The sequence below is a fragment of the Lepisma saccharinum genome, chromosome 16, assembly GCF_977018435.1.
Source record: "Lepisma saccharinum chromosome 16, izLepSacc3.1, whole genome shotgun sequence".
NCBI classification, from domain to species: Eukaryota; Metazoa; Arthropoda; class Insecta; order Zygentoma; family Lepismatidae; genus Lepisma; species Lepisma saccharinum.
In genome coordinates, this window is record NC_139244.1 from 36,800,281 (window position 1) to 37,953,713 (window position 1,153,433).

Here is a 1,153,433-nt window from a genome sequence, read left to right on the forward strand (position 1 = left end):
TAATTAAATGCATTGACAAAAGGACCTTCCTGATGGGGAAATGGTAATGCTGTCACCTGCTAATGAAGTGCTTCTAGGTTTGATCTTCACTTAAGGCACATTGCACAGTAGTTCAGATCCCACTTTACATTGTAGTCCAGTCCTAATTAACTTATCTGAGCATAATACTTTAACAAGACGAAGTCACCTCTTTATCTCAAATTATGCATGTTACACAATATTTGAACAAACTTTTGGTAACAGTTCGTTATATCGGAGACACATTTCTTCATTTTTACAGAAGAAACTACTTACGGAAATGAGTTTCTCTAAGGTTAGGTTGGGTTGCATGCAAAGGTAGCCCCACAAACCATTGACGGATAGCCCCAAAAACCATTCACATATAGCCCCATGAACCATTTCCAGTACAGTAAGGTTAGGTTAGGCAAGCATAGTTAAAAAAAGGGGGGTTGGAAACACTGACAGCGGTGGTTTACTATGGGGGTGACTGATTTTTTCAAATTTACAGGAGAAAGTACTTGCGGAAATCATTTTGTGTAGCATTGTGGAAGTTCGTGAATGTAGTTTTGATCCATTTTAATGCGAATGCATGTTGTTTTCTGCGAACATCTCTGTCCGACACGCTGTTTCTGCTGCCGCCATTTGCTTTCTGCACGAGAGCACAACGTTCCATGTGTTAGATGACGTAAACTCCGTAGTCAGTGTTTCACTAGAACACGACGTGTCGAGTATTTTTTTTTTCTAACTATTCTTGCCTAACCTAACCTTAAGAAAATGGTTTGTGGGGCTAACGTCAATGGTTTGCGAGGTATTAGCATAATTTCAAATCTGGGCACGAAAGTAGGTATTTTCTAGTGTACAAGATTGCAACACTGCATAAATTGACAAAACACTTGCACAGCGTGCGATGAACCAGTACACTATCGCCATAATGTGTGTTACAGAATCGAAATAACAAGTAACCGTAAATATCTGATATTGCCCGAAAGGATTTCTTCAAATTTACAGGAGAAACTACTTACTGAAATCAGTTTCTGTAGCATTGTCGAAACTCTTCGAGGTATTTTCTTTCACGGAAACTGAAAACTTCACCATAGAATGCTGCAGAACAAGAAATAATCACTTTTTATGTAAGGAACTTGCATTTTCTGTAAAGCGACAACATTATGCCGTTGTTTCCATTATGTACCTGCTGATGGTGTGAGCGTCGAAAGTCACGCGGTCTCGCCAGTGTTTCCAAACGTGCCTTTTTTTCATGATTTTTTTTTAACTATGCTTACCTAACCTAACCTTGCCAGAAATGGTCCGTGGGGTTATCATGAATATTTTTGGGGGCTATCCGTCAATGGTTCGTTGGGCTATCGTGAATGTTTTTTGGGGCTATCCATCAATGGTTCGTAGGGCTATCGTGAATAATTTTTGGGGCTATCCGTCAATGGTTTCTGATAACATAATGAACACGAAAGTAGGTATTTTTCGGTTATGAAGGTTGAAACCCTGCATACTCACTCCAAATCGACAAAACACAAGCACGATGCGCGATGATCCGTGACTAGTGCACGCCATATTGTGCGAAATAAATGATTTATAGGTGTCACTCCCATAATAAACTAATAAACCGCAACTTCCGGTTCACGTAGGGGAAAGAAATAAAAGCAATAGCAATTGTGCGTCGGTGAGATATTTCTCTTGAAAAATACATGAGTTCCCGGTCAAATACAGTCAACGATGAAAGAAAATACCTCCACGAACTCACTTATGTAAGTGTTTCTTCTGTAAAAATGAAGAAATACGTTGTGCCGATATGAAACTGTTACCCTTTTCTAGCATGTCTTCACTAGAAAATTGCAGTCGCTTTTTACTTATTCTAAGGCATTATATTCTATTCTTTTAGATACAAATAAAAATATCTTCCAAATTATGGTAACAGTTTCATACATCGGAGACACATTTCTTCACTTTTACAGAAGAAACTACTTACGGAAATGAGTTTCTCTAAGATTTCCAACGTTAGTCGAGGTATTTTCTTTCATCGTAGTATCTATTTGACCCGGAAATCATGTCAGTGTTTCCAATACCTTTTTTTTTTAACTATGCTTACCAAACATAACCTTATCGGAAATGGTTCGTGGGGGTTATCAGTCAGCTACCCGTGCATAATGTACAATTTGCACACGTGACGAACACGATAGTAGGTATTTTTCGGTGAAGAAGGTTGGAAACAATGATATTCGAAAACAAAAGAAGCGATATCATTCGCAAAGTAAGCGATATTGCACCGTTACGTGCATTCGGTAGCACTTAGAAAAATGCGTTATTATAGTCGAAAAAGTGTTTGTTTTCGTGTAAAAAGCATAATGGCACCTTGAACTATGTTCCGCAATACACAATTGGTAAGTACGAACCCTGCGATACACAAAATATCCGATTTTAATGTGTCTCCAATCTATGAAACTAAGTATCCTTCACATGGCATACAGACTATAAGTTTTTAATGTTAGCTTTACACACCGTACAATAAATAACAACTAATGATGTTATTACAACCTTTAATTTACATTTTATGTAACATTCGCATACGCAGTTCCCCAGAGTACACTTAAGCTCCACTACAAAATAAATGCTAACAAACACAGATCACATTCGCCCTCTGAACAAATGTCAACATCAGCGTTTCCACAATCTGATTTCTTAGGCCACAATTTCCCTTTACAAATGTCCAATTTTCACTCCATTTAAAGAAATATATAAAAAAAGTGCTCGCCTGTGCTCAAAGAGAATGGGATTCCACGCCATGAAGGCGTATAGGGGGTGTGGGGGTAACGCCCCTACTCTCTTGATCCGGTCGTGACCGCCTTTACCCCCCAGGGTTTCCCCCAGGTAAATATAATAAATTCAATAAATATTATAATAATGATGATAAGCAGCAACATACAGTACTCTATGGTAGCAGTAGTAGTTGATGTTGAAGATGGTTGTAGTCATCGTATTTGTGTTGGCCTCCCCTGGACAGGCACGAATGTACAATTTGTTCCGTCACCCATTTGCCATTTCACAAACTCATCAACATCCTCATCGTCGCTGTTGACCTAATGTACAGAAAAGCGACGTAAAATAAAATAAACAAAATCGTCTTGTAGAGGAAAATTTCCCCTTTTCGCTGAGAATTCGGTCAGGATTTTACTGGGAAAAGGGAATTTCCTTTCATGTAGCAACACTGGTCCCATACGACACCCGGTTTATATTTATTTTTTGTACAGCATAAAAGTTCAAGATTAAATACATGAGATTCAATTGAATAATAATTACGGTAATTTATATTTTTATTGTTTTATAATATAGAAAACTTAATACTCCAATTTTTACTTGTTAGACGTTATTAGTTCAGAAAAAATAAACTTCAAGGTCATCCATATCAACAATAGTAGTCTGTGAACTATATTCTGTGTAAATATGGAAAACATGATAAAATTTGCGAAGGAACGAGTTTTTAGATTTTGGAAAAGTTCGAAGAATGAGGAAGAACACAGTGCAACACAGGAACAACTAGCTGCGAATGTTTTACGACCTTACGAATCATATGTTGTCAAACTACAAAACATTTTAATTTGGGAAAATACCACTTTAAGTGTATTTTGTGTTTTGTGCTTAAATTTTGCATTTTGGTAAGTCGCAGTTTATGTACATGGATCAAAATAATGTTTGTGTACAGTATTATGTTTATAAAATATTTTCTAGCATAGTCTTTTTAAAGTGTGCTTTATAATAAAAAAAATAATGAGCTACTAAATACTGAACAACCGCAGTGATTGTGTGGAATATATATACAGCTGAAAAAATGGTAACTGACAGCTACGCTCTGCCAATTACATATAAAGGGAAGACACGGCCACTATAGGGAGGAATGACTAAATTACTTGTTTATATGCAAAAATAAATCTAAAGACTCGCAAGAAGATGACAGGGCATACTACATCTCCGACCTGCAACAGCATGGAACTTTTCGTTTACCTTCAGATGCAACCATTTACACCGCAGAATGTTATGCAAAATACTGCACAAGGAAATAAGCCAACAACAATAGAGAGACATACTTATGTTCTAATTTTGACTGGTACAATGAAAATGTTACTTCATGTTTTGCATGGCTATATCAACAAACCATTTTCGTTATCTTCTTAGTGTTTATTGCAACAAGCACAACCACAATAAATCTAAGTTTCTCTAACTTTCATAACGGCACACAGCATCAACAGATGTAAAAATCTGGTTATATTTATGCCATCTTCATGGGCCCTTCCCTTCTCAGTTTTCTGTAACGTATCTACTCACTTTTGAAGAGCTCTTGTACTTAGAGTCAGATTGACATATCTTGAAAAAAAGAAGTAAAATCAAATAATGGTAAAACTTCGGTATGGTCCCAACGGATTTCTTTATTTTTACACAAGAAACTACTTACGGAAATGTGTTTCTGTAGCATTTAGAAGTTCAAATTGGTAACATTATCGTATGACGGAAACAGATTCCTTCAAATTTACAGGAGAAAGTACTTACGGAAATCATTTTCTTTAGCATTGTGGAAGTTCCTGAATGTAGATTTGATCCATTTTAATGTGAATGCGTGTTGTTTTCTGCGAAAATCTCTGTCCGACATGCTGTTTCTGCACCCGCCATTTGCTTTCTGCACGAGAGTGCAATGTTCCGTATGTTAAGATGATGCAACCCCATAGCCAGTGTTTCAGCCTCGCCGTGTTTTCACTAGAACATGACGTGTCGAGTATTTTTAATTTTTTTTAACTATGCTTGCCAAACCTAACCTAACCTTACGGAAAATGGTTTTTGGGGCTAACGTCAGTGGTTTGCGACATATTAGCATAATTTCAAATCCGGGCATGAAAGTAGATATTTTCCAGTGAACGAGGTTGCAACACTGCATAAATCGACAAAACACACTCAGAACGCCCCCTAAACCAGTATGCTATCATGGCCATAATGTGTTACAGATTTGAAGCTACAAGTAACAGTAAGTACTCGTAAATAGAAGAAATAGACATTATCTTAGTTAGAAATGCATTATTTCATCTTAAGAAATGTTCCGCATTCGAAAATAATACGTTAGCAATGTAAACAAGTCCGAAATATATGATTTGTAGGTGTTTCCCTCATACAATAATAGTACCGAAACTACTTACGGAAATGTGTTTCTGTACCATTTAGAAGTTCCTTGAGGTATTTTCTTTCATTGTGGAATCTATTTCACAAGGAAATCATGTATTTTTCAACAGAAATATCTCTGACGCACAATTGCTGTTGCTTTCATTTGCTTGCACTACGTGAACCAAATGTTGCTAACGGTTGATGACGTAACTCCCAATCAGTGTTTCCAACCACGCTGTTTTTTGCAAGAAGATGACATTTTTTTTGTAACTGTTTACCTAACTTAACCGAAGCCAACCTAACCTTGCTGTGTATGGTTTGTGGGGTTATCTGTGCATGGTTCGTGGGGATTTTTCAGTTTGTGTGGTTATCCGTGCATGGTTCGTGGGTCTATTCATGAATTGGGGCTATCTTTGCATGGTTCGTGGGGCTATCCGTGAAGGGTTCGTGGGGATTTTTCAGTTGACAAGGTTGGAAAAACTGAATACCCACTGATGATCTACCACGCTAGTCAAGCTGTCTCGCCATATTGTGTCTTACGGAAGAGCAATAATTACTCCTCATGTCACAAATTGAAATTATTTTAGTGAAAAAAAGCAAAATAACACCTTGCAGAATCTTTCGCAATGCAGAATAGGTAAGTACGAATGTTAAAAATGACGAAATTAACGAGTGAGAGGTGTTGGGACCATACCGAAGTTTTACCCAAATAATATTGTAATAATAATCACTAATTTCTGCTAAGGAGACAAGATGGAGATATGTCAATTTGACTCTAAATAGAGCTCTTCAAAGTAAGTGGATATGTTTGAAGACTAGACTGCACAATCAACACTTGTGTTTTACCATTTGAAAGTAAAAAAAAATATATTGTACGCTAATAGTATGTATTTAACACTTCGAATTGCCACTGTGCATTTCTAAATTTGAAGTTACATTTCTATGAAATAATAAAAAAATATGGTAAGAATTTACAATACCGGACCCCTCCGTAATTTCTATCCTACTTCTTATACTCACGAAGTATGTAGTCCCGATGAAATATCTAAGGTTAACATGTGAGGGAGATGTGTTGAAATTGTTATTTGATGTGTAGAAGTTGTAAAATAAGCTTTTCAATTACCGCGATCGTTCTCCGTATACAAGCATGGAAACCATGTTTGTTCAATGTAGCGTTCACTTGTTCAGTAATCTACGTGGTGTGAGTTAATAATACAGAGCATTCGTTCATATTTCGCATAGTCAACATTTTAAGACACTTTATCACGAATCTGTAGTTAAAATTTGTCACTCAAGTGCTACGAAACTGACATTTTTTTACAGTGCAAACCATTTACGCATAGCCCCAAAAACCATTCACGGTAAGGTTAGGTAAACATAGTTAAAATTTGGGGTCGTAGTAATATCATGAATGTATATTTCATTTTTTAAGTATTGGAAACACAAAATCTTCCAGTTAATAATGAGCAATCGTGCATGTCTGTTCCGATCATGAACCACTCAATTTAGCTTATTATGCAATTTCTACACGTGACCCACAAATTTTAACTTCAAAAATTCGTGATTAGGAGGCCTCAATTAGTGAGTATGCGAATATTACAAAAATCGGGAAGGGGTCCGGTATTGTAAATTCGCTCCAAAAATACTACTACATTACTTGTCATAGCTGGTTTCCTTGAACCTAATCCATGTTGTAAACACACATTATTGCCAGGTCGAACTTTGGTTTTCAACGTGAATATATATGCGAATTTTCACTAGGATTCAACTTTTTTAAAATCATGTTTTCATTCGTATTTTTTCATGTTTTTATTCAAAGGGACTCTATAGAAAAAGGCGGGTAGCCAGAGTGTAGCGGCACGGAGGCGGGGCCATGGTAGGGGGAGGTAGGTCAATTATCCCAGGGGCGGAGCCCAGAATCGGGAGGCAATTAATACTACTTTTTTTCCAGTTCCAATTGTTTCCTCACCTTAAATTTTGCATTTCTGGAATTCTTGATTCATTCCCTTCCCAACGATGTATCATACATATTTCTATTAAGAAGGGTCAATTCGACATCCTTACCTGTTTGAAAAATCTGAACTCTGCATTTTTTAAGTTATGTTCCTCTAGTTCTCACATGAGAATTTGTCAAAGTTTGGTTCCGAAAACTGTGGCAACTATGGTTTCTTAGCAAGCACACTGCAGTAAGGGCATTGTGAAGAGCACAGATTCTAGTGTGTGATAATTTCTGCATGGATATTAAATTTCTGTAAGCCCATGAATTAGTGTGGGAAAAAGAATCAAAATTACTGTTCGTATTGTTAGTGGACAACATAGTATTACTTCAGTCCCAATTTTGTTCATTATTTTAGACAGTGCATACTAATTTTGAATATTGGAATACAATAATAACATTTCTTTAAACTGCATTGTTTTAAATTAATTTGCAATAAGTTCTTTAAAAAATGAATTTTCTTCCACAAATATGTTAGAATAGTACTGTTAAATGAAGCTGCTGCATATATCCATTGATGGACAAATATGTACCTTTCCAGGTTGATAGCCACTTTCGAAAATAGATTTTACTCTGTTTCAAGTTTTGGAATTCTACTCTTCATAGTGTATGACTTATGGGTAAAGACTATCTGGCCTGAAATAAGAGTTCCTGGGCCTGTTGCTACAAGTGACGATGATTGGGTTCCAGTAAATCCAAAGTAAGTAAAAAATTGGGCATTTTTTTGCTATTGGTGCAGGTAAAATTGTGTTACTACACAAGATGTGGTCGAAATGTTACATGATACTGAAGTTAAACCTTCAGAAATCTTTCTGACTGCTGCACTTTTTATTCATCATTCTTTCCTGTACTCTTCCTGAAGAAAGGTTAAAGGCAAGCCTTGTGAATTACAGATTCTGGTTTATTATGAATGGTTTCGACTAACCAATGTATCTGGTTTTCTATATACACATTAACATTTCAGAGATTTGTTCTGTCTGAGGTGTTACTCAAACACATCCCATGTTTGGGAATCACCTAAGTATGACCACATAACTGAGGCAAGCGTGCATATTTCATTTTTGACGAAAACAAAATGTGAAATAACACACTGTAATGTTTAATTTTTCATGTTTTTGGAAGGTGTGAGGTGCATTTTCCTCCATGTTCTGTGGCACAACAGACCTTGAAGTGCCAGGGCCTGCCACAGCGGTGTTTCATCGAGTGACGTGTGGTCATCGCATTGGATCCCGTCGCCACTGTTTTTCTGACTTCCGTGACCGGAGCCTGCTACTTCTTAAAGTAGCTTCCCAATTGTCCTTACAACGCTGGGTCAACGCCGAAATTTTGGGGTCACCCACCCGGAATCAAACCCAGGACTGCTTGCACCAAGAGCTTTATATGAAATGAACTGCAAAATGTGAAATAAACTCTTAAACACCAAATTTAGAGTTTATTTACCGACATGACATTTTCTGAAGTCTGAATTTTTCTGTGAATTATGCAAAAATTACACAGAAAATTAATTAATTCTGCTGTAATCCAAAATTGACTCCTTTATACAGAAATAAACTTATTACTCAGATAACTATACAAATATACTATTAGAATAGTAAAAAGTATAGTTTTTAAAATCAAATTTAGGTTTTTTATTCACAATTTTTAACAGCAAAAAGCCATTTTTTATACCGCTTTTGATCCCAAAATGTTCCCACTTATTGTACCAAAAAATCTTGATGTTTTAATCACCAGAAGTATGTGACTCTACACATAACAGTACCCTAGCCTGAAGATGGTAACAGAAGAAGTCTGAAACTTTGATAAACCAAGTACAGTGGCTAAAAGTTGAAACCTTTCTTCATGACCACCACTGGCCAATTACATAGAAAATTCAGGTTTGAATTCACTTTATGTGCATATAGGCTAAAAGTTTAAATATGTTATAATAAAGGTGTGGTGCAGTAAATGTGAAAATATCTTTTGGTATGTTCCTGTTTCTGTGTTGGTCTTCTTTTATTCTTGTATTGGATTAATTTTCATTAACATAGGTTATGGCTCTTATATGCTACAACCAGAACCAAGAATTGTAGATAAAGTGAAAACACCCAAAAGGCATTAAAAATAAAGGCAAGGATTAACAGATGCAGTATTATAAATGTATACATTATTTATTGGTTTTCAAAGCAATAGAATCTTTTAAATTCTCTGTTCTAACGTTATCAAATAATATGAGTTATATTGTAATTGCTCCATACTTCTCTTGGTTTCTTTCTAACTTTAATTAATGCAAACGTGGTGTTCATACAGATTTTCACAGTAGTACAGAGAGAAAAATATGGATAACTATTTTTCACTTCTCATGCAACACCAACACAAGTATGGAAATTTGGTGCTGCATTTGCTCCAACTTTGGAATTTAATTTAATTAAATTTAAAACCTGCAAATATAATTTATATGAAATTTGACTTTGATAGTACTTAGATTTATGGGATTGTTGTATATTTACATAGAAGGTTAGCAATCCCTGTATCTTAGAGCAGTTGAAGAGTGCCATTTGAATAAACATACTTTGTTTTGAGTGTGAGTGCCTCAGTTGTTGCAAATACATAATGTGGTCTTTTTTTTCAGTGTACTTAGTGTTCCAGAGATTAGTCGCTACTTGAATGAATCCTGCAAAACTTGCAAATACTATTATGGCAAGTTAAAAACCCACAGGCAGAATAAACATGGATCGGTATGTATTATTTTTTCATGTTGATAGTAAAAGAACATTTCAAACTCACATCTGATTCCAGATTTGTCCACTACACCGCCACTCATGTTCCTGGTCAAAATATCAATTTATGGAACAAAGAAAGATGCTGTATTGAACATATATAATCCCAGTGTTATAAATATCAACCTTTGGAAAAATCCCAAAGGATTTAAACCAAAAGAGAATATATGAGAAAGTGGTTAACTCACTATTTCAGGATTATCAGAAAACTCTGAAGGGTCATGGAAAAAGGAAAGAAAATACTATACATACCTGAAAAGTTAATTGGAAACTCAACTCTCTCAATATAAAGCTTATTAGAGAGATCCTTTATTAAATGCAGGTATTTGCAGTTGCAATAGAAATATCTTGGCCAAAGTAAAAGTCCAATTAATCCTGTCATCTGGCAGACTACTCATGTGGGGCCGTTTTTCTTGTTTCACCCCCTTCCACTAAAATATTCCTTTCCCCGTTCTGTCTACCTATATTTGGATCTGAGAGACTGATGAGGTAGTATCGGTGTCCTTTTTTCAAACCTTCCTTGAGTGTGTTTTTATCAGTTAATTTGCGGCGTCTGGCAGACGAAACGTTAGTGTCCACGTACATCAAAACTTCCACAACAACTTCGTAAGATTTTGCTATCATCCTGAATGTGGAAATGCAAATAACTAACGCAGATGCTCAACAATAACAAGGAAGGAAAAACTGTGCATCCCTCAAGCAAGAGGAGAATGACCAGATTCTTCTGCTGTCATTGCCCCAAAGCCATGTGTGTTGAACACCAGTCAAAGGGTTGTTTTGAGTGCACACAAGACATAACAATATAATTTTGTATTCCTGCCATGCCATTCTTGTATTTTGGGGAGTAATTACTAACCTTTGTATTAAAGAAGATAGTTTTTGCAAAATTTAGGCTGTATTTTAATACTGGAGAAATCCGTAGTCCAGCAGACAAATGGTTAGCTTTAATGTTTGGCACATGACACGTTCACTTTCTAGGGTCAAGGAGAGAATTTCTGAATATTTGAGATCCATTATAAAAAGTGAACATATATCCAGTTTTTCAAAACATATTATTGAAACAAACTATAAGGAAGGGGTAGGAATAGTTTTAAGCAAAAATAATCTAAATGATGTTTGTTGTTCATCCTCATCACTGCAAGTCAGAAAAGCAATGCTAAATAACAAAACTACAAATACAAATGCCTCCAAATTTCACATGTCTAGCTACGTTTAACAAAACAATGTTTCATTAAGTTGTCGACATTTTATGTATCAGTGTGATAGTTTGTTCATCTTTCCACTTTACATTTTTTTTTACTCTATGTAAATATTAAAACCTGTTATTAATGGATTCCTAGCAAAATTTTCATCACAACATGCTGAATTTAAGATTCTACTTCTTTATCAGTTTTTGGCATACGTATAATTCAGTACTTAGTAAGATCTGTGCAAGAATTTATAGTTCAACATTTATTGTGTTGATTTGTGGTTATAATTATTTACAGTTTTGCCTTGTAATGTCCGGTTTCTTCACGTGCCTTGCTGCTATTGGTTGCTTGGTTCCAGGAATATTTCTGACTTACATCCTACTCATGGTAATCATGATAGGACCTGGCATATACCTGTATGTCTTGCCAAGCTCCAAGTTCACAAAATTTAGAAGCTTTTGGAACCTATTTTTGCCAGCTGTTAGTGGTGAGTAGTTTATTCAGGTGTTATGCTCAACGTTATACCTTATTCAAAATTTCCAGCATGTATAATTTTTACCCACAATTATAATGTTTATTCGCTGAATTCAGAGCTCATAATACAAGGTTTGGATAAAGTATGCACTTTGAGTAAGTTGCAAGTACGGATTATTTATATCATGGATATGGTGATTAAAAATTGCAATTCAAACAGTGTGTTAGTTATTACAATTGTAGAGATGTAAAAATATTCCTACCCATATTCTCAATGAAGTCAGTGGCGGCTTGTAATCACACATTCGCGATTATCTCGAATGGCTCGTTTCCAGACCCATGTTTACAGAGACTTTTTGCTTCTATTATTGTGTACTTTCACCTGTGTCAGTTTGCACTATTACTTATGAGACACCCTGTATATGGTGGAGATTTTTTTTACACTTTCCATGTGGAAATAGACCATTTGCACTATTAAATGTCTATTCTGCAGCATTCAGTTTTATCATACTATTAGGACTTGAATTGGGTGATGTAGTTTCATTGTAGAGCTTTGCAATATCCATGTAACTACAATCATTTATATTAAACACCAATATTAAAGGGCACTTTTTGTGGTTGATACCTTTCATTTCTTTGATATTTCAGAACACATACACATGTGTGTTGGTCAAGAGCAAACCATCACATGATCTAAACATCCCAGAAACCATTAATGCTGTTTAGATAAAATTTATTTGCTGGTCAGTCTTTCTTTCCAAGGGAGTCAATTGAGAAGCACCAAAAGGTTATCACCCTTTTATCTCAGAATGTAACAAGCTACAAATGAGAAATGTTGTCGATTGAAAGTTCAGTCATTTGGCCCTCACTGTGGCATTGTGGTTTTGTGCATACATTACTGAGTACTAAAATGTTTTACAACCATTTAGACCTTCCTTCATTTATTCCTTGATAATGTTGGTGCAAAGTCCCATACAGTGGCCATGTGGTCTAAGGTGCAAGTTTTTAGCTCTGGCTGAGGGACATGCACAGGTTCAAGTCTCCTGGGGGAAGAGTGACAACTTTTCTCCAAAGATTTCGGCCTATGTATAGGACCGGTGGCCACCCACCGTAATGAAGAAGTGTGGGAGCTACGAATGAGTAGCGTAACCCTGTCATGGAAACCTACAACAACGACTGATGATTTGTTGTGCTGACCACACATCACCCCGTAACTGGTCAGTAGGTAGGCACTAGCCCTCATGGGCTGTTACTCCAGTCTGTGCTAAATTTTAAAAAAGGTAGTCTTCAATTGATACGAAAATATTCTGTCCAACATGTGCTGTTAGAATGTATTTTCGTGATTGAAATTAATTGTTTATGATGTCTGATAGTGCATGATGAATGTGTGCTAAATTTCCAAAGTTCAATATGGAACGCAATAAGGTGTTTGTTATTGTATTGTAGGGACAGACAGTGGAGATGAGGAATATCTTCCGGAAGAGAACAGAGAAAACATGGCTTTGCTAAAATCAGCTGGAGAATCATTTGATGCAGAGGTTGAAGAAGATGATTCAAAACTGCTTGCAGAAGAATTTGGCATTGATGTGTCTTATGGTGGAGGTGAGTGACATCTTTACTACTTCTACAAATTTTAAGATTGCCTTGTAACCAGGGAAATTTTATCAAGTTAATTACTTTTGTGATTTGTGAGATACTTTGGAATTTTGTAAACTTGTCCTTTTTCAGAAATTATTGTTTTCATATCCACCAATAGATGCATGCGAGAATCTTTCATTCTGAATTTCTTCTAGGTAAGAACATTTTAGTGAACTAGTGTAATAGAAAATTAATAAACATTTAGTTAGGCTAATATTCATTTTGTGCTAGCCTCCATGGCACAGTGGTTAGCACAGTGAACTATGATGCCAGAGGTTCCCAGTTTGAATTCCGGCCTGGGCATCACTAATCTTTATGAGTGTTTCTTCATCATATCATCATTCGTCCTCATCTTTGTGATTAACCAAAAGTGACAGAAATGCTAAGTAAAATGAACCAAATCAAATCATATTCATTTTGCCTATGTAGTCCTCCTGAAGAGGGAAAAGTTGTAGTTGTCAGTTGATGTAGGGTGGCAACTACAAGGTAACCAAAAAAGTTCTTGCCGTTTTTGACGTCCCATTAATTATGCACTCACAGAGAGGAAACGAAATGACGCACGTGCCTGCCAAGCGATTGGGAGTTAGTCTGACCATCGACTGTCTGTAATACAGGCACGTTACGCACATACAGCAGTCATAGCTCGTCCAGTGTCGAAGAGAAATGGAGGTATCGAAACAACTTGTCCGCGTGTGTTTGTTGCATGACTTTAAAGTGGGCCTGTCAGCTGCTACATCAAGTTGCCACATTTGCCAGGCATTTGGGGAGAATGTCGTGAACGAACGCACTGCGAGGCATTGGCTCAAGAAATTCCGTTCAGGAGATGAGCCTTTCGGATGAACCTCGCAGTGGACGACCACATGTGATGGATGACGAGGCTCTGAAAGCAGCCATCGAGGAGGACAGTGGTGTAACGTGTGATGAACTTGCAGAAAGGTTCCATGTTTCCACTGAAACAGTCAGACTGCACCTGCATGGGATAGGGAAGTCATACAATTTAAGCAAGTGGGTACCCCACACATTGTAGGCAGCCAACAAGGAACAACGAGTGACAGCCTGTTTGTCCTTGCTCACTCGGCACCTGAACACACCCATATTTGATCGCTTGCTCACTGGTGACGAAAAGTGGGTCCTCTATGACACTCTCAAGCGTACCAGACATTGGTTGTCGCCACTTGACCCTGTTCCTCACACCTCACAACCACCTCTGCACCCACGAAAGGTTATGCTCTCTGGATGGTGGAATTGTCGGCAAGTGGTGCATTACGAGCTCCTTCCACCTAGTCAGACCATCACTGCTGACCTCTACTCTCAGCAGTTGCAAAGGATGTACCGTGCATTGCGGCAGAAGGAGCCAGCCTGGGTGAATCGCAAGGGTGTGCTGTTCCTGCACGACAATGCCAAGCCACATGTGGCAAAGAGGACCCGGGAGACCCTTCATCAACTTGGCTGGGAGACACTGTGCCATCCACCATATTCACCGGAACTTGCACCAACAGATTACCACGTGTTTCATTCCCTCGACAACCACCTCCGTGGGAGATCCTTCGCGAATGAAGGAGACCTGCGGAATGCACTCACGGACTTCTTTGCATCCAAGCCCGCCAGTTTTATCACCAGGTTATTGTGCAGCTGCAGGAACGTTGGCAAAAGGTGTTGAATGATGATGGAGATTACTTCGAAACCTAAAGGTACGTACCGTCCACTGTATTGCTCTTTGTTTATCACTGCTCTCGAACGGCAAGAACTTTTTTGGTTACCTTGTACGTGGAAAACCATTCTTTTTTCCCCCATGGACTTAGTAAGTTCTTTTTCCCCTAAATGAAAATTGAAAATTTAAAATGCATGTTGAATTAAAATTAATTGTGTTACAGCTGATTAATATTAACTACATGCACACACTTCCTTATTCCCCACATGAGGAAAGCAATCAAGTAAATGAAAGAAGAAGCTAAACGACATTCACAAGAGAATAAGGATCAGATGATACAGTTCCAATACCACTCAGTTTCTCCATTATTATCCTTTAGCAACAAATAACATATTTAAAAAATACAATTTGTAGATCCAATTTTATTTGAAGCTTTCATTCACATTTTGCCAAAATCCACCTCAGTATCCTAGTGTGTCTACAGTTGGACTTGTGATTTTGTTGTTGAGGGTTTCAGGTTTGATGCCTGGCCAGGGTACAACTGCCCCTTTATTAGTTTCATGTAATCAGGATTTTCATCCTCATCTTTGCAATTAGTCAAAAGTGACTGAAAAGCGTTGCAAATTAACAAAATATAAATACATTGTGCCACAACTTGGAGTGTCAGTTGGACCCCAAGATAATAAAGATGACAGCTAAAATTGAAATGTTTCTCCTAGCCTCAGGCTTATTCACTGGAGCTTATAAACACTGCAAGAACTGTGTTATCCAAAGCTGTGATCTCTATAAGCTGCTGATGATCTTGTAGCCACGATCTTATAGTGTATTGTAGGGATGGACCGATATGAAATTATGACCAATACCGATAAAGTACCGATATAAAATTTACTGATATCCGATATTCTGCCGATCAGATAAAAAATTCTAAATGGTCCTTGAAGAACCTCAATGGTTCATTGAGATTAACCTTTAGCCACCCGAGCCTCTTTCACATGTAACCCCCTTGCTGCCCGAGTTGATTTACAGCAAACTGAAGAGTTTTATAAACATGACTGTAGATCGGACGCTAATTGCCGTAGACAGACAAATGATATATCGTTTTACTTGGAATGAACCATAGATTCGGACTATATAAAATTTATGCACATTCGGTGTATATATGGAGGGAGGAGGGGAGGAAACTTAAAATTCAAAAAAAAAATTAAGAAAAAATGCCCCCCCCCCGACAAAAAGTACAAGACATTGTAACAATACACATGGATATAATCGCTGGAGTGTTAGGAACGAGAAAATAATTGCACTATTATCATATGATTAATAGAACACAACTTGTACTGCCAAAACGACATGTCCGCATGCCACTGACTCAAGTCTTGAATTTCAACAAAATGCATAGTTACCTTCAAACAACTGTAGATCAGACGCTAATTGCCGTAGACAGACAAATGATATATCGTTATACTCAGAATGAACTATAGATTCTGACTATATAAAATTTATGCACATGTATGGAGGGAGGGAAGGGGGGATGAACCTGAAAATTCAAGAATTTGTGTGAAAAAAATTGGGGTTTCACCCCCACCCCGACAAAAAGTACAAGACATTGTAACAATAAACATGGAAATAATCGGTAGAGTTTTAGGAACATGAAAATAATTGCGCTATTATCATATAAACAAAAGAACACGACTTGTACCCCCAAAACGACATGCCTGCGTGCCACTGACTCTTTCAGATTATACGTAAGTTCACATTTGGTCAAAAAGTCATTGGAAAAGAAGAGAAGCCGTGGTCGACTATAAGCCTTTTGGAAACACTCCAGGCACTATTATCACTAATGGCACTTGAACAGCTCGTTCCCACAAACACACACACTCACAATCTAATTGATGAGGTCATATAACAAACTTCACACAAAAAAAGCCAAGTGATGCACGCTCGAAACCACCACCGCTGAGCTACGGGATGTTGCTAGAACGATAACCAGGAAAGGGGTGACGAAAACGTGCCAAATCTTCCCCTTTCTTGCATCTGTGACACCTTTCTATTTTTAGACAATGCAGGTCACATTGCAACAACTTGAAAAACATGTGCTTGGCAACAAAGACCTGTTTTCGTCTTGCTTTCGGACTTTTCTTTGTAATAGTGCAGTTTTCCTCAACCCCTCTTCCCCCCTCCCTGCCCTTGTGGTGACATGGGGAAAACTCCTTCTGACCTTGGGTACCGAGAAGCAAACTTTTCACCCGTCTAGTTTCCAGTGGTGGAAGAAAAGAATTGCTAACAAATCTGTCCTTTGTTTGTCGGAATTATTTTTCCTTTGTGAGGAAGCTGCACAAAAAAGCTGCCATTTTCCCGCCTTTTTTGTTCGACACCAAGACATGCAAGAGTCATAATTGTTGAATATGTGTGTTAACAATAATGTAACAGAAGTAAATCGCAAATCCAGCCAAAAATAGCGACATTATAATATAAAAACTACGAGCATGCTAGAGTATCTCGATCGGGATGCAATGGGTTACATGTAGGATCTCAATCAAGGCGCTCAGGATGCAAAAGGTTAAATGGTGTATGCTACCAGATCAACCAAGTGTTTGCAATGCTCTACATATTTAGAAATTCACTTTTTCAAAAGTACAGAAAAGAAATTTTATGTTCATATGCATAAAAATTATAATAAAATTGAAGAATATTGCACTAAATTGTAAGATATATATACATATATCAGATCGGTAAAATTATCAGTTATTTTACTGATAAGAGCCAAGGTAGCTCAGTTGGTAGACCATCTGACTACCATGCGGAAGACTCAGGTTCGAATCCCTGGGCAGGTGATCTGGACCAGGATTTTTTCCAGCCATTTCCCTGTTTCTGAGTGGCTCTGAGTCCCACCCAGCCTCGTATAAATGGGTACCTTGGGGCAACCCTGGGGGCTAAGGCAGCCTGATGTGATGTTGATCAAATCATGCCAACTATGTCGAGATCAAGAATATGTGGAGCTCTCTACCTCCACATCACCTGTACCTTCATGGCATATATGCACATGCATGTATATGTGTGTGCCTTTGCCTTTTTTGCCTATTTTATTAATACACCGATATGTATATATCAGCCAATACCAATAGAGCACCCGGTAATCTGCCCCACCCCCTGTGTATTACTAGTGTCACGTAGGTGACTTTTGTATTGTTTCCTGAAGACAGTCACTGGCAGTTTTGTGTACAGGAGGAGTTGAGGGAACTATGTAATTATCTGAGAGAGGTTTTCTGAAGAATTTTTCCTCATTTGAGATTTTGAAACGATCCATAGACTTACATATAATTTGGAAGGAATTTGAAAATCTTTCTCCTTTGTGATTTTATAGTTCTTAGTATAATAGAGGATTCCAACATGTTATCAGCTGTAACATTGGATGTTCCCATTTTTTGCCCCTTAACACAAATTATTTCATTGTCAGAGAGTCAAAACAGCAATTCTTTCAACCTCTCCTGTGTGGAGAGCATGCAACTCTTTCAACATGATTACAAGTGAAAATAACACCATTGATATTGTTGGTATGAGTTTATACAAACTTAAAAAAAAAAACATAACTATTGTAGTAAATGTATTGTAACTGCATTATGTAACTGGGTTGAGCCTGTTGGGTGCTATAAATAAATGTAAATAAATAAAAATTAGATTTCATGACTTTCAACATTTCAAAATTTTCTGTTGATATCTAAATAAGATGACATTGAGGTTAGGTAGAAAAATTACCACTTTTATTTTTCAGTATTGCAAGTAGGATAAGATGATTTTGTGATTCTTGTACCATATTAATTTACTCACAAATATTTATTTTATCTTTTTTGTGTCTGGAATCTCTACAAAATTTGTACAGGGAGGTTATTTCAGTCGCTTACTTTCATGTAACAGGTCCCGGCAAATTGCTTTACAGGAAGTCCGTAACAGAAACAGCTTGTTTTGTAATGTTTCTACTTTTCACAATTACAGTTACAATTACAATTGAAATAAGCACGTACCTTGTCGAAAGGATGCTGGAAGTGGTGTCCTCCCAAATACAAATATTTCTGGCACCTTATTTCTGACATCTAATCTTAGATTAGACATCGCTACTTTATCCTCAGTTGACAGAAAGGAAAGACAGCATCCCGGCGTATAAAGCAAACCAAAAGCGTAAAATGATTTTTAGAAGTAACAATAATGATGATCACTAACCTCCTGTGTTATAAGAGATATTGAAAATGACCTCCTTCAACAGCAATACAACATGTTTCTTAGGTTCAAGAGATCCTGTCTCTCGTAATTGCCTGACCACTTTTCTGCAAGAATTCGTTTACACGTAATTATCGTACATAAAAACTCTTTGTTCAAGACTATATTTGTTTAGCGGAATAACTAATGAATGAATAACAATTAACACACAATATAGCACTGGCACTGAATAGCAGACAAACTCAATAACACAGTGTAAACAACACACATACTGATAAACACAAACAGAAGTGAACATAGCGTAGACTCACTACGTCTGGTAGCCAACAGTGTTGCTAACTATTTTCCGGCAATGTCCCTACAGACGTAGTCAAAATCTCCCTACAACTGACCAAATGTCCGTACGCCAAGTAAAGCGACTAAAAAAAACAAAAAAACACCTCATGAGCGTGCAAAACAGAAGATAAAATATACACATTTACTTACCAAATCTTTCTGCTCGGTGCTTCCACAATTAATGAAGGAGCGAATTTACAATACAGGACCCCTCCCCGATTTTTGTAATATTTCGCATACTCACTAATTGAGGCCTCCTAATCACGAATTTGAAGTTAAAATTTGGGGGTCACGTGTAGAAATTGCAAAATAAGTTAAATTGTGTGGTCCGCGATCGGCACGGTTGCTCATTACTTACCGGAAGATTTTGTGTTTCCAATACTTAAAAAACGAAATATACATTCCTGATATTACTACGGTTCCAAATTTTAACTATGTTTGCCTATCCTAACCTAACCATACCGTGAATGGTTCGTGGGGCTATCCGTCAATGGTTTGTGGCGCTACCCGTGCATGGTTTTTCGACCCCAAATTTTAACTATGTTTGCCTTGCCTTGCCTAACCTAACTTAACCTAACCTTACCGAGAATGGTCAGTGGGGCTATCCGTGAATGGTTTTGCGCTAATTGTGATTACGAACCGATAAAAAAAATCGTATTTTCGTAGCACTTTAACGGCAAACGTTCATCATCGAAGACGCCATTTTCATATCCTGCAATTTTACGATCGATGCACTGTTGCCAAACTTACCTGTAATCAAATCAGTCCACATTCCACTTGTTCTTCTACATCGTGATTGTCACTGTCACATGTAAGCACCTTCTTTGGACAATATACCGAAATCCATAAGTTTATTAATTAGCCCACGGCAATCCTCCTGCACACTCCACCTAAAAATCTATACAACATTAACAACTTTTTTACTGTTCTCTTCCGCTATTCTTACATGATCCATGGTCTCCAAGTATGAAATCAACAGTGTGGCAACGCTGTAGACAGCGTAACTAATTTTGAATGTCAATTGTTCATATCAACTAATATGGCTACCATACTTGTATGCGGATAATCATTGCGAGAATTGAAAAGCTTATTTTACAACTTCTACATGTTAATGAACAATTTTTTCACCTCACCCCAACATGTTAACTTGAGATAAATCATCACGACTAATTATTTCGTGAGTATAAGACATAGCATAGAAATTACAGAAGGGTCCGGTATTGTAAATTCTTGCCTTAATGAATAATAGGGGTGTGCGGGACAGTATTTTTTTGGTCCGGGTGGGATCGGGATGGGAAAAATCTGCAATTTCCCGACCAAGTCGGGGAAATTTTCGGGACGGGAAATTTCTGAAGCCATGGAAATCTCGAATTCTACACGTCATTTTCACTTTAAGTGTTTGTTTTTGCATTTGTAGAATAAAAACTTAAAATTTCCAATAAGTTCCAGAGACTTACAATGCAGAAAACGTCGAGAATTAACGACTTTTTAAAGTGACCATTCGGTATTTCCCGACTGCTTGGGATCCCGAAAAGTCGGGAAGTTATTTCCCAAAATCGGGATTGGGACGGGAAATTTTTATTCCCGATCCCGACTTTTCGGGATCCGCACACCCCTAATGAATAACGTTGAGTCATTTACTGTTGATTGTGTTATTTGAAGTTATACATGCTGCTGCTGCTGTGAAGAGATAGATGTTGGTTGGTGATGCTGTATTTCCTGCAGTCTTTAACAATTCTGGTCCCATTCTATTTCTCTTTTTTGTTTTTGTGTCACTTAACATTGAAAATATTCTTTACGTTTCCACGTTAGAATATGGCAATGTTAGCACTATTTTCGCGAGAGTGGAAATGTTTTCAAAAAAGAACTTGCCTTGAAAGTTCTTGGTAACCGATAACATGTTCCAAAATTCTGATGGAGATTTGTTAGTTAGTTCTTTTTTCTCCTCCTCGCTAAAGTATCCAGATAAACTAATCTATTCATTCCAAACCGAGAACGAAGAAAGTGCAACTGACTGGCGAGTAAGCTTTGCACCTTTGCACAATAAAATGTTATTTTCCAAGATTGAAAAAAGTGCCTACGTTTTCCCTCATTTGGCAAATGTGTCCCTACGCGGGCGAAATATAGTGAAAAGTCCCTATGCGTAGGGACATGTCCCTACCGTTGGCATCACAGCCGACAGGTGCAGTATGAAGTGCCCTCTCGCGGCTGACAACTCCCCGATAAGTTGCAGGCACTCTCGCGACAACTGAGGATAAAGTAGCGATGTCTAATCTAAGATTAGATGTCGGAAATAAGGTGCCAGAAATATTTGTACTTGGGAGGACACCTTTTCCAGCATCATTGCGACAAGGTGCGTGCTTATTTCAATTGTAATTGTGAAAAGTGGAAACATTACAAAACAAGCGGTTTCTGTTACAGACTTCCTGCAATGCAATTTGCCGGGACCTGTTGCATGAAGGGGCCGCTAAGCAGCCGGCGCTGTCGCGGTAAACGACTGAAATAACCTCCCTGTATAAAATCGTCTTACTTACCTGAGTGAGTATAGAATTTTGAAACTAAGTTTCGAGGTTCAACTGGCCCCTTCCTCAGGTCCTCTTTCCTCTAGGCACAAATCATTTTATGCTGCATCAAGAGTGTTAAAAGGATTAGGTTAAAAGGTTTGGTTAAAAAAACTTGTTAAAAACAGGTCACAATTCCTTTGAAATCCCCACTTAAATATCCTGCTTTAAGGTGTTGCCCATTCTCCGTAAGACCTCTTTTTCCAGGATCCTATTAAACTGACTAACCACATTCCGTGGTTCTGCTTGCTCTGACAGTCTACTCCCGTCCGAGAAGTCGTAAAGGTTATTTCCCCTCCTACGGTGTTCCGCCTTCCCCTACTTGCATCACCAATTCAACTCAAACTCTCGTTCCACCTCAACCTCATGGACCACTTCTGGAGTAACATGGAATCCTATCTTACGATCTTCTTTCTTTGTTCTATCCCATTTTTTAAAAAAATTCACCCATCCCTCTTCTAAATTTCCATCATCTCTGTTCAAGTTTTTTACTTCTCCCCGTGGAATCTCTGTTGAGCACCAATGCTTCTGAATGTTGAATGCATGTTATGTGTAAACGTACAATTTCTTGAATGTTGAAGTGTACATAACAGTAATGTAAGCCTGCTTTTTTTAATTTTATTTTTCAAAAGAAAACACAGTGAAACTCCGATTTTACAATCCCCAGTTTTACATTTTCTTACATTAAACATTCAATGGTCCCAATAGAGAAAATTGTTGTAAAACTTTCACAAATGTAGATTTTGCTATATTTTAAGTTTTCTCACTGTAGTTCCCTGAAGAAGAAAAAAAAGTAATATCAGGGTTCCACTGTACATTGTGTAGACCCTCATGGCAGTATCTGAATCCAGGACCACGTTTTATGTATCAAGCTTGATGTCTGTAATATAGGCATATGTGTTCCAAACAGTGGTTCATGCTGTATAATAATAAGATGATATTAATATATACTTATAAATAATTATAAATACAACTTCAGTATCTACGAGGGCTGGGGCATAAGCCATGGGAACTATTTTTTTTTTCAAAGTTAAATGGTGCCACCAATATGATCATATGTCCCGGAGAGCGTAGCACCTGTAGTATATGAACATGTCACTAGAGGGCAGTGTGATGAACGGTTATCGTACAGAGGGCAGTGGTAATTCATTGTTGAGTCAACTGGCGTGAACAGCATTCAAGTGTCAAAATAGTCATTTTTCAGGGGAGAAATGGCAGAGGGAGTTGGTGGAAACTGTGGGGAATAGTGTCCTACAATAGTATGGGCTTCTTTTGTTCCTGTAATGCAAGTGTATGCTTTCTGACTTGTAAACGCATGTGGCACTATACCATATTTAAGGATGTTTGCTTCCTTCCCTATCCTAAACCTGGTACACATCATCTGTATTGTTCATACATTTCACAGTACCATACACAGTCCCCTTCCATTTGTATATTTCAGATTTTTGTGCCGGTCCCACGTTCTTGCAAAAAAAAAAAATAGTTGCCATGGTTTATGCCCCAGATTGATTTGTAAACTTCTGTTTTACAAAAATGTCAAAATACTTGTTCTGTATATGATGTGTGTTGTAGAATTTTCTTTTGTGTGCTGTAAAACAGTTTCAAAAGCTGTTTAACCCTTAAACGCCAGGGCCAATTTCCCAGTGCAGTCCCTAACACCAGGAATATTTTCAAGCGGGATATTTGAAATGCACCTACATTTGAATAATATTTTTTGTCTTTGAAACTACAAATGCTAGAGGTACAAATGATACCTCATTTTGTTCAGGAAAGATTTGGCTATAACCCTACAGTTCAAAATCCCTAATTTCCCTGTACCAAATAAAAGAAGAAGAAGAAAGTAAAAGAATGTAATTTTCTTACGGAGTTTTAATTTTGACGGCCCCCCACATAGGCAATGCCAGGACTCGAGGGTTCAAAATCATACCTGCGTATTGCCCGATATGTGTTCCATTCATGGCAAAATCTGAACACTTGCTGCTCATACTTTCGGATAAGAAATATTTTCTAATGTAAAAGCCATGTTTTTTTTGGTTTTTTTTCGGCAGAATATTTAAAATTCTCAAGGTTTTCAATAAAAATATATAGTAGGTAACTACGAATGCTAGTTATAAATTATAGCTTAGTATTTTCAGTACAGTCTAGGGTACAAGCCTATGTCGAGAAAAAAAAATATTTTCATTTAGGATATAGAAGAAGAAAAAGACATTTCAAAAATATTTTTTTTAAAGAAATTTAAGTTCCGTTGAGCCCTCAGGTAGGGAACGCCGGGACATGAGGGTTCAAAATATTACCTGATATGTGTTCCATTCTCTTGGCAAAAATTGTGCACTTGCTGCTGATACTTTCAGAGAAAAGAAATATCCTATTGTAAAAGCACACTATTTTTTTTTGTTTGTTTGATGGGAAATTGAAAATTCCAATTTTTGTCAATACCTTGGTTACTATGAATGCTAGAGTTTAAAATTATATATAGTTTTCTTCAATACAAACTATGTTATAAGCCTATGATCGAATAAACTTGTTTCATTTACCAAGTAGAAGAAGAAAACCATTTTTTTAAATGTTTTTTGCGCAATTGTAACTAGGGATGGCCAAACGGATCCAAAAGTTACAGATCTGGATCCAGATCCGAAAGTTCCGGATCCCGATCCGAGAGTTTCGTATCTCAATCCCATTATAATATTACCACACCTTAAAAGGTATTATGATCTTCGATTACAAATAAATTTTTCATTAGTTAGTCCTTCAAGATTTTTTTTCAAGTCTTGTTCCTAAAATACTTTGCTACGCATCGGCTAACACACTCGTGCACAAAAATAATCTTACTTGTTTAACATAAAATGTCAGAGGTGATTTTGTAAATGCCATTGAAACGAATATGTATTCATTCGAATGTATTGGAAATGAAAACACACATAAATGTGAGACATTCCATTCCAGGATGAAACCTTTAACACATATAACAAGATAGAAATGTTATACAAAAATTATACAATTGTTCTACAGTTACAGTTTTACAAATAAAACATTATATAGAAAAGGAAAGTTAAAAATTGTACTTACGTATGTGAGTATAGTGCTCTTATTGTAGAACGACGTTTCAGAGATTGACTATCTCTTTCCTCAGGTTCGTATCAAAACTAAGTACTTGGCATAGTACTGCGTCAAAAATGTAATATGAGGATTGTGGTTAAGGGTTGGTTAGGGTACATTTAAAATATTAAGATTTTGCTATTAGAAGTACGTAAAAACCAAGCCGTTCCCTAATAAAACTTGTACAGTAGGCCTATTCACAGGTAAAAAAGTTAAAAAAGTTAAAATTCTAAAAAACCTGCATAAATCACAATGCAACCTGCAGGTTTGGCCTTTCCTACCCAACTGTGCTTATCTATCCACATGAAGGTCAATTCTCAACGAATATTTCCCCTCCCCTTAATTTTCTCGTTTCCCCTTATTACGTCACAAATCCAACGTGAATTCACGTTCCTCTCTTGCAGCTTGCATAACTTCCGGAGTGACGTGGAAACCGATATTGGGTTCAATCTTCCAGGCTTTATCCCATTTTTTGAGGAAATTGATCCACCCTTCTTCCAAATTCCCTTCGTCCCTATTAAGATTACTCTTCCCCCCCCTACAAATACTCGCTGTTTCATACACGTTTCTTCCTAATTTCCTCCCCTCTTTTCTGATTACCTCTTTTTTTGCGATTCTATGCCCACTTTCCAAAATATGTTCTGAGAGACCCGTTTTGGGAACTTTTTCCCTTATGTCCTTTTCATGCTCGCTCCATCTTTTACCCATATTTCGGCCCGTCTGTCCTATGTACTCCTTCCCGCATTGGCATTCTATTCGATAAACCCCCTTCTGTTTTTCCGGTATTTCCCTAGTTGTCTTTCCTTTCTTATAATCGGTGAAGTATTTTTCTACATTCTTTGGTGCTTTCATCCCGCAAACGATTCCAAAATCTCTCGTTATTTTTCCGATTTTTTCCGATACGGATTGATGGTAAGGGATGCCAACGTACTTTACCCTCCTATTTTCGATTTTTTCCCCTTCTTTTTGATCCCCTTCTTTCCTAATAATTTTCCGTGCTCTCTCCGCTATCTTATCCATTTCTCTATTTGTGTATCCATTTTTTAATCCTGTTTTTCTTATCCACCGAATTTCGTTGTCTTTTTCTTTTTCATTATTGCATAGTCTACCGGCCCTAATAAAAAAGTTAAGGAATACGTTTTTCTTTGTTATTTCGGGGTGCGCCGATTCCTTGTTAATATATAAGTTCCCCGATAGGGGTTTATGATGTACTCCTGTTCTAATCCTATTCCCTTCTTTCAAGATACTAAGATCCAGGAAATTGATTTTTCCATCGCTTAAGTTTTCCCTAGTGAAGTTTATTCTTTCGTCTTGTTTTTCTAATTCTTCAAAAACCTTGTTCAGTGCTACCCCCTTTCCTATAATCAAGATATCATCAACGTATCTCCCATAATATTTAATACCCATTCCTGTTTTTTCCAAAGCTGCCTTCTCAATGAAGTGCATAAAAATGCTCGCTACTATACCCGAAATGGGGTTTCCCATCGCCAAGCCTTCTTTTTGTCTATAAATATTGTCATTGACATAGAAAAAGTTATATTCCGTTACAAGGTTATACCATCGTACATATTCCCAAGCAGTTAGGATGTCTATTCCTTTTTCTAACAGCCACCTTAGTAAACAATCTCCCGCCCGCCCCCTCGGTACACTTGGGTATAAGTTAACAACATCAAAACTACTTATTGTATCCTCGTCATCAATTTCCAGATTTTCTATACATTCTTTAACTTCTACGGCATTCCTAACGCTATATTGGGTGTTCTCATTTACCTTCCTTATTCTTTTTACCAGCAATTTTGCTAGCCCATATCCAGGATGTTCGTATGTTGGTATAATAGGTCTAAGTGGTATGCCTTGTTTGTGTGTCTTAGGTATTCCAAAAGCAATTGGTATGTTGCCAACTTTAATTTCCTTAATAAGGATTTTCTTTTCGCTTGTGCCCAATGTAATGCTTGTCTCTACCCCTTTTTTGATCTCTCTTCTAATCTTATTAATAGGGTCTTTCTCTATTTTCTCAAAATCGTTACCTTTAAAGCTATCTTCTAATTTTTGGTGATATTCCTCTCTGTCCATGATAACCATCTTGTTTTCTTTATCAGACCTAATTAGAAATACGTTATTCGCCTTCACCCATTTTCTTACATTTTTTAAATCGCGTCTTAGGTTTTCGTTTACTTTCTCTTTCCGTGTTCTATCTCCCCCTTTCATGTTCGTTTCCTTTTTAAAACATGAAAGGGGGAGATAGAACACGGAAAGAGAAAGTAAACGAAAACCTAAGACGCGATTTAAAAAATGTAAGAAAATGGGTGAAGGCGAATAACGTATTTCTAATTAGGTCTGATAAAGAAAACAAGATGGTTATCATGGACAGAGAGGAATATCACCAAAAATTAGAAGATAGCTTTAAAGGTAACGATTTTGAGAAAATAGAGAAAGACCCTATTAATAAGATTAGAAGAGAGATCAAAAAAGGGGTAGAGACAAGCATTACATTGGGCACAAGCGAAAAGAAAATCCTTATTAAGGAAATTAAAGTTGGCAACATACCAATTGCTTTTGGAATACCTAAGACACACAAACAAGGCATACCACTTAGACCTATTATACCAACATACGAACATCCTGGATATGGGCTAGCAAAATTGCTGGTAAAAAGAATAAGGAAGGTAAATGAGAACACCCAATATAGCGTTAGGAATGCCGTAGAAGTTAAAGAATGTATAGAAAATCTGGAAATTGATGACGAGGATACAATAAGTAGTTTTGATGTTGTTAACTTATACCCAAGTGTACCGAGGGGGCGGGCGGGAGATTGTTTACTAAGGTGGCTGTTAGAAAAAGGAATAGACATCCTAACTGCTTGGGAATATGTACGATGGTATAACCTTGTAACGGAATATAACTTTTTCTATGTCAATGACAATATTTATAGACAAAAAGAAGGCTTGGCGATGGGAAACCCCATTTCGGGTATAGTAGCGAGCATTTTTATGCACTTCATTGAGAAGGCAGCTTTGGAAAAAACAGGAATGGGTATTAAATATTATGGGAGATACGTTGATGATATCTTGATTATAGGAAAGGGGGTAGCACTGAACAAGGTTTTTGAAGAATTAGAAAAACAAGACGAAAGAATAAACTTCACTAGGGAAAACTTAAGCGATGGAAAAATCAATTTCCTGGATCTTAGTATCTTGAAAGAAGGGAATAGGATTAGAACAGGAGTACATCATAAACCCCTATCGGGGAACTTATATATTAACAAGGAATCGGCGCACACCGAAATAACAAAGAAAAACGTATTCCTTAACTTTTTTATTAGGGCCGGTAGACTATGCAATAATGAAAAAGAAAAAGACAACGAAATTCGGTGGATAAGAAAAACAGGATTAAAAAATGGATACACAAATAGAGAAATGGATAAGATAGCGGAGAGAGCACGGAAAATTATTAGGAAAGAAGGGGATCAAAAAGAAGGGGAAAAAATCGAAAATAGGAGGGTAAAGTACGTTGGCATCCCTTACCATCAATCCGTATCGGAAAAAATCGGAAAAATAACGAGAGATTTTGGAATCGTTTGCGGGATGAAAGCATCAAAGAATGTAGAAAAATACTTCACCGATTATAAGAAAGGAAAGACAACTAGGGAAATACCGGAAAAACAGAAGGGGGTTTATCGAATAGAATGCCAATGCGGGAAGGAGTACATAGGACAGACGGGCCGAAATATGGGTAAAAGATGGAGCGAGCATGAAAAGGACATAAGGGAAAAAGTTCCCAAAACGGGTCTCTCAGAACATATTTTGGAAAGTGGGCATAGAATCGCAAAAAAAGAGGTAATCAGAAAAGAGGGGAGGAAATTAGGAAGAAACGTGTATGAAACAGCGAGTATTTGTAGGGGGGGGAAGAGTAATCTTAATAGGGACGAAGGGAATTTGGAAGAAGGGTGGATCAATTTCCTCAAAAAATGGGATAAAGCCTGGAAGATTGAACCCAATATCGGTTTCCACGTCACTCCGGAAGTTATGCAAGCTGCAAGAGAGGAACGTGAATTCACGTTGGATTTGTGACGTAATAAGGGGAAACGAGAAAATTAAGGGGAGGGGAAATATTCGTTGAGAATTGACCTTCATGTGGATAGATAAGCACAGTTGGGTAGGAAAGGCCAAACCTGCAGGTTGCATTGTGATTTATGCAGGTTTTTTAGAATTTTAACTTTTTTAACTTTTTTACCTGTGAATAGGCCTACTGTACAAGTTTTATTAGGGAACGGCTTGGTTTTTACGTACTTCTAATAGCAAAATCTTAATATTTTAAATGTACCCTAACCAACCCTTAACCACAATCCTCATATTACATTTTTGACGCAGTACTATGCCAAGTACTTAGTTTTGATACGAACCTGAGGAAAGAGATAGTCAATCTCTGAAACGTCGTTCTACAATAAGAGCACTATACTCACATACGTAAGTACAATTTTTAACTTTCCTTTTCTATATTCTGGATTTGTGAGTAACACGCGACAAACCTATAAAATGCTAAATAAAACATTATAATATATGCAGTGTTATATAATTACAAAGTGTAAGACTAACAAGGGAGGTTATCTAAGTGTCCCCATCCAATTTCCATGAAACTTGGCAGGTGTATAGTGGGGCCCAAAGGAAGAAATACGTGTTTTTTTTTGTTTCAGCTAAAAAACTGTTTTACGGGGCAAAACCCACTCAAATGTCAAGATGAGGACAAATTGAAGTGGGGATATGACCCCTCTGTCCTCCTCCAATTTCCATGAAACTTGGCAGGTGTGTGTATAAACGGCCCAAATGAAGAAATACGTGTTTTTTTGTTTCGGCTAAAAAACTGTTTTTGGGGGAACCCCCCTCAAATGTCAAGATGAGGACAAATTTAAGTGGGCATTTCACCCCTGTGTCCCCCTCCGATTTCCATGAAACTTAGCAGATTTATAGAGGGGCCCAAAGGAAGAAATACGTGCTTTTTTTGTTTCGGCTAAAAATCTGTTTTAGGGGGCAAAATCCCCTCAAATGTCAAGATGAGGACAAATTGAAGTAAGGGTCTGACCCCTGTGTCCCCCTCTGATTTTCATGAAACTTCGCAGGTGTATAGAGGGGCCCAAAGGAAGAAATACGTGTTTTGTTTTTTTGTTTCGGCTAAAAAACTGTTTTAGGGGGCAAAACCTGCCTCAAAAGTCAAGATGAGGACAAATTGACGTGGGGATCATCTGACCCCTGTGTCCCCCTCCGATTTCCATGAAATTTGACAGGTGTATAGAGAGGCCCTATGCCCCCTGTTTCTTCCTATGCCTTATTTACGTGGTTTCGGGGTCAGATCCCCACTTCAATTTCTCCTCATCTTGACATTTGAGGGGGGGGCCCTCTATACACCTGCCAAGTTTCATGGAAATCAGAGGGGGAGACTTAGACCTCCCTTGTAAGTGTATTAATTAATTACAAATCACCCACACACACTATATATATATGTGTGTATGTATGTATATTACATATATATATGTATATTAGCAGGTAACAATATGTTATAAACACATTCTTACTTTCCAAAGAAGCGCATGTGTTATGGCAAAACGGATCCGGATCCAAAAGTACCGGATCAGGATCCAAAAGTATCGGATCAGGATCCAAAAGTTTTGGATCCAGATCAGAAAGTTTTGGATCCAGATCGGAAAGTTCTGGATCCGGATCCGAAAGTACCGGATCCGGATCTGAAAATTCCAGATCCGAAAAATTTTAGGGTCTGGAACCAACCGGATCATTAGGATTCAGAACCAACTGGATCCTTAGGATCTGGAACCAACCGGATCACATCTGGCCATCCCTAATTGTAACCATGTCTGTCCCCAGTGCAATGCCGGGACGTAATTTGCTGATATGTGTTTCATTTCAAGGCAAGAATTGCACACTTGCAGCTGATTCTTTTAGAGAAAAAATAGGGATGGGACCGATTAATCGGTACTCTATCGGTATCGGCCGATATAGGCATATCGGTTTATCGGTAAAATTACCGATTATTTTACCGATCCGATATATCGATTATTATCTGATAATTTAGTGCAAAATTCTGCCATTTTTTTGAATTTTGAATTTGAATTTAAAATTTTGGTTGCGTCAGCACTAAGGCTATTTTGCACCCGTCACATTATATGGGGTCCAGCCCCTTACCATTACACATAACAACTCTAACGTTGTATAACTAAAATCATAAAATATTCTGACTTTCGTTAAAAGCTGAGGCTGTAAAGGGGCACTCAGCACACACAAGGACAAAGAACAGGACAACACAAACAAAATTATACTGGCCATGGGGCCAGTCGTCAGAGCCTCGTTAGTCTGCAGTCCAGGGTGTACTGACGTGGAAGTGAGGTTGACATTTGGGTGTACTATGTGGAAGGTCACCCCTTACACCCTATTCTGCCATTTTGTTGTAATTTTTCTGGATAATATCCATGCCCTACTTTCTAAAAAAGTAAATGTCTAAATATGCAATTTATCTTGCACTGCAGTCACTTTGAAACCCACATTTCTTAAAGAGGTCAGTGAACCTTTCAGGTTCTTCAAGGGCCATTTCTAATTTTATATCGGATCGGTAGAATATCTGTTATCGGTATGGGTAAATTTTTTATCGGTATCAGCCAAAATTTCATATCGACCCATTCCTAGAAAAAATATTAGTCTAAAATCTGTTCTTGTTTTTACTGGGAAATTTTAAATTCCCTCAAGGTTTTCAAAAACAATTATATGTTGGAAACTTATGTGTGCTGTAGTTACAAATTATACCCCGTTTTCTTCAATACATAGTAGGATTTAAACCTGTGGTCTATAAACCCAATTCTTATTTGAAGGGCGCGGGTGTAAAACATGGTAAGTGACATTTTGATCATTTCTGAGTTCATTAAGAAAAGAGGTTATTAGAGGCTATACTGTAGATACATTGTTTTCATATTGTGTTTACCAATTCCAGAAGACTACACTTAGTCCAATGCAAATTGTATGACATGTCAATTTTACTCGAAAATTGAAGGATGACACATTTTACTTGTAACTCAAAATGTCACTTACCATGTTTTACACCCGAGTCCTTCATTTATCAAGTAGAAGAAGAAGAAGATGATAGTAAAAAATCTGATCTTTTTATGAAAGTTGAATTTTGTCAAGCCCCCACCTTGGCATCGCCATGACATGAGGGTTCAAAACGGTACCTGCATGTTGCCTGATATGTGTTCCATTCTCGTAGCAAGAATTGCACACTTGATGCTGATACTTTCGGAGAATGTGAGGTAATGATTGTTTTTCAGCAGGAAATTGCCCCCTCCCCTCACCCCAAATATATTCAGAATGAAATTAAACTTTACTAATTGCTAGTGCCATACATCAAGTCTCAATCAACACTTGAAACATGGATCTCCGAACATTATCTGATACACCGGGTCTTCCGAAAGTCGCAAAATACTCCCTGGGATGCTGGTGTTCCAGCTGGAGTTTGCGACCATACCTGTGAGGGACAAGGGTGTTCCATCTGGTGTTCAAGGATTAACTTCCACATAAAGCTTGAATTATATTTGTTATTGATAGAAAGTAATATCAATAAACTACTGATATAAAATTTGCTGAAACCAATAACCAATATTCTATTGGTCTAATATGAAATTGCAAATGTTCCTTGAATGGTTCCTTCACCTCCGTAGCCCTTAGATGCCGGCTATGACACCCATGTGATGGTAGGTGTGCACTCGATTTCTTGCCAGAAGCTGGTGACTTTGCATGTTGATGCAAAACTTTCCTCTAGAAGGTGAAAAATCATGGGAAACATCTATTTACACGTGGTTTCATGTAGGTGTAGGAATTATTCCATGTATAACATGCACCATAGTTTTTTGGGGGAAGGGAATCATGGAAAATGGGCACGTTATACATGCGTAAATATGGTACTTTTTATTTTTAACCCTATTTGTTTTTAAGCACAAAATATGTTGAAATTCAAAGGATACAATTCACATTTTATGCCAAATTCGTATTTAGCCATTTTGAATGCATTAGATATGTGTTGAGAACATTTCACTGCACATACTTTTTTGCATCAGTTAATATTTTTCGGTGTTATCGTGTTTCCTAAAATTCAAGGTTCCCCTACCTATGGGAAACAGCACCCCACATAAAGAATGCCATCCTGGAATGGATTGCATTTGTTACACACTCCAATCTCTACTTCATTGTTGGTAGTAGTGCTATCAAGAGAAGTGCTGTTCCAATGTTCTTTATTGTTTTCTGTTTCTCCCTCACAGACACATCTACAGCCCCTGCATCTCTTGCTGCAGGAGTCAGTATCCCAGCCTTTGATCAAGAAAGTGTGGATGATTTGGATGCTCCTGATTTTGACATTTCAAACAACAAAGCACACTACCTTGACCCAGACCAAAGTGACGAGGAGGAGGAAGAGGAAGTAAAGATTCACTTCCAGAGCACCCACTTCAATGGAGACGAAAGCTCCGACGAGGAGAAGGTGTTTTCGGAAGGCCTCTCTTTTGCCGCTTTGCAAGAACAGAAAGCCAAAGAGGAAGCTTCGGGCGAGATACCAATCTTGGGAGAGTTGCTGAAGCAGTCCGCTGTTGCGCTAGTAACCCAAAAAATAGCTAACGTTGGATCTGCAACGCAAGATCTTATTTCATCTGTGATTTTTGCTTCCGCTGCAGCAAAAGAAACTCAGCAGGCGGAAGAATCATCTGGGGACAGTGATGATTTTGAAATGATTACGGAGAAAGATGTTTCATAGTGAATTTAGGAATGTTTTAAATATATTTATAATGTGTTGTTTTCAATTAAATAATCAGCATGTTTTTTTATTTCATATGTTTATTTTGATTAAAATTACTATGAGTTATTTTATATGTTTTTCGGCTTTAGAGTATGTATTACTGTTGTTAGGGAGAGGTTAGGTGAAGAATTATAGGTGACTTGAAAGGCAGGTACGTTGTCTTCCACAGCAAGTTTCACCTTATGATAATATAATTAACATGGCAGTACCAAAAAGGTTCTCTGTAAAAGTAATCCTAATACTACTAGTAATAACAGTAACAGCTATGTTGCCTTTTAAATAACTGCAATTTCTTCTCATACAGTATATTTGCCAAAGACACTTTGTGCTCAGTTTAATTGCTTTGATACAGTGTGACATTTTTAATTTGTTGTGAAAGTTACATTATGTGCAGCTCTTTTGAGAAATATTAAATGTGTTGAGTAATAAGTTCGTGTTTATTGGTGCTCCCTTTCGTATATAATTGACTCAGAAAATGTAAAAATGGGTACTTACACTCTGGAGATTCTAGATATGTAGATAAGATCTATGCCCAATGATTTTGCTTCTATGAACACAGCTATTGAAGAAGGAAAACATTGGCAAGTACATACGAGGTCTGACAGTTAAGTTTGCGAACTTGTCACCGTTGAGCACTGAAGGCAGTACTATACAAACAGGTCTGTAAGATTTTGTAATCTTGTTATTTCAGTGTCTCACAGCATAGTGCACCTTGACGCATGGCAGATTTGTGCTGAGTGGCGTGCATTGTTGTTTGTGCTTGTGTGTGTGTGCTTTGTCATGAAAATGGCTGAGCTGGAATTAGAGCAACAAACAAACATCAAATTTCTGGTGAAAGTGGGCAAGAGTGGCAGTGAAATACGGGAAATGTTAGTGTAGGTGTACAGCGAGAATGCCATGAAGAAAATAGCAGTGTACAAATGGATAGACGGTTTTCTGAGGGGAAGGAAGAAGTGACTGGTGAAGCAAGGGTAGGGTCAGTGACGATCCAAAAGGACAAATACATTGCCAAAATTCGTCAAATTGTGCATGCAAATCGGCGACTGACTGTGAGATCCATAGCAGACCAACTGAACATTTATAGGGAAACTGTGCAGAAAATTTTTACTGAATACCTTGACATGCGCCGGGTATGTGCCAAAATGGTCCCAAAGGAGCTCACCAATGAACAAAAGCTAAGGAGGGTTGAGCTGTGGAGAAGCAAGATGATGATTTGGGCTGAATAATTGCAGGTGATAAACCTGGGTCTTCACGTATGACCCTGAAGCCACCTGATTCTCCATGACCAATATCCAAGGGATTGTTCACTAATAATTTGTACCACCGGGGCAAACAGTTAATTAAGTGTACTATTTGGGAGTGCTGCAAAGGTTGCATGAAAAAGTGAAACTCAAAACGACTGGAACTCATGGCTCGTGCATCACGACAATTCACCTATGCACATGACACTGTCTGTACAGTAGTTTTTAGACCAGGAAACCAATAACTTTGGTAGACCACCTGCCATACTCATCTGACCTTGCTCCCAATGACTTCTTTCTTTACTCAAAGATCAAACAAGTTTTGAAAGGAAGATGTTTTTTGATGACATTGTCAATATGATGGCAGCTCTGAAGGCCATTCCAGAATTGCTTCGAAGGGTGGCGTAGGCGCTGGCATCGGTCGGTGTATAGCTTGCCAAGGGGAGTACTTTGAAGCGGAAGCTGACTAAGCGCTATTCAGCAATAAGGTATGTAGCATATTTTCTACGATAAGTTCGCAAACTTAATTGTCAAACCTTGTATATACAAAAGTGGTGCAAAAAGAACGCATGTTTTTGGAATAAATGTAACGTCGTTGATTTTCAAGATATAAATGTTTTATTAACACCAAAACCATCGGCAAGAAATGCAGTTTGGATAGGTATGCAGTGATGATTTAAGTATGAAAGATTATGTTGGAAAGATGACTTCATTGTTGTTATACACACATCTGGAGTCTCTCCTCACAGTTCCGCATTGCCCTTGCCAACATTTTGTCTGGCAAAGCAGCCGTTTTTGTACATGCCTGGAAAAAAAAGAGGTCAATAACCTGCCCATACTGTCTGTGAGTATTGCAGAGTGTAGCAGTCATGGCACAATGGAACATGGAGTATCGCGATTTGGTGATTAGCATTCAACGTCTTTTCCATCAACAGTTCAATGTTGCGCATAATGGGGCAATCCCTGATCGTAACACTATAATCCGATGGGTGTACAGCACATCCTACATGGTGAGTTACACTTCCATCCATACACAATCATGATTGTTCAAATTGTTCAAAAGCTGCTTCCAGGTGTCCAACGCAGACTATTTTGTGCAACCGTGCTTCAAATTATTGCTTCTGGTGATGATGTGTTGATGATGAGCAGTGAGGTTGGATGGTTATGTCAATAAGCAAGATTGTCGATATGGGGCAGCGGAGAACCCACGAGAATTACACCAGAAACCTATCCATAGTTTTAAGGTGACAGTGTGGTGTTTTGAAAGTGAGGATCGTTGGACCTTACTTTTTTAAGAAGAGGGGGCTATGGTAACAGTGACGTTGGCATGCTTCACAATTTTTTGGGTCCACAACTTCGACATCAAGGTGTCAACATGGCATGTGGTTCCAACAAGATGGAGCCACCGTTCACACAGCAAGGCTTACGATGGCAGTTCTGCATCAAATGTTTCCCCACCTCATAATCTCACTTTTCAGTGATGTCTCTTGGACCCCACGATCCACAAATTTCTTTCTGTGTGGTTACCTCAAGTCGAAAGTCTAAGTTCGCAAACTTTGTACAGTCGACGAGCTGAAAGTTGCCATTCGGGAAGAAATTACAGCTGTGCCAGACGAAATATTGGCAAGGGTAATGCGGAACCTTGAGGAGAGGCTCCTGAAATGTGTGCAGGAGCAAGAAAGTCAACTTTCCGACATCATCTTCCATACTTAAATCATCACTGTATACCTATCCAAACTGCATTTCTTACTGCTGATTTTGGTTTTAATAAAACGTTTGTATCTTGAAACTCAACGATGTTGCACTTATTATAAAAACGCATTCTTTTTGCATCACCTTGTACATAATGTAAGTACCAATTTTTATATTTGGTTATCATAGTGGAGGAATGCATGTGTTCAGTAAATTGTACTGTAATAAGCTGAGAACACTAGTCATTTTCATGCACCCATTGTTTTTTACAGTGGAGCATAATGAAGATTATTCATCAGTGAACCTCAAAATTAGCATGCAAAATTGTACTTTTAAAATTGTTCATTTTTATTAGGGATGGGACAGATTAATAGGTACTCAACTGGTATAGGCATATCGGTTTATCAGTTTATTGCTAAAATTAGCAATGATTTTTACTATGATTTTGGTACAATATTCTGCCATTTCATTATACATTTTATGGATATAAATATACAATCTTTTCTTAAAAGTAAATCTCTAAATATGCAAGTTCTTTTGCATTGCAGTGATCTGCTAACACACATTTATTAAGGAGGTAAATGAATCATTTAGATTCTTGAAGGACCATTTGCAATTTTATATTGGATCGGTTATTGGTATTGGTAAATTTTATATCAGTACTTTATCGATATCAGCCAAAATTGCATATCAATCCATCCCTATTTTTTATTATTACTAGAACAAGATATCTTGCCCCCCCCCTGCCTTCACATACACACACACACACACACACACACACACACACACAATATACATAATCAAAACTGTGATAATTGAAGTAAAGATATGCACAGGCATGTATGATTCACTGGAAGAAAGAAAACCCACTCAACTTGCCTGCTGCCTATTGGAACCCAACTCTCAGTGTGTAGCACATGGTGGACAAAATGGTTCTGACGTCATCCCTTCATGTATCTTTGCTGGACTAGAGCCACATGCTTTCAACTGGAGTCTTATATTAACGAGTCTCGTCTGTGTAGGAGCAGTTATTCACAGCTCATGCTGGACTGGAACATGAATTCCTTCAGGCAGATGGTACAGTGCTGTGGGGTACTTTCAAAATTCTCAATAAAACCTATTCAATCCAGTGGTCTAGTCGGTAGAGTGACTGACTGCCATGTGGGAGACCTGGATTCGATTCCCAGGTTGGGTGATCTAAGGTTGGAATTTTTCCAGCCTTGTTCCCACATAAAGCAGCTCCGTGGCTCACCCAGCCTCAAATCAATGGGTGCCTGGGAGCAACCCTTGAGCGTAAAGTTGGGCGTAGCATGGTGCAGATCACATCACCTCCAGAATGGCTGAGATTGAGAATATTACCCTACCCCACTTCCCGTAAATGTGCCTTCATAGTAGGGTGCTATATGCACAGGTAACTTTACCTTTTTACGTGTTAAAGACCACATATTTGACATGAACATTTCAAGCTCCTTTCCAGTACAAAATAAATTATATGCATAAGTAATATTGTCAAATCCACATAGATATAAGGGAACAATAGAATCGCATTTGTCAAAATGCCACTGATTTACAATTTTTATCAATTTGATTGACAATTTTTAAAAGTAATCGTACTGCCAAGCAATTAAACTATTACAAGACTTCCCAGCTGAATTGTGAGCAACGTTACAGTAGCATTGTAGGAGGGAGTAGTGTTGCCAGAGACTTACGGAAGAAATACATGGACTGTTATGATGTTGCACACACACTCCAAATTGAAAAAGCTCCCATGTTCTGCATGTATTACTGACTATGGTTAATTGATGGCTGTCGATGGGACGTAACTTTTCTGAGCAAGTAAAGGAATTTCTCGTACTGAAATTAGAAGAAAAGCAAGCCATTAAATAGTTCAAATTTTCAAGAGAATGTTCCTTGTTTTTTTCAGGGAAGGGAGTTCAAGCCCAGCCCACTAATTCAAAGTTGAGCATTGTTTTGTAAATGAGTTTTCGCTCGGCTCTCTACCGGAATGTTTATCGCACCACAAATGCCAAGCTCTCATCCTTAATCTGTATTCCTTATATTTGTACATTTCGTATTTTATGTCACTTTTCTGCCACATTTAGCTAAATGCTAAATGCTTAGTGTATGGATTTCGTGGACACTACTGCCCAGGTTAAGACTCGAACCTGAAGTCTTCAGTGGCCGTCAAGGTGGCTCAATGGATGTATCATTGTGTATACACCATCATTTATTTCACCATGCATCATTACTGCAAATTACCCTAGAGGTAGAAAAGCAAGTTAAGATGATAATAGAAATAAGAAGAAGAAGAAAGAGACATCTTGAGTGGATGAGATGAAATTTTTTTTAAGATAAATGGTTCATTTTGAAGTGTTGGATGCTAAAATATGCTGAAGTATTATTGAATCGTTTGACATTTTACAAAATTATTAATTTCATCTTGTTCTATTTTTAACGCTCTGTCCTATTCAAGTTGACTGTGTTCCTTCCACCAACATCTGAAGCCCATAATTTAGAAGTGACAAAGAGATTGACTCTGAGGGGAAAATAAGAACCAAAGATTGAGATTATGATAAAATCATTTTAATTCGTATAACAAATAATAATAATGCAAATAAAAATTTTATAAATTATAGATGTGTTTCACCTACATCACAAATTGTTACATTGTGGCTTCGAGCAGCCTTGATTAAGATCAGTTCTTGTAAACATAACGGAATTCAAGCATGCGTGCAGGAGATACTAACACACATTCGTGATTTAAACAAACGTGCAGTTGTTGCAGATACAATGCCGTGGACAAATATAATTGGCCGCAAACATGGCAGCTGTGGGCATCCTGATGTAACACGAAACCCACCTATACTACAGGGGTTGGACAAAAAATATGGAAACACCACATCGTGGTAATGTGTAAGGATCAACATGTGCTGGTTTTCCCTGTGTGATATGAATCCTGCAAAACTGGTAGGAGGGTACAGTTGCTCTGTAGACATCGTGCTGTACAGTTGATAGTGAATCATATCCAAGCTTACAAAGTTTCAAATGTTTACATGCAACTTTGCCTGTCATTTCACCAGTATTTCTGTCTGCAGTTATATGGAGGCTCGCTCGCACTTTTCAAAGTGAGCTACATCTGACGCTGTTAGCAGCAAGCGAGTAGAGAAATAACACTAATGAAAATCGGATACAGCAGAAGGGAAAAAGATATCCGGAAGTATGAAGCAGGACTGTGTGGATTGAGTAAGTGCTGTTATTTATTTATTTCATTCTCTTGATTACGCCTTATTTTGTTGGTTTGGTCGGTTAGTCACGAGCAGTGTGCGAATTAATGGGATAACGGGAGGGATGCCCCACAAAACATTTTATCCCTGTCAAAAGAAAATTATTTTTATTCCCATCAGGGATGTTTTTATCCCCCTCAAAGAAAATCAGATTGAAAGCATACAGTGTAGCAGTTCTTAACTGTAACACAACTGAGAAATCATTCGTGTCCATTAACTGTCTCAGTCATCAAAGATTTCCATGCCGAAAAGTATGCAGCCTTGTGGATTAAAGGAGGACCATTCTGCAACTGACCAACCTCACCGAATATGTATTCACGTGTTTGCAAGAAACTTGTCTGTGGTTAAATTGACATCAAGTTTGAACCTGTCAATGGAAATTTGGAGTTTTCGTTGTTACTTGTTTGATAGCTCTTTTTCTGTAGGAGTTTGGGTTTTATTAGAATGTAAATGTACTTTTTCTAAATTACGTCATAAATGTATTATGTAAGATTTAATGACCTAGATTAGAACCAATGTTTTAAGGTACTTAGAACCGCAAGGCGATAGGTTTAGTTTACAAAGGCTCTGTCGCAGCTCGAAGTACAGGTGGTTGCTGACTAGCTCACGTGATTTTTGCACTCGTCGTTCATTTGTTTAAAATCAGAGGTAGAAAGCCATCAAGTTGTTGGTTAAAGTTTTTCTAATGTGTGGAAATGTATGTGTAGGAACATTTGAAAATGCTATGTGATTTCTATGGTGAAAAACAAGTGTTTAAAACGCGAGGAGAGCAACGAGTACTCAGCTTTATCTACTGATTTTATTTGACGCTGCATTCGAAGTGCAATTCGAAAGATTTTGACTTCCAGTCCACGACTTGAAGACCGCTTTCCAAGACCATACTCTGAGGATGCTCGCTTCAAGTACGGTCTTTCACCTTTCGGACACGACCAAATTTGCACACCAAAAAAAACCTACTTCCCAAAATTAAATCCCAAATACAGCACTGAGTGGGCCAACGACGCCAGCAGGAGGTAGCGGGGGAACTTGCCCCATCCCCTCCGAGATATGTGGAAAAAGTTCATGTAATTCGAATGGCGAAATTATAGCGATATTTTATTACAAAGAATGTTATTTTCTGCGATTTACAGGCTGTGTCCAACAAAATAACGAGAGAGCGTTTTCGCAAGATACATTAGAATCGAGACTGTCGTAACTAGAGGTGTGCAGAACGGAAAACTTGGTCGGGACAAGATTGGGAAGGAAATATTAATAATTCCCACTTTCGGGACTGAAAAAAAAAATCTCCATTTCCCGATCAGATCGGAAAATTTTTGAAATTTCCCGATTCGGTTTAAATCTCGAATTCTACAAACTATTATTTCAAGTGACTGGTTTTGCACTTCTGGAATAAAAACTGTTAATTTCAAGAAATTTCAGACACTTATAGTGCAGAAAATATCAAGACTTTTCCTCTTTTAAATAATTTCCTTTGGAATTTCTCGGCTGTTCGGGATTATGAAAAGTCGGGATCTGAACACGATAATTCACATCCCGTCATTTTCAATTATTGCTTTTTTTTTACAGTACCCTTCGGAATGTAAAAACATGGATCAGAGGCAGCATGACGGACAGTAGATTAAGCTGTTTCTGTTTGATATCTGTACTTTGTGAAAATATACAAAAAGACAAAGAACTGTTCATCAACAAAGTGATAAATTTTTATGGAAAGGAAGAAAAAATTCTGCGGGTGCTCTCCCCCCCCCCCCCCAGGCAAAAAGTTTAATTCACACAGTTGTCATGAGAAAGAAACAGATTGATTTACAACTTATTTTCTACACATAGTAGTCTGGTCGGTTTCTTTGTTTGGTGGTGTGTGCAAACGTTGTGTTGTTGTTCTCCTTGTTCACTATTATGAGCGGAGCGACATTTTGTAAATCGACAATAATATTGATATAGTAGATAGATATTTCTTTTTCGAGTGATTTTGTCGGGGTATCGAATGCTGAATTATCTCAGTACACGAAACATTGATTGATTGATTTTGTTTATTTTATTTCGCTTTTCTGCCGTTTTGGCTAAACGCGAAGATGAAGATTGGTGATGAAAGTGATAAAGGGACTCTCACAAAGAACACCCATGTCCAGGTCGGGATTCGAACCCGTGATCCCTGGTGTCTTAGAGTCAGGTCACGAAAGTCGCAATAATAGATATCGTTCATCTCGTGATTGACGAAAAACATCATCGAGGTATTTCAAATCTAAAAATGCACAACTCTGCCATAGTCTCATTATCAGTGAAAGGAGGTCATAACTTTAGTTGCCAATACATTTAAACTCCGTACCAGCTAACTGTAGACCAGGCGAACGCGAACAAGTCTCTGCGCAAGTAGTGACCCGAGACGGCTCCACCAATGAACAGTGAGAGAAACGGGATTGTGTAATGGGTGACGGGAGTTACCCGATTTTCTTGTTCTCTCTGTAAGCGTTGCCAACTTTTGAAAAGGATAATACCGAACGCATATGGCAAACGGACCGTATTTTTGTCTCCAGGTCCGTACGATTGGTTCAAGAATTTCTTAGGGAAATATTAGGGATAAAACTGCAAGAGCAAATTTTGACAAGCCGTGCATTTAGTGTACGGATTAAGGTCTGGACCGTACGCCCATACATGCACGGTTGGCAACGCTGCGCTTTCACCACTCGATTTTTCTCCTCCTCCTCTGCCGATATGTGCAGCCCTGCTCTACAGTTAGCTGGGACAGGGTATAGCTTCATTACATAGGCAAGGACGGGTTGAGTAATGTCTAAACACTGCAGGTAAAAGTGACAGCAGTGCTTCTCAGAAGAAAGGTGGTGGCTCGAAACCAGATATGAGTCTGTCGGCGTCCTCTCGAGCTGTCAAAGATACCGAACTAACGTTCGAATCAGAACTTCCAACTATAGCTACTTCTTCGTTAAGTTGTAGCTCTGTATTTTGTGCAAGTGGTGTTGGATTTTGTTCATTGAACATCGAGACTCTTAGATCGAAACTTGCTTCTGCTTATCAGTCAACTAGCAGCGCTGAAAAGCAGGCATCAGATTGATTCACGACTCTACGTGTCTTTACGTAAAGACGTCTATGTTTCTTGCCACTGCTTTCATCTTCAAGCTGCTTTTGCCTGCGTAAATATAACATACTTACAGCCTGTTACACGAAGTCCACTGTCTGTAGATCTGGATTTCCCATCCCCCCGAACCCGAAGAAGGTACCAGAAGACAGGGACGTCGTTAGGGGGGGCACGCGGCGGCACTGGCCCCGGCAAACGTCCACGTGGCCCCGGAAAACTGTTCTGTATTTGCTGGAAATTTTACTTTGATGACAAATATTGCAAAATAATTCTTCATTAATTTTGCTTGCAGTTTGAAACACTTCTTCAATTTTCAATAGCAAGAACCCAAGCAAGGCATTTCTTTCTTATTTCCTTGCTTCTTGCTTGTTGAACACAAACAGGTGTATTGGGAGGGGATGCAGTTAATGGTTTTGTGGTCCGCCCCAGTCAGGGAAGTCTGAGACCTATTGAAAATGCACTTTTCCTCCCTGCTGCCCATACAGCACACCAAGTTTCAGACATATTTCAGAAATATTACAATCTTTCATTTATGTTTCTAAAATTCTGGTTTCGCGTTGACGTTACAGAAAGCATCACATGAAGTCCCAGTTTTGTTTCTGAAACATTGCAATGTTATAGTTTCATTGTCTAGTTTCTGCAACGTCTCATTTTTCTTACATCTCTGAGAAATGTTTCAGAGACATTTCCGCAACGTTGGATTCAGTCATCATGCATGCGTGGCGGCTATCCGGGACATTTTCTGCGGCGGCCATTTTGTTACCTTCAACGCTGACCGGGAGACGTGCACATCTTATGAAGAATAATGTTGTTTATTGAGCGGTAAGTTGAATATTATTAATGCAAAAGTGTGTTTAATTGTGTTATACTTATGCACGCTATATATTTAAGCTGTGTTGTGTAACGTGTGTGAAAAAGTGAGTGGAAACAAGGCAGTTCAAGCCAGTGTTTAAAGAAGTATTTTGTTTTGTTTGCTTAATTAAAATATGTAGACGTAAATGAGCACTGATATTCTCCACCTCATGAAACGATAATCGCGAGAAATAAGTTGCCTGCGTTGTGTGTAGTGAAAAAGTGAATGGTCGAGACGCAAAGTATTTCCCTGCATGTTTTTACTGTTAAAAATAGCTATATAGTAAAAGCTAGCTTTTCCAATATTTCCAGCCATCAATCACCACATGGGTAATTTTTTGTGTTACAAAACTTAATTCCTAATTATATTTCTCTCTTAATCACTTGTTAGGTTACTCACTTATGTTAATCATCTCTCTCTTTCTCTCTCATGTAGTCTTGTATAGATTTGTTTCTCATGAGGCTTGTGAAGGCCTCTATATACTATATTCATAATTTTTTCGTAATTAGGTAGGTAGAATTATAGATTATTGACAAAAATAAAATAAGAGGTTAAAATGTAATTATGATATTGCACAAGTTGCAGATGTTGTATTTAACGTGACATGCTAAAAGAAAGATGAAACATGAAATTTTTTTCTGCGGAATGCCGAGGAATTTTCTAAAAAAAGTAGATAGAAACACTGATTTTTACTAACGATTTGGATGTTACATAACATATTGAGCATTCAATAAAAATCTTTATGCTAGTTCTGAGCAACTAATATGAAGCAAAAGCAATTTTTCTTGCCAAAATTGCATCTGTTTTACGGAATTCTCCGAGCTTACCTTTATAAAAAAACTGAATGGTGCTGACATGAAGAATGTAAATTCTTGATGTTGCTTTGCAATTCTCTTCAAGGCTAAGATGTTTAGGACTCCAACAGTTAGTTTTTATGCAGATTTAGCAGTAATTAAGTATTTTATGGCTGATTTAAGATTAGTTTCTTTCGCAAGATTGATCATTTTTGGACAAAATTTGGATTTCAAGTTACAATAATTCAAAACTATGAAACAATACAAGTTTAATATAGTAGATTTAGGTCATTTGTGGTTCAATTGTTATTATTAAGTTTCAAGAGGTAAAAAATTGGTAATATTTAGTTGTTTTTATGCTAAAAATCCATACAATCATCATTTCTTCGTAATTAGGTAGATAGTATTATGGATTATTGACAAAAATAAAATAAAAGGTTAAAATCTAATTATGATACTGCACGATTGCACAAGTTGCAGATGTTATATTTAACTTGGCATGTTAAAAGAAAGATGAAACATGTAATTTTTTCTGCGGAATACCGAGGAATTTTCTAAAAAAGTAGATGGAAACACTGATTTTCACTAATATTAACGACTTAGATGTTACATAACATATTGAGCATTCAATAAAAATCTTTATGCTAGTTCTGATCAAATAATATGAAGTAAAAGCAATTTTTCTTGCCAAAATTGCATCTGTTTTACGGAATTCTCCGAGCTTACCTTTATAAAAAAACTGAATGGTGCTGACATGAAGAATGTAAATTCTTGATGTTGCTTTGCAATTCTCTTCAAGGCTAAGATGTTTATGACTCCAACAGTTAGTTTTTATGCAGATTTAGCAGTAATTAAGTATTTTATGGCTGATTTAAGATTAGTTTCTTTCGCAAGATTGATCATTTTTGGACAAAATTTGGATTTCAAGTTACAATAATTCAAAACTATGAAACAATACAAGTTTAATATAGTAGATTTAGGTCATTTGTGCTTCAATTGTTATTATTAAGTTTCAAGAGGTAAAAAAATTGGTAATATTTAGTTGTTTTTATGCTAAAAATCCATACAATCATCATTTCTTCATAATTAGGTAGATAGTATTATGGATTATTGACAAAAATAAAATAAAAGGTTAAAATCTAATTATGATACTGCACGATTGCACAAGTTGCAGATGTTATATTTAACTTGGCATGTTAAAAGAAAGATGAAACATGTAATTTTTTCTGCGGAATACCGAGGAATTTTCTAAAAAAGTAGATGGAAACACTGATTTTCACAAATATTAACGACTTAGATTTTACATAACATATTGAGCATTCAATAAAAATCTTTATGCTAGTTCTGATCAAATAATATGAAGTAAAAGCAATTTTTCTTGCCAAAATTGCATTTGTTTTACGGAATTCTCCGAGTTTACCTTTATAAAAAAACTGAATGGTGCTGACATGAAGAATGTAAATTCTTGATGTTGCTTTGCAATTTTCTTCAAGGCTAAGAAGTTTATGACTCCAACAGTTAGTTTTTATGCAGATTTAGCAGTAATTAAGTATTTTATGGCTGATTTAAGATTAGTTTCTTTCGCAAGATTGATCATTTTTGGACAAAATTTGGATTTCAAGTTACAATAATTCAAAACTATGAAACAATACAAGTTTAATATAGTAGATTTAGGTCATTTGTGGTTCAATTGTTATTATTAAGTTTCAAGAGGTAAAAAATTGGTAATATTTAGTTGTTTTTATGCTAAAAATCCATACAATCATCATTTCTTCGTAATTAGGTAGATAGTATTATGGATTATTGACAAAAATAAAATAAAAGTTTAAAATCTAATTATGATACTGCACGATTGCACAAGTTGCAGATGTTATATTTAACTTGGCATGTTAAAAGAAAGATGAAACATGTAATTTTTTCTGCGGAATACCGAGGAATTTTCTAAAAAAGTAGATGGAAACACTGATTTTCACTAATATTAACGACTTAGATGTTACATAACATATTGAGCATTCAATAAAAATCTTTATGCTAGTTCTGATCAAATAATATGAAGTAAAAGCAATTTTTCTTGCCAAAATTGCATCTGTTTTACGGAATTCTCCGAGCTTACCTTTATAAAAAAACTGAATGGTGCTGACATGAAGAATGTAAATTCTTGATGTTGCTTTGCAATTCTCTTCAAGGCTAAGATGTTTATGACTCCAACAGTTAGTTTTTATGCAGATTTAGCAGTAATTAAGTATTTTATGGCTGATTTAAGATTAGTTTCTTTCGCAAGATTGATCATTTTTGGACAAAATTTGGATTTCAAGTTACAATAATTCAAAACTATGAAACAATACAAGTTTAATATAGTAGATTTAGGTCATTTGTGGTTCAATTGTTATTATTAAGTTTCAAGAGGTAAAAAATTGGTAATATTTAGTTGTTTTTATGCTAAAAATCCATACAATCATCATTTCTTCGTAATTAGGTAGATAGTATTATGGATTATTGACAAAAATAAAATAAAAGGTTAAAATCTAATTATGATACTGCACGATTGCACAAGTTGCAGATGTTATATTTAACTTGGCATGTTAAAAGAAAGATGAAACATGTAATTTTTTTCTGCGGAATGCCGAGGAATTTTCTAAAAAAGTAGATGGAAACACTGATTTTCACTAATATTAACGACTTAGATGTTACATAACATATTGAGCATTCACAAAATCTTTATGCTAGTTCTGAGCAAATAATATGAAGAAAAAGCAATTTTTCTTGCCAAAATTGCATCTGTTTTACGGAATTCTCCGAAGTTACCTTTATAAAAAAACTGAATGGTGCTGACATGAAGAATGTAAATTCTTGATGTTGCTTTGCAATTTTCTTCAAGGCTAAGATGTTTATTTTACTTGTGCAAAATATTGTTTTTTTAAATGAAAACTCTGACCAGAATTTATATTGTGACATTATTTCCTTTCAGGAAAAAATGAATGTTACTGCACTCCAACAAGAGGTTATAGCGGAGAACCTGCAATGAAATACTTCTTAACAGAACAGAAGCAATTGTATTTTGACAAATTTAGACAAATAAAGAATGTATTTTATGAAAAAAATATTATTTTTATAATAATTTTTATTTGAAGTGATGCATGTCCAATTTTTTAGAGTTCAATGGTGACATGGATAGTGTCTGATCACTCGCTGGTGTAAAAAAAGAATTATCAAAGTATGCTTATTTATATTTATTTGGTTCTTTGAATTGATGTTGTAAGTCCACTTAATGCACAAAGAGGCTAATCGGGACTGGACCTACAATTCAAAATGGGACCCGTATCACTGCAATGTGCCTCTACCAGAGTTTCGAACCAGAAATCCCTTCATTACAAGGAGCTTAATTCAATTTCTCAGTGTATTTTGAAACTGACCGACCCATCCTAATCACCATAACAACGTTGAAAGTCAAACATGGGTGAAATATAAATGATTAAAAAATAATAGAAATGAGAACATATAATTATAATATATCTTTGAAGTAAAAATTCAATGGAAATTGGTCACAAGTAACATTAAGAGAATTAATTTTTCTAACTAGTAACCACAACCTCTGATACACACTGCACATTTAATATTATAGAGAATGTCAAAACTTTTCATTGATTTATAAATTTTTAGTTATTATTCAATTATATTATTCGTATTGTTACTGCCTAAAAATTGCTAAAGTTTAGCTTGTCTCCACTTTGCACTTGTGACTTGATATTTATTACCCAGTTCTGGTTACTGGTTCATTTACTGAATTTATTTTGTGGTCAAAGTGTATCTACCGTAACGCAACTCCCGTACGATACGCTACATTTCTCCAATTATGTAAGTATATAGGATATTATTACATTCATTTTGAATTTTTTTTAAGATACGTAAAAGGTGAGAATGTCACATAGTAGATTTTTAGTATCCGAAAGTTATATTTGAAGACATGTGCTAAATTTGTGATGTTTGAAATTAATTTGGAATATTACTGTGTAATTCTGAAAGTTCGAACACCATATAGGTTGAAAACCATACATGTGGAACATGTATTCTGTCCAGGAAAAATGTTTTCATTCATACAGAGACATTCGAGTAGAATTTTCAGATGACCGTGCCTCATAGAATCATGAATGAATTTCATACAACATTAAATGCTTCCAGCCTCTCATCTATTAGTAGAGGAGACGGGAGCATTATGCTGATCACATCACTCAAATCTCACCTTCTTTGTGACAGGGTGCAACAAACCACGGAGAGCTTATTATTGCATGTAAAACTTTACACACATTTGAAGGTAGTTTAGGATTTGGTGGCGAATATGAGTGTTTTTCTTTTTTTAGCTGTAACTGTTGTTTGGTGTGAATTAATGTGTATTTCGTACTTTATGCACTCCCCCCCTCGAGAATAATTGTAGCAATTGAGATACGTGGTCATTTGAGGAGAGGTAAAATAAATATAATTCAATATCATTCCTAATTAGGTATCAAACATTGCGAATTTTATTTTCAGGAAATGATTTACAAATAAATATTGAAATAAAGGGGCTTAACCCAATAGGCCCCCTTAAATGTTTCATTCGTGAATACAGTACTGATTCCTTTCAATATAACCGTAATGTAAAATTATATCACTGCAATGTAACTGAAATATCACAAAACCTTACGGAAATGTATCTGTAATGTTACACTGACATGTTTCTGCAATGTTGCATTGACACGTTTCTGTAATGTTGCACTGACATGTTTCTGTAACATTACGAATGTTATGTTAGATTCGCGGACATTTTTACATTGCTGAAACATACCTGAAACATCACAGTAATGTTTTGCAATGTTGCTGCAATGTTACAATGTTTCACGAGTTACGTATCCGTAACATATCTGAAACCATGTTGTGCTGTATGGGTGCACACCAGATCAAGGATCCCCCCAAAACCCGCACTTTCTCTTCATCCGGCCCTGCACTGGCTACATGCGCGCCGAAAGGACTACACAAACAGGAAGATTTAGCTACGGAAGGCTAGAACATTCTGCGTTAATTATTTTATGGTTCAGAAAAGGTATCCCCATGCGTTTCAAATTCCAAGAACAGCATTCAATTGTTTGTCCCTTTTTCGGCGCGGGAATGAATGACATTGCGGTTCTTCTCACATGCACTCAACCCTCCTGCTAATGACCTGCCCTGCAAAGGAGAGGAAAGGCCACTTTCTGAAAATTCGGAGAAATATCGAAGCAGTCGGTTCATCTGTTGATTTGGTGGACAGTTGATATCTGTCAGTTTGAAGTAGGATTTGTGGTCTGAGCGGTGGTAAACTTCTGTAAACGCGAAGTGTTTGTGATCTCGTTTTCCTACATCGCGAATAAAATGTCGAATGACAAGCTGCCAGATTGTCTTCCTCTGGAGACAATGGATCAGGATCGACCAAATATCCAACATATTGGCATTCTTAAAGAGAGTCTGACTACCATACAAGATCCTGGGTTCGACTCCCAGGATGGTTGATCCCATGTATAATGAAGAATAAACCACGTTTCAATTAAGGAAGGAAACTAGGTATGTAGCAATTGTTTTTACAGCCGTCTGCATGCTCTATAAGTATTATGTTACAAAATTTGTATATCTTTCTGACTTTCTGTGATTTTTCTTCATTTAGCCTCCACCTGCAAATGCGAAAGCTGCTGCTGCTTAGGTGGCTAGACATACAAATATAATTAATCCCTAGTCATACAGCGAATATTACTTATAATATGATCATGAGTTATGGAGAAGAAAAGAACTTATCAAGCATTTTTTGTTTCTATTTGTTGTGCAGTGGTTAACAAGGTGCATTACGATACCAGAGGTCCTGGGCGTGTGTGTTCTATATGATAGTCCTCTCATCAAGTTCACATCACTCATTTTCATCTTCATCTTCACGATTAGCCAAAAAGTGTCAGAAAAGCGAAGTAAAATAAACCAAATCAATCATTTATATATTTATATATTATGCCGCTTTTCTACCTCTTGGGTTAAATGCGACGATGAGGATGAATGATGAGCCGAAGGAATGGCGATGGGACAGACATGATACAACCACACCTGTCCAAGGTCCGAACTTTGGACCTCTGGTTTCGTAGCGTGTTATACTCACTGTCAGTGGAATTCTTAGGAATAAAAGTGTAAAAGTAGGGTGAAGAGAAGCAAAGTTGTACGATGCATAAAAAGCCATGTTTAGTTCTTCTAAAACCTTCGAACTATCGAGTTTGTGTTTTAAGTCCACTGTACAGTGAGGTTACCGGGGATCCGAACCACTATGTGCCTCCACCGGGTATCGAACCTGGGACCCCTTGATTACAAGGTGGCGACGATACCACTGCGTCATCGAGGAGGCCGAGAAAAACTTACAATAATCAGTAAAATTAATATTGAAGGACAAGGCCTGTGAAGAGTTCTTTCATGCGGTTGCGCGTGGTCATCACATCGAGTCCCATAGTTTCGAGAGCAGAATTTGCTTCCATATCGCTTTCAAGTACTTCCCAAATTGTCCTCACGATGTTGGAACAGCACAGAAATTTTGGAACTAATACAAGCAGGCACATACCACGGGAAGGGGCTCGGAGGCTGCAGTCCTTTCCCGAAATCCTACAAATTTCTGATTTTAATAATGTGTAGTAGTAATTAAATTTACTTCATTAATAGGTTTGATTGATTGAATTGGTGTTTTAAGTCTACTTTATGCACAGTAAGGCTAATCGAGACTGGACCTACAGTTTAAAGTGAGATATGATCATCTATGTGCCTCCATCGGGAATAGAACCCAGGCAGGTTGTTGAACCTACCCAACCAAAGATGAGAGCGTAATCATTTGAGCGTGTGGGAACTTTGTTGTATCCAGTGCCTTCATATATTCAGTTTTCCACACACAAATAAGATTAATTTTAAGAAATTATACGTGTGCATATAATTTCTTACCGTCATCATTTCCCAAGTGAACAATCAGATGCCATAGAGAAGACTCGGGCCCGCACTTGAACTAAGAGATACCGGATTCCATTCCGGTATGAACTGTATACATGAGATGCCTAGCTTGAACTCATTGCGCACACATTTCATATTTGCACTGTTCCCAATACTTGTAAACCTGGTTCCAGGACTTTATATCTAAAACCACGGAAAAGGGTTTTATCTACTTCTCAATTTTTTCCAGCAAGTTTACAAATCTAAAGACTAATAACATTGTTATTGGTGTATAAGCCATTAAGCTAAGGAGTTCATTCTGCATTTAGTTTCCCGAATAATGGCTGTGGATTTCGCGAGAGTGTATCCGTAGACTGTTGGGGGCTACAGAAGAAAATGATGTTCCTTTCCAATTTTTTCATTGATGAAGTTGGTGTTTTAAGTCCACTTTATACACAGTAATACTAATCGGGACTGGTTCTACAGTGTAAAATGAGATCCGAACCACTATGAGCATCCCCCGGGTATCGAACCAGGAACCCCTTCATTACAAGGCGACGATGCTACCATGCGCCACCGAGGAGGCCCTTGCTCCCTTTCTTTCCAAGACTATATATATACAGACACACAAACACATACATATATAATGTATGTATACAGTATAGGCCTATATGGTGTATAAATAGTTTGTTAAATTATAATAGTTTAATAGAAAAAATCTTACGTTTGGGCCCCCCCAAACTGATCAACCTAGCTACGTCCCTGCCAGAAGATGATTGCTGCAAGAAAGAAATCATTCGACCTTGGTCCGGCGAGCGGAGTGCTCGACTCTGACGAGTTCCTTCCTTGAGCGTCGAACAGCTACAGCAGTCAAATTGATTGATCTAACGGTAAAAATTTACTATCCGTCGGACACCTATGCCTTCTTCGTTTCGTCAATTTTTCACATTCGTACTTACCTATCTGCTTCGCGGAACATTCCTTAAGGTGTATTGACGTTTTTTTGATCAAAGTAATTCCAATTTTTCACATTACGATTACTTCTTTCTCGTATCTGTTCGCTTGCCTGAGACACAATATGGCGCGAACACCTTCCTACATAATCGCGCATTGTGCTTGTCTTTTGTCGATTTTCATTCATTATGCAGTGTTTCAACCTTCGGAACCCAAGAAATACCCATGAACAAAGCTCATCTGATATTTTTTTAAAAAACTTTTTCGCATTGTTTTACGAAGAAAATTGTAATGTTTCGTGGCGCTATCCGAGAATGGTTTTTGGGGCTATCCGTTCCAGAATCTGCGAAATTTAAACTAAAAAAATATTTTCGTTTGAAATTTTTGAATCCAAATTTCCCACCGATTCCGGGCTCCGTCCCTGGAATAATTGACCTATCGCTACTGCGGCCCCGCCTCCGTTCATACGTCATATTAGGCATATACCCACAGCCTATTCCTTCTAACGAGTAGCTTACATTCACTGCCACAGTTTCGACATTCTTTTCCTTTCTTCACGATCTCATGTTCAATTAAATTTGATCCCGTGTTCAATTAAATTAAAAAATCCACTGGATCTTCCACAACCAGTACGAATTTCACCACGCATCCACGACACGTCATGTTTCTAACTTTCGTTGCAAACACAGACAGTTCGAAACACTGGATACCCAATAAACATGAACAAAACACAATCACAACGCGTGATGATGTTACAAGGTGTACGCGCCAAAGGCTATTGTCCGTCGGAGAATTAATTTTCAACAAAGAACATGAATTTCCGCTATGAAACATTCCTACATCACACAAAACACCTTCCAGATGTTAGACAGTGCTACAGGAAGTTATTACCGTAAGTAGTTCCTTGTGTAAAAATGAAGAAATCTGTCCGATGTATAGTAAATTAGTACCGATCAGGGTTGTGCAACGTAATCCTACGCTTTAATTACTAATATAACTTGGAGTGTGGTCCTCACGATGGCGTAGTGGTGACGTCGTCTCTTCATAATTAAGGGGTCCCGGGTTCGATACCGGGAGGCACAAGTGGTTCGCATCCCACTTTAAACTATACGTTCAGTCTTGGTTAACCTTCCTGTGCATAAAGTGGACTTAGAAAACAAAACTCAAGCTCAAGAACTTGTAGTGTGAGCTCAGTGTGGAGTGTACTTGGTGTATTTGCATGCTCTAGAAATATTACGTTTCAAAATTTTGCATATCTTTCTGACTTCTTGTGATTTTTCTTCATTTAGTCTCCACCCCCAAATACTGAAGCTGCGGCAAGTTGACTAGACATAAAAAAAATGTAAAGTGTGTTAGCTTAGCACCACACCATGAAGGTGTATAGGGGTGACTAGACTAGACTAGACATACAAATATAATTAATCCCAACTTTCATAGTGAATAATGGTTACTTATATAATATAATCAGTCATGAGATGTGGAGAAGCAAATTACTTATTACGTACTTACCAAATATTTTCTGTTATTTGCCTTCTCGCGGGACTGAAAATCTCCTACCCGTGAGTAGTGAACTAGGCTTCTACAAATTCAAGACCGCATTTTCTAATTTTCATTTCCATGCTCACAATGCCCGGCGCGGTAGCCTCCGCTCAACGGACGACTCGACCGTTAAAATATTTGGGCCGTGGTGAAGTGCTTAGCATGATGCGCCATGACGTCCCGGGTTCGAATCCCGGCCTGGGCACAGCGGTATTCTTTGTGATGGTCCATTCATCAATTTCATTCACGATTATCCAAAAAAAAGTGCCAGAAATGCGAAGTAAATAAACCAGATCAATAATTTATTTTTGGTTATTTTACACCGCTTTTCTAACTCTTGGGTTAAATGCGACGATGAGGATAAGTGACGACTCGAAGGAGTGGCGATAAGATAGACATGATACAACCATACCTCTCCAAGGTCCGAACCTGGGACCTCTTGTTTCGTAGCGCGTTATTCTTACGCATCAGAAGTGGAATCCTTTGGAAGAAAAACTGTGAAGTTAGGGTGAAATGAAGAAACAATGTACGGTGCATAAAAAGCCATGCTAAGGTTCTCTAAAAACTTACAATTAGTCAGTAAATTTATTTTTGAGGGACAAGGCCTGCGAAGTTGTGTTCCATTCGGTGTTGCGTGGTCATCACATCGAGTCCCATCAAGTTTCGAGAACTGAATTCGCTTCCATATTCCTTTCAAGTACACTGAAAAAAATAAAGGTGTGGAAACTCACCTTTTGGGGTGAGTTTGGCTTGTCACAAATAGACGTCCCCAAAAGGTGAGTTACCACACCCCATATTGGGGTGAGTTTTTCTCACCCTAGTATAGAGTGTGTTTTTCCTCCCATAGGGTGAGTTTTCTCACCCTAGTATAGAGTGTGTTTTTCCTCCCATAGGGTGAGTTTTCTCACCCTAGTATAGAGTGTGTTTTTCCTCCCATAAGGGTGAGTTTTCTCACCCTAGTATAGAGTGTGTTTTTCCTCCCATAAGGGTGAGTTTTCTCACCCTATTATAGAGTGTGTTTTTCCTCCCATAAGGGTGAGTTTTCTCACCCTAGTATAGTGTGTGTTTTTCCTCCCATAAGGGTGAGTTTTCTCACCCTAGTATAGAGTGTGTTTTTCCTCCCATAAGGGTGAGTTTTCTCACCCTAGTATAAAGTGTGTTTTTCCTCCCATAAGGGTGAGTTTTCTCACCCTAGTATAGAGTGTGTTTTTCCTCCCATAAGGGTGAGTTTTCTCACCCTAGTATAGAGTGTGTTTTTCCTCCCATACGGTGAGTTTTTCTCACCCTAGTATAGAGTGTGTTTTTCCTCCCATAGGGTGAGTTTGAGGTAAATGATCTTCGTTTAGTATAATAATGCTTACCTTTAACCTTGAAGAATCAGTCAGATCTTTTCTATCTTATCCAACATGAATTCAGAATAAGATAGAGCAATCATAACTTCATTGTAATTTCTTCTCAGATGGCAAATGTATCAAAGTAGAGAAATGCAATGTTAACTCTTGCATTGTATAATATACGACATCACAGGGAAAACAGTGTTTCTTCATTTAATGCGTTCAGATTTTAATGTGATTAATTGTCTCTTTATAAAAAGAATACCATTCAATTCAGCATTAAATTTTGACAAAGCTTAAAAATCTTAGAGGAAACTAGATGCGGCACGCTCACCAAGGTATTCATGTAGAAGAACAAGCCATCCATAAATTACATGAAGCTTGCAAGGAATATTATGTATCGATTTCTAAATCATACAAAAAAAGCCACAACTTTTAATGTACATTCATAGTTTCCAATAAGTCTTTTTCGAGACTTCCACTTGATGCTTAGAAGCCAATTGAGACTGGATATATGTACAGTCACATACACTGCTGGGTTGTAATGATTTAATTGAAAGTCAATGGTGCTGTTACAACCCAGAAGTGTCCTTGAGTGTACAATATAACATGAAGGGGATTGATCTTCAGAAGTCACACCCGTTAATTAAAAAATAACAACTTTTTTGTGTACTGTTTGGAAAGCAACACTCATGCTCACATACATTGCTAGGATAAATAAATGACATACTTAACACAACAAAATACTGTATACTTGTATATCCGTAGATAAATTTTATGTATACGTTGGATGGTAAGGGAATAATCTCTGAAAAATACTACCTTGCCACTAAATGCATACACATTAAGCAATAATTCAACCTTACCTTTCCTTTGCTGTTGGTTCTGCACACTCAGTTCAATACCACAATCATTACAATGTGAGTGATTTTTGGTGCTTTTAGAACCTATTTCAGTACTTTAATAAATTAATTAGAAACGAAAATGTATATTCTTAAGAAGGCAGAGCAAATTTAGTAGAAGTTATAAATGTTCATATACATAATTTTTAACCACTCTATTTCAAATACACAGCTTAATTTTTTCGCCCCAAAGATTAGGTTGAAGAAATAAAGTTACCAGTTAGCAAAAAATTCAACTTTATTTACAATATTCGTACATTTCATCTTGCAATAATTCAACATAGTTCTCACAATTTTATCCAAAAAAAAGAGGAATGATTTTTCAGTTTCAATTTTACTTCATTGCTAAAAATATGCATGCTGTATTCCTTTAAAATGTCTGTATGGAAAGGCGTCCATGATCTGAAAGGAGAAAAAAATGTAAGAGTAAATAAGAATATAACCAAGAATGCATTTAGGTCAGAATGTGATAATTTAGAATGTACTTATAACATTTATGAGTCTTAATACTTCCCTGAAAAGTATACTAGTGATGTGTGCATACAAAGTGATTCAAGCTTGAGTAGCCAGCCTTCGTGGATGAGTGGTTACGAAAGCATGCTAAAACGCCTGGGGTGTCGAGTTCGAATCCCAGTCTGAGCACAGGTGTTCTTTGTGAGTGTCCATTCATCCATTCCATCATATCATCACTCATCCTCATCTTCGCAATTAGCCCAAAAGTGGCAGAAATGCGAAGAAAAATAAACAAAATCAATCAGTCAAGCTGCTCAATTGATAGATTGAGTTGGTGTTTTAAGTCCACTTTATGCACAATATGGCTAATCGAGACTGGACCTGCGGTTCAAAGTGGGATCCGAACCACTATGTGCCTCCACAGGGTATCGAACCCGGGACCCCTTGATTACAAGGCAACGACCTACCACTCCACCATCGGGGAGGCCCTCAAGCTGATCAGTTTCTACATTGAATGCAGTAGCGCTAAATTGGCAATTTATTTTACACAGCATTTCCCATAATATTTAAAGCTCAGGAGGGCGGTTAAACCCAGTACCCCGCTTGCGTACGCCACTGATTGAATGAACAGGTGGAGGGACTAAGATTATGTCACCCTATTATGCAAAGGTAATATAAACATGCATGCTTTTATTTCATAAGCAAGGGCCTATACAAGGAGGGTGATGATGGGGCTATAAGCAGGCAGGAAAAAATAGTGAAATGAGGGCTGACTACTGGGCACGTCACAGCATATAACTGGAAATGGCACACTATCTTCAAAAGTAAGAAATTACTTTAGGATAATATTTTGTGCTGAAACATCGGTGTCGGGAAATAGAATTGCCATCGGCCCTTTCAAGTCACAAAAAGCAGAAGTTGTTATAACATAAATAATGTTTAGAAAGCTTTTAATGAAAAGTTAAAACTTAAAGATAAAACAGAATAACTGTGCATTTCAATACACTGTGTAAAATGTAAAAAAATAAAAATATATAATAATAAGGAAAAGTTTTACTTGATATTCATTCATCTAGTAGTCCTCCCAAAGGATTTAATAATAGTAATAATAATAATATAATTTTATTTTTTTGTTATAATAGTTATTACTGTAAAATTATTATCATAACCATGATTCTTATTGTTAATATTTGTTCTACTATTAAGTCAATGGGTTGCCCCCCAATACACACACACAAACACCTTTCTGGTGTCGCCTAAGAGCTCAAACACTACCATTCAATGTTGGTGTGAAAAACAATTTTTTACTAATTTTTGAGTGTTTAGCTTTATCTTTCTTGTGTTTCTGTTAGTTCTGCAGGGTGCAAAATCCTGGGGGGACAGGGGGATTTCCCACCACCAACAATCTTGGCCTCAAAAATCCCCCCACCAAAAATTTCCGGGAGGAAGATTTTTTGTTATAACAAACGAAAGATAAGCAATTACTTTTAATTTCAAATATACTGTACTAAGAATAATATCGAAAACACACACAAATTAGTGTAGTTGTGAGTATTGAATGCTTTCTCTCTCAAGAGATCATTAACAAATCTACACCAATAAGCAAAGTAAAACAAGAATACAAGAAAATTATAACTATGAAATCTAATTGATTTATATTAACATAAAGCACAAACAAAACAAAAACTTACACATAATGAAAGCACTTCAACTATTTCATAATTTATAACATCTTTAACCAAGTTACTAAAGGAATTATTTGGCTGCTTTACAATATCTGATATGTATAAAAGTAGCAAATTAATTTACTTTTAATAATACATATATGTGGCGGAGGGGGGAATGTAGATTAAGAACTTTCTTCCCCCACCAGTTTTCAATGATTTCGCACACTGTAGTTCTGTCCTGTCAAAGTGTATGTGTAAACATCATGTAGCGAAAAGGCAAAAAGATTTTATTTATTCTGTACATTATACCAGCATTTAACAGGCACAGTGCCAGAAGGAGAAGTGAGTGGATGCCTCATTCCATCCCTTCACCCAGCAGACAAGAGACACATACCCTTGACAATTTTAAATATTTTCTATAGAAACAAGACATAGCTATATGAAAGTTCAACTCTCCAAAAATAAAAGCATGGATGGATATAATTCTGTTTTCAAGTAGCAGAAATAAAGTTCTATTGAAAGTTTAGTAGGCTACGAAAGAAATACATAAAGATTATAATTTGTATATTTATGCTAAGGTGCATTTTGGAAATGCATATGCAAAGATTATTAATTACAAAATGAAAGGTGTGTATGTATGGTTCGCACACGCAGCATTACATTGTACGTTCCTAGTTCTATTTATGTGATTCTGACATTTTCAGATTACATACAGGTTAATTGATTTATTTACTTACATTTCCATTTACAAAATCAGGATCATCTTCAAGCATCAGAGGTGGTTATTTTAGTTAAACAGCATTCAATGTCTGAAACAAGGAATAAATTTAAATTAGATTAATCTTGAAAGTAGCAAAAATTTAACTTCTTCAATACAACAGTTTATTGTACAACTATATTTGTTAATAGATGGATTTAACATATAAAAGTTAATTATCATGCAAAATTAGTATCATTTGGATCCCCCCAACAATTAAAATTCTCCTAAGGAATGTCTATACATACAGTGGAAGATTGAATGAAAGAAACCCAGAATGATGAAAGTTTAGATACTTTTCAAATAAGAATTAATTTCTTTATCTGTGTGTTTTCTTCTACATAACATCTCAAAATGAATTTAATTTCCAAAGACAAAATTTGTATGTAGGCTTTTACAGGGTAACTGATAGCCAATAAATGTAGCATCACAGACCCTCACTTTACAAGTTGAAAAGAGAAAACAAATAAAATGTAGGAATCACTTACTTCATCCCACATCCACAAGAACACTAAATTGTACACAAGCAGCAATCGATTCTCAGAACTTAAAGATGCTGACACAGAAGTATATTTGCTGTTTGGTCTAGTCAACCATATTTTTTTTTTCACTAATCCTCCATGAAATTAATTGTGTAACAAAGATATTAGGAAAGGTATGTAAAGAGTGAGATGCATAAATATTTCCAGGAAAACTTCAATGATGTTCAATTCCTTAAATACACATGGGACGTCAAAAAATATTGAAAATTATGAACAACTTTCCTGGTAATATTTTAACATCTCACTGTACACATTGTGTAATTAGTATGCCATATCAATTTCAAAATACTTCTTAAGACAGCCACAACAAAGTTTTACACTCCAGCCTACACTGTGCATAACTATTAGTACTGTCCTTCCTATTGGCGAACACTCCCTTTGAAACAGAAATAACCGAAGCTATGAGACACCCACCCACCCTTTCCTATTTCCAGATTTGTTGTTTGAATTTGTTTTTAAGACCAATTTAATCACAGACTAATCGGGACTGGACCTAAAGTTCAAAGTGAGATCTGAATCATTATGAACCACTACCGAGTATCGAACCTCGGACTCCTTGATACATGTATTTAAGTATGCATGTACTTTTGACAATTTAATTTTCTTTTCACACTCACTATGTTGACTAAATGTTCAATACTAGCTGACCACCTCTAGCGTGTGCTACACCTGGGTACATATAGTGGTCGCCACTGGTCCTCCCATCTCAGCATATAAGCTTACAGTTTTATCCCAGCGCATTTTTTCGATTGTAACGTAACGGTTTGAGAGTAAATTAAATCAAAATTTGAAGTTCCCTCGCCCCCAACTTTAAAATGAAGGACAAAATCATTACGTTTGTGCCATTGAAATAACTAAACTAAACAACTAAAAGCTCCCCATCATGGAGGAAGAAAAAATCAAGCAACTTCTTGGATAGAATTTCGTTTGTGCACCTGAAATTTTATTTTTTATCCTTATAGTTTTCCAGTTATTTCTCTCCAAAAATGGGAGTGGGAAGAACGGAAACGAACTTAAACCATGATTTCTCAGTCTCCGTAACCATAAGCGTAAATTGGCGGGGACAAGGACCCCCAAAATTTTCACGTTTGTTAAAATCTTCAAGTTAGGCGACCTGAGGAGCAAAGTAAGAAAGAGTAATATTTGTAATTTCGCTAGTTTTTTAGGAAATAAACCCTGGACGCTATTTTTATGAGATGGAAAATTTTTCGTGACTCTTCCCCTAATCTCCCAAAGTTAAGCCTCAGGTTTCATTCTTCCCCCTCAAAGTAGGCTCCAGGTTACGGGGCTCAAAGATAGGGACACCATGACGAATCTTAGCACGTCGAGCTGCAACACCAGGGGTCCCGGGTTCGAATCCCGCTTGGGCATGGTTGTTTGCAAATGTCCATTCATCAATTTCATCACTCATCCCCATCTTCTCAAAATTAGCCAAGAGGCACAAACCGCGAAGTAAAATAAAACAAATCGATCAAATCAAATCAAACCATGACGAATGTCAATCCTCAGACGAGGAATATTGAAAGGGCTCACACTGCATGCTAAACAATGTCCTCTCACCGTGTACTGTCATTATTTCGAAATGTGAAACAAATTTTGGTCTAATCATTGCGGATACGACAATCTGAGCATATATGTATAAAGAAAACTTACAGTGTAAAAATATTGAAAACGTTATTGAACTTACTTACCTTTGAATGTTGCTTTCTTATCTCCACTTTCAAATACCCACTCAGCAGACAAACTATTCTGGCCAGTGGCCACCGCACAGACGACCTCACACAATGGCAAAGGCAAGCCTATTCTGGGATGACTTCCTGCTGGTCCCAGACGTCCTTCGATTGGTCCTCACGAAAAGCGCGCGGTATATGACGTGTGACTCGTAACAAAAGACACTGAAAGTAAATGTCCTTCAAACAAAGCAACGATCTTTGGGGGTGGGGGTGGTTTAGATAACTTTTACACTCTGTTGTTTGTGGGAGGCGCATCCACCGGGAGGGCCATGGGAGCGATCTCCTTTCCCAACTGCCAGTTCTTGGATATGATATTATACCTGATATTTTTAAGACTCAGATTTTGATTATTTTTTTTATTTGATTTAGTTTATTTTACTTCGCGTTTTGTGCCTCTTGGCTAATTTGCGAAGATGGGGATGAGTGATGAAATGATGAAATTGATGAAGGGACATTCACAAACAACCAAGCCCGACCGGGATTCGAACCCGGGACCCTTGGCGTCGCAGTGCGATGTGCTAACCACTCGGCCACAGGGTCGGGCTTGAGACTCAGATGTTCCGCCTTTTATCCCCAAATTTAAAAGGCTCGAGAATATTTATAAAATAAGTCAACTTTATGATCAAGATAAGCTAATCGGAAAAGACACTACAGTTTAAATTTGTATTGAATCACTGTGCAATATGCTTCAAAATGAAATCGAACTGAGACCCCTTGAGGGAATAGACTTTTGTGTTCTCTGCGTATTCACTATATTTCTCATATATCCTCATTCAGTTTACATTGTGGCAATAGGAGGTCAATAGGAATTATGATACAATAATAACCACCTATTCCACTCCTCGACCTCTATTCTTGCAAAGGAATTCTCTATCTTCTAGAACACAAAAAACAGCTTCGTTCCTGTTTACAGTATGATATGTTGTTTATATATAGCAGTGCAAGTGTGTGTTAGAATTGAGGTTCGGTGAGGTGAGGCATTCGAATTAAATTTGCCCCTCCCAACTGTAACTTCTGGATCCGCCACTGGTTTGTGACAATTAAACGCTCTGTGGATACCAAAGTCCTAAGAAAATAAAGGACAGAATTTCTTTCCTCCACAAATTGATTGAGTTGGTTTATTTTATTTCGCTTTTGTGTCACTTCTTGCTAATCGCGAAGATGAGGATCAATTGATGATATGATTAAATTCATGAAGGGACACTCACAAAGAAAACACATCCCCAGGCCTGGATTCGCTCCGCTACCCACACCGCCATGGAAATTGGCTTTCCTTCATAAGGTTAAGTACTTCATAATAATATTAAAGTAGAATATAATATTGTTGTAATTCTCATCCAGAAACAGCCCTATAGAAGGAGGGGGGAGGATAAGGACAGTTGATTCAACTTCAAACTTCCCCAGAACTTATTAGTTAATAGTTGACATTGATACTTTCGAATACACATGATTAGTTGACCAAAAATCTAGATTTTTACCACCTAAAAAACTAATGTGAACATGAGAATGTTATTTTTGTCGCTTTTATATAAAGAAAGGTTCAAACTGCGTTTATTGTGTAATGCTGGTTATTATCAGTTCGTTACAATAATCTGTAATGAAAATTTGTATAATAATAAATGAGTATTTAATGTCTTATTGTTGAAAATATTGTCTTTGCATTTACTGTAGTGTCCTAATATACTGATTGGAACAAAGAACTCCAGAAAATATAACTTATATAGTGGTCGTTACCAAAGAAAATGTACTCTTCCTGCGGGATTTGGAAGCAATAAAAAAAATAATGAAAGTTCTTCTCAATAAGGGGACCCCCATGGACAGGGTGCAGAGCTGTGGTGAAACGCTCTCGCCACTTGGGGTCCAGGTTCGAGCCTGGGTGAGTGACTGTTGAAATTGCCATTTCCTTAAGATAAATTATTTTCCTGTATTTGTACATACTGCCAATGGACATGAGAACTTACGAAAAATAACATTCTTTTAAAAAAATCCAGGTAGTTAATAACAAGCGTTAATGTGAAGATATGAAGGACGTATCACCCAAAATAAAGGTAAAGGTAAAGTGCTCCCCTGTGCATAGCACCACGCCATGAAGGCGTATAGGGATGTGGGGGTAACGCCCCACACTTTCTTGATCCGGTCATGAGTGGGGGTGATGTGATCAGCACCACGCCCCTGACCGCCTTTACCCCCCAGGGTTTCCCCCGGGTACCCATGTTATTCGACGCCGGGGCCGCTTCCAACGTTAGAAAAGTTTCCGGTTTGAACCGGCCGGAGATCGAACCCGGGACCTTTAGCATGGTAGTCAGACGCGTTACCGACTGAGCCACCGCGGCCTAAATATCATCCAAAATAGAATAAGTAACTTCAATTTTTTTTAACTAGTCGTTGAATGCAGGGACTTGCACTACTAATAAAACTGTATTTCAGATAGTGGTAAGCAGGTATAATGCTGTTTTTTTCTTTCTCACTGGCAGGCAGACACGTCATTCGAGGTATTACATATATCGATTGTCTTCGACTGTTGACTAGAACAATAGAATTAAAGCATGGGCGTCGCCAGAAATTTTTAAAGGAAGATCAGCCGTTGGTATAACATTTATTATTATTATGATTATTTTGATTGATTGATTTGATTTATTCTACTTCATTTTTGTGCCACTTTGGCTGAAACCGAGCACAATTTAAAATGAAGACAAGACCGAGAGTGACAGCCGTCTGTATAATCGAGACTTATACTGTCCGAAAGCCTTGTATTGTTCAAGGGTTTGGTAAATCGTAGTGTAAATTATTTTTAGAATTCGTATTAATCAAAATTTCTTTAATATGCAAATTGATTTACTTTTTATTTAAAGATGTTTAATTTTCTAAAACTTTTGTTTTTAAGTCCTATTACTAAATGTCTTTAAACATTTCTTATATATTTATCATTGAGATAATCTAAACGAGACCGAGGCTTTTCCTTTGGGAAAGAAAGAGCAACGAGAACGAGTCTGCTTACCGCGACGTCTTGCGAAGAACGAAAGAGGCCAGACAGGTTCCTTCATTCACGACTCTCCCGACTCTCCTCTCAGCTTGTAACATAAATTAATGTTCCACTTTTATTAATTTTTGTAAAAGTAATCCTATGTTCAATTCCATTGATTCACTTCAGTTCACCATATTTTGAGAAATCTTACGTGCCAGTCTATAATAAGTAAGCCGTGACAGAACACGTTTAATAGTAGACTCAAGGATTATTCTACAGAATGCTTGACGATCAATTAGTTGGCTTATGAACAGGTCCACACATATATACAAACCAATAATAATAATAATAATAATCTCTTGATTTAGTAGGCGACGTGCGCGTGGATTACAAGGAAGAGGAATTCTTTATAGGGGTTGTCAGGCCAACAATAAAATTTAAACAGTAATATTAATAACAATAATAATTATCATGCTTATGATTATTATTGTTATAAACTAATTGAAATAAACCAACTTTACTCCAAAAGTATTATCATTACTATTATTATTATTATTATATCCTGCTTGGGGAGAATTTTCTTCTCGATCCACTTGATAAATGAATTTCCAGCGCAACAGTAACTTGACTGAAATGCATATAGTAATTAAATGTTGTTATTAACTTATATAATAATAATAACCCGTGACTCTACAGCCCTAGAAGGGCCTTGACCTATCTCCCGGCTGCCAGTCTCCATCCCACAATCCTACCTAGTGGTGTGGAGATCTTCAACCAGTAATGGGGTGACGTGGGGTCAGCACGTCGAACCCCCAGCCGTTATAGGAGATATCCGTGACCGGGTTACACTACTCACTCATAGCTCGCCAATTCCCTCACGATGGTGGGTTGCCACCGGTCCTATGCACAGGCCGTGAACCCAGAGACTGGACCCAGGCGGACTCGAACCCATGCCGTCAGAGCCCAAAGCACAGCGCCTTAGACCGCACTGCCATGGACGAGGACAATTAACTTTTGTACAATTTTGTTCAAGAAAAATCTTTCAAAGCTAGTTAGAAATTTTAATAACAGCGTTTATCAGCGGAATATAATCATGTACCCGAAATAAAACACTGCTTCGACTTGTAATGTCATTTCCAGGGAAGACTTCAGGTTTGGTGCTTTGACGCGTGACGCGCACAGCAAGGGGTTGCTCGTTACAAAGGAGAGAAAGTCCAGAAACGGAACTTTGGAGGATATTCACATGTGGTATTCAACACGTCGTTGCAAAATTTATTTGTTGCCACATCTATTTGAAGACAGTGGCTCAGAAAGGGAACCAACTTGCCTCATTCAATGTAGCGTATATTTGGAAATGAAACAAGAATAACAAATTGGAACTACGTTTATGGTATTATGTGCTCATTGAAATTAATTAGCCTAACTAAAATTTCTTTTGAATACTTAGAAAAGCGGACTAATTTAGAAGCTTTTATGATTTTTGTTTGTGCTGCTCTAAAGATTTCAAAGATATGGATAAGCATTTTAGGTTGTACATTGACTGTGATGTAGGGGGTGGGGGAAAATAATGAAAGTTGAATGTCTTCTGGAGTTGTGGTCCCTTGCAAGGATAAAACGCAAAGTGGGATGAAACATTTCCTACTAGACTATTTTTTGTTGGCGTTACCGCACTTAGGCATACCTTTTGAATAAATGCAAAATATAGTCGTTGGTGTAGTAAACTACGAAGCAGAGGGTTCTAGGTTCAAATTTTGGGTAAAGGTTAAATATGTCCTTTTCTTTGTCTCATCAGTGTTATCCTCATTGTTACAATTAAACCATTCGTCAAATTGCAAATTGAAGTATTCGTCACATGTCATATTGGTGGCGTACATAAGTTGTTTGGCAGAGAACTTTAAAAAAAAGAATTTCAAATGCAGGAGGCATGGGAATTCTAGGAACATGACTATAACACAGGCCCGTAGCCAGGATTTTATTTCGGGGGGGCTCATCTCTTATCAGCACAGGCGTCGCCAGGAATATTTGCAGAAAGGGGACAGGTCATTGATAAAACTTGATTGGTAGAAAGAATAATGACAACAATAATTATTACCAGTTTACTACGTTTATAATTATCATTTTACAATAACAAGTATTATAAGTTATTGAAAATAAATTAATTTTAATCCAAATTATTTGTTATTATTATCATTATTGTGTAAATGGAAAGAGACTGCTACTCGATCCACTGTGTATATCCAACACATTGTCCATTTTTTCTTACATTTTGTACAGTTAGTGTACTGAAATTCATAGTTATTGTATTTTGTTATTAACCGTTACACATTCCGTTAGAAAAAGGCTTTAAAAGTTTTGCCCAAATTTTACTCGTAAAGTTTATATTGTATGACTTGTCACAAAGAAAACTACAATTTTTGAGAACTGGTGGATCAATTTATTCTTTGGATAAAATGATAGAATATAAAAATATAAACTGGTTCCTCTATTATACACTAAACCTTTTTTCGATCTAATGTTTAATCCTGCTAAGTAAAATTAATTACCTCTATGTACTATTTAAATTAGATATTTGTAGGATTTCGGGTGGCTTCAGCCTCCTTAGCCCTCCCTCCCCCTGGCTACGTGCCTCATAACAAGAAGGCATAACCCTTCTCTTATTGTCATAATCCTTTACGATAATCCCAGTGACTTCGGAAATATTAAATTGTTAATTGTGGTGGGGTCACATTTGAAACATTAAGTTTATTTTACATCTCGGCACAGAGAATTATATTAATATAAACATATATTTCCTTTGTAAGTGCAGTAAGAAATGTAGCAGCAAATCTAAACCTCAATATGAAATGTGAGAGGAAAAATCATATTTTTCTTTCGGCTCAAATTTTGTTAATTACTGACGTAAAGCAGTGAAATGGTACTTGAAAATATGAAATGACTATTCAAATAGATTATTCCTGAAATTTACATGTAACATACAGGTATTTATTTCGTACATTTTCTAATTATAAAAACATCACAGGGATCTCAAAACTGATAGGTTTATTCCAAGGTCCGTCGACCGCTAGTATCTCCCGCAGGAACAACGTCGACGGACCTTGGGTTTTCGACCTATTTTGAAAGTATTTCATGAGTTGGTCACTCGAACCAGCGCCACTTGCAGTACAGCGCCTCTGTTGAATATTTAGAGAACTGCTACAGGGTGGTAATTTGTTGGGAAAAGGGTTCAGCAGGTAGACAAATTGCTCGGAGAGCCTGGCAGGGGGTCCAGGACCACAAACGTTGTCATGTCGGCAAAATTCTTTCGCTATGACAAGGCCTGTGAGAGGATTTTCAGTGGGAAAGTTTGTACATGTGGCATCACGGTGCAGCCGAAACTCACCCAAAGAGGTGTATAGGGAAGGTTTTCACAACAGATCTGCACTCACCCTAGGGTAGGGAGGAGAAACTCACTCAAAAGGGTGAGGATTCCGAGTATTCTGACCTTCGAAGCCTCCAAAGAGCGAAACTCACCCCAAACACACCCTTTTTTTTGCAGTGTAGCTCCCCAGTTCCCCTCACGATATTGGGACAGCACACAGACATTTTGAAGCTCCTGCCAGGGATCGAACCTTGAACCTGTCGTACCAAAGACAAGAGTCATCATTGTGGCCCGGACTTTTAGGATTTTGTAGACATCATTTTAGGCTTTATAAAGAGATGATTTAGCCCTTTTTAGGATTTTTCCCTACCCGTATTTTTATTGAAATCAATCCCAAATCTTTGCATTTACATGAGCATGAATACTGCAACAGTGACGGCGCCAGGGAAAAGTGGCGGGGGGGGGGCGATAAATATTGTTGGGGGCAGTCACATTGAAACGCCCGAAAATACTATGAATATAATAATAATAAATGTAATATAATTATTATTATTATTATCTATATTCATTATGGTGTTTTGTGATTCTCCTTTATTCAGAGTGGACGTTTACTGCCTAAATTTACTGCTTGACTAGGAGTATATATCCATATGATTCGCTTTAATAAAGGCGTTAATTCTGTTTTTTATTCGTGGGAACTGCCGCAAGTTGCGTTGTTTCTACTGGCCTATTTCAGTATTGAAAGACAATTATAATTTTATAATTCGAAGTCTTTCCTGAGATGAAACTACTGATAAATATTCAAATTCTAAGATAATATAAATGACGAAAAAAAAATTCGAAGAGTTTAATAATTTTCTTGCAAAATAAGCATGACGTTGGAAGAAATTAATATTCTTAAGTATTAGAAACAACTAAAGTCACTTAGTGAAGTGCAATTCTCCTGTGGAATTCTGCCATATGTGCTTTGGAGAACACATTACCCACCTTCGGTACGTCCAGGACTTGACATTTCTTCTCAATAGCAAGGACAGCCAAATGAGACAGCTGGCATCTGTCATCCTGTTTCGAGCAAAGCAGTTCAAAGCTTTCAAACACGAAAAGGTTCTTTCACATGCTGCATTGGAGAGAATACAACTAGAGTGTGAGTCTTGTGAAATGTCAATTTATACTTTCCTAGGATTTTGAAGAAATCTAAATCCATTAAGTGGAGTACTTTCGTTCCATCTTCGTAACGCTGAAGAGTTTTGGGCAAAATCTGCGTTTCATCTTTCAGGGAAATGTTATCACAGGAAAAAAAAAATCTGAAAAAGGTTACAGTTATCTCATAATTTGAGAAATATTCTAACCCTGGTGCACCTCTCACTCTACCACCCCAACGTATATTTGTGCTACACAATTACATATACCTATAGAGTTCTTGGGAAGAAGTTCTTCGATTTTGATATGTACAGTGGGATCCATGAGTATTACCGTGCAAATTGTCCACCACCATGTTCGTGCACTTTATTTGACCCAATAAGAGCTTCAAGAATTAAAAGAAAACTCATAACAAGCTGTTGACAACTTCTGCACCAGCATACATAAATATCCATCGCATTAAAACACATAGGATGTAAGAGAAATATTGATGAAATGGACAATTTGCACGGTAATACTCATGGATCCCACTGTACGAGAAAAGCGAACCTGCTTCTAATGATTGAAGAGTGGCAAATCCTAAAAAGCATTCTTACCTGCCCGCGATACAAATATATTTCTTGTTCCTATCTCGCAATGTATTTTGTTTCATCTGACATCGGTGCGAATACTTTCGCTTCTTCCACTTCCTGACTTATTTTGCTGAGAATAAGTGTGGACATTAAGCAGAATAATTTGTTTTGAATATAATTTTTGAGTGTAATTTGCATTTTAAGGTTCAAGTTCAATACAGTTCCGAATAATATCCCCACATTTTGAAATTAACTTCAAGAGTATCGAAGAAATTCCCTTTGGTAAGGTTTGCTTCAGACTCATCATCTCGAAAATCAAGTCACTGAATAGTAAGAAACCGCGATGCATCCACAACAACTGACATGTAGTGTCGGCTTTCTTGGATAACTTTTGTTCCCGGGTTCGATACCCGGTGGAGGCACTTTAAACTGTAGGTCCAGTCCCGATTAGCCTTAATGTGCATAAAGTGAACTAAAATCAACCAAACCAACCAAACCTTGAATCACCTTTGAATGTATTTCACTAATTAGCGTTGTCACTAACGACCCACGATTAGAATGATTTGCATGTATTACAGATGATGTTTTGTGGTCCTCAGAATGTTCGTGATGTTTTAAAACCATCCACATTCAACGCTTTTTTCCAGTTCTTAAAACTGGTTAAAACTTATGTTAATCGCGACGATTAAACGCCAATCGATCTAAATACTTAGCCCCCCCCCGACAAAAAAATGGTTGCGCCTGTGACTCCTTGTACCCCCCACTACATATATGTACTCAAATATACCGCCTATTTTAAAAGTCCTGCAGGATTGTAAAATGCTAAACATACATTAATGTTGTTAATTTTCTTAATGTTTGATAGAGAAAATGCTGACATTTGGACCCCCCAAACTGATCAACCTAGCTACGTCCCTGATTGGTAAGATCGAAAAAAACAAAATTTTTCATAGGGATGATGACCGTGTTTAAGTTTTTTTATTTCACTGCGTGTTTCTCTTCGAGATCCATATTTGAGAACCCACTACCACAGACAAATTACCGTTATACCTGTGAAAATAACGACAGAAATGTCAATTGGCGCGAGCTGGAATAGTCGATTTTCATCCGCCATATTCAAACACTTTGACCGAATTCGTTCAAACATAATACCGGGGCAGACTTTGATTTGGTAAAAATTTACATAGCTTTTCTGTCACTTTGGCTAACCGCAAAGACGAAGATGAGTGATGATATGATGAAACTGATGAAGGAACACTCCCAAAGAACAGCCATGCCCAGTTTCGAACCCGGGACCCCTGGCGTCGTAGCGGGCTGTGATAACCACGGAGGTTGGCAGACGTTTCATGTATATACTTGGCATATGAATTCCAGTTAATAACCTCAAGATTTAAACAGATTTTATGGTCACAATGGTGATGACTCGCATCAAAAGGAAATTGAATTTTCGTCCACCATCTTGAAACATGTCCTATTTTCTTCAAATGCAATTCCATTCCAGCCATTCAAGATATCTAGTTGCAGTGTAATTTAAGCTGAGTGAATGACTAATCATCGTGTCCCCTGTCTCTTCTAAACTACGCGGTAGTTAATAATTGTATGAGTTTCTTACCATAAGCTCAAAGAAAATATTTTGCAATGAGTTTCGCAAATGCAAAATGTGGAAATCCATTCAGATCCCTGCCCCTAACTTAGTCCATTTATATCTAGACAACTATAATTCACTCAGAAAGCCGGCTGAGAAACGAGCGTTTTCCTGCAGTAGGTTTTTTTTTATCATAATGTGGACACACTTGTGATAAAATCTGTTGGAAGCACGAAAAGGTAATCATAACATGAATCAGTATCCAATATACATGCACATACGTTCGATATATTTCATGTGATATTCGTGCTGGTGCACGGGTCATTTATCACAAACGATTCCAAAGGATATTCGTCACTATCGCGTCATCTTTAGAGGAAGGTGAAGGAACGAAGAACCTTTGAAAGTCGATCGAATGAAAAGACCCATCAGGAGAGCGTGATTCATATCTCACTCGCAGTTACAGTACCGTCACAAGGTAAGACGTTAAAACTATATTTATTGTGCGTACTTTTAAATTTTTTAAAATTATTATTTCAATTAGAATTTTTCTATTACATGTTTAACCTTGACACTCACTTTTGGTTTGATTCACGGACAGGGAGAGAATCAGGGAAGATGTGTCACCCCACTAAAACTACAGGTAGGGTTCTGAGAACCAGGAGGGAACATTGTCGGCAAATATAATATACAATAGAAAAATTGTCCATTAACGTCTTCTCTTAATCATTGGATAACTGTTGATTTGGTCGATTCCAGATTCTAGATTCCAGCGATTCGTGCTATGTTGACTTCAACGTTTACATGAGGTTGTTTGCTGAATATCAACGAACAATTTGCATCCAATTAAGCTTTTCAATTTATTTATTTATTTATGCAAGTATTACCGTGCTGAAAAACAGCTGGCTAGCCTTAGTACAGCAGTACGTATGCATGTAAATACAAAAAAGTCATAAATTTATAATACAAGATTGAATGATAAAGATGTGACTGTACAAAAGAAAACTCTTGTACAGATGGGCGCTGGACACCGACAGCGGAACACCTAGCCTCTGGGGTGGAGCATTCTTTGACAACAATAATTGCAAAATGTAAAAATAAATTGTCTTAAACCAAGAGCTCACCCGCTCTCGGTTGCCGGCTCCTGATGCAAGATGCATCAATAAACAATATTATGTAACGAATAGGGCGTGCGAGCTCCAAAAACTTCTCACTCATAGATCCTGGAGCCCGGGATCCGGTACATGCTAGATCACCACACATTACAGCATATCACCTAAAATTGTAATACAAACAATATGTAACGGAAGATACTTATTCACGTGGAAAAATGTATAGCATTGTACTGTCTACAAATGTAATGTAATGTAACTCAATTTATTAACTATGTTATTTAATCTTGTATTGTTTTCTTTTTCTTTTCAGTCTTATGTATCTGCAATTATCAATAAAATAGTAGTGCACAACGATAACGGGGGAACCGTAATTCGAGCAAAAGACGTCCCAGTTTATTGCAGAGGCATTGGGACAAAGCGTATGCCCTCGAATGCATACGGGTGGAGGTTTGGTTGTATTCGGGGGTTCCCCCCTTATTGTACAAAAGAAATACTAAATACAATAATGACCACCTATAGACGTTAACTATACTGACAATATAGGAAAGGTTCGACTATTTCTTTAAGATATTTGGCCATTTGCAGTTGCAAGTGTGAAGTCACATTTATTTGTGGAAAAATCTCGTTCAGTTAGTCAGCATAGAAAGTTGTTGGATAATTTAAAACCAACACTGAAATACCTGCATCGCAATACATTTTCACAGGGTAGGTCAGGCTGATTATATAAAATTGAACAGTATAAATAATAAAATAACAATTGATTATTTTATAGACAATTTACTATCATTATTTTTATAATTATGTACTTGCACTCGTTACTGATACACCAAGTGAGTGGATATCCGGCACAATTGCTTTTCTTATTATTGACATTTCATGCCGTTAATCTACTGAAATGTATGCTTATTCTATTTTTATAACCTTGAAGGGCAAATTTTAGCCGATAAGTTAATAACGATTTGTATCTTCTCATTAAAAATCTATTTTTTTTAAATTATGGATACTCAAGGAACCATTTATTTTCTCAGTTGACATCTTTGAGCTAGCTTCTTATAGCTTTGGTTATTTTGCTGCGTTACTGATCGTTAGTTTTATTATCCACTATCAAAATAATATTAAGCTTTTTCCTTTATTCCTAATTTGGAATGAACAATGTCAATGTTTAGAGATTTTAGAACAGTGTAAAGCATAAGAGTCATTCCGTGCCAAATCAACACAGATATGTGCAATTTTTAACCTGACCATCTCCGATTTTCATGAAATTTGGGGAGTTGAAACTATGCATAGAACTTAGTAACTATGAAAATTTTTAGTCTCGTGCGTCTTGTAATTGTTAAATTATTCAAGGTCAAAGTTTGCAGAAATTGCCTTTTTTGAGCCCGCTTAGCTATACTAAATCTGCTGTAACTCCGCCACTATTTTGCCTAGGAAGCTCAAATAAAGCTTATTGTACAGGGAATTGAATAAGCTTTCCAGTGATATATAACAAGCCTACCTTTGGATAAAAATATAATTTTGTCACGTGACCTTGACTTTTGACCTTGAATATCTCAAAACATGTCATCACCAAAAATCGTGAAAAAAATATATTTGGTCCCTCATACCATACTCTAAAACATACCAAAAAATCATTCTGGGACTGCAATGGGATCAGAAGATACAAAATAATATGTGTAACTATGTGACTGATAAAAGCCCCATTACATGAACTATGAAGAGTCAAATGTCCCTTAACACCCCTACAAAATGTGAAGGAGTTATCCTGGGTATAATTGGTCATAAAAGAAATAGGTTAGGCACAAGGAGATCCCTAGCCGTGTGTGTCAAGCGCAGATCCGGCATATTGTTGACCGCCATATTGAATTCAACGCAAAAATTTCAAAGGAAAGGGGGTGATGTGATATATCAAATGAGGCTAGAATTTCACGAGAAATGAAGTGACGAACATTTGGGAAATTTCAAATTTTCAAAAAATTAGAATATGAGGAGTACTTAAATCTTAATTTTACTGAACCAAAGGGGGGGGGGGTTGGACCCGTTGAAACCCCCCCTTAAATACGCCCATGAGTAGCTGTAACTATTTTTTTTTAAATGACAACAAGTAGGTAAATAAGTTAATAAATTATAAATACCGAACCAAAAACACGAGTTCTCAATTTTGGCTAGCATCAATGGCTTGGAGTCTAAATCTTTGGTGCGGAATTAACGGTGACAACTTACTTGGACTATATTTTACCAACGGCACGTTCAATGGAACAAACGACGCCTTGCTTTTGGATACCATTTTGCCACAATTATTAGAAGTATTACCATTTATACAAAGATTAACCATGTAGTTTCAGCATTACGGATGTCCAGCTCATAATGCACTTCCAAGTTAACAAAATATTAAATACAGATTTTCCAAACCGATGAATTGGGCGTAGAGGACATGTTTAGGTCTGCTCGTTCGCCAGATCTTACTCCCCAGATTTTTGTCTTTGGGGCTCACTTAAATAATTAATAATAAAACATAATCGTTCTGGAAACATGAAACTTGATTCATGACATTCACATTACTGAAGATGAATTCTACCAATTTACAACATTGCATAAATATTCGATTAAGAAATAGGCTGCGCGGTCAAGTGCAGCTTGGCTGAACTTTGGCAGAAAGTTCCAAATTAATTTTTTGAGGTTTATTGTGAAGGTGAGATTATTTTGGTCAATCTGTATTAGAGATTGAACAAATAAGCACCATCTCCCTTTCGTTCATACGATGCATATTTGCAGTGGCGGCGATTAGGAGGGGGTAGGGGGAGGTTGCCCCCCACTTTTTGCCACTTTTGCCCCCACACTATGCTAAACCTTATCTACGAGGGGAAGTAAGCTGTCTTTGCCCCCCCCCCTCAGTTTTTGGACCCAAGCGCCGCCACTGCATATTTGTGATATTTCACATTGGGTTGGCAAGTGGAGTAGTGGCTGCTACCTTCGATCACTGTAACTCCCAATCCGTATTCCATCCGGTTTTACTATCCGGGTTCCGAATTTTAGAAAATCCGGATTTGGCCATCCCTAGTTTAAATATCTTACCACTTTCCCAAGAAATCATGCTCTGTGTGGCAGGCTGGCAATTTTCCCAAGAACTATTATTTGCTCGTCTTCGACTCAGCAACAAATTTAATTATATTGTCAAAGTCAATTGTTTTAATTAGATTACTTTCAATATACGATGGAAGAAGAGCACCGAACTTGCTTTGGTATAAACTGGATCGCAAGCAGATTCTCACTTATTTGTTCGTTTTCGTTTGCCAATGATTGTTTATTCATTGAAGCGTTTAAATTGTCCTTTCTTTAAAAGTATTTCAAACTTCAAAGCTCGGCGGGTTGAACCCCCTCTCCCCGAAATCCTACAAATATCTAATTTAAATAGTTAATTAGCAGGATTAAACATCATGCATAATAAGTTGCAATACAGTGAGAAATTAATCTTCAGGGCATCTACCCTCCCCCACCCGACGTTAACGCCTTTAGATGGTTAGGTGGCGGCTGCCGACAAGGAGTGAGCCCCCCCGCCCCGAAATAAAATTCTTGCTACTGGCCTGCACTCTTCTGAATCAATGTATACGATGGAATTGAGTTTCGCTAGAATGGTATGCAAACGTGTCTTGAGTTTCACGAGTTTGGGTACAGTCACGGACACTTCTGGGTTGTTGTTCTTGTCGCCTTGTAATCAAGGGATCCCGAGTTCGACACCCGGTGGAGGCACATAGTGGTTCGGATCCCACTTTAAACTGTAGGTCCAGTCCCGATTAGCCTTACTGTGCATAAAGTGGACTTAAAACACCAACTCAACCAACCAACCAACTTCTGGGTTGAAGTGCTTCCATTAAAAGTCAATGGGGATGCCGCAACCCAGAAGTGTCCGTGACTGTACAAGGCAATTGGCTTCGTTTCTAACACCTTTCTTCGTTGTTTTTTGAGTTTCATTTTATTTTGCTCCTCCAGAAATCATGCTCCTAGATTACTGGTTAATATTATGTATAATTGTTTTTATATAAAGTTCGAGTTCTTCATGTTGATTAAATTTGCACTATTTTTGGCTTCAGCAATTTTAGACCAACACTGATATGTTATCTAACCGACCTCCGTGACGTACTGGTTATCACAGCGCGCTACGACGCCAGGGGTCGCAGATTCGAATTCCGGGTTAGGCATGGCTGTTCTTTGTTGAGAGTCCCTTCATCAATTTCATCATATCACTCATCCTGATTGTCGCGATTAACCAAAAGTTGCAGAAAAGCGACGTAAAACTACCAAATCAATCAATCATCTGTGTTATATATTACTTAGTGTAGGGCATAGCTTTGATTCTTGACTAAGATTTCGCATTTTTGTTTTCTCCACGCGAAGCCACTGACCTGGTGATAACAAAAGGAAATATTTGTTTTGTCATGCTGATGGATATATGTGCGTTCAAAACTTTGTGAGAACTTTTCACTTTTCTTTTTATTGTGGAGAAAATATTTTCCTTCTAAACTGTTTCAATGTTCTTTGGCTGTTAGTGCAGTACATTATTTTGAACAACTCCTCAACAGTGCATATTCCAATTGAATACATTGTAACTGATTATTACTTAACGTGGTTACCTTAATTAATGTTGCAACAGAAATTATATAGCAGATTTTGATTTTTAAATTTATTTATTTTAAGAAAATAACATTTTTACAAGAGAGAAAACACTTCTGCAAAATGTAGGTCCTTAAGAAAACAAGGACGACTTTAATCCAATTGAAGGTGGAGAAGCATCTGGGCATGGGACAGCGATGGAACCTTTGCAGCAGAGTCTGTCTGTCGAAGTCACTCCAGTGTACATCCACCCTGTATTGCAAGCATCATGGTACAGAGCCACCTACAATGCGGGAAAAAAGATTATGAGACTCATGCAAATACTTCATTTCCAACAAGTTAAATGTAAATATGGTAACTAGAATCTTCGGGGAGGGAGTAGTCGAAGATACTTTGAAGGGATGTTGAAGTCTGGAAGTACACTCTCAAATATGTTTCTGGTGTAGATTTTCAACAGCGATAGCTAAGACTTTACTGGAAGTTAATTTTCCTAAGAGAAATTGTTGTTGCTCTTTCAGAACTGATAACTATAAGATCTGAGTTGTTAGTAATAGTTTCAAACAGAAGCAGTTTATCTTCTAAGCATTCATTTTCATGAATGGCATAAAACGTACTGTGCCAGGGTATTTTGCTTACCAAAAAAACAATTTTTGATATTTTATTTTTGTTGATGTTCTCATACAGAATTGCTGTTACATGAAAAAGCAAATTCAGAAACTGACATCCCATATTATTTTAACCATACACTGCAACCAGACAATTGGAAATTCTTGAGACAAATTTAATTTGCTTTTATGCCACATTTTCCATGCTTCATTAACTAATCGTATTAAAATTAGAAGGAAATGAAGGCTGAGTGGTTGTATTGATAATATTCTAATTGATTCAAAGCTTTATATTTTGTAAATTATTATAGTTCACATTGAATACTCCTTGTAGTACAATTTGGAGTAATTACTAGAAAAGATATTTTCAAATAATAGAGCTAACTTTCAAACTAAAATAAACTGATGCACCAATGCTAGAAAAATCCAATTTTCCAACCAAATTCTATGAAAATTTACCAGCGATTTACATAATGCACATACGAATGAGAAATAAAAATATGTAATTTATTTTATGTCTTACCTTGAAACCAGTGTCACTCTCCTTTACTATGGCACAAAGGATGGCTCCAGAAATGTCCTTGAATGACTCCGCCTGCAGATTTCAGAATAAATTGCAAACATTAGAAATATTATAGAATTATAACAAAGTCATATGTATGAATTGCACGTCTAAAAAATTCTGCAAAAGTCTGCTCATGTGCAAAGCCGTTCACAGTACGTTTCGTAAGAAGGGATAAGGAAGGTATTATTTTACTTCTGAAACTCTGTGCCCCACCCAAAATTTCTTGATTTGAAATTTCCTTACTCTTGCGAGACAAACTTGTACTTTGTTACGTATAGGCTAATATATCTCCCCTTCCTCTGCCCTTTTTGAAATTGTGATTGAACGTGTTGGTGTCAATGTTACCTGTCGCTTACACCATCATCATTAGTACGATTATGCAAATAGAACTATTGTATATTGAGAATCATTTACAGCAAATGTGATTCGAACCTATGCCGTCCCGCAGCGAACGATCTCAAGATGAGTGAACGCCTTAACCCGCTCGGAAACGGTGGAGGAAAAATATTACTTTTTGGAATATCTTCAGTTTTTAATTGTGGAATAAAACTTGAAACCTACCACACTGAAGCACATCTTGCCACACATGTCCTGTCCCACTTCGTCGCATGAGACAATCGTATCAACAGGACTCTGGAAGAGTGGCTTTCCTGTCAACGTCTTCTTCTGAGCTCCACAAGAGGCGTTGAATGCACCACAGACGCAGTTTGGTTCAACATCAGTCGGCCCTGAAGCATCTAGGTAGGCCCTGCAATGTAATGAATCTTTCAATCACATGAACTACAATTCTTGAGGACATTGATACCCTCTCCCCACAATATCTACCACATTAGGATGACAGTATACTATCGTCCTCAGTATACATTACCATATACAAAGATATGTACACAAATATCCCATTACTGCATTAATTCAGTTATTTTATGACGTACAAAGACATCAACAAATCAGAAATTCTCACTCTCAAAATTCCACACTGCTCCTATCACTTATGATTTTTTTAATGGTTCTTTGACATATAATGTGTATGAATAAACAATAGTTTAACTCATATTTCACTTACGGAATGCAAGCGGTGATACTCAGAAGGGCAACGAAGATGAGAAGCTTCATGTTGCTACCTGAAATAAAAAAAATAAAAAAAAGCTTTCAGAGATGTTTGAGATGTAATGAGGTCTATGCAGTCTTTGTAGATTACAAACTATAATAACTACTGTCTTGCGTCATCAAAAGATGGTATAAGAAGTATAAATAAAGATTTCACAATTACTTCAAACGAATCTTAATTAAATATAGACTTGAGCATTATCATGTAACTGTAAAACAACACCTAGATTAAACTACAATCAATAATAGTGAGGTATTTGATGAAACATTTTAAAATATCAACTAGTCGTTCAACAGAGAGAGGCTAACGTGGTCGTTTTAAAAGAATCCAACTCTGAACAGTATTTACGAAGAGTATTCCATAAGTCCTGAATAATTATCTGAAGGAAACTTCGTAAGACCAAATGTTTAGCCTATTTTTTGGCATAGTCTTCTCGCCGATCTATACACTGTTGTCAGTACTTCTGGAGTACTTGGATTCCGGTCTCGTATAAGCTTTTCCGGAGGCTGTCAAAATATATAAGAGTACTGGTGACGTCATCATCACAGTCAAAAAGCTGCAATGCCAATGCTTTTCCAGGTTGGGCAAGAGATGGTAGTCCGGTAGATCTGGTAAATTCGCGGATGTTCCACCACTTCGCACCTGCATTCATGGAAAATGACCATGCCAATAAGAACATGAGAACAGAAGCATAGGTGTGGTGGAAAATCTCATCTCTATAGCCCATCCTCAGAGTTTGACCTTCAAAGATTGTCGTAAACGTTCGCAATAGTGCCTCATAATACTATCCGGTGACGGTTTAGTTCTTTGACAGATGGTCCATCAGCACTACACCCTCTGTATCCCAGAACACTGTCGTCACCACACCCTCTGTATCCCAGAACACTGTCGTCACTACACCCTCTGTATCCCAGATCACTGTCGTCACTACACCTTCTGTATCCCAGATCACTGTCGTCACTACACCCTCTGTATCCCAGATCACTGTCGTCACTACACCCTCTGTATCCCAGATCAGTGTCGTCACTACACGCTCTGTATCCCAGATCACTGTCGTCACTACACCCTCTGTATCCCAGATCACTGTCGTCACTATATCCTCTGTATCCCAGAACACTGTCGTCACTACACCCTCGGTATCCCAGATCACTGTCGTCACTACACCCTCGGTATCCCAGATCACTGTCGTCACTACACCCTCTGTATCCCAGAACACTGTCTCTCTCTGTATCCAGATCACTGTCGTCACTAAACCCTCTGTATCCCAGATCACTGTCGTCACTACACCCTCTGTATCCCAGATCACTGTCGTCACTACACCCTCTGTATCCCAGATCACTGTCGTCACTACACCCTCTGTATCCCAGAACACTGTCGTCACTCACCCTCTGTATCCCAGAACACTGTCGTCACTACACCCTCTGTATCCCAGAACACTGCCGTCACTACACCCTCTGTATCCCAGAACACTGCCGTCACTACACCCACGTATCCCAGAACACTGTCTTCATGGTTTTCCGAGCTGATTAAATTGACTTGGAGTTCTTGCGGGGCGGGAGAGCCGCCATTCTTCGACTGCTGTCTCATCTCAGGAATGTAATTGGTCCAGGATTCGTCCAAGTCAACAAATCCGTCTGGATCGGCCTCAAACAGCACTAGATTTCCTTCCTACATCATGCGCCTTGTCAACTTATGTTCGTTGGTCATCAACTTTGAAACTCAATGAGCAGAAATCTTGTTGTGGACCATGCGCTTCAACATCCATTTCGACATCTGCCGATGTGTTAACCACGCGTCTAACTGCTATGCACTTTGTCCGAATATTCCTGTATCACCACCTCCACCGACCTGCCTGGTCAAGGGTCATCTTGCAAGCTTAGTCTTCCACGTTTAAATCCGCTATCCATCTCTTCACTGGTAGAGAAGGTTGCGAGCTCTCCCAATGCTGTCACCTTGTCCACATGAGTGTTGGGTTTTTGTCCTGGTCGCTCAACGGAGTCCTTGCTTCTCCATTTTCCTGTACAGCCTGCACTTAACACTACCCGAGACCCTCAATAACAGACCAACTTGTAGTTACGAGAACTGGCACTCGAATGCACAAAGAAATGCACTGTGAATTCCTCAAAGTACATTATGATCGGATCACTGAGTCTAGGTCATGCTTGTTGCTTTTGGAACCAGCCTGGTATCTTGTTTATTTATTTATTTATTTATTTATTTCGTCTTCTTTTACATGGCGAAGTTAAGGCTGTGGAGCCTTTTCTTCCACTTGACCATGTTGAGTTGAGTCGCAAGTTGAGTTTCAAACATAATCACAAGACGTGCACTAAAAGTTGTCGAAGCTGAAGAGATCTTACCTGCCATTTTCTGAAGACTTCTCGAAGCACACCAGAACTCGAATGTATGATCGCCGTGCATCCTGCCCTTTTATTTAGTTTCCAGCACGACGAGTAGCCAATCAGAAGCCCGCACGTCCACATCCGGGAATTGTTGTAGAAGGTTCGATGAGGCAAATCAGACTCATTGTCTAGTTTGATAAATATCCGAGAGGATGTTTAGTTAGCAATATCCTACGATGAGGTATGCGCTATTCATTATTGTTGGTTTTGGGAATGCAGGATGTTTATTACATGTCACATTGCTGATAACACTGTTCCAGGGAATGAAACAGATCCTTCCTGTAATCGAAGAATGCACTTGACGCTCACACCCATTGTTTTCGCCTCGATGACGTTTTTGAGGGCAGTTATTTTCAAGCTTATCACAGGATGTGCACATTCCAAGGTAGTTAAACTGACACCGGGTGGTCGATTCCAAACCACTAGGTAACATTTCACGCAGCTGTCTGGAGTCCATTGTCTTTGCTTCCTGCCGTTGTTGATAGAACAAATAGGTGGTGTGTTCACATAGCGATCTAACACGTCCTCAATTCTTTGCTTGACTTGAACAGCGGGCGTACCATAAAGTGTATATTAGTTTTTATTATGTTTATAACACACACACACCAGTTAATATTAAGTAGGAGTTTAATACCTCCTTACTCAATGGTGCAGCAATCAAAGCTGCGAGAATACATTTGAAAAATAAAAGAAACAGTGTTCGGAAGGTTATTTTTTAAAAGTAACTAAGTTCATTTTACAGTTACTTTGAGCTGGAAATTTTCTTGCAAGCAAATTCCACACAAGCAATGATCACCAGTACTAATAAAATAAATATATGAAGACTTACATCGATTCTACTTTCACCTGTTCTTTTATCATCCATTCGAAGCTCGACAAGTTCCACTCCCTCGACAATATCCTTCCAGTTCGAATTGATGATTGGTTAATTTGATTTATTCTGCTTCCCTTTTCTGCCACTTTTGGCTAATCGCGAAGATGAGGATTACTCATGATATGATTAAATTGTTGAAGGGGTACTTATAAAGAAGACACGTGATTTGAACCCTGTACCTCTGACGCCATAACGCGCTGTGCTAACCAACGCAGGTCGGCAATCTTTCCAACGTGATCACCATGTTTCCAGATGGTTACAGAAATCCACATCACGCGCAATTAAAAAATGAATTGCAATACATGGTAGATGTTCTAAATTTAGCATGCAATGAAGACTAGCTTCCTTAGAAGAGTCCACGAAAATCCTTTCACCTTAGCATCCAGAGAAGAACATAGTTGGAAACAGCCAAATTAAGCTCTTGCCCCATGATACAGATTTTCGATTTAAAATTTTATTGCTGTCAAGTAACTGTTGATGACGTTACTTCTATTGCAAAAAGTAACTTCGTTACAGTTACAACTACTCTTAAAACTAGCTAGGTACAGTTTAAATTCACTCGGTACAAGTAACCAGTCACTTTCCAATACTGTTCAAAATGATTATCGAGTGGACAAGGCATCGATGCGTGTCGATTTGGAGTGGAGGCGAAATTGAATATTCGTTTAAGATATCTTTCACGGGACTGGAGTTTGTTGAAAGTGACTGCGAAAGTGGTTAAATGTAGCATGGGCTCTTTTGCTTTTCTTTTTTTAAATGGGGTTTTAGGATAAACATTTGTAGAAAAAAGTGAAGAAGGAGTGGACTTGCTTTATGAATCTTTTAGTGCATAGCACATTTGAAAAATTTGCACAAATTGCGATATTTTATTTGAATTTCCCATAAGGAAATACGTAAATAAACAAATAATAGGAAAACTATTTTTAGGTTGGATAAGCAAAACTGGCCATTATAATCCGTGTTAACGCAATGCTCAATGAATTTTTGACATTGGTAGAAAGGGTGGATATCAACGACGAAAAATACGATCAAAACAGCCGAATTTCGTCCGGCATACGAGGTTCTCCTACTTCTCCACAGAAAAGGTAGGGGGGGGGGCAGTTCGCTCTCTGGTGTTTGAATCTTCTGCCGGTACTTGAATTACTACCTCTTCTCAGCGAGTAAACAGGAATATATATGACATCCAGTTTTCACATTTTGAATTTAGACTTTTATACCTGTTTGAACATTTTGAGAATTTGTGTTTATTTGAGTGTAAAGAATTTCTACACTTCTAGCAAACAGAGCATATTTACAGTTTTATACTGTGAATTGAAACCAGTGACGGATTGACGACCTCTGTCAACCCCTTCCAGCGTTCGAATTGAAGGAACTGTAGAGAAGAATGGAGGGGGTGTAAAAGCTTCTCTTCGCGTAGTAGTCTGGAACCAAAGGCGTAGGCAGGAAATTTGCCGGTCGTGTCAATAATTCCTTATACAAAAAGTTTCTGTCGATTTATTCAATTTCTCGGCGTTCACAATAAAATATCACCATGATATATTAATTTTAATTTAATTTATAAGTATATTCTTAAACACTTAACTTTAAAATTAGATATGTTCCAGGACTTTACAAAAAGGTATCGTTCTATATAAAGGTATCGTACTATATAAAATCGTTAACCACTATTATAACTGGGAAATTCCGAAAATCAAGTATGTACAGAAGAAACCCAAATTTGAAGAACATGTGTAAGACTGATAATATAATAAATTTTATAAAATTCAGCTAAAATCGCAGGCTCGACCAGGACTCGAACCCGACAGCGACAGATAGTAAATTGTTGATCATGATTGAGGAAGTTATTGTGTGAGTAATTTCGTTCTATTTGGAGTTTTGTATCAGCCATCTGACACTTGAAAAGGAGTAATTGGTGTAAGCTTCGCGTGATATTCAGAAGATACCCATCAGCAACTCCCACCGACCTGCAATTTCCGTTTGCTTTGGGCACAGCAAAAGTTGTACATTTGGAGGTAAATAAAATTGATTTATTGATTGGGTTCACGGCCAGATGAGGGATAATGATTCCAGGAAACAAACTGTTTACTTGAAACATCCGCGTTAGAAGAGCATGGAAAATTCCAAAGGCAAGAAATTCTACAACAGCCATTACGTAAGAAATATACACACCGGTAACCATGAAGCTCCAGAGGAACACTTGGCAAATAGGATTCAAACGATCCAACTTCAGGTATCAGTAAGAAACATTTATACTCAATGAAGAGTACTCAAAGATTCAAGAAGATCGAATCACAACAAGTTTAATGGTGACTGAGGGACTTGAAAATGTCCGTTATTGAGAAGTGTCCGAAAAAAGCTTACAGTGCCATAAAATCTATATTTGTGCAACAAAATGTTTATGTATTTAAATGCTTTGAATTTCTTCTAACAAGGGAGGTTATCTAAGTGTCCCCCTCCGATTTCCATGAAACTTGGCAGGTGTATAGAGGGGCCCAAAGGAAGAAATACGTGTTTTTTTGTTTCAGCTAACAAACTGTTTAGGGAGCAAAACCCCCCTCAAATGTCAAAATGAGTACAAATTGAAGTGGGCATTTGACCCCTGTGTCCCCCTCCGATTTTCTTGAAACTTGGCAGGTGTATAGAGGGGCCCAAAGGAAGACGTACGTGTTTTTTTGCTTCGGCTAAAAAGCTGTTTTAGGGGGCAAAACCCGCCTCAAATGTCAAGATGAGGACAAACCCTGTGTCCCCCTCCGATTTCCATGAAATTTGGCAGGTGTATAGAGAGAGCCTATGCCTCCTGTTTCTTCCTATGCCATATTTACGTGGTTTCGGGGTCAGATCCCCACTTCAATTTCTCCTCATCTTGACATTTGAGCAGGGGTTTGCCCCCTAAAACCGTTTTTTAGCTGAAACACAAAAACACGTACTTCTTCCTTTGGGCCCCTTTATACACCTGCCAAATTTCATGGAAATCGGAGTGGGACACAGGGGTCAGATCCCCGCGTCAATTTGTCTTCATCTTGACATTTGATGGGGGTTGTCCCCTAAAACAGTTTTTTAGCCGAAACAAAAAAAAACACGTATTTCTTCCTTTGGGCCCCTCTATACACCTGCCAAGTTTCATGGAAATCGGAGGGGGACACTTAGATAACCTCCCTTGTAAGTTTATCGAACAAAATTTATCATGCATGCAAATTTTCTATATTCATTTCTAATGTAGGAAACATTTTGAAAAACATGGATGAAGTTTCTCTTTCTCGTAGTAGACATTGACGATTTCGCCTTTTTTTTGTAATTTAAAGTTTATTGCCAGCAGTCTGCTTAATAGCGTGCTACATACGTACTTCAGAGGGTAAAAACTGTACACACTCTTAAAGCTAAAAAAATATACATCAATAGGCCACCAAACATCGCAATTACCGTGTGACAAAGAATTCTGACCCTACTGAAACACTATCACCTTCAAATTTCAGAAATTGTTTTTTAAATTGTTTTTTCTCACTGTTGTCCGTTGTTCGGAATTCTTAAACAGGCGCTGTGAATAGTTTTCAGTGTCCTCGTCGGTTACCGAGAAGGTCCCTGATTAAGAATACCGCCATGTATTTATGACAGAGAATTATGAAATTTCATTGTTTATACAGGTGTCCGCTATTCAGAGGTGGAAATATGGACTGAAAAAATATAAGTAGCAAATTAATATCTTTATATATATTTGACCACGTATATTTAATAATTTATTAATTTCTTATACATTGAATATCATAATTATTCTTATATACACCTACACACACAGCCATGAAATTAGGCGGGTGGCAGAAGTTGGCGCTGTTGCCCCGTGTGTTCGGAGAATGAAAAATCTCGTTGTAGAGTTGGTCTCTGAAATCCATGTGATACAAACTGATAGTATTTGCTCGAAAGGTCAGGGACTACACAAAAGTGCCCCGGGGAGAGGTCGGTCTGACGCTCGAAGTAGGCAATGTAGCCCGGTTGACGATACCACACAGTGCGTGGGAACCAGCAACTTTTGTCCCGCTCTCGCTTTGATTTTCCTTATGTGGCACCAGCGCAACTCTGCCCAGCCGTACGTTTAGGCATATATTTGTGTGTGTGTGTGTGTGTGTGTGTGTGTGTGTGTGTGTGTGTGTGTGTGTGTGTGTGTGTGTGTGTGTGTGTGTGTGTAACTTGTCTTCCTCCGTCCACTAATTTTCAATGATTATACAATTCTGTTATGTCAAGCATAACAATCCATTAATGGAGTCATTAGTTATAAAAAACAAATCTTGATAATTTTCCTAAATATATTTATGTAAACTAAGCTCTTTCTTTATTATTGGGATGCTCTGTTGTTATTTGCATTTAATGGTGATCTTCAGTAGCTTTCCTAGGGGGGGAGGGTGGTTGCTGAGGTTTAAAATACCCCTTTGACCCAGTTTGTCTCTATATAAATTGCTAGGAAAAACATGCTAAACTCCTAATTCCCTCCCAACTTCTTCAGAATGATTCTGGGCACATCACGGTCATCTTTTCTTGCCTAAGACACGGTTAATTTGTGTTACGATACAAGTTACAAGAGACAAATGAAGCCATGATGGTTGAATATGTTCTTGGAGTGCCTACTGCAACCCATGAACTTCTAGCGAGGGGTAGGCAGGGGGGGCTGAAGCCTAGGGTGCCATTCAAAGCTTTTTTCGAGGCAAATATGCGACCGAGAAATTTACACTGACTAGGCAGAGGTAAGGGGAGGAAAACATATAAGGTGTTACTCGACACTTGTTCCCATTGGAGAAGACCCCTAGATACTTCCCTTGGGGCTCCTCAACTCAGTACATTGTTACATTACCTGTTCGACCACGTCATGAAAAGGTCTCTATCATAAATCCTTTTCGATTTACGAGGTTGATACGAATATACAGACTTACCATGTACATAGATATACATTTTACATTATGCTTACTTACTGACATTCTCAACTTTCTTTGAGATGTTTTCCTCTCTGATCCCTTTCCGAAAAATAAACTTCCTGTCTACGCCTCGCGGTTGTTAGAAGTTGTAATAGCATGTTTTTAAAGATGTTCTTCAGACACTAAGACATCGCTGAAATATTCTAAAATATGCTAAACTTTAATAAAAAAATTAAAAAATGCAAATTACTACAAATCTTTAATATAACCTTATAACTAGGGAAGGAATTTTAAGGTGCGGCACCTTTCCAAAAATATAGCCGTTTTCACACCGATCGTTTGAGATATGTATTTTAGGACATGAAATCAAGTAAAATGAACACACTTTGTTGCACCTTTTCGTGAGATTAGCAGTTTTTACTCCTTTTTAACCCCTCTTCGATCCTTCAGCACCTTTATCCTTCCTTTACTTTCATGTTTTGTTATAAAATTGAACAGAAAAATAAATGATTTTCACTCTTCTTAAGCAGCTACATAAAATCTTATGGTCTCATTTTGTAGAGCAGAACGAGAGCTATAAAATGGTATAGTGTAAATTATGTATGGCTAATTACTAATTGTTTTACTTGCTACAGTGTTGAATAAAGAATGTTAATGTAACTGGTTTAGATCTGAATAAAGGCATTTTATCAGCACTTTTTTTAAAATATTGTCAGAACTTTTTTTTTCTTTCCCGACTATAATTTTGCACCTTAAAATCCCTTCCCTAATTATAACCTTACATTATTTTAATGAGTTTTTCTTTGTTTAATTTGAAAATTTGGCTACAGCCGGATTGCGCACACTTTTCTGATTTCATCAGTGGTATCTGATAAGCCGTTGACAAGCTGTCACAATGTACAGGATTGCGCACAAAAAAATGAGGCGATGTTGTCAGATGTAAAATGTTCTCAAGCCGTTCTCACTTCTGTTGTTTTTGTTTGTGTGTGGACTCACACGTGTTTTTGCAGTCATTAACCTAACCTAACCTAACCTAACTTTTGAGTTTGAGTAAATTGTTATGATTTACTATTTTATTTCTAATTTCTCTCTCTCTTCTTGTCTAAAGAGAAAAAGAAAACAGTTTTGCGCACAGACTTTAAAGCTATGAAAGTGGCTACGTTCGATCAAAATATGTGCGAAAAACAGGTCGGTGAGAGTTTTGCGCAATCCTGGATCTAAAGTGTGCGCAATTCAGTTGCGGCGGAAAATTTGTAGGATGTAAATATCGACGCACATGAAATGTTTGTGCTTTGTATTGCTGGAGTTGGGGGGCGCGCCAAAATAATAATCCTGCCTAGGGAGCCAAAATACCTTGCAACGGGGCTGCCTAATTGTAGCGTAGCTTGAAGAGATCATGGACCGCTAAATGTACGTCATTCTGGTATGAAACTAACCTTTTGAGCTCCCACAGTGAGATCTGCTAGGACCTTATGACCACCACTGTCCTGTTCATTGAGTGTTCTTGTGTCTCTTGATGTTGAAATTATTTTTATTTACCATCCTTCTAATCTTTAATGCTCCTTTTCCCACGCCTTTGTCACTGTATGAAAATCAGAAGATGGAAGTAGACGACAGGAACATGTTCCTACTAACACGCTTTTTGTTCTTTTCTTAGGAAAGGTTTCCACGCACAAGAACAGAGGAACTTCTTTCAACACGAATGGTATATTTCATCCAAAACAAAGATGTAGAGCCAACTTCGATACTGAAGTATGTAGGTTAGTACACTGTCCATACTAATATGTGGCCTCAAGACTTGAAATCTAGGGGTCCGTGTGGGTGCAGAACTTCCAATGAGTAGTGCGAGCTTTATACCGTTGAAAAAAACTATAGTACAGTGGGATCCATGAGTATTACCGTGCAAATTGTCCATGACTATTTTCATAAATTTTTCTCTTACATCCTATGTGTTTTTAAGCAATGGGTTTTTATGTATGCTGATGCAGAACTTGTCAACAGCTTGTTTTGAGTTTTCGTTTAATTCTTGAAGCTCTTATTGGGTCAAATAAAGTGCACGAACATGGTGATGGACAATTTGCACGGTAATACTCATGCATCCCACTGTACGTATTTCTTATTTAAACATTTACTCTTATGCTTGCAAGATTGTTTTTGCGCCATGTATTAAGTTCGTGTGATAACCTTTTGCTCTACACACATGAAAAGTTTAATTTTAATACATGATACACTAGTAGTGTACGTACAACTAAAACACAGGGTGTTATTTGTGAGTGTCCCTTCATCAAATTATCTCTCACCATCATCTTCGCGATTAGTCAAAGATGGAAGACAAGCGAAGTAAAATAAACCAAGTCAATCAATCAATGAAAGAATATACAAGGAGGTTATTTCAGTCGTTTACCGCCAGAGCGTCGGCCACTCGGCGGCACCTTCATGCAACAGGTCCCGGCAATTTGCGTTATAGGAAGTCCGTAACAGAAACAGCTTGTCTAATGTTTCCACTTTTCACAATTACAGTTACAATTACAATTGAAATGAGCACGTACCTTGTCGCAAGGATGCTGGAAAAGGTGTCCTCCCAAATACAAATATTTCTGGCACCTTAGTTCTGACATCTAATCTTAGATTAGACATCGCTACTTTATCCTCAGTTGACAGAAAGGGAAGACAGCATCCCGGCGCATAAAGCAAAGCGAAAGCGTAAAATGATATTTAAAAGTAATAATGAGCACTATTTTCGCGAGAGTGGAAATGTTTTCAAAAAAGAACTTGTGTTGAAAGTTCTTGGTAACCGATAACATGTTCCAAAATTCTGATGGAGATTTCTTAGTTAGTTCTTTTTCTCCTCCCCGCTAAAGTATCCAGATAAACTAACCCATTCATTCCAAACCGAGCACGAAGAAAGTGCAACTGACTGGCGACTAAGCTTTGCACCTTTGCACAATAAAATGTTATTTTCCAAGATTGAAAAAAGTCCCTACGTTTTCCCTAATTTGGCAAAATCTGTCCCTACGTCCCTACGCGGGCGAAATATAGTGAAAAGTCCCTATGCGTAGGGACATATCCTACGGTTGGCATCACTGGCGACAGGTGTCGCATTCGTGCAGTATGAAGCGCCCTCTCGCGGCTGACAACTCCCCCGATAAGCTGCCGGCGCTCTCGCGACAACTGAGGATAAAGTAGCGATGTCTAATCTAAGATTAGATGTCAGAACTAAGGTGCCAGAAATATTTGTATTTGGGAGGACACCTTTACCATTATTCTTGTGACAAGGTACGTGCTTATTTCAATTGTAATTGTAACTGTAATTGTGAAAAGTGGAAACATTACAAAACAAGCGGTTTCTGTTACGGACTTCCTATAACGCAAGTTGCCGGAATCTGTTGCATGAAGGTGCCGCCGAGCGGCGACGCTCTGGCGGTAAACGACTGAAATAACTTCCCTGTATATGGGCCCATGTGTTAAGACAATGAAAATAAGAAACTTACGATAATAGATTATGCGTTTTCGAATGAGAGTAACAAATTTGGAATATTTGTTGTTTCAGAAGATGAATTTGGAATAAGGCGAAGAAGAAGAACCTACAACACCTGTAACGAAAGTCGCCAACAGTCAAGAATGGAGCTCGTGCGAGAATACTTAGAGAGGACATCACTGCATGGTTTCTGCTACATTGCAAAAAAGGAGGTTAAACCATGGAACAGGTAATGTTCCTTTGCAAATATCCATTTCAAGATGAGAGCCATTATTGTGGGCGCGAACAGATTTTTTCCCAGGGGAAAGGGGAATCAAGGTTGCTTACTGAAGTCCTGTAAGGTATGTGGCTATATGAACATTCGTCATAGTATTTTTCTTTATAACAGAAGTGGGTAAACTGGGTAATGATCTATATTGGTTCGAGTTGTATCCAGTGTACCTACATATTATAAGATGGTTAATGTTGTCTTATAATGAAGAGACAGCTACGATGGCGTAGTGGTAAGGGCCGCGGTGGAGTTTTTATATTATTATTATTCTCAGTGGTTCGGATCCGAATTTAAACTCTAGGTCCAATCCCTATCTGTATGTTAAGTGGACTTGAAACAACAATTGAATTCTACTTATAATGAAGACGTTCCGGGTTCGATTCCCTGAGGAGCTAAATTCCATAGTAGTTCGTGTTCCAATTTAAGCTGCAGTTTCGATTTGACCTCCAGTTTATTTAAAACAAATGAAAAAATGTGGCAGCATGGTCGTAAGCAAGGGACGTGCGGTAAGGGTACGAGACACAGACGGCCCTCGAAATAGGCTATTTATTTAAAATAAATAGAGAAGGAGGAAAGATATCGCTGTTACCTTGTAATCAGATTTCCAATGGCAACAAATTGTACAATGATTGGGCTCCCAATGTGAATTACAGATCCGGTTCAGATTAGTCTTAATGCATAAAGAGGAAAGAGAACAGAAAACAAACGAAGAAGGCGATGGCTGGATTAGTGATATGAAGGGATCGGGTGTAAAACATAGTAAGTGACATTTTGATCATTTTTGAATTGCAAAGTAAAATGTACCATCCTTCAATTTTCGAGTGAAATTGCCATGTCATACAATTTGCATTGGTCTCAGCGAAACCTTCTGAAATTGATAAACACAACACGAAAACAATTTACCTACAGTATAGCTTCTAATAACCTTTTCTCTTAATGAACTCAGAAATGACCACAATGTCACTTACCATGTTTTACACCTGAGCCCTTCATATATGTTTCAACTGACGGAAAGCATTCCTGGGTTTTTCTATATTCCTTCAGATTGAATTTAACACCATTATACGTATACTCGACGTGTTTTTTTACTATAATGACGATTTAGAAGTATTTAGGGAAATTAATGTGGATCAGATTTTTTAATACTGCAACTATGATATTGGAGAGTAACACAGTATAATAATGTGAAAGTAATTGCATGAGGAATTATTTTAAACAAATGTAACGTATTGATATTTATGATAAAAAGTACTATGTTGCTTCCAATTATTTTATTAAACTCCATGAAGTGCTTGTATGTTGAGTCAGTGTTCTAAGTGGGAAGGGGGCGCAGGACAATGCTATCCCCTAGTTAACAAAAAAATTACGTAAAGCATCCCCCAGCTAGTATATCTTGCGCATGTTGTATCATTACAAGCATCCTCCCGACAAACTCGATAAAACATCCTCCCAGTTAGAAATTTCCAGCACGGTTTCAGTTACAAGAACCTTAGAATAAGTGTTCATTAATCATCTTTATTTGAAGTACACACAAAACATGTAAATAAATTGAAAACATATTTTTATATTTTCAATTGTATTTCTTGAAATATATTAGAGACTTTCAAGTTGTTTTTTTATGTTTAGTCGTATGTCGACCCTTGGGTTTGGTGACAATGAATGAGTCCAGCTGGGGGATACCATCACCCACATCTCCCTCTCTTCGAGCACTGACTGTGTAACATGTAATTGATTGAATTGTTGTTTTAAGTCCACTTTATTCGCAGAAAGGCTAATCGGGACTGGACCTGCAGTTTAAAGTGAGATCCGAACCACTGTGCCATGTGCCTTCACAGGGTATCGAACCCGGGATCCCTTATTTACAAGGCGAGGACGTTACCACTACGCCATCGGGGAACCTTATATGTAACATGTAAACATGAGGAGTAGTGGGGATCTGTTAATTCACAAAATCTGCATTCAGTAAGAGTCAACCCGGTAGAGGCACACAGTGGTTCGGATTCCACTTTAAACTGTAGGTCCAGTCCCGATTAACCTTACAGTGCATAAAGTGGACTTAAAACACCAACTCAACAACAACAACAACAACAGTAAGAGTCAATAGTTAGCAATTTGTAGAGAAAATACTCTCACTATAGGTCAAGCTTACTTAAAAATTTACTTTGCAAAGCACTTGTTTAATAAGAAGATTCTTGTAAAATATGCGTTGTTGACTTCCTCTCCCAGGTTCTTCTGGTTGCTAGTGTGCATCGTCGGCATAGGGGGCGCCGCGTACTGCACCTACTGTGTCTGGGACGAGTACACGTCCAGCGGAACGACGACGGTTGTCGACGACTCCTACTTCCTGCTCTACCAGATCCCCTTCCCTGCCATAACCATCTGCCCCAGCAACAAGGTGCAGAGGAGCAAAGCGGAGGAATTCTTCAGAAGGCAAGTTTCATTATGCGGGGCCTGGAGCTTACAATATTCGCCGAGCCTATAATGAAAATTTATCAGATTTTCTTCCCTAGTCTGAACATGTTTTAAAACTTAGCATTATGTGAGGATATTAAAAGTTTTAAAATTATTGCTAATTTCAATTATGATGTAATCTTGGTGCGACGTTCATTATAATTAATTACAACCCTTTTCAATATAAAACTGTTACTTTAACTGTAAAAGTAGCAATATTTAATCATGTCCAATTACATAATTATGTTCATTTTTTACTTTTCATTGGATTTTGACGCTGTAGTGAATTTACATGGTTTCATATAAAATAATATTTTCACGTCATGACTTTATTCTATAAGTAAACGAACAATGCATATTAACTATTTTTTTACACAAATATGAGTACGATTTTCATGTAGTAGCCTACTTTGTTCAAAATATGATTTCCGCAATTTTGGATATGTTTAAGTATGTCAAAATAATTCACGAATGCAGGTTATATATAATAAGTTACTTAATTGGAGACATCAGAGTCGTAATAAGCCATACAAACAATTATTTTTATCTAGCGCGGGGGCCCGGATGAGTGCCAGAGTTGCCACCTCCTAGGGCCATTTCTGCCATTAAGCATGCCACTAGGGACACGATTTTGTGTAGTAGCACATCTGAAGGGACTCTTTTAAAAAATCCAAAGAGAATTAGCAACAAAAAGCTGAAGAATTGGCGAAAATATAGTATTCTCAAGTGTGAAAAGTTTTCAATTTATGAGGCAAATCCATATACCACTATTTTTCACTAGTTCAGTATAGCACTAACATGGTTCGAATTGAAGGGAAGAAGTCAGATCATTTCCCATTCTTGTTAATCACAGGCTTTCAATAGAACTTATTTTAAGGGGGGAATACGGGATAAATCTACTGCAGGAACATGAAATCATTGTGCAGAAAATGGAAGTTCTCGAAATACAACTTGCACAAAATTGTGTTTAATAAATGGACGGTTTTTTAACTCTCCTTATAGGACATTTTATTAAATTCTAGTGCCGATTATTTATCGTGGTGTTTATACTTAACAAGTAACTCATACAATACCAGTGTGTTTCCTTTGATTATTGCCTTCCATAGAGGGGCTGTTTAAGGCCGAATCACACGGAACTTGATTTGCAGTAGGATTGCCCCAGTTGGTGCTCACCGGCTACCAGGCTGAAAATTATGGCTGTCAGGCTCGCCGCGGGACTGGATTTGACGACTGGACCGTGTTCTAATTGCTACTGTCTTTCTCTGCTAGATTCTGTGTAATGGCTAATTTGAGCGAAAGTTTGGTATGTGAAGATAATCTGTGAGTTTGAATGTTCATAGTACATTGTTTCTGTACTTTTTCTCTCATCGAGCAGCGAACAAAAAGAACCAACACTGGGAAATCACAGACAAAAAATTTTCCTCTTTGTGGTGTTCATTAAATATTTAGGAATTTATCCAAGGCCATGAGATTTGTACCAGACAACGTGATTAGCCGATAATGAAAATCCTTATTGTTACCAGTGTATTAAATGTTTGACATTGAACAAAATACAGTGCTCAAAAAAAGTTTTGCATATTCAGGGTTTGTGATCATTTTATTGTACTAGGTACATGGGATCATATTAAAGAGTACAGGAGAGACATACAAACAGACAGAAAACAGTGCAGCCATGCAGAAGAAACAAAATCACACCAGAAGCACAAGATTGAAAATGTGGGATGCAAAACACAAAAGAAAGGCAGTGCATACCGTGTACCTACGGCTCGCAGGCATGCTTGGGATCAACAGATGGGAGTTCAGTACCGTGTATAGCCAGCCACCTCGAGCCCGAAGGCATGCTTGAACACGACGGAGCATGCTAAGGATAAGAGCATTCAACTTCTCCTGAGTAAGACTGTCCCACTCTTGAATGGCAGCCTCCAGCAATTGCACCTTGTTCACAGGAGGATTTTCGCGGCTGAAAATTTATCGCTTCAGGTGTCCCAATGCATGTTCCACACAGTTCATGTCTGGAGAATACGCCGGCCACACCATGCGTCGAATGCCTTGCATATCAAGGAACTCTTGAACCACTCTGGCTTGATGTGGTCGAGCGTTATCATCCACCAGTGTGAAGCCATCCCCCACAGTTGTAGAGAAACCTGCTACCACGGGTTCGAGAATATCGTTTCTGTACATCAGACCAGTCATGTGACCCTGGATGGGAATTAGGGGCGTACGTCGACCAAACATGATTCCACCCCAAAACATGATTGAGCCCCCCTGCTGCTGGTGACGTTCCTGGATGAAGGGTTCGTTCAATCTCTCCTCTGATCGTCTCCAAACCCTTATGCTTTTGCTTAACGGGTGCAAACTGATGGTGACCTCGTCTGTAAAGAGCTTGTCCTCCCACTGTTCCTGACTTCATTTGGTGTGCATTGTTGCCCACCTTACACGGTCTCTCTTATGGTGTGTTTTCAGAGGAACCTTGGGTATGGGTCTTCCTGATGTGAATCCTTCCTCATGAAGTCGATTCCGTACGGTCTGATTGGAACCATTCGCTCCTGAGGCCCTCCGCAGATCCTGGCACAAACTGGTAGCAGTTGCAGTGGGTCTACGACGTGCCGAAATCACCACGTACCGATCTTCCCTGCGTGTTGTTTTGCGTGGCCGCCCTGTCCTTGGTCGATCAGCAACTGATTGTGTCTCCCTGAACTTTTTCCACACTCGAGAGACATCACTTTGGCTCACTCAAACACGGGCAGCGACTTCCACTTGGCGATATCCCTCCTGCAGCAGCGTTACAATTCGAATGCGGTCCGTAGCAGAAATGGTTGCTCGAGGCATGTTGCCCTTCGTTTTCCACCCGCTCTCTGTGCAGTTTCCAACTCACAAGTGCGGGTAAGACACGGACAATGCCTCCCATCGGACTGCTTTCAAATCTGCTCAGGGATCATGTGGCAACAACTGCCCTCTATCTGCTGAATATCGAACTCACTTGGGGCATTATGTCGGTTTCTGTCTCGGGCATTGCTCACATAATGAACATTGTATACCTTTAAGGATATCGCGACTCAAACCGCATGCAATCATAATATGCAAAACTTTTTTTGAGCACTGTATATATTTTTTATATGAATGAATCCTACGAATTTCATGCATGTATATACACACCCAGGTTTATTGGTGAGTGCATATTGATTACCATATTTTCTTTCGAGACAATTCTTAGCCCAAACTTTTATTTTAATTTTAATCTTTAATAACAGCAGTAGCTATTGTCCTACAACGTTCTTTAATTCGCCCGTCCATCTTCTTAGCTTGTCTGCTTTGCACAATGCCTTGTGGGAACAAAAGTATACCGACAAGTACGTTAACAAGTATCGTGTGAGGCGAAAACTAGCAGCTGAGCCAGTACCACACAACTAGTCAAAGTCCAACTGGAAAATCCAGCAGGAGATCTAGCCCCGTGTGATTCAACATTAGTCACATTGCTTCAGATTCACACTATTGGTCTTTCTCAATACAGGCTGCATTGGGTAGTTCTCTTCACTGACCTCCCAGAGTTCACTTCTGTTTCATTCAAATTTGCCATAACCGTTTACCATTTCTGTTCAGTAATATCTTTAGGGCATTGTATGAAACATATTCACTCTGATACTTTTGTTAGACGTAAATAATTTTACAACTTTTTTCATTTACAATATTTGTTGATGTTCAAAACTATTTCCCTTCCTCCAATAGATACGCTGCTCGCAGAAATTCTGAGGACATAAAACCATTCATGGAGGCAATGCAAGCGTTGAACTACATGGCCTATACAAAATATTACAGGTCGGGACTTTACCTTACGAACAGGACAGAGCTGAAGTTTCTTCTGCAAGATGTTAATATAACAGAACTCATGTTGGAAGTAAGACCATTTACTTATTATTTATTTATTTATGTTAGTTATTATCTTATAGTATTATTAGTACTATTATTAGTAATAGTAGTAGTATTTGTGTCTATTCATTTGTGATTGGCGTTCCGACTACCAACTGAAGCCACTTTAAGCACTGCCATCAACCATTTCAAAATTTCACCATTCATCTTCGTGATTAGCCTAAATATGACAGAGAAGTGAAGTAAAAGAAAACAAACAAATCAATCACTGAATACCAGTCATTTCGCCCGATAATGCTTCTCTCTTACTTCTCTTTTCATCGCTGCTATGAACAGTCTACCTGTGAAAGAGCATTAAGGCGAGGAGGGACAATTTCCCCTAGGTCTTTCTCGCTGGGACAGCTGTCGATCAGTGTTGCCAACTTCGTACTTTTGGAGCCAAATCTGGCTCTTTTGTGCACTCGTTACTGTGAACTGTGGCACCCGCCCTCTACCCCACCATGATGCCACCACTGGCTCCGGCCCATACAGACCAACCTTTGCCATGAGTGTGCATTTTGCACGTGACGTGATATTCATATATAGGCTGCGTCGCCCACACCCCTCTTTCCTCCCCAGGTATTTTTATATATAGAGCTGTGGCTTAAGGTGAAGATGTTAATATTATTATCCGGGAATCCTTTATTTTCGATTTCATATGAACATCATAAAGTTATTGAGAGGGGTAATGCCGCCAAATCTAGGCGGTGAAAACTAAGAATACATTTCCATCACTTTAAAGATAACGATAATAGCAGCGCCCCACCCCTCTGACACCTAAATTACACTAGGAGACACTTTATGCAGCCTTCGTTAATCTAGATCCTTGAAAGTCATCTTTAGCTCTTGGTGAAATGTAGCTCTTTTATGCACATCAGGTTTGGCAACACTGCCAGGATGGCTGTAGGAGGCGAGGGGAAATACATTACGCTTATAGGAGAATTATTTTACTCGTTTTCTTGGAGATATCAAACTTCCGATGGCGGAAAGTAATATATGATCGGTAAAGGATCCATTGAAGATGATATTTGCGCTAGAAATAGTCGAAATTCCCATTTGTTTAGCCGTAACTTCAATTTGAAGTTGTCTCTCCATAAGGAATACATGGGATTCTGTAAATACGTATTCATCACATTTTTCAAACATGGTATCTGGCTTAATAATAATCAACTTGGGGAGAAATTCATACTCTCAAATTATGCGTGGATTTTCTTTAGCAGCAGTGCCAATTCCGACGATATTTAAATAAATGCATGCCTGGTGCGAAATTGTCCCTCCTCACCTTAAAATACACGTAAGCCCTCGACGTCCGACCGCCAAACGCCTTGTATATAGACAACCCGCAGAATTGCAGTGTTGGTTGGGTTGCCCATGCACAAGGCGTTTGGCGGAGAGGCATCGGTGCACTTTCAATCAGGGTTGGCAAAATTTGTTTTTTTTTTAAAAAGAACAAAACAAACTGTTTTTTTTGTTTAAAACATGTTTTTTTTGTTTTAAACATAGTTTTAAACATGAGTTAAAAAACATGTTTTAAACATGTTTTAAACAAAACAAATTCAACCTTTTCCCAGTAAATTATAGTTAAAGTCGTTAAAGAGAAAAAATACTCATTTTTATGAGTACAATGGCGACAAGGACAGTTTATTTATCTTTGGAGATAAGGTTTACCATACTGCAGGGTAGGGGTGTGGGGTACAGAATTTTTTGGGTGGGGACGGGGAAAATTCTCAATTTCCCGAAAAAGTAGGAAAATTTTCGGGACGGGATGTGTTCGAAATTTCCCAAAGCTCTTGAAATCTCGAATTCTACATGTAATTTCCATCTTAAGTGCTTGTTTTTGCACTTCTGGTACAAAACCACAATGCAGAGAATGTCTAGAATTGACGACGTTTTAAAATGACCATTCGGAATTTCCAGACTGCTTGGGATCCCAAAACGTTGGAAAGTCAGGATCGGGACGGAAATTTTCTTTCCCGATCCCGGTCCCGACTTTTCGGGATCTCGCACACCTCTACTGCAGGTATAGGCGCCGACTCCATGGGGCTTAAGGGGGGGTCGAGCCCCCCAATATTAACAATGTGGGGGCAGAGCCACACAAATAATTTTGCTTAAGAGGATCTAATGTATTATTTTGCTTCTCTTGTAACGTTTACTCTGAACTGTGCCACATGAACTTAACTTTTAATACACATTTAAAATTTTCTACACCATCAACTTTGGTGGACTAAAACCGCTAAACCATCAACTTTGGGGAGGCTATGACCAGAGACAGCAAAACGCATGATTTATTACTAGTATATTCTAAGTATGTAATTATGAGTATTGTTAAAATTTTTACTAAACATGAGTTTCAAAAGACGATGTGCATGAACTAGGGTAGTGGATGGGACGTTCGGGCTACAAATGGCTCTCGCATGATCGCGAGATCATTGATATATTAGGGAGATCTGTTTTGCGCTCCGTGGTAGCAGATAATAAAAGTCGGGAATATTTTGCTATTATGGTTGACGAAACTTGTGACATATCCAACCGTGGACAATTAATATTCTGCATTCGAACTGTGAATAAAAAATGACATTTTTGAGGAATTCATGGGCTTTTATTAGGGGTGTGCGGGACGGGAAAAATTTTCAATTTCCCTACTGAGTCGCGAAATGTTCAAAATTTCCCGAAGCTCTGAAAATCTCGAATTATACACGTCATTTTCACTTTAAGTGATTTCTGGATTAAAAACTAACAATTTACGGTAAGTTCCAGAAATTGAGAATGCAGAAAACGTCGAGAAATAACGACATTTTCAAATGAGCATTCGGTATTTCCCGACTGCACGGGATCCCGAAAATTCGGGAAATCATTTCCCGAAGTCCGGATCGGACTTTTATGAGATTCCGAACACTGTGGACAAAACTTAAAAAAGGGAGAGAGTGAGTCATTCAATAATTTATTTCAGTGATCAGAGCCCCCCCAATAATTTTGACAAGTCGGCGGCCGTGACTGCAGGGACAAAAGTTGTGGGTAATAGCCCCCCTTTTTCCGCCACTACTGAAGTAGGTTAGGATTTATATTCATCTAAATTTCAAGAAACTAAATATTATAGAATTCCTATCCTCATCCTGAAAAAATCACGGTGAAATATTTCCTGTTGCCTGAACAGTTTATATAGCAGAAAACAACCTGCAGTGTCATAATAGATTCTCCAGATGAATTTATCTTTCAAAGTACAAAATTATGTTACCAAAAGTAAGCATCTGCGCTTCATTCAGTTATACAAACCAATGAATCGTATCGCAAAAGAAAAAAAATCACGTCACGATCAAAATCACGCATTGTGTATTTAGATATTAGTTTCCATTTCAAGCTTCCACCAGTCTCAAACTTACAGGACGATACGAAACAAGGAACTGAGAGGTTTCGATTTCTACAGTAAAGCACGGGTCTTTCTTGTCGCACAACAATCTTGCTACCTTGTGCATACATTGCTAGCCTGCCTAACCTAACAACATAGGCATTTAGCCTAAAATTATAAAGCTTTCTCCCGTGACGTCAGAACATAGGGTTGCTCAAGTGTTGTGCGATAAGTGAGACCTGTAAAGAACAGATTAATTGACACAGATTCAATGAAAAACAGGGTTGCCAAACAAAAAAATTATCACAGACTATAAAATATCTACCACCAAAATGTGTTTTAAACACTTGTAAAAAAACATGTTTAAAACAGATTGTTTTAAACGTTTAAAACATTTGTAAAAAAACAAAGCCGTGTGTTTTAAACGTTTAAAACAAAGTGTTTTAAACACTTTTGTTTTAAACATGCCAACCCTGCTTTCAATAGAGTCGTTACAACCTAAGAGCGTCCGAAACTGTACAATTAGAACTAACTTGTTTATATTTTTTCGCTAGGTGCCTCCTCAATACATTTGCAGACTTTGACGAGTATAATCTTCCTATTAAGGGAGAAATTAATTTTAGAAAATATGCACAAATAGTGAGTGCATTACGGTGGGTGATATATAATGTTGAATTATGTGATAATACTTTCACCATATCAAATTTGAGATCTCTGCATTCATTATTTCACGGGCTACAATGGCCCCAAAACATAAAGGAATTCGATATTTCAACTTCTTTTACTTGCAACGAAAAATGATTTTGTTTGATATTTTCATGTATACTCTTCTGAAAAAAAATATAAGTTGTTGGTTTAATACATGTCGTCCATTACACGTGGAGGATGAGGAGGAACAAAACTCCCTGTTTTGAAAATCGAAATTCCTAACTGAGAAGACCAGAATATAGTAGGTTTAACTAATCCCGGGTCATCTGTCATCATCCCCTCCGATTTTCACCAAATCTGAAAAATTTGTTCCACAAATTTCCTGAGGGTGTTGTTTATGAGGAAAAGATTATCCTTTTCATAATATCTACCACCACACAAATAACCTTGTGCTGCCAATAAAAAAAAGCAATGTTGACAAAATAGTTTGAAATATTTTCATATGATAGCCTTCAACAGTTTTTAAAAACATTTACAGTCACCGTCAAAAAAAGGGACACCTAGATCCTGAAATACTCACTTCCCTGCAAGACAGCGATGAGTGAATTTTAATGGCAATTTTTTAGTGGCAAGTTCTATCACCGCCGTAGAATTAGGCAGCACACATAACGTCATACAGGGCAGTGAGCATTTCAGGTTCTAGGGGTACCATTTTTATTGCCGGTGAGTGTACAGTTCAGGAAGAGATAAGCTCTAGGCTCCATTCCATTGTTTTGCAATAATTTTAAACAGTGCTTTCTTATAAAGTTTACCGAGAGCACAGGAAACTAGTGCCACTATGTGTGTATATAATAGGTTCACGGTTGGTTTCATTATTTTGGATAGAGGGATATTGAAAACCAAAGAAAGTTTTTGCATTTGCTACTAAAAGTTATATTCTTTCAGCAGCATCTTGCCTCTGTCAAATTATTCGAAGGGGTGAAAGCGGCACAGTTCGGATCAAAGGATTTAGGGGGTACTCCCAAAAATGTATTGATATAATGTGTCACTGTGCCCCCTCCTCTTTCGCTGCGTTACTGAATGTCAATTTGAAATTATATACGAGGGTCATTCGGAAAGTGAAGAACGTTTCGCCAAAGATTTATTGATAATATTGCAGAAGTTTTAAACACACTCTTTTACCTACTTCTCCACATCATCGCCTTGACATTGAAGCATTGTCGACACCAGTAACTATCCCTCCTCGTACCATGTTGTCGTCTGGCAATTCTAAGAGTCCATGACAGCATCCTGTAGTTCATCACGTGCAAAGCGCTTACCAGGTGCACCTTCATCTTCGGAAGAAGGTAAAATTCCGAAGCTGCGTGATTCTCTTGAATTACGTGGTCCACCTTTTATTTCATTGCATCCGTTATGACAGTGTTCCCTCGGCTCTCCGCATCATGAACATTTGTTCGCCCATTCGTAAACAGTATGCACCAATTTCAGATACAGTTCAAACACTACAGTTCCCCTTCACTTTTTGTCAGTTCTTGTCCCTGCACTGCTAAGCCTACTACCAAGAGAAAGTACACTATTTTGGCACCCAATTGCCGATACTGATCAATGAATATAAATTACCGCCTGTTTTTATAACTGCTAACTAGTAATAATACAAATGAAATTCCATTTCATTGAAACTCAACAATGAACGGTAGGATTGGGGTAATGTAAGCTTCTATTGTTGTGACAAATTTCAACTTCTTACAGCCAGAGGCGTCTCGTGAACGCATGCGGTGCATGCTGCGCATGCGTCAATTGTGGAAAAAGAATTATTACTTACTTTCTTTCACTTCAGATCCAAGAAATGTAATATAAGCTTAGTTCAGCGCTCTCGCGTAAAATAAATGCTTCTCCTATATGAAGAAATTAGAATGTAGAAATGCTCATTAATGTCGTCGCAGAGCAAGCTGTCCTCTTTCCCACAATTGACGCATGCGCAGCATGCACGGCATGCGTTCAGGAGACGCCTCTGCTTACAGCTAATTTAACTGTTGTCGTAGTTAGTCAACAGTTTGCTGAGGAATGGTACTGTTATGTATATGCGGTCTTATCGAAATTTACATTTAGAAATATTAGTATTGTTTTATTAGTATTATAATTTGTTGCTATGACAACCTTCCCCCCTGAAGTTTGATATCCCCGCCGGAGGAAAGTAGCAGGATTCAACACTGCAACTACCTACACCACACTGAGCACAGTGAACAAGTTGGGCAGGCTCTTTACTTTCCGAAAAATAAGTGACCTAATGACCTATGTATGCGATTACTCTCACTGCGATTTTGAGTTTCTCTGTATAATTAGCCCACGTCTTCTTTCTGGTTACTCTGTGTTTTTATTTGTTAAAAGTGGTAATAATAAGCAACAAGAAGAATTAGTTAAATGTGACTTTCCACTCTAAAGTAGATGATTGACAAATGATTCCAATTGAAACCCCTTGTGACGATGACTAATTTCCAGGTGATGCCGTTGTGCGAGGAAATCTTCCACGACTGCTTCTGGAAAGGGGTTCCCCAAACGTGCTGCGAGATTCTGAAACTCCAAAGGACGGAGGAAGGCTTCTGCTACTCATTCAACTCTGGAACACGCGACAACGAGTAAGTGGCTCTCCCTATAGGGGACTTCATTGGCGGGTTTAGCTAGGGGCCACTTGTTCCCAAAACAGAGATGACTAATGTATTGTACGACAACGAACAAAGTGCCACTGAGTGTTGTGCTTCCATAATGAACACTGCACTATTTCTTTAGTCTTGGAAACAAAACAAAATCATATTCACTCTCATTTGAAGATAAGAGCATTGTTGGTTTCGGATATAGTCTCTCATTATATGACAATGTACCAGATAGTAGTTCGAGAAGAAGTTGTAGAGTCCCAACAGGCATGTATCTAGAAATATATTTCGGTAGGGATCCGAACCAAGTGTCTCAGAAATAATTACTAATAATGTTAAAATAATTAAATTATAATGAATTGTGTTGCCTAACTCTACGGCTGTAGCAGAACCTGCCATTGAAAATTTGCTAAAATCCATTCATCGCAGTAGAATTAGGCAACATACTTAATGCCAAGGGCACAGGAACGTTTTTGATTTCGGAGGGGTACAAAATTCAGCCTACCTTATGTGTGTGTGTATTACACAGGTATAATGTGAAGGCATGAGAAATATTCCATTTTAGAACAGCACACACGAATTTCCTGTTTGTTTTTTAATGCAAAATTTGCATATTTTTTTTTATTTCTTTGTTTTTTTTAGAATTTATGGTTACTTGTAAGAGGTACTCACGACCGGATCAAGAAAGTGTGGGGCGTTACCCCCACACCCCCTATACGCCTTCATGGCGTGGTGCTATGCACAGGGGAACACTTTACCTTTTTTTTTTACCTTTTGTAAGAGGTATAACTTTGCCGAGAATTAACGACTTTTTAAAATGACCATTCGGTATTTCCCGACTGCTCGGGATCCCGCACACCCTTACTGTTTTAAAAAATCTCTTAATATATAGGTTTAAGTATAGTTTTCTGAACACATTCTTACAAAGTTATGAAAATTATGGGTGAGACCCCCCAAGTTGGTCTGTCGCGTCTCTTTTTTCCATTTGAAAATTCGTATACTCTTCTGATGAAGATTTGTATCTTATCTTCGAATCGACGCGACCACTTCTTTAGAAGAGTGTACCCCCCTTACGCAAAAGAGAATTTGTCTGGAGCTTGATTCTATGAGAGTAAACTTTATCTGATTCCATCGTTCCACACACATTTTAAACAATTTTCATCTCCTTAAAGGGGTTTCCAAGAACGCAGGTCAATGAACTAACTAGTAGCAAGCACAATGTAGTAGAATAAGATTACAATGGTTTGAATTTCTGTGGTAAGAAAGATAATGCTTTAAGTTATAAACAATATAAATATTTAATTGAGCGAATTGAAAAATAGGTTCTTTTAACAGTAGCACCTTGCGTCGGTCAAACTATCTAAGGGGGGTACAATTGGATTTATGGATTTAGGGGGTACAGTACCCCCTTCAAAAATTTGGGGGGTACAATGTATCCCTGTACCCCCCTTCCTGCGACACTGCTTAATGCCTTGGAAAAAAGAGAATATTTCAGGATCTAGGTGTCCCATTTTTATTGCCGGTGAGTGTACACTCCCTTCCCAAATTATTTATTTGTGTCATCCACTTCCCATCCCCATGAATGTGTTCTTACTTTGGACTGTATCAAATAAAATTTGCTCCATTTCAATTTCAGGAGTGAAGCTGATTACGAGAGCAACTACGCAGAGGGAACAACAACTGGCCTCGAGATGTTCTTCAATGACCTGGGGAGCGAGTACTTGGAGACTGACCAAAGGACGAAGGGATTTAACGTAAGTAGCAACTGTTCAATGAATGCAGACACTGTTCATAATTATGTGTATGATACAATAATAACAATTATGTGAAGCCTGTTTATAATAATTAAAGCGATTTCATCAAGTAAGAACACTGATGAATTCAGGCTCGACACTTACTATCCACCAGGGCTTAAAGTGAGCTGGAATGCACTGGAACTCTGTTCCAGTAAATCAGTTTGGTGCTGGAGCTCTGTACCTGCTGCAACATTAGACAAGTGTTTTATTTATTTAATACACTAGACAAAAGTCTGTCCTTTGTTGCATTAATTTTTGTGAACAATACTAGACAAAGAGGAAAAGATAGGTTTTTTCTAAATTTTCTGACCTCCCACCGACAGGAAATTTAGAAAAAAATAATATATTTTGGTAAGTGCTACTCATTTAGGATGTAAATGAGAACCTAATTTTCTGAAAGGAAAGACATGATAGATCTTGTGTTTATATATTGTTTTTGGATGCAATAATAGTAATAATAATAATAATGATGATGATGATAAAAAATGTCATTGTTGTTTTAATATGCATTTACAGTGTGGTATTTAAGAAATTTCCAGTGGTGGGGGAAATTCTACTGACTTTCTAGGGACAGCATGAGATAATGACTTTATGCCATATAACATTTCCTCCCATGGATAAAATTTATCAAGCAGAGGGGAGAAAATCCCCCATCCCCCCTTACAAATTCTACCCTGTGCATTTATTATTATCATTAGTAGTAGTAGTAGTTGCTGTACTTGTGTCTATTCACTTGTGGTTGGCATTCAGACTATTGACTGGAACCATTTTAAGCACTGTTGTCCGTCCACCTTACATGATAATGTTTATTTTATAATTGTTTTTGATAATTGAGAGCTACTTACTGACCAGACCATTGACAATCAAAATATTTTGTGGCACTATAGCCTTCATTGAAACTATGTACTAGTTCACCATCCACCCTGACTTCTGTGGACAATTAATGGGACCCACCACCTTCCCTTTGACCATGGGCATTGAGCCAATCCCGTACCCTATGGAAATTTGTATAATTCGTTTCAAATTATTATTATTATTATTATTATTAAAAAACCTTATTATTGTTACTCAATAACAAAGAATCAAAACATTCAAAATTTGTTTTAAGTTCACTTTGTGCTTAGGTAGGCTAATCGGGACTGAGCCTACAGTTTAAAGTGAAATCCAAACCACTGAGCAATTATCAAATGGGGATAAAACCTGGGACCCTTTGATTACAAGACTACAGCATTGAAATAAAGTTCAGTTCTTTGATATTCCAACAGAATAACCAAAGTAAAAAATGCATTCTATAAAATTATTTAGTGCAAAATGTAGGAACCAGGTTGTAACTTCATGTGTATGTATACATATATTTTCATATTCTACCATTTAATCCTACTATAGTAAATGTTACCACAAGTTTTCAAACTTTCAATAATGAACATTTTATGAGAGATCACACAACTAAAATTTTCCTCTAATATTGAAAGATTTTTTCGAACAAGGTGTGTAAAACTTAATAACAAAAAATATAATCAATTTGCTTTTCAGTATATTAACTACATTAACTTTTTTTTAAAAAAATATGTAAAAACAGTTCTGCTTGGTGTATTGAGTAGAAGTGTCCCTTTAAGTATGTTATTTGATTATAAAAAAATGTAATTTATTATTAAATAATCATTGTTTCATTATAGTATTATATCTACTAATGATTTTTATCAACAGCCTACAAACATTTATTATGATGTCAAAAACAAACAATAAGCCTTCCATTATCATAAGAGTTAGATCTTAGAGTGACATCTCAAATTACATGCACCAGCTACACTGCTTCTTAATGTAAGTGTTAGAAATAACTTTCAACATCTTCATCGTGCAATTGAAAGTTTTTCTGAGTAGCTTCTACCAACAATATGTAGAAAATATAGTTAGGAAATCAGCTGAAAGAATCTGAGGTATACTCTAACGATAATTGTGCACTGCTTCAAAGACATTGACAAATATTTCTGAAATAACTATTTATATTCAGGACATACTAATTTTACCCATTTTTTCACTCGAGTTCAATGCAAAAATACCTGCACAAATATCGACTGAAAAGTTTTCATCGTGTGCAATTCTCCATTCAATGTTTTCGCCGATTCGTACTACGCGTGCCTTCATTTGCTTTGTTACAAACAAGTATTCTTTGCACATTACATGTAGGAGGAGAGTTGCATCTACGTTTCACATTAGGCAGCTCCTTCTACCTGCTTCCAGGAGCGAAAGCTTGTAGGGTAGGGGTTAATGTTAAGGATTCTCAACCTGATGGTCGTAGGTTCAAACCCCTCTGGTGGCAGAATATTTTCGTAAATTTTAGACATATTCCCTCTGTGTTCATTCTCCCCGCCGTGTGAAACGGAATGATTCAGTTTGGAATTAACGATGGGGGAGGGAAAATATTAAATTACAAAATCTCCATTTCAATGAACCGAGAAGTGGAGAAAAATTGGCTAATTCTTATAAATATTTAAATTACATTCATGTTTATAGTGATATAATCGCAGGTAAAATCAAAGATCTTACGTGGAATATTTTTTCTTGCTCTGAACTTAGCCAAAAGGCATTTCGCACCGATCTAATACATTTCAAAATGTTATTGAATATTTCATGTCGATAATTTGATCAATGCATCTATTCTTGACGCCGAGACGATATCTGCAACTACCTCTTCACTCCTCTTGTCTCCAGTCCCTTCTCCTTCTCCTTCTTCTCTCCCCTCCTTCTCCTCTGCCTTTATCTTATATCGCCTTCCCTACTTTTCTCGCATCTTGTCTCCACTCCATCCCACTCTTCGCCAGTTCTCTTACCTCGTCTCCTCTCTTCGATTTCCAACTCCACTGCACTATTCTCCTCTTCTTTTCGTTCTTCTCTTTTTTCTCTCTTTTACTCTACTCTCCACTTCCCTCTTCTCGTCTCCTCCTCTCCTCTCCAAACTCCTCTTCTCTCATCTCGTTTTCCTCCTCGTATCTCCTCTTGCTCCATTATCCTCATCTCTCCTCGAATCTTTTTCCTTTCTCCTCATTACTTCTCCTATCCACTTCTGTCTTCTATTTTCTTCCCTCCTTTACTTTTCCTCTTCCCCTTTCTCTGCTCTCCTCTCTTTTGTCCCCTTCCGTTTCCTCTGTCCTCTTTTCATTGTGTAGACTCACCAGCAATGAAGTACTAGAAAATCGATTATCTTTCTTTCAGAAAGGATTTTTCATCTGCAACAAATGTAATACTGATATTTTTTTCTAGTTTTATACAATAATACTTAGATTTATTTCTTTCGCGTATTTCATAAATATCCATTGTGCTTGTGGCAACCCTGAAATTGAGCCTAACTCTACACGCAACCCACCAACGTCTTCCGTAAACTGGGTTGCCTAGTTTAAAATGTCGTTGTCCTAAGACTTTTGAGAGACACTCTACAATGGGGATCTAACTTTGAGGATTGGTCTCCCACAGATCTACGTTCACAGCCCAGACAGCTTCCCAGACGTGTCTCAGGGTGTCTTCCTTCCTGCCGAGAATCGAATGGTGCTCAGCATCCAGATATCACCGGTAGACTACACAAGTGTCCCCAACATCCGCCACGTGCAGAGGGACAAGAGGGGTTGCGTATTCCAGGGAGAGACCCCTCTCAAACTCAGCAGGAACTACAGCCAAGTGACATGCATGGCAGAGTGTAGGATGGACTACATAATGAAGGAATGCAACTGCACACCTTACTTCTATCCCAACCAAGGTATGTCACTGTCCAAGCTTAGCTTTTCCAATTATCATAATGTAATGGGGTTCTGTGGATTTTAAATTTCTTCTCATTTAGGTGTAGAAAACAATTGGTGGAAGGCTATTAGCATCCTTTTCACAGCAACTAACATATGGGGAAAAACTCAAATAGGTTCTTAATAACATATTGACAGGTGTGTGAAAGTTTAGGTTCTTGATATTGCAAAATAATTTTGTTAGAGCAATAAGGTAATGCACAATTATTTGTTTCTATACAAAAGGTAGAACATGTATCGTAATTGTTCAATGGAAATATGATTAAGTGTAATTATTCTTAGATACAAACATTTCCAATCTTCCACTTGTAACATTGCTTTCCCCATCTCTGTGTATATCTAACCCGAGAGGGTGGGGGGCTACCACCTCTTGTTATTATGCACCAGAAACACAAATAAAACACTTGTAAGTCTTCATATATTTATTTTACCGTATTACCATTAATGATCAATGATTGTGTGTAATTTATTTACAAGAAAATTTCCAGCAGAAAGTAACTGTAAAAATAACTTAGTTACTTTTCAAGTACCAGTATCTGTAACTGTAAATTAGTTACTTCAAAAAAAATAACTTTCCGAGTGCTGATTTGAAGATGTGGCCCCCACAAATCTTTAAAAGCCACCCACCCACACCAGAAAGCCTGGTACCACCACCAGTTAGTACTTTTCTTTGGCGTAATGAGTATTCATGGTCATCTTTGGTATTAAATCAGGATCAGCGGTGAACGTTCCATATATCCAGGGATAGCAACCCCTGTCTAGGGGGTTAGTGGTGACCTGCTATTGACATGTTTCAATGAGTGTGAAAAGGAAGATAAAGTGTCATACATACATACTTGAAATATGAAGAGGTGGGTGGCTATTTTGTAGCTCCCGCTACCACTCTCTCGAAAAGAATGTTTACACTGATCAGGAAAATAGGTTAACCATGCAAAAAACAAAAACAGAACAATCATTCAATTCTTCATGCTATAGCCATATTCATTATATTATCAAATATTCCAAGGTACATATCTTTTCTTTTCAGGTCTACCAGAGTGTGGAATGGATAACGTCGACTGCTTGCACAAACATGACAGTAAGAACACAATTTTCCATTGGCTGTAGGTACTGATTTTACTGATTAAGTACATGAAACTTGCAAAGATCCTGTCTTGTATTTCAATCTCAATCTGAACATTTTACAATGTTTGGAAGCAGGGAGGTAGTTTGATTGAACAAGTGTCATCCACTTTAACATTTTAACAATCTACCTGCTACCATGTTTTTTCCTAAATCTTGTCCACCTCTTGTAGAAGGCACATGATGTGGTGATAGTATGTACAAGTGAAAGCGCATGCCAAAACAGTAGACATAAACTGTTTTATGATTGATTGATTTTTGTTTTTAGATGTGCTTTTCTGCCACTTTTGGCAATATCGGTATAAGGGTATATAAGGATGGGTGATGTTGATATGATGAAATTGATGAAGGGACACTCACAGAGAACACTCATGTCCAGGCCAGCATTCAAACTCAGGACTGGAATTGTAACACACTGTGCCTAACAGCTCTGGAAACTGATTTAGAAGGTTTGGTTTTAGTTGGTGTTTTAAGTCCACTTTATGCACAGTAAGACAGATGGTTTAAAGTGGGATCCGAACCACTGTGCCATATGACTCTACCGGGTAGTATCGAACCCGGGACCCCTTGATTACAAGGGGACAACGCTACCACTGTGCCATCGGGGAGGCCCTGATTTAGAAGGCTCTCAAGTACTAAGATTTTATCAACAGATACAAGTTCTCTGGAAGCAGTTAATCTATGTAGGTGTTAATGAATGAATGAAAATCTATTTTAAAATGACACACATTATTTCATTTCCATAGTACTGTCCAGCATTTACTTTTCATTAGGGGCTAGTCCACATATTACGTGAATAGTTAAATGAGCACACAAATGTGGAAATAGTTTTATAAAGATTCAATGAATTAACAATGCACAAAGTTAAGCATTGAGTGTATTAAGTACATAAAAGTTACTGTGATGGATTGATACAGTCATAAACAATTCTCATGGAAGACTCTTTTTATTTCTTATTCCTATCTTTCCATCAATATCCTTTAGTCTACACAGTAGTGATTGATGTAACAGTATAAATAAATTAAGAATGATTTAAAAGAACTTTAGTTGATTTATCTATCACTGCTTGTTTCTACCATTGGGTTAACCTTGATGTGATAATTAAATGTGATAAATGGGTTTAATTCACATCACCATCACAGCACTTACCTTGGTTTCATATTGGTTAAATTCATGTATGATCTCAGCCAGCGTGTGCAGATTTTTTATTGGCAAATTTCATTTTAGTACATTTTATGCTCAGGAAGACTAATTAGAACTGAAATCTAAAAATAATAATCTTAATAAGTCCCCACTGCAAAGCAAACAGTCAACAAGTGCATATTCATACACAAGTTACATAGTTGAATTCTTGAACACCCACTCTCTCACAACCATGGAAAAGTTCCGTTCCAGTAATTTCAAGGTTTTCCAGGAAAAATATTATTTGGAAAGAAGTTCCCTGACGCTACAAGTCATGAATAAGTTTAGTGCACAGTGGAAATCATCTAAATCCCTTTCCACCCCAGAATAAAACTTCAGTCTTCTTGGTATTTGAACTGTAAGGATTTGCTCGCTTTCCTTTCCCAGAGACTTCTAAAACTAACAATAAACCTTCTTTAAACATATGAGCACGAGTGAATATAGGAATGACAATCAGAAAACGTCATCCGAACCCATGAGAAAGTTTGTTAAAAGGTCACTGCACAAACAGTTCCAAATAGTATTTACATCCAAAGAGCATTCCCTGACATTCGGTACGAGACTCGGCGGCAAGCGGCCCGGCGTCAACGATTGACTTTCCCGGTGAATGGGTCCGCGACAGTCGCATGCTACAGTCTGTTTTTTCACTCTCCCTGCCTTCGCTCTGTTTCCCTTTCTGTTGATGTTGCAGACTGACGCCAGTATAATCCTCCCTCGGAAGTTGTGTTGTGTCGAGTCCGTGTGTTGAAGATTGAAGATTGTGGCTTAATATGGCACCACAAAAGTTTACATTTCAACAAAGGATTTATCTTGTCGAGGATTACTTCGGAAAGAGGAATTGTGGAGAAGTGCGACGAAGTTTTGCAACGAAATTTCCTGGTGTTCCCGTTCCACATAGGACCACTATATTAAACCTCGTAAAAAAGTTTAGAGTAACAGGGTCAGTTCTGAATAAAAGTGGAAAGAAAAACCCACGTGTACTTATTGAGGAAAAACTCGATGAGATAGGACTAAGGTTAGGCCAGTCTCCTCGGAAATCTATCCGCCACCTCTCACAAGAAACGGGTGTTTCAAAAACCACAGCATTTAAAATTCTTAAATTTAAGCCCTACAGAGTGGCAATAGTGCATGAATTACGGCCTAGAGATAATGCGAGTCATGTGATTTTTTGTAACTGGGTGAGTTGTTCACCATCCGTGAGTTAAAAGAGAGTATTGTACGAGAAATCGGGAGAATTACAGTAGACGAACTTGCACATGTAAATGCCAATTTCCTTCGGAGATGCCAGGAATGTGTTTCAGCAGAGGGACATCATTTTCAACACCTTCTGTAGTCAAGGTTAGTACACAATATGAAAACTGTAATTTTAACAGCAGACTGTCGTGCACCCCGTTCACCGGGAAAGACAAGCGCTGACGCCGGGTCGCTTGCCGCCGAGTCTTGTAGCGAATGTCAGGATTTCTGGAGTCATCTCTTTTTACACATAAAATCTAACTTGAATCAATTTGCAAATATTATTCATTACATACAGAATCTTCTCTTGCAGCAGCCATGCGGTTCACCCCTCCTCCCTATGAAGAGACACATGCTGTGAAGTTGAGAGGCACCAAGTCTACTATGAAATGCGACTGCTTGAGATCCTGCTCCAAAATTGACTACAAGGTGGAAAGTGTCCATGTTGCTACGTAAGTCCATATTAGTCCCTTCATCATTTTTGTTTTCTCATTTCACGAAAGAAAATTTTTAATATGGCACACCAATGAACTCGTCTTTTAGTTTAACATTGTGAAATGTTTCACAAAATGAGTTGTCAATTCCACAGTTCCAGAATTAGTATATCCTACACCCCCTCCTGCTCTGTTTACTTATCTCGCTTGTACCAACTAAGGAAACCACAGGATACCATAAACCAAAGCAAAGTAAACCATGGTTTGATAATTGAATATGCTGACCTCCATGGTGGAATGAGTAGAAGTGTGTGCTATGATGCTAAGGGTCTCTGCTTCAAATCCCAGTTTAAGCAAGGGAATTCTCTGTGTCCCTTGATCAATTTCATCATATCTTCACTCATCCTCATTTTCGCAATTAGCCCAAAGTGGCAGAAAAGTGAAGAATTTGTGCATATATTGGATCAGTAAATTATTGGCAATTTTACAGTTAAGGAAATATTATATGCCTATATCAACTGATATCCTTGCAGTAGTGATTAATCTATGCTACCCTTAAAATAAAGTGGATCCTATGCATGGGCATTGACAGAAATTTTTGTGTAGGGGGTTAAGCCATTGATAAAACTTGATTAGCAGAAATGACAATAATGATTATTACCATGATAATAATTGTTATTTTAAAATAATTATTATGTTTTTATTATTATTATCAGTGGTCAGAAGTAGCATGCTACTTGTAACGTCCCTACTGTCCCAGGGATATATTTTTAAAAAATGTAACTGTAGTGATGCTACGCCGTTCCTGTAGCTTGTAGTGAACAAAATCTACAGCTACATTTCTTCTCAGCGTTTTGAGGTAAATTTTGTGTGTGGAACAGTGCCAAAAAATGTCAGATGCTTACTTGAAAATGATACAGAAATGAGACATGCAATATTTGTTTAATTATGACAATTTGTTTTGGTACTTGTGAAACATGTCTTCAAACATTGCTGAAATTCACATCCTTCCTGACGTTATGTTATTGGCCATGAAGGTGTGCAGTGATTTCTGCTTACCCCGTAAACTTAGCATGAGCAGTGTAAGACATGGGCATCGTATGAAAGGGCAAACCTCCTGGAAAATGGGAGTTGAAACATCCTTTCTGGTCCTCAGCCTAACTGAGGCAGGCAGGCATAGACTTCAGATCTCTCTCACACTACCGTCGCTTCAAGATTACCCATAATGCTAACCTTTTTCTCCAGCAGTGTCATGTGACTCTTTTACACTCAGGGTTCGGGTGTATGTGGCCAGATGAAAGGATAGCACCCAAAAGCTTGATCAGAGCGATGCGCAGGATAGACTTTAACATATAAAATTTTATTTACCAACAAAGTTCAGAAACAAACACAGAAAGGTTATACAAAGGATAAACTTAGTCTATTCCTAATTTACCTAGATACATAGGAACTCCAACGTTTACATTTTTGAAACTAGTTGCTAAGGTATCTCCTAAACCAGTATTTCATAAATTTTTACAACGCTGTTGGACGATGGTGGGGGGAGGGGAAGAAAGGAGTAAAGGAAAACTGATTTAGTCACTTCTCTCACCCGAGGGTGGAGTGTATCCGAAGATGGAGGGAGGCTATCTCTCATCCGAAGATGGAGCCCTTACTACTCTTGGTCTCTCGCTTGATATGGCAGAGTGAGTCTCCTTTGAGGTGCTTGGTCTCTCGCCGGAGCGGAGCGCACCTCCTCTCACTCGAAAGCGGAGTCCTTCATCTGTGGTGCTTGGACTCTCGTATCAGCGGAGCGCAAATTCTCTCGCCCGAAGGCGGAGTGGAACTCCCTTCTTGGTGTTTGGTCTCTCGCCGTAGCGGAACACACCTTCTCTCGCCCGCAGGCGGAGTCTAACTGACTTGCCAGCTAAGCTTTGGCTTTTACATAGGGTCTGCGACGCTAGCGAAGACGGGTGGAGAAGTAATAAACTAATAAAAGTATATTTCTAACATAAGTTTCCCAAAATAGAGGTGGAATTCATCTTTGAGATTTAGATAAATCTCAAATTCTTATATTCTTAGAATGGTCATGAAAGTAGAGGTGCGACTCGTTTAATTTGTGATGAGATGGGTTCGTTACAATAACCCCTCCCTTCGGGGAAAATCTTTTGATTTAAAATTTATCACCTCTATATTTTTATTTTAATGAAAAAGATTTTGATTAGAAAGTTAACCTTACAACAATTTACATATGTTCTCATACAGAACTCGAGAAAGATTATACTATAAATGTTACATAAGATAAATTATCATAACTTCTTTCACATTAAACAAGTTAACAATGAAAAATACTTAGTTCAGAACTAGTAATAAGAGTTGAACATAACTCAATTTTACATCAATTCAAATGTTCATAACAAAAGTCCTTCTTGCTTTAAAAATTTAATAAATGGAAACCTCCTAGGCACTCGAATATTCTGCTTCCTGAGGATGGAAATAGTTTGTACATAAGGCCTTGGCTTGCCTTTTAAAATGGCCTTCAACTGAGTTGCCAACAATGCTTCGTCTCCCTTCCAGTTCAGCTTATAGGAAGGTTTAATTTTGGTTTGTTTCAGTTCGGACATCTTGACGAACCTGGTGTACAACGTCTCTCTTCTTAGTGACCTTCATGGGTGGGATGACTGACAGCTCTCCCGCCTTGGCAATTGGTTTTGGGGTATCCCAAGCTTGTTCTGCATGAGTCAGGTCTCGCATGGTAGACTGCACTTTCCTGTTTTCTGCTTCCAACTGTCGAACTTAATCAATCCACACTAGAAGTTCTGCACTCGAAGCGGCTCCTGGTTCTTCAGTTCCTTTCTCCTGGCTTCTTGTTTCAACTGGGGAAGTATCTTCAAGTACTACACTCAATTTCAATTTCAATTTCAATTTCAATTTGAACTGGCGTACTGGTGTCAACTAGTTTTGTACAGGTTTGCACTGGTTTACGTGATTTAGGCACAACTTTGGTTAAGTCCATTACTCCTGGATGGGAAGGAGAGTACGGCAAAGAACTATATCCTCGTTTGACATCTTCTGTGGCTATGTTACTGATCAGAGTACTTTTTAGTCGCGACACAAGCTTTCTTCCTTTCTTGGGGGCCTCTGGATCTTCAGTGGGGGGGGGGGAGATATTATCTTGACTCGCCTAGGTTCTTGCTCTTTTCGGCTGAGATGACACTTTAGTTTTGGTATCGACTCACACCAAATCTTCATCCGGGGATTGCCTCGTTTTAACTGTTCTCTCAGGCGTTTAACATCGGGAAACATCTTCAATGCCTTATCCATCCTGAAATCTGGATCACAAGCAGCACTAGGTTTACTCGGAGTAGACTCAACCTCAACTGATTCATAACTAGACTAAACACTTACTAAATACAAGAGAAGCAACAGCTGTTTGACTTTAACGCCACCTACTGACAACCTGGCACTACTTAATTTACAGGATTGATTAATTCAATACAAACTTCACAGTGTTGCCCTTGCACTCTAAACGTTAGACACAAAACCACTTCTTAAATTATTGTTTATAACTTTTCCTTCTTTGTTTACAAAGGAAATGCATACTTGGTGGGTTGAGCATAAGCTACTCATCACTTCTTAATGGCTTCTCGTAACTGGCCTTACTGCACTCGAAGGTAAGGTACTTAGACCACTGCACTAACTCATGTCTTACTTAAAGACATTCTTCTTGTAATCTCGCTGCCCACAAGCCTTTCATCGGTATCTTTGTTCAATAACTTTTCCAGAAGTTTTGTTAACAAATTCGACTTTCTCCAGGTGCAACACTATACTTTAAATATAGCAATAGTAATTTTGCTGGGTCAGGTTTATTTAATATTTATTTCCTGCACTAGTATTACTCTTCTTTAACTTCATCCTCCATGCTTCTTCTTTTCCATTCTTCATAGATCCCTAGAATGAGTATATTCATTTTTTTTTTTCCACTTGTAGTCTTAACTATGCTGTATAAGAGTGCACTAAAATTCACTGCCATAAACTATTCACTTTACCTGGACAGTCCTTAGATTTTAATTTTCACTGGTCAGTCCCTCTAAACAGTCACAATGCACAGTTCTTTCTGCTTCCACGTCGTTGCACTTTCGGTCGATCGGGCCATTGAACTTTATGAAACAGTGTCTGTGCTAGTTTTGCACTATCGGGCCAAATAACTTGAAACAGTCCATGTCTCTCGGATTTTGCACTTCCTGGTCTAAGCAACTGTGTGGGCCTTTACGTTGGCACTATCCCCACGTTTTAAAAACAGTCCATATTAAGGTGCCACTTATCTTGAAATGCTCGAACTATATTTATTTCCGCATCGAGCCTTACGATTTGAAACTTTCGGGCTTTTACGTTTGCACTATCGGGCTTTTGAACTTTCGAGCCCCACATTGGGTGCCAAATATCTTGAAACGTCCTTTCTGGTCCTCAGCCTAACTGAGGCAGGCAGGCATAGACTTCAGATCTCTCTCACACTACCGTCGTTTCAAGATTACCCATAATGCTAACCTTTTTCTCCAGCAGTGTCATGTGACTCTTTTACACTCAGGGTTCAGGTGTATGTGGCCAGATGAAAGGATAGCACCCAAAAGCTTGATCAGAGCGATGCGCAGGATAGACTTTAACATATAAAATGTTATTTACCAACAAAGTTCAGAAACAAACACAGAAAGGTTATACAAAGGATAAACTTAGTCTATTCCTAATTTACCTAGATACATAGGAACTCCAACGTTTACATTTTTTAAACTAGTTACTAAGGTATCTCCTAAAACAGTATTTCATAAATTTTTACAACGCTGTTGGACGATGGTGGGGGGGGGGAGAAATGAGTAAAGGGAAACTGATTTAGTCACTTCTCTCACCCGAGGGAGGAGTGTGTCCTTGGCGTGCCAAGTTCACTTCTCTTGTCTGGAGACGGAGTGTGACATCTCTCATCCGAAGATGGAGCGAGGCTATCTCTCATCCGAAGATGGAGCGGATTCTCTGACTCGTGGACAGAGTCCAACCTCATCTCTCGTCCGGAGACGGAGCTCAGCTTCTCTCATCCGAAGATGGAGCCCTTACTACCCTTGGTCTCTCGCTTGATATGGCAGAGTGAGTCTCCTTTGAGGTGCTTGGTCTCTCGCCGGAGCGGAGCGCACCTCCTCTCACCCGAAAGCGGAGTCCTTCATCTGTGGTGCTTGGACTCTCGTATCAGCGGAGCGCAACTTCTCTCGCCCGAAGGCGGAGTGGAACTCCCTTCTTGGTGTTTGGTCTCCCGCCGTAGCGGAGCACACCTTCTCTCGCCCGCAGGCGGAGTCTAACTGACTTGCCAGCTAAGCTTTGGCCTTTATATAGGGTCTGCGACGCTAGCGAAGACGGGTGGAGAAGTAATAAACTAATAAAAGTATATTTCTAGAATAAGTTTCCCAAAATAGAGGTGGAACTCACCTTTGAGATTTAGATAAATCTCAAATTCTTATATTCTTAGAATGGTCATGAAAATAGAGGTGCGACTCATTTAATTTGTGATGAGACGGGTTCGTTACAGAGTGAAACTAAAGTATTTCCTTCACACATATAATCTCATTTTAATCACATTAATTTATTTTAATTATAATGTAGATGTTTGTGAAACACAGAGGTTCCACATTATTTGTAACAACAAAGATCACAGAAAGAAAGAGACAAAGCTTGAAAATTAATTTCTCAGAAACAATTGTCATAAACATTAAACATCGGAAATAGTTGACTTAGGATGCTCTCGTCTTGGTTCATCATCAGTTATCCAGTTATCACTACAGCCTTGTAATCAACAAGTCCCAGTTTAGATTTCCAATGTCGACTCATTGCAGTGTTTAGTAAATATAGTTCCAATTAATGTTCTTGTGCTACTTTGTTTGATTCTTTTATTGTTCTGAAAACTATTACATGAACAACTTTGTTCATTGGAATATCTATATTTTTATAATACTTAGTCACCCTTTTGGGAGGGGCACTTGCCCCCATGCTAAATCCGCCAATGAATATCGATGCATATGATATGTTTTTAATCTTCTTTTTTTAATAGTCAGTAACCACCAGTTATAAAATAAATGTTTCATCAGTGGCGGCGAGTGGGTTCTAAAACTAGGGAGGGGGGGCAAGGTGCAGTTTACTTTCCCTTGGTACATAAGGTTTAGCATAGTGCGAGGGCAAAAGTGGCAAAAAGTGGGGGGGAAACTGCCCCCTAATCTGTTTTTCACGTGGGTGTTCTTTGTGAGTGTCCTTTCATCAATTTCATCATATCATCGCTCCTCTCCATCTTCGCAATTAACCAAAACTAGCAGAACAGCAAACACAGAAATATGGTATCTATTAGAAGAAATATCATTACAAAGCATAGTTTTTCATCTCACATTGCTCAGTCTTACATTATTTAAATCTATACAGATGGTAAAATTGCCACACATGCTGTTCCCCCATATGCTCTATATTAAAATGGATCCTCAAAGAGCAGACGAAACAACCACCACGAACATGACCAATTGTGTTTTGAGTGTCCCACTGCCTCGCAACTTTGGAAGACTCATTTTTGCCTTAAACTGAATGTGCAGAAATGAATAATTTTTATATGGTGTAGTTTTTAAAATTGTTGTATGTATGTTTGAATGGAAACGTCTATTATCAAAGAATTATTTTATCTTAATGACGGATATCTAAACAATATCTATAATTATTAGGATATTCAGAAATTCTGATATCCATCATGTTCACAACAATTATCATCCTAGAAAGAGTCAGTGAGAGACTAGCTTCAAAATACTGCCTTCATATTTGTCTATTAAAAATGAAATGATATCTCAATAAAAATATGTTGATATATAAACAATCCTACCATATTATATTTGTGTATAAACATTTAACTTGGTAGCATCCTAGTTGCAACACTCAGGTGTCAAAATTAAATTGATACGTCACTTATATAGGCACGTTGTCATTCTCATACACTATCGTAAAAATAAGTTTCGGAGGATCATTATTTAGTATTCAAACAGAATAACCAAGGTAAAATAGATTAAAAGAATTTAGTGTAACATACAGAAACCAGGTTACATTTCCATATTATACCATTTAATCCAGATAATAAATGGTTCACAGTTTTCAAAATTCAAAAAATTGTAGTTTTATGTGAGAGATTGCATAAACTTTATGAATAAAATTTCCCATAAATTTTGAAGGCTTTTCTTGAATGAGTTGTGTAAAAGTTAATAACAAAATACCATAACTATGAACTTCAGTACACAAATTGTATGAAATGTAAAAAATAATGGAAAACAGTTCTGCTGGATATTTACTCATCTGGAGGATCAAGTAGCAAAGTCTCATAGTCACCATTTATATAATAATAATAATCAGTAATCAGAATGTTACATTTTAAAAGTAGCTTCGCTACAGCTACATTTACCAAAAAGTAGTTCACTGCACTACTCCTGTACGTGCTACTTTTGTGCTACTCTCCCATAAACAAAATAATGAACAACCACGTGGATATTTCAAAGAGACCCCTTAAAAGTTGTGACGTGCCTATATAAGTGAAATATCAATTTAATTTTGACTATAGTAAAAATGAATTTCATTTCTGTTACTAATAGAGTTGGAAGTGGTCGGAAAAAAAACAGTGTTTTTTTTCCACGGCTTTTTTGGTTGGGCTTTCTTCAGCTTTTTTCACAAAAGTGTCTCAAATCAATGAAAATGCAGGAGTAAGCAGTATTTTTTTCTGTTCCATGGTTTTCGTTTATCTCCCTATTGCAAAATAGACACTCATTTCTAAATATAAAATACAATTTACAATATGAAATTCGTAGCTAGATATAAACAGTGATTTTAAAAAAGTTGGCTTCTTTGAATGGGCTGTTCTTTCAGTGTTATCTTCATATTTCGGTAGACTTATTAAATATATCTATAGTATAAACATTTTCACATAACTATAGTAGTTTTGTATGTTGTTTTTTTTAAATAGATCCTAATAGTATGATTGGATTTTCAATGTTTCAATTTGTTATACGAACACATACGAGGGGCGATCAGGTTGCTCTGACCCTAACATAGAAAGAGCGGCAATAGGATTTCATTTTTTTTTTATTTTTCAACATACTCCCCTGCAACTTCAATGCACTTCTCCTATCGGTGCTCCAACGCCTGGATACCTTGCAAAAAAAAAATCTTCCAATTGGTCCTCCAACCATGAGTTTACAGCCCTTATCACCTCAGAATCATCAGAAAATGTTTGCCCACGAATGTCATTCTTCAAATGTTTGAACAAATTGAAATCACTGGGAGCCAAATCTGGGGAATAGGCTGGGTGGGGCAGCAATTCGAACGATGCATCTGCGATAGCGGCCCTCGCAATGCGTGAGGAGTGGACAGGTGCATGGCCTGGTGAAGGAGCACACCACGGGTCAATATCACACGCCTCTTTTTCTTGACGGAATCACGTAATTTCTTGATTAGATCACTGTAGTATGTGCCATTGATGGTTTGGCCTCTTTGTAGATAGTCCACAAGAAGGACACCCTTGCAGTCCCAGAAAATTGAGGCCATCACCTTCTTGGCTGAAGTTTGCACCTCGAACTTCTTCGTTGGTAAGGAATGTGGGTATTTCCACTCCATGCTTTATGATTTTGTTTCTGGGTCGAAGTGATGGACCCATGTTTCATCCATAGTTACAAATCGGTCAAGGAAATTGTCTATATCAGCACGAAACTTGTCAAGAAGTTCTTGACTGATGAGCACTCGGGTGTGCTTCTGATCTGGGGTGAGGTTTCGAGGGACCCATCTTGCAGCATTTTTTTTTTCATTTCCAATTCCTTGGTAATTGTTTTGCACAGTGCCATATGACAGGCCACACATATCAACAACATAACGGATAGTGACTCGACGATCCTTCAACACGATATCGTGAACTTTGTTAATGTTTTCGGTCGTCATGACAGTTTTTGGTGCTCCACCTGCATGTTCATCCTCACACGACTCTCTCCCACAATTAAACTCACGACACCATCTCTTCACCATACTGTATGAAGGAGCACTGTCCCCTAATGTATCCACGAAGTCCTCATGAATTTTGGATACCGTCCACTTCTTCTTCACAAAGTATTTGATCACCGCTCTCACCTCAGTTTTCTCTATTCTGGCACATTGACACAACTTCACTCAGTTAAACCCCTGTAAAAAGAAAACTGTACGCTACTCAGACTTGCAATTCAGAATGAAAGCATATAAAGGATCACTAAACAATAACAAAATAAAAAATCAATCATAACCTCATTCCTTCTATGTTAGGGTCGGAGCAACCTGATCGCCCCTCGTACATGAAGCATAAAAGAAAATTCTGTTCTACCATTTGAAAATCTAGTATCAAATCTCTTTACATTAAATTTTGTGTTCACTAAAATATATTTGTATTCTGGCTTTTCAATATACCATGCATAATTTGGTAAATGGTGGCTACACCTCGTCACGGAGCAACTAGTGATTTATTTTGGCCGCTTGTTGCAGTGGTTCTCAGCCTTCGTGAGACCACAGCCCAGTAAATTTATTTCTTACAAGTCGATGCTCTGAACCCAAAAATTTCACTCATAAATACATTTCTGATCTTCATAGTTCAATTATGTATAGATTTGTTGTCAAATATAAAATTTCGATTTACAAGGTAACCAAAACAGTTATTGCCGTTCTAGAGCAGTGATAAACAAAGAGCAATACAGTGGACGGTACGTACCTTTAGGTTTCGAAGTAATCTCCATCAGCATCCAACACCTTTTGTCAACGTTCCTGCAGCTGCACAATACCCTGGTGATAAAACTCGGCGAGCTTGGATGAAAAGAAGTCCGCGAGTGTGTTCTGCAGGTCTCCCTCATTTGCCAAGGATCTCCCACGGAGGTGGTTGTCGAGGGAATAAAACAGGTAGTAATCTGTTGGTGCAAGGTCCGGTGAATATGGTGGATGGCACAGTGTCTCCCAGCCAAGTTGCTGAAGGGTCTCCTGGGTCATCTTTGCCACATGTGGCTTGGCATTGTCGTGCAGGAACAGCACACCTTTGAGATTCACCAATGCCGGCTCCTTCTGCCGCAATGCACGGTGCACCCTTTACAACTGCTGAGAGTAGAGGTCAGCAGCGATGGTCTGACCAGGTGGAAGGAGCTCGTAATGCACCACTTGCAGACAATTCCACCATACAGAGAGCATAACCTTTCGTGGGTGCAGAGATGGTCTTGAGGTGTGAGGAACAGGGTCACGTGGCGACAACCAATGTCTGATACGCTTGGGAGTGTCACAGAGGACCCACTTTTCGTCACCAGTGAGCAAGCGATCAAATATGGGTGTGTTCAGGTGCCGAGTGAGCATGGACAAACAGGCTGTCACTCGTTCATCTTTGTTGGCTGCCGACAATGTGTGGGGTACCCACTTGCTTAACTTATATGACACACGCGAACAAGCTGCTTCGATACCTCCATTTCTCTTCGACACTGGACGAGCTATGACTGCTGTGTGTGTGCAACGTGCCTGTATTACTGACAGTCGATGGTCAGACTAACTCCCGATCGCTTGGCAGGCACGTGCGTCATTTTGTTTCCTCTCTGTGAGCGCATGATTAATGGGACGTCAAAAACGGCAAGAACCGTTTTGGTTACCTTGTAAATTAGTTGCCATCCCCTGAATGCAACGGACCTTTTGCAGCCCGGCCGTTGAAAAACACTGGCACAAAAACTGATGCTGAAGCAAATGGCAAAAAAAAAAAAAATCTGTAAGAAATCTGGACTGGACCTACAGTTTGAAATGAGATCCGAAGCACTCTGCCTCCACTGAGGATTGAACCTCAGACCCCAAGGCAACAGCATTACATTATTACACTCCAGAGGCCCATTCATGATTATGAAAGGTACCTTCTATCAAAGAGCTTGCCTTTTTCCAACAACAATACTTGCAGTTTGTTCTCTATGATTTACAGGCTAAATTAAATCTTAACATCTGATGATTGGTTGGTTGATTTGCTATTTTACTTCGCTTTTGTGCCACTTCTGACTAATTTGCGAAGATGGGGATGAGTGATGAGGATTTTTAGGTTCCTAAAATAGGCTCTAAAAATCCGAAAATGGGTTCTAAAAACCTTAAATTAGGCTCGAAAAATCCTGAAATAGGTTGCAAAAAGACTTAATTTGGAAAAATATTCCCGAAAAATACTAATTAGATACAATAGTTAAAAATTTCATAATAACCAAATATTAATTTTCTAAACAAATTTTCATTTCTTTATATCATTTTCAAAATTATCTACAAATTATTATAATACTGCACTTGTGCTGCTAGAAAAAGTTAATTGTTGATATGAAAAATGAATTACGTATGTATAATTTGCTGCACAATATCAGGGTGGCTTGGAATTCCGGGAATTACATGTCAATTATTGGCACCAGAAATTATGCATGAATTATTGGCTCTGGAAATATTCATGAATTTTGGCAAGACATGAAATAGGGTACAAGCGGATGTTTTCTCTATTCTATTTTTTCTCCGTGAACGTGAAAAATTGCAACTATTTAGTTCGTTCAATATTGATTGACACTTCCCCTGTAACTCCGGCAAACTAGCAGTGTGAAATGTGTGTCGATGTCTGCATGAAGATAGACGATAGTACTGTCTACCACCACCAGATGGTGTTGCTGCTTTCCATAGGTAGCGCATAGCAGCAGCATTTGTTCCGGCATGCCAGTTCGCTGGTGGACAGCAATCCGACAACATGGAAGCAGATACGCATGGGCAACAGTGGACAGTGTGGTTTCTCTGGAGGGAAGGAGTGACTGTTTCAGACATCCACAAGAGGTTAGTAGCCATATGTTGGGAGACAGCACCAAGTCGCAGATCCGTGTTTCGGTGGGTAGCAGAATTCAAAGACGGCAGGGACTGTACGGAAAAACGCAAAAGCACTGGGCGTCCAGCAACTGCACGCAAAGCAAACAATGCCCAGCGTGTCAATGACTTGATAATGACGAACAGATGCATGATGTTTGATGAACTACTGACGGCAACAGGTTTATCACGGGGAACCCTCCACACCATCATCCATGAGGATTTGAAGATGAAGAAGGTGTGTGCCCAATGAGTGCCCCATTCCTTCACCAGAGCGCAGAAACAGCAGCATGTGGAGAAATGCAAACCGTTGGTGCAATAGTACAGTGCAGATCCAGCGGAGTTCTTTGAGCGTCTGGTCACCTTTGACGAGTCATGGTTCTTCCATGAGACTCCAGAAATAAAAACGCCAATCTATGGAGTGGAGGCATACTGGGAACCCTCGTCCCAAGAAGTCACAGCCGGGACTATTCGTGCACAAACAAATGGCGATTGTGTTCTGGGATCAGGAAGGGATACGTCTGGTGGACTGGCTCCTTCCCAATACGACCATCAACAGTGATCGGTACTGCAGTTCACTGCTCCAACTCCGCCGACGCATTCAACAATGCCACCATGGAAAATGGGGACGTGGCATTCTTCTCCAACAAGACAATGCACGCCCACATGTCAGTCGGCAGACCATGGCCACCGTGCGTGAACTAGGGTTTACTGTGCTGCCACATCCTCCATATTTGCCGGATCTCGCTCCTAGCGACTATGCCCTATTCGACGCAATGAAAGAGGTCATGCGGGGTAAGTTCACCACAAATGACAAACTTCATGCAGTTATCGGCCAGTGGTGCCGGGATACCTCCCCAGAATGGTTTGCTACGCAAATACGGAAGCTGCCAGAATGATGGCAACAGTGCATATACATTGGCGGGGAATACCTTTAATATAATCTGTATTCAATTGTTCAATAAATGGTACCTGTGAACACAAAAAAATTGTAGTGCCAATCATTTTTGAACGCCCCAAGTATTATTAATATATATCCCATTAAATTTATACATGTTTATAAATGCCCTGAGGTATGTTTCTCTCAGTTTAGCTTTTATTTCATTCATTTTTTTTGAGGATGAAAAAGAAAGCTACACAGAAAATAAAACAAAATTTTCTCAATCAGTTTACTTTGTTAGTGTCTTTTACAGAAGAATCTAACTGACAAACGGAAGATTATTACAAGATAATATATCTTGAAGTTGATTAAGTAATTTTTTGTTACATTGGAATCATACAAACCCTTTATATTGTCCATATTTTTGTGTATGGAAGGGAGTGTGAAAGTCGGTAATACGTAAGGTTGGAATAGAGAAAACATCTGCTCGTATCTTTGAATTTTTGGAAAGTTCACCTTGAAAACCAGGAATTATACTTGAATTTTTATCATGGTCCTAGTGACCACCATGAATCTTTTTGCGTTATCCACACTCAAACTCCACCTTTTGTCAATGAGGATCATTTCATGTGCTGAAAATTATCTTTCAACAGAAACATAGTCAGTAGTGCTAATTTCAATGCTGAAATATTACTTCGCAAGGCGTGAATGCCAAAAAGGACCAAACTGACGCGAAAGTGAGCAAGGCCACACGGATCAGAAGTATGCACTTGGAACTGTGCAGGCAGTAGAGACGATTGGGTGCCAAAACTGAGAATGGGGAAGGGGGGGGGGGGGGGGGCAAGGACAGTTTACTTTATCTTAGTAGGCAAGGCTTAGCATTAAGAGTCTATAGTGCAGTGGTAAAAAGTAGGGGGGGGAGGGGGAACTGTCCCATTTCGCCGCCACTGTCTGCAGGTAACAGTGACGTCAGACATTTTTGTTTTGTTTAAATCTCTGATAAACATCATATACTTGGAGGGAAGGAAATCGACAAAAAACATGTTTCAAACACGCCAGTCGTTGAATTATTTTGCCACCAAACCTAGTAAATACCTCTGTGATATAAAAATCCAGTAAAACCTAAAAAAAAAATATAAAAACCTAAAAAAAGGTTTTATTTAGGCACATAAACCTAAAATAGGCCCTAACAAGCAAAATAGGTTATTTTAGACACTCTAAAACTTAGTCAGTTGAAACGCCGATATAACTTGTTATTTCTTATTTACCTGCAAAGGAAAAACTAGGTTAAAAATCTAAAATCGGAGGTCTAGTGATGATATTAACATCTGATAAAGTAGCTAACAATCTTGTTAAGTATAGAGAACATTCAGACCGAAGCAACACATGACAGTAAGGGGTGTCACATTAAAGTGACAACTGACATGGACCCTTTCAGTATAAGCAAGCATCCACCATGCATGCACAAACAAGACCGAAGCAACATGATGCATGCTATTGAAGGAGATTTCAGACTGAAGTCACAGGTGACGAGCGACATAGTCTCCTTCAGTATAAAGCAAAACATTCATCCTGCATGCAAAAACAACAGACCAAAGTGGCACGATGCACACCATTGAGAAAACAGTGTAGTCCGAGCAACATGCAAGTGACATGTTTAGCTCGTTGTCGAACTTCGGGTCAAAATGTTGAATGGATTACTGAGGGTCTGCTTACAAGCGACACATGCCACTTGTTGCTTTGGTCTAAAAGTTCCCTGAGAAAATGGTACAGGCCAAGTGACATTTACTTCTAAAGTTTGGATTCCAAGAGCCATGTGTCGCTTCCATCTCAAAGCTCAGTTACATTCATGTAACACTTATACTTCTGCATATGTGTTGTGAACAGTAAAGATTTGTAATTATCCCGATACATCAAATATTTTGATATTAACATTTGTTTCATATTTTATGACTTCACCATTTAAATTGAGACACAAATATGTAAAAGCTTGTTTTAAGTCCATTTCATGGTCAGAAGTGCTCATCAGGACCATGTTTAGTTTTAACCCTAGCTTACCCTTGCTGTACAAGAAACTTACATGTCTCTCAGGCCTACACTTTTCTTTATCACTAAAATTCAAGAAACCATTGAATCACTGCTTCCTTTGCTGATTATATATGTGCAGTTATTTATTAATTATAATAATTATAAAATTACTATCATTAATAAAAAATAATAACCAATTATTGTATGAGTGTCTCACATATATTTTATCATTCACTAAAACCCACAAAATCCATAATGACTTTTTTATTAATTCTTTTTTGTTTGTAGAAGTGCAGTTGTTTGTTAAGTATAATAATTACCAACTAATTGTACACTGTCACTGGCATGAGTGACTCGAATGAGACGTATTCAAAGATGGCGCCTAATATGCTCACCAACTGTATTTTGCCTCCTATTTACATTACATTTATGTTTCTATGAACAAAAGTAATACAGAAATATTGTGAACATCCTATGGAAACATGTTATTTATTTTCAAACGGTTGAAAAATCTAAAAAATAGAGACGGTGGGACTGGAAGCCCCCTTCCCCAGTAAGCTAGAGTTAAAATTGTAGCTGAACCACTATGCAATATGTGTCCACTGGGATTGGCCAATATCTGTCTCCTGGTTGCTACATCATGTAAATTTTTGTAGCTAGTTGTAAAATATGTCATTACAAACCTGTAAACTCATAACAGTAACTTCAAGTGTAATAGGTTAGCTGTAATTGGTAAAAAGCCAAGATTTCTGGGTTTTTTTCCAAAAAAGCCAGCTTTTTATCGGAAAAAAAAACGTCCATTCAAAAAAGCTGGCTTTTTTGCATCTCTAGTTATTAACAATAGAAGTAGCAAGCTTTCTGCTTTTTTGAAATTTGGGATGCCCATCATGTCTCACATAAACCATAAAAGAAAAGTATATGTAACACTATCCTACACTATGCTTCCTGAGACTAAAATTCATTCTATTGTTTTTCTGTGTACAGGATATTGATAACTCATTTGATTGCTCTTTACATGGTTAATCTACGTTGCAGTAAACTACAGTGTGTCCAAAAAGTTACACAACCAAGATTTTGAACATGTGCAACTTTTGTACAAAAAGCTACAGAGAAATGAAACTTACACTGGGTATTAACTTTGTATTGAAATTTATTGTAGAAAAACTAACCTATCTATCTTTTTACACAATAAATTTTAAATATTTTCTTTCATCTGGGCATTGATTAAATAACATAGCCAGATATCGGGCACCCCTGGTACTGTTCTGTGACATGACTAATATTGCCAGAACACCTCCGTAAATTCAAAAAAACATACTTTTTATGAATATGCCATAATTAACCCCATAATGCATAAAATGCATAAAAACTTATTGTTCTTTTATCAATTCGATAAAAGAGATACATCGAGTCCCTTAGAATATTTTTGCAAGTGACTCCACAGCTGTTTTTTTACCCATGTTGTTTTTACTTCATGAAAAAACTTTTTTACACCTTAGCAACGTTTTCTGCATACCGAATGTGATTTTCTTGTTTAATGTTTAAAACAAATATCCACATACACAAAGTTAATACCCAGTGTGTGTTTCACATCTCTATCACTTTTTGTGAAAAAGTTACATACATTCAAAATCTTGGTTGCATCACTTTTTGGACACCCTGCAGTACACGCAAAGTTCTTCTGTTTCAATTATTCCATCAATATTAATGGTGAATATGGATGGACAGGCACATATCAATGATGACAGGCACATATCAATGAGTTCAGCTTTTTGTAGTGGTACTTTGTAATGAGCGAGACCTGTAAGATTAGATTATGTGTTCTCAAATATAATAGAAATTCCAATTGCTGAAGATAATCATGTAGATTACTTTCTGCCACCGCTCAAAGTGGAAAATGTTAGTCGGGGGGAAGTTTGGACAAGCCTCGTGGTTAGCGAGGGGAATGTTCCTATGGTTTAACATGGTGATAATGAGACAGCTGGGGAATGATTATCAAAAATGCCCACATTCCTTATCACTTCGACTGCTACTTTCCACAATCTAGAGAAAAGATCCACTTTCAAAGATAGCAAGTAAGTTGTAGTGGTAATTTTTTAAGTAACTGAATCATAGTTATACTTAAGAGGCTACTATTCATTTCAATGCATAAGTTTGTGTTCAAAGTTGTGTATTCACATTACATTTCTCCAAATGCTTATCAGGTCCCAAATGCTTGCTGCAAAAACTCATGGATATGTGGATATTTTCTACAAGTCCCTGGGAGGAGTACGATTCAAAACAAGCATTAGATTTGGCTGGATGGATCTGATGGGTAAGTTTGTTCTGTGAATTACACTTTCATGAAATTTCTACAAAATATTTGGCATAGGTCAAACAATAAACAAAACAATCCTCTGATATAATAAATAGAACATCTTACAAACTATCATCTGTGCTCTCATTCCCTATTTTTTTTTACTTTCAAGAAAAAGTAAATCCCCTAAACATTCTTGGTGCCAAATTGAAATAATTGTACTGGTAAAAAATATACTGATTGGGGGGGGGGGGGGCACAGGTTAGAATTCAGATCGATTGCTTTTTAATTATTATTATTATTTCAGAGCATTTGTCATTTTTTGCATGTAGTAAACATTCAACAACTTGGGCAATCTGCACCATGTTTAACCTCTAGCAGATGGTGTCTCGTACTGTGGATAGACTCTCTAAATGGGAACACGTCAAGCGTTCATTTTTCAAATTTGCCACAACGTACAAAACAAAATCGCAGCTCAAGAACAAATTGTCAAAAGAGATGAAATGGCCTTTATCGGAGGTGACCTCCGATTGTAGCTCCCAATAATAAAAGTTAATGGAAGAAGAAAATATGAATTTAAAAGAAAAGTGGTGGTAGCATGTTGCTATGCCCACCAAAATAGACCAAAGTGAATGAAAAAATGTACAGGGTTCCCACTTGAACCCTAAACTTATTTTCCCTGAATTTTCCAGAATCCTCAGCTCATTTTTTCCCACAGAGTACTTGTTGCACAGTGCATTATTTTAAATTTATTTTACAATAGTATCCCCACAGTCATATTATTCGCACCTTCTTTATTATTATTAATACACTGCTGTTTGTGAAAATTGCAACACCTAGAAGGAAAGTATGATTGAAATGAACTTTATACCAGAGATTAGGTACATGCCAATACACAAATGATTAGGGTTACAGGCCTCTATATAATCTCTGACCTTGAGAATTCAGTATGGTGTGAAGCCCCCATGTGCTGCAAAGAGAGCCTCTACACGTCGTGGCATGAAATCACGGAGGGCCTGGATATGTTCCTGGGGAATCTCCCTCCACGCGGTTTGTATGCGAGTCCACGAAGCGTCAAAAGTGGTTGCTGGAGGACCATGACGAACAAGTTGCTGACCAACAATATCCCGGACATGTTCGATGGGCGACATGTCAGGCGAACGTGCAGGCCAGTGAAGCAGTGGTAACTGTCGTTCTCTGAAGACGGCTTGCACATTCCTCGCCACATGTGGCCGGGCATTGACCTGCTGAAATATGGCATGTGGAGTTGCCTGAAAGAGGGGCAGTGCCTCTGGCTCTAAAACCTCCCTGACCCAGCGGTTGCTGTTCAGATTGCCTTCAATACGTAGGAGGGGAGATGGTATGTTGTGTCCAATGGCGCCCCAAACCATCACACTTTGCGTTTGTCCGCTATGCCACTCAACAATGCATGTTGCCAGATTGCGTTCACCACGGTAGCGTCTAACACCTATGCGGCCATCACTGTAGGACAAGTTTAAGCGGGACTCGTCCGAAAACACTACATGTTGCTACTTAGCATGCCAGCGACAGCATTCACGTGCCCATTGCAGTCTGAGCCATTTGTGGTTTCTGGACAATGGAAGCCGATGCAATGGCATGCATGCCACCAGCCCAACCCACAGCAGACATCGTCGTACCGTCGACGCAGACAGGTCCACAACCGTTGTAGTGCTCCAGCGTCGAGCCAACACTGTGGATAAAGCTGTACGGTCCGTTACAGCCATGTGAACAAGATGGCGGTCATCCCGTGCTGTGGTCACATTGCGTGGTCCAGTACCTGCTCGTCGCTGTGTACGACCCTCTTCTAACCACTGGCTCCACATACGCATCACTGTCTTAGCAGCATCCCTGTACGAGCTGAAATGTCACGGTATGACAAACCCGCTTCCCGGAGACCGCTCGTTCTGCCCCGTTCGAACACACTCACATGCTGATATTGCACCCTTTGACATCGACGAGGCATACCAGCACTTGCTTTCACATTTCCACTTCGTTTGACGGATCTTCACTGACTGAGCTTGGCATAACACTGACCTTTCCGGTCACAAAAGAGATGGCGCTAGTGGCCTACATGCACGCAATCTCTCTGCAATCCTAATCACTTATTGCTGGTACACTGTTCTACACATCCTCCGAGTTTGGATTCATTCTGGCCATTCTTTCTGGGTGTTGCAATTTTCACAAACAGCAGTGTAGTTAGTTTAAAAACAGATGGGACAGGTTAATCTGTAGTTGTATTACCAATAATTTTACCAATCAAATATATTTATAAAAAGCCTGGACTTTTGTAAAATATTCCACCACATTGTTATTATTATGAATAAACCATATAATTCATATGCCATAGTAGAATGACAGCACTTCGTTCCTACGCGTCAGCAAAAATTCGATGCGACTGGTGTTATGTTACATCCGGTGTAGCGGGGTACGAGCTGTTTTATTGTTGAGTCAGCAGAAGGTGTCTGATCACGTTGAAGACATCCGAAGCGGTGGGGGAGGGGGTCAATGGATTTGTCACGTTGTTTCTTGACGTATGCTAACCTAACACGTGCGTATGTTTGTGTGTGTGTGTGTGTGTGTGTGGAGGAAATGCACGCGCAACCATTGCGTATGATGCAAAGACATGAAGAAATGATTTAAAGATGGCGCCGAAGGTGCTGTACCCCGAAAGCTTAGCGGGTAAGGTTATTGCTCTGTAAAACAAGAGGCGTCGAGGGTTCGATTCCTGGTAGAGTCAATATTGATTGATTGATAGATTAAGTTAGTTCTTTTAAGTCCGTTTTATGCACGACAAAACTAATCAGGATTGGAGCTACAGTTGAAAAGTGGTGATTCGGACCACTATGTGCCACCACCGAGCATCGAACCTGGGACCCCTTGATTACAAGGCGACGATGTGAATATTGAATGGTCTCGATTAGCCTGTGTGTAAATAAAGGCAACAAAATGGTTGAGTTCGAAAATCGAGTTGGGTTAGTGGTTAATGTTGTCACCTGGCAATGAAGAGGTCGCGGGTTTGATTCTTTAGGTAGTTAAATTAGGCCAATTGTTTAGTCCCGCCATTATAGGTCCCCGATTAGTCCATCTGTGCATAAATAGTGTTTGAATAAAATCAATATGGCAGCCTTGGGTTAGTGGTTAATGTTGTCGCCTGGTAATGAAGAGGTCGCGGGTTCGATTTTCTAGGTAGTTAAATGAGGCCAATTGTTTTGTCCCGCCATTATAGGTCCCGATTAGTCCATCTGTGCATAAATAGTATTTGAATAAAATCAATATGGCGGCCGCGTTTTGTGTTTAGCGGTGGCGGCGGAGCGGGGCGGCGCGGGGGGGGGGTGTTTTTTATTCTGCGAGATGTTTTAACCAAGTGGTTGAGGGTTCGATTCCCAATGTTGGTGAAAATTGGATATTCAATTGTATTTGTTTAAAAGTTCCGATTAGCTTTTTGTGCACAAAGAGAAAGTGAACTAATTGGAAATAGGATGTTTATGCTGTAATGAAAAGGTCCCCGGGTTCGATTCACAATGTCAAATTGGCTGATAATGATGTTGTTTTTAAAATAAAAAAAAAAGAAGTGTGTTGAGTCCCCGTTAGTTTATGCAGGAACAGATATTAAAAATCAAAACAAAATGCCTTTTGATTACAACGCAAAGACTTTACCGCTAATGTTTAAACATAAATTAGAATCTGTTGTTTTGCCGTGTGGGGCCCCCAGTACCGATTAGCTTAAATGCATAAAGAGTAGGTAAAATAAGCAAGATGGCCGTCACTATTGTTTTGTGATCAAAGAGGAGTCACAGGTTCGATTCATTCAAAGGAGGCAACATTCTATGTTTCAATTCCATGTAAAAGTCCAAAGTTATGTTTCGATTAACCTCAATGCATAAAAAAGAATTAAACAAAAACAAGCAAAATGGCGACAGATGTGATAAAAAAAATTGAATTAGTTTTTTTATAGTGACAAGAAAAAATAGCGAATCACTGTTAGAAATAGAATAAAAATAAAGATACTTGCCTTTGCGTGTCCAGCGCTGTGCAGAAAAGCTCTCATGCTTTATCTCCGACAAGTCCACAATACACAATTTTTTTTTATTGTATAGTTAATTATTAATGTTGTTATTAACACAGATTCTTACCAGTGTGAAGAAAAGCTCTCATGCTTTATCTCCGACAAGTACACAATACACACTTTTTCATTATATAGTTAATTATTAATGTTGTTATTAACACCGATTTTTACCAGTGTGAAGAAAAGCTCTCATGCTTTATCTTCGACAAGTCCACAATACACACTTTTTCATTATATAGTTAATTATTAATGTTGTTATTAACGATTGTTACCAGTAAAAATATAAACCATGAGGATTTTTAAAGGGGTGATAAGTGAAAAAAAAGCCAAGACATATATTTTATCCCTGTTTATTACCAATATTTACAAAATTCAAAAGAGCCGCACACACACACATACATATGTAAAATGTTTATATTGTGTCACCAGTTTATCAGCATGTTATTTAACAAGTTTTTATTCTTCAAGTTTGTTCACTCACCCACATAAGGAATTGTGTCACTATCATATCCATTTTCTGCTGCAACCACTGAATTAAAATGTTTCACTATTTTTTCCACAAGCATGTTCTCGCAAAAAACAAACACTTCTCTGGAAAGTCTTTTTCCGTCGATGTTTTGTATAGACAAAGGCTCAGGTTTTTGTAGATCCATGTAGATGGGAAAGCACAAACTTCTCCTTATTACATGCATGGACAGGGGAAATATCTGTGCAACCGAAACATTGTTCGCGAAGGTCGAGAATGCAAGATTCCACACAGTTTCCAAAATATGATTTCAGATACGGCGACACTGTTTCACACATAATTTTCGCATGCTCGATGCACACAAATATCTTCATAAAGTTCCGCCACGAACTTTCTGCGATGAACACTATCTCCAGGGAACCGTAAGCTGGTTTCTTCCTTATAATGATCTGACGGCGATTGTACAGTGTGGTTATCAGCAATTCATGTTGCTCACTTAGTGGGTAGGAAACACGAGGCTGCTCACCTGGAATAGCGATGTAATTGTCGATTACTGGAAACAATTCCTGAAGAGCGTGCCACTCCTGCAACTGTAGTTCAACACCGGCTGCCCCGCTTCTGTGTAGCCTGACCACAGGTTGGAAATCCAGATGAGAGGAAAGTCCGATTGAGATAACCTTTGTTTTCGAAGCATTCAAATAGTAGACGTGATCAAATAATATCGACTGGCGTATAAGACTAGTTACTTGTTTTTGTTCTTCAGGTAAATGCTGATCGCTATCTTTCTGAAGAACCCCCTTCAAATTAGTGTACGGTTGAAATCTTTTTTTCAGCGGCATCGAAATAGAGGATTCCATGACTAAGAACTGCGAGATACTGCATGTCGCAGCGTGCAGGTATACATTTGAAGAAATGCGTGGGTGTGTTTTTGAGACGCATGCGCGCGTAGCAAACCAAGCATGTACTGGACAAAAAAGGTGGGGGGGGCATGGCTTTACACAGATCAATGGTGAGAGAAAAATCAGCAGAATATCATAAACGTCATATTGAGGAAATATTGGATAACAAATATTAATTAATTTAATTAAAGCATCAACCGCATTGTCGATCTGAAATTAGGGTTATAGACAGGGGGCAAAATGGAAAATATCGACGATGTTCTAGTATTGGATTGTTTCTGTATTTCCATCGGTATAATCCTCCACCACATTTGAAGCATACTGTTTTATCCTCTTTTTGAATGTAAAATAATCCTGCTTCGGACAGAGCTTCTACAAACGGGAATTCTTTTGATTGCCAGTTTCTGAAAGAGGACAATCTAGCATTGAAAGATCCCATCTCTGGATATTGCGTCATTGTTCTGTAAAGACACAAAACAAGATAAATATTATAAGTAAGCTGTTGTAAACTGTAACGCTACAAAATTATTAATATACTATTAGGACTATATGTAACTTGTATAAAATTTCAAACAGTATTTACTGTCAATATTTTCTAGTATACGTACCGAGTATTATAAATTTAATTTACGAGTCAGCAAATAAGCTGTTATAATATTGTCGTTTATTATTGGTACTGGGAATAAAATATGAAATTTATGCATGGGTTTACCAGAGGCTCTATGGAATAAATACAGAAAACAGTAATGCCCACAGTACACAGACCCGTAACTTTGTATCTGATGAGTGTTGTATGTATAGAATTTAGAGTTACTTTCCAAAAATCGCAAATGGTTATGCACATGTGGAGGTTTTCCGTAACTATCAAAAAATTCCCCCCGGGAGTTACTGTCTATGTAAATTGCTACCCAGTGCTTCCCGGGGCTATCTTTGGGATCTGTATTTACAATCAACGCTGCTGGTAGTTCCACATGTACAGGTAATTCATTAGCTGCGAAAACCCCAACATGATGATTGTCAAAGGCTCTATTTGATATTAACCCGTGAAGCAAATTTAAAGTCGACAGCATTGCTGGACACTAAATAGTAATATTGTGCAACTCACCTTTTTATACTTCAAAGTAGATGGTACACGTCACAGTAGATTCCAGAACCAATTTGATCTGGACCACCAAGCTGTTTATCGTTGTTGAAACAATGGAGAGCTATCTAACACAACGCTGATGCTCGGAATATGTAGGCGGGTTTTACAAACGTGCATGCGTACAGTGTTAATGCTACCTGGCATTTGTTGTGCTGTTGTAAAGTGAATTTTGTACTATAAGAAAATTGTCTCTGTGTGTGTGTGTGTGTGTGTGTGTGTGTGTGTGTGTGTGTGTGTGTGTGTGTGTGTGTGTGTGTGTGTGTGTGTGTGTGTGTGTGTGTGTGTATATACAGACACACACACATATTTATTTATTGATGAAGTATAAAAATATATATATAATACAATACAATATAATATATATATATATGTAATTTGAAGATACAACATATCAGTAAAATCTAACAACTAGAAAAATATTCATAACATTCGACTTTTATATTATATGTAATTTAAAACATTCTTCACAGTTTGAGAAATGGAGTGCTTGTGGAAACACCCGTTCTCTGCAATATTGGCTGGTCCATCAGGATGCGGAAAGACATATTTTGTGAAGCATTTTCTCCAGTTTTTACCCCAAATGGTAAATGTAAAATTCAACAATATTTTGGTGTGCTACGGGGAATGGCAATCTGCATACAATGATTTCCCTGGTTTTGTACAATTTCGGGAAGGAATGCCTAATATTGACCAATTTGTGCCAAATTCTGGAACTCATCTTATTATTATCGATGATCAGATGAGGGAATGCGATCAAAGAGTCACAGATTTATTCACAGAAGGGTGTCATCATCGTGATATTAGTATTTTCTTTATCACTCAAAATCTATTCCATCAGGGAAAAGGGAATAGGGATATATCTTTAAATAGTCATTATATTGTATGCTTCAAAAATCCAAGAGACAAGAGCCCAAATTAATTATTTATCTAGACAAGTATACCCGGAGAATCCAAATTTTCTAAAAGATGCATACATGTATTACAATGCCACCGCTGAACCCCATGGATATTTGCTGTTTGATCTGAAGCAGAACACTCCGTAAGAAGTATGTTTTCGGTCGCTGATATTTCCCGACGATGATATCAATTATGTATATATTCCTACAAAAAAAACAAGCATAATCACTAGGGAACGGAACTTTATGTGCTAAAAAACTCAGAAATATTTATTTTTTATGTGTCATAAATGTTGAAAATATGTGATAAAAACAGGAAAATATGTGACAAAAATAAAAACATTTGGTAACAAAAACAAACTATAACATGCATTTTAAACACCTGAAATTAGTTTCTAAATGATTACCTCTTAGCGAGCTATTTTTTTGAAGAGTTGCAGTGGATCACCATAGTTTTTTCCAAATTCTCATTGTAAATCTGTGACGATTATCTCTAAAAAGCATCTTATATTGTGAGAAAGATCGCTCCACGTCACAAGAAACAATTCTTGCATATTTGAAGCATGAAATGTCACTAACGCCGAAGTTTTCCAAAGCTTCCTCTTCCTCTACTTTACCTCACATGCAATTTGGCACATTGTTTGAAAACCTTGGTTTTTCCCCAAAAATTCTGTACATTTAGACATTTAGATCCAGTGAGTTCTTTCAGTTTCGTTTCTACTATACGGACTTCACCAATGGAAGCTGCCAAAGTGTTCGCGGACGATTCAAGCTTTCATATGGAATTAGAGAGAATGGACAGGTTTGTTGAAATGTATGCCAATTCGACTTTTAAGGAGGGCTCCATCAACAGTTCTTGCAGAATTCTTCTTTGTTGAGATCATTTACAACAGATACAATTTTTTTCAAAGTTCTGGGCATAACATCTGCATCGCGTAACTACAGGTGTAGGGGGAAGGAGAACCTCAGGACATTTTTGTTTAAAAATGTCTATTCTTCTAGGCGACTTGATAAAAACTTTCTTCCCATTTGAAACCAGTTTATCGACATCGGGATAAAGAGCTCTTATCTTTTCACATATTCTATGCAATGCATGCGCCACACATGTAATGTGCACCATTTTGGGGTAGCTAACGGCAAGACCACTGCATGTAAGCTGCAGCATCTGTCAAGAGAAGAACATTGTCAAATTTTATGCCTTCTGGCCACAATAGCTGCATTGCTTCATTAAAAAGCCTTGCTATCGTTACGTGTAGCCAGCCCCAGCTACTTACAGCTATTTTCTCCCAATAGGATCGTAGGCGAGGTGCCAGAAGTCTGCCAGCGAGGGTGTTCAAAGACAAAACAAACCTAGCACTCTCGATATGAAAGAGGTGCGGAGAATAAACATTTTTCCTTCGAGGATTTCGAGGTAGATGAAGCCAATGAGCGATTTTATGTATTTAAAATGAAAATTCGCAAAATATGTATTTACATACAGAAAACTGGAAAATATGTGTTTTTATGTAAAATAAAATTTGCTGTGTTGACATATAAGGCTATGATCAGAATTTTGGCAAAAATGAGGGTCTCTATCTTATCGCAGAAAAAACATTTATTTACTTAAAGTTCCTTTCCCTAATAATCACTAGTCGTTTATTCTGTCATCATGGCTCCAAGAGTGAAACACGCTAAAGTGCTCCAAGTTTTGTCGGATGCTAAACCAGCTCTTCGCACAGCGATATTACAAGCTGCTGATTCTTCCTTAGTTAATTCAATCTGTGAGTGTTGTTACAATGTTCTAAAAGGGAATGTTCCTCTTTCAACACCTCAGAAAACAAGATTGAGCCGGTACAAGAAGGTGATACGTAATCTCTCTGCCAAAGGAAACTCTACAAAGCAGAAGAAACAGATACTAGTGCAACACGGAGGATTTCTACCTGCGTTATTAGCCCCTTTAATAGGAGGTGTGTTATCAAGTTTATTTAAGTGAAAAAAAAATCTGAACATGGAGCATGCCAAAAAAATGGTTATAATACCTCAAGAATTTATGGATAACATGAGACATCCTGTTATGTCTGCACCGTCTACATCCTTATCGCAATTGGATCAGGATATGCAAGTAATTTTGAATCTCAAAGGTCTTTTGGATGATGAAAAATGGAATCGTTACAGCATTGTGCTCCAAAAATTTCTGTCTATTACTCGAAAACAAAGAGAACCTGTGTCGCTACCGATTACAGAATCTACTGAAAAGTTGACTGATATAAAAGAAGAAATTCTAGCTGCTACACCTAGCATGTATCGTAGAAAAGCTGAACTGTTGTATGAACGTCTTTTACATAATAGTAATATTGATTGGGATAAATATGGGGCAGTTTTTATTAACAATAATAAAATTGAAGGCTCAAATATTGTCGATCTAGTATCGGATATAATTCGACCACAAAAAACAAGCAATCCTGTTGGGTGGCAACTGTTCAATAGAGCTCTGGCGTTATCTAATATTCCTCAAGAATATATTGGAAACCCCCGGAGACAGGAGTTTATTCAACAGATTGTTTTTGGCAACCCCGGATGCCATGTTCCGCTGTCCGGAGCTAACCAAGAAGAGGCACAAGAATTAACAGAAGAAGAAGAAGAAGAAAAGGAACCAATGTCTTTTGTATTTTAATTTCCAGGGCACAAATGTAAACGTACTGTTCCAGTTTGGTCAAGATACAAACCATGAGCGAAAAAATATTAGAGAATATCTGGTACAATCCATCTCATCCAGCATCCTATTCTACAGCTTCAACACTATGGAAAGCTGTAAAAAAATCCATACCATTGTCAACAATCAAACATTGGTTGGCAAAGCAAACTGCATACACTTTGCATAGACCTGTAAAGCATCGATTTCCGAGAAACTTTTATTTTGTGCATAATATCGATGACCAATGGCAGGCTGACTTGAATGACATGCAGAGTTTGCGGAATCACAACAAAGGGTACAGATATATACTCACAGTTATCGATATTTTTAGCAGGCATGCTTGGGCTGTTCCTGTAAAAAAATAAAACTGGTGTATGTATAAAAAAGGCTTTCCAGCAAATTTTCAAATAAAGCAAAAGAAAACCTTTGAAATTACAAACTGACAAAGGGCGCAAGTTTACCAACAGTATTGTGCAGGAATATCTCAAAAAACAAAATGTAATTTATTTTACAACAAAGAATCCTGATATTAAAGCTAGTATTGTTGAAAGATTCAACAGAACTTTAAAGGAATGCATGTGGAAGTATTTTACTAAGCAAAGAACCAGCTGTTATGTTAATGTACTCCCAAAGCTTTTGAAAGCTTATAATCATAAAATTCACTCGAGTATTAAAATGGCACCAGCAGATGTTACTCCTGAGAAGGTTTTGAAAGTATGGCACAATATGTATGACAAAAAACTCAAATCTGATTCATCTCCACTATTGTCATTGAAGATGCCATTCAAAATAGGAGATACAGTGAGAATAACAAAAACCAAAAAATGCTTTGACAAAGGTTAGATGGAAAATTGGACAAGAGAAATATTTGTGGTGGAACGTATTTTGAAAAGAAATCCTCAAGTGTATGAATTAAAAGATCTACAAGGACATAAAATCGATGGAACATTTTATACGGAAGAGTTGCAACTGGTCCGCTTACTGGATATGCATGAAATTGATAAAATCCTTGCGACCAAAGATAAAGGAGCCAGTAAAAAGTTGTTAGTTCATTGGAAAGGTTACTCCAGATTATTTGACAGTCGGATTAGAGCATCGTTTTTGGAGTCAAAAAAAGAGAGAGAGAGAGGCATACATTTTTGTAGGTATTCTCATCAGTGGTACAAATAACCTTCATAACACATCATGAGAAAAGCAAAAGCTTTCTACCTTACTTTGCCTAGTAACAGTTCCATGAAATATTTCCCAAGTAATACTCTAACTAATTACACCACAAAGCTTCAGAACCGTGTGGAGTTGGACACCAACAAATGGGAGATGGCATTGGTAGAAGTGCATTATCCTTATTCAATACTAAACATTACAAAATTTAACAACTATATTCAATATAAATCTATGGATGATGTCAAATGGAACGAACTTCGAATATCCGAAGGCTATTATGCATCTATAAACAGCATTGTTGCAGAAATCAATAAATATTCTGAAACATTAAATTTTAGTCTCCGAAATCATCCTGCGTACAAACATGTGACTGTTGATATATCTACCAAGCAGAGAAACATAAATGTACGATTGTCACCTCAACTGGCACGGATATTAGGTTTTAAACCGACCGATGATCTATCAGAAGTAAAAATTGGACGCTCGCCTCCAAATGTTGAGAGAGAGATTCCTTCCCAGATGTATATTTACACAGATATTGTGGAATCACATATGGTGGGAGATGCTATCGCCCCTCTATTACGTATTATAAACATTAATCCTATGGAACATACTTTTGGAATGATGGTGTGCAAATTTTCGATTCACCACATTACATCCCAGTGCAGAAACATAATTTCGAACAAATAGAAATTGACTTAAGGGACAGCACTGGTGCACACATCCCATTCTCCTTCGGACTAGTGTCATTTTAGATGTTTTAGATGTTGTGGTGAAAAGCTCTGATTATGAATGACCCATATTTTCAATACTACAATCAACAAGCTGGATCTGGTGTGGGTAACATATATTACGGTGCTGCCTATCAAAAAGGACATGGCATTGGAAGTTTTCTTGGAGGACTTTTTCGGTCAGCTTTGCCTCTTATCAAGAAAGGAGCGAAAGCTGTAGGGAAAGAAATGTTAAAAACAGGGGTAAATGTGTTAGGTGATGTTGTAGACAAAACACCCCTAAAACAGTCACTACAAGCCAGAATTTCGGATGCCAGATCAAATCTTAAAAGAAAAGCTTAACAAAGCTAAAAGAAATGATTGGTTCAGGTTATCAGGGGCATAAACATTTCAAAAGGAATCACTCTGCTTCGGGACAGCGAACTGGAAGGACCGCTCAGAGAAAGAAGAGATCCAGTGCCAATACAAACACCAAGAAAACAACCAAACGCAACCGTAAGAAAATTCAAATAACATCAGATATTTTTGATTAGATATGGCGCTAATTAGGGAGAAATCATGTGAGTGTTTTAAAAGTGAATTGGATATTTTCTCGGTAAAACCTACTCAGACAAGCATCTTAGAACACCACACCATCAGATACAAACCTGTTAGTTCTCTGGCAGATAATGCTCCCACCGAGTTTGTAATACCTGGACATGGTGATGATTATATGGATTTAGCACACACAATGTTGAATATAGATGCCAGAATTGTAAAAGCGAATGGTCAGTTATTGCTACCCACAGATAAAACAATTGGGCCTGTCAATGATTTTCTCAATGCAATGTTCAGCGAAGTACAAATCTACTTAAATAACAAACTCATCTCGTTTCCATCTCACATGCACCCATACAGGTCTTATTTTGAAAAAGCACTGAACTATGACATATCTGCAAAATCATCTCATCTCCAACGTGCATTGTGGTACAAGGATACAGCAGGCGCTTTTGATAACGTTTCGGAAGACAACAAAGGCTTTACAAAACGTAACCAACTAACAAAACAGAGTAAAACATTTGATATGTTTGGTTACTTGCATTCTGATATTTTCAATCAAGAGAAATTTTTGATCAATGGAGTGGAAATGCGAATAAAACTGATTCCTTCGAAAAACACTTTCTGCTTGATGGGATTAGATGACAGTGAAGGCAAAGTGGAAATTCTGGATGCTACACTATATGTGAGAAAAGTATCGGTCAGTTCATCCATCAAACTTAGTCACAATCGCATACTGCAAAAACATACAGCAAAATACCCTCTAACAAGAGTACAACTTAAAGCTGTAACTATTCCAAAAGATATTGTTTCAAAAACAATTGACAATGTGATACTTGGACGTCTTCCGAAACGATTAGTTGTGGGGTTTGTTACCAACGATGCATTCAACGGCACTCTGTCTACAAACCCATTCAATTTTCAACATTTCAATTACAACTTCTTTACTTTATATGTTGATGGAGTCCAAATTCCCGGCAAACCACTTCAACCAGACTTTGAAAACAACAAGTACATAACAGCATATCACACATTATTCTCTGGAACAGGGATACACAATATGGATGAAGGAAACAATATATCGCGTGAGGAATACCCCCAGGGATACGCATTACTTGTTTTCGATATAACACCAGACGCAGCTGCAAGTGCCATATCCTACTGCAGTCTTCAACGGCAAGGGGCTGTTAGCTTGGAAGTCCACTTCAAATCGGCTTTGGAATCTACTGTGACTTGTGTTATCTACTCTGAATTTGACACTCTCATGGAAATTAATAATCAAAGAGATATTCATCTGGATTAATTGTATAACAAGGTGAGTTGCACAATATTACTATTTAGTGTCCAGCAATGCTGTCGACTTTAAATTTGCTTCACGGGTTAATATCAAATAGAGCCTTTGACAATCATCATGTTGGGGTTTTCGCAGCTAATGAATTACCTGTACATGTGGAACTACCAGCAGCGTTGATTGTAAATACAGATCCCAAAGATAGCCCCGGGAAGCACTGGGTAGCAATTTACATAGACAGTAACTCCCGGGGGGAATTTTTTGATAGTTACGGAAAACCTCCACATGTGCATAACCATTTGCGATTTTTGGAAAGTAACTCTAAATTCTATACGTACAACACTCATCAGATACAAAGTTACGGGTCTGTGTACTGTGGGCATTACTGTTTTCTGTATTTATTCCATAGAGCCTCTGGTAAACCCATGCATAAATTTCATATTTTATTCCCAGTACCAATAATAAACGACAATATAATAACAACTTATTTGCTGACTCGTAAATTAAATTTATAATACTCGGTACGTATACTAGAAAATATTGACAGTAAATACTGTTTGAAATTTTATACAAGTTACATATAGTCCTAATAGTATATTAATAATTTTGTAGCATTACAGTTTACAACAGCTTACTTATAATATTTATCTTGTTTTGTGTCTTTACAGAACAATGACACAATATCCAGAGATGGGATCTTTCAATGCTAGATTGTCCTCTTTCAGAAACTGGCAATCAAAAGAATTCCCGTTTGTAGAAGCTCTGTCCGAAGCAGGATTATTTTACATTCAAAAAGAGGATAAAACAGTATGCTTCAAATGTGGTGGAGGATTATACCGATGGAAATACAGAAACAATCCAATACTAGAACATCGTCGATATTTTCCATTTTGCCCCCTGTCTATAACCCTAATTTCAGATCGACAATGCGGTTGATGCTTTAATTAAATTAATTAATATTTGTTATCCAATATTTCCTCAATATGACGTTTATGATATTCTGCTGATTTTTCTCTCACCATTGATCTGTGTAAAGCCATGCCCCCCCACCTTTTTTGTCCAGTACATGCTTGGTTTGCTACGCGCGCATGCGTCTCAAAAACACACCCACGCATTTCTTCAAATGTATACCTGCACGCTGCGACATGCAGTATCTCGCAGTTCTTAGTCATGGAATCCTCTATTTCGATGCCGCTGAAAAAAAGATTTCAACCGTACACTAATTTGAAGGGGGTTCTTCAGAAAGATAGCGATCAGCATTTACCTGAAGAACAAAAACAAGTAACTAGTCTTATACGCCAGTCGATATTATTTGATCACGTCTACTATTTGAATGCTTCGAAAACAAAGGTTATCTCAATCGGACTTTCCTCTCATCTGGATTTCCAACCTGTGGTCAGGCTACACAGAAGCGGGGCAGCCGGTGTTGAACTACAGTTGCAGGAGTGGCACGCTCTTCAGGAATTGTTTCCAGTAATCGACAATTACATCGCTATTCCAGGTGAGCAGCCTCGTGTTTCCTACCCACTAAGTGAGCAACATGAATTGCTGATAACCACACTGTACAATCGCCGTCAGATCATTATAAGGAAGAAACCAGCTTACGGTTCCCTGGAGATAGTGTTCATCGCAGAAAGTTCGTGGCGGAACTTTATGAAGATATTTGTGTGCATCGAGCATGCGAAAATTATGTGTGAAACAGTGTCGCCGTATCTGAAATCATATTTTGGAAACTGTGTGGAATCTTGCATTCTCGACCTTCGCGAACAATGTTTCGGTTGCACAGATATTTCCCCTGTCCATGCATGTAATAAGGAGAAGTTTGTGCTTTCCCATCTACATGGATCTACAAAAACCTGAGCCTTTGTCTATACAAAACATCGACGGAAAAAGACTTTCCAGAGAAGTGTTTGTTTTTTGCGAGAACATGCTTGTGGAAAAAATAGTGAAACATTTTAATTCAGTGGTTGCAGCAGAAAATGGATATGATAGTGACACAATTCCTTATGTGGGTGAGTGAACAAACTTGAAGAATAAAAACTTGTTAAATAACATGCTGATAAACTGGTGACACAATATAAACATTTTACATATGTATGTGTGTGTGTGCGGCTCTTTTGAATTTTGTAAATATTGGTAATAAACAGGGATAAAATATATGTCTTGGCTTTTTTTTCACTTATCACCCCTTTAAAAATCCTCATGGTTTATATTTTTACTGGTAACAATCGTTAATAACAACATTAATAATTAACTATATAATGAAAAAGTGTGTATTGTGGACTTGTCGAAGATAAAGCATGAGAGCTTTTCTTCACACTGGTAAAAATCGGTGTTAATAACAACATTAATAATTAACTATATAATGAAAAAGTGTGTATTGTGGACTTGTCGGAGATAAAGCATGAGAGCTTTTCTTCACACTGGTAAGAATCTGTGTTAATAACAACATTAATAATTAACTACAATAAAAAAAAATTGTGTATTGTGGACTTGTCGGAGATAAAGCATGAGAGCTTTTCTGCACAGCGCTGGACACGCAAAGGCAAGTATCTTTATTTTTATTCTATTTCTAACAGTGATTCGCTATTTTTTCTTGTCACTATAAAAACACTAATTCAATTTTTTTTATCACATCTGTCGGCATTTTGCTTGTTTTTTGTTTAATTCTTTTTTATGCATTGAGGTTAATCGAAACATAACTTTAGACTTTTACATGGAATTGAAACATAGAATGTTGCCTCCTTTGATTGAATCGAACCTGTGACTCCTCTTTGATCACAAAACAATAGTGACGGCCATCTTGCTTATTTTACCTACTCTTTATGCATTTAAGCTAATCGGTACTGGGGGCCCCACACGGCAAAACAACAGATTCTAATTTATGTTTAAACATTAGCGGTAAAGTCTTTGCGTTGTAATCAAAAGGCATTTTGTTTTGATTTTTAATATCTGTTCCTGCATAAACTAATGGGGACTCAACACACTTCTTTTTTTTTATTTTAAAAACAACATCATTATCAGCCAATTTGACCTTTTCATTACAGCATAAACATCCTATTTCCAATTAGTTCACTTTCTCTTTGTGCACAAAAAGCTAATCGGAACTTTTAAACAAATACAATTGAATATCCAATTTTCACCAACATTGGGAATCGAACCCTCAACCACTTGGTTAAAACATCTCACGGAATAAAAAACACCCCGCGCCGCCCCACTCTGCCGCCGCCGCTAAACACAAAACGCGGCCGCCATATTGATTTTATTCAAATACTATTTATGCACAGATGGACTAATCGGGACCTATAATGGCGGGACAAAACAATTGGCCTCATTTAACTACCTAGAAAATCGAACCCGCGACCTCTTCATTACCAGGCGACAACATTAACCACTAACCCAAGGCCGCCATATTGATTTTATTCAAACACTATTTATGCACAGATGGACTAATCGGGGACCTATAATGGCGGGACTAAACAATTGGCCTAATTTAACTACCTAGAGAATCAAACCCGTGACCTCTTCATTGCCAGGTGACAACATTAACCACTAACCCAACTCGATTTTCGAACTCAACCATTTTGTTGCCTTTATTTACACACAGGCTAATTGAGACCATTCAATATTCACATCGTCGCCTTGTAATCAAGGGGTCCCAGGTTCGATACTCGGTGGAGGCACATAGTGGTCCGAATCACCACTTTTCAACTGTAGCTCCAATCCTGATTAGTTTTGCCGTGCATAAAACGGACTTAAAAAAACTAACTCAATCTATCAATCAATCAATATTGACTCTACCAGGAATCGAACCCTCGACACCTCTTGTTTTACAGAGCAATAACCTTATCCGCTAAGCTTTCAGGGTACAGCACCTTCGGCGCCATCTTTAAATCATTTCTTCATGTCTTTGCATCATACGCAATGGTTGCGCGCGCATTTCCTCCACACACACACACACACACACAAACGTACGCACGTGTTAGGTTAGCATACATCAAGAAACAACGTGACAAATCCATTGACCCCCTCCCCCACCGCTTCGGATGTCTTCAACGTGATCAGACACCTTCTGCTGACTCAACAATAATACAGCTCGTACCCCGCTACACCGGATGTAACATAACACCAGTCGCATCGAATTTTTGCTGACGCGTAGGAACGAAGTGCTGTCATTCTACTGCCATGGTTTTGTAAAGTAAATGTTTAAATATGCAAACCCATTGCAAACACCTACTTACAGCTCACCGCTCACGAGAAGATACCCAAACGAGGGGTGACAGGGAGCGGGTGTGAAGGAAAGGACCGGTCCATTTGCAGATTTTAGGGGTAGCAGAAAGCCTTCCGCTCCAGCTTTTCGAAGTGCGTGGGAGTTGATTTGCGTCAAGCACGCAGAGCGTGTGTCCGCAGCAACAGTTTGCTGCTTTTCTTTCAGTGGCCAGAATACTTTTGTATTGCTTATCCTGTGCATTATTTAGACTGTATTTCAAAGAATTTTAAAAGAATATACGGCAACGACTTTAGGGTTACCAAATGACAAACTTTAAAAAAGAATACATTTTTAGATTGCAAAATGTTGTTAACTTTAGACGAAGACACACGTTTTGTGCTTACTGGTGTTTTGGTGGGCTTGTAGATCACACACCCCTGTAAAATAATTTTACACCTTTTCCGTATAACTAATAATAGGCCTCATTGTAGGCAAATGTCTTAATATTCTAATATTTATTCACTATGCTCCTAATATTATACGGTTGTGAAGCTTGGTCTCTTACTTTAAAAAAATGGCATAAATTGACATTCTGCCTCGGAGCTTTTTTTTCTTCCAGGCCTAAAGTCACGAAACCGTTTTTGTAAGACGTCACTAAAAACACATTTGCATTTTGGCATGGTTCAGATTGCTGATCGACAGAATTTCACTACTCCACTGCCATGGAACAACAAAAGTACGGCAGTTAAAAAAAAATGTTTATTTCTGAATTCTGCCATGAAAGTCAAATCAAAGTAAGCCGCGGCGAATTGCATATTCTTACCTATTGTCAGAAACTTGCTGCTCACCAAGAGCCACGGTAGATGTCACAAATGGTTTGAAATCAAAATCTCACTCGGCGCGGCGGTGACAACAGAAGAGACGCAAAGGTCCAACAATTTTTATAATTGTTTACAAATAACATTTTGTTACTAATCTTAAGCAGCTGTCTATACCCCAAAAAATAGAATATTTCCAAATTTTCCTAAAAACCTGCCCGGAGCATTTTTAGTACCCGAAAAACAGGATTTGTCCGGGTAAAAGAGAACTTCTGGTAACCCTAAACGACTTGCGTCTCTGCACCGGTTACAGCGAGCCCACATGTGTTTTTCACTCAGGGTGCACACCCCCGACCCTAATAGTGGAGTCGCCTGCTGCTACGTCACTTCACTTCCATCAGGGATCTTCTCCTGAGCGGTCAGCTGTACATTTGTTTGAGTTGCTGTTTTAAGTCCACTTTATGCACAGTAAGGCTAATCGGGACTGGACCTACAGTTTAAAGTGGGATCCGAACCACTTGTGCCTCCACCGGGTATCGAACCTGGGACCCCTTGATTACAAGGCAATGATGCTACCACTGTGCCATGGGGGAGGCCCTACTTACATTTGTAGTAGGTGAATAAACCATTGATGTTCTTTAGGAAACATTTGCAATTTTAATTATATTACTGCAATTTCGGTTATAGGTGTCAGAAAATTTTATACACAGTACTGGTAACAGTTCAATTTCAGATAACAATTACACAACTATTTCAAGAATAAAATAACACATCTGTGCATAGAATTAAGGACTAAGTTTACAGGTTTTGTGGTAGTTAAATGCTTTTCAAACTTTATTACAATGGACAATACATCAGTTAACCGTAATGTAAAATAAACACACAATGTGGTATCTTCAAGGTAGCTTCTGTAAAGCAAGCTACTGAAGTTATAATTATTAGTTATTGCTATTATTAACAGAACATGTTCTGTCTTTGACATGAACTTCATTGGGACTTGATCAATTTCATGATTTTCCATGAGATTTTAGCTATTTTTCAAATTCCCTGAGATTTCCAGGTTCTCCAGGTGTGTGGGAACCCTGATGTATTTACTTTTATTTGGGATTACCACTTTTTCCCATATCTATGTACTGTACTTCACATATGTCTTTTTCTACTTTGTATATGTTATTATTATTATAAAAACACTTTGATAGAAATTACTCTTACTAAATTGTTATGCCACATTTCCTAAAAAATGATAATATATATCTAACTGTAAGGTTAGGTTCACAAATCAAAGATACCAAACACTGTGGAAGAGAAACTGCACAGTTTATAAGTGTTTTGAAGAATGTCTCTCTTTCTTGTATGTACAATCAAATATAATATGCCACACATACAGTTTGGGTTTTTTCACAATCCAAATCTTTTGCACATGACTTCTAGTAGTTGTATGTCCTAACCTAATACAATTTAGCAATACTATCACATTCCTTGTACCTTTTCACTTTTGTAAGCCAAGGTCTGATTCTATTGAAATTAGCTATCCTCTGATAAAAACTGCCCCTGATGTAGCATGTACGAGGGTCACTATTTATATTTTGAGCCTAACAATGAAAAAACAGAAATTTGGCATTGAAAACTGCTTTATTGTTTTTCGAAGTATTCTCCTTTATGGTGCCAAATCAGGACTGTACGGCAGATGACCCATCAATTCGATTTTTTGACTGTTCACAAAGTCGGTTGTTAGACGAGATGTGTGACAGCTGGCATTGTCTTGATGAAGAATGATCCGACGGCGTTTGTTTGTTTTCCGTATTTGACCGAAGACCTCTGGCAAACAAATTGTTGTGTACCATTCAGAGTTGACCGTTCTACGTTTTCCTAAAGGCACAGTTGCCACATGACCAGTTTTCCCGAAAAAACAGGCGACCATTTGTTTCGATGTGCTTCGAGCACGAACAACTTTTGTTGGATTGGGTTCATCTTGAAACACCCATACAGTCAACTGCTGTTTACGTTCCTGCTCATATGCATATATCCATGTTTCGTCACCTGTTACAATCTTATATACGTCTTTTGAAGCACCACAATTGTATTTATTGAGCATTTGTTTGCACCAATTGACGCGAGCGTCTTTTTGAGTTTTTGTCAAATTGCGTGGGATCCAACGAGAACATACCTTTCTCACAGCTAAATGATCATGTAATATTTTATATATGCTGGTGGAACTAATGCCTATGGTTGCCTCAATCTCACACTATGTCACATGACGATCTTGCAGTATTAGGTTTTGCACAGCATCAATGTTTTCTTGAACAACAACTGATTTTGGACGACCTTCGCGAATCTCGTCGGTGAGCGAATGGCGGCCACGATTAAATTCGTTATACCAGCGTTTCACAGTGGCAAAGGATGGGGCTTCATCGCCAAATGTGGAAGTAAGTTGATCGATGCACTCTTGTCTTGATAATCCACGTCGAAAATCATAAAAAATCATCGCACGAAAATGTTCACGAGTTAATTCCATTTTATTGTTGTCGCGCAATCTCCAAGGCAACATAAACAACACAAATGAAGCTATTGACAAAACATTTGAAGTACGTTATGGTCAATAATGCCAGACGATTCCGTGCAAACGTCAAATCGCGCCTAACTTCAATCAGTGTTGCCAAGGCTCAAAATATAAATAGTGGCCCTCGTAGCAGTTGTGCATTCCTACAGCCATGGAAAGCTTCTCTGAAAATAGGGTGATACTTCTTCGGTTAAAAAATAACAAAAATGCATAAGAGTGGCAGCGTTGCCAGCTTACAGAAACAATTTCCGGAATTTTGCTTCTAGCTTTGTATGGATGGATACTGGATGAACCAAATTTGGAGGGAAGCATGACAAAAGACCACTACAGTTGTACTTACTAGATAATAGATTTCTTTATTTACCATCATGATACTTTGTCATTCAATATCATTTGATAGCAAAGCTTCATGTAGGCAAAGATTGTATTGCTGATGGGAAGTGGGAACGAGGTTGCTTTCTTGATATGCAATAAGTGAAAGCTGGAGTAGCATAAGTACAGCATTTTACCTACATATTGGTTGCCAACACCCAACTTCTTTAATTACCACCGACTAATGCTACTTCCATTGCCTTTCAGTGTACATTGGTGGAATATTCGGCCTGTTCCTTGGATCCAGTTTAATCAGCGTGTGGGAACTGGTCTACTGGTTCTTCTTCCGGCCGCTCATGACCCCTGCTTGTGGGAAAGTCATCCGTGAATGTTTCATGTGCCGCGCAGAGAACGGGAAGTCTGCTTCTAACCTCATCAATCAGCGTTTGAATTACTTCTCGCACAGAGGTCAATCGCGTACCATCAATACAATGTACTAGAATGCTTCTGAGTAAAACGGGAGTACCAGCATATTTACCATTTCATTTTGAAGGATAAGTCAATTTCTTATCAATGTTGATTAACAAATGATTGCAGTACATGTCCATTGCAGTTGCATTTTAGGAATAAGTATTAGTGTATTCAAATATAAAAATTCTAAGCTTAACAAAAAAAGGTGAGATTTCGGAGAGGAGTGTAAACCTCCTCATAAATGTGCCACATAAAATGAGTATTATAATTATTAGATTCAGATATTCCGTAACTATAATGTGCATTTCAGTGAAACACCTTTGAGGTGTATGTGGTGTGTTCTTAAGTGTGGGGACTTCATTTCAAAAATAAAACGGAAATTATTGGGTGGGGTTCGGCCTCACAAGCCCATATAAGTTGGCACCACTGTTAGGAACAGAGTAGAAATATTGATTAGGTGTAATATGTCACACATAAGGTGCACACGTTGAAGTAGAATGGACACAACACACTTTTTTCGAGATGGTATAGCCCATGAACTACAATATGTCAATTGTATTGTAAATTTCTAATCAACCTGTATGTACATCCCGTATAAGATGGTTTTAACGTCAAGATTGTCTTCAATTTTGAAAATGGAAGCATTTATAGCATATCTTTTGAATCACTATTGGCATTCATTTTATGTGCACAGGCTAAAAGGAAGACATCCAAACACCCCTCTTCCTTATCGATTGATTTATGCACAGTAAGGCTAATCGGGACTGGACCTACAGTTTATTGTGGGATCCTAACCACTATGTGCCTCCATCGGGTATAGAACCTGGGACCCCTTGATTACAAGTTAATGACTCAACCACTGAGTCATTGGGGAGGCATCCCCTCTTCCTTATTGAATGACCAGAGCTGACAACTCTGTTACTACAGTTCTTATCAGGTGTAAGAAACTTAATGTAATTTAAAATCTGTTAATTCTGAGAATTCCGTAAGAGTGGATATAAAGTAAGTACATTTCCACTAGCTTAACTACTTGCTTCATATTATTCATATACTCAACATCATTTGCGCTTTTCAAACCTGCCGCGAAATATAAAAAAAAAACTGTAATGAGAACTAATTGTAGTAGACAGATGAAATTGGTTTTGATTTCTTTCTTAAAGACTGGGCTTTTAGTGGAGTTCAAATCTATACATTGTGCCTCCCAATAATTAGTGTTAAAGGAAGAAGAAACTTGATTTTTTTTATTGACATACCTGTGCCAAGTGAATGAAAAATGTACTATGTAGCAGTGGTACATTTCTACAACTGTGCAAAGTTTCGTTGAAATCGGACTGATACTTCTTGAGAAAAAAATAATAATATATAAAGTGGCAGTGTTGCCAGCTTCAGAACAATTTCTGGAATTCGCTTCAGCATCCGCCTTATGGACGCTGGATAGACCAAATTTGGAGGGAAGCACAACAAAAGAGGATATGTAATGCACGTGCTACAACTTTCAGAATAAAAGAAATTACAGGGTTCGGAAATTTTGCGTAAGCTTCCCCCCCTGAACCCTTGTCAGGTGTTACTTAAAATGTTGCTTTTTACTTATTCCTACATTTAGAATTTAAATTGTTCAAAAGGATGCAGTGGTTGGGAAGCTATAGGTTTTTATCTTCAATTTATAGTACCAAAAGGGAAACAATGGGCTTTTTCAAATGGTGCTTGGTAATAACAGTAACAAATGATGCTTTTTTTATTTCAACTATATAATACCTTTAGACATAAACTAATGAACAAAAAAGACAGAAGTGAAATGTAGTGTATAGTTTCAAGAAATGGCACATGAATAGCTGCCATGTGCTAACATTTGGCTGGGACAAATTTCGACAATCTGGCTTTGCCCCCTCCCACCCTGAATCCTTAATTGTTGGACATCGCTTAAAATGTTGCTTAAATTTTTGAAAAAAAAGATGCAGTAGTTTAGCAGTTAGAGACACTTTTATAAATCTATCTCCTAATAATACTAAAGATAAATAAAAAAGACACCTGAAATATCATGTGTAGTTTTCAAGAAAAGAACACATTAATTTCTGCCACATGCTGCTGGTCGAATTATCAACCATCCGTCCTCAATGGGATTGCATGTAGTGTTTGAAATTTCAACCAGTCTGGCATTTAAACGTTAAGTCTCATCAAACCTTCAATAGACATGTTGGTGCTTATGCCACTGGCAATGCCACACTTCAGCAGCAACTGCAAAATGTCACAATAAACTACAAAGATAAGTTGCCACGCCACTACTGTTGCTGAAAATTCTAGTATTTTCCCTTAACTTAAAAACATATAGGTACTGTTTTAAAAATATAATAGTTATGCAAATTAGATTAAATAATCAACATTACTGGGAAGACTGCACCACATTTTGTATCTTTCATGCATAAATGATATTTTCACAATTCATATCACACATCCTATATTTTAAGTTAAATATTTTACATCGTGCAAAATCACACCATGCTCCTGATATACATTCAATTCACTTAAATGTTGAGAATATTTCGCATTCTCATTTTTGCGAGAATCTACAAATACAGTTCAAAAATACTGAAAAACTATGTACATCTCAAGCTTGGGCTGAAGCTGCTTTCAACTGGGGCTCTTCTTTCTTGCTGATTCCAGAGAGAAGCTTCCTCATTTCAGCAATTGCCGCACCTGGACTCAATCCCTGAAACAAAAAATCACGTATGTGCTTGGGCCATGCATATCAATATACATTAAAAAATATATACATATATATTCCTGAATTTATAGTTTAATTACCTTTTAAATGTCCATGTAGGAGATAAATCAGAAGTAAATGAAGTCCACACAGCAGAACCTTTAGTTCCAGAACCTAACTTGACGGAAGTTAAAGATGCTATTAAAAGGCTAAAGAATAACAAAGCACCTGGCATTGATTTAATACCAGCTGAGTTAATTAAATATGGTGGAAATTCATTAATATGTCAAATTCATAAATTAATTTGTTTAATATGGAATAAAGAAGAAATCCCTCAACAGTGGAAAGAATCCATAATTGTTCCTGTGTTTAAAAAAGGTGATAAAATGAACTGCAATAATTACCGTGGAATTTCTCTACTCTCAACAACATACAAAATATTGTCTAACATTATTTTAACAAGACTAACCCCATATGCTAATGAAATTATAGGTGATTATCAATGTGGATTTAAACGTAACAGATCAACTACAGATCAAATTTTTCACATCAGACAGACACTTGAAAAAAAGTGGGAATATAATCAAAATGTCCATCAGCTATTCATTGATTTCACAAAAGCATATGATTCGGTCAAAAGAGATAAATTATATAATATATTAGTAGAGTTTGGAATACCTAAGAAGCTTGTTAGTATGATAAAAATATGCACCAGTGAAACAGAAAGTAAAATTCGTGTGGGTAATAATATGTCTGACAAATTTACAATTCATGATGGGTTAAAACAAGGAGATGCATTATCTCCATTGCTCTTTAATTTTGCCCTAGAATATGCTGTAAGGAAGGTAAAAGAAACTAAAGAAGGACTAAAATTAAATGGTGTGACTCAGTTGTTAGCATATGCAGATGATGTAGACTTACTGGGGGATGATGTGAATACAATTAAGAATAATGCTAAAATATTTTTCAAAACTGCTAAAGAGATAGGTTTGGAAGTTAACAAAGAGAAAACTAAATATATGCTTACAGGCCGAAACCAAGTGTTAGGTAATAATCAAAATCTAATTATTGATAACAACTCGTTTGAACCAGTTTCCAAATTCAAATACTTAGGAGTAATATTAACAAATGAAAATTATGTTAAAGAGGAAATAAAAAGTAGGCTTAATTCAGGAAATGCATGTTACTTCTCTCTTCATAAACTTTTGTCTTCTCGTTTAATATCTAAGAAACTAAAAGTTAAAATATACAAAACAGTAATTTTGCCTGTAGTATTATATGGGTGTGAAACTTGGTCCCTTACATTGAAAGAGGAACATAAATTGAGAGTATTTGAAAATAAGATCCTTAGGAAAATCTTTGGACCTAAAAGGGATGAGGAGACAGGTGAGTGGAGAAGGTTACATAATTTAGAACTACATAATTTGTATTCATGTCCAGATATTATTAGAATAATTAAATCAAGAAGACTTAGGTGGGTCGGCCATGTGGCACGAATGGGAGAGGAAAGAGGAGTTTGCAGGATTCTTGTTGGGAAACCTGATGGTAAGAGACCTGTAGGAAGGCCAAGACGAAGATGGAGGGACAACGTTGAGATGGACCTAAAGGAAATCGGTAGGGATGGAAAAGAGTATATAGATCTTGCTCAAGATAGGGACAGATGGAAGGCCTGTGTTGCTGCAGCCATGAACCTTCGGGTTTAAGAAGGCTAGAGAGTTAGTTAGTTAGTTAATTTATAGTTTAGACGAGTCATTATTTTCCATTTGCGGATCTTGCATTTTCCCTGGGTCACACATTTAATCTCGCTGCTTTCAATGCAAAAAAAAAAACATTGGAACTCCTTTCACGTTTTAACATGTTTCTGCATTTAAATTTCTTTGCCCAGCATTGTAAAGGTATAATCGAGCTTCCGCAGTATTTAACATTAACCAATTCCTGAGGGGTTTTCTCTATTTTCTAGATTAAAGCCCCTCCCCCAAATGTTTTTAGCTTTCTGAGTCACCATTATAAAGTCTGAGTTCCCACATGAGATAAAAAGACTATTCACGGAAAAGGAATGCAATCTTAGCTTTACAATCTGTTAATGAAAATATCTCCCTGTTGTTTTATGAGAAATTACCAATTCAATACTGACGTAGCATTTCATAAGTCACTTCTTGTACCATAATTTTGAGTTTTTATTCAGCAGTACAAGTATGTGAGCATAGGTACAATGGTACACTTGTATAGTAACATTTTATACACTATTTTCAATGCTGAAAAGTTAGGTGAAAATTGTGGGTCAACCAGGAATCAAACCTGGGTCATAGATATTCCATGCCGACACTCCCCTCCACTAAGCTATCATCCCTCAGCATCATATACACAACTTAGATCTCCGTGGAAGTTTATAATATCCATTCCAGGCATATTGTAACCAATGGCATGCGCTGAGGAGTAGCTAGTCTAGCTAGCAATGATAGATTAATTGATCTCGTATATCTAATTATTTTTAAATTGCAATATTTATTGTCATGTCGAAGCCACAGTTCATAAGAGACACTACTTTTCCCATGCTTCTCACCCCTCAGTACGATCAGCAGACAAGGTGAAACAGAATCGAACCTGGGATCTCTTGATTACAAGGCAAAGGTGTTACCACTATACCATACTCCCCGGACTTAAGTCCCTGTGACTTTGATTTGATCCCTAAGATGAAGAGCATTCACCTCCAAACTGTTCCAGAGATTCTTCAGTCAATAAGACTGCCATTCTCACAATAATAAAAATTTCTAAAAATTTTCATTATCATTTATTTTTAAAAAATATTCAACCTATGATACATATTCATCTAAATAAGGATTTTTTTTATATTTTTATGTGGTATAATTTTATAATTTCGTCAGTGTTGCAAACCAAAAACAAATACAATATGAGTAAGAAATGTAAAAATCATCTCCTCATAAAAACAAATATGTTGCTTGAAAAAATTAGAAGTTCAGTTTACTATGGCATCCAAACATATGCTTCACTATAGTTTTTGGATTCTTGATAATGTGAAATCAACAGAAGTTCACTTTCGTGTGATAGTCTTCAAAGCATAGCTATGAGGCGCAAAGGATCTAGTACCTAGGTAAATTATTTGTGAAATTTCAGGAGGAGAAATGTAAATACTGTAAATTGTCAAAATATTATGTTTGTAAATAGTGGTACACTTTGCAACATCTTATTTGACCGCCCTGAAAAATTTCAAAGTCCGGAATTCGTAAATTTGGCAGCATAGCGCTTCAGAGCCAACTAAGAGTAGCCAACTTTGCAACATTTCTTCTTCCTGAATGAAAACGCTGGTGATTTTTTTTCATTCTTTCACATTCCATAAAGTAAAGATACCCTAAAGCAGTAATAAATTATATGAGTAGACAAAAAAATGTTAAGTAGGAATACGAATGTTGAAAATATTTCAAGATTCTTCGTTCTGAATTTGAAAATAGGAAAATGTATGTGCATTGTGAAACACTGAACAGGTTCTCATCCACCTGGAAAGAATTGCGGTCACATTTGAATGCAAGAAGGCAAATTTATGATGATTTTATGCGAAATGTTTAGTACAGATACCTTGCACAACACCAAACGATTCTGCAAAGTGTGTCTTTTCCTTGGTTCTTGGCGAAAAATGGTTCGAAACTCCGGCACAATGTTGCTTCAACTGAGATTAACGTGCTTTACTGAGTTTTCTGTTAGCAATATCCTGGAGTAGTTGGTTAGATGACAGCACTTTCTTTTTTTTTTTACGGTTTTCGTCAAGATGGAAACATCGTAGGTTCAAATCCCACCCTTTCCTTATTATTTTTTTCCTTTTTATTTACCGAGTACGAAGTGTTCTAATAACGTAATATAATATTATATGATATTACTGTAAATATTTATGCGATGCATGCTTAGTGGCGGCGATTGGGTTTCAAAACTGATGGGACAAGGTGGAGGGAGGGCAAGGACAGTTTCTTTCCCTTGGTAGATAATGTTTAGCATAGTGCTGGGTCATCTGCCCCTCCACACTCCATAATCGTCGCCTCTGTGCATGCCTCAAGTAATGCTTCTACTAATGTTTTTAATATTTCAGTGATTGGCAGGATTTTAGGAAATACTTTTCCTTTCATTCAGCTGTTATAAGTTAACACATATTAAGAACTTACATGTCAACTTTCTGCATCCGGAAATGCTGGACATAAATCGCATAAATATCAACGGAAATATCCAAGAAACGTAGATAAGCATTCTCGTCCAAAGCCTTTTACTTTCCGAAAAAGATTTTGCAAAGAAGTAGGTTTAAACCCATGACCTTCCATTCCATAAGCAAACGATCCCCCTACACCACATGGTTCACGTTATTTTATGCACTCGGTTCGGATCCCACTTTAAACTGTAGTTCCAGTTCCGATTAGACTTACTATACATAAAGTTGACTTAAAACAACAAATCAACCAATTCATCTCCTTTCAGAGTGGACCTTCTATGATAATCCGAAAATACAGTTCTCCTTCGCGTATACCAAAGTGTAATTGCATTTAATATTGTGACTAATTTTACTTTAAAACTACAGATTAAAGCGATAATAGTCTCCAGAAAAAGAACCTCGAAGTAGATCTTCACACAAAGTATTTTAATCCTTTGCCAAACATTTCAGTTAAGAATAATATTATGCTTTTCCATTGACCGTATTTTCGATTCATGGTGAATTTGCTAAAAGAACCATGTCAAAAAATCTAAATATGTAAGTTTTACTAGTAAATGCATTTAAAATGCACGAAACAACAGGGGAGGAGAAAAATAAACCTCAAATAAGAGGGTCACTATTTATATTTTGAGCCTTGGCAACACTGATTGAAGTTAGGCATTTGCACGGAATCGTCTGGCATTATTGACCATAACGTACTTCAAATGTTTTGTCAATAGCTTCATTTGTGTTGTTTATGTTGCCTTGGAGATTGCGCGACTACAATAAAATGGAATTAATTCGTGAACAATTTCGTGCAATGATTTTTTACGATTTTCGACGTGGATTATCAAGACAAGAGTGCATCAATCAACTTACTTCCACATTTGGCGATGAAGCCCCATCCTTTGCCACTGTGAAACGCTGGTATAACGAATTTAATCGTGGCCATCATTCGCTCACCGATGAGATTCGCGAAGGTCGTCCAAAATCAGTTGTTGTTCAAGAAAACATTGATGCTGTACAAAACCTAATACTGCAAGATCGTCATGTGACATACTGTGAGATTGAGGCAACCACAGGCATTAGTTCCACCAGCATATATAAAATATTACATGATCATTTAGCTGTGAGAAACATATGTTCTCGTTGGATCCCACACAATTTGACAAAAACTCAAAAAGACGCTCGCGCTGAGGGATCGTATCGTCCCATATCTCCACTTCATAATAAAGAAAAACATCAAGTTCATATTTCGAAAATGACTTGGAGTTTTCCACCACGAAAATATGTTTTTCATAGTTTGAAGTTCGTTAGTATTATCTTTCAAGGTTTCCATTGTTTTAATTTCACACATATTTTATATTTCATAAGTTCCTCTCTCTTTTCATACAGTCTTTGGAAAAAAGCTGAAGTTTCTTGTTAAACGGGGTCTGGTTCAAATGACTCCTTTTCGCTCTCCTGTTCCTACTTTAAACAAACAACAAAACACTTCGTAACTAAACGATTGCTTGTTCAAAACACGGAATTTTTACACAATTTACAAAATATGACAAAATGCCAATAGACATGTTCATCATTTTTCCCTTTCAGCGATTCTCGATTTTATCTGAATTCGTTTCCTCATGAAAATTGCCATGAGGAAATTATAGATATGACATTATGTGTGAATTGGTTTCTTCAAACTGGTAGCAAATTTTAACATGAGCTACCTGGAGAAGAGGTAGCGTGTTTGATTCTTACGAGGGAGGTCGTAGGTTCGATTCTCCACCTAGGCAGGATTTTTTTCATGAGTATATCCTTGGGTCTAAAGCATAGGCGTAGCTAGAACTTCATATTTGGGTGTGCACAAAGAAAATAATGAGGTCTTGTACCTTTTTAATAGCATATTTTGCAACACAATCGCTTGGCTCTTTAACTGCACTGATGTTTGTAAAGGAATATAAATTCACTAAATGACAGTGTTGGAAATTTCTGAATATATGTAGTAGAAAAAAATCAAATTGCATAGAAATTACACACACACAAAATGTTCATAAATGTTACAAACAAATACATCAAAATACACGTCATCTATAACAAGAGACGTCTGTCAAAAGGTACAATGTTCTTAAACTCATCAATAACTTCATTTACATCAATAGACTAAGCTTTTTCCTGTTCAACAAATAGCAAGAGCAGGGCTTCCAATCTATCCTGCTTCTGAGTTGCTCTTAATTTAGTTTTAACTTGGGAAAGCTTGGAGAAAGCTGTCTCTCACACGTGCAGCTTGTGACAGGTATAGAAGAAAAGCGCTGTAGTACAGAATACAATGCAGTAAATATCTTCCTTCTCCAATGACATAAAAAAATCGAAAAACTACAGACACTCGTTTCATCAGCGATAATGCACACGTTTGTACCAAGTAATGACATTTTCAACTTCTTACAAAACTGCCACTTATTTTCTCTCTTATTGAAATATCTGTCTTTAATTCTCTTTGATAAAGCGGCCCATTAGGGTGTGCCTAGGCACACCCGGCACACCCCGTAGCTACGCCTATGGTCTAAAGTTTATCCACTGTGCTAAAAAGTTAACATTGGTCTCTGTATTTCACGAGGTGAAAGGAAATAGTAAGTGGAAGATATTTCGATGATAGGAGAATGTCACATGCCACGTGGAATGCACAGAATCAAGTTACGTAGAGCTAAGTCTGTAATGGTGGTTTCGAATATTGCAAAGTTAGTGCGGAAAGTTTGTTATATCTGATACTCGTACTTTCTGTTGAAACAAACATTTTAGATACAAAGCAGTGAGGAATTAACGATCATTATGAGGTTTTGAATTTTTTGTTTGTCACTCACTATATAAATACTTATTAGTAGTTTCTTATCGAATCGGCCTTCGTCGGAATAACAATTTATTTATGTTAATTAGCAATTTACTATTAGTTTTAGACGCATGGTAATATGGTGGTGAGGGGTTTGACAATAGTCATTACGAAGGAACGGACATAAAATTACCAATCTTTGTCACGTGCCAGTTTCGACGACACAATGAAAGGTGCAAGGAACAAATGTTTCCCGAGAGCGACGATAGATGGCAGCATGCCATATAAAGAGGAGCAGAGCCAATTGCAGAAACTAGGAGCGGAGAAGAGCCATTATATATATTATAGTAAATGAAAAATATATAAAGGAAAAGTATAAAAATTATAGAAGGAGTGAAAAAAATGTTGTATATAGCAAATTAAGATAATTAAGAACATGCTCATATATGAAATAATTAGGAAAGTTATTAAGTGAGCAAATGAATTCAGAAATTTATCTCTTTTTGATTCTCTGGCGAGGAGAACGTCGCCATGTTTGGTTGTTTGTCCCCGGTGGCGCTGTTGTCAAATTAGACGCCCCGAAGCACTTTACGGTTGCGCTCCTTTTTAGTCGCACTGGGCCATCGGCAGCGCTTGTTATTAGCGATCCTGGTTATTTCCCTTGGTTGTTGTTTTAGGAGGAGGCGCTATTGTCAGATTAGACGCTCCTAAAAATCCTCTATAGCTTTGGTTCACTTCTCTACAAGGAATGCAGCATAATGATTTGTCTATATTATTGAGAAGAGATATGGTAAAGAGAAATATTTGCGATAAATGAGAGGAATAAGACTTTTTCCAGTGGCAAAGAAGAATAGAAGAAATAAGAATTTGCTGTGGAAAGAATAAATAGAAGAATTTATAGAGAATATAAGAATATCTCGTCGGAATATAGAAGATAATAAGAATTGCTGCTGAAAGAAGAAATAAGAATTGATATGAATAGAGGAAATAAGAAACAGCGATGAATAAAAGGGGATGACTATTTTTTGTAAATAGAAGAAAGAGATTGTCATAAAAGGTAGAAAAAAGAAAAAGAAGATTATCCTTTTACCAAAGAAAAGAAGTGTAAATTGAAGAAAGAAGAAGCCATTCACATATTTTATCATAGAAGAAATTGATGAAAGAAGAAGCCTTCCTATTATGATAGAAGAGATTGATAAAAGAAGAAGAAGTCTTTTACCAAAAATAGGAAGAAAAGAAGAAGAAGCCTTTTCCCAAATTAGAAGGAAGGATAGAAGAAGAAGCCTTTTCCCCAAATTGTGAGAAGAAAAGAAGAAGATTTCCTATCGATTATACATAACAGTTGGGCTGAAAAGTTTGTAGGCTAACATAGTAAAAAATATTTTTTTGATAAAATTCGATTTTATTATTCAATATAGTTGCCTTCGAGGGCGATACAACGATTATAGCGGTCATACAATTTTTCGATGCCATTTTTATAGTACGATTTCTCTTTAGCCTCAAAATAGGCCTCAGTTTCGGCGATTACCTCTTCATCAGTGCTAAATTTTTTTCCAGCGAGCATTCTTTTAAGGTCTGCAAACAGGAAAAAGTCACTGGGGGCCAGATCTGGAGAATATGGTGGATGGGGAAGCAATTCGTAGTCTAATTCATATAATTTTGCCATCGTTTTCATTGATTTGTTGCGTCTTTCCACGCTTTGGATTCGGTTCATCACGTGCAGTCCACTCGGCTGACTGTCGATTGGACTCTGGAGTGTAGTTATGGAGCCATGTTTCATCCATTGTAATATATCGACGGAAAAATTCGTGTTTATTACGGTTGAATATCGCTAAACATTGCTCCGAATCATCAAAACGTTGTTGCTTTTGATCGATTGTGAGCACGCGCGGCACCCATTTTGCACACAGCTTTCGCATGTTCAAATATTCATGCACAATATGTCCAACACGTTCCTTTGATATTTTTAAAGTCTCAGCTATCTCGATCAACTTCACTTTACGATCATTTAAAATTATTTTGTGGACTTTTTTGATGTTTTCGTCGGTAACAGCCTCTTTGGGGTGTCCACTGCGTGCATCGTCTTCGATGCTCATTTCGCCTCGTTTAAATTTAGCAAACCACTTCTCAACGGTTGATTTTCCTGGTGCAGAGTCCGAATAATGTTTATCAAGCCAAGCCTTGGCTTCAACAGTATTTTTTTTCGCCAAAAAGCAATGCTTTATTACCACACGAAATTCTATTTTATCCTTTTTTTCTCGATAACAAAAGCTGCTTCACTCACAACGCTATATCTCACGAACTAATTATCCGGCAGCTGTGAAATTTATACACGTATCTTTTGAAGGTTAGTACTAAGTAAAAATCACATGGATTTAATTCTAGTAACGCCATCTATGAGTCAGCCTATGAACTTTTCAGCCCAACTGTTACATTTATTATATATTTCAATGTATATACAAGCTTCGCTATATATTTTCTCTGTATTGTGTATAGTTTCCAGAATATAGATCCGCATTTAACTATATCCTCTTCGCTATAAATAATAATAATAATAATAATATAATCCTTTGCGCAACAGCCCATGAAGGGCCTAGGCATACCTACCGACTGCCGGTCTCCCTCCCACGCTTTCCTTCGTCACCTCTAAGCCTGGAGATCTGCAACCAGTATTGGAATAGTCGGGGGAGTCAGCCCGACGTATCCCCAGCCGTTATAGTAGGTCGTCTCGACCGGATTACGCTCACTCACTCGGAGCTTCCCAATTTCCTCACGATGGTGGGTTGCCACCGGCCCTATACGTAGGCCGAATAAATTCCGACCAGAGCCGGATTCGAACCTACGCCGTCCCGCAGCGAACGATCTCAAGACGAGTGAACGCCTTAACCCGCTCGACTACGGAGGAGGACCTTGGTTATAAAACGCTTTCTTATTTGGTATTCTCGAATAAAGAACCTACCCCCTGAGATTAAGATATTTCTGTAGCCGTGGTAAATAACATTTAAGTACGTACCCCCAAGGGCGTAGCATTAGTGGCGCCCATAACGTGGAGCCTTACCTTAACTTACCCACGAATGAGAGGGATGTAGCATCTTGGCAATTTGAACTCATTAAACGGTCTCCTTCGTTACAGTACTGCACTACATCACTACTTAACATAACTGTATATCTTTTTTTTTTTAGTATATCGAAATCAAATAATCAACATTTTAGGTGTCAGTGAAGAACAAACAATACATAACTTAAATAACATTACATTTTGCATCCTGAATACATATATGTGATTTGTGAATTAATCATGATGTGTGTGTTAACACAACATATGAACAATAACTAAAAAGAAAAGTTTTAACTTTAAATCCTGGAAATCTCCAACTTCTAAGGGAAAATATGCGCAGAAGGGACGTCCCTCAAGTGTGCATCGAATTCATTTTTTAAATATTCTAATATCAACGGTATCTGTTCAGCAAACAAAAAAAAGAAAAAGAAAAAGGAGAGGGTCGGATTTGAACCCGAGACCTTTCACGCTTGATGAAAAATAAGGATAGCAGCGCCTAACCAACTGCTCTACGTTAATTTATTGACGTTATACCCTTAAAAACATGTTGACTTTTATGAAGACTCCCACCTTCCTGTGTTTCAAGCACATTTTTTCGACAAGTTGTGGAAAATATATGTTTTTGAGAACTGTTCGATATTATGCAAGGTATTGTAAATAAAATGTCACATAAACACCTCACAAATTTTCTTCTTTCTGCACAAACTTGATGGCAATTTCCTCCAGTTGGAGTAAAACTCTATTCAGTGTTTCAACCCCCCCAAATTTCAAGTCGAGCAAGCAGAATCGTAAATATCCTTCAAGGTTCTTTTTCCGATTTAATATTTCAGTTTGATTGCGTATTATAATAGCGGTTTATAGTTTCTAAGTTCATGGAAAGTGTTAAATTGAAAACCTATCACCGCAGCGTTTTTCGTCTCGTGGAAGGACCTACTCAAAGTTGGCTACTCTCACCTGGAGCTGAAGTGCAATGTTGCTAAGTTTACGATTTCGGGACTTAGAATTCTTTCGGGGCGGTCAAATAAGATGTTGCGAAGTGTACCATAGTGTATGAAGTTTGCGATGTCTAATGTAAATGTCTAGATGTTTGATGTATATTGTGAAAGGTGGTGTATATGTGAACGGGTTCAGCTCTTGTTGGGCGCCATACAGTTCTAGCTGCTTTTTTAAATGAAAATCACGCTAGATGTCTCTTTTGCAGAATACATTTGGATATTCACGTTTGTCCTTGGTGAAGGATAAATTGGATGAGGAAAAACACCTTTGCATTGTCTTGATCACATTTTTTACACATAGATTCACCGGGAACAACCTGGGACAGCATTGTCAGCCATTGTGCGAACTCAACAAAAAGAACAGAACAGGGTCACTCGTAAACATGTATGATAAACAAAGAAACCACACTTGTGCTGCACCTACCGGTCAAGTTATGTACTAAAATATCCAGCCTTTGCAGCGAAACAATCGCCGAACCACATAGAAACAAGCAAGAATTTTCATCAGCACTCAAAAAACGAAGAGCGTATATATGCATTATCTGCGATTTGAGCGCAAAAGGGGAAAACGTATATATACGTTCTTCATGCCAAAAGGGTTAAGAATGTGTACCCCAGTGTTCCATAGGAGTACGCCCCAGGAAATAGGAAAGGTGGTTGAAAGCAATGGGAGTTTAGAATTTGGCACCTCATAAGATATGCTGATGCATATCCTGTGCACAACATGTACATATTGATTCAATGGTGTTATCATTTCTAACATATACATTTATAATAAATAGCAAAAAAGGCAATTTGAATTGACATTTAGACTAATAACCATTGTTATTCAATGGTAATAAAAAATATATTTTGGAAGCTAAAATTGAAGGACTAGAGAAGGTACGAAAATGCCAAAAAAGGGTAAATGAATAAAAAAACAATGCCCTTTGGAAGATGCAGAACACCATTTTCGAGTCTCTTTTGTTCCCCCTACCCTGTTCTCTTGACAGATGGAGTATTCTTTACATGGCATGCATTTTGCAGGAAGAAACATCAACAGAAAAGGGTATGATGCAGAATGGATGGTACAGTGGACAACTACATGGTACTTTTCACACTTACCTTAGGACAGGTTTTGGTGCAGTTCATTATTGAGTGACAGCGAAACAATGAGAAAGGATCACGGAGTTGATCCAAGCGCTTCTCTGTTGCCTCATCTCTTGAATCAATAATCCATCTGTATGCCTGAGGAGAAAAGAAAAAAATATTCAAATCTGTATTCTTGTAATTTTATGTCACTTTTCTGCCACTTTTGTCTAATCACCAGAACAAGAATGAACAAATTACATTGGTCTACATTTTTTTTTATCATCAGACATAAAACCATACCTATGTAGATCTGTTTTTAATTCTGATCATGAATTTACATCTGGATTTGTGCTGGCACCCACGTTTGTTTCATAACAACCCTCTTTATTAATGAAAACTGTCCTTAGTCTGACAAATACAGCAATGTTGGATTTCAGCATCATAAATAAATATTATTAAAAATGTGATTAATTTCCATGTCTGTTGTAACTGCATCAGGATCATAACCATACAACATCCAGCAGTAGTCTGCCATCATAGAGTCATTCGAAAAACCTTGGTAGTGCTATTGTCTTTATGTCCTGGTGGAAACACGCACCTTTTTCGTCACTCAAATCACGAAGGTTTCTAGGGAAGGAATGCAAATCGGAGTGCAGGAAGTGTAGTTTAAGTAACATCCCATTTCCTTGTATGCATGCAGAAGTTCAATTATAGCATTGATGAAATCTGGAGTCTTGATTTTATCTATTTCACAAACCCACTAAAAACTTGTCCAAGCTTCTCATTCTTCAGCAATCAGGCTTTCTATAAACGCTCCATCTTTTCGAATGTCTCGGATTTGATGTCCCACAAAGATCCCTTCTTTCAATTATGTTGAAAATTTAGCAGTAAGGTATTGGAATGCTTTAGAGTACATTTTTGCCATTGCCTTCATCAAGCACTTCACTAACCCAAAGTTTATGTGTAGAGGAGGAAGAAATATCTTCTTGGAATCAACAAGAGGATCATGTTGGACACTGTGCCTTCCAGGCTCATAAGTTAGTCTTGGCCCCCAGTCATATTTGATGTAATGTTTAGATGTACAGCAACTGTCCCACTGACTCAAGAAACAGCAGAACTTAGTAAATCCTCCATGGATACCAATCACGTATAGGCCTTTCCAAATGTTCCATTGGTGCTTGTTGTGTAGAACTGCTTCCAAGAGTATCTTCATGTTTCCATAATTCTCTTTCAAGTGCAAAGAATGAGCAATTGGAATTTAAGATTTAGAATTTCCAAGAGAACTGCTTTCAATCTTCTCTGGAAAGAGTCTATGAACATTTGCCAGTTCAATGGGTTGTATTCTTGATGCAGTTACTGGAAGAGGCTTTTCACGCCATTGCAGAAAACCATCAAACCATCTACTGCAAAACATTTCTTCAACTCGTGATTCCATATTTGATAGTGGCAGACTCTGGTGTCACCTGCTAAGAGATTTCATTATTTTAGTCTTCAAGCAAGGAGTTCTGCTTTCTCTTTCGACAAGAAAAGGTCTCAAATGAGGTCGTTTAACTCTTGCTGATTAAATAGTTTTGGTTCTGAAGATTACATTGGCTTATACGTAGTTTACATAGTCGACTGTAGACAATGTAAACAACAGGGAAGAAAAAATTACAGGACCCTTTGAAATAGAAAGTATTTTTTCTTCAAATATGTCAATTATCTTCTCATCGGGTATATACTCAACTTGACATCATTCTTCGGCAGAAGAAGATTCTACACATTCCATTTCTTCTAAATGTACTTGTCCTCTCGCCAGAGGCTCTGGGATGTGTAAAGATTCGTCGTGTGGGACTGGTCTTCTTCCAGATGGTAAATCTGGATACACTATATTGTGTTTATTCTTTGAAGAGAAACCTGCAATGTTCGTACAACAAAAGCAACAATCATCATGAACCAAATGATTCATTGGCTCGCGCCACATACCAGTGGTATTAGCAATTGCATTGCACATTTTCTTTTGTTCATCCAGTCATGTAATCCATTTGAACATGATGTGCACATGTTGCCATCTTATGGGAAAAAAATTCTAGAAAATTGTTTCTAGCATCACCCACCTGGATACTGAATGGACCAAATTTGCAGGGAAGCATGACAAAAGGCCATATAACTCCAATTTCACTAGTTTGAAAAAAAAAAATTGAAAATATGCAAATAATTTTAGAAAAATCGTAATTTTCAGGTGTCTAAAAATTCAATGTTTCCCACTGGACCCCTAATGGATGCATGTGAACTTTTTTATTCATTACATGTAAAATTAAATCAGCAGCAAGAAATGGTGGTTGAAGAGTAATTCATATCTTTGGGGGATGTTTATTAAAAATATTAACAATAAATATATTGTTTTATAATTCCAGTATCTCATAACAGAAATTTGAAAAATGAAATGTCATCTGTAGTTTTTAAGAAGTGACATGCCATCCGCTAGCTAACAGATGAGGTACGCACAGATCTAGATAACCTTCCTATTATCTAACATGGGGTTTTGTCAGAACTTGGCATGGCTGAACATATACAGGCAAATATAATTTATGAGAATGCACAATTGGAGTCCCACTGTAATTGTTCACGTCCAGAGCATCAATTACTGTTCAGGTACAAAAGAGTCTTTCAGATCAAACCTCTATTCCAACAGAAACAAGCAATGCTTTTCTTTTCAATTCTGTGTCATCGCATGTTACCATAATTTTGATAGCTATCAAATTAAAGCAGATAACAGAAATTTAGTTCAAGACAGCAGATTGTGAATCAATTTACATAAATGCAACAAATGAGTGAAAAAAATAGCTTTCATGCAAATGTGAGAAAAATACAGTCTTCTGCAAGAAACTGCTGGTTCAATCATTAAAAAGTGAACTGTAACTCTGACCACTACAATCTATTTTATTGGAAGGTGAAACACACATACCTGCATTAGAACTGCTGGGCCCAGATACTTGTCACTATTCCACCAATAGGAAGGGCATGATGTGCTGCAACAAGCACACAAGATACATTCATATAATCCATCCTGCAAAGATAAACAGGTTGCCTCATGTAAAACAAATATTCACTTGTGCTGCTTAAAAGTGTTATTCACAAATGAAAGAGCTTCACGTACTTTAATGTTGTTCTCATATAGTATATTGGCATTGTATATGTCAAATAAGACTGGAGAATTGAAATTGTATATGTCAAATATAATACTTGAAACAGTATGATACAATCTACTCTAAGGTAAATAATCTCCATAAAAAAATAACCTCAGACACAAATACAGTATACATTACACTTGCACAAATAATTTGATCTAATTATTTAAGTACTATCATGTAACAAAGGATGAACAAGACTAGAACCAATAAAAAGTTATAGAAAATGAAAACTACTGGATTCTGCAGCCATTATCTTGTAAAATTCTTAACTGAAGTCAAAAACTTTTGCCACACACTTTCTAGAACTATTTCTACAGAAAGGACAAGTGTGAGTAGGCACATGAAGTTTTCTTTTTGACAACACCATCAAAAACTTGAGAAAATCAAATTAAAGTGTGTAAATATGTTTGACATGATTATGGAGGCAGATTTTTGGTGTTTCCAAATTGCAGAATAATGTGAATTTCGCACATTTCCTAGAATAATGCAGGATTTTACACTTAATGTGAAATATGCCACAAAAATCACACCCCAATGTTAGTCCAACACCCTATAGACAGGACCAGCAGAGCCCCTTCAATACCAGGAGACATGGAAAAGAACTACTGCAGAATAACAATGTCTACAATGTGCCATACTTTGCAAATTGAGAATTTGAGATGTAGTTTTTCATATTTTCATAAATACGGAGATGTAGTTTTACACGTTTTCATAAATATTGAGAGCTTGGGAACATAACAAGAAGGCCAAACTGTCAAAGGATGCTGGATATCAAGATGTATTTGAAAAACATTGGTGATGCTTCCTTAGTGTCATACTTGTTCACCAATGAGAGAATGCATTACATAAATCAGACGTTGACACAAGTCGACTACGGACTTTATAACTCAATTTGATTCATCTGTATAATAAATTGTGATCATTTGCATTCTCTAAAATATTTAATTCTTTTATTGTGACTGTCAGCTTCAAGATTTTTATGATTGATATCTTGATAAAAATTAACAGAAACTGTTTTTATCTTTTAAAGATTACTGTAAAAGTCATGTAACTATGTAAATGTACAAAACTTCTCTTAGAGAGAAGTAAACAACACTAACATTGTCTAGTTTATGTGTCGACAAATTTGATGTTTTCCTTCTCTGCAAGCTCTAGGGAAACTTTCCTGGTTGTTGCAACACTTGTAACTCAGGAGACCAATTGGGAAGTGTTTAGCCATTACCCTTATGAGGAGATTTGTTGCAAACCAAGGAAGGCACTTCTGATGGCCAAAAAGTTTAATCCTCGTTATTGCCAAAAGACAGGTATCAAATGCCTGGGTATAGTTAATAGGTCTTGGCCTGCAAACTCTATCTGGGTGGAAGTCTGTTAAGTATTTGTATATCATAGGAGCTTGAACAAAAGCTTTAAAAAAAAACTCATGACGAGGCTGCGGAGCCCAATAACTTTTCTATGACCATCAGAGCAAAATTATTTCTACAGCCACTGAGAATTAGGGACTTACGTTTCTGAGGACTAGTTTTGGCTAACATCATAGTACACTTTTAGTGTTTAATGTTCTAGGCATCCAGTAAAAGAAAGAATTATACTATGGTATCAAAGAAAATGCTCTTACAACTGCATGGCAAGTATTTGTAAGAAAAAAGCATTCTAATTACTGACCTCAATGTGACAAGTGCAGTTGTTTCTTCTTTCATCATACTTAAGTTTCTTAATGACACAGTTTGGAGAGTTGCTTCCCGCAGCACTTTGTTCCTCTTTCCCCATGCACGTATCACTTGTGCATTCTTTTATTGTGGAGTCTTGCATTTCTTGTCATTTGGTTTTTAAATTCCAAAAATCAAACATCAGAGAACAGCAACAGGGAATGCCACTGTTTATCAAAAGCTGTATCATTGAACTTCAAGACTGTCACGGTGACCAAACACTCTTGGCTGCGGTTTCTTTTGCCTCCTAAGTTGCTGCTGAGACTCAGGATGCTTGAAACTAGTTGCTGGGGCGACTTTACAAGTATGGAGGTGCGACAAGAGTATTTTCATGGAAAGCATCGCACAGCTACAGGGCCCTGCGGAGCACACTTTGAGAATCGCTGGATTAAAGAAATCGTACACAAGAGACCACATAGAGGCTTGGCTCTACATTCCCATAGAAGCCTTTCTAAGAAGTCCGATTGCTGGTGACTCACGGACTAATCAGAGGCCCGGAAGACAGTGGTTGCATATCACTCTAAAGACATGATTACTTCACAATACTGTCTAAAATGACTCAGTCTCATGTGATATAACTGCGAGCAAAAGCAATCTCAAGTCAAACTTACTTACCAACTTCTGACGCTCTTCTATGCTTTGCAAGTTCTGCTGAGCACCCGGTTTCCCTTCTACCTTCTTCTGCAGCCATGGCTGAATAGATCTGTACTGTTCAAAGAAGTTCTGCATATCAGGAATCAAATCCTTCACTACGTACATGTGTGGCAATGGGTAGATCTTCGTTGGTTTGCTTGTGTTGGTATCAATTTTGCTGAAACAAACAGGATTTGATGAGAAAACAGACAACTATTTAATGCACCAAAGGAAGTCTACCAAAGATGAAAGCAGCTTTCATACAAATAAAAAATAGAGGTTGATTTAAATGCTATTCATTTTCTTTTAAACAATTTTTACGAAGTAACTATGGAAACCTTTTATCACTGAGAGGATATGTTAAGATTTAATAAAACACCAAGGAAAACTAGTTTTTTACAGAGAAAATGAACATCGTATAACACAAAAATATGATTGTGTTGTTTAATCAATAACAAAATAAGACTATTTTTATATAAAAAAAAAATTAAACTTACTTAATTGTTCTTCTACCATATACATGTAAGGGCTGTTTGAAACAAATAAAATACTCTGTGATAAAAATAAATATGGCCCAGAAAAGCCACTAAAGTAAATTACACAGCTGCTGGTCCATACGATGGCCCATCGCCACATGGCAGCATTTCTCAAAATCCACAGACCATATTTCTGTTCTCTTTCCTTTTCATGTACCAGGTGAGTTTTTTAGCTTGACACAACTAAATATCTCGAAAAGTAAGCTCTGATCAAAAAAAAGTTCTGAATGAAATTTGTTCATCCCCTGGGGGTGGGGCGAGGGGCAACTTTAAAATCTCAAATGGGAACTCCCATTTTGTATTACAGATTTGGATTCTCCAGACAAATATACGTAGGTTTTGTCTTAAACGTGTTTGTGGATTTGTGATAGATGACGCTGTAATCGCAAAAATTAAATATTGCGGAATTGGTAAAAAATGCCCTTTTAATCGCAAAATGACGTGAGGCATGTTGAATTTTTATAAGAACTGCATTTAGCATAACCCAGGAATGACGACGTGGACGTAGCAGTATTTTGTTCCCATCGGGGTGCTTTTTTAAGGTGAGTCCCCTCGCCTCTCACCATCAAGGTGCTTGTTTTTAATAATCATTTTACAATAAGTGCTCAAAAATGTCACCACCCACTTCGATACACTGATTTATCCGCACTTGGAATGATTGGACACAACTGAGAAGCGTGCCCAGTGTAATCTTTCGACATGCATTGGTGATTCGGTCAATCATGTTCTCACGCGTTGTTGGCAGTTCATTATAAACTTCACTCTTCACGTAGCCCCACAAACAAAAGTCAGGCGAAGTAAGATCTGGCGATCTTGCAGGCCAAGACACTGAACCACCTCTTCTGATCCACCGATGGTTGAACACGGGATCTAATACTTCCCATGCTGCAATGGAATAATGTGCTGGACAACCGTCATGTTGAAACCACATTGTTTGTCGCACGTCTAAGGGAAGGTCTGAAAGCAATACTGGAAATTGGTTCTGCAAGAAGTTTCAATATTTCTCACCATTTAAGTTCCCATCGATAAAATATGGACGAATAAGTTTATCGCCAATTATTCCACACCAAACATTTACATTCCAAGGGTGCTGCTATTCAACTTGGCGTAATCAATGTGGGTTTTTGACACTCCAATAATGCATGTTGTGTCGATTAATCGTACTGTGGTTTGTAAAAGTCTTGTCAGAGAACAAAACTCGAGTAAAGAAATTGGGGTCTCCTTGTATTTGCTGAAGCGCCCATTGACAGAATGTCACTCGGTTCTGAAAATCATCCCCATGAAGTTCTTGATGCAACGAAACATGAAACGGAAGGTATTTTCTACGCTTCAGTATTTGGCACACAGTAGTTTGCGAAATTCCCGATTCACAACTTATTTGTCGAGTACTAACGTGGGGGTTATGAGCCACTGCAGCTAATACCGCAATTTCATTATTTTCTCCAGCAATAGTTCTTCGGCGATTCCTTTTTTTTTTTGGTTGTACAGTTCCCTCGGTGGAGAACTGTTGAACAACTCTGCGAAAACAAGCGTGTGATCGCACCCGGTCTGGAAAACATTGAGCATAAAGAATCACAGCATCATTGATATTCCTGCCACTTTCTCCATAAATGTACACCATTTCAATTTTCTCTTGCACCGTTATAGCCTGCGTTATCACCACTAATGGAGTCAAGGAAGAAAAACACTACTTCCGTCCTCTTCTTCAGGCTTTGTGGCAGATTATGCCGTGTCTGTTTGACTAGGAAACAAGGTCAAATGGTCTTTAGGAGAAAACATGCGGTCTTGAAACATGCTCGGCAATCTGTTCAAAACGTTGTTAACCACTTATAAAACTGTAAAACATTGAAGATTTCAAAGCTCCATAAAAACCTTTGACCATGTGAAAATAAACAATCTCACTTCGTCGAGTTAGTCGTCTTCACAGCTAATGTTGTGCTGCTCTTGTGCTGCCGATAGCTGGTACTGGCCCCGCCCACTTGCTTCCTCCCTCTCCCCTCCTTTTCCCCGCTACTCCTGCATTATTACATCATCCCTCCGCCTTGGAACTCCTCTATCATAATGAACGCTCGTGTTAACTTTCGTTACATTAAAGCCTATTTGATTTTATCTTCTTCCATTTTTTTTAACATCTTTACCCATCTTTCCTCTACATTCCCTTTCTTCAACGATTTAGTTTTATAATTGGTTAACCTCGTTTTTAACAGATTGCCAAGCATGTTTCAGGACCACATGTTTTATCTTGCAAACTATTACACCTTGTTTCGTGGTCAAACAGACACGGCATAATCTGCCACGAAGCCTGACGAAGAGGACAGTGTTCTCGAGAATTGCACCAAATCTTACTTTTTGCGATTACAGTGCCAGCTATCACAAATCCAAAAAAACAGTTTCAGACAAAACCTACGTATTTTTGTCTGGAGAATCCGAATCTGCAATAAAAAATGGGGGTTACCATTTGAGATTTTACAGTTGCCCTTCGTCCCACCCCTAGGAGGTGGGGTGGGGGGTGGAGTTTGGCATCATTGGATGAGCCCCTTCAAGACGAACACATTTCATTCAGAACTTTTTTTGATCACATGCGTACCTTTCGAGATATTTAGTTGTGTCAAGCTAAAAAAAACACCCGGTATATGTTTTATTTTATGCAATACTGAAACATAATTTTTAAAATATTATATTTTCGGGCAACGGAATCGAAATAAATAGCTAGTGCCAATCACACCTGGAGAAATAATGCAAATAATATATAACTGTCTGGGCCTCCTCGATCGCAAAGCACTATTTATTGCCTTGTAATCATGTGGTAGAGGGTTCTATTCTTGCTTGTGAAACATTTCATAGAGCTTTGGACCCCACATTAGACAGTAGGTCTAATCCCACTTAGCCTCTGAGCTCAAATTGACTTAAAACATAACTTTGTTTACAGAGGTGGCTTTTAAAGGAAAATATTACCTGATACAGGCCAAAGTATTTACACCCCCAATGTTCATTGCACATGAACCACAGATTCCTTCTCGGCAAGATCGTCGAAAGCTGAGGGTTGAATCAAGTTCGCTCTTTATCTTGATCAAGGCATCCAGCACCATGGGACCACAGCTGGAAAAAAGGCAGAAATAGTTTCAAATACCATTCCTGGCAATGCCTTTGTTTTTTCATAAATTTACAAATGACCAGCTTGGGAATAAAACTAGATAACCAACAGGAAATCAAGAAGAACGCCAAGTGAAAGTTCATCCATAGCATTGTGGCTTATGGGTTACCCAGATGTTCTCACGTGTTTCTATCTATCAAAAACTGAAGGCACTTCATTCACTATTGTACAGCAACTGGAGACTGTGCGGTAACTGAATACAATGTTGACTCCATTTCGTGGGTTATCAAGTTTTACTCTGAGTCACTACAAAATGTGTACAACTTTACTCTTCAGGTTACGTCAGCTTTTATTTCCAACATTCTGAGCGCATACATTGCTCTCATCATCAGGTAATGCTGATGAAAGAATGAAACATTGGAAGCAAATGTCAACTTAACCTGACAGGTAACCAAATAACACTTCTTTGAATCATGACACCAAGAAAGCTAAAATTCCCATTTTATTAATATCTATGTTGCTGGCCTTGTCAATAGGGATGTGGGCTCAGATTCAGCCCACAAGATCCAGTTCCATAAATTAGCAATAGTTTTTTGGTGTTGTAGATTAAGACTCGGCTGTACCTTTCACATTGGAATGGGCGAATTCTTTCATATTTTCCTCTCCATTCGAAAAACCTCTTGGATATTTCAAAATATGAAAAATTACATACCCTTAGTATAGTATAATAGACTTATGTAATCACGAAACTATTGATAATATCTGACAACAGTGAATGAAAACTTTACGAAAATCCACGTCAATGCTCTAGCAGGAATTCTAAGCATCGCCCATTCGCATCCCAAAGGTCCAGCCAAGCCTTAAGAGAGATCATCTCAGGAAGTCACCACCAGCTGCTGCTCAAAATTGTACCTCTTAGCTTAAATCACAAAAGTAAATCATTAAATGTAATTAGTCTTGCATGTATAACCAAAAACATTTCCATTACACCACATGGCACAAGTGTTTCATATCAATATGTATGAATGTACAATTTTTAGCTGTGAACTGCAAGTAACTAGTGCACTGCTCAACTGGAAGTAACTGCTTTCAGCAATCATCTTTCTTTATTTATTTTTTTTTAAATCAAACTACTTAAGACTGAGTGAGGTTACAAATTATGGTTCAGCAATATGGAAGGTGCTAATTCTGCCCTAATACAATTCTAAACAACTATGGCTTTTTAAGAATTTAGATCAGTGTCCCTCTAGCAAACAAGAAACATTTTTGTTAGAACTCAATGACGAAAAAGAAGCTAAGCAGACAAAAAGCATTCTCCCGATATGCTGTGCATTGCTATGGAATAGCAGGATGAAATCAAGGGACATCATGCTCTCTATGCAGCAGATGACAAATAATTTTCAGGGGAAGTTTCTTACCTCTCTCTCACACACACACAAGTACGTACATACATGTAGACCAGAGGCATGTAACCAGTGGTACCGCAGGTAACAGCAAAATGTAAAGAATTACAAAGTTTTTTCAATAAAATGACAACATTGTTAAATACGTTAACCAACAACATTGCCGTCGAGTAGATATTGCAGAGGATATTTTTTCTCCAGCTGACAGAAGCAGAGGGAGATCATTTCCGCTACCCTGAAGAGGTAACAAGAGGAGAGGGTGCCAATGCAAGGGAACAAGGGAGAAAGACTTTGGGGCAAAGTGAGCGACGGGGTCATTCATATGTCTGTTTAGAGGCTCAGTTACCAGTCAGGCCTGCTGGACACAGGTCAGTGTTGTCACATTGGAATGGCTGAAAATAGCTAAATCCCACCTAAAATGGTGTAGCTAAATCCCACCTAAAATGGTGACACAATTTCTGTGAAGTAACTAGAGGTTGACTGCAAAGTCAAGGCTGGCTTGAACTACAACTGAGACCAGTGAGGTAATAGATGAAAATATAGTTCCTTGGTGCAATTCGTGGTTTGGACAAACCTTGCTCCAAAATACAAAATTGGCAACAGTAGTACGTACAGCTGGGCTTCCCTTTTACATTGCCTGTTGCTGGAGAAGCAGAGTTCTGTCGTCTGCTCACCACACAAAAGTCAAACTGAGCCGAGAAATGTGTGGTTCTTCTTCCCCTTTGCATGTCATTGCAAAGCAACAGAGACAGATGAAGAATTGACACGAGTCCACCACTATACATAACTGGCTCATGAGTGTAGTTGTTTCTAGGAATGTGTGTAGCTAAATCACTGAGCAGATTGCAAAAAAAGAATGAAATAAACAGAAATCTAGATTGAAGACATTTTTTTTTTTTTTCAAGGGGTTGGGGGGTGATAACGTTCAGCAGGTATAATTGTCGTACTGATGGTCGATAACACTTTTGAAAAAGTCACGCCACGCCACTGAATAATTTTCCTGGGAAGTTTCTTACATCTCCCCCCCCTTCCCTCTCTCTCTCACACACACACACACACGTGTACAGTCATGGAAAAAGTACTTCCCCCATAGAGCTTTAATATCAGTAGTCTTATGGGGGACGTATTTCTTTCCACGACTGTACATACATGTATATAAATATATGTCTGGTAAGACTGTTTGGGCATGTATTCTTCCACCAAAAACTTGTTTTTACTTCCTGGTGGGAATGATACATGCAGTGAAGAAAGGACCCAGAAGCTGATGGGAAAATAAGGTACATTAACTGAAAATGGTAACTGTCTCGTTTTTTTTTTTTTTCGTTTCTTTTTTCAAATTCTCCTAGCAGAAAGACTAATTATTGTTGAGTCTTGGAAATCATTGTCACACAAAATTTGAACCTTCCTGAAAGTAATGAGCACTGTTTGGATTCGAAGAAAAAGTTATTTATGTTGAAAAAAACAACTTATAACTTACCTTACGCAAGCATGCTTGCTTCCCATGGACAATATGTTTCTTCGTTCACAAGTGACAGTAACTATCATAGAGTTTTGGGAATAAATGTAGAAGTAAATCGGAACCTTAGAAGAATGCATTTTAGGGACTTTATTTTAATGCTAAGAGAACCAAACCTGACCTGCTTAACCACGAAAGCATATATTGAACAAAATCTTAAGTAATCGCTAAAACTCTACAGTATGTGTTAACAGAAGTAAATCAAAATCAAACCATGTTAAAATTGCATTCATAGCATAATGAAATCGCAATAAAACAAAAGGAACTTGGGCCCTCAAAATACTTTTACGAGTCTTCTTTTCGATCCCAATTATTATTAACATAACTAAATAAAAAATATTTCAATAGGTGAGCCATGTGGTGCACACAGGAAAGGAAGGGGAGTTTGAGAATGTTTACAAGACAATGCTGACAACATTCAACATTCTCAAGAAAATTAATTCCGATTACTTACGCATTGAGATCAACTGAGTATTCTTTCAATTCAGGTTTCTGGTCAGGTTTGTCAGGATTCCACCTGTATATAAGGAATTTCTTGATCCTTGGACCTTCTTGAGCTCCCACAGCAGGAGTAACATGGAAATGCCTTGCCTGAAACAAAAATAAATGTAATATTTCAACTCCAAACAGTGCAAAAAGCAGTGTTCAAAAATTTTTCTTCAAAGCTAGGTGCCAACTCTGAAAATCAGGCACCGGGAAAATACCTACTAGCAATTGTGCATACTACAGAGTGTTTCAAAAGTCGCACAACCCAAACTTTGAAAATGTATATCATGAAAACCGTAACAGGTATTAACACCAGGTTTTCTGCAAAAAACTAATCATGTACGCTATCACTGGGTTAATAAATTTATGTTAGCATGTATCCAAATTAAAGCAATTACATTATTTTAAAATATATTGCTTATTTGCTGAAAACATCTGAGAATTGATTTTCAACAATATATACCAATGTAGAAATTTTCAGTGAAAAATGCAGGTTCAACCAGGACTCGAACACGGGTCTCTGATATACCGTGACATTACTCTAACCACTGAGCTACTGAGTCGGCCTGGCCTCGCATGATTTTTTGCTGTCGCTGTTTTACCTGCGTGGAATCTTCTCTGCCAGTGCTACCTCAACGGGATCTGTTGCCTTTGAAATACAGTAGACTTCGACATTGCCTGGTTCCTCCCAGCGTAGAGAAGATCAGGCACACACAGGAAATGTACTACGTAGAAATTTTCAGCGAAAAATGCATTAACATCTCTACGCTGGGAGGAACCAGGCAATGTCAAAGTCTACTGTGTTTTAAAGGCAACAGATCCTGTTGCGGTAGCACTGGCAGAGACGATTCCACACAGGTAAAACAACGACAACGAGAAATCAGGAGAGGTCAGGCCAGCTTAGTAGCTCAGTGGTTAGAGAAATCGTCCTGGTCGAGCCTGTATTTTTCGCTGAAAATTTCTACGTAGTAAATTTTCTGTGTGTACCTAATCTTCAATAATAATACCAACTCTTTACAATTTGTGTGATCATTTGTTGGTGTTTGACTAGTCGTAAGACAGTTGCTTTGTGAGGTATAGCAGAAGCAGGGGATTTTCCTTGGAAAACCTCTTTCACATGAGTGTAAAAATGAGTAGTAAAACACTCTTCAGCAATGCACACGTGCTGCTCCAAAGAATACGCCATGCTGAATGAATTAAAAGAACGGGCATAGTAGCGTCGAAAGTGAGCGAAGAGAATTCAGTGTAACCAGAGGCAGACTAGGATTCTCTCAAGAGTACAATTTCGGCACAAAATCTTGGTTTATGATTTTTCATGTAAATGTATAGCCAATACTTAGGCACATGTGGCGTGCGTCTGTTGACAATATTTTGACCTGCGAGCATTGCCATATATGTCCCAAAAATGGCACTTTTTCACTCAACCCATAAAATCGCCAATAAAAAATCCATCAAATGGATGTTGCACATGACCAATATTGGTCACAAATGACAGATTGACATGGCATCAGACATCTAATTATGACCCTTCGATAATTTTGTAGATATTTTTCTCATTCAAAAGTGCATTTCTGGACAAATTTTAATGCTGCCTTCCGCCAGTTATTAATTTATCTAAATTTTCTGTATGGAGAAAACTGATAATTTTAAGCATTGAAAAATATCTCAATGGATGAGACTTTATAATGCAGAAAACCCAGTGTAAATATCTCTTACGGTTTTCATGATAAACATTTTCAAAGCTTGGGTTGTGCAACTTTTGAAACACACTGTATAAGAAGCTGAGCATCACGGTATTCAAAACACCACTAAATCATTCGAGATTACAGGAAATGGGATGTTGAGGGACATAGAGTAAGAAATTATTACTGACTCTCTGGAATGTTCACAACGTTGATTTAAAAAAAAAATAATTTGCTAACTTACGCTGTACTGCAATTTGAACTTAGAATCATCAAAATTTCGTACATATTACAGCATAAGATCACAGTCGCCAGGTTGAAATTTTCAGTCGCCATGGCGACCGGGATTTTTTGAGCCCTGGCAATAAGGTTCATCAAGCAACTAAATTCTATTGTGAAATGAAATAATAGCTCTACTCTTGTATAGTCACCCAGCCATTTAGCACAGCACTTATTTAAGTTATAAAGAGAGGTTCTTATTATTACATAATATGTACTATATTAAATTAAACTATAATTAGAAACTATTTCACGAAAATTTCCTCACTGTGGACAAATCAGTTACAAAATCCTGTTTGTATATGATGATAAATTAAAGTTCGTCTGATGCCAGGCATCAAACTGAGTTAGCTACAACATTGTCCCTCACAATACTTCTAGAAGGCTCCCCCCCCCCCATCTCTCTCACACACACACAAAATAGAAACTTCTAAATAATAATAATAACAATAACAGCAAGCTGAATGATGAAGTAGAATGAAATTGACCAAGCAGCGCTTGAAGTGAAAATTGTTACCTGGGAGGAATGCTTTGCAAAAGTTTTGTTAGCTTAGGGGATACTATTCCCCACATCCCCTCGCACTTCGCAAACTGCGGTAACGTAACGTTCTGATTGTTTTATGATTTCTACTAGCACAAAGACTAATTATTGTAGAATTTTGGAAACCATTGTCACACGAAATTTGAACCTTCTTTAAAGTAATGAGCACTGTTTGGACTCGAAAGAAAGTTATTTATGTTGAAAAAAAAACTTGAAAATTACCTTACGCACTTCTCATGGACAAGATATTCTCCATCGACAAGCGACAGTAAATATCGTAGAAGCATGGGAATGAATGTAGAAGTAAATCGGAACCTTAGTATAATGCATTTAGAGACTTTATGTTAATGCTAAGGGAACCAAACCTAACCTAACCACGAAAGCATATATTGAACAAAATCTTAAGTAATCGCTAAAACTCCGCAGTATGTGTTAAAAAACATACATCGAAATCGAACCATGTAAAAATTGCATTCATAGCATGATGAAATCGCAATAAAACAAAAGGAACTTGGGCCTTTTCGTGTATTATCTCATCTTCAATCTTTCCCAAATATTTCAATTTAAACTTATTGTTGTTTTAAATAAAAATTTATAGAACACCAAAATCTAGTTGCCAAATCTAGGAAAGGGTATTAAAATATTGATCCGAACAATTACGGTTGTAGCTGCCGAAATAGTAAGGCAGCAACAGTTCAATCTGTAACTATCAGTAGAATCACTAAGAGGCAGAATAGCACCATGCCGTGACAGCTAACCGTGGTCTGGCACCGTGACTACCCACAGAATTTGAAAAACATTAAAAAATTGGAAAATCTATTGTTCTAAAAATAAAATAACATTGCCAAGTTTAGTGAATGTACAATGGTTATGTAACTACTTACTACTTTTATGATACCACTAAGCTCCTTTTGTAGCTTGCTTATTCTCTGCAAGTTCAACATTTTATCACTCGAATTAACAAGCAAACAAAAATAACAGACAAATCCCCTAAATGTCGGAGATTTCAGCCACAACAAAACGTCTGGTACCCCTTCTAAACACTACTCCCCAGGAGGACACTTTGCTCCGCTTTGCTCCATACAAAGCTACAAGATCCTTTCATTAATGAGCAATACTACATGAGACGGAAATCGCTCACCAGTTTTGGATAATTTGAATTTGAATATTATTTTTCTTCCGTTGACCCTTGTTTAAAAGGGCATGGAAAACGTCAAGATACATAATGAAATAATAATTAGTTAAGTACATCATAACAAAAAAGAAGAAACATTGTGTAGTACATTACATCACTACACCAAAGTAAAGCCCGCATCACACGGAACTGGATAACCAGTTGGTATGCCCTAGTTAGCGCTGGACTTGTTATCAATTTGCTAGTTTTCGCCTCACACGATACTTATCAGCGTACTTGTCGATAGACTTTTGTTCCCATACGAGGGAAGTTGTAATGGGCCGCGTTACAAGTAAACAATGCATCACTTCACATTTTTAAAAGCCGATAACTATTCAACCGAGACGAATAACGTTTCGTATAAAACGTTATTAGGTACAAAACAATGGCGCTGCTTAAATACATACTTTACAACGTTTACTGTACACGTATAGAAGAATATTTTAGTTGTTTCAAATGTAAACAACGTGCACTCGGCATAGATGTGTAACTCAACGCGCCTTTCATGCTGTATACGTTATACATTGCCGGAAACCACAGACAAAAAGGCTGCTTTGCACACTCACAGATTATCTTCACATAGCGAAACTTTGCTCTGATTGGCTGTTCCACAGAATCCAGTCGAAGAAAGCAAGTAGCAATTAGAACATGTCCTATTCCTCCAAACCAGTCAAGCAGTCAGCCAGGCGGCCATGATTGCTCTAGAAAGTTAGTTCAGCGCCAACTAGGGCATTCCAACTAGATATCCAGTTCCGTGTGATAGGGGCTTAAAAATGAAAAAATACACTTCATTACACTACAATAAAAATAAAAAAACACATTATCATTGTTGCATGATTGAAATAAGAATACAATTAAAATACATATTTTTTAGTACATTGGCCTTGTGTTGTCTTGTTCCATGAATTCTCCGATACTGTAGAGAGCTCGATCTGCCAAATATTTTTTTATTGTTTGTATTTGTTTATCTTTTGGAGATATCAGTTTTATGTCATGAGGCAGCTGGTTGTAGAATATTTTTCCGGCATTCATTGGTGATTGTCTTGAGACATTGAGTCTGTGTTGGTTCTGGTAATAATTATCTTTCCCCCTTTGTATTGTGGTTGTGTAATTGGTTATTTTAAAGCCCCTATCACACGGAACTGGATTTCAAGTAGGAACGCTCTAGTTGACGCTGGACTGGCTACCCATTTGCTAGTTTTCGCCTCACACGGGCCGCGTCCGAATCGGCAGCAGATGTCACCTAGAGCACCGTTCCATCTGGGGACTCAGCCAAACTCCGTTGTCCGAATTCGCGACAGACGTGGAGTCGGAGGGAAGAGCAGAGAGGCGCGACAGATGCACGCTTGAACTCGCTGTGACGCTGCGCTTGGCAGCCATATTCTAACTTTCACTTTGTACAGGCAACATATACTGATTAGAGGATGTAAAACTCAGTTATACTTTAACATTTTATCAATAATACTAAATGTAGAAAAATTGTAAATGATGAAATAGCGTGTTACATTTTTAATATGAGTAGTAAATAGGTGGAAATCATTGTCATGTTTGTTTGGCGTCTGCCTTCTGCTTCCGTGCGATGCGCCTGCGCGCCAGATCGCGGTGGGTGAAGTTCGGACTGACACCTAGCGGGAAAAGTGACAACCGTACTACAAGGGGACATGTAGATTCGGACGACTTGGACGTCACTTCGACGGCACGCGAGAGCAACGGGAGAGAACGGGAGGGAGCGCTTGCCAATCCGGACACGGCCGGTACTTGTTATACCGTACTTGTCGATAGTCTTTCGTTCCCATAATGGCGGCCGCGCGAGAAGTAAACAACGTATCACATTTTTAAAATACGATAACTATTCAACCGATAGGAATATCGCTTCGTATTAAATGGTTTTAGGTAAAGAAGAACGGCGCTGATAAAATACATACTTTACGACGTTTACTCTACACGTATGGAAGAATATTTTACCTTTTTAATTGTAAACATGCCTTTCGTGCTGTATGCACTCGGAAACCACAGACAAAAAAAAGGCTACTTTGCAAACTCACAGATTATCTTCACATGGCCAAACTTTGCTCTGATTGGCTGTTCCACAGAATCTAGTCGAAGAAGTTAGTAGCAATTAGAACATGTCCTATTCCTCAAAACCAGTCAAGCAGTCAGCCAGGCGGCCATAATTTCTACCTAGAAAGTCAGTTCATCGCCAACTAGGGCATTCCAACTAGAAATCCAGTTCCGTGTGATAGGGGCTTTAGTCATGCTTCCAGTATTTAGAACAAACGTTATAGCCTTATAGACGCACCCTTGTTGCGTCCCCACGCTTCTAATCGGCAATTGACTATAATCAGTGCTGTAACAGTAAGACCACAGATTGTAAGACTTTTGAAAAGATGAATGGCAACAACAGAAAAGATATAAGGAGGCTTAAAATTTACATAGCACTTCTTTACGTCACTTGCAATTTTCACAATTTAAGTGATCTATTGTTGAGAATCCGGTCAAGAATAATGCATAATAATTCCGCGCGACTGTACTTTTATTTTTATAGTTGTTTTTAATAACTGACTTTTTTTCACGTGATATAATACTTTTCCACGTAGCTAGTAAATATGGTCCTTTGTTTTATATACACACATTTATCGTCAAGAATAGTTATTACATAAAATATATTTTCTTCTGTTTCATGTCTCGCAACCTCTAGGGCTGTCTTATTTACAGGTATTATAATTTTTTTTAAATTGTTGTTAGCAAGAAAAAGGACGAAAATACGAAGGGAGAATATCTGTTTAATACAATGAAAACATACGTTAATATTAAATTATCGGATAGGGCATAATGTCAGTCATAGTGTATAATAATATACAGGGTGAACAGAAACTATAGGGACAAACTTCAGGAGGTGATTCCTGACAGGTAAAGGAACAAAAAAGTTCATATCAACATATGTCCGGAAACGCATATTTGCCAAGGTAGATGGCACTGAAGAAAGACATCATCCTCTCATACCAACACTCACAGTGTGCTTTTTTTGTGTTGCAGATTGTGTGATTGGAGCTACGTCGAAGCATTGGTCCGTTATTCAGACCAGGAACAAGCCGAGATGGTCTTCGTATACGGTTCGATACCCGGTGGAGGCACATAGTGGTTCGGATTCCACTTTAAACTGTAGGTCCAGTCCCGATTAGCCTTACTGTGCATAAAGTGGACTTAAACAGCAAATCAATCAATCTTCGTATACGGTCAAGCAGATAGAAACGGTCGAGAGGCCGCACGGATTTATCGAGCCGCGTACCCGGACAGACAGCACCACTGGGGCCTATCACACAGGCGAAGATGGAGGGCGGCCGCGGTATGTGCGTACACCAGATCTGGAGGAACATGTGCTACACGATATTGAGAACAACCCCAGTAAAAGCTCCAGGCAAATGGCCCGCCAGGATGGTGTAAGCCAAGCGACGGTGTTGTGTATCCTACATGAAAACCGCTACTATCCCTATCACCTGCAGGGATTATCACCAGCGGATTTTTCTCCAAGGGAACGGTTTTGTCCTTGGTTTTTGCAACAGGCCAGCACCATATTGGGATTTCTGTCGTCAGTCCTCTTCACCGACGAAGCGACCTTTGGTAGTGATGGCATCGTCAACCTACACAATCGTCATCTGTGGGCTACAGTCAATCCTCGGGGAATGGTTGAATCGTCTCATCAGCAACGGTTCAGCATCAATGTTTGGCATGGATTATTGGCGACCACCTACTTGACCATTTGTTCTTCCACAACGCCTTAACGGACAGACGTATCTGGATTTCCTGCAGAACACTCTGCCTCATTTCCATCAGAATGTGCCTTTGGCAATACGACAGGTAATGTGACTGATGCATGATGGGGCGCCAGCTCACTTTCGCAACACTTCAACAACATCTTCCCCAGAAGATGGATCTGACGAGGAGGCCCTGTGGCATGGCCTGCTCGATCAGCGGATTTAAACCCCCTTGGTCTTTACTTGTGGGGGCATCTGAAAAGTGTTGTGTATGCTGAGCCAGTTCCTGACGTGCAGACCCTTCAACAGCGTGTCCGTGTAGCCTGTGACGTTATTCGGGTACAGGCTGGAACATTCCAACGAATGAGGCAATCCATGATGCGACGGGTGGACGCTTGCATTGCATCCCATGGAGGTCACTTTGAACACCTGTTGTAACATGGATGAAAGTCATGCCATGTATTGTGTACCGGTAATAATTGCTTTATTGCAGACTCACCGTCCATTTCCGGACATGTGTTGATATGAACTTTTTTGTTTCTTTACCTGTCAGGAATCACCTCCTGAAGTTTGTTCCTATAGTTTCTGTTCACACTGTATATATCATGCATTTACGCACTTACTACATTTACCCTTTATAGAGTTGGGAGTTTCTTCGATTCCTACCCGCCGTTGAATTACACCATGGAATAGATTACACATGCTCGCAATCAGAAAAAAGCAAAGCATTGTGTAAAAATCTCAATTTTTGTATTATCGACCCATGGCAGCTAGAGACGACCCAAATGACGTCAGGTTTAGTGTTCTTTGTAGTATATTTAGCTCGTTTTCGCAACCATTCCGTTGCGTTTTAATATATTAATTCTTACCTTCATTGAAAATAACGTTTGAATAGCCATCCCATCGTGCTCCAATGTAAAGCTTAGGGCAACCAAATGCCGAACGAAATTATTTAGGGACGCAACGGGGGTGGCTCCGCCACCGGAAATGTTTGACAATGAACAACCCCATCGCGGAGCCACAGGCAAAAGAACCTGCGCAGACTCGCGACTCTTGTGCATCGTACTCCCAGGTGGAGGGGAAGCTCAGAATGGAGCATGCATCCTTATGGCCTGAGTTGAACCAATGGAGGGGAAGGTGTGCCAGGAATTTTGGCCGAAGGTTCTTTTCTTGTGGTCGCTCCATAGCACACGTCTTCCATGCTTGATTCTTTCTTAAAATGTATATCGCATTAGGAGGTTAATATCATTCGATACCTTTACTTTTAAAAATTTACATTGAAACCACATTGTTCTTGTTCAATCAGTTGTGATTTTTAGAAAAAAAAATAATTAAAATGGGTCGAATATATATATATATATATATTTTATTTCAAAAACAGATAGGGCTAAAATTAGGGCGCTATTGGCCGGATGTTTAAATTTCTGTGCTTCCTTGGCGCGGTTTGGAAAAGAATAACATTAGATTCAAAGGTGTAAAGGCAATGTTTTTGGAAAAGGCGACAATATTTCTGTGGCTTTTGGTTTTAACATGATATAGGGAACAAGCAAATGAAAATACAAAGGCTGTCGCAGAGAAGGTGAGACAGATTTTTTCCTGGCTTGGCAACACTGCCTATGGTTTCGGCACTAGTCGTGTCGTGTAGGAGGACTCATTCTGTTTCCGTAGCAAGTTGTCACATGTTGCGAAACCACGTTAGTGAGCAGCTGTGTTGATTTACGTGGAACGTGTTTCGTTTACCCCTCCAGGTTCTTGTGTATAACATTGCTTTTCGCGATGAGTATTCAAGATGAACAGCGACATGCCATAAATTTTTTTTGGCGTTTAGGGAAAAGTGCTGCGCAAACATATGCAATGTTTCAACAGGCATATGCCGATCAAGACAGACTGAGTATTACACAGTATTACAAAGGAGTCATTGAGGCTCTGCGCCAGCACGTAGCAAAAAAGAGGCCGCATTTGAAGAACTCCTTCAGATTGCACCACAACGCACACCCATACCGCGCGGGCTTTTCAGGATTACGGGACAAAGAGAAAAATAGAAATTTCCCCGCATCCAGCATACATCCCGGATTTTGCACCCTGAGACTTTTGGCTATTTCCACTTTTAAAGGCCGCTTTACGTGGTCGTCATTTCATGACGAACAAAGAAGTGATCACCGCAGCGCAAGTTTTCTTCAGTTCGCTACCTGACGACGAATTTTCAAAGACATTCACAAAGTGGCAGGAGCGTTTGGACGCTTGCTTAGCTGTCAATGGTGTTTATTTTGAAAAAGATGTACGTCTACTCGATATGGCTGATTCTGAATAAAAATTTTGTGGTTTGTAATTTTTTTGTTTCATTTTAATGATTCTTGGAGGGGTCCATGTACATGCTTGTCTTTTAACTGCTACGCAGTCACGACGTTATGACCTATTACGCTCATTTTGGTCTCAATCGGCAGCTAATGAACCAAATTTTCACCCTAGTACATTTGCTAGCCAATGGAGGTCGCTGTTTTCCTATACAACAATTAGTCTCACCTTCTCTGCGACAGCCTTTGTATTTTACGTATTTCGAAAATTATAATTGTCTAACGCACATGACTAAATTTAAAATTTGGCAATATTTATAATCATATTATAACGCATTCGCCTTTTGGCTGTTGATTAGCGCTCTATCCATGGGCGTCGGTAAGTCAGTCGACATCTCCCCCCCCCCCTTTCTGGAAATTGGCATCCTTCATTTAAAGTTGCAAAAGAGCAGGAAGTTTGTTATTTTTATTGTTAATACCAGAAATAAAGTTCACTTGGTTAGTATTCGAACAGAGTAACCAATGTAAAATATGCATTAGATCGTATAAATGAGTGAAAAATAAAGGAACCAGGATATTTTTTAATATTCTGCCATTTAATTCAAAGAATAAATGGTTCCACAGTTCTCAGAATTCGAAAAATTATAATTTTAGAAGAGGTCACACAATATAAACTTTGTATTTTTTCTAACTTCTAAAGTCCTCTCTTGAACGACACTCGCAAAAGTTAATAACAAAGTACAATAACTGTGTATTTCAGTATGGGCGCTATTCACCGGAAGTTTACATTTCTGTGCTCCCTTGACACTGGCGGGGACTGAACTTCCGGTTTTGAAAAGAATAACATTGAATTTCAAGGTGATATGCCGTAGAAGGCGACAATATTAGTGTGGCTTTTGGTTTCAACATGAGATAGGGAACAAACAATTGTTCTCAGGTATCTATGCATCGTTCTCAGACAGACTCGATACGGAAAGATCGGTGGATTTAGGCAGTAAAGCGAAAAGATTGCACACAAACACGAGGGAGTAGGCTCTGCAGTCGGCACTTCATCCAAAAAAAAAAAAAAAAAAATTAAAATATTTTACGTGTTTCGAAAATCATAATTGTCTGATGCACATGTGTTGATTAAATTTAAAAGTTGGATCTATTTATAATTATAACGCATTTGCCTTTTGGTTGTTGATAAGCGCTCTCTCCATGAGCATCGGTAGGTCAGTCGACCCCTCATCCCGTCTCTGGAAATTGGCATCCTTCATTTCAAGTTGCAAAAAAAGCAGGAAGTTTGCTATTTTTATTGTTAACAGAAATAAAGTTCACTTGGTTAGTATTCGAACAGAGTAATTAATGTAAAATATGCATTAGATCGAAAAAATGAGTGAAAAATACAGGTACCAGGATATGTTTTCATATTTTACAATTTAATTAAAAAAATAAATGGTTCCGCAGTTTTCAGAATTCGAAAAATTATCATCACTTTAGATGAGGTCACACAATATAAACTTTGCCAGTATTTTTTCTAACTTCTAAAGTCCTTTCTTGAACGACACTTGCAAACGTTAGTAACAAAATACAATAACTGTGCATTTCAGTACAGTAACAATTAAATATAAAAGTAAGTATTAATGGAAAATAGTTGTGCTGGCTGGATATTCACTCGGCTTGTGGATCGAATAGCATGATAATAATAAACAAGAACAATAATAATAAAATTTATTTAATTTAGTGTATAACAATAATTTTAACCGTAATAATTATTATTATTTATTTTACTGTTGTGATCGAAGTACGTCAATGTTTACAATTAATGTAAGCTTCATTTTAACCTGGAGAAGTCTTTTCAAAAATCGAACTGTTGGTTGAAGATCAACATTGCCTTGGAAAATATTAGTATTGTTCCTTATATCTGCATCCAAAAGATCCGGGAAATTGCCAATCTTTTCTAGGTACCTTTGTTTCTCTATATTACTCAAAAATTTCAAGTGATCCATTTTGTTTCCGATCTTTTATAAGAAAATAAGCTCGGTGACTATCTGTATTCGACTTGTTTACATTGGAAAATTCTCCAAACCGGAAATTCTTTCCCCGCCACCAAAATTGTCTGATCAATCATGTTTTGTTTACTCAGGAATAACCTCCATACTAACTTATGAAATGTAGTAGTATCAATGGAAAAAAGTTGTGGTGTATATTCACTCTGCTTGTGGATCGAATGGCAAACAACAACAATGATAATAAATTCCGAATAACATGTATTTAATTAGTTAATGTTATTAGTGTGTAACAATAATTTTAACCATAGTAATTATTATTATTTCTTGGTAGTGTCTGCTGCCACGTTCTTTTTCTGCTAACCTCAAAAGAGACATGCGCGTGGCAGCAGATTCGGTCTTTGTTTTATCGTGATTTCATCATGCTATGTATGCAATTACGTCTGGAACACATACTGTGTAGTTTTAGCGATTACTTACCCAAAAATGTTTTAAGATTAGGTCCCTTAGCATTCTTCTAATAATAAACCTAAATGCTCTCGTAGTTAGTTTAGGTTCTGTTAGCATTAAAATAATATCGCTAAATGCTTTCTAAAAAAAAAGCTTCTAAATTACCTGTACATTCATTCCCACTAGTCATAAACTTGCATTTTTCTCGTCTTCATAACATCCTCTTAGCAGACGAATTACATGGCAGGAGCAAATTTGACGCTCATTGTTACTGCCGACATGCGCGTGGCAGCAGACTCGTGCCCGGTTCGCTCAACCATCTTTAAAACGTTCTTAACGAGTTGATAGTTAACGCATCACTAAAATCTTAGCAGCCTGTTAAACTTTTAATGTTCGCTCAAGCGATTTTATAGGCCCGTTAACTAACGACATGTTAGAGACGTTTTGCTTTGATGCCTTGCTATTCTCATACTTTGATACGAGAAATGCAACGTTTTCATTGGTTGCACCCATAGACATACTACTACAAGATGTTACAGCTGCGGGTTAAAAATGGTTGACAGTATGGCGGCACTGGAAGGTCGTTTCCTCGCGACCACCGACGGCAGCACCGTCGGGAAAAAAACAGAAGACGAACGCTATGCGCAAGGACTCGAGGATTGCTCGAAACGACAAAACACTATCATGTTCCGTACCATTCGCGTTCCGATACTTTCTAACCGCGCTCAGCCGTTTTGCGCGTATAATAAATTATACGCGCAAATTGACTAAACGTAGTTAGAAGTGGCGGAAATTAATTATATGCAATGCTTTCGTTTAAGTACAAACTTTTCGCATTAAAATTGATTTCTATCACAAAAATAAAAGTATACGAAAATTATATGGAAAACGTACTATTACCAAAACTTCCTGAAATTGCACTCTTCCTTTAAGCGGAAATATATAATTTCCTCTAAAGGCATTTTTAAAAACATTCTTCATCATACGAAAATGACAGTCTTAAAATAGGTGACTTTTTTTTCTTGGGTGGAGAAATGGAATGAAATAAGTATACAATAATTCAGAACGATTTATGTCATGCTAATCCATATTTGAAAACAAAAAAAAAATCCTGACTGATCCTTCCGCTATACAGGATTGTATTGCAAGATAATACACCGATCAATAAAACATTTTGTTTACCACATATTAAAACGAAAAAAATGACTGCCTAAGCAACTACGCTCCATTCGATAATAAAAATTTCAATACTGTCAGGGATCAGTTCACATACCTTATGGCCATGGACGTCCGAAAGGGGGGAGGGGCACGCCCTTCTCCCTGGATAATGAATGTCTGACAAAGGGTATATATTTCACACATAATTTCATTTCAGTCAGTAATTTATGTTAATTATTATAAGGGCGTTGAAGAACATGATAATTTCAGACTGAAGCAGTGTTTTTTGAAGGGACATCACTATTATGGGGGAAAATATGACTCCTTTGCCCCCTGGAAAAAAAAATTGCCTTACTTGCCCCTCCCTGGAAAAAATCCTGTGGACGCCCATGCTTATGGCACTGATTAGAAATAGGTTAGTCTGCACAGAAACAATATAATAATTACCAAGAGAATGCTCGGAATTTTTCTCAAAAATCAAATAAATAAAAAGTACTAGGTTGAATGCTACGAAAAGGTTCAGCCTTTTAACACAAATTTACTGTCATGACACTGACCATTAAGTTGAAGTGAAATTTCATACCTTATCGTAGCAAGTGCAGCAGCACCTACTATACATATATGATTTTTACACTGAAAGAAAAGTATGAAAATATACTTTGGAAAATTAATAGTTGTTCCTTGAAGACTTCTTTCAGCATTTAAAACAATTGAAAATATGAAAACCCCTAATATTGAAAATTAATATTTCTACTTTAAAAAAAAACAGAAAGTATTAACAAAAATAATATCTACACACACACACACATATATATATATATATAAAATGATATCTACAATATCTCTTACATAAAACAGCTTATTTAAAAACCAAATACTCATCATTTACTAAATAGCTGAACATGAATGAAGAAATGTTGATTTATTTCCCTCCACGATGAACTTTGTGCCAGCTGATACGAGACTTAAACAGAGAAGTGCCATATTTATTACACTTCCCACGTCCAAGTCCCATACCGGACTTTGCATTTGTATCTCTTCTATCTTGATGTGTGCATAAAACATGCACACAGGTGGATAATTCCTAGAAATTAAATAAATGCTCTACAGTGCCGTACAGTAGGATTCATTTTCTTGCATTTTCATCTTCAAATACTATGTACTGGGAATTGCCCAATGGGTAACATTGTTTTCCTGGTGACACTAACATTTCAGTAGCCAACATGCTAGAATGCTCGCCACATAAATGAGAGTACACTTTGAAAAAATAAAGTTGACCGACGCTATGGCAAACAAACAAAAATAATGTACTTAATGTACTCACTTTAAGAAATGCATGACTTCATTATCAACTTTGGCTGCTTTTTCCTAAGGACATACGAGCACCATTACAAAAATGAAAAATTCATATTGGACCTTGCTACTCCATACCTCCTTTCTGTAGTTATTACGCATAGTTTTATAACATGAGCAACTAGTATTTAATGAAATACAGCATAAACAGTGTGCAGCAGAGACTACTTACTTTCATACATCTCACTGGACTTGATTAATCTGTTATATCAGTAACTACTGTACTGCGTGTATCATGATACATGCATGTTACTGAACACAAAAATGTTCATCAAAATAGATAAATTGTGGAAATGATCACACTCTGAAGTGTTGTTTTTTTCCCACAGAAAGGTTTCTCCGAACTGCAAAGTTATTCCCACAGTTGTTTGCAGTACTGAAAGCACCTTTTCATTCTCTTGTATAGCTTCTAAAAAATAAAATAAAATCACACAATGGGAACCATGATTTTCAGTAATTATTCTCAAAATAAAAAAAAAATGTGCAACTACATTCATGAGGTGTTGAGACTAGCAGATCAAGTTATTTTCACCATTTTTTTTTTATTATGGTAACAGTTTCATACATCGGAGACACATTTCTTCATTTTTACAGAAGAAACTACTTATGGAAATGAGTTTCTCTAAGGTTTCTAACGTTAGTAGAGGTATTTTCTTTCATCGTGGTATCTATTTGACCGGGAAATCATGTCAGTGTTTCCAACCCACCCTTTTTTAAACTATTCTTGCCTAACCAAACCAAACCTAACCTTATCGGAATGGTTCGTGGGTCTGTCCGTCAGCTACCAGTGCATAATGTACAATTTGCACACGTGACGAACACAATAGTAGGTATCTTTCGGTGAAGGTTGGAAAACACTGATATTCGAAAACAAAAGAAGCGATATCATTCACAAAGTAAGCGATATAGCACCGTTACGTGCGTTCAGTAGCACTTAGATAAATTAGTAGAAAAAGTGTTTGTTTTCGTGTAAAAAGCATATTGGCACCTTGAACTATGTTCCACAATACACAATTGGTAAGTACGAACCATGCAAAACACAAAATATCTGATTTTAATGTGTCTCGGATCTATGAAACTGGTACCTTTATTATTAAGTACAGATGCTATTATATTTCACACATTGTCAATTTTTGCAAGTTAAATCACTCAACTAACCACAGAGCTTAACACAAATTAAAAATGATGATTATTGATTATTATTACCACTTTTTAGAGAGAGCAGTGATATCACATGGTATAGATGATTATTTTTTGAGACATAGAACCTAACAAGCAATGCAAAACAAAATCTTACAAGAGAACGTGACTGTTTTATAAAATAATTCCCACATTGTGAGGAATCATGAGTTTAGGTGAAAATTGCACAAAAACGAGGTTGACCACTTGGTGAAAATAGTAACTGAAAATATGTTGCTTTCAATACAAAGCTGCATTTACCTCAAATGATCCTTAAGCATTAGCTACATACAAATAGAAAAGGCTGCGACTATTTTCAAATAATTACCAGAATCATAACATAAGTAGGATAGGATCATTAGGTTTAATTATCTGATTATTTCCGCGCGTGTGTATAATTATAAAAGTAAGAGAACCAAACCTGGTCCACCTAAACCATTCAAGCAAGAAAATGCGAGAGGAATTAAAAAATAAGTTATTGTAGAAGCATAACATCACAGAATAAGTTATACACGTGGAACTTGGCCCTTACAGAACAGTATATAATATTATTACCATTTCATTAAAATTCCCGAGTTTTTATTTTAAACAACAAATGATACACAATTACAATCAGAAAGTTCGATTTCGATAATGAATGCAAGCCTGTACCACAGAGATGAAATGAACGGAATTTGGTTCGCGTTTGGCGATACTTCTTTATCACTTTTTGAAAAAAGCTTTGATACGTATTACGCAGTGATTTCATACAATGTTAAATTACGATTTCATTAACTACATTAGGCAACACTTATCGCATCCCCAAAATAATATTCTAATGACAAGAATCAGACGACACAATTTCAAAATGTAAACAGACTGGTCGGCCGGATGAAGCTACTTATCCAAATTAGAAACTAAATATTGTGTAAATGAAAGAGTTGTAGAATACGTACATTCCTGGTACTATTTGTAAATATTACACGTATTCTACTCTCATTCTCGCAATAAAATTTAGTAGAAGAAAAGGTTCGTGAATATGGACACGAATTTGACTTCAGCCGGTTCGCGAGGAACAGTAGAAACACAGAATACTAACTACGGTCAACCAATCTCCCATAAGACTGAAACAGCCCTGGTTGCACCGTGGAGAGTAGACTGTGCGTAAGCGGATTTTTTTTGTATGAAATCCCAGGAACAAAATAACAAAATAAATAAAGTAATGTGTAACACATAAATATATGTTTAAGAAATGACCGCACACCGAAAATGTTATGTATTATGATTAACAGTTACACTGTAATTTCGTAAGTTAGATTTAAATGAGTGCCTACCGACTGCCAATAAAATATATAAATAAAAACTACTGTTCTAGGTTAGGGTAAACTGTTTGAAGTTTGATAAATTTAATTATATTAAAATGGCATTGCAAAAGAGGCCTAAAGGTGGAAATGAACGCGTGTTTGCTATAATAATTTTCCCCAACAAAAGAGAACATTTCACGAAATGTACACCATGCATAACTTAACTTACTGTGCCATGGCTATTAAATATGTAAATATTGCATAACTTAACTTACTGTACCATGGCAATTAAATATGTAAATATTGCAAGTCACTTCTATTGGCATTGATGTGAATGTGGCATTGCAAACAAGAAATCTACTGTTTCCAAATAATCACTGACAAAAAAAGAAGGCACGTAAAATGTTTACCAATATGTTACCGTTCATGCATATGTACAAGGGACGTTTCTGAATGGTTGTGTTTTTGTTTCGTACAAATATTTTTCAAAGAAAAATATATATATAATACAATACGATATTTTATATTTGATTTATCATAAATGGTAAAAAGGACAAGTACGCTGTTAGACAGTATCCTCACCACTAGTACGACCGTACCGTGCAAAGAATAATTTCCGAATGGGTGGAAGTGTATTTTACAAACAAATATACATACTTTTACAATGTCCATGCACGAAACTACATTACCAGAAGCAGCTTAGGATTAAGCTTTTTTCTTAATGAAACATACATGTGTGGTACGGTTCTTTACAATATGTTTGGTTATTCATTATGTGATGAAATTGTAGTCATTCAGAAAATGTACCTTGTACATGGAACGGTTGATTAACGTGATATTTTACATTAAATTTATCGTAACTGGTAAAAAAACAAAAAAACAAGTGCACTCAGACAATATCATTACCACTTGTACGTATGTACAAGGAATAATTTCCGAATGCATGGTAGTGTGTTTTATGTCACTGCACAATGTCAAAATGTTACAATGTCCATGCACGAAACTATATACCTGAAACTGCTTAGGACCTCAAGCTTTTTTCCTTAATGAAACAACATATGTAATCTAAATTACGTGATGAGATGGTAGTCGTTTGTAAATGTACCTTGTACATGTAACGGATGATTATTTCTTTCAATTTTTAAGTGCTCTTTCAGTTTGTTATGAATACGATTTTAATTTCCATTTGCACCATTATATGTCAGCCCATTTTCAATATACTGCATAATAATTGTTTTGATTTTGTGATTATATTAAGACTCACGTTATATTAAACAACATGTTTTATTCTACAGTACTTACGTACAGCTACGAGCTAAATAAGTAAATAGGTTAGGCAGGTTTTCTTTATTTCTGTACTTGATTAGGTTAGGCAGGTCAGGTTTGGTGCTTTTAGCATTTCCAGTTTGCTACAGCTGTCCCTACCCGCTTGTGATTCAGAATATAGAACGATGAACATTTGTGTCGAGCATTCTCGTCACTGCAAAATCATTTTTTCCCATTATGTTAATTGGAGTAGGTGGATAATAATTTGAAAAGTTCGAAAGAACAATTCCCTACTACTTTGAAATATTGCAGGCTACATTGTGTAATGTCACAAATTTATTTTACATTAAATGAGAGTATATGAAGTGTATTGCCTATTTCTAGGACAGTTGCTTCATTTTAATTTTATCTCTTACGTTTTCTGACATTTTTCAGTATAAAAAGCAACATAAAATTGGAATGGTAGTTATAAGCAGACATAAGCATAAACACAAGAAACCACGACTTTCTCCAGTTTCTATGTGATCCACTGGAAAACGGCGTGGACGACGACACCGAATATTTTGATGAATAACTTCACCTTATACAAATTGAAATATGTAAAAGGTGGATACATTATTTTAAAAAGTCATGCGATATTTTGTGTTTATGGTTACAGTGCATTGAGGGTGGAAGCCCAATATGCATGGAATTTAAAAACATCAAGTTCGTATAACTAACTATAAGCATATATTTTTAGCTCGACAGGCAAAATTAATAAAATTTGAATGTGTGATGATCACGATGCCATTATTGACAAAACTTTGAAAAGTACATTGATACAATATTTCTCATTTAACTTACATGTGATTTCTGATTTGCAGTACGAATTTATAATATGAAAAACGAAATGGGGAAAATTATTTTTGCTGTAGAAAGAAATCGAACTAGTGTATGTTTTGCGATGGTATGCAAAGAATGTGTTCAAGTCGGTTTGGGATAACCTTTCAACACAACAGCTGGCATACGCAATTTCGCCATTTCATTTCCGACACAACACAACGCGCTGTTAAGCACTTTAATGAAGCAAAAGAGTGCCTTTAGATTAACGACGACATTAGAGGTCTGTTAGCCTTAACGAAGGTTGGAGAAATGCCTCAATGTGCTAATGTAGCGTTAACTTGATTTAACGCTTCTTTAAAATTTAACGCGCGTTGAGCGAACCGGGCATGCCCGGTTCGCTCAACCATCTTTAAAACGTTCTTAACGAGTTGATAGTTAACGCATCACTAAAATCTTAGCAGCCTGTTAAACTTTTAATGTTCGCTCAAGCGATTTTATAGGCCCGTTAACTAACGACATGTTAGAGACGTTTTGCTTTGATGCCTTGCTATTCTCATACTTTGATACGAGAAATGCAACGTTTTCATTGGTTGCACCCATAGACATACTACTACAAGATGTTACAGCTGCGGGTTAAAAATGGTTGACAGTATGGCGGCACTGGAAGGTCGTTTCCTCGCGACCACCGACGGCAGCACCGTCGGGAAAAAAACAGAAGACGAACGCTATGCGCAAGGACTCGAGGATTGCTCGAAACGACAAAACACTATCATGTTCCGTACCATTCGCGTTCCGATACTTTCTAACCGCGCTCAGCCGTTTTGCGCGTATAATAAATTATACGCGCAAATTGACTAAACGTAGTTAGAAGTGGCGGAAATTAATTATATGCAATGCTTTCGTTTAAGTACAAACTTTTCGCATTAAAATTGATTTCTATCACAAAAATAAAAGTATACGAAAATTATATGGAAAACGTACTATTACCAAAACTTCCTGAAATTGCACTCTTCCTTTAAGCGGAAATATATAATTTCCTCTAAAGGCATTTTTAAAAACATTCTTCATCATACGAAAATGACAGTCTTAAAATAGGTGACTTTTTTTTCTTGGGTGGAGAAATGGAATGAAATAAGTATACAATAATTCAGAACGATTTATGTCATGCTAATCCATATTTGAAAACAAAAAAAAAATCCTGACTGATCCTTCCGCTATACAGGATTGTATTGCAAGATAATACACCGATCAATAAAACATTTTGTTTACCACATATTAAAACGAAAAAAATGACTGCCTAAGCAACTACGCTCCATTCGATAATAAAAATTTCAATACTGTCAGGGATCAGTTCACATACCTTATGGCCATGGACGTCCGAAAGGGGGGAGGGGCACGCCCTTCTCCCTGGATAATGAATGTCTGACAAAGGGTATATATTTCACACATAATTTCATTTCAGTCAGTAATTTATGTTAATTATTATAAGGGCGTTGAAGAACATGATAATTTCAGACTGAAGCAGTGTTTTTTGAAGGGACATCACTATTATGGGGGAAAATATGACTCCTTTGCCCCCTGGAAAAAAAAATTGCCTTACTTGCCCCTCCCTGGAAAAATCCTGTGGACGCCCATGCTTATGGCACTGATTAGAAATAGGTTAGTCTGCACAGAAACAATATAATAATTACCAAGAGAATGCTCGGAATTTTTCTCAAAAATCAAATAAATAAAAAGTACTAGGTTGAATGCTACGAAAAGGTTCAGCCTTTTAACACAAATTTACTGTCATGACACTGACCATTAAGTTGAAGTGAAATTTCATACCTTATCGTAGCAAGTGCAGCAGCACCTACTATACATATATGATTTTTACACTGAAAGAAAAGTATGAAAATATACTTTGGAAAATTAATAGTTGTTCCTTGAAGACTTCTTTCAGCATTTAAAACAATTGAAAATATGAAAACCCCTAATATTGAAAATTAATATTTCTACTTTAAAAAAAAACAGAAAGTATTAACAAAAATAATATCTACACACACACACACATATATATATATATATAAAATGATATCTACAATATCTCTTACATAAAACAGCTTATTTAAAAACCAAATACTCATCATTTACTAAATAGCTGAACATGAATGAAGAAATGTTGATTTATTTCCCTCCACGATGAACTTTGTGCCAGCTGATACGAGACTTAAACAGAGAAGTGCCATATTTATTACACTTCCCACGTCCAAGTCCCATACCGGACTTTGCATTTGTATCTCTTCTATCTTGATGTGTGCATAAAACATGCACACAGGTGGATAATTCCTAGAAATTAAATAAATGCTCTACAGTGCCGTACAGTAGGATTCATTTTCTTGCATTTTCATCTTCAAATACTATGTACTGGGAATTGCCCAATGGGTAACATTGTTTTCCTGGTGACACTAACATTTCAGTAGCCAACATGCTAGAATGCTCGCCACATAAATGAGAGTACACTTTGAAAAAATAAAGTTGACCGACGCTATGGCAAACAAACAAAAATAATGTACTTAATGTACTCACTTTAAGAAATGCATGACTTCATTATCAACTTTGGCTGCTTTTTCCTAAGGACATACGAGCACCATTACAAAAATGAAAAATTCATATTGGACCTTGCTACTCCATACCTCCTTTCTGTAGTTATTACGCATAGTTTTATAACATGAGCAACTAGTATTTAATGAAATACAGCATAAACAGTGTGCAGCAGAGACTACTTACTTTCATACATCTCACTGGACTTGATTAATCTGTTATATCAGTAACTACTGTACTGCGTGTATCATGATACATGCATGTTACTGAACACAAAAATGTTCATCAAAATAGATAAATTGTGGAAATGATCACACTCTGAAGTGTTGTTTTTTTCCCACAGAAAGGTTTCTCCGAACTGCAAAGTTATTCCCACAGTTGTTTGCAGTACTGAAAGCACCTTTTCATTCTCTTGTATAGCTTCTAAAAAATAAAATAAAATCACACAATGGGAACCATGATTTTCAGTAATTATTCTCAAAATAAAAAAAAAATGTGCAACTACATTCATGAGGTGTTGAGACTAGCAGATCAAGTTATTTTCACCATTTTTTTTTTATTATGGTAACAGTTTCATACATCGGAGACACATTTCTTCATTTTTACAGAAGAAACTACTTATGGAAATGAGTTTCTCTAAGGTTTCTAACGTTAGTAGAGGTATTTTCTTTCATCGTGGTATCTATTTGACCGGGAAATCATGTCAGTGTTTCCAACCCACCCTTTTTTAAACTATTCTTGCCTAACCTAACCAAACCTAACCTTATCGGAATGGTTCGTGGGTCTGTCCGTCAGCTACCAGTGCATAATGTACAATTTGCACACGTGACGAACACAATAGTAGGTATCTTTCGGTGAAGGTTGGAAAACACTGATATTCGAAAACAAAAGAAGCGATATCATTCACAAAGTAAGCGATATAGCACCGTTACGTGCGTTCAGTAGCACTTAGATAAATTAGTAGAAAAAGTGTTTGTTTTCGTGTAAAAAGCATATTGGCACCTTGAACTATGTTCCACAATACACAATTGGTAAGTACGAACCATGCAAAACACAAAATATCTGATTTTAATGTGTCTCGGATCTATGAAACTGGTACCTTTATTATTAAGTACAGATGCTATTATATTTCACACATTGTCAATTTTTGCAAGTTAAATCACTCAACTAACCACAGAGCTTAACACAAATTAAAAATGATGATTATTGATTATTATTACCACTTTTTAGAGAGAGCAGTGATATCACATGGTATAGATGATTATTTTTTGAGACATAGAACCTAACAAGCAATGCAAAACAAAATCTTACAAGAGAACGTGACTGTTTTATAAAATAATTCCCACATTGTGAGGAATCATGAGTTTAGGTGAAAATTGCACAAAAACGAGGTTGACCACTTGGTGAAAATAGTAACTGAAAATATGTTGCTTTCAATACAAAGCTGCATTTACCTCAAATGATCCTTAAGCATTAGCTACATACAAATAGAAAAGGCTGCGACTATTTTCAAATAATTACCAGAATCATAACATAAGTAGGATAGGATCATTAGGTTTAATTATCTGATTATTTCCGCGCGTGTGTATAATTATAAAAGTAAGAGAACCAAACCTGGTCCACCTAAACCATTCAAGCAAGAAAATGCGAGAGGAATTAAAAAATAAGTTATTGTAGAAGCATAACATCACAGAATAAGTTATACACGTGGAACTTGGCCCTTACAGAACAGTATATAATATTATTACCATTTCATTAAAATTCCCGAGTTTTTATTTTAAACAACAAATGATACACAATTACAATCAGAAAGTTCGATTTCGATAATGAATGCAAGCCTGTACCACAGAGATGAAATGAACGGAATTTGGTTCGCGTTTGGCGATACTTCTTTATCACTTTTTGAAAAAAGCTTTGATACGTATTACGCAGTGATTTCATACAATGTTAAATTACGATTTCATTAACTACATTAGGCAACACTTATCGCATCCCCAAAATAATATTCTAATGACAAGAATCAGACGACACAATTTCAAAATGTAAACAGACTGGTCGGCCGGATGAAGCTACTTATCCAAATTAGAAACTAAATATTGTGTAAATGAAAGAGTTGTAGAATACGTACATTCCTGGTACTATTTGTAAATATTACACGTATTCTACTCTCATTCTCGCAATAAAATTTAGTAGAAGAAAAGGTTCGTGAATATGGACACGAATTTGACTTCAGCCGGTTCGCGAGGAACAGTAGAAACACAGAATACTAACTACGGTCAACCAATCTCCCATAAGACTGAAACAGCCCTGGTTGCACCGTGGAGAGTAGACTGTGCGTAAGCGGATTTTTTTTGTATGAAATCCCAGGAACAAAATAACAAAATAAATAAAGTAATGTGTAACACATAAATATATGTTTAAGAAATGACCGCACACCGAAAATGTTATGTATTATGATTAACAGTTACACTGTAATTTCGTAAGTTAGATTTAAATGAGTGCCTACCGACTGCCAATAAAATATATAAATAAAAACTACTGTTCTAGGTTAGGGTAAACTGTTTGAAGTTTGATAAATTTAATTATATTAAAATGGCATTGCAAAAGAGGCCTAAAGGTGGAAATGAACGCGTGTTTGCTATAATAATTTTCCCCAACAAAAGAGAACATTTCACGAAATGTACACCATGCATAACTTAACTTACTGTGCCATGGCTATTAAATATGTAAATATTGCATAACTTAACTTACTGTACCATGGCAATTAAATATGTAAATATTGCAAGTCACTTCTATTGGCATTGATGTGAATGTGGCATTGCAAACAAGAAATCTACTGTTTCCAAATAATCACTGACAAAAAAAGAAGGCACGTAAAATGTTTACCAATATGTTACCGTTCATGCATATGTACAAGGGACGTTTCTGAATGGTTGTGTTTTTGTTTCGTACAAATATTTTTCAAAGAAAAATATATATATAATACAATACGATATTTTATATTTGATTTATCATAAATGGTAAAAAGGACAAGTACGCTGTTAGACAGTATCCTCACCACTAGTACGACCGTACCGTGCAAAGAATAATTTCCGAATGGGTGGAAGTGTATTTTACAAACAAATATACATACTTTTACAATGTCCATGCACGAAACTACATTACCAGAAGCAGCTTAGGATTAAGCTTTTTTCTTAATGAAACATACATGTGTGGTACGGTTCTTTACAATATGTTTGGTTATTCATTATGTGATGAAATTGTAGTCATTCAGAAAATGTACCTTGTACATGGAACGGTTGATTAACGTGATATTTTACATTAAATTTATCGTAACTGGTAAAAAAACAAAAAAACAAGTGCACTCAGACAATATCATTACCACTTGTACGTATGTACAAGGAATAATTTCCGAATGCATGGTAGTGTGTTTTATGTCACTGCACAATGTCAAAATGTTACAATGTCCATGCACGAAACTATATACCTGAAACTGCTTAGGACCTCAAGCTTTTTTCCTTAATGAAACAACATATGTAATCTAAATTACGTGATGAGATGGTAGTCGTTTGTAAATGTACCTTGTACATGTAACGGATGATTATTTCTTTCAATTTTTAAGTGCTCTTTCAGTTTGTTATGAATACGATTTTAATTTCCATTTGCACCATTATATGTCAGCCCATTTTCAATATACTGCATAATAATTGTTTTGATTTTGTGATTATATTAAGACTCACGTTATATTAAACAACATGTTTTATTCTACAGTACTTACGTACAGCTACGAGCTAAATAAGTAAATAGGTTAGGCAGGTTTTCTTTATTTCTGTACTTGATTAGGTTAGGCAGGTCAGGTTTGGTGCTTTTAGCATTTCCAGTTTGCTACAGCTGTCCCTACCCGCTTGTGATTCAGAATATAGAACGATGAACATTTGTGTCGAGCATTCTCGTCACTGCAAAATCATTTTTTTCCATTATGTTAATTGGAGTAGGTGGATAATAATTTGAAAAGTTCGAAAGAACAATTCCCTACTACTTTGAAATATTGCAGGCTACATTGTGTAATGTCACAAATTTATTTTACATTAAATGAGAGTATATGAAGTGTATTGCCTATTTCTAGGACAGTTGCTTCATTTTAATTTTATCTCTTACGTTTTCTGACATTTTTCAGTATAAAAAGCAACATAAAATTGGAATGGTAGTTATAAGCAGACATAAGCATAAACACAAGAAACCACGACTTTCTCCAGTTTCTATGTGATCCACTGGAAAACGGCGTGGACGACGACACCGAATATTTTGATGAATAACTTCACCTTATACAAATTGAAATATGTAAAAGGTGGATACATTATTTTAAAAAGTCATGCGATATTTTGTGTTTATGGTTACAGTGCATTGAGGGTGGAAGCCCAATATGCATGGAATTTAAAAACATCAAGTTCGTATAACTAACTATAAGCATATATTTTTAGCTCGACAGGCAAAATTAATAAAATTTGAATGTGTGATGATCACGATGCCATTATTGACAAAACTTTGAAAAGTACATTGATACAATATTTCTCATTTAACTTACATGTGATTTCTGATTTGCAGTACGAATTTATAATATGAAAAACGAAATGGGGAAAATTATTTTTGCTGTAGAAAGAAATCGAACTAGTGTATGTTTTGCGATGGTATGCAAAGAATGTGTTCAAGTCGGTTTGGGATAACCTTTCAACACAACAGCTGGCATACGCAATTTCGCCATTTCATTTCCGACACAACACAACGCGCTGTTAAGCACTTTAATGAAGCAAAAGAGTGCCTTTAGATTAACGACGACATTAGAGGTCTGTTAGCCTTAACGAAGGTTGGAGAAATGCCTCAATGTGCTAATGTAGCGTTAACTTGATTTAACGCTTCTTTAAAATTTAACGCGCGTTGAGCGAACCGGGCATCGGCCTTATTTCTTTACTGTTGTAATCGAAGTATTTCAATGTTTATAATTAATGTAAGCTTAATTTCAACCTGGAGAAGTCTTTTATAAAACGAAACTGATGGTAGAAGATCAACATTGCCTTTGAAAATATTAGTATTGTCCCTTATATCTGATCTAAAGGATCCGGGAAATTGCCATTTTGTTTCCGATCTTTTATAAGAAAATAAGTTCGGGGACAATCTGTATTCCACTTGTTTACATTGGAAAATTCGCCAAACCGGAAGTTCTTACCCCGCCATCAATAATATAATTGTCTGATAGATCATTTCTAGTTTACTCAGGAATATGCCCCATTCCACTTGTTTACATTGGAAAATTCGCCAAACCGGAAGTTCTTTTCCCGCAATCAATAATCGAATTGTCTGATCGATCATTTTTTGTTTACTCAGGAATAACCCCCATAGAGTAGCCGAATCCCTACTACTGGAGGGAGATCTCCAGTTTAAAGAGCACTGCATCCCATTGGGCTAATATAGGCAGCCGTAGGATGGTGGGCCTGCCTCTCCATTCGCGACCTCGAAGTTGCTAAGCGCTTAAAATAGTATTCGTTCTTCTTATGGAACGTGAAATTCCAGGAGGGGACAGGGGATATCCCCCTACAAGCGATCTTTTTATAAAATTTCCCCAACCAAAATTTTGCAGAGGGGGTTATAACAACAAAGATAAGCACTTCCTTCCATGGACATCCGCAGGATTTTTTCCAGGGAGGGGCAAGCAAGGTATTTTTTTCAGGGGGGGCAAAGGACATTTTCCTCCAAAATAGTGATGCCCTCTCAAAAAACACTATTTCAGTCTGAAATTATCATGTTTCTTCAACGAATTTATAATAATTAGCATAAATTACTGTGATTGAAATGAAATTATGTGTGAAATATATAATTTTTAGGTACACATTCATTTTCCAGGGGGGGCGTGCCCCCCACGCCTTGCAGACGCCCATGCTTCCTTCCGACCTTAAACACACTTTACAAAGAATATCAAAACCAAAACTACAATTCTCATCTTTTAGATGTTACCTTCATACAGATAAATAGAATAAGTGAAAACTAATAAAGTATTAGAATTCTCTTTGCTAATATCTTCATGTCTTTTTTTTTTATCCCTCTCCCTAGTCATGCAAAATATTATTCATAACATTAATATATTAGAACCATCAATTTACGTTCGAATATGCAGATGTGAATGATACCCAGGTGCGGCTCGTGCATTTTAAAGAAGCGTTAAATCAAGTTAACGCTACATTAGCACATCGAAGCATTTCTCCAACCTTCGTTAAGGCTAACAGACCTCTAATGTCGTCGTTAAATCTAAAGGCACTCTTTTGCTTCATTAACGTGCTTAACAGCGCGATGTGTTGGGTCGGAAATAAGATGGCGAAATTGCGTATGACAGCTGTTGTGTTGAAAGGTTATCCCAAACCGATTTGAACACATTATTTCATACCATCGCAAAACGTACACTAGTTCGATTTCTTTCTACAGCAAAAATAATTTTCCCATTTCGTATTTCATATTATAAATTCGTACTGCAAATCAGAAATCACATGTAAGTTAAATGAGAAATATTGTATCAATGTACTTTTTAAAGTTTTGTCAATAATGGCATCGTGATCATCACACATAATTCAAATTTTATTAATTTTGCCTGTCGAGCCAAAAATATATGCTTATAGTTAATTATACGAACTTGATGTTTTTAAAATGAATATTGGGCTTCGACCTTGAATGCACTGTAACCATAAACACAAAATATCGCATGACTTTTTAAAATAATGTAACCTCCTTTTACATATTTCAATTTGTATAAGATAAAGTTATTCACCAAAATATTCGGTGTCGTCGTCCACGCCGTTTTCCAGTGGATCATATAGAAACTGGAGAAAGTCGTGGTTTCTTGTGTTTATGCTTATGTCTGCTTATAACTACCATTCCAATTTTTTGTTGTTTTTTCAACAGAAAATTGACAGAAAACGTAAGAGATAAAATTAAAATGAAGCAACTGTCCTACAAATAGGCAATACCCGTCCTGTACTCTCATTTAATGTAAAATAAATCTGTGACATTACACAATGTAGCCTGCAATCTTTCAAAGTAGTAGGGAATTGTTCTTTCGAACTTTTCAAATTATTATCCACCTACTCCAATTAACATCATGGGAAAAAATAATTTTGCAGTGACGAGAATGCTCGACACAAATGTTCATCATTCTATATTCTGAATCACAAGCGGCTAGGGACAGCTGTAGCAAACTGGAGATGCTAAAAGCACCAAACCTGACCTGCCTAACCTAACCAAGTACAGAAATAAAGAAAACCTGCCTAACCTATTTACTTATTTAGCTCGTAGCTGTACGTAAGTACTGTAGAATAAAACATGTTGTTTAATATAACGTGAGTCTTAATATAATCACAAAATCAAAACAATTATTATGCAGTATATTGAAAATGGGCTGACATATAACGGTGCAAATGGAAGTTAAATCGTATTCATACCAAACTGAAAGAGCACTTAAAAATTTAAAAAAATAATCAACCGTTACATGTACAAGGTACATTTACGAACGACTACCATCCCATCACGTAATATAGCTTACATATGTTGTTTCATTAAAAAAAAAAAAAAAAAAACTTGAGGTCCTAAGCAGTTTCAGGTATATAGTTTCGTGCATGGACATTGTGCAGTGACATAAAAGACACTACCATCCATTCGGAAATTATATTCCTTGTACATACGTACAAGTGGTAATGATATTGTCTGAGTGCACTTGTTATATTTTTTACCAGTTATGATAAATTAAATGTAAAATATCATATTAATCAACCGTTCCTTGTACAAGGTACATTTTCTGAATGACTACAATTTCATCACATAATGAAAAGCCAAACATATTGTAAAGAACCGTACTACACATGTATGTTAAGCTTCAGGTCCTAAGCAGTTTAAAGGTGTTGTCGTTTCGTGCATGGAAATTGTAAGAGTATACATATTTGTTTGAAGAACACACACACATCCATTCGGAAATTTTTCCTTGTACTTATGTACAAGTGGTAATGGTACTGTCTAACAGTGCACTTGTTTTTTTTTGTTTTTTTAACCAGTTATGATAAATCAAATTTAAAATATATTAATCAACCGTTCCATGTACAAGGTACATTTTCTGAATGACTACAATCTCATCACATAATGAATAACCAAATATAATGTAAAGTACCGTACTACATATGTATGTTTCATTAAGAAAAAAGCTTAATCCTAAGCTGTTTCTGATAATGTAGTTTCGTGCACCGACATTGTAAAAGTATGCATATTTGTTTGTAAAACACACTACCACGCATTCGGAAAGTATTTTTGCACGGTACGTTCGTACAAGTGGTGAGGATACTGTCTAACAGTGTACTTTTCCTTTTTACCATTTATGATAAATCAAATATAAAATATCGTATTGTATTATATATATATTTTCTTTGAAAAATATTTGTACGAAACAAAAACACACCATTCAGAAACGTCCCTTGTACATATGCATGAACGGTAATCATACTGGTAAACATTTTACGTGCCTTCTTTTTTTGTCAGTGATTATTTGGAGACAGTAGATTTCTTGTTTGCAATGCCACATTCACATCAATTCCAATAGAAGTGACTTGCAATATTTACATATTATTTAATTGCCATAGACAGTAAGTTAAGTTATGCATGGTGTACATTTCGTGAAATGTTCTCTTTTGTTGAGGAAAATTATTATAGCAAACACACGTTCATTTCCACCTTTAGGCCTCTTTTGCAATGCCATTTTAATATAATTAAATTTCAAACAGATTACACTAACCTAGAACAGTAGTTTTATTTATATATTTATGATCTTGTATTTGCAGTCTGTAGGCACTCATTTAAATCTAACTTACGAAATTACAATGCAACTGTTAATCCTAATACATAACATTTTCGGTGGGCGGACGTAAATACCTAAGTAACATTCATTTCTTAAACATATATTTATGTGTTACACATTACTTTATTTATTTTTGTTCCTGGGATTTCATACAAAAAAAACAAAAACAAATCGCTTACGCACAGTCTACTGTCCACGGTGCAACCAATGAAAACGTTGCATTTCTCGTGTCAAAGTATGAGAATAGCAAGGAATCAAAGCAAAACGTCTCTAACATGTCGTAAGTTAACGGGCCTATAAAATCGCTTGAGCGAACATTAAAAGTTTAACAGGCTGCTAAGATTTTAGTGATGCGTTAACTATCAACTCGTTAAGAACGTTTTAAAGATGGTTGAGCGAACCGGGCAACAGTCAGTTTCCGCAAATAGACTTTCTTCGGGAAACAAAGGGATGGGGGGGTTAAAAGATTGGTACATGTTTTTTTCATAGAATGAGGTTTCATAGTAGAGGTGTGCGTATAAATTTAGGGCTAAAACTAAGTACAATAAATTGTGCATCTATGAAAGAAATTTCGGGTTTTATGGACGTCCTCCGGATTTGTTCCAGGGATGGGAAGAAAGATCATTTTCTTCCAGGGGGGACAAACGAGGCACATTTTTCTTTGTAATAGTGCTGTTTTCTAAAAAAAAAAACACTCAATCAGTCCCTGCAGCATCTTTATAATCATCATTATAAATTACTGTGACTGAAATGAAATTATATGTGTGTAATAAATAGTTTCAGGTTGACATTAATTTTTGAGGTGGGTGTGGCCCCTTTTCCCCTTCGGACGTCCATGCCTGCAATTATAAAATGACTAATCACAATGGTCCTACAATTATTAAAGGGAAATGGCAACCAATGGCATGTACGTACTAGAAACCTGAGACCCTTTCATTGGAACGCTACAGCTTTTTCTTTTCTTTCTTCAAATTTGGAGTTGGTCGACCAGCACACGCATTATCTCTTAATTTTCTTTCAACATACGAGAAGGTATGTTTCTGTTAATTGTATGCATTTTAGCAGTCATTTCGTACCTGCATAGACAGCAACACCTACACTGCATCAAATGACGTAACATAGTCCATCCTTTGGGGCATCAATACTTTGCAACAACTATGAAAGCATTTCGAAAACTTACAACCTTGAAACATTGACACCGACATGGTTTGTCACGTCTTTCTTTCTTGTCTGAGATCGCGCCATTCTTTTACTTTCACATATCCGAAGTGTTTCCATCTTTATGGAAAAAGTCTAAATGCATGCACGAGTTATTTTAGTAATGTATTTCTGTTATTTTAATTCATCGTGTCTAAATCCAGCTTTCATTCATTTCCACTCATCCTTCTCTGCCACAATTTTGCATTTATGCCAAGAAGTTCGGCACAAAAGTTATTCAACAGAGAAGATTGAATATGTAACGAATGCACTTCAAACTTGAACCTCACAGGGCAACACTGGAAGGGAGGAACCAGCTGGGCTAATCTGTGCAGCTGGGTCTCTCTCGGAGCGAGGCGAGGACAGTACCTTCTGGCTTCTGCTGCTACTTCTGAGAGAGCACGAACTGCGCATGACCGTTGGTTGGAGATTGAGGTTCCTCACTATCCTTTGCCATATGTTTTGCCCATATAGCTACCCCGAGCTTCTGCCTGCCGCCCAAACCTTCACTATGGCAGGAGCTCTCCTGTGGGGGTTCAGCTGAGGGTCTACACAAGGGCGGCCGATTCGCGGTTTCTCTTTCTCAGCAAAATAATTTGCTGTGTTACGGACACAAATACATGACTTCTTGTGTAGAAAATTTAGCGAAAAATTGTCAAAAGGTAAAGACATTGTTTATTGTCCATTCTCGAGGTAAATTCTTTATATTACTGGGGGTTCATTGATCCTGTGTGCTATAAGGCCAACCGCGCCTGATGATACCACATGCTGTTTGAATAAAAATGAGATGGGGTGTACAACAAACTCTCCATTTATTAGCTCTGTTTTTGAACGCAAAGTTTTCATTTCGTTTAAATCAATGAAGTAACAAATTCTCCCTAAATTAATTTAAAGTCACAATGTACATTTACTCAAAGTAGCAGTAGTATTGTAGTGAACTGAATATTTAACACCTTCGCTACAAGCCACCACTAATCTACACAGGCCCGACATGTAGATATTTATTTAGGGGCAGTCCAAACAAAGTATCTCTATAATAATAGTAATATATTTAAATTTATGTTAATTTATAGGTCTTCATAATATGTACATTTATATCGTATTATTACATGAATAGAAAGAAAGGAAAATATAACAACAGCACATATTCCTCACCTAGTAATATATTTTGAACCCCTTACTGAAAAAAGAAAGATTCGAGAATACTATAACATATATACCATTGATGATGTCAGAGAAGTGGACAGATGTACAATAGTTAGCTGGTCTTGCTTCTACAGTTGTACAAGAAACTAACTTTTATCTCAAAATACACTGCCTTCACATTTTCTGTTATCGACTTATATATTAGTGTACTAGCTTTTGGAAACAAAATCAGGATTATATGAATTTCTCTGATAAATGGCTGGAAGAAAAAAATATTCTTTTACTTCATGGTGCAGCCAGGATCACACATTACTTCATAATGCTTGTAAAAAAAAAAAATAGGTTACACATATACATACACAGACATTCAACAATACTGTATTGGAGAATTGGTTAAAGAATAGTAAATGCTCCTCTTTTGGTCTTTAAGGTGGGTGCGGCTTGAGCCCAAAAAGCCATGCAAGTTTGTCTCTCCTGGGGGAAGGTTAACAACTTTTCTTCTGAAATTTCGGCCTGTGTATGGGACCAATGGCCACCCACCATCGTGAGGAAATTAGGAAGCTACAAATGAGTAGTGTAACCCGGTAGTGTATGAGAAATTTCAATGCCAAAAACAACTTTCACTTTTCTTGACCTTGCACACCCAATTTAATGTTATCAATAAAGCACCTCCAACTGCCATGGAGCAAGGTGTGAGGCATTTAGATGTTCAACTCGAGGAGGGCATATTAATATTAGCAGTTCTTCGTTCTTTCCTACAGCTTCAGATGCAGCGATTGCTTGCTCTCTGTAGAGTACGAAGATGATTTATCCTCCAAATTTCCTGATTAGGTTTTTACGTTTCACGAATGTGCTTAAATCAGAAATCACCTCAACAACTTCCACAAGTGCTTTGGCAAAGTTTCTTCTCCTTGAAAACTCTGCACTAGCTTCCAGTGTTATCTGTACCCTGTAACACCTTCTGTTTGTTTCTTACTCTTCCAAAAACAGTCACGACAGAAGAACTATCTTTCTGAAAATGACACTTTTGTATAATAATTAATGTAAGTGTAGCTGCAACCAGACATTCAAAGTAATTATTTAAATTTCTTGGAAGATTGATTGATTTGCTTCATTTTACTTTGCCTTCTGTGCCACTAATTTGGCTAATTTGCAAAGATGGGGACGAAACAGATGAATGGACACTGACAAACATCCATGGCCAGGTCAGGATTCGAACCCGGGACCTCTGGCATCACAGTGTAGAAAGTTTTCATTTCATTGAAAATTTTATTTACAGTAATGAAGTACAGTAACCAATTTTCCTAAATTTATTTAAAGTCACCATGCACATTTACTCAAAGTAGCAGCCCAGTATTGTGGTGAACTGAATTTTTAGCCCCTTTCATAAAAGCCACCACTTATCTACATAGGCCCGACACGTACGTAGATATATATTTAGGGAGAGTTCAAACCAAGTATCTCAGAAACAATAATAATATATTTAAATTTCTTACAATAGTATATTTAAATTTATATTAACATAATTTATAGGTCTTCATAATATGTAAATTAATATCGCATTATTATTATTATAGTACAGGAGATATAGGTTTTTGGGTGGAACTAATTCCCACAAGGACGGGGTTTGAATTTTGTAGTTCGTTGTTGGTATCTTTTTGATATACTAAAAGTCTAGAAAAATCTGAGTGTGCAAAATACGTTTTTTTGGCCGCCATCTTGAAAAAACATCAAAAATTAAAGGAAGTTATGTGTGGTAACAAATTACACGGTATTTCACGCAAGAAAATAATATAATAATGGTTTTTAGAAGTAAAATGTTTACAAAGATGAAGTAGGTTGTAAAAATATTTAAATTCCATTTTTTTTTCAGGTGATTTCTTCAAGTATTGAAGTCTTCTAAGAAATTGAAAATGGCAAAAAGGAACTGTATCTTGTGTTCTGAAAGTGAAAGCAAAACTTCAAAGTGTGTTAAGTTGTCTACTAAAGGTATACAAGGTATCATCAGAGCAAGTAAAATTCGAAAAGACAATATCCATGAGTTATTTGAACCATTTCCTGATAACCATGTGAGTGTCCATGTCAAATGCCGCTGTCTGTACACAAATCCCAATAATATCAAGAGTGATATGAAATTGAAGTTGCATACTCAGGATGAAGCACTAGCCAGCTGCAGTAGAGTATTACGGTCGGATATACCAACATTTACATTTAAAGAACACTGTTTGCTTTGTGGTCGCTTTATTACTGACAGTGAGAAACGGGTTAAATCTGGCGTTATACAGGTCCATACAGTAATATTTCCAGAAACTCAGTTATTTAGAAAAAGTGACAAATCATCATTGGCAAGAACTTTGGATGACATAGCAAATAGTTTAAATTACATGTTACCTGCGGAAACATCGTATTTTCTTGACGGGGGTGCACTACTACACAAATTGCCATGGCCAAAAACTGGAAAATTTTCAGATGTGTTACAACTATATAGCAGTCATATTGGTAAGCAATATAAAGTTGGGACAATTGTATTTGATGGCTATGCCATCTCCACTACAAAGGATGTAGAGCATCAGATACGGACAAAACAATAATCAGTAACACTGAAATTTACTGAGAGCTCTCCACTTCTTATTGGCAAAGGACCCTTTCTTTCTAATAATGAAAATAAACAGTGCTTTATAACCATGCTTGGGAAACACTTAGAAGCGAATGGCCAACTGTGATTCATGATACAGATGATGCTGACACAGTTATTGTAAAAACAGCACTGACCTTCGCAGAAGAAAAGCATGTAACAGTTGTTGCTGATGACACCGATATGCTTGTACTTTTGATTTACCATAATACACAAAATATTTGTTTGCAGTCATCTACGTTCAATGATAAAAAAAAGTGATATTAAATCGATGCAACATGTGCTTGGCAAAAAGGGATGCAAAATTGTTCTCTTTTCACATGCATTAACTGGATGCGATACCACAAGCTCCTTATTTGGTAAAAGTTAATCAGCAGCATATCGACATTTTTGGAAATGTGAGGAATTTAGCATTTGCGCTACTCTGTTTGGATCAGAAAATGCAAACAGAAAGGAACTCGCAGATATTGGCACCAAAGCATTGGTATCATTGTACGGTGGAAATCCAAAGACTCTGAACCTACTACGATATAATCTCTACTTGAAAAAAATCAGAACTGCCAAAAGTGAATTTAATATTGCAAGATTGCCACCTACAGAAGATGCTGTTGTTCATCATCTTCTCCGCGTGCATTTAATATGTCTTGGTTAGAAAACTATGAACACCAATATTGCCAATCCCGAAGAGAGGGGATGGAAAAAAGTAGGAGACAAACTACAGCCCATAACATGTGAAATGAGCCCTGCACCAGAGTTATTACTACACATGATCCGCTGCACCTGCAAAATGGATACAAATGAGCCGTGTGGTTGTGGTAGATGTACATGTCGACATTATGGTCTGGAATGTACTGAGATATGTTGTAACTGTTCTGGTAGAGATTGCACAAATAGTGCACTGAAAGAAAGTGATTTAGAAGAAACTGAAGAAGACTATTAGATTTAGATTTTCTCTTATGTAAAATGTAAGACTGATGAAATACATATGTATTTGTATTATAAATGCATTTTGATTACTAAAAATATGATTTTCAACACTGCATAAGCTTTCAGTTTTTCGGCCACTATTTTGTTATTTCTTTTTATTTTTTAAAACCAATCTCATAATTTATTTCAGCATGAAATTTTCCGTAATTTGGTACCACACACGATTTCTTATGATTTTTTTATTTTTTTTTTAAGATGGCGACCAAAAAAATGCATTTCGCACACTCACATTTTTCTAGACTTTTAATATGTCAAAAAAATACCAACAAAGAACTAAAAAATTCAATCCCCATCTTTGTGGGAATTAGTTCCACATATCACCTATTTTTTGCATATATCTACTATACTATTACATGAATAGCAAGAAAAGAAGAAATAACAGCAGATATTCCTCACCTACTTTATGTGCAGTTAAGATCAGCAAAATTTGTATAAAATCAACTGTCCTGGCAATGAAATTAATGCAAAAAAAAAAAGAAGAAGAATTGAATAACAAAGGATATTAGGAAGATTTAAGACTGAAGCAACACACACACACTTGTCGCTTGGTAGCGATTCCATCAACAGCAACGTTTCGCACTGTAGCAACATGACAGGTAGTACAAGCCTTAGTTAACTTGATAAAAATCCTCAAGCAACATGTCCCTCAGTTTGAAATATCCCTTAGATTCAGTCAGTAGTGAAGCACAGCTTTTCTGTGGCCTGGCGCAAGTAATATATTTAGAGCCCCTTAATGAAAAAAATAAGAGACTCCAGAATACTATAGACAGTGTTAAAAATGTAAACTTAAACACTGGTGAGGTCTTGCCTGGTCCTCCCGGAACTTCCAGTTTAGGCCAGTCCCCGTTGTTGCCAGTGCAGATTCACCGGGATATAAAGTAAGAAATGAATGCTTGTTTTCATCAGTTGTGCGACGACAGTCAAGAAAGGTATTTGTTAAAATTCTACTATGAAGGAGTGGAAGTCTAGAATCCGTCGGATGATCAATTGCAGAGCAAATTATTAAAATATGATGCGTCTTTGTGGCCACCAGTTGTATAGCCACTACGTACATACGAGGGTCACTATTTATATTTTGAGCCTAACAATGAAAAAACAGGAATTTGGCATTGAAAAGTGCTTTATTGTTTTTCGAAGTATTGTCCTTTATGGTCAATACACTTTTGCATTCGTTCGAACCATTTGTCAAAGCAGTTTTTCCAATCTTCTTGAGACACCTCCATAATATGGTTTTTGAACGCATCAACGGCATCTTCCGCAGACGAAAATCGTTGTCCACGCAATTTATTCTTGACATTCGGGAACAAGAAGAAGTCATTGGGTGCCAAATCAGGACTGTATGGCGGATGAAGCATCAATTCGATTTTTTGACTGTTCATAAAGTCGGTTGTTAGACGAGATGTGTGACAGTTGGCATTGTCTTGATGAAGAACGATCCGACGGTGTTTGTTTGTTTTCCGTATTTGACCGAAGACCTCTGGCAAACAAATTGTTGTGTACCATTCAGAGTTGACCGTTCTACGTTCCTCTAAAGGCACAGTTGCCACATGACCAGTTTTCCCGAAAAAAACAGGCGACCATTTGTTTCAATGTGCTTCGAGCGCGAACAACTTTTGTTGGATTGGGTTCATCTTGAAACACCCATACAGTCGACTGCTGTTTACGTTCCGGCTCATATGCATATATCCATGATTCGTCACCTGTTACAATCTTATATACGTCATTTGAAGCACCACGATTGTATTTATTGAGCATTTGTTTGCACCAATTGACGCGAGCGTCTTTTTGAGTTTTTGTCAAATTGTGTGGGATCCAACGAGAACATACCTTTCTCACAACTAAATGATCATGTAATATTTTATATATGCTGGTGGAACTAATGCCTATGGTTCCCTTAATCTCACACTATGTCACATGACGATCTTGCAGTATTAGGTTTTGCACAGCATCAATGTTTTCTTGAACAAAAACTGATTTTGGACGACCTTCGCGAATCTCGTCGGTGAGCGAATGGCGGCCACGATTAAATTCGTTATACCAGCGTTTCACAGTGGCAAAGGATGGGGCTTCATCGCCAAATGTGGAAGTAAGTTGATCGATGCACTCTTGTCTTGATAATCCACGTCGAAAATCGTAAAAAATCATCACACGAAAATGTTCACGAGTTAATTCCATGTTATTGTTGTCGCGCAATCTCCAAGGCAACATAAACAACACAAATGAAGCAATTGACAAAACATTTGAAGTACGTTATGGTCAATAATGCCAGACGATTCCGTGCAAACGTCAAATTGCACCTAACTTCAATCAGTGTTGCCAAGGCTCAAAATATAAATAGTGACCCTCGTACAAGTATCTCATGTACAGGCACGACGAACGTTTAGATATATTCAATTATTTTGTACATGGAAAAGTGAGGGAAAGATAATTCTATAAAACTAGTAATATTATTATATTATAATGTATGCTCAAGTGAATCTTTGCTAACAAATCTGCAGAAGTAATGACACATAACAAATGCTAGTAAATATATGTGCTTTTAACATCGCCTTTCCGCGTGAGGGATTTAGGGAAAACCTATGATATGGCATTCCACTTTCACCTGCATGAATTTACTTCAAGCAAAAAGGGAGTTTTCAGACTGAAGGACAAACGATATCGGGATTTCGCACAGAAGCATTCGATCTAAAGCAAACCATTCACCAGTCACGCTTGCACAAATAACAGACCAGGGTAACACAATGCACAGTATTGATAAAACAGCCCAGTTCAAGCGACAAGCGACACCTGCAATTTGTCGTTCAGAAGATGTTGTTTATTTTTTAATGTTGGTTTCCAAGAGAGACGTATCACTGCAGTCTGAAAGCTTCCTTTCGAACCAATTCACCACGAGAAAATGCACATGTCGCATGGACTGAACTATTGTTTTCTCAGTACCATACGTCGTGTCGCCTTATTCTGTTGTACTCGTATGCAAGGTGAATTGTTTCCTTGAGAGTAAAGGGGCTGTTGCTTGTCGCTTCGGTGTGTAATCTCCGTGCCACTTAAAATACAGTGATTCCTCAGTGATCAATGAAATTTTTCGACTGAAGGGACACGACAAGCTGCACGTGTCACTCAGATTCCAAATGGCGTGTATTGTGTTGCCTGAGACTTGATTTCCCATGTGCGGTAAATGCTTATTTATAGACTAAATGGTGCCTGTGTTGCTTGTCACTTCGGTACGAACCACTGCTGTCGCGTGTTGCTTCGGTTTGAAACCTCACTAAGAGGCGTACTTTCACCACAACACAATATGCAGATAAACGATCAACATGCTTGTAATAAAATGCAAGTCGTAAAAAATCTTTCCGAGAACCAATCCTTTCTCGTTCTGCTTGTATCAACAGGTTTAGTCTCTCTGCATCCTTCGGAAACCTACAAAGTGATACTTGACTCAATAAATTTGCTCCCGATCGAACTATGCAACCATATTTCCTTGTAAAAGAATCTCCACTTTGCCCTTTCATATTAACGTCCATAGCATCGTAAGCATAATCAGTTGTTCGAGGGGGGCCAGATGAGTGCGCATGCTCCGCAATAGCTCCACCTTTAACACAGTCTATGACATATATACTATTGATGATGTCAGAGAAGTGGACAGATGTACAATAGTTAGCTAGTCTTGCCTCTACAGTTGTACAAGAAACTAACTTTTACCTCAAAATACACTAAATTCACATTTTGTTATTGACTTATAAAGGGGGATTCAAAAAGCGTGACGGTTTGAAATTGCTCGGCATGTTATTGACTGATTGATTAATTTGGTGTTGAAGTTCACTTTATGCACAGTAAAGCTAATCGAGACTGGACCTACAGTTTAAAGTGGAATCCAAAGCACTATGTGCCTCCACCGGGTATCGAACCTGGGACTCCTTGATTACAAGGCAAATACGCTACCACTGCGCCATCGGGGAGGCCCTCTCGGCATGTTGTTGTTACGTGGTTGGCAACAATGGTGTGTAGTGCATTGTATTCTGTGAACCTTCAGTTTTAAAAAAACGTTGGTTGAGAATCATTTGCCATATTGTTGTCAACTGTGCACCATCAGAATTCAGTCTGTGTGTGAACATGGAACGCTTCACAACAGAATTCAGTCTGTGTGTGAAGATGGAATGCCTCACAACGGAGCAACGTGTGCTAATTGTGAAAACGTTTTATCAAAACTGAGAAAGTTGTGCTGCAACTGTCCGACGACTTCATGCGAATTTCGGGCATGATGAAGCACCGAATGAATCAACAGTGCGCAGACATGACAAAGTTCAATGAAACAGGTTCAACAGTCAACTGGAAAACATCTGGGCGTCCGCGTTCCGGTTGGTCTGTTGAAAACATTGCATTGATTTCGTGAAAGTGTGATCGTTAGTCCAAAGAAATCGGTTCATCTTCACTGCGGCAAATTCTTGTCCATGATCTCCATTACCACTCCTATACAATTCAGTTAACCCAAAAACTGAAAATGCCCAATCACCAGAAGAGGCTAGCGAGATTTTGTTGGCTGGTTTCTGAGATGATAACAGAAGGACGATGGCTTTGCGAGGAAAATCTTCTTCAGCAAAAGAGCACACTTCCACTTAAAGGGTTTTGTCAACAAGCAAAATTGCCATATCTGGGGATCAGAAAATCCATACACGCTTCATGAAAGGGAAATGCATCCACAGGGAGCGATGGTTTGGTGTGGCTTTTGGGCATGTGGTGTCATCGGCCCTTATTTTTTTGAAGATGAAGCAGGACAAGCAGTGACAGTTAATGCAGATCGATACCGTAGAATGATCAGAGATTCTTTGTGGTCTCATTTCGATGCAATGGACATTGAACAGTTACGGTTTCAGCAAGACGGCACGCGACTTGCCACACATCCAGCAAAACAATTACATTGCTTCAGGAGAAGCAATCGGCTCATCTCGCTTTGTGACGACCAGCAATGGCCCCCAAGGTCACGTGATTTAACCCCCTTGCAATTTTTTCCTTTGGGGTTATGTTAAATTTTTGGTGTATGTCAATAAACCCTGAAACATCGGCGAGTTGAAGGATAAAATTCGACAAGTTATCGGCGAGATCGACGTGCAAGTTTGTGAGGCTGTGTGTATATATTTCACAAAGACAGCTTTGTCGTGCCAGGAAAGTAGTGGGGGTCATATGCCCACTATCATTTTCCGTACTTGAAATGGGAAGTTTTGATTAACATGTTTCTGTCCTTGGTACATGTATGAAAAAGTAAAGTTCGTATTTTGATATATTAAAACTGGCGTGCTTTTTGAATCACCCTTTATATTACTGTACTAGCTTTTGGAAACAAAATCAGGATGCTATGAATTTCTCTTATAAATAGCTGGAAGAGAAGTGTTTTACTTCATGGCACAGCCAGGATTCTTTCTTGAAGGGGGTAGGCTTCATGTGGCCAAAACACTAGTTCATGATACTTGTAGTATTTTTTGCTCGATACAATTTTCTAAAAAACAATTAGGTTACACATATACACACACACACATATTCAACACATACTGTTTTGGAGAATTGTTTAAAGGATAGTAAATGCTCCTCTTTTGGACTTTTAAGATGGTTACGGCTTGAGCCCTAAAAAACATCCCATGGCTGCTCCAGGCCAAAATTCAATCGAAAAGTCGCTCACAGTCGCCTTCGCGACTAATATATTTAAGCAAATTTACCATTTCAATTTTGGCAGGCAACTTGGATCTCTAAATTGTCATTGTTGACCCAACATAACAAGGTGAATTGGAATCTACTAGAAAGGAATACCAAAGACCCCACTCTGAAAGAGAGTTAATGGAGGGGAGATGGGACACTGTACAGCTGGCAGCCGACGAGAAGAGCGCTGGCAGAAGAGGTTTGACGTACTGCCAGGCGACTCCACTCTTTTGCATGGGGGAGGTGCTCTTCCGCCAGAACTCTTGTCGTCAGATTGACAATGACCCGCTAAGAAGAAAACAAGACTTCCTTCTTCCCGACCACCCCCAACCACCCCTAAATTCTGCAAATGAACCTGACCCTCCCTTTCCCTTTGTGCCCCGTCTCCCTTCATTCAGCGATCTTCTCGTCGGCTGCCGGCTGTACTCACTGAAAATGTTCCATGCAATGAAAAACCAATTGGAAGGGCTTAGCCCAAAACATAGTTGCCACATGGACACGGAGTTCAGTTTTAATGTTAGTGGACTTCGAAATTATTAATAATAATTTTAACAATACCATTTACTTTTGATATGCCACTGAACATAACTTTCTTAGAACTTTTCATGGAACAAAAACTCTTTTTAAAATAGATCATCAGTGCTTGAAGTGGGGGTGACATGTGGTCAGCGTGACGAACCCCCACAGTTTGCATGGGTATGTTATCCCGTTAAGAAAACTTTTATGAAGTACCCTCCCACATCTATGATAATTTGCATAAACATCCCTCCTCCACCCAATACAATGTCTCCAAGTTAACCCCTTCCCTGTGGCAATCTTGAAGGGAAGTGCATCCAAAAAGAACTCATCTATATATAGATGCAACTGCAAATTTGCTTCATCATAAATAATGCAAAAAAATAACTATAAAAAGACTTTCCACAAAATGAAGCTAAGATAAACAATGTATATATAGACTCTGCTGCAAATAAATATTCCATATTAGATAAGGTAAAAGGTAAAGTTCCCCCTGCATACAGCACCATGCCATGAAGGCACATTAACCTTTTGATTACCGAACCCATTTTGTCATTTAAGCCCCCCCCCCCCAGAATGGACCAATTTTTAGCAAAATTCAGAGTTTCATTTAGATGACTGTAAATCGGAGGCTAATTGCCCTAGACAGACAAATGATACGTATATCGTTATATGCAGAATGAACCATAGATTTGGACTATATACAATTTATGCACATTGAGTATATATATATATATGGAGGGGGGAAGGAACCTGAAAATTCCAATATTTATGAAGAAAAATGCCCCCCTTCCCTGGACAACAAAGTACAGGACATTGTCAAAATACACATGGAAATGATTGCAGGCATGTTTAGAACAAGAAAATAATTGGACTATTATCATATGAGAAGTAGAACACGACTTGAACCCCACTCCTAAACGACATGTCTGTGCCCCACTGAAACTTATCAATGCACAGCCACGCATTACAAGAACTTTTTGCTGCACAACCACGATTGTGAGTGACTCAGAACCATGGAACTTCTTAGAAGTGTGTTATCAGTCTATTTTTGGACGTTGCCAGTCACATGACGAACACCTGTACTCTAGAATAGGATTTTTTTTTCCGCTTTGATTGTTCCCTTTGTTACACCCCTCCTTCCTCCGCTCCTTACTTCCCCCTCTTTTTGCCGAAACTGAAAGTACTTGGTAACATCCTGCTACCGACAAGCAAACTATTCCCAAATCGAGGTTCAACTGCATTATTCTAGTGGAACAAAAATTCCGGCCTTTGATGGGAACAATGCTTTTTTTCTTCAGAAAAAGCCGACATAAGAAGCTCCCATTTTCCTACCTTTTTTGGAACACCAAGACATGCAAGATTCCTTGCGGTGCAATATATGTGTTAACAACAATATAAAAGAAGAAAATCGCAATTCGAGCGAATAATAGCGACATTATGACATAAAAACTAGGAACATGTCAAAGTATCTCGATCGAGATACCTGGTCCCCGAGGGGTTACAGGAAGTATCTCGATCGAGATACCTGGTAAACAAGAGGTTAAGGGGATTTTGGGGTAGACCCCCACAACATATTCTCGATCTACAGTATATTCACGGTGTCATCTGCACCATGCTCTGGCTGCCTTTATCCTCCAAATACCCACTTATCAGAGGCTGGGTGAGCCCCAGGAATCGAAGCTAGGTCTCCCGCATGGCAGTCAGACACCCTACCAACTAGACCACCACGGCTCTAAGTCCATATCACAAAAACATATTTTTCAGGAACTGACAAAGTATCAACAATGGATTGTTTGAATGCCATAGCCCACATAGACTACTGAAAGCACAAATAATTGGTGTCTATAAAAATGACTTGCCGCAATACATAACCGTTAATTTTTAAATACCATCTATATATAGATGCTCTGCAAAAAAGGCCCAATTTTAGAGTCTCTACATATAGCTCCACCCCAGTTAATAGGTTAATCCACACAAGCAATCTACTTCACATATCATATACTCCACCAAACATACTCGAACTAGGAACTAGGAAATAGGATCATAATAAAATCACAACACACTTGAAAACAATTGGTTCGACAAAAAGGTCCACAAAATATCAATAATAGAAAAAAATAATTTCACAAAATCACCCAATATAATGCACCCTGTGCGCAGGCCGGTAGCTAGAATTGATCTCCAGAGGGGCTTTGTAAACACAGCCTTTTTTTTTAAAAAAAAATAACAGTATTAAATGAAGATATGTGTGTGTGTGTGTGGGTGGGTGGGGGGGTCATTAACTTCTATAAAATTTATAAATACGAGGGTCACTATTTATATTTTGAGCCTTGGCAACACTGATTGAAGTTAGGTGCAATTTGACGTTTGCACGGAATCGTCTGGCATTATTGACCATAACGTACTTCAAATGTTTTGTCAATAGCTTCATTTGTGTTGTTTATGTTGCCTTGGAGATTGCGCGACAACAATAAAATGGAATTAACTCGTGAACATTTTCGTGCGATGATTTTCGACGTGGATTATCAAGACAAGAGTGCATCGATCAACTTACTTCCACATTTGGCGATGAAGCCCCATCCTTTGCCACTGTGAAACGCTGGTATAACGAATTTAATTGTGGCCGCCATTCGCTCACCGACGAGATTCGCGAAGGTCATCCAAAATCAGTTGTTGTTCAAGAAAACATTGATGCTGTGCAAAACCTAATACTGCAATATCGTCATGTGACATAGTGTGAGATTGAGGCAACCATAGGCATTAGTTCCACCAGCATATATAAAATATTACATGATCATTTAGCTGTGAGAAAGGTATGTTCTCGTTGGATCCCACACAATTTGACAAAAACTCAAAAAGACGCTCGCGTCAATTGGTGCAAACAAATGCTCAATAAATACAATCGTGGTGCTTCAAATGACGTATATAAGATTGTAACAGGTGACGAATCATGGATATATGCATATGAGCCGGAACGTAAACAGCAGTCGACTGTATGGGTGTTTCAAGATGAACCCAATCCAATAAAAGTTGTTTGCGCTCGAAGCACATCGAAACAAATGGTCGCCTGTTTTTTCGGGAAAACTGGTCATGTGGCAACTGTGCCTTTAGAGGAACGTAGAACGGTCAACTCTGAATGGTACACAACAATTTGTTTGCCAGAGGTCTTCCGTCAAATACGGAAAACAAACAAACGCCGTCGGATCATTCTTCATCAAGACAATGCCAACTGTCACACATCTCGTCTAACAACCCGACTTTAAGAACAGTCAAAAAATCGAACTGATGGGTCATCTGGCATACAGTCCTGATTTGGCACCCAATGACTTCTTCTTGTTCCCGAATGTCAAGAATAAATTGCGCGGACAACGATTTTTGTCGGCGGAAGATGCCATTGATGCATTCAAAAACCATATTATGGAGGTGTCTCAAGAAGATTGGAAAAACTGCTTTGACAAATGGTTCGAACAAATGCAAAAGTGTATTGACCATAAAGGAGAAAACTTCGAAAAACAATAAAGCAGTTTTCAATGCCAAATTCCTGTTTTTTCATTGTTAGGCTCAAAATATAAATAGTGACCCTCGTATCATACAGATACTACATTTTTCTCCATCTTTGAAACCATCTCTTGAGGTGTTATACTGAACGCAACTCCAACTGGCGGCTGGGAAACAGCGAATCAGCGATCAGTTGAATTTTCTTCAACTGAGATTGGGGATTATCGAGTCACAAGGTACCAAATGTTGTTCGCGGGACGAAACAAATGAGTGTTGGGTACACCACATGTTGCCAAACGTACCGTAAAGCAACTGTATTGTCAGCACCAGAAATCCGCGGGGTTAGTGCTACAACTGTACATGCGGTCCTGAACGATGAAGTTTCTGGAAGGACCACCCACAGGTCGGAATGCAGGCGGACACACAGTCATATAAAGACAACTGGCACAAACAGGAGTACGCTTGGCAACGTTGCTTCGAGATAGTGATGTGATCCCTTCAGCTTTTATTTCGCAACTGAGTTTGTTGACACCCATCGGACCACATGCCCCCGAAAATGATTGGGGGCCAGAAAGGGCCAGAAATAGCCTTCAAGGTCAGCCGCCAGTTGGAGTTGCATTCAGTATAATTGATTGATCATGATTTATCATCCCTTACAGTAGATGTTCCAAAACTTTTTTGTTTCACGGCACCCCTACTGTTTCAAGATTTTTCCGTGGCACCCTAGTCAGAATGTGGGCCTATCTTGCACTTGCAATGCCCAATTAGTGTGGTTAGGTTGCTTGCCTTAGTTAAAAAATATACACATATTTGGTCTAGGAATTAATTCGTGCGGTTGTTACGCACACATTCAAGCTGTAGTTCAAACACAAAATACATAAATACCTTAAGAAAAATATTGTCCATCGCGAGCCACCACTTTCGCCCATCTGTCAGGCAAGTTACGGATTCCGTGGCGAAAGAAGTCCTCATCCTTTGAAGCGATCCAGTCAGAGACCCATTTTTCGATATCTTCTGAAGAAGTGAACCGCTGTCCAATCAAATCGTTATTCATGCAATCGAACAAGTAGTAGTCCGAAGGAGCAACGTCTGGTGAATACGGCGGGTGGGGTAAAACTTCCCATCCGACATTTTCTAAATAGGTTATGACCGGTTTTGCAACATGTGGGCGAGCGTTATCATATTGAAAAATAAGTTTATCATGTCTGTTCTCCCATTCTGGTCGTTTCCTGGCCAGAGCTTGCTTCAAACGCATTAATTGTCATCGATAGCGTTCTCCATAAATAGTTTCACCAGGTTGCAGCAACTCATAGTACACCACACCTTTCATATCCCACCATATGCACAGCATAACCTTTGCACAGTGAATATCTCATTTCGGTTGTGATGGACCTGGCTTTTTTCGTTTCGGGTTCTCGTAATGGATCCACTTCTAATCGCCAGTAACAATGCGATGCAAAAACCCCTTCTTTTCTGTCTTTGAAGCAGCAATTTGCAAATGGTTTTTCGTCTTTCAACGTCTCTGTCTTTCAATTCATGTGGAACCCAATGTGACATCTTTTGAATCATTCCCATGGCTTTGAGGCGTTTGGAAACTGTTGTTTGATCAACACCTAATGCTTCTGCACATTCTTCCTGCGTTTGAGACGAATCCCGATCGAGCAATGCTCTCAATTCTTAGTCTTCAATTTTTTTTGGCTGTCCAGGTCGCTCTTGGTCTTCCAGCCCGAAATCACCACTTCTGACACGTTCGCTCAGCTAGCGCATGGTCACCATACACTTCCACCAAAATACGATGACTTTCGGTAGCACTTTTCTGCATGTTAAAATAATGAAGCAGAACACCCCGCAAAAACACTTTATCTGGCACAAACTGCGCCATGTTCAGTTGACTACAAAATGCTGTTGTTGACGCGTCAATCAACTGCCCTATACTACGAACGATGCGTGCTGACAGGAGTTTTCAACGCATGTGTGGATACACGGAACTGTGGGACGATACGCTCATTACGCCATCTCTTGTCCAGGCGCACGAATTAATTCCTAGACCAAATATTTCAAATTCAGAAACATTTTACATGTAAAAAGTACTAAGCAAATATTTGGAACAATATAATCATTTCAGTGAAAATAATGTAACATTTTGTGGCTCCCCTAAAACCCAGCCAAAGCACACCATGGCACCGTGGCACACACTTTGGGGACCACTGCACATTCAAATCTACTTTAGATGATAGAGATATGTATATCACACACAAAAAAATGCACAATATTCAATCACATTGCCTACAGTACATTTCACCCACGGTGGATGCAATAACACTCCCTTCGTTCCCAAAACTTGGGAGCTGTTGACTTTTGATGCAGATGCGAAGGGAATTTGCATGATAATATCAAAGTCACAGATTTCTGTCTAAACAGGAGGTCACAAAAAGGGGTAGCGAAAATACAGTTAAAGAAGCCCCCTATGAAGGAACTTTCTAAAGTCTAGTTAATCTTTTAAATATTTGCAGCTACTTAGAATTCTGCTCATAAACAAGTTGAGCGAATGAAATAGCTGCTGTTCATGTTCTGTGGATTTATCCCATTTTCACTCTTCACTGGAACAAATTACACAAAATAGTTTTACTTAATGTCAAGGGGGGCTGATGGCAGTGCCAGGGGGGGGCTAACGGCAGGTCCAGGGAAGGAGCTGAACCCCCTGGCCCCTGCCTGGCTATGGGCCTGCCTGTGCGACAGAAGAGGGGCACTGGCCATTAGAGCAAGGGGAAAATTGCCCCCTGGGCCCCATCTCCTGCTGAAGTGATTAACTATTACAAGAGTCCAGCACAGTGACTATGTGGTCTAAGACATCATCAGGCTCTGGCTACAGGACGTGTGCAGGTTCGAGTCTCCAGGGGGAAGCTTCTCCTGAGATTTCAACCTGTACACATGGACTGGTGGCCACCCACCATCGTGAGGAAATTGGGGAGATACGAATGAGTAGCGTAACCGGGTCATGAATGAGAAATTTCAATGTCAAGAACAACTTTCTCATGCTCTTCAACTTCCTTCCCTCTTCTTCATTTCAAGTTAGAATTTTGCTTGTATTCTCCAATAGGAATGTTTCATGGATGTCTACAATCTGGGGGTTCATCACGCTGACCACACATTACTCCGTAACTGGTTGGATGATGTCTCATCTCTTCCTGGGGGATAGCATCACCCTCACTCCCACTAGTTTATGGAAAACTCAGGTCCATGTTTCAAAAAGCAACTTGAAGGCTTATGTCTTCTTACCCACAAAAATACAATTTTCCATGTTTTGCAGTTGCATGCTCATAGCCTACTATGTACAGGAGATGGACAAAAATATGGAAACACCTGGTATAAAACAGGTAGCCATTTCAAACACGATTTGCATCTGAATGGTAGGTGGCGCTGTGGTCACTGGCACTTCCTGCGAGGTATACACCCTAGCCAACCTGACAGATGGGCCAGTTACAGTTCAGCGACCGGTCCGTTCAGGTTATCGTGAATCTTGTCTGAGCTGACAGAGTTTCAAAGAGGGCAAATTGTGGGTGCGCATATGGTGGAAGCTTCCGTGACGAAAGTAGCGGAAATGTTTGGTGTATCAAGAGGCACAGTCTCGAAGATCATGACTGCCTACGAGACTTCCGGATAAACCGCATCAGCGAAGCACCAGCGTGGATGCAAGTGTGTGTTGCGTGACAGAGACAGATGCACATTGGGTAGAATTGTGACCAAGCAGATGATCACCACTGCTCCAAAAGTCACTGCTGAGCTAAATACAGTGCTTACAAACCCTGTTAGCGTCAAAACAGTCAGAAGAGAACTCCACAAGCAGGGTATTCATGGCAGATCTGCAATTCCCAAATCACTCGTGACTGTTGACCATGCTGCTAGAATGAGACAGTGGTGCAACGCCCATAAAAACTGGACAATGGAGCAGTGGAAGACTGTAATCTGGTCAGATGAGTCATCCTTTACATTGTTTCCAACTGCTGGCCGAGTGTACGTGTGGAGAACACCAGCACAAGCGTACGATACAGACTGTCTGTTACCGAGAGTGAAGCATGGCGGTGGTTCAGTGATAATTTGGGCAGCCATCTCCTGGTATTCTGCCGGACCCATCATCACGCTGCATGGACATGTCACTGCCAGGGACTACGTAACCATCTTGAGTGACCAGCTGCATCCCATGGTGCAAACTTTGTTCCCAGATGGTGATGTCGTGTTTCAAGAAGACAGAGCCCCTGTTCATACAGCTGACATCGTCCAGGACTGGTTTGATGAGCACGAAGATGCAATGTCACATCTGCCATGCCTCCACAATCGCCAGACCTTAATATTATTGAGCCCCTGTGGTCGGTTATGGAGACCAACGTGCGAGCCCGCTACCCACCACCATCGTCTCTACAACAACTTGCAGCTGCTTTGGAGGAAGAATGGTACAACATCCTTTTGACAACCATACGAGACCTCTATATATTTCAATTTAATTTCATGTATATCTTATTTCTTTTAAGTTCAATCTTTCTCTCTCTATCTCTCTTGGTTGGTGGCTCTTTCTATCTCCTGTCTGCTTGCAGGAAAATCTTCAAAGTTTCTATTAACGAACTTACTACATGTAAAAAAGTTCTCGTTCAAACACACCATAAGATAACTAGTATGTGGCAATATGAGGGGTTTAGAGCACAAGTAACATAACTCCATTAACTTAGAACTGTGAAGTATCAACAGCTGTATGCCTGCTCCAACAGCTAAGCATAGTACGTGGATGGATCAGAAAAAAAGGTTACAACAAGTATTCTGTGAATGCACGAATTAGGAGGTACGTAATTGGTTTACCCGGAGGTGTAACAGATGGCATCATATACACATGGTGAATTTTGACAACTTTACGCTTACCGTCAGTGGCATAGTAGCCAATGCAATGGCAAGATGCTTGCAAAATTGGTCTGCTTTGGAAGTGCTTCTTGTGGAAAAGGAATATTCCGGCAGCAAATATTCAACGTCAACTCGTAGAAGTGTACGGTGAGAGTGTTATCAGTAGACAACATGTTGCCATCAGATGCAAACAGCCAGACATGTTGAGTGAGGGTGTTATCTTCATTCATGACCATGCAAGAGTCCACACAGCCTGCCAGACTCAACAGTTGCTAATTCCACAGAAATGTACACCGAACTGAGGTTTAAAAATATTTTTAACCACTCATTGAAATACAAAACGTTGTTGGTAAATGTTTAAAAAGCAAGAATCAGCAACTGGCATCAATGTATGAGCAGCAATCTGGCAACAATGCCACATGGAGTGAGTTTATTAACCCTTTTTTTTTTGTTATTGAAAAAGGAAAAGTAGTGTGAGTCACGTGATTAATTTGTGATTAATACTTAATTGTTTACTTTATCAACATTTTAGCACTGTTAGAGTTTCTGCTCTATTATATGTAAAGTCAGATGGTAGTATCAAATTGTATTGTTTTGTGTGAAATTGGAAGAAAATTCAAAATACTGTTTCATTCATGTAGTGTGAGTCATTACTAATTGAAACATAAATTATCAATATGCATGCAGTATCATAATGTATATACCAAAGTATAGTCTAATACTTCTACTTGAAAATGCAATAAGAAAAACATATTTTACCTGTGCAACGTAAGATATACAATGCCTAACAATAACAGGAATGTATCAAATGTAGTGAGAGTCACGCATGAAATTAGCCTGCAACGTTTCAGGTGAGAAGTGTGAAACCACCCCCATACACCTCCATTGACTTTCTTTCTTTTTCCCCCAGCTGAAAGCACAGGTGCACTTGTCTTGAACACGGTTCTCGTCCGACAATGACGTTCACGCAGCTGCCACAAAGTGATTTAATGAGCAGGGACATGATTTCAACCAAGACGGCATCAACAAGTTGGTCCAGAGGTCTGATAAATGCCTCAATCGCCTTGGAGATTATGTGGAAAAGTGACGCCTTCTTAGAATACATCAACTCATAACAGGTCATACTGTATTCTTTCTTTCTGATCCATCCATGTACTAAGTTATCTAAATGTGCCTTTGTGCCAAAACTGTCTTGGAGTTATATCGCTTGTGCTCTGAACCCCTCACATGTAAATTGTTCAAAATCATTATGCTGGGTTGGCATACTAACAAGGTAACTGGAAAGGAAACCAAATGTCTAGTTTACCCTGCCTGTGTCCAACAAAGAAAATCTTCATAATGAAAAAAATACTTGTCCAAGTCATGAAACTTACACACCGTATAAAAAATAGATACACCAAAAAATATCTGAATAATTTAGAAATTACTGATATCGTAAGTAGTATCCAATATCAATGGAGTGCTCCAGGTACATAACAATTGTCATTTGGTTCAAAGTAATTAAAATAATTTTTTTCTGCTTTGCTTTACCTAGTTGCAGATTAATTATTTTATTTTATTTTTATACATGTCATGAAATAGTTTTGATTTGTATTGCAAGTTGTAAAATGTTACATTTATTTCATTTTTTCACAAAAATAGTTGCTTCTATCTATGGCTAGTTTTATTTACTACAATTTTTTCCATTTGGCCTATAACACATTTAATTATACAGACTCTTCTGCCTACATGTCAGACGACGGATGTGTATTTAACGTTTGAACCATCTGCAACTACATGACAAGTATATTATACAAAAAAAAATTAAATTAAAATTATTGAATTGATGTATATTTTACTTTACAAACTTGCATGCTAGAAAAGGCTGTTATGTAATAATTGTTAAAGGTTACCAGTTTAATTTTCCAAATGCTCATTCATCAGAGATGCATTGCCCACTTGAACCTCAGCCTTAAAAAATATATATTTTGCAAACACTAAGTTTTATAACTGGTTACAAATTTCATTTTGGTCAAGAAACAAAGGTTCAAAGGTTGTATGAATAATAAATCTGGTCAGCAATGATCTTATATCAAGTTTAATACTCAAAGTCGAAGTATGCTATTTTGGTGGCCCACTTACTTCACCATCCTTGTTGGAAATTGTTGCAATTTTGCTTAGCATGCTTCTGCTGTTTTTAGTTAGTCAACTGCTTGTAGGTGTGCTTGTCAAGTGCCGGTTTAATTCGTGTGGGGAAGTGTATGATGGCGTATGTTTATTTGATTTCTACTGTCTATTAGGATGTGTACTGTGTGTTTAACATGCACTTTTTGGATTTTATGGTTATTGCATTTCATGATCTGTGAGTCTAGTGGTTGATTTTTTTCTTTCTTCCTTCTTGCATCTTTTAGGATTTGCTGAATTGTTTCAAAAACAGTTTTGTGAAAAAAGTATGTACATAAGTTTCTCTACATTTGTTGTTTTATAAGTTGAGAAAGTTATGAAATTTAACTTCTGTTCACTTCACATGCATAGTTTACCAAACTATGTTGCAGTTTTATAGAGGTTCCTGCATCCCACTTTAAACTGTAGGTTCAGTCCTGATTAGTCTATATGTGCATAAAAGTGGACTTAAAATTAAACTCAATCAATTTAAAGCTCTTTAACCTCTAGGTTACTTCATCGGTGTCTATCCTGTATCAAGGACTTCGAGGCATAAAAAATTAAATAAATAAATGGTAATTATAACTGGTAATCAATATTTGATTTTTAGTTTATTTTACTTCGCATTTCTGCCACTTCTGGCTAATTGTGAAGATGAAGGATGAGTGATGATATGATGAAATTGATGACTCACAAAGAACATCCACGTCCAGGCTAGGATTCAAACCCCGGACCCTTCGATTCATAGCACCTGTGCTAAGCACTCTGCCATGGAGGTCAGCAACTGGTAATCAAGAATGATTAAGCAACATGAAATTAAATATTGCTTAGCTATGAAGTGTCCTCAAGATGAGTTTTCCTGTGAAGTCTAAGTTGAACACTGAATCGAAAGTTCCTCCCACACATTTCGCACACATAAGGCTTCTCTCCTGTGTGGATCCTGATGTGCTGCAGGAGAACGCCTCTTTCCGTGAAGAGCTTCCCACAGTACTTGCAGGACCATGAGCGCTTCCCACTGTGGTTCCTGCGATGTCTCCCCAACCCACTCTTGTTAGAGAAGGCCTTTCCGCACAGTTCGCAGGCAAACGGTCGCTCTCGAGTGTGCGTCCTGGCATGGTCCAAAAGCGACGACTTTTCGAAGAATGACTTCCCACACACGGAACACGAATGGGATTTTATTCCATGCCGTCGTTTATGCTTAATCAAGTAGTTGTTTTTGCTGAAAGATTTCCCGCAAATCTGGCACACGTGAGCATTTTCACCTGCATGCTCTCTGCTATGGTGTTCTAGTTCCCTTTTTGTTGCAAAAGACTGTTCACATTCTTGGCACGAATATGGGAGCTCTAAAGAATGAGTTTTTATGTGTTCTCCCAACTCTTCACTCGCTGCAAATATTTCGGTGCAAATTTCACATCGATATGGTTTCTCTTTGTCGTGCGTTGACATATGCATATCAAATTCATCTTGAAGAGGAAACAAATCACCACAATATGTACACGTATAAGGTGGTCCTGCATTGTGACTCCTCCTATGCTTAAGCAAATTTTTCTTTGCAATGTAAGACCTCCCGCACTCTGTGCAAGTGTAAGGTTTCGATTTATCGTGGGTCTGTATGTGCTGATCAAGACGGTCCTTGTCCATGAATGTTTCATCACAGTATACACACGGATAAGGAGGACCTCCTGCGTGAATTTTAAGATGATTCAGTAAAAACTTTTCCCATCGATAAGACATGCCACATTCATCACACTTGTATGGACGTTCTTTGATCGCCAATTTCTCTGAAGTCTCTGAAATTTCCGAGTGCATCTTACTGTGATCCACCAATTCACCTCGCGTTGAGAAGGACTTTCCACACTTTTTGCACAAAAACTGCCTCTCGGGTGCATGGATTTTCATATGCGTCCGTAACACTCTCATCGAGGTGAACTTTTTATTGCATACCTCACAGGCATATATATGATCCGTATCATGAACCAATCTATGCTTCTCCAATGATTCCTTCACTGGAAAAACCTCACCACAAATAATACAGACATACGGAGGGCCTCTCTCATGGCACTTTTGATGTCTGAGCAGATTTTTTTTCCAAATGTAGGAAAATCCACAAACTACACACTTGTAGGGTCGGTGATGTCCACTAAGAGGAACGTTCAACATGGAATCTGTGTGGGAGATTTCTGCAGTAGTAGAACCATCATCGCATGCAGACGCAGATGATTTTTCTAAATTATCTTCCTTCTCAACAGGTTCTGGTGAATCACTGGATGATCTGTTCCTTGAAATATACAAAAACCGAAATTAGGATATTTATATGTATGAACATGCCAAAATGTACATGTTTTTGTTGGTTTTATTTAGGTTGGTTCATGGAAGTTTGAAAGTGTATACATATTTTACAGAGTTCAATTCATAATATGAATTCTGTGGGCTTGATAAAATACAAAATAGAGGACTACAGGTTAATTGCAAGAAATGTTTACCTTTAAATTCAGTTATTATTCATAAATTACATCTGAATCCATTTGCCGCTTTTGATGTCTCACATGCACATGATTCAATTTTGACCTCACTTTATTTCATGTGTTTAAGTCACAAATATGTAGAGGTTGCTCTTCTTGCCTCTGTTCTTAATATTCACATATTGTAACCTGGCTTGTAAAAATGCTGGGCTAGCGTTAGTTCTCCTTTTTTCCTTTCCTTCCACGGACGTGTTTTGACACAAATGCTATATGTTTGTTTCTTCCTATCCCTGGATATGTTTTAAATTGTCTATAGGTATCTGCTTAGCTGTGCAACACTATCTGCCCACAAAATACCCCTAAGGCTTCACGCAAAGAAGTGAACACATATTTCAATGCAGCTTCTCGGAAGAAAAATGCAAAATAATATACATTTATTTTTCATGTGTGTACAGAATGTTACAATGTTACAGTGACTAGTCATGTAAAGTTGTGTGTGGATATCTTGGCTTGAGAAAGGTTTGGGAAACCAGAGCGAAACGTCACATGAAAAAATAAAATAAAAATCACTTAAAATAACTGTATATTATTTTGCATCTATAAAAAGTGGGTATGTGAACCTTTAAGAAGAACTTAAAGATACATCACAAGTAAAACCCAGGAAAGGAAGAAAAGGATGAGGTGGTATGGTAGAGCAAGGAAAGTTCAATTATTCTACCAGGTGTATAAGCTTAAATCTGCTGTTTTGTAGTCAGAAAAACACATGGTTTGTTCATAGAAAGCAACAAGAAATTTATTCAAAGTACTTGCCCTCGCGAGCTACACATTTTGCCCATCTCTCGGGCAATTTGTGGATACCACGCCAAAAAAAGTCCTTCTCTTTCGAGGCAAACCACTCATCAAGCCATTTTCGGACGTCTGCATACGAATCGAAGTGCTGCTCAGCGAGGGCGTGGCCCATCGACGAAAACAGATGGTAGTCGGAAGGGGCCAGGTCTGGTGAATAGGCGGGATGGGGTAGCACCTCCCAGTTGCATGTCTCCAAGTAGTTTTGGACCAGTCTTGACGTGTGTGATGGGGCGTTGTCGTGGAGGAAAATCAGCTTGTCATGTCTTTCTTGATAATCCGGTCTTTTGTCACACAGAGCACGGTGCAATTGATCAGTTGTTGGTGGTAGCGGTGGGCAGTGACAGTTTCACCAGGTTTCAACAGCTCAAAGTAGACGATGCCCTGTTGATCCCACCAAACACACAGCATCGTCTTCCGGCCGAAGCGATTTGGTCTCGAGGAAGATGTTGATGGTTGGCCGGGATCAACCCACGATTTCTTGCGTTTAGGATTCTCGAAATATATCCACTTTTCATCACCAGTCACAATCCGATGCAGGAAAGACTTTCTTTTTTGTCTGGCAAGCAAGATTTCGCATGTGTTTTGGCGTCTCTCCAGCTGCCGATCGGTCAATTCATGCGGCACCCATTTTCCGATCTTTTGAACCTTTCCCATGGCACGTAGACGCATGGAAATGGCTGCTTGAGTAACACCCAATTGCTCGGCAAGCATCTTTTGCGTTTGGGTATCGTCCTCGTCCAAAAGAGCCTGCAATTGATGGTCCTCAACCTTCCTGAGCCGATTTTCACGCTTCTTGTCGCTCAGGTCAAAATTGCCGTCTTTGAACCGACGAAACCAATCCCTGCACGTTGTTTCCGATACAGCACTGTCACCATAGGCTTCCACAAGCATTCGATGCGATTCGGCAGCCGATTTCTTCAAATGGAAGCAGAAAAGCAGAGCTTCCCGCATATGCTCTTTTTCTGGCACAAAACTAGACATGCTTACCACAGGAACACTGTCTGTTGTTGTCTGCACCTGCTAACGATGTGCACTGATTTGTGTTGGCAGATGTCCAACTCATAAAAACACCAGGTATGGCGTGCTCATGGTAGCTTCATACGCTCACTAACGCCATCTATGAGCAAACAGCAGATTTAAGCTTATACACCTGGTATAATCTTATTTCTAGAAGTATTATTGATTGATTTGGTTTATTTTACTTTTCTCTTCTACTACTTTTTGCCTAATCTTGAAGATGAGCATGAGTGATGATACAATGAAATTGATGAAGAGACCCTCAGAAAGAACACCCCAAAGAGTTTGGCTAGAAGTATTATGTAGACATTTATATCACGAGAGGAGGTGAAAATTTGTAGGCAAATTATTGTTTATGCTGGACTACTTTGTATTTTACCAGCAGCAGTGCCAGAAAACTTTGCCACTCTCATCTTCAGGGTAGAAGTGCAGTGTTGAGTGTCAACCCAGTGAATATGTGATTAGAGATCGACCTCCTGGTGAATATCGCAAACCAATTGGAAACCATGTCTGATGCATCTGCGCTGCTCGTTGACTATCGCTAGTTAAGCCAGGTCTAATTCGAGCCCTGTGTCACAATTCAGATTCCCCTTTCCCCCCATGAATGGCTATTGCTTCTTTACTGGGACTTCTGAACCTGACGGACGCAGCAGACACGGCTCGCAACTGGTCCACCATCTTCACCAAGAACTTACATCTTCAAACACATATTTACTGGGTTGCTGCTCAGCACTGCACTTCTACCCTGAAGATGAGAGTGGCATTAGCTCTTGAAAGCTTCAATTCTTTTTCGCAACTCACCTGTTGATAGCCCGAGAGAATGTTTTCATCGTTTGTCGCCAGGAGAGCTTCAAGACTAACTTCACAATGAAAACATTCTAAGACAAGTTGGTAGATGAACCACTGTCAGACAGTTCATGGAGCAGCATTCAAATAAAGTACACTGCAATCAAAATGACCCAAAATGTTCCACTGTTCTACATATATTACATGAAATGAACTATAAAAATATAAACCTCTTGTAAATTGCCAGACTCATTCTACAAAAAAAGAACAGTGGAAATTTACTTGTGGAATTCTGAGGCAAAGGGTCATTTTGACTCTTTCTGCTGTTCTAGTGTTAAGCTGTGTAAAGGCAAGCAGTGAAGATCGCGTGTCATGTTTTGTATTGCCTTGTGGAATTTCTGAAAAGCAGCTCTGTTGCAATAAAATCTTCTATAATAGCTTTGATGGAAAAGTAACTTGCATGATTGTCACATCCTGTAATGGTTTCATTTTTTTCTGTTAAGACTGTTTTTATGAAGTGAAGTGTGCCAGAGACTTGAAAGTATAAATGAGTCCATTGTCACTACCAGGAAATCAAGGTAAAAACTCAGGACATGACACAAACTGATTGAGTGAAAGAAATGGACAAGATATTGTCAATTTGCCAATGGAGTAATGAAAATAGTAATCACTCAGAGTAGTGGCAGCATTTGGGGGGGGGGGAGTTGCTCCCCCACTTTTCGCCACTTTTGCCTCTGCACTATGCTAAACCTTAACTACAATAAGAAATATACTCCCCCCCCTTGGTTTTGGAACCCAATCTGATCAGATTACTACTATTTTTGCGAAAGCAACATGCATTACTCGAGAGCTGCATTTGTCCAACCGGTAGGGCATCTGACTGCCATGTGGGAGACTCCGGTTCCATTCCCAGGGTGGATGATTTCGGGTGAAATTTTTTCCACCAATGTTCCTGCATGGAACGACTCTGAGGTTCACCCAGCCTCTCATAAATGAGTACCTGGGGATAAACCTGTTGAGGTAAAGGCAGCGGGAGCACAATGCTGATCACACCACCTCCAAATCCCCCATATACCTTCATGATGCAATGTGCAGGGGTAACTTTACTTTTTTAGCTGTCTTTTATGGGGAACTCAAAGAACAGGCAGAAATAGTCAGTTACAAAAACAAAACAATTAAAACTTTTCTTAATACAAATTATTACCTCTCATCTTCCTCTTCCAGATCATTTCCATCTACAGAGGAATCAGCTTCATCTTTAATTGTCTGACAGGATACAAAACCTGGCTGTTCATCACATTTTTCTACTTGCAGAGTTTGACATGGAAAATTTTTTGACTGGTCCTCAATTTCTATTTCAAATTTTCCGATTTTTTCCCAATTGTTACTTTCACTGATGTCGTCACCTTCTGCTTCCTTTTCATCTTCATATTCAAAGTCTTCTGGCTCAACTTTAACTACAACGTTTTCAGGGTCTTCCATATTAAATGTGTTACCTAAAAATATACACAATAGTTAATTACTGATTCTAAAAAATTTTTCAGAAACATTTGTATTAACTTCTTAGAGTTGTACATATTAGGGAAATTTTGTCATGACAACGAACGAAGGTGCAAGACCATACTTGAAGTGAAGACCCTTCGGGAATGGTCTCACAGTTCAGTCTTGAACTGAAAGCGGAAATCTTTCGAATTGCACTTTCACTGCAGTGCCAGATACGGCAACATCTGGTTGACTTTTGACTTCCATGATTTCAGACAAAAGAACAATGAGTACATAAGTCTAGAAGGAAGACGAAAATCTCGCATGCTGCGCTCTATGGGCTCGATTGCTCGTGTACTTGGTGCTTTCAAGCTGCACAAGGTGACGTCACTTCAAGACAGCTTTTTGGTCCTTTAGAACAGAGACAAAATTGTGTTTGGAACCAGATGATTGCAATAGCAATAGACTTGCCTCGGAAAAAGAAATTGCACATTCAGACACTTACATTACAAAACTACAGCATGCAAGGGTACAAGGGGTTATTGTAGGGTTTTAATTATCTACATGAAGAAATTGAGGGAAGAACAAAACAAAACCTTGATGGGACTTTCCCTCCCCTGCATAGCTCCTCTACAGATCCATACATGTCTGTTACAGCATCTGGATGTTCTGCAACACAAATTTGTAAGTCTGCATACTGGGCTTGAAAGCTCTTTAATTGCCAGTGTGAAAACAACTAACCTGCAAAGGCTTATTCATCTGGGATAATAGGAACAAATCATTGTGTGCTAAATTGGGTGAAAGAGGGAGATACAGCAAAATGTCCAAAACCAGTTTTTAGTGCTAGGGAGCTTTCAGACAAGCTTTACATATCTCTCAAAAATGAACTCTCGGTAATACATGCAACATTTCGAACCAAAGAAACATGACAAGCGGCACATGTTCCTTGGACTGTTTAATTTTCTTAATACTGTCAATCATGCAACCTTGGTCTGTTGTTTGTGCATGCTTATTATGGACTGAAGGAGCTCATGTTGCTTGTTGCTTTGGTGTCAAACATCCACACTGCTTCTCGCTTCAATCTGAAAGCTCTCTTATGTTTAATGCAGTTGTAATTTCATGTTAATGTAAGCTTAGGTTATTATTGATGTTTTTGTTAGGTTAGGAGCATTTGCCCATGTTTTTTACTTGATGTTTGTGTAATTAAATTTTCCTGAAAAAAAAAACTGTCAAAGCAGTACAGTATAGTTTTCTTTTTTTATATTAATTGATTTGCTTTATTTTACTTTACTTTTGTGCCACGATTGGCTAATTTCCGAAGATGGAGATGAGTGATGATATGATGAATAGACACTCGCAAACATCCATGGCCACGTGGGATTCGAACCCGGGACCCCTGGCATCGTAGCACGATGTGTTAATCACTCCACCATGGGAGCCGGCTCTTTTTATTATTATTTTATTGTACAGAATGAGGCAAAAATCCAGCATCACCTTTTAATTTGATAACTGCTTGACGGAGAACGATGCAACTTCAGATATGGGTAATGAGGGTGAGGCACACCAGATGAGGCTAGTATGTATCATGGTGCCCATCTTGGAATTACCTCCAGATTTTCAAATGGGAATGGAGTCATTTGAAACATCATTTAAGATGGGCGTTTTTCTTAGAAATAAGAATATGCAGTTATTCTTTCCCTAACTTTATTAGAGGATATTTTGACAGTTGCGGTTGCAAACACTGCTTTTGAAGGGTAGAGAACTCATTATAAGGGTTGTAACTGCCTCGGTGGTCAACTGGAATACTTTCTCCCCCCGAGCTCAAGTTGTGGCGCAAGACCTATGGCCTGAACCACTTTTCAGCTTGAAAGTGAGTTTATTTATTTTTTTCCTTTGTTCATGGCTCCGTACACAGAAAATGTGATTTTTCCACCTGCTTTTTGCGGTGATGAGGATGTGTGATGATATGATGAAATTGATGAAAAGACACTCACGAAAAACATATATACCAAGTCCAGGTTTTGAACACAAGTCCCCTAACGTCGTATCATGCTGTGCTAACCACTAGGCCATGGAAGTCTACTAGTTTCAAGTGAAAGGGAGCTTCTCCCCTACTGGTGAGCATAAAAGTGTGTGAAAAATAAACATTTAATTTTCAGTTTTTCAAAATACATAAGGGTGAGACTACAGTCAAGCAGGTGGCAAGATTAGCAGATTTGAGCTCATTCACCAACACTTATTTATTAAGTACATTTCACACGTCAACGTTTTGTAACTGCCTGTAACAGCTTGAGAATTATGTCAAATTCTTTTTCAATTTATAGATTTAGATGTCTTACGTCTTTTAGGGCATGGGAAGCACAAATAACCATGATATTTGATCCCAAGTATGGCCCATGCAAGTAAAAAACCTCCCGAGAGTGTTATCACCACCTTTTATTAGTAAAAAACAGTTGGTTGCATAGATACTCAAACAGCGAAAAAAAAACACATACAAATGATAACGTGAACAAACTTAACACTCTTAACCTAACAAAAACATCAAAAATTGCTATCAGCGTTAAACCTAACACTACTAACATAATAATGTTCAATTATAAATACCAGTAAATCTACTACTCTTAATGATAGTTTCACATCTTCTTCATTTTCAGTTCTTTGTGCTCGATTTACTTTATTTTATAATAAATTTTAATGAAAATAATTAATATTCATTGATTTTATTGACTCTTGTCATTAATATTGTGTATTTATGAAGCTGGTAGGTAATGTCCCATCTAGTGTTGATTTGGATTGCAGTCTTGGGTACTATATTCACTTGTGTGAACCTTTCCGGCTGTGCTGCTTCAGGCCAAATAAACAGAGGAACTTTATTTCACCATAACAAATCTGCGCGAGCTAAATACAAAAGAAAATGTGCATAAATAACAATCTTAATAAACCTAGAGTGATCAGACATCCTGATTATAGCATCCTTTTTTTTTCAACAGCGTCCTGCAAAACATTCAGATGAATTGTTCACCTCTGTGAGTTTGCAAAGAATACTTGTAGGTCTAAAAATGTTCATATTTATTGCTTAGAAGCTGATATTGCATGCAGTCTGTTCATGATATTATATACAAGGTACAGACTGATGACTAAAAGTATATGCAGGGGCGCTTTGAAAATTAAAAATAGCCCAATTCTGAGGATTTGCATGTTTGATACATTGATGAGATGATTACTACAGCTGCGGTAAGAGACATATATATTCTCAGTATTGATTAATATTTTAATATTATTTCACAATGTATGGATGTTTTATGGTAAGAAAGTAAGGAAACACAAAAATTTAAAACATAAGCAAAAGGATGAATGAAAAAGAGAGAAATGAAAAGGGGAATGTATATGAACGTAAGACCACCATGGCAGAGTGCTTGAATGCTAGAACACCAGGGGTCCTGGGATCGAATCCCAGCCTGGGCATATATTTTCTTTATGAGTGTCCATTCATGAACTTAATTATATCATCACTCATATTCATTGTTGCAAATAGCTAAAAGTGACAGAAAGGCAACAAAAAACAAAAATCAAATCAAATCAAGAAGAAACAGATTAAAGAGACTTGTGTAATATCTCAGGATACATGTAAGCATTATGACTTTTCCTTTGCCAAAGAGGGGGAGCACCTGACTCTACATAAACCATGCAAATGTTTTCACTCTTTACCACAGTTACAGAGGGTCAGGGGTACCAGTTGAATCCATGCACAAATTCAAAAACAAAACATAAAGCATAAGATGGAAAAATAATGAGCATTGTTATTATTATTTAGAGCGGTTAATTCAACTACCTCACCTGCATGCTACGGAAATTTCTGATTACTGGCATACTCACTAATTTTGGCCTCGTAATCACGAATCTGCAGTTAAAAATTTGTGGTCACGTCAACAAATTGCAAAATAACGTTGTCAATTACTGCTATGATTCTCCATATAATAACATGGAAACCATGTTTCTGATATGAACATGTCTTCCTTTCCGCACAACGGTCTTACTACCGTAGTCATAACACAACGTTGCTCAAGTGTTGTGCAATAAGTGAGACCAATTGCATGGAGAGTTCATTTGCATGTGAGAAAATGGCATCTTGCGTAAAGTTGAAAAATATGTTTGTCCCAAGAACCATTCACGGTAAGGTAAGCTTAGGTTAGGCAAGCATGGTAAAAATTAAGGGAACTACTTTACTATACCGGAGAATCTATCAATGATTTATTTCGCAATATTTTACATTGCTAACGTACTATTCTGCATTGCGGAACATTTCTTTAGGTGAAATAATGAATTTCTAACAAAAATAATGTCTATTTCTTACATTAACGAGTACTTACTGTTGTTCCTTATTTCCACACACAATATGACAATAGCTTACCCATTCATCGTGTGATGTGCCAGTGTTTTGTCGATTTGGAGTGTGCATGCAGTGTTGCAACCTTGTTGGTACTACTTTACTATACCTGAGACACCTGGGAATCATTTCTTTCGCACTTTTTTACATTGCTAACGTACTATTCTGCATTCCGGAACACTTATTTAGGTGAAATAATTGATTTGTTAGGAAAGTAATGTATATTTCTTACATTTACGAGTACTTACTGTTCTTGTTTATTTCCACACACAACATGGCGATAGCTTACCGTTGATCGTTCCTTGAGCCAGAAAAACCATTGACGTTAGCCCAAAAATTCACGATAGCCCCACAAACCATCACGGGGACGAGGTATGCCTACTAGGTTAGGTTAGGCCTGTTAGGTTTGGTTCCATTAGCACTCCTTTCGTTCAATTTAGCATATACAGACAATACGAGAGCGTATTGTGCTCTCATGCAGGAAGCAAATGGCGGCAGCAGCAATAGTGCGTCGGAAATAGATTTTCGTACAAAACCACATACATTCGCATTAAAATGAATCAAAATTACATTCCCGAACATCAACAACACTACAGAAAATGATTTGCGTAAGTACTTTCTCCTGTAAATTGGAAGAGATCTGTCTCAGGTATAGTAAAGTGTTACCCCTTGTTCACCGAAAAATACCTAATTTTTTTTTAAAAAATTAAAAACATTTCACGAAATTTTTTCACCAAAAAAAGTTGAGGTACTATTATCGTATGAGGGAAACACCTACGAATCTTCAGACTTCTTTACATTCCTAACGTGTTATTTTCGAATGTGGAACATTTCCTAAAGTGAAATAATGCATATCAATGTCTATTTCTTAGATTTACGAGTACTTACTGTTACTTGTTGTTTTGAATCTGTAACACATTATGGCCATGATAGCGTACTGGTTTAGGGGGCGTTCTGAGTGTGTTTTGTCGATTTATGCAGTGTTGCAACCTCGTTCACCGGAAAATATCTACTTTCGTGCCCAGATTTGAAATTTTGCTAATACGTCGCAAACCATTGACGTTAGCCCCACAAACCATTGACGTTAGCCCCAAAAACCATTTTCCGTAAGGTTAGGTTAGGCTAAGTTAGGTTAGGCAAGCATAGTTAAAAAAAAATTAAAAATACTCGACACGTCATGTTCTAGTGAAAACATGGCGAGGCTGAAACACTGGCTACGGGGTTGCATCATCTTAACACACGGAACATTGCACTCTCGTGCAGAAAGCAAATGGCGGGAGCAGAAACAGCATGTCAGACAGAGATTTTCGCACAAAACAACACGCATTCACATTAAAATGGATCAAATCTACATTCAGGAACTTCCACAACGCTAAAGAAAATGATTTCCGTAAGTACTTTCTCCTGTAAATTTGAAGGAATCCGTTTCCCTCATACGATAATGTTACCAAAGTTGAATTTTTGACATAAAGAGTAATTATTAAACCATTGACATTAGCCCCACAAACCATCCATGGGTAGCCCCAAAAACCATTGACGTTAGCCCAAAAATTCACGATAGCCCCAAGAACCATCACCGGGATGAGGTATGCCTACTAGGTTAGGTTAGGCCTGTTAGGTTAGGTTCCATTAGCATTCCTTTCGTTCAATTTAGCATATACGGACAACATCGGTTTTTCTTGATGAAAGAAAATACACGGAATTCTTTTAATTTTAACCTTCCATGTCCTGCATTCCACTTCTTTCTTCAAGATTCCGTGTTGAATTACAAATTCAACGGCATCTTCCACATCCGGCAACAACTTCACGATGCATCCTCGACACGTCATCTTGTAGCGATAACACGACGTGATTTGAAACACTGACTACAGGGTTTACGCATTGTGCAGAAAGCAAATGGCGGCAGCAGCAATAGCGCGTATTGTGCTCTCGTGCAGAAAGCAAATGGCGGCAGCAGCAATCGCGCGTCGGAAATAGATTTTCGTAGAAAACCACATGCATTCGCATTAAAATGGATCAAAACTACATTCCCGAACATCAACAACGCTACAGAAAATGATTTGCATATGTGCTTTCTCCTGTAAATTTGAAGAAATCCGTCTCCAGTATAGTAAAGTGTTACCAATTAAGGGTGATCGTAAACATAGTTTTGAAACGCTAATCATTGCAAAAAAAATAGTTGTTTTCTTCATAAATCAATGGTGTTTACTTCGTTCACGGACCCACTTTTTCGACTTATTTCGCAATTTCTAGACGTGACCGCCAAATTTTAACTGCAGATTCGTGATTACGAGGTCAAAATTAGTACGTATGCCGATTTTTAAAGCAATTGAAAATACTTCCGGTATTCTGTATTTGCTCCAAAAGAATAAACGAGTTAAAATTCTGAGGTGCGTCGGAAGATATGCAGAGCGAGTAGATAAACATTTATCAGCCACTAAGGTTGTGCGTACATTTTATAGTACACGGCCGGTCTTACAATTGACCCTTGCACTATCGTAAACGTAGTGACAGTTTGTGTTGTGTTTTATTTTCATAACATTGGATTAAGGTTTGGAAGATAAAGAATTCGATTTAATAAAAAATACTCGCTTCACCTAACACAAAAAATTATTCATTCACAGCAGCATACATACCCCAAATATATGTTTCAGAAAACAGCAGAAGCCGAGCCGAGATAGACAGTGTTGCCGAATTACAAAACCATAAAGATCCGAATTTCTCTACAACGGCGCTAAATGAAGGTAAAGAAACAAGTGTATTTCATTCATCCCGGTTTACATGAGTCTCCCTTATCGCACAACACTTCTTGCGTTCTAACGTCACTATATATATAATTTATTTGGCCGAGTCTGCTGCCACGCACGTGTCAGCAGTAAGAATAAGCGTCAAATTTGCTGCTGCCACGTAATTCGTCTGCTAAGATGATGTTACAAATCTTAAGAACAGATTAAGACGAGAGAAATGCAAGTTTATGATTAGTGGGAATGAATGTACAGGTAATTTAGAACCTTTATCTTTAGAAAGCATTTAGCGATATTATTTTGATGCTAACAGAACTTAACCTAACTACGAGAGCATTTAGGTTTATTATTAGAAGAATGCTGAGGGACCTAATCTTAAAACATTTTTGTGAAATTAATCGCTACAACTTCACAATATGAGTTACAGACGTATTGCATACATAGCATGATGAAATCACGATAAAACAAAGACCGAGTCTACTGCCACGCGCATCTTTTTTGAGGTTCCAGCAGAAAAAGAACGTGGCAGCAGACACTGCCAATTTATTTTTAGGCTAAATACCCAAGTTGTTAGGTTAGGTTCGCTAGGTTTAGTTCTCTTACCATAAATAATAAACTTTCAGAGTATTTATGCTAATAGAACCAAACCTAAAAACGTAGGCATTCCTCGTCTGATGTCAGAATATAAGGTTGCAGAAGTGTTATACGATAAGGGAATAGAGAAAAACCTATCCATCTGCGAGAGCTACGGTACTTCGAAGTCAAATCCTGAATAATCGCAACACTGCTGCAAAGCATTACTTCCCGACGCAACTACCGATAGCACAGACACTATGATGTAGGGACAGTAGTCTGTGGTAGGGGTGTGCGGGATCCCGAAAATAGGTGCTGGGATCGGGGGGGGGGAATCCCGACGTTTCGGGATCATGAGCAGTTGGATAATTCCAATCTCAATATTCTCTGTATAGCAAGTATCTGACACTTCTCGGTGTTAAAGGCGGAGCTACTGCGGAGCATGTGCACTCGTCTGGCTCCCCTGGAACATCCGGTTACACTTACGGTGCTATGGACGATAATATGAAACGGCAAAGTGGAGATTCTTTTACAATGAAATAGCGTGTCAGCTGCATAGCATATGGTTGCACACTTCGATCGGGAACAAATTTATTGAGTCAAGTATCACTTCGTAGGTTTCCGAAGGAAAGAGGTGTTATAATTCCGGAGGACGTAGAGAGACGAAACCTGTGAATACAAGAACGGAAAAAGGATTGGTATCCGTGCAAATTTGTACGACTTGCATTTTATTACAAGCATGTTGATTCCTTATCTGCGTATTGTGTTGTAGTGAAAAGAACGGCCCTTAGTAAGGTTTCAAAGCGAAGCGACACGCGACAGCAGTGGTTCACACCGAAGTGACAAGCGACACAGGCCCATTTAGTCTATAAGTAAGCATTTACCGCGCATGGGAAATCAAGTCTCAGGTGGCACAATCACGCCATTGGGAATCTGAGCAACACGTGCAGCTTGTCGCGTCCCTTCCGTTCGATACATTTCGTTGATCATGAGGATTCACTTACAAGTGGCACGGAGATTACACACCGAAGCGACAAGCTATGGCCCCTTATTCTGAAGGAAACAATCCACCTTCCATACGAATACAACAGAGCGAGGCGACACGATACATAGTACTGAGAAAACAGACCAGTCCAAGCGACACGTGCATTTTCTCGTGGTGAATTGGTTCGAAAGGAAGCTTTCAGACTGAAGCGATACGTGTCTCTTGGAAACCAACATTAAAAAATAAACACCACCTTCCGAATGAAAGCGACACGACAAATTGCAGGTGTCGCTTCTCGCTTTCATGTCGCTCGGACTGGGCCGTTTTATCAATATTGTTTATTGTGTTGCCCCGGCCTGTTATTTACGCAAGCGTGGTGAATGGTTTGCTTTAGATCGAATGCTTCTGTGCGAAATCTCGATATCGCTTGTCGCTTCAGTCTGAAAACTCCCTTGTTGTTTGAAGTAAATTCGTGCAAGTGAAAGTGGCATGCCATATCATAGGTTTTCCCTAAATCCCTCAGGCGGAAAAGCGAAGTTGAAATCACACATATTTAGCAGCATTTGCATGTATCATGTCTGCAGATTTGTTGGCAAAGATTCGCTTAATAATATCACTAGTTTCATAGAATTGTCTTTTCCTCACTTTTCCATTTACAAAATAGTTGAATATATCTAAACTTTCGTACGTTTTGATTTCGTCGTGCGTGTACATGAGATACGTAGTGGTAGTATGCCATACAACTGGCGGCCACAAAGACACGTCATGTTTTAATAATCTGCTCTGCAGTTGATCATCCGAAGGATTCTTGACGTCCACTCCTTCTTAGTAGAACTTTAAGAAATACCTTTCTTGACTATTGGACAATTGATGAAAACAAGCGCTCATTCTGTACTGGAAACAACGAACTGGCCTAAACCGGAAGTTCCAGGGGGACCGGGCAAGACCAATGTTTATGTTTACATTTTTAACACGGACCATTCCAGAAATGCAAAAAAACAACCACGTAAGGGAGAATGACGTGTAGAATGATCTGTATTCCGATAGCAGAGATTTGAAATTGCCAATTTTTGTCGTCCCGAAAGTCGGGATGCAAAAAAAAAATCCGTCCCGTATACCCACAGATTACTACTGCTCATGGGCCCTAACTTTGGATGGGCAGTGTCGAACTTGGGGTCTACGTTAGACGACCCCGTCCCGGGAGGTTAACAAAAGTACCATTAACATCTAAATTTTAATACAGCTGAAAATTCGGGGGCAGGTGCCCCTTGTCCCCGCCAAGTTACGCCTATGAAGTTATCGAATTCTGCAGACTATTTTTTTCCCTGAAGTGATTATTTTCGAAGGTATTTCCAAACTGTTCAGAATCCCTAATGTCGGTAGGCAAATTTCTAAAATCCCTTGTACAGTGGGATCCATGAGTATTATCGTACAAAATGCCCATGACTATTTTCATTAATTTTTCTCTTGCATCCTATGTGCTTTTAAGCGATGGATTTTTATGTATGCTGGTGCAGAAGTTGTCAACAGCTTGTTTTAAATCTTCTTTTAATTCTTGAAGCTCTTATTGGGTGAAATAAAGTGCACGAACATGGTGATGGACAATTTGCACGGTAATACTCATAGATCCCACTGTACAAGACGGGAAAAAATCACAATTTCTCGTCATCACTCCCTGGAGGTAGAAGGCCATTCCACTGCCGCGTGATGTCACGCCTACCGTCCCTTCCGATAGCACCCATTGACGGCACCTCACAATCGACAAAGCAAGGGTTTCCCTTATCGGAAACAATCCTGAGTATGAGCCTGAGTTTGTTAGATGGAAGGATAACACTCCGCCCTCATATCGAGTATTACGTTTGTCGTTTTCCCCCAAATTCTATTCCAAGTTGTAAATAACAAAAATCAAATCAAATATTCTCGGTAACCTCCATGGTGCAGTGGTTAGTACAGTACAGCTGTAGTCAGGGCCGGCGGAAGGGGGGGGGGTTGAACCGTGCCACCGCCCAGAGGGGCAAATTTTCAGGGCAGCATCATTTGAAGAGAAGAGAAAAATAAGCCGATTGAAAAATTGAAAGTTATAATATTATATTATATAACTTGGAAGTTAATATATGCCAAGCCACCGTTTTGAAGGAACATATTAGTGGTCTCACTTTAAAACCAAGTGCTCGTTCAAATTATTGGCGGCAATAAAACTGTCCAAATGGTCGCACATGAGGTTCAGTGTATTGCAAACCAGTTGTGTGGCTTTACATTTCTTTGCTCTGGTATGACTTTTTACTCCACGTAATGTAATGAGCAAATGTCTTCAAAACATTAATCTACGATGTGTTAGATGATTTCTTGCAAACATATCAGCGCTTTGAAAAAGCAGGAGCGATGAAAAATTTTAAAGTTTCTTAGACGCCACTTGACAGTCTGGCAGGGCCTCCCTCCCACCACTCGTGGAGGCGTAGAAGGCGGCGACCTGCGAGTCCCGGTTGATGAGAAAGAATTGGCATCGAATTTATATAGATGATCCAAAGATAGGCAACACTGAATAGGGCCGAAATCGAAAGGAGTTTCAGTATCATGAAACTTTTGAAGATTCACAAAAACAGGTACAGTTTATTTTTATTACCAGGTCCTAGACAATTACGAGGTTTATCTTTTAATTAGGGGACGTTTTGCGCTCACGTTGGCAACACTGTGTGCTTGGCATTTTGCGCATGTGCGTTAGTTACCGACATGCATTGCATATAAACAGACGCAATTTGCACATTGTGAAACGTTTGGTGTTGTTGTGGTGGACAATGGTTTGGTTTGAGTTGGTGTCTTAAGTCCACTTTATGCACAGTAAGGCTAATCGGGACTGGACCTACAGTTTAAAGTGGGATCCGAACCACTTGAGCCTCCACCGGGTATCGAACCCGGGACCCCTTGATTACAAGGCAATGACGCTACCACTGCGCCATGGGGGGAGGCCCTATGGTGAACAATGGAAGTGGTGCAGGTGATTGAAAATCCAGCCGAGTGTGAGATACGATCAGTGATCAGGGTTTTGACCCCGAAAAATCTTAAAGCGTCAGACATTTATCGCCAGTTACGTGAGGTGTATGGTGAGAATGTCATTGTTGAAGGCAAGGTGCGTAAGTGGGTACGTCTGTTTAAGGCCGGTCGCACGTTCATGACGAATCACGATCAGCACGCCCCTCGATCACAACTGACTCATTGGTGCATGATGTTGAGAGCGTGATACGAGCCAACCGCCGTTTGACAGTGTCAACGCTGTCTGATTTGTTTCCACAAGGTTCACGTTCTTTACTGTACACTATTTTAGTGGATAATTTGAAGTTCAGAAAGCTGGGTGCCCAAACTGCTTACAGAGGAACACAAGAGTAAGCGTACGCATGTTGCTGCACGACAACGCAGTCGCTCAATGACTCATTTGGCTGGGAGCGGATGGACCACCCTCCATACAGTCCGGATCTCGCCCCTAGCGATTATCACCTATTCCTCCACTTGAAGATTTTTCTCGCTGGGAAGCGATTCAACAGCCAATTAAGCCAAACAGACCGTGACGGATTGGCTGTCTGATCTGGCGGCAGATTTCTTTGATGAGGGTCTACAAAGGCTCATCTACCGCTATGACTATGGGAACTACGTTGAGAAGTAGCTGAATGTACATATGAACAGCCACAGAGGTAATTAAATTTCTTCCTTTGCATGTTTTCGTTTTATTTCAAAACGGCCCCTAATTAACAAATAAACCTCGAATTTTAGCTCTAAGAGAAAGATTTGAGCAGCTTAAACATCATAGTGAATTTTCAATTTATTTTATGATATTAGTAAGCATAAAGACATGCCATCTAATCTTTTGTTTGAAAAGTGTAGAAAACTCACGGAATGTTAACATATGAAGCTACTGAATTATTAACTAAAAGTGTTTTCGGCTATAATAAAACAATTACACCAAACGAGACCTTAAAGTGATATAGGGGCATGATTTTGCACCTAATGTGAGTGCATAACTTCGAATTTATTAACTTTGTCGGTAACCGCAGCAAGTGGCGAACAAAGTTTTTTTTTTTTAAATTAAGGATAATAAAAATACTATCTTCGGTCAATTATGTCTGAAACACGCTTGTTTCCATTTTATGCAAGATAGCATTATACGAAAAATAATAATACATGCAAAGGTAAAGTTCCCTGTGCATATATGTCATTAAGGCACATTTAGAAGATGTGGGGGGCCACACACATTGTCGATCTAGGCCATTTTGGATATGATGTGGTTGGCACCACTCTCCGGCCGCCTTACCTCTGAGGGTTGCAGATAGCCATTAATTTGAGGCTGGGTGAACCCCAGAGCCGCCTTATGCGGGAACAAGCTGGAAAGAATTCAGACCTCAGATCACCCACAGTTTTCATCCAGGTTGAAATCCTGGCATGGGTACTCAAGTACACAAAACCGTTGGGAAAACCACAGTTCTTTACATGGGAAATGTTGGGTTTAAGTTGTTTGTCAAATTGAAGTTGGTCTTACGTTGGGCCAACTGGGTTGTTGCCATTTGCCCAACCATGGAAAACTATACTTTCTCGTGTTAACACAACTTTCAAGAGTATGCCGTAAATTCTAAAGTGTAAAATAAGAGACATGTAGCAATATTCCTTTTCGAATATTTCAGTCACAGCACATACTGGAATTTTTTTTTTTTTAAATGAAAGTAGAAGCTAACTTGTAGTTAGTCCTCACCAGTCCCTTGTCAGCTGCCATGGATGAAAGATGTGTTGGGAATTGCTTATTGTTTGTCTCTTTAGCTGTAGTAGAACAAGAACATTCTTACAGGCATTATTGTGAAGGTGGTTAAGCAATGTTATGTGCAAACTAAATTCCATAAAAGGTGGAAACGTTAGAAAGTTTTTGTGCGGTGTATGTAATTTGTACTACAGTTTAATATTTGGCCTCACAATAAATTATATATATATACAGGGTGTTTCAAAGCGACCCAGACACTACCTTTTTCTCGAGAACGGGAGATCGTATCAAGTTGAAACAAAAAAATGCACCACTACAGCCTGAAAGCCACCCTTTGTGGTTTTAGTGTGGGACACATGTCCCGTTCATGTGATTTTCAAACGGTAACGGTACGTTTGGAATGCAGATTCGGAAAGGCGGGGAAAAATGCGATTGTCATGTGAAACATTTGTCTGTACCACCTACCGTTTTCCGTGTAGAAAATGGTTTTGCAAAAAAAAAAAAAAGTGAGCCAAATCGAGTATACAGAGTTTAGCAATTAAGATAAGTGCAGCACCATAACAGTTTCGGAAAGTGTAGGACACAAGCTTTCCAACGATATGCCACATAATGATGGCGGGACTAAAAAAGGATGAAACCGCGTGACCCAAAAAAGGGGGGCTAAAGTTAGGGAAGAATTCGAAAATTTCAAATGGCAAGGGGGGGTCGAGTAATACCTAGTTTTAAAGGTCACGGAAAACGTGAAAAGGATGCGAACATGATTTTGTAATCCACTGACCGGTTTCAAAATGGCGACCAAAACAATTCTGACCCCTCGTGTGTATGCTGCAAGGTATCCCGATCGGGAACATCGTTCAAGACATGTTTTTCGCACCCTTGCCGATCGTGTACGCAGAAGGGGCAATGTTCAGCCTTCTAGCAGTCACAAACATGAACGCATTGCTCGGCCTGTTCAAGATGAGAGGTCTGCTGGTGTACTTGAAGCCTTCCATCTCAATCCTCACGCGAGTATCAGGCAAGTTGCTCATGATTCTGGTGCCAGCGCAAGTACAGTGAGAAGGATTTCATCCGTACGACGTGTCCTTGCATCAAGAACTACATGAAACTGATTTTCAAAGCAGGCTAGACTTTTGCATGTGGTCTCAAGCTCAAGTGGATGCAAATGTTCGATTCTTTGACGAAATGTTGTGGTCTGACGAGGCTACATTTAAAAGTGATGGTCAGGTAAATCGGCACAACATGCATTACTGGGCCGCCGAAAACCCACGGTGGATGCAAGAGGTTGATCATCAACGTAGATGGTCTGTGAATGTGTGGTGCGGAATCATCGGCGGACGAATAATTGGACCTAATTTTTTCAAGCGAGGCTTACGGGTGTTTGTGGACCGCATATTTCTTCAAGAACAATTGCCCAGTCTTCTCGAAGACATCCCCTTACACATCAGAACACACATGTGGCTACAAGATGGCTGTCCAGCACATTTTGAGCTGACAGCAAGGAATCAGGTGAATGCAATGTTTCGTGGTCGCTGGGCAGGTAGAGCTGGGCCTGTGCCCTGGCCTCCTAGGTCACCAGACTTAATATGTTTAGATTATTACCTCTGGGGATGACTGAAAGAAATCGTTTACCAAAATCGCCCTACAACAAGGGACGACATAATCGAGCTCATAGTTGCTGCATGCAGGCAGATTAGTGAGGCAGAAGTTATTGCAGCACAGAATGATTTCAGTGTCCGTGTGCAGAAATGCATTGAGACCGAGGGAAGACATTTCGAATATCTACTGTAAGTTGGTAAATGTGCATCACCCTGGGTGCTTTACCTATTCTTCTCGTTTTCGTTGTTCATTGGTTTGTGATTACTCTTTTGTTTTTCTTATCATCATTTCAGTCAGGCCTATTTCTCTTGTCAAACAATGGTTTGGCAATCAATTGTGAGAAAAGGAGGTCTTTCGTTGGCGAAGCAGCCGTTAAACACGCCAACTAATTCCTTATTGTGTGTGACAGTAAACCAGTCCTAAGCCTGGAGAAAGTGTGAAGGGCGGTGAAAGTTGCAGCTCAAACAAAGCTTACAGTAGTAGGGTGTTTCAAGAGCGGACCCATTACCATATGTTTGTACAGGATCTTATGTACTCTGTCCAGTTTGTGTTTTGCTACCTATATTTACGTAAGTAATTCCTCACTTTGGAACACTAACTTCAGGGGTCGGAATTGTTTTGGTCGCCATTTTGAAACCGGTCAGTGGATTACAAAATCATGTTTACATCCTTTTTTGTTTTCTGTGACCTTTAAAATGAGGTATTACTCGACCCCCCCTTGCCATTTGAAATTTTCGAATTCTTCCCTAACTTTAGACCCCCTTTCTTGAGTCACGCGGTCTCATCCTTATTTAGTCCCGCAGTCATCATGTGGCATATCATGGAAAGCTTGTGTCCTGCACCCTGGGAGGACATTCGCCGAGCTCTTCATTTCTACCCCTGGTGTCTGGTGCAGGATGATGACGTCAACAAATCAGTGGAGATGTTTGTGGATGTACTGCATGCCATGATTGATGACTTCGTGCCGACCAGGAAACCAAAATCGACAAAATATCCGGTGTGGTTTGACAATGAAGTTCTCCTGGTGTTAAAAAACAAAAAAGAAGCCTGGAACCTGTGGAAACAAAGCCCCAATGTGCATACACACCAAACCTTCTGTAGTATTAGACGTCACTCCAAATATTATTTAAGAAAAAATATAAGGACTACGTAGACAACGTAACAGCACAGTACCTTACCAATCCAAAGAAATTCTTTACTTTGTTAAATTCAAGAAAGCAAAAACCACGCGTCCCCATGGAAATCAAGTACAAATCGGAATCAGCCTGTAGAGATAAAAGAGTGCACATATTCAACAGTTTCTTTCACGAAAACTTCACCTCGCATGTTTCAACCAACCCACTCCCCGACGTGCAGTCTGTCTGTTCACACTCTCTCTCCACTATCAATACCTCTTCTCATGAAGTTAAATCTCTCCTTGCCTCATTACCCATACACCGCTCTTTAGGACCAGATGAAATTCCCACGATTTTCCTCCGTAACACTGCTGACTTCTTGGCTCATCCTCTCTCTCTCTTGCTAAATAGGTGCTTCTCTGAAGGCATGTTTCCTCAGATGTTCAAGAAAGCCAACGTTGTACTCATTCACAAATCTGGAGACAAAAATAGTGCTACATCATACAGACCAATATCACTCCTGTCACCTCTGTCTATAATCTGTGAAAAAATCATTAAGGACAGATTATTCAGATTTACATCTCCGCATATCAGTACTGCCCAACACAGGTTTCTTCCAGGTAGCTCTTGCTTGACTAATCTTTCAGTTCTCCTTTCACATGCCACCAGGGCTATTTCCAAAAATTCCCAGCTAGATGTGATATACTTGGATATTTCAGAAGCCTTTGACAAAATAAACCATGCTCTTCTTATTCACAAATTACGAACTAGATTTAACATACATGGCAAATTTCTCTCCTTAATCCAGGATTATCTACACTCACGGACACAGCGTGTCACCCTTTCAGGTGCCTCTTCTGATTTTCTTCGTCTTGTCTGGGGTGCCACAAGAGAGCGTCTTAGGCCCTCTCTTGTTCATCCTATACATGGACGATCTCCCTCAAAGACTTTCCTCACTTCCTGTCAAGATACTCATGTTTGCTGACGACTGTAAACTTTTCACAGAAATCTCAACCACGCAAGATGCTGTGATTCTCCAGAATGCTCTTTCCGAACTTGTCACATGGTGTAAGCAGTGGAATCTACAACTTAACCCACAGAAATGTTCCTCCCTCACAGTCTCTTTAAAAAAGAACAAAATACATTCTCATTATGTTCTTGAAAACAATTATATAACTACAGTTGCGACCCAAAAAGATCTAGGTGTTATCATAGATGAAAAACTGAACTTTAAGGAACACATCGCAGCTACAACTAAAAGTGCAATGCGCCTCTTAGGCATCTTCTACAGATTCACTGAAATTGATACTCCAACTTCGCTTAGCCTGTTTTTCAAGTCATTCATTTCTCCGATTCTCGAATACTGTTCTCCAGTCTGGGCCATGGCTTACAATACAAATCTTTCTAGCATGGATTCCGTCCTCAGCTTCTTTACCGCCATTGTTTGTCATAGAATTCCTTCTTTGCGGCATCTTCAGAAACCTGACATCCTGACTACTTTGAACATTCAGTTACTGCAGATCCGACGCAATATGGCCGATATGAAATTTTTCTATAACATCATCAATGGGAAATTAAGATCTGAATTTCTTCTTACAGAATTCAACTTCAGAGTTCCCTCTCAATCCACTCGAAACACTGAATTGTTCCACAACTCTACCGCTAGGCTTTCCCTTATACAGCGCGGTCTATTCCACAGGCTGCCCCAGTTCTACAATAAACTACCCACAAACATAGACATTTTTGCCCCTGAAAGCATTTTCAGATCTTCCCTAAAAATGAATATGTAAATCTTTTGTTTGTTTCCTTGTTTATGCCTTATGTTTATATTTAACTTTTCTTGTTTTTACCTTAAACCATCTTGACTTGTTCTTGTTATTTCTTCGAGTTTTCAGTATAAAATGGCCTTAAAAGTGCTGTATCTGACACTTTGAATAAATAAATAAATAAATAAATAAATAAACTCTTATGGTGTTGCACTTATCCTAATTGTTAAGCTCGGTATACTCAATTTGGCTCACCTTACTTTTTTTGCAAAACCATTTTCTACACGGAAAACGGTAGGTGGTACAGACAAATGTTTCATATGACAATCGTATTTTGTTTCCCCGCCTTTCCGAATCTGAATTCCAAACATACCGTTCCCATTTGAAATTCGCACGAACGGGGCATGTGCCCCCCAACTAAAACCACAAAGGGTGGCTTTCGGGCTGTTGCAAATACTTTCTACGGATTCTTTGGGCCCAACATAGTGGTGCATTTTTTTTGTTTCAACTTGATACGATCTTCCATTCTCGAGAAAAAGGTAGTGTCTGGGTCGCTCTGAAACACCCTGTATATATATATATATACTGGGTGGTCCAAAAGTCCCGGAACGGTCACATATCGTGAGAAATACACATTGAATCGGAAAACGAAAAAATACGTGTTTAATAAGTGAAAGAAAGCTATTCAATGATATCACACTTCATTTTACACTGTGGCATTTTAAATGGAAACCCCCATTTTTGTATTGTAGAATCAGAAAGAGGACTTCATTCCGAGTCCAACTAGCTATCAACCACCCTCCTAGCTCAATTAGGAACAGAGATATGGCGATTTTAATTTTTTTTAAAAAAGTGAAAATTTCATAAAACCCAAAAAATTTGAAAGGGACGCTCTGCTCCTAATTGAGCTAGAGTGAAGGCAATTGCAGATTCGTAATCTGCACGTCAAGACCTTTCAATAGAATCTACCATATACTATTGAAAGGTATTGACGTGCAGATTACAAATCTGCAATCGCCTTCACTCTAGCTCAATTATGGAAGTTTTCATTAAGGCTTAGACTACATTCAACAATCACTTTTTAGTACACATGCACCTTTTAAGCAATCCTTGTTTTTTTATAATAAGTGACACAGCATGATACCAATGCCAAGAAAAGACTGAAGAAGGCGAAAGTAGTTAACCTGAAACCTTGCTGTAATCAACATTGGACTACTCGCTAATCGTAAGTAAACGATTTTAGTGTTTTTAGAAAAAGGTTTTTTTTTTTTTTTTTTTTTTAATAAAGACATTATTTCGTCCTTTGTGAGTGGAGTTTCTTAAATTTCATCATATCATTACTCATCCTCATCTTCGTGATTAGCCAAAAGTAGCAGAAAAGCTGAGTAAAGCAAACAAAATCAATGAAATATTCCTGTGTTTGGTTGAGGAAAAAAAATCATACTTCTGTCTTTGGATTGCCATGTGTTTGTTGCCTTCATTTTATCTTTCCCCAATAGTTGATGACAAAGAAAGCGTGAGGATATTTTGTTGTAGAAATGATTGTTTTCAGGAGATACAAACTTTTCCTTCAGAAGTTTTGTAAATTACTTTTTGGAGTAGTTTACATTGTTTACACCAGTGCTTGCAGTGAAAGGGGATGCTATCCTTCAAGCTAACAAAATTTTCCCTGGGGCCGTCACTGCACCAACGCATTCATGTGAAATGCCCAGATTTCTGCTACAACATGTTTTGCTGATATGTGGCAGTCTGCCAGAATCGGGTCATGAATTTGATCAATAATTTGCAGAACAGTCACTGTTTTTGGTCGTCCTGCATAGCTGTGTATGAAGGAGAGTCCTGCACGGTGTTAGGTAAAAAGGGTAGGAAATCAGAGGTGAAAACCATTCTATCAAGCTGTGTGAGTGTTCAGTGTTCAACACTCAAAACTGAAAAACTAGATCTCTGGCTAATTTTGACAAATGTATATTATTCTATACAATTATTGAGAAATGTCCCTGACATCAGAAAGTCGTCGTGTTTTGCCCATTCTCAGCACCTATGAGGAAGAGAGAAAATCTAATGTGATTTCTCTTTTTAATTCAAAGATGGTAAAGAGATCATGGATTTTGTATTCACACACAAACAAACATAAGAAAAACAAGGAAATAAGTAACTGTTAAATAACAAAAAAAAATGTTAATTCAAAATTTTCTGTTTTAGCCTTTTCTTTAAATTCTCACAAAAAAATTTGTAACTGCAGGATTTTTACTATGTATGAAATTTATATACATCATAACTTTTCATATTCCATCTATATATGCTAAATTCAATATACAATGTGTTTCACTTACAGGAATCGAGAAGTAATTGATAATTTGAAGTGTAAATAATGGTTTATTAACACACCTTTTTATATACCTTGATGTAGAAACTCTCCAAGTTTAGAGAAATGGTCAATGCAACTCAATGTGTGCACCTTGAGTTGCCCTGCAGACATGTAAACAGTATTCAAGATCCCGCCAAGTGTTCTGTAGCATCTGCTCTACTGAATAGTGTCAGGCTTGTTCCCCCAATAAAACATTGGCATGCGTGCGCAAGCATGTGTATGTGTGCAAGCACGTGTATGAGTGCAAGCATGCGTATGTGCACAAGCCTGTGTATTTACTATTGGTGTATAAACTTGGTGAGTTTCTGTATCTTGTGTAATGAAAATCATAACAATATTGTCCTCTGTTTTTAAACAGTGAACATTTATTTCTCGATCCCTCTAAGCGGAAAATGCTGTACTTCCCTCATATTGTGCATAATTAAATGTACTGAAAATATCATACAATTTTATCAGTTCAATTTTTGCATATATTTCTATGATTGTACACAGCTCACTCTATTTTTAACTTGGAATAATGAAAACAGCAATTGTGAGAGCCAATATGAATGATATGTGTCATTAAATGCCTCTCTAAATTTTCACCGATAGTTTCCATAACTTTTGTGTTTTGAAAACTATACTTATATCTATGTAGGCCCATGGAGATTTTGTTGAAATTTGAGATGGTGACAAGATGAGAGAAATCTCTGTTTCCTCTCAGTCTCATCTCAAATTTTGGGACAAGTCTGAGGTAGTCGTTTAAAACTGTTGCCTTGTAATCATGGTGTCCCAAGGTCGATCCTTGTTAGAAGCACAATGTACATTGATTCAGGTTCCTCTTAAACTGTAGGTCCAGTACCGATTAGCTTATCTGAGCATAAAGTGGACTGAAAATAAACTTTGACAAACTATGATTACACTGAGGAAAAAACGAGATGAACATTTACAGATCAACACGAGAGCAAGACAGACATTTACAACTTGAGTTGCGAATGAGACAGACCTAATCACACACAAGATAAAACGACGCTCATAACTTCCATGTTTCCAAATTTCTGGGTTTCCATTCAATTAAATTTCAAATGAACCCAGAATGAGACCTAGAGCTCCATCTGTTCCGAAATTATCTGTTTTTTTAGCCTGTTAAAAAATCTTCAAAATAACCATAAAATACTAAACAAGAACGAACATTTTTGCAAATTTTCTATTAATAAACATAAAGCCTTATGTGCTCATCTCAAATGAAATGGCCCACATATATATGAGGAGTTCAGAGCACAACTGGCATAACTCCACTTTTCATAGAAATGGAGTTACATGTTAAAGCATGTGGTCGAAGAAGGTGGAGCAAGCCCCGCTGGCGTTGTTTGTTTTTTTCAAAATTATTGTTCATATCTCAAGTTCATGGTTTTCAATGCACGTATACACCTTACAATGGGGTGTATTTACTATAACATATTTACATGTGCAGACTTTTCAATGTCCCTATTTCCTGTCGTATTGGCTGCAAACGTAAACCGGCTACACCCTTGATGACGCTCGGACATGCGGCATGGCTGATCACATTGGAAGAAAGAAGCCTGCTCACATTTCTCCCCGTTTTTCGAGTGACTTATGCAGTTCTTGCATGGCCATTGTCCATCCCCCTTCCACGTTAAAAAAGGTCCAAAGCAAGTGATCCCATGCCCACATTTGTTTTTGGCAAGGGTGTTGGAAAGAATTTGTCGACACTGGTCTCAAATGTTGACAATTTCCAGAATTTTCTATGCATCCATACCACCACCTAACTTGGTACGATTATTCATGTGTGAAACAAATTAGTTTATGAAGTTAGTCAATGATCACAGACAGTGTGGTATTTATGAGAAATAAAATCACCAGCCAATACTTGGACATATCCGTTATGTGATCAGTATCTCCGAAATATAGAGGGTATGTAACACTGCAAATTGAGTCAGGAAAAGGGTGCATTTAGAAGTGTGGGTGCTGTGGATACATGTTTTCTCTACTGCCACATCGTCCTATGTTTTTCTGGTCTTTTGTATGGTCCTCTTGCTGTCTTTTGTAAGAGTATGGTCTATACTGAAAATGACAGTCATGCTTGACAAACAAGACTAGCCATCAATTTGGAGTGGTGCAGGTAAGGACTTGATTAGGGATAATCTTTCAAAACCATTCAGTTCAAGAACTTATAACGAAATGTTGGAGGTGGTGAACCATGAGAGACTGTCCTGAAATATGCATAACCAAACCAAGTAAGAAAAATGGAATTTTCGTTTTCATTAAGCAATTAAAATTGTCTCAATAGAAATCAATATTATGTGGTGGTTGTTGTTGAATTTAAGTCCACTTTATGCACATAAAGGTTAATTGGGACTAAACCTACAGTTTCAAGAGGGATCCGAACCACTATACGCCTTGACTGAGTATCAAACCCGGGACTCCTTCATTACAAGGCAACGACATTATGTATTATGTGGTTATGTGGTATTAATATTATTAATAAATAATTTTTAGGAACATGTAACTACCAGGTGTGCCGGTTAATAATTCTTAATATCGTCGCTGGATGGTGCTGGAAGCAAGGGTTGGTGCACAGTCTCAACTGTTACGTCAGTGTATTGCCAGGACAGTACCTGTCAAAACACCGTGGATGTGCAACCGAGTGCGAGTGATCGTGATATTGGGTTTGTGTGGGAAACCAAATAAGGAGCATGTGAGGCACGGCACGTCCTGCTTTTCTTGTTCAATCAAAAGAAAAATACAAGTGAAAGCCATCGTATCCTTGTGGAAACGTATGGTGACAATGTCCTAACGCAAGACGCGTGTGTGCGTTGGTTTCGACGATTCCAAAGTGGTGATTTCGACTTGAAAGACAAAGATCGCCCGGGCCAGCTGAAAAAATTCCAAGATGCAGAATTGCAAAAACTGTTGGACAAAGACGATACGCAACAACAACTGGCAGAGAAGTTAAATGATGGTCGCCAAACCATATCTGATCGTCTTCATGCCATGGGAAAGATCCAGAAGGCAGGAAAATGGGTTCCACATCATCTGAACGACAGACAAATGGAAAAGCGAAAAACGGTGTGTGAAATGTTGCTTTCTCGGCATGAAAGAAAGTCTTTCTTGCATCGGATAGTGACTGGGGACGAAAATGGGATATACTTCGAGAACTCAAAATGCAAAAAGTCATGGGTTGACCCAGGACAACCTTCAACGTCGACCTCAAAACCAAATCGCTTCGGAAGGAAGACAATGCTGTGCATTTGGTGGGATCAGAAGGGTGTGGTGTACCATGAGCTTCTAAATCCAGGTTAAACAGTGAATGCCGTTCGCTACCATCAACAACTCATCAATTTGAACCATGCATTGATCTAAAAGCACCCAGATTGGGCGACAAGACACGGAAAAGTGATTTTGCAGCACGACAACGCATCATCACACACAGCAAAAGGCGTCAGACACACAATTTCTGCACTTTGCTGGGAATTCTTGCCCCACCCACCATATTCACCAGACTTAGCCCCTTCGGACTACGACTTGTTTTCATCGATGTCTCACTCACTTTTCCAGCAACACTTCAACAATTACGAAGATGTCGAACAATGGCTTGCTGACTGGATCACCTCAAAATGTGAACGATTTTTCTGGAAGGGCATCCACAATTTGACGGACAGATGGGCACAATGTATAGCTAGCGATGGCGCATACTTTGAATAAAGCATTTGTTACCTTTTCCCCAGATACATGTGTTTTCTTTCGGGTCAATTAAGAATTATTAACCGGCACACCTGGTATACAGGCCAAAGTGACTTGAGTAATTTCCATAATGCAGTACAAAGTCATGAACATTCCCAAAATCCCACATGTGCATGCAATAACATCCAAAAGGGGGGGATTGGTGCAGGTCATAAACCCTCTTTCCACACAGTATTTCTATAAAAAAAGAAAGAAAAAAGCTAAAGGCAGGTAAATATTACAAAATATGTTGTAAATGGGTGTGTGTATACCAGTCATTTATCCACAATCACCCAACACCCTTCCCCCATATGGAAAATTCTGAATAAACCCTTGGCATATATTTAATTTGAAAATGTTATAATTAGCCAAAATGAAAAATTGACCCATCACTTGCCTATCACGAAACGTCACGGCACACCCCTGTTTACATGTATATTTTAGAACTGTAAAACATTTAAGTGCTAGGAGTATTTTCTAAGTTTCATAGGCACCAACCACTATGTTTGTGCTCCAATAGCTAAACATAACACTCAGTTATCATAATGTGCATTTTATCTCAAAACTGTCTTGATTGATTAATTTGATTTTCTTTATTTTACTTTGCTTTTGTGCCACTTTCTGGCTAATTGCGAAGACGGGGATGAGTGATGATATGATGAAATTGATGAATGGACACTCGCAAACAATCATGCCCAGGCAGGGATTCGAACCCGGGACCCCTGGTGTCATAGCATGATGTGCTAACCACTCCGCCGTGAGGGCTGGCTCAAAATTGTCTTGAATGTTTCGCCATTTGTGCTCTGAACCTCTCATATACAGGTTGAATTTTGTACCCCCAAATGAAAACTGTTCCTGTACCACTGACAAGATAGTGGTTTTTGAAATAAATAGTAAATGCAATAACATTATCTGATATTGCTACATCAAATAGCTACAGTACATACTGTAGTATAAATTAGTAACTTTATGGAACTACTTACAAATCTCATAGAAAAGCAAATAAAATAATTCAATCACCTTCTGGTTCAAGTTTCACTACATTCATGGGTAAGACAGAGAAAGTATTTTTCTGAGAATGTACTTTCTGATGCCGCTGCAGTTGCCAGCCAATTCTAAATTTTTTCCCACAAGTTTGGCACCCATGAGGTTTTTCTCCAGTGTGTATTTTTATGTGGTACAGAAGGCTACTCCTCATCGTGAAAGATTTTCCACAGTACCTGCAAACGTGAGGACGCTCCACAACATGGCTTCTTACATGCCTTGCAAAGCCACTCGTGTCACAAAATGTTTTACCGCACTGTTGACATGCAAAGGGTCGCTCTTTCGTGTGGCTTCTGGCATGATTCAAAAGATCTCGTTTTTCGAAAAATGATTTTCCACACTCGTCACATATATGAGTCTTCTCTCCATGCCGCTTTCTATGTTTAATTAAATGATTACTTTTCGTGAAGCACTTTCCACAAAACTTGCACATATACTTATTATCTTCACTATGGGATCGGCTGTGATGTGTGAGATCATTCTTTGTCAGAAAAGATTCACCACAAATTTCACAACCATAAGCTCGTTCAAGTGAATGCGATTTAATATGCACTTGTAAGACATCCTCAGTCATAAATATTTCTGGACAAAGTTCACAGTGAAAGGGTCCTTTTAAATTGTGTGACAATTTGTGTCTCTCAAGATTCTCCTTTGTGTAAAATACGTCCCCACAATGAGAGCAAATGTTGTGCGTTTTCCTATGTTTAATTAAATTTTTCTTCCAAAGATATGATCTCCCACACTCGTCACAGGTGTTAGGTGTTTCTTCTATGTGAGTCTGGATATGAACTTTTAGTTCCTCGACGGAGAAAAATCTTTTAGCGCAACCTTCACCTTCACAACGATGCTGTCCCTCTTCAGCATGTGTTGACATGTGTTCTTGTAAGTCCGTCTTGAGAGGAAATGATTCTCCACAACGGGAGCAAATGTTATGAATTTTTCTGTGCTGCATTAAATTCTTCTTTTGAAAGTAAGCCTTATCACACTTATCACATGGGAACTGTCTCTCTCTATCTACTCGTACACGTGCTGAACTAGGTTCTTCCTGTAATTTATGTTCCTGTCCCTCTTCGGACCCAACATCCCCAAGAATGCACTCCTCCTTTTTACTTTCATCGCTTTCCAGCTTTTCATGATCACCAATCAAGGGTTCACAGTTTAATGAAGCAGCGGAACTGAAACACACAAATGCAAAAATACTTGAAATATAGGCAAACTGCATCGAACAAAGTATTGATATCACATCCCACTTAAATACAGTGGCACCTCGCACAGTGAACGTCCCATGACAGAATATGTACACGGGCTGAAAAATGTCCCATGTAACAAACCTGGTTCTGCATTATGAACTGGACGCAAATATCGTCACACATGATTGACCCCTCAACAAGCACGTTTCGTTATCTTACACAAACAGGGATGCAGGGTACAGTACTTTATACACAAGAAGCGACCTGGCTACAATTCATGTAAAAAAGATTGTTATTAAGTGTATTAAAAGAAAGACCAACTAGGGAATAGAAAGCCAAAATAACAAGAAATGAATAACTGCCCCATGAAACCATTTGATGTATATCATTGTTACCAGTCAGAAAATCTAACATATGGAATACACCGTTAGCAACTTAGCAGCCAGTAAAGGCAGGCAAAAAAAATTGTTGTGGTTATCTGTGTTATATATTTGAAATTTGTGGAAAGTTCAGTCCTATTTTTATTCATTTTTTTGTTGCTGTTGTTGTTAAAATGGCACCTTAGAAGATTATTAGTGAGAAGAATAGAAAAGCACTTACTATTGAAACAAGGCAAGAAATCATAGGCAAAAAAGACTCGCGAGCTAAAGGTTGTGGACTTTACAGACAAATATGGAGTGAACAAATCAATCATAGGAACCATGATGTTTTTGACATTCCTTGTAATTTTTTACAGTGTCTTTGCAGGTTTTGACCACACTCAGGAAGAGTAAATTTATTCCTATAGTAACCTATAGGAAACAGCATCCCACATAATGACGATTTGCATAACAAAATGCTGTTCTGGAGCAGTTCGTTATGCAAGGCACCACTGTATTTTGAAATGAATAATACTTATAAATTAACAAACCAATATATTTTTATAATGCATCTACTCTTTGAGGACTGTTGATATTTCCAGGTTTACCAGAAAATATTTAAAACATTCATATTTACTCTTTTATCTCCTATTTGCATTATTGATTCACATGTAAACAAATAGTTCGTGCCCATGGCTTTGGTGCAAGCAGTCACTGGACCAATACCCTGTGAGAATTCCTAAATTTCAATGTCGACCCAGGATCCCTAGAATAATTAGGGAACTATCTGAAAATATGTAAGACTCCAATCTAGGAAAGTCATATTGCTGCAGCGATGGGATTCTCTGCACTGATTGCAAGTCTTGGCCCTCAGAGCACAATATTCAAATCAATTTGTTATAGAGTAAGAATAGCAATGAAGGAAATTGTACACGATGATAAAGAGAGAGGTTTTTCTCTCTGAATTTCTCTTTGGTGTATTTCAACAACACAATTAGCAAATAAGATTTCAGACTTCAATGGTACTAAACATTTTATATTTAGTGAATTGCTATTATGCTAACCTTTCTTTCTACATGTAAATTGGATTCAATGTACTCAAGCCACTTTTATTTAACATATGCATGTAAAGATAGTAAAGAGGTCAACCAACTCTTCTCTGCTTCTTTGCGGTGGAACAAGGCTCAGTCATTAGAGAGGGTTATGCAAATCACATCTTGAAAACAAGAATGAATACGGTATGGATCTGACACCTACACAGATACATCTCAACCATCACAAAGAAGGTATCCGAGGCACAATTAACAACAAAAAACAAGAACATTTGGATGGAAATTAACAACTATTTGGAAGCCAGAGTTTACACTAGAGCACAAAAAAATCAAATGAGGGGTAACTGGCACCTGCACCACTTTAGAGAAGTATCTAATGGAATTGTGGTAGTTCACACCAATCAAGATCAGAAAAATTTCATAATTAATTAATTTTAATACAATGCTTGTCAATTTCTCATCACAACTTCTTGTACTTATAAAGAGTTTGGTTAGTACTTTACAATATTCTTCACATAAGTCCATGAATTCACAGCCTTCATATTTATGCTAAAAATAGAGCCTATTAATTGTGATGCCTTTTCATCCTCATAGATTGTTGGTGTTGTAGGTTAAGGGAGATTATCTCAAAAAGTCACCCTCAGCAGCTCCTCAAAATTGTACCTCTTCATGTAAATCACAAACATGTAAAACATTTGCATTACACCACATGGCATATGAGCTATTCAACACTAAAAGTATCGTTACACATCACTATATATGAATAGCAATTCTTGAGTGTGAAATGCAAGTACCTAGTGCACTAAAACATATAGTGTAACAGTCTGTGAGGGTCAGTGCCTACCTAGAAACTGCCAGCCTCACTCCAACACCACATTATGGTGGTGTGGTCAGGATGACGAAACCCCCAGTGGCTGTTGAAGGTTTTCTATGACCGGGTTACGCTACTCATTCATAGCTCCCCAATCTGCTCACGTTGCTGGGTGGCCACTGGTCCCATTAAAAGATTGAAATCTCAGGAGAAGTTGTTATCCTTCCCCCAGGAGATTCAAACGTGTGTGTCCCATAGCCAGAGCCCAAAGCCTGACACCTTAAGACTGCACGGCCACAATGCAGGACAATCTAGTGCACTAACTAACTAACTCTCTAGCCTTCTAAAACCTGAAGGTTCATGGCTGCAGCAACACAGGCCTTCCATCTTTCCCTATCTTGAGCAAGATCTATATACTCTTTTCCATCCCTACCGATTTCCCTTAGGTCCATCTCAACGTTGTCCCTCCATCTCCATCTAGTTCACTCCTCAAAATAAAAGTAATTGAAGGGTTAGCTGGAAGAAGGGAGTATCTCAGAAAACATAGTTTGGAGGTAATCAGCAAAAACTATCTTCAGCCTGCATGTCTTGCTGAAATATGACAATATTCATGTCGTATTCCAGATGAAGCATCTGGCAACATGTGTGCTAAATTGAAAATTCAAGCAGTTTAGATTGAATACTACACATTTTCAACAAATTCCTCCTCCTTCCATTTCTCACCATGTGCACTAATAATAGAGTTGTCCTATGGGACTGGACTCTTGAATCACCCTGTATATTTTGGATTTCATGTTTGGACTAACAGCTCACCTAAATTCTGCACAGTATGTGCAGCATCATAAAAGATCTATTCGTAATGATCAATTTCAGATCCCACAGTGTTAATGTTCTATTTGTTTAATTAAACAGAAAATCTTACCTTGTTTCAGAAGGAATGTCAGGCTCTTGCTTTACCACGTCACAAGGAACAAAACAGGGCTTGGCGTCATCCGCCCCACAGTCTGTTAATGTGGATTCATCTGACAATCTTAACTCGCTTCCTCTATTTTCAGAAGAATCATCATCCTCATCATCATCAGTTTCAATTTCAACTTTGACAGAAACCTTAAAAATATTTTCGTACTTATTTTGTTCTGTATCTTCTTTTTCAAGGTCACTGCTATCTTCATAGTCTGGTGGTTCCACTTTCAGAACTATCCTTTCGGTATCATCCATTTCCATTCATAAAAAGTTACCTGTAAATAAATTAAGAAAAATGCAGACCAAAATTCATGATAGTGCATGTATTTGGAAAAAAGGATGAAATTTGAAAACAAAAGGTCACAGGTCAAAGTTTTATTGTACTGTGCACAAAAGCTAATCAAGATTGTCCTATATAAAAAAAAAAAGTGATATCTGAACCACAAAGCTGTCCTCTAGCATTATGAATCAGAATACTGACAACAATATGTTTTTTGAATCATATTTTCTTTGAAATTATGTTAAGTTTTATATTCAAAAGCTCCTAACACAGATAAAGTGCAATCTTACAAAGAATTTTAGAATATGCAAGAGGGCAGTGGTGTGGTGTGGCATACCCTCCCACTGGCAGAGGTAAACTTTTATTCTGCCAATATTTTTGCTCATTTGCTGAATTTTTTAAAAATTTTTTTTTTTAAAAAAAAACTCTGCCTTCACCAAAAAATGATTACCAGAAAAAGTAAAGGAAATAATAATAATATTACTGCTTAATTACATCACATTGGGAATGCACAGACATACACTCATTACTATTTTTGATCTCTTATTTTCTAATCATATACAGTCATACTTTGATTTTAAAATATTTAATATTTGCAGTTACTATGTACCCGTTCTTATATAATAATCTAAATTAACATCTCCAAGAAAGGTTCGATGCTATTGGTCAGGGAGTCGATCTAAAATTTTACCATCTGAGAAGGAGGGGGGGGGGGTGAGAAGTTAAATTTAGTGCTGAAGTGACCATACATTGGGCCTTTGTGAAAAATGCACAGAGTGCAAAAGTTGCCTCTTGGTCCTGAACGTCCACAGAATTAAAATCAGGAATATTATTCAATATCTCACCATGCCATATTGGACTTGAAGTTTAACTTTCTTGTAAGTATATGACTGCAATTGCACTTCACTGATTTAAATTCAACATATGGAATTAAATTCAAAGGGAAAATATGAATAAATTAGCTTTATGGCGATCTAAAACAATGCTGCATTTTTTGCATTTACTTCCAAAATAACTGCAACTAAACTTGTTATTGTTGTTATTATTATTATTTTCCTCTTCTACTGTGTTCTCTAAGCATGACTATTGCCATTGATAGGGCATGCCTCTATAGTCTTTGCTTTAGGTCTTGTAATTAAATAAGTAATTTTCCAATACACATTTGTCCAATTTTCTTCACTTCTTCTTCTTTTTTTATTTTAACTGTGAACAAGAATGAAGAAATTCAATTACAGGATTCTAACTCAACCCTCTGTTATTTCTTCAGCTCAATCTATAACACTCCCCCCCCCCCCTCTGTCTCTCTCTGACAAAGATACAATCTCTTATTTAATTTACAAATACATTTGAGTTAACAATGAATAAAATACATCACCATTGTTTTGTAGTTGGAGAATTTATGCATAATCAAAAATATTTTGTCATGTTCTCTTCAACAGCTGTTTTCAGATGTCCATTTCCCATAGATTACATTTTTAGGTATTTTACAAATACAAAAATGTTGACAAACACTCATAAAGATGAAAGAATGAAATCAGCATGTGATTTTTGGCCCACTGGGAGAAGGAGGGATGACTTGTTTTCTCACATAGTGACTGGAGTTGAAACTTGGATATCATACGTCACTGGTGAGTCAAAGCAGCAATCCATGCAATCACTCCGGTTCACCGAAACCAAAGAAATTCAAGCAAGCACCATCACATCGCAAAATCATGGCAACTGTGTTTTGGGAACAAAAAGGTGTAATCCTCGTGGAATTCCTGGAACCAGGACAAACTATCACAGCAGATGTGTATTGCCAAACACTGTCTAATCTGCGATGTGCCATCCAAAACCGGTGAAGAGGAACTTTACGGTCTGGAATTCTGCTTATTCATGACAATGCCCGCCCACACACAGCTGACCTTACTGTTGCGACAATTCAAAAATTCCAAAGGGAACATTTTAATCACCCACCATACAGTCCCGATCATGCCCCAAGTAATTACTTTCTGATCCTTCATCTCAAAAAGTGGCTTGCTTCGCAACGTTTCGATGATAGTGAAGTTCTCAAGACATCAGTTCTCGACTGGTTGAAATCCCAGTTGGCAGATTTCTACGCAGAGGGTCTACGTAAACTTATTCCACGGTACCAAAAATGCTTGGAGCACCATGGTGACTATGTAGAATAATAGCCAGGGTATGAACTTGTATAGCATCAAAATGAAAATTTTCTCGCTCTGTAATAACCAATTGGTCCTTTTTTTTTACATGCCCCTCGTATATTTAATAACCTCAGACTAATTTTATTATTGGTTTGTGAGCTTTATTTTCCTTGCACTAATTAACAAGTATGATATTTAATAAACTATTACTCAAAATTTTATTCCAGAAAACTGAATAATCGAAAAAAAAAATGTTCTAAAACATTAGACCATTTCCATTACACAAGGCATTACAAAGCAACAAGAATTTTTATTAAGTTTAAAGTTGCCCAAACTGTGGCCCACAGGAAAGCCTGCCATAGTACCCATAATATCTATAATTTTATTTTGAAGCATAGACTTTAATGACAGTAAAATGCAATATGGACCATGATAATTTGCTGTCATGCTACATACAAAATGTTTGGACAGCCCTCATTTATCAGAAAAGGCATAGACAAATGATAACAGCCGGACCCTGTGGCCGAGCTGCGATGCCAAGTGTCCCAGGTTCGATTCCCGCTCAGGCTTGGTTGTTTGTGAATGTCCATTCATGAATTTCATAATTTCATCACTCATCCCCATCTTCGCAAATTAGCCAAGAGGCACAAAACGCAAAGTAAAATAAACTAAATCAATCAACAAATGATAACAGAGATTCCTACTAATAATTCCAATTGAATTTTACTGACAACAGAACTTTGATACAAGAACGAATTCTGCTACAGGAGAGTATAAGATTTCCCATGAAGCCTCTCGGACAGATTACGCCAAGAACACTGCAGATCAACACAATTAGAATTGATGGTTCTGCGATGACGTGGACAAGGATGTGTAAAGCAAAGGTAAGGTAGGTGAATGTAAGTTCAAGTATTCGAAAAGTTTTTCTGAAGATTGACTTAGATTATTATAAAATGCTTCAAGACATTATGCTAATGAACATGAAATCCAGTACCTACACGAACCAACTGAGAGATTTCCATTTTTCTTTCTAAAAGCTTTATGTATGAGCAAAAATAAGCTGCATATAAACAGCTTTCATGGTAATGCTGTAATGGAGACTTGCGCAGAATTAAACCACACACATTACAAGCTTTCCAATTATAGAATCCCATTACTGTTCTGTAAAACAGCAAGCTGTATGAACTGTGTATGGATATTTTGAATTGGAATTGAGGAAAGATTTTACTTCAATTCACCCAATCAGTCCCTACAAGATGAATGGCGATTCAGGAATACTTTAAACTACATTTCTCTCACTTCAGATGTGAGATAAAACATGAATAGAATATTCACCAATGAAATTCACATTACACAAACTTTACAATGCTTAAAATTATGATTTGCTAATGAATAAAACATGTACACTTGGATTTTCCGATATGTTACAGATTTTCACGCAAGGCTCAAAGCAGGGGTTTCATGTCTGATACCAGATATTGTGTGTTCAGGCCTTGGAAGAAAATCCCTTCATACCTCACATCATGGGACATATTAGCAGCGGCAGTCCATATCCAAGACAACAGTAAAAAAATGGCTGCTAGCAAACATTTCACAAATTTAATGGGAATATTTGGAAGAGCTTTAGAATACTGGGAATACTGAAGAGAATTGTGGAAGGAAGTTTGAAGCTTGGAGAAACTAACTAGCACAGTTAAAAACTTCACTAAGTATTATTTACTGAAGAAATTAGGATTTGAAAAGTAAATCACGGAAGTATCTGTGCTTTTCAGCTGTCTCAGATGCACAATTCCACCTGATTTTTGTGCTACAGACCAGATATTATGTGATCTAGCTTTTATGGGCATCATTTTAATGCAAAGAGCACTACACCTGACCTAACAACAAAATGATTTGAGGATGTTTTATTAATGCCAAGAACCCTAAATCTGACCTGACTAACGGTGCAGCGATTAGGGAGGAGGGAAGTTGACCCACTTTTGTCCCGGCACTATGGTCTCTTAATGTTAAGCCCCGTCTACCGAGAGTAAGTAAACTGTCCTTCCCCCCCCCCATTTTGGCATCCACTCCCTGCTGCTGCTGCCTAACCTAACAATGAAAGCATTTACGTATGCAATACACCTTCGCACCCTACGCACATGACGTAGATGGCAGCAGAGGTATATATCCAAGACAACAGTAAATAAACCGCAGCTCGCAAACAAAGAATCACATATGGAAAGGAGAAACTGTTCTCCAGAAAACACTAATTAAGTAACCTAGGATGACCAGACGTACTAATTTTCGCAGGACAGTCCTTTTTTTCAGGGTCATGTCCTGCAGTCTGCGATGCTACTCCAAAAAAAAAACAATTATGTCCTACTTTTCAACAGCATCCTGCGAAATATCCAGACGAATTGTTAACCTCTGTGAAACTTTTAGTGCCTTTTAAATTAATAGTATTGTTAGTTTGCATAGAAATACTTGTAGATCTAAAAATGTTCACGCTCGCTTTGCTCGCGACTTTAGTCTTATATTTATGGCTTAGAAGCATATATCGCATGCAGTTTATTCGTGATATGTAAGGTGTCAAGTAGTGACTAAAAGTAGGCCTATATGCAGGGGAGTTTTGAAAATGGACATTTCCACTTTGACATGAAAAACGTTTTAAATCCATTCATTTTACAGACAATGACACAAACATGAGGTGTGCAAAATATCTCGGCGATATTTGTTTTGGTTCTCGAGAAACATGCCTTCAACACCACTGAAATTCACCTACTACGTCACGGATTTGAAAACGTCCTCTCCACATACAGGAGGTCCTCTGACGTCATCACTTTGAAATGCGTGCAGGCAGGGCTTCTGCTCGTCCCGTCAACTTAGCATGAGCCGCGGAAGCAACAGCAAAGTCACTTGTTACTGTGTAAAATGTGAATTATGCCCTAGCAGTATAGCAGTATTTACTATAATTCAGCCACTTGTTAGAGGGTTTTCCCATTAGGGTGACAAAGCATACCTTGTAACAGTCAATGGCTGAAAACATGAACAGCCTTATTCATTGCGAATACATAGGTTGATTCTGACTGGCAAGAACTTAATGTTATAGGAATGCCTTTTCTGGAATTACAATTATTTTCGTCATAATATTTTCTTCGCAAATTTTAAGATAATACGTTTAGAACACTCTGGTTTACATGCTAATTTCTGCAATATAAGAGGTGATACGGTATAAAAAGGTATGGTGAGTTTTAAAATTTCCTGCAGTAAATGAGTTTTCTTCAGTTAATATAGCCTATATATTGCAAATTTTTGTATTTAGCCTACTTTTATGTCGCTTTTCAGTTCACTTTGTTTAACCACAACGATGAGAACGCATGGTTAATTTATTATGTATCATCTCTAACATCACGTTTATTCCCACTTTTGGCTAATCGCTACAATGAAGATGAATGACTACAAGCAGTATTCGAAGTCGGGGTGCAGGAGGACATCCTCCCCTGCACACACACTACCATCAAACATCAAAAGTATCACCCAACCTGGCACGATACGAGACGAACTTTTTCTTCTGTCCCATCTCATTTCAAAAACATTCACTTGTCCAATCTCCTTTTATGAGACGAGACGGAAAATGTCTCGTCTCGTGAGCAACACTAACATTAACAATAGAAGCATCCCCTTAGCTGTCCCCAAAGTCTCGAGCAAACATCCTCCCATGTAACAATTTCCAGTTCAATGAAATGTCACTCACAAGGAAACGGTCAGGCCCAGGTCGAGAGTTAAACCTGGAACATGCGACTGCCTCAGATAAATCATGAATTTTGTGTATAATAATTACAACGCCAATTCATTCCTGGTAATTCTGAATCTACAGTTTGGGATGCATATATAAGCAGGATAATATTCAGTTTTCGTACCGTCGAAACGAGGAGTCAAATATATATATATATTAAGAAAGGTTTTTTTTGTATTTATATTGATAAGCCTTTGCATACGTTGTTCATTCTTTATTTTTCGAGACTTGAGACGAGAACGAGAATTGTCCTCCCAAACCGAGACTGATGTTTATAAATTGAGACGAGACTGTTAATGTGACATTTACAAATAAACACAAGACAGACATTTACAACTCTCAACGAGAACGAGACCAAGGCTGCCATGTCTCGCCTCGATAGGATCCTTAGTGGTGAAGTTGTGAACCAACCAATTAATGCGTTCGGGGTAACGAGATGAGGCAGCTTTTTTCGCAGAACAAAATTCAAAATATATCATACCATTTCAGTATGGGATACTGTTATACACATGGGCGTGTATATATAGTTCATGTGGGGGGGGGGGGGTGGATCAACTTTTGGTATGATTAGGGTTGTTTATTTCGTACGTGAAAATCCAGGACACTGTTGGCCGGAAGCTTGTTGAGGAGCAGGTGGGGGAGGAATTCCTGGACCCGACGAAGTTGTGTGTATGTAGTCACGAAGTCATGCTACTTAGTACCGATACTTTTCTGTTCATCTTGTGTCACTACGTTTTTAAGAATCAAATTTCTTTAATATGACTCGAGGGGGAAAAAATTACTGATCTGACAGTCTCAATGCAGTTTCTTATCGCAGAAATTCAGAAACTATCAGTAAATTGCAGACATTAGTCTGCAGTCCCATCTGGTGTGTGGCATTACGAAATTTCCTTCCCATTCGTATCCCGTCCTATACATCTCTAATTTAAGAGAATAAAATAAGGACGAAGAAATTTTTATGAACAAGCGGATAGAACAAGTAAAATGGTAATTTTACTGAACCAAAAAAAAAGGGGGGGGGGTAAAATTTTCGTTTCCCCAAAACGTCTTTTTTCAATTTTATAGGAGAAATTACTTACCAAAATGCGTTTATTTATACTTTAGGAAGGTCTTGGAATTTTGTTTTTCCCTCGTTGAATTTTTTTTGGCGGTAAATCATGTAATTTTCGACATTAATTTCATTCCGATGCACGAAAGCTGTTCCCTTGCTGTCCGTCTACTACGTGAACCAAATATTTGCGAGCGTTTCATGACGTAACAACCTGTCAGTGTTTCCAAATACGCGGTTTTGTAACTGTGTAACAGTTATAGAACGTAAATAAACCTGCGTTACTGTTCATCATTTGTCATAACGAACTTGCGACACCATGACGTGCAAAGGATGCATGGTGAAATTCGATGGGGTTCAAAATCCAGTACAATTTGTAACTCAACATGGAATTTTAAGGAGGGATTTGACAATTCTGGGAATTTCTTCGTTTTGTTTGAAATTCGGTATACTCACCAATTTCGGCCCCGTAATCACGTATCTGCAGTTAAAATTTGGCGCTCACACGTGGAAATAGCAAAATAATCTCAATTAAGTTCGTATTTCCACATCCTCGATTTCCGAATTTCCCACCGGTTCCGGGCTCCGCCCCTGGGGTAATCGACTTACCGCCCCCAACCGCTATCGCGGCCCCGCCTGTTTCTATAGACTCCCTGTTAAGGGCATGTTAGAAATTGGCCGGATTCACTTGCACCCAAATAAGCGCCAGCAGTTAAAATTTGGTGCTCACACGTGCAAATAGCAAAATAATCTCAATTAAGTTCGTATTTCCACATCCTCGATTTCCGAATTTCCCGCCGGTTCCGGGCTCCGCCCCTGGGGTAATCGACTTACCGCCCCCAACCGCTATTGAGGCCCCGCCTGTTTCTATAGACTCCCTGTTAAGGGCATGTTAGAAATTGGCGGGATTCACCTGCCTCCAAATCAACGCCAAATTTATACGTGAGCGCCAAATTTTAAGTGCAGATTCATGATTACGAGGCCCAAATTAGTAATTATCCCAAATTTCAAACAAATCAGATAAATACCCTGCATTTTAACAAGAGATTCATGATTAGGAGGCCAAAATTAGTTAGTATACCGAAAATTAACAAAATTGGAGCCTTTCTCTATATTGTCAATTCGCTCCGAGTAGGTGGGAAAAAAATCCAAAGTTCGTCAGACTTTTTCTTTGACATCAAATGAGAGTACGAGACGTGTATTACCTATTTCACAATCAGTTGCTTTGATTTATTTCAATCACTTATCGCACAACACTCTTGCTACCTTCCGTTCTGACGTCAGCAGACTCAAGTTTATTTTTAGGCTAAAGGTCTATGTTGTTATCCATATCATTCAAATTTCAGTAACCACCAAACGTCCCTAATTCCCTTATTTTTGTATTTTTCACATTCATACTTAAGTATTCTGCATACTAGAAACTAGATATTTTGCTATGAAGAAGGTCGCAACACTGCATAACCACTGATCATGGACTACGCTAGTCAAGATTTCTCCGCCATATCGCGTGTAACGCAAGCAAAAGCGAACAAAATAAAAATACTCGATATTTCGAAAATTGAGACTATTTGCCTGCAAAAAACGAAACGCGAAATAGAAGAATCCTTACGAATGCAGAATATGTGAGTATCAATGTGAAAAATACGAAAATAAGGGAATTAGAGACGTTTGGTGGTTACCGAAATTTTAATAATGGTAACAGTCTGTTATAGCCAAAACACATTTCTTCAATTTTATAGGAAAAAGTACTTACGGAACTGAGTTTCTGTAGACTTTTGAAAGGTCGTCGAAGTGTTTTCTCCCTTCGTTCAATTTATTCGGCCGGTAAAACATGTATTTTTCGACATTAATGTCTCTGTGATGCACAAAAGCTCTTGCCTCCATTACCTTCGACTACGTGAACCAAATGTTCCGTGCATTCGATGACGTAACCCCCGGTCAGTGTTTCCAATGACGCCATTGTTTTTCCAGAACATGACAATTTTAACTATGTTTGCCTAACCTAACCTTGCTGTGCATGGTTCGTGGGGCTATTTATGAATGGTTTGTGGGGCTATCCGTAAATGGTGTGTGGGGCTATGCGTGCATGGTTCGTGGGATTTTGGAACCCGGAAGAAAATACAAAATCGGTAACACGAAAATAGGAATTTTTCGGTTAAGAAGGTTGAAACACTGCATGCCCACAGATGATAGGCAACGCTAGTCAAGATTTGCCCGCCATATTGCGTATAAAGAAAGCGAAAAACAAACAAACAATAAATACTCGTAATGTACAAAATTGATGTTATTTCACTGAAAATAGCAAAATCCCACCTTAAACAATGTTTCGCAATGCATAATAAGTAAGTACGAATGTAAAAAAATGACGAAATGGACGAGTGAAATGTGTTTTGGCTATAACAGACTGATACCGAAGGGAAGACTTCTGTGGTGGAGTGGTTGAACGCAAGGATGTCAGGGATCCTGGAATCGAATCCCAACCCAGGCATGGATGTTCTTTGTGAGTATCCATTCATGAATTTAATCATATCACTCACATTCATTGTTGCAATTTGCCAAAAGTGACAGAAAAGTGAGGTTAAATAACAAAAATCAAATCAAGAAGAAAACAGATGAAAGAGAATTGTGTAATATTTCAGGATATGTAAGCAGCATGACCTTTCCTTTGACAAAGAAAGGGGAGCGGTGTTTACTTGACCCTGTGCTCTTTTACTTATAGCTGCAACCCCCCCCCCCCCAAGCATCCATGTGTGTCCTGCTTTTCTGTTCAAAAAATTAAACTGAATTAAACATTCGGAACCTGGGCCTAATAATTCGATCCCACAAAAACAGAGTTCTTATAACAAAAGAGCAAAATCTCAATCTGTAAAAATCTGTTTTCTTGAATCCGTTTGTCCGATACGAAAAATTTACCCATTTTATGATTTAGAGAGGTTGGGAAATATTCCGCTTTCATTGACACGGCTACTGCAATAATAAGCGGCGATAACCAAAAGAAATTAAATGCAATATAAAAAAACATCTTATTACTGGATTGCGTTCATATACATAAGTCTTAATTCTGCAAATAAATGCGCCTTGTACGTTCAGGTTTCCGTGATTGTCGTTTGGAAAAATACAAGAAAATGCAGTAATATTAACAATATACGAACCTGTTATATTATCCTGAAGATATGAACACAGTTGAAAAGGAAACGAAGCTAATTAATTAAATATTACATGTTAAGTGTAATATTCGGTCTATTTTGTTTTAGAGTTACAGACGATATCTATGTGCACAGACTAAAACCCGAACTCGTTGAATGTAAATCTGACTGAGCGTCTCTTATCGCACAACACGAAGATAACCTGGCTCTCTGACGTCAGAGGTGAATTATCTAAGTTCTTAAGTTAGGTCTCTTAGGTTTGATTGTGTTAGTATAAATACAGTGTAAATGTATTATTTATGCTAAGAGAACTAAACCTAACATGCCTAACTTCACAACTTAGCCTAACACAGAAAGTACTTTGCAGTGACGTCAGAACGCAGGTTTGTCCTCGCGTTGTGCGATAAAGAAGACCCATGTAATCCTATCATCACATTTTGGTTACAACAGTTGATTTCAATTTCCCTTATTATGCTCGTTCCAAACGAACGTGTTTGTTGATGCAAAGTGCACACATACTCTTGCCCAGTTCAAGTCCATTTTGGAGGTGATGTAATCAGCACCACGCTCCGGCCGCCTTCCCCCTTCCCGAGTTGACCCCAGGTACATATTAATTTGAGGCTGGGCGCGCCCCAGAGCCGCTTAATGTGGGGGCGAGGACGGGAAAATTCCGATCTTAGAACATCTGCCCCAGGTGCTCCTAATTCCGATGCTCGACTATAATGCCATTTCCAGATCTACTTAGGATCAATTTAACTGGCACAATTCAAGGAAATCTTGAGACACCTTTCCATTATTATTTAAAATTTCTTTTGTGGTGGCAGGTGACCTTTATGGAGATTTTACACTGAAATGTCAAGTGACATGCAACACTCGTTTATCTTCTTTCTCTGACAATTTTCTCCCATTAGTCTCCTTATTAACCAAGATTTTTTTGAATATACCACAAATATTTTACCTTTAGCTTTGTCCGATCATGAAGCAGTTTTCATAAGTGTCCATATACCAGAGAATATAAAAGTAAAAACTGCAAAACATATCACTACTGTAGCAAAAAGAAAATTCACCAAGGAAAATATAGGAAACTTTGAATATTCCTTAAAGAAAGAAAACTGGACTGATGTGCTCATGGAGGAAAATTTAAATACAAAAGTAAGCTTATTCACAAAGACAGTAAAATATCATTTTGAAGTAGCATTTCCATACAAAACATACAGACAACCCCTAAATCAAACAAAATCAATTTTCTGGATAACTAAAGGAATAAAAAAATCCTGTGAAAGGCGGAGCTACTGCGGAGCATGCGCACTCGTCTGGTTCCCCTCGAACATCCGGTTACGGTTAAGGTGCTATGGACATTAATATGAAAGAGCAAGGTGGAGATTCTTTTACAAGGAAATAGGGTGTCAACTGTGTAGGATATGGTTTCACAGTTCGATCGGGAACAAATTTATTGACTCAAGTATCACTTCGTAGGTTTCCGAAGGACGTAGAGAGACGAAACCTGTTGATACAAGCAGAACGAAGAAAGGATTGGTACCCGGAAAGTATTTGTACGACTTGCATTTTGTTAAGCATGTTGATCGTTTATCTGCGTATTGTGTTGTGGTGAAAAGCACGCCTCTTAGTGAGGTTTCAAACCGAAGCAACACGCGACAGCAGTGGTTCGTACCGAAGTGACAAGCGACACAGGCCCATTTAGTCTATAAATAAGCATTTACCGCTCATGGGAAATCAAGTCTCAGGCGGCACAATACACGCTATTGGGAATCTGAGCGACACGTGCAGCTTCTTGTGTCGCTTTGGTTCGAGAAATTTCATTGATCACTGAGGATTCACTTTTAAGTAGTACGGAGATTACACCTCGAAGCACCTAAAGGAAACAATTCACCTTGCATACGAGTACAACAGACCGAGGCGACACGATGCATGGTGCTGACAAAACAACAGTCCAGTCGAAGCGACACGTGCATTTTCTCGTGTTGAATTGGTTCGAAAGGAAGCTTTCAGACTCCAGCGATACGTGTTTCTTGGAAACCAACATTAAAAAAAAAAAAAAAAAAAAAAAAAAATTATAGCGACACGACAAATTGGAGGTGTCGCTTGTTGCTCGGACTGGGCCTTTTTATCAATACCGTGCATTGTGTTGGCCCGGCCTGTTATTTGCGCAAGCGTGGCTGGTGAATGGTTTGCTTTAGATCCAATGCTTCTGTGCGAAATCCCGATATCGCTTGCCGCTTCAGTCTGAAAACTCCCTTGTTGTTTGTAGTATATTCGTGCAAGTGAAAGTGGCATGCCATATCATAGGTTTTACCATAATCCCTCAGGCGGAAAGGCGACGTTGAAAGCACATATATTTACTTTAGCATTTGTTGTGTCATTACTTCTGCAGATTTGTTGGCAAAGATTCACTTAAGCTTTACTTTACTTTACTGTACTTTACTATATAATATAATAATATCACTAGTTTTATACAATTATCTTTCCCTCACTTTTCCATTTACAAAATAATTGAATATATCTAAACTTTTGTACGTTTTGAGTTCGTCGTGCGTGTACATGAGCCACGTAGTATGCTATACAACTGGCGGCCACAAAGACACGTCATATTTTAATAATCTGCTCTGCAGTTGATTTTCCGACGGATTCTAGACGTCCACTCCTTCATAGTAGAACTTCGACAAATACCTTTCTTGACCATCGTCGCACAACTGATGAAAACAAGCGCTCATTTCTTACTTCGTATGCCAGTGAATCTGCACTGGCAACAACGGGGACAGGCCTAAACCGGAAGTTTCGGGGGGACCGGGCAAGACCTCACCAATGTTTATGTTTACATTTTTAACACGGTCTATATAAAGAAATTCAGAAAAACAAGAATCCCATACTTAAAGACCACTACAAAAAATATGTAATTATTCTCAGGAAGGTAATAAAGAATGCTAAGAAATTAATTATTGCAGATAAAATATGCAAATCTGCAAATAAATCAAAGAAACTATGGGAAATTGTTAATGATGAAACTGGTAAGAAAAGAAAGAACATGAATGAAAAAATAGAAATAATGGCTGATGGAGAGAAAATAAGCAATCCCCTTGATGTAGCACAAATTTTTAATACATACTTTGTGAACATTCCCAATACCATAAATAAAAATGCAGTAATCTCTACACCTAGATTAAGAACATATTTCAACAGTCCCCGAAACACAAACACTATGTTTCTCACACCAGTAACTGAGGGAGAAGTCGAGAAGGTAATTATAAATTTAAAAAATAAGTATTCACCAGGGCCAGATGAATTTTCAAGTTCTCTACTAAAAAAATGTGGGAATAGTATTTTACAACCACTAGTAAGTATTTGCAACACATCTTTAGAAACAGGTATTTTTCCTAGTGAGTACAAAATAGCAAAAGTGAGACCATTATTCAAGAAAGGCAGCAAAGAAGAATGCTCAAACTATAGGCCAATTTCTCTTTTATCAGTCTTCTCTAAAGTAATAGAGAAAATTATGCTAAATAGATTAGTAACTTTCTTAGAAAAATATGACATTTTATCCAAACATCAATTTGGATGCCAAAAAAGTAAGTCAATATCAGAAGCTATTTTTGAATTTACAAATAACATTCTAAAATCGAGAGACAAAAAAATGCATGTGCATGGATTATTTTTAGATTTTACCAAAGCTTTTGATTTGGTTCAGCATGGCATTTTACTAGATAAAATGGACCATTATGGAATCAGAGGTTTAGCAAAAAAAATGGTTCAAGTCTTATTTAAAAGACAGATGTCAGTATGTAGATATTAACAAAATCAAATCAGACCAATTGTTCCTCAATACAGGTGTACCGCAAGGCTCAATTCTAGGACCAGTTTTATTTTTACTCTACATAAATGATCTTCCAGAAACCTTATCAGAGTCTCAAACAATACTTTTTGCAGATGATACTAATATCATAGTACAAAGCCTGGAATATGAGCAACTTCAAAAGAATTCAATTTCAACAACAACACAACTAAACACCTGGCTAAACAACAACAAGCTTTCCCTGAATGTTAATAAAACAGTTCTAATAAATTTCAATCCAGCAAAACAAATAAAACACTTAAATGTAATTATTAACAATGAAGTCGTCAAAGAATGCAATGCAATAAAATTCTTAGGAGTATGGATAGACTCAAACCTGTCTTGGGACATGCAAATTACTAATTTAACTCAAAAGTTAAGCAGGCTCTGCTACATGATGAGAATTTTGAGAAATGTTTTAACTTTGAATGATTTAAGGACAGTATATTTTGGACAGATTCAACCTGTACTTACATATGGTATCTCTTTCTGGGGCAGCTCACCCAAAATGCAGAAAATTTTTATTTGGCAAAAACGCATATTAAAAATTATGAAGAATGTATCCCTCTCAAACCCAACAAAACAAATTTTCAATGAATTTCAAATATTACCTCTTCCATGTTTGTACATATTAGAAACATTGTACTTTATTCATACAAATTCTAAAATCTTCTCAAAAAATCTGGACATACACAAGTACAGCACTCGTATGCATAACTCCCTCCATCTTTCTACTGTCCGCACATCCAAAACACGTAGTGGTCTAGGATTTCAAGGTGTAAAACTCTATAACAAGCTGCCAGAGGAATTCAAGAATCATAATCCAACCAAATTTAAAATAACAGTAAAAAGCTTGCTTATGAAGTATTTGTTTTATAGCACAGAGGAGTACTTAAATCATATTTTTCATTAATAGACATAACCTTTGATTTTCTTCCATTTTTATGTTCACTAATAGCCATAACCTTTGATTTTTCTTCTATTTTTTTAAATTATTCTATACTCTTTTATACTTTTTTATATGCATAAGTATGTGTTAATTCCTTTGTACTCAAAATCATACATGTAATTAACCTATCCCATATCATAGTGCTATTTGTACTTATAAGATCAAGTTGACGGAAATAAATCATATCATATCATATCAGACTGTCTCGTGACTGTTAAACTAATGTAGTAGCAGTGTCATATTGTTTAATTGATTGAAATGAAAATTTTGTACATTTTGGGGGAGGGGACCAACATACATTCGAGGGTATGTGTTAATTCCTTTGTACTCAAAATTATACATGTAATTTTATGTAATTTTATTTTATACTATACTCTTTATACTTTTAATATGCTTAAGTATGTGTTAATTCCTTTGTACTCAAAATTACACATGTAATTGACCTATCTCATATCATAGTGCTATTTGTACTCATATGATCAAGTGGATGGAAATAAATCTTATCTTATCTTTTCTTATCTTAATTTCTCCCAGACTTTATTATCCTTCTCTCAGTTTTCTTGCATGAAACTTTTCCCCTTCTTTACCTGGTGTTCCTTGCATTATGCATAATAAATTCTTGTCCCAGTGGTGGTTGTTCCTTGGTAGCTAAGTTGCACAACCACCACATATTTCTGGACTTCATTAGATAATTATTAAACTTATTTTGCAATGAATAATAGTTACATAATGTAATCATAAAACAAATTACTTCCCTAGCATTTTCTGTTGCTATTATCCTACGCACAAAATGAAAATCCCCATCTTTTCACTTGCTGGTATCCCCTGCTCCTGCCACTTCAAGAGATTAGAGGCATTCCTACACTTTTACATGCAATTTGGGCACTATACCTGCTTTACTCCTATCCCATTGTATGGGCAGCATTTGGTTACAGATGGAGAGCTACCACCTCCAACCTCTCAGCATATCAAAACCTTAGATGCACATCAAAGGAACCATATCTTGTCTTCAATGCACTTGCAATTAATGATAATGTATGTAGCCTATATGTAACATATTAATGATAATGTATGTAGCCTATATGTAACATAAGATGCGTGTACAGAGTCTTGATCTCTGCCAGTGCCACTCTTCAGTTGTCTTTATCCTCCAGGGATGGGAGACTGGGTAAGACCCACAGCTGTTTATGTATCAACATTCCCACCTGCCCAGAATGGGAATCAAAAACAGGAGTGAGGGGGGAGGGATTGAGCTCATCCCCGCTCTGCACCCTTGCCACTGGAATGATTTCAGTGTTTGAGAAATATCATTCCATGATGTTCCTTCATTTATCAGAAGATATAATTGATACGTAAAACAAGATGGAACAATAAAATGCTGGTAACACTGATGTGATATTTTAATCAAGGGTGCATAAGGGTATTGGTGGGTTGTCTCCTTTCTCCGAGACATTTTTCTTGATATATTTTAATAATTTTCATGAAGAATCTTGTAAAATTAATATCGTAAGTCTATTTTACAGATCCATAGAATTTTATTTTACTAAATAAAGCATACTAGGGGTTTTCATAAATTTCCGGCCTCAGAAAGAAATAATGGCATTAGTTTGCATTAATGCCATTTCATTCAACATAGTTCCATTTCAGGGTGACACACCTGCCACAACTTTCCGGCAGCAATTCTAACCCATGGTAATAGAAGGTTATACCTTGGTTTGAAAACCATGCCTCTTCTGATGAAATGACGTCACTGGTGTCCCTAAATTCAGTATCATTGAAGTGTATTTTGAGTTTGGGGAAAAGATAATAGTCTGAAGGGGCTATATCGGGGAGATAAGGAGGATGGTCAATGAGTTCATACGTTAAATCACGACGTTTCTACATTGTGATGCCTGCCTTGTGGCAAGGAGCATTGTCTTGGAGGAAGAGGATACCTTTTGACAGTTTCCATCGCTTCTTTTCCTTCAAAGCTGAATACAATTTATCCAACAGGACCACATAATGTTCAGCATTCAAGGTTGTGCCGTTTTCCAGATATTTGTTGAGTATTATTCCCTCACAATTGCAAAATATCACACACATTACTTTTCCTGCATTTTTCTGTCGACGACAATTTTTGGGTAGTGGTGATCCACTATGGCACCACTGCATGAATTGATATTTTGTCTCAGGATCACACACATGCAATGGAGTTTCATCCACTGTCACTATTCGTTCATTGCACTATGTGAAAAATGGTTCAACAGTGCCTTACCACTGTCCCTTCTTTTCAGCTTGTGATCTGCTGTCAAAAGTTTGGGTACCCACTGGGCAGAAAGATTTTTCATCTCAATTCTTTTCTTCATGCAAAGTTTAATGTACCCACTCTAAACTGATGCCTAGGGTGTCTGCTGTACATTGCAGATCAATCTGCAAGGATCAGGTCGTGGATACCAGTAGCGTACGCAGGATTTCATCAAGGGGGGTGTTATATCTAAAACTTTTTTCCAAATTCACATTACCATTGTTTTATTATACTTTAATTAAATAATAATAATCACAATTAATTAATAATACTTATAATTAATTAATTAGCTGAATTAATACTAATAATAGTACAAATACCACTACTACTACTACTATTGAGTAGTAGAGATCTACATAAATATATTATTTATGAAAACAATAGAACGAAATTACTTTCTAGTCATCCGATTTTTATCAAATCCTGGGATGGTTTGTTTCTTTGTTACGAAATAATTGTCTCGTCAACGAGGTGAGACATTTCAGGGGTGAAGAAGATCCATAAATACAAGAAAATATATTAAAATAAATTGAAATAATCAAAGTATGGAACTCATCCAAGGAGCTGCGGTGATCTGGTCGGCAGAGCGTCTGACAATCACGCGGAAGATCCGAGTTCGATTCCCGAAATTGGTTGGAATTTTTCCGGCTTTTTTCCCGCATAAATGTCCCCGATAATTCACATCTGGATTATCTTGATGTTCTTACCAACAAAACATTTTACAATAGTTAAGCTTATTGTCATTTGAATAATTGTCTAGTCAACAAGGTGAGACATTTTAAAGAGAGACATTCAAACGTGCTGCGGTAAATAATACAATGGAAAGGCAGACTGGTGACTGTATTCTTGTCCGCCTAGCCTTTGTCTATACATTAGCCTCTTACAACGAACCAACAACTTTATTTAGTTAATTCTCATTGTTCACGCACAAAAAAATACATGTTCGTTGAACACTGGCGTACGTAGAGGGATGGCCGATGGTGTTCCAGCCACTACCGAAATTTTGATAAAATCAGAATTTTCAAATAAAAATCCGTTAAGAACTTTAAAAAATCAAAATGTGTAAATGCGAAACCTCTTTTAAAGTGAATCCCGATTACCATTTTTGTCTTTGAATACAATTTTAATAGATTGAAAAGCTCCAAAAATACGAAATATTTTATTATGCATCCTGCCCTCCAAATCGAAGCCATTTGCTATCCACATTTACTATTCCAGCCCCTGCAGAAAAAAAATCCTGCGTACGCAAGTGTGTTGAACATTGTGGCAACTGAGATACAAAACAACTTTTTTCTCTTTTAAATCATAGTTACCCTAACCTAACCTCATAAACTCGTGGTTATTTTCAAGGCATCACTCTGAAAGACGCGTGTGTTTGCAATGCTGTCCTTTTCTCCATGCTGCATGGAAATAATAATTCAAATTATTATTATATTATTATTATTATTAGTAGTAGTAGTAGTAGTAGTAGTAGTAGAAGTAGTAATAGTAATATTATTGTCCCAGATCTTTGACTGTGAAAAATTGTCCATTTAATTTTTTTCATAGCATTTTTCATAATATTTCACAAGCTCAAGGGGGGGGGGGGTTTAAACCCCGTAACCCCCCCTTGCGTACGCCACTGGTGGATACTATGAACAATTTCCCCAGCCAATGCTGTTCTGGGTATTCCTGGCCTTTCCTCATGTTCAGCACTTGTTCTCCCCCTCCTAAAATCTGCTACCCACGATTTCACTGTGCTCTATGAAGGACAGTTGTTGGGTATTGTTTGTGTCAACTCGTCGTTTATTTCCTTGGCTCCCATGTTCTTCAAGAAGAGATTTTTGATGACAGCTCACTTCTCCAATTTGGAAAACTGCACACTGTGCGTTGCCATGGTCACTTCAAACTTTTAACACAAAAGTATTACTACCATTATCTATCTGAAATTTTGACCACGTTCTGAACATTGACTCACAACATGCTAAAAGTATATTCATCCATGGACATTACAAATTTTCATATTTTTTGTAGTCCAAAAAATATATAATAGACTAATAGGAAGACTTCCAACCTCAACCACTCAACTTAAGTTATGGTTATAACATGGAAGTCAACAAATTTAGCAAATTTCGCACACATTACAACACAAAAAATAAATTTCAATAGTAACCCATTGCTGACCCATTATTAAATTTTGCACACAGATTGTCAATTGAGGTTTTCAAAACACATTTTTTTTCTCAGAAAAATTAAAAATGGAGTTTTTGAGATTTTCAAAAAAACGTTTTTTTAAAGTTTTTCTAAAAATTACAAAATTCAAATACCACAGTCATGTTGCATTTGAAATTAAAGCTCTTTAAAAGCAGAAGAGAACGACACCAATTTGAGCTCTCTAGGTCAAATATTTTTTGATCTAAAGCTGTTTAAAGATTTCAAGATGTAGTCAAATTTTGGGATTTTTGCTTTTCTGAAACTCAATAACTCAAAAACTAAGAGCCGAAAATATCTGAAATTTGGCAATTTTCGTCAACTTTACCGGTACTACCACTGCACCAAAAATTATCAATTTCTGAGATGTCAAGGTTCAGACAGTGTTTGATTTGGTATGGAATGGACACAATAGTAAAAAGAATATCTAAATAATTTTTAATTTTGCATTAAATTTTAATTTGTTAATGTTAATTATTATCAATACATATTACTCACTTGTGGTAAACTAAATAATGTCTTTAAAAAAAAAACAAAAAAACATAGAACTACTCGCTAAACATAAGTAAGCATTTTTAGTGTTTTTTAAGTTTTTTTTTAAAAAGGACATTATTTAGTTAATTATTATCTTATTATTTTAATATAATAATCATAGCATCTCTAGCAAATAACTGCAGCTTGAGATGGCACCTAGATGGCCTTTGTGAAATCGAGACGAGAGCAAGCAAGACTAGTCCCTTTGAGACCAGGTCAAGAATGAAATGAACCTCTGTAAAATCTAGATATGACAGATATTTAGTGTTCAAGGCTCCTGATATCTCTCTTCATTCTTTCTATTTTGGTTATTTTACATCACATTTCTACATCTTGGGTTGATTGGTTGATGAACTGGTGTAAAGCAGGATACCTTAACCAGGATTCAAACCACAAGTTTTGTAGCACATTATGCTAACTACACTGCCACAGAGGCTGGCAAGACACTGTATTTCATTAGGCTTTGGGAATCTATAATGTAAACCAAAATTACATCAATCGCAGGAGAGTTGAGGATCATTTGTGTACATTAAAGCATGGCCGTAGTCAGGGAAAAATTTCGGGAGGGGTTCATTCATAATTGTTATCATGGGTGTTGCCAGAAATTTGAATATTAGAAATAATAACAGTTATACAATAATAATTAAAATTTAATAATAAAACAATTATTTTCCATAATAATAATACCAATACTAATAATGATTATTATTGTTATATCCTCGAGGGGGCTTACTCAATGCAGCAGATGAGTGAATATCCAGCACAAGGCTTTTTTTTTCTTTTTTCGTAGTGTGTGTACTGAAATGCACAATTATTATACTTTGTTATTAAATTTTAGATACCTTTTAGAAAAAGCTTTAAAAGTTAGATAGAAATTTTAGTCAAAGTTTTTGTTGTTTGACCTTTAATTTTTGGAATTTTGAAGTGTGGAACCAATTATTCTTTTTAAAAACTTAGCCTGGTGCATGGATTGTATAACCTCAATCTCGAATGTAATGCGCTACGAAACTGGAGATCCTACGTTTGAACTCCTATCAAGGGGGATTTTCGACTTTATCGGACAGGGAATTTAAAAGTTGGAAAGGGAATTTTGGGACAATCGTGAGCAAATTTTCAGTCTATATTTCTTGTGACGCAGGAACACTGGAAAGAGGACAGTACAAGTGAAAATGGAGGAGTCGCCGGTGGGCTGCGATTTCGAGAATAAATCCTGTTTCACTCAAATTTCAGAATTCCAAATGTATGAAAATTCTAGATGGATCGTTTCAACATTGCCTCCTTGTATTTTTGTGATGCTTCGAAAAAAAATTGAAAATGAGTTACAGATTTTGGTTTATGAACTTCCATTAATCCAACATGTCAGAAGTTTCGGGGGGGGGGGGGTTTGAACCCTAGAAACCCCCTCTAAATACGGCCATGCATTAAAGCTGCATAATCATCATTAAAAAGGAAAAGGGCTCACTAAAGATACATTGTATGAAAGGCAGACTCTTCAACATTCATTTTTTCCCCCCAAAAGTAAAGAACCATGCCATTGAGGCACATAAGAGATGTTGAGGTTAGGAGCCTGCACATTCTCGATCATGGCCAGAATGGAAATGATATGACTAGCATCACACTCTAGTGGCCTTTACCCCTAAAGCTGCGTGTACCCTAGAGCAGCCTATGGAGGGACATTGACAGAAAAATAGCCACACAAAATCGACCACTCTGGGAATTGAACCTCCCCTTTTGTGTGGTGGTCAGATTCCTTTTTAGAATAAAAAACTTTGTACATAATAGAAATTTCATAAAAATTTAATTATATAAATAGTACTTAAATAAGAAAATTACTGATAAATAGTGTTGAAAAAGATTATTATCTTATAAAACACTCAAACACACATCCATATCATTTTAACATCTTGCCTTACCAATAGAGGAGATGCAACCATCCACGGTGTATCTACCAAGTCGCCCATGCTTCAACTCTACCAAATCTGCATAGTAGGGTTAAAAGTGAGAGAAGTTTCAAATAAAATGAGTGAGAAGTTCAGTACAGTACAAAGGCCTAATACTTTACCTGTCAGAAAATGTAAACAAAACCGAGACAGCAGAGGGGCATAGAGATAGCAAAGTCGAAGCCATAAAACACCAATGATGTGTACAACCTAAAAGAAATGTTAGGCACCATCTTCCTCATTCATCCCAGCACAGAAAAAGGAACAGTAGAATTCCATGTTTGATCCATTTGCTCTGGTGGCTGTCACAATGGCAGCCACATAATATGAGGAGGTATCAAAAAGTTTTGCCTGTTGAGGTATAATTTGTTTAATAATGGAAAGATTGAAACAATGAACCTACATATAGTTTACCTGTAGTGTCCTCTACTCAGAGTTACTCTTCCACACAATTGCCATCACGTTCAATGCATTTGTGCCAGCATTTTATCCAGCCCTCAAAACCAGTTTGGAAAAAATCCACAGAGCACTCCCTGCCCCACCGTTTAGAGCTGTTTTAACCTCCTGTAGGTCATCGAATCTCATGCCACGAGGCACAGACTTGGCTCAGACTTTATGGTTAAAACAGCTCTAAATGGTGAGGCAGGGAGTGTTCTGTGGAATTTTTCCAAACTGGTTTTGAGGGCTGGATAAAACGATGGCATAAATGCATTGAACATGATGGCAACTGTGTGGAAGGGTAACTGAGTCGAGGACACTCCAGGCAAACTATATGTATGTTCATTGTTTCAATATTTTCATTATTAAACAGATTATACCTCAACAGGCAAAACTTTTTGATACCCCCTCGTAATTATTATAATTAACCCAGCAAGTTCTAGATATCCACTGTACGTTTTTGGTTGATATTACTGCAAAATTAATTTATTTCCCTGATTGTATATTTAGGAAATATACAAAAAGATAGCTTTAATCTACTGTATTTTTATTTATTTACATAAAACTAATGTTTTGCCAGAATTTGGAGATGAAACACGCAGTTATCAATATTTTGAAAGAGGGATTGGTAAGGTTTCCATGCATTTCCTTTCTTGTTATCTTGAATATTATTGTCATTGAAAATGTAGGAAAAATATGTGTAGCACTAAAGATTGAACATTTCTCATCCGTGGTCTTGAAAAGTGTGGCACCCTCACTTTCGATTCAGATGTAATCAGGAAATCAGAACAGTGGCGGATCCACACGTTATAGTTGGGAGGGCGAATTTCAGTTGTGTACCTCACCTAAATTCAAATCTACACTTGCACTGCTTTTTGTAAATAATAGGAACTACGCTGACTTCCATATTCTACAGATTGGAGTATAGTTTGCAAAAATAGGGGTCCAGTGGTGAAATATAATTGTTAGGGGTTCAGTGGTGAAAAATAATTGTATGTCCTCATCATAATTCCTCCCATTGGGCACGATTAATGGAATGATTAGATAAGGAACAAAGTGAATAAAAAAAAACTATTCCATCAACACAGGGGAGTTTTGGGTTCGATCCCATTTTGATGCATATTGCACAGTGGTTTGGATCCAAATTTAAATGTAGGTCCAATTCTGATCAATAAGCTTAAAGTGGACTTTAATCAAACTTTAACAATTATTCTTGAGCCTGTTGAACTTTGTGATAGAAGACGGACATTTGAGTCTTCAAAAATATTAGGAATATATACAAAAACCTGGCAGTTGGGAGGGACAATTGCCCCTATCGCCCTCCCCATGGATCCGTGCCTGAATCGGAAAGACTTCTGTTCTGGAACCAGCACTGAAATGTGTGGTCAGACCTTAACAAAAGTATCTAAGGCTAACCAAGCACAATCACTGGCAAAAGGGAATTGAATGACCAAGAAGGAAAACAATCTATTCCAACACTACTCTATGGAATCAGGGACGACCAATTCTTCGGGACTAGAAACTCAATTATTTGTATTTGGTGTGTGTATCAAAGAATGCAGTATATATCATTTTCAATCATCAATGTGTACAATATGGCAGCTAGCCCCACGTGATAAAACTTTTTAGATCCCTTGTAACTTGCAGGAAAATGAGAACGGATTTGAGGCATCTTTTGAAATAGTAAACACTTCTTGTGAAGAAAAAGTATACTAAGTGATCTTTCTTGTTTCATAAACATCTACAGCCAAATCAAAATCTGCTGGACTGCGTTTACAGGAAAATCATGTTTGTGAGAGATGTAATATTTATGCTAACTTTTTTTACATATCCGATGAAAGCACACCCTACTTACTCTTAAAACATTCAAAGGATATTAGTTTTTCGTAATTTTGTCTCGTACGTGGAAATTATTATTTCCGCATTTTACATTAAACCATAAACTTTCAGCTTCCGAGTTGTTACCAAATTTCTTACAAAAATACAGGACTGTAGATGCTTATTGATATTTCTCTACAATCTCACATATTTCGCAAGCTAAATTGACCACTCACGTGCTCTCCACCTAGTCTTATTAAAACTCCTTTACAAAATAGACGTGACTGTTTTTACATTATTTTGACATTTCCGACATGCAAGCCTTTACAATAGTATATTTTATGAATAAACATGATGTAATGTGAAACAAAGATGATTTTACTACACTTGAAAAGGCTCGTGGTATTTGAGAAATATACGAAAACAACTCATTTTTTTATAATAAACGTGCTTCAACGAAACTTGTCTTGAATTTAGCCAGTTTTCACTACTACATCCACCATGAAATCTTCCTTATAATCGATTCTCCACACCACAAACACACAACTGCAATCGCAGACCTCTAGATCAGTGTTCTGCAACCGGTGTGCCGCGGCACACTAGTGTTCCATCACAAGGTGAAAGGTGTGACGCGAACTTTTACCTACTATTGTAATATTGTAAGAAATTAATTGTTGATTTTAAGTAAGAAGGTGCTTGTTTATTCTTGCTGATAACTGTTATATTTTCATAGTAATTAAATGTAATTTATTTACTCAATATTGTTATAGTTTGTTCATCTTATATGTATTCTCGCCTGTAATATTGGGCCGGTTTGATGGGTTACAGGCATCAAGCTTTGTGTTCACCGCAAAGAAGCCTTTTAGCGGCCCGCTATTCAAGCGAGTTTTGTAACACTGCATCTTTTGTGTACGACTGGCTGTTTTGTGCCTGTTTGTCGGCACTTCTTAAACTTTATTGCTCTTTTCCTTCGCCGAAGGACCCACACATTGTCAGACAACAATTACAGTATTTCAGTTCAGTTCTATCACAGCTGTGCTCTGCAGTAGTGCGAATATTGGATTGCTACACCAGTTTTACTATTTTCTTTTTTCGATATGGATAACTTCCTTGTACGGAGTGGTCCGTCCTCGAGTGCAAGTAGTGAAACCATCGAGCCCGAAAAAAAGAAACAAAAAGTAGTTCACCGGCAATATAGTGATAACTATTTATCTTACGGATTTTTTTGGTGTGGTGACAAAACATGCCCAATCCCCGAGTGTGTTGTGTGTGGTGAAAACTCAGTAATGCTGCTATGGTTTCCAGTAAATTGAAGCGTTTAGTATTCTTGCAGCAGACTTTCAAAAAATATTTTGGAGAGCGCGTTGAAGATTTTGATTGGGTTCGTGATCCATTCAGTATGGATTCGAAATATCTTCCGAAAAATTTACGCTTAAAGAGGAACTGGCAGATTTGAAAGCAGACAGAACAACATTGAAATTAAAATTTTTCGAAGTGGTTTTGGATACATTTTGGTTGTCAATAAGCAGTGAATCTCCGAGATGGCAGTTAATGTGTTATTACCATTTTCAACTACTTATTTGTGTGAACTGGGCTTTTCGACATTGACTGCAATTAAAACATCAAAGAGAGAGAGACTCAAATCCATCGATGAAGAAATGAGGCTTGCTTCGTCAACGATTCCGCCACGAATCAGCCGTCTGTGTGCAGCTAAACAGACTCAAGTATCACATTGAAGGTATGAGTAGAGTTATTTACTTTAAAATTCGTATTAGAAATGTGTATTTTCTGCAGTGAATTAAAGTTAATAAATTTTTAATAAATGTATAAGTCTATTCATGTTTTATAATAATAATAACAACAACAACAACAATGATGATGATAATAATAATTGCTTACATAACGACGTAATATTTCGTAATTATATTAAGATTCATATGATTTTGAGGGGACAGACATTTTGGTGTGCCGTGTTGAGTCTAGGCCCATCTGGGGTGTGCCATGAGTAAAAAAAGGTTGCGGAACACTGCTCTAGATAACAAGACTGGAAACGTGGGGCAACTTGAAGCCAAAAATTTCAAAGCCGGGGGATACTATCATGGCTGTGAGCATACATTTATATTTCCAACAACTATTTTGAAGATTGTGAGTCACTGCACCACACAAGATTGCAATTTTTAAGTTTACTAAGATGGATATAACTCTACATATTCCACTCCACAAGTGGGAATAAATAATTAGAACAATAAGCTATAATGCGCAGCTCCACCATATTTCTATCCCTCTGGCTATGTGCGAGCGAAGATGCATGGCTTCAAACGAAAGTGTATTGTTTCCAGTCTGTATCTAGAGGTATGTGGCTGCAATGCATTCAGAAAGAAGTTACGAGTCCGGTAACAATTGGTCGTCCCTGGTGGAATAAAAAGCTTAACATTGTTACCGAAACAAGACAATAAATTACAGACTGTTGAGACTAGGTTCTTACAAGTTGTGGGAAAGACAAGAAGAGTGAGGATCAGAAACACCACTATGAGATATCAGCCACAGCACAAACCAATATCATTGGGTGGAAGGAATTACAATGATTTGGACATGTTATTTGATTGGAAAAACATCGTAAGATTAACCCATCCGCATACCTAGTCGTCGAATTGACGGCCTGTCTGGACGTTCGCTTGCCATTCTTAGTCGTCGAATCCACGGGTTCCCGATTTTCATCACATAGTTTCTTTTTCTGTCAATAGATGGCAGAGGTTGTATGATCTTTCGAATCTGACGTGTATGTTTGTGCTGTTAAGTTTTTCATACCATTTCAAGTGTGTTTTGTTCAGTAATTTATCATGTAAACAAACCTTCATTTGTTACATCTTGCAAACATGCCACGTAAGAATGTTGTAGAAGATTCTGCGATTGAAAAGTTGCTTTTCGATAGCGATGAAGAGGAAAATGTGGATTTTGGAAGTGGAGATGAACACAGAGATTCACTTTGTGTTAGAGAAAGTGAAGAATGTAGTGAAAGTAGTGAAAGTGAGGAAGAGGTGGTTGTGGCAGGAAAAAAACGAAAGGTTGAGGAATGCAAATAGACAGTTGTGTGTGATCATAACTATTAGGTGAGTTTCTATTTATGTTTCAAGTAAACTGCATATGTTCGTACTTATTACTGTACTTTCACTTCAATATATAAAATTTTCACATAAATTGCTTGGATAGTTTTTAAATATTTGACATCTTGTCTTGCTGTGCAACCATCACGGGAGATGGCCAAACTTAAATGGTATTTCATAGCAAAAGATTTGGCATTTAAATGGTATGCGGATGGGTTAAACAGGTCTAGAGAACAGCTTGAAGGTAAGAGAAGGACAGGTCGACCATGAATTGAGTAGGAAGACTATGTGGAGAGGATTGGTATAAAAAGGGGAAAATATTACTAAATGTTTGAAAACTTGCTTTGGAGAGAATGCTGTACAAGAACTGTAGAAAGGAACCTGACACCTAATTGCAGAAAGGAATGGAGAAGAGGAAGCAATTGAAATGAATTCCATGCAACCGGAATGACAAGAAAAAAAGAGGGGGGGAAGGATCAGCGTCCCCGGCACCCTGACCTTAAAAAAATACACTAGGCACAATTTGAAGATACCCTCCCACCTAATCCATTTCAAGCAATACTACCCAACCCCAATGCAAGGAGTGGCATCTACATGATTACCTGCACTTGCGGAAGCAAATATGTGGGAATGATGAAACAGACTGGAAGATAGGCTCAAGGAGCATGATGCATACCACTGGCTCAGAAGAAGATTGAACCTAGCCTGCCACCTCAACAACGAGAACCACTACAAAAACTGTGCCAAAATAATTATGCAAGCAAGATCCACATAAGAAAGACTCTCAAATGAAACACACACAATAGTGAAGTGAGCACTCCCACAGACCTCAACACCAACCCCGGGGCTCTCAATAAAACCTAGTTTCTTGTCATTAGGAATATACGTACCCACCCAATCCTCCATCAAACCATCAGTGCCTGTGAAAAAGCCTGCGTGTGAATGCTAGTAAAAGCGAATGCCTTCCCACGTATGCTGACAACAACACCAGGAACCCACAGTGCCAAAATCGTGGTGCATGGCCAAAAATAGAAGTTCCACGCTAGAGGACCAGAAGAAAAAAGGCTCGCATCAACTAGTGTCTCCATGCATGTGGGCACGAGAAAAAGGAACCACATCACCCGCAGCAAGACAGTATATGCCTGACAAAGCTACCAGACAGGTGTCGAAATCGACCACAAAAACAAAAATTGCATGGAAAAATGAACCGTACGTTTATTAGAATGAATTAATTACCGCTCTCTCCATGTAACCGCCAAATGGATATCTTTAGATACAATGAATTAATTTAGATGGCCAGGGAACAATTCTGCATGTGGTGATGGCGAAGGCCTCACATATTCTCCAAATCACCTAAAATTTTAGGTGTTGACAGATTAACAGAAGAGAATCGAAATTAACAGAAATGCAACATATAAATACATACAATTTTTCATACTTTATTACACAGTAACAAAAGTCTTAAAATTCACACAGTTTTGTTTTCTGTAACTGCTACTCTGTACACTGATGACAAACTGGATGCCCAAGACAGTCTCTAAAAAGTTATGTTAGTCAAGTGCACCATAATATTGTACAACACACAGTCATTACATTTGTACCATATTTATATTATGCACAAACACTGCAACATGCACACGAACCATTCACGCATCAACCACCAAGTGGTTTCATTCAATAATATAAAAAATGTTTCCTTGAAACTTTGGTATACATTTTTTCTCTCATTCTTAACTTTTTTTTAAAAATCTCACTCACTGAAATGCATCTGCTAATATCACCACAGACAGATTTATACAAAAGTGTTTCTTTTACATGTGTCTTTTTATGTATGTATATATATTATTTTTACAAAGTGGTATTATATGTTGGAAATTTTCGTCTCCATTTTCCCAAATGGTGATCCTGGTGGTGGTAATCTGACCACAAGTTGCGCTGGATTAGAAGGGTTGGACCGGCTGTTCATGACAACTTGGTGTTGTGGTGGCATCATCTTATTAAATGTGTTCACCCCAGCCAAGGGTCCTCCGTTGAAGTGCGCCATGTGAGGATTTGGGAAAGTCACTGGGTACGACCCGACTGACGAAGGTGTTTGAATGGTGCTGGTGGCAACGGTGTTGGTTCCCTGCTGCTGCTGCTGCTGGAATGGTGTGTTGCCACTGAGCTGCGTGGAACCTGTGTTGTTGCTTGGCCCCGTGCTGGAACGCTGACTTCCGCTGTGGTGTGTGCTGCCACTGTGACTTGTGCTGTTCAGCCCGGCTGGATTGCAGTAGCCGACAATGCTCTCCCAAGACCGAAGTCGTGTGTGGACTTCGGGGAAAGCCGGTCTCCTGCCTGGGACTTCATGCCAGCATTCGATCATCAGAGAATAGATACGTGAAGGGCAATCCTCAGGGCAAGGCAACAGCTGACGTGACCTAATCATGTCTATAACCTCTTGGTTGCTGTACCCATAGTATGGCTGAAAAAATGAAAATGAAATGTGTTGAATATTTCCTAAGGAACTATATCAAAGTTCAACTTTAGAAAAATAATAATAATAATAAAAAAAACAGATCTAAATAGTTTCCACTGTGAAATGAAGGGTTCGGGTGTAAAACATGGTTAAGTGACATTTTGGTCATTTTGGAGTTACAGTGTGCATCGTGTAGTCCATCGTAAATGGAGTCGAATCGTACTCGAAGTGTTTCGTTTCGTCAACAGATGACAGAGAGAGACATGTTGAAAGTTATGGTATCTACCAGTTGTTTCATGTAAAGTATGTTAAGTAGCAAAGATGGCGGCCAAACGACTGTTACAGAATTGCAACGTGTCTCGGAAAGTTCGCGAGTTTTGAGGCAACAGCAAAGGTGAGAACGAGTTAGGAAGTGTATATGATTCCCATAATGACCCAGAATATGTACCACCAACTACGAATGAGGAGAATGAATGCCAATAAAAAAATGCCACTATAACTGTGCATGGCCACGTACATTCTATTTCATGTAAAACGTGGTATCTACTGTAGATACCATTGTTTACATGCAGCAGTGCTCATAACGGGAGTTTCGAATTAAATTTTACTCTCGTACCTGGATGTAAACTGCGATCTAGTAGAGAAGCACATACTTTTCTTCTACTAGATATAAATAACTGTAGTCACATAGAAATTTGTTCGATTTTTAATTGGGTATGCACATTTAAGCCTGCTTTAAGATACCATGCCTTACGAGCAACGTAAAAAATGTATTACACTTAAGGAATATGTAATTTAATCTGATTCATACCAATTATTTGGTACAGTTTAGTTTTTTATATAATATTTTTATGGTGGACCTAAAAACGTATTTGTAATATAATTAGCTTTCGTATTTATGATATGTGTGACTTTGATGAAAGCAAATTATTTTATTGTTGATATTGAAAATATGTCTTCTTCTTGGTTCAAAATTATAACTATTTTAATCCATAAGAGCTAAATATCAGTGAAAACTATTAAAAACTTAAGCCCTGTGTACAATTGAAATCATTATTTACAAACATGTCAAGTTAAAGAAAAATACAACAGAAAGTTACAAGGTCATATTTGTGTCTTCATTGATTTGCTTTATTTTACTTTGCATCTTCTGTCACTTTTGGCTTATTTGTGAAGATGGAGAGGAGTGATGATATGATGAAATTAATGAATAAGCACTCAAAAACATCCATGCCCAAGCCGAGATTCGAACCCGGGACCCCTGGCGTCGTAGCGCGATTTCCTAACCACTCCGCCACAGGGGCCGGTAATTGTTATCTTGAAGATAGAGATTTAAACTAGGGATGGCCTTTTCGAAAAAATTGTTTCTCGATTTTCGAAAATGAAATTGTTTTTCGAAAAAATTTTCGTACTTACACTTTTCATTTTCGAAGAAATGATTTTTAGATTTTCAATTTTTTGAAAAAAAGAAGCCGTCCCTATTTTATGTATAAATTGCTTATTGAATCACTAAAATCTAATATTGCCATTGTATGCAATTTGGATAGCCTACGTAACACAGCTCTGTATCAAGAGAGGCTAGTGGATCGCATTCTACTTGGCATGCTGAGGTAATAAATAGAGCCTGTGTATGTGAAGCTGAAAAACCACTCATATATACAGGGTGACTGGTAATTAGATGTATTCCCTGAAAGGGGTTAAAGTAGAGACAATTTGCAATAAATTTGACCATATGATACCCCGTCCGAAAATTAGTAGTTTTCGAGATAATCGAATTTCTTTTGTTTCTTTAAAAAATGACAACTTTTCACATAAAAAGATGAATTGAGAAAAAACTGCTCATTGTATGGAACTTATTTTAGCATTTTCTGATAGCTAACAAATAAGTGGTTCGTTGAAAAATAAGTTTTTCCCAAATAAAAATCACATGTAAGTACCGGGTGGGTCTAAACTTTCAAGTGATGATAAAAAAAAATGCACTCTTAGTTACTTGGCAACGTATTAATAACAAAAATAGTATGACATGAAGCGTACAAATTACTTTAATTACTTCCTTGTGTCATCTGCTATCCAACAAGGTACAAATGTTGCTAACATTCACATTTCTGTAAAAGAAATAACACTTCATTCATCTTCATGTGAATGGAATCAATGAACAAAACAATTAAAGAACATTACACGTCTTGCTCAAAGTGGGCCCCTCTGTTACGAATGCAGGCACGCAGGTTTTTACGGACATTTGGTCTTGTACCTCGTTATGTGATGGTGTCTTTGATGTGTTGACCAGCTGTTAAGATCCTCTCCCTGAGTTCTTCTTGCGAGTTTACAGGTGTCTTGTAAACTAAGTCTTTCATGTGGCTCCAAATGTAGAGGTCCCAAGGCGTCAAATCGATCGGGGGATCGAGCTGGGCAGTCATCATGCTGATAAATCATGTCCCGTCTTGTAGCTAGAGGCGCATCCTTCAACAACATTGCCATCCCATTCCTCAAAAAAATGTTCATAAGTAATGCCATTTAAGATTTTGGGCAGGAAAAATGGCTCGATCAAATGATTGTTGATGATGCCCATCCATACTTCTGCCTCGGCGTGCGACAGTGTCCGGATGAAAATTACCCCAAGAAATGGATTGGTCGATGCGGCCCGATTCCCTGGCCGGCTCGATCCCCCGATTTGACGCCTTGTGACTTTTACATTTGGAGCCACATGAAAGACTTAGTTTACAAGACACCGGTAAACTCGCAAGAAAAACTCAGGGAGAGGATCTTAACAGCTGGTCAACACATCAAGGACACCATCACATAACGAGTTACAAGACCGAATGTCCGTAAAAACCTGCGTGCCTGCATTCGTAACGGAGGGGCCCACTTTGAGCAAGACGTGTAATGTTCTTTAATTGTATTGTTCATTGATTCAATTCACATGAAGATGAATGAAGTATTATTTCTTTTACACAAATGTGAATGTTAGCAACTTTTGTATCTTGTTGGATAGCAGATGACACAAGGAAGTAATTTAAGTAATTTTTACGCTTCATGACATACCATTTTTGTTATTAATACGTTGCCAAGTAACTAAGAGTGCACTTTTTTTATCATCACTTGAAAGTTTAGACCCACCCGGTACTTACATGTGATTTTTATTTGGGAAAAACTTATTTTTCAACGAACCACTTATTTGTTAGCTATCAGAAAATGCTAAAATAAGTTCCATACAATGAGCAGTTTTTTCTCAATTCATCTTTTTATGTGAAAAGTTGTCATTTTTTAAAGAAACAAAAGAAATTCGATTATCTCGAAAACTACTAATTTTTGGACGGGGTATCATATGGTCAAATTTATTGCAAATTGTCTCTACTTTAACCCCTTTCAGGGAATACATCTAATTACCAGTCACCCTGTATATATATAAAAAATATACGAATATTGATCTCCATATTGATATAAGGAAGTTATTTTGAATCACAAGCAATCACAACTTATTTTTTTAAATACTAACGTAATAAAACGATGAAATCTACTTTTGTAATGGTGTTCATTTCAGTCATAGACATAGGAAAGCACAAACTTGTTACAACAAGTAGCTCAGGTTATTGTTTATTGAATAAAATTTATTATTATTACTAAAGGTTTTCATTTTTGTGTTGCAAATTGTTATGGTTGCTATAAAAAGTATAATGTCAAAATATTATTATTGAACTGACATCACAAGTTAGCTTGAATAAAGCGGTATCTGATCACTCATTTTGATATTATCGTTGCATGTAAAGCATAACTACAACAATTCCTTGAACAACCCTCAAACAAATCGCATGTAGCACCACCGACAAAAATAATTCAGATGAAATATCATTTTTGTACAAGTACAAGTGAATCATATTTGCTGTAAATACTTTAGAAATTTATTTTAATTTTTAAATCAGATTTTTTTGAAACATCAACTTTCAATATCTCGAAACCTGTATTTTGTCACTTACCATGTTTTACACCCGAGCCCTTCAAATATGAAAGGTAAAAAAATGTGACAAGGTGCTCAATAGGAATAAATTACTCTTTCTGCATCATTCTCAGGTATAATGCTACTTATACAATGTCAGTTTTTATAATTAAATCAAGAAGACTTCAGTGGGTCATGTGCTCTGTGTTTTTTCAGACCTACGAGGTATGTCCGGAAAGTAAAGATGCAAAGACCAATATGCATTCTCATCAATTCTTATTTTACAAAACTTCCACTACAAATGAATTACCTGTACACACTTTACTTTTCAACGTAGTTCCTACCATCATCCAAACACTTAGTAAGTCTGGAAACAAGCTTCTGGATCCCTGTCAAAAAAGTCTGCTGAACCACAGCAGCTTTCACCTTATCATCGTTGTCAGATAGTTTCCCACAAGTGAAAGTTAATGGCTGCAAGATCCGAACTATACAGTGGATGGTCCAAAACATCCACTTAAATCTTCCCAGAAATGCAATGGTGACATTCGCGGTGTGGTCCTAAGCATCATCATGAAGCAGGCAGATGCAGCATGTCAACACTCCCTTCCTTTTGTTTTGAATGGCCTGTCAAATTGATTCACAAGTCTTGACAATATGCAGAAGCATTAATTGTTGTGCCAAAAGTCATGAATCAACCAGGAAAGTGCTGTGTCTGACCCAGAAAACCCAGCTATGATTTTTTTTGCCTGAAATTTTAGTTTTGAATTTTTGGTTTGGTGAAAATGTGTGTGATGCCTTTGGAGTGACTGACTGTTGCTTGGATTTAGGCATGTGATAGTAAATTCACACTACCTCTCTAATCCAGAAACTCCTTCCTCTGCATAAAACATGAACAAGTATAGCACAGAACCTATTAGTTTCATTTTGTACTCGTTCATTAACATTTTGGGAACCCAGAGCATGCACATCTTCCTGTACCTTAATTTCACAGTCATGAATTGCTTCAATTTTGTGCAGAAGGTCATCAGAGATCAAAGATGGCTGACCACCCCCTATCTTCACCATGAACGTAAGTTCTGCCTCCTGAGGATTTACAGCAAAACTTCATCACGATTCATAATGTTCCCATAAACAGCAATAACTTGCCTGTGAATTTTTACTTCATGCTCAGAGCAACTGTACAATGGAACACACCTTGCATTTGAAGGGAATTTGGGATCAGTACTGCCATTTTCAACCATGTGTTTCTTGAACAAAGCTTGGTATAGCACTCCTAAATGAATGCAAGGAGAAAGCGTGAGGATCAAGGTGAAACCCAGTGTAGCCACTTAAGCAAAATACAATTTCTCTTCAGCATACATGCGATGTATCTTTACTTTCTGGATAAGCCTCATATTTCCAAGATTACGGCAAGTTCTTCCCTTAGATCTTACAGGGAATCAGCTGACATTTCAATGAATTTCATAATTTCTTCTCATGCACAAGGTTTGATAGAAATCTCATTCCATGCTTACTATCGTTATTTGAACATATGTCTATGTCTAAGACATCTTTTGACAGACAGTGCCCTCAATTTTTCAATGCTTGAAATTAACTTTAATTGAAAAGTCTATAGTTTCAACATTCTGAAAATTACCGAGTCTTGTTCTGAGGTATTATCAAATAGTATCCATTTCGGGCATGTACTTATGTTTATGGAAAAGCAAAGCTTGAGGAAGGATAGTTTCAATTGAGGTCAATATAAAACAATATACAGTGCAACCTTTGGTTTTATGAGGGGGGAAATATAAAATCTTAAAAGAGTTTCTCTTTTAAAAATTACAATCTCAGTTGGTTGGTAGTCATTCTTGTTCGAAATATGATATAGCCTATTTCAAAACTGTATTTGACCTTGCATTTTTGTATGCTCATATTACACAACAAGTAATAAACTAGTACCAACTTGTTTTTATATTATCAATTTGGATGTAGGGTTATGTCAAGAAAACCAATTAAAAAGTGGACACTACCTGCAATCCATAGCTGTATATCTCCCACAAGACAACTCCAAAACTCCAAACATCAGATTCTGTTGTGAACTTTCCATAAAGGATAGATTCCGGAGGCATCCATCGAACGGGAAGAAGAGACTTTGACTGAACACGGTAATAGTCTGACGAGTAGATGTCTCGTGACAGTCCAAAATCTGAGATTTTGACTGTGAGATTATCTCCGACTAGACAGTTGCGTGCAGCCAGATCTCTATGCACGTAATGATGACTTGACAAGTATTCCATCCCTGCAATAGAAATAAAACATACTCAATGAGGAGCATTGTGTATTTAATGCCTGCAAGTTGCATTCAGATTGGAGGTACAGACAACGGGAAAGAAAATAATAGCTAATTTGTCCATCACTATTATCATCCTCTTGTATTCTACATGCTTTGTTGTTTTAAGGCATGGAATTCTGCTGATGCGAAGCAGATATTGTTCCCAGCCTATTGATGTTTTTATTTTAATTCATAATCATCACATTGTGAAAAACAGACTGAATGAAAATGGTGCTGGATAATTCGCTTACTATTTCTTTTGCTGTTGGGTGTACCTCCATTCTGCACAGGACTTGACTGATAATAAAAGCATGAATTTGCAACTTCCAATAGCAAATGTAAAACCAGGATCATGTAAATTGTTCTAAAAAATCACCCTAATCAAACGTAGACAAAATTTTGTCTACTTTCTGGGATCCATCCCACAACTGTAAAAATATCATCCAATCACCAAGAAAAATCCAGGATTTTCATATCTTCATGCCTCTGCATAAAGCCTGCTAAGTCTTTAACCCATTAACTGCGGCAGATCTATACATAGACTCTCTAAAATTGTCTTTATTTGTGGAGCATCTATATACAGACGGTATTTCAAAATTAACTGTTGTTGTATTGCGATTAGTCATTTTTATAGACATCAATTTATTGTTTATATATTTACTATTCATTCAGTCTGATAATTTATATATATATATATATATATATATATATGGATAAAATCAAGGAGGGCCAAAAGGGCTAAGTAAAAATCAAAGAAGGTAAAAGGAAACACTCACCGGACAGTAGAAAAATTCAAAATTTTCGCACTTTGTAGCATCATTGGTGTGAGGAGAAAGAGATGGAACCGGAATTGTGAACTTCCGGTTCCGTCTCTTTCTCCTCACACCGATGATGCTACAAAGTTAGCGAAAATTTTGAATTTTTCTACTGTCCGGTGAGTGTTTCCTTTTACCTGCTTTGATTTTTATTTATATATATATTTGTAATGAGTGTTTTCCTGCATTTTACAATTTGCAGCAGTCTATATATGTATATAGATTGCTTTTCTTAGCTTCAATATGCGGTAAGTCTTTTTATAGTTATTTTTTACGTTATTTGTAATGAAACGATTTTGCGGTTGGATCTATATAGACATATTCCCAACAATGTCGCCTCAGGGAAGGTGTTAATGGATAAGTGGACAACACTACAGGGGGTGGGGGTTCAAGTTAGCTAAAGCATAGTGTATGTTATATTGTATGCAGTATAGCAATGATCAAAAATGTGTTCTATGTGCATTCCTAGCATTAGGCAGTGCACAAGGATGGCTTTATTGTTACATTTTTGCAACTAGTTTGTGGAAATTGTGCACTTCCTCTCGCAGACCTTCATTTTAAGACATATTATGTACTATAGCAATTTCAAGACTAGAATTTTATGGCACATGTACATAGTTTATTCCTCATATTTAAAAAAAATGGGAGAAAAAAAGAGAAATATGAAATTAGTTTTGTAATTTGCACCGGCATTGAATATCAGGGTTCTAAGTTCAATCACTGACTGTACCACAATTTTCACAACTTGATTATTGCAACTAGTCTGTGTGCCATTTGTACACTTCTGTTCACATAAAGTGACACACACTGTAAGGTTGAACAGATGCAGAATGAGCCACTTAATTTGAACAGGTGTGTACATGTAAGTTGGGAGAATGAGCAAACTGTGTGTAAATTATAACATATATTAAATGTTAAATATTCCTGAAAAATATGCTCTTCATAACTTGTGTGCTTTAGATTATCAGGTTCAAGTTTGATACAATCAAAAACACTTGTTTCATACACAGAAATAAAATTGTAGAGAAAACGACAAATAATTGTAAACTCATACTAATTTTCCAATAGCCATTTTATCTGCATTGATTTCACATCCTTTCTACAGGGTGCATGTGCTACCATGAAATCTTATGGCTTCCATCACCCTTTTTGGTATTAATTGATTTTCATTGCTATAGTTACAATATTTTTTTAAAAAAAATCTCTTTCATACAGTGTGATAAGGATAAGGAGCATGCATAGGTCAAAACAACATTAAGAATATATATATAACGTTAACATCACAGTTTGAGGATTTTGGGACAGTACCATGATACAGATAAAGTAGTTTCATTTGTCCTGCCAGTACTAAAACTAGTCCAAAGGTTTTAAAAAAAAAATACTTTCACAGATGTAAATCTTTACTCATTATGCTTATTTGTTTCACTTGCAAACATTAGCTGGTAGGAACGGGTGTAAGTGTACCTTCTGATAAAATAATGGAACAATTAAAACTATGCTATAATGAGTAGCTAAGATTACCTGCTGCTATTTGGACGGCAATGTGAAGGAATTCTGGCTGCTCTAGTACATGCGCTGTTCCATCATCACTGCTGGCTGAGACATCGGAGCGAGGAGAGTGAGTTATGAGGAACTCGTGTAAATCTCCCTGCAAGTAAACAAGGAATGAAGGAATTAAAATTCATGAGAGTGTCAGCACATGTCCCTATGTTTTACCCTTCGCACTATACAGGGAGGAAACCCTTTATCTAGAAATCTTATACGAAATTTAAAAAGTGGATGTAAAAGCATCTTGAGAAAGTTAACAGTGCAAGATAGTAATGAGAACAGGACACAAGACAACTCAATAAAAGGTTAAGATGACACTAAAATACTATCACTGAGACAGAATAAAAGGACCATGCCTCTAAAGTCAAAATATATTACTTAAAATACTGCAGGAGATTGAGCATGTCCAAAATGCTGACATATGAGGCATGTCTGGACATTTAGGCTGTAGTACCCAGGCCACACTTTACTCTGCAGAGTTGGGAGGTCAAAGCAGCTGGTGCAAGTTCACGCAACTTGTTTAGTGTTCATATGCTGCACTGGTGTTCGAAAACTCTTGCAGAATTTCATCATCAGTGGTATTCAACAGATTCCACTGGTATAAATTCAGTAAAAAAAAAAGGACCCGGAATTTGGCTGGTAAAAGTCCCACATTGGAGGTATTGAGAATTCATTTTGTCCGTAGGATGCCAACACTGTACTGAATGACCATGCAGAGGGGTAGAGTAATTTATCCATCAGTTTGTGCACAGCAGCTGTTTACGTTAGTTGTGTTGACGAGTGTCCTGCGATTTGCAGAATGGAGACAAATATCGAGCAAAGAATTTGTTTGAAATTTTGTGTCGCCAACAGACTGTCGTGTGCTGTATGCTACAAAAGGCCTTTGGTGATTCGTGTCTGTCGAAAATACAAGCGTATGCATGGTACAAGGCTTTCAAAGAAGGCAGGGAAGTTGTTGGTGATTTGCCCCGTTCTGCTGATGCCCGACTGACGAAAACGTGTGAAAAATCAGGACATTGGTGCTTGAAAATCGGCATGTGAATGTGAGAGAGGTGGCTCGTGAGCTTGGCATATCACACATGTCTGTTCACAACATTTTGACTGATGTGTTAGGCGTGAAACGTAGCACGAGTTGTTCCGAAGGAGCTGAATTTCCTGCAAAAAGCACATCGCAGGGATGTTGCTGAAGACATGATTTTCGAGAGCCTCTAGTGACTCAACCTTCATGAAACGCATCATAACTGGTGATGAGAAATGGGTGTATGGGTATGACATGCAAACAGTTCAACAATCTTCGAATGGCACTTCGAAAATGAACCAAAACGCAAAAAACCATGCCGAAGTCGCTCAAAAATTAAGGTCATGTTCATTGTTTTCGTTGCTTATTCTGATGTGACAAACTGTGAATAAAGAGTTTTATGTGACCGTTATGAGGTGCCTGCATGACAATGTTCAACGGAAAAGACCAGAGTTATGGAAAAACAATTCTTGGATTTTGCACCACGATAATGCATCGTCGCACACGTCGACTCTTGTTCGCGAGTTTTTGGCCAAAAACTCAAACACATGTCCTTGCCCAAGCCCCATATTCTCCAGATATGGCTTCGTGTGATTTTTTTCTCTTACCACTTCGGGGAAGGCATTTTGAATAAATTGAATCCATTAAAGGAAATTCGCAGAAGGAACTCAGGGCGATACAGTCTTCTGAGTTTGAAAAGTGTTTTGAAGACTGGGTTAAGCGTTGGCATATGTGTGTTGCATCTGATGAGGCCTATTTTGAAGGCGACAAAATAAATGTTTATGATTAACCACGTATTTTGTGTTTTTGTACGTAGTAGTAATACACCTGAACAGGAACATAGACAAAAGTCGTAAGTTTCAAGATTCAGTCTCTTGTATTTGGACTCACAAGAAGGTTTCAGATTTGAAGCTTCTGTTGGTAGGTAGATCACCACCAGCACATAATTCAACTGTTTCTTTTCAAGGAATAGTAATAGGTTGCAGTTCCACGTTTATCACTGGAATCAAAATCATCTAGATTTGCAGCTGATGCTCTATGCTGAGGAAGGCCTACCTGCACAATGAAGGTTACACAAGGTCCAAGCCAAAGCCATGTGGCTACATTTGTGAGTGTAACTACCCTAGCAGCTAACACTGACTCATCAGCACATGTAATTTGAGATAGGGGTGCCAAGGTTGTCCCCTCTAGTAGGACCCTTAGTTATAGGGAGGGCAACTGAAATGGACATAGAAGAAAATATGAATGGATGACTAATGCCCCTCACCCATCAAGACATCCACACTAGAGGGAGTAACAAAAAAATTTAAGCCAAACAAAAACAGGACCTCCTTACTCAGCAGAAAATAGGAATTTTAAGGCAGGGTCTGAATGGAATCAAATATGAAATTCATTATGATGACGCATACTCCATGCACATGAAGTAGGCTGTTGCTGTTGTTTTTATAGTTACTTTATTTGTAAAATTTCTAGTGCACATGACACGAAACTAGCAATTACAGAAAGATTTATATTTTATTCTCCTCTTAGTATTTAGTTTGTCCATAAGAATAATGTACACTTGAATGCTCGCTGAATTGCAACCACCCCTCCAAACAACAAGGAACAGTACAGCAGCTGCTCTCCTCACATGACCACCCCGGCTGGAAGTATCGTGGTGAATGTATAGACACAACGCTACATGTTTGTCGAACAGCACGAGTTAAAATGGGAGGTAGTCAGGATTTAACGTCGTTTTAAAATGGCATGATTGTGGGTGCCCGAGAATCAGGTGCATCAATAACTCAGACAGCGACACTGGTTGGATGCACCCGTTCCAGTGTAGTGAAGGTGTACAGAGAATGGCAAGAAAACAGTGCAACGACTACCAAGAGGCAGAATTGCAAGGTTGTACGGAAGGTAACACCGTGGGGAGAGCAAACGGCTCATGACAGCTGAACACACGATCACAGTCAGGGAATTACGGGACCAATACAATAGTGAATGTACAACACCCATATCCCACGCAACTGTGCTGCGCACACTGCCACGCATGAAGTTTTAGAGCAGTCCACCCACTCCTCAAGAAGCATCACTGCCGACTTAATCGACTTGATCTTGCTTGGGTCCAGCAGGATGCTGATTGGACCGTGGACAATTGGAAACAGGTGTGTTGGTCCGATGAATGTGTGGCACCAACAGCATGAAGCTATGGACCCTTCTTGCATGGTGAGTGCTGTACAGGCAGGTGGAGGGGGCTGTATGGTGTGAGGTTGCTTCTGTTGGCATGGACTGGGACCATTGGTGTGTATAGACTGCCGTGTGACATCCATTATATATCAGGAGGTGTTAGGGGACCACTTCCACCCTACAATGCAACACTTCTACCCATACGGTGATGGCATTTTCCAGGATGACAATGCACGGTGCCACCGAGGCGGGACTGTACTTTCTTGGCTGGAGGAATATTCCACAGAGATGCAGCATATGAATGCCCCAAGTCCCACAATCTTAATCACACACAGCATCTGTGGGATGTTGTGAACAAGCTCTTCGAACCATACATCCTGCACCAATGTCAGTTGGCTCATTATGGGATGCCATCAGGAATATATGGTGTCAGTACCTCGTGGAATTCATGCCATGTTGTGTCCAGGCCGTCCGCCGAGCCAAAGATGGACCAACAAAGTATTAAGTAGGTGGTCGCAATTCAGTGAGCACTCAGTGTATATGACACAGCTCTCACAGCAATGACACATAAAACAGGCAGCAAGCAGTTAGAAAACAATCTCCGACAGTTCCTGTACACAGTAAATCCTTGCTTTGCATTTTCACTATACTAAATATGGTCCCAATCCTTCTTCAGAGCTTTTTTATATTCCCTATCAGTAAATATCCCACGAGACGGTATCATGTGGTGACGCTAAGAGATGAATTTCCAAGTAATTCTTGACTAGCAAATAGCCAAGAAATACATGATATTTGTTCAAACAAGAATGCCCGCTAGTAATGTTAATTTCCTGACGAGGAGTCAGTAGTGGACCGTAACAATAATATGAACCGACATTACATTTCATTCTGTTTTTAGCTCTTGAGAAAGATTTGTGTCGAAGTGTTGAGTAATTATAAATTTCAGGCACTGCAAGTATTGTGTTATTGGTATTATTAGTTCCAATGAGTATTATTAACAGACAATGGACCGAGATTTACGTTCTCATATTTTTCTTATTTTATGTCACTTTCCTTGCTTTTTGGACTAATCACAATGATGAGAATGAGTGATGATACAACGAAATTGATGAAGGGACACTCACAAAGATCATCCATGTGCAGGCTGGGATTCGAACCCAGGACCCCTGACATTGTAGCATGATGTGCTAACCACTCTGCAAAGGAGGTCGATGCGAGTCCCAGTAGTCAACATGTTTAGCCACCGAGGCAAAATTATGCGTGGTATTTCTTCTTCCAGTATTCAGTGTGAATTTATTTAGATTACAAACAGCAATAGCAAAAGTGTACCAACCTGTGTCATGTATTCAAAAAGCATGCATAGTGGCTCCTCCTTCATGACAACGCCCAGGAGACAGACAATGTTGGGGTGTCTCAGATCGGTCATCAGCTCCACCTCACGGCGGAAATCCTGCTGCGTCTTTGGAGTTGCGTTCTCCTTCAGCGTCTTTATAGCTACCAAAGAACTGGGCTCTCCTGGTAGACCCACCAGCTCTCCTTTGAACACTTTACCTGCAGACACAGAGTAACTTGTGACTCTTTGTATATTAGACAATGAAATATACAAAGTTACTTTAATTTTTCTTTTCTTAAAAAAAGAAAATGCTAAATGAAAAGATAAGCTTAAATGTGGAATTTTCTAAACAAGTAGCTACTGGAAAATGTTTCTTAGCAGAGATTTCCGTTGAACAAAATTAACTGAAATACAACACCAGAATTTGCCTGCCGTGTCCTTTTTATGCAGTATTTTTTATAGAATTGCTTTCATATTCCACAACAAATACAATACATAGCATTCATAATTGGGAAAAGAGAGACGCGGTAGTATATAAATATGGAGAAACTAGTACTCAGTTTTATCCGTGAAGCTGTTTTTCCTTTTTCGATTAATTTCAGTGGCCACTGCCACCATCCTTGTTGGAACTTGCTGTACTGTTGCTTGGTGTGCGTCTTTTGTTTGTAGTTCTCTGGCTGCCGCTAGGTGTGCTGTTGTTAACTGTGCGTCTGGGTCTGTGTCGTCTGCTATTTCCAGGCGATAACTGTTGTAGTAGGAGAATCCAAGTGTGGTGGGCTTGCCCGCTATCGATGTTTAGCTCGTGCGGGAAGAACATTATGGCGTGCGTTTCCTTGATTTTGGTGTCTACGAGCATGTGGGCAGTGTGTTTGACTTGAACATTTTGAATTTTATGGCTATTGTATTTGATATGTTTAGCAAGACCAGTAGTGGGTTGGGCTTTTTTCGCATCTGCTAGGTGCTGTTTGATTCTTTCATTGACAGATCTGATTGACCTGCCGATGTAATGTGTCTTGCATTCACACTCTGCATCGTATACACCTGGGTTATCAAGAGGGGAGAGGAAGTACCGTTTGTGTTCATTCAGTAAAGTGGTGCAGTAAAGCGGAAATATAGGTCAGACACCCTAACCAACCACAATTAACCCATCCGCAAGCAACCCAGCCACAATATGGCATCAAAGTAGCGCACAAACCCAATTCCAAAATAGCTGATAAACTGAACAAACACAAATGGTACTTCCTCTTCCCCCTTGATAACCCAGGTGTATACGATGCAGTGTGTGAATGCAAGGCACATTACATCGGCAGGTCAATCAGATCTGTCAATGAAAGAATACAACAGCACCTAGCAGATGCGAGAAAAGCCCAACCCACTACTTGTCTTGCTAAACATATCAAATACAATAGCCATAAAATTCAAAAGGTACAAGTCAAACACACTGCCCACACACTCGTAGACACCAAAATCAAGGAAACACACACTATATTGCACTTCCCGCACGACCTAAACATCGATAGCAGGCAAGCGCACCACACTTGGATTCCCCTACTACAACAGTTATCGCCCGGAAATAGCAGATGACACAGACCCAGACGCACAGTTAACAACAGCGCACCTAGTGGCAGCCAGAGAACTACAAACAAAAGACGCACACCAAGCAACAGTACAGCAAGTTCCTAGGGTGGTGGCAGTTGCCACTCAAATTTGAAATTAATCGAAAAAGAAAAAACAGCTTCGCGGATAAAAGTGAGTACTAGTTTCTCCGTATTTAAATACATAGCATGTCGGCATACACTTCACGGTCATGCAGAATAAATCTCTCTAGTGTGGAAGTGTTTGAAACGAGTGTAACTCACAACAAACTTCACTTTTCAGCCATATTTTGGTTTTCTAACACCACATGAGAGCACACAACTTTTCTTTTGTATAACTTATGTTCTTTCTTTCTTATTCTTTTTCATCTTCCTCCTCTTCTGCTACTGTTTTTGTTTTTACTATAGCTAGCATAATCTCACCTAACATGATTCTGTTCTCAACATCTGGGCAAATAAACAGAGGAACCTTGATACTACGTTTTTCAGGAAACCAGGCTGGAATTGTTGAAAATACGGGAAAAAGTAAATTCGAGGAAAATTTTATGACATTCAACATAGAATGTATTATGTGGGAAAATGTAAATATAGGGAAAGTATAATTGAGGTTCCACTGTATACACTACCTGGAGTCGAATTTAGTCTAAGTAAACAGAAAGCCTTCCACACTGCATATGGTGTATGTATATGCCATCCACACTTAAGGGGCTAATTTCATTGGGAGCTGTGATGCTGTTCATAGTAAATGATACAGAAAGATCGTATGTCAAGAAATTTAGAAACCATAACTATAAGTTTTAGAACTAGTGAGCTGAGATGAGGTGTGAGAAATGACCCAGTGAGTGAATTATTCAATTGTTAATACTGATTCCCATACATGGGAGAAAACACAGAATATAAGAAATTCATGCCACAACTCACCAAATGCTCCTTCTCCAAGTTCTTGAAGAAAATGAACATTGTGAATCGCATATTCTCGAGCTCTGACAGGCGGTTTCGGCAACAATGCATTCATCTCCAATTGGTGGTTCCCCACCACTTTCCCCATCAATGGTTTGTTTGTGCGACTGTGGTTCCGACGCTGGACACACCAGTAGCCAAGCCACAGAATGATCAGCCCAACAGCAGCAAGGCATGGCACGAGGATGTACAGCCACAGGTTGTCAACTAGAAAGGATGAAAATGACCACGTAAATAGCTATGCTAATACAAATGCATTATTTCACCTTCCGAGGTACAAATGCCAGCCATCAACACTAATTCTCCAAAGTTTTCAAAGTTTCAAAACAACTTGACTCTTTCGCTGCGGCAAGCAACTTCAGTTGATTTACTTCAATACGCGTAACTTGCGGAAAGTGACTGCAGTCGATTTTGAATATTCTCGTCAGTGCTGGTGTCGAGAGTAGTTGCCCCATAACAAAAACCATTACCAGAACATGCTGCCATCTAGTGTCTTGTCATTTGAATTATTTTCGAAGGAAATAACTCACTTTGGTTCTGAACAAATGAAAACCGTGTGTATGTAAACAATGGCAACAAGGATAATTTACCTACTCGGTGGCATGCCCAAGATTTTTGAAAGGGGGTGAGGGTACATATACTTTTTTTAGTAGTCAGCCCTAAATTTGCTATCTTTCCTGCTTTTAACATTCTCCTTCTATCTTTAGGAATACTGGACCAAAAGGAGGGTTATGATCCCCCAACCTATTCTACCCTTGGGCATGCCACTGTATCCACTTCAATAACAATGAAAAGCTAGCACCAAGGGTATTCCCGGCTATGGCACTTTTTTCAAGGAATAGGGAAAGAATTCATATCAGTACATTAGAATTTTTTTTTTTTTTTTTTTTTACAAATTTATGCAATTCATATTATTTCCCTAAAAAACTACGGAGTGAAAGCTATATCAGCATGCCAAAATCCCGCAGCAAAAGAGTTAGGTTAATGAAATGGTTTACGTATTACCCCCCGGGCCCCACACACACTGAACCTAAGTGACAGAATGTATAATTTGGAAAATATTATTTTGTAAGAAACCCTGACGTGATTGTTTGGAACTAAGAGAAAAATATATAAAAGTGGATATTATGTTGAATACTTTTCATAATGGTGTGCTCTACTGTAATTAAAAATTAACAACAGCAATACAATTAAAATAAAGAAAATTACAATTTTATGCCAACTGTTCATTAAGCTTTTGTCAGAACCTTCAATATCTTTGTTCATGAGTCAACCACTCAATGTGCTTTGTCACCAAGGCAACAGCTCAGCATTAGGTAAAAGGTAAAGTGCTCCCCTGTGCATAACACCATGCCATGAAGGCATATAAGGTGTGTGGGGGTAACGCCCCACACTTTCTTGATCCGGTCGTGAGTGGGGGTGATGTGATCAGCATCATGCCCCTGACCACCTTTACCCCCCAGGGTTTCCCCCAGGTACCCATGTTATTCGAAGCTGGGTCATCGTTAGAAAAGTTCCCGGATTTGAACCGGCTGGGGATCGAACCTGGGACCCTTAGCATGGTAGTCAGACACGTTACCGACTGAGCCACCACAGCCAGTGGTGGCTTGCTCAACATTAGGCAAGAAGTAATTTGCTGACGTATGCCATTCATCTAAAGCCTGTTCAGCGAAAGAGCAAACTTCAAAATTTTATTTTTGTCTTTTCCATCGAAAGCCAGGGAGGGTCACATGAACCAATCGGCTTTCTCCAGTTGTCATGGTGGTCATGGTGAGGGGAAATTCTTGTGGTATTCTGCATTGCCAATTTTTTAGCTTTGAGTTGTTTTCGAAACAGGTGGCACCCTCAACAAGGCCAAAGTCTAATGGTTGCAGAACTGTAGCAAGCCTCTCTCTGAAATTTGAGTGAAGAGTGCATGTTGACAGCAAAACGTGTCTATTATGACTGGACAAAATGCTTGCATGTAGCAACACAGCTTTTCCCCCCTTTAAAGTCCCACAACTGGAGGTGAAAATTCTGAGTTTGCTGAAGTTAATTCTTTGGCCCGTCGGGCTCTAGATCTTTCTTTTCAGAGATATATTCAAGTCATTTTCACAACCATTAAGACATCACTGTGATCTTTCGTTAAGTAATATCACATTTCAATGCCCAACTAACATCCCATTTTACATACATAAAATTTTAGACCTTGGTGTTAAGTACACCTGAATTTATTGAACAAAGAAAATTTACAGAATTCATGCCTTAAATAAAATTTGGTATAAAGTGTTGAGAATTAATTCATGTACTTGCTAACGAGCAAATAAAAATTGCTTACCACACTGCACAATGTCACATGGCTCCTTCTTCACCTGCTGGCTGTCACTTACGAAGCACCAGGGATGGGACTCAACGCCTCCTGGGTTGCGGCAGTAGCTGTGGCCTCCAATCAGCTCTGGGTACTCTAACACTTGCATCCGGAACTGGTGGTTCCATGGCTCACACTTATGTCCACTTATTGTCTGACTGGCTATACCCCGGTACTCCTCTCCTCGGCCCCAAAAGCACAAGTGCTCTGATTGAACAATGAAGTAAATTATGTAAGTTACATGCATTAAAGTTCCTTACATTTAATATTCCTCAATTATAACAGGGTTTTGAATACTGTAAGGAAAACATCCTACCATTTCCATGATTTCAATTTCGTTTTTTTCCAAGATTTTTCCAAATTAATGAGAACTGACCAGCATCAGTCACAAGTTGGAAGTATTTTGTCGCAAATCTCAATCACAATTTGACAATCGAAGAATGGTTATTTTAACATTCTAATTAACACAAAAAATATTATCAATAGGACAAGACATTTGATGATCTAATAACTGCTACAAATTAATTTTTGGTTTAAAAACAGTAAAAATAATGAACCAAAATTAAAAAAAAAATAATCAATATTTTTTTATAAAGATTTCCCTATTATTAGTAACAGGTAAGCAGATTACTACACAGAGCAATTTAATACGTGACAGTGCAAAATGTTGGAAATAGGGTAAAGTCACCTGCACACTCCTTCTAAAAAAACACAAAAGTTTGCAGAAGTGGCAAGCATATACAATTTAAATTCAATTTACAAAAATTAATTTTATCTTGCATTGCTATTAAAAACACAAACTGAACAATAAATCTGAATTAAAGAGTACAACAAACATTTGGTGGAGACTCCCAAATAAAAGAGATTGTCCACAGTCTGCTAGTAAAGACTTTTACATGGGAAAGCACCTCTACTTCCACTGAAACAACTGGAACATACTGAAAGCAAGCAATGTCTCCTGGAATTAATTCACAGCCAGCACAATAAAAATTGTCACCTGACAAAAGGGTAAGAGCCATTGCCATAGGTCTACTGTGTCTCTTGGAAATATTGAATTCTTATGTGTGGGCGAGCATTAAGGCGAGGAGATACAGTTACGCACCATGTGTACATTTATTTGAATATCATCGGACTGGGCAACGCTACTGAAGAAAAACATGGGGGTACAAGAGAGTACGAATTTCTCCACATGTGGCAGGCCGAAGAGTTTTTCAAAGTTGATTATTAAGCTAGATACGACCTGTAAAAAATATGACTAATAAGAATTTTCGGAATCCCATGTATTCCTTATGGGGAATCAACTTCAACATCAAGTTACAGCTAATCAAATGGGAGGTTCGACTTTTCTGCTGGGCAATCACTTCTTCAAACTGCCCTCTTCCCGTTGATATCATTTTCTGTTCCATCGAAAGTTTGATATTCCCAAGATGACAAATCAAAAAATACTCCCATATGCCCAATGCATTTCTCCTTGCCTCCTGGCACTGTTGCCAAACATGTTGCGCATAAGAGAGATAAATTTCACCTTACATGGAGTTAAAACTAACTTTCAAGGAGCTAGATTTATGAAGTGCTTCCTAGAGTAATCTTAGTTGTTAAAGGAGTTGGGCGCTACTATTACCGTTAACTCTAAATTGATGACAATTTATTCTTAGTTTTCACCATCTCAATCGGGCGGCATGGTCGTACGAAATCGAAAATAAAGATTCCCTGATAACAATATTATGCCAATTTCACATCAACATGGCACTATAAAAAAAGTAGCTGGGGATATAAGAGGGGATGGGGCAACACAGCCAATATAACGTCACGTGCAAAATGTATAATCATGGCAAAAGTTGGTCTATGTGGGATGGAACCAGTGATGGTATCATAGTGAGGCACGGGGGCGGGTGCCGCAATTCACAGGCAAACAAGTGCAGGAAAGAGCCAGAACTGGCTGCAAGAGAGCTAAGTTGGCAACACTGACTAGGAGAGAAAAGCCGGGCGGAGACTGTCTCGCATGCCCTTAATAATAAGATATATTCAATAATACATAAAATCATAAAACATATTAAAAAATGCCAGTGCTTTGCAGAAAACCATAAAAAATGTTCAAAATAACCTAAAAAATACCTGTTCTCAAAACTGGAAAAAAAAAGCTGAAGAAATATCTACCAAATTGCCTTTATGTAAACAATTATTTCATGATACCCATTTTTATATATTCGCACAATGTTTCAACCATTTTTTAAAAAGAAAGATGCAAAATCATCAACAACATATTAAAGAAAAAACTCATAAATTGATATGTTGCAGTTGCAGTGGAACACAATTAACTATTGTGAAAAACTTTAAAAATTGTTTCAATTTTTTAATATGATAAATGTTATCAGCTCAACTCTACTTGCAAAATTGAAATTGGGTTACCAGACATCCTCCTTTTCCTAGTCATGTCCGGCATTTTAGTCTTAAGTCTGGCATTTGGGACGAATTTGGAAAACATCGTAAATGTCATACATTTTGAGAATCACATAATTTGCATTAAGGACATATATCTTCCAGTTGGAGAAACACGATTGATTGATTGATTTGATTTATTTTTCTTCACTTTTTGTGCCATTTTTGGATAATTTGCAAAGATCGGGATGAGTGACGATATGATGAAATTGATGAATGGACACTCGCAAACATCCATGCCCAGGCCAGGATTCAAATCCGGAAGCCTTGGCATCATAGCACGATGTGCTAACCACTCTGCCATGGGGGCCAGCACGAGAAACACGAAATCGAATTAGCAAAGATTCTGTAATTGTTTTGGTACTTGGTCAGTGAATATTCAAAGATATTACGTTCAATATTATGATCAAAAATTGAAATTTGAGAAAAAATAGCTTCTCTGAGAAGCAGGATTGAAAACACATAGTGTTACCAACTATGAATTTGGGAATTTTGTACTAAAAAAAAACATTTTTTTACATAAAAATATGTGAATTTCATATTATCGAAACTTTAAAATGATTCCTTCATAGTGACCAGTGGCATATTCTCCATTTTTCAAACATATACAAACTGCCGGAAAATTTGAAGTTGTCGGACTTCTGCAATGGTGTTTATTTCTATTATATCTAATTAATATATAATAAATATGTACAATAAATAAGAATTGTTATGTAAACCAGGTCAAATTTTTAGAATATGCCACTGACAATGTCCTTTGGTTTCTACCTTCTTCCCGCAGTTAAACAGAAACATTAAAAAGAAAAACTTAACCAACTGGAAGCATTTTGCTGTGTGTTGTGAAAGAGATTTTCTGTATAAATTAGTATAACAAAGAGTTTAAATGTTTTGTCAAAATAATCAGTTTGTAGCAAAGTTCAAAATTAAGAAGCATTGGTAATATTACCTATTCCTATCAGATTGCTAAGGGCTTAAAATTTAAACTCTGACTCACCATCAACAACTTGAGTCAGCTTAGGCACTCCCAGCCGCAAACAATTCTCGCTTTCCTTTGATCCAATTGGTGGCAAGTCGTTGCAATCTGGGAGCATCAGCTTCTGCCCTATCAGGGGATGTCTCTTGGCAATGGCAAACTCCACTCGGCAGATATCGTTCTCCAGTATCTCGCATTCTTCGCGGCAAATTCTCCGAGGGGAAGCCTTCTCCCTTGTCTGGTCACAGAAGGGAAATGCCGTGTAACAGAGTGACGGGATTGCAAATTCTGCACATTGTTGGTTGAGATCACTGGAAGCAATTATATATATATATTTTACTATAATTAAGCCTTGTTTCCATATTGAAACCAATAAGTTGCTGACCAAGGCAGTTTATTAAGGTAAAAACACTTAACACGTAACGTTTCGACCCTGTATCAGGGTCTTCCTCAGACGAAGAACTAAACTAAAATGATGAAATAAACTACACACAGAAAGATTACATACACATAGCAGGGTCACAAGCCACACAACAACAAATCAAGTTGACAGTCCTTATCTAGGAAGATTTCTACAAAGGAATTAAACATATCACCTCCTGACAGTTGTTGACTAATGGGTCTACTACACTGACAGGTGATTGGCAGGTCAAGATCAGCAAGAGTCTAAGAACCACCTGCTCACCACTCCCCCACCCCTCCTGCCTTTCTGGTTATGGGTGAATACCTCCTCCTCTGGTCTTCTTCTTTTCTCTTCTTTCTTCCTTCTTCATACTTCTTTTTTCTTCATTCCTTTTCTTCATCCTTTCAACTTTCTCTAACACACTCTTCCATTCCTTGTTTATCTTGAGCCCTCCATTCCAGTTCATGATGTCTTCTCCTTTCTTTTCTATTTCTTTGGCCTCCTTCCATTTTCTCACTAGTTCTCTCTTCTCTTTTCCTATTTGCCTAGCCGAATCCCATTCAACTTCATGTCCTGTTTCTCTAGTGTGTTTGAATATGGCATTCCTGTCTCTCTTCAATCTCACATCATCCATGTGTTGCTTTAACCTGTCTTTAAGTCTCTTCTTCGTTTCCCCTATATATACACTTTCACATCCTCTGCACTTCACCTCGTAGATAACCCCTTCCTCTTCCTCCTCTCTCTTTTCTTCATTCTTCTTGCTGGCTATACTTAAAATAGTGCGTCCTCCCTTCCTGTAAGTTCTTATACCCACTTTCCTCAGCACTTTGCATATCTTCTCTGTGGCATCGCCCATACTTCTTATACCAAACCATCTCTCTTTTTCTTTTTCTTCCTTCTCTTCCAGTCCTCTCTCTTTTATCTCTTTCCTTCTTCTGTTGATGTTGTGTCTGTCTTTCTTTTCATAGCCATTCTCTTCTAGTTGTTCCCACAGGCTATTAATCTTGGTTTCTTCTTCCCCTTTCTCTGTGCATATCTTCTTTATTCGGTCTTCCATATTCCTTATAAAATTACGTTTAGTTCCATCACCCACATCACTTCTTTTGTGGCAGAACACTCCTGCCGAACACTTCTTTTGATACCATGTAGCCACTATCCCCATTCCTCTCTTCTTTTTCATCCCAATATCCAAGATTAGTGAAGGTCTCAATATAGGCTCTTGCTTGAGCCCTGTGCTGGCGGAATTAGTTATGAATGAATGGGAGAAGGAAGTGATAGTGAAAGGAGGAGATAAGTTAAGTCTATTTTGTAGATATGTGGATGATTGTTTTGGGATATGGAAAGGAACAAAAAGGCAGCTGAGTAAGCTTGTTAAAGATGTAGAAGATGAGAAAGCAGGGATATTCCTTGAGCTCGAAACGGAACAGGAAGGAACATTAAATTTCTTGGATATTGGGATGAAAAAGAAGAGAGGAATGGGGATAGTGGCTACATGGTATCAAAAGAAGTGTTCGGCAGGAGTGTTCTGCCACAAAAGAAGTGATGTGGGTGATGGAACTAAACGTAATTTTATAAGGAATATGGAAGACCGAATAAAGAAGATATGCACAGAGAAAGGGGAAGAAGAAACCAAGATTAATAGCCTGTGGGAACAACTAGAAGAGAATGGCTATGAAAAGAAAGACAGACACAACATCAACAGAAGAAGGAAAGAGATAAAAGAGAGAGGACTGGAAGAGAAGGAAGAAAAAGAAAAAGAGAGATGGTTTGGTATAAGAAGTATGGGCGATGCCACAGAGAAGATATGCAAAGTGCTGAGGAAAGTGGGTATAAGAACTTACAGGAAGGGAGGACGCACTATTTTAAGTATAGCCAGCAAGAAGAATGAAGAAAAGAGAGAGGAGGAAGAGGAAGGGGTTATCTACGAGGTGAAGTGCAGAGGATGTGAAAGTGTATATATAGGGGAAACGAAGAAGAGACTTAAAGACAGGTTAAAGCAACACATGGATGATGTGAGATTGAAGAGAGACAGGAATGCCATATTCAAACACACTAGAGAAACAGGACATGAAGTTGAATGGGATTCGGCTAGGCAAATAGGAAAAGAGAAGAGAGAACTAGTGAGAAAATGGAAGGAGGCCAAAGAAATAGAAAAGAAAGGAGAAGACATCATGAACTGGAATGGAGGGCTCAAGATAAACAAGGAATGGAAGAGTGTGTTAGAGAAAGTTGAAAGGATGAAGAAAAGGAATGAAGAAAAAAGAAGTATGAAGAAGGAAGAAAGAAGAGAAAAGAAGAAGACCAGAGGAGGAGGTATTCACCCATAACCAGAAAGGCAGGAGGGGTGGGGGAGTGGTGAGCAGGTGGTTCTTAGACTCTTGCTGATCTTGACCTGCCAATCACCTGTCAGTGTAGTAGACCCATTAGTCAACAACTGTCAGGAGGTGATATGTTTAATTCCTTTGTAGAAATCTTCCTAGATAAGGACTGTCAACTTGATTTGTTGTTGTGTGGCTTGTGACCCTGCTATGTGTATGTAATCTTTCTGTGTGTAGTTTATTTCATCATTTTAGTTTAGTTCTTCCTCTGAGGAAGACCCTGATACAGGGTCGAAACGTTAGGTGTTAAGTGTTTTTACCTTAATAAACTGCCTTGGTCAGCAACTTATTGGTTTCATATATTTTACATGTAAATACCACACCAAAGCAAAATTTAATACACAAAACTGACAATATGTATACACAAACATAAAAAAAAAGGGTAAGTAAACAATGTAAAATGACACTGCATACAAATACGAAGGCCGGAGTCATGGCAACGACATCTTTTTTCTCAAAGTTAACAGATGTACCAATGTTAAAAGTTGTCTCAGAGAATGTGGCGCCAGTACATAGTGCACGCATGGCCATTTTAAACCCTTCAGCGTATGCGGGGAAGATCCCCTTATCTAAAACTCTTAACTCAAAATAAAAAAAGAGGTGTAAAAATCCCCTTGAGAAAGGTTAAAAATGCAAGTTGTAAATGGAGCTGCATAGGACAAACGTGACACATTACAAAAGGTAAGGAAAGTTTAAAACTACCTCAGAAACAGCAGAAAAGACCTGCTCTTCTAAAAAAAGCTAAAAACATTGGCTAAAACAATGTCATCATCACCCAACATAGATAACAAATTGTTTTTAATTAGAATCCAGTATGATATGTGATGTAGGAGAGCAAGAATAAGTCCAATTTGTTATAAGATTAGGCCATCTGTCTGCCTAAGGGGTATGAAGAGGAGCCAAATTTTAACATGGTGGCTTCTAAATATTGTAACTACAAATTATGAATTTAAATCTGTTTTCAACCTAGTCACCTCATGTCCCATGATTTAGAAACAGTATCCTGACTTCCTCCTAACACCTTGGAAAAAAAAAATTAAAAAAATTTGAAAAATCAATGTCATGCATGTCACTATGCACATGCATGAATATGAACATGTATGTATGGATTGTTAGCATACTATGTATTCCTCCAGCCTTCCCACTTCGAAAAGTCTACATATAAATTAAAAATTATCAATTATTTCATTCCAACTTTACAGCATATATTTTTTTTATATTATGCAAACATTATTTAATTCCAATAAACACTACATACAATTATTATCAACTTTTCCGAATACATACTGTGAATGAGTGATGACACTGAATGCTGCAGTCACAATTTCTTCAATAATCCCTTGGGTCTGGGAGGAAGGCACAAAGATGGTTTTGTTCCCAACAAACTTGGAACACGTTGCTCCTCTGTACACCTGGCACGTTCCTTCTCCATTGGTGGGACTCGCATGGTGGGTGTTCAGCCCAGGGCCCAGTCCTTCAACATTCGGAAGACTAAAAATGCAAAATGGACCAATTAGAGTTTACATTAAACTTAAACAAAACAAAATCCATCCATTTTTCTTCCCACAGATAACTGCTAAAATTAAATTTCTCACGCAAAAAAACTTTTTCTTATATATGTATGCCATACAATAAGATATGTACAATGACATTAGTTCTAATATACATTAGGAATACCCCATTTTAATTTTTGATTAGTGCAAATTAATTAAGAAAGGGCAGATTCATTCTTTTCTCACTGATCTAGTGAAATGAAATGTAATTTTTATCAATAGTAAGTGTAACATGACAGTCTTGAAGGCCAAAAACAGCTGCGATGGGAATTGATGCAATGACAACCATCCTTCATGCATACATATTTTTAAGATTAGCAAAAGCAACAGATAGTGTTTTCTGCTTGTGTGCAATGATCAGAGGTCATGACTACACATTTCTTTGAAGTTGACATGCATATTTTGCACTTAATTTGTCTTGTGATTAGGTAACGTTGTACCGAAATGTGGAAAACTGATACCAACATAAGTATAAGCAAATAAAAACGGAGTTGGACTACTGGCGGTATGAATCGTATCTGCTGTACTGCACATATTGTTTCAGTGCCAGTCATAAAATCATTGTGATTTACGTTAAAAACGTGCAAGAAAATTATCAAATTAATTAGTTTTGCGAAACTGAGCCTACGGTAAGCTGTCGTTAAAAAACTTAACTGTTCCTTATCCAATTTCCGTCGCCTTGTAATCAAGGGTTCCGGATTTGATACCCGGTGGAGGTACATAGTGGTTCGGATCAACTATAAACTGTTGCTCCAGTCCAAATTAGCCTTTCAGTGCATAAAGTGACTTTAAATACAAACTCAAACATATTATTTTCGTTATTGGTACACATAAAAACTCATTTAATATTAAAGTCGTCATCAGGTTTGACATTATTTGACGTTATTTGTACATTAAAAAATACATTTAATATTGAAAAGTTATCATCGTGTTTGACATTATGCCCTACGGAAAAATATTTTCATAAGTAATTTGTGACAATTGGCTATTTAACGCTGTAAAAAGGAATGATTCTTAAAATAATTGTGGGCAGGAAGCTAAACGATATTTTAAGCTTCCGAGCACTACGTAATCAGCAACCAGGTCGATGAACTGGATGCCTCTCTTCCAGAAATCTAGACCAGTTTAACACTGTCTTGTTTAAAAAATCTGTATTTCCTAAATAATACACTGGAACACGCTCTAGTGCACAAATCTGAAAAGACATTCAACAGGCAGGGTAACATCCTTACATTTCGTTCGATGCATCCAAATTGGTTGACACATTTGAGCACCACACGGAACAGCACGTAAAAAAACAAATGTTTACAATAAAAAGCTGATGGTGAGTCATGCTACAGTTACTGTCGCATTGTCAAATCCAAATCTTCCCTACTTTGGTCCACACCCATCATAAACACAGCACAGAAGCAAAGCGTAAGCGTCCCTTGCCACAAATGCATAAACGCTACAATGTTAAGCAAGGGTTGGCAGTTGTCTCGGTAAAAGAATCTAAATTCCAAAAGCAACTGCAGCATCAACCGTTCCACAGACCCTGAGCCTGGGCTCTACAGCTAGAAGATGATGTTATCAAATAAAACATCCGTTACAAAAGTTTACAAAGATTCAAAATATTTTTTATAAACAGCTTTCAACATGAATAATAGTCAGTGTCCGGTTAGTATCGTTTCTTGCAATTCCTCCCATTGCCGCGATAAACTGAATGGTAAATATGCAGCGTAATAATAATAAAAAAATTAATACAGGTTAAAGTCGAAATTTTATTTTTCTCCCCCGAAAAGTAATTTCTACCGTATGCATTGCCGGTGGCAGTAGCGTAACTATAAATTGCGTCCTCCGCAACCGTAATTGATTGACCGATTTGGTTTATTTTACTTCGCTGTCCTGCCACTTTTGGCTAATCGGGAAGATAAGACGATGAAATTGATGCACGGACACTTACAAAAGAACGCATGACCAGGCCGGGATCAGTGATGTGCGTCTACAACGATAGTCTACATTCTACACTTACTCTTTTATACGCGTAGATGACGTCTATGTAAACAACATGGTGAAAGGTGATAACTTAGCAAAGGGTGCCGTGGAATTAAGAGAAAATCTGTAGGGATAGAAAAGAGTATATAGATCTTGCTCAAGATAGGGACAGATGGAAGGCCCATGTTGCTGCAGCCATGAACCTTCGGGTTTAAGAAGGCTAGAGAGTTAGTTAGTTATAAAATATAAATTAAACGTAATGTTTCAACCTTCTAGCAAGGTCTTCTTCAGACTATGTACCAAGTACAAATGTACTTGTACTTGGTCAGCATATTATTTTTTTTTTCATATGGCCCCTTAATGCTACACCTTGTCTACAAGAGGAGGTAAACTCTCCTTGATCCCCTAGTTTTGGCACCCAATCGCCACTACTGCCCGGAACATTTATTTTTTAACGAGTAGGGCGCACAACTTAAAGAAACTCTTTTCTAAAACACTACTTCACCACGTCAACATTTAGATTAGGTATCCATAAATATGAACAATTCATACAGGTAATTAGAACCTATGTAAAAACTGGTGCAAAAGGTTAAAAGACCAAAACGAAAACTAAAAATTATAATTACATGGAAATATATTACAGCTGACTGCCACGCGGGAGACCCTGGTTTGATTCCCGAGGTGGGTGATTTAAGGTTGGATTTTTTCCGCTCTTGTCCCCGCCTAAATCGGCTCCGGGGTTGACCCAGTCTCAAATCAATGAGTACATGGGGGACAACCCTGGGAGCGTAATCAGTAAGTGTGCGAACTTTTCAGCTAATGGTACTAATCTTGTGATTCACTTCCTGCTTTTCTAGTGGTAACATTTTCTGTTTCCTATAGTTTCTCTTTGTAAAATCTTTTACGAGAAATTATTGACTCTGGTACTAGGAAAAAAATATTTTAAAGAGTATCAATAAAAGCACTTTGCATATCTTCTCTGTGGCATCGCCCATACTTCTTATACCAAACCATCTCTCTTTTTCTTTTTCTTCCTTCTCTTCCAGTCCTCTCTCTTTTATCTCTTTCCTTCTTCTGTTGATGTTGTGTCTGTCTTTCTTTTCATAGCCATTCTCTTCTAGTTGTTCCCACAGGCTATTAATCTTGGTTTCTTCTTCCCCTTTCTCTGTGCATATCTTCTTTATTCGGTCTTCCATATTCCTTATAAAATTACGTTTAGTTCCATCACCCACATCACTTCTTTTGTGGCAGAACACTCCTGCCGAACACTTCTTTTGATACCATGTAGCCACTATCCCCATTCCTCTCTTCTTTTCATCTCAATATCCAAGAAATTTAATGTTCCTTCCTGTTCCGTTTCGAGCTCAAGGAATATCCCTGCTTTCTCATCTTCTACATCTTTAACAAGCTTACTCAGCTGCCTTTTTGTTCCTTTCCATATCCCAAAACAATCATCCACATATCTACAAAATAGACTTAACTTATCTCCTCCTTTCACTATCACTTCCTTCACCCATTCATTCATAACTAATTCCGCCAGCACAGGGCTCAAGCAAGAGCCTATATTTAGACCTTCACTAATTATACTGCTTATCAGTTGCTGATGTGTGAAGCGACCTTTTCATACTCTTTCTTCCAAATTTGAACAATTTCTCACCTAGGAAGAAACCTAATATAGGAAATATTCTAGTGTTCTATGGGGGAAAGACCACTTTTGCCTCACGACTGCCATCTGTTGTTGTTTTTCCATACTGTTTATCTTTTTCCATAGTTGATAATAGAAGAGAAGAGAAATTTCTTGTAAATAGGATTCTTTTTATTTCGTTAGGAACCAACATAGTTGAAAATGTAACTTTCCTTTCATGAAACCCTTGAAAATTTTATAACTAACTAACTCTCTAGCCTTCTTAAACCCGAAGGTTCATGGCTGCAGCAACATGGGCCTTCCATCTGTCCCTATCTGAGCAAGATCTATATACTCTTTTCTATCCCTACGCGTAGATTACATTGGGTTGTAGTTTACATAGACTACGTAGACAAAGTACATTAAAATTAATTAAAGCGAGTCATGGCCTGCTTGGGGAACCCTAAGGGTGCATAAAAATTATTATCTTTTAAATCACTCATCTCGGGAACGGAATCTATATCTCCAGTGTAGCAGCCAAACGAACTACCACTCAACAATACTGTTGCTTTTTCCTGATTATGGGTATGTGTGTGCATAGGCGCCGACTCCATGGGGCTTGGGGGGGGGGGCTCGAGCCCCCCAATATTAACGATGTAGGGGCAGAACCCGCCAAATAATTTTGCTTAAGAGGATCTAATGTATTATTTTGCTTCTCTTGTAAAGTTTACTCTGAATTGTGCCACATGAACTTAACTTTAAATACACATTTAAAATTTTCTAGACCATCAACTTTGGGGGGGGGGGGGAGGGCTGAGACCGCTAAACCATCAACTTTGGGGAGGCTATGCCCAAAGACAGCAAAACACTTGACTTATTACTAGGCTATATACTAAGTATGTAATTATGAGTATTGTTAAAATTTTACTAAAATGAGTTTCAAAAGACGATGTGCATGAACTAGGGTAGTGGATGGGACGTTCTGGCTACAAATGGCTCTCGCATGACATTCAGAACGAGATCATTGATATATTAGGGAGATACGTTTTGCGCTCCGTGGTAGCAGATATTAAAAGTCGGGAATATTTTGCTATTATTGTTGACGAAACTTGTGACATATCCATCCGTGGACAATTAGCTAATATTCTGCATTCGAACTGTGAATAAAAGAATTGATATTTTTGAGGAATTCGTGGCCTTTTATTATGGGTGTGCGGGACGGGAAAAATTTTCAATTTCCGGGAAATGTTCGAAATTTCCCGAAGCTCTGAAAATCTCGAATTCTACGTCATTTTCACTTTAAGTGATTTCTGGATTAAAAACTAACAATTTACGATAAGTTCCACATATTGACAAATGACAATGCAGAAAACGTCGAGAAATGACATTTTAAAATGACCATTCGGTATTTCCCGACTGCTCGGGATCCCGAAAAGTAGGAAATCCCGAAAAGTAGGAAATCATTTCCCAAATTCGGGATCGGGACGGGAATTTTTTTCCCCCGATCCCGGTCTCGACTTTTCGGGATCCCGCACACCCCTAGCTTTTATGAGATTCCGAACACTGAGGCCAAACCTTACAGAAGGGAGAGAGTGAATCATTCATTCATTAATTTATTTCAGCGATCAGAGGCCCCCAATAATTTTGACAAGTCGGCGCCCCTGTGTGTGTGAGAGAGAGACTAGGAATATATTTCCAAGCATAGTTTCTTTTTCATTGTTGCTATGAAACCGCCACCATTGGCAACTAGCAGTAATAGATAACTAAGCAAATTTACCAACGTGGCGTATTATGCTTTGGAGATACTGCGAATAAAAATAGTTTCTCCTTTACAATTGTCACTTTTCATTTATTAATTACTTTTAGGCAATTTAATTTAGTTGCATTTTTTCAACATGTTATAATCCTGATTCCAATCCAGACGTCAAATCTTACTTTGAACTGTAGGTAGAGTCTGGATTAGTCTACAAGTGCATATAGTGAATTTAAACACTTTTTAGCATTTGTTGAATGAAACTGAAGTTACGTCTTGCATTTCTGGCTTTTGATTGAGATAATTAACACACCCTTCCCACCCACCCACACGCAGTGGTTACTTCCAGCATCACTTCGCAAAAAGTAAACGTACTTCGCAATTAAAAATACCGTTGCTAATTTTGTAGGTACTGGCAACGATGATAAACAGCTGCAGCTTCCGCTGCGTTGCCTTTCATTTCTGTCCGCTCCTGCCATCTGACGGACGTTTCTTCAACTACTTACTGATCATGGAAAGTTATTTTGGTCCGAGTTCGTATCGTAACAGGGATGAAACACAGGTACGAGACGAGTCGAAAAGTTAGTTCAAAGAAAGATTGAGTATTATGGTGGCTAATAGGAAGGCAAATATTCTTCCTGTATCGTTCCCAATGAAGAGAAACAGTTGGAATTTAAAGCAACGGTACCGAACTTCTCGGATTTTTTTCCTTATTAGACCCCCTTGTTCTTACATAAAGTGGAGTTCTAATCTAACGCACGCGCGTGCCAAACGGAAGTACAGAATCCAGGGAATTAATATTTTCTTTCACACTTTCCGATTCAGCCGGATCTGGTGAAGACGAGAAATAGAGAGCAATAAAGTTCTTCTGAGGACTTCTTCGATATTGTCCTGTCAAGTCTGAAAGATGTCTGCGCCCCCTTTTGATTTCGAATATGGATGTGGGCGCTGTTGTTATGTGATATTACTAAGTGATTGCTAGGCGAAATCCAATTTTGTGAATGAATACATGCTCGTTTACCTCCCACTCCTTTCTATGTGCCACATGACCTTTCTGCAATATGATAAATAGGGCTAGGATTTTTATGACCTAAAAATCACCAAAAAATATGCAAAATACCTAAAATTTTACAAAATATGCACTATAATTGGAAAAATATGCCCTTACAACTAGACTGTTTCAAACATCAATATCTAACTTATGCTTAAATAGTATCTTATACATAGTATTTTTAGTTCACTTTATGGGCCCTGATGAGTTGAAATGCACAATGAATACTTTCTGTAAATTTTCAATTAAAAATGAAAAAAAATTGCTGCAGTAAAAAAAACCCTCATGGGACTAAGAACGAATCCACTTGAATAATGACTGTATATTTCTTGAAAAAGCGAAAATATGCTGACGTATGACCGAAAATCCATCAAAATATGCGTTATCACTTAGAAATGGGCCAAATATGCCAAAATATGTCTTTAAAAAGCATCTTAATTCAATTAGTTTCTTCACAATATGAATTTCTAATTATGTATTTAGGGAACACATCACCCTTACCAAAAAAATATGCTAAATAGTAAAAACCCTAACCCTAATAATAAATCGGTGGAGGCACATGGCACAGTGGTTCGGATCCCACTTTAAACCGTAGGTCCAGTCCCGATTAGCCTTACTGTGCATAAAGTGGACTTAAAACACCAACTCAAACCAATCCTAATAATAAATCATGTTAGTGCAAAGTGCGACCGTATGTCTCAATACATTTTGCATAAAAAATTAAAGGTACGTAAGCGTAAAAAAAAAAAAAAGTAAAAGTGTTCCCCTGTGCATAGCACCACGCCATGAAGGCGTATAGGGGGTGTGGGGGTAACGTAAGCGTTCGGCATGTATTTTGATATAGCTGTTAAATAACGTTGTGGGCGACATTAGCGATTGTACGAATGCCTGAGCTTATTTTTTTGCATGCTACCCTCTAGGTTCGTTGAAGGTTTATTGTCAGTTTTAGACTTAGTTTTCGGAATGATGGCTTCATTTTAGGCAAAGAAGTGGGCGTGGATTGTCGACTTAGGGTTGGTTTCTTGACGTGTCCGGTACAGGCCCGTAAGCAGGCAGGGGCTGAGCCCCCCTGAAACTACCGAGAGTCCCCCCTGGCATTGCCGTCAGCCCCCTTGACATTAGGTAAAACTATTATGTGTAATTTGTTTGCAGTGAAGAGTGAAAATGTAGACAGCAGATATTATTTGCTCACAACTTTGGTGAAGGATAAATTCACACAGCATGAACAGCAGCGGCAATTATTTAGAAAATTCTCTTCTGTAGACTTTATATAGTTCCTTCATAGGGAAACTTAAATAAGTATCTGTACCTTCGCTGCCTCTGTTGCAACCTCCTGTGTATACAGAAATCTGTGACATTGACGTCATCATGAAAATTCCCTCGGAATCTACGTCAAAGGTTAACAGCTCCCAGGTTTTGGGAATGAAGGGGTGTTTCATTGCTTCAGCCGGAGGTGGAATGTACTGTAGGTACTATGATTGAATATTGTCCATTTTTTCTTGCATGATATAAATACGTATCTGTATTATCAAAAGTAGTATGGGACGATTTCAGTAGCATTCAATTAACACTTCAAGTGATATTTTAAGATATAGAAAAAATGTAGTACATGTATATTTCTAAAATTTATGTAACTTAATGACCACCACCCAACACACACACAATTTGCATTCATTTAATAATGTTAAACTTTGGAAAAATGGACTTGGTTTACAAAGCCCCCCCTGATAACCCTTGAGCCCCCCCTTGGAGATCTGGACCGGTAGGGGCTGTATGGGCGTCGAACCGAACCGTTCATACCGCCCTTGGAAATTAACATCGTTCATTTCAAGTTACAAAGAAAGTAGAAAGTTTGTTACTTTTATTGTTAATAACAGAAATATATACTGCTGGACAATGAAAACCGGACACTTTAATATTTGACATCTGAATTGCAATAACAGCTCGCAGGTATATTCCAGAATGTTCGGCAGATCATGTAGTACCATATGCACCATTCATAGGCTCGGACTTTGTTTATGCATTCGTACTTAATTCAGTTTCTGCAACATTTAGTTAGCCCTTGTACCAGAGCTTTTATCGACCCATTGCGTTATCACAAAAAATGCAAGTGTCCGGTTTTTTTTTGTCCAGCAGTATAGTTCAGTTAAGTTAGTATTCGAGCAGATTAACCAAAGAAGAACTGCGATATATAGAAAAGAATAATGTAAAATACAGGGACCAGGTTACGTTTTCATATTTTACTATTTAAACCAAAGTATAAGTAGTTCTGCACAGCGCGCTACGACGGCAGGGGTCCCGGGTGTGAATCCCGCCCTGGGCGTGGGTGTTCTTTGTGAATGTCCCTTCATCAATATCATCCTCATTTTCGCTATTAGTCAAAAGTGGTAGAAAATCGAAGTAAAATAAACTAAATCAATCAAACCCAATAAATGGTTCTACAATTTCCAAATTTCAAAAAATGTGAGAGATCACTGTTAATGCTATTTTCTTGAATAAAGTGGTAAAAGTTAATAATACAGTAGAACAACTATGCATTTCAGAACACTAACTGTATGAAATGTTGGAAAAAAAAAGTGGAAAACAGATATGCTGCATATTCACTTATCTAGTGCAGTGGTTCTCAACCTTCAAGAGCCCACGGGCTGGTAAATTATTTTTTAAAAGTCCATGCCCTGATCGCAACTATTATACTCGTACGTACCTTTCTAATTTTTTAACCTTTATATTTACATTAATTAATATGTACCCTTGAAATTAAATATTAACAAAGAAATTATGGCATAATCATAAAGAGCATTAGTTCGATTCTATCTATGTTTGTTGACCAATATAAAATTTGGTTTTACAACGACTGAATCTAATGGATTTTTTTTAAGCGGCGGTTTTCATTGTCATGTTGCATAATTCCACTTCAAAATATTTGTTGAAGTTGTTGCTTAAACTAAAATGAACAAATATCACGTGAGAAACACTGATCTATTGGACCGAGTAGAAAAGTTTCTCCTGGATATAATAATAAGTAAATAAATAAACTTTCTGGTATGTTTTAATTATTTTTTAAAATACAGTAAAAACTCGTTAATCCGGATTAATTAATGGAGATAAGTTGACCGGTTTAACGAAAGCCCGGATTAACTGAAATAACCTAAAAGAACAGTAGAAAGTGCATTAAAACTTCGTTTATAGCAACAAAACACGTTTATTATGTTGTATTTAAAGGGCATAGGCCTAAATACATTATACAGTGCAGTACAAAGTCTGCGGGAAACAGAATTTCATCAGTGGTTGATTGCCATTTCTTTTGGAAGTTTTCTTGTTGACTTCTAGCCACATTTAAAACCTTGCATTTTTTTGTCTGTACGGATTAAGCAAAGTCCGGCTTAATGAGGTTTTACTGTAATAATCTTAATCATGATATTCATTATTATTGTTGCCCTTTCTACTGTTCCAAGTTTTATCAATGGCCTGACCTCCACCCAACAAAAATTTCTGGCAACGCCTATAAGGGGGTTTGATCGTCTCCTTTCCTCTTAACTCGCTTCCGGTAAAACTGGTGACTGGTTATGTGCCGACCTACGTGGAAGAGTGGTTAGCACAGCGTGCTACGGCGTCAGGGCTCCCTGGTTCGAATTCCGGGCTGGGTATGGTGTTCTTTGTTTCAATGATGTAACTGGTGACCAACGACCACCCCCCCCCCTCCCCCGGCCAAAGCCATACTAAGTGCTCAAATGAAAACATGCTTCTTTAGCATTTGCTGCATAATCGACTGCTATTAATTTCCTCTTAACTCATTTCAAGAAAAGGATTACATTGGAATCATACGGCTTTGAAGGACAGTATCAAAGATTTATGCTTGCACACTACAACTCCATTAAGCCTTGTTTCCATGATAATAAAAAACTCAATATGCGAACCAAGGCAGAATATATTTTATTATACAACTAAACGATAAGGAAAAAGAGCGTGAGATAAGGAGTCCAACCACGTTCCAGATGAAAGGAAAAGTTTATCTAAATCGCCTGTCAGGTGAAACAACAGTTGACAGGAGGCCACCTGCTGGAACACCTGGAAAGGAATGTTCCAGATAAACAACTTTCTAATTATCTTGTGTCTGGAGGCGAGTTATTTTTGTGTATATATATCTTCCTGTTTTTTACCTTATTTGATTTGTGGTACAGAGTCTGAAGAAGACCTTGCTAGAAGATTGCAACGTAACGTTTAGTTTTATAATAAAATAAATTCTGCCTTGGTCAGCATATTGAGTTTTTGCACACTACTATTTATGACGATATGCATAAAATTTTAATCATAAAATTTTCAACAACTGGATCTAAAATAGTTTTTTTGTTATTGTATACATATTCAATTCTTCATCTATTTGACATGAATTTCTTTGCCAGGGCTCTTGTTTTATGCAAATTATGCCGATTTTTAACTACACGTAAGCTAGATATTGAATACGTGCTGTTATATCTCTATTCTTCTACCGTCTTTTTTACTTATTCGTGTAGTAATAACATAATATTCATTTATATATTTTTATTAGTATTTAATTTAATAGTTAGATAATATAATTATTTAATTTAAACACTATTACTGTTATTATTATTATTATGATCATGATCATTAGTACTGTTATTATTATTCCTGAGACACTTGATTCGGACCACCCCGAAATATATTTCAGATACGTGCCTGCTGGTGACTGGTTAAAACTCCTTGGCAAGACGGACGGATGAACGGAAGACACTAACACAGCCAGGCAGCAGTAAATTCCAAACGCGACACTGCCGCGGCATGTTTGTCCACCGACGTTAATCACGGGGCAACCAGAACTCGTAACAAGACACCCCTTCCTCATCCTCCCCAAATGTTTGTTGAACATGAAGATAAACCTTAACGAAACAGACAAACTGAAACTTTGGAAGAAGTTTTCTTCATATTTCTCCCTCCTTATCAACCCCTTCATCCCTCCCTCCCTAACTTTCTCTGACGTCTCTTCTTTCCTCGCAGAAAAAAAAAAGAAACTCGGCAGCAATAAATCCCAGGAGCGAGGCTGGAAAAGAATTGTGTATTAAGAGAATATCCATATATCTTAGAGACATCCGGAGATTTGTGGGAATTTCATCTGCTCTGAGTTATGGAGACTCCGAGGGAAAGAGAAAGCTTACATCTCACCCTTTCCTTTGCATATATTTGTACAACCCTCTTTCGGAACATCCTCAAGACTTATGCCCTGCCAGAGAGGGTGATTACTGCTCAGCTTCGTCCCCGCTTTGAAACCGTTCGGAAAAACCAAATGGAATAGGCAATGAGCATTTATATCTGGAACCCCTTTTCGAAAGCCGATACAGTGCCAATCTGCGATGCATGTACCTAATGATGAAAGGGTATGGCTGTATTGCATCTTATGTTTTGAAAGCGAAATACGCGCTAGCAATCATCATGATTTGAAATCAACGTGGCAGCACTTTTGGAAAATCCTTGTGCATCAAAGAATAAGTTTTACAAAAACAGCACGAAGACAGAAGTTTTAAAAAAACAGGAGGAAGACAGGCATATCGGCCTTGTTCCTGCATCGGCTCTAGGGCTCACCAAGCCTCAAATAAGTGGGTACCTGGGGGAAACCCTGATGGGTTGCTGATCACATCATCTCCAAAAATGGCAGAGGGCCCGATATCGATAAAGTGTGGGGGCCACATGTGCCTCTATGTCATGGTGCAAGAGCACAGGGAACTTTACCTTCACCTAGTGGAGATTGGATATAATCAGTTTTGTAAAACACTCGAAATGATGACCAAGGAAGAATTTATTGTAGAATAACACAGTACAAACGTGATACACAAACAACGTATCCACACTCTAACAGGGTCTTCTTCAAACAATGATTCACACTGAAATCTTAGTGTGAACCTTTTAGTGAAATTTTTAGCATTTTGAGTGTTTTATTAAACATGGAAACAATTCTAAATAGTGTTACAATCAATTTTGTATGTTGCTTGGAGCATTCAGAACCTCGGCTTTTCTTGATTGTTTTCCGCTTGAACTATAGTAACAGTTCGTGAATCATATAGATCAATTGCTCAGTTCAAGCAATTTGAAACATGGTTTCATGGTGTCGGTGGTACAAGAAATATAATTGTGTTAATAAGCAGACTGAGATCGACACATTTATGTAATAAACAACATTTATTCAGAATTGGAGTAACGGATAATAAGAGATGCGAATGTGGCTTAGAAAGTGCAGATGTGTATCATATAATGCTGGAATGTATAATAGGGAAATAAATACAAGGGTCGTTCAAGGTTGACTGGGATTTTCATACGTAAAAAATCGATGAATAGCCGGATCATGATGAAACGTGCGGGTGACGTAATGTATTCCTTCGCGAGTAACTAGTGCCCGGCATGTCGTATTTCGCGCATGCGCAGCAGTTGCAGCGAACATGGTGGCAAGCAGTGTGTCTGTGGCTGTGGAGCAGCGGTGTGTAATCAAATTTCTCGTGAAGGAGAAAGTGAAACAAGCTGAGATTTTAAGACGATTGCAAGCACAGTATGGTGAACAAACGATGTCGCGGACAAGAGTGTACGAATGGTGTGAGCAGTATCGCGAAGGACGGGAGCTGGTGACAAATGAAACGCATGGACACATTCGCCCGACTGGGACATGAAGGGCGTTATCCATGTGGATTTTCTGGACAAAGGGAGCACGATTAATGCCCAGTATTACTCCACATCGTTGAGTGGTGCTGTACAAAAGTCCATTCGCAAGAAAAGACCTGGGATGTTGTCTGGAAATGTCATTCTTCTCCATGACAATGCCCGCCCTCACACGTCCAATGTGACAACAACAACTCTGGCCGACATGCGCTGGGAAGTTCTGCCCCATCCCCCCCTACAGTCTGGATTTAGCCCTCAGTGATTATCATTTGTTTGCACCCCTTAAAGACCATCTGGGAGGGAAGAAATTCACGACAGACGAAGCACTGCGGAGCGATGTCCTCCAGTGGCTACGACAACAACCAAGTTCTTTCTACGCCAAAGGAATTCGGGAGCTGCCAGAACGATGGCAACGGTGCCTCGGCAAGCACGGAGAATACTTTGAAAAACTGACATAGTTTGGTGTTTCTTCTGCTACCTATTTCCTCTGCAGAAATAAAAGTCCCGGTCAACCTTGAACGACCCTTGTACATTATACAAGACTTCATGTAGGTAATTTAAAAGTTCAATTTCCTATAAACTTTATGAGTTTGATGGCTAATCCAGATGTTCAAGTGTAGTATAGTGTATTAACATTCTTCAGAAAATGTAACATGAAATTATAAAGGGAAATTATTTTACTTTTGTTATAAATAGTTTTAATACAACTTCTGTGAAATAATGGGTGGAAAGATATAATGATAATTTAAATGTAAAGTAATTATGTAAGTTTCAAAAATAAACCATGGACAAAAAAATCTTAAAATCTGTAAGGTCCAAAATAAAAGATTGATTGGTTTCAGACACGTCAACAGTGGACAAACGTGGAGCTTTTTCCTATGCACAAGATAAAAGGACTCATCTAGTGTTCAAGAAATCCGGCCAAATTTTATCCTTGTCTTGCATTTCTTGATGGTGCCGCGACGAAAACACGAACACAAACTATGTACTACAACTTTTATGTGATAGCTAGAAGAAAGAAGCGGTGAAAAATGACAACGAACCAATCAAGAGAAGCGGGGAGCGGAGAAATTTCAGCTTTCGCAGAAGTAGCCTTTCGGAAGCCTAATGGGATGAAGACAGAAGGATGCCCTCGCATTGTTAGCAATGGAACATTAAGGAAACCGTCCATCCGTTGGCTCTTTGACCTTTCTCCAATCCGATAGCAGCTTTGAATGGTAGGCGGCTTGATAAGAGCGATAGAATTTTATTAAGGGGCAAAGTGGATAACTCAAGATTTTGCTCTATCCTCTCTCTCCTTCTACATATACGTATTGCACACCAATCTGGTTTCTGCTGCTTCTACAGAGATAGTTCATGGTTATTGTTTTCCATCTTGATCAAGAAGGTCTCTCGAGATTGGCTTGTTACGCATTTATGACAAGGGGTGGAGGAACAATTTCGAAAATTGGTTTCTTTAAAAAAAAAAAATTAGAAGTCTGATCCTGACACTGTATGACCGAAAGTATGGACGGTGTTACTCCCGGCGACCAATAGGATAGGAGCGCGGGCAGATTTCAAGAACGTGCTCGTGTGATTGGTTGTTTCGAGCGCCTGATGTGACGCGTATGAAAGGCAACGTCGTCTGCTTCTCTCAGTGACCTAACAACTTAGGTTAGATGAAAGGGGAAGGATTCAAGCCAGAAACTACAATGGCTCTGGCATAAATATAAACAAAGATCGAGTGTCCACCCAATTCCGATGTCGGCTATAGTAAAGTTGATGTTAGCACCACGCTCCAGCCGACCCTAGCCGCCTTCCCCTCCCTCAGTTGCTCGTAGGGACATCGTTAATTGAATAAACAAATTTTGATAAAACTCCTCTCTCTGGCCTCGGTGATCGAACTTCAGCACTTCACAGCGTCTGTTTCCATCCTCCATTCCTGTTCTCACGGTTGATTTCCCACCATTCCCTTCGCCTCCAGAACTTCACTTGTTCGCCATCAGCTAATCTGCGAAGACGTCCCTGCATATCTTAGCATAACTAACGAACTTTTGTGTAATCGTCGCATACTTCACTGGGAGCGATATAATCTAAAAGTAATTAAGCGCTTCCTGGTGGGCCAACGCCTCCTCTCTCTCTCCGCAGTTCTTCCAGGTTTTCCCTTCATTCCAGTTTCTTATCGAGTTGATGAAACGGACACCGCGATCCGTGCATAATCAGTAATGGCCGCTCGCGAGGTGCGACAGTCTGCGATTCTCATTTGTCCGCGTCAAGAGCCCTCTGTGGGAAATTTTCATAATTAAATCTCCATTTGCTGGCTATTAAATTCGCGTTTGCATTATTTCGGCTTCAGATCACGTGGATGGCTTCGAGGCGTGTGTATATTGAGATATCAGAGAGAGAAAGAAATGCCTCGTGAACTTTGTGATGATCTTGTACGCACGGTGCACTGTTCGCGTGGTCCTTCACGCAGTTAAGAGTGAAGAGTCTGGCTCGTAAGGAGGGACATGTTGCGCCCTACTTATATTGCCAGTCTCTGTGACGGAGTGCTTAACGTAGCGAAGGCAGAGCTAGGGTTGGAATCCTGGGTAAGGCCATGGAAGTTCGTAAGGGGGAAAGGGCCCCCTGGGAAAAAAGGAAATACACCAAAAATAATATATTTCACACATATTATGGGGGAAAATGTCCCTCGTTTCCCTCCCCCCCTGGTAAAAGATAACTTGATTGGGCATTTCCTGGGGGGAAAATCTATGGGCAAGGCATTCACTTGTGCCTCTATAACTGCTTAGACCACCCACCTCGCCTCTGATGGTAAAGTAGTGCCAGTACTTATGAAACCTCAGAAAAACTACAGCCTTCCCCGGAAGTTAGCCTAGCGACACTAGCGCCACTGCTCCCATGCCAGGGTTGCAAATGCTGTGGTGGATCTATATAAGGGGTCAGGGCTACCCAGGAACAGGGTTGTTAAAGGTCCAGGAAATAATTCTAATGGGTTCTATTGGGCTCAGCTGCTGGACCGGAACCTTGTTTTGCGCACAATTTAAATTCGGTCCAAGTTGCGTATTGTTTCATTGAAAAACGTTCCTGGACCGAATTTAAACTGATTCGGAAAAAAGGTTCCTGTGCCGTATTTAAATTGATCTGGAAAAAAGATTCCTGGACCGAATTGAAATGCTTTATAGATAAAAAGGTTCTTTACGGTCCAGCAACTCTGCCCAGGAGCTGCCACGTTAAGTGGTCGACTTTCAATCTTGCCACAAAAGTTCTCAGGTTTGAGTACGGACCTGGGCATTGACGTTTTTTGTGAGTATCCCTTCATCAGCTTCACCTAATCATCGCTCATCGTCCCGATTGGCCAAAGAGTGGCAGAAGAACGACGTTAAAGGGCAAAAATACAAATGCATTTTTCTCTACGGTTGCTTATCCTAAAAACAAGGAAATATAATGTAAGGGGATCTGAAAAATAAACAATTATTCAACGCCAAGGGGGAGGGAGGGTGAATGTCCATCGACCGTTCCAGCGTTATGAAAAGTTTTCTTTTTCCGCTAAAATATCATTCCACCGGCAGTCCACTGCATCAGTACAGGTTTTTCATTGATTGATTGCTTTATTTTGCTTAGCTTTGCTGCCATTTTTGGCTAATCACGAAGATGAAGATGAGTGATGACACAATGAAACAGATGAAGGGACATTCGAAACCGGGACCCCTGGCGTCGTAGCACGCTAAGATAACCACCCTGAAAAGGAGGCCACATATCAGTACAGGTATTCGTAAGATTTCCACCATAGATAAAACTAGAAAATGAAGCTGACGATGAGAGAAGATTATCTCTCACTTTCTCTCTCTCTCTCTCTCTCTCTCTCTCTCTCTCTCTCTCTCTCTCTCTCTCTCTCTCTCTCTCTCTCTCTCTCTCTCTCTACTTCGTTAACGTCGAAGAACTGAAGAATTCCGCCGCCACGAACGTGGGTGGGGATAAACAGCGGGCGACTTGTTTTCGTCCAATCACACTCAACCTTTAGCCAATGGACGCAGCTGTCATTCTGCTCGTCTACTCCACGTGGAGTCTGTCACATGACTGCGGATACGCTGTTGCCGTACTTTGTAACTTCAATGTGGAGACCGTGGGAAGGTGGTTGTGCGCGGAGGGACAAGGTGGCGTAGAGTAGATGTGTGGCAACACTGTGCAGTGAATGTAATTGTTGCAGGCGGTGGGCGCGCTCCGTTGACATCAAAGCCAGCCGGTCGTTAACGTAGCTAGCGTGTCGACTATAACGTCGTCGTCTTGTATAGTCCGCGCGTTCATTATATCCCCAGCGGTTAACAAAGGGAGCGGTACTCTTTGTTAAAAGAAACACCCAAGCTGGCGGTTTTCTCTTGAAATAGAAGCAAACAAACTGGAGTAGGAAAGCGATGTTGCCAAATTGAAGAGATAAAGAGGGAAAACAGAAGGAAATGGTAAGGAAAAAATAAAAAGAAAGAGAAACAAAATTAAAGAATATGGAAAGAGAAAAGAAATACAGATAAAGATTAAAAAGTAAGTGTTTAAGGGTATTATCGAAAAGGGGGGGGGAGAAATATCCAACTCTTACACATTAGGCCTTAATTGACACCGGGGTTTGGGGGGGGGGAATTCTGAATTAAACGTGTGGGGGGCAGTATCCAACTCTACGTCTTACATTATGGCTGGTATTTTAGTTAGAGGGGGATTGAACATTAAATTGAGGGGGTATCCAATTCTTGTACATTACTATTGTCTTAGACTGTTGCAAAAATTCTGGTGTGGAGACTGAGAATTCATTTTTTTTGGAGGAGGCAATGCTGTCTAAAACTAGCATGGAAATTTTGGTGTATTGTATTAAATTTAAAGGAGGAAATAGGAAGCTCTTGATAAAGTGTTAAATGTTAGATTGTCGAGAGATTTCTGTAGTGGAGAGAGAGTTCGAACATTAAATTTGGGAGACTGCATTTAGCGATATGATATCCACACGTTTTCGACCCCGAACGTGCCAAAGGGGAAGCTGGGAAAGACTAAATATCTCGGGATCTTAAGTAAGTATTGACACCCCATTAAATTAATATTCTTGAAAGCCTGCAAAGAAATGGGTGTAAATTTTTTCTTGCTCGCTTCACTCGCAATCTTGTGTTGCGAGAATGCGTGTTCGGCGCTTTATTGAGGTGAATGTGAAGTTTTATACTATAGCTACATTACAAGACAAAAGCGATATTCTCGATATTCATTAATAACATCACTTCTTAAAATATAATGCTTAGTGTTCGTATATGGCTTATTTTAAAGCAGGTGCATCATTTGGGGCAAAAATATATCGAATCCGCATTTCTAACTTGTCACAGGAAAATTTTAAATTTGCACTCAAGATAAAATCCAAGTAACAATATGTGTTAAATACTCAAATTGAGTTTTATAAACCCACTCAAAAATACTATTTATATGCATATTTACATATTTTAATTTACTACATTTAACCAATCAATGTGCTAGCTTTAAGTATTTTCGAAAATCGAACAATCAAAAAATATGGACAATGTAACATGGTATTTCATTCAAATAGACATAAGCTATTTCACATTCATCCAAACTATTTTCGGGGGATTATGAACGATTTTATGGGTGGTCTTGAGTGATGGGCACCCCTGTTTAGGTAATAAGGGCAGATCAAGTATAGTGTTCTGTAAAGCTAAGAAAAAAGTTACTTTCGGTAGACACACTGTCGTAATTAAATACTATGTGGGGATTACGATATGGTTTGAGGGCGCAAATGATGTTTTTGGGGGGGGGGCACATGATATAATCTGGAGGGCGCATGACATGATTTTGGGGGGAATGCGCCATTGGCTTTTAGGGGTGGGGGTGGGCACCTCTGCTCTCCATGAAGGAAATAATATCCTGCAGTTTTGTCTTCATACTTGGAATTTTCACTAGCAGCCGTGAGTGAGAACTTGCATTATGCAAAGTCTAAGGAAAAAACTAAAAGCACAACACTATAACAAAGTAACAAAACAGCATCATAACACAACACAACTAGTTAAAAAACTATCAACCCCGCACGTGGTTATGGAGCAAAAATAACGAGAGGCGCCTTGCAACTACAAGAAATGTAAAGACAATGTGGCAACAACGTCTGAGTGCGGTTTGGCTATTGTTTGCTATTGTTGTCAGTGTTAAGTTTTATAAAAGGGTTGCCGATGGGGACATAATAAACGCGCGGACTTTTTAATAAAGGGCTCTCGGGTTTGATACCCGGTGTAGGCACATAGTGGTTCGGATTCCACTTTAAACTATAGGTCCAGTCCCGATTAGCCTATTTGTGCATAAACTGGACTTAGCAACAACTATATCTGAGCTGTCGGAAAAGGTAAGGGCAAAACAGACAATAGCAAAGATCGGATCAACAATACATAACAGGATTTACTACCTTGTCTTCTGTGATACACGGGCACTGCCCACTCTGTGCGGTCTTGCTTGAAGAGACTCAACAAAGCGATCTCTGCTTAACATCAAGTGGAAATAGTTCTTGCAGCCGCCTTAAGATGGCTCCCCCTGTCCCTCAAGAACGGGAGATGAAAAATTGAGAAGTCGCTCACCCGAAAGCCTGCTCCCTCTCCATGCAACATTTTAGGCCCAACTTCCAGAAGCCCCAGAAATCCCTTCCAGTGCCACCAAGAAAAATAAGAGGTCGATGGAACGGAGAGAAGTGGAGGAAGAAACACTAATAGCGGAATAAGTCCGTGAAATGGACGGGAAACGATGGTATAAATGAAAGACGGAATCGAGGGCATTTTCCGCACAATTTCGTTCCCGCCCTTTCGGCGAACACCACCCGCCTGTGCAAGGAGTCGCGAGATTGAATTCTGAAGCTGAGGTTAAAAGGAAAATCATTTTTGGCAGCGGAGAGCTCAAAAGTTTCCCCGATTTAAATGCAAGAGGCTCGGAGCGGCCCCGCCGGCAGCGTAAAAGGATTGTCACTGATTACACCAAACTGCCATACTGTTCAATTGATGAATTCAAGCCACACAAACCATGGTTTCATCATGTCAGTGGGACAAAAAATGTAATTGTATTAATTAACAGACTTGAGATCGGGTCATTTATGTACTAGGCAAACATTTATTCACAATTGGAATAACGAACAAGAAATGTGGCTATAGGAAACTGGAATGCCCAAAATATAATAAGAGAGAAATATCTTACATAAAACTTTATATAATTTAAAGGTTCAATTTGCAATAAATCTGTCAAGTTCTGTTGTCTGGTATAGTTTGTTAATATTTTTAAGAAAGTGTAACATACAATTGTAAAGGGGGACGTTTTTCTTTTTGATTCTAATATCTGTGATATAGGGGAGGAATGTACTTACTGGGGGATGATGTACACAGAATTAAAAATAATGCTAAAATATTTTTCAAAGCAGCTAAAGAGATAGGTTTGGAAGTTAGCAAAGAGAAAACTAAGTATATGCTTACAGGCCGAAACCAAGTGTTAGGTAATAATCAAACTCTAATTAATGATATCAACTCGTTTGAACCAGTTTCCAAATTCAAATACTTAGGAGTAATATTAACAAATGAAAATGATATTAAAGAGGAAATAAAAATCAGGTTTCATTCAGGAAATGCATGTTACTTTTCTCTTCATAAACCTTTGTCTTCTCGTTTAATATCTAAGAAACTAAAAGTTAAAATATACAAAACAGTAATTTTGCCTGTATTTATTATATGGATGCGAAACTTGGTCCCTTACATTGAGAGAGGAACATAAATTGAGAGTATTTGAAAATAAGATCCTTAGGAAAATATTTGGGCCTAAAAGGGATGAGGAGACAAGTGAGTGGAGAAGGTTACATAATTTAGAACTACATAATTTGTATTCGTGTCCAGATATTATGAGAATGATTAAATCAAGAAGACTTAGGTCGGCAGGCCAAGTGGTACGAATGGGAGCTGAAAGAAGAGTTTACAGGATCCTTGTTGGGAAACCTGATGGTAAGAGACCTATAGGAAGGCCAAGACGAAGATGGAGGGACAACGTTGAGATGGACCTAAAGGAAATCGGTATGGATGGAAAAAAATATATAGATCTTGCTCAAGATAGGGACAGATGGAAGGCCTGTGTTGCTGCAGCCATGAACATTCGGGTTTAAGAAGGCTAGAGAGTTTGTTAGTTAGTATAGGGGAGGAATGACGGATATTTTTAATGTAAAGCAATTATGCATATTTTAAATGTACCGGGTGTCCCAGAAGTCTTTCCCTGATTACAAACTTTATTCATATCCGCTATATGCAAGGTAGAGATGTGAAAGTGGTGCCAAAATGTTGGAAAACTAACCCAAGTTTATTTGTTGTAGGTTTGAGTAACGTGGCTGTAGCGCAGCAGTGTCAGTGCCCAGAAAACCGGAAATGTTCACAAATCAGGAAAAAGCTCAGCATGTCCTCTGGTATCACGAGACCCGGTCACCAATAACAGTGCAGAGGAACTTTCAAATGTACAGAATTCTTTCGTCTAGAATATCTGCTTCAATAAGTTGGTATTTAAAAAATGGAATTTATCTTCATTCCCAAATCCTGTCAAGTCCAAGAAACATTGTATGGAAAGATGCCACCCGATGTCAAGAGTATTAATTCCGGATTCCTTGGCACTGACACTGCTACACTACAGCCACATTACTGCAACAAATAAACTTGGTTAGTTTTACAACATCTTGGCACCAGTTTCACATCGCTACCTTGCATATAGCGGATATGAATAAAGTTTGTAATCCAGGGAAAGACTTCTGGGACACCCGGTATATTATAATGAAAAAAACAGCTTAAAAGTTGTTAGATCTAAAATAAAGGAATGAATGAATGCTTGTTGCTGGAGAAAACGATAATGAAGGACATCCAACCTTGTCACGTGAAACAATAGTAATTCTAGTTTAGTAAAGTACCTTATAATTAATCTTTATTCAATTTCTACATACGGTTATTAGTATGTCCTATAATAAAAATTAATATTTCATATATTTAATAAATCCCAACACTGTACTAATAATCTATCACAAAACAATTATTCTTACTAAAATATATAACCAAAAAATATAAAATTCCTTTTGATAATTATAATTTAAAACAAAATAAAATGTGTAATTGAACCCCTATCAAAATATGCCGGATTTTGTAATTTTAAAATTTCTTAGATCCTTTTCCATTTTGTCTCTCTGTATGTTATATCTGCCATTGTTATCAAGATTGTCTGTAAATAACTACAGCCATAACTAGCTTATGGAAACAAATGCTATAGAAGATAAAACAGTCTTCGACTTCATGCGTCGAACCAAACTAAAGTTCTGGGAACTTCAGCCACATCATCCGAATCCGACCATTAGTGAAATTGGATTGCAAAGTACGCTGCGGCACACATACTGTATATACGCTACCAAGGATGGACGATTAATAAAAGAACATCTAAAACTATCTAGAACTACTACATCTTATCCTGCCATGAGAGGAAAAACAAGGAAATACAAACCGCGACAGTTGCGGAGTGGACGAAAATAACAAAGAAAATCCTGCCATTTCATCAGTACAATCAAAATAATGAGTCTGAGCCCAACAAGGGCTGAGAATCAAATACAAACACATTGACTTGACTTGGCAACCGAAGCTAGTTTACTCAGGAATACAGAACATATTAATATATTAACATATTAATTGTAGAAAAAATTACATTAAACATATTTGTAACCATATGTAACTATGTGTCCTCCTCCGTAGTCGAGCGGGTTAAGGCGTTCACTCGTCTTGAGATCGTTCGCTGCGGGACGGCGTAGGTTCGAATCCGGCTCTGGTCGGAATTTATTCGGCCTACGTATAGGGCCGGTGGCAACCCACCATCGTGAGGAAATTGGGAAGCTCCGAGTGAGTGAGCGTAACCTGGTCAAGAAGACCTACAATAACGGCTGGGGGTTCGTCGGGCTGATCACCCGTCACCCCAACACTGGTCTGAGACCTCCACGCTATAACAGGTGACGGCGGAACAGTGTGGGAGGGAGACCAGCAGTCGGTAGGTAAGCCAAGGCCCGCCATGGTGCTGTAGAGCTGTAGGGTTATGTTATGTTATATGTAACTATGTAACTCAGGTTTCTGTTAACGGTACAGCCGTAACAGCGGGCGTATATTCGAGGCTATCTGCGAAGCCTAGACTTAGTGACCAAAATACAGAAAAAAATATCTATCAGAAAATGTGCATAAAATTGTTCATTTCAATAAGATGAACCTGATTTCTTAGGAGTTGGAACATTGCCCGCTTTGAATTCGCGAGGCGGCTGGCCCAGCGCCGGCGGGCAACTTCAAGGGATGGGACGGGCAAGCGTGACAGGGCATCCGCACATATTATTAGCATTTTACCAACGAGGACGACGTTTACAAACAATGAAGTCAGTGGCGGCTTGTAATCACACATTCGCGATTATCTTGAAAACGGCTCGTTTGCAGACCCATGTTTACTGAGACTTCTTTGCTTCTATTATCGTGTACTTTCACCTGTGTCAGTTTGCACTATTACTTATGAGACACCCTGTATGCTTATCCACGAAATGAGTGTCTATCGATACCCGGTGGAGGGGAGGCTTATGGTGGGTCGGATTCCACTTTAAAGTGTAGGTCCAGTCCCAATTAGCCTTACCGTGCATAAAATGGACTTAAAACACCAAATCAATTAAGAATGTATATGAAAATCAGTACCGATAGAACATGGAACGTGTAAAAATCGTACTCAAATCAAACTATTATCACAAGTACTGGCAGACGTGTCGCTTCATATGCCTCACAGGTGAACACAAACTTCCACTTTAACACGAAGTGTTCCCAAGAAGAAAGATGTTATGGAATTATAAAGTATTAATATGCAGACCTGGGCTCAATCGGCCATAATTTCAATCTTTTTGTCGTTGTTGATTTTATGAAAGGTAACTTTATGGTATTTTAGAACTGTACCTTGGCAATTAGAATGTTAAAAATTTTTCAACGACCGCCTCTCCGATGACGTAATGTTGTCGCCTTGTAATCAAGATGACCATAGTTCGGTACCTGGTGGAAGTGCGTACTGGTTTTGATGCCACTTTAAACTGTAAGCCCAGTCCCAATTAGCCTTTCTGTGCATAAAATGTACTTAGAAACTCAAATAAAATCCTTCCATTAGACAGATGTCTGATTATTATCTGATAACTTATCACTACTGCGCCAGCGAGCTCGTTAAGTGGTCGACTTACAACTTCGCCACGGATGGTTCTAGGTTCGAGCCCTGCCCCAAGCACGGGTGTTCCTTTTGTGGGTGTGTCTATATCAGCATCATCTAATTATAATTTATACCCACCTTCTTCATTAACTTCAAGAGGCAGAAAGCCGCATACAGTAAGATAAAGCAAATAAGCTGGTACAACCACGGACACTACTGGCTTGTAAGAAATTCATGGTCTTTCAATTGAATCATTACAACCTACAAGTGTTCGTGGCTGTACAGTTAAAAAAAAATACGGATAACATGCACGCCTTCGAATAGTGAGGGGAAAATCTAACTGGGATACGGCAATTGATATTTGTAAGGGCTCTTTCACCATTTCTCTACACTTGGTTGAGGCTTGTGCGACAAGCGAGACCCTTGGTTGGTTGCAGTTAACTGAATGACAGATGTGCCCGATGTAAAGTAACGAACCAAGAGGGTAAGAGGGGGGGGGGGGGGAAATTGCAATGAAGTTCCCAGTTCTGCCATCTTGCGGTGTCTTGAAGCTAGGAGAAGATTCGGTTTGACAGACGACGTAACTCTCCACCGCAAGTGAATGTTCTTCCCCTTTCCACCAGGGGAAGTCACTTTCTATTAATGTTTACATGTAGCGTGGGGGACACCCTCGCCTCAGATTCTTTCCGGGAGGGGCGTTTTTCTTCTTTTTCATCCTTATTTTGGTCGTCATGAAGACAAGACACTTTCAAAGCTACGGTAATCAGACGATGAAACAGGAGAACTACAAGAGAGTGAGCCTGGAACACGAGTGTTACTTCTTAAGAAGTTGGAAACAAAGAGGATGGGGGAACGATTTGCACTCGTAATGGAGTTATTAGCGATACGAATCCAGAGGTCCTAGGTTCGAATCATATTTCATCAATTTACATTTCCACCGCCCCTGAATCTACATAGAGAGAAAGCAGCGAGATAAAACAACCCAAAAAAGGTAAAGTTTCCCGTCCATATAACACTTTGCCATGGAGGCATACTTAGGGGATGTGGGGTAGGGTCCCCACACACTCTCGATCTCGGCCATTTAGGAGGTGATGTGATTAGCACCACGCTCGGAAAAACAACCTAACACATACATATAAATTATATTAGGAGAAGACTTGATATTCTGCGTTATGAAACGCATTCCTCAATAATTATACGTAACAACGTCTGTTTCCAACTACATTTTGTTCCTTCTGTAGCAGTAAATGATATATTTTTGGCCATTTCAATACAAGCTCTTGGGTTGTGCGTATCATACAATATTATGATCTACCCCGCCTTACACAGTACTGTCTCTGCGACAAAGATGCTAAGTCACATTGATTATACGCAATAACAACAGAAATATTTAGAAAATATATATACATGTATATATATGTCCACATTACCCTTTCTAATACAGTGATAATTTGTTTCGCAATTTAAATCCTCACTGAGGAATCGGATTTTTAATGTCAATCGAAAATGATTATCTTAGAGCTGCATTAGCGATATTGCTATGTTATTAACTAATATTTAGAAAAATTATAACATTTTTTTATGCGATAGGAAATGACCAGGAGATAGAAATAATTGTCATTGCTTGCACTTACCTTCCACCAAGGCCAGGAAAGTTTGGAAAAGCTGGAGCGAAGTTTGGAATAGTTGCTGGAGGATTAACTCGATCTGGAATTGAAAAATGCTGAGGTTAGAACTAGATTACGTCACTAAGAAAAGAAATATTGTCAAGATAAATAGTATATTTGAGCATTGACACTGAATGAATCCTAGTGAAAATCATAGAAATCCCTTTAATAAACGCCCTCTCTTTGTAGCATCGCGAAGTCTGCTATGAAAGCATAATATTTACAATTGACATTGTAAGACTCAGAGAATGGATGAATTCCAAAGTATTGTTGTAAAGCATATGGACATCTTAATATTTACAATTTGGATAACATGTGGCGCATTCATATTAATTATATTTGACAAATGTTATCGTATTTCAATATGGAGCTCGTATTGGGGTTCTTTCGTGTTCTTGTTTAGTTCGTAATAAGCAGTTGATTTCTGTACTAGTTTTAATGAACATACGAATGAGTTTTGAAGGGCTATATATTTAAGATGACCAGACTTTTAAAACAACAAAACGGTTCATTTTTCATACTTTCAGGAAGGAAAGTCGGTACGGCAAAATGTACACATTAAAAAAAAAAGAACTGTTTCGTCATAAATACTTATGTTTTGAAAACTAAATACATAAAATAAATACTGTGTAGTAACTTGCATAATATGCATTCCAACCAAAGAGTCCTTTAGAATAAGAAGTCATTCAATAACATTTTGCCGATTAATGGAACTTCCTCAGAACATCCTTCTTATCACATAACATTTTTTAAAAGTTTACAGAAGTGCATAGTAACAGTAGAGAAGGTGTATTATTAATAATTCTATGCCGATAAGTCGTTGTCACAAAAAAAAATACATTTTGGCGTCCTGTTTACGTTTAAAAAAATTAGAACAGAGACTAAAAAAAAAGGGAATGTACCGGCTAATACGGAACGTGTAGTCACCTTATAAATATATTTAATTTTGTTCTTAGATCCTTGTTGCTCTTACCAGGCTCTCACCTGTTTTATGTTGCGGATGCAAATATTCAAGGTGGTGACGTTTCCGTAATTTTAAAGCTCATTACATCAATGAATAACACGCTAGAAGTGAGTTGTGCCATTTGCAATGTTGAGAGCTGACATTGCTAGATTTAATTTTAGAGAAAATTATCGAATGTGTTCGTGGTACAGTTGGATGCAGAAGTATTACCAAGAAAATTGTCCACCACCATGTTCATGCACTTTGTTTTAACCCAATGAGAGCTTGAAGAGTTGAAACAAAGCAACAATCTGCTGACACCTTCTGTACCAACATTTTAAAATTCCTTAGGATGCAAGAGAAAAATTGACGAATTTAGTCATGGACAATTTGAAGAGCAATACTTGTACTGTACTGGCTGGATTGTATTTCGAAAGAAATAGCTAAAAGATGAATGCGGTGAAATTGGAATCACTGGATCGTAATTTTATTCAGACAATAATACACCCACTAGCAGTAAGTATACAGTGTGTACCAGAAGTAATAGCGCAAACTGAAACTGTGAAAAGCACACGATAATAAAAGCAAAAAAAAAAAAAAAGGAAAGTGTCAGTAAGCATGGTGTCGCAATTGCACCGTTTGGGGGGTAAATGCGAATGTATGGTTACGATCCTCCACTGACTTGATTGTTTGTACACATCGTATGCTTTTCACCTGTGCAGTACCATGGTTCTATTTAGTAACAAGTAACAGAATTAAAAGGTTCACCTCGCTCGACCACATGTTTACTGATACATTTTTGCTTCTGCATGTACTATCGTGTATTTTTCACCGTTTCAGTTTGCGCTTTCACTTCTGGTACACCCTGTATATTCGGAAATGAAATTCCACAAAAGGTGTTCTCTGACGCAGCTAACCTTGACAATGGCAGGTTTTTCAAAACTTGATCAAATGACGAAATGCGAGCGGCCCGCTGAAGAGAAATCACGAGGCCTGTAATTAGATTTGAGGATGGACGAAAACATCGGGGAAGACCTTTCATTAACACGGCAATTAGGAATGCAAAACGGCCGGTAATTGGAAACGGAGGCGAGGGAAGTGGATACAGGAATTAAACTGGGAAACCGGAGCCCTTTTCATTCGGACGGAAACCCTTCCAGGGCAGATACTCCTGACAGTGACAGAGGGAGAAATTACCCTGACCCCCTCATCCGCCGTACTCCGTGATTTCCCACCCACCAAGTGATGCTACACATAACAATGCAAACAATAAGCCACTACAACGTCACTTCCTGCCTCTTTCGCAGGAACGTATGAGCACTCGTTGCTCTTTCTGTCATTGAAGATAAATGTTACGTTTGTGTAAATACGCTAGGAACGTGGAATTCTCACCGGGATGTAAATATTGGTATATTACTTCTAAAAAATTACGCAATTTTGTGGGAAGGCAGTGTCACAGGTCATAACTTACATTTAGACATTATTTAAGCCACCAGTGAGAAAATGGGTGGCACTAATAAAAATGGGCTTCAGCGGTAGCAGGCAGGGGTGCTCAATTTTTGTATGAATGAACCAGTCGCGGCGCTAGGTTTAAATATCTAGGAGTGCTGAGAAAGGTGCGGAATGAAATTTAGGGGTGAAATGTTGAAAACAAGCATAGCATAAAACATCAAATGTATTTGATGGTATACCAATCAACTGTTGGTAGGCATCTATGAAAGTATGCCAAGGAAACTGTAAAACACTAGTGAGTTGCTTCATATCTGCTTGTTTTTCCCCACAAGAACATGCCTGAAAGCTTGTCCAAGGCATACCAATGGTAGGTATGTATAGGTACAATGTACCTATTGTATCTTACACTCCAAGAAAGTCCCGGGTTCGATACCCGGTGGAGGTACATAGTGGTTCGGATCCCACTTTAAACTGTAGGTGCAGTGCCGATTAGCCTTACTGTGCATAAAGTGGACTTAAAACAACTAATCAATCAATCAATGGACTCCAAGAAAGTGGCCATAGAGTGTAAACATACAAACACAGTTACAGTCGTATTGAACTACATGGTGAAATAAAAAACTAGTAAGAATCATCCTTACTTTTAATTGATTTGTGATTCTCATTCTCACGAATTAATTCCAATAAAATTCTTTATTTTCATCTCCCCTTCTCCCTCACTCCTTCTCTCTCTCACACACACACACATACACACACATCAGCTTCGCTCAGTGCAAATTTGAGCTCAATTGATCTTCAATATTAACTTTTTACAAACGTCGCCTAAATCTATTTGGTATTTCATAATTTGCTGGATATTTCCCCCTCACCTTCTTTGGAAATACCAACCCATCTAATTCATGCAGTCTTCATGTGTTCTCAGGATTCATAAAATATCACCAGGAACTTTACTTTTCATGAACTGGATCTAACACGCCTTTTTTAAATATTTAATAAATATTCAATTTCCTTACAGGGCAGGATTTTTTTTACAAATGTTGCCGATCTTAACTGCATGTAAGCTAGATAATGAATAAGAGCTGTTATATCACTATTCTTATATCGTCCTTTTACCTATTCATGTAACAAAAATATAATATTAATTACTTTGTATTTTAATTAATACTATTTCAATTAATTTAATATAATAATTATTGTTTAAACATTATTATTATTAATAATAATAATAATAATAATATCTTGAGACACTTGGTTCGCCCCCCCCCCCAACATATTTCTAGATACGTGCCTGTCTTCTGGGTATACTAGAGTTTGGGCTTGATGCTGGAACGGTAGGTACCTGTTCTCACGTCTGTTTTAGCAACCTCGACACAAAAATTCTGGTGGAAAAAAAAAATAGTCTACGTGTTTTTAGAATATCTCCTAGAGTATTCGCGAGGAACTCTGCTCAGCTGAATCTAGAGTTTGCTAAACTTGTGAAATATAAGCTTAGATTGGCAGGAAACTATTATAAACGTGCAATTATCAAGTTGATTTTATATGGGCGAATTCTGGGGAGACCTAACTTTCCTGCACTAACAGCGACATTCACACTTTGCACAATCTTGTCTCGTTTCGCGAATGACGAAGGATGTCTTGGTTTCGGCCTCATCTCGAAATAACACATTAAAAAAAACAAGTATTTGTACATTAAATAACACATGCAATCAGAGAGTGACCCCTCCCTCACCTTGATATATTTGACTAAGCCGTACAGCAAAGCAGTTTTCATTAATGCGAAATTGTACAGGCAATAAAACTGGGACACACCTAGATTCTGAAGTACGCTTTTCCCTGCATTGCGTTGTTTGTGTTGCCTAACAATACGGCGATGAGTCCGAGAATCTTACTCAAACAAGCCAAGGTCCGGTGAAACACTTATGCAGATCTCAGCTTCTGTAAAAACTTGCCCTACGTGTCAGCCAACGCGCTAGATCAGTAACCGAAGAACACAACAATAATTTGCCCTTGGTAGAGATTTAACGTACCAATTCATTCACCTTTATCGCCCGTAAATCACCACCAGCAACAACCTTGAGAGACCGCAGCGCCACTTCCGCGTGCGGAATAATTGATAACTTCTACCTAGGAGTAATCCGACAGCTACAACGAGAACAAACGTGCCTGAAATATTTATTCGTAAAATGACATTAAATCAACTCCAGTTTCCATAGCTTCTCTTTGTTTGGGGAGATTAACTTTGACGTGGTTGTAAAATGTACCCTTGCACCTGCAGCAACGTTATTTTAAGGAAGTTTAGCTTTATTTATTGCGTGAACTGTCTTCATAATTCAGTGTTGCCAAACAAACCGCGAAAGAACAGCGTTTTATCGCCCGAAAAAACTGGTATCACAACATCTGTTGCTGCCTTTGTAGGAAGAGACTTTCCTAATCCTTCGAGCTAGAATTGAGTACAAAAGATTTGACAGCAAATTAACCTTTCTCAAGAAAGAAATCCGAAGCACGTTAAATAAATTGCCAGTGTTAATTGCTGTTAATAAATATTTTTATTCTTGCAGAGCTTTTTTTCTTGTGTAAAGGTTCCGGTTAAGTGAGGTAATCTGCCACGCAAGGAAATATTATTAAATACTGTAAGTTAGCAATAATACTCGTACTATGTAAATTTACATATTCAACCAGACATCAGTATTCAAGACAATAATCTGACACAAAACTGTCCAAATGAATAATTTAGGTATATTGTTTGTAATGAAGTAAGTATCCACACCGTTTCGACTAGGGACAGAAAAGTTTTGGTCGGGATGGGAAATTTTTAAAATTCCAACATTCGGAACGGGAAAAATTCGCAATTTCCCGTTATTTTCCCTTAAGTGATTGTTTTTTGCATTTCTGGAATAAAACTAACGATTTCCGAGAAGTGTTAGACACACTAACAATGCAGAAAAATCGAAAATTAACCACTTTTAAAAATAACCAATTTGAATTTCCCGACTGTTCTGGATCCCGAAAAGTAGGGAAATCATTTCCCGAAGTCGGGGAATGTTTTTTCCCGATCCCGGTACAGACTTTTCGGGATCCTGCACACCCTTAGTTTGGACCCACAACAAGTATAATCTTCCGTGAGGCTTGTGTTGTGTGCTGCCCATGTGTGTGTCTGTGATTACCGTTTCATCAATTTAATCATACCACCATTCATCTTCGACCTTGCGATTAGCCAAAAGTGGAAGAAAAGTGATCAGTCAACCAATCAAGTATCCATACTTACATTGTGTAGGTATTTTGTGCATATGTTGTTCCCCCTGGCAGCAGTGTTTCATTATCGCGTGGGTGGATGTTTGCATACAAGAAAAAACATGCTGTTTTTATGGTTCGCACTGGACGTCTTTGGCGCGAAGTTTGAAATTAATTACTACTCTAAGTTACAAAAATATAATTTTCGGAAATTTCTAACATCAGTATGTTACTCTTTGTACATATGGGAGCCAATATTTTACACTACCGCTTTGAACTAAAGTTCTCGTGTTGCCTCGGAGAATGTGGCCAAAGTTTCGTATATTAGAACATCTAATTACTAAAACACATGGACAAGGGGGACATTTATACCCCTGGAAAATACGTAAGCTAAAAAGTATGCATATCACATGCGTAATTCCATGTCAGTCACGGTAATTTACGTTAATTATTATACAGGATTGATAATTACACTAGACTCGAACAGGGTGTTGGAGGAACGCGAGAACTTCAGAGAATAATAACTGGTTTGTCTCCCTTCCCCCTTTACTGTAAGCTGTACAGTACATGTAATTTTCTCAGACGAGTTTCCGCACTAGTGGGCGCCCAGCGTAGTGTGCGAATTGACGGGGAGTGGCGGGGATCCATCCCCACACACAAAAAAAAAATCATCCCCGGAAAAAGACAATTATTTTTATCCCTGCCAGAAATGTTTTTATCCCCTTCAAAGAAAATGAAATTGAAAGCATAATTTACTAAATTATGTAACAAAAAAAAAATGAAAAATCGTTCATGCCCATTATGGGTTAGGGTTTTCTTATTGGACCAGTCTCTGCTCCCAAAAAAAATCCACAGCCTTGTGCATCAAAAGAGGACACGACACCATTCTGCAACTGACACCTCACCGAACATGTATTAAAGTGTTCGCAAGAAACTTTTAGCTGTGTTTGAACTTAGCAATAGAAATTTGGTGAAGTTTTTCGTTGCTATTAGTTCCAAAGTTCTTTTTGTTTATGAGTTTGTTCTTTTAGAATGTAAATATACAGTATTTGTCAAATTATTGGACTCATTGTAAAAACAAAGAACATTTCCTTGGTTTGAAAGTGTTGTAACTAAATATATTTGACGATTGTAATAACTTTCTATAGGATTAAACTGTATGTCTGCTTCGATATAATCTTGTTACCCACAATCCTTTCTTTTACTGTGTCCCAAGAATGGGTGGCAACACGATTCCTTGCACATTAGGAAAAGTGTCTGGACCAATCCGTATATTGTTTTTTTACCGTGTTATTTATGCTATTTGTTTGGTTATAACAAAGGAAATAATATTAATTCTGAATATTGTCAGGTGTTCTTTATGTATGTATCTCCGGAGAAGCATGTAATTTCATAAACCACGTGGTTTGAAGTTTACATATAAGAGTGATAAAAGAACTGTACAATTAAAATAGGCTCCAAAAGAGCCAAGTACAATGTATAACAATGCAATGCGTATCACAAAACATTAAATCTGTCAAATTTCTCAACATAAAGTGAGTTTATCCGTTTCATTTTTTCAACTAATGAGTCCAATAATTTGGCCAATCTGTACTATTTCTAAATTACGTGTAAATAGAACCAATGTTCTAACGTATTTAGAATGCAAGGCAATGGTTTAGTTTACTGACTGGTAACAGATAAGTTCCCTCATACAAATTTGCAAAAATAATAATAATAATAATAAAAAACATTAAAAATCTACCTCTCAAAATGAAATCAGAAATAGGCAACTGAGTGGGCATCTCCCCCTCCCCCAACTTTAATTCGCACAGTGACCTACCATAAGGGCTAAAATATTGGACGAAGCTACTCACCCCAGCGGCCCATCTTGACGACGAGTATCCCCGTGGACTCGATGCGGTGGAACTTGTTGACGGCCTCGCACTTGTAGTAGGCCGTGTCGTGGGTCTCCAGCTCGGAGATCCTGAGCCTCGTGCCGTAGTTGTTTCCGCCGGCCACGTTGAAGCGGCGCATGGTGAGGCGGGGCTTCTCCTCCATGACGGGGGCCTCGTTCTTGTACCAGCGGAACTTTGTCGGCGGGGGGTCGCTCGCCACCTCGCACTTCAGCCGCACCGACTCCCCCGCCTCCTTCGTCACGTTCGACAGCCTCTTCAGGAAGCGCAGGTAACCTGCAAGAAACAATGGACGTTCATTACTACTGGTGTCACAATAATTGGGGATCGTTTGATTCACTTTTCACGTTTGTACAGGATTGTTGAAGGTCCAGGAACCTATGGGTTGTATTGGGTTCCGCGACAGGAGCGGAATCTTTTCTCTCGTACGGAAATTGGACCGTATTTTAATTGATCCGGAAAAAAGATTCCTTGACTGTATATAAATTGATCCGGAAAAAAAAGTTCCTGGACCGAATTGAAATACGTTACAGTTAAAAAGGTTCTTTACGATCCAGAACCCATTTGCATTTGCTGATTTTTTCTCCTGGACCGGAATTGAATTTACGTATTTACAATTCCCGGACCTTAACAGCCCTGCTTTTCGCTAATCGCGACGATGAGGATGAATAGTAAAGCCCGGATACTTATGTAAGCAAAACATGCGAAATATGTACATACATATGTGGATAAAAGATGAAATCTGTAAAAAATATGTAAATATACTGAAATATGTAAAAATATTATGTGTTACAATATCTAATATGCGTATTCTTTGTTACTTCTACGCTGTTATTTACGCTCCTGCCAGCATAAAATGAAATTATTAATTTCTCAATATTATGATATTTTAAAAAGTTATCTTGAAATAATTAAATTGTATTGTGCTAAATAATAGTTGAAAATTCGTAATCTCATAAACTGATGAAGTGAATGACAACAGTTTTGAGTACAGTGTGGTGAGATACCTTACACCGTGACTCCGTGAGAGATGCCTTCAAATTCCTACAATGCTGAAGAATATCCTCACTTAATGAGCAAAAAATAAAATGTATTACATTTAATGCAACGTTCTTACAGAAATAAAAAAGTACTTCTGTTTTCAGTACATACCATGTGAATGTGATGTACAGTGAACCACTAATGTAAAGATATGATAATTATGTATAAAAATAAAGGAAGGATAATCATTGAAAATCAGGAAGAGGAAAAGTTATTAATATAAAAGATGTCATTGGTCCCAGACGGTTAGAGTTGACGAGCTGTACCTTTGCGGGTGGCCTTGGCTACTCCATGCAGAGTGTGAGAGAGATACGTTTATGTAGTTGCCACCTACTCGCCCTTTGGGTGGTCGACATCAAGGATAGAACGCAAGGATAATGACGCGCAGCTGGTAGCTCCTCCCCCTTGCTACTGCGCAGCCGGACTTGGGTAGGGTTCACCCGCAAAGATACAGCTCGTCAACTCTAGCAAGCAGAGCAGCCAGGAAATATTCATGGAATGCTTATGTCAGATTGCCGAATTAGATTTACTGAGGAACAGAGGCAGGAAATGGGGGGGGGGAGCAAGCAGGACACCTGAAGAACTGGGGAATGTTATGTGGAAAAGAGGGGGGATTGGAGAAAGGAGAGTCATTGGTGAAGGAGGTATTGGGGATGGTCTTGAAAGTGTTCTGAGGAGATTCATGTCTATCGCTGAGACGGTTAAGAAGAATCCTTACTTTCATATCCAAATGTGTGCCTGGTTCAATCTTATACAATGCATTTGAGTGTGTTAGTTCTTTAAAGTCCTTTGAAAGTTGTGTTTTCACCTCTCGCAGCTGAGGCTATGGATGCCTAACATTATTTATTATAAGTGTATAAATAGGATCGAGCTTGCACCCCCCAGGAAATCGATCCCGTACCGAGAGTATGTTACCCAAGGAAGCGAGCCGGTCTTTACAGTTTCCAGGTAACTGTAGGTACGATACGCTAAATACATTTTGAGAGATTTTTATTTCACTTTTGGTTTTTGGAGAAATCAAAGTTTGAATGTTTGTCCCACAATTATATCTCCTTACGTAACGGAAAACAGAAAGATGGCCCGAACACCGCATTTTATGTAAAAATATGCAATGTAAACGGGAAATATGTAATAACCCTGGAATATGAAATTCACATGGTTCTTAACATCGTAATTCGCAGACATTCGCAGTTTTTGCTTGGCTATATACAAAGGAAAAATATGTAATTACATAAAATAAGATGAAATGGATCAAAGGTCAGTCACAAACACACACGAGCCCCACGGAGGATTATACTGACCGCGAGTTCAGACGCCAGAGCTCCGCTAGTCTGCAAATTGCAGTCCAGGCCCAGGGTGTACAGTGGGATCCATGAGTATTACCGTGCAAATTGTCCATGACTATTTTCATTAATTTTTAACTTACATCCTGTGTGTTTTTAAGCGATGGATCTTTATGTATGCTGGTGCAGAAGTTATCAACAGCTTGTTTTGAGTTTTTTTTTAATTCTTGAAGCTCTTATTGGGTCAAATAAAGTGCACGAACATGGTGATGGACAATTTGCACGGTAATACTCATGGATCCCACTGTACTACGTAGAAGTGAGGTTGTGTGTCTCCGGAGACGGTCACTTCTTACACCCTGATTGGTATTCGTGTTGGTTTACTTCACGAGTTTAAACTTGGTTCATAAAAACTTTAAGATGTAATGAAACTATTAGTTTTTAATAGACGGACGAGACAATCGAAATTCGCGTAATTAATGTTCCTTTAAACTAGTAAATACAGGACCTTTAACTTTAAAAAATATACCCTAACGTTTATTACGTCCTATAACTTTCTCTTCTATAGATAACGACTTGCACCTAATGCACGCACCGCTTTTGCAGTTTTGCCTCTCAATAAAATCTTCCAATTCATTGCCATCTATTCGGTTGAGTTTATTTATTTTGCACTGAGCTACTGTGAGGTAGGTTCATCATTCCAACAAGATTTATCTTTATAACTCTTGTAGTTCCTGCGATCTAACTCGCAATCCACAGTTTGGTGATCCCTGACCGGTATCATTAAAGTAACCGCAAATTAAAGTGTCACATAGCCTATTAATCTCTTTGAACAAAATAAGTTTGCAATGAATTAATATTTTTAATATCTGTTTAGTTTGTTGCAATATGTTCATTTACCAAGTCATCTGGAGAAAGCTACGAGACCGACACGAGTTCTTTACTTATTTATACAATTACATAAGCTATATGGCTTTGTACATGTTTTTACAACGGCTCTATGTCCGAGCGCGTTAAGTAGCCGACTTTCAGACTAGCCGAAGTTCCCGGGTTCGAATCCTGGTCGAAGCACGGTGTTATTTGTAAGTGTTATCAATTTCGTCTAATAATCCTCTGTGTCTCGATTAGTCAAATGTGACAGAAAAGTGACGGTAAGATCAAAGTTTCTTTTCCAATTATTATAAAATTCATTTTAGAATCTTAATTAGAATTTTTATAATGTATCAATTTCTGTAATAACTCCTTATTCGTTACCATATTTAGATACAGAATATATGACTTGATCGAAGCGACACCCTCTATATCGCCTCAGCTTTTATTACAGAGAATGGAAATTTTAGACCTCTGACATTTATTATGGTTTTAGATACAAACTGTATTGATTTTAATCTTGACAAGGGTGTTGTCTACTTCTCATTATTTTTATTCAAGACAGGGTTTCGTTCAACCAAGAGATCTGTTCTGGTTGTATATGGTGTGGCGGATGCAAATAGCCTACAAGCAGTTGCAACTTTCTTATCATAATTGTTTAAGCACAAAACATCCTAGGGTTGGAAATATCTGCAACAACCAGATCGTCATTCTGGCACCTCAAGTTCATGGCGGAAAACCACAGCTCCTTGTCTTTCAGAGCCCTCCACTTTTTTTTTTCTGAAAAGCCTTCATGAAAGCTTTCCATTAATCACCGTCGAATACCCCTCCTGTCACAATCAAACTGTTGTGCGTCTCAATTAAGGCTAAACCGAGTAATCCTCGTTCATCAATTTCCATTCCTGCTCAATAGGTGGCAGCACTCACCCGTGGTTGTCACCGGAATCAACCAATTGTCTCGGATGTCAGCGGATAATTAAATCGAAATCAATTATACGATCTGGCAACCGTGATGGAATGGCGTCCATTTTGTTATAAACTGCAGCGGACCGTTGAAAAAAAATTGAATTGCCATCTGTTCTTAGAGGATCCGCTCGAACAATATGATGTTAATTAATTTCAGCGGTTTGCTGGCGCTTCAGGTCTACTTTTGTGTGACATCGTAAAACTCCCTCAGTGTTGTTCGGACAATTTTCAACAAGTTGGGCCAACAAATATCGGTCGACGTGGGCGTGCCAGAACAGCTCGTTGCAAATATTGCTTCTATACATCGTGATTTATGTGTACTTCAGTTTTATGTACTGTCATTTGTACACGAGATTGAAAATCAGGCTGATTCATTGATCATTGATTTTAAGACGGAAGAATGAACATAATGAAATAAATGTCCACTCGCCGGGCAGGACTTCCTCCTAGATCGTGAATCGAACACTCAACGCACTTGTTCGCCAGCATGTACGGAGACATACCCCTTCCATTTTCTGTAATAAACTAGCCGGTCTTCGTGGCGTAGTGGTTAGCACATTGCGCTACGACGCCAGGGGGATCCCGGGTTCGAATCCTGGCCTGGGCATGGGCGTTCTTTGTGAGTGTCCCTTCATCAATTTCATCATATCATCACTCGTCCCCATCTTCGCGATTAGCGGAAAGTGGACCGAAGTGAAATGAAACAAATCAACCAACCAATCTAGTAAAGTAGTTTCGTACTTTTCCCCTTGTTTTGCGTTGCTTTTCTGCTGATTCTGGGTAATCGAGAAAGTAAAGAAGAATGGGTTCACATGATTGATGAAAGGTATAACGGTCAAATATTGAGTGACAAGTAATTAATCTAATTGCCCGTTAGTAGGAATTAATTGCAATTGGCAATATTAAAATCCGTCGCGAATACAGGTGTCTAGCGAACTGTCTTAGCCAGCACTAGCTTGCTCAACCACCGTTTTTCGCCCGAATTCGGATGTACATGCATTCTTATGGGAATGACAAGAAAAATGCAACTTCTAAACCAATGGACCGAATTGGATGAGATTTCAACCAGCGGAAGAACACATCATCAAAGTACTGATTCCAAGATTTGAGCCTAATCAGAACAGAAATACGGGAGTTATGAATTATTAAAGATTCATCGTTGAATTGAAAGGGAGACGCTACCCTACTGAGTTGCCCTTGCTTTCCCTGACTGAATACAAAAGAGGAAGAGTTAGCCTAATCTCTGCGCGAGGGGCTGCTACCAGGGGTTAAGGACCGGAGTGAGCATTGATCAATATAGGAGGACAACGGTCAAACCACCAGAAACAAGCACCTGATCATAGAGGGTAGCGCGTCACCACGTTCAAATCTGGAATAAAAGGGATGATTTGAAATAGCGAGAGACAGTTTTGCACAGTTTTGCCTACAATCGCCACCGGAGTGTGAGCTACGCGCGACCGAGCTGCGAGTTGCAAGCGGACCCGAGGTCTGGATTTGTTTTTCCTCGAGTGAGTGTTTCAGAGCCATGGAGTAGAGCAGAATAGAACCAGGGAGTCGTTCTCCCCTCGCCGTCAACGCATCCGTACACATACGTGTGGTTATGTGAGAATAACGCCAGACACGTCCACCGGTGTCAATCGTCCGAAACAACGTCCAAAGTAGTGAAAGTTAATAACATTTGATATCCATGTGAAACCGCGAATGGCTCATCGCGTACGTTCGTCTCATCGCCCAAGTCACGTATCTGTACTTACGAGTGACCGCGAAGAATTGACCTATTATTGCGCAAGTTGTCGTATGGAGTCGACAGTGAACGAGTGAAGCCAGAATCCGATGATGCCAGATGGAGCCGCCGACCGACCCACTTTCGCCAACCAGGATAACCGTGAAGTGCAACACGGGAGTGTGGAGGCCTTCCAGAACTGTAGGACCACTTTCACCCAACCCAGGTCAGAGGGAATGCAGCGAAGGTAAGATCCAACCATGTGCGTGTGTGAGAAAGATGACGACTATCTACCGCGAATCTGCGTGAATCAAATCATTGCTTAACTTAAATCAGTGCTATGGCATCCCTAGGCATCGGTATTCCGGCGGAATAATCAATTTAAAGATGAGAGTTTATGTTAACAGCAAACAATAGTTCATTGAATATATTTATACCTTCAGAAAAGATAGAAGGGGTTCGCACAAGGAACAATTATTCACTTTATACTTAAAATCCTAAACGATAAATTGTAAAAGGCAATGTAGCCAAGACATAGCAAGAGTATGGTCAAAGTAGTAAATAATCTAACCTTTGTATTTGTCATATTGTCGCAATATGCCATAGAATGAGAGAATGAATGTGAGATCGAGTGAAAGAGGGCAAGATGTAATGTGTATTTATCTGTGCTTTAATATATATGTATATTCAGAAACACCGTAGTATTATGTAACGTCATTTCAGGTATTTAAAATCAAATCCTCCTAGGTTTATTCTTGGTAACTCCGACTGTTAGGCACTTATCCTGACCGTATTATAATTCATGTAATGTTTAATTCGCCCAGCAGGTGAGGCGAGCGATTCTTCGTTGTTGCGTTGCTAAGCTCAGTTCAGTTGAGTCAGTTGAGTTAATTAGTTATTAAATTAGCAGCCCGTGACAAAGGACCCTACACAAAACACCCAGACTGGAAACGTCGGTAGCGAGATCATGAATTGTCATCCATAGCATTCATTAAATGTGTCAGCCAATAATCCACCAAAAGTGTCTGGGGAGGAAAAAAACATTAGTAAAGATGGGATTTGAACCTGCAACCTCCCAATTTTTCAACTCTGTCGCCTTTAAAAGGTAAAACATATGAAAGTGGTTTCCCTTGTTTTAGAATACTGGAAATCTTACGAATGAGAACTGGACAGGAGTTTCCCATCACAGTTGCGACGATGGCAGGGAACAATGGTGAGCAGATAACGCGGGGGTAGAGGGAAACTACTCCTAAACTGGCATTCCCTTATCGAGTGGGACATTTCGGGAAAACAAAAGCACGTGGATTCGCGAAACGTGCGGAGCGCAATTTCCACAAAATACCACGAGAGAATTCACCTGGTCAACGGCACTAGTTTCCTCTGATTCGGTTCTCGTGGCATTCCTTTCATTCACTAGCTACGAAATGTTTAATATAGTTTTTATGTAATCCTAATATAGTAATATAACCTACTGCAGTGGCGCTTTTAAGGAGGGGCTGCCAGGTTAAATATCCCCACCTGTAATATTAGCATCTGATACCAAAGACTGTACAGTCCGACCACGAAAGACAAAGACTAGCTCAAGTGGATGAATCGTATCGCAAAAGGGGAGTAGGCTTCAGACCAATATATCGTTTCTATGCTTTCGGCTGTTTGTTGTCGCACGCCTTTTCTCTAAAGCGACACTAAATTTGAAAATTAAATTTCCAGTCAGAAGCGGACGATTTTCACAGAATCTGATCTATATGTTTGTTTCACTTACAGACATCTCCCTTATCTTGACAGTGGACTAGTCCAGTTTACGCATGCGCATTGATCCCGACTAACGCAAGCGAACAGTGTCTGAACAACCAAAAATATAGTTCGTGACAACAGAATATTTGTTTAAATAGGCCAAAAACAAATTATGTTCACCAATATCAAATTATTTTAGAATCGTACACATTTGTTTAAAACTACCAAAGAATTTGTTCAAAATTACCGAATTTAGTAAAGAATGCCACTTTTTTTTATTACCGAGAAATTTACCCAAACGTGTTTTGTTAGTCAGATTTTTCTGTGCTTACGACCCAGTGAAAGATCATTTGTTCGTAGTAGTCATTGCAGCCTATTTCTTAAGCATTTCTTTCTAGCCAAAATCGTTTTCCTGCCACTGAAAGTGACAAATGGACACTTACAAAGGAAGACAGGTGTTCACCATACGGAGGGCGACCCTCATGAGGGCAGACTTCACCCTCTCCATCCGAAACAGCGGTGAGGGTGAGGGAAGGCAAGGGCTTGGGCGAGTCGCGAGGGCAAGTTGTGGGGGCATGGGTGCTCTTTGTGGGTGTCCTTACAACATTTTCATCCTCATCGTCGCGATTAGTCAAAAGTGGCAGAAAAGCGACACTATAAGAAAAATCAATCAAAGGTAGGTTGTTGCATTTGGAAGGACCATACTGTTGTCACGAGCCATAGGCATCAAGGCAGATGGACACGTTGGGTACGATATTTTACGTTTATTTCTCTGGGAATACTAGGACACATCACAGAGAAGTATACCATCGGGAGGTTAAGGTGTATGCGGTTGATATATAAAAAAACACACACCTCTGCAAAGGAATATGCTTGTCCACACCGGGACGCGAACCCAGGTAGTTCCATGCCGAGATTATAAACACCCAACGCGCTACGCCACTGGGGCGATGGTAACGTACGCATAAGAAAGCACAAAAGCACCGGATGCTAACGAACTCAAATAGCCAGCGTAATAAAAGGAAAAACTACTTGGAGAATAATCAGCATCTAGGGAGATGCCCAGCTTCCGAAGCGAGGCGAAATCTTCCCGCATCCCAAAATCTCAAAATGAGAAACACAACAGGCAAGAAGTTCTTCCGCACCAGAGATCGATATCGCAGAAGTTGGGGTGTTTGCCCCTCGCCCCCTTCCTACGTGCGTCCCCTCTCCTGCCAGGGATTAATCTTTCATCTGTTCGGCAGTTCTTTCGAACGACTCCCTCCCAGACGCTAATCCGCACATCAGTAAACAGCGGGCGCGCCGCGGGCGAAATATCGTCCCGCAATTACAAGGGGAGTCGCCGATGTTCTGTTTTCCAGAAGGCGACCTCGATGATAATCATCTGATTCCTTAGACGGAAGGGCTACTTTTACCAAACAATCTTCATTCCTTCCAGTCTGCGTAGTAGGTATTGCATTCGGTTTAGAAATGTCTATTGTTGTTGCCACACCAGAGGTTAGGCTTATGCGTCGGGAGGGAGTCCCCTGGAAATTGGCATTTATTCTTTAAAGTTACGAAGTTAGGAAAGTTAGGTCGAAAAAATAGGCGTACAATGCAAAAACCTGATCCGTCCGTAGTTCGAGCTCCGTCGTAGCTATTACGTGGTCGGAATCCGCCACTGCTTTCAAGGAGCACTCCAATTCTTCTCATGATTCTGGGTTAACGCCAAAGCTTTGGAGCTCCCAGTGGGAAACGGACTCGAAGACCCGCGTGCCCATGAGAGAGAGCGAACCATTCTTCATAACTAAGAAAGACCTCAAATTCGTTAACACGAATTACTGTTTGAACATAATTAAGAAATTTTATTTCTTACACGGTAGTGTATTTTTCATATTCTAATTATAAGCATGGCACATAATTACATAAAAATTAAGTATCTGTACCTGAAATTGCGTTCAATAAATCCAGCAGTCACCTCGAACCTTGTCCTGCAGGGACATCCTGGCTCGTACCTCTTAAATATATGGAACCTAGCCATACCGGAAAGCTTGGCGGGTTTGTCGTTCCAACAGGATACATCTACTGTTTCTGAGGATTCTAAACCAAAGGATCAATGTGGAAGTCCTCGGGCTGATTGCAACAACTTGAGATGAATGGATTCATCATTACTCCAACGGTAAAAATAAGTTCGCGAGACTTCCTGCATCTGACCCACGATTAATTTGTAACATGCTTTCTGATTGGATGGTTGATACCCTATGAACCAGTCGATAGCCGCACGTATTTATAAGCAAGGAAAGGTGTGAAGTCATTGTGGTGGCATTGTTTACTATGCATTTATTTCGTTATGAGCGAAACTAGCACCATTTCAGAACAACACAAAAAAAAATAATTTCAAAATAAAAAAAAACATGCTAAATAAACACGTTCGTCTTTTCAGCAGTAGTCATTAGAATAATTACGATTAATTTCTATATAAGTGCAATTTAATAACCAAGAGTGGGACCAAAACGAATGACGTATACGAGTATGAGTAATTGATTAAGAACTGAAAATGAGATGCGAGGCGACAAATGACACGGGCCCCTTCAGTGTAAAGGAAAACATTCACCGCGCATGCACGAGCGAACAGACCAAGGCGACAGTATTGAGAAACGGCTTAGTCCGAGCGACACGTGCAGCTTGTGTGTCGCTTTGGTTCAAAGAGTTACCTATATTTCTGAAGATTGGTTTCCAAGAGACATGTGCCGCTTGTCGCTTCGGTCTGAAAGCTCCCTAAAACATTCAACTGCCAAACTTCACGCTTTCCAACGAGTAATACTCCTTAGCTGATCTCCTCTCGAAACATAGCATTCTTCTGCCGTCTGTCCTTTGGGAACAGTCGCACACAATGTAGAAGTGTTGCATTCCTTATAAGAAACGTAATGGGAGAGTTCCTGAAGTTTACCGCACCAGAGTTAATTGGTCACACAGTTACGATCGTCAGACAGCCGGTGCAGAAAGCTCAGCAATGCGACAGTGTAACAATCCCCCATAGCGGCTGCTCTGTCTGCCCTTGCTCAAAGGACGTGTACTTTATTCTTTTGTCACGAATCTGTAATTGAAAATCCAACAGGCTGGTGATAAAGTCAGGTTCTTCAGGTAAACACTTCGCCTTCGAACTCAATCAGACTGAAACTGTGTGGGGGCGTGGACTTACGCAAGTGGCCACCAAACCCAATCAACAAGGGCAGTGAAGGTACAATTCCTTTGAGGCAACACACAACCGACCAGCGTGGAAGCACGCGACACTACGTAGGATAACTTCTACTTTTTCAGAGGATGCCAAAGCATACGGAGCGGTGCAGCGACATGCCACGCTGTTGCCTCCGCGTAACTGCTTCCGCCTGCTGCATTCGAAACTATGCTGTCACAAGAAAGGCACTTTTCTTCCTCTTCAGGCTAATCGCGACGGTGAGGATGAAAAAATGATTAGCAAACTGATGATGGCAGATACTAAATCGCGTGCGCGCACACACACACACACACACACTCATACTCCGGCTGTGACTCGAATCCAGAAGCATTGGTGGCGACTATTAGCTGTTCCATCTAAGGTTGAGTGAGTGCGTTTATTATTATTATTATTATTATTTATTTGAAGTAGGGTTACACTTAAGCTTACAGTATTTTACACAGATTATTTTACTTCAAAAACAGCTTTTGCCCTACAAGAATTAATTTGTTAATCTATACAATTAAGCTAATTTTTTTAATGTATATACAAAATATAGAAAATTACAAGTGTACCTATAGCTATAACTGAGAAACACAAGAAATAAAAATTAAGTAAAAAGGAGGCAATGAGGCACGGTGTCAGTATTCATAGATTAATGTCCTAATTTGTTGCATATCTCTGGATATGCTCTCTTAAAAATTTACAATATCCTATCCTTAAAATTTAACAGTCTGCCTGTTAATTTATAAAAACGAACGTCCTGAAAATTACACTAATTACGATGGCTATGTAATGGCTATAAAAATGGTCATCATAATTTTTACGATAGTTGGATGACAGTGGAAAGTGACGATCTTGGAACATCATTTCTTCAGTCAACTTCTCATAGTGAACTTTTAACTACAAAAGTACATTCCTAGACATCGTAGTATCGCTTATTCGATTCTCTATTACATCTGTGGATATCAGGTGAAAAATGATATGCCACCAGCATAAGATAATAATAAGTGGAGCTTGTCTTCTCTTTACAAGTGCGAAAATAATGTAGGTACAAAATCAATTTATTACACGTAATTTCGTATTTGAGGTTATCGACCTCAAGAGAATATTTTGATTTATTAATTTGTTTTACGTCGCTTTTCTTCCAATTCGATTGGGGTGAATGATGATAAGATGGAAGAATCAGGGTTGGCACCATTTGTGTTCATTTAAAAGAAACAAAACAAACAGATTCTTTTAAACATGTGATAAATGTTTTAAACCGTAAAAAAATATGTTTTAAACACACAAAACGTTTAAAACATAATGCCAAGAAGATTTGTTTCTAAGAATAATGATTAATAAGGAATCTATTAATCATCCAAGGAAGAACTGTGTTCCTATTATAAAGTGAAAACTTGATTAACTTCTTAAAATACACATTTAAGATTCAACTAATCCACAGTTGCCAGGCCCCAGTGACTCCACGTGGTAGCTACTGTTCTTTTTAATACATTTTATCGCGAATGCAACTAAATATTGACATTAAGGCTCGGCTGGACCTTTGGCATGCAAATGGGCGACTTTTTTTCAAATTTTGCTCTCCATTCAAAAAACTTCTTGGATATTTCAAAATATGAAACATTACATCAGCTTAGAATTCCTTCTAGAGCATTGAAGTGAAATTTCGTGTAGTTTTCTTTCACTGTTGTCTAGATATTATCAATAGTTTTGTAATTACATAAGTCTATTAAACTATTGATAATATCTAGATAACAATGAAAGAAAACTACATGAAAATTCACGTCAATGCTCTAGAAGGAATTCTAAGCTGATGTAATGTTTCATATTTTGAAATATCCAAGAAGTTTTTCAAAGGGAGAGGAAAATTTGCAAAAAATCGCCCATTTGCATGCCAAAGGTCCAGCCGAGCCTTAACAACAATGTCTACATTTTTCAAGTGAGGAACAAACGTTTTTCTTTTCCACGTAGTATTAAATTTTAAAAAATATTTTAAACACCTGTAAAAAAACACAGCCAGGTGTTTGAAACGTAACCCACGGGTATTCAATTCATCATCATGATATGTTTCTTTGTTAATTCAACATACATTTTCAGTCACTGAACAGATTTCTATGCACAGTAAATACTACATAGAATGACACGCATTGAATGAAAAGGCAAAGTTACAAAACACGCAAATACAGGGTTTGTCCGGAAAGTAATAGGACTGATTTTTTTTCGCCGCGACTGTACTTCGGAGCGCGCGCGCACTGACTGTATTCGGTAGAGGGGGTTCCTACCTAACCTACAAGCGGCTAGTCAGTTGTCTCCGAGCACCCGGAGAGTCAGGACAGGCTTTTTCGCGCGACGTGTTTCTGTGAGTGGTGCAAGCCGAAAATGCAGCGTTCGTTAGAGCAGAGGTATGCGATTAAATTCTGTGTGAAACTCGGTAAATCTGCGACAGAGACGTTTGATATGATCAAGCAGGCTTACCCAGATGATACAAAGAGGCAATCTTTCGAGTGGCACACGACGGCGTCTCCTCGCCCAAAAAAGGCAAGAATGAGCAAATCCAAAGTGAAAACGATGCTCATTGTCCTTTTTGACATCAAAGGCATCGTCCACCATGAATTTGTTCCTCCTGGACAAACCGTCAATGCCAAGTTTTATGTGGAAGGGCTGAAGAGACTCAAACGAAGGGTCAATCGGGTCCGACAAGACATCGCAGCCGACTGGAAGTTGCACCACGACAACGCCTCGGCTCACACCGCCTTTCTTGTGACCAGCTACCTGACCAAGGCAGGCATCCCAACGCTTCCGCAGCCGGCCTACAGCCCAGATGTGGCCCTCCCGGACTTCTTTTTGTTTCCTCACCTGAAAAGGCCGATGAAAGGCAAGCATTTTGAGACGACAGAGGGGATCCAAGCATCTTGCACCGCGGCTCTAAAGGCTATTCCGGAGAATGCCTTCCGTGACGCCTTCAATGATTGGAAATCGGGTTGGCAAGGCTGTATCGACGAAGAAGGAGACTACTTTGAAAGTTTTTAAAGAATTGTAACGATTGGCTCAATATTTTTTTTTAAATCGACTCAGTCCTATTACTTTCCGGACAAACCCTGTAAACACAAACTATCAAACATCAAGTACCAAAATGTGTTTTAAACAAGTCTGAACAAAAACATGTTTAAAACACTTTGTTTAAAACATTTTGGTTTTAAACATGTCAACAATGGGATGAATGGACTACACAACATGTCTCCCACAGAGCTGTGTCCGGACGCCAGAGCCTCGTTGGCCTGCAAGTTTGAAGTTACCAGGATGTAGTACGTGGAAGGGAGTTTGACTTTTGAGTCACATCTTACACCCCTGTATTTTGACATGAAGCATATATGAATGACAATGTCCGCCACGTTGGGAAATGGTGTGAGAAGGAAGAACATTCCAAAATTAGCGACTACTCAAGAATATTTCAAGTACTGATGCTTCGCAAGGTTATAAATGGGGAAAAAACAAAGAAACAAAAAAGGAAAATACTTTCTTCAGATATACCAGGTGAATTAAAGTTCTCCTAATCAGAGCCATCTGGAGCTCTTTCGAAGCATTGAGTAACGGTGAAACTTAGTATAGAGACTATTGAGACCATGGGGGTAGCGAAAGTGGACGAAAAAATAGTTCAAATTTGCACAATCAGGTGGAAATGTAGCGCTGAAATCTGATGTACAGTAAACAACATCTTGCTATTGAATCAATGATCACGCTATCTTAAGCTTTCAAAAGGGTAATTAACGTTGATGGCGTGCATATTGAATACTTCTGTGCTGACATCTGATTTCTGGTTATTGTTATTTCAGCGCTGCATTTCCACCTGGTGGTGAAAATTTGAACTTTTTCATCATAATCCCCTTAGTCCATAGTTTCACCGCAATCCGTTGCTTGGAACGGGCTCCAGAGGGGTCTGAGTAAGGAAATTTTAAGCGCCACATTTCCACCTGGTGGTGAAAATTTGAACAATTTTTTTTCAGTCAGCATTCGATTCCACACGATCTCAATAGCCTCTGTTCTAAGTTTCACCGCAAGCCGATGCTTCGAACGGACTGCAGATGGCTCTGAGTAGGGTAACTTTAATTCTGACCAGCCGGTACATTTGTACGGACGTATGTGGCGGATCTAGGACTACTGTGAAACAACCAGGCGAGGTGCCATGAGAAACTGGTCCTCAGATCGCAGGTGATGATCAAGAGGGAACAGAAGCGGTCGCTTGTGGCCTTCGGGACCGAACGCTCTGGGACAGGGCCACACTCCGGGCGTGCTATATTCGCTGAATAATTCAGCTGATTAACGGAAGCAACTTCGCTGCTGAATTTTTCAGCTCCAATTGCACGAACAGGGCCTATTGGGAAGGCTGCGATTTTTCACTGCAGGAGAGAGCGCTGCCTCCGAGGCGTTGCCTGCTTCATTATTGATACCTGACGAATTATGTAAATGCCGTACCAATACATTTCTTTGGCGTTTGGAACAATGTTACTCCTCATGGGGCCTTTTCAGATCTCTTATGTGTTCTTTTCTTCTTTATCATCCCAAAGGAAAGCACAATTACACCCAAGCTTCCGACGTAGTCAACGACATAAACCTGTAGCTAGAATTTTCCTGATATATTTACCACACGTCCCCATGAAAAAGTTACTAAATACTTTCTGTTTTCATTTTGTGAAAAGGTTGACTAATCGAGATTCGGCTCGTCAAAACTATTGCCCTATAATGAAGAGGTCTTGGATTTGATTCTCAGTAATGAGACAGTTCAGTGGCTCCTTCCATCTCCTCCTCTCTCACCCTGTTTCTTACTTGCTCACTACGTATTTCTTCTCTCTCTCATCCTTCTTCTGCTTTTCATGTCCTTTCATTTCTTCAATTTCTCTTTATTTTCGTTCTGCTTGTTTCCCTATCCCTCTTCTACTTTATCTGTGTCCTCTTTTATTCCTTCTATTTCTACCTACATATCTCTCATTCGTTCTGTTACACTGTTCATTTACTTTATAATTACATATTTCCGCTTCTCTCTCTCTCTCTCTCTCTCTCTCTCTCTTTACTTTATCCCTCTTTCCAGTTCTCTTCCTTTAATATTTTCTAAATTTCTTCCTTTTTCTTCTACCGTTTGGCTTTATTTCGTTCTCAATCTGTTTCGCTCTTCCTTACTTTCTCGTAACGTATTTCGTCTTCTGTTTCCCTATACCTCTTCTTCCTCTGCTCTTCCCTTTCTCTCATTCCACTCTCTTTCTTCCTGATTCTCTATTAAGTTCTTTCTCTGCTTTCTCTCTCTCTCTTTTCTGGATTCTCTATTAAGTTCTTCCTCTGCGTTCTCTCACTCTCTTTTCTAGATTCTCTATTCAGTTCTTCCTCTGCTTCTCTCTCTCTCTCTCTCTTTTTCCTGATTCTCTATTTAGTTCTTCCTCTGTTTCTCTCTCTTTCGATTCTCTATTTATGATTCTCTATTCAGTTCTTCCCCTGCTTCTCTCTCTCTCTCTTTCTAATTCTCTATTCAGTTGTTGCTCCGCTTTTCTCTCTCTCTATTCCTTCCTCTTTCGGTGGGCAGGAGGGTGGGCTAAGCTAGAATGCACCATCGCCCACCTGGTGGATTCAAATCTAACCGTGCTACATTAAAGTTACAGTAAGAGATTCTGAAGGATCTAAATTAGGAGCGAAAGCGCCATCTCTTTCCACTTAAGATGCCCGGAACCACTTGACTGATTATAATGGCTCCGATATTCCTCACGGAAGGAGAGAAGAACTCCTGCAAGAGGGAACGGCGAGTAATTGTTAAATTTGAATGTTAATAAGTGACTGCGAAGTCATCGGTGTCTGAAATGGATTCGCTTTGCGGCTTTCGCAAACTCCCTCCCAAGGCCGATGAAAAGAAAGAAGGGGAGCGAGTCTACTGCAAGTTTCATCGGGCTGTGGAGCGAACTTGCTGATGGAGTTTCCAACTTTTATGAACAAGAACTTTTGGAAACTTACTTTGCTGCGGAAACCTGGTTAAGGTGAGCCAAGAAACGCACAAAGGTTGCGGTCACGTCTAGGCTTTTCGTTACTTCGGTGTCATATTTCGATGGGAGAAAGGCAAATCCCTCAGTCACGCCTTGCTTTGGAACAAACATTTGATCATAGACATTATCAACATAGTGACGCAAGCAAAACTTTTTCCATCATTAAGAATATGAAAGCAAGAAATTTTCGCACCTGGTTATATTTGCAATATAAATCCTTGTCTACAGTGCAAAGAAAGCTTGTTTTGAGTTTGTTATGTATGTTTGAAACAACTCTGTGTTGCCCTTTTTAACTCTATTTGCACTCACGTGCCTAGTTGGTCTAGATGGGGCTATTGTCGTCACGTCCATCCATGGCCAAGTGTCTGCGTGATGATTAAAACAAATCACTGTCTACTCCAGTTCGCGAATTGCCCACGGACTTTCTCTTCTCGGTACGACTGTACAGGGTAAGTCAAAATGATGGCCCCGATTTCAGACATTTATTCTGTGAAATATAATAAACAAATGTTATTGTGAGACATACTGTCAAAGTTTTTTTCAAACAAATCACAAGTGTTCTATGTGAGCACCTCGCGTAACACGGCACACATCAAGCCGATAGTCTATCTCCTGCCAAACCTTGTGTAGCATGTTGCGGTCAATATCAGCAATGTATGCTGTGATGCGGGCACGCAGGTCATCCAATGTTGTTGGAAGTAGTGGTACATAAACATGATCCTTGACAAAACCCCACATGAAGAAATCACATGGGGTCAAGTTGGGGGAACAAGGTGGAAAATGAAGGAGAGTCGATCTTTCGGAGATGCACGCCCTATCCAACATTGTTCCAATGCCCCATTGAGATGGTCCCGAACGCTGCCATTGTAATGCGCAGGGGCACCATCCAATTGGAGAATGAAATCTGCGCTATCCTCTGCAAGCTGTGGAAGGAGCCATAGTTGCAGCATATCAAGGAAAACAAGTCCTGTCACAGCACGTTCATGGAAGAAAAAGGGCCCATAAATCTTTTCATGGGAAATGGCACAAAAGGCATTCACTTTGGAAGAATCGCGTTCGTGTTCCACAAATTCATGGGGGTAGCAGTTCGCCAATTCCTTACGTTGTGTCTATTCACTTTCCCTGAAAGGTAAAAAGTTGCTTCATCACTGTAATTAACCTCTCAGAGAACCCATCCGTTTCCATTAATGCGAGGAAATCAGCACAGAAGGACGCGCGCAAAGCATAATCAGTGTCTTTTAAGGCTTAAACTAGTTGCAAGCGGTAGGGTTTCATTTATAAACATTTCCGCAGAACCTGCCAGACAGTTTTCTGTGGAAGTTGAAGTTAACTCGCTGCCCGGTAGGTGGACTTCTGTGGACTCCGCATGAAACATGTGTGCACTCGTTCCACTCTCTCTTCCCCAGTCGACGGACTTCCAGTCCATTTTCGTTTACAGGTGCAGCCCGAATCTCTGAAATGTTCATACCACTAATGAATGGCCTTCCCCGTAGGTGGTTCTCTCTGATATTTGGTACGTAAATGCCGTTGCACACTAATCACAGACTTGTTCACATGATAATCAACCATACAGAAAGATCTCTGTTCTCCAGTCAACGATATTTTCCTGCTCGCTGCTGACTCCTAGCGGTAGAAAGTGGAAACACTGCATGGAAACTAAACTTTGAAAGTTAACCTTTCGAAGCGCATGTCTCACAATAACATATGTTTATTAGATTTCACAGAATAAGTTTCTGTAATCGGGTCCATCATTTTGACTTACCCCGTATTCCATTTTTTTAAAAAAAAAATCCAATTCTGTTGGCTTATATCGAAGAATACTTTATCTAAGCTAAAACTAACTCCATGGCTCAACAGCCTACCAGAGCGGCTTTTATATATTTTGTGACGCATCGAATCCCATAGCCACTGTTTTCTGGTTTTCGTGACCGGATCCCACAACTTTTTCTTTTCGAATAGGTCCCCACTTGTCTCCACGACGATTGGCCAACAACAATTTTGGTGGGAATCGAACCCATGGCCGTTACCATCAAAGGTGAAAGCGCTAACCATTTTGCTACGCAGGAGCACTTTATCAGAGTTCCTTAAAAAATATCAATTTCAAACCATGACTCAGGAACAAAAACCAACAAAGTTGTGTCAAACTCACCCCTGAGTGTCAGTCACACTAATTGCTGGAAGCCATAACCCTCCTTTACGAAATTTCTGGCTATTGTACTGCCTACAACCTACACACCAAGTTGGATCCATTGCACAATGACACAGCGAGTCGAAAACTGGATGGGATAAAAAAAATGCACAGTTCGCCTACAAGACAAATTTCTCTTGTTTTCGGATGCGGCTGTCGCTTGACTGATGTTGACAGATTTCGCCCATTGTTTTCCTGCCAGGGCGGCCCCATTTTTATCCTTAGACAGGACAGCTTAAAATTAGAAGCAGCGGCAGAGGGCCCAATTGGGGGCGTTTGAATTTCAAGCCCCGACTGTCACGTTTGTAGCCTCCGGGCCGGCGTCATTGCGAGGCCTTTAATTGAGCGCTTAATTAGAAGGAGGTTAATTGCCGCGTCACAGGGGGAGGCTCCATTCATCACGTAGCGGTTGGGTGAAGCGACAATGGCCACTCACGGACCCACTCTTTTTCGGGGTTCTCCATTGCAACTTCCGCAAGCATGTCCTCCGACCCTAATCGTTTTACTTTTCGCACTCAATTGTAGCCACGCCTGCAATGCATGACAACGTAAGAAACCTAGCCTGCTCTAAAAGTTTAAATAGCATAATAACAAAACAAATCTTGTCTAACATCAGTACTTAAACGTTTTGACTATGTTAGGACGTAGGTTTTTCAACTTTCCTCTTTCCTTGTTTTTGTGACATAAATCGAAGGTGGAGGTTTGTGCTACAGTTGCGTGTGGAAAGTAAACCACTTATTAAAATAAAATAAAATAAAAAACTTGCATATTTGTAATATTCTTACTTCACTGCATTTTTGGGCTAACTGCCACTATAAGTATGAATGACAAGATGAAACTGAAATTGATGAACATCCATGTTCAGGACAGGAGTCGAACCCGGATCCTTTGGTACCGATGTCGAGAGTCGATCGTGTATTTTTTTAGAGACTACACTGCTAGAAGTAAAATTTACAATATTCTATTGCATAGTTAAAATTTAACGGTACATAACAGTTTTTAAAATTTAAAATTGATTATTTTATCATGCTGAGATAGCTTATTGTTATAACTTACAGTTGAAATTACCACAAATATATTTTTAAAAACCGACTCATGAAAGTTACGTTAATTACTCGTACTTAACTCTGTAATGGCAGTTAATACTTGAAAAACAGCCACACGCATGTTTACGGTAGTTTGATAGCAGCGAAACTTGACGGTATTAAACCGTAAATTCTCCAATCGTATTTTTACATTGTAGTGTCTATTCGAGATGATGGCGAGTAACTTCCCTCTGTTTCTTCACATACATATAGTCAAGAATACAGTTACTGTATAAAATTTATTACTGATGAAAATCTTACCTTGCTGGTCAGAAGATGGCGTCGTCATCTCCGATGTGGTTTCTGCGTCAGTTCTGGAATAGGAAAAAATGGAAATGTTACTTAAATCATCCGCTACATATATCCACACAAAAATTGTGTTTGCTAAGAAAAAATACTTCTTACTAACTTTCCATTACTTTAAAAACTCCTGAGAAAATGTATTCCAAAGTCAACAAAACATACATTTCAGGTCTCATGCCACCCTTCTAGAACACCGCTATGGCCCTCACTGCGACAGCTGCAGGAAACTTTGTCATGGCTTTTCATCGATAACATCTATAACTTGACTACTGCACTTTTGGAGGCAAGGCTTTCATAACTACAAGTGGACAAAGCAGTTGAGTTGCGCCAAAGACATCTTGTCAATGTTAAAAAGATAATTTTGATTGTCAAAAAGATTCCAAGTTCAATTTGTCAATACCAAAACCATTTTCCACGTTGCTTTTTTTTTCATCGCCGTCCTTCCAAGTTCCCTGATACTACAGTGAAATCGGAATAATAATAATTTCTTCCACAATTAAAATACAAACCTGAAACCTTGTATAACTTTTACCCAGTGATACCTCATTAACCTGAAAAAAATTAGTTCTCAGAGCATAAATGTGTTCATGGCACGGTGCTATATCACGGGGAATTTTACCTTACCTTCTATGAGCATAATTTTATGTCAAGCACCGTCGAGATGTTATTTTTAAAAAAATACTATTTACATGATATTGAGAATGAATCAATCTCTGACTGTACCCATTTACTCATAACTACAGAATGAATTAGGAAAAATTGCTTGAGAACAAAATGTTATTCTAAAAGAAATATTTAAGAAGCATTGAGCAACTTATGTGCTTTTCACCGTGCCATGAAATGTGGAGGAATCGCGACCATAGTCGAAATGGTGTATCAGCACCACGCTCCTACCGCCTTTCCCTCCAGGTTTGCCCATAAAGTTATTGATCAGAGGCTAGGAGAGCCCCAGAGCCGCTTTGCACGTCAGTTCCACACCTGGGAATCAAACTTAGGTCTCCGACGAGACAGTCAGAACCACCAATACTCCTTTTCGAGAAACTCGTAGTATTACAATGCCGATATGCATGCGAGGGGTAAGGGGGCCGTAGGATTTAAAATTCAATTACTTTTACTTGGGCATGTCGATAAACTCAAAAGCCTGCACCGTCTACTATGAGCTCACACGATCCGCGTACGGACACCTCATCACATTCAACAACCCCCCGTTGGTCCGCGATGCTGTGACGTGAAGAATCGTTCCCGGGAGAAAGAGGTTGAATGGGAACTAAGCAAGTGCCCACTTAGACGGGGCTCCTGGAGTGTTCGGAGGCGTGGAAAACGTATTGTGAAGAGTTGTGAGGATTGGCGCCCCTCGGGAGACCAAGGGTGTTCTAATGTCTTGAAGCACCACTCCAGGGTGAACAGAAATAATCCCGACTCTCGATCGACGTGAGAAGCCGGCAGAATGCGAGAAACATTGTTGCCTGGGAACCGGAGCAGACCACGCGTTATCTGCGGCCTGGACAGATGTTTCCCCAATAGCAACTTCGATGAAAATGTATCTCGGTACCTTCATATTACTCGTAAACGCAAGTCTTGAACGCATGTAACATGATTCCCGGAGCGTCGCCAGCAATGTTGTCAACGTGGCTCTTCTGGAGCCAAATTTGGCCTTTTCAAGGTTCTCATTAACTCTAAATCAGGACTAAGCCAATATCGATACTATAGGGAAATATCCACTGGGATTTATTTACCGATATCGTTCGATACTTTTTCGTCATTTGGGTCTTTCACGACCTCCGCAAACATGTCACTTTGGCGGAGTCAAATTTTCCTAGAAGTTATGAAAAAAACTGAATATAATTAAACCTGTAGTTCAATATTCTGATGTAATTCTTGAATATTTTCAAGCAAAAATCTTGATAAATTGATGCATATCATTGTAGTGGAATAATTTCAAACAAGTATTAATCGATATTTTGAACAACTTTTAATTATTATAATTTTCAAGTATCGGTATCTGTGACTATCGGTATTGGTTCAAAGTGGTATCGGCTCAGCCCTACTAAATGCATATCCCTCAGTGGCGTATGCAGCATCTAAGACCTGGGCTGTCTCACTATGACACCTGGTCCTAGGCTATGGAGAAAGGGAGAAGACTAGACTAATTCTTGACGTTTTTAAGGAAGTCACGTTGCCATCCCAACGGTAGTCAGGTTGCCAACTTCTAAGAATTCAGGTTGCCAACTTCTAAGAATTCAGGTTGCCATCTTCTAAGAATTCAGGTTGCCAACTTCTAAGAATTCAGGTTGCCAACTTCTAAGAATTCAGGTTGCCAACTTCTAAGAATTCAGGTTGCCAACTTCCAAGAATTCAGGTTGCCAACTTCCAAGAATTCAGGTTGCCAACTTCCAAGAATTCAGGTTGCCAACTTCCAAGAATTCAGGTTGCCAACTTCCAAGAATTCAGGTTGCCAACTTCCAAGAATTCACGTTGCCAACTTCTAAGAATTCACGTTGCCAACTTCTAAGAATTCACGTTGCCAACTTCAGAATCACCATTATCTTCTCTTTCAAATCAGCTTAATTCACTCAGTTTCTAAGAGATTTATCTTCAGTATTTTACTTTCTAGGCTTCGCAGATAGCCTAGCTAGCCTGATAGCCTACGCTCCTGATCTCCCTGTATAGTACATCACATCCCTAGTTCAATTTCATTTTACAACGATTTCCTCCATTTACCCTCATAGCCATACTTATTTATCGTTATTATTTTCTGATACGAATGACGAAACCAAATCAATAGAACATTTCCGCATATGTAATGAACGACAAAAGTTGCAAAGTTTTCTAAAAGTTGAACATCTTTTTTTAAAACTGCATTATAGTGTATAAAGTAAAATTTCATGCACATCAGATCTACTACAAGTGAACACACGAAAAGGTCACTTTCTGCTGTCTGTTTCTTTTTTCGTCACTATTAATAAACTCACTCACTTTCTCACTAAAGTAGCACTCACATATTCTCGATCTCGGCCATTTTGGAGGATATGTGATCAGCAGCACGCTGCGGCCGCTTTTACTCCCAGGATTGCACCCAGGTGGCCATTGATTTGAGGCTGGGTGAGCCCCGGAGCTTTATGCGGGGACAAGGCCGGAAAAATTCCGACCTTAGATCAAACACCCCGGGAATTAAACACGGGTATCACGAGTGGCAGTCAGACGCCCTGATGACTATACCTTCTTACGTGTGTGTTTACATAAAAAACCGTTTTTCTTGTATTCAAGAGCTTAACGCCTGCTTATTGAAACACTGTTGATTCATTGCTCGGTGATAACTTCACACATACTTACGTCATGCGCACGACGAAGAAAAACTGTCACTTGCTGATCATTGGATGCTTGACAGCAATCTGACAGAAACCTGAGTCAATGCGAATCCGATACCCGTAACGTTAGTCACGGACGCTGCTGTTGGAACAGAAGTGGCGTTGCAAAGACCAGGGGGAAGAGAACGAAACAACTTTTGGCGCCGCAGAGCGTAAAATTGCGCCACGGCAAGGGATAATTGCGGGCGACGTCTCTCGATGCGGGCTGCAAATTCCTCATCCCCCGTGGAAATTGCGCAATTACTAAGGAGCCGCTAATCCCTCCCTTTGTTGTTCCCAATTAACCCAGAATCAAGCCGAGTCCCTCGGGACGTAAAGACCACACTCTCTCATGTCCTTAGAACTTTGCTTCCCCCTGGAGCCGGTTTGACTTCGCCGCTTCTCGCGCAAGAAGTTCCTCCTTCTGCCGCTAAAGCGCTGCGGGCGGTCGGAACAATAAGAAGCGTTCAAGATCCTGCACAGGATGACGAAGTCTCTGAAGGCTGTTACTGCTATGGTGTGGTTTATTTAACACTTTCAAGAGCTGAGAATACCACCGCCCTTTCTTGAAGGAGCTGAAGTACTGAAAACAGATGTTTTACAAGTACAACACATGGATAGTAGGTTTTAAATTTAAGATCTACTGGCAATAATTTTGTGGAAATAAAGGAAAGGAATGTAATAAGCTCTGCAATCTCAAAAACAACAGACTAAAAACTAAACTCAATGTATCTTCACGGTTAGCCAACAGTGGCAAAAACCCGAAGTAAAATAAAACAAATCAATCAACTAAACGCAATGCATTCAATATAATAAGTAAAAAAATACATTAATAATAATAATAATAATAATACAGTGTAATACTATAATGAATAGGTTAAGCATCGCCAAGGGTCACGTGTTCGAATCACGGCCTGGATTTGGGTGTTCTTTAAGCGTGTCCCTTCATCAATTTCATCAAATCATCACTCATCCTCATCTTCGTGATTAGCCAAAAGTTGCAGAAAAGCGAAGGAAAATAATCAATCAATCAATGTTATGTATGTAACTGAATATGTCTGTGCAGAAAGCGACTCACAGGTTTACCCAGCCTCTAAGGAAATGGGTATATGGAGGCAACGTTGGGTAGTAAAGGCGGCCGGAGCGTGGAACTGATCACATCACATCCACCTGGCCGATATTGTGAACATGCGGGACCCCTTCCCTTCACCCCCCTTTACGTATCTCAAAGGCATGTTTCCATATGCAGAGAAAGGCTTTACTTGTAGAGGAAGATTATTTCCGCAACATCTTTGGCTATTATGCATTTGAAACTTCGAAACGAGTCGCAACTCTCGAAGCAGCCAATCAACCAAGCGAGCCGCTGACGTTATCTCAACCCAGAACCTATCGCTAAGCCACTTACTCAAGCTCTGCACACAAAACTAGGCTCGCTAGACAGACTCGCTCAGTCTGCTGGAGATGTTCCGAAAGTAATTGGACTCTATCTAGGATCTATTGTATATCATTACAATAATGAAGTAGACTACGTTTTGCTAGTGTGTCGCCTTTGGAGTGATCAATCATTATTTCTGAGTCCATAGAACATGGGCATCATCATAGCACGAAAGAAACACTTATACATAATATCATTCGTAAACTTGATTCCATTGTGTGTCCGGAAAGTTTAATTTTCTTGTCCGAAAATTTTCTCTATCGTATGTTTTAATATTAATTAGATGTAATGAATAAATACAAGAAAAGGAAATGGTATAAGAAAACTCAAGAACACGAAAGAAAGGAAAGAACAGATTAGAGAAGCTCGTAGAGCAGAGGTTCCAAACTTTTTCGTTTCACGGCGCCCCTGGTTTTTCAAGATCTTTCAGCCGCGCCTTAGTCAGAATATGGGCCTATCTAACACCTGCAATGCTCAGTTAGTGCGGTTAAGCTGCTTGTCTTAGTATAAAAAAAACGACATATTCCAAATTCAGAAAAATGTAAAAAAGTACTAAATAACCAAATATTTGGAACAATCGTATCATTTCAGTGAAAATATTGGAACATTTCTCGGTGCCCCTGTAACCCAGCCACGGCGCGCCGCGGGGCACACTTTGGGAACCACTGTCTTAGAGCATCACTGTAATTAGATAAAGGAGAACCGAAAAAGAAAGGAGCGATAATTACAGTGAATGATAAAGAAGAAAAGTAAAAAGAAAAAGATAACAGAAGAGAGATAACAAAAGAAAGAAAGACAAAAGAGCTAACGAGACTAAGAAGAAATGGCAAACGTGCCTACGATGCACCGTTCGTCCAATATGGGGACAGAAGGTCCTTACAACAGAATCTAAATTAAGTACCAAAGTTAATCTAACAAATGTCTTGATTATGATGAATCGTGTAGAAAGGAATTCATCAAGAACAATGCAAAACACATCTAAACATTGAAATCAGTACACCTTTGACACAATAGTTCCACAAAGGGGCATTCGACACACGCAGACAAGATACAGGACAACGTAGTGGTTAGCACAGTGCGCTACAACGGCAGAGATGCTTCGTTCGAATCCTAGCCAAAGCATAGGTGTTCCTTGTGAATGTTCATCATGTCATCACTCAATCTCATCGTCACGATTAGCCAAAATCTGCAGAAAGGCTACGTCTAATAACAAAAATCAAATCAAAGATACCGGACAACTCACACTATGTATTATGCTGGCTGACAGTCCAAAGATTAATTAGCTTTCATAATAGTAATAACAACAATGACATTTCCAGGGTGTGTCACGTGAAATTCTGGTCCACATTCTGGATTCGAATTCCAGCGTCGGCATTGCTTTTCCTTTGGTTTATTATCTTTTCATCATTAATTCTAATCGCGATTAAGGTAAAGAGATAGAAAAGAGAAGTAAAATAAAACAATCGATGTACACTTTGTCTCGGGAATCTGTGGAGCAAGGCCGCACATAACGGCACAGAAGGGGAGAAAACGAGTGGACGGAGCAAAACTGTGCGCTGCTGCTGCAAACGGCTGGTATCGGAGCCGCATTTCCCCCTCCATGTACTCACTTCCCCTCTCACGCGTTCATTGGACGAGCCCTCTCGAGTCACTAGTTGCGCAGATGGCTTGTTTTCGTTCGCTTGCTTCGGAGTTTCCCGGGACAGAGTGTCGAGAAGCGAAAAGAAGACGCCGACTCGAAAATTACTCTAAAATGGTGTTCCCATTGGTCCGTAAAAGTAGCCCAGTTCGCAATTTTCTTCTCTTTTCATATAAAAATGGAGGTTCGATCCTGCGAAATGGAACAATTTCCACGGAATGAGACTTCTGCGAGCTCAGGTGATCCACGACCGAGATCAAGCTATCCAGAGGGCGCCGCGATAAGCGAACTGGGCATCTTTTTCCTCCGTTTGCCTTTGGCATCTGGGAGGATACCAATTCCCTTATGTTGGAGGGCTCCTGCTTCCATCAAGGAGTTCTGACAGCCAACGCAAAAACAAGCAGCCAATCCACAACTTCCGAGGAACTTCGTACTTTTCCGCAGTCAGATGTTTTTTATCAGTCTCGCGTTGAATCTTCCGTCGCAACGTGGCGCCACGATTTCATCATAAACCGTGGCCTCTGTTCATCCCTTTCTTCCTATTTCTCTTGGATTCTCTTACCAAAGATTAACAGCAGTGTTGCAAACCATTCAAGCTTTTCGTGCAATAATAAGAAACTGACTTTATGGTAACTAAAAAAAAAAATTAAAAAAGTTCGGTACAAGAATTGACTGAATTACGTGGTCAAATTTGGTACTTATGCAAAATTACATTTTGGTTTTTAGTTTGGTGAATAAAATTTGAAAATTGATATCGAAACGTTACACGTTGAGTTGAGTTTGTGTTTTAAGTCCACTTTATGCATGGTAAGGATAATCGGGACTGGACCTACAGTTTAAAACGGGATCCGAACCACTATGTGCCTCCACCGGGAATCGAACCCGGGACCCCTTGATTATAAGTCGACGACGTTACCACTACGCCATCGGGGAGGTCCGAAACTTTACGAGTGTTACAGAAAATAAAAATACCAATCCTAATAGGTAGGGCAAGATATTTGATGATTTCGTTCTTTTTTAAGGATTGGAAGATTGCTGGAATAAATAAAAATGTCTATGATGAAACAAATGGTTAAATAAATTAAATTTCAAACAAGTGTTATCGGGTTATCAGCCAGGATAAATCGGCGTTATCGTCGCAAAGAAGCATCTTTTCCCAGGAGATGGTGAGCCACGATAAAAAAACAAAAAACAATAAGCAGCAGTGGCGGTCCACCCCCCGCCCCTCTATGGCCTCTTAATGTTAAGCTCTTATCTACAAGGACCCCCACCCCCCGACCAGTTTTGGGAAGCGAGGGTTCCGTTAAGCAACGGCTGCCAGTATACATTTTATGAACATCATTGCTTTAAAAAAAAACAACAACGTGAATTCCCGGTCAATTTAGGCGCCATAACTTTCGCCGTTATTTGTTAGGCCTTTTACAAGATACGAGCTGGCAACATGCGGCCGAGACGACAGCTGACGACGGAGACGCGGGAGCCAATCGCGAAGCTTCTCGACCGAACGGAAACAAATGAAGATTGGATTCAAGAAATGCAGCACGCCAGGGGACACTAAAGAACTGGGTTCAACGGGACGAAAATAATGGAGTAAGGTCAATAAATAAGGCAAGTTTACAACGCCGCAGGAACTTTCTACAAATCCTCCCTGAGCACACGCACAATTTCACTTTTCTCTTGGTGGCACACACTTACGAATCAAAACGATCACCTTACTGACTCTAGCAATTTCAGTTTCTCATTCACTATGTTCTTGCCGTAGTGAAATAATGAAATGTGGTGTACTTATTCATGTTTTACGAAAATTTAAAAATTAGGTTTGTTCTATTGTTGTTGGGTTCTTACAAATAATAAAAAAATAATGGAGAAATTCTGTCTCTCTACAACCATAATTTAGTTCAAAATATTACTAAGCTATGGTGTATTATACTGATGCGTATCTTTGAAGATTGAACCAGTGGCGTGGGGACACACACATATTATATATTTGTGACCTTTTAAGTTATCAGTGCCATTTGCTATGCACCTACTTGACATTAATTATTTTTAACGAACTCTTGATGCTCAATGGGATTATAACCGCCATCAACCCTTGCTACCTGTCCTGGCCAAGCTGTACTTGGCACTAACAATGCAAGAAATTAAGCGGGTGGCAGTAGCTCGCGCTGTTGCCACGTCGGAGCACAATCCTGTGTGTTCGGAGGTTTAAGACAGGGTTCGAAATCCTGGGGGGAACCTCAAAAATCCCCCCTAGCAAAAATTTTCGTTAACAAATCTACATCAATATACACAATAAAAGTAAAACAAGAATGCAAAACAATAATTACTATGAAATGTAATTGATTTATATTGGCATAAAGCAAAAACTAAATAAAAAGTTACACATAATAAAACCACGTCAACTATTTCATAATTTATTAACATCTTTAACCAGTTAGTCAATGACGTAGTTTGCTATATTATAATATCTGATACACATAAAAGTAACATTTTTTTTTCTTTGTGTGTAATTAATAATAATACTATTTTTAATTACTAATTTCGTAATTTAATTTAGTAATTTATTTTTACTTTTAATAACATTATAAATATGTATATCGTATAATTTATACCGGGTGGTCCAAAAGTCCCGGAACTGTCACATATCATGAGAAATACACATGGAATGGGAAAATGAAAAATACGTGTTAAATAAGTGAAAGAAAGCTATTCAATGATATCACACTTGATTCACCACCCCGGCCTCTGGGGGCGGGGCGGGGCGGGGGGCAACTGTGAAATTTTAAATAAAAAACCCAATTTTCTATTATAGAATCGGAAAGAGGGCTTCATTCCGAGTCCAACGAGCTTTCAACCATCCTCCTAGCTCAATTAGAAAAGGAGATATGGCGATTTTAAATTTTTGGATGGGGTCTACCATAGCCTATATTCTATTGAAAGGTCTTGACGTGCAGATTCCGAATCTGCAATTGCTTTCACTCTAGCTCAACTAGGGGCAGAGCCTCCCTTTGAATTGTTTGGGGGTTTTATGAAATTTCCAATTTTTTTTTTTTTTTAATCGCCATATCTCCGTTCCTAATTGAGCTAGGAGGATGGTTGATAACTCGTTTGACCCGGAATGAAGTCCTCTTTCCGATTCTACAATACAAAATGGGGGTTTCCATTTAAAATTTCACAGTTGCCCCCTCCACCCCACCCCCAGTGGGCGGGGGTGGGGAATCAAGTGTGATATCATTGAATAGCTTTCTTTCGCTTATTAAACACGTATTTTTTTCGTTTTCCGATTCGATGTGTATTTCTCACGATATGTGACCGTTCCGGGAATTTTGGACCACCCGGTATGTATGTTTGTGGGGGAGGGGGGTTTGTAGATTAAGATCTTTCTCCCCCCTCTACCAGTTTTAAATGATTTCGCACCCTGGTTTAAGACAATGAAAGATCTTGTTCTAGAGTTCGTCTTTGTAATGCATGTGATACAAACTGACGGTATTTGCTCGAAAGGACAAGGATGGCACAAAAGTGCCACGGAGAGGTAGTTTTGATGCTCGAACTAGGCAACGCAGCCTGGTTGACGTTGCCACACTGTGCGCGACTTCTGTCCCGCTCTCGCTTTGCTTTTCCCACGTGTGGCACAAGCGTAATTCTGCCCAGCCGCCTATTTTAATAGCCGTGCAGGGGCGGCGCGAGGGACTGTTTTCGCACCCCTTAATTTTCTTCCGCACCCCATTCAGCACCCCTACGTACACCTGAAAACACTTGAAAGATGCCGACATAAACACTGGCGACAGCCTCTATAAAGATCAGCAGCCATTCTTGTTTTTCGTCAACATTGTTGCTATGAATTTTTCTTCTGTTTCTTCAAGTTGTCTGTTTGTGGTTTTCGATCATTTCCTATGTGAGTTAGGTTTTTCTTTTTCTTTATTGCATTGTTGATAAACGATTTATTTTCCACCTACTTGTTCTTCCTCGCACTGGAGACAACATTTCAGCTGCTTTCAAGGTATCATCAAGTCGTGCCCAGGAAATTATTTAATGTGATATGAGTTGTAAGGTGAAAGGTACTTTTCTTGTTAATACGTTCAATGTATTTGTTCCAAGTAACATGCCTTGTAAACGTACCGTTTCGGGCTTTTTCAAAAACTGTTAGGAAGAGGCCCAACGTTCACGAAGAAATTTACAGTTCGTTGTCGGAGATGGTGCGGCAGAAGGGATTTTAACGAAGACGATGTTGCTGTGCACTTCGTGTTTTGTCCTGAAGTGGCAGACGGAAGGTACATGTTATGTATTTATTATGTACTATGTAATGTACTACTACTAGGTATTTTGTCCATTGGTTGGAAAGGTTAAAAAAAAATGTGTTTTTGAAGGCAAGGATAATTTCATTTTGAATTTCAGTACATAGTTCAATAAGACTGTAACGTGCGTATGAATGTTTGCAGTCTATGACCATTTTCTTGGAATGTAAGACATAATACATATCATCACGGACATCCAGGGGGAGGGCAAGTGGGGGCATAGCCTACCTGGAAAATTGAAAAGTTATATATTTCGCACATACGAGTATAATTTCAATTCAGTCAGTAATTTATGTTACTACGTGGCGGCCATTGGGGGTGTAATTGCTCCCCGCATTTTGCTATTTTTGTCCCCGCACTAGGCTAAACCTCATCTACCCAAGGGAAAGTAAACTGTTCTTGGCCCAGTTTTGGCACCTTCCTCCCCCAGTTTTGAAAGGTTGCATGCGTGTTTCATGTTTTCCTTATTTTCAGAATCGCACCAACTAAATTTCTTTCCGCACCCCCTCAGAACCCCTATTCTGGCACCGCCGCTGTAGCCGTGTGTGTTACTTTGAGTGAAGTACATAAATACTAGCAATTCACCTTGATTTACAAAACACAGTTAAGTTCAAGAATTTAAGCAAAATGCAATTTGTGCTTAAAAACATGTAGGATGCCGTAAAAACGCCGAAAGAGGCAGCACCATCGCAGAGTGTCTCGTCCGCCTGAATTGATAACCTTTGGATCGACCCATCCATCAAGATTTGAATCGGTGACAAGGTCACAGGAGATAGAGTCGAATCTCCAGGTACAAGGGTTCAATATTGCAGTGTCCTGTTCCGGGCCCCACCCGGGGCTTTGAAAGGTGGTAACGGGCAGAACTGACAACCGAGCATCGCACAGCAGCGACGCTAATCCATCAACGGGTGTCCCTGGAACTAGATAAAGTTACAAGCGAGTGGAAAAATCAGCTAATTAGAAGCGTCGATGGGGATCAATCATTTTTGTCACGGGATCAGCTTTCCTGCCAGCCACTCCATCAAGCAGACACAGAGTTCCAACTACGCCCTTCATTCAATCGCTTGTTCCTAACTGCCTCTACATGGGACACGGCCAAGCTCGTGAAGGTGTGGGTGCAAGGGCAATCGAAGACCCGTGTTTTAGTATATGCCCTAACTACATATGAGAGGTTCAGAGCACAAGTTACCTAACTCCATTAAGACAGTTTTGAGAAAAATATACATTTAGATAGCTTAGTACTACCTGTTGAAGCACAATCATAGTGGTGTCTCTACAAGCAATTTGAAACTTAGAAGATACTTACTTCTAGCACTGAAATGTTGATATTCCACACAGGCACGTATCTAGATTTCGCGGGGGATGAGGGGGGGGGGGGGGGTCCGAACCAAGTGTCCAAGAAATAATAAAATTAAAACAAGTAATTATAATTTAAGTAAATATTAATTAAAATATGTAAATTATTAATATTGCATTTTTATTACATGAATACTTAAAAAGATGATATGAGAATATAAATATAAAGGCGTATATTTATTATCTAGTTTCCGTGTACTTAAAATTACCAAATTTGTATAAAAATAAGGAAATTCATGTCAAATAGATAAAGAATTGAATATTTATTGAATTACAAAAAAAATGATGTTCTTGATTAATATTTTAAGCATATTTTCATAAGTAATAGCGTGCATAAATCTTTGGTACTGTCCTTCAAAGCAGTATGATCCCAATAGGCTATAATAATCCTTGCCTTCGAAGTTCATAGGGAGTAAATGACCATCGATTATAGTATAAAAAATGCTAGAAAGTATATTTTCATTATTTTATTTATTTTACTTGGTAAATCTTTCGGGGAGGAGGTCCGGACCCCTTGGACCCCCCACCCTAAATACGTCATTGACTTCACACTTCTAAGTCATGCATGTAACTCCATTTCCACGAAAAGTGGAGTTACGTCACTTGTGCTCTGAACCCCTCATGTAGGTTTGCATTAAAAAAAAAAACACATCACGATTTCTTCTATAATATTTTTCTTGAAGTGTGTATTTTTTTGCGGCAAATCACTCATAAATCTAATCTCTTCTTACCACTGGAAAATAATGTGAACTCAAAATGCTTGAGAGTAAAATGCACAGACAGATAAAACCGGCAAATTCAGAAAGTAAATGCTAATATCAGAACTTCTACAAAGAATAAATGTCATTTCACTTGATAAACATTCAACCAAAGAAGGTTCACCGTATTCACATACCTAGAGTTGACGAGCTGTATCTTTTTCGGGTGGCCTTGGCTACTCTGCCCAGAGTGTGAGAGAGATACGTTTATGTAGTTGCCACCTAATTGCCCTTTGGGAGGTCGACAGCAAGGACAGAACGCAAGGATAATGACGCGCAGCCGGTAGCTCCTCCCCCTTGCTACTGCGCAGCCAGGCTTGGGCAGGGTTCACCCGCAAGATACAGCTCGTCAACTCTAAGGCAGAATACCTGCCTATACACTGTCCCGGGAATTTCTGGACCAAGCGAACGAAAACAAGTCGTGACCTGAGAGGGCTCAACCAATGAACGCGTGAAGGGGGAAGTGAATAACAGCCGTTTGCAGCAGGGCGCACTGCTTTACTCCACCCACTTGCATTTTCCCCTTCTTTACCGTTATGCACGACCGTGCTCCACAGATTCCCGAGACAGAGTGTAGCCTATACTGTCTGAACGAGAGTTTGCCAGGGTGGACCCAGACCAGTTTTCATGATCCCATATAGAACTCGTCATCCCGCATCTGCAGCACGTCTAAAATCTAAAGTAGATTTTAGAGGGATCGTTACTTAAGGCTAAGTGAGAGCCTGGGGCTAGAGGTATTGGCAGCGAGAGGTACACATATAGCTTGGGGTACACCCCGGAGAAACAACGTTGCGAGAATGATAGAAAAAGGATAAAGGAATGTTCGTTTACCTGTAGATCTAGAAGTGACGACAAGCTCCCGGAAATGAAACTTCAATAGCGCACCACTCCCCGTGGTATCTCTTTACGCATCAATCGATAATCAGCCCATAATGAGGAGATAAGAACTGTTCACGCGATAGATTTATAAGTACAACTGGGGTGAGAAACGATCTCTCGAGCTATTTATGTGGAATTCGAATTTCTGATCGTTAAAACCGTTGACGAGACAGCGTCTGTCGCCAACGGTGATTTTGTGGATAACGCTGATTTACTGTATTTCATATTCTTCCGCCCTTACAACTCGACTGAAGGTCGCTGACGTGAATTGCTTTTGAGAAGCTCTTTTCCAGCGCTTCAGCGGGACCCTTTAATGACGTGATTAGACTATCGAGTTATGACGCCCGGGGGCCCGAGTTCGAGTCACGCCACGATAATGCTAGATAGTTATTACGGCAGTGCTCAAACTTCGCTAACAGCAGGAAGATCTGCGATGGAACAAGTGATAACATCCCAAATCGACCAGTCCATTCCCCTTACTATCCCAGCCCCCACAAGCTAGAAAATGCTCTCTCTGCCCCCAATAAGCATTCTTGAATGTTGTTTAGTGGTACAGTCACCAGCAATAAAAATGGAACACCTACATCCTAAAATACTCGCTTCCCTGAAAGGTGTCATGTGTGTTGCCTAACTCTACGGCGATTAAGTGGATTTCAATAGCAAATTTCCAATGGCAAGTTAGACAACACACACAAAGCCTTGAATGGAAGCGAATATTTCAGGATACATGTCCCATTTTATTGACGGTGACTGTACAGTACATTAAATGTGATTGCTGCCCCTCAGAATATATTCCCCTTCCACATTTATTTTTTCTTTTGAATTCTTCTTCGGACAACGAAATTATCTGAGTATTTTGACCCTTAATAAAATTACAGCATGAAATGGGGAATAGTGATAATGCGATGTCAAAGAACTCCTTGTGCCCCACAAGAGTCGTACTACTAATATCCAGTCCTGCCATTTCGGGATTTATGAACCAAGGAACATAATCGTCATCTTCTGTGGAATAGTTTTTCTTGTATACGCATTGCTTGCATTTTAGAATTATTTCTCTTGTAGTTTGTGGTTATTACAAGCATAAGAACACAGTTTTTCGTTGTGATGTTTCAGGAGAACACACGCTCCCTTGTGTCATAGTCATTGTATAGTGGTTCCTTTTTCTTATTGTTAACCATTGTTATAACTGTATCTTTAGTCAAACTAAAAAAATGTCTGATGAGCGTGTGCTATCCTGAAACGTCACTACAAAAAACTGTGTTCTTATTCTTGTAATAACCGTAAACTACAAGATAAATAATTATCCTGTGGAATGGCAATTTTCAGCAATCGTTACGTCACCACATACAATTTTCCAATACGAAAAACAAAGTAATATACCAACACTGTTACACCTAAAAGGTTTCATACGCACCCACTTATTGTATCATTTTAAGTGTTTGATATGTTTAAAATGTTAATTGTCAATTATGACGTAATTTGTTTTGTTCAATTGGGTAGTCTTTTATGGTTATGGACTAACCTTAAAACATTTGATTGTAAGTTGTTAGGAGAGAGAGATTATTATGGAGGTTGCTGGAATAATGGACGTGATTTTGGAAATGTGAATGTGATAATTTGTGTAGTGAAGAACAATTATGAATTTAATACAATTTTGTTTCTAATAAGGAGTTTAATTGCGAGTGCAAGTTGGTAATGTTTACGTAAGCATATCCTTATCTGATTTCCCACAACCTGAGGGCTTCATAGTAGGCTTATAAGTCTCAGGCTCGCCGTCGAGGAATAACAGTAAGTAGATCCATTGTGACTAAACCGGGGAACGTAGCAGGTTGTTCTGGTAATCTTGAGGCAACCTGAATATTAGTGTTATTCTGTGGTGAAGACAGAAGGGGTACTCACTCGTTAGCGGCGTCCTCATAGTCATAGTCGTCGTAGGCGCTGTAGTCGTCTATGTTGGCGGCGGTCTCGGATGGTTGCGGGATCAGTCCCTGCGACCACACTGCAAAGGAGGAGACAAATGATGGATTAGCCACTCGAAAAATCAACACATTTCACATCGAATCACTTACCTTTGAAAAATAAACTAAACGTTATTCTGTAATATAGTAACCAGTTACTGCAAACACATACATTGAATTGAATGTGTCATTATTATGTGCGGTATGAATTCAATTCGTTACGCGTTTGTACAATGAATACAGTAGGGGTAAGTGTGGGGCTTCTCTTTTGTGCGAGATGTCTCAAGGTCTCATCCCCGGAGGTGAAAACAAAATGTAGGTGTAGAAGTCTCACGCCTTTGGAGCGAGTGGTGCAGGGTTCGAATCCCGGTGCATTTCGACGTTACATCAGCATCGTGAGGGTAAACAGGGTGTAACGACCCGCCATTTAATTATTATTAGACATTGCGTGGTCGCTATATTCTTTTTAATCAGATGAAAGAGTTAAGCGGAATGTCCCTGCGAGGCGTACGCTTTTAGTTTAAATGTATTCTGAAAACGTTAACGGTTCCACCTCTGCGTTTACTAGCTTCACTCATTATTAGACCCTGCGTGGTCGCTATATTCTTTTTAATGTTATCAATTATTGGCATTTACACTGTTCAACGTGTTGTTTAGAATAGCAGAGTCCTGCGAGACTCATTATTAATTGTATTGTTTGAATGCACACAGTTTTAGTTTATATTGTCACGTGCATCTAGTGTAGTATTTTCCCACTAGTGATTTCTCAATGTCAAAACCTTGATATTTCTCAGTACGAAGTTTGCAATATGTAAAAAAAATGAGTTAGCAACGCGTACTTGTAGTTAAAATTTTCACCACCCATGCGCCACCGCGACTATAAAACCCAGCGCAGCGAGGCCGGAGCTCAGTTGGCTCCCGGATGTCAACTGACAAATATCCTGGGAAAAACTGGCCATCCGGCCAGAAGCCTAGCAGCCATCCCAGAAGGAAGAAAGAAGAAGAAGAGCCTAGCAGCAACCCAACTACCCGGTCTAGGTGCCAGGTTCTACCTGCCTGGCTTGTCTAGGAGCACCTAGACCTCCTTCCTAACCTGCCGCCCTTGTACAGGAGACACCGGTCGGCTTGCCGATTCCTAGCTAGCGCTGGGGGTGTCGCGGCATCCTTAAATCCTTTACCCAGCGCCCGCTTGTCTTGGTTACGGCCAGTTCCCAGCTGTGGTTGGGGGTACCGCGCACATACTACTTTCTCTTACAGGGGAGCCGTGACGTCAGCAGCGAACAGCGCCCTAAATAAAATTAGGTCCCTATACTCCCCCTGGCGCCTCACTGCGAGGAATAAATTGAATGGTCCCTTCCCCCTTTTTGAATCCAGAAGTGGTGAATGCACGTGTATGGTAAATGTAATTGCACTTAAGTGATAAAGGTTAAAGACTAGTGTGCTAACAGACGTTCTTACGATAAGTTTATAATAAACACACACATATTATATAAAGCTGTTGTTCACGTTTTACAGCAAGCCCAGAGATATCTAGAATCTGTATTCAACGACTGGTAAGAAGTTAGCATTTATGGGTAGACTTTTGCCGTCCTCCTAATTGAAGTGTTTAGAGTGTGGTAATTTTGTGTAGGTGGGACGGACGTTGCAAGGGAGATACTTGAAAAGAAGAAGTAGCGGACTCCAGTCTCAAAAGCAAGAAAACATCGGTGATAGGACTCGATGCGCTGACCACGCGTCATCCATAAAGCTGCTCTTAGAGGGCTGATGCGCCGGTTTGTTTTTTAAATAGCTTTTTCACTGTAAAATTTGGCAACTTATAGCATTATAAAAATAGGAAAACCTCCAATATCATTATATGCCACATGCAGGTGCTTCAAAGAATTTTTGGGGCCTCCCTGATGGTTCACTGGTAACGTCGTCGCCTTGTAACCAAATAGACCTGGGTTCGATACTCGGTGGAGGCACATAGTGGTTCAGATCAGTGTTGCCACATGAAGGGAAATTTCCCTTTTGCAGGGAAATTCGGACCGAAATTTTAGCCAAAAGGGAAAAGGGAATTTCGATGAAAAATACCACAAATGCAGGGAAATTTTAAGGTCATCTGACTAAATTAATTCAGTTCATGTTAATTTCGAATTTCATATACACATTTTTATGTTATTTATTTATTTTGCTATTCCTACTTGTTTCTGCTCCTTTAAGTTTATTGTACGTTGCTTTATTATGCATCTTTGGATAAATAGTAACGATGAGGATTTAGCTTTACGATTAAATGGATTCGATTAAATGGATTCCTGACAAGGATTCAAGCCTGGGACATCTGGTCAGGAAGTGATGAAACTGACATTTGAAATTTTTTTAAAATATTTTTTATTCAAACGAATAACGAATTCAACGGAATTCTTAAATACGTACTACTACTGCTTCCAACACCACCACTAATAATGCTGCTGCTGCTGCTACTACTAATTATTATTATTATATAATTTGCTTAGGTGAAGGGAAAAATTGGTCCGGAAAGGGAAATTTTGCCCCTTGGAAAGGGAAATTGTGCCCTCATATTGTGGCAACACTGGTTCAGATTCAACTTTGAACTGCTATTGTAAGTCCAGTTCTGTGCATAAAGTGGACTTAAAACCAAAACCTCAAACTCGATACCCGGTGGACCACTTAAGTGACTCGGACCCCAGTTTACAGCAGACAGTCCCGATTACGATTCTTGTGCATAACGTCGACAAACAAATTCAATTCAAAGAATTTGCACAGGAATCTATTCCAGCGAAGGAACACACGAAAACTAAATATAACTTCTGATTTTGGTGGTTTTCTGCATAATTGGCAACATTTCTAAAATAATATTTCACTTCCACTATTTAACAGTATATAATCCTTCTAAAAATGGTTCTAGAAAACTCCCTTATTTGTCAGAAATTGAAGGAAAGTTGTCGTTGAATGCTGGGAACCATAAAAATTCACCGCATTATTCTACCGTAACAACGAGTATATGTCGTTGCTTGCAAGCATCTTACACACTGCTGCGAAAGCGGACACGTATTATTTGTACTCGTTTTCTTTTTCCGTCAAAACCGGGCAGTCGTTATCACCGCAATGGCGAACTCAGCCCAGAAAATACGCGGCCAAAAATAAGCAAATAAACAAACTGTTCTTCATAAAATAGGGAAAGCGCGAACTGGAACTGTGCCTGCCTTTACAACGAGGCAAATCAAAGGATTCAAGGGGTGGGGGAATAATTCGGGGCTGCATTCACGTCACGACCCGATTGGGAAACGCATTCGACAACCCCTCGCCACGGGGCTTGCATAACAAAGTCCAATACGAATCAGTTTGTGGGAGAGGGAAATTTTTTTCCCGTCTCCTTTCAAAGTGGATTTCTCTCGCGAAAATGCACCACGCTTAACACTACATAATTTACAAAGCCATTGCAAAATTGTAACAAATATTGACAAGAAGTGCGGAGACGACGAGTGGTTGGCTGGCTATCCGTACTGAAATCGATACTTAAAACTGTTGTAATTGCACAGCTGCGTTCATTTTGAAATTAAACTGATTTTTCTGTTGGACAATGTTCAGTTATTACTGACCCCACCCCTCCCCGCAGAAAAATACAAAAAATACAAAAATATAAATTACAAAACAGTAAATAGAAAAACTGTGAATTTAAATTGATTGAAGTGAACAATTTCTAGCAACTACCAGAGATTACTGATTTGATTATGGGTGGGTGGATTCACTTCACATGAGTGAATTGCTGCCCATTTCAGAGCCTCTACCATAGTTTCACGTTGTCGCTTTGTAATCGATGGGATCCGGGTTCAATGCAAGATGAGCAAAAAGTCGACTCGAAAGACAAGTTGGTCAAACTATTCGCTTGTAGGTCAGTGCCATAGTCAGGATTGTATAGAGGGGGATGGGCGCTTATTTCCTTCAGAATGGGCAATTATGTCTATATACACTGGTATGCATGATTTGTAAACTTCAGGCTGGGCAAACTGCTGACTTCATTTCAATTCCACGACAATTCGTGAGACACCTCAGACACAAACTGACCATCGTAGTGTTGGCAAACCCTTATTGACTGAAACTTGTTTGACAAAACCATTCCATTCTCGAAACTTGGATTGATGGAACAAATTGCAAAATTAGATTGCTGTAACGGCATATTGTGAAAAAAATAGTGATTATGTGGTCGTTTATCACTGGAGTTTCGCGAATTATGTTTCACTGTATGCCCCTGCTACCTCAAAACTGAAAACGAGATAGCTTTTAACTTGCACTCTCTCCACATTTTCATTTATATAGTTTCAATTATTAAAAGTTATCTGGTTTGCTTCAGATTATTTCCTATGTGCGGCACCTGAAAAGCACGTCAGCCATAGGTCACTGGAGAACTGTAAAGCAACATCCACATGAAAATCAATAACATTCTGGAATGTTTCATGGTTGATCTTATTTTCAGAGTAAATAAATTAAGTAAACAAGTAAATTAAACTGACAAAAGTAAGAATTCAACAATACATCCCATCAGAATCTTCAGTACTGCATCAGAAATAATGTAAAAGATCCACGCTTAATTGTAGCACGTAGAATAAATTTGTTGTAGAATTTTAGTCCGCCACTAAGAAACGTTTAATGAATCGCAGATTTATATTTCCAAGTCTTATTTTATTCACTAGTTTTGTGGTCCGAGCTTATAATTATATGAATTGTATAATTCTTAAAACATGGTTGTTATGAGACAAATTCATTCACTCATTCTTTTCTGATATACTACTCAAGTCACATTTAATGTACACTGACAACTAAAGTAGTTGCTGTTATTGTAAACATGCTCTTGCTTTCTGACAAATTTGTGCAGGAACGGAGTGATAACTGAGCTAAATCATATCTCCTGCCATCTATGGAGGGGAAGAACTATTATTTGGTTCCTCGCTTTGGAGAGGATTCCCTGCATAAATAAACAGTGCAGGAAGACATGGCTGGCCTCTTCATACTTCCCACAAACATGTACTCCCCAAGGCAAACAATTCGGCTTTGGAAAATAAAGAATCCAGCGACTCTGTCGAAAACCTGTCAGCGTGGCAAGTACAAGGAACACCCAAAAATTCCTAATCTCGCACAAATATCCTGATTCCAGATGGCAGCACCTTGCCGGAATGGGAAATAACCTACGAGTTCTTTCACGCGTTCGGGATTTGCGGTCGTGGCAATGCGTTGCATCTGGCACCTCTTGCAGCTCTCAGACTGTAAAGGCCGGTAGGTGCTGCCATCTACCGCCCAGATTTTACGCTTCATTTCTGCTCGGCCAGGCGCTCTTTGCTGCGCCTTGGTTCTCCAATTTCTTCTCTCTCTCTCTCTCTCCCCTCTCCCACTCGCGATATGCGTGATTCCCTTCCAGAACGTTTTTCCTCGCAAGGGAAGTGAAGAGGATTCAATAAAAGTAGAGATTTGACGGCGTTTCACAGCAGAATATGTTTTCTTGCCTAACCACGCCATAATCCCTGCCAGAAAACGGAAAAGCGTCAGAATGATCTGGAGCCTGGAGCACAATTTGTTTCGTCTTTCAGATTTATTTTCACTATATAGCAGAGTTTATCTATTCTCCCCGACATTGTTTGACGACCTTTGCCTTTAGAAAAAATTGCTTAAACCGAATTTCCTTTGCTTTACAACTACTACTTTATACATAACCACGCGGATATCCATCCGATTATTTATTGGTAAGTGATGCATTATTACAAAGTGCACCCATTATGTAGTAGCAATTGTGAGCTTGTTCTGCGTGTTTGCATACATTTCAGGATTCATTTTCGAACGTTCGTAGCGCCTAAGCGAGACGTGGAACAAAAAAATTGGAAGTGACACGGTATAGCCTACATGTTGTTTATACTGTATACTTCGACTCGAGCCGACGCCGAGATTGGCAAGTCTCGTCTCGATACCATCCCAATGCATTGTAGGTAATGTCTGGTATTTTAAAACAGTAAAATGGACGAATTAATCCATCTTTTCCCATCCCCAAATACTCAAACTAAAGCCACGACGCATTCTGGAGACACATTCGAATCCTCTCTTGTTTTGCTTTCATTGGAAAAACAAAGGAAGGCAGAGAGACTGCAAGCAGCGCCTCTCGCGTCATTTTCTCAAAACAGAGCTGCTGCTTCACGAACACAGCAAGCGGAATACCTTCCTTCCTTCGTTTATCAGCCACCTACAGCCATGACACTTTTACGATTTCCTGCAAAGAGGGAAAGCAGACTTTTCGTCACCAACAAACCCTCAAATTGCCCACGACTGCGACTCAACCGCACTAACAATCCCTTGTGCGGCACGCACCGATTGTCAATCGCCATTCTTCCTCCTCAAATCCCTTCGTGGAAGGGAAGTGGCAAAGAGTCAGAGAGAAAGAAACGAAAGAAGACAACGCAATTCGTTGGCTGCATGTACACGTCAAGTAAAGCGCATACCTTACATGTTAGCACGCTGCAAAACATCCACTGGTGACTTTCCAAACTTGTTACAAACAGCCTGCAATAGTCATGGTAACGACAGAGGAAAAGGGGGCAGTGGGCACCGACCCCCACGAGAACCCTTGATGTAACAATTTAATCGACAATTAACACAAGTGTAGGGTTACTATAATTTTAAAAAATGGTATTTACATTGCCCTTGCAAGTTTCATCTTTCCCTGTTTGCAAACAGAAAGAAAAGTCATATCTATAGATCGACCACAAGGAAAAAAAACCTTGGGACGAAAAGTCCTCGCGCAACTTTCCCTTCTTCCCTCCACCTCGGGCCATAAGGAAGCATTGTCCACTCTCCCCCTCCCCTACTCGTGGGGGTACGGTGCACAAGAGCCGCGGGTCTGCGCAAGTTGTTTTGCTCGTGGTTCCACTATAGCACAACACTGCCTGCACCAGGTGCGGGAAATTCCTGGCGCGAACAATGCACCTGCTTCGTCCACAGATAAGAGGCTTCTTCACAGACAAAAAACTTACAATGATTCCAACATCGAAAGTACTTGAAACAGATTCTAAAAAGCGTCCCCCCTAGAACGACTACCCTTCCCCCCCTTTTTCATTCAGCCGCGATGTAAAGCAAAAAAAAATCTCGTTATCGTGATCCGATTTGCTGGAACCCGTGAAGCGTGTTTTGTGAATGCAAACTTCCCCCTCCCCATCCATGAGTTGTTCCACAGAATACGCAATAAACACGGCGCGTGGCATAAGCAGATTGCGTAACGGCTTCTGCAATTTCTCATTCAACCAAGCTACAAACGGATCCCTTGCCAGTTGATATCATCAGCGTAGTGTTATCATCTGCTTGTCCGTGACTCCTGTGAGAAATTCGTGTGGAGTGTACTGGCATACTACTCAAGATTTTTTTTTTGGAGGGGCTGGAATAAAAAGGTACATATTACATAGCTGCGTTCTGGGGAGGGGGTACACTAAAAATATTTCATAATTTCCATGTCTTCGTCTTAAATAATAATAATAATAATCTGTCGCGCAACAGCCCATGAAGGGCCTTGGCGTACCTACCGACTGCCGGTCTCCCTCCCACGCTTTCCTTCGTCACCTCTAAGCGTGGAGATCTTCAACCAGTATTGGAATAGTCGGAGGGTCAGCCCGACGTATCCCCAGCCGTTATAGTAGGTCTCCGTGACCGGATTACGCTCACTCACTCGGAGCTCCCCAATTTCCTCACGATGGTGGGTTGCCACCGACCCTATACGTAGGCTGAATAAATGCCGACCAGAGCCGGATTCGAACCTACGCGGTCCCGCAGCGAACGGTCTCAAGACGAGTGAACGCCTTAACCCGCTCGGCTACGGAGGAGGACCTTCGTCTTAAAAGGTCGTTCAATTTTTCACGAGTTCCTTATGCTTTCATTTGAAAATGTTGATTTCTCAAAATTTCGGGAGGTGCTTATTGTCTCTGCGTACGCCAGTGGTGGTAAGGATGGACGAAATCTGAAATTTGATATCGCGATATATCAAGAAAATATCGTCACAGACGATACGATATTTTTCCCGTATCGTGATATCGGCGATATATCGTCTGCACGATATATATCGCCAAACAGGGTGACGATATATCGCCGACACGATATATAGCCCCAAATAGCGTGACGATATATCGCCGACACGACATATATCGTCAAAATATCGTGACGATATATCGTCTAGTTGATATCGCCTCACGATATTTTTTCATTATCGCGATATATCGTCTGGACGATATATAGCCCAACACTAATTGTAGTGAAGGTTAGAAGAGTTTGGAATATGACCGTGAAGAAGAAATGATAAAAATAGTTAAAAGGGCAGTGTCGGAAGTGTGCTAAAGGTTACTCAAAAGGGGAGAATTGTAGTAGTACAAAGGGCAAAAGAATTGGACGTGCACACACTGAAGGGGATAGGAAGGAAAGATTACCGTGAGAAAAGATAGAAATAATGAAGAAGTAAAACATTGAAAATGATAGAAGATAATAGCTACAAAGCAGATTGATTCACAAAGGGGGCGCCGTGGATGGCTTACAGGGGCGCCGCGAAATGTTCTAATATTTTCAAAGAAATGACACTTATTCCAATGTATGCGCTTATTTCGTACTTTTCATGTCTAAAATGTTTCCGAATTTGAAATATGTGTTTATTTTTTAACTCAAGGCAAGCAACTTAACAACTTAACTAAAAGTTGCAAGTGTTAAGGCCTAAATTCAGGCGCCGCGGCCTACATTCAGACTTGGGCGCCGCGGAAAATTCTTGAAACACTAAGGGCGCCGTGAAACAAAGAAGTTTGGGAACCCCTGAAATAGATAGATTATAGAGCATAAATAATAGTGGAGACATTACACAGAAAATATCAGACGAGACGAGGTGGAGATGACAAAATAGGGGCAGGTACGATAGAGAGATTATAGTAAAGAAAACTGTGAAATAAAGGTATGTTGGAATTACTAGAGCCCAGAACTCATCAAAAGGCATGGAACTTGAAGAAGGTTAACAACCGCAAAGGTGAGAAGAGATGAGTGACGATTTTTAGGTGCATGAAAGTTATTCGGGACTGTAGATCAAACTTTGACGAGTACATGGCAAATTTAAATATGTATGTACTGCGCGACAAACTGTTCTGCCAATGTGTCATTATTTCGTCCCTAAATGTAAAGGTAAGCAAGTAGCCTGTACCAAAAAAGAGATCTAACCAACAAACCACGATAGTATGTAAAGATTACAAGTTACAATCATGAAAATGAATTTTAGATAGAACAGAATCCAATCACAATTCGTCATAAAGATCCGCCCAAGGAAAGTACACGAGCGGCTAGCGACATCTATAGCAACTTGAAAATATATGCTAACACAAACAGCACCAAACCCCTAACCAACTCATGTATGCATCTAATAGTGGAAGTACACATGTGAATAGGTTAGGCAGGTTATTTTAATGCTTTTCGTGTATTTTGAACAGCAGAAAGTAAATATGTGACGTCAAAACTCCAAGTTGCTAAAGCTGTCGCTCGTCAAAAGTACGCATATACTAGTTCATTCTCCCCTCACGAGATGGCAGCGCTGCAGCGCCAGGAGGTTTGGGGGAAAGCAAGCAAGCGGCTCTTCCTAGAGAACTGAGGCGGGGACCCGTTCTTTGTGAGTTTATGAAAGTCGGTATTAGAACGTGAGGTAATCGGATTTCAAAACCTCTGGAATTCCTGAAAGGAAAGCAGATATTAAAAAGCGATTGTCGCCTTTGAATGACAGAACGCTCCTTCGGAATTCCAGGAAAACAAAAGAGGATCGACAGAAAAGTTGAAAGAACTTCAGAAACTGCCAACTTCCATCTTACCCGTCGATTTCTCCCTTTCTTCCACCCCATTTCTTAGCAGTGGTAGGAAGAAAAGGGGGGAAAACACTTAGGTGTCGGGTGAAGTCAGGGACTTAGATAGCACTATTTCATTTATACAGCGAGGTATTCATTTATTTTCAAGATTAGCAAAGTTGATCGGAGATTTTTCACTTTCACGAAGGTGGGCTTCATAACCTAGCCGGTTCAATCAATATGTGGAAGTGTGATGTAAAAAAAGACGAACTAACTAACTAACTAACTAACTCCCTAGCCTTCTTAAACCCGAAGGTTCATGGCTGCAGCAACACAGGCCTTCCATCTTTCCCTATCTTGAGTAAGTTCTATATACTCTTTTCCATCCCTACCGATTTCCCTTAGGTCCATCTCAACGTTGTCCCTCCATCTTCGTCTTGGCCTTCCTACAGGTCTCTTACCATCAGGTTTCCCAACAAGAATCCTGTAAACTCCTCTTTCCTCTCCCATTCGTGCCACATGGCCTGCCCACCTAAGTCTTCTTGATTTAATTATTCTAATAATATCTGGACATGAATACAAATTATGTAGTTCTAAATTATGTAACCTTCTCCACTCACCAGTCTCCTCATCCCTTTTAGGTCCAAAGATTTTCCTAAGGATCTTATTTTCAAATACTCTCAATTTATGTTCCTCTTTCAATGTAAGGGACCAAGTTTCACATCCATATAATACTACAGGCAAAATTACTGTTTTGTATATTTTAACTTTTAGTTTCTTAGATATTAAACGAGAAGACAAAAGTTTATGAAGAGAGAAGTAACATGCATTTCCTGAATTAAGCCTACTTTTTATCTCATCTTTAATATAATTTTCATTTGTTAATATTACTCCTAAGTATTTGAATTTGGAAACTGGTTCAAACGAGTTATCAATAATTAGATTTTGATTATTACCTAACACTTGCTTTCGGCCTGTAAGCATATATTTAGTTTTCTCTTTGTTAACTTCCAAACCTATCTCTTTAGCAGTTTTGAAAAATATTTTAGCATTATTCTTAATTGTATTCATATCATCCCCCAGTAAGTCTACATCATCTGCATATGCTAACAACTGAGTCACACCATTTAATTTTAGTCCTTCTTTAGTTTCTTTTACCTTCCTAACAGCATATTCTAAGGCAAAATTAAAGAGCAATGGAGATAATGCATCTCCTTGTTTTAACCCATCATGAATTGTAAATTTGTCAGACATATTAATACCCACACGAATTTTACTTTCTGTTTCACTGGTGCATATTTTTATCATACTAACAAGCTTCTTAGGTATTCCAAACTCTACTAATATATTATATAATTTATCTCTTTTGACCGAATCATATGCTTTTTTGAAATCAATGAATAGCTGATGGACATTTTGATTATATTCCCACTTTTTTTCAAGTGTCTGTCTGATGTGAAAAATTTGATCTGTAGTTGATCTGTTACGTTTAAATCCACATTGATAATCACCTATAATTTCATTAGCATATGGGGTTAGTCTTGTTAAAAGAATGTTAGATAATATTTTATATGTTCTTGAGAGTAGAGAAATTCCACGGTAATTATTGCAGTTCATTTTATCACCTTTTTTAAACACAGGAACAATTATCGATTCTTTCCACTGTTGAGGGATTTCTTCTTTATTCCATATTAAACAAATTAATTTATGAATTTTACATATTAATGAATTTCCACCATATTTAATTAACTCAGCTGGTATTAAATCAATGCCAGGTGCTTTATTATTCTTTAGCCTTTTAATAGCATCCTTAACTTCAGTCAAGTTAGGTTCTGGAACTAAAGGTTCTGCTGTGTGGACTTCATTTACTTCTGATTTATCTCCTACATGGACATTTAAAAGGTCATTAAAGTAATTCTTCCATCTATTTAGAATATCACTTGGGTCAGCTAGAAAATCACCGTCTTTATCTTTTATCAAGTTTACTTTAGGTTGCCACCCCTTTCTAAACTCATTTACACCTTTATATAAATCTCTGATATTTTTATTTTTGCTGTTTGTTTCAATTTCGTTAATTTTGCTTTTCAAGTAATCTCTTTTTTTACTTCTAAACGTGCGGTTAACTTCGCGCTTTATTCTATTATAATTGTTTAGATTTGTGTCATCAGAGTTATTTAACCACCTAAGTCTAGCCTGATTTCTTATTTCTATTAGATTATGACATTCATTATCAAACCATGGCTTACTTTTTCTCGGTTTATGGTATCCTATACTTTCTTTAGCTGCTGATTCTATTGCATTACGTATGTGCTCCCAATTCTTATTTACGTCTGTTTCATTTATATTTTCATCATCATTTAAATCCTGCAAAACATCAAATCTATTTGACAGTTTAATTTGGTAATCTTTCTTAATTCCTTCATCAGTAAACTTTCCTGTATCAAATTTTAGAACTTTTAGATTTTGTTGCTTATGATTTATGACTGAGAGTCTTTCTCTTAATTTAGTAGTTACTAAATAATGGTCACTGGCACAGTCAGCACCTCTATGTGTACGAACGTCAATTATACTAGTATGCCTTCTCTTATCAATGAGAATATGATCTATCTGATTATGAGTTTTACCATCTGGAGAAGACCAAGTATATTTATGGATATCTTTATGTTTAAAAGTGGTACTTTTCACAATTAAATTCTATGAGGTTGCAAAAGTAATCAATCTTATACCATTATCATTACTTAATTCATGAAGACTTTCTTTACCAATCGTGGGTTTAAATGTCTCTTCTTTGCCAATCTGTGCATTACAGTCACCTAACAGAATTTTCATATCATACTGAGAAAATTTATCAAAGATCTGTTCTAACTCTGTATAAAAATCATCTTTAGTATGATCATCTTTATCTTCCGTTGGTGCATGTATGTTTATTAAAATAATTTTACACCACCTACCCTGTAAAACTGCATATGATATCCTATCATTAATAAATTCTACTGTTTTAAGAGCCGAGATAATTCTATTATTTATGAAAAAGCCTGTTCCAAAATTATGATTTTCAGTACCACCATAGAAAAAAGTATAATTTTTAGTTTTACAATTCCCTTCTCCTGGCCACCTAACTTCCTGGACAGCTACTACATCTAATTTATACTTAACTATCTCATTAACTGTACACTGAAATGCCCCAGGCCGGTAAAGGCTCAGAACGGAACTATCATATTTCTAGCTGCACACAAAACGTGTGTTTACGGTTTCTTTCGCCGTAAAAAGAAACATGAAAGTTGTAACACCCACCACACCCTACTTCACGGGTGCTGAGGGGGTGCGGAATGAAATGCGATGTTGAAAATAAAGGAAAACGGAAACATGCATGTATGCTTTAGCCACTTCATCAAATGCCAATAAACTTTTAGTAGACTTCTATGAAAATTTCAATGACTTGATTCAGTTTTGTTTGTTTGCTCTGACCACAACATGTGTGTACAATCACGGACACTTCTGGATTGTAACGATACCATTGAAAGTCAATGGAATCGTTACAACCCAGAAGTGTCCGTGACTGTACAAAGAAGTATATGTGTGTATATGGTTTCCCATTCAGATAAGTATCAATGGCTTGCCTGTATTATACAATAATAATGGTATCCTTTATTTTCGATTTCATTATTGAGGTGGGTGATGCCTACGGAAAACAAAATAAATTGGCATTACTTTAAAGTTAACGATAAAAGCAGCGCCCCCACCCCTTTCACACCTAAAATTTAAATTACCCGAGGCGGCAAGCACTTATCCAGCCTTCCTAAATCTACCTCCTTTTTTACCTCACTTTATTTTTATTTTAGTTTAGTTCTTCGTCTGAGGAAGACCCTGATACAGGTTTGAAACGTTACATGTTAAGTGTTTTTATATCTTAATAAACTGCCTTGGTCAGCAACTTAGTGGTTTTTTTTTAAAATATGGAAACAAGGCTTAATTATATTTAAATTTAATGTGTAACTTAGCAATTTTATGCGCATCAGGTTTGGCAACACTGCTAGGATGGCCGTATGAAGTAAGGAGAAATGTATTGCGCTTATGGGAGTATTATTTGATTTGTTCTCTTGGGAATATCAAACTTCCGATGGCATAGAAAACTATATCAACGGAAAGAGGGCAGTTTGATGAAACTTTTGCCCGGTAGAAAAGTCGAAACTTCCATTTGATTAGCTGCAACTTGAAGTTGAAGTTGTTGAGTTTCTTTCTCCATAAATAATACATAGGATTCTTAAAATTCTCACTCATCACATTTTTCAAGTATCGTGTCTAACCTGAGAATCATAGAACTTAAGACCTTCTGTAAACAAAGCACGTGCACCCTAACAGTGTTGCAAACTTATGAAAGGAAAAATAATCCACATAGCCTACAAGGTGTAAAAACATTCCATTTGTCAACAGATGCGGAATAAGCAGTGTATCACTGAGTGATGACCTGTTGAAAGTTATTGAATGTATGTTAAAAAAATAAATTTAAAAATGTACATCTTGCCTGGTGGCCGACTTTGACTCATCACCGAAGTTCCCTGGCTCGAATCCCGGCATGGGTGTTATTTGTGAGTGTCCCTTCATCCATTTCATCTGACGATCACTCATTCTCATCGTCGGGATTAGCCAAAAGTGGAAGAAAAGCAACGCTAAATTAAAAAAATCAAATACAAAATGTACATTTTATCCCCCAGAAGTAAGACAGTTCCGTACCAAAGGATTAATTTTCTCTCATATTTTACTAAAAAAACCTTGCTAGAAGAATGTGACACATGAGATAAATTACGTTTTGAAACCGGGGTTTCGTCATTAAATTTATTTGATGTTGGAAAGTGTTATGATTTATTATTATAGATAATGAAAGTAAGCCAATACATATGATTTGATTGACTAAATTAATAATTATGCAGCAAAGACACCAAGGGAAACTAAAACGGCAACTTAGAGAAGCATAAAAGTGGGGAAAGAAGGCTGTAGAATACAGAAATATTTTGAGGCAGTCACATTTTATTGTACGCTACATATAAAATAAAATGCATATTTGGGGGTGAATTTTTAAATATTGTCACATTTTTCTTCTCTCTTGTTGTGAGGTGTTCATTTTAAATCAACCTCCCTCACCCTACGGCCTGCCCTCCTTCACCCGCAAAAGTATTCCGGAGTGTGAGGATGTCACCATCCGGATGGTGAACACCTCTGTATTATAGATCGACTCCTGCGTCCCACCCGTTTCCCCATCCCCATTACCGGAGGATCGTCACTGACAATGTGAAATATACTATCATATGCCGACAATCGACATACCACTTCCGTTTCTGTACTTGACTTAGTGAGAAGTATTGTGGTTGGCAACAGCCTAATAACGGATTTCTGCCGCATCATGTAGTCCGTTCTATGAAAGTACGCTAATGGAAGAAAAACGTGAAAATTACATTGGATTATACATTTTAAAATATATTTTCATTAAAGGTTTCTGTTTATAATAATAATACGCGATTATTGTATAAATTACAATCGATCACGTGAACAGCAAGAAAATAGCGCCAGTTTCGAACATGGCGACTTCCATGCGTGCAGGAAGGTCTCCCGTGTTTTCAGAGTAGTCTTTCGGAAATACAGCCGTTTGAAAAGTGGCAAGAAGCAGGTTGTTCCGTTCGAAAATTGGCAAGAAGCAGGTTGTTCTTAACGTTTATGTGACGTTGTGTCCGTGCTATCCTGAGCAAGCAGTGAAGTTGGGTGTCCAAGTGTAATTGTGTGTCTGCGTCTGTGTGTTTTCGGTGTGGTGAAAGAAAGGAAAACGACCTGTCAAGTTCTGAGTCCCGCGAAAAAAAACACGTTGTTGCTCGTATAAACAAGTACACCGATTTTGAGATAAATGCAATACAACGCGAGGTGCTTTCGTATTCTTTCAATCAAAGAGCCGTCCTGTCCACTGTAGAGAAGATGTTGATAGTGATAATTGATGACGATCTCCACAATTTTAGCAGTCGACGTTAAATCGCCTCTTGTGCCACGTTGAGTTCCTTTTTGGCAAGCAAATTTGACAGACCGTACTCTGACAGGATGATGTCTAGCGCCGAAAATGATTCAAGTTCAAAAAGGAAGTACTGAATCAAGGTAAGAAAATACATTACTTGCATGAGACGTGCGTAAATAATGTGTTTATTATCGTCTTCTTGTTTTCTAGTGCAGGAGAAACCAAGAGAAAGATAAACAATCTCTTTTTTTTCCCCGGCTTATCTTTGTTTAGCTTCTGCTAAAACTGGCGGTATATTTGTTGCACAAAGGAGAAAACAATACTCCACATGTCAACAATGTTGGCAATAATTTAGTGGAAATAAAACCAAAAGGCTTGAATTACTGAAACGAATCTATCTCTCTCTCTTGTATAACTTTGGCGCTGTCATACTGAGAGAGGAGGGGGGAAGGGGATCTGTTGTTAACCCAGTGTCAGATAAATTGAACTTTTGGCGTAGAAAAATATGTTCATTCTTGAAAAAGAACACGTATTTATTCACTTGTAGAAAATTTATTATACTTCAATGTGTAGATTATCAGTTAAAATAAGAATACGTTTTTCCATGTTACGTAAAATTAAAGGTTGCGATTGAGCAGCATATGATGGCCGCACCATTCACGAACAGCTGGCGCGGAGTGATACGTTACTCGAAGTGAGACTCTTGTTTACAGAAGGTCGGAAGGTTCGTGATTCTTACTTTAGTATAAAAATCGACATAAAAAAACGCTTCCACTTAACATACGCCCAGATTTTTTTAGTAGCATTTTCCAATCCGACGATATTGAACATGGTCCGTAACTGTAACACCTCACCTTAAACCCCGAAGGTTTATGGCTGTAGCAACACAAGCCATCTATCTGTCCCTATCTTGGGCAAGATAAATTCAATCTTTGAATATTTGTAGCAGTTACAATTCCCAAAAGCAATCAATGCGCACTTGAACCCTTACATTTTGACTTGAACATATATTTTTTTCTGATCAGAGGGAAGGTCACCTCGACACTGAAATAAATCGTTAATTAGCCTTTGTTCTGATACAGATATGCCACAAATAGACGGACGGAAAGATTGAACAGTTTGGCTCTCTCCAGGGACATGTTTTCCCCTGCGATATACAATGCTTTCATAACCAGCTGCTGATGTAGTGTTGTGTTTTGTTTGCTCGAGTGCCGTGATGTTTGAAGGACCGGCGTTTTTGCTTCCAAACAACAAAACATTTCCAGTTTTAATTAAAGGAATTGTCCGGCCCCTCTCGTCCGACCCAGGAGAGGCCGCCACGAAATTGAATGATCAACATTGATCCAGGCCCTGACAGAACAATGACGTCATCAGTGGCAGCACCTGTATTGAAGAGCCATTTTTGTTATTCTAAACTCCCCTTTTTTCCAGTTTCCTGACATTCGAGGTAGGGAGAGAGGTTTAATTGTTTCCACACAGGAGGTTGGTCCGAACTTTTGCAAAATCAACTAGTGTTTTTGTTTTTTACAAGTTTTTGTTTTGCAGGACAGGATGATCAACAAGATGGCGACAGCGGGGCATAATAAAACAATCGCCTATCGCGCGTACTGGCGGGAAGACAATGGGACACGAGTTTTGCAGAGTGGATGTTGGCGCGAGGTTGGCGAATAGCAAGTGTTTGGCAACATTGTGTGCGTCCTGTCAGAGATGAGTGATTAAGCGCGCTCTAGCGGCGCTCGAAAGAAACAACTTCATCCTGAATTAGTAGCAGGTATTGTGAATGGCGAGCTTTTTTTTTTTTTTTTTTTTTAGTCTCGTGGTGATTAATTATCTCCGAAACCGGTTGCTGGGCTGACGTAATGTCCCAACTACCTGTTGCTGCAGTGTGAAATCGAATAGCGGGAAACCCTTCTTCAACCTGCTCCATTGTTTTCTCGCTTGACACACGTCCTGGCGGCTATTCAAGTTGTAATACTTGCTCTCTGCGATGTGTTTACGATGCTTTTACACAACGTTCAACTGTTCAAGTTCTGCATATCAAGGTATACGTCGCGACCTTCACACGCTCAACAACTTCATATTCATTACCTGTCTCAATATTATTGACAATGGTTCTATATATTAGGATGTAATTGTGATTTTCAACGTCCTCCCAGCTTTAAACTTCACGCGCTACACAGTACTGCAGGATGCATAGCAATACTTTATTGGTTAAATTAAGTCTGGGGCGTATTTACGAAAAATAGCTCCCATGGCCTAGGGTTGCCAGATTTTTAAAATTAAAAAACGGGACACACAGATATATAGGCATGGAAATAGTTAAATTTATTTTTTATAACATTTTTAAACATTACAAAATCAATCGCTGTTTAAAGCATTGTTAATCCCTAATTTTTAACATTTTGACAAAATATATCAATAGTTATACATATAATAATATAATAATAATAATAATAATAATATAATATTTGAGTGAACTCTTGGCGTTAAGAGTTTTTTCCAATTCATTACTATAAAATTCAGAACATGACTTATTCTCATTCACTTATTATTTCTTTAGCTAAATACGGGACAAATGGGCGTCCCGAGTACATTTTCCGGGATACCGGGACATTTCCTTAAAAAAGGGGGACAATACCGTATATACGGGACGTCTGGCAACCCAACCATGGCCAAGAATTAAGAGTATGCAGGATTTTTCCGAAGGGAGCTGGAATTGTAAAGGGGCGCAGTCATATTTTGTTATTACCATCTTTAACCTTCGTTTCAAAAGTTTTTGAAAGACAGAAGTGGTAATCGGGGATCATTTTAAAGATGGGGGGTGAGAATATACCGCTTTCTTTTTTTCACCGAGTTCTGGCCACTTTCATTTGAAAATTTTGATTTCTCTCGAAATTTTGGGAGGGGATGTATCCCACCAGCTCCTCCCTGCATACGCCACTGATAGCAAGTACTGAAATTGCTTCTCTGTACAAATATCTTGGAGATAGTCTAAGTTTAGATAGAGAGCGTGGCTGTCATGCGGGTGCCTTGGGTTCGATTCGCTGGGTTTGTGAACTTAGGTGGCAATTCTTCTAACAATGACCCCGCACAAAGCAGCTTTGGGGCTTTCCCAGCCTCTAATTAATGGGCACCATCGAAGGTGGCCTGAGTGTGGTGCTGATCCCATCACCTCCATCATGTTCGAGGTAGGGAATATGTTAGATCAAAAAAATATTTTAGAACGGGTTAGTTTAGAGATAAAGAAGTTAGGAAGTGATAAATTAGAAATAGAGAAGATGTTAGACCGGATTAGGTTAGAGATGGAGAAGAGCTAGAGAAGATGTTAGAAAGGTTAGGTGAGAGAGAGAGAGAGAGAGAGAAGATGTTAGAACAGGTTAGGCGAAATGTTAGAAAGGGTTAGATGAGATTTAATCTTAGTGGCATATCTCGCTGTGAAGTGATGCTGGTTCAAATATCGGATAAAGTGGGAAATGTCTCTTCTTACGGTTACCCCTCCCCTCTTGCACAGCCATCTTTATTTTTAGGAACTTTTTCTACATCGCTGCCCAAGTTTCACTTCAGAAAGCAGTCCACACGATCCTTACCAAAAAAAAAAGTTAACGTCTTCACTTCCCTGCTATCATTTGCAGCTCACTCCCATAATTCCTCACTGGCGGAACGAATGACCTCGTTATGTCAGCCTGCTTTAATGGAGGCAGAAAACAAGACGCGCAGATGGGTTGCAAACCCGTCACCTTTGTATGTTAATCCTAATGTCTTCATTTTCCTCCCCGCGCGTGGTCACACGCCCACGCGTTCGTCCTCCGGGACAAAAGAGCGTTCGCCTGGCCTGCGAACATTTGTTTGAGCTCGCATCCTGGCCTGACACGTCATTTAAATATATAATTCCTCGGAAGAAGAATTAAGAAGAAATTAAGCTTTTAGGCGCGGTTGTGACACCTCATGCTTTGTGCTGGAAGGGTATTCACCACAATATGCTGATCTATGCAAATGCCTAAGGCTGATTCCAAGACCATGTTCTACCGACGTTTTACTTACAATAAGCTCAATTTTTAACAGTGTTATTATGTTGTTATAATTTTTGCTTGTCTTGTGGTTAGAACTCTCGCCTTTGGTGCGAACGGTCCCAAGTTCGATCCCATGTGGGAGCTCCAAACTTTCAGTGTTCACTACGCACTGAAAGCTGACCGCAACAGCACCAGTTCATTATTATATTACGTACATATTGACATTGTTGCTAATAACTTTTGCCATAGCTTTCAAATATTTATCTTTAACAAGATGCGTAAATATTAATAACATAATAAGATAACTACGCATTCCAGTATGTAAACGAGCCGAGCTCCGTGGCGAACTGGTTCGCGCTACGATGCCAAGGGTCCTGTGTTCGAATCTCAGCCCTTGGACAGGTGTGTATCATTAATTTTATCATACCATCATTCTCGTCGTCGCTATTAGCCAGAAGTAACAGAAAAGCGACACAATGACCTCATTCAATCCACTAGTATATAAACGGTACGAAATGTAAAAAAAATAACGAAAAGAAGAATACATAAAAGTTTCTGCAGGAATAAAATAAACAAAATAATCGTTTATTGGGAGAAGTATATAACAATTATTATTTCTACTATTCAGTTTTGTGCTGACGACATAACCGCCTACTTAGAGAAATTTATGGCGACGCCCAGAGTGAAGGTTGCATAGAACCAAAAAGAATGTTTCCCTTCCCTAGGACTCTTTCTGGATACCTGCCTTCGAATTATCCAAATGAAAGGTTCGAAAATTCGAATTACAAATGAATTTTTAACATCGGTTTCAATAGGAATTTCAAGAATTATTTATTACCGAATGATTCGAATTATCCAAGTTCGAATTAAAAAGAGTCCACTAAAATAAGTCTATTAGGCTTTAATATATAGGGTTATTACAAATGATCTTCCAGATTCCAGACACATGTAAATCACGTTTAATGAAACTGATACAAAAAGGATTTATCAATGTAAAGAGTACCTCAGTCATAAAGTATTGTTTCATATCATTTCTGACACGGTTGGTAACACTGCTGCTACTGCATAATAACTACGAGAGAAAAGGGCTCCGTGAAGGGTGATTGTGTTCCCTAAATATATAGAAATTCGTATTGTGAAGAAACTAATTGAATTAAGGTGCTTTTTAAGGGCATATTTGGCCATTTCTAAGTGATAAAGCATATTTTGATGTATTTCTTTCATATTCAACATATTTCTTGCATTTTCAAGAAATATACAGTCATTTTTCAAGTCGATTCGTTCTTACTGCCATGTTCACTCGAGGGTTTTTTTTTTTTTGGACTGCAGCAAAATCTTTTTCATTTTTAATTGAAAATTTGCAGAAAGTAGGTCATTGTGCATTTCAACTCATCAGGCCCAATAAAGTGAACTAAAATAGTACGTATGTGAAAATATTTCAGCGTATATTAGATATTGATGTTTGAAACTGTCCAGTTATAAGGGCATGTTTTTCAAATTATAGTGCATATTTTGTAAAATTTTAGGTCATGAGTATATTTTATTTTGCATAGGTCATAAAAATCCTAGCCCGTGTTTAGTAATAAAGCCACCTTTCTCTTGTTGGGTACTGTTAATAAACATAAATTGAGAATCTGGGGTACGGAAAATCAACATGCTCACGGGGAACACAGCTACAGCGTGTTTGGCAAGAACTCGACTACAGGCTAGATGTGTGTCGAGTTACCAAAGGGGCTCGCTCACATTGAACACTTGTGAAGTAATGAAATAAAACTTTATGAGTTACTCTTTACACTGATATAACCCTTTTGTATCGGAGTTTCGAACGTGATGTATACTGTACACTGTGTGTCTGAACTTGGGAAGATCATTTATGATAACCCTGTATAACAATTGTTATTTTTACTATTCCATTTTGTTCTGAGGGCATGACCGCCCCTGCGTACACAAAATTTCTGCCGACGCCCATCCATAAATGCAACCTCTCACTCTCCAGATGCATCTTCTTCCCAGGGTGACATCTGCTCATCAATAACCAGAAGGAAACCCCTTGCATCGTGCACCAAACAATACGCAGCATCCAGAGAAGAAGTATAACTCTGCTGGTCTCCCACGAGGCGTCGAGCTGTGTGATTTGTGATAATTGATGCGCTCGATAAAAAAAAAAGGGAGAGGGTTTGTTGTCAGCTCATGTGAAAAGCATCTCTCACACACTTATTCTCGGATTCTGCCAAGCATATCGCATTAACAAGCATGTCCGTGCATAGGAATCAAGGTCGCGAGGAAGCATACATCATGCGGGATACGTCGTTAGCTCCCAGGGAACAATGCATGATGGCAGAGTGTGGGTTTAAAGATCTGATTTCGCGCTACGATTTGAAATTGGCACCACTGCACGGGTGACGTCAACATCATAGACAAATGCATTTTCACTGCTGCATCACATCTTCATTTGGAAAAAAAACTAAGTTCTTTTTATAAGTATTTTTATATAGGGAGGTTACTCGAAGGAACATTAATATGATTGAGGATGTACATTACATATGTAAGTGTGTGTGTGTGTGTAGCGACAATTTTAGAATTGTAAAACAGTTTGCGAATATATTCATAGTGCCAAAGGCGTTACAGGCGGGAGTTGTGAATTCAACAAATCCCCTTGATTTGACTCTTCTTATTTAGTACTGCCTTTGGCTAATCGCGACGACCTGGATGGTAATCCAGGAAAAGTTCTTTGAATCTTCTGATTGTTTTACTGCGGCGGACAGGACACTTCTTGCTTCACTGGATTAAAACAAATGTCGCACACAACCTACATCACACTGCTCGGTTAGGAGGTGCCCTTTTTTTTCCAAATTTTGAATAATGTCGAGTTATCATTTTGAAATTCATTTCTAGAGATGCTGATCGGGACTGGACCTACAGTTGAAAGTGGGATACGAACAATCATGTGTCTTCACCAGGTATCGAATTCGAGACCTCTTAATTACAAGGCGACGACGTTTGGAACTACGCCATCAGGGAAGTCCTGAAGAGTGAAGCTTACTATGAGTTGTCTTGTGTGGGAAACTCATATTGTTGTCCATAATTATCTTATATTTTGTCAATTAGGAGACACAATATGTCTACTGCGTATCCTCATAATTAGCGCATGTCTTTGTACGGGCACTCCGGATTCGATCCCCGGATGGGACTCCAGCGGACTCCAGCAACATGAGGACAATTGGGAAGTCATTTCAAAAGACGTAACCGAGGGGTTGGATGCTCTGACCATGTGCCATCCAATGAAATAACACTTTGTTCGCCTTGGCCCTCAGAGCACCAGCCACACAATTTAGTCTCTTTTAGGAAATATATGGAATTCTACTCTATTTGGGACTTCATTTATGGGTAAATAACCCAGGAAACTTTTTTAAAAAGGTACCTGTTTGAGAGGTTGCCACTGTGCAACAAAACTTCCATTGTTGCTCACGGCAGATGGAGTCACAATAGCATCGCACCAAGAGGACCACACACACATGCGATGTCAAAACGGAACGCAACTAATGGCTTCTATCAGAGACACGCATCGCACGATGCGTGAGAAAACCGCAAAGAGCTTTTGGATATATGGGAGGAGGGTCTCGCTTGAATGAGGAGAAGCTATGAGTTGTCAAGTTTCGAGAACCCAGTAGTCAGGAGACAAATGCCGAGGTGCGACTGAGGACTCGCTTTATGAGGATCAATATTTATTATCCGTCGAGCGCCCCAGGTGACAGGCCACGGGGAGGCATTGTCTTCCTGCAAAAGGGTCCGGGACTACCTGAAATGTTGCAGCAGAAACGTCCTTTCTATCGAAAGTATTTCTTTCCTATTGTTAAGGGTGTCTATGACGCATTGTTGCCAACCAGCGGAAGAAGTAACAACTTTTGGATTCGTCTTGCATTGAAAGGTTTCGGCACAACTGTTGTTTTTTTTTTACTGATGATACTTTGTGCAGCAACACATTAGTTAGTTCAAATTAAGATAAATACATATCAGAATAAATGACAGTTCTCTTAAGACAAATGCTTAACTTTCGATTTGATATCCGAACTTTAAAACTAAAGCTGTACTTTAACAAGAGATTTAGACTTGCTTTAATTATTAATGCATGTAAAAATTAATGCTTCAGACTAAATCCTGGATGGGGAATGGCCACATTACTTTATTTCATATTTTCACAAAAATTCACGCATACAAAAATGTAATTCTTAAGAAACGAAGCGAACAAATCTTAACCATAACTCAATACAATTTTAGATTTCCAAATATTTAATTTCATTACATCCTAGTAGAGGTATATAACAATGTAAATTCACTATACTGTGAAAAATATCAAAAAATTCTTGACCGCAAGCATAATTTCTTGACTTTTTATTGACCAACCTGTTGATTTCTGACTTTCTTGACATCCTTGTCTGGTAGACACACACACACCCTGCTACAATAATCACGCGTCTATTTCTAATTACGGAAAGCCTAGTCTCGTACAGGAAACTTCTAAGTGAGGTTTTGAGAGTCGCAAGTAGCTTAACTCTTAAATGTGATCACTTCATCAGTCCTTCACGTTTAATCAAGCCAAGTTGATTGATTGAAATTAAATGTTGGGTGTCTCGCAACTAAGGCTATTTGCACGGGTCAAAACATGTGGGAACAATTGTATGAAAGACTGGTCTTGCATAAAACAAATGTTCTTACTTAAAAACTCGTTTTGTGGAGATACACTCCTTACCTAGAATAAAAGCAATAAAATATCTGCCTCACCAGATTCACGTCGAGTGAAGGACGAAGTGCCTAACTTGTACTCGAACCAATGGGCTCTGGTTTCGTCAGCTACCAACCTATGAAAACCAACGTAACTGACTGATTCAAGTAAGCAATTGTGGGCACGTCAGCCCTGACAGCGGAAGCAATCCAAATAATAAAAATTAATACATGGTAGGCTCGTGAATTAAAAAAACTACATTCCCATACATATGCTAAAGGCTGATGCTGTAAAGAGGTACTCGACACACATACAGACAACACACAAGTTTCCTCGTCCCGACCCTCCCGTCGAAGAAGTCATCTAACGCGGTTCCGAATCGGACACAGCCGTCTTACACATCGTCAATTACCTCAGAAAGGGTTTTAACCTTCCCCACGATTTGTCTTCTATGTTGGGAGACAATGACAGACAGTGTTTTAGCTAATGTTTTGCTTTGATAAGAGCAGGCCTTTCCCACTGTTTCTGGGGTAATTTTTACACTAACCATACATTTTATGCAAGTTCATTCACAAATTGTATTTTTAACCTTTCTCAAGGGACATTTCACACACCCTTTTTAATTTTGAGGTAAGGGTTTCAGATAAGGGGATCTTTCCCGCATGCACTAAAGAGTGCAAAATGGCGACGCACCCAAAATTTTAAAATCAATCAACATACAATATCTACAGAATTTATATTTTCTGCGAGTTCTGGCGTCAGAATGTAATTAGGCAGCTCGAATGCAATTTTCCAAGCTGTACTGCTTGGAAGAGAAATTAAAATTCCAGTGTCTTCCCAAAACAGCCACTCTTACTTAGTTAACCAATAAAATTGCTCCCAATTTCTCAAAAAATGTTGCTGTAGCCTGTGCACTATCGCTTTCGTAATTCACGTTTTTGATCAGGGATTTTTAATAAACTAAGATGGCAACCTGTATTCACATTTTTTACGTAAAATGAAACGATCTGTGTACAATCTAACACCTGAAGTCGCCGGCAACTTTTCATCCTCTCCCCCCACTTCTCCATAACTTTTGACTGGAAGTTTGTGGAGGGGACAACCTCGTGCTCCATGGTGAATCTCTGAGAGGTAGCCTCGGCCCCAGCGACCATTACGCTACCCGCCACACAACAGATGGGTCGGAAAAAAGCTTTTCCCAAACAGAACCCTCACCCACAGATTCCGTATTCACTCCCCCCATTTCCAAGATAAAAAAATAATAATCAAATTGACAGTGAATAGAGTAGAGCGAAGCGGAGAAGAATTGCGAAGTTGCTCTGCAGATGGCAGCACTGAACAATGGCATCGGCTCTCCATATTTTCCCGCCCTCCTTGTACTCCATTAAGAGAGCAGGGTGGGGTTTATTGGAAGTCGCTTTGAAGTGACTGAGAATTCCTATCGAAAGAAGGCGTTTTGCGTGTCCAATACTATTATTACCACAGTTGCTGGGTAAGAATACTGACTACGTCATTTTTCACTCGGCTGTCGAGAGTTAGCTTCCGTACATCCCAGCTGATTTATAATTATGTGAATTAACTCAGAGACTAGGGAAAACAAGTCCTTTCTTGAATTTTTATGTGCATATAACTTCGATGGAGACTCGAGTTGCTGGTATCGGTTTTTGGCATGACTTTAAAATTGATATTTGGGGCTCTGGTATATAAGAGTCACCCCATCACCCCCTCTCTCTCTCGATATTTTGGAGGAAATTCTAATTTACTCGTTAACATTTTATGTTTTTTAAAAAAACAATATCAAAAGTGTTTACAGCGTGAAACATGTCCTTACGGAACTACAAGCTTTAGACTGTATTATTACTAACATAAAGTCTTTTTCATTACTGAATGTAAAATTTCTATTTTCTACACGATTTTTCGCATTATTTCGTTCCTCGTAAATGATTCGGAAGTTATATTATTCTCACGGAACTGTGTGACACCGAAAGCGTATGCATCCTGCTTATCATCAACAAATTTTTGAGTCTTTATTATTGATTGATTGACATGTTGCTTTAAGTCTACTTTATGCACCGTAAGGCTAATTGGGACTGGACCTACAGTTTAAAATAGAATCCGAACCACTAAGTGCCTCCATCATGTATCAAACCCGGGACCTCTTGATTACAAGGCGACAACGTTACCACTACGCCATCCTATTGTTAATTTTAAAAAGTAAAATATTAACACATTGAACACAAAAAGTTCATACGATGGAAGCATTGCAAAGCTTCATTAAGCCGAAATGCCTTAACAAACGTAAATTTATATTAAACATTGGCTCCATTAAAAATTTAGTAGAACTCTAACACTTGCTACAAAATAGTAAAAACGAAAATTCAATACGGGTAGCAGTAGTAGAGTGATTGCTCGGGAAAGACATTGTGTGTAGCTAATGTTCATTTCAATGTTTTTCATCTAGCTACTTCATCATGTACATTTATTTCCCCTCTTGAAAAGGACAGCAAAATGCACCTGCTCACAACTGAATCCTTCATTGCATGACACCCTCTACACAAAACAAATGCGCATACTGCCTCCATACGTCACAGGTGAACACGCCTCGGAAAATTTCCGAACCCACAGACGGACCCCACTATATGCATCCTACCTTTCCTACGGCTTGCAAATATTAGGTGGCATTGTGCAGCTTAGTTCTCTGAAACCTAACAAAAGCAACTTCACAAATTACAGGCCAATTGAGCCAAGAAGTGAAAAGTGGATTTCAGAGAATGGTACAAAAAAGGCGCAACGCTGGGAAGAATATTTGCTGATTTTCCCGAGTTTTAAACCGGGCGGCGTTTCCCTGTTTTTCCAATTGCCTCAATGGACCAAAGGATTTCCTCCGACCCTCGGACGGGACGAAAGGAGGCTGTTAAGGTAATGAAATTAAGCGGAGAAAGCGCCCGAAAGGGGAGGGGGGAGAAAAGTCCGGAACATTTCTCAAAATCATTAAACGGATTGATCAAGGTGGCCGCTCAAAGCTTCGATTTAACCTCACGTCCTTCGGAAATCGTGGAATAAATTTCTCCCGCTTAATCCAGCTTATTTCCCATGCTCGTTTCGTTGTATTTACTTTTCATTTAGCTTCAACGGCTCCACCCCCCCCCCACTCCCCCTCTGTCGTTCCTCTAGCTGTTGGTTTAATTTTTCGTTCCTGATTCAGATACATCATCCCGGAAGCACTGCGTAAAATAATGCTTCTGTCAACGTGTTGCGTTTCATTACTTCGTCCATTTAAAGTTCTGCAGCCTTGGTGACCAAGTGAGGTCAGTGGTCGAAACACCGTCTAGTCACCGAAGGCTGTGGATTCGAGTTCTGGTCTTGGAATGAACTGACATTTGCCTAATCATCATCCATTCTCATCGCAACGATTAGCTTTCATCCAATACCAAAGTATTAGTAGTAGTGCATGTGTACTATTGGGTTTAATGATCGGACTTATATTTTACAATATTGCTGGCATGAAGGGATCTTTTAAAAATGCTTCAAATTTAATTACAATTGGAACGTAAAATAAGTTCTGAGTGTATTTCAAAACCACTTATGCACAGAGAGGCTAATCGCGACTGGATATTCAGTTTAAAGTGGGTTTGGCTTATTGATTGGTTTATGTTACATCGCTGTCCTGCTGTGGCTAATCGCTAAGATGAGGAGGAGTGATGATATGATTAAATTGATGAAGGGACGGACACACATAGAACAACCATGACCAACCTGGGATTCTAACCCGGGACCCCTGGCGTCGTAGCGCGCTGTGCTAAAGAGTAAAGTAGGATGCGACCCATTATCTATCTCCACCGGGTATCAAACCCGTGATGTCATCACACCATGAATAAAGAACATGTCTGAAAACCACCACCCCTATCCTTATTGGTCATCAACGACGTATTTGGGGGGGAGGGGTCCAGGGAGTCCGGACCTCCCCAGAATGACTTAGCAAGTACTCTAATAAAATAATGAAAATTTACTTTTTAGCATTTGTTATACAATAATCGATTGTTATTTATTTCCTTAAAACTTGAAAGACAAGGATTATTAAATTGGGATCATACTGCTTTGAAGGACAGTACCAAAGAAGATTTATGCACACTACTACTTATGATAATATGTACAAAATATTAATCAGGAACATCGTTTTTTATTATTCAATAAATATTCAATTATTTTATCTATTTGACATTAATTTCCTTGTTTTTATACAAATTTGGCGATCTAAACTACACGCAAACTAGATAATAAATACATACTGTTATATTTATATTCTTATACCATCGTTTAAAGTATTCGTGCAATAATAAAATGCAATATTAATAAATTTACATTCAATTTGTTTTAATTTAAATATTATTTCTGGGACACCGCCCCCCCCCCCCCGAAATGTTATATTCAAGTTTACTACCCTCTCTTCATCGACTCGAAATCATGAGGATAGAATTTGAATTTTGAACGGATTGGGATTAAATCAAATAGGGAGCGGGGGGGGGGGGTGCTTCGCCTAACTGTTACGCAACCAACCGTTGCAAGATGATGTGATGGAGGTATAAGCACCAGGATAGCACAACACTTCTGGAGATTGGAAGCAGCTGGTATTGAATGTTGTTACAAATGTGAATCGTAACAAAAATGCATGGCTTGTGATGAAAGATGAAACTTTTTTACGAATCGCAGAACTAAATGTGGCTACAAGCAAGAATTTTTCATTGGAGCTTATTGAAGTTTGTTTTCTTTTAAGTACACGAAAAGCATTTACTAAATATAGCTGCACAAAACACATGAACAGAATGAATAATGCCAAAACAATGTTCCGACTAGTTAAAGAGGGAGTGTTTTCATTCTCCATAAGAAATGAATTGGGGGTCTAAACATATTTGTTGATGATATTTTCAATATCCTTTATCTAGCTTCATAGTCCGCACACAGAATTGCTTGCATCTGCGTATTAGACGAAATGCCAGAGGTTTCTTCAACATTAGATCGAACTTGGATAGAATTGAAATGAATGTTCATATCATGCAAAACTGTAGCCCATTTTCTTTAAAGCACAGTCTTCGTGATTCAGAAGTGACCGTGCAGGGGTTTGAAACCAGCAATCCTGTCCCTAAAACATTTGTCATGTCTGGGTGTTATACAAGAATCCGGGGATCGACACCACACGTTCAAGGGAAGGCTAAGTCCTGGTTGTAAGCTTACCAGTTTCAAGGCTACTTCCACATAAGTTTGGCATGCCAGTAGTAAGAGTATCATTGTCTTATCTTGCAATTAGTTACAATACAAAATATTTATTAACGAATAATAAAGCAACAATGTTAGACACGTATTCGCAGAAGGGGGGCTCTGCATGATTTCTCCATTCGATTCCAACCTTCGAAGAGTTTAATATATTCAGAATTAGAAACAAGGACATTACGGAAGAATTTGTTACCGATGAAGCCAAACCGAGATTAACAATATTTATGATCCAAACATTGAGAATTTCCTTAACCTTCTACTTAAACCTCCGTTTGCACGCGATTTCCGAGTCCGTGTCCAATATGCAATGACCGACTGATTGACTTAGACTCCCGGAACACACAGTTCAGCCTGCTAGGGGAGTGGGGGAGGGGAGGCTAGCGAAGACATTAAGAGACGTCCTCACGAATTTATCCTCCGCATCGGCAATTCAGTCCAGCTATCACGAGATAAGAGGAATTGCCCCTCCCCCGAACCCCCTCCCCTTCACTGAAGAGAAGCACCCCGCAAATGTTCTACAAGGGAGATCCGAACTGTTTAGAATGTAGCTGACATCGTGTCTTGCTCCCTCTGTACATATCTCGCAGTGTTTCTCACTCGGGGCAGTTTCCCCCTTATAAATGCCATTCCCTTGTGTCAGCGCTCTGTGTCGAAACTGTTTCTGCCAGTGAACGTATTGAGTTTTCACCTCCAAGCTGATTGTTATTACTGCTAAAGTGGGCTGAATATTTCCTTTTGATTATATTCTGATATTTTGCTCAATCGTGGCAGTGGTAGCGAATGTGACAAAAGACTTACGGTTATCGAATCGCTGTCCAAAATTAACGGCTTTAAATCAAAACGTAGGACATGCAAATCATTCACAGTAACACACAGAGTGGTTCATGAAAAATAAGTACAGTTTGACTCAGAAGTATGTGGAACAACGCTTCAATTAACGGCAGAAAAAGAGAGGAAGCGAGTGGGCGGGGCAAGGCAGTGCGCGCTGCTTCAAACGGCTTGTAGCTGCAGCCGCGTTCTCCCTCCATGCACTCACTTCCCCTCACACGCGTTCACTAGTAGAGCCGTCTCGAGTCACTACTTGCGCAGTGAACTTGCTTTCGTTCGCTTGCCCCATATACTCCTGGGGGCAGAGTATAGTCAGTATTTCGGCTATCTTTTTGGGGTCACCCTGTACTTTACTGGGAAGGGTTACCAAATAATATGAATTTGGCGCAATTTTAGTTAAAAATAGTAATTACTTCTTAAATGAAATCTTCAGAAAAAAACTTCCATCAGATACTTCAAATTCTTCTCGGAATTTCAATTCGCCTGGCATTTGCAGTTTCTCCAACCGTATTCTTAATTCATATATGTGATGCTGAAGATGTAGGATTTATTTCAGAGTTATATCCAGAACCCTGACGTAAAGCGATAATGTAAGTCACATCATGCAAAAACAGGATGTCTGGTGACCATGAGAATACTACCTACCATTCCCGACCAGGACTCGAACTTAGAGCCCTTGAGAGCGAGACCATTCGGTCACCGATGTGGCAATCATCGTTACTGCCACCTAGCGGTAGAAGAGAGTAGCGAAACGACCAACCGACGACGACGCGCGAGTTCCGAGAGTTCCCCAGCAGACAAAAGTGTAAAACGAGTTGGTACCATTGCAGCGCGCACCCACAGCACACATCCCTCCCATTAGCGAAGGAAATTTTTCTACATGCGACTCTTAACAAGCCGTGATTGCGACGCCCTTCGTGGACGCTGTCTGACTCATCCCTGTCAATCTGCTCGATTCGTGACAAGCATCTCACGCGAGCCCCCCAACCCGTCTCAATCCACGGAGCTTCTCGTATTCCGATCACAGGGGAATCGCCACTCGATGCAGCCGCGTCAATGGTCCAATCAGCGTCCGTAAACTTCCTCTTAGTCTGGTGACTTCGCCCCTTTGGAAGTAACACGGTGGAGAGGGGAACCATATTGTGTGGCTGTCCTCGCGTTTGTATTTTAACGAAATCTTTTTCTTTTCTCCAGAGGCCCCAGCTCTTTTAGATGAGAATGAATGGCAGAATTTCGTGACGTGGAAAAATCAAAATGTTTGATGAAACTTCTCTCAGGGTTTTGGCACAGGACGAAGGAAAAAGGTTCGTCTTTGGACCTGACAACACTGCGAACAGAAGAAATCCGCATTATACAAAATCCTGTAAATTTCCAACAATTTCAAGCTATGGTTACCTTCTTGCACAGATTTATGACTAATGATTTGTAGTAACGATAAGAGGTTGGGCCAATTGCTTATTTCCTTTGATGACGTAATCCTCGAGAAATTGAACTTACCCAGAATCTATCATGGTATTCTGTACGGCAGTGTTGGTATATTTGTATAAAATATGATCGCATAAAATCTGCGAACACAGAAGTTGATATTGTAAATTATTATTGGCAATAAATGAAAGAATAAGAGAAGAGGTAAAACAAAAGAAGACAATGACTGAAGTAGTAGAGGAACGCCAGCTGAAGTGGTATGGACATGTAAATAGAATGAATGAAGATAGGAAAGCCAAGCAAGTGATGGAGATGAGGGTTGAGGGTAGAGTAGGAAGAGGTAGGCCAAGAAATACATGGGAAGATAGAATAGAAAAGATAGGATTAAAATATGGAAAAACTAAGAACGAAATGAGAAGAATGAGTCGAGACCGGACGGAGTGGATGAGATGGACAGAACGAGGTACCCGACGCTTAACGGCATAAGGGAATGGAAGAGAAGAAGAAGAAGAAGAAATGGTTTTTGAGGTGTGATACTTCTCCCAAGTTTAGACTGAATGCATCCGATCGTGACTTGGGATGAACAAGAAATACCACAACGAGAGGAAACTGTGATTTCTGCTGAAGATAGCTTGTAACGACTTGCATGTTATGGTGTAATTTCAGAAAACTATGGTTAGCTATTAACCTGTATGTTTCACTCTTGTCGATGAACTTAATCGTTTCGTCTTTTTATGGTGTTTGTGCTTACCTGAAGTAGTTATTGTGTTCCTTCGTGTACATCGACTATTTGCTAAATTGTTACTATGGAAGAATGTGTTATGTGAAGATTATAGGTGGACATGTGCCTCCTGCGTGCACTATGAGCTACACACACTATATATATATTATGGTCTTTTTTTACCCCTTTGTGCGCCTGACGGCGGCACGCTTGGCGACCGCCCGGACGCCAACTCCCGTCAAATCGCGTGCGATATCTCCGCTATGGAAACCGCCAGATTCGAAATGACTTCAAGTTCTCAGAATTATAGTTACAATTACATTCAAAATAGGCACGTTAATTCTCACGGGTGTCATTTTCATGGCGCCCACGGACCACAGAAACGTATAGAGGACATCAAAACAAACAACTTTTGTCAGTAACATTTTTCTCGTTGGTACGTCGTCTCGGCGCTACAGTCGGTCAAAAAAGCCCGTTTTGGCGCCTGAATGATGGCAATCCAAAATAACATTTGATCGGATCCGTGACGTCATTTCCTCTCGTGAAGCGGGGAGTGCCAGGGTTGCCAGGCGATAGCGTAGTGGTAAGGTCGTCGCCTTGTAATGAAGGGATCACGGGTTCGATACCCGTTGGAGGGACACAATGGTTCGGATTCCACTTTAAACTGTAGCCTGTCTGTGTAGCTACAAGAAAACTCAAATCCTTCATTTTTCAAGCTAAATTCTACGGAAAAAAAACTGTTGAAATTAACCTAATGATTCTCGGGGACATGAATTTCAAAATTATAACTCGAGCTTATTCATTTCCAAACCGGACGAATCAAAGGATGATGAAAATGAATATCCTGACACAGGAAGTGCTGCAACAAACCAAGCGAGTTTGAGTTTTTAAGTCCAAAAGCTAATACAGGGTGACCACTCTAGGACTATGATAAGTATACCGGTTTTCAAGGCGAAATTTCCAAAAATTCATGGCTACAAGCAGATGTTTTCTCTATTTCAACCTTACGTAATATCGCCTCTCACCACCCTCACACATACAAAGGCAAATCTATTAACAATATAAAGGGTCTGCGTGATTCCAATTAATCCAAAAATTCTAATTCAATTTAATTAAACGGTATGTATATTTAAAATATTAAATTTAAAGTGCTGAAATTACATTTGCCATTTCACATACTCACACTCGAAATACATCTACAAAAACAAGTCACAAATGTTACGGGATATACCTACTAATCTACGAAAAATTGTTAATTGTATAAGAATTTCTAACTCTAATTTTAACTAATCATCTTCAATATATGTTATCTTGTAATAATCTTCCGTCCGTCAGATCGACTGTTCTGCAAAGGGCACTAACAAAGTAAAACGGATTGAGAGAATTCTGTTCTATTTTCCACGCAACTTTATTTTCCTTCCTAGATAAAAATAGAAGCTAAAATGTGAGAAACCTACCTCAAGGCATTTATAAATATGTATTAATTCAATGGTTTTTGACTAATAAAATTAGCAATTTTTCACGTCTACGGAGAAAAATTAACGCAGAATTCAAGCACAATTCCCGGATCCAATAATTCACGCATAATTCCCGGAATTCAAGGAATTCCCGGTGAGTAGCCACCCTGTAATCGGAACTGGACCAGTATGAGCATCTATCGCGTAACGAACCGGGAACCCCCAGATTACAAGGCGACGACGTTACAACAACGCAATCGGGGAGGCCCACAGAGATCGGTGTGCAAGATGCCATTGCGGTTACCGAGGGACTAGACCAGACGCGTCCCAAACAAGAGGCGACAGCCCGATTAGGATCCGGAGAAGCGCTCCGTCTTGAAGTGGTTCGGAAATAATTTCCACACTTCCTACACTTCCGCCCGGGACGGAGCCCGTTGACGACAACGCTCGCTCTGCCATCTGGGGCAATCATTCACCTGTCCCGGCTCTAATAAACGCGCCTCCCTCAGCTTTGAAGATGCTCGAGTCCGTGTATAAACTGCTTGAAACAATATTTATTCTGAAGGGATGAATATTTCTTCCGCCGCTGTGAAGGGGGTGGTTTTAAATATAATCTCTACCCCTCGGTGGTTTACAAATGATAGGAGAGGGGTGATGTATGTCTCTGCGAGGGGTAGCCGACTCTCGAATGGAACGTGGAACGATTTGCTACCCCGCTGTGAGGGGGTTGAGGGGGAGAAACCCCAACCGAATTTCTAAGCTCAATGTTTTCGTCAGACGAAAAATTCTTGCTCCACACTCGACACTGAAGTGCAAGGATTGAGACCGCCTCACAAACACTCGACGTCCACGCATGACCTCGACTTGGAAGGTTATAGGTTCGAGTCCCGAGCATGTGTTTCCACAGAAAGAAGTGTTAGATTGGAAGAAACCCAAAATTCGGTAAATCACCCCACATTTGTTGCTCACCCAAACTTTAATCCAATTTGTTTTCTTGTCATATAACTCGGTTCAACTTTATCACAATTTAATAAAGGTTATGCATTTTCATTTTACCACCAAACGTTGCTTGATTCAATAAATTTATTTTACTTCGCTTGTGTGCCACTTTTGGCTAATCGTGAAGTAGTTTGAGTTTCAGTTGTTGTTTTAAGTCAACTTTATGCACAGTAAGGCTAATCGGGACTGGACATATAGTTTTAAGTGGTGTCCGAACCACTATGTGACTTCACCGAGTATCGAACCAGGCACCCTTGCTTACATGGCAACGACGTTATCGCTACGCCATCGGGGAGGCCGGCTAATCGTGAAGATGAGTGATGATATGATGAAATTGATGGACACTCGCAAAGAACACCCATGCTCAGGCCGGGATTCGAACCCGAGACCCCCTGGCATCGTAGCGGGCTGTGCTAACCACTCCACCACGGAGGGTGGCAGAGTGTATTTTGCTGCATGAATGATGATTACATGTAGTGGGAACATCTACACAATGGCACATACATGACTAACCCAGGATTTGAACTAAAGCCTCCGGCTTAATTTTTTTCCCCACATACATATGCAATTTATCTCTATATATAAAAATGGATGCATGTGTGTATATGTGTGTGTTTGTTTGTTCCGGCATAACTCTCGAGCGCCTGGAGCGATTTCAACCAAACTTGGTACACGTATGACTTGCAATCTGGAAAAAAAAACTGTGGGGGTAAGACACTCCTAGCACCCCTAGGGGTGGGAGTAGGAGGGGTGAAATGTAAAAATAATCGAAAACAACCGATATTAGTGTGGAATAAATAGTTTTCGGTGTCGCTAAGATGAATAGTGACACTCCGTTCAACTTCGAGTTCATCACCTATGGACATGGGGGTGAGAGGGGGTGAAAAATAAAATTTCAAAAATAACCTAGATTAGTGTCGAATCCATAGTTTTCGGAGTCTCTAAGCTAATTGGTGACATTCACGATGACCAAAACTTGGTACACATAAAACTTACAATCTGGAAATAAATACTGTGCACCCCTAGCACCCCTAGGGGTGGGGGTTGGAAGGGGGTAACATGTAAAACGACCGATATTAGTGTGGAATCCATAGTTTTCGGAGCCGCTGTGATGAATAGTGACACTCCCAATGCCGTTCAAGTCCAAGTTCATTTTACATTACCGTTAGGTTTCATTATTAGGGAACGGAACTTTATGTGCTAAAAAACTCAGAAATATTTATTTTTTATGTGTCATAAATGTTGAAAATATGTGATAAAAACAGGAAAATATGTGATAAAAATGAAAAACATTTGGTAACAAAAACAAAATATTACATGCATTTTAAACACCTAAAATCAGTTTCTAAATGCTTACCTCTTAGCGAGCTATTTTTTGGAAGAGTTGCAGTGAATCACCATAGTTTTTTCCAAATTCTCCGCTGTAAATCTGTGACGATTGTCTCTAAAAAGCATCTTATATTGTGAGAAAGATCGCTCCACGTCACAAGAAACAATTCTTGCATATTTGAAGCACGAATGCCACTAACGCTGAAGTTTTCAAAAGCTTCCTCTACTTCAGCTTCCAAAACACGTGCAATTTGGCACAAAGTTTGAAAACCTTGGTTTCCCCCCCCAAAAATCTGTACATTTAGATATTAGAACTTGTGCGTTAGATCCAGTGGGGTAATATTTTCCCCCAATAGGATCGTAGGCGAGGCGCCAGAAGCCTGTCAGCGAGCGTGTTCAAAGACAAAGCAAACCTAACACTCTCGATATTGAAAGAGGTGCGAGAATAAACATTTTTCCTTCGAGGATATCGAGGTAGCTGAAGTCAATGAGCGATTTTATGTATTTAAAATAAAAATTCGCAAAATATGTATTTACATACGGAAAACTGGAAAATATGTGTTTTTATGTAAAATAAAATTTGCTATGATCAGAATTTTGGCAAAAACGAGGGTCTCTATCTTATCGCAGAAAAAACATTTATTTACCTAAAGTTCCGTTCCCTAGATAAATATTGAAAATATGTGATAAAAACGAAAATATGTGACAAAAATAAAAACCATTTGGTAACAAAAACAAAATATTACATGCATTTTAAACACCTGAAATCAGTTTCTAAATGCTTACCACTTAGCGAGCTATTTTTTGGAAGAGTTGCAGTGGATCACCATAGTTTTCTCCAAATTCTCCATTGTAAATCTGTGGCGATTATCTCTAAACAGCATCTTATATTGTGAGAAAGATCGCTCCACGTCACAAGAAACAATTCTTGCATATTTGAAGCACGAAATGTCACTAACGCTGAAGTTTTCCAAAACTTCTTCTTTCTCTACTTCACCTTCCAAAACACGTGCAATTTGGCACAAAGTTTGAAAACCTTGGTTTTTCCCAAAAATTTCCGTACATTTAGACATTAGCACTTGTGAGTTAGATCCAGTGAGTTCTTCCAGTTTCGTTTCTACTATACGGACTTCACCCACGGAAGCTGCCAAAGTGTTCGCGGACGATCCAAGCTTTCGTATGGAATTAGAGAGAAAGGATAGGTTTGTTGAGATGTATGTCAATTCGACTTTTAAGGAGGGATCCTTTAACAGTTCTTGCAGAATTTCTATAGACGATGCGTCTTCTTTGTCGAGATCGTTTACAACAGATACAAAATTTTCAAAGTTCTGGGCATAATATACAGCTGCATCCAACCAAGTGCCCCACCGCGTAACTACAGGTGTAGGGGGAAGGGGAACCTCAGGACATTTTTGTTTAAAAATGTCTATTCTTCTAGGCGACTTGATAAAAACTTTCTTCCCATTTGAAACCAGTTTATCGACGTTGGGATAAAGAGCTCTTATCTTTTCACATATTCTATGCAACGCATGAGCCACACATGTAACGTGCACCATTTTGGGGTAGCTAACGGCAAGGCCTACTGCAGCTTTTTTCATGTAAGCTGCAGCATCTGTCACTAGGAGAAGAACATTGTCAAATTTTATGCCTTCCGGCCACAATAGCTGCATTGCTTCGTTAAAAAGCCTTGCTATCGTTACATGTGTAGCCCCAGCTAGCTCTCTACACACTAGCAAATAATTTATCGTTGAGACATTTACGTCATTATGTAGCACTCCCACAATCACATTTCCCACTTTTCTACCGGTGGAGTCTGTAGTTTCGTCAATACATACCCAAATATTTTGATTCGCACATTGTGAGCGAATATGTTGTAAGGTTTGCTCGTAACACCTGTGCAGATACGTTTTTCGCAACGTTGATTCGTCAGGCGGTTCGAAGTTCGTATATTTCGAGAGAAAGTTTCGTAAATCAGGGTTCTTTAATTTGAACAGTGGAATATCTGCGGACACAAAAGCTCTGCACAAGTCCATCGAAAACGCGGACAATTTCGACGGTTCCCCAGAAGTAGATGGTGTTTGTTGCCCGAGAAGTGCCTGTCTGCCGCTCAAACGTGAAGAAGCAACAACATGCTTGTTGCTACCTAAATGCTGCGTAATTTGCGAACGTTGGTCAGCTGCGATAGATTTACCACACGGTTGGCAAAATAACACTTTGCCATCAGTTGAAAACACATCCTTATATTCTTTACAGAACTGTTGCAAACGAGATGAAACACTTGCCTTAACTTTTGGCATATCGTACGAGAAAACACCTACTGCTGCACAAGCACCGAATCAGAACATGACAAAAGCAGAAACACTCTCGAAGCTCTGCATTACGTTGTGCGTTTGCCTCATCTGGGTAATATTTTCCCCCAGTAGGATCGTAGACGAGGCGCCAAAAGTCTGCCAGCGAGCTTGTTCAAAGACAAAACAAACCTAGCACTCTCGATATGAAAGAGGTGCGGATAATAAACATTTTTCCTTGGAAGATTTCGAGGTAGCTGAAGTCAATGAGCGATTTTATGTATGTAAAATAAAAATTCGCAAAATATGTATTTACATACGGAAAACTGGAAAATATGTGTTTTTATGTAAAATAAAATTTGCTGAGTTGACATATAAGGCTATGATCAGAATTTTGGCAAAAACGAGGGTCTCTATCTTATCGCAGAAAAAACATTTATTTACCTAAACTTCCGTTCCCTAGTTATTAATTATATAAAAATATCTGCTTTTGGCTAATAAAAGGGCCTTTCCTGACTCTCGTGCACTGTACGAAAACTCAGAATAAAGAAAAAATATAATAATGAAGAATATTATTAAGTCTTCTCTCTCTCCAAAAAAAAAAAAAAGGAAATCTGGCATCGAAAACCATGTTGTGGACCAATGTCTGGTCCTAGAAGCTACTGAGAAGTCCGGTAGAGGGCTTTCTTTCGTAAAAACCAAACCAACAGAGAGGTTGCTCACATTTCAGTGATTTGGGTTCAACTTTAGCAGCAGATCCAGTCTCGATTAGCTTATCTGTGCATAAAGTGACTCAGAACAAGCTTATCCTGAAGGCCTTTTCACATTCAAAGAACGCCCTAGTTATTTCTTGTAGGATTTCGAAAAATAAGCGCTTCTGACCAAGCACCCTGGAACAGTTTTCCACCTATTTGTTTACACAACTACAGTATACTTATTCTCGATTATGAACCTTCTGTATGAGGTTCCTGACCAAAACTGTAGATTCCGTCAATTATCCTTGTTCATTCATCTATTCCATGTACTCATACTTCATAAAACATACTTCATGTCATAATTACACTTCATAACAACGTGGGATCCATTTTTTATTTAATACGAGGGGAAGTCAGTAAATAGGTCACAAACTTATGTGGGAGCTGAAAATAATAGTGAGTAGTTTCTAAAGGTGGCATTAGGTGGCAGCACAATCCAGCTTGATGAAATTTCGTTAGCAGTCGCTAGATAACAGACGCACGCATGGGAAACTCAGTTTAAAAATGGCGACCGTGCTCGAGGAGTGTACGCGCAGATGGTACGGAAGGAGATGATTCGAGGCGAGTGACGAAAGACAGTATAGCAACTGCAATAGGATGTTCTCATCTACGGTACAATACATGATCGTTTGAATTTCTGAAATGTGTGCAAACGTTTTGCGAATTACTTATCTGGTGAGACTATGTTGATATGGCAAGGAACCTTCGGGTTTTCTCAATTTTTAATGGACGATGAGCATAATAAAAGGCCAAAGTTGGCAACACTGTTCCCTCCCACAACTCTGTTCGACAGAGAAAGAACACAGCAGCCATTAAAAAGGAAACAAAACTCCGGAAATTTCTCCTCGCCGCATCCATAAGACGCTAACGCACACAGGAAAACACGAGAGATCCACCCTAATTTCTCATGTCCCTGAAAGATGTCTCCGTAATCGCAAAACAACAGGTTGTGATGGAACAGAACAGCAATGAATGATGGGAGCGTGTCATATGTTGTTTATGGGCCCAACAAACTAACACACTTCGCTTTTATAAGCGGCGTGCATTAACGCTGGCGCTATTTATTACAGGCATTAAGCAACCCTTGGCAGGGAAACTAAAAAAGAAAAAAGAGAGGGGGGGAAATATACGTTCGTCTGCGCATCAGGCTTTCTTCATTTTTATCTCTTCGTCGAGCACAATTTCGTTACCAGTGGCTTTTTTTCCCGTCCGCAGACGTCGCTGTTCGTGACAAAAGAATTTATGCCATTCTGTATCACAAAGAGCGTTACAAATTGACGCCCATATGTGGCAGGCGACTGGGTCGTTTGTAACGGGCGACGCCAACGACATCTATGAGCAAAGATACGAATCTCAGTCGGAGCAAGAAATAACAAGGTGTGTGAACTGTTGTTCTGTGGTTCGTATTATTATTCTGTGTAACGAGTCGAGAGTTCCTTCTCAACGTAACTGTAGTTATCCTGAGCTGACTGTTAAGTTTCACGTAATTGTTAAATCGAAAACCAGACAATTTATTTTATCTGATGGGAATTGTGGTTCCGCAGTCATTCGCATGACGTATAAATATCGCCAGGTACCATGCTCTTCTTCATTCGATTTATTTTACCTAATGCGGTGTTCAAGAATTGAAGCAAAACAAAACTTGACAATCTCTACACCAGCAATTATATTCCGTACACACGTAGGGTGTTGGGAGAAAAATGAATGTAAAGACGGGATGGATAATTTGCCTGGCAATATGTATAAATCTCACGCTACATGTTGTTGTGGTGGTCTAATATTCTAACTTCTTGAAGTGGTTAATTTTACTTTTTGACGTTGGCGGCACCACTCAACGCAACCTTTATTGTTAGTTATATCCTATTAGATTTGACCATTCACATAAACTCGAAATGCATCATAAACGGGTCTGATCTCGGTTGATGCATTTTAGTGCATCAAGTGGAACAATAGCTGATATAGGTACCCTTTGATATGCATATGAATGCATGAATGTGTCACTGGAGTCGACATATTTATTCAATTGACACATTTTGGATTTTGCACAAGTATCGGGAACGTGGGACCCGGAAAGGGGGGGGGGGGCTTCAATTCATAAACTTTTTTAAGGGGTGTAAGGTTACATTAACACTGCGACGGCATTTTTGGAAAGTGATAAAAATGTTTTAATTTCATAGCGTTAATCTTCAAAATTAATGCTGCCACAAACGTTGTCGTCCAATACCACCGTGTAAAAATGAGATTCTCCGAGATAAAGGTAGTCGGAGAGTGGTGACAATTGCGCCATTTTAGAAATGCTCTCACCAAACGCAAGAGCCACCGCTTATCTCATAGCATTCGCGTAGCTTTCTCGCCTTTGATGCGAGCGCTCGTTGGTCCGATCCCCGTTTGGAGCTCAAGAGTAAGGACAATTGAAAGCTACTTGAAAGCATTAGTAATGGATTTAGGTTTCGCAAGTTAAACAGCTGCAATGGGGCTCAACGTGCTGACCAAGTGTCAAATGAAAAGCAGCTTAGCAGGCGAGGCTCTCAAAGGACTGTCGTGCCAGGACCAAGCGAGCCGTTACTGATTTACATGCCTTACAATAACAGTGGGTTTTCTTTTTCTGCATTTCATCCCCATCTTGCCACTTCCTCCAACTAATTTACTACCATCTTCTCCTTTCTTCTGTTTGGGCATCCAAAAGTCAACCTCACTTCCACGTAGTCAACGTTGCAGGCCAACGAGGTTCTGACGACTGGACTTTCAGCCAGTACAATCATCTGTGGCTACGTGCTGTCCTGTGTTTTGTCATATGTACTGAGCGTTCCTTTAAAGCTTCAGCTTTTAACATGAGTAAGGAAATCTTAGTTCACAAAGACAAGTGTTGATTTTAGATTTGGTATGGGGGTGGACCGCGTATAGTGTGACAGGTGCAAATTGCGCAAGCGCTGAAACCCACAACATTCAATTCAATTATCCTTTCTAGGCACGTAGCCAGGGGTTGGGCTCTGGGGGCTGAAGCCCCTCCCGAAACCCTATAAATGTTTCGTTGGAGATATAGTGTACAGTGGTAATTAATTGTACTTGCTTAGCAAGGTTAAACATCTTGTATAATAAGTTGTACTATACTGAGATATTCATCTTCAGGGTTTTTACTCCACACTTTTTAGCATTTAGATGGCTGATGCTGATAAGGGATGGGCTCCCACCCACGAAATAAAAATCTGGCTACGGGCCTGTCTCTTTCTTTACACTCGCTGGAAATGAGATTCCTTCATGCTTTACGACTAACGGTGGGTGGGGGGGGGGGGGGGTAAGGCATCCAATTTGGTGACAGAGGCTAATCTGGACTGGACCTACATTTTAAATTGGAACTCGAACCACTATGTACCTTCACCGGGTATCGAACCCGGGGAACTTTGATTGCAAGGCGATTACGTTATCACTATGGTATCGGGGAGACCTATGGTCGGTTTTGGATTAGCATGGGAAAGTAAAGAGACTTTATTATTATTATTATTAATGCTACTACAAATGTCCCCTATACATTAATTCCAATTAGATGCAAGCTGGTAGGAAGGGAAGGGTTGTTTATGCACAACAACGTTGTAATCTTCGTGTAGCTACCGCGTCGAACAGATCATTAGCGAGGCAATTAAAGTAATTGATCTACCGCGGAAGTTACCCAGCGAACCAGCTCTGGAAGCAGTAAACTTGGATTTTTCTCAACAGGGGGCAGCACGGGAGCATTAATCGCCTCCGCGGGCGACCGATCATAAAACCGGCTTGATTTGATACAATTCACGCAACGCTAGTGTGGCTACGCGGATGCGGCGGGAAGTATTGACCTCGCAGCTACGGAAGAAAATAATTATGGGGCGCTGCATTGTCTTGCCGGAGCAGAAAAACGCAGGAGGAAAAAAAAAAAGGGCTCCGGAGACCAGCTGGTCGCAGCCCGGGTGATTTACTGCCACGTTATTTCGCTCCGGCTATTAACGTCCAATTGAATCACGACCAGTGCCTCGCGTACTAAGAACGACGGGGAATTTCAGCGCTATTAAACCGCCCTCTCCATTTCTGCGAAGGATTGGGAGCTTTCTCCGCTAATCCCGCTCTCCAGAGGCCCCCACAAACGCCAGGCTTCAACTTAAGTAACGTTACATTCCCGCCCCCTCCAAACACACACTCGCGGAAACAAATAACATCGGCGGAATCCTCCTTGCGACCAATTCCCCCTCCCAACGCGCCGTTTTCTTTTGCTCGCGAGGAATTACAGCAAAGATCGTCCACAAACACAAGCACGTACGCACTATCAGTGCTCAGCTTATGCTACGACGCTATATACTTACACAGAGAGCCCCTCTCCCCATCATCTCCTCCCAGTCATGGAAGATGTGACTGTAGTTTTGCGGTGTACTGATACGGAGAGAACTAAAGCAAAAAAGTTTCACAAGGTTTAAGTCCACTCTATGCTCAGAGGGGACCTACAGTCACTGTGCTGTACGAGACGTCAAAGGGAAAACATTCAACGATTTCAGTCTCCACAGTCTGGTCCATTTCATGGACACAGAACTCGAAATGCATGAAATGAAGATGGATGCACTTTTTATGCATGAATTGACACAGTTAAAAGTGTCACTTTGGTTTCTTTGAAAGTACCGTGTCTGATGTTTCTCAATTGATGCATTTTTAGTGCATAACACGGAACATAAGCTGATAAAAGTACCCTCTTATAGTTGTGGCCATTTTGATGCATCAAAAGTGCATCATTAGCAGTTTATACATTTTGTGTCACAGCATACAAAAAAGTAAATGCATCAGTGGAAACAAAAAGTGCATAACAACTGTTGCTCAAACCAAATGTTGTAATGCATTTTAGATACAGGTTGACATAGAAAGTAATACTCACTTACATCATGTAGCCTCCCCGATGACGCAGTGGTAGCGTCGTTGCCTTGTAATCAAGGGGTCCCGGGTTCGTTACCCGGTGGAGGCACATAGTGGTTCGGATCCCACTTTAAACTGTAGATCCAGTCCCGCATAGTCTTACTGTGCATAAAGTGGACTTGAAACACCAAATCAATCAATCAAAAAACATCATGTGGTGCACTCTGGCGTTACCTTTACAAACGATGCGCAAGGAAAAGTTCGAGCTTACCGACTCTGTCTCGTGTCACGACTCAACCAATCACATAGCGTTTTCGAGCAGGTATAGTTTGGTATTTGAGTCTTGACTGGAAAAGACTAGTTAAACCGAACGGACTATGGACAAGTTTCTCTATTCGCGGAATAGGACGACACAGGGTGCGAAACGCCGAACAGGGGGGAATTCCCCCACCACCAAACGTTTCCGGGGGGGGGGTTGTTCTACCAACAAACAAACAAACAATTAGTTTCGGAGTCGAATATACTTTACTGGAATAATATCGGAAACATTTACAAAGAACGGACAACAAGGAGCCTCATCTCTAAGGACACTGAACTCATCAATCCCCAGAACACACAAATTAGTCCGACTTGTTATTTCTTGTCCATTTCCATCGCCTTTCGTCAGCTACCGCAAAGTATATAAATATATTAAGAGAACACATAATAGCATTTATATGTGAATTTTATATAGGAAAATCTTCTTAATGTTTTATTTTTTTTCCTTTCCCCTTAGTCACGCAAACTATTGTTCATGTTCATAGCATTAGTAGTATATAATAATAACCCATAGCGCGACAGCCCGTGAGAGCCTTGGCTTACCTACCGACTGCTGGTCTCCCTCCCACACTGTTCCTCCGTCACCTGTTATAGCGTGGAGATCTTAGACCAGTATGGTGGTCAGCCCGTCGAGCCCCCAGCCGTTGTAGGTCTTCTCGACCGGGTTACCGCTCACTCATTCGGAGCTCCCCAATTTCCTCACGATGGTGGGTTGCCACCGGCCCTATACGTAGGCCGAATAAATTCCGACCAGAGCCGGATTCGAACCTACGCCGTCCCGCAGCGAACGATCTCAAGACGAGTGAACGCCTTAACCCGCTCGGCTACGGAGGAGGACATTAGTAGTATATTAAAATCTTTAATTTGCAATGAAGGACAGTCGATATAATATAATTTGTCTATTTAATAATTAACTCATATTAATAACATTATGTGTGTGTTGTATCCACACACACACACACACACACACACACACACACACACCATCACACACACACACACACACACACACACACACACACACACACACCATCACACACCACTATGTGTGTGTGTGTATATATATATATACACACACACACACATAGTGGTGTGTGTGTGTGTGTCTGTGTGTCTGCTTCTTCCCCCCACCAATCTGCAGTGATTTCACACCCTGGGAGGACACTCCTTTCACCACCATATCTAGCATTGATGTGAAGCCAGGACTGTGATAGGGACGTTCGTGCAGCGTTGTGCCTGGCTAAATACTACAACATATACTTCAAACTTTATTTATACAAGACTGGTGGTAAATACGTACTTATCAGCCATATTTTCACTGGTATTAGGGTAGCCGATTATCTAAACAGCCCAGAAAAACACAATCGAAGTCACAGAGTGCAACCATCGTAAAGAAAAGCAGTTCTGAACTTCGAAGGCAATCAGAGCCCCGGCACTTTTGATTTGCGATTTCAATAACAAGGAATGTCGCCTGTTGGAAAACATGATCACGGACTTTGGAAACAAGCAGCTCCTTGAATTCCTCCACCTCAACAACGGAATGCAGAATCATCCGCAACAAAGGCCTCTGTAGCCATATATCATACGAAGTGATGACCTCGGAAGCCGAAGAACTTGACTCGTGGCTACTTGAAGGGCCATTATGTCTACAACTCTTGGAGCTGAAGAGTCCATTAATGGCTGGGCATCTGTGACAGGCCGCTTTGTCTCCGACAAGTTTTTCCTGCTAAGCACTAATGCAGTGACGTGTACTCGCAAGTGCAGGAAGAATTCCCGGGTAAATTGCCAATTAGTCTTGTGCCAAGGTAGCTGATAATTAGCGATTGCAAAGGTTCCGGGTTCGTTTTCCGGGAGTAACCCAGATTGTTGCGCATGATCCGGTGAGAAGAAGTAGCAGTAGTCTCTGGTCCAGAAGTCGAAAAGAGGCGGCCATGGCAGTGCACAGAATGATCACCAACGCTCGTGGAAAAGTTTTCCGACAGGCCTTGCTTTTCTACTGGCTCTACCCTATGTGCTACATCGACTTCACCTATCAAAACTTGTTTGTTTGAGTTATTTTTTAAAAGTCCGCTCTATGCACAAATAGGCTAATCGGGACTAGGCCTACAGTTTAATGTGGCATCCGAAACACTATGTGCGTCCAGCGGGCATCGAAGCCGGGACCTCTTGATTACAAGGCGACAACGCCACCACCGCCAGTGAGGCCCTGCATATCACAACTCTCACGCCTAGTTTTCAAACTTGTGGAAACCACTCTAGGTGAAGAAGTCAAATTTACGAGGGCCGTACCGAAAGTAATGCAATAGTGGCCATAACCTCCTTATTAACTGATGTAGATCGTTCAAATTGCACATGTACTTGGAGTGACTCTTCCTCTATACAGGTGTTCACAATCTTTGTCTTCCGTGCAGGTGAATGATGGATTCCAAGCAGAACTAACGTGCTGTCATCGAGTTCTTGACGATGAAGGTTTGCAGGCTGTCCGACATCCACAGAAGGCTACAGAATGTTTACGGAGAATACACCATTGACAAGAGCAATGAGCACAGGTGGATGAAGAAGTTTACAGAAGGGGAAAGCAGCATTGAAGACAAACCGCACAGTGGGAGACCATCAACTGCGACCACTGACACGAATCGTCAGCGAGTGGATGAGTTGATTCGCGCGGACAGACGTGTCACAATCCGTGAGCTTGCTGAACAACTGAACTGTGGTCACAATGCTTTACAGAAGATGGTGGAAAGCTTGGGGTATCGGATAGTGTGCGCGAAGTGGGTACCTCGGCAGTTGACACCCGAGTTGAATTTGAGAAGAGTGGAAGTCTCCTCTTTGGCAACAAATCAGGTGACCGGCAAATTGGGCTGGTCCTTGGTCGCCAATCCACCGTACATCCCAGATCTGGTGCCCTTCGACTTCTACTTGTTTGGTCCAATGAAGGACAGTCTTCGAGGAGAACGATTTGATGACACAGACGAGGTGAACGTGAAGAAGTGGATCCGACAGTGCACACCGGGCTTTTTTGAAAGAGGATTCGAGAGTTGGGTTCAAGGATGGCGCAAATGCATTAATTTAAATGGAGACTATGTTGAGTAGCTGGTTTGTATAGAGGAAGAGTCACTCAAACTACATGTGCAATTTGAACGATCTACATCAGTTAATAAAGACGTTACGATCACTTTTGCATTAATTTCGGTACGACCCTCGTATAATACGGTCGGTGTTATTTCTGCATTCCAATAGCATAAGACACGGACAAATGTACTCGTCTAATTGATCTCCTGTGACGTGTAAGAAACAAGTCAACCATGGGGGCCTACCTCCTCCATAAATTAATGGTGCGATACTGGACGGGTATGGCCAAATCTGTAACTAGAGTGACGCTGGTATACAGGACTTTTCCCTTCGCACAGCCACGCTGCCATAACAAACAACCAAATATGAGAGCACACTAATTTTTCATTCACCAGTCACCACCACATTCACTTCCTTCAAACGACTAAAATAAACTAACTCAACTCAATGGCGCAACGACCCTCTAAGGGCCAGCTGATGGCTTCTTCATTGAGTAAGGTGCAGTCAGCACATACGAGTCCCATCGGTGTGGCTTTCTATTAGGCGGAGTGGTTAGCATCGCGCTACGACGCCAGGGGTTCCGGGTTTGTGTCCCGGCTTGGGTACGGGTCTTCTTTGTGAGTGTCCCTTCATCAAACCATCATTCATTCCCACCTTCGCCATTAAAAGTGGCACAAAAGCGAAGTTGAAAAACCAAATCAAAGGTCGGATCCCACTACTTCTTCCTTTCAAGTAGCTCTCCAACTGTCCTCACGACGCTGGGTGAACGCTGAAATTTGAGGGGCTCCAGCGGGGAATCGAATCCGGGACAGATAGCGACAATCAATTGGCTACACAGGAGCCTAGCCCTTCAAACTACATACACATTTTAAAAAAAAGTTCTTCCGCAAATTGAGCTCATAATTTGAGGGTACTGCGTCGACAAATGCAAAACGTTTTCGAAATTCAAAGAGCAAAACTGTCGTGTTTTGCTATCCACCAAATTTGACTACGTAACCCAGTGTGAATGAAATATTTAACGAACTCTCAACCATCTGAATGATGATGTGCAAGTTTTCTTTACAGAACTCGTACGGATTCTCTTCAATTAAGGATACTGACAGTGCTTGAAACGCGGGGATCCTATTCCCCAGATAAGAAAGTTTCATAAAGCATCCCACCCCCACCTACTGCATTGCCGGAAGAGGGATGCTTGAGTGGGTCAACATACCCACTCAAGCATCCCTCTTCCCATCTCCCAAGCATCGCCCAGTTAAGAATTTTCACTTCGAGCACTGGATACTGAGAGCAAAAGATGTTGACCGTTGATACATAACTAGTATTGTTGAGGTCTGAAAACACGCTCCAATGCCGAGATGCGTTTGCAGTACAACACAGACATCGGACATCATTTCCACCAGCCGTAGCAAGGAGTTCACTCAATCTGTAAACAGAAAGTTCGGCCGCCGACTAAGTACTGAAGTTCATAATGTCATTGCCTTTTAGACCAAGAAATAACTCCTCTGGTTTTCCTTACTGCTGCGCTAGACACGTTTTCATAACGTAACGGCAAATAACGCACACAATTCTCCGCTATCCATATCCACAGAATATGAAACTGGTAGTCAATTTAGAAACATGAGTTATAGCATGACTAAGAACGGTCAGACGCAAAGGTTCGACCAAATGGCCATTCTTTCTGCAGGACCCACTCCCTGCCATCCCGGATGCGATGGCTGTTTCGACTGCGGGAGGAGGGCCTTGCTCCTTAAGGACGAGGTAATTACATCAAAGGGAGCAGAACTTCAAACGGAATTCCTCAATTTCGTCTCCAAGGCGATGCGAAAGGAGGGCCCGGGACATCACAAGGGGGGAAACTCCCGCTCTGGGACAAATAGTTGTGATGGGAAATCGAAATTCTGCAACATGACACGATCGATGCAGGAAATAAAACCTCCCAAAGCTGGAGGGGGATTCTCCCTGCGGTTGATCTGTAATGTGCATGACGCTATCTTGTAAGATACTCCGCTAATGGCTTTATGGCGATGGATTCAGCAGCGCTCCTGGCGGAGTAACGAACCATCGCAGGACCACATTCCAAAAGCCTGCCCGAAGCGAGGATCTTGTAAGTGAGCACCAGGTCAAGAGACTGTGCTGATGGTTGGTTCCTACAGTAATTTATCCAAACACACACCCAACACTGCCGAAAATGTGCTCAACACCACCTACAAATTTTTGCAAAGGTCCAATTTATTTAGCATTTTGGCTAACTGGACAAATCAACCAACCAAGTTGCCATAGTGACTAGTAACAAGAGGGGATTGGAATATTTGTTTTCTAACAGCATTTACCTTACAATTAACAATCAGTGACATCGTGATATCAAATATTCCCATGTTAAAAAATTATCACATTTTAAAAATGTAGAATATAGTGTTTGATGCTCAGCAGGATATTATTGTGACTCGCAAAGAAAGTAAGGAACTTCTCAACTTGTGTCGGTAAAATTGTGCAGTTCGTTAGCGACACCAATACATTTCATAGGGGGAAAACACCTTGGGTTGTGTTCCTGTGCCGTTTATTAGTTTGATGTTCTCGAAATGCCACAAGTGTGGGGGAAATTTCAACTGGTTAACCTAAGCCTTGTTAGATAGAGTTAAATACAGGCTACTTGATGAATAAAATGAAGGGCTATGGTGTAAAACATGGTAAGTGACATTGTGGTAATTTTTTAGTTACAAAGTAAAATGAGCCATCCTTCTATTTTCGAGTGAAATTGCCATGTCATACAATGTGCATTGGACTCAGTGAAGCCTTCTGAAATTGATAAACACAACACGAAAACAATTTATCTACAGTATAGTTTCTAATAACCTTTTTTCATAATGAACTCAGAAACGACCAAAATGTTCACTTACCATGTTTTACACCAGAGCCCTTCAATTTATGAAACATAAATACAGGCAAGAAAAATAAAAGCAAAGCTAAAGGAGATGAAAAAAATAAAAAGTAAAACCAAAGGAGATGAAAAATCGATAATCAGTAGAGTATTGCCAACATAACAAAGCAAGGGACCGTGCCACGAAGGAGGAATATGTAGGTTGGGTCCCCACACATTCTCGATCTAGATGATCATTATTTGGAGCTGATGTGATAAGCACCACACTCCGGCTGCCTTGGCCTCCAGGTCAGTGGCGTATACTGAGTCCAAGATCTGGGCTATCTCACCATGTCACGTGGTCATGGGCTATGAATAGAAATAAGTTTACAAATTCCTAAGAAATCAGGTTGCCAACTCATGGGAAATCAGGTTGCCAACTCATAGGAAATCAGGTTGCCAACTCATAAGAAAATCAGGTTGCCAACTCATTGGAAATCAGGCTACCAACTCAAAATAAATCACGTTGCCAACTCCAGAATCACCATCATCATTTCACTTATATGAATAATATTATTTACAATTTGTGATCAATTTTTCTCCTGTATTTTATTCTCTAGACTTCAGGCTTCGCAGATATCCTAGAGCTAGCCTAGAATATACGCTCCTGCTCCAGGTATATAGGAGGGTGGATGAAAACCCCAGAGCCACTTAATGAATGGACAAGCTCGGAAAAGTCTTACGCAAAAAAAAAAAAGTGTTGACAAAGTAACAGAAGCAAGTAAACACACAAAATACCATTCAATAAACGCTATAACGACGATTCACTGTTGATTTCATTGTTATTCGTGTGTGCTCCATTGGTCTAGAAGCTCCTAGATTACGGGGCGAAGAAAAAACAGTTTTCATGCTACGAACAGATAGAGGGGCGGGCTAATTTGCTCTGACCGCCTCTAATCTGCGACCTCGTAAGCATGCCGTCCCATAATGGCCCATTGGTTACCGCTGTAGCTCTACCCTCTAGGATTATGGCTGTAGCAGCAGAATCGCACGAAAACCTAGAAGGGCTTCCGGAAGACGTTTTGTGGAGGCCGGAGAGAGAGAGAATTCTGCTAACGAGGGAGTGGTGGCCTCGGGCCTCGATCTCTGCACCGCCGGAGTGACTCACCGGATGCAAATCAGCCCTCTCCCATTTCCTGGACTCCTGCCCCCCGCATATCCACCGCCCACCCTCTCAACCCGGGGGTGATTGGTCGTGAAATTGGATGAGGATATCTTCACCCGTACGCCCCTCTTTCTGGGCCACGTTTGATGGATAGGAAACCTTCCCCCCTCCACCCTCAGCCACCCCCCCGGACGAAACAGGGGCCTAATCTGTGCAAGATCCCTTCAGGATATGGCGCCTATTTCCCAGTCGAACGGGGCGGATATAAAGAGCGTAGGCATTCAGTCTGTAATTAGCTTTCGCTTTTGCCCGTCAGGTTTCGCAATTCCGCGTTTGATTTAAGGGTTTTCCTTCAGGGTTGGCAAGTTCCCTCACTTGCGCTCATTTGCAGCCCTTGGCGCTACAAAGGTGATTAGACAGGAATGGCATTTTTTATTTGTTTAATTGCAGACTTGATACAATGCGATAGGAACGTTCGCAAGAATCTTAGGAGATTTTATGAGACTATAGTAAGGGAAATACAACCTTTGCATGAACACCTAACATCACTCTTGCTGTGAGGGAAGAGAACAGTGGCGGCCGATGAAGGGGAGCTGCACCAAAACAAATTATATTTTGTTGTCATGAGTGCAAAAATTAAATATTTATACTTCCGCTATCTTACTGCGTCCCGTTGCGCTGTGTGGAGCTTTCAAATTCACTTGGCGCGCGACAAGCGGCAAACTGGTATATGAAGCCGTTTCCCCCTCGGGGACTGCCAGTACATCTCCATGTTAACTCTAACGTAAGTACTGCTTCCACTTCCCTCCCTGCTAGGCCCTTGTCAATGTTAAAAATCGGACTGCATTCAACGCAGCCCAATGTACGTTGGCGCTGCCAAGTGGTAGAAATCGGAAGCTCTCATACTAGGACTGCGGACACAGGGCATAAACATGCGATTACCGAGAGAAACAATGGCTGGCCATGTAACGCGTCCGTTTCGCTTGTCGATGCAAAGAGTTATTTGTTTTCCGGCAGTAAGTTATATAATCTGGTGTTCTGAATAGTAAATCGTACAACAATGAATGCAGCCCTCCTAACAATAAGTAGCATGAGCCACCATATCAGTATCACACATCTACATTCACGTTTCCCATTTTACCCTTATTCTTCCTGCTATACTATAAACATCTCACGGTTTTCTCTTCCGAATGTATTACTTCTTCGGAACAAACCACAAGCGAACAGACCTTACCCTTCTCCTCACATCTCAATCATTTTATTACCGCCAGCTCACACGGTGTTGCCAAATTGAATCCAACTGCCGCTTAGCTGATTGGTCGTCAAAACTGAAAACTTGTGCTTTCATTGAAGATCACCGTTAATTCTTGTTTTAGTTAATAAAGTCACCAGTCGGCCGGGGAGAGACGGAATTACTAAGCGCGTACATCTTTCATTAGATGTGGCAACCGTGCACGAATAGTTGCGCGCTCGTGGTGTGCAAGAATAATGCCAGCTCATATTTACACTCGCTTCTGCATTTCTGGTTTACACCGTCTTTTGCGTTTTCACTTTGTTGCTTCTCCACCGCTCGGTTTCCAGTTCATTCCTGTCGCACTTATTCTATTCTTTGTGTATTTCTTTCTTCCTGGATTTGCATCTTCATTTCTAGTTTATTGTTACCATTTCCGTTCCCGATCTTTCTTGATCTATTTATTCCTATTCCTTCTTCATTACTTTCACGCTTTATCGTTTTTCGGTTCCTTGATCCCTTTATTCCTATTCCTTGTTTATTCCTTTCAAGCTCGATCTGTTTCTCGCTTCAATGATCCCTTTATTCCTATTCCTTGTTTATTCCTTTCACTCTTGATCTGCCTTTCGCTTCTTTGATCCCTTTATTCCTATTTCTTGTTTATTCCTTTCAAGCTCGATCTGTTTCTCGCTTCAATGATCCCTCTATTCCTATTCCTTGTTTTCTCCTTTGACTCTTGATTTGCTTTTCGCTTCCTTGATCGCTATATTCCTATTCCTTGTTTATTCCTTTCCCGCTTGATCTGCTTTTCGATTGCTTGTTCCATTTATTTCTATCCCTTGTTTATTCCTTTCACGCTTGATTTCCTTTGCTTCCTTGATCCCTTATTCCTATTTCATGTTTATTCTGCCTAGGTATTCACGCTTGATCTGTTTTATGCATAGTTGTTTCAGGTTTATTAAGTTCTCCGTTTATCCATGTACTAACTCCAATTCTAGTCTACTTCGTGCATACTCCATTCTCCCTACAGTTTTATTTTTATTACCGTCATCAGCAATCCCGTTTCTCGTTTCCTGCTGTCAGTTTACTGTCGGATTAAGTTGCTATTTATTACATTTCAATTTCATTTAATTTTTATAACTCTTACTCAGTCACGAGTTTAATCTTTTCACGCTTTTTCGTAATTCCTTTTGTGCCTAATTCAGTCTTGGCAGAGATTTCAACCGCGGACGTTTGGTTCCTAATACACCACTAAGTTTACACGACTTGGCAGGCTTGAACGAGATCTATTAAATTCTCGCCGGTCATGAAGTACCGGAAGAAGTCCCGTATAAAACTGAATTAACAGCCACGAAATATAAATACAACACGTACCGCTCTGCTAACAGAATCGGGAAGATTTGAAATATTCACCTTTCTGCAAAGTTTTTCTTCCCACCTGACTCACGAAGCATAATTTCCATTTAAGAACAAACTTTTGCTTCCTTGTTGCTCGGAGGCGGTCAATTTTCTTCGCGTCGGATTACTGGAAGAGGGAGAAATGAGGCAATTTCACATGATGGACGACCGGCTTTCAAAACTCTCGCACGAAGTTTCTAACAGAAAATTAATTTTAAATTTCTGTTTCACACGACAACACCTCGCAAGAAAACATTCAACGTTCTCTTTTTTCTAATAATTTACTTTCGACCTCCCCTCCGTTCCAAGTTTGTGGGTGGTTATTCGCGTTAGACAAACTTTGTATTCAACTTCCTTCTAGTAATCGCTGCAAAGGGGGGAAAAAAAGAGTGGGAGGTGACGATGAAAAGGGAGAGTTCATAGTCCAACCTGTTGGAGGACAGTCTTTGTAGCTTCTGAAGAAGTGAAAGAAAAGGAGTTTACGATTTACAACTTGTGCCTACGGAAGCAGATTTACCTCAAACCAGTTCAGTACCTTTATTGGTCGTATTTCCAGCTGGCGGCTGGGAAACAACGAATCAGGGATCAGGTGAATTCTCTTCGGCTAAAATCGGGCATTTTCGTGTCACAAGGCACCGAAAGTTGCTGGCGGATACACTGTTGCCAAACGTACTGTAAAACGGGGGAGAGATCAGCGACGTTACTGGATAGAAGTTGTACAATAGCACACAAAGCATGGGAAGTTAGTACACAAAACACCCACACACTGTACAAACAAGCTAATAAAAACAAGCAACAAAAATAGACGTACGCTTGGTAACGTTGCAATGAGTGAGCAATGTTACCCCTACAGCTTTTACTTCCCAACTGAGGTTGTCAACACTCATCGATGCACACACCCCGAAGACGATTGTTGAAGCTATGTAGCTTAGCCGCGAGTTGGGACCGCAATAAGTATAACTGCCATTCCATTCGCGACATTCTAGGGCAAAGGTATCTCTCTACCGGCTTCGCGCCACTCTGTGCTGAGTTCAAATGGACCCTGTTAGAGTCCGAGTGCATTCGGAACATCTCCATCTGACTGCGCGAGTCTAGCCAGCGAGCCTACGAGCAGTGTACAGCGTGAGCAATAGAGTTGGCTATAGGCGAAGAGTAGAGATGACGTCAGCGGTTCACTTCTTGATTGGAGGCGTCGGGAGTTATGACTCGCTCCAAAGGTGCAAGCGCAGAACGGCTAGAGCTGTTACGGAAATAATCTCACTCTACCGACATGCTTGTGTCGTCTGCTTCACCGAAGAAGCGCTTTTGCACGAATTTCGCATGGTGCTTTCTTTATTTCCTTTTGAACGTTCACCACCACCCCCCTCGCATCCCAATATAAAGCTCTTCCATGCCTCCTCAAATGGCAACCTCCCTTCCACGTAGTATAGCTGAAGTCTTGAACGTATTGCCAGTTCGGCATCTTTGACACAACCCCAGAGGAAGCCGATCGGACCCGTATCTGGTTTCGAGCCACCACCTGTTTTTCGGAAAAGCAATGTTGTCACTTTTGCCTGCAGTGTTTAGACATTCATTCATTCACTGTGACGTTATACTCCCAAGGTCTATATATTGTCTCTAAAGAAACACAACTGCAACATCTCATTTACTCCACGTGGAGTTGACAAGAGCTGTCATTTCTTGGAAGAACGCTATTGGTGGGAAACGTTTCAGGGGACGATTTATTGGACTCCACGTGGACCTGACATGTGGTTGTTAGGGGAAAAACTGATCTTTCGGAACTTTCTTTGATGTAAAGTGGTCATCCAAATAGGATAACTTTACACCCTGCAGTACGCAGTATTCGCGAGAAGGCAACAGAATCACGCCTCCTATTTGTATGTGACGAGCGTCTTTCACATTAAGTTTACCTTTTTCTCTATTTTGACACTTTCAAATTTTTGTGTTCGTACATTCTGAAAACTCCACGTGTTCTGGCATCACTTTGGCTGCAATTTGGCAATAAAACTTTCAAATATGGAGCGTCGATCGTAAGAGAAAAGTTTCTCACCTCAATTTTTTATAGTAGCTATAGATGATTTGACGGATTGGTCTGGTATAATGGTTTCGGGGAAAATAAGTCAACGCGTTTGAATATGTTCGGGAAATTCTATTTTTCCTGTGATGGAGAGAAATTAAACCGAAATTTTATAACAGCTACGTCGATACTTTGAAATACTCATTCGGGAGTACAATATACAAGTTCTAAATACGACGCACTTCACAACCTACCATAAGCAAACCGAAAAATACACATAGCGCAAGACAGTTTCGATTAAATTTAGATTACATTGTCTCAGCTTAGTCCGTTTTTCCATTGAAAACATTCCTACTCAACTTTACAGTTTCAACACAATCTGAATAAACCTTTCAACATGCTCTTCGATTTTATTTCTAAATCTGGACAATACCAAGGAAAGGCTTTCACCCGCGTGACTTAGCAAAAGTACGTTTATCCGAAACGTTCATAAAAACTTACTGTTAATAGCGAAATTAACAACCAAATTACTTCATGGCCAGAATATACTTCCCATACTTTCTATCATCGTTGGAAATTTGTTTTTACCTGTAGGGATTGAATTGCAAAAGGTTCCATCGGCTTAATTTCCATAATTCACCAATATTATAGATTACATTCAAATGAACCACACAACATACTCCACGCGTGCGCGCATACAAAGTACCGCACCATCTCCGCCGATGCATCACCACATCCAAAGCACCAATAAAAACGAAGTAAGCCCCGTACAGCAACGGATGATTGAAGCCTATCAGTGGGTTACAAGCCTCAACATGAAAATTAAACCGCTGGAAAAAAAAAGGTTTCGAAATTCTAATTAACTTCTCAACAGTGCTCATTCAGTGGGTTCAATGCTGCAAAAGATCATTTTCATTTTCCCCTGCCTGTGCAAGGCCTATCCTTCACTCTGACCATAATCTCCACCACGTACGGTAAAAATTCGTTAAGGGAAATATAGATCCGCTTTGCTCATTTGTGATCCAAGGGTATTATGAATACCCGTTCAATATACAACAGTTATTCTGATGCAAATATCCACGGGTTTTTCTTGATGTCAGCACTACTGACTGACCTGTTTGTATTTATATATGTTAATACATTTTAAAAACTTCTTTAAGTTTAGATGTGGTAGGAAGTTGGGTCATTTTAAAGCGTAAGAGAACTGAAATTCGGTTTAAGACACAACTCCAGTTATCTTGCTTGACAACAAGAAGTATATTCTACCACATTATCAACAAATAATTTCTGCAAACAAATCGAAGATGATAAATCATCTTCTGAGAACTAAACTTCTCCTTCTTGTCCATGAAGGTCATGTTTCACGTTAACTCGTGAAAGGAGAAGCTGTCTTAAGAAATTTTCCAAGTGGGACATCTTATTAGAATAAATGACGACAGAGTAGTGAAGAAAGTATTCACCGTAAAACCTGAAGGCAGACGAAGAAGAGGTGATCCAGGATGAGGCAGAATGTTGAAAGAGACATCAGAACATTGGGGATAAGATGGAGGCAAAAATGCGCAAGACAGACAGCAATGGACCGGTACTGTTGAGAAGGCTAAGGCTATACTACAAGGGCCGTAACGCCAAAGAAAGAAGGACAACAACACTTCAGATATTGCAAGATAAAAGCAAAGTTTCCTGAAGACAGACATTTTTTTTCCAGGAGCTACACGATTTATGGACGCAGAATTAAGTGATGCCAGATTGAGATAAAGCGATTTTGTCTAATACTCCATTTGATTTGTATGTTGGGTACTTGAAACCGAGATTTATAACAGGAATTGAATTATTAAAGTTATCTATAACGGGCGTTGAACCGACCAACCCTGGAATATGATCCGACAGCAATCACATTAAATGAATAGGAACGCGTTGTGGAATCAAAATAGATACATCTGCGAAACATTGTTTTATTGTTCACGTTTTGAGATGGTAATCTTTTCATGTCCAGAATACATAATGGCAGATCCATTGAATAACTGAAAGGTGGACATATGTACATACGAAAGACACCTCATGAATAACTGCAGTTTCCTGTCCTGTGTACGTCTGATACATGAGAGCATGTCTCTCCGTTGCGGTCAATGTAACTTCACGAGAAGAAGGCCAGGATCAGGCTGCGTGTGCACAGAGGTCCCTTTGTGAGTGGGTGTTGAACACAAACCTGGACAATGGCAGCACAGCACTAGAAACAAGAACTGACCATAATAGGAATCCAAGTTCAATTCTTCAGCAATTTTCTTCTTCCTCTGCTGGGTTTTAATCCGAGACAGAATCTCGCGTGTCCGTTCGGCGAGGCATCCAACAAGACAACCCTTTGGACACCGTTATCCGATTCCCAGCGCGGTGCAACTTTTTTTTTCCCGGGCGCTTTAATGGGAGTGACCGCCTCGGATGGAACCTGCGGAGATGGTTTATGGAGGAACAGGACATCTAGAAGGTCAAGGAACGTTCCTCACCCGCGGAAGAAGACCACCAGCAGAGTGGTGGAGAAAGACCTTCTTGCAGGAAGCGTCAGATCTAAATCAAAACGACGTCTCCTGCCCCCCGCTGGGCGCCAAAAAAAGCATCTTCTCGATTACCGTTCCTCTTTGTTGTCAACGAAGCATTCGGGTTGCTGGAGGAGCAGAGTGGGAGTGGAATGGAAAAACCAGCACAGGAGGTACCAGATGGAAGGTGAACTCTGATCCATACAAATAAACCGATTGCGCCTTTCGTTTCTCAATGTCAACTAATGTGTCCATCGGGAACTTATGAGTGACTCCTGTTTGAAGCTCGAACTGATTGATCGACCTGCGGTAAGATTTCTTTAAAGTGAAAGGACCTCGACTGTATACAAATGAAAGTGCTAAATAAAACAATAAAACATACAGGAAATTGCACTAGAAAATTTACAATTAGTGCAAACACAATTTGGATTTTTGTTTTGTCTTACTTTGTGTAGTACCGATCGAGCATCACCAACTTCGTGCATAATCAGCTTCGTCCAGCTTACCTGAAAATACGGAAAGAGAATCATTAGCTTTTCACACGTGACGCAAGACAAACGAAGACAAATACACGACAAATTACAAGAACAGGTACAGTGGGATCCATGACCATTTTCATTAATTTTTCTCTTATATCCTATGTGTTTTTGAGCGATGGATTTTTATGTATGCTGGTGTAGAAGTTGTCAACAGCTTGTTTTGAGTTTTCTTCTAATTCTTGAGGCTCTTATTGGGTCAAATAAAGTGCACGAACATGGTGATGGGACAGTTTGCACGGTAATACTCATAGATCCCACTGTACAATAGTACACACATTTATGAATATTCAACTAGATAACAAAGAAACACAGCAAATAAGTATTTAGTGATAACGAACGATGTCTCAATTCAATTCTAAATACTATTCAATTGTCTTAGTTTAGTATATTGTTCGAGCAGTGACTCGGAATTTAGAAGGAATAATACTAAGTGATCTTAATATTTTCATAGAAACATTCCTGGAGGTGCCAGTAATGTGTGGAGCTGCAACTTGACAATGACAAAGGAATGTTTACTTTGTAACAGACATAAAAAGCGCTTTCTCCTTATCGTCGGACAACATATCGCGCATCTGCCACTTGACAGTCACACGTCCAAGTCACTGGGTGGCACAGCACAGGAAACCAAACTTATCCACTAGCACGTTTATAGTAGTCCTATGTTCAATGGGATGCCGCCGTAAAAATCACAAATCCCCGCCTTTGAACAGCACTCTACTAAAACAAAACACAAAAAGAGAAGACGATACTGAACATCAACATATGCCCTAGCACGTTCTGCAACCTAACAATCCTACGTGTGCAGTGGGTTGCCTGGGTGCTAGGAGCGAGTTCAAGGATGTGTATTCTTTTACGTAAGAACTTCAATATATTTTTTTCTGTAATCGTACAATAATTAGGGACTTCCGAAACGTCAATGATAGGCACTGTACAACTTGCAACAAATGCAGAAATGGTCATTTTGGTATTTATTCGTACGTGTCTTCTGCAATTCTCCAAGCGTCACCACTTGGGCAACTGCCCCCTCCTCCTCTGTGCACCGCGGAGGAATCTCTGTATTTAATCAACCTGTCCGGCGGACCTCATTAATCTCGGAAACCGGAAACTAATGAAACGGGAAGGCCGATTGGCTGCTCTCGCACACGTCAGATGTCACTTGCAAAAACAGACAAATTGCCCCCTCATCAATGTTTCACAAGGAAAACGCAATTTCGGGGGAAACGAGGAGAAATTTCATTCAGGGGCAGCCAAACAGGGTACCCCAAAAGTCGTCTCCATATAGAGGCTCAGACCTTACATTCAATCTTGTGGGACCAAAGGAAGGAAAGTGTAGAGCATGCGCGAAAATATTCTCCTATATTACAGTTTTGAATTTATTTTTACTTAAGTGGAATGAAAATTAATCTTTCATATCAGTTGTTAGAATTAAATTAAAGATGTGTGTTAAAAATCCCGTTTTTTTTCAGAAAATTTAATTTTGATTGTCATAAATCAGCAACTGGCTTATCATCCCCCTCCCCCCGCACCATGGAACCAGGACCGTCATCCTCACAGCGATGGACCATGTAGGGCCATCAAACTGGCTTGTGTTAGGTTATTTATCGTCTACTATCTCTTTAAGTTAATACCCGTGAAGAATAATGATGAAATAAAATAGATGACAGAACGAATACAACGAAAATAGCCGTGTGGAGGTACATAGTGGTTCGCATCCCACTTTAAACTATAGGTCTTCCCGATTAGCCTTACTGTGTGTGCATAAAGTGAACGTAAAACACCAACCCAATCAATCAAAGAACGAAAATACTTGTATCCTCTGTGAGACTCCAACTCAGAATATTTTGGGGCGAAAAGTGTCAACCACTCACACACAGCATTCAGCCACAGATGCAAAACACTGTAATCGAAATATCAGTGGAAATCCTTCATTACTGTCTAAATACAACTATTAATTACTTTGAAGGGAGATCAAATCAAGCCATGAATAAATGTAAATGTAATAGCTTTAGAGTAAATCCATGAAAATTGGAATGGTGGAAGATTTTTTTTTTCTTAATCAACCAGATTGTTTTAGTTTAACGCCTTTAAACGATATCAAATTGTATGGATCCCATGAGTTTATTGTTTCACTTTTCTTTTTAGAATGTCTAAACTTGAATTTGTAGATGAATCGCAACACCCGCGGGAAAAAATGTAACACCCATGACACTGGATTTCTTTGTTTTTAATGTTGAATTTCAGAATATTTTCAAAAGTAAAAACATTGAGGATTTACTTTGTTCTATGTACATAACACAATATATACTGTATTTCAAAGCATAAGGTTCATTCAGGGAGGAGTGGATTTTTTTTTATTTCAAGCTTTCCACCTGCACAGACAGTTCACAAAATTGGGAACACCTGTGACAGCATATTTCCTTTAATTTGTCTAATAAGATTTTATTTTAGGACATGTGAGTTTGGTTGCAGTAAGTTATTGATGTACTAACGGGTGGACCAAACAAAACTATCCAAAACAAAGATGATAACGTTTAGGGAGTGGCGGTGATTGGGGGGAGGGGGCAGCTGACCCCCCCCCCTTCACTTTTTTGCCACTTTTGCTCCTGTACTATGCTAAACCTTATATGTCAAGGCAAGGGAAAGTGAACTGTTCTTCCCAGTTTCGGCAACTTGCCTCCCCAGTTTTGGAACCCAATCGCCGCCACTGCGTGTAAGTAATTTCTTGTTTGGGCTATTACTTCCATTCTACTACAAATGTCACACCAGTGGCCACACTAACTTTCAGAGCAAAATGTAGCATCCGTGACAAATGGATTGCCTCTTTCAATTTTACAGGAAGGTCCTATCAATGTACCGTGACTAATCCCTGCATGTAGATAATCTCACTAGTTGACAATATAGTGTCGGAAATCCCAAGGTTACCTGTGGTTGGCAACTCTGTCCTTACCATGCAAGTGTTGCAATCTACGATTCAACTGACTTTAATGCTCACATTCGCCATCTATAGGCACGGTAGGGCCTTGGACACGACGTTCAACGAAGGAAGAAGGAAAATAGGAATTTTGGAAAGGTAGCAGAGGTTGACAGAAGACATATCTGATCACAGGAGCTCGAAAGACCATGACGTACGGCAACGTTAAATCAATGGCAGGTAAACATCCAGGATCTCGAGGGGGGAAAGCTCCACTAAACCTGCATCAGACTCAATTCCTCCTTTCCTCCGCCATTTTTTACCCGTGTTATTTCCGTCTTCCCCCGTTTCTTGGTGTTTTTCTTCCCCTTCTTTCCCTAAATCCACCCAGGCAGCCCGCTCTAACCCTTTCCTCTGCCAATCTATTCGAGCTCTCGAATATTTCTCTCCGGCTCCCCCTGGTGGCCGGGCTGTCACCGGCAGAGCGCGCTGTCTGCGGGGAATCCCACGCAGCTGGGGCTTCCCTTAACTCTCCGGGCCATGGAAACTGCTCGGCAGAGGGAAAAACGTCCAAGGATCGCACGATTTCCTCTTTCCACAGGGTGATTCCAAAATAACGCAAACCCAAATAACAGGCCGTGTCGGAAAGGTGCAAGACCGTACTTGAAGCGAGCATACTTCGAGAAAGGTCTCGCAGTGCGGTCTTCAAGTCGTGGACTGGAAGTGAAAGTCTTTCGAATTGCACTTCGAGTGCAGCGCCAAATACGACCAGTAGATAGAACTGACGACACGTTGTTCTTCCGGCGTTTTAAACACTTATTTTTCACCATAGAAATCACATAGCATTTTCAAATGTACATACATTTCCACACATTAGAAGAACTTGAACCAACAACTTGCTGACTTTCAAACAAATGAACAACGAGTCCACGAGTCAAGTGCTCAAGCCTGCAACGATGAGTGCTCCGCGCTGCACTAGGTGACGTCACTTCCGACAAGACCATAGTTCAAGTCTGCTCTTTGCACCTTTCGGACACAGCCATAATTTAGGTCGCGCTGGACCTTTGGCCTGAGCCAGCAAAGAACTTTTCGAAAACTTGCATCCATTCCATCTTAATTTGACTTGCTCTTTTTGTTGTCTAGATATCTGTATCTAGACATCTATGATAGAAAATAGGCTTATGATGCTACGAAACGAACACATGACATATAGACATCAGCGAAAGCAAATCACAGGAACATTCACTTGAATACTCTATAGAAGGAATTATGAACAGACGTAATGTTTCAGAATTTGGAATACGTAGCAATTTTTCGAAAGGACGGGGATTTTCGAAAATGACTTTCGCAGACCAGAAATCCAGCATGGTCAGTAGATACTTTCTACGAGGTAGATTCAATAAGTTCCAGGAATCACATATTGTTTGAGCATGTAAGATATTTCAAACGAGATTCAGTGAAAGATGCTTGGCATCCTTGCAATCGCGAAGAGACCTCAGCTCATATTGTTGAAATAGAAATCCTTGACTATATGCAAGTCCTACCTGTAGTCTCTAACAGTCTTTTCATAATAGGTTTTATTCTTGGAATTTTTAGTTTCTCATTGTTGATCATCTATATTCTCTCAACTATTAAAATTATATTCTACTCTCTCTCCATGCTGTGTTGGCATTTTCAAAAACATATCCTTTGGAGGAAGTACTCAAGTTTCATGTATGCAATGATATGTCCAAGTTCTACCTGTCTCATCTCTTCTACGAATATAATACTGGAACGAAAAGGAGATGAAGAAAGAAGAGGAAGATAAGAAGAAGATGATGATGAAGAAGAATGCTAGGACAAGAATAAGGAAGAAGTATCTAAGGAAAATATTTTAAAAAAAGAGGAATGGATCGAAAAGAAGAAAGAAGTAATAAGAGGAAGAAGTAGAAGAAGAATGTAAGTTGAGAATTAAGAGAACAAGAAGAAGAAACCAAAACTCATATCATGGAATACTTAGAAGATAATTAGAAGAATTTTATACACATGTTGTAAACTATATTTACACTTACAAGATCTAGATGTCACATCAATCCCTATATAATAAATTAAACATATTCCTAATTTATTAATACGCGTGTTATTGTGTCTCTTAATGTATATTATTTTAAATCAGTTGTAAAATTGATATTTATTATATGAATTATTAATATATATTTAGTTTAAGTGCAATACATCCAAAAGAATACAAAAGGAAACAATAAGAGATATCTCGTATAATGTGCACTTTACCGCATCCAGCACTTAGTATATAAATGAAAGTCAATATGTAGAAAGAACTAAGAAACTTAAAAAGGACATAACATTAGCCTTGGAATAATTCTCAAGATCTGAGAATACTTGGCCTGGACTGTTACATAGATGCCAGGCTTAGAAAGGACTGACTACTAGTTGGGTGAGAGGGTGAGCTATTGTGAGTGGCGAGTGGTGGTTCGAGGATTGTCCATCCCTACCTAAATGTACGCATGTTGTTTGTAAGGGCCATCCGAGAGAACACACAAAAAATCCACATCCTCTCGAGGTTCCAGTATTCTGTGCCACACTCATTCAGTCCATACGGCGGAGGGATACATTAATTCCAGTTCCACCAGAGGCAAATTGCCTTTTGTTCTTCCGCTTCCCCTTCACGTCCACCAATCTCCTCCTCAGTTTCCGTTCCGCACGTAAATAGCTTCCTTAAAAGACGCGGAGAAAAACGCAGCTGTTAAAGGAGGCTACCGATTGGCCCACGCCATCAAACACCAGCGCCGTAAAACGAACGGCGGCCGGCACGGAAATACTAATTCGAGCTTACGGACAGATGGCGTAGTGGTACTACTCTTAAACAACGGGAATGGTTTATCTTTGTTGCTCTGTGAATTGCTACGACGTACGGAGCAGTGGTGCCAAATCAGATTATCGAAAGTCTCGCATACGGTAGCAACACTCTGATACTGTTACAGCCCCAAACATTAAAAGCACTTTTTCATTCTTATATGCACATTTTGAATTAAACACTATTAAAGATATGTGCTTAGATGGATTGAAAAAAAATGTGTTCCGACCATTGGATCAATGAAGGAAAGTGAGAGTTTTGTTTATACTACCTAGTCTTACCATAAATACTGTCACAAAGTTTTAAGTAAATTGACACAAAATGCTGAGAGATATTTTAATATCCTAATAACATTACTGAAATGGATGCACGACAAATCAAAATCACAAATCAATATTCAAAATGGCCACCCTTAGCACGCACACATTCCGTAAGTCTTTGTGGCCACGCATCAATTGAATTACGCAACACATCGACTGGAAAATCAGCAACTGTCTTCAGAAGAGACCGACCGCTTAAAACTTTCAATATTGGGATGTCCCTTCTTGCAAGTCATCTCCTGAAGCTTGGGCCACAATTTGTAGTCCAAAGGGTATAAGGTCCGGACTTGCAGAAGGCCAATCTGAAGTGGAAATGAAGTCTGGAACATTTGCTATGAGGGCACGCTCCATTTCTGTGAAAAAGGGGTCAAAACATCAGTCAAAGTGTACCAGCAGACAGTGCTAGAGACTAGTTAAGAATCTCAACAACAGTCTCTTCCATGGTCAGAACTGGAGCTTCCAGCAGGATTCAGCCCCAGCATATGAGGCCCGAACAACACAGCAGTGGCTGGAGGCAAATGTTCGACTTCATTTCCACTTCGGATTGGCCTTCTGCAAGTCCGGACCTATACCCTTTGGACTACAAATTGTGGTCCAAGCTTCAGGAGATGGCTTGCAAGAAGAGACATCCCAATATTGAAAGTTGAAAGCGGTCTCTTTTGAAGGCAGTTGCTCATTTTCCAGTCGATGTGTTGCGTAATTCAATTTATGCGTGGCCACAAAGACTTACGGAATGTGTGCGTGCTAAGGGTGGCTATTTTGAATAATGATTTGTGATTTTGATTTGTCATGCATCCATTTCAGTAATGTTATTAGGATATTACAATATCTCTCAGCATTTTGTATCAATTTACTTAAAACTTTGTGACAGTATTTATGGTAAGACTAGGTACATTGCCAAAATTAACGACCACAGCAGAATAGCAATGGAAGCTGGTTGGTTTAGCAGGTCACAAAGGCAGTGGTGCACGAATGAGGGGGTACAAGGGTACATTGTATACCCCTACATTTATTGAGGGGGTACAATAAATACACACTTAAATCCGTAGACCCATGCTGTACCCCCTCAAAATTTGACAGATGTAAGGTGTTGCTCCAACAAGAACCTATTCTAATAGCTCAAGACAAAAAGTTTTCTATTGCTTACATTGTGGTACTAGTTAGTTCACTTGGTATGTGCTCTTGAAAACATTTTTAAGTAAATGAATATTGTTTGAAATGAGTGTGAAATGATGGAATAAGATAATATTTAATTTCAGAAAATCACGGATCAAGCTAATGCCCCTTTTTGCATATCCCCTGTAAAGGGGGGGTACACGTTTGTAAAGAAGTATGCTTCTCGATACTGTTCCTAGTTGAAATGGAGCAGCAGTGGCGTGCCCAGGATTTTCGAAAAGGGCGGGGGTGTATTATGTACTTTTCTTTAAACCAGCCCTTATTTTCCCATCTTTTCCTGCATTTGACGCTCTTCTTTTTTTAATTTATACTGGGCCAAAGAGATGTTATGACCCCAACAATCCCCACAAAATATTGATTCGAGAGACTGCGGTAAACTAGCGCCTCCCTGATGCCGTAATGATAACGTTACCTTGTAATCAGGGGCTCCCGAGTTCGATACCCGGTAGTTCGTCTCCCATTTTAAGCTGTAGGTCCAGTCTGAGCGTTAAGTGTACTTAAATTCCGACAGACGTTCTCGAATGGAATAAATGTCCCACTGAGGAATACCCAAAAGCGGGGATACAATCGCGACCTCCTTTTGAGAGACCGAGAGAGCTAACGCTTTCACAACTAAACCACCAGCAGAAAACTTAAGACAACAGTTTTATCAGGAAATTTCGGAAGCATAATCCCTCTCCCGGAGTTAATTTATATCCTCAATTTTGGCATTGTCTTGCCCTCTTTACACTTGTCTGATTTCCGGAAGTCTTCATTTCAAAGGGCGATACTCCCTCCTCCCCCTTCCTTTCCGCCGGGCGTCTTATGAATACAAATAAGGGATCGGGGAGCGGGCCAGGAGGTCTTCTTCCTCCAGGGGGAGGGGGGGAGAAGGAGCGATAGGCGAACGGAGAATTCAATGACTTCGCGATTTATTATCTGATCTTCGGTTCCCCCTCCCCAACGAGGGAGGTTCCTCTGCCAGCACATCGCTGGTAGTAATGGGAGACACGAGAAATATTCCTCGACAACGAGCACGTTCAGAGAATACTTTTCGATTCACGAGAATATGCACGAAAATTTGTACCTAGTTTCGAATCCTCTTTCCTTACAAGAAAATTAATACGGTGTCGTTGTTGTAGTCAGGGGAACATTGCCGTTGTTAGGGCTCAAATGAACACTAAAATTCTTGAAAAATTACCTGGCTTGTTACGAAAGAGGAATAAAAATTATACTATATCCCGGGAATCTGTGGAGCAAGGCCGCGAATAACGGTAGAGAGGGGAGGAAGCGATTGGGCGGAGCGAAGCTGTGCACGTTTCTGCAATCGGCTGGTAGATGCAGTCGCTTTTCCACCTCCACGCAATCCCTTTCCCTCGCACGTTTTCATTGGCCGAACACTCTCGAGTCACTACTTGCACAGAGACTTGCGTTGCTCTTCCATGAAATCAGGTTGCCAACTTCCACGAAATCAGGTTGCCAACTCTTTGGTGAAGGGAAATCCAGGTCTAGATTTCGATGAAAAGTGAAATTTTATTCAAGGGAAGTTGTCGGACTCATATTTTTGTTTTATGGTGTTTTATTTCTAATTATATTTCATTCAGGTAGAAAGGGTGTGTGTGTGTGTGTGTGTGTGTATGTGTGCGTAATAAATACAGTTGAACCTGAGTTATACGTATGTCAAGGTGAAGAGAAAATAATACGTATAACTGAGAATTACTTACAAATCAGATTTAGATACCATGTCATATCATTATTAAAATACTGTTATTGTATCTATTTTGAGAAACAAGATATACGTAATACAGGTTATTTCTGTCATAAAGTGATAAATTAACAAATCTAAAAATTCGATTCTTTATATAATACATTTGCCACTTTATTAGCGAACATTTTGGTACTGAAATACTACAGTAGACACTATAGTTTTATAGTTCTACTATTACATTTTTTAAAAAAAAATCGTCTAATGACTGTGCAAAATGTGTTATAAGCGATGCCTAAATCTGCAGCTATTTCAGTTTTATTTTTGTGTGGATTAGCGTCCATTTCGCGCATAATTTTTACTTTCTGATCACGCTTATAGCTTTTGATCTTTATGTTCTCAATGGCTGACCAGTACCAACTGAAAACTATCACTTCTGTGACATTGTTGTAGCTTGGTTACGTGCAAATCAACTGTATTTTATAAAAATTAGTACGTATAAAACGGAATTTCGTATCAATGCATTACGTACAAATAAGGTTTAATTAACACATTTTTAAATTATATTTTGCAGGGTCCTACAGTAAATTATGTAAGTAGTGTAATTGATGCTACAACCAGGACGAGAAAGTATGAACCCCCCTGAGGCAGATTTGCCTACACTTAAAACTTGCTCAACATGCCCATATGAGCTTTTTGCTCAAGTGTGGAACCCCGTCTAATCCAAGATTTTTGTAAAAATGCCCTCGGGAATTTCCTGAGAAAGTACGACCCCCCTCAGATTGATTTGCCTACACTTATAAAAGGCACTTCTGTGAGATTGTTGTCCATAATTCTGTCAAAAATATGTTGTTTTTTTTTATATTGTATGATATCTTAAGTATAGTAACTGCTATAGTGCCCTAGCATGTATAGATTTCAAAATATTAACAATTTTGTTAATATTGCACTTTTCAGAAAATTAGGCATTTACAGCTTAAATATTGCATATATCAGGAAAATTATAGAGACAAAAAATGTAGAGAATCATGCCTAGAATATGCCTACAAAATTTCAAGTCTCCAGTACTGATAGTTTTTGTAAAATCTCAAATTCAAAAAATTATCGATTTTACAGTAGATGGAAAATAGCGGAGCTGGATCGCCCGGGCGAGTTGTAGCCTTTTATGCTGTATATTTTAAGGTACCTTCACGATAAAGAGATTTTGCATTACATATCAGCTAGTATTGTGAGAGTGGCTGAAAAGTGTGGGTATGTTGTTGCAGTGCTCCTCATATTTTTTTAAAAAAAAACACAAAAATATAGCAGATTTGCATAAATTGAATTATAGGTTTGTTTGATTTAATATACAGAATTTTTTAATATTCATATCAAACATATTTACATACACACACACACACCCACACACACACCCACACACACACACACACACACACACACACACACACAAACATACACACAAAGCACACTGCTGAACCCAACTAATATTTTTTATTAAGCATAGAATTTTGATTTGAATCCCAAGAAATTTTATATAAATACCAAAGCCAAAAATATTAACACACATACATACATACATACATACACTAAATATAGAAAACACACTGCTGAACCCAACTGATATTTTTTATTAAGCATAGAATTTTGATTTGGACCCCAGGAAATCTTATATAATAAACAACAACAAAAATGCCTAATCAAAAATATTGTAATCAATGCAATAAGAATATATCCAGCCCCAATTGGGTTAAGCATCAAAAGAATTGTAATCCAGATAAAAGCAGAATTCTCACAAAAATATGCTCTAAATGCCATAGAAAATATAACATGAAATATTTCTCTTATACTTGTTCTGCACAGTCATCAACATTTCCAAACAAAATTGATTGGAAATATTTGTGTGATTGCTCTCTATAATTTAGATTGCAAGGCCATATTTTGTAATTTTCTAGACCAGGAGCTAGACCCTATGCACCAGAAACAGGCCATAAAATGCCTCTCCACAAATTATGTGAGCATCATGGAGCACACAATACACTTTACAATTTTGAGAATCTCAATTTAAATTCAGGAACAAGAGATTTGGATTTGATGTATCTGGAAATATCCCTTTTTTCAAAAAATGTTTGCATCTTGAATCAACCTGCAAACAATATTACATGTTAGGCTGGGCTATCTCAACAGCAGAGGCATGCAGCTTAGTGGTTTCCTGCACTCACACTCTGTAAATATATTCCATGATTTTATTATCCTATTAAAGCACCCAATGCTGCAATTTTTAAATTTTTGCTGAAGAAGATACATGATTATCTCAGTCATGTTCAACATCTGACAATTGTATGCATCAAAATATTGCAGGTGATGATTAAAATCTGCACCACTATACAACATTCCACTATCTGTTGTGACAAATTCTGACATATGGAACCTGTCCAGATGCATCAGCAAAAATCTGAAATGTTTCCAGTTTGAGCTCTGATTGGGAAGGATCTCAAAATCATAGAATCTGCCCACACTTGCATGATTTGAAAACCATCCTCCACAATAGGAAAAATCAACATAATAATAAAAAAACAACAAACTGTCCCACAATTCTCCTTCAAGAATTATACTTGTGGCACTCAAAATCAGTGATGTATTTCAAGTTTAGATAATTGAATTTTTGTGTGCTGTTCAGGGCCCAGCGGAACTCTGTTTCATTATTGATTGAAAATAAATCATACTCTGAGAGTGTTGAGAATCTAATTTTGAAATCAGGAAGAAGAGATTCAGATCTAATATATTTTGCAACATCTCTTCTGTCAAAAAATGACATGAGCATTGATCCTATTGTGCACCTACACAATTGTGGAGAGCAATCATGTAGATATAAACAGAAATTGTACATGGCTCTGTGTACCTCCCGATCAGAATTTGAGGTTGAGATTTGAAGATTGCAAAAAATTGCAGTTTAAAGGTTCAAAATATCTCAAATTATGAAATTTTATCTTCAAACTCAGCAAATACAGAATAATCTCATTTGCATTTATGACCCCTGAGATATATTTTTCCCTTCTAACAAAATCCGCACCAGAAAACACCAAGCCTGTATCTGTGGTTACAAATTCAAAATCATTATAGGATTTCAAATAAGTATCATAATTTAAATATTTCCAGTTCTCAGATATGTCAAATGGGATATGAAAACAATACATTGATTCAAAATATTTTGTTGTGAACCATTAATTTTTTCTGTAACAATCATAAAAACCTACAAACAGCCCAACAATTCTCCTGTGCAACAGATATATGTATTTTTCATTCTTGCCCAACAATCCCAGATGTATGCATCCAAATTCATGGTCACTGTCAAGCACCCACCTAAATTCTGTCTCCTTTCTAACTGCAAACACATCATATTCACATAAATCGGAAAATGCAAGCTTGAACCTTTCCAACAGTGATTCCGATTGTATATATTGTGACAAATTCCTTCTCTCAAAAAACATTGCAACAAGTGCTGTGTGTTATCCTTCTAAAACAATGCACATTCAAAAATGCAATGCTGTAATTTTTTAAGAGCATGCCCAACACTATGCTTAATAATATTGTTCCTTTGTTGCTGATAATCCAGATTTATTTCCAAATCACACTGCCCGGGATACATGTTTGCTGAACAATATTGCAAAATTGGAACTGTAGCAACTATGTATGTATTATTGGGAGCTTAGATAATTGTTCCCCACACCTGCATGTTTCATTCCAAGAGGTTTTGTCTAGGCACAGTGCAAGGCACTTACTGCTGCAATTTCTGAATTTTTGCCTCAGAAAATACAGAACAAGCTCATTCAGGCATTTGTGCTTTAAATACCCAACAAGATCCGGGTGGAAATCATCTGCACTGAACAAGTGCCCATCATCTGTGGTCACAAATTCAATATTCATATTAAACAGATTGGGATTGGAAATTATTCTGTTCAAAAATTTAAAATGCACCCAATTTAAGCTCTGATCAGCCATGAGCTCTAAATTCATAATCTTCATACCCATCACAACAATTGCTGTACCAACATTCATCAAACAATTTCAACCTGCAGAAATAATAATAGCTCCCAGTGTGGTGATGCACAAACAATCCACAAATTCTCTTAAACTTGTTGCACATAAATTTTTCAAACTTGCTTACATCCTTCAGTGACAAGTATTGAAAATTCTTGTCACTGTTAAGAACCCAGTGCATTTCAGTCTCATTCTGAACTGCAAACAAATTATACTCGGACAGGTTCAGGAACCTAAGCCTAAAATCTTGAACAAGTGATTCGGATTTTATGTATTTTGAAATTCCCCTTCTGTCAAAAAATTCTACATTATGACAAGCTTAGTGGCAATGTGAACAATTCCCTGTCACATTGACATGTATTTTGTATGTTGTGCGCTTCAAGTGACAGGCATATGCATTCATGCTCACAATTTTAAATTTTTGCCTAAACATATACATTAGAATCTCACTGAAATTTATATATTTTGAAAATTTGTTCATGCCTGGCTTAAAATCTTCAAGTCGATACAAATTGCCCTCATCTGTGGTGACATATTCAATATGATTCAGGGGTAGAGGTACAGAAATTCTGTTGGTGATATTATAGTGGATCCAGTTTAGACTCTGTGGCATAATTATGTCCATTCTGTACACAAAACAATTCTCATTGCAATTGTTGTACCAGTAATCATCATACATTGCAAATCCACAATGCCAATAATAATACTCTACAGAATAATGCACAAAAAATCCAACAATTCTTTTGCATGTATTGAACATGGATATTTCAAATCTTATTAGGGATTTCAGGGACAGGTAGTGAAAGGCAAAATCACTTGAAAGCACCTATTGCATTTCAGTTTCATTCCCAATAGAGAACAGGTTATGCTCGGACAGATTCAAGAACCTAAGCCTGAAATCCCCAATAAGTGATTGTGATTTGATGTATTTTGAAATTGCTCTTCTGTCAAAAAAATTCTGCATATTTAATAATTACACACTGGCATGAATATGCAAGGAACAGAATCATGAAAACCCATTACTCAATGCATTCCGATACAGCCTCATTGTTTATGATTGTTGCAAATTTTGAGATGAAACTGTTTTTATGTGATTCAAGGCCCATCAAAGATATTACACAGTGAACAATTACAGTGTCACTTGTTTCATCCAAAACAATATTGTATATGAGATGGGGTAATTTTTTCAATTTAATATATTCCAATCTGTCTAGTTGCATGAAGCACTCAACTGCAAGAACCCTCTCGGTGTTATTTTTTGCTGTTCTGAAAAGGAGGTAGCATGAAACAATGGCATTTACAGATTCTGAATTGTATATAATTTTTGTAGAGAAACAATCAACATAGTTGATAGAGCTCATATAATTAGATTTTTCTGCTGAGGTCTTGGAATTTTTGATGAATGCATATCCTATATTCTCTATGTATTCATATGTGATGATATTATCAGGTGCTTTGTCCTGAAATTCTACAAAATATATTTTTGTTGTTCCTACAAGGGCCATAACATAAAAATCATCATAGTACCCAACCTCAGAGTTTACATACCTGAGCAACTGATTGTATTTGTGGGTATTGAGCTTGAACAGATTGATCTTATTTTCAGGGGGGCTCACAATGTTGTCACAGAACCTGAGGATCCCATCACTGCTCAGGGATGTGCTTAGCTCAGGTCTGAAAATCTTGTTGACATAACATTTTGTGCCTTTATTTGAAATTTTAACAACAATTTTGAAATCTACAAGGCTTATCTCTGTGACATAATTCCCCAGAATGCTGACAAGTTCTTGATTTGTATTCAATGCATCTATGATGCTCACTTGCATAATTTGTGTGGGGACATATGGGTTCTCTTCAAAACAAACAGTTCTGTGATTAAAATTATCTGAAAAATCTCTTGCATTTGTTTCATATATACTGTAGACAAGATACTGATTGTTTATATATTTTACAATATAATCTTCAGACATCTTGCAAGTGGGGGCAACAGAATATCTATGGGTTATATTTATATCTAGGCTTTCACTATTCTGTACAGTCAATATGTTGGGAACAAAAAATTTATTCTATACCTTCAATCCTGTTTCTGCTCTATTTCTGCACTCCCTGCTGTCCCTGCTGTGTCTGTTGTTTCTGCTGTGTCTGAAAATATTTTTAATTTAAATAATTGTTTCCCACAATTGTTTCCCACAATTGCATCTTCTGCTAAGATTATTCCCACCTAGAATTTTTGCAATACAATCAGAATCACAATCTTTGAATTTTTGTCTTATAAAATACATTATAATCTTATTCAGGTATATATGTTTAGAGTACCACACACAATCAGGATCAAAATCATCCCCACTATACAAATGGCCAGCATCTGTTGTGACAAATTCAATATCATTCTAAATTGTAGATATTCTAAATTTGTAATGCATCCAATTCAAGCTTGGATATGAATCAATCCTCATCCTATGCTCTGAATTTTTACACAGATAATTACGGGTATTATTTCATGCTCAAAGTGTTTAGGAATCACTGGTGGGGAAATTGCTACAATTTGTTTTCAGAGCATAGGATGAGGATTGATTCATATCCAAGCTTGAATTGGATGCATTACAAATTTAGAATATCTACAATTTAGAATGATATTGAATTTGTCACAACAGATGCTGGCCATTTGTATAGTGGGGATGATTTTGATCCTGATTGTGTGTGGTACTCTAAACATATATACCTGAATAAGATTATAATGTATTTTATAAGACAAAAATTCAAAGATTGTGATTCTGATTGTATTGCAAAAATTCTAGGTGGGAATAATCTTAGCAGAAGATGCAATTGTGGGAAACAATTGTGGGAAACAATTATTTAAATTAAAAATATTTTCAGACACAGCAGAAACAACAGACACAGCAGGGACAGCAGGGAGTGCAGAAATAGAGCAGAAACAGGATTGAAGGTATAGAATAAATTTTTTGTTCCCAACATATTGACTGTACAGAATAGTGAAAGCCTAGATATAAATATAACCCATAGATATTCTGTTGCCCCCACTTGCAAGATGTCTGAAGATTATATTGTAAAATATATAAACAATCAGTATCTTGTCTACAGTATATATGAAACAAATGCAAGAGATTTTTCAGATAATTTTAATCACAGAACTGTTTGTTTTGAAGAGAACCCATATGTCCCCACACAAATTATGCAAGTGAGCATCATAGATGCATTGAATACAAATCAAGAACTTGTCAGCATTCTGGGGAATTATGTCACAGAGATAAGCCTTGTAGATTTCAAAATTGTTGTTAAAATTTCAAATAAAGGCACAAAATGTTATGTCAACAAGATTTTCAGACCTGAGCTAAGCACATCCCTGAGCAGTGATGGGATCCTCAGGTTCTGTGACAACATTGTGAGCCCCCCTGAAAATAAGATCAATCTGTTCAAGCTCAATACCCACAAATACAATCAGTTGCTCAGGTATGTAAACTCTGAGGTTGGGTACTATGATGATTTTTATGTTATGGCCCTTGTAGGAACAACAAAAATATATTTTGTAGAATTTCAGGACAAAGCACCTGATAATATCATCACATATGAATACATAGAGAATATAGGATATGCATTCATCAAAAATTCCAAGACCTCAGCAGAAAAATCTAATTATATGAGCTCTATCAACTATGTTGATTGTTTCTCTACAAAAATTATATACAATTCAGAATCTGTAAATGCCATTGTTTCATGCTACCTCCTTTTCAGAACAGCAAAAAATAACACCGAGAGGGTTCTTGCAGTTGAGTGCTTCATGCAACTAGACAGATTGGAATATATTAAATTGAAAAAATTACCCCATCTCATATACAATATTGTTTTGGATGAAACAAGTGACACTGTAATTGTTCACTGTGTAATATCTTTGATGGGCCTTGAATCACATAAAAACAGTTTCATCTCAAAATTTGCAACAATCATAAACAATGAGGCTGTATCGGAATGCATTGAGTAATGGGTTTTCATGATTCTGTTCCTTGCATATTCATGCCAGTGTGTAATTATTAAATATGCAGAATTTTTTTGACAGAAGAGCAATTTCAAAATACATCAAATCACAATCACTTATTGGGGATTTCAGGCTTAGGTTCTTGAATCTGTCCGAGCATAACCTGTTCTCTATTGGGAATGAAACTGAAATGCAATAGGTGCTTTCAAGTGATTTTGCCTTTCACTACCTGTCCCTGAAATCCCTAATAAGATTTGAAATATCCATGTTCAATACATGCAAAAGAATTGTTGGATTTTTTGTGCATTATTCTGTAGAGTATTATTATTGGCATTGTGGATTTGCAATGTATGATGATTACTGGTACAACAATTGCAATGAGAATTGTTTTGTGTACAGAATGGACATAATTATGCCACAGAGTCTAAACTGGATCCACTATAATATCACCAACAGAATTTCTGTACCTCTACCCCTGAATCATATTGAATATGTCACCACAGATGAGGGCAATTTGTATCGACTTGAAGATTTTAAGCCAGGCATGAACAAATTTTCAAAATATATAAATTTCAGTGAGATTCTAATGTATATGTTTAGGCAAAAATTTAAAATTGTGAGCATGAATGCATATGCCTGTCACTTGAAGCGCACAACATACAAAATACATGTCAATGTGACAGGGAATTGTTCACATTGCCACTAAGCTTGTCATAATGTAGAATTTTTTGACAGAAGGGGAATTTCAAAATACATAAAATCCGAATCACTTGTTCAAGATTTTAGGCTTAGGTTCCTGAACCTGTCCGAGTATAATTTGTTTGCAGTTCAGAATGAGACTGAAATGCACTGGGTTCTTAACAGTGACAAGAATTTTCAATACTTGTCACTGAAGGATGTAAGCAAGTTTGAAAAATTTATGTACAACAAGTTTAAGAGAATTTGTGGATTGTTTGTGCATCACCACACTGGGAGCTATTATTATTTCTGCAGGTTGAAATTGTTTGATGAATGTTGGTACAGCAATTGTTGTGATGGGTATGAAGATTATGAATTTAGAGCTCATGGCTGATCAGAGCTTAAATTGGGTGCATTTTAAATTTTTGAACAGAATAATTTCCAATCCCAATCTGTTTAATATGAATATTGAATTTGTGACCACAGATGATGGGCACTTGTTCAGTGCAGATGATTTCCACCCGGATCTTGTTGGGTATTTAAAGCACAAATGCCTGAATGAGCTTGTTCTGTATTTTCTGAGGCAAAAATTCAGAAATTGCAGCAGTAAGTGCCTTGCACTGTGCCTAGACAAAACCTCTTGGAATGAAACATGCAGGTGTGGGGAACAATTATCTAAGCTCCCAATAATACATACATAGTTGCTACAGTTCCAATTTTGCAATATTGTTCAGCAAACATGTATCCCGGGCAGTGTGATTTGGAAATAAATCTGGATTATCAGCAACAAAGGAACAATATTATTAAGCATAGTGTTGGGCATGCTCTTAAAAAATTACAGCATTGCATTTTTGAATGTGCATTGTTTTAGAAGGATAACACACAGCACTTGTTGCAATGTTTTTTGAGAGAAGGAATTTGTCACAATATATACAATCGGAATCACTGTTGGAAAGGTTCAAGCTTGCATTTTCCGATTTATGTGAATATGATATGTTTGCAGTTAGAAATGAGACAGAATTTAGGTGGGTGCTTGACAGTGACCATGAATTTGGATGCATACATCTGGGATTGTTGGGCAAGAATGAAAAATACATACAGGGTGTTTCTAAAGGTCGTTTACAACGCTTGCGAGGTGATTCCTCACACGAAAACAAGCAAAAAGTCTAAGTTCCATTTTTACGACTGAGGCTTCGTTTCCGAGATAGGAGCCTCGCAAAAGGTGACAAAGTGAACGTCACACCTGACTGGGACGAATACTATAACAGATAGAGAGGCGGTTCCAAGGGAATCATAAAGGAATCGTATGTGCTCAGTCCGGAAGTCACTATGAAAAGTTCACTGCACGCATGCGCAATGGAGTCCTCAAAGGAATTGGGGATTTCCAGCAAGAACAATACATGGAAAGGGTATGTAACGCAGCAAGAAGGACCGTGACAATGAGAAATGCGTTAAAGACAACACATCCCGACCTCAAACATCAAAACATGAGCACCGAACACAAAATCCGAAAAGTTGAGCACGGTTGCATACCCCAGTTACACGCGAGGAATGAACGAATCATGTCATGTGGCATACGAGAGACACATTAATCCATCAAGAGGAGGGAAAGAAAAACACATTATCAGGTGATTGCGACAACTTGTATTTTTACACGCGACAACTACGTAATATCCCCCCCCACACACACAACAAACAACAAATGCTACAATATCTTACGCACAGACAGTCCGTGTCACTGTACACCAACTGAAGATGTCACTTTCACCACACAAAGGGGGTGGGGAGCAATACCAAGAGTGTTCTCACTGAGATTAGCCGAGGGCAATAATCACAGACGGTTTTCAAAATGTCTGCCATTCACTTCTACGCAGAGATGACAGCGACATTTCAAGGATTGTCGAGTACGAGCAAACAAGCCAGATGTATCTGCTACCGTCGCGGCGGCGACGTTGATGCGACAACGAGGTCCTCAGCTGATGTGACAGGTGTGTCGTATACGAGGGTTTTCATTTCTCCCCAGAAGAAAAAATCGAGAGGGTTGAGATCTGGCGACCTCGGTGGCCAAGGCACAGGCTCATCCCTACCAATGAACCTATTGCGAAACACGTCATGCAGGAAATGTCGTACATTACAATCGATATGAGCTGGTGCACCATCGTGTTGGTACCACATTTCTTGCCGCAGTGCCAAAGGTACGGTCTCCAACAGTTCAGGCAGAACGTCACTAAGAAATGCATGATACGTGCGACCATTCAGGCGAACAGGGAGAATGTATGGTCCAATTAAATGATCATGTACTATCCCGCACAACACATTCACTGAAAACCTGTGCTGGTGATGGGTCACAAAAAATGCATGTGGGTTGTCAAAGTCCCATACATGACTGTTTCTACTATTGAAGACATCAATCCTGGTGAAAATGGCTTCATCTGTCCACAATACGTTTGCCCCGAAGTGAGGGTTTGTGTCCAGATGATGCAACAACCATTGGCAAAACTCCATACGAGGGCGAAAGTCACGAGGTAACAGTTCTTGTACTTTCTGCAGTTGAAAAGGGTGCATTCCTTCCTCTGACAACACTCGCCAAACATTCACATGAGACGTGTTTCGTGCCCGAGCGAGCACGCGCGTACTAGTTCCAGGATGTTCTGCGACCGCTGTTAACACATCTTCTGCAAACTGATGTGTGCGTACACTTCGGGGTCTTCCAACTTCTTGCCGCGGTGGTAACACTGACCCTGTTTCGCGCAGTCGATTGTCCACTACCTGAAAGAAGGTGTGAGACGGTAAAGGTCTATGTGGAAAGCGTTCTCCATAAAGACGCCTTGCCTCGCGGCTATTACCACGTGCCTCCCCATACATGAGATGCATGTCTGCTAGCTGCTGGGTCGTATACGCAGCCATCTGTGTAATAGGGAGCTGGAACTGCAAAGTATTGTTTTTGTTTAACACTGGCACACTGCACAAATTGGCCGTATCACCGTACGAACACCACAGACCAATTGTTGCGATACTTGACTTGTCCACTCCACCACGTCAACTTCTTTCAATACAACATACTAGTACTCTTCAATGCGTATGACAACCTAGAGCGAACTGCTGATCATATCCCAGCACCTGCAACACGACTGGAACGACTGCCGGAGAGAACCAACCCTTCGAGCTCCTCTCGCGGGAACAGCAGTCATGAAGGTCAAACGTAGACTACGAGAGCCAGACTTGCCTGTGCAGCGCTTCCAAAACTGGTCTCTTTACGTCACAATGATCGCGTGCGAACACTTTTGGTATTGCTCCCCACCCCCTTTGTGTGGTGAAAATGACATCTTCAGTTGGTGTACAGTGACACGCACTGTCTGTGCATAAGACATTGTAGCATTTGTTGTTTGTTGTGTGTGTGTGTCGGGGGGGGGGATATTACGTAGTTGTCGCGTATAAAAATACACGTTGTCGCAATCACCTGATAATGTGTTTTTCTTTCCCTCCTCCTGGTGGAGTAATGTGTCTCTCGTATGCCACATGACATGATTCGTTCATTCCTCGCGTGTAACTGGGGTATGCAACCGTGCTCAACTTTTCGGATTTTGTGTTCGGTGCTCATGTTTTGATGTTTGAGGTCGGGATGTGTTGTCTTTAACGCATTTCTCATTGTCACGGTCCTTCTTGCTGCGTTACATACCCTTTCCATGTATTGTTCTTGCTGGAAATCCCCAATTCCTTTGAGGACTCCATTGCGCATGCGTGCAGTGAACTTTTCATAGTGACTTCCGGACTGAGCACATACGATTCCTTTATGATTCCCTTGGAACCGCCTCTCTATCTGTTATAGTATTCGTCCCAGTTAGGTGTGACGATCACTTTGTCACCTTTTGCGAGGCTCCTATCTCGGAAACGAAGCCTCAGTCGTAAAAATGGAACTTAGACTTTTTGCTTGTTTTCGTGTGAGGAATCACCTCCCAAGCGTTGTAAACGACCTTTAGAAACACCCTGTATATCTGTTGCACAGGAGAATTGTTGGGCTGTTTGTAGGTTTTTATGATTGTTACAGAAAAAATTAATGGTTCACAACAAAATATTTTGAATCAATGTATTGTTTTCATATCCCATTTGACATATCTGAGAACTGGAAACATTTAAATTATGATACTTATTTGAAATCCTATAATGATTTTGAATTTGTAACCACAGATACAGGCTTGGTGTTTTCTGGTGCGGATTTTGTTAGAAGGGAAAAATATATCTCAGGGGTCATAAATGCAAATGAGATTATTCTGTATTTGCTGAGTTTGAAGATAAAATTTCATAATTTGAGATATTTTGAACCTTTAAACTGCAATTTTTTGCAATCTTCAAATCTCAACCTCAAATTCTGATCGGGAGGTACACAGAGCCATGTACAATTTCTGTTTATATCTACATGATTGCTCTCCACAATTGTGTAGGTGCACAATAGGATCAATGCTCATGTCATTTTTTGACAGAAGAGATGTTGCAAAATATATTAGATCTGAATCTCTTCTTCCTGATTTCAAAATTAGATTCTCAACACTCTCAGAGTATGATTTATTTTCAATCAATAATGAAACAGAGTTCCGCTGGGCCCTGAACAGCACACAAAAATTCAATTATCTAAACTTGAAATACATCACTGATTTTGAGTGCCACAAGTATAATTCTTGAAGGAGAATTGTGGGACAGTTTGTTGTTTTTTTATTATTATGTTGATTTTTCCTATTGTGGAGGATGGTTTTCAAATCATGCAAGTGTGGGCAGATTCTATGATTTTGAGATCCTTCCCAATCAGAGCTCAAACTGGAAACATTTCAGATTTTTGCTGATGCATCTGGACAGGTTCCATATGTCAGAATTTGTCACAACAGATAGTGGAATGTTGTATAGTGGTGCAGATTTTAATCATCACCTGCAATATTTTGATGCATACAATTCTCAGATGTTGAACATGACTGAGATAATCATGTATCTTCTTCAGCAAAAATTTAAAAATTGCAGCATTGGGTGCTTTAATAGGATAATAAAATCATGGAATATATTTACAGAGTGTGAGTGCAGGAAACCACTAAGCTGCATGCCTCTGCTGTTGAGATAGCCCAGCCTAACATGTAATATTGTTTGCAGGTTGATTCAAGATGCAAACATTTTTTGAAAAAAGGGATATTTCCAGATACATCAAATCCAAATCTCTTGTTCCTGAATTTAAATTGAGATTCTCAAAATTGTAAAGTGTATTGTGTGCTCCATGATGCTCACATAATTTGTGGAGAGGCATTTTATGGCCTGTTTCTGGTGCATAGGGTCTAACTCCTGGTCTAGAAAATTACAAAATATGGCCTTGCAATCTAAATTATAGAGAGCAATCACACAAATATTTCCAATCAATTTTGTTTGGAAATGTTGATGACTGTGCAGAACAAGTATAAGAGAAATATTTCATGTTATATTTTCTATGGCATTTAGGGCATATTTTTGTGAGAATTCTGCTTTTATCTGGATTACAATTCTTTTGATGCTTAACCCAATTGGGGCTGGATATATTCTTATTGCATTGATTACAATATTTTTGATTAGGCATTTTTGTTGTTGTTTATTATATAAGATTTCCTGGGGTCCAAATCAAAATTCTATGCTTAATAAAAAATATCAGTTGGGTTCAGCAGTGTGTTTTCTATATTTAGTGTATGTATGTATGTATGTATGTATGTATGAGTGTTAATATTTTTGGCTTTGGTATTTATATAAAATTTCTTGGGATTCAAATCAAAATTCTATGCTTAATAAAAAATATTAGTTGGGTTCAGCAGTGTGCTTTGTGTGTATGTTTGTGTGTGTGTGTGTGTGTGTGTGTGTGTGTGGGTGTGTGTGTGTGTGTATGTAAATATGTTTGATATGAATATTAAAAAATTCTGTATATTAAATCAAACAAACCTATAATTCAATTTATGCAAATCTGCTATATTTTTGTGTTTTTTTTTAAAAAAATATGAGGAGCACTGCAACAACATACCCACACTTTTCAGCCACTCTCACAATACTAGCTGATATGTAATGCAAAATCTCTTTATCGTGAAGGTACCTTAAAATATACAGCATAAAAGGCTACAACTCGCCCGGGCGATCTCCGCTATTTTCCATCTACTGTAAAATCGATAATTTTTTTAATTTGAGATTTTACAAAAACTATCAGTACTGGAGACTTGAAATTTTGTAGGCATATTCTAGGCATGATTCTCTACATTTTTTGTCTCTATAATTTTCCTGATATATGCAATATTTAAGCTGTAAATGCCTAATTTTCTGAAAAGTGCAATATTAACAAAATTGTTAATATTTTGAAATCTATACATGCTAGGGCACTATAGCAGTTACTATACTTAAGATATCATACAATATAAAAAAAACATATTTTTGACAGAATTATGGACAACAATCTCACAGAAGTGCCTTTTATAAGTGTAGGCAAATCAATCTGAGGGGGGTCATACTTTCTCAGGAAATTCCCGAGGGCATTTTTACAAAAATCTTGGATTAGACGGGGTTCCACACTTGAGCAAAAAGCTCATATGGGCATGTTGAGCAAGTTTTAAGTGTAGGCAAATCTGCCTCAGGGGGGTTCATACTTTCTCGTCCTGGTTGTAGCATCAATTACACTACTTATGTATAAAACAGAATTACGCAGAACTGAGTTACGTATAAAGCAGTCTCAAATGTGTATACTATATAATAAGAACTGCTGCGTTAAACAAGGTCAAATTTTCATGATACGCCTCTGTGAGACCAAGCTTCGCAGTAAGGTGACGAGAGGAATGCATGCGAAAATTCCTTCCCTTATCTTCCCTTTTAAGGTTCACAGATTGACACAGCGCATTCCGTACCTTAAAGAAACGCCCAGCAGAGGATTCTGCAACCCGACACTCCATTTCCCAGGTATCGCGATACCTCATAATGTGTTATCGTACGGGAGCTTCCCGAAAGGGGAGATGCGAGACGTTGTCTAGAGGATCAGGCCTCTGTTTTTTTTTAAAAAAATATGAGGAGCACTGCAACAACATACCCACACTTTTCAGCCACTCTCACAATACTAGCTGATATGTAATGCAAAATCTCTTTATCGTGAAGGTACCTTAAAATATACAGCATAAAAGGCTACAACTCGCCCGGGCGATCTCCGCTATTTTCCATCTACTGTAAAATCGATAATTTTTTGAATTTGAGATTTTACAAAAACTATCAGTACTGGAGACTTGAAATTTTGTAGGCATATTCTAGGCATGATTCTCTACATTTTTTGTCTCTATAATTTTCCTAATATATGCAATATTTAAGCTGTAAATGCCTAATTTTCTGAAAAGTGCAATATTAACAAAATTGTTAATATTTTGAAATCTATACATGCTAGGGCACTATAGCAGTTACTATACTTAAGATATCATACAATATAAAAAAAAACATATTTTTGACAGAATTATGGACAACAATCTCACAGAAGTGCCTTTTATAAGTGTAGGCAAATCAATCTGAGGGGGGTCATACTTTCTCAGGAAATTCCCGAGGGCATTTTTACAAAAATCTTGGATTAGACGGGGTTCCACACTTGAGCAAAAAGCTCATATGGGCATGTTGAGCAAGTTTTAAGTGTAGGCAAATCTGCCTCAGGGGGGTTCATACTTTCTCGTCCTGGTTGTAGCATCAATTACACTACTTATGTATAAAACAGAATTACGCAGAACTGAGTTACGTATAAAGCAGTCTCAAATGTGTATACTATATAATAAGAACTGCTGCGTTAAACAAGGTCAAATTTTCATGATACGCCTCTGTGAGACCAAGCTTCGCAGTAAGGTGACGAGAGGAATGCATGCGAAAATTCCTTCCCTTATCTTCCCTTTTAAGGTTCACAGATTGACACAGCGCATTCCGTACCTTAAAGAAACGCCCAGCAGAGGATTCTGCAACCCGACACTCCATTTCCCAGGTATCGCGATACCTCATAATGTGTTATCGTACGGGAGCTTCCCGAAAGGGGAGATGCGAGACGTTGTCTGGAGGATCAGGCCTCTCTCCCTTCTTCCTGCATCTCGGGTGGCTTTCTGGGAAAACAAGGACCGGAACTTCCTATCTTTTCAGCTGGAGAGACCATCTCCCTTCGCAACTTCCGTAAAACAAGGGTTCAGGGATCCTGAGGCTGTGTCCAAAAGCTGCAAGACCATACTTGAAGCGAGCATACTTCGAGAGCATACTCGCAGTGCGGTCTTGAAGCCTGGAAGCGGAAAGCTTTCGAACTGCACTTTGACTGCAGCGCCAACACAAGTGAGGAATGCAACAAAAGTTGCTTCGAAACTAAAATTATCAAACATCGACTGTATGTGCCACTCTTGTTTTCCGTGAACAACACACACATGACTCGGCGTGCAGTTTATATAACATAGCACGTTATTAATTATAGAAATATGAAAGAAATTTGCTCTTTCAAATTAATTTTCACACATTCCGCAACATGGTTTACGATCGCGGGAAAAGAAATTGTTTTCTCATAAACACCTTCTCACTATAGAAGAAAGAAACCACGCATATATGAATAAAACCAATAAATAAAATTACATAGTATTTTAAAACTTGTTTACTTACATTTCCACACAATGGAAGAACTACAACTACCAGCTGATTGACTTCCGACGTCCATTTTTTTAACAAATGAAAAGCAAGCACAGATCGCAAGTGTGCACCGCTCGTGTGCTGCGTCTAGAGGGCTGCATATTCTGCCTTTTACCTACCCACTGCCCGCTTGCCGGCGAGGACAGGTATACCTGCTCGCCTGCCCACGGCAACGAGTCGACTTGAGTCTTTACCCGGGTTCTTGGTCTTCAAGGCGCTCTGCGCTTACAAGGTAACTGGGCATTCAACAAGACCCGGGCGCCTGCAAAACCTGCTGGAAGGAAACAGCCCTCCGGCAGCGTGTCGCTCCAGGTGTTTCATCACCACGTGGACGGCTGCAGCCAGTGTTGCCTACTTACGTAGCTACTAAATCCTACGAAGTCCTAGGAGGAGCTTCTTCTCCAAGGAGAATTTATATACTTAGCGATTTCAGTTCAGCGTAAGCAGTTTTTATCTTATTGCCAGGAAATGCACGCAGTATTACAGCTTCATTTATCTAAATAAATGATCGAGCAAACAAAAATCTCCTCACTGAAAACTAATTGTTTTTCATTGCATGGTGCCTTAACCAGGCACGCAGTGGCGCAACCAGAGGGGGCAGGGTGCATCGCTCACAACCTTGGACGGAAAGTAAGTATAGCGGAGGGGTCAGGGTGGGGGTCAAACATTAAAGTACAAGAAAAAACAGGCTAGCAGAATTTAAGAGTAGCAGGGCTAAAGGGTACTCAAGATGGAATTAATTTTCATATTTTTCTTGCATTTTCATTCCAGACGGCCAACGGCACCTGCAAGGGGGGGGGGGAATGGAGGGGTAATTGCAACCCCTTGATTTCAAATTTTACGAAAGTAGAAATATGTTATAAAATATTATACAGTCTCATCAAGTTCAATGCCGTAGCAAAGGGGTAGCGGGAGTCGGCCCTGAGCGCCGAACGATTTAATGAGAAAAGTTTTAAAACAGAGAATGCTATGGCGGCCCGTGATATTATTTGCTATTAATGTTGGTTTGTTACGAGTTGGATGAATTGATTATGTAATACGTCGCTCCATGTGAAAAGAAAATATTGTAGATGGAAATTTTACATGCCATATGTATGTACATTCGGAATGCATTTATCATGCACTTTCTTTCTTTCAAAAACAGTTTGTGTGCTTGTTTTCCATTATTAGCTAATGTAAAATTGACGTGTTGGAAAAAAATATTTCTAATCCTCTGTTTCAACACAAATACGTGAGAACGGACTTCTACCCCCTCTTTGCGTGCCCTTTTTGCGTGATTTATGAGGATAATAATGCCTTTCATGCTACTTTATTACTATTATTGTGATTGTTGTTCTTGGCACGTTGATCCAAGTACTTGAAACCCCCTTCCCCAAACGAGGGTAACGGCAATGCCCCTGGCTGGCTACGGCCCTGGTGTTCGCAGTAGAACAGTGTGTTGTTCGACTCGCGACCTCGGCGTCGAACGTGACATGTTTCAGTCCTGCCCTATATCACTATATATACGTATATTGGTTGTTTACGACATATACTTATGGATCCTGTGCCACGGAAAACCTATTTCAATGTGTGTGTGTGTGTGTGTGTTGGGGGGGGGGGTAGCAACATTCGTAAATCTCATTTCATTGGTGATGTGGCTTACGAAGCTTTGAGTTCCCTTTTTTAAGTAGTGAAAATCTATTGCAGTTGGCAACACCGCAAAACGGTGTGGGCCCGTTGCAGTTTCTACTCGAAGCAACTACGTCATGCAGAGGGAGGGGTCTGCAGTTGATGGAAAGAACAAACTGAGACCTACTAGGTATCGTAAGACTGCGGGTACCCGGCGGGTCTACAATGCCTGCCAGGAACGATCTGGGCAGGTGGTCAGACAAGCTGCTCAAGCGAGGGTGTTGCGCAGGTTGCATGACATTTCAGGAGCGATGTCTCGCGAACGGGTCTGCTCCAGGTCTTGTGCAGGCCTCTGGCTGCGTCCTCTGGTCTTGTACACTCGTTTGCTTGGCGCTTTCGAACTGCACTAGCTGACGTCACTTCCGTCAAGACTGTACTTCAAGTATGTACTTTGTACCTTTTGGACACAGCCTGAGTTCGAACAAAGCCATATTAGAACCGAGGATGCCGTAAGCATCAGTAGGCGACAGACGAAAAAATGGCCGTTTCATAGTATTGGGATTGGGTACGATCTTAAAATGATTTCGTCGAAACTGCATAAAAATGTATTACTTTTGATTAAATCGATCAAATGGGCTCACAGCATAATCCTATTTCGTCACTCTCTTGAGGAAGTATCAAGATTAGCCTCTTCTCAGCCTTCTAACACAATTTGTCTAGAATTGCACATCGAGAGCGGTTTTTAAACACTTCCATTGGTTAGTTCTATCATTTCCTTTATTTTTTATAGCCGTATAATTTATATATTGTGCACGCGCCCGAGTGTGAAGATAAAGCTTTCATAATGGTAATGTAACATTGAGCTACAATAAGAGGAAATCCTCGCATTTCCTCACAATGTTTCTTGAAAACACAACAACATGCATCTAGTCATCGAGTTCTTCTACGAGCATGGATGTATTCTGCTATCAACACCAGTGGCGGTTCATGCTACTTATTGTTAGGAGGGCTGCATTCATAAAAATAAATATACCTTATCTTAACTATTTGAAGATGAACGTCATGCATACTTGTACGATTTACCATTAAGAACACCAGATTATATAACTTACAGCCAGAAAACGAATAACTCATTGAATCGATTCGAAAACTTAAACTATCACGCACTTACTAACAAGCGAAACGGACGCGTTATATGCCCGCTCACTGTTTCTCTCAGTAATCGCATATTTATGCGCGGTGTCCGCCGTCTGGTCATAGTGTGAGAGCTTCCAATTTCTACCACTTGGTAGCGCCACCGTACATTGGGCTGCGTTGAATGCAGTCCGCTTTTTATTAGCATTGACAAGGGCCTAGCAGGGAGGAAAGTGGAAACAGTGCTTACGTTAGAGTTAACATGGAGATGAATTGGCAGTCCCCGAGGGGGAAGCGGCTTCATATACCAGTTTGCCGCTTGTCGCGCGCCAATTGAATTTCAAAGCTTCACACAGCGCAACGGGACACAGCGAGATAGCGGAAGTATAACTATTTAATTTTTGCACTAACGGCAACAAAATATAGTTTGTTTGGCCCCCTTCATCGGCCGCCACTGATCAACACTACCGTACTGTGGCTCAGTTAAGAAAAGATTCAACGTTGGTTGGTTAAAAAGCACGTAATTTTAGGTTAGGCTTAGAACAGTTTACATGCACGTTCCACAAATATATGTGCCATATTATAATTAGAAGTAAAGGATTTTATCCTATTTATTGTGAGGAACGCTGGAAAATGTTAGCTGAAGGATGATCATATGGCTTAACATGGCAACAATGACAACTGGAGAGATGTTTGTGAAATTTTACTACCTGGGGGGGAATACCATCCCCTCGCAGACACCCCCCCCCTCATTTCGAGCACTGGTTGTAAGAATGCAAAACAGTTGATATTATAAAGCAAATCTTCGAGCCTAAGTAAGTAACACATGAATATTGATTTACCTTACTTTTGACTGTCATCTTTAACGGTAAGATACTATTAGACCTTGACGGCAGCTACTTTCCTTAACTGTCATTTCAGGAAAAAAAAAAGAAAATATGATTGATTGATTAATTTGGTTTATATTACTTCGGTTTTCTGCCACTTTTGGGTAATCGCGAAGATGAGGAAGAATGATGATAGAATGAAATTGATGAAGGACACTCACAAACACACAATTGCGGGGATTCGAATCTGGAATCCCTGGCGTCGTAGCGGGCTGTGCTAACCACTCCTCCACGGAGGCCGGCTGTCACGAAAATAATCTAGTAGTTTATTACATTTGTACAGCCAAACTATTTATTTGTTATTTTTTGTGGATAGGCTACGGTGAGAATTGTGGGAAATTTAGCGTGCTTTATCAATAAGTCCCTATATCTCATGAATATACAAGGTTGGTATGTTTCGGGCTGTAAGTTATTGAATTACAGCTTAACCAAAATAAGAATAACCACAGCAAACTCGCCAACTAAAGTGCAAATTAATTTGTTTTATCTTCTCGCTTCTCCGTCTCTCGTGCCTGCACAAGGAAGGAACACGGAAACAATGTAAGCAGATGATTGCATTGCCCACGCTCGCTTCGCCAACACAGGGACATTCTTACCTTGGTCAAACTGTATTCTATATATTTCCTTATCACGTGGCAGACAAGTAGATTTACACGTGTGTATGTGCTTGAGTAACTACAATGCTGTTCATACTGACTGCAGTGGACAACTACTTTTAACGAAACGGTAATTTTAACTTACTTTTCAGAACTACTTGTGTAACATTTTTTTCCCGAAAAGTAACTGACGTTCTGAACGCGCTGATGTCTAGTTGCGGTGGGCAGGGGGACAGGGGACGAGGGGGATTCCCCGACGACAGGTCGCATCTTGGGAGGATCCCCGTGAAGTAATTGACTTTGATCCGAGGAGGGTGCATTATTCCGCGGCTGAGAATGTAAATTGGGTTCATAGGATCGGCTGCGTAAATCAAGCTGGGAGAACCCTGAGGGAGGGGGGGGGGAATTCCTCCAAAATGGCGGGATGGAACGAGGGGCAGTTGGTTTTTGACGACAACCGACACCGACATTCCTCTCCCTGATGAGAATACCCCGCCGCCTCCCCTCGCGACTCCACAAACATGTAATTTGGGAGACAGAGGCTTTTATTCCCCGGAAGCACTCCAGGAACGGAGGCTCTTTGTTCCGAGGCCCATTCGTAAATTATTGTCTAAATCCGCAGCGGACAAACATTCTAATTCTCGTCACATCACCCGTCGCAATACATTGTCAAAAAAATTGCTCCGATGCACACAAAAAAACGCAATAGACTTCTTTATACGCTCGGCCAGGGATTCTCTCAACACGCACGGTATAGGACGACCAAGGGTGCTGATAAACGAAATGAAAATATTCGGGACATGCAATGGGCTCTCAGCAGCAGAGCGGTGAGAACGCAGTGCGAGCAAACTCGACTTGAGGCCATGTTTGAGGCCCAATATTTCGGTGTTTGCAGAACACGTTTAATAGTGTCATGTGGTTCTCTCATAACTGCTCATATTTTTCATCGCATTCCACCAATTCACTTTTTTTTCCTTACGGTGGTCCGTTTTAAGCCCATTTCTTCTCTGAGTTGCGCAGACTTCCGTGCTTAGCACAGGGCGGGCTACGACGCCGGGGGTCACGGGTTCCCATTACGGCCTGGGCGTGGGTCTTCTTCGTGAGTGTCCCTTCATCAATTTCATTACTCATCCTGTCAGGGTCTCCCCGCTGGCGCGGTTGAAACGTCGTCACCTTATAACCAAAGGGTCTCGGATTCGATACCCTGTGGAGACACACAGCGGTTCTGATCTCACTTTAAACTGTCCTGTCCCGATTAGCCTATCTGTTCATAAAGTGCACTTAAAAACAAAAACTCGAAAACTCACTCATCGTCACGATTAGTCAAAAGTGGCAGAAAAGCTACGAAAAAATAAGTTACTTTAATCAATCAATTCTCTCAGTTGAGACCTCTTTGCACGTAAAATTTGGGGCTTAAGTATCAACATCGTGATGTTCCCCTATGTATAATGTAAATTATAATTATCAAGGCTAGTTGTGTCATGTGGCTACATTTTTTAATATAATTTTATCACATTTCAAAATTTTATTTTTTAATTTTGTTGCAATCTTTGCAGATGGAAGCCTAGGACTGTAACCCCTCCCCAAATCCAAGCGTGTTAGGTCAATTGTTAGACAGCGAGCTACGAAATCAAGGGTGCTGGGTTCAAATCCGTGTTATGTTTTCTCACTAATCTATGTGACCAGTTCAGCACATATTCTTCCTACATTAAATGTCAGATGCAAGTAGCCCAAGTGCTGATGCGTCCGTGAATTAAAGCGCAGAAAATTACAATAGGCTCGTCGGTGGCCGAGCATGAAGTGTTCGACTCAAGGCCCTTCTCGGCCTGTCAAGGCTGCTCGCTTTTTTTCTTCATTCATAACTTCTTCTCACTGTCATTGTTTCTATCGTCACGAACATAGTCTACAGCCAAGCCATATTTAATAAAACAGTTTCTGAATCGTACATCCCATTTTCACCATTAAGGGAGAAATTCCACGTAACTCATAGCCTCCGCAATTTCAGCCCAGATTACGCGCCACCGCATTCGGCCTAAAGCCTCCAATCGCATCTAATGATTCCATCACTCGTGACGAAAGAAAATAGCATTTTCCGAAACAAATTAACAACTGCCATTTTTGCTTCGGTTTAAGCGTGTTACTTAACACCCGATCCAATTAGAGGGGTCAAACAGCCAATCGGATCAGTCCCCCTTCCCCTCCCCCTGAAATGTCCCGACAGACGCATACCTGACGCGTTGGGGTCGATTTCACCAACGTGGGAAAGGGTTCGGTTGTCAAGAGCTGACGAGAGAGGTCAGCTCGATCGCAGCGTGTTTTCCCAGGGCAGGAACTGACGGCTGGGATTCCGATCTTTTTCTCACTTTCAGTGCTGATTGCAGGAAAATCTCGTTTTCGAAACACAAGACAAAAGTTTTCAATCCATACTTATATTGCCAACTTAATACATAAAACTACTTGGAACTTAAAAGAGCCTTGCGAACGACAAACTTAAAAAGTAAAAGAAAAAATGTTCTACTTAAAACCTCATTTACGTTATACATATGCAGATACATAGCGAGAAACATGTGGCATTTCGGCTCTTCATTGCAAGAGTAGGGCTTAATAGTTACGAAATATAGCAGACTGAAAATTGTGAAGTTGGATTCACATGTAGCTTTCTATTGTAAACCATCAATTGAAACTCTTTATAACAATGGAAATGATGAGAATTGAATTTGAGTGAGTGAATGAAGATGTTTTAAAATAATATGATCCTTTTGTACACTGCATTGACTGATTGATTTGGTTTATTTTACTTCGCTTTTCTGCCACTTTTGGATATCGCGAAGACGAGGTGAATGATGATATGATGAAGGGACACTCATAAATTACATCCACGTCCAGGCTGGGATTCGAACGTGAGTCGTAGTGCGCGATGATAACTACTCTGCCACCAACATTAAAAATGTGGCAAACATAACCTGCACCAAAAATAGGACAAGACTTCAATATTGTCTAACTGAAAATTCCGTATTTTTGAGCTATTCCTCAACACATACGTATATTAAAAACGGTGAATTCGTGAAACACTGTAAAGATCACGTAAAAATCCTAATTCGCATTATTTCGCTTCTTCCTATGCACAGAAAATGCGCTTGGCACATAATTTCGGCCATTTAAACCAAGTTCTTACAGCAATCAACAACATATACGTCATGTTAAATCGAATGTTTTCTCCGTCTTTCGTATTCCCTATGCTAAAGGTCTGCAGCTTTCTTTTTGTTATATTTTCATTCCGATGAGGCCAGGTTACAGATCACGGGTCACAAGAAACTGCTGTTTTCTTGCCAGTGTCGAAGTATGTTACGATACTTACGGGGCGCCCTGTAGCTCTGGTTATTCCGAAGGGGTTGAATTCCTGTACTCTTCAGCTTTCCGTGACTCGCCCTCTAGCTAACGTATCGCTAGGGGGGCGGGTCAGCCAGCTATTAAAGGTGGTGTCGAGACACACGCCAACAACACATTCATCACACTCGATGAAATTACTTTCGTGTTGCACCCTCAACACCTCCGCAATTACACGGTCAATCGTTGCAACAATTACATTAGCCGTAACGTAGTTTCCCGTTGCGCTTTTCTTACGGCAGAGAGCTCTGCAGTCGTATCCAGTAACGGGTGTTTTGTGCTACCCGCTAGGAGGCGTCGTTTCTCTGTACGGTGGCTCTTCAAGAAATGTCTTCAATTTGTTCTCAAGAAGGGCAAAAGACGCTTCAAATCTCCCACAGCATGCTCAAGTCGTCAAGAAGGGGTTAATTATACGATAACGTTGTCGGAACTTAAACTAATGAAAATAATTCGGAATTAATTTAACAATTAGCTAGGGAGTTTTCTGTTTTTGAGCGGGGTCCCGCTTGTGCGGAATTCTGGGGTTTCCTAGAATTTCGGCTTCCTTTACGGTGCAGTTCCCCACAGGTAGAAATCTATTGGTGCTAAATCGGAAGATCTGGGTGCATTTTCGACACTTCTTGCGTATCTTGAAAGAAAAATTGATCGCCTTGCTATTTTTTGCATCCTACTAATGCCTGTCGCCTGGCGGGCTGTGACGGAACTAAAAACAACGAAATGACTACACGGGCTCACATACAAAAAGAGTTCAGTCAAGCCATCTTTAACATTTTCTCTGTTATTAACGTTCAAAGAGTGTAAACATTATTTCGGGACAATCTGTAGATAAGGGAGTGGATGTCGAGCCTAAGGACAGGTACCGACAGAATTTGGCGATCAGAATAATAGAATTAATATGGAAGAAAAATTGAATAAATGAAATAATAATATTTTCAAATATACCCCGCTAGTGTTTTCGACATTGTCGAGCAAAACAGAGAAGCAGTTTCTGCATGCTAGTAAATTTTTGCAAAATATTTTATGTATTGGTCATAGTGTTGCCCACGGGACGAGACGGGACAGGCTTTTAAAAATTCGAGACGAGACGAGATTGATCATGTGTCCCGAGATAAACGAATATTTTCGAGACGAGACAGCATTTCACAGCATTACCACGAGACGAGACAGGCCAAAGTCTCGTCTCGTGGGCAACACTAATTGGTCATGACGTAAGCTTCTTTGACACTGGAAAAATCATATGGGAACTCCATAATTAATTAAAGATTTCTGTAATTACAGTGTCAAAGATTTTCCACATTTAATTTCAATCGCCCTACTTACAGAAACAAATTTCAGGCAGGAAATTTAGTATTCTGAATGTGAAAACGTTGATCTTTACTGGATCGAAACTTTCGTCACTGCAACCATTTGTAAATTCATATCCTTGGGGGACACCTCCCTCATCGCCGGCCCTGTTCTCGGTAGAGGATCTGGAGGTGACTTGTCTCGTCCCGGTTCTATCTCTACTCCAGTTCAAGACAATTACTTTGCATAGGTTTTCAAAAAGAGGAAAATGCATGTGCATATTTTCTTGCGGTGATCAGGACGTCGGCCCTTTTTCCCGTGGAGAATATTACGCTTACAGTCTTCGGGGTGGGGGAGGCCCTGGAAACATTGGAGCGGCGCATGAATCCTTGGGTGACGAAAATCGGAAATCAGTAGGTGGGTCACGTTTCGCATTGAACTGTTAATTTCCCGATATGCACCGCGAGAGCGTGGGGGGCGCTGTCACACGCCATTCACCTCGATTATGCAAAATCAGTCGGCGACGTTCCGTCCAAAGGTTGCGCGAGGGAGGTAAAAAAAAAGAAAGAAACGCAAGTTATTAGGAGGAGCCGGCCCCTCGCATTTGCATGGAAAGTAACGACAGATTAATTACTCGCGGCCGGAGATGAGATACGAGTGCTGCCATCTGTTGCTTAATATTAAAAATAACTTCTCGTAGATGTACCCACGCTTTTTCCCCGGAGGGTTGTTGTTGGGGGGTTTTAGATAACAAAATGCGTGTTGCATCCTGTGACCGCGCGAGGGTTCCTTAAATGAATAGCGGGAGCCGACGGCGCAGCTTAATATACGAAGGGATGCATGTTTATATAAACTTTCGCGAAAAAAAATTGCACCAACATCTACAATAAAGACAACAACGCTTTCAAATTTGGTCTTCATTCAAAAACAAAATAAGACTGGTGTCAGGACATGGTATATAAGAAAAGATGACTGTATTCGTGTGGTTTCTTAGTCTGTATTTCTGTTACTTTTGGCTAATCGCGACAATGAGGACGGGTGATGTTTAGATGAGGGAAACTTTCAAAGAAGAACCATGTCCAGGCCTGGATTCGATCCTGGGACCTTCGGTGGCGAATCCGAAAGTCTATCACAGAGCAGACCAATTGCAACGATAAGAATGGTTGATAATAATGAGCTAGGAATCCAGATGTCCGGTATTCGAATCCTTGCTAAGGCACAGATGTTGTTCCATGGGTAAGATTTGTTCTTTAAAGCTTAGGAGTAGAAAAGAGTTGTAAAATAACGAGAATGCATGCAAGCTATACAGCACATACATATTCAGGAGACATCCAATTGATGCTTTTTGGATATACGTGTCGAAATACTGAATATCAAACATCTATCCAGGAATATCTAGTAGATATACAGGGAGGTTATTTCAGTCGTTCACCGTCAGCGTGTCGGCCGTTCGTCGGAGTCTTCATGCAACAGGTCCCGGCAAATTGCGTTCAGGAAGTCCGTAACAGAAACCGCTTGTTTTCTAATGTTTCCACTTTTCACAATTACAGTTACAATTACAATTGAAATAAGCACATACCTTGTCGCAAGGATGCTGGAAAAGGTGTCCTCGCAAATACAAATATTTCTGGCACCTTATTCCTGACATCTAATCTTAGATTAGACATCGCTACTTTATCCTCAGTTGACATTAAGGGAAGACAGCATCCCGGCGCATAAAGCAAACCGAAAGCGTAAAATGATATTTAAAAGTAATAATAATGATGATCACTAACCTCCTGTGTTATAAGAGATGTTGAAAATGACCTCCTTGAACCTTCTTAGGTTCAAGAGATCCTGTCTCTCGTAATTCCCTGACCACTTTTCTGCAAGAATTCGTTTTCACGTAATTATCGTACATAAAAACTCTCTGTTCAAGAGTATATTTGTTTAACGGCATAAGTAATGAATGAATAACAATTAACACACAATAAACACTGGCCATGAGTAGCACATTACAATAACACAGTATAAACAACACGCGTACTGATAAACGCAAACAGAAGTGAACATGAACGTACAGTGACTACGTCTGGTAGCTGACAGTGTTGCTAACCATTTTTCGGCAATGTCCCTACAGACGTAGTCAAAATGTCCCTACAACTGACCAAATGTTCCTGCTCCACGTAAAGCGACTAAAAAAAAAAAACTCCTCATGAGCATGCAAGACAGAAGATAAAATATACACATTTACTTACCAAATCTTTCTGCTCGGTGCTTCCACAATTAATGAAGGAGCGAATTTACTGTACAGGACCCCTCCCCGATTTTTGTAATATTTGGCATACTCACTAATTGAGGCCTCCTAATCACGAATTTGAAGTTAAAATTTGTGGGTCACGTGTAGAAATTGCAAAATAAGTTAAATTGAGTGGTCCGCGATCGGCACGATTGCTCATTATTTACCGGAAGATTTTGTGTTTCCAATACTTAAAAAACGAAATATACATTCATGATATTACTACGACCCCAAATTTTAACTATGTTTGCTTATCCTAACCGTACCTGAATGGTTCGTGGGGCTATCCGTCAATGGTTTGTTGGGCTACCCGTGCATGTTTTTTTCGAGCCCAAATTTTAACTATGGTTGCCTTGCCTAACCTAACTTAACCTAACCTTACCGAGAATGGTCAGTGGGGCTATCCGTGAATGGTTTTGCGCTAATGGTGATTACGAACCGATAAAAAATCTTATTTTCGTAGCACTTTAACGGCAAACGTTCATCATCGAAGACGTCATTTTCGTATCCTGCAATTTTATGATTGATGTACTGTTGCCAAATTTACCTGTAATCAAATTAGTTCTTCTACATCGTGATTGTCGCTGTCACATGTAAGGACGTTCTTTGGGCAATATACTGAAATCCATAAGTTTATTAATTAGCCCACAGCCATCCTCCTGCACACTCAACCTAACAATCTGTACAACATTAACAACTTTTTACTGTTCTCTTCCGCCATTATTACACAATTCATGCTCTCCAAGTATGAAATCAACAGTGTGGCAACGCTGTAGAAAGCGTAACTAATTGCAAACGTCAATTGTTCATATCAACAAATATGGCTACCATACTTGTATACGGAGAATCATTGCGAGAATTGAAAAGCTTATTTTACAATTTCTACACGTTAATGAACAATTTTTTCACCTCACCCCAACATGTTAACTTGAGATAAATCATCACGACTAATTATTTCGTGAGTATGAGACGTAGCATAGAAATTACAGAAGGGTCCGGTATTGTAAATTCTTGCCTTAATGAATAATAGGGGTGTGCGGGACAGAATTTTTTGGGTCGGGACGGGATCGGGACGGTAATTTTTTTAAATCCCGACATTCGGAACTGAAAAATTTGCAATTTCCCGACCAAGTCGGAAAATTTTCGGGACGGGAAATGTTCGAAATTTTCCGAAGCACTGGAAATTTAAGTCATTTTCACTTTAAGTGATTGTTTTTGCATTTCTAGAATAAAAATTTACAATTTTCGATAAGTTCCAAAAACTTACAATGCAGAAAACGTCGAGAATTAACGACTTTTTAAAGTGACCATTCGGTATTTCCCGACTGCTCGGGATCCCGAAAAGTCGGGAAGTCATTTCCCGAAGTCGGGATTGGGACGGTAATTTTTTTTCCCGATCCCGGTCCTGACTTTTCGGGATCCCGCACACCCCTAATGAATAACGTTGAGTCGTTTACTATTGATTATGTTATTTGAAGTCATACATGGTGTTGCTGTGAAGAGATAGATGTTGGTTGGTGATATATGCTGTATTTCCTGCAGTCTTTAACAATTTTGGTCCCATTTTATTTCCCTTTGTTGTTTTTCTATCACTTAACATTGAAAATATTCTTTCCGTTTCCACGTTAGAATGGGGCAATGTTAGCACTATTTTCGCGAGAGTGGAAATGTTTTCAAAAAAGAACGTGCCTTGAAAGTTTTTGGTAACCGATAACATGTTCCAAAATTCTGATGAAGACTTGTCAGTTAGTTCTTTTTTTTCCTCCTCGCTAAAGTATCCAGATAAACTAATACATAAAATGTAATTTTCCAAGATTGAAAAAAGTACCTACGATTTCCCTCATTTGGCAAAATCTGTCCCTACGTCCCTACGCGGGCGAAATTTAGTGAAAAGTCCCTATGCGTAGGGACATGTCCCTACGGTTGGCATCACTGCCGATACGTGCAGTTTGAAGCGCCCTCTCGCGGCTGACAACTCCCCCAACCTCCGATAAGTTGCCGGCGCTGTCGCGACAACTGAGGATAAAGTAGCGATGTCTAATCTAAGATTAGATGTCAGAAATAAGGTGCCAGAAATATTTGTATTTGGGAGGGCACCTTTTCCAGCATCCTTGCGACAAGGTACGTGCTTATTTCAATTGTAATTGTAACTGTAATTGTGAAAAGTGGAAACATTAGAAAACAAGCGGTTTCTGTTACGGACTTCCTGAAATGCAATTTGCCGGGACCTGTTGCATGAAGACTCCGACGAACGGCCGTCACGCTGGCGGTGAACGACTGAAATAACCTCCCTGTACATTGAATACCCATTAGAATATTCATGGAATAGTATGTGGATTAATTTCGGATACAATTTGAATATTCTGCGGACCATTTTTGGTAATGTTTTGGACATGAATGATATTTGCTTCATGTGAACGGGAATGGATACACCATTGAATATCCAATGGATATCCATGGACACCAATAATTGTAGATCCTATGAATATCCAAGATTGGATATCCCATTAGTGCCCAATGGATATCCTTCTGGATATATGACATGGAGGTGTAATGAATATCTACAATATCAAGCGATATCGTCTGGACTTTGTGGATCCTGTGGATATTCCTTGGAGATGGATGAGAAGCTACAACATTTTTCTCCTACGTGTAAAACACTTAAATGCAAATTAATCTGTTAATTTACTTCGATGATCATCATTCAACATATGATCGCGGCACCAGGGCCCACCCTTGTGTCCTCCAAAAGCAAATTATCTGGTGACTTATGTGATGAAACGCAGGGGTTTATGCGCAATTTTTCATCTGGGCCGATTTTAGGGGGTGTAAGTTTGGAACCCAATTGCCATTAAATCGGGTCTTAGCGAAAGTTTTCTTGGGGTGTTGGCAAAAATTTGGGGGGTGTGTGTGTGGATAAATCACTGACGAAACGGCCGAGAGAAAGGGTAAACGGTGAGGGAGAATCTGCCTGTCTCTCTCGAAAGCAAAAACTGATTTAATGGCCTGGAGAGCTGAGAGTTAACTCGTCCCTATATCGTAGGTGAAATAAGTAACGGGAAACGATTCCCGTTCAAATGATCGCACGTAAAAACAAAACTACCAAAGCAGCCATCTCTTTGGCTGAGATTACGGCAGCAGTTTTACGCGAAGAACCATCGGCCGATGGCTCCCGCCTGAAAGAGAAACACCGTGGAAGTTGGAAACGTATCGTGTCTGGCAAAATGGCTGCGACTGGGATCTGGTGCGAGAGAAGAGACTCTTATGGCGACCATTAACGTTTCCAATCTTTCGCTAGGGCGATAACACGTCTTAATAGCGAGTCTTCGGTGCAAGGATCGAAACAGCGGCTCCTAAATCAAAGCCCTTATTTCGAGAGGAGCGTCTCCCCGTCATGCGTCGTCAATTCTCAAACCAGACGAAACTGCAGCTGGAGTTGGTGACTAGCAGCGCAGACACTGTCGCATCAAGAAAGTTCAGCTATAGAGCGACCACAAACAAAACCTTCGACCAGAAGCCTTCCCGCATCTTCCCCTCCATTCGTTCAGCTCAGCACGTAAAAGTCTGCTTCACTCTACCCCTCCCCTACATGCGGAGTACGATGCACTCGGTTCTGCGCAGGTTCTTTTGGGCTTCCGCGCATGCGCTTCTAGAACTGAACATTGTGACGTGGCAGGAATTTCATCTATTATGTCAGATGCTAGACTGGCACTGATATGTAAAAATATATATAATCGTTTTTGGTAATAAGTTGTACGAGGTGTGACAATCTAATTCTCGGAATGGCCGCAGCGTGTCACTGGAGTGTTGAATCAGGTAACTCTTTTACCCAAGCACGTTTTGACATGTTCGACCTTGCGTTTACATAAGCCACATACCAAGTGAGTCGTTCCTTCCAGAGCAGGAGAGGAAGTATCAGTCCATTTTATGCATAGAAAGGATATCCGAGACCGGACTTACAGTTTGTAAGTGGGATCCAAACCCCTATGCGCCTCCACCGGGTATCGAACCCCGGACCCCTCGATTACAAAGTGACGACGCTACCATCGGAGTGGCTAGAGTTTACCTGATACGTGTCCGTGGTATACGCTGGAGTGGGAGAAGGGCGCGAATCCGCCCTTGACAGATGTTGCGATTAGTCAAAAGTGGTACAAAAGCGACGTAAAATAAAGATACAGATGCAAATTCGCGATTCGCTTCTTGTTATTCTGATGTCATTGTAAAAAAAATTGAAGCAGTTTCTTTGAAAATCCAAATTTTAATGCCTTTTGAGAGCATGCTTTTTCAATTTTCAACGCATACGAATCTTTGCGCTACTTACTGGGCAGGTGAAGCTCCCAGTTTAAATATGCCACTGAGAATAGTCGACGAAACGCTAAAATATCATAACATAATAAGTGCTTTTAATGTGGTACTTTGTTTAACAGAAGTGAGAGGTGTGTTTGTATTCTTGGGGCAAATGTAAATCATGCTTAAAGCTGCACCCTACTCAGAATACCGTTAATTTGAAACTGGCCATAAATATTGTAAACTAGAATACATTCCAAATTACAGTCCCAGCGTAGGAAAGCTTGCAATGCAAAATCTGATTCCTTTACTCCGCTGCATGGCTATCTTGTGTCCACAGTCTGCAGTTGTGGCTGCAGAAAATTCCCCTTCCAGCACATTTTTCCCCCGGCGAATTTATTCTCATTGCGGCCACGCGTACATCGCAAATACAAATGTCACGTACTTTAAAACTACTTAACCTAGCCACACACACAGACACACCAGAGCGGAGTATCAGCAAGTGCTTGTACACAGAATAAATATCGTTGCAACTAACGACCTCTTCGTGGGACGGAGAATGGCCGCAACTTTTCTCCCGCCCAATCAGACATTCACAAAAGCCACACGTCCGAGAGAGCCAGACCGCGGTAAGTAATTGCACTGTCAAGAGCAGGGACGTCTGGTGCTGCCATCTATAACGTGCCTCGCCAAACAAGCCCGGCACAAAAGCTCCGCGGCCGACTTGAAAGTTATGAAATATTCAATGTTGTGCGAAGGTAGATAAAAATTCGCGGGAGAGCTAAGGATGGAGTGAAAAATGTAGTGAATGTTTAACATGTGTTTGCAGTGGGGGGGGGGGAGATTGTGTATGTTTTCCTGACGCTTACAGAGACCTCTAGTTCTTTGTTCGGAAATAGAACTTTCCACGTCAAGCTCTTTGACAGCAAAAAAGAACTCTTCAATATTTTGTTGGTCTCGGCAACGAAGGGAAAAGTTATTCCGCTACTGACCCAAGGTGGAACTTGTAGAGGTGAGTCCGCCAGACAGACACTTTGCGTTGGGAATATTTAGTATTGTACTTTTAGAGATTCTTGTTCGCTGAATATCTCGGAAGGTCACACCTATACGAAATCCACCTTTCCATTATATGTAGTTGGAGATCTTCTGCCAAATTTGGGCATATTTCTGTAATGAAAGTAATGTCACTTTCCTGAGATAATAAATGAAAAAAAGTCACACCCAAGGGGTATCCAGGGGGTTCTAACGTCTAACCCCTCCAAATGCCTTTCTTATTTTTGAAAATACTATGGTAGATTCAGCATCCTTTCCGATGAGACACTTTTTGTGGCAGGAATGGAAATTTCTCTCTGTGTGCACGGTTTGTGAATTCTAAAAATAACACCCACTAAAGTATTTTAAAGTTTCACATTGGTAGTGATATGTGAGCTGAAAATGTGACCAGTGAGGTGTTTGGTATAGTGAAGTTTGTGTTCTTTCAGAAATAAAACATGCAGAGGTAAAATACTAAAAACAATAATGTACCAGACAGTAATATATATATATATATTAATGTGTAAAATTCGATTTCTAGAAAAACATGATTCACTTCATTTTTTTGTTAAATTTCTTCAACCTTGTCAGTTAAGTGGAACTGTCCGAGAGAACGATCCCAAGCAAGTGATCTAGCCATAGTTGAAAAAAGTGACTATCTTAATTGTACTCCTTATCTGTGAAAACGTTTTCAGTTTTACTGTACAGTTGCCAAAGTATTTATAGCCTTCATCACAATTTAGTCTCTGCTCTTTCTTACCCAAGAGATGTCACAGAACTGCTTCAGAGACTTCGGAAGATTTCAAATGAAAAGTTTACAGTCAAATGTTTCAAACTGCTTCTGAAAAGTGCCACAGACATTCAATTCTAAAATTGGGATTCCACGAATAACGAAACGCCCCCCCCCCAAAAAAAAACGGGATAACTATCCAAGTACTATTATAGAGGGGAGTGCCATTCGCCCTGGCTGGTTGCCTCTTAATTTTCATTATGGTCTCACTGTATATTCGAAGCACGTCTTCCACTTACCAATGCATAGTAATTGAAGATATCTTCTGGATATTTGTGTCGATGATCCATAGAATGTCCAAAACATGTCCAAAAACGTTCCACACAATGTCCAAAACATATCCAAAAAATATCCAGAGAATGTCTAAATCATATCCTTCCTGGATATCCTGTGGATATCCATTGGATATCTATTGGACATTCCTGGCCCAGAACTTCGACATAAATATTAAGAAGATATCCATGAGATGAATTCTGGATGTGTGTGCTGTATGGGAGGATATCAATGTTGGGGCATTTCAGGATGGGATATCCCATGGACGTCCTATGGATATCCAGAACTGAATATCATATGGACGTCTAATGAATGTCCATAATATCCATGGATCTGATCTATCTGGACATTTGTGGATATCCCTTGGAGATTTATGGGATAATGCCATGGAACAGTGGAGATGAGTTGACCGCGTGTCACTCAGAGCTGGGTGGGCCTCCGAGTTCAATTCTAAAAAATGGAGGCATTGACATGCGCCGGTGGTTTATTTCGTCTAAACTGTACGTGGCGAAAACTAAAAGAAACGTATGTTTAGGGATCTCCTTGTTTTTTGAGGCATAGTACGGGGCAAAAATAGACCAGACGTCTCTTTGGGATGTGATGTGTGTCCTCCTGACCCGCCAGCGGCAGCCGTACGTCATTAATTCCCTCTCCCGACGTCGACGGATTGAATTGCACCAGAGCGTTAGTAGATGTCGCTACTTTACGCGGGCGAGGGTAGCAGCAATCGCTTTCGTGGCTCCGGGTCACTTGCCACTCCAAGCGAGCGTAAACCAAGACGACGTAGATGGACGAAGGCACGATCCGCTTCCAAACGCGGACCACATTAACTCCGGGGAACGTTCCCTGCGTCAAAAATGACGAGCAGTAAAGAAGTGGGGACGTGACTGAAGAGTTTAAGCTCGTCACGTAACGGAGAAAAAGAGAAGATGATTGTTTTCTGGCCAGATTGCAGTCAGGTGCAGTTGACTCTGGCCGATCGCAACCCCATCTGTTGAGGAAACAAAAAAATAAGGCTCCGTCTGTGTAGGGCACATCAGATAATTGAGCCTTCCACAAAGACAGGTTTTTATTCTTAGTTTCGCGTCTGGAAAATGCGGCGTGTGCCTGCCAACGAGCTGTGAAGCTATACCGCTTTCGGTGGGTAGCAGTACCGTTTCCGGTCGAACAAGCACCTCGTTCAAACATGCTCTTATGGCGATGGCGGCAAATGACTGCCTCGGAATTAAATTTCAAGTGCTTCACGGTCATATTCACTTGCAGCAGACCGAGAAATACGATTGGCTATAATTCCAAGAGTTCATTTCAAGCTTACAGTAATTCAGTCATACTACAATAACATTTTGATGAATACGTGAGTAGGGTCTTATTTGACCAACGATTTGTTTCATCACAATTCCACAACCCTGCGATTTGGATTGGCCAGTGTGCGTCGGTTTTTTTTTTTTGCGTCACATCATTCTTAGCGACAAATGCTTACATGATGCGAATTAATCTATGCCTTAGGAGTACCTCAGAAATTGTGTACATCAGGTGACTGGTGAGTGGTGTTAACTTCACCTCCGAACTGATCAAGATATGCATGCAGCCCCACAAACACCTCTCATCGATGCAACTCAGGGGGGACTTTTACTTTTTCAGTAACTTATTGGGAGGGAGGGGAACGCACCATAAGTAGTGTGTATCTCTGGTGGTGCCTTACAGCCTAGGTCTCTCCCTGCAACGGTCTCCCTTATCGCACAACATTAGGACAACCGTGAGTTCTGATGTCACCGGGGAATGATTTTATTGTTAGGTTAAATACCTAAGTTGTTAGGTTTAGTTCTCTGCATATATAATACATTTGCAGTGTATTTACGCCACGAGGACCAAACCTAATAACGTAAGCATTCCTCGCCTGACGTCAGAACGCAAGGTTGTCCTAGCGTTGTGCGATAAGGGAGACTCCTCATGCAAATGGAATGGAAATTGGGGCTTTGGCTTTGAAAAGAGCTACAAAATGGTGACAAAATACATCTGACTTTATTTGGTCTAAAAGTTATAGGCAGGAGGAACTCATGATAGTGTTGACCACACGACTCCACTCAGCTATATAAATTGTGGGCCTGGTCACGTGTAAAATCAACGAAAATCGATTGAAAATTAAAAGAGGTAACTTGAATTCGGGACTGGACCTACAATTAAAAGTAGGATCCGATCCCCCGAAATCGAACCTTGGACCCCTTGATTACAAGGCAACAACATTTGGCACTACACTATCGAGGAGACCTAACCTAAAGTTCCAAACATTAAGATATCTAAGGGCCGGTTTTTCAATGTTCAGTTAAGGTTCATGTTAGAACGGAACTGGAAGTTTGTAAAAAATTCTGTTTTTCAATGTACAGTTAGCTCGTAACTGGAACTCTGGTGGCGATTATCTTTACTGCTACTCCTTCTTGCAGTTACCAGCCTAACTGGAAGTTGCGAAGAAACATGACTGCCTCGTCATCGACAGATTAAACAAGATATAATTCATAAAGCTGTTAAATTGGTACAGAAGAAGACTTGTTTTGTTTGGCAGAGCTTACCAATGTCCATGCAAATATGGAAATTAAGCATCGTAGTTACTAGAATTCACTTGGCAAGGTTGTGTTGGAGAATTTGTGACCGATATCCGGTCTACCAGGCGGGACAATCTACAAACAGTAATTTGGTGCAGTGCTTAGCGGTGCCACGTTTCGGAGCGTTTTGTGTTTTGTAATACGAGTTCGAGTCCTGGTCACGGTTCTTTTTTTTTTCTTGTCAATTATTTATTACATATGTTGCCTTCAATTCATGCTTTATTGTTGAATGATCATCTCGGAGAAATATTACAGTAAATTTTAAAATTATTTTTACTCGTACCTTCATATTTTTACAAGTTTAGAAAGCATGCTTACTATTAACATTTTTTTTTTCGCTCAACAACATGCATAGAGAGGTACAAAGCATGCAGTCAAATATACAATATTTACATATTAATAGTATCAACAGACAGGTATTATTAATGTTTCGACTTTCGAGTTCTTCACGCTTCTTCTACAATAAAGTATCTGCGCTTGCGCCTCATAACAGCATTTCCTCAATGTGGAATTGTCCTTTATTAGAAGAAATCCAAATCTGTAGTGCTGGCTTTCGTTAATTTATTTCGTAAAGAATGTTCCAATAGTTTCCAATGCATTGACGTGCTTTCGAGCGCGCCGCGCTTGTAGTTCTATATTTAAACACCAGGCTTTGTGCCAGTTTGAAACTATACTAACAGATGGCGCGCAGATCGATTTCCAGTCATTTCCTTGCTACAGAATTGCCAACACACTGTTTTGGAGAACGAACTATGGTTTAGTTAACTGGCAGTTACTTTCGCATTGAAAAATCCGGTGCTGGTTAAGACTGGCTGTTATCTCCAACTGAGAGTTAGTTAACAGAAAAATTAACAGGACATTAAAAAACTGGCCCTTAAGAAATCAAATGGCGGTTTAGCGATTCAGGCAGTGGGGCTAAAAGGCTATTATCATTTGCTTCCAGCCTCGAAATCCCTTGTTTCCATCTTGAAGGCCCCTTATGAATATCAACGTTTCTAATGATGCACTGCATTTTAAATATAATATCTATTTCGGAGATGTTAAACGCTGCATCTTCCAGATTAATGCACACACGTAGCTACGCTATATCTAACTGGCGCACAGAGGGGAAGGCCACTGTCTAGACATAAGAAATGAAATAACGGTGTGTGGAGTTTGAAAATTGAACAGACTTACTGCTGCTCGCAATGAAACACACTGAGCACTGAGAAATATATGTATAGTTCAGTGTTGCAGTTGAGTAGTTTCAAGATTATTCATAGGCGTACAGTCCTCAGCAATAAAAAAATAAGACAGCAGATCCTGAAATACTCGCTTTATTGCAATGCGTTATGTGTGTTGCATAACGTTATGGCGATCACTTCAATAGCAACTTCGGTCGTTCCAGTGTGGTTAGGCAACACACTGCATTAAAGCGAGTATATCAGGATCTGCTGTCCCATTTTTTATTGCTGGCGACTGTACGCCTATGAATAATCTTCAAACTACAGAACTGCACCACTGAGTTACATGTAAATTTCTCAATGTGTGCAGTCAAGGCAATATTAGGCTTCCATTTTTATTGCTCGTGACTGTATATACAGTATATTATTGAATACCCTTGCTTGTCTCGCACACCGTAAATGACGAATATGCAAAATATATGAATTTTCGGTTTGGCAATGCCAGCGTTTCATTAACTCGCTAATATTGCCTCTAAATAGATGACAGAACGTATTAAGTATTCAATAACAGACCCAGTAACTTCAGGAGGTTTGCCCGTTGAAGATTGTTATTCTGGTCGTAACTCTCCCAAACTGGAGAGCTGCTCTAGCGTTTTCGAGAGGCATACATGTCGTTCGACGTACACACACAGAGAACCGATCCCTCCGCATGGCAAAGAGGACACGGATCCACCCTCCCGTATTTTTGCCTTTTCACAGGGGAAGCCTCCGTCTGTCCCCCTGACAAATGACGGGGGGATGATGATTGATGAGCCGAGGGAAGATTTGTCTAAGGTGAGCGAGTCTCTTCGATGGATGCTTTTTCGTGGCTCCTATCTGCATTCGGTTGTCTACGGAGCTATCCCACGTGTTGTTCAGCCACTTTGAGAACATTGCTATCCAGGGAGTGTGTCTTGAATTAGAACTTCTCAGGCAAAGGTTCCTCTAATGGAATATCAGACGGAAACATCACAATTAATTTGCAATTAACCTGGATCAGCAATGTCTTTTCGAAAATCATTATTAAAATTCAGAAAACTACATCCGATTTAGAATGGACCATATCAGTGGTGACGTCACAGCAACGACAGAGTACGATTTGAGTCCCAACAAATCTGACACGTGTTTTTCACCTATTTAAGAGCATTGAATTCTACATCGGAAGGGGTAGCTGTAATGATTGTGACAGCAGTTATGAAACCAAATTATGATGTGTATAGTACATCCATGTAGAGATGAGAATTCGGTGAAAACGTCTATATATCACACATACCTTACAGAGAATAAGGTAAAGAATAACTGGAATAAGAAATTCATGCATTTTTCAAGAAAATCTAGACATTAGAGTTCCAAGCACAGCCGAAGCCGATCAAGTGCAGTCACGCTGCCGCTATGGACGATTGGAAGCCAGCAACATCACGTGACTGCAGCTGCGCCGCCCATTGGTTGCGATTCCGGATCAGACTCCGTTAGGAGCATTCGCTTTACTCAATTTTCTACTCCATTTAATCTTACTTTCTCATCTGTAAGATATGTGTAGTACAATGTAGACGTATTCTCCGAAATCTCATCTTTACATTGATGTACGATATGCATCACAATTTTGTTTCATAACTGCTGTTACAATTCTTAAGGGGAAGAGTGACAATTACGCAACTGTTGTGCATTTATTTCAATATCGTCGGAATGGGTACTACTGCTTAAAAAAACCTTCACCATACAAGAGTGTATGAATTTCTCTCCATGCTGCATGTGGAAGCGGTTTTTTAAAGTGATTATTAAGCTAGACACGATGTTTGAAAAATATGATGAATAAGTATTTACAGATTCCTATGTATTCCTTATGGGAAATCAACTTCAAGTTACGACTAATCAAATGGGAGTTTCGACTTCTCCTACGACTATTAAGACATTGTTCAACGTGTCCTTTTCCGTCCATGTACTAATCTACGTCAGTGGTTTCCAACTTCAAAAGGTCCGAGGGCCAAAATTATATCCAGCAGTTGATTGGCGGGCCGCATTTTTTTTGGGGGGGGGACTAAAAATTACAAAACTTGTAAGTACTCTACTGAAAATTTAGTACTTTTGCATGACCTAAATTTCTAAAATGAAGCAATAAAAACAATGGAATCACAAATCAAAATTGTATAATTACAATTTATTTCACAAAAACCCAATACTTATGGATGAATTGAAAGAAATTAAGTACACACCATACAAATAAGAATCCTTCATAGTAAGTATTCAATGTGAAAATTGTGGTCGATGTGCTTTTTTATTAAAGTTGGAATGTCCACTTCAATTTCTGAACTTGAAAGTCTCGGAAGGTGAAGCAGTGAAGAATCTGCCAGTCTGCTTCTGTAGCGATTCTTGATTAACTTCATTGAAGAAAAAACTCTTTCACAAGTGTATGTGCTGCCGAACATCGATGTCATTTTTTGTCCAAAACTACGAAGGTTTTCAAAGCGTTCCTTTGAAAGGTATTTAAAAATCTCTGGCCCCTTTTCTTGCCTAGTTTGAAGGAACACATCGCCTTGCAAATTACACAATTCAAATTGGAGAGAAGCTATTTTCATTTTCAATCTTACGTTTTTTGAAGATATTGCTTATTTCGATATTTGCACAAACTTGAACAATCAGTCGCAGTACAATCCGAGTTGGAACACTGGAAATCTCTTCGTACTTCGTGCGTAGTGAAACAGATCTCTATAGCGCCGCTCTGCAGTTTGTTTCTAAACACAAAGAGTGAATGAAGCATTCGCGGAAGCTGTGGAGTTCATTCCGCATAGCGAAGGGGTGGAATGCATGGTGTGAAGAGAAAGTTGCGTCACTTTAGATTCTTCTGATGATCATTATTGACTGCCAAATCAATTCTACCTGTGATATTGTCTTTCTTCACAGAGCTTTCGTTCCTTCAGTAAAAATAGAACGTATTTTTTTTTTAAATAAATAATGTTTTTTTGCAATCTGGCTTTGCGGGCCGCAAAAAAGGCAACGGGGGCCGCATGCGGCCCGCGGGCCGCCAGTTGGAAACCCCTGATCTACGTCATTGGATGTTTCATATTCCCGAGAGAACGAATAAAATAATGGTCCCATAAGCGTAATGCATTTCTCCTTGCCTCCTACGGCCATCCTGGCAGTATTGCCAAACCCGATGTGCATAAAAGAGCTAAATTTCACCTTAAATAGAGCTAAAGTTGATTTTCAAGGAGTTAGATTAACGAAGGCTGCATAAAGTGCCTCCTAGGGTAATTTTAGGTGTCAATTATTCTTAGTTCTCGCAGTCTAGATCGGGCGGCATCACCAATCTCAATAATCCATTAATGGCTGCATGAAATTGGAAATAAAGGAATCTCGGATAGCAATATCATGTCATCTTCACGTCAGCTACAACGCTATAAAAAGCAGCTGAGGAGGTGAGAGGGGGTGGGGCGACGCAGCCAATATAATAATATCACATCACGTGTAAAAAATATACGCATGGCACAAGCTGGTCTTTGTGGGTCGGAGCCAGTGATAACATCATACTGGGACAGCGGTCGGGTGGCAAGGTTCACAGCCAAACGAGTGCACGAAAGAGCCAGATCTGGCTCCAGAAGACCGAAGCTGGCAACAGTGCTCGGCAGCTGCCGCAGAGAGGACGACCTAGGGAAAATTGTCCCTCTACCCCTTAAAGCTACCCCTTCCGATGGAAAATTCAATGTTCTTGAATAGGCTAAAATAAAACCACGTGACTGCTTTGTTTGGACTCAATCTTCCAGCGTGACGTCACACTAATATGGTCCATTGCTTTGTAGATCAACCAATAGTTTCCGAGTAGAGTGCACTCGATCTTCTTGTCTGCATATACGTAATAGTCTCTTTCCGCAATGAACCCATTGTTACTGCAAAACAACCGCTGTACAAGAGAACCTCCAATATTACCTTACAATTTGGCACACAGAAGAGATATATGTACCACTATGGGGTCTTCTAGACACTGTCGACGTCATCAGTATTTCAAAGGAAACAGATCCCGTTGCAGTATCGACGAGAGACATAATTCTAAACAGGTAAAACAGAGGAAGGGGAAAGAAAATCAGGCGAAACAAGGACTGGTTCAAGAGCACAGCTGCATGGCGTCGTGGTTAAAGCATGGACCTGCGGTGGCAGGGGTTCCAGATTCGAAACGTACCTAAGACATGAATGTTTGCGTTTGCCTGTACTGAATGCAAAATTAAGAGAATTAAGTCAAACTGATGCGAGAACGAGAATGACACGGGAAACAAAACGAAAAAGAGTGGAGGTTGGTACTGGTAGAGTAATAATAGCACGGTATGCCAGATACCCGGGCTCGAGTCCTGGTCGAGCCTGCATTTTTCGTTTAAATTTCTACGTAGAACCTCCAATATTGTTGTTGTGTACTCCCCCCCCCTCCAGCGATCTTAATTTTTAAAAAATCCAGTGGGAGCAGTGATTATAGTCGATTCTTTGGAAAAACAGTTTCCTTGCATTTGAATCATTTTACATTTATTTTCTCCTGATCTTGGCAATCGCGACGATGAGATGAGACAAGCACACAATTAACGAGAGACAGAAGAACATGCTTCTCCTTCCAACACACACACACTAATCCGAGAGGATGAAGCAGGCATGGCACTTTCAACAGTGCAATACATGAAAGCAGGCGCGTCGCCTGATAATGTTCGCACATATTAAATGCACACACACATACGTATATTTATTTAAAAAAATACTATATTTGATGTACGAGTATATACACACAATTTACTCTGACACGACTTCTTTCACGTCTGATAACTTTTCTAGATAGTTGGTAACACTGACTCCCACGTTGTTCCACGGAGGGCGTTGAACACAATTGCTGTGCGTGTTGCATAGAGCTGACAGCTAAGGGGCTGTTGGCCACTATACCCAGAAGATGTTCACTTCGCTGTGCGAACACTGATGCCAGCGGCACTATTTCTTACATTCGCCACCAGAGTGCAGCATATACAAGGCATGTCTAGGGGGACTCGAAAAGGTCTGGGCTACATAGTTGCAAACTTCAGCGAGAATTCGGTAAATTAAGGTGGGAGGGAGGGACAATTTTCCCTAGGTCTTTCTTGTATTACTTCAAATATAGCGTGATTTTGGTGGAAAATCGTTGAAAATAAATTGAACTGTTCTTCTCACTATTTCAATTGAAGATGAAGTTACAAGGGAGAGGAGTAAATCTGCATTCAGTACAAGAACATTATTGTGAACACTCATATACTAACCGCACGCGACGCCACTGCATGAGAGAGAGTTTGACATTTGGAAAATCGGAAACGGTCAAAATCTGAAAGGGGGGGGGAGAAAAAATGAAGGTAGACACTGTATAGGGACTTTGTGAAAAAATAATATCAAGAATAATTTATATTAGTTGTGAAAATAATACTTCACCTTCGGGTTATATTTAAGGTACATAAACTGTTGTCTTAATAATATTCCTTTGTATTGATTGTAGTCAAGGCTTTACTCAACACGACGACGTGGAGAGATATGTCAAGAGGACTTACCATTAATTTATCCGTAAATTTATTACAAAGGGAGGATGTGTTACTTTGGGGTGGGTGCGTCATACGCTTTGGTGAGGAGGGGCGGAAACCATTGATTGGGAGTCAAGTACCAAATCTTCTGACCACCCAAGGAATTCTCACGGATTGCTGTGGGCAGAGAACCAGAGAACAGTTATTACGAAGCACAAGACTTCCTTTCAATTTCACTTGCTCCCCAGGCCTAACCCACATACGTCCCCTCCCCTCGCACAAAGCCTGCATTGTCGCTACCTGACGTGTGGCCGACCCGCACCGCCAAACAAAAACACATCGGATCCAGTCACGGAAGAAATTCGTCTCGACTTGACACTGAAACACAAACGAACGACAGAGCTTGCAGAACACGACACCAGATGGCTCTGCATTTCCGAGAAAGTGACAGACTCCGGATTGTCTAGTTGTAAAGAAAAGTCTCTAAAGTTTTAGAACCAGACCCCCACAAAGGAAGCCAGTGGGCCCTTTTGTTCGGAAGCAGAGGGGTTCATCCAAAGGACAATAAATAAAGAATTCCTGCCCCGCGTCTGGCAGACTACTGTGGGGTGCTTTTCCTTGCGGTCACGGTGGAGAAATTGGGCTAATTTGACTGAGGGCTGGCAGATTTCCAACCAGCAGGGTTAATGAAGTGGCAGGTCATGACGACTGCAGCGCCATGCACGTAGCTCTTCGGAACTACTTAATCGTAGGGAATTCTACATATCTAGAAAAAAAAAAAAAAAAAAAAAACTCGTCACCACGTAACAGACTGTGATCCGACTGTGTGAGAACGAGAGCTCGAACGGCAAAGAACATGTATTTCGGATGTTCGCTGCCTGTTTGCAAACGTGACTAGTTGCTAAAGTGTTTAATTAGCAACTGGAGGACGGTAAGTGCCAAACTGGTTCGCTCAAACAGTTCGAATGAATCAGTCAAAACGTTCTTTCGGGGTGAATCTGAAGTTCCTGAAACTTTCACACAGTTTATTTCCACCTTTCACTTTTTATTCTCATTCTGCCAGTTTCGATTTACTATCACCCACTTCACATTCTTTTTATTCTAGCACTTTTGGTAAATGAGTGTTAGACTCTTCCACATCTTTACACATCGAGTTGATGAAAACTAGGTACGGGCAAACATAGGCGTAACTTTGCGGGGCGAGAGGGGCACTCCCCCTCAATTTCAGGATAATAAATTTAGAAGTGCAGGGTAGTCAAGGTCAACAGCGACTGAGTTAACCTCCTGGGACCTGATGTGTACTGTATTGAATGAGTATTTCATGCGATTGCACAAATGCAAGTTATTTAGCAAAGTAGTCCTGGATGCTATTTTTATGGGATGGAAAACTTGTCGACTCTGCCTCCCCGAAGTTAAGTCCTATGTCTGATTCTATCCCCGAAGTAAAGTTCCAAGTTTGATTCTGACTTCGTAAGGTAAGTCCTGAGTTTGATTCTGCCCATAAAGTTAAGTCTGAAGTTTGATTCTGCCCCCCAAAGTTAAATTTCAAGTTTGATTCTGCCCCCAAAAGTTAAATCTCAAGTTTGATTCTGCCCCCAAAAGTTAAATCTCAAGTTTGATTCTGCCCCCAAAAGTTAAATCTCAAGTTTGATTCTGCCCCAAAAATTAATCTCAAGTTTGATTCTGCCCCCAAAAGTTAAATCTCAAGTTTGATTCTGCCCCCAAAAGTTAAATCTCAAGTTTAATTCTGCCCCCAAAAATTAAATCTCAAGTTTGATTCTGCCCCAAAAGTTAAATCTCAAGTTTGATTCTGCCCCCAAAAGTTAAATCTCAAGTTTGATTCTGCCCCCAAAAATTAAATCTCAAGTTTGATTCTGCCACCAAAGTTAAATCTCAAGTTTGATTCTCCCCCCAAAGTTAAATCTCAAGTTTGATTCTGCCACCAAAGTTAAATCTCAAGTTCGATTTTGACTCCCCTCCCTTCCACCCCAAGTTACGCCCATGCGGGCCAACATTTAGAATGACGTAATCCTTTATCCTGGATCATGGTGGGTTTGTAGTAACTATGAGTTTCGGCCCTTTCAAGGGATATGCTTCCGTATATGTCAGGAGCGTATATTCTAGGCTAGCTAGGCTATCTGCGAAGCCTCAACCCCAGAGACTAAAGTACTGAAGAAAAATCAACTATAAATTGTACCCGATTTCTTAGGAGTTGGCAACCTTAAATCTTAGAAGTTGGCAACCTGATTTCTTAGAAGTTGGCAACCTAGCTGGCGTTGGCATAGCAACGTGTCTTCCTTGAACATGCAGAGAACGTTCGATATGGAAGTGTCGAACTCTAACCACTTACACATGGCGTTTACGAGAGCCTTCCTCCATTGCCTAGGACCACGTGTCATAGCGAGATAGTCCAGATGTTGAACTCAGGATAGCCTACGCCACTGGTATATGCGTTTCTTTTTGCCAAGGCTTAATCATGGCTGGTTTGACTACAATAGCATGGGAAGAGTGGGTTCGGCTATGGCATAATTAACCACGTGCCAGATGTTGAAAGAGAAAGGCTATCACAATGATTAGTGAAAGATGACAATAAAGTGACGATTCTGCCAGGACAGCAAAATATCTTCGAATAATTTGTATTTATACGATTGTAGTTTATTGTGTGCATTCTCTTGGATAAATTCAAATTTACACAACCAAAAAAGTGACGCAAGAAGACTACCTACCTCATTTCTGAAACCCTGCACCTAGGATAAGTTAGCGAACCACAACGGTATAGAAAATTCTTTCCCCATTTGACCCCACCGATCACAGGAAGGAGAAAGAGAGAGAGAGAGAGAGAGAGAGAGAGGGAATCACTAAAAAGCAAATGTAGAAAAGAACTGACCAACAAGGGCACACAAAGGAACTCCCCCGGGTCCTGCTCCGACTGCCATCTATTGACGATTTTGGAAAGGAAAAAATGGAACGTAGGCGGGGAAAGAAATGGGGAAAAATAACCGAGAAAAGAAAGAGCTGTGAGTCAGTGGTGGTAGGTCGATGAAAATGTCACCGGCGTAGGGAATTTTCGAATAAAAGGGATATTTCTACAGATTTCGGCAAATTTACACCTTCAGCCAATCTCGTTGAAATTACCTTTCTAAAATCTGAACTCTGAAGTGGCAGAGGAAATTTTTCGTAGGTAAAGGAATATGTCAGCCTGTGGTGAGGGTTTTTTGGTTACAAAGACAGATTTTTTTTGTTACAAAGGCAGAATTTCTACGATTTGTTGAATGAGAATCAACTAGAGAGTGAAAACTATCGTTAGTAACTTATAAATTACCTATAACAGAGATGTTTGCTAAAACCCTAACATGCGTTCACTAACAATTGGACTAATGCATTTGCAATTAAAATATGAAAATCGCCTTGTCCTGGGTTCGATCCCCGGTGGAGATCCAGTCCCGATTAGCCTTTCTGTGCATAAAGTGGACTTGAAAACTAAAAAATAGAAAGAAGTAAACAAAAAAAAATATAGGAAAATAACATTGTTGACATTACAAATACAAGGTCCGCCCATAAAAAAAAAACGAACTTCTTTTTAGGAAAGAAAACAAGTATATACCTTCAAATGACTTTATCACCTTCAAAATAATCACGCGAGGAGGCAATACTTTGTCCAGCGATTGTACAGGTCTTGAAAACACTGTTGATAGTCATTGACAGTAAGTGTTCGCAAATCTTCGCCCTTTCATAGCCATCTTAACAGCGGGCGATAAGTCCGAGAACACAGAGGGTGATTGATGACTGTCACTGACTGCTTAGCGAGGTTTTGTTGTACATACAATGCGGTGAGGTCGAGCATTATCGTGTAACAGAAACCATGGGCCAGAATCACAGAGGTCCTTCCTAACCCGCTTCATCCTGTGTCTGAGTCGACCAAGCAGTTCCTTGTAATAACACTGATTGACTGTTTGGTTTTCAGGCACAAATTCATGGTGGATCACTCCTTGGGAATCAAAAAATGCGATCAGCAGCACCTTTGTCTTCGATTTCGACATCTGTGCTTTCGTGTATCGACACTTTCACGTCCACCTTTGAAACGATTGTACCAGTCATACACCTGGGTTCTTGATAATGCTGCATCACCATACACTGCCCGTATCATCTGTAACGTTTTGGTAAACGATTTACCCAATTTGTAACAAAACTTTACGTTGTAACATTGTTCTATCTTCGTGCGCGTATTTTGTACGCTGCCTGCACACGACCTGCATCTGAGGCACGCTTGCCCCGATACCGACTGCCTGTAACAGGTTGAAACATGCACTGCCAGAATACGGTACCTTTTTTTTTTTTTTTTTTTTTTTTTTTTGACAGTTCGGTTTCTTTTTGGGCGGACTTTGTATACTATTGTAGCGTAATCAGATTTTCTGAAATGAAAAGCAGGACATCCATAGATGCATACGTCGGGGATGGCAGCTTTGACTGAAAGAGCACAGGGTCAAGGGCACCCCTCCTCCCGCGTCCCGCCTATTGGGCAAAGGAAAAGTCATGTTGCTTAATGTCTCCTGAAATACACAATTCTCTTAAATCTGTATCTTCTTGATTTTATTTTTGTAATTTAACGTCGCCTTCCTCTCACTTTTGGCTAATTGCATCAATGAATATTGAGTGATGATATGATTAAATTCATGACTTTGAATGGACATTCACAAAGAACATCCATGCCTGACTGGGATTCGATCCCAGCACCCCTGGCACCGTGGCGTTCAACCACTCCACCACGGAGATCTTCCCTTATATATTCCCCTTTTAATTTCTCTCTTTTACGTTCCTTCTCTTGCTTATCTTTTTAATTTTACAGATTAACCTTCCTCTATCTCTCGTTGTCTTTTGTCCTTACTTTCTTACCACAAAACATTTAAACATTATGAAATAATGTTAAAATATTAATCAATACTGAGAATATATTTGTCTCTTACCGCAGCTGCAGTAATCATCTCATCAATGCATCAAACATGCAAATCCCCAGAATTGGGCTATTTTCAAAGCGCTCCTGTCAGTACCTTGCATATCATATAATGAACAGACTGCATACAATATCTGCTTCTAAGTAATAAATATAAGCTTTACAGTAAGAATAAGGACGCGAGAGAAGCGAGTATGAAAATTTTCACAGAGGTAAACAATTAGTCTGGATGTCTTGCAGGACATTTCGCAGGACGCTGTTGAAAAATAGGACATATTTGGTTTCTTGGAGTAGCATCGCAGACAGCAGGACATGGCCTTCGAAGAAAGGACTGTCCTGCGAAAATAAGTATGTCTGGTCACCCTATACTAATGAGTTGCATGAAATGTACAAATTCAATCATATATTCGAGACACTTGGTACACTTCAAGAATACCCATCACAAATAGATAAATAAAGATAAATAAAGGAATAAATAGATATATGTATATGTATTAGCAAAGACGATTCCAGCGATAGCGAAAAATCAGGCGGGGCCACGCCGGCTTCGTAGCTCAGTGGTTATAGTAATGGTATGCCAGAGACCCGGGTTCGAGTCCTGGTCGAGCCTGCATTTTTCGCTGAAAATTTCTATGTATTTGTACGTTAGTTATTTTGCGTCACTTTTCTGCTACTTGTGGCTAATAGCGAAGATGAGAATAAGTGATGATACGACGAAATTCATTATGGGACACTCAATGCCGGGATTTGATCTCGGGAACTTCGATGACGATATCGAAAGCCGACCACAATAGATAAATACAGAAAAATCTGATGGGTGTGTCTAGGCGTTTTGCTTTCTGCACAATATTCAAAATACAGACTATTTAAATGGCATTGGGAAATCCAAGTCTTCGCCAATTCTTTGGCGAACTTACTCTGAACCATTCTGTTCGAAACAGAAATTTTGTTGGAAGAGGAAATTTTCAGTGGGGGGGAGGGATTTTTAGGAAAGGGAAAAATTTTCTTTTTCTGGAAGAAAATTCCAGCGAGATGAGATTAGCAACACTGCTGTTGGAGAGATCTTGCTCTGCTGTGGGGGTTGGGGGAGTCATGTAACGTCTGGCCGCTGAGCGAAAGACAAATGAAGATCGCGACTCGCAAATGTGCCGAGGGTGAGGGCGAGAAGGCAAAATGCGGGGAATGAAGATACTGGATGAGCGTTTCTCCTTCCCAACTCCAAAAGCTGCAATATGTAATGGCTGCTGTGACTCGAAGTGAACAAGCTATTTTTGAAATTTATTTCAATCGCCTCTGAAAGCCACGGTTGCCAACTTTGGCAACTAAACCACTGGAAATTGTTCCTTGGCAAATCAAATAGTTCGATCGATAGCAGAACTTCATCATGGTGACCAGCATTCGATTGGTCAACAAAATTCGTGTGTAACTGAATATATTGTTTACTTTCTTGAAATTGCATTGCAGATTGCTTTCCAAGGTGAAATCTTTAGAGTGTCAGCAATCAGCATTTGTCTGCTTTATTTCTAGCAACTAGTCTATTCATACTTTGTTGATATTTGGGCGCAGCCAAGGAAGGGGGCGGCTTCTGAGGGTATAGCCTATTTAGAAGACTAAAATATAATTAATTGCTATCATTTAAATAGCATTTTCACCAACGTCCTTTACATGCCGCTATGTATTCTTGATTTTAATTGAAATTAGTTTCTACTATAATTATTACACTTTTCAAAAATCTTCAAATATTCGCTCATGTAAAGACTCCTTCCCGCCATAAAAATCGCTGGCTGTGCCACAGAAATATCGTCACTTACTATCTGAAGCGAACTGTATATGTGTGTGAGGATGAGAAGGTGGGGGATTGAGAGAGAGGGAGGGAGAGAGAGAGGGGGGGAGGGAGATGGAGAGAGAGATGGAGAGAGGGACAGAGAGAGAGAGAGAGAGAGAGAGACACAGACAGACAGACAGACAGAGAAGCCAAAATTGAATATCGACAGCCCAAGAATACGAGAATGAAGGATGCAATTAGACAACGAAAAGACACGTATCTAGAACTATATTTCGGAGGGGGGCGGGGTCCGAACCAAGCGCATCTCTTTTTATAATAATAACTCTTATAGTTAATAATTGTTAATATTAAAATTATAATTATATTTAAATAGGTAAATTAATAGTTATTGTTTTTTTTTTATTGCATGAACATGTAAAAAGAAGCAGCATGTATTCTATATCTGGCTTATTTGTAGTTAACATCAGTAGCATTTGTATAAAAAGAAATGGATTTTCTAATTTAATTTTGGACTTTGTTAGTCTTTTGGGAGGGGTCCAGATCTCCTGGTCCCCCTAAACCCGTCCTTGACAATGAACACACACACACAATTAATCCAGAATTGAAACTCAGGATCGCAAGATCAGCGAAGGAAGATGATTTGTTAAGAGATGTCCTAATTCTGGTATTATCATCATCATAGTAAAAAAAACAACAGAAAAGACGGGAGTATCGAGAGAAAGCACTCAAAGACAACACAATTACGCTACTTACCAGAGCAAGAAGTTACTCAAAGCCTGGCTCTACCAAACTCACCTGTGGGGATAAGAAAAGAACAGTTAAAACCTGGAAACACAGAGGTCGGCATAAGTTGTGTCAAATTAACATCAATTTTGCAATATTATTAAACAGGAGAATGTGGTGTACTGAATTGAAAGACAACTGTGTGCCAACAATCTCATATTGCGTCCATGACGAAATAGATAGATGCAGTCCCGCTACTCTGGTAGATTTCTGGACCTTTGATAAGTTTCTCACGGTCTCGTGAAACAGCATCCTAAACTGAGGATGAAAGTTGCAGTGTAGCGTTCGATCCTGAAATGAGGACAGAGGAAAGGTTCGTGAGAGACAGGATGCTGAACTGAGGATGAATGTTTCAGGCTGGTGTTCGTTCCTAAATGAAGACATAGGAAAGACTCGTTGATTGATTGATTTAGTTTATTTTACTTCGCGTTTTGTGCCTCTTGGCTAATTTGCGAAGATGGGGATGCGTGATGAAATGATTAAATTGATGAATGGACATTCACAAACAACCAAGCCCGAGCGGGATTCGAACCCGGGACCTTTGGCGTCACCGCGCGATGTGCTGACCACTCGATCACAGGGTCCGGCTATATATATATATATATATATATATATATATATATAACTGGATGAAAGTTTCAAGTTGGCGTTCCATCCTGAAATGAGGAATAAGGAAAGACTGCCGATGACCCTGAACTGAAGATAGAAAATGCATTGCAGTTTTCATCCTTAATTCAGCATTGAAATAAAGTCTGTTTGAGACTGGCTTGAAATTACTTCAGCTCAGGCGAGATATGGACGAAGGAAGTGCTGATAAACGGACAACGCAAAACTCGCACAAGATAACCAAGGCTGAAACACGAATCTTCTGGTGGAAGGAGGGAGAAAACATGTAACCACTAACGCTGCGAAAAGTGTAGCCATCTGGCGATCAGAAATTGAATTATTAAGTCAACGGCATAAATAATTCCGCGACCATGCCGCCAGACAGAGTTAACGATGCCGCAAACGGAATTTCTACCGACCCACGCTGGGGATACAACACCGGATCACACGAACCGAACTCGATCTCTTTTTACGACCTGCCACCTCGCCCGGGGGATGAAAATTCGTCTCTTATCTCGCATCTCGTTCCGTAAAAACAGCAAAAAGTTTCGGCGCGCGGTCACAAAATGTAATGCGAACGTAATGAACTTGTCCCCGTATCCAATCGAACAGGGAATAGCTAATTATTTTCCCTTAAAAGGATTGTAACCTTCCCCTTTCGTGGAGGTGGGGTGAGCACGACAACGTAACCCTACAAATCCCCCCTCCCCATTTTCCCCGCGCCAAACCTAATGGAATTATGGGAGAACACGGGAAATGGAATTGGCAATGACTATTTACCCCACTAAACCTTTTACTTGTGCCCCAAATTATGTCAAATGGAATTCGGAGACTCACACACGCTCTCTTGTCGTTAGAGGGCAGAAGAGTCGGCGTTTATTACTGCCAAAAAAGGAGAGAGTGCATTTGAAATAATTCGCTTTCATTTGCTTTCCCAGACGGCAGAACGGGAACGAAAAACACGACGGCAGCGCCACGTCACAGCGGTGGAGCGACATCGAAGTTCCTAACTAATCAAGAACACAGTCCAAATTCGGCTATTAAAATAGAATGGGCAGCTTTATATAACGTGCTGGCATAGTACGTCATCTGTTTATGTCCGTACTCTTAGGAGCATTACATATACAGTTACTCACAACATGGCCGTATTTAGAGGTTTTTTTTTGGGGTTCAACCCCCCCCCCCCGAAACTTCTGGCATATTGGATTAATGGAAGTTTAGAAACCAAAATTTGACACATTTCAAAAAATTATTTGCAGTTTCACAAAAATACAACAGCGAGACAATTCTGAAATGATCGAGCTAGAATTTTCAAACATTTTGAATTCTTCAATTTGAGCGAAACGGGTTTAATTCTCAGAATCGCAGCCCACCCGCGACCCTTTCATTTTCACTTCTCTTGTCCTCTTTCCAGTGCTGTTCCTGTATCAGACTGAAAGTTCCCTTGTGATTGTCCCAAAATTCCCGTTCCAACTTTTAAATTCCCTGTTCGATAAGGGTTTAAAAACCCCTTTATAAGAGTTCAAACCTAGGATATCCAGCTTCGTAGCGCATTACATTCACTACTCTTCACCCAGCGGTCGATATAGTACATACATTTAACCTATATGCGGTCCTATAAAGGACATACTTGTATAGTGTGTAGTGGTTGTATATAATGTTGTTTGGTAAATATAGGAACAATATGAGCGTCGGAAAGTGGGATCGAACTGGTCCATAGAACCCCCTCGCCCCGAATTGACATCGTTTATTGCAAGTTACAAAATAGCAGAACGTTTGTTAGTTTTATTGTTAATAACGAAAATAATGTCCAGTTAGTATTCGAACAGAATAACCAAAGAAAAATGACGTTAGATCGAAAAATTGAGGTTACAATACAGGCACCATGTTATGTTTTACCATTTAATCCAAAGAATAACTGGTTCCACAGTTTTCAAAAATCCAAAAATTAAGTTTTATGTGAATGGTCAAACAACAAACTTTTATGACTAAAATTTCTCTTACTTTTAAAGCTTTTTCTTGAGGTACCTAAAACTTAATAACAAAATATAATAACTGTGCATCTCAGTACACACTGCATAAAACGTAAAAATAATAATAAAAACATTTGTGCTGCATATTCACGCTTCTGATGGATATAGTAGAAAAGTCTCCTCAAGGATATGACAGCAATAGTAATACTAATACGTTTGTATCAATTAGTTATTTATAATGAAATTTTAATTATTATTAATAAATTATTATTATTGTTATTATTTCTATTATTCAAATTTCTTGCGATGTGCATGGGAACAATTATGAGTGAACCCCTCCCCCCCGAAATATTTTCCTGCCTACGGCCATGACTCACAATGTTATTCGTACAGATGAATTGTGAGAAGGAACAGAAATCAAAAATTATAATAAGTCTTAGTACATTAGGTATTCTCCCTACATGTAGTTATAACACATGCGGTGATTTATTTACAACAGTTTGTTCCCCCATAAACTTTATTAATAACGAAAAAAACGTACATTTTAGTGTAAGCATTTCTGTTCGTACACTTGCAATGAAGACAGAAAACAAACATAAAAATGTTACAAAATGAGACAGTTTAATAGCCAAATGCATAACCTTGGCTTTAATAACTGCTTGGCATCTCGTGTGCATAGAAGCGACCGAGGTTTTGCAGATGTCTAATTTAGGCTGATTCCAAGCCCGTATCCAGGGGGGAAGGAGTGTCACGGTATCTAGTGACATGTGAAACGCAGTTCGATATAAATTATTTTTTGTTTATTGATTCATTTTATGCACAAACATGAAAGTGTGAGGTTTGACCTTATTTTGTGAATAAACTTGTATCCGAGCCAGACGTCGGAAGCTGGGGACGGGTTTTTCTTGAGTGACAGCCGCCGCTTAGAACAGGACATATTTGCACCAACGCGGAGATAAGGAAAGATTATTTTCGCCGCTACCGGGCTTGAGTCGCAGCAGGCGTTCGAACCCATGTTCACGGATGACAAGGAAAACCAGCTGGAGCTCAAGCCTGCAAGGATCGACGACGCGCACTTGACCGCGTTTCAAGACAATGGAGAGAGGTCATTTCCATCCCTCTGAAACAGAAGCCAAGCCACTAGAGCGTCCCGTTCAACGGAAGAATTCGAATCTCTTATATATAGGCAGTACTATGATTCCAGACACAGTTTTTACCCGGACTTCACAGAGAGAGCATCTCCGCGCTACACTCTCGCGTGATCATTGTTTTGTGTCCGTGGACTTTGTTTCCTTACGTACCGTGAGCGAATCGCAGATAGAGAGGTACCAGTGTGCGCCTTATTTTTGGTGAAGATTACGCGGTGATTTGTTTTTGCCAAGCGTTAACTACATAATCATGGGCGGCTAAAGGAGATTGAGAAGGGAGTCTGTCGACTTCCCTGACCCCGCAACGATGCATCGCCATCTTCCGATGAAGCCAGTCAGCCAACGCCAAAGACGACATCAAAGCCAAACACTGCCCAAAGCCCGAAGGACGTCTTCAGAACGACGCCGATCGAAGCCCGCCACCAGAGAGAGAGATTGAAGGACGACTCCAGAACGACGCCGATCGAAGCCAGAGGGAGAGATTGAAGGACGACTCCAGAACGACGCTTCCAGACGACGCCGAATCGAAGCCCGTCGCCAGAGAGATTCCGAACCGACGCGTGACCACGTACACCCGACGCTAGTGACAAGAGGAACGCCCGAAGTACTAAGGAGGTGCAAGTACACCAGATCGTCGCAATTATTCTTCGTCGCGATCGACCTCGGAGGACAATTTCGCCACAAAGGAACCGTGTGCAAGTCCCGCGTCCAGGAGAGATGAATGACCGCGCCATGTAGCAGAGTCTGGTACAGTATACTTCAGAGGGTCTCATGTACATGTAAACGTGCGTCGTTAGTATCAACACGGTACAGTTAACGCCGAAGTCTCACTTATTCGCAAAGTTACTCAGGAAAACCCAAGCCTAACTTCCGCGTCTAAAAATTGTTTTGGTATTGTTATAAAAAAGGGTTATTTCATGTTCAGATGTTCTAATTTAATTGTCTGCGTTCAGGGTTAGAAGCTCCATTTCATTTCTTTAATATTTAGTATAAATTGTCAAAGTGTGCTCCATTTCTTGTGTAACCGACCGCCCCGTCGCGCCATTTAATTTGTCAATAGTTGACTGATGAGTCCTTTTTAATTGTGGAAAGCGTAGTTGTTTTTATTGCAAGGTCGTGTGCGTGAAATAGTATTATTTGTTGCATAGTGGTTTTTAAGGTGATTTTTGCTCGCGCCGACGATTGATTAGTGTATTCCGGCAGCTGGAGCCAATTAAGTTTTTGCATCACTATGTAATTGAGTAGTTGTTCTCATTGGACGAGAGAGGCTTGTGTGTAATACCCCCGTCCGAGAAACTTGTATAATGTCGTGCTTACGACTGGGTGCAAACGTTCATTCGAACGAAAGATTTTAACCACGCCGACCCAATTGTCTTAGTTAACCGCTTTCCGAGGGCTGGCACTCAAGTTAATTTAAAAGAGCACAGGAGCTGGCAGACAAATGCCCTAAATTCACATAAAGGTTTAAAAATTAAAAGGAATGATATGTTAATGAGATCCATGATTTGTATCCATACTTCACATGTAAAAATACCTCATGCGTGTGAAAGAGAGATAGAGTGAATGTTGTGAGAGTGAGGAGGCTTTGTAAACAGTTGTTGATTGCAATATTTTTTTGTTGTTACAATATATATTCACTTTTTTTACCGTTCGTCAGTGTTGTTATTTGACGTTTTACAGGTACCAGATATTATGCTATTAGTGTTTTATGATTGTTCGCATCTACATATCAAAGGTAAACAAAGCAGTGTGACTTTTCAAGGTATTAATCTCCGCCTCGCAATAGTATGACAATAAACGACCGTCTCAGTACCGAACTTGATAACTGGACCGTGAGTCACGACCGGTTTCCCGTACACATAACGACGTTTGGCCCCGTGCCGGGGTATGATTGACACGTCATTTCGGGGACCGTGAGTGCACTCGTTACAGGAGGCCATGCCCCCCCCCCCCCTCGAGCCATGAAATATTTTGATGCAAACCTACAAAAATAACATGGATAATTTTTAAGATTTTATAAGAATTTAGATTTTCTTCTTGTATAAATGAATGGGTTGTCTCTGGAGAGAGGCAGACTCCAGAAGTATGCAGTCTACTATACAGGGTGTTTCAGAGCGACCCAGACAGTACCTTTTTCTGGAGAACGGGAGAACGTATCAAGTTGAAACAAAAAAAAAATGCACCACTAAGTTGGGCCCAAAGAATCCGTAGAACGTATTTGCAACAGCCCGAAAGTTTTTTTGAGTTGTTTTTCATCCCGCCTTTAATCTTAAAGTTGCACCATCGGATTACGGTTTCTTTCGCTCTCTCTCACTTTTCCTGCGTGGTCGGCACTTCAATTCATATGATGAGGTAAATTCTGCCTGTCGTGAGTTTTTCCATGCTAAACCTGCCACCTGGTATCGCCATCAGATTGAACTGTTGTCGCAGAGATGGATGAAGGTAATTGCACATGGAGGCCTGTACTTTGCTGAGTAAAGTCTGTCTTTGTTCCTGATATTCTGTGTTATTTTCGCCCTTGTATGGTGCAGGACTTCTGGGACAGCCTGGTATGTGATAAGGGGTCTTTACACTTTACGTTACAGTATAAAGATGGCTCGGTTTGAGCATGATCACTAATTTCGCTGTCTTCTCTAATAGCTTTTCCCCGCAGTTCTCTTACTTCCCACAGGTATTTCCCCACTTGTTGTCTCGCTTCTTTTGTCTTTATTTTATCGTTTACCACTTCTATCACCTCCCTCGTTGTTAAGTTTTTCAGAAACTTGTCCATTGTAACTGTAAATGACAGTCTCAGCGGTCTATCGTGGTAGACTCGTAATCTCGACACTGTAGGTTCCGTCAGACATTTTCTCGAAGCTTGCTCGGATTAAAATACAACACAGTCCAGGACTGTTATATATTTAAAGGGAGGAATCCAATATTTCCTCTCTGTGGGGTGCCAAGGAAAGTTAGGAACCTGTAACTCTTTTCAGGGAAACTCTGGACCAAAGCTGCAATAACGGTAGAGAAGCTGAACACGTCCCTGCAACCGGCTGTTTTCCCTCTCCACGCAATCCCGTTCCCTCGCACGTGTTCACTGGTCGAGCCATTTCGAGTCACTTACTTGCGCAGAGAATTGCTTTCGTTCGCTCGTTCCACAGATTTCCAGAACAGAGTATATTTTAATTTTTGCAACAGCCAGGTGTACCTAACATTAAAGGTGCAAATGTACTGAGTGTTCAAAGGCCATTGAGGGTGGGCACGGGCAGACCATATTTTATTATTTTGATGTGAGGTTTGGACCATATGAAATGAGCGAGATTTATCACAAAAGACTGGGGCTGGAAGAGATGAGGAAGAGAAAAAGAAATCGGGCCTGTTCCTTTTTCGCCAACTCTTTCATTTCTTAATTAGTCAGTCCATTCTTCGCCATATTCACATTTATAAAGTTCCCGCACAACAAAATCGCTTCACTATAATAATATTTCCTTTAGGACTTTGTTCAAAGGTCCACGAAAACACTTATTGCCTTACGATGCATCCAAGACAAGATTTCTACTATACTTACTATACTTATTAATATTGACCAATTTAGAATTAGCTTTTAGTACAGTGCCTTTTGGAGTGTGGTTTCCGTAATGTGCAATGTTTCTGGGAATGTTACATGCATGACTTAAAGAAACTAATCATACAAGCTGGGGAATAAATATATTATCTAATATTTTCAAATATTCGTCTAGAGTGGAGCCTGTTTCTTTTGCTTTCAACTTCCGGCAGACTATATGTAATGAAGAAAGAAGTTAATTAACGATTATTCACAAAAATATTCAGAACGCGAATGTAAGTATCTCTTAACGTATCCCATGTTGAGAATAACGAGGTTATAGAGTATCTCCAACACGGACGCAGTGTGTTCCTATGGCGACCAGCACTCCTACAGCGTTGACACTCCCGCACCACCCAGAGACGGGGTCAGCAGAGGAAGTCGTCGACTTCCCTTTCTGGCGCAGAATCCGAAGAACAGCTGCCGAGGTGACCTGACGGAAGCCTGAGCGATTCTGCAGCCCTCAGGAGTCAAAAGCACCAAAGCCATTTACACAAATCATTTATAATTGGAGCGAGAACGACTCTCAAAAATTGCAGCGAATCGACTCGAGCCGACGCTGAAAGCAGCCAGACCCGCTTCTTGGATCAGAAGGCTGCACTGTCGCTATTCTTTTCCCTCTGCAAGCTGGATTTCGGAAAAAAAAAATTCTGACAATAGACATGTACTTTTATTGCAGACATTGATACAAGAAAAACTAGGGGTTAAAAGGGGGAAACTATATTGCTGCTACATGGATTTCGAAAAGGCGTTTGTGGGCGAAATTGTGGGACGTTGGGGTATCCGCCAGAATGATAAGATCTCTCCAAGCGGCTTGTGAAAAAGAACGGCACTCGCATCTAAAGTCAACGTCAAAGTTGGTTTAAAGTCTATTTGATGCTAAGGTGGGTTAAATGGTATTGCAGTCTACAGCTTAAGGCAGCGCTGGACCTTTGGCCGACGCCAGTCAAGCCGTTTCCGAAAATTCCTCTTTTACGAAAAACCAAACTGGGTTGTAAGGGATGAATGAATCTCTGTGAATGCACCAACATGTGAAACTCCCTTCCACGTATTCACCCTGGACTGTATTTTCCAGGCTAACGAGGTTCTGGCGCTATTCCTCGCTCGCAAAGGAATATGAGTCAGATTGTGTGCAATTCGTTTTTCGTTTGTTTCCTTTTTGGGGAAGTAAGGTCATGTGACTAGGGAAACGGAAGGCTCTCGCGTGGCTTGTGGAGCTAGCTCTCTCTCTCTCTCTCTTACTCTGGCAGCGGTTGGGTTCACATATCGCAGTTCTACCTTGAACTGGTGGAATCGGTCTGTGGAAGTCATCGTCTGTGTACTTGTAGTAAGATCCATATTACTTGATTTAGTTAATTAGTTTCATTTGAGCACAATTTTTTTATGTTATGTTTAATTCTACCATTACGCAGATGGTCCTTTCCGAGTTGACCGATATCCACTAATCATGTTCATTTGTATTCAATCAGATTCATAACTTTCCAATTCAAAATTTCTGATTAACAATCTATTTTCCACCCTGAATAATACAGAACATTGAACCAACCTTAATACGTAATGGGAATCACAATCTGATTCCGGCACATTTCTTTTGGCCTATATGAAGTGTGTTAATATTTTTAAGTTAAATTATTAATGTCAATCGGACAAATATATATGTTATACTAAATTTGTTGTTGAAAAATTTCTATTGTTAAAGTTACTAATGTTATATACGACAAATTTCAAGTCGTTGTTTCCTCAAAAAACTATTAAATATACTATTTACTTTTCGTACTTCCCACATAGGCCTCAGATTCTGCTAAATATTTTAATAAGTAAGGGTAGTGAAATTGTCAGCCCATAGTATATATAATTGTAGAGGACCAGTGGTATAATCCAAATCTAAATTATATGGGAAAATACTTGGGTGGTGACAACTCACGGCCAATATATTCCTCTGTGGGGCTCATGTTGTGTTGTCATATAAGTTTATGATTGTCACTTGTCATCCATTTCATCTTCACCATCTTCGAGATTCGACAAAAATGGCAGAAAAGTTAAGTAAAGTAAATCAAAACAATGAATTAATATTCCAAACTGAAAAATTACATCTGCTTCGAATTCCTTCTAGAACAAACATGTGTGGTTTCCCTTGCTGTTGTCTAGATATATGCATTTTGTATTGATATTCTGTATCATGATCATGGTACTGCGCAGGCATAGTGTGCATTCAAGTCATGCAGCGTCAGCAACAGTCATGTCGAGTTATTTATTCGGAGGCATTGCAAGCGCCATCAGTGCCGAATTTCCTACCCATTTACACTTCCAGAACTTGCGAAATCTGCCACTTCGAACAGGCTACTCTTGCTGAGCGGTAATAATGTAATCGATGTCATTATCTCATCACTTCAATCAGTGATGGATCCATCAGCTTCACCGCTTCAATGACGCAAAAAGACTGATTAACGTGAAGGGTTCAGTGAAGCATGGAGAGAAAAAATATGGCGCCGCGAGTACAGACAACTTGGAATGTGTTTAAAAAAAAATCACTTTCAGGAATAATAACAGTACAAAACTCTCTCTCTCTGCATGAACATTTGGAAAAATTCTATAGTAATTCATCTGAGATTTTAAATCAGCTATGTGTGCAAATTAACAAAAAGAACGAAAATATTAGGACTGCCTTGGAAGAGCTAGGCATATTGAAAACTTAGCGTCATCTTGCAGACGGAAAAAGCTGAAATTCTGAACGATTAAACTGCGAATTTCATCATGTTCCTCAAAGGAAACTATGTTCATTCCTTGTAAGTTGTGTATTTTTCTGATATTTGCACAAAAATCTCTCATTTGTTTCATTTAACAAAACAGGCTTGATTAAGCTTTTTGGTACACTATAAATAAAATATTTTGTACCTTACACTAGATTTGACTAAATTATTTGATAAATCTGAACAAATGTCCAAAATTACTCAAAGAATTTGGTCATGGTGTGCAATTACTAAAGAATTTGGTATTGTATTTTGGTGAACAATTCCCAAAAATTATTTGGTCCTGGTGAACAATTACCAAAAATACTTTGGTCCTGGTGAACAATTACCAAAAATAATTTGGCCCCGGTGAACAATTACCAAAAAGAATTTGGCCCCGGTGAACAATTACTAAAAAGAATTTGGTCCCGGTGAACAATTACTAAAAAGAATTTGGTCCCGGTGAACAATTACTAAAAAGAATTTGGTCTCGGTGAACAGTTACAAAAAATAACTTTGTCCCAATTACCAAAAATCAGTTGGTACCGGTAAAGAATTCCCAAAATTATTTGGTCCCTCTGATCAATTACTAAAAAGAATTTGTTTCTAATGAACAATTACTGAAGGAATTTTGTCCTGGTGAACAATTACTAAAGAATTTGGTATTGTATTTTGCAAATTGTTTTCCAGTTATTCCAAACAGTTTCTTTTTCTGTGTGTTATACAAGTGGAAATTACCAATGAATCACTGTTGAATACGTAATCGGGCAATCGTTTGAATGAGTTTTTGAAAAATTCCAATGAGGTTCAAAAGCGATGAAAAGAAGTTAACATATGTCACTGTCACGGCAATGTGCTGCGTATGTGCCCAAAGTGTCTTCGCTCAGAAATCAGTCGCACTTGGGAACACAGTATCGAGAGTGAATTTTGACACGGTTCTACCATCTGCTCGCTTGTCGCTGACAGGCCTTGTCCGCGGCTGGGCCGTCTGCCAAAAACGTGGTATCAAGATTTCAACACCGTTGTATTTGGATCAATCGCTGACATTTACACGCGATATGTAACGGGAGCAGTTAATTAGTATGCGCTTGCTGAGCAGGTGTTAATTAACACGTTTTCACAATTACGGTTTAGTCACTCTCGCTGTTTCGCACTCTTGGCAACGCCTCAGAACAGCACGCGCTGCTTTCACACCACGCTTGCATATAATAGTTGTATCTCTGATTCTTACATATTTATTTCTTTATTTGAGTATTTGATTTAACTGCTGAAAAACAGCGTACATGCCTAATACAGCAGTTTGTGATGATATATAACATATACACAATATTACAAACAAGAAAAACAAATGTGTACTACATGATAAAATATAGTGAGAAGACCATTTCGTTAAAATAAAGAAAAATACAAATTTAAAAAGTACAATGTAATCACATATGCTAAAAAAACACGTTAAAAGTAAAATTACACGTTATTATCATAATAAAAGTTTACTAGCCTCCAGTGACTGTATTGGGATATAAGATTAAAATACGAATTATGTCTAAAATAACAACTAACAGAAATTGCAGATATGGATAACATTTGCACAAATTCCCAGAAAATATATAGGTTTGATTGATTTGGTTAATTTTAATTCGCACTTCTTCCACTTTTAGATAATCGCGAAGATGAAGATGAGTGATGTGATGAAACTGATGAAGTATCACTCACAAAGAACACCCATGCGTTGTCGCAGTGCTATGTGCTAACCACTTCTCCACGGAGGCTGGCAAAGATTTATAGGTAAATGGTTGTATGATGTTATAATTTTTATTGAATTTCATTGAATTATATTAAGCAGTTGTTTCCCCAAGTTATTATTACTACATACATATTTTTAATTATGTGTTAGGTTAGCTCTGCTTGCACAAGTGCGCACATGGACGTCCAGAAAAGGGGGTGCCAAGCTTCCCCCTGGAAAATGCATGCCACCCTAAAATATTTCACACATATAATTTCACTGTAGTCACAATAATTTAGATCAATTACTACTTCAAACCAAATGAATGTCTTTTGATGGAATAACACTACTAGGGAGAAAAATGACGCCTCACCCCAGAGAAATACTACGGATGTTCATATGTGCGCACATATTTCTTACATACAGTTAATAATGCACCAAGCTTTTAAGATCATCAAAATATTTTTGCATGTCTGTCCATTTGTCTTATTGATTTTTTTAAAAAAAATTGCTTCGCTTTTCTTCGACTTTTGGCTAATCGTGAAGATGAGGATGAAAGGTGATAAGATGAAATCACAAACATTACGTGGTTTTTGATTGATTGATTTGGAGTTTTAAGTCTACTTTATGCACAGTAAGGGTAATCGGGACTGGACCTACAGTATAAAGTGAGATCCGAACCACGATGTGCCTCCATCGACAAACATTATATGGACATGACACAACACACAGTTCACAGATGATTTGATTATATTGGCTGCGATTCCAGATGCCAGAGGTTCGTCAGTCTGCAAATTCAGTCCAAAGTGTAATATGTGGAAGAAAGGTTGAAGTTTGGGTGTCTTCAGAAAGGCTCTTACACCCCCCCCCCTCCTCATGCTTCAATGTTATAATTGTATTTATATTCCATTCCCAGCATATATGTTCTAATCTGTATGTCCTGATGAGCGTGAGAATAGAGAACAGTGTGTATGATTAACTTCACCAGCTTAAAAATATTATTATTATTACCACTATTAGAAGGGTGTATAAAATTGGAGTGGATCCAAACATGAATTCTGATCCAACATCTCAAAGTCCAGGCATACTTCTTAAATAAACTGCATGAGGCAACTGAAAGTAGATCCATGCCTACATTAATTACTCCGCCCAACTGCTGAGACCCTAATCCACAGACTTGCCAGGCAACTTGAGGATTTATCCTACAAGGAGAAAGTGTAGAGTTCAAACAGCATGCAGATTGATGTTACGTTGAAACTTAGCATAACACCGTCCTTCCCGTGGAATTGTGGCCCATTTTGATAAGCCACATGACCGACCACCTTTCAATTCTAAACAAAAAATGAAATTGAATCCGTAAATGATCGCCTTGTTGGTTAACATATCCTAACAAGCTCCGTCCTCTTCTGTGATATATAGGGATGTTTGGTTTCCTTACCCGTGTATGTTTCGGACAGGTGTTTCGATACTTGTGGATCATCCTGTACTTAACTCAATATTATTTGAAACCAAGTTTGACGGGTCCTTTTAATAATTGCATTAGTGCGAGCCAAGCGAGAGGCGTTCCTCCAGAACTTCTCAAGGTTTGAAACTTTATCTTGGAGAAGAAATTGCGTTGGTCCATGCGTAAGACGTCATTTCGTCGAAAGCAGCATCGCGTCTCGCCCGTCTATCTGGGGAATCTCCCGAGTGGCTTCGACACCAGGAGATAAATATCTCGTCGTCGAGCAACGAGACTCCGGAGCGAGGCAGCTGCTGCTTCCCAAGGCTGGAAAATAAAACTGGAGCTGGAGTTTCAGATAAGAAGTCTGGAGATCTCTCCAAAGATGGCTCACGCGATATGCCTCTCCGCCCTCAGCCACAACAGAGGACGGCGACTTTTGAATCGAAAACCAACTCCTTTTGACTCCCAAAGCCCACTGTTATTTCTCCAAACATTGTTTCTGCCGTGCAAAGAAAAGGGGAACGAAGAAACATATGTGGAGGCAGGGAAAGGTATTTCTGAGCATTTCCTTCAAAGTTTCTTTTCCATCACTTATCTAGCCACAGCAAAGAATGAAAAATTTATAACAATGTCCCGTTTGTCAAGTGGGCGGTGCTCTTGCCGCGAGTTCGAGTTGTAAATGTCTGCCTCGTCTCGAGATGTGTACGTATAATACACGGTATTACAAAAGTCTCCATACACGGGGGAAAACGACTTTACTCAGTTGTGTTACAGAATGTTCTCAATGCGGTGGCCATGAAGTCTCAGATACACATCAACGCGTTTTGCAGAACATGCAGACGTCGATGAGAGCTTTCAGATTAAGCATATCCCTGATTTTCTCTTGGCAGACGATGGCCTTCAAACGTCCCCACAGGCAAAAATAATTACACATTTAACTGTGTCAATTATTGATGAACTAAAAGTGAAATTTTGTTATCTTTGAAATGATATTGTCTGATCTTCACAATTTTTTAGTGCATCACACTGAACACCAGCTGATAAAAGTGCCCTTTTATGCATTTCTGCGTGTATTTTGAAACACTAAAATGTGCATCATTTGCAGTTTATGCACGTTAATGTGTTTTTAGAGTCAACATATATGTCAATTGACACGTTTTGGGTTATGTGTGTACCATCACACTTTCTGATATCCTTTCGAAATGTTTCATGTAATATCAATACAGGTGCCGCGAATTTGCACATACGATGCTAACCTTTCTTTCATCGTGGTACTCCGATGAGGATAACCCCGTGTTGAAAGGGGAAATTTCCCTCGTGCACCCGAGCTGCTGTGTGGGAGGCGCAGGTGAGGCTTTGCTGCTTTGGTTCCTCTTCATGGCGGCCGCTTTGCCTAATGGGACGCGAAAGCAATAAGCGGAGAGAAAGGGCTTCTCGCATTTGCTGCTCGTCCGTGGACAGGCGGCGCCGCTGACCGCTTTGCAAGGAGAGGTAGCACCAGGGAACGATTCAAGCAACCCTGCCACATAGGCTGCCTGTGTTTAGATGTTCGGTGGGTTATTTTACATAGTTTTTCTACCTCCTTGGGTCAGTCGCGACGATCAAGATGAACTAATGAAACATATGATGGGACAGGTATCCATGCCTGAAGGGGGTTTTAACTAGGGATGTCCAAATCCGGATAAAATTTTATCCGGATGTCGTATAATTTCCTGTCCGGATTTCCGCATACCCATTCTTGATTTCGTCATTTTCGTATTTCACTGTACGGATTTTCTACAAACCCTTCACCAAATCTGTTCTATCCGGACATCCGAATTATTCTGTTATTAGTACATCCAGATTATCCGTTGAATTCAAAACGGATATCGGATAATTTGAAATGTGGATATATATGTCATCCGGATTTTGTGGGAACGATGGCTTCGCGCCGCGTTACGTTAACCACTACGCCACGGAGGCCGGAAAGGGGTTTTTCTCAAGGGAATAGCAGGCCTAGCCTCGAACTGCCGGACACCAGTCTCGTTCTGGTCTCCATCTCGAAGAAAGTACTCCGCCCTGTTCTCGAATTAATACATACACAAATGCAAAAATATACGTATCTACATTTGCCTAGGGATGGCACCGAGAAGAGTTTCTCGTCTCGTGTGCGAGGCGGTGATAGCATCAAAAAATACGTCAATGCGGACGAAGTGGTGGATATTTTTGAAGGGACAGCCAGGGCGCTTGACTGCCACGCGGGAGACCTGGGTTCGATTCCCGAGGTGGGTGATCTAAGCCCACCCAATCTCAAATCAATGGGTACCTGGAGGCAACCCTCGAGGGTAAAGGTTGCCGGAGCGTGGTGCTTATCACATCACCGCCAAAATCCCCGATATCGAGAATTTGTGCCTCCCTCCCCCATATCCCCATATAGATGTGCCATCATGGCACGGTGCTATATGCACGGGGAACTTTACCTTACCGTATAGAGAATTTGTGTATTTGAGCTGAAGAGCATATTTGTCGAGTTTGCTTTTTTGCTGGAGGAACATAAAGAGGCTGCCAACCGTTTAAAAACGGAATTTTGTGTTTATTGTGTACAACCACGCTGCACCTATTCACTGTCGCCGCTACTAATGGAAAAAATATGTAATTACGATGAACAAAATGAAGGACCTATCTACAAAAAATTCGATCGATATCCGTGTGTAATGTGTGAATAAGTGACGGAGATTTTCAAGTATCATAAATTTGAGTTAACCAGTCTCTGACACTAGGCTTTGTCTCGATTTTACAGAAATCTGTTTAGATCCTCATCTTGTCAATACACCGCTCGCAATTCCAACTGGTGGCTGGGAAACAACGATTCAGCGATCGGTTGAATTCTCTTCGACTGACATCGGGCATTTTCGAGTCACAAGGCACCGAAGTTCCCGCCGCAACCGAATTGCGCACACTTTAGATCCAGAATTGCGCACAAATCTAACTGACCTGTTTTGCGCACAGATTTTGATCGAACGTTGCCACTTTGATAGCTTTAAAGTCTGTGCGCAAAACTGTATTTTTCTTTAGACAAGAAGAGAGAAATTAGAAATAAAATAGTAAATCTCTTAAGGGTTAAATAACAAATATAATTTGACCAGTAAATGTAGCAAGTCAAGATACAATTTTCATACCAATTTACATAATACAGTCAGTCACTATTGATGTTTTCAAGATACAATTTTCATACCAATTTACTCAAAAGTTAGATTAGGTTAGGTTAATGACGGCACAACAAACACATCTGTCAATCGAAGCATCTGACAACATCGCCTCATATTTTTGTGCGTAATCCTGTACATTGTGACAGCTTGTCAACGGCTTATCAGATACCACTGATAAAACCGGAAAAGTGTGCGCAATCCGGCTGTAGCCAAAGTTCCTGGCGGGACGAAACAAATAAACGTCGGATACACAGCATGTTGCCAAACGTACTGTAAAACGGGGGGGGGAGAGTTGATCAGCGCCATTACTGGATAAAAGTTGTACTACACAAAGCACGGAAAATTAGTACACAAAACACCCAAACACTGTACAACCAAGCTACATAAACAACTGACAAAAACAGACGTACGCTTGGCAAAATTGTAACGGGAGAGCGATGTTACCCCTACAGTTTTTACTTGGCAACTGAGGTTCTTGACACTCATCGACGTACACCCCCCCCAAAGACGATTGGTGGACAGATAAAGCTATGAAGTTGGGCTTGCGATCACAGTATGGTGTCGGTTTCGTCTCGATTCTTTGAAAAATTGGTCTCTACTAGGAATGGACGATATCGGAAATTTGATATCCCGATATATCGTCAAGATAATATCGTCGCAGACGATACGATACTATATTTCTTCCGCATCGTGATATCGGTGATGTATACGATACATATCGACAAAATATCGTGACCAGTAGCGTATATAAGTCCAAGATCTATGTCATGTGGTCCTAGGCTATGAATAGGAATAAATTTACCAACTCATAGGAAATCAGGTTGCCAACTAATAAGAAATCAGGTTGCCAACTCATAGGAAATCAGGTTGCCAACTCATAGGAAATCAGGTTGCCAACTCATAGGAAATCAGGTTGCCAACTCATACGAAATCAGGTTACCAACTCAAAAAGAAATCAGGTTACCAACTCAAAAAGAAATCAGGTTGCCAACTCATAGGAAATCAGGTTACCAACTCATAGGAAATCAGGTTGCCAACTCATAGGAAATCAGGTTGCCAACTCATAGGAAATCAGGTTGCCAACTCATAGGAAATCAGGTTACCAACTCAAAAGAAATCAGGTTGCCAACTCCAGGATCAGCATCATCATCTCACTGATATGAATACCTAGTATTATTTATAATTTCTGATATATTTTTCTCCTGTATTTTATATTTAGACTTCAGGCTTCGCAGATAGCCTGGCTAGCCCAGAATATACGCTCCTGATCGTGACGATATGTCGTCTACTTGATATCGCCTGGTCGATATTTTTTTTGAATATCGCGATATAAATATCGTCTTGACGATAGATATATTGCCCAACACTAGTCGAATTCCAATTCTGAGTGCGTGGTTGAAGTAAAATGAACAATGATTGATTGAATGATTTGCTTTATTTTACTTCGCTTTTTGGCTAATTTGCGAAGGCGGAGATGAGTGATGACATGATGAAACTGGTGGATGGACATTCCCAGGCCGGGATTCCAACCCGGGACCTTTGACGTCGTAGCGCGATGTGCTAACCACTCCGCCACGGGGTTTCTGGCCTAGTCTCCAGTTCTGAACGTAAAGATGCACCCCGCCTACCCGCCAAGCCACAAACTTACCGACACCACTTGACTCGTGCATGTGTACAGATGCTTACATCAACAACGCAGGATAGCGGTCGTGGCTCGGATACATTCTTTCGTTTGACGGCCTCCTGTATGCTGCGGTGAACGTCAATTACACTGTGCAAACAGCAATCAATGTTTGCGGTCAACCGAGGCAGGAAACCCTGGTTGGTCGCTTCTCTCCCGTCCACGCGCGCTGAAAATGCAATGTCCATTCGATTCTTCTCGGTACAAGGTTCTTCTAGTCTACACTGTAGCTCGAGCTTGGTGCGGAATTTTCTCCACTCCTGCAGCACTGAATATATCACTACAGTGACGACCGGATAACATGGTCATTAAACCGTTTTCTTGATTGAAACTGTTCACCTCAAAACGTATATCCTATGAGAACAGTGATCTCGATATCATATGAAACATTTTTATAATATCCTTTGAATTCAATTATTCCTATCAGATACCTATCAAAGCCAATACCTTGTCGAAACAGTTATTCTGGCACCCAATACCCTGTCAAAACAATTACTCTAATAACAGATATCTCTCAAAACAGTTCTTCTGAAACGCGATAATATTCTGTCAAAACAGTCCTCTTGATATACGATAATATTCCATCAAAACAGCTATTCTGGTACTCGATATTCTGTCGAAACAGTCTGGTACATGATATCCTAAAAACTGTCATATATTCAGACACCCAACATCTTATTAAAAGAGCTATTCCCATACACAATATGTATCTTATTTGATTTGATTTTTGTTATTTAGCCTCGCTTTTCTGCCAGTTTTGGCTAATCGCGACGATGAAAATGAGTGAAGGTATGATGAAATTCATGAAGGGACACTCATAAAGAACACTCATGTCGGGATTCGAACCCGTGACCCCATTGATAGGTATTACTAAACATTTATTCCGAAAATCCGATAGTTGACTTCCTCTGTGAAAAGTTTATTCCATACAAGATATCCAATTTACATGTGACGGGTGCAAAATAGCCAAAGTGCACCCAAAATTTTAACTCCAAATTCAAGATATTCAATTGAAATGGTTACATTCCTACATCTGACATCCTATTAAAAGAGTTACTTCGACAGCCGATGGCGCTAAATGTGTTTCTATCTCGTTGGGATAGTTCTGAATGAGATACAATGCAATCGATATCACGGATCAGAGGACTTGGGTTATTCGGATATGTACACCATTCGGTTATGATATTCAACGCCAAAATGGTAAGAAGGCTGTCGGTCATTCTGGAAAGATTTAGAACCCCAGAAAATAGACAAACGTCACACCACTGGAATAAAGCAACGTATTAAATTCTTGTACGCCTCCGCCTCGCCAGGGGCGAAGCAACAGAGCGAGTCGCTGCAGCACTTATTCAGAGATCTTTGGGGAAGGGACGTGTCAGGTATTTTGTTTCCAGGGAATCAAGAAACAACTTTACAACTTCTTTCGCGCCATATTTATGTAAGCGGAGAACACGATCCCTCTTGAAGGGGAAGGATCTAGACGTAAAAGTTCACCCGGCGGAACTTGACACTGAGGGCTTCGTGAGGAAACGTCTAGGAAAGAAGGCGAAAGCATTTACTGCTCAGCAAAGGTGAGAAAGTCTCTCTGGCGCTGCTGTCCTGTGGGCAACTTGTTTGTTGGAGGGTGGGGTCGACACTAATTTTGTATTATTATTATATTTTATGAAAACACACACTCTCTCTCTCTCTCTCTCTCTCTCTCTCTCTCTCTCTCTCTCTCTCTTAAACGTATCTTAAATGTAAAAATGTATTAGGAAAGAAATGAAGCTTGACTTCATATGGTTACCGTTCTAGGTCTGTGATATATGAGTGGGAAAAAAATAAGCCTATGGAAAACTTGAATATTATATTATAACTTGGCAGTTACTATATGCCAACCCACAGTTTTGAAGGAACATATCAGTAGTCTCACTTTAAAACCAAGTTCCACAAATTGGGAAAGCAAATTCGATGCCTTAACTTCGTTGAGATAAATCGAAAAGACTGGACACAAACACGAGGGAATAGGCTCTATAGTCAACACTACATCACCGGAGTAAATCAAATGAAAATATTTTGCGTGTTTCGAAAATCATAATCGTCTAACGCACATGTGTTGACTTTATTTAAAAATTGAAACTGTTTATAATCATCCAGAATTCCAAAAATTATAATTTAATGTATCGCTGTAAATTTTATTAGTAAAATAAAGTCTTTTTTTGAACTACACTTTCAAAAGTTAATAATAAAATACAATAACTGTGCATTTCAGTATTTTAACTGTTGTGCTGGATATGAAATCGAATAGCATTAATAAATATATAATAATAATACATTTGTTTATTTCATTAGTTTAGTAATTATTTATTGTATAACATTTATAACAGTTGTAATTGTTATTATTATTATTTCTACTATTCTACTTTTATTACTGGCCTTTACCCCTTTCTTTTCCTCTGCTCTCAAATGGCACGCTGTTGCCACACAGCTGTTCTCTGACAGATGGAATTCCGGCGGACCTGCCGCAAAACGCGACGTTCAGGGTGCTGCCCTTCACCGGGTCAGAAACAACATCTCTAAAAGATGTAAACCGGCCCCCGTGGCGGAGTGATTAGCACATCGCGCTACGACGCCAGGGGTCCCGAGTTCGAATTTCGGGCTGGGCATGAATGTTTGTGAGTGTCCATTCATCAATTTCATCATATCATTACTCATCCCCAACTTCGCAAATTAGCCAAAAGTGACACAAAAAGCGAAGTAAAATAAAGCAAGTCAATCAATCAATCAATCTAAAAGATGTAACTTTTAAACAATGGAAAATATGATAAAATATGGGGAAGACTACTAAAAAATATAGACCCCCTCTTCAAAAATCCTGGGTATGGTACTGTCCGTCACTAGCCATAGTCATTCAATGGCATTTTTCTCGATTAAACGGCAACAGAGTTTGAAACAAATGCAGTTTCTAAATTCTTATACACGAGGATTCTTCATTAAATTAGGTCTCCTAAGTCCGTGAAATTGAAGATTTTTCAAAAAGCTTGATCCATACAGCCACGTTACACCCCACAAAAAAATTCCACATAGGCCCAATTGATGATCATTTTGGCATTTACACCTCACACACCACCCTAAATACCAACTTACACACCACCCCCACCCAAATGGCTCGACTAGACATTTGGTCGACGCGTAGTAAGTTGTTTCGAATTTTTCCTTTCGAAAAACCGCTTGGATATTCCAAAAAACTAGAAAATTATATCTGCTTAGAATTCCTTCTAAAGCATTCACGTGAATATTCGTGTGGTTTGCTTTCGCTGTTGTATAGACACTATCAATAGTTTAATAGACTTATGTAGAAACTATACTATTGATAATATATAGGCAACAGCGAAAGAAAACCACATGAAAATTCCTCTAGAAGGAATTTTAAGCATATGTAATTTTTCAGTTTTTGGAGTATCAAATCGGTTTTGCGAAAGGAGAGGAAAACTCGGAAACAGCTGCCCTAGCATCGGTCAAAGGTCCATCCAAGCATTAAGCCTGCGGCCTTCAATTTAAAGAGATTTATCAATATATTTCACTAAACCCCTTAAAAATTACAGACTCTTGTACTAAAATCTTCCGATTGTATGTTTTAAAAAGTCAACGAAGATACCACACAGGCATCGTAACACACATTACAAATTGTATTTATCCAGTTCTACATACAAGGAAACTACCACAAGTAGTACACCCAGATGTCAACCTCACTTCCACGAAGTACACCCACATGTCAACCTCACTTTCACGTAGTATAGTTCGACCACAAGGAAAAAAAAAACCTTCCCTCAAAAGCGTTCGCGCATCTTCCCTGCCGTTGTCTGTGCTCGGGGCAGTGTTGCCAGGTCAGATTTGAAAAAATCGGGATATTGTTCCTTGGGAAACCAGAAGGTCTGCTACAAAATCCAATGATCTAATAGTAGCGGATGAACGACGTTTTTTTTGGGGGGGGGCGGCATAGGCGGGGCAAGGGAACGTCCGCAGATTTTTTTCCAGCGAGGGGGAAACAATGTATTTTTTTTAATCAGGCGGGTAAACGAGGCATATTAACCCGTAATACCGTTGCCCTCTCAGAAAAGACCACTTGAGTTTGAAATTATCACGTTCCTATTATAATAATGGATGTAAATTACTGTGACTGAAATCAACTCATATGTCTGAAATAATAGGTACTTTTTATGTCAACATTCATTTTCCAGAAGGGAAGTTAACGAAATAGGTTGCGAATAACTTTAGTCGCCAAGCAAAGGGTCACAATAAAAGCCCCTGCTGCAGTGGCACACGTTGTTTAAGATGTAAACGTCACAGATACTTTTGTAACAATGGTGCTAAACCCAGCACCCTGTGTTCGGCGAAAATAAACCGAACATCTTCATTTCAGGAGTGGACGTGTTTCAAACAAAAGACAGTAAAACGTCCGAGGGACCCGACCAACGTCTTTCAGCTCTTCCGCATCTCCGGTGGTAAAATCTAAGAGGGTGCATGGAAAACACTCTCAAGTTTGCCCTTTCTCATCACCGACACAAGGGGTCTCCTATGCCTCTATTTTCGCAAAGAATATTTATGACAGTAAATCGTACAAAGTTGTGTTCACAAATGTCGGCGATTTTCCACAATCTTTCTAATCTAATGCTAACAATAACAAATTAATTTGCCTTCCGCTGGTGTTCGGTGTACAGGTATCGTTAGGGGTTGGCACGCGTCCTGCACCATAATAGAAAATGAATTACGTATGTTAAATATATTGGTGAATTATACAGCATGTCTTCCTCAATCATTGAAGATAACAACGCTTATGCTAGGGTTCACCTATCCTCCCCATCTGCTAGAAATACACACACACACTAACACACATATATACATGTATAAACTAATTTGCCCACGCTACGAAGTCAGAGGTTCTACCTAGCAAAGCATGGTTCTATAGCAATAGTTTATTAAGGAATTCTCCCGAGAAATCAATAGGCCTGGCAACACTGACGTGAGCCGCGCTGAATGTTCCTTCCCCCTGGCCTTTCCCACACCCACCGGCTCGATGTGGTTCTGCGCAGGTTTTCTTGCTTGTGGTTCCACTATACACCCAGATGTCAACCTCACTTTCACGTAGTACACCCAGATGTCAACCTCACTTCCACGAAGTACACCCTGGACTGTATTTTGCAGACTAACGAGGCTCTGGCGTCTGGATCCATGGCCAGTATAATTCTCTATTGAACTTGTGCTGTGTGATGTCCATATGTATTTGTGATCGTCCCTTCATATATTACATCTTTATCATCACCATTCATATTCATCTTCGCAATTAACGAAAAGTGGCAGAAACGCGAGGTAAAATAAACTACATGAATCAACCAATCTAAGGAAACTGCCACAAAATGAAAGAAATTTCCTTGAGACATTCTAGAGCCTGTACAGGAAATTTTGTGAACAAACCTACCATAACATTTGACATGGGATGCTCTGGCAGTTGGTTTCAATGTAAAGTGAATCAACCAATTTCGCAATCGACTCTTGAACAAAGGCGTCCGTTTGAAGCAGACAATCCTCCCTTCGCAACCATCTTGTTGGCCATTCCGGGACACTTCTCAACCAACTCCCTCCATCCGAGGGTGAATTACAACTTCATGAAGGCTTCGCACTCTCTCGCTTCCCATAAACAACCGGGATAACCTGTCCACCCAAAGAGCAGACGCCCACGGAGTCCGACGACCTTTGTCATTGCAAGAACCTTTTCGCACCACGGGACGCCTCACAAGATTGCCAACTCGTCGGAGAATGGCAAAAGGCTTGAGGAATTTCGACTTTTATATAATCGGTGAATCAAACCCAAGGTGGAAATTGTACACGTCGAGTCAACAAAGGTTGAATATCCTAGAGCGGGTGAATCAAATTGAACGGAAGTGCGGCAGAAATAGTTTGGGATAACCCCCGAAGTCCGTCAGAAGCGTGTCTAAGTTGCAGAGGGGGTGATAAAACACTTCTAAATTGAAATTTAAAATTTTGGGTGCGTCAGCAATTAGGCTATTTGGACCCGTCACGTTATACGGGGTCCAGCCCCTTACCATAACAAATAACACGCATAACTAAAATCTTAAAATATTCTAACTCCGCTTATAAGCTGAGGCTGTAAAGGGGCACTCAGCACACACAAGGACAAAAACAGGACAACACACAGAATTATACTGGGCACAGAGCCAGTCGCCAGAGCCTCGTTCGTCTGCAAAAAGCAGTCCAGGGTGTACTACGTGGAAGTGAGGTTGACAATTGGGTGCACTACGTGGAAGTGAGGTTGACAATTGGGTGTACTACGTGAAAGTGAGGTTGACAATTGGGTGTACTACATGGAAATGAGGTTCACAATTGGGTGTACTACATGGAAGTGGGGATGGCAATTGGGTGTACTACATGGAAGTGGGGTTAGCAATTGGGTGTACTACATGGAAGTGGGGTTAGCAATTGGGTGTACTACATGGAAGTGGGGTTAGCAATTGGGTGTACTACGTGGAAGTGAGGTTGACAATTGGGTGTCCTACATGGAAGTGGGGTTGACAATTGGGTATACTACGTGGAAGTGAGGTTGACAATTGTGTGTACTACATGGAAGTGAGGTTCACAATTGGGTGTACTACATGGAAGTGGGGTTGGCAATTGGGTGTACTACGTGGAAGGTCACTCCTTACTCGATAAGAAACAAAATTGAGTAATTATGGTAAACAGCAGTGCGTCAAAAGTTAATTTCTGTTTTACATTCGCGTCAATTATCCACAGATGTCAACGACCGTTCCGGTTTCGTTATTTATTTATTTTATATTTTAATACATTTTCCTCTTCGGTGTGAACTAAATTGTTAATACTAAGTACATGTTATAGCATTCATATAAGCTACCCTATACATGGAGGAACAACTAAAGAACTACCAAAGAGTACACTAAGATGCTGATTATATTCCACATATGAATTATTATCATCATCATTATTTTTATTATCCGTATTTCGAAACCAAATGAATTTTAGAGGAGACTGACGAAATAACAGGAAAAGCAAAAGGTAGTGTGTGTGAAGAAACGTGTGAGTGAAATAATACGAAATGGGGCAAAAAATAATTTAAAAAAAAATGAAATAAAAATATGAAAAAAAAATATAATGCCGGAATAAATTACAATGAAAACCTACCAAAACATACAGGAAAAATAGGAAGCTGAATACTCGCGAAATAAAAATATAGTGCAAAAACAAACTCGATGCTGAAATAGTCCCTACATAAGACCCTCCAGTCACCGAAGTTTTTGCCCGGAACGCCCAGATCCCCAACGCAGCATGGCGCGTGAACAGAATGATCTCTCTCGTGGGCCACACACGAGTCGCAACTCAAAAGCACAAGACAAGGACGAATCGCAACATAAAAGACGGCCGTTATTATTCCCGGCGGTGGCGGAATGGGTGCGTCAACCTCTCCGCGATCTCCACCCATCTCCTATGCGACGCCATCGGCCAGACTCCTTAAAAAAAAAAAAACTCTTTGCAGAACTGTTTTGTCCTTCTAACACAACTTGCTGCAGGATTGAGAAACATGTATCAACAGTTTATGCACTTAAAATACCTAAAATACGCATGCAAATATGCAGCAAAATATGCAACTAAATATGTACTTTAGAAAACTTACCTTTTAAAAATGTTTGCTTTCATTTACAGCAAAAACAGGAAACATATATTTATTCTTTTTTCAACACATACGATTTAACATGTAATGCAGTTCTGAATTCTTCCACACACTCTAGTTTACTTTACACTGCAGTTTTATAAATGTTACACTCCTTTCAGATCATGATTGCACTTGATTACAACATATTTTAAATATTTAACCTTGAAACTCCTGTTTTCGGCAAGAATAATTTTGAACTCAGAAAAAAAAAATCGCTTCTTTTCACAATATAAGTACAATTTGACAATATTTTAAGTCAACATCTGACACGTCAAGTTCAAGATCGCCTATAGACTGTCCATTGCTTTGTTGTTTTTCTAAATAAAGAGTAGTTGAGTGTTTCCGTGAGGACGACGAAAGCAGTCTTATGCTTATCTCCTTGTTTTGTGAAGAAAGTGGATAATAAACAGCAGTGACGGAAGGAAATAGGAAGTTATTTTATTGAGAAGACAATACGCCCAATGCACAGACATAAATTACATTCTTGTAGTGGTTATTGGCTGTAAAATATGCGAGAAGTTTATGTATATGATTCATATACATGCCATTTGCATATGCATTTATCGAAAAATTTTTAAAACATGCATTTGCACATGTAACAACATGCATATCTACCCGGGCATTGTATGTATCCAAACGCTCGGTGAACGGTCATATTGTTCACTACGACTGCAGAGAAATCCTATGTCGCATTGAAGACAAAATGACACCAACATGATAAAGTTACGGAAGTACTTACTCAAGATGGTATTTGTATAGAGTACCATAAGGGGTAAATCTACCCCTTGGTTATTTGCATCCTCTTTCTGGATTCAAAACTGTATCCCTCGGGAGGTCGAGTATTTGCTGGAGAAATTCTAAGCGCCCCTTAGGATCTAGTAAATTTAAACCACTGCAGTGCCTTCTCATATGCACTCATTTATTTCTTCCACTTTCTTCATGAACATTAAATCTTTCATTGAGTGAACACAGTGACATTCTATTTGGAATCTTAAAGACTGAACATTTTTTGTAATGCATAATTATTTAATATACATTAAATTGAGTAAACCTGTGTTAACATTGGTGTGAGTTTGTGGATTTTTGGGGTTACTAAAGTCTAATGCACACCTTCAATCCTCCAACAAGGCAATTTGTTAGCCGTTATAGAACATTAAGGGCCTATTTCTCGGTTTATAATATTTGAAGCAGGGCGTAACATAGAGAAAATAGGTTTTCTCTCGCCATAGTGAGAACATACAGATCTTCGTGCTCGATGATAGCGCCAAGGATATGTGGCCAAAGTTCTGGTCTCACAACGAGATTGTCCGCAATAGTGTAATTTCTTTAAGAAAGAAGCAAAAGTAACAGGGGTATTCTTATCTTGGTCAAGTTGTACACATTTCAATCAAGACACAGGACGAGAATTCCCTTCGAGGGTTACATAAGAACGAGACTTATAACTCGAAACGAAACCTGGGCTTCACCAAGTGATGCTTCGATGCCATCCACGTTGGCCAATAATGATTCTTGTCAAGAACAATGTGAAACACTGGAAGAAGTAAAATTATTATGGACACTCACATAAATGCAAACACGGCACATGCCATACGGTAGTATGCGACAACCCCACAGAGGATTATCGTGGCTATGGTACAAGAACCAAAGCATCCTTAGCCTGAAAATGCAATTTCAGGGTGGAAAAAGTTGACAATTCACATTCAGAAAAGGTCAGTACTTCCACCATTTTGCAGATATTCTGGCGACTCTTGTTTATCATCAAACCTAGACAAGTCATATCTGAGGAACTTGGTGGCAAGACAAACAAGAATTCATTAGTTGTCATTCCTGAACCCTATTAATTCCTTTCACTATGTTTTATGAACCCTTGTTGTCAGCGCTGCGCCTGTTATCAAGTCAAGCTCTCCCCTTTGACCTGCGTTGCCTGGAATTAATGGTGTTATCTGAGACGCCCTTCTCTTATCAGGTGGCGGAGGCAATTACATGCCTCTTGGTGCAACTCCAAGAAGCACAAACGTTGCATCATTGGCATTCGTGGAATGACACCCTAAACGCTGCGCACAAAGCGAGTGTTATCAAGCGCTGCATTCTCTGGTGCTGCGTGCATATCTAGCAGAGATCCTCGCATCAGCAACAACTGAATGTCAAAGACGATCCTAGTTGTGTACATCGCAAACTTTAATGCCGATTTACAGAGAATGACTATGGCATGCGAATGAACACTGTACAAGTCCACATTATGCGCTCAGGCTAATCGAGACTTTAAACGCAGTTTAAAGTGGAGTTGGAACTGTTAAAATATGCTTCTTTCTGGAACCGAAACCTTGATTACAAATCGATAGCATTAACCACACGAATTAATTTGTTGCTACACGTATATCACATGACCACATTCCCCAAGGGGTCTCCGGATCGATACCGGTGGAGAAACATTCCACAGTGGTTTGGATCCCACTTTTAAACTGTATGTCCAGTCCTGATTAACATATGGAGTAGACTTAAAACAAAACTCTCCCGACCTCCATGACGGAGTGAGCAGCGTCACGCGTTGCGTAGCCAGAGGTCCCCAAGCTCGAAACCTAGTCGAAACATGGTTGTATCATTGTATTTGCCTTATCATCAATTCAATTGTCCATCATTCATGTTCATCGTCGCGACTGACCCAAGAGATAGAAAATCGACATAAAATAACCAAATAGAATGAAAGCCATAATTTTGGCGATTACACATCTGCATAGTGTGCCATGGGCTTGACGCGCCATTTTCAAATTACATTACAAATTATAAGTGAATTTAAACATTTTGCAAAAATCTTTCAACAATAATTACGATAATAGATTACTATATAAAAACAGACAAAAATCAAATTTGTTTAAATATGCTTGGCGCAAATAATAACTTTTAAACTTTCTAACTCGACGTAAGTTCGTTTGTAAAGAGTCATAAAAAATAGAGATGAAGATAATTCATTGATATATTTCAACCTTACAGTTCACATACAGGATTGATATCTTTGAAATATCATAACAAGTACATTAAAGTTTATTTTATGTATAACTATTAATTTTATTTATCGAGTGTTCAACAAGTAATATTAACGTGAAACAAAAAAAAAACAGTGACAAATATTGAAATGCATTTGTTTGAACATCCCTTTTGGAGGACATGGGACTTCGGTGATCATATGGTGGAGTATTTCGTAAGTTTCCCACGAGAAGCTCCGCTCCAAATTCCCCGCAACCTTTGAAGGCCTGAAGGTCATCCCGCGGAGCGACACGCTCCATGGCAAGGGAGGGTTCCTGGGCCCCGCGGTTGAGGGACACGGTGGGGCCATTGTTCTTCCGGGGGCCCCCCGCCAGCGTTCCATTTGGCACCGGAGGAGGCAAACGCCATCATCAGCAACACGTGGCCACCCAGAACGCTCGATTATGGATGGGGGCGGGGGCGATCGGCCGCAAATGGTTTGGCAGGGAGCCCATATGCCTCGGCGACAACCTCATCCCACGTGACGCAAGGGGTGTCGGGAAACTCATGATCGAGTGATAATTCCCCCCATTGTAGTTAGGGTTCTTAAAAAAAACCGCTGTGAAACGTGTGAGCATTGTTTTTTCTTTATGTTTAATGAGAATTGAAACAACAACAGGTGCGCCCTTACAAATGACTTGAAATAAAACTTGAGAAATAAACATTGCGCTTTTTTAAAAAAATCTCGAATCGTTAGAATGAACGGTGAAAAATGGAAAGGAGAAGTGAAAGCTTTCTCTCTCACCATACAAATACGTCATTTATTTGTCTATCACCAGTAACCGAACTGTTGTCCCAATTACAATAGGTGTACGTGTGCAATCACGGACACCTCTGTGTTGCAACGATCCTTTAAAGTAAACGGAGTCGTTACAACCCAGAAGTGTCCGTGACTGTACATAAAAAAATGAGCAACGTATTCTCAAGAAGAGAACAAAAGGGGTATAAAAAAATCCTCAACATGGCTGCGGTCAGCAAGCAGATAACGACTGGCTACTAGACTGAAAATGTCTTAATTCGTATAACAATTAATACTACTAAAGGAAAAGGTCTAAATATGGGCCCCTCTTTTTATTTTGTCATTTTCGGAGGAAAAAAATTAAAATATCAAGCACCTGCCTTTAAAATGCATATCCATAAAATATATACTTAAATGTAAAGTATACTAAAGTATAGAAGGTCTCCATTTTTTTTAAAAAAAAGCAATTTCCAAAAAATGGTAAAATGATGTATTTCAAAATTGTGGTCTAAATATGGGCTACTAGTGGCAATATCACAAAAAGCAATTAACATTTTGAAAAACAGTCATTTATCGCTAAACATTATAAATTTCATATTTATGAATAATCTGTTCGTTTTGAAAATCACGCGGAATGGGAAAAATCGAAATTACGAAAAATATCCAAACATTTGTTGGAAATGTGATCTCAGCATGTCATAGCCCACATTTAGACCATCACGCTATTTTTCTTCTTCAATTTATTTTCGCTCTCTGTGGTACATATTTTACAAACAAATCATGACATTATAAAAGCCCACATTTGTTTTATGTACCGGGAATATCATAACCTATACAAAGCAGATGACAATTCAGAAAACGCTGAGTTAAAACATACCTGCAAAAAGATTTCGGAGGTCGCAATTCTATAACAGCGTCCAAGGCCGAAACTAACCACCACTTTCTCTTGCGAATTGGCGCCGCAACCTTTGTCCTTGACAGATAACCAGTTCCAATAGCCTCTGCCAGGCTGCAGCACCCGGGAGCACTGATAACTCCAACCCCCATATTTAAACCTTCGCCCATATTTAGACCTCCTCTAAGGGTCTTGCTTTTATCAAAAAGTCAGGTATTTGGGTCTTAACCTCCGAACTGCGATTTAAAAAGTACCTACTAGAAAAATTAAATATGTTTTAAATTGGGACAATTCCATTCACATTAGGGAAAAGTGCGGTTTCTACTCTAGGACCATCATAAAATTCAAGTATCATTCCCGGTTTTCAAGGCTACAAGCATATGTTTTTAACCCACACACGTACAAACAGAAATATATTAACAATATAAAGGGTCTGTGTGAATCCAATGCATCAAAAAAATCTAATTCAATTAAAAGGTATAAAATATTTACTTTAAAGTGCGGAGTATACATTTGCCATTTCACATACTCAAGACTGGAAATACATCTACAAACAGAAGTCACAAATGCTACGTGATATACTAATCTACGAAAAATTGTTAACTATTTCAAACTCGAATTTAACTAATCAACTTCAAGATATGTTATCTTGGAATAATCTTCCGCCTATCAGATAGATTGTTCTGCAGAGGACACTAACGAACTAAACGGATTGAGAGAATTCTGTTTTATTAACTTTCCTTACCTTCCTCAATAAAAATAAAAGCCAAAAGTTGCAATTTTTCAAGTCTATGGAGAAAAATTCACGCACAATTACCCGGAATTCAAGGAATTCCCGGTGAGTAACGACCCTGGATTTGGGAGAAACACCGGGAGAGGGGTGGGGATTTTAAGGAATTTGAACTCCTGATAGTTGTCTAACAACAGACCGAATTACGGAATTATTCCCGACGTGCAACCTTTATTGACTGGCCTAATATGTTATTTCCAGGCGCACAAGTTTTTACATATAAACAAACTACAGTAGAGTTAAGACAAAAGTTTTGCTCCAACCGTCAATACATGCAACTCTAGATACACATTTGACCATACTTTATAGGTCTTTTTTACCCAGTGTATTGAATAATGAAAGAAACCGGCAAACACATATGAGGATGTGGTAAAATACTATATAATTGGCCAATAATAAAAAAATCTACCACGTGCTGTGGTCATATCCCTCTCTCAGAAATATCCTGACATGATTTTCTCTGCTACTGAAAGAGAAAACTATCCGTTAAACGAGAGGGCAGTGCCCTGTCGCAACCACCATTCAGTACTCAATCACCCGATCGCCCACCGAGGTTAACAATCATACTTTAACAATGTATATGGACACGGATTCCTTGCGCCTTTGACCCCCGTTGGCTGCCCAACTGCAATCTCTGGCTGGAACACGTGCTCCTCTGTTCCCACTTGCTCTTTTCAAAGATGGCGGCGTCGACGTTCTCGCAAGTGGCCGTAATGAAGAGGCATGGGCGACGCTTAACCCGTTCGTCCGGGACAGCTGCAGCTCCTGGACAAGTGCCGAGACCCTCCACTGTCATCGCCCTCCCGTCAAAGGGAAGCACGCACATCGTACAATACACATCCAGTTCAAAATAATTGTTATACCGCGAATTCAGTTATTTGTTATGTCATCTAGTGAAGAATGAGGTGTATTCTGTTTATTCTCTTGAAACCAACGTCGCCAAAAAAGTTACCTCTCAAAAATATATTTATTATCATCGACGAATGATTAAACTTTAATGAGGACATTATAACGTAACGCGACGTCTACTTATTTAACGTGCCTGACGTCATTCTGATTCTACGTTACGAGGGTAAGGTCAAACCCACAAAACAATTAAACACATAAACAAAAGGCAATCATTAATAACCTATTTACCTTTTGTCCCAGGGTAAGTGCCATCAGTTGGAGCCCAAGAGATTACATAGGGTAGAACAAATCACACCACAGGGTTAGTTCTATATATATACACTGTAATTTCTATAAAAGAGCACATGCATAAACATTACATCATTGCCCCTTTCATTCTCACAGTCACACTCGCATTCATTTCTCGGCAATCCAATAGACATGAGTAATTAATACAATAATAGTTCGGCGGCATGTTTAAAGTTAGCTACATTAATTTAAACAGTTCTTAATTTGACATTTACTTTTGCATTTCCGGGAAAACATGTTCCGGTCGGAGCTTAAACTGCACTGTAAAAACACTACTCCTTTTATGTTGTTGTTGTTGAATGAATGTTAATCTATATATTGTTAATTTTGAGGTTAACGAGGATCACTGATATATAATTATATTGACAATTTATAGCGTCGTACAATCTGAATGTTAAATACTTTGGATGAATGGATAATTGAACGCTGTACGGTTTTACATGTTAAAATTATAGTTGATGCAATTTAATCACCGTAATAAGCAATGTCTTGGTAATATTTACGTAATTAGCGAGTTCATTGGATGTCACGACGGGGCGAACGAAGCTTATCCATTTTCACGTCCATTCCGGCTTACCTTTGTCGGCTCTGACTGAAGTCCTCGTGGTGGAGTCGTGGATGTTTGCGGCGTGGTCAATAGATGGCTTCCGGGCGATAAGATAGGATCTCCGCATCTTCCTAGGTGGTAACTGGGTCAGACGCCCCCCAGCAGGGCCTTTCTCTGTCTCTACTCTGGGTCAGACGCCCCCCAGCAGGGCCTTTCTCTGTCTCTACTCCATATTGATAGTACACAGATACGTGCGAAATAACACAACACGGAACGGAGCGACACACAAAGCGAATACTTTAAGCGGATGGTTCGCGAAAGATTGACGATGATAACACGTCGAAGAAAATCTGAGTAAAACTGGTTGATAGCGCGTCGAAGAAAATCTGAATAATACTGTGTCTTCCGCTTCTCTGCTCGTCTATTTATTTACTATTCAAAAGGTCTGTTACGGTACCCTCTCTGTCCAAGCGTTGCTAAATTGTCCTCAAGTCGCAGGCTCTTGTCCTGCTATCTTCGCCCGTATATTTGGAGTTCTTTCACCCTTTCAAAAAGCACCTCGAAGAGAGGTTAGCCTAAAACTGGGTCCATTGTAACCTGCACGTTCGTTCCGAAGACCGTGCCAGGAAGTCTGTAGCTATTGTTATCCAGTCTAGCTGTTTAACCTTTAATATCGGGCTTAATTTATCTCCTATCAAATTCTGCTTTGGGGATTTCGTCGATGATAATCTGCTGCTGGGCTGTCTTTAATTTCAGTTGAATCTGACCATTGGTAATAAAGTTGTATTTTTATATTTCTTTACCCGAGGCTCGGCCTCTTCTCTCGGGAAACAGGCTAGTCCTTCGCACTCCGCCGTCCAAGTCCCGGTGAACAGCAACAATCCAATGCATGTTATTGCTTATTACGATGATTAAACGATGATTAATTGATTTACCTGATAATTAGCAAGATTTTATCGTTATAACATTCCCCTCTCCTTACACATGAATTTTTTCTGAGCTTAAGATTATATGCGAAGGAGAAATTCATCAAAACACAATTAATAATTAACGTTACATCTTGCCTAATTATTACACACAGGCGCTCGAATAGGGACTCGAACCCTGGAATATATAGTCGTCTTTCTCTATAGACTAAATTGCAGTTTTCAATTGATTTTACATTATTACATTTAACATTAACCAAACATAAAATTGCAGGATTACTCAACATTCATTTGCAGTTCTTGACTCTGTAACATTGATTATTTAAACAAACACCTTGCTAACACTTATGAGAATTATACTATTATGTATGCATATACATATGTAAACTTACTACATTCACACTCTAAGTTATGATGAAAATTCACTCTGAGATATAGTTCAAAATTATTGACTTACTACATAAAATATTTCTTATCATCAATTCAAACCTTTTAAAATACATGTTTCTTTACTAAATAATATCTATTCTGGGTAATAAGAATATAAATGATATGTTATTAATGTTGGCATTAACCTAACATGATATATGCTCAGATATTGATAGGTATATATATATGTATATATATATATATAAGTTCTCAGAATATTAATAATAATAATAATATCATAATTGTGTTAAATTATTTACACTAGTATGAGGAATAATTTACAAGTTTAAAGGCTCTTTAGATGTTCAATACTCTCTCCGCCGACACGAGCCGAGCTGTCGTCGGAGGGTGTTAGTTTTCCGCTCTTGCGCCGTGGCTGTTATCCCAACGAGTACCTGACTGGTAATCTGGCGCGTTGGGATTGAGTCCCCTACTCGTTGATGGTTGAGGCCATTGTTCGTCAGTCTCTTGCTTCTCATTGTTGTATGCGGTTCTTACTAAATGAATAGCTTGTGTTCTGCCTTCTTCCATACGATTGTCTTCCTCCCCGCGTGAAAATCGTATGTCGCCACGCCCTCGGTAACCTGCGTTTGTGTTCTGTCCGCCTCCACGGTAGTTTCCTCGATTCGAGCGTTTGGCATCGCTGTCTCGCTGTCTTGGAGGACTGTACTGCGATTGTTCTTGTCGATTGAATTGTTGTCGACGTCCATTGTATGTATTGCGTGTAGTCGCCATTTGCACTCGTGGAAAATTTTCTACTCTCTTCCTATCAAAATTATTATTCCCTCTTCTGCTTGATTGATCTTCCCATCGATGTTTTTCGTTCTCCTTCAGCAAATCCATGTCTTCAAGGATAAGCGACATTCGGTCAAAATTTTCTAACACATCTCCTGTAAGCTGTCTCTGTACGTAGCTCGGGTACATAGCTCTGATGGCCGTGAGGATTTCTATCACTTCGGTTCCGGGCTTAAGCGAACGGAATTCATTCACCCTCTGCCAGAAAAACTGTTTGTATGTGAGCTTTCCGTTGACGTCGTACCGCTTGTTTCTTAACTGGGTAACCTTCCTCTCTACCAATGATCTGCACTGAAATTGTTCAATGAAAGCTTTTTCGAAGGTGCTAAAGGTCTTGAACGCTGGTACCTGGTGGTCTAACCAAATGCGTGCGGAACCGCGAAGAAGTTTCTGGATGAGCTTCAGGTGGTCCTCTTCGTGAATCCCATATAAAATGCAATCTCTTTTGAATTCTTGAAGAAACGTGGATGGCAAAGTTTCTGTCTTCTCTTGGTCGAAAATCATCAAGTTGTCCAGTGAAAACTTCGAGAAGATGGCACGCCTGCCTATTTCCGAGGTGGCTACACTGGTCTGTACCACGGAGTGGACTCGCGAGCAACTGCTATCCCGCTCCATGACGTCATCGCCTGTGGGCTGACTCCCCGATCGAGATGTTTGCTGCGCTAATGTCGCCAGGGGCGTTAATTCTCGCTGTTCTTCCTCGTTCCTCGTTCGTGGTGACGTAATAACGATTGAAGAAGTCTCTCTCTGCATCGTTTCTTTGATTCGTGTGACGTCTTGGCGTAAGTCTTGCGTCATGTTTTTTATCTTCCTCCATTGCTGTTCTTCCGAGGTCATCTTTGTTTCGATTTGTCCAAATCTTTCTTCCACCATTCTGGAATCCGCTGCAAGTCGACGATCAACCATTCGGAATTCCTCTTCTATTCTCTTTTCTACGTCATTCTTCTTTTCTTCTATCTTCTCTCCCAGGTGTGCCAGGTGTTCATGGATCTGCCTGACTTCAGTTTCCACCGTTTTTTCCAGGTTCTCAATGTCTTTCGAGTTATCACGATGTCTTTCAACACACCCTTCTTGGGCTTTTTCTATTTTCTCATCATTCTTTTTTAATGCTTGTAGAAACTGATCCATCATCTCTCGGTGTTGTTGTTCTTTCTCTCTTCTTCGCAATTCTTTTTGCTTTTCTTTCTCTTCTTCTTCCAATTTCCTCTTCCTTTCTTTCTCCTCTTTTCGACGTTCTTTCTCTTGTTCTTCCAATTTTCTCTTCTCCTCTTTCTCTTCTTCCAATTTTCTCTTCCTTTCTTTCTCCTCTTTTCGACGTTCTTTCTCTTGTTCTTCCAATTTTCTCTTCTCCTCTTTCTCTTCTTCTTCCAATTTTCTCTTCCTTTCTTTCTCCTCTTTTCGACGTTCTTTCTCTTCTTCTTGTTGCTTCATCATCGTAGTGAAGAGCGCCATTATCGCTTGAACATCCATGGTGCCTTGGGTTGGTAACACTGCCGTTGGCTGCTCACTTTCAGGGATAACGGTATTCTCCGGAGCACGGTTGCTTTCTCCTCCTTGGTCGCCTTCCAGTAACGTCACTTCCTCTCCTTCCTTTAGATTGTCCATTTCTTCAATCTTCTTCCTTTGTCGAGTTATTCTCTCCATCACCCTTCTCCTCGGTCGTTATTCTCTCTCTCTTCTTCCTTGGATTCGATGCGTTCTCGCAGCGAGATATAAATTTCTCTTTTCTTTTTCATAAATAGACCCTACGGGGTTTTGCGTCTCCCCCCTTACCATCCTCGATCGATGCTTTATCCTTATCGCCGCATAACAATCCAAAATCTCTCGCTATGTAAATTACTTTAACCATTGTTACTTCACGCCCACTATATATATTGCACAAACAATTAAATACTCAATTCACATGCTAACAATGCGTAAATACACTTAAATACTCTAAACTAGAAAATTACTGATTAGAGCAACACAAAGAACTAAACGCTTCATACTCTAGGTGTCCTGCGTGGTATTTTTTTAACTGCAATAAGTGATTAATATTTGATTTTCTACCTCTATCAATCTCTTGGTTCCTGTCGAAGGCATGTAGGCACATAGCTCTATAGCTGAATAATTATGGCACAATAAACTCATTTTTGCGACTATTAATAACTTCCTTCCAACTATCGACACTTATTTAAACTTCGGGCCTACTCGGGCCTAATTATCGCATATTCGGGCCTACTCGGACCTACACGTCGAATGTTCGGGCTTACTCGTCGAATATACATGTCACTTGTTCGGAATTACACATCGAACCTACATGTCGCTTGTTCGGAATTACTCGTCGAACCTACATGTCGCCATGTTCGGAATTACTCGTCGAACCTACATGTCACAATGTTCGGAATTACTCGTCGAACCTACATGTCACAATGTTCGGGCGCCATCTTTTATAACGTAACGCGACGTCTACTTATTTAACGTGCCTGACGTCATTCTGATTCTACGTTACGAGGGTAAGGTCAAACCCACAAAACAATTAAACACATAAACAAAAGGCAATCATTAATAACCTATTTACCTTTTGTCCCAGGGTAAGTGCCATCAGTTGGAGCCCAAGAGATTACATAGGGTAGAACAAATCACACCACAGGGTTAGTTCTATATATATACACTGTAATTTCTATAAAAGAGCACATGCATAAACATTACATCATTGCCCCTTTCATTCTCACAGTCACACTCGCATTCATTTCTCGGCAATCCAATAGACATGAGTAATTAATACAATAATAGTTCGGCGGCATGTTTAAAGTTAGCTACATTAATTTAAACAGTTCTTAATTTGACATTTACTTTTGCATTTCCGGGAAAACATGTTCCGGTCGGAGCTTAAACTGCACTGTAAAAACACTACTCCTTTTATGTTGTTGTTGTTGAATGAATGTTAATCTATATATTGTTAATTTTGAGGTTAACGAGGATCACTGATATATAATTATATTGACAATTTATAGCGTCGTACAATCTGAATGTTAAATACTTTGGATGAATGGATAATTGAACGCTGTACGGTTTTACATGTTAAAATTATAGTTGATGCAATTTAATCACCGTAATAAGCAATGTCTTGGTAATATTTACGTAATTAGCGAGTTCATTGGATGTCACGACGGGGCGAACGAAGCTTATCCATTTTCACGTCCATTCCGGCTTACCTTTGTCGGCTCTGACTGAAGTCCTCGTGGTGGAGTCGTGGATGTTTGCGGCGTGGTCAATAGATGGCTTCCGGGCGATAAGATAGGATCTCCGCATCTTCCTAGGTGGTAACTGGGTCAGACGCCCCCCAGCAGGGCCTTTCTCTGTCTCTACTCTGGGTCAGACGCCCCCCAGCAGGGCCTTTCTCTGTCTCTACTCCATATTGATAGTACACAGATACGTGCGAAATAACACAACACGGAACGGAGCGACACACAAAGCGAATACTTTAAGCGGATGGTTCGCGAAAGATTGACGATGATAACACGTCGAAGAAAATCTGAGTAAAACTGGTTGATAGCGCGTCGAAGAAAATCTGAATAATACTGTGTCTTCCGCTTCTCTGCTCGTCTATTTATTTACTATTCAAAAGGTCTGTTACGGTACCCTCTCTGTCCAAGCGTTGCTAAATTGTCCTCAAGTCGCAGGCTCTTGTCCTGCTATCTTCGCCCGTATATTTGGAGTTCTTTCACCCTTTCAAAAAGCACCTCGAAGAGAGGTTAGCCTAAAACTGGGTCCATTGTAACCTGCACGTTCGTTCCGAAGACCGTGCCAGGAAGTCTGTAGCTATTGTTATCCAGTCTAGCTGTTTAACCTTTAATATCGGGCTTAATTTATCTCCTATCAAATTCTGCTTTGGGGATTTCGTCGATGATAATCTGCTGCTGGGCTGTCTTTAATTTCAGTTGAATCTGACCATTGGTAATAAAGTTGTATTTTTATATTTCTTTACCCGAGGCTCGGCCTCTTCTCTCGGGAAACAGGCTAGTCCTTCGCACTCCGCCGTCCAAGTCCCGGTGAACAGCAACAATCCAATGCATGTTATTGCTTATTACGATGATTAAACGATGATTAATTGATTTACCTGATAATTAGCAAGATTTTATCGTTATAACATTACATATACTATTAAAAAAAACATGATCTCCTTTATTGAAATCCAATCATCCATTAGCATAGTTTCAAATCTTTTATCTTCCTTCGCTATTCTTGAATACTGTTCCCATATCTGGACCATGGCTTCTAAAACTAACCCTTTCACAACTGATTCTATCCTCAGCTTTAATCTCGCCTTAGAATAACCCACAGAGGCACTTCCATAAAACAGGCTTATTACGTGTGATTTGAATAGCCAGTCTCACCCCCGTCCCAACACACAAACACGTCGTGAACTAGCCGTCATGATTTTTTTGCATAAAATCATGAATGGTAAAATTGAAACCAACTCTAATCAATCAATTTAAAATACGAGAATCCACACGACCAACTCGCAATGCAAAGCACCTCCACATTCCCACTATAAGGCTCTCCCTTCTATCTCTTTCTATAAGCTTCCTGGCTTATAAAATAACCTACCTCCAAATGTTGACATTTTCTTGGTACAACACAGTTTACGACACCTGTGTTATTTTGTATTGTTTTTTGCTGAATTTTTAGGTCTCACAGGTTCAGCAGGTCTATAAAATGGTCATTCAGTACTGTATCTCAAACTTCAAGGAAATAAATAATAAAATAGTCCGTTTTGGTACATGGATAAAGAAACGATGGGAAAACTGTGTCACTGAGGAAGAAGTTACATCATTTGTACTTCATACCGCTAGTCGTCTGTTACTTCGATGTGAAACCTCTGTGTCCCGTGTCGCTCGTCTCATATCGCTATAGGGAGCTTTCAGATCGAAGCGAGACGCGACAATTGACAAGCGACACGTTCTTGCGTCGCTTGGAAGCGAACCTTCAGTAATCAATGCAACCTATCGAACCGAAGAGACACAACAAGTTCCACGTGTCTTTCGGATTGGGCAGTCTTATATGGTGTGCATTGTGTCGCCTATATCTGTTGTTCGAGCACGTATGGTGAATGCTTGCCTGTATAGTGAACGGACCAGTGTCGCCTGTCGGTCTGGTCTGAAATCTCCCTAAAGCGATACAAGTGGCAAGGGCCGCGGAGGTTTCACACCTGAGTTTGCACTGCGCATGCTATATCAACAGACCGAAGCGAAACGACGCACTACTGAGAAAGAGATGCAGTCCGAGCGACGCTTACAAGCAACACGTGCAGATTGTTACTTCATTTACTTCTGAACGTTCGTTTCGAATAGATACGCATCACTTGTCGCTTCAGTCTGAAAGCTCTCTGAAGTGACTGATTGATCTAGTTTATTTTACTTCGCTTTTCTGCCACTTTTACTTAATCGCGAAGATGAGGATAAGGGTGATAAGATGACGGAAAAAAGGGCTATCACAAACATATAGGGACGACACAACACGAACTCCACAGAGGGCTATACCGTCTGAGAGTCCAGAAGACAAGAGACTCGCTAGTCCGCAAAACGAAAGCGTCCCGAAATAAGTAGTTTAGAAATTTCAAAATGTCTTTCATTCTGATGTCAATCATCATAACGTCCGGCTTTGAGGAACCATCACAATAGATTTTTTCCAAAAATTTAACAATAGTAGCGTGTCAGTGAATGTCAAACGTGAGCCAAATACAACACAGCGAGAAGAGGTGTGAACAGAATCACCTGAGCCTTGCAGTAAACGCACCCCTTGGTCTTTCCCTGCGTCCCAAAGTACCTCCCAGCCGAGAAAGGGTTCCTCAACCTCAAATATTTGTGCGGCCACCCGCCGCTCGCTTTACACAGATGATTTAGCAAGGCAAAGCAAATCCTTTCTGTATCCAAATCTGGAGAGGGTTCGCCGGAAGGGGTCTCCTCATTATGTCCCTGACAGGAATTATTTGGAGAAGGGCGTGCCACGTCACCTGGCCAGAGGAAGGAAGGGCTTTCACAGCCCCGAGGGCCGGCTGAAAGCCATTCCGCACCACGAAAGGGCTTTCCAACCCAAGAGGGAGGAATTGTTATTTCAAGTCCGACACTCTCTCTACGATCCCCCACAAACTTCTCGCCCCCTTTTCCCAGACGCCTTTATGAGTGGCCCCTTCCGCCCAAGACTGGTTGGTGGTAGAAAAAATAAACCCGTTGCTGCCAGTGTTTCCATTCGTCTCCAATTCAACCAAATTTGGGTACAATTGAAGCACTGAACTGTGTGTGATGGTGACATAAAAAAAAAATCTGAAAAAAAAGTTACCGTATTTGCCGACGTATAAGACGCACCCCATTTTCGTACACATTTTTTTAGGAAAAAATCTCATCACTAAATTTGTAAATAATTTACTGTATTTCAAATAGGTCTACTTTCAATAAATAACTTATCTAATCTAACTAAGAAAGAATACATTTTAATCTTTTTCGTCACACACCGCAAGGAAATCGTCTAACTCAGAAAAGAGAAAATTTCCAGAAATGAATGTAATCAAGAACTGAGTATCGGCGTACAAGACGCACCTTGTTTTTCAGACCTATTTTTAAAGGAAGAAAGTGTGTCTTATACGCCGGCAAATACGGTATATGAAAACATAAAAATTTGTCTTGAAACTATTCGAATGAAAATTTTACAAGTAACAGCAAAACTTTTAGCGGGTATAAGCGAGTAACGGAATACATAGTTTGATTTACAGTTATGTGACTACGTTTGAAACAAAATTATGGCTAGTGAAAATATGCACGTACAATTATTTATCTTCATACGCACAATTGTTATGAGCAAGTGTGTTTTGCCAAGTAGTAACCTTTTCAAGTAGAAAAGGCACTCTAGTGTTAACCTCACTTCCACGTGGTACACCCAAAGGCAAAAGAAATGGTAGGCGAATTGTCCATCACCATTTTCATTCGGTCCGAATTACGCAATGTGATGATAATGAATTGAAATAATGACGTCAATAAGCAGAGGGCAATACCTGCTTCGAACCAACATAGTTTTATTCCTTAAAACAACACAGGATGTAGAATAAAAAGTAATGAAAATAGCGGTGGACGATTTGCCTATCATTATCTTTGCTGTTGACTGTACAACCTGGACTGCACTACAAGTCTCGCTGACTTGTACAGTGGGATCCATGAGTATTACCGTGCAAATTGTCAATCACCATGTTCATGCACTTTATTTTACCCAATAAGATCTTCAAGAATTAAAAGGAAACTCAAAACAAGATGTTGACAACTTCTGCACAAGCATACATAAAAATTAATCGCTTAAAAACACACAGAATTTATGAGAAATATTAATGATAATAGTCATGGTCAATTTGCACGGTAATACTCATGGATCCCACTATACAAACGCAGTTTACGGGGTTTGTACTATGTGGAAGAATGTGCTTTCCGGGAATGCCACTTCCTCACAAAGAAGAAACGTGTTCCTTTCAACCTTTTTTCATATTTCCTCTACAGTTCGCTTTCTTATTCATTGTTACATATTTCATTTATTCTGACTTTTCCTTTTTCCATTAATTTCTTTGTTTATTCTGCATTTTCTCTCCCCCACCTCCCAACCCGTCTCCCTTTTAATGAGTGCCAGTATCTCGTTACGCTGTAAGAACAAGATAGTTGCACTACGGTGTGAACAAGATTTCTTGGTCATCTAGCCGAAAATATCATTCGAACGCGAATACTGGGGTTTGCAACACTATCCGGAGTTCCAATTCAGGGCTTCCTTCAGTGCGAAACACTTCCCCTGCCCGACAGCCTCCTTGTCACCGCCGATTGCTTTCGGAGATGTCATCGCCAATCATGGACGGGGACAGACAGCTGAATAACCCGCTCGCACAAAACCCTTCCCCGGACTGTACACACACGCGCACGTCAGCTTTCATTGTACGCACACCTTCGCATTGTCGGGGGAATCGATCCTACGCCGAGCAATACATAACCGATTATTTATCCCATAATTCTATAGCATCCAGACACCCGCAGCACAATTCTCAAACAATGTACATCAGAAAATAATTGAATGCTTCTATCAAAGGAAAGTCCGGTTAACATTTCCACATAGGCTTTTACTACATTTAGATGTATTACCTTTCATGTGCCATAAGCTGTATGCACTACATAATATTTGAATTGTTTCACGTCTACAATATTCTGTTACAATGATTTTCATTCCTTTATGCTGTCACTTAGCTTCTTCTATATTTACACATCCTTTCCCCTCCCCTAACAAATTATTCACACCCACTCGTTCTTCTTTCTTCCCCGCCTCACTTCTCTCCTCCCTGACTTTCACCAAGAACACTCCCTCCCACTTTCTCCAACTTGCACTTTGTTCCACAATTTGCAACAGGTAGGTCTTCACTTTTCTGCCACTTTTGGCTAATCGCGAAGATAAGGATGAGTGACGACATGATGAAATTGATGAAGTGACACTCACAACGAACACTCATGTCCAGACTGGGATTCGAACTGAGTTCCCTGGCGTCGTAGAGCGATGTGCTACCATTCCGCCACGAAGGTCGGCTATATCTAGTAGGGAATTCAGCATTTGAAAGCTTAACCATTATTAAAATGAAAAAGTTATGTACCATGCATTTTTCATCTTCTAACTTTATTTCCCGTAGTTTAGCCTGGATTGGTGCTCGAAGTGGTTCAGGACCGCGGGACTGCGAGAAAGAGAGAGAAAAAAAAAGAGAGAGAGAGAGACAGAAGGGGTGAGGGAGTAAGAGAAATGAAAAAAGAAGAAAGAAGGTTCCAATGTATGTCTTCCTTTCCTCCAATGGGACAAGAAAAAGATATGGGGTTGAGAGATATGCGAAGAGAGAGAGAGAGAGAGACAAAGAAAAAGGTTAGAGAGAGAGAGAGAGAGAGAGAGAGAGAGAGAGAGAGAGAGAGAGAGAATGATTTTAGAGATTGAGAGAATGATTAGAGAGAGAGACCGAGAGAAAGATTAGAGAGAGAGAGAGACCGAGATAAAGATTAGAGAGAGAGAGAGAGAGAGAGAGACAGACAGACAGACAGAAATATTAGAGAGAGAGAGAGAGAGAGACAGACAGACAGAAATATTAGAGAGAGAGAAAGAATATTAGAGACACAGAGAGAAAGATGAGAGAGAGAGACAGAGAGAAAGATTAGAGAAAAAGACATATTAGAGAGAGAGAAATACAGAAAGAAATATTAGAGACAGAGAGAAGGATGAGAAAGAGAGACCGAGAGAAAGATTATAGAGAGAGAGAGACAGAGAGACAGATGAGAGAGAGACAGAGGGAAAGATCAGAATGACAGAGGAAAAGATGAGAGAGAGAGACAGAGGGAAATATGAGAGAGACAGAGAGAGAGAGAGAGAAAGATGTAGGGGCGAGAGAGAGAAAGAGAAGGACAGATGGGGAGGGAGAGAGAGAGAGAGAGAGAGAAAGAGAAGGACAGATGGAGAGAGAGAGAGAGAGAGAGAGAGAAAGATAAGGACAGATGGAGAGAGAGAGAGAGAGAGAGAGAGAAAGAGAAGGACAGATGGAGAGAGAGAGAGAGAGAGAGAGAGAGAGAGAGAGAGATATGGGGGAGGGCGAAAGAGAGATGTTGTGGTAAAAAGAAAGAAGAAAGTAGAGAAAAAAAGACAAAACGAAGGTAGAAAAATGTCGACAAACAAAACACTGAACCCTGACTTGGGATCCTGGCATGGGTGTTCTTTATGAGGGTCCTTTCATCGATTCCATCATGTCATTACTCATCCTTATCTTCGTGATTAGCCAAGTGGCAGAAAAGTGGAAAATTAAAGTAAAACCAAGACAAATCAAAATGTATCGATTGAATTCTACATATCTTGTATCCTCGTTAGAGAGGTGGTCATAAAATTCAAAATTCATAGCTCAAATGTTTAACTCTTACATGAGGTTAGGTGAAACAACGCCATTAGGAAAAACAGGAATACACGTGTGCACTGAGGTCGTATGTTTTTATGCTGTTCCCTCTTTCATAAATGTTAGGAAGAGACATCGAAGCAAAAGCACTGAAAAAACAGACTGTCGACCCCTCACGAAATTAAACCTAAAATATCCCTCTGGGATTTTCATTCGGAAGCAAGTGATCAAGCTTGAAACAGTGCAGAGGCACTGTAAAAACTTTCTCAACTCCCATTTTCAAGGGAAATTGTGTTTTATCGTCCTGATCCCTCAGCCAACACATGGAGACCCTACTCACATGAGTTTTGACACGTGTCTAGCGCTGAGTAATACAAATGAACTTCACGTGGAGAAAAAAAAGTTCTCCCAACACACAAAATATTCGAGAGGGGCAAAGAAACTCCACCATTTTTCATAACAGAGAACATAAGAATACAGAAATGATTCCCGTGTTGATTTTCCATCACGGAACGCGATTAGGAGGCGATTCATCGCACCGTCTCGGCATAACGCGCTCTAATCCAGCGTGGCTCCACAAATTGGATTCAATCCTCGAGTCCCTAGATTCCCACGGGAATCGCATTGTCTCTTCCCTCCTTCCCAAGGAGCACAGTTGACTTAAGCATTTCGCGCTCCGCCCTGATCCCCGTCGCAAGAGGGACTCCCCAACAATGACACTTCAACATGCAGATATCGAGTTTCGACGCCGGGATGAATAATTGCGAACAAATCCTCGAGGAGGTATGCAACCCCGATGACAGCCCCGTAGTGCGGGTCTCGGCACTTCCAGGATGAGCAGCAGGGGAGTGTGTCTCCCTTGTTGCACCGGGTAGGGGGGTGAGGGTGACGTCACTGCGGGAGATTCCTCGGGGACTCCCCCTTTGCTTGCCTCGGATGGGGAAATAATTACGAAGCAGGACAGAAAAGAGGGAGATGGGAGTATGAGGAAAATGTCATCAGACCCGCTTCTTCGTATTGTGGCTTTTTGCATCGGGAACTAAAAACCCAATCCCCCTTCCAGCAGGGGAATGCGATGAAATATCATTACTTGTTCGTCTATTGGGGTGCATCGTGGTGTTCCATAACTAATATGTATGCAGCTCACACTTTCTCTATGAACTTCTACAGCCACGATCAAAATTAGCTGAAATTATTTTCAGTTTATTTTCCAATTGAGATATGGACTTTATTACTAAATCTCGTGCCCCTTAATTGTCCGCAATATGAATGTACAGAAGAGTTTAACGTGTTGCAGGTTGTTCAGCAAATTGAACCACAAAAGTGGCTAATATTTTATCTTCTTATTTTGGATGGATCACAGTTGAATTTCACATCATGCTCAGATAGGCCAACCAAGACTGGACCTACAGTTTACAATGGGATCCGAATCACTATGAAATGTGACTGTACAGGAATCTGAACCCGGGACCTCTTGACAAGAGTGGCATGTAGCGACAAGTATTAATTTATTTTTATCTAGGCGAAACTCCAGATTACAAGACTAGAATTTATATTCTGGAACCAATTTCTCTCCCTTATTTATTAGAATTTTTATTGTGAAAGTATTTTAAAATCAGATTTCAATCATTGAAGAGAAAAATTATTACACGATGTAATTTTCGTTACTTTACGTCGCGTTGTATAATCGCGACATTGAGGATGGATGGTGAATTGATGACCGATGCGACGAAACAAACTAACAAAATATAATATTTATGCTTTTCCAAAGGAATCGAGTCCCGTGTCTCTAGACTCATTGTGCGTTTTGCTGGATTGTCGCTCCTGCACGAAAGTTCAGCATGCCTTGGGTTCAATCAGTGAGAATGAAAGCGTAAATTCTCAGAAACGAGAATGTTGTTGTAGGACACAAAAAAATGCCGTTGAAATCGATAGAACTTTTATCCATCAAAATAATATTTTGTGGCACTCTTCTATGGACTGAATTGGGTTATCTTTAAGTTACTTTTCTGCCACCTTTGGATAATCGCGATGAAGATGAGTGATGATGATGGAATTGCTCAAGGGTCACTCGCAAAGAACACCCATGCCCAGGCCGGGATTCGAACCCTGGATCCCTGGCATCGTAGGGGCAAGTGGTTTGTGAAATTGAATAGTACTGGGTCGAAGAGGAAAAAAGTATCGTCTGAACGGACAATTTTCGGTTCAAATCGGAAATTTATTATTCGGTATGCCAATTTTTCGAAGAGAAGGGATTTTTTGTCCAGCTATGATATCCTCTTTTCCGAAGCGAGACATGTAATCTCTTAATAAATAAATCTGGCCTGGTTGCTACAGTTCTCGCTAGAACAAAGACTGGAGAACGCCGCAAAGAGAGACAGGTTCCCAGCCGCCGTCTGAAGTCCCTAGAGGCCGATGACGGATGCGCCTGGCCCTTGCATTCCCACGCCAGCGCTTCCGGTCACTGACTCCTATGTGCGAAGACTGACGCATGGGTAATGAGGGAAGCGAAGGGAAGACATTTTTAAAACCGAGAGCGTCGCCAATCAAAGCATGTCTTCCTTCACGCAGCTATAAGTTACGTCATGATAGCCAAGCAATAAGAACTCAACAATTTATTGCCTAAAATCAAAGCTCAAACAAGATGAGATGTGCGTACGGTGAGTCATCGCGATATATTTATTGCGTGCGTATATGCAAATGCTTGATAACATATACCAAAGGAAGAAAAGCACTCACGGACATATTCCTATTAGATAGTATAGTCCACGTGACAAAACCTTTTATTTAGATCATTCAAATTAATCTTCTTGTTTTTTCTCTAGCCTTGACAGCTCTTCAAATGTGGAACATACTAATGCAGAGAGAGCCTCTAATCAGTGTCTGTAGATTATTCGCCCTTTTGAAGCTAGTGTTTCTTGGGTCTTCCTCTCCAACAGCTTATGATATGAGGGGTTGAGAACACAAGTGGTGTAACTCCATTCAAGACAGTTTTGTGGAAAAGGCACATTTAGATAGCTTAGTACTAGCTGTTGGAGCACAAACATAGAAGATACTCGTAGCACTAAAATGTTGATACTCCACAGTTCTAAGTTATACGTAACTCCATTTCCATGAAACGTGGAGTTACTCCACTTGTGCTCTTAATAGGCTTACCATATTTTTTTTGGGTACAACATATTGGCGATCAAATCGTTACTGCTGAATTTCAGGTTTTTTTTACAAAAAATAAATTGAAATTACTTAAAAGTCTTAATATTTTATTGGAACATTAAACTATAAATTCTACAAGAAAAAATATTAACATTATTTTCTAAAATCAATCAATTAATTTACAAATGTTAAATTGAATAATACATTTTCTGATGTTTAGGAAACCTCTCTGTTCTAGGTAGCATTATCTGTTACGTTGACTCAGTTGTACTTTTCACTAGACATGACTTTTTTCAGAAATGGCTTCTTTGTTTTAAATTCTGGTCGTGAATATTCTATACCGGTAGCTATTTTCATGTTCAGATTCTCAAAACCCCGGACATTTTGCAATCCCGGACATCACCCCGGACAGCTCTAAAAAACTAGGACTGTCCTGGCTAATCCCGGACGTATGGTAAGCCTAGCTCTTAACGCCTCACACTAGCACGTAAAAAAAAACAAAAAAGATCATCACACAATAGCCAAGTAAATTAGGGAAACGGATCGCAATATTGTCCAAGTGAACTGTATTTCATTAATTCATTGATTCTAAAATTATGGAAACGTCAGCACATGAGCTATCTGTGTCTGTCACACAATATGGGGTAGGCCCTTTAACTAAAAAAAACGAAATATATATGTGTTGAAAATTTTCTCAATCAATTTTTAAAACTGCTACAGTCGTACACTACTAACAACAACTAAAGCTAAACTGCTTCTGAGGATAATACTTCCATGCCTAGTTAAAAGCTGAGGATGTAGGCCGCGATTTCAGACGTCAGAGCCTCGTCGGCCTACAAGTTACCATGGTGTGCTACGGGGAAGTAAGGTTGACTTTTGGGCGCCTCATCTAAAGGCCACCCCAAGTGAACTGGGCAAAAAAGGGCAAAGTGAACTTTTCCATATTCTCCATATTCTCTCCACTTCAATTAAACTTTTTCCCCCGATTCTCTCCAGTTTACTTTAACCTTTTAAGTTCACTTACACTGGAGACAATCGGGAAACATTTAAGTGAACCGGAGAGACTCGTAGCAAAATCTAAGTGAACTGGATTACAGGTCTCAGTGGAATGAAGACAATCAGATGGGCTAAGTATATCGAGGAGAATCAGATAATTTTATCTAGACAAATTCCAAAATACAACTAATAGTAATTATTGGGTTCGTCAGGGACATGTCCAGATTTCTACTCCTGAGGCAAGGCCACGTTGCTGAACCAAGGGCCTCAACCTGATCCCTAACTTATTCATAATGATGCATCACAGAAGATGAGCGGAAACTTTATTTCCTCTTCTCCACAAATACATTTCTTCTTGGCACAGCGGCAGGACCTTCTATATTTACCCCTGCGCCCCGCCGTTCGAGCGGAAAGGCGATAAGTGTTGGTGCAACCCTTTCTAACTCCTCGCCAATCGCTCCCGCATCCCCGGGGGCGGAAGACAGGTGGGCGGGGAGCCTCCATTTTTCTCTTAATAAGACCTCCCTGTGACAATATCAAAAGAACTTCAAAGGCTTTTGGCACAACAAACCGAGACGCGCAACTGTTTTTTAATAAATAAACGCACGTGCGTGCCGACTTGACAGGCATCTGGCGCGCACCTGATTACGCATGCGTGTGTTTTGTGGGGAGTGCGTATGTGCCGCCGTATCTTCTTCCCATGCATCACGACAGTCATCGGCCACCCAGAATATCTCTCGTCAGTCTTAGGGCAAAAAAGGATCTCTGATCTTGGCAAAGATCTTCGTATCGGTACAAGAACATGTGCAAGATGTCCCTTTCACTGTAGAAATGCGTGTATGAGCAAGGAGTCGCACCTGGCAGACCTTTCAACATGTTTGAGCTCTTTTCGTTAACTGTCCTTCTTGATAATGTTCTATAGTTTACTACTCCAGGAAAGCAACAGTAATGTTCAACAGCTCTTTTCAATGTAAAGTCCGGAAATATCGAGTCCCACATACCTTCACTTCACCAGTCCATTCAGATTCTGCCCTACCTTCTTTCTCCTTACTTCCTCTGCTTCTTTTCAGTTCTGATATCCCATCTAAACTTTGTCCTCATTTCAATTCCAGCAATCTCTCTCTTTTAAAAAATCTATATCACCTTAACTTCAATCTGTCCTTCAGTTTCTTCAATCAACATCCACCTCTTTCTCATTCATTCCATTTCTCTAAGCTCTTCATATTCGATATGGTACACCTTGTACCAGCTATCCTTGGTTTGATTACTCCACTTGTGATTATGATTTTTACCTTTCTTCAATACGGTTCCGCCGTTTTTCACTGCCTCATCGTCCCATTTACCTACATATATTATTTTCTGACCGTATTCCCTTCATTTTATTTCCTATTTCTTCAGATCATTTAATCCTTCCCCAGATTCCTTCAACATCTCTTTTGTTCCTCGTCCAATTCTTCCCCGTTTAACTCGCTTTACCTGCTTGCTTCTCACCTTCATATTCTGGAGCATCCACACCAGTTTCCTTTATCCTGATTCCGATTTTCTCCATTTTGCTCAAAGTAATTTTGATCACACTTTTTTTTAAATCCTCTTTAGTTTCAACTTCGCTCTCTTTTTATTTTGGCCTTTCTTCGAATCCATGAAATTATTTTTCACACCTAACCTTACCAATTACTTGTAAATACTCTCCATTGCTGATCTCATCTCTTAGCTCTTCTATTGTCTCAATTTCACCCATATTACAGTGTTTTATCTTTGCAATCTTGTCATCAACGGGCACAGCACTTTAGCACATTATCGAAGTTGTTTTGTTGACTTGCAAATTACTACTTGCGTGATTATAGTTACTAGCCTGTGGCACACACGTCAAATGCCATTACAATAGATTCCTCCAGGTAACTGTAGCATTGGTTGAATATAGTTACGTTGTAGGGGTAATAAAAAACAGACGGCTGTTGAGATTGTGATGTGACAAGATACCTGCAACGACCATTGATTTAAATGGTTTATTCACTTTTCCTCTTGAATTTAATTAACCCATAGAGATGGAATATGTTCTCATTTGCATGTTTAGAGAGTACCAGGAGTGTGAAGATACTGTATCCTGTTCCCTTCAATCCCGTATTAATTTCGTTTATTCCCATGTGATTTCCTGTTCACATTTGGTTCTGAAGATTTTCTTATTCAACCAGAATAATTTTACCCATCACTTCTCCTGTCTCCAATCCACGAACGCTTTGAAACAGGCGATGACTTCTACAAAGCACTTAGCAGTGATACAACAATGCTCGATTTAGCTGTTACTGAATTCTCACAGCTTCACAGGAGAGTTCACAGACAGTCGATACCGTTGTGCAGTCTGATTAGAATATGTTATTGGCCATTAATTTCTCATTGTTCCTCCCTTTGCAATGGAAAACCGGGGTGTTTGCAATGCAAATTGGCCACTGACGGAGGCAAACACAGCAGGCTAACGACCCGGCAGCAAGATGCAAAAGAGGTCGCAGCATCCTTGCTCCAGCAGACTGTGTGGGGAGTATCAATGCGGATAATTACTATCGGGCCAAAGAGGACGACCCATTGAAGGGAATGCGTGTCCTGTATTGCACTGCGTGAGTGATCAACTGAGTTTACTCCCAATGTGCGAGCAGACTATTGTAGACGAAATGTTCTCTGTCTGGGACTATTGCCATGGAATGCCTGTGGGTGTCAACGGGGACCTAATATAGTTCATAGCTACCAGGTAGGGCATTTAATTGGGAGATGGTAGATGTTCATTCTGTATGGAAATATTTGGAAATACCTCAAGAAAAGATGGTTTAGTGGCTGGCTTCGGTGTGAGGAGGAGTTTCTGAGTCTAGTGGACGTCACTAAGCACGATTGAGTCCAAACAAAGATGTCCTGTAGTTTTGGTCTATTATACAGCTTTTGGATTTCCATCGCAAGGGTAGCTTGAAGGATTGTGACATCTTTCTTTGAACTCAAATTGTGCTCAGTTGTCTGCTGTTGACGTCACCATTAATATGGTCCATTTTCGACAAGGAGCAAATAGCATCGAAAAGAGCAGTAATGAGTGGGTACTATCAAGTCAGAAGAATCTGTTCGGCGAAGAAGGGGGAAAAAATGTCCGCACCCTCAAAAAATGTGCGAATTGAAAAGAAGAAGCCAGGAAACACCTATTGAATTTTCTACCAAATGCCTTCCCAACCGGAGAAAGAAAGTTTGCCGCTTTCTGAGCACTCTCTCGTTGTGAGGGAAAGCTGTTTGAGTGGTATGCCAAATCTTCGTGAAAAAAAATCAAAATATAAATCCTAAAACTGCAACTTTGAACTTGCACCGCTGCAGGAAACTGAAGAAATCAAGGGATTGTTCCAGTTTCAGGAATCGTTCTACTCCGCTACTGGATTTCGAGACATAACGGAGAACGAATCAACATCACAACACCGAAATAAAATCAAGAACAATGTTCATCAAGGAAGATGCTTCGTGGTATGGCAGTAGATGCTGAGCGAAGAAATAAATCCATGCCATACTCCAGCTAGGAAAAATAATAACAGCGTTTCCAGCAAATTTCAAAATTGGCACATGACACACTTCTCTATTTTCAGTACTTTGTCTTTCAATTTTCCAGTCACTAAGTGAAACTATGGTTGATTCATTCTACTTCCGGATAAATTATGGGCGTTTCGATTGTCTTTTGTTCATTTCATCATAACATTTATGGTGTAGGTATATAATCATGGAATGTTGTTAAAAATAATTACAAATGTAATAATGATGATATTGAAAAAGTATGATCGCCATTACATTATCACCTGTTCCTATTACGGATTCCTCCACGAAACCACGATTGTCCTTGCTTTTCCTCGTACAATTTTCTGGCGTCTGACCCAAGAGCGAGAACTTCGGGCTGTGTCATGTCCTCAATATCCATTTGTTTAGAAGAGTGACATTAACATTACACATTATACATTTTAACGGATCGCAGCTACGCTTTTGCACGTGCACAGCTCCCTGGAGCAAAAAAAGCACTAGTGTATACCCAACTTAACCCAATAAATCTCTCCTTTTCACGTTTAGCTGGCGGAAAACTGTAATTTACCTCGTTCCTGCCTCAACTTCACGCGCTTCCAGATTCCGCAAAACGAATGCAGGAAGCAGCTAAATGATTGGAGGTGGAAGTGGAGGGGGATGAACTGTAACGCTCATCCGAACTTCTCCGGGACCGGTAATTTGGCGGGAAATTGTCGCGGGGTTTCCAAGGGCGGGACACTCGGAGGCCTGGAGCGAGTTTCTCCATTCCTTATTAGCCTGCTCCAGTCGATTCTATTTCCCAAGAAATTAATTCGTAGGGTGCGAGGAATGTTCCGCCCCCTGAGGGGGAGCAGAGGAGCTGAGATCCAGCAGTACAACCCCGTCAGCTGACTATTTCCAGGGCCATTAATTGCAAAACGTGACATGTTTCTTCCGATAGGAGCGCTGCTGGTGCCAATACACATGCGTAAGTACCAAGTACTGTTTTTCTCCATTTAGTTAATTTGAAATCTTTTTTGTTCAAAATGATTCTCTATTTTTATGCACAAATGTTCAATAAAAGGCAGTTTAGCTTTTTAATATTTCTGTTACGTTCAAATTTTCCTTGAAATTAACCGTGTGCGTGTGTGGGGGGGGGGAGAAAGATAAATTATTTGGATTTTCATTTAGCATCGCTTCTTGTCACTTTTGGCTAATCGCGAAGATGAGGATGAGTGATGATATGATGGAATTAACGAAGGGACAGACTCCCAAAGAACACCAATGTGCCAGTTCGGGATTCAAACCCTCGACGTCGTTGCGCGCTTTGATCACCACTCTTGTCACGGAGGTTGCCATGAATGGACACTACATAAAACATCCATGCCAAGCCTGGGATTCGAAACCGGGATACCTGACGTCGAGAGAGAGAGAGAATAACGGTCTTATTTACAATCTGAGTTTAGCAAACTTTTTTTGTTTCCTTAATAATGCTCTTTTGGAGCTCATGTTTTTAAAAATTCTTTTAGTCATATTCCAGTATTTCATTTCCTTTCATCTTGCACTCCTTACTTCTCCTGAGCAGTGGAGGGCCTCTTTTGCAGATGGGGCGTAGGGCGGAAGCAGCACCAATTGGAATGTGTGTGTGTTGTTACAGGTGAAGTAATATTTGTTTACCTGGAGAGGGTAACTCGTGGATGTCGAAGTGAGGGTTTCTTAAAAATGGAGGGGAGAGGCAAGGGGAATATTTTCAGGGTAGCAGTGACAATTAATATGCTCATAAATACCATACAAGAAATGCATATTTGGGCTAAAAGAGCCTTTGCTTTCTTCTCGTTCACTTGGGGGATGAATTGGTCTGCTATGGAGGTTTCCGTCCACCCCATTCGTATTCTGGTGATAACATTTTGGTTATTTATTGTTGATTGATTAGGTTATTTTACGTCGCTTTTCTGCCACTTCTGATTCATCGCGACGACGAGGATAATGATGATATGATGAAATTGGTGAAAGACACTCACAAAAACACTCATGCCGGGATTCGAACCCAGCATCCCTGGCATCGTAGCGCACTGTCTAAACAAGTCCCACATAGAGGGAGCGTTATTTATGGTTGAATGGATATTTCAGGTAGAGTACGAGAGTGAAGTAACGAATTACTTGGGAGTAATGGTAACGGTATTTCGTTACTTTTGTTTACTTGCGTCATCTTCATAAATTCAGAACTCTAACATTTATTTTCCAGGTCGAAACAAACTTATGTTCCATTGTTTTAAACCCGTCAACATGCACCACAGATATTGGATATCGTTGCATGACAAAGTAACAAGTTAGTTTCGGAAGTAATCTTTGGAGTTACTCAAACCACATATAATTTAAGGAAGTTACTGTCTCAAAAAATTAGCCATGATACCGTCCGGGTCGAAAGATACAAAGGTCTTACGTGCTTCGTGCAAGATTCCAACACGTGATCTTCCGTGCCCAATAGAATCTGGGCCATGCGCCATATGAAAGGTGGCATCAATTAACGAAACCTTAGGAGATCGGTACCGGCTCTCAAATGAACAGGAGACGTTGAAAAACGGTTCAACTCGTTCATCCAAATCGCCAAGCAAAACAAGGTCATCCGCGTATGAAGTCATTGTCGACAAAAGAGCATCGGGGGAACGCATCAGAATGCTGTCCTCCTGCATCTCCATCGGGCTGTTTGGTGCCGAGGGACCCTTTTTTTCTTGGCCGCGGCCTACATTGCGGCGGGCATCATCCAACCAGGTCACAGACCTCCAAAGAAAGCCGGTTTATTGACTCTCAAAAGGAGAAGGGTTTCCAACGCGAGTTGTTACATTGTTGCTACTTAATGGCACTTCCGCCTCTGTGATTGTCTTCCAGTTCTGATTTGTTTGCAGAATTGCGCATGAAAGGATTGCCGACGTCCCTGGCAGAGTGGTTACCACAGAGCGCTACGACGCAAGGGGTATCGGGTTCGAATCCAAGCCTGCGCATGAGTGCTCCTTCATCATCATATCATCACTCAGCCTTATCTTCGCGATTATCCAAAAGTGGCAGAAAAGCGAAGTAAAACATCTCAATCAATGTTCATCTTCTCCTCAGACAGAGCCACTTTGAAATTTTTCGGTCCGAGCCTGGAATCGAACGAGGATGTATTCGCACGGAACAAATGAGAACCCTATAGTGGTAATTAGTCAGAGATACCTGTAGGAAGGCCAAGACCAAGATGGAGGGATAACGTTGAGATGGACCTAAAGGAAATCGGTAAGGATGGAAAGAGATTGGATTGATTTGTCAATATAGCACCCGCACTATGTCCTCTTAATGCTAAGCCTGGTATACTAAGAGAAAGTAAACTGTTCTTGCCCCCCCTTTTTTTCAGTTTTGGCTCATAATAACCGCTACTGGTTACAAGTGTGTATTAGTATTGGTGCTATTAACCACCTGATTACCAAGTCAGTTCTGGTATCCAGCATGAGATGTAAGCTTGTCAGTGTTTTAGGGTGCTGATTCTACAGGGTGGTCACTCTAGGACCATGATAAAATTCAAGTATAATTCCCGCTTAACAAGGCGAATTTTCAAAAAAAAAATCAAGGATACAAGCAGGTGTCTTCTTGTTTGTGTTTTGCTAGTTACGTGCGTAATTCCTCACTTTGGAACACCAACTTCAGGGGGTCGGAATTGTTTTGGTCGCCATTTTGAAACCGGTCAGTGGATTACAAAATCATGTTCGCATCCTTTTCACGTTTTCTGTGACCTTCAAAAACGAGGTATTACTCGACGCCCTTGCCATTTGAAATTTTCGAATTCTTCCCTAACTTTATACCCCCATTTTTGGGTCACGCGGTTTCATCTTTTTTTAGTCCCGCAGTCATCATGTGGCATATCGTTGGAAAGCTTGTGTCCTGAACTTTCCGAAACTGTTATGGTGCTGCACTTATCTTAATTGTTAAGCTCGGTATACTCAATTTGGCTAACGTTCCTTTCTTTGCAAAATCATTTTCTACGCGGAAAACGGTAGGTGGTACAGACAAATGTTTCATATGACAATCGTATTTTTTTCTCTCCGCCTTTCCGAATCTGCATTCCAAACATACCCTTCCAATTTCAAAATCGCACGAACGGGGCATGTGCCCCCCACTAAAACCACAAAGGGTGGCTTTCGGGCAGTAGCAAATACTTTCTACGGATTCTTTGAGCCCAACTTAGTTGTGCATTTTTTTTGTTTCAACTTTATACGATCTCCCGTTCTCGAGAAAAAGGTAGTGTCTGGGTCGCTCTGAAACACCCTGTATATAGTTAATTTTAGGTGCGGTGTTTACATTTGCCATTTCACATATTCAGATTCGAAATACATCTACAAAGACAAGTCACAATCGTTACACTAACCTACGAAAAATTGTTAATTGTATAAGAATTTCAAATTTACCTAAAAAATTTCAAGATACCCTATACTTCAATAATCTTCTGTTTGTACATAGATTGTTCTGCAAAGGACACTAGCAAAGTAAATGGACTGAGATAATTCTGTTTTTATTTTCTACGCAGCTTTCTTTTTTTTTCCTTCCTCGATAAACATAAAATCTAAGCTGTGAAAAAACTTTCCTCGGGGTATTAATAAATATGTATACATTCAATTGGAATTGGATTAATAAAAGTTGCAATTTTCCACGTCTACGGAGAAAAATTCCAGCAGAATTCACGCAGAATTCTCGGAGCCAATAATACACGCATAATTCCCGGAATTCCCGGTGAGTAGCAACCCTGTTCTAACATGATTAGGCTACTGTTCTATAGTAATCGAGGATGCGATAGCTGCATAGGTGTTTGTTCCGGAAAGGGACTTCGGGACGGGGCCTAGTGTTGGATAGGATTGATTGAAATTAAAATTGTGGATGCGCTAGCGCTTGCTTGCACCCGTCATATTATACAGGACCAAGCCTCTTACCGCAGCCACGACCAACATGCGTCTCTGAGGAATAAAATTCCTTACCCATATTAAAAGCTGAGACTGTACAGGAGCGCTCAGCATATATGTGGACAAAACTCAAGACAACACACATCCCTGCATTGGATGGACTGTAGGTCCACACTACGGATGGCCAAATGTGCTTGGCGAAGTGTGGACCTACAGTATTCTGATATCGGCCTTATGCGGATTATCCTAAATATCCGAATAATGTGTGCATAGTTTTATAGTTTATCAGTTCTACGGGCTATCCACATATTCTTTTATTCGCCTGTTCGTATTTCACTATACGGATTTTCTACAAATCCTTCATCAAAATTAAACTATTCGGGTATATATTAACCGGATATCAGGATTATCCGTTGCATCCGAATTTTGTGGACATCCCTAGTCGAGACGCCAGAGCCTCGTTGACCTGCAGGACTGCATTTACCAGGGTGTACCGGGGAAGTGAGCTTTGGGTGTCTTCTCAAACGGTCACCCCCTTACACCCCTGGTTGTAAAAATGGGAACTAGTGCATAAGAAGAAGAGGAATAGGCAGGGTGCGAAATCATTGTGGGGGGAGAAAGAACTTAATCTACAAACCCCCTCCCCACAAACATACATATAAATTATACGATATATTTATAATGTTATTAAAAGTAAATTACTAAATTAAAAATATATTATTGTTATTATTAATTACCCCAAAATAAATACATTTGTTACTTTTAAATATATCAGATAGGGTAAAGGTTTGTATTATCGTGATATAGGTAATATCGTGATAGTTTTGTATGGACGTATCACGAAATAACCTCGCGTGCGAGAAACTACCTGTCGTTCATACGTGTTTCGTGAAGGTCCTGCCAGTAAGTGAGCAAAATGGCGCCAGGCAGACACACACGTGTTGACGTGTATACGTCAATACAAAATATCACGATATTACCTATAACATGACAATACCAACCTTTACCCTATTATAAAGTACGAAACTACGTCCTTTTGGTTAAAGATGTTAATAAACTATGAAATAATTGAAGTGGTTTTATTATGTGTAAGATTTAATTAAGTTTTTGTATTAATATAAATCAATTAGATTTCATAGTTATGATTGTTTTGCATTCTTGTTTTATTTTTAGTGTGCGTATTAATGTAGATTTGTTTAATGATCTCTTGAGAGAGAGAAAAAACATTGAACACTCAAAACTACACTAATTTGTATATGTATTCGATATTATTCTTAGTACAGTAAATTTGAAATTATAAGTAATTGTTTATCTTTTGTTTCATGTAACGAAAACTCTCCCCCTCCCCGAAAAGTTTTGGTAGGGGGGATTTTTGAGGCCCAAGATTGTTGGTGGGGGGAAATCCCCCGTTCCCCCAGGATTTCGGAACCTGGAGGTAATTGGTAGCCTATAACCTGAGTACAACAATCCTGAAAACTTCAGGAAACAACAGGTTGCCAGGGATGTGTCATAGTGTTAAGATTGTGTAGCGTCAGGTTCGTGTCAGTTCATCCAGGTATCGCCAGAAGCAGTTGCTTTCTGGGAGCTATAAGCCTCCATCCGGTGTCTTATAGCACCGCACTGCTCTCTCTCTCTTGTCAGTTTTCTTTTGACCAGACATACCGTACATTCATTAAGGTCTTCAAGAAGACAAATGATTTTAGGAACAAATTAGCCTAGTTTGCAACCCTGGACAGTCTCGAATTGCTCTCAGCCATGTCGGACGTGCGATCGTGCCATTGTTACGAGAGGAAAGAGAAGAACGCTGCTTCGGCCGATCAGTTAATGAACACCGCCCACAGCCTCGTTGTCAGATGCGGGAGATTTGGTTTTTTGCACGCCAGGGTACAGTTACAGAGCTTGAATGGTGCTGTCAACATTCCGCCCTCGATTCGACTGTCCTTCACAATACTTTCAGGGCGAAGTGTCCAGTCTTTGAAAAAAAAGCCAGCTCCAATCCTTTGAACTTGTTTCCTGATCACACCAAATAAGCTCAGTTTGAAAAAGAGCTTTCAAGATATTAGTTCTTTTCAACGCTTAAAAGGATTGGCCTGGTTCAGGCTTGGGGGTGGCTCCAATTCCGGTTCAAAAGCGAATAACGGCAGCTGAGAATACTTACTCAGCAGGAAACATTTGTTGTCCCGATTGATTGATTGATTATTCAATATTGCAATGAGGGCATTAGCACCGAGGTATTTGCACCCTTTCCTACACACAATCCAGGTGTAGAATGGGTCACCCCCAAAAGTCAACTTGCACCCTGGTAACTGCTACTGCTATAACAAGCCCCTGGCGCCTGGACCCACAGCCAGTATAATCCTTTCTGGAGCTTGTGTTGTTATCCATATAATTTTGTGATGACTGTACCTTCATGCATTTCATCTTTTCACCATTCATCCCCATCGTCGCGATTGGCTAAAAGTGACAGAAATGCAACGTTACAGAAACTAAATCAATCAATCCATCCAAATACAAAACAGAACTAATTTAAGTCAGGGAATTACAAGAACAAATATTATGGAGATGAACAAATTGAAGCACATGTATACGATAAAATATCACTGCGCCATTGATAAAAGCCAAAGCAGAGGAGTGCTACTCAGGTAACACACGCTCCAACAGAGGATTGGACAGCAGAGCCTAGTTTTCGTGCCAAAATGCAGTTTCCAGGGAGTTTGGAGTCTTGCAAAGGAGACCTGCCCTCAGTGTAGTTCTTGGCTTTGGTTGGAGTTATAAAACACCCACAGTTGGATGGAATGACCTCAATTAACCTTCAAGGCCAGAAGAATTGTTGAGTTACAATTTTGTATTTGAAACTTACAAAGTTGGTGTTATTTTAGAGTCCAGACAGAGGTGTCCAATGTCCCAGAACCACTGAGCTACTTCTCAGATTTGAAAGTACGTGGTGCACACCAAAAGTACGTGCCGTTTTGTTCTGAAGTCAACATTTCTTCTCTTTTCAGGGAAATAACTATGGCATCGGAGACTTCCATCCTTCGTCTTCAAGCAGTGTCAGTTTTGTGTGCTAGGTGGCAGTAGTTGAGTGACAGTGCCTGAAGGAGTAAGACGTGTTTCTGATACTGCCTGGGGAAATGGAATTTCCACTTGAAGAGCAACGGGTAATTGTGAAATTCCGCAGCTGGATGTTGTGCAACCGATATCCATCGCCAAATGGAGGCCGTGTGTGGTGATAGTGCTCTTGCAGAAAACACTGTTAGGAAGTGGGTGCGTGAGTTCAAAGATGGACGAACGAGTGTGAAAGACGAGCAGAGGTCTGGACGTCCGAAAACAGCATCAACTGATGCTAACATTGACCGTGTTGAACATTTATCATGGAAGATAGGCGTGTCACCATGCAGGAGATTTGTGAAACCCTGGGGCTACAGAATTTTTGCCGAAATTGACTATGACACAACCACAAATGGCTAATGGCAATTTCATTCTCCACACGGACAATGCACCGCCACATCGTCCTAATGTTGTGACCTCATTCTTGGCTGACCACGGTATTGAACTTCTGACACATCCACCATACTCACCAGATTTAGCCCCGAGTGACTTCTGGTTGTTCCAAAACCTCAAGAATTCTCTTCGTGGACGCCATTTTGCCAATAGATCATCCCTGGGAAGTGCTGTTTTCCAGTATCTAAAACATACCTCCAAATATGACTATGCCATATGCTACACAAAATGGACTGAGCGATGGCAACTATGTATCAATAAAGAGGGAGAGTTTGTTGAAAAAGAAACACAGGTTATTTCATTGTATTTCATTTTTCTTGAAAATTAGAACGAAACGGCACGTACTATTGGTGTACACCTCGTATATGGCGAGCTACCAAGGGTGGATTCATTTTCTTATGATTATTTATTTGTTTATAAAAGCTTTAATTCATTTTAATTTCCCTACAGCATACATAGGACTTTCCTTATGGAGATTAAGACAAGTATATAATTTTCTCACAAAACGCAGTAAAATCAGAAATGTTACTTCCTAATCATTATCACCTTGTTTCTTACGAGGTTAGTAAGAAAGAAGAATGACACTACAATACACCTTTTATGTTAATAATCAAGGGGCCCCGGGCCTACAGTTTAAAGTAAGATCCGAACCACTATATGAATCTACCTGGTACCGAACCCGAGACCCCTTGATTTCAATGCATTCAAAAGAGATCATCTCAGCGGATTGAAATTGGAAAATGTTTCTTGCAAAGCGCAACGCTGCATGTCATGTTTTGAGATCTATTTTTGTCTTGCATTTTTCTTTTAAATGTGCTGTAAGTACAACAAAAGATAAAGGCTTTGGGTTGATGTTGGTTTTAAGTCTCGCGAGACAAAAACACTTGCTCAATAATCAATGTAGGCCGTGTATTCCCCATTTGCAAACATTCCTAGCCCGAGCAGTTCCAGAATCTCTCGCCACATGTCGTATAGAGATGGATGGAATCGCGAATTGTAGCTAATCTCTTACGAGCTACTGAAAATGACGTGTTACCGATAGCTCAACGGCTTGGCGATCCCTGTTTTTAGACTATTATTTGCGCAATATGGTACAATGTGGTAGGTAAACGCTCAATTTTGTGCTGGAAAAGCCATCAGGACCAAGGCTCATTATATTTCGTCAGCTGAAAGAATGAGGTGAATGTAAAAATGACGAGACTTGAAAGAAGTAGTGCTATCCCAATTGGTTAATTCTTAACTCAGCTCTTCCATAGATATATTGACCCTATAAAGTCACACAACTTTACAACAGTGGACAGAAAATATGTAACACGTGATACTGAACCCAGCACACAGTTTTTACAGCCGCAGGTCTTGTGACGTCAATTTTTCCACTTGTTTACATTTATTTTCTTTTTGTGCGAGCCATAGGCTGTACGCACTACATAGTTTTGACTTTTCTACAATATTTTGTTACATTTAGTTTTCTTTTAAGCTGTCTCTTACTTTGTCCCCTATATACACATTCTTCCCCTCCCTCGACAGATCTTCTTCCAGTTTTTCTTCCTTCTTCCTCGCCCCACTTCTCTTTTCCTGCACTCTCACAAAAACGCATACATTTTACTTTACACACACTTACACTATAAAGATGGCTCGGCTGAAGCATGATCACTCATTTCGCTGCCTTCTGTAATAACTTTCCCCCGCCGTTCTCTTACTTCTCCCAGGTATTTCCCCACTTGCTGCCCCGTTTCCTTTATCTTTATTCTGTCCTCTACCACTTCTATCACCTCCCTCCCTGTTAAGTTTTTCATCCATTTGTCCCTTAGGTCACGTGTAGAAGGGCAGTTCAATAGGATATGCTTGTCCGTCTCCTCCCCCTCGCACAAAGGACATATCGTTTCCCCTGCTTCGTTGCTGCTTCTTAGTTGTTTCCATCCCCCTAATCTGAACCATGCCAGCGCGCCTCTTTCATTTTTTCCCACAACCTGGATATATTTCGCTTTCCCCCATTCTCTTACTCTTAGCTGTTCCCTGATTGAGGTCTTTGTTTGGCAGTCTGCTATTATTTCTTGTCTGTCTATGTCCAGTAACCTGTCTCTGATTTGATTTTCTGTTGCTATTGTAAAGGGCTCGAAGCAAGTTTGGAATTTAAAGCCAACTGGAGCAACGTAACGACACAATCTCTCGCCTCTCCTCAATACCACTGTTACCCGATTCCCAGAACGCTACTTCTTCCCAATAAGACTACCAACTGTCCTCACGGTGCTCGGTCAATACGTGAATTTGGGTCCGCAACGTGGTACGAACTCGGAACCGCTAACGCCAAAGGCAATAGCGTTAATCACTGGGCTACGCGGAAAACCACGGAAGAGTTGCAACTTCAGAACTACACTGAAAAAACAAGCCGTAATGTACTGTACAAATAAATGCAGATAAACTTGTCCGATCACGCGTATCCCGGGGCATTTGGACATTCATCTCAACGGGAGCATCCTGTGTTGAAAAGGTGAGCGATTGTCTCAAATTAACACCGAGACATAATCGTTAGCGAGTTACCGGTGCCTCCAATTACCTCCTTGGCCTGCAATTAGGCTCTGACCTGGAAACCTTTCCATTAACTTTACGACGTCCTCCAAGCTCTGAGGGTATTTCCAGTACACGCACGATACCCAGCTGACGGCGGGGTAGCAAAAGTTGCACAGATTAATTCGCCAGAAGGAACTCTTTGTACATTATTCGGAGCACAGACATGCGAGAAAGAAAATAGATCGCCAGAAGCAGAGGCAGATTTACGATTTCTGAAATCATGTTAAGACTCAGGTTTCAGACTCTCAATTCGCGACTCAAATTACCTAGTTTCCTTGCCACTATGGGCGCTGAGGTACTGCGGATTCGTACAACGTAAAGGACTGTTCGTCCGAGTCTGGTTGCGGGGCACATCCAACTGCGAATAGTCACTAAAACTAATTGCTATGAGCTCTAAACCTGGCCCTCATAACCTAACCATTTATGCACTATTATAGTGTGTCTCAACCTTAAAAGTCAGTATGGAAGTAAATGGAGTACTTCCCTCTCTCTCTCTCTAATACATGAGTTTTGCCAGTAGCTGTCCTCTACCACCGCTGCGTCGCCAGATGTTACAACATTTATAAAATGTAAAAGTCATAAATTTCAAACAGTGAAATCATTATCCTGTAGAGTTTTTTATGCTCTATTTAATGACGGCATTACATAACCTGTCATAAATTCATGTGATCTGAAATTTCCATAATTTTTTTTTGCAAAACGCTTATTTTTTTTCTAGTAAATACTTCAAAAGCCATAAATATGAAACCGCTTGAACAACTTCACCAGTTTTTTCTTCTATGGGATCTATGGTGTTTGTAGATATGATATTCTTCGCCAGAGTAAATTAATTTGCTTACGAGGAGAGTTATATATATATATACACACATTGGATATTTTGTATAAATCATCAGACCATAACACGAAAAAGTTGGTTAGCGAGAAACTTTTCGGTTTGTCGCGATACGCAAGCAGACCACGCTAGAAAAGTGTTGACAATTGTTTGAAGTTAATTTTAGAATGCATTGTTACTCCACAGCGCAGTTATTTATTCCGCAATCCTAGTTTGTTTATGCGGGCTGTCTCGCGTATCAAATTCATTGCGCGCCACCAAGGTTACAATTCAGTTGCAGGCATTTGCCCCGGTTCGTAGGAAGTGCAGTGTGCTTTATTTTCAGGAAAAAAATATATCTTAATGTTTGTTTTTGTATTTATTAATTCTGTTTATGTAAAAGATACAACATTCAACGAAAGAAGTAACAATAGTTGCGTGTATTACACATATAATGCAAATGTAACATATTAAATAGTTACGTCGAAATATAAACATTTACATGCAAATCTTGAGGAAACTATCGCTTTTTTTTCAAAATGCATCAAATACATAGATTTAAGATTTCCTATACGATATTAAGGAACTAAATTTGTCACAATCCTTAGCGATTAACAGCGACTCGATGCTCCTCCGTTTGTTGATCTGGCAACGCCGCGCTCCATTTAACCCATACTAACTTTAGGAACTGTAGGTTTGGAGCAGGGATGGCCAGATACGGATCCTGGCGGATCCGAAATCCGGATCCGGTTGGTTCCGAATCCTAAGGATCCGGATCCTAAAATTTTTCGGATCCGGATCCACGGATCCGGAATTTTCAGATCCGGATCTGGATCCAGAACTTTCGGATCCGGATCCGGTACTTTCTGATCCGGATCCGGTACTTTCGGATCCGGATTCGGTACTTTCGGATCCGGATTCGGTACTTTTGAATCCGGATTCGGAATTTTCGGATCCGGATCCGTTTTGCCATCCCACATCCGCTTCTTTGGAAAGTAAGAATGTGCTTATAACATATTGTTACCTGCTTTATATATATATATATATATATATATATATATATATATAATATACATACACACATATATATAGTGTGTGTGTGCGCGTGCGCGATTTGTAATTAATTAATACACTTACAAGGAAGGTCTAAGTCTCCCCCTCCGATTTCCATGAAACTTGGCAGGTGTATAGAAGCCTCCCCCCTCAAATGTCAAGATGAGGAAAAACTGAAGTAGGGATCTGACCCCGAAACCACGTAAATAGGGCATAGGAAGAAACAAGGGGCATAGGGCCTCTCTATACACATGTCAAATTTCATGGGAATCGGAGGGGAACACAGGTGTCAGATGATCCCCACGTCAATTTGTCCTCATCTTGACATTTGAGGCGGGTTTTGCCCCCTAAAACAGTTTTTTAGCCGAAACAAAAAAAAAACACGTATTTCTTCCTTTGGGCCCTTCTATACACCTGCGAAGTTTCATGAAAATCGGAGGGGTACACAGAGGTCAGAGCCTTACTTCAATTTGTCCTCATCTTGACATTTGAGTGGGTTTTGCCCTGTAAAACCGTTTTTTAGCTGAAACAAAAAAAACACGTATTTCTTCCATTGGGCCCCACTATATAGCTGCCAAGTTTCATGGAAATCCGAAAGGGACACATACGTCAAATGCACACTTAAATTTGTCCTCATATTGACATTTGAGGGGGGGTTGCCGCCTAAAACAGTTTTTTAGCTGAAACAAAAAAAACCACGTATTTCTTCATTTGGGCCCGTTTATACACATTCCTGCCAAGTATCATGGAAATCGGAGGGGGACACAGGGGTCAGATCCTCACTTTAATTTGTCCTCATTTTTGACATTTCAGGGGGTTTTGCCCCCTAAAACCGTTTTTTTTAGCTGAAACAAAAAAAAAAACATGTATTTCTTCCATTGGGCCCCACTATACACCTGCCAAGTTTCATGGAAATCGGAGGTACACAGGGGTCAGATCCTCACTTCAATTTGTCCTCATCTTGACATTTGAGGGGGTTTTGCCCCCTAAAACAGTTTTTTAGCTGAAACAAAAAAACACGTAATTCTATTTTGGGCCCGTTATACACACACCTGCCAAGTATAATGGAAATCGGAGGAGGATACAGGGGTCAGATCCTCATTTCAATTTATCCTCATCTTGACATTTGAGGGGGTTTTGCCCCCTAAAACAATTTTTTAGCTGAAACAAAAAGACACGTATTTCTTCCATTGGGCCCCATTATACACCTGCCAAGTTTCATGGAAATCGGAGGGACACAGGGGTCAGATCCTCACTTCAATTTGTCCTCATCTTGACATTTGAGGGGGTTTTGACCCTTAAAACCGTTTTTTAGCTGAAACAAAAAAATACGTATTTCTTCCTTTGGGCCCTACTATACGCCTGCCAAGTTTCATGGAAATCGGAGGGGGACACTTAGATAACCTCCCTTGTTAGTCTTACACTTTGTAATTATATAACACTGTATATATTATAATGTTTTATTTTAATTTGTAAAACTGTAACTGTAGAACAATTGTATAATTTTTGTATAACATTTCTATCTTGTTATATGTGTTAAAGGTTTCATCCTAGAATGGAATGTCTCACATTTATGTGTGTTTTCATTTCCAATACATTCGAATGAATACATATTCGTTTCAAAGGCATTTACAAAATCACCTCTGACATTTGTGCACGAGTGTGTTAGCCGATGCGTAGCAATGTATTTTAGGAACAACACTTGAAAAAAATTCTTGTAGGACTAACTAATGAAAAATTTCTTTGTAATCGAAGATCATAATACCTTTTAATGTGTGGTAATATTATAATGGAATTGAGATCCGAAACTCAACTTTCGGATCCGGATCCGGATCCAGATCCCAAACTTTTAGACCCGGATCCAGATCCGTAACTTTCAGACCCGGATCCTGAACTCTCGGATCCGGATCCAGATCCGGAACTTTCGGATCCGGATCCGAAACTTTCAGACCCGGATCCGAAACTTTCAGACCCGGATCCGGAATTTTCGGATCCGGATCCAGATCCTTAAATTTTGGATCCGGATCCGGATCTGAATGGATCCGGATTTTTCGGATCCGGATCCGTTTGGCCATCCCTAGTTTGGAGGGCGACGTAAAGAGCTTTTAGCATCTTCTAAAATGCTTATCTTTTTTTAAGCATTCTGCGAGGACAACGTATGAATGATACAAAAATGTGATTGAGGAAGCTATGAATGGTTGTCGTTGGTTTTAAGCGTCTCTTGTCAAAAATGCTGGCTCAACATATGTCTTCTCCATTTGCACCCACGTGGCGAGGCATTCCCGAAAAGAGTAGTTCAAAAATCTCCCGACAGATGCCACTTCCGATGGCTTGAATCGCGAATTAACACTAAAGGATTGGTTTCATAATTACGTTGAACAAAATACGTAACATATCTATAAATAATCGGATAGATATCTGCCTGGAATGTCTGAATAAGTTGTAACTTTTGTTTCAGTAAAATTTCGATGTTACAACAAAGTCTCGGAAACTAGGCCTCGAGCCGTACCGATATTAGACACGTCTGTCCCGTTTATGTCTCAAAGGTTTTGTTTTTTTCTTCTGTTGTAGAATTTGTCTCCACACAAACGAAAATTTTTGCTCATATTTAGGTTGTCTCGTGTCCAGGAAGGCTCATCTATCAGCCCCCACCTGTTGCCGCCCGCTCCTCGTAATCCCTCAACGATCTCAAAGGTAGGTAAGAAACAAAAAACGATCGGATCGGAGCGACGCTAACAATGATGAATGCAGTTCGGATCGCGTACAAGATGAACTTCCTCCGGAACTATTTTTGAGCGGAAACACTCTCCTCTGGACCATCCATCTTTCTTCTCTTTCGAACCATTTGTTTCCCTTCTATCCCGTCGCTTACTGTGCTGATGAGCCATGTCGCCGCCATGTTTTTGCCGAATCTCGTTAGTGCCATCTGCTGGCCGGGAAAGGAATCATAACTCACGTGATTGCAAAGGAAAGCTACGTCACGCACACCGGGTAGGTAAAAATGTACAAGGATGAGATTTAACCGTACTGTACAGGGGTATGTTTAAAAACTGTTAGGCAAATTATCCATCACTAATTTCATTATTTGTCCATTATGCGTGAATCAAACGAGGCTACATTTGTTGCTGGATTTTCCAGTTTGATTTGGACTAGTTGTGTGGTACTGGCTCAGCTGCTAGTTTTCGCCTCACAAGATACTTGTTACCATACTTGCCGGTATACTTTTGTTCCTACAAGGCATTGCGCAGAGCAGGCAAGATAAAAAGATGAACAAGAGATTTAACGAACGTCGTAGGTGAATAGCCACAGTTACAATTAAAAATTAAAAGAAAAGTATGGGCTAGAAATTGGCTCGAATATGGTTATCAATATGTACAAGGTGGTTATAATTAAAGTGACGGTGTTCAGAGTGGTACAGCACGGGCTGTAATGAGAGTAGCAGTCTGAAACTTCGCAGATATGCTAATGAAGCAATGCGCTTGCGAATTATGCAACAAAAAATAGTTCCAATTCTCGCCACCAGGGTGAAAAATGGCGCTGTAAGCAGTCAAAACGTGGAATTTTCCGTAACTCTGACGTCAAAGCCGGTGACATTGCCTAACCATTGTGTGAGCTCCCTGGTTGTTGTTGGTGACGCTTGTTGCTTTTTCCTTTAGTAATGTTCATGTAATTCGAATAGTGAAATTGTAGCGATATTTTATTACAAAGAGTATTGTTTTCTGTGATTTATAGTGTTTTTCCTGTAACTATACCAAGTTTTGACTGCTTACAGCGCCATTTTTACCCTGGTGGCGAGAATTGGAACTATTTTTTGTTGTTGCATAATTCGCAAGCGCATTGCTTCATTAGCATATCTGCGAAGTTTCAGACTGCTACTCTCATTACAGCCTGTGCTGTACCACTCTGAACACCGTCACTTTAATTATAACCACCTGGTACTTAACAAGCGTTTTAATGAACTCTGTTATATATATTCAATATTCATACACGAGATTTGCAGGATTCATTCGTATTTTTTTAAATATTCAATTAAATATGTCTCACATTTAGTACACGGGTAATAAGGATTTTCATTATCGGCTAATCACATTTGTCGTGTACATATCTCATCGCTTTGGATAAATTCCTATATATTAATGAACACATCATCTCTCTACTTTCTCTTTCATTGTGCAGCGAGCGAACAGGAACAACCAACGTTGGAAACGACAGAAAAATTCCATTGCCAACTCACAGATTATCTTCACATGATCAAACTTACGCTCTGATTTGCTGTTCCACAGAATCTAGCAGAGAAAACCAGTCATAAATAGAACACGATCTAATCGTCAAAAACATTCAAGCAGCCAGCCAGTCCAGCGCCAACTACGACATTCCTATTGGAAATCCAGTTCCCTGCGATTCGGCCTTTACATGGTACGACAGTCAAAGGTCTCGTGAATAAACACAAAATCACCAGACGACGCTAATGTTCTTAATCCAATGCACGCAGAATGAACTCGGATGAGAGAACAACTGAACATCCTAGAATTTAAGGGGGGGCGTAAAAGTGGCTCGAACGATAGTTTGATACATAAATACTATCTAGATAAATTCCAGGACAGACTTTCCTCACAATATTGGGAAGTGTGAATTGTCCCATAACAAAACATCGAATTAAAGTTTGGAATATAAAAATATAGTCCTGGAGTGTACAGTTAACTGAACACATTTGTTAAGCTGTTTGGTAACAAACAAACAAAAAAAATGGCAGCCTTTACTAAATTTGGTAAGTTCGAGCAAATTACTTGGTAACTAAAAAAAAGTGCACGAATATTAAAATTAATTGGTACGGCTGAAAAAGTATTTGTTTGTGGCTTATTTTAATCAAACATTTTTTTACCAGAAACATTTTTGGTTATTTTTGTTATTGTTTCTCAGTGTGAGGTACGTGCCGAAACAACATGGAGGGGAAAAAGTAGTAGTAAGTAGGCTCGTTTCAATTCTTGAACACCGAACTCTGTAAACCGACAATATACATCTCACTCTACAAGTGCACTTCAACAGGGTGACCACCTTAGGATTTAATACAATTCAAGCATAATTCCCGGCGAATTTTCTAAAAATTCAAGGGCAAACAAGTAGATCTTTCTTTCTATTTCACAACCTTACGTATTACTGAAACCACACACACACACACAAACAAATAAGTTAACAATATAAAGCGCCTGTGCGACTCCAAGGTATCCAAAATATCTAATTCAATTAAACTGTATAAATATTGAAAATGTTTAAGATGAGGAGTTTATATTTGTCATTTCATACACTCAGACTCGAAATACATCTAGAAAAACAAGTCACAAGTACAAATAATATGGGATATTCTATCCTACGAAAAATTGTTAATTGTGTACCAATTTCAAACTCAAATTTAACCATCAACTTCAAGATATATTATCTTGCACTAACCTTCCGTCTGTCAAATATATTGTTCTGCAAAGGACACTAACAAAGTAAACGATAGAAATAAAAGCTACACTGTGAAAACTTTCCTCGAGGAATTTATAAATTCAATGGGATTTGGATTAATAAAAGTTGCAATTTTTCACGTCTACGGAGAAAAATCTACGCAGAATTCTAAAAATTCAAGGAATTCCCGGTAAGTAACCACAAAATTTTTTTTTACAAATACCAGTCACATTTTCTACTCACCATGAGTCCTACTTCTACGTGTACTCAACGTGGCTTACCTGGAAGAAAAATGAAATACATTAACATTACAATAAAGGACATTTTAACTGAAATATATGCATGTCAAACAGTGTCATCTCTCCACCGAAGTTCCTGGATCGAATTCCATCCTGGGCATAAGTGTTACGTGAGTGTCCCTTATCTATGTAATCCAATAATTAATAATCCTCATCGTCACGATTGCCAAAATCGACAGAAAGGCGACGAATGCAGTTAAATACAGTACAAATTACTACATTGAAAATATTCCATAAAAATATGGTGAAACATTCCCTAATTAGATGTAAAACACGGGTGCAGGGGGTGGATGCAAGGGTAAACGTTTGCAGCTCTGGTGCATAATGGTCTTTGATTGAAAGATACAAAAGAGGTAATACAGATCAACTCAATGGACATACAATTAGAATGTTGTTCGCGGTATGATAAGAGACCCGGGTTCGGGTCCTGGTCGAACCTGTATTTTTCGGTTAGGTTTCTGATAAGTGCATCTCCTGTGTGTGCCAAAACATAAGGTAATGTTATATGGATCTGGTATAGTTTCAATTGTGCGATTTATGAGAGAAGAAATGTACGGACCCTAATTGGTTTCATTACTGAAATAAGTCTTCCAACTACAGGTTTTTAAATTAGTCAGAATGTCAGATAAATTTAATATTCTGGGTGGTTTGATATCTTTAGGGGGTACCGTAACTCTCCCTGTTACTTTCCAACTGAGGGACATTGATGTATCCGCAAGTAAGGGTACGTGGTAAGATCGGACCTAAAATAGATTTACAGTTACATAAATAGAAAGAAGACTTGAGAATGCACGAACCTGCTTACGAGCTGAATACCAGATGACGTTGTAGTAACTAACATACTGCTAAGTTGTTCAGGTGAAGAAACGGTGCAGAGACAAATCCACATTTAGAACAATCTTCAGTCAGAAATCCCAAAAGGAAAATCTTCATATCAATTCCTGTCCTGCAAAGAAAGCTTCATGGGAGACAATTTCCTCTCATTAAGAGGAGAAGAAGGACAATTTTTCCAATTCCTTTCTGGGGGGAGAAAAACGTAACAACCTGAATCAAGTAACGAACCCGTGTGACAGGTGGAGCGTACATGGGACGAGTGTCTATCAGCTTCATCCATCGCCGACTTTCAATTAGTTCCGAAAAGACGAGACAACTCTCCTCCCAGGGCTATTATTTCCGAAAAGAGCCACGGAAAAAGAACAAACGAGGGCCTCATTATGAAACAAACAAATTACCCGTCGCAGGAATCCTTCGATGCAAGAACACGATATCGCTTTTAGTATCTTCGGGATACACGGATGGTCACGTCACGACACTCGGAGACATCGGGGTGGGAGGCTGTAGCGCGGCCGTCGTAATGACTCGCAGGCTGTGATACAAGTTGATGGGAACTTCCCTCGACGCGTGAAAGATTTCCCTCCATGAGTGAAGAAATTCCCTCGACACATGAAAAAACTCCTTGACGTATAAAATATTTTTATGAAAAAGTTTACCTCCACGGGTGAAAAACTTTTGCTGAGGAACGGAAAAAACTTCCGTCGAGGAACGGAAAAAACTTCCGTCGAGGAACGGAAAAAAACTTCCGTCGAGGAACGGAAAAAAAAACTTCCGTCGAGGAACGGAAAAAAACTTCCGTCGAGGAACGGAAAAAAACTTCCGTCGAGGAACGGTAAAAACTTCCGTCGAGGAACGGGAAAAAAACTTTCGTCGAGGAACGGGAAAAAACTTTCGTCGAGGAACGGGAAAAAACTTTCGTCGAGGAACGGGAAAAAACTTCCGTCGAGGAACGGGAAAAAACTTCCGTCGAGGAACGGAAAAAAAACTTCCGTCGAGGAACGGAAAAAAACTTCCGTCGAGGAACGGAAAAAAAACTTCCGTCGAGGAACGGAAAAAAACTTCCGTCGAGGAACGGAAAAACTTTCCTTGAGAAGCTCATGGCCACTGCGTCTAAGCGTATTAACGTCCAAAACTTTGCAAGTTACACACAGTGTGACATCACGAGGCGTCCACTAGTCTCACTCACTGAATAAACAATTAATGTTATTCATGAGCAGGAGCGACATTAAAGAAGTATACGTCACAGAATTTGTTTGTCTATTAAACAGTAGTCTGTCACTATAGTCCTGCAAGTATTTTAATACAGTTACAATCATAATCTCAGATACAAAGGCTACGATATATCTTTCGGTGACGAAATAGTGTGTACAGACGTTGCTTTTCTGCGACTTTTGACTCATCGTGACGAGGATGGTTGGTGATGAGATGAAATTGATGAAAGTGCACTGACGAAGAAAAACCAATGACCAGGCGGGGACTTGAATTTCGGTGGTGAGAACGGGAATCGACCACTCAACGCGTTCGTGCACCAAGGTGGTTGCGCAAGTAGTGCATATTGATTGTTTCAACGCAGTACTTAGTAGGTATCCTCTTTTTTTACCAATTGAATATCACTTTTTGACATATTTTGACAATTTTTTGTCGATGTTTTAGCGTTTAGCGATGTTTTAGTACAAATTTTCACTATACTCATTTTTTTTCCACTCGTACTTGGTAGGTATATTATGATCTTACGTGATACAACTTAACCTATCCTTTTTTTACGATTATTTAATTTTTTTACGATCCTAAGTGATATAACTTAACCTATCATTTTTTTTATTTATGCACTGTTTGAACGTCATCATTTGAGGATCATATTTTGTAGGTATTTTTTTTTTATCAATCGAATATAAGTTTTTGACATATTTTGACAATTTTTTGTCGATGTTATAGCGTTTAGCGATGTTTTAGTACAAATTTTCACTGCACTCATTTTTTCCATTTATACTTGGTAGGTATATCACGATCTTACGTGATACAACTTAACCTATCTTTTTTTTTACGATTTTTTAATTTTTTTTACGATCCTAAGTGATATAACTTAACCTATCATTTTTTTATTTACGCACCGAACTAACCTACAAGGGACTCTGTTTGTTTTAATATTTCAGTATTATAAGGTTTTTACAAATTTTATATAACCTAAAATGTGTTGGATGTTGATTTTTAGTATGTGGCAATTTTTTATGAATTTTAAAACTGCTCCGTGACCCTCTCGTTCTTCACGTCGTAGGCGAAGGACTTCTCTGCAATCAGGATGACACTGCATAGGGTATCCTCGGGCAAGGCATCGTGGAACTCGCAAACACCCACTCTACAAAAATTCTACTATATGATCTTTCACTGGCTAAGCTAACCTACAAATAGGAATTGCCAGCACTGACTTATAAACCCACTGGGTCTTCTTGGCATGTTTTTTCATGATGTGTTGCCAGGCTATTGGGCATCTTGGCGTATACAATGTATATATTTTGAGAGGGGGGTTATAGCTTTTTATGCTGTACGAATACTAAAAACTTGACAGTGACAACCAACAGAGTAAATAAACCTACATGCAGAAACTAACAACACTAGTTTCTGACAGTGAATTTGAAATAAAATATTAAACAAAATACATGAGTAAGCACTGTGATTACAAATAATACCAGTGTTGAATGGAAGCACATGTTTTTACGCTCTCGTAATACTGACCTTGCCCCAGTGATTTTAAATTGCTTCCATCCGCTTTTTTTTCTGTGTTATTTCCGCATGCACGCAACATTCGCTTTCAATAGACAGAAGGAGTTTTAGTATAGCAGGCTTTGAGTTTACAATTTATTAAATTAAACAATAATTTATGTAAGAATATACTTGTACTTACCGAACACAAAATAATAAAAAGCACATGTGAATCTTTGCGTGTGTTCATGTTATATGACGACTGAGTAAAAAAATAATGTTGACTCCCCGAAAGATAAAAGTTCCCGGTTCGACATCAGATGCATGCAAATTTTATGTTTTGCTCTCCAAAATCTTGATTTTTATGTTTGTGCTATTTGTCATACAGCAGAGGAGAAGAGGGGAGAGGGGAGGGGAGGGGGTACTATTAGTGCCATCTATTAGCAAACAATAGAAATAAAAAGTAGGGTCAAACTTTTTCAACACCCAAAAATTTTAAACGTCCTCGCGTAGTAATACGATCTAGCTGAAGATGTTTGAAGGAGTACTCTTAGTCGACGAAGCTAATTGCTAGGGCCCATATATTGCTAAAATGTTCTTTAATTTACATATTTCTCATACCGCCATATGTTGTTCTAGTTGACTTCTTCCAAAAAAATGCTAATTAGCGAGAGTTAATTAAGCCAGGCAAGTAAAAGAAGCAAATAGGACAATATGTGGCGGCGTGGAAATATGTTAAAATTCGATTCAGAGGTGGATCGAATTAAAATTGGGGGATATTTTGCATTTTTTCCTATAATGTACAAAACATTTACCGTACATAATCTTTTCTATTTACAACAGTATAAAATAAGAGGAATGTGTGACAATATCCATATTAATTAGGAAGGTATGTCGTATGCTAGGTTAGCTAATTGTGTCTTCTACAGCTTCACTGTTTAGAGGAAAGATGGAAAAAGAGAGCTCTACAAAAACTAACGCTCTTAACAATATTGTACGTCCGTGAAAATTATATATATAAATAAGACTTAAGCGTATTATCTGCTTTCATGTCAGATTTTGCCAACCTGTTAGCTGTAGTGTTTAGGTGACAAGCGACCTGCTCAAATATAATACTGTTGGTCAATCATTGTCGTGATTAAGGATTAAAAAAGAGGGGGCGGGTGAAGTCAGATTCAAAGAGAATGCTACGTGATCACTTTGATTCAATAGCTCAGACTAGTTTGCTGCACTTTTTGACTGCACTCACGCGTCTAGTTGGTTACACGGTGCATCCTACCTCGTTGATTTGGTGTCACGTAGTGTATTTGGTGTCTGCACCACGTCCTGGAGAGGTGTAATATGTGGTGTGGTGTATGACCACGTGGTGAGTGCTTAACTAATCAAATGAACGTTTAAAGCAGCGGACAGGCATTTGTTGAATCTTCTGAATTTGAACACTGCTATTTGTCTACTTGGTTGAATGTTATTTTCTTTCACCAGCCTGACACCGGGATACACCTGCACTGCATCTAATGTCAAAGAAGTGCAGCGTACTAGACGAGGATATTAAATTGCTCTGTTGTAAATGAGATGCATGATGTTCTCTCGCAAGTTGTTAATATGAATTGATGTTAGTGTGAATAACTGAAGGCAGAATAATGCTAATGCTATCTGGACTCGCTTAGTTAATTCAAGATAGTCGCGACAAACGTAAACGGGCTGTGCAGGACTTGGAAAATTTTTTCGATTGATGAAAATTTGGTTCTATGATGATGACCTATACTAAATTTTTGGTATGGGAGGACAGAGGATACCGAGACTCGACCAACACACTAAACCCCAGACCTCTCTATGGCTACATGTTCGGAAGTTACGAGTGATTAAAAGTTTTGGGAGGGTGTGTGCAAACATCCCTTACCCTTGAACTCAGGACCACCAAACTTTGGCATACATACGCTACATCCCCAAAATCGACAAGGGGTGGTGTTTGGGGGAGATTTTTTGATTTATTTTCGCGCAATATCTCACCGTTTTCGAGTTATTTGCAATTTTTAATGCCGGACTTGGAAAGTAAATAATTATCTACCTCATCAATAAATTGAAATATAAAGGAATAATCATACTACATCTACGAAATGTCAATATCATGCTGCTGCTTCAACTATGATAACCTATGTTTATTTTGTTAGGAGCCAATGCTAGTGCATGTCTCTACGATGATCCTATCGAAAAGAAATTGACAATTGGCCCACCCTTGACCTCTAAATTTCGTACACGTACTCTACATCACCAAAATCAACAAGGGGGTCGACCCTATCTTCTGCACAAGTCTGACGTGTACGTCCTGTTTCGCGAAGAGTCGACAACCTTCCACAGCTGTTTGTATTATATTACATCAGATATTATATTGCATGAGTGAGTTGGCTGTGTGTATAAAGACTAGTTTCAGACATGGACGCGAATATAATGCCATGATAATTAGCTGCTGTCCAAAGTTATTGCATAACTTAAAATATTTATATATAAAAAAGGATATTTATTGTACTGTGCTTTCTAGCGAAGGTATTATTGTAAACGATATTGTTTGTAAATGTGGAAAGTTAGAAGCTCAATCCCCGGCCTATCAATGATAAAAAATTTCATCACGGACAACAACCAAAAAAAAAGGGTGTGCACGTCACAAAAGTATTGTCATATGGACTGACGATTATTATTTTTTAAAAAAAAAAACAGACCTAGTTACGATGGGTTATAACCTGTGATGTCTTGCAATTGTTTTTGCTTATTTCAATGTCAGCGAGCGTGATATGAAACATGCATGCGAAGAAGGGAGGGAGATCATAACAAAATAATTCACACTTCGATTTCATTACTTTCGCTAGTCATGTTTCACCTCCTATCTAGAAGGATACTGGATGCTATTTTATTTGAAGATGGCTAAAAGCGAGGGAAGGAGAGAAATGTTACTTTTTATTTTTTTGCCTGTGTGTGACGAAAATAGTTTTACATGCATACGGCTGTATCGTGATCTGCTTGAATCATCATCACATCTGTGAGTTTTCAGTATTGCTGAATATATTTACATATCAACTAACGGTTATGAATTACGTAGAAATTGGCTTTTGTTAACGGTCCAGTGGCGAAGTTGGAAACAGAGAGCGGTCACATCAGACAGGTGCTCCTGGTATCTAAATAATGCCCCCCTCTTACAGAAAAAAAATGGAGTGTTAGAAAGGAAAGATGTTATACCCGAATGAACGGGGAGTCTCGAGCATATTCCAATCCTCATCTTCGCGTTCAGCTAACGAGGAAAAAAAAGAAACTTTACATATGGGGGACTCAACAGCTGCTGTACGGTATTGTCCATGGATGTTAAAACTTTTGTTTTTTTCTGAATAGACGGACATATCAGTGTTGCAATCTCCAGATGAGACCGGAGCTTATTATTATTATTATTATTATTATTTTGGACAAGGGGGATCAGATCAATGTATGGACTAAAACTTTTCTTTACATCAAAATAAAACAGAGGATTTTTTACTCTACTGCTTACTTATTATTGTAAAGAATGAGGTGCCGCGTCTTATTGTATAGTCTTCCAACAGCACACCTCGGGGCGTAAATTTCTGCTTCTTCATGTATGCAAAATGCACTTAACTTCTGTTGTGAAGCGAATGGAGAGTTTGTTTTGCTGCTGTGATTAAATACTAAACCAAAATCTTATTACATAATTTTGAAGTATATTTGTTAATACGATCTATATTATATGTCCTCCTCCGTAGTTGAGCGGGTTAAGGCGTTCACTCGTCTTGAGATCGTTCGCTGCGGGACGGCGTAGGTTCGAATCCGGCTCTGGTTGGAATTTATTCGGCCTACGTATAGGGCCGGTGGCAACCCACCATCGTGAGGAAATTGGGAAGCTCCGAGTGAGTGAGCGTAACCTGGTCAAGAAGACCTACAATAACGGCTGGGGGTTCGTCGGGCTGATCACTCGTCACCCCAACACTGGTCTGAGACCTCCACGCTATAACAGGTGACGGCGGAACAGTGTGGGAGGGAGACCAGCAGTCGGTAGGTAAGCCAAGGCCCGCCATGGTACTGTAGAGCTGTAGGGTTATGTTATCTATATTATATCATCGCTATAGGTGGTCCATATTATGCGCAGGAGAATTTAAAAAATGTCTTGTTTCTCGAACCTGTGACCTGCAGATTTGCTTTTGCTGGCAACAGAAACAGAAAATGGCACTATGTTATTCTATACTGATACAGGTATACTGTAATCATAACAATTTTCTAGTAACAAAACAACAACTATGTCGGAAAGAAATGGTGGGGGGTTTGTCTGTGTGGGGTCTTATTAACTACTTCACATCTGTACCCGCACAACTCATCGACTACAAAGCAACAATGTTAGGAAGTATGTGCATGGCCCCAAAAATACAAATTTAAAATCACTAATGAGACATGAACTCCCTTCACTGGTGTATATTTGAATATGCGAAAATGAGGTACTTTGAATAACCACAAAAAAGCTTGCAACGGTATAGAGAAGGGTCACAACTTCAAATTTTAGACGATTTTTTGTTAATCTGCAAAAGGCCAGGGCATTCGAATTCAAGGACGGAAAATATGAACAGCGAATGAATGCTTTAGAGTAGATGTGATATTTAAAGGAGGTGATCATTTTTTTTACTTTCTCAATTCAAACAAAAATTCATGAATATTATTATCATTGAATGGTTGGTTAGGTGCTCGGTTTATTTTGTTCCTCCGAACGATAGATGGAATGTATACAAGCCTGTGCCTCCTAAGTTTATCGCGGCTATGAGGATGAATCGCGAAATGAAACGAACTGGAAACTTTCAATATATATATATATTTTTTATAACATGCTTCACTAAGGAGGTCAAATGACAAGTTGGATTGCTATCCTTTTTATAACTTGTTAATTTTATTACGAACGAAGAAAGAATGCATGGCACTTAATGCTGTAATGTTATTGATTAGATCATCGTTTATCTTGTCCGCATCGATTAATCTCCTTATGTTCTTCTTCTTCGTCTTGTCGTCGCGTCCATCTCTTCTGTTATCACAATCGAGACTTCTAGATTATCATTTCTTCTCCCTGAAATTTTAGAAATGTAATTTTTCATGATCATCCAGCGAACGCCTGAGACATTTCAGCAAAATGTCGATTATTCAATGGATGTTGTAAGGTTCCATGTTTTGTTTTTTTCACTATCTCTTGTTTGGTCGATTTTGAATTTGGGAGTTATTTTTTTTATTTTGTCTTTCGCGACATGTTCGACTAATCGTGACAATACGTTTCAACCTTTCTGCATAAACGTTGAAACGTTTCAACGAACGTTCGTTGAAACGTTTCAACGTTTATGCAGAAAGGTTGAAACGTATTGTCACGATTAGTCGAACATGTCGCGAAAGACAAAATAAAAAAAATAACTCCCAAATTCAAAATCGACCAAACAAGAGATAGTGAAAAAAACAAAACATGGAACCTTACAACATCCATTGAATAATCGACATTTTGCTGAAATGTCTCAGGCGTTCGCTGGATGATCATGAAAAATTACATTTCTAAAATTTCAGGGAGAAGAAATGATAATCTAGAAGTCTCGATTGTGATAACAGAAGAGATGGACGCGACGACAAGACGAAGAAGAAGAACATAAGGAGATTAATCGATGCGGACAAGATAAACGATGATCTAATCAATAACATTACAGCATTAAGTGCCATGCATTCTTTCTTCGTTCGTAATAAAATTAACAAGTTATAAAAAGGATAGCAATCCAACTTGTCATTTGACCTCCTTAGTGAAGCATGTTATAAAAAATATATATATATATTGAAAGTTTCCAGTTCGTTTCATTTCGCGATTCATCCTCATAGCCGCGATAAACTTAGGAGGCACAGGCTTGTATACATTCCATCTATCGTTCGGAGGAACAAAATAAACCGAGCACCTAACCAACCATTCAATGATAATAATATTCATGAATTTTTGTTTGAATTGAGAAAGTAAAAAAAATGATCACCTCCTTTAAATATCACATCTACTCTAAAGCATTCATTCGCTGTTCATATTTTCCGTCCTTGAATTCGAATGCCCTGGCCTTTTGCAGATTAACAAAAAATCGTCTAAAATTTGAAGTTGTGACCCTTCTCTATACCGTTGCAAGCTTTTTTGTGGTTATTCAAAGTACCTCATTTTCGCATATTCAAATATACACCAGTGAAGGGAGTTCATGTCTCATTAGTGATTTTAAATTTGTATTTTTGGGGCCATGCACATACTTCCTAACATTGTTGCTTTGTAGTCGATGAGTTGTGCGGGTACAGATGTGAAGTAGTTAATAAGACCCCACACAGACAAACCCCCCACCATTTCTTTCCGACATAGTTGTTGTTTTGTTACTAGAAAATTGTTATGATTACAGTATACCTGTATCAGTATAGAATAACATAGTGCCATTTTCTGTTTCTGTTGCCAGCAAAAGCAAATCTGCAGGTCACAGGTTCGAGAAACAAGACATTTTTTAAATTCTCCTGCGCATAATATGGACCACCTATAGCGATGATATAATATAGATAACATAACCCTACAGCTCTACAGTACCATGGCGGGCCTTGGCTTACCTACCGACTGCTGGTCTCCCTCCCACACTGTTCCGCCGTCACCTGTTATAGCGTGGAGGTCTCAGACCAGTGTTGGGGTGACGAGTGATCAGCCCGACGAACCCCCAGCCGTTATTGTAGGTCTTCTTGACCAGGTTACGCTCACTCACTCGGAGCTTCCCAATTTCCTCACGATGGTGGGTTGCCACCGGCCCTATACGTAGGCCGAATAAATTCCAACCAGAGCCGGATTCGAACCTACGCCGTCCCGCAGCGAACGATCTCAAGACGAGTGAACGCCTTAACCCGCTCAACTACGGAGGAGGACATATAATATAGATCGTATTAACAAATATACTTCAAAATTATGTAATAAGATTTTGGTTTAGTATTTAATCACAGCAGCAAAACAAACTCTCCATTCGCTTCACAACAGAAGTTAAGTGCATTTTGCATACATGAAGAAGCAGAAATTTACGCCCCGAGGTGTGCTGTTGGAAGACTATACAATAAGACGCGGCACCTCATTCTTTACAATAATAAGTAAGCAGTAGAGTAAAAAATCCTCTGTTTTATTTTGATGTAAAGAAAAGTTTTAGTCCATACATTGATCTGATCCCCCTTGTCCAAAATAATAATAATAATAATAATAATAAGCTCCGGTCTCATCTGGAGATTGCAACACTGATATGTCCGTCTATTCAGAAAAAAACAAAAGTTTTAACATCCATGGACAATACCGTACAGCAGCTGTTGAGTCCCCCATATGTAAAGTTTCTTTTTTTTCCTCGTTAGCTGAACGCGAAGATGAGGATTGGAATATGCTCGAGACTCCCCGTTCATTCGGGTATAACATCTTTCCTTTCTAACACTCCATTTTTTTTCTGTAAGAGGGGGGCATTATTTAGATACCAGGAGCACCTGTCTGATGTGACCGCTCTCTGTTTCCAACTTCGCCACTGGACCGTTAACAAAAGCCAATTTCTACGTAATTCATAACCGTTAGTTGATATGTAAATATATTCAGCAATACTGAAAACTCACAGATGTGATGATGATTCAAGCAGATCACGATACAGCCGTATGCATGTAAAACTATTTTCGTCACACACAGGCAAAAAAATAAAAAGTAACATTTCTCTCCTTCCCTCGCTTTTAGCCATCTTCAAATAAAATAGCATCCAGTATCCTTCTAGATAGGAGGTGAAACATGACTAGCGAAAGTAATGAAATCGAAGTGTGAATTATTTTGTTATGATCTCCCTCCCTTCTTCGCATGCATGTTTCATATCACGCTCGCTGACATTGAAATAAGCAAAAACAATTGCAAGACATCACAGGTTATAACCCATCGTAACTAGGTCTGTTTTTTTTTTTAAAAAATAATAATCGTCAGTCCATATGACAATACTTTTGTGACGTGCACACCCTTTTTTTTTGGTTGTTGTCCGTGATGAAATTTTTTATCATTGATAGGCCGGGGATTGAGCTTCTAACTTTCCACATTTACAAACAATATCGTTTACAATAATACCTTCGCTAGAAAGCACAGTACAATAAATATCCTTTTTTATATATAAATATTTTAAGTTATGCAATAACTTTGGACAGCAGCTAATTATCATGGCATTATATTCGCGTCCATGTCTGAAACTAGTCTTTATACACACAGCCAACTCACTCATGCAATATAATATCTGATGTAATATAATACAAACAGCTGTGGAAGGTTGTCGACTCTTCGCGAAACAGGACGTACACGTCAGACTTGTGCAGAAGATAGGGTCGACCCCCTTGTTGATTTTGGTGATGTAGAGTACGTGTACGAAATTTAGAGGTCAAGGGTGGGCCAATTGTCAATTTCTTTTCGATAGGATCATCGTAGAGACATGCACTAGCATTGGCTCCTAACAAAATAAACATAGGTTATCATAGTTGAAGCAGCAGCATGATATTGACATTTCGTAGATGTAGTATGATTATTCCTTTATATTTCAATTTATTGATGAGGTAGATAATTATTTACTTTCCAAGTCCGGCATTAAAAATTGCAAATAACTCGAAAACGGTGAGATATTGCGCGAAAATAAATCAAAAAATCTCCCCCAAACACCACCCCTTGTCGATTTTGGGGATGTAGCGTATGTATGCCAAAGTTTGGTGGTCCTGAGTTCAAGGGTAAGGGATGTTTGCACACACCCTCCCAAAACTTTTAATCACTCGTAACTTCCGAACATGTAGCCATAGAGAGGTCTGGGGTTTAGTGTGTTGGTCGAGTCTCGGTATCCTCTGTCCTCCCATACCAAAAATTTAGTATAGGTCATCATCATAGAACCAAATTTTCATCAATCGAAAAAATTTTCCAAGTCCTGCACAGCCCGTTTACGTTTGTCGCGACTATCTTGAATTAACTAAGCGAGTCCAGATAGCATTAGCATTATTCTGCCTTCAGTTATTCACACTAACATCAATTCATATTAACAACTTGCGAGAGAACATCATGCATCTCATTTACAACAGAGCAATTTAATATCCTCGTCTAGTACGCTGCACTTCTTTGACATTAGATGCAGTGCAGGTGTATCCCGGTGTCAGGCTGGTGAAAGAAAATAACATTCAACCAAGTAGACAAATAGCAGTGTTCAAATTCAGAAGATTCAACAAATGCCTGTCCGCTGCTTTAAACGTTCATTTGATTAGTTAAGCACTCACCACGTGGTCATACACCACACCACATATTACACCTCTCCAGGACGTGGTGCAGACACCAAATACACTACGTGACACCAAATCAACGAGGTAGGATGCACCGTGTAACCAACTAGACGCGTGAGTGCAGTCAAAAAGTGCAGCAAACTAGTCTGAGCTATTGAATCAAAGTGATCACGTAGCATTCTCTTTGAATCTGACTTCACCCGCCCCCTCTTTTTTAATCCTTAATCACGACAATGATTGACCAACAGTATTATATTTGAGCAGGTCGCTTGTCACCTAAACACTACAGCTAACAGGTTGGCAAAATCTGACATGAAAGCAGATAATACGCTTAAGTCTTATTTATATATATAATTTTCACGGACGTACAATATTGTTAAGAGCGTTAGTTTTTGTAGAGCTCTCTTTTTCCATCTTTCCTCTAAACAGTGAAGCTGTAGAAGACACAATTAGCTAACCTAGCATACGACATACCTTCCTAATTAATATGGATATTGTCACACATTCCTCTTATTTTATACTGTTGTAAATAGAAAAGATTATGTACGGTAAATGTTTTGTACATTATAGGAAAAAATGCAAAATATCCCCCAATTTTAATTCGATCCACCTCTGAATCGAATTTTTACATATTTCCACGCCGCCACATATTGTCCTATTTGCTTCTTTTACTTGCCTGGCTTAATTAACTCTCGCTAATTAGCATTTTTTTGGAAGAAGTCAACTAGAACAACATATGGCGGTATGAGAAATATGTAAATTAAAGAACATTTTAGCAATATATGGGCCCTAGCAATTAGCTTCGTCGACTAAGAGTACTCCTTCAAACATCTTCAGCTAGATCGTATTACTACGCGAGGACGTTTAAAATTTTTGGGTGTTGAAAAAGTTTGACCCTACTTTTTATTTCTATTGTTTGCTAATAGATGGCACTAATAGTACCCCCTCCCCTCCCCTCTCCCCTCTTCTCCTCTGCTGTATGACAAATAGCACAAACATAAAAATCAAGATTTTGGAGAGCAAAACATAAAATTTGCATGCATCTGATGTCGAACCGGGAACTTTTATCTTTCGGGGAGTCAACATTATTTTTTTACTCAGTCGTCATATAACATGAACACACGCAAAGATTCACATGTGCTTTTTATTATTTTGTGTTCGGTAAGTACAAGTATATTCTTACATAAATTATTGTTTAATTTAATAAATTGTAAACTCAAAGCCTGCTATACTAAAACTCCTTCTGTCTATTGAAAGCGAATGTTGCGTGCATGCGGAAATAACACAGAAAAAAAAGCGGATGGAAGCAATTTAAAATCACTGGGGCAAGGTCAGTATTACGAGAGCGTAAAAACATGTGCTTCCATTCAACACTGGTATTATTTGTAATCACAGTGCTTACTCATGTATTTTGTTTAATATTTTATTTCAAATTCACTGTCAGAAACTAGTGTTGTTAGTTTCTGCATGTAGGTTTATTTACTCTGTTGGTTGTCACTGTCAAGTTTTTAGTATTCGTACAGCATAAAAAGCTATAACCCCCCTCTCAAAATATATACATTGTATACGCCAAGATGCCCAATAGCCTGGCAACACATCATGAAAAAACATGCCAAGAAGACCCAGTGGGTTTATAAGTCAGTGCTGGCAATTCCTATTTGTAGGTTAGCTTAGCCAGTGAAAGATCATATAGTAGAATTTTTGTAGAGTGGGTGTTTGCGAGTTCCACGATGCCTTGCCCGAGGATACCCTATGCAGTGTCATCCTGATTGCAGAGAAGTCCTTCGCCTACGACGTGAAGAACGAGAGGGTCACGGAGCAGTTTTAAAATTCATAAAAAATTGCCACATACTAAAAATCAACATCCAACACATTTTAGGTTATATAAAATTTGTAAAAACCTTATAATACTGAAATATTAAAACAAACAGAGTCCCTTGTAGGTTAGTTCGGTGCGTAAATAAAAAAATGATAGGTTAAGTTATATCACTTAGGATCGTAAAAAAAATTAAAAAATCGTAAAAAAAAAGATAGGTTAAGTTGTATCACGTAAGATCGTGATATACCTACCAAGTATAAATGGAAAAAATGAGTGCAGTGAAAATTTGTACTAAAACATCGCTAAACGCTATAACATCGACAAAAAATTGTCAAAATATGTCAAAAACTTATATTCGATTGATAAAAAAAAAATACCTACAAAATATGATCCTCAAATGATGACGTTCAAACAGTGCATAAATAAAAAAAATGATAGGTTAAGTTATATCACTTAGGATCGTAAAAAAATTAAATAATCGTAAAAAAAGGATAGGTTAAGTTGTATCACGTAAGATCATAATATACCTACCAAGTACGAGTGGAAAAAAAATGAGTATAGTGAAAATTTGTACTAAAACATCGCTAAACGCTAAAACATCGACAAAAAATTGTCAAAATATGTCAAAAAGTGATATTCAATTGGTAAAAAAAGAGGATACCTACTAAGTACTGCGTTGAAACAATCAATATGCACTACTTGCGCATTCATTGTAATTATTTGTAATTAAAATTTTGGGGTATGGCAGCACTTGGAATTGGTGCTGGCACAAAGAATATGTCAAAGTAAAAGAGAGCCTCTAAAAACTCATGATGCTGAGATCAAGTTCTTAGAAACAGTCAAATATATTAGGACAAAAATCTCATTACTTGCATCATATAAGTTGAAGCCATCCAGAGACTCAGGTTATGCAAGCAAGGCTAATATACAGGAACAGAACACAATATTGTGGTCGCACAGAAAGGCTCGAGAGACTGCAAATAAGCAGTTTCCAGATTGCACTACGTGAAAGAGAAGATCATTTTGAAAATAGTGTGGAAATTCAAGGAAAGTTTTCATAGAAAGGGAAATTTTTGCCTCCTGTGAGGGAACTTATGGAATGAAGTTAGCAACACTAGCTTTGAGGCTCATTGACGATCGGTGAGGTCCTCCATGGAGACAACAAGGATTAATAAGGTCCATCAGGCGTGGCCGGACGACTGGCAATCACCAGAGAGGACTTTTGTTGCTTGGCCTTGTGGACGTCTCCACGTCCCTTTCCCCTCCTCCTACGCGCAGCAGGTGAAATTTCTTATGCCTTTCATGTGCTGAAGTGATACAGGCTTTAGCAGCGAGGTTTAAAAGTTTCAAGTCCACTTTGTACGTAGATCCGAAGGGGGTGATCCAAAAGGGGATTCGAACCTCTGAAACCTGCATCCGTCGAGAATCGAATCCGGGATAACTTGATCACAAGTTGACACAGATAATCATCAGGGAATCTGCGTGTCCTGCAATTTCGTCCAGTCTCCGTAATCCACCCGAAATTTCAATATTTGACGACCACCTGTGTTTTGGATTCGAGTGCTGGCCTGCAGATGGGTGGGTGTTTCTTGTGAGAATTGTACTCACGGGCACTTCCTGGTTGTAACGGAAGTCCACTGACTTTCGATGGGATCATTACAACACACAAGTGTTCGTGACTGTACGTTTCGTCAACGCTCATCCTCGTAGTCTGAACCTTATGAAGCAGAAAATACTTTGTTAAAGTCCACTTTATGTTCAGATAGCTTAACGGGACTGGAACTATTTGGTCCGACCTGCCACTACGCTATCGGAGAAAGCCGCGATATATGTACAAGAAATAAAATAAATATAATAGTTACATTTGTTTTTTTCATTAACAAATTTCCTGAGCAATCATTAACACTCTGATACCATGTAAAAATTATTTTCAAGAGCAGCGCCATCAAGCGGTCCTTCGGCGCAACGTGCCGATGACGTCACTGGTTAGGACCCCATATCTCCCAAGTCAAAGTCGTTGCTATGTATGGCACGACGCAGGAGAAACGGGGATCTAGAAAATGGATTAGTGTTTGGCGAGAGGAGCACGTTTCTAGAAAAATAAAAGAAATCCAGGCCGCGCCGAGGAGAACAAAAAATGAACGGGTTCTGAGAAGAAAAACTGAGTGATTCTGACGGATGTTTATATTTCCGTGTGTGAGAGGATCTTTGTTCCAGCGGCAGGGGGGGAGGGGTTGCCCTCCCTCAGGAGAAACTCAATTGCCTCTCCTGGTAACCCCAAATCTTCTCCATAAATCAGAAGCGGTGAGTGCTCGGAATGACGTAATCCAAACAAAGCGTGTCATTGGACCAGCGCTGCCACTCCTGACGACTGTTTTGACCCTAAAACAGTGGCGTAGCGTCTGTCCACGCAAAAGGGGAGATGCAGGGGTCGTGCAATGTTCTCTATGCGACTTGTCACTGTGCAAACTTGCACAGCATACATAAGACATAAAACAACTTGCCCTGATATCCTTCCCCATGTATAGCTTTGCGTATAGAGCTCTCAAAAAAAAAAATCCTGAATATATAGGCAACCACGCAGCACAAGCTCACAATTATCACTAATGGACTAACTTTGTAATTACTATAAACAAAATATAAGACATCTATAAGTAACAAACACGGGTTCTCGGAATAGAAGATAGGTGATATCCTGGTAGGCTTCCGAGAGCGACTTTATCTCTCGAAAGCCTTTCCGGAAATCACCTGGTTGATATCTCAAGAGAACCTCTTTACCATTCGCCGCCAGGAAAGCTCCCAAGGATTATTTATCCATAAGTAGTTAGCTTGCTTTGAATGAAGAAGTAAAGTACATTTGGTTTAGGTATTTTTTTCCCTAAATGAGAGGACATTTCGAAAACTGCTTATCGTGTCGGACAGAAGTCCAGTCGAGCCTTAATAATTATTAAGGGAAAAGATTTTAAGGTGCAAAATTATGGTCGGGAAAGGGAAAAAAAGGTTCTGAAAATATTTTCAAAAAAAAAAAAATGTGCTGAAAAAATGAATTTGTTCGATGCTCTCATGATGCTCTCTTCTTCTGCGCCTTCTGTATATAATGCGCGCGGACCGCATAGAGAACTGTGGTTTTACCGAATAAGTTTGGTTGAAGTTTGTGTTTTCTCTCACGGGTTTTGCTACATTATCTTGGGAACTATTTGGGCTGCAATGAATATATTATGCCATTTTATAGCTCTCGTTCTGCTTTACAAAATGAGACTACAGTATATTATTTAGCTGCTCAAGAAGAGTGAAATTTATTTTTCTGTACATTTCTTTAACAAAACATGAAAGTAAAGAATGGAAAAATGTGCTGAAGCATCAAAGAGGGGGGGGGGTATAAAGGGGATAAATGTGCTAATCTCAAGAAAAGGTGCAACAAAGTGTGTTCATTTTACTTGATGTCATGTCCTATAAAACATATCTCAAACGATCGGTATGAAAACAGATACTTTATCTCTAATTGTTACCATTCTGGCCCTTCCCCAGACGTTTCCTTTTGACAAAGCATTGACAAGATAAGCATGCGATGTGATTAACCATTCTGACAATGTTTTGGTCTATTTACACAACCATCTTTACAGTCCTTCCGATTGATTCCTTGTCGAGAAACTTCCGAACGCAGAAGATAGACAGGCACTTGGTAGATGGCGCTAGTGGTTCCCTCCTCTCGGCGAGTCGGCAACCCACCCCTCGGTGCTCTGAGTTTTTAGCGTTTTGTTCCTCCACTTTCAATCCAGGAGAAACTCCCCGCCGCTATTGTCGGGAGACAGAAGATGGGATGATTTGTAGCGGAACCCATTAGCCACGCGGGCTCTAATAGATGAGGAGAGGATGTAAGTGCCTCCGCCATAATCAGCCAGCGATTCAGGAAGAGAGACTCGCGATGGGGAGACAAATCCTGAAATTGAAACCTTCCACCAAAGAGGAGGCATGCAAATTCCAAAGTGGAAATTGTCGCTTCGATCTATCTTTACGGCACCAGGCATAGTTCATCCAGTACATTGAGAAATGAACCGCTGGGGCGGGGAATATGCATATCGATGACTTCCACCGAGTTGCAAGGATCTGTTTCTAGGCATAGATATCCAGATTTTCGCGCCGACTCCTTGATTTATCGTCGTTCCATAAGATAATTGGGATGTCTGTTTGCGAGTGGTAAAAGCACCAGAGTTTAAAGGCCAGTTTGCTTCAGCAACTAACAAACTAATATTTCACATTCATTAATTTTCCAATACTGTGTTAATGATGTGAAGGTCCCACACTGCACAACTGTTAAGAACTTAGGTGTGATATTTAATCAGAAACTTGACTGGCAAAACCACGTAACCTCTCAAGAGTTCAAAAGCTTATGGTATACTTAGATCACTCTATAAATCATCGCACTTACTTTCGACTCATGTGAAATTGCGTCTTATGCAATCTCCCGTTCTTCACATTTTCGATAACTGTAACGTTGTTAACGGTGTTTAATTTAACAAAAAAGATTGCTAAAATTGTACAAAAAGTACAGAATTCCTGCATACGTCTTGCATTTAGCTTGAAACGAAGGGATCACGTACTGCCTTACTTAACACGTTGACTGCCATGATACCCAAAAGTGGCTCTCAAGTATCGTCATTCATGAAGCCGTGAAACCCATTTGTGTGTCTCACCTCAGCAGTTGCTTCAGGCCGCGATACCCCTATATGGGTTTCACTTGTCATTTGCTAACATGATCAAAGATATTGTTTTGGCTCCAGAATGTTACACTATACTCGTAGCCTGGCCCTAGATAGCAACAGGCGATTACAACAATGGCGTACAAATGGTCGCAACATTGTAGTAATAAACCTAGCGTTCTGTGATTATTTATGATGACTTTATTTTGTTGCTTTTCAATGCAACAGTCGATGCATTTTTTAATGCATTGTTGTTTGACATTTATTGTATTTCAGGCAAGAATTAAACAAAGAAGGAGAAAAATAAAGGAAGAAGAAGAAATTAAGACTATATTCAGTGTCATTGAACGTGTAGATTGCAATATTTTATGGAAGAAGCACTTCTGTTGTTGTATGTTCTGTTGACGATGTATGAACAAGAAACAGAAAATATGCGACCAACACTGGACGAGCTTGATAGTTCAAGTGATTGAAGTTCCTTATTTGAAGAAACAAAGTCATTTACAAAAAAAAGTGAGACACAGAAATGGGTCTCATGGCCCTCTGATCAAAATTCTCTTCTCCAGGCCACGATACCCAAAACTGGGTCTCAAATTTAAATTGAATTTTCAACGGTTTTTTGGCTTGTTTTGAAATTTCTTGTGCTTCACAGATCTAATGACACCAATTTGATCCATTTTCATAAATTTCTTTTACTTGGCCCCACGATGTCATTCACACAATCTGGCCTTGGCAGTCAACGTGTTTTAAATGACGTTAATCGGCTGAATATGACACGACGCAGAAAACTACATCTGGCCTGCACATTATTCAAAATTCTGCAAACAAAAACACCGACATACTTACAAAGTACAGAAACCTTTGTTAGAAGCCGTTGAACAAATTACAGCTGACAATTGGAAGAAAATTGTGGAGCTCACGGAAAAAGATCATTAAAGAGGCAACGATAAATGAAGGAATCAAAGAAGCAAACAGTGATAGTTCATATGAAGGAAGATCCGTAATAGTTCTGACTGTGCGAGTGACAGCGATATCAGTCGAGTTTTCAGCCTGTAAAGAGGATTACGAGCTTGGGGGACAACTAACTTGTAAGTAGATATTATAAATATTGTCTTATAGCTTTATGTATTATGTATATTATGTATGCTTTTATGTATTCTCTCTTACGCCCATTTGCACGCGTTACGATCCCAGACCCGCAATAAATAAACTGTCCACGCCCAGCCGGTGTCCTACGTGGCAATGCAGCAGCGCGTGATCGCGAACTGTCAAAGAAGTTTCTCCCGGACTATATAAGACAGACTCCAATTTAGACACGACACACACAACTACGCGACTGGACACTGTATGAAACTTCATCTGGACAGATTTTCAAAATCCATATTCCTGTCATCCTTCAAAGCCGCTTCTGCATATTGTTGGAATGAGCTGCCACCAGATGCTACCTCGTGTGCGGCATACGACAGCTTTAAAAGGGCAGTAACAAAAGTACTTCTACATGAGCAAGGACAGAGCATCAGTACACATGACTAGATTCAGCATGCTTACGTTGAAATAAATGAGCAGATTTGAGCCCGAGACGAACATTTTTATGTGTGTGAATGAGTAAAATTGTCTTTATCTTTTTTATAGTGTTGATTACTGAAATATTTAGAAGCGATAAATTCTTATGTTATAGTAGTACTATCTGATTACCCGGCGTTGCCCGGGTATTTATTTATCCCAATCTTGTATTAGACAGGAAAATAATGAATTCTAACTATAGTGTAAAATGTAACTAATTTTAAATGTGATCGTGAATGTCATCAATTAGCTTAGCGACTCCGAAAACTACGGATTCGACACTAATCTAGGTCATTTGTGCATTTTAATTTTCACCCCCTATCACCCCCCCCCCCCCCATGCCGATAGGTGATGATGATGAACTTGGGAGTTGAACCGCATTGGGAGTGTCACGAAAACTATGGATTCCGTTCGCAACACAGTCTGAATGTTAGACAACCCGAGAAACACTATCGTTGTGCGGATTGCATAGAGTCACGGATCTCTGTTTGTGCGGAATTTCATATCGGAGGTTCTCGATTATTTTTACGTCACCCCTTCTCAACCCCACCCCTAGGGGTGTTTTACCCCCAAAGTATTTCTTTCCAGATTGCAAGTGATACGCGTACCAAGTTTGTTTGAAATCGCTCCAGGCGTTCGAGAGTTATGCCGGAACAAACACACACACACATATATATATATACACACATACATCCATTTGTATTTTTGTTTGTTTTATTGTAACGGGTGTTCAGAAAGTAACTATGTAGTGCAATACACAAGGTATTTTTATTTGTTCGCAGGTCCGGTTCAATTGCAGACAACATCTTGTTTGTGCCAGTCATCATCAGCAGTGACATCAGTGATCCAGGTTATCATGCTAACGATTGAACAAAGAGTGTTTCTTGTGGAGCACGTGTTCCGCAATGGAGACAAGTTTACCACAGCAGTAGAAGCTGCATTTGCAGCAACGTTCCCAGGAGTGAAGGTGCCGAATCGAAATGCTGTTCGGAACCTCATCACCAAGTTTCGCGAGACCGGAAGCGTTCATAATGCTCCAAAATCAGGCAGGCCATCCACATCCGAAGATAAGGTGTTGGAAGTGCAGGACATGATGCTGCAAAGTCCGAAGAAATCTGTTCGACGACTAGCTCAACAGTCCCAAGTGTCCATTGGTTCCACTCACAAGATTCTGCGGAAGTCCCTGTCGATGTATCCGTACAAAATTTCGGTAGTGCATCAACTGAGAGACACCGATCACCCTGCGCGTGTGAGGTTTTGCAACTGGTTTCTGTCCTTCCTGCAGGACAACGGTGATTCTTGACAAAACGTTTTTCACGGATGAGGCATGGTTTCATCTCTCTGGCTACGTTAATAGCCAGAACAGTCGTGTGTGGACTACGGAGAATCCGCATGAATTTAAGGAAGCACCACTGCATGATCAAAAAGTTGGTGTTTGGTGCGCCGTGAGTCGTACACGCATCATTGGCCGGTCTTCTTTCAGGACACCATCAATGCAGAACGGTACTGCACCTGCATTCTGGAGCCCTTCCTCGGAGAACTGAATGAGGACGAAATTGAGAATGCCTGGTTCCAACAGGATGGGGCGACTGCACATACCGCCCACACGTCGATGAACTTTTTACGCGACATCTTCGGTGACCGCATCATCTCTCGAGGACTCTGGCCTCCTCGATCACCCGACTTGCCCCCACCGGATTACTTTCTGTGGGGTACGTTGAAGGGAAAGGCCTACGAAGGTAATCCACACACCATACAGGAACTCCAAGATGCATTGACCCTTCACATTCGGAACATCACTCCCGATTTTCTTCACAACGTCTTCCAGAACTTGCAGAAACGTGTGCAACTGCGTCTTCAAGTTCAAGGAACTCACTTCGAGCATCTATTATAACTGCCATTTGGTATTTACTTACTGAACCAATGTCTAGTACTGCATAGTTACTTAATGAACACCCTGTACTAGATTTTGCGGGTTAAGTGGTAGAGTAGCCACAGGCTGAACTTCGCCCGTTAATAAAGTAATTCTAATGATTGATCGCACTGTGTCCCGGGAATATCTGGAGCAAGCGAACGAAAACAAGTCCTCTGCGCAAGAAGTGACTCGAGGGGGTTCGACGCGTGAGGGGGGAAGAGATTGCATGGAGGGGCGACGCGACTGCCGTTACTAGCCGGATGCAGCTTCTCTCTTTTATTTTCTTGTTTCGCCGAGTCGCTTTCTCCCCTTCTCTGCCGTTATGCGCTCCCTTGCTCCACAGATTCCTGCGACAGGCTCTATCTAGGTAGATGAAATTCATGAAGGCAGAAGTGACGCATATGCACAGTCGGGGATTCGAACCAAGGACCGTCAATGACGAGATCGTGGTTCAGTGTGTTGTCTGATTATCTAATTGAAATTATCAACTACCAAAGAGCTTTTAATTCCAAGTGGGTTATAATGAGGATCGTCAAAAGTGCGGTGACAGGACCTTGCAATTCAGCATGAGATAGACATGGTTGGGGAACCTGACGGTAAGATACCTTTAGGAAGACGAGACGAAGGTGGATGGACAGTGTTAAGATCTGAATCTGAAAGAAACAGGTAAAGGACGGTCAATATTTGGAGGGTGAGAGATGTAAAGTTTGTATCGTTGCGTCAATAAACCTCCAGGTTTACGAATACCAGACACTTAATTTGTCCATTATAGACCTTTATGATCACCTTAAGTAACTTACATTGTACATTTTTTCATTTGAAATGTTAACAACCTTAACTCTTTTACACATTATTATCTACCCTTAACACCCATGTCCTCAAGATATAGAGTATAAATGATTAGACTGCCGATAACAGCTTTGTTTTTATTGATTTACTTACTTTATGTCGCTTCTCTGCCATATTTGGCAAACTGCAACAACGATAATGAGTGATAGTCTAATTTGATGAAATTGAGAAAGGGTACTCACAAAAAAAAAGCAACAAAAAAAAACACCTTGAATTAGAACCTTGGACCCTTTAGCGCGTAGTGCTAACCATTTCGCTACGGAGATCGGCACCAGCTTTATGGTTTTATACAGTACCTTGCATATAATAATAATAATAAAACATACAAATGAACGTAAAACTTCAATACATTAAAAACTGTTATCCTGGACATCAACGACGCAGCCTAAACATTAAAGCTTCAAATTTCCAGCTGAAAATTCTTCAAATTATTGACGGGAATTTCATTTTAAGAGTGCTGCCTGCATTGTACCCCTTCATTTGATAAGCGTCTGTCTCCCCCTTCCACCTGTCAATGGCTGCGAGGCATTTCATTTCCGACCTTCGGCTCCCCCCATGTTTACGCGAGACGGGAAAGCGAAAGGCTTTGTTGGACGTTTGACAAAAATCGCTTTTCCTTCATCGACTTCTTCTAAAAATACCTTCTTCCAGGAGGCGAGTTTACGTGTTCCATTGTGCCATTAGACAAGCCGAGGAACGCCGGTAACTGCCGCAGACAACAGCTCCTCCTTGTGTCGCGGAGTGAAGCGGCGCTGGGGCACCCTCTCCCGCCATTACTTGTCAGCTCGTTTCTGACACGACCGTTGTTTTACGCCGCGTTTTCCTGCACTTAATGGCTCCGCTGCGAGGACAGACGAGTGGAGGGAAGTGGCGACAGAACCACAACGTTCCGAGAATGAGCAATTTCGTGGTCGACTTGGGAATGGTCCTATTTCTGACAATACAAGAAGACAACAGCTTTTAAGATTTTAGGTGGGACCGTGTTGCACGAGTTTTATTTATTGTTTTATTCACATATATTCCATTAAAGCCCCACATTAACAGTAGACCTCCGTGGCGGAGTGGTTAGCACAGCGCGCTACGAGGCCAGGGGTTCTGGTTCGAATCCCAGCCTGGACATGGATGTTTTTTGTGATTGTCCATTACTTTCATCATATTATCACTCATCTTCATCGTTACGATTAACCATAAGTAGCCGAAAAGCGACGGAAAATAGCAAAAATCAATCAAACCAACATAACAGGACAAGGGGCACGCCTCCCTGAAAAGTGAATGTCAGTCTATGATTATACAATTCAGCCACAACATGATAACTTCCATTAAGGGGGTAACGCTATTATGAGGTGAAATATCCCTTCCCCTAAAAAAAATCTTACTTTCCCCTCCACGACAAACATCCTGAGGACGTCCGTTTTCACCAAATGCAGTTTTTAAAGCAGATTATGATAGATAGCTCTTTTACGAACAGCTTTGTAATTGCTTAAGCAATTGCTTCATAGGTGTATATTATATTTCAAAAGGTCGGGAGGGAGGTAAATTAAAAATGCTTTACTGGCAGCGAACAAATATTCTCCTTGTTTAATGGGAATATCTTTGCACAGTGAAAGAGTTCCTGACACCTCGATATTCTCCTGTGAAGGGAGCTGTAGTAGATTTTCTTAACTGAAATCGACAGATGAGTTGATGAGAATATTGTCGTTGCTGGTCCTTGAAATACGTATATTTGAAATACCAGCAGGTCCCATTCACCGGAAACCAATCGAGATAATGGATACATGCAGCTGTTGGAACAGGGATCACTACACACAAGCTGACAGGTAGCAGCCGACACGTTTTTGTAACGAACTCGTTGCGTTGCCTATTGGTGGCTCGTCAGGTAGGTTGCAAAATGGTAAGTTTCCTTGCGAACACGAAGCGATTTTCAACTGTTATCAGCTGGCACTGCACTGCACTCTCCAGTTGTCGAGTGTCAGGTAACGTTCTGTGTACAGTCAACGAACAAACGTGACATGTAATTTATACAACGAAATATCCACCATTTTCATACCTAATAAATCTGGTTGAGGGCTTCACGAATAGAGTGCAGATTTATATGCACCAAAAATATGAAATAGGCACGCAGATAGGTACCCAAATCATTAAACTAGGAACTTAAAAAAGGACATTATATATTTTTTTATAAACACCGAAACAGGCACTGAACATGAACTGAATGGCACTAAACTTTAAAATATACATTTATAGGCACTAAGAATGTGTTCAGGTTCCAAACAGCATGAAACGAATTTACAATACTGGGAGGCTACAAAAGTATAAAAATGGCAGAAAGAAGTTAACTGAACAAATGCATATTGTATCATTTATTTCTACCGTGTCTACTGCACAGTAAGACCACAGTCACACGTTATTTACTTACCGTATCTGTGATTGATCCTGTCGGAAACTTTGGTATGTAACTACCCCAAAATTTAAAACGCATGGCAACACTGCGATATCAAAACTGGCAACGCTGATTTCAGAAGTGCCAAAATTTCTTACTCTCATTTCCCTGCACGGGAGGGCATGAATATTCATCGACAAGGAACATAAATTCACAAACCGATGCAGCGTTGAAGAAAATCTTCGGCTGACTTGATGAAAAGGCCCTTCCGTAGCCTGCGTTCACAAATTAATTCACGCTCTCAGCCACCAAATCCAAATTAGCATGGCTTGCCGAACGAACAAAAACTCGATTTACACATGTTACAACAACGCTGAAGGAAGGCGCAAGGTAAGGGCTTCAATGGGAGAGAAAGAAGAATGGGAAACGCTAAATCACCGCTAAAGAAGTTCCTTTCGCCCGCGACGAGGAGAGGAGAGGAAAAAAGTAAGGAATTTCTATTCGACCTATTACTTCGCAACCGGCTTTCTAGCAGGAAAGCACAGCTTACTCCCGAAGATAATTTATGGTTTGGCCACTCCCACCCTGGCTCTTTAGTCAGGTTGGTTTTGCACATCTGCGAATCGTGCGCCTTTGTACCTGTTTAAAGCCGTCCTATATGCATACATTGTTTCAAGAAATGAATGGACATTTGTACACATAATTCAGGAGTATTGTGTAACGATAGAAATCAGTCATTTCTTGAGCATGTGCGCAGCGGAAAGGTGAACAGATTTCTTGTTGTGGCACCAGATGGCTCGTTAATCACGTGTGCATCGGACGTTGTGCTATATAAGGAAAGATATTCAAACAGCTTACAATAATGTCGGTGAGATTAACTTTAACCAGGTCGAAAGATCAACGTTCTCCATTCTCATTATCTATTATTTACAACAAATATATGATAATTTTAAATCTTAGAGCACGCGCAAGACCAACAGAAATTGATTTCATAACCATGGGACATTTTCTTCCGATCCTATCATATTTTAATACCGTTGCATGTTATAACAGCGACAATCAAGAAAAAAATGCAAGCGAACAAGTCAACTTGCATATTTTATTCTAAATATGAGAAATGATACGTGAATGAATACTGACGTTCTACGAGTTCGTATTTATGTAGTCCAACGTACATCCGGTTGCAAACGTAGTAGTAAGTAAATTGTTCACTTAGGTTAATTGGGTTTGTTTTGTGCAACGAGAGATTAAAATTGAGAGAAAGTAGAGGACAAAGTCTGCTGCAGAATCTAGAGTTTGTTTATGCAGAGTTAAAATAGAAATAGACAATTTTCCGCCGGTTCAACAAAGTATTAATTGTGTTGCAAGTGTTGGTAAAATATATGTGGCTTAGCTAAGGAAGCAATATGAACCAAAATTCTCTCTCATTTAAAAAAAAAAAAATGTTGCCCCGTATGGTGCTTTCCAGTGTCCTGTATGATTATTGTTATACAGGGTGAGGCAGTCAAACGGGAAGATTTAAAAAAATCACAAAAAATAGAGAGCAAATATTTATTTTTTGAACATGAATGTACTGTACATGAGTGGAAATTACTAGTGTACCTGAAAAATGTTCATTTTCTTAATATGGTGTCAGTAAGATGGCGTCATTGGTTTTGCACACATTGTCGGAGTCTCAGATTGATTGATTGAATTTGTGTTTTAAGTTCACTTTATGCACATTAAGGCTAATCGGGACTGGACCTACAGTTTAAAGTGGGATCCGAACCACTATGTGCCTCCACCGGGTATCGAACCTGGGACTCCTTGATTACAAGGCGACGACGCTACCACTGCGCCATTGGGGAGACCTCAGAGTAAATCCGCCCATGACGTTGCGAGAGGCAATCAAACGGAAAGATTTCAGGAATGGCTGGCGGGCGTGATTGGAAGTTATGAGAGTGGGGGCGTGACCTTGGGCGGTTACACGGTGACGGTAACAGCTGGACGTTATGCTGACATATTGGTAACCTTTTCCCTGTCTGCCCTCGATGACTATGACCCAGATGAAGAAACTCTCTTCAACAAGATGGATGTGCTTCGACTCGCATTTCGAATTCGGCAAAAGATCCACAACATTCCGTTGAAGATGCTACGAAGCGTCATGGGCAGATTTACTCTGATACTCCGACAATGTGTGCAACACCTACGACGCCATATTACTGACACCATATTAAAAAAATGAACATTTTTCAGGTCAACTCATGTACAGTACATTCCTGTTCAAAAATAACTAATATTTGCTCTCTCTATTTTTTGTGATATATTTTTTTTTAAATCTTCCCGTTTGACTGCCTCAGCCTATATAATACAGTGTAATAGCATGCAATGTCACTCTCCCGCCGAATTGCAATGTATTGGGATTTACACGCACTTTACGCAAGTCGTACATTCTTGTTCAGATGTGGGCCATTTTAAGTGAACAGTACAATTTCATGTGAACAGTACAATCACAAAACCAAGACAGTTGAAGCGTCCCCAACAATTCTCTCTGGAACTCATGCCCCTGATTGTACACTCCTGTTCAGATAAAGTGGCACATTTTCAACTACTCAACCTTGTAAAAAGTGCCACTGTGAACAGGAGTGTACCATCGGAGTGACTGTTGAACGTTTTGTGAAATGGATTGAACTGTTGAATTTCTGAATGCGTTAACTGCATGTTTCACTCTTGTATCCCTGAAAAAGAAAGGCGATCCCGTAAATTGGGCTGTGCGATATCGATTTTCCATATCGAGAGAGTCGATATCGTTTTAATATCGAATTTCAAGTAGGTATATCTGGCATAAAAAATGTAGATATAGCGCACAGTTCTACCTGCAGGTAGTTATTCAAGATGTATGCGTTTTCTGGATTACAGAAGTGCATAATGTGTACAGGATGATATATAAAATGGCATATTTCAGGCATATTTTAATTCAGACAGTAAGTCGAGATTTTCGTGGTTAATGGCTGGAATATGATGACTTATTTGTTGCCACCCGCGAACAAAATTGATGCAAATGATTACCCGCGCGATAAGATCAACAGCGAAGCTTGAAATGGCGACGCAATCATCACGGAACGGACAAATTGCTTCAAAACCATTTTCTGTTCTGGCCACAATGGCGCTGAGCCCTGACAAATCGCTCCTTTCACGAGGCAACAGGCAGCGGCTCCGTTAACCAGAAAACAATGCAGGCGTCGTATTAGTCACTCGCCCAGTTCAGGAGGGAGGACACCTTATCTCCCCGCAATCGGCAAGAGCGCCCCCGTCACGTGACTCCATGCAAACGCTGGCGGGGAGACTATTAAAATCTTATTCATCTCGTTTACACCCTTCCCAGAATGCATACGAGTTCCTTGATTATTCCATCAAGAGTCGATGGAAGTCTCCACCCCCCCTCCCCTTTCTATGTCTGCTCAATGTTCACTCAAGAGTTGATGAAGGGTGTAGGGAGAGTTGCCTTGTAGACAGGAGTGCCTCACGGAAGTTCAGCCCGGACATTCTCAACCGAGTTGTATGTATTACTCTATCCCGGTAATCCCTGGAGCAAGGCGGCGCATAACGGTAAATAACGGAGGAAAGCGAGTGGGCGGAGCGAATCAGTACACGCTGCTGAAAAAACAGCCGGTAGCTGCAGTCTCTTCCCCCTCCACGCTATCCCGTTCCCTCTCACGTGTTCACTGGTCGAGTCCTTTCTTGCGCAGAGACTTGTTTTCGCTCGCTCGCTCCAGAGATTCCCCGGACAGAGTTACAACTTACGTGCTTCATTTGAATTACAAGTACCACTGACGTACGCAGGATTTTCTTTTTTTTTCAGTAAGGGCTGGAATTGTACAGGGAGGAGCATATACAATATGATGTTTTGTATTTTTAGAACTTCCCACTCAAAAATGACAATCAGGGGTCATTTTAAGGGAGGTATGCATTTCCCACTCTGTCTCCCCTCCCCCAGAGTTCTTTATTGCTTTTATTTGAAAATTTTGATTTCCTCAAAAATTCGGAGGGGGTTGTAGCCTCATCAGTCCCACTTTCTGCGTACGCCAGTAACAGGTACTATCAGTAAATCTGTTCATCCAAGACGAAACCGAATGAAAATGTGAATGAAAACTATAATTAAGTCTAATGCCAACAGATGCCAGTATATATGCAAGATCGGCAAAACAAGAGGAAAACACACTGCATCTACACATTACCATCATTTTGAAAATGTTTCATACAAAACAGTTTATTCTGTGCGTGAATTACATTGAGCTCATGCCAGACTCTAGTATCGTGTCAAGTTTATCTAAACTCAAGTTACAATATATGCACATCGATAAGCATGATGTATGTTGATCAGTCTCCCAGATTTCACTATCCCCGAGGATCAAAATGTAGTATGTAGTCACTTTGGAATATCAAGCTGACAAGACTTCACGGTTTCACAGCAACAATCTCTACAAAATTCGCCCAAATGCAAACATGAATCAGTACTCCAAGATATCTAACTCGGCAACTATTTATTAGTAAGCATCTGCCACTGGCTCTATTGTCATCGGTGTATGAAAAAAGAGGTGAGCTGGGCAACAGCTCAAATTTGTGAAGCGAATAGGGGGTAGAAATCGCCCCCCCCTCAATCCCTGCTCTATAGTTGAGGGGATGTTTTCAGAGGTCCCACAAGGTCGTCTGCTAGTTGAAATGTAGGGTTTCCCCAGAAATTCGGCGTATAGTGTGTGTATATGTATGTAACGTTCGATTTACAACAACTTGATGTCTGAACTTAGCAAATTATGTTGGTGATACATATTCTATCATGTATGATTAGGATGTTTGAAGAGAGAAAAAACTCTGATAAACGACTCTCCACGCCCACCATTCTTGACTTAATATGTTGGGCAGGTGGGGAGTGTTCACTCGTCACTCATGGTCACTGCTCACATACGTTAATACACTTGACCTCCGCCACTGAATCCCATCTCTAACATTGGACAGTTGTTTTCCCACTTTTGTATATTCTTCACAATGGGTGTGCTAAAGAAATAGACGACATATGCTGCGTAAATTTAGACTGCAAAAAAAGGTTGCAAAAAGATCTCGCTGCCATCTTTATGCACAATCTGAAGGCCAAGTCTCGAGACACAGTTTACTGGCGGTAGCCGATTATATGGGGAAGAAATTTATCATGCTGCTCACTACTCTTACAAGGGTGATTTATACAATGGGCAGTTAACAGGCCGCCATATATCACCCACCGCCCACCCACACCACATCCTCGACGACGTGTATCGTTTTCTATCTTGAATCAGTTGCACGGCCGTTTCCATTTTATGCAAGCAGAGGGGAAAAAACGGTCAGGTAGAACTGTGTACATAATTCGTGCTGAAGCAACCGAAAAAAAAACTTGCGTGCAGTGGCCAGCTCTTATTCAGTGACAGACGGTTAATTATTTTCTTCTCCCTGCCCAATTGAAAACAAGAATCTGCAAAGATAATAGCGGAAGAGTGGGAGGGTGATCCAGTCACGCGACAGCAGTGCCTCTGGCGGCCAGCTGGAAGGAAAAAGACTTCCCGAGATGGCTATCTGCTTAATGAATTCACGTTAGCCAATGCGCAGCCTTTGTTCGGGATTACTGCTGGTAATTTAATCACCAAATGTAGAGGTTAGTGAAAAGTATACACATGTAAGGACCCAACGTAACAGAACAGGAAGAATGAGTAAATATTCAGCACAGGACACGTAAAAAAAAAAAAAAAACGGATACGGAAATGAGATATTCATTCCGTGTTGATGCAATCAGACTGGGCAGTTAGTTATATGCTACTGGCGTAACGCCTTTCAAATTCTTGATGATTGAAAACTACGAACTTTTTAACACCATTCCTTCGAAATACCGGTAGGACAATCCTTACAAATATTTACAGTGGAGCAGCACAGAAATCGTAGACTTTAAAAACAAACCTTTGATTTGATATATTAGCTTCTTCCATAAGCGCACAGAAAATGTTTTTTTCCTAATTAACAAATTAATCCTAATTAATCAAAACATTACATTCAAATACAAAATAACAATTTCGACCTTTTTAACGATTCTTTCCGATCTGTACTCTCACATCTAGGTTCAACTGTATTGTGTCGAACATATCGTACAATTCTCTTTCTAGCGTATAGATGGCAGTACATGCGGTACTAACGCTATCAGCAAAAATCATGGTAAGTTGGCGAATGAGGTTAATAATACTATACAGGGGTGCCCATCAATCGCAAAGTCAGTGACATGTCCCCCCCTCCCCAGATCATGTCATAATCCCCATAAAGTATTTAATTACAACAGCGTATCTACCACTATCCTATTACTGGAAATCTCTTCCTTTCGAAATACACGACATCGACACTTGTAGAGTCGAGACAAGATCGAAAAGTTGCTTATTACGAGACCTCGGATTTTAAGTTTTTAACCTATTTTTTCCTTTGCAGGTAAATAAGAAATAACAAGTCATATCAGCGTTTCATTAAAAAAAAACCGCAACAACTAACTAAGTTTTATAGTGCCTAAAATAACGTATTTTAGGTTTTTATATTTTTTTTAAGGTTTTACAGGATTTTTGTGCCTCACAGAGGTATTTACTAGGTTTGGTGGCGAAATAATTCAATGCCTGGCGTGTTTGAAACATGTTTTCTGTCGATTTCCCTCCCTCCAAGTATATGATGTTTATCAAAGCTTTAAACGAAACAAAAAATGTCTGACGTCACAGTTACCTGCAGACAGTGGCGGCGAAAGGGGACAGTTCCCCCCCTACTTTTTACCCCTGCACTATCGACTCTTAATGCTAAGCCTTGCCTACTAAGATAAAGTAAACTGTCCACCCCCCCACCCCCAACCTCGGTTTTGGCACCCAATCGTCTTTACTGCCTGCACAGTCCAAAGTGAAAACTTCTTATCTGTTTGGCCTGGCTCACTCTCGTGTCAGTTTGGTCCTTTTTGCCATTCAAATTTGCACTACTGACTATGTTTCTGTTGAAAGATAATTTTCAGCACATGAAATGATCCTCACAGAAAAAAGGCGAAGTTTGAGTGTGGATAACGCAAAAAGATTCATGGTGATAGGACCATGATAAAATTCAAGTATAATTCCTGGTTTTCAAGCCGAATTTTCCAAAATTCAAGGATACAAGCAGATGTTTTCTCTATCTCAACCTTACGTATTACCGACTCTCACCCTCCCTTCCACATACAGAAATATTGACAATATAAAGGGTTTGTATAATTCAAACGTACCCAAACATTTACCTAATCAACTTCACGATATATTATTTTGATCTTCTTCCGTCTGGTAGATAGATTGTTCTGCAATCTGTTATTTTTCTTCCTCAAAAAATATAAAAATAAAAGCTAAACTGAGAGAACCTTGCCTAAGAGCATTTATAAACATGTATAAATTTAATGGGATTTGGATTAATAAAAGTTGCAATTTTTCACGCCTACGGAGAAAAAATTGGAATATAGAAAACATCAGCTTGTATCTTTTTTCATGTTTTGCCAAAATTCATGAAAAATTTCAAGAGCCAATAATTCAGGCATAATTTCCGGAGCCAATAATTCACGTGTAATTCCCGGAATTCAAGGAATTCTAAGTGAATAGCCACCCTGATACAGTTTAGCATAGTGCGGGGGCAAAAGTAGCAAAAAGCGGGGGCAACTGCACCCCTAATCGCCGCCACTGATTAACAAAAAATACTGACTGAAATAAAATTGCATGTGTGAAATATAATAACTTTAGATTGACATTCATTTTCCAGTGAGGCTGTGCCCCCTTTCCCTTCCCCTGGACGTACATGATGATATAAGTATATAAGTCTTATACTCCAAGAAAGTAGTCGTACAGTGTAAACATTCAGATACACGTTGCAGTCTTATTGAACTATGTAGTGAAATAAAAAATGAAATTATCCTTGTCTTTAGAAATACAATTTTTTAACCTTTTCAATGTAACTAATGGAGGTACCAAATACATAGTACGTTTTACTACATTCAGTCTGCCACTTCAGGACAAAACGCGAAGTGCACAGCAACTTTGGGCCTCTTTCTAACGGGTTTTGAAAAAGCCTTAACAAGAAAACTACCCTTCACGTTACAACTTGCGTTAAATGAAGGGCTCGGGTGTAAAACATGGTATTTTGTTGATTTCAGAGTTCATTAAGAAAAAAGGTTATTAGAAACTATACTGTAGTTAAATTGTTTTCGTGTTGTGTTTACCGATTTCAACAGGCTTCACCCAGTCCAATGCAAATTGTATGATAGGGAAATTTCACTCGGAAATTGAAGGATGGCACATTTTACTTTGTAACTCAAAAATGAGTTAACCAAAATGTCACTTACCGTGTTTGACACCCAAGCCCTTCAAATAATTTCCCGAGCACGACTTGGTGATACCTTGAAAGCAGCTGAATTTTTGCTCCAGTGTGAGGAAGAACAAATAGGCGGAAAATAAACTGTTTATCAACAATGCAAAAGAAAAAGAAATAAAAAACGAATCTGTAGGCAATTATCGAATACCACAAACAGACCACTTGAAGAAACAAAGGAAGAAAAAATTCATAACAACAATGCTACATGCACAGGGAACTTTAACTTTACCTGTGATATTGTATTCGTTTCTGTACCTCTGAGTAAAATTTAACTACGTTTATTTTTTATATGCACATATAAATGGCTGAGGGTCCCCCTAAAGGCTTACTTGTCTCCGCCCCCCCCCCTCCCCGCACTGCGGGGTTTTGCGGGTTGTAGATCCGGCACTGAAAACAGTGATTACGATTTTATTTATTTGTCCTCATGTTCATAAACGTACAAAGAAGTACGTTGAAAGTTTTGGAAATTGAACAAAAATAGTCTTGTAAATGTAATATTTAGCTACAACGCAACGGAACACAAAAGGGAATCGTCAATAACTAGGTCACTATCACAGTGTAAGCAAATCACGTAATGCAGGTTTCTTTCCGCCATTTTGGTATTACAAAACACCCCGTAAAATGAACACAAGGAAAGAACTATACAGCCTATCCTAATGAGACGCCAAAAGTATAGTCATAACAGGTGCAAATTTTAGTGATATGAATGTTTTTCTTCCTGCCTTCATTCCGAACTTCATTTCCTTCCAATTGGTAATGAAGAGAAGAAAGACGAAGCAGTTCTTAGCTTGTCAGTACTGTCCTCTTTCGTTCTCTTTGTAGCACGACTAAATTATGAAAAATACGACCATTATGTACTAATAAGTTGTCAAATTATATCAGATATTCACTAACAATACAAGCACTGCACTTCCAATACACAATTCCAGTTGCGCACACACGTTAACACTTGAAAAAAGAGGAAAATATCACTATCGCATTCAAGACGTAACAAGAGAAGATCATATCGGCAACTACGCATTCTGATTGGTTGCTCTGCGCACCCCTTGCAGCAAGTGAGACCCTGAAAGGTGCAAGCGCAAAAATCTTTTGTTCTTGAAGAGATATAAACGTGTTAGATCGGGGCATATTTTAGTTTTTCAGCTAACTTAAACAATCCCACATATGTAAGAATGGTGTAGGCGGAATTAAATTGCATGTAACTAATATGAAATGCTAATTGTCAGCTCACAGCTGCTTCTAGTGTTGACGAAATAATGCTTATCATTGAAATCCGTAACGTCAATAAAGATCAGAATCGCCTGTTTGTCTTTACTGTCAGATTTGTGATAATGAAAAACTTTGTACTTTTGTTCTCTTTACAGTGCGCTTGTAACCAGCTAAAGTAAACGAATTACGAAGGAAATATATTCGGATTATCCCACTTACCCTCATCGCACATTGTTAGAAACGAACCACCGATATAAGTAAATTAGGGTTTAATCACACACACACAGACATCGAGTACATGACCTTTCTATTGTTGGTCACGGAATAAGTATCCCGCAAAAAAAAAATAATACACATAATATTCACATCAAAAACATGCACAGAATACTGATATCAAGCAAATACACAGATTACTGATTTTCTATTTCTAACACCCTATTGCAGCATAGTGTTAAGGTGTAAACTTTTTTCTTACATATATTAAGAAAAAATATGTACAAGTTGAATGTTATATTATTTGATGGCGTGGTCCACTCCATTACTCCCCGTACTATACATGCATTAAATAATAGTTATTGATTTTTTTTAATCATAAGGACATCAGCACATTGGCCATTTGCACAGGTAACTTAATCCAAGGACAGGGCATTATAAAAGGCTAAAAAAATAACTAACACTGATACATTTTTTAAAAAACTGCTACTATAACTACACTGTCGCCTGGGAGCCGCGGTGGTCAAGTCGGTAGGGCGTCCGAGTGCTTCGGGAGAGCCTTGCAATCGAGGGACCCCGGGTTCGATACCCGTTGGAGGCACATAGTGGTTCAGAACCCACTTTAAACTGTAGGTCCGGTCCCAATTAGCCTTACTGTACAAGTCGTGGACTTAAAAGGCCAAATCAGTCAAAGCCTTGTTCTCGCATAAAACGGCTCTGTGGTTTACCCAGCCTTCTTTAAATGGGTACCTAGGGACAACTAAAAGTATTCAATAATCCTGGTTTTCATTTCTGGTGAGAGGCCTAAAAAGGCAAGGTTGGCCCAGCAGGTTGGGAACAATTGAGGAGTTACTATCTCTAATTCATGAATTTTATGACAATTTTCAATAGGTCTCAACGATATATTTTTACCATGTGCATTACGTCAACACAGCCATTTGGAGATTCCTTATCTGCGGGTACAGCGTGAACAACAACAACAACAAAATCTCATCTAACACCCCTTCCCATTTCTATTCCGCCAGAATTTCTTACCTTACACCGCTTTTTTGCTATTTTTGGCTGGACACTTCCCAAGGACGAGACTCGAACCCGGGAACTTCTGCGGGATAGGCCACCGATATGTACACGGACGCTCACGCAAGGGTGGCTGGCTGGGCCAGAAATCGAGCGTACGTTTCCCACGAAACAGGTCTTCCTCTCCCCTCCACATCACAAACATCTTTACCAAGCGTCGAAAACACCTTGTGAAGTCCTGAACGGACACCCTGTCCCTTTTGTTTCAAGATTCAGCCACTGACCACTATGATGGCAGGATATAAAAGGCCTTGTGTTCGTGGACAACGCAGGCCTTCTCTACCCCGATGGCCGTGACCTATGATCCCGCTGTTTGCCGACAGGTGGAGTTGCCGTGGCGCTAATTGCGACTTGCTTCGCCTGTTGACTCGAGACGAGGCAATAATTGGACGGTCACACACGGCTCTGTTCTCTCTCGAACGCCAAAACGCCCGTAACTAAGCGCTAAAAGCCCCTGTTCATTATCTCCAGTCGAAACGCCCGTTCGGACGTTCGGGCGATGTGGCGGCATCTTGAAACAGGCGGGGTGGAGGGACGCTCCTACCAAGAGCTCAAATCCAGTTTTGCGTTCATAACACTTGAAAATCAAGTGTTTTGATTCACGTATTCATCACGGTGACTGATTGTTTGAATTAGGTTGTTTTGATACGTTCAGATTATATATATACCCAAGTTTATATTCTGTGTGACAGGAGCGTATATTCTACGCTAGCTGGGCAACTAGCTAACTGATCATCACTCATCCTCGACTTGCAGAAAAAGCGAGGTAAAATAAACTAAATCAAATCTGCTGGCAAATAAAACTTGGTCCGGGGCTCAGACCCCACCGACTCCCTGCAATTGTTTTTCCACATTGAGATAGCACCAGCACCTGCTCCTCAGCAACTCAATCCACGAGGCTTCCGATCGACAGCGCCTCCATTGATTAAGGAAGCAATTAGGGCACGGGGAAGGAACATAAAGCTCCATAAATAATTTCGGATGACATCCACAAGAAACGCTGTCAATTTATGGCCTCGAAGAGGGAGGGGGTTGCAAGAAACAAGGCTAATGATTCCGAGGGGGAATTCCCCCTCCCGAAAACCACTTGGCTTTACTTGCTTCAACCAACTCGTTCTTTCCTACAAGTCAGTTGGAGCTGCGTTTAGGGACTTTGGAGGATATGAGTGATGGATCTCCAGATATTTCCAAGTAGTACACTCAACTATCAACCTCACTTCAACGTAGAACACCCTGAACTGCATTTTACAGATTAACGAGGCTTTGGCGTCTTGACCTACGGCCAGTATAATCTTCGTAGGACTGTGTGTGTGTGTCGTCCTGTGTTTTGTCCTTCTGTGCGCTGATTGCCCCCCTTACAGCCTCGGCTTTAAACCCAAGTAAGGATATTTTAGTCTCCGACATTACAGTTGTGTTAATAGTTATATTTTATATAATGTAAAGGGCTGAACTCCCTATAATATGATGGGTCGAAATTGTCTTAGTGCTGACGCACCCAAAATTTTAAATTCAATCAATCGAGATAGTTAGTGTCGTTCGTCTGCTCTTTCATGTTGATCGTGAAAATATGGATAAAACGATAATTCTGGCCTAATCATTGGCGTGTCTATAGGGGGTTGGTGAGAGTCGTACCCCCCCCCCCTTTGGCCCAGTATTCCTAAAAAAGCACGTCAAAGGCATGAAAGATAGCAAAATGAGGGCTGACTTGTAACAAAAGTATACGTAACGCCAATGGGCCTAATGGTCAGCCGATTCTCATGTCCAAAGACCGTGAGAGCAAAGCTGATCCCTAGGCAGCAACCCTTTCATTCCCAAATTTCGCAAACTGCACTTTTAAAATTACTTGCAATCTACTAACAATTGGAATGAGAAATTTACAATCAGCTTTCAAATATTTGTTTCTGCCTAACTCTAATGTTGTATGATGTCAGCTTTTGACTTGATTATTATTATTCAGCATCAATTTTCTGCCACTTTTAGCTAATTGCGTTGATGAGGATGAGTGATGATGTGGTGAAATTGATAACATTCACAAACAACACCCACGTGAATCATACTTAGAATAGTGCTCAAAGTTGGAGAGGCCCTATCCACCATCCCCCCCGCTAGGATAATTGCGTTAGGCATTCCCCTGCCCCCCTCCCTCTGTTGGCACTAGCTGACAAGCGCTTGAAACAAAAAGTTCCTTACCTAAACCAGTATACCGCTAAAAATCCTGAAAACGGGCCGCCGATGATCTGAAGCTAAATTACAACACTGTCTCGGGAATCTATGGAGTAAGGCCGCGCATAACGGTAGAGAAGGGAAGAAAGCGAGTGGGTAGAGAAAAGCAGTGCGCGCTGCATCAAAACGCTGCGTTTCCCGCTCCATGCACTCACATCCTTCGCACGCGTTCATTGGTCGAGCCCTCTCGAGTCACCACTTGCACAGATTTGTTTTGGTTCACTTGCTCCATATATTCCCGGGACAGAGAGTAATTTCTGGGAACCTTTTTTTATTTAGCGTCAGGGTTGTTAAAGGTTCAGGAATTTTAAATAAATTCAATTCCGGTCCAGGAGAGAAAATCAGCAAGCGTAAATGCGTTCTGGACCGTAAAGAACCTTTCTTCCAGGATGAATTTCAATTCGGTCCAGGAACCTTTCTTCCAGGATGAATTTCAATTCGGTCCAGGATGAATTTCAATTCGGTCCAGGAACCTTCCTTCCGGGATGAATTTCAATTCGGTCCAGGAACCTTCCTTCCGGGATGAATTTCAATTCGGTCCAGGAACCTTCCTTCCGGGATGAATTTCAATTCGGTCCAGGAACCTTTCTTCCAGGATGAATTTCAATTCGGTCCAGGAACCTTTCTTCCAGGATGAATTTCTATTCGGTCCAGGAACCTTTCTTCCAGGATGAATTTCAATTCGGTCCAGGAACCTTTCTTCCAGGATGAATTTCAATTCGGTCCAGGAACCTTTCTTCCAGGATGAATTTCAATTCGGTCCAGGAACCTTTCTTCCAGGATGAATTTCAATTCGGTCCAGGAACCTTTCTTCCAGGATGAATTTCTATTCGGTCCAGGAACCTTTCTTCCAGGATGAATTTCAATTCGGTCCAGGAACCTTTCTTCCAGAATGAATTTCAATTCGGTCCAGGAACCTTTCTTCCAGGATGAATTTCAATTCGGTCCAGTAACCTTTCTTCCAGAATGAATTTCAATTCGGTCCAGGAACCTTTCTTCCAGGATGAATTTCTATTCGGTCCAGGAACCTTTCTTCCAGGATGAATTTCAATTCGGTCCAGGAACCTTTCTTCCAGGATGAATTTCAATTCGGTCCAGGAACCTTTCTTCCAGAATGAATTTCAATTCGGTCCAGGAACCTTTCTTCCAGGATGAATTTCAATTCGGTCCAGTAACCTTTCTTCCAGAATGAATTTCAATTCGGTCCAGGAACCTTTCTTCCAGGATGAATTTCTATTCGGTCCAGGAACCTTTCTTCCAGGATGAATTTCAATTCGGTCCAGGAACCTTTCTTCCAGGATGAATTTCAATTCGGTCCAGGAACCTTTCTTCCAGAATGAATTTCAATTCGGTCCAGGAACCTTTCTTCCAGGATGAATTTCAATTCGGTCCAGGTCCAGAATGAATTTCAATTCGGTCCAGGAACCTTTCTTCCAGGATGAATTTCTATTCGGTCCAGGAACCTTTCTTCCAGGATGAATTTCAATTCGGTCCAGGTCCAGAATGAATTTCTATTCGGTCCAGGAACCTTTCTTCCAGGATGAATTTCAATTCGGTCCAGGAACCTTTCTTCCAGAATGAATTTCAATTCGGTCCAGGAACCTTTTTTCAATGAAACAATACGCAACTTGGACCGAATTTAAATTGTACGAGAAAAAAGGTCCCGTGCCGGTGCTGCAGCGAAACCCAAACAACCCATTAGAATTTATGGTTTCCTGGACCCTTAACAACCCTGTTTAGCGTCGCTTTTCTGCCACTTTTGTCTAATCGCGACGATACGGAGACGTGATGATATGATAAAATTGATGAAGGGGCATTTTCAAAGAATGTAAATGTTTAGTACCCGGGACTGTGTTAACCACTTCGCCATGGAGCTCGGGATCGTTGTGCTTTATCAATTCAAATATTTGAAATGATCAGTCCCCAGCAAGTAAACTCGTGGAGACAAGTCATGTCATAGTAAGCAGCACTATCAGTTTACTACATTTTATCTTTTTTGACTATGGTGGCTTCCGATATATCGACAGACGGACAAGGTCGCTCCAGCCACATAAGGGTATTATTATTCATCCGAGCCTGTTCATTCGAATAATGTAGAAACGCCCAACGTTAAATGCAAACTTCACTCACTATGTCATTACGTGGCACCTGTTCTATTAATTGAATAACAGATGGCAGCACGTTGCTATTTACCCCGCCCTTGAGTCGCGATTTGCTTGCGTGCACACGGATAAATTTAACCCTCGCCGCCTCCCAAGTAGACGTCCCAGCATGCAATTCGATCTGCCGCGGGGGCTTCCGTCAAATCGACGGTCGTCTGAGAAGAGCTCCACTTCCGCGGCTCCTAAACACGTCGTAAAACAGATCTTCCGCGCGGAAGGACATAAAAAATTACCCCACGGACAAAAATCACTTCTTCCGAGTCGGAATCAAACGGCCAATTTGCTCTTGACTTGCGTTCCCTGACCCCTGCACTCTGAACGGCTGAGGAGTTGGAAAGAAGATCCTTGAGAGACCACAAAAGGTTTAAATCCGAACACATCAGCAACATAGATTTTTCGAATCACGATAAATTTTAATTCTCGTCGTCACATGGTAAGCTAAGGGTTCCTGGGTTCGATACCCGGTGGATGCGCATAGTGGTGCAAATCTCACTTTAAACTTCATCTCGTCAGTTTTCCCTAGGTTTTTCTGTCTTCGGCAGCTGCCGATCACTGTTGCCAGCTTCGCTCTTTTGTAGCCAGATCTGGTTCTTTCGTGCACTCGTTTGGATGTGAACTATGGCACCCGCCCCCTGCCCCACTATGATGCCTTCACTGGCTCCGACTTATATAGACAACTTCTGTCAAAAGTATACATTTTGCATGTGACCTGATATTGTTATATTGGCTGCGTCGCCCACACCCTCTTACATCCCCAGCTAATTTTCTTTATAGTGCGTTGGCTGACGTGAAGAGGACGTAATATTGTTATCCGGGAATACTTTATTTTCGATTTCATACGACCATCGGTGGATTATTGAGATGGGTGATGCCGCCGGATCTAGATCGTGAAAACTAAGAAAAAATTGCCATCAGCTAACGGTAATAACAGCGCCCCCTCACCCACAACCCTAGTCATTTGACACCTAAAATTACCCCAGGAGGCACTTTATCCAGTTTCGTAAATCTACCTCCTTGAAAGTTTTTACTCCGTTTACAATGAAATTTAGCTCTTTTATGTGCATCAGGTTTGCCAACACTGCCAGGATGGCCGTAGGAGGGAAGGAGAAATACATTGCTCTTACGGAAGTATTATTTTATTTGTTCTCTTGGGAATAACAAACTTCCAATGGCATAGAAAAATATATCAACGGAAAAAGGACATACTGAAGTAGTAATTGACACAGTAGTGACTCGAGAGGACTCGACCAATGAGCGCTTGAGAGGAGGAGTGAGTGCATGGAGGGGAAAGCGCGCCTGTAGCTACCAGCCATCGCATTGTTTTGCCCCAACCACTCGCTGTCTCCCTTCTCTACAGTTATGCGCGGTCTTGCACTACCGATTACCGTGACAAAATGTATGATAATCGCGAAGCGAGGATGAATGATGAGTTGTTTAAGTAGATGAAAGTACAAAGTGTTGGTAGTGGCTCCGACTTCGAGGCCTGCTACACTACCCACTCCGAGAAGGAGGTTCATAATCAATCACATACACGGTCGTTCCATAAGGGAGTTTTTTCAGCTGTTGCTGACTAGTACCCTTAAAAGAAGTACAAAATGTAGGGCAATGAATCCCCTCACCCCCTCAAAAAAAAACAACAACTTAAAAAAGATAACTAAACAAAAAACAGCAAAGTAAATTACCAAAATTATTCTACAGGATGCCTCAAGATTCTGTAACCGCATGACTTCCGCTGGTTCTTTCCTCAGTTTCAAAAACATTTAACTGAACGCTGAGGACCCGTTAACTGGTCTTCCAGGAGTCCATATCTAACTCCGATCCATATTTATATCTGGGGCCACCCGTAAGTCGCCCAAGCTGGTGGTGGTTATCATTTCTGTGGATTTGACCAAAATACCTCTCTGTGCAACATGTGCGGGGCCCTTAGTGAATAATTAACCGAGGAAAATACAACTTATGAACGTAATATCAACGCCAGAGGGATGGATGGACGTCCATGGGTTAACTAGTCTTCTACAGTGTATGCAACCATTCTACTACTGCGTAGGCAACCATTCTACTACGGCGTAGGCAACCATTCAACTACGGCGTAGGCAACCATTCTACTACGGCGTACGCAACCATTCTACTACGGCGTACGCAACCATTCTACTACGGCGTACGCAACCATTCTTCTACGGCGTACGCAACCATTCTTCTACGGCGTACGCAACCATTCTACTACGGCGTACGCAACCATTCTACTACGGCGTACGCAACCATTCTACTACGGCGTACGCAACCATTCTACTACGGCGTACGCAACCATTCTACTACAGTGTATGCAACAAATAGTGCCTGCTAGTAGTGGGTACTCTATGACGCAACACAACAGCCAGTGGCGTGCCCAAAAGTAGGTTGGTGGGCGTTATACATCCCCCCCCCTTTGGCCCCGTATTCCTAGAAAAAAAGAACGTCAAACGTAGGAAAATATGACGAAATGAGGGATGACTACCAGAAAAAGTATACATAACCCCTCCCTTTCGAAAATCCTGGGTACAACACTTGAAAAGATTTTGTAATCAGATGTGTTTTCTTCAAAGGTCCCCGACTTATGTGACACGCTGTAAACTGAATGAAGAAGTAGGAAACAGAAGGATAAAAGAAGGAAGCGTACAAAATGGAATGAGCGAAGAAGCCAAAGAAGAATGAACAGTAACGTAAAGTTTAGAATGCGGGACATGCGAACATCGTCTGACAGGAATTTCTTGGGCGCCTACACATGAGGAACTTCGGTAACTTGGGAGAGAAGGAATCCCAGCATTCTTGTTCTTCCAAGAAGTTGAGCACCGAAGATGCCTCGCGAAGTTGGCGAAGTTTTCCGCTGAAGTTTGTGGGTAAGTACGCGGGCAGGGACTGCGGAACGACGCTGTTATGAAGTGTTACCGCCGCGCAAGGGAGTGTGTCCCCGGTCTAATTAACACTTTTCTGTCCCCTCCCGGAATCTAATTTCACGAAAATCGCTACGGATATACGGGTGACAGTGTTGCAAACTAAGGACTTTGAAAGTCGCTGAACTTGGTTCGGAGTTTCAGATTAAAATTTAAAATTAACGTTACACGGGTTCAACTCGCAGGTTACTCGTCCCATGAGCCTGTATGAAAATAACTCGCGTAGCCAAGTTATATTTTTACGAAGCTCAAGTTATACCTTATTCTTTCTCAGGTAAAATTATAATATTTTTCTAACAACTGGAACTATATCCTGTCCCAACTATCTCTGGAGCAGGGCCGCGCATAACGGCAGAGAAGGGGAGGAAATCGAGTGGGCAGGGCGAAGCAATACACGCTGTTACGAAGGATGGTAACTGCAGTAGCTTTCCCCCTCAACGCAATCCCGTTCCCTCTCACGTGTTCATTGGTAGAGCCGTCTCGCGTCACTACTTGCGCAGATACTTAGTTTCGTTCGCCTGCTCCTGGACAGGGTATAGGTAATAATTATTAATTTTATTATTTCTGTAATACAGGGTGTTCACAAAGTCCTGTTACAGTTACAATGAAACTTAACTCCTAAACTATATGAGATAAAGACATGCGGTTTTTTGCAACGTGTTCTACAGCTCTCGAAGTTTTAACAAGTAGTGGTATTTTATTATTATTATTACATGGATTGCAGAAGTTCTCGAACAGGTTGATGCTGCTATGCTGCAGCGTGTATGGATGGAGATCGAATATCGTCTCGACGTCCTGAGGGCAACTAACGGGGCGCATGTGGAAGTGTTGTAATTGTAAATAAAACTCTGAGAGCTATAGAAAACGTTGCAAAAAACCGCATGTCTTTATCTCATATAGTTTAGAAGTTAAGTTTCATTGAAACGGTAGCAGGACTTTGTGGACACGCTGTATATTTGCCCACCCACACCCACACACACACACACACACACACACACACATATTATATATATTATCTGCGTTCTTTCGTTATTTCTTTGTGTAGTACAAGGTGTACAACTTTGCTTCCGCCGTTTTCCGACAGGTGGCAACAACAGCGGTCGAAAGAAGCAGATCGCAGACGTCACACAGTTAGCTTGGACCTCTGTCAAGATAACCCCATTCAAACATTAGTCGAGTGGTGTGTGCATCGTGAAGTTGTTCGCGATTGAAAATGTCAGTGTATTAGCCAAATTCTCGCCATTTGCGGGAGGTTCTACTTTTTTGTTTCAATATGAAGAAAACTGCGGCTGAGGCTCATCGAATGCTCTCCACTACGTATGGTGAGGACGCTATAAGTGAGAGAACCTGTCGTGAGTGGTTTCAACGCTTTAAGAACGGTGACGTTAAACGTCGAAGACCGGCATAGTGGTGGAAGACCAGCTCGGCGTCGTGTACTATGAGCTGTTAAAACCAAGTGAAACAATCACAGGTGCTCGTTATCGAACGCAATTAATGCGTTTGAGCCGAGCATTGAAGGACAAACAGCCGCAATACAGCGAGAGGCACGACAAAGTGATTTTGCAGCATGACAACGCACGACCCCACGTTGCCAAAGTGGTGAAAACGTACCTGGAAACATTAAGATGGGACGTCCTACCCCACCCGCCTTATTCTCCAGACATCGCTCCCTCTGATTATCACCTGTTTAGATCAATGGCTCATGAACTGGCTGACCAACACTTCCGATCTTATGAAGAAGTCAAAAAGTGGATTGATTCGTGGATCGCCTCCAAAGATGAAGAATTTTTTAGATGTGGCATTCGTACGCTGCCCGAAAGATGGGAGAAAGTAGTGGCCAGCGATGGACAATACTTTGAATAATGCCTGGGTAAGCAATGTTTTTCATTACAGCGTCATATTTTTGGGGAAAAACGGCGGAAGCAAAGTTGTACACCTTGTAGTTTTTTATGTATTTGTTATTTCATTCATGAAGTATTTTTATAATTATTCTGACATATTGTCTTATGGGCCTCCCCGATAACCTAGTGGTGAAGTAGATCGCGTATGCAGACAGAGATTAATTTACGCACACACATAGGCTCTACCTGGAATAAGGATTATCACGACGTTTCATAACAACAAGAGATTTAATGTAAAACTTACAGACCAATTTCCAAGATGTCTGAATTTCCACAGTTATAAGCAACTGTACAAACAATTGAATGATGATATTCAGTTATGACGTAACACAATTCAAACATTATCTACACTTAACGCCATCGACTTGTAATCAAAGGATCCCGGGTACATGATGGTTCGGAACTAACATACGGACCGTATGTCCTCTCCCAATTAACCTAACTGTGCATAAAGTGAACTCAAAATCAAACTGTAATATTATTGTGTGTGGTTACGTGGCGGATCAGCACTTGCTGAACCTCGTTCAGGAATAGTCAATTGAACTGAGCTGAGGAAAATTAATTTTGGAAATAACACAGACTTGAGGGATAGGTTATACATATTGATTAAAATTGTTAATTTCACTGAAATGTACACATGGGCAACAAAGAATATAAAACGAGAATGGACACATGAAAAAGGAAATTTAAAAAAAAAAATCTTATATTTTTGAAGAATGAAAATATCATTTGCGTTTACATAAAATTAATGCGTTTGAAAAATCTCCTACCATAACCTGATAAAGGTTTTATATGTATTTATTGCTATCTTTCTTGAATTTTGGTGATGGAATTTTGGTTTTGGTGACCTAAAGGGTAGTACAGAAATTCAGACAATACTACTTTTTGATGGTATATTCAAGACACTAATGTTTAGGGACCCCAAATAACGGAGCCATTCTTCGATCTGTTCTTACGGGAAATTCATAAGAATAGCATACTGCAATAGTAGTTCAGTTTCCAATTAAGACTTTAAAAAAAACGATGTCAATGCAACTGCAATTCCGTGCATTCCAACTTCACAGCAGCCGTGCAAGACACACGGAACATTTCCACGCGGAAAGATACAATTATCTCCAGCACGATAGCGCCACTTCCCATTTCGATACCAACGACCTCACGCAGCTGCTGCGCGTAGAAAATTACAAGGTTATCACTGAAGTAAAAAAGTCAAATATATCCTCAACTTGATAATCTTGCTTTTTGCTTCCCCGAGGACCAACAATTAAAAATTACAATTAAGGAAAGAAAGCTCAAAAAGGTTTTCACAGAGAGAAATGAATGGTGGCTAGGTAACAAACAGACACTACAAAAAGACCCAAAAGAAAAGATACAGTTGGCAATGTTGCCACAGGACAGCTGACGTGGTTGGTCCAGTCTTTACTTCGCAACTGAGATTACGACCCCACCAAGAACACGCCCACGAAGACGATTGGAGGAAATTATAGCTCTGAACGTCAACCGCAAGTTGGGCTGACGGTCAGTGCAGTAGGCGCACGCAATCAACCGACGCTAGGATTAGTGGTAGAGTACAGTGGCTGGCAACACTGCAAGGGATTAACACTTTGCAGCAACCAGTTGCTAAATGAGCACAATTCGCCGTAGGTAGCATCAAGGTAATCCAGCAGTAAATTCCACCGGACTTAGAACACGGAACTGACCAATATGCTTATTCTTTCGGCGGCCTTTTTAAAAGAGGATTAATACCAGGTGGTTATAATTAAAGTGACGGTGTTCAGAGTGGTACAGCACGGGCTGTAATGAGAGTAGCAGTCTGAAACTTCGTAGATATGATAATGAAGCAATGCGCTCGCGAATTATGCAAAAAAAAAAATATATATATATAGTTCCAATTCTCGCCACCAGGGTAAAAAATGGCGCTGTAAGCAGTCAAAACGTGGAATTTACCGTAACTCTGACGTCAAAGTCGTTGACATTGCCTAACCATTGTGTGAGCTCCCTGGTTGTTGTTGGTGACGCTTGTTGCTTTTTTTTTTCCTTTAGTGATGTGAATGTTCGCAACATTAAAAGTTTGATTTTTCCCGTGTAAAAAGCAATGGCTATTGCGAAGAAAGACCGCGCACTGCTAGTGAAGTTGTTTTACCAGAATGGGAGCAATAGTAACGCTGCACTGTGGAAATATCGCCAACAGAAAGGGCTGAGAAGAGAGCCCATGTCAATTAATGGGCTGAAGAAGATGAAGAAATTCGAGGAAACAGGTGAATTGGGTGTTGCACCAGGGAGAGGAAGGCGGCCCATCCCTGTGGAAGTTGTGGACGAAGTTGCTGTAGCTGTAGCTGACCGTGCAGCACATGCCTCAACTTCTGCAACCAGTGCTAGAGCTGTGGCACGTCAATTGTCACTCCCCTGGTCAACAGTTCGCAAGGTATTGCGGTGCATTTTACACTGGTATCCCTACAAGATTCAAATTGTGCACCAATTGAAACCCCAAGATATTCCACAACGCCGTGAGTTTGCCCATCGGTTTTTGGCACGCATGGAAGTGGATGACATGTGGCCGGGGAATATTCTGTGGACTGACGAGGCGCATTTTACTCTGGTCGGTACAGTGAATACTCAGAACTGTCGCATATGGGGTTCCACTCGTCCACATGTTGTGCAGGAACATCCATTGCACTCAGTTTACGTGACTGCTTGGTGTGGGTTCACTAGCTCCTTCATTCTTGGTCCGTTTTTCTTTGAGGAGATGACACCTCGAGGGCCTGTTAGGTGTACAGTGACATCTGCACGTTATAGGGACCTCCTTGTGCAACACGTGATTCCAGCTTTGCAAGAACGGAACTGTGAACACACCACCATTTTCATGCAAGATGGGGCAACACCACATGTCGCTCGCCACGTGAAAGATTTGCTGCGAGAAACCTTCACTAATGACCGCATCATCTCTAGGCAGTTTCCAGATGATTGGCCTTCCAGATCCCCCGATCTTAATCCATGTGACTTCTGGCTGTGGGGATATTTAAAAGATCGTGTCTATCAGGGACATGTCCGGTCTCTGCCTGATCTGAAAGCTAGCATACAACGACATGTCGCTCAGATTTCACCAGACATGCTGCGAGCAACTGTCGATCATGCCGTGTTACGAATGCAGCATGTTGCTGAATTGGGAGGCCATATTGAACAGTTCTTGTAACCATAGTTCCTAATAAACATGCCAGAATCATTGTTCTCGTGTGTTTGATCTTTCCTGCCTATTTCCTGTAACTATACCACGTTTTGACTGCTTACAGCGCCATTTTTTACCCTGGTGGCGAGAATTGGAACTATTTTTTTTTTTTTTTTTTTTTTTTTGCATAATTCGCGAGCGCATTGCTTCATTAGCATATCTACGAAGTTTCAGACTGCTACTCTCATTACAGCCCGTGCTGTACCACTCTGAACACCGTCACTTTAATTATAACCACCTTGTACATTACCTCGTCCAGAGATCCCAAATGGGACGAAAGATAACCTTGAGGACAATGAAAGAGCACCGCTGGACCAGGTTAATGGCTCATTTCACAATAAAAATGAAGGTCCCAATTACATCGTAACCCTATTATCTTATAATAATGAAGGCATTTAAAATGTAAACAATATATGTTCCACCAATAGTAAGACAAATGGTGTAATGAACAGGACTCGCCTCAACTTGTATTGTTAACAATATGACGATCATACGAGATATCCACAAGTCTTTGATAAATTATTTATTTAGTAATGCGAGAAAGGGTCGTCTAAAGTTAATTAGTGATGCAGGTTGGGAGATATATCTCTTCAAAATGTACTAATCGATAAATAGGCACCCAAGAATCCGCATAGGAACATAATTAGAACTTTTGTTTGTGCTGCCATCTGTTAGCATGATTTGCAACTGATACAGCTTCTGTACAATATTTGGTGCGGTAGTTATTATACAGATATGTTTCAGTGGAATACAATCTAGGCTGTATAAAAAAGAACCATAATAATAGGACGAAAAGTCCCCGCGCAGCTTTCCCTTCTTCCCTCCACCTCGGGCCATAAGGAAGCATGGTCCACTCTCCCCCTCCCCTACTTGCGGGGGTACGGTGCACAGGAGTCGCGAGTCTGCGCAGGTTCTTTTGCTCGTGGTTCCACTATACACCTTTGAATTGTTCTGTACAATAAACCAAAACCACTTTGGATCCACTTTAAACTGTAGGTCGTCCCGATTAGGTTTCCTGTGCATAAGTGGACTTAAAAGAACAAATCAATCAATCAAACAAGAAACCACTTTGCAAAATATTTTATTATTCCAACGGTGATACTTAACACTCAGTAGTCACAGTATCTAATCGAGTGTCAAAGGTTACTATACTTTTTACAGGGCAGGTGTGGGTTACAGTAAGGGTAGCTGTCCTCCTTTCTCTGCACTGTAAAAGTTGACTGCAGAAGTAATGGTGCCCAGATTCTTAAACCAACAATATGGGACATTTTTCAAAATTTCCTGAAGGAAAAAACGGGACAAAACGGAACGGCATATCTTAACATATACACTGTTTCACCATAAATGCTTATACGAGGGTAAGTCAATATATAAGCCGAAAAATGGAATAGAAAGAAAAGTTAAAATAGTTACCTCATGAAATGTGGTTTATTTTTCAACGTAATCTCCATGAACATTTAGGCACTTGTCCCACGTTTCACGAGTCCCTCGAAGCCAGCAGCGAAGAAGGTTTGTGGTTGGTGTCGCAGCCAGCTGGTAACTTCCCGATGGACCTCCTCCATATCCTGGAACCGGTGACCACCCAGGTGATTCTTCAGTGGGCCCAAGAGATGAAAGTCGGATGGTGCCAAATCTGGATTGTAGGCTGGATGTTCCATTCTTAACCTAGGGACCGTATGTGAGCCAATGTGGTATTGGCACCGTGTGGACGAGCATTGCCATCCAACAGAAGAACTCCATCTCTCAAAGCACCTGGACGTTTCCTGCGAATGGCTGATTGTAACTTCGTCAAGGTTCTGCAATACGTGGCTGCAGCGACAGTGTGACCCTGGGGCAGAAATTCCACGAGTATGATGATGCCTTTACTCTCCATCACCACTTGGCACCGTCGCACGAGGACGTGACTACTAGCGCCGTATACGATACACGATGGTGCTGGCACCTACACCGACACTTGCGGAAAGGATCAGTGCAACAACTAATATTCATAAAACAATTTCACATTGCAGCAATTCAAAGATATTTCATTATGCGACTTATATATTGACTTCCCTCGTATCTGAAAACTAATTAAATAAATAAATACTAAAGTCAATACCAGCTAGCTAACTGTAGAGCAGGGCCGCGCATATCGGCAGAGGAAAATCGAGTGGTGAAAGCGCAGCGTTGCCAACCGTACGGTCCTGACCATACATGTACGGACGTACGGTCCAGATCTTTCCGTACGTTAAATGCGGCTTGTGAAAATTTGCTCTTGCAGTTTTATCCCTAATGTTTCCCTAAGAAATTCTAAAACCAGGTGCGTTCGGTATTATCTTTTTCAAAAGTTTGCAACACTGGAGGAAATCGGGAAAACTCCTGTCGCCCACTACACAATCCCGTTTCTCTCACTGTTCATTGGTGGAGCCGTCTCACGTCACTACTTGCGCAGAGACTTTTTCTCGCTTGGTCTACAGTTAGCTGGTACGGACTGTTTACACACGTGTCATTAAAGTTCACCCTATTAATCAACATGGCTTTTGAAAACCTTATTAATCAACATGGCTTAGAAAGTTTATAGTGAGCATTCTTGTCACTTGTCCACAATCCATTCATGTACGGAAACACTAGTTCAGTGGATGCATTAGTTCCAAGTAAACTGAGGAGAAACCCCAATATTTTAAGAAAATTGGAAGATGGCACATTGGTAACATTAATTCATTCCTTTATTTTGGACCTAACAGCTTTTATGTCGTTTTTTGTCCATTACAATATACATATAAAACAAACATAATTGTTTACATTAAAATTATCAGTCTTTCCCCCCTATTTAAAATTTTAAAAAAAGAGAACACGTTCCCCTTTACAATTGTATGTTACACTTCCTTAAAAATGTTAAACTATAACCCATCCACACATCTGAATTGACAATCAAAGTTAACAAATTTGTTGGAAACAACCTTTAGATTATTTGAAATGTGAAATAATTTCTGCCCAACAATGCCACCAAGTTCACAGTAATAGTAGAGAACAGTAGCGGTGATTGGGTTCCGAAACTGGGGAAGAGGGCAAAGACAGTATATTTTCCTTTGTAGATAGGTGTAGCAGAGTGCCGGGGGTAAAAGTGGCGAAAGTTGGGGGCAACATCCCCCCCCGTCCCTCCTAATCGACGCCACTGGTAGAGAAGTAATTTTATGCCGACAAGTCATTGTCACAAAGGGACATTTTGGCGTCCCGTTTTACGTTCCAAAAATTGGGAGAAAGACTAAAAAAAAAAAAAAAAGTGACTGTCGCCGGTAATACTGGACACTTTAGTCTAAAACAGTTCATTTTCGCCGCCACTCCTAACTTACGTAATTTAAATGATTCTGTCTTAAAAATATATTTTGTTGTGCACACACTGAAATTTATAATCATCATATCTTCTTATGCATACGATAAATTATTCAAATTTAAATTTGAAAGTTTTTCTTGCATGTCTCATTGATATTCTTAGTGAACACCGACAACATGTTTACTTTCTTAACGACATGAATGCGCATGCGCTCACGAAATGATGTTTGTCAATGATATTTGATCGACTTTCATTTGATTTGAGGTTATTTTACACACGTCATACAATCTAGTCCTCATATTAATAGGAAGAATTAAGATTGATGTCAAGGGTAATGCAACATCCATGCAAAAGATTTGAATTCAGAATTCCTGGCCTTCATTTGTTTATCATTGACAAAAGAACTAAAAATATACGGTGAAGCACTAATCTATGTTTAAAAACCGACGCATAAAAAAGGATAGAAAACGAGCCTATAATAACAACACGCAACACTAAATCTACCAGAAGTGAAGAAGAATAACAGAAGAAAGTAGAAGAACGCGACATGTTCACAGGAAAAAAATAGGAAAAAACATTTTAAATGGGGCGAAAGAACGTTGAACGAGAGAAAAAAAAAATGCCATCTAACAAAGAAATAGACAAAACGAAGCAAGTACGGGTGCGAAGGTTACACGAGAAAATAAACAAAATAAATTTGTCTCTGAAAACATTTCTCCGCTGCTTGGTAAACGGCGACTGTGGAAGCAGACATGATGGTGCGGTGAGCAACAAAAACAACCATGACTCATTTGCGTGCGACAAGGTTCGAAGTTGAACTGTCTTGTTCAGTTGGTGCATCTTGCAAAAGCTGAAAACGCAATTGATTAATATTATTTAACTAATTTATCTACCTAGGTACACACATTTGGTTTCTTTGTCCGAAACAATACAGAAGCCAGATAAAATACAATTCCGGATTTGCAACGAGCATGCCCTAAGGGACATTACAAGAAAAATCCGGACCGCTAGAAACAACGAGTGTGTGTACGCCAAATAAGAGAACCAAGATATTAAAACAACGTACAGGGTGTCCTAAAAGGTACTTTACAACTTGAATGTCATATAACGAGACTTGGAATTCGCTTACAAGGGAGGTTATCTACGTGTCCCCATCCGATCCATGAAACTTGGCAGGTGTATAGAGGGGCCCTATGACCCGGGTTTCTTGCTATGCCATATTTACGTGGTTTCAGGGTCATATCCCCACTTCAGTTTCTCCTCATCTTGATATTTGAGGGGGTGGGGTTGCCCCCTAAAACAGTTTTTTAGCTGAAACACAAGAACACTTATTTCTTCCTTTGAGCCCCTCTATACACCTGCCAAGTTTCATGGAAATCGGAGTGGGACACAGGGGTCAGATCCCCACTTCAATTTGTCCTCATCTTGACATTTGGGGGGGGGGGGTTGCCCCGTAAAACAGTTTTTTAGCGGAAACAAAAAAACACGTATTTCTTCCTTTGGGCCCCTCTAAACACCTGTCAAGTTTCATGGAAATCGGAGGGGGACACTTAGATAACCCCCCTTGTTAGAGAAATAAAGTAAGTTTTATGGGATGCACCAACTCAAAATGTTTTGTTCTGTTAGGTAATGGAATAACTTCCTTGTCTTTCCAGGTGGCAGGAGCAACATAATGTGAGAAATGGAGTCTGCACAGGAAAAGGCGAATTGTGTGGCATGGTTTAATGAAACCAAGTGAGACAGCCAAGTTCAGAGAGTACCCCTGTGTACTATCGTGTGAGGGATTTGCAGCTCCTGTGATGCCTTCCGAATAGACTTCTGCGGTGAACGCTGGAAAGCCTGTCGAATTCCTTCCGTATCTTCTTCACTTGATCTTGGCCTGCCTACATGGTGCTTCAAATCCACACTGCCTGTCTGCATGATGTTGGGGTACCATTTTCTTATGGATGGCTGAGAGGGTGGTGGTTTCCAGATATATATATAATCCCTTTCTATATAATTGTCCACTGTAATAAATAACCATAGAAGAAATATATATTACCTGTACATCAACAACAAAGGATGGGTACCTTTCCTTTTTATATGGTGCAATACCCAAAGGTTCAAGGTTCGAATTCCGGTTTGTGAATGGGGTGTTCTTTGTGACTTTCCCCTCATAATTTCATATCATCGCTCATTCTAATCGAACTGGAAGATAAATTAAGTAAAATAAACCAAACCAAATTATCAATTATATGGTGCAATAGAAAATAAAATTACCTTTTAACTCCTCCCTTTCCCCAGACAATTCGATATGCTGCTTCGCAAAAAATCTGTCACATTAATTTGTCCCACAACGTATATAAATGATCTGAATTTGAAAATCGATTGTAGGATTGGTTGCTTGATTTGGTGTTTTAAGTCCATTTTATGCACAGTAAGGCTAATCGTGACTGGACCTATAGTTTAAAGTATGGGATCCAAACCGCTATGTGCCTCGGCCCCTTGATTACAAGGCGACTACGCTAGAATAGGTTTCGTTTGAAACTCTTTCCCATAACTGCACAGAGAGATCAAAATCTAAAGGGCCTCCTCGATGGCGCAGTGGCAGCGTCTTCGGCTTGTAATCAAGGGATCCCGGGTTCGATATCCGGTGGAGGAACATAGTGCTTCGGATCCCACTTTAAACTGTAGAACCAGTCCCAATTAGCCATACTGTGCATAAAATGGACTTAAAAACACCAACTAAATCAATTATTTTCGAATAAGGAGAGAGAAGCTTATTTCGAATTATTGAGCGGTTTAGTGTGTTAACACTGGTGAATAGCATTGTGGACATCTCAACTACTTCATATAATTTTGCTTGGTCAACATATTTAGGACCGCAGGAGACAGCAGACACCCTGTTTCCCCTGGGAATCCGCCAATCAACTGCAGTCACCATGATTCCATAAACAAATAAACAACAAAGTTCGGAAAGGATTTCAGAACAGAAAATACCCCCCCCTCCCCCGAGTTTCATAGCACAGCATCCCGCAAAAGAAAAGCATCTCCCCGCCAGATCGGAAACATCTTAATTAAAAACAGCCGTGCCCGAGCCGGGAGCAGAGCAATTACCGTCGTGCGTTGTTCAAAAAGGAGCCCCCGGGGGCACGGTCCCCTTCCCCGCCCCGTCAGACGGCGGAGGCACGCGCGACTCAGACAAATTTCTCAACAAACAGAATTATTACTTCTCATTAAAAGTTGGCATCCATTTGTCTTCCCCTGACGTCACGAGGAAACTTCCAAACAAAAGATTGAAGTCGGCCACGCAGGCAGTCGATAAACAGGGAGGGAGGATAATGAGACAGGATCAGGAAGACAGGAGCATTTGTCTCCGGGATATTGTGCATTATGGAGAGCAGCTTAATCTAAAAACACAACGAGAAAGAACGAGATGGGAAAATACTTATTTCCTTCTGAGAATGGCTCAATGCGTAACTTCATTTCGTAAACTCATTATTTGTCAATTTGCCTTCAAGTTACGCCAATGTGAAGTTAACGACGAACGGAGAAAGTTTAATTTTGCATACAAAAGACACATTATATATGAGGGTAGTTCGAAAATTAAGGTATACTTGCCTCGTTCTTTGGATCCCCAGGCGGCATCAAAGCGCGCCGGTTTCCTTTGGAAACCAGATCCTCCCACCCTGGAGAATATTGCAATCCTGCGACGCGTGCAGGGTGAGCATGCTGTCAACAGGCTGGACGTTGCCAAGTCACTTCATCCCCCAAGACCTTCTCTTCGCCGCCTTTCACAAACTCCGCAACAAGAGAGCGGTGTGAGGTGCGTATGCGAGTTCGTATTCTTGGATTGACAAGTGTATTTTTTTTATCTAGTTTATTGTTATATCTTAGAAATATTACGGTAAAACGGAGTTTGTATCAACATGTGGCGACCGTGGGACACAACCGAAGTTCCAGATCATTCAACAAACCAAGGTAATCCTCAACCAAGCACTTCCGGAGCACCGAACGTTGAACAAACAAAGTCAGTTATTTGTGTGTAATGTGAACGAATATGTCGAAAAGAAAAAGCAGAGTTTGTATCGACATGTGGCGACCGTGGGACTCAACCGAAGTTCCAGATCATCCAACAAACCAAGATAATCCTCAACCAAGCACTTCCAGAGCACCGAACAGAAAAGTATCCAAAACCAAAACGTTGAACAAAGTCAGTTATTTGTGTGTAATGTGCACGAATATGTCGAAAAGAAAAAGCTAGGAAAAGGAGCCATTGCAGAGACAGCCAAAATAATAAAGTTAGACAGAAAAACCGTGCGAAATGTGATTCGGAGAGGTCCAGTCACACCAAAGAAGCCTGGAAATAAAAAGAGAAAAATTAGCAAAGTGGACGAGTTTGCTTGTGATTTCATTAGACGCGAGATTTACAAGTTCTATAGTAAAGGACAGTCACCCACAGTGAGTGAACTATTGAAACTTTTATAAAGTGTGTCGGACTTCCCTTATGAAGAAACAACGCTTCGAGAACTAATAAAAAAAAACTTGGTTTTCGGTTTGGTCGCTTAAGGAAGAAGAATGTAATAATGGAATCGGCGAGAATTGTTGCTTGGAGATACCGGTTATCTACGGAGACTACAGGAGCCGCGTTCAGATGGTTGCAAACTCATTTACTTGGACGAGACTTGGTCCACATTAAATTCTATTAGCCTAAACGTTATAAAATGCTTTGCAAGATTGGACGAATCACATGATTATTATGATGTATTTTCGGGTCACAGAAATAATGAAACACCATAATTAATTATATGTGTCGATTTATTTATTTATGTCACATGCTTTGAGTGCAGCGCGTCGACTTCCTTCCGCCGCCCTCTTAAAGCATGGCAACAACGCGTTGCCTGGAGCTTTGTTGGGGTGGTCTTGCTAAGGAGGTGGTGGCTCATTAGAAGAGGGGCGGGCAGGGTACGATTCCAAAGGCAGCCGCCTGGGGAACCAATGAACGCGGCAACTATACAGATGCGTGATTGTAATACTGGGTGAATCTTTTAAAAGAGGCCCCGTGGAAAATGTGCTCCTTGCTTGTAGGCAACCCTGGTACACAGAAAAGAAGAGCGGGGCAGAGAACAGTCCAGGATATGTCATGTCATGTCGTCGAATATGCTTGGCACCGATATCCTCACCTCACCCAGTATGAGTCAACAGTATTTTCACTTGAAAACACTGGATCAAACTTCTTTATTCCGAATAAAGTACACAGAGAACTCGAAACGCTTCAAATTAACGTTGCTGCTTTTATAGTGAGTCAATTGACAGTTATATGTGCATTTCTTAGTTTCTTCGAAATGATAGCTAAGTCGATGTGTCGATCGATAACAGTGGTATCGGTAGGAATTCATTTACCGATACTTATCCTGCACTTTGATCTCTCGCTGAATTCAAAACAATGCGCGACACTTGTGCGGGGTCTAATTATCTAAAAATTATCCAGAATTCGAACTCTTGAAAAAAATCTTGCACTAATTTTGCGTAAAGAGCTGGATTTTTTAATTACATAAAATGGATTTTGATAATCTGGTTTATTCTTGAATATTGCAAAGGAAAACTCTTGGTAAATTGGTAAAGTTCCCCGTGCATATGGCACCACCTGCCATGAAGGCACATTTAGGGGATGTGGGGGTAGGGCCCCACACATTCTCGATCTCGGTCACTTTGGAGGTGATGTGATCAGCACCACGCTCCACCCGCCTCTATCTCCCCCCCCCCCCGGTTGCTGCTCATTGATTTGAGGCTGGGTGAGCCTCATTTTATGCGGGGACATGGACGGAAAAACTCCGACCTTAGTTCACCTACGCCGGGATTGATAATAATTATTGGGAAATTGATGATATATAATTAGGGTAAAATACTACACACTAATATTGATCAATATTTTGAACAACTTTTAATTATTACAATTTTCAACAGCTCCTAACATGAAACTAAAAGAGGACGGGAAACGAAACCCCTCCAAGACATTTGCCGTGATAGAGGTTTCAACATTGAAGTTCACTGCTTAACACGTTGTATTTCTTGATCATAGATTTCAATCTAATTTACTACGGTAATAGATTGCTTTAAAGTTGCACTTCGAACGTATGTGTTAATTCCATTGCCTAGTAGGTAGCCTATTCCTCATACGTGCTATTTGTTCAGTACTCGTGTTTGTTTTCCAAGTATTTAAACGAAATTTTACCGAAGCATGTGGCAAGTGCCACTGTACCACAAACGTCACACTAAAACGGTAAGTACAACTTCACCACAAACTTTCCACCAAAGCGGCAAGTGATACTTCACACCAAATTATCAAGTGATACTTCAACACAAACTTTCCACCAAAGCGGTAAGTGATACTTCACCACAAACTTCATACCAAAGCGGTAAGTGATACTTCACCACAAACCACACCAAAGCGGCAAGTGATACTTCACCATAAATCACTCCAAAGCGACAAGTGATTTTTCACCACAAACTTCACACCAAAGCGGTAAGTGATACTTCACCACAAACCACACCAAAGCGGCAAGTGATATTTCACCACAAACTTTCCAGCAAAGTATCAAGGGATACTTCACCACAAACTTTCCACCAAAGCGGCAAGTGATACTTCACCACAAACTTCACACCAAAGCGGCACGTGATACTTCACACCGAAGTGTCAAGTGATACTTCACCATAAACTTCACACCAAAGCGGCAAGTGATACTTCACCACAAACTTTCCACCAAAGTATCAAGTGATACTTCACCACAAATCACACCAAAGCGTCAAGTGATACTTCACCACAAACTTGAGCTGGCTAGCCACTTTTCCTTTCTGTCTGACACATAGCACTCCCCGTACGAATGTATGACAAACAGACCGAGGCTACACGAGCATAGTCTAGGCAATAAGGCCTCGTAAATATCGAATATAGGGGTAGCGGGAATTTTATGTCATTCCACCGCCAACAACAGAGTTGGCAACTATGCTTCGGAGCGCCCTGCGTCTATCTTGAGGAAACCTAGTGCTGACCTCAAACGACATAATCGGACACCAGCGGCCCCAAGGGAGCGCAATAAATACCTTATCGACCGATTACGAGTGGACAGCGAATAGCGCGGGAAAACTGTTTCAATAAAAAAAAAAAGAGGGAGACAGAGAAAGAACAGAAAAGCAAAAATAGTTTCTTCGCCCTGACCAAGCTTGAAAAATATCGGCCATTACTAACGGCCACAAACACGCTCCCGTGTCACACGAGATTAAACAAATGACAATCGATATCAGTGGTGGATATACCCAGAAATGAGATGGAAACGTGTTTTTCTCGTCGACGAATGGATTTTCGCAGCTACCATATTTGACAGTTGGCACATATGCATGTGCGAACTCTGTCGGCACATTAGTCGACACACACAATAATTGAATTTGGGGATATTATGATATTGGATTGTCGCCGGACCCTCTGGTCGAGTGGTTAACACATCCCGCTGCGACGCCAAAGGTCCCGGGTTCGAATACCGATCGGGCTTGGTTGTTTGTGAATGTCCATTCATCAATTTCATCACTCATCCCCATCTTCGCAAATTAGCCAAGAGGCACAAAACGCGAAGTAAAATAAACTAAATCAATCAATCGGATTGTCCATAGCTCCACACCGAAAGAACATTAACTGTATGTGAGAAAGTAGTTGCAAGTGAACAAAAATGATGTTCTAAAATCATTCTTTATGCACAGTAACTAGCGAAACATCGTAAATTCGGTTTCTTATGCTAGTTTTGGTGCGTCTAACAAATTTCATTGCTTGTGTACATATTATGTAGCGAAAAATACCGCTAAATTGGCCATTTTCAGGCATGCATTCTTGAAGTTTTGTCTGTTTCTTGTGTGGTGCTGAATTATATATTTGTACATTACCATTTTTCCTGCGATATTGTAGAGTTTCTCTTCAGAGTACAAGAGTTGTTCAAGGTAATTGAAAAATATACTCGTTAATTCACTCAACCTCATTTATCGTGCCCAGCTTTATTTCCTTAATTCTTAATTTTTCAGACAATTGTCCTTCTTCACTATTGCTTTTGTAATTAACAACACGTTTTGAACATTTATTTGTTCATTAATTTTGGAATTCTGTAGTGTGTGTATATGTCTAAAAGATTTTTTAACGGGATATTTTTGGGGTTATGTCACTTGCAAGTATGTAGAAATTGGTAATAGTAATATCTTTGCTGTCGATGTTCAATTGTTTGGTTGATTTGTTTTCAAGTACAGAGTTACGTAATGTGTAAAAGATATACGATTTCGAGTCGTGGATTAATAATGTATCATAATGGAGTAAACAATAAGAATTTAATTTCGACTAAACTATTTGGAATACAACAATCATACTTGCTGTGTATCAATCAGTAACACTTCAACTGAATGAATTTCTACATGTGGCTTCCACCAGCCATGCGACACACATCCCATCGAAATTCTACTACTTGCCACACTTTTCCCCAAGAACTTCCTCGTCCACCAACGCAAGGGTGTTTCTTCTTCAATCCTTTAACTGCTGCACATTGTGTAGCGGAGGTGGCACATACACTTTGTCTTTCAAAAAGCCCAAAATGAAGAAGCGTAGGGGTGGGTGTAAGGTCTGGGAACTGAACACAGCCTGCTTTTTCTGCACCTGTGAAACTCGCCATTTTTCTCAACACTACACCCGCGCCACAAGAATGAAAACAAAATTTGAAGATTTTCTAATTGTTACACAACAAACCTCATGTTTTAAATAATAAACCTGATAAGTTGTTCACACGCTGTATTGCTGTGGATGGTAATGTGGCAAAGTGAAGCACGTACTGATATTGGGGAATAGAATTTAAGGAACCTTGAAAAATCGACCAAACTGTTCCATTCAGTTCGTGGCTTTTTATGAGCGAAGAAACTAAATATTTCATTCAAATTGTAATATCCCCAACATCGTGTTCCTTCCTATGCACTCTCACATGACTTGTCCCGCCTGTTCCTTGTTCCATCACAGAATACAGCCCTAACATTGACACATCTATTAGGTCCTGCACCAAAGATACAAACCATATAATTTTGATCCGCCAAGCTAGAGTGAACTTCAACGACACCGTCTAGCCACTTGAAAGGAACATTTCCAAGGTCACCCAAGACCATTTACAGAACAATAAAAAAAATCATCCCAGCAGGAGTTGATAACTCAGCCGTGAAGCCAGATAACCCCTTCCGTAGCCACTGAACCTTACAAATGAAAACGATGTTTACGACGATTGACACAGATTAGAGGACCTTTGACATTGGCGGCATTTGGAACGGAAGAAGCAAGGGGAGGAAGCTGTGCCGTTACGCTGGCTTTCCCAGGCAGCCATCATTTATGTGAATCCGACCGTTTAAGTGGGCAGCCGACTTTCGCCAGAGGATTATACACTGTGCTTTCTATTCATCAATCTCACGGCCTTCTAGCCGGTCGTCTCATTGCGTCCGGATCCCACAGATTACCAACACCGCCTACCTGCTTCCGTTTGTACAATGGTCAACGCTAACGTACGGCACGAAGTTTGTATTTGTCATCCACTTTACCATCGTTTGTCCATCATCGTAGCGGTTCAAATCCACTGAGTAAGACCCGCTTTAGACAAACGCATTTCCTTTAACATTTAATATTATGTAAATGCAATTAGTACTTTACATGGAAGCATATCATAGAACATTATGTTAGCTTCTACGAATACAATGTATAATACGGTATATTATATAGTAGAATGAGGCAGTCAAACGGGAAGATTTAAAAAATTCACAAAAAATAGAGAGAGCAAATATTAGTTGATTTTTTAACATGAATGTACTGTACACGAGTTGAAATTACTAGTGTACCTGAAAAATGTTCATTTTTTGAATATGGTGTCAGTAAGATAGCGTCCTAGGTGTTGCACACATTGTCGGAGCCTCAGAGTAAATCCGCCCATGACGCTTCGTAGCATCTTCAACGGAATGTTGTGGATCTCTTGCCGAATTCGCTCCTTCAAATTATCCCTGGCTCTTGGGAGGGTTGTCCTTGAATACTTTGGATTTGAAGTAACCCTAGAGGAAAAAGTCAGGAGCCAACAGATCGGGTGAACGGGCAGGCCACGGAATATCGCCGAATGTGCTGATGAGACACACTGGCAGTATGGCTAGTTGCACCATCTTGCTGGAAGAGTGCTTCTTCATCTGGGTCATAGTCATCGAGGACAGGCAGGAAAAAGGTTACCAATATGTCAGCATAACGTCATGGGCGGATTTACTCTGAGACTCCGACAATGTGTGCAAAACCAAGGACGCTATCTTACTGACACCATTTTTTTTAAAAAAATAACATTTTTCAGGTACACTAGTAATTTCAACTCCTGTGCAGTACATTCATGTTAAAAAATTAACTAATATTTGCTCTATTTTTTGTGAATTTTTTAAATCTTCCCGTTTGACAGCACGAAAGACACGTCGAGTTACACCTTGTATGGTGAGTGCACGATGTTTACAATTGAAACAACTGAACTATTCTTCCATATGTGTACTGTATACGTTACAAAGTATGTATTTAAGCAGCGGCATTGCTTTGTGAAGTGATACATTGTTTACTTCTAACGCGGCCGCCATTACATCTGCACTCGTGACCTAGAGGTCGTTTCTGATTGGTTATGCTACGGAAAGAGGACCGATCCTATCCTCGAGAAATGCTAAACCATAAATAGTGTCGATATCATTAAACTGTAAATAAACACGGCAGCTTATATTTTTGGAATTACCATTAAAAAATTCTCAAAAATTCAGCTACAAATACTATAACAATACTTAAGTTAATATTTTAAGTTACACTTATAGAGCAAATCCAGAATGTTTATTATCACTGGAAGAAAAGTTACTGAAATTATTATAGTTTTATTAACACACTCAACAAACATATCCAGTAAGTACAGGATCAGAAACAGAAAAATGTTTATTTACATAATAATTTTTTAATTGATTTAATCAAACTGTTATTTGAACTGTTCAAATATTTTACAGGACCGTTTACTAGAAAAAGTATTTCTATAAAAAACATATATGTTTGTTGCCAAAAAAACATGCAAGTAATTTCAAGCGTGTTTTTTTTTTAAATAAGTCTACTTTATGCACAGTAAGGCTAATCGGGACTGGACTTCCAGTTTAAAGTGGGATCCGAACCACTATGTGCCTCCACCGGGTATAGAACCCGGGACCCCTTGATTTTAAGGGGACGACGCTACTACTGCACCATCGGAGAGGTCCTCAATTAACTTTTTAAATTGTAGTAATGATGAGGCTAGTGATAACCTAATGTTAAGTGTTGTCACATTTTTCGTACAATTCACAATATATAAATCTTATTTTTGTTATTCGCTTACTATTTTCATTCCATTCAATCCCAGTAATTTGGTGTATTGAAGTTGCTATGGGATAATGAATAATACTAGATATTTTGTGATGATGATTTCAATTTTTCTGAGACGAAGGGCTGTATGAACGGGACATTTTAAAGTTTGTTTACTGCCTGTTGCAACACTGGTGCGTTGCCAGATTCCAGCATGAATAGATTTCCGATAGACACACTCCATTTGGATATGCTTTCTGGGTGAATCCAGATAATATTCTGATAATGCTTACCTCACCGGTATGTTTTTACGGTCATGGGAAGGAAGGCTACTGTGTTTGAAATCTCTTTCCCTCCCTGTTTCTCGCTTTCTTGCCCTCCATCCAACCTTCCGTCCGGTGGCCACGGATGAGCAGGAAACGGCCATGACAGGTGACAAGTGAAGAACGCACTTCGCAACCCAAATATCATGCACATACGGAGACACAATGAGATAGGCGTGGTCCGGATGCGGAGTCGGTGACACCGCAGCAGAAATTATGCACAGACGAGGAGGGTGTGAAAATCCTACGTATCTCCTCCATTCGAGCGCGAAATGGTAGCTGTCAAATGACGCCGATGGAAAGATCAAAGCGCTCTGTTTATCCTACAGCTGTTTTGCACATCGTTACTCACCATGGTTGCGGAACAGTGGTAGGAAGTTTTATAAATAAAAGCTACTTCGCTTTAGCCTATTCCCTAAAAATAGGTCGCCACAATGGAGGGATGGGAATATTAGTGGTATTTACATTTTTCTTATTCACTTTGAATAATCGTGCCGATGAGGATGATTAGGATCCATTCACACGACAGGACTCGAACGACCAACTGTGGGCGGCGAAATTGAGATTCGTAATTAGTGAATTTGTATTTAATGTTTGTGCGTAGTTTTTTTCATAAATATCTTCATGTGGTGTGACCGATTTAAATTTTCATACGAAAGATAACTATTATTTATTATATTTTCTTTCAAGTTGCTGTTTTATCCAGTGCAAAAGAGCAGGTGATGCGATATCTACATGATATTAAAGACATGACAAAAGTTCGTATATAACTTCCAAAGAGGAACAAATGGTGATTACATGGAATTGATGAACGGACCAAAAAGAATAAAAAAACACCCATCGAGACTTTCATAAGAATAAAAAAAAGGAAGGAAAGATTTGTGAGTACCATGCATCAAAGAACATACCAAATATATCCTACAATAAAGATTGATGCATGAAAGCAGTGGCCCTGGGCGAGATTAGAATGCGAGGCGCCAACAGTTTTTAAATTTGAAATCTCATTGTGGATCGATACAAAATATTCAGGGATTATATTTAAATAATAATAAATTACTGAAGAAAATTGTATTTAGTAATTTTACTCACCCTAAAAATGTCTTCCTTTGTTTTCCGGGAGCTGGAATATGAAGCTATAGGAAGGAAGTAATAAGTGCTTACATTATCCATTGCCTTCTTGAGTTGCAATCAATCCAAGCATTTAATTATGATTTGTGATTTATGATTTGCTTTATTTTACTTCGCTTTTTGTGCCACTTTTGGCTAATTTGCGAAGATGGGATGATATGATGAAATTGATGGACACTCAGAAACACCCATGGCCAGGCCAGGATTCGACCCCCGGAACCCCTGGCGTCGTAGCGCGATGTGCTAACCACTCCGCCACGGGGGGCCAACCCAAGCCTCGCACTTGCTTCGTGGCAGTTGGAGGTGATTTATTGTTAACATATTAAAATTGGGAGTGCAAGGTCGAGAGAGAAGAAAAGACGAGACAAATTGCTTTTATTCGAGAAAATAATAAATGGGTAAAAATGTCCACGCAAGTTATCGTGAATTTTTTCGTAAATGTTTCACATGAGAAATATGATAATTTTTCCTTTTTCCGGGCCCCCTTAAGATTAGAGCCCGCCCGCCTGTATGTTACGCCCCTGACTTGACGTATTATAACGTTTAACTAGAATTTAAAGTCAGATAAAAATATATTAATTTTATTGCCTACAAAAATTAGCCTTTTCCATCTTTTCCCACCTCACTTCTATTTAATACAATTTTTTTGTATCAATCCCATGAGACGCGAAGCCCCGGCCGGTCGCCCAGCCCTTGCTACGCCACTGCATGAAAGGGAGCCAATGAAACAGTTTGGAAATTTCTAAAGATTTCACTGGATTTACTTCCAATAATTAGCACCGACTGCTTTAGTTATTATGCATACGTGCCAAAAGACATCAATCTCCAGCATAGCACAATGGTTTTTGATCAGTTGTCGCCTGCCCGTAGCTAAACTGAGCACAAATTTTTGCAATTACGTAAATTATTAAATTATTGATAATAGTGATAAAATCTATTATCATATTTTGGAATATCACAGCGGTTTTTCGAATGAAGAGGTCAATTGCTTAATCAACACCGAAATTTAGGATTGAGTTGAACTCGAGACCGATGGCGCCGCAGACCAGAACGCTAACAATAAATTTGGTTACACGGGAGCCCGGTAATGTAACTTTAGATGCACAAGTTTCACACACTACAACAAAGCATGCTTCGTCCTAGCAAATAAGCCGTCCAGTTCTGACTATACCAAGGTTAGGCGAAGTAACGTTTTACTGACGCAAGTGGCGATATGGTGTCATTGAGTTACTAATGGTATTGTGACAACGTTCGCAAACACTTCATTTAGGTGTTTTCATGTTAATATACACCTAGCGCTGGAAGCGCAAACCACATTTCGCAAGGGAATGACAGCCTACAGGGGTTTTGTGATCACAATTTTTGTGCTTCTACTGCGTCATTATTGTCAACCAATGGCAGTCCACTATCGGTCAATGGACTCTCTCCATGAATATATCAATCATGTGTCCAGGCGATGGCAAATGCAATAGCAGGCAAATTGTCCATCGATATTTTCTTTGTACAGTCACGGACACATCCGGATTGTGATTATTCCATTCAAAGGCAATGGACGTTTTACAAAACAGAAGTGTCCATGACTGTACCTCCTCTGTGTTTCTAAGGGAAGTAACTTGTATTCATGCTGGAGCAAATGTTGTGCTCTGCTTCGATGACACCTTTCTTACAATTTACTAATCTTGTAATGTAAGAAAGCGAATGAACATGCAAATTTTGCGTACCATTATAACTAAAACCGGCTGTGCAGTCAAGTTCAGACATGTTTCTTGCACCCAAATTAGTCGCTTGTATTTTTATAGAAATGCGAACAGGGCAGAACAACACTGCTCCAAGGTCAGTAAAACACCGTTCCTTACAAACACAGATCGTAACACCACATTAGGGTACCCTTGACCAGTGGCGTGCCAAAGAGGGGTTGTTGGGGGTCATAAGTCCCCCCCCCCCCCTCATGGCAAAATGTGAGCAGTCTACCAGAAAAATTCTGGGCACGCCAATGCCCTTGACCATCTCTCTGTACTCCCTGGAGAAAGTCAAATATTTTGCATGGTTTATGAAGATTTTGTTGTTTATGAACGTTTTCAGTTGATTTTTGCTCGTGTTTTTGTGAAGTAAAGTAAGTCTGTTTACCTTAGCGTGTTGTTTTACAGTGTAGCAGAACAGCCCCAAAGGCTTGCGCAAGTAATTATAGCACCCAAAACGACTTTCCACAACAGCAGCTATAAATTGTACGTAGCGTTAGGATTGTTAGGTTTGATACTGATAGTTATGTTTCGACATGTTCTTTCGCTATTTTAGTGCGCATACAAACATATTTTACTAACAAAAAGCTGCGAAAATACTCCGAAATTGCGGGTTTTCACTTACGTGGGCCATTCTTTGGAATTAAAGATCCTCCGTTATTTGTGCTTTCCTAACGCTGGAACGACTTTTACATTATGTAAAACATTGAAATCTGTAGATTAAAACAAAATCGACGTAATTCTCGAGGGGGGTACAGTGGGTAAACAAACGGCCCTCATAAGAGTATGAAGCAAACCTTCCCATTGGACACACACATAAATACACTGTAAGGCAGTACAAAAGCACCCATGAAAGTGTTGATAAAATGCACCCATGACGAGATCGGGACTCGATCCGAGAACCTTGGGTGGCACACGAAAGCGCTCACCACTGCGGAGACTGGCTGTATCAAGAAAATAAGCGCCCTAATAACAAAAACTATATGCCCTTGGATTTAGAGGGAAAGGTCGTATAAGAACTGTAGGTTCAGTCCCGATTAGCCTCGGTGTAATACAACTAACAATCTTTAACTAGGCCTACGACCCAAAATCACATTCTTTTAAAGGTCAAACAATTACGACATTGTTTATATTGCCTTTCTCGTTTCGTTTAACATTTCGGGGCACTTGACCGACTGCATCCCTTCAAAAATTACGTCGATATTTTTACCTTGATAGATTTCGATTTCTTATGTGACATGAAATTTGTTCCAAGGCGCGGAAACTACAAATAACACATTTGATCCCAATACTACCACAAACCCCGTACATATGACATTTCCGCGAGTTAGCGTGGTTGCCTTGTACGTACTCAAGGAGTCCACAGTTTGATACAAGGTGAAGGCACATAGTGGTTCGGATCCCACTTCAAATGTAAGTCTAGTCCCAATTGGCCTATTTGTGCATAATAAAAACAAAACTCAAAAACTCTTGCCTCCGTGGCGGAGTGCTTAGCCAGAGATCCCGGGTTCGAATCCCGATATGGACATAGGTGTTCTTTGTGAGTTTAATCATATCATCACTCATCCTCATCTTCGCAATTAGCCACAAGTGGCAGGAAAGCAAAGTAAATCAAATCAATCAAAAACTTTTCATAAACTATTCTCCACTTTCTGGCACCGGTACGATATTTTGGTCTTATTGTATGTAATTAGATTAGATTATCATAAAATATGTAGGAGAAGTCCTCTTATTCAATTCCTTTTTATACGTAGAGCATGAAGCTGCTATGTTATTCGTCGCAACAGATGTGAAAATACGCGTAACTCTAATGCAAACTTCAGAGTTCTGTTTAATAACATTGATTTTTCTGCGTCAGGAATGCTAAACCATTATACGTATGACGCTAAATGAATATAGACAAGACGGTGTTGTTTTGTCGAAATGTACGTCGAGCCCACATGATAATCAAGTAGTTTTTATTCACCGGGCATAGATGTGAACATCATAATAGTCACCTCGTTGAATCTGTGAAAGCTTTGAACAACTGGTGCGTTTAAATGGGGCATCGGTTAAAAAGCCGGTTTTAATAAGCTAACAAGCAAAGAAAAAACGTTCTACACAGCTGGATATAACTGCTTACCTTTTTCATCGATGATTGGAACCCCTCCGAACACATGACCTTGGGAACTCCCCAGAAGAGCGCCGAGAAAAAGTATCCACAAGCCACTCATCGCCTCGAACAGGTCACTCCACACAGATAACAACGTTCACACACTTTTTCCTTCCACGACCCGGGGGACAGGAAACGCTACCAAACACACCCCCAGAATAAAACAATGGAAAAGACTTTCACAGCGATACGAACATTTTCTGACAAGTCGCGACACAAAAACAATGTTTTCTATGTCCAAAACACTACAACTTCTCGATAGTAATTATCCACAATAACGGTTGCTCTTCACACTAAACGCGAAGTAATAACATTTCAGTTTCAATACGTTTTTCTTGCAACTTTTACGCCACGACATCTTGCGTACATCGGAGTATATTCGTCACGTGTCATTCGATTCTGAAGCTTGCCGTACGAGGTTATTCGGCTCGCGGTCAACACACGACTGCAGCAAACGCTCGGAAGTCGGAAATGCTAGTCTGCCTCTCAGCCAGCGGGTGAACCGAGCGCAGTCGAAGTTTGCCGAGGTTTCACGAACACATAAAGTTTCAAGCAAGCACGAGGGGACTGGAAACCAAGAAACAAGATGTCACCTGTGGAATGTGGGAAGTGGAATTGGTTGAGGAATGGGAACAAAAATCTCTCGTACTTCTGGCCCTGAGAAAACGATTGGTTGCACAGAAGTTTTCTGTTCGTCGAGCTGCGAGTCCGGTAATGTCACAAGCCACCCAGCAAAGCCAGAGGTCCTAGGTTCGTATCCTGTGAAAACCATGGGATATACATTTGACCCATCAACTATTCTATCGGATCCTTTTTTATCTGCAACGCCGCGGCCAACCTTGAGATGTCGAAAACCTCCGTAACCGCAACATTAGTATAAATGGACACCGTCAAGTGGCTACGTCCACAAGACAATGATTCAACATTTTTTTTCCCCGAAGGCTTTCTTTGTTTTCAATCTGAGGATTAACAATGGGAAACATCGGGGGAATGATTGCTTGATTCAGTTTATTTAACGATGCATTTCTGCCACTTTTGGCTAATCGCGACGATGAGGATGGATCGTGATAAGATAAAAGAAATGAAGGGGCACTCACAAACATATATGGATGGCACAACACAAGCTGCGCAGCGGATTATGCTGGCTGTGAGTCCAGACGCCAGGGCCTCGCAAGCTAGGCTGTATTACGTGAAAGAGAGGTTGACATTTGAATGTCTTCAAAAAGCTGGAATGAATGTTCGTTTTCCATTACTGATGTATTCTATCATGCTTGAACAGAGTTGGTTGAAATAATACCCCTTGAAAAGCGCATTATTATTAATTAGTTTAACCACGTAGATCCAGTCTCAAAGTTCCTGCGTGCTCAAATAAGCAAAATCTACAAAATCAATGAGCTTTGTGTCGTAATAACCAGATTAAAAGATGGGGCCATTACAGCATGGCATTTTAACCAATAACTGTGTACTGTAGGAATACGCTACTTAAGCACAAAGCACATGAAAGTACAAAAGAAAGATTGCAGGATTATGCCGGACACAAAAATATCACTATAATGTTCAGTTCACAAACAATTTTTTTCAGCGCTGTATGTAGGCTCAGTAACCGCTTGATCAATGAGATAAATGCCTTACTTACATTAAAAATAATGCTCAAAATAAAAGTTATTTCCTCTCTTTCCCCACACCCTTTCTTATTTCTAATTAATTTCCTTCTCTTCACGTTCTCTTTCATGAATTTTCTTCCTTCCCATTCTCTTCTCTTTTCATCAGTCTTTCCTGTATCTTCTTCGTAGCTCTCTTCTAATTTCTTCTTCATCTTGTCTTTCTTTTCTCTTTCCATCTCTTTCTCCTTCATTTCAGTACACTGTTTCACTTCAAAATAAAATGTTCTCATACTTTTCTTTGCATTTTCTTCCCCCTCCCTCATTATTTTTTCTTCTTCTTCATCTTGAGACTCTTATTCCTTATACTAACTATCCTTTCTTCCTCGTTCTCCTTCTGTCGTTTTTTCCTTGTTCTCTTCTTTTCTGTAAAATGGCGGGCCGTACTTTGAGCGGGATTGTTGTTCTAGTTAATGAAAACGGAGTATTTTCTTTCTCTCTAGGGAGTGGAAACGTGTTTGTTGATGTTATTTTTAATAGCCAGGAGCGTATATTCTAGACTAGCTACGCTATCTGCGAAGCCTGAAGTCTAGAGAATAAAATACAGGAGGAAAATCGATCAGAAATTGTAAATAAAATTATTCATATGATGATGGTGATTCTGGAGTTGGCAACCTGATTTCCTATGAGTTGGCAACCTGATTTCTTGCGAGTTGGCAACCTGATTTCCTATGAGTTGGCAACCTGATTTATTATGAGTTGGCAACCTGATTTATTATGAGTTAGCAACCTCATTTTTTAGGAGTTGGTCAACTTATTTCTATTCATAGCCTAGGACCACGTGACATAGTGAGATAGCCCAGATCTTGGACTTAGTATACGCCACTGTTCATAGCCTTTATCTGGTTTAGATAAATTGAACATAGAATTGCACCTTATGCGAAACCGTATCCTAGGGATGATACAACGACAGCCTTAAAAAACAACAAAAAAGAAAGAAAAAACGAGTCCGAGGCAGAATCCGTAAAATCGAAACGAGACCGAGACTCGGAACTCGTTCTAGACTTGAGCAACGTGCCCTACAGGTTCGATCCCCGGTGAAGGCACATCGAACAGGAACAGTTGTTCAAATCGCACTTTAAACTGTAGGCCCAGTCTCGATTAACCTACCTGAGCATAATCGGACTTTAAACAAACTGACTTTCTTGACACACATGGACAAGACACAGGCCAATAAACAACCAACAAAGGATTCTACTGGCAGTAGGTCTACGAATACACTTTCCAGCATGGCCGTCCGGAAGGAAATGGGCAAGGGGGACACCTGGATAATGAATGTTAACCTAAAATTATATATTTCAGACATATAACTTCATTTCGGTCATAGTAATTTGCGTTAATTTCTGTAAAGTGCTGATAAATTACAAGTAAGATTGAGACAGGTCGTCTCTGGAACGGTATAACTCCGAACTGAAAAATAATTCTTGTTTGGGGAAGGGTGTGGCTATCTTGCCCGCCCTGTAAAAATCTCCCGAGCTGCACGGTTTCTGTAGTGTTCTACAGAGAAGAGAGTGCCTTCCGAACAGGTCACCCGATAAACCGCCAGGAGATAAAAAGTAATGGAAAAGATAAGGTATCATTGTTTTCTTTTATGTCTGGGTCAAATTGACTGTCACGCAAATTCGAGGGTAAGTCAGAAAGTAAGGTTCCATAATTAATATCCAATGTTCTATTTCAGTTAATGAGCTGCTTCTTGGCTAAGATGAAGTTCAAACCCTGACTGGTAGATGTCAGTAGTCAAATGGATCAGTGAACACAAGAGATTCAATCAGTTGTCCATTTCTGAGGGCAATAGAGACAGCTCCAGATCAAATTCATTCTGAACTGCAATCTGCTTATGGCCCACATGAAATGACCGTGCATTATATGTGAAAATGGTATCGGGATTTCAGTGGCGGTCACGGGAGTGTGACAGATGAGAAAAGCAGCGAGCGTCGTTCCATGTCAGAAGATCTTGTTCCTGGTGGGCGGGATAATCGCGGATTGATACAGGTGGGAGAAGAATCTAATCTTTTACATGACACAATCTGGGACATCCTTAACGAACGTTAAGGGTAGTAGGCCTATAAAAAGTGTACAGCATCCTGACAACTGACAGAGGGCCACAAGGAAAATCGTATGGGTGCATCCCTCACCAATTATCTACGCTTTCATGATCATGGTGAGGATTTATTGGAACAAATCATTAATGAGGAAGCAAACTTGGGTGCACCAATATTGTCTTAACACAATCTTCGGACGGAAATCACCAGGGCCCGGATTTTGATGACGTCATCTTTTTTTTATTCTTATGGAGTATGCATTGCTCTGAAGTATTAACATCCTGAATATGAACCTCTGATTATAAAAATGTGAATTTTATTATGTTTATTGTGCATTTTTCGTCATATTTTCTATTTCTTAATTTTTAGATGATTTTTTCAAGATTTACGTAATTTTTCTGTCATTTTTCGCGTTTTACTTCTTTTTCTGGTCGTATTTTTGGCGTAATTGCAAAAATAAAAGTAATGAAATTGTATTACGTTTCACTCACTTATTTTAGCCAGGAACTGTAACAATGAAAACAAAGATTTTATCGTCACGTGATTGTAGCAACAAAGCAACATGCCGCACGACATTGCATACTGCAATAACTTTGAATAAGTTAAGATTTTTACAGATTTTTATACTTAACATTCACATGCACCTTGAAATTTCAGTTCTAAACTTACTAAGAACTATGCCGTACTAGTTGTCATACCCTGAAATAAAGACTAAGTTTTTAGGTCATTTTATAGTGAATGTCACCAATTAGCTTAGCGACTCCGAAAACTATGGATTCCACACTTGTCTAGGTCATTTGTGGCATTTTATTTTTCATACCCTCTCACCCCCAAGCCGATAGGTGGTGAACTAAGTTGAACCGCATTGGGAATGTCACGAAAACTATGGATTCCACACTAATATCGGTCGTTTTCGCAACACAAAGTCATATCAGTGTGAATGTTAGACAACGCGAGAAACACTATCGTTGTGCGGAATTGCATAGAGTCACAGATGTCTGTTTGTGTGGAATTTAATATCGGTCGTTTTCGATTATTTTTACATATCACTCCTTCCCACCCCACCCCTAGGGCTGCCAGGGGTGTCCTACCCCCAAAAATATTAGTTCCAGATTGCAAGTGATATATGTACCAAGTTTGGTTGAAATTGCTCCAGGCGTTCGAGAGTTATGCCGGAACAAACATACACACACACCCACACACATACATCCCTTTTCATATACTATATAGAAGACTGCAGATATTTTTAGGCCATTTGAGTCATAAACAGCTTGCAGTTCATGATGAATTTGATTGATTGATTGATTTAGTTTATTTTACTTCGCGTTTTGTGCCTCTTGGCTAATTTACGAAGATGGGGATGAGTTATTGAAATTGATGAATGGACATTCACAAACAACCAAGCCCGAGCGGGATTCGAACCCGGGACACTTGGCGTCGCAGCGCGATGTGCTAACCACTCGGCCACAGGGATGATGAATTTGAATTGGAGCTGTACCTTTTTTGCCCACAGTAACGGAATATCTGATTGAACTTCTATTTTGTGTCCATTCTCCCAGTGCAAGAGTCTGTTTGGAAATGTGTCACGTGGACAGTGCTGCCATCTACCAGTCAAAATCTGAACTTCGTCTCATCCAAGCAGCAGCTCAATAGACGGAACAGAAAACTACATATTAATAAGGGAACCTTACTTTCTGACTTCCCCTGTCATACAATCGTTAATACAAGCATCTGCTTTTAAAAAATACGTCACAGCAAAGAGTTTACATATCTGCGTTTGTCTATAAAGAGCTCACCTGAAGGCAACCAGAAAATATCTCAAATCTCAAGGGAAACTCCAAGAAGCAGTTTCATGGCAACCGCTGGAAGGTGACATATAGCCCGTCCCCTGAAGGTGACATTTACTCGAGTGCAATGCACCCGGCGGTGGTCGCCCAGTGTGTGTGTGTGTGTGTGTCGTGAGGGGCAATTGAATCTGCGTGCAACACGAGAAATGTCTCTGCGGGCCCAGACATTCAGACATGAACGGCAGATGTCAATATTTCTCGGGTTTCCTGCTCAGCGGGAAACGACAAACGTTTCATGACCCAATCGGCGACATTCGGTCAACCGAAAGCTCATCCAGAAGAGGACGGCTGGAGCAGCCAAAGTCTTCTTCCATGGAGGAGGTCGTTGACGCTTCGAATTTCAAAATGATGTCATCCTTCGCAACAGGAATAATTTCATTTGGACTCAAAAACTGGGTAATAACACTAAAAAGAAAGTTTTTCCTCGAAAAAATCTGAAACTGTCAACAGTATCTCTCCTACTTCTCCCAACAGATAAACATAGCTACATTTGAAATGCCACATTTTGGTGTTTCATCTAGGTGTCCCATTTTCTTTACCGGTGACTGAACTTACGTCATAAAAGGTGACCCATTTTCTTTGCCGGTGACTGTACTTATAAGTCATAGAAGGTGTCCCATTTTCTTTGCCGGTGACTGTACTTATAAGTCATAGAAGGTGTCCCATTTTCTTTGCCGGTGACTGTACTTATAAGTCATAGAAGGTGTCCCATTTTCTTTGCCGGTGACTGTACTTATAAGTCATAGAAGGTGTCCCATTTTCTTTGCCGGTGACTGTACTTATAAGTCATACAAGGTGTCCCATTTTCTTTGCCGGTGACTGTACTTATAAGTCATAAAAGTTGTTCCATTTTCTTTGCCGGTAACTGTACTTATAAGTCATAAAGGTAATATATTTGTTGATGATAAAGCAAAAAGGTAAAGGTACCTCTGTGCATATGCACACATGACATGAAGGCATATGGAGTGATGTGAAGATATAGCTCCATATATTCTTGATCTCGGCCATAGCTGGGATAATGTGATCAGAATCACGCCCGGCCACCTTTACCCCCAAGATACCCATGGATACGAGGCTGGGTGGGCCTCATAGCAGAACAGAAACAGGGAAATGACTGGAAAATTTACTGGTCCAGATCACCTGCCACTTTTCCGCTAGTTTGGCTAATCGCGAAGATGAGGATGAGTGATGAATTTGATGAAGGGACACTCACGAAGAATGCCCAGGCCGGGATTCGAACTCAAGATCCTTGGTGTTTTGTTGGATATTCCATAATATTTTTAATCAAAATATATTCTAAGTCACAAATCGCTTTGAAAAAATCTTCCGTTACTCAGGCACCAAAACGAAAATCAATATGCACGTGCTGTAAAACTGTAGTTCGTCCTCTTAAAGAAGTGGCATCCGCATGGAGGAGCTGATGGGCTTTCAAATGAAAGCTGTAAAGAACTCGGAAAAACCTGTGATTAATGCAAACTCCCTTAAAATAAACCCCGATAACCTTTTCTGACTTTGAACAACTTTCAAAACGAAGGTTAAGAACGGTATATATACGAGGGCTATTTTTTTTTGAACCTCCGATAAGAAATCAAAACCACAGTGAATAGCAAGATGGGTTTATTGACAAATGTTACGTACATGTATCATCTACTTTTCAAGTAATCACCAAGAAGATTCAGACATTTATCGTACCGATGCACCAGCTTTCCAATACCCTATGCAAAAAAGGTGCCGCCTGTCTGTTCAGCCAGGTTTGCACGGTGTCCCGAAGCTCCTCATTGGTGTGGAAGCGCCGTCCTCCCAACCACTTCTTCATCGCCGGGAAAAGGTGGAAGTCACTCGGCGCCAGGTCTGGGGTGTAGGGAGGGTGAACAAACATTTCCCAGTGGAATCGTTGAAGAAAGTCTTGGGTTGACGCAGCAACATGTTGTCGGGCATTGTCATGAAACAAGACAATGCCTCTCCGTTTGTTCTGGATGGCTCTGCGTAGTCTGCGCAATGTCTCACAGCATGCAGCCTTGTGGTCGCCGGCTCCATAAAGTCAACCAGTAACACACCTTGCACTTGGCGGGAGAGTCGATTGTAGGAGACATCTCTACGCGCCCGTCGTTCAGCTTCAACTGAAGCATTGGCCTTGGCAGTGGTGGTGGTAGTGGCAGGGGAGACACCAATCACGCTGCGTGACGCCCCGCTTCCTAGCGCTTCACGGGCCACCTGGCGGCGCCATCGGCGGTTGAAAAAATAGCCCTCGTATATACACATACATATATATAGTGTATTTATATATTGTGTGTATATATATATAGTGTATTTCGCTCTTCCTAGAATGCAGGTATGTAATTTGCGCCTTTGCAATTCCGAAAAACAGATCCTGTCTACGCTTGTGCCTTAAAACAGAAAGTCTTTCCACATAAGCTTCATTTAAACCTTTTGGACATTTGCTCCACTTTTCAGGTCATCTGTGCAACGTGTTCCACCCTGGCTTCTAATAACACGAACATCTGAAATCGCCAGCGAGCGTTAGGCTTTTGTTTGGCGAAATGGGTTTCCGATACCTGTTCCGGCCACCTTGCGCTTGGCTCCTTCCAGAATCACCAACAGGCCTCTTCCCTTTCGAATTGATAATTCTTTTCCGCACGCAGCGCCACCACTCGACCCCAGCGCGGATTCTCGAAGCTCGTTGAATTGGAAATGCTACGGGGGTCTCGAGGAGGTCACAGATTCTTTCCCAACTTTCTCCCTTCTTCTCTCTCCCTGTATAATTATCGAATCCACTCTGCCCGCCCTTTGTTTACAAATTCCTGTAATTTGTGCTTCTTAAAACAACCATTAAGTCATGCGTGGCCCTGAATTTAATTCCCCAAACGTCAAAAGGGGAGATACGGCTTTTGTGGTAGGAAACAGACTTCTGGTGCAAGTGGTGCCAACTTAGGAGATATTTACCCAAATGATTTCCGTTACTATGTCAGTGACAATTCATTCGGGAAGAGCTGGATGACTGATAAACGAAAGAAGCGGTTCTATAAAGGTTTCACGACGAGCACAATAAATAAATAAACAGGACACGAAAACATGTCTCCAAAATGCTAAACTCTTTAGAAGGGACAGTTTACCAATGAAATTTCCCTCTTTAGAAAAATCAACGAAGGAGGAGGAACTGAAAAAATGACTTGTGTCAAAGTGACTGTGCGATATTCACGCACTTTAAAAACTCTTGAGAAATCTTCCCCTTTGATCTCCAGATTGTTTTGAAATTTCCCTACACTAAGGGAAATTCCATTCCAATTACTATGACTGGGTGGATACACTGTTAAGATTGTGTGTCTCGTTCTCGGTCTTGTCTCCTCTTAAGAATGTTTGTCGTTCTCGCTTTGTTATGAGTTCTAAACTCCCGTCTTTACTCTTAAAAGATCTCCGCTGTTCACTTTATTTTGGAACTAAATTTAAAGAGTACAGTCACCGCCATTGTATATCTGAGTAAGAGGCAAAGCTATTTTTTAAAATAGTTATTTAGTCAAAATTGTGATGGACATTACGTTCTGACTTGCTAAAATCTTAAGAGGAAGCCTGGGCAACTGGTCTTTTTTGTGGGAGAGCGCTCTTGTGCACACGCGTGGAACTGCACAAGAACACCGAACACCTCATACCCATGCCTGTCTCAGAGAATGAGACCTTCGGACAAGACTGAAACTCGATTAAAGATGTGGGATCTCAAATATCTTGGCACGGTCACGAAAATTAAATTATGGTCTAACAGGAAAGTACCACCAAAGTCCGCCCGGCCAAAGATTGGACTTGAGGAAAACCAGACTTTCTGCCTCCAGTTCAATGGGGTGGGGGGGGGGTGGGGGGCGGGAAGCGATGTTGCTACCGGCTGCTACACTCCTGATTTTTGTCCAGTGGAAGATAGAACACGACACCTCTTCCTGTCAACATGTCCTGCGCTGCGGCAACCATTAGGCACCGCTATGCTTGGCCTTGTTGAGGGTGTCACCTGTTTCGAAAACGACTCGAAACAAAAAATTTGGCATCGTCACCACGGCAACTGGACAAAGCCGATTGGTTCAGCGGTTCATGTGACCCTCTTTGGCTTTCGACAGAAAAGATAAAATTAGCATTTCCAAGTCTATTCTCTAGCCGGAACAACTGTAGTTTAAACTCAAAATTTAGAACAGAACACATATCATCCGATTCAGCGTTCAAAACTATGTACAGTCACGGACACTTCTGGATTGTAACAACATTATTGACTTTCAATGCAACATCCCAGAAGTGTCCGTGAGTGTTCATGAGAACCTCATGTACGTACGAATGCGTCCCTTAAGAGTGGTCGAATGAACGAGTAGTTATGGCGGTGTACGAGTATGTAAGGAATGGTATTTTCAGAAGTCAGTCAAGTGTCAACTTGAGTTTTCCGAAGTACATCCAGGGAACTGCAACCTTGCAGGCCAAATAGGCTTTGGCTCTAGACCCATAGCTGGCGTGGTCGTCTGTGTGATTCATGTTGTGTGCTGTCCGTGCGTGTTTGCGACTGTCCATCCACATTTCATCACATTATCTTTCATTACCATTTTCGCGATTAGTGGCAGAAAGGCGAACTAAAATTAAGCAATGCCTACGGAACGGTAGGTCTCAGGTTCAATTCATGCTGGTATTTTTTTTTAAAGTAAGCACGAGGATCTATTTTGCTAATTATTTCTCTCATACTGACTACCCTGATCCGATATCCGGCGGGGGAGAATCAGGATTTTCCCCACCTGTTCAAGCTGCTTCGGCGTTCCCCCGGTGTCGAATAAAGTGGGTACCTGGAGGAAACTCTGATAACAACACCCCCACCTTCGGCCGTGATCAAGAAAGTGTGAGGCCCTAAGATCAAACCCCCTACACGCCTTCATGGCGTGCTGCAAAGCACAAGGGAGCACTTTACTTCACTTTTACAGAAAGGGGATTCAAAATATTCACGGCACATGGTTTTCAACGCTTCGGCAAATACACCATAGCCAGGGAATCAGCTAAAAACGATGGCTTTATTGGCTGAATCGAATGATATACGTTTAGTATACATTCGCTATTGTAGAAACTATGATTTCCTAGGCAAAAGTGGACGTACACCTTAAAGCAGTGGAAAGAAATACTAACAGCTCTATTCTTAAAATAACTGATAAGTAGACCTCGGATTTTTAGGTTCTAAAAAGTGTGCTTTTAGGTTCCTACAATAGGCTCTAAAAATCCTAAAATTAGGCTCTAAAAATCCTAAAATAGGCTCTAAAAATCCTAAAATTAGGCTCTAAAAATTCTAAAATAGGCTCTAAAAATCCTAAATTAGGCTCTAAAATCCTAAAATAGGCTCTAAAATCATAAAATAGGCTCTAAAAATCCTAAAATTAGGCTCTAAAAATCCTAAAATAGGCTCTAAAAATTCTAAAATAGGCTCTAAAAATCCTAAAATTAGGCTCGAAAATCCTGAAATAGGTTGCAAGAAGACTTAATTTGGTACAAAATTCCTGAAAATACTGATTAGATACAATCGTTAAAAACAAAATTTCACAAGAACCGTAATAACCAAATATTAATTTTCTAAACAAATTTTCATTTCTTTATATATAAAAAAGGTAAAGTGCTCCCCTGTGCTTAGCACCACGCCATGAAGGCGTATAGGGGGTGTGGGGGTAACGCCCCACACTTTCTTGATCCGGTCATGAGGGAGGGGGGTGATGTGATCAGCATCACGCCCCTGATCGCCTTTAACCCCCAGGGTTTCATTTTCAAAATTACCTACAAATTATTATAATACTGCACTTGTGCTGTTAGAAAAGTTACTTGTTCATATGAAGAATGAATTACGTTATATATAAGTTACTGCACAACTATCAGGGTGGTTACTCACTTGGAATTCTTTGAATTCCGGGAATTATTGGCTCTGAAAATTATTCATGAATTTTGGCAAAACATGAAAATGGTACAAGGGGATGTTTTCGTTATTCCAAATTTTTCTCGGTAGACGTGAAAAATTGCAACTTTTATTAATCCAAATCCAATTAAATTTATACATGTTTATAAATACTCTGAGGCAAGATTCTCTCAGTTTAGCTTTAGGAAGATAAAAAAAGCTACACAGAAAATAAAACTAAATTTTCTCAATCCGATCACTTTGTTAGTTTCTTTTGTAGAACAATTTATCTGGCAGACGGAAGATTATTGCAAAATAATATATATCTTGAAGTTGATTAGGTAAATTTTTGGGTACATTGGAATCATACAAACCCTTTATATTGTCAATATTTTTGTGTATGGAATGAAGGGTGAGAGTCGGTAATACGTAAGTTTGGAATAGAGAAAAAATCTGCTTGTATCCTTGCATTTTCGAAAAGTTCGCCTTGAAAACCAGAAATTATACTTGAATTTTATCATGGTCCTAGTGACCACCACGAATCTTTTTGCGATATCCACACTCAAACTCCGCCTTTTGTCTGTGAGGAGGATAATTTCATGTGCTGAAAATTATCTTTCAACAGAAACATAGTCAGTAGTTAATTTGAATGCTGAAACATTACTTCGCAAGGCGTGAATGACAAAGAAGGCCAAACTGACAAGAAAGCGGGAAAGGCAACACAGAACAGAAGTTTGCACTTGGGACTGTGCAGGCTGGTGCAGGCAGTAGAGACGATTGGGTGCTTAAACTGAGAATGGGGAGGGGCAGGACAATTTACTTTATCTTAGTAGGCAAGGCTTTAGCATTAAGAGTCTATAGTGCAGGGGTTAAAAGTAGGGGGGAACTGTCCCATTCCGCCGCCACTGTCTGCAGGTAACAGTGACGTCAGACATATCTTGTTTTGGTTAAAGCTTTGATAAACATTATATACTTGGAGGGAGGAAAATCAACAGAAAACATGTTTCAAACACGCCAGTCATTGAATTTCGCCACCAAACCAATACCTGTGAAATATTAAAATCCTGTAAAAACCTAAAAAAAAGGTTCAATTTAGGCACATAAACCTAAAATAGGTTCTAACAAGCAAAATAGGTTATTTTAGGCACTATAAAGCTTCGTCAGTTGTTTCGTTTTTTAATGAAACTCTGATATAGCTTGTTATTTCTTATTTACCTGCAAAGGAAAAAATAGGTAAAACCGAGGTCAACATAAGATTCATGCGTGGAAACTTGGAGGACAGCTTCAAGTTTAGGTCACAGATATACGTACCGGCATATTATACGTGGTTCGAAGGAACCATAGAAATTCCCTCTTGAGTCATGTAGCATCAGTAAAGTATGTCTGTGTTCAAAGACTGAAGAGAAGGTCCATGTCCCTGACGTATACGCAACCATGCCACACAGAACAGTAAAATGGGTTGCTGATATTCAAGGATAAATCTTCCTCCAGGCGTTCCCAGAGGTGGTCACCCTCCGGAGGGCGACCCTCATGAGGGCAGACCTCACCCTCACTCTCCGAAGACTTCTGAGGGTGAGGGCGAAGTCGAGCCGTGAGGGTGAGGGTGAGGGAGGTTGAACGATTTGATTTGATTTGATTTGATTTATTTTTACTTCGCGTTTTGTGCCTCTTGGCTAATTTGCGAAGATGGGGATAAGTGATGAAATGATGAAATTGATGAATGGACAGTCACAAACAACCAAGCCCGACCGGGATTCCAACCCGGGACCCTTGGCGTCGCACCGCGATGTGCTAACCACTCGGCCACAGGGTCGGGCAGAGGTTGAACGAAAATGACCACCTCTGGGCGTTTCCGTCTCTTCATTTTCCCCATTTTATGTCGCTTCTCTACCACTATAAACTAATCTTGACGATGAGGATGGATAGTGATTGGATGAAATTGAAGAAGAGGCACTGATACGCCGAAGAGAGAACTCCAACTCGGAAATTTCGCTACACCAACGACGTGACTTGACTTCCAGTGTCTCATTTTCTGTTTCACACACTATGTCTTAGAGCCTCCGGTCTCACTTTCAAACAAGGCCCCTTGCGATTAACACATTGACTTTTTAGTATGATACAAGGATCCTATGCGATTTTAACCTTGGCTTGGGTTTAACACAATGAAGCCCCAGTTTCCTTGTTTGTGAATTACCAAAAATACACAGACATATAACCATACATACCGCGTGAGGCACCTAAAAGTACCACCTGAAATAGCGAAGAAACCAGAAACAGTAGCGATGTGAGGTTTGCGGGAAACAATAATATCAAATGGGGCTCGTAAATCGGAGGTATGGGGTGGGTCGAAAAATATCAACAAATGGGGCATCTGGAGCAAAGTCATATTTTTTTTTAATGGAACGATATGCAATATCATGCATAACATAATAACATGTATAAAAGAGCACACGCAGAGAAACACAACGCCGTTGGTCTCATGCATCTACTGCACATAGGAACGAAGATGTGGCCATGTGAAAATATGTAAACAAACTAACAAGTGGCTCACTTGACCGTCAGTACCACGGCATGTACAAGTATGAGATGTCGGAAGCCATTGGACAAGATGAAGACAGAACGTGTTAAAGGAAGAAAAAATACAGTAGACATCGTCAGCACCATGTATTTCACAGTGTTACAGCATAATGAAAATGACCATGACAGTATGTCGAAAAACCACTGCGTAAGAAGCGAAAACCTGTCAAAGTGTGTGTTCAAAGTGGTGGCCGTCAGCTGCGATACAGGCAACGAGGCGCCCACGCAAAGATCGTTGCACAGAATGTAGCATCTCGTAGGGAATGTCCCTACAGGCCGCAGTAATGCGGTGTTGCATATCCTTTAGAGTTGTTGGCACATCTCGGTAGACAATGTCCTTCAGCTTTCCCCACAGGAAAAAGTCTAACGGTGACAAATCTGGGGAACGAGCCGGCCATTTGACAGGCCCTCCACGTCCAATCCAACGATTTGGAAATGTATTTTCCACACATGCTGTAGCGCGTCTTGCACTGTGAGCTGGGTACCCGTCATGTTGGTACCACATTTCCCTCCTTGTCTGAAGTGGTATGTCCTCCAATAGTACAGGCAGTTCATGTTGTAAAAACTGTATGTATCGGTCAGCATTCAGTGTTCCTTGTATAAAAAAGGGCCAATGAGATGTTCACCCACTATACCACACCACACGTTCACACTCCATGGGTGCTGGCGTTCCACTTGGCGAAGCCAATGTGGATTTGTCACCGACCAATAGTGCATGTTCCTTAGGTTGACATTTCCATGATTGGTAAAAGTTGTCTCGTCAGTGAAGAGGATACGTGACAAATCGGGTGTGTCGTGTCGTAACATCCATGTGCAAAACCGAACACGGTCCACAAAATCATTCCCGTGAAGTTCCTGATGGAGGAAGATATGATATGGGTGAAACTTGTGTGTGTGCAGAATGCGCAATACACTTCGCTGACTCATCCCAGCATCCCTGGCAATTTCACGGGAGCTAACGTGCGGATTCACAGCAACAGCGGCGAGAACATTTGTTGCACCTGCTCACTAATAGTTGGCTTGTTCCGCACACGTGCTCGTGGTGTTACACTTCCGGTGTATCTTAATTTAATAAATAACTTACCAAACAGACGTCGAGATGGCTGTCATCTGTCCGGATATCTCTCTGCGTACATACGGTAGGCTTCTGAGGCATTCTTTCGGCATTCCCCATAAATCAGGATCATGTCCGCTTTTTCTATGTTTGTGAACACCATAATCTTCGCTCTTACCACTACGACTGCTTGCTATGAACTAACACGATCTCGTGGACCTGCTTTCAAAACTTGCTCTGCGTAAAGGCAGTTCTGTCAGGCACCTGAGAAGTCTTACATGCCGTGGAACTGACGGTTAAGTGGGCCACTTGTTAGTTTGTTTACATATTTTCACATGGCCATATTTTCGTTCCTATGTGCAGTAGATGCATGAGACCAACGGCCTTGTGTTTCTCTGCGTGTGCTCTTTCATATTATGCATGTTATTGTATATCGTTCCATTTAAAAAAATATGACTTTGCTCCAGATGCCCCATTTGTCGATATTTTTCGACCCACCCCATACCTCCGATTTACGAGCCCCATTTGATATTATTGTTTCCCGCAAACCTCACATCGCTACTGTTTCTGGTTTCTTCTCTATTTCAGGTGGTACTTTTAGGTATATATATTTATTTATTTATCTGGGCAAGAACTGTCGTGGAGTACATTTCACACCCCAAGTTGGAAACACTTGCTTTTGTTTCCAACCAGGGTTGGCAACACTTTCCTACAGGCGGCATCCACTCACCTTTTCGGGAAGAACCACGGAAGGGAAGGAAGAATTAAAGAAAGAACCCGAAAAAAGCACTTCGGTTTTGCAGCCCTTTGCAGACAAGGGTTGGAAACCCTGCGCGCTTCCCACAAAGACATCCTTTCTCCCCTCCAGGCCTGGAGAGAAGTCAGCTGCTGGAACAAGGAGTTGTACTTTTCCTCCACAAATCCACCCCTTCCCTGCCTCCGCCGAGGAGAAGACAGATTGATGTGGTTTTGTAATTAGAAATTCTTTTCACAAGCAGTATCACTAACGTCGAACAAAGACTAATGCCCTCTGCATGTTTCCTCTGGAACTAAAACTTTCCGCCCGAAATCCTCCCTGCGAGGGAGGGAGACGGAGATGAAAGTTAATTCACGAGAAACTTGGGACGACACTAAACTTGTCCACGAGTTTTGAAGCCAGTTAAAGTTCAGCGAAGCTAGATGCATGTTATACGCGAGTTGGTTTTCCACCCTGTCTAACTTGGACAGCAAGATAAGGGAGTCCGCCCCTCACCCCATTTGAAAGGGTAGAACAGTAGGCGTAAGGTGCCTTTGGCCCGCAATGAATAACTTGGATTCTTAGTCGCAAACTTGACTCCCAAGTCTTGAAAGATGTTGCGGCGCAAACTCTAGAAGTATCCTTCACTGTTAGACTAGCGAGGAACAATGATGCCAGGCGGGTTGCTTACGTCGAAGGCGAAGAAGATTCTATACGACGCGCTGTGTTCAGGAGTTTAGTTTTGATTGTGTTTCTGTCCGTTCGAATCAACATTCGGGATTGCGTTCAGGGTTCATATCACGTGAGCTACAATAGCTAGAGAAAAGGGGTGGCTGAGACTGGCTTTCAAGAACCAGTAGAGCGTCCAATCCTTAAATTATCTTCCACTGAATGTTCTAGATTCCTCTCCCGGCCTAACAATGAGCAATAATTTTATGTCGCTTCAACAGCTAATCATCATTCATCCTCATCATGACAGTTAGACGACAAAACACAAAGGGACCCAAGTTCGAATCCTGGGTAAGGAATAGATGTCTATTTCTTGCATTACCTACTTCATCCGTTCATCATTCACCTTCATGGTGGGGTGTTAGGGGCGACTTGACACCAAAAATGTCAACCTCATTTCCACGTAGAATATCCTGGACTCCATTTTGCAGACTAGCGAGGCTCTGGCGCCATGATCTACGGTCAGAATAATCATCGTAGGAATGTGTTTTGTCCTTATTTGTGCTGAGTGCTCCCTTACAGCCCCAGCATTTAACCGAAGTCAGAATATTTTAGTCTCCGACATTACAGTTTGTGTCATTAGTTACACAAGATATACGAGATATTTTTAGATATGGTAAGGGGCTGGACACCGTATCATGCGACGGGTGCAAAATAACATTAGTTCTGACGCACCCAAAATTTGAAATTCATTCGTTCATTCACCTTCATCGTCGCGATTAAACCTAGAGATAAAAAAAGCGACGTAAAATTACCGAAATAGAAATAAAAACAGAGCAATTTAAGTGAGTTTGGGAGAAAAGTTAAAGGAGGGGGCACTCACATTTATCATTCTATTAAAAATCACAGGGTGCGTTTTCTACCCAGAAGGTTCCGGGTTCGAATTCATCAGTTTAATCTAATCATGGCTCATCTTCATCGTTGCGATAATCCAAAAAGGCAGAAAAGCGACGTAAAAATACGAAATGTTAAATGCTGTTGAATGATGTAAAAGTTAATTACATTTGCTGTTCTTTTTACACAAAAAAATTTAGTTGTTTCCCATTACTTAAAATATATTTTAAAACTAATAACAAAATTGCAATTTAGTGACACAGAAAATATAAATAATTACAAATTCGAATATCATATCTCAAAATTCAGCACGAAAATAATTCTCATGTCACATGGCTGATGTTATATTCTTATGTGAATTTGTCTTGACATCTGCAGGACGCTTAAAAACTTTGCTCCAACCGAAATCCCTCACAAAAATGTCCAGAGGTGTTAAATCAGGCAGTCGCTGTGGCCAAGCACACATGTACTCAGTTAATTACAAGCAGCTGTGCACGACCGACGCGACATCTGACGGAGTAAAATATAAACTTGAGCACTAGGCGCGTATTTTGAAAGATGCGTGACAAGGCTGTTATCTCAGGGTCAGAAGTAATGGCGGCACATTCCTGCACAGTTAATTTCTGGAAGCTCAGTACAATAAAAGTATAATTAGCTCTCTCTCTCTCTCTCTCTTTCTGAGCGAGAAAAATGGAGAGTCTCGGTTTTCTCAGTTTAGCAAACGTAGATTCGTTTCCCAAGCCGTTGAACATCTGCAGCTCAATTTATGGACGGACAAACTTTCCAGATTCAATTATCTATAATGGACACGAGCGGGAGGGGGAGCGTTATGGACATGTATTCAGAGGGTGGAGAACGAGTCTTTTGAACGAATTCGAAACCATGTTGAGGAAGCGAGTTAGGAAATGCGCAAGGGCTTACGACGGGGTTAAATCTGAATTCAAACAATTGATTGATTTATTTAGTTTATTTTGATTCGCTTTTCTGCCACTTTTGGCTAATCGTGAAGATGAGGATGAATAGTGATGAGATGAATGAAGGGACGATCACACATACACACACACACACACACATTGCCTATATATTTGATTTGATTGATTGATCGAATTGGTGTTATAAGTCCACTTTATGCACAGTAAGGCTAATCGGGACTGGACCTACAGTTTAAAGTGGGATCCGAACCACTATGATGTTACTCCAACGGGAATCGAACCCGGGACCCCTTGATTACAAGTCGACAACGCTACCACTGCGCCATCGGAGAGGCCCTAATATATATATATATATATATGGAGACACAAGTCCTGCAGAGGATTATACTGCCTGGTTCAGGCGCCAGAGCCTAGTTGGCCTGCAATATTCCAGTTTCAAGAGTGTACTACTTGCAAGCGAGATTGACATTTGGGTGCCTTCACCCTTACACCCAGAGTTCAAACTGTTTTCACAATCTAAAATTTAGTTTAGCATTTCCCTTTCACACGTTCAAACTAAGTGACGCCGGAATTACGAAAGGGGGGTTTCACATAACATTTTTTTAGTCTCTGGTTCGTTACACATGTACAGAAAGTGAATAAATATTTGGTTTAAAATGGACAGTACTGTAATTCTTGGAGTTAACTGTGTGTACAGTTTTAATTCAAAGCTTTCATGGTTCGTGTATTGTTTACAACAGCAACAGCGAAGGACAAAAGAAGGAATTAAATAGATTTCAACTGCACCATTTTAGACAAACCTAAAGCTAACTATTCTCTCTCCAGTGTAAGAGGGGCCATTTTAGACAAACCTATTCTCTCTCTCTTTCTCTCTCCACTGTGAGGCCAAAGTTAGTGTAAACAAAATTATTATGTTATTATTTATTATTTGAAATAGGGTTACACTTAACCTTACAGTTTTTTTACACAGATTATCTTGTCCATTTCCTGTGCATTAGTTCCGATGTTATTTTGCCCATTAATATATTGGACGTATAAAAGCCCTACAACTTCAATACAGCATCTACGTTGTGTGGTGTGGCTTTATCAAACGCGCTATACGGTATTGGCCAAATTATTGGACTCATTGTTAAAAAGAAGCACATTTCCTTGTTTTGAAAGAGTTCTAACTAAATAAATTTGACAATTGTTTGTAATGGTCGGATTGACCATTACTGGTTTTGTGTTATCATATTAATTAATTGCTGGCCAGCTACAAGGTATAGGGTTAATTAATATGTTTCCAGTGTGTACTTTTATGTTATTATTGCATGTATGTGCTTAATGAATTTTGATTTTTATTGGATATTAGATTCCCCTGTTTCTTAGCTTCCAGGTTGGGGAGCTAGCTGTCTTTCAAAAAACAGTTGCAGTGGAATTTGCAGTGCTGCGGGATCCACGTTCACGGACGTTTACCCCGACTATAAAAAAAGCCAGTTGGGCTTTAGAAAAAACTGTTTTTACTACCTTCACAACGACGAAGACCCTTCGAAAGTCTTGTCCACTTAGGGTGCAAGTAAATGTAATACTTGGCCAAAGAACCTTCTTGGAGAGTTTAGTCCACTTATGGTGGCTAGACTGGTGACTGAAATTAATGTATCGTTTTGGCTAAGGAACCTTCTTCGAAAGTTTAGTCCACTTATGCTGGCTAAACTAATGATGGAAAATATATGTAGCATTTGGTAAAGCCAACCCCTGTTTGAAATTCCCAAGTTTCCCAATTAGTAAAGATTTGCATGTAAGATATTGCCGAGTCTCATCATAATGCCTTGCGGGCTGAATGAGGATGCTGCATAAGTAAACGCAAGACTGGTCGGAATATCAATTAAGTCGAGGTTAGACCACAGAGATAGTTAGGCTAACTACCAATGGTTAGGACATAGGTACGCCTTTGCTTGAATTAAGGAAATTGGTTGATTATGTAAATGCACATGTGTAAACACTTTGTAAATATATAAATAATAGCAACGTATAATTAACCCATATAATCCTACTAGAAATGTTATGATTTGCTGAATAAACTCCAAGAATTACAGTACTGTCCATTTTAAACAAAATATTTCTTCACTTTCTGTACATGTGTAACGAACCAGGGACTAAAAGAAAATGTTATGTGAAACTCCCCCTTTCGTAATTCCGGCGTTAATATAATCTGCTCGCTTGGCACCCAGGGTGAGGTGGAAGGAGAGATGGAAAGGATTTTACAAGGAAGTAATCCAGAGGGCCGGAAGTAAACCAGGGAGGGGGGGGAGCACCTTTCACATGTTATAACTTTTTATGGGATTAAACTGTTTGTCTGCTTCGATATAATCTTGTAATCTTTCAATATACGAAAACACCAAGTTGCTGACCAAAGCAGTTTATATAAAGATTTAAAAGCACTTTACATCGTTTCAACCCTGTATCAAGGTCTCCTTCAGACTATTTAAAAGTAGTTTAGTTTATAGTCTGAGGAAGACCGTGATACAGGGTTGAAACGTTACATGTAAAGTGTTTTCAAATCTTTATATAAACTGCCTTGGTCAGCAACTTAGTGTTTTAATATGGAAACAAGGGTCAATTATTTTACCATTCAATATACCAGCTATGTTGAGTGGTATGGGGTTCCAAATGCACTATATTCCTACGTGCAATTACACAGCTTACATTAGAACAATAGGATTTTTCAGAAAAATTACTTGCTTTCATATGTATTCGTTCGGGTGTTATTTTGACAATCAATACATTGCCATAGCTGCACAGCTTATAAGGTCCCACAGTTTCAATACAGCAACCGCATTGAGTGGTATGGCATTATCAAATGTACTACATTCCTGTGCGCAAGACTGCAAGACCAATAACAGTTCCCAGAAGCCACATGTATCTGTTTACATTGCCTTCGCTTTTACGACGGATGAAGAATAATCAAACCAAGCCTAACCATTTGTCCTACTCAGATCAGTGGTTAGAAAAATCTATGCTTTCGTTGGCGAGTTTCCAATAAAAGTGCCGATTTCACGCTTCGAAAATATGGCACATTTAGTCAAAGTTCATCAACCCCTTAAAAATCTTGAAATCCAGCGAAGCTTGGAAACACAGGAGCGCCGAAGATTGCGTCACGTGACTAGCAACGCGTGCAGCGTTCCCGGGCACTCCACTCGATGCGTGTTGACCCTCTCCCGATCTCCAAAGGGCTCGTTGTGCGTCGCCATTAAGACCAAATGGGGCGACCTCCCTCTGCAAACAACCGGAAGGAGCAACAAACATCGCTGCCTTTGTTGCCACCAAATATCGCACGACAAAGGCTCTATCTTGGCTCTCAAGACCTCCGTTGTGTAGCGGTTAGCGTCAGTGGCACGGCAATGTTTCTGTGATTTCGTGAATGGGACGCAAACAAATTTAACTTCAAAGGAATAAAAGTTTGGCACAGTTTATGTCTACAGTACCATGTATCCTAACCGGCAATGGAACCATATTGGATCTACACGATTGGATTATACTCTCGCTGGCATACGCGTAACTTGGTGGGGACAAGGGGTGCACGCCCATAAACTTTCACTTTTACCAACCTCCTGGGATCTGAGGGGCAAAGTAATACTGAGTAATTTTTATGATTTCGCTAATGTAACAGTTACTTAGCAAAATAGTCCTAGATAAGAATGGAAACACTTCGTTACTGGCCCACCCCCTTCCAAAACTTAGCCCCCAAAATTGCTCGCTGTGAATCGGATACGTAATACCCTTTACTACCAGGCAACAACGTTAACCATCAACGTCACCGAGTAGGTCTTTCAGTTCAAAGAATATTAATGATACTGTGCTTTCAGTTGAATAGTGAACAAACTCTCTGCTCCCCCCCTTCTCTCTCTCTCTCTCCTGTCTGTGTTTCTCTCTGCAACTCTCTTTTATCAAGCTACCTGCTGCTATGAACTCTTCCCCCATCGTTTTTATAAATATATACAGAATCCTCCCAACTTGTCAAGAAGCTATTCGGACAATAAAATTCAGCAGTTTCCACATAGCTGCAAAGTTAATTCAGAAAGGCCCTTAGTAATATAAGCACTTTTCAAATTTATCCTCAACATTTTCAACTTCCCATATCATTTAATACGGCCTTGAAAAATCGAAACAGGAGAGCACCAAAACAAATTTTCCACGATGGATATATACATTATTCTCTACTCCTCTTTTGATGAATCTTTCGCACTTAGAGGCATTAATAATCGACATAGGCAATTTTAGGCATAATGGAATGTGCAAATAGTGATTGTTGTATGCTAAAATGAATGTCTGTACTGATGGAAACACAATAGGAACTCCGTGTAAGAACTGCACTCTAACAATTACCCTCTTCAAGTGGGATATCAGAGAGGGTCGGCTCCAGCTGTTAACAGTCGCTAAAACTAATTTCTAAGAGCTCTAAACCTGGAGCTCATAACCTAAAATTCTGCTTAGTTCTAATAATGCATGTGGTTAGGTTAGCAGGGCTATGTTTTGAGCTTTTGCCAATTTAAAGTCCGCCCGACCAAAGAATGGACTTGAGGAAACCCAGATTTTCCGCCTCCAGTTCAAGGGGGAGAAAGCAGTGTTGCTGCCGTTTGCTTCACGCCTGATTTTTGTCCAGTAGTACACGATACCTCTACTCGCTCGCATTTCAGGGAGAGGCAGGGAAATCGGAGACCCATTCGCTTGCTACTGTTTCGAAAACTAGCCAAAACGAAAATTTGGCAACGCAGAATACCACGAGAATTCCCCTTCACCACGGCAAATGGACAAAGCCGATTGGTTCAGCGGTTCATGTGACCCTCCATGGCTTTCGACAGAAAAGACAAAAATAGAATTTCCAAGTCCGTTCTTTGGCCGGAACCACTGTAGTTTTAGTGACTGTTAGCTGTGCCCCGCACCAGACCCGAAGGAGGACGGACAATTCTTTGTAGCCTCCCTACAGACAATAAACTTTTTGTAATGAACCTCCACAAAAATGTGCATTGTTGACTTGGCATATTAGGTGCAACAATGCAACCCTTCTGCCATCCAATTCAGTTCTTGATGAACCAGCACCGATGGTTAAAATCGCTCACCCTTCTCTTGTCATTTTACCCTAACTTCTCATTGAAAATATTGTCCAAAAACTGTGGTTCCTCCCTTACAAGCAATCTAATGAGCTCCCTGTTGGGAAAGTTTACTTATGGAAGCCGCGATGACGTCACGGAGAGGTTGGCCGCGGCATGAAAGAAGGCCGTGTGTGATTCATGTGTGGAGAACCCAAACGAGGAGGAATGCGTCCCCAGGGCACGGACACGGGATCCCAAGCACCGTCCCATCGCCGCAAATGGCGACTTCCACGGCGATGAATAAAACATTTCATTGGATTCGAGTGGCTATTATTTTCAAAGCAAACTCCAGTGGCCTGATTGTGGTCGAAAATGGCCAAAAACACATTGAAAGACAAATTTCAAGCGATACCCAATGGTATATCCTCTTCAGGCTGCGTCACTTCCTTGACTTGAGGCTGCGGCGTAATTATCAAATCAACATTAAAATCGCAACTATATCACCGGAATACGCATTTCAGTGCTTAGCCACAGCCTCTGGTGGACATATAGAAACTATCGCATTGTAGAACAACTTCCGCCAAATATACTTGTCAACGTTATATTGCCGTTAGTTGATGATCCACCATCTTTAAACGCGTTTGCGTAATATTTTCTACTTCCGAGGGCTACATTTACGTTAGTTATCCAGTCGTAGAAAGTGACTATCCCCTTCCCCGTCCTTCTAAATAACGAGTTTGTCGTAAAATGTAGTCCAAGTGATGTTCTAATTCTAAAAAAGTCTATACAATTTTGAAAATGTCCAAAACGGGCAAACGATGGAAATTATGTAATTGCTTTCTGGACTCCTTGAACGGCACATATATTATTCATGTTCTGAACCTCGAGAGCAATGCAAAAAACCTTGTCCTGAGATCACAATCAGAGAACTAAATGCATCATATTGATTCATGCACCAGAATGCATCGATTGATGCACTAAAGTATGTTTTATGGCTTCTTCAAAGAATCAGATTCACATTTTGATGTATTTGGGTGCAATTTTGTATGTCGTGAAAGATACACCAAAGTGCATAATTTGATTCAAGTGAGGACTTATTACAGTAGAGATGCACTTCAATGCATCAGTTGATGCGTTTTGATGCACCTTGATGCATTTTAATGATGCACTTAAACGTTTGGTCTGAGATGCATAAACTCTGTAGCTCAGACCAAACGTTTAAGTGCATCATCCAAATAGATGCAGGAAGGTGCATCAAGGAACATCAACTGATGCATTGAAGTGCATCTCTACTGAAAGAAATCCTCACTTGAATCAAATGATGCACTTTGGTCTCTCTTTCACGACTTACAAAAATTCACCCAAATGCATCAAATGTGAATCTGATTCTTTGAAGAAGCCATAAAACACACTTTAGTGAATCAATAGATGCATTCTGGTGCATCAATCGATATGATGCATTTAGTTTTCTGTGTGCAGGTTCAAGCATGAGGGTGTCCGCAATACTGAGTTTTCATTTGGAGACAATGGCGTGCCACGATTTTCGAAGGGCGGGGGGCAGTTGTGTTTTGTTTAGTAGTCATTCCTCGTCTTGCCATCTTTCCCTGCCGTTGACTTTTCTTTAGGAATGCTGGGACAAAAAGGGAGTTATGACTCCCGTCCCTCCTTTGGGCACGCCGTTTGGAGAATAAGGTTTTCCCGGTGGCGTAGTGGCAACGTCGAACTTATGAAAATAGGCAAATATAACTTTTATTAGTTTCGTCGTTCTGGGTGATGTAATTTGAATTCAACAAAACCTTTGGATGGTAGTCAAACACGTACAGTCACGGACACTGCCGGCTTGTAACGATTCCATTGAAAGTCAATGTATCCATTACAAGCCGGCAGTGTCCGTGACTGTACATGGAGGCCCGGGCTGAAGTCTCCAAGGGTGGGCAAGTTCACGAAAATGAACTACACACTAAAGCACTTACCACAAGCAGCCGAGACAAGCAAAACGTCACGCTTACCTGGAAAGATAAATAAGCGATAATTAGACTAAAAAAAATAGTTTCATTTATGGCGGCTAAATAGAAACTCACAATTTAAAATTTAAATAAAACACACAAAAAAAAAAACAACCTTGGTGCATCTAACAACACCGTTTGTCTCTGTAACATTCCTACTCTGCCACAATTCTGCAAAATGGTGGGATAACACGGTTAAGCCTAGGGGGTGGAGACATATTACGCACAAATGGAACGAGAAAACGTATGCACGTGTAGTAGGAAGTTGCTGCTGCGTGGGTTTGTGATAGAACAGGTAGAAGCAGCAATGACTCTAGTGGACAAAATAAGTAATGTACACAATGAACCTCCGGGGTTTCGACGCAATGTTAATAATCAGGAAATAAAGATACGACAATCCAGTCTTTTGTATTTGGTGCCATATACGCTCAAGTTTGTGTGTGTGTTTTGTTTTTTTTTAGTTCGCGCGCGTCATGCTTGGCAGCGCTGTTGGAAGTTTCACTCATTTTCATTCTCCCTTTTCAACTTCTTTGCACTCTTGTCCAGACATAATGTAAGAATTTCCCAACATTCCTTATTTGCGTCTCCCCTCCGCCGTCTCACCCTCTTAACGATTTTCATTATACTGTCAAGGTTAAATTCATTTATTTGCATAATAAACTTTCATCCTACCTCTACTTGTTCCTTTGCATTGGAGGCGAAAGTGAAACTTCGTCTTTTCTTCACCGCATAGCGGGGCATTCTGCGTGTGCAGTCCTCCAGTTTGCTTTTGACTTGTGTCCATTCCCGATCTGAACCAGGCCAAACTTGATCAATCTGTTATCCCACATAAGTCCATTCCCGGTTCATATTCACTATTATTACAGATATTTCTGCGGATGTAATAGAAGTATGGCGACGTAAAGAAAACGAACTCCATTTTCGGGGGAAAGGGGGGGGAGATGATATTACGACAATGAAAAATACATGGAAACAATGCAATAATAATGTGGTAAGCATGAATGGAGAAGATTATAGGTCTGTGAAGAAGAGGGCACTGTTAGAAAGTATAATGCAGACAAAGAAAAAGGGAGCATAGTAATTATTATACAAAAGGTGGAGGGAAATGTTCACAGAGGGAGGTAGCGTATAAAGATGCAGGAAAGCTAAGTAACTGTATTATGTAAAGCTCTACACACAGAATGTAAAATAAACAAAATAAGAAATAATTTTCTATCAAGCTGTCATAATTTGAAAATTTGCTTCAGTTATTGGAATGTTACTACAATTACAGAAACTCGCTATGCTATATAGTATTACAAGGATTTTTTACGTTTATAATGCGATTCAGTATGTACTGAAGTAATCATTGAAAGTTTTTGAAATTTGCTCGCCACAACAATAAAGGTTGGCTAAAACTTAATTAATTTGATATTCAAGAAATACACAGAACATGAAAATATAACAAAACAATGAAACTTAGTTTAATAAAGATATCCACGATGAAACTTGAGCGATATACACAAAATAAGGATTCTAACTATACCTTCAAAATAAAACTATTTAATAGTGAATAGTTTTCTTTCATTTGTTTAAAAAAATATTATTTTTCAACAAGACTAAGCATGTATTATTTTATTCCACGCAGTAAAATTGGATAAAATGTTTTGCAACAGGATATATTTTCTAAAGATTGAATTTGGGGCAACGCCATTGCAGTTGGCAACACTGATGCAGGGGAAATACCTCGAGCGTTCCTTCTCGTAGACAAGGTGGATCTTCCTGGACGGATTCCCAGGGGAAATTTATGTAAGAGAATCCAAAACTGGATGATGCAGAGGGAAGATGGCATAAATACTCAATTATAGGCCGGCAGAGGAAGCGCTTGGGTTCTGATTCCGTGGCTTCCCATAGATGGCAGCAGAGAGTAAGGAACGTTTAGTCGTTTGTCATTTGTTTCCATGAACTGAAAAGCATTATGCAATATTCAAGAGAAGTCTGCTTCCTGAAGTGTTAGTCCGGGATCTTGCATTAACTTCATTGAGAAGCTAAAAACAAGCTCGGGGTTGAAAAAGAAAAATAAATCACACGAGAAAAATACACAAGTACTGTAAGAAAAGTAAAACATATATATACGTAAAACAAACACGTAAGACATAACAAAAATACTGAAAATGCAAAAGAGTGAAAGCTAACCACTAACTAACTAACTCTCTAGCCTTCTTAAACCCGAAGGTTCATGGCTGCAGCAACACAGGCCTTCCATCTGTCCCTATCTTGAGCAAGATCTATATACTCTTTTCCATCCATACCGATTTCCCTTAGGTCCATCTCGACGTTGTCCCTCCATCTTCGTCTTGGCCTTCCTACTGGTCTCTTACCATCAGGTTTCCCAACAAGAATCCTGAAAACTCCTCTTTCCTCTCCCATTCGTGCCACATGGCCTGCCCACCTAAGACTTCTTGATTTAATTATTCTAATAATGTCTGGATATGAATACAAATTATGTAGTTCTAAATTATGTAACCTTCTCCACTCACCTGTCTCCTCATCCCTTTTAGGTCCAAATATTTTCCTAAGGATCCTATTTTCAAATACTCTCAATTTATGTTCCTCTTTCAATGTAAGGGACCAAGTTTCACACCCATATAATACTACAGGCAAAATTACGGTTTTGTATATTTTAACTTTTAGATTCTTAGATATTAAACGAGAAGACAAAAGTTTATGAAGAGAGAAGTAACATGCATTTCCTGAATTAAGCCTACTTTTTATTTCCTCTTTAATATAATTTTCATTTGTTAATATTACTCCTAAGTATTTGAATTTGGAAACTGTTTCAAACGAGTTGTTATCAATAATTAGATTTTGATTATTACCTAACACTTGGTTTCGGCCTGTAAGCATATATTTAGTTTTCTCTTTGTTAACTTCCAAACCTATCTCTTTAGCAGTTTTGAAAAATATTTTAGCATTATTCTTAATTGTATTCACATCATCCCCCAGTAAGTCTACATCATCTGCATATGCTAACAACTGAGTCACACCATTTAATTTTAGTCCTTCTTTAGTTTCGTTTACCTTCCTAACAGCATATTCTAAGGCAAAATTAAAGAGCAATGGAGATAATGCATCTCCTTGTTTTAACCCATCATGAATTGTAAATTTGTCAGACATATTAATACCCACACGAATTTTACTTTCTGTTTCACTGGTGCATATTTTTATCATACTAACAAGCTTCTTAGGTATTCCAAACTCTACTAATATATTATATAATTTATCTGTTTTGACCGAATCATATGCTTTTTTGAAATCAATGAATAGCTGATGGACATTTTGATTATATTCCCACTTTTTTTCAAGTGTCTGTCTGATGTGAAAAATTTGATCTGTGGTTGATCTGTTGCGTTTAAATCCACATTGATAATCACCTATAATTTCATTAGCATATGGGGTTAGTCTTGTTAAAAGAATGTTAGATAATATTTTATATGTTGTTGAGAGTAGAGAAATTCCACGGTAATTATTGCAGTTCATTTTATCACCTTTTTTAAACACAGGAACAATTATGGATTCTTTCCACTGTTGAGGGATTTCTTCTTTATTCCATATTAAACAAATTAATTTATGAATTTGACAAATTAATGAATTTCCACCATATTTAATTAACTCAGCTGGTATTAAATCAATGCCAGGTGTTTTGTTATTCTTTAGCCTTTTAATAGCATCTTTAACTTCAGTCAAGTTAGGTTCTGGGACTAAAGGTTCTGCTGTGTGTACTTCATTCACTTCTGATTTATCTCCTACATGGACATTTAAAAGGTCATTAAAGTAGTTCTTCCATCTATTTAGAATATCGCTTGGGTCAGCTAGAAAATCACCGTCTTTATCTTTTATCAAGTTTACTTTAGGTTACCACCCCTTTCTAAACTCATTTACACCTTTATATAAATCTCTGATATTTTTATTTTTGCTGTTTGTTTCAATTTCGTTAATTTTGCTTTTCAAGTAATCTTTTTTTTTACTTCTAAACGTGCGGTTAACTTCTCGCTTTATTCTATTATAATTGTTTAGATTTGTATCATCAGAGTTATTTAACCACCTAAGTCTAGCCTGATTTCTTATTTCTATTAGATTATGACATTCATTATCAAACCATGGCTTACTTTTTCTCGGTTTATGGTATCCTATACTTTCTTTAGCTGCTGATTCTATTGCATTACGTATGTGCTCCCAATTCTTATTTACGTCTGTTTCATTTATATTTTCATCATCATTTAAATCCTGCAAAACATCAAATCTATTTGACAGTTTAATTTGGTAATCTTTCTTAATTCTTTCATCAGTAAATTTTCCTGTTGCATCTAACAAGATTTTCGTTTCCCTGTTTTCAGTACTGGTACTTAATTGTGATTTAAATTGGCCGAGAGAAGAAGTGTTTCTTATGTCATTTGGGAGGCAGCAGTAACCGTGAAGGAATTTCCGTAAAACTTTCTATTGTGGGAGGGGATGGTCAGCAGAGAGTTGTCCCGCAAACAGATGACAAATGGTGAATCGAAAGATAAACAGGAGAAGGAAGAAAAGGAAAGCAAAAGAAATGGATAGATATGTAGAAAGAGACAGAAAAAGGAGAAAAATAAAGGAAAGATGTAAAGGGAGGGGAAAGAAATGCAGAAACTGAGAAGTAATGGAGAGAAGAGAGGAGAAAAGAAAGGTAGGAAGAACACAATGGGTGAGAGAGATATAGAGAGAACGAAAGAGCGAGAAATAGAATCTTAACAACCGTAAAGTCCGAGTGCATTCGGAACATCTCCAGTTGACTGCGCGAGTCTAGGCAGCGAGCCTACGAGCAGTGTACAGCGTGAGCAATAGAGTTAACTATAGGCGCAGAGTAGAGATGACGTCAGAGGTTCACTTCTTGATTGGAGGCGTCGGGAGTTATGACTCGCTCCCAAGGTGCAAGCGCAGAACGGCCAGAGCTGTTACGGAAATAATCTCACTCTAACTCCCTGAAAATATTTCGCCCATAGTAGCATGGATCGATCAGCTTTCCTATATGAGGAAACCACGGTAGGTCGATTTAAATCAGGTTGATTTAAATCTAAATTTAAATCCGGTGATTTTTTTTTAAAAAAATCACTGATTAAAATAACTTAAAGTAAATAATTTATAGAATAGTGTACATGAAGATTTTGTAGATACCAGAATCACTTTGAGTGAAAGTACATTAATGTCGTAATCATTTAATAGTGTTCATTAGGTTCTAAGAAAGGAACAAAATATATATATACTGATGGGGTGAAGCTCCCACGAAAGGAAATGTAATGCATAAACTGTAAACACACTTAAATTCCTTTTGATTTAAAATTCAATAACTTTTATAGGCAAGTTGTAAGTAATTTGTGTAGAAAAATATACAAAATACTAATCATGTAAAACCGTAAAGAGTGTCATTCATTAAACTGTAAATAAACATGGCAGCTGATATTTGGCAAACTATCATTTAAAAAAAATGCCAAAATTCAGCTACAGATACGTTAAAAAGTATTTTTAGTTAAAATTATAGAGTACAGCCAGAATGTTTTATTTTCACTGGAAGAAAAGTTACTGCCATAATTTCATTAACACACTCAATAAACGTTTCCATAGTAGGTTCATATACACAGTATCAGAAACAGAAAATTGTATATTTACATATATTTGTTTTAATCAAACTTTTCAAATATTTAACAGGGCCTTTACTAGAAAAAGCCTCTCTGCAATAAAAAAAACAACATATCTAGCTATATGGTGCCAAAAACCACAAGCAATTTTAAGTTGTTTTTTAAAAAAAAATCATAAAAAAATCGATTGAAATAAAAAAGCCGATTTAAATAAAAGAATCGTCAAAAATGATTTTTTTAAATATAAATTATGATTTTTATCGACCCTGGGGGAAACCGATCTGGTCAAGCACATGGGGAAGCAGTTACGAGCAATACTACTCATCTAAGCTATACCAGGTTACGTGAAATGCAGGTGCGTGACAAGTTTCTGTAATGACAGTCGACACGAGCCTCGAATTCTAGATTATTGTCCCAGCTTCTGCTGAGCAGTGAGTGGCTTAAAAGGAAAGCCGACGGGTTGCATGCCGAGACGTAATGAATCCCATCTCACCAAGTTCTTAATAGAGATTCCTAACTAACAGTGGAAAACAGCGGAACCTTTTCCAGGACAGAAACTGCGACCACACACGTAGAGTCAAAGCTCTGACCCAGTGGCACAGCGACATCAAAAAGGAATAAAAAAAAATTGTGAAAGAGTGGTTCCGGTTCCTGTCGCAGGGAGGAGCCACGTTCGACAATGGAGTCGTAAATACAAGATGATTCATTCGACGTGAGCAGCGCTTTCGTGACTTCCTTGCCAATTAAACAATTCAAGGGGAAAGATGATGCCAGTTGCGTTTTCAAGTCTTCTTACCGGAAAAGCTGAATTTACTCTTAAGCCATTGAGCTGTTGTAAAAGAAGATGAGAGAAGAACATGTAGTGTCACAACAGTAAGGCGTGGTGTTCTACGAGTATTAATGACTGTATATTTGTCATTTCTAAGAACAACAAAGCAAAGAGGAGAGAACATGATTGATTGATTTTACTTCGCTTTTCTGTTACTTTGGCTAATCGCGAAGATGAGAATGAATGACAAGAGGAGATAGATACGGCACAACACGATAACCATCGATGTGGTGTGAATCCAGACGCCAGAGCTTCGCTAGCCCGCAAAATGCAGTGCAGTTCAGGGAAGTGAGGTTGACATTTGGGTACTTATGGGAAGGTCACCTTACAGCCCAGAGGACATTATTTAAAACAAGTATAACTAATTATATTGGAGTATATAGCCTAGCTAGTTGGTTAGAGCAACGGATTCCCAACAGGTTGTGACGCCCAATCTTCAAGTCATACCACACGAAGAATTGCACATGTTGTTTCAATCGTTGGCCAACCGTGCCAATTGCTGTATTGATGCAGAAGGGATATACTTTCAATTCAATTCAATTTTCCTGTATTAAAGGACAAGGTTCAGCAGAACAGCCAACTAACTTTGAGTAATAAACAGGCAATGTTAAAATAATTTATTTGATTTTTATTTTATAATGACTGTCACATTACTTAATTGTCACACTGTGTAACATTCGTCGGCCATTTGTACATTCTCCTGATGTAATTCTAGTACTTCGCCAGAACGTTCATCAGTCGAACTCGGCAATGTTCGAACAATCTGGCCATAACCTAAAATTCTCACCTTTCTGGCATGAGCAGTCTTCGGGGCGAAAAACGAAAAACGTAAAGCACATCAGGTACGACAGTGCACTTTTTTCATTGAGGACGGGCCGGAAGGGTCTTTGCTCTGACAGAATCAAGGAACAGCAAATATGGAGGGGAAATAATATAACGACGGAACAATTGCTCTGAAAAGGAGGCCAGCAGCTTCTTTGTGCACTGGCTGGCTCCGTCGTAAATCATGCCGAAACACGCTTCTCCCTCGGGCCGAGGAAGGAACGGATCCAGTCGTAAAGGCCATTCAGGAACCGGTTCACGAAATTGCGAGGCTCCCGTTCTGCGTCTTTTGGGTAATTGGGATGAATTGGCTGGAATTTATATACTCCGAAGGTACCTGCCCACTCAAGATGAAGACTTCTTGCAAACTCCACGAATAAAGTGGAATTCAACAAGTTACGGGAATATCGGTCTGTAAATGTAGTTGTAAGTCGAAACTTGACATCTTTTTTAACTTTTGGTTATAAAGTCTTGAATGAACTCGCAAATGAACACTGTTTTTCTTTATTTTAGATAGATATTATATAACATTCTATGTGTGCATGTACTAGGTAAATCAAAAACTAAAGGCAATTTTGTGTTTTCGCAAGAATAAACGAAGACTGGGTGTGTCTGACGTCACCACGTGTATACTTGGAGTGACGTGGAAGTAGCAGTATCCATCACTGCCCCATTCAGTCGAGTGTTACGGAGCAAAAAGGTCGCACGTATGGACGCACCACTCCACGAATGCACCATCGAGGAACTGCGCGCCGTATTGCGCTTTCTGTGGTCGGAGGGAGTCAAACCGGCAGACATCCACCGTCGGCCGTTAGCGCAGTATGGAGCAAGCATCATGACTCAACGAAAGGTGTATGAGTGGGTGGACCGCTTTAAAGCTGCGTGGTCGTCGGTTCATTTCAGATGACGAGGTCCAGCATGTGGTGCAGACGTGGGTGGCTTCGTGAACAACCAAAAACCTCCTTCGCGGACGGGATACAGAAGCTGATTGCACGATACCAAAAGTGCATTGCCGTGCAGGGGGCATATGTGGAAAAGTGATATGTGTAGTTGTTGTTCTTGTGTGGAAATGAAGATGTTATGTGAAAATTGCCTTTACTTTTTTGATTTACACTAATATTTCCTTGTAAATCATCTTATAGTGGAACCACAAGCAAAGAGACCTGCGCAGACCCGCGACTCCTGTGCACCGTACTCCCACGTGAAAGGGAGGGACAGAGTGGAGCATGCTTTCTTAAGGCTCGGGTGGACGGACCATTGGCATGCGAATGGGAGAATATTTTTCAAATTTTCCTCTCCATTCGAAAAACATCTTAGAATTTCTTCTAGAGCAGTGGTTTCCAACTTCAAAAGATCCGAGTGTCACAGTCAGATTTATCGTCGACCTGCCTCATTATTATTATTATTCTAATCCTTAGCCGTGCAAAATGTGTTTTATCAAGGTGTTGAGTGTTTTTATTTGTATGTATATACAGCGTTTTTGAAAAAGAACTTTTTCCTAGTTTTAACGTGTCCTAGAATCTGTACAAAGTGACATACAGTATTCTAGTTTGTGGTGTTTGATTCATCAACTCTCCAAGTTTGGCACCCTTGCAGTTGGTAGGTCTGCTTGACCTTGAGACGGCACCAGTGCTGTGTTTTTTCCTTTGTTCCCTCAGTTAAGTTCCGGCGTTCGTGTAGTGCAGAGCAACTCAGCAACAATGTGTACTCCGCAACAGAAAGCGCAGTGTGTTATTTGCTTTGTGAAAACTGAGTCAGTTATAACAGTGCAACGTAATTTTAGACGTCAGTATGGTGGTGAACCACCTACAGCAAAAACTATCCGTCATTGACTAAAGTCTTTCAAGGAAACCGGTAGTGTTTTAAAAGGTAAATCACCAGGTAGACCGAGAACTTCCGAAGATGTTGTTGAACAGATCCGTGTTTCGTGTGTTCGGAGCCCGAAGAAGTCATTGGCTAGACGTAGTCTACAATTAGGAGTGCCTAAAGGTACAGTGTATGATGTTGTTCGTAAAAGACTAAAGTTGCGCGCCTACAAATTGCAACTGTTACATGAAGTGAAACCTACTGATAAAATCCAAAGGTATGAGTTTGCTGTTGACTTTCTACACAGAATTGATGATGATGACAATTTTTTTTACCAAACATTCTCTTTTCTGACGAGGCTACATTTCATGTCAGTGGAACAGTTAATCGTCATAATTGTAGAATTTGGGGGGCAGAGCATCCACATGAAGTTATTCAGCATCAACGTGACTCTCCCAAACTTAATGTCTGGTGCGGTTTGATGGAAGATCGTGTGGTTGGTCCTTTCATTTTTGTAGAAAAAACAATAAACGGGGACGTTTACCATGACATGTTGACAGAGTATGTCTTTCCCCAAATGGACGATATTGAGGCGGAAAAGGAGCTTGTGTTTTTCCAACAAGATGGCGCCCCACCTCATTACAGTAAACACGTGCGTGCGGTTCTTAACACTCGCTTTCCAGGAAGGTGGATAGGCAGGGCTGGCCCAATACCTTGGCCACCACGAAGCCCAGACTTAACTCCACTGGACTTTTTCTTTTGGGGCCACATAAAAATGTTGTGTACAGTGCTAGGATCAGAGACATCAATCATTTACGGGAAAGAATCGTCGCAGCGGTTGGGACAGTTACACCTGAAATGTTGGTGAATACGTGGCGAGAAGTGGAATATCGTCTCGACGTGTGCAGGGCAACAAATGGATCCCACGTTGAGGTGTACTAACATTGAACAAAACTTGAAGGAATCCTCTTTCATGATATGTACTCATTGATGTAAGTTTTCATTACTTTCGCTATTAAATTTATACTTAAAAGTAGGGAGTTCTTTTTCAAACACCCTGTATATTTGATCTGCCAAGCCAACGGGAGTAAGGGAGGAAGTCGCGAGTCTGACGGGCGAGCACCAGAAAGGTCACGTTTTGCATCTGAAACTTAGGAAATTTGACCTTAACGACAGCCATTCAAATATCTCGGGTTCCAGCAGCCGGACTGAAATGAAATTTTTACCAGCGCAGCAACATGTATGCAAGGACGGATGTGTGGAGATTCGTCGCAATCAAGCAAGAATTACGGATGCCAGATCGAATTTGTTATAATCGATCAGTTTATGGACACAGATTGCAGTTGAGCCGTCGGCGCGAGGCTGACCCCCACCTAATCCTAACGTACCCTAGCAGAGGCACGCTCTGTCCAGGCTGGGAGACAATGGAGCGAAGAGGAATGACCTCGTGGGAAGCGTACCCTCAACGACTGTCAAGCGTTCTTTTTCGAAATCCGCATAAAACGAAAGGACCTGCCATTTCGACACACAGTTTTACCGCGAGTTCCAAGGAGAACACATCCACGCGCTCCGAACGTTGAGACTACCATTGTGCTGACTCGTCGTGTGTTGTCACCTTTTTGGTGTGAGTACGAGCGGAAGTGCGCCAGCCTACTGTAGTCTTCAGAGCGAGTTTGTGAGAAGTGGCTGTAGGCGAGAATTTGTCTTTCTTGTGAAGTGAAACGCGCATAAGGATGGCCGGCTTACTGTAGAAGAGAGGGGGAGGGCCACCATCGGTCCGCCTCGATGCCAGACGAGACGCCCGACGAATGCCTACATCATGCTGAAACCCCGAGCTACGCCGCCTGACGCCTACCAGATGCCACAGAGGGAGAGATATATGCTGAACGCTGCCATATCGACGTCCCGACGCTTGAGATCGTCCGACGGTGCTGAAGAAGACGCCGACGACGCCCATGAACGACCTCCCAGCGCCCAGATGCGACGTCCGAATGACGCCTGACCACAGGGATGCTCACCGACCCCAGAGGAAGAGATGCCGAGCCCCCTGACACTTCCCGAGCGACGCCGACGACCCATCGTCACTGATCTGCCGAGGAACCAGATGCATGAACGCTCTTCACCTTCTCGTCGTTGCGATCGTTGAAGAATAGAAAAACCTTTCGTGTGCATACTAAGTGATTTCAATCGCCCGCGAAGACGCCAGGATGCGCCGTGGAACCAGAGAGATGGTAACGTATTCATCTGTATGAATGCCAACACGTACCGGCTCGATTGATATTTAGATAATGCCCTAGAAATTCGTCGATGTTTTGCAAACGCCCACACAACTCGAATCTCCGTATCAGACTCCCGTTGCGCTTAATATTTGTATTTAATTGTCTCAGGTCAATTTTACTCATTTCTTGTGATTATTGATGTTCTTAAGTTCACTGTTGTTAGTGCTCCTTTTGTATTGATTGAAGTGCGTACTGCTAGAGTAAAGCGCCGCCCGCTTAATTGTTTAATCAATTTGATGTTGGTTCATTTTAGCATTTGTCAGCGCTGTGTCGCTGCTAGCTACGCCAGGTCGCGCATGTGATTATTGTTAAAGTATTTGCCTGGTAATATTAATTGCTCGTCGCGGCGAAGTGTTGGAGTCCCGCCCGCTTGAGAGTATATGTTTGCGTCACTCAACGGAGGTTATTGTTATGTTTAGGACCACGTGAGGTCGAGTAAAATGAAAAACGTCCGCCCACGTGAGCGTAATTGCTGTTGAGACGCTTTGTTTATTCTGGACAAATAATGTATTGTCACCGCACCGACCTATTTTTAAAGGTAAACTTAAGTAAGGGCTGGCTAGTGATTTGAAGTAGCACTGGAGCAAATCATAAATGACCTGATTAAACAAAAGTCAATGTAAAAGTAAATGTGAATGCAATAATTAGGGCTCGTCGTCAAAAACCTGTGCATTTTATGTATTATTTTTGTTGATGTGCCCCGTAAGCTGGTTGTGTGAGTGAATGAGAGAATGCAAGAGGGGGAGCTGTATTGAATTGATTTTATTTTGTTATGAATAGAATATACTTTTTATTTTTTATGTTAATTTGGGCAATATCATTTCATACGCTACCCGTGATTTTCAGGTATGCAGCTAGCCGCTCCCCGGCTACAGGTAAAAGTCTGGTAATTGAACGTATATGTGTTTTTCTGATATGGCTAATCGCTATGCACTGTTGGTCACCTGTCCCTATACACGAACTCAACCTGGACCGTTAAGCACTTTCACTTGTCCGAGGGAGATTTTGCCGCCTCTATCTATGTAGTGGTAGTTTTTGTTTTCCCGGGCAAAGGAGGGCGTTTACACGAGGACCAAAATTATATCCAGCAGTTGATTGGCGGGCCGCATCTTTTTTGGTGGGGGATTAAAAATTACAAAAATGTTAAGTACTGAACTGAGAATGTAGTACTTACTTTCGCATAACCTAAATTTCTAAAATGAGGCATTAAAAACAATGGAATCACAAATCAAAATTGTATAATTACAATTTATTTCACAAAAACCCAATACTTATGGACGAATTGAAAGAAATTAAAAACACACCATACAAATAAGAATCCTTCATAGTAAGTGTTCAATGTGAAAATTGAGGCTGATCTGCTTCTTTTATTAAAGTTGGAATGTTCACTTCAATTTCTGTATTTCAAAGTCTCAGAAGGTGAAGCTGTGAAGAATCTGCCAGTCGGCTTCTGTAGCGGTTCTTGATGAACTTCATTGAAGAAGAAACACTTTCACACGTGTATGTGTTGCCGAACATCGATGTTATTCTTTGCCAAAAACTACGAAGGTTTGGAAAGCGTTCCTTTGAAAGGTATTTGAAAAACTCTGGCCCCTTTTCTTGGCTAGTTTGAAGGAACACATCGCCTTGCAAATCATACAAATCAAGTTGGACAGAAGCTTCTTGTTCTTCGCTGTTAACGCCAAGAGGATTGCTAAATAGCTGGATGCTGCTTTTAAGTTCTTCAAAATCTTTAAATCTGGAGTCAAACTCATCCATTATTTCTTTAATATTTGCACTGAATTCAGAAAAGTCCAGTGTTTCTTCACCTTCTGCTAACCGCCGACAGCTTGGAAAATGAACCAGGTTATTCCTCTCCAAAGTAACGTTGAAAATCTTCAGTTTATTACGAAACCTATTTATGTTTCCCATTAAGTCTGACACTAGCTGGTTTCTTCCCTGCGGATTCAAGTTCAGTTCGTTCAGAGGACCTGTGATATCTGTTATAAACGCCAGTTGTTTAAGGAAGTCCATACTCTGAAACTGTTCCTTCAGTAATAGAACGTATTTTAATAAAAATACATAAAATTAATGTATTTTGCAAACTGGCTTCGCGGGCCGCCTGTTAGAAACCCCTGTTCTAGAGCATTGACGTGAATTTTCGTGTAGTGTTCTTTCCCTGTTGTCTAGATATTATCAATTGTTTCACGATTGCCTAAATCTATTAAACTATTGATAATATCTAGACAACAGTGAAAGAACACTACGCGAAAATTAACGTCAATGCTCTAGAAGGAAATCTAAGCGTAGCCATATTCTGAAATATCCAAGAGGTTTTTCGAATGAATAGATAAATTTGAAAAAAACTCGCCCATTCGAATGCCAAAGCTTCAGCCGTGCTTTAAGGCCCGAGCTGAACGGAGGAAGGGAAAGCTGCGCGGAGACTTTTCGTCCAAGGTTATTTTCCTTGTGGTCGCTCTATACTTTTATTTTTTGTGGCTATGTTTTTTTTTATATACTACAGAGAGCATGCAGCCATTATTGGCATTAATACAGTTTATTGGAAATAGTGCATGGTTTAATTGTAACTCTATCAAGATAATTGATTGGAACTGATTGGTTGAGTTTATTTTATAGCGCGATGTGCTAACCACTCCGCTACGGAGGCCGACTATTAAGATAATAAATAATAATATAAAACATTATCTTTCCCGTGTGAAGTTTGTAGTTGGTTTGAGTCCACTTTATGCACTGATACGTTAACCTACGATTTAATTAGCATCCGAAACTTCACTGGGTATCGAACACAGGACCCCTTTATTACAAGACGACGACGTTACCACTACACTATCTGGAGGACCTTTTTAAAAATCTTTTCCGTAGTTTCGTACCTTATTAAAGCGAGGTAACTAATGTTCCATCAAATTAATTCGTCACTTCATGAAATTTCGTATTTTGATCTTTACTTGTTCCCAAAATGAGGAACGACCACCACAATGTCCGACGTTTGACTCCTACTGAAAGATGTGATGCATCATTAGCTACTTTTTGGCTAATCGCGACGACGTAGATGATTAGATGAAATTGACGAAAATAATTCACGAAGAAACGCGCAGGTCATGAATCTAACGCTTTCTGCCCCCGGGACGGCGAAATATTATTATTTACTTATTTAATCCAAATGCACCACTTAGCCATTTTGCATTGGAATGTAATAACAGGCAAAGGACGGTAACAACAAAGAAAACTCAATTAAAAATGTTTATACGTTGATCTTTCCAACCGTGTTTCGTTTCTAATTCAGATACGGCTCTGAAGATCGTTGAACTGGGTGAAAAAAAAATCTGAAGAACAAGGAACGCTGGATGAGGGATAATGTAATCTAATGGGTTTCGAGTACGTTTAGAGATGGATGCTTGAGAAGGGTCTCGAAAATGGATTTCCTGGAGAAGGCGCTCGATTATAAAACATCTCACAAGATCAAAACGGGTAAGATATGAAATGAACATAAGAAATGAACTCAGTGGCGTAAACTAAGTCCAAGATCTGGGTTATCTCACTGTCACGTGGTCCTAGGCTATGAATAGAAATAAGTTTACCAACTCCTAACAAATCATGTTGCCAACTCATAGTAAATCAGGTTGCCAACTCATACTAAATCAGGTTGCCAACTCGTAGGAACTCAGGTTGCCAACTCGTAGGAAATCAGGTTGCCAACTCGTAGGAAATCAGGTTGCCAACTCGTAGGAAATCAGGTTGCCAACTCGTAGGAAATCAGGTTGCCAACTCGTAGGAAATCAGGTTGCCAACTCGTAGGAAATCAGGTTGCCAACTCGTAGTAAATCAGGTTGCCAACTCATAGTAAATCAGGTTGCCAACTCATAGTAAATCAGGTTGCCAACTCATAGGAACTCAGGTTGCCAACTCATAGGAACTCAGGTTGCCAACTCATAGTAAATCAGGTTTCCAACTCATAGTAAATCAGGTTGCCAACTCATAGTAAATCAGGTTGCCAACTCATAGGAACTCAGGTTGCCAACTCATAGTAAATCAGGTTGCCAACTCATAGTAAATCAGGTTGCCAACTCATAGGAAATCAGGTTGCCAACTCATAGGAAATCAGGTTGCCAACTCGTAGGAAATCAGGTTGCCAACTCGAGAATCTCCATCATCATATCACTGATATGAATAATTTTGTTTGCAATTTCTGATCGATTTTTCTCCTGTATTTTATTCTCTAAACTACAGGCTTCACAGATAGCCTAGCAAGGCCTCCCCGATGGCGCAGTGGTAGCGTCGTCGCTTTGTAATCAAGGGGTCCCGGGTTCGATTCCCGGTGGAGGCACATAGTGATTCGGATCCCACTTTAAACTGTAGGTCCAGTCCCGATTAGCCTTACTGTGCATAAAGCGGACTTAAAACAACAAATCAATCCAATCCAGATAGCGTAGAATATACGCTCCTGAATGAACTAAAACAGGAACGAAACGAACAGTCAACAACCTGCTGTGTGCATTAAGCTGTAACGCTACCTACAAGTTTTAATAATAATAAATTGAAATAAATCTACATTTAACATTATCAAATCCAGCACTCTCTTGAAACACAGTGACGTTAGTGAATGTAAAATAGTTATTCATACACACAATATTACATATTCTCTAGTGGCCGCGGTGGCTCAGTCGGTAACGCGCCTGACTACCATGCTCAAGGTCCCGGGTTCGATCCCCGGCCGGTTCAAATCCGGGAACTTTTCTAACGGTGGAAGCGGCCCCGGCGCACACCCAGCGTCGAATAACATGGGTACCTGGGGGAAACCCTGGGGGGTAAAGGCGGTCAGGGGCGTGATGCTGATCACATCACCCCCACTCACGACCGGATCAAGAAAGTGTGGGGCGTTACCCCCACACCCCCTATACGCCTTCATGGCGTGGTGCTATGCACAGGGGAACACTTTACCTTTTTTTTTTACTCGAGGATTGACTATGAACCAGCAGCTTGATTGGTCTGAAGATGTAATATAACCATGTGATGAGACGTATTCAATATTAAAGAGCCTCTATTAATATGGTTCAATCTCTTAACTTCGCTACATTTGACCATGCGATGTTCTTTACGGAGAACGATTAACAAGAGAGAGAGAGAGAGAGAGAGAGAGAGAGAGCTGCAATAAAAGTTCAAAATGTGTGTCAGGAAAGTGGATAGATTTAGAAATTACGAACACGGTTTTCCCAGTGGTTAATGAGCACGGAATACTCTCCATGGCGGATGAAATTGAACTTGTTTTGTACGCTCTACATCATCATTAATAGTAAATCCCCAAACTACATGTTTTCGAAATTCAACGTCCAGAAGAAAAACTCTCGTACCATAAACAACCATAAATTCTGCCAGTCTCAGTTTGACGCGTTGCAGAAACTCAAGTTATCAGTAACTTATCACAAATTATTTACAAATCCAGATCAACAATACGATCATGATTGATTGATTTCGGTTCCCCTTTTTTATCACTTTTGGCTAATCGCGAAGATGAGGATGAGGGAAGATATGATGAAATTGATGAAAGGACACTCACAAATGATCAGAAGCAAGGTAAGTCCACATGAATAACCAGAAATTCCGAGGGATGTCAGAAATTATTACCATATCACTGTTAACTTTATTGACCTTAATTATTTTTTAAGTTTACTATTCTTATTGTCTGTATTGTATTATTTTTATTGTTATTGTATTACCTTGTAATTTAATGTCTTTGTAATCTTTAATTTTATCATTAGGGCCCGGGACTTTATGTCCTATAAAACTGTAAAATATGTATGTAATTATGTCATATAAATTGGAAAATATGTCATGAAAAATAACAAATATGTCAGAAAAATGCAGAAATAAACCCAGTAAAGCCAAAAATATGCACAACAGTACTCTCGAATTTCTCCCATACCCGATAGAGTATGTAGAGTAGGGTCTGTAATGTACCGAATGTTATTTTTACTTTTCACTGATTTTTGTGAAAAGCGAAAAAGGCAAAGAAATGAGAACGAAACTTCTTCACTTCCCGTGCAACCATGAGAGAGAACATTTTTCCTCAATAATGATTGCATGGCTATCAATTGTCGGCGAGATCAAAAAAGTGGGGTATTTTTGTTCTGTATCAAGAAAAGACGGCACCTTTCTTCTCCGTAATTTCCATATCCTGCCATCGACAATATGAACTATCCGTTGTGCTAAAGCTACGAAGAAAAAAATACGAAATAACCGATTATGTGCGAGAGAATTACGAAAGTATACAGAAATATGTGTTATTACAACAAAATTGAAGAAATATGTTGTAAAAAATGCAAAATTGGTGAAATATGTCAAAATATGCTTTGTCAAGTTGTCTATTTCGGCTGATTTTCATCAGATATGTAAAGATCTCACCCCAATATTAGATCCGAAGCCAAATGAAAAATATGTTATAAAGTCGCATGCCCTATTTATCATTGTCAATTAGTACTTTTGGGGGTTAGGTGGTAGACCAGCAACAGCTGAAACTCGGCCAGCAATAAAGTGAATTCAGTTAAGAAAAAAAGAAACATATTTGACTGCGGAATAGCTGACACATTTCTGGTATAATTACCGTGTATAACAAGTACGTAACTCGCACCAAGAGAGAGTAATTATCAGCAACGCACCCAGAGACCTCTGGTGGAGGAAGTGAAGAGTCTCGAAAGGGGTGGCGGGATTCGTAAACTCCGGCGCTGCTTCCTGTCGCTCAGCGCCTGCCGCTGTTTGTTTTTCCAGGCCAAGGAGGAGGACAAAAAAAACTTCCGCAGAGAGAAGACGAAAAGAAAAGACTCCTGGGGTGGGTTAATCGGGAAACAAACAACGCAGGCGAAAGTGTGGAAGCAGGCGCGACACGACGGTGAACAAATTTCTGCTACTCTGAAGAGGCGTTTGCTTTTCCTCTGACACAAAGAGGTCTCAAGACGACGCCTACAATATTTATTTCAATTCTGTCCAAATGGAAGCGAGTATCCAAAGAGACACCTAAGGAATGTTAACTTTATCTGTTAGTGGGGCTGGTATCAGGATGAGATAAATCGTCCAAAAATCGAGAATAGGCCAAGACCTCTGTAAAATCGAATCGGGACTGAGATTTAGGTATTTCGATGAGTACAGTAAACTAAATTTACTGTACGATTTTTTCCAAACGTACCAAGCGAGTTCAGAGATAAGGAATGAATTTTGTGGTGAACTGTCAACCTGTGGTGCGTGCCTGCATATATACTCAGGATAAAATTCCACCTCTAGGTTTCGTAGCGTCGAGATAATTCTTCAAACAGAAAAGAAATTAGAAAAGTTGCTAATTTTATTACTCTCCTCAGCTGTGACAATTTGTGCTGTAACACACTGTATATGTTGCTCATATTACATATTTTGAGACTGCAAAGGGGTGTAAAGGAGTGACCCTTTGTAATAACACCCACCCACATGACACACCCTGGACTGCATTTTGCACACTAACAAGGTTTTGGCGTCTGGACTCATAGCCAATATAATCACCTGTGACACTTATGTTGCGTCCTGTCAATGTGTATTTGCGTTTGTTCTTTCACCAATTTACTTTTTTCACCATTCATCCTCATCTTCGCGATCATCCAGAAGTTGCAGAAAAGCGAAGGAACATAAATCAATAAAAGGAGACCATCTAGCAGATGGGTTTCTTTCAATTCCTCCAATCTCAGAGTCATGTACGGATTTAGCTCCAGGTTTTCGTATACTGAGTCCAAGATCTGGGCTATCTCACTATGTCACCTGGTCCTAGGCTATGAATAGAAATAAGTTTAGGTTGCCAACTCCTAAGAAATCAGGTTGCCAACTCATAGGAAATCAGGTTGCCAACTCATAAGAAATCAGATTGCCAACTCATAGGAAATCAGGTTGCCGACTTATAGGAAATCAGGTTGCCAACTCATAGGAAATCAGGTTACCAACTCATAGGAATGTAACGAGTGCACTCACGGTCCCCGAAATGACGTGTCAATCATACCCCCGGCACGGGGCCAAACGTCGTTATGTGTACGGGAAACCGGTCGTGACTCACGATCCAGTTTTCAAGTTCGGTACTGAGACGGTCGTTTATTGTCATACTATTGCGAGGCGGAGATTAATACCTTGAAAAGTTACACTGTTTTGTTTACCTTTAATATGTAGATTCGAACAATCATAAAACACTAATAGCATAATATCTGGTACCTGAAAAACGTCAAATAACAACACTGACGAACGGTAAAAAGTGAATATATATTGTAACAACAAAAAAATATTGCAATCAACAACTGTTTACAAAGCCTCCTCACTCTCACAACATTCACGCTATCTCTCTTTCACACACATGAGGTATTTTTACATGTGAAGTATGGATACAAATCATGGATCTCATTAACATATCATTCCTTTTAATTTTAAACCTTAATGTGAATTTAGGGCATTTGTCTGCCAGCTCCTGTGCTCTTTTAAATTAACTTAAGTGCCAGCCCTCGGAAAGCGGTTAACTAAGACAATTGGGTCGGCGTGGTTAAATCTTTCGTTCGACTGAACGTTTGCACCCAGTCGTAAGCACGACTTTATACAAGTTTCTCGGACGAGGGGTATTACACATAAGCCTCTCTCGTCCAATGAGAACAACTACACAATTGCATAGTGATGCAAAAACTTAATTGGCTCCAGCTGCCGGAATACACAAATCAATCGTCGGCGCGAGCAAAAATTACCTTAAAAACCACTATGCAACAAATAATACTATTTCACGCACACGACCTTGCAATAAAAACAACTACGCTTTCCACAAAAAAAAGGACTCATCAGTCAACTATTGACAAATTAAATGGCGCGACGGGGCGGTCGGTTACACAAGAAATGGAGCACACTTTGACAATTTATACTAAATATTAAAGAAATGAAACGGAGCTTCTAGCCCTGAATGCAGACAATTAAATTAGCACATCTGAACATGAAATAACTCTTTTTTATAACAATACCAAAACAATTTTTAGACGCGGAAGTTAGGTTTGGGTTTTCCTGAGTAACTTTGCGAATAAGTGAGACTTCGGCGTTAACTGTACGGTGTTGATACTAACGACGCACGTTTACATGTACATGAGACCCTCTGAAGTATACTGTACCAGACTCTGCTACATGGCGTGGTCATTCATCTCTCCTGGACGCGGGACTTGGCACACGGTTCCTTTGTGGCGAAATTGTCCTCCGAGGTCGATCGCGACGAAGAATAATTGCGACGACATGGTGTACTTGCACCTCCTCAGTACTTCGGGCGTTCCTCTTGTCACTAGCGTCGGGTGTACGTGGTCACGCGCCGGTTCGGACTATCCCCAGTGTCGGGCATCAATTGGACGTCGATCTGCAATCATCTCTCTCCTCTGGAAACGTCCTTCGGGCTTTGGTTGGGTCGTCGATCTGAAAGCGTCCTTCGGGCTTTGGGCAGTGTTTGGTTTCGGCGTCGTCTGACTGGCTTCGGCGTCGTCTGACTGGCTTCGGCGTCGTTGCAGGTGTCAGGGAAGCGACGGCCTCCCTTCTCTATCTTCTTTAGCCCTCCATCCTTATGTAGTCCACGCTTGGCAAAAACAAATCACCGCGTAATCTTCACCAAAATAAGGCGCACACTGGTAACCCTCTATCTGCGATTCGCTCACGGTACGTAAGGAAACAAAGTTCACGGACACAAAACAATGATCACGCGAGAGTGTACCGCGGAGATGCTCTCTCTATGAAATCCGGGTAAAAACTGTTTCTGGAATCATAGTACTGCCTATATATAAGAGATTCGAATTCTTCCGTTGAAAATGACGCTCAAGTGGCTTGGCTTCTGTTTCAGAGGGGTGGAAATGACCTCTCTCCATTGTCTTGAAACGCGGTCAGCGACGCGTCCTGGATCCTTGCAGGCTTGAGCTCCAGCTGGTCTTCCTGGTCATCCGTGAACATGGGTTCGAACGCCTGCTGCGACTCGAGCCCGGTAGCGGCGAAAATAATCTTTCCTTATCTCCGTGTTGGTGCAAATATGTCATGTTCTAAGCGGCGGCTGTCACTCAAGAAAAACCCCATCTCTCAACTCCCGACGTCTGGCTCGGATACAAGTTTATTCACAAAAATAAGATCAAACCTCACACTTTCATGTTTGTGCATAAAATGAATCAATAAACAAAAAATAATTTATATCGAACTGCGTTTACATGTCACTAGATACCGTGACATCTCGCCCTCCTTCCGATCAAAAAATTCTGTAGGCGAATACAATTTTTTACTACTCAGGGGCATGAAATTTTGACTACAAATTTTTTAACACCCTGTACAAGAAAAATAAAGCAGTTCGATAACACAAAACACATGATATAAATGATACCTCCAATTTACATAATAAATATACATATTACACACTCTGGGTATGGCGCAATGTTATTTTATACTTCTAAAATGGCGCGATGTCGCTTAACCATGTTTCGCCATCCCATTCCTCCCTTCGGCGCTGACGACCTGACGGCCCCGGCTGTGGAGATGTGTTGCTGGGATTCGGCCCGTTCGCGTTTCGCGTCGGGCTCCTTTGAACCCTCGGCGGGCTGAGCCTTGTGTGCCCGTTGTCAGAACGCGGGCTCTCCGGTCTACTGTCGGGGTGACGCTGATAATAACCATTGTTCACTCGTCCGTTGTAAAAGTTGCTGTCGCCGCTGTTGCCATGGTGACCCGGCGACCTACGAGTTTGACCACCTCGACGTCTCCGTCCCCGATACTGGCGTCTCTGTCGTGGCGAAGGCGGATCATCTCGAAACTGGCGAACTTCGGCTCCTGGAGCGCGTTGCTGCCCATCGTACCTCCTCTGGACGAAATGGACGCGTGGGTGCTTGTTTCCCCGGTTTCCTTCATCCTCCGGTCGTCTCCTTTTGTTCCATCTGTCACTCCGCATCCTCTCGCGTTCCTCTTCGCACTGGTTTAGGTTCTCGAGCGTGAGCGACATGGCTTCTGCGTCGAAAACGCACGCCCCGTTGAGATGCCGTCTTATCTCTTGCGGGTAATGATAAATTAGGGCCGCAATTATCTCCGACGTGGTCATCTGTGGCTGGAGAGCCTGGAACTCATTGAACTTACGCCAGAAATATTGTGCAAAAGTAAGTCCCCCGTTCCTGTCGTACCTCTCGTTCCTCAGTTGGATAAGCATCCTTTCCACTTGCATGGGGCGCTGAAAGTGTGTCAAGAACGCTTCCCTAAACGCCGAGTATGAATGAAAGTGTCTTTCATTCCGATCCAGCCAGTTCTTTGCCCGATCTTGCATTAGGCCTTTCAGCACGAGTAATCGCTCCCCATCCGCAAGTCCTAACTCCCGCGCTGTTGCTTCGAATTCCTCGATGAAGGCAGACGGCAAAATCCTGTCGGCCCCGGAGAACTTCTTGAAATGTTTCTTATATTCCGGCGGGAACAGAGCCCTTCTCGTCGGTGCTGGTTCAGACCGTATATCTTCCCGGGTTGAAGTTTGGGCTTCGAACGGTCGCGGCGATGGATAATGTAGTCCAGGTTCCACTTCGCTTCCCCCGTTGACAAGCGTAGTCGGTCTTGCGTCACTCGCGCGCCTTGAAGACGAGGGGACCGCAGCTGGCTGTGGTGACGTCATAGCTGCCGGCTCTCGCGATGATCCCGGGACGTCAGCTACGTTCAATTGTTGCAGTTTATCCTCGATTTCCTTTATCTTGTCGGAATTCCCTTCCGCTATGCTCGCTGCTCGCCGCACTTGTCGCTCGAGGGCATCGTTGCTCCGATTACAGGCTGACTCCAGCTGTGCACATTGTTGGCCGATGTGTTGCAAAGCTCCTTCCTGCTCACTTACGCTCTGCGCCAGTGTTGCCACCTTGGCTTCCTGTTCATCGATGCGAGCGTCGGTCCTGGCGATCCTGGATTCGATTCGAGCCTCGGATTCTTGGATCGTCTGAAGGAGCCGTTGCGTCACTTCTTCTCCGGAGGCGCGAACCGTCCCTTGTAGGCGTTCTTCCATCCCTCGTACGTCGGTCTGCATCCCTTGCACCTCAGCCTGCAATCCTTGGATGTTGGTTTGGACTCTGGTTTCCAACCCCTGGATGTTGGTCCGCATCTCGGTCCGCATTCCCTGGAGCATCTGGAGAACCAGCTGAAATTGGTTGGCACCACTGCCACTTCCTACGTCATCTTCTTCCTTGCTGTGGTCGCTGTCCGCACGTGACGATGTACCCCCTTGGGCACTTGGTATCTCCCTTTCCATTTCCAACGGGCCCTTGCACTGAAGACAAACCGGTCTGGCCCCCTCGCTGTTGATTTCGAAATCAGCAAATTCCTTTCCACAAGCCTCGCAAACCATCATGACGTCACTCTTGTTCAAACAGTCTATACGACGATTTCTTAATCTCATGAAGGCCTTTCCTTAATTATCTGCTCAATCTTCTGTCGCACTTTGGAACAGTTACGCAAACTTACGCGAGCTCACACAAAATGTGAATTACAAATCGATACATAAAAAGAAAAAGGAGGTCCGTCGGGAATCCCTTATCCCGCAACTCAGCCTGAAGCCATAAATTACGCCAAAAACCAAAAAAGTACATCAAAAATGCCCTATGCAGCTGCCCTTGCTGCTTTCGCCGAAAAAAATATCTGCCCTATTGTTACCAATTACGCCCAATAACGTGTCCTTACACGTGAACCTACGACAAATACATCAAAATAACCCTCGAAATACAAGACGAAAAACACACAAATAACCAGGAACCTAACACAAGAATTTTATGCATGACGTACACACAATGAAATTTATACCGCTCTCGCAACTTGGTTTTCCTGGAAAGGAATGACAAAAGTTGCCGTCCCATGTTCGCGGCGCCAAATGTAACGAGTGCACTCACGGTCCCCGAAATGACGTGTCAATCATACCCCCGGCACGGGGCCAAACGTCGTTATGTGTACGGGAAACCGGTCGTGACTCACGGTCCAGTTTTCAAGTTCGGTACTGAGACGGTCGTTTATTGTCATACTATTGCGAGGCGGAGATTAATACCTTGAAAAGTTACACTGTTTTGTTTACCTTTAATATGTAGATTCGAACAATCATAAAACACTAATAGCATAATATCTGGTACCTGAAAAACGTCAAATAACAACACTGACGAACGGTAAAAAGTGAATATATATTGTAACAACAAAAAAATATTGCAATCAACAACTGTTTACAAAGCCTCCTCACTCTCACAACATTCACGCTATCTCTCTTTCACACACATGAGGTATTTTTACATGTGAAGTATGGATACAAATCATGGATCTCATTAACATATCATTCCTTTTAATTTTAAACCTTAATGTGAATTTAGGGCATTTGTCTGCCAGCTCCTGTGCTCTTTTAAATTAACTTAAGTGCCAGCCCTCGGAAAGCGGTTAACTAAGACAATTGGGTCGGCGTGGTTAAATCTTTCGTTCGACTGAACGTTTGCACCCAGTCGTAAGCACGACTTTATACAAGTTTCTCGGACGAGGGGTATTACACATAAGCCTCTCTCGTCCAATGAGAACAACTACACAATTGCATAGTGATGCAAAAACTTAATTGGCTCCAGCTGCCGGAATACACAAATCAATCGTCGGCGCGAGCAAAAATTACCTTAAAAACCACTATGCAACAAATAATACTATTTCACGCACACGACCTTGCAATAAAAACAACTACGCTTTCCACAAAAAAAAGGACTCATCAGTCAACTATTGACAAATTAAATGGCGCGACGGGGCGGTCGGTTACACAAGAAATGGAGCACACTTTGACAATTTATACTAAATATTAAAGAAATGAAACGGAGCTTCTAGCCCTGAATGCAGACAATTAAATTAGCACATCTGAACATGAAATAACTCTTTTTTATAACAATACCAAAACAATTTTTAGACGCGGAAGTTAGGTTTGGGTTTTCCTGAGTAACTTTGCGAATAAGTGAGACTTCGGCGTTAACTGTACGGTGTTGATACTAACGACGCACGTTTACATGTACATGAGACCCTCTGAAGTATACTGTACCAGACTCTGCTACATGGCGTGGTCATTCATCTCTCCTGGACGCGGGACTTGGCACACGGTTCCTTTGTGGCGAAATTGTCCTCCGAGGTCGATCGCGACGAAGAATAATTGCGACGACATGGTGTACTTGCACCTCCTCAGTACTTCGGGCGTTCCTCTTGTCACTAGCGTCGGGTGTACGTGGTCACGCGCCGGTTCGGACTATCCCCAGTGTCGGGCATCAATTGGACGTCGATCTGCAATCATCTCTCTCCTCTGGAAACGTCCTTCGAGCTTTGGTTGGGTCGTCGATCTGAAAGCGTCCTTCGGGCTTTGGGCAGTGTTTGGTTTCGGCGTCGTCTGACTGGCTTCGGCGTCGTCTGACTGGCTTCGGCGTCGTTGCAGGTGTCAGGGAAGCGACGGCCTCCCTTCTCTATCTTCTTTAGCCCTCCATCCTTATGTAGTCCACGCTTGGCAAAAACAAATCACCGCGTAATCTTCACCAAAATAAGGCGCACACTGGTAACCCTCTATCTGCGATTCGCTCACGGTACGTAAGGAAACAAAGTTCACGGACACAAAACAATGATCACGCGAGAGTGTAGCGCGGAGATGCTCTCTCTATGAAATCCGGGTAAAAACTGTTTCTGGAATCATAGTACTGCCTATATATAAGAGATTCGAATTCTTCCGTTGAAAATGACGCTCAAGTGGCTTGGCTTCTGTTTCAGAGGGGTGGAAATGACCTCTCTCCATTGTCTTGAAACGCGGTCAGCGACGCGTCCTGGATCCTTGCAGGCTTGAGCTCCAGCTGGTCTTCCTGGTCATCCGTGAACATGGGTTCGAACGCCTGCTGCGACTCGAGCCCGGTAGCGGCGAAAATAATCTTTCCTTATCTCCGTGTTGGTGCAAATATGTCATGTTCTAAGCGGCGGCTGTCACTCAAGAAAAACCCCATCTCTCAACTCCCGACGTCTGGCTCGGATACAAGTTTATTCACAAAAATAAGATCAAACCTCACACTTTCATGTTTGTGCATAAAATGAATCAATAAACAAAAAATAATTTATATCGAACTGCGTTTACATGTCACTAGATACCGTGACAGGAAATCAGGCTGCCAACTCATAGGAAATCAGTTTGCAAACTCATAGAGAATCAGGTTGCCAACTCATAGGAAATCAGGTTGCCAACTCATAGGAAATCAGGCTGCCAACTCATAGGGAATCAGGTTGCAAACTCATAGAGAATCAGGTTGCCAACTCATAGGAAGTCAGGCTGCCAACTCATAGGGAATCAGGTTGCAAACTCATAGGGAATCAGGTTGCCAACTCATAGAGAATCAGGTTGCCAACTCATAGGAAATCAGGTTGCCAACTCATAGAGAATCAGGTTGCCAACTCATAGGAAATCAGGCTGCCAACTCATAGGGAATCAGACTGCCAACTCATAGGAAATCAGGTTGCAAACTCATAGAGAATCAGGTTGCCAACTCATAGGAAATCAGGTTGCCAACTCATAGGAAATCAGGCTGCCAACTCATAGGGAATCAGGTTGCCAACTCATAGGAAATCAGGTTGCAAACTCATAGAGAATCAGGTTGCCAACTCATAGGAAATCAGGCTGCCAACTCATAGGAAATCAGGTTGCCAACTCATAGGAAATCAGGTTGCAAACTCATAGAGAATCAGGTTGCCAGCTCATAGGAAATCAGGTTGCCAACTCATAGGAAATCAGGCTGCCAACTCATAGGGAATCAGGTTGCAAACTCATAGAGAATCAGGTTGCCAACTCATAGGAAATCAGGTTGCCAACTCATAGGAAATCAGGTTGCCAACTCATAGGAAATCAGGTTGCCAACACATAGGAAATCAGGTTGCAAACTCATAGAGAATCAGGTTGCCAACTCATAGAGAATCAGGTTGCCAACTCATAGAGAATCAGGTTGCCAACTCATAGGAAATCAGGTTGCCAACTCATAGAGAATCAGGTTGCCAACTCATAGAAAATCAGGTTGCCAACTCATAGGAAATCAGGTTGCCAACTCATAGGAAATGAGGTTGCAAACTCATAGGAAATGAGGTTGCAAACTCATAGAGAATCAGGTTGCCAACTCATAGAGAATCAGGTTGCCAACTCATAGAGAATCAGGTTGCCAACTCATAGAGAATCAGGTTGCCAACTCATAGAGAATCAGGTTGCCAACTCATAGAGAATCAGGTTGCCAACTCATAGGAAATCAGGTTGCCAACTCATAGGAAATCAGGTTGCCAACTCATAGGAAATCAGGTTGCCAACTCATAGGAAATCAGGTTGCAAACTCATAGGAAATCAGGTTGCAAACTCATAGAGAATCAGGTTGCCAACTCATAGGAAATCAGGTTGCCAACTCATAGGAAATCAGGTTGCCAACTCATAGGAAATCAGGTTGCCAACTCATAGGAAATCAGGTTGCCAACTCATAAGACATCAGGTTGCCAATTCATCAGAAATCAGGTTGCCAACTCATAAGAACTCAGGTAAGCAACATCAGAATCACCATCATCATCATCATCTCACTGATATGGATAATTTTATTTACAATTTCTGATCGATTTTTCTCTTGTATTTTATTCTCCAGACTTCAGGCTTCGCAGATAGCATAGCTAGCCTAGAATATACGCTCCTGCGTTATAAGTGAATCGTCTATGCTATTTATTCAACAATGGCTGTTCGGGGAAAAAGCACTCAAAAGATGCAATTTTAGTTATTTTAATACCAGTCATTACAGACATGATATAAATGTTGGATCCTCACTGATTAGAATCTTTACACCTCCAAATATATAAAAACATTTTCATTAATTGATTCAGTGTGACTCAAATAAAAGCAACATAAATTCGCAGTTTGTGACTTATGTGCTTCTTGCCGAACACCCTAGAATTGTATACAGGGCGTGCTCAAATTGCTTGCAACAAATTGAGTTAACGAACAACATGGGTACAACTGTCTTTGAACTAGGGTTGTTATAGTGGAACCACAAGCAAAAAAACCTGCGCAGTCCCGCGACTCCAGTGCACCGTACTCCCGCGTGGAAGGGAGGTGCAGAGTGGAGCATGCTTGCTTATGGCCCGAGCTGAACGGAAGAAGGGAAAGATGGGCGGAGACTTTTCGTCGAAGGTTCTTTTCCTTGTGGTCGCTCTATAAAGGTCCAGAAACCCATAGGTTTCTATTGGGTTCCGCAACAGGACCGAAACCTCTTTCTCGCACAATTTAAATTCGGTCCAACTTGGACCGGAATTAAATTGATACGGTAAAAAGTTTCCTGGACCGTATTAAAATCGATCCGGAAAAAAGGTTCCCGGACCAAATTGAAATACATTACAGATAAAAAGTTATTTACGGTCCAGAACCCATTTACGCTTGATGACTTTCTCTCCTGGACCGGAATTGAATTTATTTAAAATTCCTGGTCCTTTCACAACCCCGCTTTGAACTCGACTGTAGTAAATTTTTCGCTTATACAAGTATATTGAATAAAATATAGAACGTATTGTAGAACCTATTAAATTAAACAAATCTCTTTTTCTCTACCAGGTTGATGGAACTTTGGTCTCTTACTGTGTCAGGGCGTTGATGGTTGATTCTCTGGCGGCAGTTGGCGAGGAGAACTTTCGCAGAGAGAGAGATTCGGGTGGGAGGGGGTGAATTAGAGAGGACGCAGCCTCTTCATTGTGGGCGAGCACATCTGTCCTCCTGCAGAGACTCCTACGTCACGGATCTCGGCTCGGTGAGAGAGCAGATGGCGAAACGGAGGACTTGACAAAAGAGAGTGTTTTCGTCCACCGAATTATTCCCTCGTATTTCGGATTTCTGTGGAAATAATGAACCCCTGCCTCTCTTCGCAAATGTCCGGCAGGAGTTCTTTAAACCCCTGTGGGTACTTGGGGGCGCTGTTATCAATCCCGAGGCAGGGCTAATGGCATTGTGATGTTCTGCAAAATACAGTTTCCGCACAAGAGCTGTGGGGGTCATGAATGCTCCCGGCTGACAGATTCGTTTCCAGAATATAGCTTTACCACAAATAAGGGGTTGATTTATTACCAGGGTTGGGATTCATATACGAGGGTGTATAAAAAATAAGGGGACTAATATTGGAAGATAACTGGCTCTATTTATTGAATTTAAATTACAAACTTTAAAAATAGTCTCCATCTGAAGTGACACTCTATGATTCCAAAAAGTCCAACCCACTTTGACAGTCTGTTCAGCACACTCGAAGCACTGTTCTTCCGTAAACTCTCTGATTGATTAAAGATGGCGTCCACAAAGCTCTTTTCTCACATGCTTCTTCAGTGGTCCTTTAAGAACATCAGAGTAATACTGCACCGTGACGGTTTACGAACTACATGATCATAAACATATTCCAATTTTGTACAGCGAAACCAAATTGACACGCACTGCTGTAGAAACACATCCTACGCCAACTGAATAGTTTCAGAACAATGGCGCTTATCTCACGACGTCATTCAAGGTCACGCCCATAAATGACAAATGAAGGACGCTAGCGCGCGCGTGCATTTAAACAGAATAACATCAGTTCCTCTATTTTCAACACACCCAAGTATTCGTATTATTTCTCATTCTACGTTGATTTCTACCTCTTTGCGCGATCGTGGCGATGAGGATGAATTACGATGAGATTATATTAGCGATTGTGCCGTAATGAGACGAACCTCAGCAGTGAAAAAGGAAGTCTCTCATGGTCTCGAAGGGAAAGTATCGATTTTTCTCCCCAAAGACAGCGCCTTCCTAGCGGATTGGGGCCCTAGTATGCACTTACGTAAGGCCCTTCTGGAACTTTGTAGTTAAGTTTAGCAAAGTCCTGGCCTCTGAAACGTTATGGGTTGTTAACACCTAACTTCATTCTCGGCGGTGCGTCTTCGGATTCATGGCTCATCCAAAGCTTTTCAGCACATTTGGACGAAATCCTCCTTAATTCGCGTGTTCTTGAAATGTTCGGCCTGGAGAAAACTCAATCGTGAACAGTGCTTAATACATTGTACAGTCACCAGCAATAAAAATGGGACATTTAGTTCCTGAAATGCTCGTTTCCCTCCAAGGCGTCGTGTGCGTTGCCGGCGATGAGTGGGCAAATTTTCAATGGCAACTCCGGCCGTAGAGTTATGCAACACACACAACACCTTGCAGGAAACCAAGAATTTCAGAATCTAGGTGTCCCATTTTTATTGCCGTTGAGTGTACATATGAAGAAGTGGAGTTTGTATGGAGAGTATATTCCTGAAATATACTCATGTTCTCATGCGCTAGGAAACATTTCATAGAAATCACCATCACCATCACTCATAAGCGTCCCCTTATCCTGCCGGGTGTTGCACCGTTATCTACTCTGCCTGCTGTCTTCCTTTTCCTTTAGAATTTAGCACCCGAGGAAACATCTCCATTTGCGATGACGAAGTAGGCGACGAGACGGGCTGCCAGGTCTGTCTGCCCTCTGCCTCGGCTGGTTGTCTTGTTTCTTTCCAATGCATCGCCACGCCGTGGAGAGAGAGCGAAGAAGGGGGGAGGGGGGCACACACACACTGAAAGAGAGTATTCAGACCGAAGCGACAGACAAGCAACACATAGCTTTCACACTAAGGGCATTGGTGCTCGCAGGTGGGGGGCCAGGACGGGCACTTGCCCCTCTCGGGTATCTGGAAAAGTTTATGTAATTCGAATAAACCCAGTGGAGCCACATGGGAGAGTTGTTCGGATCCTACTTTAAACTGTAGGTCCAGTCCCGATTAGCCTATCTGTGCATAAATTGGGACTTAAAACAGCAATTCAAATAAACAAAAATATTCAGAAGTGCAAGATGATACTTTAAAACGGTTCAGACTGTTTCGAAAACGGTTCTCACTAGACGCACTACCAGTAATTTCATTCTAGTCTTCAGTAGGAAAAAACTAGATTTCACTAGTTGCAACTAAATGTCACTACTAGTTTTACTTGCAAACATATGAACTAGTTTCAATTAGTTTTAACTAATTCAGGTTTTAAGTAACACATACACACACACACAGAGAGAGAGAGCGAGGGGGGGAGAAAGAGAGGCAGACAAATGAACTCCTTGCTTTAATGCAGTGAATGAAATGGAGTATATGCAGACAATTTCCACACCACCTTGAAGTTTAGTCATTATTTCTACTGTAAACATTGCTTCCCGTTATATTATAAACTTTCATGGATGTTACACGAGGTTTTTATCAAAGTTCCCTGCTGCGTGGACATAAAATGGGTCTGCACACGTCGTGAACGCCATGTTGGACAATGGGGCAGTTCGACCAGACGCAATTTGTGGAGCGGAAATAGACTTAAGTCTGCAAGTAAACACGAGGGGGCGCTCTCCGGAGTAGATAAGTCACACAGCCCTTGGGGCGGGGACCAAGGGCCGAGGGAAAGTGAAGGAGGAGAGAAAAATGGACAATAAAGGAATCCAACTGAAATGGCAAAGCGCGATACGTATCTCGTTGTGGAGCCGCATTAGTTTTAAAAAATGTCCGTCAGATGGAAGCCCTTATCGTAACGTAGATCTATCAAGAAAATGGAAGTGGACCAAGCTCTCGAGTTTCTTTTTGATTTTACACAAAGTCCATCGCATTTAATGGAGTGCGAGTGTAGCACGGGGTGTGAAGAAACTTGAGGCTGGAAGGGAAAATGAAAACTCCCCCTCTAGTCTCCGTCATTCAAATATAAATTTATTTTATAAATGTTGATTTTTCGATGTGTGATGTAGGATACTTCCATAGACGCCTCGGTTCGACATTACTAGTTCTCGAAAAACAAGATATTGTGTGTGTGTGCAAGCACAAAACAGTTTCATAATTGCAATTAATGAATTGACGTTACGATTATTAATATAAATATATGATTTAACTATAAATAATCAGGTAGATACCGGCTTCATATGTCTAAATAAATAGCATAATCAAGTAAACTTAGTTAAGAAAATTTTTCAGTATCGTACCAAAGTGTTGAATGGAACCAAGATTCCCTGACATAAATAAGTCGCGGTGTCATCTTAATTTGACAGAGGTCTGTCAAGATCTCTTCTCGTCTGGTTTCGACTCGATTTTTACAAGGCGTTTTCAATACCATCCGTAAGAATGTACTTTCGTATGAAAGGGTAAAGCATGAATCACATCTATTTCTTTGTTCTGAAAGCGAGGGGCGTGGACTGGAACTATAATCGAGCCGCTGTAACAACCGGTGTCCATTAACAGCGTAGAACGGTTATTTTGACAAAATCCTGTTTCCCTGCTGGCTGCTTTGGGGACTGGGGATTTTTAAGGTTGCCGCTTCTTGCCCAAGCACTAGGCCTAATTGGTTGTTTGACAGCGAGTTCCTTCGTAGGTAAACGCGGCAACAGAAGGTCACTGTCATAAAGGCGGTCGCCGGGCAGGCTGAAAGGGCGCCTCCAGTATAGTTATTAATCGAAAGGTGGGAGCGTGGAATGGAACTAGTTATTTTCGAGTGGGGGAGCGTGGACTAGAACTAGTTATTTTCGAACAGGTGAGTTTGGACTGCAACTAGTTATTTTCGAACGGGGGAGCGTGGACTGGAACTAGCTATTTTCGAACGGGGGAGTTTGGACTGGAACTAGTTATTTTCGAACGGGGTAGTTTGGACTGGAACTAGTTATTTTCGAACGGGGGAGTTTGGACTGGAACTAGTTATTTTCGAACGGGGTAGTTTGGACTGGAACTAGTTATTTTCGAACGGGGGAGTTTGGACTGGAACTAGTTATTTTCGAACGGGGGAGTTTGGACTGGAACTAGTTATTCTCGAACGGGGTAGTTTGGACTGGAACTAGTTATTTTCGAACGGGGTAGTTTAGACTGCAACTAGTTATTTTCGAACGGGGGAGCGTGGACTGGAACTAGTTATTTTCGAACGGGGTAGTTTGGACTGGAACTAGTTATTTTCGAACGGGGGAGTTTGGACTGGAACTAGTTATTTTCGAACGGGGTAGTTTGGACTGGAACTAGTTATTTTCGAACGGGGTAGTTTGGACTGGAACTAGTTATTTTCGAACGGGGTAGTTTGGACTGGAACTAGTTATTCTCGAACGGGGGATCGTAGACTGGAACTGGTTATTTTCGAACGGGGGAGTTTGGACTGGAACTAGTTATTTTCGAATGGGGGAGTTTGGACTGGAACTAGTTATTTTCGAACAGGGTAGTTTGGACGGGAACTAGTTATTTTCGAACGGGGTAGTTTGGACTGGAACTAGTTATTTTCGAACGGGGTAGTTTGGACTGGAACTAGTTATTTTCGAACGGGGTAGTTTGGACTGGAACTAGTAATTTTTGAACGGGGGAGTTTGAACTGGAACTAGTTATTTTCGAACGGGGTAGTTTGAACTGGAACTAGTTATATTCGAACGGGGTAGTTTGAACTGGAACAAGTTATTTTCGAACGGGGTAGTTTGGACTGGAACTAGTTATTTTCGAACGGGGTAGTTTGGACTGGAACTAGTTATTTTCGAACGGGGGAGTTTGGACTGGAACTAGTTATTTTCGAACGGGGTAGTTTGGACTGGAACTAGTTATTCTCGAACGGGGGATCGTAGACTGGAACTGGTTATTTTCGAACGGGGGAGTTTGGACTTGAACTAGTTATTTTCGAACCGGGGTGCGTGGGCTGGAACTGGTTACTTTAGAACGGGGGATTTTGGACTGGAACTAGTTATTTTCAAACAGGGGGGATTGGACTGGAACTTGTTATTTTCGAACGGGGGAGCGTGGACTGGAACTAATTATTTTTCGCCTGTAGTGACTTGAAATTGAACTGGTTCTTATTCGAAAGGATGGAATTTCATTCTTGAAAATGAAAGTATACTTTAGTCGGCTTCTTCTGAAAGGAATGAAACGTAACCTGGATCCAGCAGGACAGGAACTTGCTCCACTTGAGTAAAGCCCTCGCAAAGCTCCGAGCTGCACGCGAGCCCCCCACCCGCCACAATGTTTGCTCTCTCCCTCTCCCTTGTCATATTTGTCCCTCCTCCTTCCTCTTGTTTTCCGCCACGAAGACTAAACTTCCAGCTAGATTCCCGCTTTAATGGGGCGCCATCAAGAACTCAAGACAAGCTGTCATTACCAGCCGCATGCCATTAGACGAGGGGCTGAATGTTTCATACGCGGCGGAGGCACGCACGGGGGAAATTACGGCCCTGTTTGTCCTCCTTCTGCGCGTATGAATCTTGTACGGCAAATGGTGCGTCACGCAAAATTCGCACTCGGACGGAATGGCCCGTTTCTTGCGATGCTGTGGGGCGGTGGGCGTGGGGTATGCATTAAGTGAAAGCCTCAGGAAAGAGAATTGTTTCGCAGTTGTTCTAGGGAAAGTATTTTTTGTTGTTGTAAGCTCCCTTTTCTTTCAACTTTAATATAGTTTTTTTTCTTCAAAATTACCGAGTTCTTAGAACTATATCCCTAAACACGAAAGTAACTTGTTACTTCCATTACGTTACTCCTTAACTGCCACATGAACTCGATTACACACACACACACGCACGCAGAGGCGTTAATTTCACATAAATATTGGGGGGAGGGCAAAATCGACAACAATAATTTATGTAATGCATAATACTTCGTGAGGATTTTTGGGAGGAGTAGAAAATGCCTTCCCCCCTATTCACACACACACACACACGCAAAAACAGCATTTCATGCAGAAATACATTCGAAGCTACCTCTATCACAAGTAAGGTTCTGAATTTAAGTAAATATGGCGATATAAATGTAGGTTTCCCTAAAGATTAGTTTTCAGTTTTCATACTTGTTCATTTATAAACGCATATACAGCTGCCATAGCTTGTGTAAACTAGTTCCAGTAGCCATGGCAACTACCATCGTACAATAAAAGATGACAAAACTGTTAAAATTTGAGGGGAAAACTACTTTTATCTCAGCCTGTATATGAACAGTCAATGGCAATAAAAATGGGGCACATAGATTCTGAAATACTTGCTTCCATGCAAGGCATTAAGTGTGTTGCCTAACTCTACGGCGCTAAGTGAATTTGAATGGCAAATTTTCAATGGCAACTTCTACCACCACCGTAAAGTTAAGCAACACACTTAACGCCTTGCAGGGAAGCTGGTGTCTAGGTGTCCCATTTTTATTGTCGTTGACTGTACATAATTGCATCAGGTCCACGCGATATATCAACAGAGCTAAACTATCTAGCTCCAAGTGATGGAGAGGCCAAGGGTGGGCACAGCTTAGTTGCGTAAACCGTCCTTCGGTCTCTTAGCATGTGTTGTCCGTTCGCATTCGAACCAAGAACGTCCAGAAGACCAGACACATACCATAAAGTTACCCATCGCCTATTGTTAAACTGCTGCGGCTGTTAGGTTTGGTAACGCAATACAAAACAATAACAAATAGCCTCCATGGTAACGATTGATTGGCTCAAACGCTAACACACTCTCTCTCGACCCGCGCTTGGAGAATAGCAATTCAATTTCAAATGTTGGTTATCAAATGAAGACCATATTTACAAGAAGTTCGTTTTCCATAGCAAACAGCAAAACGTTCGACATCGTTTGCCTAGATCTAAGCGGGGCATGCGAGGCTTACCTTTAGTGAAGACACACAAATGTCAACGTCTCTTCCACTGCATCTTGCAGACTAACGAGGCTCTGGCGCCTGAACTCTCAACCAGTATAATACTGTAGGGTTTGTGTCGTGCCCTGTTTACGTCATCCTCATAATCATAATGAGACAAAAGTGGCAGAAAAGCGAATTAAAATAAATCCATTTCTAGATCTCAGCAGTACGAGATTTCTCTCCCAGGATGGAGCACCTCCACATTGCTGATAAGAATATAATGGACTGAAAGTATATTTCAGGTATGAGGTTTTACAACTGTACATACCTCACAATACTGATGCAGTATATTCTATGTCCCATCTCTGTCTACAACCTATCCTCCTCCATTCATTTTGTGTCCATTAGTATCCCGGGACAGAGTGGTTAGCATAGCGCGCTACGACGGCAGGTATCCCGAGCTCGAATCCCAACCTGCGCATGGATGTTCTCTGTGAGTGTCCCTTCATCAATTTCATCATAACATCACTCATCCTCATCGTGGCGATTAACCAAAAGTGGTTTAAGTAAAAAAAATCTAAATCAATCAATCAACTTTTCCTGGGTTCGAATCCTGGCCTGGGCATAGTTTTTTTTTTTCGGTATGTCCCAACACCTCTCACTCGTTTCATTCGTCATTTTTAACATTCGTACTTACCTATTCTGCATTACGAAAGATTCTTCAAGGTGGTATTTTGCTTTTTTCACGAAAATAATTTCAATTTGTGACATGACGAGTAATTATTGTTGTTCCTTATTTCGCTTCTGTAAGACACAATATGGCGAGACAGCTTGACAAGCGTGGTAGATCATCAGTGGATATGCAGTGTTTCCAACCTTGTCACCCGAAAAATCCCCACGAACCATGCACGGATAGCCCCAAAAACAGAAAAATCCCCACGAACCATGTACGCTTAGCCCCACAAACCATTCACGGATAGCCCCAATTCATGAATAGCCCCACGAACCATACACGGAGGGCCCCCAAAACCGAAAAATCCCCACGAACCATGCACGCTTAGCCCCACAAACGATTAACGGATAGCCCCACGAACCATGCACGGCAAGGTTAGGTTAGGTTCGGTTACGTTAGGCAAACATAGTTAAAATTGTCATCTTCTTGCAAAAAACGGCGCGGTTGGAAACATTGATAGGGAGTTACGTCATCAAACATTCGCAACAGTTGGTTCACGTTGTGCAAGGAAATGAAAGGAAAGAAAATTGTGCGTCGGAGAGATATTTCTGTTCAAAAATACATGATTTCCCGGTGAAATAGATTCCACGATGAAAGAAAATACCTCCACGAACTTCTATACAGAAACTCATTCCCGTAAGTAGTTTCTTGTGTAAAAATGGAGAAATCCGTTGGGACCGTATCTACAATTATCACTATCTTATTTATTTCTTATTTACCCTTTTTGCAACGGCGTAATGCAAGTTAGTTCCCAGATTCTTCGGCGTGCATTTATTGAATCCAGCAGTCCAGTTTGCCGCGCGTGTTGCATACTATTTCAGGCGCTGAGATTGTCCACACCTAACGCCCTATTGACATCTCTTGGTTTTATGGAAAGAACAACAAAACGAGGATGACCTCGTACGGAAGGATTATTGCGGGATATCCCAGCACCATAAAAGCTGCGGAAGCATTTCACTGGAAGCAATCTCTCTCCAGCTGGTCGTTATGGAAACAAGACCGCGGCTGCGAAAGAGGCCCTTGGAGGGCCTTCGCAGGGCCCACGGCCCTTCTCCATCGGAGATAAGCCCAGGAAGGACACCTTTGGTCATCTGCCACCATCTCGGAAAGCCCCTACGTCATCCGCGCTTCAGAAGCAGGCGACGGCGCTATTGTCGATTCCCTTCCGGTCCACTATTCGAGCTTCCCCCCGCCCCTGCCAGAGGGCAGTTACGGCGCGTTGGGAAGGTAATTCACAGCGACAGATAAGCGAGAAGTTTATGGCGTCTCCAGACAAGGATGCATTCGTACGTCCCTTCGTCATTTCTTCCGCTGACTTCGCAGCCTGGAGAATTCTAGTGTTGCAAGTGTTGCTATAGCCAACAATAAATTACCAGAGCAATGCGGACGCGCAATGACTTGGATGAACCTCACAGGCCCCAGTTTTCACAAATACATTTCGGAAATATTGAGCGCAATAAAAAAATACTAGAAAGAGAAATTACAGATGTGTTGCTCGGTACGTTACGCAAATTACTGAATCAAATTCCATTGCTTTTCCTTGTTTTTAAAGACGAAGTTTTTAAAATCTGAAGCGTTTAATTTCTAGAGTACAAGTAGAAATTTGGTAATTATAAACAGCTGAAAGCAACAAGCAAGTTCAACCGAATCTCTACGAGTGATGTGCTCGCTAAACATGTTTGCTACAATTCCCTGACATTTCCAGGTTTTCCAGTCCAAAAATGAATTTCTCCAGAAATGTTTATTATCATAATACTCGTACTATAACCTTGTGTTTTTCAATTAAATATAGTTGATTATTATGAATATTCACTTGCACAAATTTTTAAAAGCAAATTTCATTCCACATGCATGAAACGTGTCGGGTGCTGTAATCACTTGCATATAGTCTTCAGGCTAAGGTACATTATTTAAAAATAATAATCTAAAAACAACAAAACGTTCATAAACAAAATAATCTTCATAAACCATACAAAATATTTCACATTCTAGCAGATTTGAAACACAATTCTTATATGCAACAAACAGAAACGAAAAAAAAATTAGCCACACCATATTAGCTTTCTGCATTATTCATGTACTACTGTTAAAATCTTGCTAATATAATTTCTGTCATTGCCACACCAAAATGTAAATGCCAACAAGACCAAGAATAGAGCAATAACCCCTTTTCACAAACCTGTTACACACCAAATGCCATGATCAGTTGTATATAGCGGACGACAGATGGCATCGCGCGGCAAAAGTTGGAAGGACATTGATTAAAGCAACAATGCGAATCATACGAATGTGATTGTAAATAGTGAAATTCATTGTGATTGTTTAAGTTGTTAACTTATGACGACAATGAATTGGATAAAGGCAGCAGAGATAAAAGATCGCTATACATGTCATATGTGGCCATATAAGGAAAGTAAAGAAACCACGTAAATTACGATTTCGTATCTTTAATGTTTAGCAGGAACGAGTTTTTCTGTTAGAACTTTAGTTATTTGTCCCGTGGTGGCGCCAAGTTCTTGGCAGCCCCTAAGCACTTTCGAGTTGCGCATACATTGCAGCACCGAATCAAGGTTGAGCGCGGGATCGGCGGCGCCCCTTGATTACCCCTTTTGGGTTGGTTTAGGCGGTGGCGCAGTGTATCAAGCAGCGACTCGAAGGAGGGACAATAGATTTTTTGGGGAAGATGCCTAAGAAAAGAGGCAAAAGAACCGGGATAGAAGGTGGGGAAATAATCCAGCCACCAGTCTTGGTCAAAGACCCACTAGGTTTCTTTCATGATTTCAAGAAAAAAGATATTTGTATAGGGATATCGGTGGAAGTAATTCCAAAGATCCGCGGGGTGATAGTAAGCAACAACAAGAAGACGTATCTAAGGAGAATGTAAACAAGTAGTCATCAGCACATGTAGTGACTAAGTAATTGTACATAGGAAGATGAAAGAAGAAATACAGTTTGCTGTAGGAGAAGGAGCCTATAGCTAGAAGAATAAGTCCATATATGTAGAAGAAGTCTATAGCTAGAAGAATAAGAAGTTTGCTGTAGAAGAATAAGTCCATATATGGAAGAAGAAGATTGTGCATAAGAGAAAAGAGGAAGAATTCGGAAATATAAAACTTTATATGGAGATTGTAGAAAATTACTCACGTGAATGGAATGTATTTATCGTACCATACCCCGTTCGATTAAGAAATATTGACCCTGGCAGACCTTGTCAGCTCCTGCTCAGAATGTGTAGAATAAGCATTCTACAGGAAATGGTAAGAACACTGGCCTTTGGCAAGAGGTGACGAGAGGCCAAGCGAGTGTTTAAATACGTGCGCATGAGAGCGACACGAGGTCTTTTAATCTGGAATCATCGGAGAAGCAGGAGCTACTGGTCTTATTTCTAAACCGAACAGGGTAAGCTAGTCTACACCCATTCTGCCATTTGCATTGCTCACTTCAGTCTAGAAACGAATCATGAGTCTATTTTAATGTATAGTTAGATATTTGTACCTGCCCGTTCAGGGCTGTCTCTACCATCAACTAGTTCTAATAGTACATCCCTATTTAAGATCCCCGCGTTCAGAGGAACGCTACGTTATAACCTGTCTTTCAGAATATATGCTGGTTTATTTCCTTCCGTAGTGGGTAAACATTGTGTTTCTTTTTATCAACCTCTAACGTTTGTTGCTCAGGTTTAATAGCTCGAGGTATCTCATGTATCTACCCCTGTTTTAAGCTGGCAAGTGCTCATGTCTCGAGACTGGTACATGGCAAACCTTATCAATAATTATAATCATATTGTCAACCTACTTCAGTAATCAATTAGTATAGCTGGACTTCAACTTTTACTTTTGATATTCTTTCAAAAATCTAGACTGAAAATGGAAAATTAAATATACAGTAAAACCTCGTCAATCCTGACCACGATAAGCCGGACTTCGCTTAATCCGGACAGGCAAAAGGGAAAAAAATAGCAGAATGCAAGGATTTAAATGTGGCTAGAAGTCAACAAGAGAACTTCCCAAGGAAAAGGCAGTCAACCGCTGACGAAATTCTGTTTCCCGCAGACTTTGTACTGTATAGTGTATTTAGGCCTATGCCCTTTAAATACACCATAATAAACGTGTTTTGTTGCTATAAACGGAGTTTTAATGCACTTTCTACTGTTCTTTTAGGTTATTTCAGTTAATTCGGACTTTCGTTAAACCGGTCAACTTATCCCACCCCCACCCCCCAATTTACTGTATTACCTTCTTGTCTATGTAGAACCGAAATTCAAGGGAACCATAATTTTGATCCAGACTCAGAATCATAAGGAGGAGAAGAACAAGTTTATGAACTGGAGAGTGGAATTACAAGAACCGAATAATTTTGCAACCTCTTCTCTTGCAGACTCTAAAATGCATGTAAATTTCAGATGATATGCAAAATTCCCCAACTGTTGAAATGGGCGCAACCAAACGTCCTTAGGTGAATTCGAACCGGGGATTATAGCACGCTGCGCTAACCACTCCGCCACGGAAGCTGGCCCGTCTCGGGAGTTCCCACCATAACAGGATATGGCAACACTGCCTCCTGCATCTATTCCATTGCTGGCTTCCCCCCGCTGGCGCCTGACCATCGCATCAATCATGTAATAAAATTATACCGCCATGTGAATGCGTCGGGGGACCCCGCCACTCCATATTCCAAATGTACACAGTCTTCGGAAATTCCTCCCACGATAAGAAGGAAACCTCCTCTTAGAACGCCATATTTCCTCCCAAAAGTTCTCTTTCTCGGCTCGATAATTCCTCCGCGCCTCCTCAACTGTCCCGGAGCTGGAAATCTCCATTTACACGAGGGCTGATCAGAAAGTTACGTCACGATTCCTCTCCTAGCGCAGGAGTTACGAGGTACTCAAGTGCAGGCGCCCTCCCGCGGGAATTTCTACGCCGAGAAAAGACACCCAACACAATGAATTTCCAACGGAAACACATTGTGGAGGACCTCATGGAGTAATTCGAGAATCAAGTCGAGTACAGATGGCGCTCAAAACATCGTTCATTTTTAGCGCTAATGGAAACTCGCAGAACTGTTACTTGCGCCACAGCTTGGCATTCGAATATTTGAAAACAATGTTTAGTTTAGAAAGACGAAGGAGAGAAAATCACCAATTTTGTGACCACGGTAATTCCCATAAATTTAGAGCCCACTCTCCAAGTTTATGACCACGGTAATTGCCATAAATTTAGAGCCCATCAGTTGAAAATTCAACAGCAGCTAAGCTGCTTTAGGCGGATGGTCTAGTATTGCATTTGAGAGAAAGTAGTCAATCAACTGTTTCAAGATGGGAAACTTTAAACCTATCGTCACAAAACTATTACTATAAACTTGGCGTCGTAGATGCGCGGAGAGATAATTTATTTTCAAAATTATTATTATTATTAATTTGGTAGATATAATGGGGTTATTTGAAAAATGTAATCTATCTATTTATATCTCGGCGTAAACTCAGCTCCCCATGTTCAACTTAATATAATTAGTGAGTTTAAACAAATTGCTGAATCATTCAACAGCCATTACGATAATATGCATCGCTATATTTAAAGCAACCTTTACAGAAATAATCAAGATACAAGTACCAAGTAGAACAACAATACATACAGTAAAAAAATAAGGAATTCGTGGGATTTGACAAAGGTGGAGGCATAACAAATACAAGTAAGCAATTCTTCTTTGAGGCTGATCATTGTTCGTTGTTACATACCAACAATTCAGAGACTAGTTCTTTCTTGTCTAAAAGGTAGTGTATTTATGCTGTGTGGACATCTATCGGTGGAACAGAACACAGTATTGACGGAAAGCGTCAATATGGTTGCCAGAGCAGAATTGACAAATTGACAAGTAAGCAAGTAACCAATAGATGACAGGACAAACACAATTGGGTACACACACCGACACCCAAACCCAGAACATTTGTTGACAAGAACAGACTGATTTCCAAACCTCTGGTGGGTGTTCATGTCTACCAACGTCGAAGTTTCAAATGTTCTTTCTTTGTTTTCCTCAGTTATTCTAACCAATTGCTGTGGTAGCTTCAACGGAGGACGAGCAATCTCCATCAGCTCTCAACGAAACTCCGTGACGCAAAACTTGACTGACAAGGTCTGCACATCAGGCCCTTCCCTGGGCGATACGTGGTTAGCGCATCGAGTCCCATCGCCGCTGTTTTCTCGCGATCTAGGCCGGAGCCTCTCTAATTGCCGTCATGATGCTGACTCAGCAACGAAATGCTTAGAGATCCTTCCGAGGATCGAATCCGAGACCATTTGAGTAACAGTCGACAGTTCTGCCTACACAAAGTCATTCTCTTCACAATCTACCGTATTTGAATTCATAACTCTGTCTACATGCTTTCTCGCTCACATAATAACCTGCCTCCAAATGTTAACATATTCTTACAGGAGCAGAGTTTCAGAAAATTGTTAATAATATGCGCGTAATTTTAAATTTGTCCTGTGCCATTTTTCACTTTATTGTTGTGTTGTTATTATTGTTGTTGTTTTCCTGCCATTACTGTTTCAGTAATTGTCAGTACTGTATCTGAAACTTTAGGCAAAATAAATTAAATATCCCCTGCCAAGAGAAAAACTAATCAATGTTCTTATAGTCCAAAAACGGATTATTGTATGATATATAGGGCTATATTAAATGAAAATGACCCTGAAAACAACCCCCTCTGCCTCACTACCCACTTTCCTGGCGTATTAGTGCGTGCGACCCGAAATAATTTTTAAAATACTGACCAACACGATATAACACAAGAGTGTTAGCAACATTAGTTCCCAAGTTGTCGCTAGATGGCAGCGAGGTCACTTAAAGGCCCATTCTCAGAGCTGATTAGTGTCCTCCACACGAATACAGCTTCCACTCTTCCCGAATAACGACGGGGACATAACACTTTGTCAGCATTAACCTTTTTCACTCTGGCACCGAGGCAAGAGGCTCCATCTATCGTTGTTTTCTTAAATCGTCCAGATGCATGCCCCACTTCATCAAGCCCGTCAGAAAAACACTGCTGTGGAAGTGAAGAGCGAGTCGTTAAGATAGGCCAAACGGCCAAACCTCTCTTGTCCACGCACTGTAGGATCTTGGACAATGAGCCACGAGAAAAGTAAATCCTACTTTAAGTGTAGGCCTATAGTCCCGATCAGCCTCTCTGAGCATGAAAGTGAAACTTTTTTTTTTAAAAAAAAAAAAAAGTTTATGTTTATATGCGCCTCGCGGCTCATTTTTGACATTCCGATTTTCACTTTTTTTTCTTTTTTGTTGGTTTTCAATTGTAATCATGCATGCAAGACTCGGCAGCTATTTCACAGTTTTATACAGGCTTATCTTTTTAGTTTGTTTGTGAACGTCAACGTTGAAGTTTTTCTAGAGGTGAAGGGAATCTCAGGACGTTGCTATCTGACGTTATGTCGGGCATTTATCTGCAAACTGCAAATATCAAAACTTCCGCATTCCAGGTCGCTTCCCACAGATGGCTCTGTCAGCAGTTAGACTTGGTAACACTGATTCTCGTTTGTTCTAAACTGCAAATTGAGGTTGACATTTGAGAAGTGGTTGTGGGTAATTGCATGATGATTGCAGCGTCAGTGATACCAAGCCAGGGACATGTTTTTTCTCGCGTCTAATCCTGTCCCGTGGCGAAGTTATTAGTGTGTGTGCGCGTGGTTTTGCCTCTTTCTCTCCGGACTTGTTCTCGAGGTTTGGAGGTCAGGGTGCAAAAAAACGTGACCATGCATGTAGGACGAGAGGAAAGGGTGGACAGGCGTCGTGTAAAGATCTATGCTATGGCTACATTCAACCAATGTCATCTGTAGCCACTGGCGTACGTAGGGAGAAGTTGATCGGGCTACATCAATCTCCGAAATTTTAAGAAATTCAATATTTTCAAATAAAAACAGTGAAGATTTCGGGGACTGAAAGCTAGGCCCTAAGTTATTGTGCTGTTTTAACCTTATAAACCAAACAAATTTTGCGAGTTTTATAATATTTTCAGCGGGTCATCATTTTCAACATTTTGACGTCTTCCATGAGGAAACTCAGGTTTGGTTTTTTGTATGTGGAGGGCTGAGGCTGACAGTATATATAATTTCTACCCTAACGTTTAGGCTAGTTTATATCAGAGGGTTAGTTATATTGTTGCCAAATCTTTTATCTCGCTTTTTTTTTTTTTTTTTTTTGTAATGTGACGCTTCTCAAAGCAATATTTTATCGAATGCAGATGGAAACCCATTATGAGACATCGGCATAGAAAAGACAGGCATTGGCAAATTGATGTAACGGAAAACAAACGGGTTCTAGCCCACAAGCGCCTGGTGCGGTTCGGCACACTTGGGCTAACCGGGACTGGTCCTACAGTTTAATGCGAAGTCTGAGCTTCAATGCAACGTGTCTCCACAGAGAATCAACCGCAGGAGTCATTAACCAAGTGAACACCATGTATACCCGCCTGGGTGGCTAACCGCATTGACTTGTAAAGTAGCAACATGGCCACAGAAGTTACCGGATTTGAATCCCTACGTGCACGTGGGTGTACACTTGTGAAAGTACTTTCATCAGATTCGTTTAATCATCATTCACCTTCATCGTCGTGATTATCCTAGGCCTCCTGAGCATAAATGGCAATTTAAAAACATTTCCGTAGCGGTTAGCCAAATATGGCGTAAAAGCGATACAAAACATTGATTCATTTATTGCCTTGAGTTATTTTACGTCGCTATTGGCTAATCGTTACGATGAGGATAAGTGTACGTGATGAAATTCATGAAGGGACACACGCAAAGAATACCCATGCCCGGGCCGGGATTCGAACCTGGAACCGCGTTGTGCTAACCATTCTGCGTCTGTGAAGCATGAAAAGCAGAGTTCTTTCTAATCCAGCGGAAGATGGCAAATTCATCTCTCCTTGAAATTTTTACCATTAAGGACATAATATCAGTATTCGAACCCCCTTCCCCCCAAAAATAACATCGTCGGTACGCTACTGAGTGCATCGAACGTTCAGGGGCAGGAAAATTTTCACCTGGCGCCTGAATTTTCAAATTCAGTGCTACAAATATATATATTTTAAAATATTTCGAGTTTGCTTATGTAAATTTCTTTCACTTTTTCTTTTTTTAATAATGAGTACATGTGTTTTTAATTGTCTGTGTGTTTTCTACATCACATGCATAATAACGAACATGTCATTATATTTTTGCACTGTTGCTAGGCGAATTTTAAAATCCGCAGCGATATGATATTGGAATGTATTGCATAGTTATTCATGCTGTCACCAGTTGAGCACTCTTTACGAAAGCCACTAAATTGTTTTAGTTGTTTCTACCCCTGGGTACAATGGCCCAAAAGCACTACAGATTTTGGATTAACTTCCGTCGCCAAAGTTCCAGTCATATCCGACATAAACGCGGAAACTAATATTTAAAACATAAAAATTATTATTGCAGTTTTCGCATCAGTAAATTTCCAACCCAAGATTACAAATCCGTCCAATTTATTGGGAGTGGTTAAAGAGAAAAAACCCTCAGATGAATCGCTAACAGGGTTAACCTGAAATGAAAACTTCCGGTATGACGACAGGAAAATAACTTTTCAAACGTAATTACAAGACTAATTACTAGTTTTGTGAATCCTCATTTGGGGACGCGACATGTTAGATCTGTGCGAGTGACTCTAATTAAAGAGCGATCGCGATGCTTGGACAACATCGAGGGGGGAGGGGGAGCTGCAGCGACTTCCGCGTTTCTTCTCCCCGCCGAGAGAGGTCTCTGCCGTCGACGGGCGGGCGATCCGAAAGCGCATCTCGTTAGCCCTGCTCAGCCAAGCATGCTCCGAGGGAGATGAGACGACGCCCGAATATTACAAGCGACCGTGGATGGCACAGTCACGACGGAAACTGTTGTCAGACCCAACTGTTTACAGGAGCATGCCTGCCAACGTGCACCGCTCACTCTGTAGGCATCTTGCAAAGGGAAGGTCTTTGCTTTTTCTGCCATTTCCAAGAGAAATGCCATCTTTCACAACCGATAACTGTTTCTTCCATCTGATGACCAGGCTTTCATTGATTTTTGTTATTTAGCGTTTCGTCTGCCTCTTCTAGCTAATCGCGACGACGAGGAGGATGAAATTGATTAAGGAATTCTCTCAAAGAACATCCATGCAAAGGCCGAGATTCGAACCCGGGACACTTGGCGTTATAGAACCACGAAGTCGGCTGTAGGGTATGTTACCTATGAAACTTTGTCATTATTGGGTTGCTTGTCAGCATTGGTTATAAATAAATAATTGCATAGCAACGATAACTTATGACATTTTAAACGTTAGGTCCAGCACTGATTAGTCTGTCAGAGCATATGGACTTAAACTATGATTAAGGACCAACACTTGAATAAGTGTTCATTAGATCAGAAAGGTCTTTTTCTAAGCAGCGACTTTATGGACCTCTCTTACAACCCCCCCCCCCCCCTTCCGTCACAAATATACAAATTAATAAAAAAAATAGTAATCACAACAATACAATAAAAATATTCAATGAGGATATGAAGTGGAAAAAAACAAAAGTGTGTTAAAATCGAAACTAAAAATGCCTACATAGGAATAGAGCATCATATGCGTTAACTACACAAATTCATAAATCTTATTATTAACATTTAGAGAAACTGATGAAGGTATTAGCACACGGTTACAGTAATAAAAAGTTATTATCAAGCCTGAGTAATTTTAACATCCCTTGGTACACCATTTCAGGCACAGATCAACTGGCAAGTTTTTGGATATAGGCCTATATATACAGTATGACTCAAATACTATGTCTTTTATCCGCAAGTTTAAGAGGCTCGAGAATATTTTTTTCAAAGTTTGATTGAAGCCCACTTTTGCTCGTGATGCTAATCAGAACTGGACCTACAGTTTAAATTTGGATCCGAACCGCTGTGCAATATGCCTGAAAAGCGCATCAAACCCGAGATCTCTGCAGATAATGATTTTTTTTGTTGTTTTATTTTACTCCTTATATCTGATCGTTCGGTTTACCGTGACAATGTGAGGAATTGTGGTAATAACGACATACAATAGTAACAGTCTATTCCAGCCATGGACCTCTATTCTTGAAAGGAAGAGAAATGCAGCTAATCCCTAGAACTTTTTTCGTACAGTAAGGCTAATCAGGACTGGACCTACAGTTTAAAGTGGGATCCGAATCACTATGTGCTTCCACCGGGTATCCAAACCGGGGCCCCTTGATTTTACAAGGTGAAGACGCTACCACTGCGCCACCGGGGAGGTCCGTTTTCTCGTTCATGTTTACAGTACTATATAGGTAAAGTACCCAACTGTAACTTCTGGATCCGCCAGTGTACAATTTGGTATGAAGTTGTATGAATATAAAATATTTTTGTTCAAGACCTAGTCCAAACAGTTTATTCACTCAATTTCAACAAATCCCCCTCCCCAGCTCTGAACTTCTCGAACGCCCCTCGTACATCCCCCTCAAACCCGGCATCGTCCTTGCCCTCTGCGCCTGGGGCAACGAGAGGGACCCCCCAACCGGAACAACACAGATTCGTCTCCTTTTCGGAAACAAAAATCGAATCCAGGCATTTCGCAAACGGGATCACCCTCCCGCCTACCCCACCCCCTAAACGTCCCGAAGGCGACGCCCCATCCTTCAGGAACAAACTCCCAACTTCCTGCCTGTCGTGTCGAAGGAAGAGAGGGAACTCGGACGGGGAATAGACAAGGAACAAATGCCCCCCAGGAACGAAAAAGGACCCCGCGTGTTGACACGGTGTCTTCCTCCAGCTCTCGCGTGCGTTTGAAAAGCAGTTTTGCTTGCATCCAAAGGCGCTTGCACACAACTTCCAGATGATTGGATTTTTCTTTCTGCAAGAAAACATGTGTTTTCTTTTACTTTCCAAGGAAAACGACACAGCGAAAGAAAATCGACGAGGAAATAACCCCGAGGGTTAAAAAAATTCTCCACTCTTGAGAAAAAAGATGGACGTAACGCGAGCAGAGGTTTCTGCTGAACGTATGTTAGCAAATGTTGTTCACTACAGATGGCATTTGCATATATTTTCTACTCCATCATATTCATGCTTTTTTTCGCCTCGTGTTCTCGTCTCGTTTTATGAGCATTAGTCTCGTTCTCGCCTCAACATCGAGGGCAGGTCTCGGTCTAGTCTCGATCGATATACACAGCAAAAATAATCATCGCAGCCTGTCACCGGATGAACTTACACACATTTCATCTTGAATGTCTGCAACCAGGCTGGACTAAGTTACATTGTAACTAATATAGAGTTCCCATTAAAAAAAAAATGAATAAAATATTTATTTTAAAACCTGGGTTAAAATCGGGAGTGGACCTACAGTTTAAAGTGGGTTCCGAACCACAATGTGCCTCCACAGGGAATCGAACCCAGGGCACCTTGATTTCAAGGCGACGACGCTACCACAGCGCCATCGGGGAGGTTTCTTTATAACCTGGGATATTCCCAAAGGTTTACTTCAACAACATGGATTTGGGGGGGGGGCATGTTACAAATTAAGAAAACCAGTGCTCGATGTGCGGGAGGGGAAGGGGGTAGTGTACGCTAATAACCTTTGGTTAAAGTGACCTTTTCTTCGAAGTTTCTTCACAGAACGACGACTTGACATCATTATCAGAAACGAAACACATCTAAACAATAAATAGCTGCTGAAATTCCAATTGTACTGTTTACCGACAGGACCGCACCATGGGATCCATTATACAGTAAATCTCGTTAATTCGGACCCCGATAAGCCGGACTTCGCTTAATCCGGACAGGCAAAAAAAAAAAAAAAAAAAAAAAAAGCAGAATGCAAGGTTTTAAATGTGGCTAGAAGTCAACAATCGAATTCGTCATGTACTTACTGCATTGTCGTATTGCTTTACATTTTACTGTACTGTATAGTGTATTTAGGTCTATGTCCTTTAAATACACCATAATAAACGTGTTTATTTAATGCACTTCTACTGTTCTTTTAGTTATTACAGTTAATCCGGACTTTCGTTAAACCGGTCAACTTATCCCTCACATTAGTCCGGATTAACGAGGTTTAACTGTACTTGTAAAGACAGATATTCCGTCACAAAAAGTTCCCATCAACGATCTCCTGAGTGAGTACATTTTCTTGTTTTGTTGCTGTTGGAGTGCGTTTCCTTTACTCCTATTTGTGTATTTTCCCATTCTGTTGGCGTTTATTTTGTGTTGAAAAAGAAATTTGTACCAATGAAAAAGAATTTGCATTAACAATCCTCCTATAAATTAATCAGGATGTATGCAAGAACAATTCGCATGGCATAGTAAGTTTGCTTTTCATACACTGTAGTTTACGAAAAGTGCCTCTGCAGGATAGATAGTGCCATTCGCACAAAGTACATTGCAATTAGAAATCAAGTTCTACACAAGCACGGAGCTTTGGAATTCCAGTTTAGTTATGTGAAGTGTTCACCAAACCCCAGCGCCATCTTTGATGTAAAATCTCCGCAGAAGAGTACCTGTTGCCACGGCCATCTTGATCCACCGAAACGCCGGAGACAAGTGAATCAGATACGCTTCGCTCCCAACGCCCTCTCTTGTTGTGAAAACACGCAGCCATGGAGCTGCTCAGGGAGAAAGAACACTCCATCATCTCCGGTTGATCTTGTTCCCTGAACGCGAGACAGAAATCGCCCCGTGCTATGCCTCATTAGCATGCGCGCCATCTACACACCGACTCCGCAAGACCTGACCTTCTCGCAGTGTTGCCAGCCACTAATTTTAAAAAACTCTCCAAGAGCACACGGAATAGGTACACAACAGGCGTCATGTTGGTTAATATAGAAAATAGTATTATTACAATTAGTAATCACATGCTTCGAAAATATTAAAACAAATTTACTATTCTTTGAGTCTTGGTTTTTAAAAAGCAAAACTTATTCACTGGTATCTCCGGGGTCCTTTGTCAAAAAAGTGACTCTGGCACTACTAAACCTGAAGGCTTATTGCGACACATCTTGATATTGTCACTCCATCTTCGTCTTGACCTTCGCACTGGTCTCCTACCATTAGGTTTTCCAGCAAAAACTCTGTAAACTTTTCTATTCTCTTCTATGTGTGCTACATGATCTGTCCACTGAACTATTCTTTTATTTCATTATTCTGGTAATATTATGGGATGCATATTCCCCTATTGCAATGGAGTGTCTGCAAATTTCGTAAATCTGCTTACGACTAACATGTGAGAGGTTGTGAATCTTTGTTTACGTCGTACGTACTATATTTTACTATAATACCAGTGAGTATTGCAGGATCGAAGATCCCTATTTCTATTGCTGGTGACTGTACATGTTCTGTTTATGTATTAATTAAAATAATGATTGTCATAGAAAAATTTTGGGTTCAAATTCAGCAATATTTAAAACGGACATAGAAAAAGCTCACCTTTGTGACATAGTAGAAAATGGCTACTAATGAAAATCCTAATCCTAAACTACATGGAGCAACAGTCCTTCGAGGGCCAAGGGCTGCCAGACCGACTTTTTCATTGAGTGATGCGTGGTCAGCGCATCGAGTCCCATCGCCGCTGTTTTCTGGCTTTTGGAGACCGGAGCACGCCGCTTCTTCTCTCCAGGTAGCTCCTCAACTGTCCTAACGATGCTGGGACAACGCTTACGGGACCGATAGCACCAAAGGGGAGAGCGCTAACCATTTGGCTACGCAGGAGCCCATGACGGAAACAAAACATGGCAGAAAATCGGGACATATTCTCAAATCAATCTGTTCCTGAAATTACTTCAGACAAAACGCCCAGTAATGTTCCTGTGTTTTCGTTAATTCAGTACATCGAAAATGGCAAAGAAAAATCCCCGTTGTTAGTGAATATCGTTAGGGATGGCACCACTGCCCGTCCATGCCCAGGGGCAACGTTTAACGAGGGCCCCGGACACGGGCGCTGCCTTTGAAGTCCTGGGCTTACATGAATCTTCTCCCTAACCGTTAATTACATACTCTTACTCCTTCCCTCCCCCCACTGGGCCCCCCTCTCCCCGCCCCCACCTCAAGGGGAACCACAGTTCATCAATAGCCACTAATTAAATGCCGGGAAGCTGTTTTTAACGGTTTGATTTGTGTAAAGTGTTAAAAACCAACGCAAATCGCGGTGGTTTTAAAAGGCCAGCGGAGCGTGTCCACTGCTCTTTTTAACGCATAAAGGAGATTAGTAAATCGTTCGTGTAACAGATGCTTAATTTCTGAAACGTGACAAAGTAAGTATTTCGCATGTCCAATGCGTATGTCTCGTCGATTTCCAACCGGCCAGCTTGCATGCAGTGGAGAAGGTGAACAAGGAACTTGGTATAGTGCGATTACTTTCTTAGTGTACTTGGCTGTTCTGCACTGGCAACGAGAGGGAGCTCTTTCAGAAGTAAAGTAAAGGTAACGCGTTATTTGCAGAAGCAAAGTAACGGTATGCGTTACTTTCAGAGTAAAAGTAACGGTATGCGTTACTTTCAGAGTAAAAGTAACGGTATGCGTTACTTTCAAGAGCATAGTAACGGTAAGCCGTTACTTTCAGAAGCATAGTAACGGTATGCGTTACTTACTTTCAGAGGCTAAGTGAAGGTAACGTGTTTCCTTTACAAAGTAACGGTAAGTGTAATGCGTTATGTTTGAAAGCAAAATCACTGTAACGTGTTACTTTCAGAAGCAAAGTATTGCGTTTGTTTTATTCAGTAAATTACCCCAACTCTGTCTCAGTGATTAAAAATCGGTCAAAAGTTCACGCAACAATTTTTGTTTAAAGCCGCAGGTACTGTCACCTCCAAGAGTAGTGTCGTTGCCTCCGGGGACACCCTGTATAATGGTATGTAGTCACCCCTTAATGTACAGTCACCAGCAGTAAGAATGGGACACCTAGATCCTGAAATGCTCGCTTCCCTGCAAGGCGATATGCGTGTTGCCTAACTCTAAGGCAATAAGTAGATTTTAATAGCACATTTTCAATGGCAAGTTCAGGATCTAGGTGTCCCTTTTTTACTGCCTGTGACTGTACATAGTGATTCGGTTGCCAAATCTGTGATTTTCTAAACATCCAACCAACATTCGTAGCAGGTGCCAGAGATACAGAAGTGCTTGGAACCAGACAGAACTTCGGCAATTTTAAGGGAAGTGTTCTGGAGAATCTATTTGAGGCCAAATCCCCATTCAGAAGACAAAATGCACGGGTTAAAGAGGGGGAGGGGGTGGGGGACACCTAAACCATTTTCCATTCAGAAGAACTTTCCCTTTACCGTGAGTGAAATTGCGAAGGAGGGACGGGGGGGAGCATCCACAAAAGCTTCATTAAGCCCATTCTTGATTGGCCGCTGTTAATTTCTTCGGCGGGACAAAGGACTTAAATCCCCCCCTCCCCCGGGTTAATGCGGTAGAATTACTCGCGCCCGCCTAGGTGTCGCCTGGCGCAGACCTCGTGGAGGTTGGGGGGCGGAGGAAACAAATTTCTGGAGCGGAGCGTCGCAAAATGCAGTTTGTTTGCGAAATCGTTTACCTCAGATTAATACGAGTCCCTGTGACTTCCACGGGAGCGTTAGGGACGCCTTCTCCTTAGGGAACCCCCTTAACACACCCCGCCCCTGCTTCAAATTGATGGGGAGAAACCCGAGGTTAAGTTTCACGAATTCGCCGCTGGTTTAATGACTTCTAGATCCGAGGGAACTTACGGGCTCCACCGTCCGACACACTCAAGGAAGAAGGCTTGTTGCAAGAACCGACCTGTGCATTCCTCAGGCAGACACAAAATCCGGATCACGGTTTCAAATTATCCGATATCAGTTTCGGATGCAACGGATAATGCGGATAATTCGGATATTCGCATAATCCGAATATCAGGATAATTTGATTTGATAAAGGATTTGTAGAAAATCCGTACAGTGAAATATGAAAATGACGAATAAAAAATATGTGTATGGACCGTAAATCGGATAATGCACACATTCGGATATACGGACATTTCTGATAATCTGAATATCCTATATCCTGATAAAAGCTTATCCGGGTTTGGCCATCCCTAGTGGCCGTATGTAGAGCCATGGCCATATGAATACAGTACATCAAGAATTTAAGGATTCCGTGCTCGGAGCGAACGTGCTCGTAGCGAACATGTGCTCTTAGCGAACACCGGATGGAAAGGATTTGAAGGGGCGTGCTGTTAGCGAAGACACAAACTTGCCCTGTCTTGTTTGTCATTGAAAGTGGTCAACATGCAAGTGTTGCCAGGGATAACTTATAATCATTTTAGTTTGAAATTAGCTAAGTGAAGGATCCTCAACAATTTAGGTTAACTACATGAAAGTTTTTGTTAAAACATTTATATATTTCATCTTCCTTAAAATCAAATTTTGCATAGGAAGTGTAAATGTTAAACAAATTAGGTTACTTTTTGTACAAAGGACAACTTCCTAAGACACTTGTAAATGTTATTATCAATTTTAGGTTAGGCTAGCTACGTTTATTTCTCTTAGCCTAAATAATAATTTTTCATTGTATTTATAATAATGGAACCTAACCTAACCTCGTAGGCATTCCTCGTCTGACGTCAGAACACAAGGTAGCAAAACTGTTGTGCGACAAGGAAGACCCGATTGTAGAATGATCAGGGTTGAGTCAGGTCAGGTCAAGAGGTATCGACCACTGAGGTGTTTCTCCACGCAAGTTGGCATCACTGGCAACACTTGCATGATGACCAGTTTCAAGGACAAATAAGACAAGACAAGTTTGCGTGTTCGCTAATAGCACGCACCTGCAAACCCTTCCGTAACTGTGTTCGCTAAGAGCACGTGTTCGATACGAGCACGTTCGCTAACAGCACGGCACCGAATTTAAGAATGGTCAGCTTTCAGTCTCCAATTGACAATAACCTTTTAATCCCTAGAGTTCATATTAAAGCTACCCCCCCTTAACATTGATTTGACATCATTTTTGCTATTTAACGTCCATTTTCTGCCACTTTTGAGTAATGGCGACGAAGCGGATGATATGATGAATTTCATAAAGGGACGCTCACAAGTACCCATGTCCAGGGTGGATAAATACCATGATAAAAATGATTTTTTTTAAAAACAAAACAAAACAGGCTTGCATGTTTTTTAACACCATGTGTTTTGTCTATTATAGAAAGGTATTTTATAGTAAAAGCCCTGTAAAATATTTGAACAGTTTGATTAAAGCAAATTTTAAAATGATATGCATATGAACCTTCTATGGAAATGTTTGTTGAGTGTGTTAATGAATCTATAATTTCAGTAAATTTTCTTCCAGTGAAACATTCTGGATGTACTCCATAATTGTAACTTAAAATATTTTTTAAGGTGTTTGTAGCTAAATTTTGGCTTTTTTTAAAACTATAGTTTTCAAAATATCAGCTGCCATGTTTATTTACAGTTTAATGATAATGGCACTATTAACGGTTTAACATGATTAGTATTTTGTATATTTTTCTTCACAAAATGTTTGCTATTTTTGCCTATAAAAATTACTGAATTTTAAATCAAGAGAAATTTAAGTGTGTATAGAGTTAACTTATTACATTTGATTTCGTATGAGCTTCACCCCATCAGTAGGCTACATATATTTTGTTTCCTTTCTTAGAACCTATTAAACACTATTAAATGATTACGACAATGTACTTTCATTAAATGTGATTCTAATATCTACAAAATCCTTATGTACATTATTCTATAAATTATTTATTTAAAGTGTTTTAAAATCAACCTGATTTAAATCAGTCCACCTTGCCCTTGTCCCGGCCTGGATTCGAACCCGGAATCCCTGACGTTGTAGAGCTCTGCGCTAACCACTGCGTCACGGAGGTCGGCCCCCTGTACATTGCAAAATCCCGTGAAGGCATATGGAGAGACGAAGAAGGGACTCTCAAAGCATTCACAAACTAGGCCATTTTTGTGGAAGTGATGTGATCAGCAACACGCTCTGGCAGTCTTTACATCTGAGGTACGCATGTATATCAAAGAGACTCTCCACGGACGGTTACTGCTGAAAAAATTACCCCGGGAATCGAACCCTGGTCTCCCACGTGCCAGTCAGACGCCCTACCAATTGGTCCACCGCGTATTTTCATTTAGAACAGAACCTGCATATGTACAATGACTGTGATCTACATTATAATTACATTGATTGATTGATTTGGTGTTTCGAGTCCACTGTATGTACAAGTAAGGCTAATCGGGACTGGACCTACAGTTTAAAGTGGGATCCGAACCAATCATTTCGTGCTTCCACCGCGTATCGAACCCGGGACCCCTTGATTACAAGGCGACGACACTACCATTACGCCATTCGGAGGTCTATTATAATTACCTGACCTACATAAACATGGTTATAGGCGTAACTTGGCGTGTCAAGGAGGGCATTTGCTCCCCTCTATAATTCTGGTTAAATAAAATGTACAAGTTATGAGTATCTTTGTAAACCTTCAAAGCGAGCAAAGTAATAAAGAGTAATAATTGTAATTTCACAAATGCAATAGTTATTTAGCAAATATTCCTGCACACTATTTTTATGGGATCAAAACGTCTCGATTCTAACTCCCCCTCCCCCCCCCGAAGTTTGATTCTGTCCCCCAAAGTTACGCCCATGAACAAGACAAGCATAATTACGATTAAATTAACTCTAGAATATGCCATGTCTAACTACTTTATTCACATTTAATAACGATACCGAAAGAATGTATTCAATTACGTACAAAAATATACAAAAAACAACAACAGGTGGGTAATACAAACATAATGAAACGCAAGATAAATATAATCTAGGGTAATTCAAAACGGAATCCTAACCCCATTCAAGAATTGAATGAATAAACACTAAGTTTCAGTAATATCTACATGTGAACAGGTCTGTTTTGGCATTGTTTTTACAAGGTAGATCCAGCGCTTCCCGCACGAAAAAGACTGATTAAGTGTTCTTCACGAAATTGTCTGAATTTATCATTCAACATGCTACAAAGAACCTGTCCAGATTTTATTGGGCAGTGCCATCTTCCGTCCGTGCACGCAGGAATGCGTTGTGCATTGGACGGTTTCATTTGATGTTCCTAAAATTCAGAGGAGCTCGAAAGAGGAGGGGAAGTCTTTGTTATGCGGCCCAGAGAAACGAAAATGTCCCCCGTAGTGAGTTATGCTTCCTTCTGCAATCGTGGAGCGTCTGGAAGGCATAACATTGCGCCGCCCGGAGAGTTATCCCGATGAATTGCAAAGTATAACTTCCTCCCGTCTGCTCCCTGAATATCTTCTCCATATTCCCCCTTCCCTGTTCTGGAACTTCTCTTGAGCCAGGAAATTCCGTCAAAGCAAAGACGGTTGAAATCTTCCGATTGCCAGCTCAAAAATTTCCCCTTCGGGTCTTAAAATTCCCTCTCTCATGTGTGTGACAAATATCCTTTTCGATTTAAAAATCCCTTTCGTGTTTAAAAATTTCCCTCTTCGACTTAAAATTTCCATATCCAATTAAAAATAATTCCTCTTCAATTCTTGTCTTCAATCGCTGATTGATTGATTGAATGATTCGCTTTATTTACTTCCCACTTCTGGCTAATCGCGAAGATGAGGATGAGTTAAATGATGAATTTGATGAAGGGACACTCACAAAGAAGACCCATGCCCAGGCTTGAATTCGAACCCGGAACCCCTGCTTTTGTAGAGCGCTGTGTTATCCACTCCGCCACGAATGTGGGTGTTAGTGGGAAGTAGATGCAATCAGAAGGGATTGGGTGCATTTATTACACAAATATATAAGCCAGGAAATGGGGCACAGGGAGATACAGAGTGCTTCATTTAAAATTATAATATTGAATTTGTTTCTAAGTCGAAACTACCGTGTCTAGAAAGCGTATAGCCTTCTGCGGCTCTCAGGAATGTAACTTCAAGGATGGAAATGATCAAGCCGTTCCTACCGAAACCTTTATTAATGCAATTGCTGCCGCCGCTTGGTGTATGAAAGAATGTTTACCTGCTCAACCCGGTGGAGGTATGAAGGGAGCACTTTCTTCTCCGGATACTTATACAGGGTGTCTCAAAAGTAATAGCGCAAACTGACACAGGTGAAAGTACACGATAATAGAAGCAAAAAAGTCTCAGTAAACATGGGTCTTCAAACGAGCCGTTTTCGAGATAATTGCGAATGTGTGGTTACAAGCCGCCACTGACTTCATTGTTTGTAAACGTCGTCCTAGTTGGTAAAATACTAATAATGTCTGTGAATGTGTGGTTAGAAGCCGTCTCTGATTGCATTTTGTAATCACCGAGTGGCTTTATCCATCCTGTTTGATTCCCACGCTACCCCTCGTAAATGTTCTGTTTTGTAAACGAAGAGCAAACCCCGGAACGGGCAAGGAGTAAACCGCTCGGTGTTTACAAAATGGAATCAGTGACGGCTTCTAACCACACATTTGCAGACATTGTTAGCATTTTACCAACTAGGACGACGTTTACAAACAATGAAGTCAGTGGCGGCTTGTAATCACACATTCGCGATTATCTCGAAAAAATATTGAATTAAATCTGAACCCTGAGAGAGAAATTTCTCGATTCTTATACTCGCGGTTTGAATCTCGTATTCCCACGACTTCATCATGATGATGAGAGATTCTCTTAATGTAACATTTAACATACGCGAATATACAACAGAGTCAGGCACGTATCCAGGAATTCCTTTCGGGGGGGGGGCTCAACACCATTTTTTTAAGGGGTATAGTAAGAACCTCACAATTGTATGTTTAAGACCAGAGGTGGCAATTGGGTTCCAAAACGGGGGGGGGGAGGGTGCGGAGGGCGTTGCAAGGAAAGTTTACTTTCTCCTGGTAGCCAAGGCTTAACATTAAAAGGCCATAATTTTGAAGCAGAAAAATAAAAAATGGGGAGCAACATCCCTTAAATCGTTGCCACTGTAAGGCTATCATTTTAATCAGAACGTGAAATCGGAACATTTTTTACCACTCGACTCCTCTGTTTCCATGCATTAATAATGTGTGCCGGATCCATCTCAGTATGTGTGTTTGTCCATTTCTTCTCATCAGGTATAAAAACATCTATGGTATCTTTGAGTGTTTCTACGAAGCTGTTACACATGCACGGGATGGACAATCCACTCGACAACGCGAGATTCAAATTGTGGGTTGCGAACTGGACGCAGACAGCTCTCGAATATTTCTCTCTGATTCGAGCCTGAACACCACTAACGTGTCTTGTCCTCCCATTTGTTCAGCTCTTATAAAAGCCGAAACCCACCAAATTGTTCAGATTCAGGCCTTAGCACTCACAAGTGTTCAAAAATGCCTGTCACAGCTTCCGCTGTCTTGTTATATATCGGCACGAAACAAAGGAAGTCTTCTCGAATACAGGTGGATCACGAAACAATTAATCCATAATGAAAACCCTTCCGTTCCCAACACATCTAATGTTTCGTCTCCCAGTATGATCAAATGCTTACTCATTTATCTCCAGTGACGTGCCCAAGGGAGGGTTGGTGAGGTAATAACCCCATTTGACCCACTATTCCCCCTCTCCCTTCCGAAAATCCTGGGCACGCCTCTCTTTATCTCGGACATTTTTTAAAATCAACTCACCAGAAGTTTTTATCATCGTATTGGAGATTGAAGTAAGATGCGTTCTTCCTTCAGGTTTGGATATGATCCTTTAGGGTGCTGTCGTCTGCCTGCCTTCACACCTAACCTTAACAAGGCCCTAATTTTCCACCCTTGTGACTTGGATTTTCAAGACTTAGGAAGGTTTCAGACCGAAGGGACACGCGATACATGTCGATTGGAATGGGCCAATCAACAGCAACGTTTCACACCGTAGCGACACAAAAGGCCGCACAAACCTAATCTTCAGGCGACACGGTGTGAAATCTTCCTTATTAGGCCACTGTCATTGTCACCTTGAAGTAGTAGCTCTTGTTGACCATAGAAAAAAATTATCCTCAACCGGTGATAATGCTCCTCAGTTTTCTTCTCTCTCCTATATTTTCTGTGCTTGTTCACTATACAGGCAACACCTTACGATTTGATATACACAGGACATGTACTATGTAGACATTTTAACGAAAAATCGGTTGAAGTCAAGGATGACTAGGTGGCTCAGTTGGTAGAGCCCTGATTTGGGTACTGGTAGAGCCTGCAATTTCCTCCAAAAATGTCTACATATGCAACATCTTCTTGCTTTCACATCTCGACATTCATAAAATTTTCGGCTGTCTCTTTATGGTAGTTAAGTGTTTGAATGTGTTTCGAACCCAGTAGGCTTAAACAAAAGTATTTTTTTATATCATGAAATTCTCAGACTGCATGTACGAAATTTAGTTCTGGCAAAACTAAATCATCACTCAAAACTTTGATTTTCAGTTGATCTATGCAGTTTATTTCCGTTTAATATCCGGTACTGATGAAATATTCACTTTAGAGAGAGAGAGAGAAAGAGAGAGAGGCCTTGATCTCTTCAGCCCTCGAACCGAGCTAGCACTACTCTGAGGCCCCGGAAGTTCTGCTGTCGTCAATGCCTTCATTTTCGAATCACTATATCTTATAAAGCAACCAGAGGACGCTGACTGATCTGATCACCAATCGACTGTATGAATTGTCACACTTACCTCTGAAATCTCATTAACCGTGCAACGTCCCACCACACTCTGAACACTTCAATTAGGAGGACGGCAAAAGTCTACCCATAAATGCTAACTTCTTACCAGTCGTTGAACACAGATTCTAGATATCTCAGGGCTTGCTGGGTAAAACGTGAACAACAGCTTTATATATATATATATATATGTTTATTATAAACTTATCGTAAGAAAGTCTGTTAGCACACTAGTCTTTAACCTTTATCACTTAAGTGCATTTACATTTACCGTACACGTGCATTCACCACTTCTGGATTCAAAAGGGGGGAAGGGACCATTCAATTTATTCCTCGCAGTGAGGCGCCAGGGGGAGTATAGGGACCTAATTTTTTTTTAGGGCGCTGTTCGCTGCTGACGTCACGGACTCCCCTGTAAGAGAAAGTAGTATGTGCGCGGTGCCCCCAACCAAAGCTAGGAACTGGCCGTAGCCAGCCGGCACCTCCGACAAGCGGGCGCTGGGTAAAGGATTTAAGGATGCCGCGACACCCCCGGCGTTAGCTAGGAATCGGCAAGCCGACCGGTGTCTCCTGTAAAAGGGCGGCAGGTTAGGAAGGAGGTCTAGGTGCTCCTAGACAAGCCAGGCAGGTAGAACCTGGCACCTAGACAGGGTAGTTAGGTTGCTGCTAGGCTCTTCTTCTTCTTTCTTCCTCCTTCCTCCTTCCTTCCTTCTGGGATGGCTGCTAGGCTTCTGGCTGGATGGCCGGTTTTTTCCAGGATGTTTGCCAGTTGACATCCGGGAGCCAACTGAGCTCCGGTCTCGCTGTGCTGGGTTTTATACTCGCGGTGGCGCATGGGTGGTGAAAATTTTTACTACAAGTACGCGTTGCTAACTCATTTTTTTACATATTGCAACCTTCGTACTGAGAAATATCAAGGTTTTGACATTGAGAAATCACTAGTGGGAAAATCACTAGATGCACGTGACAATATAAACTAAAACTGTGTGCATTCAGATAATACAATTAATAATGAGCCTCGCAGGACTCTGCAATTCTAAACAACACGTTGAACAATGTAAATGACAATAATTGATAACATTAGAAAGAATATAGCGACCACGCAGGGTCTAATAATGAGTGAAGCTCGTAAACGTAGAGGTGGAACCGTTAACGTTTTCAGAATACATTTAAACTAAAAGCGTACGCCTCGCAGGGACATTCCGCTTAACGCTTTCATCCGACTAAAAAGAATATAGCAACCACGCAATGTCTAATAATAATTAAATGGCGACCAAGCAGGGTCGTTACATATGCCCCTTCCTCGGGCGAAAATTTTGAAGAAATTTAAATCTTACAATTTATGAAAAATTTTCATGAAACATTGATTTCAAATTCAATAGAAAAAAAATGACAGTAATAAGAGTCTGTTTCTCCTACACATTAGTCACTAGGTCATCTTCTTCCCCTACCACTTCTCTTCTTCGCTCCGATGAACACCTGTAGAGGCGAAGGTTGTCGAAGTTGACTCGGTCGACGGGTTGCCTGGTCCTGGGGTGAACTAACATTGCTGTGTTGTTCCGAAGATCAGTGGCTAAATAAGGTCCAATATACACTTCGAAGAGCTTAGCTATTGTTTTATTCTTCCTCGAACTAAGCTTATGATTTCGAACAAGAACCAAGTCGTCTTCGTGCAGCTCGAGCGCATGGCCTTTAGTCTTAAATTTTCGTTTCATATTTCTAGAGCGCTCTTTGGACTTGGCTAGAAATAGCTTTTGATTCCAGTTGGATATTTGCGGGTCTACTTCGTTGATAGGCCAGTTGAAATGATCAAGGACTTCGTTAGGCATGAATACATGGATTAATGACCCAAGAACAATACATTGTAATAACAAAGTACTAGCCAGCTGATAACCAATACACTCACAAATAGATACCGTGATGGTCGGATAATGTTCCAAGTCTTCCACAGATATAGTTCATTCTCCAGAACTTCCATCAGGAAAAGTGGCACAGAATACGGCGTGTAAAGAACAGTTTCGGTACACTGCAACATCTCACACTTATCTTCCTTCACTGGCACGAGCTTCTCAGGGATTCTCTTCAGAGTACAGTCCAGCACACTTCTCGACTCCTGTGTTTGGGAACCAGTCAAAATATCTACTGACACTACTTTCCGTCGTAGGTCCGCGGATTTATACATCTCAACATCCTCTTCCTGGGCCATGTGGATGTACCGCACTGCTTCAATATTCAGAGGATTCCCTTCCTCATGATCAGGAGTTCTCCCGAAAAATAACTTCACTGAGCTTCTTCTGAATCGCATCTCTACATCGTGCTGCTCGATGAATTTCTTGACTAAAAGAAGATCTATAACAATATATTTCACAATTCCGATCTCCAGTCCCACACGTCTACTTCCGATGACACGGTTCTTATGACTCCCAGAGAAATCTACCAATCGCACCCCTGGAACTTTCTGGATCTGTATGCCAGGTATCTTATCAACTAACTTAGTCCAGATTGAATAATTAAGGATCGAGCATTCACTTCCAGTACCAATGAAATAGGTTACTGTGAAGTCCATTAATTTAGCTTGCACCACTGCAGATCTGTATCTAATTTTAGATTCCATTGCAGACTTCAATTCCTTTTGTAAATTGGTCTCTTCAGTTTCTGTTAGCTGGAAATTTACTAGTAACTCTTGGACACCTTTATCTATTAATTTGGGCCGCTCCATCGAAGTCCCTTGCCTAAACAGGAACGAAGCATTTAGACAAGGTCCTAGTTTGTCTGGCTAGACTGGGACCTTTGATTTTGATGAAACTCCCGCGCTGTTTCTACGGCCTCCTCCTGCTCCGATGTAATGTTTTGTCTAGGAGAGGGAGGTCCGCAAATTTCATTCTGCTCACCCGTAAATCGTCGTCTCGGAGGACTAGGGCTACTTCTACCCTCACGGATCCTTCTTGGGTCAGGAGATCTGCGTCTTTGGTTTTGGTAAGGTCGGAAAGAGTTTCTTCTAAAATCACGCCTGCCTCCTCTTTCATTAGTGAAACGTTGAGGGCGCTGATAATTACCTTCTGACCTCGTTTCTATGTTCCGGACTTTATAGTTCCTTGAGGGATTCTGTTCTTTTCCCTTCGGTTCATCTTTGTTCCTCCATGCATCTGGCTCATCATAGATTTCAAAATCCTTGAGGAAATGAGTTAGGTCATCTACCGTTCTGGGCGCATGTGCTAAACAAAGGTTTCGCATTCTATAAGGAAGTTGCCCGATGATCAAATTAAGTACTTCTCCCTCATTAAAGTTATCACTCAGGTTTCTATAGGCCGCATAAACGCTCCAGGCAAAGCTCTCCATACTTTCGTGGACAAGTCTGGAATATCTCCTGTTTCTCACAGCTGTTAGCTGCCGTTGTCTAGCCTTCTCAGAAGCGAATTCTTCTTTGAACCTGGCGCAAAAGTCAGCATAATTCACGAAACTATCAATATTTCCTGCAAGCCAGTGTTCAGCTTTATCAGTGAAGACTCTAGGAAGCAACTCTAGCCTATAATGCTCGGGTACCTGCATAAGTTCAAAGCTGACGTTGAGCTCCCGAAGATATTTTTCAGCTGACTGAGCCTCAATGTCGCCTTTAAATTTAGGAATGTGGGCGATATCCGCCATTCTAGGCATCTTAAAATCTGGCCTTCTTCTAGGTGGCGATCCATCTGAAGTATCATCGTATCGAGGCCTCTTTCTTCCGTCAGCCTTCATTCTGTTGGCCGCGAATAGAGGTTTCTCAGCTAATCTGGGCGGCTCATAAGGAGTAGCATCCGGATTCAGATCTCTATCCGGAGTAAAAGGGCTGGAATGAACATCTGGAGTGGGTTCTGGCTGAACATTCAATCTTTGGAACTGAACCTGAAGTTCGCTTACCCTCTGAACAAATGTTCCTGTCTGATCTTGCATTTCTCTTCGCAGAGATACTTCAAGCTTCCTTGTCTCTACCCTAAGAGAATTCACCTTCTCTTCAGCTGCCTGCTCTACGTCCTTCCGCAGAGTTGTGGTCATTGACTCCATCACCTCCTTCTGTTCCTGCACGACTTTCTCGATGGATTCGGTCTTCTCTCCCAAATTTTGGACAGCTTTCTCAATGGACTCCACTGTAATCTCTACTTGTCCGCGCCACTGAGATAATGGTTCCAGTTTTTCCTGAAGTACCCCTTTTAATCTTTCCTCAACCTTTACTATATCTTGCTGAGAAGTAATTTGAATACTTTCTACTCCGGCCTTAAGACCTTCTATGTCAGTCCTCTGCTGGGCAAAGAGTGCTTGCAGTTCATTCCTACGCTTCTCTTCTTCTTCCTCTTTTTCTCTTCGTCTTCTGGCTTCTTCTTCCTCTTTTTCTCTTTGTCTTTTGGCTTCTTCTTCCTCTTTTTCTCTTTGTCTTTTGGCTTCTTCTTCCTCTTTTTCTCTTCGTCTTTTGGCTTCTTCCTCCTCTTTCTCTTTCTTTCTTATTTCCTCTAGGCTCTCAATTAAAGCTCGGAGAGTTTCAAAGTCTTTTTCCCTTTTCTCTTCAATTTCTTTTCTCTCTAGCTCTCTCTTCTCTTCAATCTCTCGTTTCTCAAGCTCCCTTTTCTCTTCAATCTCTCGTTTCTCTAGCTCTCTTTTCTCTTCAATCTCTCGTTTCTCTATCTCCCTTTTCTCTTCTATCTCTCGTTTCTCTAGCTCCCTTTTCTCTTCATGAAACTCTATTAGGGATCTAAGTTCTATCAGTTCCTTTTTTCTCAGCTTTTCAGCCTGAACTGCCTCTCTTTTGCGCACTTTCTCTTCCTCCTGTTTCTCTTTCTTTCTGCGCTCTTCGTCTTCAAGTCTCTCTTTCTCTCGGCGTATTTCTTCTTCAAGTCTCTCCTTCTCTCGGCGTATTTCTTCTTCAAGTCTCTCCTTCTTTCTGTCTTCCCTATCTTTCGTCAGCCATTCCAATAACCAATGGTCTGATGGAGGGTTGGTCAGCGGACTTGGTTCTTGTATTGCGGTCTCCGCTACTTGAGTCTGCGGAGCAGATTCACACGTCTGGCATTTAACTCCTACAGCGGGGAAGGTAGCCACATCTTTTCCATCACAGCTCCAGTGAATTTGGCGCTGGCACTGGCAACACTGGAAATGTGCTGCCTCTTCTCCCAGTTCTTCACAGCAACCATATCCAGTCTCTGAATCCATGGTCTTCCTCCCTCTACTTCTCAGGTTCATACCAGTAAATTCTTGGTCCATGTTTAATACAGTCCACACTTTCACTTTCACTGGACAGTCCTTTTAATGCACGGTTCGGTTGGCTTCACTTAATTGCACTGTTATGTCGGGCCCCACGTTATGGCGCCAAATTATTTTGCAACGTCCCACCACACTCTGAACACTTCAATTAGGAGGACGGCAAAAGTCTACCCATAAATGCTAACTTCTTACCAGTCGTTGAACACAGATTCTAGATATCTCAGGGCTTGCTGGGTAAAACGTGAACAACAGCTTTATATATATATATATATATGTTTATTATAAACTTATCGTAAGAAAGTCTGTTAGCACACTAGTCTTTAACCTTTATCACTTAAGTGCATTTACATTTACCGTACACGTGCATTCACCACTTCTGGATTCAAAAGGGGGGAAGGGACCATTCAATTTATTCCTCGCAGTGAGGCGCCAGGGGGAGTATAGGGACCTAATTTTTTTTAGGGCGCTGTTCGCTGCTGACGTCACGGACTCCCCTGTAAGAGAAAGTAGTATGTGCGCGGTGCCCCCAACCAAAGCTAGGAACTGGCCGTAGCCAGCCGGCACCTCCGACAAGCGGGCGCTGGGTAAAGGATTTAAGGATGCCGCGACACCCCCGGCGTTAGCTAGGAATCGGCAAGCCGACCGGTGTCTCCTGTAAAAGGGCGGCAGGTTAGGAAGGAGGTCTAGGTGCTCCTAGACAAGCCAGGCAGGTAGAACCTGGCACCTAGACAGGGTAGTTAGGTTGCTGCTAGGCTCTTCTTCTTCTTTCTTCCTCCTTCCTCCTTCCTTCCTTCTGGGATGGCTGCTAGGCTTCTGGCTGGATGGCCGGTTTTTTCCAGGATGTTTGCCAGTTGACATCCGGGAGCCAACTGAGCTCCGGTCTCGCTGTGCTGGGTTTTATACTCGCGGTGGCGCATGGGTGGTGAAAATTTTTACTACAAGTACGCGTTGCTAACTCATTTTTTTACATATTGCAACCTTCGTACTGAGAAATATCAAGGTTTTGACATTGAGAAATCACTAGTGGGAAAATCACTAGATGCACGTGACAATATAAACTAAAACTGTGTGCATTCAGATAATACAATTAATAATGAGCCTCGCAGGACTCTGCAATTCTAAACAACACGTTGAACAATGTAAATGACAATAATTGATAACATTAGAAAGAATATAGCGACCACGCAGGGTCTAATAATGAGTGAAGCTCGTAAACGTAGAGGTGGAACCGTTAACGTTTTCAGAATACATTTAAACTAAAAGCGTACGCCTCGCAGGGACATTCCGCTTAACGCTTTCATCCGACTAAAAAGAATATAGCAACCACGCAATGTCTAATAATAATTAAATGGCGACCAAGCAGGGTCGTTACAACCGATTCTTTGTACAGATCAATCGAAAAATTGAATCGGCGTATTTATATTCTCATTATATTGTAGAACGTTACGCAGATAAAACGATTCGTTAATATCACCAGTAATTGACTCCTTCTCTCATTCAAGAACGTACCCTCTCCCGCCTTCCAGAGATTAGAAATTACAACGAATCACCCTACGTGTCGCTCTACCTTTGTTGTGCAGCTTCCAAATGCTGACAAGTCTATACATAGTCCTCAAGTGCGCTGAGACAACACCGAAAGCGCAAGAAAAGTGTACGTGCAATATTACCAACAACAGGGTTATAGAACATTCTCCGTCTTGCCTCGATACTTGTCTATCTCCTTAAATCATCGTCACATTATTCAAAAAGCCAAAAATCTAAGTTTATCATGTGTAAAATAAAAAAAAAATCCTGGGGGGGGGCTCGAGCCACATCAACCCCACCTTGGTTACGTGCTATAAACAATAACAGGGTTATAGAACATTCTCCATCTTGTCTCGATAATTATTTCTCCCAAATTATCATGACATTATTCAAGAAGCCAAAATCCTAATTTTATCTAGTGTAAACAGAAAAAATCCTGAAGGGGGCTCAAGCCTCCTGATTCCCACCTTGGATACGTGCTATTAATGATAACAGGGGTATAAAACATGCTCCGTCTTGCCTCGATAATTATCTCTCTCCTTACATTATTTTCACATTATTTAAGAAGCCAAAAACCTAATTTTATCTAACGTAAAGTGAAAAATTTCCTGGGGAGAGGGTCGAGCCCCCTGTGCCCCATCTTGGATACATGCTATTATCAATAACAGGGTTACGGAACATTCTCCGTCTTGCCTCGATAATTATTTCTTTCCTTAAATTATTGTCACATTATTTTATTTCACACCACAAGAAACAAAAAAAAACTCATTTTATCTAGTGTAAACCTAAAACTTTCGGGGGGGGGCTCGAGCCCCCTAAGCCCCCCTCTGGATACGTGCCTGAACAGAGTCGCGCACTTTCAACGTAGCCAAATGCCACGTCTTGTGCGCTCGCAGGTGTGACCTTCGGCTACGTATTGTGCGCTCGCAGGTGTTACCTTCCGCTACGTATTGTGCGCTCGCAGACGTGTGTACGCTCGCAGTGAGTACGTTCACTTGTTTGAAAAGTTTACAACCTAACATTACGTGCATACGTGCTCCAATATTGTACAAATACTTAAAATATTATTATCTATTTCTTAATAATAAACTGGGTAAATACTGTCCGTTTCACATTATATTTTTTATATAAACTTATTCAATGGTGACACTAAATTTGAAAAGCAATATTTAATTTTTGTTATTTTTACATTTTAAAAGATAAGTTTAAAATTAAGTGAATACATTGGGACCTGTCAACTATGATTATGACGTCATCAGATACATGAAAATTACCAAATAACATTTTAGTATTAGGCCTATACATTTCTTTGTGATCACTTAACGCTACGCAATTCTACAAGGCCGTAACATGGTGTAATGCACATAGGAGAGTACCTTTCTTGAATGAATGTGTCCTGATTCGAATGTACGTATACCTGTAATAAGAAAGAGTGGAATGTGAAAACAGGAAAGCTTGTGTTAATTTTTAATGCACTTTACTTTTATTTTTCATTTTATGTAGAATGAGATAAAAACATAGTCTTTATGAAACGTATTTAAGTTAAACGTTCAAGCATCAACAGATACAACTTTAAAATTTTTCGTCTCACAAAACGCTCCACTTCCTCAATCCAGTACGTCAAAATTTTCCCTCCCTCGAGAAACATTCCGCTGCCAAAAAGATCACAGCGACGCTGGCGACATCTAGAGTGGATCCTCGGATTTAAATACCGGGAGAGTCCGAAACGACGGAGGAAGAAAAGTGATTGCATGCAAATTCAGGCGATATACACTGGAAACGGGGCGAGGATAAATTGCCCGAATGGAACAGGGACGCTCTGGAAGGAAGTGAATTGTACGAAATCCCATTGGCTTTCATGCGGAACGACGGAATCTGGTGAATATGAAATGATAAAGTGCCGAGCAGGAATAGCTGATTGTCGCCTCACGAGCAGTTCCTGCTGAATCTTCACAACGGGCAGATTGAGTTCTTGCGATGTGTCCGTCTAGTTCCGGCGCCCCGACGCTTCAGTAATTGCGATTGTCTGCTTTGAACAGCGCTATTTTTCGTCAAAAGGTGGCGCCGTGGTTCTATCAAATTGTTCCTTCTGTCAAGGAGTAACCTGGAACGGGAAGATTATTCTTCCAGTGAGGGAATTTTGTTTCTTTCATGCACAAACAGAAATGCTAACTTTTTAAGGTCCCTCTGTCAGTTTATTTTAATTTACTTGAAAGAGAGTAGCTAATATCGATTTGAAAAACACATTTTCTGAAACTTACAATAAGAATTTTTAACTGAAGGTTTTATAGTAGATTATGTAAATGAATTTGCTGTTTCATCACAGTTATATATTCTGTCCATTTATTATATTACTCATCTATGGCCTATATTTGGAGAGGTAAAAGTTTATATGTAGATACACTCTGTACACGACTCCATTCATTTTTCATAGGATTTACAGCCCAGAAGTGTCCATGACTGTACATGCACAGGCAAGTCACAATTCTCTGACATTATCAGAAGTTGGCCAAAATGTTGAAGAAGCGCAGCAATCCCATGCCAGGTTACAGAGATTACAAAATAGCTAACACAACTATCTATTTGTCCAAGGGAAAAGGACGTGTCAAGCTTCCTATAAATATCAAACCGATATCGTCTCCCCCTTTATTACGGTTTTAACCCTATTACAATTCAGATACCTGTTCTAGATACGTACCTGAACCTAGCACTTGATAATCTGTCTGGATAGTTGTTTATTGGTTTGGTTTATTATCCTTCGCATTTCTGCCACTTATTGCTAATCGTGACGATGAGGATGCGAGATGAAATTGATGAAAGGACACTCACAAAGAACACCCATATCCAGACAGGTAATCGAACCCGGGACATCTGCCGCCGTAGCGCTTTGTGCTAACCACTCTGCTACGGAGGTTGGTACTCCGTCGAGATAAGTAGGGGACATACTGTTGAGAGTTTCTGGTCTTTTTCTGGATAAATCTCCAAGTTTGACTTGGACTTCACGCGGGAAAGCCAAGTAGAGTAGCGCATGTGAGAATCGTTGTTGAGAATTGACTCAAGAAAGTTTTCAATCTGAAACAAGCCTCCTCCCTTCCTCTACTTTTGAGTATCGACTGTACACTTCACGTCAATAGTGATTGTACTGCAGGGATATGAATCTCGGAACTAACGTCCTATCGCTAGCTATCTTAATTGGACATCACTATCGTCTACTTTTAGTGCTCATTATATTATTAATCTATTACGGGAGACCCGCATGATGCAATCTGGCCATAGGCGTATTACTAGGCTATCTGCGAGGCCTGAGACACAGAGACTAAAATACAAAAGGAAAACAGATTAGAATATGCACATAAAATTGTTTCTTTCGATAAGAAGATAGCAGTGCTTCAATGAGTTGGAGTGATATCTTGAAACTTCCACGAAAAAAAAAGTCGAACAACATCAAATAACAATATTTCGATAATGACCTATCGGGCTACCAAAGAATATAAAGATAAAGTTTAACATAAATAGGCTAATCGGGACTGTACCTACTTTATATTTACAGGTCAGTAATGTTAATAGACGATTAATATGTAGGGGAGAGCGGGGTCAATTGTAACAATTTTGACAAATGATGCATTTTCTATGAAACTATTTATCTTTGCAGCGTGAAAATCGCCATGGAAACACTGCAATATGTTGTTATTGATATTATGAAGTCACGATCCCGCCATATATAATATGCTAATCATAATTAATGTTTTAAAAATGTGTGACAAATGTTACAATTGACCCTTGCTCGGGGGCAAATGTAACACACTACAGGGGCAAATGTAACACACTACAGGGGCAAATGTAACATACTAACATTTACCAGAAATATAATTTATTTTTTTGCTGAAAATAACATGTACCCTTACACAATGATTAAGAATTAGCTAACTGTGCTTTTGTTAATAATTAGGCTAATCGAACCATACCAGGTCCCAAACACTGTTTCTAACGAAGATATATCTGATCATTCTGACTGACAGTTATGACAAATGTAAAAGCTGTCTCCTTTGGTGCATTTCTCATGTGATCAGTTGTCACAAGTTAAGCACTGCACCCATTGCTCACCAGATGCACTATTGGACCACTTCTCAAGGCAAATTAAACAAAAACATTCGTCGCCTTCAGAGCTGCTTTCCTGACACCTTCTTGCGCTTCTGCTTGCAGTTCTCTTCTTTTTTGATTGACGACTGTCACTTCTGTCGAACAGCCTCTTTTTCCCTTTGCTGTTTTCTTGTCTCGATCTTTGCTGTGCCATAACTAGTTCTTTTTCAGGTGTATCTGTCCATATAGCACTTTTCTTTCTTTTCCTTCGAGGTGCTGATTCTTTAGGTTCTGCATGAGGCAGAAGTCGAATGTCAGCCGGAGAAACAGCTGTTGAGGTGGACGGAAGAGGTTCATTGCAAGGGTTGCATTGCTCTTTGTTCTGGGTATAACTAGTTTCTTCCAAGTTACTAGATTGTTCTGTTTCATTAACTTCATTGTCATCATTAGTAGGTGTGGTTTATAACCCATTGCAGGATTCCCTTTTTCTTGTCTCTTCTTAACAAAACGGGTCAATGTCACATGACAAATATTGTGCGCTTTTGCTGCGTGTCGGATTGAAACATTGCTTTCCAAAACTAACTTTGCAGCTTCTTCCATCTTATCTTGTGAAGGGCCTCGTTCGGTAGTTCTTTTTCTGTCTCTCACCATTCTGAAACATACAGAATGTAATAATTCAGGATGGTTGAACAATGTTTTTTATTACAATGCAAGTGAATATTTTACATAAGAAACTTATAAGGGGCAATTGTAACAGTGTTACAACTGCCCCGGTTACATTTGTTACATTTGCCCCATCCTGACGCCATATTGTTTGCTGGCTTGCAGCTACTAACCCCGACACCAGAAATTGATCACAACTATCTTAACAAATACTTAAAATATTGTGTATTGCGATGATATATACAAACCTTGATCAGACGACATCGCGAAATCACTATTAAAAAATAAAAAGGAACCTTATGTTTTTACTCACGTGTTGAAAATTTGAAAAACTCCCAATAATAGCCGGAACAATCGCTACGTAAGCACCACCGCCACATGAGTCACTCCCAACTGACGTCTCCTTTCTAAAGGTTTGAATAGTTTTAAAAAATATCTCACGAGAACAGCACAGTAGCGATTGTTACATTTGCCCCGTGTTACAATTGACCCCGCTCTCCCCTACCAACAGCTTTTGGCTTCTCTGCAGAACTGATAAAGGAAGTCCTTTATAAATAGTGCTTCATAATGTTTCCCTCTAGTTTCCAGTATGCAAGATTTCTATGCACAAAGGATTCTAACAAGAATACAAAAACACCATTGTGTTGTGTTATGCAAGAAAAATCCAATTAATTAAATAATAATGGTTACATATTATCTACACTTTGATGAATTGTGTAAACATTTGTAATATATATTTTGTGGGCCTACTTGCTAAAACATTAAAACATGGGTCCTTTAATCCACCACGGATTCTATTTGCTTCAAATGAAAGTCTCTTGCATCACTACAGACAATGTTTGCCTACTGGTTATGTTAACCATTTTGCAAAATATTGTGATGTTGAAATTCATGTGTTTGACACCCGACAAACAAATAGGAATCCCTTGATTGATCAATGACTTCTTGGATTACAGTGTCATCACTTATATTTCATATCAAGTTTTATAGAGGGAAATGTTGTATCCTCTTTACATTATGAAAAATACCTTCCTTAATGACTATGGTACGAAACCGAAAGATATAAGGGGCCTCCTTTGCCTTACCCCATTTCCGCGGCACATGGTCTCTGGACCGCTTATCGCCACCACTTTTTGAGCAGAAGCGTACAAACCCCAAATATCATTATTCTTTATGCTGATACTGATTTCTGCCAGTCACATAATGGCGAAAGATATATGAATAAAATTAGGAGAATCCATTCCATAGCAGAGGAGTTGACATAATTATTTGTCAAAATATTAGGTTGTGCCTGAGGTACTATAACAGACAACGTCTGCTACAGACAAAATGTAATATTATAAATATAAGAAAATGAATAGAATATAATTTGAGAGATTTTCAATCGTATTTGTTTGACTGCAGCTTTTTTGTACTTGTCATTTTCGTGAACCTATATTCATAGGGTGCCGCCTGATGAACACCGACAACTTCTACAATGTGTACAGTACATCAAGGCAAGCAACTTTTCTCAGTCACTATTTGTTCGTCTAATTCTTCTTTCGATGTTGCAAGCAATCGAAATATGGCATCTTTTGTCCTTAATGTATGCAATCCCATTGATAGCTTCGCAGTTGAAAATGTCATTTATTTTTAATGCCGTTTAAAATTCTTACAGCAATATATAACATGCTATGGAAACGATATCATGCGAACAGTCAGGGTTAAAACTTAACTTTCCCTTCATAAAACGGATATCATAACACACACCTATGTTGCTTATCATATTTGATGTGTTTGAATAGAGAAATGATTCATAAGATTTGATTGATCGTTTGATTGACTTGCTTTTTCTTACATCGCCTTTTGTGCCACTTTTGCCTAATTTGCAAATATGGGAATGAGAGGTGATATGATGAAATTTATGAATGGATACTCACAAACATCCATGCCCAGGCCGGGATTCAAACCCGGGACCCCTGGCGTCGTAGCACGGTGTGTTAACCACTCCACCACGGGGGCCAGCTCATAAGATTTGAAATTGATATTTACACTCCATAAGATGCTTAGTGTAACCCGTATCAAACTACACATTTTATTCCTTTCTAACCGAAATAATAAATGTGAAACACTATCACATTTTCATCGTATTTGATAATAATTTGAGCCGGTAAGCTGTCCTATATCTTTCACTAGCCGACCTCCATGGTGGGATGGTTACATAACACACTACGAAGCCAGGGGTCCCAGGTTCGAGCCTGGGCACGAGTGTTGTTTGTGAGCAGAGGCAAAACCACAAATTTTTATCTGGAGGGGAGAGGGTCAAGTACCAGGGCAAACATGCCAATAATAATAATAACAGTAGTAGTGGTAGTAATAATAGCAGCATTAAAATCCGTTATTATCATCGTAAATCTTGCAAAAGGGGGTAGAAGTCGGTGATAAAGCATTTGTGTTTGAACAAATGATTTGAAATAATTTTTCCAACACGTTCAATTTCATGTTAGCTAATAATGGAAAACAAGCGCACAAACTATATTTTTGAAATACAGAATATGCATGATGAACGTTATTCTTTTTGTACATATGACACGTATAACTTTCATGTACAACATATATTTTACACATATACAACATGGAGCGACGTAAAATAAGAAAATACATGTGCAACATGTTAACGCCAAATTGTGTAGGTATTCAAAGTATATTTAATATATATATATATTTTAAATACATTACATGATAAATTCATCAGCCAAATTGTCTCTCAAATGTGCGCGCCGCATTTTTGCGAGCGAAGCGAGCAAGAAAATTTTACGAAATGTACTTTTATTTGTATAAAATTTGAAATCGAGGGAGAAATTGCCTCTGTCTCTCCTGCAAGTGCCCTTAACCGTCAGGAAGAAAAATGCAAGAAACACTTGAAAATTAATTTCATTTTGAGTATCCATTTGTCCTGCTATCCTTAGATTCTGCTAGTCATGTTTCTTTACTTCAATATTCCCCCCCCCCTAGATTGGGCATCCATCCAAGATTGGGGGGGAGACAATGCCCCTGCTCCCCTATGTCTCTTCATCAATTTCACGTCATCACTCATTGTCACGATTACCTAGATGTGGTAGAAAAGCAACGCTAAGTAAAACAAAAAATAAATATCCACTCCCCTCTCTCCATCACATGAATCGCTATTACCAGAAGGTAGATTGGGGAAACAAAAAATTATGCAGTTCAAACTTCATAGCAACACATCCAAGAAAAACATCCAAACACCTTTAATACAAGACTTCTTAAAATGTCACAATTGTTCTAGATACTTAAAATTGCGAGATCATTTCCCGAAATCCGAATCTGGAATAGGGATGGCCAGATCCGGATCCGGTTGGTTCCGGATCCCAATTTTTTTCGGATCCGGTACTTTCGGATCCGGATCCAGAACTTTGGAAAGTAAGAATGTGTTTATTACATATTGTTACCTGCTAATACACACACACACACACACACACACATATATATATATAAAAAAAAAAGGTAAAGTGTTCCCCTGTGCATAGCACCACGCCATTAAGGCGTATAGGGGGTGTGGGGGTAACGCCCCACACTTTCTTGATCCGGTCGTGAGTGGGGGTGATGTGATCAGCATCACGCCCCTGACCGCCTTTACGCCCCAGGGTTTCCCCCAGGTACCCATGTTATTCGACGCTGGGTAGGCGCCGGGGCCGCTTCCATCGTTAGAAAAGTTCCCGGATTTGAACCGGCCGGGGATCGAACCCGGGACCTTGAGCATGGTAGTCAGACGCGTTACCGACTGAGCCAACGCGGCCACAAATATATATATATATATATATATATATATATATATATACACACATACGAGTATATATATATAGTGTGTGTGTGCGCGATTTGTAATTAATTAATACACTTACAAAGGAGGTCTAAGTCTCCCCCTCCGATTTCCATGAAACTTGGCAGGTGTATAGAGCCCCCCCCTCAAATGTCAAGATGAGGAGAAATTGAAGTCCCCGAAACCACGTAAATATGGCATAGGAAGAAACAGGGGGCATAGGGCCCCTCTATACACCTGACAAATTTCATGAAAATCGGAGGGCGACACAGGGGTCAGATGATCCCCACGTCAATTTGTCATCTTGACATTTGAGGCGGGTTTTGCCCCCTAACACAGTTTTTTAGCCGAAACAAACAAACACGTATTTCTTCCTTTGGGCCCCACTATACACCTGCGAAGTTTCATGGAAATCGGAGGGACACAGGGGTCAGATCCCCACTTCAATTTGTCCTCATCTTGACATTTGAGGGGGGGTTTGCTCCCTAGAACAGATTTTTAGCTGAAACAAAAAAACATGTATTTCTTCCATTGGGCCCCACTATACACCTGCCAAGTTTCATGGAAATCGGAGGGGGACACTTAGATAACCTCCCTTGTTAGTCTTACACTTTGTAATTATATAACACTGCATATATTATAATGTTTTATTTTAATTTGTAAAACTGTAACTGCAGAACAATTGTTCAATTTTTGTATAACATTTCTATCTTGTTATATGTGTTAAAGGTTTCATCCTGGAATGGAATGTCTCACATTTATGTGTGTTTCCATTTCCAATACATTCGAATGAATACATATTCGTTTCAATGGCATTTACAAAATCACCTCTGACATTTTATGTTAAACAAGTAAGATTATTTTTGTGCACGAATGTGTTAGCTGATGCGTAGCAAAGTATTTTAGGAACACTTGAAAAAAAAATTTGTACGACTAATTAATGAAAAATTTCTTTGTAATCGAAGATCATAATACTTTTTAAGGTGTGGTAATATTATAATGGGATTGAGATGCGAAACTCTCGGATCCGGAACTTTCGGACCCGGATCCAGATCCCGAACTTTCGGACCCGGATCCGGATCTGGAATTTTCGGATCCGTATTTTTTGGATCCGGATCCGTATTTTTTGGATCCGGATCCGGATTTTTCGGATCCGGATCCGTTTTGCCATCTCTAATCTGGAAGGTAATTCCCCCACCCAATACTGATACATTATACAGAATCCCACACACCTTCATAAATCATAAAATCAATAAATGTCTTTGTTATGTTGCTAGAGTAATAGGGGATATAATATTGTAAAGAGTAGTGAGAATTCCAGGTAGGAATGTGTTGGGTATTTTTCACAGGGGGGCAGAGCAGACTCTCAGGGAAGGCAGTTGCCCCCCTGCCCCCCTCTAGCTACGGGCCTGGTTGGCAACCTCATTTCTTCAGAGTTGGCAACCTCATTTCTACAAAGTTGGCAACCTCATTTCTTCAGAGTTGGCAACCTCATTTCTTCAGAGTTGGCAACCTCATTTCTTAAAGAGTTGGCAACGTGCAACACCCTCGCACTCTTTACGCAGATGAAAAACTTGTAAAACGAACTCGAAAGGGACGGATTTCAGCTAGAGCGAATTTAACAATCGCAATTGAAACTTTTTGTACAAATATGTTCGAAAAGGACCTCTGTCGCCACGGTCACTTTGTGAACAGAACGTTCCGAGGACACCGTCTGCCAACTGACCCGGATCAGCACTGGAAAGGATGATCGCTTTGCGCCTCATTTAATCCTCAAACTCACACCGCCATCTTCACGCACGCTCCACAACGCACCTGACGTCAAAGTCCTTTGAGGCAGCTTTTACGCACTTTTTCCGATACGCACGGACATCGGCTGGTGGACTATTCTGGACATGCGAGTGGCCTTTGTCCAGCTTTCCTGGGTCAACGACGACAATGGAAGAGCACAATATGGCCGGGCGACCGATTGAACCAGTCGCGTATTTCTACCTGGCTAGATTAGCAAAGAGAGGAAGAACTAAATAAATGGACCATATTAGTGGTGACGTCACCAACGGACAACCGAGCAACATTGAATCCAAACAAACTCGTCGCATAGTTTTTACCTATGCGATATCATTGGAAAATCCATCGCAAGGTGCAACTGCATTTAAAAAAAATCGAACCATTCCGGTTCCAAAGCTCATCTACAGTGAGGCTGTCGCGCTGGTTGCTGGGAGTTAACAGCCTCACGTGACTCCAGCGGTGCCTCCTGTTGGCTGCTGTTCCGGATCGGACGCCAGCCAGCTATTACTACAGTTTTTCTTTACTTTATTCCCTGTAACATGTGTGTAAAATATAGGCGTATTCTCCGTGTACGATACAAATCATGAATTTTAGCGAAAAATGTAGGCTCGACCAGGACTCGAACCCGGGTCTCTGGCATATCGTGCCATTTCTCTACCAATGAGCTACCGAGGCAGCCTGGCCTCGCCTGATTTTTCGCTTGTAAAACAGCGACAGCCTAATCTTCAAGACATCATAATTTTGTTTCGTGACTGCTGCCAAATTTTAAAAGTTGCCCCTTGATGTAATTTACAATGCTATCGCACAGGAAAGAAACACAGGAGTTCGCTTGGACTCAATCTTACTCAGTGACGTCACAGTATGTGAATGAACGCAGAAGTTGCTCCAATCTCGAGTGGGCTGATCTAAAACAAAAAAAGAAACATACGCGAATCAGATCAATATTTTGCTTGCACGCATTCTGTTGTTTATCATTGCTCGCTTGTTTGTGTTCATGCTTTGTGATTGTTGTTCCGACTCGCATCAAACCATTTCCAAGTGAAACAAGGACGATTTTCACGAAACATGCTTCCTCGTCTGCGTTTCACTGGTAGCCGTCACCCCTATTTAGCAACTGCATGGACTTTTCCAGTTCGCGCATGCGCACTTGCTTCGATGGTGGTGACTCGACGTGGACGAACTGTGCAGACTTCTTAATTTGGTCTTGAGTGCAAGGAGCATTTAGCGTAAGCACGGAACTCTTTATATACCCAGATCAATCCCGTGACTAGTCAATCAACCAATCAGAGAGCGAACTGAACACTGCTGTCTCGGGTCTGCTAAACAGACCTGTCAAAGAATGGCTTCACTGATTACTTTGAAAAGTGTGTTGAACGTTCTAATCAGCGCATCATTTCAGAAGGAAACTGTTTTCAAAATTTGTAACTGAAATTCAATAGAGAGATTCAATGGTCTTAAAATAATGCTATTACGCCTGTTACCAAATACCAAAGATCACAAGATACTCACGTCCTCCTTCAAAGAGACTGCTTCAACCTACGGCGTATTAGTGAAGTCAAGTACGTACCTGCAGAAGAAAAGAATAGCACGTCAGAACATGCAAATTAATACAAGTGTTTCTTTATTTATATATTTTAGTCTTTAGCACATATTGGTGGGTTCAAGGAGACATCGGGGGGGGGGGAGGGGACGCAACATCAGAGACGATTAATACTGCCAATAACCTTACACACACACAGTATACATGTAAATGTATACACAAATTACACACACAAACATACACACACACAGGGTAATTCAAAATGAATGGTAAAACTTTACACAATTATTATGATGTTACTATTTATGATAGACAATCGGAGAAGGCATCAAGATAAAGAAAACTCTGGAAGTTTTATTCCCAGTTAGCGGGCTTATTCTGCTTAGCCGATGCTCCACCAGGATCGCCAGTGTCGCAAAATGGCAAATGACAAGTAGAATGCTTATTGTATGTTCGAGCTATCGAGAACTGATTCAATCACAATGATGCAAAGACATTTCCGCATTCGTTTCGGGAGTAATGCATATGTTTCACCCTTCCGAAAGATTTGCCAAAGTTACAACTGCGAATTGTTAGTGCCTTCGAAACCGTCGACAACGACTTGCTGTCTCGTGCATAGCAAGTACCTGATTACCGTTTGGACCTTTTCCGCGTTACACGTGGTTCCTATGTTGAATCTTTACAATGTGAGTAAAACTTCCAGAGTTCTTCTTTATGTTGATGCCTTGTCTGATTTTCTATCATAATAGTAACGTCATAATAACTGTGTAAAGTTGCACCATTAATTTTGAATTACCCTGTATATATATATATGACGCCTGAATTTAAAATTCAGTCATATATATATATATATATATATATATATATATATATATATATATATATATATATATATATATTTCGAGTTCCATTACGTAATTTTCCATAAACTTCTTTGTTCAAATAATTAGTACAGAATATTTATTTTTCTTTGTGTGTTTTCTGTACCGCGTATAGCCTATAATTAAATCAGAGTATTAAACATGCCATCATAATTTTTTTGCACTTGCTAGCCGAATTTTAAAACCTGCAGCGATGTGGTAGAGTCGGCAATACATTAGAATGTATTGGATAGTTATTCATGGTGTTATCAGTGGAGTCGCCTAAATAGAGTTCTTGACAGCACAAGAATTCATTACTTTGAATCCAATCTTGAATAAATAAGACGTTTTAAGGCCACTTTCAAAATGTGTAGCTTTATCTTAGTTGGATTCAGGTTTCCATTTAGCCAATATTTGAACAAAACGAAACAGAAACAATTAGACCGGCTGTGATCGGGCACATCGAGTGATGGAGTTTTAATCTCGCCACCAAAATTTCTGGATTCGAATACGTACGTACCAGGAGCGTATATTCTAGGCTAGCTAGGCTACCTGCAAAGCCTGAAGTCTAGAGAATAAAATACAGGAGAAAAATCGATCAGAAATTGTAAATATTATTATTCATATCAGTGAGATGATGATGCTGATCCTGGAGTTGGCAACCTGATTTCGTATGAGTTGGCAACCTGATTTCTTATGAGTTGGCAACCTGATTTCGTATGAGTTGGCAACCTGATTATGTATGAGTTGGCAACCTGATTTCGTATGAGTTGGCAACCTGATTTCTTATGGGTTGGCAACCTGATTTCGTATGAGTTGGCAACCTGATTTCGTATGAGTTGGCAACCTGATTTCGTATGAGTTGGCAACCTGATTTCGTATGAGTTGGCAACCTGATTTCTTATGGGTTGGCAACCTGATTTCCTATGTGTTGGTAACCTGATTTCTTATGAGTTGGCAACCTGATTTCCTACGAGTTGGCAACCTCTTTTCTTATGAGTTGGCAACCTGGTTTCTATTCATAGCCTAGGACCGCGTGACATAGCCCAGATCTGGGACTCAGTATACGCCACTGGTACGTACCTACGTACTCGTACATACATGCATACACGTCGTCGCCTTGTAATCAAGAGGTCCCGGGTTCGATACCCGGTGGGGGCACATAGTGGTTTGGATCCCTCCATAGACTCTAGGTACAGTCCTCATTAGCCTTACTGGGCATAAAGTGGACTTAAAAAACCAAATCAATCAATCAATCAATACATACATACATTACATATATGTTTCATACTGTGCAACTTCTTAGCGTTTCCGCGTCGAACCTTTCTAATCTGCCGTCTCAAATAGACGGTTACCCGTGACAGAACAATCCAAGCGAAATTTCGCAGGTCGATTACGCTCCAACAGCACACTCACTCGCTCCCTTGGGTTTCAAAATGCCACCATGTAGATGGTGGTGAGATCGCCGTGAGGAATCGTTCTGTCGATTTCACTGAAGGCAAATTATTCGTTACGTGTTCCGCGGAGGGTGGGATAAATTGCCCGGCTACCTGTTGCTAAGGCTCCTTGTTCACACACCAGCGTCGGAAGGTGGTAAGAGGTTATTGATCTACACGAGAACGACGACTCAAGAAAGTTTTCAAGCTGAAACAAGCCCCTCCCCCCTTCTTGTAAGTATAAACTGTACACCCCACGTCAAAAGTGATTGTACCGTAGGAACATGAAAGAATCCCGGAATTATCTTATCGCAAGCTATCTTAACTGGACATCACCCATTGTCTACTTTCAGTAGTGTACACTCTATCATTAATCTGTTACGGAGACACGCATGACGGTTTCTGGCCAGGGGCTTATCTACAAGGGTTGGATAAAAAGTAATGACAACACTGCTGTCCCATGAAAGATGTGAGTTCATGCGCCACAAGCGTTTCGTGGCTGATAAAGGAATGTCAGACGAGGAAGTATAGTGAGTGGGAGAGATTGTATGTTATTCAGTCAAAAACAGCAGTGCTCTGAAGCAGAGGACGAGAGTGCAAGCGCCCTAACAATATGTTTAGGCAAGAAGAACAATGTCTCTCAGGCAGACGGACAACGCAGCCTACTACTGCACCTTCTTGCAACACCACCTTCGTCTCGCATTAAGATGGAAGCAACGCCACGGTGTCCCATCATCCTGCTTGACAATGCAAGGTCACTGCGAACACTGTGACGACACTCCTGAATAGCTGGTAGTGGGAGGTACTGGAACATCCGCCGTATTCACCGGTATGAGACCGTGTGATTACGACCTTTTTTTCCAAAATGAAGGAACCACTGGGCGGGAAGCAATACGACACGCGCGAAACCATCATACGTGCTATAGTGCGGTCACTGCGGGACATCGACAGAGATGGACGCGCTGACGGTGTACGACGCCTTCCATACGTGTGGCAGAAGGTCGTAGAGATGAGGGGCGATTACATTGAAGGAATGTAACACGTGCTCCTCTGACAATACAGTGAAGTACCAATTATACCAGTGTTGCCATTACTTTTTATCCAACCCTTGTAATAGGCCCATCTGCGACGCCTGAAACCCAGAAGACAAATCGACTAGAAGATGTGCATAAAATTGTTCATTTCAAGAAGATAATAGTGCTTCAGGAGTTGGCAACCCTATTTCTAAGGACTTGGCAACCTGATTTGGCAACGGCACGCCTTTGATGAATTCGCGAGGTAACTCAAGGAGAGTGTATGTTGAACAACTCTGAACACTACGCCGTTCAGACAATGCCAATTTCCGCCGACTCAACTCACACTAGCGACTGTGTAGCTGATGTGTTGTGACACAGTGTCTACGGGTGATGACGTGGAACTTAAACAGTGGTAACAGGTATGAAAACTTGATTTTACGCCTTGGCATGGGCCTCGAAACACACAAGCACGGTCCATCTTACAACACGTGGCGCTAAGACCACAACCTGACCTGCCTAACCTACTCGCCGAAGCATACATATAATTGCGGGAAGTAAATTTTGTCATTGAAAAGACGCATGTGAGTAGTTTAGGTGGAGCGAGGTCCCTGAAAAGGCATACAATAAAGTTCTCGGACTGCATATAGCTCAACAGCTAATAATTCACAAAAATCATATAATTTTGTGCACTATAGCCTCGTGCTGTTGAAGAAGGGTTAGAGTAACCGAGAGAAAGACGACATCCAAAGACGTCTGGGTGATACAGCCTTGAGAAGACCCGATCAGAGGGTCAGTCAAGTGCAGACTGCTGTCGTTTCCGGCCTTTGGAATCCTTGAAATCCCATTTTCCCCCCAGCGGAGTGGTCTCGAAGGAAGACAGAAGGAAAATAACAGCGTTATATCGATTTCCTCAGGATCTCAAGGAAAGAAGAAATGCCTGCAAGGAAACTTGGTTCGCCAAAAGGACTTTGGGAAACCATGTTATCTGAATTTCTGTCCAACGAACGTATTTTCCTGGTGCTGACCATATCTTTGGCAGTTCTGCAACCGATGACGCAGGCCAACGGCACAAATTGCATACATTTGAGGATAACATTACGAATTTTGTTTATCAACTTTCTTTCTCGCTTTTCAGTTATCTTAGATTACATAGGACGGAGGCGATGAATAATGAAATGGATAGAGAAGAGAACAACTATAAAATGTCCATTGTTAAACGTACACCCTAAAAAATATGGAACTGAGTTGCCACCAAAAATGGTGTTCACAGAACACTCCTTTTGGTATTAATACAGAATTGGAGTTGTCTAACACCATTTTTGGTGTCCTGTTACACCATTTGCTGCCACACCACACCAAGTATGGAGACCTTTAACACCCGATTATGTGTTGTACTACACCAATTGCAGTGTTATGATACACCAATTATGGTCTTACACCACTTTTGGTGATGGCAACCCAGTTGCATATTTTTTAGAGTGTAGCTCACATCCTGCACATCACCGTGACCCATATATAGCGGTTAACAACTAAATCTACTAAAGGAATATAAATCTGACAAGGAAACTTTATTATACTTCAGTAATTTTGTAGAAGATCTCACCGCAGAAAAACCCGGTAAAGTCAATGGGCTTTGAAATCAAGGAGTCCCGGGTTCGATACGCGGTGAAGGCACATACTGGTTCGGATCCCACTTTAAACTGTTGGAGCAGTTCCGATTAGCCTTCTGTGCATAAAGTTGATTCAAAAATTCTAATCAACACAAACTATCGTTCATCTGTATCTCCAGTGAGTTGAGTGGTCGACTCAGGATCTTTTCTCCTACAATCAGGTTCCAGCTTCGCTTCCCTGTCTGACTATTCATCAATTTCATCCAGTCATCATCCATCCTCACGAGCCGCGGTGCTGCAGCAGGCAGGGCGTCTGATTTAAACGAGGAAGATCCGACTTCCATTCCCGGAATGGATGATACCCTGTGCGGAGTGGCTCTGGGATTCACCCAGCCTCTAAAAACTCTGTACCTGGGGCAAGCCTGTGGAGATAAAGGCGGCCGGATCGTGGTACTGATCACATCACCTCCACAAATGGCCGAAACTGTGAATGTGCGAGGCTCTACCGTTACATCCCCTATAAGCCTTCGCGACGTGTTGCAACGTGCGATGGAGGGAGCTGGAGGTTGCTTTACCTTCTCGTTATTCATCCTCATTCTCACGAGTGTCCTAGAGAGGCAGAAAATCGACATAAAATATGAAAAATACATTGCTTTGAAGTCCACGGACCGCGCCCACCAGCTGCAACAATCACATTCAACCTACAGTGTTGCCACACATCTACTCTACGCCACCTTGTCCCTCCGCCTTCCCACAGTCTCCACATTGAAGTTGCAAAGTACGGCAACAGCATATCCACAGTCATGTGACTGAGACTCCACGTGGAGTAGACGAGCAGAATGACAGCTGCGCCCATTGGCTGAAGGTTGAGTGTGATTGGACGAAAACAACTCCAACAAATTGGTTTGCTTTTGCACTTAATTCGCTTTTGCAGTAAATTGTACAATAGTCACGTCAATTGATAAAGGTATTGTAATATATAAACGACGGTGTGAAACTTGTAATTGATTTTCATTCTGTATAAGTACAGGAAGGTCGCTGCTTTGCTTATCGTACCCCCATTCATGGATCCTGAAACCGCCAGTGGGCATATTACAAGTATTGTACACTTTCATGACCTGCATGCATTCATGTTGTTGGGCTACTATCATCTGTACATATCGTTTTGCCTTTTTGTGTTTGTTTATTCTCAAACATTTGAAAGATATCAGTACACGTTTGCCTCCCCGATGGAGTAGTGTAAATGTCGGCTTGTAATCAAGGGGTCCGGGTTCGATACAGGTGGAGGCGCATAGAGGTGATCCCACTTTCAACTGTAGGTCTAGTCCCGATTAGCCTTTCTGTGCTAATGTGGAATTAAAAACACACTCAAAGAAACAAATACGTGTACTGTTAGTTCGTGGTTTACTCCATTGCAAGTTAGGAGCAAAAGATTCCAACAATTATTGAAAGGCAAAGACAATTTGTTAAATAGGTATATTCTCTACCTTATTATTCTAACGAAAGGTGTGCTTGGCTATAAACACAACCCCGACAAAAATACAGTAACTGAATTTGTTTCTGAAGATATTATTAAAACATTACGGCACATTCTTAAATGCTAAAGTACAATAACTACTACCGAAACATAGGAATTTATAGTAACATTTTCCATTTAACTGACATAATGAGAAATATTTCGGATTTCCTTTAATCTGACGTATATCTTTCTAATTGTTTTCTCGAAATTTATATTTCCCCCTTTTATATACACACATAATTGATTTCATATTATAAAATCTAACTGGTCCCCCATCTATCTTAGAAATAAAGTATTATCTACTTCTTTCATTTATAGGTAAGGCGTAAAGAAATGACATCAAAACAAGATGGGTAGATAAAGGTGAACCAATCAATGATATTAAATATTTTACTGGCTGATAAGAAACGGTGCTATCTGAAGTTTGGCACACGTAGTCACACAGTTAATCTTTCGGAAATTGTGTAGAATAATCTCACGATATTCTTATACAGTTACAAACTAAGTTCTTAGTTAAGAAGAAAATATATAAATCACTTGAAAGATATAAAACTGACGTAACAAAAAATGTACCTTACAGATCTTATGGCTCTAGGGCAAAGTTTGTTCTAAGTTCACTTCATGCTCACATGGGCTAATCGGCCCTTGACCCACAGGCTAAAGTGAGCTAGCTCCCTACTGGGGGATCGAACAAGAAACCCATTGATTGAAGGCCGCGTGGCTTCTGTTTACAAGAAAATTTCTCCATATTACAAAAGTGAGATTTTTGCAAAAACATACACTGATGTGGCAGTTATTATTAAACTGTTTGAAGTACAGTTACCGGCAATAAAATTAGTACATTTAGATTCCCTGCAAAGAGTTGTGTGTGTTGCCTAACTCTACGAAAGTTGAGCAACACACATACCACCTTGCAGGTTTAGGTGTTCCATTTTTATGTCGGCGACTCTGCATAAAAACTGATAAAATATTATTATTAATATTATTAAACAGAATGATTCTTCATTTTCAACCTGCAAAGTAATTTGTTAGGTTAGGTTGCATGATGTGGTGCTTGGATTTGTAGTTTTTGGTAATCGCAGGTTCAAAATTCAGAATATACCATGATCCGTTACGTTGTACATGTTAACGGGTTCAATCTACATAGTTGCCAGATCTGGCGTACAGTGGCGCCAATTAGCCATTGCGGCGTTCCTGGCAGTTGGTTCTCCGGCGCAAGGCTCTAAGGTACAAATGGCCTTGCGTCCCTCTTCCAACTGAAATAAAGAGGCCCTCACAGATGGTAGAGACGACGTTCGTTGTGAGGCTTTGAACGGACATCTACCTGTACCAATACCAAAACAAAATCTCATCAGTTGGAGATTTAGGACCAAGGGCCAAGTCTGTAGTCGAGGTGATAGGTCGAATTTATTTGTTTGCGTCAATTATTATTATACATGTACGAGGGGTGTTGGGAACGTCATGTCTAATTAACTCTATTTTCTTTTCTAGGTAAATGAAAGCAACCTAGCCATAAAGGACAAGCATATTTAGGAAGGTGTACAAGATTTCAAGTGAAAATGTCAAGTGACCGGGTCACCAGAGCCTCCACAAGTGCACAAGTTGAGCAAAACCCAGAAACCACTAATTTAGAACAAAGACATGTGATTCGTTTTTTCTTTCGTAAGGGCGTCGGTGTTAATGAAATTCATCAAAACTTGGTGGAAGTGTATGGTGATGATGCACTGTCGCATAGACAGGTAACACGATGGATAAGCTCATTTAAGTGTGGTAAAACAAACGTGGAAGATGAGCCTAGGAGTGGTCGACCAAAATCAGCAACTTCACCTGAGGTCGTGGAAATTGTACAAAAATTGGTAATGTCCGATCGAAGAAAAAAGATCAGAGAGATAGCGGAGGAAGTAAGGATTGATATTCATAGTGTTTGGGAAATTCTACACCAACACCTTCGGCACAAAGGTCTGTTCCAGATGGGTTCCTCACAATTTGAACGTTTTTCAGAAGCAAACTCGAGTGCAAATGTGTCAGGAAAATTTGGATTTTTTGGAAGGAGATAAATACTTCTACCAGTATGTAGTGACAGGGGATGAAACATGGGCTCACTGGTATGACCCAGAATCTAAACAAGAGTCCATGCAGTGGAAGCATCAGGGGTCACCAACTCCAAAAAAATTCAGGGCAAAAAAATCGGCTGGCAAGGTTATGGTAACTGTTTTTTGGGACAGGGAAGGAATACTTTTGCTTGAACCTCTACCAAAGGGATATACCATCACAGGGACTACTTACAAAAAAACACTTGAAGATTTAAGTCGAGCAGTTCAGAATAAACGACGCGGAGGTGCAAATCGTCGAATTCTGATTCTTCATGACAATGCGGCTCCACACACATCCCATCTTGCGCAGGTTGCTATCACAGAACAGGGAATGACGCAACTTTTCCACCCACCCTACAGTCCTGACCTAGCCCCAAGTGATTATTATCTGTTTCGTCATTTGAAAAAAAAACCTCAGGGACCAGCGATTTTCAAGCGACAAGCAGGTAATGGATGCTGTGATTCAGTTCTTTGCAGCCAAAGAGAAATCTTTTTATTCTGAAGGCATTGAGTCACTTGGAACAAAATGGAGACGATGTGCACAACTGGAAGGTGACTACATTGAAAAATAATAACTTTTTTCCCCCTCAGTTCATTGGTTTTCTTGTTTGCCCGCCATAGACAAGACTTTCCCAAAAGCCCTCGTATTATGTGCACAACACTATAAATGGGTATTTGCCTGCAGTGTGAATTGATTGATTGATTGATTTGGTGTTTTAAGTCCACTTTATGCACAGTAAGGCTAATAGGGACTGGACCTACAGTTTAAAGTGAGATCCGAACTACTATGAGCCGGGACCCCTTGATTACAAGGCACTGCGCCATCGGGGAGGCCTTAGCCTGCAGCGTGAAGTTTTATAAATAAATACATACAGTAAAACCTCGTTAATCCGGACTAATGGGGGGATAAGTTGACTGGTTTAACGAAAGTCCGGATTAACTGAAATAACCTAAAATAACAGTAGAAAGTGCATTAAAACTGCGTTTATACCAACAAGACACGGTATATTATGTTGTATTTAAAGGGCATAGGCCTAAATACACTATACAGTACAGTACAAAGTCTGCGGGAAACAGAATTTCATCAGTGGTTGACTGCCTTTTCTTTGGGAAGTTCTCTTGTTGACTTCTAGCCACATTTAAAACCTCGCATTCTGCTATTTTTTTTTCCTTTTGCTTATCGGAGTCCGGATTAACGAGGTTTTACTGTACTCATTAGTAGGGCTCGGAAGTTGATGCCTAACTAATCTCAAACAATGACCTAGAGAATGACTAAATTATAAAAATTACCTAAAAATAATTTTCGCTTTTAAAATAAAAGCTTGTTTTCTTCATAAATTTCAACAGAGTAGTTGAATCAGTCAACACCTGTTGTTTGGTGTTTTAAACTACTGAAGCAAAGGGGAGGGTGATTAAGTTCTAATAGAGCTTTCTTTATTTTCACTTCAAGGATTCTTCTGCGTAAGTCATTCACCCGCTTTCAGAATTGGCCTTGCACGGTACGCGTATTTACAAACCCGATAGTGCTGCAGAACCAGAGGTATACAAAGCTTTCTTATTGGCTGTGTGCACCGGAAGTGTTTATGTTCCGTGTCCATTGTTCCTTGTTTCCTCGTATGGAAAAATAAGACTCGTGATTATATAGTAATAAAGTTTGTAATCAGATTGTAGAAATTATGTTAAGAGATATACGTTTATATAATAAATATAATGTTTAAAATGATGTACGTTGAACATACATAATTTTCTCAATTGTCATTGGTAGTTACAATGTTTTGCACTGATGTGACTTTAAATAGAAAAATCAATCACTTCAAGATGAGTTCTGATTTCTGTCTTCTAAAACATTGATTTAAATAATTGTGCTAAAATATCAACCTTAGTATAAATGGGTTTCTTATCTTTTGGAATGGATATTTGAAATCTACACTGTTAATTTGAACCCTGCCATCTAGCGTTAACTTGAAGGAACGCTGCATCAACTTCCGGAATGGCAGCCAATCAGTAGCCAAATATCGCTGGAGGTTCTGCAGTACTATAGGGTTTGTAAATACGCGCACGGTACAGTCAGTAGCCGCTGAGCATCTGAAAATATAGGTGTGTACACATTATATTTATAATTGTTTTAATATTGTGACTAAAGCCACAGATTAAAGCGATTTAGTGGCCAACAAGGAAGCCTCAAAGTAGGCTCCACACAAAATATTTTAAGTACTGGAGGAAAAATCAATGTAGGCTACCACAATTGATTATTTCATCCCCTGCCAAAAATTTCAGTTAAAAATAATATTGTGCATTTCCATTGACCGTATTTTCGATTAGTGGAGGACCATGTCAGGAATATATAAATTATGCTAGCAAATGCATTTAAAATTCACGAAGCAACAGAGGAGCAAAAAAATAAACTTCAAATATGAAGAAAAATGCAATAAAAACGACAGAAAACTAAAGAAGGCCGAAAAATGGAAATAATGCAAAAAAAGATTGATTGATTTTCTTTATCTTCCTACGCCTCTTGTTCCACTTTTGGTTAATTTGCGAAGATGGGGATGAGTGATGTGATGAAATTGACGAATGGACACTCATAGATATCCATGCCCAGGCTAGGATTCGAACCCTGGACTCATATAAATTAAAAACGATGTTTTCTGGTTCTAACTTAAGGAAACGAACTGATATCAGTTTCAGATTTGTTTTCAAGGCTCAGAAAAAAATATGAATTTTCAACTTCCTAGCCCCATTCATTAGCGTATATCTTCATCGGAGGCACGTGCTCTTCCTAAAAGGAAATATTAAATACGCAACTGTAATTAATGACGTAGCTATGTCCCAAGAACATAATATGGTGAAGTTAAGCACAATTATGCTAATCGAAATTAGAAATCGAATCTGAGATGTCTTGAATACATAAAAATCATGTTAATACTGCACCACTTTCAAGGCCCGCAGAGAATAAACATGGAGATAGATTTAAATAAGTTGACACCAGTGGCTGATAATAGGGGGCATTGGGGAGGGCAGTTGCCCCTCCTCCACTTTTGTCACTACTCCCCCCGCACTATACTAAACCTTATCTAAGGGAAAGTAAACTGTCCTTTCCCCCCCACCCTATTTTTGGCACCTTGCCCCCTTAGTTTTGGAACCCAATCGCCGCCACTGGTAACCGATATCTACGTACATGGTTATTCATTTATACTTCATACATTTCGTTTACTGTAATTGCAACGTTAACTTATTAGTAGCAACTACGAACCTGTGCCGCGTGGTTGTATACATTTTATCATAAAGGTAACTTTTCGAAAGGTTCTTTGCATCGAAACGAGGCATCAAACACAATATTGTGTTCTCAATAACAACCCCTATGCAACGGTATGCCTCAATTATACGGTATACTATGCATTTGCAGACTCGAGACGACCTCCGTGGCTGAGTGGTTAGCACAACGCATTACGACGCCGGGGGTTCCGGGTTCGAACCCTTGCCTGAGCATGGGTTTTCCTTGTGAGTGTTCCTTTATCAATTTCATCATGTCATCACTTATCCTTATCGTCGCGATTAGGCAAAAGTGCAGAAAAGCGACGTAAATAACCTAATTCAAACATTCAATTGTCGTCTGGAGTCTTCAAGTTTCGCCCTATCCTCTATTCTATCCCTAACCAAAGTGGCAACAGCGCCACCTTCTTTCGCGTGCCCTACTATAGTTCAGGCTGAGCCTGCAGTCTACTGAACAGGAGTGTGCCGTGTGTTGCATACCTTGCAAGGATAAACGACGGGGAAAATCAATGAAAGTGATTTTCCTTTCAAAAGTCGAGAATTCCAGAGTCAAATCTTCCCCGTAACCTATCCGCACGATGCGGGAATTCTTCTGTGCGACGCGTGTGTCTTCCAATCCGTTTCCAATTTCCGATTCCCTTGTCCCGAAAGTCCCTTCCATCTTCCGGGAGCCAGCGGGACGTCTACTGCTTTTGGCCCGATCTCTTATTGGTTACTGCGGACGACATTCCTCAGTGTTTCCATTTCTTCATCTGATAAAGGTTTCTATTGGATTGAAGGCGGCCCGCGAGTAACAAGGATCAGTTTTGCCAACTCGGGTATTTTCCCCCACCCGTGTTTGTCTGCACGTCCTCGTCACGTGTCAGGAGCGAATCCGAGTCTCGTTGCTTGGAAAAGCTTGAAAGTCACCATGAACGAAATACGAGCTCCAGGAGCATAATTACAAACCCAATGTGGAAATCACAACTGATGGCAACAACCAATCGTAGCACGTGTCTTATGTGACGTAACGGTCCATCAGCTACGTCGATTGCCATATGCACGATGAAGGAAATACAAGGCCAAGGAGCGGGATTTACAAAATCCACGTGGAAATCGCACCTGTTGGCGTGGCTAATGGCAAGAGGCAAAAGTGGTGTGTTTCTCACCTCTAAACCATTCATTATATTTGTACACCTAACAAAAACTTAAATTACTAACGACATCAAACTTAACAGACACATTAATTACTTAAAGAATTTCATAAAGAAATGTCCAGGATTCGATGCCACAAACTAAGATTCTTAAAAGGGGGATACAACAGTCATGTGACACCTTAACCCTTTACGCCACTATCCTAGCAGAGATGGACTGTTTAGTCATTCAAGATTCACGCTACTATTGGCTGCTGTCATTAGCCATGCCCGTGGTTACGCTAAAATTATCGAACAACAATCAGTGTTGCCGTAGGATCAAGGATATAGGAAAATATATTCTTTTATTCTTTCTTCTAGGTTTCTGCGCACTTTCCGCTAGCTATATCTTTCGTTGACTATAAAGACTTTCCATCGCAGCGCTGCCATCTGTTGACCAACTTTTATACTATCATACACAAATTGTACCTGCTTATAAGCATGCGCTATAAAAGATGTGTAAAAGCAAACGGTCAGATAGGTGAAAAGTGAGGATTCTCTTAGAAGGATGATAAGATGAAGAAAAATCGACAGAGAAGCAGAAGGAATCTGTGTGCCGTTACAAACAAACAAGAACGTTGTCTTCAAAGCAATACGTGGATTTAACGCCCGTGAAATTACAGGTTTCCCCGCACGCCAAGCGGCAATAAAGCGCGTGTGTGGTTTTTGTAAAGTGGCTCTGAGGATTTCCGCCCTCCTCATCCACTTCGTTTCCTGTTTTTAACCCAAGATGGCTCTGGCAGCGATCAAAAAGCAGTAGAGATGCTCCTCGCAGGATCTTTACGGGCTATAAAAGGCGCTGAATGCTGGTATTAAGAGTCGAACAGGCAATGTTATCTCAGGGGCCGATGTGGAGAAAGGAGAAACGGCGGCAGGAAACATTCTTTTCCGAGCAGAGATGTGTGTTGACCAATGTTGCCAACGCTATACATAGAAAAGTCACCAAATCAAGACAAAGAAATCACTCTATCGCCTTGTACTAAGACAATAGCATATTGTGCCCTCCCCGATGGCACAGTGGTAGCGTCGTCGTCTTGTAATCAAGGGGTTCCGGGTTCAATACCCGGTGAAGGCACAAGTGGTTCGGATCTCACTTTAGAACTGTAGATCCAGGTCCAATTAGCCTACTGTGCATAAAATGGACTTAAAACACCAACTCAATCAATCAATCGACGATAGCATATTTCTCTGAGCATACGCGTGGAAATGTGTGTGTGTAGACGGGTTAATATAACGTACAGACCTAAAACAAATTCCAACAAAAGGTCTGTAAACGGTTTTTGTTCCTACTTGGTGTACTGATCAACAGGAAAAAAGTCTACCAAAATCTGGCAACCGGAATTGGGTTATTTTCAAGATGGCCGCCGGTAACCATGAAAATCAGAGGAAGTCCTATAACTTGCTTATTTTTAATCAGAGAACAATTATTTTTTTCATCAATTTTACGGTTTTTATGGTCAAGGAATTCATTTCAACCAACAAATTTTGTCTATGGGATCAAAAAATGGAACCATTAGTGAAAAATAAAGGTACAATACCTGTTTGGAGGTCTAAGTATGCGATTGTTACTTTGCAGCACTTCAAAAACGCCCATTATTAAAACATATATTCAACATTCCTGTCGCCAATAGTAATTTTCAACAGTTCTTACACCACAGTGAAGTTAAATTTAGAACTTCCATTCCATTACAACATGTTTAACAGCCTGAACTCTTAAAGATAGCCTCACACATCGAACAAAGGGATCTGGGTTCAAATTCCGACAAAACGATAATGTTTACAGTTTACTGTAATTTATTTTCCTTCAATCATTATTTGGGAGCGATCAACCAACGGAAGCTAAAAAAGCGACTTACAAAAAAATAATAAAAAAATAATCATACATATTCATTCAGATGAGACAATACAACGTTACATTTTAACTTTAAGCCTTGTCTTTATGTATATAATACAACGTTCACCTAACTAATCATATCTTTATCACATGGATGGAAGAATTAATATATATAGAATGCATACATTATTTTATTGATTAGCAAATGCAATTAGAAATAGTAATATTTGTCTACTTATACTTGGTTCAATCTATCATGTCCTGTTCATTCCTGTTTCTCTGTTATTACCTTACTCTATTTATCCTATCACTCCTACATTATCATTTTTCATCGTTGTTCTTAACTCTAGCAGGATTTTTTCTCATGGGGGCAGGGTGATAGAAACTTTTATTATTATTATAATTGCTATTATTACGTTGTTTTTTTCAATTACATACATTTGTAATTTCCATATTCTGTATATCTATATACAATTTGCATAACTGTATACTGAAAAAAAGCTGTTTTTTTATAGTTAGATAATCAGTGTAAAATAGACTAAGCTTAAATATAACCCTACTTCAAATAAAAATAATAGGAATTACTGTAACTTACGGCCTGCAAGTCACAGAACACAACATTTCTTGTAAAATATCGCTAGGAATTTCACCATTCGAATTTCATTAACTCTTTCCAGATATCTCAGTGCTGGCCCCTCCTTGCGGGCGCCATTGAAACCAATACACATACTTAACAAGTAGTTAACACTACTTATGTTATTAATATTAACAACTGCATTCTGTATTTCCAATGCGAAGTTTCGGTAATTCCTTTTACATGTTAAGAAACTAGCCAACTTATGTTTGTTGTTAATAGGACATACTCTTGCGAAGGAAAGCGCCGACGGAATTCAAACTTAAAAAAAGAACAAGCAGCAAATATGTAAAAATTAGCCCAACTTAGCGATTTATGGAAAGAGTTGGCAACCTTGCTGGTGACGCCTTTGAGCGAGCGCCGCTTCCGATTCGTTCCGAGTGGCGCGTGGAGAGGCGACTCTAAAACCTTCCGATTTTATTAGCCTGAGTAATATATCGCACAAACACCCCTGCATTGAAGCGCCAACATACAAGATAATTTTCTGCCCAGGAAAACAAACGTCCGTGCTGCCATCTGCAATCTGGAAGATTCTTCCTGTAACAGTTTCGAGCTTGTCTGCCATTTTTGTCCAGCGACGAAACGTTCTTTATAATCTACAACGGGAAGGCTAATCAGAAAGGTGTCGACCAAATAATAACTTCCCTATCAATTTGGATAAATTAAGCAGGACAGCTTTCAACACGAGGAAGTCAAGTTACCGCAACGCTCATGTGGCAGGTTTGGAAACTACGTTCTTGAACCCCTACAATAAATATGGCAGCTTTCTTCCTCTAACTCTCTTTAAATATCTTCTCTAACTCTGACGCAGGCGCCTTATCAATATTTCTGAAACCAATTATTTTATACTACACGCAGAACATCTAGTACAACATCCGAAACTCGCCACTCCTGCAAATTCACAGGTTATACGAGGATCACTATTTATATTTTGAGCCTAACAATGAAAAAACAGGAATTTGGCATTGAAAACTGCTTTATTGTTTTTCGAAGTATTCTCCTTTATGGTCAATACACTTTTGAATTCGTTCGAACCATTTGTCAAAGCAGTTTTTCCAATCTTCTTGAGACACCTCCATAATATGGTTTTTGAACGCATCAACAGCGTCTTCCGCCGACGAAAATCGTTGTCCACGCAATTTATTCTTGACATTCTGGAACAAGAAGAAGTCATTGGGTGCCAAATCAGCACTGTACGGCGGATGACCCATCAATTCGATTTTTTGACTGTTCATAAAGTCGGTTGTTAGACGAGATGTGTGACAGCTGGCATTGTCTTGATGAAGAATGATCCGACGGTGTTTGTTTGTTTTCCGTATTTGACCGAAGACCTCTGGCAAACAAATTGTTGTGTACCATTCAGAGTTGACCGTTCTACGTTTTCCTGTATTGGATTGATTTGGTGTTTTAAGTAAGGCTAATCGGGACTGGACCTACAGTTTAAAGTGTGATCCGAACCACTTGTGCCTCCACCACGTTTTCCTAAAGGCACAGTTGCCACATGACCAGTTTTCCCGAAAAAACAGGCGACCATTTGTTTCGATGTGCGTCGAGTGCGAACAACTTTTGTTGGATTGGGTTCATCTTGAAACACCCATACAGTCGACTGCTGTTTACGTTCCGGCTCATATGCATATATCCATGATTCGTCATCTGTTACAATCTTATATACGTCTTTTGAAGCACCACGATTGTATTTATTGAGCATCTCTTTGCACCAATTGACGCGAGCGTCTTTTTGAGTTTTTGTCAAATTGTGTGGGATCCAACGAGAACATACCTTTCTCACAGCTAAATGGTCATGTAATATTTTATATATGCTGGTGGAACTAATGCCTATGGTTGCCTCAATCTCACAGTATGTCACATGACGATCTTGCAGTATTGGGTTTTGCACAGCATCAATGTTTTCTTGAACAACAACTGATATTGGACGACCTTCGCGAATCTCGTCGGTGAGCGAATGGCGGCCACGATTAAATTCGTTATACCAGCGTTTCACAGTGGCAAGGATGGGGCTTCATCGCCAAATGTGGAAGTAAGTTGATCGATGCACTCTTGTCTCGATAATCCACGTCGAAAATCGTAAAAAATCATCGCACGAAAATGTTCACGAGTTAATTCCATTTTATTGTTGTCGCGCAATCTCCAAGGCAACATAAACAACACAAATCAAGCTATTGACAAAACATTTTAAGTACGTTATGGTCAATAATGCCAGACGATTCCGTGCAAACGTCAAATCGCGCCTAACTTCAATCAGTGTTGCCAAGGCTCAAAATATAAATAGTGGCCCTCGTATACTGTGCACCTGCCTTACATTTATTCCAGCACTGATAACAGTCCTATTGCGACGGTATTTTTTTTTCTATTATGTCACATTATAGTATATACTGTACAAGGATGTTCAGGTTAATCCGTGATCTTACCTAACACAATTGAGTGGCTGTATCCTTATTTTTCCACGCATGTAACGTATGAATAATACATTGAACACTACAGTTGTACCAAGGTTGTACTGTGTGCTTTTACGTTCATGTAGTTCAAGCGCTGTTCTCGACGGAGGTCCGCGATTGCACTTGTGACGGAAGGTTTGCCCCTAACGGCTCGATGGCGCCAACTTAGATGGGCCCGTGAGGCAGGGGCGCACTCAATAGTTTGTCGTATTGTAATCGTTTCTATTTGTCCACAACATCGGAGTGATGTTAGATATTCTTCACATTACACGGTAACATTTCGAGCGTAGAGGTAAAACTTCCGTTCAAAACGAGTCTTTAAAATATTTTACCAACACTCGGTCCAACTTCAAACGATAATTCCAGCGAAATAATTGTACTCTGATTGCACATTGGTGGACACTCAGAAATTGATAAAAGAGGGGGAATGCAATCTGGCTCTTCCTCCCCCCTCGGAAGCGCACGTAAAACACAAACAACCAGCTGCGTAATTTCGATTTACAAATTCAATCATTTTAGGCAGACAAAAGCTTCGCAGGGTGAAATCCATTTACCTGCGGAATGACTGACATGAGTTATCAGAGATTATTGACCGAATCCGCCAAAATCCTATTTAATTTTCCGCCAGCGACGAGTGGCCCACCGACCGGTGTAGATTGCATATTCACTTCATCAACGGACGCAGGTAATGATTTAATGGAACTGATTGTCCCAGTTGGTTTCAAAAGTTTTCCTTTCGCTGTAATTTGTTCATTACGTTAATGAGTTGGATCTATGTTTGCGGCACCGTCTTGCTTTCTATGCTTTAATCGGTAGACAAGAAGTGCTCCCTCAAAACGTATTGCTAGTGTACACTCACCGGCATATATGGGGCTCCTAGTGTCTCATTTTTATTGCCGTTGACTGTACGCAAAGCGTAAAGTTGAAAATAATGTGTAATTAAGATAATAGTGCATGATAATAAAGAACTATTTTTATACAGGGTGTTCCAAAAATGTATACAAACTCTTCCAAACTGGCTTCACACTTCGAGTCAATTCTCATAGCTACTTTCAGTATCACTTTACACAGAAAAAAGAAGTTTGTTTTGAACACCCAAAATATTGGTTCTGGCAACCAAATCTTTGTTGAAATAGGCGACAAACAAATGTTTTTTGTTTGTTTTTTTAGTTGTTTTTTTTTACCAGAAACAAATTATTTTATTAATCGTTTTTAAGAGTTACCGAAAGGTTTGTTAAAAGTTATCAAATTTAGTAAATTCTACTTGTGTACGGCTACTATAAATCTTAACCAACGTGTTTTGTTAATGAAAACAAATTAGTTCTTCCTGTGCAGGAAAATTCCATTTCCTTAAATTTAGATTTCGTTTCGGTCATTATTTCAAATCAGTTACATGCACTAAAAAGTATAAAATTTAGCGAGTTTCGGACTGCAAAAGTGTATACATTTTTAGGAGCACCCTGTATCGCGTGAAGTTGATTACTTCAGGTATTTCGCTCCAACAATTTGCACGGTTGCCTCAGCGAAGGTATTGAAGACTTTCTCCTGTCTACAATACAGCCAGACAAACCGATCGAGGCATTTTGTGTCTCGTTAATCAGGTACAGTTTTCAGAACTATTCGACTCCAGTAAATTTAAGATCTTTAGTTGAACAGTTATTACAAGTTCCGGGGATTCGAAATCCGGCATAATGGGTGTCCTGCTTTACTCTAAATTCGAACCAAGAATACATGGCTTAATAGTGCGCTCAGATTACCTCATCGCAACAGAGGTTGGCGAAAAGGATATGCAAAAAATAGCCTCTTTTCTTGTTCAAGATTCGAAATGGCTGATTGTTCGGAGGAGAAATTGAAGAAACAATGTTTAGAATTAAAGATGGAGAAACATTCTCGAATACACATTACCAAGTTCAGATAATACCTGAATCTTGAAATAAATGGGGTACCCTGACCGTGAATCGGGAAAACGTGGATACAGAACAGTAAACGAAGTACTCACATTCGGAACGAAATATCGGGTACCCAGATGGAGAACCAAAAAACGGGTACCACGACAAGGAATACTAAATGAAGTACCGAAATTCGATAGGGTATTCGAATAGCGAACAGTAAATAAAGTACTCGTATTCGGAATGGAAAATCGGGTACCCACACCACGAAACCAAAGAAACTGGTACCTACTGCGACACAGAATAGTAAAAAAAGTACCAAAATTCGATAGGGTACCCGGACAGGGAACAATAAATAAAGTACCCGAGTTCAGTAAATCGGGTGTCAGGATACCCGCAAACGGTTCATTTACGGACCCATGATGACTGCAACTTTCATGCTTCTCCTAGACTTTTCACCCTTACAATGTGTACAAACACTTTCGAATCACCCTGTATGAACCCATCTGGAAAGAAGAACGGAACGTGCAAATCTATTCCGGGCGGGCAATCATCCAGATTGCACGGTAAAACACGCAGAAATGCCGCCACGCGATTGGTCGAGTGCCAAAGGTAGGATCCAAGGATCCACAGGTTGCCTCCATGCACATTCGGCTTCCTGTTGCATGTTTGTCCCGACGGGATAACACAGGTTGACCTTACACAGGTTGAACGAGAGATCGATCCCCGTAAGTAGTATCGACCGACGTTTCCCACCCGTAATGGACCGTCTTGCCCCACTGAGCCGTTCTACCCTCTTCTCCCCCTCCCCCCCCGCAATTTGGCCACCACTTTGTGTCTGTACGTGCTTTCCACTCGAGGCAGTGTTGTCGCGTTCTTTGAAGTGATATTTTCCCGTTCTCCCTCAAAATTTTCCCTTACGCAGTGAAGGTTCCCATCAGGCGCGTCGCCTGATAATGTTCGCATGAGCACGTGAACACTCATGTGTATGTTCTAAATTACATACATACACACATATATTTCTTCGAAATAATACTTTTTTGATGTTCGAGTATACACACACAATTTACTCTGACACGACGTCTTTCACGTCTGATAACTTTTTTAGATAGTTGGTAACACTGACTCCCACTGTGTTCCACGATTGCGATGAACACAATTGCTGTGTTGTGTGTTGTTTACTGGCAGCTAAGGGGCTGTTGGCCGCTATAGGCCGAAAATGTTCACTGCGCTGTGCGAACATTGTGGTGCGAACCCTGATCCAAGCGGCAATACTTCTTACATTCGGCACCAGGGTGCAGCATATACAAGGCATGTCTAGGAGGACTCGAAAAGATCGGCGCTACATAGTTGCAACCTTTAGTGAGAAGTCGCTAAACCTGGCGGATTTTAAATTCCAGTGGGCGATAAAATTCACGGAATAGTGACGAGCGACTTTTCTTTAAAAACTAGTCTGCAGGAGTTACATAATATCTTTCAAAGTTTATATGATTTGCGCATGTGCGTCTAAGGGCAATTCAGACTGTGCAACTTTCTTTAGTAATCGACGTTTTTCATGCCAAGGAAATAACTCTCACCAACTTAAATTGCGAAGGTAATTTTCTGTATAGGGTCGTATGGCCTAAATAGTTGTTACCGAAAAAAGTTATCAATTGATATTAGTAAATTATTTTTACTATTCTCTACGTTATTAGAATATGCTTATTGTAAAGAACAAAATATAACTTTCAGAAAACTAGAGCTGTATTTTTGCTACACATATATTTTCTTTTTTGAAGTAGGAAAGTTGAAATAATATATGCATTTAAATTATCACAGTTGAAATTAAAGGCATTATTAATGTGCATATAAACGCACATACTTCGAATAAACCTGGTGTAAGTTGTTCCCCACAGCATTTTTTAAAAATACATTTTGCATTTTTCACAAGCAAATTTGATTCAGCGATTTTTAGTTAGCTCATGTTGAAGATTTAGCAACTTTTGCGTTTCAATTGTTGGCAACACTGCTGCTGTGGAAGAACTGTAAGGGGGCACGTTTGTTTTGGAAAGATCAAGTACCCTTAGTTTTTCGGGGCAACAAAAAAGCCTATGCTCTTTGGCGGCAACGGGTAAAAGGCGGTTAGTGTCGATGTCGAGAGCAAGATATCTATTGACAAGCGGCTGGGTGAAATTATGTGCACTGGCTTTCAGACGTGCGCGTGTGTGTGGTGAAGTGTTGTGTTTTGTGAATACTGTTAGGAGTTTGAAAGAAAAGTCATTTTCGCGATTGAGCGAAGCAGACCGAACTCAAGGAAAAAGGATGGGCCCTCACCAGCCGGACCTCTACATTGTACAAGAGGTAAGTACTCCCAAATGCGTTATTAAAAGAACATTCAAAAATTACTGGTACACGAAGTACAATTGGTTATGTGGGTGCAACGTTGTGAACGCTCAATTTTGTTTTCCTTGTTTATTGTTTGGAGGCGGCAATTCATGGACAAACACAGGACACATTCTGGGCGTTTGTTACAATTTGCACATGCGACTCGCTTAAAAAGAGACTGCATCTGAATTGGAACACTCGTTTCGTGCAATGTATAAGATCAAGGTTGGTAAATGTTTGATTGATTAATTTGTTTCTTTAAGTCCACTTTATGCACAGTAAGGCTAATCGGGACTGGACCTACAGTTCTAAGTGGGATCCGAACCACTGTGTGTCTCCACCGGGTTTCGAACCCGGGACCCCTCGATTACAAGGCGACGACGGGTAAATATGTTAATGACGACGACGAACAGATGTTGCTATACGCTTTAAATCTGTGGTTCCCAAAGTGTGTGCCTGGGGCACCGTGATTAGCTTGCAGGGGCGCTACGAAATGTTCCAATATTTTCACTGAATCGTTAGTCAATGCTATGAATGTTTCAAATATCTGCTTATTTAGTACTTTTTTTTACATATAAAATGTTCCTGAATTGGAAATACGTGTTTAATTTTTAACTTAAGACAAGCAATCTTACAAGTAACTGAGCGTTGCAAGTGTTAGCGAGGGCTATATTCTGGGCGTCGCGGTAAAGTCTTGAAAAAACTAAGGGAGCCGTGAAGCAAACAAGTTTGGGAACCCTTGCTTTAAATGGTCGAAAATCAATCTCTCTCTGAACCATGGCTAGGAGGAAAAATACGAAACACTAGGAAAGAAGGAATACAAGCAATGTCACATTGACTGATACTTCAATCACAAGCATCACAACGGAGTTATTGTGGGCGGGGCGAGGGGACATTCTATACAATACCCAAATATCTTATATATACAAAATATTTTTTTCTGGACTGGGGGCATCCTCCTCTCTGTCCCGCTAACGATGCACGTGCTTTCAATGCTGAATGAATGTGGTTGGTTAACATATGGTCCGTGTAATACAAAGTATATTGCGAAGTATGATAATCTAGCGTTGTACATACCTGAGATTGCATGTTATACTAATTAGTTTGCACTAGACATCACTAATTGTAAATAACGTAATTAAAAGGGTGTTAATTGAATAAAAAAAGTATTGCATTACTTCAGATATACGCGTAGCATGATTTTGGGGGGATATTGTTGAAAATAGGTTGAACTGTTATTCTTACTTGTTCTGTATTGAAGATAAAGTTACAAGGGAGAGTAGTAAATCTCCAATCAGTATACAATTTTTATTGTGAACACCCGTATGTGAACCGCACGCGACGCCACTGGTTCCCATACACCAAATATAACTACACACCAACACAGGTATCAGTTTAAGTATGGAGGGAAGAAAAGCAAAGCAAGTACTGTCAACAGGTGCGGGGGCGGGTTCCGATTTCCGAAAGATGCTGGAGTCTGAAACTAATAAACTGTACTTTTCATAAGTTAGGGCCGACCTCCGTGGTGGAGTGGTTAGCACAACGCGCTACGACGCCAGGGATAACAGATTCCAATCCCGGTCAGGGCATTGGTGTTCTTTTCAAGTGTCCCTTCGTTAATTTCATCACCACTCATCCTCATCGTGGAGATTAGCCAAAGTGACAGAAAAGCGACGTAAAAATGACCTAATTAATTAATCAAATCATTAGTTAGGGTTCTTTCAGACCGAAGCGACAAGCGCCAAGGCCCTCTTCAGTCTAAAGCAAAACAATTCACCGCGCATGCGCGAACAACAGACCGAGGCGACACGATGCATGGTACTGAGAAAACAGCCCAGTCCGGGCGACATGTCGCTTCAATTGGTAAGGTATCGTTTATTTGTAGAGGTTAATTTTAGTGTTGCTCACGGGACGGGACATGTCGCGTCTCAAAAACGAGACGAGACACGAGACGGGACAAGCCTTTTGAAATTCGAGACGGGACGAGGCGGAATGCCTTTCTCGTCTCGTTTTCGAGACGAGACACGAAACGGGACGGGACGGCTTTTGAAAAGTATCGTCTCGTCTCCAATGTCTCGAAAAAATAAAAGCAAAATATTTATTCAGTTGCAAATACTTGTTTGCTTGGAATAAAGTATTTCAATTAGAAACGTTGATAAACGTGTATTAAGTCAAAAGAGAGGAATGAATGAATACTTAAACTTATTTTCAATACTCTTTCGAAACACAGAATTACTCCCCATTTTTGTTTTTCAATTTATTCCACGTTAATAACTTTATGTAACGATAGTACTCCAGATACTAATACAATTCTGAATAACATCAAGTAAAAGGGCAGGTAGAGAAGGTGGAAGGAGGGCCAAAACATCGTGGAGTATCTGCGTCCGAGGTTTATCTTGTAAAAATAGTCTCAGCTCTATAGGTTGGAAAGATAAACGGACCGACGGATAGGGTTTATTATTATTATTTAATTTTTACATCAAAGGGTGTACAGAAGTGAATGTTATTAGGAAGTAGGAAAAACATTGTGGGAAACATGGCAGTACAAATTGATAAGGAGTTGTTGGGAAAGTTATTAAGGAGTCCAAGATATAAGCAAGACTAAGAGAAAGAGATAATTAGGGACAAATAATCTAGCATTATCCCACTCCGAACAGCTGAGAGCTAAAGAGGAGGAGAAATTACGGGAAATATGGAAAGAAGTAATTTGGTGATTTTAGTGTTTACAGGGAAAAACGACAAGATTTTACCACATGATTATTTGCACGGGTTGCGAAATTATTAGAATGTTATGGAAATTTCGGATATGTCTTTGTTGAGAAAATTCTTGTTGTTTCCCTCAGGCATTCTGCAGGTGGTTGGATTCGATTTTTTTACGTCCGTTTGAAGATTATTTCCAATGTTTTTTTTTTATTTATGTATTTCTTATTTAAGGAGAATACTATTCCTTGGATTGTAATAACGAAATACTGAGCCTGATATAGAATAAATTTCAAATGAAGGAATGCACTAAGTTCTGTATAATCGTCGTAGAAGGAAACTTTGTTCTATGGAAACTCCCCGATGGTACAGTGGTAGCGTCGTCACCTTGTAATCAAGGGGTGCCGGGTTCGATACCTGGTGAAGGAACATAGTGATTTGAATCCCACTTTAAACTGTGGGTCCAGTCCCGATTAGCCTTTCTGTAAATCAGATGAAGGAATGTTGTAGCTGTTCTTTTTATTCTGTAAATTTAGCCTTCAAGTTTATGAGCAAAATACATGTAGTATCTACTGTCTACATTTTCAATCGTTACTAAACACATTTCACAAAGTAGTTTTATCGAACTTCAGAGGAAAGCTGACAACAATGTCAGGGTGGCAGGAGCTTGTTTACGACCAGGGTGTATTCCGAGACTATTTTTCGCCGTTCCCCACTGACAAAGGTTTCGCTTTGAACAATGGACACCGTTGCTTCAGGGGGCAAACACCAAACATAGGGCGAGGTTGACCTGCAGTAGCGGGTACGTGCCATAAATCCAGGCCTAAAGTAGGAATGGAAGTTGATGCAAGGGAGGGGCAATAAAAATTCTGTAATTTGGTTTGCTTGCTGACAGGAAGTTTTGCAGGGAAAGCTGAAAAGGAAAACGGCAGACTTTGAATGAAAGAGGGACAGTGAACACTGTTGTGCGATGGAAACACATATGTTAACAAGATTAACTGCATTTATTACACAAACTCACAAACAAAGTAATACTTTACATTATAACGAAACTACGTTCACCATTCCACGTTCTGTTTGCACCGACTCTTGTCTAGCAACAGTAGCTTGTTTCTTCTTCCTCTAGGAGGCAGCACTACATTCCTCCCAGAGTTACAAAAAAAAAATTAACAAGGGTACCCGTATCTGTCAGGGGGTACCTTAAACCTGGTCGATCTTCTAGGCACATGAGGAGTGGATGTTGGTCGTGGAGCAGCGTCAGCGTCTTGGGGTTGATGGACATCAACGTCTGGTTGAGGTGGGGTAATTTTGGAATCTGAATTTCGATTCTCCGCCGCGCCTTCTGGTCCGGGTGGACTATCATCATCCCAGGTTTCTGGATGGTTTTGTTGTCTGTGTGTCCTGTGACGAATCCAACGTGAATGTACCACTCTTTGAGTTCCATCGGCAAAGCGCACTTTGTATAGGTGAGTTCCACCCAACCTTTCTACAATATCTCCCTCCTTGAAGTTAGGTGACAAGTGCTTCGGTGATTGAATCCATACGGTTTCAGTAGGTGAAAATGTCCTGTATGGTTTGTTGTGGTTGCTCCTAGGTTTCAAGAAAGGAGGAGCTTCTGTCCTCTCGGCATCTCTATTATGATCACCACGTATACAGTTCCACCATGTTCTTGGAATGAAGGTGAGGACTGAGGCTGCAGGAAGACTACGTTCCTCTCCCAACCGGGAATTCCTCAAAAACAGCAGATACTCCGCTAACTTTGCATCGAACTGTAAAGAAGTCAGATGTGGATGTTCGTGCAACACCTTCAACATGCCAGTCTTCACCGTGCGTACGTACCTCTCAGCAAGCCCGTTGCTAGGACTGTGGTACGGTGGTATTATGATGTGTTCAATCCCGAACTGTTGACAAAAGGAAAGGAACTTTAGGCTGATAAATGCCGGACCATTATCCGAAACTATTGTTTGTGGAATTCCGAGAGTCGAACATGACTGAAGAATCCAGCGTATGGTCTCCGGTGTATCTAAGGAAGATACTGGCCAGACATCTATCCAGTGACTGTAAGCATCCACAAGCAACATGAACTTCCTCCCAGCCAAGAAGAAATGGTCGACGTGGAGTCTTTGTCCTACGGATCTAGCTTCCGGCCGCCTATTACCTGAACCTTTCTTGACTTTCGGACTTGAGGATTGACAAGTTTTCTCTTCAACTAATCCTTCCTTGTTAAAAGACCTTCCGCTATCCGATGTAGGTGTAGCATCTTCACTTAACGGTACGTGTATAGTGTTGGACATTGGCTTCATTACGACTACACCAGTGTTAGAAGAAATGACTGGATCTGAATTCGACTGCGAGTGTTGAAGTTGCTCAATCTCTGTAGATATCCCTACCATAGAACTTGCCGGCTCTGAGCGTAACAGTAGCGTTCTCCAATCCGGAGTAACGATATCTAACCAGGTACGACCTATGAGTGGATAATTTAGATGTTCCTTGCACAAAATAACAGGAAGTGAGTAAGTCGATCCTGAGTGTGTTAGTTCCAGTTCAGCCTGTCCTTGCACTGAAAGAGCATGTTTCCCAACGCCATATATTTTTATAGAGGAATGGTTAATATCAGTCATTGGAAACCAGTTCCTGAATGAATCTGCTTGGAACAGAGTTATGGCAGACCCTGTATCGAGCTCACATTGAACAAACTTGCCGTTAATAAGTAAATCCTTTAGCATTGGATTCTTTGATAAAGGGTAATTGGACGTAGGTGACCCGATGATGTGCGAGTCACAACTGTATAAGACGACACTAGGTAACCATGTTGTTTGCTCGCCAGGTGAAGTATGAGAAGTTGACATCTTCAAATTTTCGATTTCAGTAGTTTGTCCTACGTTATTACTACTATTGGGCTTCCGTTTAAGCTTCTCTCTCTTCCTACACCGCTTTTGCCAGTGACCACGTTTCCTACAGAATGAACAAACTGAATCCTTGGCTGGACAGTTGTCTTTAAAATCATGTTTGTACGTACAGTTAGGACAGCTGTAATCAGTATATTTTATTCCGTGAATCGTTGGATTAGACGAACTATAAGTATGTTGTTTTGTATGTTTGTCCCCTTGCACTGTTCTTTTTGGAAATTGGGTTGAGGTGCGTGAAACTGCTGACTCTTGCTTTACACTTTCTGATCGTATTAACAATCGGGTTTCTTTCTCTAACATTTCATTTTGTAATGTCAGTTCCTGACATCGCTGAAAGGTTAGTGACTGTACTGAAAGCAACTTTCTTCTAGTAACTTCAGATCGTATGCCCAATACTATCTGTTCAACTAAAGCTTCGTCCAGATAATTGCCGTAGTTACATTTTGTGGCTTGTTCCTTCAGCCTTATGACATAATCAGAAACGGTTTCACCTTCCTCTTGTACACAACGTCGAAACTTATATCGTTCAACAAACTTATTAGTTACAGGTTTGTAGTGTGACAAAAGACTATCCTTTAGACGAGAATACGACAGATTCTGTACAAGGTCTGGTGCGACTACATTTTTCAAGACTTTAAATGCCTTTGCACCTATAAAGGCGATGAGTATAGGAACTCTCTGATCATCGCTGAACTTTTGAATGATACACAACTGTTCGAAACGTAAGAGATAATCTTCAATGTCCTCTGAATCTTCGTCGAAAGCGTTAAATGTCAAGTTTGTGTACATATTTATGACTGTAAATCCAAACGTTTAACCTAACAACTATGAAAAGTGAGTTTTCACGTATAATTATACTTGATCTGCATCGGATCACAATGTATCTATGAACGTGACAAAGCCTTTGTACGTTTCATGATTATAACTTGGTTCCACATTAGAAGGAATCTTGATATATATATTTACACCACACTATTTTTTATAAGACTTAGACGGTTTATGCTTACCGCGTTATGACAAATTGCGTCAAACCGACACGTTTATGATTGTTAAAAGAGTTTGTTGTACGAATGAGGACAGTCAGTTCGAGATGAAAAAAAAAACTTACGGAAATGTAAGGTTCTTGCAAATCCTGCAATCCATGAAGAGTAAAGTTCTTTTATACCGACTGCGCCATAATGTTGTGCGATGGAAACACATATGTTAACAAGATTAACTGCATTTATTACACAAACTCACAAACAAAGTAATACTTTACATTATAACGAAACTACGTTCACCATTCCACGTTCTGTTTGCACCGACTCTTGTCTAGCAACAGTAGCTTGTTTCTTCTTCCTCTAGGAGGCAGCACTACAAACACAAGTTCTTTGTATAATTCGCCGACACACAAGCTTCCATTTCGAAGATGAGGCTATCGGCAGCGAAGTTATTAGAGGGTTGGAAGCAGTGATAACGCCAGAGGAGGCAGGGGGACGCCCCATGTCCGACACTTTGCCCCCCCCCGGCCCCTCCAACTGAAGTTAATTAAATATCGAATAATAAGAGAGTTCATTTATAAGAGTATGACGATTTTCACCTTTTCAAATTGGTGTATTCTGCATGATATCACTTTCCTGCTTATAATACCAACTTGATTAACAAATATTAATTTGTTTAGTATATATATAGAGCTATGTGTATGTGACTTTCGTTCAAGATTCGAGCGCCGACCCGGGCACAGGTGATTTCTCATTCATTTATGTCCTGTACTAGCCGAGATTAACCTAAGTTTTACCCAGTCTTAAGAACTGGGGAAAAGTGTGAATGTGGATGGTTTTAAAACATCACGAATATTTTCAGGACCACAAGACATCATCTGTAGTACGCGCAAATTATTCTAATCGTGGTCGTTAGTGACAACGCTAATTAGTAAAAGACATTGAAAGTTGATTCAAGATTTGGTTGGTTGGTTGATTTGGTGTTTTAAGTCCACTTTATGCACAGAAAAGCCAATCGGGATTGGACTAATAGTTAAAGTGCCTCCACTGGGTATCGAACCCAGGACCAAAGCTGATCGAAGAAAACCCGTCACTACATGTCAGTTGTTGTGGATTCATCGCGGTTTCTTACTATTCAGGGACTTGAATTTCGAGATGATGAGTCTGAGGAAACCGTAACAAAGGGAATTTCTTCGATACTCTTGAAGTTAATGAGGAGATATTATTTGGAAATGTATTGAACGTGAACCTTAAAATGCAAATTACACTTAAAATTCGATTCAAAACATATCGCGGGCAGGTAAAAGAACGCTTATTAGGATTTGCCACTCTTCAATCATTGGATGCAGGTTCGCTCTTTCTCGTACATCAAAATCGAAGAACAACTTCCCACGAACTCCATAGGTGCCTGTAATTGTGTAGCACAGACATACGTTGGAGTGATAGAGTAAGAGTAAGTAATGCCAGGGTCAGAATATTTCTTAAATTATGAAATAACTGTAACCTTTGCCTGATTTTTTTATCCTGTGATAACATTTCCCTGAAAGGTGAAACACAAATTTTGCCCAAAACTCTTCAGCATTACGAAGATGGTTGTCCTTAAAATCTTTGAAAAGGCTTGCTCGAAACAGGATGCTGGATGCAAACTGCCTCATTTGGCTGTTCTTGCCATTGAGAAGAAATGTCAAGTCCTGGACGTACCAAAGGTGGGCAATGTGTTCTCCAAAGCACATAGAGCAGATTTCTACTACAGGAGAATTGCACTTCACTAAGTGCCTCACATTGTTTCTAATACTCAAGAAGATTAATTTCTTCCAACGTCACGTTTATTTTGCAAGAAAATTGAACTCTTCGAAGCATTTTTTCGTCATTTATATTATTATCTTATAACTTAAATATTTATATCAGTAGTTTCATCTCAAGAAAGACGATGTATTATACAATTATGAATGTATTCCAATACTGAAATAGGCCACTAGAGACAACGCAACTTACCAATAAAAAAGAATTATTGTCTTTATTAAAACGAATCATATGGAGATAAACTCGTAATCAATAAGTAAATTAAGGCAGTAAACGTCCACTCTAAATAAAAGACAAACACAAAACACCATACATGAATATAATAATAATAATAATAATTATTATTATTATTATAAGTATTATATATATATATATATATATATATATATACTTATATATATATATGTGTGTAGTGTTTTCGGGCGTTTTAATGTGACTGCCCCCTTACAATATTTTGTTGCCCCCCTTCCGCCCCCCCGTCACATTTCCCTGGCACCGTCACTGGTTGTAAGTAAATTTATTAGGATGAGGAAAGAAACATTAGCTGTTGACAGTGTTGCACCAAAGGACGTGATATGTGCTACTGTTTGTATAAATTATAGGAAATTTAAGCAAAAAATTATAATTGTTGAGACTTGAGAGTTGTTTCCTTCATTTGATCGTAGGAAGAGGTTTTCTGAGACAGAGTGGGATTATTTTGCACATGCATGAGAAAGGGTGGTTGTGTAAAGATAGAGACGTATTTTGCACATTTTTTAAAAGTTCAGATAAAACGAGAATTTAGCCTTACTGTTATGAAAAGAAATAACGCAGTACAGGGAAAGAATAACTTCACATTTATCGCATCTGGTGGGATGCAACATACATGCACAAGAGTATTGCAGGAAGTCTATAAACGAGGATGAAAAGGGATATGTGAAATTTGACTTAGGTGCGGGTGAATTAGTGGATTCTAATATTCTTAAGGTTGATATTGTTTATTTAAGTCCACTTGATTCACAAATAGGCTAAATCGCGAACCGACCTACCGTTTAAAGTGCGATCCGATCCACTTTGTGCCTCCATTGGGTATCGAACGCGGGGACCCTTGATTACAAGACGTCGACGTTATTACAACGCCATCGGGGAGGCATCCATTTACACATTTTTTTGATTTCAATAACACGTTATATGCATAATCTGATAATGATGCACTTTTGGTGCATCTAAACATATTTTTTTCAACTATAGCATGTCTAAAAGAATCATTGAAGTTGGGATTTTTATAACTTCAGGAGGCACGGCTCTGTAAATGTGCGATATAAAATATATGCAGGTTTGCCTTCCATACGTGGTGGTTTTGTCACGTTTCTTCGCTTCGTACAACATACACTTTTGCAGGAACGGCTTCTTGCATCCTCCTGGGGCCTTGCTCTAGCTAAACAAAAAAATATATTTGTTTAGCATAATCGAGGGTTACTTTTTCCTGCCGAACAAGGATTTTATAGCGATCATACGGCTTTGAATGACAGTATCAATGAAGATTTATGTACACTACTACTTATAATAATGAGCATAAAATATTAATCAGGAACTTTATTTTTCGTCAACTGGATGTAACATCCTTTTTTGTTATTCAGCAAATATTCAATTCATCACCTTTTTAGACATTAAACTTCTTGCCAGGACAGCTGTTTTTATGCAAATTTTGGCGATCTTAACTACACGTAAGCTAGATATTAGCTAATATTCGTGCTGTTATATTACTATTCTTCTACAATCTTTGTAACATTTAATGTAATAAAAATAATAGAATTGATTAATTTACATATTCAAATGAATAGACCTATGAATTATATTAATGTATTAATTTACACATTTGCTTAATTGTTGTCGTTAATGTTATTATTATCATATTTTCTGAAACTCTTGGCTCGGACACCCTCCCCCGACATATATTTCTAGATGCGTGTCTGCCGAAGGATAAATTAGATGAAGCGGTGGTGGTACCAGACTTAGAGGCTAAAGAGAAAACAAAGAAGTATGTGCGTCATAAGCTGAGCATAAGAAACAGCACAATATCACAAAGAAACACTTTTTGAAACTTATGTCATAGAAGATGTTTAACAATATTTAGAACAATAAATGCTTTCTATTTGTAATATACTAAGTATTGAAATTTTAAATAGTCTTCTGTGTTCGTACTACACATTTAAAAACTTTTTTGTTGCTCCCGAGTGCCAAGCTTAGAATTTAAAGAAGAAATTACATTTTCATAGTGCACGGAAGTTAGACATTCAGAAAGAAAGAAGGTCTAGTGGAAAACATTTCAAGACTTCCAAAAGGTATAGCAGTAATGAAAAGAGCACTCTTGTATGGAAGCCAGAAAAACCACAAGGTAGATTTTATGATACCTAGCAATCAGTAACCAAGAAACTGCATTTTTAATATTAATGTCCTCATTATTAACGAACCTTATTTATTCTCACCACGCAATGGGTAAAATATTTGGAGCTTTATCCCACTTTCCGGAAAAATATTTCGTGTTTCTGCTTCTTTTGACTTTTGTTGGCATGATATCCCGGATCACTTTTTCGAGACGAGACGAGACAAAACGAGACGGGACGAGACAAGACAGAACCCTTCGAGACAGGACACGAGACGGGACAAACGAATATTTTCGAGACGAGACACGAGACGAGACAGCATTTTCACGAGACGGGACGGGACAGACCAAAGTCTCGTCTCGTCTCGTCTCGTGGGCAACACTAGTTAATTTCCACGAGACACCTGTCGCTTCGGTCTGAAAGCTACCTTACACGACAATTGAAAAGTATGCATCCGGGAAATAATTGTACTTTTAAATACTTCCCCCAATTTTAAATATGTATTGGACAAAATATTTATTGATTGATTTGCTTTATTTTACTTCGCTTCTTGTGCCACCTTTGGCTAATTTACCAAGATGGGGATGAGTGATGACATGATGAAATGATGAATGGACACTCACAAACATCCATGCTCAGTCCGTGATTCGACCCCTGGCGTCGTAGCGCGATGTGCTAACCACTCCACCACGGGAGCCGGCTAGTCTTCCATTTGAAAGTATTTCCCCGCAAAAAGCTGCCGATGGATCTTGCCTAACTCCACCGACTACGATACAGACTGTAACACTCAATTAATTCCAGTATTCACACAAATCTCACCTTCCCCGAAATGTCCTCAAAATATCCCATTTTGCGGGAAAATCCCGTCGCCTGAGCACACTGATTGGGGGCCAGAGAGGAAGGGGAGTCTTGTTTCTCCTTTCAAGCGCCCCTCGCTCCAAACCCAGGGGCTAAGATGTACAGACACCCTCTTTCTTCCCCGTCTCCTTTCTAAATGACGTATTCTGAGCTCTCAATGAAGCAGGAGTGGGCATCCCCTTTGGTCAATGCAAGGGTAGGAGAAAGCTTTTCCCGCCCCCTATTCCTCAGAGGGCTCAGAACTCAATAAAATACCTGTTATTGAGAGAAGCAGGGCGCTATCCCAAGAGAACAAATAGAACAAGTGCTAGGCTTGAGCCTGGGTTTAAACTGATAGTTCAGAACTATCTTAGCTAATGTTTCACCAAAGTATTGTACTGCTTTACCAAGAAGGGAGAAATCCTCTGGCGCTGCCGTCAAATTTTCGACCGTGAGCTGAGGATAGCGTAGGCGATGCGATCAGCCGTTTGCCATGTACTCCTGTTCCTGTGTTGCGTTCTTCAACATCTCTTCGACTCCTTTCTTCAGTGCCCAGCGTTTGCGTCATGCACACAGCGAAAGCAGACGTAATATTCAACGTAGCGACCACTTGGGCACAAGCAAAGGGGAAGCGAGAGGAGAAAACAAATGACTGTCTAGTTGGCGCGTTTTCCGGGGGTTTCCTCAGCTTGGTGGAGCTGTTAAGAGAACAACAATGTAAAGTACAGAAGTTTGCTATTTAAAGAAAGAGACTGAAGCACGATTATGATAAACAAAAATGGATATTCGGAGACGGTCTCCAAAGATCTCAAGGAGAGAAAAAACTATGAAATACTGTGATTAGAGAAAAGATGAACGGGCGGGCAGCAATCACTAATAGAGTTTGTAAGTAGCGCAAACGCCGACAGATGGGGCGGTTGAACCACACAATTTTGGATGGGTGCTAAGCAGAGCTGAGGGGTAAAATTTCTGAAAAATGAGATCAGCAGAAAAGAAAAAAATAGAAGTATTAAGAAGAAAGCATTATATCGAAATTAATAACAATAAAGGTGTAACAAACACATATACAAAGACAACTAACAGTGACCTTTTGCGTTTCTGTTATCATTTCAATGGTTGTTCGACTTTATAGTAAACCCACATTTGCTCTAATGGTATTCGATTGGTCCAAATTCTTCTCAAGAAAAACTTGGAATAACATACAGGGTGGTCCATATGTCTTGTTACCCCCTCGAATCAATATCTTGTTATCTCTAATCCAGTGTTTCTTTTGAATAGATGGCTGCCACAAGCTCCTACAATGTAGAAGAGCGTCTTCTTGTGAGTGTTTGGGCCCATGAACGTCCACATACCGGCAAGACCATGGAGGATGTGCGACGAGATTTCACAAGACGATTCCAAAAAAGTGCACCACCAAAAGTGACAACACTGCGTTGGGAAAAGAAACTGTTTATGTTGGGATGTATCAAAGACAAACCGAGGCCTGGTGCACCAACCAAAAGACAGAACACATGTGCAGGGGTGGAGGCATCTGTGCTTCGGTCACCACAGAAGTCACTGCGCAAACGGTCTGCTGAGCTTGGAATCCCGAAAACAACAATGTTACAACACACGTAGAAGGATCTTCGATTGAAATCCTTTAAACCAGCAAGCGTCAACGAGCTCAGTGATGATGACACGCGTAGACGACATGCAGCATGAGGAAGAATGTTGGAGGTATTTCCGACACTCCCGCAGCGGGCTGACCTTTTCTTCTCCGATGAATGCGCAATATATCGAAGTGCACGTGCAAGGGATGTGTATTTCTGGTCCAAGGAAAATCCGCATTATTACGAAGAGCTGGAAAACAACCCCCCACATGTGATGCTCTGGGTCGCTATGTCCGCTAAACACTTGATAAGTCCCTGTTTCTTCGATGGCGTAGTCAATCAATACTCCTATCTCGCCATGTTACGGGCCATTTTTTGTTCCACAGCTCCAAAGAATGAATCTCCTGGGACGTTCCTGGTTTCAACAGGATGGAGCACCACCTCACTATGCCATCGCTGTCCGGGAATATTTAAGTGAAGTGTTTCCCAATAGGTGGATAGGACGCGGATCGGTACATCATCCGGCGCCTCTAGATTGGCCTCCCAGAAGCCCTGATCTCTCGTCTTGTGAAAATGTCCTCTGGGGCATTATTAAGGAAAAGGTATCACAACAACGATACCAAACAACAGAACAATTAAAGGACGCTATTAGGGCAGCCTTTCAGACAACAATCACGAAAAATTTGCTTCGTAAAATCTCACACAGGTCATGGCGCCGTGTCATTTTGTGCCATGAAAATAATGGTGGTCATACTGATCTTTTGGATGCGTGAACAACATCCTGGTTGACGCTGAATCCATACGTCTTACAAATTGTTATATTGTTATTATCATAATATAAAATTATGTAAAATTGTTGGTGTCACACGACATGTGGAATGAATGGCTACCTTACACTTCATTATATTATATTGTACTATTATGAAGTTGTATTATTATCAAGTTATGTAAAATTAAGGGGGGTAACAAGACATATGGACCACCCTGTACAATAAGGAGCCTGATTGATGTATATTTTTTTGGGGGGGGGGGAAACTTAATTTATGTGCGAAATGATTTTGAAGATTTTATGACATTGAAACAGAATGGTACCTTTCCGTTTAATAAAAAGTGGGAAAATGGCGGAGCACACATCGAGTTGTAACTTTAGGAAAACTAACGACAAACAATAAACTAAACTGCATGCGAGAAAAAAAATGTGAGGTGTAGCTTTGAATATTTTAGGAGAAATGAATGTTGGCAACACTTAAATCATAGGAGTTAGCAACTTGAATTCATAGAAGTTGGCAACCTGAATTCTTAGAAGTTGGCAATCTGAATTCTTGTAAGTTGGCAACCTGAATCTTTAGAAGGCTGCAACCTGGCTACAATTGGGATAGCAACGTGGCTTCCTTGAAGACGTGAAGATTGAGCCTAGTCTTCCCCCTTCCTCCATAGTCTACGACCACGTGTCATAGTGAGCTACTCCAGGTCTTGGACTCAGCGTACGCCACTGACTGTACAACTTTTATTCATTAACGGCACTGATCAACTCTCTCTCTCTCCCTCTCTCTCTCTTCTCTCTCTCCCATTTTACAGTACGCTTGGCAACACGCTGTGTATCCGCTCATTTCTCACGTCCCGCCAGCAACTTTCGTGTCTTATGACACTAAAATGTCCGATGTCAGTCGAAGAGAATTCAACTGATCGCTGATTCGTTGTTTCCCCAGCCAACAGCTGGAAATGCGACCAGTATAAACTACAAAACAGTCGAACGCCTCCCTTTAAAACCCCTTCACAGCTGGCGGCGAAAGCGAGTCCCTTCAGAAACCGCCAACGCAGCAAGTTCCGCCGAAGTATCCTGAGCTCCCGCAACCCGAAATTACGCCGACGTAATTCAGGTTGCGGCCTCTTGCAATTGATTTTCCGAGCGGCCGCAGAATCTGCTGACCCAGACAGTTCATTACGAAAGGTCAACCGCTCCTCGGTCACTCCCTCCCACCCCCCACCCCTGGGGCATTGTAGATGGGAAACAATGGCTGGGCTACTTTGCGTAATTGGGTGGCGAGAGGCAGACGGCTGCTTCGCTAATCGGGTCTCCAGGCGGAAGCAGCAAACTACCCTTCGTCGAAGTCAAGGGTGGGATCAGGGTGTCCTAGGAGCAGAGAGTGAGAAACACAGCGGCAGAAGCTAGAGTAATAGATAAAAGGAGATAACGGATTGGGCGGAGACACAAAAATAGATACAACTGAAGAAATTTGAGAGAGAGAAAGAGCAAAATACAAAAATAAAATGACAGGAGGGGTGTAAGGTTTGACCTTCGCTGAAGGCACCAAAATACTGTCTGGCTGCTTTAGCCCAGACCATGGACGAAAGTGCGCATGCGCCAACCGGATATGTTGTGGCAGGAAGCGGGTTCCTTGAAAACCTTCTGCTGTGCAAACACCAATGAAGTTTCAACGTAGTAATATCGCCTCCAAATATATATATATATATACACATATGTTTACGAATTAGGTAAGAGTTCAGAATGAAATTAAAGCTATCCATATAATATATCAGCAAACATGAAAGTATTCACCACGTCACATTAGTAGATCATTAGTAGATAAACTTGTTTGTAAACCAATAGCTTTATTTTAGATAATTCAATTAAATTGATCTCCTTACTAAATATTATAATTAGCATAAATGTACACCGCAGTAATCAGGTTTAGTGTTCACTAATAAGAGCATTATTGTATGTAGTATTATAAATATAAATGTAGTAACTGAATGGTTTGTGACATATCTTGTATAACGAGGATGTTTTGTAAATGTCCACTTCGAAACGGTTTCTTGCGAATTGTAAGAGCCATCACAGACACAACACAGCACGCGGTAATGAATACAACAAGCGAACACATACAAGCGAAATACCACAAGGTAGTTTGGCGAGTACTTCTCCCTGTTTCCCCCCTTAGGGTTTGAATCGTCCTCTCCAGGGTTGTTAAAGGTTCAGGAATTTAAAATAAATTCAATTCCGGTCCAGGAGAGAAAATCAGCAAGCGTAAATGGGTTCTGGACCGTAAAGAACCTTTTTATCTGTAAAGTATTTCAATTCGGTCCAGGAACCTTTTTCCCCGATCAATTTAAATACGGTCCTGGAACCTTTTTCCTGAATGAATTTAAATTCGGTCCAGGAACTTTTTTCCAGAATAAATTTCAATTCAGTCCAGGAACCTTTTTCCGGCATCAATTTAAATATGGACCAGAAACCCAATTAGAACCCATTGGAATTTATGGGTTCTTGGACCATTAAGAACCCTGTTTTCGTTTTCCTTGGCCGGACTGTCAACCTCCTTTGCAAGCAGACATTTCCTCGAGTTTTCGTAGACTAACGAGGCTCTGGCGCCTCGAACCATAACCTTTACATCCCTCTGTGGGGCTGGTACTGTGTCGTCCATGCAACCTATGTTCATGATTGTCTCTTCAACCTTCTCATCTTATCACCATTCATGCCGACCTTCGCGGCCGAGTGGTTAGCACAGCGCGCTACGACGGCATGGGTTCCCGGCTCGTATTTCGGTAGCCTAGGCATGGGTGTGACCGCTTCTTCATCAAGTTCATCACATCGTCACTCATACCGTCCCGATTGATCAAAAGTTGCAGAAAAGCTACGGTAACAAAAAAAAAAAAAACAAATCAAATTATCACAACTCATCCCCATCGTCGCGATTAGTGTGGCAGAAGGGCGACGTAAATTAAAGTAAGTCGATCTAATCAAATTGACATGAGTCAGAGGCTGGTGGTAAAGCAAGGAAAGAGAGATGTGGATGGAGAATATTTACATTTTTGTTATTTTACGTCATTTTCTTTCCATTGTGGTTAATCGCGACGACGAAGATGAGCGTAGATGAGATGAAACCGAGAGGGGGACACTCACATGCCAAGGCCAGGACTCGAACCCGGAAACATTTGTGACGAGACCGATGGTCGAACACTATCAGAGGTCCCGGGTTGGAATACTGGCCTGAGCATGGGTGTTCATTGTCATTGTGAGTTTGTCTTCATCATTTCATCACATCTTCACTCATCACCACCTTCGAGATTAACCAAAAGTGGCAGAAAATCGAAGTAAATTAAACCAAATCAGCAACATCATCATCGAGCACTAAACGCGATCGACCATTGAACCGGCTGCAGAGTTGCCAACCTCCCGATAAGAAAAAGTGCTCTTTAATCTGTGAAATAATGCTAAATGATGATACATTGTGCTAGGATCTACATATCAATAATAATGAATTATTGCTATTATTGATAATTAGTAATAGTAATTTATTATTACAATTATTTTTCGTATGATTGTAATTTTAAGTTATGCGTCTACTTTCAGAGATGAATTGAACATTGAACTAGAGAAAGTTTGAGATGCCCCACAATTTTCTGCAGATTTCTTCCCATGAAATGCTCCTGAGAAGGTAAACAGGGGAGAATAAAGAAATAAATAAAATATGAAGAGAATAGTGTGTGATTGGACCGGAGATAAAATCTGGACATACTTTTATTTTTAATTTTTCAAATTATCGTCCTTTGAAGTGAATTTTTCCCTCCCAGACAAGCAAGTTTGCAAATATTGCTAGATTTTCCCATTATGCAAATAAAAGGTGCTAAGTGCCAACGGAGCTCACTTTGCGCTTTGTTTAGCATCATTATGCTAGAGTTGGTATCACTGACCGGCTGCCACTTCGTTCAGTAGTCGTGACATTACCTGGTACTATTTATACAAATCGGCAATACTCGTGTTTACGGGTCGCACAGCAAAACGTTGCATTCACAAGCTTCCGTGATGCGACTAGAAATAGATGTCGCCACTAGGTCTCCCCCCTCCCCCCCATCACGATTCGCACAATACGACAGCGTTAACTGTTTGTCGCCGAGCGTCGGTTACGTGCCCGGAGCGTCGCGTGCAGTTAGGTGACCGGCGTCTCGGCGCCGTCGTGCGGGTTGTATATGCGCCAGGCGCCAGGTTTTACAACGCTTCTCGCTTTCGATCGACTTCATCAGACTTCTTATTTTCCACTGTTTTTTTGTGCTCTTTATCGTGATAAAAGTTTCTCTCTTCTTTTTTAATATTGCAATTGAGTTTTTAATCTTTTCACGCGAGCAACTTTTAACTGGGGCGTGAAGACTGTTTTAAATAACATCTGCTTCGTGCACAGAATGTAATCGGGGCATAGGATTGGAGGATTTTCTACAATAGACTATTTTTTTATTATTATTATTTCGGATTAATAGCAACTATGAGGACAGGTTTGAGCTGAGTTTGAATTAAGCCCACTTCATGCACAGGCCAATGTGTGCTAATCGGGACTGGGCCTACAGTTTAAAGTTGGATCCGAACCTATCTGCCTCCACCGGATATCGAACCCGTGACCTCTTGACAATAAGGCAACGACGATAGCGATTATGAGAATGAAGAAGTGAAATAAAGGAGAAAGAACAAGTGAACGCCGTGGTCGAGCCTTGACCTTCGGTAGTAATGTCTATATATAAAAATACTCGTTTGGTAACTGACGCCGTTTCTTTATTTTTACCCGGAAGATCTTTCACATCAAAGCGACAAGTGACACGAACACTTCCAGTCCGTAAAGAAGTATTCACTGCGTATGTTCGACCGCTGGCCCGAGGCGACTCGATGCGTGGTGCAAGAAAACGCCCCAGTCGGCGACATGGTTGCATTTATTTATGAAAGTTCGTTTCCAAGTGACACGTGTCGCTTTGGTCTGAAAGATAAGGAAAGCAGAATGAACTCCCAGTTTCCACAGAACAGTAATAATTATTTATATATCATATAATTTAAGATGCCTTGGGGCCGAGCGGGGTAAGCGGTCGATTTTCGATCTCCAAGTTCCGGGTTCGATTCCAGGCCCGAGCATGGGTGTTCTTTGTTACTGTCCTTTCATAAATTTCATTAAATCATTGCATCCACATCGTCAGTGTTGGCCAAAAGTGGCAGAAATGGCTCGCAGAATAACAAAAGAAGATAGTATAATTGATCATCTTGATATAAATCTGGGCTTGATGTCCAAAGTAGGGATGGCCAGATCCGGATCCTGAAATTTTTCGGGTCCGGAATTTTCGGATCCGGATCCGGAACCGTTTGGCCATCCCACATGAGCGCTTCTTTGGAAAGTAAGAATGTGTTTATAACATATTGTTACGTGCTAATATATATATATATATATATATAGTGCGCGTGCCCGATTTGTAATTAATACACTTACAACGGAGGTTATCTAAGTGTCCCCCTCCGATTTCCATGAAATTTGGCAGGTGTATAGAGGGGGCCCAAAGGAAGAAGTACATGTTTTTGTGTTTCAGCTAAAGAACGGATTTGGGGGGCAACCCCCTCTCCCCCGCTCAAATGTCAAGATGAGGAGAAATTGAAGTGGGGATCTGACCCCGAAACCACGTAAATATGGCATAGGAAGAAACAGGGGGCATAGGGACTCTCTATACACATGCCAAATTTCATGGAAATCGGAGGGGGACACAGGGGTCAGATCCTCACTTTAATTTGTCCTCATCTTGACATTTGAGGGGGGTTGCCTCCTAGAACAGTTTTTTAGCCGAAACAAAAAAACACGTATTTCTTCCTTTGGGCCCCTCTATACATCTGCCAAGTTTCATGGAAATCGGAGGGGGACACTTAGATAACCTCTCTTGTTAGTCTTACACTTTGTAATTATATAACACTGCATATATTATAATGTTTTATTTTAATTTTTAAAACTGTAACTGTAGAACAATTGTATAATTTTTGTATAACATTTCTATCTTGTTATATGTGTTAAATGTTTCATCCTGGAATGGAATTTCTCACATTTATGTGTGTTTCCATTTCCAATACATTCGAATGAATACATATTCGTTTCAATGGTATTTACAAAATCACCTCTGACATTTTATGTTAAAAAGTAAGATTATTTTTGTGCACGAGTATGTTAACCGATGAATAGCAAATTATTTTAGGAACAATATTTGAAAAAATCTTGTAGGACTAACAAATGAAAAATTTATTTGTAATAGAAGATCATAATACCTTTTAAGGTGTGGTAATATTATAACGGGATTGAGATACAAAACTATCGGATCCGGAACTTTCGTATCCGGATCCGGATCCAGATTCGGAACTTTTGGATCCGGATCCGCAATTCTCGAATCCGGATCCGGATCCGTTTGGCCATCCCTAGTCCAAAGTAGTAGGGAAATTAAAAAATACGACTTGAAAGTTCGGTAAGAACTTTTAGTTAATTACGAATTATTCAAATGGCTGTCCTGGTGGTGAAGTGTGTTGACTGACAGACTGCCAGATTCGCCTCCCAAGGTTGCGTGTTTTTCATCAATTTCATTTAATTGGAATTCACATTCATTTCTGTAAATTGTTTCATTGATGGATCTTGTATATTTTACGTTCCTTTTCTGTCGGGATTCGAACCCAGGACCCCTGCCGTCGTAGCGCGCTGTGCTAACTACTCTGCCACGGAGACCGGCTTATAGTAACTTAAAAACGGCAGAAGAAACCACAGCCAATTTCCTGTATGATCCGAGTGCCTGCATGCAAAACTTCGATTTCTTTGAACTTTCTTCTGCTCGCGACCGTACAATTCTCAAGCAAGATGTTGCCAGGAGACGCGCTTTTATGTGGAGAACTGGAGAAAAAATGGCTTCGGTCCAGCGGCCGGTGCGCTTGAGAGACCCCATCCACCGATCGAGACGTCTCTGTCCGTCAGGGAACCGGAAACTCAAGGAAGTTGGTCGTCTGGGCCCTTACAAGGACCGGCGGAATGCCCTGAAAAGGACCAGCGGGCCGTGGACTTCCACAATGCGATTCCGAATGCAGAGAGCCGTGTATGTAATTTCCATGTGCAGCCATCGCGATGCGGTTTTTCCCATAGTAATAAGCTGGAGACGGAGAACGTCTTCCACCCGAGTGGAGAGCCGCGTCTTGGGAAACTTGAGGCTGCGGTGGGGGAGAGGGACAAGGGGTGTCCAAAGGAAACTCAGGCCACTGGCAAAAGGGGTTTGCGGTCTCTGGCATCACCGCTACCATTTCAACGTACTTAATCATAAACACGAGGCGGTATGCCCTGAAATAAACAGTGCATGTGATCAAAATGTCCTTAACCCTTGCTTACTCCACCACCGAACTTACAGTGTGTACGTACATTTATTTATTTATTATTACCTTCAACAGAGGTACCGGGTGTACCAGAAGTCTTTCCCTGGTTAAAACTTTATTCATATCCGCTATATGCAAGGTAGAGATGTGAAAGTGGTGCCAAAATATTGGAAAACTAACCAAGTTTTTTTTGTTGCAGGTTTGAGTAACGTGGCTGTAGTGCAGCAGTGTCAGTGCCCAGAAAATCAGAAATGTTCACAAATCAGGAAAAAGCTCAGCATGTCCTCTGGTATCACGAGACCCGGTCACCAATAACAGTGCAGAGGAACTTTCAAATTTACAGAATTCTATCGTCTAGAATATCTACCATCAATAAGTTGGTATTTAAAAAATGGAATTTATCTTCATTCCCAAATCCTGTCAAGTCCAAGAAACGTTGTATGGAAGGATGCCAAACGATATCAAGAGCATTAATTCCGGATTCCTTGGGACTGACACTGCTACACTACAGCCACATCAAGATCAAGATTTTAGTACAAAAACTGGGCACATTTCGGGATCAAAAGCGGTATATACAGGATGGCGCTGAGGTGTTAAAATGGTGAATATAACCTTAAATGTGATTTGCAAACTACACTTATTACACAAAATAAACAGTTTCTTTCTTATAATATATTTATGTAGTTTAAAGTTATCAGAGCATTATGTGTATTCCTATGTAAAGGAGTCCACATTTGCTTCTCCAAAGGCCTCCACGATGGCACAGTGGTAACGTCGTTGCCTTGTAATCAAGAGGTTCGATGCCAGGTGAAGGCACATATTTCTTCGGATCCGACTTTATACTGTAGGTCCAGTCCCGATTAGCCTCACTGTACATAAAGTGGACTTAAAACAGCAACTCAATCAGTAAAAAAATTGCTTCTCAAAGATTTACAGCAGAATTAATTAATTTTCCGGAAAACTACATAACTTACAGGATAATTCAGACTTCAGAAAGTGTTGCACAGGTGAATAAACTTTTGATTTCGTGTTTAAGAGTTTATTCCGAATTTTACAGTTCATTTCACATCATTTCGTGACAAAACATGGTTGCAAAATGCACCTCACACCTTTCAGAAACATGAAAAAATTAGCATTACAGTGTGTTATATCACATATTCGTGTTTCCGTAAAAAAAAAAAAAACTAAGCATGCATGCCTGTAGCAGCCACAATTCCTAGAATCAAGATTATTGGCGAGACACTGAAGTATTGAAGAAGAACGCACATACGGCGCCTTTGTTTCTGAGGTATGAGTTTCATGGCTTGAAACACGATTAAGGAATGTTAAGGTGACAGTACGCTTTCAAACGGGTAAAAATTACTGAATTTTTAGAGCAATCATATTTTGAATGATACTCAATGAAAACTATAGAAATGGCATGAATACTGTATACAACTCAAAATATATGAAAATGTGTAACATGAAATTCGGGTATATCGATCCCAACAGTGTAATTTGCAGACATTTTTCTTTGGTTACGTATAAAGGGAAATATGTACTTGCATAAAAATCTGGGTCCTAGTAATTACCAGCCTAGTAACTTGGTGCGGTGAATGGTTTTTGAAATGGAAGTACATGCATGGAATTGGTAACATTGCCTGACATTACAATGTGGGGAGGGATTACTCCCGCCCCTTGCGTATATTCATTACTACAGCTTTAGAACCTAAATGAGTGTAAAAACATTGAAGTATTTGTTTCTTTTACATTCTTAGTCGCTTTTCTGCCCCTTCACGATAATCGCGACGATGATGCCGAATGGCGATTATGATGAGAGACACTGAAAAGGGACACTCAGGACAAAGGTCAAGCCTCGAACCCAAAACCTACCATGGTGATATCGTTCAAAGTTTGAAGATTCAAAGTTCAAGTCCCTTTTACGCACAGACCAATCTTGGTCCGCACCACTATGCGTCTCCATCGGGGATCGAACCTGGGAACTCTTTATTGCAAGGCGACAACGTTACCACTACGCTATCGGGGAGGCCTAGCTGATCGTGAGTCGACCACTCACGAGTGTGGAACTTCGATGTCTCAGAACTCAAATAGTTCAGGAAGTAAACCTAGGGACCCTTATGGAATCAGCCCTTTTCGAAACTTAAAAGTTGGGGAATCCCCCAGAATTAGGCGGGGAAGCAAATGCTTATTGTGCAAATGTTTACGCAGGGCGCAATTAACGCTTGATCCCTGAGCGTTCGCAACTGATCACGGGAGGTGACACTTCAACCACCACCCCATCGGTTGGGTTGCAAATACCGATTCACATCGTGACGTCAGCGATTCGTACCACAGTGTGCACAGGAACTGCGAGAATTTCGGCTCTGGACTGTCAGTGTTGCCAACTCTAAGGGAAATTTTCCCTTGTAGAAGATAAAGGATCCGTGAAAATACATTCCCGCAAGGAAGAGTTTCGTTGCCAAATATAACTTTTCAGTTTATTAGTAAATAAATCAATCAGACACAATTCGTCAGTTATTTAAAAACCTCCTTGAGTTACCCAATAAGTAAACCTTCTCTTGCAAAGTTTACAAAGTCGATGTTAAGTTCACTTCATGGTCATATATGCTACTCAGGATTGAACTTGCAGTTTAAAGTGGGATCCATTCCACTGTGCCTAACGGGGGTCAAATTTAGGACCTCTTGATCACAAAGCGGCAGCGTTATAGGCCAGACGGTTAATCTCGGTACCGTTCCCGCCCAGCAGGCTGATGTTGCTAAACGTAAGTCTCGTGCAAACATTGTAACTGGCCGCGATGTTGCAAGAGTTCTTCGAAGGGGAAAGCAAATAATAGTACTGAGCTGGGTGTTCCACATTTACAACGCAACCTGGAGTTGGGGATAGTACAACTTTTGAACCGGAAGCGGTACACATATCGTGAGAAATACACATCGAATCGGAAAACGAAAAAATACGTGTTCGATAAGTGAAAGAAAGCTATTCAATGTTATTACACTTGATTTCCCACCCCCGCCTCCTGGTGGTGGGGCGGGGGGCAACTGTGCAATTTTAAATGGAAACCCCCATTTTGTATTGTAGAATCGGAAAGAGGACTTCATTCCGAGTCCAACGAGCTATCAACCACCCTCCTAGCTCAATTAGGAACGAAGATATGGTAATTAAAAAAAAAAGGAAGAAAAAGTGAAAATTTCATAAAACCCCAAAAAATTTCAAAGAGACGCTCTGCCCCTAATTGAGCTAGAGTGAAAGCGATTTCAGATTCGGAATCTGCACATCAAGACCTTTCAATAGAGTATATGGTGGGGGGGGGGGGGTCTACCATAGCTCGTTGGACTCGGAATGAAGTACTCTTTCCGATTCTACAATACACATTCTACATTTAAAATTCCACAGTTGCCCCCCCACAACAATCAAGTGTGATCACTTATTGAACACATATTTTTTCGTTTTCCGATTCGATGTGTATTTCTCACGATATGTGACCGTTCCGGGATTTTTGGACCAGCCGGTATAATCCTTATACCAAATTGAAGCCTTGTTCATGCATATATTTTTAAATCGGAGTAAAATGATTGTATTTCATTAGTATCTACGCAGTGTTGCCAGATGTAACGAGAAGTGAAAATGATTTTTTTTTACAAAGCATGAAAAATGGCACATAACACACACGTACGGGCATGCCGTCGGTAATTTTTAGTTTGTTTAGGTGGATTAGCTCGGCATCTATGCAGTGAAAAAAGAAACGTTCATTTCTACCAATAGGCAATCGGATGAGGCGTCTTTAAGGGGGAACTAGGAAAATCGTTGTTTTTAGAAATTAAGACTGTGCATTGGCAACACTGCTGATGTTTCAGTGCCACAAAAGGTGTGTTTCGAAACTGTATACATCATGCAATTACTGAAAACAATAAAAAAATAAACTTGGAAATTTTCATGAAAATAGTGTTACATGCACCTGGCAACCATGCGATGCATCAGGAATGGAACACGATAGGCCTTTCCTCTCCTTCCTTCCAAGCGGGGGAAAATGTAATCTCATAGCAATTTGAAATAAAGGGTATCTAAAAAAGACGGGAAATTTTGAAATAGAGATATTGAGAAGAGAAAAATAGTTGCAAGAGACTTAATCATGGAAATAAATAGTGCAAGACGATGCCATTATATACATGCATAATGCTGAAGAGATGGTTATGTTTATGCCTTGAAGATGACGTCCAGTGGATGGCGACCTTTTCTAAGCAACCATTCCTGCAGTCGTCGAGGAACATCTTGCATAGCTCGACATAACATGTCTACAGGAATCTGGGCGATCTCCTTACAGATTCTCTTCTGTACACCTTCGTTTCAAAATTGCCCACATTTTTGGACACCCTTTTATCTGCTATCTCTGTATCAGTTGCCATTCCCTTCCCTCCAATGAGAATGTTTCAACCAAGCGTTCAAATTTCCCTCGTAAAGAGAACGGCTAGCTCTGGCTGGCAGAGAACGAAGCACGTGGTTTCTCCAGAGCTCTTCTCAGTGAGTGGAAGTAGTCACGTGATGGCCGCCATGATCTTCCAGCAGACGATAGACCACCGGGTGGCGGGAGCGGTACCTTATAACCCCTTCCAGGCAGTGGCGTATGCTGAGTTCAAGATCTGGACTACGACACGTGGTCCTAAGCTATGGAGGAAGTGAGAAGACAAGGCTCCCCGGAAACGCCGTGTACAGGTGGTTAGACACACCTTATTTTGCTTGTTCGTGGCGTATTCAATGAAGCTGCATTGCCATGCCAACGGCAGCCAACTCCCAAGAAATCGGGTTGCCAACTCCCAAGATATCAGGTTGCCAACTCCCAAGAAATCAGGTTGCCAACTCCCAAGAAATCAGGTTGCCAACTCCCAAGAAATCAGGTTGCCAACTCTCAAGATAACAGGTTGCCAACTCCCAAGAAATCAGGTTGCCAACTCTCAAGATAACAGGTTGCCAACTCTCAAGATAACAGGTTGCCAACTCACAAGATAACAGGTTGCCAACTCTCAATATATCAGGTTGCCAACTCCCAAGGAATCAGGTTGCCAACTCCCAAGGAATCAGGTTGCCAACTCCCAAGAAATCAGGTTGCCAACTCCCAAGAAATCAGGTTGCCAACTCTCAAGATATCAGGTTGCCAACTCCCAAGGAATCAGGTTGCCAACTCCCAAGGAATCAGGTTGCCAACTCCCAAGGAATCAGGTTGCCAACTCCCAAGAAATCAGGTTGCCAACTCACAAGAAATCAGGTTGCCAACTCACACAAGAAATCAGGTTGCCACACAAGAAATCAGGTTGCCAACTCCCAAGAAATCAGGTTGCCAACTCACAAGATAACAGGTTGCCAACTCTCAAGATATCAGGTTGCCAACTCCCAAGGAATCAGGTTGCCAAATCCACAATCATCCTTTTATTGGAATGAACATTCTTATTCACAATTTCTAATAGATATTTCTTCAGTAATTTAGTCTCGGGGTTTCAGCTTCGCAGAGAGCCAAGCTAGCATAGGATATAAGCTTCATGGAGACCCACTTTCATTTCCAATGAACAAAATACATATAATTCGAGATAAAGAAATATAACATATCTTATTCTGCAAACGCAATATAACAATTCCGAGAATAACATTGCCACAATCTAACAAACATGCATCTTTCAGATCATCAGTCTACATGTGGGATTGTTGACATTTAATCCAATGAAGGGAAGTTTCCAATTAAATTTTTTTTTAAGAAAATGTCTTCAGTCCATAGAGGGGAAGTATGATCACAACGGGTGGCAACACTGATCAAAGCAGAGGATCATCAGAATGAGGCTCTCACGTGATCTCTGGCGCCTGAGGGAAGATTCTCGCAGCATCCCTAGGGGCTTTTCTCCACTCTGGTGATTATGTCTTCTTAATGAACTCCGAGGAAGATGCTTCCATTGAACTCGTTCCCCGTGGAGTGCACGTGACACACTTTCCCTCCCCCTCCATCCCTCTCACCGTGTACACGTGACATTTCCCTCCCCTTGTTTGCAGAGCAGGAGCGCCCCCTGCACTTGAGTAAATGCTGGAGCAGCGCTCGCGATGCTGTCTACAACTCCAGCGACTGAGAAATGAGCAAGCAGACCGCGATCTGTTCATTTCGCAAAAAGCCTGGTTTCAAGGTAATGCAATTTACAGCTCAGAAGCAACGAAAAGAAGGTACAGTTGTGAAAAGTTAAAGTGGTACCCCGTCGAGGTAGGGAGCCACATACTTGATCTCTCCCATGATATGGGTGTTTGCTAAAAATGTTAATACGACTACACAGGGTGTGGCAGGTTTCATAGACTAATTTGAGTCGAAAATGACGATTATGCTGGCAACAGTGTGCGGTTGACAACACTGTACACGAGTTGCCATTACAGTAGATTGTGCTTCAGTTCTTATTTCTTGTTACTCTGTGCAGTGCGGTTGATTTTTTTGCGAAAGACCTTTCCACAGAAAGTGTTTTATCATTATGACAACTCGCGGTCAGCTCGGTCACCGGATTTCACCTCATCGGATTTGTTCTAATGAAGTTTCCTTAAGCAAGAAGTATTCCAAACACATCCTACCTCGATCTTGTATCTTGATCAATTCAAACAATAATTAGTAAAGTGTATTCCTTTCTCTACAATTAGGCACGAGGGTTGTTCAATAAAAAATCATTTTTTATTTTTATTTTGCAAACTCTTGAACTGCACTCTTCACGGCTGCAGCTACCAGCCGTTTGCAGCTGAGCGCAGTGCTTTGATCCAACCACTCGGTTTCTCCCCTTCTCTACCGTTATGCGCGACGTTGCTCCACAGGCGCTGTCGCCTTTGGTGCGAACGGTACCCCGGTTCGATTCTCGCTGGGGGAACCCAAAAATTTTAGAGTTAACCCAGCGTCGTGAGGACAATTGGGGAGCTACTTGGGAAAAAGAAGTAGCGAGCTCCGGTCTCAAAAACAGCGGCGATGGGACTCGATGCGTAGATCACGGGTCACCCAATAAAGAAGCAACTCTGGCAGGCCATGGCCCTTCAAGGGCAGCTGCGCCATGGAGTCTAGTCATTTCTCATGTACAGTCATGGACACTGTTAGCTTGTAACGATTCCATTGAAAGTCAATATATTCATTACAAGCCGGCAATGTCCGTGACTGTACAAGTTCATTTCGATACCTACACACCAGAGTCGTCTCCTGAACGCATGAGGTGCATGTTGCGCATGCGTCAATTGTGGGGAAAAGGACAGCTTGCTCTGCGACGACATTAATGAGCATTTCTACACTCTAATTTCTTCATATAAGAGAAGTATTTATTTTACACGAGAGCGCTCAACTAAGATTACATTTCTTGGATCTGAAGTGACGCATGCATCAATTGTGGAAAAAGAATAATTACTTTCTTTCACTTCAGATCCAAGAAATGTAATATAGTAAGCTTAGTTGAGCGCTCTCGTGTAAAATACTTCTCCTATATGAAGAAATTAGAATGTAGAAATGCTCATTAATGTCGTCGCAGAGCAAACTGTCCTTTTCCCCACAATTGACGCATGCGTTCAGGAGACGCTTCTGCTACACACAGAACCCAAAAAGTGCCGATTGACATAAATATACTGATACCAGTATCACATTAAAGTAGGTGGTTATAATTAAAGTGACGGTGTTCAGAGTGGTACAGCACGGGCTGTAATGAGAGTAGCAGTCTGAAACTTCGTAGATATGATAATGAAGCAATGCGCTCGCGAATTATGCAAAAAAAAAGAAATAGTTCCAATTCTCGCCACCAGGGTAAAAAATGGCGCTGTAAGCAGTCAAAACGTGGAATTTTCCGTAACTCTGACGTCAAAGTCGGTGACATTGCCTAACCATTGTGTGAGCTCCCTGGTTGTTGTTGGTGACGCTTGTTGCTTTTTTTTTCCTTTAGTGATGTGAATGTTCGCCGAACATTAAAAGTTTGATTTTTCCCCTGTAAAAAGCAATGGCTATTGCGAAGAAAGACCGTGCACTGCTAGTGAAGTTGTTTTACCAGAATGGGAGCAATAGTAACGCTGCACTGCGGAAATATCGCCAACAGAAAGGGCTGAGAAGAGGGCCCATGTCAATTAATGGGCTGAAGAAGATGATGAAGAAATTCGAGGAAACAGGTGAATTGGGTGTTGCACCAGGGAGAGGAAGGCGGCCCATCCCCGTGGAAGTTGTGGACGAAGTTGCTGTAGCTGTAGCTGACCGTGCAGCACATGCCTCAACTTCTGCAACCAGTGCTAGAGCTGTGGCACGTGAATTGTCACTCCCCTGGTCAACAGTTCGCAAGGTATTGCGGTGCATTTTACACTGGTATCCCTACAAGATTCAAATTGTGCACCAATTGAAACCCCAAGATATTCCACAACGCCGTGAGTTTGCCCATCGGTTTTTGGCACGCATGGAAGTGGATGACACGTGGCCGGGGAATATTCTGTGGACTGACGAGGCGCATTTTACTCTGGTCGGTACAGTGAATACTCAGAACTGTCGCATATGGGGTTCCACTCGTCCACATGTTGTGCAGGAACAACCATTGCACTCAGTTTACGTGACTGCATGGTGTGGGTTCACTAGCTTCTTCATTCTTGGTCCGTTTTTCTTTGAGGAGATGACACCTCGAGGGCCTGTTAGGTGTACAGTGACATCTGCACGTTATAGGGACCTCCTTGTGCAACACATGATTCCAGCTTTGCAAGAACGGAACTGTGAACACACCACCATTTTCATGCAAGATGGGGAAAGATTTGCTGCGAGAAACCTTCACTAATGACCGCATCATCTCTAGGCAGTTTCCAGATGATTGGCCTTCCAGATCCCCCGACCTTAATCCATGTGACTTCTGGCTGTGGGGATATTTAAAAGATCGTGTCTATCAGGGACATGTCCGGTCTCTGCCTGATCTGAAGGCTAGCATACAACGACATGTCGCTCAGATTTCACCAGACATGCTGCGAGCAACCGTCGACCATGCCGTGTTACGAATGCAGCATGTTGCTGAATTGGGAGGCCATATTGAACAGTTCTTGTAACCATAGTTCCTAATAAACATGCCAGAGCCATTGTTCTCATGTGTTTGATCTTTCCTGCCTTTTTCCTGTAACTATACCACGTTTTGACTGCTTACAGCGCCATTTTTTACCCTGGTGGCGAGAATTGGAACTATTTTTTTTTTTTTTTTTTTTTTGCATAATTCGCGAGCGCATTGCTTCATTAGCATATCTACGAAGTTTCAGACTGCTACTCTCATTACAGCCCGTGCTGTACCACTCTGAACACCGTCACTTTAATTATAACCACCTGGTATGTAACGAACCTGAGTGTTTAAGGTTTTATATTTGTAAAATGTTAAGGTTCTTAAATGTTACTTGTCTCTAATAATGTGCACAATATCACAGACAACTATAGTTAGACTGGAAAAGTTGTTGTTGTAACTTGTACATATGTTTTGAAATACGTCATAATCTGTTCGCGTTGACGTCACTTTTCCATCTCGGCAGAGGAAGTGTATGAACCCGCCTGAATATTTTAAACTAACAACGGGTTGTGTCGGAGAAACAAAAGAAGGGGAGGAATCAAGAACTTGGTGATGGCGAGTAATTCAAAAACAGTTTTCGAGTTTTCTTCTTGCCGATAAGTTGAAAATAAGGAACTAATTATGTAATTACTTTCACGACATGTGAACGAATTGCACAACGTTATTTTGAAAGTTCTAGTGCTTTGTTAGTTTTATGAAATGTTATGAGAATTGACATTTTCACCTTTTCGGGCTTTAAGAGGTTAGCCTAGAGAAAAGGATTATCTATGTGTATGCAGTTTGTAATCTTATACAGGGTGTCTCATAAGTAATAGCGCAAACTGACACAGGTGAAATGCTAATGATGTGTGCGAATGTGTGCTTAGAAGCCGTCACTGATTGGATTTTGTAAACAGCAAGTGCTTTACTCCTTGCGCGGTCCGAGGTTTGCTCTTTATTTACAAAACAGAACATTTAAGATAGGTGGCGTTGTAATCAAACAGGATGGATACAATCAGTACACAGTGCGGGAGTCACGTCAGTTGTACTGCATAGTGAAAATTGAACCTTACTGTATTATTAGCATTCTACCAACTAGGACGACGTTTACAAACAATGAAGTCAGTGGCGACTTGTAAACACACATTCGCAATTATCTCGAAAACGGCTCGTTTGCGGACCCATGTTTACTGAGACTTTTATGCTTCTATTATCGTGTACTTTCAACTGTGTCAGTATGCGCTATTACTTATGAGACACCCTGTATAATAGAAAAATGCATATGCATGTGTGAACCTAATACAGTGTATAATTTCAGATATTGGTGTTGTTATACTTGTTACCCAGCAAGCCCTGATGAGTTCCTAAGAGTCTCATGTTCCTGACAAAACTAGTAGCGGACTAACTTTGTGACGACTGGTGTCCAACCGGAGGACGTCGCAAGTGCATAAACTGCTAATGATGTACAGTCACCGGCAATAAAAATGGGACACCTAGATCCTCAAATACCCGCTTCCCTGCAAGGCGTCTTGTGTGTTGCATAACTCTACGGCGATTAAGTGGATTTTGACGGCAAATTTTCAATGGCAACTTCTACCACCGCCGTAGAGTTAGCAAACACACTTGACCAGGGTTGTTAAAGGTCCAGGATCCCAAAAATTATAATGGGTTCCGGAACAGGAACGACACCTATCGTCTCTTTCACAATTTAAATTTGGTCCAAGTTGTGTATTGTTTCATTTGAACACTGAACTTGATCCGATTTAGATTGATTCGTAAACAAGGTTCCTGGCCGTATTTAAATTTATCCACAAAAAAGGTTCCCGGACCGTATTTAAATTTATCCGGAAAAAAGGTTCCTGGACCGAATTGAAATATTTTACAGATAAGAAGGTTCTATACGGTCCAGAACCCCCTTACGCTTTCTGAGTATGTCCCATTTTTTTTGCCGGTGACTGTACGTCTGGTGCATAAATATGCATCAAAGGGTACTTTTATGAGCTAGTCTTCCATGCGATGGACTAAAAATGCATCGTTTGAGAAGATCAGGCTTTGTCATTTCCAATAAATCAAACATCCATATTTAACACTGCCAAATGATGGTGCACCGGAAGTGAATCGACTTTCGATCAGACGCATTTCGACTTGTGTGCTTAGTGAGGAGAGGAACTCGGGAGGAAAAGAGCGCACGGTAAACGAAGATGCCGCAAGTGGGGAGAGGGAGAAGGGTTGGGGGTGCACAGAAAAATATTAGTGCCTCCAGATGCGATCACCGAGTATTGTGTTTCTCATATCTACGTCAGGCGCCTCGGTTCACGGGCCCACGAATATGGATTTTTAAGGTTTTTCATTGCTGCCTGTGTAATTTTAGCTCGCCTAACGGTCTCATTTGGGAAGGAAAGGGGAGACGGGGGCAGAACTGGATTTATAGATTATTGCTTTCCGAGAGCGAAACAGGTGTTTGTGGACAGAAATATAGACAGGGAGACATTCCTCTGCGCTCCTGGGTTAATGAAGATATCTCCTCTTTTCCTTCCCCAGGTAGATCGTAGAGGTGAGGGGTGGGAGATCAAGTTACCTCTTGCCCGAACGGTTACATGTTTGTATAAAATTAAAAATATTCTTCCGTTAATTGATTGATTGGTTTTATTTTGCTTCACGTTTCTGCCACTTCATTCTGTATACACTATCTCTTTCCCCCGAGAGAGAGAGAGAGAGAGAGAGAGAGAGAGAGGGGGGGGGGGAAAGTACCCTCTGTTTCTCCATCTTTGTCTCTCTTCCTTATTTTTAACTCTCTCCCTCTCTTTCTTATTTTTTATTTCTCTACCTCTCTTATTTTTTCTCTCTCCCTCTCTCTCTTATTTTTTTATCTCTCTCCCTCTCCTTCTTATTTTTTATCTCTCTCCCTCTCTTTCTTATTTTTTCTCTCTCTCCATGTCTTTCTTATTTTTATCTCTCTCCCACTCTTATTTTTTTATCTCTCCCGCTCTCTTTCTTATTTTTTATCTCTCTCCCTCTCTCTTATTTTGTATCTCTCTTAATTTTATCTCTCCCCTCTTTTTCTTATTTTTTATCTCTCTCCCTGTCTTTCTTATTTTGTATCTCTCTCTCATTTTTTATCTCTCTCCCTCTGTTATATTGTATCTCCATCCCTCTCTTTCTTATTTTTTATCTCTCCCTCTCTTTCTTATTTTGTATATCTCTCCCTGTCTTTCTTATTTTTATCTCTCCCTCTCTTTCTTATTTTTATCTCTCTCCCTCTCTCTTATTTTGTATATCTCTTATTTTTTATCTCTCCCCCTCTCTTTCTTATTTTTTATCACTCTCCCTCTCTTTCTTATTTTGTATCTCTCTCCCTGTCTTTCTTATTTTTTATCTCACTCCCTGTCTTTCTTATTTTTATCTCTCCCTCTCTCTTATTTTGTATCTCTCTTATTTTTTATCTCTCCCCCTCTCTTTCTTATTTTTTATCACTCTCCCTCTCTTTCTTATTTTGTATCTCTCTCCCTGTCTTTCTTATTTTTTATCTCACTCCCTCTCTTTCTTATTTTTTTTACTCTCTCCCTGTCTTTCTTATTTTTATCTCTCTCTCTGTCTTTCTTATTTTTATCTCTCCCCCTCTCTTTGTTATTTTGTATCTCCCTCCCTCTCTTTCTTATTTTTTATCTCTCTCCCTGTCTTTCTTATTTTTATCTCTCTCCCTCTCTTTCTTATTTTTTATCTCTCTCCCTCTCTTTCTTATTTTCCTGGGAGAGAGAGAGAGGAAAGCACAAGAAATAAGGAGACAGAAAGAGAGAAACGAGAGACGCGGTATTCTCGGTGGCGGAGTGGTCAGCGCAGCGCGCTACAACACCAGGTGTCCCGAGTTCGAATCCCGGCTAGGACATGGATGTTTGCGTTTGTTCCAATGAGAAAACAGAAAAATTAGTAAAAATTGAGATATGTGAAAACTGAGAAAAATGCCATTAACGTGGGACACTACCGCTTAGGACCTTTCCTTTCGCTTAAAACAAAAGTCGGTAGGGCGTCTGAGTGCGACGCGGGAGAGCCTTGTTCGATTCCGGGGTGGCTGATCTAAGGTTGGAATTTTCCGCATGTGTTCCCGCATAAATCGGGTCTGGGGTTCACCCAGCCTCAACTAAATAAGTACCTAGGGGTAACCCTGGGGGTAAAGACGGCCGGAGCGTGGTGCTGATCACATCACCTCCAATATGGTCGAGATCGATAGAATGTGTGGTGTCCTACCTACCCTCTATATATGCCTCAATGGCATGGTGTGAGGCATGGTGCAAAATGCACGGGGAACTTTACCTTACCTTATAAAAAAGGTACATATGTACCTATACGTATATGTACATATATACATACGTGTATATACACAGTGCTTTTCCTCAGATACCTTGTGCATTGTACTTCTCGCTAATCGCGATGATGAAGATGAATGATGCATAGGTGAAATTGATGGAAGAACACTCACAAAGAACACACATTCCTAAGTCGGGACTCGAATCCTGGAACTTAGGCGGCGAGCAGGCTTTCCACAATAAGGCGATTTCTCTATGATGATGCACTTTCCGAAGGTTATGTGCGAAAGTTTTTTTTCTTCTTTTCTTCAAATTCCTGAACTACATCGGTTGTCTTGTGAACTGAAGGCACTTTTTAAAGTGCTTGGATGTTCCCTTAAGAGACGTTGTGATGCAGAAGGATTCCTCTGACGGGAGAGAGATCTCCTGACTGGGGGAGGAAGGGTCAGCCGTAATCCCCGTAAAAGCCTTCCTCGCTCCGACCCAGATCAATCACGCGGCCACCTCCGACTCTCCAGTGGCGTATTAAGGGCTAAAGGATTGCCCCTTTCACGACCCCATTTTTCCTTATCAAAAAAAGCAAGTCCAGAGTTCGAGCTGGTCGCTGCTAGGTTCCGCCGTTACCATTCTCATAAGCACATGTTCGTGTCGTATCATTCCTTGCTCGAAAGCGTAATTTCCATTTAGACATCATTTCAGCAACCAAATAACTTATAGGGTTATATACAGGGTGCGGCAACTGAACCTGGCCATTTTTTATTACAAATAAAAACAAAACTCTTTCGTGCAACTGTATAATGTTTTGTATAATAAATTGGGAGGTTTTAAGTTACTGTTTAGACAGAAAAAGTTTTGCTTGAAATCATTTGTTGCAATATGCAAACAACAAATAATCGTTCACCAGCATCAACTTTTCCCCCCGTAATTCAGACCAAATCCGGCCAATTGTGTTTAGAATTGCCAATAATTATCAAAAATTTCAACCAGGTTTTGATTAAGTTTTAAAAAAAATAGGCCTACCTCTTTTTTACTCGTTATAAGGATAGCTATGCGTTTTGAAACACACATCTAATACTTCCCCTGGTGTGATTTTTGATTGCCTATGGAATTTAATTGAAAAATCAATTGGGTCAATATGTGGCTATGCCAAGCCTGTAATGTTATGTTACTCGGGTAAATTAATTTGAGTGGAATATTAATCAATGTTTTGAACAAATCTTAATTAATACAAATTCCAAGCATGGGTATCGGTGGGAATCGGTAAGAGTATTGGTTCGGCCCTATTCTACACAAAACCTTGCGTTAAATAACTCAGCATTTCCCGTTAGCACCACGAGCGGAATTACAACTTAATGAACAACCCTCGTACGAACAATTGTGTGCTCAATCCATAACAAGTTACAACTTCCTTTAAACGAGGTCTAAAAATTATTACAGTGTTCAATCCGCTGTGAAAGCTTACTTCAGGAACTGATGACTGTAATTTTAAACATAAGGGGGGCGTTTTGGAGAAAGCGAGCGAGAGAGAGAGTAAATTATATTTCATCGCGGAGCACGAAGGGTAGATGGCACGCGGCAGATCCAATTTCGTGCTGCGAGCCAAGATTTGGTCCTGACTTGCGAGATTTTTCCAGTTATTTTCTTCCTTCTCTTTTTTTGCTTTTTCCCGTCAGCGCGTGACACTCGCCCTCACGCGAGGGATCAACTCTCCAGCGCGTCGGGTTGACAGTGCCATCTCTAGGCCATTTCCTGAACTGCGGAACTTGTTAACGCGAGGTGGCGGCACTTTTCTCATCCAGCCAGCGGATTCCGTGTTCCCGCTCGTCCGGAGAGACTCGCACGCGATTTGCTCGATTTCCATTACAAACGAATGATACCGGTATCACGAAAAGAAGAGGCGCAACAAAAATGTGCGAGAAAAAAGCTTGATTGAGCAAAGTCAACGACTTACAAGTAAACCTGGCCTGGCAACAGTGTCTCGGTTTGTAAACAGTGTTGGGTTTATTCGAGTCAACTGCAGCAAACATGATATGAGCAGAACAAAACCAAGGCCTGAGTAGCAATGGTCTTTAAATTCTATCACTAACCTGGAAACTACTACATACAAAGACAAAACTTGGATCATAGAAAGAACTGGAGTCCCTCAAGGACGACTGACGTCATATCAGTAGTCGTAATCTATTCTTACGAAAAGCACATACCTACAAAATGGCGGTGCCCAGGAACAGCTGTTTGGGTGAATAAGTGATGTTACTAGTCTTGCATCTACGTATTTAGAGAAAATTGCGCATTTTGTTGCTATGAGCATCTTACATTATTCATAATTTATATTAAGAGAGGCTTTCTAGAATACGACATGTTGTCGTTGCTCAAGACACTTGAAAATATGTTGGTGATTTTATTTTTCTGGCGTGCCATCTCTCGACAATGTTTTAAACTACTGTAACATCAGAGGCGCAACCACGATTTTTTATCGGGGGGGGGGGGGCAAGTACAAAGATAAACGTACCAATAATAATAATAATAATAATTTGGTAAAACTTCGGTATGTCCCAACACCTCTCACTCGTTTATTTCGTCATTTTTAACATTCTTACTTACGTACTCTGCATTGCGAAAGATTCTTCAAGGTGTTATTTTGCTTTTTTCAAGAAAATTATTTCAATTTGTGACGTGAGGAGTAATTATTGTTCTTCCTTTTTTGCGCTTCCGTAAGACACAATATGGCGAGACAGCTTGACTAGCGTGGTAGATCATCAGTGGGCATGCAGTGTTTTTAATCTCGTCAACCGAACCATTCACGGATAGCCCAAATTCATGACTAGCCCCACGAACCATGCACGGATAGCCCCAAAAACAGAAAAATCTCCACGAATCATGCACGCTTAGCCCCACAAACCATTCACGGATAGCCCCAATTCATGAATAGCCCCACGAACTATGCACGGATAGTCCCACAAACCATGCACGGCAAGGTTAGGTTAGGTTAGGTTCGGTTAGGTTAGGCAAACATAGTTCAAATTGTCATCTACTTGCAAAAAAACGGCGTGGTTGGAAACACTGACAGGCAGTTACGTCATCAAACGTTCGCAACATTTGGTTCACGTAGTGCAAGCAAATGAAAGCAACAGCAATTGTGCGTTGGAGAGATATTTCTGTTGAAAAATACATGATTTCCCGGTGAAATAGATTCCACGATGAAAGAAAATACCTCCACGAACTTCTAAATACTACAGACACTCATTCCCGTAAGTAGGTTCTCGTGTAAAAATGAAGAAATCCGTTGGAACCATACCGAAGTTTTATCAATAATTTTAATAATAATAATGTTAATAAAAATAGTGTTACTAATAATGTTTTTGTAACATTATTATTATTATTATTACTGGTATTGTTATTATTGATTTGCTTTATTTTACTTTGCTTCTTGTGCCACTTTTGGCTAATTTTCGAAGATGGGGATGAGTGATGATGGCATGATGAAAATGATGAATGGATACTCGCAAACATCCATGCCCAAGCCGAGATTCCAACCCAGGACAAATATTATTATTACTGTTAGTACCGGTAGTATCAAAGACGTTATTATTCTCGTAAATTACGCAAAAAGGGGGTAGAAGTTTGTGCTAAAGCATTTGTGTTCGAACAAAAGATTTGAATTATTTTTTAACACGTTCAATTTCAAATTAATAACGGAAAACAAGCACACAAACTATTTTTTTTTTTTGGAAAGAGAAAAAGCTTGATAAATGCATTCCAAATATAATTATTTTTTACATTAACTTAACTTTCATGCACGATATATGTTTCACATATATGCAACGTGGAGTGACGTGGACACTAAATTGTGTACGTATTCAAAGTTTATTTAATAAATATTATATACAGCATATATTATTTAAGTACATTACACAACCAAATCATCAATCTCACAATAAACCAACAGCAAAAATTACATAAATTGTCTCTTTAATGTACACGCTCCCTTTCCTCCAAACAATTGTTCATGCATTTAAAACAAAATCAATTAAGACATGTTTTATTTATCTGTCTGGTGGTTTACAATGAATTACAGCGAACAAAATTAAATTGCGAGCGAAAGCGAGGAAGAAATTTGTGGATCCAATTTTCTTCAATGCTGAAATCAATATTAATTTAATAGGGCGCAAATAATTTCACGTGAGGTAAATAACTCCACGGAACGCCATGACATTATATCATTTACAATTTTTGTGCCTCCAAGATGGTGTAGTGGTAACATCGTCCGTCGCTTTGTGATCGAGAGGTCCCGGGTTTGATACCCAGTGGAGGCACATACTGGTGCGGAATCCACTTTAAGCAATAGGCCCAGTCTCAATTAGCCCTTTGTGCATAAAGTAGACTTAAAAAACACAAATCAATCAATCAATTTTACAACTTTTTTCATTTAGATCGTTCGGCGCCCAGGGCCGTCTCCCGCCGTCCTGTAGCTACGGATCTGAAATTGCCAAGAAAATGTTACGCAAAGTATTTTTATCTGCGTTAAATTTGAAGTTCTGGGCGGTATTTGCCCCCCTGCAGGTACACTTGGCCTTATATGTTTGCCCCCATAGAACTCATTCTCGACCAAGGTTTGGGGGCAATGCCCCCTCCCCTGTGGTTGCGCCACTGTGTAACATAGGATTTCTGTAACAAAGCGACAAAACGCGTGTAAAGAGTGTGTACACACACACACACACACACAATTGTAGTTCGAAATGTTATTTTAGGGTAAAATATGTTACTTTCTTATCGCTCTCCTATTTTAGTTTCAAATTAGTAAATCTGATAATGTTCATGTAAGGAGAAAACATTTTATCATCATTTTAACTAAATATTTTGTAGTTATTTTTTTGTATTATCAAATATATACAAATTTAAATGTTTCATCTTGCAAATGGTATCCCCACTTTGGTTATTACATGCAAATAAATCACAAAAAATTCCTAGTGCCGCGTGTTCAGTAAGGAACAATGCTGTTTCAAGCCGCGAGTATGCTTCGTGACCTGCAATATGGCTGTTGCGAGTACTTGCATATGACGTCATTGGACTGTACCCAGTGGCGGCGATTAGGGAGGCGTGGGGGTAGTTGCCCTCCTCTTTTGCCCCCACACTATGGCATCTTAATGCGAACCCTTGCCTACCAAGAAAGGTAAACTGTCCTTGCCCCCCCCCCCCCCCAGTTTTGGCACTGTACCAACAAAAGAAGTAACATGACACCTCTCTCTTGGAAACTATTGAAAGCCATAGACAAAACTTGGATCTCATGGTCCCTGAGGTTTATGCCTGTTTTTTCTGATAAAATATATTCCTTGCCTGCGATTTGCTTCAATGGTACTTCAAAAATAGCAAACTCTTCCATTTCATCCAACCCCCTGTTATTAGGACATAAAACTGAGAAAGAAAAATACATGTTCCGTTTTTTGATTGCTAGCGAAAATTCCATTCGTGGACAAATACGGTAATTTTTTCAATCCGAGTCAAAAACATCTGCTCCCGATGTTGACACAGCGGTCGCGATGACTTGCTCGGTGACACGTGCACAGAGCAAGAGATAACCCCGGATAAAAAAAAGGTGAAAAAAGACGGGGACAAGGACAGTGGAAAAAAAAGAGAGCAAAACCGGATGGAATGAAAATCGGATTTGTCTCGCGGGTAATGAGCGAACGTTGTCCCTGGTTAATCCTCACCATACGTCACACATGTCCATACAGGCGCCCGCATTTCGACAAGTCTTCAAGTCAAAATGGATCGTCATCGTGTGCTAAAAGAGCTTGTAAGCGCATTCACCCTACCTTCATACTTTCTTCCATTTGATACATAGGCTACATAGTACATCCACTTTATGTAGAATTGTTTTTTTTTAAAAAAAAGTTAAATTGTGATAAAATACAGGGTGTCCGAGAAGCTCCCTTACCTATACATAGGGAGACAAATTTATGGTAAATAAAAACTGAGGAGAGCAGTAAATAAAATGTTAGATCAGCGGTATATACCAGCGGTGGAAAAAAATGGCACACACTTTTTCATTATGAGAGGAAACAACATACAAAAGAGCTATAAATTGATAAACTACTTCATTTTTATATACTGTACACATACACAAGTACTTAGCTGTCCAACCAAAAAGAAAACATCAACACAAAATCACTTCATTTCTAAATTGCATATCTCAAGTGATTTATTCATTGTATGTATTTAAAAGATATCCTTGCTGTCCAACAAATAAAATAATCACTACTGCATATACGCAAACACATGTTGAAAATCACATGATGATAAACAAAATTCATTCAGGACTGAACACAAACGACACCATTGTTTCCCTTGATGTGCGGGAACAGACTAATCTTCTCGCAGCTACAGCTAGCATGTTCAATGAAACTGGAAGTTGAGTAGACATTTGGAAAGAAAGGAATGCAGCTTGACAGGAAGCGAAGTTTTCGAACTGAGATTATGTGCATGGGAAATCCCAATTTGCAGCGTCTTCCTGATGTGATCAAAGATAAAACGTTCTTCAGCTGCAAGTGGTAGGAAACTTTAGGCAAACGTTTCGTTACAAATCGACAGTTTGCGCGCACAACCTCGATTGCCTGGTTTTTCGTGTTTTCTACTAAATTTGATGATATTTCACGGCTATTTCGCGAAAAAGCGTTCATTTCGTGGGAAAGCGCTCATTTCGCATTACTTTCGCCTATACAACTCATGCATATTTCATCATTGGGGGTGTAGTTACGTGCAGAATGTTCAAAATTGCATCTTTTTTTCACATTTCGCGATTTCGTGCATCGCGAAAATTCAATGTCCCTACCTATACAGTTCCGAAATAGTATGATTTGTCCCGGTGTCCCGCAAAAGGACGAAACGGATTCGGGTAGGAAAGTAGGAATTGTTAAGACTAATACTAATGCGTGTGACCACGTGTCCGGTTTCACAAATTGATTTTCAAGAACAGTCATTTGCTTGAAAAAAACCCACAGCAAATATAAATATAACTATGTAGGAAAATATGATGACTGATCCGAAGTTCATCTACGTCTACATAATGCGAGTTTGTGTTATTTATTAATTACATAGCCTCCTACCTATGCAAGAATCTATTATGTAACGTACAAAACCGTTTTCTGACAAATCTTCTCAAGTCTTGATTTCTTGTGACTTTTGTTGCAAAATCGTTTCTCCTAAAATTAGGCTACAAGGTGGTTTTAATTTTCCTCCGCGTCCTTCAAAATCGTTTCTGGAATCCCTTACTACCTTATGAATGCCACAGCAGTGTCAGTGTTTTGTCCATAATAAGTTGTTACGGTTCTGTAACAAGTATGACATTGAGAAATTCAGTGGTATTGGTACATTACGTAATTGTTATTTGGAAATTTTCATGTGTTCCACGAATTGGTGCACAATTTTAAAGAAGTAACTAACCTGAATGTAACTGACTTATGGCTGCAAATTAAAAATTCTGTAAAATTAGTGTGTTTACACAGTTTACATATTAAATTTCCTTTCATATGAGCTTCACCTGATCAGTACATATATTTTGTTTCTTTGCCTTTCTTAGGGCCTAATAAACACAACTAAATGATTAAGAGATTAAAGTAATCACCAAAAGTGATTTTGATATCTAGAAAATCCTTATGTACACTATTATGTAAATTATTTATTTAAAGTGATTTAAATCAGTGACTTTTTTTAAAAAAAATGATTCAATTCGCGATTTAAATCAACCTGATTTACATCTATCCACCTTGATTTCATCTAATTCTCATTCATCTCCATGATAAACTAAAAAGGGTGATATATATAGTCAAGGAGAACTCGGAAAAATGGAATTTTATCCTGAATACATATGCAACACACATTTGCCGCTACTCTGTAATTAAAGAAAATGGTAAGTGTCGGACATTGCCTTGTCCTCGTTTGCAAAAGTCTCGCAAGGTCTAGTGTATAGAGCGACCACAAGGAAAAGAACCTTCGACGAAAAGTCTCTGCGCACCTTTCCCTTCCTCCGTTCAGCTCGGGCCATAAGAAAGCATGTTCCACTATGTCCCTCCCCTCCGCGCGGGAGTACGGTGCACAGGAGTCGCGGGTCTGCGCAGGTTTCTATGCTTGTGATTCCATTATAGTTCTCGTACCGATTCTTACAAGCTCGCTTTGAGTATCGAGACAAGGCCGAGTTCAGAATAATAATAATGTTAACAATAAAATTATAATTTTTTCATCTATTTAATATCACAACGATTTGTTTCCCAGGATTCTCGTGTGAGAACATTTCGTGCAAAAGTTTATTATTTTCAGAATGTTGAATAGATTTTTGTTTCATTAACAAAATTCTGGAAAGTAACAGTTAGCTATTTGTTAGTACGTTAAGTCATTTAAAAACATCTGGGCAACATGGAAAAATCAGGTAATATAAATTTTATAAAATACGTTGTAACTCTGCCTGAAAACTCGATATTAATCCTCACATTGTTCTAAATATTAATATACTGGCCATAAAGTTAATATGTGGGAAATAGTTTTCTATTCATTTTGCATAATATTCTTCTGTCTATCGCAATAAAGTACACGATCCATTTCTAGAATAGTAAGTTCAACCAAAATAAATTGTTGAAATACTTAGCCTAGGAGATAATATTGTAACAGAAAGAGATTCAAGTGAAAGTGAACACTGTGCTGCCACCTACCGAATGATGCCCACATCAAAGTGGCAATAACAGGCAGGTAAGAACGGAAAGAGAACTAATTTTCCAATTATCCGCCGCAGGGAGCCACTGCGAGTTCTCGCGACAAAAGCTTTTCTCAGTTCATTTCACTGTTGCCAACCTGGCTACTTTGTATCCATATCTGGTCTTTTTGCGCTTTCTTCGGTCTTAAAATTACAAATTGGTTGATAAAGAGATATTTAGCTCGCGCTAGGAAGTGTGTGGCTACAGGTCTTCTCTCTTGAAATGTATGTCTACTTGAGGCATGGACGTAAACGGAGTGTTGTTTGCAATGGGGGATGTAGGAATCCTCCTTTGGTTATTGCAACATGCTGAAGAACGTCAACGTGGCAAATTATACAGAGTGGCCTAAAAGTCAGCCTACTTAACCTACCATCTTTATGTACGATACATTTCAAATGTTTTATTTCACGTGAGTATTGGTTGAATAACATAGCCAGGTGTCGGGCACACCTAGTACTGACCTCTGACACGACCAGTGTTGCCAGTGCACCTTGTAATTTCGAAAAAAATAATTTGTTTTACGAATGTGCCAAAAATGCATAAAATGCGTAGCAAATTACCGTTCTCTTACCAATCCGATAAATACCCACACAGACTATCGATACATATCGAAAATCTTTGCAACCGACTCCACATCGATCTTTTATCCATGTTTGTTTTTACTTCTACAAAAACTTTCTTACACTTTAGTAACTTTCTCCGCATACTGAACGTTCATGTAGAGCATAATTTTCATGTTTAATGTTTCAAAAATATCCACATAGGCAAAGATAATACCCAGTTAAGTTTCTTATCGCTATCTCTTTTTGTACAAAAGTTAGGCACGTTTAAAGTCTCGGTTGCGTGACTTTTCTGACACCCTGTATTTCTATACTTTTGTTGCTTTTATTGATAAATCTATATCCCTATGAAGAAGCTTACAATATGTACTTCATTGTATACTGTCATGAGGGAGTCCCGGGTTCAATTCTCCGGGTGGGTGTTCTCATGTGGGAATCTGTGCCTGCAAAGTTCCTGCTCTGGAGTTCACCCAGCTGTAATACCCATAAAAGGCAAACACGACCAGAGGATGGTGCTGATCACATCATCTCCACAAATGACGAGATCGTGAATATGAGGGGAACAACCTCCACTTTCCCCCACATTGGCGTTGCCAGAAAATTTCGTAGGGATGCATTTATAAAACTTGAATAGTAGAAATAATAACACTAATAATTATTATTGTCACTAATATACACTAAAATAAATAAGTATTATTCAAAATGTATTATTCTTTCCTGGGAGACTTCGCCACTCGATCCACCAGATGGAGTGAACATCAAGCATAACTAACTACTTTCCATTACATTATATACATTTAATTCAATTAATATTTTCTTTGGTTAAAAATAAATCAAAATTAGGGGGACATTTTTGTGTTAAAGTTTGTTGTGTGACCTCTCACATAAAATTCTATATATTTTACAAAAGTTTGAAAGCTGTGAAACCATTTTATGTATACCGTGTACTAAATGGTGCAATATGAAAACTTGACTTACTCCTATAGGTATTGTATACATCTTTTTTTCGGTTTAACGCAGTTTTGTTTTGGTTCTTCTGTTCGAATATTAACTGAATTTTAATTTTGTTATTAACAATGAAAATAACGGGATAAATAACTTTCTGACTCTTTTTTTTTTTTTTCAATTTGAAATGAAGGAATTTAACGGAGGGGTCGACGCCCCCATGGTCTCCAACATTCCTTCACTACATATTGCAATGTGTAGGGAGTAACTTTAACTCTGTTACAGAACAACCTTAATGCCTGATATTTTGGAGCCTTTCTAGAGAAGCTGTTTCACCTCTGATTCCCTTTTGCATGTATGCTAATACAAACTGAATAACACAATTGGGTCACGAAATAAGAACACTTCCAAATTCCTGTCTTCTTTCTGTACTTTATATCCTACTTTTCGCGTTTACTCAATATTCCCTGGGGTTGCCACCATGCAAAAGTAAAAATCGAGGAGTGTCAGATCATGTGAACGAAATGGCCATTGAATTGTCCCACCTCAACTTATCCCTCGGCCTGAAAATCGGTTATTGATGATATGCCGGACTTCGGTGAGGTAGTGCGCCATCTTGCTGGAAGTGGATACCGTCAAAACACACAGCAAGTTCGCTCTTCACCTATGAAAGCAGCCATTTTTTAAACCGAACTGCTGCTGGCGCTTTCGGTGGCATAATTCGATACTATTCAACAACGCTAGCCAAATTTGATGTATTTCCTTACAAAATGACACCAACACCAGTTACGTAACGTTTCCGAATAAATTTATATGCACTTACAAAATAGTCAAGTCCTATTTAGACCACTCTGTATGTATTACACTGGGGAACAAAAAAAAGATTTTATTTTGCGGCATAAAGTTTAATAACAGTTTCAGCACACAAAACAGCTGTTATTGCCAATTGTATGATTGGTTCAGTTGAATTGACTCCAGTTATAAAAATAAACACACCATGGAAAATGTAGGAGGTAAAATTACTCCACGCTTTTCTCGGTAATATCAAAATTTGATAATGTGCTGAAATTCCCATAATAAACTTATTTATTTATTTGTAAATTGTTGCTAGGCAACTTATGAAGCATTGCTAGGCAATATATCTGACACTCAACAAACCTTAAGGAAGAATACCAAAACATAAAAATGGTTTTAGAAAAAAATTGAATATGCTGAACATAAGTGGCTCGTATGTGTGGATTTGAAGATGGTGATTTTTTTACTAGGACAGCAAAGTGGGTACACAAAGTATCCCTGTTTCCTATGTTTGTGGGATAGTCGTGCTAGCGAAAAGCATTGGACGATAAAAGTTTGGCCCCCAAGGGAAAATATTAGTGGGAAAAAGCTAATATCATTCACGAACCGCTGATAGATAGGGACAAAATCATCCTTCCGCCACTGCATATTAAACTTGGGTTGATAAAAAAGTTTGTCAAGGCCTTAGATACAAGTGGTGATTGTTTCAAATATATATGCCACACTTTTCCAGCACTAAGTATTGAAAAATTGAAGGCAGGAATCTTTGACGGACCACCACAAATTCGTACACTTATAAATGATGCCAATTTTACAACTTGCATGTCTTACATCGAATCTGAGGCCTGACTGAGCTTTGTGTCCGTCGTCAAAAACTTTTTGGGGAATCACAGAGCAAGTACCCCGATATAGTTGGAAATATGTTGAAAAATTTTGAGAAATTGGGAGCTAATATGAGTGTGAAGATACATTTTCTACATAGCCACATTGACAGATTCCCTGAGAACCTTGGTGATTTTAGTGAAGAACGGGGAGAAAGGTTCCATCAGGATATAAGGATAATGGAAGAAAGGTACCAGGGACGGTGGGATCGCCACGTGATGGCCGACTACTTTTGGAGCTTACAGAGGGATTGTCCTAAAAAGCAATACAGCAGGAAATCGTATAGAAAACGTTTCACATAGTTTGTTACTTCATTGTGTACATATTTTCTTAATTATTTTGATCATAGGCCTATATAAATTTATTTTTATAATAATGATTGTAATCACAAAAAGTAATATTAAATTGTTGTTGGAAGTTCATTTATATGTATGTCTTATGTTTCCGCCATTTTGGTTTAGTTGCATTTATTTCATAAATTAGAGCCAATTCAGGAAATATATTATTATATCATTATTCAGCAGCATGAAATTGCCCTAAATTAGCTCTCAAACACTGTGCCGCAATTTCACTGTTCCCCAGTGTTATCAATTGTAATTTTCCCAATTTCCAGAGGTAGTGCCCAATTTGAGGTGCAATATAGTTCTTTTCTTATGATAGCGCTTGGCAACACTGCTCCCCAAACACGCTACTCCCTCGCAGGTGATTCTCGCGCGGATAAGAGCGAGGAAATTGCTTCCGAGGGCCAGTGCAAAGGGGTATCATTCGGATAACTGTTTCTGCGCACGTGATTGCAAAACCGCGTCATTAAGACCAGGACAAACGATGTGCCGAATGTAGCCCGGCGAGGAATTTCGGCGGAAACAGCCCACTGGTGTGTCCTTACCTTGCTAAGCTTGAACGTGATTAAAGGGTGTGTGTAAAGTGCTGATCGTATGCAAATTCAGGCATAGCAGGGTCTGTACAACCACGAGCAAAACTGACAAGTTTCGGCCTCGGCTCGAAATTCACGAGACCGAGCTCGAGGGCCAGAACCACCAGACTACACTGTATTTGGAATCTGTGGAGCTAGGCCGCGCATAACGGTGGAAAAGGGGAGGAAGCGAGTGTGCGCTGCTGCAAACTGCTGGTAGCTGCAGCCGCGTTTTCCCTTCTCGCTGCTCATTGGTCGAGTACTACTTGCGCAGAGGATTTGTTTTCGTTTGCGTGCTCCAGAGAATACCGGGACAGTTTAGTAGGCTAATATAGTCAACGGTAAAAGAGACCCAAGGTATAGAAATCGAAGGACACTCACCTTGAACGATCGCTTGAAGACCAATAAGAGAAGACAGAACACAACTCACCTGCAAATAAGAGAGAATATGTTATGTACAATCCAAATAGATATAATAAACCGTTATGAACTAAACCAGGTCAGTGATAAATGAACGACTGTGCTGTACAATCACCGGCAAAATAAATGGGACATCTATAGATGTATTGTAACAGCAAATTTTCAATTGCAACTTCCACCACCGCCGTAGAGTTAGGCAACACACTTGACGCCTTGCAAGGAAGCGAGTATTTCAGGAGCTAAGTTTCCTATCTTTATTGCCCGTAACTGTACCTTCCCAGGATGCGCTTGCACAGAGAAAAACCACGGTGAACATAATTCAAGACGAATCTCCGACTTAAAGGGGTGTTCATGAACTTTATCATTCGTCTGATCACACTCGATCATGCGAATTGAAACAACATAAATTCATTGAGACAAAGTTTCATGACCCCTCTCTCTCCTTCAGCCAACTGGGAAGATTGTAAATACCTATGCTCTCACTTGCAGTAACATATGGAACAGCTATCTTGCATCCACAGAAATGTCTTCACCGCCGAATCGAGTGTAACACACACACACGCAGCTTTCCTACGCACTCTGTGTCTTTCTTTAGTATCTCGCGGATAAATTGGGTTGGGGGAGTGCTTCTTTTATCCCACCCCCCTTTCCTCCCTTTTCCAAAGCGACGAACAGATGAAGGGGAGGAAGCAATGCACGTCAACGTGAGATTTCGCAGATGCAAACACTTGTAGTTCCACGCACTGCCGGTAGGTGGCAGCAGCTGCTGTCTTAATCTCTTAAATTTCTAGTCATACGTGCAATGTGAAGGCACATAGAGTTTCGCACCCCGATTTCAACCAGGGTTTGTTCAAGTTCCAGGAACCCAGAAATTCTAATGTGTTATATCGGGTTCCACAACAGGGCTGGAATATTTATTCTTGGACCGTATTTAAATTGCTCCGGAAAAAAAGGTCCCTGGGCCATATTTAAATTGATCCTGTCAAATGGTTCCTGGACCGAATTGAAATACTTTACATATAAAAAGGTTCTTTACGGTCCAGAACCCATTTACGCTTGCTGATTTTCTCTCCTGGACCGGAATTGAATTTATTTACAATTCCCGGACCTTTAACAACCCTGCTTTAAACTCCAGGTCCAGTCCCGATCAGCCTATATATGTGCACAAAGCGGATTTAAACTCGAAATGGAAGATTTATTTGTTTGTAACAAGATTCAATTGTTGTTATTAAGCGTCGCTTTTCTGCCGCTTTGTAGAGGATGAGTAATGATATGATGAAATTGTAGAAGGAACAGTCACGAAGGAAGAACACCCATGTCCAGGATTCGAATTCGCGACCCTCGTAGTGCGTTGTGCTAACCACTCCCCCACATTAGCAATTAAACATGCGCTTATGAGTTAAATGTATTGTAATCATTAGAGCCCGGAAGTTCAGGCATTTATTTTCGTTAAAATAGGCAGGCAAAAAGGCATTTATAATGTGGTAAATAGGCACTAAAAATGAAACAAAAAGGCAAAATAAACCGAAAAAAGGCACATTTCGAAGTCGCTTACTTTTATCTACAATTTCTGGCAAAATGTTAAAATCTAAATTGGGAAGAGCATTTCAATTTTCTCCGTCTTGGTTGCACATAACTACAAGGTACTTTTTAAGTTCTAAACATTCATTGATAGTCGTCTGTCAGAGAGAATGTTTTTCATAATAGAAAATGATCTTTCTACTTCGACAGAAGTTATTGGAGCATACATATAACAAGCTAATGTAGCTGGACTCATTTTGGTAACAGCATTTTCACCTTTTAGAATATCACAAATTGTTTTCAATTGTTTCAAGTCCTCATTTGCACTCACTACCCGTTAGCACTTTTCCGCAACAGCTGACCCCTTTTCTCCTGGCACTTCCATCATCTGCTGCATAGATTCCTCGAAGATTTTCATGGATGCTATAATTGTAATTGTCTCTGGCAATGCACCATAATGTGCAAAAGTAAACTTGAATAGCACAGGAGTTTTTTCACTTCACGAATTGAAGCCGCTTCATTTTCTGGAAGAGCATCGATCACCTCACTGATTTTTTGAAGGTTTTAGCATAATATATAGCTGCTGATATCCAGGTTCCCTATCTCGTCAAGACTGGTTGCTGAGGTAAACTAAGCTCAATCGCAACTTCCTGAAATTTTCGGGTTCGAGAGGGAGATTTCAGAAATATCTTCTTTGTGTTCGAAATCAACCTGTCCACTTCAGCAGTCAATCATGCACAAGAAATGTTAACCGAAAGGCAATATCCTGACTCAGCATGAAATACTTTTTTCTCACACTTTTCTACTTCAGCAATGTTGAAACATGCGTGAGTTCAATATTACTTAAATAAGGCGAAAATTATTCACATAATAAACGGAAGAAAAATAAATGCCAACAACGTTTTTTGGGAGAAAAATAATTTATATACACGTTTTTTTTTTTAAAAAAAATGTCAAATTTCATTGAAAAAGGCAAAAAAAGGCATTATAATTAAAAATAGGCAGTGGGGTCCCAAATAGGCAAAATAGGCAAAATGAAAAGGCTTCCAAAACATTCGAAACAACATAAGAAACGTATATCCGGAAAAATTTTATCAATATATGCAGTAGATAAAAAGAGGCATTTTGCCAAACTTCCGGGCTCTAGATTCGCTTAATCTAAATATCTCTGTACAAGAATTTATTCATTCTCTGGGCTTGTTCAGTGATGATGGCTTCTCAGAGAATAACTGTCCTCGTAAAAGTTTAAGCAAGTCTCTTGTACAGTCAACGGCAAAGAAAATAGGCAAATCCCATCCCTATTTTCATTCTATAATTATTCTCTATCCTGTTTATGGAATGTAATTCTGTTGATATGAATCTGATGTTGCCCTCTGCTTATTGACGTTCTTATTTCAATTTATGATCGTCACATTGTGGAAAACAGACTGAATGAAAATGATTATGGACAATTCGCCTGCTTCTTTTGCAAGCTTCTTTAATACACATATGTATGGCATTCTATACATAATCAATTCATCCACCACTTCATAACAAACCAGCACCATAAATGATATAAAATGTATCTTAAATATTAACTCTTAGGTCTCATACTATTATTTTTAAAAAAAACTACTCCCCCCCGCGCAAACGAAAGGAGGTAGGTTTTTATGCTTTGCTTAGCTTTGCTCCCCCAAAAAATATCTGAAGAAATCGGCGCCTATGCTATGCTTACTATTACATTCTAGTAACTAAAAATTGATTGAGTGATTGATTGAGTTGGTGTTTTAAGTCCACTTTATGCACAGTAAGGCTAATCGGACTGGACCTACAGTTTAAAGTGGGATCCGAACCACTATGTGCCTCCACCGGCAGTGATGTGCGTTTACGCGTAAACAACGATAGTCTACATTCTACACGTAGACTATTTTATACACGTAGATTACGTAATCTATGTAAACAACATGGCGAAAGGTGATAACTTAACAAAGGGCGCCGTGGAATTAAAAGAAAATTATACTGCGTATCAGTTGCTGATGTGTGTGGAAGAACTTTTCATACTCTTTCTTCCAAATTCGAACAATTTCTCACCTAGGAAGAAACCTAATATAGGAAATATTCTAGTGTTTTATGGGAAAAAGACCACTCTTACCTCACTACTGCCATCTGTTGTTGTTTCTTGCATACTATTTATCTTCCATAGTTGGTAATAGAAGAGAAGAGAAATTTTGTTGTAAATAGGGTTGTTTTCATTTCGTTAGGAACCAATATAGTTGAAAATGTCACTTTCATTTCATGAAACCCTTGTAAAATAATTTTAATGCACTTTATATTGTCTACGTAGTCTATGTAAACTACAACCATATGTAATCTACGCGTACATTACGTGTAGACAACGCATGTAGACGTAAACTTATAGTCTACGGCACATCACTGTCCACCGGGAATCGAACCCGGGACCCCTTGAATACAAGGCGACGACGCTACCACTGCGCCATCGGGGAGGCCCTATTAACTAAAAATAACTTACAATTACGTTCAAGTAACTGTAACTGAGTTACTTTCTAAGATGAATAACTGTAACAGTATCCGTTGCTAGGCATGTGAAAGAGGTACGTCTAACAATTTCTTCTTGCATTTGTGTCGGTGGGCGCCTTAAAATCCCTCATGTCTCAGTACTGTATAAGCTTGGAATTTGATCTGTGGTTCTTAAATGTGTAAGGATTAAGCATGAAAATTATTGCCAGAAAACGAAAATAAAGGTTACAATCTGACTACAGAGAAAATAACAATTCTAGCATAAAAGCTTTCTGTTCATAAAGAGTATTAAATAACGTAAATATAAGTGGTAAAACACCTACCAACCGTCGAATCTATGAGCCATCATAAAGAGCAGAAATTGAAAGCTCCGCCCCGCACTCTAGCGGCAGTCTTATGAATCACGACCTCTGTGGCTCCTGAATATTCCACACCTATCCAAAGGGTTGTTCCCTTGAAGACCCAGCTGTTACGGAACGCATCACTCAGCTGTCATATTAAGAGGACTTGGATGCCCACCCAGACAAGCAGGATGCTCCTTTATCCCGCTGCCGGCGTACTGACAGGAACTGACAGTGTTGCTAACCCGCAAGTAATGCCTCCATTCTTGGTTGTATTGGCATGCATCCGATATACATCTTTCAAACGTATCCAAACTTTGTTTCAAGCAAATTTTATGCTCACAGATGGCTATTATTGGCCAGATTTACAGTTTTAAGTTAGATGCAAGTCGTTTGGATACAAGAAGCCATTAATTTTGCTGATTTGTGGTATCTCTTGAAAACTAGAGCATTATGTACTCGGGAATCAGTGTTTCAATTTGTAGATTATCCTAATTCAGTTGCAATCCGTTTTAAATACGGTATCACAGTTCGTGTACTGTTTGGGTTATTTTTACATTGTATTTCTGACACTTTTGCTAATCGCGAAGATGAGGATAATATGATTAAATTAATGAAGGGACGCTCACAAATAATATCCATGTCCAGGTCGGGATTCGAACCCGGGATTCTTTGCTAATCACTTCGCCACGGAGGGCCGTTGTTTACAGCAGGAGATACATCAACAGCATTGGACGAAAGGAATTAAATGGATTACATGCTTCGAAGCCAGAGGTCCCAAGTTCGAAACCTGGTCAGGCATGGATGTATCGTTGTGTTTGTCTCATGATCATTTCATCAGTTCATCTGCCATCCTCATCGTTGCGACCAACATACAATATATATACATGCACACATACAGAGCGAGAGAGAGTGGGGGAGGGAAAGATAGAGGAGGAGGAGGGGTCTTTCTTACTCTCTCTCTCTCGCCTCCTTTTCCTCTAGAAATAAAGAGAGAGAGGAGTTAGTCACTTTACATTGATTGTTGCCTTTCACGAGTTAATGTACAGTGCATTAAGCTACTAGATATTTGGTACGTCTACAACTCCTCCGAATATTGTCTTTATAGCCGGCCCCCGTGGCGCAGTGGTTAGCACATCGCCCTACGACGCCAGGGGTCTCGGGTTCGATTCCTGGCCTGGACATGGATGTTTGTGAGAGTCCATTCATAAATTTCATCACATAATCAATCATCCCCATCTTCCCGAATTAGCCAAAAAGTGGCACAAGAAACGAAGCAAAATAAAGCAAATCAATCAAGTCTCTACAGCTCTAGTAGTTTCCGAGATAGTTGCCATCATGGACGGACGGACGCAAAAGGGATATTTTTTTCAACTTTTCTGATTAGCACTCTAAACATCAGTATATCCCTCTGCTGGGCAGGTTGGAAATAATACGTGGATGGTCACTTGGACCCCAAGCTTTATGTTATAAGGAAACTGAAATTGTTGGATAATAGCTACATTGCATGCAAATCATTACTAATTCAAATAAGTATTGTCACCTTATATTTTTTATTGTAGTAAGATATGTCATACAGAATAAACTTTATAAGAACAATAACTCTTCATATGATACTTCTTACACTTGGATCTACGGAAAACGGAAGTCTTTGCGATAACACTGTACAGAAAGGCCAACCAACAATCCGATTCTGAGAATCAGCGAACGATGCAAAAGTTGATACCAAATTACCGAATGTATTGTTTACATTTCAACTTTGGAAGAACAATAGATATCTCGAAAACCGGACTCGTTGCGTAATACTGGGGAGCCAGAACAACCGACAATCATAATTTGAAACAGCAAATGATACTATAATAATAGTAATACTATTATTATTAATAATAATAATATCGAGCGGTAGAAGAAAGAATAAATCGAAATATTCATTGGGGTCTTCAATGGCCTCAAGTGCCCGTACGAAGTGGCATTATATTTAGGACCAATTAACGAAAGAAATAAAATTAGTTTTTCGGTTGTAATATGACGATGTTACAGAAAATAAATCAAAATAAGATATTTCAACCGTTGGTGACACAGGTATATATACGCGTAATTTAGTCGTTACCCTTGAAAAAACACATGTGGGGTTTCTAAAGACCCCACGTACCCAGCGGAGGGATATGGGAATATTGGAAGATGCGAGGACATGAAAGAGTCATTTTTTGATTTTAAATGTTTTGTGTAGTCTTAATAATATATATATATATATATATATATATATATATATATATATATATATATATGTATAAAACCTAATATAGGACTAAGTCGAGTAAAAAAATACAAGAATAAAATATATACGATGTAGAGTAATATATTGATAGTAACATTAAATTTAAAGAATTTTTAAAAAACAAGATCTGCTACTATACCTATAATAATTAAATCATGCTGAGCACATCAATGGCCAGCTTACATTCACGTCCATTTTCTACAAATCATAACATATCATCATTTAAATTATCTATTAGTGTTTTTATTAACACCATTTTTACTATTTACTGAAATAAATACATTTTTTCCAGTGCTGTATTTGGGAACCTTGTAAGCTATACTTCTAATGAAACGTCACTGTCGATCTTTGATGATAGCATATTATGTACAGTCACGGACACTTCTGAGTTGTAATGATCCACTGAAAGCCAATGGAAGTGCTACAACCCAGAAGTGTCCGTCACTGTACAAATACACTTATTTTGTTACTCCTTAAGTGCAGTGTTTATAAGTTAAGTGATTCCAACCACTCCATATATTTAAATGTTACATAGCTTTTTTTTGTTTTCATGCACAATAATCTGATAAATCATTTCTGAACTGATTCTATTCTTTTAGCTGCTGGGATCCATAATTCGCAACCATATTCTAATAACTGATGTACAATTGTAACATATGAAAGTTTCCAATCTGTTAAAAGAACTCCAATTAAAATATATAATCCTAGTAATCTTTTAGCTTCTTCACAAGTTTATTTTACGTGTTCTTCAAATAATAACGCTAAATTAGTACTTATTCTATAATAGTAATAATATACATTGAAGTGATGAGCACGATCTGACAACCAGGTACATCACTATGTCAGAATAGGGTATACAAAATTACAAAATTGATTACATAATTATAAAATAACACAGTGGATCCTACAGTCTTATACGTCATTATAAGTTCATACTGTAGCTTTCTACAAGTTCAGCTATTAAACCGCTGACCTTTTTTAGATAGTATGTTAGAATTGAGATATTCCTGTGGGAATATCTGGGAATTTTATAATATATATTTGGGAAGATAAAATCTGAACAAAATTTATCCGTTTCATTTTTCTTCTAAGGAAGACATATTCAACTGAGTAAGCCATTCAGAATAATGCCGTTCATAGTGATTCTTGTGCATAGTAACCTGATAAAAAGTTTTTCAACTGATTCAACTTTTTGAAGATAATTCTTGGCTGCCAGAGACCATAATTCATTACCATATTCAAGAATACGACGATCTATGGTTCCATATAATACTATATAATAATACAAATTTACATGTCCTGTTTACACCTAAATCCAGCAAGGTGTGGCACTCCCTCCCCCTTTCTAAGAAAACTCGCCCAGTGTTGCGCGGTGCCAATGCGACGTCAAAAGAGATGACACGGCTTCCTGACACAGGAGAGCGCCATTCTTCGAAGCCCACTCCTTGCGAAGTGGCCAGGTTGTTTGTTTCTCGTGGCCTGCTTTGACATCTGCTCCAGCGATTATGCGCAGCCATTTTTGTCTTGGGAGTTCATTGAAGGAAACACTTGATCATTCTTCCTCGCTCCATTCACAGCTTTGATTTCCTCCTCCTGGCACCGGTCCAAGTGTTGCAAACCACGAACCACTTTGGTGCCCAGCCCACACTTTTGACGTTTCGAAAAAAGCTTATACGTACACCCAACGGCAAAAGAAATAGCAGGCGAATTGTCAATCACCATTTTCAGACGGCCTGCTTTCCACAATGTGATGGTCGCTAATTGAAATAAACACATCAACGAGCAGAGGACAACATATGCTTCACATCAACAGAATTCCATGTTTTAAAACAACGCAGGAAGTATATTCTGTCCCGGATATCACTGTAACAAGCGAACGAAAACACGTCTCTGTGCAAGTAGCGACGCGAGACGGCTCCACAAATGAACACGTAAGAGGGAATGGGATTGTGTGGAGAGAGGGAAAGCGACTCCAATTACCAGCCTTCGCTATGCTATGCCCATTCGACCTCCCCCTTTCCCCATACGCGGCCTGTCTCCAGTGATAGCCGAGACAGAGTATACAATAAAAAAGAATGAAAATAATGATGGGACAATTTGCCTACTATTATCTTTGACGTTGGCTGTACAGGCCGGAAGTATTATCTTGCCTATACAGCCACCACAAAAAAAGACCCTTGCGCCAATTTCCTTCGCGAACCTTCCCCTCCATCGGTTCAACTCGGGCCATAAGGAAGACTGCTCCACTCTGCCCCTCCCCTCCACGCACGAGAACGATGCACAGGAATCACGGGTCTGCGCAGGTTCTTTTGCCAGTGCTGCATTTCCCGCCACTTAGTGTTTTGCTGTCTACATGCTGTTGTTTCCAAACATATGTTCGCTGTAAGCATGGCGATTGGGCATGCTGCTATATCCTTCGAAACATCAATGAGCTAATCAAGTGCTTAAACGGCAAATTCTTTTCCGGTCGCCATCTTAAATACCAGCATTCTACACTGGGAACCGCTGCAGCAAGCGAACGAAAAAAACCGCCGACTGAATGCTGTTTTGTCGTATCTCCACTTTTCGTCAGAGATGGGTTGATAACGTTATCGTTGTCCTTTGTTACTTGCCTCGCTCACCCACTCTTTACCTCCACACACAAGGTTAGGTGCACTCCGTATTGGCTCTGATTTGTCTAGGGGTATATATCTTTCTTTGTACGACAATGCACGTGGGTTGCTACAAGTCAACATAATTATATAATTAACTACAAAATAACAAGAGACAACGGATAACCTTTACGAAACCTTTTTGATATAGGGGATAAATTACCTTGTCCAGCAACTGTGAAATTTAAAAAACGAAATTTTGGATATCTTCTATAGTTTAATTAACGTAAATTTAAATATATACAAATCGTATCTGAACGTTCATTTCTCTACGGGCCAAAATGTTGGAAATCTCTAATGTTTGTACCTGGATGCTTTACATTTTATCAATTACATCGGAAGTACGCTTGTCACAAGGTAGACTCGCGTTACCCCCAAGAAACGTCTTAACAGGCGCGAGGTCGCCCGACGTGTACATTTCTCAACACTCCACGGTGACAAGGCACTAGGCTTCCCAGCGCACTGTAATTACTTCAAAATAACATCCAGTACAAATTACCTATTTACCTGTAAATCGGACACCAAAGCACTATAGCCTGCCCGGAAATCCAATCTCTTACAGCATCCGTTGCGGGAGATCTGTCCTCCGATCCGAGCTGACCGAAGCAAAACAGCCTTTCCCTTCCATCCAAGTCACAGTTCCAACAGCCGACCTCCCCCCCTCTCATCTGCGAGTTTATATACGTTTTGGTTGGCGTCTCTTGCCAACGGCCCTTCTTTCAAGAAGTTTTGATTTTTAATAGCTAGAAACACCCGCCTAATTCTGAACGTTCGGGACATACGAAGAAAGAACAGTGCTACATGGTCTCTATACATGGAATATACGAACCTAAAAATAGCATAATAAATAGAGTTACACTAAACGCACATACATATTATTATACACGTAATTACCTAATTGATTAACATATTAATAAAATATTTCATTAAGAAAAAAAACACTGTTGCCCTCACACGGGGGCAGGGAAACACCTTACAGGTTAATGTGTCACGTTTTAAAGCAACGTATGTGGCTGTCAAGTGGTGTGAATTATCAACATTAATAAAATCCTGTGTACTCAAAATCGACATACGATAAATTTCAGCCAACTCTTCTGAAAAGTCAGTGCAGATGGACATACGACAACATTGTGTGTTGTCATTAGAAGAAACTTCTTGTTTAATTTTTCTGTGCCCACATTTGTAAAAATATACATTACGCTTGTTCGCCCATTACTCGAATACTGCAGTCCCATATGGAATCCACAGAACAAAACATGGCAAGAGGAAGTGGAAAGCGTTCAAAGGCAGTTTGTGAAATGGCTGTCTCTCAAAGTGAATAACTACTAAACGTTATGTAAGCACTTCGGTTTGGACACTGTTTAACAGAAGAGTTGTCAGATTAAATACGACTGTCAGTGTTCCGAACTATTACAAACTATAACCTTTAATGTAGGCCGCGACAGTGCAAGACAATGAAATATATTCTACAAGCAGAGATCAAGAGTGAACGTGCATAGCCGGACCCTGTGGCCGAGTGGTTAGCACATCGCGCTGCGACGCCAAGGGTCCCGGGTTCGAATCCCGCTCGGGCGTGGTTGTTTGTGAATGTCCATTCATCAATTTCATCACTCATCCACATCTTCGCAAATTAGCCAAGAGGCACAAAACGCGAAGTAAAAAACTAAATCACTCAATCAATCAATCAACGTGCATAGGTTTTCACCTGCAGTGCGAATGCAGGACACAGAATTTGACATATTCACAGATTCATTTAGCACTGAGGGAAAAAAAGGTACATCAACAAGTGCATAAATTAGTGTAAATATTCTGTATATAGATGTTCATTTTATATTTTCCTTTTTTTTATTAATAATATATTAGTATGTTCAACATAAATGGGAGATGTATCCTGTGCTGAACTAATAAATAATAATAATAATAATAGTATTCAACCTGTGCGCAAGAAGCGACTCCAGAGGGTTCCAATCCCTACCTGGGCATGGGTATTCCTTGTGCATGTCCCTTCATTAATTTCATCATATCATTACTCATCCTCATCTTCGTGATTGGACAAAAGTGGCAGAAAAGCAATTGAGAGGGCTCGACTAATGAACTCTTAAGAGGGGAATTGAGTGTATCTGCCAGCCGTTTGCAGCACCGCGCACTGTTTTGCTCCGCCCACTCGCTGTGAAAATGTTCAAATTTCCCTCGCAAAGCGAACCGTGAGCTCTGGTTGGCAGATAACAAAGAACGTCTTGTCTCCAGCACTCCTCTCAGTGGGTGGAAGCAACCCCGTGATAGCTGGCAGAGGGTTCCAGCAGGAGACAGATCAACCAGTGGCGGGAACTGTACCAGCATAAACCTTTTGAGGTAGATATAGAAAGTGCCAAGTGAGGATTTAGACATTCAAAACCATATATCAATGTGGAAAGAAGAAATAGGCAGTGCCGTTCAATATGTTTTTAGTTCTTGAAAATAATGAACATTTTCAGAATATATCTAAAATTCTCATAAATTATTCACACATTTTGCTTTATTGTCTTTATTGTACATGTCTTTATTAGTGGTGGTAAATGTTGGAGTAACATTTCCACACTCGTCCCCACTTCTGCATATGGTAACATGTTCCAGCAGCCTGTCAGAAAGCCATGTAGCTTTTATCGACAAAGGTAAGGCGATCGACACTGGCACCACTGCATCAAGGTCGCAGCAACATTTATTTTCTTTTTGTGCGAGCCATAGGCTGTACGCACTACATAGTTTTGATTTTTCTCCAATATTTTGTTACACTTAGTTTTCTTTTAAGCTGTCTCTTACTTTGTCCCCTATATACACATTCTTCCCCTCCCCCTACAGTTCTTCTTCCAGTCTTTCTTCCATGCCCCACTTCTCTTTTCCTGCACTCTCACCAAAAAACGCATACATTTTACTTTACACACACTTACACTATAAACATGGCTCGGCTGGAGCATGATCACTCATTTCGCTGCCTTCTCTAATAGCTTCACCCCCCGTTCTCTTACTTCTCCCAGGTATTTCCCCACTTGCTGCCCCGCTTCCTTTATCTTTATTCTGTCGTCTACCACTTCCATCACCTCCCTCCCTGTTAAGTTTTTCAGCCATTTGTCCCTTAAGTCACGTGCAGAAGGGCAGTTCAGTAGGATATGCTTGTCCGTCTCCTCCCCATTGCACAAAGGACATATCGTTTTCCCTGCTTCGTTTCTCTTTCTTAGTTGTTCCATCCCCCTAATCTGAACCATGCCAGCGCGCCTCTTTTATTTTTTTCCACAACCTTGATATATTTCGCTTTCCCCCATTCTCTTACTCTTAGCTGTTCCCTGATTGAGGTCTTTGTTTGGCAGTCTTCTATTATTTCTTGTCTGCCTATGTCCAGTAACCTGTCTCTGATTTGATTTTCTGTTGAGATGCCCCCTTCCTCCCATACCCAACCCATTCCGCTATTATATAAGATATTTTTCACTTCCAGCCCCCAGCTGTAAACGTTTTCCTCCCTTGTCTGTATTTCCAAACATCGTGCCCTCAGCGTAGTTTGGCCCTCTTGTGATAATCGCATCCAATATTTAACAACCCTCATCATTATATGTTGGTGGATTCATATAACTCCTACTTGCGACGAAGGGCTGTGAACGATACGGTTTACAGCGTTCAAATACCTACAATACCACTATTTAGTAACTTGTTCCGTCAGTTGGCAACAGCGGCAACAACTCCATAAGGAAATCTCAGACACAATCAAGCTCCTCTCACTCGATCTCCACGCAACAGATGGCAGGGGAGTCTATTTTTAGGGTCGGGAAGAGACGCTCGAACTTCTCAGCTTCAAAGCCATAAAACGTACATGTAACCCCAACTTGCTTTCGATTAGTTTAGTAGAATTTATTAAGAGCACTTGGTCATCTGAACAACCCTTTTATAGTGAGTTCCCGTGATCGTCACCACGTTTGAACCATTAATTTTCGCTGCGTAACAATGGCGCCGAGACGACGATTTAAAAGCGAGACAAGACCGAGACTGGCAAACAAGCTCGAAAATTTCAAAAAAACTAACTGAGTATTTCAAGAGAGCAGTCATATACTGTGTTTACCGTAATTATAAAGTTATTTCATTTATTACAACTGTGGACACAGACTAATTAAAAGTGTTGCCAACCCTAGGTCAGTGTTGCCAAACACAGAAAAATAAATTTCCCTTTCAACCAAATTTTCCCTTTAAATTGGTAAAACTCGTAATCGCGAACACAAAACTTTATGAACTATTATTATTACTGTTTTAGTCGTACAATTATTACTATTTCCACTAACTTATATTAAATTACAGAAACATCAAGCTAGTTTGGATACATGAAAATAACGAGGAAATAATCGGTACTGAAGATTATGTACATCTCTTGTGAACTATACATTTGAAAAGTTTCATAAACATTTTTACATTACCTATTTTATTTTATAATATTAAACGCCAGATATATAATGTGAATATCTCAATTCCAAGACAAATTTAATTTCAATTACAATTTGTATATTTTGGAAGGATAGGAGGGAAAATGAATTTCGCATTATAATGAGCTTGATCTTAATCTTAAATCTCCCTGATATTTTTTTATATTTTAATTGAATTTCTCTTCTTCCCTTTCCATCTGAAATTCACCCTGAATTTTCCTGATATTTCGCTTCATGTTGCAACAGCGCGCTAGGCCAGAGTGAAAATGTTATTCTAATTAGAAGACTATTGCCGTGAATGTTTTATTGACTGTCAGGATGTGGATTAGTAAAGAATTAGTTCTATGGTTGATTTCACAATTAACGTCACTACTTTCAAGCTGTAAGAAAGAGCTCGGTTCATTTGTCCGTTGGGGCCAAGTTGACAGGTTCATGCATCATCTGAGTGAAACACTAATGTTTTTCAAAATGATTTTCCCCCCACCATATCTTCGTTACAGGTATCCTGAAGGGTTAGCAAAGCGACGTTAAGGGAGAGAGGGACAATTTCCCCTAGGTCCTCCTCTCTTCGGCAGCTGCCGATCACTGTTGCCAGCTTCGCTCTTTTGGAGCCAGATTTGGCTCTTTCGTGAACTCGTTTGGCTGTGAACTATGGCACTTGCCCTACTATGATGCCATCACTGGCTCTGGTTTACATAGACAACTTCTGTCATAAGTATACATTTTCCACGTGACGTGATATTGTTATATTGGCCCCTCTCACATCCCCAGCCAATTTTCTTTATAGTGCGTTGGCTGACGTGAAGAGGACGTAATATTGTTATCCGGGAATACTTTATTTTCGATTTCATACGACCATCGGTGGATTATTGAGATGGGTGATGCCGACGGATCTAGACGGTGAAAACTAAGAATAAATTGGCATCACTTTAAAGCTAATGGTAATATCAGCGCCCCCTCACCCACACCCCCAGTAATTTGACACCTAAAATTACCCCAGGAGGCACTTTATCCAGTTTCGTAAATCTAGCTCCTTGAAAGTTTTTACTTCGTTTACGGTGAAATTTAGCTCTTTTACGTGCTTCAAGTTTGGCAACACTGCCAGGATGGCCGTAGGAGGCAAGGAGAAATACATTGCTCTTATGGAAGTATTAGTTTATTTGTTCTCTTGGGAATATCAAACTTCCGATGACATAGAAAAATATATCAACGGGAAAAGTACAGACTGACGTAGTAATTGACAGGCGGAAAAGTCGAACCTTCCATTTGATTAGCCGTAACTTGAGGTTGAAGTTGATTCCCCATAAGGAATACATGGGTTTCTGAAAATTCCTATTCATCATATTTTTCAAACATCGTATATAGCTTAATAATCAACTTTAAAAAACACTTTCACTTGCAACATGTGGAGAAATTCATACTCTATTGAACACCAGCTTTTTCCCTCAGTAGCACTGCCCATTAGGGCTGCCCAAGTAGAACTCGAGAACACTTCACCAATGAACGCGTGACAGGGGAATTGAGCGCATGAAGGGGAGGGGGAACGAGTCTGCTGCTACCGGCGATTTGCTTTGCTCCGCCCACTTGATTTCTCCCCTTCTCTGCAGTTACGCTAGGCCTTGCTCCACAGATTCCCGAAAGTTTCATTGTGTTTGCTCTATTTCATTAATTCACCATTCATACTCATCGTTGCGATTGATTTAGAGACAGAGAAGCGACGTAAAAAAAACAATCACGATCCTCACAGCCACGGCTCAAGGTTCGAACGTCGGTCTGGGCACTACTTGTGAGCGTACTTCATCATTTTACTCATCATTCATCCTCATCGTCGCGATCAGCCTGAAGACACAGAAAAGTGGCGTAAAATAACAAAAACATCCGTACAAAAGCCATTAGCCCTCAGGATTGACAGCCAAGTGGCCAAATGCCTCAACGACTCTCTCTAATCACAGAAACGGGTGATTATCCTAATTGCTAGCTCCTTTGTGATGCTGCGGTCCTAAGCCACGTTCAGAGGAAGCTGGCGGCCGTCCAAGAGATGTTTCTGTTCGCAGGCGCTTAGCGTTGACACGTGCGGCCCCCGAAAAGGATTGGTTTACAAAGCGCCATGCGTCGGTTGACAACCACAACACGTCTCGGCAACTGGTAGCAGGCGTCGTGATGCTCGCTTTTCCCTTCTTCCATCTCGCCTCTGGGCGGGTCACAGGGAATAAAACAGCAGAGGTCCCCGGGTTCCAATGCGTCCCAATTCTAGATTCCTTTAAAGTTTTCAAAATTCGAAGAAAGAAAAAAAAATTGGGATCAGAAGGAGGGATGGCTGATACTCGAGCACTAGCGAAACATTCTCTCTACTGTTTTTACTAGTTCGGTTACATCACACTCTGTCTCGGGAAACTGTGGAGCAAGGCCGCGCATGACGGTAGAGAAGGGGAGAAAGCGAGCGAGCGGAGTAAAGCAGGGCACGTTGCTGCAAACTGCTGGCGTGTTTTGCCCTCCATTTACTCACCTCCTCTCTCACGCGTTCATTTGTCGAGGTACCTTTAGTCACTACTTGCACAGAGGACTTGTTCCAGCTCTCTTGCTCCAGAGACTCCTGGGACAGAATGTAGATGAAATCGATGCATGGACATACCCAAGGTCACAGTCAATGCAGAGAAAAGTACTGGGTCCCAGATCGTCTGGTCAGAAGTAGCTCTCCTAATTCAAACTTCCTAGACTCGCTATTTGGGAAATAGCGCTCTTGTGGACTGCATAGCGTGCAGCGGTACTGTAGCGTTGTAACAGGGGCGGAAAGAAGGAAGGCTTCGTCGATCGCGTTCGTGCAGTGGGAAAGCTCTCGAAATATGATTATTGAGTAACAATGCAGTACGACATTAATATCATGGTACAAGAAACAGGAGGTACCGTGAAAAGGATGGCGCTTCGCACTGCAATATTTCGTTTCTTCTCAACCAGAGGCGCAACCACGAATTTTTATTTAGGGGGGGGGGGCAAGTACCAGGATAAACGTACCAATAATAATAATAATAATTTTAATAATAATAATATTATAATAAATACATTATTATTATTATTAATTTGCTTTATTTTACTTCGCTTTTTTACTACTTTTGGCCAATTTGCGAAGATGGGGATGAGTGATGATATGATGAAATTGATGAATGGACACTCACAAACATCCATGCCCAAGCCGGGATTCGAACCCAGAACCAACATTTTTATTATTACTATTAGTAGTAGTATCAAAGACGTTATTACTCTCTTAAATTATGCAAAAAGGGGGTAGAAGTTGGTGCTAAAGCATTTGTGTTCAAACAATCTATTTGAATTATTTTTTCAACACGTTCAATTTCACATTAATAATAATGGAAAACAAGCACACAAACTGTTTTTGAAAGACAGAAATGTTTGATAAATGCATTCCAAATATAATTCTCTTATACGTACATTAACATGTATAACTTTTATGCACGATATATGTTTCACACTTATGCAACATGGAGCGACGTGGACACTAAATTGTGTGCGTATTCAAAGTTTCCTTAATACATATTACAACATATATTATTTAAATACGTTACACAACCAATTCATCCATCTCACAATAAGGCCTTTCTGTGCGTAAAGTGGACTTAATCAATCAATCAATTTTTCAACTTATTTAGATCGTTCGTTCCCCAGGGCCGACTCCCACCGCTCCCCTAACTAGCGTTCAGAACTTGATAAGACCAAGAAAGAAGGGCATTGCGAGCGAGAAAATTTTATGAATAGCGTTTTTATTTGCATAAAATTTGAAGTTGTGGGCGGTAATTGCCCCCTGTAGGTACACTTGGCCGTCAATGTTTGCTTCCCCCTTGCACGATTACGAGTATTACTACTAATATCTAATGTAACATTCAAAAAATATTATCAGGAACTTTAATTTTCGTGAACTGTATCTAACACCCTTTTTAATATTCAATAAATATTCAATTCTTTTCTATTTGACATTAAATTACTTGCCAGGGCAATTTTTCTTTACAAATTTTGTCGACCTTAACTACACGTAAGCTAGATAATGAATACTTGCTATTATATAATTATTCTAATAACTATTCTATAACGTCCTATTCATGTAATAAAAATATATTAATAAATTTGAATACTTTAATTAATACTATTTTAATTAATTTAATATAATTATATATTTTTAGTTTAAACAATATTGTTATTATATCTATTATTATTTTGAGACACTTGGTTCGGACCCCCCTCCCGAAACATATTTCTAGATACGTGCCTGCTTTATAGGTATTTCACTCAAAAAATATACTATTATTATGTTTGTTAATTCACACGTTTTTTTTTCCCAATATTAACAATGAACATAGTCAAACGCTCAACCTGTGCTAAATTTAAAATCTAGTTTCTATTGATACAATTTATCGACTTTACTCAATAATCAAGACAGTATTCAAGGAAAATATCTGGGGTTCTGAAAGATTTACAGGATTTCATAGATCTGATAGTGTAGTGCATCGTTTCTCAACCTATGGGGCGCGACCCACTGCTGGGTCCCGAAGGGAAGTTTGGTGGGTCGGGAAGTCGGTCTCGAAAATGTATTTACTGTGTATTAAAAACCTATTACATCTAAATTAATAAGATATATTGTTTTAACAATTTAAATTCAACGGACGTTCGAAATTCTCAATTCTTATTGACTGGATATAGTGTGTTGAACTAACTTCTGATGGGTGTCGAACGATATGTGGAAGGAACTTTGGTGTTTATGTGTGTGTTCGTGAAGTAGCACCAGAGGTGATTTGGGTACACTGCTTTATTTACCAGGAGGCACTGGCTGCTAAAACTATATCGAGTGGTTTCAAAATTGTTTTTAACCTTGCAGTTAAAATCATAAACTTTATAGAACCTCTTCGTTAAATTCAAGACTTTCTTCTGTGCTGTGCGATGAAACGGGCAGTGAACGTAAGCAGCTTCTGCTTCACTCAGAAGTGCGTATAGGCTATCGAGAGGTAAGACTTTTCGAACTTACGCAAGAAGTTATGCTATTTTTGAGCGTTTGCAAGAATGAGTATGTGACTTTGTTTTTAGATGAGAATTCTTTGGCCTCATTAACTTATATGGCCAACATATTTACCAAATTGACTGAACTCAATCTATACTTTCAAAGTCAAGCGACCACTATGTTCTAAGCTTATGACTAGGGAGCGGAAGTTGATGACCTAAAAAATATAAGTAAATTAAAGGAAATTAAATAAAATTCAATCTTGCTTTAAAAATAAAAAACACCAAATGATACCACATACACATTCAATTAAAATATGCAACGAGGATTTCCAATGGACACAACCGAATAATTTTAAAACAATTTTATGAAAAAGTCGTATACACTGAATGAATTGGTGTAAAGTGCATTAATTTTCCGCATCTTTGCCTGGTGATGTAGTGTGGTGTGTTTCTGTGGCACTGTAAAGAAAAAAAATCCTGCGAGATATATATAGCCTATAGGCCTATGTCCACCTTGGTGAAAAGACTCAAGAATATTACCAAAATGAAAGAAGTCACAACATATGAACATACAATACAGCGAATATTGCGAAAAATGCCGAAAATCGGGTAAAATGACCTAAAACCTGAAAATTGGCAAAAAATGCACTTTAAAATTACCTTTTTTTGGTTCTGGGCGAAGTGTAATATTATGTATATTTAATGGGCATCGTGTCCGAGATGTCAGAAAAAAGATGACATTTCATCAACTTCCGCTCCCTACTTATGACAAAGTCAAGGCACTCCAGAAAAAAATAAACAGTTTGTGGTCAGAGTATGTAAAAAATGGTAACTTTTCTGCCTTCCAGACCTTAGAATTTTTTATAAGTGAGAATGACCTTTCCCTACCTAGTGAGTTTTGCGATTCTGTATTATTTTATCTCTCTGCTCTTTTGAAAGTTCAAGCATGTTGTCAGTAGAACTAAGAGAAGAGCTGTGTGATATCAGCTGTGATTCTGGCATTAAAAGTAAATTTTTAGATCCAGACTTAACCAAGTTTTGGATATCTTTAAGAGGTGAGTACCCTGAACTTTCGGATGAGGCATTAAAGTCATGAGTAACTTTTCCACCTCATTTTTGTGTGAAAAGGGATTTTCATTTCTGATTCAAGTGAAAAGTAAGTCCAGAAATATAGTACTTGACGTGCACTCAGATTTACGACTTACGTTCACCACCATTGAGCCGAACATACCTCCGCTTATGCGTAGAAGGCAGCCTGAACCGTCACATTAGTTCGATGAGTAAAGAAAAGAAAATGTTTTTCATTTCAGCTTGTGTCTTTTGTTAGATGTTAGACTATATTAAATTAGTATTTACTTTTCTAGAATTAAGTATGTGTAATTTGTTTAAGCAATAGAAGAAGAAGACAAGTTAAGCTACCTAGATATATTGATGAAAAGGAAGAGAGGACAAGAAATTGAAACCGCTTGGTATCAGAAGAAGTGTGCAGCAGGGGTATTCTGCCACAAAAGAAGTGATGTAAGTGAGGTGACAAAAATACATTTTATAAAGAATATGGAGGACAGAATCAAGAAAATATGCACGAAAGAATATGAAAAAGAAGGCAAAATAACTAGCCTATGGAAACAGCTGGAAAAGAATGGCTATGAGAAGGGGGATAGACTGGACATAAACAGAAGAAGGAAGAAAAGTGGCAGGGAGGAATTGGAAGAGAAAGAAAAAGAGGAAGAGAAAGAAAAAGAGAGGAGGTTTGGAATAAGGAGTATGAGGAAGACCACAGAAAAGATATGCAAAGTGCTTAGAAAAGCGGGCATTAAAACTTACAGGAAGGGAGGGAGAAGCATCTTAAGAATAGCGAATAATGCAAACAAGAAAAAGGAAAACAGAGAAGAGGAAGGGATTATCTACGAAGTCAGATGTCAGAGTGTGTACATAGGAGAAACGAAAAAAAGGCTGAAAGACAGGTTGAAACAACATAGGGATGGTGTACGACTTAAGAGAGAGAGAAATGCGATATTTAAACACACGAGAGAAACAGGACATGACATAGAGTGGGATGAGGCTAAGCAGATAGGAAGGGAGAAGAGAATGCTAGTGAGAAAATGGAAGGAGGCCAAGGAAATAGAGAAGAAAGGTGAAGAAGACACAATGAACTGGAATGGGGGACTGAAGTTAAACAAAGAATGGAAGAAGGTGTTAGAAAAAGTGGAAAGGACAAGAGAGAAAGAGGAGAGAAGAAGGAAGAAGAATGAAACAAAAAGAGCGTGAGATAAAGAGTCCAACCACATTCTAGATGGAAGAAAATATGTTTAGCCTTTTAGGTGAAAGTACAGTTGACAAGGGAGAGCCACCTGCTAGAATGTTCCAAAACAACTTTCTAATAGTCTGGAGGGGAGTAATGTTTGTGTAAATAAATCGTCCTGTTTTTGTATCTTGTTACATTTGTACTTGGTGCAGAGTCTGAAGAAGACCTTGCTATAAGGTTGAAACGTTACGTTTAGTTTATGTTTTATTATAAAATTAAATTACTGCCTCGGTCAGCATATTGAATTTTTGTAAAAGAGGGCTTCTTAAAGTACTCGATGTTAGCAAAATTGTGATTATAAACTGTGTGCACACCCCTACAAGCAATTCTGACAGCGCCCATGCTTATGGTTCCCATGAAGTGTAATATCCTTCAAAGTGGGTCCCGGACTGAACAACGTTGAGGACCACTTGTGTGGTTGTAGCTCTGTCGCCTTGTAATCAAGGTGCCCCGGGTTCGATCCTCGGTAGAAGGGTATTGTACAGCGGTTCTGATATGCAGTCCCGATTACCCTGCTTGTCTGCATGAAGTGAACTTCATTTTTTAAAAAAAATCAAAATGGATAAACGTTGGATAAAGTTGGCAACACTGCTCGTTCCTAGCGTCTTTGAATCCGAACCAGCAACACTGTCGAAGTATCCGATAAGATGCTTCGAAGACGTATACAAACGAGGAGTGGGAGGCCTCTTGCAGTGACAAACCCTGACGGGAAGGCGATTTGCAATGTGTTCGCTCGAATTCGACGGCACACGACGCAAAACAAGGCCGGACTGAGCAGCCCTGTTGCCGCTGTTGACTTGGAGCGCCGCCAAGCGGAGAAGTAGGTGAAACTCGATCGGAACTCCGGCGGCTGCGAGCCAAACGGATTGGGATTGCTAGCGGTGAGGTTTTTACTGCACGCATCGCACCACAGTATCCATATCAGCTGTCGAACTAGCAGCGAACAGGATGCTCCACGATTTTAGCGCTAACAAGTGTGTGCCAGAGGCGGCGCCGAGGTTCTAATACCGTATACAGTATTTTAAGATCAAATTCAAATTTTGGAGATAATAGTTTTAGTTGGCCTCTATAGCTACTACTCGTAAATACAGGACTCTTTTTCAATTCGAACTAGAAAGAGACACGAAAAACTTCGAATTAACAAAAACATCACGTCATTAAAGAAGGTTTCAAGGGGAATAAACTTCTGTTCGAATTACCTAGTAATTCGAATTATTCAAGTTCGAATTAAAGAGAGTATCCTGTATATGTTTTTGCACGATTCGAAAGCATTTTGATTGATTTTGATTTGGTTTATTACACTTCGCTTTTCTGCCGCATTTGGCTAATCGCGAAGATGAGGATGAGTGATGGGATGAGTGATGATATGATGAACTTGAGATGAATTCATAAAGAGTACCCATGCTCAAGCCGGGATTCGAACCCGGAACCCATGGTGTTGTAGCGCTATGTCCTAACCACTCCGCCACGGAGGTTGGCGAACGAAAGCATTTTGAGATGCGGAATTGAACTTACGGCGAAACTCTTCACAATCTCAAAGGATTTTCAAAACACCAAAAAGAGAAACATAAAACTGAATCATGCAAACCTCTTTTTTTAAATACATTCCCTACAATAACAGAGTCAACCTTATGTACACTTGAGGTGTTGACTTTTTAAACACGAAATAAATATGTTGTATTTTTGTTGCTTTCACGTCACTTTCCTCCCACCCTGGACTAATCGCGACGATGAGGATGAATGCTGATTAGATTAAATTTGAAGAGACATTCACAAGGAACGATCGTGTCGCGCTTGGATTCGAACCTGCGAACCTCGGTGAAGAGAGAGAAATTCGACCATTTAACGCGTTCCGCCACCGAACTGGCCCGAAGTAAATATCAAACTATAGAAGAAATCTGACAAAATTACTTCTTATATTCAAAAAGTGGTTTTAACTATCTACCATCAAAGATAATTTTATAATCATCTAATTACACAACTCTTTACGAAATAATTAGAAAAATAATGAGAGATCTGCGGCATTTACAAGTCAAAATTAAAAGATGATGTCGGAAAATACCTTAAATTGAATTAAAGCATTTCAGGGAATGAATAGGTGTATATTATTCCATTTACGTTGTATACGTTAAATAAGATATATCTTGCATTATTTCTGGTGTCCTAGAAAATGTGAACCTAACTGTAACTAGTATTATTGTGGATTTATAGACTAACTTATATTACGTTATATTGCAGTTTTCATGTGTATAATATGCAAACACTGTACTTGTACCTGGTAATGCGTACGAAAATGTTTTAAGATTTTCATCGGAATGGTCCTTTATTTATAGCTATTACAGCATATTTTTAAATATAACATGTTCCACTGTGCTCATGGCCGTTTCTAAAACATGCAATAAATTTCAAAAATTATATTGGCAGTTTGTAGCGTAAGTAATACCGTAATAATTTTCTGTTACTCGTCTCCGAAATTGCAAAAATGTAGTATACACACAGTTTTGAAAAGATTCACATCACTAACGCCATCTATACGTGTGTTCTACAAGTATGACGATCTCCGCAATACCACATACAAATGTGGCAATATTGAGCTATTCGTTAAATGAATAATTCGGTCTGGAAAGCTGAAAGAAACGCGGCAATGGGACTCGGTACTGGATGTCCAAAACAGTTCTATTGGAGACTGTATCGAGACGAGACGAGATTTGGCAGTTTTGTCTCGTCTCATATACAGGAAGCCAGTCTCTTTCTCGGACTAGTCTCAATTCGTAAGTGCCTGTCTCGTTTAAGTCTCGGTTCATAAATAACCGTCTCCTTCTCGTCTCGAAATTCATAGTATTAGAAACAAATACAGCGCGACGCTGAACTAAGGCAAACTGTGTCGTGTTTGACGCCTCCTTTGAACCCTACGAACCCTCGAAAAAAAGTAACTGTATCTGAATGTCTGCAACCACGCTGTACAGGTTCAAAGTTTCCGCTAATGAATTAACGATTTGATTTTTAGCATTGAGCGTCCATTTTCTGCCACTTTTGGCTAGTCGCGACGATGAGGATGAGTGATATGAAAGTAATGAGAGAACTCACAAAGAACATGCATTCGAACTCGAGACCCCTGGCGTCGTAGCGCGCTGTTGTAACCACTCCGCCACGATGGCCGGCGCTAATAGATTAACTTTCCCCAATTACTATAAACAAAATGCAACGGTTGGTATGCCAGAATAAGTCGCAAAGCAAGTTTGATTTTTTTGCAAAATTCATACAATAAGTTGAGCACAGTTCCAACACAGTGAACCTCACTGCATACATTTTTGCAATGGCCTGTCTCGTGCTCGGTCTTGTCTCGACAAATCTCGAAGAGTATGGGCTCGATTTTTAATGGGACGTTTCGGTCTCGATTTTGTGGTCCTTACAAGTACCGTACCTGTACTGCAAAGGATCATATAAGTGTGACGTCACGCTGCAAGATTGAGTCCGAACAAATTTCTCACGTGGTTTTACCCTATGAGATAGCATTGGGTTTTCCATTGCAAGGGATAACTTTAAGAATTCTGGCACCAATTATTAAATAAAATTGTGATGAGCATCGTATAATAATGTAAAGATGAGATTTCGGAGAATACGTCGATATTATTACACATGCAGTACAGAGGAGAATAAAGAGAATAAATGGAGTGTGAAATCGGGTAAAGCGAATGCTCCCAGCGGCTTCCGATCCGAAACCGCAGCGAATATGCGGCGCCGCTGCAGTCACGTGAGCGTACTGAACTCCCAGAATGCATATTGGCAGCGTCACCGAAGATGAGCTTGGTTGAGCTTCGGCTGTGTTCGGTAACGGAATAGCTCGATTTTCTTTGTAACTGAATTACTTCCTTACTCAAGTTATTCTTTACCTTATACTCTGTATATCGACGAATTCTCCAAAATCTCATGTTTACATGACAATTTTGTTTCATAACTGCTGTCCTAATCCTTAAAGTTACCCCATTGCGATGGAAATTCCAATGCCACAGTATACTACAAAACCATGTGACAACTTTGTTTAGACTTAAATCGTACTCAGCTGTGTCCCGTGACGTTACCACTAATATGGTCCTGAGCAGGTGAGTATAATCTGAGCCGAGAACTGAAAGCATATCGTCGGGTACCTCCGCTCAAGACGCAACTTGGAACATCATCTCGAGGCAGGACACGGCCTCTTGTTCCACTCATCGGCTGAAGAGGCTGCTTCCTCTCCGCTCTCTCGAGAGCCCCTCGCCTCGTCTCGGGAGAAGCTCCTTAGGCTCTTAGAGTTTTATCAGTGTCTGCCAAACCACGCAACCGGGAGTAAGTGCTGCCCTCTTCGCCATTACTCTTCTGTTTCCAGAGTCAGACTTAGAGAAAGACGATGTTCTGTGGCAGAGAGAGAAGGGCCGCCCGCACCCAGAAACTCATTTGACCTACCCCTTCATGTACGGAATCGTAACACCATTTGAATTTTTAGCCAACCAATCTTAATTAAAAAGAGGGCGCAGCATAAAGAAATATCTGGAATAACCACGAAATAGATGGTTTAGAATAATGGCAGCGAAACCATTTCCGAAATTTCCTCTTCTTTCTAAGAACCGCTATGAAATTTCACAGTTTGAACAATAATATCTGCTTAGAATTGCTTCTAAATGGAAGTTTTTAAAGAACTGCTGTACGTGAAGCAATGTTTTGAATAACTATGAAATAGATGGCAGTGACCAGGGGCGGCTCGAGGCGGACTTTTAGGCAGAAACCTATTACTTATACCACAGTTTAAAACCCTGGTCTTTTGATTGATGATGCAGAGAAGCACACCTTTCGGAATCTGGGTTAGAAATACCCGCCTTGGTATACACCAAAACTGTCCAGAAAAGCGCGGCTAAGATATTTCCCCAGAGATCCCCTGAATCACCAGCCTTTCAACAACCAGTCCCCCGAGTTTACAGAGCCTCCCCCTTTTATACAGTGAAATGTTTACATTTTTCCATGATGACACTTTGTTGTTTATACATTCTCATAGTTACAGAACTTTTACAGTGATTTACAATTTTCTTGTATTTTAGAAAAATACCAAAGAAAACGAAGGTGACCACATATTATTCTTACGCAGATGACTCAATTAACGTTTGAAAAACGCGTAGTTGACTAGGGCGACACATTTACGGTTTCAATGACGAATGATATAATAGTATTATTTTAAAAACACTTTACGTGTTACTGTTAGAGAAAACGCTTATTGTAGGTTTGTGTTTAATAACTACATATTGATATCAAAATAAATCTCTTAGATTAAATTGCTACATGATTTGCCGATATACTTATTTTATGCAGCAGTATATTAAATTAATTATTGTCCTCAATAAGTCCAACTCTTCACAAAACAAATAGGCAAGCATTCGGTGGAGGCACATAGTGGTACTGATTGCACTTTAAACTGTAGGTTTAGTCCCAATTAGCCCTTCTGTGCATAGAGGGGTCTTGAATATAAACTCAAACAAAGAAATAGCCACGCTTATGTCATCAGAAATACGGTTTGGGCGCTAATCAAGGGGGATGCCCAGAGGACGGCGTCACGGGCAGTCGCCCGCCCCTGGTATCCATCTAAAGTTATCAGGACATAGAATTTAGTGTTTTTCAAAATACGCCGTTGGGTCAGCTTCAACGTCCAGCCATGATTACTCGATACAAGCATTACTTTAATTGTTGGGAATAGGCTGTTCATGTAGGCTAATCGAGACTGGTCCTATAGTTATTGGTAGGATTTTTATGACTTAGCATAATTTTTTTGGTAAGGGTGATGTGTTTCCTAAATATATAGAAATGCATATTGTGAAGAAACTAATTGGATTAAGGTGCTTTTTAAGGACATATTTTGGCATATTTGGCCATTTCTACGTGGTAAAGCATATTTTGATGGATTTTCGGTCATATTCGGCATATTTTCGGTTTTTCAAGAAATATAGTAATTTTCCAAGTGGATTCGTTCTTACTCGTTCGAGGGTGTTTTGTTTGACTGCAGCATTTTTTTTTCATTTTCAATTAAAAATTTACAGACAGTACAGTATTAATTATGCATTTCAACTCATCAGGGCCCATAAAGTGAACTAATGTATATGAAAATATTTCAGCATAAGTTAGATATTGATGTTTGAAACAGACTAGTTATAAGGGCATATTTTTCAAATTATAGTGCATATTTTGTAAAATTTTAGGTCATAAGAGCATATTTTATTTTGCATATTTTGGTGATTTTTAGGTCATAAGAGCATATTTTATTTTGCATATTTTGGTGATTTTTAGGTCATAAGAGCATATTTTATTTTGCATATTTTGGTGATTTTTAGGTCATAAGAGCATATTTTATTTTGCATATTTTGGTGATTTTTAGGTCATAGGAGCATATTTTTTTTGCATATTTTGGTGATTTTTAGGTTATAAGAGCATATTTTATTTTGCATATTTTGGTGATTTTTAGGTCATAAGAGCATATTTTATTTTGCATTTTATGTCATAAAAATCCTAGTCCTAGTTATTGGTATCGAAATCGAAGATTCAAACCCGGGACTCCTTGACCACACGCACACTGCGCAATTGGAGATATTTTTTCTAGCAACAGCTTTGAAGGCGGAAGTTTACGAGGAGCGCAAAGGGCGAGTGGCAATTTGCCACCATCTCGGAGTGACTCTTGACGGATGGTAGCCAACGGAAGAGCGATGACTTCTCGACAGCTCATCTTAGGAGAGGCGGCTGCGGCTGTGGCAGGTCGTGACAAATCGCCCGCTTGTTACTGCCTTCCCGTGCCAAGGCGGTCGGCCGGGGATTGAACCCACGGATCGTTGGGGGTCTGCTGCGTCAAGGCCTGCACTTCCCAGAAATACTTGCAGCCAGCTGCAAACATTTCGGAACAGCGACCTCCAGAGCTCGGAGAAACAAGAACCAGGGGCGGAGTAACGAACTCTCGTGGGAGGCGTGAGCGATACTCTTTCTTTTAGTTCTCCCATTTCGGCTCATTGAAACGTTAGTGTTAGCTTTAGAATCTTAGAGGATGGTATAGACAGCTCACCCTTCTTGCCGTAGGAATCCGTAGAGCACAGCCGCGCATATCGGTAGAGAAGGGGAGACTGCGAATTGGTGGAGCGAAGCAGTGCGCGCTTCTGCAAATGGTGGTAGCTGCACTCACTTCCCCTCTCACGAGTCCATTGGCCGAGACCTCTCGAGTCGATACTTGCGCAGAGACTCGTTTACGTTCGCTCACTCCATAGATACTCGGGATACAGTGTAGGAGCCACGTGCTCTGTATCCCTTCGTGAATATTTGTAGATATTTTCTTGTATTTACCTAAGTATAAACTATTATTAATTATCAAATCCAGATATTTTACATTGTTACTACCACGTGTTTTAAAGATGTTAACGATGTTCATAATTGTCTTTTCTCGATGACTGCCTGGATTACTCTATTTTACTTCGCTTTTCTGCCACTTTTGGATAATCGCGGCGATGAGGATGACTGATGATATTGATGAAGGGACACTCACAAAGATCACCCATGCCGAGATTCGAACCCAGGACCTCTGGCGTCGTGCTAACGACTCCGCCACGAATGTCTGCGCGAACACTATGATAAATGGTGATAATTGATGAAAGCACCGCAGAGGATTAGCTTATACTGGCAATGGGTGTAGACGCCAGAGCCTCGTTAGTCCGGAAACGACACCCCAGAGTGTACTACGTGAGAGAGACGTTGACACTTGGGTGTGTTCATAAAATATCACTATTTATACATTTGTTTCTATGAGGCAAGCATTTAAAAAAATATATTATTTCATTGGAAATAAAAAGCAGAAAAGCAAAAACTACTAAATAAAGTTAATTTGTAACAGTATTTATGTTATTTACGTCACTTCTCTGGCACGATAAGGATTATTAGAAGAATCTGATAACAGATACAAAGAATTTTATTTCCTAAACAGTATACAAGATATGGTTACATAGAACGATTATTATTTTTTTATGTATACGGATAAAAGTAGTCAAGCTACTTTCGGAGGTATGTGCTTATGCCCTGGTACCTGAAAATTAACCCAGGGCGTCAGTTCCGTGAATTTTTACGGATTCCCCCGCTTTTCTTTGATTCATCCTTGATTTCCATTATTTTTTTAATTACAATAATTCACTGTGACATTGGCAAGAATGTCCCAGTGTGAAGAACCAAATTTGTTCGGTTTTCCTGAACAAATTTGGTTTCACATCATTCTACAAGGTAAGAAGATTAAGATAAAGGTTAGAAATAGTAGAAAGTAAATAAGTGTTAGTGTTTAACATTAATATTATTTATGATCACAGATACGAAATTACATAAGTGTGTAATTGGGTGGGTAATGTTTTCTTAGGATAAGTTTTATTGTGTGTCGTGTGCATTAGTGTTGATGGATGAGATGAGGAATGGACATTAACACGATTCTATGAATGTTAAGCAGGGTCTATGTTCTAGTATGTTATGTTTGAGATAGTGAGAGTATTATTGGCTTTGAGATGTACGTATTAATAGTAGGAAGAGATATGAAAGAACGAGTGGTACCTGATGCAAGGAGACTTGCGGGAGACCAGCAATAGTTGGTCGGACTGGGATGAACATCGGTACGACGGTTGGTACCCGGGACATCATCAGGAAGGGAAGAAGTAGGGAGGGATTTCCTGGGAAGTATCGGGTACATTAGTACGTTCGGTAGTGGAAATATAGAGAATTGTCAAGAATCAGTGAGAGAAGTTTGCAGTGTGTTTAGTAACGAGAAAAAAGAAGGGGGTGTAAGATTACAATTTAAGAAAGAAACGAAAAAGAAGAATCTTGGTTAAATTTGGTTGGTTCCTAGGTCGAGTCCTTGCAGTGTTATCCTTTGCCTTTCTCCGGGGAGACGTAATCTTTTTTCGTTTTGGCGTATCACTGTCTTCTGTATTAGTGTCTCCTTCTTGATGTTCCTGTGGGAGGTTCTGCTTCATTATCCTCTTGGTGATCTTAGTCCTAAGGAGGGATGTCCTGTTGTTGAGTTTGTCGAAGGTGGATTCTTTGTGATCTTCTGGGGGGTATATTACATTCCGGAGGTAGGGGTTGAATGGGGAGGTGAGTGATGCCGGATTTGAAGAGGGAATGTTCCTCTTTCGACACCAGGTTTGTTAAGTCGTTTAGTGACGTAAAGTGCTCGGGATTTCTTATTAACTGGTACGTGTTGAAGTTTGGTAGCTTTTGTCTTAAATCTTCGATTTGTTTGTTTGATGTCTGGCAAAAGAAGGCTTTATGTTCCTGTGTGTCCGTCTCGGTTTTACATTTCAGGCATTTATCAGTCTGTCTGAGGTTGTGCTTATTTAGGTGTTGACCGTAGGGACCGTGTCCCGTTAGGAAATGTATGAGACCTCTCGTGGGATGGAAATGGTCCATCGAAAGTCGTTCTTTTATGTTTGGAAGGAAGCTGTGAAGTCTCCTTCCTTGCGTAGCTTGTGTCCATTCCTGTTGCCAGACGCTAAACCAGTGGTTGTAAATTTCTGGTACCGTGGCAGGGCGTATTCCAATTAGTTTATAGATTTCGTCCTCTTGTCCATTTCTAAAGTAATACTTTGATGCTCTAGTTTTAATAACGATTTCAATAGGCTGTAGGCCCGCAATCATGAGAAGAGCCAGGGTTGAGGTTGTTCTGAATGCACCCGTTAGGCGAAGTATCACTTTGCGTTGTGAAGATCTCAATCTGTTTTTAATGTACTGTTTACTGGTTTCCATGGCCCACAGGGGCGAGCCATAGGAAATAATAGAATTATATATGGTAATGAGATATGTTTTTATGTGTGATAGTGGAAGGTTGTAGTTTGCTGAACTCAATGTGGCTAGACTGTTTATAGTTGTTTCGGCCTGGGTTGTTGCCAGGGCTATGTGTCTGTTAAAAAACATCTTCTCTTGAAGAGTAATGCCAAGGTATTTAGCTTCTCTTACTCTTTTTAAATTTCTTGCTCTGAGTTTGATTTGAGGGTTTCTTTGTAACTTCCCCTTAAGGATAATATAATGAGTCTTTTCCGAAGCTATTTTGAGTTTAGCATGATCACACCAATTGGATAGCATATTGATTGCAGTGGATGCTTTATCTTCGATTTCCCTTCTTGAGTTACCGGAAGTGAGCATGATAATATCATCCGCATAAGCTATGATCTGGTCTATGTCTGGATGGTCTTGTAGTTTCATAAGCGAAGGCTCCAAGTTAGTATTCCAAAGCTCGGGTCCCAGAATGGAACCCTGAGGACAACCTTTTGACGTGATCTTACTCATTTGTAGATCCGGATATTTGATGCTATTTTTTCTGTTAGAGAAATAACTTTTCAGAAGTAGGAAGAGTGTACCTGGGCAGTTCATATTTTTAAGTGTTTGAAAAAGGCTGGGCCACCACAAGTTGTCAAATGCCCCGGCGATGTCCACCATGATTCCAACCATGTACTTGTTTGGAGTGTTTTGTGTTGTAGACGATAGCAGGCGTAATGCATCGTCAGTGCATTTACCTTTCGTGAACCCAAATTGTATCCCTGATATGGGTTTGAGCAGGCGAAATTCTTTGAGTCTTTTTAGGATAAGTTTCTCGAAGAGTTTTCCCAAAACGTTGAGAAGGCATATTGGTCTGTATGAATTGACCCTGGTTTCATCTTTATTTGGATGTTTCTTGATGATTATTAAGTTTGCTTCCTTCCAGGTTTCTGGGAATATCTTCTGAACAAGGCACTCATTAAATAGTTGAGTAATGTAAGGCGTAAGTACTGGGGTGATTTCTTGTATTATTTCCACAGGAATTCCGTCTGGTCCCGGGGACTTCTTCATTTTCATGCTGCTTATTTCGTTTTCTACTTCCTGGGTAGTGAAAGGTAATATTGGTGATTCTGGATATGGCTGGTGATAGATTTTTCTTGTATCCTTATTTTCCTCGCTGTCGTTTTCAGGTTTGTCGTCTGGTATGAGATTCTTCATTAAGAAGTTGATGGTTTCTTCCAAGTCCTTTGTCATATTCGTGTTGTTCTCGTCATTAATTAAGGTGGAAATGGTTTGCGGTTTTTTTATTTTGCCGGTAGCGATTTTATACGGGGTGCCCCATTTATTTATTTCCAGACGTTTTTCGATGAAGATATTCCATTGTTGTGTCTTATAATTTAGTAGCTCGGTTTCGTATTGCTTTTTTTTGGCACGGTAAATCTGGAGGTTGGCATTTCTGTATTGTGCGATGATGGATTTTTGATATAGTTTCCTGGCTTTTTGCATTTGTTTCTTAAGGTTGGTTAATTTCTTTGGCCATGGCTTCCTCTTCATTTTCCTTTGGTTATTTCTGGGTGATGAATTTTCAATTGCTTGTCTGATGTTTGCAGAGAGTTCCTCTGCGAGCGTGTTGAGTGATTTTTGTTGGTCCAATTGTTCAGGGATAATGAGCTATTCTAGGAATTTTTGATGATCGATTTTTCTCCAGTTCAATATGTTCTCCTGGTTTGTCTGTTCAAGCTGATGTTGCCTGTAGATTAAGTCGAATAGTATTAAGTTGTGGTCGCTTGTTGTGGCGAGATCTATAACTTTCCAGTTTTGGACATCGCCCAAGGCCCTTGCATTCGTGAGTGTTAGATCAATGTTGCTTGAGGCGCCCGCCCTTCCCCTGTAGGTGGGGGGATTATCTGGCTGATTTTCGACTTGTAGGTTGTGCTCAGAAATGAATTCCTCCATGGCTACCCCCTTGGTGTCGGTTTCTTGGCTGTACCACCACGGAGAGGATTAGTTCGTGTCAGCTGTGATTATGATCTTGTAGTTTTTGTACGCATTGCAGATCAGATCGATTTTTTCCAAATATGGGTCTATGTCATGGCTGAATTGAAAATAACTATTTATTAGGATCCAAGAACCATGCTCGGAAGATATTTGAGCGCAATTTATGTGTGTGTCACAAAATTGTGCTATTTTGGTGATTGTTAGATTTCTGTTTAGGTTAATTATTGCTGCCATGGTTTGATTGCGGTCCTGAATTGTGTGAACGTTGAGTGGTATGTAGGGAATTTTGTTTTTGGATGTGTATGGTTCTTGCATGAGAATTATGTCAATGTATTGCTCTTTGCAGTAATTGATTGTTTCAAGTGTTGCAAGCTTGCTTCTTCTGGTGTTGATCTGTGCAACGCGTATCTTGTCGTTATCTATGAGTGCCATACTAATTGGTGGCATCGGGGCCATTCGTTTGTAGCTATGAACTCCATTCTCCCGTGTGCCCTTACAAAGTCCGCGTAAACATCGTCAAGTACCAGGGACTCTCCGCGACGTCCGAAAGCTGTCTCGGTTAGCCGGAGCTGCTCCTTTGTGTCGGTAGGAAGGTTGTAAGTTTTTAACGTTATCCTGTCCACTGCTTCTGGTATGGGGAAGGTAATAGTTTTGCCCTTGCTATGCTTCTTCCTGACTAGTAGTCTCAGTGCAGTAATGAGAATATCTCTCTCTTCTAGGCGTGAAAGTTTCAAGTTGTGTTCGAAGTTTCTATATATTAGGTACGGATTCGAGGGATGGGATGAGTGTTCTGGCGAGGGTGATGGAGGTTCCGAGTCAGTATCGAGATCGGTGTCATATAAGTCAAGTGTGTCTTCTGCAGTGAGTTCAGTTTTCTTGAATGTGAGAGGGGTGTGAGATGATGTGTCAGATGTAGGTGTTCGTGTCAGAGCAGGTTTTATTACCTCAATTGGGGCAGAAGGTGTTGGAAAAGGGTCGTTGAGGATGGAATGGGTGTTTGTAGTGAATTTTATATTCTCCGATAAGTTGGACGGTTCAGTAGAGAGGTCGAGAAGGGTTGGGGGATTGAAGTATGTGCTATATGGGTACATGAAGGGGGGAGCTTCTGGGTTTAGCGTGGAAGAGTTTACTAAATCGATTGCTTTTTTAGTCGGTATGCTGCCGCTCTTTTAGCGTTTCTTTTTCTTCTACTTGGTGGATTTCTTTTCCGTTTTGTTTTAGGGGTGTTCTCCATAGTCTGTCTTGTCCACTAGTCTTTGCCACATGAGGGTGTATGTTGGGCAGTCTTTGTTGTCTTTACTATTGCATGTTTTGTTCCTGTTTTTACATGGAATGCATGTTTTCGGTTGGTTTTTTTTATCACAGTGTTGGCGTTCATGATTCTCATTTCCACAATGGGTGCACAAGGGTTTGTTTTTGCAGTATTTTACTACGTGGCCCAGATCTCCACATTTCAGGCAACGTGCAACCACGATATAATCTTTGATGAAAAGAGATAGGAACGGTAAATATACGTTTTCTGTGCGAAGAAGGATTTTTCTAATTTTACTTGTGGTTTGTACAACTAGATGTACTGTGTTGCTGTTACGGGGTCCTGTTTTAAATCTCACATTGAAATCATTTGTGTATTCTTCATATGGAATTGATTCTTGGAGATTAAGGCTGTAAAATTCTGTGTAAAATTCCTCTGGGTCTTTATTGGCCGGAACGTCATATATGATCAGAAGTGGATCCTTTTTTCGAGGGTTTTCTACTTTGATGTTGTGTTTAGGAAGATCTTTATTATTAATTAATTTCTCGGCTCCTTCTCTGGAAGCTGTTTCCACTATCACCATTTGATTTGTGGTTCTTATGCTTTTGATTTTGATATTTTCCCTCACTGGATTTACTGTGGTGGTCAAGATTTCCTGTATCTTCTTAGCACTCATTTTCCTATCTTTGTCGGACATAAAGACAGTGTGCTTTACGGTAGATGTGGCTTTCTGTATTTGTTGTTGTTTGTCGGTTTTTTTTGTTGATACAATCTGGGAGTATAATACGTCTTCTCTAGGGGTTGCAGATTGGACATGGTGATTTCTATCTTGAAGGATTTTATTTACGGCGTTGAGTGATTTGTTCTCCGACACTGTTTCTTCATGTACTTGTTCTAATTTGCTCATCAGTTCTAAGAGGATGGATTTTCTTTCTTCTGATATGTTTTTATCTTTAGCGACGAGGGTAGTAATTTCTAATACCAGTTTTCTGTGCATCTCTAGCTTGATAGTCTGAGAAACGGGAACACTGTCTATTGAAGATACGCCAGTCGCATTGGAGTTTGATGTCTGAACGTTGGTGCCTGGTGTCTGGGAGGAAGGGGTGGCTGAGGGGCTGAAGGGGTTTGCAGGTGACGGGTTGAATGACTTTTTCCAGTGGTCCTGGGGCTGCTGTAGCGGCGAATCAGGCTTCCTTTTTGTCAGAGGTGAAGGTGGGGGGGAATGACGGACAGGGCAACCCTGTTCGAAACCAAAGTGAGTGTTTTGCTTGGGGTTAGAATTTTTGTTTTTGGGTGTGGCGCCACCGGTAGGAGCCATGAGGAACACCAACAGTAGTCCAAGTTGTGCGCACTGATGAAATCTGGATTAAAGAAGCCAATAGACGGAGAGCGGCCGTTAACTGCAATCGCACGGTCGCAAACACAGGTTGCCCGGTGCTACGAGAACTGACGCGTATTGTATAGTATTGGAATGGACTTCATACTCTCGAGTGACGTCACGCTATGTGAATGTCCTTTGTAACAGCTGAGTGAGTGAGAATGACGTCGCGCCCCGGCAATGCACAGACCCCTCTAGCCGAGAATTACGCCGTGTCGTGGCAGTTGTATTTGTCAAATAAAACTGGAACTACTGTATTGAATTCGGTTCTGGGGGTCTCAGAATGTCAATCAGGCTTCTCATAAAATTACTATGTTTATTAACCAAGCTAACTGAGTTCGGGTTGTCTGTGTCTGGTTTTTATTTATACCACTGACATCCGTTAGGTTTAACTGACGTGGCTCCGTAAGGATAGCATGGGGATGTTTGTTTCGCAACAGTTATTTTGCTTAAGGGTGAATTCACTTTTAGTTTATTTTCAGATCAAGATTGGTCCTTCTTACGTGAGCGTTTGCAACAGTATTCTCCATAAGAAATATATGGAGAGTGCACACGATTACTATTTTGGCAGTGTTTGAGAAAGTACTTACCGGAACAGATTGTGGGGGTGTCCTGCGACCCAAGGCACACCTTACACTACCGCATGCTCCCTCACTTACACTAACACTCACTAATTACCACATATTTTGTCGATTTTTTACGGAGCACTTTTACGCATGAAGAAGTCTGCTTGGCACACGCACACGCAAAAAAAAACAAAAAAAAAACCTTGTCATCTGATAACTAACTTTGGACAAAAACTGGTTCATAACGTTCCCATAAGTGTTCTGGTGTTCTTCCCTATTGAAAAAACTCTGTAAAAAGTACCTTCTTCCATAAGCAAGGATGAAAAAAAACTGTTTATTTAACAAATACAAGTAGCCCTAAGCATTTAAGGTTCCGTTGATGGAAAATTGAGTAACCAATCGTGTTCCACACAGCACGTCACACCATTAACTTACCAACACTAACCATTCAGCTTTGATCTGTCAAAAATGGGTTATCAGATAAAAAACATCGAATATTCTGTTTATGAACTTCCTTCTGAACATAAACATTAGCCTTGTCACTGTGAAGGACTTTTAATTCAATGGAAGCGTCACACTGTAAATTGTTCGCGACAACCATTCATAATGAGCAGCTCTTCATGGATGTATCCGATTAAAATAATGTGCAATGACATGTGAACGTTTCTCCCTAGACGTCACTTTGATCTCGATGCATTACCGATGCGCTAAACAAATTTTAAGGCATTTTTTCTAACACCTCGAAAAGGAGCAAATTGGTACAAGAATTCAGTCATAACTTTTTACTGGTTAAAGATACGTCGAAAAAACCTTCACCATTGCATTTCTCGTGAAATTCTAGCCCATTTTGATATGTCGCACGACCCCCTTCCCATTTAAAATTCTGAAGTTGAATTCAAGATGGCGTACATCAAGATGGCCGCCGACCCTGCGGGTGTCGTCAATGTGGTTCCCCTTTGGCCTGATAACGATTGGTCATCACCATTTCCATGTTGCGCGCTGCAGTGGCCTTGTACCGGGGGTGTTAAGTGACTTATTGAGCCACCCTGTATAGTCATGTGAGAACCAGAGGGACGTAACTCGAATTTATCAAATTTACAGGAGAGAGGAAATAATATATTCTTACGAATATATCGGAATCGAGTCAGTAAATCGGAGATACTAGGGATTAGGAGTGGAAATATGTCGAATGGAGCTCATCAGAGGGGTTTATTTAAACAACATTGAAAACCGCATACGTTCCTCTGGTTCTCATACGACGGTGTGTGTGTGTGTTGGGGTCTGAGGCGGGCAAATTTTGGGCTCCGACTACGGGACGCGCGTAGGTTCGAGTCTCCTGGGGGAAGCATAACAACTTTCTTCCTGAGATTTCGGCCTGTGTATGGGACAGGTGGCCACTCACCATCGTCAAGAAATTGGGTAACTACAAATGAGTAGCATAATCCGGTCATGGAAAGCTACAACAACGACTGGGGGTTCGTCGTGCTGACCACATGTCACCACATAACTGACTTGATGATCTCCCACCTTGGCAACCCCACAAGGGATGATACGCCAGGTTTTTTTTCTTTTTATTTATCTCCCCCATGGCTCCGTGACGCAGTGATGAACGTAACGTGCTACAAAATGAAACATCCCAGATTCGAACGGCCTGGCAACTATGCAGCGGTTCGCGACGTCATTCACAGCCTCGGGCACCCCAGCAGCAGACAGGGATCGTTGAGCGAAAACTTGAAGCAATCCGAAAATAGCAAAAACCGAATCCATCGAAGGACGAGAACTAATAAGCTGGGAGAAATCTAGAGAAAAACATCCCCTGCCCCCTTCCCGCCCTGCAGGCGCCATCCACAGCAATTTCGTTCATTGCCTTAAAAGTTTCAGGCTGCACCGAGGTGCAGAGTTGCCAACGCATAAGATAAAGGACCAAATAAATCCAGACCCTCTAATACTGTTGATCAGCGTCGGCAAAGCGTCAATATGAATCTATGGACATCATATCCCCACCAATCCAGTCAGACGAATCGTCAAAGCGACGGATGTAAATATAAATATATATCGGGGGGAGGGGGGGTTCTTCGCTGACTAATTAAATGCATCACACACAATAATTATTATTGTTGTTTATTTATGAAAATTAAAAAAAATGATTTCCCATACTAATTAGCAGGTGCAAAAAATCAGAGAAGAAAGTAAGGTACAGGAACAAAAATGATTATACAGGGTGGGGCAAAAAAGGTAACCGAAACATGGAAATGAGATATAACTTCGGTTACTTTTTTTGCCCCACCCTGTATGTAGACTAATATTTCAGGTGAATTATGATTAATTTACTGTTTTGGACTATGTTTAACCGTAAGGTTTTATACAGAGTGACCCTAAAAAAAGGTAACCGAACTATATATACACAACAGTTACCTTTTTTGGGGCCACCCTGTATTTGCTTGTACGCGCGCATGTGTGTGTGTGTGTGTGAAAGAGTGAGCATACACAGTGCGGTCCATAAGTTCCCGTACTGAGTTTTTTGCAGCCTTCCCATTAACCCCATCTAGCGGACGACTGTTGAACTAGGTAGTTTGAACCCTTTGGAACAGCCATGCGGAGAGGCATCAGTCTAGTCGTTTGCGGATCTAGCATGAAGATTTGAACAAACGGAAGCTGTGATCGCCTGGACCTCTTCACCTGTCGTGATATTTTCCTGCTTCACGACAACGCCCCGGCTCGTTCGGCAGCAATAATTAGCCAGTTCCCCGCTGAAAAGCAAGTCTCCACGTTGCACCATCCACCATATTCACCAAATTTGTCACATTCGGACTATTTCCTCTTCCCAAAACTGAAAATGCACCTGAAGGGTTCAAGATTCGACTCGATTGATGATATCCAGAAGGCTGTGACAGACAAACTCAAGACACTTCCGAAAGAAAGACTTTTCTGAGGCCATGAAGAGATTGAAAACTCGTGCTGAGCAATGTATCGCATCAAATGGATCCTATTTCGAGTAAATAAACAGTCAAAACTCATACGTCTTTGATTTTGATTTTGTTATTGTCTTAGACCGGGAACTTATGGACCGCACTGTGTATGTGTCTGTGTTTGCGTTTATAGTAGCTGGTACAATATTTAATCCCCGCTGGATCTTTGTTCTGCACAGGAAAACTAATTTCTTGTTAGTTCTATCCTTTCGAAAATCCGCTACGATATTTCAAATTCTGAAAAATTTCATCTCCCTATAATTCTTTCTAGACAATTCACTTGAATCTTCTGTGGTTTGCTTTCACTGTTGTTTGGATGTCTGTGATAGACGAGACAACAGCCATTGCATCTCGTTTTGTATGACTTTCTTTATGCCGGACTGGCTAGCACAGCGCGCTGCATCGCCAAGGGTCTCTGGTTCGAATCCCGGTTTGGGCATAGGTGCTCTTTGAGAATGTCTCTTCATCAATTTCATCATATCACCACTCATCCTCATCGTCGTGATTAGCCAAAAGTGAGGAAAAAACCTACGTAAAAATAACCTCATTCAATCAGTTTTCCAAAAGTTCACCTCTTGGTATTGCTAATTCGGAATCACTGTGCAATATACATCCACCGGAGTTCGAATCCAAGATCACATGATTACAAGCCGACAGCGGAGAGGCCCACTTAGGAATAACGAATACTGGTATTCATCTTGATATGGAATCTGTAGTACCACTTCTTCATACATATACATCCTCATCGTCGCGATTAACTCAAGAGGCAGAAAAGTGACGTAAAGTAACCTAAGTACACAGAAGGAAAGATTGATTTGGTATATTTTACTTCGCATTTCTGCCATTTTTGGTAATCAGAACGACGAGGATGATTGATGAAATTGATGAAGATATACTCACAACGAAAACCCATCCCCGGGACTGGACTCGAACCCAGGATCTCTAGCGTCATATCACGCTGTGCAGATACGAAATCTAAAATTATCCGGGTACCCGGTTCTCTTCGAATCCGAGTATTTTCGGAACTGGGTTCGCCGGAGCCTAGAATTGTTGGCCATCCCTAGTTACGATCCCTATTTAAACTGTAGGTCCAGTCCCGATTAGATAATGATCAGAGCATAAATTGGACCTAAAAACACATATTTTGTACCCTTTGTTAAGTATACGAAGTCAGCCGTGTAGTCTTCGAGATAGACATCGCTGCTTATGAATACATTAGAAGCTGGCCACCGTAGTGGAGTGGTTATCACATCGAGCCAAGACGCCAGGGATCCCGGGTTCGAATCCCGGCCTGGGCATTGATGTTTGTGAGTGTCCATTCATCAATTTCATCATATCATCACTCATCCCCATCTTCGAAAATTAGCCTAAAGTGACACAAAAGGCGAAGTAAAATTAATGAACAATAAACAATACATTGGAAGGCTCTTGAGGAACACTGATTGGCGCAGTAACAAAGTCACAAGTCAGGTTGCCAAGAAACAAAACGCTATTAAGGCTGCGCTCGTCTTGGCACTTCTACCGACGGCGTCTCATTGAAGCCCGCCCTACTTCGGCAAACGCAGGGCATAAACAGGCAGGCAATATACGAAGAGCCAAGTCCCACCCAATCCACTTTCGATCCTTTAACGTTCCATCACGCCGACAGTCCCCCTCCCCTCCGAAGGTGCACGCACATAACGGCAGACACGGCCAATTCGGCAATGAAAGCGAAATTCTCCCGGATTATTGCGAAAACACTCGCTCACCGAAGGGCGTTTCGAAATTGCACTTAACGGCATTAACGACGTCGCTTTGAAGTCGACGACCCACCGCCTCCCCACCAATAAAGCTACAAAAAGCGAATTACCCTCCCATCGCCCCAATTGCTGCAGTTTCAATTCCGGGAAGTTTCACAAAAAAGTGGATGATCGTAAAAGAGACGACGACTTGATGACTGCCTTCGAGTTGCAGAAGTACAACATTTTGCTACGCAGACGACACATCCAGGCGGTGAGTGTCTGATGGCCGCTTGCACCAACGCCGATTATTTCGAAGTTCAGATGAACGAGATCAATTTTAATCCACTTTAATGAACTTGGTTTAAAAATTTGCAATGCGTCAACGAAAAACGACGTTCACGAGATTCCGTTCAACTGATCCGAGATTAATTTGTAAGGCTATACCTGATTGGTTGGCTAAAACAAATTACAATCAAGAACCGCATAGAGTAGTGTCATATGTTAAAAAATCAACATGTAGAAGAAAATAACTCGGGCTGCAAACTTCTCTGAATTTGAGATTATGTACAAATCAACCTTGTCGACGAGTACAAGGATGTAGTAGAGTGTAGAAAAATAATAATATTAAAAAAGAACTGACGGCACAACACAAAAGGAGAAGGAGAAAGCATGGAACCTTCTTCTACGAGACAGAACCTTATAGCTCGTAACGCTTTAATGTCTTACGAAATGCATTTGATTTTGATACTACTGATGTCTGTGATATTTGATTTTTTCATTTCTTAATTCTTATATATTTATATTGTCGTATCGTGTAAATAGCCAGTAACAAGTATTTTCGTAAATTTATACAAAAATATTTCCAACACCATGTAGCAATATATGACATTTATATATATTTTGTGTTCTGGGGTAGAAAATATTTAGAAACATTACGACTTTGCACCACAGAACCACAAAATATTATTATTATTTTGGCAGTTTTTACACAGTTCTCGAATTATCAGCATTGTACCTCCAAAATCTCTAGGGTTTGCACGCACTTGATATCACTTTCCATTCTTTTTCTATTAAAAAACGACTGCCTGCAGTCGAAGCGTCAGTATCGTGAACCAGGATCAGTCACCAAAACGGTGGCGAATGGCCGATCAGAAGATAAACTCGTTTTGATGTTCCTAGATCGCGATCAAGTGTTGAACAGTCTTCGCGCAATGGAATTTTCCAATGATACTTTCCCGATCTGAGTTTAAATGTTGATCTCTGTTGGTACACTCGGCCATGACTCCACGAGCATAGATAGATCAGTGCATACTAGAGTGCTCCATCGAGAAGATTTCGCTCAAGCGCAAAATAGTTCGCACGGACGACGCTAGATAGCGCACGGAATTGAGAGCATCCTCACTCGAGCGAATAACGCTCGAACAGGCAAACACGAAGCCCAGTAGTACACGTATTTGTCTGTGGCCCTCAAATATGGATCGTGAAGTTAAGACGCAATGAAATTGAAACTTAAATGAACATAGTCATGTAAAAATGTAAAGTGTAAATCACCAACCCTGAGACCATCTGTAAACAAACCGTCTCACCGATTCGATGTATCACTGAACACGGAGACCTTCCCACACGCATAGAACTCGTCATGTTGAAAGTGACACTACTTCCTTGCTGTCCACATGATTATTTTTAGAAAATAACCAATGTTAAAAAATATCATTATGTACACAAATCTGTAAGCTCATTGAAATTTACAATGCATATTCCTACAAAATGTTCACACTTATCTAGCCTTGTCATGTCACCAAGATATTTTACGAAGTGCACTATATTTGGCGGAACAAAAATCGATATTAGGATGCTTGTCAAAGTTTCCAACCGCGATAAAGTAGTATGATTTGACCTATTACTGGGTCGATAAAGTATGAACCCCTCTCAGGCAGATTTAGCTACACTTAAAACAAGCTCAACATGCCCATATGAGTTTTTTGCTCAAGTGTGGAACCCTGTCTAATCCAAGATTTTTGTAAAAATGCCCTCGGGAATTTCCCGTGAAAGTATGACCCCCCTCAGATTGATTTGCCTACACTTATAAAAGGCACTTCTGTGAGATTGTTGTCCATAAATTTGTTAAAAATATGCCCCTCTTGATATTTTTTTTTGGCTACACTTAAAACTAAGCCAAACGTATTAACACACACACACACACACACACAACAAACATACGTTGAAACGTTGTAGCCAAGCTCGGGTCTGTATGCAGGAACAGGCAAGATATTTGTTTGAAATCTGCTTGGGTATAATTTTCTGAAGCTATAAGATATGACAACCTGCAACAATCTGGATGTATAAGATGTTTTATTGCTTTTATGTTTCTGTATTTTTCAGGCTCTCTTGTTACAATCTTGTTTCTCTCTGCAACATTGCCATCACTATAATAATATCTGCCACATGTTCTATGATTATATGCTCTAACAACATATCTGTAATCAATAACTTGTCAGTAACCAATTCTAACAAGTTTAATTTTTAATAGGCTCTTTCTGTCTTGTTTTACATGCAGTTCCAAATCCCTGCCCATCAGTGCTGTAGAAATATCAGCCAGGCTCGGGTCTATGTGTAGGAAGAGTTAAGATATTTGTTTGAAATCTGCTTGGGTATAATTTTCTGAAGCCTGTACCTAATAATAGCATCACAGCATAGCTCTGTCAGAGATAGGGACATTGAGTATAAAATTCTTGTCAGTAATCAATTCTAACAAGTTTAATTTTTAATAGGCTCTTCTCTTCCTGTCTTGTTTTACATGCAATTCCAAATCCCTGCCCATCAGTGCTGTAGAAATATCAGCCAGGCTCGGGTCTGTATGCAGGAAGAGGCAAGATATTTGTTTGAAATCTGCTTGGGTACTGAACAAACCTCTATAAGATATGACAACCTGCAACAATCTGGATGTATGAGATGTTTCTGTATTTTTCAGGCTCTCTTGTTACAATCTTGTTTCTCTCTGCATATCTGTCACATGTTCTATGATTATATGCTCTAACAACTTATCTGTAATCAATAATTGTCAGTAATCAATTCTAACAAGTTTAATTTTTAATAGGCTCTTCTCATCCGTGTAACAAATTTCCTGTCTTGTTTTACATGCATTTCCAAATCCCTGCCCTGTAGAAATATCAGCCAGGCTCGGGTCTGTGTGTAGGAACAGGCATGATATTTGTAGTTGAAATCTGCTTGGGTATAATTTTTTGAACAAACCTCTATAAGATATGACAACCTGCAACAATCTGGATGTATGAGATGTTATGTTTCTGTATTTTTCAGTCTCTCTTGTTACAATCTTGTTTCTCTCTGCAACATTGCCATCACTCTGCCACATGTTCTATGATTATATGCTCTAACAATTGTATAATCGATGCAAACATATCTGTAATCAATAATTGTCAGTAATCAATTCTAACAAGTTTAATTATTAATAGGCTCTTCTCATCAGTGTAACAAATTTCCTGTCTTGTTTTACATGCAGTTCCAAACCCCTGCTCATCAGTGCTGTAGAAATATCAGCCAGGCTCGGGTCTGTATGCAGCAAGAGGCAAAATATTTGTTTGAAATCTGCTTGGGTGCCTGTACCTAATAATAGCATCACAGCATAGCTCTGTCAGAGATAGGGACTGTGTTTCTTCATAATTATTATTCTTGTCAGTAATCAATTCTAACAAGTTTAATTTTTAATAGGATCTTCTCATCAGTGTTACAAATTTCCTGTCTTGTTTTGCATGCAGTTCCAAATCCCTGCCTTGTAGAAATATCAGCCAGGCTCGGGTCTGTATGTAGGAAGAGGCAAGATATTTGTTTGAAATCTGCTTGGGTATAATTTTCTGAAGCCTGTACCTAATAATAGCATCACAGCATAGCTCTGTCAGAGATAGGGACTGTGTTTCTTCATAATTATTATTCTTGTCAGTAATCAATTCTAACAAGTTTAATTTTTAATAGGATCTTCTTATCAGTGTAAAAAATTTCCTGTCTTGTTTTGCATGCAGTTCCAAATCCCTGCCTTGTAGAAATATCAGCCAGGCTCTGGTCTGTATGTAGGAAGAGGCAAGGTTGAAATCTGCTTGGGTATAATTTTTTGAAGCCTGTACCTCATCACAGCATAGCTCTGTCTGAGATAGGTACTGTGTTTCTTCATAATTATTATTCTTGTCAGTAATCAATTCTAACAAGTTTAATTTTTAATAGGCTCTTCTCATCAGTGGGCTCTGTGTGTATGCAGGAAGAGGCAAGGTGAAATCTGCTTGGGTATAATTTTCTGAAGCCTGTACCTCATAACAGCATAGCTCTGTCAGAGATAGGGACTGTGTTTCTTCATAATTATTACATTAGTCATAATCAATAAAATATAATTATATTCAGAACAAACCTCTATAAGATATGACAACCTGCAATAATCTGGATGTATGAGATGTTATGTTTCTGTATTTTTCAGTCTCTCTTGTTACAATCTTGTTTCTCTCTGCAACATTGCCATCACTATAACAATATCTGCCAAATTTCCTGTCTTGTTTTGCATGCAGTTCCAAATCCCTGCTCATCAGTGCTGTAGAAATGGCTCGGGTCTGTGTGCAGGAAGAGGCAAGGTTGAAATCTGTTTGGGTATAATTTTCTGAAGCCTGTACCTCATCACAGCATAGCTCTGTCAGAGATAGGGACTGTGTTTCTTCATAATTATTACATTAGTCATAATCAATAAAATATAATTATATTCGGAACAAACCTCTATAAGATATGACAATCTGCAACAATCTGGATGTATGAGATGTTATGTTTCTGTATTTTTTAGTCTCTCTTGTTACATTCTTGTTTCTCTCTGCAGCCATCACTATAATAATATCTGCCAAATTTCCTGTCTTGTTTTGCATGCAGTTCCAAATCCCTGCTCATCAGTGCTGTAGAAATATCAGCCAGGCTCGGGTCTGTGTGTATGCAGGAAGAGGCAAGATTGAAATCTGCTTGGGTATAATTTTCTGAAGCCTGTACCTCATCACAGCATAGCTCTGTCAGAGATAGGGACTGTGTTTCTTCATAATTATTATTCTTGTCAGTAATCAATTCTAACAAGTTTAATTTTTAATAGGCTCTTCACATCAGTGTAACAAATTTCCTGTCTTGTTTTGCATGCAGTTCCAAATCCCTGTCCATCAGTGCTGTAGAAATATCAGCCAGGCTCGGGTCTGTGTGTAGGAACAGGCAAGATATTTGTAGTTGAAATCTGCTTGGGTATAATTTTCTGAAGCCTGTACCTGACAGCATAGCTCTGTCAGAGATATGGACTGTGTTTCTTCATAATTATTATTCTTGTCAGTAATCAATTCTAACAAGTTTAATTTTTAATAGGATCTTCTCATCAGTGTAACAAATTTCCTGTCTTGTTTTACATGCAGTTCCAAATCCCTGCTCATCAGTGCTGTAGAAATATCAGCCAGGCTCGGGTCTCTATGCAGGAACAGGCAAGATATTTGTAGTTGAAATCTGCTTGGGTATAATTTTTTGAAGCCTGTACCTAATAAAAGCATCACAGCATAACTGTGTCAGAGATAGGGACTGTGTTTCTTCATAATTATTATTCTTGTCAGTAATCAATTCTACAATAATAGGCTCTTCTCATCAGTGTAACAAATTTCCTGTCTTGTTTTACATGCAGTTCCAAATCCCTGCTCATCAGTGCTGTAGAAATATCAGCCAGGCTCGGGTCTGTATGCAGGAAGAGGCAAGATATTTGTTTGAAATCTGCTTGGGTATAATTTTCTGAACAAACCTCTATAAGATATGACAACCTGCAACAATCTGGATGTATGAGATGTTTTATTGATTTTATGTTTCTGTATTTTTCAGGCTCTCTTGTTACAATCTTGTTTCTCTCTGCAACATTGCCATCACTCTGCCACATGTTCTATGATTATATGCTCTAACAATTGTATAATCGATGCAAGAAAATAATTCTAACAAGTTTAATTTTTAATAGGATCTTCTCATCAGTGTAACAAATTTCCTGTCTTGTTATGTATGCAGTTCCAAATCCCTGCTCATCAGTGCTGTAGAAATATCAGCCAGGCTCGGGTCTGTATGCAGGAAGAGGCAAGATATTTGTAGTTGAAATCTGCTTGGGTATAATTTTCTGAAGCCTGTACCTCATCACAGCATTGCTCTGTCAGAGATAGGGACTGCGTTTCTTCATAATTATTATTCTTGTCAGTAATCAATTCTAACAAGTTTAATTTTTAATAGGATCTTCTCATCAGTGTAACAAATTTCCTGTCTTGTTTTACATGCAGTTCCAAATCCCTGCTCATCAGTGCTGTAGAAATATCAGCCAGGCTCGGGCAATACTGACATGTATTACACACCAGATGAATTCAAAGCACAGACACCCATGTTGTCATCAACACCTCAAAAAGGAAACAAGTTGTGGTTAATGACAGGACAAACATTAAAATTATCTGTGAATTCCACGATACACTCCCTGATGACACCATATGTAGTGTAATTCTTATAGGGGAAAAATCATATATTTATGATGTAAGAAATGAGAGAGTCACAGAGCAATTCTAGAAGGCCTCTGCATATTGCACAAGTTGGGCCTGGTGTCCAATTAAACTTAAACCGGAAATAAATATGTATGTGTGTGTGTGTGTGTGTGTGTGTGTATGTGGGTGTGTGGGTGTGTGGGGGTGTGGGTGGGTGTGGGGGTGGGGGTGTGGGGGTGTGGGTGTGTGTGTGTGTGGGTGGGTGTGGGTGTGTGTGTGTGTGTGTGTGTGTGTGTGATTGGGTGTGTGTGTGTTAATACGTTTGGCCTAGTTTTAAGTGTAGCCAAAAAAAAATATCAAGAGGAGCATATTTTTAACAAGCTTATGGACAACAATCTCACAGAAGTGCCTTTTATAAGTGTAGGCAAATCAATCTGAGGGGGGTCATACTTTCACGGGAAATTCCCGAGGGCATTTTTACAAAAATCTTGGATTAGACAGGGTGCCACACTTGAGCAAAAAACTCATATGGGCATGTTGAGCTTGTTTTAAGTGTAGCCAAATCTGCCTGAGAGGGGTTCATACTTTATCGACCCAGTAATAGGTCAAATCATACTACTCGATAAATTTACGAACTTTCTTTGTTCTGTTTTGATCATTATCATCAATATATTTATTGGACTTGCAGCATTGCACATGGCTGTTTATGCCCCTTATATATTTTATTTACATAAGATACAATTTACATAAAATTTACGAACAAATTTCAAATACACTCCTATCTATATCAAACCTTAGAAATATATATTACCATGTTATATCATTTTGTCTAAAATAAATGAAAGTAAAATAGATTCAATTCGCATGCAAGAAATAAGCCAAATTTATGGGAAATGATTACTGGTGCAACGAGTTAACCATAAAGGTGAAGCAATAAGTACAAAGGAAAGAACATTGGGTTTAAAGTGAGACGTCATTTGCGGCAGCGTATCCCATACTACAAATTGGCCGTTGTTTTATCTTACGTATTGAATCCTGTAACAACTCTGGATTTTCGAGTGGATTATTTTACTTCTATGAGTTTGCAATGCTTTCTGCATGCACGTGGTTTTGTTTACAGAAGGTCTCAGGGTTGGTGATTTCAACTTTAGTTTAGTCTATCTTAACAATACACAGTGAAATCTGAAAATGAAATAAATGATTGTGGGCTGAAACTACCAAGGCGGGTATTTTGCACAATGTTTCTACGATTATTGTCACATTAAAATGACATTCTATTGTATTCCACATTCCATTGTATACGCTCGAGCGTTGCACGCTAGAGGGTTTGAGACTCGAAGGAGTGCGAGCGAGCGAAAGTGGTTCCATGCAGGGCTCTCGGGCTCAAACCCTTTGTGAAGACATCCAACAGTCAACTTCTCTCCCTCATGCAGAGAAGACTATATGAAATGCTCGAATATCCAACTGAAGCTCTGTCATAACAATGTCAAAGCAGCACAAGAAAATATAAGATGATGTGCAACAATTTGCATGGACCACCTTAGAACTGAACAAGAAGAGCAACAACAAAAAACAGTTGGGATTATCAAGTATAGACAGATGAATGTGTTAGAAACAGCAGAACTCAAATGTGAAGACAGAACTTGATGGTAAGATGATGTAAGACATGAGAAGGAAATGGACATGATCAGAACACGTGAAAAGATGCGGGAGGCTGCACATACCGAGAAGATCAAAGTGAAAAATGAAAGAGGAAGCAACACAAACAGAAGTATAGAAAGCCGAACGTGGATGAGGAAATAACACAGAAAGAACAGGAAAACAGAACGCATCACTGAATAGAAACAGAAATTTGCACAAGTGGACAAGAAAGGTAGATACTAAAAATATAAATACAAGTAAACGGAATAGAAAGAAAGGGACTAAGCTGTTAAGTGTGTAAAAGACAGTGCAATGGATGTGACAAAGGTTGATCGGCTGGCTCTAACAATGAGTGAGGTAGAAATATAAAGAATATAAGGAAACTAAAATTAGAATGGGTGAAATAAGAGGAAATCTTGCTACAGCAAAAGCACACTTATGAGAGTAGCCAAAGCAGATTTCAAGAGGTCATCAAAGAAGGAAATATGTTTGAGAAATACAAGGATTTGGTGACTGAAGCAAGGAGCCATTTGGAGAGAGAAATATCTGGTTTAATCCCTGGCTTAAAATTTGGTGAAGACTTACCGGAACTTAAAGAGATGCAGATATGAATTTGTACATTTTGTATGCCTATAATAAGAACGAACCAAAAGCCAAAATAAAGCAGGACGAAAGTGTGCCAGAAGAGGAAGAAGCAACGACAAAAAGAAGAAGGAAAAAGCAACGACAAACAGAAGAAGAAGAAGGAACGACAAGAAGAAGAAACACCACGTGATGCCATAGCTCTTCCCTGGCTTTATGTAAGAGCCCCAATTGGAGCATTCCGAAGTGGGGAAGATGGGGGAGGGGGGGAAAGAACTCAAAACTCCATAAATCAAATTCCCTGGTTTCTTTAATTTGACTCGGGATGAGCAGAGGAATGCCAGAAACAAAAGCCGCAGGACGGGTCGAATTACTTCCTGAACTGGAGTTTGATTTACGTCGGACATTTGGGAGAGAGAGAGAGAGGCCTTGGTAGGCTTCGTCTAGGTTCTTTCTTTTTCTTATCCCAGAGGAGCAGTGTCTTCAGTTAATTTCCGACTCTCGGAATTTAATTAAAGTTGTGACTTCGGCGTTTTCTTCTTGTCAAGAAAGGGTCTTCCTCTCTGTTCTTCCTTTACTCTCTTCCGATATGTGTGACGCCTCTTAGGTTACCCTGCCCCCACATTTCACCACGTTTCACTCCATCCATGAACATATATTGAGAGAAATAATAGATGGCGCTCAACTTGCTACTGCTGAAAGATGGTACGATATTAATAGCTATAATCTAATTATTACTATTTATCATAAATAAACAATTTAAAATTATAACTAATAACATTTTTTTGCTAAACAATTTGTATATATAAATTAGCTTGATACAGGCCTTCATTAATTACATTCACCGTAACAACATTGTTTATATATTTAACTATATTACAGCAACGCTTAAATACTTAACACAGCCTGATCAGTGATCGGTTAGTTCGTATGAACTTTCCAGCCTGATCATTATCAGTGTGTAGTTAGAGATCGGTTAGTTTATTGAACTCTCCAGCCTAATTATTGCCTATTTTTGTGGGAGCAGGGAAAGGTTTATTATTCATTTTGCCTTGACTCATCTCGCTCAACAGGTCGCTAGGTGCCGTGGCTTGCCGCGAGTTGATAGCTTCCTGGAGATGAGGCCTTGCTCGAAAAGGTTTATTATCCATTTCTAAAAACCTACTACTTTTTTATACACGGGCTTGTGTTTGTGTAACATTACTGTACCTCACAAAATCTTTTCAACCGATGTAGTCTTTTAGATGTTTTTTTAAAAATTTTATGACAGTGCAAAATGTTTACTAAACCAATTAGAAAGGCTTACGCCCGTAATCCTTTATATTCAGCTATGTACCTTTCCCTCTTATATCCTATTATTATTATCATTATTAAACACAAACTAACATTTAGCCGACCTCCGTGGCGTAGTGGTTAGCACAGCGCGCCACGATGTCAAGGGTACCGGGTTCGAATTCCGGCCTGGGCATAGGTGTTCTTTGTGAGGATGACTGATGATATAATTAAACTGATGAAGGGACACGCAAAGAACATTTATGCCCAGGCCGAATTCGAATCCGGAACTCTTGTTGCCGTATCGTAGTGTGTTGTAGTTTCACCAAATTTTACAATGGTAATTAAATATGTTCATTTTGTATTCTCTTAATATGAACAGGAGAGAGCCGAGAGCTTTCGGAGTCGGCACTGAACTTCCTGGGTTCTTGTCCTGGCCTGGGGATGTGTTTTCTTTGTCAGTATCCATCCTCGTCGTCGCGATTAGACGAAAGTGGCAGAAAATCGGCGTTAAATCTATATATATAAAAATGGATGTATGTGTGTGTGTATGTTTGTTCCGGCATACCTCTCGAACGCTTGGAGAGATTTCAACCAAACTTGGTACACATATCACTTGCAATCTGGAAACAAATACTATGGGGGTAAGACACCCCTGGCACCCTAGGAGGGGTGGGGAGGGGGTGATATGTAAAAATAATCGAAAACTGTCGATATTAGTGTGCAATCCATAGTTTTCGGGGTCACTAAGATGAATAGTGACACTCCCAATGCCGTTCAACTCCAAGTTCATTTTACACTATAGTTAGAATTCATTATTTTCCTGTTTAAAAGAAGATTGGGGTAAATAAATACCAGGGCAACGCCGGGATATCAGCTACTAAAAATGAAACACGAATGTAAAACAGGGGGTGTAAAATATAACCAGGGACAGAGTCCCAGAGGGAAAGCGCCGGCACGCCGCTGTCCAAAGGTACACAAAGGCAATAGCTTGGCCCACATTCGATCGGCCCAAATTCTTCCGAAATAATTCTCCTTCTCGCCTAATGTAAGACCCAGAATCTGGGCCTCCTCCGATCCACACACACACACGCGCGTATTCATAAATGTTCCATTCCAATCCATTCTCCGGCAGACACCGTTCCAGATGGTCCGTGCTCCTGGCAGGAAACCTTATTTCGGCAGGAGCCAAGCGGCAGCTGACGTCAGCTGGGGAAGCTGCCAAAAACCGCCAACAGGTGGCTCCGGAGTCAGCAGAAAGGGAACAGTATGCTTTGTTCCGATGAAGAAAAAAACTGCGAACGGAGAATTTGCACACCGCGAATTCCTTTGTGCCCATTCAAAAGACCTTCGGGCCAAAATATCGATCACTCTATGTCGGTAGGGCGCGGTGCGGCCATTAGAAAGCGAGATTGCAGGGGGCCATAAACGTGTCAGCTTTCATTACAGCTACAAAGTTCCTCAAGACATTGAACTAGTTCCAATTCATACTGTTAGTTCCTGAAACAAAGTAATTCCAGTTCAAGTTTCTATCAACAAAAACAAATAAAATCCTATTCATCCCTCTTTAAAATAAACAATTGTTAGTCCTACTTTATCGCCTCAAAAATTAAATTATTATTAGTTCTCTCTATATTGAATTTATCGCCGTGAAGGCAATCAACTATTGAGAGTTCTAGTACGCTCATTCTCAAAGTAATCGTTGCCAGTTCTAGTTCGTCCCTTCCAATAAATTAATCATTGCCAGTTCAAGTTTGTTCCTTCCAATAAACAATTCGTTGCCAGTTCTACTTCTCACCTAGCAATAAACAATTCAATAGCAGTTCTAATTCGTCCATTCCAATAAACAATTCATTGGCAGTTCTAATTCGTCCATTCCAATAAACAATTCATTGGCAGTTCTAATTCGTCCATTCCAATAAACAATTCATTGGCAGTTCTAATTCGTCCATTCCAATAAACAATTCATTGGCAGTTCTAGTTCGTCCCTTCCAAAAAAAACTATTCATTGTCAGTTCTAGTTCTTCCCTTCCAATAAACAATTCATTGCCAGTTCTAGTTCTACCCATCCAATAAACAATTCATTGGCAGTTCTACTTCTTCCCTTCCAATAAACAATTCATTGTCAGTTCTAGTTCTTCCCTTCCAATAAACAATTCATTTTCAGTTCTAGTTTTTCCCTTCCAATAAACAATTCATTTTCAGTTCTAGTTCTTCCCTTCCAATAAACAATTCATTGCCAGTTCTAGTTCTACCCATCCAATAAACAATTCATTGGCAGTTCTACTTCTTCCCTTCCAATAAACAATTCATTGTCAGTTCTAGTTCTTCCCTTCCAATAAACAATTCATTTTCAGTTCTAGTTCTACCCATCCAATAAACAATTCATTGGCAGTTCTACTTCTTCCCTAGCAATAAACAATTCAATAGCAGTTCTAGTTCGTCCCTTCCAAAAAAAAAAACACTGTTAGTTCTACTTCTTGCCTTCCAATAAACAATTCATTGTCAGTTCTAGTTTTACCCATCCAATAAACAATTCATTGGCAGTTCTAATTCGTCCATTCCAATAAACAATTCATTGGCAGTTCTAATTCGTCCATTCCAATAAACAATTCATTGGCAGTTCTAATTCGTCCATTCCAATAAACAATTCATTGGCAGTTCTAGTTCGTCCCTTCCAAAAAAAACTATTCATTGTCAGTTCTAGTTCTTCCCTTCCAATAAACAATTCATTGCCAGTTCTAGTTCTACCCATCCAATAAACAATTCATTGGCAGTTCTACTTCTTCCCTTCCAATAAACAATTCATTGTCAGTTCTAGTTCTTCCCTTCCAATAAACAATTCATTTTCAGTTCTAGTTTTTCCCTTCCAATAAACAATTCATTTTCAGTTCTAGTTCTTCCCTTCCAATAAACAATTCATTGCCAGTTCTAGTTCTACCCATCCAATAAACAATTCATTGGCAGTTCTACTTCTTCCCTTCCAATAAACAATTCATTGTCAGTTCTAGTTCTTCCCTTCCAATAAACAATTCATTTTCAGTTCTAGTTCTACCCATCCAATAAACAATTCATTGGCAGTTCTACTTCTTCCCTAGCAATAAACAATTCAATAGCAGTTCTAGTTCGTCCCTTCCAAAAAAAAAAACACTGTTAGTTCTACTTCTTGCCTTCCAATAAACAATTCATTGTCAGTTCTAGTTTTACCCATCCAATAAACAATTCATTGCCAGCTGAAGTTCGTCCCTTCCAATATACAATTCATTGCCAGTTTTAGTTTGTCTGTTTTCAAAATAGACATCGCCAGTTCTAGTTTATTTTAGTGATCTCCACCAATAAACACGTGAGAGGTTTGTTGGTTGATTAATTTGGCATTTTAAGTCCACTCTATGCACAGTAAGGCTAATCGGGACTGGACCTACAGTTTAAAGAGGGATCCGAACCACTATGTCCCTCCACCGGGTATCGAACCCGGGACCCCTTGTTTTCAAAGCAACGACGCTACCACTGCGCCATTGGAAAGGCCCAGGAAACGGGACTGCGTGGAGGGGTAAGCGACTTCAGTTACCAACCTTCGCAGCAGCGTGTACTGCTTCGCTCTGTCCACTCGATTTCCCCCCTTCTCTTCCGCTATGCGCGGCCTTGCTCCGCAGATTCCGGGGCTAGAGTATAGGCGGTGTTAAGGGACTTTTGAATCACCCTGTATATACGTAGTTTGCAACACCTTTTAGATGTCCTGATTCATCTCCCACCTCTTCCACACATTTCCCTCGATGAATTCTTTTTCCTCGTTCTATTTTCACCGTTAAAATCCTTCTCCGCTCTCTTTACGGTGTTTACTTAAAGGTACAGGAAAGCATCGCTTGCCAAGAGAAAGATTGTTCATCGTCAGATTGCGCAGAGCCGAGCGGGAATGCCAAGCATTATGAAACGCTGTCATATATCTCGGCTTTTGGGGAGGAAGCGAGCGATCTCAGACATGTCGTAGGCGCGGCGTGACGCGGATGGCGAAAATTCTTCCCCCGGGATTAAATTTGGAACGGAAAAACCCATGTGCGAGTGGTTTGCTGGAGGAACAACCCGCGCGTTGTTCACACTGTTGTTAGAGCACGTTTCCACCAAACAGATAGGTTCTGTAGTCGTTTTTATGTCACGCACGCTTTTTACACTTCCTTGTTCTCTCAACTACCCTGTCGAGGATTAACCGAGCTGAGATTTACTTCTTTCCTTGCAGATACGAAGTTGGAAGTTTTAAGTCCACTTTATGCACGGATAGGCTAATCGGGACTGGAATTACAGTTTAGCATCCATATCCGAACCGCTGTGTACCTCCACCGGGTATCCAACCCGAGACACCTTGATTACAAGGCACTACGTCCCTTCCAGATAGGAGCCCACAGGCTGTACCTAATCATACAATGCTTAATTGTAGGCAGTATATAAATTTTACAATACATAGTTTATACATGTATACTCCCTTTCACATAAAGCGGCACATTACAATATGAAATTAAGACACCGAAAACATTCAATAAGAAGAGTACTCCAAGTTGTTTTGTTATTGTGTTCATCATAAGAACTGCTCAAAATATTGTGGTATGTTCATAAATGTATCCATGTATTTACACACACACACACACACACACACACACACACACACACACACACACACACGCACACACACACACAGGGCACATGAATGCATTCATTTCGTAAAATAAAATATTAGTTTTATTCTCAATTCTAAAAAGGTGCCGTCACGACGTACCATTGCGCACCGTCAGAAAAAAACACTGTGTGTTTGTGTATGTAGTAGTCAGTGGCGGTGATTAGGGTGCAGAGGGGGAGCAATTGCCCCCCACTTTCCGCCACTTTTGCCCACGCACTATGCTAAACCTTATCTATAAAGGGAAATATACTGTCTTTGCCCCCCCCCCCAGTTTTGGCACCTTGCCCACCCCGGTTTTGGAACCCAATCGCCACCACTGGTGGTAGTCGTAGTAAAATTGTCTGCATCTTGGGGGTCTTGTCAACTATTAACAGGCATTTTCAATTTGTGCTTGCTCCCCTCCCTCTTCGCACCTGTACCTGTGTCAGTGTGCTCCTACGCTTCTTCCACATAGTGCAAATAAAATCTCAGGGCACTCCCCCACACTTGTTGCAGCTTGCATTGTCCCCATAATGTCCCCTATCAAAAACGTCACATTGTAGTTGCAAGATATACTGACCGGATACATTCAGTCAGCATGTGTTGCCTTGTCTCCTCCTCACTACCTGAAAAGCAGATCTGCATTGAAGGTATGTGTCTGGTTCCTACTGGTGGGGGGGGGGGGGGGGGTGGAGACAACATACACTTGAGGCGCTGGAAAAACTTGTAACGACCCTGCGTGGTCGCCATATTATATTTTGTTAACAAGGTTTGGATAAAGAATGCATGCTAAATGTCCCTGCGAGGCGTACGCTTTTAGTTTAAATGTATTATGTAAACGTTAACGGATCCACCTCTACGTTTATTAGCTTCGCTTATTATTAGACCCTGCCTGGTCGCTGTATTCAGTAAATGTTATCAATTATTGTCATTTATACTGTTCAACTTGTTGTTTAGAATTGCAGAGTACTGCTAGGCTCATTATTAATTGTATTGTCTGAATGCACACAGTTTTAGTTTATATTGACACGTGCATCTAGTGATTTCTCAATGTCAAAACCTTGATATTTCTCAATACGAAGTTCGCAATATGTAAAAAAATGAGTTAGCAACTCGTACTTGTAGTAAAAAATTTTCACCACCCATGCGCCACCGCGAGTACAAAGCCAGCGCAGCGAGGCCCGGAGTTCAGTTGGCTCCCTGATGTCAACAGGCAAACATCCAGAGTTAACTGGCCTCCCAGCCTGAAGGAAGGAAGAAGAAGAAGAGCCTAGCAGCAACCTACCTACCTGGTACGCTCGCTTCGGCTGATAGGTGCACAGGGTCTACCTGCCCGGCTTGTCTGGGAGCACCCGGACCATCCTTTCTAACCTGCAGTCCCTGCATAGGAGACACCGGTTGGCTCACCAATTCCCCGCTAACGCAGGGGGGTGTTTACATTTTTCCCTTTTTACATTGCTTTTTTACCATTTCGGCTGATCCTTTAATCCTTTTACCCAGCGCCCGCTATTCGGGGGTACCGATTGGTTTCGGCCAATTCCCGGCTGTGGTTGGGGGTACTACGCACAACCTACTCTCTCTTACAGGGAAACCCGTGACGTCAGCGGCGACCAAGGCCCTAAATAAAATTAGGTCCCCATACTCGCCCTGGCGCCTCACTGCGAGGAATATATTGGATGTTCCCTGCCCCCTTATCTCTTGGAGACCAAAGGTGGTACAGGTGAGAGCACATGCGTAGTACAGGTAAAAGCACGTGTGTGGTACAAGTAAATGCACGTAGGTGTTACAGGTAAAGACACGTGTGCTAACAGACATTCTTTTATTACGATTATAATAAACATCTTGTATATAAAACTGGTATAACCTTTCTTTACACCCAGCAAGCCCTGAGATAATTCTGAGTCTATGTTCTATGGCTGACAAGAAGTTAGCACATATGGGTAGACTTTTGCCGTCCACCAAATTGCAGGGTTTAGCGTGTTGAACGCCGCCAGTGCCTGTACTCCAGTGCTGTGTTGTTGTGGTTACGTTAGTGTTGTTGTGAGCACGGGTGAACGTTGCAAACTCATGTTATTATTTTAAAATTACGTGCATGTTATTTCTAGGCGAACAAATATTTCTCAGCTTACACAAAAGAACCTCGAGGGTCCAGGCGTCTGGCTGCCACGTGTCAGATCCGGGTCCGATCCCCGGTATAGATGATCTCGAGAGGGAACTTTTCACGTCCTAAATCGACTCCGGTGAATTATATTTACATCTTCCCCTTTTTACATTGCTTTTTTACCATTTCGGCTGATCTCGACAATGGGAATGGACGGTAATTAAGTGAAACCGTGAAACTCATGAATATCTACTTTATCGCACACAAAATATGAAATATTAACAAAATATCACCAGGCTCTCTAAATACATTACACTCTCCAATTCCACGGAACTAAATTTGCCTATTCTTGTAATTCACTCTTCAGTTCCACAACGATAATGCTGGTGGGTTTCCACATATCGTCGTTAAATATTGATTATATTCACTCGTAACACTCTTCACACGAATCATCATCACAGAAATTGCTGCTCGTTCTCTCACTTTGTTCTCAATTCCCCAATGACAATATTGCCAATGCCTCTCATTGGGAAGATTTTGTCTTCTCGCTCTAAATGTACTGTACTCGATGTGCTGTCTGTTATGGGGCGAATATCTGTGTTATCCTGACACAACAAGCAAATTCACTTTATTTCGCGAATAGAATTTTGAAGAAACTGCGGCAAAGAAAACCTTAAGGTTTATTTTACTTGGGTCTGCATCAGCAAAGCCCTTTTCGAATTCATTTTCTTACGAAAACAGCTGTTATTCCCAATCTTCAAAATATATATCTGATTAGAATTTCTTCAAGAGGATTCAGGTGAAATCTTCATGTAGTTTCCTTGCACTACTGTTTGAATATGAATCATAGAAAATAACTTACGGTGTTATAACACTATCCGAAAGGTATATACGTACAACAGCGAGAGCAAAACACATGATTCGCTTGAATGCTCTAAAAGGAAACAAATGTAGCTATTTGTCGAGACGGATAAATATTCCAGGAAGCGATGTCCGATTTGAACTAACAGGTTTATATTCTGTGACTTCGTTGATATGATCTGTTGATGTGAAGTTATGATGTACAAGTTGTATACTTGTACCAAATTGTTATTTTATAAATGAAGTGTGTATAAATGCTATGGTTAAATTGAAAAATTAAACTATATGTCCTTGAATAAATAAAACAACGTCACAAGATCGCACTATATCACTTGAGCCTTTCCACACTTCATTTATAAAATAACCATTTGTTACAAGTATACAACCTGTACATAATTACTTCACAAAGCATATCAACCAAGTCACAGAATACAAAACTTCTTTGTTCAAATGTGGCCTCGCGTCCTATGGCATTTAGCCACCTTTAATCTTGACGCATTACACGGTTTAGAATGTCATAAAAGTTTTTCGAAAGAATAGGAATATTCGCAAACGACCTGGTGCAAATTGCAAACGGAAGGTCCATCGCGGCCTTCGTTATAATTAAATAACAAAAAAAATCACAGAAAAATAAGTATTCGTTGTAGAAAAGACAACGTCTAATCTCATCGAATATTTCTAACACGCCATTGTCACGAAGCCTATTCCTGCAGTAGATTCATATGAAAGGATTGTTTGTAATTAGATCATCTGTGACACTATGATGATATCTGGGTGCCATGTGCAACACCTCATTGGGACGGAATTAGCCCTCGGTGCCCGATCCTTGTCTTAAAAGGAACGGACACAAATCGAAAACGGGACACGGAGTGGCCTTGGGGGACAATTTGCCTTTGTCTGCTATTCCTGATCCCCGCAAAGCCCGCCATTTACTCTCCGGAAAGTGTTTACGCCGACTGAAGGAAAATCCTCCGGCGCCACTAGTCCTCGGTGGGCGAGGGCTCCCCCGGTGGCGACGGTAACCTCATTTCACAAGAAATTCCCTCACAGTTGACCTAAATTTCCCACTCTTTTTGAAAAAAATAAAATAAAACACATCTCCATACAAAGTACGTTTTTCAGCAAAGAAAAATGCTGAATTCATAAATTGTCCTTTTGTAACATTAACATTGCTTTTCTAGAATAAACAACTCTTATCCATGGAAGAGTCTCTTTACAGTTACACACAGTGGACTATTTTTAATTCGAACTTCAAGAGCTCAAGAAAAATATTCGAAATATCCAAAATTCGAATTAACAAAAACATTGCATCATTATAGATGGTTTCAAGGGGAATAAACTTCTGTTCGAATTATCGAGTAATTACACAGAGTCTACTGTATATGTATAAATATTATAGGAAAAAGCATTCTACTAGCTACTATCGTGATTCTAAACCATGTTTGTATCACGAAGAGACCCTCCCTGATAGCTTAGTTGTAACGCTGTCACCTGTAATCGAGGGGTTTCATGTTCGATTCCCAGTAGGCGCACATAGTGGTACGTATCCAACTTTAAACGGCAGGTTCAGTCCCGGTTAGCCTGTCTCTGCATAAAGTGAAATTGAACAAATTAACTTTTGAAATTATTGACTTCAAGCCTAGTCCCTTACCGTGGCCCTGCGGTGTCTAAGGGCTATGCTTTGGGCTCCGGGTAAAGGACGCACCCTGGTTCGAGTCTCCTGGGGGAAGCTAACAACTTTACTCCCGAGATTTTGGTTTGCATATGGGACCGGTGGCCACCCACCATCGTGAGGAAATTGTGGGGCTACGAATGAGTAGCGTAACCTGGTCATGGAAACCTACAACGACGACTGAGGGTTCGTCGAGCTGACCATACGTCATCTCGTAACTGGTTGGATGATCTCCCACCTCGGCAGGTGAGAGACTTAGTATTATTAATTGTTGTATCATTAAAAATATTTTCAGTCGACTAGCCAATGGATATCTGCACCCTCTTGAAAATAACGTTTTCCCCCAACGTCCGGTTTTCTCAGAAATGTTACGAATAGTATAAATTTTCATAAAAAATCAATAAATATATTTTTGAGAAATGGCAGAAAAACTACAAAACATATAAAGAGAATTGCGAGTTGAAAGTCTTAATAATTCTCGAACCAAACATATTTTATATTTTGTAAAATTACGAAGTCTTTGTTAGAAGTCTTTAGATGAACTGAACCCCTATTTTTTTTTAGATTTATAAATTTACCTTAAATAGTATTTTAAGAGGTATTTTTACACTGTCGTGGTTCGTATAAATGGGTAATTACCAGTTCAAAACCGATCAGCTACTGTTCAAGAACTTACCCATATCTATTGCCGAACCAAACATGAAAAAATAGCAAGAAAATTATATCCGAGCTACATTTTCAGTGCTGGCTGGCCACCAAAGAGTGAAAAAAAAGAGCAAATATGGATTCGCCTTGAGAGTTCACCTCCCGCCGTACACTACAGATGAATTGGTTGCATACATTTCAGGCGCGTTAACTACGGTCTTCTTTCGAAGAACCGACCCTGAACAAGTACATCTGCTTCAAATTTCTTCTATAGCATCCACATGAATCTTCATTGCTTTACTTTCTCTGTAGTCTAGATATTCGCAATAGTTTAATAGGTTTACGCGGCCACGAAACTACCGCGAATATCTAGGCAAAAGGGAAAGCAAGATACACGTTAGAAAGGATAGGACATTTAAAAAAAGGCTTGCTTGTCATTGGCCAAAGGTTCAGCCAAGCATTAACGATTTGTTTGCAGTGGACCCCTTTTTATTTGTTGCTGCGGATCCTCGGTACTTAATCAATGTTTAATGTCAGCAATAATTATGGAAAAACGATTTCCTGGCGTTTTCTAACTTATTGCACGGTTTTAAATTTTCCAACATTTTCTCCTGTAACCTTGCAAGTTTATTTTAGTTTTTGTTCGATTAGTAACATCAAATTCTCTAGGGTCTTTTAATTTTTCACAGTGAAAAGGTACACTACGATCGTTTGTTGCAATTTAGTTCACAAATATATTCACACTCTCAATATTATTGGAGTCATCACCATTGCGTTACCAGAAAAGACGGTTCTAACAATTATGCAATTCACTACACTCGTTATTCCAGGTCATACCAGGTGGTCCAAAAGTCCCGGAACGGTCACATATTGTGAGAAATACACATCGAATCGGAAAACGAAAAAAAACGTCAAGATCTTTCAATAGAGTATATGGTAGACCCCCCCCCCCCTTTTCCATATACTCTATTGAAAGGTCTTGACGTGCAGATTCCGAATCTGCAATCGCTTTCCCTGTAGCTCAATTAGGGGCAGAGCGTCCCTTTGAAATGTTTTTGGGTTTTATAAAATCTTCACTCCCACCCCACTCTTTTCTTCCGAAAATTTAAAATCGCTATTTCTCCGTTCCTAATTGAGCTAGGAGAATGGTTGATAGCTCGTTGGACTCGGAATGAAGTCCTCTTTCCGATTCTACAATACAAAATGGGGTTTCCATTTGAAATTTGCCCCCCCGCCTCACCCCCAGGGGCCGGGGGTGGGGAATCATGTGTGATATCATTGAATAGCTTTCTTTCACTTCTTAAACATGTATTTTTTTCGTTTTCCGATTCGATGTGTATTTCTCACGATATGTGACCGTTCCGGGACTTTTGGACCACCCGGTATGTTATATGACAATTAGGTTGATAAGTTATATCTAGACATCGGATTTTAGATTAACCTGTTTTTCCCTTTGCAGGTAAATAAGAATTAACGAGATATGTCAGCGTTTCATTGGTGCCTAAAATAACCTATTTTGCTTGTTAGAACCTATTTTAGGTTTAGTGCCTAAATCAAACATTTTATTTAGGTCTTTATATAATTTTTAAGGTTTTTCAGGGTTTCTATATCACACAGAGGTATTTGCTCGGTTACGTACCCAAAATAATCAATGACTAACGTGTTTGAAAACCCTAGTTTCTGTCGATTTCTCTCCTTTCACGTCCATGATGTTCTATCAAAGCTCTAAACAAAACAGAACGTCTGGCGCCACTGTAACCTACACAGTCCAAAGTGCAAACTTCTGATCTGTGTGGTCTTACTCACATTCGCGTCAGTTCGGGGCTTTGTGGCATTCACGCCTTGCGAAGTAACGTTTCCCGGAATTCAAGGAATTACCGGTGAGTAGATACCCAGGTATTGTACAGCAAATTGTCCATACGTAATTAATTCTTCATATCAACAAGTTAGTTGCTAATTGCACAAGTATAGTTTTACAATAATTTGTGAATAATTTTGAAAATTATGTATACAAATGAAAATTTAGTCAGAAAATTAACATTTAGTTGTTATACAAACCAATTAAAATTTCTTACAGTTCTTTTGAAATTTTGTCTTTAACGATTGCGCCTAATCAGTATTTTTCAGGAATTTTGAAACATTTAAAGTTTTTTTAGCCTACTTCAGAATTTTTCTAGCCTATTTAGTTTAGGATTTTTAGAACCTATTTTAGGATTTTTAGAGCCTAGTTTAAGATTTTTAGAGCTTAGTTTAAGATTTTTAGAGCCTAGTTTAAGATTTTTCGAACGTATTTTACGATTTTTAGAACCTAGTTTAGGATTTTTAGAGCCTATTTTAGGGTTTTTAGAGCCTATTTTAGGATTTTTAGAGCCTAGTTTAGGATTTTTAGAACCTATTTAAGGATTTTTTAAGCCTATTTTGAGATTTTCAGAACCTATTTTAGGATTTTCAGAACCTATTTTAGAATTTTTAGAGCCTATTTTAGGATTTTAGAGCCTATTTTAGGATTTTTAGAGCCTAGTTTAAGATTTTTAGAGCCTAGTTTAAGATTTTTAGAACCTATTTTAGGATTTTAGAACCTATTTTAAGGTTTTTAGAGCCTATTTTTGGATTTTTAGAGCCTAGTTTAGGATTTTTAGAACCTATTTTTGGATTTTTAGAGCCTAGTTTAGGATTTTTAGAACCTATCTTAGGATTTTTAGAACCTATTTTAGGATTTTTAGAACCTATTTTAGGATTTTTAGAGCCTATTTTAGGATTTTTAGAACCTATTTTAGGATTTTTAGAACCTAGTTTAGGATTTTTAGAGCCTAGTTTAGGGTTTTTAGAACCTATTTTAGGGTTTTTAGAACCTATTTTGGGATTTTTAGAACCTATTTTGGGATTTTTAGAACCTATTTTAGGATTTTTAGAACCTATTTTGGGATTTTTAGAGCCTAGTTTAGGATTTTTAGAACCTATTTTAGGATTTTTAGAACCTATTTTAGGATTTTTAGAACCTATTTTAGGATTTTTAGAACCTATTTTGGGATTTTTAGAGCCTAGTTTAGGAACCTAAAAGCACACTTTTTAGAACATAAAAATCCGATGTCTAGTTATATTTCATTATTATGTGTTATCATTCATATTGAAACTACTTCATCTTTTACCTCTGACTTAAACATATGACGTTAAATATCAAACTCTATGCTCACAAGTTAACAGGGTTGGGAGTGCTATTACTTTACTTGAAACTTATAGCTATTCATTCAGCTACGACAAGTTTTATACTTCTAAACGTAAATTTAGGAGAGATGGCACAGAACTAAATCCAGATGCTGCATCCAGCAGTTACCAATGGGAAATATTTAATATTCCGCTCCAGTTACGAGAAATGTTTTGTATATTTTATCAAAACAAGTGTTTCTCACAGGCGCACCAAGGAATCTTTCAGTTCGAAGTTCCAGGGTTCCACGCCGACCTGAGCATGGGTGTTCTTTGGGCGTGTCCCTTCACCAATTCCATCATATCATCACTCGTCCTCAACGTCGCGATTAACATAAAAGCGGTGTAAAATAACAAAAATACAAAATACGAATGCAATTATTACTAAGAATGGATGGAATTAATAATGTTGCCGTCTATATTTTCAGAAAATTTAAATCCAAAAGGGAACGGGGCGGAAAGGGGGAGGGGTGTCCGACGCCAAAACTCCCATCATCCTTCGGTGCACACATACCTATGTGCTCAATCTCTTCTTCCAAAACGTGTCAATTGACACATATATATTTTGATGCACTTTCTGGCGTGTCAAAATACACTTTTAATGCACCAATTGACACAGCTAAATGTGATTTGATTTGCTTTATTTTACTTCGCCTTTTGTGCCACTTTTGGCTAATTTACGAAGATGGGGATGAGCGATGACATGATGAAATTGATGAATGGACACTCACAAATATCCATGCCCAGGCCGGGATTCGAACCCGGAACCCCTGGCGTCGTAGCGCGATGTGCTAACCACTCCGCCACAGGGGCCGGCACAGAGTTAAATGTGTAGTTTTGTTATCTTTGAAATAATCTTGTCTGATCTTCCCAGCTGGTGCATTTTTAGTGCATTACACGGAAGAACATCTGATGAAAATGCATTTCTGTGTGTATTTTGACACAAAAAAAGTGTATCATTTGCAGTTTATGCACGTTAATGCGTCAAAATATGTGTCAATTGACACGTTTTGGGTTTTGCGTGTATTTTGTGAAACAAAGAGAAACAACTTTAATGTATTTCTCTAAGTAGTCCAACAATACCAATATATGAATTTGCAACCTAATTTTCGAAAATAAAGTCAACTTGCATAATGGTTTTGGTCTGAACTCTAACCTTACATTTACTAAAAGGAAATGAAAAGCAGCTGTGGATTGCCCGAAATTAAAAAGTTAACATTCCCATCTCTGGTATGAGGTCACAGCGGAGATCAGTGTGAGACAACAGTTGGCAACAAGACACCTGTAACTACTTGACCGTTGAACCATGTAAGACAACAGTTGGCAACAAGACACCTGTAACTACTTGACCGTTGAACCATGTAAGACAACAGTTGGCAACAAGACACCTGTAACTACTTGGCCGTTGAACCATGTAAGACAACAGTTGGCAACAAGACACCTGTAACTACTTGGCCGTTGAACCATGCAAGACAACAGTTGGCAACAAGACACCTGTAACTTCTTGGCCGTTGAACCATACTTTGCAAAGAAGAAACTCGTGTAGGAGACAAAATTTCAGAAATGAGAGACGACAAATTAATATGTTTAAGATCTTTGTTAAAATGTCGTAGGAAAAAAAGTGACACTTCTTTAAAAAGAATCTTGAGCCACAGATACAAAAAATAAAATTCGATTTGGTAAGTCTTTGCAGTCTTGAGAATACGTAGAAACGTTCGTTGACACTGTAAATGTCCACATTGGCATGCCACAGAGCTGTTTAGGGGACACAAGGGGTTAGCTGCTGCTATTGAGAGTTAGTGTTTCGCTGTGGGGATTTCAGGGGGGGGGGGGTCTAAGGCACAATGTTTTGAAGATATAGTTACCTGATTGGGTGTCTTCGCTCCCACAACCACACCGCCTCGTGGCACCAAATATTGTCATCGTACGTCTCCCCTAGATTCAAGACGAAGTCCACTAAAAACAAAGAAGCACAAAGACACTAAGAGCTGTCACAACCATTCACTATCACACACTGACAGCGAGGGAAAAGCCGTCGTCATAGGCAACCGTTGCCCCAGCATCCGCACCACGGAAGGGATGGTCCGCCCCTGGCAGAGATATCTCTGGATTTACTGCTTTTGCTGCTCCGGCTACTTTTGCTGCTGACGCTGCCTTTTTCCCAGTCTTTCCGTCCGTCACTGCTGTCGCCGCTCTCCTCCAGGACCCCTCCAGCCTCCAGTTTCTTCCTCTGCTGCCGGATCTTGGTGGGGTCGAGAGAGAAGCTCCTTCCGAGGAGAAGCTTCGACTTGGCCTTGTCCGGAAGGATGTCCCCGTCTGGGTCTCCGCTCGTGGACGTTTTCCTCAGGATCCCGTTCACCATGGACGGTCGCGGCGAGAGAGACGGTTTGATCTTCGGAGGGGACTCCTCGAAGTTCACCGACGCCCGCTGCTTCGTCGGTGAGTCCTGTCCGGACGACGGGGCTTTGAGACCGGACGGAGGCTGAGTTGTCCCCTGCCGCTGCAGAGGCGGGTGTCCGTTGATGGCCGCGTCCTTAAGCATCTTCTGAGATAATGTCGGAGATTCCATCGGCTGGATGCCCAGCTTTCTCGTGACCGGCCGGTGCACTGGGGCGATTTGCGACGTCCCCGCTTTGTCCGTCTCGCTGTCCGGAACTTTTAAGCGAACATTCAGCTGGGATCTGTACTCGAAAGCGCGCTGCGAGCGAGGGGAATCGACCGGAGTCCGCGTTTCGTTATCCGGAGGTTTTTCCTGGTCGCACTGCCGATGCGACGTTTCCTGGCACTTCGGACTGTCCTGCACCTTTGTCGGGTCGCACGAGGACCAGAGGTTTCTTCCGACCTCCTCTGGGCTAAGCAACTTTACCTGCACCCTGCACCCGCCCACGCAGAAGAACTCCGGAAGCTCCACGTTGGGCTTCAGCTTGATCCTCACGAACCTCTCCCCGGTGTCGACACCTTTGTAGAACCGCCTCTCGACCTCCCCGATGAGAGTCCCGTAGTTGCACAGGAGGAGGCTGACTGTTGCGTCGCTGACGTAATGCGGGACGCCGTACAGGGCGGCGATCTTGGAGTCGTGGGAGACGTCCACGAGTTGCACCTGGATCCCTCGAAGGCTGAGCCCCTTCGCCAGGAGAGTCTGCAAGCTCTCGTGCCGACTGAGGCAAACGTACGCACTCGTTCCGGTCACCCGGACACCTTTCACTTCGCACAAGTCACTGTCGAACTGCTTCTCCAGTTCGTCTATCACTTCCTGCACCGTCACTCCGGCCAGCTCGCTGCTGGTCGTCGTGCTGAAGACGAGGGTGTTGGGTTCGATGGAATTCAGCCTCACGAGAGAAGGGGAAGCGTGCGGCGCGAACTCCATCATCCTCCGATCGCCGTCTCTCGCGAGTATCGCGGGTTCGACCTCCTCACCATCGAAGTACGCAACGGGGTTCGGGTGGAATGTTGACGACTGCCGCGTAGATTCGTCTGCGGAGCTGTCTTGGCTGAAGGTCACTCGCTGAGCGGCAAACAAAGGAGCAGCTGTCTCGCCCAGCGAACAGACGCTCTGCATCTGACCATGGGGGGAGTTGCCTTGCGGACGCTCTGCCAAATTTCCGTCAGTCACTCGTCGACGCAAAACAGTTGAGAAGCCTTCGTTGTTCTCGGAGGAGCTCGAGTCTGCCGATGCGTCGGCGCCCGTCACCACGATCTCCGGCGGCGGTGCATCGAGGCCCTGCAGCACGTGGTCCAGGGTGTAGCTGACCGGAGCGAAAGAGGAAGGATCCGGGAGAGGATCCGGGCTGGCTCCGGTTCTCGGCGCCAAGACTTCCGGGTAGCCTTCGGTGAAGAAGACGTCGACGCATCCGTGACCGTCCAGACTTTCAACCACGCTCTGGTCTTTCTGCAGATTCTCTATGTTCTCCGCATCTTCGGAATCTTCCTGCTTCTCCTCGTCTTCCTCGTCCTCTTCTGCATCCTCTTCGTCCTCGTTGTAGTCGTCTCCCTTGATCTTCTTCAGCATATCCTCCAGGCGGTCGTACTCGTTCCTCAGGTACCAGATCTCCCTCTTAAGCTGCTCGTTCTCCTTCTTCAGCTTCTTGATGTCGCTGTGGCCCCTCTCCACCTCAGCGTTGATCTCGATGGTCCTCAAGCGGAGCTCTTCGTTCTCGAAGAGCATCCCGCGGCTCGACTTCTTGTCCAGCTTCCTATTCGGCTTGATGTTCACATCTTTCTTCCTTGTTCGTAGCATCGTGTGGAGAGAGGGGTCCCGTTTTCGTTGGAAGGAGCCACGAACAAGAAAAAAACAATAAACAAAAGTCCGGGTCGTAACAACTTAATGGCCCTCGGAAACCACTTTTGTTTTTTTCTCTCTCTCGTTTTTGCAGCTTTTACGCAAATCCTCTCTCGGTTGCTGATGTTCGCGCGTCCTCACCTGCGGTCTATTTCTGGTGTCAAATCGGTTTCCGCCGGACGTCCTCCCGTGGCACACTTTCTGCGCCCGTAACAATCACCAGATACAAACCGGGCGTCCCCGTTGCGGTAAATATTTGGCCAACAGCTCCATTCTTCCACTCAGCAGCGGCGGTGCCCGCGTATTGAACCGCGATCGACCTCCTGCCGACTATCGCGAAGATAGGAGCTTCCCGAACAAAGTTTACATTGGGCTGCGCCTAGACCATTTTTACTCGCGTAAACACTCGCCGGTGGTTTACGGCCCGCCCGTCCTTCTTTCCCTCTGATCTGGACTAATCGGTTTCCATCGTTCGCAGCGAGAGAGCAGCACTCTCCTCCGACGCGATTGTGTTTACGGTGAGGGTCGGCATTGTAGTTCGCCGCGCCGACAAGAGGGCGGTTCTAGGAAGCGTCCTTGGCCCGCGATCGGAAATAAAATCCAAATCGTCCCCGATTCCAAACGGACTCGATCAGAGGGGGCTGTGCCGCAAAACAGTCCGGATCGCGACGCGCGCTTTTCTGCAGTTGCAAATCGGAGGAAAAAACCAAGAGAATCGCTCTCTTAACTAGCGAGCTGTACCCATCTCCTTCCTTCACCTTTGCCAAAGTCGAGGTCTAAATTTAGAACTGTTTAAAATCCGTGGAACCTTGTGCGAGTATGCGTGCGTGTGCGCGAGTGGGGAGGGATGAGAGAGCCAAGAGCCTCGTCGACCAATGCCTGCCGTACGCGGCTCACACATGGCGCTGTGGAAACAAACACACGACACTGCGGCTCGTCTCGGAGGGGTCCGAAAGACAAGACGACACACATGCGTGGTATAACCTGCGGCCGTGGCTGGGCAAACAAATCTGTCTCCCCAGGAATGCGGCGGTTCCTGCGGTTGATTGTACTAAGCCTTCGCGTAAATCTCGCTGGCTGTTTGGGTGCGCGGCAGTCAGGTAAGCAGTGGGGACGTCCAAGGGCACCAGGCACATGGAGAACAAGTTGGAGCTCAGGTTACGGAGCCATGCACATGCTTGGCATGTGCTCCACAGATGGAAGCTGTGAAGAACGAACAGAGATTTATTTCCATTCAGGATTTCCCAACTCGGGAACTATCGAAATTCCAATGAAACCAGTGGCATCTGAGAAACCGATCTTTGCCAGTTGGATATTTCATTGAAATGTCTTCCAAACTTAGGAAACTCTACTAATTGCCTCGGGCTAAAATGAATTGGCGTTTGAAATAGTTGACATTAGGCCCACTTTACACGAAAGCATTTTCTTAACATTTATGCCATGACCAAAATGCTACCGTGTAAAGTGAAAAATCTTATGGCATATTTCATGGCATTTCTCGAGGATAGGGTCGGTCCTATTTCCGTAGCATAACCAATCAGAAGCGAGTTCTAGGTCACGAGTACAGATGTAATGGCGGCCAAGTGAGATGTAAACAATGTATCACTTCACATTTTTTAAAGCCGATAAATATTCAACAGACAGGAGTAACATTCCCTATAAAAAGGTTTTAGGTACAAAGCAATGGCGCTGTTTAAACACATATTTTATAATGTATACAGTAGAGGAAAAGATCTAAATATGGGCCCCCTTTTTATTTTGTCATTCTCGGAGGAAAAAAATTAATATATCAAGAACCTGCCTTTAAAATGCATATCTATGAAATATATACTTAAATGTAATAGCATGCTAAAGTATAGAAGGTCTCCCTTTTTTTTTTAAAAAAAAAAAAAACAATTTCCAAAAAAATGGTAAAATGATGTACTTCAAAATTGTGCTCTAAATATGGGCCACTAGTGGCAATATCACAAAAAGCAATTAAAATTTAAAAAACAGTCATTTATAGCTAAAACATTATAAAATTCATATTTATTTATTATCTGTTGTTTCGAAAATCACGCGGAATGGGAAAAATCGAAATTAAGAAAAACATCCAAATATTTGTTGAAAATGTGATCTCAGCTTTAGACCTCATGTCATAGCCCATATTTAGACCATCAAGCTATTTTTCTTCTTCAATTTATTTTCGCTCTCTGTGGTACACATTTCACAAACAAATCATGGCATTATAAAAGCCCACATTTGTGTTATGTACCGCTAATATCATAACCTATACAAAGCAGATGAGAATTCAGAAAACGCGGAGTCAAAACATACCTGCAAAAAGTTTTCGGAAGTCGCAATTCTATAAGAGCGTCCAAGACCGAAACTAACCACCACTTTCTCTTGCGAATTGGCGCCGCAACCTTTGTCCTTGACAGCAGTTCCCATAGCCTCTGCCAGGCTGCAGCACCCGCGAGCGCTGATAACCCTAAAACCCATATTTAAACCTTCGCCCATATTTAGACCTTCTCCTCTACACGTATGGAAGAATATTTTAGTTGTTTCAATTGTTCACACCCTGCACTCAGCATAGATGGTGTAACTCCACGTGTTTTTCGTGCTGTATATAATATGATTTACTCCCGTTCCATCGCTTCCAAAAATAACGAAATGAACACTCACAGAATGTTTCATAGGACTCGGCCTTAGTCTCTACTTCGTTCATAGCAGCAGCAATTCTTCAATCAAGATCTATATATTTCTATTTCTTCTGTTTGTCGTTCATGTGTAATTCCGCTCGTAATTGCAGTGCATCGTAATGTACAGCATCTTCTTTTAGAACAGTGGCGAGTTCGACATCATTGGGATGATATTTTGCAAGTTTCAGGCTTAATCTAATTAATCTAACCTAACCTATTTAGATTACTTAATTGCTTTCAGCGAGAACAGAATCTTACTACCGACGATAAGGCTCAGCAGATAGGAAGGGAGAAGAGAATACTAGTGAGAAAATGGAAGGAGGCCAAGGAAATGGAGAAGAAAGGTGAAGAAGAGACAATGAACTGGAATGGGGGACTGAAGATAAACTAAGAATGGAAGAAGGTGTTAGAAAGAGTGGAAAGGACAAGAGAGAAAGAGGAGAGAAGAAGGAAGAAGAATGAAGGAAAAAGAGCGTGAGATAAAGAGTCCAACCACATTCTAGATTGAAGAAAATATGTTTAGCCTTTTAGGTGAAAGTACAGTTGACAACGGAAAGCCACCTGCTAGAATGTTCCAGAACAACTTTCTAATAGCCTGGAGGGGAGTAATGTTTGTGTATCGTAACGCAACTCCCATGCTGCGTTTGGGATCGAACCAAGAACCTCTAGATTGAATTGGGTGATGTAGTTATTTCTCATTCATCTCTCAGATGGTTATCACTCGCTTGGCCTAAATGTGATAAATGCAAGAGGTTACTTTTTAAAGGAATGCCGATAGAAATTAACTTAGATTAGATATGGGTTTTATACTCTCCATGACTGAACCGATATGGATTGGTTAAGAAAAGGATATTACTTGCCTTACAAATATATGAAGATTGTTCCTACACTTGTCCTCTCAACTATCACTTGTCTGACCTCCCTGTCAGACATCGAATCTATCACACACCATCGTCCAATAATCGTTCTCCACTTTGCTTTTCTCTCACAATCCGCAGACCTTACTCTCTCTCCTATTCTCGCCAACTGATCACACCTCCTGACAATTCCAACACTCATGCCACATACGCCTTCCAAGTCAATCACCCGACCTTTATCTGATTACTTATTCAGCATTCCTATCTCTGCTACCAGCTATGCTAAGACTTTATACTTCTTACCCAATACCTTGGGTACGATACGGTATATATATATCGTCCTGTTTTGTACCTTGTTACATTTGTACTTGGTGCAGAGTCTGAAGAAGACCTTGCTAGAAGGTTGAAACGTTACGTTTAGTTTATGTTTTATAATTTTAAAAAATCTTCCTTGGTCAGCATATTGAGTTTTTCATAAGATTTCTGGAAGCATTTACATAGCATTTATGCTAGCAAAAATGTTAAAGGAAATGCTTCCGCCTAAAGCAAGTTTTACGCACACCTGTGCAGTTGCTAACCTAACCTACAAGCAAAATATATGCAATAAACTTAAAATATATTACGGGAAAGAAGAAACTCCCTGTAAAGCATAGCACTTTTTCTGCAAGTGAATACATCTGTATGTAGTATTTGAAGTTAACGCGCAGCAACGATAGCAACCTCTCAAAAATCGGTCCTTACTTCTCCACCCTCTCCCCTCGATTCAATCACGTGAAAATATCAGTTCCTGAACTGGGAACTTTCCTCATAGTTTCCGAGTTGGGACATCACTCATGACGCGATCTGTTTTTGTTAGTTTTTTGCCACGTCTAACAGAGACAGACGAGCAGCAGACCAGACTTGTCGAAGTGAAATAACATGCGCACTTTTGTATTTTTTGTTGTTGAGCGTCGCTTTCATGCACTTTTAACTAATCGCGGCGATGATTGATTTGGCTTCTTTTGCTTCTGTTTTCTGCCACTTGGCGGATTGCGAAGATGAGAATGAAGGATGATATGATGATTGACGGATTGAATTGCTGTTTTAAGTCCACTCCCAAGCTTTCTCTATCAACTGCTGGAAACACTTCTCTCACATCAGACTGTCCGCTATTGCTCAATAAAAAGACACAGGTCTTACTCTTTGCTCCCAATTTCAATAACTACGCCGTAATAAACATACGCCGTTCATTGGACCTTCTGGAAGCTTTTATTTATGATTGAAAAGTTCGAATTGTGGCGACTCGTAAAAGTATATTTAGTTAAACCAATGTACGTACATATCAGCGACTGGGTTACCATGACAACGCGTGATCAACATGGAACAAGTTATGGAGACATCTGCAATGAGTGTAAATTGTACGAGCTTGTTTATATTTTCGAAAGCGCAATCTATTGTGTTCAGTGTCATTAACTGTTTTGGCCACCGCATTTGCAAGACAGTAAATTCCATCGTTGAACAACATGAATTCTCATGTGATACACTTCAACGAAGACGCGAAACGGCCGACCATATATTCCTATACAAACTTATTAATGGTATACTTGAGTGTGAAAATATTTTACAGTTGATAAACTTTAACGTCAATTATAGGGTATTAAGAGTAAGACTACCATTTTATTGCAATAAATCAAACACAAAATTCCATCAAAATCCTCCAATCATTAGATTATTAAATAAACATAATAATATTGTCTCGAATGGAATTGATTTGGATTTTGCTTTTAATATTAAAAACTTTCTATATAGTTTAAATAAAATATTAGATATAATTTACAAATAAAACATATGCAATTCTAGAGTGATATATTTATAGTCTCAAATACAATTTATAGCTTTTATCTCATATATCTAGAATTACATTTTGTATACATATAAACGAATTCAAATTTGAACTTTCGCTTTGTATTAATTATTGCTGTTTCTTATTTAAATAGTGGTATTTGTATAATTTCTTTATTATTCTCAAGCTTTTATAGTTTGTTACTTGTTTATCTTTTGTTTCTTCTGTCCTTTAGTTTTCTCCTCTGTTCAAAATTTGTAATATATGTATGTAACTTTTGTATTTATATAACCTTTTGTATTCGTATTTATCTAAGGTTTTGTGTAATAATTACTATGTGTTTGTATCACGTATCATGTATTTATGTAAATTATATTGTATATAGCAAATTGTAATGCCTATTGTAATTGGAGCATTCGCTCTGTCATAGGCGACTGGTTAATAAATAAATAATCAATCTGTTCCCGGAAATTATATGGCTAGCGAACGTAAACAGGTCCTGTGCTCGACCAATAAAAGGATGAGAGGGAAAGGGATTGCATGGGGGGTAAAACGCAGCTACATATACCAGCCGTTTGCAACATCGCGCACTGCAATACTCCGCCCACTCGCTTTCTCCCCTACTCTAACTTTATGCAGTCACGTTTTCCCCTCCATGCATTCACTTCCCCTCTCATGTGTTCATTAGTCGAGTACTTGCGTTCCTTCGCTTGCTCCAGAGACTCCCGGAACAGAGTGTAAAGGCGTTTCGTTGAAGGATGGACTGCGTGCCAGTGGCTGAACGAATGTCCAAAAGGAAAAGATGTCAGGCAAGATAACACGAAGTAGCTCTGCGCATTATACACAGCAAGGCATTGAATATTCGCGAAGGTTTAGTTTATTAATGACGTCATCTCGATGTTTACACTCGAAGAACAGGAGGAACCACACTTTTAAGAAGGCAGGCTCTGAGAAGAAAGGGGGCTGGGGGGCTCTCTCTCTCTGGCATCCGGCCCGAAGTGCAGCCGAGAAGGAACAAAGCCACAAGGCGCTCATTGTTCTGTCGAATGCACCCTGCGTATGAATTTTGGATAGACAGCAAGAATTCCCTCATCTCTCGGGGTCTATTTTGATCTCCTCATCGAGGAGAGCCTGTTGCCATGTAGCTGGAGGGGAATATATTCATGAGATCCTTACAAACATATCAAGCTCATCTGTTTCCCAAAGTTGCGCTACCGTTCTTTCATTGTGTGGTGAAGGGTGGCGAAAATGTAAGTTTGGGCATGAGAACAAAACTTATATTCTCCAGAAAATATGTACTTTCACCCTTATTGGAGTTAATTCGCAGGGAAGGTTCATTGTTCAAGGTTCGAATAAAATACTACTCCTGTTGTGATCAGGGTGAGAAGTCTAGCGGACAGGACAAAATTTATCAAATTCTTCCTTATTCCCAGGTTGAATTCTCTCAACTTATTTGAGAACATTTCTCGTGGGTAGGTAGCGCGAGGCGATCTCGTGTCTGAGAGGAAGTCTGCCTCGTTTTCGGTCTACTGTCTTGTTTAGTCTCGAAATTTCCAAATAAGCATGAAGGATATTTCTATCGAGAAACGGGATTTTATCCTGGATGTATGCAACCGTGGAGGTTCGGTCGCAAAGGCGTCTAACTACCACGCGGGAGCGTAGGGTTCGATTCCCGCGATGGATTATTTTCATGTGGAGATTTTTCCACCATTGTCCATGCACAGAGCGGCTCTGGGGCACACCCAGCCTCTAAAAAATGGGTTCCTGGGGACAACCCTTGGAGATATAAGCAGCCAGAGTGTGGTGATGATAACATCATCTTCGCAAATGTCCGAGATATGAATAGGTGAGGCCCTACCTCAAACCCTCCCAATAAGCCTTCACGGCATGCTGCAGTGGGCAGGGGACAGCTTTATCTTTATTGTATGCAACCACGATGCACAGATTTTCCGTTGCCACTGATGGATTAACTTTTCAACCACGATAATCAAAATATATGGCCTATATACTAGTAATCAGGTAGATATCTTCTTGGTATGTCTAAAGAAGTTGCGTACCAAAATACATTTGGATATCATATAATGTAGTTGATCTCCGAAAACGTTTCGCCTTTTCTCGATTTTATATTGGTCTGTCTCGTAACGGTCTCGTTATTGTCTCAATTCTCGTCAAAAATTTCGAAACAAGACCGAGACTTATATTGGCACCATTCCAAATTTCTTGCAGAAGAGTATTTTTTTTAAAAATATCCATATTGTAATATTCCAACTAGTCCAACTCTCTAGCCATATGGCAATCGTAAAGGCTGGCGGTTTATCACAGCAGCGACAAACGTTTCCACCTGCTCTGCGTAATACTTTGTGCTTTCGTTTATAATTCCATTTGAACTATTACACTGGGTAACAAAATTTTGGTTGCATTGATACCAGCACTTGCTCTAACCTAATTTGGGTGCGCCGATTTCAAACCTGAGGTTAGTTTTTCTCTTAAAGCGTTAGTTTTTTTTGGCAATTCAACATTTTAATTTTTCACCTTGATATTCATTTTTCAAAATTCAATTCAACATTTTAAAATTGGGTGCCATCTTGGATACCATCTTGGCGAAAATATACGTAAGTTATTCACAAACACGTGTAAGTGCATCGTAATACGCATTACAGTTTGAAAATACTGCAAGATAAAAACACTTTTTGGAGGATTAAATATGTATTCAATATAGTAAAATATGAGTATGAATTTAAGGCTTTTTATAAAAAAAAATAACACATATGTCTACATGTGGACGGGAGGCAATATAAGAGATTTGATATGAATGACATGCAAAAAGTTCGAATATGTTCTATTCAGACATGAAATTGCGCCAGTAGCTCTTGCGTTGCGGACTTGCTCAGGGCAAGTCGTTACAGCAGTAGCCTGCCAACATATTCTTGTTCCGTCGCCTTTGACAACCTCCCTTATGGCATTATGTTCTCGCAAATGCACCGAGTGACCAACTCGAACTGATCCATAAACATTCCCGTTGTGCAACAGGAAACACATGATATTGTGCTTAGAGCTATCGAGAAATAATCACCATTCTTTGGACTATACGATGTAAGACCTATTTGGATGAGATGATCTGGGATATCATGGCAGTAAACAGAGTGCTTGTCTTCTTAAAAGTAGTCAACAAAAATCAGCTCTCACTTTCGGAAATATGACACTTCTGCTTATCCGTGAAGTATATTATATTTCTTGCAGCCTGGATACTAATAACTCAGCTGCCAAATGAAGAAGCCATGATTCGATATGAAAAACCGAAAAAAAAGGTGTTTTAAGGCCTCATCAATGACGTAGTGAAACGTGGTCGCCTTGTAATCAAGGGGTCTTGGGTTTGATACCTGGTGGAGGTAAAGGAACTCTTTTCCAGAATGAATATAAATTCGGTCCAGCAACATTTTTTCCGGAAGAATTTCAATTTGGTCAAGGAACATTTTTTCCCGATCAATTTAAATACACTCCTGGAACATTTTTTCTGATAAATTTAAATACGCTCCTGGAACCTTTTTTCTGATGAATTTAAATACACTCCTGGAACCTTTTTTCTGATGAATTTAAATACGCTCCTGGAACCTTTTTTTCTGAATGAATTTAAATACGCTCCTGGAACCTTTTTTCTGATGAATTAAAATACGCTCCAGGAACCTTTTTTCTGATGAATTTAAATACGCTTCTGGAACATTTTTTCTGATGAATTTAAATACGGCCCAGGAACCTTTTTTCAGGAACAATTCGCAACTTGGACCGAATTCAAATTGTGAGAGAAAGAAGGTTCCGGTCCTACAGTGGAACTCAATAGAACCCATTAGAATTTATGAGCTCCTGGACCTTTAACAACCATGCTTTAAACTGTAGGTCCAGTCTCGGTTAGCCTAATTGTTCATAAGTGAGCTTATAAACAAATTTCAATATTACATTAGGAACAGCCGCATTCGTTGGACGATATCCGGCCTCTGAGGCGGATGGAAAAGCATGGGTGTTCTTGATATCCTCACTCATCCTCATCTTCGCCATTAGCCAAAAGTGGCAGAAATGCGAAATACAGGAAACCAAATCAATCAATGAATTCGTTCGACGGTTGTCTCTGGTGATTTCACGTGATGAATAACATAAATTAATTTCCAAGTGCGCTGCGCCATCAACAAACGATTCCCTGAAGAGTAATTTAGAGAAAAATGAATGTCTCAGACGAAGATTGGGGGTGCGTCATGATTTGCGAAATTCGTCAGGGCCCAAACAAAGACTGCTGCTACAAGAAACTGTGGGAGGAAGGAAAATAAACGAACGTCGGCAGATGAAAGAAGTAACGGAGCTCTGAAGGAGGAAGGAATCCAGCACACGCGAACGCCAGAAACAATCGGTTCGGAAATGACATTTCTTCCCCCACTCTGTCATTTCCAAGCCATTCCTTCTCACGGTTTTCAACCAAACGTTCGGGATAAAATATATCCGGTGTCCTCAGAGGCTTTGGGAAATGATGATAATTGGTAACCGGAAGTTCATGCAAATTTATTTTTTTCATCATTGCATATTTAATATAAAACATGTTGGAGTTGCATTTACTGTACAATGCTCCATTAATACTAAAAAAGCCGTTCTAAGGAAGCTTTCAGACCGGAAGAATACAGAGGGGTTTAAACTACTAGAAGAGGTCAAATTTACTGACCTATTTATTTACATCAGCAACTCCTCATCCTAAAAGTCAAAGTAAAATTTAATTTGTTAAATATTATTTTCTGGCTTCCACGATTCCCACAGCCAGCCATCACAGATTGTTTAATGGCGATTATATTTTTTAAAAAATTCATTGCACAAAATCATGTAAGCCAATAAAATAAACCTCTTGTTTCTCTTTAGTTTTCTTCACTTCATCAGTAGGCATTTTTCTTCTTCTCTTGCTTTCTCCACTCCTTCTAGCATGAGCTGTGGCATGTATGGTTTTCTCCACTTGCTTTCTCCACTCCTTCTAGCATGAGCTGTGGCATGTATGGTTATCTCCACTTCATCAGCATGCATTCTTTTCTTCTTCTCTTCCCTTCTCCACTCCTTCTAGCATGAGCTGTGGCGTGTATGGTTTTCTCCACTTCATCATCATGCATTATTTTCTTCTTCCCTTGCTATCTTCACTCCTTCTAGCATGAACTGTGGCATGTATGGTTATCTCCACTTCATCAGCATTCATTATCTTGATTTCTCCACTCCGTCTAGCATGAGCTGTGACATGTATGGTTTTCTCCACTTCATCAGCATGCATTCTTTTCTTCTTCCCTTGCTTTCTCCACTCCTTCTAGCATGAGCTGTGGCATGTATGGTTTTCTCCACTTCATCAGCATGCATTATTTTCTTCTTCTCTTGCTTTCTCCACTGTTCCTAGTATGAGCTGTGGCATGTATGGTTATCTCCATTTCATCAGCATGCCTTTATTCGTTACATTGTCTTTCTTGATCAGCCTTTCCAATTCCATTGCCTTTTCCCTTTCGTTCATTTCTTTCTACCTTTGGCCCATGTCTTTAATAGTACACTGTTGATCATAATGTTAATTGTAATGAACATTATCTGCACTTGCCATCTTTAAGAGCTGCAGTGAGATCTCATATACATGATATAAAATAATATAGTAGTATGAAATGTTGCCCTTAGGCAGTAAAATTAGAACTTTTCTGTAAATGAAGAAAGGTAATACTAAATAAATGATTTCGCCACTGGTATAAAAATGGTACAAAATATGTCTTACCTTTAATCGAATTGTTGGGTAAGGTTCCCCTTTCATGTAGCACCGTGCCATGAAGGCACATTTAGAGGATCTGCGGGTAGGGCCCCACACATTCTCAATGTCGGTCATTTTGGAGGTGATGTAATCAGCACTACGCTCCGGCCGTCTTTGCCCTCCCTAGGAAACCATTGATTTGAGGCTGGGTGAACCCCAGAGACACTTTATACGAAAATTTCTGACATTAGATCACCCACCCCGGGAATCGAACCCGGCTAGTCGGACACCCTACCGACTAGACCACTGCGGTTCCACGAATTTGAAATAATAGTAACAATAACTTCAATGGAAATTAGTAACGGAGTAACAATTTTATTTAAAATGACAAATTACAGTCGCCAAGAAAAGATAAATTACTGACTCTATTGAACATTATAAAAAAAGCTCTGGGATTGAATTAGAATTTCGCACTGGTATCTGTCCTGTCATGTAAGGAAATCACATAGAGCATCTCTAACTGTCGTGCTCCCCGCCCCCCCCCCCAAAAAAATCGGAGTTTTTCTATAGATGTACCTTGTAGTAGTAATCTGCAATAAACAATATTTTTTTGAAACCATGGAGTTCTTTTTGGATGACCCTGTGAATTCTTTGCCCTCCCCTGGAAAGCATTATTTTGCCTCCTCACTGGAATAAAGTCTTGGTACGGTACGCACACCCCCCTTTCGCAACGCCCTCTTTGGTGACGTTACCAGTTCGGACAGACGGACAAACAAGTCAACCACGAACCCACGCGGACACCCTTGTACTGCAGCAAGAACTCGCGTCCCCAACCAGCGAATACATCTCAATCAGGCAGGCGAATCAATACGCTGGCATCTTGCCAACACATTCAGTTAACAAATATGAGCGACCTCTTCCTTTCGTCGCACACGAGAGAGACGAAAAAAGAACAGCATTTGACAAATTAGAGGTTAATAACGGACAGGAAATGAAATTTGCGGAAAAGAAAAAAAAAAGCTACGTGGTCGGAGCATGATCAAACAAGTTTCCAGAAATTGATTTTTAATAAAAATGGATTGACGCTGAGCCACGGTCACAATGCTGCCATCTGTTGGGGAAGCGTGGAACTGCATGTCTCCGCTCTGGGAAATTGGGTTTGTAATTCCCTTCTCCTTCTCTCGTCACGAAACTGAGAAATGGAATTAATAATTGTGTTCTCGAAGTTCTGTATTGTTTCAGAAAAAAGGAGAAGAGACTACAATGATTTCAAGAGATACATACGTGCCAAATAAGACTTAAAAAATTATACTATGATTACTTTATATCGGCAGGGGCGAACTGGCTCTTTTAGTGGGTCAAGATAGGATACGTTGGGCTCAAATATTAAATACAGAATAATTATGACAGTGAACAAACACATGCGATTTCAATGCACGGTCTCCTTGATAGCGTAGTGGTACGCCGTCGCCTTGTAATCAAGCGGTTTCTGGTTCGTTACCCGGTAGACACACATAGTGGTTCGGTGTACAACTTTGAACCGTAGATTCTGTCACGATTAGCCTCTCTGTTCATACGTTGGCTAGAAACAAATTTCAACGATTTCATGGCTTTGCAATACCGTAAATAGTGGGGGCAAAAAAGGGGCAATGAGGGAACCGAACGAAAAGAAAAACAAGTTGCAAATTAAATTTAGATTATTGTCAGTTTGCAAAGCAACAGATCTAAAATTTTCTTGCTTGCTTCCCTCGCCTTGCAATTGTTTCTGTAAAAGTCCCATCACGATTGTACTTGTTGCTTGAAAACAATGATACGTGAAAATGTTGATGGTGTTATATGAAGTATATTTAAGGCTGTGCTAAAGGCAATTTTGTATTAACTTTTCGATAACGGATGGCAGCACCGTCGTCATGGCAAGCGAGTGCTATGTTGACAGATCTACGTGTAAATGAAATCAAGGTAAAGACACAGGTTGATCGATCAGAGTGTCTGGTAATGGAAGATAACGTCACAATGGTTCTCAATTGAGGCTCTCCTGGCAGCTAATAAGAGACAATCTTGTTATATAAGCCAGGTTGGTTCGGGATATTTTCCAAGCTTCTGAGAGTTAACGTTATTCTCATCTTCAGGGACAGAAAGAAGTTCAGTGAAGTGTTTGTAACCTTATTTTATGCATTTGGTGTGGGAGAGATCCTGTGTAGGCTGAGAGGAAAACAATCCAACAATGTTGCAATGAACTCGCCAGCTACATCATAAATTTCCATGCAGAATTGAGGTCGGCAGAACATTCCATCAATTAGGGCCACAGAACACAACTAAAATCATCTAATTTTCTGTCAAATCTACAACAAATGCATTGTTGATGTGCCAATGTTCTGATTAGTACGCATGGATCATATCGACAACATTGCTTCCGTCTGGTCCACCCAAGTGTCTGCAACCTTGCAGGGCAACGAGGCTCTGCTGCCTGGACTCACAGCCTGTGCAATCCTCTGTGGGTGTGAGTGTTTTGTCCATTTGTGTGCCTAGTGCCAATTTTGGCATAGGTATGGTTTATTTAAGACCATATAGTTATTGATAAGGGGTTTGTTCCCGTATATTTTGACAGGTGCAAACGGCCGTAGTACTGAGTAATCCAATATTTTAATAGATCAATGAATGGAATCAGTTGGATTAATTAATGGTGCCAGAGTGCGAAATCGTTCAAGACTGGTGGGGGAGGAAGATCTTAATTTACACCCCCCCACACACATACACACATACACACACACACACACAAGAAAATTATTACTAAATATATATATAAATAAATTCATTCGTTACATGTCAGATACTTATAAAATGGCAGACTAATTCCTTTACCAACCGATTCAAAATGTCAACATATTACAAAATTTCATAATTATATTTGTTTTGCGTTGTTTTACATTTATTGTGCATATTTTGTTATTGGTATAGATCTGTTAATGGTCTCTCGAAGGAAACAGAGAGAGAAAACATGAAAAACAAACACGCACAGAGATAGACAATATCCTTTGTTCTTTATATGTATTTCCTACTGGTCTTTTCTACGGTTACGGCGGCCGATCCTAATGCTGGCAAGGGAAATGGGGAGCGGGGAAGCGACCAACCCAGCACGATAAGAAACGCAGCAGCCAATAGAACGAGGTTCACGTAGTAGTTCCTCCCCTCGACGTCGTGACTCTCTGCGCTACCGCTGTTGTCCGGTTGGTCCCGGGTTGGTCCGTCGAATCACTGTAACTTGACGGTTATTTCATCATAACATTACGGTACATAGATACCGAACATTTTATTGTTAATACAATTCAACTAAATTTAGGTATACATATATTATGTACATGAAAATCTAATCTTTTTATCGTACGTTTCATACACAAAGCCCCTGTGAATAGGACAAATCCATCAGAATTTTAATCCCTCGCCTTTGCGAGAAGCTCATAAATGAACATGTAGAATGAAAGGTAGCTACAGACACTCAAGCTACAAGTCAAGAAAATTACTCAGCTTTTGTCTTAGCGCGTACGTGCTGCCATCTTCATTACGGATACGACAACTGCTTTCCTCACAGTCCCAGAGTTCCACTTACCTCTCGCTTCCTTCCCTTTTGTTTCAATTTATTTCTCCTTGTGTTGCTAGCTCCAATATCTAATTACACCCAAATTATTCGCGCTCAGAAATCTCACACCTCTTCACGTCGAGAAGAGCAGCAGCGTCCTCTGAAGAACAGTCATTAGTGACATCTAGCGGGGATAATTTCGTTTACGGCTGCTCGTGAAACGTCATCTCTTTTCTGCGATTGCTCGCACCTTCGTTTCGTAGGTAATTGTGGAGCGGTGAAAGAGAGAGGCAGAGAGAAAGAAAATGAAACTCATTAAGGGAGAATTTCTCTGCTTTAATTTCGTTAACGTTTATCAGGCAGCGTCACACGGCTTCCTTTTTTTTTCATCCTTTTGAAAACTTTTGAGAGGCGACGCGACGCGATGGGCAATTAAAAAGGTAGCGACCTGCCTTCTTCTTTTTCCTGTTGAATTATCTCTCCGAACGAGACGTGAAATTCGAGGTTCTACTTCAGTGTTAGTGTTCTTGTTACTGTTATTGTTCTTATTATAAATATAATAAATGCAATTTTAACGCCCTCTGGCGACTGCATTAAAGCCGAATCACACGGATCTATATTTACTACTGGAATGATCTTGGCGCTGCACTGACTGACTATCAGACTAGAAGTATGGCTGCAAGGATGGCTGACACTTGTTTCGGCGAGTAGACTGCAACTTGCTTCTCTGCACGATGCTTGTAACAACCAATCAGAGAGAACGATTGGTCATGTGAAGATAATCTGTGAGTTTGGCGAGGAAAATTGATGTTGTTTGTGCGATTTTATTTTGTTTGTTTGTAGCAGATATTATGAGCATTCGTGTTTAAGCAATGAGGTTTGTACACGGCAGCGGATAGTGAAAATCTTTATTATTACCAGTGCATTAAATGTATCACATATTTAGTTGGGCTCCGTGGTCACATTCAACACCTTCGATTTCGCGCACATTTCAAATCTTTTCGTCAAAAAAATTAGTTTTTTTATAACAAAGGGTGTTTCAAAATAGCGCGGATGGTAATTTTTTAGATCTACGTGCTACGAAACTTACGTTTTTTTTTTTAAATATTAAAATTCCTTACGTATGTAACGTCAATATGGTTTTCGAGGGCGTCCATCATGGATTCATGTCACAGGCGCATGTCTGCACATTTTCTTTTTCTTCTTATGATTGACTTGTGCAATGGGATACTTTGCGATTGCGTTGCGAAATCGAGGGTGTAGAATGCGACTACGGACCAAACGGTATAATCAGCGTGTGTGTAAATACGTTATCTTGTGGAACATTGTGCTCATTTCTTTTTGACAACTGCAGGCGGTAAAGGGGAGGGTTGTATTTTCTGAATGACTTGTGGGATGGGATAATTTGCGACTTCTTATTTTTATGATACAGAGCATTCCCTGACATTCGCTACGAGACTCGGCGGCAAGCGTCCCGGCGTCTGCGATTATCTTTCCCGGTGAACGGGGTCCGCGACAGTCGCACGCGACAGTCTGTTTTTTTCGCTCTCCCTGCCTTCACTCTCTTTCCCTTTCTGTTGACGTTGCAAACTGACGCCAGTATAATCCTCCCTCGGAAGTTGTGTTGTGTCGTGTCCATGTGTTGAAGATTGTGGCTTAATATGGCACCACAAACGTTTACATTACAACAAAGGATTTATCTTGTCGAGTGTTACTTCGGAAAGAGGAATTGTGGAGAAGTGCGATGACGTTTTGCAACGAAATTTCCTGGTGTTCCAGTTCCACATGGGACCACTATATTAAACCTCGTAAAAAGGTTTAGAATAACAGGGTCAGTTCTGAATAGAAGTGGAAAGAAAAATGGGGAAATCTACAAAATAAAGTATACAAAGACAATCCGCACACCATCCGTGAGTTAAAAGAATATCGGGAGAATTACAGTAGACGAACTTGCACGTGTAAATGCCAATTTCCTTCGGAGATGCCATGAATGTGTTGCAGCAGAGGGACATCATTGTCAACACCTTCTGTAGTCAAGCTTAATATACAATATGAAAACTGCAATTTTAATAGCCGACTCTAGCGACTGTCGCGGACCCCGATCACCGGGAAAGACAAGCTCTGACGCCGGATCGCTTGCCGCCGAGTCTCGTAGCGAATGCACTGTAGAACGGAAGGAGAGGGTAGTATTCTGTGGAAAAGGACAAGAAAGACTTTTGACGGCTTACTTCTCTTTTGGACTTACAAATTTAACTTCGACCCGCAATTCAGTGCATAGTCTTGGAAAAAAGAGATAAGTTACCTTCTGAGGTTAAAGTTTAGCCTTCATTTCTTGTTACCTTCATGTGTCAGTGGGGAAAATAGTGTTGGGGGCAGTTGGCTCGGCCAGTTTCTAACATGCCTTCTAAAGGGACTCTATAGAGAAAGGCGGGGCCGCGATAGCGGTAGCAGGCGATAGGTTAATTACCCCAGGAGCGGAGCCCGGAATCGGCGGGAAATTTTGACAACAATTTTCATGACATTTCTTGGGGGTATAGCCCTGAAAAACCGACATTTACATATATCCATCGGTACGTGTGCAACGAAAATAACATGGTTGCAAGCAGGCTTCAACCTCGCAACTTCAAACGGCTACATCTCAACTTTAAATGGATGTACAGTCGTATATACTTGTTTCCGCGCTCCAGAATTTTGTTCTTCACAATCTTAAACACACAATCTTCATAAAAATAAAAAAAATCCTTGCGAAATCGAGGGTGTAGTATGCGACCACGGACTCTTTAGTTGAACAACAATCTTCTTCTTATGTCATCTTCAGAATCTCATGTTTGAATATGTGTCCCAGATCATTAAAATACATGTTGAGTACACCTTGATTACTATTTCTTCTTTCGAGCAAATTTCTATCCCATACCTTCTCTTTCTTCAAAACATTTTTTATTGTGGTAATTGTAAAGGAAATACCAGCAATACATCGTTCTTCAAGTCGCTCGTCCTTATTTTTAGTCTGCGTAAAGAGTCTACCAACTAGTACGGTAATGGTAGGGGAGGTACCATACCACAAGTCCAAGTCCAAACAGCAAACTTGGCAGGCAAACTAGCGCCGTGTGATTCAGCCTTTATTAATTATTTCAAAAGTTAAACATCTGCGGAATCCGTAGCTGATGCAGGGTGTCCACAAATGAAGTATACAACTTCGGAGTGTAATAAAAATAAACTGGCAATATACATATTTTGTCATTAGAAATTAGTTGGTAACTGTGAAGTTTCTTTGTAGACTGGCAACATTGCGCTAGATAAACACTCTGGCGAGTAACAGGGTTAGTTGTATCGTTAACAGATGTGGTAAGGTATTTTTTGCTTCAATCTTCCTCCGCGAAAATGTATTTAAAGTTATCGCTACTGGGATACTATCAAATATTCTCCGAATGACAACGGTTACAAGATGTCAGTGAATGGGTAGAAAGGAGGCGTGTTGACCCTTGGGCCAATCAAGGGAGTTTCGTTACCATGGAGACGTAATACTTTTGTTTTGTACTTCTTTGTCAAATTTAACAACGGTAACGGTTTAGCAAAAGCGGGAAAGGTAACTTTATGGTACACCTCTGCTCTTCACGAGCGTGGTTTATGACTGAAGATGAAGCAACAAAACTACAACACTGCATTCATCTTTGGACCCCTTCTTCATTTGGAGCCGGAAAGTCTGGTTCTGTTCTTCCATTGCGTGGACTTTCGAGGGTAGCTAATGGTCGCCATATTGCAAAAATGGCGTTCAATATGCTGCTGCATTTGGTGAGATTTTTGTACACGAGAAATGTTCCAGTGGGAAATATAGGGTCCACTAAATACGTATATTCTGGATGTTCCGCTACTGGGGACGACGGAAAAAAAAATAAAGAAAACGTGGATGATCGATTTCAAACGGAAAAATCGAGCGCCCAAAGACTCTTGTGGCGTCGCCCAAAAATGTGATAAACATTTTTTTTCTTCCCACCTAACATACAACTCCATAACTTTAATAACTGGAAGCGGTGTCCAGACATTTCCATACTTCGATCATTTTCTCCAACGTAGGCGATACCGAAAAACAAGGGGTAGGGGTGGAACCGTTGCCATGACTACCAGAACAACAACCTCCAGCGTTGCACTTGTCATTTGTCACGTTCATTACACCGTCGGACCATATTTCCAGTGTGACAGCCCCCGGAAGGGTCGGCCTCAGGTTCAATGCAGGTTCCGAAGGAAGTAGCTTCGATTAAAGGTGGCTAAATACAGGTTGGCTTGTAACATTCGGCACTCGGCACTTCAAAAGAGGATGCTGGTTGCAAGTATACAGGTGGTAAAACCGACTCATTTAAACTTTCGTAGCGCCTTAAACGACGCACGAATTTATCACGGTACTAAGAATAGTTGTTTGTTTAGATTCTTTTCTGTGCTCCGCGGCCGCCATTTAATGACAGCCTGTGTGTATGGGAATATACAGTGAAACCCCGATTTTACGTTCACGGATTTTATATTTCTCAGCATTATGCATACATTCCTCGTTGTTTCAATGGAGCAAAATGTTACAAACTTTTTAGGGATTTCACACTGAGCAGTATGTACGTTTTTTCCCACTGTGGTCCTCTGAATAATATAAAAGCGAGGTTCAACTATATACTGTATATTAGTAGCACCGCTTTTTTACCACATTTTACGAATCCTGCGCCAAACCTACTATCGGATTAAAAATTATAGATACTCGAGTTTAGACGGCAATCAAAAATTAACCATTAAACCTACATAAAAACGAGATACATCAAAATTTAGCTTATTCAATTCTGCGTTAATCTATGCTAACCATTTTTTTTCTAGTATTCGTTATATTTTTTAAGGGCATGCGATACAGTCTCCACGGGACTCTTCCCAAGCTCTTCCGTCCGTGGCAGTGTGCCAACTTAGCTCTCTTGGAGCCAGATCTGGCTCTTTCATGCACTCGTTCGGCTGTGAACTGGGATGCCCACCCCCGTGCCCCACTATGATGCCATCACTGGTTCCGGCCCACATAGACCAACTTTTGTCATAATTATACATTTTGCACGTGACGTGATATTGTTATATTGGCTGCGTCGCCTCACTCCCTCTTATCTCCCCAGATATTTCTTTATAGTGCCGTGTTTGACGTGAAATTGACATAATAATGTTATAAGGGAATTCTTTATTTTAGATTTCATACGACCATCGGTGGATTATTGAGATGAACGATGCCGCCGGATCTAGATGTTGAAAACAAAGAATAAATTGTCATCAATTTAGTTAACGATAATAGCCCCACCCTTTTGACAACTAACATTACCCTAGGAGGCACTTTATCCAGTCTTCGTAAATCTAGCTCCATGAAAGTTAGTTTTAACTCCATTTAAGGTGAAATTTAGTTCTTTTATGCGCATCAGGCAACACTGCCAGGAGGCAAGGAGAAAAGCATTGATCATATAGGAGTATGATTTGATTCGTTCTCTTGGGAATATAAAACTTCCGATGAAACAGAAAAATATGTCAACGGGAAGAAGGCAGTTTGAAGATACATTTCACCAGCGGAAAAGTCGAAAATTCCATTTGATTAGCCGTAACTTGATGTTGAACTTTATTGCCCATAAGGAATACATGGGATTTCGAAAATTCTTATTCATCACATTTCTCCAACATCGTGTCCAGCTTAATAATCAACATAAAAAAACGCTTCCACTTGCAACATGGAGAGAAATTCATACCCTTGGATACACCCAGGGTTTCTTTTAGTAGCAGTGCCCATTCGGGTGATATTGAAATAAATTCACAATTGGTGCGTAACTGTATTTCCTCCCCTTAACGTCGTGAGAACCAAAAAAGGGCAGTTTTTTTTTTAGCGTTGCAAACGATCGCTCTTTTTGAAATTCCATAAATCAAAAACTGATTATTTGATCGTGATGAAATTTTAGTATGGTGAAGGAAGAAAGGTTTTAAACATAAATCTTAATTTTCAGATTTTTTAAAAATGTCAAAAAAACAAACTTTATCTTAGTATTGGGTAGTCCAACAAATACAATATTGGTCGTGTTTTGAAGCTCTTTGCATCTGTTTTTAAAATCCATTATCACTGTTAATTCACATTGAGAAACTGATTTTATACAGATTTTTATTCAGCGGAGTAAAAATGAGCCCGGAACGTGGCAACACTGCACACAGCGATATCCGTTTAACCGCGGAAACTGCTGGGCTTGCACTGTGAGTCGGTGCTTGTTGTAACTCCTTTTTTGGGTAGGTTTACTGGTTAATTTTTAATTGGAGTCCAAACTCGAGTATCTATAATTTTTAATCCGATAGTAAATGTTAGTGGCCGCGGTGGCTCAGTCGGTAACGCGTCTGACTACCATGCTAAAGGTCCAGGGTTCGATCCCCGGCCAGTTCAAGTCCGGAAACATTCTTCTAACGTTGGAAGGGGCCCTGGCGCCCACCCAGCGTTGAATGACATGGGTACCTGGGGGTAAAGGCGGTCAGGGGCGTGATGCTGATCACATGACACCCACTCACGACTGGATCAAGAAAGTGTGGGCCTTCATGGTGTGGTGCTAAGCACAGGGGAGCACTTTACTTTACTTTCAGGTCCTCCTAACCTAACAATTCCTGACCTGCAATGTCGCTTAGGTCTAATAATGCATATGTTGTTTGGTAAGGTGGGCCAGGCTTAGATCTCTTGCGTTTGTTGCAAGCTGGGTATGCTCCGCACCAGGCCCACATTCGTACACCCCCATTTCGAAAATTCTGGACACGCCACTGCTCTTAGTGTATTAGCAAATGAAAAAGTCGACAGATTGCATCAACAACGAAGCAAGAATTGAGCCACGAGTATATCAATGGACCCGTGCAAAGTGAATAAATCAAATTCGATGAATTGTGCGTGTGTGTGTACACACAGACCCCTAACGAAGCCAAGTCCGAAATCTAGATTTCTGTCAGATTTTAACATTCTTATTCGCCAAATGGTGGGGGTCAAGAAATAACTCATAAATAACTGTCTCCTTGAGAGATTTATGGCGGATATCTTGCAATCACAAGGGAGAGACGTCGAAATAAACAATAAACGTGACCTGTTATCCCCCCTCCCCTGTCGAAACAGCCGGCCCGTTGACGTCTATATACGCGGCGGCAAGTGGCCCTAACTGCCTGAGAGTCGGAACTATTTTAATCGGGATCAGATCGGACGACAAAGCATTCCAGCCTGATTCAGAGGACATGGCGAGGGCGGACCCCTTCGGTCGGCGAACGTGAAATACGGCCCCGGGCAACAGGAGCTAAAAGAAGGGGGCGCTGTTCATTTCCCCTTTTTGGTCTGTCCACCAAAGCGCGCCTTTCGTTGCAAAAATCTCTCTTCCATGTACCAACCAAGAGTATTTTCCACAAAGCTTCTTTACGGCTGCCATCCTGAAACGCATTGACCGATTTTGCCCAAATGCAATTACAGTCCAGTGCTTCCAGATATCTAGCTGTTACGAAACTTTCCGCTCAAAAATTCTAATTTTACGGAAGTTATCGTGGTCAAAAGGTTTTGCTCCTCCTGGACACTGGCTGTTTCTACATCACGTGCTACATCTTAATGGCGTTCTTCCCAATTTTTAACGCAACTACAGTAAAACCTCGTTAATGCGGACCCCAATGAGCCGAACTTTGCTTAATCCGGACAGGCAAAAGGAAAAAAAAGCAGAATGCGAGGTTTTAAATGTGGCTAGTAGTCAACAAGAGAACTTCCCAAAGAAAAGGCAGTCAACCACTGATGAAATTCTGTTTCCAGCACACTTTGTACTGTATAGCGTATTTAGGCCTATGCCCTTTAAATACAGCATGACAAACGTGTTTTGTTGCTATAAACGGAGCTTAAATGCACTTTCTACTGTTCTTTTAGGTTATTTCAGTTAATTCGGACTTCCGTTAAATCGGTCAAGTTATCCCCCCCCCCATTAGTCCGGATTAACGAGGTTTTACTGTAATGTTCTAATATTGCTATTAATTCCTTTTCTTTTCATATCCTCACAACTTGTTATTTGTTGTTTTTACTGACGTCATTGGTGACGCCCAATATATATTCACCTGCATGCGCTACAGTATAGGGCCTCCCCGATGGCGCAGTGGTAACGTCATCACCTTGTAATCAAGAGATCCAGGGTTCGATATCCGGTGAAGGCACATAGTGGCTCGGATCCCACTGTAGGTCCAGTCTCGATTAGCATTTCTGTGCATAAACTGGACTTAAAACAACAATTCGATGGCTACAGTTTAAAGTTTAATCAGATGCGTAACCCCTGAGAATGTCGAACCCAGGAACCTCTCATTACAACACGATAGCCTAAGAGTTCCTGAATTATTATATAAGTGTTTGTTTATTGATGATTCAGTTCTGACTTGATATACAGAAACATAAAAAAAAATACGCTGTAAGGGAAAGTTCCCCGTGCACTTTGCACAATGGCACGAGACATAAATTATGTAAGCGGATGTGGGAGGTGATGTGATCAGCACCTCGCTTCGACCGAATTTGCCCTCCAGGGCTGGCCCAGGTACCAGAGGAGCTTTATGGACAAATCCCGACCTAGATCACCCAGCCCGAATCAAACCCGGGTCTCCCACGTGGCAGTTAGACGTCATACCGACTACCGCGGTTCCCAAATACGCTTCTAAATCACTTCATATTTCTAAGCAAATAGGCCCAATCATCACACCTTGGCCTCAAAGGTTGCAACTGAAATTGTCTACACGGGGACCTCAGGATTATATCTCCAGGTCTTGGTACACGAGAGCAAGATGACGAACCGCATTGTAATTCTCTAGGGTAGAAGGTGGAAACACTTGACCTCGAGCGCCATCTTGGGGACCCAGAAAGATCTCTAACGGGTTGGTCCGCTGCCAAAACCAACAGCAAAACTCATCAAACTTCTCCTTGTTTGCTTTGTCTCAATCCGAATGAAGAACCCTGCCCGCTATGTTTGCCAATAACCGTAACATAATTTTCAGACTTTCCCCCATTCCCCCCCCCCCTTTTCTGTTCCGCCAGAAGCTTCCGCGATTGGCTCCAACTTTCGCCCTCGTATTAAACCCTCGCGTCGCGTCGCATCGCTATTGCCCGCAATAAATGTTCCCGAGAGAGATGGTTGTTTAAGAACAGATAAAAAAAATCGCTGTCGTTCCTTCGACACGACAATGCTCCTGCGCACAAACCATTTTTTAATTGGTGCAATGCAAGAAAGTTTGATACTGCACTTCGATTGACGGACTCGTGGACTACAAGTAGCGCGCGTTTCAAGCATTGACCGTTCGGTTTGTGCTTAGAAATTAGTTGTGAGCGTTCAGTGACGTCCACTTCTTATGGATATTTGGTGTCAAGATAGATAAACAAACATAAATATCAGATGCAAACGCATCCTTGCAGAATGCGACATGCTATGAAGGCATAGTGTGTGTGGAGATAGTGATCTCCACATCCTTGATTGCGACTATTGTGGAGGCGATGTGATCAGCACCACGCTCCGGACACCTTCATCCCCTTTTCCCAGGCTATCCAGTAATTGGAGGCTGGATGTACCCCAGAGCCGCTCCATGCATGGAAAATTGCTGAAAAAATTCCCACCTGAATTTACCTACCCTAGAATTCGAACCCGGGTATCTGGCGTGGAAGTCGCACACCTATATTATATATACACACACGTATAATATACTATAAAGCCAAGCGAAAATATGAATGAAAACATTACCGTGAATTCAAAAACACTGATGTACAAATAGTAAAGAGTCTATTTGTCTATTTTTCTCTATTCATTTAAAATCATAAATACCTAATTGACATTTAGGAAAGAGCTATTCTCCCCTGGGAGGTGGGACATAGTGACTTGCTCCTACCCCCCAAATCGGTTCCAGAAGAAGTGCTACCATAACAATTTGGGAAAAGACCCTCGCAACTTAATTGGTTCCCTAATTAGATTTTGATGTGTTAGTTCCCATCCCACCTCCGAGAATAACTCATTAAGAATTATCAAGCATGTATTTGTTACGTCATAGGCCTCCCGGTTATGAGCGATCGATAGGTATTGATTTGGTTCGATTCTTTACTAAGGCAGGCACATAAACGGGCTGAACGATAATGTGTATATTGTATCAAGTTGGTATTTCTCATTCATTTCAGCTCACAAAAATTTCATATTTGTAGGTTGAATAGTTTCGAAGATATCGTAATATTAAATATTCATAGATTCTTAGCGTTCGATTATTTTCCTGGGTAAATTTATGTAGCGTTCAAATAGCATTCTCTAGGTGTTCTATTTTTTCAATATTTTCAATTATGACAGGAGAATGACTGAGGGGAGGTGACAGGGTTGAAGGTATGATACGCTATAGCTATTCATTGATAGGTCTATGAGTCCAAGTTTCGTTTTTGGAAGTCTAGTAGCAGTTTCAAGGTGATTTAATTTAAATGTCCTCAAAGAAATAACTTATAGAATAATGTAAATGAGGATTTTGTAGATATCAGAATCACTTCTCGTAATCATTTAATGATGTTTATTAGGCTCTAACAAAGGAAACAAAATATGTGTACTGACGGGGTGAAGCTCATACGAAAGAAAATGTAATATGTAAACTATAAACACACTTAAGTGTCTTTATTTAAAATTCAATTATTGTTATAGGCAAAAATAGCAAAAAAAGAAAGTGTAGAATAATACACAAAATTCTAATCATGTGACACCTTAAAAAGTGTCATTATTATTAAGCTATTAATAAACATGGTAGGAGTAGCTGATATTTAGCAAACTATCACCAAATCGCCAAAACTCAGCTCCAAAGGCTTAAGTTACAATTATATAGAGCATCCAGAATGTTTTATTTTCACTGGAAGAAAAATTACTGAAATTATTAGAGTTTCATTAATACATTCAACAAACATGTCCACCCATAGTAGGTTCATATATACAGTATCAGAACCAAAAAAAAAAAAAGAACAATTACATGAATACAAGAAAAAGCCTTTCATAAAAAAAATATTTATCTATACGTACGGTGCAAAAAACATGCAACAATTTTAAACGTATTTTTTTAAAATTAAAAAATCATCGAAGATGATTTAAAAAAATAATAAAAATCATGCTTTTCATCCACCCTGAGTATTTTCGGAGATACAGACATGCCACATAACCTCGTATGAGACCATTGGTTCATTAGTACACTAAAAACGCATGATATGTTCAGAAATAAAGTCTATTCGTGCGTGTCAAAAAAAATTGAGTCAGTGGCTACGTTACTATTCTCCTATTGCCTGTACCGAAGGCCCTACGTGCTTATATTTCCATTTTTATTGGCTAACAAGCTTTCGCATGACTCGCTCACATTGCTTCGCGGTGCGAGAGAGGGCAGCACTGTACCGATTGAGATTGTATCGCCCGCCGACAGAGGACTCTGAAGGTAGCGCAGTAGATTGAAGCATCTTTTAGATGAAATTATTCTGTGCGACAAATGCAGGAGAGATACTGAGACGTTTATACAGAAATTCTTAGCGGATTAAAGCGATTGTGAAATGATCTACGAACACTTTTGGGAAAACCGAACTAATATTTGCGGTTTGAATACGTTGTGTGATCCGTTTAACTTGTCTAATACAGGTATTAATTTTTGTCGGTTCATTGGCATTCTTGCAGTTTGTATTTTGCGACTTTTCACTGGCCAACACAAAATTTTCCTTTGAAAAGAAAATAGCCATTTCTTACTAATTTTGAGGTGAAAAACACGAAAATTACAATTATAATTGTCGATTGGCTCTTGTTTAGGAGGTACGAGTACTTTATTTGGTGTGTGTACTCTGTTCCTATCGTAAACACAGGCATCACAAGCTGGCAACACTGTTGTATTTTGTGAAGGTGGAAACACAGATAAGAACAACAATCAGTATTTCCTTACTTTCAATTGTTCATTGTTGTTCCCAATCTTAAAGAAAAAAGCATCAAATTTCACAATCGGCAGGAGATATTGCACAACATTCAACTTTAAGACGCAATATCTTCTGCTGCTCTCAGTGAATTCGTTCTTAGCGGAATTTCTTTATGCGAGGGTGTGATTTCTGGTGCTGTACTTTGAACTACTACTGTGTGTGTGTGCGCGTGTTTGTTAACGAGATTAATTTATTTGTGATCCGTGTAGTTATCAGATACATTAGTGATGTTAATAGTCCAAATCTATTTTGTTACGTTTGTGGAGAGTCACGTTTTCAAGACAGCGAAGGCCTGGGCTCCCCACGTTTGCTAGAAATCTTCCTAAGTGGATGAAAGTGGGTAAAGTTTCTATGCCATTTGCTGTTCCAATCGTGTGGAGAGAGCCAAGTAACCATGTAAATGATTGTTATTTTTGCATGGTTCCACGTCTTTCTGGAGGAATAACAAAGAAAAAGAAAAGGACAATTCAATACCGTAGTGTACCATCTATCCGGCAAAAGAAAAATACTTTTATCACTACACGAATTTTTATTATCCTCCTCAAAAAAAATGGAATTGATAGCATGCAGTATAGCACTTCTTAACTGTAACACAACTGAAAAATAATTCGTGTCCATTCTAGTCATAAAAGATTTCCATGCCGAAAAGTATGCAGCCTTGTTGATTAAAGAAGCACACCGTTCTGAAACTGATCAACTTTGCCGAACAGAGACAACAGCTGGCTGTTTTCCAGTTAAGTTTTCATGGCATAGTGCTAGTATTTTATAAGCGTTAAAGTGTTTACAAGAAACATGTTGGTAGATTAGACGGACATGTGTACGAGTTTGGGTTCTTCTTAAAATGTAAATATACTGTTTCTGATTTGCGTGGAAATGTTGTTGTAAGATCAATGTCCTAAGGTACTTCGACTCGCAAGGAAATAGTTAATCTATTGACTAGTGACATACAAAATTTGCATATCCAAAAATAACATTCCGCCCGAAATGAATCCACAAATACGCCACTGAGTGAGAATCCCTCCCCCCAAAGCAAAAAGCTTAATTCGCACAATGGACCTCAGCACCGTCCGTCTTGTGTTGAGTCTGGTCCTTACAAGGGCCGAATTACTCCTTGTAAGGAAGGTGTTAGCATGTCTTGGTGTTGGGCCATCCGAGCATCTGTGTTCCGATGTTGCTGACTCCAGGATTGTAATGTGTTCTTACGCTGCTCCAGAATTTTCCAGTCTTCCAGGTCCTTCTGGAACTGCCTGTTGCAGATGTATCGGTTGTTTCAGTTGATTATCCTCGTTGCCTTGTTTTGTAAAACTTGTAGTTTATGCACATTGGATTTGGCAGTGTTGTACAAATAAATATGTCTCTTTGGAATAATTGGCAAATTTCAACAATGTAATGTGTCACAGATACGACAGTTATATCTCAGTTTCATTATCTTATCTGCTTTTACATCATTTTTTTGCATTATAAAGGCAAGCTCAACGATTTGAATGTACAGATGGTTAGATGACATTGTAAAGAAAATAACAATTGGCTGGACTCGAACCCGGAACCAAGGAGGACAGGAAATAAGCCAACCACTCAACGGCTGTTATCTGTTATTTCCCAACCAAAAACTCATAACTCAAACCTCAAAGTAAAACTTACGTAAAACTATTTAAAAAGCCACTCGCATGTATTGCCTTAATAAAAGTTGCTAAACCTAAAATAAGTACAGTAAAACCTCGTTAATCCGGACTAATGGGGGGGGGGGTAAGTTGACCGGTACAGGCCTCTAACGACCGATTGGCGGAAACGGGAAGGTCTCTGCTCAACAACATATTCAATAGCGGAACCTTCCCCAAAATATGGAAAACGGGCGTTATTTGTCCTCTTTACAAGGGGAAAGGGGATGTAAATGACACTAATAATTACAGAGGTATTTCTCTCCTGCCCGTGTTAGTGAAGGTATATTGTAGCATTCTATACAACAGATTAAGAAAATTGGCCGATATTTTTGATAAACTGACCCCCTGCAGGCTGGTTTCAGGTCCAATTATAGCACTGTAGATGATGTTTTTGTCCTGAACACACTGATTCAAAGCAAATTAAACGAGAAAAGAGGGAAATTATATTGCTGTTTCGTTGACTTTGAAAAGGCGTTTGACTCTATCAATAGGCAAATGCTATGGGGGAAGTTATGGGACATGGGGGTTTCGGCTAGAATGATTAACACGCTAATGAATATGTACATAGGGGTCAAATTTTGTGTAAAATGTGGGCAGGGGGTGGTGTCTGGGCAGCACGAGAGCACGGTAGGCGTCAAGCAGGGATGCATACTTTCACCTTTACTTTTCATTCTTTTTATTAATGACGTTGCTAGCTTCGTGGGAGAAGGAGGAGCTGAAACACCGGAGATAGTTGGGACACCGATACCAATGCTTCTCTATGCGGATGATCTCGTTTTAATATCAAACGAAGTACAGGGGTTACAGCGGGGATTGAACAGACTTAAACAATATTGCACAACATGGAAGTTGAAGGTAAATACACGAAAAACTAAAATAATGGTGTTTAAGAAAGGTTATGTTTTCGCAGCAAAGGAGTGGTGGGCCTACGGGGATTCCGAGCTTGAAAAGGTCAAACGTTTCACCTATCTAGGCATCAGGCTGAGTATGGCAGGGGAGTGGACAAAGGGAAAAGCTTGTTATGGGCTGGGCAAGGTAGAGCGACTGCAACGGAAAGTCCCTACAGTCAGTGTGAGATTGCTGGACCAAATTTATGAAGCAACGGTGAAAGCAACCCTATTTTACGGCGCGGAACTATGGGGGAGGGGAGGGGTGAGTAGCAAATCAGATACAAGCGCGGTTTTTAAAACAAATACTGGGAACCAGCACGAGTGCAAGCACGTGTGGCGTCCTGAGGGATATGGGAAAACATAGGGAGGATGTCGAAGCGAAGATGAGATGTTTCAAGTACTGGGTGAAACTGGAACAAGGGGTTGGAGACTCATTGAAAGAACAGTGTCTGCGAATTCAGATTGAGGAAGGGTTCGCACGCCACTGGGCAAGTGGAATTAGGGACGACTTGTACAGAATGGGTCTGGTGGAACTGTGGGAAGATGTGGGGGGCGGGAGGTGCGAAACTGGGATGTTGCAAATCATAAGGGAAAGGTTGGTGGAGAGTAGCAGGCAAGACATCATGGCAGAATGTGGGGAGAAGGTAACGCTCGCCGCCGCACAACCGCTAGGGGTGTGGGTGGAATTAGGGAGGAAACGGTACATTGATACGTGCACGTACCAGCAAAGAAGTGGATTCGCCTGGTTCCTGCTAGGGGGTGGAGGCAACACAAACTCAAGGGGCCGGACGGTCGTGCCATCTGCACGTTATGCGGCGAAGAAGAGACGAGGGTTCACATCCTAAATGAGTGTGTTTGGTCGGCGCCCCTCAGACAACGCAAATGGAGGGACAGTGCAAGGGACAGCATTGAGCAGACCATCCAGGCTATATGTAGGGAGGAGAGGAGTGGTATAACGAATGTAAATATCAAAGCCCTGGGCTCATATTTACATGCAGCTTGGAGGGAGCGCAGGAAAATGTTGCAAGGGGTCAGTGAAAGTGAAAGGTACGGAACAGCAGTGGCTCAGGCATAGGTGGAGCGTGTAGTGCAGTGTTGTGAAGGTATTGATAATGAACAATCTCAAATGTTAGAAGAGGACCACATTGCCATTTACATATGATGATGATGATGATTTTTCTGCCGGAAGGCAGGTCTTTTGACCGGAAGGTCGCTGGGCAAGGTGAACCCATGGTGGTTTGCCATTGCCTTCCATGTAATGAGGATGAAATGGACATTTACAAACAACCATGCCCAAGAGGGATTCGAACCCGGGACCCCTAGCGTCGCAGCGCGATGTGCTAACCACTCGGCCATGGGGTCCGGCCCATTTACACATATGTAATTTTTTTCCAAATGTTTCTGTTTATAAATTTTTCTAAATGTATGAGCAATGGGGTGTTATGTTTAAGGCGGGGTGTTTATATAACAATATTGTAGGATACGCACAGCTGAAGGGCACGTATGAATATCAATACATATCATATCATACCATATCACAACCTAGGTATACAGTACAATACAAAGTCTGCGGGAAACAGAATTTCATCAGTGGTTGACTGCCTTTTCTTTGGGAAATTCTCTTGTTGACTTCTAGCCCTTGCATTCTGCTTTTTTCTTTGCCTTTTGCCTGTCCGGATTAAGCAAAGTCCGGTATATCGGGGTCCGCATTAACGAGGTTTTACTGTATATTACACAGGTAAGACTAATAACATAAATAACATGACAAATACCATAGTAAAACGTAAACTTAACCGAGGGATGACTGGCCAAAACACATATGTGTTAGAGATAATTGTATTGCCTCTGCTTTGGCATAATGTCACATAGTCGCCTTGTAATTAATGGGTCATGGATTCGATACCCGGTGGAGGCACATGGTGATTCTGATCTCACTTTAAACCGTCCTGCAGAACCTATGTGTGCATAAACAGAAACTCAGACAACAACATGAGCTATTTTAGGATTAAAAATTATAGATACTAGAGTTTGGACTCCAATTAAAAATTAACCAATAGACCTACATAAAAGCGAGTTACATCAAAATTTAGCTTATTTAATTCTGCGTTAATCAATGCTAACCAATTTTTTTTCGAGTAGGCCTTATATTTTTTATCGTCGTGAGACTGTCTCGCAGTTTCCGCTGTTCAACAGACATCGCTGTGTGCATTGTTGCCACGTTTCACATACATTTTTACTCCGTTGAATAAATATCTATATAAAATCGGTTTCACGATATGAATTGACAGTGATAAAGGATTTTAAAAAAAAATATTCAAAGAGCTTCAAGACAAGACCAATATTGTATTTGTAGGACTACCCAATACTAAGAAAAAGTTGTTTTGCATAACTGATAAGAACGATATTTTTGACACATTTTAAAAATATGAAAATTAGTAATTGTGTTTAAAACCTTTCTGCCTGCACTGTACTACAATGTCATCACGATCGGACAACCCTTTTTTTATTTATAGAATTTCAGAGAGAGCGATCGTTTGCAAAATTAAAAAAAAACTGCACTTTTTTGTTTTCACGACAATAAAAAACAGAAGGCCTACTCGAAAAAAATGTTGGTTAGCATTGATTAACGCAGAATTGGATAAGCTAAATTTTGATGCAACTCGTTCTCGATAATTTTTATTACGACAGTAGGTTGTTCTTACAGCAAGGGTGCATGATGTAATCAACTTTACGACGGACATGGGACGCCGTGCTCAGAGGGCGAACCGGGCACTTGTCCAGTGGGTCGGTCCGCCCGTGACCTAAACAACCCCTTGACACACCACTATTACGTCAATAGCAATACGCGTATCGACGCACTTTCAACCAATTGGAAATCATGGCTTTATTCCATCCTTCTGCAGTTCTGCATGTATGTTTGATTGTTACGCGCGACTGCAGCGCCGCGAATGCAAAGTGGGGGGAATTGGAAAATATAATGAGGGCGCCGAACCTTTTTCTCTGTTTGCACCGCGCAATGCAATCTACGCGGCTGACATGAAAACGTAAACATATTCTCCCTCGCAGAGCACGAATATGTAAACTCGATGATCGGTGGCTCATCTGATATGGCCTCCATTTCAATACAAATCCCCCGTCGCTCGCACAAATCACATTCGTAATAAATGAGCGAACCGGAATGCACGGTAGGAGGAAAGAACTGCGCGCAGAGGAAAAAGTTAAATGCATTAAAATGCATATTTTTTACCCGCAACTTCAAAGCGTCCACTAATGCAGTCGGAAGCATGGTTGTTTGTTTGGTTCGCTTTTCGGTACGATGGCCGTGCGGACGCGTTCGGACTGTGTTAAACAAACTGTGGGTGGATTATGACATGATTCATTCGAACGTTTCACACGTACATGTGCCTTGCTGCACTATGCAACCATCGACTTAGCGGTCGTCACGTGGGTGGCGAAATTAGGTGACTGTTCCTTGGAGATTTTTAAGTGGCCACTGAGGGCGTCAGAAGCATTGGCGTTATAGAGTCGCTGGATGCATGACTGCGCCGGCTGATGCTGTTTTGGCGTATCTTCACTTCTTGCGAGTTGATCACGGTATGGTGTTCCGTAATGCGTCACGTTCCGAAGCGACGTGTCTGGCTGTCAAGTGGTGTGAATTATCGCAATAGTAAAATGTTTATGCAGATATTGTAGTGTATTCCAAATCCACATAAGTCAAACTTTAATCAGCTCTCCTGAGAAATAAGTGCAGGGGACATAGGACAAAATAGTATTCAGCCGACAATATGACGTCACTATCTACCGAGCAATCCCTACGCTCCTAAGTGAGAAGCTTTCAAGCAACTTCAAGCATTTTAGCAAGATGATTAATCGTATATCCTGGTGGTGAATTCATACAGGAAGAGGAAGAAAGGGAAGAAACTAAAAGGAAGAGGAAAGACAAGCAGAGGAAGTGAAAGAGAAATAAACTTAGAGATACTAAAGAAATAGAGAAGGGGAAAAAGAAAGGAAAGAGTGAGAGAGAGATACAGAACGAAAGAAAGAGAGAATAAAACTAAGGAAAGAAACAAATAAAGAAAAGGGAGAAAGAAAGAGACAGAGAAAATGAAATAGAAAAAGAAAGGAAATAAATAAACTAAGAGACAGACAGAAGAAGAAGATAAAATGAAAGTGAGAGGAGGGGGGTAAATGATACAGAAAGAGAAAAAAGGAGAGACAACAAGAAAGAAAAAGAGAACAAAATCTAGAGGAAGAAACAGAGATAAAGAGAAAAGAAAAGAGAAGGAGTGCGAAGCAAAAATAAAAAGAGTGAAAAATAGGACATTCGACGACCACCAAAACAAAACCCACAATACCATGTTCCCTTTCCTGGTTACAACATTGCCCAGGAAAGAATAGTCGGTTAGTCAACAGCCCCCCTGCCTCCCACCCACCAACACCAACAGAAAAGAACAATTTGGAGTGGCTTAATCGTTCAATTTTGAATACTTTAATTAACATTCTTCTTTTGTGTACAAATGAACAGTTTTGAAGTCACCACCAACTACTTTTTCCCTTATCACCACCCCATTTCATAGCTGTACGATTTGGCAACACAACATCACATGGTATGACGTCACGCTACGTAATCTCGAGGACTCGTGTCCGAGCCAGGAGAATCGCTAGCCCACTTGGTCTCGGGTAGCGAAGCTACACACATACACGGGGGAAAAGATCCACTGCAGTTAAGTATTTCAAATAAACCATGAATTAATTAATAACGTAAACCGCTTTTAGTAAGCTTATCGGCCATTAGGGCTTAAATTAACATAATTAATTTGGAGGGTTTATTATTTTATTTTTTTGAAAACTAAACTTTCATAGATTTGCATGGCCAATAACAGTACGGGTATTAATGCAAAAATTAATATCGATCTACTTTAACATATACGGGGGGGGGGGAACATTAACTAGGTGCCAATTGTTCAAGGTTATTTACTGGATATGTATATGTACGTGAATGATGTTAGAATTGTTGTTATTAGTTATTATATTTACTGTTAATACGTTGATTGTAATAAACCTGAAGAATGAAAAGATAGCTTTCGTTATAATTTATGCTGTATTGATAAGGTCTGTTGCTCTCACTACTGAGTACGTAGTTATATGGCTCAAGGAAAATGGGGGGCCAGTATAACTTTCCATTGCGTGGTAAGACGTTCGCTCCTAAGTTGCTTCATCTGTAGAGGTAAATTACGTGGGGAGGTCATACCCCTTCCATACCGCGTTCTTCTAACAAAGCCTTACTTGCTTATATGGAACATCATCACTGTAGTAGACCACCAATCGCAACTCCATATTAGCATCACAGTTGTATAGCCTGTATCTTCTTAAAGCAAGGCTTGTGCAGAGACTATCTGTTTACATGCAACGTCATCATCGGTAGGTCACGGTTAGTAGCACGATATCAGCTTCACAGTCGCAGATGAGAGTCCAGCCTGTGCCTTCTTATAACAAGGCCTGTGCAGAAACTCTCTTTATATGCAACGTCATCATTGATAGGTCATAGATCTCGACACGACACAGTAGTAAATATACTCTGAATAGATGGAAAACTGACATACTTTGAACGTAGCGTGTGCGGATAAAGCGCAATAATTGGTATATGGCGATATATTTGATTCTGGTGGGGTTTTTGTCATTTAGCGTCGTTTTTCGTCCCTATTCTTCCTAATCGCGACGAAGATGAGTGATGATATGATTAAATTGATGAAGGGACACTCCAAAAAACTCCCACGCCCGGGCTGGGATTTGAACCGGGAATATGGATATCGTGTGAGTATGGTCCTACGAAATTGTATTGCGTCCGTGGCCTACCAACGGTGACGTTGGACAAATACACAGAGAGCATGCACAGGCCTTGTTACAAGAAAGTATTGGCACGACTCCCAGGTCCAGCGAAGTGCGTGCAGAATTCCAACGACCTTAAAGGGTGCGTTAGGGCAACTCGACCTTTCGCTTGCTTGTTCCTGTCTTCAAGACGTGGTGGCCTTTTGTCTTCTTCTCGCGAAGACTCATTGAGGCGTGCGCTGACCTTTTACGTTCAGCCGAGTAGTCTCACGCACCAACATGCGGGTGGCTCAAGCAGTAAGTCAGCCGCCTCCATTACTACTCAACTACACGGATCATGGTGATCAAGGCAGCCGAGGGTGTGGCTATCTTCGTGGAGGTCCAGATGCCACATCCAACGAGGTTTCTTCATAAAGTTCCAAGACTGGGTTAATAAAATTCAACGGATTTGACACGACCAGGGGTGTCCTCGTGGATTAAATTTCGTGTGGGTGCTGGATGTCTTCGCAGCATATAATATTCCGATATATAACCCATTGAAGTTGTAAGGTTGCCTTAATTTGATGATGGACTCATTCTCACTTACCAATCTTCTCACTGTCTCCTGCTGTCTCTTACCTCACTTTCTCATTCTCTGTTTACCTACCCTTGTATCTCTCTTTCGCTTGAGCCGACCTCCGTGGCGGAGTGGTTAGCGCACCGCGCTACGAATCCCGCGTTCGAATCCTGGCCTGGACATGGGGTGTACCTTCATCAATTTCATGTCATCACTCATCCTCATAGACGCGATTAGCCAAAAGAAAAAAAGCAACGCTGAAAAAAATCAAACTTATCTTTCGCTTGAGTTTGGTTGTAAGTCTAAACAGACTAGTTGGCACAGGTCCTACAGTTTAAAGTGGGATCCGAACCAGCGGGTATCGAACCCGGTACCCCTTGATTGTTAGGCGGCGACGTTACGCCTACGCTATCGAAGAAGGCACTATCTCTCAATACTTGTTCATTTACGTCGCTTTTGTTACTTTTGGTTAAGCGCGACGATCAGGGTGAGTGATGATTGGATGAAATTGATGAACGGACACTCACTAACAACGTCCATACCAAGGCAGGGACTCGAACAGGGAGATTGAAAGTCGACCACTTTAAGCGCTCGCCCGTCTCTTACATTATCTCGTTACGTCACTCTCTCACTATATCCCTCATCATCTCACTCGCTCATTGTCTCTGTACATCTCTAATTATGTCTCTCAGCCAGTCACTATCTCCATGGTAATTCTGTCTAACATTAACGCTCTGCTGTCATTAGACAACGACAGGTGGTAGAGCAGTCTATAGCTAAACCTCACCCTGTAAATAAATAATAATATTATCACCCCTTCTTGGATTGCTATATATGAAATGCGAAAATAATTACGTTACAAGAAAGAAAGAAGTCTAGAATAAATGACTTCATGCAGAAGGCATTGTCTTGGCAAACTGTGAATATTTCTTTAAGTAATATAGGTTTACCTTACGGAATATCTGGGCTATGAAGCATCACCTTCTGAGAAGGCATCAAAAAGCGAACCTCAATTCCGCCGGTAGGGGAGGGTGGGGCAAGTGAGACAGGTCGGGCAAGTGCACCCACCCTAGCTAAATTGTAGACCATGATAGGAAATGACTCCGCGAGAAGCTAGTTGGTGTCATGGAAGTTGGAAAGGCTGTGTGCGAAGAAGTTGTACGCTCACTTGAAAAATTGACGATTTTATAGGTACATATTTATTTTCGGTGTTGTCTTTATAAGGATTATGGTGTATACAGCAGTCTACATTCCATTTCGTCAATGCATTTTAACACTTGTATTGCATAATGTATCTCTTTATGAACCTCATACTGACATCCGGTGAATGTAGCATTATTAGACTCTCATACAGGCGTCAAGTAAATAAAACATGTGGGGTGGGGTAAGAGCGTCCACCTAGAATATTAGACGGTTCCAAGTTTGATTGATTCACTGCTAAGTTATTTTCCGTTGCGTTACTCCCGTTAATTTATTTTAACAACAATGCCCCCATGTATATTGAGCAGCATGAGTGCTAAATTTTTTCGTTCTGGGGAATGTCCACTCATTCCTTTTGCTGTCTGAAGGACTCTCCAGCACATTCCATTAGTCTGGACACATGATTTAAGTGATTCAGAACGTTTGTCTGGTGAAAGTTATTTGCCAAGTGTTATTGTTCAGTTTCTGTATCTGGCTGGTCTCATTTGCCCAACCCGTTGGGGCAAGTGCGTCCAAATGCAGACTTAATTTATTTCAATTTTTTAACAGAGGAGTTAATTATTTTTTGTATTTGAACTAGATAAAAATGTTCATTACTGTTCTACGTGTAGCCTGGTAAAATTTTGTTTCTTGTCAAATAAATAATGTGCACACTAAGACCATTCTTTTCTTAAGGGGTCTCACTTGCCCCACTCTCCCCTATACACTCTTGCCGGCCTACTAAGCTTTAGTGCCTCTATGCGGTGGAAAATTTAGTCGTCAGATATTTTATTTCCTTTAGTCTTGGTAAAGAGCTTATAACCATTAATTATTAAGTATTAATTACGAAGGATCGTTTCATATTACCTATCCTTCATACAGGTATTGATAAATGGCTTGTCCTCCATATAATAATGGCCGCTAGAGACTTACTGCTAAGTCAGCCAATATTTTAATTTCAATCATTATAGAATACCCGAATGAACACGAGAAAAGTTCTAACTTTCCTGTAAAGTGTTACAGGTCTAGTGGTAGATCTTATTGAAAAGAAGTGGGTTTAAATTTCAAATATGCTGCTCTTACCACACTGTTCTACACCTTAGGGAGCTTTTAGACCGATGCGACAGGCGACAAGTGATACATGTCTCTTGAAAACCAACCTTCCGAAAAAAAATGCAACTTTTCGAAGAGAAGCGACATACAAGCTTGAAGTGTATCGTGTCGCCTCGGTGTTGTGCAGTGCATGCGCAGTGAACATTTTTCTATAGACTAAGGGAGTTTTCAGACCGAAGCGACATGACATGGGCCCATTCAGACTAAAGAAAAGCATTCCCTGCGCATGTGTGAATAACAGACCGAGGCGACATGGTACTTCAAAAACAGCCCAGTCCAAGCGACACGCAAGTGACATGCGGCACGTGATCTTGTCTTGTCGCTTCGGTGTGAAATCTCCATTATGGATTTTTTGCCTGTGTCATTTTCTATTTTTTTATCAGTGCCAAAGTTCATGGGTCAGCCTAGACCTTCTACATCCTATAATCTTCATCTTCTTCAAATCCTCAACATCAGCAACATCCACTCAACTCAATCTTTGCCGTCGATTCCTCCTTTGATATATCTTTCCCCTTAATATTCTCTCGGTCATCTTGTCTTCTGCTATCCATGCAGATCGTACAAGTCGTGACACCCTATAAAAGAGAGACAGCAAAAGGCTTCTTGGAAGGACGTCGTGTGGACGGGACGTGACCGAACGCACACGCGCGTAGATCCCTGATAAGAAAATCCTCACGCCCTCCGCCCGTGGACGATCACGAAAGCAATACTTATGCAAATGTCGCCGCGTATCGCCTTCCCACCACCCGTCGACGGAGACTAGTGATGTCGCTGCCCAAGACGACAATGGACCATTCTGCGTGCCGCTGGATTACACGCTGCGGGACAGTGGGTGTGGTCCTCGTGCCATAAACAACGCCTGCAACAATGAATGTTCAATGCGGTCACGGCAAGATGAAATTCAAGCACAATTCAAGGTTTATTCAGGAGATAATTTTTAAAAAAGGACACCTTACACCCAATTGCTAACACTAACACCCCTGACACTAACAGTTATTCACTTTTTCATTGTTATTTTTATTTTCTGCCACTGTTGTCTAATGAGACAATGATGACGATTGAATATTAGATGAAATTGATTAAAGTACACTCACAAAGACTATCCATGTCCATGAAGGGACTCGAACCCAGAAACTTCGGAGGCGAGATCAAAAGTCTACCAGTTAATGCGCTTGACCATAAAGCTAACGTTAAATACGAGGTAAATAAGAAATATATATTGGTATTAGCATAAGCGCCGACATCCAAAATTTATTTAAGTTGGCGCTTCTGGCAGGCACGTATCTAGAAATACATTTTGGGTGGGGTCCGAACTCAGTCTCTCAATAATAATAATAATAATGTTTAAATTAAATATTACTTAAAATATATAAATTTATTAATATTACATTTTATTATTACATGAATACGTAAAGAGATGGTATGATAATACAAATATAACATCATATATTTATTACTTAGCTTGCGTGTACTTAAGATAGCCAAATTTTGTATAAAAACAAGGAAATTAATGTCAAATCGATAAAGAATTGCACAATAAAAAAGGATGTTAGATCCAGCTGACGAAAAGTAAAGTTCGTGATTAATATTTTATGCATATTTTCATGCATAAATCTTCTTTGGTACTGTCCTTCAAAGCAGTATGATCCCAATATAATAATCCTTGTCTTCCAAGTTCATAGGATATAAATAACCATCGAATATAGTACAACAAATGCTACAAAGTACATTTTAATTACTTTATTTTAGTACTTGGTAAGTCTTTCGGGAGGGGTCCGGACCGCCTGGAACAGCGGTAAATACGTCCTTGGCTTCTGGGTATTAGCAGCACTCTAATATTTACTTTTGTTCTTGATTTTCACCAATCCTCGGCCATTACTCCAAAGTACTCACCTTCCAAAACGAGGGAATTATTCAGAGTTGCCAACCTCAAAAACAATGTTCCTACGAATAGAGATTCATGTCAAGCAAGATATGCACATGGGGGACATCTTTGAAATATGGGCAAATGTATATTGGCATTCTTCCCAAAACATCCATTTTTGAGCTGTTTTATGACGTTGGTAAAATTTCGAAATGTCCTAACTTTAATTAATGGGCATGGAAAGGACACGTTTAGTGCTGCCAAAAAAAAAAAAAAACTGTGACGTAACAACTCCTTGAGGTCCAAGGCCTGGGTGACTCACTAGCAGCACATGGAGTCTCAACTTTCACCAAAGCAGCCCCCTATTATTTGTTCCACTTCCACCGAGAATCGAACCATGGGTCATCACATAAACACTAGAGTGCTAACCTCTGAATATGCTATGTGTCGTAGTGGCAACGTCGTCGCCTTGTAATCAAGAGGTCCCTGGTTTGATTCCCGGTGGAGGCACATAGTGGTTCAAACCCCACTTTAAACTGTAGGTCCAGTCCCGATTACCCCTTTTATGCATAAAGTGTACTCTCGTGAACAAATTCATCGTCATTTAAGAGACATGGAGAGAGAAATGTTTCATAAAAATCCATCGCAAAGACATGGGATATGAAAAACTACGCAATAGAGCTAATTTGCCCAAGAAATTCCAAGAGATGAACAGTGGATTCAAACGCACTTACCGAGAGAAGGCGACTCGAGCCAAAGCAATGAAAGAAGAGTCGGAAACTCACCTGTGGGAAGAAAGAAAAAACAACAGTTAGCACAAGTATGCAACATATCGCAAACAACAGTGAAGGGTAAGCAAGTGTACGAGCTCACTGTTAGAAATTATCGAAGAATTTACAGTTTTATAGCGTTAAATTTTAAACAGTCTCCCTGTTAATTTACACAAACGAGATGCATGCAACTGTTTTTCTTTCGTGAACGCAGCGCAGTCATGTGCGATGAGATGCAAATATGGCGTCGATAACCAATTGGAATATTAAACACAGACACTCACACATGTTATTTAACGATGAAATTATACAAATTCATCAATTAACTTTCTTATCCAAACTTGTCAACGCCAAAAATAGATTCCCCAGCTCTACTCTCACAACTAAACGTTTATGTTCCAAACGCTATTTTAAGACACAGAACTAATCTATTTAAAATATTGCATGGAAGAACCAACATGGCAGAAATGGAACCCCTGAGGAGCATGTAGAAGTTCTTCAACTCAGTCTCTAGTAATAATTCCAGTATTGATCTATTAAAAGTCATTGTCATATTTATGTATGAAGCTGAAATTACTTATATTTTGTATCATCTTTGCGCATCATGGCATGTAGACTAGATAAATTCAGTTTTTATTTTCCATATTTTTACATATACTAAGTTTTGGTTCATATTTGACATCTTTTAGTTATTTTTACATATTACTTTCATATTTCAGAACATTTTTCAACGTATACTCCATATTGACGCAATAACCACATTTCCGTGTGACCGAAAGAGCTGGGTGGATCTTGCGAATTTGAAATAAACTCCCATTACTTCTTGCTGATATTGAACGCAGTTTTAGTCAATATAAATCTAAATAGACAACAGAAGGAAATTCACGTTCGATCACTTACAACAAAATTTTGTTATCATTGTTTTGGAAACAGAAAATGAAATCACATTTTGTGTTGTTTTACAATTAATGTCAATGTAAGCATATTGTATTTTATGTAGCTTACGTAGTGTCTGATATTATTAAAAATGTAATTTTTTACAATTTAAAGTCCATATTTAACTCCATATTTTGGTGAAAATAACTAAATATGTATGTACATATTTAGCACATTTTTACTACATATAAATCCATTTCCTGGTCATATAACTTTAAACTGCATTTATTCACGCAATGTATGAAATCAGTCATGTTTACAAGTAAGTTGTAGTTACAAAGGTCATATTTTTTCACATGATTTTATATTGTTTATGTATTAATTTATTGTTTACACAATGCTGTGTCTGTGTGTTCAAAATAAATAAATATATATATATTAGAAAAACCTTTGAAATTTGAATTTATCGTATGCATAAAAAGAAACAAACATTATAAATTACAGTTGTGCGCACCACAAATATATTTTTAAAAACAGAATAATTAAAATTACATTAATTACGGTTAACTATGTAATAGCCAGGACCTCTCTGTTAGCTCAGTGGTAACGTCGTCGCCTTGTAAATGGAGTTCGATTTCCAGTGGAGCAACATACGTAGTTGTTCCAATTCACTTTAAACTGTAGGTCCAGTCTCGATTAACCTGTCTGTGCATAAAGTGGACTTAAAACAAAAGCTTAAAGCTCAAATAATATTATTAAACACTACCGTGAATTCCAAATAAGTTAATTCCCAGCAGTTGACTGAAAAAGCAGTCGTTGTCAGTGCTTTCATGGCAATGCGCCCAATCCAGTTGTCACGACCTGTTGTGTCCCGCTAAGCCTTGTAGCTGGCGGAGGACAACGACGAAGCAAATGCACCGTGATGGCTGCAACAGAATCAACAGATGACGTCGCTCTCTTTTGCTGGGCCCCGTAATCAGCTTTAGCCATTAAAAACACGCGCAAGGCAGTTCTACGGATGAATAATTCATGGTAGGGAATCGGATTGTTCTTCTAATCGCAAGACCCTTGGAACTACGTCACGGGGAAGAGGGGTGCGAAGTCTTTCGCACTTCCCGCCAGATGTCGTGAGCATCATAATTGTTTCTCTCGTCCATAAAAGTGTGGAAAAGCGGGTCAAAAGAAATCAGATGTTAAGTGGTTGTGGTAAGTATATGGGCCTTGATTATGCAACAATCATTGACTGAACTAAAACTGTATTAATGTTACTTACGCATCCATAATAACAAAAGTACATATTGCTTCACTTCATCCGGTATACATCTGGCCTCATAGCATGTAGGTCAGTCATACTAAGGCGTTCGCAATAAAATTACATTCATAAATTCAGATCCGCTCTTTGTAAGCAAGTCTCTGCGCAAGTAGTGTCTCGAGAGGGCTTGACCAATGAAACTGTAAGAGGGGACGGGATTGCATGGAGGGTGAAAGACGACTGCAGCTACAAGCTGTTGACATCAGAGCGTACTACTTCGCTCCGCCCACTCGGTTGCTCCTCTTCTCGATCGTTCTGCGCGGCCTTGCTCCAGAGATTCCCGGGATAGAGTATAGTTGATTTTTTGTATATTATGGCTGATGTGCGTCGCTTTCTACGCTTCTAGTTTAATCGCTGCGATGGGGATGAATAATGAATTGATCAGGCATCATAAAACGTCCCTCCATACGGCTTTCCCTAGCAGAATTTGATACACATTAAAGACCAACACACAAAGAGATGGTGATTTTGTATTTTACTTATTGCAAGTTGTCCTACCACTTGTAGAGGCCCGGTATTTCAGTCGGTATGGTGTCTGACTACCACGCGGGAGATCCAGGTTCGATTCCACGAGAGAGTAATTTCTGGTGGGAGATATTTTAAAGCAATGTCCCTGGATGCAGGACTGGGGTTCACGCAGCATCTGATAAATGGGTAAGACACATATTATAATATTCTGCTTATTCTTCTTGCACATACGTTTCATTCCGTATCAGGGAGTAGGGTGTTCAAAACGAGAAAGTGACTTTTCTGTAACAAAAAATGCATCTATTCCGGGAATATGTGGGGCAAGGCCGCGCATAGAGGAAGAGTAGGGGAGAAAACGAGTGGGCGGAGCGAAGGAGTACACGCTGCTGGAAAGGCTGTGGTAACTGCAGTCGCTCTTCCCCTACACGCAATCCCGTTCCCTCGCACATGTTCATTGGTCGAGTCCTCTGAGTCACTACTTGCTCAGAGACTTGCTTTCGTTCTCTCGCTCCAGAGAATTACGGGACAGAGTATAGCTACCAGATAGATCTTGTTGTTAAGAGTGACACCTCATGGCGAAACACGAATGCTAAATAAAACTCTTTCTATGCGCGGTAATGGAACACACTAGGTAGAAAGGAAGAGCCACATATTTATCACGCGATTGAAGATTGGTCCCTATTTACTATTCCACAATTTAGTAGGCAAACCAACAGCAAAAACAGGGCACGATCCAGTTGGTGAAATCAATCTACGAAGTGGTTGTAACTTATTTTCAGTTTAGTACCTATTGATACACACGTGTAACTTGCTTAAGAAAAAATACTGTGTTTTTGACTAAACTGCCAAGTGACGTAACTGCCCTCTGTCGGATACACCAGGCGCTGGTTAATTGAGGGACGCGTAGTCATTGCATGGCCTCACAGAGTTGCTGTTTACTAACTTTCGACACCAGAACAGTTGCTACATCTTCTTATCAAGTAGTTCCCCAATTACTGGGTCAACACGGAAATTTGGGTAGTGTTGAGTAAGGTACAAATTGTGAGGACACCCAGCCAGCGTTCAATGTTCCACGTCATTACGAATTGTTGTAGGAAAGTACGAAGCGTGTTGCAGCAGAATTCCCAGGTGTTCCTGTTTCACAGAGAGAGAGTGTTCGAAAACTTGTGAACAAATTTGAGCAAACAGGGTATGTTCTTGATAAGAAGCGAAGAGTGAAACGGCGTGTGCTTACTGAGGTGAAACTAGACAACGTTGGAGCACGATTGGAACATACTCCTCAGAAATACTCCCGGCGCCTTGCACAAGAAACGGACATTTCCATGACGTCTGCGAGGCGAGCTACCAAGCATTTAAACCTGAAGCAATACATTAGAAAAAATTGAGAAAGAAACTGACACGTGTTAGTGAAAATTTGCTTTAAAAACGCCGTAAATGTGTGAATGGCAGGAGGACAACATTTCCAATACCTCTTGTAACAAGGTCCGTGGTCATTTTAATTGTAACTGTCAATGTAATTGCACGAGTTTATTTGGTTACATAACTACCGATTCCAGTTACGCGGATGTTGCATTCAGTTGGGCGGCAGACGCGCTCTCGCTGCCCGGCGCCCTAGCTGCCGCTCCACGCACGACTCGACTGTGAAAGGCACTGTATAATATCTGTGGCGATATTAAGTATGTTGGTAAAACATTGTTTTATTATCCTATCTATATTGAAGAAGTGTGTTCAGCCTTCAAAAATTATTGAGGTAGGGTTCACTATATAATATATTAAATAGAGTACTATTCCTCATTATTGACTCTTCTTCCTGGTTCTCTTACACCCGAAAACTGAAAAGGAAAAAGAAGAGGAGGGGTGAAATTCAAGAATAATTTCTTAGAGAAAGGAAAATTTGCCCTCTCTGGAAAAGAGGGTCCGAAGAATCGTGCTTTTTAGCCAACTTTTTGTCCTCCTTGTCGAAAAGTAAAGTTCGCTCCATATTTTCAATCCCGGCAACGAAGGAGAGCCCATACGCGCTTTCCCAGTAACCCGGAGGATAATTGGCAATTAGAGTTTCTAATGATTCCCTTGATTAGCTGCGAATCCCGGCCCTTTTCTGCTGAGAAGTCAATGATACGACCAATTACAGCAAGGCTGCTGATTGAGTTTCCGTTTGCCGTCTGTGTTTATGATCCACGCTCGGGGTAAGACCCCTCCCCCCTCCTTTGGCTACGGTAGTAATGGTACTGAGACAAGATCAGGAACTTCGAGACGAGACCGACACATATCAGGAAAAAAAAAGAGGCGAAATTTTTGTGAATCAGAATGCGAGGCTTGTGCAAATTTCGCCCAAATGAAAAATGTTTACCTACGTGACTTATTCACGCATATCAAGGAAGTTGTTTATAGTTTGTTTAAATTACTTTTTACCCATCTGTATTTTATTTAGTGTTTCCAAACTCGATAATCCGCAAACCAGCCACACGGTGGAGAGATTCTTGAAGTGCGAGTGCCTGCATGTAGGTGAGTCGATAAAATATAGTTAATGACCATTGGATGATGAAATTACCTCACTCTGAATAGAGATTACATAATAATTGCACAACATAGCCCCACACAAAAAGTCCAGTAAAGTAAGCACCCATAGTATAACGTAGGCCAGATAGCATCATAAAAACGTACGTTAATGCAAACTATGAACTCATTTTCCGAGTTGTTGAGCATCACTGTAACACTGTTTCACGCGTTACTTGTTCAAACCATCCGCTTGGCGGCGCTAGTGGCTATCGTATTAATCAGCACATTGAATTGGGCTTAGTGCGACGGAAACTTAATGTAGAAAGTCTCTCTCTCTCTTTTTAGTTAAATTGAATGCGAAATCATGCTAGAATGCAAAGAATACCGTGCGCCAATTGCTGGGGCAGCTATAAAGAACAACGCTAAAATGCCTCCGACGTTTTCGTCACTGTCATAATCAAGGTTAAATAATTAAAAGCTACTGAAATGCGCCAATGTAATATTTCAACACCTATTTTCATATTCCAAAACATCAGAATCAGTTGCGTATTCTCCCATCTGGTTTACCGCCGGATACCAACTTTTTTATAATAGAAATTGCCGAAAAATCTGAAGTTTTCTGACTTCTGTTTCTGTTTTGCTTGCATGCCTGCAGATATATTTTATTAAAACAAGTGTCAGTGCATTTTTCATTTTTGCCATTGGTTCCAGACTTTATGAACACACTGTATAATAAATATACATAATAAATAAGAATCGTTGCGGTTAACCAGGCCAAATTTTCAGAATAAGTGATCATTGATCAGAAGTGGCTTTTGATGTGTAGCTGCTCAGTACAATTATGTTAGTTTTCATAGCAAAATATTTCAGCTGCACTCTACACGTGTTCTTATGGGATTAGCTCTAATGCCAGCTTATTTCCGCACATAAAGCTATATACCTTTTTATCTGTGTTATTTCTGCTGACTCAGGTTGGATTTGCTTCACGAGTAAACCACTTGCGTTCCATACTTCTTCAGACTTGAGTGACGCATCCTATCAGAGAATCTGGCGCATGCGCAGGAAACACTCCACAGATAGGTCAATCAGTTATCCTGTGTGAAGGGACCCGTATCTGAAGCTCTGTTCATTAGTTAGTTTCCGATACTTATCATTTATTTCGGAATACGATAAAAAAAAGAAGAAAAAAGTCGACATGTGTCCTTATTTAATTTAATCTTCATTCGTCTCCTTTTAGATTACGTGGCAAAGTGTCTGACTCTCAACACCGTCCAGCAGGAACCTTGATGACGAAATCGACAGCAGCGAACCATAAGAGAGGCTGAGGGTACTCCAGAGCTAAACAAGACCTCTCCATAAGTGCGGAACCCTATCAAGAGAGCGGCAATTGAGTTTGCCACCGTCAATATGCAAAGGTCCTCTACTTTGGGGGGACCGTTTGGGTTCCCCCTACCACCGGACCACCAACATTCCCTCTCGTGTCCTCTTCAGTGGCCCCTTCTTTAATTCGGAGGCCCCAGCGATGGGATTTCCTGCTATGACAATGCGACGCCGGTCCGACCACCATATGTCGGGCTTATTGGCGAATCTCCGTATGCAAATCGCCTTTCACGCAATATTTCACGCGGCGACGCCCAGCGTGGCCACCGGGGGAGATGGGGGCACGGGAGGACCTTCTCCAAAGATGCTGGAGCACGGGTTGCCAGCAGTCACTCAAAATTCCCTCATGGGCTATCTTGACAATTGTTCTACGTACGGAGGCTGCTTTGTGCAAATCGGGACGAGAACTTGTCGAGCCTAGACCGACAATGAGACAGGCATCCGATAAGAAAACCCAAGACTGTATCTAGCCCTTGTGTTAGAGACTTTTTAAGGATATTTGAAAATACCTAAACCAATTTTCATTGGCTTTCTAAAGGTGGCCAGTGCGTGGTTCTGATCACATCACCTCCACTTCATATGCCTTCACGACAAGTTACAATGTTCCAGGGATATCCTTAGCTTTATTCTAAAGGGTAGCCCTTTCTGAAGATATCCAAATGTCTTCTTGTCTTCACAGTGGCGGTGATTGGGTCCAAAAACTAGGGGGGGGGGCAAGGTGGCAAAACTAGGGGGGCAAAGACAGTATATTTCCCTTTGTAGATAAGATTTAGCATAGTGCGGGGGCAAAAGTGGCGAAAATTGGGGGAGGGCAACTGCCCCCCCTCGCCCCCACTGTCTCTTCACCCTGGATAGCATATTGTAGGTCAACGAGGCTCTGGCGTCTGGCCTCACAGCCAGTGGGGCTTGTTGCTTGTTTTGTGTAGTCTTTATATGTTTCTGATCGTTAGGGAGACAAATTCATGGTAAATAAAAACTGAGGAGAGCGGTAAATAAAATGTTAGATCAGCGGTATATACCAGCGGTTGAAAAAAAATGGCACACACTTTTTCATTATGAGAGGAAACAACATACAAAAGAGCTATAAATTGATAAACTACTTCATTTTTATATACTGTACACATACGCAAGTACTTAGCTGTCCGACCAGAAAGATAACATCAACACAAAATCACTTCATTTCTAAATTGCATATCTCAAGTGATTTATTCATTGTATGTATTTAAAGGATATCCTTGCTGTCCAACAAATAAAATAATCACTACTGCACATACACAAACACGTGTTGAAAATCACATGATGATAAACAAAATTCATTCACGACTGAACACAAATGACCCCATTGTTTCCCTCGATGTGCGGGAACAGACTAATCTTATCGCTGCTACAGCTAGCAAGTTCAATGAAACTGGAAGTTGAGTAGACATTCGGGGGAAGAAAGGAATGCAGCTTGACAGGGAGCGAAGTTTTCGAACTGAGATTATGTGCATGGGAAATCCCAATTTGCAGCGTCTTCCTGATGTGATCGAAGATAAAACGTTCTTCAGCTGCAAGTGGTATGAAACTTTAGGCAAACGTTTCGTTACAAATCGACAGTTTGAGCGCGCAACCTCGATTGCCGGTTTTTACGTGATTTCTACTTAATTTGATGATATTTCACGGTTATTTCGCGAAAAAGCGTTCATTTCGTGGAAAAGCTCACATTTCGCATTACTTCGCTAACAAAACTCATGCATATTTCATCATTGGGGATGTAGTTACGTGCAGAATGTTCAAAATTGAATCTATTTTTCACATTTCGCGATTTCGCGCATCGCGAAAATTCAATGTCCCTAGTGATCGTTCTCTCATACGTTCAAATTATAACCAGCAGATCTCGGTGGTGGAGTAGTTAGCACAGCGTGTGCCTCGGCGGAAGCTGTCCGGGTTTGAATCCCTGTCTGGGCATGAGAGTTCCTTGTGTGTGTCCCTTCATCAATTTCATCATATTATCTACTCATCCTCATCATCGCGATTAGCTCAAAGTGGAAGAAAAGCGACGCTAAATAAAAAAAATCATCACCGTTCAGCTCCATAGTCGCGATTAGCCAAAAGTGGATGAAATGCGACGTTAAATTATCTACATACATCAATCATTATCTACATAATTGAAGTTTATTAACACTGATTTTCGACTATAACTTACACATTCAGGTATTTACGAAGTTCAGAGCCACAGAAATGTTTCGGGTTCGAATCCAGACCTGGATATGAATGTTCCTTGTCATCATCGTCCAATCGCTATTTATCTTCAGTCACGATCAGCCTTAAGAGGCAGAGAAGCGACGCGAAAACCTCAAATACGAAGATTGGACTGGACAGTGAACTGTTGGAAATAGAGACGGTTATCCGATTTACTGATCTAGCGTAAGTTTTTTGGCATACCTCATGTGGCTGACAAGGAATGCTTTAGCAACCCTGAAACCACGAGGTATTTCCACAAGTTCGCACAGCAGCGATTAAATCCCTGCAGCTGGCAACCATGACAAGCACCCCTTTTGATGTAAACGAAAGCTCCCCTGGCGGCAGAAGAAGAAATTAACGAATTAACAGAGGGAACGCACGAGGTCCCGAGTTGAAAGTGTTTTCCTCTTTTTTCTTTTTTTGTTTCATCTTTTTTTTTTTTGCAACGCACGTTATTGAGTGACGCACGGGTGCGTAATGTCCCGTCGAAACTGCTCAGACGCTCATCTGAGCTTAAACAAAAGATAGTGCACACACTGTCACGCGCCATTTATTCGTGGACCTGCCTCCGAAACAATGTCAAATGGAAGGACAGAATATTCTCTCATTCTCTCTGCCCCCTACCCTCTCTCTCTCTTTTCTCTCCAACTTCCATTATTTATCATTTCCTACAGTTGACTATAATTTCACATTTGTATTGCTAAATATTGTACAGTTTTTAACCTGCGGTCCACGGGCGCCTAGGAGACTGAATCAGGTTATTTTACGTCGCTTTTCTTCCACTTTTGGCTAATCGCGACGATGAGGATGGAGTGATATAATGAAATTGATGGGACAATAACAAAGGCCAGGCCAGGATTCGTACCCGGAACCCCTGCTTTCGTAGCGCTTTGTGCTAACCGCACCCACACAGAGGTTGGCAATAAATAAACCGAATTTAAAATTAAACGTGTTCCACGGCTTGCTTAATATTTCTCATCGTTTTTAGTAACAATGGAGATTGTTTAAAAATTCTTAGTAGAAAATACACTAGATATTTGTTTGCTAATATTAGACAAATTCGCTTCCTTTGGGGAATCCCTTGCGCATCAACTTTACACATCTGCCATGTGCTTTATTGAATAGAGCATGCTGCATTTCTTTGTGGAACGCCCTTCGCCGAGGTCATATTGTTGGTCGTTGTGCCACTATTTCCTTGTAAACATAATTCTCGCACTTTTTCCCGCTTCAATAAATCCGAATGGGTGCCGTTTTGGGCATTTCGTCACATGAACTGCTGTATTTATTTTCAGTTGTAGAATCAGCTCCTACGCGTTGAAACTTTAGAAACACCCTGTGCGTGTGTGTGTGTGTGTGTGTGTATGGAGGACGAAATTGTATCCCCCAGATGAAAAATGTTCACGCGCCACTGAACGCACCTATGCACCATCCAAGTTCACGAGTTCAGCCTCCTTCGAAATATGTATAATCCTGCTTACGCCAGTGCCTGTAGCCTCCCATCTTATATCAGGCTTGCGCGTCACAGATGTCAAGTAAGCTCTGCAGTCCCCTAGAACTAAAACGTTTCTACGCCACTGGATTGATTTGTACAGCACAACAGCATCTGTACTCGAGAATTTGATCCGAAAGTGAAGATGAATACAAGGAGAAAGCAGCGCTCGCAGCGGGGACCAATGAAAACAGGAAGGTACAAGTTGAGAAAACAAGAGGGAACAATGGCCATTACGAAAGCAATGGACGACTAACCTGCCCCAGTCTGCAATAAGCCATGTGTGTGTGTGGTTGCAACCTATTCATATGTGGAAGCCCCCGGGGTATGCCAGCAAAAGGTCTTTGCTTTCGACATCTTTGTTTAGTGTGTCAGGGTGGATGCTGTCCTGCTTGTCCGGCAGTGTTTGACACCGGGGTCCGATAAGGAAACACACCTTTTATGTCCTTAGGTATAAAGACAATAAGGCGGCTGGGATTGCATGTGGACATTATTCAAGAACTGTCAAGAGCTGCAAGGCATTGACTTCCTGGCACAGAGAGTTATGCACGAAAGTGCAAGCGCGCGGTGAAAACTACTTTGAACAAGTTTCTTGTGGGTCCAATGCTCTTCCATAACAAAATGTACAATATACGAGGTCTGTCCAAAAAGAAACAGAACTTTTCCAAAATTGCACAATTTACACATTTTACAACGTAATCAGTTCTATTCCCGCCAAAATAGTTCTCTTCAACCCCAAACTCTTCTTCCACTGTTGGAATGTGAAACCTACAGTACTGGCCAAAAGAGTGTCAACTTTTGGTTTTTTTGCTGTAACTGAGGTATTTATTGCAAGAATTACACAATATTGGCACCAAAACATCTTCAAATGAATTACATTCGACTGATAACCGAGTGGTTCGGCAAACTGTGAAATGGTCTAAAAAAAGAACAAATTTATGTAAATAGAAAAAAATACACACCATCGAACATAAAGAAATATTGCACTTCAGTTCACCGGGAAAGGTCAAAACTGGTGTTGATCAACACAAAATTAACAAACAGCATCTAGTACTTTGTGGCAAAGCCTTTGGCGATGATGCGGCTTGGCAATGACGCGGCATGGAGTCGATAAGGTTGTGGATAAAATAGACTGGTATCTTCTTCCATTCCTCCTCCAAGTGAGCAACCTTCTCATCAACATTTTGTGCTCTCTTCCCTGCCAGACAACGCTCCAACTCCTTCCACATGTGCTCAATCGGATTGAGATCCAGGGATTGGCTGGGCCACTCGAGAACATTAACGCGACGGCGGCGGAACCAGTTGCTGATGTTTTTGGATGTGTGTTTTGGGTCGTTATCTTGTTGGAGGGTGAAGTTACGGCCAAGGGTTTGGAGAGCAAATGGTCTCATTGTGTTCTCCAGTATGTCCTCGTACTGGAAACTGTTTATAATACCATTGATTCGGCATAGTAGGCCGACGCCATTGACAGTGATGCACCCCCACACCATCACAGATCCCCCTCCATGCTTGACTGTGGGAAATTGAAACATGGGATCAGATCTCTGGCCGACAGGACGTCTAATCCACACTATTCCGTCTGTTCCAAAGAGGCAATACTTTGATTCATCACTCCAGACCACATCTTTCCATTCGTTCCTGGTCCACGCCAGATGAGCTTTACCCATGCAAGTCTGGCCTTCTTATTCTTCGCCGAAATCAGCGGTTTCTTGACAGGCTGACGACCATTGAGACCGGCCGCTTGGAGACGACGTCTGTTGGTCCTTCCAGATGGCGACGGAGTGGTTGGGAATGATAGCTCCCGAGCAATGTCGGCTGACGTCAGTCTGGGGTTGCTTCTGCTGATAAGGAGGATGGTCCTGTCGACGTGTCTCGACGTGATCCTGGGTCGTCCTATATGGGAATCCTTCAACAACACCTCCCTGTTGTTTTCACCGCCTCAGAAATTCCGATACTGCACTTCTAGTGATTCCAAACTGTGTTGCCAGTTCCTGCAGTGTTCGCCCTCGTGCGCGTCCGTTAGCAATGCCTCTCTGCATGTCCGGAGACAGATTGGTGCATCCAAGGCGAGTACCCATACTCTGAAAACATAGAAATGTGTCATGCTGAACACATATTGGACAATGTCTGGTACACATTGTTACAATCATTAACCAGCATGGATAGGTACAATAGTAATTTTTCGGCGAGTTTTGTAATTCCTTAATATCATGGTGAAAATGGTACACTTCGACCAAAATACATGCGTTGAACATCAGAAACATCCTCAACAACATATCATGCGACGTTCATTCTCATCGGATAACATTGGCAAGAGGTATGCGAAAAAAACATGAAGTTGACACTCTTTTGGCCAGTACTGTACATCAACATAAAACTAGATTCCAATATTAATATTTCTTGTATTCATACATAGACATGGTACATAACTTTTTACAAACTCTTTACTATATTCGATAGTCATTTGTTTCATTTTGAACACGTACGTTCATAAATTCACATTACAAACTCAGCATAACTTAACATAACACAACATTGTAACTATTGTGCTCGTGACAAATGCGTTCTGGGACGGGTTTTCTGGAATAGCCTGGAAGTTCAGTCGTGAATTTTCTATGTTCTCTTTTATAGTCTGGAAGCGGCGTCCTTTCAGGGTGAATTTCATTCTCGGAGTGGTAGGTGCCAAGTCAAGACAGTAGGTGGGATGTGGTACAACAGTTGTGTTATGCTGCGCGAAAAGCTCTTCACCGCACACGCACACACACACACACTACTCTTCTTCCTCAGGCACGGAAAGCTACCTCACTTGAGCGCTTGCAGAGTGGAAAGAAAACTACGCTAGAAAAAAAAGAATTATTATTCTGAATTCATGCAACCAGGCAGCACAACTGCTACGGATGGATTGTGCCCCAGCTTTAAGAAGAAAAAAATATTTTCACTATCAATACTTCATTTTGAACTCCGCCGTTGCCGGTCCCAAGCCCGGATGAGAAAGGAGAAGGGTTGGAGTGAGACATTACCTCTATCCGTAAAACATAGAGCAGAACAGCTAAGCTATGCTCACTGCAAGCCCAGAGGCACAAAGGAGGCAGCCTCTCCACTGGACTAGAATGATGTAGGCCAATCCCCTGCACATTTGAACCTACAATGATTAAAAGAAGAACAAGAGACCAAGCCGGACAGATCACGATGACGACGAATTGGCGAGGATATGGCTCAGTGAATGTTGGAACATGAAATGTAAGGGGTCTAAATGGGAAAGAATGTGAATTAGTAAGAGAGATAAAGGAGACAAAAGTGAAATACCTTGCAATTACAGAAACAAAGAAGAAAGATGATGGAATTGAAGATTTCGATGAAAACTATCTACTCTTTTACAGTGGAGTACCAAAACAAGAAAGAGCAAGATCAGGAGTGGCATGTATGATACATATAGATAGAAAGGAAAATATCAAGGGATGGAAATTTATAAATGAGAGAAAAATGACAGTAGACATTTTAAAGCAGAAAGAAGAGTTAACTTTAGTGATAGTATATGCCCCTAACGAGGATGAAACTTCAAACAACAAAGATCAGTTTTATGAAATACTACAATGAACTATTGAAGACATAGACAAAGAAGTTATTATCCTAGGAGATATGAATGCCAGAGTGGGAAATAAAACTGATCGATGGGAAAAGGAAAGGAAAGGAAAGTTATCACCAACACTATGTACATACATAAAGACATACACAAATATACTAGAGAAGAATCAAGTAGAAATGAAAAATCTATAATAGATTACATCATTGTGCGGAGAGAGATGAAAAAGTTCATAAGAGATGCAAGAGTTAAAAGAAGACCAGAAATGAACAGTGATCATAAACTTCTCATATTAGATATGACTATAGGGATTGAAAGTAAGACATCAAGAAAGAATAGAAGGAAGAAAAGGATAAATCACAACATAAGACAGAAGAAAAATGTACACAAGTTGAAAGAGAAAATTGTTAAAGAAGAATTTAGAAAATAGTGAGAGAAGAACTAGCGAATGAACAAGTACAAGAAAGAGAAGAGGACTTAGAAAAACTCTGGAGTAAATGGATAGGGGCAATAATTTCTGCAGCTGAACAAGTTTGTGGAACATCTAGAGTAGAAAGCAAGAAGAATATAACAAATTGGTGGAATCCAGAAATAGAAGGAGAGGTGAAAGAAAAGTAGAAGAAATATCTGTCATTGGGTACTCTGGAGGCATTTGAAGAATATAGAAGGCAGAGAGAAAGGTGAAGAAAGTCGTTCAAGAGGCAAAGAAAGAAATGTGGGAGCTAGTTGGAAGTAATATGGAGTTAATTGTAAAGAAAATCAAAAACTTTTCTACAAAGAACATGAGGAAACAAAAAGATTGTCCTCTAAAATTCATATATATGATGAAAATAAGGAATTATTTAAAAAATCTGAAGAAATAATGAAAATGAAGAAAAACTACTTTCAAAAATTGTTAAATGAGAATGATAGAAGAAACGTACCAAATGAAGAGGAGGAGGAGAGAAGGCATGAAGAACAAGATATCCAAGATGTAGAACAAGAAGCAATTACACGGGAAGAGTTAAAGAAAGCTATTAGTAGAATGAAACTAGGAAAGGCAGCTGGTCATGATGGCATTGCACCAGAAATGATCCAGTATATGGGAAAGGAAGGAGAAGATCTGTTGCTCAGAGTAATAAATGTGGCATGGAAGGAAAATAAGATAGTGAAGGATTGGGAAATATCAATTTTAATACCCATATATAAGAAAGGAGGTAACAGGGAATGCGAAAATCACAGAGATATTTCAGTACTCAGTGGGCCAGGCAAAGTCTGTTCAAGAATTTGGGAAAATAAAATAAGACAAGAAATATTAGATAAATTAGAGAAGAGAGAGAGTGGATTCAGACCAGGTAGAAGTGTCCAAGATCACATATTTACAAGAAGGCAAATAATAGAGAATTATACCTATGCTTTATTGACTTGGAAATGACTTTCGATAGAGAGTCATGGCAAGAGCTATGGAAAACACTAAAGAAAAACAAAGTAAACAAAGAATTAATAGAAGCAATACAAATTTTCTACAAAACAAACAGATGCTATGTCAGAACTGGCAATAACAGATCAGAAGATTTCATAACAATAACAGGAGTAAGGCAAGGTGATATTTTATCTCCATACTTATTTATCATTATGAAGGATGGTGTTCTGAAAGAAATAAAACCAAAGATGAGAAAATTCATGGTAGGAAATTGGAAACTTAAAACTGTAACTGTATCTGAACTTTTATATGCAGATGATATTGTACTGTTTGCAAATTCACAAGCAAACCTACAAAGAAATTTAGGAATAATAAATGGTATTATGTCAAAGAAATATATGAAAATAAACAAAGATAGTACAACTGTGTTACGGATAGGGAGAATAGAAAAACCCTGCATAATAAGCCTTGAAGATTCAGAGCTAGAACAAGTACAAAGTTTTAAGTATCTAGGTGTTACAATCAACAGTAATGGAAAAATAGATGAAGAATTAAACACTCGAATAAAGAATACAAGCAGATTATATTATGCCATAAACAAAGGATTTTTAGGGAAAAAGGAAATAAGCCAAAAAAACAAAAATGATTGTGTACAAATCAACTTATGTACCAACATTGATACATGGAAGTGAATCCTGGATAATTAATGAAAAACAAAAACAAAACTTACAAACAGTAGAAATGAAATATTTGAGGACAACAGTGGGGAAGACCAGAACGGACAAAATCAGAAATCAAACAAACACAATAACATTAAACACAAAACCAATATTTCAGGATGTTCAGCAAGCACAACTCAGATGGTTTCAACACCTCAGCAGAATGCCTGAACATCGAATACCTAAGCAGGTATGGGAGAATTGGATGCGAAGAGACCGAAAGGAAGACCACGTAGGACAGACATGGAATGAGGGAATGAAGGATATCCTGAGCAGGAGGAACATCTCGTGGAGTGAAGGAAGGAAGTTGGCAGAAGATCGTGACAGAAGGCGAGCACTCTGTAAAACCTCGACACCAATCGGTAGAAGAGGATCAGAATAAGTAAGAAAAATACTTAATTTTGGTTTTACAATTTCAAAGTTAAGTTTCTAACTTCTGTGAATTCTTATGTACTGCCACACGTCGCTGTTCCCTCTCTCCCTTCTAAATTCTTGCCGTCGTTGTTGTTGGTAACTGCACCTGAAACTGTCCGCAATATTGTTGCAATAATTACTTAAATAAAGAAATCGACAATTAATGTCGCTTAATATAATATTGCAGCCACCATATAACTCAATTCAGTACAGTAAAGTCCGCGCGTTCATTATATCCCCAGCGGTTAACAAAGGGAGCGGTACTCTTTGTTAAAAGAAACACCCAAGCGGGCGGGTTTCTCTTGAAGTAGAAACCAACAAACTGGAGTAGGAAAGCGATGTTGCCAAATTGAAGAAGAGATAAAGAGGAAAAGCAGAAGGAAATGGTAAAGAAAAAAGAAAAACAAACAAACAAAATTAAAGAATGTGGAAAGAGGAAAGAAATACAGATAAAGATTAAAAAGGAAGTGTTTAAGGGTATTATCGAAGGGGGGGGGAGAAATATCCAACTCTTACGATCTCGGGTTCGATATCCGGTAGAGGCACAAAGTGGTTCGGATCCCACATTAAACTTAGGTCCAGTCTCGATTAGCCTTACTGTGCATAAAGTGGACTTAAAACACCAACTCAATCAATCCAAGAACTCATAGTAGCCAGAGACAAAATAACTTCAATATTCAACTAAGTACACAAGATAAATCTCTTCATTTTTGAAGGATAACACCTGAAAACAAAAAAGGAAAAAATAATAATATTAATAATGATTATTATGATGAGATCGCCGCCAAAAAGACCAATACTGACGAAAGAAGACGCGAAAACGATTAGACTGCTGTCAAAGAAGTAGGAGAAAAATGAAAATGATGCACTGAAGGAACTAAAATTCGAATATATTTTCCACATCAAAGTATGATGGCAAAGTTTTTACGCGGAGAAATAGGTTATTGCAACATAATTAAAGGGTACTTGAATTGAAACATATTTTGCAATTATGTATTTTTCTTTTTCATTTGTATATTCAGTGATATCCGTCAAGAATTGTGCACGTAATTGAATTTTGGTGTTCTTTCGTTTCGTTACTGGTTACTATGGTGATTTGAGCTAAATGGTAAATATAGTTTTATCCGCGGTGGCTCAGTCGGTAACGCGTCTGACTACCATGCTATAGGTCCCGGGTTCGATCCCCGGCCGGTTCAAATCCGGGAACTTTTCTAACGTAGGAAGCGGCCCCGGCGCCTACCCAGCGTCGAATAACATGGGTACCTGGGGGAAACCCTGGGGGGTAAAGGCGGTCAGGGGCGTGATGCTGATCACATCACCCCCACTCACGACCGGATCAAGAAAGTGTGGGGCGTTACCCCCACACCCCCTATACGCCTTTATGGCGTGGTGCTATGCACAGGGGAGCACTTTACCTTTTACCTTAATTAAATTTTTCGATTTAATTGCAAAAGAAACGGACAGTTATACAGTACACTGATAACATTTCAAAACATGAAACGATATGCATTTTCAGCATAAACAGGTTTAATGTGAAAAACTGATAGGAATGTGTTTTATGTGTTATTGGGGGGGGGTAAAACAAATTAACTTTGCTGCTAAGGATACGTGAGACTATGTGGGTTAGTATAGCTGACATCAATAATTCGCAACCCGGTGCAACAGTAATCGTTTCGATAAAGGAAGTTTTTTTTTTTCTGCAAACTACTTTGTATAAGTCCCCTACCCACAATTCTTTGCGCGGCCCAGTCCCTTTCCTTGAAACAACACCATCGCCCAAAAAGACGCATTTCCGTGTTCGCTCCCTTTGCAAATTTTATCTTTGACTCCGCCACCTCAAAGGGGATATAAATAGTCGAGGAGGCGACGGCAGCGCCGCGCTGCGTCGAAGCGCAGAAACCACCCAGCAGCATTCATCACGGAGAGAGAAAGGACAGAAACTGGTTAACCGAAATGGAAGAGGAAATGCGAATAAACTTGCACGCTTCAAGTAGCTTATCATGCACACTTGGGCGAACCTCCCTCCCCTTCCCCTATTCGGTTACAGTGCACCCCCTCCCCATTTCAATGGGGTTGCTGGTTTGATCGATGACGGGGAAACATCTTGCGCTCTCAAAGAACGATTTTACGGTAGGCCTGCTCCCGGCGGAGGAACAGTACTCAGCCAACGTAGTTTATTGTGGCTCTGGATCATGTTTCCTCCGATCCCGCCAAACATAAGACGATTATCCTCATGTTCTTGTCGGCCTTTCGAAAGTACCAAAGCGGTTACGCTGTGAAAGTGGAGAAATAAATTCCCGTGTATTTTTGGTATTGCTTTTATGGCACTTTTGACCAGTCGTGACGATAAGGATGTGAAGATGGAATTGACGAAAGGACTCACACAAATAACACCCATTCCAGTGCCTAGATTCGAAATCAGGAACTTCGGTGTTGAGTCCGAAAGTCGACCCTTAACGCGGTCGGTCACGGAGCCGCAATAAATTCCTGTGGCCAATACGTAGGAATACTTCAGGGTGTTCCATAAGTACAAACCCATTCTATGTATCAGGGCCTCCCCGATGGCGCAGTGCTGGCGTCGTCGCCTTGTAATCAAGGGATTACGGGTTCGATACCCGCTGGAGGCACATAGTGGTTCGAATCCCACTTTAAACTATAGGTCCAGTCCCAATTAGCCTTACTGTGCATAAAATGGACTTAAAACACCAATTCAACCAACCAACCATTCTGTGTATCAACAAGAAACTCTGCGGGAAGGTTACTGAAAGGGCATAGTCTCGAACTCTTCAACGGTGGAGGCACATGGTACACGGATCCTAGTTTAAACTGTAGGTCCAGTTCCTATTAGCCTATCTGTGCATAAAAGTGGAGTTGAAACTCAAACTTGAACTCTTCGCTGTCAGGATACCAATGAGGGACACCTGTTCAATGCATATTTTCTCATTCTCCATAGTGTAGACTTATTTCTCTCTTTCTTCTTTCGTTATTTTACAAGAATTTATCTGGGACCTCTGTCTTTGTAGCACGTTGCAATGACCACTCCGTCACGGAGGCCGATTAAGTATCCTTCAAATAAATATTACAATTTATTTTATCACTCAAAGTTTCATTAATGAATTTGTAAGTTTACTAGCATTGGTACATCCTCTTGGAGCTCTAGTAATAGCACCAGCTACACACAACTAAGAAGATCCAGGGGGAAAAAATACGGTAACGAACAAAGGCCAATATTCAGCTTCTAATTAGGCAAGTACACGCTATATTTTCTCTCATTTATCTCTCTGTCACTGCTGCTGTCAATTTCTATGTTGTTGAGACTTGTCCTGCTTTAGTTTTTACGGACTGTCGTCATTAGGCACGTTAGATAAATCTGTGCAAATGTCTAATGATGATATGACTACCTTAAAGGGTCTCTTGAAACAGAGTTAAAATAATGCAATGCACATGTAATTCTCGAAATGAAATCGTAGTCCCAAAACAGCTTTGTTCAGCTCATTCTCACATTGAAAATAACATCCAGAAAGTTATTTTTTCACATGCCTCTTCAGTGGCATCAATCGAAGTGACTATAGATTGTTTACGAACTATACGTTCATAAACAATTCCGATTTTGTGAGACTAAACCTGAAAAATTGCAACAATGAGCTCAGCGTTTCGTTGAAATATTGTTGTTAGTTCTAAGACGTTGCCAGTGACCACAGCCATGCAGTACAATCAGGAACGCTCATTTTTTAGGCGCCTTCAAATGTTGCAACATCATAGCTCAAAACCGAAAGAATGAAGTAGTCTGGTTTGTACAGAACTCCCGTGAACTTCACCCTTAACTTATGTTGCCTCTATAGTCACTACTCAAATGGTGGCTGTGGAAAGAAATTATTTCATTATTGTGAACATTTTACCAATACTTGGACCAGATCAGAAATTAACTGACATTTTCCAGCCCGCGTGGTTCATCTACACCTCAGCGAATATCGTAATGACGATGTTTAACTGCATTTTCCCTCGTAATGATCACATTTGCGGAGTACGACGAGGGGAGAAGAGATGTAACGTTCTCATCGATGAATCGCGAAGCACCCAGAGCTCTAGAGGAAAGTTTACACTTCCTAGCAGCGAGGGCCTGCGTTATGTTAATTTTGAGTGGAGTCAATTAAGTCGTAAAAGGCAAAGTGGCCGACTGCTCCAGTGGCTTCGGCATAAAACCCGACTCTTCATCCGAGTAGAAGGAATTTCCTGCCTCGACACAAAGCAGGCTGCTCGTTAAGAGGAAGTTAAGACACGAGAGTCCGTATTAAGAGATTATGAGAGATCAGCCGGAGCCAATAACACGTGCACGAGACAAGATGGCCCACTATGGGACAGCTGCTAAAAGAATTAAGAGAGAAAGCGAAATTCTCCACGCTGATTCTCATTCTCATTTAATCCACTCTCACTTAATCTTTATTCCATGTTATTATTTTCAAGCCTATTTCTACGATATTGCCACCTCTCTCTTATTCATTTTCGTATTTATTTTACTGGGCTGATATTTCTTTCTCTCTTACTTGCGTAATGGTAATGTACATATACAGTGCGTCCATTTCGATCTGCAGCCGAGAGATCGGGAGAAACGTGGCGGGCGGCGCTGACGGAGATGCCGACATTTGAGGCCTGTAATGCCCGCTTATTTTTGTGGACATCTTGCAAAACAAGCACTAACCTGTGTTATAACACGCAAAAGTTCTTCTGTAATTCTTCCAAGTTCCACCCTTATATACACAAATAAATACGCTTTAGAAATTATATTAAGAGCCACAGATAATACTCTGTAAAACATTTTAATCATAGTTTTGACCAGTAACGTCCTGCTTAAGTTTATATCCTTGAAAGAGTTTTGTGTCGATGGGGATCGTTTGGAGGTTTCGAATGTGCAACACTGCATCAAGATTACGCTGCAGACGAACCGTTAAAAGCTAATGGTGTTCGTGAGCTTCCTTGCAATCCGAAATCTCCTAGCTCAAGTTTTTTGTTCCTTCGCGACTACAGAGCTGTGAATATAGTGGCAGGCAGATGTAAACCAAGAGCGTGTTAATTTCGTACTGTGCGTAAGAGTGTTATTCTTGGTTACTTGCCGTTACTTGTTTGTGTTATTGCAGTGTGTATGTGTGTTGTGTCAGTCAGACGATTGGAATGCCAGCCGCAAGGTTCACGTTAGAACAAAGAATTTTTATGTATGACACTTACGTGAAAACAGACTCGTGTCGAGACGTGTGTAGGCAATTTGTACAGAAATTCCCAGGCGTTTCACCTCCACATAGAGATACGGTTAGACGTCTTGTCCTTAAATTACGAGAAACTGTATCGTTAAATTTTAAAACACCTAAGCAAAAACGACGGATTCTAACCGAAGCAAAACTCGATGAAATTGGTGCAGCGTTAGAACGTTCTCTAAACAAACCTCTACGCCGTGTTTCACAGGAGATGGGCGTGTCAAAATCATCAGCACATACAGCCACTAAGCTACTAAAATTAAAACCGTACAGAGTTTCTATAGTGCAAGAATTATGGCCCCCTGACAACGTAAGTAGAGTAAATTTCTGTAATTGGGTTTTGCAGAATATTGTAGATGGTATTGTTGATCCACAGTTAATATTTTTTTCGGATGAGGCATGGTTTCACTTGCGTGGTCATGTTTGTTCACAGAACAATAGATACTGGAGCACTGAAAATCCCCGAATAATACACGAAGTTCCGTTACACGATGCAAAAATTGGTGTGTGGTGTTCTGTAAGTGCCAAAAGAATAATAGGGCCTATATTTTTTGAAGACACAATAAATTCAGAGAGGTACCGCACACAAATACTCGCGCCGTTTTTTCAGTTGTTATCAGATAATGAGAGACAGTGAATCAAAATTTCATCAAACGATGCGAGGAATGTGTGAATGTAGGTGGACATCACTTTGAACAACTCTTATAACACAGGTTAGTGCTAGTTTTGCAATATTTATATAAATGTCTGCATATGTCCATAAAAATATGCGGGCATTACAGGCCGCAAATGTCGGCACCTCCGTCAGCGCCGCCCGCCACGTTTCTCCCGATCTCTCGGCTGCAGATCGAAATGGACGCACGGTAGTTTCCGAGAATGAATGGACAGGTTGTGGAGGACACCCTTCTGGAAATTGGAATCACAGAATTATAAGAAACAGCAGATAACGTAAACAGGAGAAAACCGCTGCAAGACTTAAGCAGTGAGAAATTAGTCAAAAGGTGGCATGTTGTACGTGGCAACACTGCTTCTGTAAACGTTATCTGGCAACACTGTGCTTCGTTCCGGCAGATGGCGTTGTTGTCGCATTGGTCAGTGTGGAGAGAGACGTCGAGGAGTGAAGACGTGTACAGTGCGTCTGGATGAATTTTGGATGACAATCGTTACGTGTGGTGCACGGAAGTTAGCAGGATCTTTACAAAGCCTTTGATGGTGATGAGACTTGGGTGGATGAAAGTAGAGATTGCAAACTACTCACTAAAGCCCACATTTCATTCCGTGAGAAGTAAGTTTACACTCAACGTACCCTCTCCCAATAGCGACCGAAGGAATATCGCCTAATGCCACGAACTATGTTCAGGACGGTTGGTAGAACGAGTTAGATCTGTGATTATCACATCATAGATCTAATTTTTCATAATTTATGATATCGGCTGGTGTTCTGGGGACTAGAAGTTCGAACCTCACAGCTTATCATTCCTTTTATCCTTAGATTTCCTCACGTGAATGCCGATCTCGTGCCTTTAACGAGCCTTTCCTTCAGATCTCGCTCTACCTCTAATCTTCCTTTTAGCAGTTGACCTTATGGAGACGCTGAATAAGTCTCTCGATTCTGAGAACTTTTGGATACCACCTTAAATGCGAACAGATGAACACTTGCCAACTATCTGTCGAGTACTAAACTACAGAATTCCTTACTGAAACCCTTTACACACTTTGCGAAAGCCTTCTACAACGTTCCTCCTTTTCTGCAATTCTTGCCAAGGTAGTGAAATTCCTCCTTCCGGCCATCCAAGTCGAGATAACAACAAAGGCGCTAGCAGGAGAGAGAGATTAAGAGAGCCAATTTTAAGATAGAACAAAATCCCTCCCCCTCGCTCCCCAGCAGAAGAACAAGTGCACCTAGGGAATGCCTGGTCAGCACTCTCCTCCGGATTTTCCCCAAAGGAGCAGAAACGCTTTTTCTCGCAGGAACGGCAGAGCAGGAAAAAAAAAAACTATTATTTTTAGGGGATCGTAAACTGGAGATTCTGGAAGACTCCAGTGCACCGGTTGCCTCTCGCAAAGTCTTCTGTAGCAACAATTTGGGCGTGTAATGCTCTTCTTGGGATGGGACGACCGCTCCATTTTGCAGAGCGGAGGAAATTCCAGCTGCGAGAATTGTCCTGTGTCCTCCTTTTTTTAACCTACGAAAAAGTCAATTTGAAAGAAAAAACAGTTTGTATAATTTCCATTTCTGCATTTCAAATACTCAACTCGATGCTGGTACGGTCCTTCTAAGGGCCACAGTCTCCCGGGCGACTTATCCTTGAGTTTATGTGTGCGCAAATTACACACTACCTACAATGCTTTTCATCTGGCTATCTAGATAACTATCACTTACTCTTTCTTCTATAACGAAAGTTACTCTCTCCAAAATGGAAGCAGTTAAAGATCCTTCTTCCAAATTGGGAATAACCAATCGCAGGATCCTTCCTACAAACGAATAACCAGTCTCAAGTTCCTTCGTCCAAACACTGAACCAATCTAACCAATTTCAAGCTCCTTCCTCCAAACGAAGAACCAATCTCAAGTCCCTTCAAGCAAAAGAAGAACGACCAATCTCAGGTTGGTTCCTTCCTCTAAAAGAAGAACCAATCTCAGGTCGGTTCCTTCCTCTAAAAGAAGAACCAATCTCAGGTCGGTTCCTTCCTCTAAAAGAAGAACCAATCTCAGGTTATTTCCATCCTCTAAAAGAAGAACCAATCTCAGGTTCTTTCCATCCTCTAAAAGAAGAACCAATCTCAGGTTCTTTCCATCCTCTAAAAGAAGAACCAATCTCACGTTCTTTCCTTCCTCTAAAAGAAGAACCAATCTCACGTTCTTTCCTTCCTCGAAAAGAAGAACCAATCTCAGGTTCCTTCCTCCAAACGAAGAACAAATCTCAGGCTCCTTCGTCCAGACGAAGAACCAATCAGGCTCCTTCGTCCAGACGAAGAACCAATCAGGCTCCTTACTCCAGACGAAGAACCAATCATTTCCCTTCCTCCAAACGAAGAACCAATCATTTCCCTTCCTCCAAACGAAGAACCAATCTCAAGTTTCTTCAACCAAAAGAAGAACAGACCTCAGGTTTCCTTCCTCTAAAAGAACAACCAATCTCAGGTTCCTTCCTCCAGATGAAGAACCAATCTCATGCTCCTTCCTCCAAAAGGCGGAATAACTTCAAGTTCCTTCATACTAAAGGAATGTTTTTCAGGATCTTCCCCTCCGAAAATTAATCATTTCAAGGGTCCAGATCAAGTTCCTCCGCTTCCCAAAATCCCAAATCACAAGTGGGCTGAGCAGCAAACTAAAAAAAAAAACTTAGGATGAACGAGAATGAGTGAAAATCGCTCGTCGCAAGAACAGAGAAATAAAAGATAAAATTAAGATTGTTAAGAATTCAGAGTGGCGCTCCGACTCCCCAAGCCCTAAATACCAAATATAGCTAGTTAGCCAGCACGTCACGTAATGCACACTTCATGCAATACGTGACGTAAGCAGCGCCTGATGAAAAAAGGGAGGAAGGGGATTCCCCTGTTCCTGTAGGAAAAGTGAAAACCGAAAACAAAGAACTGAAAGATGACATCATAACAATAAAAAAAGCAATATCTGAGGTAGCCACAGCGAATACCAATGCAGGAAGTGCACCAAACGACGAGACACGTGTGACAACGAGCTATTTACCACAGCAGTGAAAATTCATAAATGTACATTCTGCCAGTGTCGCCAACTCTCAACGCCAAAAAAAAGACCGAAACGGAACTACTATAGATGTCTAGACAACTGCGAAATAAAATGTCACACCAAGATTCATTTGAATGATCTAGAACAGCGGTTCTTAACCTACGGTCCGCCAACACTAGGAGGCCGCTATGTTCCTCGCCAAGGTTATTGGAAAAGAAGTTAGTTTACAAATTATATGTGGTCCACGACTTCGTAGAGATAGATACGCGAGAATATATGTACTTTTACCGTTTTTAATAGTATTATTTATAATACAAAACTTATTGGTGTAAAATTCACATTTCACCTTTCCGAATTTCTCGGCATACGAAAAATAACACTTTCCGGAACTATCGAAGAAGACTGTGATGAGATCAATAATGACTTTCCTAACAACATGCTTGTGAAAAATTGTTTATCTTATCTTAAACTAAGCATTGAAACCTTTTAGTAAAGGTAGAACCAGAACTCAGGATATAAGTTTCAGCTATTAAGGTCGATTTAGTGCAATGCAACAGCAGCCTTCTCATTACAATACACTCATGTGCAAAAGTTAAGCATAATTAAAATATGAGAAAACAGGTGGTTACCAAAAGATCAGAATGGCACATGGCATTGCAACACTGAAACAAATGAGCTCTGGCACAACAGAGTACAAAGCATTGAAGTAACAACTATTTGTTATTGCAGACATACACTGGAAAAGAAATGAACAAATCGGAATTTCACTTCCACAACAACGGGGCCGTTAATATGGAGTGTGGTGATCCCTAACGGTCACACGCGCCTTGTAGCGACGTGGCACGTTCTCTACGAGCTCTCTCAAGAGCTCTGCGGGAAGCTGCACTCATTACTCGCGAGGAACAGTGTGGAGGTCTGGAAGTGTCCTTGGTGGCGGGTGACGGGCTGCAATTCGTCTCCCAGGATGGACATATCTGGTGACCTCGCTGGCCAGTGAATGCTGTGGATATCTTCTCCATGAAGAAAATTGTTCCCTAGGTTGGATCGTTGAGTATCAGCTGGCGGCTGACCTCCATGGCTGATTTCTGGCTCTTTCTGTCCCCCAGTCGTTTAAGTGGTGGTGGGGGAGTGGCTCGATGGGTGTCAACAACCTCAGTTGCAAAGTAAAAGCTGTAGGGTTAACATCGCTCCCCGTTACCACGTTGCCAAGCGTATGTCTGTTTTTGTCATACCGTCCTGTGGGTTGTCGTTCCGGAAACTTCATTTTGCAGTTGTAACATCAACCCCCTTTGATTCCTGGTGCTGATGATATCGTTGTCGGATAACTTTATCGCTTCACAGTACGTTTGGCAACATGTGGCGTATGCGATGCTCATTTGTTTCGTCCGGCTATACGACGCACGCTTTTAGAAGCGATATCGGGCGGGGCTACGCAGAGGGTGTGCGTGGCGATCAACCAATGGCAGGAGTGCAACGTTGTACAGTTAGGAGACTGCGGCGCAGAAGTTAAAAGCCGTGTTCTGTATTTTTCTTGCGCGCAAGAAGTTTTCATAAAACTCGCCATTTTAAGGTTCATCATAAGATGGGGAAAGATATTTTGAACCTGACTGTCCAAATCCCATGAATTTCCGTCGCCTAAAGCCGGAGTTATCGTTCCTTAAAGAAACAAGGGAAACACCTTTCATTCTATTCAGCCTGTTCTTTTCGTTGCCACCGTGTTGACGCAGCTGAGTTGTTGTGTCTAGGGAAAACTGTGGGTGTTAAATTCGCCTCGATATAAACAATGACCCTTCATTGTTCTGGGCGATCTCGAACATTGAAAGCCTGGGTCAGTTTGAGTTCAGCGTTTTCGTAGCAAGGTCGGTGTAAAATTATTCGCTCATCGTTCACTCGTGCGCCACAAAGAACAGTTTGTGAAAAGATTAAATACAGCCCTTTTGTGCGATAGTGCGTGTTCCGTGTGTTATTTTTATTTTAAATAATGTCACTCTCAAAACTTAGCACCAGTAGTACCAGTAGTACAGGCACCAAGGGTGCAAAATCTAAACATTAACCTCCAGGAGAGTGATTCGGAAATTAGTGAAATCAGTGACACGGAGACCAATGGGCGTCCGGGAAGGGGGGACAAGGGGGGCCGTGGCCCCCCTGGAAAATAAAAGTTAACCAAAAATTATATATTTTTCACATATAATTTCATTATAGCCACAATAATATGTGTTAATTATTGCATGAATATGATATTCAAATTTAAGCAATGTTTTTGAGGGAACAACACTATTATGGAGAAAAATGTGCCTTCTTTGCCCCCCCTTGGAAAAAAGCACCTTCCTTGCCCCTCCCTGGGAAAAATCCTGCGGACGTCCATGCGGAGACCGAGGAAGACGACGAGAGCGGTGATGAATTAATAAATACCTTCAAGCTTCTTTCAGGTATGGGTTTCTCGTATATGCTACAGTGATATGATATTATAATCCTGTGTAGAAATATTCACTATATTATTTCACTGTACTCATATATACCGTGCATGCATTATCAAAATTAATGGACACCGCGAATTTTCTGTCCTTCCCTTGCGCTGGCAGTTAGTTTGGCAACAGCGCAGTAGCACTGGCTGGGTATTGGCCGAACTCATGTTCCTTCTAATAGCGTGCGCCGTATAACAACGTTCGGTGCCTTGTGACTCGAATATGCCCGATGTCAGTCGAAGAAAATTCAACTGATCGCTGATTCGCTGTTTCGCTGCTGCAAGCTGGAAATGCGACCAGTATAGTCCCGTTTCACGATGTTCCCGGGATTGCACCTGCTGCCACGTACCCTGCAGACCATTGTGCGTCGGGAATCACACATCTGTGAAGCGCACAGTCTTCCACTCATGCAAGTTCGGATAACAGCAAGCGGCTTGTAGTTGGGTGATGCGTAGTCAACGCATCGTCACTGTTATCCGACTTTCTGAACGGGAGTCCATTACTCCCTTTCAAGTAGCACTAGCGATTCTGGGTCAAGGCTGAAATTTTAGGGCATCAGTCCCAGGACCTAACGCACCAAACATGAGAGCGCTACCCACATTCATTCGGCTCCAATGAACCACGATCCCCTCCTGTAATTTTCGGAATGTGGTAACTTGTTTCTAAGTTGAGCACCACTGAAGTCGAGCAAGGCCCCTGTGATGAAATCGTTCTATGTGAAGATACGGAGGGCGGGGGATGGCGTACAGAGGGGGGGGGGAGATCTACTCTATCATCAGGCTCTCTTTATTTGCTCCCCCTCCCCTGAAGCTTTCATATGAAGCCATCCCTAGCAATGCAACCCTCTTCACACGTCTACTACCCTATCTGGACTCCATGCTAATGTCCTGTCTACATGAGTCATTCCACCCCCCTTACACCCTTTCCCACGTTTAGGGCTAGCTAGGAAACAATGAACTACTCTTGCGCACTTCCTTTGAGTTTTCAAAGCGATGCTCAAGAGGACAATGGGACAAGCGCTAAAGAAATCAAAAGTAAAACTGAATAAGGTAAAATACATGGCCGTGAAAATGAATAAGAACAAAAGGAAAAACATGAAAATTAATATAGTCAAGGAAGGAAGAAATGAAAAATAGAAAAAGGGAAGAAACAAAGAAGTGAAGAAGGAATGAAAGAAAGAAGGAAGAAAAAGAAAGAGGAGTAGAAAGGTATATCCGTGAAAATGAAAAGCACGAAAGGAATAACAGAGAAAATGAATAAACACAAAAGGAATAACAGAGAAAATGAACAAACACGAAAGAAGTAACAGAGAAAATAAATAAACACGAAATGAATAACAGAGAAAATGAATAAACACGAAAGGAATAACAGCGATTATGAATAAACACGAAAGGAGTAACAGCGAAAATGAACAAGCACGAAAGGAATAACAGAGAATAAATACGAAAGGAATAACAGCGAAAATGATTTAACACGAAAGGAATAACAGCAAAAATGAACAAGCTCGGAAAGAATAACAGAGAAAATGAACAAGCACGACAGGAATAACAGAGAAAATTAATAAACACTAAAGGAATAACAGAGAAAATGAATAAACACGAAAGGAATAACAGAGAACATGGACAAGCACGAAAGGAATAACAGCGAGAATGAATAAACACGAGAGGAATAACAGAAAATGAACAAGCACAAAAGGAATAACAGAGAAAATGAATCAACACGAAAGGAATAACAGCGTTAATGAATAAACACGAAAGGAATAACAGCGATAATGGATAAACACGAAAGGATAACAGCGAAAATGAAGAAGCACGAAAGGAATAACAGAGAATATGAATAAACAGGAAAGGAATAACAACGAAAATGAATAAACACGAAAGGAATAACAGAGGAATAACAGCGAAAATGAATAAACATGAAAGGAATAACAGCGAAAATGAATCAACACGAAAGGAATAACAGCGTTAATGAATAAACACGAAAGGAATAACAGCGATAATGGATAAACACGAAAGGATAACAGCGAAAATGAAGAAGCACGAAAGGAATAACAGAGAATATGAATAAACAGGAAAGGAATAACAACGAAAATGAATAAACACGAAAGGAATAACAGAGGAATAACAGCGAAAATGAATAAACATGAAAGGAATAACAGCGAAACTGAATAAACTCGAAAGTAATAAAGGCGAAAGTAATATTCAACACAGAAATGACAGCGAAGAAGAATAGAATAAGACAATAATACCCGATCGTGACTTTTTCCCCACATTGTAATGTAATGGAAAGTTATTCATTGCTCCCAAACCAAATAAAACATTCTAATTAATCCTTTAGGGAAGAAAAATTTCGCGATGAGAGAGGGAAAATGCACTTCATGGATCCCACTTTAAACTGTAGGTCCAGTCCCGATTAGCCTTACTGTGCATAAAGTGGACTTAGAACACCAACTCAATCAATCAATCAAAATGCGTTTCATGCTTCAAGAATCGGTTACGTACATATATGATTCAAATACCTTAACATAACATTTGACTTTCTTATGGTATAAGTCCTGATTCGAACGCCACTTTACTTCAAAGAAAGTTCCGAAAGATCAGTTTCCCTCTGACAACCATTTGTCAAGTCCACGTGGAGTAAATGAGATGTTGTCAATTCAATTTCTTTGGATAGGAGATTTGATAACGTGATGTTGCGGTTATCTTCGCTAGGTTGTGTTATTGTGCTAAGCTACCTTATGTACGCACACACATAATGTGGAGACCTTGGGAGTATAACGTCATCGCAGTTCGTGTTCGACGTCTAAACGCTGCAGGTAGAAGCGACAACAGCGCTTCTCAGAAACAGGCACTGGTTCGAAACCAGATACGCGTTGGTACGCTTCCTCTCGAGCTGTCAAAGATATCGAATCAGGACTTGAACTTTACAATTTATCTTTCTCCCTTTACATCTAAAATTTTAACTGAATTTCCCTGCACGGAGGGAAATTTCCGTTCATGTGGCAACACTGCCATAGAGAAAACCAATCCCTTCGCATCGCTGTTCTCTTTCTAGACTCGCGAATTCGAGCAATGAGAAAGAGGCGACGTGAATAAAAACGTCAACAGCGACATCTTCGTTAGCAAACAAAAGCTCGGAGCCAAGCCACGATCGCATCTCCACAAAAAATTACTGTTTCTCCCGCCTTCGCTTCCCGAATATCTTCTCTAGATTTCGCATTCGTCTTATCTCCTCCCTAGTTATTTTGATTCATTGGCTCTAGTCGGACGCACGTGACGTGGCATCAGCGGAGAGACTGCCGACGGACAGACTTCAACTGGGAGATAAGACGCGAGAGTTTGAAGCCCAGGGGAGACCTCTAGCGGAGGGTTCCAAGGAGCAACACTGTTGCAAACTCACATATTTTGGTACAAGATCTAGGTTTTTGAGACCTTTAGATCTTACTTGGACCGCAGATTAAAACAAAAAAAAAAAGGTTGATTTTATTGATTTTTGCTTATTTTACTTCGCTTTTCTGCCACTTTTGGCTAATTGCGAAGATGGAGATGAGTGATGGTATGATGAAATTGATGAATGGACACTCACAAACACCCATGCCAATGCCGGATTCCCGGGCGTCGTAGCGCGATGTGCCAACCACTCCGCCGCGAGAGCCAGCAGTACAAGGATGTTAAACTAGGACAATAATAATGAATAAAATTTAATTTTCAACAAAAAGGCAAAGCTGACCCCTCCAAATTGCAACATGTCGTGGAGGTAATTTGGGGGGGGGGGTGGAGGCAGAGCCCTACACAGTCACAATCTCAGGCATTTGTGAACGTGGTAAGCACCACGCTTCGGCTGCCAGTGGAGCAGGTGCAAGGCAGGGATATTATTTTTCTTTAGAATAATAGTACATGCGAGAGACCCAAGTTCGATCGCCGGCGGGGGAGAACCGGAATTTTTCCCACCTGTTCAAGCTGCTCTGGCGCCCACCCAGCGTCGTATAAAGTTGGTACCTGGAGGAAAAACTGGGGGTAAAGACGGCCAGGGGCTTGGTGTCGATCACATCACCCCAATCTTCGGTCGTGATCAAGAAAATGTCGGGCCCTAACTCCACACCCCCTATACGCCTTCATGGCGTGGTTCAAAGCACAGGGTAGCACTTTACCTTTTTTTAATAGTACATATGGCAACACTATTTCAAGCTACAGTGGGTGGCCGTGAACTTTGGAGGAATCTTAATTAACTGATTGGATGAGAAGTACTTTATTTTGAAACCAAAGTCAGAATATTAAGTTGTTGTCATTAGCATGGAATAAGCATAATTCAGCAGACAATTATAAAGTTATAATAAAATTAGAATTTACTTGTTGAATGATTTGGAATCAGAAGCCCAATACTGGGGGGTTATTCAACTCAACATCTCAAAGGGAAAAAATCAAAGATTTGTCATTAGCATTGACAATCATTAGAATGGGCAAAATGTGCTTAGTATGGACAGAATGTCATTTTGATGAAATTCTTAATAATTAAATTAATAAAAAAATAAGTTGTTAGTGAAAATTCAGTTGTGCTGCCTACACAGCATCAAAATATTACACATATAGTACCAAGGGGAAAAAAAAACTTTTCGATTTCAAAAAAAAAAATCTTAAGTCAAAATTGTCCCCCAATTCTAGTATCACCCTGTTAATACGGGGTGGACAGAATTACTGTTACCCTATTCAGAGCCATCTGGAGCTCGTTTGAAGAATCGGATTGCGGTGAAACTTGGTATAGAGTCTATGAAGGCCATGGGGGAAGGGAATGCTGACGAAGAAAGTTCAAATTTTCACAACCAGGTTGAAATGTGTCGCTGAAATCTGGTGCACAGCGAACAACATCCCGGAAAACGCTTCGTGAGACCATTTATCGCTGTCCAACGTTTCCAAAGCTTCATTCACGGCCTCCCCGATGACGCAGTGTCAGCGTCGCCGCCTTGTAATCAAGGGGTCCCAGGTTCGATACCCGGTGGAGGCACCCGATTAGCCTTTCTGTGCATAAAGTGAACTTAAATCACCAACGCATACTGAACGCTGCTGTAACAAGTGCCTTAGTGCCACCTGGTGGTGAAAATTTGAACTATTTTTTTTTTTCTCGTCAGCATTCGCTTCCCCATTGTCTCTCTATCAAGTTTCACCGCAATTTGTTGCTTCGAACGGGCTCCAGAATGCTCAGAGTAGGGTTTTTGTTTTCCGCAGCGCCACATTTCATCCTGGCGGTAAAAAATTTGACCTATTCAGTGTTGAGGCAGTCTGACGTGGACTTTAATTCAGGAGCTTGTTGCAATCTCTGTAGATCTCTTGGGTTTATCGCGAACACGATGAACTGATAAAACAGAGAAGAAACGAGCGCAATTACACAACCGTGCCTTGCTTATGATTCGAACCTGGAACCTCTGGCTTCGTAGCGCGCTGCACCGTCCACTCGCCAAGGGGCTCACAAAACTGGATGCTGTTCTGTTTCAAGGGTGGCAACACTGCTCGGTCGTACGCGAAACTCGAGTCTGTGGTCCTTGTGCACGGGCGGGAATGTTTTATTGCGAAACAAGGACCCCGTCGTCTCTCAGCCGCTATTTCAGAATTTCCTTCCCCCGATAAGAAAAGAGTAGTAAACATTGCAGATGGAAATAGCGAAGTAGAAAAGAAGAACAAAAGGAATGGGTCCCCGCACTTGAAACTAAACACATTGCAAGGAAAGCTGAAAACAATCAATTAATTCATCGTGTGATACATGTGATTGGGGAGGGGGGGGGGATATGTATGATTTGGGAATCCTGAACCCGACCTTCGAATCCCGTATCTGAAATCCTAAAATTAAATCAGATATGGCTGTTTATGCTCATTATATATTTTATTTACACAAGATACAATTTACATAAAATCTACAAACAAATTTCAAATACACTCCTATCTACAGGGAGGTTATTTCAGTCGTTCACCGCCAGCGTATCGGCCGTTCAGCGGACTCTTCATGCAACAGGTCCCGGCAAATTGCGTTCAGGAAGTCCGTAACAGAAACCGCTTGTTTTGTAATGTTTCCACTTTTCACAATTACAGTTACAATTACAATTGAAATAAGCACGTACCTTGTCGCAAGGATGCTGTGTGTGTGTGTGTGGAAAAGGTGTCCTCCCAAATACAAATATTTCTGGCACCTTATTTCTGACAGAAAATCTTAGATTAGTCATCGCTACTTTATCCTCAGTTGTCGCGACAGCGCCGGCAGCTTATCGGGGGTTGGGTGAGTTGTCTGTCAGCCGCGAGAGGGCGCTTCATACTGCACGTGTCGGCAGTGATGCCAACCGTAGGGACATGTCCCTAAGCATAGGGACTTTTCACTAAATTTCTCCCGCGTAAGAACGTAGGGACAGATTGTGCCAAATGAGGGAAAACGTAGGTACTTTTTTCAATCTTGGTAAATGACATTTTATGAATTAGTTTATCTGGATACTTTAGCGAAGAGGAGAAAAAAGAACTAACTAACAAATCTCCATCAGAATTTTGAAACATGTTATCGGTTACCAAAAACTTTCAAGGCAAGTTCCTTTTTGAAAACATTTCCACTCTCGCGAAAATAGTGCTAACATTGCCACATTCTAAAGCGGAAACGGAAATAATATTTTCAATGTTAAGTGATACAAAAACAAAAAAAGGGCCTCCCCGATGGCGCAGTGGTAGCGTCGTCGCCTTGTAATCAAGGGGTCCCGGGTTCGATACCCGTGGAGGCACAAGTGGTTCGGATCCCACTTTAAACTGTAGGTCCAGTCCCGATTAGCCTTACTGTGCATAAAGTGGACTTAAAACACCAACTCAACTCAAATCAACAAAAACAAAAAAGGGAAATAAAATGGGACCAGAATTGTTAAAGACTGCAGGAAATACAGCATCACCAACCAACATCTATCTCTGCACAGCAGCAGCATGTATGACTTCAAATAACATAATCAACAGTAAACGACTCAACGTTATTCATTAGGGGTGTGCGGGATCCTTTACTTTAAAAAGTCGTTAATTCTCGACGTTTTCTGCCTTGTAAGTTTCTGGAACTTATCGAAAATTACAAGTTTTTATTCTAGAAATGCAAAAACAATCACTTAAAGTGAAAATGACTTGTAAAATTCGAGATTTCCAGTGCTTCGGGAAATTTCGAACATTTCCCGTCCCGAAAATTTTCCGACTTGGTCGGGAAATTGCAAATTTTTCAGTCCCGAATGTCGGGATTTAAAAAAATTGCCGTCCCGATCCCGTCCCGACCCAAAAAATTCTGTCCCGCACACCCCTATTATTCATTAAGGCAAGAATTTCCAATACCGGACCCTTCTGTAATTTCTATGCTACGTCTTATACTCACGAAATAATTATTCGTGATGATTTATCTCAAGTTAACATGTTGGGGTGAGGGGGAAAAAATGTTAATTAACGTGTAAAAGTTGTAAAATAAGCATTTCAATTCTCGCAATGATTCTCCGTATACAAGTATGGTAGCCATATTTGTTGATATGAACAAATTGCAATTAGTTACGCTGTCTACAGCGTTGCCACACTGTTGATTTCATACTTGGAGAGCATGGATTGTATAAGAATAGCGGAAGAGAACAGTAAAAAAGTTGTTAATGTTATACAGATTGTTAGGTGGAGTGTGCAGGAGGGCTAATTAATAAACTTATTCATTTCAGTATATTGCCCAAAGAACATGCTTACATGTGACAGCGACAATCACGATGTAGAAGAACTGATTTGATTACAGGTAAATTTGGCAACATTACATCAATCATAAAATTGCAGGATACGAAAATGGCGTCTTCGATGATGTTAAAGTGATACGAAAAAAATATTTTTTATCGGTTCGTAATCACAATTACCGCAAAACCATTCAGGAATAGCCCCACTGAGCATTCTCGGTAAGGTTAGGTTAAGTTAGGTTAGGCAAGGCAAACATAGTTAAAATTTGGGCTCGAAAAACGGGTAGCCCAACAAACCATTGACGGATAGCCCCACGAACCATTCAGGTACAAAAAAGGTAAAGTGTTCCCCTGTGCATAGCACCACGCCATGAAGGCGTATAGGGGGTGTGAGGGTAACGCCCCACACTTTCTTGATCCGGTCGTGAGTGGGGGTGATGTGATCAGCATCACGCCCCTGACCGCCTTTACCCCCCAGGGTTTCCCCCAGGTACCCATGTTATTCGACGCTGGGTAGGCGCCGGGTCCGCTTCCAGGTACGGTTAGGTTAAGTTAGGATAGGCAAATGTAAATTCGCTCCTTCATTAATTGTGGAAGCACCGAGCAGAAAGATTTGGTAAGTAAATGTGTATATTTTATCTTCTGTTTTGCATGCTCATGAGGTGATAATTTTTTTAGTCGCTTTACTTGGCGTAGGGACATTCGGTCAGTTGTAGGGACATTTTGACTACGTCTGTAGGGACATTGCCGAAAAATGGTTAGCAACACTGTCGGCTACCAGACTAGTCAGTGTACGTTCAAGTTCACTTCTGTTTGCGTTTATCAGTACGCGTGTTGTTTATACTGTGTTGCTACTCATGGCCAGTGCTTTATTGTGTGTTAATTGTTATTCATTCATTAGTTATGTCGTTAAACAAATATAGTCTTGAACAGAGAGTTTTTATGTACGATAATTACGTGAAAACGAATTCTTGCAGAAAAGTGGTCAGGGAATTACGATAGACCGGATCTCTTGAACCTAAGAAACGTGTTGTATTGCTGTTAAAGGAGGTCATTTTCAACATCTCTTATAACACAGGAGGTTAGTGATCATCATTATTATTACTTTTAAATATCATTTTACGCTTTCGGTTTGCTTTATGCGCCGGGATGCTGTCTTCCCTTTCTGACAACTGACGATAAAGTAGCGATGTCTAATCTAAGATTTTCTGTCAGAAATAAGGTGCCAGAAATATTTGTATTTGGGAGGACACCTTTTCCACACACACACACACAGCATCCTTGCGACAAGGTACGTGCTTATTTCAATTGTAATTGTAACTGTAATTGTGAAAAGTGGAAACATTACAAAACAAGCGGTTTCTGTTACGGACTTCCTGAACGCAATTTGCCGGGACCTGTTGCATGAAGAGTCCGCTGAACGGCCGATACGCTGGCGGTGAACGACTGAAATAACCTCCCTGTCAAACCTTAGAAATATACATTACCATGTTATATGATTTTGTCTAAAAAAATGCAAGTAAAATATATTGAATTCGCATGCAAGAAAGAAGCCAAATTTATGGGAAATGATTACTGGTGCAAAGAGTTAACCATAAAGGTGAAGCGATAAGTACAAAAGAAAGAGCATTGGGTTTAAAGTGAGACGTCATTTGCGGCAACGTATCCCATAATACAAATTGGCCGTTGTTTTACCTTACGTAATGAAACCTGTAACAACGCTGGATTTTCGTGTGGATTATGTTACCAGTGGAGGCATCCATATTTACAGCAGAAATATATGCGGTATATCAAGCTTTGATTTATATTGGTACAGTTCCTGAACAGAAATTTCTAATACTGGTTGATTCGCAAAGTGTTTTACAAGCAATACAATCTAATTATAAAAAAATATTTAAAATATCACCATATGTCATCAATTGTATTCGTGCAACTAATAGCTTAATAACAAGGGAAAAGTAGTTCATTATGTGTGGGTAAAATCACACATTAATATTTACGGAAATGAACAAGCAGACAGATATGCAAAACAAGCTGCTCAGATGAATGAAACAATCCAGTTACCATTGCATTACACAGATCTTTTGCCGAGGGTTAAGAAGAAAATTTTTGAAGAATGGACCTTATGGTGTAATAATTAATCAGAAAGTGTTGGTGAAAGTTATCGTCCGTATGTTGATTACACTAGGAGAAAACCTTGGTTTTATAATTGTAAAGGTTCAAGAAATGCAATTGTTTTAATAAATAGACTAAGAAGTGGTCACGCGAGAACATATCATCATTTATTTAAAATACACATTTAAAAATCTCCGAATTGCGACTGTGGTGACTTAAGATGTGATGCTAATCATATTATTTTGGAATGTCCAATTCACTCGGAGAAAAGAAAGACTTTATACAAAACATTGTCAAAAATTAATGTTCCTTTTCCCATTAATATGACTTCAATGTTGTATGCTCCAGGATTGGATATGTTATACTTGCTTTTTTGAGAAAAGCTGATATAAAATTATAATATATTTCTGTTACTGAATGAGTTAATGTAGTTACATAAAATTGTATTTAAGAGCGTTTATAATGTTTGTGTGTAAAATATATATTAAAATGTATCTTATGTACTTATAATATATGCTGGGCATAAACAGCCACCTGTAAAGCTGTAAGTCCAATAGATCTTTGTTGAGTTGAGTTCGTGTGGATTATTTTACATCTATGAGTTTGCAATGATTTCTGCATGCACGTGGTTTTGTTTACAGAAGGTCTCAGGGTTGGTGATTTGAACTTTAGATCCGATATCCGTATATTGGATCCCATACCAGATACTTCTTTCAATGAACCAATACACAACTTGGACCTAATTGAAACTGTGCGAGAAACAAGGTTCCGGTCCTGCAACGGAACCCATTAGAATTTATGAGTTCCTGGACCTGTAACAAGCGTGCTTTAAATCATACACACGTTGTGGATCCGATGCGAGTATTAGATCCAATACCCCAACATTCTGTATCGCATATCCGAGTGTTGCACCCGATATCCGAATATTTGATCTAATATACGAGTATAGGATCCGATACCCAAACTTTGGATCAGTTATCCGACCATTATACCCGATACCCGAATTCTAGATCCGATATCAGAATATTGGGCCCGATTCGCGACTTCTGGATTCGATATCCAAGTATTGTATCCGATACCCAATTTCTGGATTCGATATCCGAATATTCCATGCGATACCCGAATTATGGATCTGATATCCGTAATCTTGATCTGATCCCCAAATTCTGGAAAGGAAAGTTTACTGAATGCGGTTTCTGTCGAACAACAGTAGACAAAGTTGATGCAGGAAAGAAATCGATCCGAACGCCCCCCCCCCCCAACCCCACTCTCCCCTGAACAAATACTGCCGAAATAATCGTTCTGCTAACAAATATTCTGCTCGCAGCCGACGCTCCGTTGTTGCAAGGGAGACGACAGATGGACAACCATTTCTCTGCTCGTAACCCCCCCCCCCTCCCACCCCCGCACACTCCCCAACACTCTCGACCAAAAATCCGGCGGGGGCGAGCTTGTATTTCGAGTGTGCTCAACAATTTCCACTAATTCCTGCGTCCCATGCATTCAATTGGCCGTCTCCAGCCAGGCATCGGTCAACGTCAGCTGGGCCAGTGGCTTCGTACAACGACGGCGGGGGAATAGGAGGGGGGGGGGAGGTGTAAAAATGACCCCGCAAGGACAGAAACGTTGAGCGAGCCAGCATCATGTTTGGAAATACTAACTTTGCAGAGGAGGTCCTCGGAGAAAGGCACAGACGGAAACTTCACGATAAGAAATCTTGGCTGCAATAGCAGGGGTGTGCGGGACAGCAATTTTTTTGGTCAGAACGGGATTTTTTTTTTTCTTTTCAATCCCGACGTTCGGGACAAGAAAGTTTGCCACGGAAATGGTTCGAAATTTCCACACACACTGGAAATCGCGAATTCTACATGCCATTTTCCCCTTAAGTGATTGCTTTTTGCATTTCTGCAATAAAAATTAAAAAATTAACCACTTTTAATCATGATCACATGGAATTTCCCGACTGTTCGGGATCGCGAAAAGTCAGGAAATAATTTCCCGTCGATTCCAGTACTGACTTTTCGGGGGCTCTTATACCACTCTCTACTAGCAATGACGAGATTCTGGGCTCGATTCTCGGCTCGCTGATGTTTCGGTGTTTCTGGCCCCACGTGAACCTTCGAGTTCAGATTAGATTAGTCGATCTGTGCGTGAACAAACTAGGATCGCTATTTTTCATGCAGGATGATAAATACACGTTTCATCCACAAGTTTCCTATTATTATCATAATCCTTTTTTCAGGGTAAGAGATAATTAATGAAGGTAAAATCAAATTTTGTAGTTCGTACGTTTTTAATACAATCACCAGGTAGGAAAATGTGTTAAGGGGGCGTAATTTGGTCCCCCTCCCCAACTTAACCCTAGCTTACCAGATGGGAGAGGGGGGGGCTGTCAGGCACACCACTAATATTTTTTCGATTTTTGAACTATATCATTTTTTATTAAAAATTGAAAATAAACTACATTGTCCTCTAGGGTGATCCCCATATACGTAGGTGTCTGTATTACTTTTGTTCATAAAAATATAACGGAAATGTAAATAGAAATCTAAATGCACTAGTTGGGCCTATCAGGCGCCATATTTAAATGCTTGTTATTCGAGATAATCATGCGAGTGAGAGTGCGCAATAGGCTCGCAATGATGGCAATTTTTGTAGTTATTATAATTAATGAACAACTACACCTTTATAAACAAAAACATTAATAAAAAATACTATGTTTTTGTGAGTTTTGGTGAATGTAATTGTGTGTGTGTGACAGTCATACAAAAATTTACTATTATTTCTTATTAATGATAATACTTTTTATAATTATTATAATTAATAAGTAAGTGCGCATATGTAAGCAATAAAGGAAGCAGTGATTCAATAACAAATTGGGTTCTCTAATTCTAATGATTAAAAAAAGTAGGGGCCTGTAGGCCACCCCCTGAGGTAAGTACGTTTCTCGTACGGCACGGGTAAGAGAGAGTTCCCTTATATTATCATATCTTTATATTTAATTACATAATAATTAGGATAAGATTCCTAGAATATATTTATTCTGAAATATGTTTTCAAAACGTGATTATTTTCTGCCAAGGCTTAACTGCGACAAATCGACCCCCACCCCCTTCTCTGGGCACGGCCCTGGATCGGAACATAGCACGACAGAACAGAAGAAGATTATCTTACTAGAAGATACGAGATAGTGAGGCGATCCACTCCGCAAACAAGCAACAACAAAAATAACAAGATAAAGCGGGAAGACGCCATGATAATTTATCCCCCGTCTCATACATCAGCATGGGCTTTCTACCCTAGCGATTCACCGTTTTTTACGGAAATGAGATTCCTCCGCGAGAAAGTAGTTCCCGGCGACGCTTCCCTCGACGCGGTTGGTTAATCCTCAAAGCCCGACGCGGGGCAACTCGCAAAAAGATTTACATGCGGCCACCTAATGAAATAAAATGGGACGGAGGGGGGGGGTTGGAGGGGGCAAGGTCCCGCTTCTCTCTCGCTCTGTTTTAAGCCACTTTGCGAGCACGTTTTAAGTCTCTGCCGAATTAGAGCATGCTTGCGGGAACACGATGGAAGGGGGTCTGGTAACTTGTTTTCGCTAACTTTAAAGTGGAGAGTGCCTAAATGAACGAATATGGGATTGTGGGCTGGAGAGGATTGTGGTGCGAGGTGACGTCGGATCAAGCGAGAAGTTCAATTCTTTCCTCTAAACAAAGCGTTCGTGTAGGAATGATCAGATTCTCTGAACAGATGATTCTTACTGTGGACGAAGTACAAATATGTGGACTTAACGTATTTGTTTCCCCAGTAAGTAAATGTAGCCGGGCACACGTCATAGGCAGCGCTCACATGAGCGCGAGATCGATGCGCAGCAAAATTAGTTCAAGTAAAACATGAAATATAGCTGGCAAGTCACTCAAAAGACGCTGTATGTGTTCTTAAAATTAATTTTAATGTTTTATTACAAAGTTTCTCGCTGAAAGTTTTTACGTGATCAAATGGAACGCGGGTAAGCCAGCGACGATATGTTACAGTACATAACCCGAAAATTTTGGGGAAACTTAGAATATTTTACTTAGTTACTTCGCATGCTTATGCATTTTGTGCATACTGTAGGCATCTATGAACCTTAAGAATGTTTCACTATTTTTTCCAACACTCTGGTGTCACTGTTTTCATTATTTCTTACAGTTTGAAGAAAGAAATAATAATTTCCTCGTGAATTTCATGGGAACATGTTTTTATTCATTTCTGAATGGTCATGAAAGTATTTCAATGTAAAAAATTCCTCGTAATGTTCTTTACGTTAAGTACTATTTTCTAACATTGTATTCGGAATTATTATTCAAAATTGAAATTGTTACTTATTGGCAACACTGTAGGTGGTTGGCGTGACCTTGACTGGACTGTTTTCGTGGCGAGAGTTTTAGAACTGAACAGCAGACATCACGAGAGTCACATGATAACAAGGCATTACAGTTAAACTCCGCTTTTAACGAACCCTGCAGAATTTGTTCACTATATCTGAGGTTCACTAACACAACAAGGCTTCATCTTAGTCTAATGTTCACTACATCCAGAGTTCACTAAATCTAGTACTCACTATACATGCCGAGAACAAAATAAAAAAGTTATGAATATAATCCGACAGCATGTTGGTGTTACAATTTACGGTTTGGGAAAATACTACATGAGTACTGGTTTGGAGAAAAAATATATTGCGTAATAAATCGATCATTGAAAATGTTGATCAAAACTGTGGGTAAAATTCCTTTTATGTGGCATTTTGGGTGTGCTCGGGTATATATGAAGAGTTCGCTAAAACCGCCACTGTCTCCACGCCACTAACACTATTGTTAACCTACAAGTAACCGTCTTAACACTATCAAGTATTTTCTATATTTATAAAGTGATCACACGTGCCTTCCTCTTTCTTTTTCTCTTACTCATTCGCTTCTATCTCTCTCACTATAACTGCAACTCCCTCTCTCTATTTATCTATGCATCTCTGTTTCGTTTTCCTTCGCTCTCTCTTCTATTTTGTGCTTTTCATTGTTTTGTTTTCCTATTCTCTCGTCCTTTTATTGTTCTCCTGTATCTCTCTCTCTCTCTTCTGTGTATATCCTCCCCTCTCTCCCCAACAATCCATCCATCCTTTCTTCTTGTTCTTCTCTCTACATATATTTGTTTTGCTCTCCTATTCTCTGTTTTATTTTTAATCTCTTTCTCTTCTCCTTGTTTCTGTACCTCTCTCTCTCTCTCCATCTTATCAATCGATCTTTGTTTATTTTTCTTCTCTATTTTCATTCCTCCTTGTTTTTCTATTCTCTCTGTTTTATTTTTATTCTGTATCTCTCTCTCTTTCTCTCTCTGTTCTCTGTGTTTCTGTTTATCTCTCACTCCCTCCATCTATCCACATCTCTGTCTCGTTAGAGAGCCCTCCATTCTCCTTTCTGTTCCTAATTCTCTCCGTCTCTCGTTCTCCTTTCCCGCGAGAAATTATTAATTTTCTTTTTCCCCCGATTAGACCACGCAGTTAGCCGTTGCTAAATCTGCCTGTTTGCCTCAAAGTAAAAATTATTGCGTGAGCAGCGAAAGGGAACAGAAACCATTTTTCGGAACTTCCACCACGCCCAGAGCATCAGTTAGGCAAGCGACCAAATGGAGCGAGGAGAACTCGGAAGCTGGGCTGTCAGAAGCAGCGGCTCACAAACGCCGAGATAAATCTGCTGTTCCGGCTATTGCTTCTTGTGGGTTGGTATTCCTTTTGAAACGGCAAAAGAGTTTTCGGGCACCGAACTTGCAGCTGGGAGGAAGGCGAGAAAGCAACAGCCGAACTGTGTCAAGCCTCCGAGGAAAATTGTTTCGACTCTGGACAGTTGACGGATAGGGGAGGTACTACGTATCAACTGATGCTGTAACTGTAGCTCATGTTACATCTGGAGAAGTAAATATATTCTATTCATTGAGACTATGAGCAATGAGAAGAATACAATTAGTGAGAGAGAGAGAGAGAGAGAGAGAGAGAGAGAAGTGAAACGAAATTAGGATGTATGGATAGGTAAAGAGTAGGAGGGATATAAATGCATAAACGAATAAAACAGAGATATACGAAAAATAAAACGGAGAATGAGAATATATATATATATATATATATATATATATATATATATATATTAAAAATAAAGCGGAGGGAGAATAGAATAACAAATCAAAGAGAAGAAAAATATGTAGAGAAAAGAAAAACAACAAGAATGGACGGATAGATTGAAAGAAAAACAAAAAAAACAGAGATATAGAATAACACTAAAACTGAGAATAGAAAAATGATTTCGCATCTATTCAGTTTGATGTCCTTGATGTTTGATGTCAGCAATTACTGCATTTCGCAATTGATCCGTTTCTCGGTTATTCCTTTCGTGTTTAATTGTTATTCCTATCGTTCTTAATGCCTTTCACGGTTATCCTTTTCTCGTATCACACGCTTCGCTGTTATTCTTGTCATGCTTGAATAGTTTCGGGGTTGTATATTGCTTTCTAGCTTCATTCATCTCCATCACTGTTTCTTTGTCTCCCTTCATCTCTTTAGCGTTATTCCTGTCTCGCTTCATCTCGTTCGGAAGTATTTCTGTCTCGTTTCATCCACTTCGCTGTTACATGTCTCGCTTCAATTCCCTCGCAGTTATTCCTGTCCCATTTCATCTCATTCGTGGTTATTCCAGTCTCGCTTAATCTGTTTCGAAGTTTTTCCCTTTCCTTCTCAAACTTTTTCGTGTTGGTTATTACCTTTCGCATTTATCAGGTTCGTGGTTGGTTATTCCTTTCACGATTACTCTAATCAGCTATTGGTTAAACTTTACTTCGCTATTACATTTTGTGGATGTTTCGTTGTGGCCTATTACCTCTCGCGGTTGTTAATTTCTCACCTAGAACCCTTCGTGCATATTATTTTCTCGGCTATTTCCTTTCATGATATTCCTTTGTTGCCTCTTATCATTCGTGAATATTCCTTTCACGCCAACTACTTTTCGTCGGCTATTACCTATCGATAATATTCCTTGCGAGTCCACTGCCTTTCGTGAATATTTTATCCTCGTTCGATTCACAGTTATTCCTTCTCGTACTGTAATATTACCTCGAAACAGAACTTGGAAATCATAAGACTTGTTACGCCGAATGTAGCATTCTGTGGTAAGCAACACACGCGTGTCCTTGCCGACGCACAATCTGGACGCCGCCGGATGATGGATGCGTGGACCGGTGTCGAAAGGAGATGCCGGGGGAGGAGGAATACATCAGAAGCGCCATCCATCATCCGGGAGGGTCGGAGGCAATTAAGCGGAAAGGATCCGTAATCGAGAGGTTGAGGAGCGATGCCGGTTGCAGAGGAGTCCAGGGGAAGCGACTGTTGCCGTTTCTCCAGATGTAGCGAGGAGGAAGCAAAGCAGAAGTCCGGCGACTTATCGCACGCGGACACCGCTTCGAGGGGAAAGAGAGACGGGTTGAGTCTCAAATGGAGTGATGTGCGGCGTTGCAGCGTCTTGCTGAAGAATGATCAGCGGGAAACGAATCTTCGACCACAGCAGCAAACCAGAGTTGTCTCGTTCTGTGACACAAAATAGACGAAAAACTATTGCTTGGTCACAGGTTCTGGTGTGAACGTTCACTTCATGTGTAATGAATTACTTTTAAAGATAGGCTAATGTCACGACAGCAACAGACACCGGCCTCCCCACTGCAGGGATCAGAGTAAAGCGTCAGCAAGGTATAGCTGAAGTCTTCTTTGGAACCTCAGTTCGTTATCTTTCACACACCCCCGGAGGAAGCCGACCTGACGCGTATCTGGTTTCAAGCCACCACCTGTTTTTCTGAGAAGGGCTGTTGTCACTTTTACCTGCAGTGTTTTGACATCCATTTATCCACTGCGACGTTATAAAATAAAATAAAAATAGCACAACAAAATAACACAACCGCAATCTCGCGCTCAGAAATATCTAAAACAACTGAATTGGCAACACCTCATTTACTCCACGTGGACTTGACAAGTACTGCCAGTTCCTAAAACGAACGCTATTGGTGGGAAAGGTTTGAGGGGAGGATTTTCTGGGCTCCACGTGGACTTGACATGTGGTTGTTAGAGTAAAAACTGATCTTTCGAAACTTTGAAGTAAAGTGAGGTTCCAATGCAGACTGGGATTTTACGAACCGTGGATGTTTCATTCGGTTTTCGAATCATTCATTGGTAATTCTCCTCGTTGCGATTGGGGTGACACCAAAACGTCAACCTCCCTTCCACGTAGTGCAGAATGGCAACTTCGAATTTTGCAGAACTTCCAGAATAATTTAGACTACGTGGACCCTGCGTACGATCAAAAACAAGAAAAGTAGCGGCCCGTATCGGTGAATAAAATACAACTGTTAGTCGCCGATACTGATACCACTGGTATCGACCGTGTCGATACATCGCCATCGGCTCAGCCTTAAATAATGGTAAGGAAGCTATACTTAGGATACTTTATTGATTGATCGAGATTGTTCACTTTATGCACAGAAAGGTTAACCAGGACTGGACGTACAGTTTAAAGTGGGATCCGATCCACTATGTATCTTCACCGGGTATCGATCCCGAAACCCCTTGATTACAAGGCGATGACGATACCACTACGCCATCGGAAAGGCCCTAGTATACTTATGTTAAATCATAAGTCCATACAAAAAATTAGGAATACCAGAAAAAGTAGGATTAATATGACGCCTACATTAAGGAACCGCCCTCCAATTATACTACCTCGACCGTGGATGCTACCGTATTCATCAGCCGCTACTAATTCCGACGCTTTCCATCTTGTAATTTTCGCATGGCCTAATCCACCCCCTGCGACTCCTTTCGCTTAATAATCCCTCAAAGGCCATTTTTCTCACCCTCCTGCTACAACCAAACCACCCTCCGAATTTTCAGAGCGCAGGGGTGAGATGGTTGCTCATTATGCTCGCTCTCAAAATCGCTTTCTGCGCCGCCTCTTCTTTTTTTTTCCATCCCCGGCAGTAGGGACGCCGTTCAACATCAATTAACACGTTAATTAAGATATTTTCCAGCCTTTCTACTCGGCAACGCTGGAGGACGGGTAGGAAAAAAAACAGACGAAAATGGGACAGGATTTCATAAAACTTCGCCGGAAGTTAAATGAAGCTTTTAATCGCGTTATTAAGATCCTTTCGGATGTGAAAGAACCAGTTCCGGAGTTCTTTCTTTTTTTCCATCTTCTTTCCCGCCTCTTTTCCATCGTTTTCCAATCTACTGGAATTCCTTCAATGCTCATTTTCTTTATTCTTAACTCCTTCGGAAGTCGAGGAAATCAAGATCTCGTTAACGGATGAAAATAATCTATGCGCGCTTTTTCACCCCCGGCTGAGTGCTAGAGAAAATTGGCGCCCAACATGGGCTCAAAATCTCACTGAATGTCCTCTGGGCAGAAGGAAATGCGAATTCACCGTAATCTGGGATTCCCTCTTATACGTTTAAATCAGCTGTCACGGGAGGATTGTACAATTGGAACTAGGCTTATGTTTTGACAGGACACAACATGTATGTGTCGAAGATCAAGCAGCTGGTGTGTTTCGGCAAACTTTTATTTTCCTTATTCGGCCTCTCCTGGAGTTATTTGTTCATACTTTGTCCAATCAGCAAAATTAACAGGATGATAGAATTAACCGATTGATCAGGAATACTTCTCTATTCTGCGACTTTTGGCTAATCGCGAAGATGTGGATGAGTGATGATATGATGAAACTGATGAAGAGGTACTCGCAAAGAACACCCATGCCGGGATTCGTACCCGGGACTCCTAGTGTTGTAGCGTAGGTGATAACCACTCCGCCACGAAAGTCGGCAGGAAGATAGAAACATTGCAAAATTGGGGCACGTACATTATAAGAAATGAACTGGCAAGGATTAACAACAAATATTCATTTTTCCAATCCAATCAAAAATTTTCATTGCTAAAAGAAATTGGTCACGCAACCTTCATAAAGTACCTAATCAGTGACCAATTTTGTCAACTTAATTCTTTAAATGTCACATCTTGTCCTTTTGTTCTATCGCTCTTGATATCACGATACGGTCCAACAAGCTTTCAATCTTAACGAAGGATTATCTAGTCCAAGATTAGTCCTTTTCAGTAAAGGCCTAAATACTTCCTGCTTTGTTGTAATAAAGGAACTTCGTGCGTAAACGTTTTGCGGTGTTCACCGGTAATTCGCCCATTATTCCACATTGTCACTCTGTTCATATATTATTTTAGGTTTCACACTATTATTGGCAGGGTAACCTCAGATAATTGTACGAGCAAAAGTAAGAAATAGCCGACAAAGAAACTTAGCGGTTTTCGTAACACCTATTAAGGGAGGTCCTTAAAAATACACAAGATAGCATTGGTGTGAGGAGTATCTTCTACGTACCTGTAATTGAAAATATCATTTTGTCATTAGCTAGCCTATTGAAAGCTCAGGCACCAGAAACTTTGGTCTGGAAATCGAACTTCTTTACTTAGATTTAACCCCTTTCGAAAATCCGGCTTACCAACGCTGTCAGAGACAATATCACCCACTATATCAATCTGCGGTCTAGAAATAATAATTTTATCCGTGTATCCAAGGTAAACAAGGCAAGATGTCGTTCAAAATCTCTATGTTCTTAGCCAAGTGTAAATTGGTAACAGTCCCAACTGTAGAACTGAGGGAAATCGGACAAAATTCAGAAACCAAGTCCAAATTGTTGAATATATTCTCTTGGGCTATCGACCTGACGGTCACTTCTACCCTCAAGAAGAGAGTGGTGTTTAGCTTTGGAAAGCTTGGAAACTTCTCCAGAACACATCTGGTCGATAGGCCGAGAGAATGAATCTCTTCATCATTCGCAGCCAGGAAAGCTACAAGAGCCACTTCCAGTCAAAATTATTCATATTTAATAACTCACTGAGAGTTCCAATCAATTTTCTGTAACAATAAAAAAACAATTATAAAAAAGGTATTCTGTTGTAGAAATACAGTCCTGGTAATTTTCAATTGCACGTTGAGAAAAGAACGGATGAAGCCACGTCATGCAGACAATAAATTCCCGTAGCTCTCGTGTTGTAGTTAGTGAGGCGACAGCATGGAATCCCTCGAAGACAGCGTGATGGAATCTTAACCATTTTTCAATAACCTTTGGAAACGCAAGACAAGGAACTATGGTGTCTCGCGTGGAACGGAAAACGATCTTCCTGGAAGATTTGCAACGGATATCCTCCAGGATCGCCTCAGGAAGGCATCCGCTGGAGGAGCGTTGTTGCCACGACAACCACAATCGGAGCCACTCATTCAGTGTTGTCTCCAGAGGCTTCAACGTGCAAGGTTGCCACGGCACAAACGTTTTCTTCATCTTTCATTCACAGCGAGAAAGGGGGAATCCTAGGAAATAGGTTGCAAAACAAAGACAGGATAGAAACAGGAAAAATCAACGATATTAAGAGAAGAGGTGTAGTGAGAGAAACAGAATGAATCCAGCCTCCGTGGCAGAATGGTTAGAGTAACGCGGTACGAAATCGTATGTCTATGTCTCAGGTTCGAATGTTGGTTAAGGGGAGAACTAACATTATGTTCGTCCCAGCTTTCATTTCATTAGTTGACGATATGATTAACCAAGAGGTAGAAAAGTCATGTAAAGTAACCAAACTGAAAGAAAAATAATACAATACAGAAAAGAAGGAAGTGAAAAATAGGAAAGTGGTGATAAATTGAGTAATGCAGAGAGAGAGAGAGAGAGAGGGGGGGAGTCTTTCCCTAAGAGAGAAAGATTAAGAGACAGAGAAAAAATTAATTTTTCCCTCAGTTTTGAAAAGTGAAGCTAAAATTTACAGTTTCAAAAAGCACATCTCTTAACCAATTATTATCGTACTACATTTCCTGGCTATTTGTAAAATAATTTAGGTTCCAAAGTTTTTTAAACATTCAGAAAGAATAACTTGTAAGAGTTATGGTAGAGAAAACAAAGAAGAAGAGGAGACAAGCCTTGCTAATCGAAGTATAGTGAATTCGAAAAAGGATTAAGTGGCTGGTTCCTTGAGAACGGCTAGGTGAATCAGCTTTCCAGAATGGAATATATCAAACGAATACTTTAACATGAAAATGCATGAAAATACAACCGTTGAATTGCACATAAACATTTCTGTACAGACATATAACTGCGACAGATTGCAATATCACCAGTTACTACTACGAGTGACAAAATTTCACTACCAGATTGAAGAGACCTAATACAAAAATATGGCTTACTCTAACGCCACGTATCGTTTTTTCTACATCTCCATTCTAATCATTAAGGCTACACTGGTTTTTTGGCTGACGCAAGGGCACCTGTTTCCGAAAATTCGTACCCTTTCGGAAAACCGCTTATGCTACTCCAATATTTGAAATATTGCATACGGTAAGAATTGCTTCTACAGCATTGATATGTATCTTTGTGTGATTTGCTTAACTGTTGTCTAGTTTAATAGTCGTATGAAGCCTCTAGATATTCTCAATAGTTTCGAGGCTTCATACAACTATTAAACTAGACAACAGCGAAAGAAAACCACCAGGGGTGCCCAGGAGAGTATTATGGCGCAAGTTGCGCCATCGAAACTTTGGGGGGGGCGGGGATTTTTCCCCTTCAAATAATATAAAATTCAACATTTATATCTTTTTTGAAAATATATGTAAAGATTTTACACAACTCAAGGTCTTAGATTATGGCGGGTGTTTTAGTGGGACTGAGCATTAAATTGAGGGGATATCCAATTCTTGTGTATTGCTATTATCTTAGACTGTTGCGGAAATTCTGGTGTGGAGGGTGAGAATTTTTTTTTTTGGAGGAGGCAATGTCCATTCCTCAATATCAGCAGAAAGTCTAAAATTTATTGAGTATTAAATTTAAAGGGGGAGATAGAAAGCTCTTGATAAAGTGTTAAATCTTATTGTCAAGGGATTTCTGTAGTGAAGAGAGAGTTCGAACTTTAAATTTTAGAGACTATTTAGCGATATGGTATCCATACGTTTTCGACCGGAATGTGCCAAAGAAGCTGGAAAAGATTAAGAAAGTATTGACATTCTATTAAATGAATGTTCTTGAAAATCTGCAAAGAAATGGATGTAAAAATTTTCTTCCTCGCTTCGCTCGCAATCATGTGTTCCTAGGATGCGCGTTTCGAGGTTTAATTAGGTTAATGTGAAGTTTTTATACTATAACTGCATTACAAGACAAGCGATATTCTCGATTATGATCAACGATTTCAGGGATGATCTTGAGTGATGGTTATCCTTGTTTAGGGAGGAGGGGCAGATCAAGTATGGTGTTCAGTAAAGCTAAGAAAAAGTTACTTTTTTTAGACACGCTGACGTAATTAAATACTTCGTGGGGATTACGATATGGTTTGAGGGCGCGAATGATTTGATTTAGGGGGATGGGCACCCCTGCAAACCACACAAAGATACATATCAATGCTCTAGTTGGAATTCTTACCGTATACAATATTTCAGATATTGGAGTAGCATAAGTGGCTTTCCGAAAGGAGACGAATTTTCGGAAACATGTGCCCTTGCGTCGGCCAAAGGTCCAACCTGGCCTTAACTTGCGAATATGAACGACAAAACCATCAAAATGAAATATTTACAATTCTACCAAGATTTGGACCTAGCGAGTATATTTATATTATCTCTTATCATCATCATTGCCGGTGTCATGACTGACTTGGTGTCGAATTGATTTATTTTACTTCATATTTCTGCCTCTTTTGGCTAATCGCGAAGATGAGGATGAGTGATCGACATTTTGAAAATGATGAAGGGACACTCAGAAAGAACAACCATGCCCAGGCTGGGATTCGAACCCAGGATCTCTGGCGTCGTAGCGTGTTGTGCTAATTACTCCCCCACGGAGACCGGTAAAAGCAAATAAATCACTCGTGGTTACTTTCACGAGTACCTGGCTACCCTGCTCCCGTATGAAGTCCCACATATTGAAACGGAAGCCGCGGTGCCCCCATAAACCCTCCGCCCGTAAGAGGGAGCGAGTGTTCTTTACGGAGGGGATTGCAAGCCAAGGAGGGACTTTCTTATTTTAAAGAAAGCCGCGGAAGACCAAAATCGATTTCTCGTCATTTCACGCGGAATAGCAGGTACTCTGAGATTAGGGGGGGCGGGGGGCGGAAGACGCGGATCAAGGTATCCGAGGATGCGCGGAGGGGAAGGAGGGCGCCTTCCCCTAATCATCCAGAAAAGAGTATGTATTTTGCGAGAGAGCAGGGCGAGGGAAGATGACATATTGTTGAAGACTGGATCTTTGCATGGGGTTCAACCAAGTTATAGCTGTAGGCTACATGTTTTGGATATTTTATCTTGCTTTACTACTTTTTGGGACAATTGAAGAAGAACTGAAAAGGAAGAAATGCTTGTTCGGTTCATTGATTGACTGATTAGCTTCAGTTAGCCTATCTGTGCATAAAGTGGACTTAAACAAGTTCAATATTGCTTGGTTAGGTGAGAATAATTACTGCATTTTATGGACCGACAAATGAAAAGATAGGAATAATGTACAGCGTGTTCCGTTCAAACCTCCCACATTTCAATTTATCATTGACCTCGAAGTTCACCGTTCTCTCACTACGCAGCGCCACAATCGCATCACAATGGCGCCTCCGCAGCAGCGCGCACAGCTGTACTCTGGTATGCAGAGACCAAATCAATCATTACAGTGCAAAGAAATTACTGGGGAGAATATGGAATATGCTTCATGCAATAAAATTGTTTGAGTTTCTCTTTCGTCTAGTACCACTCGCATTCCATTATGTTTCGTAACCTTTTAGCAATGATGAATTGAAATGTGGGAGGTTTGAACGGAACACCCTGTATATTGCATTTTGCTATTCCTTGGTAGGTCTTTGTAGGGGAGTTCCGATATTTCCGACACCGACATTTGCGACACTAAGGCAAAAACTGTTTTTTTTTCCCGTCATAAGCGACACTGCTTGGGTTTTCCCTACGATTTCTAATTTGTTTACCAGAATTAGCGACATTTGCGTACGTGCAGCAGCAATAGCGTCTCTGGAGAAAGTATTTCCCGAGGCTCAGATCAGTGGTTGTAATTATCACTTTAACCAATGTTTGTGGCGAAAGGTGCAGGAGTTGGGACTGACAAACGATTACAAAATAGATCCAGACGTGCGGCTGTGTATAAGAATGTGTTCAGCTCTGGCTTACCTCCCTGTGGCTGACGTCGATGATGGATGGCTGTGTGTGATGGAAGATGCGCCAAACCAGGACATAGAGAAATTTTTTGGATTATTTCGTTGAACAGCGGATGAACAACTGTTTTCGACATTTCCATGTGGAACTGCTCCCAACAGCGGCACAGGACTAACAATGCAGTCGAGGGATGGAACCATACAGTTAATGTATTGACGGAAAAGTCAAGTCCTAACGTGTACCAATTAGTGAAGACTTTAAGATTAGAAGCTGTGTACAACGACTACTTATGTGAGAGGAGGGCCTTGAATCTTAAAGGGAAACGTAGACGACGTCAGTACATTACATTAGATGAGAGAATACAAAGAGCGTTTGCCGACTATGAAATGCATAGCTTAAGCGCTTTTTGAGGAGAATGGCGTACGTTCAGAAATTAGAATGAAAATAGTAAGATGTTGCTTCAACTACAAGAGAAACGACGCATTCTACATTTCTACATTGACAAGGGATTGCAGTCTGCTCCTATACTAACAAGGGATCTAAACAATCCGTCATTGACAAAGGATAAATACATCCAGCTTTTAAACACCCAGCTTCCATGATGCCAGTGTGAAGGAAAACTAATAAAGGTTTTAAAAAACACACCAGCTTCCATGATGCTGCCAGTCCTAAGTCTGGATAAAGTGTGACGGGAAGCTATTTACACTTTGCGTCGCACATGACGGTGTCGCAACTGTCAAGGAATATATTTTCCATACAGTGTCGCATATGACGACAGAAATGCTAGTGTCGCAAAAGTCGTGGATTATTTGTAGGTGTAGTACTTTCCCACATATCTACAGCTGGCAGTCGTCAGAGCAAGGTAGATTTTGCAGCCTCACTCATTACTACCGCCCAAAGAACGTGATTCAATTCGGCATTTTACGGAAAGACCTCCGACTGCCTTCTCTAGATCCTTTCTTCCAGATCATATTTCTCCTTCCCTCCCGCCCAGGACGAAGACAGTGACATCTCTATTGGCTTTTTTGTACCATTGAGCCCCGATTCCATTAAAGGCTCCGCTAGGAAAGGCGGAGAAGGGCTTCTGGGGATTACGGGTTCATCCCTCGCCTGAATCGTCGAAGAAGATTTCTCCTCCCGAGTGTTGACCTCCGACCTCTCTCCAGAGAGGCTTCAGGAAATTGGATTTGTCCGGGAGCTGTCGCTACTCTGACGTCACGGTGTCCGAACACGAACCGGAAATCCGGGGAGAGTAAATCTTCCGCCGAATTCTCGACCTTTCTCCTCCTCAGAAGACGAGAGGGGGAGAAAAAAGAAGATGAAGTGGAGAATATAAGTTGAGTCCGGGATAAAACTGCAACAGGTGCTCCGATTTATTCTCAACCGACTCTGTAATGTAATGGCTGCCAAAATATGTCCGAACCAAAATTTATTAATGAAAAATCAAGCATATCACTATTTCTTTCAGCGGTGGCGTAGTGGTAACGTCGTCGCTTGTAATCAAGGGGTCCCGGGTTCGATACCTGGTGGAGTCCTAAAGTGGTTCGGATCCCACTTCTTTAAACTGTTTGCCCAGTCCCGATTAGCCTACCTGTGCATAAAGTGGACTTAAACAACAAATCAAATTCCCTCTCTTCACATGAAGGGTTCAAGTTTGACACTCACCTGACAGCCTGTACAGGATGCTCCGGGATCCTTTAGCTCCTCAAGGTTGTTTCCCGGTAGCCAATTTATTAGAAGCTGGGTGTACAGTCTTAGAAAAAAATACCTGGGCCACGGGACGTAGAATTTCGTAACGTCTTAAAGCCTGTTGTTTATGCAACCCAAATAACAAAATATTCGCTTAAGTTTGCCTGGTGATTCTGAGTTCTCGGGAAGAATTGAGCTTTGATAGCATGAGTCACATGACTCGTGCCCCAGCCACAACAAACAGCTGGGTGCTACGATGCCTCCAGAAGAAAATTTCAGGAACTGGTTTCTTGACAAGAGCTACTCGTAAGGAAATACTATTCTTTCAAGTGATATTAGAGTCATTGTCAAGAGGTTCGCTGAAATGATGGTTCTCATCACAGACCACATGCCACACGTTAATTGTTTAAGTCCAGTTCATGCACTGGACCTACAGATTAAAATGGGATCCGAACCAAATGCCTCTCTATTTCGTATTGAATTCGGAAGCCTTTCATTACATGGCGAAGACGTTACCACTACGACATCAGAGAGGCAATGGAACCCCTTGAGAAAGAGATAAGCGAAAATTGCTACGTGACAAACCATATTTGCCCGTAAATTTTAAAAATAAGACAATATTTTGTACTGACAGTTTCGAACCGTGGGAGAGGCATATATTTTTTTGTACCATCGTCCATTTCACGAGTTTATAATTCTTCCTCACCGACACGAGTAACGCGAGTGGTAGAAGAAAAGCGAAGTAAAATAACTGAAACAGAAATAAAAGGAAAAAGCGAAATAAATTTTATTCATAATATTCTGCAGTCACTTGAGTTGTATTCACGGGATGCTATCTTTAAAGAAAGCCGTGGTCTCTTCCTTGTCTTTTTTGCTTTCTTTGTGCTCTTGCTTCCCCCGTCACGATTGGTCTAAAACTAATTAATGCGACGTTAATTAAACAATCCAAACAACGAAACAATGCACAATCAACTGCACAAAACAACATTCCAAATGTTTTCGAATCGGAAAACAATTGAGATGCTGTAAAATGACTTAAGATGCAGTAATAAAGTGGGAATTCGGTACCGTATAGAATTAAATCGGTAGAGATGTTCGATTTGATTGGATGTTTGTTATTTAGATTTGCTATTCTTTCACTTTTGGCAAATAGCGACGATGAAGATGAGTGATGCTATGATGAAATTGATGAAGGGACACTTACCAAGGACACCCACGCCCAAGTCGAGATTCTAACCATGGACCCATGGCATCGTAGCGCGCTGTGCTAACCACTCCTCCATGGAGTGGACATTATAGCATATTTTGTGTGCTCAATTGGGATCAATCAATGGAATGAATAGGCATATTATATGATTAATAAATTCATATCATAATACCACGTCATATTATTCGGCACGAAGTAACATCAGAGACATTCAATCTTGCATTTTTGCCTTTCAACTAATTCTTTGAATTCAGGTTAATCACAACAATAAGATAAATTATGAAGCAAATGATAGTGAATGTGGGATATTATTACGAATTAACTGACAGAAACAACATTAAGCAGGCTCGGTGGTCAAGCTCATTAAGTGATTGACATTCGATATCGTCGCCAAAGTTCCCGGGTTTGAGTACCGTCCTTGTCGGGGGTGTTTGACTATTTCGTCATCAATTTCATGTAATGGTCACTCGTCCTTATCGTCGCGATCATCGAACAGGGAATAAAAATTATAAAAATAAATACGATGGAAGAGTACTTATTTCATCTCTCACGAAATCTCCTACAAAACCGGAATATATAAAATACATGTATATTCATTCACATACATTTTCGATTTCTATATTTAACTAATCGAGACCGAGAACGGGAGAGCAATTTTCAATTCGACAAACCGAGAGACGGAAAAACTGTCAAGTCTCGTTTCTTCTTGGCACCTCCGTAATCGAGTTGTTCTGTTTGTCATTGGCTTTGTATTGGCAATTATTGCCAGTATTCTTCCCCTGCAGGTAAACCATAACGATGAATTATGATGAAATGAAGCAGATAAAAGGGCAAGAACAAGAAAGTCATGCCTGTTCGGGACTCCTTATGTAACGAGATTTGAAATTCTGGAGAAGGCGTCCGTGTTTCGCTCGGTTTTCTCTTTCCTCTACTTCTCTTATATTATCATACATGTATAATAAAAATGGATCTGATACGATATGTTGCGATTCATAATTGTCCTGGTTAGATGCTACAGATGTGAACTCCAAACTGCAATATATTATTCCCTTGTGTTTCGTATGTGGTTGAACATGAAATTTTCTTACACTGTGACAATTTCTTTCTTAGTTTTGGTTTGGTGCACAGATATGCTAATCTGGACTCGACCTTCAGTTTAAAGTGGGATACTAACCACTATGTGCATCCACCGTGTATCAAACCCGGGATCCACTGATTACAAGGCGACGACGTTATCACTACGCCATCGAGGAGGCCCCATGACAAAATGTTATTCACTCGATAGTAGTGTATATTAGGCGTTTCAAAATAGTACTTAGTAGGTATGGTCTTTTTTTACCAATTGAATATCACTTTTTGACATACTTTGACAATTTTTTGTAAATGTTTTAGCGTTTAGCGATGTTTTAGTACAAATTTTCACTATACTCATTTTTCCCCCACTCGTACTTGGTAGGTATATCATGATGTTACGTGATACGACTTAACCTATCCTTTTTTTACGATTATTTAATTTTTTTACGATCCTAAGTGATATAACTTAACCTATCATTTTTTTTATTTAGGTACTGTTTGAACGTTATTATTTGAGGATCATATTTTGTAGGTATTTTTTTTATCAATCGAATATAAGTTTTTGACATATTTTGACAATTTTTTGTCGATGTTATAGCGTTTAGCGATGTTTTAGTACAAATTTTCACTGCACTTATTTTTTTCCCTACTCGTACTTGGTAGGTATATCACGATGTTACGTGATATAACTTAACCTATCTTTTTTTTTTACGATCCTAAGTGATATAACTTAACCTATCATTTTTTTATTTACGCACCGAACTAACCTTCAAGGGGGACTCTGTTTGTTTTAATATTTCAGTATTATAAGGTTTTCACAAATTTTATATAACCTAAAATGTGTTGGATGTTGATTTTTAGTATGTGGCAATTTTTTATGAATTTTAAAACTGCTCTGTGACCCTCTCGTTCTTCACGTCGTAGGCGAAGGACTTCTCTGCAATCAGGATGACACTGCATAGGGTATCCTCGGGCAGCGCGTCGTGGAACTCGCAAACACCCACTCTACAAAAATTCTACTATATGATCTTTCACTGGCTAAGCTAACCTACAAATAGGAATTGGCAGCACTGACTTATAAACCCACTGGGTCTTCTTGGCATGTTTTTTCATGATGTGTTGCCAGGCTATTGCGCATCTTGGTGTATACAATGTATATATTTTGAGAGGGGGGTTATAGCTTTTTATGCTGTACGAATACTAAAAACTTGACAGTGACAACCAACAGAGTAAATAAACCTACATGCAGAAACTAACAACACTAGTTTCTGACAGTGAATTTGAAATAAAATATTAAACAAAATACATGAGTAAGCACTGTGATTACAAATAATACCAGTGTTATTACACATTCATTCTTATTTTTCGAAGTTGAATGGAAGCACGTGTTTTTTACGCTCTCGTAATACTGACCTTGCCCCAGTGATTTTAAATTGCTTCCATCCGGTTTTTTTTTCTGTGTTATTTCCGCGCGCACGCAACATTCGCTTTCAATAGTTTAATGAAACACAGAAGGAGTGTTAGTTTAGCAGGTTTTGAGTTTACAATTTATTAAATTAAACAATAATTTATGTAAGATTATACTTGTACTTACCGAACACAAAATAATAAAAAGCACATGTGAATCTTTGCGTGTGTTCAATGTTATATGACGACTGAGTAAAAAAATAATGTTGACTCCCCGAAAGATAAAAGTTCCCGGTTCGACATCAGATGCATGCAAATTTTATGTTTTGCTCTCCAAAATCTTGATTTTTATGTTTGTGCTATTTGTCATACAGCAGAGGAGAAGAGGGGAGAGGGCAGGGGAGGGGGTACTATTAGCGCCATCTATTAGCAAACAATAGAAATAAAAAAGTAGCGTCAAACTTTTTCAACACCCAAAAATTTTAAACGTCCTCGCGTAGTAATACGATCTAGCTGAAGATGTTTGAAGGAGTACTCTTAGTCGACGAAGCTAATTGCTAGGGCCCATATATTGCTAAAATGTTCTTTGATTTGCATATTTCTCATACCGCCATATGTTGTTCTAGTTGACTTCTTCCAAAAAAATGCTAATTAGCGAGAGTTAATTAAGCAAGGCAAGTAAAAGAAGCAAATAGGACAATATGTGGCGGCGTGGAAATATGTAAAAATTCGATTCAGAGGTGGATCGAATTAAAATTGGGGGATATTTTGCATTTTTTCCCTATAATGTACAAAACATTTACCGTACATAATCTTTTCTATTTACAACAGTATAAAATAAGAGGAATATGCGACAATATCCATATTAATTAGGAAAGTATGTTGTATGCTAGGTTAGCTAATTGTGTCTTCTACAGCTTTATTGTATAGACGGTGTTAAAGGCGGAGCTACTGCGGAGCATGCGCACTCGTCTGGCCCCCCCCCCTCGAACATCCGGTTACGCTTACAATATTATGGATGTTAATATGAAAGGGCAAAGTGGAGATTCTTTTACAAGGAAATAGGGTGTCAGCTGCGTAGCATATGGTTGTACAGTTTGATTGGGAACAAATTTATTGAATTAAGTATTACTTCGTAGGTTTCCGAAGGACGTAGACAGACGAAACCTGTTGATACAAGCAAAACGAGAAAGGATTGGTACTCGGGAAAGAATATTTGCGATTTGCATTTTGTTACAAGCATGTTGATCGTTTATCTGCGTATTGTGTTGTGGTGAAAAGCATGCCTTTTAGTGAGGCTTCAAACCGAAGCGACACAGGCCCATTTAGTCTATAAATAAGCATTTACCACTCATGGTAAATCAAGTCTTAGGCGGCACAATACATGCCATTGGGAATCTGAGCGACACGTGCAGCTTGTCGTGCTTCGATTACACACCGAAGCGACAAGCAACAGCTTTTTTACTCTAAATGAAACAATTCATCTTGCATACGAGTACAACAGAGCGAGGCGACACGATGTATTGTACTGAGAAAACAACAGTCCAGTCCAAGCGACACGTGCATTTTCTCGTGGTGAATTGCTTCGAAAGGAAGCTTTCAGACTGCAGCGATACGTCTCTCTTGGAAACCAACATTAAAAAATAAACAACACCTTCCGAACGACAAATTGCAGGTGTCGCTTGTTGCTCGGACTAGACCGTTTTATCAATACCTTGCATTGTGTTGCCCCGGCCTGTTATTTGTGCAAGCGTGACTGATGAATTGTTTGCTTTAGATCGAATGCTTCTGTGCGAAATTCTGATATCACTTGTCGCTTCAGTCTGAAAACTCCCTTGTTGCTTGAAGTAAATTCGTGCGGGTGAAAGTGGCATGCCATATCATAGATTTTTCCTAAATCCCTTATGCAGAAAGGAGACGTTGAAAGCATATATATTTACTAGCATTTGTTATGTGTCATTACAGCTGCAGATTTGTTGGCAAAGATTCACTTAAGCATACTTTATATCATATAATAGTATTATTAGTTTTATAGAATTATCTTTCCCTCACTTTTCTATTTATAAAATAATTTAATATACTGTATAAACGTTCGTCGTACATGATATACTTGTATGTACGTAGTGTGCTATAGAACTGGCGGCCACAAAGATAAGTCATATTTTAATAATCTGTTCTGCAGTTGATCATTCGATGGATTCTAGACGTCCACTTCTTCATAGTAGAACTTTAACAAATGCTTTTCTTGATTATCGTCGCACAATTGATTAAAACAAGCGCTCATTTCTTACTTCGTATGCCGGTGAATTTGCACTGGCAACAATAGGGATTGACCTAAACCGGAAGTTACGGGAGGACCGGGTAAGACCTCACCAATGTTTATGTTTACATTTTTAACACGGTCTATAGAGGGAAGATGGAAAAAGAGAGCTCTACGGAAACTGACGCTCTTAACAATATTGTACGCCCGTGAAAATTATATATATAAATAAGGCATAAGCGTATTATCTACTTTCATGTCAGATTTTGCCGACCTGTGAGCTGTAGTGTTTAGGTGACAAGCGACGCGCTCAAATATAATACTGTTGACAATATTGTACGCCCCGTGAAAATTATATATAAATAAGGCATAAGCGTATTATCTGCTTTCATGTCAGATTTTGCCGACCTGTAAGCTGTAGTGTTTAGGTGACAAGCGACGCGCTCAAATATAATACCCCACCGTTCGGTAGGGACGCTAATGTGGCAATATAGCACGGCGTAGTGCTTGCTTCTTTTATGCAGTGCATGTTCATTGGCTAGCTAGTAACTAGTGTTGCCAACTGTAATAATGAAGCACTATTTCTGTCATGGAAGGGGAAAAGGCAGGTAAAGTGGCGGTGAGTTTTGTTGGATTGGAAGCACCATATTTTTATTTTATACTAAGTATTTGACCGGTTTGATGTTGTGTGCGTGTATTGTGTGTATGTATGTAAAAGTGTGTGTTTGCTAATGAATGTTAAATTCCATAATGCCTCCAGTTCTGTCGAAGTTGAAATCAAAAATCTTGCATAGCCAAGCTCGGGAAATTCTAAGCAACGTGCACGAGTTCATGAAGGAGGAAGCCAGTCATGGTGTTAGCATCCCAATAAAGCATTTTGGCAAGAGAGCAGCGAACAGCAGCAACAAATTGTTCATATTTCATAATTTTGGAATTATTCAAAATAAATAAATTATGTAGCTCCAACATCATTTCAACTCTGGCTCCGGCACGTGTTCTTGTAGAAATTGCATAGAGGAGGCTGTTATTTTTGCTGCTTAATGCGATACATATTGTTTTCTGTGTTAAAATTGCCATGCTTTGATGGGTGATAAGCCTATTGAAAACTGTGATCGAGCGAGATATTTTTTTGCGCTGAATAGTATTGAAATAACATAAGAAGTCTCATTATTTATTTTATATTTTGATGTTTTAGTTAGGAATATATTGATTTTCAATTTTCCGTTGCTGCGTAATGACCGGGGGGGGGGGGGTCGAAATAGAGCGGCATCTGCCGCCACCTCCCAGGGAGGCAAAATGACTGCTTCAGGAGGAGTGTTATGGTGCAATTGTAGCGATTTAACACGTTGGCATGTTATTATCTGCCGTTGCAGTTCCATACCAGTGTATACGGGTTTTGGAAGTGAAAAGTTAAAACGCCACCAGTGCATTAATGCAATGAAAAATAATATATATATTTTTTTTATTTTGTTTGAAATTACTCAAATAAGGAATTGTATGAAGAAGTCTTCTTTGCAGTATTTTTGGTAATTTTACTTATGTGTTAGTTCATATTTTGCGAATTTTTAGTCCATATGTATGTAGCTACATACAAAGTCACTTGTTAGTACATATTAATCCTAGTCCTGGTATAATGCATGACGTTTAAAACTCAATGTTAGATAGACCTGAATTCTCTAATTTTATTGTTGTATGTAACAGCTGTGCATCGGCGCACTGCATCGATTTTTCTATCTGCTCTATTAGCAACACTGCTTTTTTAGTTGTTTCGCGCATCGCATGGCAGAATTATCTGCGCTGGACTCTACCCAGTGCGGCGACCTGTTCACCCAGCGATGTGTCTCTGCTCACGAACCTTTCGAAAGCTGCATGTTCCAATTTTTTGTCTGTTTTGTGACGTGCGTCCAGATCCGTCTGCGTGGTGTTGTAAGCGATGTCGTGATCTTTGCATGCCGCGTCCAACGGATTCACACCCTTGTCTCCTCTCTCCAATTTTTTTCTCGAGTTTGGTACCCGGTCCGCAGTACTGGTAGCCAGGTAAATGCATCTCAAAAAGTAACTTGTTACCTTTTGACAACAGGCACCTGTACGTGTTCTCGAAAAGTTTGGAGCAATCCAAATACCAGTAACTGATGAAACTGTACGATGGTCTGGACATTGCAACGTTTGCCTCGGAAATAAAACCACTCGACGATTGTCGTGAAAATTCAGTTGTTGTGTTCGACGACGCCATCCTGGAAAATCAAAATGAAATTCGCAACTTTTTCACGCAAGGTCGTCACAAAGGAATGGATTGCTTCTACCTAGCTCAAACGTTTTCCAAAATTCCAAAACAGTTAGTACGCGACAACGCTAATTTCATATGTTTGTTTCGTCAAGATTATACCAACCTCAAGCACGCGTACGATGACTACGTAGGCGGAGACATGAACTACAATTAATTTTCGGAACGTTGCTGCTCTACTTGCTGGAACGGTGACGATTTCGGATTCGCGACGATCGACATGACGAGGAAACCCAACGACGGAAAATACAGAAACAAAATCAACGACTTTCTAAACGTTGTAACGTTGTGAGAAACGACGTTTATTTATATACGTATATACGTATATACGTATATAAATAAACGTCGTTTCTCACAACGTTACAACGTTTAGAAAGTCGTTGATTTTGTTTCTGTATTTTCCGTCGTTGGGTTTCCTCGTCATGTCGATCGTCGCGAATCCGAAATCGTCACCGTTCCAGCAAGTAGAGCAGCAACGTTCCGAAAATTAATTGTAGTTCATGTCTCCGCCTACGTAGTCATCGTACGCGTGCTTGAGGTTGGTATAATCTTGACGAAACAAACATATGAAATTAGCGTTGTCGCGTACTAACTGTTTTGGAATTTTGGAAAACGTTTGAGCTAGGTAGAAGCAATCCATTCCTTTGTGACGACCTTGCGTGAAAAAGTTGCGAATTTCATTTTGATTTTCCAGGATGGCGTCGTCGAACACAACAACTGAATTTTCACGACAATCGTCGAGTGGTTTTATTTCCGAGGCAAACGTTGCAATGTCCAGACCATCGTACAGTTTCATCAGTTACTGGTATTTGGATTGCTCCAAACTTTTCGAGAACACGTACAGGTGCCTGTTGTCAAAAGGTAACAAGTTACTTTTTGAGATGCATTTACCTGGCTACCAGTACTGCGGACCGGGTACCACACTCGAGAAAAAAATTGGAGAGAGGAGACAAGGGTGTGAATCCGTTGGACGCGGCATGCAAAGATCACGACATCGCTTACAACACCACGCAGACGGATCTGGACGCACGTCACAAAACAGACAAAAAATTGGAACATGCAGCTTTCGAAAGGTTCGTGAGCAGAGACACATCGCTGGGTGAACAGGTCGCCGCACTGGGTAGAGTCCAGCGCAGATAATTCTGCCATGCGATGCGCGAAACAACTAAAAAAGCAGTGTTGCTAATAGAGCAGATAGAAAAATCGATGCAGTGCGCCGATGCACAGCTGTTACATACAACAATAAAATTAGAGAATTCAGGTCTATCTAACATTGAGTTTTAAACGTCATGCATTATACCAGGACTAGGATTAATATGTACTAACAAGTGACTTTGTATGTAGCTACATACATATGGACTAAAAATTCGCAAAATATGAACTAACACATAAGTAAAATTACCAAAAATACTGCAAAGAAGACTTCTTCATACAATTCCTTATTTGAGTAATTTCAAACAAAATAAAAAAAATATATATATTATTTTTCATTGCATTAATGCACTGGTGGCGTTTTAACTTTTCACTTCCAAAACCCGTATACACTGGTATGGAACTGCAACGGCAGATAATAACATGCCAACGTGTTAAATCGCTACAATTGCACCATAACACTCCTCCTGAAGCAGTCATTTTGCCTCCCTGGGAGGTGGCGGCAGATGCCGCTCTATTTCGACCCCCCCCCCGGTCATTACGCAGCAACGGAAAATTGAAAATCAATATATTCCTAACTAAAACATCAAAATATAAAATAAATAATGAGACTTCTTATGTTATTTCAATACTATTCAGCGCAAAAAAATATCTCGCTCGATCACAGTTTTCAATAGGCTTATCACCCATCAAAGCATGGCAATTTTAACACAGAAAACAATATGTATCGCATTAAGCAGCAAAAATAACAGCCTCCTCTATGCAATTTCTACAAGAACACGTGCCGGAGCCAGAGTTGAAATGATGTTGGAGCTACATAATTTATTTATTTTGAATAATTCCAAAATTATGAAATATGAACAATTTGTTGCTGCTGTTCGCTGCTCTCTTGCCAAAATGCTTTATTGGGATGCTAACACCATGACTGGCTTCCTCCTTCATGAACTCGTGCACGTTGCTTAGAATTTCCCGAGCTTGGCTATGCAAGATTTTTGATTTCAACTTCGACAGAACTGGAGGCATTATGGAATTTAACATTCATTAGCAAACACACACTTTTACATACATACACACAATACACGCACACAACATCAAACCGGTCAAATACTTAGTATAAAATAAAAATATGGTGCTTCCAATCCAACAAAACTCACCGCCACTTTACCTGCCTTTTCCCCTTCCATGACAGAAATAGTGCTTCATTATTACAGTTGGCAACACTAGTTACTAGCTAGCCAATGAACATGCACTGCATAAAAGAAGCAAGCACTACGCCGTGCTATATTGCCACATTAGCGTCCCTACCGAACGGTGGGGTATTATATTTGAGCGCGTCGCTTGTCACCTAAACACTACAGCTTACAGGTCGGCAAAATCTGACATGAAAGCAGATAATACGCTTATGCCTTATTTATATATAATTTTCACGGGGCGTACAATATTGTCAACAGTATTATATTTGAGCGCGTCGCTTGTCACCTAAACACTACAGCTCACAGGTCGGCAAAATCTGACATGAAAGTAGATAATACGCTTATGCCTTATTTATATATATAATTTTCACGGGCGTACAATATTGTTAAGAGCGTCAGTTTCCGTAGAGCTCTCTTTTTCCATCTTCCCTCTATAGACCGTGTTAAAAATGTAAACATAAACATTGGTGAGGTCTTACCCGGTCCTCCCGTAACTTCCGGTTTAGGTCAATCCCTATTGTTGCCAGTGCAAATTCACCGGCATACGAAGTAAGAAATGAGCGCTTGTTTTAATCAATTGTGCGACGATAATCAAGAAAAGCATTTGTTAAAGTTCTACTATGAAGAAGTGGACGTCTAGAATCCATCGAATGATCAACTGCAGAACAGATTATTAAAATATGACTTATCTTTGTGGCCGCCAGTTCTATAGCACACTACGTACATACAAGTATATCATGTACGACGAACGTTTATACAGTATATTAAATTATTTTATAAATAGAAAAGTGAGGGAAAGATAATTCTATAAAACTAATAATACTATTATATGATATAAAGTATGCTTAAGTGAATCTTTGCCAACAAATCTGCAGCTGTAATGACACATAACAAATGCTAGTAAATATATATGCTTTCAACGTCTCCTTTCTGCATAAGGGATTTAGGAAAAATCTATGATATGGCATGCCACTTTCACCCGCACGAATTTACTTCAAGCAACAAGGGAGTTTTCAGACTGAAGCGACAAGTGATATCAGAATTTCGCACAGAAGCATTCGATCTAAAGCAAACAATTCATCAGTCACGCTTGCACAAATAACAGGCCGGGGCAACACAATGCAAGGTATTGATAAAACGGTCTAGTCCGAGCAACAAGCGACACCTGCAATTTGTCGTTCGGAAGGTGTTGTTTATTTTTTAATGTTGGTTTCCAAGAGAGACGTATCGCTGCAGTCTGAAAGCTTCCTTTCGAAGCAATTCACCACGAGAAAATGCACGTGTCGCTTGGACTGGACTGTTGTTTTCTCAGTACAATACATCGTGTCGCCTCGCTCTGTTGTACTCGTATGCAAGATGAATTGTTTCATTTAGAGTAAAAAAGCTGTTGCTTGTCGCTTCGGTGTGTAATCGAAGCACGACAAGCTGCACGTGTCGCTCAGATTCCCAATGGCATGTATTGTGCCGCCTAAGACTTGATTTACCATGAGTGGTAAATGCTTATTTATAGACTAAATGGGCCTGTGTCGCTTCGGTTTGAAGCCTCACTAAAAGGCATGCTTTTCACCACAACACAATACGCAGATAAACGATCAACATGCTTGTAACAAAATGCAAATCGCAAATATTCTTTCCCGAGTACCAATCCTTTCTCGTTTTGCTTGTATCAACAGGTTTCGTCTGTCTACGTCCTTCGGAAACCTACGAAGTAATACTTAATTCAATAAATTTGTTCCCAATCAAACTGTACAACCATATGCTACGCAGCTGACACCCTATTTCCTTGTAAAAGAATCTCCACTTTGCCCTTTCATATTAACATCCATAATATTGTAAGCGTAACCGGATGTTCGAGGGGGGGGGGGGGCAGACGAGTGCGCATGCTCCGCAGTAGCTCCGCCTTTAACACCGTCTATACAATAAAGCTGTAGAAGACACAATTAGCTAACCTAGCATACAACATACTTTCCTAATTAATATGGATATTGTCGCATATTCCTCTTATTTTATACTGTTGTAAATAGAAAAGATTATGTACGGTAAATGTTTTGTACATTATAGGGAAAAAATGCAAAATATCCCCCAATTTTAATTCGATCCACCTCTGAATCGAATTTTTACATATTTCCACGCCGCCACATATTGTCCTATTTGCTTCTTTTACTTGCCTTGCTTAATTAACTCTCGCTAATTAGCATTTTTTTGGAAGAAGTCAACTAGAACAACATATGGCGGTATGAGAAATATGCAAATCAAAGAACATTTTAGCAATATATGGGCCCTAGCAATTAGCTTCGTCGACTAAGAGTACTCCTTCAAACATCTTCAGCTAGATCGTATTACTACGCGAGGACGTTTAAAATTTTTGGGTGTTGAAAAAGTTTGACGCTACTTTTTTATTTCTATTGTTTGCTAATAGATGGCGCTAATAGTACCCCCTCCCCTGCCCTCTCCCCTCTTCTCCTCTGCTGTATGACAAATAGCACAAACATAAAAATCAAGATTTTGGAGAGCAAAACATAAAATTTGCATGCATCTGATGTCGAACCGGGAACTTTTATCTTTCGGGGAGTCAACATTATTTTTTTACTCAGTCGTCATATAACATTGAACACACGCAAAGATTCACATGTGCTTTTTATTATTTTGTGTTCGGTAAGTACAAGTATAATCTTACATAAATTATTGTTTAATTTAATAAATTGTAAACTCAAAACCTGCTAAACTAACACTCCTTCTGTGTTTCATTAAACTATTGAAAGCGAATGTTGCGTGCGCGCGGAAATAACACAGAAAAAAAAACCGGATGGAAGCAATTTAAAATCACTGGGGCAAGGTCAGTATTACGAGAGCGTAAAAAACACGTGCTTCCATTCAACTTCGAAAAATAAGAATGAATGTGTAATAACACTGGTATTATTTGTAATCACAGTGCTTACTCATGTATTTTGTTTAATATTTTATTTCAAATTCACTGTCAGAAACTAGTGTTGTTAGTTTCTGCATGTAGGTTTATTTACTCTGTTGGTTGTCACTGTCAAGTTTTTAGTATTCGTACAGCATAAAAAGCTATAACCCCCCTCTCAAAATATATACATTGTATACACCAAGATGCGCAATAGCCTGGCAACACATCATGAAAAAACATGCCAAGAAGACCCAGTGGGTTTATAAGTCAGTGCTGCCAATTCCTATTTGTAGGTTAGCTTAGCCAGTGAAAGATCATATAGTAGAATTTTTGTAGAGTGGGTGTTTGCGAGTTCCACGACGCGCTGCCCGAGGATACCCTATGCAGTGTCATCCTGATTGCAGAGAAGTCCTTCGCCTACGACGTGAAGAACGAGAGGGTCACAGAGCAGTTTTAAAATTCATAAAAAATTGCCACATACTAAAAATCAACATCCAACACATTTTAGGTTATATAAAATTTGTGAAAACCTTATAATACTGAAATATTAAAACAAACAGAGTCCCCCTTGAAGGTTAGTTCGGTGCGTAAATAAAAAAATGATAGGTTAAGTTATATCACTTAGGATCGTAAAAAAAAAGATAGGTTAAGTTATATCACGTAACATCGTGATATACCTACCAAGTACGAGTAGGGAAAAAAATAAGTGCAGTGAAAATTTGTACTAAAACATCGCTAAACGCTATAACATCGACAAAAAATTGTCAAAATATGTCAAAAACTTATATTCGATTGATAAAAAAAATACCTACAAAATATGATCCTCAAATAATAACGTTCAAACAGTACCTAAATAAAAAAAATGATAGGTTAAGTTATATCACTTAGGATCGTAAAAAAATTAAATAATCGTAAAAAAAGGATAGGTTAAGTCGTATCACGTAACATCATGATATACCTACCAAGTACGAGTGGGGGAAAAATGAGTATAGTGAAAATTTGTACTAAAACATCGCTAAACGCTAAAACATCGACAAAAAATTGTCAAAGTATGTCAAAAAGTGATATTCAATTGATAAAAAAAGACCATACCTACTAAGTACTATTTTGAAACGCCTAATATACACTACTCTCGATCTCTACCATAATTTATTTCAGCATTTACATTTTCGATTTCTTCTTCTTTTTTCCTTTTGTTAACTACTCTTATACAACTCTTTTTGCGTCTTCGAATTTCTTCTTGTTTCAGGAAAAAATAATACATGCAGGCTGTATAAAAATCCCCCGTTCAAATAGATAAAACGTTCACTCTCGAGAACTAATTTACATGTTTATCACTAACGTAACCATTAGGAAGGAAACTATTGAAATGGTAACTGATATAACTGCAGCTGAAACAATACTTACAGCCACTAACGAAATATCTATTCTTGTGTAGCCTCACAGACAAGTATATGGTGAGTCATTCACTCTTGCTGACTACGGGCGAAGGTCACTGAACTAAAGGGTGGTGGCAAGCAAGCAGGCTTCTGCTCTACCAAAGACGAGGTCACGTGTTCCAGTTATCAATGGCGTACGAAATAAGGAGGAACACAGCTATCTGCCGTATGTTTTGGTCCCGTCATTGCAATTTATCGTCGTGGCCTTGAAGTTCCCTCAGGGCACTCCTACGTAAAGGCTTCTCAGCTAGAAGGATATCTTCCCCATTGAGTGGAGGAAAAGTGGGTGCGTATAGAGGTCCTTCAACTTTCGTATTCTTTTTCATTTCAGAACCCGTGCTGTATCGTCGACTTAATCCAATCTATCCGATGTAGGTTTTAGGTTCTGTTTCTGTTCGGTTATTTCACGTTGTCTTCCTGCTTATGTTATTCGCGACGAAGGTTCTGGATTCGATAATCTGGACAATAACGGGATTGTGTTAGTTGCTTGATTTGGTGTCTTAAGTCCACTTTATGTCCTGTTAGGCTAATCGTGAATGGACCTATAATTTAAAGGGGGATCCGAACCACTATGTTCCTCCACCGAGTATCGAACCCGGGATCCCTTAATTACAAGGCGCCCACGATCCCACTGCGCCATCGGGGATTGTGTTCGAAACGAATGAATCAAATTTGAGTGATATGATATGCAACCATTGGAAGACTATTGAAAGAAAAGCTATGGGAACCTGCCAGTTTTTCTACTGCAGACAGGAAACCATAAACATGGAAGAGAAGCTTATATTCTATGAAACCTGACGCTATGTGCTCGAATACTGGCTAAATATAATCCATAGAGGCATAGCAACGTTAAACAACCTCTTATATGATACATATAGGTTTAAAAAGGTCAAAATACAAAGATTGTGTGCGCCTCACTGATGGCGTAGTGGTAAGGCCTTGTAATCAAGGGGTCTGGGGTACGATACCAGGTGATCGCACATAGTGGTTCGGATCCCACTTTAAACTGTATGCACTTCAGATTAGTCTATCTGTACCGGTGACTCAGTCGGTAACGCGTCTGACTACCATGCTATAGGTCCCGGGTTCGATTCCCGGCCGGTTCAAGCCCGGGAACTTTTCTAACGTTGGAAGCGGCCCCAGCGCCCACCCAGCGTCGAATGACATGGGTACCTGGGGGAAACCCTGGTGGTAAAGGCGGTCAGGGGCGTGATGCTGATCACATCACCCCCACTCACGAACGAATCAAGAAAGTGTGGGGCGGCGTGATGCTGATCACATCACCCCCACTCACGAACGAATCAAGAAAGTGTGGGGCGGCGTGATGCTGATCACATCACCCCAACTCACGAACGAATCAAGAAAGTGTGGGGCGTTACCCCCACACCCCCTATACGCCTTCATGGCGTAGCGCCAAGCACAGGTGAGAACTTTACCTTTTTTTTTTTTTTTTGCATACAGTGGACTTACAACAAAATTTCAACTTGCGATAAAGATTATGATAAGGTATTAAAGAATTGGGTCTAACACATTTTTTTATTGTTTACCAATGACATTATTAACTAATATTCTTAATTTCAGTTTCAAGATGAAATCGGCTACGAAATAAAAGGAGTGGGTTCATATTTCTGTTACGAAATTCCACTTTTGTAGTAGACCTGTGCCACACTAAGTTGTGACAATAAACAAATCTGAGACACTTTCAAAGTATTAAATTTCTATCTACGTATTTGGGAAAAATCTTTCAATATAATACTTTTTTTGGACGCGTCAAATCATAGTATTTAATTCCTGTTTTAGCAGCTTTAAGAAACCTGATTTTGGGGGGGGGGTTACAAATGGCCTTTCTGCTCCCGTCAAGTTACGCCTATGACAAACAGGAATTCAAAGTAAAAGACTGTCCCGACTAAATCGGGAGACACGTCTGATAGTTTTACAATTGGGAAAATCATAATTAAGCGTGTAGTTGAAAACAACCTATTTTCATATATTGCATGCAGCTCTACTTTTTCTGCAATGTGGATCAAGAACTGGGGACGTGGAGAAGCACAACACTCCACGTAACCAATAGTCACGTGACCCTCTTTGCTTTCCTGTCATGTTGACCTTCGCGTGGAACACATTTCTCGGTGTTAAGACAGGCAAAATCACCCGATCATCGAAGGGTGCAATATGTGTTGCCTACCCTCCTGCATTACTTGCTCCTATTAAAGCCTTATGGGGAAGAACTTTTTTCCATGACTGTACCCCCAGAACCGCTACATGCAGGAGCACTGCTGAAAAAATGTCCCACCCAGGAAATTGAACCAAACCCTCTTGCGTAGCACTCACACGTTCTACGGACTGAACCACCTCGGCTCTCAACATAACACACACATTACTATAAAACTAAAGACTGCGAAATTAGTTCAAAAGTCTATAAAAAAGCAATCCACTTCTCAACATGTATTCATATATACGAGGGGAAGTCAGTAAATAAGTCACAAACTGATGTGTGATAGCTGTAAATAGTGGTGAGTAGTTTATGAATGTGCCATTAGGTGGCAGCACAATCCACCTTGATAATACTCAGTTAGCAGTTCCTACATAGCAGACGCACGCATGGGTAGCTCAGTTTAAATGGCGATCATACTCGAGGAATGTACGTGGAGATGGTACCGGTGGAGGGGATGGTTCGAGCTGACAGACGAGTGACCATAGACAGCATAGCAACCGCAATTGGGTGTTCTGGTTTAGCCCATATCATAACGCATGATGGTTTGAATTTCCGAAAAGTGTGCGCACAGTGGCAGAAAAAGTTTCGCGGATGATGTAGATGTTGAACGTGAGGTGCGACTGTGGCTGGGACAACAAGCCAAATACTTTTCTGCAGCAGGTTTTGAGGAACTGATAGAACGATGGGATAGGTGTATCAGTGTTGGTGGAGATTATATTGATTGATTGATTTAGTGTATTAAGTCTACTTTATGCACAGTAAGGCTAATCGGAACTGGACCTCCAGTTTAAAGTGGTATCCGAACCACTATGTGCGTCCACCGGGTGAGATTACGTTGAAAAATGAAAACCGTTTTCAAGTCAGTGTCTCATGTAGTATTTTCTTAATAAACATTTGTGGCCTCCTTCCTGACTTACCCACGTATCAGGTTGTTGTGTAAAAAGGTTCCCTCAGGAGATATAAAGTGTCCGGTCTCGAAAGTCAGAAAACAGCGGCGATGGGACCATGCCCTTAGAGCAGTGGTTCTCAACCTTTTTCACTTCGGGACCTACCTTGAAGGATATTACACTTCATGGGAACCATAAGCATGGGCGCCGGCAGAATTACTTGTAGCGGTGTGCACCCAGTTTATAATCATATTTTGGCTAACACAGAGTACTTTAAGAAGCCCTCTTTTACGTTTGCTTAAACAAATTACACATACTTCAGTCTAGAAAAGTACATATGCAATTCAAAAGACTAATTTACTCTAGTCTAACATGTAAGTAAACACACATGCTGAAATTGAAAAGAATTTTTTTTTCTCATCGTGACTAATGTGCATTGGTACAAGCACGAATAACAGAAATGTAAGAGTATAGGGTACGTACAACACAGGTTGAATTTAAATTGTTAAAATAATAAATATTAGTAATTAATATGTAATAGGTTTTGAAGACACAGTAAATCAATGCCCGAGTCCGACTTCGCGACCCATCAAGCGCTGGGTCGCGACCCATAGGTTGAGAAACCATGCCTTAGAGGGTTGCTATTTTCCGTTTACGAGAGAGAGAGACAAGAGATAGATGGGGAAAGAGAGAGGAGAAAGTAGGAAAGAGGGAGAAATGAGATATAGAGCGTCTCAACCTTAAAAGTCAGTATGGGTTAAATGGAGCGCGGCGTTGCCAGATCAACAAACGGTGTCTCATCGAGTCGCTGTTAATCGCTAATGATTGCGACAAATTTACTTCCTTAATATCGTATAGGAAATCATGAAAATCTATGTATTTGATGCATTTTGGAAAAAAAAAACTATAGTTACCTCAAGATTTGCATGTAAATGCTTATATTTCGACGTAACTATTTACCATTTTACATTTGCATTATAATGTGTAATACACGATGCAACTATTGTTATTTCTTTCGTTGAATGTTGTATACTTTACATAAACAGAATTAAATAAATGCAAACACAAACATTAAGATACATTTTTTACGGAAAATAAAGCGCACTGCACTTCCTACGAACCGGGGCACCTGACTGCAACTGAATTGTAACCTTGGTGGCGCGCAATGAATTTGATACGCGAGACAGCCCGCATAAACAAACTAAGATTGCGGAATAAATAACGGTGCTGTGGAGTAACAATGCATTCTAAAAATAACTTCAAACAATGGTCAACACTTTTCTCGCTTGGTCTGCACGTGTATCGCAACAAACCGAAAAGTCTCTCGCTAACCAACTTTTTCGTGTTACGATCTGATGATTTATACAAAAAATATCCAATGTATATATATATAACTCTCCTCGTAAGCAAATTAATTCACTCAGGCGAAGAATATCATATCTACAAACATCATAGATCCTGTAGAAAGAAAACTGGCGAAGTTGTTCAACCGGTTTGATATTTATGGCTTTTGAAGAATTTACTAGAAAAAAATTAAGCGTTTTGCAAAATTGCATAATTATGAAAAAATCAGATCACATGAATTTATGACAGGTCATATAATGCCGTCAGTAAATAGAGCATAAAGAACTCTACAGGATAATGATTCCACTGTTTGAAATTTATGACTTTTACATTTTGTAAATGTTGTAACATCTGGCAAAGCAGCTGTGGTAGAGAAGGACAGAGCTATTGGGAAAACTCATGTATTAGAGAGAGAGGGAAGTACTCCATTTACTTCCATACTGACTTTTAAGGTTGAGACGCTCTATAGCAGTGGTTTCCAACTTCAAAAGGTCCGAGGGCCAAAATTATATCCAGTAGTTGATAAGCGGGCCGCATTTTTTTTTTTTTGGGTGGGGATTAAAAATTACAAAAATTGTAAGTACTGAACTGAAATTGTAGTACTTTCGCATGACCTAAATTTCTAAAATGAGGCAATAAAAACAATGGAATTACAAATCAAAATTGTATAATTACAATTTATTTCACAAAAACCCAATACTTAATGATGAATTTAAAGAAATTAAAGACACACCATACAAATAAGAATCCTTCATAGTAAGTGTTCAATGTGAAAATTGAGCCCGATCTGCTTCTTTTATTTGAATTTCTGTATTTGAAAGTCTCAGAAGGTGAAGCAGTGAAGAATCTGCCAGTCGGCTTCTGTAGCGGTTCTTGATGAACTTCATTGAAGAAAAAACACTTTCACACGTGTATGTGCTGCCAAACATCGATGTCTTTCTTTGTCCAAAACTACGAAGGTTTGGAAAGCGTTCCTTTGACAGGTATTTGAAAAACTCTGGCCCCTTTTCTTGCCTAGTTTGAAGGAACACATCGCCTTGCAAATCACGCAATTCAAGTTGGAGAGAAGCTATTTTAATTTTCAATCTTACGTTTTTTGGAGATATTGCTCATTTCGATATTTGCACAAACTTTAACAATCAGTCACAGTACAATCCGAGTTGGAACCCTGGAAATCTCTTCGTACTTCGTGCGTAGAAAAACAGATCTCTATAGCGCCTATCTGCAGTTTGTTTCTGAACACAAAGAGTGAAGCCTTCCCGGAAGCAGACGAGTTCATTCCACATAGCGAAGGGATGGAATGCATGGTGTGAAGAGAAAGTTACGTCACTTTAGATTCTTCTGATTATCATTATTGACTGCAAAACCAATTCTACCTGTGATATTGTCTTTCTTCACAGAGCATCCGTTCCTTCAGTAAAAAAAGAACGTATTTTAATAAAAATAAATAAAGTTAATGTATTTTGCAAACTGGCTTCGCGGGCCGCAGAAAATGGCAACGGGGACCGCATGCGGCCCGCGGCCCGCCAGTTGGAAACCCCTGCTCTATAGGGAGGAAAAAGTGTGGAAAGAAAAGAGAAAAGTAAGGAGATACAGAGGAAGAAAAAGGAGAGAGGGAGAGAAAAGAAGAGAATGAGAGTCCAAAAGGGAGAGAATAAAGAGATATGGGAAAAAAGATGATGCAACGTAACCCCCAACAGTGTATATAGTACCTCGCTACTAGGTTCTGTTTGTTACCTCCCTCGTAAAAGGTGAAAGGGTGACCGCAGTAGACAACCTAAAATTGCAGACCAATGTAGCATTTTATTACAATCACGAGCTACGGAGCGGAAAATGCATCGATTGGCAGGAACTAGCGACGAGGCCCAATCTTCCGGTTGTTGCTGGGGAATCGAAACGCCATTTCATATTGGGTTCCGCTCTCCCGCGCCGTGTCGGGTTCCATCGTCAGTCCATCGGCAAAGCAGAGTTCGGGGGGAGGGGGCAGAAGACTGATATGCAAATTCCCAAGAGAAAGAGATATGGAGCGATATTGTTCTCGTGTGACGTGGTTTATCATCCGTTTGTCCTCAACTAGAGCATATCGTGATTTCAGTGTTTCCAACTCGCCTCCCGTATAATAAGTGTTGCCAACGAGGCTTTCTTCAAAAGCGCTAATATGAAACAAGTTTTTGGCAACTTCGTGACTTATGAGTTTTATTTGAGCGGCTTTGGAGTAAAACTTGATAACACACAAATCTATGAAACCGAGGAAAATTCGTTCATTACATTGCGGCTTATGATAATTCCAAGTTGCTATAGCCGCTCGTGTGACAGTGTGATGAACGGTTATTGTACAGAGAGCATTGGTAATTCATTTTTGAGTCAACTGGCGTGAAGAGAGTTCGTGTATCAACGTGTATCAAAAAAGCCGTTCTTCGGGGGGGAAATGCCAAGGAATGCTACAGGGAGCTGGTGGAAACTGTGCAGAATAGTGTCGTACAGTAGTATGCACCTCCTTTGTCCCTGTAAAGCTATTGTATGTTTTCTGACTTTTGAACACATGTGGCGCTATGCTATATTTAACGATTATTGTTAGCTTTGCCATCCTACACCTTGTACACATGATCTGCATTGTTCATACATTCCATAGTTCCCAAACACTGCCCTCTTCCATTTGTATATTTCGGATTTTATTTATCGCGGGAAAAAAATTGTTGCCATGACTTATGATCCAACCCTCGCATATCACAAACGATACTTGTCGTTTGGTAACGAACTTTCATAAATAAATGCACCCTTTCGGCCGGAGTGACGCGACAAGCTGCACATGCAGTTTTCTCAATAGCGTGAATCGTGTCTCGTTTGTCTGTTGGTCCCGCATGCGCAGTGAATGCTTTTGCACAGAAAGGGGCGTTCTTATTCCAATGCGTAGAATGAAGATAAGTTCTATAAAAACGCGGTATAATAGATGAAAAGCACTCGTAAAGACGAGACGAGGCCTCAACAAATACGTTGCTGCCCTCCACACGCTGTGAAAGTTTGAAGTCACAGTTTAAAGTGATGTAAGGTAACAACCTGTACATATCTAAATACACAAATATTGAAATATTAATTTTTAATTTAAATATATATGCTGTTGTCATTAGCAACAACACTTCTGACGGTGGTTTTGAAACTTTTTAGTTTCAGAAGCTGCAGACACGTACTGGCATTACGTTCACTTATCTATCAATAATTTCCTCTAGGTGTCACTTACAAAACCATTCCTTGGCCCGGAAGATGTAGGGAAAGTTCTTACCTGAAACAGAAGGAAAATATATTACAATGAGCCAATTCATTCAGAAAACACATTTTAATATGTTTGCCCAATTATAAGGTCATGCACACGGAAAGAACTATTGTAGCATGTATAGAGTTAGATTGTGTTTTTAGGCGATTTACAATTCGCGCCTTCAACATACACTCCCATACATTTTATAACGTTGTCCCTAGGTTCAACAAATATATAGTATCTGAAGTTCTCTGGAAATATAGGAGTAACTATTGGCAATAGACAGGTATTTCTTCAAATCATAACAAAGCCCATTTCCCTTTTGATATATGGAGGTTTATTCATATTAGCTTATTTACAGAAGAAATTACAACTTGGCCGTTATTCACAAAACCCCCATCTCGGTGTACCCTGTCCCCCCCGTCCCGAAGATAGTGTGCAGATTGGTGTATCCACTGGCTTCACGAGTAAAAAAAAAAATAACCCCTCAGTACCAAAAAAGGTGGCTGAAGATACCTGTACGTGTGTACCCGGTTTTCCACATGAAATGTTCTATTGAAATAATGTGAAAAGAGCAGAACGGGAACCTTTTTTCTCGCACAATTTAAATTCTGTCCAAGTTGCGTATTGTTACATTGAAAAACGTTTTCTGGAACGTATTTTAACTGTTCCTGAAAAAAGGTTCCTGGACCGAATTGAAATTCTTCTGTAAAAATGGTTCCTGGACCGAATTGAAATGATTTAAATATGAAAAGGTTATACACTGTCTAGAACTCATATACGAGGTGCGGCAATTAAATAACGAGACTGCGCACCTCCTGTCGCGTAGGATAGTGGGGGGTGAGGTAGCTATTGATGTGTTGTTGATATTGAACCTTCATGCGCACCCACTGTTTGTTTCATGATTCTGAAAGCTTTTCTTTTCTTTGCAGGCTTGCTTGAAGAGGACAGTGTTCTGTAGTAGTGCCGGAATCATGGTGGACAATAAAGTTGAGCAGCTCATTAACATCACATTTCTGGTGAAATTAAAAAAAACACCGACGGAATGTTGTGCAATGTTAAAAGAGGTGTATGGTGATAATGCTATGTCACGTGCGCGAGTGTTCGAATGGCACAAACGATTTTCAGAAGGGAGGGAGGAGATTGAAGATGATGAACGTCCCGGCTGCCCTGTGAGTTCAAGAAAGGATGACAATGTTCAAAAAATTCATGAACTTGTGCGGAAAGACAGACGTCTGAGCATTCGGATGCTCGCAGACATGATGAACATTAACAAAGAGACAGTAAGACAAATTTTGCATGAGAATTTAAACATGACAAAAGTGTGTGCAAAAATTGTTCCGAAAAACCTCTCTCAGGACCAAAAAGACAATCGAAAGACCATTTGCTGTGACATCATGGAACGACTCAAAGCAGACCCAGAATTGCTAACACGTGTCATCACATGTGATGAAACATGGATTTTCCAATATGATCCCGAGACCAAGCGTCAATCCATGCACTGGAAGACTCCCACATCGCCAAGAATGAAAAAAGCACGAATGAGCAAGTCAAAACTGAAGGCAATGCTTATCCTTTTTTTCGATATCAGGGGTATCATCATGACTGAATGGGTGCCTCAGGGTCAAACGGTGAATCAGACCTACTACAAAGAAGTCCTAAGCAAACTGAGGGAAAGAATAAGGAAGAAGAGACCGGATTTGTGGAAGAACGATGCATGGATCCTCCACCAGGACAATGCGCCTGCCCATAATGCCCTTTCTGTGAAGCAGTTTTTAGCAGCCAAGCGCATTCCTGTGCTCGACCATCCTCCGTATTCCCCAGACCTGGCTCCCTGTGACTTTTATCTCTTCCCAAAAATGAAAAGTGCATTGAAGGGAACACATTTTCACTCCGTGGAAGAGGTGAAACGAAAAACGGCAGAGTTGTTGAACAGTGTGACATCTGATGACCTACAGCATTGTTTTCAACAATGGAAGACACATATGCAGCGGTGTATTGATAGGGGAGGGGAGTATATTGAAGGGGATACCAGTCAATTGTAACTTTCTTGCAATACATCACAGTTATGACACCAGTCTCGTTATTTAATTGCCACACCTCGTACGTTTGCTGATTTTCTCTCCCAGTCAGGGATTGGATTTATTTACAATTACAGACCAGGCTTGACCGATTAAAAGTTGCCTTCTAAAAATGTCCGCGAGTACGTTTTACATTGGAATGTCACACTGCGGTTGTAGAAAACGTAGCGCAGGGAATAAATCAAAACGCTGTTGTTTTCTCGTGGGCCAGATTAAAAAAAACTCCCTTCTCGAAGAGTTACTGTATACATAACGCAATGGACTATATGGCGTCACATTGAGTTCAAACAAACCCGTCACGTGTTGCTCAGGCATCCGATCCAGAAGCCGCAGCCAATAGGAGCCGTCGATGAGGTAACGTGAGGCTGCTTTGTTCCCAGCAGATATTACAACAGGGAACGGCAGTGTTGCTACAACCAAGTGAAGGAACGCGCGCGAGAGAATGGGGCTACATGGAGAGTGGTAACGTGACTGCAGCGTTTATGTTTCGCCCATTTCTACCTTGCACCTGGATTAGTCTTTCATGCTCACAAGTGGAAAATTGTCTATCGCCAGGTCCGTATTCGATCCAAGTTGCGTATTGTTTCATTTCAATACGGAACTTGGACCCTTTTGAAACTGATTCGGAAAAAGAAGTTTCCTGTACCGTATTTAAATTGATGCGGGAAAAAGGTTCCTGGACCGTATTTAAAGACAGAAAAAATTGGTTTGTTTGGAATTACCAAAAAAGTTTGGTTGAGCTGTTTGGTTATGCTTTTTGTTTCCGATAACCAAACGTTGTTTGTAATTACTAAAGCATTTTGTTTAAGAATACCAAAAGATTTGGTCAGACGAAATATGGTACTCGTAAACTAAATGATACATATGTAAGTAAAGAGAAACAAAACGTTTGGTTAAATTTACTATATGTTCGTGAGCGTGCTTTCGAATTTGAAATAACTATTGTCTAGTTTTCGTCGAGTGTAGTATAAAAGTCCTTTGTCGAAAATTGAAACTCGTGTAGATAGATAATTACTCGAAGCGAGTCTATATGTTGTTGTGTAACCTAATATTCTGAAAAAAAGCTCAGAATATACAGTAGAGCGTCGATTATCCGAACGTCGGTCAACCGAACGACCGCTTAACCGAACTGTGTACTCGCTCACTTTCAGATATCTGTAATGAAAAAAGTACGTGACTTAGCTGCTCGTAAGCGTGTAGGCTTGCTTAGACAGACCAAAATAAAGGATTTTTTTAAACGTTAATTTTGTGTACTGTGTGTATTGTTCATGCAAAATGCGTATGTAATATGTACATATTTTTGTTTAATAAACTGTACCACATACTATATATTCCTACTAAAGTTGCCTTTGTACGTTACTTTGTAATACATACTTAAAGAGATGCCTGTTTTTATGAATAAATTTACTGTACAGTACTTCTTTTTGGCAAATAAACATGTACAGTTCGATTATCCGAACAAACCAGTTTTCCGAACACCCATGTCCCCCAATTACTTCGGATAATCGACGCTCTACTGTACTTACTTTATACTGAGTTTCCTACACCGGCCGCTAGATGGTTCTGTCAAAATGTGTAGAAGAAACATAAGTTGAAAAAGTTCATGTGAACTTTCTATTGTGAATGTGTATTTTGAGATCAGTTAGTTTGTACATACTATCCACCCTAGCTAAAATTAGCCAGATTATAAATAATTTAACAAATCGTTGGCGTTTGGCAATTTTGGCTAAATTATTTGCTTTTCCTAAACAAATTGGCTACATTTTGTTAGATTTACCAAAATAATATTTGATTTTGGTAACAAAAAAATGTTTACGGCAAACAAATAGAACTCGACCAAATCTTTTGGTACTGGTGAACAACTGTTTGGTTGATGCCTATTTAAACAAACGAATTGTTCACCACTACAATTTTTTTTTGGTTAATTCAAACAAACATTTTTCTCTGTGAATTGATCGGGAAAAAAGGTTCCTGGACCGAATTGAAATACTTTACAGATGGAAAGGTTATTTACGGTCCAGAACCCATTTACGCTTGCTGATTTTCTCTCCTGGACCGGAATTGAATTTATTTAAAATTCCTGAACCTTTAACAACCCTGATTAAAAAGAAAGAAAGTTAAGAGTCCCCGGCGGTCCATAGCATAGAGAAAGACACCTCTTCACCTCGCCGTCCTAAGCCAAACATCTGAGACGCATATCTCCCTTCCCTTCCTATTTAAAGGCCCCGCTAATGACTTAACCCGTTACTGGAAACTTTCCGCTGGTCGGCTGTCCAGCGACACATCTACCTACCCCAACGACCAAGAATTCAAACGTACAGGAATACATATACGTACACAAGAGTTGTACACTAACATTACCAAAATACAAATTAAATTAATTAATAAACATATAAAATAAAAAAAAGATCGAGTAATGATCACATCATTACAAGCAACAGCCGTTTCCCAAGTTAGTGAATGCTAGATTCTGGCAGCTTTCCATGTTATTATGTAGGAGCAAGGAGTATCCTGTACAGTCCGGATAAGGCTGCCATTGTTACAACATTGTTGAAACACATCCTACAATACCTAAAACTTCCTTCCTTTTAGGCAGACAAATAAAGTTATGGTAAATATCAAGAGACAATAATTTATCAGGATAGGGTGCAAATTATTAAGTTTGAAAATGATTGTCCTTACCACAAAGCTATTTCCTTACGTTTTCCCCCGGGGCATGGCATCAAGAGGAAACGAACGCAGGCAGACAGTTGCAGTAATCGAGTTCATGTACCGCGTTTCCACGCACGCCGCGTATCGTGAGAAGGTGTCGAAGGTCGGTCACCAGAGGCCTCCCCCTCCGAGCAGCGTGTGCGAACGGCAGGGTTGCCAGACCCGTTCTTATACGAGAGGCTCTCTCCACATGTGCTGCTTCTACCACGTCCAAAATAGCATATTTCAAAGCTTTTGTCGTTTTCTCTACAGCCGGTTACTGCGACTGCTGAAACAGTAGTTTGCTTATATTTTCTTGCCCATATCTCCCACCATCGATTTCCACCAGGGTTGTTCAACGTCCAGGAACCCATAAATTCTATTGGAAACCGCGGCAGAACCGGAACCTATTTTCTCGCAGAATTAAATTCGGTCGAAGGTGCGTTTCACTGGAAAAAAAAAAGGTTCCTGGACAGTATTTTAATTGATCCGGAAAAAAGGTTCCTGGACCGAATTTAAATTGATGCGGGAAAAAGGTTCCTGGACCGAATTTAAATTGATGCGGGGAAAAATGTTCCTGGACCGAATTTAAATTGATCCGGAAAAAAGGTTCCTGGACCGAATTTAAATTGATCCGGAAAAAAAGGTTCCTGGACCGAATTTAAATTGATCCGGAAAAAAAGGTTCCTGGACCGAATTTAAATTGATCCGGAAAAAAGGTTCCTGGACCGAATTTAAATTGATCCGGAAAAAAAGGTTCCTGGACCGAATTTAAATTGATCCGGAAAAAAAAGGTTCCTGGACCGAATTTAAATTGATCCGGAAAAAAGGTTCCTGGACCGAATTTAAATTGATCCGGAAAAAAAGGTTCCTGGACCGAATTTAAATTGATCCGGAAAAAAAGGTTCCTGGACCGAATTTAAATTTATCCGGAAAAAAGGTTCCTGGACCGAATTTAAATTGATCCGGAAAAAAAGGTTCCTGGACCGAATTTAAATTGATCCGGAAAAAATGTTCCTGGACCGAATTTAAATTGATGCGGAAAAAATGTTCCTGGACCGAATTTAAATTGATGCGGAAAAAATGTTCCTGGACCGAATTTAAATTGATGCGGAAAAATGTTCCTGGACCGAATTTAAATTGATCCGGAAAAAGGTCCCTGGACCGTATTTAAATTGATAAGGGAAAAAGGTTCCTAGACCGAATTGAAATTACATATAGAAAGGTTCTTTGCGGTCCAGAACCTATTTACGCTTGCCGATTGTCTCTCCTGGACCGGAATTGAATAGGCTGGACCTTTAACAAGCCAGCTTTCCACTTCGTGTAGCGTACATATCTCTTTCTATTTCGGTTAATTGCGACGATGAGGATAAATGATGAAGAAGAAACTAAATAGTAGGTAATTATCAAAACCTAATTGTGGATAACAATTAATATGAATCAGTATATAAATTCAAATGCCTACTTTTCTATTCACACACTTTTATCCTCTTGACTAATATCAAAGATTCTAAAATTTAAAGTATACAAGACAGGAATTATACATGTTTTCTATGGGCACCTTATACTAAAATTGGAACGTAAATAAATATGCTTTCTGGATGGAACATTTAACCTTTTCCTACCACTGGCATACGCAGGATTTCTTTTCGGAGGGGTCTGGAATTGTAAAAGTGGATGGACTAGGGAGGGAACCATTTTGACCGTTGTTTTAAAAGCTCTTCAAAGACAGAAATGGTAATAGGGAGTCATTTTGAGGGGAGCTGACATTTACCATTTTGTTTTATCTCGAGTTATTTACTGCTTCCATTGAAAAATTTTGCTTTTTCAAAATTTCGGGAGAGGCTGCAGCACCATCAGCTCCCCCTGCGTACGCCAGTGTTTCCTACCACCGGTCTTGCAACTTCCAAGTCGGAGTTAAACTAATGGGTACATACAAACTGACTGACCACTATACTCAGGTATCGTCCGAAAATCACTCTGCACCTGGCAACCCTGCAAGCGAAATAAATTGTAAGCAACGAGTTCACAACAGCGTCCCGACGTGGAAACTGATCTGTAGTGACTAACTCCTGGCCATCGTTCTCGGCTGTCCCTGCTGAAGAGAGAGATAAGGATTTACGTGGGAAAGCCGTAGATGTTGCTCGTTCAGGGAGGAGGGGGAGGTGATAAACGAGCCAACATCTTCCTCTTTTTCCTGGGCGAGAAGGGAAATAGCATGTTAGCTGGCTACACGGATCGCCATGCTACGCTGATCCTCGTTTGTTTCGTGTGAAAACATGGCCTCTGCGTTTGTCCAGAGATTTATGGCTTTTAGAACAATGTAGGAAACATGATTATGACCACGTTCGTCTCAGCAAATAGATTCATTTTGAGTAACGACGGTTACGATATCTGTGTCTTGTGACTAAGGTCCATAGGACAGTACGTTTGATAGAGAGGGGTGGAACAGCGGCCAAATGAAGGGAAGGAAGCCAAAGATAGAAGGAACAAACGGCCAAATGGAAGGAATAATGGTCAAAAAGGAGAGAGAGAGAGAGAGAGAGAGAGAGAGAGAGAGAGAGAGAGAGAGAGAGAGAGAGAGAGAGAGAGAGAAACGGATGGAATAACAGCCAAACGGAGGGAGTAACGGCCAAATGGAGGGAGCAACGGCCAAATGGAGGGAGCAACGGCCAAATGGAGGGAGCAACGGCCAAATGGATAGAGTAACGGCCAAACGGATAGAGTAACGGCAAAATGGAGGGAGTAACGGCAAAATGGAGGGAGTATCGGTAAAATGGAGGGAGTAACGGCAAAATGGAGGGAACAACGGCCAAACAGAGTGAATAACGACCAAACGAAAGGAGTAACGGCAAAATAGAGGGAGTAACGGCAAAACTGAGGGAACAACGGCCAAACGGAGGGAGTAACGGCCAAACTGAAGGAGTAACGGCCAAATGGAGGGAGCAACGGCCAAATGGATAGAGTAACGGCCAAACGGATCGAGTAACGGCAAAATGGAGGGAGTAACGGCAAAATGTAGGGAGTATCGGTAAAATGGAGGGAGTAACGGCAAAATGGAGGGAACAACGGCCAAACAGAGTGAATAACGACCAAACGAAAGGAGTAACGGCAAAATAGAGGGAGTAACGGCAAAACTGAGGGAACAACGGCCAAACGGAGGGAGTAACGGCCAAACGGAGGGAGTAACGGCAAAACGGAGGGAGTAACGACCAAACGGAGGGAGTAACGACCAAACTGAGGGAGTAACGGCAAAACTGAGGGAGTAACGGCAAAGCGGAGGGAGTAACAGCAAAGCGGAGGGAGTAACGGCCAAAGCGGAGGGAGTAACGGCCAAACGGAGGGAATAACGGGCAAACGGAGGGAGTAACGGCAAAATGGAGGGAGTAACGACCAAATGGAGGGAACAACGGGCAAAACTGTGGGAGTAACGGCAAAACTGAGGGAATAACGGCAAAACGGAGGGAGTAACGGCAAAACTGGGGGAACAACGGCCAAACGGAGGGAGTAACGGCAAAATGGAGGGAGTAACGGCAAAACTGAGGGAACAACGGCCAAACGGAGGAAGTAAGGACCAAACGGAAGGAGTAACAGCTAAATGGAGGGAGTAACGGCTAAATGGAGGGAGTAACGGCAAAATGGAGGGAGTAACGGCCAAATGGAGGAAGTAACGGCCAAATGGAGGGAGTAACTGCCAAACGGAGGGAGTAACTGCCAAACGGAGGGAGGGAGCAACGCCAAAACTGAGGGAATAACGGCCAAACGGAAGGATCGAATGATTAAACGGAGGGAATAACTGCCAAACCAAGTGAACGCAGGTCAATCTGAGGCAATAATGTCACAGCTGACGGAACAAAGGCACAACCGAGGGAACAAAGACCACAAAGACGGAACAAAGATCAAGCCGAGGGAACAAAGATCAAATCGATGGAACAAACGCCCAAACCGAAGAAACAGTGACCAAACAGAGAGAACAAAGAATGACACAGAGGGAACAACAGCCAGAATGACGAACATGCAAATACATAAAATGCGAATGGAGCAACCAGCACGAAGGAATAGGTGTGTGGATTCTATCGACACCGTCGTTTAAAAATCGACGCGAGAACAAATCCAAAGGCTACGCTATATGTTGTGAGGAGACAGAGTATACGACAATTTCACGTAAATTAAAATTGCTTTACTTCCCTACTTATTGTCTGATTATCAAGGTTATGCTTGTGATTTTATGTGCAAAAATCCAGTTAAGGCATCGACTCTACGATTTACATGATCGAGATCCACCCTTTATGTATGCCCCTTCAACAGTTACATGTAATTGTCGTTCTGCACCTCAGCGAAGAGTCAACAGTGTCAGATAAGCGATGTTAAATAACCTAAATAGTAATTAGGACCGAGCCAGCCATTTGGAACTCGACACAAGACGAGTGTGAAGCCTAGTCCTGTTTCTAATCAACGTGCTACAGAATAATTACCAGTGGCGTAGCGTTATAGTACACCCGTACGCTCGGCGTTCCCAGATTTAAAATTTCAAAAATTATAAAGTAAAACGTGACTAATTTCAAATATGTTTGACCTTCATGGCATTATAATAGCTATTTTTCGCGATCCGCTTGCAACGCTCCACTCTCAACACTCGTTCTAGCATCTCTTTTCAATGCCTTTCCCGGCCGGACGCCGAGCAGGTTCGGCGTACAGGACTCCTATATTCCTTGCTGCCTTTATGGAGGGAAAGCTTCCATTTCTACAGCACGCGCGTAAATGGGCTCTCTTACGCTGGCGTACGAGAGGTCTACCGTGATTGGTTCATGTGACCCTTCCTGCCTTCTGAAGCAGACGACAGCGGTAGCATTCCTACCCGGTTCTTCGCTCTCATGCAACTCGTGCTATGTGATGCTACAATACGCAATATTGACTGACGTAACTTTACCAATCTCAAATATACTGCTTCTTAATGGTCACTGCATTGTATGATTTATCGCACGAACAGCGACGTGCATTAGAAACTAAAAGATCAACACAGTTTTTGTCAAGTAAGTTGGTGAAGTCCTCGTGGTAGAAATTCAGCGTGTTGCTTCTCTACCACTTAACCCGCAAAACTATTAATTTTTTTTATTGTATTTTTTCGTTATTATCTAACTGCTTAATATTGTGTCAATGGAAATGTTTAGCATTCATTTGAAAACTCTTAACATCGAATGGTCTCTGGACAAAATTATTTTAAAATGTTTATCAGCATTCTCAAGGTGTAATAAACAGTGGTCTGAATTACTAATCGGCACTGTTACGTCAGTAGAGTGTACGATATTTGGATCATCCACTCTGCTTTGCACAGTGCGCCAAGACGACAGAGGTCCCTGGTTCAAATCCCAGCGTGAGCACGGGTGTTCTTTGTCAGTGTCCCTTCATCAATATCATCACTCATATTCATATTCGCGATTAACCAAAAGTGGTAGAAAAGCGAAGTCAAATAAACCAAATCAATGAGTAGTTGGATCAACCACAACAATGACGTCTGCTGTTGTTCAAAGGCGCTTGTGATTCAGGTAGGTTTTCTAATGACTTGCGTCATGCAGAAAGGTATAAAACACCAGAGTTCAAAACATTTGTGGCATAGAGAGGCATCTAATTATCTAGCTAAAACATGCATGGATGATGTTTTATTGCAAACCCAGCCGACATCAGGCAAATAAACAATACCTGTGGCGACTAATTCCATAAGTAAATTATTAAGCAAGAAAGGGCCGACCCTTCCTTCGGACTTGGCGTTCCCACCCGAAATGTCCATGCCACGCCACTGATAATTACAGATATAAATATTCAAGAGAATAAGCTCGAATCATTACCGAATCATTAATTACTACTTACTTCATCGTTTTAAATTCATGTACCATAATTTAATAACAACACAATTGATCAAATAATACTAGTTTTCCAGTAGATATAACTACTACCAACTGTTTGCACTAACATGGTTTTAAATTGAATAAGTTACTGTCTTTTCTCCGTGCCACAGTTAATGTAATGTATTCACGTCTTCAAATTCTTCACGAAAAGAAAATATGAAGAAGGCAACGCCATCTGTCGCCAAGAAAAGAAGCTCCGCTATTTATTTTCGCAGCCGCACTTTTAGACAGAAAAACACGTGCGCCACGAGGACAGAGGGAGCGGCAAGATTTCCTGGAAACGGCTTCCTGGAGTGTTTGCATACGTGGGCGTGTGTGGGGAAGGAGATGCTCAGGTGGCGAGGGACAGGGCGGTTAAAAATATGATTCCCCAAGGTGCGGACAAAGCGAGATGAAAGGGTATCACGGCTCGTTTTAGACTAAAGCATGTGCCTTCACATGTCTGATACAGAGTCTGCATCAAAAAGTAAGGGGTTATCGTTAATTTCGCATGCATTTAACCGTTTATACAAAACAACAAAGTGTGTTTCGTCTTGGCAAATGAATCCTCCCAGTTCTGAATTTATCAAAATAACGAAAGTAATGCAATGCGGAAGTGCCGTTACAATTAGATACTGTATACTTTCGGTACTGTTTTATTAACGAAAGAACAAAATAACTCCTTACTAAAGCAAGTGCCGAAAAAGTAACACTTTACTGTAGCAAGAGCAGAAATGTAACTTTACTAAAGCAAGTACCGAAAAGCAAATTTAACGCTTTATTGAAGCAAGTAACAAAAAAGTAATGCATTTTTCTTTTCTATGATTCTCTACCTTCTTCTTTTCCTCCTGTGATCTCTTTTTTTTCTTCCTGTTTCTATATTTTCTTACTCTTCCTTTCTTGCTTTCTCTGCTACTCTATCTTTTTCTCTTCTTCCTGTTTATTCTTTCAATGTCTTTCTTTCTTCACCTGCATACCTCTTTCTCTCTCTTTCTATCTTACTAAATCTGTTGTTTTCTCTCTCACTTACTGTTTTCTCTCCTTCTTTTTCCTTCCTCTGTTTCTCTTTCTTTCTCAGTAAATCCTTTCTCCTTCTGTTTGTCTTTCTCTTTCTTGCATGCTTTCTTTGTTTGTCTACTCCTTTCTTCTTTTATTCCACTGTTTGTTACTGCTTCTCTATTCTTCATTCGATCCTCGGTTTCTATATACTTCTCTTCCCTTTTTCCTTCTCTTGTTTTTCTCTTTCCCTCCATCTTTCTGTATCTAAGAGTTTGATCATAGCTGACAAATGCTTCTGAAATTTTCTCCTGTACGCTTCTTCGGTGGGCAGACTGTGGGCTAAGACTATTTCACGGGGCATCGCCCACCCTTTGGCGAAGTCCCTGAAGCAGTGAAGAATCACTTCCTTATCGGTAAATGGATACAAAACATATAACCTATGATATAAACTTAGGCTAGGGTGACCCTATGGGAGCTCGTCAGTTTTCACTGAATATTATACCGTTGTTGTTGCAAACTCGACACATGCGTATATACTGTATATAAGGAGCGTATATTCCAGACTAGCTAGGCTATCTGCGAAGCCTGAAGCTTAGAAAGTACAATACTGCAGATAATGGCGATTCTGAAGTTAGCAACCTAAATTCTTAGAAGTTGGCAACCTTAATTCTTAGAAGTTGGCAACCTTAATTCTTAGAAGTTGGCAACCTTAATTCTTAGAAGTTGGCAACCTGAATTCTTAGAAGTTGGCAACCTCAATTCTTAGAAGTTGGCAACCTCAATTCATAGAAGTTGGCAACCTCAATTCTTAGAAGTTGGCAACCTCAATTCTTAGAAGTTGGCAACCTCAATTCTTAGAAGTTGGCAACCTCAATTCTTAGAAGTTGGCAACCTAAATTCTTAGAAGTTGGCAACCTAAATTCTTAGAAGTTGGCAACCTTAATTCTTAGAAGTTGGCAACCTTAATTCTTAGAAGTTGGCAACCTTAATTCTTAGAAGTTGGCAACCTTAATTCTTAGAAGTTGGCAACCTCAATTCTTAGAAGTTGGCAACCTCAATTCATAGAAGTTGGCAACCTCAATTCATAGAAGTTGGCAACCTCAATTCATAGAAGTTGGCAACCTCAATTCTTAGAAGTTGGCAACCTCAATTCTTAGAAGTTGGCAACCTAAATTCTTAGAAGTTGGCAACCTAAATTCTTAGAAGTTGGCAACCTAAATTCTTAGAAGTTGGCAACCTTAATTCTTAGAAGTTGGCAACCTTAATTCTTAGAAGTTGGCAACCTTAATTCTTAGAAGTTGGCAACCTTAATTCTTAGAAGTTGGCAACCTTAATTCTTAGAAGTTGGCAACCTTAATTCTTAGAAGTTGGCAACCTTAATTCTTAGAAGTTGGCAACCTTAATTCTTAGAAGTTGGCAACCTTAATTCTTAGAAGTTGGCAACCTTAATTCTTAGAAGTTAGCAACCTCAATTCATAGAAGTTGGCAACCTCAATTCATAGAAGTTGGCAACCTCAATTCTTAGAAGTTGGCATCCTCAAATCTTAGAAGTTGGCAACCTTAATTCTTAGAAGTTGGCAACCTGAATTTTTATAAGTTTGCAACCTGACTACCGTTGGGATGGCAACGTGGCTTCCTTAAAAACGTCAAGAATGAGTCCAGTCTTCTCCCTTCCTCCATAGTCTAGGACCACGTGTCATAGTGAGTTAGTCCATGTGTTAGACTCAGCATACGCCACTGCTGTATATCTATGCACACAGACCCCCAAATGCGTCAACTGGTACCCGGTGCATCAAAATACACACAGAAATGCATCAAAGGCTATAACACCATTAAGCCTTGTCTCCATGATATGAAAAACTAAATATGCTGAACAAAACGTTACGTTTAGTTTATGTTTTTAATAAAATAAATTACTGCCTTGGTCATCATCAGGGTGGCTACAAACAAGCAGAAATGAAATTCCCTGACTTTTCCAGGTTTTCCAGGACAAAATTTACATTTTTCCCTGACAATTACAAATAAACTAAATCGATGTTTTTGCAAATGGAAATAATAAACTCATACAGATCCACGTATGGATTTGTTAAGTACCAATATTATCTTCTATGAAATTGACTTAATTTCTCTATTCTCTATGATTTGAATTCAAACCAGAAAATAGTGAATTTGGAAAATTATTACAATTCAAAGCTAGGGAATGATTACAGAATTTTATCATACGCCGTAAGTTTAAAATAAAATACTTGATTATTTTTAAAGTTACGACTAAATGAGATACGGGTGAAGAGTGATTGATTTCGAAATACAATTTGTAGTTTATCAGTCTACTTATACATTCTCGGTATTATATGTTGATATTTCCACTGAGGTTTGGAACCCTCTGCTTGCAAGAACCATGAGTGCGGACTCATTTTTCGATGCATAAAGCTTCTTCTCTGTAAAACAAACAACTTAGCTCTTGCATATAACGGAAACAATTGAATTGTACAAAAGAAACTGTCATATTTCCTTACATTATCAATGGGATTTCTGCTTCAGTACAGTATATCCAAGTGAAGTACTGTGAGACTGACGACATGCAGTTATACCATTAATGCTGACGAAAAGGGTATGTAGGTATTAGAAATTTAACGCAAAGAATTTAAAGAATTAAAACACGAATAGTCTGTTATTAATAGCTTCTGAAAGTTCATATATGAGGGGCATCCTGAAAACAGCTCCAATGGTGCCTACACGCAGCACTAGTGGTCGGAGAGCGACACACACACACACACACACATGCAGCCAGGAAGAAGTGGCATTTAGCTGTAACCTGGTACAGTTGCAATGCAGCCGTTTTAGGACAGTTCTAGGTTAAACATTGCAGCTCTCATACAGTCTCCCACAAACTGCGATGTAGCCTACGTGCACGCTCAGAATTTGGCACAGAGCCACCAGCCATCGTGTGAGGTGTGCAAATCGGACGTCGATAGTGATAGCATGGTCAGACGATGGTGCAGACTATTCATAGAAGGCCAATCGAATGTGCACAAGCCCATACAGCTGAGTACACGCGGGTACTTTGCATCACTTCAGGTGAGAGATCTTGGACCACTCCATATACAGCCCTGGCCTTGCATGTACCGACTTTCATCTCTTTGTTTAACTGAAGAGGTTTCTGGCAGGACAAGGGTTTGACAGCTACACTGCGGTAGAGACCGTCTTTGCTGTCAGACACATATGCCATGGGCATACAAAATTCAGTGCCATGCTACGACAAATGCCAGAACAACGCTGCTGATTATGCCGAAAATTAGGTTAGGACTCACTGTTACTAATGCAATAAATTACAACTGATATTCTTGTTTTATTTATGCCTAATCGGTAGGGATCATGATTTTTTGTTATTTTTTTTCAAATTGGTGTATTTTTTTATTTTTTACTATTCGGTATTATTTTCTCCAAAATTCGCATTTTTATTTTAGCGCATTTTCTGGCAAATACCTGAAATTATACCTTCATGGTGTTTTTAAACTACTGTTTCAAATTGTAAGTCACATGGCCTACGCCTCTTCCTGAGAGTTTCATATCTTGAAAGTTATTTTCCATACCGCCTTTTTAATTTTAAGGTAAGGGTTTCAGATAATGGAATTTTCCCCGTACATACTGAAGGGTGCATAATGACCATAAGTTGCGACGCACCCAAAAAATTTAAATCAATCAATCTCACGTGACAGTTACAGATATATTATAGCACCAAAAATTGGCATTAACTTTTTTTTGACTTGTTAGTGTTACGTTCCCCAAAATTCGTGTTTTTGTTTTAGAACATTTTTCTGCCAAATATACCGAAACTTAATGCTCCATTGTGCTTCTAAACTATTATTTTAAATTGTAGGTCACATGGTCTACGTATTTTCGTGACAGTTTGATATGTTGGAACAGATTTTTGAGGAAGTAAAAGTAAAGTGCTCCCCTGCACTTTGCCATGAAGGTGTATAGGGGAGGAGTTTGGGCCCTACACTTTCTTGATCACGGCTGAAAATGGAGGTGATATGATCAGCACCACGCTCCTGGCTATCTTTATCCCTCAAAGTTTCCTCCAGGTACCCGCTTCATATGACGCTGGGTGGGAGCCGGAGCAGTTTGAATAGGTGGAAAAGATCTTGGTTCTCCCCCGCAAGGAATCGACCCCGGGTCTCTCGCATGGTAGTCAGACGCTTTAACGACTGAGCTAAATTATTTCTCGCTCGACAAATGTCGATGGTGCGCACTTAGCTTGGTAATTCAAAACACATCTCACGCGACAAATACTGAAGATGTGGCTCCCGTGTGACGGTACATACGCACTCGATCTCCTGTTAGAACCCTGCCACTTTACACTGTGATGCAAATGGTTTCGATAGAAGTTGAAAAAATCGTTGGAAATACATGATTTAATTTGGCTGTCGAAATTATTCCGTTATAGTTTACTCTTGAATAAAATGTTGGAAAACTTGCACTTCTATGTATACAAACATGGTCTAAAAAAGACAAGAATGTTGGATTTCATGGATTTTTTTGTTATTTTAGGACATTTTTTTTAAAAAATCGCTAAAAACGCCAACAATTCGCATTTTATGCCAAATTCGCATTATTTCGATATTTCGAACGGGCGAAAAATGTGACCAGACATCACTGCACATTCATAAACCAACTTCGCAGCAATTACCATTTTTCACGGTTTCCGCGTTTCCGAATAATCAATGTCCCTACTAATTGCAAATTACTTTCTGGCCACCCCTCGTATAAATCAGTAGATGGAAAGTGAAAATTTAGCAGGGTTGGCAGAGAAAAGTCAATTCTTGAAGAAAGTGATTTGATTTTATGATTGAATGATTCGAGTAAACATGATATTGAAATATTTACGTATTTTTTATTAGTATTTTATTTCATAATATTGGACATTAACCTTACTCAGTGAGAGATTAATGACCATCTGTCACGAGTTTAAACATGCAGGACAGAGAGTGGCGTTAATTTCATTGCAATACTATTGATGCAGTAAATTTAAGGTTAGGAGGATGCACTTGCCAATTTTTATAACGTTCACCAATGCAGATTTATGTTTCACTTTTTCGTGATAGTATTCAATAAATATCCCGTTATGTTGGATTCTTCTTGATATCTAAGAATAGTCAAATGTTATTGTAAACGTATGTTAACTTGTGAAAAACCAGTAATACATCAGGATGATGAAAGAAAACCTTCGTAAGCACTGCTACATTAAATAAGGTGAAGTGAGCCAGAAGAGTAATAAAATTCCAGCAGCATATTTGCAGTCTAAAGCTCTTCTTGTTTATGCATGCGATTTTTGTTGGATGTTGCAGTCCGAAGACATCCAACAAAAATCAATTGCATAAGAGTGCCATGCATGCAATTTCTGTCGCATGTTGTAGTGAGATACTTGTCGGGTGGCGATATTCGACAAAAATCTTATGTATCAATGGAGCCTATTTGTTTTCATGTTCCTTCAGTTTGTCCAACAAAATGCCTTACTACGACATCCGCCAACTATCGGACAGCGCCACCCGCTCCCAACCCCTCTATCTGTATACAGTTCTGTCTCCTTACTACTCCCATACGGACAAGAAAAAATGATAATTCAATGTATTTTCCACGTAATAGAGGCTTAACACATTTCTCTGCCCCTCCTGAAATTTCTCTCTCTCCCCTCCTCTCTCTCTCTCGTGTTGTGCATAAAAGGGAGCCTAAAAGTTGATGCCGAAACTTAGTAACAAGATTTCCTGTTCCCGTGCAGTTACATAACGATATCTTAAAAAAGAAGTCAATCAAGACAAAATTCCCTGACATTTCCCTGACTTTTTTTGACACCTCAAATTCCCTGACTTTTCCCGGTTTTCCAGGTCTGTCGCCACCCTGACCAGGGTGGCTACAAACAAGCAGAAATGATATTCCCTGACTTTTCCAGGTTTTCCAGGACAAAATTTACATTTTTCCCTGACAATTACAAAGTTAACTAAATCGATTTTTTTGCAAATATAAATAATAAACTCACACAGATCCACGTATGGTTTTATTAAGTACCAATATTATCTTCTATGAAATTGACTTAATTTCTCTATTCTCTATGATTTGAATTCAAACTGCATAATAGTGAATTTGAAAAATTATTACAATTCACAAGCTAGGGAACGATTACGGAATTTTTCATATGCAGTAAGTTTAAAATAAAATACTTGATTATTTTTAAAGTTACGACTAAATGAGATAAGAGTGAAGAGTGATTGATTAAGAAATACAATTTGTAATTTATCAGTTTCCTTAGCTATACATTCTCCGTATTATATGTTGATATTTCCACTGAGGTTTGGAACCCTCTGCTTGCAAGAACCATGAGTGCGGACTCATTTTTCAATGCATAAAGCTACTTCTCTCTTCCCTGTAAAGAAAACAACTTAACTCTTGCATATAAGTGAAACAACTGAATCTAACAAAATAAAGTGTGTGAAACTGACAATATGCAGTTATACCATTAATACTGACGAAAAGGGTATGTAGGTATTAGAAATTGAACACAAGGAATTTATAGAATTGCATTGTATAGGTACCTGATTTAGCTAACCACACATTAAAACAGGAACACACTAATAATAAAAGCTTCTGAAAGTTCATATACGAGGGGCATCCTGAAAAAAGCTCCTCCAAAGGTGCCTATACGCAGCACGAGTGGTCGGAGAGCTACACATCTGGTACAGTTGCAATGCAGCCGTTTTAGGACAGTTCTAGGTTAAAGATTGCAGCTCTCATACAGTCTCCCACCGACTGCGATGTAGCCTACATTGCACGCTCAGAATTTGGCACAGAGCCACCAGCAATCGTGTCAGGTGTGCAGACCGGACGTCGTGAGTGATAGTATGGTCAGACGATGGTGCAGACAATTCACGGAAGGCCAATCGAATGTGCACAACCCCATACAGCTGAGTACACACGGGTACTTTGCATCACTTCAGGTGAGAGATATTGGACCACTCCCCGTACAGACCTGGCCTTGCATGTACCGACTTTCATCTCTTTGTTTAACTGAAGAGGTTTCTGGCAGGGCAAGGATTTGACAGCTACACTGCGGTAGAGATAGTTCCAGTCTTTTCTGTCAGACACATATACCATGGGCATACGAAATTTAGTGCCGTGCTAAGACAAATGCCAGAACGACGGTGGTGATTATGCCAAAAATTAGGTTATGGCTCACTGTTACTAATGCAATAAGTTACAACTGATATTCTTGTTTTATTTATGCCTAATCGGTAAGGACCTTGATATTTTGTTATTTTTTAAAAAATTGGTGTATTTTCTTATTTTTTATTTTTTACTACACGGTGTTATTTCCCCCAAAATTCACGTTTTCATTTTAGCGCATTTTCTGGCAAATATCTGAAATTATACCTTCATGGTGTTTTTAAACTACTGTTTCAAAGTAAGTCAAATGGCTTACGCCTCTTCGTGAGAGTTTGATATCTTCAAAGTTATTTCGGGAAAGTTATTTTCCATACCCCTTTTTTAATTTTAAGGTAAGGATTTTAGATAATGGAATTTTCCCCGTATATATACTGAAGGGTGCATAATGACCATAAGTGGCGACGCACCCAAAAAATTAAAATTAATCAATCTCACGTGACAGATACCGATACATTATGGCACCAAAAATTGGCATTATTTCTTTCACTTGTTAAGTTGAAAAAATCGTGGGAAATACATGATTTAATGTGGCTGTCGGAATTATTCCATGTACGTATAACTCTATAGTTTACTCTTGAGTAAAATGTTGGAAAACTTGCATGTTCTATGTACACAAACATGGCCTAGAAAAGTCAAGAATGTTGGATTTCATGGAATTTTTCGTTGTTTTACGTCATTTCTTTAAAAAAAAATCGCTAAAAACGCCAACAATTCACATTTTATCCCAAATTCACATTATTTCGAACGGGCGAAAAATGTGTCCAGACATCATCACTGCACATTCCTAAACATAACTTCGCAGCAATTACCATTTTTCACAGTTTTCGCGTTTGCGAAAAATCAATGTCCCTACTAATTGGAAATTACTTTCTGGCCACCCCTCGTATAAATCAGTAGATGGCAAGTGAAAATTTATCAGGGCTGGCAGAGAAAAGACAATGCTTGAAGAAAGTGATTTGCTTTTATGATTGAATGATTCGAGTAAATATATTAAAATATTTACGTAACTATTATTAGTATTTTATTTCATAATATTGGACATTAACCTTACTCAGTGAGAGATTAATGACCATCTCTCATGAGTTTAAACAGACAGGAATTTACAGTGTTGCAGTAAATTTGATGTTGGGAGCATGCACTTGCCAATTTTTATAACGTTCACCAATGCAGATTTATGTCTCACTTTTTCGTGATAGTATTCAATATATATTCCATTTGGTTGGATTCTTCTTGATATCTAAGAATAGTGCAATGTCATTGTAAACGTATGTTAACTTGTGCAAAACCAGTAATACGTCAGGACGATGAAAGAAAACCTTCGTAAGCACTGCTACATTAAATAAGGTGAAGTGAGCCAGAAGAGTAATAAAATTCCAGCAGCATATTTGCAGTCTAAAGCTCTTCTTGTTTATGCATTCGATTTTTGGTGGATGTTGCAGTCCATGCAATTTCTGTCGCATGTTGTAGTGAGATACTTTGTCGGGTGGCGATATTCGACAAAAATCGTATGTATCAATGGAACCTATTTGTTTCCATGTTCCTTCAGTTTGCCCAACAAAATGCCTTACTACGACATCCGACAACTATCGGACGGCGCCACCTGCTCTTATCCCCTCCATCTGTTGACAAGTCCTCTTACTACTCCCATACGGACAAGAAAAAAATATATAATTCAATGCATTTTCCACGTAATATTTACTCCCCCGATGATACCATATGGTATCATCAGTGTAAGGTCGTACTCGCCCGATGATACCATATGGTATCATGGTGCTGATTACGAAATGAATGTGCTTTTTGGACCTTCAAACACTTAGGTTTGGGTGGAAACTCTGACACAGGTCTAGAGCAAGCCTGGGAAATTCATATTGATGACCAACCTCCCCCTTCTCTGCAACATATCCATGCCACATTTCCGAAGACTTTCACATTTTGGCTATTTATTCAACTTGTATGGCACCCAGGAACATGAAACATGTTTCATTCTCTTTGGACATGTCAATTCTTTGAAGAGAATACTAAGGTTTGCACCTTATCCCCAAAATAGCGGGAGAAGAGGGGGCAAACTTCAGATTTTTGTTTTTTCATTGAAATTCGGGGGTCGGGCTCCCCCAAACCCCCTTCCTCGGTCAGGCATTCTGAATTGTACACGGTTGCATGCTATGATGTTTTAGCTGCAAAACAAAACTTATCCGAAGTAGATTGCTCCCATAGGGCCAGAGTTATAATAATTTTCCTCCAAAAATGCAAATTACATATTTTTTGTAAAAAAAATTAATCACATTTTGGCTTATTATTCAACTTGTATGGCACCAAAGAACATGAAACATGTTTCATTCACTTGAGAAATGTCAATTCTTTAAAAATAATACTAAATTTCACGCCTTCTCCCCAAAATAGTGGGAGAAGAGGGGGCAAACTTCAGATTTTTGGTTTTTCTATTAAAATTCGGGAGTCGCGCCTCCCAAACCCCCTTCCTCGGTCCGGCGTTCTGAATTGTACACGGCTGCATGCGCTGATATTTTAGCTGTAAAACAAAACTTATGTGAAGTAAATTGCTCCCATAGTGCCCGAGTTATAACAATTTTCTGTTCCCGTGCAGAGTTCCATAACGATATCTTTAAATTAAATTTTAAAAAGGTTAATGAAGATGAAATTCCCTGACATTTCCCTGACTATTTTTGACACCTCAAATTCCCTGACTTTTCCCGGTTTTCCAGGTTTTCCAGGTCTGTCGCCACCCTGACGTTTTTCATATCAAAGGCTACTTTTGATCAGCTGCTCTTCAGTGTGCTTCACTAAAAATGCATCGAGGAGATCAGGGGCCAAAATTGCATGATTAACTGTATCATTCGATGTACTAAAGAGTTCGAGTTTTGTGTACGATTGTATTGCAAATGCAGTGTTAGAAGTGAGGGGGTTGTGAGGGGATGTATGCCTCAAGTTAGCAATTTTTTTGCAAAGCATACCCTCAGCTGTCTCATTGCCACCACGTTAAGCCATAAGCAAGTGAGTGAGTGGGTGTTCTAAGTTCACATTTTGCACAGTAAGGCTAATCGGGACTGGATCTGCATTTAAAAGTGGGATCCGAACCACTATGTGCCTCCACCGGGAATCGAACCCGGAACCCCTTGATTACAAGACGATGACGATACCACTACGACATCGGGGAGACCCGTTAACCCCTAAGCATCTCACCAGTTAACCCAAGGTTAGACCAAACTTCCCCTGGTAACATTTTCCACTTCAAGCGTTCCGTAAATGACACCGGTTTGTACAGTGTCTCTCAAAAGTTTTAGGACAACGACATTTTAAACTAGGCAACCCAAATTACGTAAAGCGCTGGTGGGTTGCGTGTAGAGTTAGGCTCAATTTCAGGGTTGCCATATGCACAATAGATATTTATGAAATACGGGAAAGGAATAAAACCAAGTATTATTGTATAAAACTCTAAAAAAATATCAGGATCACAATTGTCGCAAATAGGAAATACTTTCTGCAAGAATGAAAATCGATTTTCTAATATAACATCGCTGATGAATCTATACAAAGGAAAAGAGGAAAGAGGAAACGAAAGGGGACAACAAATGAGAGGAGAAAGGAGAGAGCGAAAGGAGAAGAGGAAAAGTAAAGGAGGAACGAAAATATAGGACAGATGTGGATAGGAGAAGTAATGTGGAGAAAGGGAAAAGATGCGAGGAGGGATGAGGAAAATGGAGCAAAGAGGAGAAGGGAGGAGGGAAAGAGAGGAGGGAAAGAGATGAGAGGAGGAGACCAGAAGAGGGGAGTTGAGAGTAGAATAAAAGAGAGAACATGAGAAGAAACGAAACGAAGAGGAGAAGAGTGCAGTGAAGTCGGAGATCTAAGACAGGAGAGGAGATAAGAGGAGTGGAGAAAAATGGGATGGAGACAAGAGGCAAGAACAGGAGGGAAGACGATATGACATATAAGCAGAGGAGAAGGGGAGAGAAGAGAAAGGAGACGAGAGGAGAGATGAGGTATTTGTAGGAAATATCGTCTCAGCGTCAAGAATTGATGCAGTGATCAAAATATCGACATGAAACATTCAATAATATTTTAAAATGAATTGGAGAATGTATTAGATCTGCGCGAAATGCCTTTTGGCTGAGTTCAGAGCGAGATAAAATATGCCACGTAAGATCTTTGATTCTACCTGCGATTATACGACTAAAAACATGAATGAAATTTTCATATTTATAAGAATTTGTTATTTAATATTTCTCCTCCCCCCCCCCCCCCATCGTTAATACCAAACAGAATCATTCCGTTTAACACGGCGTGGACAATGAACACAACGGGAAAGGTCTAAAACTTAGCAAAATTTTCTGCCAACAAAATTTTCAACAAAATGCCGTTGTCCTAAAACGTTTGAGAGACACTGTACATAGATATCAGTATATTCAGTCCTATACACTACGCCCCTGGCCATAACTAGGATTACTCTTAAACTTGTGGTAACAAAATGGGATGAAAAACCAGAAAAAAACTCATTACCAAGCTATTCGTGTTAAATCCAACAATGGATACGCGTGTGCTTACTGAGGATTAAAAAATGCCAAGTTTTATTCTTGTCATTAAGTTAACAGCTGCATGCAGTCATTAAGAGACAAGCACAGACCACAAGTTTCCTTACAACCCACTCATCATTTATGCCACGAGTTTTAGTAATTAAATATCAAAACTCTGCTCTGCAAAACAAAACAAAAAATACCACACACACACCACTAATTATAAGTCCAGCAGTTGTTGCGTTCTGAAGAGGGGAGGCACCTGCAGAAACAAACACTCTTAACCTCACCCTTCGGCACGAAGTGTCGCCCGCCATATGCAATTATGAAAGCAACTAGCGACAATATTAAAAAATACAGGAGAAACCTCAAGCTTGTTACAGTCACGTGAAAGGTTTCGGTAATTGTTTAATAGCAGGTATGCTTCGCGGCAACAATAACGTACGCGCCAAACACCATAACGAACTCTTTGTTTTGGCGGCAAGGTTGGTCATTGGTCGGAGAAGCGATAGCAGAGCCGTCAGTGGCAGGAAATGGTAATTTCACGCTGGGCGTGATTCGCACGATAACACCCTTGCTGACGGTGTGAAAAAAATTGCCATTTACAAACTTGTATCTGGAATATTCAAGTGCTCGGTCAAGCGGCGTTTGTGAAGCAAGACTCTTACCGTGATTTAGGTGACATGTTCTTCCTCTTTTCTTAAATTAATTGCACAGTAGCGCTGACCTCGGAAACTACGCTATTTGAGAGAGTGCTGTGAATATACTTCGATAGAGGGCTCTGATATTATAATGCAAGAATAGCAGCAATTAACAGGTTTAAGAAATGATTTTAGTCAAAGATATAATACGAGGTGCAGGGGTAAAGAAAAAAATCGATGTATCAAGGATTTCGACTTACCAAGGTTCGAGTTATTGAGGGCTAAAATCGCAGACTTCGAGCTATAGAGGTCTAAAGTTTACTGACCCTTCTGAACGTCGGCACTACGTATGCCTATAACGTAGGTTGATCACCTGACATTGTACGTACTCACCCTACACTTCGACTTATTGAGGTCCGTGCGACTAAAACTTCGAATTAAAGAGGTGATTAGAATTTAACTTCGACTCACAGAGATTTTTCATAGTCTACCTTAAGTGTTATTGAGTTCGAACGGCATCCCATAAACTGTACAAATATTTGTCTTATCAAGGTTTTATTCGAGTTGTTGAGGTAAAATTAGTTGAGTGTTGTGGACAAGTCAAGGGGATTGCAAAAAATTCGACTTATCAAGGAATTCGAGATGTTGAGGTTCGAGATATGAAGGTTCCACTGTATTGTTAAAAAATTCTGAACTGATGTGGCAACATTTCATGACCAGATGTGGCAATCTTGCAGGCCATCATAACGGTTGGGCTGACTGACAGAGAGAGAGAGAGAGAGAGAGAGAGCGAGACTACGAGACTACCATGTGATGATCCTGTCCTAGGGTGTGAAATAAGTTCCTTGAGGATAAACACATCGCAGAAGTGCCTCAGCCACCTTACTCGCCTGATCTGGTGCCTGAAAATGTTTGGCTATTTTCATCTTTCAAGATGTGGCTCCACGGTATCTCAAGAAGGGAAGACAACATTTATAGAGGGTCTTTCAGAGATGATAACAACAATGAGAAGATCGTTGAAGAAGTACATGTGTGCATTACGGCAGTAATTCGTTCACTTACGTACGCACAGATAAATGAGAACTAGTCAAAGTTTTAAAACTGTCATACGAATCACTGTGTAACGTGCCCCTGTCAGAATCAAACCTGGAATATTTTTGATTACAATACAACAAACTTTGCTACTCCTTGTTTATTTTCTATCACGTTTTGTTTGTTTACTGTTGCTGTTGTTTGTAGTGAATTTATAGTGACTGAACTCACGTTGATGATTATACGCAATACAATGGCGCTGCGTTACCCCCACACCCCCTATACGCCTACAAGGCGTGGTGCTAAGCACAGGGGAGCACTTTACCTTTTCCATAATGGCGTTACCTAGGCAACCACGTCATCTGCACCGTAAGCTGATCCTATTCCCGGTTTCCGGAAGATTCTAGATATATCCAGAAGGTAGTGATTGCTGCTACAACTGTTTTAAGCATTGCCATTGGATGGTAGCTTTTTGGGGTGTTGTAATAATCTGTGGTGATTAAGTTAGGCTTGTTGGGTTTGGTTCTCTTAGAACCAAAAACGGTTGTAGCAGCAATACCGGCCTATTCAGAATCTACCAACGAAAAAAATCGATTGTTGAATAAGTCTCCAAGACAACAGGGGGCGGGGGTGATTAAACAGACTAAGGTGGAATATGATACACGCTAATACGGAGTGTATTATGAAGAAACGTTTTAAAACAGATTTTTGATAGAGATTGAATGTATTGAACGTTGATGTTGATATTGTGCTATACTGAGCGTGTGTTGATTTTAACAAGGCTTCAAAATTCCTTGTGCATAAGGTAAGAAATTACGCTTTCATTTTTTTCACCACGTTCTGAGAAGGTCCATTGCAGAAATTATTTTAAGGAAAGTCCCATAATCCTACCGAGCAATCTGATTGGACAGGTTACCGTGACGAAGTTATCCTTGGCTCTCAAAAAGGAATGTCACAACTAAGGAATAAATCGTAATATGATCCGCGATAGAGATGTACTAAGATGGATCTTGAGCACATCCTACGTAAAGCTTTGGAATTAAAAGTTCATTCGTCTGGAGTTTGGCGAATTGACATATGCTTCAAGTCCTGATTCGAACGCCACTTTACTTCAAAAGTTCCGAAAGGCCAGGTCTCTCTAACAACCACATGTCAAGTCCACGTGGAGCCCAGTAGATCTTCTCCTCAAACTGTTCCCACCAATAGCGTCCGTTTTAAGAAGTGACAGACAGTAGTACTTGTCGAGTCCACGTGGAGTAAATGAGATGATACCAATTCAGTTTCTTTAGAGATTTGATAACGTGACGTTGCAGTTATGTTTGTAAGGTTGTGTTATTGTGTTGTGATGTATTTTTATGTACAATGTGGAGAACTTTGGAGTGTAAGGTCGTCGAAGTTCGTGGTGGATGTCTAAAGACTGCAGGTAGAAGTGACAACAGCGCTTTTCAGAAAAACAGGTGCTGACTAGAAATCAGATACGCGTCCGGTCGGCTTCCTCTCTCGAGCTGTCAAAGATACCGAACTGGCGTTCCAATCAAGACTTCAACTTTACCTGTTTTCTTCACCCTCATCCTTCAATTGTAATCTTGTCACAGCTTGGAAAGTCACTTAACATGGTAAGCACGGCAGTCGTGCAGGTTGCTTAATCTTAAGGATAGTGTAGATACCCATACAACACACACATATCCAGAAGACATCTTATGGATCTCTTCTGGATATTCGTGCCGAAGTACTGGATATTCATAGTATAACACCATTAAGCCTTGTTTCCATGATTATGAAAAACTAAATATGCTGACCAAGGCAGTAATTTATTTTATTAAAAACATAAACTAAACGTAACGTTTCAACCTTCTAGCAAGGTCTTCTTCAGACTCTGTATCAAGTACAAAAGTAACAAGATACAAAAACAGGGCATTATATATACACACAAACATTACTCCCTCCAGACTATTTAGAAAGTTGTTTGGAACTTTCTAGCAGGTGACTTTCACTTTCCAACTTTACTTTCACCTAAAAGGCTAAACACAATTACTTCCATATAGAATGTGGTTGGACTTTTAATCTCACGCTCTTTTCCCTTCATTTTTCTTCCTTCTCCTCTCCTCTTTCTCTCTTGTCCTTTCCACTCTTTCTAACATCTTCTTCCATTCTTTGTTTAACTTCAATCCCCCATTCCAGTTCATTGTCTCTTCTTCACCTTTCTTCTCTATTTCCTTGGCTTCCTTCCATTTTCTCACTAGCGTTCTCTTCTCCCTTCCTATCTGCTTAGCCTCATCCCACTCTATGTCATGTCCTGTTTCTCTCGTGTGTTTAAATATTGCATTTCTTTCTCTCTTAAGTCGTACATCATCCCTATGTTGTTTCAACCTGTCTTTCAGCCTCTTTTTCGTTTCTCCTATGTACACACTCTGACATTCTTTACATTTCACTTCGTAGATAATCCCTTCCTCTTCCGCTTCCTCTTCTCTGTTTTCCTTTATCTTGTTTGCATTCCTCGCTATTCCTAAGATGCTTCTCCCTCCCTTCCTGTAAGTTTTAATTCCCGCTTTCTTAAGCACTTTGCATATCTTTTCTGTGGTCTTCCCCATACTCCTTATTCCAAACCTTCTCTCTTTCTCTTCCTCTTTCTCTTCCAATTCTTCCCTGCCCGTTTTCTTCCTTCTTCTGTTTATGTCCAGTCTATCCTGCTTCTCATAGCCATTCTTTTCCAGCTGTTTCCATAGGCTATTTATTTTGCCTTCTTTTTCACATTCTTTCATGCATATTTTCTTCGTAGTATATTCAGGAATATATAGTAGACATTCATTGGATATACCACATATCCCATGAATATCCAGCATTGGAGATCTCATGGATGTCCAGGTCAGGATGTCCTCGGATATCAAGGACGGGATATCCCACGGACGTCCTATGGATATCCAGGACGGGATATCCTATGACGTCTAATGGATATTCACAATATCCATGGATATCCCTTGGAGATTTGTGCTGTATGGGTACTTTTTCTTACATTCCTTTAAAGGAAAGCAGGTTGCAATTTGCCGATGCAAACTACAGCACGAGGCCACTAGAGGCGCTGGATTCGCATAAATTCTCGTCCGCCTTTAGGAGTTTTGAATGGGGGGCACAACGACCCCTCCGAGGGGTGAAAACATGGGACTGCGTACCGCAAACGAAGACAAACGCACCCTCCTCGGTGCGTAGGCGAAAACCTAAACGAAGGTAACGCGACACGGGGAGACTCGTGTTAGCAAAAAAAAAGGTCTACGCCTCGCTTCCTAAATCCGGTGGGACCGAATAAATTTCCTATCGCGATGGGTTGCTTACGAGTTGTGGTCGCCCTCGTTCGAGCGAAGAAGCTCGTAAGAGTTATTCCCCGGGGAGAGAGGCGAGAAAGTTGGAATCTCGCCGAGAGACGAGACAATAAGGAGGGCCAGATTCAGGTAACATTGTATCCGGATAATTGTTGTTTGCTTGTTTCTGTGCGTGTGGATTTCAGAAACTCGAATACAGGGTATTTATTGCTGAAACTTCGGATACCGAGTATTGTGAAAACCAAATGTTCTTTTAGTGGTAAGTACGACAATTGATTGTCGAAGGTGTCGTCTGTGTTATGTTCCTGGTAACTCTTCTTACCTTTACTCCAGTAGTCGTGGACATCAAGACACTAATGGTCTTCCTTCAATGAAACCCATCTCAAGGTAGGTTTAAGAACAATCCAACCACGGTTGTTTAGTTATAGGTAAATGTTTATTTTTTCACTAGGAATCTTACAATGGGTAGGTGGACAACTTGAAAACCGGAACTTGAGTATAGGTTCTTGTAGATAAAGTGATACTGAGGTGGCCAAAATCTAGGGTTTACAGAAGAGCGGCGTAAACCTGTACACTTCTTCCTAGACTGGAACTGACTTCTTTTCAAGCCAAAATGCGTCGTATTTATACTCAAGTTCGAAGTCTCGAACTTCGGTCTTTAGGTAATTTTATGATAGAATATTCTGAATTATAACATATAGATATTTGGAATATACATAGTTCTGTTCTTAGTAATTCACAAACAAAGTTTACATATTCACTTAAGTTAGCAATTATTTCTTTAAAGTTGACAAATCTTCTTACATTTTGAAAAATTACAAATTTAAACGTTCCGCCATTATCTAGTCACAATTTGGTTAGTTCATTAACATTTGGTAAACTTTGATTGGCGAGCTTATATTTACATCATAGTAATATGCATATTTCGTTAAGCGAGCTGACTTCATTAGTACTGTACATAAAGATTAGTTCATTAGGTCATAAGCATCCTGATTGGTGAGTTCGCGTTTACGTCACAAACTGAGTAATACAACATGTAAATTTATACACATTATTAAGAAATCAAGGCAATACTAAATCTTTTACATTTCAACATGCACATTTATAATTATAACCCTTTACTGGAAGTATGTGTCTGACAGACACGCATGTTTTTTTTTTCGTTGTGCTGACAACCCTGTATGTTTCTGTGAAGCGAGCTCCTCAATACCTTCATAATTTTTTTTTCTTAGTTTGGTGGTGTGATTCATTGTTGTCGGTCGCGCTTGTGTGTTAGCTGATAAGAGCTTTTTTGTAACCTACCGTGTCTGAGAGGCACATACTTCCAATAACGTAAGTTTTTTTGCGTGTCCCGTGGACACATACTTCCAGTAGTGTAGTTTTCTTGCACACAAGTAATATTGATGTTGATGATTAGAACTTAGTTATAATGGAGGAGGACCTTCTACATCTAGGAAAAGGAAACTAAGCGATGTAGCGAAAGTGGGTGAACCCAATTTTTGCGCCAAGGTTTCAAAAATGTGGGAAGAAGTGGAAGAAGAAGACGGGGTAGAAGAGGAGATGGAAGATCTATTTTCTGATGATGATTGTGATGTGGACCCCACGTTCATTCCTGATACATATGGTTCTTCCACTGATGATGAAGATTGTCGTAATTTCGAAGCTAGTATTTCGTCTGTAAGTTGCAGGACAAATAAAGAGAAAGACGTTCCAGCTTTCTTTCAAAGTAAGAAAGGATATTCTTGGGAATCTAAAGAACCAACAAAGGCTAGACGTGTTCCTCGTCAAAATATAATACGAGGAATTCCAGGCTTGACAAAGATTGTTAGAAATTTAGGTGAAAATCCTCAAATGGAAGATATTTGGTCTCTAATTTTTGATGACGACATTATTGATCATATTGTGTTGTGGACAAATGTAAAATTAGAGAAAACAGGAATTAAAGTCCAAGAGCATCAAAAGAGCAATTACAGACCAACTCATAAGTGTGAAATAAAGGCACTTTTAGTTCTTTTTATGCTTCCATCAATTTGTAAGTCTGGACATGAGGATATGGTTTCCCTCCTTTCTACTGATTCTATGGGTAGACCCATATTTAGATCAGCTATGTCAGTGAAGCGTTTCCAAATTTTGTTACTGTGCCTCCGATTTGACGACCCTGAAACGAGAGAAACACGGAAGGAGACAGAAGCACGTAAATTTCAAACTTGCTCAGTACTTTCAAGAAAACTTTTGTTCACAAAAAAAGTGTATTTCATTTGAAGTGTGTGAAAATTTCATTTTCATAAAAAAAGAAAAGTTTTTCTCAATAATAGTTATTTTTTCTTACGTAGCACTTGCGTTGTGTATGTATTTTGAAATAAATTTTATAATATTAGATTATAAGAATAAATCTATGTAATACTTTGCCAAGGAAACCAAAGTTTCGGCGTTCCGTGTCTGTCAGACACATACTTCCAATTATGTAATAAAAATCATTCTTCCTGTTAAGGGATAATGCAATGTTACGAAAATGTGCAAGGTCTAACAACTGATTGATATGGTTTACTTTACTTCGCTTTTCTTCCACTTATGGCTAAACGCAAAGATGAGGATGAGTGATGAAATTGATGAAGGGACACTTACAAGGAACACCCATGTCCAGGCCGGGATTCGAACCCGCTACAGTTCCGAAAGCGTCGAGTGGTCCGTAATCACGATGTCGTTATCGAGATTTCAAATTAGAGTCCTGGCTTAGAGTCCCCCCTTTCGAAAATCCTGGACACGCCACTGTCCGTGACTGTACAAGACGACATCGCAGCGCGTGTAGCCGCACCTACAGGCGAAACAAACATTGGCCAAAAAAGCGCGTCGGACTGTGAATGTCAAAGCGACCCGATCAAACGGACCCGGCTCCGGTTCGGGGCAAAGTGCATCATCCACCTCGATGGGCGCGTCCACCCCAACCCCATCCCAATTCACCGCCCGTCAACCCCTGTCATCCGCACACCGAGGGCATAATTGCAATTGTTGACCGCTCTCACCCACTTGTCGCCCCGCCGAGCACATTACGCCGCCCGCAAACACCTCCCCAATCGGAACAATATTGCGGCATTCTAGTTGGATGGCTTCCGATTGCTCTCTCCCTGTTGGATATCGCCCGCATTGGCATCGAACAACGACCATCTACACCTGAATCCATCATCCGCCTCAATTTCCTATCGTGCAGAGGCCATTCCTCCAATAAACCTACGTCATTGTTCATGTTCCTTTAGGGTTTCGGTTTCCAACGCGGATATACGTCGCTCAGATATCGTTCCGTTTAGACATTATTGGAAATTACAGACCAGGTTCATCAGCGGAACAGAATCATACATTTGCCCCCCTAAATCATTCTTACCAGGGTGGAAACCCTGAATTTCTTGAACATAGGTGGCACCATAATCGAGTTCTCGACTCAAATTCATTTGTTTTCTTTCTTGTGGCTACTTCTATTTTTCTTCAAAACGCATCTGGTTCCTAGTTTGCATTACATCGCTTCATATAAACTATACGACGCACGGTTTTAGAAGCGATATCGGGCGGAGTTACGGAGAGCGTGTCCTTGGCGACCAGCCAATAGCAGGAGTGCAATGTTGTACAGTTAGGAAACTGCGGCGAGCAAGTTAAGCGCCGTGTTCTGTGATTTCTTGCGCGTAAGACGTTCTTTATAAAACTCGCCACTTTAAGGTTCAGCATTGCATGGGACACGACATTATGAACCTGACTGTCCAAGTCCCATACATTTCCGTTGCCTACAGCCGGAGATATCGTTTCTCGAAGAAACAAGGGAAACAGCGCGTCTCTACACACACGCAATGACCCTTCGTTTTCCTTCAGTGTTCCGTCTGTTGTTGTTTTTTTTATTTGCCAACTTATTATGAACCCTGCTGAGCTGTGTCTTGGTAAAGCTATGGGTGTCAAATTCGGCTGAATATGAACAATGGCCCTTCATTGTCGTGGGCGTTTGCGAACATTGCGAGTTTCGAGTCACTTTCGGTTCAGCGTTTTCGTAACAAGGGCGGTGTAAGATAATTGTACTCTTACGCCACGAAGAACAGTTGTGAGACGATTCAATATGGCCCTTATTGATTGATTAAATGTTGGTTTATTTTATTTCGCTTTTCTGCTACCTTTGGCTAATCGCAAAGATGAGGATGGATGATGATATGATGAAATTGATGAAGGGATACTTACAAACACATATGCCCGGGCCGGGATTCGAACCCGGGACCCATGTCCATCCATCACTTTCATCATATCATCACTCATTCCCATCTTCGCAATTAGCCAAAAGTGACAGAAAAGTTAAATAAATTAAAGTAAATCAAATCAAATTAATAATGTCTCTCTCGAAACCTATTACTAGTAGTACAGGCACCAAGGGTAAAATATTACGTTCACAAGACAGAAATCATGTGCATTCTTGCTTCAAGGAATTGGCGTCGGAAGAAGTGCGTGCTGAAACAGTGTTTTCTCCGAGTCGAGAACCTACGGCTAAAGCGTGTGCTGTCTATGTGCATACTGTGTTGCATATTATAAAACAGGGTAACGTATCTACACAGAAATCGGTCAACCCCTATTCAAATCTTCTGGGAAACATGCCAGAAAACAGAAACGAGAGTGATGATGATGACCTTGCAGTTCCTCTATAATAAATACCTTCAAACTTCATTCACGTACGAGTTTCCCTCGTATGCTGCAGTGATATGATATAATCCGGTGTAGAATTCTTTACTATATATTTCATTGTACTCAAATATCACGTGCATGCATTATATATAAAGAGCTGAATATTGGACACGGCGAAATCTCTGCGTTCCCTTTCCGCTAGCAGTTGGTTTGGCAGCAGCGCGACAGCATTGGCTGCGTATTGGCTGAAGTCATGTTCCTTCTAAAAGCGTACGCCGTATAGCAACTTGATGACCAGAAACTTTACAGCGTGAAAGCAAACGAAGCAGAAACTTTACATCCTGTAAGGCGTCAGAAAACCAGAAGCTTTCCAGCCTAGAGGTTGAGTGAAATCCACAACAGCCTGGTTGATGCCAGAAACATTACAGCTTGGAGTCACGGGCATCAGAAGGGGAGGGGTCAAATCGCCATCGTTCACTTCATTAAAAAAAATAGCAGAAAACATTATTTTTTAGTCGTTGATAGAAATAAAGCCAGTTACTATACAGGGTGAGCATAAAGTGTTTCCCTGATTATGAATATTTATATCTCAACTTCCACGGTAGATAGGCAACTAAATAAAACCTATGGCAAAAAGTAGTGCAATACATCAAGTTTTTTTTTCCATTTCTTTGTTTTGTCTGATTCTTATTCTGATTCCCATATCATGGCCACCGCGTTCGCCGGACATAACCCCTCTTGACTTTTTATATGGGGGTTACGTTAAGGACACAGTGTTTAGTTCACCAGTTCCTGATATGCAAACTCTCCAGACACTAATACGGGATGCTATAGAGACGATGACGGAAGAGATGTTGGCAAAGACATGGAGAGAAATTGAGTATCGCCCAGACGTTCTAAGGGTAACAACGGGAGCACATGTCGAAGTGTACTGAAGTGTACTGATAACAAAACATTATGAGTTGAGCTTCCATTTGCAACAAACCGCACATCTGTATCTAGCATAGTTCTTTAGCAATAAAAGTTTGTAATCAGGGAAATACTTTATGCTCACCCTGTATTATTCCAAGCGAGAAACCAAACTAAAATAACTCGAAGCTGCGTTCAATACGCAACAGCGATATGCTCCATGGGTGCATTGTGCCAGAACATTGCCACATCCTCCGCTTAATAGGTTTTAGGATTTTAACGAACTGACAAAGAAGATAATTTTATAGCAATTAATTGGCATTTGATAGAATACGTTGCACAAAGTTTATCTTTACAGTATTTATAACTTCGTGAATAGCTAACGATATAACTAGCGTATTATTAAAATTATTATCTTATCTTATCGGCACGTTATCAAATCCGGAAACTTTACAGCCTTGAAGATGGGAGGAAAGTAGAAACTTTGCACGAACGAGAGGAAATCAGTAATTTTACAGCCTGAAGGACGAAAGGAAAAGAACATTTTACAGCCTGGAGGACGAAAGGAAAAAAGAAAACTTGACAGCAGGGATGACGAAAGGGAAAGAAATAAACTTTACATCCTGGAGGATGAAAGGAAATATGAAACTTTACATCCTGGAGGATGAGAGGAAATATGAAACTTTACATCCTGAAGGATGAGAGGAAATATGAAACTTTACATCCTGGAGGATGAGAGGAAATATGGAACTTTACATCCTGGAGGATGAAAGGAAATATGAAACTTTACATCCTGGAGGATGAAATTAAATATGAAACTTTACATCCTGGAGGATGGAAGGAAATATGAAACTTTACATCCTGGAGGATGGGAGGAAATATGAAACTTTGCATCCTGGAGTATGAGAGGAAATATGAAACTTTACATCCTGGAGGATGAAGGGGAATATGAAACTTTACATCCCGGAGGATGAAAGGAAATATGAAACTTTACATCCTGGAGGATGAAATTAAATATGAAACTTTACATCCTGGAGGATGAAAGGAAATATGAAATTTTACATCCTGGAGGATGGGAGGAAATATGAAACTTTGCATCCTGGAGTATGAGAGGAAATATGAAACTTTACATCCTGGAGGATGAAGGGGAATATGAAACTTTACATCCCGGAGGATGAAAGGAAATATGAAACTTTACATCCTGGAGGATGAAAGGAAATATGAAACTTTACATCCTGGAGTATGAGAGGAAATATGAAACTTTACATCCTGGAGGATGAAGGGGAATATGAAACTTTACATCCCGGAGGATGAAAGGAAATATGAAACTTTACATCCTGGAGGATGAAATTAAATATGAAACTTTACATCCTGGAGGATGAAAGGAAATATGAAATTTTACATCCTGGAGGATGGGAGGAAATATGAAACTTTGCATCCTGGAGTATGAGAGGAAATATGAAACTTTACATCCTGGAGGATGAAGGGGAATATGAAACTTTACATCCCGGAGGATGAAAGGAAATATGAAACTTTACATGCTGGAGGATGAAAGGAAATATGAAACTTTACATCCTGGAGTATGAGAGGAAATATGAAACTTTACATCCTGGAGTATGAGAGGAAATATGAAACTTTACATCCCGGAGGATGAAAGGAAATATGAAACTTTACATGCTGGAGGATGAAAGGAAATATGAAACTTTACATCCTGGAGTATGAGAGGAAATATGAAACTTTACAGCCTGGAGGACAAAAGGAAATACTACAACCTGGAGAACGAATGGGTATCAGAAATGTCGCATTCTGGAAGAACACATAGGTAACAAAGGAAGCATCGAAATGATCAGAGGGAAAGACCTAGTTGTGCACCCTTCCGCAAAATCCCTTGTCTGTTCCCTTCTTCCTTTTAAGAGCAGAGAATCTGTGGCACATGACGATCTCGCACCCGAACATCCCATTTACGCTCTATTTCGCGCGGGGGCGGTTGATCAACGCTGCATTATTTTCCGTCGGAGTTTACGTCCCCCTGCGAAGAATATTTGGGAAATTCAATTTTCTGGGCCCGCGCTGCAGGTGACATCACAGAGAGCCTCTCTCGCATTGTTACTTCGGGGCGGACAAATTGAATTAGGGGGTGCTTCCAAGAGGAGAGGTTGGGCATGCTGCCAGAGGTGGCGGTTGCGCCGAAAAGGAGAAAGGACAGAGAGAGAGAGAGAGAGAGAGAGAGAGAGAGAGAGAGAGAGAGAGAAAGAAAGAGAGAGAGAGAGAGAGAGAGTCGCGAAATGAAGTTCGAGCGGTGGGTTAGCCGTGAAGTGCAGTGACGGGAACTTCATTTCAAGGAAATTCCCTTTACGGCTGGCGAAAAATTCCCCTTACTAAGAAAAACAATTAGTTTCTCTATATAAAAAAAAATCCTTTCCAAATGGTGTATATTTCTAAGTAAAATTTGACAATCTTCTGATGTCCACTTGTATTTTGTCAGATTTTTATATGGTGAATGTTTGAGTTGGACTGGAAGTCTAATCGGGACTTGACCTACAGTTTCAAGTTGGATCCGAATCACTTGCGCCTTCAGCGGGTATCGAATACGGAACCCCTTGATTACAAGGCGACGACATATATGTATGTGAGTTTGCCGGCCCCCGTGGCAGAGTGGTTAGCACATCGCGCTACGGCGCCAGGAGTCCCGGTTTCGAATCCCGGCCTGGGCATGGATGTTTGTAAGTGTCCATTCATCAATTTCATCATATCATCACTCATCCCCATCTTCGCAAATTAGCCGAAAAGTGGCACAAAAAGGCAAAGTAAAATAAAGCAAATCAACTCAAATCAAATGTATGTGAAGTAAGACTTGAAGCTTTCCTGGCAACGAATGATGAAACGATTCTTTCGAGCTATCGACCAGGTGAGTTGTGGAAAAGATTTCGCAATATTATAATTACCAATTGTAATATATTTCTTGTTATTGTAAAAATGGTTGAATGAAAGAAAAGGCCTATGCCGTCACTCCGCCCTTGTAAATCAGAAAAAAAAATTTAATTGATTTTTTTAAAAATTCTTTTCTATTTAAAAATGTAAGAAATTCCGTTTAAAAATACAATTTCTCTCCTTCAAACACTAAAGAAAAATACCTTCTAACAATATTTTTCTACATAAAAGCTCTTCTAAAGATCTTTAATATTGTTAATATTTCTTTTATAGGAAGTAAGGCACTCTTCTCGAAAAAATCTCAATTTTTAAAATAACCTTTAATCACGAAAATCACTTTTCAAAATTCCCTTCTCTCGAGAAGAATTTTAAGACAAGAGAGTTTCATCAAAAGTTCGGAGGTTGACTTGTAAATTATCTGAATAGGACCTTTTTAATCAATATTTTGAGGAGTTTTGACGAAATTTCCCTCTCTTCGTCTTCCTTGGCTTGAAAACCTCTCCCAATTTCCCTCCCCCTGCCTCCTCTGCTGGGAATAGGGGAAAAGGTCGTTTTCCGAAACTTGCTCCATTCCGCCTTCGTCTGATCTTCGCAGGAGACAACTTTCGCCAAACTACTGAGCGGAGATGCAAAGAAAAGCCTTTCTCTGAGCGTCATCTTGAGAGGAGGCTGGGGCCACCACTCGATGAATGGGTGGAAAAGCCAGTTGACGGAGATGAACTTTTGAAGAAGACAGCGTTGTCAGACAGTGGCGTATCCAGAAATGACACTTTGGGGTTCCGGGTGAATTTTTGTTGAAAATATTCTAACCTACATTTACGTAACACCATAAAATTTAAGCCAAAATGTCAAATTCTCAGATAAATTTAAGTCAGATGTGTTGGTATGACTGGAAATACAGCGTGTTCAGAAAAACATTCCGTGATTATAAACGACCACAAAATTTTAATTATGTATAGTACGAAATGTATACCGATACCATTCGAAAGAACAGGTCAAAGAATTTTAGCGGATGTGTAATTGTTGGCGTTAACTACAACAATAGATGGCATAACAATAAAAGAATGGAAAAAAAGGGGGAAAAAATAGCCACAAGTAGCAGAAAAATACATTTTAGGATGTAAGAAAATAATAATGAAATTAACAATTTGCACGGTAATACTCATGGATCCCACTGTACAAACCTAAACATCCAGTAAACATCAACAGTAACACAATTTGCTTCTAGCAACAATGCCATTTACAATAACACATTAACAATCGAAATATCTTTTGGTTTGTTCTCTCTTGTCCACCACTACGTTTCTTCTTCTTATTATTTGAAGTTTCTTTGCAACACTCATTCAAACAGCACTGTACAGTAAGATCCATGAGTATTACCGTGCAAGTTGTCCATGAGTATTTTCATTAATTTTTCTCTTACATCCTAAAATGTGTTTTTCTGCTACTTTTGGCTATTTTTTTTCCTTTTTCTCCATTCTTTTATTGTTATGTCATCTACTGTTGTAGTTAACGCCAACAATACACATTCGCTAAAATTCTTTGAGCTGTGCTTTCGAATGTTATCGCTATAAATTTCGTAATATACTGGTCGTTTATAATCACGGAATGTTTTTGTGGACACGCTGTTATACTGTTTTGATTTCATTGATTAATTTAGTTTATTTAACGTCGCGTTTATGGCACCTTTGGCTACTCGAGATGGTGGTGATGAATGGTTCAAGGAACAAACATACTGAGGTGTCGGAAAGTGGGCATAGCCTCCGCCCCCCTTTATTTTTCAACAGTACGATGGTTTTGGTTAAATGTTTGATATGGTCTAGACTCTAGAGTACTGCACAGAACCACTTTCGGCTCGCCCCTTCGTGTCTTCCACGCTCGAGCCTTTACAATAAAATATTCTTTTTCTTTCACGAAGGCACCTTATTAACCTATATTCTAGCCCCGGCCTTAGAAAATTCTCGCTAGGGTTCTGTGCATGTCTCATGAAACAATAACTGAATCCGTGACACAAATAAGCCAGTTGTGGTTAACATAAAAACTGCAGCACTTCATTTGGTTTGCCCGGGTTGAATTTTTTAGCTTATGTTGTGTAACAATCCGTGGTGTTAACTGCTCAAACACTGCTTAAATCCATATTCATAGAAGGTACCTCAACCCAATATGGCCTACCTAAGGTTTGCGATTGTTTCTAATGGTGTAGAAAGTCAGAAAGGTGAAACTAGTTCCAAAATTGAAAAGAGGGAACATTTCTGGACGTTTACTGAAAATCAGAGCAAATTCCAAATAACAACATGGATGTAAGGAAGATTTTATTAAAAAGTTACGTTTAGGCCATATGGGGTATATACAGGGTGTTTCCGGGCTGATGATACAAACCTTCAGGGATGATGTAGAAGGGCACATGTATCAATTTGAGATAAGGAACCCTGGTCCGGAAACAACTTAGTCGAAAGTTATAAGCGAAAATCGGTGTATGAAGATGTAATACTTTTATTACCTGCACAAGTTTCACAAGCTGCTACATTCACAACAGTTGTTCAAAGTGGCGTCCCCCAGCTGCGCTGCAGGGTGGAGGGGGAGATTTAAAAAGTCTTGTGTACGAGACATCTATCGAGACTGAAGAGGATCTCCTGGCAAGAATTCTTGCTGCCTCTGACATTGTTCGAACGACCCCAGGGTTGTTCAGGGTACGCCAGAACTTTGTGCGACGATGTCTTGCCTGCAGCGAAGCTGGGGGACCCACTTTGAACAACTGTTATGAATGTAGCAGCTTGTGAAACTTGTGCAGGTAATAAGAGTATTACATCTCCATACACCGATTTTCGCTTATAACTTTTGACTAAGTCGTTTTCGTACCAGCGTTCCTTATCTCAAATTGATACATGTGCCCTTCTCCAGCATCCCTGAAAGTTTGTATCATCAGCCCGGTAACACCCTGTATGTACCCAATATGGCCTAGTCATATATTTTGTTTTTTCACATCACAATATGCAACAGAAATTGTAAAGAAAGTACCACAATGTTGTTTTTATAAGAGGATAAGTATATTGATATACTTACATTTTATTTACATAATGACATGAGGTTTGCACAAAGAAATATCATTGTTTACAAACCAATAAAAAAAGAGTGACATGTACCAATTTCTTACCAGAAGACCATGGGATACACATCAGTCTGGGCAAATGAAATGTCCTTTATCACCCTTATTGAGATCCACACAATCTACCTGAACATAATTGTAACAAATGTTACATTTGCGCACGTCCTTCACGACATATATATTCTCCTATGTAGACCATATTGAGTCCACCTTACATGGTGTTATTTTTCCTTTGTTATAAACAGTACTTTAGATTAATGCCTAAAGTAAGTACATTGTTGTAAAGTACAAATTATGAGCTATCATAATATGTACTCGAGATATAAACACTTATCACTTGGAGGATGCAGTAAGTAATAACTTCCATATGCAATATTCGATCACATAGGTCACATGACGAGGTCCAGCTATTTCGCTTCTTTGACCTCAAGTTACTGTAGTATAAGTACAGCCAACAGGTTCAATCACGCCATTCGGACAGTCTAAGCCGGCCCCGTGGCGAACATCGTGCTACGACGCCAGGTGTCCCGGGTTCGAATCCTGGCCTGGGCATGGATGTTTGTGAGGGTCCATTCATCAATTTCATCACATCATCACTCATCCCCGTCTTCGCAAATTAGCCAAAAGTGGCATAAAAGGCGAAGTAAAATAAAGCAAATCAATCAATCGGACAGCCAAAATGACATACTAGCGTCATCTGTTGAAACAGCAAATAGGCCATATTGGGTTCAGATATCTTAGTTTACTTCATGGCATTTGAGATTAAGTTAAGCATTTAACCAATCAATGTGCTAGCTTTCCATTACTTGGGGGGATGGGCACCTCTGGCTTCTGCAATGAGTCCTACGTAACCAAGCGATGCATCGTGCGTTATTTCATACGGTGAACAGTATTGTGTGGAAATTGGTACTCGCTTGACTCGAGGGAGCAGCAGAGAATTGAAAGTCGGCTATGGTAATTAATGTCCCTGTTCCAATTAATTTTTGAAAAAATGGATCGGGCGAAATTCCTCGAGGCAAAAAATTGAACAACGCATTTGTAATTACCAGACATGAACCCCTTGGTACGTCTGAATATTTCGCATAGTAGAGCAATTTGATGTAGGTCTAAATCTATTTTCTAATCAGCAATTTTGATGTGAGCTAAATTTTCATGTAGGCCTAATGTGGATTCTGATTCAATAAAGTCAGTCTCCGTCTTGTCTTGACAAAGTTTTGAAAGTTCTAATTTTGTTTGCTCCCTTGTCTTACTTCGCTTTTGAGATGCAAGATCATATTGGGGGAAGGGGATCTGGGGTATGGGAGTTAAGGATTAGCCGGTGACCATGCAGTCGATAGAAATGAAAAACAACAGGTTCCTCAATCTCCCTCCCCCCCCCCCATAATCTACAACTCACTGCTATCTCCTTTACAACACTGGTGCGTATTTTGACATAAATGACACAAATATGAACCTTATGCAAGACTGTACCTCGCAGCACCAAATCAAGTGTTCATTGCGGGAATGTCACACCTAAACGTCTGAAAGACATCAAATGGATCTCTCTTACATATCCGTACCAGGATTTCTGGATATCCCGTGCATATCCAATGGATGTCTCTTGAATATCCGTGCCAGAACTTCTGGATATACAGGGTGGGGCAAAATAATGTTACCACTTATACGGTGTTTCGGTGTGTCAAAAAAATGTTACCACCGAAAGGGAAACATACACATTTAATATACCCCTTCAACCTGTGAACAAGAAATGTGAATACATTTGAGCATTCTGTCAACCATCAAGTCCATGACCCTTGAACACATGTCTTGCGGTATAGAGCATATCACTAGAAATTCTTTGTTTGCGGGTCTAGTATGTCCCGCAGTTTTGTTGCACCAACACGCTCCTTTACCATCCCCCATAACCAGAAATCGCACGGGCTGAGGTCTGGTGATCTTGCCGCCCATGGTAGTGGACCACGCCGACAAGTGGTAACATTATTTTGCCCCACCCTGTACAGTGGAAATCAATTGATTTTCATTGGATATACATCCCAATCGACACCAATTCGAAGAGCCGATCACCGTGGCGGAGTGGTTGGCATAGCATGCTACGACGTTAGCGGTCACAGGTTCGAATCCAGACCTCGGCATGGATGTTGGTTGTGACTGTCCCCTCATCAATTTCATCACATAACTCGTCCTCATTTTCGCGATTAGCCAAAAGTAACAAATAAACCAATTCATAGTCTCCCAGACTCGGCTCTCGACCATGAGTACTGTAGAAGTACATTTCGATGTTGTGGACCCAATCCAGTTTCATAGGTAGTCTTATATTACATGAAGTGGACTTGAAACTTTAACCTTTGGAACTTTGCCCTGCGTCACAGCCGGGGTCTCTTGCGAGTGAAAGTTCTCTCTCTGCTTTCCCCGAGCACTTTCTCCGTCCTTAGCATCCATCGCCCGCTCCCCCCGTTGCAATTTCCTTTGCCCCGGAAACTCAATTTAGCGAAGTTGAGCCGTGGCTGACGTTTGTCAAAGCAGCTCATTACCAAACGGGGGGAGGGGACGTGTGGGGGAGGGAGGGAGATGGAGGGGACCTGTTGGTTTTCATTTAAATCGGCTGCATGGTCACCGGCTAATCCTTAACTCCCCTGCCCCAGAGCACCCTTCCCCCAATATGATCTTGCATCTCATCCTAGGGGTCGCTGTTAGTTCCGGGACCGTGTTTATTGCCAACAGTCTCAAGATTTACACGCACGCTGGAAGCCCCTTGCTTTACTTCTGCGACACGCCTTGGTTTTGCCACACCGGGTGTCCCAAAAGTCAGTACACAGTTTCTATTGGCGGATCGTCGAAAACCTCCCAATGAAAGGCTTGTAAAAGTTCCTGCGTCCGGTTGGCCGAGTGCGGGTGGGCATTGTCATGAAACGGCGATTTTCACGAATCTTGTCATTGATTTTTGCGACCAGCTCATCTGTCACAATGCTCGATCGACCACTTCGGTCTTCATCGTGAACGTTTGTGCGACCATCTTTAAACATGAGGCACCAACGCCTAACTCGACTTTCACTCATTACATCTTTACCGTAAACTTCACACAGTTGTCGATCAATGTCAATCGGTTTAGTGTCATAACAAAAATCGTTATGACCAACCTCACTTCACAACTAGCGGGATTTTCAATCTGAGCACTCATGTTAATAATGTATTATGAACAGAGCAGAAACGACACGAACTTCACATGTCCACAGTTGGATGCGCACTGAACGGGCGTAAGTCTCTGCACAAGATGGCGGCGCTCGCCCCGCCCCTAGCGGCACCCCGCCGAAACGTGTGACTTTCTGGATAGCCCTCGGATTTTAAATTCCCGGATATACGATTTATCCGGAGATTACCCGAATTATCCAGATATTCGTATTAGCTGAATTATAAGGATATTCGTATTATCCCAATTATCCTGGTATTTGGATTATCCAAAATGTCCGGATATCCTAATGTGTGCATTATCCGGACAGTTTTATCATTTATCCGCTTTATAGACTATCCACATATTCTTTTATTCGTCATTTTCGGATATCCAATTTATCCGTTACATCCGAAGAGACGGATATCGGATATTTTGAAATTAGGATTTTGCGGCCATCGCGAAGTGGAGCATCAAGTTCTCATCTTGTGGCACCCGCAAAACCATTGTTCTTGATGCAGCCACAGAAAGGAAATCGTAGTGTGTTGCAACCACTCGGTATTGCCCCAGCGACCAGTCTACCAAAGGGGAAAGCAGGCGCAAAGAAACTCTCTCACTAACTTGGTGGAAATTCTAAATTGCCTTCCAGTTGAGAGATGATGATGCTCTAAATCTCCGGTGCGTTGTTGATTGACGAACCTCTTGCCAAACCATAATTATGCACTTCTGTTGTAAAGTTAGTGTTCTGGCTGTAATAAAGGGGGCTTACACATTAACGTGAGTAGGATTTCTTCAAGGGGATGGAGTGCGTGTTTATTTCAGTTCTGTCAAAATGATCGCTCGTATAAGAAGGAATTAGGGACATCACCTGAAGTTGTGGCTCTAAGCAGATCTTCAAGTCGCTAGATGAAGCTTATTCAAAATGAAAACGAAAGTTTTTCACCTATCAGAGCAATGTTTTTAAAACTCTTAATAACAAATAAATCTTCTGACTTCCTAGTTTCCGTCCATGTAACTTTGTGCAGATTTATTAAGTAACATGCCTAGAGTACTTATGAAGTATTACTTCAATAATTACTTCATATCCTAATACAAATTTTAATCTCTAGGTTAAACAAACTAATATACTTCATAACTTACCATCATCGTTGTGGTAATCCAAAGTGTCAGAAATGCGATGTAAAATGCTAAAAATGCCAATTCAAACACAAACTAATATACAACGTGACTCACCGTAATGCATGCATGCATATATATATATATATATATATATATATATATATATATATAGGGTGAGGCAGTCAAACGAGAAGATAAAAAAATCACAAAAATTAGAGCAAATATTAGTTAATTTTTGAACATGAATGTACTGTACACGAGTTGAAATTACTAGTGTACCTGAAAAATGTTCATTTTTTAATATGGTGTCAGTAAGATGGCGTCCTAGGTGTTGCACACATTGTCGGAGTCTCAGAGTAAATCCGCCCATCACGCTTCGTAGCATCTCCAACGGAAAGTTGTGGATCTCTTGCCGAATTCGCTCCTTCAAATTATCCCTGGTTCTTGGATGGTTGTCCTTGAATACTTTGAATTTGAGGTAATCCCAAAGGAAAAAGTCAGGAGCCGACAAATCGGGTGAAACGAGCAGGCCACGGAATATCGCCGAATGTGCTGATGAGACGACCATGAAATGCGAGTCTAAGCACATCCATAGACACTCTGGCAGTATAGCTAGTTGTACCATCTTGCTGGAAGAGTACTTCTTCATCTGGGTCATAGTCATCGAGGACAGGCAGGAAAAAGGTTACCAATATGTCAGCATAACGTCATGGGCGGATTTACTCTGAGACTCCGACAATGTGTGCAAAACCAAGGACGCCATCTTACTGACACCATAAAAAAATGAACATTTTTCAGGTACACTAGTAATTTCAACTCGTGTACATTACATTCATGTTCAAAAATTAACTAATATTTGCTCTCCCTATTTTTTGTGATTTTTTTAAATCTTCCCGTTTGACTGCCTCACACTATATTACAAAATATAGAAAGTGAAAGTTTTGTTGGAAATATGTGTTTTTCAATTTAATGTGCTTGAATTTTCACAGTAGAATGCACTGTTGAGGCTCTATACTGGTACGAGCTTAAAAGAGACTGGAAAATGCCTTGTTGCAAACAGGTCATTTTATAGATCGCCGACCTCCGTGGCGGAATGGTTAGCGCGCCAGGGGTTCCGGGCTCGAATCCCGGCCTGGGAATGGAAGTTATTTGCGAACGTCCCTTCATTAGCTTCAACATATCAAATAAGAGATAAATAAACCGAATGAATTAAACTATAGGTCCACTCCCGATTAGCTTAACTGTGCTTCAGTGGACATTAGAAACTCAAAACTCAAACTCGGTTTCAAGTGCTACGTTTCCTATCGATATACGAGGGTTAAGTCATAAGTCACGGCAACAATTATTTTTTTCTCGCGAACAGGGGACAAGCCTAAAAATCTAAGATCTAAGTTTGAAAGTGTACTTTCGAAAGAAACCACCAGATGGTGTATGTGGACAAAAGTGGGGTAATTAGCACGCACCCAAGTTCAGTCGGTGAGTGACAGCGTTCGAAATGGAGGCCATGAAGCAGAAGCAACATTCGTACGTTGAAATAGCAGTTCTCATGCCATCCAGAGCTACGGGAATCACTGGATGTGCATGCCATGCCCTATTGAACAGTGGGTAACGTGGTTGAATACTCTGAAGGTTGTTAAACAGTGTAGTCATGTGTACTTGATGTTCATTCCATAATAAATCACTGTTGCCATGACTTATGACTTAACCCTCGTATATTTCTGGACTCTGAGAAGCAAAACGTGGCGTTATGATCCAGGGGCTGCCTAACCCTTCCCCTTTAACTTGTAATGAGCGCGGCTGAGGGGGAAGAAAAGCTCTCACGCAAGACACTGTCAAGAGGCGACCGCCTCTTGCCTTATAATCTTTCTCTCGCAGGAAATTTCGCCGAGGTATGCGGTTAATGAAAGCGCAACGCACTGCGTTCGTACGCCTCCTCCCTGTCCATCGAGCGCCGGCAGGAAACCATAAAGAACGGACGACTCAGAGTTTCTTCCAGGGAATTGCTTCCTGTTGCTTGCAGGAAGCGACTCGCGACAAATGGACGATCATATCGCCCGCGACGCCTAATGGGGCTGGACTTCTCTTTGGGATGCGCTGCAACTTGAGATATCTTCAGAGACAGAGATAAAGCAGAGCAAAGAGAGAAATGGAGACAGTGGTAGAAAAAAACAAGGAGAGAAAGAATGAAACGAAGTGTAAGACAATAGAGAGAAAAAGCAAAAGAAGAAAACAGAAAAACAAAGAGAGATAGGAAGACAAATAACAAAAGAAAGAGAAAAATAAAATGTAAAGAGAAAAGAAATAAAAAGAGAAAGGAAACAAAAATAAAAGAAAGAGAAAATAATAAAAATAAGAGAAAAGAAACAAAAATAAAAGAAAGAGGAAGGAAACAAAAATAGAAAGGAAGAGGATAGAATCAAAAATAAAAGAAAGAGGGAATAAACAAAAATAAAGAAAGAGGAAATAAACAAAAATAAAGAAAGAGGAAAGAATCAAAAATAAAAGAAAGAGGAAATAAACAAAAATAAAAAGGAAGAGGAAAGAATCAAAAATAAAAGAAAGAGGAAAGAATCAAAAATAAAAGAAAGAGGAAATAAACAAAAATAAAAGAAAGAGGAAATAAACAAAAATAAAGAAAGAGGAAGGAAACAAAAATAAGAGAAAGATAAAAGAGAAAGATAAAGAAAAGATAAAGAAAAAGAAACAAAAAAGAAAGAGAAAAGAAACAAAGGAGACAAAGAGTGGAGAAAAGGCAGAAACATTTACAAAGCAATGAGAAAAAGGTAGAAAGAAGAGCACGAGAGAAAAAAAAGACAACGAAATAGAAAAAGAAAAGGCCAGAGAGAGAAATTGTGAATCAAAGTGAAATACGGAGACACGAACAGTGTCAGATAACGAAAAATAGAATTACGTAAAGAGAGAGAGAGATATTTCAGAATTTACAATATGAACATATATAGCTCACACATTATAGGTTTTTACCTTGAAAAAAAAACATAGTGTAAGGATAAAAATTTGCGGAAAAGTAGCTTTGGACCTACCTGAATAGCGCGCTAAAAGTATGTGAAAAGACAGCGCGTTACGACGCTAGGGGTTACGGGTTCGAATCCCGGCCTGAGCATAGGTATTCTTTGTTAGTGTCCCTTCATCAATTTCAACAAAGTGGTCGAAATTGCCGATTTATAAAAATAAAATAATTGTACTGCTCAATTTTATATCGACGGCCAGACACCCCTGTAAAAATTTCCAGCGACTGACTTGATCTTTGACAACAAGCTCTCGTTATGATCTCGATCTTTTACAATCCCCAAAAGCTTCCCGCTGCAAATTAAGTATCACGTGGCTTCTTGAATAATTCGACAAAAACCACAGGAAAAAAACTGCTGAGCTGATAGAGTGATCATCTCCAGCCGGCTTCTTGGGGAAAGCAGCTGGTGTGGGGGAAAGAATTCGGAAGGAGTCAGCTGCTGAATCATCGTATCCCCCGCCCCTCGAGGAACGCCCAGCGCCTTGGAGCGCCGAGTGGCTAACGGAGGAGCCTCGCGGTGATTAACAGCCTCCTCTTAAAGCTGCTCCGCGTTTAATTAGCTCCAGACTCTCCCCTGGAACGGATGCTGCGTTGGGGAGATCTTTCTCCGGAAGAGATCAAGACATAAAGGTGGTGTTTTAGCATCCGCAACTTGAAATCTTTACACTACGTCACACCTTTGAAACTGGTCTGAATTAGTACATCTTCTGCCAAAACTAGGATGCGTACTCCCTGGGAATCCAAGTCTAGACTCCTTCGCATAGACAAAGACCGCAGCGTTAGCGATTTCAATGTGGGTTGTTTGATTTATATGTTGACTTGGTTATTGTTTTTTTTATACCACAAAGCAGAGTTAGGAAGTAAATGTAACGAATTACTTTTCAGTTACAGTCTGGCAGAATTAACTTGAGAGAAATGGCCGCTCTGTGAGTGATGCAACTGCGCTCGAATTGGCTAGAGTGGGGGACTTCCCGCTGTAACGGGCCAACTGAAACTCTGCGAGTCCTTTCAAGAGTTCCCGTTACAGCGGGAAGCCCGCCACTCTAGCCAATTCGAGCGCAGTTGCATCACTCACAGAGCGGCCATTTCTCTCAAGTTAATTCTGCCAGACTGTAGTAACGCGCTACAGAAAGAGTACTTCGTTACTTTACCTGTGCTACTGGACAATTTATCTGCCACGATCAAATATGATTCGTTGCGTTGTTTCGAATTTGTGAATGTTAAGTTACACTGGGAAAACTAGCACTGTAGAGAAAAAGTAACGGTGACGCGTCCCTATTGGGAAGCCAAGCAATAGCATGTAACGGTGACGCCTCACTTTTTGATGCAAAGTAACGCAAACTGTAACGAGTTACTTTGTTCGGGAAATTTACACAACCCTGCCATTAGATTAGGATAATCTCAACGAGAAGCTGGATGAACAATGGATAGAAAAGTGAAAAGCAAGCATCTATGGCCTTCGTTAAAGGAGCAGTCCCAGCATCTCCTGGAATTTTTCAAGGAAGTGGTTCCCAAATTGAATAACGACTGGGAAGCATTCTTTTCTGCTCCGGCTTGTCTTCAATTCGTGATTTGCCCAAGCGGAATCCCGAACGCCAGAGAAATGTGGATCATTGTAGCGTTTCTTTTGTCTTGTATTGGGTGTGTACTGTCACTTGTTTATTTCAATTTATGAGTGGGTGAAGTTGTCCAGTTAGTGGTGCAAAGAGACTATTGGGATTTATGAGGACGTCCGGATAGGAAGGGGAATGATGACACGTGGCAGAAACACGTGTCGTTGTTGGCATCGCTCGGTGCTTCCCCAACAGCTTCTTCACTTTAAACGGCCAGAGGGATCGTGGGATAAGCTTGTATTGAAACTTAAGAAGGAGAATGACAGTACAAAGAGCACACTAACCTCATTGATCTCGGTATTGAAGGAAGGTACCCCTGCATTATGAGGGGAAGCACAAGTTTGGCTATTTGTGGAGGTGGTGTGTAGAGCACCATGCTCCGGCCAGGGTTTTTAAAGGTCCAGGAATTTTAAATAAATTCAATTCCGGTCCAGGAGAGAAAATCAGCAAGCGTAAATGGGTTCTGGACCGTAAAGAACATTTTCATCTGTACGTATTTCAATTCGGTCCAGGAACTTTTTTCCGATCAATTTAAATACGGTCCGGGAACCATTTTTACCGAACCAATTTAAATTCGGTCCAGGAACCTTTATTCCAGGATCAATTTAAATACGGTCTAGAAACACTTTTTTTTTCGAATCAGTTTAAATAGGGTCCAAGTTCCATATTGAAATGAATCAATACGCATTGGACCTAACGATAAACAATTACTGTATACACTTGTGGTCATGAAAGACTAATTCAGGTGGCTGGCTGTCTCGAGAATCTAAGGTACAAGGTAGAAATGGGCGAAACGCAAACGCTGCAGTCACGTTGCCCCTCTCCATGTAGCCCCATTCTCTCGCGCGCGTTCCTTCACTTCGTTGTAGCAGCAGTGGCCGTCCCTGTTGCGTTGCGATATCTGCTGGGAACACAGCAGCCTCACGTTACCTCATCGAAGGTTCCTATTGGCTGCGGTTCCTGGATCGGATGCCAGAGCAACACGTGACGGGTTTGTTCGAATTCAATGTGACGCCACACTAATATAGTGCATTGGGTTATGTACAGTAACTCTTCGACAAGGGAGTTTATGAATCTGGCCCACGAGAGAACAACAGTGTTTTGATTTATTCCCTGCGCTACGTTTTCTACAACCGCAGTGTGACATTCCAATGTAAAACGTACTCGTGGACATTTTTAGAAGGCAACTTTTAATCGGTCAAGCCTGGTCTTTAATTGTAAATAAATTCAATCCCGGACTGGGAGAGAAAATCAGCAAACGTAAATGAGTTCTACACACTGTACAACCTTTTCATATTTAAATAATTTCAATTCGGTCCAGGAACCTTTTTTCCGGATGAATTTAAATTCGGTCAAGGAACCTTTTTTCATGAACAATTTAAATACGGTCCAGAGGAATCTTTTTTCCATGAAACAATAAGCAACTTGGACCGAATTTAAATTGTACGTGAAAAAAGATTCCGGTCCTTCAGCGGAAGCCAATAGATTTTATGAGTTCCTGGATGTTTAACAACCCTGAGTCCGGCTGCCTTCAACCCCTACAGATACCTATTTATTAGAGGCTGGGTGAACCCCAGAATCGATCACGTTTGCGCGAGTGGTAGAATTATGTCCTAATAATAAATTTGGCAACATGGAGTGTCTCCGAGTCTCGCTTGTTAAGTTCCCCGCGCGGCGTTCGGCACCTTGGGACACGAAACTAAACGCTTTCATGCGAACAAAATCGAAACGATCGCCGGTTCGTTACAACAAGTAAAGCAAGATTACTCTTGGTAACGTTGCTACAGGACATGTGTTAACCTCGCAAGTGAGATTACAGCAGACACCCTGGAAGACAATTGGCAGAGAGCGGTAGCTCTGAAAGTAGTTCGAGCGCCAAATAGTTCGCAAGAACGACGCTAGATAGCGTACGGAATTTAGAGCTGCTTCGCTCGAGCGAATAACGCTCGAACAGGCAAAACGAGCGGTACACGCTCGAAGCCCAGTAGTACACGTATAACAGCAATGTGCCTGTGGCAGTGGGCCCTCAAATGTGGTTCGTGAAGAGAAAGACGCAGTTAAATTGAAACTTAACCTACCGAGACGTGCGCCGTTGTAAATTTTCCAACAGCATTGCTCTTTTGTTTCTAACAAAGGCATTTGGTACGTTGCAACGTGACACCCGCGTCTTTTTTCTTCTTTACTCTCCCCCAGCACTTCCATAAGTTCAAGTAACTCCCCAAACGGTTTGTCAGTTGCAAATAAGGTTTCGAACAATGAGCGTCAGTGAATGTTGTACTTTTTACAACACGCGCCTTCTCGCGTAGTATTCTATTTGTGTTTGTCGCACTGTTTGTGAGAGATTTTGTTTTCTTCAACATGTCACATAGATTAGATACAAGTAAAGAAGAAGAGGAGGACAATTTTGCATTTCTTTTCATTTACTTTCATGTACGAGAAATTACAAGTGAATTATTAAAATACACATACTGTAATGAATAATCTTTTACAGAACTTAAGTTCTTTTGTATTCTTGAAGAAACCTTTCCACCAAATAATAAAATAATTTAGAAACTTATAATTGGGGTTTTAAGCCACTTTATTCACATTTAGGCTTATCAGGACTGGACCTACAGTTTAAACTGGGATCCGAACCACTGTGCGATGTGCCTCCAAAATTATCAAAATAAACTTACCCAATAAAAATAAATAAAAACAAAAAAATAGTAAAGTATAAATATAAAAACATAGAGAAACAGTCATGCAGAACAAAATAAATTAAGCAAGCAGCTAGTTCATGTATGTTGTAAAAAGTAAAGCACGCGACTGCTCGCGTTAGTGAAATAAGCGCGCGTCCGGAAAGTTGAAGTGAACATAGTCATCATCTCCATGCTAAAATGTAGTTTAGTCTTTACCAATACACAGTGAAAATGACAGATGATTGTGGGCTAAAACTGCCAGGACGGATATATTACGTGTCTACGATTGTCATATTAAAATTATACGCTCGAGAGTGGAAAACTGGAACCAGTACGAAAGTGGTCCTAAACAGGACTGTACTCCCAAAGTCAGCCGCCATTTTTTGCTGGCGGACAGGACAGTACTCGAGAATAGATGATAAATTTTAATTTTCTTGGCATAAACATGGATCATGCATAATTTAGAACAAACTTCCTCCTCAGCCCACCACTTGAGTAGGAACAAGACAGAGAGGGAGAGATTGGGGAACCAGAAAAAGAAATGGCAAATTCAAAAAGAGAGACAGAATGGAAAGAATGAAAAGTGGACAATAAAGATGATGGGTGAAATCCTCTAAACACGAGGATGGTGTCGGCTGCTTTGTGCTCTGCTTATCCACGCGAGCGCTTCCCAGCTGCGATGCCCCCCCCCCCCCCATACTCCTTCTTTGCAGAGATGAGAATGGAATTTGTGTTTGATTAGCACGGTACATATTGACACAGGCAGTTTCTTCCGAGCAGGAAAGAGATGCGTTTTTGTTTGCTCTCGGGAGCACGAGCGCCATCTTGCTGACTTAGGACGCTCGGCAACTTTCAGAACTTCACGCAGTGTTGCGAGGACCGTTGAAAGAGGCCTTTTTGCAACTTCCAGGAGACGCTGCAGAGGTAAACAAACAGCAGAGAAGCATCGATGGAGACATAGACGCCATCTGTCCTACAAGTTTACAATTAGTGATGTAACCTACGAAATACATTTGGAATTTTAAAAAAAGTGTGCCTATTTGGTAAAACGGTTTATGTAGATTCTGTCCCGGTCAAAATAAGACGGCATTAAAAAATAAGCTCTTACAACATAGAAGGCCACTGGGAAAATATTGTTCTTAGTCAACAGTTTCACATTAATAAATAGTACAGTCAACGGCAAAGAATGATAAGCAAATTGTCCACCGCCATTTTTATTACTTTTTTATTCTACAGGGTGGCCAGAAAGTCCCTTTACACCTCCATTAATTTCATCCCTACATGAATAATATTTACAGTTAGTTGTCAAAAACATCCGTATGTGCACCTCCATGATCCCTGCACAGCTTGATACGCCCATTGATGGCCATTGGCAGGAATGCGCGAGGCCTAAGTCCATTTTCGTGGGGAGCTGCATTGTGCTCCTTGCATTTCCAAGTTCTGCAGAAAGCTTTCTGGTCGACTTGCAGAATAAACTCATCACTGACACACTAACGTCTGCACACGTTTCCTTTCGGGTTGATGGACAACAAGAACGAGTGGCATCCAAAACACTTCCCAGGCGAAAAGCTTTCTTCTCCCATGTGATCAGAGTCTGACGACTTGGTGGATCCTTAGAGAACCGTTCACGAAACCTATCCATCAACTGCGGCATATTTTCGTTAATGTGCTTCCGTTCATGGACCCACACAGTTGTCACTAAGCGCTCCTCCAAAGTGAAGTCACTGGTATCTGCCATTGTTGTTCACCAAACACGGGAAGGCGCGACAATGAACTGGTCAACGCACAGACTTTATTCTCCCTCCGCGGGCAGTCACGTGGCAGTTATGCGGCAGGCACGTGGCAATTCACGTGAGGAGCACTGTTGCTATATCAATGATCCAGATGGGAGGTAAAAATTTTAAATATCTTACAATCTTACATTGTTACACGCATTTAGTTCGGGTGTAAAGGGACTTTCTGGCCACACTGTACATCCTGTGTTGTTTTAAGGAATGAAACTATGTTGGTTCGAAGCAGGCATGGTTCTCTGCTTATTGAAGTCATTATTTCAATCCATTGTCATCACATTGTGTAATACAGACCGAATGAAAATGGTGGTCGACAATTCGCCTACTGTTTCTTTCACCGTTCGGTGTACGAGGGTCGTTTCAAAAGTCTTGAACACTGCGCATGCGCAGCCATTAGGCTGACGCAATCGCCACGATTCTCGTCGGCTATGACCGAGGCCTTATTTGAATTCCTGTAAATGTATTTTAAACAGTAAATTCATTGTTTTTAAAGACACGAGTGTTCAAATCTGTAGACATGTCTACTTCAATACAACTCAAGTTGGAGCCGTTGCAGCGGGTGGGCGAAGGTGGACTACAGCCCCCTTGACAGCCTTAGCCCGACTATCTGCCCAATTAAATAATCTACATGAGGAACTTTTAGAATACTTGAAGGAGAGTAAGAATCAGATGCAAAAAAAAGAAAGAGAAAGAGCGAAACAAAGGATTAATTAAGAAAAGAGAAGAAACAGATGAAATAATAATTAAGATAGTAGGAAAGAGAAAAGAGAGAAACAACGTATCAAGAAAAGAGAGAATAGAGAAAAGAACGATAAAGAAGGAAACGAGGAAACAAGAATGAAAGAGAGAAACCGGATAAGGGATAGAGAGACAAGATGAAAGAGAAATGGAAAGAGAGAGATAGTGAAACACAATAAAAAGATAGAAGACGAACAAAGAGAAGCAAGATTGGAGAAAAGTCTAAGAAACTGAGGTAGAATAATGGAGAAAGAAAAAGAAAGCAAGAAGGAGAGAGAGTGAAAGGCAGAATCCTAGCAGCGACGGTCACCGAGCGATAGCAGAGCTCACCAATTTCATTCACCTTTCACCCCACCTAAACAAAATCACATCATCTAGCAAGACCACGGCCTAGCAACAACATTTTTTTTGTGTTGCACCAATGTGCTTCTGGACACCAGTACAAGTTCATAGTCAATAATTGATTGATTTGCTTTATTCTACTTCGCTTTTTGTGCCATCTTTGGCTAATTTGCGAAGATGGAGATGAGTGATGACATGATGAAATTGATGAATGGACACTCGCAAACATCCATGCCCAGGCCGGGATTCGAACCCGGGAGCCCTGGCATCGTAGCGCAATGTGCTAACCCCTCCGCCACGGGGACCGGCTTCATAGTCAATAAGAAAGCAACACTGGCACTGGCGTACGCAGAAGGGGGCTGAAGGAGCTACAGGCCCCCACAATTTCTTTGAAAATAAAAATCAAATAAATGCATAATTTACGTCGAAAAAACTTAAAATGACCCCCGATAGTCATTTTTCTCTTTGAATAACTTCTAAACAATGGTTTAAAATGATAATTGAAGCTCATATCTCATGAGAAAAAACAATGGGTAAAACCCTATTCATTTACGGTGGTGAATTCTATACTCGAAGCACATATTTAATCTCGCTCTGATCAGTAAAGGTTCGACTCATGACACACATCCCTCGTTCAATATCGATTGAATTCACATAACATTTGATTGAGGTGAAAATGTGTTTTGGATTTTCTTTGCCGATGTGAAAATCTTTAACTAGTGACGCACACATGCTTTCGCTTACATTAAAGTTCACCTGACATGTCACCATAAAACGCATGTTTTTAGTCATCTCAATGCCATCTGTGTGCATTTAATAGAACTACATGCGAAAATAAACCTAAGTTTTCAAACCGGTTATTCACATTATCCACCATCCTCTAACTCCTCAACTACAGTCTTCCTACACGGTGAATCAATCGTTCTCAATGTTTCAAGAGTAGCCATGCCGATATCTCGCTTTGCTATTAAGAACTGAAGAACTGCATACACAGTGATAGTACTTATAGAAAGTCTTAACATATGGCTAATTGCATTATAAATATCTACTTTTTCAAATATTTTACCAATCCTTCAAACTTGAATCTCCCACGAGTCGATCGGGGACCAAGTAGACTTGTTTTTCTAAGACACAACAAAACGCTACAGATGCCAAAAAGCGCACGAACAGGATTAAACGAGAACATATCAAAAACATAGCCCAGTTTTAGTATTCGATACAAAAGTACTTGTGAAAGCACCAGAAGTTTAAAAAATACCGAATTCGTGGCATCTAAAAGAGACTCAGCTAAGGGCGCCAACTTTTCAGATTCATTGGGTGGGTTCAAACACTTGTATTATATAAGTTCACAAGTAAACAAATTATTGGATGGGCCCGGCCCCCATTGGCGCCACTGTACACAGCCGCCATAAATTGCGTAACGAAATTTTTGTGTATAGCTATGGTGCCGTAAACTTAATTGAACCGAGCTGCAACACCATAAATACGATATAGTTTACATGTGGGATGGAAATCTTGAATCCCTGGTTGAGAGGTTTGATTGTTCAAAACAGAGGGGTGGATCCATCCTATCCCCCCTTCAAATCGCACCCTGCATTAAAATGAATAGATGCAAGTTTCTTCGCTACTTTCAAATGGCAAAATAAAATTTTGATTTTCCGTTCCATCACATTCGAAATTAGCCCAAAACGAGGCCTAGAGCTTTATATGTTTCGGAATTATTTGTTTTTAAAATTACCATAAATTCTTTAAAAAATACAGAAATAAAATTTGTTTTAGTAAACTTTCGATTAAGAAACAGGAAATCCGTGTATGCTCTTCTAAAATGAAATCCCCCATTCCCCCACACATACTGTATATGGAGGACGCATTTGTACCCCGCCAAATGAAATCTGTTCCTGCACCACTGAACGCACTATGCACCATCAGATTTCACAAGTTCAGCTCCCCCCCGCGAAAAATGTCCTGCTTATGCCAGTGATACCACGTTGTGCCTTTGCCAATTGAACTTGTCAATTGTAGGAGTGATAGCTACATGATTGAGTGTAGACACATGGCATTTAACAAATAATAAATTAATGTTACTAACATATTTGTTAGTAGCACCTAATACATGATCCACAGTTTGCGTATCCGTTGTGAATTTGAATTGAATAATTAATCATCGCTTATAAAATCTCCCATGTTCAGTAAATGATTCTTGTACATGTACAAATCTGCCTCCAAATGTTCTATGCTTTACATAATCCGATACTTTCCTGCCCTCTATGAGAGGAAAAATAAGCTAAGACCGTCAACTCGAGTCAGGGGTGTACTGGCTTAGTGGGCGGGCCCCGGTTAGCATAACTGGATGTGAGTTGTAAACTATCAATATACATAGTTTGGATATGAGTTGTAAACTATCAATATACATAGTTTCAGTTCCGTCCATGGACTTAGGGGGAAGGACCGTTTTAGTATTTTTAAAAACGTTCTGTTTTATTTTATCTTATTTTCACTATTTTATTAGAAAAATATTAATAACATGAATTTTTATTTGCATGTTGTTATGAAATTTAATTTACATAGAAATTATGATACTTTTCTCTCACTTAGAATTTGGTATTAAATATAGTTTACTTTGGTTTGAGTTGCTGTTTTAAGTCCACTTTATGCACAGTAAGGCTAATCGGGACTGGGCCTACAGTTTAAAGTGGGATCCGAACCACTGGGTGTCGAACCCGGGACCCCTTGATTACAAGGCAATGACGATACCACTGCGTCATGGGGGAGGCCCATATAGTTTACTTATGGTAATAATTAAAGAAAACTGTTTTCAAAGATTGGTTACTCATTTCTGTTAAATGTTGTGCTTTCTACTGCATTTATAACTGTGATTCAATATGTCCATTTTGTACTCTCTGATCATTGTCAAGGAAGCACAAATGCTACCACGAGATGGAAGCACAGACTCCAAAAGTCCTCTTACCCTAAAATTCAGTACATAGTACGGTGGAATTAGGATATGACTCGGAAGTAATTACTAAAGAAATGATCTTTGAAGATGCTGTTCATCTACTTGAGGGCAACTTACACAGTGTGTCTACTACGTTTTAAGACTTGCAACATTGTAACGAGATAAATGCTGCAATGTGGCACTTAGTACATGTATTATGTAGTGTGTCATGTAGTGAGTGTGTAGTGGAATTGGTGGTCCGATGCAATATTGAGCGAGTTACAGCTTTTAAACTAGTGCAGTGTTTTGTAGAGTGAGATTGTTTTCGTAACATCTCAGGGTGTTCTGCATTTGCAGCTTGGGAGCGAGTCAAAAGGTCCGAAGCCTCCAATCAAGAAGCGAGCCGCTGATGTCATCTCAACCCAGCACCTATCGCTAACTCTCCCGCTCACGCTCTACCCTGTTGGTAGGCTCGCTTGCTGGACTCGCACAGGAAACTGGAGATGTTTTGAAAGTAATCGGACTATACCCTCGTCATGCATTTGAAAACAGAACAAAGAGTGATGATTACGTTTTGTGCAAAACTCAGTAAAATCCCTTCAGAAACAGTTGAAATGCTGAAAACTGCTTACGGCAATGAAACATTTCGTCATTACAATGTTTTCATTTGGGATCGTGGATTCCGTGATAGTCAGGAAGATGTGCCGGATGATCCCAGCGAGAGTCACCAGTCGAGCTGGCGGTAATATTGAAGTTCGACAAAAACTGAATGAAAACCGGGCACAGTCACTAAGGATGATTGATGATGATGATTGATGATTGCGGCTGTGTGTAGATCGATTTTAGAGCGGTTTCTAAAGAGATTAAGACGAGTGAGACCAGAGCTGGTTGAATCGGGTGTTTCGTTCGTGCAGAACGGCAATGCGCCAAGCCACAAGGCAATTATTGTCTAACAGTTTTTGCCACAGAAACAAGAGATTGTGTTAAACCACCCACCTTATTCACCAGACTTAGCACTTGCTGACTACTTTATATTCCTCAAATTGAAATCTCATGTGAAGGGCAAACGTTTTGATATAATTTTGGAAATTGAAGAAGCTGTGGCGAGGCACCTAAATGCAATTTCAAAAAAAGATATGCACAGGGGCATCCAACAGTTGTACAATCAATCATGTCACTAAGCGTGTGGACTTAGGAGGGATGTACATCGAAGACTAACCAAGGCTTATGGCACGTCTCGCATATTTACACTTTTTATTAAGCCAGTCTAAACACTTTGTAGACACACTGTTTATATCCAGAATGGTAAAACCGTACGCCTTGGGCAAATCTAGATATCTAAGGAACAACAATAGAGACTAAACAGGCTTTGCCATGAATATTATGAAGAACACAAAGCTTTACCAAACGTTTTCTCTTTCATGAGTTGAAGCAGTATCTGGAATGTGTTACATTTCAATGGCTGAAGGTATAATAGAATGTAAAGTCCGAATTGTAGAAGTACAGGGTGGCGCATAAGTCAACTGACCCATTGAACTGGCGGAATGAAGAAATGACGATCGAAATACAGTAGTTCACAGATAGTGATATTTCGTGATCACCGATAGGTTGAGGTTGCCTTAAAATTTCGCTTTGTGAGGAATGGTTTAGGAGATGGTGGACAACTGACAAACGTAGCGTGATTGTGACTGTTTTGGAGAACTGGATTTTGCGCCACATTGTATTAAAGTGAAAACATTCAGTGGAAACGTATGTGCTGGCACGTTGTAACACGAAATCTTCTTAAGTCTATGTGGAAATATAAATGTCTATGAGCATAGGCCTAACGTGGCGGGTGCAAGGGGGATACTACCCCCAACCCCAAATGTTCAAGCTTATGGAAATTTACACGTAATGTTAACCTCCTGAAACCTGAGAGAGTAAAGTAACAAAATTGTTATGATATTGCAAATGTAACCGTTATTTATCAAAATAGTCCTGGATGATATTTTTATGGGCTTCAAAACTTTTTAATTTTGCCCCCTCCTCCCACAAAGTTAAACTCGAAGTTAGATTCTGCTCCCCAAAGTTAGGTTCCAAGCTACACCTATGTCTATGAAAGTTCCAAAAAAAAAAAAAGCATCAGAATATTGTGATATAGAAGAGATAAGGAGGCACTAAAATATTACCTAGAGACAGTGTAAAAGATACACGCTTCTCAGAAATCTCAAATAATTGGTTATACATTGTCATCTCCTCGTAACATGGACGACAAAGTGTGGGAAAGAAGAAAATTTTGAGGGCTTTAAAAACAGCGCATTCCATAAGAATGTACCGAACATTTAAAATAACATTAAATACACTGCAGAGTGGAGGACCCAACTTTTGCAGATGAGAACTATGGATGAACGGCTATGTCCAATGAGAAGCCGACTTCTCTGCGGGAGGGACGGTGTGCGAACGTCATGCACCAATGATGTGATAGACATTGGGGAGCTTGTTCTCTGTTAGCCAATCCTGCCAAATGGGCCTCCTCGATGGCGCAGTGGTACCGTCGACGCCTTGTAATCAAGGGATCCCGGGTTCGATTCCCGGTGGAGGCACATAGTGGTTCGGATCCCACTTTAAACTGTAGGTCCAGTCCCGATTAGCCTTATTGTGCATAAAGTGACCTTAAAACACCAACTCAATCAATCAACCCATCCTGCCAAATCTCAATGAGGAAATAACGGAACACATTCTGAAGGTCCCTGGCCTATATAAGGTACATATAAGGTGGAAAGCACTTCGGAAGACTTTGGCTGCAGCTGCTTCGTTGCCTTTAATGTCCAACCACACAGAGAAGGACGCTCACCATCGAAAAATTCTCTGTCCGGAAGCGAGTGGTGGGATGAGTGATGACATGATGAAATTGATGAATGGACACTCACAAACATCCATGCCCAGGTCGGGATTCGAACCCGGCGCAGCGCGATATGCTAACCACTTGGCCACGGGGGCCGCACAACCCAAGACTACTAGAAGGAAAGGCTGGGGTCAGACACGCCTCTTTTCGCGACTGCCGCGGGTGTGACGTCATTGGGCGGACAAAACCCAGCTGAGTCTTTACCCCATACGGAAAGAAACGTGGAAAGGCTGATCTGTTTTGTTCTTTTCGCTCCTTTTTTCTTGTATTTCTCGATTGTTGGGTTCAGGGTGCGAAATCCTGGAGGGGACGATGGGGATTTCCCCCCACCAACAATCTTGGCCACAAAAAAAACCACCAAAAATTTCCCGGGAGAAAGAGTTTTTGTTATAACAATGAAAAGATAAGCAATTACTTTAAATTTCAAATATACTTTATTAAGAATAATATTGAAAACACACACAAATTAGTGTAGTTGTGAGTGTTGAATGCTTTCTGTCTCAAGAGATCATTAACAAATCTACATCAATACGCACAGTAAAAGTAAAACAAGAATGCAAAACAATAATAACTATGAAATCTAATTGATTTATATTAACATAGTGCACAAACTAAACAAAAACTTACACATAATAAAACCACTTCAACTGCCATAATTTATTAACATCTTTAACCGGTTAGTAAAGGAATTAGTTAGCTGCTTTACACTATCTGATATGTATGAAAGTAACAAATTAATTTCTAATTAATAATCACAATAATTATTTTAATTGAGTAATTTATTTTCACTTTTAATAACATTACAAATATGTACATCGTATAATTCACACATATGTTTGTGGGAGGGGGGTTGTAGGTTACGAACTTTCTCGCCCTCACCAGTTTTCAATGATTTCGCACCCTGGTGGGTTGTGAGGTGTTGCAGTTCACAATGCCTTCAGTGAGGTGTTGCGACGTGTCGTGATCTCCGATGGAAAAAAAACAGCGGGCGACAATATATAACTGAAGACATCGCATCTAACAAGACTTGTTAGTGGATTGCAATACCAGTAGTCTCATTACACAACAGCAGGCTACCATACACTTCAAAATACACAACTTGCTATTTATATACGAGTGATGCTTAAATGACAACGTAGTTCAACTTCCGTCCTCCATTGTTCTATTATTTATTCAGTCAAATTTTCATCACAACCCCCCCCCCCCAAAGTTAAGTGGATTCAACCAGCCTTCACATACCCGCCTGTAGGCACCCCTGTTCGACATTCCACTGATTATATATACGTATAAGTATATAAAGTGACCCTCGACTTTCTTCAGTTCTATGTCTCAAGTTTTCGTTCAGTGAAAAGTTTTTTAAAGTGTGTGTTACATAATACACACGGAACTTCCTCACATTCCTCCCCGTGTAGTTCAAAGATTCATAAGACTCAGAATTGTAATCTGAATAAGGAAAATTAATTAAGAAATAAATACCAATAGTCGAAGCAAAGTTACCAAATTTGAAGAAGTTAAGTGAAAACAGCTCCTCTCTCACTCCTAAAAGAGAGCAATAGACGAGATTGTTTTCTTTTACATATTCAACTTATCCATAATTTTGGCTTTCTGCCTTTCTTTATTTAACAAAATTATTTTACGCATTCAACATATATATTTTTCTTTCTGCCCTAACAAAATACATTACTAGGTGTATTAACCGCAATTTTACATGAAACTAATGTTTCGCAGAGGAATGTGACGACTTATAAACTACCGATAAAATGTGTGCGTAAATGGCTGTGTAATCCAACTGTAAGGACATACGTTATGTCGGATCCTAAGTAAGTCTGTGTATTCACTCCCAATTAGCATCTGGGCATAATTACGGCTCTTTTTTGTTCATAATTACTGCTTTGATTCGGCTGCGAAACCGGAGCGTAGAGCGATCTGTCCGCGCGTGACGTCACGCCTGACGTCAAGGACCACGTGATCAGGTATGGCCCCAGCCTTCTACTCTAATAGTCTTGCGCACAACCCAATGATTCAACCGATATGGACCCATCCATATAAAAAAACAATAATAAAAAAACATAAGTGTTTTGGGAGAGAAGTTAGAGACGCGTTAATGGTTCATGCAGGTAATTCCTAAGTGAAAGACTTAAGAAACGGAAGGTTGCAAGTACTGAGGATCTCGTCTGCACTAATACTAGTGGCCTTGTGGCACGAGGATGAAGACGGTACACAGTCAACCTTCTGTCGTCAGAGACTGTGGTGAGATAGATGGGATGGCATCGAGCGTAAGTGGTGGCAATAATGAAGAATAAGTTGCCTTTGTAGAGATGACAAGGACCCAATACCTCCATAAACAAGTAGAGATTGGACCGGTACGAAATACAACGGGACACAGACGAATACAAGCGTTGAGGATGCGAAGTTGAGAAGGACGAGAAGAGGAATGCATAACACATCCACAATCGAATTTCGACCTAATGAGAGAACAATAAAGTCGAAAGAGAACAATGTGTTCATCATCCCAAGATGTGTGACTTAACACGTAGAGAAGGTTGACAAGTAATAGACAAGATTACTTCAGTTGGCAGACATGAGATTACCAGGGAATGAAACCCTTGCTTGCATCACAATATTGGAGAAGCACTAAACCACGATGAAGTGTTTTCGAATGGATTGAGAAGTTCAAAAACGGTCGGACAAGTGTCAAGCGCGAAGGAGCAGCAGCACATCTACTACTCACATGGAACAGGTCCATACCATGATTCTAACCCAAGAGTAACTAACGATGAACTGGCGTGACACATTAATCCTCTATATTGCGATGCAAGCCTTCGGTAGATTTTCGTTTTGATACACCTTCAGACCACAAAAGAGATATTACTGATCGCTGTTTTTCTTTAGTACAAATGGAGGGTGCGCCATTTTTACCCTGTAAAAGAACAACGAAAGGAAAAAAAATGTGAAGGTCAAATATACACTAAACACATCTCGAATACACACTCCACTGACATGCCCGCGCAGAAAGCAGCGTGGTCAACCCAAAGGAAATTGTAGCAAAGTGCACATACTTATTGACTGATCCTTTTGTAAAATGATTTCCCCAAGCTTCCATCATTTGGCATATTTTATTTGAGTTTTCCTAACATTGGGGAACATTCCTGGAAAAAATCTTCTCTATAGTATTTAATTCCAGGTTGGAGCAAAATTTTAGCTAATTCCACCCTACCAACACCCCTGCCTCGGAATATAAATATTTTGCAACTTTAAACATTTTTTATTATCTTCTAGATATTTGTGTTGCACGGCGAGTGAAAACAATACCGAAACTGTATATTAACAGTAAATTACTTTAATTCTTAAAACAAGCCAAAATATTTCTACACAAAAAATAATTGTAAGGCAAAAATGCCAACCATGCAATTATTGGAATAATTAAGTCTTTGTCGTTGTCTGGGTAGGTAGATGCACAATGGGGAGTCCAATCAAAATACGAAATCGACCTTCATAACTTTCGAACTTTGAAAATGTATGTGTAGTGTCTACGTTAAAGGTTATTACAAAAGACAAATTATAAAATAGTAAAAATCTTCTCACAAGCAACAGGTATGAATGAATGAATTAATTTTTTGGGGTGCATCGCCACTTAAGACCATTCTGCACCCTTCAATATATTTGGGGAACAACAGGTATCTTCAGCATATACAGAGTGTATCAAAGCTGGGTAATGAGGTGGCCAAAAGTATGTATGGCTTCGTGGAATTACATAATTTTATTCTGTAACAATGCATTTCCGTAATTGTTAAACTAAATGCAAGCATCTATGAAATAGATAACGTTTATGAATTCACTCTCACAAAACGAGATTAGCAAAAACAACAAAAATGGCATTTTAGGCAAGATATGCAAAGGAGCAGGAAACCTGAGAAAGGGTATTTATAGGCAAGGTGCATTATCAGCTTCGAAACAATGTTAATCGAAATAAAAACATGAAAGAATATGTTTTAAAACAAAGGCAAATAGACAACAATCTTCACCCAAGTTTTGAGCTAAAAATCTGCTAAAATTTCCATTTTTAAAGCTGCAAAGGATACGAGGAACGCCTTCGGTTCCTGATTGTCCTTCGTCAACTCGAGGACGTTGAAACAAGCTCAATCCGATCAAATAATTTAATAGGTTTAGTTACTATGCATCTTGTTTTTTCCAACTGAAAGATTTCGTTCTAATGAAAAACACAATTATGGGCTGAAACTGCCAAATGAGCAGTATGTACATTTTCTTCTTCCTTTATTCCTGCATAATTCTTGTTGATTTAACAAACGAAATTCAATATGTGGAACATTGTATTGTGTAATCATGGAGCTTACAAAAGTGTTTTGCAGTTTATAAAAGATTGTGTTACTGAGCTAAGTGTTGATTATAGGGCTGAATCTTCGGATCGGTTGGATATTGAATATTAATCCCAATATACTGCGTTAAGAATGAAAAAGTTTTTGTGTTACTGGGATAGGCATTGGTACCATATTTTGTGTATTTTTATTTCACTTCGTCTAGTGACTTTAATTAGAAATAACTGGATGAGATTATAATATTGTATTAGTTATGTCTCAACGTGGGCTGGTTGTCAACGCGTTTTCATTCCCTCCCGAAAACACTTTATCGAGTGCGTGCGCGGATACATGTAAAGCAATTTGTAAGTGCGTGTCAGGGCAGGAGGAAAGGGCGCCCAGCTCTGAGGGCCACAACCACTTCTCACGCCGAAAGGCAGGGGCAATAAAAATCCCCTTTTGATTGCTCTACAAATAACGCAACATTAAAAAAACAGAGCAAGAGAAAGAGTGAGTCGTAAACGCCTTTCCTACAAGCCAAGTGAGGAATCTCCTTTTTGCGAAGAAAAATGTTACGTTCTCGCCACCCGGGGGAGGAATGAAGGGAGGGGGGAGCGTGATGTGGCTAAGTAATGCAGATAAGAAACATCTGAGGGTCGTTAACCAGCGCGTTGGCTTCTGGTCTTTTCTCAGGCCGCCGAGTTATCTGGTCGTTTCATCTCGTCGATCCACAAGAAGCTAATTTCATCAACCCTCACATCCTACAATCCGCCAGTCGATTAGCACATGTAGTTATCGTAAATCTCTTTTATCCTTCTCACTCATCGGTTGCTCATAATCCTCCATGTCATGTAGTTCCAATTTTCATGAGATTTCATTCTTGTATATCTAGTTGAATGACCGTGAACATCTCTATCTGCAAATCCGTGTTGAATCCAGCCATTTTCCTCAGGGAGAGATGTCATCAATTAAAATACTAATAAAGCAACATAGGCGCAGACTCCACCAGGCTTGGGGGGGCTCGAACCCCCCAATGTTAACGATGTGGGGGCAGAGCCCACCAAACAATTTTGCTTAAGAGGATCTAATGTATTATTTTGCTTCTCTTGTAAAGTTTACTCTGAATTGTGCCACATGAACTTAACTTTAAATACATATTTGAAATGTTCTAGACCATCAACTTTGGGGAGCTGAGACCGCTAAACCATCAACTTTGGGGAGGGGGGCTATGACCAGAGACAGCAAAACACATGACTTATTACTATATACTAAGTATGTAATTGTGAGTATTGTTATAATCTTTACTAAAAAGAGTTTCAAAAGACGATGTGCATGAACTAGAGTAGTGGATGGGACGTTCGGGCTACAAATGGCTCTCACATGACATTCAGAACGAGATCATTGATATATTAGGGAGATCTGTTTTGCGCTCCGTGGTAGCAGATATTAAAAGTCGGGAATATTTTGCTATTATGGTTGACGAAACTTGTGACATATCCATCGGTGGACAATTAATATTCTGCATTCGAACTGTGAATAAAAAGTTTGATTTTTGAGGAATTCATGGGCTTTTATGAAATTCTGAACACTGAGGCCAAAACTTAAAAAAGGGAAAGAGTGAGTCATTCATTAATTTATTTGAGTGATCAGAGGCCCCCCCGTAAAGCAATACTAATATTTTAAAATTTCGCCTTACCTCTGATATGAAATTTAGTTAAAATATTTTGATTGATTGATTTAGTTTATTTTACTTCGCGTTTTGTGCCTCTTGGCTAATTTGCGAAGATGGGGATGAGTGATGAAATTGATGAATAGACATTCACAAACAATCAAGCCCGACCGGGATTCGAACCCGGGAACCTTGGCGTCGCAGCGCTTAAAATATTTTGACTTCACATTAATAGTTTATTAAATTATTTTGACTTTTAATTATAAAGACGACTGAATCAGTGTTTATTATTACAAAAATCCAGAAAAAGTAATGTTTTACGTATCTGACCACCATAGTGAACATGTTGACCAAATAGCTATTATCCGAATGCTCTACCAAGTTATTGATTTTTTCAGAATAATGAATGACCTTTGGTCAGATTGAAGCTTCTTGAAAATGTACAGGCTTAAGCATTGATTTTAAAATTTTGGGTGCGTCAGCACTTAGGCTATTTTGCACCCGTCACATTATACGGGGTCCAGTCTCTTACCGTTACAAAGAACAACTCTAACGTTGCATAAGTAAAATCTTAAAATGTTCTGACTTCTGCTAAAAGCTGAGGCTGTAAAGAGGCACACAGCACACGCAAGGACAAAAAACAGGACAACACACAAAATTATATTGGCCATAGTGCCAGTCGCCAGAGCCTCGTTCGTCTGCAAAATGCAGTCCAGGGTGTACGTGGAAGTGGGCTTACACTTTGTTACGGAGGTGAGGGGCCAGGGTCAGCAACTCTCTCTCGCTTTCCATCTCTTAAAACATTTCTACTTTACGATAACCAATATGAAATACGTCGTGCCCACTTCAGAATTCGACTTTATTTTGAACCTCTTAAGAAATGTATCTATGGCCGCCCATGGTCTCTGTCTCCCCAGACTTGAAAACAATTTCTACCTCTGCACAACAATGTAACTAACAGTGGTATTTGTAACAAAAACACTTCCATTCGATTTTCAAATGTTTCGTGCTTTCAAAGGTCTACAATGAAAAAGGAACACAATATTTGTTTATTACGAATCTGACATGGTGTACCAAATCCATCAAAAAATACTTCATATTTTTGAAATTATATTCATAAGACGGTAAAATGTATATGATGATTATTTATCTCTGCCACGAGTAAATAGATACTACAGCCTACGATTTTTAAAACGCAATAACAAAAGCGAAAAATGACAACCTTTGTATGGTATAACATAAAATGGCCGGAAAAAATGTGTGATGTTGTTTTGTCATTATTTTAGCTTCTCACTAGTTATTGTTAATGACAATTTGCCTTTTCTCCTTACATATGAACTGTAGGATTCATATTATTTTGTAAAAGTTCGAATTCCATATTAAATTACCATACGTCTCTTATTTGTTCCGAGTGGGGCTTCCGCCCCCACGCTCCCTGCTAGCATCGAGGAAATAATGTGTCCAAGCCGTGTCTGAGCGCGTATCGAATTCGATTTCATTTAAGGAACAATGAACACCGAGACGACAAGAATGACAATAGCAGCAACAAATCAAAGGCAATATTTCAACAATAAACGCTCCGAAAAGAAAAAAAAATCGACAAAGAACACATTGTTCCTCGATCAAAGAAACAGTTTCAAAATGCCACCCTGTTTCTACGCTGGAAGGGAGGGTGAGGGACACCTGCTGAATGAAGTGTTAAATTGCTCTGATGGCCAAAACAATTCCTTCATTACCCATTATATTGCCTTTTATCTCGGTTGACACGGGGGAGGGGGTGATTTATGACGAAAACAACAACAATGGAGGGTTGGTTGTGGAGTTGTGAAGGGCGCTGCAATGGCTATGACGTCAGGAAACAAAAAGTCAGAAGGAACATGCACGGGTTTACGCAGAAACATGTTTCTCGAAATTGTAAATGGGCCTCCTGCATGGCGTAGGGGCCTTGAAATCAAAAGGTTCCGAGTTCGATTCCCAGTAGATACATATTGCACAGTGGTGGCAGAAAAGTGACGTTAAAAAACGTAATTGCATTGCATGGTAGTTCGGACCCTACTTGTAGGTCCAGTTCTGATTAATTTATCTGAACATGAACATCAAAATTTCTATGTTAGCCCAGTGCATGGTTAGAGGACAATTTAAACCTCCTTTGCAACATCTTTCCCGAGAAAAATAATAGTACAAAGACCGCCGAAGACATGGAATTATTGTAAAAATATGACATTATACTCGGTTACACAAAATTAGACGGTTGCATCGTTGCCACATCATATCCGACGCCCAGCTTAGAGCTCGAAATCGTTGGAGGATTACAACGGAGCGAGTACCTTCTATTTCGGCTGTCCGTCTATGTAATATACGGGATACAGAAATTACATTAGAATTTTTTGGAGAGATGATGGATAACGGTCTGTTTCCACTATTTGTCACTGTATGGCAAAGTTACCGAAAATCTTAGTGATTCTTAGCATTCGATCAAAGATCTCACTAGTGCGGCCAAACCAGTTTCCCCACGTGAAGCAAACTGACCCCCCCCCCCCTTTCCAGATAAAGTACAAAGGAAACAGGACCAAAGCACGCTTTTATAGCATTTTTAGATATTACTAGCTGATTACCCGGCGTTACCCGGGTATTTATTTATCCCAATCTTCTATTAGACAGGAAAATAATGAATTCTAACTATAGTGTAAAATGAACTTGGAGTTGAACGGCATTGGGAGTGTCACTATTCATCTTAGCGACCACGTAAACTATGGATTCCACACTAATATCGGTCATTTTCGCAACACAAAGTCATATCAGCCTGAATGTTAGACAACCCGAGAAACACTATCGTTGTACGGGATTGCATAGAGTCACGGATGTCTGTTTGTGCGGATTTTTATATAGTATGTCGTTTTGGATTATTTTTACATGTCACCCCTTCCCATCCCACCCCTAGGAGTGCCATGGATGTCTTACCCCCCCCCCCCCCAAAATATTATTTCCAGATTGCAAGTGATACGTGTAGCAGGTTTGGTTGAAATTGCTCCAGGCGTTCGAGAGTTATGCCGGAACAAAAAAACATACACACACAGATACAACATTTTTTATATATATAGAGAAGATTAATTACGTAGAAGCGAAACCAGGCACAAACCACATGAAGATCCATTGGAATGGTCTGAACGGAAGCCTAAGCATATGTAATTTCTCAGATTTTAGAATATCATAGCAAAGTTTCGAAAGGTGTACAATGTACGAAAACTACTGCACTGGCGTCGGCCAAAGGTCCAAACGAACCTTATAAAGGAAGAAATCATTTTGGTTAGAAAATGGGTAATGCTTGATTGATCGATTGATTTAATTTGATATATTTTACTTCGCTTTTCTACCACTTTTTGGCTCATCGCGAAGATGAGGCTCGGATTTTTAGGTGCTAAAAATTACACAAATATTAATTTTTTATGTGCTCAAAAATGGAAAATATTTAAATTCTACGTAGTTAAACATGGAAAATATGCATTTTTATGTGCTAAAAATGACAATTTCTGCTTTAAACAGCTCTACTCACCAGATGAAATTAGCATGTTTTGGTTACAATACACCACAACTGTCATCATTAAATTGTCCATCACAAAGGACTGACGATATCCAATATTTTCTTCCTGTTCACTGTCCAATACATATGAAATGTTACACATCATTTTAAAGCCAGAATTTCTTTTGCCATGACATACTGGAATTTTCTGAGAAGCAATTGTGCCTTTGGTCCATTAAGTTTACAGAAACTTTTCCCACTGTAAGATGCGAAAATAAGTACAGCGACTATTAAAAAAAATACATTTGATTTCTTTCTGGGTAATCTTAAAAAGAATAAGAAAATTTAAGAAGATATGAAATTTTATGTGGAATTTCTGTGAAAAAACATGCATTTTATGTATTTATGAGCGAATATTAAAAATATATATTTACATTAAAAATATTAGAAAATGTGTTTTTATGTGAAATAAAATTTGGTATATAGGCTCCAGTTACCATGATCGGAATTTGTAACTCACTAACGAGGTCATATCTACTCGCAGAAAAATTATTTATTTACCTAAAACTCCAAGCGCTAGTGATGACATGTTAACATTAAAAATAGGAACTCACAAAAACACCCATGACCAGAGGAGCAACCATGAATTTTTGACTGGGATGAAACAGGATAAACATACCAATAATAATAATAATAATGGCATTATTATTATTACTAGTGGTAGTAGTAGTAGTATCAAAGACGTTATTATCCTCGTAAATTAAGCAAAAAGGGGGTAGAAGTCGGTGCTAAAGCATTTGTTTGGTCAAACGATTTGAAATATCTTTTCAACACCGTCAATTTCACATTAGCTAATGATGGGAAACAAGCACACAAACTGTATTTTTGAACGGCAGAAAATGAATGAGAAATGCATTCCGAAGATAATTCCTTTTTTTTTACATATAACACGTATAACTTTTATGTACAAGATATGTTTTACACATATGCAACATGGACCGACATAAAATAAGAAAATACATATGCAACATGCTAACACTAAATTGTGTACGTACTCAATATGTATTCAATACATATATACAACACATATTATTTAAATACTATACATTACATAAAACAAGTATATTGCGAGTGAAGCGTGCAATAAAATTTTTAGATCCAATTCTTGCAATTGAAAGCAATACTGATCTAATGGAGCACAAATAATTTCACTGATCGCCATAACATTCTCTTTTATAACTTGTTTCAATTAGGTCGGTCGGCATCCATTGCCGATTCCCGCCGCCCCTATAGCTCTACGGCTCTGAACTTGACGAAACTGAGAAAAGCAGGCTGTGCGCAGGGTAGTTAAGGTTCAGGAATTTAAATAAATTTAATTCCGGTCCAGGAGAGAATATCAGCAAGCGTAAATGGGTTCTGGACCGTAAAGAAGCTTTTTATCTGCATAGCATTTCAATTCGGTCCAGGAATCTTTTCCCCCGATCAATTTTAATACGGTCCAGAAACCTTTTTTTCTGAATCAGTTTCAATAGGGTCAAAGTTCCGTATTAAAATGAAACAATACGCAACTTGGATCGAATATGGACCTGACGATAAACAATTATCTACTTGTGAGCATGAAAGACTAATCCAGGTGCTGGCTGTCTCAGAATCGAAAGTACAAGGTAGAAATGGGCGAAACGCAAACGCTGCAGTCACGTTACCACTCTCCATGTAGCCCCATTCTCTCGTGCGCGTTCCTTCACTTGGTTGTAGCAGCACTGCCGTTCCCTGTTGTAATATCTGCTGGGAACACAGCAGCCTCACGTTACCTCATCGACGGCTCCTATTGGCTGCGGTTCCTGGATCGGATGCCGGAGCAACACGTGACGGGTTTGTTTGAACTCAATGTGACGCCATATAGTCCATTGTGTTATGTACAGTAACTTGTCGACAAGGGAGTTTTTGAACCTGGCCCAGAGAGAACAACAGCGTTTTGATTTATTCCCTGCGCTACGTTTTCTACAACCGCAGTGTGACATTCCAATGTAAAACGTACTCGCGGACATTTTTACAAGGCAACTTCTAATCGGTCAACCCTGGTCCAGGAATTGTAAATAAATTCAATCCCGGACTGGGTGAGAAAATCAGCAACGTAAATGATTTCTAGACAGTGTATAACCTTTTCATATTTAAATCATTTCAATTCGGTCCAGGAACCTTTTTTCCTGGACCTTTAACAACCCTGGCTTTGCGAGCGAACCGAGCATAAGATTTGAAATCGAAGGGGGCAATTGCACCTGTGTGTCTTCCATGCAGGTGCCCTTGGCCGTCAATGCTTGCCCCCCTAGAATTGACTTCCGCCACTGCCCATGACGAGGTCGAGATTTAAACGCGGGACCTCTGGCGTCGTAGTGTGCTCTCAAAACCACTCTGCCACGCAGGTCGGATGGTTAATGCGTTACTGAAGAAATTATATATAAGACCTGAATACAATATTACAAAACAGGGCAATATGCTTAGGTCTCGCTTTGAAATTTAGGAACAAAACATTGCAGGTCACAGTTTAAGCAGGTCGTCACGTTCAACTGTCTGTCTCTGATGCTCTAACTGTACATCAAAGTTTGTTTCTGCAAATATTACAAGGTTGCAGGGAACAATGTGTTCCCGCAAGGAACAATGCTGGGAGAGTACACTCGCGCGGGACTTTTCTTTGTTTCGTCTGACAACAACATGCTATAATGAATGATCCCAAGGATGTCAACGCATTAAACAATGTTCGGAGACCAGCGTGCGAGCTGTAGTGGTTAGTAAGGCGATATCGGTAACAAGACTTTGTCCTGCTTGCCTTTCTCTTCACTGTAGCCAGATGGTATAGTGCTCACATGTCCAGTTGGCGGTTGGGAAAGAACGAATCAGCGGTCAGTTGAATTCTCTTCGACTCAAATCGAGAATTTTCGAGTCACGAGGCACCGTAAGTTCCTGGCGGGACGAAACAAATCAGCGTGGGATACACAACATGTTGCCAAACGTAATGTAAAACGGGAGAGAGAGTTGATCGCGCCGTTACTGGATGAAAGTTCTACAATAGTGCACAAACACAAAGCACGGAAAATTAATACACAAAACACCCAAACACTGTACAAACAAACTAATAAAAACAGACAAAAAAATACGTACGCTCGGCAACGTTGTAACGGGAGAGCGATGTTACCTCTGAAGCTTTTACTTCGCAACTGAAGTTGCACACTCCTGAAGACGATTGGTGGACAGATATATATCTAGCAAAAAGTAGGCCAGCCGCCAAGTGAGCCTGCGATCAGTATAGTTTGAATTTGATGAAGGGTAACAGGATGAAAGGCGAGACAGAGGGAGGGGGGGTTGTTGGAAGTTTGTCTTTTCCAAGCCACTGCAAGTGGTATGTTTTTGATATACCCCGGCCATACTATCTCCCAGCCCCATTCACAGCGCAGAACTGTTATTTTAACAAAATCATGTTTTACTGCTGGACACTTCGGGGAGGAGGGATTCTAAGGTTGTCGCTTATTGCCCAAACAGGGGGCACCGGTAGCGTGACCGCAAGTTTCTTCGTAGATAAACGCGGCAACAGCGGGTGAAAGCCATAAAGGCGGTACCCACGCCTGTTCTAAGCTTTTTTGGAGAGAGCTGGAAAGTAGGACGACCAGGGTAGTAAGATGGGGAGGCAGGGTGGAACGTTGGGGGGCGCCAAAAACCCACCTCAAAATGGGTGAAAATTTTATCTATACTAGGCTTCTCAGACGTCCCGTAAAATACGGGAACGTTCCATTTTTAGTTAAGGCATCCCGTTGTCCCGACAAAAGTCTTCGTGACAGCTTTTTGTCCCGTATTTCAAACGAAAGGAATTGTTAAGTCAACCTGGCCTCACAATTTCTATTTTCACCCGTACTGGAGAAGTACATATTCCATCTAAGAAACTCTTAGAAGCAATGCAGAGAATCTAAGTATGAGGGCGACTGAACTCCGCTGACTTGGGTGTTCTGCGCGCACAGAATAGAACTCCTCAGGCAATTAGATACTAGAAAACTGCATTTAAAAATTAAAAGATAACATCATTTAATGTGAAAACCTCACAAAAATACAAGTTTCGTTATCCTAATTTTGTCGTAGAAAATATGATCAGTAGTCAAGCTTTCAACCAAGGTATAACACGTTCCGTTAGAAGAAGGACGTATTGTTTATTATAACCTTGACAAATAAGTGTCCCGTACTTTTTTTTCTGAAATACCTGGGAACTGTAATCTAGACCCGCTGGACACTCACCCTCCATTCCTGGTACTTTGGGAATCCACCCGTACCACACTCTAACGAGGTAAGTTCTTCACATGTCGAGACGAAAAGATTCCAACAATCGGGATTCCAGGAGCGTGTAACGACAACAATTAAAACCTCCATTCTCTTGAGACACGCAAAGGTTGCTTCCGTGCATGCAAGTAGAGTGTCGCTCGACAACACTTATCGTGGACTGTTCCCATCACACCATTTTATAAGGAACAAGGAATAATTTCTAAAGAGAGGGACATAAACAGAGTCATGAAACAGGGTCAATTTAATAAAGATTATCTTAACTATATAATTATATTTTCTACGTAGGAACTGCTTCGCGGTCTATCAGTAAAAAAGTTTTCTGGACTCGGAAATCACAAAAACCAGTTTTCCTTTTATTATTTACTATTATTTAGGTATATTCGGAAGATCTGTTTTATTTTGATTATTTTGTGTCGCTTTTGCATCTGCTAGTCGAAAAGATGAGGAGGATGTTTTTCTTAAAAATCTGGGCACCTTAGGCAAGAGCCCCCAGCCTCCCACTGAATTCACCTCGTTTCTTAGTTTTCTCCTTCAGCCACCTTTTCCAGCAAACCTCTTCAGGATACGTCTGCACTAGCGACATCTGTCCACGTTCCTTTAAACTAATCCATTTGTCCCGCCACTCGAGCTTTTCACACAGTAAGAAGAAGAAGAGCGGGTTGAAGATTTTCTTTATGATCTGGTCTCTTGCTGAGACTCGTTCCCAACAATCCTCGCACCGACAATACTCGAAAATAAATGGTCCCTTTTCTCCTTCCCTGTTTCTGGTCGTCATTTTGACGACCGAGAACGAGAATAGAATGTGAAAAGGAAATCGTCGTTTTTGCACGTCGCAAAAGAATGTTTCGTGCCACTGTTACTTCCATTTTTGTTCTCCTCCTTTTCTTTTCGGATCTGAAATTCCACGAAGCGCTTGAAAACAAGTGTACAACAAGTTCAGAATAAGAAACAGTTGAGCTGTTATAACTTAATTAATGAGAAAGCTTGCATTTAATTCGCGACACCGAACCTGTTCTGTTTTTCCCTACCACCGGGCTACAACGTTCCACTGCAAGACTTGGCAACACTGTGGTTGAACATTCCCCATCCTCCTAACTTTAAAAAAAAGTTCCTTCTTGCTTCTTTTTGTTCAAGAGCACGGGAAATCTGAGTTGTCAAGGTAACCAGCTGTCAAGTTGTATCATTGTCGCAGGCTAAATCTTTTTAAGAGATAAAAATGTTGCCTGGCTGAATGGCTTTAGATGTCGACGCCAAGAGTAGTGAGAGAAAAAGGAAGAAGAAGCCAATGTAGCCAGCAAATGTGCTTTGCCGAGTTGAATGCACATTCTGATAATATGAATATAACAACTGCGCGTCGTAACGAGGAGAAAAGCCATAAGTTTCAGAACAAAAACTTCTTCTTTTATAACAAGCCAACTGGAAAGTCACAAAAACCAAATAGTCCCACTTCCTTATATCAATACAAATGTTCACTTTCCTCCATTACTTCAAGTGATTTATGTGACGATGTAATTTGATGGCCTTTGTTTATTGTTTTGAGTTGATGTTAAAACACTTCATGCTTCGTGCTTCAAGTCTGGATAAATAAAAAAGTAAACATGCAATCCTGTTTCACGAGTTCACTGCACGGGTTTAGGACCCGCAATAAATATATTTAAATGCCGTGTTAGCGAAGTATTTGTTTTTATGCCATACTACATGGATACATCTCCATGTTTTTTTTTTTTTTTTTTTTTTTTTTTTTAGCAAAGGGAGGTTTAGAATTGAAACAAAACGCCAATGAAGCAGTTAATCCCGCATCAGTATAATTCTATTCCTTTTATTAAAAGAAAGTAAGTGAAAGAAATTAGTGATGGGAAATTTACCTGGTAAAATTTATGTATCCCACTGTATAACTATGGATATGAGTATATGACAGTTCTTTCGCGATAGTTACGTTGCATTACTTTTTATTCAAATTTCAAGTGGATCGTACACTCGCGGGCTTGTTGTTGGACACCCTGTATCTACATTTCTGTGATACAGGGTGTCTGAAAGTTAACCCCCATGGGAGTAAGTGATAAGCGAATAGAGTTTACCTTGGATTGGTCTCCGATGGAATTAGATTGGCACCTTGAAAGAGAGACTGACGGCAGAATCAAAGGGACGTTGAAGGTATGGAAGGGAAAACTCCGAAAAACCGTAATTTTTGCTGTTGAAAAAGACGAAAACTGGCCTGGTTACTTGATTATTCGTTACTGCTCAGGTGCTTATGCCCTATAACCAAACCAGACCATCTGTGCATGTCCTTAATGGCGAAGTTCCTCTAAACAACTATATATACTGACTATGATGGCAATGAAACCTTTTCGTGATTTTATTGGACAATGGCAGTAGCATGCCCAAGATTGGACTTGTTTTGAGGCTCGGCGGGATCTTTCGCCGCCGCCAGAGAAGTTGAGTACGAAATTTCCTCTGATTTCGACACGATATTCCAAACTCTGAAAAAATTACATCTGCTTAGAACTCCTTGTAGGGCATTCACATTAATCTTCGTATGGTTTGCTTTCGCAGTTGGTTAGATATTTTAATTGATTTATTTGCTTTCTTTTACTTCGCTTTTTGTGCCACTTTTGGCTAATTTGCGAAGATGGGAATGAGTGATGATATGATGAAATTGATGAATGGACACTCACAAACATCCATGCCCAGGCCTGGATTCGAACCCGGGACCCCTGGCGTCGTAGCGCTTAGCTAGATATTATTAATAGTTTAATGTGCATACGTAGCTACAAAACTATTGCTAATAGATAGACAAACCACACGAAAATTCACGTGAAATCTCTAGAAGGAATTCTGTGCAAATGTAAGGTTTCAGAATTTCGAATATCATAGCGAAAGAAGAGGACATTTCGAAATCACCTTTGCTTGCCTCGGTCAAAGGTCCTGTCGTACTTTAATGACGTGACTTTGAACCCCAATCGCTATTCGAGTTGTAGCCGGCAGCTGTCAAAAGTTTGACCAAGATGAGAACCTCGGAAAACTCTAAACTAAAGTGGATAATAGGCCTAATTTGTTTTCTCCTTCGCTTGTATCCGTGTGAAGGAGAAGTATGCTTCATTAACCCTTAAATCAAAATAGGCATACATATACCTGCAACTAAATGTAAGTGTTTGTGTGGCCGAAACGCACCACTCAGTAGAACGCCACCGTCTCATGTGAACAGAAGCATACAGGTACAAGTCTGGTATATACAGGTGAGTTAATTAAAACCAATTAATGATCATTGGTTCATCGAAACGATCTCTCCTTGGCGCAACATGGGGAAAATACAACAAAGAGAAACTGAATTCGTCAACATACTGAACACTCATGCCATAATGTAGACAAGGTAAAAATAAAACGTGTATTAATGGAACTTTTACGCTCATTTTCTGAGATGTTGGCCACAACTGACCTATGGTTTGGCGTTTGACTTTTTCAAGCCACCCGCTTGGCGGCGCTAATAACTTCCGTATTTGCCTTTCAGATTCAAGACACGAATCCTATTATATAATCTAACGCATGCGCATGAAACGATGTGCAATCGTGAAAATCAGTTTACTCCGTATGGACACAACCGGTGTAAGGAATTCACAATGTTTAAAGTGCTTCATTTTGTTAATTGTTTTGGAAAACACGTGTAACCGTGGTTGATAGTTGATACATCACCTAACAATACTCAAGGCGCACTGGACAATCCAAACACCAATACTGTGGCAATCACTTTGCTGCAAAGCCCGAAATTTCGGTTCACTGCCCAAGACCCATCATCAACCTACAAAACTGCAGCCGAAAAATTGCAGCAAAGCTCTAAAACATTCCATCGTCCGTTCCCAGCGACCAGAATGGCAGCGTTCCTTCACAAACGAGACAGTTATTGCAGGGCATTTTGGTAGCACTCGTTTAGCCGGGACTTTACGTGCAGTTCGGGCAGTGCGTGCTGCGTAGCTTCATCACCGTGAAATGTGCGTGACAAACGGTGACGCGGATAAATTACTTAAACTGCGTTTTCAGCCCCGGAATCCGCTGCGCGTGGCCGGGAACCCGCACGCCACCATCTCAAGCCACCCCCGCCCGCCGAGAGCGACGCACCGGCTGCTGAATGAACAACAGTGGATTTGCGCATTCGTTTTACATTATTTGGCTCGTTTTGCGTCACCACGATTGGAACGAATTATGACTGATTGAAATGTTAAAGGAACACCCATGGCGCCTGACAGCTACCCAGATTTCGGTGGATAAGAGTTATGGATGGATTATATCGGAAATTTGATATCGCGACATATCGTCAAGAAAATCTCTTCAATCGTCACAGACGATACGATACCATATTTTTTCCGTATAGTGATATCGGCGATATATCATCCTCACGATATATATCGCCAAAATATCATGACGATATATCGCTGACACGATACATATAGCTAAAACATCGTGACGATATATCGCCACTACGATATATATAGCTAAAATATCGTGACGATATATCGCCAAACTATCGTCACGATATCTCGCCGACACGATATATATCGCTAAAATATAGTGACTATATATCGTCTAGTTCATATCGCCTGGACGATATTTTTCAATATCGCGATATATCGTCTACTACTAAGAATTCCTACAGGCATAAGGGCATCCGTGTATTTTCTATGAGGAGGGCGTTTAATTCTTAACAGGGCAGCATCGAGGGATAGGCTAGGGGAACTGAAGCCTCGGGCGCCATTCAAATATATATATATATTTGTAAGTATATTTGTAAGACAACAAAATCAGAATATGCGACGGAGAAACTTCAATTTGAAATTTCTGTTCTTCAGACACTAAGACAGTTCAAATATTTTAAAATGCATTAAACTTCTATTTAATCAGGAATGAAACTACGAGTCTTTAAATATAATCTATACTATTTTTCAATGAGTTTTCTTTGTTTCCTCATTTCAAAATGTGAAGGATGTAAATATCATAAACCGTGGCAAAAGAAGAAAATATCGAAGGTCGTACATAAAATAACGGTGTGCTTGGTAGTAATTATGCGTGGGAGGAAGGGCGTCAAAACAAAATCCTGCCTAGGGCACCAAAATATGTAGCTACGGGGCTGATTCTTAAAAATAATTTGCTTCAAAAAAAGTAAGTTCTGCAACTACATATATTACTATGGTGTGACTGTTCAGTATTCAAAGACTATACAAAGGAAGTTCAGACACTTCTACTGGGGGGGGGGGGAGAGAGAGAGAGAGAGAGAGAGCTCGTCATACAAAGGGTAGTACACAGGAATCCTGTTCAAAATATAACTTACAATTTTTTCATTCTCATGCTTAAAACAGTCCATGCTTTTGCTTCCCGATTCCAAATATGCTTCTTGTAATGTGACTTCTTCAGAATATTGTAGTTAAAGTACGAAAGCTCGAACCGGCCTCCGTGGCGGAATGGTTAGCACAGGGGTACCGGGTTTATACCCTGGCCTGGACATGGATGTTTTTGAGTGTCAATTCATCATATCATCACTCATCCCTATCTTCGCAAATTTGCCAAAAGTGGCACAAGAAATGAAGTAAAATCAATCGACCAATCAACAAAAGCTTGAAAGTTATGTTGTCGTGCCGTAGTCATTTTAGGATCACCCTGTGTATCTAAAAACTGTGACGTTGAACACGTTTTTGTAGGTCATTTCGGAAATCACCACACGCAAGTTGTACAGAACGTCTCGTTTCCAACTTCCATATTATCTGTTATACTGTTTGGACATCATCATCATCATCATTCTTCATTGGTTAGAGTTGGTGTAAGTGCCGTCCCGTAGGACTCTGCTTTTATTGGGTGAAGGTGTGCTATGTAGAATTGGTGTAAATGAGAAATTGTTGGTGAGTTGGAATGGATTGTTCTCCGCTGCAACTGCAACAGCGGGGGTTTCTAGTGTGGGAAAAGTGGGTTGCTCCTGTTAACATGGCTGGAGCGAGAGATTTGAGGACTAGTCCTCGTAGAAGGGTGGTGTTAGCCTCCTTGGAGGCTGAGCGTATTGGCAGGTCGTCTTGTTGTTTTGCTGTTTTGCTCCCTCAGCTTGTGTGGGTAGAGAAATAATCGTGAAATGCAGTTGGAGTTTATACGTAGGAATTTTTCATGAAGACATACAGGGAATATTTGGAGTTACTTCTTACAGGGTTTTAACATACAGGGTAGTTCATAAGTAGGATAGTATGATGGGTATATTTATTGGACATATTGGGTTACATACAAGGTTGACAAAATTATTTATAGAGGAGTACTTTTGTTGGGAAGTGGTGGGGTACATATAGTGTTGATACATACAGGGATGAATATAGGATAATACAAGGTTGATACATACAGGTTTGTTCATTAATAAGGTTAGAGAAGGTTAAAATAATAGGTATACAAGGTATATTCAGGGTTTATCCATAAAAGGTAATACAATAAGGTTCTTATAAGGTTGCGTTGTTGGGAAGTAAAATAGTTAAGGCAGGGTTCTACTCTTGTCGGGTTGTAGGATTCGTCTTACAGTTGTTCGTCTTACGGTGGTTCGTCTCTTTGTCTGTTTCTTGGGTCATCGGGTCTGGGGGTTCGGTGTTTCCACCTAAGGATTGGGGTTTGTCCAATGCTGCGTACAGCCGGGTTGTCATGAAAATGAATGTCTGTCCAGAAAGTCTGTGTTAGTCTTACCGCAACTGTCCTCAGCATCTGTAGGTTCAGGTCCTCGTGGATCTGGGTGACTCTTGTGTCCCTGCTGTGCCCGCTAATGGTCCTTGCTGCCCTGTTCTGGATGATCTGGAGTTGATGGAATGTTGATGCTGCCACCTGGTGCCATGCCGGTATGGCATAGAGAAGTATGGGTCTTATGCACATCTTGTAGACGTGTAGTCTGGTTTCTAATGAGAGTGAGTAGGCTCTCAGGACAGCGTGGAGTCCTCCCAGCCTGCAGCCTGCTTTTTGTCTCACCTCCTCCACGTGGCGTCTGAAGGTGAGTCCTTTGTCCATGTTCAGCCCCAGATATTTTGTGGCATTTTTATGAGGGATGGCGTCTTCAAGGAGTTGTAGTCTTCGTCGTCGGTGCACTTTCCTTGCTCCGAAGATCACTGCCTCGCTTTTGGTGGGGTTTGGCAGTACCCTCCATTGTTTAGTCCATGTCTCGTATGTCTGTAGTTGGTTTTGCATCCTGTCGTAGCACACTTCTAGGTCGCGGTGTGTAGTGAAGAATGCAGTGTCGTCTGCGAAGATGGCAGGGAAGACCCTTCTGTGGATTGGCACGTCTGCTGTGAAGATCGCATATAGTAGAGGGGCGAGAACCGAGCCTTGCGGGACTCCAGCATGGATCCTTCTAGGTGTTGCACTGGCTCCTTTGTGGCGCAGGATGAAGCTCCGGTCTCGGAGATAGTTATCGATGAGCCGGACGTAGCAATCCGGGAAGCGGTAGTCGTGTAGCCTGAAGGTCACTCCTTCCTGCCAGACCTTGTCGAAAGCACTTTGGATATCCAGGAAGACGCCCAGTATGTAATGCTTCCTTGTGCGCATGGTAGTCACATGATCCACCACCCTGGTTAACTGCGACGTAGTGGAGTGCCCCGGCCTAAAGCCGAACTGGAAGTAGGGCAGGATGTTCTTCTCCTTGGTGATTTCCTGCAGTCTCAGCTTAATCGCCCTTTCACACACCTTACTCAGATGTGAGAGGAGGCTAATTGGGCGATAGCTGGCTGGATGACGAGGGTTTTTCCCGGGTTTGGGGATCATTGTGACTCTTGATGTCTTCCATTGGGAAGGAAAGTGTGCCGTTTGCAGGATGGCGTTCGTGATTCTGGTGAGAGCAACTACCGCTTTCCGGGGGGCTCGCTTCAGTGCCATTGGTGGGAGTCCGTCTAGTCCTGGTGCGCTTCTTTCTGATATTCCTCGGATGTATCCGGCTATTTCTCTTGGGGTAGTAAGTCGGGGGCGGTCTTCGATATGCATGTTCCTAATGTGATTGACTGTTTCTTGAACCCGTTCATGATGTGGGTCCGGGGGTTGCGGAAGTGGGTTTGGCGTGAAGACTGCTTGCAGGTGGCGTGCGAAGATGTTTGCTTGTTTCTGCGGGTCTATTTCCAGTCCTCCTGGTCCCTGTAGAACTGTAGTGTATGAGTCTGGTGGCGGGCGGGTGGCGTGTCTGACTATCTTCCAAAAGTCACTGTCCTTCTCCTGGACTGCGGAGAAGCGTTTCTCCCACTGTGCTGTAATGTTGAGTTGGAGTCTTCTTTTGATGCGTCTGGTGAGGTCGTTGTATAGCTGTTTGCTCCTTGGGTCTCTGGTGGTGTTCCAGTGTTTCCTGGCTCTTTTCTTGGCTGCTAGTAGAAATTGTAGAAAGTCGTCTTGTTCTATTCGTCTATTTCTGTCTCCTTCTTGTCCTGGCTGTCGGGCATTGCGCATTGCGTCCTTCATGAAGGTTGTGAGGTTTGTTACTCCCCGGTCAATCTCCCTTGGAGTTTGTAGTGGCATCCTTGGGTCTACCAGTTGGTTAAGGTGCATTGTATAGGCATCCCAGTTAATGGTTGGCTCCGTTCTGTTCGGTGGTGCGTGCGTTATCACCTGATGTGCCACTTCGAATAGGATCGGAACATGATCGGATTCGAGTGCCACATCGGCGTACGGTGGAACTGTAATTGCGCATCCATTATAGAGGACCACATCCATTGGACATAAATCTGTAATTGCTTATATTATTATGGTTATAATATAGTAATGCGACCTCTTTTGGTCAACTTTATGCAGATAGATTGACCAAGAAAGACATAAGGTTTAAGATGACTGATTGTAGAATTTTTCATCTACAAATATAAAAAGTAACCATATTTCCATTGCATAGCGATAGAATTTTACTGGAAACTGAGTTCATCGAACGCTACGTGCTGCCCTCTGTTGTCACATATAGAAACTGCAGACGAACTACATCACGCTGCGGCAAATTGTCGACACTCAATAAATAGATCGTATGACGTAACACCCGCGTAGTGTGTGGGAGAAGTGTCCATTTCGTCTGGGCTACCCCTTTTCCCGGCTTCAACTTCAACCAATAAGTTTTCGCCCATAAACAGCGCGGCGTGTGATAAAAGTGAGTCGTCAATTGGCGTGGAGCGCGGAGTCACAAACCACGAGGTGCACTTGGGCCAAGCACACAACCTGGACGCAGATATTGCCCCTGCAAATGTTGCGTGAAGCGAGAAACGGACCCCAACACCCTACTCTAGCGGGCGGCCAGTCTCAGCGTAACTTCAACATGCACCGCAAAGCAGGGTGGGTCAAAAGTCCCGAAACCTAAGCTTCAATTGACAGGACAGGAAAATTGAAAGAAGAAGGCTACTGCTGCAGTGGCGAAGGGACACAAACAGGCTGTGTGTAGGAGATACAGAATAAAGGTGTGTGAGAGGGAGTGGTGTGTAGGAGATACAGAATAAAGGTGTGTGAGAGGGAGTGGGAGATGAAGTGAGAAAGATTAAACAGTGATAAAGGATCTTCAAAAAAGTTGCACGGAGCGAGATCTGGTAAGTAGGGGGCATGTCCAAGGACTGCCATGCAAGGTAGTGTATCCGCGTGGCAATTAACGACCCCCCAACGAGAGAGGACTATAGTTTGCGAACCTAGAGTCCGAGCCGCTGGAATGCCTTCACTAGGAATCGAAGCTTTCACCATTCGATTGCAAGGCTCTCGCCTTAACTGAAGCCTGAGAAATAAGACTGATTACTTAGAATTATATAGGGTGTTTCATCACTGTAGGTATTTGCACCTTCTATTAAGGGGGCACAAGCACTCTCACAACAACAAAACAAATTTGTGTCAGGGAATTTAAAAAACAACTTGAACGTATATTAGGGAAAGAAACTCGATGTAGGGTCACTCGGTACACGCAAGGAGAAGACACAATATGCTAGAGCCTCGTTAGCCTGCAAAATGCAGTTTCTAGTGAGTACTACGTGGAAGAGAAGTTGACACTAGAGACGGACGTTCGAATTCAAATGCGAATGATCAGAGTCCTCCTGTGGGATTCGAAACCTAGATCTGATATCAGAATCATGAATCTTGGGCTGCGTCCGAATTGGTCCGTTCCGTTCTCTCCCGTTGCTTCCGTGTGCTTTCGAAATCGTCCGAATCTACATGCCTCTTTGTAGTACGGTTGCCACTTTTACCGCCAGGTGTCAGCTCGAACGTCATCCACCGCCGCAAGCACACAGTACAGAAGCAGAAGGCAAACGCCAACCAAACGTCGCAATGATTTCCACCTAATTACTACTCATATTAAAGATGTAGCATGTGATTTTTTCTTTTACAATTTTTCTACACATACATAAAATGCCCAAGTAGCACTGATCGTGTATTCATTGAGCCTCTACAAAGTGAAAGTTGTAATGTGGCTGCCAAGCGCAGGGACATTGCGAGTTGAAGTGTGCACTTGTCTCACCTTCCCTGATGTCGTTAGGTGAATTCCGCGGGTGGAAAGGTGCTCTAGGCGACGTCAGCTGTCAATTTGGCCTTGGATTCGATATCTGAGCTTCGGATACAGAATTCCATATCACAGCACTTTCAGATCGTGGGAGAAGGTCGCCTCTTTTGAGAACTAAGCAAGAACGACGCGTAGGTACTCCAATCATTTCGGCGTGATGCCCGTAGCAATGTCTGGGGTTCACGCGCCGCGTAGCGCGAGCCCCACCGCAGCTGCAGCTCGCGCCATCGGATCTCCGCTCAGGCGTTGACGTCGCTCGTCCGTTCCGCGCAGGCGCAGACGCCGATGATGTTTTTCGCGGCGGTCGCTTCTCAAGGGCAATAAACACGACCGTGTAAACCTACACCTGGCATCTCTGCGACTGCGATGCCGACGAACAAGGCTCCATTCACGTACCATAAAGGGGTAGGGGTGGGACGTCCTCCCTTTCCCGGACAGTGGCGTATACTGACTCTAAGGTCTGGGCTATGTTACGTGGTCCTAGGCTATGAATAGAAATAAGTTTACCAACTCCTAAGAAATCAGGTTGCCAACTCATAGGAATCCATGTTGCCAACTCATAGGAATCCAGGTTGCCAACTCATAGGAAATCAGGTTGCCAACTCATAGGAAATCAGGTTGCCAACTCATAGGAAATCAGGTTCCCAACTCATAGGAAACCATGTTGCCAACTCATAGGAAACCAGGTTGCCAACTCATAGGAAACCAGGTTGACAACTCATAGGAAATCAGGTTGCCAACTCATAGGAAATCAGGTTGCCAACTCATAGGAAATCAGGTTGCCAACTCATAGGAAACCAGGTTGCCAACTCATAGGAAACCAGGTTGCCAACTCATAGGAAACCAGGTTGCCAACTCATAGGAAACCAGGTTGCCAACTCATAGGAAATCAGGTTGCCAACTCATAGGAAATCAGGTTGCCAACTCATAGGAAACCAGGTTGCCAACTCATAGGAAACCAGGTTGCCAACTCATAGGAAACCAGTTTGCCAACTCGCAAGAAATCAGGTTGCCAACTCGCAAGAAATCAGGTTGCCAACTCCAGAATCACCATCATCATCTCACTGATATAAATAATTTTATTTACAATTTCTGATCGATTTTTCTCCTGTATTTTATTCTCTAGACTTCAGGCTTCGCAGATAGCCTAGTTCGCCAAGAATATACGCTCTTGTTCCCGGACATGTCCTACATTTTAGCTTTACGTCCGGCGTCCAGTAGAAATTCTTAAAATATCAAAAATGTCCTACATTTTGAGCGTGAAATAATTTGAATTAAGAAAATGCGTTTCTTTTGAACAAAGAGAAATCACAGGGAAACATCATTCAAGTTACAAGTCAATGGACTGACTGCACTACCAAACTCAATAGTGACACTTATTTTGATTCAGATATTGCAATAAAAAAGGTGTGTTTTGCTAGAACAAAGTTTTATCTTAAATAAAAATCCAGCCACCGGTATAATTGCTGAATATTTTGTTTCCATTCCAGGTCATAATACAAATGTTGAGAGAGTATTTCCATTAATACTCACAATTAATTTCAACACAATGAAGTGATGAGAGAAATGCATTTTTTATAGAGTTTGCAAACGGTTTGCTACTGGTTTTATCTTTTTTATTATTATTATTTCAAGATAAAACTTTGTTCTAGCAAAAATATCTCTCGCACACATATTAACCCACCTTTACATGACTACCAAGTTCATTTGTATCCCCTCAATAATCTGTTTGGGATACATTGTTACCAACAATCAGACTTCCTGAGTGTGCACACACCACCAGCACGCCACCTACAGAGCAAACGATCAACCACTCCTGCAAAGGTCGTTATCCTAATCCTTCGGACAATCGCGGCCTGGCATTCCAGTCTCCGCACGTACGATGTCCCAATTTAAGTTATTCCCTTGTAAATTCCCTCCGCGCGGACAAATGTGGCATTCCGCCCGCTTAATTTCCTTCCAGTTGGCAAAAAAAAAGAGAAGAGAAGCCGTTCCCTATCAAGTTGCACGTCCGCCAGCAGAGGTATCAGGAAACAGGAGAGGGAACAAAAAGAAAACTCGGTAGATGGCAGCACCAAAAAAAAGATGACGTAGAACTGGTCCCGAGCAGGAAGAGCGAACGCGGCGAGAATAAAGCACCTTGCACTTGCCTCTTTCTTCCCTTGCACTGCAGGCACAAAGTGATCTGGAGATTACAGTAAGCTAAACCGGTTACAACGAGGGCCTGTACATCTTCTGAAAAGACTAAGAGATGTCCCATCATCAGAGACCTCTGCTGGTTCATTTAAAGTTGCATATTCGCAATGCAAGGTTCAAGTGGGAATGTGTTGGCAACAGAGTTGGTGGATGAAATTTTCCTAGACCTCGTGGAAGATTTGGCAGTGTTGCCATCTACTTTACCCAAAGTCAGTAAGACTACGACACATTCTTCCTTGGTTCCTATGTGTGAAAATTGGTGAAAATATTCATTACCTCAAGAAAAAGGCAGAATAAGTTCCTAACTTCTTTTCTAACTTAATAATTATTTAATTATATAACCATAAATACGAATAATCAGCACCATTGTTTCAGAGTGACATAATGCTTTGTATTATTATATTGTAGGATATATACCGCGAATTTTGACCTTGCCTTGAATTTTATTCAGTAAGACAGGAAAATAGTATAACCTGCTTTGGTAGCCTTCAGACCGAAGCGACACCTGTCACTTGGAAACGAACCTTCAGAAATTAACGCAACGTTTCGTACTGAATGTGCACAGGCTGCACGTGTATCATGCCGCTTGCGTGTCAATCCGAATGGGACGTGTCTCTCAATAGAGTGCATCGTATTCCCTCGGTCTGTCTGCCGGTCGTGCATGTGCTAAAAATGCTGTTTTTACAGGCCAGTATCGCTTGTCACTTAGGGAGATTTCAGACCGAAGCAACAAATGACACGTGACAGGCCACAAGCGACACGGAGGGAGACATTCAGCCTGAAGCAAAACATTCACCGAGCATGCGCGAATAACAGACAGAGGCGACACGAACACCATGCAAGGTATTGAGAAAACCGCACAGTCCTAGCGACACGTACATATCGTGTCGCTTCGGTTCGAAAGGTTGCATTGATTTCTGAGAGTTATTTACCAAGCGACACGTGTCGCCTTGCTCTAAAATCTCCCTTAGATGTGACACTGCGTTTTGGTATCAAAGGTCCCATACTCGTGTCAAACATCATTTTCTATTCAAAGACAAAATAAAGAGGGCTTTTCGGGGAAGTCTAGGCCTAGAGTGTATAATAGTTACATGCAGCGAGTTGTTCGGTGAAGGCAGTATGTGTCATTTTACACAAATAATGATACAGTTATCTAATGAGAGCTTTCTAAAATTCTGAGACTTAGTCACCCCATTAAAGTTAGACTTGCTAACTTGAAACCTGCTGCCATCTTGCAGCACTGCTTCGAAACTTTGATATATTAAAATTTAGCAGATATTAACATTTCTGTGCTGTACAACATTTTCAGACCGCATAGACGTGGCTGCCTGCATATTTATGGGTATGTTATTATGAGACTTTCCTTCAAGACTGGAGCAGAGACGAGACTGGAGAACAAAACAGACATTTCTAAATCGAGACGAAACCTAAAAAGACCGGTATTTGTAACACGTGCCGCGGTGCTTCCAGAACTGTGAAACATACCTAATTCTATACATCCCTTATAATATTTAGCACTGGAAAGAAGATATCACAAATAGAAACAATAAACTTGGTGCAAATGATCATAGAAATATATCCTAACTTGGATTTCCTAACCTCAAAAATATTGAGAATTCTCTGTTTGGATTATAAATTAAAACAGTAGCTGGAGGAAACAACAAAATTCCATCTGAAGTTTATTTTAAAATCGTTTGTTGTTGGTAGTTTAACTTCACTTTATGCTCACGGAGGCTAACCGACATTGGACCTACAGTTTAAACCGGGAGCCCCTTGAATACAAGACGACAGCGTTAGCCACTACACATGTACAGAGCATTCCCTGACATTCGTTACGAGACTCGGCGGCAAGCTGCCCGGCATCAGCGCTTGTCTTTTCCGGTCAACGGGTCCGCGACAGTCGCTAGAGTCGGCTATTAAAATTACAGTTTTCATATTGTGTACTAACCTTGACTACAGAAGGTGTTGAAAATGATGTCCCTCTGCCGCAACACATTCCTGTCATCTCCGAAGGAAATTGGCATTTACACGTGCATGTTCGTCTACTGTAATTCTACGGATTTCTCGTACAATACTCTCTTTTAACTCACGGATGGTGTGCGGATTGTCTTTATATACTTTATTTTTTTAGATTTTCGTTGCAAAACGTTGTCGCACTTCTCCACAATTCCTCTTTCCGAAGAAATACTCGACAAGATAAATCCCTTGTTGTAATGTAAACTTTTGTGGTGCCATATTAAGCCACAATCTTCAACACACGTACACGACACAACATAGCTTCCGAGGGAGGATTATACTGGCGTCAGTCTGCAACGTCAACAGAAAGGGAAAGAGAGCGAAGGCAGAGAGAGCGAAAAAACTGACTGTAGCGTGCGAGTGTCGCAGACCCGTTCACCGGGAAAGGCAAGCTCTGATGCCGGTCCGCTTGCCGCCGAGTCTCGTAGCGAATGTCAGGGAATGCTCTGTACAATTGTAAAGAAATTCCATGCTTCCCTTGTCGACTGAGCAGTAGATCGATAATTATCGATATGATGTCAGTTTTTACTAGAATTTATAAAATACAAAGAGAAATTAAGTAGGCCTATTTCTTTTAAGAACTGTACTTAAATGTGTAGCCTGAAAACACGTCAATAGCAGTCTCCTAATTTGAGTGGTTGAGTTAAATTAATTCATACTGAATCCTTATCTTTCAACCAATCCAATAACCTTAATTGGAAGAAACACGAATTTATTTTGTGAAAATAATTACGTGCAATGCCATGTTATACTATCAAATTCTAACAGAACTCTACTATATCTTAATGTATCAATGGTGTTCACCAGACAAAGCTCATTAATTCTTATTATTCCTTCATGAGCTTGAATAAAATTATACTTTTATTATCTACAATCCCCCACCGTGGCTACGCTGTCTAGGGTGTCATGCCTTGGGCCCTGGTTACGGGACGTGCGCGGGTGCGAGTCTCCTGTGGGAAGCGTAACAACATTTCTTCTAAGATTTCGGCCTGTGTATGGGACCCTTGGCCACCACCATCGTCAAGAAATTGGGGAGCTACGAATGAGTAGGGTAACCCGGCCATGAAAACATACCACAACGACTGGGGGTTCATCGTGCTGACCACACGTCACCCCGCAACTGGTTGGATGATCTCGAGGCCGGTGGGTAAGCCATGGCCTGTTGCACTACGGGTTATTATTTTTATTATTATTATCTACTACCACTTAGTATCTAACAGTAACATACTTTTCTATACGCCAAATTGAATAATGTTTAAATCCTCCATTCATATTGTATAATTATATTTAACCCAGTCTGGGACCTTTTTGAACATACCCCTTTTGTCGGAAGAGAAGAAAGCCTGAGAAAGTCACGAAGCTGAAGCGCTCTGGGAATGGCTGAGAAGCTCCCACAGCGCGGCAAGACTTCACAAGCTTACCTGAAACAGAAAAGTAGTCCATTAGTTCCCAAGTAGTAAGGCACATCATACAGAATGTTCAGAAAAGAATGAATGAACATGTAAAAGAAAAGTGACACGAATTGTGGAAACGAACCCAGCGGTTTTAACACACGTAAATACGGTTTATGATTAAAATCTAGGTTTTCCAGATGAAAATTTCAAAAATTGATGTCATAATGAAACGATTGAGAGTTTCTTCCGTTTCTAAGCAATTTGCTACAACAATGTCGTAGATATCTGACTGGTTGTAAAACAATGAACAATCCGAATTCATACTCACTGTTGTTACGTTCTTCAAACATTTCATAAAAGAGGCAAACAGAAGCTCATTTCTCTAGAAATGAAGGTTCGTGGCAAGCAAATGGCGCTGCTAACAATTCACAAACGTGTCTGGAGAATATCGGGATAACTTTGGAGATCTCACAGTCGTTTATTCTCTCGCAATAAATCCATTATATTCTTGTCACGACAATTCCTTCTGTGGCTACCTCAAAGATCGTAAGAACTAAAACAAACCACAAAATTTATGATAATCCCATGTAAAAAGTTTGACTGCTTGTTTGGGAAGAGATCCAAGAAGTAAAAAAATACAGAAAAACTATACTGGATAACCCTTCACCCGGTGGGTCGAGCAATAATAATAATAATAATTTCGCAATGAAATAACAGTTTATTACTATAATTATTATTACTGTTCTCAATTACGTCAACGGCCTTACCCACCCACCATTTCTTGCGACATCTCCTACTTCCAATTTGCACCTGTGGCTCTCTCTAGTTCTCATTCTTTGAACTACAGACCGAGGATTAGATAGTCATTTTGATCGAAACTAAATTGCGTTTTTATGAAAATGAATGCCCTCCTCTCCTGTCGCCGAAGTGTCACCCCTTTTCCTTTTTGGTTGTCCTGTTTTCCATCCTCGTTGGGAGCTCCAAAAAAACGATGTTGGTTCGGCACCGTGTTCACGGGAGAGGGTGGTATGTCGATGTGGGCTGCGTCGTAGGAATTTTGGGGGAGGCACAAAAATAATTCAACTTTGATATTGTAATGTTTATTGATTTTTGGTTCTTAACTTAATTTTAATCGCGACGATGAAGATTAATGGATGATGATTAGTAATGTTATGAAAGCACTTGCACAAACTGGACATTTTGTAAACTTTTGTCTGCCCCCCCCCCAAAATTGCGTAATCATTTTAGCAAAATGCGGCGAGGTGCTATCTTTTGCACGGATGTGGCATTGATTTTAGAACAATTGAGGAGCTACTTAAAAAAGAAGTTGTGGATACTAGGTCCAGAAATTCAGATTACAACAGCAATAGGATTCAATGTACTGATATATTCAGTCAAAAATTCTGCTTGGGAAGCGTTGATCCTCGAAGAACTATTATGTTACAGACTTTAGTAAGTTGAATGGTTGATAACTGGAAATGAAGAAAATATTAAATAATTGCTTTATTTTTACTCATTTTAAGAAAATTAAATAGACACAGACTTTCTTTGACTAAATATTTATTTTTAGCTAAGTAAATATCTTCACCTCCCGAGTTGCTAAATGGTTGAAGGTTTTGCCTTCGGCGCCAGAAGTTCCGGGTTCGATTCCCAGTTGCAGTCCCAAGATTCGGTGTTAACCCAATATCGTGGTGACAATTGGGGAGCTCGTACATGAAAGCAAATGTAGCCCGGCCTCGAAAGCCAAGAAGCAGCGGCGATGGGACTCATTGCGCTGGTCGCTCGTCACTCAGTGTAAACGCCCTTAGCTCTGGGGCTGTTGAGCGATGGGGTTTAGTTTATAAATAAATATATTGGCAGCAGGGAAAGGGGGGGGGGACTACGGTATCGAAATGCACATAGAACCAGAAGAGTTTCTGTTTTCCAACTTTAAAATTACGACACAAACCCCTAGTGGTGGAGAAGAGCGATTTTGTTTTTATCGTGCTGCAAAGAAATCGCTCGTTTGCGTTTAGGGAACTTTCAAACCGAGGTGACCAACCAATCACACCGTAGCGGCAATACACACTGCACAAGCTTATATTCGATTGGTGAAATCCGCAAGTGTCGCTTGTCACACCGGTGTGAATTTTCCCTTAGACTTCGTGAGAAAGTTGCGAGGTTGGAAACTGTGGCTGCCGCGAGCATAGCTTTCGGTAAATCTAAACATTCCAAAAGAGCAAAGAAGAAACGGACAGCATGAAACATGGCGATGACGGGAAGAGAAAAGGACTGGAAAATGGAAGAAAACAATATTAAAAAAAAGGAGGCTATTTTTCTCCGCAGGAGGCAAGTCCCTCCCGCCGACACCCAACAGCTTGTTGACAGCGACAAATCATCGGACGCCGGACAGCGGCTGACAAAAGGGAGTCACGTGGGGTGTGTCACGTCCATTACAGACGCCACAGCCTCATCATTCTCCACGCTCCCCTTCATCATTCGGAAATTACTCTCCCTGCTGGACACTATAACAACACCGAGATTATCTCGAACTCGTTCATGTGGCGAGAACGAGAAAAATAGACGAGCAGAAATAGGACGAGATCGAAAACCATCCGTAGTCTTCAAGACTTGTGCAACTTTCCTTACTTCACATGATTCAATTTTCTTTTGCATCTAAGTATCCTGGTGTCACTGTTCTTCGTTTTCCCATTTTCATCATTCTCACTTTCTCAGTTATCTCTGCCTTCTATTTTCTTCATTCACTACACATCCTTCCACATCATCTCTTTATCTTCCTTCCCTTATATTTCTTTATTCAACCGAAGCCTTCAATATCCTCTATCACTCTCTTCAACTGATCTGTATTTTTCTCGCTCCCTCAGCTATTCCATATTTTAGTTGGCTGTTTCTTTCCGCATCATTATCTCCTGTCTTCCTCTTCTCCAGCTGGATCCCGCCGTTCTCTTCAGTGGTGCTGTCCTTGACTATGTTCTGTTACGCCACCTCTCCCTTTGTATCATTACACTTCTGTTCATATGTATATTGACCATTTTATCCTTTTGTATCGCTTATTATTTCACACATGTAGCATCAGTTTCACCATCAGACCTTTCTGCCCATATCTAACATGTCCTCAATTTCTCCGCACTATTCCATATCTTTCATCGGCAATCATCCTTGGTCTGACATTTCCACATATGTAAGGTTAGTAAGACATCATAACATTGCAGAAATATAAATGAAACATTGTGTTTGTATAGATCCATGGTATCTATTCTTCGACTCACTCTTTCACACACGTTCACTTTCCCTCGATACTATTCTTTCTCCCATTTCCTCATTCACTCCGCACTCACCCATACCTTTCCTCTCTATCCATATTTTCTCATTCAATCCGCAATACTTTTTTTCTATGACACACTTAATTTTTCTTCACATGTTCTTTTTGTCTCCCATTCCTCGTTCACTTTGCTAGTACTTCTTTACTCCTCACTTCCAGTTATTCTTTATCTTCCCTTTCCGCATTCACTCTACGCTTTTCCATATCTTTTATCTATGCTCGCTCTTCTCTTGGTCGTTCATCCTACGCTGACACTTATCTCTTTCTCGTAGCCTCTCCATATCGTTTCCATTGCAGACATTCTGCTCTTACTTGCTCCTTGCCGCAATTGCCCATGAAGATCTTCACAACCATCTTCCATTTTCTCCATCCTCCCCTTTCCTTATCCGTCTCCTAATTTCCAGTTTCCTTAAATCTTCAACATCTCTTCCTTGGTCTTCCCTTTTCCTCCTGGGCTACCTTTCTAGGCACTCTCACCTCTCCCATTCTCCACATACGTCCTAATCATCTTATTCGCACTGTCTTAATTTCCATATCTACATCCTTATACAGACCAAGCAGGTCTGTTTGTTCTTATTTTCCACATTCCATTTTTTCTGCTTCTATATTTTTCTTAACATCCTACTTTCCAATTTTCTTCTTCATCCCGTTGCACTAAAGTCCAAGTTTCTGACCCATCTGATTTACGGATGACATTCTATTCCTACTTCCATGAACAGGTAACTCACTAGTTTCTTTAGAAAAATAACTTATACTGGTATAAGTTCCACATACGCTTTCAAGTACGAAGTTGAGGGAGCAACCTAATGTAACAGTCAGGCCACTATAACCTTGTTCATTTAAGAGCGAGACGAAAAAAACTTGAGCTGGTTTGCAGATACACCACCGAAGACAATGAGTGCACGGCAAGGACGCTGCTGATCGCATACAAAGATAAGTGCGCCGATGCATTGTTCTGCATGAAGGAGGGCAAAACACTGCATTGTGTCAGACCTACATGATGTTATCGGAGTGCTGGGGAGATCTGACGCTGCGATTGCGCACCTGTTAGGTGAAGCCCTCCCTCCGTTATTGCCCTCAAGTAGCAGAGGGAACATCTTCGCGTTGGAGTCATTATATTCCTTGCAGTCTTGTTTAAAGCGTACAAAAAATTTACATCGTGTTTGGTTGTGATAACGTCAGGTGTGAGTGGATGAGTGGAACTGCACGGTTCTGATTCCTGAAAAAGTTTTTGACGCATTTTATCCACTAGAGCTTGTAATTCGAGAAATCCTATCTTTATTTGCTCATAGCATGCAAACACAGATAATACGTTTATCTGTGATGCAAACTGGATGATATATTTGCACCGTATTGTGAATCCTCATCCACAAAGCTATTTCTATGATCTTGTGATTTTCCATTCATTCTATACACAGTAAATTCTAGAAATTACGTAACGGTGAGCCATTTTTTTTTTCAGAATTCCTCACCCACCCTGTACTGCAAAATATGTATTGAAAGGAACAGATGGGAGAAGAGATATGTAGAAATGGCCAGGATTCGAACTTACGACATCTGGCTTTGTAGCGCACTAAACTATCCAATCTGCCTCGGAGGGGAATGAGACAAGAAAACACAGACATCGAACAGTAAAATCCTGAAACGAACGAGGAACCTTTTGATTACAAGGCGACAGGATTGGTTTTAGAAAACGATGCTGCAGTTACGTACGTTCCTATGGAGAATCAAACCCCAGACTCCTTGATTAAAATGCCAAAATGGGCAGTTGTGCATCTCTTGGCGCTTCTCCTTTAAACTTTCCGAATTCGGTCTGTAGGTCGTGTTTCGAATTTGCAAATGCCCGAGGCGGAGCTCGAGCGTCGTGAGGATTTTCAGGAAGGGGCGGAGGGGGCAGGAGGGGGGGGGGTTATTCTGGATTCCGCAAAAGCGCTGCTTCGCCGAGCGAGTGAGAGGAATTTATATTAGGGCGGTTTTCATCGATTCCGAAAATTCTTCCCGAATCCTTGTAGGAAGTTGTTTCGTCGACAGGAAATGCAAGGATGTCTTCTTTTCAGCATCTGCAGTTCTTGTTACGTCACCACGAAGGAAACCATGGCGAACCCGAATGGACTGAGTGCTGTAGGGTCGTAACAACACATTCAGAAATTTACACAGTGAAAGCAATGTTTATACTTCTTGTTATTTAGCTTCGATTTTCTGTAATTTTTGGTAATTGTGACAATGAGGACGGCACAATGAATAACTACCGACTTCCCGCCAGCAGATGGCAGCAGAGGGCTGTGTTAGCTAAAACAAATCATGTCGACAAACCGGCCACCGACGTTGCCAAAGCTCGCCGCGTCCCCTGTTGAAAGGGTCAATCAACATTGCACGTTATGGCTTTCTTCCCTTACTGGTGCTGTATGGCTCAAAATACAGATAGAATACTTGTGTCACATGGAAAGTTTATTGGAGCTGTGTTTTTTGTAGCGTTATTGTCTGAAGTACTTCAAGGTTTTCAGCAGTTGAGATTTATCGCACGTAAAGATGGGTATAGATCCACCAAGCTTTCTGAAACCTCGGAAAATATGCGAACTACAGGCGCTTTCCCGTAACTTAACCTAGCGACACTAGCGCCACTGCGTACACGCCAGGGTTTCAAATGTCTTGGTGGATCTATAGGCTAGGTAAGCTAGGTTCTTGTGCGATATTTTTTTTTTTTTTAAATTTCTCTGGGCATTCATTGAATGACATACCCAGATGTCAGTTTGACCTGGTACTGACCCCCTCGTTCCCCTTAATCCCTGTCACTGACTGTGACTCCAAAGTTATCCCGATATCCTCCAGACACGTTTGTGCTTACTTAGCAGCGAGATTTGCCTGCCATAAACCTTCATTTCTAGAGAAATAGTTTTGGGTTTGCCTCTTTTATGAAATGTTTGAAGAACGTAACAACTATGAATATGAATTCGGATTGTGCATTGTTTTACAACCAGTCAGATATCTCCAACACTGTTGGAGCAAATTGCTTAGAAACGAAAGAAATTCCCAATGATTTTCCATTGTGAATTTTGCTACATGAATTTTTCAAATTTTCATCTGGAAAAACTGGATTTAATGATAAATCGTCTGTAATGCATACAGTGTGTATAAAATTATCTTTATTTTATCAATTCGATAAATACGAGTACGGACACAGACCATCGATACAAATCAATTTTCTTTATCAATATCGGTCGCCAAAAATAGCGACTGAATTAGGCGCCAAATTGTAGGGTATTCTCCGCGAAGGAACTAGTGAAAAATAAAACATCGCGCCTCTAAAATTCTGCATTTTTGCATCGAAAAGAAGTATTTTTTCAAACTAATAATTGTATTTTTCCTCTTTGTTACTGCCCAAATTTCTAACCCCAGTGGGAGAACTTCGTCTGAATGAAAACTATATTGAACTTACGTGACCCATTTCATTTCAGCCAGCCACAAAACGCCCTGTGGCTTCAACAAAACCCTCTCCATAGTCGCTGGTCAGAACTCGAAGTGCGAAAGAGCTGCAATCGCCTTAAGGTTCGTTTCCAGTTAAAGCTAAAGTCATGTTTGGAACGCCACTTTACTTCAAAGAAAGTTCCGAATGATCAGTTTCCCTCTGACAACCGTATGTCAAGTTAAGTGGAGCTCAGTAAATCCTCCCCTCAAACTTTTCGCACCAAAAGCGTCCGTTTTAGGAACTGACAATACTTGTCATGTCCACGTGGAATAAGATGGGATGCTGCCAATATAGTTTCTTTGGAGATTTCATAACATGAGGTTTATCTTTGCTAGGTCGTGTTATTGTGGTATGCTATATATATATATATATAATATACACAATGTGGAGACCTTGGGAGTGTATCGTCGTCGCAGTTCGTGTTGGATGTCTAAACGCTGCAGATAAAAGTGACAAGAAAGTTTCTCGGCAAAACAAGAGCTGGATCGAAACCAGACACGCGTCCGGTTGGCTTCCTCTCGAGCTATGTCAAAGATACCGAACTTGGGTTCGAATCAGGACTCGAACTACAGCCCAACGAATACATCCGCAGAAGTCACTAAAATTAGTGGCGAACTCCAAGGGTTGGCAACCATGTTTTTCAAGGTGCACGTTAACCAAACCTTGTTTTCCACGTGGAACACGGGCGTTAAGAAACTTAGCTCTGGCCGCATTATCCCACAGAATCGCTCTAAGTACGCCTAAAAAGCAGGCCCGCGCTATTTGAATATGAAAAGGCCTTTCTTCCGTTCATTTCCATGTACTTTGTATTCAATTTACTCTGGAGGAGCCGCTACGAAATGCAAAGGGGGGAGAATCTTTATGCCGGTCGCGCAGCCGGAGAGAGCAATTTTTGTTCCAATATTTAATATTCGTGCTCCGGGAGGAATCCCACGGAGCGGTCCAGCCGGGTGGATGCTGGGAGGATCTTCTCGCTTCTCCCTCCGAGTTTCACCCCCTCGCTTACCCCGGTATTTAGCTCCCGGGGGGATGGCTTTCTCGAAGGGAGGAGACGCAATATGATGGCACTCTCGCTGCGTTTTCATTTGTATCGGCTCCTTCCCACCCTCGGGAAGCGGGGAGGTTTCTTCGCAGGTCGATCTTACCCTCCTCAACAACTTTCTAATGCTCTCTTTTGTAAATGCGGCTCGGGAGTTTTACAGGGTGAGTTCAGAAGGTGACGCGCAATTTCTTTTAAAAGTCATTTTGTCCGGATGGACGTCTTCAAATCATTTTCAAAAGCGTGTGAAATTTATGACCAAGAACGGGCTAACTTCCGCGAAAATCATGGATGGCACGGTCTTATCTCGATTGATTGAAATTTTCTTTTTGGGTGCTTCGGCGCATTTTGCACCCTTTTAACATCCCCTTATCTAAAATTTAAAAAAGGGGGTGTAAAGAGCGCCTTGAAAACTTTAAAAGTGTAAGGAAGTCCAAAAACTTCTTCCGAAACAATGTAAAAGGGCCGCTCTTCTCAAAAAGCTAAAGATATTTCCTAAAACACTTGTTATCATCTCCCAGCATGGATGACAATTGTTGGAAACTCTGCCAGAGGAAAATAAAATCGCCGCATTCCACAAGAATATGCCGAACACTTCAAATACATACACGACACAGCGGAGGGTCCAGAAGTCGAGAAAAATAACCTCTTCTAGACGGAAGGAACGCTATTATTGATAGCAAATTGTACACTTCGTGAAAAAAATATATGAAAAATTAATATGATAGTGTGAAGATATTAATTTTCCGAAGCCCCAAATTTAAAATATTTAAGGATACAAATTACGCTAAAAACAATTGAAAACTTATTAAGAAATGCAATCCCCGCGCTCAAAATAATCATGCTTTTACACGTAAAAATCAGGTGCCTGCAGTCTCGTACCACTCCTTGCTTTCGTTTTGAAGCCAGTGGGCGGAGCTTAAGTTTGTCGGCGTAAGATGGCCGCATCTACTTCAACCAATGACTTAACAGACAGAAGAACATCGCATCGGCTGCTGCAAGCGCACGCGGCTGGAAGGAGCATGGAAGTAGGCTCCAACTACAAACGCAAACTCGATGTTTGCTTTGCACTTAAATACTACAAAACAAACTACAACTAGCTTTATTTGCTTATGGAATATTATTCCTTCAGGTTTCCTGTCGCTTCTGTAAGTACAGCCGTGTGTGGAGCAGGCACCATTGCTTTCTAAATCTTATTCAAAAGTACACAAAATTACATGCTTTCTTACGGCGTCTTCGAATGTTTTGGTCTCACTTCTCCGGTTCTGTCACGTGACCAGGCTTCAGAAACAGCGCGCAATGCTTACTCCTCCCTTTCTTACCTCCATAGTAAAAATCATTACAAGCAATTGTCGATACAAAATTCAATACCTGTAAACGAAGACTTATTAGTAATAAGTTATTACAATAAGCACGCATGTTTCGTTATACAAAACTCAGAATATAACAATACAAGCTACAACAATTATAGAGCGACCACAAGGAGAAGAACCTTTGGCCAAAAGTCTCCGGGCACCTTCCCCTCCATCGTCGCGGGTCTGCGCGGTTCTTTCGCGTGTGGTACGGAAATTTGGACGTCAATTTTTCCTGTTTCCAGTATTTCCATGTCATAGACCATCACTAAACACACCTTTTGTTGCCTTCAAACATCAACAATGTTGCCACTGTACCTCATAATTTTTTTTAAAACACCCAATTGGACCGGTACGCCTTTACGAGGCATTTCAGGATTGGCTATACGCGAAAACGATCGTTTTTCTTCTCTGAACTATAGATGGCGAAATAGTCCACCTACCCAAGGTGGAAATTGACGTCCAAATTTCCGTACGAATGTTTGACATGCAATTTTCCATGCTTTGTGGATTTTTTTTTTACACTTTCACTTACATTTGGCAACACTGCATGAACAACACTGCACTCCGTTTGTTGTTTCTATGTTTAAAAATATCTACTTGGACAGGGCTAACATTTGGTGTATGACTTATGTATGTACAGGTTTCGGTTATAAAGTAACGCCACTCTTAATTCCCAGTTGCGCCGTTCGTGGGACACCCTGTATTATACCGAATTTGCGCACAAGACAGGTGTTCAGTGTAACCGAATGCGTACTCCTCACAGGGACATAATCACACTTCATTCACATTGACTTTAATATGTTGGCGGGTTATATTCAATTTTCGTTGTATTTTCGTGAAATGTATCTTTGCCCTGCAGCGAGGGGAATTTCGCTTCATGTGGCAACACTGCTCTGCCCCTCCCCTAGAAATATTTTTGCGTCGCTACTGAAAGAGTATTCAATTAACTTTACGGTTACTCAAAAAAGTAAATATTGCTTGTAACGGGTGTTGGTTACAAAGACCAGTGTGCCGACTTTCCTTTGTTACACTTTTGTCCCTTAATGTTTACTTAGCTCTGATCTTGCGAAGCAAGCCATTGACAAGTGAACAATACTCGCGGACTAGGAAAGAGAAGGGCTATTCACACGCCGGTTGGGCACACCGATAGCGCCATCTCGAATCTGGAGCAAACTCGATTACTCCTGCGCGTCGTCTCTTAACAGGATAACTGTACAAACACGAACAAGCGCAGAAGGTGCGAAACACCATTGCGAAGTACTGTTCGCGCTGTTCAACTGTTTCCCGCTCGGAAAATGTTACGTGGTCGCCCCTCTTTGTTTGCAGAGGCTTGCTTTCTGTGCCGCACCCGTGGGAATGAGGGGAGGGATTCTCGCGCGCTTTTTTCCTCTTCTCCTTTGTTTTACATTCGTATGAAAAGAAGGGCGAAGGAGATTTGACAGCTTCGACGAAAATTCGCTTGCAAAGAGGGAGGGTCCCTTCTGCTTGTGATTGATTTCGCGTTGTTTCGTAGCAACCACGTTTCCTTCCCTCTTGCAATCAATGTGTAAATGATCCTCCTTTCTTTGACGCGTCTTTCCCGAAGTCAGGATCAAACCAGAATTGCATCACTGGCGATACGCACACTAAAATCCGCAGGGAAAATCCGTGAGCTAACGCATCAAATATTCGCGAATTCGCCTGTTGCGAAGTGGGATCCGAACCAGTATGTGCTTCCGCCGGGTATCGAACCCGGGACACCTTGATTACAAACCACGCCATCGGGGAGGCCCTGGTGTGAACGAGAACCTGCTCCAGTAGTGAGTATCTGCTCACATTTTGATGTGGATGAGAGCCTGTTCACACAGATAATACCTGCTCCAGTGGTGAGCATATGTTCACATTTTGATGTGAACAAAAAAGTGCAGGTGCTCGGAAATTGAGTATGTGAAGATAATACATAATCGCGCGAGCGTACGCACATGCACGCGTGTCGACAGATCATAAAACAAAATTTGAAACACTGTTTAGATATTATTTTCTTCAAAAATCATATGAAACTCTCGTACAAGACCGAGAGGCCGGAGCACCAAATCTATTATAGTCTCGGTTTACAGATGTCTGTCTCGACTCGCCTTTTTCTCAAGAGGTCGTCTCGGTATGCTACAAATGGCTCATATTTCTGCCTCGTCCGGCCTTGACAAGACAGAGAACGTGACGAACTTCCGCATGTACAAGATGACTCGAGACTACCAACTCTCGTCTCGACACCATCACAACATTCGATTGGTTCAAGACGTGTTCCAGTTGGCTCCGAAAACCCCCGGTGCGTCGCTTCATTCTCCCTGCGAGGAATCATCATCACGCACGGAGAACAAAGTGGGGTGGGGGGTGGGGGGTGAGAGAAAGATTGGCGTCCTGAGGCGTGCCGGTAACCCACTGCCAAAACGATTCTTCAAAACGTCCTCCTGAGCGGGTTCCAGTGGTTATTCGAATTACAACACATTTGACTTTCAAGTCCACGTGATCAATCTCAACACTGGAGCTACACTGTGTACTTTGATGCTTCATGTTGGAAGATTAGGTTCCGTCATTTGTGATTGGCTTAGATATAATTAAGTCTTCGTGGAACACAAACACACAGATAGCAGAGGTTTATCCACAATTTTCAATCTACTGGGAGTGTAAGAGCGTTTTCCGGGGGTGAAAGAAATTTACCAACAAAATACTGAGTGGGCACAATTCAAGTTGCGGTGAAACTTGCTATAGAGGCTATGGAGGCAGGGGCCAGGAGGGGCTCAGCCCCCCTGAAACTGCCGGCAGCCCCCTTGACATTAGGCAACTATTTTGTATAATTTGTTTGCAATGAAGAGTGAAAATGTAGACAGCTCACAACTTTAAATAAGGATGAATCCACAGAACTTCAGCTATTATACATTCGTTCATCTTGTTTATGAGCACAAGCCTAAGTAGCTGCAAGTATTTAGAAGATTCTCTAGACGTTGTAAGTTCTTTCATAGGGGAGCTTCACTGTCCCTGTTGCGACCTCCTGTTTAGACAGAAATCTGCGACTTTGATGTCATCGTGCAAATTCCCTTCGCATCTGCATCGAAGGTCAACAGCTCTAAAGTTTTGGGAAGGAAGGGGAGTTTCATTGCTTCGGCCGGCATGGAATGTACTGTAGGCAATGTGATTGAATATTGTGCATTTTTTTTTGTGTGCGATATAAATATCTGTATCATGTAAAGTAGTGTGGATTGTGTAAGGGATGATTTCAGTATCAGTCAATTAACACTTCAAGAGATGGTTTAAATGATGGAGAAAAATGTAGTATTTGTATGATATTTATAAATTTTCTCTAATGACCCCCCCCCCCCACACACACATACCCATAATTCACCTTCATTAAATACTGTAAATTTTTTTTGAGATGGGCTTGATTTACAATGCCCCCCTGAATACCCATGAGCCCCCCCCCTGGAAATCACTTCTAGCTACGGGCCTGGATCATGGAGAAGTGATGCTGACGAAAAAATAAGTTCAGGCGCTGAAATATGGTACACAGTGTGTAACATGTAAGGGAAACAGTTAGTGCGACCATTGATCACACTGTCTTACACTTCCAAAGGGTCAAACACATTGACAGGGAACATATTGAACACTGCTGTACGGACATAAGTTACTCCAGCGCCACATTTCAACCTGGTAGTGAATATTTGGACTATTTTTTCCGTCACCGTTTACTTCCCCATGATCTCTAATACCAGATCCCTTGCTTCGACAGGACTCCAGACAGGCTCCGAATAGAATATTCTAAAGGCTGTTAGATGGTGCTGACGGTGTGTGTGGATAAATCTCTGCCTACAAATAGAACTCGAAATGCATAGAAGCATGTACTTTTGGTGCATCAATTGACACATTTAAACGCTCAATTTTGGTTTCTTCCAAATTATCGTGTCTGGTCTTCTCAACAGATGCATTTATAGTGCACCACACCTAACAGCAGTTGATAAAAATTCCCTCTGATGCATTTTTGTGTGTATCTTGATTCACCGGAAGTGTATGACTAGCAGTTTATGCACTTAATGTGCTAATGGAGTCAACATATTTGGGTAAATTGACACATTTTGTGTTCTGCGTGTATACTGGGTGGTCCATTTATAATGATAGTATGGAATATCGCATGCAGAATGCATCCAATACAAAAACTGCACACAATAAAAGTTTGATACTATTGAGGGGGTAAGTCAATGCCGCAAAAATTTCGTCGCCGCCACCCACCCCTTAGGGGGGTGGGGGGTAAATTTGAAATTTCAAATGGAACACCCCCCTTCGTTTTACATATTTGGATTCCGGGTTGAAAAATAATAATTTTTTGTTTGAAAAATTTTGTAAAAAAATTGCAAACTTCGAACATTTATAAATATTTGGTAGTTTCAGATTCATTTTGTTCCCTTTATGTAATAACGGTTTTGGTTTCCGTTGAGAACATTGCATAAACGAATTTTATTCAAAAAATGTGTGCAAAGAATTCGGCAAAAGAAAATTGTTTGCAATTTATGTTGTTGCGTAACAATAAATAATATTAATTTGTTCCAACTCTTTGGTTTTAAGGAACAATTTCATATGAACAACAAAATTAAGTATGTTACTACAAATTAGTTATCATTTGAGGTACACAAATAAATGTTTAAAGGAGCAAAAGTTCAAAATGATGACCGTTCTCTTCAATGCATTTCAAAACACGGTGTCTGAAGTTCTACACTGTTCGTCCCAAAATGTCAGGAGTGATAGAGGCACAAGAATCAATAATTCGTTGACGCATGTTTTCTGGCGTTGTTGGAACTTCGTGGTAGCACTTTTCTTTCAGTAGTCCCCAAAGGCAGAAATCAGGCGACGTGAGATCGGGTGAACGAGCTGGCCAAGAAACGGGTCCTCCACGCCCTATCCATCGACCAGGAAACTTTGTGTCCAACATGGCTCGAGCCTGAATGCAGTAGTGAGTAGTGTTGTTCATATGAAATTGTTCCTTGAAACCAAAGAGTTGGAACAAATTAATATTAATTATTGTTACGCAAGAACATAAATTGCAAACAATTTTCTTTTGCCGAATTCCTTGCACACATTTTTTTGAATAAAATTCGTTTATGCAATGTTCTCAACGGAAACCAAAACCGTTATTACATAAAGGGAACAAAATGAATCTGAAACTACCAAATGTTTATAAATGTTCGAAGTTTGCAATTTTTTTACAAAATTTTTCAAACAAAAAATTATTCTTTTTCAACCCGGAATCCAAATATGTAAAACGAATGGGGGTGTTCCATTTGAAATTTCCCCCCCACACCCCTAAGGGGTGGGTGGCGGCGACGAAATTTTTGCTGCATTGACTAACCCCCTCAATAGTATCAAACTTTTATTCTGTGCAGATTTTCGATTGGATGCATTCTGCATGCGATATTCCATACTATCATTATAAATGGACCATCCGGTATAGCATTACAATGCACAGTGGAGTGGAGGCTGGTGGCTCTGAATTAGGTGAAGGGCTAGTAGGGGGAAAATGCTGTAACAAATAAAATTAGATCAATATTTACACATACTTGTATTAGAAATGCTTTGTTAGTATGTGTGATTGACTCCATTTTCCCTACTAGTTTTTCACCTAATTCGGAGCCACCGGCCGACGCTGCCATAACGTAGATGTTTCTACTGCCTTAAATTAACGCATAAAAACAAAGGCAAAAACAAAAATCACGGCTAAAATTTGTGTTTATTCCGGCATTTAAAATATCAGGCGATTACATTCTGAACACGCACACGCAGTAAAATCTTCATTGTGCTAATGACCTAATTTGAATGGTTTTTTTTTTTTTTTTTTTTTTTTTAACGATTGAGTGTTTTAGGAAAGACCAATTTTGTGCCCTTGATAAATGCTGAAAGTTTAATGATTTTTGTAGACAATTGCTAGATTCCTTGAGAGACTGCTCCAACATTGCATTCGGGATATCGAACATGTTTCAAGATGGTGGACGAAAAAGTACTTTTCCTAAATTTCATGGGTACCAAATTCAATAAATTGAGAGATACTGACCAGAAATACTTTGCAGAACTGAACCAATGGAGTAAAATTGGTGTGTTTTAATATGGCACCAAATTTTGTAAACTAGATTCAGACATGTTTACTTGAAGCCTCCCATTGACAAAAACAGACAACATAGGTTCGAGTGATTTTCTTACAGCTTGAACGATACGTAGGAAAACTGTCACCAAGGAAATGACATTAAAAGGATAATTTTAAACTAAAGGACAAGAGTTCCCGAGAAAATTACGTTGCAGTAAATCGTAGTGTATAAACAATAAGCCACGAACATGCTTTTCTCTTCCGCGCATACTTGAAACATGCAAATGCCTAACACTAAAAGAAATAATTTTAACTTTCTGTAAATCATGAAATTTATCGTATCTCTGCTGGTGATGAATTATGACGACTTGTCCACAACTCAACGTTGCGATTTGAAGTTGAATGTTTCTGGAAAGACTTCCAAACGCGTCACTGGTCTTGTAATTGCAATTCGCTCGCGGTCTAGCTGCGCGTCCCCAACAACTCATTATGCCCTGATAATAGCATGCGTAATCGCCACGGTTCGTGCGTGGATTGACAAATTGCGCATTATGGCTACGCAAGGGACCCCCCGACCGGCTTCTTCGCATTGCATTGCATACCTGAAGCCTCAGGCCAGGCTCTGTGCCCGCTCCTCTCCATGTGAATGTCATGAGAGAGGATCTATAATCATGTGACCTCACGAAACAGGGCTGTGGTGTGATTAAGAGAGATGCTTCTAAGTCCATCAGGTTATTCATATCGCTATTCTCATCATCATCATTACTATTACTACTATTTCATGAGAGCTATTGCATACATGGTTCCCAAATATAACACTAGACAAAATTTCTTAATCTCAGTAAATAGGAAGAACTAATCAAACACTATAGCTATTTTCCAGTCTTACGGCGGGCGCTCTACGTGCTGACAAGGTAAGTGGGGAGCGGGGAAGCGATCAATCCAGCGCGATAAGAAACGCTGCAGCCTGTAGAACAAGGTTCACGTAGTACTGATTTCCGCCACGTCGTCTCTCTCGGTGCCACCGCTGATGTATGGTTGGTCTGCGGCGTATTCCCCGCTCCCACACTTCCCTTGCCAGCATATAAAGCGCCCGCCGGAAGAGTAGAAAATACCTATAATGAATAACTTAAATCATCGTGTGCTTTAATTAATTGTAATAACTGAACGTTGTGACGTATCTGGCCATTAATGTGATCAGTGTTATTTAATTATTAGATTTATAGTGGAGGGTCTTTTCGAAGACCATAACTTGAAATGTAAATATCTTACTCTTGCGATATTGTTCTGCGTCTTCCATATTTTATCCCTGTACATTAGTGAGTTTTGTGTGATTTAGTGATGTATTAGGTTGCATATTGTGCTCAGCACATAAAATAAACTATTATCATTATTGTTATTATTATTTGCAACACTAGTGGAGTAGTGCTATATTGCTGTTATTGTAGTAGTACTATTACTAGTAGTAGGTTCTTGTTGCTGGTAGTGGAAGGTCAAGCGTGCAACGATGGTGTCTTTGAAATTATCGTGTGTGATCTTCTCGATGGATGCATCTTTAGTGCATCACATGGAAAAGCAAATGATTAAAGTACGCTTTGATGCATGTCCGTCCGTACTTTGAATAACGCACCACAAGTTCAGCATTAGAAAGTTTATGCACTTTAACGCTTTACTGGAGTCAACATTGTTAATTGACACATGTAGAGTTCTGTGTGTGACAGAAGTAGTAGGAGAGTGGTGTTGTTGGTAGTAATATTGCTAGCAGTAGTATAGGTGGTGGATAGGCAAAGTGCACTTTCATCACAGATAGACTGGAGACTCACAATTGGGACTGGACGTAGAGTTAGAAATCTGAACCACTGTTCAATGTTTCTCCTGCAATAATCGAAACAGGAACCCACGGATTACAAGTCAATAGTGTTAGCCACAACACAATCAAGGAATGTCAGCGGAGATTAGGTCAGGCTTATTTTTAATAATAAAGCAATCCAGCGGGAGTATCATAATTCCTTCTCGTGGTAGGCAGAAGACAAGATGTGCCTGTAAAGAAACGCTTGGTAATCTTGAGGCTGGATGTTCCGGTCCTTCGGCTTCAAGTGAAAACCTTAAAAAAGAACCCGCCGTCGTAAATCAGGAACGCACCCGCCATTAGCAGCCCTTTTACAACGAGCTGATGCGATTACGAGTGTGTAATCAAAATAATTACATCCACGTCGGGCTACCGGCTTCTTTCGCCGCCCGCTCCCATCACTGGAGGAGAAATCTGCTCTGGAGCAATTACAGGAGCTGATGGAGTAGGAAGTTGTGCGGAGGCCTAAATATGGTCGAGACGCAAGAAACATCGCTCCACTCCGTGCAAGGAGACTTCAAGAGCGAAACGACACAACCGGTAGAGTCTGTCAAGGGAGTCTCCGAAATCTCCTCTAAAGAAATACTTATCACGTAAGACTGAGTTCCATACGAGGTAAAAATCGCAAAAATTATGCGAACATTCATTTCAATTCTGTTGAGAAATGCTCCTGGACACTGAAAAAGAGATCCGTGGTTCTAGATCAGGCCTGGGCAACTCGCCCTATTTGTGAAAGAGCGCTCTCGTGTGCACGCGTGGACTGCAGAACAAGCTGAGGCGCTGGAACGTTGTAAGAATGTAAGAGGGACGGAAAGGAGGGAAGCAAAGCAGCAATCGTGCAGTGGGAAAACCCTCGTCAATGTATTCGTAACCTCCCCCATACCCCATTGGTACGGGCGGATCGAGAAAACCTCCAACCGTACGATGATGTGATGGACAGGACCCTGAGAAGGGAAAAAATACTGTAAGACGACCTTGTAGTAGGTAAAAGGGATATTTCAGACCATACCGACACATGCCGCTTGGGAATGAACCAATTAACAGCAACGTTTCACACCGTAGCCGCATGACAGGCCGCACAAGATCGCGTTCGATTGGTGAAATCCTCAAACGACACGTGTCGCTTGTGGCTTCGGTGTGAATTTTTCCTCAGATAAATCTCCATTCAACATAGTAGCGTGGTTAAGTCCAGGTAGCTATTATCCAAATTAACCTATTTATACGGTAATTATATGAAGAGCAAATAAAACTGCTCAGAAACAGTGAAGTATGAATTTACAGTTTAAATCACATGGTTTCAGGTAGTGTTGCCCACTAGACGAGACTTTGGCCTGTCTCGTATCGTGGAGTCTCGTGGAAATGCTGTCTCGTCTCGAAAATATTCGTTTGTCTTATGACACATGGTCAATCTCGTCTCGTCTCGAATTTTTAAAAGCCTGTCCCGTCTCGTCCCGTGGGCAACACTAGTTTCAGGAAAATAAAAACATTCATTTGAGCAAAATTCCGTTATGCTAAAATGTTAATTCTAAACAGTAAACTAATACTATGTATGTAGTTACTAGTGACAATATACAGGGTGTCTCAAAAGTAATAACGCAAACTGACACAGGTGAAAGTACACGATAATAGAAGCAAAAAAGTCTCAGTAAACATGGGTCTGCGAACGAGCCGTTTTCGACATAATCGGGAATGTGTGATTACAAGCCGCCACTGACTTCATTGTTTGTAAACGTCGTCCTAGTTGGTAAAATTCTAATAATGTGTGCGAATGTGTGGGTACAAGCCGTCATTGCTTGCATTTTGTAAACAGCGAGTGCTTTTCTCTTTGCGCGGTCGGAGGTTTGCTCTTTGTTTACAAAACAGAAGACTTCCGAGAGGTGGCGTTGTAATCAAACAGATGGATACAATCAGTACACAGTCTAATCGTACTGTGGGAGTCACTTTTCTTACTGTATTATTAGCATTTTACCAACTAGGACGACGTTTACAAACAATGAAGTCAGTGGCGGCTTGTAATCACACATTCCCGATTATCTCGAAAACGGCTCGTTCCCAGTCCCATGTTTACTGAGACTTTTTTGCTTCTATTATCGTGTACTTTCACCTGTGTCAGTTTGCGCCATTACTTTTGAGACACTATATTCCGCAACCAAGAGAAAACACTGTGGCTATCTTACGTAAATAACTGCCAGCATACGGTGGTCACGTAAAGGAAGGTCCTCGGAATACTAAAGGGGTACATTTTATACTTCATGTTGTACTTAACGTTAGTTTTCAATTTGATGATCTGTTGTTTATGTAGCTGCGTTTTTTTCTTTTTCATAACCTATGACAAATAGTAATATGTAGACTTTGTCCGAATTCCTTGCTTTAAAAAGGATGTTTTATTCCTCTGAAGCCCATTCTCAGAACGAAAATATTTGTAATATTCCAGACATTACAAACGGCTGCGTTTATGCTATATTCTGATTACATTGTGCAATTCATGCAAAATATGGGTACGCACAGAACATGCTGTGGAAATTGGTTGCAACTAATGTAAAAGGTGTTAACTGCGTCCAAGGTACAAAGAAAAAAACTATTAGGTAGTGTACACTTTGTGAAATTTGCATTTGGAAATTCTAACTATGTTTTCCATCTTATTTCCAGTGTATCAGTTACATTTAATAAATATTACGTACGGCCCGCTACGATCCTTCCAGCCTCGGCACTCGACTAGCTCTCATGTTATTCCAAGAACTTACAATTTCTGCCGCATGGCGCTGATGACGGACCAGTCTGCTTCTAAAAGTCGTTTTCACGTTCAGAAGACACAACGGCGCTTATGAAGAAACCGTACAGTGTTGCCAATACAGCGCTAGCTCATGTCGCCGGGAAATGATGAGCTTCCTTCACAATGTAGGTGTTACATATTTTATATATATAATGATAATTATATGTAATTATTAATATTAATATTATATTGTGAACATTACAGTTCATTAGCATGTCATTTTCCCATTAGATTTAATTTAATACACAGGCACATTTAATATTCATTCGCCTTTCTCTGTAATTATTTCATAGAATAACATTGAGATATGATAATGTGTTACATATATATAATATATATAAATTCATTATTGTCTATGAATTTATGTGTACGTTGGAAACTGAAAGGTGATCTTCATTTCAGTATTAATGTCGACAGTAATGTAAACAAAACAACGTGTATTTGCGACAGCACTAATATTGCTCACAACAGCAGCATTGGAAATAATTGTCAATTATTAAATTAAAGTAATTGCAATTCTATTATAACAAACTGAATGAAGTTAATATTTTTACTGAATGGAAATAAAATAACTCGAAAACTTGGTGGTGATTAGCCGGAATGCTGCGGTGAGCCAGCTCAAGATAGCCAGAAAACGTCTCCTTACTTCGCGCGCGGTTCGGGTTAAAAAGAAACTCCAAATGCATGGAAGTAATATTTCTGGGAACCTTTGAGTGGTTATAAAAAATAATTTCATTATTTTCTTCACAACTTTGTCGCTGGAAGTTTTTACTTGGAATTACAAAACAAAAAATGGCCAGCGGCGACATTTTCTACTGCACGAATATAAAAAATCTCCACATACTTTATTTAAATATTTTTTAATGCGAATATGCTTTAAAGTATTGATAAATTCTGAGCACCACCATCACCTATGACAATTAGAAAACCGTGTCATTTTTTTTCATAATGAATGCTTCAATTTTACGGCATGTTTCAACGTTAGGAATGAAAACAATGTAAAAATTTTGTTTTCACAGAAAATTTGAGTTTTTAATTTATCTAAAAATATGTAAACAAGTTACCACTTTTTTGTGCTCACCATCGTATTCTCTACAAAATTTCCTACAAAACTTCAGGTACCGATTTTATGTAAGCTAAATTTGTAAATCGAGAAATTTCACAACAGCGCGCTCGTATTTCCCATAAGAAAAGCATTGTCCATAAGAGCCCATTGTGTCTTCTGAACGTGAAAACGACTTACGACTGAGGGACTTGTGAATTAAGTATTTAGGTCTTTCTTCAACCTATGGTAATTACATATGATTCAAACTGAAAATTAGAGAGAATTCATATCGTAAAACAAAACGGAAAATATGAATGGGGTTCAAAATGTGCCTCGTTAGTATTGCGAAGATGTTTATTTCGCTCCGTATTGCGAGGAAACCGAGAAAACAAAATTTGAATTCTGGAGTAAGAGCTGACAGGAATAAGAAATAAAATAATACCCAATAATGGAAAAACGGCGAAATGAGTAAACAAAGAAATCAAAATCAAGAAGTCCCGGAAGTAGGGCGCACGTAATTCACGACACCGAAATCAGCGCAAAGGAATCGCCGTAAAAGTGAAGAAATGTGTGGTAAAGTCATAGTTTCGGAATTCGCTTCTCTACACAGTCGACAGACACTAGGCAAAAGTGCTGTATAAAGAATCGAATTCGCGGCATTACTAAGTGAGAAGATTGTACAAAACCATCTCACAATAACTCCTCGTCCAGTACAGCAGAGCCCTGTTCGCCGTCACTGCTAATCGTGGACATCTTGCACTGTTGATTTTCTTCCATTCAGCTCTCTCCTGCTACAGCAGACAGTTCATTTGCGTCCCTTGCTATTTGACTTCAACGCCCAATGCACTGTCAATATTATTGCCGCCATTATATTGACACAGCACGTTGCGAAAGCTACTGTTCCATTTACTTTCCAGTGTAGTCCAGCGTACTGACAGCCAAGCCTCCAGAAGAGAAGCAAAACAGAAAATATTTAGATTTTCAACTTTCCCGCAAATTCTTCAATTTCTTGCGTTTGCGTTCGTGAAAACATCCAACGTCCTGTGTTCCACACATATTTCTCCACAGAGAACTGTTCGATATTGTGCGAAGTACTGTAGAACCACATGTCCCCTAACCTCCTCAGAAATTTGCCTCTTTGTGCTAAAACATGATAGCGATTTCCTCCAGGAGAAATTTTAGAATTTAGTTTGGAATTTCGGGTCATTTGATTTAGTCTTTCGTTTCTTTGCACCTCTCTTTAGTTCTTCCCTCTATCCTCAAATATATATTTTGTTATATTCTGAAGTTGTTCATCAATATTCGGCACGTACATTAACTTTTAAATGCACGAATTATTGTAGTAATTAGCTTCAGCTGCAACAATGATTTCATCTACTATTCGAAACTACTATTGCACACAAACAATAACGTCTGCAGCAACTTACCTGTACAGATGATATAAATTCCCGCCAAAATTTCCCGCCTAAACAACAACGCCACTGCAAGCGTGATATGTGTGCTGTTGGCATTTACAAATGTTCTCGCAGGCAGAAATCTATCACGAATTAATTTCGCTTAATAATATTATGAAAACTATTCACAAATTATGTGACGTGAGTGTATCGGCAACAGTGTCCACATAACTCAGCAAGGTGTGGCGGGAAGCCGTCATGTCTTTTCCCCTGTTTGGGTGTTGTGATGACGAGGACTTGGAAACAAATGATCACAACGGTGACACAGGTGAAAGTGAAGATGAGACAAGTGTTGAGAAAGATTTTGTGAACAACGACGGGACAAGGTTGGGAGTAGATAACAATGCGTTGCACGGGACTGAATGAATCGATTCAAGTGGGGTCAAAACCCCGTTCTACGTACATGTTTCAGGCAGGGGGTGCTGTACAACTTAGACAATGAACGTACAAAACTTGACAAAAACTTGAACGTAAAATATTTCTCATCTTTCTTGGAATGAAGCTGATGAATGATCACATGAGGCAACGCCTGAAATTATTTTTTCCTGAATTCTGATATCAGTGAAATAATATGCACCAACTTTAGGTCTGATCCAGCTACCACTCAAGGAGCAGAAGCAGCCCCTTTCCCAAACACTTATGCTCAGATATCTAAGGTGTGGGGGTGTACCCGAAAGTGAAATATTTCATCAGTGTTCCAGGAGCAAAATCCCAAAATGCCACTACTATTTGTTACAAATGTTCGAATCAGTAAATTGAACAGTTTTCCAAGGAAGAAATCTGCCCATAATAGTTCAGCTAGAAAATAATGCCATGTCAACGTGTTTGACAAAATTTTATTTCATACATTTAAAGTACCATTGTTGACAACGAAAATTTTGACTTTTGCTGAAACAGTAGCAAGTGATACAGTTTGAAAAAAAACATAAGATACATATGAAATTTTGGTTCTACTTCAGAAAGAAAATATTCCCTAACCTCCATCAGTTTACGTGAATAAAAATCATCCATTCTTTCCGCCAGAAATATTTTCATTATTTTTCCTACTTTTTCAAAGAAAACAGACAATGGGTCCCTGGGACCCAGGAGTGTCGTACGTGTGCCAGTTGTGTGTAAAGTTCTTTTGTTCTAACTGGCAATATCTTTGTTTTAAGAATAATTTAATATTTCGAATGATGGAATTGATTGATTGATTTAGTTTATTTTACTTCGCGTTTTGTGCCTCTTGGCTAATTTGCGAAGATGGGGATGAGTGATGAAATGATGAAATTGATGAATGGACATTCACAAACAACCAAGCCCGACCGGGATTCGAACCCGGGACCCTTGGCGTCGCAGCGCGATGTGCTAACCACTCGGCCACAGGGCCGGGCGAATGATGGAATTGGGCAGTTATGGAACTCAATTTATAAATTACCCTTATTTACTTATCTTACAGGGATTACAGTGCCGGCAGAGGCATTACAGTGCCGGCAAAGCTGCCAATGAATAGAAAATAAAGCAATGCCAACATCCCCCCCACCCCAGTTCCAGGGCAGGCGACCCTCCTTCCGGGATCCCATTCCTGCAATAAAAGTTTCCAGGAGGTACTACGAGACGAGAGGGAGACATATTGTGAATGCCATTTTAAAACGACTTCACGGCTTACACTCCTTAATACTATGTATGTAGTTACTAGTGACAATTTACACGGTGTCTCAAAAGTAATAGCGCAAACTGATACAGATGAAAGTACACGATAATAGAAGCAAAAAAGTCTCAGTAAACATGGGTCTGCAAACGAGCCGTCTTAGAGATAATTGCGAATGCGTGGTTAGAAGCCACCACTGACTTCATTGTTTGTAAACGTCGTCCTAGTTGGTAAAATGTTTTCGAGCACCCCCGGTTCGTTTCGGAATTGGAATCTGTACTGATTGTATCCATCCTGTTTGATTACAACGCCATCTCTCGGAAATGTTCTGTTTTGTAAAGAAAGAGCAAACCTCGGACCGCGCAAGGAGTAAAGCACTCGGTGTTTACAAAATGCAATGAGTGACTGCTTGTAACCACACATTCGCGATTATCTCGAAAATGGCTAGTTTGCAGACCCATGTTTACTGAGACTTTTTTGCTTCTATTATCGTGTGCTTTCACCTCCGTCAGTTTGCGCTATTACTTATGAGACACCCTGTATACTTAGAAACATCCGGTCTGAGAGACCTTATTTATTAATATTTGTTATTACATTTTTTTTAAAGTTTCTTTAGACAATAAAAAAGCAAACTCATGATTAAGAACTCAAACTTATTGAAAACTAAAATTACATGGGAACAAAACTTATGTACATCACTTCCAACCTTGGCATTGAATACGTAATGCGAAACACCCGGTCTGCACGTTTTGAAACAACAATAAGTCTCTCATAACAAACAGACACAAACTGAGCAGTAAGATGTGCAGAGTGTAGGCAAGTTGTTGATAATAAGGTACTGTGGAGGGGGGAGAGACAGCTCAATCAGTGTTGCCACACTGTAGAACTACATAACACTAAAGGTCTCACAGACCGATGTTTCTGTTTAAGGGTTAAGCTTTTTGCTCACTCAGTGGCGTATTTGTGATTCCATTCTGGGAGGTAGCTTTTATGGGGGTATGTAAATTTGTATATGTTACCAGTCAGTGAAGTAAATCATTGCCTTGTGGTTCTAAGTACCTTATATACTTCCAACCTAGGTCATTAAATATTATGATGACATATGCACATAATCTAGAAACACTTAGCATATTTACATTCTCATAAAACCAAACTTGTACACAGAAAGAGCTATCGAACTAATAACAGCGAAAACTTGACCAAATTTCTATTGTCAACTTCAAACGTAACGTCCATCTATCCTCAATAAGTTTGTTGTAAACACTTTAATACATGTAAAATATCAGCACTATGTCATGAAAACTTAAGTGGGAAAGGGTCTGCTGTTGTCTAGGTGAGGTTGGTTAATTTCAGAATGGTGTTCTCCTTTAATCCATAAGGCTATATACTTTTCGGAATGGAAATCTCTTCTGACTGGACCTTCAAGGACACGAACGATTCTTAAGGCTTGGCTGGACCGTTGGCATGCAAATGGGCGAATTTTTTCAAATTTTCCTCTCCATTCGAAAAACTTCTTGGATATTTCAAAATATGAAACATTACATCAGCTTAGAAAATCCTTCTAGAGCATTGACGTGAAATTTCGTGTAGTTTTCTTTCACTGTTTAGATATTATCAATAGTTTAACAGACTTATGTAATCACAAAACTATTGATAATATCTAGACAACAGTGAAAGAAAACTACACGAAATTTCACGTCAATGCTCTAGAAGGAATTCTAAGCTGATGTAATGTTTCATATTTTGAAATATCCAAGACGTTTTTCGAATGGAGAGGAAATTTTGAAAAAATTCGCCCATTTGCATGCCAAAGATCCAGCCGAGCCTTAATGTTTGTCACCTAGTTAAAACATGGTGTACTACGAGATGCTCTCAATTCAATTTTCTTTGAGGGGGGAATAAAAATAATTTTATTTTGCCGGAAATATTTTTTGGGGGGGCGGCCACCCCCTCCGTTAATTCGCACACTGCCTGAAAGTATGATATATGATATCAAAGCATAAAACTTTACAGAGACACAAACAACCCAGGGTCGACGACAACTTGCCCATAATCAACGTAAACGAGACAAGTCAGAACATGCACCAAGATGAGTAATGTGTGACAGTGGGGCCATTCCATCTTCCTTTACTGTTGCGTTGATAGCACGCGTGACGCAATCGTCATTAAGCTAAGTTCATTAGCGCCTCGTCCGGTTTCTAACCTGTACCAACAATGGGCATTTTTTCATGACTACATCCTGTGCCTCAATGCGTAAGGATAGAGACATCATTCTCGTCGTCGGACGTGGCCCGAGTGTCACTTTATATGCGTAAAAATATCTTGTCACAGGTACAACCAAGACAGGATCCTTGCCTTGTTTTTTCTTGGTCGGGCAGCTTCTGCTGGTGGAACGAAATGGCATAATTACATCCGCCAACATTGAGGAAAGTGGGGGTGGGGGTATCCTCTGTTGACGTTGGAAGGCCCCGCAGAACAGCCAGTGGTCTGGTGAGAAAGAGTTTGTTCGCCAGCGAAACGGGATGCATAATATCCGTGCAGTGCGAAATAAAATATGTTACGGTAAAATTCAGCAATTCATGGTACCCAAAAAACATAATTTTCACAGAACGTAATTATAAGCTGAATTCCACAGAAAATTGTTCTACTCGATGTAAGTAAAAAAGAATTAATAAATGCATTAAATATTAGTGAATGCAAATAATATGCATGCTTCACCAGAAAATAAATAGCTGATGTGCTTCATAAGACAGCTGAAGTCCAAGTTTGCACAGTTTTAAAGAGCCACACACGTAACACACTTTCATTCATGCTTTTTCGTGCATTCAGGCAGTGCTGAAGTACCAAAATTTCCACAGGGTATGTATGCTAAGTTTCCATTAACTTTGGAGTATGTTTTCAGTAAATACTATATGGATGAAGTCATGTAACTTCTACAAAAAATGTCATTTATGGTAATATACTGATAACAATGATATACTCATGATTGGCATAAAGGGGGCATATTACAATAGAGAAGACATTATAAAATAAAAAAAATAAAAATAAAAGTAGAACGCGTATTTTAATGATTTCATTTAAACACAAAAGTATTTTATAGGATACAGCACAGCATGTTATTGTATTTTATTATCTTCCTAATATTGCTTTTGTGCATTATCAGGTTGCAGTGGCGGCGATTGGCTTCCAAAACTGGGGGGAGGGGGGCAAGATGGTTTACTTTCCCTTAATACATATATGTATTAAGACTGCATTCAGTTCTGAAGATCCGTTTCCGAATAAGTGTCGCTTAACATTTCGGTCAGAAAGCTACCTAAAGGCCAAATCACACGGCTGAACTGGCTACCTGCCCGCATGTGATGGCTGCCTGGCTGGCTGCACGACTGGTTTGGAGGAATAGGACATGTTCTAATTGCTACTGGCTTTTCTCGACTGGATTCTGTGGAACAGCCAATCAGAGCAAAGTTTGGCCATGTGAAGATAATCTGTGCGTTTGAAAAGGAGAGGTTTTCTTTTGTATGTGGTTTCTGAGTGTTCGCTGTTTTTGTGTTTGTTTCTCGATTTAAGAAAAAAAAGCGATGAGATGTGTACGTGACAAATAAAATTAGCCGAAAATGAAAATCCTTATTATTACAAGTGTATTAAATTAAATGTTTGATTTTTAACAATTTGTGAATGAATCCTGCGAATCTCATGTATGAATATGCATACCAGAGTTAATAAAAAAAAGCTTGTTCGGTACGCATTGATTACTATATTTTTTTCGAGCCAATATCTAGTCCATACTTTTCTTTGTTAATTTTTAATAATAGCACAAAGCAGGTAATTCTCCTACAACATTCTTCAAATTGCTCGTCCATCATTACAGTACAGATTGTCTGTTCTGAGCAATGTCTTATGGGAACAAAAGTCTACCGACAAGTACGCTACGCGGTGACAAGTATCGTGTGAGGCGAAAACTAGCAAATGGGTAGCCAGTCCAGCGCCAACTAGGGCATTCCTACTGCAAAACTAGTTCCGTGTGATTCAGGCTTTAGAAAATTCTCTTCGGTGAATTCCCTTCTAGACAAAATGGCTGAGAGCCGATTCGTCTGCTTCTTTGTGCTATACGAAATGGACTGACGGGAAACAGAAGAAATTCACAAACCAATATCAGAAAAAAAGCGAGCACCTGAGCAGTAGCACGCTGTGCTCAGGACAGCAGAGTCGGGGGGAGTTCCTCTGGTGAGGAAATATTTGCTCTCTGAAGACACATCTGGAGCCGGACGACAAGCGGAAGCGGCTGACAATATCTCTAGGCCGCAACTTTATTGCATTAGCCTCGGGAATTTTTACACATTTTCCCGCCACCGTTCTCGAAATAAGGGCTTCGAAACAGAAGAATGTAATTCAAGGAAATGCGAACGGGAACATGGTTGGAAGAGCTCCTCTCCTGAAATGCGTTTCAGAAATATCCAATAGAGATGATGTGCTTAGGTGACTCAACTTACGGAGACACCACATGGTATAAACTAGGACTTGTGCACGCCTGTAAAATGTAAGCAGAAGCAATTCAATATATCTTCTGTCACCCAGCTGCGACATGAAAAAGAATGGGCATTTGTGCCAAAGAAAACAGGTCTCAAAGGTTGCTGTGACAAAGCCTCCTCTACAGCGGCAGGGCAGGATTTAAAGTGTCGCCAAGAGGCCGTCCTGATGGCATAGTGGTAATGCCGTCCTCTTGTAATCAAGGAGTCTAGGTGTAGGCACATAGTGGATCCGATCCCACTTTAAACTGTAGGTCCAGCCCCGATGAGCCTATCTGTGCATTTAGTGTAGTGTCGCCGCCTCTTTGTCAGTGTGAAAATGCCGCCCCTTCCGCAAGTAAAGGCCCATTTGTACATGGAGACACGGGGCTATAACCCCTAACCCACCCTCCCCCAAATCCGAGCCTGGTTATTCAAGTTTGTATCCTTTAATGTGTAATTACCTTATATATTCTTAGACTTTAGATAGACTAAAACTTTCACTATGTGACAGCATATTCAAACAAGTAGTGGTGCTTTTCGCACGTAAATGGATAAATTAAATCAGATGTTTGGACAGGAACGATCACTCTTGCTCCTATTTTGTGTCCGTCAGCGACCTTATCTTTCAATTTCATCTTTCAACTTTCATGAAAGTGGTACTCTACTTCACTTTTATATAAAATCGAGAGAATTGTGATTTCATATTACATTAAGTAACTTCTATAGTTTCAAAAAATTAGAAATATATTGCTCTTTCTTTTATTGTAAGGTGCAAGTGTTACAGTATCATAAGTTCAAATATGTATATTGCAAGTTAACATTTCTACTTCTCGTCTTACTTGATATTGTGTTGCACACACGATTTATACAATAGTAAGATTAAAATTATGGCGATTCAGATCACGGCTGCATGCTTGAACTTTCTAATACACTTCGATAAAACTGTAAAGATAAATATACTATAATGGGTTTCGTTATGTAAGATGATGTTTCTTCTTGCGGTCGTCATTGGTTTCAAGTGTCCACGTTTAATAGTAATGATTAGAGACCTGATTTAAAAGGGAATTCCTTGTTTTATTTTTCAACACGGATCATGGAATAAATAACAACAGTGTTGAATTATCTTCCACCAATAAGATTACATGGTTTTGATTTTCCTTTTCCCTTGTTCACCCCACATTCACTCCCCCCCCCTTTAAATACATTCTCCTTTATGGTCCCTTTATTGACTAGTTTTTCAGCCTACATTCCCTGTTTTCCCTCTTTAAAAACATCATCCTTGATCCCTTTATTGACAAGAAATCAAATATTTTGTACGACTGTATTTTCCCTAAACAAGACATTCAACAATTGTCTTATTTGGTGAAGTTTAGAGGAAAGAAAGAACAAACGTCATCTACCTTACCTTCACTCAATGTGTGAGTACTCCTAGTATATTGCAGCGATTGTTGCAACAATGCGATATGGGTTTAAGCAGTAACAAACTCATTGTAAGCAGCATACCTGTTGAGTTGAAAGTGTACTTATCTGCTACATTTAGACTTTTCTTGTGAAGTTTCTTAGATAGTTTTAACTTTACTGTGTGACAGTGACAACAGTATTTAGTGCCAGTGGAATGGAAAGCCAGGTAGAAGTGGCAGGAAGCTATGGATTGGTTGATTTGGTGTTTTTAAATGAAAGCACAATATATACCATTCACATATAAAAAGCGATACATTAAATTTCTTGTATTTTTACTTTACTTCATGTGAAATTTCAAGTATCCCTTTTTATATGTGAATGGTGTATATTGTGCTTTCATTTAAAATAATATTTTTAGTGGAGAGCATTAATAAACTATAGTCTTTTTTCATTTCCTCTTTTTGGCAATAATATTCTCTTTTCTGGTTCTTTCTACAGTAAAATTTGTCTCTAAAATCCGGTCCTGGTAATGATTTTATCCCAGTATATATTATTTTTGTATCTACCAGATTCGAGACATCGAGACAAAAATGAGGCACAGAAACGGACTGAACCAGGTTTCGTGTCGTCTTGGTATCACCTCTCCTAACTCCACTGGTCGGTGTAGGTCCTCAACTAACATACCTTATTCATATTCAGTTTTCTGACAACGCGCTTAACTGCACAAAACTCACTTTGAAAGAATCGTGGGAACATTGCAAAACCAGAAGAAACCAACAGCTTGCGTCCAAATTCACGCTCAAAGCAGTCGCTGAAATTCCCTACTTTTTCATAAAATTAGCTGCAATCGCTGCCCCCAGCTCAATGGGTCCCAAGCTGTGCGTGGAGCAGGGCCTTTGAGAGTCCCCCATCCCCTTCCATTGTGCCGCCGCCCAGAGTGATGCAAGACATTCGAAATTGGGGATGACGAGTTGAGTGTTACCCGAAACGTGCACGTCCCCTTCCATTCTCTCGCATCCTTAAAAAGTCGACCCTTTTATTCTCTTTTTTTATTACGGGGTGTTAGGTTTCCTTCCTGCGCAGGAGCTACCTTCGCAGCGTTGCCACGTCTGGCTGCGAAATCCTCGTGTCAACCGATGGGATTCTGCCACACTGACCTCCATTTGCAAACTGTTCGGTATTCTTACTCTTCGCACTTAGAAATGGCGTCGTCAGAAAATTTTGTTTCTGGTACCGCTCTCTTTTCCCTTCTATTTTTCTTTCGCTCTTCCTGTTTTCCAATTTCTTTCTTCCTATCTCTCTCTCTTTCTTCCTCTGTTTCTATATATCTTCCATTATTTCTCTCCATTTTCCTGTATTTTTCTTTCTTCCTCTTAATGTTTCTCTACTTCTTCCTTTCCTTTTCTATCTCAGCCTCTTCATTTTTCTCATTTCTTCCTTTCCTTTTCTCTCTTTGCCTCTTCATTTTTCTCTATTTCTTCCTTTCCTTTTCTCTCTTTGCCTCTTCATTTTTCTCATTTCTTCCTTTCCTTTTCTCTCCTTGCCTCTTCATTTTTCTCTATTTCTTCCTTTCCTTTTCTCTCTTTGCCTCTTCATTTTTCTCATTTCTTCCTTTCCTTTTCTCTCTTTGCCTCTTCATTTTTCTCTATTTCTTCCTTTCCTTTTCTCTCTTTGCCTCTTCATTTTTCTCTATTTCTTCCTTTCCTTTTCTCTTTTTGCCTCTTCATTTTTCTCTATTTCTTCCTTTCCTTTTCTCTCTTTGCCTCTTCATTTTTCTCTATTTCTTTCTTTTTCTCTCTTTGCCTCTTCATTTTTCTCTATTTCTTCCTTTCTTTTTCTCTCTTTGCCTCTTCATTTTCTCTATTTCTTCCTTGCCTTTTCTCTCTTTTCCACTTTTTCTTCCTCTCAGAAGGGGTTCACAATACGAGAACAATGGGTGAAAGTTAATGTGTAGTAGAATCAATCCATCCGGTGGAAAGGTACCATTTGGACAGACGGATGTGAATTGACAGCAACTGGAATTTGTCTGACAGCAGCCGAACCAATCGAAGTAGTAGTCGAGGAAAGTCATGCATTTTTTTGTCCATCTGAAGAACTAATTGCAACAGAAATGAAACCAACTGCCCCTATAGTTAAGAAAAATGCGAGGAATGGGAATCCGATTTTGAAGAGTCTACATTTTTTGTGTACAATGCACCGTTTTCGAGATATTATAAGTTTTAATTTTAAAGGTGAATTTTTGACGCCATTTTTCAAGATGGTCGGAGAGTAATACTCTCTTCAAAATCGGATTCCTTACATTTTTTTTAACTATAGAGGCAGTATGTTTCATTTCTGTTGCAATTAGTTCACCAGTCGACCTTATCTATCCTCGACTATAGATCGGAATGACTATTGGTTGTCAGCTCGTCTCAAGGAAGACATGTGCCTGGAAGATGGAGTCGATTTTATATTTAAACCTCTCGCTACAAGCTTTTATTTATTCCTCTACACAAATGTGGAGATCCTGAATAAGTGATAATTAATACGGTTGAAGGAAATAATAACAAGACTAACAGGTATTTATGTTCCCCAAAAGAGATTGGATTACCTTACAAGTAGGGCATTTCCTGCTCACACTTCAATCCAACACTGAATAGCAACCTTCCCTCCCAAAGCAAGTTTAATTCACCTACTGAATTTAGCACTCAAAATTATATGTTCTCTTGGGTTTGTTCAATTTAAATTCGACAGTGAGCTGCCTGAATTTATAACCGAACATAAAAAGGTTCACTACACATAGCCAATTGCCTAATTCAACAATGTCGTGTGCTTAATGCGTATGCTTCACTTATGAAATACGAACATGGAAGTATCCGGTAAGTTTTTACAGACAATGAGCGATAAACGCATGAGAAAATTACCATTTCAAGTAACGGTTGCTATTATATCCAGCGCAAGCGTGCGAATTCACAAAGGCACGAATATTAATTTGCTGTCATTAGCCTGGGCTCGTAACTGCAAAACAACATCGGCATCACACAGGCATTAATGTAACACAACTCTGATAAATGTCACAGCTCCCGCAAGCATTGTAGCCAGGTAGCAATCAACAGAAAACTTTAGTTTCCGAGATAGATTATCCCTGCGCTGCACAGTCCAATTAATTGTGCCAGTTTGACATTCGTGACAAACGAACCTTCAGTTACAAGGCCTCTAATGCTTATGCACTTTTTCTCTTTGTCCTTGTACACTTCTAACACTACTTATCTTTTTTCAATAGCGAAAAAAGCTTATCAGATCTGAGAGAAATTGGTTTTGTCACGCTACTGCAGAGGGTCGTGTAAAGCCATCGCTACTTCAATTAAAAGAGAAAGAAGACTGGTTCCAGTTGGCTGTGGAATGAACAATTATCGACGTTTCAGAAGGTGCACTCCCCTGTTCGATACGGTTATCATGACACGGCGATTAACAGCGCCACAAGTGGCAGGAAGTAACGGGTGCACATTCTTTTGTTTACACACAGCTGGAACAAATTTCTGCTTTGATTCTCTTTGGAAGAAACAAAACTTGTAACGCTGGAGGTAAATTAGCAACACACAAACGCACGAAGCATATTGTAAGTTGTAACCGTGATGTTGAAACTCGATTGTTATTTGATACTTGTCTCACTTCCTGACTCAATCATACGAGAACAGAATAATGTCGTGAAACAGTTGCAAATTAAAACTTGTTTATGCTGGAGGGGAAAAATTCGTAACGTACTGCCTGGAGGTGTAAGGGGAAAAACAAAGGAATCGATCCTGCCTGAGTTAAAGGAAGTACAGCATATCAACACGTCAAAACTGAGGACTTGCCAGCAGGTTTCTAGATATGTATCTGGTACATATATAGATCTATACATATCATAATTCAGTTACACAAACATACACTTATATAAAATAATATAATACCGTTGATATTCCTTTGTTTACTGTCTGTGGTGCAGATGTCTATCGAAGAGATTTAACTGATCATCATGAAAAAAGAAATACCGTCATGTTGAGACGAAGTTGTCAAATTTTCTGCGTTTCGCTCTTGTTACCAGATGGCATAATCATGATTACTTCACCATGCGAATAAATTTTTATCTCGTTCATCAGTATTATCTGCAAAGTAATATCATTAATTATATGCGTTTCTGTCATGGAATATATAGCTTACTGGCCTGTAGTGTTTCATAATTTTAAGTATGAAATCGCACTGTGATTCAAACTTGTCGACAAGCATGTACACAATATCTTCAAATAATTTGAAGCTTCAAGTTTATGAGTAAACATGAACAAAGGGCGAATTGGTTTGTGGCTACATCAGCCTGACGTCATTAAATGACGCCCCTGGTGTTACCGGTTTCACATTGCATGAGTTCTCTTCTCAAGAGCTTCTTTGTCTTCAAACTCAGTTAAAGAGTAGCAAGGTTAAACCTATTTTACAACTAAGGATGTCAACACCCGCTCGCCAATAAGATATATTATTATTTCTCTGGACGGAAAAGGTGAATTGTTAAATGCAGAGCCCATGAAATTAGCGTTAAAAGTTCAAAAAGCGTCGGTGCAACAACCACCAACACAGTTCATTACATTTTACACCGGAAACCGACGACTACAACAATAAAACTCCAATAAGGAGCTGACAGAACCATAAACAAGTGCCACAAAATACCATTCTTCTGTCCTGGACTCCGGCTGCGATGCACTAAATCATTGAGAACAGAAGACGCGAGCGAATTGAAACGAAGAAAGTTAATTAAAAAGGAGAGAGCCTGCTCTCGTCTTCCCACAGAAAAATACACAACTAACGAACGTTCATTCTGACAGGAATTCCACAGCGAGTAAAGATACCAGACACTCCATTAGATTCAACGCGGTCTCCATGCGCCCCAAGCGGAAGTACGTCGAGTTACTTGAACCCGCAACTTCATCTCGTGTTAAGCCTAACCAACATTCTATTTGAACTTCGTGAGAGAAAGGAAGTATAGTCCTTTCTGTTTTACGAGCAATAAAAATCAACGAACAATGTAAATCCAGACACTTCAGTTTCTCTTTTTGGTGCGTACTACAGATGGATCGATAAAAAGGACTCCCAAAAACTAGAGGGCATGAAAAGAAACAAACGATCGTCTCGTATCTTTAAAAATGGCTTGCAGCTGACCAGCCCCAGCGTAAGCTTTCTAACGCACGCCCTACTAAATGACGGGAAGGCATGCTACATGAATTATATATTAAAAATATACATGTTTCAAAAACGCATTTACATGTATATGTGTTCCGTTTGTACAAGAGTATCGATTTTCAACTGTATCGTAAAATTCTGCCCCTGTTGGCATTTGCAAGGGCCTATTTTCACGCACTTCCCACAACGAGGAAGGCAAGTTGGGTTTCCTTGTTCAGCGGTGGCGCTAGGATTAATCCTCTAGGGGTGCTGAGAGGGTGCGGAATGAAATTTAGAGGGTGGTGTGTTTAAAAAACAAGAAAGCAAATCAACTTTTAGTAGCAGTCACCTGAGATAATATTCTAATGAAACTGAAGAATACTACCGACTTGCTTCATTTTTGCTTGGAAACTTGAAAGGAACAGCTTGTTCAAGAGGGTGTCTCCATTATCGCACAACACTAGAGCAACCGTGCGTTGTGACGTCAGACAAGGAATGCCTACGTTGTTAGGTTAGGTCTGTTAGGTTTGGATCTATTATCATAAATACACTGAAACATTATTATTATATATTTTCTTATTTATTTGAAAAATCCTGAATATACAGACAAATCCATTTTACATCAGGATATCAACCAGAAAAGAAATAAACAAAATAATAAGATGGACACATACACTCACATAATAACAACTAGGATGAAAACAACATTATTTACTCTTCAGCTGCTTTATGCACGCCGTTCTGTAAGCCTGTTTCGATAAATGGAAGTCCAGAGCGTCTCTTAGTGAGTTGTAAGTGGTTTGTAGCCTGTAGAGAAGTGATATTTGTTCTAGATATTGAATGTAAAAGAAGTTGCAGCATTTGCTGTTAGTACGTGGGATTTTGATATTAAGAAGTTAAGAACAAGAACTAAACGTAACTAGCCTAACCTAAGAACTTATTTTTAGGCATTTAGCCTAACAATACAAGCTTTCCCCGGTGACGTCAGAACGCAATGTTGCTCAAGTGTTGTGCGATAAGGGAGACCCGTTCAAGGGAGGCCAATGACATACGACACGAGATTTTCTTCCCAGGGAGAGAAGGGGGTGGCAAATGAGGGATATTTTCCCCTAATAGCGTTGCTCTCTCTCTCTGTAAAAAAAAAATCAGTTTGACGTTATCATGTTCTTACAACGCTCTTATAATAATTAACATAAATTACTCTAAAATGAAATTGTATGTGTGAATAATATAACACTTCAGTACCCAACACTCGGCACTCAATATGACGAAATGACATAAAATGACATTGTAAGAGTTAAGTGCTCGCACCCTCTGGCTCCGCCCCTGCCCGTGTTGTAGTGTAATGTTACAAAGGTGTTGGAAACTTCATCATTAAGATATTATCAGAATTAAATGGCCAGTTATGGAGTTAAAGAATTGCATTGACGTTCTTACAGATAAATCTGCTGAAGAATGACTAATCGAGTCTGATACAGGCCCGTAGCTAGAATTGATCTCCAGGGGGGGCTCACTGGTTATCAGGAGAGGGGCTTTGTAAACCAAATCCATTTTTTTAAAAAAAATATTAAATAAAGGTAAAATAAGGGTGGGGGGCGCTCATTCATTTATAAATATCATATACTACACAAATACTACATTTTTTACATCTTTTAAAACATCTATGATGTGTGGGGGGACACTCATTCATTTATAAATATCATATACTACACAAATATTACATTTTTCTACATCTTTTAAAACATCTCTTGAAGTGTTAATTGACTGATACTGAAATTATCCCTTACACACCCCATACTATTTTAGATGATGCAGATATGTATATCACACACAAAAGACGCACAATATTTAATCACAGTGCCTACAGTATATTCCACCCCCGGCCGAAGCAATTAAACTCCCCTTCCTTCCCCAAACTTGGAAGCTGTTGTTGACCTTTGACGCAGATGCGGAGGGAACTTGCATGATGACATCAAAGTCACAGATTTCTGTCTAAACGGGAGGTTGAAACAGGGACAGTGAAGGTACAGATAAAGAAGCTCCCCTGTGAAAGAACTTTCTGAAGTCTAGAGAATATTCTAAATACTTGCAGCTACTTCTGCTCATAAACAAAATGAGCGAATGTAATAGATACTGTTCATATTCTGTGAATTTATCCTTAAAGTTGTGAGTTGTCTACATTTTCACTCTTCACTGCAAACAAATTATGCAAAATAGTTTACCTAATGTAAAAGGGGGCTGATGGCAGTGCCAGGGGGGCTGAGGCCCCCTGGCCCCTGCCTGGCTACGGGCCTGATCTGATACTCTCTTTCCTGTTAAAACCTGTTCATTTGATTGGACAAAAAGGAGATGATTTGTATGCGAAATCTTGTCCTTACCACTAACAAGGACAACAGCAGGAAAGTCCAGCTTCCTGTGGGACTCGAACAGATGAATGTAGACGTTATTAACGTTTCACAAAGCCTGTCAAATATCTTGGACCTGTTTACAGTAACAAACTAGAAAGAAAGAAAGAGAGAGAGAGAGAGAAGGAGAGGAGAAGGAGAAGAGAAGAACTAGGAAAGAAAGAAAGAAGAAAAGAAAGATAGAAAAGAGAGAGAGAGAGAGAGAGAGAGAGAGAGAGAGAGAGATCTTCTTCCTCCTTCCATTTCAACGGGGGTCTAACATTTAGCAACAGTAGCGCTTCATGGGACTTTTGGGGCCAATCGCAAAGTGAATATTTTTTTAATCTACAGTAACGGCTTATTTTTGTGTGCCATCATTTTTGTGTGCCATCCATTTAAATAAAACTTCTTAGCTCAAAGTGTTTTTTCGGAGAAGGGCGGTTCTAAGTTCACATATTGCACAAATAAAAGTATTAACGCATCATAACTTTGAGTATATAACTATATTAATTCACTCGTACAATCACCAAGATAGCACTATTTTTGTCAGTCGAACAAAGTAATTTTTAGCATCAAGTATTTGAACAAAAGATATGTATCAGTGTTGCAAACGTCTTAATTTTTAAAAATTAAATACATTTATAATAATTCTGAATGTCAATTTTGGACAAGCACACCGGGGGAGGAGGGGGGGAGTAAAAATGATGCTGGTACTTGTGGAGGGCAGAAAGTGCTTACTTCCCTCGAAGTCGGTCCATATCGATATCAGCCCAGTATTAAGTCATATATGTCCCTAACTTTTAAGTCTCTCCAAGCAGGAAATCCTGTCCACTCGCCAATTGTACGGTGTTTTCTCCCCGTCAAGCTTCAGATTTTATATTTATCTTCAGGATCGTGAATGATCCTATCACACAAATGAACTACCACTTTTCACTCCTATACTCAAATGAATTGAATCTGTGTAAGACATAAGTATGCGGAAGAATTTGAAATGTTACCATAATTTACGAAAAAGTAGTTACAGACATAGCATAGGTTCACCAATCGAAACCGTGGCCTACACGCTGTCCCGGGAAGCTTTGGAGCAAGCGAACGAAAACAAGTGGTCTGCGCAAGTAGTGACTCGAGAGGGCTCGACCAATGAAAGCGTGCGAGGAAAAGGCAAGGTATGAAGGACAACGTAATTACAGCTACCTGCAATTTGTAGAAGGTTGCACTGCTTCGCTCCGAAAACTCGCTTTCTCCCCTTTTTCTATGCGGCATTGCTCTACAGATTCCTGGGACAGAGTATATTATTGCGCCTGTTCTTCCAGGCATTTTGTCTTTCCATCGTCATCGTTGTGATTAACCTAGAACGCAGAAAATCGACGTTAGCAATCAAATATAAAACAAAAGTATTATTTTCCCCTTCAAATAAGGAAACAAAGTCTTCTCTTGCTGTCGGTAATGATGAAAATATTGCTTGAAAACGAAACCGTACAGAGCGACCCTTCAAAATGTCAACTACCTCACCCTTGCTAGACTGGCATCTGCCCACAGACCGCAGATGAAATTTCGAAATAGCTGTAACAAATCAATAACAGATCCCCCCTCCCTTCTCTTCTCTTCCCTGAAACCGATGCAACGCAATGTTTATCCCTGCCTTAAAAGTGTCGCATTGACACGCCCGGAATTTACGGCGACTGATGCCTGTGCTTGACAACCCGGGAGAAGCAGTAATTTTAACACGGACGACGGAAACAAACAAATTTTCATAGACACGTGAAACCGCTTTTGGACGCTGCGTGTTAGTGACAGGCCCGAGTTAAGTGGCTTTTTATGCTCCTTTGACAGGCGCGGGTTTTAACTGGTCGTTGAGTTTTAAGATTGATGTTTTTTTTCCTCCCGTGTTATTTACACAATCTTTTGCTTCTATCTTCAATACTGTTGAGGAATGATATCGATATTTTTGTCTCAGTTTCAACGTGGATGAAAGGATTAAGCGCTTGAACACGAAATTGCAATTCCGCCAGAAAGAAACATGCTAGAATATAGTTCCATTACGTGAATTTTGAGCCTGAAGACAAATCAGATTTGGGAAATGGACAATAGATGTCAGTACAAGCACGATAAGCTTTCCGCCAGCGTTTCACACCTTCAAGCAAAGTTACTCTCTCCTCACTTCCCACTGCAGCGAAATATATAATTCAACTTATAGAGTTCGATTGCATTTAAGCTGAATTTTCCATTCGTTTGTGAAATGTATGTTTAATTGTAATGAATTATGTTTATTATACGTCAAAAATTAATATCAACATTGTGCCGTTTGAAAGCAACATTACGAAAATCGTTGATACCCAACGAGTTAGAATGTATGAATATAGCGGCACAGCGTCTTATTCGGTAGCCAGAAGTTTTTCTTTTTCACAAGAAGTACATGATGGACCTGCCTTTATACAACCACGTTAATCACAGCTATTACGTAATTCAAGCGAGAGACAATGGCGAATGCCTCTAATGCAAATTACATGCGGACACAAAGAACCACGATGGACACGCGAATTTGTCGAAATCAGACGGCTGACGCACACTCGCACACACGAAGTACAGACTTCCTTTCCATCCACTTCTCGCTGCGTGTTCAAGGGTCGACTCGAAGGATGAGAAAATTGTTTCTTAAGAACGCGAGGTGTGAAGCCAATCAGGTTTCCTCAGCAGAAGGCAAGGAGAATCTGTCGTGGATGTGATTGCGTGAGGTTCGGAGAGAATGGCGTGTTTGCCAAATAAAAGGACGCCACTTTAGCCTCAAGCTGCTACGTTCGGAGAGATTAATGTCGAACTCACTAGCGCCGCCTAGCGAATGGAAGACAGTTACAAATTTTTTTTAACAACTCGTAGGTCCCAAAGTGAAATTCATAAATGCAGGACCATTCAAGATAGATGACGTCTCATTCAAGTATTGAGTTCCTGAAGTTTTACGAAATTAGTTTCACATTAGTTACTTGCATACAATTATGCCTGTGGAGTAGGGAAAAGAAATGAGCACGGAATGAATTGTTTCGTTCATATGTCTCAGGAACTTGAACTCACATCACAAAAAAAAAAATAAAAAAAAAAAAATAAATTGAAAACCAGAACTTCTCTTTCGAGCAGACCCTATGAAATTATTGCATATTCTCACGTCAATTCATCATTAGGCTTGTATGTGATAATTTAAGTGTGTTCGAAATTTTTGTGTAGGAAGTGTGTAATTATTGTATTTTATTTCCCGGCGTGAGGCATCGAAAAACGAATTCATTATTACGTTGTTCGTCATGGGTGCAACGTGAGACTTAAATTTGGGGATGCAGAATCGAACTTTGGGGGGGGGGGGGGCAGCGGCATTATCAAAAAGTCCCCAAGATTAACAAAATACATTAAACTTGTGAATTACTTCACTTGATTTCTTAGGGGGGGGGGAAGACATGTGTCCCTTGCCTTCCCAAAGATAAAGTTGAAGTCCTGATTCGAACGCCACCTTACTTTAAAGATACTTCCGAAAGAGCAGTCTCCCTCTCACAACCTATGTCAAGTCCACGTGGAGCCCAGTATATCCACCAATAGCAGTGGCGTATCAACTCCTAAGAAATCAGGTTGCCAACTCCTAAGAAATCATGTTGCCAACTCATAGGAAACCAGATTGCTAACTCATAGCACACCAGGTTGCCAACTCATAAGAAATCAGGTTGCCAACTTATAGGAAATCAGGTTACAAACTCGCAAGAAATCAGGTTGCCAACTCCAGAATCACCATCATCATCTCACTGATATGAATAATTTTATTTACAATTTGTGATCGATTTTTCTCCTGTATTTTATTCTCTAGACTTCAGGCTTCGCTCCTGACCAATAGAGTCTGTTTTACGAACGGACAGTACTTGTCAAGTCCACGTGGAGTAATTGAGATGTTGCCAATTCAGTTTCTTTAGAGATTTAACAACGTGATGTTGCAATTATCTTTGGTAGGTAGTGTTCTTGTGTTGTGATGTCTTTTTTATACAATGTGGAGACCTTGGGAGTATAACGTACGTCGTATATTGAACTACCTTCCCTCCGCCAGGTGGCTCTGTATGCACACACTTATGAGAAAAACTATCAACTATCCCATCCTAGAATAAAAGCATCAGGAAATCTCGCTCTCTCTTTCGCCTGGCCAAACACCTCCACCCGAAATTCTCTCACACCACGCGAATCGAGCGCTGTAACACCTGGCGGCGAGGGGGAAATTAATTTCACCCGTCTCTCCGCCAAAGTAATGAAGGATCCCAAGAAAGGAGGAACAGATTGTGTGTATAGCAGCGCTTCATTGTGATTTGTTGATGCCGAAATTTCATTATGGAGGCAGCCAAGAAAAATGGACGCCGTTCTTGCGACGAAACGATTACTGCGTTGAAAGCAAAACAACCGCTCTCTTGGGTGACTAAACTGAAACGTTTCGTAAGTGTATTTATCTACGACTGGCAAATATGGCCAGTAGAATGCTCATAACCAAGGTGAATGTTGGTATGTTTTGTATCGTGGAAAAATGGATGAATATAAATAACACTGACAAGGCACATTGCTCTCTCTACGAAAATTCTAAGCACCCTGCAGTAAGAACTTTTCTTATACCATGGATTCATGAGAGCCCGAAGCAAAGGTTGCCCCTTCCCCTGGAAACAACAAAATAAATCTTACTTTTTCCTTATTATACTTCTGCCCATCCTACCGTTTGTTTTCCTTTCTTGTGTCTTCAGTTTTCATCTTCCTTCACCAGTCTTAGAACCTCCTTCTTCTTGCATATTCACTCCCTTGTTGCTTCTTTCTCTTCAATTTTCTGCCACGTTTTTCTTCTCTATTCTCTCTCTCATCTCTTGTACTTCTCTCAGTGGATAATTCCTTCGATCTTGTTCCCTTCAGTGATAATTTCTTTGATCTTGTGCATTTCAGGGCTAATCCCTTCGCTTTGGTCACTTTCAGTGGCAAATCTTTTCCTGTGGTCCCTTTCAGTGGCTAATTCTTTCCATCTGGTCTCTTTCAGTGGCTAATCCCTTCCCTCTGGTCCCTTTCAGTGGCTAATTCTTTCCATTTGGTCTCTTTCAGTGGCTAATCCCTCCCCTCTGGTCCCTTTCAGTGCCTAATTCTTTCCATTTGGTCTCTTTCAGTTGCTAATCCCTCCCCTCTGGTCTCTTTCAGTAGCTAATCCCTTCCCTCTGGTCCCTTTCAGTGGCTAATTCCTTCCCTCTGGTCCCTTTCAGTGGCTAATCCCTTCCCTCTGGTCCCTTTCAGTGCCTAATTCTTTCCATCTGACCTCTTTCAGTGGCTAATTCTTTCCATCTGACCTCTTTCAGTGGCTGATCACTTCCCTCTGGTCCCTTTCAGTGGCTAATCCCTCCCCTCTGGTCTCTTTCAGTGGCTAATCCCTTCCCTCTGGTCCCTTTCAGTGGCTAATACTTTCCCTCTGGTCTTCTTCAGTGGCTAATACTTTCCCTCTGGTCTTCTTCAGTGGCTGATCCCTTCGCTATAGTCCCTTTCAGTGGCTAATCCCTTCCTCTGTTCCCTTTCAGTGGCTAATCTCTTCTCTCTGTCCCTTTCAGTGGCTAATCCCTTCTCTCTGGTCCTTTTCAGTGGTTGATCCCTCCGCTCTTGTTCCTTTCAGAGGGTGTAATCCCTTCGGTGTTTTTAAGGTCATTTCTGCAGTTTTCTAAACAATCGATAATGTTTCTTTCCTCTCTTATTATGCTGATGAGGATACAATTCCACAGTGTTTATTCTCGCAATTATTCCCACGTGACTTTCGCTCATTTCACTAGAGGAAATGAGCTAGCTGTATGTGTCCAGCGTTTGCTCCCAACTTTCCACGACCACTTTTATTCTTCAGATGCTAGTTTGCAAAAGACGAGGCACTTCCTCTTCTATCGACGCTTGAACAATGACCGGCACAGCCGCGGGGTCAGGTATCACTTGCCGGAAATTATAACCGGTTGGGAAGGGAATCCGAGCTTCTAAAAATCACCTTTGAGTTCTACAAAACGTTAACTGACCTGATCTGTCAAAGACTCGCAACAGTTGGACCCACATTTCAACCAAGTGAGGTAACATGAGCACTGCACTAAAAGGTATACCACGTTGCACAGCTCTGTGGAATTTGTAACACCAAGATCTTCCGTTACCTTAAACCAGTGGCGTCCCCATAGAATTTCCCTTGGGCGGGGGAATTATTTTCAGGCGGGCATGAAAAGTAGTAAGATTCCCTTTCATCTCTATTCCCAATTTTCTCTCTCTGTCTCCATCTATCTTTCTTACTACGTTTGTATATTTCTTACTATCTCTTTCTTAATGTTACTCTCTCTTCTTCTTCTGTTTCTATCTCCCTCTCGTTATTATTTAGTTTCTTTATCTTATTCTATCTTTTCCTCTACCTCTCTGTTTATCTTTCTTTTTCTCACCCCCATCTCTCTCCATGTTTCTCATTGTTTCTTTACCCTTCCTCTACTATCTGTATTGTTTTTTTTTCATTTAATTCTTATCACTGATTCTCTCTCTCTCTTCCTTTTCACATCTTTATACCTCTGAGTGTGATTTTTGGTCCACTCACACTCCACCTTTCTAAATCTAGCTATAAATAACCAGGCACTCACAGCCGCCCCGTTCTCAATGGCTGAATAAGTTTCAGAGCAAAACAATTCTTTACAAAAAATTCTAGTATGAAAAGCTTCTCTTGGGGAGTGAGTCTCGGTCTTACTTCGATTATTTCAGACGTCCCTCTCGGTCTCGTCTTGACAAGTCACGAAGCTTCTGCTTTGGATCTTGTCTCATTTGGACAGATACTTGTCTCGACTCACTAGTTGCTAAATGTATTCTTCCGAGCTTGTGAACGTAACGCACCGTATAACAAAGGTTTAAATTCTAGGTAAAACATTGATGTTTTTTTCATCTAGATGATCGGGGTTCCAACACTCATTTTAACAAAACAAATTACCTGAGTTTTCCAAGTATTTCTTTTTTAAATTACTTCCAGACCATTTTGTGGCGCTTTAACATGCTAACATCCAACTTAAACCACAGCCGCTATTCAAAAGAATAAAGTTTATTCAACTTTGTTCAAACAATTGAACCGAAAGAAACTTAAAAATCATTTTATATTGAATATCTGCCACTCAAGAGGCTGTTTCAAGAAAAAAGTCCAAATTTATTTCATTCATACATCGTGCTAAAAATAAAATATATATTTTCCCTGTCTTTTCGAGGATTTACAGGCCAGTGAGAACCTTCACCAACGTGTAATAACTGCTATATATTCACAAGGCAGGACATTTTAACGATGCCTTTTTCTCATTGCGTCAATCATGGCACCGTTGACTCAGAAAGCAATTCACATTACAACGTACTTTCGCGCGGTTACATCTTGCAACAGCGCATGGGTGCGGCTACTTAATTATCAAACGACCCTCGTATATGCGCAAGGATCTCTCTAATACAATCATTCTGGCACTATTACCTAAGGATGCTATTACAACCATTAACGATACAGCATCGCACATAAGACATTCCATACGAAAAGAAGCTTGACAATAGTCAGGTACATCATTACAAGAATCTTCAATTTGCAACTTGTGTAATTGCTTTGTGAATAAGCAAACAGAAGGAAGCACATTAAGCAACGACTATTATCCCCTCTGTCGGTGGACGGAGAAATTACTTTCCCCGGCATAAAATAATTGCAGCTCTTTTTCCTTCTGATATTGTTCGCCGTAATTAAATTCCTGCTGCGATGGCAGGAGATAAAGCGACGTCACACAGAAGCTCGGAGATTAATAAATTAACGGAAATGCTGCGAAGAGTTTCCGGTAAATGCCGTTAACCCTTTCCCCCGTTGATGGCACAGTACACAGGGGCGGAGGAGGGACACGGGGGGGTTCAGGTGAGCTTGGCGACTATATGTGGCTCGTCGTTATCCTATTGCCTGGAGATAAAAATCAGTTGCAAAAACGCTTAATAAATATGTCATAACAACAATATCATACTCAACAATTAAAAACTAGGAATTCCAAAAGGAGCAAGTATCATTTTTTGTAACATTATTGATATGAGTGCACAGAAAAGCTAATCGGGACTGGACCTACACTTTGAAGTGAGATCCGAGACACTGTGCCTTCACCGAGTATACTGTGTGTGTGTGTGTGTGTTTTAAATAACCCAGGTAAAGTGATTGCATATCGCTGTTTCTTTCTTTTTTCGATGGAATGAGCATTGCACTACACCTCCAGATTTGAGTTGAATTTGAATTAATATATTTTACTTCGCTTTCATTCACTTATGGCTAATCGAAAATATAAGGATGAATGATGAAATGGATGAAGGGAGAAACAAAATGGACGACACAACACGAGCCCCACAGAGAATTAGACTGACTGAGTCCTGGCGCCAGATCCTGGCTAGTCTGCAAAATGCAGTCCAGGGTGTACTTCGGCAGATGCCGATCACTGTTGCCAGCTTCGCTCTTTCGGAGCCAGATCTGGCTCTTTCGTGGACTCGTTTGGATGTGAACTATGGCACCTGCCCCACTATGATGCCATCACTGGCTCTGGCTTACATAGACAACTTCTGTCATAAGTATACATTTTGCACGTGACCTGATACTGTTATATTGCGCCTCTTACATCCCCAGCTACTTTTCTTTATACGGTAGCGCCTTGGCTGACGTGAAGAGGACGTAATATTGTTAATACTTTATTTTCGATTTCATACGACCATCGATGGATTATTGAGATGGGTGATACCGCCAGATCTAGACGGTGAAAACTAAGAAAACTTGCCATCATTTTAAAGCTAACGGTAATAATAGCCGCCCTCACCCACACCCTCCACTCATTTGACACCCCAGGAGGCACTTTATCCAGTTTCGTAAATCTAGCTCC

At 39.9% G+C, this 1,153,433-nt stretch overlaps 8 protein-coding genes across 10 annotated transcripts; 3 read left to right on the forward strand and 5 right to left on the reverse strand.

Moving 5' to 3' along the window:
* The first annotated feature begins 3,414 nt into the window (after window positions 1-3,414).
* On the forward strand, window positions 3,415-34,340 carry LOC146000030 (reticulophagy regulator 2-like). The gene is made up of 6 exons (XM_083137343.1): window positions 3,415-3,665; window positions 7,695-7,853; window positions 9,762-9,867; window positions 11,397-11,586; window positions 13,020-13,175; window positions 33,382-34,340. Exons 1-6 carry the CDS (start codon window positions 3,454-3,456, stop codon window positions 33,867-33,869), a joined length of 1,311 nt encoding a protein of 436 aa, XP_082993469.1. The 5' UTR covers window positions 3,415-3,453; the 3' UTR covers window positions 33,870-34,340.
* Window positions 34,341-77,108: 42,768 nt separating this feature from the next.
* On the reverse strand, window positions 77,109-81,761 carry LOC146000031 (uncharacterized). The gene is made up of 5 exons (XM_083137344.1): window positions 81,677-81,761; window positions 79,275-79,332; window positions 78,773-78,959; window positions 78,170-78,241; window positions 77,109-77,324 (listed from the first exon to the last, which is right to left on the reverse strand). The coding sequence occupies exons 1-5, from the start codon at window positions 81,735-81,737 to the stop codon at window positions 77,175-77,177; spliced, it is 528 nt and encodes a 175-aa protein (XP_082993470.1). The 5' UTR covers window positions 81,738-81,761; the 3' UTR covers window positions 77,109-77,174.
* Window positions 81,762-89,186: 7,425 nt separating this feature from the next.
* On the forward strand, window positions 89,187-95,321 carry LOC146000556 (uncharacterized). The gene is made up of 4 exons (XM_083138303.1): window positions 89,187-89,253; window positions 91,044-91,200; window positions 93,469-93,672; window positions 95,303-95,321. Exons 1-4 carry the CDS (start codon window positions 89,196-89,198, stop codon window positions 95,319-95,321), a joined length of 438 nt encoding a protein of 145 aa, XP_082994429.1. The 5' UTR covers window positions 89,187-89,195.
* A 2,126-nt stretch (window positions 95,322-97,447) lies between these two features.
* Window positions 97,448-153,427, forward strand: LOC146000032 (sodium channel protein Nach-like). Its single transcript, XM_083137345.1, has 8 exons — window positions 97,448-97,588; window positions 104,093-104,229; window positions 105,881-105,998; window positions 109,512-109,791; window positions 110,859-110,909; window positions 113,682-113,820; window positions 130,807-130,916; window positions 152,955-153,427. Exons 1-8 carry the CDS (start codon window positions 97,460-97,462, stop codon window positions 153,185-153,187), a joined length of 1,197 nt encoding a protein of 398 aa, XP_082993471.1. The 5' UTR covers window positions 97,448-97,459; the 3' UTR covers window positions 153,188-153,427.
* Window positions 153,428-155,596: 2,169 nt separating this feature from the next.
* On the reverse strand, window positions 155,597-184,112 carry LOC146000033 (succinate dehydrogenase [ubiquinone] iron-sulfur subunit, mitochondrial-like). The gene is made up of 7 exons (XM_083137346.1): window positions 183,918-184,112; window positions 180,500-180,636; window positions 176,988-177,131; window positions 173,479-173,674; window positions 170,932-171,033; window positions 168,018-168,140; window positions 155,597-155,865 (listed from the first exon to the last, which is right to left on the reverse strand). Exons 1-7 carry the CDS (start codon window positions 183,975-183,977, stop codon window positions 155,764-155,766), a joined length of 864 nt encoding a protein of 287 aa, XP_082993472.1. The 5' UTR covers window positions 183,978-184,112; the 3' UTR covers window positions 155,597-155,763.
* Window positions 184,113-233,385: 49,273 nt separating this feature from the next.
* On the reverse strand, window positions 233,386-247,622 carry LOC146000404 (uncharacterized). Its single transcript, XM_083137997.1, has 3 exons — window positions 247,547-247,622; window positions 240,246-240,537; window positions 233,386-236,205 (listed from the first exon to the last, which is right to left on the reverse strand). Exons 2-3 carry the CDS (start codon window positions 240,521-240,523, stop codon window positions 234,759-234,761), a joined length of 1,725 nt encoding a protein of 574 aa, XP_082994123.1. The 5' UTR covers window positions 240,524-240,537; window positions 247,547-247,622; the 3' UTR covers window positions 233,386-234,758.
* A 12,811-nt stretch (window positions 247,623-260,433) lies between these two features.
* Window positions 260,434-280,468, reverse strand: LOC146000557 (uncharacterized). The gene is made up of 4 exons (XM_083138304.1): window positions 280,340-280,468; window positions 269,900-270,215; window positions 265,542-266,740; window positions 260,434-260,468 (listed from the first exon to the last, which is right to left on the reverse strand). Exons 2-4 carry the CDS (start codon window positions 270,199-270,201, stop codon window positions 260,434-260,436), a joined length of 1,536 nt encoding a protein of 511 aa, XP_082994430.1. The 5' UTR covers window positions 270,202-270,215; window positions 280,340-280,468.
* Window positions 280,469-298,860: 18,392 nt separating this feature from the next.
* On the reverse strand, window positions 298,861-896,819 carry LOC146000405 (tyrosine-protein kinase transmembrane receptor Ror-like). 3 transcript variants are annotated; one of them, XM_083137999.1, is made up of 13 exons: window positions 896,673-896,819; window positions 395,162-395,261; window positions 379,512-379,564; window positions 359,100-359,414; window positions 351,585-351,657; window positions 325,403-325,606; window positions 321,356-321,645; window positions 317,893-318,129; window positions 315,537-315,782; window positions 313,021-313,238; window positions 308,474-308,600; window positions 305,836-306,104; window positions 298,861-299,898 (listed from the first exon to the last, which is right to left on the reverse strand). In XM_083137999.1, the coding sequence occupies exons 1-13, from the start codon at window positions 896,728-896,730 to the stop codon at window positions 299,299-299,301; spliced, it is 2,790 nt and encodes a 929-aa protein (XP_082994125.1). In that variant the 5' UTR covers window positions 896,731-896,819; the 3' UTR covers window positions 298,861-299,298. The 3 variants fall into 3 exon arrangements, with proteins under 3 accessions (XP_082994125.1, XP_082994124.1, XP_082994127.1); XM_083137998.1 differs by lacking the exon at window positions 896,673-896,819 and adding an exon at window positions 656,351-656,817; XM_083138001.1 differs by lacking the exons at window positions 351,585-351,657; window positions 359,100-359,414; window positions 379,512-379,564; window positions 395,162-395,261; window positions 896,673-896,819 and adding an exon at window positions 326,901-327,113.
* Window positions 896,820-1,153,433: the final 256,614 nt, after the last annotated feature.

What these genes read in the sequence shown, in the direction of transcription:
- LOC146000033 (XM_083137346.1), bottom strand. Translation starts at nt 183,977, where the DNA reads ATGTTGAACTTGCAGAGAATAAGCAAGCTACAAAAGGAGCTTAGTGGT. An exon ending in TTAGTGGTATCATAAAAGTA is followed by an intron (nt 180,637 to 183,917) that starts GTAAGTAGTTAC and finishes TTTTTGTTTCAG; the next exon opens with GCAAGGCATTTCCATGTTAC. An exon ending in GCCCAGCAGTTCTAATGCAG is followed by an intron (nt 168,141 to 170,931) that starts GTATGTGTGTTT and finishes TTTTCTCCTCAG; the next exon opens with GCATACAGATGGATTATTGA.
- LOC146000030 (XM_083137343.1), top strand. Translation starts at nt 3,454, where the DNA reads ATGGAAAACATGATAAAATTTGCGAAGGAACGAGTTTTTAGATTTTGG. An exon ending in GGCAGAATAAACATGGATCG is followed by an intron (nt 9,868 to 11,396) that starts GTATGTATTATT and finishes AATTATTTACAG; the next exon opens with TTTTGCCTTGTAATGTCCGG. An exon ending in TGATGTGTCTTATGGTGGAG is followed by an intron (nt 13,176 to 33,381) that starts GTGAGTGACATC and finishes TCTCCCTCACAG; the next exon opens with ACACATCTACAGCCCCTGCA.
- LOC146000557 (XM_083138304.1), bottom strand. Translation starts at nt 270,201, where the DNA reads ATGGAAATGGATGATACCGAAAGGATAGTTCTGAAAGTGGAACCACCA. An exon ending in GACATTCCTTCTGAAACAAG is followed by an intron (nt 266,741 to 269,899) that starts GTAAGATTTTCT and finishes TGTGTGTTTCAG; the next exon opens with TTCCGCTGCTTCATTAAACT. An exon ending in AGTGAAACTTGAACCAGAAG is followed by an intron (nt 260,469 to 265,541) that starts GTGATTGAATTA and finishes TCTTCCTCATAG; the next exon opens with GTGCTGAGAATGGGCAAAAC.
- LOC146000556 (XM_083138303.1), top strand. Translation starts at nt 89,196, where the DNA reads ATGGTATATTTCATCCAAAACAAAGATGTAGAGCCAACTTCGATACTG. An exon ending in TTCGATACTGAAGTATGTAG is followed by an intron (nt 89,254 to 91,043) that starts GTTAGTACACTG and finishes TTGTTGTTTCAG; the next exon opens with AAGATGAATTTGGAATAAGG. An exon ending in GAGGTTAAACCATGGAACAG is followed by an intron (nt 91,201 to 93,468) that starts GTAATGTTCCTT and finishes TTCCTCTCCCAG; the next exon opens with GTTCTTCTGGTTGCTAGTGT.
- LOC146000405 (XM_083137998.1), bottom strand. Translation starts at nt 656,441, where the DNA reads ATGAGTGGCTTGTGGATACTTTTTCTCGGCGCTCTTCTGGGGAGTTCC. An exon ending in AGTGTCATCACTCATTCACA is followed by an intron (nt 321,646 to 325,402) that starts GTATGTATTCGG and finishes AATTGCTTCCAG; the next exon opens with TGATCTCAACCAACAATGTG. An exon ending in ATGTGACATTGTGCAGTGTG is followed by an intron (nt 315,783 to 317,892) that starts GTAAGCAATTTT and finishes CATCCTTTCTAG; the next exon opens with TTGACAACCTGTGGCTGTAC.
- LOC146000032 (XM_083137345.1), top strand. Translation starts at nt 97,460, where the DNA reads ATGGAGGCAATGCAAGCGTTGAACTACATGGCCTATACAAAATATTAC. An exon ending in AAAGGACGAAGGGATTTAAC is followed by an intron (nt 105,999 to 109,511) that starts GTAAGTAGCAAC and finishes GGTCTCCCACAG; the next exon opens with ATCTACGTTCACAGCCCAGA. An exon ending in GAAAGTGTCCATGTTGCTAC is followed by an intron (nt 113,821 to 130,806) that starts GTAAGTCCATAT and finishes AATGCTTATCAG; the next exon opens with GTCCCAAATGCTTGCTGCAA.
- LOC146000031 (XM_083137344.1), bottom strand. Translation starts at nt 81,737, where the DNA reads ATGCACGGCGATCATACATTCGAGTTCTGGTGTGCTTCGAGAAGTCTT. An exon ending in AAGTCTTCAGAAAATGGCAG is followed by an intron (nt 79,333 to 81,676) that starts GTAAGATCTCTT and finishes TTTTTATTTCAG; the next exon opens with GTAGCAACATGAAGCTTCTC. An exon ending in AGTATCACCGCTTGCATTCC is followed by an intron (nt 78,960 to 79,274) that starts GTAAGTGAAATA and finishes ATTACATTGCAG; the next exon opens with GGCCTACCTAGATGCTTCAG.
- LOC146000404 (XM_083137997.1), bottom strand. Translation starts at nt 240,523, where the DNA reads ATGGAAGACCCTGAAAACGTTGTAGTTAAAGTTGAGCCAGAAGACTTT. An exon ending in CTGGAAGAGGAAGATGAGAG is followed by an intron (nt 236,206 to 240,245) that starts GTAATAATTTGT and finishes GTATATTTCAAG; the next exon opens with GAACAGATCATCCAGTGATT.